Genomic DNA, 810,876 nt, shown 5'->3' on the forward strand with positions numbered 1-810,876 from the left:
AGGGGCTCCACTCCAGATTTTCTGTCTGTCTGAGTGTACTCTCATCGCCTTACATTCTCTTGAATTCACCCACAAGGCAGGGGGGCTTTTCTGTCGGGAGTTGCTCCCTTAGCCTTATGCCCTCCTGGCTACCCACAAGGCAGAGGGTTTGACAAGCTGCAGATAGTACCATCTACTCTCATTATGGTAGCAGGCATAGCCTGACCTGACTACAAGGTTAAGTTTATTGCCAGATAATTTACCACAATCCTCAGATAACAAAGCCTGAGTTGAGTGATTAAGACATTTACAGAAAACAAGGGGAAGGGAAACCCACAATACTACCTCGTGGTTGCTACCTAAATCAAATAATGATCTATTCTTATTCATGTATTTTTGTCAAGTTATTCACCTCCATAACTTCACCCCAAAATGTGTGTGTGTAATTGAATATTCTTATCCCAAGGCGGCCTTTTGGAATTTTTTGATCATCAAGTTTTTGGTTTCACAGAATGGTGCTCCCTTAGAGTCAGCTAGTCTTATCAGTGATGCTAACAATACCTGTGATTCCACCACCCCACTTACATCTTTCTTTTAAAAGTTTGGAAGAGAACAATGATTTGTGGGTAATGTTTTAAAGTACCTCTGCTGGATTAAGTTCTAACACACCAACAGCCATAGAACTTGCACAGGAAGACACACCAAGTACCATCATCATCAACAATTTCAGCCTGGAAATTAGCCACAATTTTCATATGTGAAAACCTCTTCCCTCTTAAAGCAGAAGATTTCATTCTTTAGGCCAATTGATAGCATACTCTTCTGCAAAGCAAGGGATGCCACTTCTAGTCATATTAGTGACCTCTTTCTTCCCCTCCGCGTGGCCCCCCCCACCTAACAATTATGTTTTCAAGTGGGAAATATGCCCGTTCATTCAAAGGAATAGCACAAGAAATTAGGCTGTATTTCCGAGGCAGACCAGACCAGGCTGAAAAGCTTTTTGTTTAACAAGAGCAATATGTATTGCTTGTTGCTTTTCTTCCATATTCTTTTCTTTAAAGGCTGATATACCTGTGATTCTAAGTCAATACCTTAGAGTTATTGTAACCCACACACCTCCTGCGTGTGATGCTCTGTCCCATCTTGTGGCACTGCAACCACTTAGAGAGAGATTAATAAGTCTTCTCTACAGCCTTAGCTAAGGACCGTGTGGCTTTTAGCTCATGCAGTAGAAGCTCATGCATTTAGCTCTAGAGGTCCCAGGTTTGATCCCACCCACCAATGACCGGGGTCTGTTGGTGTTACATTATCATCAGACAAACGTGAACTGAAAAATTTGCAAGGTTTAGACCCTGATTTTGCAAAGACTTATTCACATGCTAAGCTTTACACATTGCAAGTAGTTTCAGTAAAGTCAATGGGACTAATCATAGTGCATGATGTTAAGCACATGAATAAGCCTTTGCAGAATCAGGGCCTTAACAAGTAATTTATGTGTAAATGACTTCAATCTTTCTGTATGTGTTAATTTGCACACTGTTCAAAGACTCCCTTTACAAAAGCAGAAATATTGAAAGTATGTATGATCCGTGAACACTTTAGCTGTGTTAAAAACAGAATCTTGACCAATATGCAAGAGAAAAGCAACCTACCAAAACAACAACTACCAGAAATTGAAACCGCAGCTTACAGTAAATATGGACAACCTCTAGATAAGGTCAAACTGCACATGACTATGAAATCACGCAGAAAGAAGACAAGGCATGTAGGGTAAAGTTTTCAAAACACGCAACTGCCTAAATTTATTTAGGTACTTTAGACAAATTTTACCCACTATCAAGTTGTTCTCCCTCCTATATTTAGGACAGTCATCACTATGAAGCCTCTTATTACCCACTTTTTTTTTTTTTGGGTGGATCATTAACTTAAACCAGCTACATACAACATCGTCTATGCAACTAATTTCTTCTCCTCCTCATCTGCATCAGCTAAATATTAATTACTACTGCTAGTAACCTACCCTGTCCTCGCATTCTGCTCCCATATTTCTGTAAATGCTTGACCCCTCTTCTAAAACAAAACAAACAAACCTTTATTAAGTTGAATACTTTATTCAAAAACAGAGCAAAAGTTTATTTTCTGTTATGTACTTAGCCCGTGGAAGGACTCAAGTAAAATATTGCTTCAAAAAGTGACCTCATTTATTATTGTTTATTTGTATTTCAGTAAAGCACAGAGACCTCAGACAGGCACTATTATATTAGAGCCACAAAGTTTTAGGCCAGAAAGGACCATCAGATCATCTAGTTTGACTTCCTGTATATCACAGGCCACCAACACCACCCAACAACCGAAAATAGACCAAAGTACTACAACCTACAGGAGATTAGACTATTGTGTGCCACAGGCAGAGAATAGGAAAAACCAAAGTGCACCAATGCCTGAGGCACATGCAACATCAGGGAAATTATTAAGTACGTGTAAGCAGAGTCAGGATGAGCTCTACCCTGACATCTGGTGGTGAGTTGTGGCAGGTTGTGAAAAAGAACTTCAGGGGCTGATCTCATTTGCATAGGTACACCCACCCTGCCTAGATGGTCACTTTGGCTGCTGTGGGATCCCCAGTTTCTCTGTTATTGGGGCAGGAAGAATAAAGTGTTATTATCCTGATTATGTGAATCAAAGACACTGGATTTGGTTTTGGTTTTTTGTTATGATGGACTCGCCATCAACTAAGTAGCACTCGCTAGGCAAGGGACATGGGTTCCAAAAAATCAGTGAACAAAAAGAAGGTGGGGACAGGCATTTGTGCCTTGTGGTATAGGCCCTGTCTGAGGGCCTCGAATGCTAACTGCACTTTTTTCTCTCTCCACTGCATAATAGCAGAGCTAATTTTGATTCCACTGGGAGTCTGGTTACAGATTGCAGAGGTGAATTCACTTTGGGCTAATAGTGCACCAGCGCTGGGGCTCCCCTACTATGAGCTGAAATCACTGAGTACTGTGTTAAGTAGTAGGGGGCCTGAAGATATATTGCTGAGCGGCTCAAAAGACGGCTACCAGGAAGGAGCAGCTGGTGGAGCAGCTTGCAGGACAATTAATGGAGAGGAGCAGCTGGTGGAGTGGAGCAGCTGGTGGAGTGGAGCAGCTGGTGGAGAGGAGCAGCTGGTGGTGAAGGCTGCAGCAGAAACCCCCGGAGAGGCTGGGCAGTTGGCCATGGGAGCATGTAAGGTGCCCCTTTACTCTCCCCCAGCCCCATTCCACACAGGCTGCGGGGGTTAAAACTCTGCAGATGAACTTTTGAACTCTGGACTCACCAAGGACAGACACAGAGACTTTGGGGTTGTTGGTCTTTGGGTGACTTTTGGGTTGCTGGACTCAAGAACCAAAGGGAAAGGACACAGCCCAATTTGCTTGGGGTGGGTTTTGCTCATGGTCTACGTTATGAATCCTGTTGGTGGTGTTTCCCCAACATGATGCCACGTTGTTTCTCTCTGTTATTAAAAGGCTTTTGCTACACTCAGACTCTGTACTTGCGAGAGGGGAAGTATTGCCTCTTAGAGGCGCCCGGGGCGGGGGTGGTATATATTTGTCCCAGGTCACTGGGTGGGGGCTCAAGCCGGTTTTGCATTGTGTTATTGGAATGGAACCCCTAGATACTGAACCCGGCCCTTGTTGCTGCCAACTCTGACGGGCAGAAGGGTTACATAAGATACACTCACATAATCCTGGCATGTGTCCACACCCTCATGCTGCAGAGGAAGGCAAAAACATCCCCAAGGTCAGGCCAATCTGAGCTGGGGGGAAATTCCTTCCCAACCCATCAGTTAGACCCTGAGCACGTGACCAAGAGCCATCCAGCCAAGCACTTGAGAGAGAGAATTCTCAGTGCCACCTCAGAGCCTTGGCCCACCCCACCCAATGTCCCATCTCCAGCCTTGGCTATCCTGGATTCTTCAGAGGAAGGAAATTTTTAAAAATCCCAGGGGCCAGAAACAGGGAATCCCTTCCTGACCCCAGAAGGTGGCTGGGTGAAATCCTGAAGCATGTCTTATCCTAAAAGCATGTCTTGTCCTAAAAGCTGAAACTGAACCCCAGGACTGTGTGCCCTGCCCCAAACATTACAAGCAACCCCATCATACAACTGCACTCATAAATTTGTCCAGCTATCTTTTACAGCTAGTTAAGTTGTTTGCCCCCACAACTCCTATTGGGAGGCTATTCTAGAACCTCAATCCTCTGAGAGTTAGAAACCTTCTTCTAATTTCTAGCCTGGATTTGTTTATAATCAGTTTATATCCATTTGTTCTTGGGTCAAATAGCTCTTCACCCTCCCTGATATTTACCCCAGTGCATTTAGAAAGTAATCATATCCCCTTTCAGCCAGACTAACCAAGCCAAACTCTTCCAGTCTCCTCTCATAAGACAGGCCCTCCATTCCTCTGATCATTCTAGTAGCTCTGCACCTGTTCCAGCTTAAATTCATCTGTTTTGAACATGAGTGACAGTACTGTACACAGTATGCCAAATGAGGTCTTACCAGTGCCTTGTACAATACTTTTCCTCTCGCTACTGGAAATGTCTTGCCTGATGCTATCCTAGGATGACATTTGCCTTTTCACAGCCATGAGTGATTTATAGGCATCTTGTGATCAATCTACACACCCAGGTCTCTCCCCTCCTCTGTCACTCCCAACAGATAAGTCATACTCCTACTTTTTGTGCCAACCTTATTAATAAAAATATTAGAATAAGACTGATCCCAAGATCAATCCTAGAGGAACTCTTCTAATTACCAGTACAATCATTTACCTTTCAGCAGAACCTGTTGCTGTCTCCCCTGTAGCCTGCTCCTTACCCACCTTACAATTCTTATGCGGATTTCCATCATCTCTAAACTGACTAATAATTTCCTATGTGGTACCAAGTCAAATGCTTTATTGAAGACCATGGATATTAGAACTCCTGCACTTCCTTTACCTTAAAAAAATCAGTTATTTTCTCAAAAAAGAAAATCATGTTAGTCTAGCATGATCTACCTTCGGTAAACACATGTTGCATTACATCCCCTTTATCATTTATGTCCATGAATTTAATTATTCTTTTCTTCACAATCAGTTCTAAAGCCTTGCATATTACTGAGGGCAGACTAGCAAGTCTAATTCCCTGCATCATCGCTTTTCCCCTTTCTTAAATCTAGGTATGACGTTAGCTATTTTCCAGTCATATTTACTACCCCCCAAAGATCTTTAAATCTTTTCTATTGGACTTGCAATCTCATCTGCCAGTTCTCTCAGCATTCTGAGATGGAAATTATCTGGTCCTCCCAATTTGAATGCATTAAACTCTAAGTTTTTCTTTCCACTCAGATGTGATAATTTCCATTTCTAGACACTCATTTCCATGAGCCATATGGCCTTCAGGCACATGTTCCATTATCATCATCCTTAGTGAAAAATGACGCAAAGTATTCATTTAGTTTTCAGTCCATACTTAGAATATCTTTAGTCTTCTTTCCATCCACACTGCATAGCAGCCTAACCTCATCCTTCCTTATTCTCTTTATTTATAACTAAAAACCCTCTTATTATTTTCATTTTCTTGGCAAGAGCTAATTCAGCTTGACTTTTAGCCATTCTAACTTTATTCCTACATTTTCTAGCACCCATCATGTAGCTTTGTTTGTTGATCAACACCTTAGTCGCTCTGCTTTCTTCTATAATAAACTTTTTGAAGTGGTTATTCATCTAGCTGAGTCTGGAGCCTTTCCACACAATTGTTTTCCTTGCTTGGAATGCAAATTTCAGATAGGTTTTTTAATAGCTGATCTGAAGAAATTCCAAGCCTCCTCCACTTTTAACGCCCTAAATCAGTCCAGCTGACCTCTTTAACCAATTCCCTTAATTTCCCAAAGTCTGTTCTTTTGAAATTAAAAGCCATAGCTGATTAAATGAAAGGACAATCAAAATGAGGTAATGTAACTGGATCAATGCATGATTATTAGATAGAAAAGTATTTCTGACAACTAGTCCTTTTAGGATGTCTTCACTACTTACTAAAAGCAAGGCTAAAACTGCATCACCTCTGGGTGGTTCAGTGACAATTATTTGATGAAGAAAAGTCATCTATCACATCCAGGAATAACTTGCCCTAGAGTATGAATAGTATTAATTCTCATATCTATATCTGGAAGTTAAAGTCTCCCATTATGACAATTTCCAATAGTATTTCTCTCTACCAATATTAGAGAAATCTCTATCCATATCTGAGTCTGACACTATGGGTTACAGCAGACCCCTAACAGAACCTTGTGATGGGATGTCCACCCCACATAAGCCCTGAGAAGATTAATGTGGGTCAAAAGGGGCCAATTAACCTTACAGGCTACATCTGTAGGGGACCCAAGAATTAATATGGCCTAAATGCAGATAAAGCCCAGCTGGGTGTGGAGCTGGCATAGGAGTATAAAAGCCAGGAACAAAGAGCAGAAAAAGGTAGCAACGAGGAGGTCTGCAGTCACTCCCTAGATGGAAAGGGAGTTGGCCAGAGACAAGGAGGAGATTCAGGGGGAGAGTAAGCCCTGGGATCCTGTCCTGGACTAAAGAGTCTGACAAGAAGCTGAGAAGGGTGAAGTAGCCATGGGGAGCAGAGAAAACCCCAGAAGTAAACCAGAGATAGGCAAAAAGATAGCAAAATTTGGTACAAGGGAGCCTAGGGAAATAGCAACAGGGTCTGAGACTGAGCAGTCCTAGGATTGTTAGTCATAGGGTCCCTGGGCTGGAACACAGAGTAGTAGGTGGGACTGGGTTCACCTATCAGCCCTTGGAAAGTGGCACAGGACCCGGCAATGTGGGCCGGAAGACTGTTGGAGGCAGCATCTGGAAAGCTTGTCCAATGGGATTTTGTTACCCTGGAAATGCAGGGGGAAAAGGGGTGGGGAAACATAGCAACCCACTGAAGGGCTGAGTCACAAAGAAGGAAATCCCCAAGTCTTGGAGGGGGAGAGAAAAAGAGAGCAACCGATGAAAGGGGGTGCCAGATAGGCGAGAGCTAATTCCAAGACCTAGCAACAAGAGGCACACTTTTGGTGTGTGGATGCTTCACAAACCTCTTTTACAATCCTTCTCCAAAGTGATTTTGACCCAAACAGATTCTGTTTTGTTGATATTATCACGTTTTATTTCTTTACACTTAACTGCTTCATCAATGTACAGAGCTACCCATCACCTTTATCTGTTGGTGCTAAGCACAGTGAAAACACAGTAAGAGAAAGTCCCTGCCGCAGAGAGTTTATAATCTAAATAGACAAGTATATTATTCTCTTGGTTTTACAGATGGGGAACTGAAAAATTAAGTGATTTGCTCAAGAACAGAGAGGAAATCTGGATTTCAAGTGTCGGAGCCACAAATTGAATCCAATGCTCCCAATTCTTACAGTGCTTTAGTCTCAAGACTGTTCTTCCTCCCCAAATACATCACCCATGCCATTTATGTACATAGTACATAGATTCCAGGGCCAGAAGGAACCACTGTGATCATCTAGTCTGACCTCCCGTATAAACACAGGCCATAGAACTTCCCCCAAAATAATTCGTAGGGCATAGCTTTTAGAAAAACATCCAATCTTGATTTTAAAATTGCCAGTGATGGAGAATCCAGCATGATTCTTGGTAAATTGTTCCAATAACTGCATACCAAAATGGAAAAAACACCAAACCCTACATTAAAAGAACATATTTAAGTTAGCATTTGAAAGTTCCAAAATGCTTAAGTTCCAGTTGCCCAGGCAAACTTAATTCTGCACCCTTGTGCATCCAGCTGGTACACTGACTGAGGGATAAGTCCTGTGGAAAAAATAGTGTCTTCTGCACTTCGGAGCATTCACATGTTGACTTACTTGGGCATGTTATTAGAATTTCCCTGAGGAACACAAACAAGAGAAAGGAAATGGCAATTTTTAATGGTTTGTGTCTCAGCTAAATCTGAATGGAATTTTATGGGATAGAGAAGAGACATTTCCCTGGCTCACAGATGCTCCCCCTGCTAAATATCAAAGGCCTGTTGCAAACTAAAAAGGCATGAGAGCTTCAAGAAAAATAGGTCACTAGAACCTTTTATAATGGAAAGCATTAGACAACCTTACTAAAGGGGTGACTATGAGATTATGGCACAAGCTCTTGTTACTGCACAGTACAGCCAATAAGAGGCCTCTGATTCGGGGGAGGAGGGAAGGGCCAAACACATGGGTCTTAAGATGTAGAAGGAATATATTAATTCCAGCAGAAGATCACCTAAACAAGGAAACAAATAGAGTAATTCAAGATTATAGTTATTTGGTATACAGTCTCTTTAAATGTTACATCATTTGTTAATGTTTTGGCCGAGTCTGATCTTGAAATGGGGTTATTAACCATTTTCTGTTGTGCAGCAATTGGGATTGTTTACTTTGGCAGGCTGGAAGAATTGTGTGTTCTTTTTAACAGTAGCCCATATTGTACTATCCATTTTCCAGCAGAACTACCCACTGATTTGGTACAATACAGTCTAAGGTTATCATCATAGTTCCAAAACAATGAGTTATTTATTTTCAGAGAAAGGGAGCTCGCTAAAATGTGATGAACAGAAAGTGTTCCAGGCTTCTCTGAGTCACACTTAGATCACACTTGGAATTTAGAATTTAATTAATCCCATTTATTTTTTAGGGAGCAATGACTATTTTGTTTTATTAACATACACACGGATCTTCACCTTTGCTTTCAATGCATCAAGTAAGGGAGAGTCTTCTTCCAGACATCTAAGCAATTAAGCCCCTAACAAAAATTCGCAAAAAGAAAAGGAGTACTTGTGGCACCTTAGAGACTAACCAATTTATTTGAGCATGAGCTTTCGTGAGCACAAAAATTGAAATTTTAACAGTAAGACAGTACCTTGCCTGACTCTGGTGCTATTCACCTAATGCATTTAGACATGAAATGAGGTTGGGAGGTGTTTGGCAGAGTAGGCAGCACCTAATATGACCTTTTGTGCGGCAGAATGAATTGTGAAATAACTTGGTCAGACTCCATTGCTGGAATTTTAAGAATAAATCATTTCTAGAAAGAGAGAACAATATGAAGATCATTTCTGCTTCATCTAAATTTGTTGTGAGGCCTTCAGTTCAATAAATCAGGATTGGAGGCAGAGGGAGAAAAGAGAACCAAGTTTAACCTCAGATATTTTGGGGCTGTACACAGTCATCATAAGCAGTTTTTCTATTTTAGCATAGTACAGGAGAGCCACACAGATCTCCATATCTGGTACTGTAACATCGTGTTAGGCAAAGATTATCCAACTAAGGATATTGAAGGTTTCCCATACACAACCTAATACATGCTGCCTCAGGTTGCGCTATAGCAGTCTAGTCAACAATCTACTTCCAGGTCAAGAATCTAAGTTCCCTTTGTTCAAGTGGAAGGGGAGTGGGATGTGGGATATCTCCATTCCCGTACACTGTGTGTGCAAGCTGAAGACTTGGGACGCATATTGAATGGATGGATTTGTTACTAGAGATTGGTCCACTGCAACTAAGAAAATATTGAACGCCAATACGTTTTAAAATTTTTCTTCACATTTTCCATAACTTGACTTCAGGCCAGTAAAATCTCAGGGGAATGGTGGCTCCAATTTTTGATTGTTTGAATACTACAGAACCAGAGAAAGCTTTCGGCCTCCTAGTGATGCCATGAAAGGCAGCCCTGAGTAGAAGAGGAAAGTAAGATAGGAATGTAGAAATTACACCGGGCCGGAAGAATGTATCAGATACTGTGAAAGCTTGTCTTGTAAAAGTAGGCTACATGCAGTCACAGACTAATTTATTTATTTCTCTTTAATCATTTTATACACATATATATTTTGCAACAGGAGAACGGCATTGCTTGCTAACACTAAGGCTACGTCTACACCGGCAACTGAACGACAAAACTTTTGTCTTTCAGAGGTGTTAACACACACACACACACACACACACACACGAAAGACAAAAAAGTTTTGCAGACAACAAGCACCGGTGTGCACAGCACTTTGTGGCAGAAGAACACTCCTACCGACAAAGCTAACCCCACTCGTTGGGGGTGGAAGTTTTTTGTCAGCAGGAGAACTGACAAACGGTGGCTATCCTGCACGCCTTGTAGCAGCACGGCTTTAGGGACACAGCCATGTCCCTAAAAGCTGTATAGCGTAGACATAGCCTAAGAGACCAGTCTCAGTGGTTAATCTGACACATGCTTTTATTACTGGAGCTTTTAAGTATTCTGAATTCTGGACTGGGTGTTGTAAGGATACGAGAATAGTCATACAGGCTGAGCCATAACAAAAAGCTTGTGTAGGGAATACAAGGTTTCTTGGGCTTTTTTGCTGCTGCTGCTGTTTTTTATTGCCTTATACCTTCTGCTCTTTCCACCCATAAAATGTAATTTGATATGTTTAGTCGCTGAGAATGGACTGGAATGTAACTTTTAAATTATACTTTTAATAAAAATATGTATTATGTCTCCTTGAATTAAAGCCATATATTATTATGGCTTTTCACATGCCTGTGTTTACTAGGAGCATTCATACTGTTGCAAATGGAGAAAATGAAGAAATCTTAATTGTCCCAACACCAACTAATCATTTGTATCCTCTTGAAGTGTTACGTTGGTCTCCGCCCATTCACTATATCCTGGGCAAGACAGCACCAATATACATTTTGTTGATAATATAACTGGCCAGGACACCATCTTGAATATAAAAACTTCAGATCCAAACCAAATACTCAATGTCACAATGCTTTTCAGCAACAATACATAGATATTAAGGTAAGCAATGTGAGAAATCCACAGGTGATTGATCTAACATTTCAGCTATTTTTGATCTTCCAGCCTACACGAGGGGGCCTTCAGGCACTTGGGAGTTGTCTCAGGCGATGCGCCATCAAGATATCTGCACACCAAGCCAAGCGGACTGATGATTTTGTTGTTGCGGTTATCCTGATCTGCCTTGTCCCTAACCCTGAGGTCAACAATAATCCTTACTCATTGTGTTATGCCCAAATAGAGGCTATTAAATCCTAGAGCAAACCGTTCTTATTTGTCTGTAAGACAGCGTGCACGTTATGGTACTATATGAATATAATACTCATATATATTCATATAATCAGATTATTAATAATTAAGTAGTACTGTTAACTACAGCGTCAATCTAAATAAAACTTCAGCTATGAAAAGTTTAATGGAAAAGAGTTTGAGAGAGTACAATGGCAAAAGAAAAACAAAAAAGTTTACATGCTCCCCTACAGAAGACTTTACTAAAGTTGTATGCTTCACTAAGACATGAATTAGGAGGCCATTTAAAGCTAGTGAATCATACAAGTTGCTACAAACCCTTCAGCCATACCAAATTAAATATTAACAATCTTGGATAGCTAAAATATATAGGTATGCCCCTAGAAAGCAAAATTTTCTGACAATTCACTCTGATCACTAGAACATACCTCATTGTTTATACAGTAGTATCTTTTAACCCAATTTCTTTAACAATACAAACTACTGAAAATCTGAATTTATATGTGAAAATATTTTTTTTCTTTTTTTCTTTTTAATTGGGGCCTTCACAAAGTTTTCTGATTAAAAGTCAAACATTACATTTCATATCATTACCTCCAATTCTGAGAAATGTCTCTTCACCTTGTATTTTGCGCTCAACACTCCAATATTTTTCCATTAAGGTACACACATTTGAAGTATTATTTTAGTCCTGTTACTATACAGGAGTACAAGCTTTCAAATTCTAGCATGTCAAGATTGATGCAGAAACAACAAGGCTAAACTCTAGCATAAATGACAGTAGGCTTGACTTGCTAAATTCTATGTTCCATTTAATACAAGCTTTAGAAATCGAAACAATTTAGAAACCAAAGTTGCACACATCCTCTCATTTCTGAAAACCTCCAGTTTCACTACATACATTTTACCAGTTTCATAAAGGCTCCATCAGAGAAACCCAGTCTACAAAGAAAGTAATTAGCAAAAGACAGAATCCTTGGCTTCAGTCAGACAGGAGTGCACACATATATTCTTTAAAAGACAAAAAACCCACCATAACTCAGCAGCCCAGCTGGGAAGTATTCAGTAATAATAGTTTCAAGTGTGCTTTGGCTTCTTTTTTCTTTGCTTGAGCAGTTTTTTCTTTTTTTTCCTTCTAGCCTTTTCTCACTTCAGTTAGGTCAGTAGTGACCAGCTGCTGGATCAGTGGGGGAGTTTTGGGACTTGGCGTGAAAAAATGATATATTAAAATCAGATTATAAAACTGAGCAATATCTGATGTTTACAGGCTGGCCCAGCCCCCCCCCCTCAAAAATTCATATTTAGCATCCATTTGTTTGAATACTTGGCAAACAGCAGCTCAGACAGTTCTGATAGCTCACATAGTGAAACTGGTCTAACAGGAATAAAGCCTCAATCTGCTTTTGAAAAAAATCAATGGAGAATTTTTAGTGGTTTTTTTTTTTTAAGATTATAAAGTTCATGAAATGAAAATCGATATAATATATTGGTATTACTTAAGAAGCAAAGTCACCAGAACTCCAAACTAGCGTAGTTATTTTGGAGAGACTGCAAGTTGGATTTTAGGGTTTTCTCATAGCTGGAATTCTTTTACAACCAATAGCCAATGGATTACTCAGGAGTCTTAGAAAATGGCCCTTCCTCTAGACGAAGGATTTAGGCTGCAGACACCTGCAATTCACTGTGGTTATCTTGGTAGTCTGACTTAAGTACAGAACCTCAGGGGCAATGGCCCCTAAACCTGTCTCTAAGTATCCCACCCATTGGAACACTAACACTACGGTGCAAAGTCCTACCCATAAAAATTCTAATTCTCGCTCAGGGACCCCAAACCATAGGAACCTCCAAGTTCCCTATACTTAGGAACCATAAGCCAAGGGCAGAGAGTCCCATTCACAGAAACCCCAACCCCAGCTGCATCTACCCTGCCCATAGGAACCCCAACCCTAGCTCCAAGTTCCTACTCATACAAAACCTGACCCTAGCCCCAAGAACCGTACTCATAGGAACCCTAATCATAGCTGCAAATATTCAACCCACAAGGTCCAAGTACCGCACCCACAGGAACCCTAACCCTATGGCAGGGAGCCCTACCCATAGGAATCCTAACCCTATGGCAGGGAGCCCTACCCAGAGGATACATAAATCTAGCTCCAACTACAATATCCATATGAACCCTCACCCTACCTCCAAGTACCCTATCTATAGGAACCCTAACCCTACCCACAGAAACCATAATGCTAGCTCGAAATTCCCTCCCCATAGGAATAGGAATCCTACACAGGGGACCTCTACCCATAGTAACCCTAACCAAATGGCAGGGAACCCTACCTTCTTTGTGTTTTGTCAAATCTGCAGTGAAAGCATTCTTAAAATGAACAACATGATGGGTCATCATCCGAGACTGCTATAACATGAAATATATGGCAGAATGTGGGTAAAACACAGAGCAGGAGATATACAATTCTCCCCCAAGAAATTCAGTCACAAATTTAATTAACGTATTATTTTTTTAACAAGCGTCATCAGCATGGAAGCATGTCCTGTGGAATTGTGGCTGAAGCATGAAGGGGCATACAAATGTTTAGCATACCTGGCACGTAAATACCTTGCAATGTCGGCTACAAAAGTACCATGCAAATGTTTGTTCTCACTTTCAGGTGACATTGTAAATAAGAAGCAGGCATCATTATCTCCCGTATATGTAAACAAACTTGTTTGTTTTAGCAATTGGCTGAACAAGAAATAGGACTGAATGGACCTGTAGGCTCTGAAGTTTTACATTGTTTTGTTTTTGAGTGCAGTTGTGTAACACAATAAAATCTACATTTGTAATTTGAGCTTTCACGATAAAGAAACTGCATTATGGTATTATATGAGGTGAATTGAAAAATACTATTTCTTTTGTTTATCATTTTTACAGTGCAAATATTTGTAATAAAAATAAATATAAAGTGAGTACTGTACACTTTGTATTCTGTGTTGTAATTGAATATATTTGAAAATATAAAAAAAATCAAAAATATTTAATAAATTTCAATTGGTACTCTTTGTTTAACAGTGCAATTAACACTGTGATTAATTTTTGAGTTAATCTCATGAGTTAACTGCAATTAATTGACAGCCCTACTTCTTATAAATATCTGTCAGAAATAAACACTGCAAATACCCTTTGCATAGTTATCCTTACACAGTTAAAGTTAAAGTTAACAGTACCTGAATGACCCTTTCACTCAATCCTATGTCCTCCTGCTCCAGCACTCAGGCCTTCCAGCCCCACTGTTTGAGTCCTCCCATTTACCACTCTGTCCCTCCAGCTCTTACGCACTGCTACCCAGCCTTTCCTCCACAGCCAGCTCCAGGGCTGCCACCTTTGGCCTTACTCCTGCTCTCATGCAGCCTCTCGCTGTCCCCTAAGACAGGTCTCCCTGACATCAGGCAATATTACCCTTGCCTTTGCTGGCTAGATGTTGGATGCAGAAGTTAACACTAAGATTCATTACAATACATGCAGTCACTATTGCCAGCTCTCGCTACTTTATGGTCAGTCCTCTGATATTTGGTGGTTTCTTCATTTACTATAGCCCCAGCTCTTGAATCATGAACATGAAAACCTCAGCTTTCATTAAAAAATGGTTTCTAGCCCTTGTTTACCTCCACAGTTTTGAAGAAAAGCTTGAAAGTGTCACCTAAGTTTGTCCTAAAAGCCCAGAAACTGGCAGGTAAAGAAGATTGTTGATTTTTTTAAATCCATGCCATTTTCATGATTCTGGGGGTCCCGTCTCATGATTCTCGAATGCTTAGGGTTCGCAATATTACTGAATTAGAAACTAGTACTCACCATTTTGCAGTCCTCAAAATTTGTTTTTCTGCATAATTTAAAACGTTCACAGATCAGTTTACAAAAATTCTTCTTTCACAACTTTGCACATTTGAGATTCTGCACAGTTACAGTGACAACCATCTTTGGCAATTATGGCTTTTAAAGAAAAGATAAAATGGGGTAGACCACCACTCAAAGTAACACAAATATTAGATATTATTTAGAGAGAGATACAAACAGGTCAACTCTGGATGGAAGAGGCCAGAGACATACACTTCAGTTCAGCCTCAAGGAATTCGTGGGATCTATTGGTTTCTGCATCAACCAGTCAAGAAGTTGAGAATTTAAATCAGAATTTGGGACCGCAAAATTCAATTAGCCAAGTCTGAGGTGGTGGACATAGTAGTGCTGATGACAACAATAACTTGGCAATAGATAGAGGCACTCTGTCTTCCACCATGACCCCACTGTGTAATAAAATAAAATCACTGATTCTATTGGCCTGAATACTGTGAATGCAAGGGGCAGAAAAATAAATGTGTGACCCCCTTACCTCACCTTGACCAAACCTCATAAAAATTTTGCAAGTGGGGAAATTCAAAAGATTCACAATTTGGATACTTGTCCAAGACATCAGAACTTCTGGAAGATTCCACCAGGCCACGTGGCCTCTAGTTCCTCAATACCACATAAATCTTACTGGCTATTTGTTTTGTTGCATCCCACTTAGCATCTTTGGTGGCTTCAGGGGACAGACAGGCTCATTTTTCCTTAAAATTCTGGGTAGTTTGTGCTCGTACATGTGTGTTTAGATGGAGGGGAGATAAAGAACCCTCTCCTCCCTCAATCCATTAAAGCTCCAGAGAAAAGCCAAAATGGTTTCTGTTAACCAGCCTAACCATGGTGTTGTTTCTTACGTCCTGATTGGCTGCACCTACATGTTATTTTGATCACTCAACCACGCATCTTAAAAATTAGAATTGGGACATCATCGGAATGGCCATACTGGGCCAAACCATGGAGGGTTAGACTTTCTCCACACCATTCATATTCTCCAGGGTCATCTTTTTTTCCAGGCTGAATAGTCCCCAGCCCTTTTAATCTCTCCTCATATGGGAGTTGTTCCATTCTCTTAATCATTTTTGTTGCCCTTATCTGCACCTTTTCGATTTCTAATATATTCTTTCTGAAATAGGGCAACCAGAACTGCACACAGTATTCAAGGTCTGGGCTTACCATGAATTTGTATAGTGGCATTGATATTTACTGTTTTATCTGTCCCTTTCCGAATGCTTCCTAAAATTCTCTTAGCTTTTTTGACTGACACGGAGCAGATGTTTTCAGAGAATTATCCACAATAACTCCAAGGTCTCTTTCCTGAGTGATAACAGCTAACTTAGACCCCATCATTTTCTATGTATAGTTGGGATTGTGTTTTCCAACATGTATTACACTGCATTTATGAACACTGAATTTCATCTTGTTGCCCCGTCATCCAGTTTTGAGAGGTGTCTTTGTAGCTCTTCGCAGTCAGCTTTGGACTTAACTACCTTGAATAATTTTGTATCATCTGCAAACTTTGCCACCTCACTGTTCACCCATTTTTCCAATGTAATGAATACATTTCCTCAATGTGAATGAGTGGTCAAATATTAAAGAGAGTATGAGGTTGCATTAAGAAAAGAAGAGAATAATAATGAAAATATTATAGCACCAATATATAAATTGATGATGGACTCTCTTTTGTTCAGATCTGAGCACCCTATCTCAAGGGGAATAAAGCAGAAAAATAGGTCCAGAGAAGGGCTACAATCTGCCTGAGGACAGATTAACAAAACAGTTTTATTTAGAGAGAAGTAATAATATCAAAGGTGTATAGAGTAACAATGAGAACAGAGAAGGCTAATAGAGACTTCTATGTGCTTTTTCCTCTAACCCAAGAATAATGGGACACCCAATGAAATTAAAAAGGCAACATTTTAAGTTGACAAAAAGGAAAAAAAATTTTTAAAAGTTACAGCACAATTAACCTTTGAAACTCACTGCTACCAAGTATTTACAGAAGGAGAACTCAATTTCAAAGAATTAGACATTTATATTGGGAATATTATCCAGTTATACTACCTTGTAGCTAGAAAAGAAATTTACATAGGATTTCAGCTTTCGTGTTTAGGACAGTGTGCTACCTTGGGTTCCTTCCTATACGTATATTATTGTATAATGGTCCACCTTGGGAATTCCTCTAAAACATCCTTTACTGTCCATGGACGGTGAAACAATACCAGACAAAATACACCAGCAGTCTGATGTGGAACGGTAATCCCTATATTCCTTTAAAATAGAAAAAAAAGTCTCTAATAGTTCACTTATTTTCTATGCTTCTGGCTATTTTATGAGCTAAATACTGGACCCTTTTTGTGTGTTGCAATAGAATGGTATTTGTTCTTCTTATTTAAACACAATTGTTCAGTTAAGTTTCTTGACAATGGTGACATTATACTGCATGTATTTCAGTCAGATGACCTTTAAAATGTATTTGTTTGACTCCACTAAGCACTTTTTAATAAGCATAAATCTGGCACTAGATAAACTCTTGCATCATTTTTGTTTTCATAATATACATGCCTGAGCTCAGTGAGTGACTATTTAAAAATAATCAGAGAGTGGCTTTATTGTCAACAGAACTATTATTCAGTTTCCCCTCTCCAACCAAACATAGGTAACAAAGCAAGTCCTCACCTTCCCAGGGTAGTAAGTAGAGTGCTCAGGGAGGTGGGAAGCATTCCCCATTTCTGTAACCTACTACATACTCCAGGATGCCTTTTTCCTGGATAATTTATTCATAGGTTATAGATTGCTAAATATTACATCTGCATTACCCTTTGAAATGTTGTCACTACTTGGGATCTGTCCTTCTATTTGGGCACTTTGACCTACTTTCAGGAGGCAATCTCATTTTCCTATGTATCACAAAACACCTTCTTACAACATCAAGGCAGCTCTTGGAAAGTTTATGGGAACCCAGATTAAATAGATATTTCTTAATTTATACTGATCATTGCATTATTATAGTCACTCTAGTTTCCATATATTTTCAATATTTGACTGAATGTTTTGATGTCCACATACAGAGTGTATGGGTTTGGCTACCTAGGAGAAGCTTTTGTTTATTAACTTTAGTGAGTTCAGAATAAACTGCCTTTATCCCCACAAGTTTTTCTTCCAAATAATCTGGTGTCTCATTCTGCATTAGTTAATTCACATTGGAAGTGGAGTAGCTCTACATTACAATGAGTTATCCCCCTGAAGCCTTAGAAACACGAAGCAAGATGGGTCACTATGGAGCTTTGAAGAACTCTGAGACAAACACACTGCATAACACACAAGCAGTCACCCATACAACACACTGGGATCGCAGAAGAAAGAAAGGAGCCATTAAAAAGTGACTGCAGCCATTTCCACCAGGGACCACAGACAAGTGAAAACCTCATGGTTAAAAAATATTAGAGCAGGGGTCTCAAACTCAATTTATCTTAGGGCCAGTGCCTGTCCTCAAATCCTCCCAGCGGGCCAATAATGTCACTGAAGATGGTGTTCAGAAAGGAAAACGTTTATATTGTATATTTTATTTCGAATTTCTTAGAAATAATAAAACTGTCATACAACTTTATACAATTCTTCACCTGCCAGAGAGTTTTTAGTGTTTGCCAGACACCTGGCAATGCTTCAATTCTGTCAGTTTGTTGATGTTTGGCCTCAGCGACTGAGCAGTTGAAACCTTCAGGATTGCAGCAAGGTGTGCATCAGATAGTTGGGTTCGGTATTCAGACTTGTTTATATTCGTTGTGGAAAAAAGGGACACTGTCTCCATGGCAGACTCTGCCCAGCAACTAATGATGCTGCCTCCATGGCTGACTGCCCAGCAACTAGTGATGATATCTCTGTCCCTCTCTCCCAGCCAATGATAGCTGTGGGAGGCAGCACCTGCAGCAGACAGAGCCGGCAGAGTGGCTGCATGCGTCTCTCCTCCGCAGGCTGCAGTGGGAAGGTTCTCGAGCCGCAGATGGGCCGTAGGCCGGGACTTTGAGGTCCCTGTATTAGAGGCTAATGACAGATCTATAACAGTTGAACACTTATTCTTTGTCTATCACTAAATCATCATCCTACAAGATCAGTGTTGTCTTTGCTCTACAGCCAGACAAATCAGGAGGTGAAATTAGAAAAGGAACTCAGGACTCCCAATCTCCCCAAGCTGCTCAGCCAGAAACCCTTTCCAAAAGAGGGAGGTCAGGGATAGGAGATTACTGGATAGACGGTCATCCTCAGAAGATTGCCTCAAGAAACAGTGCCAAATAGTTGCTAATGTAAAGGAAGCTAACTCTTCAGCAGCAATGGACCCAATTCTCTGTGTATTCAGAAAAGTAAGCTACTTTGTTTTCGTGGGCTGGGGGGAGGTAAGAGGGGGAGGCTTTATGTATCCTTGCTAAGTGTGTCAGATAACACACAATGTTTTAAATCACACTATTAAACTGCTAAAATCTATAAATAGCAAATACAACAACGCTCTGTCGCAGACCAATGCTAAGAATATTCTTACTATAAATTATGACAAAGTACAATCATCTACCAAAGAGAACCTTACTTAGGCTGAGAAAAAGTCAAATGGCCTACATTCTCGTTATGTTCACGCTTTGCAGTAAATTTATATTTATTAGAGAAACCAAAAACTTTATCCCATTCCCAAAAGCCGAACTCCCTGTTCTAGGCTGGACCCTTGGGAAGATATACACCACATGCACGGTGAACAAGGGGAAATGCAGCACAAGTGAAACATTCAGACCACAGAACAACTGCATCATTTAACACATTCTTTTGGGGCTGAAAGCTCCAAGGTACCTACCAGAACATTAGGACTAAAAATTATCTCCCCACGTAAATAAGATATTTATGAGAAGCCGCCATGTATCACAGAATTTAGAGCTGGAAAGAATTACATTACACAAGCTAGATCCCCAGGTGTTACAGAGCATTGTGCTTGAAGATTTTTCCTAAAAAGTGGCAATTAGAAGCTGGGCTGATGTATTTTGTATAATATTATTCCCCAATACCTGTTAAGACAGTACGTCCCCAAACCTAAAGACTTCAAAACAAACACAAATGCCCCGATTTGTGTAATTCATGAATCTTCGGCTATCCCTTGATACGAGGATGATGTCTGAGTTTTTAAGTGGCTGAGGAGCCCAATTCTTGCCCTGCAGATTTTCCCCACAGAAGAAGTGACAGGTGTAATCTTGGAGGCGGTTTAGGTTGGACATTAGGAAAAACTTCCTATCAGGGTGGTTAAGCACAGAATAAATTGCCTTGGGAGTTTGTGGAATTTCCATCATTGGGCATTTTTAAGAGCAGGTTGGACAAACACCTGTCAGGGATGGTCTAGATAATATTTAGTCCTGCCTTGAGTGCAGAGGACTGGTCTACTCTAGATGACCTCTCAAGGTCCCTTCCAGTTATAGGATTCTCTGTCTCATGAGCATATCTGTTCTCCTCAAAGTGAGCTGTGGCTTGCTGTATGGTGTGGCGCCACTGTGTTCTGTTCCACACCACGTACTCCCAGTTTGTTGGGTTGACTCCTCCCTTTGTAACGCTTCCACTGCCCTCTGCAAGCCCTTCTTCCCTGACTTAACTGAGAGAAGAATACTTTCTTCGAATACGTACACAGTGGCCAGCCCAGTGAATGTGGTATTCCTTGACCTGCACTTCTATACTGCTGATGTTGGCTGCAGAGAGAACGCTGATGTTAGTGCGTCGGTCTTCCCAGCTGATCCTGAGAATCCTCCTGAGGCAGCACTGCTGGAACCACTCCAGCCGCTTGAGAGGACGTCTGTAGTTACCCAGGTCTCACACCCATAGAGACAGAGATGACAATTGCCTTGTAAACCAGGGATCTACAAACAGGTACCAAGGTCTTATCATTGAAGACTCATTTGAGTAGTCTTCCAAAAGATGTGCTGGCACAGTGGATCCTGTATTCTATTTCTGTGTCAGTGTTGGCTGTTTGGAAGAGGTGGCTGCAAAGATATGGCAAATGGTCCACATTTTCCAAGGGTTCTCTGCTGTTGGTGATTTGTAGAGCATGAAGAGTAGTTTGTGCAGATGAGGGCTGGTAGAGGTACCTTGATTTTCCCAATGTTGAGAGACACACCCAGGCTGCGATAGGCATCTGCAAAAAGATTTAGGGTGCTTTGCAGGTCAGCCTCTGGGTGTGCAAGAATGACACAGTCGTCTGCATACTGAAGGTCAGTGATGCCAATTCTCATGATCTTAGATTTTGTTTGGAGCCATTGAAGATTCAGGAATTGGCCATCCATACGATACTCAATCCTGATTCTGTCATGAAGGCAGTCATGCATGAGAATCAGGATCACGGCAAGGTAAATGGAGAAGAGTGTTGGAGCAATGACACAGCCCTGCTTGACACCAATGCGAATGGTTTAGTCTCTGAGCCGTAGCACAAAATGGTGGCAGTCATCCCATCATGGAGTAGTCTAATGATGGAAATGAATTTCTGTTGACAGCCAAATCTACACAGCACTTTCCATTGGGCATCATGATTGTTAGAGTCAAAGGCCTTGGTTAGGTCAATGAATGCCATGAACAGTTCCTGCTATTGCTCTTTGCAGTTCTCCTGAATCTGTTGTGCCGTGAAGATCATGTTGGTTGTGCCTTGGGATGGCCTGAAGACACTCTGTGATTCAGGGAGGAGTTCCTCGGCAAAGGGGTGGAGGCAGTGTGACAGAGCTCCTTCTCTGCCTCGCTGGATTCTGCTCTTGCACTTCGCGGTGGGTTGGGATATTCCTCTATACCTCAGAATTTCCCCACACCCCTAGACTTGCTGTCCATACCTTGTCTGAGCAGGGTTCCTCCTGGCCTCCCTGAGGGGGGAGGGGAAGGGGAGCCTCTAGTCTCTGGTAGTCCCTCCAGGCATGGTGGCAACAAACCAGGCACCCAGTTTAGTCTTTCCCCCTGGCAAGGTCTCTTCCCTCAGATGTCTGGGGCTCAGAAGGGTTGTTCACCCTGTTGGGTAGGGTTTCCCCTTCCCTTCGCCTCTGTGCCTGTGGGGTTTTCCCTCTTGGTGCTTGCCAATGTCTGCACCGCCCAGCTCTCCAGTAGTGCACTTTCCTCCCACTACTCCTATTGCGCTCCCCTATCTGGCTGGAGGGGAGGCTTTTAGCAGGTTCTGGCAGGCCCTTGATTGGCCCTAGATGTCCTTATTAACCTAAAGTAACCTCTGTTTAGTTACCAAGGGAAAAGGGATCTGCATATCCTGGGGCTAGTATACCTGCCTTCCAGCACTCTCCTGTAGCCATCTGGCCTGACCCTGTCACAGCAGTTTAGTAGGATCTGGGCAAGAATCTTCCCTGCAATGGAGAGGATAGCAATACCTCTGCAGTTCCCACACAAAGATTTTTCCCCTTTCTTGAATATTGTAACAATGTTGGCCTTCTTAAAGTCAGGTGGAATTTCTTTGCAGGTCCAGATTTTGTTGAGTAGTTGGCAAAGTTTGTGCTGGAGCATTGTTGCACCATCTTTTAAAACCTCAGCTAGGATACTGTCTGGGCCTGGTGCTTTGTGATTTTTTTGTCTGAGCGATGACATGCCAGACTTCCTCAAGAGATGGGGAACCAGCAAGGTGTTCCATTGCTGAACATTGTGGAATGAACCCGACGGTGACTTCAGAGACCATGGATTTGTGGTTTAGTAACCTCCTTTCAGAGTTGTTTAACAGCTTCATTGTCCTTGAGAAGGGTGGAGCCATCCTCAGAACATAATGGGGTTGGGCCTTTGGAGTTTTTGTTGCGTGAAAGAAGCTTCTCATGTGATCCTGGTCTACAAAACCCTGATCTCAGAGGCCTTTTTCAGTACAAATACTAACGAGCGAGTAAAACAAAACCAAACTGATCATGAATAGATTCTCATAAAGCTGAGAGAACTTCCAACCTAGTATCATGGCTCTCTCTATACCATTCAGCAAATAATGACCCTAAATCTAACCTGAACAGGCTTCAGTCTGAAACACTGAAGTCTAAACCAAGACTACTTCAACATGGAATTAGGGCTTACACTTGTTAAGCAGCCTGGGGAAGGAGCCAGCTTGTGTCTCTTTAGAGAGTGCCTTGCTCACCACAAATATCCCATGAGAGCTCAGCACACCTCCAGGCATTCACAAGGAGGTGGGGTGAGAGAGAGGGAGAGAGAAAGAGATGCTCTCCAAAAGGACAATGTAAAGCATTGGAGTGGGTGAGGTAATATCTTTTATTGGACCAACCCTTTGCATATGAATCAGCAGGGGGATGGGAAGTCCATAGGAAGGGAAGAATATCAGGCAGACTTCCTAGCTCTTGAAAGAAAGCAAGTGAATTTTTAGGTGATACGAGGCAGGCAAAAAAACATTTGAATAGTCTATCAGTTGGGGGAATTCAAGGGGCTGGAGCTCTTGAAATCACAGAACATTGGGTCCTTCAACCAAGGAGGTTGATGTCTCTGGGAACTAAGTTTAGGTAAGAAACTTACTTAGGCAAAAATTTTAACTTGCTGAAAATTAAGTTTTAGGCTTAGAAATGTATTTTCATTTTTGTTTGCTTGTAACTCTTTCTATCTTTATTCCTTACACTTGGTATCTCTTAACTTATGACTTCTTGTTAATAAACTTGGTTTTACTTTTACACTATATACACACCACATCAGTGCTATGATTGAAATAAAAGTGTTTGTCAAACACGAGTTAAATTAATGAACTGCCAATTACTGACTCTTTAAAAGGAGAAACTAATTTAAGTTCTGTGAATATTCCAGGAGGAGGCTGAACACGCTAGAGACAGACAGACAAATCTGGGGAATTTTGGATGGGGTGTTGGGGTGACTCTCCAAAAAAGTAACAAGGCAGTAGAAACCAGGGTGTGACCTGCATGCTTGAAAAGGTGGCTGCTGGTGTCAGAGCTGTGAGTCACAGCAGCATAGCTTTGAAGGCACCCACAGTTGTAGGGCAGTTGGTAACACAACCCCTCACTGGCTCTGGGTCGAACTCCAAAGTGTCAAACCACATTCTGTATTATTTTCACTACTGCAGTTTCCTTGGTTTAAGTATAAAGCAGCATGTGGCAATATTAATTAAGTTCTCTAATAATACCAGACAAATCAAGCATGGTTGTATAATTGTTACCAGCACCCACTAAAAGTGTTTTTTGTTTTGTTTCTCTGATATCAACACCATGAAGATTTTGTTTAACCTGTTATATCTCCTGGCTTATGCTCTGCAGCGTACTTTGTTACATTCTTATCACTTATACCTTCATTACTTTTGGCAAAATTATAGGACAGTTTTGTAAGAGATGTTTTCAATTTTTTTGCCTCGATCATTTCCACTGTATTTGTTGTTGTCTTATCAACTGACTTTTTGGTCACATTTAAACTGGATCTTCCTGTGGGCAATGCATGTGCCAACTAAACCAGGTGAGTCAGAGCTTCACTTGCATGTCGATTTAAAGAACCAAGTGAAATCTCATGACGTGTCAACTAAAGACTAGACTATAGTCATGCAGGTCATCGCTAGAATACATACATCAATAGCAACTCTGAATAGGCATTCAGTACTTGATACTTATTATAAAGAAAATGCAAGGCCTCATTAGTTTGAAAAGGAAATAATACAATACCATAGACTTCAAGCTATATTGATCACACCATAGATCAGTGAAGACATCACTTCCACATGATTTATTTTTAAAAGGAGAACACCTAGAAACTAGTTATTGGAAACTTCCTTAAAAAAATAAATAAACTCCTATAAATATGTCTCAGCAGCTGAGACTTTAAGAAAAATAAAGATTGTAACAAGCAAAAAAAAAAAATCACAACATTTTGGCTCTATTACAGCTTGTGACCACTTGTTACAATTACAATTTATGATAGTATGGAGGCCACCCTGTTGAGCCCTCTTTCAGTCAAGCATGTGTTGCAGGTGAGCTCTGCCTCACTTCATTTGGGTTACAAACAAGTCTAGACGGATCCTTTTATGAAAGATCATCTAGTCTGCCCTCCTGTAACATGGGTATAACCCTAAGACCCCTTTATGTCAACTGGGAAAGGCACATGCAACATACTGTTGCCAGAATATTGAGCCAAATAGTGTCTTGTAAGGTATCATATAAAAACTGGTGAGATGCTGATCGTTAATATTATTGCATGATGTATGTACAGTAAGCATGTATAAAATTGTGTGTGCGCTGGAAATGTTACTAAACTATGTTAGACCAAGCAATATGAGTTCAGTGATTAAACAAGTTTGTTGTTGACAAAGGGAAGTTGTTCTGGCTGTTTCTCCAATATAAATTGAGCAAGTTGAGGCCAGAGACAATGGAAGTACATTTACATCTAACATAAACAAAATGATTAAGGCAATAGAAAAAGCAAATTGACCAGAGGATGAGGAAGATAGCATGATGTCTGTGACCCAACAGGGGAAAGGAACTTTGTCTGGGTTTTCTGGACTATAAAAAACAAGATGAACCCCTTAAATACCTTTCACTTAGAGGATTGTCTAGGAACTTCTCAGATTCTCACTAGCATCTCAACTGGCCCCTCCAATGCAACAATCTTTTCTTCTAGCACAGACACCAAACTTGCCGTTCATGTACATCAAATCCCTTCTGTCTGCAGGCTGGAAAATAACATGGCATATCCATTACAGGTCATCACCACTGTTCTATTGCTCACTGTCTTGAGTTGTGGGTTAGCCAATTGCAGGGCCTTTACCAGCTTCTCCCTCAGCTGGGCCCTTTTCCTTAATTAGTCATCAGGCTTCAGAGTGCTCAGCAAGCCAGCCCTTCCCTGCTGATACCTCCTGGTGTCTGCCCTGCTATGCAGAAGGAGGCAACCCTTATGCTGGCTCCCTTCTCCAGTTGGCTGGGGGAGAGAGAGTCTTGCCCCACCCTCTCTACAAGGCTTTTGGCCCCAAGCCCTTAAACAGTAACAGGATTTCCTCCCAAAAACTTCTTATTCCCAGGACTACTTCCTCCCTCCCAATATCTTCCAGGTCTGTGTATATATAATTGGACTCTTCAAACTTTTAAAGGGCCCCGCCACATGATGGGGGTGGGCTGACAATTAGGCCCCATTATCCTTAAGGGGCAGACTAAACCATTATGTACCACAAGCTGTTACTTTGTACTAACAACTTCCAGCTTTAGCCATTAAACGGTATGTCTACACAGCCCACAGGAGCAAGCCTCCCAGCACAGGTCAACAGAGTCAAGCTAGTGGAGCTCGCACTAACTCTCTAACATAGCTGTATTGACAAAGCTCTGAAATTGCAGCCCAGGCTGGAGCTTTGGCTCTGAAGCCTACCTACCTCCCGCCCTCCCTAGGCTTCCGAGCCTGAGCTCCATCCCAACCCACAACTTCCAAGAGCCTTCTACACATCTATTTCTAGAGCATTAGCACGAACCTGAGTCTGTCAGTCCAGGCTAGGAGACGTACTTCTGTAGGCTGTGTAAACATACCCTAATCCTACACATTGACCTACATGGGTGAACCTCTGTGTCTACACGGAGGCCCACGGATTTCACAGTTCAGCTTGCAGAGTCAGGCTTTAATCTTCATTTGTCCATTCCAGGAGATACTCCATTTCCTGGTTACAGAATGTTTAGATCCCTCTGTTATAAATAAAACAGTGTTTTGTAACTATGTGAAGGTGACCACCTCCTCCACAGTTCCCCGAACAGAGGGGAAAGGAGAATAGGTTTTAGGGCTGAATCTGCTCAATGATTTTTATATTTAGTGTAACAGAGGAATTATTTTGTGCTTATAGCTATTTATAGTGCTTAGGTTCTATAGGCAGACCACTGTGCAGCTTGCTAGCCAAACGTTCTTTGCAGGCCACTTTAATACCCTGCTCCTTAAAGAAAATCATACAGGTGAATCCTAGGAACTTTCATTGAGCCTGATTGACAACAAGTGGGGTTCCTGGCAGGGCAAAACTCTATCTACACACCTCTTAGTGAGAGAGAAAACCTGGCTCTGTCCAGAATTTGTCTGTCTCTAGTCCAGAGGTGGCAGTGTTCTGCCAAACATCCCCAGAATGCTAATGAATTACCCCAACATGAGCCAACAGTGAAAGTAAATGACACAAGCGAATCTACTGAGTTTTTGTATTCCATCTACTAATGGATGGTTTCGAAATTTTCAGATGGAATAATTTATGTACCAGAGATGCGAGTTGTGAATTTTACAAGTGAATACAAGAATTCAAAACCCTTCTTGGCATCTTAAGCATTCAGTCAGATCATATACCCAGTGCCAAATGATTTGTGCAGCTAATCTACATGATGTGAATTACAAACAGTGAATGTGCACAAACTGTCTGTGAGCCGGATGCAGACAAAGATTTATTAGCTAAAGAAATTCATGACTAAAGAAGAGTGTCACCATCAACTCATGCGACGCTCCATGCAGCTGTTGAATAAATTTATTCACTCCGCCCATTCTTTCCAGATACCTCCGACTGTCACTTTTCTAAAGAAAGGGCTGTCCTGATGGAAATAAAACTCTCACAGAGTCACTATGGTGTGGAGAGAGAATGGGGAGTTTTTCCAAGAGACTTATATTCAAATGGGTTTGTCCTATATGGAGGGGAGTGGTTCCCTGGGACCCAAAGTAATGTTTTCCTACCTCTATTATGGGATACATCTGGGAGGCATAGCTGATTCCCCCAGAACAGAAGTCAAATAGATTTGGCTCTGGCCCCGCAAATGCTTCTTCCTGCAAAAGAGTCAGTCTCTATTGGTGAGGCCTCTACGAGGAGCTTTGGGTACAAATTTTGTGGGCCCCTTTCCCACTCTTCGTCAATGGACCCTACCTGAATCTAATCCTGGGAAAGCTCTATACAAGTATTATAATTTTGAGCTACAATTTGCGAGAGACTGGTGCTTTGTCAGTTCCTCATGAATTTAATTCCCTTGTCCTGTCAAGATGAGAAAGCCTTTTTATCATTTCACTATCTTCCCAGGACAATTTAGCCCAGTCTTGAGAATTTGACCTCCAGTTTCTCTCATGAATAATATGTCAAAGTGTATTAATTCAAAATCATTCAGTTCGAAGAGTATCAAGCTGACCTGTCACTAAATTTTCAGTCTGGCTTAATGGCCCTACTGCTTCCTTGATTGCCTGGCTGCTTGCTCCTCAAATATTTAAAGCATTTTTCATTACGTTCACCTTTATTAATATTTGCACTGGTAGTTCTTGACAGAGTACAACCTCCCAAATTGATCCTCAGGCCCAGTGCAAGTTGTTTTTCCTTAATTATTTTCAAAATTTCTTCATTCACATACGTGATCATAGGCATCACAGAAACTTGATGGAACAATGATAATCAATGAAACTCAGCAATACCAGGGTACAAAATATACAGGAAAGACAGAATAGATCATGGTGGTGGGGGAGTGGCACTATAGAGTCAAATATATTAAAAATCTTAAATGAATCAAAATGCCACAGAATCTCTGTAGACAGAAATTCCATGCTTGGATAATAAGAGTAACACAGTAGAAATATTTCAGAGGAACAGCCGTGTTAGTCTGTATTCGCAAAAAGAAAAGGAGTACTTGTGGCACCTTAGAGACTAACCAATTTATTTGAGCATGAGCTTTCGTGAGCTACAGCTCACTTCATCAGATGCATACCGTAGAAATATACTACCCATTACCTGACCAGGATAGCGATGGTGACTGTGGAATGCTCAGGGAGATTAGAGAGCCTGCAGAGAAAACCCAGCATTGACTGGGTACATCTCACCTGAGGACGGGATGCAGAGATAAAGTGAATTGACTCTATTAATGATTGTTTCTTGGAGCAGCTAGTCCTGGAACCCACAACAGGAGAGGCATTCTTGATTTAATCCCAAGTGCAGCAGAGGATCTAGTCCAAGAGGTGAATATAGCTGAACCGCTTGGTAATAGCAACAGTCAAGGTTCCTTCCCCACTCTGAATGCTAGGGTACAGATGTGGGGACCTGCATGAAAACCTCCTAAGCTTATCTTTACCAGCTTAGGTCAAAACTTCCCCAAGGTACAAAATATTCCACCCTTTGTCCTTGGATTGGCCGCTACCACCACCAAACAAATACTGGTTACTGGGGAAAAGTTGTTTGGAAACATCTTTCCCCCCAAATACTTCCCAAAACCTTGCACCCCACTTCCTGGACAAGGTTTGGTAAAAAGCCTCACCAATTTGCATAGGTGACCACAGACCCAAACCCTTGGATCTGAGAACAATGAAAAAGCATTCAGTTTTCTTACAAGAAGACTTTTAATAGAAATAGGAGTAAATAGAAGTAAAGAAATCCCCTCTGTAAAATCAGGATGTTAGATACCTTACAGGGTAATTAGATTCAAAACATAGAGAATCCCTCTAGGCAAAACCTTAAGTTACAAAAAAAGATACACTGACAGAAATAGTTATTCTATTCAGCACAATTCTTTTCTCAGCCATTTAAAGAAATCATAATCTAACACATACCTAGCTAGATTACTTACTAAAAGTTCTAAGACTCCATTCCTGGTCTATCCCCGACAAAAGCAGCATATAGACAGACAGAGACCCTTTGTTTCTCTCCCTCCTCCCAGCTTTTGAAAGTATCTTGTCTCCTCATTGGTCATTTTGGTCAGGTGCCAGCAAGGTTACCTTTAGCTTCTTAACCCTTTACAGGTGAGAGGAGTTTTCCTCTGGCCAGGAGGGATTTTAAAGGGGTTTACCCTTCCCTTTATATTTATGACAGCAACCATAATGTAAATAAATTCAACATCCTTATTGGGGTGGGGGGGGAGAAATACTAAAGAAACCCACTACAGTAGCATTTACCTTCAAAAGAGGAACTATGCAAAAAAGTGTGCAAGCTGATTAAATGGAAATTAGAAGGAAAAGTCAGAAGAGCAATATGCCAGCGAGCTGCATGGAAACATAAGAGGCTCAAACTAAAGATATACCCCAAATAAAAAAATAGTAAAAGGACAAAAAAATGTCACCATGGCTAAACAGCAGAGTCAGTTAGAAGCAAAAAAATCAGCCTTTAAAAGCTGGAAGTCAAATTTTACTGAGAAAAACAGAAAAGAACATAAACGCTGGCAAGTAACATGTAAAAATATAATTAGGCAGGCCAAAAGATTTGAGATCAACTAGCAAAAGACAAAAACTAAACAGCAAAAAAGTTTTTAAAATGTGTTAGAAGCAGGAAGCCTGCCAGTGAGGCCAAGATACTGAAGGAGCACTCAAGGAAGACAGGGCCATTGCAAAAAAATTCATTTAGCTTCTCTGCATTTGGCTTCAGTGCACAGGGTCAGAGAGAGATCCTCAGATCGGCCACCTTAAAAGAATGCTCAGGTATGGGGAACTGTCCCACTCTGAGGTTTCAGTTGTGGAGATTTTGGAACAAACTGATAAATTAAACAATAAGAAGTCACCAGGACCAGATGGTATTCACCCAAGAGTTCTGAAGGAATTCAAATATGGAATTGCAGAACTGTGGTATGTAACCTATTGCTTACATCAGCCTGTGTACCAAGTGACTAGCGGATAGCTAATATCATATCAATTTTTTAAAAAGGCTCCAGTGGTGATCCTGGCAAAGCGGTTGAAATGATAGTCAAGAATGCACTTATCAAACACATAGATAACCACAATATTTTGGAGAAGTGTTAACACAGCTTTTGTGAAGGGAATTCATGCTTCGATGTATTAAAATTCTCTAAAGGGATCAACAAGCATGTAGATATGCATGATCTAGTGGATATAGTGTACATGGGACTTTCAGAAAGCCTTTGACAAGCTCCCACAGCAAAGGCTCTTAAGAAAAATAAGCTGTTATGGGTAAGAGGGAAGGTCCTCACACAGACCAATAGCTGGTTAAAGGAAAGGAAATGAATGGTAGGAATAAATGATCAGTTTTCACAGTGGAGAGAGAGGTAAATAGCAGGGTCACCCAAGGATCTGTACTGGGACTTTTCAATTCACAGATTACGTGGAAAGGAAATAAACACTGAAGTAGCAAAGGCTGCGAATGATACAAAATTACTCAAGACAGTTAAGTCTTAAGTTGACTGGAAGAGTTACAAAGGGATCTCACAAAACTGGGTGACTGGACAACAAAATGGCAGATGAAATTCAGTGTTGATAAGTGCAAAGTAATGCACATTGGCAAACATAATCCCAACTCTACATTCAAAATAGTTGAGTCTTGTGATGGGAGCCACTCAACTCCAGGGTGCCTCCTGCTGCCGTGAGCAGTTCTGCAGTCCTTTTCACACTCCTGGCACCCCCTGTAGGTTGTCGATCTCACTTGGTGGGTCTTTGGTGGCTCAGCCCACCAGCTGGATCACACAATCAGAATGATAGCCTTCCAGGGAAGCAGAAAGTCCAAAAGAAACTGTCTATCTGCCCTCTCCAGGGTCTTCAGCCACAGCTCTGGGCCGTTTAAAATTCAGCCTTTCGCTTGCGCTTCCAAACAAGCCTCATCCCCTTCTTGGGGTTTACACCACTTCACCAGTGGTGACTAACACTTCCTTATTTACTTTCTCCATACCAGTCATGGTTTTATAGACCTTAATCATAGGCCATTAGTTGTCTCTTTTCCAAGCTGAAAAGTCCCAGTTTTATTAATCTCTCCTCACACGGAAGCCTTTCCATTCCCCTAATAATTTTTGTTGCCCTTTTCTGAACCTTTTCCAGTTCCAATATATCTTTTTTGAGATAGGACAACCACATCTGCACAGAGCATTCAAGAATTGGGTGTACCATGGATTTATATAGAGGCAATATGATATTTTCTGTTTTATTATCTATCCCTTTCTTAATGATTGCCAACAATCTGTTTGCTTTTTTGACTGCCTCTGCACATTGAGTGGACGTTTTCAGAGAACTATCCACACTGACTCCAAGATCTCTTTCTTGAATGATAACAGCTAATTTAGACTCCATTATTTTATATGTATAGTTGGGATTATGTTTTCCAATGTGCATTACTTTGCATTTATCAACATTGAATTTCATCTGCCATTTTGTTGCCCAGTCCCCCAGTTTTGAGAGATCCTTTTGTAGCTCTTCGCAGTCTGCCTTCGATTAAACTATCTTAACTAATAACTAATGGTTCATTGTCATTCTTTTCTATGTTATGTTTTATTTAGCCCATGGTCCTGCCTTATTTAGGCCAGGTGGATTCCTCTGCCTATATACAGTCAGTTGCAGGATTGAGGCTCTAGTCTGAAAGCTTCAAGGCATTTTATTTTGGATATAAAACACAGGCGCCAGCTTTCCATGGCACCAGTGGGAGCTCACTGCCCCTTGGCCCCACCTCTTCCCCGAGCGCACCGCGTTCCTCCTCTTCCCCCCCCCCCAGCTGTTTCACAGTGCAAGTGATGGGAGGGAGGGGGAAGAAGCAGGACTCGGCAGCGTGCTCAGGGGAGGAGGCAGAGGCGAGCTGGGGCGGGGAGGGGAACTGCCGGTGGGTGCAGAGCACCCACCAATTTTTCCCTGTGGGTTCTCCAGCCCCGGAGCACCCACAGAGTCGGCGCCTATGGTATAAAATGTCAGGCAAAGCCATGCTGCTGTACACAAAGCTATATTATATTAATAAATACATTAAAACAATGTTATGGTTGGACAGTCAAGCACTCAAAAGTTAGCAAATGCCCAAAATAAGTTTCCCTGAGAAACTTTAATTTGCCCCCTTATGCATAGGCATTATGACACAGTCTTTAATTATATGACAGTACTATTTTTTCTTACAGGACCTCTGCCTCATTCAGAGCACAGGATGGATGGTGGTCAGGGAGAGAATCAGGAGTGTGTTGCTGTTGTCTGGAGGACCCCCTGCTTCATTTGTTGCAAAAGCTGGAAAGTATGTGCCTATTGTGGGTACCTGGAGATGATGGGCCTAGGCCTGCCTGTAGCTAAAGGCCCTTCCCTTTAGCCAGGCAGGAGGGGCTAGTGGACCCAGGATATAATTGAATACTGGGGACAACAAATGAAAAAAAAAAAGGGATGGGAGTGAGTGTCACTGGGTGGAAAATCAGGGAGAGGAGACCAAGCAGAGAACCTCCAACAGTGCCTTTGAGGAGCAGTGAGCAACTAGGGAGTTAGTGGAGGCCACCCAGAGGATCTCTGCTCAGAGACATGACTTCACAAGGGATTGGAAATAGGCACCACAGTTGCAGAGCACCCCCATCCAACTTCCTTCTCCTGGCATGGGGGGTACTAGGCATAGTTTGACTTCTGTATTTGGGGGCAGGGGGTTTAATAACATTAATAGGTATAGGTCTAAATTCTAAATATACGGATAGTTAGTGGTACTTAAATTACAGCGTACTTAATGAGTGAGTCGGGGTAGAGGTGGCACTCCCTCCCAGAGCTGCCTGGCATCATTGCTAACCCCCATCCCCGGGGGTTGTGCCCCAGTTTGAAAACCTCTGTAGATCCAGAGGTGATGCATGGGGCAAGTCATATGCCCCCCAGAACATTTAAATTGTGCCCTCCCACTATCAGGGCAACGCCCCCCAATGTCTACCCATGGGTGGATGGCCATCTGGGCCAGTTCCAGGAGCACATTGATGAGGAGGTCCTGAAACTTTGTAGGAACAAGGATGGGAGGTGCCAGGATCAGGAGGTGAGAAGAAAAGTGCAGCCAGAACCTCAGTAAGAGGCTCTGGAGGAGCCAGAAGAGGGGCTGCAACCTGACACACCCTATGTAGATGTGTGCCAGGGTCTCCCTCTCACTGCAGAAGGCCCAAGCACCAGGAGAGTTCATGATCCGCACCAGGCACATGCCTGTGCTTATGGCTCCATGGAGGAGCAACCAACTAACATCCCCAGCAGGCTGTGCGACCAGAGTGGAGTACAGACTGGTCCACCAGGGTTCCTCACACTCCACAATTGGCGGGACACAGGGGTGCAGAAGTGGACAGTGTGAAGCATGAGCACATACAGATATTTTCTGGGTGTGGTATGGAGGTGGATTGGCTGGATACCACACAGCCACCTCAGGTAGAATGTCAAGGGTGGCCGGGGAGACTTGCATGGCAGGGGCCCAGTGATGAGTTCTGGAGGGCCAGGGGTAAGAAGCGCATAGAGAGTGCCCATCTGCAGGACCTGCTCAAGGAAAGGAAAAGAAGCAGAAGGCAAGGCTGCCCTCACCTCCCAGAGCATGAGACAGGAGACACTCAGGGTGAACAGCCCCATCACTGGTTAAGTGTCAAGCTGGGAGGTCTCTGGTGAACAAGGCAGAGGATTGCAGGAACAGTAAGGACAGTCTCCCGATTTCCTACATTTTTAAAAAAGCAAAGTGGAAAAAAATATCAAGAAATTCAATCTTGTGGAACTATATTAACTCCCCCATGGTTCATCAGCAGTGTTACAATGCCAGCACAGACCTCTGCCACTTCAGCTAATGGAGAACTGACAGCAGTAGTAGGCTGCCATCCTTTGTGGGCCAGTCATTAGAGGGAGATGGACATATTTCTTCAGTGGGTTTCATAGCTATTTGCTGAAAGCAAGGGAAATGGGTTCTACTCCAGATTCTGAAAAGAGGGCAACCTAAGTCACAGACCCTTGTTTCCTTAAAGCCAGACATCTACTGTCCTGGCCCCACAAGCCTCTCTTTTGTCCAGTCCCAACTTTGTTTCTACATCCTATCCCACCCCACCCCCAGCTTTTTGACCTAGTCACCCCCACTCTGTACCACCCAGGAGTTGGCTCCTCCCCCCTCTGCATTCCAATTAGGCTTCTTTCTTTTCCACCAGGTTGCCGGAGCTCCAGCAGGGGGAGCACTGAGGGCACTAGAGAGATTCTCCAACAAACCAAACCAAACCAAACCGTACATTTAGTCTGAGGCAAACAGCTGGCATAGAAAATTTCAGCCCAGCCAGCGAAAGTTTGGTAAAGTTTTAAGAAACTGCAAACAGAGTCTTACAATGGAAAGTTTTGGACAACCTAAACTATAGGCATTACTGCGTGTGACACCTCTGATGGTGCACTGATTTTCAAAATCTTTTAAAGTTGATTGACAGTAAGTTTACTGTTACTTTACCCTTTACAACTAGATACAATGCAATTTTTCTTTAAGAAAAACAAAACAAAACATGACTTTATAATCCAACAGAACATTTCTCACATGAAGAGTTAGTGGTGCTAAAACTGGACGTATTTTAAATGTGTCCAGCACTTAAGAGGAGGCAAACCCATCCTTAAGTACTGTCCTGTATATGGATAGGCTTAAGCACGTGGTTAAGAGCATTTCTGAACTGGCCCCTTAATAAATTGCATGTTCTAGGAGCTTTGTTTTATGATCATTTCCCAATTTTACTCATATGAATGATTTCTGAAGTACCATAGCACTGAAAAAGGTCTGAGAGTCACATCGTGCCCGCTCCCCACCGAGCACTCAATTGGAGAGAGAAACTGTTTGAGGACAGATGAGTTCACTATAAAAGGGATCCTCCATAATCTTTCCTATATGCTTTAAAATTTGTATAAGATGGTAAAATGTGTGGTCTGGATTTAATTTAGAAAAATCTTTCCACCATTCATTACTGGAGAATGTCTCTGCATTCCTCTAGTTGATTGATGGTTTGCAAAAGTCTGAAATGTTCTTGTTATGGAAGATTGCATCTCTCAGGAAAATGATTAAAACAGAGACTACTTGTGGATATTTTTAATATCTAGCAACTTAACCCTAGCATTTAGCTTCTTAAATGCAGATTATATGGAAGAATGTGTCATATTTCTAATCATAAAGAGGAGAAGACCTCATTTGCCAGATATTGTGCTGTGCTTTGCAGAGCTGTAGCACAGAACTCACAGCTGAGGCGACTGAGGCAGCTAAGGTGACTTGATCCAGGGGCCAAAGCAGCCCTAAGTGTAACTTAGCTGTGAAGGGCAGCCTGTCCTAGGCTGCCTTTGTGAAACTGCTCACAATGTCCACATCCTTAGGTGCTGTGGCTTTGCCCCAAGCCCTGTCCCAGCACACCCCACTTTGCTAGAGTTTGTGAAGGGGTTCTTAGACAAAAGCCTGCAGCTGTACTCCTCGGTTTCTGGGTCAGGAGGGTTCTTCGTCAGAAAGATCCACAAAGTTTAGAGCCTCTTTCCCCAGCATATGGGGTTGGGGGAATCTCACTCCATATTTCTAAGGTACTTATTGTCATGGTATCTAAGTGCCAAGCATAGCTGTGGAATTAGTACTAAAAGTGCCCAAAATGATCACATCTCTCAGTCTCTCCACACTGCCAATAATTAGTTTTCTTCTCCTTATATTCCATCTCCTTTCTTTGTGGGAAAGAGGTCAGTAAGGAAAGGTTACTCTCCTTGTGCAGTAACTGGAGTTCTTCGAGATGTGTGTCCCTGTGCGTGCTCCACTTCAGGTAGTGATGCGTCCCAGCACCGATCAGAAATTTATGGTAGCAGTATCCATGCGGGTCATGCATGCGCAGTAGGCGTCTCGCGGTGCCATTTGTGCCACAAGTAACGCGCACACAACTCAAGCTCTCCAATTCCTTCTCTACTGCAGAGTCCTCACTGCGAACTCCAAAGTAGAGGGGAGGAGGGTGGGTAGTGACGCACGCTCAGGGGGACACACCTTGAAGAACTCCAGTTACTGCACAAGATTAGTAACCTTTCCTTCTTCTTCTTCGAGTAGTGTCCCTGTGGGTACTCCACTTTAGGTGACTAGAGAAGTGCCTCTCTGAGGGCTGAAGAGACTTTGGGTTTGTTCGAGTCATTGAGGTAAGTACTGTGAGGCCCACTATGGCGTCAGCCCAGGGGTCCTGTGTGACTGCACAGTGCTTTGCAGATGTGCGGACGGAGGCCCAAGTGGCCGCCTTAGAGATCTCTAGTATTGGAACGTTATTGAGGAAAGCTACTGAGGTTGGAATGGATTGAGTAGAATGTGCTCTAACATGTTCTGGTGGTTCTGTATTCCGGATATGGTAACACATTTGAATGCATGTGGAAATCCATTTGGATAATCTCTGTGTGGATATAACCTCTCCTTTCAGTAGTAGAGATAAAAGTTCAGGGGATTTCCTGAAAGGTTTGGTTCTTTCAACGTAGAACGCTCATGACCTTCTAACGTCTAGTGTGTGTAGAGCAACTTCTGTTGGAGTACCATGAAGCTTAGGGTAGAATGTTGGTAGTTGAATAGACTGGTTCATGTGAAATGCTGAGGCTACTTTAGGTAAGAAATTAAAGGTGTGGACATAGCGTGACCTTGTCCTTGAAGAATGTTGTTTATGGAGGATCTGCCGTGAGTGCCCCTATCTCGCTCACCCTTCTGGCCGAGGTAATGGTGACGGGGAAGTCTACTTTCATTGATAAGTGGAGTAATGAGCTGGTGGCTAATGGTTTGAAAGGTAGTCTGTTGAGGCATTTCAGTACCAGATTGAGGTCCCATGTTAGTGTAGGTTTTCACACGTCTGGGTAAACATTTATGAAAGAGTTTTGTAGTTGGGTGTGCGAAAGTCAAAGTGCCATCAATCTCTCGGTAGAATGCTAAAATGGCTGCAAGATGGACTCTGATCAAGCTCATCGTTAAGCCAGTGCTTTTTAACTCGAATAGGTATTCTAAGACTAATGGTAATGGTGCTGAATCACTCATCAAGTGTCTTCCTTGACACTAGATAGAGAACCACTTCCATTTTTGAAGGTAGGTATTTCTCGTAGTCAGTTTCCTGCTGTTTAATAACACAATTAACTTGTTCCTAGTAGGTTATTTCAACATGGTGGAACCATTCAGGAGCCACACCTGTACATGGAGTATCTCCAGATTCAGGTGGAAAATGCGATCGTTGTGTTGAGAGAGCAGATCTGGCCAGCAAGGGAGAGCTTGCGGGGCGCATATCGCCATGTGTAACAGGCAAGGATATCATGCCTGTCTGGGCCATGTTGGGACTATAAGGATAATGTTGGCCCTGTCTGCTCGTATCTTGTGTATCACGCGTTATATCACTGGTGTTGGTGGAAACACATACATGAGTTGTGCCTCCCATTTGAAGAGGAAGGAATCCCCTAATGACTGTAGTCCCAGTCCTGCTCTTGAGCAGAGCATGACGCATTTGCGATTCATCAGGGATGTGAACAGGTCGATGGTGGGAATGCCCCACCGTTTGAAGATTGAACTCAGGACCTCTCTGTTCATCTCCTATCCATGATCCTGAGAGAAGTACCAGCTGAGCATGTCTGCTGTCGCATTCTAACAACCTCAACCTGCGCCGAGATGTTTACATTGTGTTTTATGCACCAATTCCAAAGTCTCATGGCTTCTGTGCACAGAGAATGTGAGTGAACTCCTCCTTGCCTGTTGATGTAGAAAATGTAGGTGATGTTGTCGGTCATAATTCAAATGGATTTGTTCTGTGTAGGAGGTAGGAAATGTCTGCAGGCAGGAGGTAAAGGGAATAGTGTATCCAGACTTGATAACTTCCAACACCCATTGGTCTGATGTTATGGTGGCCCAGATGTGGTAAAAGGGCCGGAGTCAATGGCCAAAAATTGGGGATGGGTTGGGTATGAGTGCAGTTTTGTGAAGGAGGTCGTTCAGACCCTCGACCGACTTTTCAAAATTGTGGTTTTGGAGATGCTGACTGAGAAGTCAGAGCCTGAGATTGAGATGTTCGCCAGCTTTGCGATGATTGACGCTGGCATTGATTATCGTATGGTCGCTGTTGTTGTTGCATGTTTGAAGAGTCTCTAGGTCTCTGATATGGTTGGTATCGCCTTCTCTTTGCAGGGGCGGGTGTAAATCCCCAAAGTGTGGAGCGTGGCCCAAGAGTCCTTCACTGAATGAAGCACCTCATCAGTCTTCTGAGAGAAGAGTTGTTCCTGGTCGAAAGGTAAATCCTCTACTTTTGTCTGGAGTTCTTTTGGTATCTTTGAGGCCTGAAGCCATGAGGCTCAGTGCATTAGTACAGCTGTGGTTGTCATTCTGGTTGCCGTGTCCAATGCCGCTTTAAGGGCTGTTTTGAATATGAGCTGACCCTCGGTGACAATGGCCTGGAATGGTGTCTGTTTTTCCTCTGGGAGCTCAGATGTGAACTGGGCAAGTTTCCCATAGTTGTCATAGTCGTATTTGGCCAGTAGTGCTGAATAATTGGCCACTCGAAACTGAAGGGTGCTGGAGGAATATACTTTGTGTCCAAACAAGTCAAGTCTTTTGTGTTTGTTGTCATGGGGTGTAACCTTCAATTGTGGCTGTTTGTTACAGTGATTTACTGTCTTGACAACTCGGGAGTTGGCAGGCAGGTGTGCAAATAGAAAATATTATGTGCCATCCCAGGGGGCACACTTTCTATCTGCTCTTTTGCAGGTGTGCAGAATAGAAGCAGGTGTCTGCCAGACTGGCTCTGCAGGATCCAAGAAGGCCTGGTTGATGGGAAGGGCAGTCATGGAGGTAGATGCCAGTTGCAGTATTTGTACCAGCTTGTGCTGGTTTGTCTTTACCTCCTCTAGTAGGATGTCTTAGCTTTGCACGACTCTCTTGAACAGCTCTTGAAACTGTTTAAAGTCACCCACCAAGGTTGATGGTGGGGGCATAGCCACCTCATCTCGTGTCCCTTTGCCTTGTAGATCCCTGCTGGGTTTGCCATGGCTTCATGGTGGTGGAGGTTGGAATGGCTTTCTGGCAGATTGTGGGGTATGCATGCCCAATGAGCGAAAGATAGCCTTTGTGTCCTTCAACCCACGTAGTCCGGCATCATTTGATTGGAGAAGATCCCAGCTCCATCAAAGGGGAGGTCCTGAACTGAGGCCTGCATATGCTGGGAAAGGCCCACCGTTTGCAGCAAGGAGCTGCATCATATAACCACCGCCGATGCAACCACCCTCACTGCTGAGTCCACTGCATTTCATGCCATTTGCAGGGAGCATCTGGCTGCTGCAGTCCCTTCCTCTACAAGGGTACTGAACTCCTGACCCTGACCAAGGGAGTCCTGGAACTCCTGGAGGCTGTGATGGTGCACTCCACAAGGCTTTATGGAAATATGCTTATGAATGTATATATGAGATAACTGGAACATGTTTTATGCTACATATGCCATGTAACATATCTCTGTAAAGGTTATGATCTACTGAATCGATTAATTCTCTTTGTATGCATGTATCATTTTTGTATTCAAAGTTATGAATATTGTCTGTGTACTGGCTTGATTTTTAAGTAACCTTTGTAAAGCATTTGGTCAGCTTCTGGAGAAAGGAATGTGCAAAGTAAGTGCCCAATCAAGAAGCACTTAATGAACAATGGATCTTGGAATGCTCCAATCCACATAAGAAGTCTACTTGAGGACGTTCAAAGAAGAATGTGAACCATGGTTGCTACCTCTAAGAGAAAGTCTATTTAAACCCCAGGGAGACCCCTCCATTTTGTCTTCAGCTGGCTAAGGAGATAGCCTCTCCACCCCCTAGGATACCTGAAAAACTGGAACTACAGGGGGTGTGAGTGATTGCTGAGCCTAGACTAGAAGGAGACTAGTCTGCAAAAGGAAGCTTAGTGGGTGAGGATTTTATCTGTATTCAGTTTTATTATTGTACTAGACTTAGACTTGTGTGTTTTATTTTATTTTGCTTGGTAATTCACTTTGTTCTGTCTGTTACTGCTTGGAACCATTTAAATCCTACTTTCTGTATTTAGTAAAATCACTTTTTACTTAATTAACCCAGAGTATGTATTAATACTGGGGGGGTGGGGGGGAGCAAACAGATGTGCATATCTCTCTATCAGTGTTATAGAGGGCTGTCATAAATATAAAGGGAAGGGTAACCACCTTTCTGTATACAGAACTATAAAATCCCTCCTGGCCAGAGGCAAAACCCTTTCACCTGTAAAGGGTTAAGAAGCTAAGATAACCTCACTGGCATCTGACCAAAATGACCAATGAGGAGACAAGTTACTTTCAAAACTGGAGGGGGGGGAACAAAGAGTCTGTCTGTCTGTGTGATGCTTTTGTTGGGAACAAATCAGGAATGCTCTTCATAACCCCTCAGAACTTCTGTTAAGTTAGTAAGTAATCTAGCTAGAAATGCATTAGATTTTCTTTTGTTAAATGACTGGTAAAATAGGTTGTGCTGAATGGAATGTATATTCCTGTTTTTGTGTCTTTTTGTAACTTAAGGTTTTGCCTAGAGGGATTCTCTATGTTTTGAATCCGATTACCCTATAAGGTATTTACCATCCTGATTTTACAGAGGTGATTCTTTTACTTCAATTAAAATTCTTCTTTTAAGAACGTGATTGCTTTTTCATGGTTCGTAAGATCCAAGGGTTTGGGTTTGTGTTCACCGATGCAAATTGGTGAGGATTTTTATCAAGCCTTCCCCATGAAAGGGGGTGGAGGGCTTGGGGGGAAGACGTCTCCAAGTGGTCTCTTTCCCTGTTCATTGTTTAATATGCTTGGTGGTGGCAGCATAGGATTCAAAGCAAAGTTTGTATCTTGAGGAAGTTTTTAACCTAAGCTGGTAAGAAAAAGCTTAGGGGGTCTTTCATGCAGGTCCCCACATCTGTACCGTAGAGTTCAGAGTGGGGAAGGAACCTTGACAAGGGCAAACAATTTATGAGTTTACCCTGAATACAGGATAAAATGGATTTATTTGGGTTTAGACCCCATTGGGAGTTGGACATCTGAGTGTTAAAGGCAGGAACAGTTCTTAAGTTGCTTTCAGTTAAGTCTGCAGCTTTGGGGCACATGGTTTGGACCCTGGGTCTGTGTTGGAGCATACTGGCGTGTCTGGCTCAGAAAGACAGCGTGCTGGAGTCCCAAGCTGGCAGGGAAAGCAGGGCAGAAGTAGTCTTGGCACATCAGTTGGCAACCCCCAGGGGTTTTCTGTGATCCAACTTGTCACAGAGGCCATCCCAGAGGTTAAAATTGTATCAGCCCAGCAGGACCTGATGGTTTGCCACCCAGAATTGTAGGCTGGCAGTTGAATAACATTTTTCTGCCAAATAAGTCAAGTTTCTTGGCCTCTTCTCTCTTGGGGGTAGAGGCACTGGGGACCTGCTTGTCCTTCTTGTTGGCTGCCGACACCACCAGCAGAGGTGGGTATACAAGTACTCGAAACCTTTGGCCGACACAAAGGTACTTTTTCTCGGCCCATTTCGAGGTGGGTGGGATGGAGGATGGGGACTGCCACAGAGCCTTAGCAATCTTAAGGACCCCCATTGAGTATGGATAGGGCGATCCGGGCGGGCATGGAGGCTGAAAGGACATTGAAAAGGGTGTCCTCCTGCTCCACCATCTCCTGCACTTCCAGCCCCAAGTTCTTGGCCACCCACCTGAGAAGGGCTTGGTGTTCTTTAAAGTCATCTGGGAAGAGGAGGCTGCCCTAGCTGCTGGTGGAGGTGCTGAGGGCTCAGCAGCTACTGGAGAGGAAGGTTTTGCAGTGGGCACCAGATCCTCCACCCTCAGAGTGAGCTTCCGGTACCGGGCCCGGTGCTGGTGGGGCCATCGATCTTCGCTCTGACTCAGCCACTGATGTGCTTTGCGAAGGGGGCATCGTCATCACCAGAACGCCCCATGCTCCCCAATACGGCCACTGTGTTGGCCACTGGCCTAGCTGCCACTGTGCTGCTGTGGACAGCAGAGCCATTTCCAGTGCCCACTCCAGTTGCGGAGATCGGGGAAACTGAACTGGGCCTCCATGCTGGAGGAACCACTCTCTGTGACCAGGGAAGAATAGTCAACGCCTGGGTCTGCTTGCTGGTCGTGGCTACGGGTGAGTGCTGACCAGGTGTAAGCATCCAGTGACTATACCAGGAAGAATGGTCCCGGTACCAGGGAGATTGGTGTCAGAGGTAACGGTGCCGGGGGGACTGCTAACACGAGGGGGAGCAGTCCCATGGTGCCAGCAGCTGAGACCGACATCTAGATGTGGATCAGCGACCCCTCAGTGGGGAATAACGTCTCAAAGTCCAGGGGAGAGTTTGGGCAATTGGCGGTGCGGCTGCAACCTGCCACAGGATTGCTTTTCCAGCGACCTACAGTGCTTACCCACCCCCCAGAGGGGTCTTAGCAGTTAGCTTACCCTCTCAGGGAACCTTAGTCAAGAGAGGTGCTCCGACTGACCACCACAGGCAGTAAGAAGGAACTGAGAGGGCATTGGCCAGCAGTGCCAGATATACCGCAGCGTGAGCATGGCACTCGAGAGGGCACGACAGCCAGCCCCACGGGTACTGCTAAGGCAAAAAATCTCTGACAGCTGCGCACATGGGCATGCGTACACCTAAAATGGAATCGACATGAGTAAGCACACAAAGAAGATGAATTGTGTACAGGAGATGTGTCATGGTCTGTGCCTGTCTCCGTGTCCTCTCCTCATTCCTGTGTCTCCAAGAGTTGTGGTGTGGGAGACTCTGGGTTAAAGCGCAGTTCATGTACATGCACTGTGAATGGTCTAGAATGCTGACCCCTAGATGAGCTCCATGGTTCCCAATGGGCCCATTACATTGGGAAAGCCATAGGAGGGTACATCCATGGGGATCCGCACCATGGTTGGTTCAGCTGGTGACTTGGACCCAGTGGCTCCATGTTGGTTGGTGGGCCTTAGGTGAGGAGTGATGGGGAGATAAGGGGTATTTTCCCTGCATCTCCTCCTCCTCCTCCTCATCAGTGGAGAACTGTGCCATGTCTTGTGGGCTGTGATCACCTCTGCAGTGAAAAGTTGGGTCACATTATTTGTTCTGAGTACAGTCAGCCACCGGCTGAAATTGAGTTCTTACATTTTGCAAGAAGTTCACTGCCAGGGTCCTGCCAGTCAATCAAAGTCCCATTAGCGACCTCGTACATGGACTAGAATCTAATTTTCAAGTGTGTGAACCTAAAGTTAGGCACCTACATAAAAAGGAACCTGATTTCCAGAAGTGCTGATCACCCACAGACACAGACTTCATTAACATCCTTCATGAAGGCTATATCTGCAAGGGGAAGTTAATTGGCATAGCTATAACAGACTAAGCTATTCCGCTATAGCTATGTAGTTAACGTCCCCTTGTAGATAAACCCTAAGAGGAAAGGGCACGGTTTCCTTAATAGCAGAAGATGGAACAATATCCGTCTGTTGCAATCCAAAATATGTGAGGAGCCTAGCATTAGTTTTAGGATTTAGTACCACATTGAGAGTCTGTGGTCAGATGTCCTCACTCACTGATGAAGTTATAATATTGAGAATTTCCTTAAAGTGTCTCCCTTTCACATCACTATCTGAAACAGCCCCTGTTTCTGACTCCCAGTCACATACTCTAGCCACCAGACCACAACCACTTTCCCTGAAGTAGACTCCACTAGCTGGGATTATGGCTAGGTCTTCCCTGCAGAGTTAAATCAAATTGTCTACATCTGAACTAACTCCTCCTGAGTTTGCAAAATCACACTGTGAAATAAAACTCAAACTGAGCAGAGTGTTATTAGCATCTGATCAGTTGTACAACTCAAACTATAGTCAATACCTATCTGATGAGTCAGCCAGCTGGAATTAAAAGCACCATCAACAGTTGAGTTAAGGGGTTGTTTGTGTGGACAAAACTTGAGTTAAACACTGCAGTGAAGACAAGCAGATTGCTAGTAATTATGTATTACTGGTACAGGCCTATCAATGACAGTGTTTATGGGACACTGTAGTGTCAGTGTTTTACATGCTTCTATAACCTCTTGTGCTACTGAGCTGCTGTGTGGGCGAGTGAGGGAATTCTGCTATCATCACAAACAAAACCCCATGTTTTTGCAAGAAGTCTAATAAAAATGTCATGATTATGCTCTGTCTCTGAAAGTGACTCTACAACTAACACTCAGTATTCCCAAAGTTTTATTGAACTCATTAGTGATGCTAGGGCACAAACCAGGAACATAAAACAAATGTTAATTAAATGTGTCATTATAAACATGGGAGTGTAGCATTATGTTGTGATAAAGTAGAAATGTTTTAAGAAGGTATTTCAAAGAACAAAAAAAAAAACACAAAAAAACCACCCCTATTTAAATAGTTTATTTTTTATATTCACTCTTGATGATTTTTTTTTTTAAATTTAGCTTCACAGACAGCTCTGTAACACTGGAAATACAGCCCTGTTCTGTTCAACCAAATCAACAGCTGGATATTTGTTTATTATGCTGATAGGCAGGATATTGAGAGATAGTTTGTGTTTTTGTTTAAACAAGTAATAGGCATTTCTGTGCTATGTAATGAGAGTTTATTGGGGGGGTTTGAAGATACTGTAACCGTAAAGCAGTAATATCAGACCAGTTCTGAGGTGGCAAAGAGTGTGGAATTTCAGTTTCATTTTATAAAGTAAGATCTATATCGAGTGCACTACAATTAACTACACAACTCTGTCTCCATTCTTTTCCTTCAGTTATATAGGTAGAATAATGTCACAAGGCTGACCTCTACTGGGAAGCTTTTGACCTCTAGCTGAATCATGAATTATTGAATGATAGAACTCCTAAAACAGAGGCAAAACAAAAACACACACACACACACAAACCTCTTGTGTATTGCTGGGGGAGGGGCGGGGGGGGGAGAAAGGATCCTTTCAAACCCCAGATATTTAATGTAGGTTCCATCACCAAAGCTGTTTACTATCCCTTTGGCAATAGGAAAGCTGCCACTGCAAACACATATTCATCAGAGAATGAACTATCCAGAAGCTCACTCTCCCTCCACAATTTAACTGTAAAGATAGAACATCAGATAGCTGCTTTTAATAACGTTTACTCTAAGCATAAACATTATATTTAAACATTAAAATTGCATAATAAATCTTGATAACAGGAGGCAAAGGTCAGGCTGAACACACACACACACACACAGTTGCTTTTTTAATCTATTTTTCTACCCTCCTAATGCAGGGGCTTCCAGGGGCTAGACAATCCCCTGCCAAAAATTGATTGTCAGGAAGTACAGCTGAATTACAGGAAGCTTTTCTCACTATAAACTAATCCTAAAATTCTAGAGAGTCATGTGATAGATCTAAGTATCATTATCACACAGGGGAAAACAAAAAACATAGCAATGAGAAAGGAAGCATAGGAGGCCCAAGGCTCATACGGGTACAAGAGACAATTCATCATATCACTTTTGAAGTCGAAGATAATTTTCTATTCCAGACATCAGTTTTACTCAGAGCAGTTGCCCATAGCCCCAGATAAACACTGAATACGTTCTTAGCCCCCATGCCACATTTTCTAGGTATCAATCAAGTTCATAACCAGTGCAAAACAAAGAAAACATTAAGAATCATACTTAGCATTTGGGAGCTAATCAGCAGAATATACTTCAATGCCTCTATCCTTCCTTTACCTTTCAGTAGAGACTCCTTGCATTAGAACAAAAAGACTTAGCTGCTAGCCTGACTACAGTCCTGGGAAGAGCACAGCTGCGTTCGCTTACCCCACAATTAGAGTAGGGGAGGGAAGCACCTGTGCCTTGTTAACTGTAGCTGATGGCTTGTCTTTTCCTATACCTGCATAAGTGTTATTGTTTTAATCTGTAGAACATAAACTGAGTACTTCTGACCCATGAGGATTTCCCTGCTCAGTCCTAAAGGATCTGTCGACTTTGCTACAGGACAGGAGAGCAAATCAAACTTTTAATGACATATATTGTTAGCCTTAAATAGCTGTAAGTGAAACTAATTAGTTAGTACAGAGTTATGTTCCTGATGTGAGGAGATTCATGGTTTAAGGCCAGAAGGGACTGTTAAACCATTTTTTTTGAAGTCTGACTTCTTGCATATCACACTCCATTAAATTTCACCTATTTCTGTGGCTCTTTTCTGCACTGTCCAATTTTTCAACATCCTTTTAAAAATGTTGACACCATTTAGTGCAGTATTCCAGTATGAGTCTCATCAATACCATATACAGAGGTAAAATCACCTTCCTCCCCCATAATACATACAATGATTGTGTTAGCCCTTTTTGCCACAGCATTACCCTGGGAACTCAGGTTGAGTTTCTGGTCCACTATGACCCCTAAATCCTTTCCAGCGTCACAGCTTTCCAGAATACAGCCCCACATTCTGTAGTTATGGCCTGGATTCCTTGTCCCTAGATGTATAACTTTGTACTTGGCTGTATTAAAATGCATTGTATTTGAATGGACCCAGGTTAACCAGCAATCCCAATAGCTCTGTATGCTTGCCCTGTACTCATCATTTACGGTTTCACCAATCTTTGTGTCATTTGCAAATTTTATCAGCAGTGATATTATATTTCTTTCCTGATCATGGATGAAAATGTTGAATAGTATCCAGCCTAAGACTGATCCCTGCAAAACGCCACTAGAAACACCCCCATTCAATAATGATTTCCCACTGATGACTACTTTTTGAGAGTTAGCCACTTCTTAATCAATTTGTGTGTGCTTTATTGATATTGTATTGTGCTAATTTTTAATCAATGTCATGCAGTAATAAGTCAAAAGCTTTACAAAAGTCCAAGTAGATTACATCTCTACAGACACCTTTTATGGTTTTCCATAAAGCCATTTTGACTGGCATTAGTTATAGTCTTATCCTTTAATTCATTCCCGTATCAGGTTTTTCATTATTTTGCCCAGGATTGATATCAGTGATCTGGCTCATCTCCCTTTACCCATTTTGAATATTGGCACAACTTTAGTGCTCTTCTAGTCTTCTGGAATTTCCCTAGTATTCCAAGATATATTAAAAATTAACATTAGCAAGCCAGAGGACTCTGCAGCCAGCTCCTTTAAGACTCTTGAGTACAAGTTATCCAGGCCTGTTGTTTTTAAAAGGTTTATCCCAAGTAGACATTTAACATCCTCCTTGATTACAAATGGAATGGAAAATACTTCATCATCCTCAGGTGATACAAGCACATGATCCTGCTCCTTTCCCACAACAGAGAGTTAAAGGGGGCCTTGTCTGTTGTTATTTAATTTTCACAACAAAGCTTTATTTTGAATAGAAACTCACTTCTTTTATCAGAATCAAAAGAGCAACAAGAGTTCATTTTAAAAATTCATGTGAAATAAGTGAATGGCAAGTACTTGAGCATGAGGTTCAGAGGCAGGTTCCCTAGGATTCTCATCCCATCTCTGTCACTTTGCATTGTGGAAATTGCACACTCCTGCCTCAGCATCCCCATATCCAAATTGACAAAGACAGTAACAAACTGGCATACACTGCAAGGATGGTAAAGCACTTTAGCTGTTCAGTGCACAATATATTAATTTGACAAATGCATGTGCATTCACACCCCTGGAGGGGTTGCCTGTGGTGATTAAACTAATGATCTGAAAGCATAATCTATACTTGAGTTGAAGGACCTGCTCCATAAACTTGGAGGCAGTGGCAGATAAATCTCTGTGAGCAAGTCACTAGGTGGGAGAACGAGCCCAGTGTGTTAGCATGGGTTACAGATAGAAAAAAGAAGACCTGTAGTAAAAAGGAATTTATATTCTATGGTAAAATTGATCTTTCGAAGAAAGATGAAGACCACTGCCGATCTATCTCAGCAACAATTTCATTTTTTTTTTAAATGGCCAGTTAGGCTGTTGACACTCCCTTCTTTAAGATGGAACAAGAGAGAAGCCAGTAAAAATTGGGAAAGGGGTGGGAAGTAGTGCTTTGCCCAAGCCTTGTTCTTACGACTATTGTGGAATTAAAAAGCAAAATTACATGGGAAAATTGTTTCTGAAACTAGTTTCTGAAAACAAGTCCTAAGTGTCTCAGTTCTAGAGGTAACTGCACCTGACTGATTTGTGGTTTCCTTGGAGGTACCTCACATCTCAGACCTTGAGCGGTCACTCTCCTTGGGATGGGATCATTCAATCCACTCCTGCCTGACCAGGGATTTAAACTGCAAGCTCCTACAATTCACAGGGAACACCCTCAGGTCTGATTATAGTTCAGCACCTAGAGCTCTGCTCTCTCAGGGGCAATGACAAGATTAGCCAGTTACCAACCAGCCTTCATACTACAGCCAACCTCTTTATATTCCTTGTAACTTGAAAGTGGGAAGTTGATCAAGGTTTTTTAAACCACCCTCAACCCTACAATAGAGTCCACTGTGGAGACTCAGACTCAACTCTTTCAGAACTGTGGCTCATTACAGATATGAAGGTGGGACGTTATTGACATAATCTGGGATCGTATAGATCATCATTGCAACCAAGGTCCTATAGTGGCACCAAATCTTATATAAAGGGGGTCAAATGAGCTGTCTAAGACAAGGTTATGGTTTGCTGATTATAATTATGCTGTCTATATGTGTGTGTCATTTTTGTAGTTGAAGTTATGAATATTAGCTCTATAATGTCTGTATTTCAAACTTATGCTATGCTTCTGGGCCCTGGTCTACACTAGGACTTTAGGTCGAATTTAGCAGCGTTAAATCGATGTAAACCTGCACCCGTCCACACGATGAAGCCCTTTTCTTTTTACTTAAAGGGCTTTTAAAATCGATTTCCTTACTCCACCCCTGACAAGTGGATTAGCGCTTAAATCGGCCTTGCCGGGTCAAATTTGGGGTACTGTGGACACAATTCGACGATACTGGCCTCCGGGAGCTATCCCAGAGTGCTCCATTGTGACCGCTCTGGACAGCACTCTCAACTCAGATGCACTGGCCAGGTAGACAGGAAAAGAACCGCAAACTTTTGAATCTCATTTCCTGTTTGGTGTTTAATGTGCTCCTAATTGCCAAAGTGAGCTGAGCGGCCTCCATGCTTGCCTTGGTATGGCATCTGCACAGAAAAAAGACGCAGAACAATTGTCTGCTGCTGCTTTCACGGAGGGAGGGAACGGGGGTCTGATGATATGTACCCAGAACCACCCGCGACAATGTTTTAGCTCCATCAGGCATTGGGCTCTCAACCCAGAATTCCAATGGGCAGCGGAGACTGCGGGAACTGTGGGATAGCTACCCACAGTGCAACAGTCGACGCTTGCCTCAGTACTGTGGAAGCAGTCCGCCGAGTTAATGCACTTAAAGCATTTTCTGTGGGGACACACACACTCAAATATATTAAAATGATTTCTAAAAAAACGACTTCTATAAATTCAACCTAATTTCGTAGTGTAGACATACCCTGGGTGACACCCCAGACAAGTTGGTGTCAGCTCTGCCTAGCCTGCTTGCTGGCCTATTAAGTACCATCAGCTATACAACTGACCCAATTGAGAGAAGGCAAACACGCCTTGTGACTCAGCAAGGTATGCAGGCATGTGCCTATGGTCAGAACTCTGAGGTTTTCCCATGCCATGTGATGGACAGCTTGTCTTTGGAACGAAGAAAGAAAGACCACATGGCAAGAAAATATAAAAAGCTGCTGCAGCTCCTCCATCTTGTCTTCAATCCTGCTTCATACCTCTGGAGGAACTTTGCTACACTGAAGCTTTGACCCAAGGACTGATGACCCATCCCAGCTGTGGATAGAACAGAAGTACTTGTGGCCCCTTAGAGACTAACCAATTTATTACAGCATAAGCTGTCGTGAGCTACAGCTCACTTCACTTGATTTGAACCTGCAGTTTATTCTATCACTGCTGCAAGCCTGAACCAAGAACTTTGCCATTACTCTGTGTAATTGATTCCATTTAACCAATTCTAGCTCTCAACTATATATTTTCATTTTATGAATAAACCTTTAGATTTTAGATGCTAAAGGATTGGCAACAGCGTTATTTGTGGGTAAGATCTGATTTGTATATTGACCTGGGTCTGGAGCTTGGTCCTTTGGGATTGAGAGAACCTTTTTTCCTTTACTGGGGTATTGGTTTTCATAACCATTCATCCCCATAATGTGTGGCACTGGTGGTGATACTGGGAAACTGGAGTGTCTAAGGGAATTGTTTGTGTGACCTGTGGTTAGCCAGTGGGGTAAAACCAAAGTCTTCTCTGTCTGTCTGGTTTGGGTTGCCTTGGTGTGCATAGAAACCACAGCCTTGGGCTGTAACTGCCTTGCTTTAAGCAGTTTGTCCTGAATTGGCATTCTCAGTTGGGTCCCACCAGAACCAGCATCATTACAGACGGCTATGATGAAAACCACTGCCTCCAGGGAATGACCTTTAAAAGTTTTGTTTTAATAACTGAAAAAATTGGAAGTGCTGCAGTTCAAGTACAACCAAAATATATACAAAAGAACAGTAGAATTCGTTATATAGAACAAATGCATCCTCATTAAAAATAAAATCTGTAGTTCTTATTTAATTTTTGACCTTGCCACAAATACCTCCCTTTTCACAGAAAATATAAGGCATTTGATTTTCAGATAAAAATGCGTAACTTCCATCCAGTTAGTAACTAATTTTGTACAGCAATATTTAGTAAGATCATGTGAGTTTTCAAAGGCCTGGCCATGCACCAATGAAGTCAATGGAACTTCAACAGGTGCTGGATCAGGCCCCAGTGCAACATAAGAATGAGGAAACAAAGGGTACACTGTTGAAATCAGCATTATAAAATATATCTGGGCTACTACCTGAGACACAATCAGTAATGCAGTACAAGATCCAGTGTTTCAAGTTCACTCAAGTATGTACAATGTTTTAATCCCTCAGGCATGCCAGCTATAAACAAAGATAATACAATCTCCTTTTCAGGAAAAATGCTGTTGACCAGTGACAAACAAGACAGTGAAATATACACATAAAAATACATCTAACACTTGAAATGACAACTAAAAGTATAAAAGCAAAGAATTTTTTCCATATTATCATTCATAATGATTACCCATCTTGTACTTAAAAATAACAAATCATTAAAAATAGCCCGTGACAAAAATACTGATAATGGCTCAATATAGCATCCCCTCCAAAACATTTTGCCATTACAACCTTTTCCCACTGTTTCAGTAGTTAAACTTTTTTCCAGTCGTTAAATGCTATTTAGGTTACATTTGCACAAGATCTATCTGATCGCTAATATACTGAGATACAGTTCACTAATGACTCTGGAAATGTTACATTCGAAAGCTTCTGGTTCTTTGAAATGGTTGAAAAGGCTTTTTCAATGCCCACATCAGCAGTTGTGGTTTCTGTTTATTTTTTTCCGGAAACAGCACTGCCTCACTTTCATGAGTAGGAAATCGTTCTTTATACACTTCAGGGTAGGATTTCTGAAACTAAAAAAAGAAGTACAGTTTAAACAAAACTCCACAGCAAAAGCTTGACATTACTAATTCAACTACTTAAAAAAGAAACAAACAAAGCAAATCTCAGTTACACAAATCAGTAAAAATATGCTTTCCTGTGCCATGCAGTCTAGAACTATGCATTTAAAACTTGGTCGTCTTTTCCAATAGGATTTGTTTTACTGCAAAGCCCCTACTGTGAGAAATTAAAGTAAAAATAAATTACAATTATTCAATCTACAAGAGAGTGTCTACATTCTAAGTTTTAACGCCAGTCTCCTTTTCCTTTTGAGAACTGGAAGCTTATAATTTGATACAGACTTTTTTATGAAAACGCCTCAAAATCTCAAAGTACACAAAAAAACATTTCCATCTTTTAACTTCATTAATCTAAAGCCATGTCTACACAGGGACACTCAGGAAAGTAAAAGGAAATCAACCAAAAGTGCAAAGTCAATTTGCATACATAAAAGTATGTTAACACCCCTGCAGCCCTCCCCATGAGGATGTTCTCAGTCAGGATTTGATGTGTCTTTAGTTCACTGTAACTTAATCCTCAAGGATTAAACAACTATAAAACTGGTCTTTATACAGATGTAAAAGATGAGAAGCAAATAATATCAAATCCGTCACATACACAGAGGTTGAAAAGAAAACACAAGCAATGATTTTTGAGAGTTTTCTTTACCTGCTTCAGCTTCTTCTTCTTGTCTTTAACAGATATTTCTTTATTCATTGTAATTTCTTCCAACAGAGCTGCCAGTGGTTCTTGAGAGCCATTTACTCTTTGGTATTCAAATTCATCTGTACTGATTTGGCGACAAAACGACGGAGCAGGAAGAGTTGTATCAGTATCAGCGTCTGCATATTTTATCTGAAGGAGAAAGGGGGTGGGGGGGAAAGGACTGTAATTTCAAGAATAAATCTGGAAAAATTGGCTTGATTAAAGAGAGGGCCGGTGTTATTCACTGACCACTGTGTGACCTTGATCAAATCAAGAAACATGTTGATGCTTCAGTTCACCCAGGCCATTTATTGTAGAAATACAGAATCACTAAAGCACTTCATCATAAATTAAGGAGAGGAGGAGGAGAGAGAACCCTGGCACCTGTGGAAAGAAGGTAAATAAATAGAGGTGTTAGGAAACAGACAGTGGGAGGAGAGGCGGGGGAGTGCAGTGATAGGATCTGAGTAAGTGAGGATAGCACCAAGAAGCAGGTAGCTGGCAGAAGGAGAGTGACCAGCTATTAAGCGGCTTCTTCTCCCCCACCCTCCCCCACATACTTCCTCCATCGGGAAATTGCAGAGTCTGCCAAAAGGGGAGAGAGAGAGAGAGAGAGAGAGAGAGAGAGAGTGTGTGTGTGTGTGCAGGCACGCACAAAGAGGGATTTGGCAGTCTCAGAAATCCATAACCCTTTGATTGGTCCTCTACTGTTTCCAACACCACTTTATTGGCAGGAAGGGATGAATTATATTTCCCAAAATCCCTGTAAAGCAAAGATTAGAAAGTTGACTGAGATCCTTGGTTGAAAGATGTCAGAGAGGGGCAGAGTACTATTATGACCACTAAAAAAACCCTTGAAACCATGTAAAACATGTCCCAGAATCTTAACATGGACAGTTTAATATGTAGGACACCCTGCAATCTTAACTCAGTTGCAGAACACTACAATAGAATTTCCTGTGCAGATTTAGATGAACAAGCATTTACTCCAAATTAATGAATTTAATCTTACACTTTTTCCTTGTCACTCAGTTCTACGTTATTGCATAGTAATTGGGAGCAAGATGACAACCTTCATGTGGTGCTTCTGTTAAGTGCTGGTGTTTTTTGTGCTCTGTGTTTTGTGCAAATCCACCAACACAACAATGTTGGCAGTTGGTCACTGGAAGTTGTTTTACCGACCTCCCAGTGAACGCAGCACCAATTACACTTCCTCAAACTATCCTTTCTAGGACCAAAAAAGAACAGTTGGGCCAGTCCTCCGAATATACCAACTTAATGTTGGAGGGATGTCCAGGGGAAAAGCGGATTACCCCTCGTGGATCCTCGAAGACCATCATATTCAAACAATAATACAATAATAATAAAATAACAGTATGTGAAATGGACTAGTGGATGTGGAAGTTTGAAAGAATTAGCGACCAGTGGAAGTGATTAGAATCAGGGACATCGTTATAGTAAACATATACGAGCCACCCAACATCATGTGGCCTGATCCCATCTTACCTTACCTTCCTCATCTGGCCATTTACACAGGTGACTAACAGCCATCACCAAGACTGGGGATACTGCTCAAATGACACAGCCGGGGAGCAGATCACAGAATGGGCCTTCCTTGAAGACCTCCACCTGCTCTATGATCCGAAGCAACCTGGATCTTTCTGGTCTACGATGTGGACAAAGGATCACAACCCTGACCTGTGTTTTATGACCTGTAATAGCGCAGGTGTCCTACTGGCCACAACAAGAACCATCCTGAGTCACTTCCCGCATAGCCAACATCGCCCAGTCATCCTCCAGATTGGCCTAGAAGTGCCTCTTCTGCAGTCTGTGACAAAGCCACGTTGGAAATTCTGCAAGGCTGACTGGCCCGCCTACACTTCAGAAACAGAACCTCGGATCTCACGGCTCGTAACCGGTACCTAGAAACTTCGGTCATTTTACAAACATCCTAAAATCAACCACTAAAAAGTACAATCCGTGTGGACACTGCAAGGCTTTCATCCCCTGCTGGACAAAAGAATCAGTCTCTCCTGAGGGAATATGAAAAGAGCGGCAACCTAGATAAGCCCTATGCTGCTTTGGTCCTTGAATTTGGCGCACCTGGAAAGGTGGAAAGTGACCATTGAAAGCCTTGACTTCACCCATTCGAGCTGCAAGGCAAGGGCTTTTTTGCAGCAACTTGGAGGAATCCAGCCAAAACGCAGCACTTAACAAAAGGTGCTCTCATCTTCTTTCTAACAGCAAGACTCCGACAGACAAGATTACATGTCAGAACTCTGAAGAAACCTTCAACAATGCCCAGAGGAATCCCCACTCTCTTCCCAATATTCTGTCAAGGAGATCAATGTTGAGCTGTTGGAAACCAAAAGCTGGAAAGCTGCAGGGGTTGATGGTATTCCTCCAGAGTTTCTCAAAAATCTGGGGAGAGGGGGACGGCAATGGCTGGCGGCGCTTTTTACTGTCATGCATAGAACTAGAGAAGTGCCAACAAGCTGGTGACAGGCAACAGTGGTTGCCCTACTGAAGCCTGGGAAACCCCCAGAGGACATAATCAGCTACTGCCCCATCTCTCTCCTCTCAACCACCAGCAAACTCATGGAACACATGCTGCTCCACCATCTGGCTGATATTATTGAAGACATCCTCCCATTGGAGCAGGCAGGATTTTGCCTGAAGAGGAGCTGCTGTGACCAAGTAGCTTCACTTACCAGCCACATTGAGGCAGGAGACCAAGAACTCTTAACTCGGGCATCCCTCAGGGCTCTGTCCTGGCCCCAATATTTTTTAATCTATACACTGCAGATATACCAGCAACGGAGTCAAGGAAATTCATGCCCTCGCTGTTCAGCATGCAAGCCTCCATACCATCAGCTGCACCCTAACCCAGGATCTTAGCACAATTGCTGATTATTTCCAATCCTGGAAACTTATGCCTAATCCAAAAAAAACCCATGGTAACTGCTTTTCATCTGAACAATAAAATGGCTAACAACAAACTTGATGTGCAGATCTGCGGTGACAGCATCAGCCACGAAGCTAATCCAAAGTATCTTGGCGTTACACTGGACCAGAGTTTGACCTTTCGACAACATCTCGAGAACACCCACAATAAGGTCAAGTCCCTTGTTGCGCTTATCAGAAAATTGGCCAGAACATCCTGGGGCTCCAGTCCACGGATCTTACGAACCGCAACAATTGCCTTGGTATATTTTGCAACTGAATATTGTGCACCAGTGTGGTCTCATAGCACTCACACTAAACTCCTTGACACTCAACTCAATAATGCTATGCGCATAGTGTCGGGGATGCTCAAATCTACTCCAGTTGACTGGCTCCCCGGTCCTGTCGCACATCCAGCCTCCTCCACAGATTAGAAGAGCTGCTCAGACATCTCACTTTCTTAATCATGTCAATGCAAATACGACGATCCAACTGCACCATGACTTGCAGAACCCACCAAAGACTAGATTAAAATTCCGCACCCCTCTATGGAACCGTATTAAGATCCTTACACCCAACTTTGATGCTGAGGCTCAATGGAGAGTCACATAGAGCACCTTGACCGCTCAAAACAAACAGCTTGTCGTTGATCCTGTTGAGGAACCACCAGGTTTTGATTTATGTCGGAAAGACTGGTGCAGATTGAATCGCATCAGGACATCTCATGGGAGATGTGGACAAACCCTCTTTAAATGGAAAATGAGGCAAACACCTGTATGCGACTGTGGTCACCAGGCACAAAACGATAGAGCACATCATAGCTGAATGTCCCCTTCATTCTTTTGCCGGGGGCCTGAAGGACGTTCACCAGCTCACTGCTGCGGCAATGTGCCGGCTATCAAACTTAGATATAAATTTGAGTAAGTAACAACAACTACAAGCCATATGAAAGAAAAAGAAGAAGACATAGTAATTGATTAATCAAACAATCTAAGGCGCTATAGGCATAGTAAACACACCTAACTCTATTGGTATGGGGGAGGGAGGAAGATTTGCATGTCGTCCAAATGACTGACAATAAAACATACAACCACTCATTTATGAAACAGAGTAAACAAAACCACAATCCAAACTAATCTAACAGGAGCCGGCATGTTACAGTGTTATACAATAGCAAACTTCACAGCTCTTCAGAGACACTAAAGCTTTGAAAGACAGAGCAGAAAAGTATTAGAAAGTGTGACACTTAAGGCTGCAGTTCTACGTGTGTTACTGTGAAGATTTTACAAGATAAATCTATCTCTTGCTAAATCAGTCACAAAAAGGACTCAAACGTTGAAGTCATTATTTTAAATTTAGTCGCGAAATCAGTCTGAAAAAATAAGTAAAGCACAGAGTGAACTACATTAAACTCCCTCCCATCCTACCTTCAAATAATCAGTGAATGACTTGGGTAAAACTCAAACAAACAACAACAAAACGCAAACAGTTGAGAGGTTCTGCTAAGTCAGCGAAACACAGTGTTAGCTAATGGTTTGTACAACAGCCTCAGTAAGGAGTTGATCTTGCTTCTCCCCATTGTTCTAGCCTTCTGATCCTGTATGTACTTTCTGTATGAATAAATTGTACTGATGGCTTTGGGCCAAATGACTCACAAAGGTTTGCCTAACTGAACATGCCTCTCAGAAGCTGCGCTGGGAGTTATCAGGGGAACTAAGTCCTCTCTCATAAAGGGTAATGAAGGATCATTAAGACTAATGTCTATATATGCAGGATTGGAAGAGGGCAAGGAGGATATTGTCCACCTTCCATACTTGGGGAGGGCTGGGGTAAAGGGTGAGGTTTGGGAACATGGCAGAATGGGTAATGCAAGTCCTTTAATACAAGGGACAAGGTTATTAAGGGAAGGTATAGGTCTTGAGACAAAGAATCTCATTTTTCTATAAAGCAAAAAGAAATTTTCCTGAGTTGCAGGAAACATCAATCACCAGGACTGGTGAGAAAGTGAAATTAGGATTATGAAGAACTATTGAACATAAAAAGGTTGAGTGGCGCTAAGCCATTGTGAAGCTTGACTTCCCTTAACAGATTTAACAAAAAGAGGCAAACACCTTCTCTCTGGGAGGGACTAAAAAGAATCAAAAATAAATTCCTGCACAAGACTACAAGGGTGGCACTGTGATTATGGCATCTAATATCCAGATTTTTTAAAATATAAATATAGTGGCAGACATGTTAGAAGAGAAGACATCCCTTGAAATTCCACAAGGCTTCCCTTTTATATGACATTTGAAGCCCATACTTCTGAAGCAGAACCAGCCCAGGAGGAGAAAAAGGAAATAATTAAGTTTCCTTTTTAAGCTTCAAAATTTGTGAGCCAGCTAATTTAGACCATCTGCTGGAGTTGCTGAATGAGGATCTGTGTTGACCTCTGTCCTGCCATACTGGAAAAGATACTTCCTGGCTCTAGGTGAACAAGATAGCCATTAGTATTGTAGGTTAGGTATGACTGAATACATTCCGGAGTTCACCTGCAGTAAGTGGATAGTGATTTTTATCCCTGACAGAAGAAGCAGTTAAGGATTCATTTAAATTTGGCTGAGTGCCTTCTCGAGTCGGTTCATCTTAGTACCGCTGAAAATAACTTACATGCTATCCATAACTAGGGTTCTTATTTCTCTTTGATTTTTTACTTTGTTTTCCTCTTCATTCTTTTAGAATTGGGATCTCCCTGGAGATCAAGAAGAATAAAATGTTCTCCCCCAAGCCATGAATCACTAGCTCAGCCACTGCTACAACCCCCAGCCTTCCCCACGTGCAGGTTGGTGTTTTGTCACTGAATTAAATTTTAGATAAAACTTTCATAAATGCGACTAGGATTTAGGAACTCAAGTCAGTTAGGAGCTTTTGAAAATTTTACCCTAAATCAGGTCGCAAATCCCCGCCCCCACCATGTTTCATTAGACCATCACCAAAAAGCAATGCTTCATGACATGCAATGGGTATAGTCTCCCCCTTCACTATTACTTTGCCTGAACTACCTGAGGTCTACTTAGTGTTTGTATAAATATACAATGTATATAACGTGTTGCTGGCAGCAGCAATTCATTCAAGCTAGATGCAATGCCTAAGATATCAGAGAGATAGCAAAAGCTGTAAGACTTGTCTTGTTTTTAGGAACAGAAGGGAGAAATGTCCTGTGATGACAGAACAAACACTTCTATTAGCCCTACCTGGACTCTTCGGAGATGTACTACATGCTCCTCTATGACAGTCTGTAAGGAGGAGGGAACATTCAAGATCTCTTGGCAATTGTCCATCAGGAATGTTACTAGTTTAGCAGCAAGCAGTTCATCCAAATCCACTTCATCTTTAGAGCAGAGGATGCAACGAGAAAACGCTTGAACCATCTGAAATAAAAATCAGGAAACGACGTATATATTTTTCCTTGTTTGCAGGAAAAATTGTAAATGGTTTCAAAGTGTAGACTTCAACAGAAGCAAGGTGTTTCCAATACACAATGCTTGTTTAAATATTGGTGTAAGTGAAACTGTTAAACCAGACTGATGAATGTATTGTTTGCACGATATATTAGATTGTTCCAGTGGTGCAGTTGCATAGTCTAGCCTTTATTTCAAACCTAGACTACTGGAAATAAACTCCGTTATTGTTAAGACCTGAAAAGATAGCCATTTCACATGGGATATCAAACCAAATAGAAAACAAGAGTAGTATTTCATTATAATAAATCATGGACTGTTACGTAGTGGAAAGTCACAAGGTTATCTGGATTTCCTTATTATTAAACAAAGAAAATGTTTCTAAGTAATTCTAACTAGATTCCAGAAAGCTGTCCAGCTCATTGTCATGCAGCTCTGGACCCAAATTACCACAGCTGGTTAGACACAGGTGCAAGCTACCACATTAGTTGTAATAATTGTAATAATTAATTGCAATCATCTTTTGTCTATTTTCCAGTCACTACTTGCCACTGTAAGCACAGCAGGCAAATGGAGTTCTACTTCTCTGCCACATGCAACAGACTAACTTTTCAACTGCTACATTAAAACACTGTATAGAATACACACAGAGGATAGATTACAGAGGATAGATTACACAGAGGATAGAATAATGGCACTTAGGAGGTTTTAATCAAGTTATCATGTATAGTTAATTAAAATCTTAATCACTAAAAACAAATATAGGTGCATTCACTCTGATTTCATTTTACAGTGAAAGGGACATGATTAATTTTCTTTTGTGCTTTTATTTGCAAAATACTCAAAGGCAAGAAAGCCACATTTTCACTATCCCCTTGGTTCTATGTCACATGGAATCTTTGCCATTTATGTCTAATAGAACAAATGGCAATGTGACTTTGCACTGCTTACTGTACTTCCTTGTCCTCACTATACTGTCATTGGTGTTAGCAGCAACACAACACAGGAAACAGGGTTGGTGAGAGGGTCTGAGCATAAACCATGGCTTTGTCAAAATCTAATAAAAATGGCACTTAAAGCCAACATTTTTATAGCAGAGTGGTGAACAAAAATATTGAGAGTCTGGCATACATTTTCCTATGGATGAGCACTAAGTAAATCAAATTCTGGGCTCTGTATACACAAAACAATCTCTCTTTAACCTTTAATCTATGTCTGAAAAAGGCAGTGACTGCAGTCCACCTGAAGCATCTCCCATCACACACCGTCCCCCCAGATGCAATTTCTGTGAAGGGGGAGAAAGGAAAGCAGATTACTAGAGGCACCATACCTCCCACACACACTACTTCCCTCTATAGCAGCCCATCCGAAATCCTGCTATCTGGGGGAGTGGGAAACTAGCCATCCCTCCCCTCCCCTGAAGCACTCTGCTGCAGTAAAAGCCTCATGGCCAAAACCATCCTCTGTGTATCCAATACTCCATATTAAAACCATAATAATCTTTAAGTGGCCCCTACTTGTTCTCTCAAACTGCAGTAACATAGCCATGGAGTTTTTCCTCAACTGTTAGAATATAAAAAAAAAGAAATATGGTATCTCACTAGAATCTTTTACAAATAAATTGCTTGTCAAAGTTTCACCCTGAAGGCACCAGAGGTTCTCAAAGTACAGCAGCCTGTTCAGTTTAAACAAATTTGATACTGTGGGAGACCAAGTATTTAGGTTACAACTCATAACTGTTATCCATTTCCATGAAAACAGGGAGAACTTCCAACTTCCAAATGGTGCTCTCATCAATCACGATCTATATGGCTGAAATCATCAACTGAACTTTGTTTGCTATCATCTCCAAAGTGTATTGTATTTTGTATGTATTAACAAGAATCTTTCATCTATGTTGTTTCAAGATTTCATAAGCCTTGCTCGGTTTTTCACATTAGAAATATGCATACCAGTGTTCTGGTCCCAGCTGAGTCACAAAGAGGTGGTAGATCTTTGTTGAGGCTGATCCTTGCCATCATCTTCATCAGTAGTTGCAGCTTTTTCCGATTTTCTGGTGGCAGCAGAAGACAGGAAACCCGAAGTGCTTCAATGGCCTTTTTGTTTTTCTGTAGCAGACCTGGTTTAAACAAGATTTGAGAGATTTATTTAAATTAATTACCTTTCCTAGTTACAGTTTCCCCCCAAAAAATCTTAAGAACACACATCTAAAATCTATTTTCCAAATTTTCCTACCTACTCCTCTGACCCCCTAGCAGAATTCCATCACACAAAGTTGAACAATAATACAATTTGAACTTATATGTTTCCCCCTTGTGTACTAGTTCAGGAATTCACGTAACTTTCTTCCAGTAAATTTGAAAATGAAAAATGTAAACATTACCACCACCACAGCCTGGTGAGTGAGAGAGGGAAAAAGTCACTTTATGGTATTTGTGGTTACGAAAGGAGCAGTCATAGTCTTGTGAAAGAAATGCTGATAGAAACAAAATAGCAAGAAGCTTGAACTCTCTCATCACGAAAGATTAATGTATTGGTACAGTTACCATGCAAGAATGTTTGAAATTTAATAACCGTGGCTGGATCATCTCACCTTGCTGTACCATGCAGCTTTCCCCTCCCTGAACTCAATCAATCATAGAATATCAGGGTTGGAGGGGACCTCAGGAGGTCATCTAGTCCAACCCCCTACTCAAAGCAGGACCAATCCCCAATTTTTGCCCCAGATCCCTAAATGGCCCCCTCAAGGATCGAACTCACAACCCTGGGTTTAGCAAACCACTGAGCTATCCCTCCCCCAATAGGGTTGCTTTCCATATAGAAATGGGAGATCAGACAGCATTGCCAACAGCAGGGTAATGTGAAGTTAGGCATTCTCTCTGACAAGGAATGATTAGAGACCCACAAAGGTCCTCACCCTATACATCCAAGTGAACGTATCATGTCGATATCAAAGCATCTCAATTATTTCATTGCAGACGCTCCCTGGGTTACGCAAGACGCGACTTATGCAAATTCACACTTACAGAAAAAGTTCCATAAGCCAGAAATAGGATTTTCGAGTTGCGGAAATGTTTGCGTAACGTACAAGTATACGTTTCCGACTTATGCAAAATTTGAATTATGCAAGGCTTTCCGGAACAGAACGATTAGGTAAGTCAGGGGGCGTCTGTATTTCTATCGTATTGTTTACCTTTGCAAGGTATTATTTAATTACATATTAATTTATCCATTTCTGCAAATTTGTCTGGCATTGTTCTCATAAAACGTGTTCTGTTGCCCATTATTAGGTATTCTAATTTTTTTTTTCCAGTGATTCAGGAGCCATTGCCTGGGTCCACAGATTTAGGACTGAATTTTTTTGCTATAAAGAGCAAGAGTAAGAGTAGCTTCCTTATTCCTAACTTAAATCTTCTTAACAGACCAACTTCAGACATATGTCTTCAAGTCCTGTTCCAGTTCACATTACATATTGTAATATGTATACCCTCTATGCCCTCCTGCTATAAAACACATCTGCTCTCTGCCCATCCTATCCCGTTGCTAACCTTTCTATAACTGTTGTTCTTCTATAACTGTTGGACATGTTGCACATGTCCAACCCACATTTCATGTGTGTGCTCCCCATGCAGTCACCCAAAATGTTTCCCTCAGTGGTACCCGTCAGGTTGGCTTTAGCGCCCTCTGGTGCCATGCGCTCATGGTGCTCTATAAAGAGACCGGCCAACCCTGCACCATTTCAGTTCCTTCTTGCTGGCTAACTCCGACTGAGGAGTAGGAGGCTGGGACATAGAATGGACATGTGCAACCCATCTTGAAGAACAACATTTACAGAAAGGCTAGTAACTGTCTTTTCTTCAAGTGCTTGCATATGTCCATTCAATGTTAGATGATTACCAAGCAGTTCCTTAGGAGGTGGGCTCGAAGTTCATGGACATGTGGATTGCAATACTGTCCTACCAAACCCAGCACCGTCCCTAGCTTGCTGGGTGATGGCATAGTAGAAGGAAAAAGTATGTGCTGCCGACCAGGTCACCGTTCTACAAATGTCCTGGATTGGGACTGGGCAACAAACGCTGCTGAAGAAGCTTGTGCTCTTGTAGAATGGGTGGTCAGGATGGCAGGTGGTGGCATAGCCGCCTGCTCATACTACATGAGAATGCAGGAAGTGATCCAGGATGAAATTCTCCAAGCCAAATTGGGTCTTTCACCCTATGTGTTACTGCCACAAATAGCTCCATGGATTTATGGAACGGCTTGGTCTTTTCTATGTAAAAAGGTAGGGCATGCCTAACATTCAGTGTGTGCAAACACTACTCCTTCCTATTCTTGTGCAGTTTCAGGAAGAAAACAGACAGGAAGATGGTCTGATTACTGTGAAACCACCTTTGGGAGGAATGCGGGATAGGGGTGAAGTTGTAACTTGTCCTTAAAGAACACAGTGTACAGGGATTCTGAAGTAAGGGCCCTAATCTCAGAGACCCTCCTCGACAAGGTAATTGCAAAGATGACCTTCCAGGAAAGGTATGACAGAGGCTCAAAGGGAGGGCCTGAGAGTCTTGACAGGACCAGGTCTAAGTTCCACAGGGGTATGGATTCCTGGATCTGTGGGTATAGCCTTTCTAAGCCCTTGAGGAAATGAATGGACATTTCATGTGAAAAAAATGACCAACCATCCACTGGAGTGTCGAAAGCTGAGATGGCCGCTAGATGTGCTTTAATAGATTAAATAGCCAGGCCTTGCTGTTTCAGCAGAAGCAGATACTTCAGCACAGTCTGGAGAGGTGGCCTAGCGGACAAGAGGCCTCGATGGGAATGACCAAACGGAGAAACGCTTCCACTTGGCGACATAGGTAGCTCTAATAGATGGTTCCCTACTAAAACCTGGCAGTCTTGCTCCAAACAGGCCAGCTCCACTGGATTTAACCATGGAGCTTCCACGTGGGCAGGTGGAGGGTGTTGTAGGTTTGGCGGTGATCTTGCAAGATCAGGTCCAGGAGGGGAGGTAATGGCATTAGGGTCAATTACTGATAAGTCCAATCAAGTGCCAAACCAGTACTGGTTTGGCCAGGCTGGGGCTATAAGCTTAACCCTTGCCCTGTCCCTCTTGGCCTTCAGAAGACTTCGTGTGGTCCTGAAGGGCTTATTGAACTTCTGCTGGTAGGCCCAAGGACTGGAGCCAAGAGCACCTTCACATGGCTATCGCGGATGCCATAGCTCTGGCTGCTGCATTTGCAGCATCCAGGGCCACTTGTAGGGAAGCCCTGGCTATAGCCTTCCCTTGTTCCACCAGAGTGAAGAATTCCTGCCTGGACTCTTGGGGGAGCAAGTCCTTAAACTTTTATATGGGAGTCCCAGATGCTGAAATCCTACCTCCCTAGCAATGTTTGCTGGTTGGAGATGTGGAGCTGTAAGTTGCCAGTAGAACGTACCTTTCTGCCAAAAAGGTCCACCTTCTTTGAGTCTTTTGCTTTGGGGGTCACCCCTGGCAGCCCCGGCCTCTCTCTTTTGTTGGCCGCCAAGACCACAAGGGACCCAGAAGGTGGGTAGGAGTAATAGTACTTGTACCCCTTGGTGGGAACAAAGTACTTCTCTCTCCTCTTCGAAGTGGCAGGCAGAGAGGATGGTGTTTGCCACAGGTTTCTGACTGGACCCATGATGGCCTCATTTAGAGGTAGAGCCACATTCGACCACCATGGCCAAGTGGTTGACCAGGCTGTGGGAGGACTCTTTAACTACATCCACTTCCGGCACTAAGTTCGAGGCCACTGTCTTCAATAGCTCCTGGTGAGCCATGAAGTCGTCCTGGGGCATTAAACTGCCCATCCCCGACATTGACTTGTCTGGGGAGGAGGAGGCCTGCACTGGGCCCTTCTCCTTTCCTTCTGCACAGACCGAAACCCGCAATTCCAGCTCCTGAGGATCAGTACTGGGATCAGTACCGGAGTCTAGGTTGGGCACTGCTCGGTGTTACAGAGGAGCCATTCTAACACCACGGAGTAGGAAAAGCTAGAAAGAGGGCCAGACCACAGGGGAAAACCCCCCGGGTTCCAAAAAGGCCATTGCATTTGCACGGGCCAATGCCCACTGATCTGGTAGGAACCCCCACACTGTGATCCACCACCATGTAGGGTTGTCTGGTGGGGCACTGGTAACGGCCCCTCTGCTGGGTGTACAACTCCACCTCAAACTCTGATGATGAGTCATCGTCAGGAACCACAGAGGTGCGGTATGCGTCAGCTCCAAGGGCCAGTGCAGCATATCCGGGGATTGGTGCTGAAGCAGGTGAAGCCCATGTCAACATCAACAGGGCCAGCTTCTCTCTAAATCAGGTGGGCAAACTGCGGCCCACGGGACCCTCCTGCCCAGCCCTTGAGCTCACGGCCAGGGAGGCTAGCCCCTGGCCCCTCCCCCACAGCCTCAGCTCACCGTACCGCCAATGCTCTGTGCGGCGGGGCTGCGAGCTCCTGCTGGGCAGCGTGGCTGTGAGAGCTGTCTGCCTGCCCTAGACTGTATGGCAGTGTGGCTGGTTCCAGCCAGGCAGCATGGCTGCCAGTCCTGGTGCTCTGAGTGACATGGTACGGGGGCAGGGAACAGGGTGGGGGGGGGGGGGGATTGGATGGGGCAGAGGTTCTGGGGGGGGCATTCAGGGGACGGGGAAGGGGGGGTTTGGATAGGCGTGGAAGTCCCAGGGGGGGCCTGTTAGGGGGCGGGGGTGTGGATAGGGGTCAGAGCAGTCAGGGGACAGGGGGGTTGGATGGGGGTGGGGGGGTCCCGGGAGGGGGCAGTCAGGGGACAAGGAGCAGGGGGATTTGGATGAGTTGGTGGTTCTGAGGGGGGCAGTCAGGGGCAGGAAGTGGGAGCCAGGCTGTTTGGGGAGGAACAGCCTTCCCTACCCAGCCCTCCATACAGTTTTGGAACCCCGATGTGGTCCTCAGGCGAAAAATTTTTTGCCCACCCCTGCTCTAGACGGTAACAAGGGCTCCAGTACTGAATGAGAGCTCAGGGCAGAATGCTTCCTTCTGCTCACCCTCACCACCGGTGCCGACTCTTGCACTGCCAGCTACGGCAGTACCGAAAGTGCCAGCAAGTCCTTGACCACAACGAACACCTCCCTGGTGGACGGCACCACAATCCTGCTGGTGCCATGATGTTCCTCAGTGCCAACAGCTGGTCCCACACCAGACTCAACGGAGCCTGTCAACGGGGCAGAGTCAGTGGTGCAATCTGTGGAGCGGGGGCAGAGGACTGGCCAGACACAGGTTGCACTCCACTCCGCTTCATGGGCTTGTCCTTTCTTAGGCCCAGGGAATGCCCTCTCTTGCACCGCTGCTTCTCAGGTTTGAAGCCTATTTATTCAGATATCCTTAGTAATAACAAGCTTTAACATTGGCTCCAGTACCATTATTTGTAGAAAACAATATTCCTAATAAACTTTTAAAAAACACACTATACATTTCTGCCACAAGACAGAATTTTTCTTACGATACATAACCATTATATTTTACTACAGACCAGGTTCTCTTTAGAAGATGGAAATGCAACCTCCTCAATGTTACATATAGAACAAAGATTCTCCAAAGGCCAGCTACTAGAACATTGGTGTCTGTGCTCTTGGAGTAAAAACTTTCAGTACTGCCTACATCCTATTTTCAAAAGTGCATAAGTCACTTTTAACTGGAAGTGTGCAAAACTTTTTTCATTTCCACATAAACTTTGGTATAAGTGAAGTGGGGGGGGGTGTTGTATTCTATTTGTGAAGAGTACTGCAGCTGTGAAATAAAACCCTGTCAGTGCTGTGTGAAGTGAAATACAATGTACAATGGAAGTAACACACACACACACACACAAAGTGTGTGAAAGAACAGGGAAAGATTTTAATTGAATAGGATTTTTTAAGCAGAGACTTTAATACTAGCTAGTAAAAACATGCACAAATGTATACAGAGTGCACAGAGAGAAAGTCAATAATAAAACTTAAGAGCTGAGCCCCTTTTGACAATAAGATTTAGCTATCTAAGTCATTCAGGCCTTGCAATGCTGAGTGAAGCCACACTTCAATACCCTTAAAAACCTGGTCCAAGGCCTTCAGCCTCATAACACAACTTAAGGTATGTAACAATAGCACTGTGTTGTCTTAGTTTTCAAAATACATTTAAGTATTAGAATATTCTATTTATAGCTAAAGTGGAAGGAACACATAAAAAAATTTGAGAGACTTGTTAAATCTTTATAAAAGTTAAGATAATTTGTGGCAATGGGGTGGAAAAGGCACAATTGTTCACAATTCTTCTATTTATTATATTACAAGCCAACTTACCTAACACACTGACGAAAACATCAAAAAGATGAAATGTGAGCAGAGGTTCCTTCATCTGGCCATAGTAGTCTGCTATTGTTTTGAAGACATCTCTTTCAAATCCTAAGTATGTAGGTTGCTTCAAATCTGAACAACTGGGCCCTAAGAGAGAGGAAATGAAACCACAAACAGGGTCACCTATTTTCATTTCTAGCCAATACAAGCAAAGTTTCAAAAGGGAAAAATTTAAATTAATTATTCAAAGTAGTAGTTACACAAACTGCAACTAATCGAGTGAAAACAGACATAATACATGAAAAAATACCCATACAGTTCTTACTGCCCTTAAAATGAGTCCACTCCTTGCTATTTACTGCTCTACACCAGGGGTTCTCAACATTTTTTTTTCTGAGGCGCTCCCAACATGCTATAAAAAACTCCATGGCCCTCCTGTGCCACAACAACTAGTTTTCTGCATATAAAAACCAGGACTGACATTAGGGGGTATTGCCTGAGGCCCCCAGGAAGCTAAGTTGCTCAGGCTTCTTCTTCAGCCCCATGAGGTGGGACTTAAGCCCCATGCAGTGGGACTTCAGCTCTCTGCCCTGGGCCCTAGTGAGTCTAACACTGGCCCTGCCTGGCAGACGCCTGCTCGCGGCCCTCCAGGGAGCCTCAGACACTGCTCTACACAATACCTTCTTTTAATCAAAGTATTACTCTCAAGTTTTACATCCCTTGGTTGAAATGCACTAGTACTAGAATGCTAGGCAATGAGAGATGAATGTTTGAAGTTGTTACTTAATTAGGTTTCGGATAGTATAAGCATTTATCTCCAAATACATGTTCATAGGAATATGAACCAGATGGCCAGTGCAGCTGCGGCCCTGTAAAAATCTCCCATGTATCTGCTCTATGCCAACAGGATAGAGCTCTCCCGTTGACATAATTAAACCACCTCCAGCAAGCAGTGGTCACTATGTTGGCAGGAGACACTCTCCTGTCACACCGTGTTCTTTGGTGTAACTTATGTCGCTCGGTGTGTGTTTTTTTTCACTCCTCTGAGCAACATAAGTTATACCAGCAAAAGTGCTGGTGTAGACATAGCTTACTAAGATCATTCTGGAATTGAAGGAAAGAGCAAGACATTAATCAGTATTATCTAACTGCAACTGATATGATTTTTATTTTCAAAATAAATTCATTAATAGCTGTTACCTATGTAAATGCACTCAGTAATTTCAGACACAAAAGTTAAAGCAGAGTTAATATTTGTACCTCTGCTGTGGTTTCCTCTCCCAGGCTTTTGCTGAGGACATATGCAGTTTCTGTCTGAACTTTCAGGTGCTACTACAGCCAATTAACTGAAATGGAGGGGGAAAAAATATCAGATTTAAGAAACAAAAACCCAAAAGTTGATATTTTCTTCACTAAATTTAGTTGGCTGTAGTAGTGCTTCTTGAACATACAAACAGGGACTGCTTATGACAGACTTCTGCAAAACTATGAGATTCAAAATGGCTTCTTAGTCTTTGCTAGGAAAAGGAACCACATCAGAGATAAAAATACCAATTCTGCTTTGAACGTTTTTTTTATGAAGGTACTGAAACATCTAGATGGGTAATATTCAAACACATAGCAAAAATATTTTACTACAATAGGTAACATTCCCTGCTTTAAGATTCAATGTTTTGTTACTCTCCACAGCTAGAAACACTTTAGCCATCAGTACACACACATTCAAAGCAGCAGACTTTTCTAAGCCTTAGTTCTCAAACAGTGAATTGATAGACATTTATTTGATCCTTGATGGGTTACAACGACTATGTAATTACCACAGCTGTCACTACATTTGAACCTTGGACATATGTCATTCATATGAACGGTCAGCATCCTACATACTATTCATTTCAAAGCACCACTCTCAAAACAAGCTATTCTGCTTTAAAAAAATATATATAAAAAAGGAAATGGCCCAACTTGATTATCATGCACATTGTGTAAAGAGTTGTCACTTTGGATGGGCTATCACCAGCAGGAGAGTGAATTTGTGTGGGGGGGTGGAGGGTGAGAAAACCTGGATTTGTGCTGGAAATGGCCCAACCTGATGATCACTTTAGATAAGCTATTACCAGCAGGACAGTGGGGTGGGAGGAGGTATTGTTTCATATTCTCTGTGTATATATAAAGTCTGCTGCAGTTTCCACGGTATGCATCCGATGAAGTGAGCTGTAGCTCACGAAAGCTCATGCTCAAATAAATTGGTTAGTCTCTAAGGTGCCACAAGTACTCCTTTTCTTTTTGCGAATACAGACTAACACGGCTGTTACTCTGAAACCTGTCATAAAAAAGATGGTCACCAAACTTCATGTATGGATTATAGACAGAGCTATAAAGCCATCCTGTAGCTCAGGTTGCCTAACACTTATCATAATTAAGGGTCTACCAAATTCATGGTCACGAAAATCACATCTCTGACCGTGAAATTTGGTCTCCCCTGTGAAATCCCAGCTCTGAAGGCAGAGTGTACAGCAGTGGCTGCTTGCCAGGCACCCAGCTCTGAAGGCAGCTCTGCCACCACCAGCAGCACAGAAGTAAGGGTGGCAATATCATACCATGCCACCCTTACCTCTGCACTGCTGCGGGCGGCGGCGCTGCCTTAAGAGCTGGGCACCTAGCCAGCAGCCACTGCTCTCCCACTGCCCATCTTCAGGCAGCCAGCAGCAGCGCAGAAGAGTAGCATGGTATGGTATTGCCACCCTTACTTCTGCGCTGCTGTTGCTGCTGGAGGCAGTGCTGCCTTCGGAGCTGGGCACCTACCCAGAGCTGCCGCTCTCCAACCGCCCAGCTCTGAAGGCGGCACAGAAGTTTCCATCTATGCCACTTTCTCTATTTATGCACCCTTTTAAAAAAAAACTTCCACAGTCCCACACACCGCTTTTTAGTTTCTGCCATCTCTCTGGAAGCAGCATGGATCCTGCAGAGCTCAGTGCAGTTAAAATGACCTTTGTTACTACAGGACACATGATTCTCCTGTCTTTGCAGAACTTGAATGAATACTACAACAACCGAGTTTGCAATGAAGAAAATATGGAGATGTTCAAACACAACAATAACTGGATGCCGATGACCACAGTAAATAAAATGCCAGGTTGCTGACGGCATTCATGGAGCAGTTCCTCACATTGAATCGCTGCTTCTGAGACCAAGAAATGAGCACTGATTAGTGGAATCACATTGTAATGCAGGTTTGGGATGCAAAAGGCCACATTCCTGGATCTGCATGCTAAGCTCACTCCAGACCTCCACCGCAGGGACACCAAAATGAGAGCTGCGTTGACAGTGGAGAAGCAAAAGGTGATCACATTCTGGAAGCTTCCAATGCCAGATTGCTATCAGTCACAGGTCAATCGGTTTGGAGTTGGAAAATCCACACTGGAGGCTGTTGTCATCCAAGTGTATAGAGCTATGAAGTGTACGCTGCTGACAGGACTGTGACTTTCACAAATGTGCAGGAAATGGTAGATAAGATTTGCAGCCGTGGGGTTCCCAAACTGCGATGGGGCAATAGATGGCACACAAAGCCCTATTCTGGCATGAGCCCACCTTGCCAGCAAGCACATCAACAGAAAAGGATACCTTTTCTGTGGTTGTACAAAGACAAGTGAATCACCACGGACACTTATGTGATATCAATGTGAGCTGATCAGGGAAGGCACATGATGCTCACATCGCTAAGAATACAGAACTTTTCCAAAAGCTGCAAGCAGAGACATTCTTCCCTAGTAAGCACATTCACATTAGCAATGTTGAAATGTCAATAGTGATTCTGGGGGACCCAGTCTACTCCTTGCTTTCCTGTCTCATGAAGCCATACAAAGAATACCATGATAGCACCAGAGAAAGGTTCAACGACCAGCTCAGCTAATGCAGAATGGCTATTGAATGTGCCTTTCGTAGACTGAAGGGTCAGTGGCATTGTTTACTCACTAGATTGGATCTCAGCAAGAGAAACATGATCAGCAGTATAGCTACATGTTGAATACTGCTGTGAAGCGAAGGGGGGAGAGCTACCGCAAGGATGGAGGGGAGAGGTGGACAAGCTGTCTGCAGAATTTGAATAGCCAGACACAAGGGTTATTAGAAGAGCCAACAGCTATACATCTGAGGGAGGCTTTAAAATAAACATTTTGTCAGCCACAATATAGAGTTGTGTGACACTTTTATGAAATAGTCTGTCTTGTAGCGAAGCTTAAATACTGGTCGGTTATCGCCTCCCATTATCAAATTCTATAATGCGTCTATAATGCTTGGTATAAGCTAATATACAGTAAGTTTCCAAAAACAAAACTTTATTGTGTGCAAAAAACAGGCAACAAAATTAAAGTGCAAACATATAAGGTACAAACCTTTAAGCAACGCTAACAGGATGAACCATACTTTAAAACCCCCAGTAAAAAAAACACAAGTAAACAATGAACATTTATGTTCATATACAAAAAAATTATTTCAGCATAAAGTATTGTGGCTGATCCTGGGATTTTCACAGTTGGTATACAGCTATGGTTCTCCTTGTTGTCTGCCGGCATGGAGTAGTAGGGGATAAGGATGTACACCATGCTGTCATCTTTTATGTTGGGTGTGAAGGGAGCACCAACCATGATTTTGGAAAGGCTACTGAATACTGGATCTTTGGGCACATAGGTCAATAATGCTTTGCAACATCTGAGTTTGTTACCTGAACAAACCCATGATGTCCTGGTGCATTTCCAAATGCACTTCTCAGTCCTTTTTCCTCTCCTGCAACAATGGCTCTCTCCATTCTCAGTCCTTCTCCATGGTCAGGTCATAAGGCTCCTCCAAGCTGTGTTCATGGTCAGAGGCCACAGAGGAAGGGAGGATCTCACAGGACATACCCTTTCTTATTTGCTTCTCTAGCTTCCTGATACGGCTCAGATGTTCAGCTGGCAGAAAGGGGCTACCTAAAAAGAGTGGCTGTGAGGCAGGGATCTCCCTCACATTCTTTGCAGTGAAGACTGATGTAAAGAATTCATTTAGCTTCTCTGCAATGGCTTTGTCTCCTTGATTGTCCAGTGGCCGCTCTAACTGTTTGGCAGGCTTCAGCTCCTGATGTCCTTAAAGCATTTTTTGCCATTAGCTTTTCTGTCTTTTGCTAGTTGTTCTTCAAATTCTTTTTTGGCCTGCCTAATTATAGTTTTACACTTGACTTGCCAGAGTTTATGCTATTTTCCTTAGTAGGATTTGACTTCCAATTTTTAAAGGATGCCTTTTTGTCTCTAACCACTCTTTTCTCTATTGTTTAGCCATGGAGCTTTTTTCTTTTCTTTTCGGTACTCATATTGTTTATTTATTTATTTGTTTGTTTTGATTTGGAGCATATATTTTCTTTTAGCCTCTTTTATGGTGTTTTTAAATAATTTCCATGCAGTTTACAGGCATTTCACTCTTGTGACTGTTCCCTTTAATTTCGAATTAACTAGCTTCTTCATTTTTGTGTAGTTCCCCCTTTTTTCTAAAGTTAAATGCTAGAGTGCTGGATTTCTTTGGCATTTTCCACTCTACAAGTATGTTAAATTTAATTACATTATGGTCACTATTACTGAGCGGTTCTACTACATTCACCTCTTGGACCAGAGGCTGTGCTCCACTTAGGACCAAAACAAGAATTGCCTCTTCCCTTGTGGGTTCTAGGACTAGCTGCTCCAAGAAGCAGTCATTAACAGTGTCTAGAAATTTTATCTCTGCATCCCATCTTGACATGATATATACTCAGCCAATATAGGGATAGCTGAAATCCCCCATTATTATTGCGATTTCTGTTTCTGTAGCCTCCCTATTCTCCCTGAGCATTTCACAATCACCATCACGGTCAGTTTTGTTTGTTTTGAGGGTTTCTGTAACTTAATTTATTTTCACTCCAACTGCTGCTTTAATTTACATGGGGCTAAGCCATCCATAAATAACATGGTTCTTGAATATCAATATGCATAAACACCTGCTATAACAAAACTACATTTTTATAGCCACATGCCTACAAAAAGGTCCTTGGACCATTTTACAGAGATTTGTCACAAATGAAAGCTAAATAGTTAAAAGCAAAACAGCTTCATATACTCCAGGAAATATGTTGCTTTGGCAAGAGTATTTACCAGATGACCCTAAAGATCTTTTCCATCTCTACTTTCTAGGATATGAATCAGAGGACATAATTCTGACCCTTTAAATAAAATGAATTCGGTGAAGTGAGATAGGAGTTACTTCAATTTTGTTTTTATTAGAATTTGGTGATATACTTACAATTTGCTAGACACTTCATTGCTGACAGTACCCAGTGAGGTAGCTCTTCTTCTCAGAAAGGAGGTTGCGGAGAAGAGATGAGAATTTAAAACAGTTAACAGTCTGGCATAATACAAGAGAAGTTCAAAATCTTTCAGTAAATGTGGTTTAGATTACAGTTCTCCAACACCTTAAAATACTGCCAGTTGGGCTACTCCAAGGATACACTCTATCTTACATGCCACTGGCCAAATTTTATACTACTCCAATCTTATGGAGAAACATAGCAGTAAAGTAGTTTATGAAACAGTGGCAAACATCTAAATTTCAACTGAGACATTTCCCCTAGTACATCAAAATATATATTTTTAACAGTAATTTTAAAATATAAGGTTTGGCTGGAGTTTTCAGTCAAAAACAGGGAAATTGTGGAAGATTTAAGAATATACTGTCTTGATGCTTCAGAGACATTATAAGAACGTCAGAATGGCTATACTGGGTCAGACCAAAGGTCCATCTAGCCCAGTATCCTGTCTTCCAACAGTGGCCAGTGCCAGGTACTTCAGAGGGAAGCCCAAGTTCTGTAGGGGGCTGATATGACAGTAGGAAAAGGCATAAACTCCTCTGACACCTAGAGTGAAGGGAGGAGAAGGATGAAGGAGCCCTGACCTTGTGTTAGTGAGAAAATCTTCCACCTTCACTCTCAAGTACCTTTGCATCTTGAAACCTTGAACTGCCTGTGGGTGGATCAGGGCAAAAAACAAAAACTGATTCACACTGGTAGAACTCTTCAAAGGCCATTAGTGGCTGACTTAAGCCTGGTCAACACTAGAAAAGATATACCAGTATAAAGACACTAGTTAGGGTTGTCTTTTTAATCAATATATTTATACTGGTATAAGCCCTAGTGTGGATGTAGTTACACTGATATAAAGGTGCCTTATATCAACATAGCCTATTTCGCTTCCTGAACTGGAATAATCAATACTAGTATAAGCACTTTTCTACAGGTATAAATGTGTCCACACTAGGGGATGGATTTCCACTTTAATAATACAGGTGTAGTTAAAGGAAAAAACTTTCCAGTGTAGACAAGTCTTAAAAGACCCCAAGACAGCCAACAATACAGCCTTAAAAGAAAAAAAAATAATTTAAAAGAGCTATAATCAACATAGGAAGGCTTAAAAACATAATAAAAATCTCCAGCCCACTCACTTGTTTTGTCTTCCAAAATGACGATGCCCTGTTTATTGACATTGTACACATTGTGGATGATATGCTTTGGGTTCACAAGCTTTGTATCCAATACTTCATCCAGAGAATCCAGGCCCAAATCTTTTTGCAAGCTGTTAAAATAAATAAATAGTTTACATCATCTATATTAAAAAACAAACTGGGAACGATTCACTTGTTTAAATTAATTCCTTTCTGTTTGTTTTTGTCATCTTTGGGGTGTGGAAGCTTGAGGCAGTTTCAAGAACGTTATTTGATCATTAATATTTTCATGCTACATATTTCATTGATGTATATCCAGTTCATCTCATAAAAATAACATGCCATTTTAACAGTTTACACTATAAACATTATTGGTTAGGTTCCACCTGTGTTGTCAAACAGCCAGTGTATTTTTTAACCAGAGGAAAAAAATTATATATATTTAAAATTCATACACACACACAAAATAGACAGCCCCCTACATTGTGCAGGATATTAATGTTGGATTGCCTATAATAATAATAGAATATAGATTAATAGATTACAAGGTCAGAAGGGACAATTGTGATCATCTAGTCTGAACTCCTATCTAACAAAGGCCATAGAACATCTCCAGAATAATTCCTTTTGAACTAGAGCACAAGTCCCCAAACTGTGGGGTGCACCCCACTAGGGGGGTGCTAAGGAATGTTTAGGGGGCACAGCTGGAGACCGGGTCAGCCCCCACAGAGGGCAGGGAGGGAGCGCCATCCAGCTTTGCTCCTGGCCCCGCACCTGGGGCCCGGCCCCCAGCCCCAGCCTCAGCCCCCTTACCTCTGTCCAACCCCAGCTGCCCCCCCATCCCCTCGGCCCCGGATCCTGTGGGGCAGAGGGCGCAGACAGGTGTAAGTGGGGTGCACGGTAAAAAGTTTGGGGTCTACTGAACTAGAACGTATCATTTTAAAAAGAAAAATCAAATACTGATTTTAACATAGCCAGTGATAGAGAATCCATCACAACCCTTGATAAACTGTTCCAATGATTAATTACCCTCATTGTTAAAATTTTACAGCTTATTTCTATATGTAGGAAGCTTGTAGAATTTTTTTCACCCAGCTGATCAGATCTTCCATTTCCTATGTCCTCAAACTAAACATTTGGGGGAGGGATAGCTCAATGGTTTGAGCATTGGCCTGCTAAACCCAGGGTTGTGAGTTCAGTCCTTGAGGGGACCATTTAGAGATCTGAGGCAAAAATTGGAGATTGGTCCTGCTTTGAGCAGGGGGTTGGACTAGATGACCTCTTGAGGTCCCTTCTAACCCTGATATTCTATGATTGCACTTTTTATTAGTGATTTTTAGGATTTCATGTTCCCAGAAGAGCTGTTTGAATTTTACCATCGTGGAAAGAGAAGTGAGGAGAAAGATTTCACCACACTACACAACACAAACAGAAAAATTTGCTATATAGTATCATAGAAAGAGGAATTGTTAAAACTGCTAAATACAAAAGAGATTATTCACAAATCACAGGCCGATAGTCAAATAATAAGCAAGTCTAATTAGTTTAGCAAGTATACACCTAATGGCAGTATAGCAGTAAAGAATGGGCGAAATTATGAGAGGTAGCAGAGAAGGTGAGACTGTTGCCCACTATACGCATTAGCGTAAAGGTGGAGGACTCACAAACACACTTACTGTGATAGCGTCATGGATTTCCATATCTCTTCTATATTTGCCTGTGTTAACTCTTGGCGGTGCACAAGTCTGCAAGCTGGTACTTCTCCTATTGCTATACTGTGACGTTTGAACCACATTTCAGAATTCTGGATTACAAAAGAAAAAAAAAAAGAGCACATTCCTTCACCTACCAATTTTTTCAATGATAAAATAGTATAGCACTTGCACAGTGTAGCATGCTTCCTCTTCCAAGCACTTTATGAACAATAACAAATGCTCGTAAAATCCGTGAGCAGTAAGTATTATTTAGATTTTATAGATGGGAAGCATCTTTGCCTCAGTTAAGTGATTTGTCCAAAGCTGCAGAAGGAGCCCATGTCAGAGCAGTGCTTGCGGTCCCAGTTCAGAGCACCCTCCTGCACCCCAAACTCCTCATCCCCAGCCCCACCCCAGAGCCCATATCCCCAGCTGGAGCCCTCACCTCCCTGTCCCCGCACCCCAGCCCAGAGCCCCCTCCCGCACCCTGAACTCCTCATTTCTGGCCCCACCCCTGAGCCTGGACCCCTAATCAGAGCCCTCACTCCCTCTCACACTCCAACCCAAATTTTGTGAGCATTCATGGCCCGCCATACAATTTCTATTCCCAGATGTGGCCTCGGGACAAAAAGTTTTCCCATCCCTGCTCTAGCATGTAAGTCACTCCCAAATTTGTCTGTGTGTGCTGCAGCCAGCCAGCCATAACTTGGCTTTTACCAGCCTTAAAGACTACCACGGGATTACCCCCACCACACTCCCAGATTTCCCCCCAGAAACCTATGTCCTGTACTATCCATCCTCTCCTGGACAGTACAAATATATTGAGCCCGTTATTCCATTAAGGGAATAATATGCACACAACTTGTTACCCCAAATAGAGTTGCCCAGCCCCTTCAACTTGAACTCACTGGTCAGGATCCCTCCCCACAGAATCCAATGGCTACTTGTTCTGTCTCTTCAGATGCAGTGAAGGTAATGGGTGGGGGGAGGGATGTCTGTCCCTTCTTTTTATAGTTTCAGTCCCCCAATTGAAAACATTTACAGCTGAGACCAAGGAGACAAAGAATCTAGGGGGAATGATATTAGCTACTGGTTTTTTTCACCTGCTTGAACTTCCTTTGTTTTCCCTCCCTGCTTGATGACGCTGTTTAGTACTTAAATGTAAATTAAGGCAAGTGCAAATTCCTTCCTTTGTTTAGGACAGACCTGACTTCTGCCTAGGAAAGCTGCGGGGTTTGGAACATCCATTAATAACGTACAGGGGGATCTTATAACTTCACATACAATGTGGCCACACATATTTTACCAGGACAATACTGACCAGCAAACTATGAGTTTTCAAATGATACTTTACAAAGCATACTTTGTACAAAGATTATTACAATCATGTGTAAGGTTTATTCGATCATACATTTGCATTTAACAACAGCCTCTACCCTTTAAGAATTCCCAAAGAACAACCAGGTGAGAGAGTCATTCTCAGGTCTTATGTACACGGTACTGGCAAAGCACACTAGAGGGGTATGACTTGTGAAGCATTTGAATGTGTTTCAAACAGGACTATGTTAAAGCAAACTTGGTACCTTTTAGAGCAGGCCAGCAGGGTCTACATGGGGCAGCCCCTCTGATGCATTTTGCCATGCTGTGTAGACCAGTTCATGGTCTTCATCTTGCTTGGCTCTGTGCACGCTGATTCAATTTAAGTAGCAAGTCCTAGCAGGTGTAATGCAGACAGAAAACGAATGCAAATAGGTAAAACTGAGGAGACCCAGCAAAGCTAGTTCTTCACAAAAACTAGGATGCCAATAGTCATTTCTATCCTGACTGAAAGGATAGAACTGAAGCAGCAGAGAATGAAAGACTGTATGACCACCACACAGAGGTCACACTTTGAACCCAAGTGAAACAGTATGCACTGGTGGGAGTGTCAGGATACTGTATATTAATAATCAAAGCTAGCATGAAGGGAACAAATAGCAACTTTTCTTAATTACTAGGAGTTTTTCCTTTTTAGCCTAAAAGATGACAACTGCGTTGTATGGAGTGGTCTTTATTTTCACAGGTCTGGGCGGACAATTGACCTAAGACAGCTGCAGCAGCACAGGAGCCAGCAAACAGAGCTGTAAATAGGGGAGTTTGAGTGGGAGTTGGCAAGAGGAGTTGGGGGGGAAGACTAAGAGAGGCAGGCAGAGGAACAAACAGGGTAGTGAAGGGAGTGTGTGGTGGTCTGGCAGTGGTTTGGTGCTTGTTGGGGGTTTGTTTTGCTCTGGGTGGTGGTGTTTTGGTTTGGTTTGTGTTTCCTGGACTAACAGGACTTAGATGAGAAGGCTGTGACAGATACAGAGGCAGCAGTGGAAAACAAAATGAAGATGACTGCATGTGGAAGCTGCAGCATATACATGATCCTGGAGGGGGTACCTAAAAAGAGTTTCATCTGCCACCTGATAGAGCTGATGGAAGAAAAGATCCGAGGATTGGAGAGGCAGGTGGAAACTCTGGTTGAGTTTAGAAGGGGGTTCGAGCGGATGATGAAGCAAAGACATGAGGAGGCTGAAGTGAAAAACTCAGATTTGCAGATGGAAGCAGGACCAAAGAACGCTGAGGAGAGACTGCTGGGAGGCATATGACTAAGAGAACCAGGCAGCGGAAAAGACGGGCTAGTGAAGGAGAAATAGAGCTCAGGAACAGGTTTGCGGAGCTGGAAAATGAAGAAGGGGCACAGTAGGTGGTCACTGAAGGTGAGAGGGCAAGGAAGAAGAGAAGAGCAGCTAGTCCTAAAAGAAGAGGGGAGGAGTCAATGGAGATAACAACACCAAATATGAGCCCCAGGAGGATACAGCATGGGTTGCAGAGGATTGCAAGGGACAATAGGAATCGAGAGGACTTGCAGCCAGAGGGAACAGGGGATAGACCGAAGAATCGCACCATCACCAGGAAAAGGCAGGTCTACATGATTGGAGACTCCTTACTTAGAAGGATAGACAGGCCTGTAACAAGAGCGGATCCAGAGAACAGAAGGATGTGCTGTCTGCTGGGTGCCAAGATATGGGATGTGGACCTGAGGCTGAAGAGGATCCGAACGGGAGTGGGAAAGAATCCACTGATTGTCCTTCATGTGGGAACAATATGATACGGCTAGATTCTCGCTGGAAGTATCAAGGGAGAGTATGCCAGACTGGGGAAGACGCTTAAGGAAATCGAGGCTCAGGTGATCTTCAGTGGGATTCTGCCTGTTCCTAGAGAAGGGCAACAATGGTGTGACAAGATTATGATGATCAACAGATGGCTCAGGCAGTGTGCTATAAGGAGGGCTTTGGGGTGTATGGCCACTGGGAAGCATTCATGGACAGAGGACTGTTCTCTCAGGATGGACTTCATCTGAGCAGGGAGGGAAATAGACTTCTAGGATGGAGGCTGGCACAACTGATTAAGAGAGCTTTAAACTAGGAATTTGCGGGAGATGGTTGGGAGATGTCCAGGTAATCTCCACGCCGGATTTTAGCATTGAGAGGGAAGAAAACGAAGTAAGAAAGGATACAGCCGTGGGTAGGAGAATGGACATAAGGAGGAAGGGTAGTGTAGATACCAGTCTAATAGGTGATACTGGCGGTAGAATGTCTGTGCCTAATCGGGTAAAGAATGTGAAAGAAGCCAAACAGCAAAAATTAAGATGTTTGTACACGAATGTGAGGAGCCTAGGTAACAAAATGGAGGAATGAGAGCTATTGGTGCCGGAAGTGAAACCAGATAAGGATAACAGAAACATGGTGGAATAGTAGTCATGACTGGAGTACAGGTATTGAAGGGTATGTGCTGTTTAGGAAAGACAGAAATAAAGGCAAAGGTGGTGGAGTTGCATTGTATATCAATGATGAGGTAGACTGTAAAGAAATAAGAAGTGATGGAATGGATACAAAAAATCACATTGGGGAAAAAAGCTACTAGAGCATCCCCTAGGATAGTGCTTGGGGTGTGCTATAGACCACCGGGATTCAATTTGGATATGGATAGAGCCCTCTTTAATGTTTTCAATGAAGTAAATACTAATGGGAATTGTGTGATCATGGGAGACTTTACCTTCCCAGATATAGACTGGAGGAAAAGTGCTAGTAATAATAATAGGGCTCAGATTTTCCTGGATGCGATAGCTGACGGATTCCTTCACCAAGTAGTTGCTGAACCAACAAGAGGGGATGCCATTTTAGATTTGGGTTTGGTGAGTAGTGAGGACCTCATAGAAGAAATGGTTGTAGGGGACAACCTTGGTTCGAGTGATCATGAGCTAATTCAGTTCAAACTAAATGGAAGGATAAACAAAAATAGATCTGTGACTATGGTTTTTGATTTCAAAAGGGCTAACTTTAAAAAATTAAGGAACTTAGTTAGGGAAGTGGATTGGACTGAAAAATTTGTGGCTCTAAAGGTAGAGGAGGCCTGGGATTACTTTAAATCAAAGCTGCAGAAGCTATCAGAAGCCTGCATCCCAAGAAAGGGGAAAAAATTCATAGGCAGGAGTTGTAGACCAAGCTGGATGAGCAAGCATCTCAGAGAGGTGATTAAGAAAAAGCAGAAAGCCTACAAGGAGTGGAAGATGAGGGGGATCAGCAAGGAAAGCTACCTTATTGGAGGTCAGAATATGTAGGGATAAAGTGAAAAAGGCAAAAAGCCATGTAGATTTGGACCTTGCAAAGGGAATTAAAAGCAATAGTAAAAGGTTTTGTAGCCATATAAATAAGAATACAAAGAAAGAGGAAGTGGGACCGCTAAACACTAAGGATGGAGTGGAGGTTAAGGATAATCTAGGCATGGCCTAATATCTAAACAAATACTTTACCTCAGTCTTTAACGAGGCTAATGAGGAGTTTAGGGATAATAGTAGGACGACAAATGGGAATGAGGATATGCAGGTAGATATTACCACATCCAAAACTCGAACAGCTTAATGGGACTAAATCAGGGGGCCCAGATAATCTTCCTCCAAGAATATTAAAGGAACTGGCACATGAAATTGCAAGCCCATTAGCAAGAATCTGTAAACTCAGGGGTTGTGCCGTATGACTGGAGAATTGCTAACATAGTTCCTATTTTTAAGAAAGGGAAAAAAAGTGATTCAGGTAACTACAGGCCTGTTAGTTTGACATCTGTAGTATGCAAGGTCTTGGAAAAAATTTTGAAGGAGAAAGTAGTTAAGGACATTGAGGTCAATGGTAATTGAGACAAAATACAACATGGTTTTACAAAAGGTAGATCGTACCAAACCAACCTGATCTCTTTCTTTGAGAAGGAAACAGATTTTTTAGACAAAGGAAATGCAGTGCATCTAATTTACCTTGATTTCAGTAAGGCACTTGATATGGTTCCACATGGGGAATTATTAGCTAAACCGGAAAAGATAGGGATCAATATGAAAATTGAAAGGTGGATAAGGAATTGGTTAAAGGGGAGACTACAATGGGTCCGACTGAAAGGTGAACTGTCAGGCTGGAGGGAGGTTACTAGTGGAGTTCCTCAGGGATCGGTTTTGGGACCAATCTTATTTAATCTTTTGATTACTGACCTTGGCACAAAAAGTGGGAATGTGCTAATAAAGTTTGCGGATGACACGAAGCTGGGAGGCATTGCCAATATAGAGAGATATCGTACAGGAAGATTTGGATGACCTTGTAAACTGGAGTAATAGTAATAGGATGAAATTTAATAGTGAAAAGTGCAAGGTCATGCATTTACGGATTAATAACAAGAATTTTTGTTATAAACTGGGGATGCATCACTTGCAGGTAACAGAGGAAGAGAAGGACCTCGAGTATTGGTTGATCACAGGATGACTATGAGCCGCCCATGTGATATGGCTGTGAAAAAAGCTAATGCGTTCTTCGGATGAATCAGGCAAGGTATTTCCAGTAGAGATAAGGTGGTGTTAGTACCGTTATACAAGGCAATGGTGAGACCTCATTGTTAGGATATAGATATTCAGGCCTGTCTGTAAAGGCCTATACTCTAAGAATTTAGGTGTATTCTTATCACTTAGCTAGTTATAGAGGTATAAGAGAAAGAATCAAAATCACTGTCTGCCGGTGTAAGGTCCTTCTCTTACTGTGACAGTCTGAGGCCCTGTGCTTAGGCTAAGATCTTTGGCTAAGCAACAGAAGCAGCCATAAGCTGGGAAGCGACCGGTCACATCCTCACATTCCAAACTAGTCATATTGAAATAAGGTGCTATTGGGCTGTTAGGAATACAATCCTGTCCTGATAATGCCTATCGCCTCCAGAGAAAGGAAAGTGCCTAGAAAATGTAAAAGGAAACTTAGTTTGATAGCATCCTGTCTGGCAAGAACTCACTTATCAATAGCTGGGATGTGAAATCCTCACTTCTGTATTGTTTTGTCATTATAGTTCCCACTTTGCTATTGCTTATTTGCATGGTCTCTGTCTGGTTCTGTGATTGTTTCTGCCTGCTGTATAATTAATTTTGCTGGGTGTAAACTAATTAAGGTGGTGGGATATAATTGGTTACATAATCATGTTACAGTATGTCAGGATTGGTTAGTTAAATTTCAGGAAAATGATTGGTTAAGGTATAGCTAAGCAGAACTCAAGTTTTACTATATAGTCTGCAGTCAATCAGGAAATGGGTGGGTGTGTGAAATGGGAACAGGGAATGGGGGTGGGGAAATTGGAATCATGTTTAGCTAAGGGCCGTGCCAAGGTTCCTCCCCCACTCTGAACTCTAGGGTACAGATGTGGGGACCTGCATGAAAAACCTCCTAAGCTTATCTTTACCAGCTTAGGTCAAAACTTCCCCAAGGTACAAAATATTCCACCCGTTGTCCTTGGACTGGCCGCTACCACCACCAAACTAATACTGGTTACTGGGGAAGAGCTGTTTGGACGCGTCCTTCCCCCCAAAATACTTCCCAAAACCTTGCACCCCACTTCCTGGACAAGGTTTGGTAAAAAGCCTCACCAATTTGCCTAGGTGACTACAGACCCAGACCCTTGGATCTTAAGAACAATGAACAATCCTCCCAACACTTGCACCCCCCCTTTCCTGGGAAATGTTGGATAAAAAGCCTCACCAATTTGCATAGGTGACCACAGACCCAAACCCTTGGATCTGAGAACAATGAAAAAGCATTCAGTTCCTTACAAGAAGACTTTTAATAAAAATAGAAGTAAATAGAAATGAAGAAATCCCCCCTGTAAAATCAGGATGGTAGATATCTTACAGGGTAATTAGATTCAAAAACATAGAGAACCCCTCTAGGCAAAACCTTAAGTTACAAAAAAGATACACAGACAGAAATAGTTATTCTATTCAGCACAATTCTTTTCTCAGCCATTTAAAGAAATCATAATCTAACACATACCTAGCTAGATTACTTACTAAAAGTTCTAAGACTCCATTCCTGGTCTATCCCTGGCAGAAACCAGCATATAGACAGACACAAAGACCCTTTGTTTCTCTCCCTCCTCCCAGCTTTTGAAAGTATCTTGTCTCCTCATTGGTCATTTTGGTCAGGTGCCAGCGAGGTTACCTTTAGCTTCTTAACCCTTTACAGGTGAGAGGAGCTTTCCCCTGGCCAGGAGGGATTTCAAAGGGGTTTACCCTTCCCTTTATATTTATGACAGGCCGGAATGGGAACAGGGACACAGGTAAGGCTCTGTGGTGTCAGAGCTGGGAAGAGGGACACTAAGGAAGGAAACTGGAATCATGCTTGCTGGAAGTTTACCCCAATAAACATCGAATTGTTTGCACCTTTGGACTTTGGGTATTGTGGCTCTCTGTTCCTGCGAGAAGGACTAGGGAACTAAGTCGGTGAAGGAATAAGCCCCCTAACACTCACCTGGAATATTGTGTGCAGTTCTGGTCTCCCATGTTTAAGAAGGATAAATTCAAACTGGAACAGGTACAGAGAAGGGCTACTAGGATGATCCAAGGAATGGAAAACCTGTCTTATGAAAGGAGACTCAAAGAGCTTGGCTTGTTTAGCCTAAACAAAAGAAGGCTGTGGGGAGATATGATTGCTCTCTATAAATATGTCAGAGGGATAAATACCAGGGAGGGAGAGGAATTATTTAAGCTCAGTACCAATGTCGACACAAGAACAAATGGATATAAACTGGCCATTGGGAAGTTTAGACTTGAAATTAGATGAAGGTTTCTAACCATCAGAGGAGTGAAGTTCTGGAACAGCCTTCCAAGGGGAGAAGTGGAGGCAAAAGACCTATCTGGCTTCAAGACTAAGCTTGATAAGTTTATGGAGGGGATGGTATGATGGGATAGCCTAATTTTGGCAATTAATTAATCTTTGACTATTAGCAGTAAATATGCCCAATGGCCTGTGATGGGACACTAGATAGGGTGGGATCTGAGTTCAAAGAATTCTTTCCTGGGTGTCTGGTTGTTGAGTCTTGCCCACATGCTCAGGGTTTAGCTGATCACCATATTTGGGGTTAGGAAAGAATTTTCCTCCAGGGCAGATTGGCAGAGGCCCTGGGGGTTTTTCGCCTTCCTCTGCAGTGTGGGGCACAGGTCACTTACTGGAGCCATTGGCCATTATCTTTGAAAACTCATGGCGATCAGGCGAGGTCCCGGACGACTGGAAAAAGGCTAATGTAGTGCCCATCTTTAAAAAAGAGAAGGAGGAGGATCCTGGGAACTACAGACCAGTCAGCCTCACCTCAGTCCCTGGAAAAATCATGGAGCAGGTCCTCAAGGAATCAATTCTGAAGCACTTGGAGGAGAGGAAAGTGATCAGGAACAGTCAGCATGGATTCACCAAGGGCAAGTCATGCCTGACTAATCTAATTGCCTTCTATGACGAGATAACTGGCTCTGTGGATGAGGGGAAAGTGGTGGACATGTTGTTCCTTGACTTTAGCAAAGCTTTTGACACTGTCTCCCACAGTATTCTTGCCAGCAAGTTAAAGAAGTATGGGCTGGATGAATGGACTATAAGGTGGATGGAAAGCTGGCTAGATAGTCGGGCTCAACGGGTAGTGATCAATGGCTCCATGTCTAGTTGGCAGCCGGTATCAAGTGGAGTGCCCCAAGGGTCGGTCCTGGAGCCGATTTTGTTCAATATCTTCATAAATGATCTGGAGAATGGTGTGGATTGCACCCTCAGCAAGTTTGCAGAGGACACTAAACTGGGAGGAGAGGTAGATACGCTGAAGGGTAGGGATAGTATACAGAGGGACCTAGACAAATTGGAGGATTGGGCCAAAAGAAATCTGATGAGGTTCAACAAGGACAAGGGCAGAGTCCTGCACTTAGGACGGAAGAATCCCATGCACCACTACAGACTAGGGACCGAATGGCTCGGCAGCAGTTCTGCAGAAAAGGACCTAGAGGTTACAGTGGACGAGAAGTTGGATATGAGTCAACAGTGTGCTCTTGTTGCCAAGAAGGCCAATGGCATTTTGGGATGTATAAGTAGGGGCATTGCCAGCAGATCGAGGGACGTGATCGTTCCCCTCTATTCGACACTGGTGAGGCCTCATCTGGAGTACTGTGTCCAGTTTTGGGCCCCACACTACAAGAAGGATGTGGAAAAATTGGAAAGAATCCAGCGGAGGGCAACAAAAATGATTAGGGGACTGGAACACATGAGTTATGAGGAGAGGCTGAGGGAACTGGGGATGTTTAATCTACGGAAGAGAAGAATGAGGGGGGATTTGATAGCTGCTTTCAACTACCTGAAAGGGGGTTCCAAAGAGGATAGATCTAGACTGTTCTCAGTGGTAGCAGTTCACAGAACAAGGAGTAATGGTCTCAAGTTGCAGTGGGGGAGATTTAGGTTGGATTAGGAAAAGCTTTTTTGCTAGGAGGGTGGTGAAACACTGGAATGGGTTACCTAGGGAGGTGGTGGAATCTCCTTCCTTAGAAGTTTTTAAGGTCAGGCTTGACAAAGCCCTGGCTGGGATGATTTAATTGGGGATCGGTCCTGCTTTGAGCAGGGGGTTGGACTAGATGACCTCCTGAGGTCCCTTCCAACCCTGATATTCTATGATTCTCTGTACCTTAAAGTCTTTAAACCACGAGTTGAAGACTTCAATAGCTCAGACATAGGTCAGGGGTTTGTTACAGGAGTGGGTGGGTGAGATTCTGTGGCCTGTGTTGTGCAGGAGGCCAGAGCAGACGATCATAATGGTCCCTTCTGACCTTAAAGTCTATGAGTCTCACATACTTCAGTAACGAATGAGTTTATCTGATTAGGTACATCAGAAGGTGATGCTGCATGCACTGACCTTGCTAATCTGCCACCCTCCCTGCTTCACAATACATCTCCCACCCACTACAGAAGTTCCAAATGGATGTGCCTTTTCCTCTTGTGCCTCAAGATTTTTTTGGTAGTTCTTTAAAAAGGAATTAAACTGAAGATGCTATCATCCTGTCACTGCATTCAAGAGCAACTGGCATGCCTGTCCTGTCTTTCTTTAAGGAACAGGCTGATATAGCTTGTTTCATTGATATTAGCTTATTTGAGTGACTGCTGACATTTGAAGGGGAATGAGGAGCAGAACTTGAAAAGTTGGCAGTCCTACTCTGCATAAATCCAAAAACTGTAACCAAGTTAAGCCATGTTACTGACTAACAGCAGAAGGAACTCCCTCTAGCCCCTGATTAGAAGAATGGTGAGTAAAAAACATGGCCTCAGTAGCATGGGTTAAGGTATTATTTCTCAAAATGAAAGGTGCACCCTAATGGAAGAAAGGCAGTAGGTAGGGCAGCGGACTAGGGGGGAGGAGGCAGGGTGCAGCAGTGTGTGCATAGACCTCTCAATGGCTCTCCACCGTCTTAAAGATTAATTTTATATATATATATATATATATAAAAATAAAAAAAAGGTGTAGCTATAAATGGTTGCAAAGAAAACCTTCGAAGGATAAGTCTACACTGCAGCTGGGAGGTTTAATTCCCAGCTCGGGAAGATTTACAGACACTAGTGCTGCTCGAGCTAGCATGCCAAAAATAGCCGTGTGGCCACAGCAGCTCAGGCTAGCCACCCAAGTACATACCTAGGATCTCAAGCAGGGCTGTGCTTGGGCAGCTAGCCTGCACCGCCATGCCCATACTGCATTGGTTGAACTCTATTAGCTTTTTGGCTATGTTTGCACTGCAGCTGGGAGTTGTAATTTCCAGCTTGAGTAGATGTACACCTGCTAACTCTGCCCAAGCTAACATGCTAAAAGTAGCAGAGATCTCTGACTGTGTTTACGAAATCCTGAAACAATTGCTCTGCGGCCTGAACTGTGCCATTAATTTCAAGGGATGATAACTTAGATGCCAACGACAGTTGAAATATCAACAGTGTTAACAATTTCACTGATCAAAACATGTAAGAAAGACATTATCATATTATCAAAATCTGCACCTATTTCCAAAGTGTGCATGGGGAGTGTGTGCTTGCGCAAACACACAGGATTAGCCCAGAGGAGGGTTGGAGACATGAAGATGCATAAAGTAAAATGCTCAGGCCTTTAAACAACATATGTCAGGGATGCAAGCTAGAGCACAATTGGTTTCATGTTTATGATGTGGAGTCTGGGAGGCAGTTTGGGAAATGCTGGGATCAGGTAAGGATTAAAACAGAGAGATCCTCCAAGTTCACACAGCAAAACAATCCAACACAACTGCTCTCTATAGCTGCAGCATATTTTACTCCTGGGGGAATTCTGTGCCAAAAAATTAAAAATTCTGTGCACAACATTTTAAAATTCTGGAAAATTCTGCATATTTTATTTCTCAAAATAACACAATATAATCACTCCAGTTTCAATTATTTTGGTATTTTATTTCAAAATACCTGTCAATAAGTATGTCAACAAAACAGACAACAGGAACAAAGATTCCCTCAGGAGCAGAGAATTAAAGAAACCCCTACAACAACCCAGTTCCAATTGGGGTTGCTGGAGAGAGCAGTGTGGGGCCCCCAGAGCCCAGACACTTGCACTCCCATTCCCCCCAGAGCCCAGCTGCAGGGCAGTCCCCGGCCCAGACACCAGGACACCCAGAGCCTTTACTCCTCCCCCACTTCTTTACTGTCCCGCCAGAGGAAATGGTGTGGTGTGGCCTGGCCCTGACCTTCCTCACCCTTTGCCAGAGCTGGCTGGGTCTCCCGGGCCCTCTCCTGTCCCTGGGAGAATGAGGACCAAAGAGCGTGCAGCCTCCAGCCCAGCCAGTCTGGGCGCTCTGCTCACTGCGAGCTGGGCTACGTGTAGTCCAGTGGCCCCTAGTGGCGGCCAGAAATTCTGCGAGGAAAACAGGCAATTCTGCATTCCACAGTGGTGCGGAATTCCTCCATGAGTAACATTTATTGTGAGCAAGTATGTGGAAGCCATAAAAACTGAAGCTTTATAAGAGTTTTAAAAAACCAGTACGGTCGCGCAACCTTCAAGTGAAACAATCATGCGATACAATTCCAACAAAATGACCATTTTATCCTGGAATGAAGCAAATTTGTTGTTGTTTTACAATACATTAGCACATTAGTTAAATGTCAAATATATAGATTCATACATTCCAAGGCCAGAAGAGACCATTGTGTCCTGTATAACACAGGCCATAGAACGTCCACAAAATAATTCCTAGCTTATCATTTAGAAAAAAATCTACTCTTTATTTTAAAATTGTCAGTGATAGAGAATCCACCATGACCCTTGGTAAATTGTTAAAATGGTTAATTACTCTCACTATTAAAAATGTATGCCATATTTCCAGTCTGAATTTGTCCAGTTTCAATGTCCAGCCATTAGATCGTGTTGTACCTTTCTCTGCTAGACTGCAGAGCCCATTATTAACTATTTGTTTCCGATGTAGATACTTATGGACTCACCCTTCTTTGTTAAGCTAAAAGATTGAGCTCTTTAAGTCTATCACTATAAGGCATGTTTTCTACTCCTTTAATCATTCTTGTAGCTCTTCTCTGAACCCTCTCAAATTTATGAATTTATCCTTTAAATTATGTACTTAGTAAATTCTGTAGTGTAATTTGTGAACATAAAAATAATCAAATGAGAAAGCAACCCATTTGAGAGAGAAAATCAAAACAACCAATGAACTATAATTAAAAATGAAAGAACAATGACTTCCTTTAAGCAAAAACTCAACATAAAAATCTATTTCTTTCAATTTTTCTACAGCCAAACACTATGCATCAAAAAAGAAAAGATCGTTAGTTTATTTTATCCCTTCCCATTACCTATTTTCCCTTCAGAATATCAAATATTTTAGAAACTGGAAACAAGAAATCTTACCATCATGAAAGGCTTCACTGGGATGTGTTCTTGGGAAGTGCCTGCTTCAGGAACATTCCAGTCTGGAAATTTAATTACTTCCTTTCTATATGGAGGTCTTGTTGGATATGGTTTCAGTGGTGAGGAAGGAGGAAACCTAAATAACATTAAAGATAACACTTCAAAAAAAAAAAAGCTTCTAAATATTGTGCAATTTTATATTTACTATTTTCAACCTGTGTCTTTCTACATTACTTGATATGTGGGTGCACATATATACATCTAGTATGTCTGAATACTTCTCCACATTAGGAGATGTTGATCCTGCTAGGAAAGGTTTAAGTGGATTCTGCTTTCTTACTGAATCAGGTGGGTTGTCACTCATTTGCACCTCTTAGATTACATCTTCACTGAAGAGATAATTTGGGCTCCTTGGATGTTATCCCTCAGATCCTTCTCATTCACATACAAAACACTTTCTCTCTAGGTTAGTGGTTCTTTCATCACGAGCTAGCTGGCTATCTGAGGCTATAGCAGGGGTTCTCAAACTGGGGGTCAGGACCCCTCAGGCGGTTACAAGGTTCTTACCTGGATAGTCGCGAGCTGTTAGCCTCCACCCCAAACCCCGCTTTGCCGCCAGCATTTATAATGGTGTTAAATATATAAAAAAAACACATTTTTAATTGATGGGAGGGTTGCACTCAGAGGCTTGCTATGTGAAAGGGGTCACCAGTAAAAAATGTTTGAGAATCACTGGTCTGTAATCTAAAACCCAAGTAAAGATTTCACATGAGCTGGTAACCCATTCCCTTTGCAGTGAGAACACAACGCAAGTCATTTGAATGCTGACAGTCCTCCAATGATTTCCCAAATCCCTCTCTGTGTTCCCAGAAGGAAAGACAAGTTTTTCCACAATTCACTGGGAAACAATCAATCATACAGCAGTACAAAGAACCATGGATTATGTTCCCACTGATACACACAGATCAACGAAGCACCAGTCAGAACATAGTAACTCAAGTGTGACCTTGCAGTGGCTGCTCACACCTGAGCTAGGGTAACCCAGGTGCTCAGACGCAGCTGCTGATCACCTAAGTTCCCTCTAAGCTGCACAGCTGTGCAGCAGCCTATTAAGCACTGTGCAGGCACTCAGGGCTGCAGTGGGGAGAGATGTCGCAGCGGGGAGAGGCGCCCCTCCTCCGGCCCCAACCCAGCCTGGCCAGTACCAGGTTTATGATGGTGCCAGGCCCACGCTCAGCAGGGGCCCCACTGGCCTGGCCCTCCACTTCACTTGTGCTGTGGCACTGAGGCCGCAGCACTGACTCCTCTCCTCTCCTCTCCGGCCCCTCTCCTGCACTCCTCTAGGACTGCCAGCCGGGGAAGCGTGGCCCCTCCTCTGGCCCCAACCCAGCCCAGAACTGCCACAGATGGAGAAGAGGCACCCCCACCCAGCCCCAGCCCAAACCTGCTGCGAACAGGGAAAAGGCGCCCCAACTCAGCTGAACCCCGGACCTGCCACATCCAGAGGAGAGGCGCCTATCCCATGGCTCCAGCCCCGGAGCTGCTGCAGCAGAGAGAGGTGCCTCTCCCCTCCAGCCCAGGTGCTGCTGTGGTGGGAGAGAAAGCTAGGGGGAGTCCTCTCTCCCTGCTGTAGCCCCAGGTACACCAACCCCTCAACCCCAGCCCTACCCCAGAGCCCTCACCCCCTCCTGCACCCCAACCCTCTGCCTCAGCCCTGAGCCCCCTCTCACACTCCGAACCCCTCAGTCCCACCCCTGCCTCATAAATTTTGTTATGTGCACGAATATGGAGGTGATGTGGAGCCACGTCCAGCCCTTCAGACATTTTAATCTGGCCCTCAAACTCCTGCCAGGATCTGTGCTATGCTGTGGCTCCACACAGCTCGCAGAAGCAGCAGCATGTCCCCCTTCCGGCTCTTATGCATAGGGTCAGACAAGGGGCTCTGCAGCTCCCATTGGTTGGGAACCATGGCCAATGGGAGCTGCAGTAGTAGTGCCTGTGGACGGGGCAGTGTGCAGAGCCACCTGGCTGCACCTCCGCAACGGAGCTGGTGAGGGGACATGCCGCTGCTTCTGGGAGCTGCTTGAGGTAAACACTGCCTGGAGCCTGCACCCCGACCCCCTGCCTTGGATTCCCCTCCCTCCCTCTAAACCCCTTGGTCCCAGCCCAGAGCACCCTCCTGTACCCCCAACGCCTCATTCCCAGCCCCACCCCAGAGCCTGTACCGCCAGCCAGAGCCCTCACCCCACCTCCATACCCCAACCACCTGCCCCAGCCGGGAGCCCCCTCCCACACCCTGAACTCCTCATTTCTGGCCCCACCCCAGAGCCTGCACCCCCAGCCTCTCAACCCCCAATTTCATAAGCATTCATGGCCCACCATACAATTTCCAAACCCAGATGTGGCCCTCAGGCCAAAATGTTTGCCCACCCCTGCTATAGTGTATGCACTTTGTTTTACGGCAGCTTGGGAAAGGTTCCTGCCTGTCCAGTCTTGATGTGTTTTACTTTCAAAAACCAAATAAAAATGTATTATTTTTCTTTAATCAAGTCAACTGTATGATTTACCGCTTGTGTCACAATCATACAACTGAACAATGAGCTACTCATAACATCTGGAAATCTGAATTTTAAAAAGGCTTGTTACAGTAATGATTAAATAAATCAAATCTTAAAACATGAAACTCATGTAAAAAGAGAGAAGAGCCTAGGAGGTAAGACTAGTTCTCTGTGGAGGGCTTTCTCCTGAAGGTAGAAGAGCTGGAGAAACTTGAAGCGTTCAGGAAGAAAGTCTAGATTCCAACTCCTTCTGGGTAAGCAGAAGGAAAGCTGTAGCTAATACGAAAAAGCGATCCAATAATTGTGAACTGTGATGTGGTATAAACAAATCCCACACTGGGCAATACAGGGTTAATGAGCTAATATGGGTTTAGGTAGCCCCATCCCACCACACCTGTAAGAAATGTCAGATTTGGAGGAACTTAAAAGGGAAAGACATAGTATTGTTGGTGGCAGACCAGAAAGGAGAGCAGAACCCCAGTCTCCAGCTCCTGGAGAGAGGGTTGACTGAAGGCAAGAGCTTTTCAGATGACCACTGCCCAGCAGCACCTCCCTGGAAGAAGAGAGGGCTTGATGCTGATCCACCTACTTGAGGGGACTATTTTCCCTATATTAATCTATGGGACCACAGCTTAACAGGAACATGTTTAGTAAGGTGCTCTTTCTTCAGGCTGTGGGATTATTCATTTGTGTTTCTTTTTTGTGTTCATTGACAACCCTGGAAGGAGGCAGACTGTCTAGGGCTCAGCCAGAGGCCAAGTCCCTTACGACTAGACTAGTGTGATGGAATGCCCAGCACTGCAGAACAGTGGCCTTGGTGAGTGCATGGGGACTAAATTAGCTGTTACCACTCAAGAAAGAGATCTTGGAGTCATTGTGGATAGTTCTCTGAAAACATCCACTCAATGAGCAGCGGTAGTCAAAAAGCAAACAAAATGTTGGGAATTATTAAGAAAGGGATATAGATAATAGGACAGAAAATATCATGTTACCTCTATATAAATCCATGGTACGTCCACATCTTGAATACTGTGTGCAGATGTGGTCGCCCCGTCTCAAAAAAGATATATTGGAATTGGAAAAGGTTCAGAAAAGGGCAACAAAAGTGATTAGGGGTATGGAACAGCTGCCATTTGAGGAGAGATTAATAAGATTGGGACTTTTCAGCTTGGAAAAGAGATGACTAAGGGGGGATAGGATTGAGGTCTATAAAATCATGACTGGTGTGGAGAAAATAAATAAGGAAGTGTTATTTACACTCCTTCTCATAACACAAGAACTAGGGGTCACCAAATGAAATGAATAGGCAGCAGGTTTAAAACAAATAAAAGGAAGTATTTCTTCACTCAGCACACAGTCAACCTGTGGAACTCCTTGCCAGAGGATGTTGTGAAGGCCAACACTATAACAGGGTTCAAAAAACAACTAGACAAATTCATGGAGGATAGATCCATCAATGGCTATTTGCCAGGCTGGGCAGGGATGATGTCCCTAGCCTCTGTTTGCCAGAAGCTGGGAATGGACGACAGATCACTTGAGGATTACCTGTTCTGTTCATTCCCTCTGGGGTACCTGGCATTGGCCACTGTCGGAAGAGAGGATAGTGGGCTAGAGGGACCTTTGGTTTGACCCACTATTGCCGTTCTTATGATCCTGGTAGTGGGGCCTATCCCATTATCTTGGGACAAATTTGGGAGTACTCTCAGAGGTAGTGGGTGGAGTTAATATGGGCCTAGAGCCCTCAGAAGGGCTAACTCAATAGTCCCTAGGAAGTGGGGACTCAATCCCCTAGCCAGTGTAGGTGAGGAACTGGACCCTGGAAGAATGTGTCCAGCCAATGTGAGGGATAATGGGCTTGAACCCAGGCCTACGGGTCCCCAGGCAGTGCTCAGCACATGGACACCACCAAGCAGCTCACCTGAACAACTAGAGAAGGGAGCTAGCTCACAAAAGGACCCACCCTCAAAGTTCCTCACTGGAAAAAACATCCAGCACCACCAATTAGCTGGAAAGCTCTATTTAAACCGTGAAGAGTCACAGGAAGTTGTCCAAGCAACTACAGGAATCCCTGGCTGGCTGCTACTATAGACTCTGCCTACTTACATGATTCCTGAGCCCTGCCTTCCCGCCTCTCTGGCTGTTCCTGGTTCTTGTCCTCCTTAACCCAGACTCCTGTGTATTCCTGGTACCTGCCTCACTCCAGGTCCCTGCTCCCACATCCTACCCTCCTACTCTCTGGTGGTTCCAGAGAGGATGGTTCTAGACTATTCTCAGTGGTAGAAGAGGACAGGACAAGGAGTAATGGTCTCAAGTTGCAGTGGGGGAGGTTTAGGTTGGATATTAGGAAAAACTTTTTCACTAGGAGGGTGGTGAAACACTGGAATGCGTTACCTAGGGAGGTGGTAGAATCTCCTTCCTTAGAAGTTTTTAAGGTCAGGCTTGACAAAGCCCTGGCTGGGATGATTTAATTGGGGATTGGTCCTGCTTTGAGCAGGGGGTTGGACTAGATGACCTCCTGAGGTCCCTTCCAACCCTGATATTCTATGATTCTATACCCAACACTTTGACCCCTAGCTTGACATCTGACTCTGTCTCTCATCTTTGGCTTGGAACCTAACTAACCATTAAGCCTGACCACCCATGCACAGTCCCTACAACCAAGGGGAAGCTCCCCCAGAAGTGCCAGCTAACAAGGAACTTAGGCCTGTCTCCTACAGGAGGGGGACATTTTAACTAGAGTGACAGAAATTTTCCCCAAAATTCACTACCCACTCCTCCAACTGATCAAACATTTTCATTGATTTTCAAGGGGATTCTCTCTCTCTCTCTCTCTCTCACACACACACACACTCTTCCCTTCAGTTTTGTTGACAAGGCTTTCTTCAAAGCTCAACTAGCTAGTGCAAGCGACTCAGCCAATACTGAGTAGATTGCAGGTTCTCTGCACCTGCATCTTGGGGGGGAAGAGCAGTATGCAAGATAAAAGTCCTTTCAGGGTGCAGGTTATCCTATATGGGGAAGCGTTTTTGAACAAACGAACACACACACACATACCCATTCCCAAAACGTCACTGTGACAGGTTGGATCCCCCTTCTGGGGTGCCACCTGATATACTGGAATTTCACTGAGCCTCTCTTGCTCAACCAGCCAGGGTTCCCTCTCCTTGCTTTGCTGAATTAGGCTCTCTGGCCTCTTGTAGCACACACACACACAGGTAGGGCCACACCCCGCTGCAGTCACAAACTGAAGTCAGCTTTCTGCGAGAGGACTCCCCCAGCACTCACGTGCCCACCACTTTTGGGAGATAAACTCAAAATAATACTGTCTTGCACTGTATAGAAAAATCTGCACAGCGCAAGCTCATAAAAATCCACCCTCTTCCTCAGTGTGAAGAGAAACATGCACAACTTCTTGCCCTCCCAGTTAGAAATTACATAAACTGGGTTTTATTATAAACAAGAAATAAGTTTATTAACTACAAAAGGTGAATTTTAAGTGGTTAAAGAGATAGCAAACAAAACAAAGCAGATTGCCTTAGTAAATAAACAAAAGCCACAGACTGAGCTTAACACACTAGATAGGTAAAATACAAATTAACAAATTCTCATCCTGAGTGATAAACAGGTTGGCAGATTCTTAAGGCACAAGTTGCCTTCGCTTTCCCAGCTTTTCATACACAGGCTAAAAGATCTTAGCCTGGGACCATCACTTCTCACAGTTCAGTCTTTTTTCCTCAGGTGTTTTCAGGTGTGTTGTTGTAGGGAGAGTGAGGACCCTTCCTGTTGTCATTGTCCCTCTTTTATATCTTCCCCCCACTTGCTGGAAAGCTTTTTGCTGTGACCTGGGTTAAACAGTTCCCATTGTGTAGTGCTATCTCTGAGACGTTTCTATTGCACACAATTCCTGGGGTGATCCTTATGCTTGTGTGCATTTCTTCAAGAAGCCACTACCATTGTTTGGCCTCATCCAACATAGCACATTTGAAATACAGAGACATGGTCAATATTCCCAGCTTCAGATATAAAAATGATACATGCATACAAATTGGATAAACACATTCAGTAAATCATAACCTTTCCAATGATACCTTACATGAGCCATCTTGCATAAAGTATATCTTAGTCGTACCATATTCATATCACAACCATATTTCCATGAAGAATATGGGGTTTAACGTCACAACCACCATCACCAGAATCCCTCTTCAAAAGAATCTTTATAAACCAGAGACATGTCAAAGCCTTGGCAGGGATGGTTTAGCAGTATCCAAAGAAGGGCATGAACTCTTACTACAGACAACAAAAGCCTCCTCTACACAAATGTCACAACTCTAGTAGTATGTCTTATAAGCAATATAGTTAATACCCTCACTACTAATTACATCATTTTTAGAGTTTTAAATGACCATGTCTGTGGTGCTTTTCTTACGGTCTCTTGGCCTATAATTCTCTCCCACCTTTTTTCCAAGCAACCTCCATTTCATCTCCATTGTTTCAGCATTCCCACTGCTGCCCTCCTTGCTGAAGCCATAGATTCAGGAAGAGTGATTAACAGGCAGAAGCACTGGCTATGAGGAAATGAGACTGATAGAGCCAACTCCTGGCAGTCTAAGAATAAACAACGGTACCAGCATTTTGTACAGTGAGGGAAGATTGTCACACCCCAGATCTACCCTCTTCCCCTCTGGAAGGAAGGTAAAGTAGGCTATCATACCTCTCACAGTAAGAGGTACTAGTGGGCTTGTTCACCTCCTCCTGATAGCATTGAACTCAGCTTTAGGCAAAGTCACGCTTTTGGGTTGTGGAGCCAACGGACGGACCACCTCAGGCTTTGAGATGGTTAAAGCTAATCTGATTAATTATTCATAGCAAGCACCCTAGATACAGCAAACCAAGACTGACCTTTGGGGTTAGTGAAGCCTTCAGCTGAGAGTATTGGATGTGGGAGGGGGTGGGAAAAAGAGGGAAACAACGCCCCAGAGAAGTTTATGGTTGAAGTGGTGACTGGAGACAGTGCCACCCACACTGCCACCAGTAGTGAAAGAGCTGCCACAATCCTCCCAGATGTCAGCCAGCCATCTGAGGTGCAGGTCTTTTTTCTGAGCAACTTTAAATGCAACTGCTCAGATTCCAGAAACTGCAGAACCTACAGGTGTCAACGCTTTTACACACCACAAGGAAATATAACACCCAACAGCACTGAAGCCTCAAATTGTGGCAATCAGTGAAGACATACTGATGTATAAACCATAGGTATTTGCCATTACAAAATGATATGTTCATATTTTTGGTGGTTTAATTTCATGAGCAATTTAGGCATTTGACCATGTGCCTGGAAGTTTTAGTCAGAGTTTACTCACTTATTTTCTCCACTCCTATAAAACAGAAATGGAAGACTACCCTTTACATCTTTCAGTAATGGTCTTATGTACTGCATCATTGAAAGTCACCATAAAAAGGATCAATTTAACAGTTTACATAAAGTATAAAGGTGACTACTGTCCCCAAAACTTGTGTAGTATTTGTTGATTCAATTTAAAAAAGGAACATACCTACATTCACCTTTTTCACCCCTACCTACACCATTACAGCTGAAGACATATTTGCAAAGCAGCATTAAGGCAAGTGCACCAGAGGGAGCTCCCAGGATATTAAATATACTGAAAAATAAAGATGGAAAGCGAAAGTTGTTTTAGTGCATATTGAGCATGATTGGGTACTGGAAATCCAAACTCCACAGTCATAAATGGCTTAAACAAGTAAAAAAAAAATATATCAAGCATACTTGAAGAAAGATTGTGTCTATTCAAGAAGAAATCATGCAAAATTCTTGATTTCACTCAAAAATGCCTAACTGACTTTCTCTCTCTGCAAATATTAAGCAGAAAACACAAAATATGTTGAGTATTTAAGGACAAGAATTGAATACCCACCAGTGCCAAAAGATTGCCACCAATATTTCAGAGTTTAAGGCCAGAAGGGACCATTATTTTAACTAGGCTGACCTACCACATATCACAAGCCATCACATTTCACCCAAATACCCCTATACTGAGCCCAAAGACTTTAATTAGACCAAAGCATTTCAGTCCTCGGGAAACTAAGTTGTGTATCACAAGCAGAAAACAGGAAAGATTAAGTTGCCATCAATCCACAAAGCCTTCACAATGGCATGGAATTGATTAGCTGAGATATGACCAGATGACCATTGCACAGGGATAATCAATTAATTTTTTTAAAAGGTCCAAATTTCTTGGTCAAGGTATAGTCAAGGTCCAGAGTCCAGAGAAAATAATAAAAATAATGATAATAATAAATAAAATAATAATTATAAGTAAATAAAAAGATTTGGGGATCAATTCAAAAGGATCTGGCAGTCCGCCTATTGACTACCCCTACCCTAGCCAGGTGATCCGTGCCCCATGCTACAGGGGAAGGTCGAAAAAATCCAAGGTCCCTTCCAATCTGACCTGGGAAAAATTTCTCCCCAACCCCAAATCTGATGAATAATTCTGAATACATCTGGTCAATTGCAGGAAACAAAATTCCTTCCTGCCCACTGCAGGTGGCCAGTTGAAGCCCTGAAGCATAAAACTCGATGACAGTCGTGGTCTTTAATGCAGAGCTGCAAGGGTTATGAACATGCTGAGGGCAATGCAAGCATTTCTGTTCTCCCCATGAAGAGGAGGCTCATGAAGGAAGGAGATGAACTGGGGGATTCACAGAGTTACAGATTCCAAGTCCAGAGGAGACCATCACAACTATCTGGCTCAACTGCTTGCACACACAGGCTGAGGAATTTTCCTTAGAAAATGTATTAGAGTTTATCTTTTCAAAAGACTCCTAATCTTGTCTAAGGGTATGTCTAAAATTAAACACCCCCAGCTGGCCCATGTCAGCTGACTCTGGTTTGGGCTGTGGGGCTATAAAATTGCAGTGTAGAATTTCAGGCTCCAGTTGGAGTCCAGGTTCTGGGACCCTCCACCCTTGCAGGGTCCCAGAGTTTGGGCTCCAGCCTTAACATCTACACCACAATTTTACAGCCCTGTAGCCTGAGCCCCACAAGCCCAAATCAGCTGACAAAAGTATTTAATTGCAGTGTAGACATATTAACACCCCCCCCCCCCCCCGGAAAAAAAAAAGACTCCAAATGATGACAACCACTTCCACTGGTAAGGTCTTCCAATGTCTGATTACCCTAATAGTTAGGAAATTGCATCTTATTTCAAGACTAAATTTGTTCAGTTTTCAGCCATTAAATTTTCTTATGCCTCTGTCAGCAAGATTGAAAAACCCCACTATCAAATGTTTTCCATGTGTAAGTACCTAAAACATAGCAATGAGGTAACCTCTCAACCTTTTTTTTTTCCTATAAACTAAATCAACTGAACTCCTTAAGCCTCAAATCATACGTTTTCCAGCTCTAAGATCATTTTTGTGGCCCCTTCTTTGAACTTTCCCTAGCATTTGTGGTATCATTAGAGGAGGTTTTGGAACAAATTGATAAATTAAACAGCCATAAGTCACCAGGACCAGATGGTATTCACCCAAAAGTTCTGAAGGAACTCAGACGTGAAATTGCAGAACTACTAACTGTAGTCTGTAACCGATTGTTTAAATCAGCTTCTGTACCAGATGACGGGAGGATAGCTAATGTGACGCCAATTTTTAAAAAGGGCTCCAGACGTGATCCTGGCAATTACAGGCCTGTAAGCCTGATTTCAGTACCAGGCAAACTGGTTGAAACAATAATAAAGAACAATATTGTCAGACATATAGATGAACATAATTTGTTCAAGAAGAGTCAACATGGTTTTAGTAAAGGGAAATCATGCCTCACCAATCTACTAAAATTCTTTGAGGGGGTCAACAAGTATGTGGACCAAGGGGATCCAGTGGATATAGTGTACTTAGATTTTCAGACAAGGTCCCTCACCAAAGGCTCTTACGCAAACTAAGTTGCCATGGGATAAGAGGGAAGGTGCTCTCTTGGATTGGTAACTGGTTAAAAGATAGGAAACAAAGGGTAGTATAAATGGTCAGTTTTCAGAACAGAAAGAGGTAAACAGTGGTGTCCCTCAGGGGGGTCTGTTCTGGGACCAGTCCTATTCAACATATTCATAAACGATCTGGAAAAAGGCGTACACAGTGAGATGGCAAAATTTGCAGATGATACAAAATTATTAAAAATAATTAAGACCCAGGCAGACTGCGAAGAGCTACAAAAGGATCTCTCAAAACTGGGTGACTGGGCAACAAAATGGCCGATGAAATTTAATGTTGATAAATGCAAAGTAATACAAATTGGAAAGCATAATCCCAAGTATACATATAAAATGATGGGGTCTAAATTAGCTGTTACCACTCAAGAAAGAGATCTTGGAGTCATTGTGGATAGTTCTCTGAAAACATCCGCTCAACGTGCAGCGTCAGTCAAAAAAGTGAACAGAATGCTGGGAATAATTAAGGAAGGGATAGATAATAGGACAGAAAATATCATGTTGCCTCTATATAAATCCATGGTACGTCCACATCTTGAATACTGTGTGCAGAAGTGGTCGCCCCGTCTCAAAAAAGATATATTGGAATTGGAAAAGGTTCAGAAAAGGGCAACAAAAGTGATTAGGAGTATGGAACGGCTGCCATATGAGGAGAGATTAATAAGATTGGGACTTTTCAGCTTGGAAAAGAGATGACTAAGGGGGGATAGGATTGACGTCTATAAAATCATGACTGGTGCGGAGAAAATAAATAAGGAAGTGTTATTTACACTCCTTCTCATAACACAAGAACTAGGGGTCACCAAATGAAATGAATAGGCAGCAGGTTTAAAACAAATAAAAGGAAGTATTTCTTCACACAGCTCACAGTTAACCTGTGGAACTCCTTGCCGGAGGATGTTGTGAAGGCCAAGACCATAACAGGGTTCAAAAAAGAACTAGATACATTCATGGAGGATAGGTCCATCAATGGCTATTAGCCAGAATGGGCAAGAGTGGTGTCTCTAACCTCTGTTTGCCAGAAGCTGGGAATCAGCGACAGGGGATGGATCACTTGATTACCTGTTCTGTTCATTCCCTCTGGGGCACCTGGCACTGGCCACTGTCAGAAGACAGGATACTAGGCTAGATGGACCTTTGGTCTGACCCAGTAGGGCCATTCTTATGTTCTGTTCGTTTCCACATCCTTCCTGAAGCCCAGACACCCGAACAGAACATAGTATCCTAGCAGCAGTCTTACCAATGCTGTATACAGAGACAAAATATCACTTCCCTTCTTCTACTTGATATTCCCCTCTAGACATGCAAGGATCAGATTAGTCATTTTTGCCATGACACCACACTGGGAACTCATGCTGAGGCAATTTTCTACAATGACCCCTAAGTTTTTCTCAGAGGCCTTGTCAACACTACCGCTTAAGTCAACATACGTTACATCACTCAGGGGTGTAAAAAACCCATCCCCCCTGAGCAATGTAACTTACATTGACTTAACATGGTCTCTACACTGCGCTATGTCAGTGGGAGATGCTCTCCTGTCAACATATAGCGTCTTCACCAGACCCGCTAAATCAATGCTGTTGCATCGACCAGCTGTACCAATTTAGTGTCATAGTGAAGACACGCCATGAGTCACTGCTTTCTAATACAGTGTCTTGCACCCCTTAAGTATAACCTGCATTCTTGGTTCCCAGATATATTACCTGGCATTTAACTGTATTAAAAATGCATTTTGTTAGCCTGTGACCATTTTACCAGGTGATTCAGATCACTCTGCTACAGTACTCTATCCTCCTTTACTATCCCACTAATCTGTGTGTCATGCGCACACTTTAACAGCAAAGACTTTATACCATCATCTAGATAGTTGATTAAAAAAAATATTAAAAAGTGTTGAACCATGAAAGCTTTCTAGAAATGGCCCCCTCATTGACACTGAGATTTGTCAGCAAGCCAGTTTTTAATGTGTCCCCTATTAAGTCCATATAATGCAAGATTTTTTAAATCAGAATGCCATGATGTACCAAGTCAAATGCCTTGGAGAAATCCAAGTGTACTATACCAACAGAATTGCATTTATAAAGCAGATTTATAATCTTGTTTTAAAAAAATCCAACTACAGACAGAATCAAAACTGCTTTAAGATATTTGAAAGGAGGACATGAATGTGAAAGGACAATTTTCAGCACACAAAAGAAAGTCTTTTCACCAGGGAAAAAACCCTTAGGTCACAAAATGTCACAAGATAAATTACATTTAATTAAGAAATGAGTTGAGTGGAGATTAGTTTGTTATAAGAGTAACATGTGACAGAACTATATACAAATAAAGTGATTCTACTATAACTAGAGCCCTGCAAATCCACGGATATCCACAGACCATTTTTGCAGATCGCAGATGGGACGCAAACACAAATTTTGTATTTATGCAGAGTTCTAAATATAGGGTCTCAAAAGGCAGTGAAACACATCTCATAGCCTATGAGGCTGCTTTCCCGCCTTCCAGATCCCATATTCCCTCACCCTCCATATACAGAGAAAGGGGAGGTGATAGATTAAGACAGGTAGTAAAATCCCACATGCTCCTATTGCCGCAGTTTAAGCAGTCATGCAATTTAGAAAACCTCTCCTGACTTCATTGCCGTATCAGGTCAGTCGGAGAGGGAAGCCATACTGACTTACTTTGCAGAAACAGCTGCCTCCCTCTCCAACTGACCTGATATGGCACAAATTAAGCACTGGCTGAGCAACCAGAGAGCACCTTCACCCCCTTCCTGTGCGCCCCTACCCCCTGCACTCCCCCTCCTATGCCCCCTTTACCTCCTAAACTGTGCACCCCCTCCTGCATCCACATGGGGAAACTGTCATGGAGCGCCTGTCATTGCTCCTCACTGCCCCCTCACAATCCCTCTAGGAGGATGACTTGCCAAGCTGAGAGGTGCCAGGGCTCAGCCCCAGCAAAAATTAAGCACTGTAGCCCTGCGATAGTATTCCCCTTGCATGCTTCCACAGGGAGAACAGTGGCTGGTGCAAAGAAACTGGGCTTACTGAGCTCTAAGTGTGATGACTTTATAAATCGCTCTAAATAGGCGACAGTCTTTTTTATTTTATAGTTCAGTTTGTGATTTTGAGCAGTATTGACTTGAGACGTTTATTTTATTATTTTTAGTGTAAAAGGCTATTTGTTCTGATGCCTGTTGTATAATAAGATTGATGTTTAAAATAACAACAAGCAACAATAATAGTATGCACAATTATTAAGCCATAGAGGCACTGTGAGATAGCGTGCTGCTGCAGGTATGGTGTGGATGCAGATAAAAGACGGACTGTGGATCGCGGGTCGGATACAAGTTGATTCTTGCGGATCAGATACGGATCCACATTTTTGTATCCGTGCAGGGCTCTAACTATAACATGGATCAACCAATATAGTCATACACTGAAACATGTACTGTTAGTTAACCTGAACCATTATCTTGTATATTATAAGATACAATGTAGAAAAAACATTTCTCAGGATAGCTGAGCTTTCATGCAATAAGAAGAAACAAGCTGTGAAAGAGTCACAATCTTACTGCATACTTTAAAATAAAATAAAAAGTATTCCAAGTTCATAAGAACATAAGAATAGCCATACTGGGTAAGACCAATGATCCATCTAGCCCAGTGTCCGGTCTTCCAATAGTGGCCAATGCCAGATGCTTCAGAGAGACTGAACAGAACAAGGCAATTATCAAGTGAGCCATACCCTGTCATCCAGTCTAGCATCTGGCAGTCAGAGCCTTGGCGGCAGTCAGAGCGTGGGGTTGTGTCCCCGATCATCTTAGCTAATAGCCACTGATGGACCTATCCTCCATGAACTTATCTAATTCTTTTTTTAACCTTCACATCATCCCTTGGCAACAAGTTCTGCAGATTGACTGTGTGTTGTGTGAAGAAGTTCAGTACTTTCTTATGTTTGTTTTAAACCTGCTGTGTTCCCTCTCAGGTGCATGCCTACATGGCCACACATGAGGTCATCAAGGGTCTGTGCACCAGCCACGCAGGCACGCACACTGCTGAGCATGGAGAGTGTGGAGGGTGGGGGCAGCGGGGTGAGGTGACGGGTGTTTGGGGGTGCTGGGTGGGGGAGGGAAAAGAGGCGCCTCTCCCCCCCAGCCCCGACCAGGGCTGCAGCTGGGACAGGAGAGGTGCCTCTCCCCCACAGCCTCGGGGCCGTGGAGGGGAGAGACGTGTGTGTGTGTGTGTGTGTCTCTCTCAGACACCCACACACATCCCTCTCCCCTCCACGGCCCACACACACACACACACACACACACACTTTGTCACACACAGAGTCTATGTCTCCCACACATACACACAAAGTCTTTCACACACTTGTATTATTGTTGTTGTTACTTCTTGATACTTCCTGCAATGCACATATATTCTCTGTAATTTTATTCTTTCAAAGCGTTATTTTATATTTCATCATTTTTATTTCTCTCTTATGCTTAAATTTAATTCTTTGAGTTGTGAGTTCTAAAATGCCTGACCTGTCCTGGTTGGAGTAATTATCCCTATGGTAACTTTTTAAAAATATATATATTATCTCTAGGTTTTTTGTTTCTACTGGTGGCGCACATCCGCACATTACCTTGGTGCACATAGCAAAATTCATTCCGCAAATGGGTGGAAAAAATTAGAGGGAACATTGCTGCTGCCTATTAATTTCATTTGGTAACCCCTAGTTCTTGTGTTATGAGAAGGAGTAAATAACACTCCCTTATTTACTTTCTCCACACCAGTCATGATTTTTAGACCTCTATCAGATCTCCCCTTAATTGTCTCTTTTGCAAGCTGAACAGTGCCAGTCTTTTTCCTCTCTCCTCAAATGGAAGCCATTCCATAATGCTAATAATTTTTGTTGCCCTTCTCTGTACCTTTTCCAGTTCTAATATATCTTTTATTGAGATGGGGCAATCAGAACTGCACACGGTATTCAAGGTTCATAAAGAAAATGAGAATTATAGTAAGCAGTTGCACCTATAGATCAAAGATCTATTAACCTGGTTTAATCTTTCAAAAGAGTTTTGAAATTATTACTAAAATAGATGAGTTAAGATCATAAAAATAAACCAGAAAATGAATGAAGGCTACGTCAATTAAAAGATACTGGTAAAACATATAATCTGCCAGAGATTAAAATCTATATAAATGCATACAAAAATACCTCAAAAAGTTCTCTCAAAATGTGGGAGGAAGGGGGAAAAGAGGCATGAAAACTAGAGAGTTAGCATTCCTTACTACCCACCTGGAGTGCAATGCTTATTGCCCAAGCAGAGATTCATTCCAACATAATAAAACACCACCACCACATTTACACTGATTAATGGTTACTTAGAGTTGAAGTTTCACAACAATGAACGACAAATAATAAGATGGCACATGCAGAACTTGTCAAGCGTTAGCTCTCAAGACAGTTGCACAACGCACCAAAGCAAAATAGACAGCACATGAAACAGATCCGTATGTATCTTCCTTCTCAATAAAGTGTGCCATGGACCAGTCACAGAGCACACCCTGATCCAAATACTTGTTGACCCATCACAGGTTCCACCCACATGCATCACAACTAAAAAAGAAAAAGCCCATATTAGCGCCATGAAATTGCTTCCCTTGAGCAAAGAACTGTGGTCAAGATACCAGAGAAAGATGGGTCTTCAGAAGGAATATCAATGAACCCGTCAAGAACATATGTGAGTGAGTTCCCTAGAAGAGACTTTTTAGAAATAGGTTAATATTGTTTATATTTAGTAACAGTTTTGAACATCATTTATTGTTCTATTTGTTGTTTTTGTTAATAGTGATATAAATTATATAACAGAAATGGGAGCTGCCCCTTTATGACTAGGGTAGGGCATGGGGAGTGTGCAGGGCATATGCTGCTGCTGAAGAAAGGAGATTGGCCTGTAGGCAGGGACAACTAAATCATCTCACCACATCCAGTGGTGCAAGTAGGGTGGTACGGTATGGTATGCCATACCAGTAGGATATTTGTAGCCGGTATGCTGTACTGGAAAGACACTGGAGGAGCAGAACATGGAGCTGCTGTACCGCCCCCAGCCCTTCCACACGGCTGTGTCTAGCATCCTCTGTCCGGGGTCTGTAGGCAGCCCCGCCAGAGGACAGGGCTGGGGGGCAGGGCCCAGTGCGGTACAGCCGCACCAGAGGAGCTGCACATTATGCTTCTTTCGCCACTGCAGTTCCCAGGAGAGCCCTGCAGTTCAGACCCCAGACAGGAGACGCCATGGGTGGAAGGGCTGGAGGCATGGTTGAAGGTGCTACAGTCACGCCGGAGGAGCTGCTGGCGTGGAGCCGCTGGGCGGCCCCACGGTCTGCTCCTTTCACTGCTGCGGTGAATAGGACGATCCGAATAGGACAATTAATACCATTAATACTATGTAAAAGCACTGTCAAACAGGGTTTTTTCAAATGAAAGATTCTGTTGAGTTAAAGGAAAGGAATTAAGAGAAATTGTTAAAATGAAAGTCTTAATTCTTTATGTTTCAAATATTAAGTTTTTTTCTTCTTTTCTCTATCTTTAATAAAAATGTTACAAATATTTTAATGGTGGTTGTTACCATAGGAGTACGTGGACACGAAAACCCAGACAACACTTAAATGAATTTTACCTATTCTGATGACCCCAGCCAATTATCAGCTAACAAAAGTTGAAGACAGGAGAAGTTACTAACATGAATTCCTTTTGTTCCTCCTCACCTCTCATCCTAGGAAAGAAGATTCTAAATAGCTTTCTGACTCCACTTACCAGAAGTGCAGGCAATCAAGTTACCTATCTGAGCATCTAATCAGCCTTCTTCCAATCAACTAATGACTTCCTGGGCTAAAGAGATGTTAATAGACAAAAAGAAAAGGAGTACTTGTGGCACCTTAGAGACTAACCAATTTATTTGAGCATGAGCTTTCGTGAGCTACAGCTCACTTCATCGGATGCATACCGTGGAAACTGCAGCAGACTTTATATATACACAGAGAATATGAAACAATACCTCCTCCCACCCCACTGTCCTGCTGGTAATAGCTTATCTAAAGTGATCATCAGGTGGGCCATTTCCAGCACAAATCCAGGTTTTCTCACCCTCCACCCCCCCACACAGCAGGAGAGTGAATTTGTGTGGGGGGGTGGAGGGTGAGAAAACCTGGATTTGTGCTGGAAATGGCCCACCTGATGATCACTTTAGATAAGCTATTACCAGCAGGACAGTGGGGTGGGAGGAGGTATTGTTTCATATTCTCTGTGTATATATAAAGTCTGCTGCAGTTTCCACGGTATGCATCCGATGAAGTGAGCTGTAGCTCACGAAAGCTCATGCTCAAATAAATTGGTTAGTCTCTAAGGTGCCACAAGTACTCCTTTTCTTTTTGCGAATACAGACTAACACGGCTGTTACTCTGAAACCTGTTAATAGACAAGACAGACTAGAGGAGATATGCAAGAGACACAAGCAAGCGGGGAAAGAGAAAGGGAATTACTGGTGTATAATTTTACCTTCTCAAATGTCTCTATCTTCTTACATGCTAGGAAGAAATATTTCAGACAGGCTGTGGATGTAGCAACCATTACTCAAAGAAAATTGACATCAGTGTGATGCTTGTAGGACTGCACACCTTAAACTATGCATCCTGAGAGGTAAAAAAGATCGACCCCCAGGAGTGAGTGAATGACAGCTGAGCCGTTGTGCAACAGTAGTGCTCTTGCCCTGGAGAAACCACACACACCAGAAGAAAATATGAACCTCTACTAGGGGAAGGTGGCTTTAGTATATCCATCTATTCATGTAGGCAACAGCAGCCCTGGTGCCACATTGAATCAAGACATGTCTGCTCATGACACGGAGCTCTCAGGCCTAAAGGACTAGGAAGAAGGCCCTGAGCTATAGAAGAGTGATATTTGGCCTCTGTTTGGCGAAAGACCAAACCCCTTGAATGGAAAAGTAGCCCAATGTAGGCACCCCAATTTGAAAAGCTGCAATATAAAATATTGAATAATAATGGTTGTAAGGAAAGAAGGGTCAGAAAGTAGGATGTAGAGACCCTCTTGAGGAAATGGAAGCTGTCAAAAGGGAAGACTGGAGGAACAAAGTGATTCTCTCAGAGAATAGCACTAGGTTAGCTGGGTATGGTTGAAATAGCCAAAGGTGAAAACAGATCCAACACATTAGGTACATGCCGGTTACAAAATGGCTCAGCACATGATGATGTAATAATTGGGGCCTAGCAGGTGAAAAGTAGGTAAAGGTTAATGCATTGTCACAATGATCTGTTTTATACGATTGTTTAAGAAAAGATGTAAGAAGGAGACAAAAAAGACAGAATTTATTTAAAAATAGAGAGGATCTACTGATGCTACCCAAGGACTTTTAAGATATGACTAGTAAACAAGAACAGATGGGGACTCGGAAATCAAGGGACCAAAATTGGTGCTTAAAAAATTAGATCTAATTGGTGGACAAAATAACAAAAGGATGGACAAGTCTGCCAATTGCCCCTTTTGGGGACCCTTAAAAAAAAAAAGACGTGGGGGAGGAAAGAAAGGAACTTCTCCCACCCCACTGCACACACAACAGAAGGATTTTCATCATGACACCAAGTGGGGACAACTTTTGACTATCAGCGCTGCACCAGCGAGGACTCCAGCCGGATACATGTGAGATCCTGGTCTATCTTCCTCTCCTTCCAGTATCCCTTTTCATCTCCTGCTATCTTTCTCTCCATCAGTTTTTACCTGATCCTGAAATGAACTGCACTACACGGCACCAGCATTACAAAAGGAGATTGCCTGCCAAGCTCCACTCAACCTGAGAAGGACTAGTGAAGGAGACCAAACCAACAAGGCGAAGGCAAGCAGCAAGCCCAAGAGACTATGTCCACACAGGTTATGAAATGGCCTGGCAGATGAAAAATAGCCTTTACCAAGACAAGAGAGGAAATAAGAACCTGGAACAGGGCTCCCAACCTGCTTTACCACATTTAAATGTATACCACCGCTCCTCAGTGCAGCATTACCAGGGTGGGAGAGAGAGCTTTGCAGATTCATCAGGAAGCCATGGAAACAAAGATATTGAAGAACACTGTCCTGAGAGTGAATCTCCTGGGACTCAGAGAAGGCATGGATGAGAAAATTGTCAAAATAAGGGTATAGGTATATGCCCTTGCAATGCTACCAGGATCTTGTTGGAAGCCTGAAACGTAAAAATAGGAAGAAGTGGGGAGACAAACTGAAATAAAGATTCCCCTAAGTCAAAGGGAAGGACTGCCAATGCCTGGGATAAATTGAGGCATGAAAGTAGGTATCCTTCAGGCTGACCAGATAATATAGTATTACCATGGGAGGGAGGGAAGGGAGGGGGAAAGAAAGAGCACAATCTGGAAGGTGTTTTCATCCAGAACTTTTTCTTCCCAAGATGGTGATCGAGCTCTGGAGGTCCAGAGTTGGATGGACTCCTACTGGGCATAGGTTGCACCAAGAAATAGCAGGAATAAAATCTACCGTTGGGTATTCCCATTAACTTCATTATGAGAAAAAGTATAAATGGATACAACGCAACCATCATACGGTTCAACAGCAGAACGCTAGAAGATCTAGATTTTGCTGATGATGTTGCCCTTTATTTTCCCTTCCTTTTTTGAAACTTTATTAAGGTGAAATTACAATAAAACATTAAGTAATAAGTATAGTACAGTGTAATATGTTTATCAGAATCAGGTTAATATTCAGAAGTACCTAGCTAGCAATTCTGGCTTGGTGGCTGAGGAGTCCCCCCTCTCAGAGTATGCTAAAAAGGGTGACCAAATTTCTAAATAACTTTTGGGGGCACTTCTCGTGTGTATGTACTGGGCATGAAAATTTCTCCATTATAAGGCCGGTCCATATTTTACTACACCACACTTCCATAGGAGAAGTCACATTTTTCCAATAACGTTCAATACAAAGTCTTGCTGCTAACAATGAAAAAAATTAAATTTGTCATTTCTGTTTAAAATGTAGATCCTTACTGGAGCATTAAGTAAACTGGTCAGGGGATCTCTCAGAAGCTGGCATTTTGCTATAAGATTAATCTCTTTAATAATTTTCTCCCCAAACCATCTAATTTCTAGACACAACCACCACATGTGCAAGTATGTTCCCCTGTCCCTGCAATCCCTCGAATGGAGTGCATCCCTAGTAGCAAAAATATGATGCATCTTAACTGGAGTCTAATGCCATCTACACAGTAATTTATAAAAATTTCATTTGTGAGCTAAACTAATTGAAGATGTATATCCCCTTTGCCATACAGAGACCTGTACATCTAGATCAATTTGTCCAAATCCCTCTCCCACCTTTTCATCTGGGTTATTTTCCGATCAACATCTTTTTCAACCAAAATTATATACGTCTTAGAAATTAAATGTTTTGTGATCTTCCAGTTTGCTCTGGAGTGCCTCAAAAGTGGTTAAAGGTCAAGATAGAGCAGTCTTATATCCAAATTTCACAATAAAATATTTTATTTGTAAACAATGAAAATATGGGATCTGTATATTATATATCTCATGGTATTATTTCAAACCAAGACCAAGGAATAGCTGTCTGAATTGAGTAATCTCAGCTCTTCCACACAACAAATAGACACTGATATTTCCTAGGGATAAATCCCTGGTTATTAATTCAAGTAGCTAAGGAAGAGGGCCCCAGTGACAGGAATTTTTAAAAAATTGTCCCATCCTCCTAAGATGGTCTCAATGAACAGTTGATTTTTAATTTTTGGTGACCTAAATTTCTTTTTAACCCAACATACGTAGCCTCCAGTCTTGTTTGAGATTTACCCAGTGTTTGGACAGTCGTAGCTCTTCTAAGCCACAGTTCTACTAACATGCAAGCAGAGATTGCAAGTCTGTCCAGCATAGCAAAGAAGGCAAAGTTACTAATCAGTTATGAAAAAACAAGTGTAATAAGAACTCCAGAAACTCGCATTACTTTAGAAGGCAAAGGAATACAAGAAGTGAATTAATTCACACATCTTGGCAGGAACGTGCAAGCCAATGGGGGGTGTCCAGAAGGAAATAATATCATGATGAGCAAGCTTGCAGCCACATTTTCCAGTTTAAACAAGAATTGGTCATTGAAAATCTACAATTTACACCCCAAACTACAAATCTTCAATTCCAATGTTATTTCCATCTTAATACATGAATGTGAAAGCTGGTGAAAGGTACAGACAGACATCTAAATGCCTTCAAAAGCAAATGCCTTGGAAAAATACAAGGTAATAAATGGAATGAATTTGTAACAAATGCTGAAAATCATCAGAGTTCATCAACCCTCTATCTCTAAAGTTATCCAGAAAAGAATCAAAATATTTGGTACATGGTTTAGGAATGAAGCCAGAACAACTACCATGGCAGGTATGCTATTAGGCAGCTGGAGGAAAACATAAAGGCACTAACTGAAAGAATCCCTCCATTTAACACTACTGAGAGAGGGAAAACTTATGGGACTTAACAAAGAGGCCACACAAAGAGCAGTTCAGGATAGACAGGGATGGTGGAGTCTTGTTCACATGCTAAGCGATATCTAACAGTGCAAGAAGGATTCAGATTCAGAAAACACCTGTCTCTTCTCTCCCTAAGGGAAAAAATGGCCCCTGCAGAAACTCCTGAACATCAGAGCAGAGTAAGGAATTTAGGGGGCTGAAGGCTAAGAGAGAGAAAGAAAACAGGAGGAAGAGACCCAGAAGAAACTCAATGGAGTTATCTCTGGAGTTGATTTTCCCAGATGCCCATGATAAACGAGGACCAAAACTTCCTGGAAGTGTAGTCAGGAGTCCACCAAGGGAAGTACTCAAGCGTGTATAATTAATCACATGCATAAGTGTTAGTCCATTGGGGACTTTAGTGTATGTTTTGATTTATTTAGTAAAAATATTGGTCACAGTAAGCAAAAACTAGGTTTGTATACTACAGATTATTTGGGAGTGACTAGAAACTGTTTATATATGTTGCTCAAAAAATAAAACTTCAGATACAAGGGTGCTTCAAGTAACATTCCCAATATTAACAACAAGGAGTTCAGTGGCACCTTAAAGACTAACAGATTTATTTGTTCGTCTTTAAGGTGCCACCGAACTCCTTGTTGTTTTTGTGGATACAGACTATCATGGCTACTCCCTGATACTAGATTCCTAATATTAGAATAACATAGAATCTCTGGGTCTACTGAAGAGCAGGACTGTAATAAAAGATAACGGGTGAGCATGCTTAAAGATAAGTAGATGCACAAAGTAAGTGGGTTTGCAAAACCCCTAACTAATGTCATTAATTCCTTACTTTCACAAGAACTAAATTCACCCAGGATACATCATACAATGATTTACCTATATAAATGACTGTCGTCCTCAAAGTCTTCCTTGCCCCATCTTCCTTTGATATCTTCAATAACATGATTTTTCAGAAATTTTTTAAGCAGCTGAATTGTTTGATTACGAGTCACTTCTGGGCCAAAGTTTTGGTTACATCTCAGCAGTTTATGTAACCAGTCTACTGCCTCTGAGGCTTTGAAGCAACACTCATAGTTTTTGAAAAGACTACGATGCCTCCGTAATGGCATCCCTTCACGAAAGAGTTCAATGGTCTGATTCCACTGGAAAAGAGGGGGGGGGAGAGAGATACAATTACAGGAGCTCTAAAAATAATCTTTATGGGTGAAATGATGCTGTATGTGAAATCAATACCAATACAATTAGAGCATTTTGCAGGCATTGGTTTTAATGGATACAAAATAAAACTGCAAATATTCAGGTCCCGGAGTTATCAATCATGTCACAACTGTGGCCAAAGTTTTGCTGTTAGCCTGAGGACTAAAACCACTAGACAGAATGAAAAATACCTGTACTGCTACATCTCCAGTGCCATGCCCCCAGCAAGTTAAATAAATCTGCTGAACATAGAGAATATTCGTTAAATAGAGCATGGAGTAAAGTATCAACTCCTCATTTAATACATTCTGAAAGTTATACCTTAGAGTACATCTACATGAGAAAGCTACACCAGCTTAACTTAAAATCAGTTTAAAAACCCATGTAGTGAAACCAGTGCAAATGCCTATGAAGGTACTCAGTTTCAGAGTGACTTATTCCAGTCTGGCTTAAACTAAAAACAATATAAACTGCTCTTAAACTGAAATAGGAGCAGAGGAGTTTGCACCGGTTTAAGTAAATCAGTTTAAAACAAAACACACACATATTTTTAGGCCTGGTCTACACTTAAAACTTTGGTTGACGTAGCTATGACACTCGGGTCATCAAAAGTCCTGAGCACCACAGCTATGCCCACCTAAACCCCCAAAATAGACATTCTTCTATCAACCTAGCTACTATGTCCTGGGGAGGTGAGTTACTAGTGACTGACTCTGCTCCTTCAATTGCTGAGTGTACATTAGCCCTAAGGCCAGGTCTACACTAAAAAGTTAGGTTGACCAAGCTATGTCACACAGGGGTGTGAAAAATCCACATGCCTGTGTAACAGTTAAACTGACCTAACCCCCAGCATAGACTCCACAATGTTGGAAGAACTCTTCCATCAACCTAGCTACCGCCTCTCAGGGAGGTGGATTAACTACTAAAGTGACTCCGGTCACTGTAGTGAGTGTCTACACTGAAGCCCTACAGCAACATAGCTGCAGCACCGCAATTGTGTTTCTGCAGGTGTGTTGCTGTAGCAGTTTAAGTGTTGACACAGCCTTAGTTAAACTGGTGTAAGTTTGTGCATAAGGAAGAGCTCACTGTAGGTCACTTCTGCTTTTACTAAACCTTGAACATCCTTCTTGGTGTCACTCTTCCTTTTCTCTCCCCTAACAGCTCACAGTCTAACAGACCCAGCAGGGTGCGAGTGTACAAGTGTGTGTCAGTATTTTGGGGCTCAGAGCCAGGAGGTGAAGCTACTGGACTAAGATACAGTCGTGGGAGGCCATTTGGGGGCTGGGATAGCAGAGGGCAGGAAGAAGGCTGCAGGTAGAGGGAGAGACCAAGGAGACTACAAATAGCAGCACTGGGGAGGTGGGGGGTGGCCAGGATATGGCAGCCAGGCGACTGGAGGCAGACTAGAGAGGGAAAGAGGCAGATGCGGGGGGAGGAGAACTAGACAGGGCTCCGGGGACCAGCCCGAAGGACAGGGGCGGGGGGCTCCGGGCACCCCTCGGGAGGGCTCTGCCATTGCAGACCGCTAGGGGGGGCGAGAAGGGGGGCTCCGCGGACCGCTGGGAGCGGGGTCAGGCCGGGAGCTCCGGGCACCGCTTGGGGGGGCGAGACAGGGGGGTTCCGGGGACTGCAAGGGGGTGAGGGAGGCCAGGGAGCGCGAGGTCGGAGGGCTCGCCTCCAGGGACCGCTCGAGGGCAGGGGGGCGAGGCTGGGGGGCTCCGGCGACTGCTCGGAGGGGACGGGATCGGGGGGCTCTGGGGACCGGTCCGGGGCAGGAGGACTGGGGGGGGGGGCGCGAGGCCGGGGGGGGGGGAGCTGCGCCGGGGGGGGGGGGGTTGTGCCGAGCTCGATGCCCTGGCACGGCCGGTTGCTGCAGCGTCCGGCCGGGGACTTACCAGCCGGGTTGCCCGGTAGGGCCCGGGGCCCACCAGTCGCGGCTCCATAGCCCGGTAGGCCCCGCTGTCTCCACGGAAACCCGACAAGACACAAGACAAGGCGGAGCCGAAGAAGAGTTTGAATTAGGGCCCCCACGATGCTGCCCTCTCATTGGACTGCAAAGTGACCACGTGACCCCTCATCGCTCCCTGATTGCAGGGGCAGGGGCAGGACAAAGAGGCCAATGCATCGGCCAGCTCCCAGCACAACGACTGTGCAGCCTCGGGGGAGTGTACGGGGAGGGGGCACTGGGAGGGGGCATTGAGGGTAATGGCGGGGGCACTGGGAAAGGACATTGGGAGGAGAGGGAGAGGGAGAGGGTACTGGGAGGGGGCATTGAGGGTAATGGGAGGGGCACTGGGAGGGGCATTGGGAGGAGATGGAGGGGGCACTGGGAGGGGGCATTGAGGGTAATGGCAGGGGCATTGGGAGGAGATGGAGGGGATACTGGGAGGGGGCATTGAGGGTAATGGCGGGGGCACTGGGAAAGGGCATTGGGAGGAGAGGGAGAGGGTACTGGGAGGGGACATTGAGGGGTGCTGGGAAAGGGCATTGGGAGGTGACGGAGGGGGCACTGGGAGGGGGCATTGAGGGTAAAGGCAGGGGCATTGGGAGGAGATGGAGGGGATACTGGGAGGGGGCATTGAGGGTAATGGCGGGGGCACTGGGAAAGGGCGTTGGGAGGAGAGGGAGGGGGTACTGGGAGGGGACATTGAGGGGTGCTGGAGGGGGGTGCTGGGAAAGGGCATTGGGAGGAGATGGAGGGGGCACTGGGAGGGGGCATTGAGGGTAATGGCGGGGGCACTGGGAAAGGGCGTTGGGAGGAGAGGGAGGGGGTACTGGGAGGGGACATTGAGGGGTGCTGGAGGGGGGTGCTGGGAAAGGGCATTGGGAGGAGATGGAGGGGGCACTGGGAGGGGGCATTGAGGGTAATGGCAGGGGCACTGGGAGGGGCATTGGGAGGAGAGGGAGGGGGTACTGGGAGGGGACATTGAGGGGTGCTGGGAAAGGGCATTGGGAGGTGACGGAGGGGGAGTCCTTGGAAGGGACATTGGGAGGGTGCCCTATTGCCCTGTGGAAGCTGGCCTAATAGGGGAGTTATGGCACAACAAATCACATGTAAGAGTGTACTATCATAAGTATAAACGTAGCCTCAGAGTAGCAGCTCAAGTTCAAGGCATGGGAGAGCATGATGTCGTACTCAAGCTGCTCATCTGAATTAGAAGCCCAGTTGCTTCTGTCTTCTGGTAAGGGTATTTAATTTAACTTGTGTTAAAAACACATTCCCCCCCCCAAAAAAATGACATACCCTCAGGTTGTCTCACCCAGGTTAGAAAGGTGCTAACAGCTGCTCACACATTACCTGGTCTATGTTAGATTTTGTCAGTGTCTGCTATAACATGTGCTGGGCCGTTCCTGTTAAAGCGTGGGTCTGTTATAATAACTGGGCCTACAAATTTACCCTACTTGTGAGCCTACATGTGGGAAAGTGGACAAAAGTTTGTAAAGTGTTACAATAACTTAAAACAAGTGAAGCTGAAGTTGGTTCCTTATTCCCAGTACAATATTCATGGTGCGGTGCCAGCTCTTTATTGGTGGTTCCCAGCTCCTTATTCAATGGCCAAAATTATTTAAACACATCAGTGTAAGATGACATTTCCAAAAAAAGTAACCAAATTAATGTGATTGAATGTGATCAAATTTAAATTACTTATTTCTTTATGATTAATGAAAGAAACACATAAAGAGCTGGGTTTTGACTGGCTGTATATGACAAAGTCAGTCTCAGGTCACCCCTCACAAGTAGGGGGCTAAATTTCTCAACTAGAGATTAGCTGGAGCAGCTAGAAGGGTATTAAATTACCAACACATTGGGAGAGTGTTAAGGAGGCAAAACTCAAACCCAAAGCGTCAAAGAACAAATTGTACTGATGTGGCAAAGAATGCAAAGAGGAGAATTTTTTCAATTGCTCATACTGTATATCAATGCTAGCAGTCTGGATAACCATCAAGAGGAATTATAAATTCTCCTTGATGAGGAAAAAAATTATATACTTGAAACCATTAACTATAACCTCTTCAGGAAAAATAGAGTGGGTAGAAGAGGTGTGTGGAGTGGCATGCCCATAGCATGAGTTAACTCATTACAGACAGGTTTCAGAGTAACAGCCGTGTTAGTCTGTATTCGCAAAAAGAAAAGGAGTACTTGTGGCACCTTAGAGACTAACCAATTTATTTGAGCATGAGCTTTCGTGAGCTACAGCTCACTTCATCGGATGCATACCGTGGAAACTGCAGCAGACTTTATATACACACAGAGAATATGAAACAATACCTCCTCCCACCCCACTGTCCAGATGCTTAAGGTGTTAAAAGAAATGGTGCTGTTATGGGGGAGTTGGATTTGGGAAACATATGCTAGAGGTTTCACGTGGTCAGTAATAAAACTTCCGTCCAGTTACTAAAAATTATAGATGATTTTCTAATATAGAAGGTACAGCATCCAACATGAGGGAATGCTATTTTGACCTTATTACGACAGATAAAAAATTAATCACTGGACTGGATGTTGGTGTTCGCCTAGGGACCAAGATGAGGAAAATTATGAGTGACGTTGATTGGGAGAAAAAAATTAGAGAGAAACTGGGATTTTTTTAAGAGGAGTTTATTGGATGGACAAAAAGATTCCACAATCAAGAAAGAGGAAAACTTTGGTTAAAAGTCCATCCTGATTCAGTGTTGAAGTGGAGTAGGCAATTAGAAATAAGATATAGATAGCAATCAATAGAAATTAGAAGTTATGAAGTGTAGAAAAGTGATAAGGGAAGGGAAAACAGGGAAAAATCCATAGCTGGGAGGGCTAAAGCACGATAAAAAGGGTTTTTTAAAGAATATTAGGAACTAAAGACGTTCTAGAAATGGTATAGGGATATAAGCACATTACCAGATAGAGATGGTCAAATTGTTAATAATGATTCAGAAAGTATTCAATAATTATTTCTGTTTTGTGTTTGGAAAGAAGCAGGATGATGTAGTGTCACATTCTGGGTGCAATCCAGACCATGATGGGTTGTGTCACTGTCTGCCCTGTAATTTGGGTGCCTCCCAATGCTTTGCTGTTGTAGCTCCCAAGCTGGGCTGCTCACAACCAGCCTCCCAGCATGCAGATTGCACCCTGAGTGTCTGTGTGCTCACAGCCCTGGTTCAGCAGCCTGTCTACAGCCCCACTCTGGCTTCCACCAGCCTTGGTTACTACTTGCGGTGCGACCCCCACATAATCCCAGTCCCAGATTTTTTCCAAAACCACGTGCTCTGCAATGTCCAGCTCTCTCCTGGGCAGTTCAGAGATATAATTTGGTTGATTTGTTCCTCGAAAGACACAAGAATACACCACAGTTTATTAACTTAACTGAGTAAATACACCCTTCCCTTGAAAAACAGCATTGAGCTGGTTTATTGTAAAAATGAAATAAATTTATTAACAAAAATATATATACAATTAAGTGAATTCAAGTATAAGGAATGAAGATAGAAAGAGTTACAAGTAAAATAAAATACACTTCTAAGAGTTTACAACTTAATCTCGGAAGATACAGGCTTTATTCAAGGTTGTTTCTCTCAGTCATTCTTTTTCCCAGCCATGGCTGGCTTTCCCTCAGTCAAGATCTTCCACAAAAGTGCAAGGTGTTGGCTTCCCTTGTGAAAGAACTTTGCCTACTCAGGTTTCTCACCTATATTCAGTTCCAGAGACTTCAACCCCGCTTGGTTGAAGGACCCATCTTTCTCAGGTTGCAAGAGCTCTGGCCTCTTGTGTCTGTCTAGTGATGGATGCCACAGATGGCTCCTGCCCTTCCTTGTATCTTCCAAAGTTCAATTAACTTGTTTCAAGACGAAGGATGACCTCATGATGTTCTTCCCTTCCTATGGGCTTCCTATGCACCTGTATGATTTCTATGTAAATGGGGCTTCCACTGTTTCTGATTCCACCCTGCTTAATTTACATATGAGATCTGTAGCCATTCCTGTCCTCCTGTGATTTTTCTCTCCTGTCTGGGCAGATTATACAGCCTAATATCAATGAGTATCCATAATTTCTTATGTAGTATTAATACATACATTTCACAATTATATTAATCACCAGTGTGTCATTAGCATTCAGAAAAGAACCACACTGTACACTTTTATAATACAGTAATATTGTATACAGTCAGTTGATTCTGTTGCTTATCACTTCAGGTTCAGTTCCCTGTCTTTATATGCCAGTAAACCTTTGAAATGGATTCTTCTGCAAAGTGCAACCCAGAGCAAGCTTCTCTCTCTTGCTAAGTGTAGACACTATTGTGTCATCTTCCCCACTTGTTAGTGTATGGTTTGCTTCCACCTTTTGTTAGCTTGATGGGTCTATTTACTGTTTATATGTAAATTGCGGTAACACACATTCCTTTGTTTAGCATACGCCTGTTTAACAACTCCCCCTGACATACGTGGTTTTAACACCTTTTAGTTATCATTCCAGCATATATTCATAACTCCTAATGCCTGTCACGCACATACATCACACAAGAATATTAATTGTCAGTGAGTTATTAGTTGTCAAATGATATCTCCCAAGGCATATGTTGTACAAAGATTATTACACTAGTGGATAAGGTGTGAATACAGGGGTGCTTTGTGTCACATGTATTTGTATCATATGAAGCCAATGAATTTCTTTCCAGCCCATCAGCAGACCCTAATAACTTGCACCAAAAAGTCCTAGAAGAGTTGGTTAAGGAAATCTCAGTGACTAAAAAATTAAAGAATAGGAACATAATTAATTCCAGTCAACATGGTTTTATAGAAAATAGATCTTGGTTTGGAGGAGGGGTAGACTGGGTACATCTGGGGAAGCCTGGCTTCAGCAGGGGCAGAGATCCCAGCTGGAGGTAGGTAGTGGGAGTGAGGGGCCCACCTCAGTGTGCAGTTCAGGCTACCTAACCAAGGTAGGATGCAGCCCTCCAGTAAATTGCTAACAGTGATTTTTATACACAGCAGCTTACGGCAGGAAAGAGCAAGAAGCAACCTCTTACACGTTAATGGCTTCTACGGTACCAACCAGTAGCTTACTAGGATGAGAAGAGGCGGAACTAGAAATGTTGGTCGGGTGAGCTACATGTGGGAAATGGTGGAGGAGGAGAAAGACACACCAGTCCTCTCTCACGTGCGTAAAGTTACTGTAACAATCATGTAATAAAACTGTCAACATTTTAGGACATAGACAATGATTGAGATTTTTCTCATTGACCCTGTTAGCAACTGTGAACGTTTCAAAATATGACCATGATTCCCATTCCACTATAACAAAATATACAGGGGAGGGGAGCACTGAGGAATTACATAGCAACTGTGTGGCCTAGTGGAAAGATCACTGGACTGGGACTATTCCTATCTCTACCACTGGCTTGCTGGGTGACCTTGGGCAAGTCATGTTACCTCTCTGCCTCAGTTTCCCATCTGTAAAATGAGGATAATGATGTAATAGTGTTTGAGATCTACAGAAGAAAAGCATTACAGTACCATATCAACTGCCAACCTAAGTGAGAGCTACAACTGTCTAAAAAGCCACTAACTCCTACCAACAAACATTTCTCTTTCTGTTTAAAAATCTAGGAATTAAATAGCAACAAAATTCTGTCCCTGTCCCTCCTCCTGGTGTCCTAATTCTCCCCTCCCCATCACTTGGATCCACAACCCTCTCCTGCTATTCTCCCCTACTCTTGCACGCCAATCATCCACCTCTCCCAGCAAGTGTTTGCTTTTCAGGGCCTTGTGAATATTCTGCTGTATTCAGATTATAATTTCCAGAAATAAAAAAGCTTTGACAGAGGCAGGCTGGAGCCGAATGCCAGCTTTTTTAACTTCAGATATCTGTCTTGGGTTGGAGTCAAGCACACAGAGCTCAGGATGGTACTCCGATTCAGTGACAGTAACATAGCATTGGAGCTACACAAGTTCTTGTACATAGGACTAGTTTTCCAGATAGCCTTTCTTTCAGCACCTGAGCAGTGTAATCCATTAGGCATATCCAGATAAGATTGCCTTTGTGGTAGGTGGTCCGTTACACCCAAAAAAAAAAAAAAAAAATCACAATATTGTTCAGGTTACTCCCAGTTCCAAAGTACCGTCACTTACCCCAGGTAAATTGCACCTTTGATCTCACACCAAAGACAACGCCTGTAGCCAATCCTGTAATAAACTAAACTAGGAAAAGGAAATAAGAGTTATTTACAAGTTTCCCAGCTGGAGGTGGGTAGTGCGACAAACCAGGTAAAATACACAAACACACACACAAATGAGTTACAGTCTTTGGTTCCAAAAGATAATAGAGGCTGCTGTTTAATATGCAAGCCCTCTAAGTCCTTTAGGCCTAGCCCACGCTAAGTAGCTGTGGATCCCTTGCTTATTCTTAGAAATCTTGCCATATCCAAGTCCAAGCAGCATAGAGATACAGTTTCTTCCTGTCCGAGATTTTTATTTCCTTCTCCCATAGTTCTAGCTGATGGGACCAGTCCCCATGCACATCTCCTCTTGATGGGCACGGGGAAAGAAATGAAAGTAATTTGTCCACTGATGTTCCACATTGGTTTGTCTGATGTCTATGGCTCTTCTTTTGTTGGACAGGTGATAACACTTCCTGTGGCAAACTAGTATTTCATACTTGGTAGTGCTTTTCTCCTGACTCTGAGGGTTTACAGTTCCAGGGCAAACACTTAAATATTACCTTCTAACATGGGATATGGCTATTATAAATGAGATTACTGCTTGCAGCAGCTTATAAGCATTCCATAAAGTCTAAACACTAAAAACATTTTCATAAACTTAATACTTATTTTAACAATGCTAACACACAGGTGAGCCAGATTGGTTTCCAGCTATTCATCTGTCAGTGTTCAGTGAGGCCTAGGGGCTTTGGCATGAGCTGGCATCTAGTCTGCCAGCATTACAATATCTAAAAGATTTCCTACGTTCCTGAACAAAGATCACGTTCAGCAGCTCCGCTCCTCAGGCACAACAGAACAACTCTCTACAATAAGGATGAAACTTGTCTGTGCAGTAGACAGAACTTTCTGAGGGGCGTGACTGAACGCCCCCAAGAACGAAGGACCCACATAAACCTCACCACCTTCTGCTCCAAGTGCAAGGCCTCTGTCTATGTCTACTCTAATATAAACACATAGCAACATGTATATTCAAATAATTAAAAACAAAACCTAAAATCCAGCCAGAACTAGACACTGCACTGCACACTCTTCGATCCTTGTGGAGAGGATGAAAGAACAAACACCATATGACAGATGTATAGTCACTTTGCTTAATGCACTATTGGAAGGCACTCAGATACTGCAGTGATGAGTTTGATATAGGACGATACAATAGATGTAATATATTTAGACTACTGTTAGGCATTTGACACAGTACCATGTGACATTCTGATTGAAACGTGACCACTCTGTACGTCATCATTAAAGCACACGTTAAAAGATTTAAGAAATGGCTAATTGTCAAGGTAGTTGTCAACGGGAAGTCATCACCGAATGGAGGTCTTTCTAGTGGGGGTTCTGCGGGGATCAGTACTAGGTCCAACACTATTTAACATTTTCACCAATGACTGGGTAGTAAATATAAACTCACTCTTGATAAAATTTGTGGCTGACCCAATGCTTGGCAAAGTGGTAAATAAAGATGAGGCGAGAGTAGTCTTACAGAGAGATCTGGATTCAAATAAAACATGTTTAGGAACAAGGAACACAGGCCATACCTACCAAATGCGGGACTGGAAAACAGTCTCTCTGGAAAGGATTTAGGGGTCTGTGACTTACTGTTGTGCTGCGTAGCACTTAGGTCACTGGGTCCCAGCTCTCCCCTGTCTCGCGTATCCCTTGCCAGCACTCCCTCCAGCTCTGTGGCAGTTCCTCTTCCCGTAGGTAGTAACTTGGCCCTCCAGCCAGGTTACCAGTTGAGTCAATTCCCTTCCAGAGTAACAGAATCCAACAAGATATAGATGTCCAATGTCCCCACAAAATGAAGAGCCTTCAGCCCTCCTCCAGGTTCCTATGGGCTGCTTGCCCTTGACTCAGATCTCACAACATCTGTATTCCCCCTTAGTCTGGAGAAGGGTTTGCTCTTGTTTCATGAGAGAGGTTTGGCAGAGGAACTTGGGTCCTCCCTCTCCACTAGGCGCTGACTAAGGGCTCTACAAGTAGCAGCAATATCAAGTGTCTCCCTGGGACACTTCCTACTACTTACTTTCCCTAGGCATGATCGCAGTACCAAACAATCCAAGTGAAGGCTTCCTTAATCCTTAGAGATAAATTAATCCCTGCTCTGGGATAGCTGCTGTTTGTGGACCCACCTTTCCTGCAGCAAGGGCTTCTGCTATATGCTTGCACATGAGCTGCTGGGCTATTCCACTAGCCTATGTGCTATTTCCTCCCCTAATTGAGCTGCCTGGCTCTCTTTTAAACTCCTCTTCTAGCTAGTGCAGGCTTTGCAGCGGCAGTGGTGTGGGAGCCCAAAACTGCTTAACCCAATTCTATCCCAATGTGGGGTATATATACCCCAACGTAGGAGTATAGAATGATAGAAATATAGGGCTGGAAATGTCCAGCCGCCTCCTGCTAACACACAACCAAGTAAACCTAGACCCCCCCCCCCCCCGACAGTTGTTTGTCCAACCTGTTCTTAAAAACCTCCAGTGATATGGATTCTACAACTTCCCTTAGTATTTAACTATCCTGAGAGTTAGAAAGTTTTTTGTAATAGCTAACGGTCACAGGATAACTGCTCTCTGGGGATAGACTGAGTCTAGCTCCTCTGCACTGGAGCAACTGATCCTAATCCAGCTAATTAAAGAGAGCTGGGGAGCAGTCATGTTGGAGTAGAGCTAATGCTGGTGGTGGGTCGCTGGAGCAAGGTGGCCAGGAGCTCAAGGAAACAATCCTGTGGCTGCAGCTCCAAAAGGGGAGCAGAGCTGGCAGAGGTGAGGAAGCTGCCAGGAGCTAGAGTACCAGAGTCCCGTGGGAGGGGTGGCCCTGAAGCCTGGGTAATGAGCTAAGACGGCCTTGTTTGGTTTGCTATCCTTTGTTATAAAAAATTTAAATAAATAAACCTCCTTGACTGAGACTTGAGACTGAATGTGGCAGCATGTGCTTAGAGCCAGGGAGTAGTGGTGGCTTACGTGTGACACTAACCTATATCTCGCTTACCGTAGATTAAACCCATTATTTCTTGTCTTATCTTCAGTGGACATGGAGTACAACTGATTACTGTCCTCTTTGTAGCAGCCGTTAACATATTTGAAAGCTGTTATCAGGTTCTACCCCCATCTCCTACAGTCTTCTCTTCTCAAGACTAAACATGACCAGTTTTATTATGCAATAATAAAATAATAAGTTTTCCTCAGAGGTTGGGATTTCTAAACCTTTGATCACTTATATTGTTCTCCTCTGGACTCTCTCCAGTTTGTCCACATCTTATCAAAAGAGTGGCACCTACAACTGGACACCTTACTCCAGCTGAGGCCTCACCAGTGCCCAGCAGAATGGGCCCATTACCTCCCATAGCTTATATATGATGCTTGTTAATACACCCCGGAATGATGTTATTCTTTTTTGCCATTGCATCACATTGTTAGCTCATACTCAGTTTGTGATCCATTATCATCCCCAGATCCTTTTCTGTAGTAGTACTGGCTAGCCAGTTATTCCCCATTTTATAGTTGTAGCATTTATAGTTTTATAGCATTTGATTTTTCCTTCCTAAGTGTAGCACTTGTCTTTACTGACTTTTATCTTGATTGCAGATGCATTCTCCAATTTATCAAGGCCCTTTTGAATTATAATCCTGTCTTCCAACGTGCTTGCAACCCCTCCCACTTTGGTGTCATCCACAAATTGTATAAGCATACTCCCCATCTTCCACTCTGGTATCCAAGTCATTAATGAAGTGGACAAGTAACTGAACAGGAGCTCCCGGTGCAGTGCAGGGGCTAATGTGATTGTTGGATATATAAACAGGAAAAATGAGTAAGAACATGGAGGTGATTTTACCTCTATTTATGGCAATGGTGAGACCAATACTGAAATACTGCATCCAGTTCTGGTGTCCACATTTTTTAACAGATTATCAAAAACTGGAGAGGGCACAGATCCAAGGGCTTGAGAAAATGCCTTACAGCGAGAGAGTTAAAGAGCGCCATCTGTTTAGTTTATCAAAAAGAACATTGAGATTTGACTTGATTAGGGTGTGTAAGCACCTTCATGAGGACAAAATACTAGGCATTAAAGGGATCTTTAATCTAGCAGAGAAAGAGAGAACAAGAATCAATGTCTGGAAGCTGAAGCCAGACAAATTTAAATTAGAAATTAGGCACAAATTTTTAACGAGAGTGATCAACCATTGGAGCAAACTACCAAGGGAAATGGTAGATTCTCCATGTCTTCAAATCAAGAGTGGATGCCATTTTTGAATATACATTTTAGTCAAAGACACTTTGTTACTGGGCTCAGGACAGGGGTAACTGGATGAAATTCTAAGGTGATATACAGGATATCAAACTAGATTATCTAATGGTTCTGTCTGAAACAGAATCGCGGGCCGAGGGACATACTGGCCGCCGCTTCCAGCAGCTCCCATTGGCCGGGAGCAGCGAACCGCGGCCACTGGGAGCCGCGATCGGCCCAACCTGTGGACGCAGCAGGTAAACAAACCGGCCAGCCCGCCAGGGGCTTTCCCTGTATAAGCGGCGGAACAAGTTTGGGAATCACTCACATACAACATTAGAAACCATTTTGTATGTTTCCACAAACTTGATCAAACTGGCATGTCTGTGATGGAGTTCTGAAATTAAAACAGAAAGGAGGCTAAGATATTCTAGCCACAAACAGAGTTCACCACACTCCGTTAAAGTGTACCAAGCCACATTGCCACTGTCTGAGTCTCATAGCAACACTAAAAACACTAGCTACTTCAGCTAACTGTCGTATACAGGAATAGGGTACTATTCCTTTAAGGAGCTTGTGAGCACCTAGAGTGTTCACTGTTTTCTATGCTGTTTGAAGCCCTGTGGACAGCACTAAAACTAACAATAATCAATTGTAGTGTTTACTTGCTATTTAGGAAAGTGATGAACAGGAGAGGTAGGTACTGAATCTATTTGTGGGCTGGGGGGATAAAATAATACAAATATTTTTTTTTAAAACCTGAAAGAGGAATAGAGCACTGGAGATATTCACTGGTAGCCTGGAAGGTACGGGGAGAGGTATAGTGTTGTGGAGATGCCCCCTACTCACAGCATCTTGCAGGCTTTATGGCAGTAGCATAAGAAAGAGGGCGATTCTCTCATCCAGCAGCTGAGGGTGGTTGCTTCACACCTATCAGACACTCACTAGACTTAGGGTGATATGAAATATGTAAAAGATGGAGAACATATGCAGTGTCCCAAGGGCAGCACTCTGCTAAGATTATCTATATCTAGGGTCCTGCCAAATTCACGGCCATGAAAAATGTGTCATGGACCACGAAATCTGGTCTCCAGCCATGAAATGTGGTCTTTTGTGTGCTTTAACCCTATACTATGCAGATTTCATGGGGGAGACCAGCATTTCTCAAACTGGGAATCCTGACCGAAAAGGGGATTGCAAGGTTATTTTAGGGGGGTCATGGTGTTGCGACCCTTACTTCTGCACTGCCTTCAGAGATGGGTGGTCAGAGAGTAGCAGCTACTGACCAAGGGTTCAGCTCTGAAGGCAGCAGCACAGAAGTAAGGGTGGCAATACCATACCATGCCATCCTTACGTCTGCACTGCTGCTGGCTGTGACTTTGCCTTCAGACCTGGGCTCCTGGCCAGCAGTCACTGCTCTCCGGCTGCCCAGCTCCAAAGTCATTGCAGCAGAAGTAAGGGTAGCAGTACTGCAACCTCCCTACACTAACCTTGCAAACCACCACCCCCGCCCCGGCACCTCCTTTTTGGGTCAGGACCCCTACAGTTACAACACCGTGAAATTTAAGATTTAAATTGCTGAAATCATTACATTTATTATTTTAAAAATCCTATGACCATGACATTGACCAAAATGGGCCATGAATTTGGGAGGGTCCTATCTATATCCCTCTCCAGGAGCTGGTATCAGTGGTGAGCAGTGGATTTTTCATCATAGTGTTTCCTTCGATCTTGCTGGTGGGGCCCCACCCACACAGTTTTCATATCAGCTCTGACTTGTAGGTGTGTGGTACAATGGTAAGACCCTGTGTTAATCCCGTATGTTCTACCGTTTCAGTAAGGGTGTTATCAAATGGATTTTTCTCCTCCATGTAATAACTTCAAAATGCAAGTGACGCTCTTTTTCTGAAGTTTGACTTAGCTTTCATGTTAGTTATTCTAATTTCATATTATCATCTAGTATCTAAACAAGCTCTGCCAGCCTGGAAGTAACTGAAGTTTTGTTGAAGTAAGTGGTTTACTGCAACAAGTGCAAAAGACGGATTTTTATCACATCTATTAGTTTTTGATCATTAGATCACACACAAGGCCCTGCAAACCAACAAGGTCACACTCTCCTGAACAGGAAAAGTACTTAGCACTACTGCCACAAGTTTGGAAAACATGAGAAATAAAAAATCATGGAATCGTATTTGGGACGATGTTTTGCAAAATGCCAAAAATGCAGGAATTTCTATTAAGGGAGAGGAAGACAAAAGGTGTTTGGAGACCAAGGTAAAATTTAAAACCAAGCGACTTCATTGTGTACTCAAGCAGTGGAGCAAGAGAACACCTTCCAGCTGAACCCCAGAACCTTAAGCAAAAGTGGTGCCAACCACGTTTTTTCCCCCAGTTATTAATACATTAATGGGGAAATTAAAAGAAGGTTTTCTGAGGAAACGTCAATGCTTGCCAGAAGTGTAAATGCCATTCTGACTTGTGAACCTCTCACAGTTGACAAGGTGCTGGAAATCTAAGGGAAGATCATAGCAAGCAATGCCAGTTTAGCAAAATCTGAAATGCAGATTGTACATACTGATACTGAATCTCATGGACAGGTTGTAATGTTAGAAAATCTGAGATCCAAGCTAACAGCCTCAGATTTCTGTAAACTGATTCAGTTAGCTCTTCACTGTCTGCTGGCTCAGTAAAATCTCAAACATCCTTCTCAGCAATGCATCAAATTAAAACATACTTGAGAACAATGAGCCAGGAAAGGTTTTCAGCTTTGGCTATCCTGAACATTGAATCTGACATCACTGAAGACATTGATCCTTCAGAAGCTGTGATAATTTATGTTACCAAGGGAAACAGACAACTTCCACTGGAATAAGAAGGTAAGAGCAAGGTTTTTATTTTTTGTGTTCTTGCTGAATGTGTTTTACTACCGATGTAAGTGGACTAACACAAGATAAACAGACTGGCCACTGGGTTGTGGTCAAATGCTGTATACAGTAAGCAAGCAATGTTTCTATTTGCAGCTTGAATATATATGTAAGCAGGGGAATAATCCTGTTATTGTGGGGAACCTTCCTGGCTTCTGCACTACCCCGGTGAAGTGGGCTGGCAAAAGGATCTGAGTCCTCGCTCCCACTTCCTTTAACCAGAGGCCTCCCTGCTCTTGAGGATTCCCCTTCCACTCTCTTGTCTGGCAGAGTCCTCATAACTCCAACAAGGCTGAGCCTCAGATTCCTGGGGGGCTCAACCCCCAACCCTGCTGTGGTCACATAGGACAGGGACCAGGGTGTCCCCACTCTGGGGTACTCTCTCTGCACTGGGCACTTCTCTGACCCACTGACCATTACATACGATTTAAAGCAAATGCAAGTTATTTAATCAACAATTAATTTTAAAAAGAATAAGGAAAAATGGGAAAGGTTAAAGGAAACACATCACCCCACTCTGTGGCAGGGAACATCACAAACAGTGTCTCTGGAATGCCAGGGCAGTTCACAGTCTGTTCTTGTAAGTCCCAGGCCTCCTGCTCAGGCTCTGGCTGTGCTGCAGGGATGCTGTGGGTCGGACACTCGCTCTGGTGGTGGCCACACGCTCTCAGGTTCTAGGTGGCAGGGCCCTTCTTCCCAGTGTTGCCCCCGCCCTGTCGGGGTTACCAATCCCCCTCTGAGTCTGGTCTGCAGAGCCTCCTGGCTGAGGCGTCTCCCTGTGCTGGGCCCGCTGCCCAGGGTCCCCCCTTGCTCTCCCCAGCTGCTCACCACACCCGGCTCTGGACTGCTCTAGCTCCAGCTCCACCACTGTCTCTGCACTGCTGCTGCTGCTCTGCCTCCAGCTCCCTGGGCTGCTTCTCTGGCCCCTCTGGCTCTGGTTGCTGCAGCTCTGCTCCCAGGACAGGTCTGCTCTGCAGACTGCTTCTGTGACTCTGCTCCCAGCACTGACCTACTTCATGGGCTGCTTCTCTGGCCCCTCTGGCTCTGGTTGCTGCAGCTCTGCTCCCAGGGCAAGTCTGCTCTCTCTGGGCTGTGCCTCTGGCTTTGGGGCTGCAGCTCTGCTCCCAGGACAGGGTCTGCTCTCTCTGGGCTGCTTTTCTGGTCCCTCTGGATCTGGCACAGCTCTGCTCCCCTGTTTTCTCCTTAGCTCGGCCCCACTCTGTCTGACCCAGGCAATTCGAGCTCACACAGAGGACAGGACCTCCCTGGCCTCCTGACTCCCTGATTAGCCGGTCCGCCCTCTGATTAGCCGGCCCGCCCTGTCATTCAGGCTGACCTGGAGCATTGGCCTCTCCTCATTGCTCCTAGGGACTGTCAGTCTCAGGGTCCTGATTTCCTGTCGACACTTCCCCTTTTAGTACTGGGAGCTAGCCAACCAAAACATCCCTACTGAATTTTAGTAAGGGGACATTTTATTTTAGTTTTCATTTAATTTTAGTAAGTCCCCTTACATATACACTATTATACACCAAAACCACTGCTGTCGGAATCGCTCAATTCTGAATGGCACAAAATGTTCCTGAGCACAGTTGCTATTAAGTTTCATTCAGTCCCCCAAAGAACATTTTCACCAGTCACCTGTGCTGGCTGGAATGTGAGACTTTGTTCTCCTACCCCCCACCCCCGCAAGTTTCCTTCCCTCTCCCCCCCGAGCCTTATTTCTTCTTCTTATCCCTCTCCTTTTTCCTTCTGTCTAATAAAAGTCTGGCTCAGCCAGCCAATACTACATATTTTACAATACCGCTGAGAGCCTGTGACCAGAAAACCAAGCAAAACAATGCCCTACACAGCCCCACACTGGAACAAGTTTGCCAGGTTTTGGAGAGGCTGATAAGGCTGAAAGGCTGTGCCTGTGTTTTTCCAGCAGAGAGGTTGCAAGTGAAAGTCAGCACCAGAGACAGAAGCTGCATTTGCTATCTTTACTGTTCTTTTCTTTCCCCTTTTGTACGTGTTTGTCCTGTTTTGTCTTCCAGGAAACAGCAGCTTCAGTCCATATTAACTAGCATTTTCTCTTTTCCCCAGTTATTACCAGTGATGTACTGCTAAATTTTATAGTACAGGAGCCCTGCAGAAATGAGCTCACATTGGTAATTCTGTCACACGAGATAGTTTCTAAAATCTATCTTGTGTGTGACATCACCATAAAGTACCCATATTCAAAACCTAACTAACATTTTACCAGTAAATTTTATCTAACTGAAAATCTGTGCAACAGCAATTATGAGACTTCACACGTTAGTAATACATACACATATCTCATCAACATAAAACACACATAACTCAGCTTTTATCTGCCAAACAGTAAACTAAGGGTATGTCTATACTACGAAATTAGTTTGAATTTATAGAAGTCGGTTTTTTATAAATCATTTTTATATAGTCGATTGTGTGTGTCCCCACACAAAATGCTCTGAGTGCATTAAGTGCATCAACTCGGCAGAGTGCTTCCACAGTACCAAGGCTAGCATCGACTTCCGGAGCGTTGCACTGTGGATAGCTGTCCCACAGTTCCCGCAGTCTCTGCCACCCATTGGAATTCTGGGTTGAGATCCCAATGCCTAATGGGCCAAAAACATTGCCGTCGCTGGTTCTGGGTACATGTCGTCAGGCCCTCCCTCTCTCCCTCCATGAAAGCAATGGCAGACAATCATTTTGCGCCTTTTTTCCTGAGTTACCTGTGCAGACACCATACCACGGCAAGCATGGAGCCTGCTCAGCTCACTGTCACCGTACGTCTCCTGGGTGCTGGCAGATGCGGTACTGCATTGCTACACAGCAGCAACCCATTGCCTTGTGGCAGCAGATGGTGCAATAGGCCTGAAAACCATCGTCATCATGTCCGAGGTGCTCCTGGCCGCCTCGGTAAGGTCGGTCAGGAGTGCCTGGGCAGACATGGGCACAGGGACTAAAATAGGAATGACTCGACCAGGTCATTCTCTTTAGTCCTGCCAGCAGTCCTATTGTACCATCTTCTGCTGAGCAGGCAGGAGATGAGGATGGCTAGCAGTCCTACTGCACCGTCTGCTGGCAGCCAAAGATGTAAAAGATAGATGGAGTGGATCAAAACAAGAGATACACCAGATTTGTTTTGTATTCATTTGCTCCCCTCTCCCTCCCTCCGTGAAATCAACAGCCGACAATTGTTTCGGTGAGGTCTGTCAGGGGCATCTTGAAAAGTTTAATGGAGATTCAGTCCTGCCTGAAATACTAGGGGGAGGGATAGCTTGGTGGGTTGAGCATTGGGTTGAGCATTGGCCTGCTAAACCCAGGGTTTTGAGTTCAATCCTTGAGAGGGCCATTCTGTGTGACAGTTGTTTTTGTTTCTCCTTAATGTAAAGCCATCCCCTTTGTTGATTTTAATTCCCTGTAAGCCAACCCTGTAAGCCATGTCGTCAGTCGCCCCTCCCTCCGTCAGAGCAACGGCAAACAGCCCAGCAAGAACAGCCACCTCCGAATGTCCCCTTAAGAAAAGCACCCTATTTCAACCAGGTGACCATGAATGATATCACTCTACTGAGGATAACACAGAGAGATAAAGAACGGATGTTGTTTGAATGCCAGCAAACATACACTGGAATGCTTTGTTCTGCAGTGATTCCCGACTATGTGCTGTTGGTCTGGCGTGGTAAAGTGTCCTACCATGGTGGATGGAATAAGGCTGCCCTCCCCAGAAACCTTTTGCAAAGGCTTTGGGAGTACATCCAGGAGAACTTTATGGAGATGTCCCCGGAGGATTTCTGCTCCATCCCCAGACATGTTATCAGACTTTTCCAGTAGCTGTACTGGCCGCGAATGTCAGGGAAAATTAATCATTAAACACGCTTGCTTTTAAACCATGTATACTATTTAAAAAGGTACACTCACCAGAGGTCCCTTCTCCACCTGGTGGGTCTGAGAGGCAGCCTTGGATGGGTTCAGGTGGTACTGGCTTCAGGTCCAGGGTGAGAAATAGTTCCTGGCTGTCGGGAAAACCGTTTTCTCCGCTTGCTTGCTGTGAGCTATCTACAACTTCATCATCATCATCATCATCTTCCTTGTCCCCAAAACCTGATTCCGTGTTGCCTCCATCTCCATTGAAGGAGTCAAACAACACAGCTGGGGTAGTGGTCGCTGAACCCCCTAAAATGGCATGCAGCTCATCATAGAAGCGGCATGTTTTGGGCTCTGACCCAGAGCGGCCGTTTGCCTCTCTGGTAGGCTCGCCTCAGTTCCTTAAGTTTCACACAGCATTGCTTCAGGTCCCTGTTATGGCCTCTGTCCTTCATGCCCTGGGAGATTTTGACAAATATTTTGCCATTTCGAAAACTGGAACGGAGTTCTGATAGCACGGATTCCTCTCCCCATACAGCAATCAGATCCCGTACCTCCCGTTCGGCCCATGCTGGAGCTCTTTTGTGATTCTGGGACTCCATCATGGTCACCTCTGCTGATGAGCTCTGCACTCACCTGCAGCTTGCCACGCTGGCCAAACAGGAAATGAAATTCAAAAGTTCGCGGGCCTTTTCCTATCAACCTGTCCAGTGCATCTGAGTTGAAAGTGCTGTCCAGCGCGGTCACAATGGAGCACTCTGGGATAGCTCCCAGAGGCCAATACCGTCAAATTGCGTCCACAGTACCCCACATTCGACCCAGCAAGGCCGATTTCAGCACTAATCCCCTTGTGGAGGTGGAGTAAGGAAATCGATTTTAAGAGCCCTTTAAGTTGAAAAAAAGGGCTTTGTCATGTGGACGGGTGCAGGGTTAAATCGCTTTAACACTGCTAAATTCAACCTCAACTCCTAGTGTAGACCAGGGCTAAGTAACAAGGCACTTCCAAAGCACATGTGCATTTCGTTAAAAAGCTCATGGGCGATACATGTAATATACTGGTTTTACAACATTAATATTCTCTACAAACTTCAAATAAAGCATTTAAGTTTCCAAAAGAGTAATTTACACTGATCTCAAACTTTACATGGATTTTAAGTTTCGAGTCTGCAAATTTGGAACGGTATCAGGTGATTTACTTTATGATAAAGGATTATACACTTCTCTTCTAGAGCAGGATTATGAACAAAGGTGCACGAGACATTTTCTGCCTGCTTAATGTCAGAGAGCTAATAATGAGAATTACCACTTTTCCTTCGTTAATTTCACAAATGCTCATGGGCCTCTGTGGCATGTGAGTTTATGCTCAATTGGCTGAATTTTCAAAAGGTTCTCACCAAAGTTCATTGTGTTACTTCAGTTTCAAATTTGTGTAACTCTGCTGGAACTAAATGAATGGAGTTACATCCCTGTAAAAGCAGAGTTAAAAGCAGGCCCCTTTATATCTGAACCCTCAATTTTGCCCCTGGAAAAACTTGCAATTTAAGCACAAACAGCATTTGTTGGGCATTCCCCAGTCATGCAGCTGGGCACCAAATGCAAACAAGTGGTCATCAACAAATTTATATCCTGTTTTTGAAAATGTGTTCTCTGTGTCACAGAAATCAAACACAAGGATCCATATTGCCATGCAATTTAAAAAAAAAAAATTAAAACAACTAACCAAAAAAAAAAGTCCCACGGTCACATCTTACTTTATGCTTAATCAGTCTGAATTGTTCATGGAATGCTGAGAGAACTGGAAATACTCCTATTTGGTTTAAATTTGTCAGATTTTCATCATGTTTAGATAGACCTTTGCCTCCTATGATGTGTCTCAGGATAACACAGGGATGTGAGCCCTTAGTGTCAGGAAGTTTTTTCTGTGTCTACTATGAAGCAGCTCCCTGAATCCACCAGCCTCTGGCAACATAGGCACAACCTTGCAGGCCTCCACAAGCCTTGCTCTCTCTGTACAGGTTGCAATGGGCACACACCAACCTCTGAGTCCTCCAAGCTTCCCTCTGGAGTGCCCCGCTCCTGCTTCATTGAACACTCATAGAACACTCAGATCCACTACTCCTGAAGGAATAGTACCCCCTGCTTTCAAGATTCAATTCAGGATCCCCAGTCTACTTAATACACACCATTGGCAGGAGGAGGGAGAGCGAGAGAAAAAATACAAGAATGAGCTTATCATCAAAGAACAAATTCAAGTGACAGAAAGTAAGAATATTGGGGGGAAATGAAAAAAAATCATATAAATTGTTTATAAATTGTTATAATATATAACATATAATAAAATCGTATAAAAAATCATAACACAATTTTTAAAGCCTAAGCTCACAAGGCATTCTGCCCCATCTACTACAAAATAACTTACACCAAGTCCTTTTCTCAGCCTTTTCAACCAGTTTGGCTGAGATCCCTTCTCATAAGATCAGGCCCACTGGCGTCTCGTCATCACACGTTGAAGGAATAGGGGTGTATCTCCATACCCCTTAATTTATACTCACAAAAGTTCATTGTCCTTATTTCAAACAGGGCTCTCCCTTGTTTTCTTCTTGTCAATGTCCTCTCTTTGACGATTTCACAATCCTTCATTACCAATCCACTCAGACGCTAAATGACTGCCCCTTCTGAACCATACAATACCTAATTTACATGTAAACAGACAGATGGATAAACATTTGTTGCCTGAAAGAAAACCTGCTTTTTACTTCTCTGATGACCAGTCCCTAGTCACGGAATTTAAGAACATAATTTTCAGTAGATATACATAATTCCTTACACAACACCCATACATATATTTTGCAGTGATTATGATGACCAGTGTGACACAGACTTTAAGTAGAGACCTGACAAGGTGTTCTTTTGGTGAACTCAGGGGATCTCTGTACCCCTGTGCCCTCTACCACTTGGCATCCGGAAGTTCTTGGCTCACATGTAGGACGGAAGAATCCCATGTACTGCTATAGGCTGGGGACCGACTGGCTAAGCGGCAGTTCTGCAGAAAAGGACCTGGGGATTACAGTGGATGAGAAGCTGGATATGAGGTAGCAGTGTGCCCTTGTTGCCAAGAAGGCTAACGGCATATTTGTCTGCATTAGTAGGAGCATTGCCAGCAGATCAAGGGAAGTGATTATTCCCCTCTATTCAGCACTGGTGAGGCCACATCTGGAGTATTGCATCCAGTTTTGGGCCCCCCACTACAGAAAGGATGTGGACAAATTGGAGAGAGTGCAGCGGAGGGCAACAAAAATGATCAGGAAGCTGGGGCACATGACTTATGAGGAGAGGCTGAGGGAACTGGCCTTGTTTAGTCTTCAGAAAAGAAGAGTGAGGGGGGATTTGATAGCAGCCTTCAACTACTTGAAGGGGGGTTCTAAAGAGCATGGAGTTTGGCTGTTCTCAGTGGTGGCAGATGACAGAACAAGGAGCAATGGTCTCAAGTTGCAGTGTGGGAGCTCTAGGTTGGATATTAGGAAACACTATTTCACTAGAAGAGTGGTGAAGCACTGGAATGGCTTACCTAGGGAGGTGGTGGAATCTCCATCCTTAGAGGTTTTTAAGGCCCGGCTTGAGAAAGCCCTGGCTGGGATGATTTAGTTGGAGTGGTCCTGCTTTGAGCAGGGGGTTGGACCAGGTGACCTCCTGAGGTCTCTTCTAACCCTGATCTTCTATGATTCTATGAAATCTATTCATTTTAATTATCTAATCAATTTGTAATTAGACACCACATCTTCCATTCTGTAGATACTGGGTTGAAGAGGTTCAAGTTCACACCAAGTTCTTTGAAATGTAGCACAGACTTAAGGCCATGCCAAAGGAAAGGATTGAAATCAATTCTTTTTCTCATAGCACCAATAAAAGTACGTTTTCTTGCTCTGTTGAGTGTTTCATTCCCCAAAACTAGCATCTGTGCAGGATTCTAACTCCAGGATCCTAACAGCAAGACTAGTGGAACTCTCCTAGTTTGCTGCCTCCCCCACACCCAGAGGCTGCCCTACCTACAGGCAGTTAAAGAGGGTGGCAGCTGCCTATGGGGTGGCAGATTTCCGGGAGAAGTGGCTCTGCAGATGGGGGTGTGAATTGCAGAGCACTGACACCGCTGCGTAGACTCTGCTGGCATGAACTAAAAGGTACCTTTGTGTGTAGGGTGACATATTCCTTCGCCTGTGGTTAGTACCATCCTTTTAGCCATCCAAGAGACTATCAGATAGTGGGTTCCCTCTAAAAGCTCTCTTCAGCTCGAGAGAAAAGGAACAAAGCATGTTGTTAAAATGAAAGCCTTATTTAATACTTTACATTTGAAATGCTTTAACTGGTTTTTCCTTTTTTCTTGTATTTTAATAAAGGGTTAAAAAGATTTTTAATGGTGTGTTTGCCATGGGATTAAGCAGGCTGAGGTCTCTGTGTACCAAACCCCAACCCTTGTTTAAAACTGTTTAATGTTGGACAGTTGCAGGGTCATGTTAACACCTTTGACTCTTTGGGCCCATATATTCAAATTAAATTAATACAACTCCCCTATGGGTTTTAATGCCACCAGTTGAGCGGTGTGCCTTGTCTACACTAGACTTTTCTAACATATGCTAGCAACACATGTTTTATCCAGGAGTGGAAGTAACATAAAAGAGTTACTGGTATGGGGGCCCAGCTCTGGGCCCCTGGAAGGGGCGGGGCCTTGGGCAGAAGGGGTGGGGCTGGGGTCAGCCTCCCCCAGCCGGCCCTTCCACAGTGCCCGGCTTGCACTGCCCAGGACTCTGGTTGTGATTTAAAGGGCCTGGGGTTCCAGCCGCTGCCATGATAGCAGCGGCTGTGGCCGGGAGCCATCGACCCTTTTAAATAGCCAGACCCTGGGGCAGGGACCCCTTTTGCCCTCTCCCCTCGCCCGCTCCGGTCAGTGGCCCTGGTGGGAGGGAGGGGAAAAAGGAGCAGCAACATTAAAGCACGGCTGCGGCAGTGTTTTAACATCTGCTGTGTACAGGCTGGTCCCGGCGCCCACGTCTTACCAGTACAACATACCAGCCCACTTTCACCTCTGGTTTACCCTAATCTAGGTAAGGCCTGGGAGAGCAGTATAGCACCTACTGCTCCCATGGGACAGAAGTGGAGGAGAGAATGAGTTAACATGGCCAGCACAGGCAGAAATGTGAGAGAGAGAATGGGAAGTCTCTGCCTGCAGCAGGCAGCAGCCATGCCTCTCTCAGCAGCCTAGAGTAGTGTCTTTATCTAAAAGAAGTAGTTACAGAAAAAGGCCAGGCTCTGAAGCATCTAGAGTTCAGGAGAGGTATTTACAATGCTGGTTCTAGTTAGAACCAGCATTGTAAATATCACTGCCAAACATCACTGCCAAGCTTTGTGCAGCTCCATGTGACATTTTATGCAAATGATGTTCAAATTGGCTCATCATCAAATTTGTATAGGATTATAAACTTCAGCTCCAAGTCAATACACCTTTCTCTAAGCAGTGCCAGGGGTAGACAAGGAACACCACAAAACGTGGCAGCTGCTGTTGGTAAGTGAGTGCCAAAGGGTATTTTAGGAGCACAGGCAAAAGGCTACTGAGGGCAAGAAACAGGGCAGCTGGGTTTGGGGGAGTGTCTGAGTGGAACTAGTGATAATTGAGGGCTGGTGTAGGGGCTGGTAGAGGATAGGTAAGAGAAGCCCTGGGGAAAAGATGTGGGGAGATGTGGGTGTAGGAGTTTGTCCATAGGTGGCTAGCTGAATGGCTGTGTATAGCTGTTGCTTCTACTTTCTACTGGTTACTGTCTCCAGGACATCTGCTTAGCAAGCGCGGGATAACATGTGAATCATTTGCAGGAACCTGGAAACTTTCCTCCAGTGAAAACTTTGATGGCTATACAAAAGCACTGGAAGGTACCAGACTACAGAGGTACCTACACACCTAAGGCCCAGTTTTAGGTACCACCGTGATTCACAAAACACCATGCAGCTGCTGCCTACCACTGTAGGTGCATAAACTCACTCAGCACCTAAATTTCCACTGTAAAAGTTCCCTAGGTGCCTATGGCTACACCTACACAGCAAGCGGAAAACCTGAGCAGCGAGTCTCAGAGCCTGGGTCTACAGACTTGGGCTTGAAGGGCTTATGCTGACACTCAAAATAGCTGTGTACATGTCCAGATGGGGGTGGAGTTCATAGCCTGAGCACAACCTCCACACAACTATTTTTAGCACCATCACATAAGCCCAAGTCTGTAGACCTGGGCTATGAGACTCTACCATGTTTTTTTGCTTGCTGCGTTGAGATACCCTAAGTTTCTGCCCCTGGGCATGTGCGCTGACTCATTCTGGCCATCCAGATGTCTATCTCACCCCTAAGTCCTTGTGCTATCCATGAACCCAGACAAGACTGGCCAAGGAGAACCTAGCTCACTTGTGAGACCCAATCCCGTAGGTGTGCTCAGAAGTTACTTTCAGGCCTGGATCTCAATCGCAAGCTGGCTGCCAGAGGTGGTGGAGGTGCTGCTATCACCTCTGTTATAACTTTTAGCCCAGTGGTCAGAGCACTCGGCTGGATTGTAGGAGACCCAGGTTCAATGTCCCCTCCTTTCTGCTGCTGGGGAAAATGGGTTTGAACACAGATCTCCCACACATCTCAGTTGAGTGCTCTAATCACTGAACTACAGGCTGTTCTGATGCACAGCTCCTACAGCATCTTCTGCTGAAGCTGTTCCAATGTGTATAACTAAACAGAGTCACTGGAGTAGGGGGAACTGGACCTGGCCTGTCTCACCTCCTGTCAGGGGTGATCTGTCAGGCTGTAGAGTTATTCTCAGTCCCTCTCTTTCTGACCCAATGACTATTTAAATATTTATACAGCAGTGCTCCTAAAGGTGGTTAATACCATTTTTCCTCACTCAGTAATGCTGACAAACAGGAAATTTTACTGACATTTTAGTTACAATATTTGTACTTTCAAATAGTACATGTCCAAACCTCATTGGTAAGAGTAGTATAGGTCTGTGAAGAAAGGGTAGTATATGGCTCTAATATTGTAGGCATGGTTTATGGACCAACGTTTAATATTGAATTTGGCTCTCACAAGGGAATGACTTATAGACTAGTGCCTGAGGGGGCTTTTTGTTTGTTTTCGTAGCCAGAAGAGTAGTAACTTTTTTCTTAATGATACTAAAACTACATTAAAATTCTCTGCTGCTACTCTAAGAAAATTCATGGGTGCGCACACAACCTAGAGCCACTTATGAGCTACCAGTGCTGCACTCTATTTTAGAGAATTTTCAGTCTTGTGAAAAGTTTGCTACATCTGATAATCTTGGCAATAGGAAACTGATTGTTTAAGGATAACATAGCATCTACAAATGCTTGCTGATTTCTCCCCTGCCCATCTTTTCAATCAAATATTTTTCTTGGTCACTTTTTCCTAACACTCCTATTACAGGTAGCCAGTTCTGGCCTCCAAGACATCCACCTTTCTACCCCAGAGCTGTCCAAAATAATCTCCCCTCACCAGCCACTCAAACTCCCCTCAAAGATTTTCTCCCGATTGAGAGAGTCATATTTAAACTAGGCCTAATCTACTGCCCTCTATGCCTTCACCCTCTCTTCTAAATTGCTCTCAGTACCACCTTTCTTCCAGGAGGCCAATAAACCCTAAAACACGCCTTGCTTAGCTTCACTAATGAACAGTATTGTTTTACTTGTTCTTTCTCTCACTTCCCTATTTGGACGTTATCTAGACAAGTTTGCAAACTCTTCAGCACAAGAGCTTGGTCTTCATATATGTCTAGAAAGCGCCTTTCCCAATAAGACATTAATCCTGCTTTGGGAATGGATTTTAGCCACTATTTTATAAAGTGAAGATGTCATGTACACTATGTAGTACAGACAGTGCGAGCACTAGGTTTTCAGGAAACTCCTAAAGTTAGAGTTTCATCCAGCAGAGGGCTCTAATACCTCAGCTAAACCTTTGAAACAAGACTCAAACCAAATTTCCCTCAGTAACAATAGACACCCATTCATACTGATTGTTCCATTTTCTCTACCCACTTATTCTGACCTAAAACATAATAGAGAGTGGGTCTGAGTTTTTCCAAGCATGGTTTGGGCACAGAGACAAACTGATTCATTTTATACAAAAATGTATTGGACTTAGGGAGAAGCCTGTCTAGTTATTAAAGAGGAGAGTCACTAAAAATGCTACATCAGGCTCTATAGTTTTGAGTGGCCAAAAGGGTTTTGTGCACTGTAGTGAATTTGAGAATAATTTGATTTAATAACTTAAACTATTACAACATACTGCACATACATACAAACCTATAGGATGAGTCAGGACCACCCCTCTGAAAGGATGAGTTCCCCTTCAACTGTTACCAACTCAGATGTTTACTTTCAACAACTTTGAGGTGGAGAGAAGTAGGCCAAAGGACTTGTGAAACTGAAGTTGCCTCTGCTCTTGCTTAGGGGTGAGCCAAGTGTGTACACCATGAAGGAGATAGGATTATTTTATGCATCACTACTCACCTTCCAGAAATAGGTCAGCAACATTCTTTTCTTATTGTCTACCTATTCTTGTGTTTGCTGGTTAAATAGGACTTCCTGGGGCAAAGAGGCTGGCTACAAAGTCTGGCCACATAAGATATGGAAAAATAATCCAGTATGTGGATAAGAAATTATTGAAGTAGAGGATGTTTGCTCTTCAGGTGTCTAGCTACCAAGCAAGGCTTTTACTGTAAGAAAGCTAAGCAGTAGCAACCTCTCCTTACCACACATACACAGAAGGAAAATGTAGCTTTATTTCCCTTTCCCCACCTCCACCAGCGCCTGAAAATTTTTTCTAGGAATTAACAGGCATGAGGAGTAATTTTTGGAAACTTGGTATTCCATGTAAATAGTGGCTGTACATACATTACTCTCATAGAAAGATGGGCAGTGCTAACACAAATGTGTATCTTGGTCTTCCCCAAGATTTGTTTGCCAATTCATCTAGTTTGTGCAAGATGAAGGGCTTAAAAAAAAAAAAAAAATCCACCAAAACAGTAAATCAAAACTTCACTCACCCAGCAAGTTTGGAAATATGAGTTATAAAACACTAATTTAAAAGATTAATAACTATATGCTGGAAGATAGGTTTAAATCTTAGTTCTTTAATATCTTATTACAGTATTTCAAAACAACTGATGGAGTTTTTTCATCATGTTATTAAAAAACAGCTTATTGGGGTATTAGGTCTTTTACACAGATGAACATAAAATTAGTGAAGAAATTCAAACTAAGCACTGCAGCATTGTGATCTATTTTGTTACAAGAAAACAGTATTAGAAATGTATGTCTAATAGTCCTCAATTAGCAACTAAGTCCCCACATGCCACTTTAACATTGTAGGGATACAAGGCAGAAAGACAAGAAGCAAATCTCGGTTTATTAGTTCAATAAGGAAGACTCAGATATGTTATTTTATAAGAAGTCACTTGCAACACTATTGTGGTAATCATGTCCATATAACAACAAGACATGCCTTTTTGGAGTTCTTCAAACACTAATACAAACAGGTGGGTCAGAAGACATGTTAGAGAACATCACAACTCCAGCAGATCAGAGCAGAGTACAAGATAGATTTCAACCCATCACTTGCGGGAGTTGTCACAAAAACAAATCAATGCTGTATGGTGTGCATCTCAAGGCAGAATATAGCTCCTAGTTTAGTTCTGCATAATACAGTCATTCCTTGACCATCTCACGGAAGTAGAGAGATACTATCTGCATATAGCTCTAGGTCCTATAAATTGCTACTAAGCCAGCTGACATGTCTCCCTGACCAGTCCCTGGAGATACCTTATCAGTTCATTCTGCATAGTTCAGAGTTAACTATACTACACAATCATCTGTCCTTTCTCCCTCTCCATAAAACTGTGTAGTTTCTAATCTCTTTAGACAGTTCATTTAGTACCACAGGGCAAAAACAAGGCACTAGTGCTATTAACAGAGAAACTTAACCATGAATTATACAAAACAATTTCTCATTAGGCACCATTCATTTCCACAGGCAGTGGAAAGGAGAAAGAATACAGCAAAATAAAGTAATGAAACTGCCATTTGTATTTTACACAAAACCTGTTCTAAAAATGTAGTAAGGTTTTGGTTGTTGAATTGCATGGTGTTTTTCCCAGTAAAAACATTCCTATTTGCTGATATCAAAATACATCCACAGACAATTTTGAATATTATTCTACTTCAATGAATCAATCACTATTTTTTTGACTGGGATGTTAAATCAAGAGACAGTTTTTATAATTATAATGTTCAATTAACTAACAGCAAACATTTTTAAAAGTTCATTAACTTAAATCATTTTAGTAAAAAACAGATTATAATCCAAAAATCCATCTTTTTTAAAAAACACATTCTAATCTGCCAAGGTTTTATTTAACTTACATTCTTTAATATGGTACAGTTTGTACAAAAATATGAATGTTTACAGGTATTAACTATATTAACAATGTGTTTTAGTCTCTGTAAGTTATGCATGTAACAATGATTTTTCATTATTTTAATAAAATTAAAATATAGTTTCAACATCTTATGATATTAAAATGAATGCTCTTTATACCCTTTCTTAGTGCTCAAAGTATTCTGTACTTATAACATTTTCTTAAAGAAGATCTTTTTATTTATATGCATCTCACCTGTAAGAATGCAATTAAATATTCATTTCTTCTAGGCACAAAGAGAAAAATTTCTTTAGATACGTGCAGCAAGTTGCTGAAAACCTGCAAATCTTTAACCAGAAAATTACCCCTCCCGCACCCCTCTGCAACATCAGAAACCCAAATAACTTATTGTAAAAATACAAGCTCTTTGTTTTGGAAAAACATATAAAATGTACACATTGTAGTGTGCATCTAAATATCTTGATTGTCAAGTAGTACAAGTTACTAATCTGAGATGTACACATTCATATAGATGAGACATTGCTTCAGTGATCTTTGCTTTTGCTGATTCCGTTTTTCATAGTCTTTGGTGGTCTCTGGCCCCTTGTGTAAGCATGATACCAGAAGTGGAGAAACAGGATTAAAAACACAGAGCCATAGAGCCAAATAATGAATATGAAAACTGGATACTGGTATGGACAATCATCCATAAAGTAGATTTGTCCTATGTGAACTGTAACCATAAGAAACTGAACCTGGAGGAAACAGACAAGGAAAAATATGCTCAGTTATGAATTACAGGTTTAAAAATGTAAAAAGATATACTTGAGAGAAGTTTAAATAGTTATCAGCATAATGTGCGCACACACAAAAAGAGAAGGTTGGTGAGAAATAGAATTTGTGTAGTCCTGCAAAACTCCACTCTCCTACTTGGCCAGGGAGAGGTGTTTTTTTGATGAAGTAACTTTTTGTTTTTGTTTAAGTTATAAACATTATCATGGTGCAAGGATAGGGGAGCAGATCCATATCAGGGAGACCAGGGAAGGAACTCTCCCTAACAGTCATTCTCTTGATAAAAAAAAAAACAGAGGGAAAGGCCTGGCTGGAGCTATTTACAAGGTGGCATATTCTCAGAGGGATTGATTCTGCCACCCCTTAAGTTGACTAGTCCCACTGACTACTTGCATGATAATGTGGTAAACTAAAAGTATTAGGCCATTGAGCAGAGGCATAAACAAACTTCTCTTCCTATACAAGATTTTAATAGTTAGGGATTACATCTGTTCAGTTTAGAGAAGAAACAAAAATGGTAACGTCTAAAGTATATAAAATGGAACAGAATATCAGTGGGGTACTCTTGTTCAGTGCAAGAGCAAAATGGCAGCCAAAAGAAATTTAAAAGGTAACCAAGTTAATAATGGTTAAAAAAAAACGTTTACTTGCTTTCCCCTTTCCACACGCTGATTTATTTGGAGAACTCAGGGCCAAATAATATTGAGGCACAGAATCTAGAAGGGTTTTTTAAGAAAAAGATTTTCATATGAAAATCATAATGCACAATTACAATAGCTATGATAAAAATGCTTGAGATAATTCAGTTATTTCTTCAGAAGGCCAAATCCAAATTAAAAGAGATATCATCAACTTCTGTAGACCCAAATGTTTACCTTACTTTAAAGTAAGATAAATCCTAAGAAATAGTCCTTGTAACCTTTTGTTTTTAAATTTAAACTGTTACTCTATTTAATACTGTTTTGCAAATTTTTTTAAAAAAACACTTTGTTCCTAGTGTAAGTCCATACTCCAACAGTTCTTAAATGGACAAATAGTTCTTTATCAATACACTTAGAGTACAAAGCAATTAAATACACTGAGTACCTACAACTCCTACTGACTTCAGAGAGAACTGTGGGTTCTCAGAACCTCTGGAAAACAGGTCAACAGATTTTATTTACACAGTTGACTGGTCTCATGATTTCTGCTGAGCTCAGTTGAAAAATGAAGGTAAAACTCTTCTGTGCCATTGTAAAAATAATTCTTAACCATGTTCATAGAAGTGACATTAAAAACTCACTCACATACAGCTTGACTAACTGCAAAAAGTCTGGCTCAGACACAATACTCACAAGCTGTATAGTTGTCATGTGTTTTTTCCACCACAGGTATTTATAATAGGCTGGTCCCAGTGAACAGAGTCCATAGTAGCTGTACATGATGACGTGCACAACACAGTTTAACAGAGCATGGAATGTTCCTAACCCACCTGTAGAATAATAAAAATAGTCCAAGATTGTTACACCAGTGATCCTAAAAAAACCCAACCCTGTATCTAGCTACCAAACAAGGTTTTTGCCTTGCGTTAATTAAGTAGAAAACTAGATAAAAGCATGAGGCTCTATTTGGAGGGGTCTCCAACTTTCACTAGCACATAAAATAGAAAGATTCAAGTTAAGCTCTGTAGTCACCAACTCTGAAGGATTTCAGCAGTTCCCTCTTTTCTCAGCAAATGCTTATGTAAATATTTTAGCCAATACCCTAGTAAAATGCTGCAATGTTTTAAAATCAATTTTCCAAAGCTGTAATAAAAGTCTAATTAGTGTAACTGAATGCAAGTAAGTTTTTTGTTAGTGTGTTACATGAAGGGGACTCAAACACCTCTGCAGCATCACACCTCCTGCTCTACCTCTTTTCTAGATCCCATGATTGGCTTTTCATGAGTCCAGGGGCTGCAACCATGTAGCAATCCTCTAGCCCTTAGAGGTTCCTAGTAAAAGTACTACAGCTCAAGGCTCTAGTCTCTATTCTTTTGAGTCACTCTCTGGGGACAACAAGGAGTCCTTGTGGCACCTTAGAGACTAACAAATTTATTAGGACATAAGCTTTCATGGGCTGTAACCCACTTCATCAGATGCATGGAGTGGAAAATACAGTAAGCAGGTATAAATGTACAGCACATGAAAAGATGGGAGTTGTCTTACCAAGAGGGGGTCGGGTCAGTGCTAACGAGGCCAATTCAATTAGAGTGAATGTGGCCCATTCCCAACAGTTGACAAGAAGGGGAACATTACTTTTTGTAGTGCTAACGAGGCCAATTCAATCCTATGGATGTGGCCCATTCCCAAACAGTTGACAAGAAGGTGTGAGTATCAGAGAGAAAATTATTTTTTGTAGTGACCCAGCTATTCCCAGTCTTTATTCATGCCTAATTTGATGGTGTCCAGTTTGCAAATTAATTCTAGTTCTGCAGTTTCTTGTTGAAGTCCGTTTTTGAAGGGTTTTATTAAAAAAGCTGGGGGCAGCTCCAGAGCATCCATGTTCCCAGGACCAGGGAAGACCCAAGGGGCAGAGGTGTGGGACCTCAATGTATGTGACCGTAGCTGCCCACGCAACCCTCAAGTTTGGGACCAAACCCATTAAACAGAATGATAATAAAGGAACTTGTTGTCATTGAGGGGATCCATGCAGATATTTCCTTCTCCAGAACCCTCTCTCCTGCTCAGTTTCCAATAGGGTTAAATTATCTTAGCCATAGGAGTAATATTTAAGAAGTGAACTGAGTTTTAAATATAGCTGGTCAAAAAATGGTTGGGAGAGAGACAGAGAGAAAAGCATTTTGATTATTTGGTGGAAATTCAAATACAAAACATTCTCCATTTCCAGGTGAGAAGTCCATGAAAAAACTTAGCAAAAAAATAAATTTGGTTGGAAGCCCAGTTAGATATCAAAGCCAGTTTGAACTAGCCTTAATTTTAAAATCTAAATGTTTCTTTTAGTACTGATTAGAGCAGTTAGTGGAGCTTTCCCCCTCCACAAATGACCATCATCAGTTTCAATGGCAAATTCTCTCTAAAAAGTTGTGTTTCTAGGTCACATATTCCCAAACAATTTGACTGCTTTTCTGAGACTAACGCATTTACTTTTTTTGGTCGCATAGTGAAACTTCATGGAAGAAGCCTCAAAATGAGTTACGTTAGGAAAAAGCAGCTACCTAGACATTACAAAAATACTGTTACACAAGAAAGTCACTGCACAAAAATGGTTTTCAATTCTGTATGTCAAGTCCTAAGAAGGAGAAGATCCCCATCTCTTCACAAACTCATTTGGATGATTTGGAGTCAGAACAAGTTCAGAAGGCTGGGCAGTAGACAACATAATGCCATTATTTAAAGGAAAGAAACAACTAGGAAATGAAATACAAGATAAACATCAGTTGTACTGAAATTCTTGGAAATTATTTTACGGCATCAAAGAGAACATTTGGAAAGATTAGTTTAAAGACAGGCAATAAAGCTTTGAGAAAGAAACACAATACGCTAAGATTACATGAGGGAATATTACTGACTCAAGCCAAAATGGATCTCTCACTTTGTGGAAAGCATTTGCCAGATTACTACAGAGGAGATTTAAGTCTGAGGTGCCTTGTCCTGGAACAAGTGCACAGCTGGTACATGGTTCTGAAGCCCAACTAAAGAGCAGGAAATTAACAGTACGGGTAATGTAATTTTTTTTTGGTGGGGGGGGGAGGCGACGATTGTTAAGTGCTGGGAATACCAGATTAACATGTTTTATATTAACAGATCTAAAATGGTCTGATTTGTAAGCAGAGGAAGATAATTCCAATTTTAGTACTACCGTACCACTGATTTGGGGAAAAGGATGCAGTTCAAAACATGAGAGTTTCTTTATAGGGGGTTTCAAAGAGGATGGCTCTAGACTGTTCTCAGTGGTAGCAGATGACAGAACGAGGAGTAATGGTCTCAAGTTGCAGTTGGGGGAGGTTTAGGTTGGATATTAGGAAAAACTTTTTCACTAGGAGGGTGGTGAAACACTGGAACGCATTACCTAGGGAGGTGGTGGAATCTCCTTCCTTAGAAGTTTTTAAGGTCAGGCTTGACAAAGCCCTGGCTGGGATGATTTAGTTGCGGATTGGTCCTGCTTTGAGCAGGGGGTTGGACTAGATGACCTCCTGAGGTCCCTTCCAACCCTGATATTTTATATATTAGAAATTGGACTCAAAATACAGTGAAAATGTAGCAGTCTCCTTCATTAGCTAACTGCACATTAGACAACTTTTCATGGAATCCATGCAAAGCTTTTGTACCTCTTTCAGAACATATTTTTGTATGCATGCAACTAATATACACAGGAGGGATCGGGTAGGCAAAGGTTCAATCCTTCAATTAAGCATCAAAAGCTGAGGGGGAAAAAACAATGCCAAGGAAAATGGGTGAAATGTTACAGAAAAGGAAACTATGTCCAGACAAGTACTGCTGTTGTCCCCACTGATTTTTCAACTAGTAACCTCTTCCAGACACACCACCACTAGGAATACAATCCAGCACCAGGGGTTCCACCAGGTTTCCATTCTCTCTGCAGGTTTCAAGCTGTATGCTCTTTTTAGGCTATGTCTACAATACCAGCAAGGGGTATGATTCCCCAGCTCACGTACACATTCACAGTAGCTTGAGGAGAGCTAGCACGAGTATAAATAGTAGCGTCACTGTGGTACGATGGGCAGCAACAACACAGTTTAGCTAGTATGTACCCACTCTTTTCAGGAATGCTTATACTCTTCATGGCAAGCCATGCCCGACACTGCCTGTCTGGCTGCAGTAAGGTTACTATTTATATGTGCACTAGCGCTCATCAAGCTACTGCAGGTATATGTATGCAAGCTGGGGAATCATACTCCTAGCTCAAGATGCAGCCTTCAGTCCATTACACTGTAAAGCCCCAGGTTAGAAAGACCACGCATTCTACGAGCGTCTTATGCAAGGATCTCTCTGGATTTTTGTCATTTCTGCTCTGTGGAGAGATTATTGAGGAGAGTGGAGGGATTTGTAAGGCTAAGGTAACAAGAGAGTATAAAGACCAAGATGAGGGAAAAACAGCAGAAGGTTTTCCCCAGTTCCCAAACATTTGGATGCTATCTGGCCCGAATTTTCAAATCTTTTACGTTGCTGGCCCTTCACAGACAAATATCACTATATCTAACTAGCTCTGGAAAAGTTACAGCATTACCTCTGGCTACATTTCTGCTCCCAAAGGGCAGTCAGAAATAGTTGCAACAAAAACTAAAATAATTTCTAAATAAAATTAAGGTTATAGAGAGAAACAATGATGAAAAAACAACTCTACCCTCTGATTAGATCTGTGTGTTCCAAGGGACAATGTCAACGTGAAATCTACTCTATTTTTTGACAGGTTTCAGAGTAACAGCCGTGTTAGTCTGTATTCGCAAAAAGAAAAGGAGTACTTGTGGCACCAATTTATTTGAGCATGAGCTCTTGAGCTGTAGCTCACGAAAGCTCATGCTCAAATAAATTGGTTAGTCTCTAAGGTGCTACAAGTACTCCTTTTCTATTTTTTGAAGTAGTTTCAATAATGTACCTGCCCCATAATTCCCCTGCTGGGTTTTACAAACCACAACCTCCCGCCATTGGTATGCCGTCCCCTCTGCCCCTAGCTGCCCCCCACCTCCACCCCCAGCAACAGGGGAAAATGACTGTATACAAAGTATTTTCAAATGAGCCAACTGGAAGATTTCCCCCTCCCTTATAATCTAGTTCAGGTACAGTAATCTTTGGGCATTGCTTGTAACTCTAGTAGATACAAATTATGACAAAGTAATTTTTTTTTAATTGATGGTGTCCATTTGAACATGTTTTTCATTTAGAGTATGGAGGTTTTACCACTACACATAAAGTATCATTTCAGCTCTCGACTACCTGCAGCAAATTTGACTCCAAACCACCAGGTCCACGGCATGATTGAGTGATGCAAGACATGCAGGAATGTAATCTGGCCCTCTTTCTTTCGCAAAACAAAAAAGATCTGAAATAGTTTTAAGAATAAGAGATTAGAAAAGTCACATGTGAAAGTAGTTTGCAGTTAGTTGTACGCACAAACATAGGTTGCTCAATACAGTACATTAAAATTCTTTGCACTTATGCTCATTTTATGTATGTGGAAATTGAGTGACAGATTGAGGGGCTAATTTTCAAAGGCACTGAATAATCTAAACTTCTGCTACAAATAATGCAAGCTGCAGAAGACCAGCATTTCTGATTAATCATCAGTTCAGATGTCTCAACTCCTAGCTCTATGCTCAAGCCACTAGACCACAACCACCTCTCCTAGGACTCTTCATCCACACTATTACAAAACTGTCTATACAAGATATTTCCAAAAAATATTCATACTGGTTCACTGTTTCATCACTGTAGAGAGGGTCTGAAAATCAGGCCCGGGTACCCCCACCATGCTTCAATTTCTGATCTGTATTAGGGTTATAATGGTATTCACCTTTTTAAAGTCTTTGAGATCTATGAATGAGAAACATTAAGTTCAAAATGGAATTGATGTGAAGCATGTAGGCAAGGTTTAGAAAGAACTGTAAGCAAAAGAAGTGTGGCTTTCAACATATTTAGCAAGGAAGTCAATTCCAGATGCAGCAATCTAAATCAAAGTGACATCCGTTTTATGGTGGCTAATTACTGGGAAGGAACTTAAGAGGCCAAGACCTAGGAATGAGAGTGTGCAGGATGAAGAGGTGGATCTGAACTCAGAGGGTTGAATGAAATAAATCCATATAGAGTCCTGAAAGCCAGAAAAGGCACTTAATACATTCAGGGATGGCTATGAAGCCAGTGCAAGTGATGGAGGATGCAGGAAAGATGGCCCCAATTCCAGGACCGAACTGTCCAGCCAGAGTATTTTAGACCTCTTGAAGTTTGAGTATAACAGGTTGAGAAGAGTATCGGAGGCAACTGAAAAGACAGGATGATTTAAAGATCTGAATTTAAGGCACAGAAGAGGTACACAGAAGGCAGAAAAGATTAAATCAGAACCATCATGTAACTAAAGAAAGACTATCTAGCGCTTGACATGTTAAAAGCACTACAGAGACAATAACTGCCCAAAGATGTGAAGAGGAAGGTGGGATAGTATTGAGAGGGTTGAACGTGGATATTCTCTATGGACATAGTGCTGCCATAGTAAATGTCCATCAATCTGCTGAGGAAAACTGTTAAGGGAGAAAAGGGCAAAAACATTCTAAAAGCAGAATCCAATAGATGGGAATAAATGTGGGAATGAGAAGAGCAGAGTCAGATGGCAAGAGCAGATAGAAGATGGCACCCAGAAAGAGGGGAATAGAGTGGTCAGATGTGACAGAGAAAACATACATACAAAACTGTTTTCATATGGCTAGAAACAGTAAATTAAGCAGCACAATAGTAACATGTTAGAATGTTGCCAAAGTTCCAAACAATTAAACTTCCACAATCAAACTAAAAAGAAGCTGAGATATAGGTACCTAAATAATGAGAAGGCACAAGGGCAACTATACAACTAGAAAGATTCAGAAGAAGAAAATAACTTTTCAGGTCCAGGACTAATTCAAGGTCACCAGTCAGTAGATAGTAGAGATGACAGGAAGGTCACTCAACTTCCTTTTCCAGCATTCCTGGTCCCTCCAACAGGAGATCGGAGATCTAGTGAGTTGGGCCTTAGAAACAGTCCAGAGTGGTCAGGCTAACATTGTGTTATTACTCATGACTGCCAGGATGGGTACTTTAAATTGAGGCAGGTGGCTACTGTCGGCTATGCCATACCCCTAACTGCCAACGTTTGAGAAACAGGATGGAAAGTTGTTGGGGAGGAAGTGGAGGAAGACTTGAAGTATAACCAGCACTTGTTTCCAGCCCACCTACCCTAACAGAGTATTTCCCAGGACAGTTTAAAAGAGACATACCATGCTATCATTTTTAGAGACTTCCCCTTGTAACTAATGGGGAGATATGCTTAAAAGTTTGTGGTACAGAAATGCCTGAAACATTTCTCCGCTCTCACTGTTCTCCATTACTAACGGATTTTGTTGATTGAATATATGAGGTCTGATTAGTAAGCAAACAGAGTAAAACTACTGTGTGATCCAACTGCTATAAACACCAGTGTCCTTTTTTCTCTATGGAGATCACAGTATTTTTACCAAGTTGAGTCACTACATACTTACAGTGTCTAATAATTCAATGAATTTGGAGAAGTAGTACAGCCAACAAGTCCGAACCATCTAAGAAATCCAAAAAATACACAGGGTCAAGTCTAATGAAGTCATTAGAACATCAGTCTAATTTTTGTTGGTTTTCTTTAAAAACAAGGAAGCAAAACAAATGCCTTTTCAGCATCAGGGAACTTTAAAATGTTGAACTGAATAAGCGAACACACTGGATAAATAAAAATATTTTTTTTTTAAATAAACCATTTTAATGAAATCTGAATGTCACACAAGATATGTCAAGTCAACACTTCATATAACTTCTTAAAATATTTGAATAAAAAAAAATAAATATGCTGAATCCATGAGTCTCTATCAAAACCTTTGAGTTAAAAGCTGCTTTTCCATAAAAAGAAACAATCTGGGGAAAAACATTTGATTTTGAGGTCAAGCTTTATAAATATGGCACAATACATCATGTAATGTATAAAGGGCTTGTTTTGTTTACAAACTTATGTACTCCTAGGTAGAAAGAGATATATCAAATCTAGCATAAAGGTTCTATTTAGTTGTAAATCAACATGTTTTAAGGGTTACATGAAGCAATGAAAATGTACCTTTAGAAAACAACTGAAGAACAAATAGAAAAGTTGATTAATATTGAAGATTTAAATCAAGGCTTCCACTTGGTGATTTAAGTCACTGATTTAAAATCAAACCACCTTGCTAGCACAGGTTGCCTCCAACATCCCTTTCATCACCCTTTATAGTCACTTACATACTCTTCATTACGCATCAAGGCATTTTCATTAAAAGCATTTCAAAAATATAAAGTTAATGTAGCATAACAATTAGCTTCATTTGGTTACTTACTCTCAGAGCTGTAGGTGACCTGGAGTAGTCAACAAGGTCACATCGGAACGAATAACCTGTGGCCCAACCAGACATAAGAAACTGTAACAAGGAGAAGGGGGAGAGGAGAGATTTAGTTGATCACTTGAGAAAATTCATTAATTTCAGTTGACCTTAATAATCATGTAATGATTAAAAAAAGCCTGTGAATTCAGTCAGCTTGTCAGCTATTATCTACTTCAATGTGGGATGGCAACACTATAAAAAACTCTGTTGCTGTAGCACTGTAGAGAGATTTGAATCTCATAACTTGACAATATGGATGAGAAACCCAACTATACCCACTTCAGGGTACCTAACCCTCAGTGCCACAAGAGAAGAAATAGTTGCTCCCCTGAACAGACTTTAGATCAGTGTCTCTCTTCCCGCTATGGGAAGCAGGTGATTGAAACAAAAACTATCCCAAAAAAGTGAGTATTGGTATTGAATCCAGGCATTTCAATACATAAGACACTTTTAAAAAAAAGGGTCAAGTACTAACACAGAACCACACTTTTATTATTTAGAAGTTAAGTAATTCAATTCTTCATAGATTTTCTACAAATGGAAACACAGTATATGCAGGACCAGGGAATTCAGCTAATTAAGTCTTTGTATTACAATTTAGCCCATTCACCATGTATTTGTGACTGACCAACAGTGTAATAAAATAATATCACACCATGATGAGGAAATCCTAACAACAAGAATTAACATCCAAAGCGTTTTGGGCTCATTAGAAGTTACTATGTCCACATAGAATTAGAACTGCAATTTTTATGTTTGCCAGAGGTCCCCTATGCACTTAATGATTTTGGCCAATTCACATGCCAGGTTGAACTGCACATAGTTTCTTAGATCTATTTGCAACAAGTCCATAAAGGGGGACAAAAAGACCATAAAAGACAATCCAAAAAAAGTTTTAACCAAAGTAAATAATGTTCTGCCATGGGTTTTCCCCACCTCCATTTACAACATCCAGCTGAACTTTAGTGTATACACATACAACCTCTGTTTCAGCAACTGTTTTAATGAGTTTGATTGTCTGTAGCCCACAGAAGGGGCTTGAGGCTAGAGAAGAATCAGCACTGGACTTCTTTTATTTGGTACCATAAGTATCTCCATTTCTTGTCAAAAATATTTACTCTGTGATGCAAGTTAGACTATAACTGTCAGAAGAAATGGGGAGCTGTCTTCAGATCACATGCAGATGTACAGTATCAATGGATTGTAAGAGGCGTCACATCTAATACTCCTTCTATTACTATATTAAAACTCAGCCAAGAGTAGCACTGTAAATATTATATTTCATTTGCGTCTTCTCTCTTCCTCTCCCACCCCAAATCCCAGCCAATACTATAAAAACTCCACTTGTGTTGAATGAGTATTCGTTAATTAATCATAATTATCCATGCATGATTAACAGGAAACCAAGTTTTCCTGGTAGGTGAAGAGTTGTAGTTTCAATCAAACATCACTTGAATAAGACAATTAAAAGATTATCCATTTAACAAAATCAGACGCCGAAACCAACAGGATTTCAAACATTGTAAGTGAACATAATCCCAACACACCCACAAAATGGCTTATATCCAATCTGGTATACAGTATCTGTGCATTCTTTTGCAGCATTTTAAATAAAGGCTTAATGATCGGCAAATCAAATATGTTAGCGTCAAAAGTGAAAGAGGCAAGTGTTTATTTTTTTAAATACTCCTAAAAAAGCACAATACTAACAAGATCTGTAGAAGCAGGAAGTGCAAAAGGAAAGCATGCTTTTCATCCTTCTTTGCATTTACGGTATTTGCACAACAATTATTAGCCAATGCATCAGTTTCTTTTTAAACAACAAATGTAAAGATCTTGGAGCACTGTTTTTAAAAGCAAAAGCTCAGTCTAATCCATTATGAAGGTTATGGGAACTGGGTCAACTGAAGTACAGCCAATTTGGCAGCAGTATCTGAACAATTCCCTAACCAGTATGCCAAAGATGAAAATAGCTACCACAATAGTGTTGTTTCAGCTGGCCAGTTGTAGAAAACTATCAGGCAGCTGCTTGTAGTATTGCTGAGTATCCACACTGTTTATTGCAACAGTGTCCCAATTTAGTCTCTTTAGACACTTAAAGAAATGCCAGTTTAAGAGTTAACTCTAAATGACTATGTGTAGGTGCACACCATGTACATATAATAATTTATTTTCTCGATCATTAAACCCAATGCATCTCACTTGATCACGGTCTAATAAAAATGTTCTTTTCTCCTAAAAAGCCTGGCTTTTTGTTGAGCCACAAGTTGAGGGGGGGAAAAACAACACCCCAGAACTCTTCTAGGAAAGATTTTATTAATTATTCTAAAAACCTTGTTTTATATGGATTGAGACCCTAGACTAAATTTTGTAAATAGAAGTATCATTTACAACATTAGGAAAGTGTGATTGTGCAATCTGAAAACCAAAAACTAATTGAAGAGGATCTTGCACGTAAATATTCCCTGTGCAGTGTGAAAGATGTCAACATATTCTATCATGTGGCAGCCAAAAAAGTAAAAGACTATAAACAAAGCATGCAACCTGCCAGTCTAGTTCAACTTTCCTCACCCAAAGAAGTTCAAAAACTAACCATCTAAATACTTTCCAGACTTTAAAGCCGGGGTTCTCAAACTGGGGGTTGGGACCCCTCAGGGAGTCACAAGGTTATGACATGGGGGGTCGTGAGATGTCAGCCTCCACTCCAAACCCTGCTTTGCCTCCAACATTTATATTGGTGTTAAATATATTAAAAAGTGTTTTTAATTTATAAGGGGGTGGGGGGGGGTCGTACTTAGAGGCTTTCTATGTAAAAGGGGTCACCAGGGACAAAAGTTTAAGAACCACTGTTTTAAAGTGTTCTATTATGGTCTTTCTAATATAAAATATACAATCACCCTCTTGACTGTGTTCAACTTTCATTTACAGTCATTGTTAAATTTCTTTTTTGTGTCTAACTATATCTGTAATTAGAGGTTCTCTCTAATCTATTATGCTAAATGTTGCTATTACCATATCCAAAAAATTACATAATAGTAGCTGAGCTAGCTGAAGTTAAAAAAGTATTTATAGAAAAATACTTACTTCATAAGTCATATACACTGAAAGGGCTACTACACCAAAATTGTAAAATGCCATTATTTGCCTGAGTTCAAAAGGTTTTCTGTTTTCCATGAGTTTTGGTCCCAAAGAAGTGACAAAATAAACATAGGCTCCAATGATAATAGTCTGTGGCACAGGTGAAGACATGAGTAGGAAGCCTTCCACTCTTGGATCTAGAAGAAGGGGAAAAGTCACAGGTATTTCATAATGCTTTTTACATCTACATTAACTTAACAAGGATATTCTTTTCTTAAATTCCTGATTAAATTTGATTAAATTATTTTCTTAAATTGTTTCTGCTTTCACTGCTCAGGTTTTAGAATCACTTATTAGCTTCAGGTTCTTATAACTTGCTTTAACAAGATTTAGTGCCTCCAGGGTTCTTAGCCTCTTCGTAAACCAACATTGGTCCTTGCCAGATTTTTTGGAATACCACTCAAGGTAAGCAATTAAAGCCGCTGCTGCCCTTGACCACAATCTCTGGAGACCAGAGGTCAATTTCTTTCCATTCATCAACTAGCAGTGATTTATTCTCAGTTTAAGGACATTTTATTGGCAACGTAGAGAAAAACATTAATATATACTCAGCTACACTAATACTATAAATTGCACCATTAACCAGGCACAAAAATCTTACACTTAAAGTTTACACACGTGCTCACCTCTACTGCGCACCACATCATCCTCTCAGGTACAATTGACTGTTCTGTCCCACACATTAGTACAGATAGTCATTAAAGGATATTGCCTAATTCCCCACTTCCAATCTCATATGCACCGTCAGGCAATTCTCAGTCCAAACCTTGAAGAAAATTCTGGCCATGCTGGCTAAGCAACCCTTGCCCAACAGACTCATATGGAATTCTAAAGCTATTTGCCCAGATAGAGTCATCCTTCACATACTCCTCCCTTGCCAAAATAAAAACCAACAGAAATCTATTAACAGGTATACTCTGCAGATTTATTCATCCATAGATGGTAAGCAGAGTTCACCCTCCCCCCCGCCCTTGGTCTATGGAGTTCGTTTCACTTGAAGTTACCCCTTAAACTCATCTGGCACACAGAGTTATGTCCTCTGCACATACATTTGTAGCGTTCCTTCTAAGACATTTTCGATGCCCTCTCTTGGTGCGACAGTCTTCCCAGCAAAGGTTTTGGTTAGTGGGGATCAGCAGGGCTTCCAATTAATCTGGCTATAGAGTGACTTTCAAGGTTGTTTGCTGGTTGTCTTTGGGATGAAAACTCCAGTTATTGGATGCTGTCAATTGGAGCCCAAGTTTTGACAAAAAAACTTTAGAAGCAGGGTTTCCATGCTGATAAAAGTGTGTCTCACATCATCACTCTCCTCCAACATCCATTCAGACTTGTGTGCTAGATTGGGTCTGACACCCACCACTCACCTCAATCTCCACCCCATGGAAAGTATGTATTGTCACAAGACTATGTAGTTCAAAAGCAAAAAGAGGAAGAGGTCTTGCAAGCAACTAATCCAGGCTGCATATGAGTGAAATTAAACTCTTTTGGGAAAATGTGAACATTCTTAAAGAACTTCAAATTGTAAATTGGGAAATGCCCCTATTTTTAAGAACCTTGTCCCTTCTTGTGTTTAATCATACTTGGGTTACTAGTTTGGAGAATGGCTTTAAACCTGGAAGTTTTAAGCAGATGATTTGACCTACTCCCTACCACTTGGAGAGCCATAACATAGTGCCTGTTAAATCTTACAATTCCTGAAAGTTGTCCCCACCCTTCTCTCAGAAATATCTGGTTTTGTGCAGGGATTGGTAGGTCCAGAGTTGAGTCTGCGCGGTAAACAGGGAGAACTCACATTAAAATTATCCATATGGAGAAAATGCTGTGATTCCCTCCCCAGGTAGCTTACAAGGATGTTAAGTGCTGTGTCTAGAGTTGCTCCATACAAGCCCCATTTCCCTCATTAACAGTTCACATTGGTTGGAGCTACATTCAAGCTTTTGACAGTGACATCATCATGGAGATCTGGAAGTCTTGACTATTTCTTCCTCACTGGGAAGCGTAGTCACCTGGTTAGTTGTTCTGGACCCCTGCTTTTACCAATTACCTTTGGGGGGGGGGGGTTAGGTTTTTGAAAAATACCAACATGGCTTTTGAATTAGTATTCTGCTGCTTTTGTGGCTTGCTGCCATATTACTGGAGTGAAGTCACGAATCCAGACCTTCAACTTACTGTTGCAATGTTTTAAAAGAACTGCTCAATTCTCTAATTTATTTGTTCACATTTACAAAGCATTAGTCAAGTGCTCTAGGCGCTATACAGAAACAAACACTAGATAAGTAATCAGAACTGTAAGGAGATCACCACACCCTCACAACAAGCCACTCCCTTTCGCCCACTCCACCAGCTCCTTCCCACTAATTGATCCCTGAGGGAGATCAATTAACTCCTTAGTGTACCCCTATTCCAGTGACGGGCAGCAGAACAAAACCCTAACACAAGCACTATACAACAACATTAGCAGGGAGACCCGGTCTTGGTCATCTCCTTCGGGGACCCACACAACCACTTGTTAAAGGGCTCAAGTTTTAATTCAAGTATTTTATTTGTCTTGTTTCCTAACAAAGCAGTTTTAAATTTCAGTACACACAATCAGAACCTGACAAACCATATACACTCTTAAAACCTTACTGCTCAAAAGAGAATTAGAAATCTCCACTAACCCACCCAAAATCCTACATAAGGCTGCCATCTTAACACTGCAGAAGTCAGAGTGTTAGACGAGAAGCTTCCATGTTAGTTTACCATGTTATTAGGTTCTCTTGGTGCGGTATCTGCATCTTCACTTCATGGTGTATTTTTAGGCTGAAGCAGAACTCACTCTGTGACACCCCTGGCTCCAAATAAATTTTCTCCCACTCTAGGTCTGTAGTCTTCCAGTTGCTCTGCCTACATTGTCCTTATCAACTCCTTGTTCTCATCCTGATCATCCACTTCTGGAGATTCATCCTCCTTCTCTGGTCCATCAGAGCTATCCTCTGGGCTAGCATCTCCATTCACTTTCAACTAGCCCCCTGGCACAGCTGTGCCCAATTCCCACTGATGATGGTAAAAAAGCTATGGTACTAATCTGAACTCGTGGTGAACCGGGGAAGTCCCGGATGACTGGAAAAAGGCTAATGTAGTGCCAATCTTTAAAAAAGGGAAGAAGGAGGATCCTGGGAACTACAGGCCAGTCAGCCTCACTTCAGTCCCTGGAAAAATCATGGAGCAGGTCCTCAAAGAATCAATCCTGAAGCACTTGCATGAGAGGAAAGTGATCAGGAACAGCCAGCATGGATTCACCAAGGGAAGGTCATGCCTGACTAATCTAATCGCCTTCTATGATGAGATTACTGGTTCTGTGGATGAAGGGAAAGCAGTGGATGTATTGTTTCTTGACTTTAGCAAAGCTTTTGACACGGTCTCCCACAGTATTCTTGTCAGCAAGTTAAGGAAGTATGGGCTGGATGAATGCACTACAAGGTGGGTAGAAAGCTGGCTAGATTGTCGGGCTCAACGGGTAGTGATCAATGGCTCCATATCTAGTTGGCAGCCGGTATCAAGTGGAGTGCCCCAAGGGTCGGTCCTCGGGCCGGTTTTGTTCAATATCTTCATAAATGATCTGGAGGATGGTGTGGATTGCACTCTCAGCAAATTTGCGGATGATACTAAACTGGGAGGAGTGGTAGATACGCTGGAGGGGAGGGATAGGATACAGAAAGACCTAGACAAATTGGAGGATTGGGCCAAAAGAAATCTGATGAGGTTCAATAAGGATAAGTGCAGGGTCCTGCACTTAGGACGGAAGAACCCAATGCACAGCTACAGACTAGGGACCGAATGGCTAGGCAGCAGTTCTGCGGAAAAGGACCTAGGGGTGACAGTGGACGAGAAGCTGGATATGAGTCAGCAGTGTGCCCTTGTTGCCAAGAAGGCCAATGGCATTTTGGGATGTATAAGTAGGGGCATAGCGAGCAGATCGAGGGACGTGATTGTTCCCCTCTATTCGACATTGGTGAGGCCTCATCTGGAGTACTGTGTCCAATTTTGGGCCCCACACTTCAAGAAGGATGTGGATAAATTGGAGAGAGTCCAGCGAAGGGCAACAAAAATGATTAGGGGTCTGGAACACATGAGTTATGAGGAGAGGCTGAGGGAGCTGGGATTGTTTAGCCTGCAGAAGAGAAGAATGAGGGGGGATTTGATAGCTGCTTTCAACTACCTGAAAGGGGGTTCCAAAGAGGATGGCTCTAGACTGTTCTCAATGGTATCAGATGACAGAACAAGGAGTAATGGTCTCAAGCTGCAGTGGGGGAGGTTTAGATTGGATATTAGGAAAAACTTTTTCACTAAGAGGGTGGTGAAACACTGGAATGCGTTACCTAGGGAGGTGGTAGAATCTCCTTCCTTAGAGGTTTTTAAGGTCAGGCTTGACAAAGCCCTGGCTGGGATGATTTAACTGGGAATTGGTCCTGCTTTGAGCAGGGGGTTGGACTAGATGACCTTCAGGGGTCCCTTCCAACCCTGATATTCTATGATTCTATGATTCATTCATTCCAGTCTCAGATGTGCAGCATCTTTCAGCCATTCATATTTACAGTGAATTTCTGTTCAGATTTCACCATATTTGTCCAGTTCAAGGCAACATATGCTCTACAGCCATGGCATTTTCCATTGCCTGCATCTAGTTCCATAGCTACAGAATTATGAAAAGTCAGGCTATTCAACACCTACAAGTTCAGAATAGGAACTAAGCAGATATACAGCACTATAAAACATTCACAGTAAACCACAGAATGATTTATATACTTATTTCCTGAACTTTGTGAGAGTATGAATATCCCCTTTAAAAACAGGAACTTGATGCAGTGAATCACTTACAGGAGTTTGCAACATACAACGATAAATTATCAAGGTTTACATTTTCTTTCACCTGCTACTTTAGTACCAGGAAGAGCAAAATACATCACTTTGTAACAGAATACTTTAATTCAGTTAACTAAGAAAATGTAACTCCATTTATAATTAAATAAAATTAAAGTTTTAGACTGTCCCAGTAGAATTTCAAAATGTAAAGTGCAATTCTGCTGATAGTAGAGATCTTTTTAGGAGAGCCATTCTGTACACATAGGGCACATTTACACTTACCTCCGGAGCGATCAATCCAGCGGGGGTTGATTTATCATGTATAGTGAAGATGCGATAAATCGACCGCCGAGTGCGCTCCTGTCAACTCCGGTACTCCACCAAAGCGAGAAGCGTAGACGGAGTCGACGGGGGAGCGTCAGCAGTCGACCTACCACAGTGAAGATACTGCGGTAAGTAGATCTAAGTACGTCGACTTCAGCTATGTTATTTACGTAGCTGAAGTTGCATAACTTAGATCGATCGCCACCCCCCGCCCCCGTGTAGACCATGCCGTAGTGCCTGAAGTTTTAAATCCTTAACAAATCAACTTTTGTAATTGCAAAAGTTACACCTCTAAAGTCTGCATGACATTATACTACTTTTCTTTACAGTTAGACATGTGAACATTTAGCTTGACAACTTAGGTGTAATTAGAGGAAAACAATGCTATTTTAAGTTAGCAATACAAAATTATGCTTAACACAACTCCACATCTGTTGAAAAGCCTTAACATTAGCGGACATTAGGATTTAATGACTCACCAGCACCTTTAATCCATTCATCATAAAGCAGTGCAGCTTTTGATGTCAAATTGCTAAAGGCCATTTTCGTTGGGATAAGTGGATATTATGACTTCTCCTGCAAAAAAACAAAAACAAATTTTTTTTTTAAAATCTATGCTGAAAAGATCAAGTATTCTTGGTGGAAGATTTTCAAAAGCAGCCCTGAAAAGAATGTAACAGGGAAGGTCAGCAGTACACTGATTAATTAGATTAGTGAGCATTAATTAGCTAACTGCATTTACTCTGCTTGATGCAACATGTAACCTATTCAGCTAGTACAACCATATTATTTGTTAATCCCGTATACTGAAGTGTTATAATACCACAAGGTTCTACAGCTGAAGAAGCCATGTGGTGGTTAATCATTACAGGTAAGAGAATAATAAGAAGCAGGTGATCTTACTCACGCTTATCATTCTTCATTTTAAAATCCAACACAGTGATGCTACGAGAGCAGAGTTGCAAAATTACTCATCTTCATTTTCCAGCTGGAAAATATATGGAGGACATGGCAGGAGAGGAGCTCGTCCCTCCCCACACTTCATTTACATGTGCATTTATAACTAGTATGTAAATTACAGTCTGCCAATGCAGATTTAATCACTGTTTTTACTGCAAGATTCTCTCCTGGGATTAGCACCATTAAAACATGCTACTTACCCAGTCAGAATGAGGCAGGAGGATGATTCACACACACCAACTATATTAATTAATAATGTGAGACTATAGATAGATTTCTACAGAGCTGGAGAATGGATGAGTATTTGCACACTGCCTAACCAGGGTAGAGAAAAATCAATGATTTTTTTCTGGGTGGGGAGGAAAAGGAATCTGATTTTATTTAAAATTGGAGTTTTTTTATTCTGTTATTTAAATTATAAAGAGTATTTCCTTTAAAAAAATAAGCCTGTTTAAAAAGAAATCTGAATTTACTACAAAATATGTTAAGACCTAAATGTATAATAAGCTCTTAAAATATTTAAATAAAAATAAATATGCTGAATCCATACGCCTCTAACAGAACACTGAATTAAAGGCTGCTTATCTATATAAAGAAATAATCAGGAGAAAAACATCTAACTTCAGAGGTCAAGTTTTCTAAATATGATACTATAGATCATATACTATATTAAGGACTTGATCCTGTGGGGGACCTAGGGGCTGTGTACTGGGTGCAACAGACTGGCAAATTCATCACAGTTGTTGGAACCAGGCCCCTGCTTCCAGAAGACACCATCAGTTATCTCATCAGGATCATCTACTGAGCCCACGTGCATAGGATGACCACCTTTTCAAAATGCAAGAACAGGACACATGCAGGAGCCCTGACCCCAGTTGTGATCCCACTCCTGCTCTTCCTCTTCCCCCTGGGGGAAGGAGGAGGAGGAGCAGCAGCGGGGGGGGCACCTCCTGGCTAGGGGTGCTAACGCCCACCTCAACCCCCTGACTGGGAAGAGATTGCTGCCATCCCTAAGCCACAGGCAGGAGCAGAGTGGTGCCAAAGGGAATCCAAGACAAATGCTGTCCTGTAGTCATTCAGTCTGGGACCAGGACTTGAAATGTCCCACCCAATTAAGGAGGGCTGGTCACCCTACACCCGGGTGGTCTCATACTTCTATTTTCTAGCTTCTTCCTACAGGAGCTCTGATTGGCAGAGTTCTCAAATTATGAACAGTGCTGCAACTCAACATACCTCAGATCACAGGCACTGACTCATTTTTCGGTGTGGGTGCTCCACCAATGCTTCAGCAAAGGCCTCGCCCCCACTCTACCTCTTCCTCCAAGACCCGGCCCTCACTCTCTCTCTTCCCACCCTCACTCCAACCCCTCCCCCGCACCTCCTGCCAGCTGATCGGCAGGGCCTGCCAAACAGCTGTGGCAATATTGTTTTCCATGGATGTTCCAGTCCCAGATCATCCACAGAGTCGGCGCCTAGAATAGTAAATTACCTGAACAATGAAATAATAATAGGAATAAGACTTTCTTCATTATCCAGTAAAACCGTGGATGAGTTCATTATCAGGATCAGCAAATTCCAGCAAGACTCCATAGATGAAAAGATTGCAATAAACTCTCCCTTTCATCTTCTTCAGAACAAACATTTCACCAACATTGGTCACTCATTACAACCAGATTATGCTCCACCCAGTGGAGCAAACATTGCTGGAAGGTTGCTGGATACAATATCTGATAAGGAAATTGTACGGTGTACAAAAAAAAACTATGATAGGAAATTCATTAATAGGAGTCTTGATGGGTGGAGCAACAAACAGAAGCACTTATTATTGGATCACTGTGTAACAACAGAAGATGGGATTGTCTATCTTACAGAAACAATTGAGACATCTGGAGATGCCCATACAGAATACTTAAAAGTAGCAGCAGTAAAAGCTATAACTAAACAAAAATTCCAGTGTGTAGTTTTGTCACAGACAATGCTGCAAATGTAGCAAAGATGAGAAGACATCTAGAATGAGGTAAAGGGAAACCTGAAACTTACAACACAGGGGCGCAATGCTCATTTGATGCATCTTTTAGCCAAAGACCTCTTCAGTACAACTCCAGGAAGAAAGAAAAATGTTGAAATTGCTAAACACTTCTGGTAACAACGACTTGGCTTCAACTTCACTGGAAAGAACAGGAGGATGCAAACTAATTCTCTGCCCAAGACATATGATGGAATTCAGTGGCTGACTGTTTTGAGCTACTTAAGCTCTGGTCTATTCTGACAATGTCACAATCTCAGGGGTTCTCCAGGGAAGGCAGATTGGCACTGTATGTGGCTAACACTGTTGCAAGCATCACAAAGCATTTTGGGGAGGGTCAAAGGTGTGTGAGTGGAGAGTGGAAGGTTCCTTTGCAGAATACAAGAGGCCAGGGGAGGAGGAGGAAGAACAGAGCAGAGAATGAGTGAACTCAACCCTGGAGCGCTAGCTCAGTGAGAAGATAAAGATGCTGGCCCCCGCCCAAGGACACTGTTCACAGCCGAGACTTAGCTGACGGCCGAGAAAGACGGGGGCTTGCAGGTGCCCGAGCAGCCGTGAGAAAGAAGATTTCAACTGCACAAATCTGCAAGACAGCAAGGTCAGCACAGAAGACAACTAAGTCTAAGACTGCAGAGATGGAAAACACTGGCGAGATGGAGCCAAGCCTTGAGTCCCGGAAGCCGAGGTGTTTTGGGAAGCTAAAGAACCCATGGACAGCCGGCTTGGACTGGCACGGAGGGCACCAGGAGCAGAGGTCCCCAAATGGAACGCCAACGCCCCCGCCCCTCCCGAGGGGCCAGAACTTAAAACCCTCCTGAGAGCTGGAGCAATTTGGAGAGCACAGCAGATCCTTGGATGGCCTGGGCCCAGGACAGCACTCCCGTTCACCTTCCCCCCCCCCCCCCCCCCAAACCTCTTCTTCTGGCGTTACACTCAGACTTGGCCAGTCTGGGTCTTGCGTGTGAGAGTATGAAAGTGGGTTAGGGCTTGGGGCATTAACGCTTTCTTTCTTCCTCTGAGTGACGTGGGAGTGTTCCAACACTCTCCGCTGTTACATTAATTTTATTAATAAAGCTTTAAAATTTAGACACTTGGTGTGCCTCGTCATCTCCTCCCCAAAAAGATCCTGTGGCCCCAGCCTGATCAACTGTGGCCCCAGGCAGATTGGTAACGAAAATCTGTCACAATAACAAGCTGTGAAAAAAATCGTGACAAAACAGATGGAATTATCATAGCCAAAGTAGTCAACACTGGAGTAAAGAGAAATGTAGAAGATACAATGAATATACTGAAACCTATTTCCATAGCCTTTGCAAGCTGCAGAAAGATTCCTACTGTACTGCTGTTGCTCCTGAAATTTCAAAAGAATTGCCAGAGCCATTCAAGAGTTACCCAACAACAACATTATACTGCAGGCAGTTAAGCAGCAGATGGCTCAAGCACATACTCCACCTCATTTTCTTGCCAAGTCTCAACCCAAAGTACCAGGATAGATGCCTCATTGTTATAGAAGATGCTGCTATGACATGGAAATCTAATAATCACGCTTCAATCATAATACATTTCAGGACTGGAGGCAAACCATTCAAGCAGTACACGTTTGCTGATGAGGTTTTAAAGAAAGTCACACCTCTGAACCGATGGAAATCCCTAGCTAAGCACCTGGAACCATAGTTTGTTAGATGATTAAACCAGCTTGTGACAGAAGTAACCTCTTCTGAAGGCAGAGAAAGATGATTTTCTTCATTTGGACTAATTCATTCTAAGTTGAGAAACTAACTGGAAGTTGAAAAAGTAGCAAAACTTATCTCTCTCTTCTAGTCTATGAGTAAAAATGAGGAGGGAGAGGATTTGGTTTACTAAAAATAAAGTTTATATGCTGTTTGTGTGTTTAAATAAATTATAGTTACCATCCTAATACAGCTTGACACAAATCATGAGCAAACAAAAATTAGTAAATAAGCAATATTCATTCACCATTTTCTAACATAATAATGCACAGTTAAAAATCTGAAAATAATAAGTATACATTTAAAGCAATTATGTAATAGTTATAGTACTTAGCAAAAAGATGTACCAAATCTTATATAAAGGCTCGATTTAGCTGTAAATCAACATGTTTTAATGGTTATATCAACAAATGAGAATGCACCTTGCTTTCAGAAAATAATTGAAATATGAAGAGAAAATTTATTAAATTTCTCCAGACTATGCAGAGTGCCACTTCTGGAAGTAGTTTCTCTGACATTGCTCTGACCCGGTCTCAAATCACTCTTTACTGGTTTCTTCTCGTACCTCTGCCCCCTCCTTCAATGTCCCACAAAATGTCACTTCCGTCTATATCTCCGCTTTAATTTTCCTCCACTCCCTCATATCCTATATTGAGTTTTGAGCACCTGGAAGCATGCTAGGTTCTTCATCACAGGAAGCAAAACTGACATATCCCTTCCCCCAGAGACCTTACAACATACCTTCTTCTCAACTCAACTCTTACTGTTTGCTTACTCTTCTTTGCACTTCCAACTTTGTATCTTCTGTCATATTGCTTCCTATGCCTGAAACTACCTCAAATTTCTTGTCTACCAAGAATTCTCCCATTACAAATTTTTCCTCAGAAGCCCAGAAATACCCCCTCTGCCTTCTCCTCCTCCCCAAATCTCTTCATAATCTACCCTTTCCAGAATCACTGACCAATATCACATCTTATCTTTTTCTTGTCCATGTTCTTTAGTATCATCTTTGGTACAGGGATTATTTTAATCTAGCTTTTTTAAGTGCTATGTTTATTTACAGTGCTACATAAGTAACATTTAATGAAAATGTCTAAAAATAAATGTAGTGATATTTAATTATGTAAGGGCTTTATTTATTCATAGCGGCTATCTGAAAGGGTACGTCTATGCAGTAGAAGCTGCGCATGGGCTAGCCTACCCAAGCTAGCTTGAATCCAGGTAGCACAGGTAACGATAGCAAGCAAAGACAACACAGCGTGGACTTCAGAGTGGGCTAGACAGTTGACTATGCACCCAGAATACATGCCAGGCTTGTATGACCTGCACTGAAGCCTGCATTGTGCGGTCTTCACTGTTATTGTAACCCGCGCTAGATTCAAGCCAGCTCGAGCAGGCTAGCTATGCACAGCTTTCACTATGCAGACACACTCCAAGACATTATACATTAGATATTTCTTGTACCTGAAAGATCCTGCAAGCTTATTCTGGGATGCATCTGTAACATGAATGCTGACCCAACAAGACTGCTGTCACTGGCAGAGATTATCAGTCTCATATTGTAGATCACTTTAAAGAAGACACAGTGAAGATATTTTTCCTTCTCATTTCTAGATAAACCAACAAAAATAGTCACCATGGTAACAGTTGTGCATTGCTGTAAACCAAGTACTGTACTGAGCCAATGAACATCATAATTATCGTTAGACTGACTCCCCACTGCTCACCCAAAAAAGCAAAACAGAAAAGACAGACTACAATGCAGAGGATTGTCTCACAAATCCCTAGGAAAGTCTGTTCATCATACTGCTGAGTTCACAAAAGTAGCTTTCTATTGTAGTGCTGAACTGAACTCTGATGTCAATTTATTCTCCTGGGCAAATAACTTGTATATGGAGAACTGCAGAGATAGTTCAGAGCATGTAAATCTTTTAAACTCAAGACAGATCTCACTGAACACCACCAAATGTCACTGTTTTGCTTTTGTATGCATGTGTAGATGAATCAATTATTAGGTAAATTCTACCACCACCATTGATCTCTATTAGGCTCTTAATATTTATATGAACGCCTATACTGAACTGGTTTCAGAGCAGCAGCCGTGTTAGTCTGTATCATGCATCCGACAAAGAGAGCTGTAGCTCACGAAAGCTTATGCTCACATAAATGTGTTAGTCTTTAAGGTGCCACAAGTACTCCTTTTCTTTCTGTAGTGAACTGTGACTCTAAGCACATTGCTTCACTTATGTAAATATGGTTTCTTATATGGATAAAACAGTACAAAGCCCTAACCAAAAAAACAAAAAATGTGATATACAGTAGGGGATAGAACCAAGTGAAGATTCCCCTTATTACGTTACAGGTCAGGTATAAGCATCTGCTGCCCTCAGCAAACTTCAAAATGTACATCCTCCATAATTGTAGCTGGTCTCACCAAGCCCCAACAGCTGAATTCATTCACAACTGTAATACATGCACATACATCTATACACTCATCTCACCTATTCGTCTATCAACACACTCGCAAAGTGCATATATTTTCAGATCAGTGTGCTCTGTTCTCTTAATCTTTTAAGAAGTATGATGTTTTACAAAGCATTCTAGATTATTATAAAGGTGACCATTATGAGAAGGATAGGGATATGAAAGTGGTAAGTGGTAAAAGCCATCTTCTTCCTACTCCCCACAAAGGAGGAAGAACAATGGTTTCTTCCTCTTTGGCACTGGCTACCCAGGCAAGGGAACAGAATTTTCCTACCAGAGACACATTACAAAATGTGAACATCCCTGCTGTCTTGTCTGTAGACTTGCTGGGTACAGCAACACCCAACACAAACCCTACCTCTTCTGAAGCACTGAGCCCACTACAAAATTCTTAAAGACTCATGTACAACACAAGTGAGTGTGTTCTCGTGGTGTGTGTTTGTTCACTCTTTCTCCCTCCTGCCCTTTATACTATTTACATTACTTAAAACTATTAAAAGCCTAACTGCATACTCATCCATTTCCATTTTATATGAGCACTGTATTAATAGGCAAGTGAAGGATACCTGCGTTAGTAATATGGCAGATAACTATTTGTGCTTCTATTAAACCAAATGCTATCTTTTTTGGTACCCAATGAACAGCTTTTAAACAAAAAATTATGTTGCTCAAAATCATGTTCCATTTAAATTTAGCAATGCCTTTTAAAAAAGTCAGTCACTCACCCATATATACACTGAATTCATCGCATATCCACAGGCTGACACAATGGAAACAGAAACCTTATTGCAACACAGATTTATGGACAGTCATTAATTCATCTAACATTTTAGTAAATTAACAAAGATTTCAATTACTTTAAATAGAAACTTAAAAAGCCATAGCACTTGGGAAACAGCTACTGCTGCCAAAGTGGTTGCCATTTATATGGTATTGTTTTTGCACTAATGCAAACACCCCTCATTCCAACAATTGCATTGTAAATGCACACATGATTTATATTCATCTTGTCAACACTGTTTTAGTTATGTGTTGGAGCTAGTGAAATAGTGTGTCTAGATTTAAATGGTCTTTTATATGCCTGCTAAACATTGCAGCCAAGAGCAAGGGGTTTTTTTTTGGTTTTTGGTTTTAACCTGGAAACATCAACCTCGGAGTGCTTTTAATATATAGCCTCTGACCTACACAATGAACCTGCAGTGGATGAAAACATTTCTTTCCCACCCTCCTCAGTCCATTCCAATAGCAAAAAGTGTCTCCTTCCTGGCCCTGGCCCTGGCCCTCCCACAATGCTGGACTGAACTCTGTCCTTCCCTCTGTTCCATAATTTAAAACAGTTAGAATGCAACGCTGCTGGGATGCCTGTGGGAGAGACTGAAGCAGGGGCTCTTCTCCTTCAAAGTCCACTTTGTTTCTAGCCTAGCAAACAGGCAGGGATGTGACTCTAGAGCAGCTGCTTAGCTATTTGGAGGGCAGCAGCCTGACAATTCATCTACTCTCCAGAAGGGAAGGAGAGTCCAGTTGGAGAGCAGCCAACTGCCCAGAGGGTGGGCTCAGCTCCAGAGCAGAAGAAAGAAAGAAACTGTTCAGCAGCAGGTGGGTGAACTGCTAAATGATTGAGCAACTAGGGTTGACCCAGATGTCAAGAAACGGCAACAGGCCGAGTTTAAGATATCCGATCACATGAAAAATTGGCATTAACAAAATATAACATTGGGACTGAAACAGAGTTATGTTTTGCTTAACAATTCAAACAAAGGTCAGCAAACCACCTTGCAGGTTAAAGGGCTAAGACACAACTTGATTTTATCAGATCTAACCACCTACCCAGATTCAAGGGACTTTTCTGTAGTATTACAAGGTTGAGGGAAAGGAAATCATTGTCTGCCTCGGCTACTAGCCATCATTTATTATTGGAGGAGCAGAAACACATGAATTTCATATAATGATAGCAATGAAACCAAGTCTGAATTAAAATTACATGGCAGAAATGGATTTGAATGGAAGTTGGATTGTAATACGGATTCAACATCAAGACGAACTATGAATAGGTCAGGGACAAGTTCACTAACAAAGAGAATCCAAGCTCAAATCTGGAGTTCTAACAGTGAGCAGGGGGGTGGGAAAAGAGAGGGACAACACTTGGCAGCAATGCCAAGGTTGAGCACTCCAAGAATATACAAATATTCTTTTGCTTAAATCTAGCAAGGCTTTTAGGAAGACCTTAGATTTCATAATGCATAGCTTCGATTTCTCTCTAGACTTTTTAAATAAGGTAATGGTTATTTAAAAGGTGACTTTGGAGCTAGGCAGTCACTAGAGATAACCAATGAGAGTAGTGGTAAAAAAAACCAACAGGCAAATCAACTTCTGACCTTTAGTAAGAGGCAAGAGGTACCTGGCCTGAATCTCCTGATCAAAGGCATAGGCCAGTATGATGCCCATTCCCAAAAGGTGATACTAAGACAAGATGTGAGATAATTTGGGTGCACAGAAAAAGCCTAGTAGTCATCAGGAGTAATAGGAATGGGAATCTGAATGTTGCATCAAGTAGCATGAGATTCGAGCAAAATCTTTCAGTGTTATAGACTTCAAAGCAAAGCTGAAGTAGTTTTACCCAACAGTAAAATTAAAATTGCTGGAACAGGTGGGAGATACTACAAAGAGATGCTACAGTAAGAGGCAGAGAAAATACATTAACACTATATTCAAAAGACTAAATCTTCACAGAAAGATCAGTTTGCATGTACGTATTACTTCTAAGCTGCCAATGGACGACTTGCTAAATGTTGAATGAATACATGAAAAAACCACCTCAGATTACTGCCTCTTCAGTTTTTTAACTAGTCTGTGTCCAGTGTAATTGTGACATTTTAGCAGCACACCCAAAGCCATCAGAAGGTATTTTCAGATCTCTCTAAAGCTGGCTAGCTGGAGGGAAGGGAGCAACTCCTGCACAATGCTTTTTTCTAGAGCTTTTTATGTAGGAATTGCACTCGCTGCCTGATACTACAAAGGTTGCTAGCATGACACCACCTTTTTATTATTGAGCCTTATGTGACACTAACATGCCTTGTCTTTTCTATTTAAAAAGGTATTCAAGGTAACCAGCTCTCTATCCCATTCAGGGGTTGACCTCAACTTCAGTTTTACTACAAGTAAAGTGCCTAGTCTCTGCTGAGTCTTTACCTCAGGAACGTTAGTTACCCCAAGGTAACAAAACTTTTTTTTAGCAGTGAAGATGTGGCTTGTGTAACATTAGTGCTCCGTGTTACTATCACAGGCAGCAGAAAACAAACGTGCACAATAGCCCTATGACAGCAGCCTGCATATGCAGCATGAAGGGTACTGAGATAGTAGTCAGTGTCTTATACAGTTGAACCTCAGCGTTATGAACACCTCGGAAATGGAAGTTCATGGTTGTTCTTTCGAAAGCGTACAACTGAACATTGACTTCATACAGTTTTGAAACTTTGCTACGCAGAAGAAAAATACTTGTAGCTATCTTAATTTAAGTGAAACAAGCACAGAAAATTTTCTTACCTTGTTAAAAAATTTTTTTTAAACTTTTCCCTTTAATTTTTAGTAGTTTACATTTAACACAGTACTGTACTTGCTGCTTCAGGAGGAGAGGGGGTGTCTCTGTTCCTGCCTGATTGTGTACTTTCAGTTCTAAAAGAGGTGTGTGGTTGACCGGTCAGTTTGTAACTTTGTTCATAACTGAGGTTCTACTGTAAAAAAAATTTGTAACTTTCTCTCTGCATTCAATAATTGGCCTTGAATTACAACATGTGATGATCATAAAACTGATCCAGAGAACATCAACAGTTTTTACTGTAATCAAAATTTGTATTTCCATTTCACCCAGACTAGATCACATTTGGGTATACCCTAAAATAAAGCTATTCATTCTGTCCAGTCCTACTTCTGCCCCAGTCACATTAACCTTGACAGTTTGGCAGCTTAACAAAGAGAGAGAGCATCTGTGCTTTCCAGAGTCCAAAAAAGAGAGATGACACTGACAACTCCATCTCCTACTTCTTAAGAGTGTAATACAGCTTAAAAAGTGTCCCTCACCATTTGGTATCAGTAATCGCCAAACTAGGTCACAAGTAGGGTCACCAACATTGTATTTCAAAAAAAGACTTATTCTCAGCACCCTCACCCCACCCTCCCCATATTATGATTATCAGCAGCAGCAGCATTATTAACAACGCTGATAAAAATAATAAGCCATTCTCCAGGTGAGATGCCAGCTGGGGGAGGCTAGCACCCAGCCCTGCCCCTTCTGCCCTCCCCCCCTGGAGCCCAGAGCCCCCCCCCCCCCATCACCACCACCACCCCCTGCCCCAGGCTAGCACCCCTTTAGGCCCCCCCGCAATGCCAAGAGCACTGGCGGTGCGGCCCCGGCCCCAACCCAAGCTGGGGCTACCACATGGGGGAGCCACAGAAGGGGACCTTGGGGCAGAGTGTGGGCAGGGCCGCTCCTGGCTGTTTGGGGAGGCACAGCCTCCCTCAGCCTATGATACCCGCCACTCATGCTGTTCTCACCTACATTTGCCAGAAGCATTTCTTGCTGATTTTTGCAGCACTCAGCAACTCCCAATCTTGTTGTACAGATATGAAAAAAATAAAGGGATGTCCCTTGACAACTCTAGCACAAGTCATCTCAGCAGATTCTCTCTTCACCTTCTTTAAACATTCAGACTGCTCCCTAATTTGCTCACTTAGATACCAATGTGTAAGTAAAGAGATACATTTAAAGGCACACCATCAGCGGGGCCCACATATCACCTTATACAACTATACGCAGAAGCATCTTGAGTATTAATATTACATCTACATATTGGTATTTGCTACACCAGCATTCTCTCCAAAACGTATAGAGACTTTGAAAGAAGTAAATGTGCATAATTACTGTAATACAAGTCACACTTAAGTTATCTTTTACAACTTATGCCATAGATATAAAACTTATATCTTGATCTCAAAATGTAAGTTTATTTTTAATAAGGCTATTTAATTAATTGACAATTGGATCTATTCTACACCTTAAAAGGGGCTAATTACATCAGAACTTACTAATGAATTCTAGGAATAGGAGTAATGTCTGTACAGGGCTTTAGAAGAAAGGATAAAATAATGACTTTTTAAATAAAACACCCAATGCTTTAATTTTTAAATTGATTTTTCTGTATATGTTGCTAGTTCTTCACTTTCACCCCATTTTCTGTTCAAAATTACTGAAGTCTATGTTTTGTATTTGTTTACTACTTGTCAGCAGAACTGCAGTTTTTACATAGAGATTTGAAAATTCAATATATCACAAGGTGGTATTGGTTGCAACAATAGCACGAGCTATTTGCTTTTCAGATTTATGTGTATTTATGTTCTTCTCGTAAGAATATTAATAAGGCCCTGGGCTTGCCTTGTTAAGCATAGATTAGTATCTTGAACGTGAAACACCTTTACAAAAAAATCTCTGTGGATAATATGATCACAGTTGTTCAAACCAGTAAGTAAAAATGTACATACATGTCCTAAACAAGTTACTAATGGCAAAGCAAACCTTAGTTAGGAGGTCATCTTCTGATGGAGGTTCCCATGTAAATACAATTATTATATTTCAATTAGCATGATGAAACTTAGTGAAGATTAGTGTAATTAGAATCACTGGCATGCATAGATAGCTATTGCTTTTTTAAAAAGGGAGCAAAGAATTTCTGACATTCTTTGCTTAAACAACCCACATGACAAATATTTGTCATTCTTTATCCTCCTTTATTCCCCCTACATAACATTTAGTGTAAAAGGGCTACTAAAAATATACATCTTTTTTAAAATAAATTAAAAATACCCCACCAAGGCAATTTAAACACAAATATTTGCATCCCTATGATAAATGTTTGGGGGGTTTTTTACAATCCAATTGTTTTGGGAAAAAATTCTTCTGCCCTGTTGAGTGAAAGATCCACACAAGCAGCAAAACTGACTATACGAAGCAGACACATGCTTTTATCATAATCTCTTTCAGTGTCAAATATTTGTATGACCATAGCGTTTAAAGGCCCTAACAAGGACCAGTGCCTCAATGTGTTCAATGCCATACAAGATGAAAGATGCTTTCTCTTGTCTTGAGAACTTAGAATCTGAGGCCCTGATCCTGCAGACCCACATGGGCACAGATAGAGCCCAACTGAATTCAATGGATTTTGCAAAACCATGAGGGTCTACCCATGTTGATTACAAGATCAGGGCCTAAGGGGCAGCCTTAATACTTAAGTGTCATGACACGGGTGCAAATTCTGATGTTCATAGTGTCACTTAAACGAAAGAGCATAGTCATAGTTGTGTGCAAAGGACAAAGCTCAAAAGGCAATTAAATCTGGACACTTCAAACATTATCAGCATTACCCAGAAAACATTAACTCCACCCTTTCTTTCTTATAAGGTCAAGTAGTTATGCTATTTTAACTGCATCATCACCTCACGTCACAGAGCACACAAATGAAGATCATCCGCAATTGCAGACTAGCCGTATTATTTGTACTGTGTAACTGATTCTAAATTGCAATTGGGTGCTGGCTGTAACTGCTGGTGTTATTGAGAGCAGTTCAGTTTTCCCTCTGATTGTCTTTTTTCTAATTGTGGAATATTTCAACTCTTGGCCACGTTGGCTAGTGTCTCTTCAGTTATATTTTTTAGTTCTGGTTAACTTAGTTAAGTGTAGAAAAAGTAAAGCTAATAGAGGAAAGACAGCAACAAGTTCTGTCTCAGTGCTTCCATGGCCTCCCCCCACTAGTGTAGCCAAGCACTCAGGAGAACTGAAGAACTCCAGAATTACTTCTAAATTAAATGGTTTGCAATTAAGAGTCATAACTAGAGCTGGTCAGGACTTTTCCCAGAACAGTTTTTCATCTGAAAATGCCAATTCTTCAAAACCAGAGTGTTTCAGTGTGGTTTCAACGAACTCTAAATGAAATACAGACAGTGCTTTGACAGAAATCTGCATGCTTCCTCCACCAGCTTTACCTGCTGGGTCACTGGAGATCCCAGGTTTTCCAGCTCCCTGCCACAGAGCCAGGAGACTGGAAGCTCTAGTTTTAAACGGGGCTGTCAGGATCTAGGCTCCACAACAGAGAGCCTGGTAGCTCAAAGCCACAGCTCAAGATGGGATTCTCAGGGTTTCTAGGCTCTGTGCTCCACAGTGGGGGACTCCTCTGACTCCTGGAGTCTGGGGAATCCCCAGAAGCGGCCAGCTGCTCTGTTTCATTTGGTGGCAGAGGAGAATAAATCCAAAATGTTTGATTTTTCTGAATTAAAATATTGGCAGAATTTCATTTCTGCAGGAAATTAAAATAAAATAAAATAAAAGCTTTAATTTTTGCTCTGAATCAGAAAGATTACTTGTTTGAAATGCCAGACTTGCCTTAGAATTTAATATTGCTAACGGTTTAAGCTAAACGCTAACCTGTTATTATTCAGTTGGTTTTTTCAAAGTTGTCATTCGTTTTAATATTTCATGCAGTATCTAAGAAACACTCCTCCTGATGTGCTTGCTTTTCGACAATGGTGGGCCCCAAACCAAAATGGAGTCACATATGCTAACTTTTCCTTAACATTCAAGAAGGGATTATCCTATTGTTAAGGCAGCTGTTTGGGATCACTGTATTCACCACTGGTCACAGCTCCCAAAAGGGAAGAGAGACAGGTACCAAATCCAGTTGGCCCTGCTGAGTACTCTTTGTGGTGCACAGGGGACTGTAGCTCTGGGCCTAGTACGAGAGCGGGAGAATCACAGGGTTCTAGTCTAGGAAGACAAAGGAAAGACCCATATCTGAAGGTGGTGCACTCAGAAGAAACCATAAGGGAAAGAGATGCAGCTAGCTCCGAATTGTGATACAACGTAACTGATTTAATAGACAGAACAGATGGTGCTGGGCTGTTGCATTACCCTTATTTATTTTAGAAAATAATTCGCTATAGTATCCCATGACAGCCCAAGAGTGGCAAATCCAGTATCACAATGGATGGAGGGAGAGGAAACAGTATACAAGTAAGGAGCATTATGCAAATGTTCTGCACTTTAGCTGCATCTTTACAACAGATAGTGAATAGCACATCTAAAATTTTACACCAGCAATAATCTTCCAGGTCTTGTGGCCTTGCAAAAAGGCAAGTTTTCTATCAGTTCATTACTATCTTGGATCAACTTTCAAACATACATCAAAAGCTAGTCCATTTAGAGCTCTTATTCATTGTAGCGCATCAACAATATTTCACCTAAAGGAACAAGGCAAAGAACATTCTGCAGTAGCTGGAGTTGGAGGCAGAGTAGCAAATATTCACAATGAGCAGATGTTGCTAAAAAGTTTTGTTACACTAGGGCAGAGTTTCAGTAATGGCATTGGGAACAGCCTCCTTTCTTTGCCAATATCCTCTGTTGCTGGTACTCAAGAGACCTGATGCTTACAGGTACATATAGTACACAGCAGTTGGTTGTTCAAGTTGACTATAGTTAATTTGTTGAAATATACACAAAAAAAGCAATAAACAGGGAGGCACTTTTCCTGCAAGCACCTAATCTGTCACTTAGATTAATACGTAAAAGCAGCAGTAAATGGCAGAAATAGCCAACACATACTTCATTTTAGTTATACTTTACTATTCACTTCGTTCTCTCCAAATCCAATGGATTTTATGTTCTTGTGCCTCCTGGGATGTGAAAGGATCAGCTCATGGTCCCCTCGCCCCCTGCCTATAAAGTCAATTGTTAACAAGATCAATATTTAAGTTATCTTTCAGAGGCAGTCTAATACCCCACCAATGTAAAGTGGTAGGGATAGGCTGAGAAAAGCTGAGTTCATACATCTTATGGGTACTGTTTCAGGTTCTCTGGCTGCAGCAGATTCAGCACTAGTTTTAACTCAGGCCTTGGCTACACTTACAGATGTACAGTGCTGTGAGTTAAACCTGCCTTCGCACAGCTGAGTAGGGAAATCACTTCAGTCTGTCCACCCTGACAGCTGCCAGTGCACTGTCGTGGCCACATTTGCAGCTGCATTGGGAGTGGTGCATTATGGGCAGCTATCCCAGCATTCAAGTGGCTGCAACGTGCTTTTCAAATGGGGGTGGGGTGGAGTGTGACAGGAAGCATGGGGGGAGAGAGAGTGGGTTTTTGGGGTGCTGAGAGTGTGTCAGCACACTGTCTTGTAAGTACAGACCCCCCTCCCTCCGCCGCCTCTCTCTCTCACTCACTGAAAGCAAATGGCAGCCGTTTCTTTTTTTCCTCATAGACGAGATAAGCAGCCGCTCCCCGAAACAGACCCCAACCCCCCTTCCCCCCTCTCAAGCAAACATTAGCTGTTGGCACTCCAAACGGAGCCCCCCTGCCTACCTCTCACTCATTCAAAGCACAGTAGCTGTGTTTGTTTTTTTGATAAGCCGCCCCCCCGAAACAGAGCTTTGAAACGGCACTTCCGCGTCCCGAGTTCACAACAAAACAAGAGAGGATGCTTCAGTTAAAAGTCTTATGGGGAGTTTCCAGAGGTCAATCAGTGCGTAACAACGTTACTCCCCGTTTACACTGGAGCGTCTCAGCCAATGCGCAACAGCTGTTAATCCTCTTGGGGAGGTGGAGTACCAGGAGCGCTCCATCCAGGGAGTCAGAGTACTCTACGTGCCTTGCCAGTGTGGACGGGGAGTAAGGTAGAGCGCTCTGGGAGGCTTTATTGTGGTATAACATGCAAGTGTAGCCAAAGCCTCAGTTCCTATGTAGAAGGTTTTCTTCACAACCACAGGGGATAAAAATCTTTAATTTTAAACTAAAAGCTTAGAGTCTGCCGATGCTGATGAAACTCGTGAGGCAGGGGGGGAGGGGAAGGTTTTCCTTAGTCCCCCATGTCTGAAAAACAACAAAGTATAAAGCAGAACAATACGTCTGCATCTACACTGACCAACTCCGTTAATTTAATTCACCATCAGTACAGCTTCATTGGTGGTAGGAATGATATAAACTCTACTCTATACAGGACTGGACTTTTTTTTACTGTGAAGTCTGCTAGCACTGACAGTCTAAATGAAAGAAATGCTAGCGAAACGTGTACAGTTTATAAGAATGGTCAGAATTAAACATTTAAGTTAAATTATTTTAAATAAACTAAATTAAGTTTAAGCGAAAGTACAAAATGAGAACCCACTGGCTAGACTATCAACCAACACACAGACACAATACTCTATGTATATTCCTATGAGAGTAAACATAATGAAGGACTTCACCAAAGTATGGATGTTCTTATTGTTCTTACACTGTTGTTGTAGTCATGTCAGTCCCAAGATATTACAGAGACAAGGGGGCTCAAAAGCTTGTCTCTCGGACCTACAGAAGCTGGTCCAACAAAAGATATTCCCTCACCCCACCTTGTGTCTCTTATGGTCTCAGTATTTCTGGGGCTGTTGGCAATATATGAAAACATGATCAATGACTGGTATGTCTAGACTGCACACTTCACTAATATTTAAGCAAAGCACCAGTGTCTGATACCAATTCAGGGGGCAAATGTAAAAGCTGCACTGAAAGACAACATGCACTGTTTATGTCAAAACACAGTTCTTGGCCACTACACTCATAGGAAAATACTGGTCTTCTACTTATGAAGCACAAACATTTTAATCCATAAACAGGTGACATACTGTAACAATAATACTGAAAAAAGGTCTAGATGAGTTAGAAAACAATGTACTGACTGGATTTGTCTAGACTAAAAACCAGTCTCCAAGGTGCCCGACGAGATTACAAGTTACTATGTTGGTAGACTTGAAATATAATGAATGGGATGACTAGGTCTCTGTAAAACAGGGATAAAGCATTTTACAAGGAGGTCAGTATCATTAAGATCTACTGGTGAACAGTGCTTATACTTGGGGACAATAAAAGACATTTAATTGGACATTTTGGTAGGACACTGAGTCAACCATTTCCCTGCTGGGCACTTCTTTTGGGGAAGCATGTGGAATGAACATGCAGATATCAATCCACAACACCTTTCATGGGTTTCTTCATACATCCTGGCTATACGCATACTATGAGAAAACTAGAGATCAAGCCAGGGACGCTTACCACCAAGACTCACGTAAGCTTTATAATTCTCATTACCTCTTTCTAGCATATCATTAAACCCCATTCTATTTTATCCACTATCTTTTCTGCCTTTTAAAGAATTTCTAAATTGGTCAGTCTTGGACCAGACTCAGCTTCTTTGTACCACTGCTGTAATCAACATGGCAGCTAAACACTGCACAGATGTGAGAACTTGTGGAAAGACACTAGACGACCACCTCACATCATCCCAACATGGGTAGCTGAGCTGTAACTCAGAAACTAGAGGTCCTGTTTATGATTGATCTGTCCAAACAACAGGCCAGTGAAGCAAACATCAGAGACTGACCTTTTCTATCCTCCATCTCTTCCTCCTGTAGGAGTTTAATCACATCTGTCCTCAGAGGCCGATTCATTTTAAAACTAAATTGTGGGTCAACAGTTAACAAGCTCTCTCTCTTTTCTCCTCCCCTTCCCCCCCCCCCCCCTCACTTATCCAAGAAGCACATTTGGTATTATCCAGAGGCTATGGGAAAATCCAGATAGAGAAACACTCCGTGCAAAAGAGGAAGGAATTTCTCCAAAATCTATATTCCTTTAACTTTTGATTTCCAGGTATGTGTCATAATTGCTTTTATTTAGTGCATGTTTAATCATTTTTAGAGGATATTTTTGATTGGTTGCTTATAAGTGAACAAAAGTCCATTAAAAAACCTTCCACCTAAAATTATTAAGTGTTGTGGTAGTAAATAGGTGACTAATTCCATCTTTGAGTTCCACATCCAATCAATACAACAGCAAGAACTGTTTGTTATTGAGAACTGGTGGAATCCTTAGTTTCTGTTTACTCATCATTTAGCAGAAGAATGAAACAGATACTCAAGTTGTTACTACAAGGGTGCTGCATTCCTTACATAGTGAGATATGCAAACCTGAGATACACCTATGGGCAGAGATTACTTATCAGTGATTCCTATGATGTGGTAAAGATGAGCAGCTTCATTTTCAAAACTATCTTGTACCCACAAACTTCACTAATGTCAATGGGATCTCTGGGTACTCAGCACTTGTGAAAATCATGCCATAAATCTTCATAAACTGGTTTTGGGGAAGGTGGTGTAATGTGTAAGAACTCTTCTGTAGCTGCCAAGATATAGGATTCAGAGTAGCAGCCGTGTTAGTCTGTATTTGCAAAAAGAAAAGGAGTACTTGGGGCACCTTAGAGACTAACAAATTTATTTGACCATAAGCTTTTGTGAGCTACAGCTCAATGAGTAGCAGCTGTAGGGAGAACAAAAAAATACAAATTGCCATAAAACACAGAATTATCTCGTGGAATGGAGAAGGCAGAGACAGATGCCAACACCCTTGTGAGAGGGATTATAAGTGACTTTATGTTAAGGTCTTATCTACAATGTGGAGTTGACCCACTTACAACCACTGGTGGCCAGCAACCATTGCAGCTCCACGGTCTAAACCTAACGTAAACAGAGTAACGCGCTATAAGCTATGATTTGCGCCAATTCAGTTTATGCTTATTTCAAGCTAGGTTTAAGCAGCAGCGCAAATTAACAGCTTAGTTTGTCTGCACTGGGGCCTAAGCCATTGCATCAATGCAGCTACACTGGTAGCTGGACACAGATGGCTGAGATCAAGACAAGTTCTATATAGGATTTTGAGAAAGTGCAACACTAGAAACTTTCTAGCCCATCTAGTGATATTTATTAATATTAGTCTATGGCATGTTTATGCTCATCTCTATTTTCTTCTAATAAAAAAATATTAAGTAACTCAGCAGAGTCCTGTTCGTTTTAAATTAGAGTTAGTCATTGCTAGACCTTCCGGAAAGAACAAAACTCACTTCTCATCTTTGGAAAGGTGAAATGTCAATAAGGCATAATCACGGAAGACCTATTACCCCACTGCTCAAGAGAGTTCTGTGAAGATGCTAGTTGCAATTCGTTGGAGCATAGGGAAAAGCTCAAGACCCAGAGGATGGAGGGAGTTGGTTACAGGGAGCACAGAACTGGAACACCAAAAGTTGAAATACAGATCAAGATTGCCTTGACATGACTGGTACATCTTAGTCACCCTGAAGTCTATGGGCCCTCAGCCAGTTACTTCTACTAAACCTTTCCCCCAGACACATTTGACATGCATTATCACTACATCTCACAGATCAAGTGGTGCATAGAGCTGTATGTCTAATGAACGCACTAACTAGAATAGGATCAATGGAAAAAAAACTAAACAAATGCAATCTCATGGCTGATGTTATACAGTCACAGGAGGTAAACATTAAGTTATATTTCCCATCTAGAAAATTCAGATTGAGTTCCTGATTCTATTCAAACATTCCCTGTCCATTATTTTCCCCAAATGCTCATAACTTCCTTGAACAATTCTTTTGGGGCCAAAATTTTCCATTTTTGGCTTTGGTTCAAATGACTTTTTCCATGCAAGTTTGAACAGAAGTAGTTTAATTCTTGGAGTTAAAAAACAAAGATCACGCACTTTGCCCACATGTACCAATCATAATGACATTCTGGTCACTCCATTTGAAGCTTCCAGCTTAGCTTGCTTTGTGATCTCATGTACTGAAGTCAACTCAAATGTGAATAAAATCAGTTCAGTAGTTTTAAGTTACAAACGTTTGAAGTACAGAATTGTGCATGCACATGAGTCTTTGCAGGAGAGATGGAGCAGAAGAACGTATTTTCAGTATCAGAATACAGTCAAGCCTACCACGAACTCAGGCATTATACAAGGTACCATATGAGCTCAAGGGAGCAAAACTTTTGCTTCACTAAGCAAAGCTGCAACCTGACTCAAGTGTGTAAAATGTAAAACAATATTACATTTTTAAAAACTGGCTCTCACTATACAAACTCAACTGTAAACAACAATGCCTGCTGTCTTGGTCCAATATCTTATCAATCAATATGCAGCGGTTAGTTTCAAACAAAATGCGAAGTAGGTGATGTTTAGGAGAGGGAGGGGCTTCCTAGAAAACAACAAAAAGTAGGTGGACAAAAGAAAAAAAAAAAAGACATGCATGGCTGTACAAAACTGTTAGTGTCCATTAAATTTTCTAGGTCTAATCATCTAAAATATCCCTGCTAAAAGAACGATTTAAAAAAAATACCGTTATCTAAACTAACAGGACAAAACTATGCAGTAATAAAAAAATATACACATTTAGTTAGGTATGTTTTGAGACATGAGTCTATCAGAGAAAGGTATGTGATATTTTCCATTTCATAACACAATCCTCAAGAGCACACAATTGAAATTTAAATGTTTATGCTCTTGCTGAGCACTTAAATGCCACAAAGGACTGCGTCTATGTCTCCACAGTTTAAACAGCTCAACTTACACTGATATAATACAAGGACGAACCTGGTAGATCTGGGCACACAGAAACATTGCATTTCCTAGGATATACTGCACTGTGATTTCCCTTCCCCATACCCCAAGATGGACAAGTATAAATAGCTCAAGAAATTCATTCAAACAAAAGTATACCAGGAGATGGATATGCCATGTTATCAGAACATTACAGATGACTGTTATACTTCCAAAACACATCCTTGATGAGAGGACCAAGACACACTTAAGTTGCAAAAAGAAAAGGAGTACTTGTGGCACCTTAGAGACTAACCAATTTATTTGAGCATAAGCTTTCGTGAGCTACAGCTCACTTCATCGGATGCAAGTGAGCTCTAGCTCACGAAAGCTCATGCTCAAATAAATTGGTTAGTCTCTAAGGTGCCACAAGTACTCCTTTTCTTTTTGTGAATACAGACTAACATGGCTGTTACTCTGAAACCTGACACTTAAGTTGGTATTCGGCATTGTAATACAAGTCTATATTGTTGAAATCAAATATGTTCAGTAAAAACGCCAATGTGCTAGAAACAGATCCTGCTGGGCAAGGGTTTAAGTATTGTCTAATCCCATTGTTCCCAAATTTGTTACAACACTGCGACTCCTCAACAGATATTTTAAATCTTGGGTGGCGCCCTACAACCAAATTCTGTTTAAAAAAAAAAAAAAAAAAGTCTCATGTTACTAGAGTCAAGAGTTCAGGACACTAGATTCAAGAGGGACATGAGTTTTTCTGACTATTCAATTACTTGCAGTTTAATATTATAATATTAATATAATCTTATATATTCTACACTAATTCATGGTTTTAATATGGTAATTTGAAAACATGGATTTTTTTTGCACGTTCAGATACAGTCTAAGATTCTAGTGAGAAGAATGTGCCTGTTTCAAAATTCATAGTTGTGTTGGATCTGATAGTGCTGGAGTTTAAGTTGTTTTCATAGAACATCAGGGTTGGAAGGGACTTCAGGAGGTCATTTAGTCCAACCCCCTGCTCAAAGCAGGACCAATCCCCAGTTTTCGCCCCAGATCCCTAAATGGCCCCCTCAAGGATTGAACTCACAACCCTGGGTTTAGCAGGCTAATGCTCAAACCACTGAGCTATCCCTCCCCCCAAGTTTAAACCATTTTTATGTTTAGTTTTCACAGAAATCACTGCTGAAAATCCAGACTCAGAATTGGCTGGAAGCACACTGAAACAATGTGTATTCACTGCCTGAGATTTTAGAATATTAACATCAAGGGCCTTATGTACTTCAGGATGCAATTTCTTTGATACCAAAGCTTAACAATAAACCATGCAGTGTATCCAAATTGCTGTTAGCGCTTTCTTCACTCACGCTGCAACCCCACTGTTCTTTCAGGTCATGGTTACTGCCCCTACAGTGCGTAGCCCCAAATACACAGACCTACATCCACTACAAATTTATCAAGGATCTTGAATATTTCTTCACCAGCTGTTTGGACTCATATTGCTTTGCCAAATAAAAGTTTTTCAGCTATTGTACCTTTTTGACAAATATCATGTAACACAGAAGCTGAGCCAGGTTGGTTATATCTGTGAAATCATCAAGCTGCAGTGCAAAATATTGACTTTCAACACATTCGACTCATTTTCTGCAAGGTCATCAGTGCTTCAATGGATGGTATTATTTGCCACAGGAATGGTTTTCAGTGCCATAACTGCTCGTTTCCCAGTCATAATTCTACACGCCTATTGCCACTGAAATTAGGAGGATCTCATCAATAGCGAGGGTTTGTTTGCCTTTTGCAATTTACTTGACCACAACATAAGATGCTTTTAAGGCTTTCTGAGGAACAGCTGATTCTTTAGACATGACTTATTACCACTTTTAACTCTTTTTGTTTCTGAAAGAAAAACATCACAGTTCTCGTTCCAGGTGATTGGTTTCTAAATAACTACTTAGTTTCTCTGGCCTCATACTTCACAAATGACATGTTGTGGCTGTGTATTTTCTGCAGTAGTATCAAGACACGAAAATCTACACATAAATGAACCTACCATGTCTGCCAGTGCTGCTGCTGCCACTGGGAACATTCTTATCCTTTTGCTCCAGCAGGGGGCTTTTACCAGAAAGCCTTCCTGCTGAATGTTTCCCCTGTAGGAAGTCTCTCTGCTGAAGGCAGCCCCTGCAGGAACAGAGGGGAGAGAGATGCTCCCAGCCCCATAGAATATCAGGGTTGGAAGGGACCTCAGGAGGTCATTTAGTCCAACCCCCTGCTCAAAGCAGGACCAATCCCCAACTAAATCATCCCAGCCAGGGCTTTGTCAAGCCTGACCTTAAAAACTTCTAAGGAAGGAGATTCCACCACCTTCCTAGGTAATGCAGTCCAGTGTTTCACCACCCTTCTAGTGAAAAAGTTTTTCCTAATATCCAACCTAAACCTCCCCCACTGCAACTTGAGACCATTACTCCTCATTCTGTCATCTGCTACCACTGAGTTTGGGAAGCACTGGTCTAATCACTGTGGAACAGGTGGGGCAAAGAAAATGTAAAATGTAACATGAGCCTCTTTTTACAGTAGCAAAAATACTTAAAAAAAAAAAAAAAAAAAGCTTGTTACAAAGAGCTTACAGCAGCTCCTTCAGGATTCTAGATACTTTTAGAGAATGCCCACAATTGCTAGAGCCCATGTCATAATTGGTGTCCTACAGTATATATTTCACTTGCAAATTCAGTGAAATGGGATGTAAAAACTCCCCACATACACCGCTTCCCAGCAGCTGTCAAAGGGGATAGACAAAAAGAAAACTGAAGCTTTTCCCTCCAACTAGAAAAACAGAGCTTCCTTTCCATTCTCAGGAAGGTAAGTTTGTCTTTATACACTCATAATGTAACTGCAAAGTTATTCAACAATGTATCCCACAAAGACTGCTGTTTTAAGTGGTTACAGCAGACTTGGGGTCTATCCCTCCTCTGCCACGGACGTGCTAAGGGACTCAAGATCACACAATTTCCCCATTTGTAAAATGGATATCTTCCCAATCTCAGGGGATTGTTTTAACTTTTAATTCATTATTTGTCTAATGCTCTGGGTCCTTGAACGAAAGCTACTGTTGACATGCAAGTACATAGTTTAATGATGCAGAGAAAGTCTCCATTAGGAGGAATGAGAAGCAACAAATTGCAGGAGTCCCATGCATCCAAAGACAATTTTCCACTGGACCATTTGAAAGGTAGGTCAAAATTTGGGCCTGAGCTACTTAGTTTTAACAATGCAGTAGAAGAACTCACAGGAATAATGTTATAAAATATAAAAGGAATAAAATAACTCATTTTCCTATTCACATTTTAGAAAGTGGTGGTGGGTTTTGTTTGCATTTGTTTTTTGTTGGTTGTTGGTTTTTTTTTTTAAACACAACTTATAAACGAATTCCTCAAATTGCTTGTTGTCCAATTACATCTCATGAGAAGAGGTGCGAGGTTAGGTTGAGGGATCTCCTCCCAGCCTGTAATGATTCTCTGCAAGGCTTTGAAGCGAGATACGGAAAGTTCCTACAACTTGTACATTTCAAATTTTCAGAGTTTATTTTTAAATGACTACTACAATTTAAAAGTTGTGCTCAAGACTGGATAAAGAACATGTCAAAGGAGTGAATTTACAATACACCAAAGATATACAATAAGTGATTTCCAAGATTCTCCTACCAGTAGTTTTATTAGGTCTCAAAAGGAAAAAAGTTCAATAGATTTAAACCTAAGGAGACTTCTTTTTAACTACCTAGTTTTATATGTAATAAAAAGCTCCATCTTGTTGGTACATTAATATCAATTTAAGTGACCTAAGGAATTAATTTCAGCAGAAGCAGGCTGAGAATACAATTTTTGGCCTCAATAAAAAAAAAAAAAAATCTGTTAATTAAATTCACACAGGATCCAGGTATCACAATGGTAGAATTTAACTATAAAAAAAACAACCAATATTCCTTAGGAACATTGTAAAACTCAGGGTACAGAAAGTAACTTTGGCAATGAATTTGCAATCATTAATAGCTCCACAAGAGAATCTAAAGCAGCTTTATACCATTCCTCAGAATATTTACATGGAAGAGAGCAACATGCAGACTTCTAAATCCTTAAGGCAGAGTCATCCAATGATTAGAGTAAAGTGCACTTTAAAAGGACCTCAACTTGAAAAATATTTCAGCATTCAACAATTTACAATTTTCAATCTTCACCTTAAAAAGAAAAAATACACTATCAGTGTTCCCACATGATTACCAATGACCTATTCACAGAAGCCTCAGGATGGAACAAATATATGTCAGACAGCATAAAAACTAGCAGGTCGTAACTGTAACCCTGTATTTTGATGTTTCAGCTAACACCTTTCCAATAGGCAAAGCTTGTTTAAGAAAAGAAAACAGGACAAGTTGCATAGGTGATGGCTGATTAAGGGCTGTGTGAAGTGTATAAATGCACATTAGAGATGGTTGAAAACGTATTTCAAATTTTAACAAAAACTAGGGATAAGTTTTCCACAAACTGTTTCATGAAAAAATATCCCTTATTTTTCAAACCAGCTCCAAGAGTATATTTCAAAATCTTTTACCTGTATTCCTATCAGTTACAAGTCACAAAGCATCAATTCTGGCCACTTGTAAACACTTCCAGTTTTTCATACTCCAAGTGACATGACCAAAAAAATAAAAAATTCACTTACATGAAGATTAATTTTAGGAGCACAGGTAAATGGAGGGTTCCAACATGGAATATATCCAAATAAAAAAAAAGAGCACATTAAAATACTAAATCAAATTAATCCGGCATTAGTTTAAGCCATTTTTGGATTTTCACTTTATAATCCAAGTTATTGCCAAGTCGATAACAAATCAATCCTTGGTGTTTCAGACTTTGAAATGGGAATTGCTTGCTCCTTTCTTCTGTTAGAAGATGAGAATAACAGGGAGGGAATTCTTCAATGTAGCTGTGTTCTTGTCTTGGAGATATTCATAGACTACAGTAAACAATTATGTAAAAGTAGTATTTTCTCAGACCCCAGTCCTGCAAAGACTCACATATATACTTAATTTTATGAACTTTGAATAGCCCTATTCACTTCAATGCATTTCTTAAGCATATACATAAACCTTCCAAAATTATAACCTCACTCAACACATCTATTCTCTGGGTATTCAGAATCATTTATTTTATAGTAGTGCCTAGAGATCCCAGTCAGGGATCAAGGTCTCATTTTGTTAGGTGCCGTATACACATAAGAAAGATAGTCCCTGCCCCAATAATACACACCTGTAAAACAAAGGGACAAAACATAAGAGGTGTGAGGAGGACAAAGTAGCAGCCAGATTACATCAGCTGCATGACCACTGTCAAGTGATTTGCAGACATAGCAAAATTGAGTGTAAAAATCTATAGAGCCACTACAAAGAGCTCCTCTCAAGTACAGAGCATGCGGGCAGGATGGGAGAGGGCTAGAGGGCCATGTCCCCATCAATTTTTTCCTGCCTTAAGGATGAGCTACAGGGGTGGGGCAGAGAGGAGTGAGCAGTGGGTAGTGCCCCGGGGAAAAAAGGCGGAATGAGGGTGGTGGGGCCACGGCTCAGGCACCGGAGGGGCCCCCCCCGCACTTCTCAGGATCTTCCAGCACTCCTGACAGAGGGCAGCATCAGTGAAAGATAAGCCTGGTTGAGGGAAAGTTAAACTAATGTGCAGTAATGGTAGCACTGTTTCCACAGAGGAGGCAGGGTTGTTCTGTTTTTCTTTTTTTAAATTAAAAGGTACATTTTTACTGCTTTGTACTTTTGTTAGCAATGCAGAGCTAATGCAGTTAAGAGCTATAGTCTTGATTCCACTCCTTCTTGTGAATCATCAGAACAATTCACCAAGTTCCGTTCACTGACACCTGAGTTTGAACAGTTATCATAATGAGAACTACAGGGCTGCAAAGTTGGAACCAAGGGATTAATCTGGCCTGGATAACCTTTATTATGAGTAATAGTGCATGAAGAGACCCTACCTTGTGTTTGCTTCAGTGACATTTAGATGAATATCTTGGTGCAGGGGTATCCTCAGAGGAGCCTAAGAAAAGTTAGGCACCCAAATCCCACTGAAATTCAACCCCTTTTGGTATTCTGAGCACATTTACATGGAAATCAAGATAATTGATAATCAGTGCTATTTTTACAGCGCTGCTTTTCAGAACAGAACAAAACTAAGTTATGCTAGTTACAGGCCTTAAAATATAATGGTCGTTTTTCATAAAAAACATCACTTAAAATGTGTATGCATCTTAGCCCAATTTGACCTTCATCTGCATTAGGAGCCAAGATGTAGCTAACAAAGTTGCATCAATGTATGAAACCAATAAAATCCCATTCCAGATATACTCCAGCAGTGCACACGGAACAGCTTTTACTATATTAAACATGTTTTGAGTGAAACAATACTACCTCTGCAGCAAGTAGAGTTATATTCTGAAACCAAAGAATGCTCAAACAAGACGACAGCATTCAGACAGACTAGTCTTTGTCTGAGCTTGCTTTAAGCCAGTGGTTCTCAAACTTTTGTCCTGATGACCCCTTTCACATAGCAAGCCTCAGAGTGTGAACCCCCCTTATAAATTAAAAACACTTTTTTATACATTTAACACCATTAGAAATGCTGGAGGCAAAGTGGGGTTTTGGGTGGAGGCTGACAGCTCACAACCCCCCATGTAATAAGCTCATGACCCCCTGAAGGGTCCCGACCCCCAGTTTGAGAACCCCTGGACTAGTGGCATGACCCGGGTGAAAAACTGCAGATTTTGCATTATCTTAAATAATCTCTATTATTCTTGGATTTTACCTCAATTTTCTCCCCCTTTGTTATTTAACTATTATATCATTCAGTTCTGTAAAGCACTTTGAGTACAGCATGCATGACAGAGAATATGCAAAATAAAGTTGTCTTGTATTACCCTTCCTGGCTACTATTTTCTTGCTCAAAAGATTAACTTAACTAAAGAAACATCAGTTTTACAAAATAAATTATCTTATTTGTTTTAATAATCCAATAATACAAAAAAATGTAAAGTTTACTTTTCACCATTAATGTTGCATTTACCTTTTTTATCACACTCAAGTTTGGACAATAAAAGTATGTTGGCTGGTCAGTTTCACTTTCCCCTTCTCATGCACAAGTACAATGCTGTCTGTCACCTTCTGATTTCCAGGGCTATAAGGGAATGCATAATAACTTAGTTTTTAAGTTACATTAAATGATTTCATTTAAAAAAATTTATAGAAAACTATTAACGTTAAATGTAAAATAATAATGAGGCTTTGACATATTTTAGATGTTTTATAGCAACAATCATTCTTGATACTTAAAAACACTTTCTACCAGGATTAAGGTTCTGATCCTTGTGGTTGCAAAGAAAACTTTCCAAATTCAAACTTATTAGTCTCCTCCTGAATTTGCAGATAGACATAACAGAGCTTCTGTGAACTACAGCAAAGTGAAAATTGTTCAGTGTTGTCAGTTTTCACTGTTTTTCAGATCCCCACAGTAGTCAAACTGACAAATCTTATACCAATTCAACTCTGCTATGGCTTTAAAACAAAAAAAAAACGGGGGGGGGGGGGAGGGGGGATTTCCAGCAACAGCAGGCTAGTGCAGGTGTTAAAGCTGAGTGGGAAAGGTAGAGTAGCAGAACCTCCCTTCCCATTGCACTAGTCAGAAGGAGGTGTAAAACAGTGAAAAACCCCACCTCCAAATCATTTAACAGGCTCTGGGATGGGGGAAACCCTATGAGACACCTTGGTCCTCCTGTTTTTTTATAGCCAGCTAGAGTTGAACAGAGACGCTGTAAATTTATCAGGCACCAACTAGCTCTGGAGGCTGATATGAAAGTTAGAGTACCCAGTAAAGTTCAGGGTAAGCATCCCAGCACTCTGCTGCTTCCTACACAGGGAAAGGGCATCAGGACTGACTCCATTCCTGCTGTTCCCCCTGCACATTTTGTATCAATCTATGGCTAATAGAGTTGAACTCACTCTGGCTTTTAGGCAAATTTCAAAATCCTATGTGTGAGTGCACAAATGGGGATGAGCAGGAGTGACTGTACTAAGTAGAGCTGGTCACATAGTGCTGAGAAAAATCTATTTAGTTACTTTTACTGATACTTGACTACTTTGATTAATACTTTGTGGTATGCAGCTACCTTTATAGCTGGTTAAATGCTAGTCAGCAAGTATTAGTAGATTAATACCAACGGAATTTTTAAAATACATTCCATGGATTACCTGCTATTCAACCTGCCCTACTGTACTAATAAAATTTAAGAAGCATTTAATAGGAATGTTGATGGACAATGGTACAATGAAACAACATACAATTACAGGTTTCAGAGTAACAGCTGTGTTAGTCTGTATTCGCAAAAAGAAAAGGTGTACTTGTGGCACCTTAGAGACTAACCAATTTATTTGAGCATAAGCTTTTGTGAGCTACAGCTCACTTCATCGGATGCATACAATTGTTTTACTCCTTTCTGCTGCAATGGGTACAGCCTTGGAGGAGCAGAGCAGGCACAGGTTTCAGTTTTAGACCCTGGATTTTTCTGTACAGGGACACTCAGGAAAGTTAATACAAATACACTAAAAGTGCAAAGTTAGTTGTCAAAAGTTAAACTAAACTCCCATGTGCATTAAACTCCCATGTGCGCACCAATTCAGAAGTGAAATGGCATTAGTTTGCTGTAGCTTAGGTCTGGCATACACTAGAAAATTAAGTCAGTTTTAACTATGTAGCTCAGGGATGTGAAAAATCCATAGCTCTGAGCAGCATAGTTAAGCCGACCTAACACCTAATGCTGACACTGCTTGGTCAACAGAAGCATTATTCTGTCAACCTAGCTACCTACTCCAATGGGAGAACCCCTCCTGTTGGTGTAGGTAGTGTCTATGCAGAAGCGGTGCAGATATGCTGTTGGAACATTTTAAGTGTAGATGTAGCCTTAATCTTCCTTGGATTAAGGCCATTTCACTTGGTTAATTTATGCCAATTAACTTCACACCTTTAGTTAATTCATTTTAACTCCCCCATACAGAGAAGTCTGGTCTAGCTAATAGGAAGAGTCCTCAGTCTAGTAAGTGTCAAGTATATTTTTCAAGCCCTGAGCTAGTTAGTTCTATGTTAGTATGGGGGAAAGCAAGGCACAGAGAAGCTAAGTGATTTATTCAACAAGGTCAGACAAAGTCTACAGCAAATCCAAGCGTACAGGCTCTCAGTGCTCTACCTTAACCATACCCACCATCCTCTTCCTCCCTCCCTTCCTCTCCCTCCATTTTTAGCCTGTTGAGGAGGCTTGGATCTACAGTCTCTCCCTTGATTTTCTCTCTTTGGGCGGGGTCTGGAGTTTGTCAAAGCCAACCACACATTTCCCAGCAGATAAAGCTACTGATGTAGTCTCTTGCACAACACAAGTGTTCCATTCCCCTCTCCCATCCTCGGCATGACTTGTTTTGCAAGTTGGGCTTATTATCTCAATGCACGCTGCAGTTTGGAGGAAAGAGAATGAGTTAGGGATATTAAGTAAGCCCAACCCACAGTTTATACCAGCTTCATGAGCGCACAGCTACTGTAGGAGCGTGGGGGGGAATGGAAAGAGAGATGAAGAATTCAGACCAGTACTGGGCAGGAGTGGGACGGATTCACTCAGGAAAAAGCTCTGCTCATAGGGTGAAAATGTCCCGATTTGGGGGGCTTTTTCTTATATAGACACCTATTACCCCCTACCCCGATTGTTCACACTTGCCCTCTGGTCACCCTATCTGCTCATTTCCAGTGAAAGTCATACATTACTCAGCGGGCGAAGGGCTTACGACCTGAAACTGAACCGGGAACAAATACACACGCCGCACCTGTCTCTCCCTCTCCTGCCCTCCCGGATGGGCAAACACGCGCGCACTCCCAGGGCAGGCGATTTTAGCTGCAGGCAGCCATGCTGCCGCGGCTTCGTAGGTCAGCCTAGAAACACTTTTTTGTCCTTTGCCTTCTGCCTGTAGCCGCTGCGGTTTCAAGCCCATCAGTCAGCAACCATTTGTTAGAGCGGGGCCCAGGCAACGAGCACAGTGTCAGCAGCGCACCCGCCCCTCTGCCCGGAGCCGGACGTGGGTCTCACCTCGCCCAAAGCCGGGCGTGGGGGGAAAGGGGGTGGGTCCTTCCCCAAATCCACCTCCTATTAGACCTGCCCCCCCGCAAACCCTAACTCCCCCTCCCACCCCCCGCAGCCCCTACGATCCCCCCATTCCTACCACCCCCTTCCCCCGCCTCTCCCCTAGCCCGCCTCGCACAGCGGGTGACTGGGAGCCACGTTCCCCCGCCCTGGGCGGCCCAACCTCACTCCCCGGCCCGAAAGTTTGCGGGAAGTTGCCCGGAGCCCCCGCGCGGCCACTCACCAGCGCCGAGACCCGAGCGCGGACCGCACCTGCCCCGGCAGCCAGCAAGCGCGCGAGTGGCAGCGGCGCCGGCCGCACACAAGCTCCCCAGGGGGCGGGGAGGGGGAGCCCTGAGTCACCTTCCCCCCGCCCATGTGAACGGCCGCGCTGGGCTGCACCCTGCTGGGCCAGCCCAGCCCAGCGCCCGCCCCTCCGGCTGAGCCGCGCGGGCTGCGGCAGGTAGGAGGGAGGGGGCCCTGGGGGAGGTGTCCAGAGGGGCGAGCCGGGGCGCGGCCCCGTCCGGTGTGAGCGCAGATTCCAGAATGGTTCCAGACGCCCCTAGGCGCCCTTCCCTGCTCCCAGGAGAAGCCCTGCGGGGGGGGGGGGGGACGACTGGTAGATGGCTGGACCTGAACCGGTCCCCTCCCAAGCATCAGGGATGGCCCTGGTTGGAGATGGGACTTTGGACCCAGAAAGCCAGAGCCCTGCCCGTGGCATGGAGCACACACACCCTCTCTCTCTCTCTCTCTCTCAGGTGTTTGGTTCAACCCTCATACACTCAGGGTCTAACTGCTGACCAGATGTTGGGTCAGAAGGAATTTTCTCCCAGCTCAGATTGGTAGTGACCTTGGGGTTTTTTTACAACTTCCTCTGCAGCGTGCAGGTCACTTGCCAGGATTATCTGGGTGTATCTCACTTAATCATTTCCTGCCATTATGGGGCCCTCAGGAACTGGCACAGTGGTCCAGCCTAGTCTCTTCCTGAGGCACATCATAGTCAAGTTGTAATATTGTGTTCTAGTTGGGGTTAAGCAAGAGTGCTGAGTAAATGTCATTTAGCTGTCAATGAACCCTCAACATTGACGGGTATGAAAATCGTGGGATTGCACATTAGGATTAATGAAAGCAGCCTTACTGGGATGCTCCAAGCAGGAGCTGGCCGAATTCAGTTTGCTAGGAGGATCATTAGCTTCCCCGCCCTGTGGTAGGTGCTGACAGGAGATATGATGAGAATGTTGATCCATTGCCACCCAGAGTATCCTATGCCAGTATTCAGAGTAGCAGCTGAATTAGTCTGTATCCACAAAAAGAAAAGAAGTACTTGGGGCACTTTAGAGACTAACAAATTTATTTGAGCATAAGCTTTCGTGAGATGCATCCGATGAAGTGAGCTGTATCTCATGAAAGCTTATGCTCAAATAAATTTGTTAGTCTCTAAGGTGCCACAAGTCCTCCTTTTCTTTTTGCAAATTTATTAGAGCATAAGCTCACTTCATCGGATGCATAGAATGGAACATATAGTAAGAAGATATAGATTATACATACAGAGAAGGTGGAAGTTGCCATACAAACTGTAAGAGGCTAATTAATTAAGATGCGCTATTATCAGCAGGAGAAAAAAATCTATGGTTAAGGCTGTCACCAGGACATGACAGTGCAGTCCTTGTGGCAGGAAGACTGGCGCTTAACATCAACCATCAATCAGTTCCTTGTCACAGACCCTACTGCTCACCTGCCCAGCTTCAACCTGCCACATCATCAGCTGGCCCTTCTTAACCAATTCCGACCGCACACTGTTGGGGTCTTTGAGACAATTCAAACTGCAGCACAGATCAAACAATGATATACATTGTCGAGGAGAGTCCGCTAACCAAACTCACTTAGCCTTCCACAGAGTGCTAGGTCATCTGCTACAGCTTAGAAAAGAGCAGATAACACACAGACCTGCAAGAGCAAGAAGATGTGAGGGTAGAGTTGCAAAGAGTGGGAAGAGGGGGCAGGAGAGGTTTGATACTTTGTTAGACCAGAGAAAAGGTTGTAATTGTGGATAGGGTTTGATAATCAGCCTCCAGCCACCCCAAGGAGAGAACAGAAGGTTTAAACCCAACAAATAAGCAGTTAAATCAATTGATTGTACTATAAAATAGATCAAGTAATGTCTTTTATGAAAGCTTGTAACATTCTGACCTTGATACTCACTATGAAATATCCATACAGACTATGATTATGAATTTATGTATATAGAAAACTGGGCTCATAATCTGTGGGTCAACTTCAACTACACCTCACAATAGAGCAGTCAAGCAGGGAAGGGCACTTCCGAAGCCAGTTGTTCAGAAGAAACTTGTTTCAGATGAATGCAAATACATCCGATGAAGTGAGCTGTACCTCACGAAAGCTTATGCTCAAATAAATTTGTTAGTCTCTAAGGTGCCACAAGTACTCCTTTTCTTTTTGCGGATACAGACTAACACGGCTGCTACTCTGAAACTTGCTTCAAATAATTATCCATTGTCCAACCCAGGAAAGGACAGTAGTGGGAAACTGTTTAAGGCAATATGTAACTTGTCTTAAAAAAGGAATTTTATCTAATTTGAAAGTATAAAACCTGAAGTTGCATCTATGTTTATTTTCTGTGTAATTTGGATATGTTTGCTTCCTTTACTATTTCATCATTGACTCTGTGGTTTTTCTGTTAAATAAACATTTTGTTTATTTTCATCCCAAGCAGTTCGCTGGTGTGCAAACTGTCTGGAGTGTATATGCCAATGTAAGCTGGTATCAGAGGGCCTGGTGTCATGCCTTTAGGGAATATGAAGCAGAGCAGAGCAGAATGGTCCACTTGTCTGGTAGTTTGGAACTCAGGGAGGATGTATTTGGGGAAACTCAGGACTGGAAGAGCTATCGGTGCCACCATACAAGGAGTAACTAGGCTGATGAGAACTAGGGGTGAGACCTTATGCTTGGGGGCAGGCTACTGGCATCAGGAATCTGCACCATAGCTGCACAGCACAAAGCTCCCCAATGTCACATGGTAGGTGGCGATCTGGAGAGGAAAAGACTACTCGAGGAGGAGAGATGGATGGATGGAGCTGGAGGCCAGACATCACAGTGAGGGGGCAGAGCTGGATCAACAAAAAGCTTGCTGATCAGGACAAACACCGGCAGCTTGAACAGAAGAGGTCAAGGCAGTCCCATGGACCCAGGAAGGAAGGACATACAGATATGCCTGATCAAAAACTAGCAGACAAACAGATGTGGATGAGATGGACCCCATCGCTCAGACTGTAGCCTGAGTCATTTTGGACTCTAAACTTGTTCTGAGATTCTGACAGTGGTAATGTGGGAAGTTATTTTTCTTGACATGTTATTTCCTGCAATAATATAACAGGGTTAAACCCGGAGGACTCAGATACAAGGCTGCCACGGCCAGACTCAGTCGTCAAGGGTGTGAACTCAGTGTCTACTCTGGCAAGTGCTGAGTATGTTTGTGGCACAGCTGAAGGTGCTGTGACCCAGAATCTTCTGGGAGCAGGGAGTCACTGGTACAGCTAGGAAATGCTGTGGGCCAGAACTCTGTTGGCAGCAGGGAAGACTGCTGGGGGTGGTAAGACACTAGTACAACTAAAAGGTGCTGTGAGCCAGAACACCACTGGTAACAGGGAAACTAGGCATAGCTGTTATGTGCCATGTCAGAGCTGCCCTGGAATGAGAAAGACTCTGGGTGATAAAAACACAAACTCATGCTACCCAGTAAAGAATGGGAAGCAACCACTGAGAGAAGTATAGATGTCAAGGAGAGGGAAAGGTTTCAGAGTAGCAGCCGTGTTAGTCTGTATTCGCAAAAAGAAAAGGAGTACTTGTGGCACCTTAGAGACTAACCAATTTATTTGAGCATAAGCTTTCGTGAGCTACATCTCACTTCATTGATGTCCCTTAACCTATGGGTTTAGGGTGGTCATTTGAGATGTAATTAAATCTGAAGGGGATGGAATAAAATAATAAGAAACATCCCATGGCATTTCTCAGCAAAAAACTTTCCCACTAAACAGAATTATTCGATAATAAGAAAGGAATGTTATGCTATACGGTGGGCTGTAAAGCAACTCAGACCCTACCTGTTCAATAGGTGGTTCCAGTTGTTAACAGACCACTCACCAATAGTATGGCTCCATAGAACAAAAGGAACCAACTCCACCTTGCTCTGCTGCAACATAACTTTGTAGGAGTAGGTTGTGGAGATTAAACGTGGGGAGGGATTGCAGAACAAGATAGCCAACACCCTATCCAAAAAAAGAGGAGCAGAGGTGAACCTTATGTCGTGGCCAGAGACCAAAACTCCAGCCTCAAACTCACAAGGGGCTGTGTAACAAGCAGTGTCAAGACACCACAAGGGGAGAACAGAAGGTTTACCCCAAAAATAAGCAGGTAAATCAGCTAATTGCATACAGTGTTATTGAACTATAAAATATATCAAGTAAGGTCTTTTATGAAAGCTTGTAATGTTCTGAACTTGATGCTTATTATGAGATATACAGACTATGGTTATGAATTTGTGAATACAGAAAACTGTGCTCAATCTGTGGGGCCAAGTCAACTACACCCCACATCAGGATGGTGAAGCAATCAAGCAGGGAGGGGTATTTTCCAAGCCAGTTGTTTACACAACCTTGGCTTCAAGTAATTATCCATTGTAGGGAAAGGACAATGGTGGACCATTAGAGTTAATGGAAAGACATTGAGATAACCTACAGCTGAAAAAAAATACCCCTCCCCCCCCACTCCGCAGCATCAAGTCAAGAGGGAATTTCACTAATCTGAATAACCATTAGTCAATATGGTGTGAGAGGAAAAGAAAACCACCATTTAAAAAGAGGCTTGGAACAGAGGTTTTTTCATCCAGAACTTGAGGGCCAGTGTTCAGGTGGGAGGCTGTCTGTGAAAGCCAGATCCTGCCCAGTAGCCAGGTAGTACACTGGGAAACTGTTTTAAGATATTTTTATCTAATTTGAAAGTGTAAAGATTGGAAAGGTTGCGTCTTTATTTTCTGTGTAACTTGAGTACGTTTGCTTCCTTTACTGTCTCATCTTTGAATCTGTGTTTTTTTCTATTAAATAAACTTTGTTTATTTTCTTCCCAAGCAGTTCTCTGGTGTGCAAACTGCATGGAGTGTGTGCTCCAAAGTAAGCTGGTAACTGAGGGGCTGGTTTCACACCTGTGGGGTGACAAACCAGAGGGGAATGATCCAAGTTTCCCATAGTTAGGAACTGAGGGAGGACATATTTTGGGAGACTCTGGACTGAAAGGCCTCTTGGTGTCACCTTGTAAAGTATAACTAAACTGATGAGAGCCAGGCTGAGATAGGGTGACCAGACAGCAAGTGTGAAAAATCAGGACAGGGGGTAGGAGGTAATAGGTGCCCATATAAGAAAAAGCCCCCAAAATCGGGACTGTCCCTATAAAATCGGGACATCTGGTCACCCTAGGCTGAGACCTTATTCTTGCAGTCAGGCTATTGAACCATACACTACAGAACCAGACTACTGAACCATGCACAGCATTAAGGCCTGCAAGGTTACAGGGCAACAAGTGACAGAACCACTTACTGTCTGGGTGGTTGCCAAAACATCACATGGAGAATGAGAGAGGGAGGAGGTTTAGAAAGAAGCAATGCTGAGGCTGACTGTTCAGCAGAGACAGAGGAAAGGCCGAGGACAAGATGTTCAGACCGTAGGAACTCCAGGTAAATTTTTTAAAAGTGTATGTCCCATTTTCAAAAGTAACTTTGGCATTTAGGAGCTTAGGGGGAAAATTTTCAAAAGTTTAAATCATCGGCAGGAACCGAGCAAAGTACATAATTTGTTATTCATTAATGGGATTTACGGAAGGGTCTAAGCAGATTAGGTCCTACCTCAATGGAAGTTAGGCATCTAACCTGCTCAGGAAGTTTTGTAAATCCCAGTAGATACTTATCGGCATCTTTAGGCACCTAAATACCATTGTAAATCTGGCCATTAAGGACCTAGGGGCTTCTCTGCACTTGCAGCTGCGCCATTGCAGCTCTTCAGTATAGATACTACCTATGCCAGTGGGAGGGATCGCCCATTGGCATATGCACTCCACCTCCCCAAGAGGTGGTAGCTAGGTCAACAGAAGACTTCTTTTGTTCAACTAGCACTGTCCATGCAGTGATTTAGATCCGCCTAATTTTGCCACCCATGTGTGTGGATTTTTCACACCCCTGAGCAATGTAGTTATACCAACTTAATTTTTGAGTTTAGACCAGGCCTGATTTCCATTAACTGTCAAAGAAATTTAGTTTCCTAGGCACCTAAATCACTTTTTGGAAATGGGATGTAGGCACCTAAATCACTCTGACACATTTGAAAACTAGCCCCTTCCTGGACATGAGAAAAAGTTAGTGGTGCTTCAGAGGTACAGGCTGATCCAAGAAGTGGTTTAGCAAATATGCAATGAGTTGAAGAAGACAAGTGGATGAGCCAGCCAAGCCACAACCTGTCAGGGTCTATGATATTCATATGAACGCATTCTGATGGACCACTAGAGATGCCAGCAGTATCAGTCAATCCTCTGCATCCAAACTCCTTGACTGGTTTCAGGCACTGTTCGGCAGGACCTGCAATCACACCACTTTCCACATGAACTGGCAGAGTCAGCAGTAAGCCACAGAGGAATGCTGTGCAACTGCAGTTTCGATCATTTCTGTTCCTCTTAGACGCTCCTCACCTTCCCCTGAGGGTACACAAGAGTATAGTGTGCCCTATACAAATAGAAAATCAATTAACTACATGAACATGCTGGCTGGCTGCAATATCAGGATGACCTGCACTGTTGTGTTGTTCAAGTATCTAGAAGAAAGAACGAGGAGTCCTTGTTGCACGTTAGAGACTAACAAATTTATTTGAGCATAAGCTTTCGTGGGCTACAGCCCACTTCATCAGATGCATGCAGTGGAAAATACAGTAGGAAGATATATATCTTAATTGATTGGTCTCGTTAAGAGTTGGTATGGCAAACCCCATTTTTTCACATTCTCTGTGTGTGTGTGTATATATCTATATATCTTCCTACTATATTTCCACTGCATGCATCTGATGAAGTGGGCTTTAGCCCATGAAAGCTTATGCTCAGATAAATTTGTTACTCTCTAAGTTTCCACAAGTACTCCTCGTTCTTTCTGCTGATACAGACTAACACAGCTACCACTCTGAAACAAGTATCTAGAGTAAATGGTGGATTCTCTGTAACTTGAAATCTTTAAAGCATTATTTGACAACTTCAGTAACTCAGCCAGAGGCTATGGGTCTATTACAGGAGTGGGTGGGTGAGGTTCTATGGCCTGTGATGTGCAGCAAATCAGACTAGATGATCATGATGGTTCCTTCTGCCCTGAAAGTCTATGAGTCTCTCTCTTCAGGTAGTGATGTAGCCCTCACTAGTATAGTATCCGAGCATGGAGAATTACATAATTTTATCATAACTTCTTCATCCTAAAGAACCCATGACTACTGAGCCTCATTGAGGGCAGATAAATCTGGGAGGAGACAATGTTGCTGAATTTCTCAGATTTTTAATGCCATATCCAACATGTGCTAGGTACATTAGACTTGGCTCCTGTCCCAAAATGTTTACAATCTATATTTTCCTGTCACTGAGGCATCATAGATGCAGGGGATGACTGTGATAAAAAGGATAATTCCTAATACAAGGAAAATGAATAGAAAATATGGGGTAGCAGAGCATAACAAAGGGTTTACGAACTACAAACACGTTGTTAGTTTGCATGCTTGGTTTGCATGCTTCCTAAATGCTCTAGATATTTGGAGGGCTGGGGAGGAGGTTAAGAAGAACCTGGGTGGGAAGGTTATGAGATGGGGCAACTGAGTTGGAAAAAGTTGGAAGAGGTGATGATCATCAGAGGAAAGAAGCAATGGGGGAGAAGAGATGTTAATGAGGAACAGAGAGGCCCTGTGAGAAGTGGGAGGGAAGATAAGAGGATGGAGAAAGAAAGAAATGATACGCGAGATGCATGGCAGGAAGTGGGCAGGTGCAGAGGGGGCCTATGGGGTAGAAGATAGCCCTAAGTTGGAAACAATAATAGAGAGAGAAGCCAATATAGAAAGTTTCGTAATGAGAGTCCAGATACCAACACAGACTGTTAGAGCTGAAAGATGGTCCAGAAGGGAAAGGCCATGTTGGTAACGGAGAGGCCACAGAACCCCTATGGCTTGAAGAAGTCCTTTATTAGTTCAGTCAGAGACCGGAAGGAGGACCTAGAGTGCCTGATTTTCTCCTATAGCTCTTGGTGGGACTGATGTTAGTGTTATGGGGAATGAAGACATTCTATAGCCTTTAAAGGGCACGTCAGGAAGAGTTCTAGGTGTGGTGGGGAAGGTGTGATGTTCCCCTCTGGGGTTATCTAGACCTGTGATCTGCTAGGCCACTCCAATCCTTGACTTTGGGAGCCAACCTTACCCTGCTCTGCTGTAAGAACTCCCACTCCTGGGCTGTTCATGCACAGCCTCTGGCATGTAAGCTGCTCCCAGCTACTTGCAAGCAAATGACACTAGCCAGTATCTCCAGTCCCAGACACAACCCTAGGAACCTCCATCTTGCAGTCTCCAGTTATGTCCGCTGGACGCTGCAAGCTTATATGAGTTTGTCAATTTAACAAAAAAATGGATATGTACCAGGCTTGTTATCACAAGGGGAGCCTCTGACACACTTCAAACCAAATGCATTGCTTCAGATAGAATAGACAAACAAATTTATTAACTGTAAAAATTGACTTATAATCACTTAAAATCTAAATGTAAGTCAGATTTAGTCAAATGAAATAAAAAGAAAAAGCATTCTAAGCTGATTTTAACACTATCAATGTCCTTACAAACTTAGATGCTTCTCACCACAGGCTGGCTGGTCGCTCTTCAGCCAGGCTCTCCCCTTTGATCAGCACTTCAGTCACTTGGTGGTGGTGTCTGTAGATGTAGGTGGAAGAGAGAGAGAGCATGGCAAATGTCTCTCTCTTTTATCATGTCCTTTCTTCCCTCTTGGCTTTGCCCCCCACCCACCCCCTTTCAGAGTCAGGTGAGCATTACCTCATCACAATTCCAAACTGACCAAAGGGGAGGGGTGACTTCCTTGAAAGTCTAACAGATTCTTTTGTTGCTGCTTAGGCCAGCACCCTTTGTTCCTGTAAGGCTCGGCTGGGTTTGTCTCATCCACGCCCCAATGAGGTGTGAATTGCCCCTCTGCTTCTGCAGAGTCTTTGTCTGGGCTTGCTTTAAGCCAGTGGTTCTCAAACTTTTGTACTGGTGACCCCTTTCACATAGCAAGCCTCTGAGTGTGACCCCCCCCCAATAAATTAAAAATACTTCTTTATATATTTAACACCATTATAAATGCTGGAGGCAAAACAGGGTTTGGGGTGGAGGCTGACAGCTCACGACCCCCCTATGTAATTATCTTGAGACCCCCTGAGGGGTTCTGACTCCCAGTTTGAGAGCCCCTACTTTAAGCCATGAGGATATATTTTCAGCCTCATAACTATATACATGAAATTATAACCTATAACATTACTGTAACAATTAATATAACATCACAATAACAACCATGCTCAGTGCATCATGAGCCTTCCGAAGACATCTGTCAAGGTTCCTTCCCCACTCTGAACTCTAGGGTACAGATGTGGGGACCTGCATGAAAAACCCCCTAAGCTTATTTTTACCAGCTTAGGTTAAAACTTCCCCAAGGTACAAACTATTTTACCTTTTGGCCCTGGACCTTATTGCTGCCACCATCACCAAGTGTCTAACAAATATAACAGGGAAAGAGCCCACTTGGAAATGTCTTTCTCCCCAAAATCCCCCCAAGCCCTACACCCCCTTTCCTGGGGAAGGCTTGATAAAAAATCCTCACCAATTTGCATAGGTGAAGACAGACCCAAACCCTTGGATCTTAAGAACAATGAAAAAGCAATCAGGTTCTTAAAAGAAGAATTTTAATTAAAGAAAAAGTAAAATAATCACCTCTGTAAAATCAGGATGGTAAATACCTTACAGGGTAATCAGATTCCAAACACAGAGAATCCCTCTAGGCAAAACCTTGAGTTACATAAAGACACAAAAACAGGAATATACATTCCATTCAGCACAACTTATGTTATCAGCCATTTAAACAAAACAGAATCTAATGCATATCTAACTAGATTGCTTATTAACCCTTTACAGGAGTTCTGACCTGCATTCCTGCTCTGGTCCCGGCAAAAGACAACACAGACAGAGAGAACCCTTTGTTTCCCCCCCTCCTGCTTTGAAAGTATCTTATCTCCTCATTGCTCATTTTGGTCAGGTGTCAGTGAGGTTGTCTCAGCTTCTTAACCCTTTACAGATGAAAGGATTTTTCCTCTGGCCAGGAGGGATTTAAAGGGGTTTACCCTTCCCTTTATATTTATGACAACACCCAACAAAGTGTCACAGAAGGACCATGTGGAAGCTGTCTTACTTGGGAAAAAAACCTTCCACTTCCAGGAGACTGAAGCTTTCTGTTGGGTCTTTGGCTCATGTTTACCTCCTACCAGATTATGAGATGGGCCAACTGAGTTGGAAAAGATCCACCCAATTACTCAAAAGTCTTTGGTAACCGGTAACCTGAAGGCACTTCAGGATGTCTTGATCTATCCAGTGGGATGCAGTTCTATGGCTCAGAGAGCAGATGAGATATTTGTCATATTGTAATTTCCATGTTGCCATACCTGATAGGGCTGACATGGCTGAGAGAGTGGGAGGAGGCCTTGCCGCGGCGTACAACCCAACAAGACTATGACACAATATGATGTAGTTGCCAAAAAAAAAAAAAGCTAATATTCTGGGGTGTATTAACAGGAGTATTGTATGTAAGACACAGGAGGCAGGACTGGCTCTAGGCACCAGCAAAGCAAGCACGTGCTTGGGGTGGTACATTTCCAGGGGCAGCATTCCAGCCACTCTTTTTTGAGGGGGGGGCAGTTGTACTCTCAGAGCTTCGCCACTTAGATGGGGTGAGGGTGCCGCGCCCCTGGCCGCAGCGGGAAGGGGAAGCCCCAGCTCTGGGATGCTGAGCTGCCAGGGCCCAGCCGCTATCTGGGGAGGAGAGGGCAAGTCCTGCCGAGGAGTCGGGGCTGCACCGCCTCATCTGTGCACTGGCTACTGCGCTGCCTTGTGCCACCCCTTATATTGGGGCTTCTCTGTGCGTCCGGGCGGGGGTAAAGCCCCTGCAGGCACTGGGAGAAGGTGACATCACTCCTTCCGCTTCCAGCGCCACCTGTGAGCCCAAGCCCCACCTGAGCTTGGGGCGGCAAATTTTTTGCTTGGGGTGGCAAAAAATCCTAGAGCTGGCCCTGACAGGAGGTAATTGTCCCTCTCTACTCGTCACTGGTGAGGTCTTAGCTGGAGTACTGTGTGGTGCCCAGAACTGGACACTTTAGGAAAGACGTGGACAAGTTGGCGACAGTCCAAAGAGCAACAAAAATGATATAAGGTTTAATAAACCTGACCCATGAGGAAAGGTTAAAAAAAAATGGGCAAGTTTAGTCTTGAGAAAAGATGACTGAGGAGGTACCCAATGACAGTGTTCAAATACATTAGGACTGTTACAAAGACAATGGTGATCAATTGTTCTCCAGGCCCACTAAAGGCAGGACAAGCAGTAATGGGCTTAATCTGCAGCAATGAAAATTTAGATTGGATATTACATGAATAGGGTTACCACCTCAGATGTACAAAAGGCCCCTCGGATATCAGAGATAATCCTGAGCCTGCAAAACTGGACAGCTGGTAGTGTGTACTGAGCATCCTTACAGGTTTCTCAAAATAACTACCTCAAAAAACGATGGTCTGGGGAAAATCTGTACAGGTGGCAACCCTAGCTGTTAAGGCTCCTTCCCAGTACCTATACACTTTGGATATGGGTAACAGATTTCCTCTCTTGCAAGAAATCAAGGAGAGAATAAATTATTATTCAGGGACTGGAACTTGTTGCTGACTGCAAGAATCTTATTCATAGATTCCGAAGTCAGAAGGGATAACTGATCATCTAGTCCAGTGGTTCCCAAACTGGGGTTCATGAAATGTTATAGGGGGTTCTTGGGAAAAAATTCCCTAATGGCGGACAGAGCTGTCCCTCGGGACCCCAGGCAGCACGGGGCCAGCAGTCTCGAGCGCCTGGACTCCAAGAGCTAAGCAGATCAAAGCAAACATATCTATCACATTGAGGAGATTTAAACTTCAAGACTCCTTAAAAGAAATGGAAAGAAAGATGGATATTTTTTGCTGTTTTTAAAATTAAATAGGCAGCTAGTATTGTTTTTAAAATTATTATGAAGAACAAGTTTAAGCTTTGTTGTAACATGCTTTGTTTGTCTGGACTGCTCAAGACCTGAATGCTTGTGTAGGAAGAACTCTTTGAGTTGACTTCTTAAATACCTTCATGCTGTTTCACATCTGATACTCCTTGATGAAACATAAGAGCCTTGTTTTATAACTGGCTTATTCAAAGTGATACAAGCTATGAAAGTGAGATCTTGGAAGAGTGTTGCTATTTTCATAATGTAATAAAATACTGTAATGATAAATAATAATAATAATATAGCGTGAAATAAGCATGTCATAAAAACAAATTTTATATTTCCAAGATCACTCTTTTTATAATTTATACTCAGGTAAAGGAGAAAATCCCTGGAAATATTCATTTTTAGAAGGGGGTTCACGAGACTTGACATTTTAATGAAAGGGATTCACAGGTTGTTAAAGTTTGGGAACCACTGATCTAGTCTGATCTCCTGTATAACACTGGCCATAGAACTTCCCCAAAATAATTCCTAGAGCAGATCTTTTAGAAAGAATATCCAATCTTGCTTTTAAAATGGTCAGTGATGGAGAATCCACCATTACCCTTGCTAAATTGTTCCAATGGTTAATTACTCTCATCATTAAAAATTTACACCTTATTTCCAGTCTGAAATTGTCTAGCTTCAGCTTCCACCCATTGGATTGTGGTATGCCTTTCTCGCGAGATTGAAGAGTCCATTATTAAATATTTATTGCCCGGGTAGACACTTACAGACTCTAATCAAGTCACCCCTTAACATTCTCTTTGTTAAACTAAAAAGATTGAGCTCCTTGAGTCTCTCACTGTAAGGCATGTTTTCTAATCCTTTAATAATTCTTGTGGCTCTTCTCTGAGCCCACTCTAGCATATCAACATCCTCCTTAAATTGTGGGCACCACAAGTGGTCCCAGTATTACAGCAGCAGTCACACCAGTGCCAAATACAGAGGTAAGATAACCTCTCTGCTCCTACTCAAGATTCTTGTTTATGCATCTCAGGATTGCGTAAGCACTTTTGACCACAAGGTCATACTGCGAGCTTATGTTCAACTGATTATCCACCACAACCCAAAAATCTTTCAGTCACCGCTTCCCAGGAAAGAGTCCCCCATCCTGTAAGTATGGCCTATGTTCTTTGTTCCTAGGCATATACATTTAGCCATATTAAAATGCATATTGTTTGCTTGTGGCCAGTTTACTAAGTGATCCAAATTTGTACATATATTTCTTCAGACTGTTCTTACTTTGGAGGAGGTTACCCTGAGGTGGGTCCCCAAAATGCAGAGAAGGATTCTGTTCAAATAGGCAAGCTGGGACGATATCCAATGCTGTTGTTTGAACATAAGAACATAAGAATGGCCATACTGGGTCAGACCAAAGGTCCATCTAGCCCAGTATCCAGTCATCCAACAGTGGCCAAAATGCCAGGTGCCCCAGAGGGAATGATCAGAACAGGTAATCATCCTGTGATCCATCCCGTCACCCATTCCCAGCCTCTGGCAAACAGGCTAGGGACACCATCCCTGTCCATCCTGGCTAATAGCCATTGATGGACCTATCCCTCCATGAATTTATCTAGTTCTTTTTTGAACCATGTAGTTTTTTAATGGTGTCTCCAGAGCTGCTGTAGGAGTGGAAGGTAAACACCATCTATATGGGCACTCTGAAATCATCTATACGGGCATTGCTGTGCAATCTTCAGGCCAAATTAGTGCACTGCTATAACAGTAAAAACTTAAGCCAAACACCTATGACTCAACATAAATGCACTGCAAAGGAAATAGAATTCTGCAGTAACTCAAAGGGGGATGAGTGCCTTAAGAATCTTGTTCTGGGCCAAGGTGTTCGAAGCACTGCAGGCCGGCAGAGGTACTCTGAGAAAATGAGACCACACACAGCTAAGCAGCGAGTTATTGGCTTTATTGAAGGTTAGTGACACACCCGCAATAGGGACTCCAAGCGTTGCTGTCACGGAGGCGGAGAACCCAGCACACCGGAGCTTTGCCTGGGACGGAGTCCAACGAAGGGGCAACCAGCGAGCCATAATAAGCAGTACACAGAAACAGCTCATGAATATATAATTAGGTACTTCCCTAAAGGGGCTTTCCGCTACCTGGCAACGGGTCATGCAAGGCAGACAAAACCGGCCTAAAACAGGTTAAAGTTGGTTCTCCATGTTCTACAGTGACCGGGCAGCCACGAGAAAGCGGAAGTTCCCTAGCTAGGCCATAACAAAGTCTTCCGCAGTCCCTTACAAATCTTATTTTTTTGAAGTGCCTGTGTAGAATGAGTTAGATGAATTACATCGTAATACCTCACATTTGCTCACTGCTGATAGGAATTAATGAAACCATAAGTCACATACATGATTCCAATGTTTTTTCTTTTCCATATCTGCTGTTACAATAAAAGTGCCTTTCCTTCCAACCATCTGCTCCTTAACCCACACAATGCATTCAACTTGGCTGGGATGAGTTTGGGGGTGAGGATGGATCAGGCAGGTAGGAGAGCAAGAAGCCACCCCAGTAGGGGGATGTGGGAGAGGACCTAAAGCTGAAGCAGTGGTTGTCTTTAAGTATTTACAGAAGAAAGGGAATAGAGAATGTTTACATTCTCCAGGACAGCTGCCATTATGAGCAACAGGGGTTGGGAGGACTGGGTCGGGCAGCGGTTTAAAAACATAGAAAGAGAAGAGAGGGTAAAGCAACACAGTGATCTCCTGCTGACACTCTGAACAAAGCTGTTTAAGATGCCCCTGTTCAGTTGTACCAAGATATACAATACAATAATTACTGGAAGTGGTCCCCTCTCCAATTTGGATCCTCACCTGTGCTTCAGATTGAGCCACAAGTTGTGACTGAGGAGGGGGTGGGTGAGTCCTGGTGTCCACGACTGCATCTGTTTCAAGGTTCATCAGGCTGATAAAATCCTGTATTTGAGGATCAATCAAGGGGTCCACAAAATGCTGAAAATGAGTACTGGGTTCTCCCACAAACAAGCGGTCCAGCTCCTCATGGAATGCAGCTACCCTAAAAGCTCTCCTAGCAATTGTATTATTGTCCTTAGTTCTTATAGCCCGGTCACAGATCCACTGCCTTATTACAGCAGTGGCATGGGTCCAGTGGAGCCCCCTGTCCTGCATTTGTTGTGATTCCCACTTGCAGACCTGTGCTAAGTGAATGTCATTCAGATAGGCCTGATGGCCACTGTTATTGCTTCCTAGAGGAGCTGCAGTACCCTACTGGAGTGTCAGACAACCCCTTGCCCATAGTGATACATTCACTTAATACAATGTAGCTGACTGGGCCACAGAAAGAAGCAGCTAAAGGTTCCTGGTCACACCGATTTTCTGTCTCCTGAACATCAGCTGGAGATGATTCTTGCCTAAGAGAAACATCTATAAGAGGAGAGGGCAGATTCCCCAAATCATCTCTCCCTTGCTCTCTACCCATGGCACCATCAACCAATGAAGAACAAAGGAAGCAGCACTGGACTGGGGTGGGGGTGAGATCCTGACTCAAAGTGGATCAGTCAGTCACACTGCTGGAACATGCGGTGAGAGACCTTTGCTTTGTATTCACTTAGCTTGTTAAGTTAGGTGTTAGTTGCATTTGACCTTTTATTTCTTTGTAACCAATTCCGATTTATGCACCTTAAAAATCTATCTTTCTGTAGTTAATAAATTCGTTTAGTCAGGGCCGTCCCTAGCCATTTTGGTGCCCTACACAGCGCCCCAATAGGGAAGGGTGTGGGGCCCCAGGCCTCTGCAGGGGGGCTGTGTGGGGCTGGCCCCAGGCCTCCACAGGGTGGAGGTGGGGGGGCTGGCCACTTCCTGCGGGAAGTGGAGTGACCTGGCTCCAGCCTGTTCTGCTCCCCTAGCTCCCAGGCTTGGGTGACACGGGGGGACCACCCCCCAGCACTTGCCAGCACAGCTGGGAGCCAAGGGAGTGGAGCAGGCTGGGGCCGGGTCACTCTACTTACTGCCGCCAGTGAATTCAGGGAGCCCCACCCCTGCTGCAGTCCTCAGGGGAAGGGCTGGCTGGAGCAGGGGCAAGAAGAGGCAGGGTGGGGGCTTTGGGGAAGGGGTGGAGTGGGGGCAGGGCTGGGGTGGAAAGAGGCAGGGCTGGGGCAGAGCAGGGGGTGGAGCAGCACGCAGCTGCTCAGGGCACCGGGAAATTTGGGGCCCCAAATTTCCTGGTGCTCTACACAGCTGCGTACTTTGCGTATGGGTAGGGACGGCCCTGTGTTTAGTTGTTTTATCTAAATCAGTGTGTTTGGGAAACTCCATTTGGGATAACAAGATTTGTGTATATCATTTTCTATTAATAAATGACAGACTTTATAGTCCATGGGGTTGCTGGGCAGTACAAGACACATATTTCTGGGGGAAGTCTGGGACTGGGAGTTTGCTGGTGTAGCTCAGCAGTATAATTCATAAGTGACTGGCTATAGCACTCATACAGAATAGCTGGGAGTGATTTACACGGTGGGGGCTTTGTGTGAGGAGACTGAGAGTGGTTGCTCTCACAATGAAGCAGTGTAAAAGGCACCCCAGGGTGGGGAATTAAGGGGACATAGCTGTCCATTAGCCCAGATTGTACCCTGGGTAATGTCACAGATAGTCTTTGATTAAATTATGACATAATGTTTCCTCAGAAACCCAGCTCATTCAGTGTGCACATTAGATTGTACTGGGATACTGGAATGGCTGACATGAAGCAGTCTAGTCTATATAGTTACAGGCTTGGTCCAAACTGACGGGTGTTGTCATAACCAAACAGATAAGGGTAGACTAGAATTCCTCTTTACCTCTAAGGGGTTAAGAAACTCAAATAACCTGGCTGGCACCTGACTAAAAGGGCCAATGGGGAAAGAAGATACTTTCAAATCTGAGGGGGGGAGGGGAAGGCTTTGTTTTTGTGTTCTCTTAGGAAGCAGAGAAGCACCAGGTCAGAAAACTCCTTCTATAAACCATCCTAAAATGAGTCTCAATATTGCAAAAAGAGTAAGTAAATAAGGCAGGGCACATTAGATTACCTTTTGTTTTCAACTTGTGAATTTTCCCTGTGCTAAGAGGGAGGTTTATCCCTGTTTTTTGTAACTTTAAAGTTTTGCCTAGAGGGGAATCCTCTGTGTTTTGAATCTGATTACCCTGTAAAGTTACCTTCCATCCTGATTTTACAGAGGTGGTGCTTTTACTTTTTTTTTCTTTACAATAAATTTCTGGTTTTTAAGAACCTGGTATACCTTTTGGTTGGTATATTATTCTCAAGGCTTCCCAGGAAGGGGGTGTAGGGTTTGGGGGGATATTTTGGGGGAATAGGAATTCCAGGTGGTCCGTTCTCTGATTCTTTGTCTATATCACTTGGTGGTGGCAGCGTACCGTCCAAGGACAAAGGATTTGTGCCTGGGGAAGTTTTTAACCTAAGCTGCTAGAAATAAGCTTAGGGGGCTTTCATGCAGGTCCCCACATCTGTATCCTAGAGTTCAGAGCGGGGAGGGAACCCTGACAGGTGTATTAAGTGCCCTTCTTCCAGACGGAATAGAAGGAGCAATTAAGCCCTTTTATGAAGTGAGATTGTCTCTAGCTACCACTCACAGCAATCAGCCATATAGCAAAGCCTGAGCAGGGCTAAGCTGTGTAGTCTGAGGGGTTTTCTTGGGGCTGACTGCAAACATAGGGGCTAAGTAATTGATTGCACAAGGGGATGAGGGACAGAAAACCAGAAAAAAGTGAGAAGCAGTGGTGAGCATGGCCCCAGGGAGGAAGACAAGAGAGAGACCTTCTCTCGGGGATAGGATATGCTGGAACGTCAGACTTGGATTTCTGAGTAAGGAAACTGCCTGCCTTGTTCCTATTGTGTTCAGGGAAACAGGACTCTGTGTACATTCTTTGATGCAATCCTGTCTATTGACTGAGAAATACCTGACTTGTATCATCAATTTCTCCTCCTAAAGGAAACAATCCAGCAAGGCCCCGAATGTTAGCTAACCACCCAGACCAAAAAGGGTCAACAGTACATAAGAATGAGGCAGCTGAGCAATGCTTACTATTCTGTGAATCTTCAGGTGACAGAACAGTGAGTCAGTGACCATGTAATTGGCAGCCACAAATTCCACAGTCACAGCACGTTTGTTCTTCTGCTGGATACCAGAGTTCCTGAGGGTACTTCGCCAGGTGTTATCCTTTCCTGCATGATCGTTAAAGTCACTCAGGACTATGACAACATCCCTTCTTGAAGTTTCATTAGGGACTGACTGCAGTTGCTGGTAAAATGTATGTGCCACTGCCTCATTCGCCTTGACCTTAGCGGGACTACACGCTGCCAGTGATGATAAGATGCACACAGGTGGCAGAGAACCCAAACTTGATAAATTGCTCATTAATCACCGACCAATTCTGCAAGGCCTGTTGGGTATAGGGTGAAAGTACCAGGGCCACCCCTTGCTGGAGCAACCTGTCAGGGGAGCTTGAGAACAAAAACGTATAGTCCTCAACTTTCTTTTCACCACTTCCTGGCCAGCTTTAGCTGTTTCAGACAATGCTCTAACATTCTAGGCACCAATTGTACATTTGTTGCCAGCATGCAGGACATTAGATTGGCCCTTCTGGAATGGGACATCAAGCAGCTGGCAGCTGGCAACTATCAGATACTTGGACAGTGTCACAGACAGTACTAGAGGATGCTCAAAAGATGAGGACATTCATATAGCTGCACCAGCCACCATATTTTGGGCCCTTCAACAGCCTCTGTGAGGATGTCATGCTACAAAGGTGTGGATCTATAGAACTACATCTCTATCAACTCCATTGTACAACAGTGAAACGTGGGCACAGATGAAGGTTGAAGAGTAGCAGACTGACGTTTTTGACTCTCATCATTTTCATCAGCTGTTCCATATTAAGTGGCAAACAAGATCAACAATGAGGAGAGTTGTAGTTGAACCCAGCAACAGCATCCATCAGCACTGGTACAGTTTTTGCAGCTTTCTTGGTATGGATATATTACAATTATACTACAATTGAAGGCCAATGCATTACAAAGCACATTGACCAAGGAATGCCATTTCACAGCCGGTGATCACATGGTCCCCCAAAGCCTTGGTGGTTCAATAAGATTACCAGTGATGGACAAAATGAATATCCAGTCAGATTACCATAAGGGCCTTGCTAGAGATCAATCCAGGTAGCACTCTATCACAACTGCAAGGGTTTGTGATTTGCCCTGATGGTGATGTTTATTTACAGCACTCTGTGCATATAAATTCACCTCTGCTCAGTTACTTACATGTTCATTTGCAGTAAATTCATTAGTTCAGTGGATTTACTTGGAAAAGACCAGAGAGGTATTCAAACAGAGTTTGGCCAAGAATGAGACATAGGTGCATAGAATGTCTCAATCCCTGTGTATCCTCCAACTGGGCACTGACTGATGGCTGATATGGAAATAGAAGTGCATAATCATGTAATTAAAGGCTCTTATAATACACAAGCACAAGACAGCATTGTAAAAGTTGACTGATTAGCTTTGGCATTTCCTTACTTGAGTACTTAAGTTTGTAATCTTAATGTTGGTAAGAAATTAAATTTCCTAAGAAGCTATTTTAAAAAAAAGTTCTTTAAATGTTCTAATATGGGACTACATGATGAATAGCATGCACGGGGTTGCTAGAATTCTGGTGGTTTTGGGATTTACAAAGTTAGGCTCAAACACAGTTGGTCATTAAATGATGTTTAAATGCCTCCAACTTGTCTGGAATAACTCACAGCTGGTGACCCTGGTTCTGTAGATCAAAAAGCAGTCCAAAGCAGAATAAATTCAGTCTTTCACTATCCCCACTTTAACTGTACCAAGCATGGTGGGGAGAAGTTATCATGGGCTGAGGTTGAGGCAGAGCATATTCCTTCCAAGAAAGGTCTTCTCCTAAAGTCCAGTCCTCCCCCCCTGCTTTTTTTTTAAATGTATATAAACAGGACTACTTCCTTAAGGACTCCAAAAAAAGAAGAGGAGTACTTGTGGCACCTTAGAGACTAACAAATTTATTTGAGCATAAGCTTTCGTGAGCTACAGCTCCTTCATCAGATCCGATGAAGTGAGCTGTAGCTCACGAAAGCTTATGCTCAGATAAATTTGTTAGTCTCTAAGGTGCCACAAGCACTCCTTTTCTTTTTTTGGATACAGACTAACACAGCTGCTACTCTGAAACCTGTCACTGAGGACTCCAGTTGTCAGTCGCTTCCTCCAAGAAGGACTGTCTGTACACTCCCTTCGGTCGGGCATATGTTAATTTCCCTCACCTCCAAGGAAGTTTACTAATCCTTTCTTCACCTGGCTGGGGATGAAGTACATACACCAGGCACATAGCACTAGAGGGCCCTGTCTTGCACAAGATGTACACTCTGTCAGTGACAGTCATCTCTGTGCAGAGGGCAAGCAGAACGTGTATGCACCACGTAAACTCTTTGGAATTTAAGTGCTATATAGACCTTGGGGTGGCCTTTTGCACAGTGAAGGAGCCCTTGCCTCATTGAAGGCCTGACGCAGCTCCTTTTATGGTCACTGGAAACTGGTTTTACACGTTGAATGAGGCTGGATTATGTGTACACATTTACTGACACAAGTCTTACCAAGTTTTTGTAGGACAGCCCCTTATATACAGTTTACAGAGACCCCTGCATGCTTCATTAGAACAGTGGGAGGTGGTTGATGCACTGTTAACACTGTTGGGATGGTGCCAAATTGGGGTGGCCATACTGAATGAATGGTGAGAACATGGCTTGACATGACTGAACTGCGAAAGAGAATTCTGGGAGCAGAATCCTTTTCTTAGCATCAGGCAGATGCCAGAGGTGAAACTAACTGGCTCCATACTGCATGTATGATCAATACGGATCTTTGAGTCAGCAAATATGTCCACTTGAAAGCAAACCTCCAGAGTGGAGCATGGGCTGAGTGGAGCATGGCCTGAGCAGGGCATCTCAACGCTGTTGAAGGACATCACACACCCACTGGGCATGCTTTTAAGAATATGTGACTCCTTTGAGGGAAAAAAAGGAAAAAAATCAAGCAAATTAAATTATTGTGGAGCGATTCCTTAATTAACGCTTAAAGAATCAATGCTGCTAGACAGAGTAGCCAAAACTAGTAGGACTGTGAACCAGAGAGGTCTCCAAGAAGCCAAGGCCTTGCCTCTACGGAATCTGAGACAGACCAGAGGGCTGAGGAGACCAGACCTGGAGAGAAGAAGTTGTCCATAGAATTGGTAACCACTTTCTCTGTTCGCCAAGGAGGAACTGTATGAGGCTAACACACGTTTGTGAAAGAGAGGCACGCTAAGAGGAATGTATAGCTCTTAATGTATAGTTCTTAATGTCTAAGATAAGAGTTGTGTGCTTAATGTAACCCTTTACAGCTTGTGTAATTTCTTCTCAAACAAACTGCAGTGTATACAAGATAATCACTGTGGACCTTTTTCACTGGTATGACAGTAATCTGCTCCAGTGGTGCCAACATTTGGTAGTAGAGGATAGTTACCGTTGTGTCAAAAAAAAAAAAAAAAGCGTTCTTTAAACTGAATCAAACTGTTTCTGAACTGGTTGCCTGTGAAGAGCTTGGCATCCAGAATCACTGGTGTTAACCAACTAATTTAAATATTGTTCTGAATCAGTTCTGACATATTAATTTTAGCTCGAGATCCAGATTTAGCTACAGTACGCAGAGCGGGAAATATACCAATGAGCGGGGTTGTACTGGTCATTCCTAGAGTCGATGATGTTTCACAAACACAGACAGGGAAGGGTTGTTGAACTGGAGGACGAGGGGGATGCCCTGAAGCCTCCGGGTGTGGTTGATGAGTGTTTGTTAAGACAGGTGTTTAAAAGCTTGGGGGTCTGATCCATGTCTGACTGATGCAGTTCCCGCACTGCATGAGAAAGTTTTGGATAACTTGCTGTTGAGGTACCGAAAGGGTTACACTCCCAAGAAAGCCTGTGCTATGTGTTGTGCTGTAGATAAGCTTGTAAAGAAGCGACATGTTTTGGAACCATCAGCGAGATGTTGTGCAAGAAAATTTGGAACAGGAATTGGAAAAACTAAAATTGCAGTATGAAAGCCTGAAACATGACCTGCAAACTGCTGTAGCACAAAATGTAACTAAGGCTCAGCAGGTAACAGCTTTAACCCATACATGTCCGGAAAGAATAAATATACAGGTGGAAGAGGAGGAGGAGCCCCTTCCAGGACCTCCAGCATCCCAGCCAGTAGTGATAGCAAAAATGCCTCAGCCTTCATGGCAAATACAAGAGTAAAATCGTCCTTTGACTAAAACTAAAAACAGGCACTGGCTAAACAAATGGACTCTTTGACTAAGAGAATGTGTTTGTCTTGGCTGTTGGAATACACGGTTAAAAACATTTAGAATACTGATAATAACTTGTGCTGGCCCTATGGAAGGAACAGGTTTGCTGGCAGAAACTGAGGCAGAGTTAAACAAAGGTGACAGAGCTGGTGCTATCCAGAATATAGCTCAACACTTTCTGACCCCCTCTGAATTGAGAAGGACAGCTGGTTCGGAACAGCGTGACTGAAAAAGCTATATTAACAGTAGATCTTGTACAACAGGAAAAGTGAATGATTAATTTGGCAGAAAGCCTGGCTGAAAAGAAAGACTGTAAATAACGAGGTTGTTTCAGAAGGATTGAGAAAGTGAGCGTGTAAAGCTACGGCAGTGTGGCACTGCCAGAGAAGAAGTGGGTAAGGAAATTTCTTATGGTTTGGGCTAGAAAGAAAAGGCAGTGATAAAGATAGTGAAGAAGAAAAAAGTATGTAAAGCCAGCTTCTCAGTATTCCTATACAGCAGAAGCTGTTCCCCACGTAAAAAAAACCTGTTGCAGGATCTAAAAGCCCAAGGGGTAGTAGTAAAGTGTCAACGTCCCTGCAACTCCCCAATCTGATTTGTACAGAAAGCGGATGGCAGGCAACATCCCATGATTATATTATAAAAATATCATTGTAAATCTTCCCTTGTTGTAGCCAACCATCCAACTATAATGGCCACAGCAGCGGCCAGGGCTAAATGGTTCTCTGTACTCAATTTGTTAGTTGTTTCTTTGTTATGTTATTAACCTCTTTGAATTAATAACAGGCTAAATTATAAGAACTCCTGAGTTCCTGTTAACACCAAAGAAACAAATGCCTGAGTAGGTACAAAAGAAGATCTGGGTAGCAAATTTGATGCAAACGTTGGAAAACATTTGGACAGAGAAATCAACACAAACAAAAGGAAGAGCCAAAGGAATCATTAAAATATGGATGAAAAATAGAAGACACAGTGATGCTTAAAATTGGTAAACAAAGGTAAAATAAACCCTTAACTGTTAAGTATATGGCCAGTCCCATCGCAGTTTTAGTAACCACTCTGGATGGAGACGTGTAAAACATTCTGCTCAAATCCAATTACACTTGCCAACAGACTAAATATAACAATTTTCAGAAATGAATGCACGGTATTTACTAACCTATAAGGTCTGGTCAGAGGCCTTGTGTGTTTTGTATTGTTTGCTTATGTTTTTGCAGGTTAATCTATAAATTTATGGAAGCAAGAAGTATGCTGTGAAATTTGTTATGGCTTGTTGGCGATGTGATTACTAGACCTGTCTGTGCCACAGGATTCCATCTGAAGAATAAACCAGAAGATGGTTAAGTTACTCAAATGTCAGTACAATGAGCACCCTTCTGAGGGGCATAAGCATAAAAACATGCTGGGTCAAACTAAAGGTCCACCTGGCCCAGCGTTCTGTCTTTTAACCATGACCAATGCTACGTGTTTCAGAGAAAATAAACAGAGCAGACAATGACCAAGTAATCCTTGCAGCCCATTCCCAGCTTCTGGCAAACGGAGGTCAGGGACACCATCCCTTCCCACCTTGGCTAATAGAGACATTCATAGAGGCTCTTTCTTTTACAACAAAAACCAAAACAAAAACCAAAAAACACCTTGTTATAGTCTTGGCCATTACAACATTTCCTGTCAAGAAGTTCCACAGGCTACTTTTCCTGTGTTTATTTCCTTTCGTTTCTTTTAAACCCGCTGCTTAGCAATTTAACCTCTAGTTCTTATGTTATAAAATAAAAGACGTAAACAACACTTTCTTATTTACTTTTTCAACCACAGTCAGGATTTCATAGACCTCTGTTGTATTCCCCCTTCAGTTATCTAAAGTTGGAAAGTCCTAGTTTTGTGAATCTTTTCTTATAGGAAGTTGCTCCAGACCCCTGATTATTTTTGTTGCTTTTTTTCCCTGTGCTTTTTTTCAGATATGGCTGTTGCACATTAAGTGAATGTTTTTAGGGATCTATAGACAATGATTCCAGAACCCTTTTTATTTTGGGTGGTAGCAGCTAATTGCAGAGACCCAATTCTTTTATATGTATAGTTGGAATTATGTATTTCCAGCATGCGTTACTTTGCATTTGTCAGCATTGAATTTCATCTGCTTAGTCACCCAGTTTTTTAAGATCCCTTTACAACTCTTTAAAGTCTGTTTTGGACTTGACTATCTTGAAGTTTTGTATCAGCTGCAAATTTTTCCAACTTCATTGTTTGCCTTTTTAATATATAGCTAATTTAACAGTACTGCCTTTTCCCAGTATAGACCCCTGGAAACGCCACTGTTTACCTCTCTCCATTCTGAAAACTAATCAGTTATTCTTGCCTTTTGTCTCTTATCTTTTAACCAGTCATTGATCCATAAAGAACTTTCTCCCTTATCCTATAATAGCTCAACTTGCCTAAAAACTTTCAGTAAGGGTTCAAAGACTTCCTGAAGATCTGAGTACACTATATTCACTAAATCACCTTGTCTATATCCTTGTTGATCTTCTCAAAGAATTCTAGTAAACTAATCTTTACTATAATTTCTTAACTGTAAAGATGAATGCAAATTTATTTAGTTCTTCTCTATTGGCTTTATTCTTTTTGGGTGTCCCAAGTGCTAAGGAGACCTTAATTACCCAGTGACCTCACTGGTTGTGTAGTAGACTTCCTACTTTTGATATACTATCAGTATAGGAAAAATCTCAAAATCTGAAAACAGGCTCCAGGCTTAATTCTCTGAGGAGGGGAAAGTTTTAAAACAAGCTTTTGGAAAGTCTAAATTCCAGTATTGGGATAGATAATAGTGCAGATTTAATCAAAGTCCTAGCCAGAGTAAACCTTACTGTGGGCAACAACTTGAAGCCAACCTCTGCAACAAGCCCTATACAAAAGTCATATTGGGGTTGTTTCCCTGATAATGTTTACTCAACCAGCATTTATTATCAGTTGGATCTGGCTCTCTCTCCCCAGGTGTTACCAGGTATGCAAATTGGCCTCGCAGGTCCACATTAACCCTTTTCAGGGTCTGTGTGGGGTACAAACCCCACCACAGGCAGACAGAAAAAAAACTGTCAGAAAAGTGCAAATTTGACAGAGCAATAAACTGAACGAGGCAACTGGAGAAGGGAAAATCTTTGGCCATCTTAACCATAGCTGTTGCAACACACTCTACCTATAACAATGTAAAAGAAACATAAATACATGCACATGGCAGAACTGAGTAATGGCGTTAACTTATTATTATAATCCTTGACATAACTCACCCTGCTTATTCATTTCCTTCAGGTGTGCCATTTTTAAAACTTTACACTACAAACTCTTCAGGGCAGGAGCCTGTTCTCATAAATAGACCATAAGTCACCTAGCACATGCACAAATACTCAACTACACACACATCTATTAGGGTTTATATAATAATAACTTCCAGCATCAATCTCCTCTTGGAACTGAATTAAAACTGTTATTCAAAGATCTCTTGCAGCTTCAACTACTTTCCTTCTTTCCTTGCAACTTTATTGTCAATTAAATCCAACATGCAAAACAAATGTACAAATCACATCCCCACACAAAACAAGCAACCCCCTCCCCATGCTTAAGCTTCACCCCTAGCATCTGAGTCAGAATCCTCTGTCCTAAGGTTGGGGTCATTTGCTCTTTAAGGGTCTGAGCCTACAAAGGCTCATCTGCACCTAATTAGCTTAATCAGGGAGAATCTCCCTGAGCCCTGGTCTACACTATGGAGTTAGGTCAAATTTAGCCACGTTAGGTCGATTTTAAAATGAATGTGTCTACACCACCAACCCTGTTCCGTCGACCTAAAGGGCTCTTAAAATCGACTTCTGTACTCCTCCCCAACAAGGGGAGTAGTGCTAAAATCGACCTTGCTGGCTCAAATTTGGGGTAATGCAGACACAATTGGACAGTATTGGCCTCTAGGAGCTATACCAGAGTGCTCCAATGTGACCGCTCTGGACAGCACTTTCAACTCTAATGCACTAGCCAGGTACACAGGAAAAGCCCCGGGAAATTTTGAATTTCATTTCCTGTTTGGTCAGTGTGGCAAGCTCAGCAGCACAGGTGACCATGCAGTCCCCCCAGAATTGCAAAGGAGCTCCAGCATGGACCAAACGGGAGACACTGGATCCGATTACTGTATAAGGAGAAGAATCTGTGCAGGCCAAACTCCGATCAAAAAGAAGAAATGCTAATATATGTGCCAAAATCGCACAGGGCATAGTGGAGAGAGGCTACAACAGGGACACACAGCAGTGCCACGTGAAAGTCAAGGAGGTCAGGCAAGCCTACCAAAAAACAAAGGAGGCAAACAGTTGCTCCGGGTCAGAGCCCCATACATGCTGCTTCTATGATCAGCTGCATGGCATTCTAGGGGGGGATCCTATGACTACCCCAGGACTGTCTGTGGACACCTACAAGGGGGGAGTCTCAAGCAACAGGGAGGAGAATTTTGTGGATGAGGAAGAGGAGGAGAAGGAGGAGAATGTGCAGCAGGCAAGCGGTGAATCCGTTATCCCCGGCAGCGAGGACCTTTTCATCATCCTGGAGCCAATACCCTCCCAAGGTGGGATTCCCGACCCAGACGCCGGAGAAGGCAGCTCTGGTGAGTGCACATTTGTAACTACAGTACAGGGTTTAAAAGAAATAGTGTTTAATGTTTTATTTGCCCTGAAGAATCAGGATGCATTTGTGGCCAGTACAGCTACTGGAAAAGTCTGTTAACGCGTCTGGGGATGGAGCAGGAATCCTCCAGGGACATCTCCATGAAGCTCTCCTGGAGGTACTCTGAAAGCCTTTGCAGAAGGTTTCTAGGGAGGGCTGCCTTATTTTGTCCTCCACGGTAGGACACTTTACCATGCCAAACAGTAGCAAGCAGTCTGGAATCAGACTGCTGCGCTGGGCATCGCAAAATGGGGAAGAGATGGCCAGCCCTCTGTGGAGATAGAGGTGGTTAGGGACTATTTAGAAAAGCTGGACGTGCACAAATCCATGGGGCCGGACGAGTTGCATCCGAGAGTGCTGAAGGAATTGGCGGCTGTGATTGCAGAGCCATTGGCCATTATCTTTGAAAACTCGTGGCGAACGGGGGAAGTCCCGGATGACTGGAAAAAGGCTAATGTAGTGCCAATCTTTAAAAAAGGGAAGAAGGAGGATCCTGGGAATTACAGGCCAGTCAGCCTCACCTCAGTCCCTGGAAAAATCATGGAGCAGGTCCTCAAAGAATCAATCCTGAAGCACTTGCACGAGAGGAAAGTGATCAGGAACAGCCAGCATGGATTCACCAAGGGAAGGTCATGCCTGACTAATCTAATCGCCTTTTATGATGAGATTACTGGTTCTGTGGATGAAGGGAAAGCAGTGGATGTATTGTTTCTTGACTTTAGCAAAGCTTTTGACACGGTCTCCCACAGTATTCTTGTCAGCAAGTGAAGGAAGTATGGGCTGGATGAATGCACTATAAGGTGGGTAGAAAGCTGGCTAGATTGTCGGGCTCAACGGGTAGTGATCAATGGCTCCATGTCTAGTTGGCAGCTGGTATCAAGTGGAGTGCCCCAAGGGTCGGTCCTGGGGCCGGTTTTGTTCAATATCTTCATAAATGATCTGGAGGATGGTGTGGATTGCACTCTCAGCAAATTTGCGGATGATACTAAACTGGGAGGAGTGGTAGATACGCTGGAGAGGAGGGATAGGATACAGAAGGACCTAGACAAATTGGAGGATTGGGCCAAAAGAAATCTGATGAGGTTCAATAAGGATAAGTGCAGGGTCCTGCACTTAGGACGGAAGAACCCAATGCACAGCTACAGACTAGGGACCGAATGGCTAGGCAGCAGTTCTGCGGAAAAGGACCTAGGGGTGACAGTGGACGAGAAGCTGGATATGAGTCAACAGTGTGCCCTTGTTGCCAAGAAGGCCAATGGCATTTTGGGATGTATAAGTAGGGGCATAGCGAGCAGATCGAGGGACGTGATCGTTCCCCTCTATTCGACATTGGTGAGGCCTCATCTGGAGTACTGTGTCCAGTTTTGGGCCCCACACTTCAAGAAGGATGTGGATAAATTGGAGAGAGTCCAGCAAAGGGCAACAAAAATGATTAGGGGTCTGGAACACATGAGTTATGAGGAGAGGCTGAGGGAGCTGGGATTGTTTAGCCTGCAGAAGAGAAGAATGAGGGGGGATTTGATAGCTGCTTTCAACTACCTGAAAGGGGGTTCCAAAGAGGATGGCTCTAGACTGTTCTCAATGGTAGCAGATGACAGAACGAGGAGTAATGGTCTCAAGTTGCAGTGGGGGAGGTTTAGATTGGATATTAGGAAAAACTTTTTCACTAAGAGGGTGGTGAAACACTGGAATGCGTTACCTAGGGAGGTGGTAGAATCTCCTTCCTTAGAGGTTTTTAAGGTCAGGCTTGACAAAGCCCTGGCTGGGATGATTTAACTGGGAATTGGTCCTGCTTCGAGCAGGGGGTTGGACTAGATGACCTTCTGGGGTCCCTTCCAACCCTGATATTCTATGATTCTATGATTGCAGCACAAAGCATGGCAGCGAATGGTCTTGGGCTTTGGTCACATTCAAGCAGCATTCGGTCTTTATCTTTCTGTGTTAGCCTCAGGAGAGTGATATCGTTCATGGTCACCTGGTTGAAATAGGGGGATTTTTGTAAGGGAACAGTAAAAGGACCCCATTCATGCTGGGTTGTTTGCACTTAGCTAAAAGGGATCATCCCGGAGAATAGCCACATGGTGGGGGGAGGGGTGAAGGGATCATCCCAGAGAATAGCCAGGCGGTAGGGTGCGGGGAGGTGTGTGCTGCACATCCACCCGAAAACCACAGCCCCTCCTTTTAAATGTGAAACCCAGTCAGCATTGCTTGCTATGGGAAAGGATGGTGCTGCAGTTTGAAACCATTCCCACATGTTATGAAGGCAGAAGAAGCCAAACCCGCGTACCAAAAGGCTTCCCATGGCTGCCTGGAAACTGAATTCTGTTGCCCAGCCATTTGTGATGTGTCACCATACCGGCAGGCGCTCAATATAAAAGGCAAAATGTGACCTTGTACCTAAAGCACATGTGCTGTCTGCTGTGAATTGCTTAATTCACTGTGAAAAAATCTCCCATTCGTTCTCAGAAATGTATCATCTTAAATTTTACTCTCCCTTTTTATCTCCCCCAGGTGCAAATGTTTCTATCCTCCCCATCATCTCTGTCCCTAAGGTTATCTCAGATTAGAAGGAGAAAAAAATGCACTCGCGATGACATGTTTTCCGAGCTCATGCAGTCCTCCCGCACCGATAGGGCACAGCTTAATGCCTGGCAGAGGCATCAGTGGCAGAGGCCAGGAAAGCATTAAGTGAGCATGATGAGAAGAGGCAGGAGGCGAAGCTAAGGCTAATGGAGGAGCAAATGGACATGATGAAGCGTCTGTTGGAGCTGCAGGAAAGCCAACAAGAGCACAGACCCCCACTGCATCCATTGTATAACCGCCTGCCCTCCTCCCCAAGTTCCATATATTCCTCACCCAGATGCCCAAGAACGCGGGGGGGGGGGGGGCGGGGAGGGGGAGAAGAGGCTCCGGCACCCAGCCACTCCACTTCAGAGGATGGCCCAAACCACAGAAGGTTGTCATTCAAACAGTTTTGATTTGTAGTGTGGCTACAATAAGCAATGTGGTCTTGTCCTCCCGCACCATGTCACCCAACCCCTGGGCTATCTTGTCAGTTATCTCAACTTTTTTTAATAAAGAAAGAAAGAATGCATGGTTTCAAAACAATAGTTACTTTATTTCCTTTACCAGCTGTGATCGAAGGGGGGAGGGTGGTTGGCTTACAGGGAATTAAAATCAACAAAGGGGGTGGGTTTGCAGAAAGGAGAAACACACACAACTGTCACACCGTAGCCTGGCCAGTCATGAAACTGGTTTTCAAAGCCCCTCTGATGCACAGCGCACCTAGCTGTGCTCTTCTAATTGTCCTGGTGTCTGGCTGCTCAAAATCAGCTGCCAGGCAATTTGCCTCAACCTCCCACCCCACCATAAACATCTTCCCCCTTACTCTCACAGATATTATGGAGTACACAGCAAGCAGCAATAACAATGGGAATGTTGGTTGTGCTGAAGTCTAACCTAGTCAGCAAACAGCACCAGCGAGCTTTTAAACATCCAAAGGCGCATTTTACAACCATTCTGCACTTGCTCAACCTATAGTTGAACTGTTCCTTACTACTGTCCAGGCTGCCTGTGTACGGCTTCATGAGCCACAGGAGCAAGGGATAGGCTGGGTCCCCAAGGATAACTATTGGCATTTCAACATCCCCAACAGTAATTTTCTGGTCTGGGAAGTAAGTCCCTTCTTGCAGCTGCTCGAACAGCCCAGAGTTCCTAAAGATGCGAGCATCATGCACCTTTCCCGGCCATCCCATGTTGATGTCAGTGAAATGTCCCTTGTGATCCACCAGTGCTTGCAGCACCATTGAGAAGTACCCCTTGTGGTTTACCTACTGCTTGGCAAGGTGTTCTGGTGCCAAGATAGGGATATGTGATCTGTCTATCGCCCCGCCACAGTTAGGGAACCCCATTGCCACAAAGCTATCCAGTATGACCTGCACATTTCCCAGAGTCACTACTCTTAATAGCAGAATGTCAGTGATTACATTGGCTACTTGGATCACAGCAGTCCCCACTGTAGACTTGCCCACTCCAAATTGATTCCCGACTGACCAGTAGCAGTCGGGCGTTGCAAGCTTCCACAGAGCTATCGCCACTTGCTTCTCAACTGTTAGGGTAGCTCTCATATTGGTATTCCTGTGCTTCAGGGTGGGGGAAAGCAACTCCCAAAGTTCCAGGAAAGTGGCCTTACGCATGCGAAAGTTTCGCAGCCACTGTGAATCATCCCACACCTGCAACACTATGCGGTCCCACCAGTCTGTGCTTGTTTGCCGGGCCTAGAATCAGCATTCCAGTATATCAACCAGCCCCACTGCCACCATGATGTCCCAATTGCCACAGCTGGTGCTTTCAGGAATGTCTGTGTTCATGTCCTCATCACAATCGTCCTCATGCTGGTGTCTCTTAGCCCGGTTCTGCATATATTCCAGGAGAATGTGCAAGGTGTTTACAATGCTCGCAACAGCAGTGGTGAGCTGAATGGGCTCCATGCTTGCCGTGGTATGGAGTCTGCATGGGTAACCCAGGAAAAAAGGCACGAAACGATTGTCTGCCTTTGCTTTCACAGAGGGAGGGGCGACTGACGACATGTATCCAAAACCACGCGTGACAACGTTTTTGCCCCATCAGGCATTGGGAGCTTAATCCAGAATTCCAATGGGCAGCAGAGACTGCAGAAACATGGCTGGCTCAGGGAGCGACAGGACCTTGGAGAGAGCAGTGCTGGGAGGGGCGGGGCGGGATGGGATGGGACATGAAGGAGCTCTGAGCTGACTGCTGGGACTCAATCAGGACAAACCCCTGAAGTAAGGGTGAAGAATGTGCTGGGGACACAGGAAAGTGGCCCGGGGAATGGTACCATCATTGCAGTTTATTTAAAGGAACATGGCAGATGGCTGCCATCTATAGCTTTCCTGGGCTGGGACCCAGAGTAGTGGGTGAGCCTGGATTCTCCCAACCACTGGGAAAGTGGCCTGGATTTTGATACACCCCAGAAGGGGAACCAAACTCTTTTAGTATGCCAGTTGGGGCCAGAAAGGCCCAGAGAGGTGAAGAGTCTCCAGGGAGGGAGCCCTGGGGGATGTGGCCCCACACCAGGATCAGGACTGCTTGAAGAGCAGGGATGAGTCGAGGGAGCCCAGAAAGGGCTGAAAGACAGTTTGGACCAGGGTATTGCGATCGCCCTGCTGGACTGATTGAGGAGTAAGCTCAGGGATATGGATTTAGATAAAGACAGGCTCCCTGTTGGACTTATATCCAAGAAGGCATTTGATTTATTTTACATATAGACTGTGTGTGACTTGGGCAGAGGGCTGGGCCACTGAAGACTCATCACAAAGCGGAGAGGAAGTGCAGGCACATGCACTCGGGCAAGGGGGCACTTGCGAGAGGTGAGTGCACCCCACTACAGAACCATTAAGAGAAGGATAGGTAAGACAGTAAATATCAAAATGCCATTATATAAGTCCATGGTACACCCAAAACTTGAATATTTTGTGCAATTCTGATCACCCCATCTCAAAAAGAATATATTCAAAATGGAAAAGGTACAAAGAAGATGATTACAGGTATCAAAAATGATTGATTGAGTATGGAACAGCTTCCATATGAGGAAGGATTAAAAAGACTGGGATTGTCAGATTGGAAAAGAGATGACTAAGAGGAGGATATGTTTGAGGTCTATATAAGCGTGAATGGTGTGGAGAAAGTGAATAAGGAAGTGTTATTTACTCATTCACATAACACAATAACCAGGGGTCACCCAATGAAATTAATAGGTAGCAGGTTTAAAACAAACAAACAAACAGAACTACTACGTTACACAATGCCCAGTCAACCCATGGAACTCATTGTAAAGGCCAAAAGTATACTGTGTCCAAAAAATAATTAGAAAATATCATGGAGATTCGGTACATCAGTAGCTATCAGGCAAGATGGCTAGGGATGCAACCTCATGATCTGGGTGTCCTTAAGCCTCTGACAGCTGGAAGCTGAGACTAGACAACAGGGGATGGATCATTTCACAATTGACCTGTTCTGTTCATTTTCCTTCAAAGCATGCGGCATTGGCCACTGCCAGAAGACAGGTTTCAGAGGAGCAGCCGTGTTAGTCTGTATCCACAGAAAGAGCAGGAGTACTTGTGGCACCTTAAAGACTAACAAATTTATCTGAGCATAAGCTTTTGTGGGCTACAGCCCACTTCATCGGATGCATAGAATGGAACATATAGTAAGAAGATATATATACATACAGAGAACATGAAAAGGTGGAGTAAGAGGCTAATTAATTAAGATGAGCTATTATCAGCAGGAGAAAAAAACTTTTGTAGTGATAACCAGGATGGCCCATTTAGACAGTTGACAAGAAGGTGTGAAGATACTTAACATGGGGAAATAGATTCAATATGTGTAATGACCCAGCCACTCCCAGTCTCTATTCAACCCAAGTTAATGGTATCTAGTTTGCATATTAATTCAAGCTCAGCAGTTTCTCATTGGAGTCTGTTTTTGAAGCTTTTCTGTTGCAAAATTGCCACCTTTAAGTCTGTTACTGAGTGGCCAGAGAGGTTGAAGTGTTCTCCTACTAGTTTTTGAATGTTATGATTCCTGATGTCAGATTTGTGTCCATTTATTCTTTTGCATAGAGACTGTCCAGTTTGGCCAATGTACATGGCAGAGGGGCATTGCTGGCACATGATGGCATATATCACATTGGTAGATGTGCAGGTGAATGAGCCTCTGATGGCATGGCTAATGTGATTAGGTCCTATGATGGTGTCACTTGAATAAATATGTGGGCAGATCTGGCATCTGGATTTGTTGCAAGGATAGGTTCCTGGTGTGTTTTTGTTGTGTGGTGTGTGGTTGCTGGAGAGTATTTGCTTCGGGTTGGGGGGGCTGTCTGTAGGCAAGGACTGGCCTGTCTCCCAAGATCTGTGAGAGTGAGGCATCATTTTTCAGGATAGGTTGTAGATCTTTGATGATGCGTTGGAGAGGTTTTAGTTGGGGGCTGAAGGTGACGGCTAGCGGCGTTCTGTTATTTTCTTTGTTGGGCCTGTCCTGTAGTAGGTGAGTTCTGGGTACTTTTCTGGCTCTGTCCATCTGTTTCTTCACTTCATCAGGTGGGTGTTGTAGTTTTAAGAATGCTTGATAGAGATCTCGTAGGTGTTTGTCTCTGTCTGAGGGATTGGAGCAAATGCAGTTGTATCTTAGAGCTTGGCTGTAGACAATGGATTGCGTGGTGTGTCCTGGATGGAAGCTGGAGGCATGTAGTTAAGTATAGCGGTCAGTAGGTTTCTGGTATAGGGTGGTGTTTATGTGACCATCGCTTATTAGCACAGTAGTGTCCAGGAAATGGACTGCTTGTGTAGATTGGTCTAGGCTGAGGTTGATGGTGGGATGGAAATTGTTGAAATCATGGTGGAATTCCTCAAGGGCTTCTTTTCCATAAGTCCAGATGATGATGATGTCATCAATGTAGTGCAAGTAGAGTAGGGGCATAAGGGGACGAGAGCTAAGGAAACGTTGTTCTAAGTCAGCCATAAAAATGTTGGCATACTGTGGGGCTATGCAGGTACCCATAGCAGTGCCACTGACTTGAAGGTATACATTGTCCCCAAATGTGAAATAGTTGTGAGGAAAAAGTCACATATTGAATCTATTTCCCCATGTTAAGTATTCTCACACCTTCTTGTCAACTGTCTAAATGGGCCATCTTGATTATCACTACAAAAGTTTTTTTCTCCTGCTGATAATAGCTCATCTTAATTAATTAGCCTCTTAATCCACCTTTTCATGTTCTCTGTATGTGTGTGTGTATATATATATATATATATCTTCTTACTATATGTTCCATTCTATGCATCCGATGAAGTGGGCCGTAGCCCACAAAAGTTTATGCTCGAATAAATTTGTTAGTCTCTAAGGTGCCAGAAGTTCTCCTGTTCTTTTTGTTGGAAGACAGGATATTGGGCTAGATGGACCATTCGTCTCACCCAGTATTGCCGTACTTATGTTCTTATTGCTGAAGCAGATATTCCTGCATTCAGCACTGCATCTGACTTTCTCCCAGAGTACCACTGTCATCTTCTATGGCCTGTATCTGGGAAATTAGCAGGTGATTGCATGTGACAGCTTCCATGATTAGGGTGAGCTTGGTGTTATGATCTGTGGTACTTTGCTCTGGGGAAAGGATTGCTAATCCTCTCTCCTCTTCCTTTTGTAGTTTCTTTTCTGTGAGTCCAGAGGATTAAATATGTTAAAATGAACAGGTGGAGGCTGGATTGGTAGATCTCCTTCAGATTGCAGAATACTATTTAGTTAATTTTGAAAATTGTTGTCAGTTTATTTTTTTGTGGGCCCCCACCTAGTATAGCAAGTTTTGACATGCCAGAGTAACCACAGGCAAAACAATGAATTGCGAGAACAGCCACGCCAGAAGTTGTCTGAAATTAATAAAACCTTAAATATAGTGTTCTGGAGCTTTGAAATAAGCTTATTATTTAGAATTATTGGGGTTTAATGAAGCAGTACCTCTGCATTAGCCTTGGGCATACTATTATGTAGTAATAATAGCAGTTTCTCCCACTGAAAAACAGCATCTATCACTGAAACTTCTTAGATGTTTACTACCTTGACTGAGTTGTCACCAAGTACAGAGGGAGGTTCTTCCAGTCTTGGAGTTTCATACAGGTAGCACTCTGGTGGCTAATGCATGGAAAGACCATTCTGAGCATGTCTATAACTGCTTCCAGGTGGACCTGCATTGCAATAAACAATTTCTGAATGCATTACACAAGCATTGTGACAGTACAGTGTACAGCAAATGTGATTATCCAATGAATATAGATTATCAAATCTCCTTTTCTCTTTCACTGCTCTGGATCAGACCGTGGTGGGGGTGTTGGGTTTCTCTCCCATTCCTGCCACTTCCAACCCTTCCCTTGCCACTTTTTTTTGGGGGGGGGGGAAGGGGAGCGAGCAGCAGTGCATCTGACTCTTTGTTCCTCTCTCCCTCCATGTTGCTGTCATCTACCATCCAGCCAAATCCTCCCCATCAGCTTTCCTCTCTGATTTTGACTCCTGGCTCTCTCTCTCTCTCTCTCCTCAGTCTCCCACATCATTTTTGGTAATTTCAGCTTCTATGTCGAATACCCATCCACCCCCTTAGCTGCATGTTGCCTCACCCTCACCTCTTCTTTCAAGCTGCAACCCTAGTTCAACTTTCTCACTCATCAGAAGAGCTATTTATTCAACTTGGTCTTCATCAAGCACTGCTCTCTCTCTGAACTTCATTGCTGAGTTTCCCCTCTGACCATCATCTGGTCTCTTTCAGCATTGCCCATCAGCCTCCTCCCTCAAACTCAGTACTCAGCCTTTCCTTGACTTCCAGTCCATTAGTGTTGATGACTTCTTGTCTGCTCTCCTTCCTGACCTCTTTTCCATTAATACCATTGTTGATTCTCTCCATTCCTCTGTCTACTCCACTCTTGACTCTTCTGCCCCTCTCTCCCATTGCAAGGTCCACTCCGCCAACTCCCAGTCCTGGCTCATTTGCAACATCTGCTTCCTCTGCTCCTGCTCTTGTGCTGCGGTACGGGGTCCTGTGACCAGACAGCCTTCCTCCATTACAAATCCATTCTCCCCACTACCATCTTCCCAGCCAAAAAATCTCAGTTTCTCCAATTTAATTGAATCTCACGCCTGCAATCCCAGCTGCCTTTTTGCCACCTATGACTCACTTCTCAAACTCTTCTCTCCTCCTGTCTCCACTTCTCTCTATGCACAGGGGATGTTGCCAAGATCATCATCATTTTTTTTTCTTTTTACAAAATTGACAAAATATGACAAACTTTCCCCTTCATTCAGCTCACCTTCCCTTCACCCTTCCCATGATGCTCTCCTCCTTCTCCCCATCACAGTTGCAGAAACTTCTCATCTGCTCTCCTCCTATGACCCCTTCACTAGCCCCAGTGACCCCATCCCATCCCCTGATCCTCCTTGCACCCATTGTCATTCCCTCCCTTACTCTTTTCCTTAACCTTTCACTCTCTTCTGGCTCTTTCCCCTACAATACAAACTTGCTATAGTATCTCCCATGTTAAACACTAAACAAAAGAACCCACCCTTGACCCCACTTCCCTCTTCAATTCTCTTTCCTTCATTTCTAAGCTTATTCAATGTGCTGTGTGGAGTTCCTCACCTCCAATTCCATCCTAGACCATCTCCAATGTGGCTTCTGCCCCTTACACTCAACTGAAACTGCTCTCAGAGTCTTTAATTTTCTTGTGAGGGGGTGTTCACCCCCACATCAGCCCTGGAGGGACTAAGGTGGCGAGGGAGGCCAATTAACTGCAATGCTGCATCTGGAGGAGGAAGCCAGGGAACAATGAAGACTAATTAAAGGATGAAGCTGACCTGGACAGGAAAAGATGGAGTTTGTATAAAGCCAGGTAGCTGAGGGCAGAATGGAACTGCAGTGAAGAGGTCTGCGGTCATTCTCTCAGAAAACAAGGAGGGCGCTTGGCCCAGAGGAGGGTGGACAAGGAGGAGGATAGAAGCAAGGTAGGAAGCAGTCCAAGGAAACAGCAGCAAGATGTGGGACAATACAGACCTTAGTTGCTGTTTGTAGGGTCCCTGGGCTGGAACCCGGCGAAGAGGGCACGCCCAGGTTACCCTACAAGCCACTGGGGAAGTGGCACCACTAAGCAGCAGTGCATTGGAAGACTGCCTGGGACAGCTTATACAGAGAGACTTTGGGGCACACACCCCCGGAAAGGGAAAACTACAGTTACCTGGCTGGAGGGCTAAGCCAGGAAGAGGGAAAACTACAGTTACCTGGCTGGAGGGCTAAGCCAGGAAGAGGGAGCAGTCAAGTCCAGAGAGAGAGACAGAGTAAGCACCCACAGGAAGAGGCATCAGACTGGCAGAGTAAGTCCCCAGCCATGACCAACATGAAACACCGCAGTGGTGAATAGAGAACCCCATGACACTCGTCCTAGCCAAATCTCAACCAGTACTCCAGTCTCATCCTCCTTGACCTGTCAGGCACCTTTGACACAGTCAACCATGGTGGTCTTCTTAAAATCTTGTCCTCCTTGGCTTCCATGATGCTGTCCTCCCTGGCTCTCCTCTTACCTCTCTAACTGCTCTTTCAGTTCCTTTGGATCCTCCTCATCCCCTGCTCCCACCAAATTTCTGTGAGGGATCCACAGGGATCCCACTTCTTTTCTACTGTCTCCCTTATTTCTGGGAAATCTCATCCACAAACACAAATTCAACGACCATCTCTATGTGGAATAATCACAGATCTCCCTCTACTCCAGGCCTACTTCCTTCTGTTCAAATCTCAGCTTGTCTCTGACATCTTTGTGGACTTCTAGCAATCAGCTCAAGCTCAACATGACTAAAATAGAACTCTTAATCTTCAACCCCCAAAAACCCTCCCTGCTACCTCTTTTCTTGATCACTGTGCACAACACCATCATTCAACTCCTCATGCAGGCCCATAACCTGCATGTCACTCTCTAGGTCCTCACATCCAGGCTATGCCTAAATCTTGCAGGTTTTTTCTGCGTAACATTTCTAAGACACATTCTTTCCTATTCATCCTCACAGCTGAAAGTTTTCCAGTCTTCAGTCATCTCAAACAGTAAATCAGCACAGGGCAGAGTACCTGAGGCCTGAGTCACTGCAGGCTCTGTTGGAAGGGTAAATCAGTGCAGCTGGGTTGTTGCCGCATGCCTGAGTGGTGACTCTCCACAATTCTGGAGGTGCAGCTGAGTGGACAGACCCTGACTTGGCTGCAGGTTTGTCTCACAATTACAATTCGGTTGATAAAGGTAATAGTGTGGGTGTAATATACTTAGACGTCTGTAAGCCATTTGACTTAGTATTGCATGATATTTTGATTTTTAAAAAACTAGAATACAAATTTAACATGACATACATTTTGGGACCTATCCATTTAATGTAACTGTACATGGGGAATCAAGTCTGTGTTTGTAGTGGAGTCCCATAGGGATCCATTCTTGGCCTTATGCTATTTAACATTTTTATCAATGACCTGGCAGAATATGATGCCCCCAGTTTTTGGTTAATACTGAAGAAGACAGGTCACAAACAATCTGGATCAATTGGCAAGCTGGCCACAAGCAAGTTATGTGGCACCCTTTTTTATTTTTTTTTAAATACAGCTAAATGTAAATTCATACATCCAGGACAAAGAATGTGGGGGAACTCTGTCCTGAGAAGCAGTGACTCGAAAAAAGATTTGGGGGTTGTGGTGGATCATCAGCTGAACATGAGCTCCCAGTGTGATGCTGTGGTCAAAAGGGCAAATACAATCCTTGGATGCATAAATGGGGAATCTCGAAGAAGTAGACAGGTCATTTTATCTCTGTTTTTGGCACTGGTGCAAATGCTGCTGAAATACTGTATCCAGTTCTGGTGTCAATAATTCAAGGAAGATATTGATAAATTGGAGAGTTTAGAGAAGAGCCACATAATGATTAAAGGATTAGAAAATGTGCTTTAGAGAGAGACTCAAGGACCTCAATCTATTTAGATTAACAGAAAAGTTAAGGGGTGATGTGATCAAATCTGTAAGTATCCACATGGGGAGCAAAAATTTGATAATGGACTCTTCAGTCTAGCTGACAAAGGTGTAACATGATTCTACAGCTAGAAGTTGAAGTTAGGCAAATTAAGACAGGAAATCAGGGATATATTTTTTAACAGTGGGGGACTGTTAACCATTGGAACAATTTACCAAGGGTTGCTGTGGATTCTCTATTGCTGGCAATTTTTAAAATCAAGATAGCCTCTAGTTCAAAGGAATTATTTTAGGGCGGTTATTTTAGGGCCTGTGTTTTGCTAGATGTCAGACTAGAGGATCACAATGGTCCCTTCTGGCCTTGGAATCTATGACACATACTTGAAGAAACAACAGCAGTGCTTCAAGCATAGCAGTGATGTTTTGAGAATCCCCAGTGGCTAGGTGCACAGCTGACCCTGAGCCACCCAGTACCGAGAATACATTTTTTTTCAGGGACAAACACCATCCCTTTTCTGCCTTTAAAATTCTCCTTGTTGTTTAAGTACCTAAAAGTGAACCACACCTCTTCTGCTGAGTACCCAAAGGACCTTTTGTAAATTTCTCTGTGACTCAGTTTTCTCATTTGTAAAATACTGGCTATAATTATTCTCTAATTCACAGGAATGTTCTGCGGTCATAGTTATTCATCTTGTACTTTGGGTCCTATTGTAGACATGCAGGGTATTATTATTGTTGTTGTTTTGATACTGGGCAGGCCTGTTAAAAGCAGATCCAGCTAGCATCAAGTGCATCTTTGCTGCAAGTTTCCTGACTCTAACAACAGGAACCACAGCCCCCACACTGAAAGAGTAAGGTAGGGTGCCAGGAGGAGAGCTATGGCAGAACACCACTGCATTTTTTTCTGTCCTCCCCAACATGGCTGTGGAAATACTGTAGGAGATTTGTTTCCCACCAATTCCTAACAACGCCATCCACCAGGGCCCATCCTTGATCCACTGTGGGTGAGGTAAAATCACTATCAAATCCTTAACCACGGGTAGATTGTCAATAAAATGACAGAACTGAAATATGATGATTATCCCAAACTTCTGCACAAAAATCTCAGGCTCCTTTCTTTTAGACTTCACTGGGCTGGGTCTTATTCATTAGTATTTATATAATATAAGCTGAAAGGCGCAACAGCATCTGCTAAATTCATGCATATGTATGAAGTGAAAATCTGTCCCTTCAGAGATAATGTCATTATGACACTGGGAAAGAACTAAATTGCTGCGTTAGTGTGTCCTAGTCATAGGTTGATGTTCATTTGCGCATGCTCTCTCTCCTTTCTCAAAACCAGAATTAGTGGGATAAAGCATAGCTCGAAAAACAAGTGCTTGTCTCCTTATGTCCTGGAGCCAAGTGAAAAGAATTATACACTTAGGGCTGGAGGGGACCTCGAGAGGTCATCTTCTCCACCTCCCTGGTGCTGAGGAAGAATCAAATATACCTGGACCATCCCTGACAGACGTTTGTCTAATCTGTTCTCAAAAACCTCCAGTGATTGTGCAATCCCTATCTCCCTCGGTAACCCATTCCAACGCTTCACTAGCCTTATAATTCCCCCCATTTGGTGGAAATAATATCCCAGCTTCTCCAAGAAGATAAAGTCCTGATCACACTGGCATCATGCACCCTGCCAGTGCAGCACATATTCGTGTCCATCAATCTGCCCCTGTGATAGAACAGGGCCTGCATAACAATGGAGTAGTACTCTTTGCAGTATGTGTACTCATGTGCTTCTTGCAGAAGGCAAATTATAGGCATGAGTCCCATCCACAGCCCAGTGTAGTTCGGAAAGCCCATTCTCTGAAAGCCAACAATAATTACAGGAGCATTTTAATGTCCATCATCTTTGGGTCCATCGAAGTCCTGATCACCTCAGAAAGCTTTGCCAAAGCAATCCTGACAGTTGATTTGCTTCCCAACTCCAAACTGGTTAGTCATGAACTTGTTGCTGTCTTGGGTAGACAGCTTTCTGATGGCTATTGTGACCCACTTTTGGACTGGACTGGCCTCCCACCTGTGGGTGTCCTGGCACTGGAGGGTCAAAGCAAGCTGATCACAAACCTCCAGGAAGGTCTGCTTCTTCATGTGAAAATTCTGGACCCACTGTTGGTCATCTCAAGTCTCCATAACAATGTGGCCCCACCAGTCTGTGCTTGTGGCCCTGCTCCAGAAGTACCGGTCTACATAGGGGAATCTGCAACTAAGGCAACCCTCTTGAGCAGCATCAGCTGGGTTGCGGCTGGCATATCTGCATCTCCCTCTAAGCAGTGCCTTTGGACGTTCAAAAACTGCCTCCAAAATGTTCACCAGCATCTTGCACATGCCCTAGCGAATTCCCAAAATAGGACTGACACACCAGGTGGAGCATTTCTTCCACTGGGTCATGACCCACATTGATAGCTCTGGCTGCTGGGAGCATGTAGCCACAAAATGATTCAGGTGGATGTGTTTTCAGGCAAAAACCAGGCAAAAGACTTCCGTCAATTCCCACAGGCTGGACAAACAAATTCTCCCACAGCCCACTGTGAAATAAGCCCTAGACTGGCTTCAGCTGGCCAGGCTACTAAGAACCCTGGGATCTGATAGAATATATTCACAGAAGCTGAAATTCTGACTCAGGTCTGCCTAGTGCCAGCACGGTTGTGAGGTCCAGCATTGCAATGTAGTGTGGATGCTTGAGAGCGGGTGCGGAAACAGAGGCCATAGGTGTAGGTCACACAGCCCCAGGCTTAAGAGGGGTCAACACTACTGCCTATGTTGGCAAAACTTATGTCACTCAGGGGTAAGACTATGCCACTCCCCGAGTGACATAAGTTACACTGACGTAAGCATTTGTGAGCATAGCGCTAGGTTAGAGGGAACGCTTCTCCTGCCAACAGGGCTTATGCTGCTGGTGGAGGTGGGGTTTTTTACGCCGACGGGAGAGCTCTCTCCCATCAGCACAGAGCATCCTCCCCAGAAGCGCTTCAGCGGCACAGCTGTATCAGGGGGCGCTGCAGTACTCTACATATAGCATAAAGAGTTGTCACTTTGGATGGGCTAGCACCAGCAGGAGAGTGAATTTGTGTGGGGGGGTGGAGGGTGAGAAAACCTGGATTTGTGCTGGAAATGGCCCACCTGCTGATCACTTTAGATAAGCTATTACCAGCAGGACAGTGGGGTGGGAGGAGGTATTGTTTCATATTCTCTGTGTGTATATAAAGTCTGCTGCAGTTTCCACGGTACACATCTGATGAAGTGAGCTGTGGCTCATGAAAGCTCATGCTCAAATAAATTGGTTAGTCTCTAAGGTGCCACAAGTACTCCTTTTCTTTTTGCGAATACAGACTAACACGGCTGTTCCTCTGAAACCTTTTGTGTGCTGTGTAGACAGACTCTAGATGGCTGGATAGCTTTACCAAAATCAAAATGGCTAACCAACCGTGGCACTAGTAAGAGGAGTGCTAAATATTCCTGCTCAGCCACATCGTCTTTACTGTTTCCCTCCTAGCCCTCTCCTCCCACAAATCTGCGTCCGTACATTTTCCATGTAGACTCTAAGACTGTCTTAATATCACTCTGGTAAATGTGGGCACACTGTTGAAGGCTTCATAATAGTAATGCAGTTTCAGAAGACAATGGCAGACTGAAGTCAAGTGTAGGGTAAGATGTGTCTGTGCTTTTCCATAGATGCTGACTGTTTAATCTTTAACAATTAGAATGGTTTGAAATTGTGCTTTATAAGAAGCAGCCTGATGGGGGAAGTGAGCAAACACTCTAAAAATATGGAAGGGAGCTAGACTAGACAGGAAACAATGAAGGAAATATAAGTAGAGAAGAGCTGTTCACTACAAATTCCTTTAATTTTCTGGATTTTAAAGAAAGACATAAGACTCAGCCAAGCCATGGCAGGAAAATGAAGGACCAAGTCCTCATCCACAGCAGAGCTTTGCTTTGTGTCATTGAGAAAAAGGGAGGCAAAGGTGACTTTAAACCACCTTTGTCCCCCCCTCCCACAATCTCCATGGTTTGTGTGGGCCTGTTTGGCCCTCACCATGATTTAAACCAGCTTCAAGCTAAGTTCTAACAGCCTCTACAGGAGCTATTCTGGGGAAGGCTATAGCACAGCTCTGTTCACCCATTTCCCCAGACTCTGCCCTCCCTATTGTTAGGGCAGGCCCCTGAGAAGGGGTGTGATAGAGTTGCCGATGCCAGTACTACACCAGGGAATCTGTGAATAGCCAGATCTGCTGCTTTGTATTATCAGAGTGACACCGAGCTGCTAGAAAGCGGTGTGGGAGCATGAAGATCTAGATCTAGCTCTTTAAATCTCAGTAAAGTTTACTCAACTGTTATGCTCTTTCCAAAGGAATATAGGGAAGCTAATCTGGTGATCTGTTTACACGGTCATTGGGAAAAAGGCTTATCTTTTCTATTTAAGAGAAATAAATTTGCCTAACAGTCCTGTTACTTAATCACACCCTGTCAATCTATTTTACACTTGATGAAACACAAACTTGTAGCAAAGAAGAGAGATGGATCTTAGGAACTAAGTCTGAAATAAGAATGAGAGGAGTAGAACCCTCTTCCAATGAGAGAAAGCACCCAACCACCTCCCAGAGACTTGCACAATGTGATTGTGGGAGTAGGATTGTGGTGAGTAAAAGAGTTGAGAAACAGGACTGAATCAACATTGCCATACACCTTGTGAAATCACTAACACCGGAGCAAAGTGGGTGTGTAATGCTATCATTCTTATCTGGTCTTGTTTTACACAGGTGTCAGTAACTACACAGGGGAATACTGAATTGGGCCAAAAAGGAACAGACATGAGCCTAAAGCAGAGATTAGAAATTGGTGCAGTGAAGAGACTGGTTGCTTTGCTGATTAAGAGCTTTTGGATCACTTTCTTTAAAGTTACTCTGAAACCTTTCTTTAAAGAGATTCCAACAGCAAATATATTAAAACTGTCATTATCCTCTATAAAAATGTGTGCACACATGCTTACTCAATTGAAGTCTATGGTTCTGCTCATTGAAACATGGGTATATCCTGGGTGATGCTGTCATGCTCACTGTCTTGTGGGTAAAAGAAAACAAGAATAAGAGCTACAGCCACAATTGCAGTCTTCATGCTGGGGAGAGAGAGAGTAATGGCTGCATTTCAGCCCTTTATCTTAACCTGGACTGTGAGTTCACTGTCCTCCTTGTGCACCTACTCTGTGTAAAGCCTGATTACTTCAGCTTTCTGCAGACAAAGTTATTTTCTTTCATCTGTGCATTCTTTCAGGAATCAGGGCCTGCAGAAGAACCAGTCTCTGGGCTCCCTGTCAAATGCAGCTGGCCTGTAGAAGACTGCCTGATTGGCTACACTACTAGTTGGAAGGGTCAGCTGACTGGCTCTTAAACTCAGCAGCAGGTAAGTGACTGCTCAAGGCATTTGGCTGTGATAGTTCCTGCCTTATTTTACTCTATGTAACTGGCTTCTGAGCCTTATGTATGGTTCCTGAACTGACTCCAGTTCTGATCTTTGGCTCCAACCATTAGAAATGATCCCCCATGTCCCAGTTGCTGACAATCTGTTAGTTCTTCTTATAATAAATCAGTTCACATAAATGTAGTATAATGCTTTAATAATGTTGCTCAAGGTACACATTTGGTTTGCTGTTCATTTGTTAGGCAAATATTTGTGTGTCCAATATGTTTACTTTTTCACAGTATATTTGGTATGATTATTAGTCTGATTTTATATGGTGCTCTAAGGTGTGCTAGCTGTCTCACAGTGCCAACAAGAAGACAAGGGCCCTGATGCAGTAAAGGAGAAACAAAACACTCAGGACTGGTAAGGGGAAGAAGAATGGTGATTAAAACAATGAGATTACATAGTTACTCAGAAAAAGTTACGCATAGCATGGTAAAGTACTTATCAAGCATAAATAAATATCTGATTCACTTGTAGGCATCATGTCAGAAGTAGATCTTGAAAAACAGGTATGAATCAGAAGAAACCTGCCTGGCAGATCACCTCAGGAGAAAATTTGATTAATATGGCAGAGATGATTATAGGAGAAGAGACAAACAAGGCACTGATGGCTCTTTAAGTAGTGTGGGGCTGAGTTATGCAATGCCTTAAAGGCAAGGACAAGCTTAAAACGCCTATGGTGATGTCAACTGGAAAGATTCAAAGAGAGTGATGGCATAGACGCTATGCTACGATTATCTTAGTGGTTTTATTTTACGTAGCCAGGAGGGGATGGCGACATGGGCAAAGTAATGAAGATGGAAGAGGACGTAATGAACAAAAGTTTTTAGACTCTCATCACAAAGAAAAAGTCAGACTTTAGAAATGTTATGGAGGAAGGGGTGGCAAGATCTGGACCCTAGCAAGATCTGGATCTGTTGGGTAACAGAAGAGTGCATGGGTCTGAGTGACAGAAAGGCTGCTGCTGTCATCTTCAGTGACAGAAGATTAAAAAGTTTTGAAAGGAGAGTAAAAAGTGGAGTCTGGTCCATCTGCAGTATATGCTGACATGGTGAATTCAGCAAATGTCAGGCAAGCGAAAATATGAGTTTGAATAGAGAGACAGGTCAGGTATGGAGAAGCAGATTTGCAAAATTGCATAAAGAGTAGAGCTGATAGACATCTTTATTGAATTAAGGGGTTTTTTTTAAACTGAAAAACTTTTTTTGAAAATGAAATTTTTCATGGAAGTTGTCAGCATTTCTGAAACATTCCACAAAATTTTGCAACATTTGAAATTAGAATTATTTTATTTAAAACATTCATGACTTCAAAAAGCATTATTAACATTTGTAGTTTACTGATAAAATTTCAGGAACTCTTGATTTTCAGAAAATTGATAAATGTCTTTTTAAAAAGTTGTAGATAATTTTGCAAATGTTGAAAATGTTTTTATGTTAAACCCTGAAAAATGAAAACTTTTAAATATCAGTATTTTCACAAAATTGTTTTCCATTTTCTGCTATCTCTAATAAAATGGGAGCTGAACAGTGAGCTGATGAGGTTACCCAGATAAAGGGTATAGAGGGAGAAAAGAAGAGGGACACACTGAAGAGACATGGAAAGAATGACCCGAGAGGTAGGAAGAGAATCAAGTAAGGATGGTGTTGCAAAACCCACTGAAGCAGAAGATATAAAGCAGAAGTGCGATCAACAGAATCAAAAGAAGTAGAATGGTTAAGGAATGGAGTATATACCTTGAGACTTGGCCAGAAAGGGGTCATGAGCAGCCTTGGGTGGTGATCCCCATGTTGGCTTGAGAGCATGAGTATCAGCCTCAGGGCAGATTGTTTAAAAAAAAACAAAAAACAAACAAAAAACCCCCTAAAAACAGGCCATAAATCCAAAATTGGTTGTGAGTTCTTAGATTTCACCAACCAACTGCAAACACTTCAGGCACTTTAAGAGCCTTAACATGGAATCACAGACAGTCCCCTTGGGTACTCTGGTCTGTCTTGCCACCCAGGTGAGCATATCTCTGTGATAGGTGAACTCCTTACAACAAGAATCGCAGCAATATTCAAGTTATTCCTATTCCCAAAGGACCAGTAGCTTACCCCAGGGCAACTGAGTTTTAGATGTCACACCGAGGACAATGACTGTAGCCAATCCTCTAATAAACTACATGAAGACTTATTAAGTAAGATAAGTAAGAAAAGGAAACTAGAGTGTTACATACAAGGTTAAAGCAACCCACTCTGGACACACAAGTGAGTTACAGAGTGGTAGCCATGTTAGTCTGTATCAGCAAAAAAACCGAGGAGTACTTGTGGTACCTTAGAGATTAACAAATTTATTTGGGCATAAGCTTTCATGGGCTAAAACCCACTTCATCGGATGCATGCAGTGGAAAATAGAGTAGGAAGATATATATACACAGAGAACATGAAAAAATGAGTGTTGCCATACCAACTGTAACGAGACTAATCAATTAAGGTGAGCTATTATCAGGAGAAAAAAAAATTTTGTAGTGAAATGGGCCATCCTGTCCCAACGCCTCGTGATGCATCGGTTCGCATCCCAGCAAACCCTGGGCTTCCGTCCACATTTGGTTCCTTCTTTCAACGTTTTTTGTACTGCGTGCTCTGTCTTCCCTTTTGGTCTATGGGAATGGAGCCTGAACTGCTGAGGAGTATGCTGACGAGGCTCGCCAGCACATCACGTTTGGCAGGCGAGTTATTCCTTATGATCCAAAGTGACAGTGAGGGCTCAGATGATATCGACTCGAGTAACGCATATCACACGAGTTTGCTTGTGGCATTCACGGACATGCTCACCGCCGTGGAACGCCGCTTTTGGGCTTGGGAAACAAGCACTAAGTGGTGGGATCACATCATCATGCAAGGCTGGGATGATGAGCAGTGGCTGCAGAACTTTCAGATGAGAAAAGCCACTTTCACAGGACTGTGTGAGGAGCTCGCCCCCACCCTGCGGCGCAAGGACACGAGATTGAGAGCTGCCCTGACAGTGGAGAAGCGGGTGGTTATTGCAATCTGGAAGCTGGCAACTCCAGACAGCTACTGATCGGTCACTAACCAGTCTGAAGTGGGGAAGTCAACCATTGGAATCGTGTTGATGCAAGTTTGCAGGGCCATTAATCGCATCCTGCTCAGAAGAACCATGACTCTTGGTAACGTGCATGACATTGTGGATGGCTTTGCACAAATGGGTTTCCCTAACTGCAGTGGGGCGATAGATGGCACACATATTCCAATTCTGGCACCAGCCCACCTAGCGTCCAAGTATGTTAATCGGAAGGGGTATTTCTCTATGGTTCTCCAGGCGCTTGTGAATCACCGTGGGTATTTCATTGACATTAACGCAGGCTGGACCAGAAAGGTGCATTACGCACACATCTTTCTGAACACTGGCCTGTTCAGGAAGCTGCAAGCCAGGACTTTTTTCCCAGACCAGAAGATCACCATAGGGGAAGTTGAAATGCCCATTGTGATCCTTGGAGACCCCGCTTACCCTTTAATGCCGTGGCTTATGAAACCCTACACAGGGAGCCTTGACAGCAGCAAATTCAACAGGCTGAGCCGGTGCAGAATGACTGTGGAGTGTGCTTTTGGCCGTTTAAAGGGCCGCTGGCACTCTCTGTATGGGAAGCTGGACCTGGCCGATGACAGCATCCTCGCGATTATATCCACATGCTGTACCCTCCACAACATTTGTGAAGGGAATGGTGAACGATTCACTCAGGCATGGAACTCGGAGTTTCAACACCTGGAGGCTGAATTTGAACAGCCAGAGAGCAGGGCTATTAGAGGGGCCCAGTGTGGGGCTGCAAGGATTAGGGATGTATTGAGGGAGCAATTTGAGGCTGAAAGCCACTAGTAATGTCTGGTGCCCTGCATGGGAGTGAAGTGCAGTGGTTCCAATGTTAATAGGAGGGTGCAGTACCTGTTTCTTTCCTGGGCTAAGGTATCTTTTACTTCATGCAATAAGAAAGAATGTTTTCAAAGCCAAAAATCCATTTATTGAAAAGAAACAACAGCTTGGGAAACAGAAAGGGCAAGTGGAGGGTGGGGCAGGGTGGGGTGGGGAATGGTACAATCACAGATTTGCGTATGTCTGGTTATCATACTCAGCCTTCCTGTCTGGAGTGCTGTGCAATGAGTGCTGCACTTCAGGATGGCTATACTGCATGGTGATTGGGGTTGAGTGCAGTGGGTAAGGATCGTAGTTTGCAGGGCTGGGTGGTGAAGCTACAGGTGTTGGAGGCAGCTGGTGGTGGTGAAGAACCCTGATGTTGGGGAAAGTGTGTTGGAGGTGACATGGGGGCACAAGGGAAAGAGTTTTGGGACAAGGGCTGTGGGCAGGGGGCAGGCTCGGTAGTGCTCAGTCTGCATGGCTACGAGCGCCTGGATAGAGTCTGCTTGGCACTCCATTTTGCTTATCAGCCGATCCGTACTTTGCTGCCAGAGCACTGCGCTTTTGTGCTGGCACTCCTCATTCTGCTGGTGGATCCTCCTTTCACTGTCCCGCCACTCCTGCACTTTTTGATTTTCATTACTTGAATGTTGCATTACTTCATGCATTACATTAGCCACACTATCAGAGGCTCGTTCACCTGCACATCCACCAATGTGATATATGCCATCATGTGCCAGCAATGTCCCTCTGCCATGTACATTGGTCAAACTGGACAGTCTCTACGTAAAAGAATAAATGGACACAAATCAGATGTCAAGAATTATAACATTCATAAACCAGTCGGAGAACACTTCAATCTCTCTGGTCACGCAATCACAGACATGAAGGTCGCTATCTTAAAACAAAAAAACTTCAAATCCAGACTCCAGCGAGAAACTACTGAATTGGAATTCATTTGCAAATTGGATACTATTAATTTAGGCTTAAATAGAGACTGGGAGTGGCTAAGTCATTATGCAAGGTAGCCTGTTTCCTCTTGTTTTTTCCTACCCCCCCCCCCCCCGATGTTCTGGTTTAACTTGGATTTAAACTTGGTGGTCAGTTTAGATGAGCTATTACCAGCAGGAGAGTGAGTTTGTGTGTGTATGGGGGTGGGGGGGATGTGAGAAAACCTGGATTTATGCAGGAAATAGCCCGACTTGATTATGTAAAGAGTTGTCACTTTGGATGGGCTAGCACCAGCAGGAGAGTGAATTTGTGTGGGGGGGTGGAGGGTGAGAAAACCTGGATTTGTGCTGGAAATGGCCCACCTGATGATCACTTTAGATAAGCTATTACCAGCAGGACAGTGGGGTGGGAGGAGGTATTGTTTCATATTCTCTGTGTATATATAAAGTCTGCTGCAGTTTCCACGGTATGCATCTGATGAAGTGAGCTGTAGCTCACGAAAGCTTATGCTCAAATAAATTGGTTAGTCTCTAAGGTGCCACAAGTACTCCTTTTCTTTTTGTGAATACAGACTAACACGGCTGTTACTCTGAAACCTGTCTTCATGCAACGTCTTCCTTGCTTCTACGTGGCCTCTTTCTGATTCTTTGGAGTTTTTTGGCCAGTGATAATACGGACGGTTGAGATCTCAAGGTTGCATCTGTAAAGGCAAAATGCAACACTTAACAGAGGCAGCATTGTTCACACCAGACAGAGCAATGATTCCCTCATACTTAAGGGCAAGTACAGTCTGCACAATAGCATAATTTGCCCATCCCAAAGCTGCAGCTACATAACCCATGGAAGCCCCAAAATGGTGAGTAAGCACGGGGTCAAGCGTGACTGATTGTTTCACGGCTGTACTGTCTTCTGGGTTTCTGTGCCTTGGGGAGAGCCAACAGTGGCAGGGGGCCCCTATACTGAACACTCTCCCCACATTTTTTACAGGAGTTCATCCTGGAAGATATCTTGCTGCTGAGGGTGACCTGGGAAGCAAGGGAGGGTCTTCTACTGCAATGCGGCTTCTGCCCTGGCCCATATGCAGCTTGTCCGTGTGCAGCAATGGTTCCCCCGCCCCTCACAGCACAGTGGCGTGGACAAGTTAGCCTTACTGGGACAAGGTCCACAGTGGCTCTCCTGAGAAACCTGCGCAAGAGCATTGCCCAAATTCTGGATGAGACCTTTGAAGAGATCACTGAGGCCAATTACCGCGATGTGAGAGAGCACATCAATGCCCTATTCCGCATCTAGGCATGCATGCAGCCCTAACCCTCCTTGCCCCAAGAGCCCGCACCAAATAACTTCCTTCCCAAAATAAAAGCCGCTTACCATGAACCTCCTCTGGTGTTTGTCCTTCCCCAAGCACTGGCCGCCACGACTGGCTACCTTCCTCCTGGCTTGAGAACAGCTCCTGGCTGCATGCATCTTCGTCTGCCTCAGCACCCTTGCTCCTGCTTTGCTCCTCCTCCTCTTCCTCCTACCTTGTTGAACTGGGCTCTGAAGCGTCCATGGTGGTACTCGGAGTGGAGGTGGGGTCGCCCCCAAGTATTGCGTCCAGCTCTTTGTAGAAACAGCAGGTTGCAGGGGCAGCACAGGAGTGGCTGTTTGCCTGACAGGCTTTGCGGTAGGCATTCCGCAGCTCCTTCACTTTAACCCTGCATTGCAGTGCGTCCCGGTCACGGTCCCTTTCCATCATGTCCCTTGATATCTGCCCGAAGGTATTGTAATTCCTATGGGTGGAGCGCAGCTGGGATGGGACAGCTTCTTCCCCACAAACACTGAACCTTGCCATTGCTCCATACTGGGGATCGCCTGGCACGTGGAGGCATGGTCACCTGGAAAGATTCGCTGAGAGCACTCCACACCTGGCTGAGCAAACAGGAATGGAAGTTTCAAAATTCCCAGAGAATTTAAAGGGCGGGTCTGACCGTTGGTCACCTGAGGGCAGGGCAGTAGAGTTCAAAGTGATGACGACCAGAGTGGCTAGCACAGGGATTGTAGGACACTTCTGGAGGCCGATCAGAGCGCACTATAGGACCAGGGCGTCCACACTGGCGCCGTGGTGCTCCAGCAGGGGCGCACAAAACATTATTCCACTTGCCGAGGTGGAGTACCAGGAGTGCTGTGTGCCAGTGTGGACGGGTAGTGAGCTAGTGTACCCGGGGCTCCTTTAATGTGCTCTAACTCGCAAGTGTAACCAAGCCCTCAGAAGAAGGTTAAGGTTGCAAGGTCAAACACTCAGATGGTAGGAAACACCAGCAGTGTCGTTGTCCATGAAATCTTAATTCTTCCTCTTAGCGCTGACATGTTGTGATTTTTAATTCTATTTTTTCTTTTAAAGTAGTCCTGAGTTTTGTTTGTTCCACATGCAGTTTAACATATGTTGCATTAGCACCCAGAAACCCCAGTCAGGAGCCGAGTTAGTATGGTAGGCACTATACAAATACACAATAGGAGACAATTCCTACAACTTATATATATGCATGCAAAGCTAGCAAGAATAAATTAGTTGATTGTAAACCCTATTTCCTTTTCCAAAAGTTTGTTTCAATATGCTATAAGTGTACTATTTAAAAATAAAACACACACCAGTACAAAAGTTAGTTCGTAATCATACCAATTCCACAAACACATTTTCTTCACCCCAAAGGTAATGTTTTCCCTTTTATTCATCAAAACATCTTATTTACATCACACTAGCAGAAAACATGGACATAGGCTAATACAGGCTGGGAATAAATTGTTGAATTGTGAAATTAGTTCTAATTAAATACCATACTTCTGTAGATATGTAATATATTATTTCAGAACACAAAGTGGCACAGATAAGGTTTGGTGACAGGCATAATGTGCATTAGGTAAAACAGTGGCTGAGTAAAGTGGTTACCTCCCTTAATTATTCATTTCCATACCTGCAAACAGATTTTTTTAGGTTACAGTGGGATTTTCTGATGGACGATGTAGTCTCTAGAAGTAACAAATTAGTCTGTTAGGGAGACTCCACTGATAGACTTAAAATCTTAACTAGGTCCTAAGTTTTTGTATACTAACACTAATATACAGTGATCTTTTGGTTGCTTGCTGCAAGTTGTCCAGGGTATTGTTTAGCAAAAGTGATTTGTCAGTACTGCTTACAGTGTGAGCTAAAGATCAAAGGTGAAGAGAGCTCTGCACAGTACTCCTTTCCTCTCGGACAAAGCCAATCCCTTAGGCTTGGGCATCTGCAGCTGGGCATGACTATTACTCTCTAAGGAAAAACTGCCCCCAACCCCATTGCATAAGTTAACGCAGACTGTCATAAAACCACTGTTTATTTATTACAGTAACACCCAGAGGTTCCAATCAGTATCAGGACTCTGTTGTGAACAAACACACACAATCATTCTCAGAGTAACAGCCGTGTTAAGTCTGTATTCGCAAAAAGAAAAGGAGTACTTGTGGCACCTTAGAGACTAACCAATTTATTTGAGCGTAAGCTTTCGTGAGCTACATCTGATGAAGTGAGCTGTAGCTCACGAAAGCTTACGCTCAAATAAATTGGTTAGTCTCTAAGGTGCCACAAGTACTCCTTTTCTTTTTACAAACATTCTCTCTACTTCAAAGACCCTTTACTATTTAAACTGGCAAGTGACATTCAAAAGATTGGGGAGAGAGGCATAATCAAATAGACATGATTATACATTTTTAAAAAGTGCAAATATATACAGAAGGGGAATAGAATCTCCTAACACGAGCCAGCATTAATAAACTAATATTTTACAGGCACTGCAGAAGACTGGCGTGGGATTAGCAATGCTAATTACTTGTTGGGGAACACAAGACATTCCCTCCCCACTGCTTTGGAGACCCTCTTTGCAATGTTCATGCCACACACCATCTGATACAACCATTTAAGGAAAATCAACTGGCACTCTCCCAGGAGCTGAATTCACTCTCCATCCTTGCTAGAGTATCCGTAGAGAAGAGTAAGTGAACAGATGGTCAGAAAAAACTTACTGCTACAGGCAGTACATATTGTAGATTAATTTTCTATGGCAGCACATGACTATTCAGATTTACACTCCAGTAGAACCTCAGAGATACAAACTGACCACTCAACCACACACCTCATTTGGAACCAGAAGTATGCAATCAGGCAGCAGCAGCCGCGACAAAAAAAAGCAGGCGAGTACAGTACAGTACTGTGTCAAACAAACTACTAAAAATATAAACGGAAAGCAGTGTTTTTCTTCTGCACAGTAAAAGTTTCAAAGCTGTATTAAGTCAATGTTCAGTAGTAAACTTTTGAAAGAACCATAATGTTTTATTCAGAATTATGAACAACCTCCATTCCCAAGATGTTCGTAACTCTGAGGTTCTACTGTAATAGGGCCTTAGTCGAAGTACATTAGTCATTGACTTCAGTGGGCTTTGGATCAGGCTCACAGAGAATTAACAACAGTTGCATCTTAGCTAGAGTGTTAGTTTTCTACATTTACGCCCCCCCCCCCCTTTTTTTTTTCCTTCTTAAAATGGCACCTGACAGATAAAAATTTTTTTTTTTACAGACCAAGGATTAGTTGTCTGGCAATCTAAATCATGTTTGTTGTGTTCAAAAACTAGTGTGTCTTCATAGGCCCTGATGAAATACTAACAGAGGATTAATAATCAGCTTTAAAATAGTGTGTACAGCTGAAGTTTTGTGGCTGTCAGGGCAATCATACCATTGGCAACAGTCTCCACTAAATGAAAAAAAAACAAAACACAAAAACCCACTTCCCCCCTCACCTTATTTTGTCTAGAATTTTCACTAAATGTTGCTAGAAGGATGTGTTCATGTTTGCTTAAAGATCTGCCTACTGACAATTTCCTCACAATGCCAGCGAAGCTCAAACCCTGCATTACTACAGGTACATTCAATCCTGTTTAGTGTTGATTACCTATTGAAGTCAATGGGAACTGAAAACACTCATTAGTTTGCATGGCTGGCTGCCTGGTGAACACAAAGCCTGGAGGAAAAGAAGAAAGGTGTGTGTAATTTTTGTATTGCAATGTTGTTTATGTCAAAAAAGACAAATGTGTAATTTTTGTGTTCCAGCCAGCTGAATTACCTGTCCTTGCCTGCACATGTTAATGTAGTTTGCAATAGGGCGGACCAATTTTTAAATTGTTTCTCTCTTGCTGTGGGAAAAATTACTACAAACTCTCCTTAGTGTTAAAGGAGCAGAAAAAACACTGTGTGCTCCTCCCTCACAGGTCCAGGAAAATGGCAGAAGGTGTGATCTGCCAACTGCACAGAGCTAGAGGATCTTCCTCAGCACAGAAAGGTGGTTTTGACTTTTTAAAATGTCAAAACAGCATCAGTTTATTTTCCTCCCCTGTAAGTTCCTTTTCAAAGAGAAGCGTAAGAAATTTTTAAAAATAGGGCCTAGCATCATTTTTGGTTTCCTTATTATGTAAGGTCTGAAAAGTTTTAATTTTTAAAAATAGAGACTATTTTTACTTTACATTTGATATTTCTAAAGACTCATCTTTCATGGTTTTGTTGCAGGCATTCCTGGGAGTTTGAGCTTTCAATATGTGAGCAATCAGACTTTAATTGAAGAGGTGTGTAACAGATGCCCTAGGGTGCATCAACACAGTCCAGGATGCCTGATATGGCCTTTGGGGCCTTTGTATCGGGGGTTGCTGGGAGCTGTACTCTTTCAGGTCATTTAATGGGAGGGTCAGCTAACCAAGCACTATGTGCTGGAGACTGAGCCAGGGTTATTCCTTCATACAATCTTAACAAGATGAGGGTTGAGGAAAGACCCTAAAGGAAGTCAGTCATGAAAACCTAGCAGGAGGCCTCTAGGAGACAACCAAAAAGGTTGTCTTCCTCCCTTCCAGCTTGCAGAAAGCTGGATAGGGCTCTTACAAAAGCCTTAATACACGACACAGGGTATCTTCTGTTTATTAATAAAACCAGCTCAGAGGAAAGGGACCTGGAATTCAGCTTGAGAGTTTGGGTTTTATTTTGGCTACGGCTGGTGGCTGGTGCACCTGCCCATCAGCTTACATGATGACAATGTTAAATCTTAAATAACCTCTTCCACAATGTTCATTTGTCATTGGAGTTAAATAGCAGTTCTCTAAAAATTGCTCAGTCTTGTTGGTTTACTCTTGTGATGTCATATTTGCCCTAGTGTTCTAGCCACCACAGTTTTTCACAGGCAGACAAGACTAGATCCCAATTCTCTCCTGTTTTTCTCTACAAACAAAAAACCCAAAGTCCTTACAAACAAGCACATAAAAGAAAAACAAAAAGCCACACAAGCCCTTTTCATAGCTTACCATTAAATATTTCCTCAGAGCAAGGAAGTACATTTTAATGTAAAATCAATCTTAAATTATTTGTGTTTTAAGAGTTACTTACGTTATGTTTTGATAGAGGGTGGGAAATACTGAATGGCAGAAGTACAGAAAAGAATCTTCTACCCTCTGAAACAATATATTGTCTTCAAGAATATCTTACTGCTGGAGAAAGCTAAATAAATACACACCCGAGTAGTTTCAGCTAGCATGCCACAAAAGGTATAAGTTGTATTATTTGTATTATAGTAACATCAGGAGGCCTCGATCAGGGTCCCACCACATCAGATATTGGACACGCATACTAAGACTGCACTGAAGAACTTACAGTTTAATGAACACTGTATTGATCCTCAGCTATTTACACTGGGGGCCTTTAGGGCTGTACTTACATTACAAAAATGAGACAAGGGTAAAACTGAGGCCCTTTCTCAAATGGTATAATAGTTCTCGCCTACATGTGCGAGGCAGACGAGGGACTGTAGCACTAGGTTAAATAAAGGAAAAATGCCACAAGGGAAGTTATAACTATCACTTTAAGGGTCTCTGACCCAGTGTTGCCAGATCTAACAATTGCTTGATCAGTCTTGTGATATTTGTTGCTTTTCTTAAAGCCCCACATGCTGGAGTAAAGTGATTACTGAAGATTGCTGGAGATGAGTGAGATGAAAATCTTAACTTTCAATTAAATAAATATAGCTTAGTCCTCATGATTGCAGAGAAAAGCTTGTAAACATGAACTCCAATAGCTCAAACAAGAAGACACAAAAGACCCCTGCATTTATTACAGTTTCATGGATTTTGAGGGGTTTAAACACATTATTTTTGAACGCTTGGAGTTGACAATACGGATGGCTTCAAGTGACAATGCTGGCTGGCCCTTTGTACCTTAGTCCTGGCTATAAGGAAAAAGAACCCTGTTTTCCTCCATCTTGGGTCATTCAGAAGGGTCCACTGCTAAATCACTAGCAGACTCCTTTCAATCCTCATAACCAAACAGAAACATAAAATCATACATCATATCTGAGAGTCTCTTCAGGCAGAGTTCATGCAGAGATGAAGCAGGCTGTTTCCAAGGGTTGCCTAACTTTTCAGTAGGACTGGCTCAATTCCCTCTTTAGACTGGAAGGAAAACGGAAGTGTGAAAGAGAAAGAACTCTAAAAGCAAATCATTTCCTTTTCATGTTACAGTACTTGTCCTGCCAAGCCCTGGTGGAAAACTTCCTATTTTACTGGAAGGCAAAGCAACTTTTCTGGCCAGGATAGATCCCTGGCCTGACCTTCCCTGCAGGGAATTAACCCCTTCCCAAGCATTATCCCAGTACCAACTGCTATAGCAGAAGTGCCCTCAGTAAACTACTTCCTTCTCTATGGAACCACTTGCTTTCTACTTGCTTTCGCAGTAGAATTTCCCTTTTCTAAGTTGTTCTGAGCTTCCAAATTTCTTTCAGACTATCAGGCAATATTTCATAAAGATGCTCAGATACCATGGAGGTGGATATGGCAAAAATAATCAAAACAGAACTCTTAACTTCTCAGGCTTGAATGGCACACAGAAGCAAGATCTGGGACTGTTCTATAGCTTCTACAATTCAATGTAGCCTATACCTGGCACTGTTTCAAATCCTGCTACACAGCATTCAGTTCTATCTTTGTTTAGTATCTGGTGTCTTCTGTCATAAAATTGAGGGAAAGAAATTACTGTGACAGTCCTGTTACATTTATATGGCATATTTCACCCAGAAGAATCCTTAATGTATCAATGAACTACAGTAACTTTTGAAGAATGCAGCAGCAATTTAAAAAAAAACAATAAAATCGCCTGTAATATTTTAGGGAAGGAAGTAAATGTCAAAACTGAATCTTTAGGGGAAATCTAAACAATCTATTACTTGCAATGGAATTTGTCCAGAATTTGTGTAACGACAATTAAGATGCTGTATAGTGCCCAGGTGTTTAATAACTTGGGGACTAGCCATATGCTATGAGGCACTGCCAGCCTGATGTAAGATTTTTGGCTTCTGGGAGGTGGGAGTTGGCCAGGACTTTTGGCTTATGTCAGTGAATACAAACTGGCCCCACCTTCTCTTAAACTCCTCTCCCTTCAGCTTGGAACTAAAGCCAGGAGGGCTGGGAAAGAATTGGTACAATGCAATACTATACAGAATGAAGCCAGGCAGAGATTCCCTTGGTGCTCAGAAAGTGGGGGAATGGGAAGCATGTAGCATTTCAATTGGAAGAGAAAGGCAGTGCCAGAAAGAGGACAGAGAGTCAATGGCTGTCAGTTTGGAACCCTGGCTGGAAAATGAAAACTTTCTTTACCGTATTTGTCTTCTTCCAAGTGACAAATTTGGATCTCTCTACCTCCCATTTGGTATGGAACACAAAAACTACCCTGGGTCTACTTCTTTAAGTACCAACGTTTTCGATGATCACTGCACAGCTCAGGAAGAACTGATTAGTATGTAATTTATTTCTCCTTTTGATGGTTGGCTCTGAAGTAATGCACAAACCAGGAGAGTGGTTTAAAAAACACAGGATCTAATGAACATTTCTCTCAAGACAAAAAACCCCACCTTTTTAGTAAATTTGGAAAATGTGAAGTACAAATATTATATGCAGTATGAAGCACCTGTATATATACACATAACATGCAACAAAAATGTTGCCCAATAATACAAATAGTTTATTCATTTAGCTTTTGTCTTGTAGTAAAGCTTATTTTCATTAAGTTACCAAGATTCCCTAGGCTTCAGGAGGAAAAGAACTAACAACTGGTAATTAAATGAAAGTTTCATCTTTAAGAAGCCAATTTCAATTTGCTATATTCCCCTACACTTACGGGGTCTGGGCTGGTCCCTTGAACTAAGATTAAGTGAAGCTTTGGGAATCTCCCTGCCCCCAACTAGTACAGCTTCATAACAACTTTAAGGGAGGCCAAATTTTGGGTTTCAACATTCCTGGCAATTGTAAACTTAGTATTCTTTATAGTAACACTTTTGAATTACTAGGATTTCCTTGAGTCTCTCTATGCCCCTTTCACTGGACTGGTGGTATGGAATAACAGTATGCAATTTTTTAAAAATAGCACATAAAACTTTTACAAATGTAATTCTGAAATGTGCACTAGTGAGATACTGTACACAGGCTAAATAATTTTCATCCAGCTGCTTAACACTTTTCCCCTTGTTGTTTGAATCCTGCTCCTCCATTTGGTATAAACTTTTCCCTTTGAAGTACTGCATCCCAGCCATCCTTCCCTCACTTGATGGGAAGCCTTTTAGTGCAGCTCCTTAACTCAGTCCTCAGGGAATAGTGAGTGCTGCTCCTGTAGCACACTCAGCCCAGCACTGTGCTAGGAACTGACCCACCAAACCTCCCGCATGACAGTACAGAGCAAAGACCCTAGCCACACGTTCAGTTGAAACGAAGACATTTTGAAGGACTCTTTTTTACATTTCCATTTTATTCAAATTTTTCTTCTGACTTGAGGTTTATTAAATCCATAAGGCTACATTATAACCAAAGAGGGAAAACACACCTAGCACAGACAGGAGACTCTCAGCTTGCTGAGATTCCTCTCAGTCGCCTTGTTGAGAAAGGGAGAGCAGGTCTTGCACACCCAGAACAGGCAGGAGGTTCAACCTCCTAAGTCACAGCACATTGGCAGAAGCCCAGTGACTCAGCACTAGGTTTCCCTTTCTCCTCCTCCTCCTGACTCTTTGGCTGTCACAGAAGCCAAGTCCATTCAGCGTTTGCCTGCCGCTATCCATCAACTCTCCCCTCCACTTGGGGGTGGGGGGTTCACGCAGCAGAGGATGCCCACTGATCTTATGATCACCTTAACAGGACCAATAAGATCTTATTCCATGTAATTTGCTTCTATTTTTAAATACCTGGGATGGGGTCAGATATTAAATTGATGGGGGCTATATAAATACCTATATAAATAATGCCTCAATTCTAATTGAGGAAGCTGGATTCCATAATGCACCCATGGAGAGGCATCTGTAAAATGGGGATAATACAAAGGAACTAGGACTTACACACCCCAGCTCCTCTCCACACTCATCTAGTCTCAATCTGCCCCATTTAGATCCCCTGAAAATAGAAGGAATCATTAGTCCTCACTGTTTTAGTGAAACCAGAAGAGAGACGGGGTGTACTAGCATCTGATCATCAGAATTTTTGCTTTTCTTAATATGCAGCTCAACAACTAGGTACAATATACCAAATTGCTTTGCCTAAAGTTTGGGGGTGGCGGGGGTGGGTGGGAAGAGAGTGAGAAGGCCAGGTGAAATAAAAGAATACGATTTCAAAATATAGTAATAACACAGAAGAAACATTAAGACAGTACAAGAAAGTAACTTTCCAAGAAAATCTCATTTCTGAAAGCCTGAGCTTTAAGGAACTCTACAAAGAAGCTGATGACAAATACTTGTTCAATTCTGCAGATAAAGTCCTTCCTTCACAAACATGGTGCATGAATGTCAGTTTTATATCAACAGCTAATTGAGATTCATCCTTCATCATCACTGCTGCTCCATCCATCTTCAAATGCTGGATTTAAGTGTTGCTGAAGTAGAAGATAACAGATTTTTTTTTCAATAGTTTGCTTTTTAAAAAGTGAGTGAAATCATTAAAATTTAATTATGATTTAATAAAATATGTAATTATTAAGAACTCAATTAAGGTCACTACTCAAGTCATTTCTTACATTACCATCTGAATATAAACTAATAATTTTCTCTGATTTTTACAGCATTTTTGAAGCTGATGGTTGTCCATCCTATAAACAAACAGATTAGAAGAGTACATTATGAAAGAAAGTAGTATCCTGCATATGACCGACTTAGTCACATGGTTTCTGGCACATGGATTGGAATGGAAAATTTCTTACCCAGTAATTTCTTTTCTGCTAACAGCATCTCCCACAATTCTGTTACATATGGGCTATTCCCTTCCTGTCTACAATTTGCAGAGGCAGTTCAAAGCTGCAGGAGAGCCTGTGATAGCCACACACCTTCTCCTGCTTGCTGCCAGATGATTCATTCAACAGCTGTGAGAAAGCTCTTAGAAAATTAACAACAACTTCAGTGAACTAATGAATTATGTACAATAGGCCACTGCCTACATGGTGACTATCCAAATAAAATGCTGACTCCTGGTTGTGAAGCCATCCAGTAGGGTATAATTGGGGATGATCCTGTTAGCAGACAGAAAATTATTGGGTAAGAAATTTTCCATTCTGCAGCCAAGCATCTCCCACAATTCAGATATGTATGAGAAGTAGCATGCAGTGAACTGGAATAGGGAGGGACAGAGAAGTGAACATAAATAGGATATACCCCACTTTTTGAATTGTTCAAATGGCCAGGTTATGTCTGGACCACCACCTGCAGCACCTTTCTGCCAAAGGCCTCTGTGGATGCAGAAACTCCACCCTATAGTGTCTGACAGAGGCATTAGCCAATGATCACGTGGCTGCTCCTCAGATCTCTGTTGTAGACGTGCCTCTCTTTTGGCCCATGAGGTTGCCATGGATCTTGTAGAATGCACTTTCATTTTCCAGAACCGGAACGCTGAATGACTTGTATGCCTCAGCAATGTACAGTCCGATCCACTTGGTATGGGATAGCTTAGACACTAAGCCTTGGCACCTCGGGATGAAAGGAAATGAAGACAGCCCGATCTCCTTGAGCATTCTGTATGCTTGATATAAATATTCAGTGCTCTTCTGACACCTAGGGTGTGCCACTGCTTCTTGGTCAGGTGCTGTGGCCATGGGCAGAACAAACAGAGGCTCAAAGGGTGGTTGGGTGGTTAGGGCTTTCAACACCAGTGGTAGTTCCCACTTAGGGAAGATCGGTCTGACCACTGGTTTGGCCACTCTGATTGCTCTGACAAATCTGCATACCTGAGGGTTCTGCCAAGGAGCCCACGGATCCTGTAAATCGTACACTACTTACGGCTGGCAGGCTACAGTGCTGGGCAAAAGACCTTTATCTACATATTCCTGAAGGAAGTCCAGAGTGGCCAGAATCCCAGGATCCCTTGGACCTCTGCTGTGCTCCTGCATCATGAACTGAATTTGTAGGAGCAGGTTTTAGTGTGGAAGCTCTCCTGGATGAGAGTAGAGTCCTGATCATTTGAGAAGACTGGCTGAGAGCAGCTAATGCTTCCCTCTTTCAATAGCCAAGCTGCCTGTTGAAGACTATCTGGGTCTGGGTGGACAAATGGGTCTTGGAAAAAAGATGTCGGGTCTTGCCAAAAGCTGCAACAGTGGTTCCAGCTTTAATTCTACTACATCAGAGTACTAGGGTCTCCTTGGTTGGTATGTAGTTAGCACTGTCTCCCTTCCTTCTTCTTGCCTTATTGTTTGGATCACCTTCCCTAGAAGAAGAAAGGATGGGAATGTGTGTAGTAGGCCTTGCGGCCATCTGTGCAACACAGCATATGTCCCCGTGGGGTCTGCTTGCTAGGTAAAGAATTTTGGCCATTTTGTCTTCCTGAAATTGACAAACAGGTCAACTGAAGGGAGACCGAAAGTCTGCAAGATCAGAGTGAAGACTTCCTGGTGCAGGCATCACACTGAGTAGTTGACTTTGCATCTGCGGAGCCAGTCTGCCTTTAGGTTTAGCTCTCCCTTTTATATGTATCACCTTTAGGGAAGGGAGAATCTTCTTTGTCTTTTCATTGTTTCCATCACTTCTACACTCCTTGTTCCCCTTTGGTTGTTTATGTATGCAGTCGTGGTTACCTGGCTGAACCAAGACATGGTTGCCCTCCTGATGCACTATGCTGTTCTGGATCCCGGAAGCACTCCCCCCACTCTTCAGCCTGGCATATGTTGTGAGAACCAACAGGTCTGGAAGGTATATGGGAAGATCCCTGTGGATGTTCTCTGAGACTATCCATTATTTAGGGGATTCCAGCACCTGGTTTGGAACTGGAAAGTGGTCTTGCATTCACTCCAAGGAATGGTCCCATACTCCTAAGAAAGGCCGGGAGACACCAGATGTGTGACCTAGTCCTTGGGGAGACCCATGTGTACGAGAGCAGAAGGCCCAGTGGATAGAGACTCTGAATTATGGTTGGCCTTATGCATTTGTCCAGCACGGATATCATATCTTGGATCATCTGGAACCTGTCTAGATGGGTGGATCTTTGTCATTGAAGTGTACCTCCACTCCTAGGTGAATTATGTTTGTCTAAGGAATCGGGGAGCTTTTCCTGTTATTATTGTTATTATTATTGTTATTGCAAAGTCTTGTGCTTGGAGACAATCCAGAGTATAGGTTGTAACACTGCATGCTGTGGTTTGTGCGCTGTGTCTTCTTGTGATTACAACCAGCCACTTAGGACTCTGGATGCAGAGGGTGAATCAGAAAGAAGGATTTAGTTATGCTGAGGATTTTGTTGGTTTCGAGGAATATTGATCTAGGTTTCCTTGGAAGCTTCTGCTTCAGATCCTTTTCCCCATGCCACTGTAGAAGTACTGTAACGCAATCAGAATCATGAAAGTGCAACTTACCTTTTATATGACTGCACTCAAAAACAAAGAGCCTACAAGACAAAGCATGAAGGGGCATACGAACGTTTAGCATATCAGGCATGTAAATACCATGCAACAGCAGCCACAACAGTGCCATGTGAACGCTTGTTCTCATTTTCAGGTGACATTGTAAATAAGAGGCAGGCAGCATTATCTCCCATAAATGTAAACGAACTTGTTTGTCTTAGCAACAGGCTCAACAAGAAGAAGTGAGTGGACTCATATGAGGTGAACTGAAAAATACTATTTCTTTTATCTTTTTACAGTGCAAATATTTGTAATAAAAAATAATATAAAGCGAGCGCTGTATACTTTGTATTCTTTGTTGTAACTGAAATTAATATATTTGAAAATGTAGAAAAAGATCCAAAAATATGTATAATAAATTTAAATTGGTATTCTATTATTAACAGTGTGATTAAAACTGTGCTTAATCACAACTATATTTTTAATCTAGTTAATTTGTTTTGCGTTAATTGCATGCATTAACTGTGATTAATTGACAGCCCTAATATAAATATAAAAACACATTTTAGTTTAAGACTTGGTTTAATCAGGTGTCCTCATTTTGCTCTCCTTCTTTGGAGGTATCAGTGGGAAAACATGCATCATCATAATGCTCAAAAAGAAAGATCTATTAATAAAAAGTTTCTTCCAGGCCACTAAGAGACATCCATCTGGTCTTGGAAAAGTTCTGCTGGATTTTTTTGGTTTGTGTGTGTGTGCGAGCAATGCCTTTTTCTCTTCTTCCCCGTCTGCTTATAGAGGCAAGTGGTACACTATTCATCCTGATCTGGGGACTGTACAATAGAGGGGAATTGTTATACATCCTTCAATTCAGAAAATAGTTGTTAGATGTCCCAGAAGCTTGAAAGATTGTTTGCCTGCTCCTCCTAGTTAGTAAGTACTATGTGAGTAATCTAGTACCACTTGGAGCTATACTCAGGAAATCAGTATCATTCTGAACATGTGAAGGGATTTCTCATGTACCCTTATGTAATCCCACATAGGTGCCTCTGTTCTGGTCACAGACTGCCTGAAGTGCTCAAGGCTTCAACGTGGAGTTACACTGTGGAGCTGGGAAGGGGCATCGAGAGACCCTTCCCTACCTTTCAGAGTCTGAGCCCCTTTTCATGGCACAGCATGGTTTATGGCTGATGCTCAGAGGGCAAAATTCCCATTCTGCTGCTGCTTCTTCAGATCTACGCCACTTTCCTGGCAGAGTGAGAGTCCGTGGGCTGAAAGCCAGATAGCCCATGCAGCCAATTCCCATGAGGCTGCAGTCTGAGGCAGGGCTGCACAGGAGGGAGAGACTTCTCCGCATGCCTAGATATGGTGCAGGGTGGGAGAGGGACGGTGAGCATGCTACACTGCACGGGGAGAGACTCTGTGCGGGAGAAAAGTCCTAGCAAACACTCTTTCAGGAGGAGAAAGCAAAAGTAGGGTTGCCACCTGCCCGGGTTTTAGCCAGACAGTCTGGTTTTTGGCTTCTTGTCCAGGAGCCATTTAGGGTTGCCAGATGCCTGGTATTAGACCGGAAAGTCTAGTCAAAAAAGGGACCTGGCAGTGGCTGGTCAGATGCACTGACCAGACACCAAAAGTCCAGTATTACTGCGGGTCAGGGGGAGATGCCAGGTCATTAACCCACACCAACCCCTGCTTACTGGGTCTGCCTCCTACCTGCAGGAAGGCTCCTTGTCAGGCTGCAGCAGCTCCTGTCCCATCCACAAAGCAGAGGGAGCCCAGCTTGGAGGATGGGGGACAAGTTGGAGACCATCTAGAGAGCAATGGGAGAGCAGGAGAAGACAGGGGAGGAGCAAGTGACTGGGGCGGGCCCTTGGGGGAAGAGGCAGAGAAGGGGGAAGGGCCTTGGGGGTCCGATTACCAGCAATTAGAAAGGTGGCAACCCTCGGCAAAGGAGAAGGGGTTTAACCCCTGATTTCACCCCACCCCATAACAGCAGTACTTGCTCCCTTGCGCAGGACACTCTTGCTTTTGCCTTTCTGGGACCCAGAGTCTGGGGTAAGTCCTGCAAAATCCAGAGAGTATCGTGAGAATCTGGATTCACGGTGTGAGGAAGCGGAGCTGTGTACGAGCCCTACTTCTCTCCCCAGAGATTCTAGGACCAATTTTAGGACTTGTGGGGTGACCCGTAGCCTTTGTTGCTCCAGGATTCACCCCCTGGATTGAGTCCTCCTCATCCTCAGAGCGTCCCCCTGTCTGCTCTGTCTACCCTGGTTGGGTTTTTCAGTGGAGTTGCAGCCACCTGTGGAGGAGGGGCCCCTCAACATGCCTGTCTGACTCAGAGCCCCATGCCCTAGCAGAGAGAGTCAGCTGGCTGGACACAGGCTGGGCATATTTTAACCTTCTGCCAAGCCTGAGAAACTTGATGCATATATAGAGCACCTTTTGGATTTTGCCTGGTGTTTGTGCAGCTGCTCTGCCAGATCTGAAAAAGGGCAGAGGAACTTGGCAGGGAGGTACTACTCGGGTTGCCAGCACTGTTCCCGCTAACTTTTCCCATCCATGTGCAGAATTAATTTTGCTATATGCACCAATATGGAGGTGATGTGTGGTGGGGGTGGAGCCGAGGGGTTTGGAGTGCGGGAAGGGGCTCGGGGTGGAGCCAAGGGTTGGCGGGGCTGGCAGGCTCCCTACTGGGCTCCGTGCAGCTCTGCGGAAGTGGCAGGAACCACAGTACTGAGCCCCCTCCCACAACCAAACTGCCCCAGCAGTGGCCGGTGCGACTGGCCCAGGGGCCGTCTCATCTGCTCGGGCAGCCTCAGAGCCAACCACACTGGCCACTGCAGAAATCACAGATGTCATAGAAAGTCACGGAATTTGTGACTTACATGACAGACATGAAGTCTTAATGATGAGGGCAATCCTTAGAGACCAAAAATTGAAGGAAGCAATTTATGCGCCTTTGGAAGGTACTGTTACTTAGGTTTTCCCTTTGGAAGCTGAAATTAGAGGTATTGCTACCAAGAAACACACACTACTCTAGTTATCACAGAATAGTTAGAAAACAAACAAAATAAAGACTTTTAAAAAATAACTTTACCAATATGCAGTACCAACTGTAAATCATGGAACAGCTAACAGATCTCCAGTTTAAAAAAGGATGATGAAACTGGACCTCATTTCATAAATAGGTCCTGTAAGACAGAGACCTAAATCTAAATTCACTTTACAACAATGTCTAAGAAATTAGATTGTTTAAAAAAAATAAAAATTTCCAGACTTTGTTTGTAAGCTTCAATGATTCGTTAAAAATCTGTAGATGTATCAAAAGTTTCTTGGGAACTTGGATAGTAAATACATACCCGCCCCACCTTCCTTTTGTCTCAGACAGACTCTTGAGTAAGCCTGCTTAGAATTTTCCTGATACTTCCAGATCCAACAGTAATTGGATGCGAAAAACTGCTACCCTTAATCTCACTGTTCGTTTACTACTCTAACTTTTTATTATTAATTTTGTTACTATATTTCCAAAGGACCTTAAACTATGGCAGGTAAAACATAGCATGGAAATTACAAAGGCTAAGAAGAAAGTCAAATAGCCAAACAACATAAAAACAAGAAACACTTTAAATACAGGAGAATCAGGAACTCTAGTAGAGAACTGGCAGATCCATTAGGCTACTCTGCACCATAGGAAAAGCGTATTGCGGAGAAAAGACAGCTAGATCATTTCTGTGTATCAATCTTCACTGCAAAGGGCAATTGGGAAATATTTTCCTCATATCTAATTTTTCCTCTTTGCCTGTAAAAAAAATAAATAAATAAAAGGACAATTGACATTCATAGAACATTCTATATATACCTTTTCAGCATCTTCATCGGGCATTGGCTCTCGTAAAGCTGGAACCCACGCAAGGATATTGCAATCTTTGCTACCACTATATAGTTCCTGTGAGAAAAAGCAAAAATAACTTCACTCCGTATTTGCTGAATATTGAACAAGAAATGCTTATGAGAAATATTATATTTAAATGACGTTGAATGTTTAGAAATAAAGAAACATTCTTAGAATCCGATCTGTAACGTAATCTAGATCACTGCAGATTTTAAAATGTAAAAAAGTCAATAGGACACAACTGCTGCCAATTTCCTTAGGAAGAGCTTACCAAAATAGCATTGCTACCATTTAAATTGATTTTACTGTTAAATTTAACTCATTTCTCATCTCCCTGTCAACTGTATTTCAAGTTTCTTCAGAGCAAAACTTCTTCCTTTGACACAATAGATCAAAAATTTAGGCTTTGTCTACATGGATGGTTTAAACCAAATTAAGTCGAGTTAATTCTGTTTGAAAATGCTTGCATTCACCTGATGCAATCCACTGTAGTATACTAACTCTTCATTTGCGATAAACTCTGGAGTCCTTCAAAGAACTTTGCTGTGAATTGAGTTAGTACAGTGTCATAAATATAAAGGGAAGGGTAAACCCCTTTAAAATCTCTCCTGGCTAGAGGAAAAATCCTCTCACCTGTAAAGGGTTAAGAAGCTAAAGGTAACCTTGTTGGCACCTGACCAAAATGACCAATGAGGAGACAAGATACTTTCAAAAGCTGGGAGGAGGGAGAGAAACAAGGGTTTGTGTATCTGTCTATATGCTGCTTTTGCCGGGGATAGACCAGGAATGGAGTCTTAGAACTTTCAGTAAGTAATCTAGCTAGGTATGTGTTAGATTATGATTTCTTTAAATGGCTGAGAAAAGAATTGTGCTGAATAGAATAACTATTTCTGTCTGTGTGTCTTTTTTGTAACTTAAGGTTTTGCCTAGAGGGATTCTCTATGTTTTGAATCTAATTACCCTGTAAGGTACCTACCATCCTGATGTTACAGGGGTGATTCCTTTACTTCTATTTCTATTAAAAGTCTTCTTGTAAGAAAACTGAATGCTTTTTCATTGTTCTCAGATCCAAGGGTTTGGCTCTGTAGTCACCTATGCAAATTGGTGAGGATTTTTACCAAACCTTTCCCAGGAAGTGGGGTGCAAGGGTTGGGAGGATTTTGGGGGGAAAGACATGTCCAAATTACGTTTCCCAGTAAACCCAGTTAGAGTTTGGTGGTGGCAGTGGATATTCCAAGGACAAAGGATAAAATTAATTTGTACCTTGGGGAAGTTTTAACCTAAGCTGGTAAAAGTAAGCTTAGGAGGTTTTCACGCAGGTCCCCACATCTGTACCCTAGAGTTCAGAGTGGGGGAGGAACCTTGACATACAGTGTATTGTTCATGCGCATGCGATGCTGCTGCCAACTACTTGGCAGTCCTCGAACAGCTATCCCACACTGCTTTCCAAGCAACCATTACTGACTTGTCTGTTTAACTGTGTACCCTACCCTGCTCTGGCATCAAGTTGGCTGGATGTTCCCTCCTCCATTTAAAAGCTGGCACGGGATCAGATTTTGCCCATTTGCTCCTGGATTCTAGTATATCAGAACTACTGCAATATTACTCTGGAATCCCTACAACATGCCTCAAGCAGCCGCTTGGAGCTGTATTAAGACCCTGAATCTTATCACAACCTGAGGTGGAGCATCCGTGCTGTAAATTCTTGTGGTCAAGCACCGCAATAAAGAGCTTTTTTGTGGACATTGCTAAGCAGATGTCTGCGACTAGGATGCTGACCAGTGCCAGATAATGTGCAAATTGCTCAGGAGAATCTATATTAAAACAAGGGATGACAGTGCCTAGCATTAAATGAGGACATCGAAATAACAGACATCATGGAAACTTCCTGGAATGAGGCAAATCAGTGGGACACAGAAATAACAGGCTACAAAATACATAGGAATAACAGAGTAGGTCATGCTGGTGGGAGAGTGGCACGATATGTCAAAGCATAAAGTCAAATAAAGTAAAAATTGTAAATGAATCAACTAACAGACTTCTCTACTGATAAAAATTTCATGCTTGAAAGTAAGTGTACAGCAGTAGGAATATATTACCAACCACCTGACCAGTATGGTGACAAGCGACTGTGAGATGCTTAGGAGATTAGAGAGACTATTATTGCATCTTCTACCTTCGTAACAATCCTTACATTGACTGGGTATATGTCACCTTAGCGGAGATAAAATGTTTAGACCCCATAAATGATTGCTTCTTGGAGTAGCTTATCCTGGAATCCACAAGGGGAGAGGCAATTCTTGATTTAATCCTCAGTGGAGCAGAGAATCTGGTCCAAGAAGTGAATAAAACTGAACTGCTCAGTAACAGCGGCCATAATGTAATTAAATTTAACATTTAAGGAGGAAAATACCAAAGACAGTCACCACATTTAACTTTAACTTCATTTAACTTAGTCACACATTTAACTTTAACTTCACTTAGCATTTAACTTCAAAAATGAGGAAGCTAGCAAAACAGAAATTAAATGCAACAGTCCCAAGGGTGAAATACCTGCAAACTGCAAGGAGACTATTTAAAAACACCATAATAGAGGATCAATCTAAACATATACTCCAAATACCAAAACAATGCCACGATGGCTAAACAGCAGAATAAATGAGGCGGATAGAGGCAAAAGGGCATCCTTTAAAAATTGGAAGTGAAATCCTATTGAGGAAAACAGAAAGGAATATAAACAGATATAAAATTATAAGGTAGGCCAAGAAAAAATTTGGAAAGCAACTAGCTAAAGACAAAATTTAACAGCAAAGTATTTTTAAAATACATCAGAAGCAAGAAGCCTGCCAAAAAGTCAGTGAGGCCACTGGATCAAGGTGCTAAAGGGGCACTCAAGGAAAACAGGGTAATTGCAGAAAAGCTAAATAAATTCTTAGCGCCGATCTTCAGAGAGAGAATATGAGGGAGATCCCTACATCTGAGACCTTTTTTTAAGGTGACATAGCTGAGGAACTCTCCCAGAATGAGGTGTCAATAGAGGAGGTTTTGGAACAAATTAAACAATAAGAAGTCATCAGAACCAACTGCTATACACCTCAAGAGTTCTGAAGGAGTTCAAATATGAAACAGCAAAACTACTAACTGTGGTATATAACCTATTGCTTAAATCAGCCTCTGTACCAGATGATTGGAGGAGAGCTACCGTAACACCGATGTTTAAAAGAGCTTCCAAATGGGATCCTGGCAATTACAGGCCGGTAAGCCTACCTTCAGTATCAGGCAAACTGGCTGAAACTATAGGAAACACAGATGAACATGATATGTTGGGGAAGAGTCAATACAGCTTTTGTAAAATGAAATCATTCCGTACCAATCTATTAGGACCAGAGCTGTTCAACATATTCATAAATGATTTGGAAAAGAGGGGTAAACAATGAGTTGGCAAATTTTGCTGACAATACTAAATTATTCAAGGTAGTTAAGTCCAAAGCTGACTGCAAAGAGTTACAAAGGGGTCTCCCTAAACTGGGTAACTGAGCAACAAAATGGCAGATGAAATTCCGTGTTGATAAACGCAAAGTAAGGAATAGCTGCATAATCCTTCCCCTTTATAGCTCACAACTCCCACTCCTGTAGCACTTCTGGGGAGACCATCTTGGTAAATAACTTCACAGTGTATCTTTCTGGCCTGCCCTTTCCCTTTTTGAATAAAGCCATTTTCTGCCTGCCAATCACCTGTCTCTGTGTAACATTATCCAGAGTCAGGACAACCTAAAACTGGTGTAGGGGGGTTTACTATCTAGTTTGCTCCCAGATGCCCCCTACTAAGCCCTCTGACACCATATAGACACCTCCATAATTCCCCTCCCCTACCACACAACCAGGAACATAGTTCTTAAAAACACCAGACTCCAAGGCACAATAGCAAAGCCAAATAGCATATACTGCACAGACAAAAACGCCAATGCACACTCTGCTTATCTCTGAGGTACCCTCAAAACTGGGAAGAATCTCAGGGAGGTGAAGTAAGAAATGCTTATTAAAAAAATGCTGTCACAGCCTCTCTGGAATATGAATAACCAACTGTGATTTTTATTAATACTCCCACAACTACGGCACCCACGCTGGCCAGACCCCTCAAAGACAGGGACTTTATGAACGGCTGAGTATTTGGCTAACCTAAGGGAGAAAAAAAAATCAGAAAACATGTGATGAAGTGTTGGACCTCATTCCAGGGTTCCTCCCAGTACCACAAAAATGCCAAACAAAACACTCCCCTGCCCCCCAAAATAGCAGAGAGGTGCAGACAGTATTTGAGGATGGAGAGAAAGACAGACAGGGAGCACTAGAAAGAGATTGTGGGAGTGGCCAAGGACAGCATGGCAGTTGCCAGCAACAGCCCTGCCATGACAAAATACAGCTCCAAAAAGACAGGGAGATGCAGAGGCAATACAAAGCCAAAATGCCCTGCCGAAGTGCATATTGCTGTTGGTATACAGTCTGCACTGCCTGCTATCCTCACACCCAGCCATGTTATGCAGCCCCTAGACAATACAGACTTCTGGGAACAACAATATTACCCCACTGTGCACCCGCAGAAGTGCTCCCAGAGGCCAATCCCTTCATAGGGCACTGAACAGCTGCACCTGGGATTCCAGCTCTTCTGAGCCCTGTAGCACTCCTGATACCTTTGAACCTCACCACTAAATATTGGAAGGCTCACAAACAAGAAGAGAGAGATGAAAATGTATATTCACCTATGACTTTAAGCCTCCCAACCCCTTGTGTTGTGCCCAGAACTGCACAGTTGCACTTTGGTATTTTGTTTCACTATTGTTTTAATTAAAAGTTTAATTAAAAGTCCTTGGACAATAGATTGTTATTGTTACATAATTTAAAATGTTTCATTATTGTTTCATTTAAAGGTTTATTTTTGTTTGTTACACAATATATCATTAATAACAAAAACGTTAAAAACTTCATTCATAAGGAGTCAACAAGGCATTTTACACAGAAAAGCATTACATTTTATATAATACATAAGGTTTTACAAAGTATCTAAGCAAAAACACAAGGTAAAAATAGGATGGCCACAACGTTGCATCTCCTCTGTCCATAAAACACTGAGCTGCTCTTAGTCCATACTACCCCCACAGGCCTGAGACTCAAAATTAAGAATTATGCATCCTTGACAGAACTACCCTGGCTGTTTCCATTTTATATTGGATGCCTTGCTGGTTGCTTAAACCACTGAGCAAGATGCTATGCCCAAGTCTCCCACTTACGATTAAGGCTTTCTCCTGTACTCTCAAAAATACTGTGCAAAATATAAACATATTGCTACCAGCGTTGGCATGTTTTTTTCTGCTGTTTCCAACCTATTCCACGAACAGCATCACCTTCCTTTCAAATGCACACTCCTCTACTATTCTGCACCTACTGAGGCAGTAGTTAAACAGTTTGTTCCTTCTGTCCACGCAGCCCATGAATGATCAAGGAAGCAGAGGATAACCTGGGTCTCTCAGGATAACCAGAGCAACGCCAACTCCGTTAATGTCCACAGTGCTCCTAGGGGCAAACGTTCCTTTCTCCACTAAGGTAAGCTCCTGAATTCTGAAAGATCCTAGCATTATGAGCCCTTCCAGACCATCCTGCTTTTATTTCTGTAAACCTGTCATGTATGGAGAAATACCCCTTTCTGTTTATAAATTCTGATCCCTGATCTGGGAAGCAGTGTGGGGGTGGGGGTGTTTGTGTGAGGAGAAATAATAGGCACATGGGTACCATCAATTGCCTCAATACAATTTGGGAAGCTCACGTATGCAAAACCACCAATGATCTCCTGAGCATTACACCAAGCTTTCTAAATTGGTGCAACAGCACCTTTCCCATGGTATCACATGCCTGCATGACAACAGCCGATATCCCCATGCTGAACTGGTTAGATACGGACTGGCAGCATTCAGGGGTGGCTGGTTTCTAGATGGCAGTGGTAACCCACTTGTCCACAAATGGGTGTCACCACATGATGGTATGCTCCGCTGCAGCTCCCCACAGCTCAGCACATTTCTCCAAACAGGTTGCCTTCCCCATCAGGAAATTTTCTCACCACTGCTTGTCATCCCAGGTCTGCACAACCACCTTTCCAACCAATCCATATTGGTTTCCCAAGCCCAGAAACAGCATGGCACAGGGTGAAGCTGCTCCAAGAACCGGTCCTGTACTATCAATTGTTGGTGTCTTCCTTTTCTTCCTCACACTGCTTCCTCGGCTGCTGTTAGAGGAGCAGCTGCTACTGCATCATCTGATTGGTGGTACGGTGGGCAAAGTCCATAACTGAATTAATCCGGCTTTGAATGCTGAAATACAGCCGAAGCAGCTTTTGTTCATTCACTGTTGCCAGCATGGCAGCATGGAGCATTGTTGGGACCCTACTGGCTGACAAAAATCGGAAAATGGCACTAGCCCAGCCAAAAATTAAGTATAGGAAAGTGGAAAAGTAAGAGGAAAAAATGGGAATTTTTTAAACATTTGAACTTGCCTGGCTTTTGCTATGCATCCCATAATGCACAGGAAGAAAAATTTCAGAATGCACACTGCTCAGCAGCAAAGCAAAGAACCATAGAATGCCCTGCAAGAATGCCATGCCCTTAGGATGCAGTAAGCCACCACTGTGCGTATACAATGATGTGGGATGAAAGAAGGCACACCATCCCACATGCATGCTATTAGTACAGTTTATGTAATGCGTGTTACCTGACATGCATCAAAAAGCTGTGGGTTAAGCTCCCCCTCCCCATAGAGACAAAATCTCAATTATGCAGATGGCCACTTGGGGTTCTGATATTCATCTTATTTGTTTACTAATAACAATGTATTTAAAAAAATTAACCATCTGGAAATAATTTGTGCACATTTATGTCTTAGATGTGCAATTATGGGAGCAGTAAGGAGGTGGGAGAAATCTCATTTTATTCAGGGAGAGAAAAGAAAGAATAGGAACATAATGTGACACTTGTATCATGTTAGGAAGGCAAATATCAAACATGTTCATTATTATTACTGGTCATGTTTATTATGGTAGTGCCTAAGGACCAAACAAGAATGGGGCCCCACTGTGCTGGAGGAGCAGACAGTTCCTGTCCTGAAGAATTTACAGTCGAAAGCATCTTCAATTTCTTCGCATTTTATTAATAGGATTCTGGTATTTTCCAGACTGCGATTTATATAGATGCATAGCATAGGAGGATGTTTATATATGGTGCTGTCTCCAAACAGTTATTGAACTGTTAATTATTTGTTAATAATGTTTCACGAAGCACATTTAAGACAAGAAATGCTGCATGTTTAAACAGCTGGAGTGAAATTTACTATGATAGAACAGAATATAAATCCTGCTTAAAGCAGCATTGGCTTTTACACTTAGCTATGGAGCTGCTATGACACCTTCAAAATAAACTCTTCAAAATATCAAGTTAATTTATTGGTATCTAAAATGGATCGTCACTGCTCCTTCTTTCCAAAGGCTCTCTTTTCATATTATATCTAAAATAAGTCCCAGTACAGGCTGAATTGATTAAAACCTGATACCCATTCTATGGCCCGAGTCATGCAAACACTTGTGCACATGAATAAGTTCTCAATGCGAGTTGTCACACTGGCCTCACTGGAACTATTCACGTAAAGTTGTGTGTGTAAGCATCTGTAAGATCTTCTGGATCCCATAATCCTCTGGAAGCACCTGCGAAACATTTTTCTTCTTTTTGGTTTTTCATGATTAATAGGTATATGCTGTGATATACAGACACTAATGTGGAATCTTTTAATCTTGCCAACAGTGCATTTAAGTGTTCCCCACCATTTTTAAGGGGAGACTGTCGATCAAGTCAGTCTCTATGTATTCAAAGATTTTAAACAATGTTAACTCACTAGGATTTGCATACATCTGTGAATGCTTTGCATGTACTGTTTTCACAGATTATATACTTAAAAACAAATTTTGAAATAAAACTTTAGTCTATAGCAAAGTGCAGATTATCACTAAAGCTTTTTAAAAAACCCAGTCTTTCCTTTGAGCAGTGTAATGGGGACATCAGTATATTTACTGCTTTCAGAGTGGTAGCCGTGTTAGTCTGTATCAGGAGAGAGAACGAGGAGTACTTGTGGCACCTTAGAGATTAACAAATTTATTTGAGCATAAGCTTTTGTGGGCTAAAGCCCACCTCATCAGACGCATGCAGTGGAAAATACAGTAGGAAGATATATATTATACATATACACATATACAGAGAACATGAAAAAATGGGGGTTGCCATACCAACGCTTAACGAGACCAACCGATTAAGGTTGGCTATTATCAGCAGGAGAAAGAAAAGCGACGGTCACATAAAGACTACCCTATACCGGAAACCTACTGACCGCTATACTTACCGACATGCCTCCAGCCTTCATCCAGACCATACCACACCACACAATCCCTTCTCTATAGCCAAGCTCTACGATACAACCACATTTGCTCCAACCCCTCAGACAGAGACAAACACCTACAAGATCTCTATCAAGCATTCTTACAACTACAGTACCCACCTGCTGAAGCGAAGAAACAGATGGACAGAGCCAGAAGAGTTCCCAGAAGTCACCTACTACAGGACAGGCCCAACGAAGAAAACAACAGAACACCACTAGCCATCACCTTCAGCCTGCAACTAAAACCTCTCCAGCGCATCATCAAAGATCTACAACCTGTCCTGAAGGACGATCCCTCACTCTCACAGATCTTGGGAGACAGGCCAGTCCTCACTTACAGACAGCCCCCAACCTGAAGCAAATACTCACTAGTAACTACACACCAAACAACAAACAAACTAGCCCAGGAACCAATCCTTGCAACAAAGCCCGTTGCCAACTCTGTCCACATATCTATTCGAGGGACACCATCATAGGACCTAATCACATTAGCCACACCATCAGAGGCTCGTTCACCTGCACATCTACCAATGTGATATATGCCATCATGTGCCAGCAATGCTCCTCTGCCATGTACATTGGCCAAACCAGACAATCTCCACGCAAAAGAATAAATGGACACAAATCAGACGTCAAGGATTATAACATTCAAAAGCCAGTCAGAGAACATTTCAATCTCCCTGGACACTCAATTACAGACCTAAAAGTTGCAATTATTCAACAAAAAAGCTTCAAGAACAGACTCCAATGAGAAACAGCAGAACTGGAATTAATCTGCAAATTGGACACCATTAAATTAGGCTTGAATAAACGCTGGGAGTGGATGAGTCATTACATTAACTAAAAACTATTTCACCATGCTAATTTCTCCCCTACTGTTACTCACACTGTTTGAATGGGCCATCCTGATTATCACTACCAAAGTTTTTTTTCTCCTGCTGATAACAGCCCACCTTAATTGTTTGATCTCGTTAAGAGTTGGTATGGCAACCCCCATTTTTTCACGCTCTCTGTGTATATATATAGATATATCCATACCTTCCTACTGTATTTTCCACTGCATGCATCTGATGAAGTGGGCTTTAGCCCACGAAAGCTTATGTTCAAATAAATTTGTTAGTCTCTAAGGTGCCACAAGTACTCCTTGTTCTTTCTGCAGTATATTTACTGTGAACATTATAACTATTCTGTCTTGCTTTCCTGTCCAAGGATTGTATGGTTTTCAGTTAGCCTAGAGTTTACATTAAATAAAATTATATTAACACAAAACAAATAAACTTATTTGAGCTCCTGAGTCAATTAAGAGCAGAACAATATGTAGACTGCAAAGCACGGTGCACGTCTGTGGCAGAGTATAGCGTAATTCTGGGAATTCCTAACACAGAATGCACATAAACCTTGTTTAGTTTGTAATTATCTTAATTTTTCTGTACACTTACTGACTTGCCACATCAGGGCAAGTCATCAACTGCCTTTGTAAGTAGTTGTAATAGACACTTACTGTACAAAAAGAGCAAGGTCTCAGGAAGAAAGCAGCTAAATTTTTGAATGAAGTTGCAATTCTTCACACATCAGTGACTCACTTTATACTTAAGGTGCCACGTTTTTGGCACAGGTATTTTTATTAAAAGTCATGGACAGGATGTGGGCAATAAATAATAAATCCCAGATTCACTGAAACCGAAGCTGAAGCCCGAGCCCCGCTGCCTGGGGCTGAAGCTGAAGACCAAGCCCCACTGCCCAGGGCTGAATTATTGGAATATTCAAGATGTCATGGAGGTCTCATAAAATCATGGAAACTGTGACAGATTCATAACCTTATTTATACTGTTCCTTAGGTTTGCATGGTGCTTTACAGACAAGACATTGTCCCTACTTCTGACTGTGTCAGGAACTCTCAAACAATGTTTATTATCTGAACATCAGACAGTAAATGCGAAACACTGAACTCCTACAGCAGATTTCACAACCAGGCTTCCCCCTGCACAGCCTCCAAAATAATCATAGAATCATAGAACATCAGGGTTGGAAGGGACCTCAAGAGGTCATCTAGTCCAACCCCCTGCTCAAAGCAGGACCAATCCCCAACTAAATCATTCCAGCCAGTGCTTTGGCAAGCCTGACCTTAAAAATATCTAAGGAAGGAGATTCCACCACCACCCTAGGTAACGCATTCCAGTGTTTCACCACCCTCCTAGTAAAACGTTTTTCCTAATATCCAACCTAAACCTCCCCCACTGCAACTTGAGACTATTACTCCTTGTTCTGTCATCTGCTACCACTGAGAGCCATCCTCTCTAGAGCCATCCTCTCTACCAGTCTAGAGCCATCCTCTTTGGAACCTCTTTCAGGTAGTTGAAAGCAGCTATCAAATCCCCCCTCACTCTTCTCTTCCGCAGATTAAACAATCCCAGTTCTCTCCGCCTCTCCTCATAAGTCATGTGTTCCAGTCCCCTAATCATTTTTGTTGCCCTCCGCTGGACTCTTTCCAATTTTCCCACATCCTTCTTGTAGTATGGGGCCCAAAACTAGACACAGTACTCCAGATGAGGCCTCACCAATGTTGAATAGAGGGGAACGATCACGTCCCTCGATCTGCTGGCAATGCCCCTACATATACATCCCAAAATGCCACTGGCCTTCTTGGCAACAAGAGCACACTGTTGACTCATATCCAGCTTCTCGTCCACTGTAACCCCTAGGTCCTTTTCTGCAGAACTGCTGCCGAGCCATTCGGTCCCTAGTCTGTAGTGGTGCATGGGATTCTTCCGTCCTAAGTGCAGGACTCTGCACTTGTCCTTGTTGAACCTCATCACATTTCTTTTGGCCCAATCCTCCAATTTGTCTAGGGCCCTCTGTATCCTATCCCTACCCTCCAGCGTATCTACCTCTCCTCCCAGTTTAGTGTCATCTGCAAACTTGCTGAGAGTGCAATCCACACCATCCTCCAGATCATTAATGAAGATATTGAACAAAACTGGCCCCAGGACCGACCCTTGGGGCACTCCACTTGATACCGGCTGCCAACTAGACATGGAGCCATTGATCACTACCTGTTGAGCCCGACAATCTAGCCAACTTTCTATCCACCTTATAGTCCATTCATCCAGCCCATACTAACTTGCTGGCAAGAATTCTGTGGGAGACCGTGTCAAAAGCTTTGCTAAAGTCAAGGAACAACACGTCCACCGCTTTCCCCTCATCCACAGAGCCAGTTATCTCGTCATAGAAGGCAATTAGATTAGTCAGACATGACTTTCCCTTGGTGAATCCATGCTGACTGTTCCTGATCACTTTCCTCTCCTCTAAGTGCTTCAGAATTGATTCCTTGATGACCTGCTCCATGATTTTTCCAGGGACTGAGGTGAGGCTGACTGGCCTGTAGTTCCCAGGATCCTCCTTCTTCCCTTTTTTAAAGATGGGCACTAGATTAGCCTTTTTCCATAAGCCTTCATCCAACCCCTCAGTTATAATAATGGGCCAAATCCTGCTGTCCTCAATACTTCATCAGGCTAACATCTCATCAATGTTAATAGGATATTTGCTTAAGCAGAATTTGAGCCAATAGTAATATTGTACTTGTAGCATCTTTACTCCCAGTATCTCAAAGTGATATATAAATACGAATTAAGTGGCACACCATTCTTTGAAGGTAGGTATATATAACAACAACTTAAAGAAGCTATTGTAAAGCACTGTCAGATAACTATTTTAGATCTCTTTATGATGGATAAAGATGAATAGATAACTAGACAGCAAATTGGTGGCTTCCAAGGGACCAATGATCATGAAATTCATGGCCAAAGAGAGGACAAATCCCAACCAGTCATATATATATGTGGAGGTTCCGAAGGGCTAATTAAGTTTAATGATTAAAAGCCCATCCTGGTTAAGAGAGGAAGTGAAGGTAATGATTAAAAATAATATATACATAAACATATTTGAAAAGGGGAAATAAACAGAAAGCAATATAAAATTGAAAGTTATGGAGGTGTAGAACATTGATGACGGAAGCTAAAGACCTCACAGAAAAATCCATACCTGGCAGGTCTAAGGACAAGCAATTTTTAAGTGTATTAGGAACAAGTGAAATCCTAATAATGACACAGGACCACTACTAGATGGAGATGGTAGAATTGTTTATAATGATGCAGCACAGGTTGAAGTGTTCAAATAATATTTCTGTTCTGTATTTGGAAAGAAGCAGAATGATGTACTTATATTACACATAAGGATGATGAACTAATTTTCCAGTATATTAATAACTCAGGAGGATGTTAAACAATATCTACTACAGATAAATATTTTTAAATCCGCAGGCCCAGATAACTTCCATCTATGACCCCTAAAAGAACTGATGGATGAGATCTCTGGCTTGCTGATGTTAATTTTCAGTAAATCCTGGAATACTGAAGACAACTGGAAGAGTACTCAAGATGGGCCAATATTCAAAGAGGCCAAGAATGGGAAGCTATATTCTGGAAAACAGTGACTCTGAAAAGGATTTAGGAATCATACTGGACAAACAACTGAACATGAGCTTCCTGTGCAACGCTGTGGAAGAGGGCTAATGTGATTCTTGTTTAGATAAAGTGAAGTAGGGAGGTAATTTTACCTCTGTATGCAGCATTACTGAGATTTATTCTGGAACACTGCATCCAGTACTGCTGTTCCCATTTTTAAAAGGATGTTGTAATTTGGAGAGTGCAGAGAAGAGCCACAAAAATTATTTGAGGGCTGGAGAAAATATCTTTAAAAGAGAGACTTAAGGAGCAATTTGTTTGCTAATCAACAAAAAATATCAAGAGGTGAATTAACTATATTGTAAAAATAGCTGCACAAGGAGAAAATAAAAGGCACTAAAAGCTCTTTAATCTATTGGAGAAAGGCAGAACAAGCACCAATGGTTGGAAGTTACAGCCAGACAAATTAAAATTACAAAAAAAGAAAAGAAAAGAAAAAAATTTTTTTTGGACAGAGAGAATGATTAACTAGATAGCCAGTGGAATAAACTACTAAGGGGAGAGGTAGATTCTCCCTCTCTTGATGTTTATAAATCGAGATTTAACATACCCAAGTTACTTGACTCAGTATAGGAGTATCTGGATGAAATTTTATGGCCTATGTTATATAGGTCAGACTAGATGATGTGTTGATCTCTTTCTGGCCTTAAAATCTATGAACTCATTATTTTATGAACATTCTAAACTCCCTTAAGTACTTCACTTACCTGAAAATTAGGCTGAAATACACAGCAGTCAACAGTACTATAATGTCCCCTAAGCATAGTTATCAGTTCTCCTGAGTAGATTGTATAAACAGCAATGGTGCTACCATATGGTACAAATGCAAATTCTGGATCACAGCCAGTAGAGATGGTGAATTTTAGTCCTTTTCTGCTTTCATTACAGACTTTCCCATAGTTCACCTGTAGGATGCAAGATTAAGCTGTTAGCTAGTATTATACAAAGCTAATTCTTGTGGATTAAATTATTAAAACAAATTTAAAATTAAGAGTTAAATTCTCAATAAAACAATGGTTATGCAAGCACCTTGCTACTTTGGAATTTAACACAACTGTGAGCTTCCCAAATGCATACACCTTATTTTTGGGTTCCAAAGTTAATGAAAACAGCATAATGAATAGGGTAAATTGTACTGAGTGGAAGATATGAAACAATGTACTCTATTTGAAGTACAAGAGATGTAATTTCTTCTCATTCTGAACAGGTGAATGAGTTTCAACTGGGATTGATAGGTGATATGTGTTGGGCAGGAGGTGGCCCAAGATCACAAGTATGAAAGGGTACATTAGTCATGCTGATGGCATTTTCTGGTTGGTACGTGGAAGATGGTTACTAGTAAGAGCATTCGTGGGATGGTATAATGGCCAGTATTAAGACAGTTTGTGAACTTTAAATCTGGCTTTCAAACATAACATAATTTCTTCCAAAGGCCAACATCTCAGTAAGGCTATTTTACATTCAAGTATATGTCTTTTTATCCATAACTATCTCAATTATTTTTTGTTTGGGAATTTCTTATAGTTGTTTAAATTTTTGATTAACTCTCATGATGGCAATATATCAAATATTTCAAAAATAAGTCAAGTAAATGGATTTCTCTCTGACATTATAATTTGTTAGTGATTTAAAACCCAATGTTGCAATTTTAAATTAATGCATCCAGGCTCTTCGGTGTCATTGCCAATTGTAAAATCAGTTCTCTGCAAAATCACTGCTGAAAAAAAGTTCTGCACAGGCCTTCTGATACAAAACCAGTTACTTTCCGTGTGGAATTTACAAGTAATTGCTTGCACATTCCTTCAACCAGAACTATTTACCTTCCAGAAATTAAAAGCTCCACCAAGTGTGTCTGTAGACACTTCTGAAGTTGTTGAACCAGAACCATGTGGCTTATGAAGTTAATAGATTCAGACTATTCCATGGAAGATTATATATTCTGCAAGAACTATGAAGAAGTTTCTCAGGACATCAAACATATGACAGAGCTCTCAGAGATTTATATTTTCATAGTTAAATCAAAAATTTTCACTTAACCTTAAAAAACATTAATGAAAACAGCCATACAATTCTGGAATCTCAAACCAACCTATTCTACAGATGACAATATAAAGAAGATTGATTTTTTTTCCAAATGTGAAAATACTTTCCCCCTCCCCTCCATAGTCCTGTAACTCAAAAATACAAAACAAAAATCACACACAGATACACACAAAATAACTTCTCTAACCACATTTTCCCCAATGGTTCTTTTCTGGCCAGAATTCACATATGAGAATGTTAGGATATAGATATTCAGGCCTGTCTGTAAAGGCCTATACTCTAAGAATTTAGGTGTATTCTTATCACTTAGCTAGTTATAGAGGTATAAAAGAAAGAATCAAAACCACTGTCTGCCGGTGTAAGGTCCTTCTCTTACTGTGACAATCTGAGGCCCTGTACTTCGGCTAAGATCTTTGGCTAAGCAGCAGAGGCAGCCATAAGCTGGGAAGCGAAGGGTCACATCCTCACATTTCAAACTAGTCACATTGAAATAAGGTGCTATTGGGCTGTTAGGAATACAATCCTGTCCTGATAATGCCTATCGCCTCCAGAGAAAGGGAAGTGCTTAGAAGATGTAAAAGGAAACTTAGTTTGATAGCATCCTGTCTTGCAAGAACTCACTTATCAATAGCTAGGATGTGAAATCCTCATTTCTTTCAGAGTAGCAGCTGTGTTAGTCTGTATTCGCAAAAAGAAAAGGAGTACTTGTGGCACCTTAGAGACTAACAAATTTATTTGAGCATAAGCTTTCGTGAGCTACAGCTCACTTCATTGGTTTGCATCCGATGAAGTGAACTGTAGCTTATGAAAGCTTATGCTCAAATAAATTTGTTAGTCTCTAAGGTGCCACAAGTACTCCTCATTTCTTTGTTGTTCTATCACTGTAGTCCCCATTTCCCTATTGTCTGTATAATCTCTGTCTGGTTCTGTGATTGTTTCTGTCTGCCGTATAATTAATTTTGCTGGGTGTAAATTTTAAGGTGGTGGGATATAACTGGTTAAATAATCATGTTACAATATGTTAGGATTGGTTAGTTAAATTTCAGTAAAATGATTGGTTAAGGTATAGCTAAGCAAAACTCAAGTTTTACTATATAGTCTGCAGTCAATCAGGAAGTGGGTATGTGTGTGTGTTTGGGGGGAATGGGAACAGGGATGGGGGTCGGGAAATTGGAATCATGTTTTGCTAAAGGGGGAAATGGGAACAGGGACACAGGTAAGGCTCTGTGGTGTCAGAGCTGGGAAGGGGAACACTAAGGAAGGAAACTGGAATCATGCTTGCTGGAAGTTCACCCCAATAAATATCGAATTGTTTGCACCTTTGGACTTCGTGTATTGTTGCTCTCTATTCATGTGAGAAGGACCAGGGAAGTAAGTGGGTGAAGGAATAAGCCCCCAACAGAGAAATTTCAGGTTAAAAAAAATATTTCCACACTCATGGAAATGAGAGGGGAGTTGAAATCTAACTTGAATAACGAAAACATGGTCACATTCTTAACTATAATAAAGTAGCTACCATTGCTCCATAATGCAGAAGTTGAGAGCGTGGGGAAGCTAGATAAGTTAAGTCAGTGTGTGCATGGAAGCAGCCATTCGAGCCCAGCAGGCTCAGATTAAAAGGAGCTGCAGGGCCTTTGCAGGTAGCTTGCAGCTGGGACCAGAGGGACAATGAAAGGTGCTCCTCTGTAGTCCATGGAGTTCGACTGGCTACATTTGCATAAGCTGAGAGGGAGAGGACTTGAGAACTTTAACCTTAAGGCAGAGACCTTTGTGGGAAGTGGGGGGGCAGCTCCCTCCCCGCCCCCAGCTCTGCTCCGGCCCTGACCGCAGCCATGTCCCTGGGTTCTGGCCCAATCCCCAGCCTCGGCGTGGTTCCACTCCTGGCCCTGACCCCAGCCTCAGCCACACGTGGGGCTGGGAGTGGAGCCACATCTGGCTGCGGGCTGGCTACCAGTCCCCACCGCAGATCGGCTATGGCTCCTGTCATAAATATAAAGGGAAGGGTAAACCCCTTTGAAATCCCTCCTGGCCAGGGGAAAGCTCCTCTCACCTGTAAAGGGTTAAGAAGCTAAAGGTAACCTCGCTGGCACCTGACCAAAATGACCAATGAGGAGACAAGATACTTTCAAAAGCTGGGAGGAGGGAGAGAAACAAAGGGTCTGTGTGTCTGTCTATATTCTGTCTTTGCCAGGGATAGACCAGGAATGGAGTCTTAGAACTTTTAGTAAGTAATCTAGCTAGGTACGTGTTGGATTATGATTTCTTTAAATGGCTGAGAAAAGAACTGTGCTGAATAGAATAACTATTTCTGTCTGTGTATCTTTTTTGTAACTTAAGGTTTTGCCTAGAGGGGTTCTCTATGTTTTTGAATCTAATTACCCTGTAAGGTATCTACCATCCTGATTTTACAGGGGGGATTTCTTTATTTCTATTTACTTCTATTTTTATTGAAAGTCTTCTTGTAAGAAAACTGAATGCTTTTTCATTGTTCTCAGATCCAAGGGTTTGGGTCTGTGGTCACCTATGCAAATTGGTGAGGCTTTTTATCCAACATTTCCCAGGAAAGGGGGGGTGCAAGTGTTGGGAGGATTGTTCATTGTTCTTAAGATCCAAGGGTCTGGGTCTGTAGTCACCTAGGCAAATTGGTGAGGCTTTTTACCAAACCTTGTCCAGGAAGTGGGGTGCAAGGTTTTGGAAAGTATTTTGGGGGGAAAGACGCGTCCAAACAGCTCTTCCCCAGTAACCAGTATTAGTTTGGTGGTGGTAGAGGCCAATCCAAGGACAAAGGGTGGAATATTTTGTACCTTGGGGAAGTTTTGACCTACGCTGGTAAAGATAAGCTTAGGAGGTTTTTCATGCAGGTCCCCACATCTGTACCCTAGAGTTCAGAGTGGGGGAGGAACCTTGACAGCTCCGTTCCTGCCACCGCCCCCAACCACGGCTCTGCTCTCAGCCCCTCCCCCAGCTGCGGCCCCAGCCTCAGCCCCTTTACCCCTGTCTGCATGGCCCCCCAGCCTGAGTCGTGGTCCTGCTCATAGCCCAGCTCCACGGGGAAGGTCGACGGGGTAAGGGGGGCATGACCCTCAGCACCAACAGTAATCAAGGGTTAAGGCAGAAACAACCCAACAGCCCACCTCGTCATTCCCATGCATGTACACAGAAAGAGGGCTGCAAATCCTAAGTGGAAATATGTACTAATACCTACAAACTTGTGTATAAGAAAGGGCACTATGGGATAGCAGGTGGACACCATCAAGTTCTGCCTTGGAAGAAGCAGGAAATGAGGTGGTCAGTGCCACTCTGCCTTTTATTCCCTCAGATGGGAGAGCATGAAATCATGCAGGGCACAGATGCAGCCCTCAAAGGCACTGCTGGTCAAAAATTCTGATCTTGTGCACATGAGGTGCATGCACACCGTAAGTGGGATCCACACAAAGAATGGCAGAAGTGGTAAACTTTGCTTCTGCTTTTGTAATCAAAATCCCTATTCAAGAGAGCAAATACTTAGATATTCTCTGTTTTTGCATCCACCCATTTCTTTCTCAGTAAGATGGTAACCTAGTTCTATAGGCCAAACTCTCCTTGCCAACTTAAAAGGGATAAATATTTACTCAAACTCCAGAGTAATTCTTGTGGGGTGCTGTGAGGAAATGCCTCTCTCAACCTGCTCCATAACAAAATCTACGAACTGTCGAAAGCCAAAATTCACCCTCTTTCTGGAATATTGACAGTATTATCAAATAAGTTTCAGCTCTAAGCCTTCTCCTTAGTCATCGCTACGCCCAGGGCTCCTCAGTCCACTCTCTTTATATCCACTCTCTGGAGAGCCACTCCCACCTCCCTTTGGGGTATGTCTTCACAGCAGAGTTAACACTTGGGATCTTAACTCAGGTGTTGCCCCTCACCCCCTTCCCATCCATGAACAAAACCTTCTCATCTGAGTTTAGTGGTGCTTTCAGTCTGGGCTATATCACTTATATGGGGCTGTAGGCTAAAACTTGAATGAGGCTTTCATTTGGGCTGGTAACATTACCCATTTTACAATGAGGATGCAGACTAAACCACCCATCCCGCAATTCCCCACCATGTGCCCTGAAAAACAGACAAAGTTTTCCCACAATTCATTGGGAAAGAATCATAAGCAGGTCATCTTACAGTAGCACAAAGAAGCATGGGATATGCCCCCGGAAGTCTCAGCAACCCACATGCGTAAATGTAGCACGAAGGGGTAGCACCAGTAACTCAGGTATGACTTTGCAGTGTGGCTGCCCACACCCAGGCTAACCCAGATACTCAGAATCAGGTGCCTATCAATGAATGCTGGTGCTGAATTAATGCTGCAGTGAAGACATACCCTTAGAATATCTAGGTGGGGTACTGAGCCTTTTTGCATCAGAAGGAACCCACTAATCTCTTCCCAGCAAGATCAACCCCTGCCAAAAGGAAAATGCTGCCAGATTTTTACGCTCATGTTAGGGCTTATCCTGTTCCCACTGACAGGAGTTTTTTGTCATTTATTTGAATGGGAGCAGGATTTGGCCCTCAGTTTGTACTTTTGGGTAGGGACTGCCATTTATACTTATCTAAGTTCTTAATGAAATGTTTTTAGAGTGTTCCGAAACTTTAATTTTATATCACTAGAGCTGTATTTTCATTGGGACTGTATATCTAATATTCTCTAGGGAGCAGGTGCAGCAGCAGCAGTTTAAAGCAGGCACGAGAGCACTGGGGGTAGGGAGACTAGAGAGATGAAGGAATATAATCTGTATTCCTACTGAAAGGTTGTTGTGATCTGTGACACCAGGCATGAGTTGTCCCTACTGGATGACGCCGCTGCCTTGGTGCAATCTGCATGAAGGTGTCCTTTTGCTTGTAGCGGGGTGGAGATGGCCTTCAGGAATTACCTAAAAAGGCCATTCAGGATCCTCTGTGGTTGGAACCAATGAGAAGTGGCCCTCCAGTGGCTAAAAGGGTTGGGAGGGAGCACGTAGAAAACAGACTGCATAAAGAGGGCTAGATGCAGCCTACTTCTCTCAGCGGGTCTCAAACTTATTTGGAAAGAGCTATACCTACTGACAAGAGATTAATTCAGTCTCCATACTTATTCAGTTTGTGGTATGGACACCCACCCAGTGAAAAGTAGACTGAGAACCAAATTTGTTTCAGACAAGCTGCCAACAGATGTTAGTGCTTTCTGGTTACTGCCAGCCTGACTGGATTTGAGCTACTGTCACAAATGACTGGTTTTATAGTCTCATTTTCAAATGGTGGGCCATGCAGGCCTCTTAGTTACTAATTTTCACTTGACAAAATAATAGAAAATAAATTATTTTGATTAAAAATACATAGATCAACTGAGATTACGCAGCAGCGTCCAGCACGAGATTTACTTCCAAAGATAAATTATGTATCATAACTGGACCACTGGTCTATTAGTCTCTTAAAAGTAACCAAGAAATGCAACTGAAGGTCCTTTAAAAACCTTACCAATGTGTTTTCCCCACTGGAACTATTCCAGAGTCTCATCCGGTCATCTGTACCAATAGTCAGAAGATGAAGCCCATCACTTGTAAAGCATAAGCCATTAACTCTTCCATTATGAGCAGTGTTTGCTGTCAGGAAAATATGAGCCTGTTCAGTTATTTAGGGAAGATTTATTATTTTATTTTGTACACCTGTAGTACTGAATGCACTATTTAAATATTCAAACAACTTTCCACTCAAGAATATATAAATGTTTATTTCAAAGCAACAAAGGTTCTTATAAAATATATATTGTAAAACCTTTGGATTATGATGCCAAGTGATGAAGTTCCTTCTATGTTAGGTTCTATATGGTGAATGTATTATGTGCGTTTGAAAGTACTTCATTCAAAATGAGAGTAAACATACAAAAGTTTCAATGCCCTTTCCACTTTCTGCAGATATCATGATGCTCAGATGACATTACAGTAACATCAAAAATAGAGCAAAGTGCTGATGACTACCTCCAAAAAGGACCCAATCCTGAACTCTGTGTCTTTGGCAAAACATTGACTGACTTTAATGGTTGTTTTGGATGCAGAAATAATGCAGGATCTGACACTATTTTAAAGGTTTACTAGTGTTTCTGTAGACAGCTTTTCCTCCGTCTATAATAAGAATATATTTCTCTTTTGCAGCATAAAATATAAGCTCTTTGTGAACATGATGTGAAAGCTATTTGTATAATGATCTGTTCTGTAGCACCCCACTACAAAGACTGTTTACATCTACATTTTTTACATATGTAAAGAAGTCTTTTGCACACTTAGTCCCCTCCCCCAAGTTCGTAATTTGGAGCTTCCATTTTAGTTTGTTAAAACTGCTTTACTTGCTTTGCAAAATTTGTTGAAGAAATTAATGAGCTAAGTTTATTTTACAGTTCTGATCTAGTATTTCAAATGTCCCTCTTCCATTGTTGACAATTGTTCCTCAGTTCCTATTTTAAAAACACCACAAACCTAACAGTTCTCATGAAACTATATATACACACACTTCAAAATTTGTCCTTCCAGAGAGAAAAAAATAATCAAGTGGAGAGCACAGGAATTGTGTGTTTAAAAATCTCTAACATACAACAGTCATCCAAGAGAACAGATTCCCCTTCCCACCCCTGTCTTTGGCATTTCTAAAGCACCTCTCTGAGTTATTGATCTTTGTACTTTCATTAATCCATTTTAAGACAACATACACAGAAGTCCATTTGATGGGACCCAAAAGTTGTAAGCTAAATTAAAAAGAAATTCTTAGTTCTCCCAGTATGTTGTCATTTCAATAACTTTGAGTGTCAATTACATTTTTAATTCTCAAAACCAAACATTCATATTCCATATATGCAACAGAGAACATGACACAGCACAAAGCTAAACCACAGCCTACAAAACAAACTCAATGTTGTTTTATGTATAAATCCACCATCAGTATTTTCCTGAATAAAACTCTGATCCTACATGATTAACTTTACAGACTGTAATTAGTCCAATTTATGGGACTGCTCACAGTGCTTAAATTTAGGCACGAGTTAATCTTTTCAGGATTAGGATTAGACACAGTCTTTTACTTTGTCCGTTTTAAAATCAAACACCCTCTTTCGTTTCAGAAGATGCTTTATGAGATCTAAAGTTTGGTTTTGTTTGTCCAGTGTATGGAACTTGGATCCAGAATTAATCCAAATTAATTTCTGAACTACGATTTAAAGTACAGTGCTGTTCCTTTAATTTAGTTTGCTTCCCAAGTGCAGAAATTGTGTTTAGCTGCATTCGTATAAAATGTTAATAATGTTAATGTTTTAACCAGGGCATATTTAGTATATTCCAGGACCTATCCACCTTTGTTAGTATTCAAGTAATAGCATAATTTAGCATTAAGCAAAGTTAAAATTAAATTTTGAATTTTATAACTAACCTAATACATATATATGTCTTGCTTACTATAGATGAAGCTATCTAATAATAGAGAGCTCGTTAATCTAGAAGACCAAAGCATAACAAAATCCAGTGGCTGGAACTTGAAGCTAGACAGACAAACTGGAAATATGCACACATTGTTTAACAGTAAGGGTAATTAACCACTGGAACAACTTATCAAGGGGTGTGGTCAATTCTCCATTATTTGAAAACTTTAAATTCCCATTGACTTCAAACAGAGCCAAGGTTTTATCAGTATGCCTTTTAAAAAGATATGCTCTAGTTCAGCCACAAGTTACTGGGTTTAATGCAGGAGTTACCAGGTGAAATTCTATGTCTGTGTTATATAAGACATCATACTAGATGATCACAATGGTCATTTCTTCCATTAAAAACTGTGATGGTATGAAATTCAAGAATGCTTCTAGGTAAAGATGTAGCGTACCACCACCATCATATTTCCTTTATAAATATATTCTTTATTACCTGCTTCAGAAGATGCTTTTGACTTCTCCCCATTGTACTGATCAAGAGTAATCAGACATCCAGATGCTCTCCTCACATCCCAGAGTTTTACTCTACTGTCAGCACTAAGAAAAATAAATTGTATGGATTTATTGATTAGAGAAACTGCCTCCAAACATCCCCACCTTTTTCTGTCATGGGTCATAGAATCATAGAATATAAGGGTTGGAAGGGACCCCAGAAGGTCATCTAGTCCAACCCCCTGCTCGAAGCAGGACCAATTCCCAGTTAAATCATCCCAGCCAGGGCTTTGTCAAGCCTGACCTTAAAAACCTCTAAGGAAGGAGATTCTACCACCTCCCTAGGTAACGCATTCCAGTGTTTCACCACCCTCTTAGTGAAAAAGTTTTTCCTAATATCCAATCTAAACCTCCCCCACTGCAACTTGAGACCATTACTCCTCGTTCTGTCATCTGCTACCATTGAGAACAGTCTAGAGCCATCCTCTTTGGAACTACCTCTCAGGTAGTTGAAAGCAGCTATCAAATCCCCCCCTCATTCTTCTCTTCTGCAGGCGAAACAATCCCAGCTCCCTCAGCCTCTCCTCATAACTCATGTGTTCCAGACCCCTAATCATTTTTGTTGCCCTTCGCTGGACTCTCTCCAATTTATCCACATCCTTCTTGAAGTGTGGGGCCCAAAACTGGACACAGTACTCCAGATGAGGCCTCACCAATGTCGAATAGAGGGGAACGATCACGTCCCTCGATCTGCTCGCTATGCCCCTACTTATACATCCCAAAATGCCATTGGCCTTCTTGGCAACAAGGGCACACTGCTGACTCATATCCAGCTTCTCGCCCACTGTCACCCCTAGGTCCTTTTCCGCAGAACTGCTGCCTAGCCATTCGGTCCCTAGTCTGTAGCTGTGCATTGGGTTCTTCCGTCCTAAGTGCAGGACCCTGCACTTATCCTTATTGAACCTCATCAGATTTCTTTTGGCCCAATCCTCCAATTTGTCTAGGTCCTTCTGTATCCTATCCCTCCCCTCCAGCGTATCTACCACTCCTCCCAGTTTAGTATCATCCGCAAATTTGCTGAGAGTGCAATCCACACCATCCTCCAGATCATTTATGAAGATATTGAACAAAACCGGCCCCAGGACCGACCCTTGGGGCACTCCACTTGATACCGGGTCCAGTAGATGTTCCCATTTTGGGCTGCATTCTGCCCTGATTTACACCTTGTGATATCACATTCAAGCTAATGAGAATGCAGAGAGTGGATATTAAGGCAGACTTTGAGCTTCTTGCTCATCTACACAATGTTTGAAAAACTAGTACAATATTATTGTACTTGTTAATAATATTGTGTAAGTACAATAACAATAGAATGTGGTTGCAAAAATGCTAAGGAACAAGATACAAGTCTATCTAGTCCTTGGAGAAATGATATGCCCATGTAATTAAAAATAACAGCATAAAAGCAGGAAAAGATTAATTGTGTCCCTATTCTGTAAACAAGAAGATAGGTTATTTGCTTTGCTATTTTTTCCCCTTACTGTTTTCTGCTGCTAACGTTGCACACTGAATGTATGCTGAAAAGGCAGCAGTGCACCAACTGAAAGCAGCAGCTTTTCATTTTGCTTATGAATCAGTGGTATCAAGTATTTCCAACACATTTCTATTTCTGTGTAAAAATAGATTTGGAGTAATAAAGGCAGCAGCATATTTTGCCTTCATCTGAGAATATAATACACACACACTTGTTCTGGAGGAGAGACCCCAAATTGTACCCACTTTATATAATGCATATTTATGGTGACACAAAGTCTACTTGATTTCACATACACACACACACAGAGCAAAAAAAGAAAAAGAAGGCGAACACCAAAATTTAACAATAAGAAAATGTTCTGCATTCCTGAGTGAATAAGATACAAAATGTTGGGGGCACTAATTCTCTCTGCAGCTCTTATAGATTGTTCATTCATTCATTCATTCATTCATTCAGGCTTTATCTTCCCTATTCTTGAAGACAGGTCATAAGTTTACAACAATCTGTCTCTGTCTGGATTCCTATAATTTCAAAAATAGTGTCCAGTCACACAAAAGTGAGTAGAGGGACACAGCCAAGAGTAGCTTGTCCGTGATCTCAATGTAGTCAGCAGGGAAAACATGTTTTTTTAAAATGGAAATATTAAGCAAAAGACATAGCAGTGGGTATTTTCCTTAGGTTCACAACCTGACAATGCACAGCTGTACCATAACAGTATACTTCCAAGTTAGCCAAATTTTGGCTTTCTCCAATTTTTTTTAATTTCAGCTAAAATTAGGCAGCTAACAAAGTGTAAACACCTGTACCTTCACAGATTCCAGGTATACTGAATTATAGTGAAGACACCAAGAGCTACAGGTACCCAGCTACAGAAAATTCTCTTCCCAGCAGAGGTCTCTCTGAATGCTTTATGTCAAGCTCAGGGAATCTGGTTAAATGTGTTATTCACTTCTGGGTTCAGTACTGGTTGAATGTTAGCAAATCTGAGTAACTTCCCTGGGACTCAAACCTTTGCATGCATCTTAAGAGAGAATCTCTACCTGAAAACATATGTATTTAAAAGTATTCATTGTAGTCACTGAACAGCCTACAAGATTTGAGATATATCATGCACCACGAACAGAGGTGTAAAAAAAAAAAAAAGGAAGAGGTAGAGCTTTCTTTCCCCTTCTTTAAACCTGTTGCTTACAGTAACCAAGTGCTGGTGACTGGCTCCCTTTGTGCTGGGTGTCTTACAACACGAGCGCTGAGCAAATGCTTGTTTAAAAAGGCATAGCTTGCTGCATGCTTTGAAGGGGGTGAGATTCATGGTTAGCTCAATCTCCTGTGGGAAGCAGGTTCCATAACCACACATCCTTCACCAAGGATCCTCTGTCACAAATCCATGTTGAAACTTGAGCTCTGTGTGTCCCCGTCACAGCTGCTACACATTGATATTTAGATGTAGTAAGGAAGTCAGCAGGACATGGACTGCTTAAACACTTTGAACTCTAGGAATGAGATTCTTCAACAAGGGGTGAAGTTACCTTTAAAAAGCAACAGGAACCCATGAAGAGGCCTGAGATAGAACTCAGTTCACAACTAAATTTGGAAATTAACTCAAATTAACATTCAGAACATGACTGCTTTACCAGCTGAAATCTGATGGATCATACACCTTTTTTTCTCTTCTCTGAAAAGCTTTCCCACTTTTGCACCTATAATCAACCCCAGTTTTTCTACTGCAGCTAGAGAGTTCTTCACTATGTTCCTATAAAGCAGTATTCTTGAAGAAAGATGAAGATTCTCTCTCTGTCCTTTGTAACTGTATCCTGTGAGAAAGTCATCCTTAGCAGGTCATCCATCAAGGAACATACATAAATCATATCTTTGGTCTGATTTCTCAAGCCCCACATCTTCTCATTTGTCAATAGTGAACATCTAACTCTACCATTTGTTTTCTTCTCCCTCTTATCTCTGTGCCTTCTTCAAGCTACTTCTGCGTGTAACGCAGCAGCCAGGATTGAACCTGGGACCTCTGAAGCTTAGTGTATGAGCCTCTACTGTGTGAGCTAAAAGCCAGATGAGGTTGCAGCAGACTCCTTAATCTCTAAGTGGTCTAAAGTGCCACTAGCCGGGGACAGAGCCCCACACCCAGCAGGCCCGTGTTATATATGCATGGACAGATATTCCACTCCAAGTATCTATCAGTTTTCCAGATCACTTGTGATCTATAGTTGTGAACTATACTCATCCTTAGAAAGGAACCTGTTTTATTGCTGCAATCTGTCAGAGATGATATACTGTCTCCGTCATATTCTGTTTTTTCTGTTACAACACGAACTTGAGTCTGGAAAGTTGATTCAGTGCTATGGAGTATCCCTGGTAAATTACATACACCCAGCACCCCATACTTCCTGGTCATGTCCTTCCAGCTGTCAGCAGAAGCTTAAAGCTTTGCAACAAGCCTCTGACAAGCCTTGGGATATTCTTCCTCTTTTGAATTCGTTATGTCATGTCCAGGACCTTGATCAGTGAAATCTACAGAATCTAGTGTTTTTGTGAGGAACTGAAAACCTCTCTCTGCTTGTACTGTGTGAAAGCAGCACTGTCACTGGGTGAACTGCACCTCTGACCTCTCCTTTCACCCTCCACATCCCTTGCTATCTTCAGGTCTCAGGCCTCTAACCATCGCTTGTGATTCTCCCATTCTCAGACCAGATCCTGGGTAGCAGTCCCTTAGGACTAACACTGATTGCCTCAGCTGGTATGACTTAGCCTCAGACCCTCCAGGGCAATGTCAGCGATAATCAGAGGCTGTCACCGGGCAACTGGGTCTTAAAGGAGAGAGTCAGGGCCTAGCTTGCCCATGTCAGTTCTCTGAGAACTTACCAGGGAGTTACTGCTTGCCTCAGGTGACTGGTTAATGGTCAATCAGTAGAGAAGCACTCACACCCTATTAAAAATGAGTTCAGTCAGAGGGAGTGCTCTCAGGAGGAAGGTGCTTCTGGGGAGGAGAGGCTTGTAAGAGGAAGGCAAACCCAAAGGGAGACATCCCCTTAAACGGAACACGAGTATCCCAGGGGAAAGAACTGGGAGAGCTCCAGAAGAGAAAGTGTTCTCCAGATTGAGGGAGCAGCCGTACCCTGAAGGGAAGGGATCTGAGACTTTTCCAGGAGAAAAAGATGAGTGATCTGGGAGAAGGAGCCAGACACTGTTCCATGGGTGAAGGGAAAGCATAGCGAGAGGATCTTTCTTACAAGTCTTGCTGACACCAATGCTAGCTACAGTTGCTTCCAAGTAACAAGTCTCTTAAATTCTTGAATGCAGAGTTCAAAGGTACAATAGTCAGTCACCAGCGTTCTTAAAGCACTATAAACCACAATAATAGATAGTAGAAGTGCAAACCAAGCATAAAGAAATAAGAAAGAGACACACCCCACACTGTCTGCAGGCCCTTGTCCTGAACAGGGACCTGCAATACCCTTGCCCGAACAGTGAGATGGGAACTGACAGCAGTTCTGGAGTTTCATGAGCCGATGTTGGCTTCTGTTTCTGATACATCACCAAATCTATGCCTCTGACCAGGCTAAGGTGACCTTAGTTATCAGCCTGCTGACAGGAGACGCGTTAGTCTGTGGTAGAAGGCCATAGTCCAGTGCTGTCGAACTGGGATGCCTTTCTCCAATCAATGTCAACCATCTTCAATGACGCACACTGATTCTGAATATCAAGGGGACTAGCAGGGGCAAGACAGAGTGGCTCACTATGCAGTGCACTTCTGCTGCCTCACAGCAGATACAGAGTGGAACAAAGCAGCAAAACTGTACCAATTCTGGCGGTGGTTGAAGGAAGAAATCAAAGATGAACTGGTCTGAGATGTCTACAGGTCTAGACTTCTCTCTGGACTTTACCATCTGCATAGATAATTGGCTGGGAGAATAAAGAGACGAAAAGATGTCTGCATCCCTTGTATCCGTGTGCCATGACCTCATCTTCTGTATCACTGGCCAAACCCATGCCTCTTATATATGCTATCCATGCACAAACTCAACCTATAATCTTAGGATATAGCTACACTATGGCTAGAACAGCTCTCTAGCATAGATGCAGCTTTCACCAAAGGAGGCGTTTTTCTGCCAATTTAAGACTTCCCCGAATGACATTAGCTACGTTGATGTAGCTGCGTCTATAGTGGGGATCTTCTTGGCAGAGCTATGTCAGTCAAGGGTGTTGATCCTGACCAACATAGGTATGCTGACATAACTTAAGTGTAGACCAACCCTGTGTGCACCATTTGGATAGCTCTTCAATCCAATTTTTCCCATCTAGGGAAAGTACATGTATCATGGTAGCATAAATACTAATGCAGATCTTCACCTCAAATTAATATGAAACTGTTGTGTATCCAAATATTTTTTCTGAACAAGTCATTCACTTACAATGCTTTCTGTAAGTCATTTTACTGCTTATTTACATTACAGAAATAGTTTTTACCTTGCAGTTGCCAAGACATACTCATAACGTGGGGACCAGGTCACTGCCAGCACTTCCTGTCTGTGACCTACAAATATGGTACATGAGAAATTTCAGGTAACTTATTGATAAACAACTTTTCTGATATAAGTAAATGTGGCATATATCCAAGAGAAATGCAATTGGACTAATCTACCAATTTACAACTACCATTAATATTCTGGTATTAATTTGGAGTGAATGGGAAGAGCGTTCCTTATTTTGGATTATTGGCAGTTTACTTCCCCCCCTTTGCTTGGCTAAGAATGCATTCAGCTGAAAGTGATATGAAGAATACTAAGTTTACCTCTCTATACTTTACTAGCCCAGATGCCTTTATCGTTCTACAGCTATGCTAACAAAAGAATAGCACATACAACTACTAAGACTACTCCATTACTGTTACAGAAGTTTTAACAGTAACATTTAAAATACACAGATGTAAAAACAATTTAGTGTCAGTTTTATTGAGCTATTTTAAAAATATATATATATTTATTCAGCAGATCCTCATTCCTATATCTAGATTATTTATTCTACTCCTTACCAACAGCCCAAATTTGAAGGTAAGTGTGTGTTTTCTTTTGGTCTCTTAGCAGCACGAGGACCATGCACTGCTTATTGGATGGTGATACAATATATTTAACAACAAACTATAGTGGTTTTTGAGCTCTTCAAAAAGATGTCTAGAAAAACTATAAACAATAGAAAGTGTTAGGCAATCTAAATATAGTGTTGCTACTGTGCCACTTATAATAAAATGGGCATAAGCGAGCAAATCTGATTGATAAAAAGTAGGTTAGATCACATACATACATCTTTGGCCTTATAACCAAGAGTTATTTACACTACTTCCTTCTGTACATCTACATCAGTACACTCAACATTTCATCATTTATATTTCCCTTGTAGTGTTTCATTTCAATTACCCACAACCAACTCAAACACCGAGGCTTTCCAGAGCATAAAGCCCTAGAGCCTCCTAACATTATTAGATAAACGTAAAGGTTCAGATACTGCTGTCCTTATGTCGAGTAATATCTTACTCCCCGAGCCTCTGAAGCCAAAGAGTCTTAAAGAAAGTCCATCCATACAAAATCTCTGGAGGATATTTTGTTTAAAAATATTAAGATTTTGTAAAAAACGCGCACACACACCACACACAATCTTCATGAACACAAGTACAACATTCCTGGAGATCCTAAAACAACATTTAAACAAATATTAATCTATAGTGAGTCAGAACTTCAGATGGTGTAAATTGGTACAACTGTGTTGATTTTCACCAGCGGAAAACTGGGCCCATTATTCTCAAGGGATGCTATATGGAATTTGCCTTTTTATAGAACGATAAATGAAAAAGCTCCCCAGAAGTCTCTTAAAACTTTCAAATCTTAAAAATTCATAATTTGTTTTTAAAAATAAACTACATTAACTAGATAACACTTTTGCTCAGCTAATTAATATTTTGATTGAGGAAGTCTGAATTATGCAAACAAAAATACCTTTGAACATGCTTTTTTAATTTTAAACGTATAAACTAATTTTCCTCCAAACTGGTTTCACACATGCCTAGTAACACTAGAATGATTTAAGACTAACTAGTACTCCAGAAATCAGGGTTTATTATGAAAATTCCCAAAGACCTAAAATGATAGCTGTTCCTTAATTAATATTTGTGTTCTCCAATTCAGTAGCACTAGAATAATACAAAGAAGAACCTTTCTCACTGTGTAATTTTCACAACTGGTACTAAACACATCAGTCACGTTACTTACAAAGAACACATTGTTTATAGTGTTTCTTTACACTGGCTGGATTGTGTTTCTTTACACTGGCTGGTTTACTTAAAGTAGTTACTGTTTAAAAATTATGTTTCAGGCTAAAAAGTACCCTGCAGAATTTGAGAACAGGATCCAGACTTCAAGTCACAAAGCTGTACTTCGGGGCTTTTGGTACCAACTGTAACAAGAAAAACAAGACAACGTAAAAAAAAACAACTCTTAACAAGGAATAAAAACTCTACCAAGTCTTACTACAAAGATATAAAGAAACTATCAGCTTCATAAGATTTCCCACACATTTGAACTGATCTAATTTCCAAACAGATTTTAAAAATGTATTGCAACTACAACAGATTTATATTTTCAAAGTCTCTGCATACAATTCTACTGAATTCCTCACATTAACAATAGAATCATAGAATATCAGGGTTGGAAGGGATCTCAGGAGGTCATCTAGTCCAACCCCCTGCTCAAAGCAGGACCAATCCCCAACTAGATCTTTATTAAACTATATTTAAAAGGTTGTTGGGGAGGAGTTCTCAGACTTCCTTTGTGACAACAAAAATTACTATATGACCCCAGAAGGAGGGACCAAAGCCTGAGCCCTGCTGCCCCAGGCAGGGTGACCAAAGCCAAAACCTAAGGGCTTAAGCCCCAGGCAGGAAGCCTATAACCTGAGACCTGCTGCTCAGGGAAGTCCTCAGGCTTTGGCTTTGGCCCCAGGCCCTAGCAAGTCTAATCCAGCCCTGGCGACGCCATTAAAACAGAGTTGGACCCACTTTGGGATCCCGATCCACAATTTGAGAACCGCTGTTGTAGGGGAAACAAAGCTGCTCTTTTTTTCTAGATTTATGAATTAAGAATATGGTCCCTTCTCTAAATATTTTTTTTAAATAGACAACAGTAAATACATACAGTATACAGTACACATTCAACTCCAATAGATCTCAAGACCAAATACTGATTTAGCTGCATTAATCTGAGTAGTGTGTATTTAGAAACACTAGCTGAACCATGCAAACTCGGTGGTGTGTGGTTTGCTCATTTCAGAAATGCAAAGGAAGTACTTTCCTTTCATAAACAGTATAAGCCCAAATGAAGTGATTTTATTTAGAAAATGACCTCAGTTTTACGAAGTCTTTGATATCACTTGCCAGAAAATAGTCAAGACTGTTGCATATGAAAAAAGTCATTGTAGAAAAAGGAAAATGCTAATTTTGAATCATTTGCCTCTTACTACAACCCAAACATAGATAGGAACTTCTTAAAAATGTATACATACCTGCTATTAAGCAATGCTTGGTAGCAACTGGAGACATATGATGGCTATAAACTGTTCCCTCAAAATTAAACACATCTGCAGGCTGGTAATTAAAACAAAACATCTATCAGCTTTGCCCCTTGATTAATATCATAATGAGAATTTGTATCTCTTCTTTAAAATTGGTTCAGCATTTTTAAAGTTAGAGTTACTGTTTACAAGGCTGCTCACATGCCACCTCTCTACTGATTAAGTGCCTAATCATGCAAATAGTCATGCTACCAGAACTAGACATCCAGCACTGGCAGGGCATAGAGCTTTTTTAACATGGCAAAGAGTAATAAAGCCTGGAAGAAAATGCTCTGATTACAGTGACAAGGGGAAAAAAAAGGAGGAAGGAAAAGAAGCAAGGAAGAAGGTGGGGTATGTAAATGGAAATCAGTGATAACAGGAAAGAAAGAAAATGATGTATACTAGAGCTAATACTTATTCATCACATACAAAACATGCTACCTCAAAAAAAAGGATATAAACAAAAGGTAGAAGCAATAGCGAGTGGCTAAATTGAAGTGTCACCTTATATAAAATAAGGGACCATATTTAAAGTTATTTTTCCCCATTTTCTGTTGGGACTCAAGCGGTATGTTGACAAGTTCCTGAAATCAACTCTGTTTTATTGCTTACATACTAAAACGTAAGCCATTAAATACACATTATGTGCAAGAAGACTGATAATATTAGTGTTAAGAACTTTGACTTCTCAAATTTCCTCACCAGTGTACTCAATTTTTCAACATCAATGTTGCATTATTGTCACGGTTCCCAAACTGTTTAGTACTGTCTCCCCCTTATTGATATTTTAAAGCTTGGTGGCTCCTCACAACCAAATATATATATTTTTAAACTGACTCAGGACACTAGATTCAAGAAGGACATGAGTTTGGACCGTTTTGTGATTTTATTCAACTACATACTGTTCATTACAAAATCTGATCTGGGTTTTTAAAACTATAATTTTAAAATGTGGATTTTTTGGCGTGACCAGACACAGCCTAAGATTTTATTTGGAAGAACCGACCTGTTTCAAACTACATAGCTGTGCAATGTTTTATTGAATCTCTGATAGCGCCAGTCATAAGTCACTTTAAAAATTTAAATTACTTCTGTGTTTAGAGCAACAGCCGTGTTAGTCTGTATTCGCAAAATGATAGATTTCCACTCCACCTATTTCCCCTTGTTTTTTCCTACCCTCCCTCCCCCCCCGACGTTCTTGTTAAACCCTGGATTTGTGCTGGAAATGGCCCACCTTGATTATCATACACATTGTAAGGAGAGTGATCACTTTAGATACGCTATTACCCGCAGGAGAGTGGGGTGGGGGGAGAGAAAACCTTTTGTAGTGGTAAACACCCATTTTTTCATGCTTTGTGTGTATAAAAAGATCTTCTATACTTTCCACAGTATGCATCCGATGAAGTGAGCTGTAGCTCACGAAAGCTTATGCTCAAATAAATTGGTTAGTCTCTAAGGTGCCACAAGTACTCCTTTTCTTTCTGTGTTTAGTTTTCACAAAAATGGTTGCTGACTACTTAAGACTCAGAGAAAACTGGAAGTGAAAGGAAGCAGCACTTTCATAGCTATATCATGGAGTTCTTTGCGCTCTGTCAACAGAAATGCAGAACTCCTGGTTTGTAAGATTTGAAAACTTGGTGTTCTGAATAAGATCTCTTGACAATTCTAATATATATATATATATTTTTTTATGATGAGATAATAAAGGTTGGAATGGATTCAAATGTTAGTGAGAAGGGGTTTCAAATCCAGTTGGTATCCAGAGATTCATGTTCGATTCTGAGATTCATGTTCGATTCTAGGACAATATTCATCAAAATAGGAATATTATCCAAACAAAAAACCTGGCAGTCCCTTCTGACCCTATGATTCCATAAATGAGTTAATATTTGGTCTTTAATAGCATTTTTATCAATTTTACTCTATTCAAAAGTTTGATAACACTGGAAATCTCAGTAATTTCCTTTTCAACATGGCACCGCCAAAGGCAGCACCTGTTCATGAATCTCCCAATTTTATGTTTCATATCGATTATATTTGTATTCCTACCTTGAAGTGTTAGGTTCACGGCATTAAATTTGCCCGATTTATCCACCGGGGAAGCTAATGTAGTCAAGAAATCCATATTACTCATGTTATCTGCAAGATCTGTTTCCCAAGAAGAAAAATTCTGATTTTGCCAGGCAATTCAAAGATGCATTGTAACACTTTCTCATGTGATAACCACCTGACTTTACTGTGAAACAGAAGCTGAGTATGGTTACAGCCTATCTCTTTGCACACTAAAACACTGTGTATTCACTACCTGGGATTTTATAAAATTACCACCACCACTGAAGGCCTCATGTACTTCAGGTCGCAACTTTTTCGATGCTGATGCCTGGTGATGAATTGTTCTGCGTGTCCAAATGATCTCACATCTTTACTCGTGCTGCAACCCCACTGTTCTTCCTGGCCATGGCTGCTGCCTCACCACACAGCACAGCACACCTACAGTGTCCAATTAACACCTTCATCCACCATGAATTTATGAAGGATCTTGAATATTTCCTCACTGGTTGTTCAGGGTTTCTTTGCAAAATAAAAATTCTTCAACTATTGAACTTGCTTTGACAAATCTCACACAACACAGAAACTGAGCCAGGTTAGTTATGTTTGTGGATTCATCAAGCTGTGGTGAAAAATATTGACTTCTTCACTTGTTCTACCAACTGGTCCTGAACATTTTCTGCATGGTCATCAGTGCATCAATGGATGGGATTATTTGACATGGGAATGGTTTTCAGTGCCATGACTGCTTGCTTCCCAATCTTAATTCTTCATATGGCTATTGCTGGTGGAAGTGTAAAGGTCTTGCCAATGGTGTGTGTCTGCTTGCATTCTGTAATTCACATGGCTATAACATAAGATGAGCCTAAGGCTTTTGAAGAACAGAACAGTTGCTTCTTTAGACATGACTTGTTTTTATTCTTCTTGTTTCTGAAGGAAAAGTTTGCGGCTCTTGTTTACTAATTCCAGGGATTTCGTTTCTAAATGTCTCTGTAGTTTCCCTGGCCTCATACTTTCACTTACTAACACTTGAAAACAAAAGGCCACATTGTGCCTGTAGACTTTTTGCAGTAATACTGAGACACAAATTCCAAACAGAGTAACTATCGTCATATTATTTACTTTTCTTCCTTTTCTGTTTAACTTTATTAAGCTCAGTGGTTTGAGCACTGGCCTGCTAAACCCAGGGTTGTGAGTTCACTCCTTGAGGGGGCCATTTAGGGATATGGGGCAAAAATCTGTTGGATGATTTAATTGGGGATTGGTCCTGCTTTAAGCAGGGGGTTGGACTAGATGATCTCCTGAGGTCCCTTCCACCCCTGATATTCTATGATTCTATGTGAGGGTTTATGTTTTGTGGCACATTGTGTCCTTCTGACATTTTAACAATTACGTAGTACAATAGATCAAATTTGGGACTTTATCTTTAACGCTGTGGACAATATCAGGTAACTTCATTTTTATGTTTCCTTTTTAAAAAAATAGTTTAAAATTGCTTTTTATTTTAAAGAATGAACTCAAATCTTTTGGAAATATACCATTTTGTGGCAGTTTGTACACCAATTGTCCTTTATATACAGTTTACATTTTGTAACTCATTCTAAGAGGATGGTCTAAACTCTAAAGCAGTATCTGGTTCTTGCTAAGCATGCAACACGCTTTGAACAACAAAAAGGCAACACTACCTCCTCCCTCCACAAAAACATAATTATACATCTCAACGTTACACTTTTAAAAGGGCTTAGAAAATAATAATTTTCACATCTAATTTAATCAGAGAAATATTGTGTATTGTGTCCTTGGGATGATAGAATCTCCAGCTTTCATGATCTTCTCACCTTAATGCATGAGGCAATATTCTTGGCAAACAAACAATGTCAATGTAAGTCCACTGATATATGAAATAAAAGAGATTTACCACAGTCCAAAATTCATATATCAGCTATTGGAGGACAGAATTTAGTAGCAGATAAATGGCCTGTAATGTGTAAACTTTATTTAAGTCATGACAAATTGATTAGTGTTTCTCCTCATGGTTTCCCTCGTTCTGCTGTTTTAAAAGCTTATCAAATCCTCTCACACAAATATGGCAAAAGGTTTAAGCCATCAAAGACATTGTTCATATTGTTTATAACAGATGTGCTCCCACAGCACACTACCAGTGCTATGCAAATATGATAACCAACAATTAATATTGTTCAATAGGTGTTCAACACCTCACAAGAAATAAACTATGCTCTCAGACCAGTTGTTGCTGGACAAATGTACATAGCACAAAATCTACCATCATAAGTCACGTTTTTATTGGCAGGCTACGCAGAAAAAACAAGCAATCAAAGACTCTGAACTACCATATTATTGGTAACATAGAAGTGGTTTCTAAAACAAGGCCGAAGCATGCTGTCAAATATGGGAGTGCCTAAACTTCTGCCCTCGTATTCTGTGCCTACAATTTTGAATGCTACCAACCTGACATTTTTCATCCTTCAAAATGCTGAGTGAGTCAACTCTCAGAGTTCAATGGGAATTTCAGGCACACTACCCGCAAAACAGGTGCTCAGCATATCACAAGGTCGAGCACATAGGAAGTTTGGAAAATAATTAGTAATTACTTACTTGTAATGTGTTTGTATCCCATATTTTCAATGTTTTATCAAATGAGCTTGATGTAAACATGCCAGTGTCACGAGGATACCATTGAACCGTCTCTACGCTGAATTTGTGTACATCAGGATGGCTCCTATAATACAATAATAGAATTGCACTGGTTAGGGTCAGCAGCGTCTTTTTGATTTGATACTAGCTGAGCAAGGTGGGGGGGGTTTAATTATTTTTATTTTTTTTTTTTTTTTTTAAACTACTGGGTCTAAATTTTCAAAAGTAACCAGTAATTTTGGTGCCTCAATTTCTGAGGGACCAATTTGAGCCCCCTTGGGGCTGATTTTCAGAAAGTGCTGATCATCTGCCCTCTCAAAACCAAGCTATTTTGAGGTGTAGTCACGCTTCCAAAAGATAGGCTTTGACATTTAAATATTATTGTAGGGCCCGACTCTACAAATAGTTATGACCCTGTTGAGTTCTGCTGACTTAAATGGGATTCCATATTATATGCACAAGCTTTCAGGATTGGGGTCTTTAACAATGATTTGCTAATGGTAATGTTAAATCACAACTATGACAGAAGTGGTCAGATCAACACTTAAGGGAATTTAGATAGTATCTTGCAACACAGGTCCTGTTTGATTTAATCTTCACAGGCTCCTAAATACACTTCAGTTTAATGATATCTTGAGAACCAGTGAACTATTTAAGGTAGCATATCAGAATCTCAAGTGGTTGTTGAACTACAATTGGATCTCTGCTCCTATTAGTATCCTTATCGCTGAAAGTTTCATTCCTTTTAGATGTTCCCAAAGCTCACTGTCATTACAAGTGAACTCAGGAAAATAAAATGGCAGGGATCGAGACTTAGAAAAATGGTGAAGAGATAGTGAGCTTCAGGACTCTAGGATACTCTCCATCAAGCCCACATGCAGATGTATCATGGTGTTACAACACAGAGGAGAATATCTGCCTTTGCTGTAGATACAGCACAGAATCACCCAGTGGAGCTGTACAGACAAGTTAAGTGTATAAGCAAATATATAAGTTATAGGAGCAGCTGTTTGCGGTTGGTTGGTTTTTTTAAATGTTGACTACTCTAGTTGTTTAATTAATAATACGTGTAAAAATAGGAATCTGCTGACGATACAGTTGCATAAAACTTTTCATCCAAGGAGTTCAATACTGTAAAACATTGGATATTTTTACAAAGAGGAAAATTGGAGGCACACTGAGATTGTGTGTTGCCTAGGACCTCACAAAGCATCAATGGCAGAGTCAGCAATAGAAGCCCAGTCTCCCGATTCACAATCCTATTTTAACCAGTAGAAAACACTGCTTTTCCTCTTTTCAACTCACAGATTCCTGATTCTGACTCTCTCATATTATCCCACACTGAAATTGACCATGTAGATGTACAGTGCTATGTCTAGTCATAAGGACAATAATGTACACTTCACTCTCTTCAGTAGACTGGATAGAATCTAAAGTAATATGCAGCTAGTTACTGATGAAGTTAGAAAAACTATTTTGAGGATTCTAGACATAAATGATCTATGCAGTGGTAATCTGGAATTTGCCAAGGGCATGCTTGAATGAGGACAGTCCTAATCTTACTGGCAAAAGACAGGCCATAAGTTTATTCACAATTCATTCGACAATATTACAGCTAAAACTGACAGAGAACTCAGTATATACAGGGTTATCCTATAGTAGAATTAATGCATCTGTATCACCTCCTCACAAGTCCCCAAAGCTCTTACAGATTTGTCAGACTTTCCCTGCAGCTCATAAGGATTTGTTCTTTTTATGTATTTATTGTTCTAGCAGAAGCTGCCCATCCTTGAACTTAGGAAGTTGGGCCTCCCACAAGCAAAGACTTTTTCTGTGTCTCATGATAGTTTGGCCTTCCCTGCAGGAGTTAGTGGTTACCCTTTCCTCTTATTCTCATGGCTGGATGCTTAAGGCCTAGAAGCTGGGTATGTGAACCTGATACAGCATCGACTACTGCAGCAAAGATTACCTACAACAGTAGAAAGGCCTAAATTGTGACAGGAAAAGAAAAAGATGATAGAGCATGCATCAAAATGTGGTACAGGAACAGAAGATACTGTTGTTAACCTGCAGTCTTTAGGTCTCCATCCTTATGGGTGTCTGGACAAACTAAATCATAATTAACGTTACGTGAATAAATCCCAGAATTGGAACAAACTCTTAAACAAACATAACAAAATTACATAATACACACTTAACAACATAAAACATTAAATAAGAGAATAATTCTGGATCTAGCCTTGAATGAGGCCATCATTATGCTTCTTAGTGTATATACAAAATATATTATACTTTTAACTGTGTGTCATCAATGTTTTTTTATCAAAGTTGTCTGGTCCTATGTGTGATTAGCGTTTTATGCAGGAAATAAAATACTAATGTGCAACAATTTGTGAATTCAATGCAAAATATATAATAAAATTGCTAAAAATATTTCATAGTGATTTTTTTTTTTTAAAAAAAAGGTACATACCTGCCCACAGAACAAATTGCTTTACATGTATAACATGGTTTTCTGCTGAAGTTTTCAAGGTCATAAAGTACAATAACACCATCTGACCCACCTGATAACATGCTGTAAGAACAAACATAACATAGCTTTTAGATATCTTACACTCACAATCTGTTCAAAGTAAATCAACGTTCACATTCAGCAAAGTAATTGGTTTTAATCATAAATGATTAAAACTAAGTATTCATTCTATAAAATATACCTGACAATAAACAGCACAATTTACTTACTATCTTCCCTCAACAGGTTCAATATCCAGGGTGTTAACACCAGTTCCATGGATTCTTTCCACATCTCTATCTTTGTTTAACTCCAAGCTTAGTACCCTTTAAAAAAATAGAATATATCAAACCATGAATGGTGAGAATCAGGAAGTACTCGAATTTTACCTTTTCTTTAGTACAACAAAAAAAAGTCAAATTTGTGATTCTCAGAATTCTTCTTTGACTCAACACATTCAATTATTACCCTTTACATTTTAAAGTACATTGTCAGACTTGATGTAGAACTAAAAATAAGAAAAAGATTAAAGTGTGACTGGCGGAAATTACCACACTGTACATTATTTGGAGGTGGAGGACTACAAATCTTTATTAAGCAATTAATATCAACAAATGTATGAATGAAAATTGGCATATAATGCAAGAATCAGAAATTTAAAAAAGTGAAATGAAATGTTTATATACTTTTAGATCTACTATATTCACAAATAAGTTAGTCTTCATCCCAACCATGATCATCTGGTAGTTTATTTAATAAAACTAAGGACACCTAGTGGAAAAACCAGTTATTTTAGTAAATGAAGTGATTTATGTTATACAGAATGAATAACAAACCACCACCACATGATAATTACAACAAAGTTAAATGTTTTCCACATCTTTTGTATCACTAAGAAAGAAACAAAAAATTACACTCTAATGAAAAGTATTTTTGATAAAAATTCAAATTCAGCTAACGAAACATCAGAGCATTCACTGTGTTATGGACAAGATTTGTTTTTACTCCTAATTTGAATGATCATTCAAATCCAGCTATTGTTGTAAGGGTCAATCAAGCAATTTCCTACTGTTGTAACTGACAAGAATAACTACAATTTTCCTCAACATCTGATCAAAGATAAGAAAGATACCTGGTCTTAAAAAAATTCAAATTAAGCAAAAAGTGTTTTGCTGAGATCACAACGTGCTCTGAGTTTATTATCCAGGATAAAACAGCACCAAAAAACAAAACAAAACAACCAAACACTCAGCATTTTATAGATTCAGAAAAATACTAAGTAGTCATTTGACCAAAAGACACATGAATAGCAAAATGAAAATTCATGAGAAAAATATGGTGAGTTTATAGTTGTGAGTTTATTAAAATATTTCTACGACAAAGTCCTTTCACATTTTAATTGATGTCTTCTAACTACTGCAAAGTGAAACTAGCTTTGTAGCTTTGAACAAGCTAGGTCAGTGTTTCCCAAACTTGGTACAAGAATAGTAGCTGCGGGAAGCAGCAGCCAGTACGTCCCTCAGCCCGCGCTGCTTCCCACTGCCCTCATTGGCCTGCAGCAGCGAACCGTGGCTCATGGGAGCCGCGACTGGCCGAATCTGCGGATGCAGCAAGTAAACAAACCGGCCCAGCCCGCCAGGGGCTTTCTCTGAACAAGAGGCGTCACAAGTTTGGGAAACACTGAGCTAGGTGATAACCAGAAACACCTTTTGATCAGTTCTTTGGTTTGATAACTTAAGGCTCCTCTGAGTTATGAAAATGTGATATACACCAAAACCCAGCTCCTTAAGCGGAGTTAGAAATCCTGCTTCCATGTTATGAAAAATCTACACTCTACTGAGCATCCCTTTTGCCAACAAAAGTACAGGAAAAAAAATCACAATTTATACGCACAAAATGAACATCCAGTTTTCAAGGTGCTGAATGCCTCCTGCAGTTGAAGTCAAAGGGAGCTGGAAGTGCTCAGCACTTTCACAGATTGGCACTTAAGAGATTGCTGCTAAAGTCAAAATTTAACTACTGTTCTTATACCAAAAGTTATTTATTCTCTATGGCAATCTGGAACTAAATGCTGTGCTAAAGGCTAGGGTGTAGCAGATTGGATATCTTCCTGCAGCTTAATTTAAATTAAAAAAATTATGGTTCTGTTGACTTAAATACAGAAAATGAATAATACAATCAGATGTTTGGACTGACAATGCATAACTGCATCATAGAGATTCTTGGGAGAAGCTGAAGATTTTGGCAGCTGGGTAGGCGTACACCTGAGACTCCTGGTACCTGGAGAAGTGCAGGATCCAGTTTGGGATTATGGAAAGCACATAACAGACCATGAAATCTGGTCTTTCATGTGCTTTTACCCTATACTATACAGATTTCATGGGGGAGACCACCATTTCTCAAATTGGGGGTCCTGACCCAAAAAGGAGCTTTGGGGGGGGTCACAAGGTTATTTTAAGGCGGGGGGCACAGTATTGGTACACTTACTTCTCCACTGCCTTGAGAGCTGGGTGGCCGTAGAGCCGCAGCTGTTGGCCAGGCGCCCTGCTCTGAAGGCAGCACCCTGCCAGCAGCAGTGCAGAAGAAGGGCAATACCATACCATGCCACCCTTGCTTCTGCATTGCTGCTTTCAGAGCTGGGCGGCCAGAGAGTGGTGGCTGCTCACTGAGGGCCCAACTCTGCAGGCAGCAGCGCAGAAGTAAGGGTGACAATACCATACTATGCCATCCGTATTTCTGTGTTGCTGCTGGCGGTGGCACTGCCTTCAGAACTGGGCAGCTGGAGAGCAGCAGCTGCTGGCCAGGAGCCCAGCTATGAAGGCAGCGCCGCCAGCAGCAGCACAGAAGTAAGGGTAGCAGTACTTACAACACTCCCTACAATAACCTTGTGACCCTCACCTCAACTCCTTTTTGGCTCAGGACCCCTACAATTACAATACTGTGAAATTTCAGATTTAAATAGCTGAAATCATGAAATTTACAATTTAAAAACTCCTATGACTGTGAAATTGATCGAAATGGATGTGAATTTGGTAGGGCCCTAATTATGGGATAATGAGATTAGCTGAATATTTCTGCTAAAATCATTCTCAATGAACCTTTCAACAATATTGACATATACACTGTCATCTTTAAGTTTCACAATTAACATCTGATATAAAATGAGAAATTCATGCCTCCTATTTATTGTTTTAATCTGACTGCAGATTCACGAGGCTTTAGTGTACTGGTTTTCACACAGGTCTAGTCTACACTAGAAAAGGTTCTCTGTTATAGCTACATAAAGAGAATTATGACTTGAGAAGACCTGCAAGGCCCAACCATAACTCATAGTGATTTATTTCTGAAATGTTCAGAAAGGAGAAGCCACATAAAATTCTTTTAGCTATGAATCTCAAGATGTTCACATGAGTGTCTGTAAACAGGTATAAAGGATGTAGAACAAATACACTTTTAGGGGGATGAAATAAGCACGCCATGTTAACGTGTTCATTGTGTAGGATGCAACTTAACATTTACAATGTCATGGCGTTTACTGTAGCATGTTACAACACAATGCTACGTTTTGGCAAAAACAGTATCCTACTACCAGGCATTGCAGTGGCTGCTGTGGTGAAATGTACTGCACTAAAGCCAAACTACTTTGCATGCAGCAGGTAGTGGAAGGTAGGTAGCAAGCATAAGTCTGACACACATTAGGGGTAGAGCATAATTCTTGTTTCAGAAGCATAGCCGTGTTAGTCTGTATCAGAAAAAACAATGAGGAGTCTTTGTGGCACCTCAGAGACAAACAAATTTATTTGGGCGAATGCCACAAGGACTCCACGCCATAATTCTTGTGTAACTTTAAGAGATTACATAATGCAGTTAAAGTGTACAACTGAAATGAAAACAGCCAGTAATATACATAACTTTGCCCAGCCTAAGGCCAACAGGCTAGATCACTACTTCCATGTAGTCAACTCTCATTTGATCACAAGTCTTAGTAATAGTTGTAATTTTTTTTATTAAAGCCCCACCTCCATGAACTGTGTGATTACATGAGAATCTCAATTTTCATTTTCTAAGAAGGAAGTTTCCAGCCTTAGTGGTTACAGAAAAAAGTTTAGACATGTGAAACGAAACATGAAAATTCAGAAGGTAAGTAAAAAGAACCCAACATACATGCTTTTAAATACCTTATTTCGGGACTTACATGATTGTTGGCTGCTTGGGGTTGGCATTACTACTACCACCTCTAGACAGAACACCTATTCTAGAGTGACTACGCTCAGAAACAATGTTGTACATAATCGCACCAATTAATATAATCCTCCACAGGGGAAGAAATTATTTAATAAACAGCCTGTCCTCTTTCTGAGTTTTTCTTCAAACAAATGTTGGTATGGAGAGCTGCCAGAAAAACTTAATTGGAAATGGAGGGGATAGGGGAAAGCAGAGAGGAAGTAGGAATAGAGAGGAAGAGCGTGACCCTTGGTTTCATCCACTGACACTCAAACTGGAAAGGAGGGTAAAATACAGACAGACGAGCCCGACATGTCATGCCCAGGAGCTCGCCGTGACAGGGCACTTTCAGGGCCTGCCATCCCAGTCCAAGTGAAAAGCTCTGGCCCAGCAGGGCCCTGTCGATGTCTGGTGCTGGGCAAAGGACGACACTGGTGTAAAGACATCATCCCCTACCGGGGTGGAGACACTGAGGCACGGCCCCGTCACCCGGCCCTGCCTCCCGCATCCAGTGGGGGCAACACAGTGCGCGGGGGTGAAGTTGGGCAACTCTGCCGCCGCCTCACTATCCGCGACGCAGCTGTGGCCCAGGGGCCGCGCAGGGTCCTGGCTCCCCAGGGCGAGTGAGGTCTGAGGCGTGGGCAGGCACGTGCAGACCGCGGACGAGGAGAGGGGAATCCCCGGACTTCTCCGGGGCCTGCTCTGCCCGGGCGAGGCCATGGGCCCGGACCGCACAGTCCGAGGCCAGCCCCAGCCGAGAAGAGACTGAACTGCAGAAGCCGAAAGACTCTTTACCTCCGGGTGGACTCAGCCCGGCGCAACCGCAGCGGATCGTCGAGACCGGCCTGGCGGGCCGAAATGAAAGCCAACATGGCGCGACCAAGCCAGTACCAGATCAAGGAGCGCCGCCATGTTGTGAATAGGGTGACGCCGATTGGCTCAGTGCGAAACGACCGTGTCCAATGGAGAGCGCCGTTATTGAATAGTCGACAGCCTGCCTCTGGGCAGGAGCAACAGAGGTGGGGGCAGGGCACGTACACGGCGCTCACAGCGTTGGGGGCGCGGCCGAAGCGGAAGGGGCGGGGCACGTACACGGCGTTTGCAGCGTTAGGGGCGTAGCCTAGATGGAAGGGGCGGGGCACGTACACGGCGCTCACCGCGTTGGGGGCGTAGCCCAGATGGAAGGGGCGGGGCACGTACACGGCGCTCACAACATTGGAGGCGCGGCCGAAGCGGAAGGGGCGTGGCAGCTACTCGGCGTTCTCGGGCTCCGGGCAGGGGCCGGGCGCGTGAAGCCGCTGGCCTCGCCCCTGGGCGGCGGGGGTGTTTGCGGCAGAGCGCGCGGGTCTCGCCCGGCCTGACTCGCCCGGCAGGATGGGCGGGCCCTGGCGGCTCCTGCGCGCCCTGCGGCTCCGGCTCCTCGGGCCACAGAAGGAGCATGTGGGCAGCGACCAGTTTGGAAACAAATACTACAAGATCCCCAAACACCAAACCTGGGCTGGTAAGAGCGGGGGGAGGGGCTGCCACGGACTCCGCAGCCTTCTCTTGGGAGCTTGCTGGGCCTGCCTCTGGCAGAGCCTCCGCGGCTCAGCCCACCTATAGCGTATCCCCTCACCGTCTGCACCCGGGCCCCCAGCCTCACCCCAGGCACTTCTGACCCCACCCCTCCTGCCCCCAGCCTTCTTCCCTAAACCCACCCCTCCTGCCGCCATGGCACGCCACTCCCTCTGCCCCGAGCCCCCCCCAGGACCTCCCTACCGCTAGGCTCCCCTCACTGTTTCCTATATCCGACTCTCTTCTGTGCTGTACAGGTTCTTCTACCGTGCTCCTCATCCTGGTGCCTGAGCGCCTTCCAGTAGTTCATTAAGCAGCATGACCGCACGTCTGTCACATTTCAGAGTAACAGCCGTGTTAGTCTGTATTCGCAAAAAGAAAAGGAGGACTTGTGGCACCTTAGAGACTAACCAATTTATTTGAGCATGAGCTTTCGTGAGTGAGCTGTAGCTCACGAAAGCTCATGCTCAAATAAATTGGTTAGTCTCTAAGGTGCCACAAGTCCTCCTTTTCTTTTTGCGTCTGTCACATGTTTGTTCTCTCATCTTCTCCCCAGGGTAGACCTGGGTGCAGCACAGGGTCTTGTGGTCGGAGTTTTAAACAAGTAGATATACGTATGGCTGTGTGTTTATATTCAAGAAGGCAGTGTCAAGGAAATGAGCTAGACACTTGGAATGGAAAGTGGTGAGATTTGTGATGGCCTTAGTTCTCAGGGGACTTCATTCCACAGCCGAGAGGAACTTTATTCTTACCATTGAGGGTTCCGTTGGGCCAGAGGAGTGAAGGGGTCAACATGGTCTTTGTCACAGAGCTTTAGACCGTGTTTCATATATCCTGAGCGGTGGGCCCAGGACATGGAGAACTTTGAAGATGATGACTGAAACCTTGAACTTTCCCCCAGGATACCCACTACTCCTGCTCATAGCCTCCTTTGCTTACATCCTATCCCTTGCCAGTTTCATCTTCCAGAGTACCCATCCTTACAACTTCTCAATACTTCCTCTCTGGCAGCCTCTCCACCAGCCTGTGTGGTCCACCATGTTCATAGGTTTACCCTTTCCTAGACTATTTCCTGCCCAATCATTTAATCTCCATGTACATTGCCCAGAAATTCCCTTGCATGTCTTTTGTGTGTTTCTCCTGCTTCCCCTTAGTTCCCTATACGCCCTCACATTCTCTATAGTTTTCTTTAGGCTCCTAACCCAAGTACTTTTTTTCTTCCTTCAACTTTGCCCTACTGTTTCTTCTCAGATCAGGTAGCAGCATACTGTATTTTAGGGGCTGTTTTGATAAAGACAAAAATGGGGAGGATGTGCCTCTGAACTAAATTTGTTTAATATCACTGTAATATTGAATCAGGTTCTTCACTTGTGGTCTAGTCTGACTCTGTTCCCTGTCCTGGTGCTTTCTACTACTGTTGTTTTAAATAATGCAATTTCCATTGGGGGAGGAGGCGGGAATTTGAGAAGATTTACATTAACAATAGTAGAGGGCTATATATAAAAAGAAAATAAGTGAACCAGGCTTGAAAGATTAACAAGATTCATTTCATAATACTTTATATATATACAGGGTACCCCCTGTATACATTGGGGGTGCGTTCTTGAAAAGGGCGATGGATACCAGGGAATTTTTCCCCATAAGAAATAAAGGAATAAGGGGGGGATGCATTCACAACTTCACCACACTCACCTATGACCATGCTTTTTGCCTAAACAGTGTACCTTTTTACAATGACAGGTCATACAGTACACATTTTGCACATAAAACATTGAATAAAATAATGTAGAACCCTACTAACGCCATTCAAACACATAGAACATTTAATTATGTAAATACAGTACTGTAATACAGTATAAAACTGTCAATGCTAAACTTAGGTAGGGGGGTGGCGGGGTTTTCTTGGGCTGGCCTTTTGGTTGCAGAAGTCTTAAAAAGGATTCTATCGACGTCTGCTCTCCTTCATGAATCTTTGAACAACAGATCTCCTTGTAGCAAGCCACTGCATCATTGAGAGCCCTGGAGACTTCGGCAGACTGTTCACAAAAAGAATCACCGCTCTATGATTTCCATCATCTCATCCAGCAATTCAAAAAAACAGGAGAGATTCTTTGTCCTCAGACTCCTGGCTTCCTGCCCTACATCATCGTCCTTGCTTTCTTCAGATATCCGTTGTTGGTCCAGCTCAATCAGTTCTTGATTTGTCAGTTGCTCAGCGTGAGACTCCAACAACTCCTGTACATCTTCCTCCTCCACCTCCTCAAAGCTGACATCCTTCGGCAGCTTGACAATTTCTTGCTTGAGAGCAGGAATGGCATCAAATCCCACAAAGCTGTGGACAGCATCTGGCCATGCATAGCGCCAAGCGCCATTCACACATTGCAAAGTGACCTCTTTCCAACACATGTCAATGTATTCCATGCCATTCAAGATGTTGTAGGACTTCCAAGACTCCTTTACACTGGACTTCACCTACCGTCTCCTTAATCAGCATGGAGAATATCCTCCGTGGGTAATAAGCCTTGAACGTGGCTGGCGGACACAAGTACAGTACTATACTGTACAATAGGGGAATGTGTTCCAATTCACGTCGGTCCCTATCTGTGCAAATGACAGATATGTGGACCAATGTAAATTGGAACACGTTCCCCTATTGATGAGCGACAGATGTCCTAAACAGTGGGTAAGTGAGAAATGTATACCAGGGACCTCCGGTAACCTTTTTCACTCTTTCTATAGTCTGTTAGCTTCCCAGTTAATAATGCACAGGACAATAGGGAAGAGAAACCTTTTTTTTTTAAAATAGGAAAGTGGGCAAGGGTCTAGAACATAAAACTCATTTAAAAAAACACAGATTTAAAATTGACTATTATTTTAAAGTAAGTAAAGATAAACCCACCCATCAGGTGACCTTGGAGCTTTGCTTTCACCTCAATCAAAACAGACTTTTCCAGCAGAAAATTTTTAGGGTATGCATGTAGGTGAAATTCTTGGGGAAACTTACATGAAACTAGCCTGACTTTCTTTGGCCTATTCTCCCTACACTGTATAAACTCTTCCATAAATGCTTCTAATAGTATCTGCTCCTATAGAGTACACCCCACACTTCTTTACAGACCTTAGACTCATTTCTTAAGTTGCACATACCCACATTCCTCAATCCAGGCAACTCATGCAGCTTCTTCTCATCCTTCCCCAGCACATAGTTTTGGATTGTCTAGTTTAGAGTGTGATATAGTATGGTTGGGGTGCCTGGAATGTTCTGTAATTATGTCAAACTAACCTTAATTGTTCCATCAGATTATCTAGCATCCTAATCATTATGGCTTTCTGTAGTCTTTTAAAGTGGGACTAGCTATGAGCCTTACTAACTAATTTGCCCTGAAAATTGTGTCTGTAGATCACAATGCTAATTTTAGAACAACTTTGTTTTGTGTGAATAATTTTAAATTGCATACTTTTAGCAGCTATTATTGCAAGTAGAAAATGTCTTCAGGCCTTTAGAAAGAGGATCTTAGGGAAGACTAAAATAAACCTTTTTGACTTTGAGAAAACAACAAATGAAAATAATGAAAAAGGATTTGATGGTGGTAGGGACTTGACTTAAAGGAAAGTTGCATTGCAGAAAACCTTCATTCACTCATCTTCCGGTATTATTTATTTGTACTTCAGTTATTTTTGCACCATGCTTTGTTCACAATGTGTTAGGTACTGTCTAGATGAATAGTTAGCTACAGTTCCTCTTCCAGAGGTCTCATAATCTAAGAAGACTAACAATTAACAGTTAGAGGAGAGGGATACAATGTACAACCAATTTTTAAAAATGGGGAAATATCCCTGCAAGGCTTTCTGACTAACTCTTATTAGTCAAGTGATTTCTTGTAGGAATCAAATAAGTGTCGTGGAGTTTAAGACCAGACGGGACCAGCAGATCATCTAGTCTGATCTCTTGTATATCACAGGCCACTAACATCACACACAGCACCCACACACTAAATCCAAACAACTGAAAATAGACCAAAGTACTACAGGACCTGAGAGAGAGAATGCTTGGTGCCACCTCAGAGCCCTGGCCCTCCCTTGACAATTTCTCATCTTGAAAAATCTGAAGAATTAGTTTAGAGATGCGGGTTCCATATATAAAGGGTGACATAGAAAAAAATGCAATGGTGGTTGTGGGAAAAGTGGACAAGTAGGTTGCCAGTACTGGTGGTATTGGCAGAGAAGAGGGAATAATAAGAGTGATGCAATAAGATGACCGATAAGGAGAGAGACAGTGTGGTGAAAGGTTTAAAGATGAGGGGAGGGGCCTGTTGAAAGAACATGAATGGTTTCTTCAAAATATTTTTAAAAAATGAGATCTGCATTTGTGAACATAGCGAGTCTGTGTAGTCAGCTGTTCCTATTGCTGTTCTCTTCTTCCTCCCAAATCCCCACCCCTTCCATTATAGGCTTCATCCAATCATTATCTTTTACCTCTATTTAATTTGTAAGTTCTTCAGGCCAGGGACTTAATTTTACTCTGTTGTGAAGTGCTTTGAGGTTGCAAACCTGACTGAAACCTCGGGGTGCTATCAAAATAGAAATGATTAACAATAACGTGGACAGGCAGCTAGACTTGGTTGCAGTGGAAGACCGTGAGGGAACCATCAGAGAAATTGAAAGAGAGGAGAGTGGCTGTTGGAAGGAATGGCAAGGAAGATGATCTTAGCAGTTGCACTATATCTGCCTGGAAGATGGGGTAGTGATGGTGGAGATGTGGTGTTTAGAACATCACAAAAAAGTTGATGAGATGTGAGATAATGAGTGCCCGGCTAAGAGTTTTTGCTGTGTGGACTGAAAAAAGGCTCTGCTGTAAGAAAAGTTATGGAAGGGAAAGATACATCTGTGAGCCATCAATGTAATGATGTGAGATGAGTCTGCAAGGGGATGAAGTTGCTTGAGGAGGGGAAAAGAACAGAGCTCTGAGAGACCCCACAGAGAGTAGGAATGGAAAGTGGGAAAGAGGTAGGAAAGGAACCAGAGGAGGACAGAGTCGTAGAAGCCAAGGGAGGGTGAGACTTTGAGAAGGAGAATATGACTAATAGTAGTGCGAGAGAATTTTTTAGGGTTATAGCGGTTCATTTTCCTAAAACACAAAAATTCAAATGTCGGATGTAACTGGGCAGGAAATGCTTACATATGGTATAATTTCTCAGACCCTTGTGTTAAAGCAGAAATGTTGCATGGTCTCTAGAAAATACATTTAAATCTTCAACAATACTACTGTTGTTTTCTACCAAATAAGTTTATGCTAAAGTTAAACTTTTTCAAAGATTAGTAAAAAATTGATGACCGTGATTAAATAATACAGTTTCATTATGCCTGTCTTGGGAGGAACATCCAGTATAACTCATTAATTCTGAGATTACACTTCAGATGGGAGTCCCGAAACTGGATGTGATAGAAGGTGGGATTGGACATTTAGGTAACAATGATTGATGACTAATTTTAGTATCGCAGACAAATATTTCACTAAACAGGGTAGCTTAATCTCTGTAATGTCTTTATTTTTTTAACTGTATATCACACTGTCAGAGCATCACCATAGCTTTGCTACATGATGAATTGTTTGCTCTGCAACCCGCAATGATTCTTAAACTGTTCATAGTTCAATAATTGCTAAAATTCCTCATACAGTTTATGTATTTTATTAAGACAGCATATATTTCACAGGAGATAACTGATCCCATTTTCCACTGTAAAACTTTGTAAATATGAAGATTGTTAGTGCCTAGTTAAAGAGAAAAAATTAAATAATATAAACTGCACTAGCAGTATTCTTCAGGCTCGAGAGACCATGGGTATGTCCCCCTGAGAGGTAAAAAATTTACTCAGTTGGTTTTACGACAGCTGGCGCTGTGACTGAAGAGATCCACTCGAGAGACAATCTGCTGCATCTATCACTTTTAAAGGTGATGTTTTGACTCTTTGGACTCTGCCTTCAGGCAGCTCTTTTCTCCTCTGCTAAGCTGGACTGCTTCCTCTTGTAACTTCGGAGACCTTTATTGAGCTCTTGGTTACAAAGGCTGCAGTCTGGAGTGTGATCTTCCCAGTTGTCCCCATTCATTTCTCTGAAGTCTCATTTGCACACATCCTTGAAATGCAATTTTGGGTGTCCTTTGGGTCATTTTCCAGATGTCAATTCGCCGTAGAAGATGTCCTTTGGGATGCATCCATCATTCATTCAGCACACGTGCCCAAACCAGGGGAGGTGTCTCTGAAGAGTGTTTGCATTCTGGGTATGCTGGCCCGCTTGAGCCCCTTAGTGTTGGTGACTGTCCCTCCAGGAGATTCCAAAGATTCGCCAAAGGCAACTTATATGAACGCTGTTGTGCCTCTTTTCCTGATGAGAGTATAAGGTGCATGTCTTGCTCCTGTACGAAAGTGTGCTGATAACACATGCATGAGACACACAAATCTTTGTGTGTTGTCAGTTTGTTGTTTTGCCATACCCTCTTGCTCAATCTAGATATTGTGGTGGCTTTTCCACTAAACACTTAACATCTAAATATTTTCTAACTTGTATTCATAGTGTCTTTGTGCACAGCGTATTTTTCAAACTATGCAATAACTTCATTTGTGCTGGCATTCATAGTAATGGCTGAAACTTGAAATGTATGTGCTCTATGAAGCATTCATTTATACTTTCTAAGTTTCTTTCTAATAGATGGTGTAGCAAATCAGTGAACGTGTAGGTAGTAACTTTTTGTTTAAAAAAATAGTAATGAAGCATAAAAATGACTGAAACAACAAAAGGCTTTAGAAGCACACTGAAAAATAATAAAGGTCACCAAATTAGCTGATTTCTATCAAGAGAGGATGTTCCTCTGGGTGCCAAGAAGAGGGCATCACCTTGGAAAAGTTTAGGGGTGCATATGATCTTTGGCGTAACTGAAGGGGAAATGGCAGAGGGTCGGGCTGGCCTGCAGTTCACCAGGGCCAGCAGCAAAGCAGCCTAGAGCAACTTGAGTAACGTGCACAGGTTTCTGGATATGCATCCGCCTCAGTATCGCTGGGCTCCTGTGGCTTGGGCTTGTGATGTGCTGAGCTTTGACTTGTCTGACAGGAATATGTTCAGATATTTGGAATTAAACAAATAGCCACCAACAACCTCTGCTGTAGCAACAAAAAGGTAGCTACATAGGACATCTAGTTCTCAAACACATTAATTTTCAGTTTTCAGGGCATGTAACCTCACTGAAGTCAACATAGTTGCCACCAGGGATGAATTTGGCCTTAATTGCTCTGTAAAAGTTGATTTGACGTTGCTGTCAGTCTTCCTTCCAGCCTGGGTAAGAATAAATTCCATTCCTCTGGGGGATGGGGGGAGGAATAAAATGGAATGACTATAGTTGGTGCTCGAGTGGATTACTGCTTTTATTATAGAAATTAGTGGGAGAAGCTAGTTGTGGAAGAAAAATTTCTGAATCGCATCTCTGCAAGGATATGTCTACATAGCAATTGAACACCCATGTCTGGCCTTGGTCAGCTGACTCTGGCTTGCAGGGCTCGGGCTCCAGAGCAATAAAATTGCTGTGTAGATGCTCACGCTAGAGCCTGAGCTATGAAACCCCATGAAAAAGGAGGGGAATCCCAGAGCCTGGTCTGTAGCCTGAACCTGAATGTCTACACAGCAATTTTTAGCCCTGAACCCCACAAGCCCAACTCAGCTGACTTGGGCCAGCTGCAGCAGTGCCATAGGCCTTTTAGCCCAGTGTAGATGTACCCTAAGGTTCAGGCCTGCAGTTTGATCTGTGTCTATGGGTTTCTGTGCCTGTGAGGTACAGCATAAACTTCAGTGGCACTCTGTGCAGGTATAAGGTTTGGTTTGCGAGTGTCCGATTACAGGATCGGGGCCTAATAGTACAGAAAATTGCTTGTTAATGAAATAACTGGTGGAAAGTCTGTATTGTGTGCACACTTTCGCCATGTATACGTATATAATTGTAAATCTTTGGATTTTTGAAAATTTTTTTTATTTTGATAGCTTTCTGTTTAAAAAATGTGGAGTATAAGTAAGAGGTCTATCTTTTTTTTTTTCTCCCTTGTGGTGTCTCTTTATCATTTTAAGATATCCGTACAGTTCTGAGACTAAAGTTGATAACTTTTTCTACAAAACCAGCAGAGGGAGCACTAAAAGATGTTACGTAGTTTTCATTCAAATTTATTTTAATTTCTCTTGGATCAAAATGATGGGTGGTTGGGTTTATGTATGTTAAAAAACAGAGGTTGATTTGCCTGTTAAACCATCCTATGGTAGGGAAATGTTCTGGGGATTCCAGCTTAATATAAAATGCTCCTTTTGTAATTGAGGTTTTGTTACATCTGCATGAGCCTGTTTAAAAATAATAGGCTGTTTATAATTGATATAAAATGGTGTTAGTCTTACAAAACACGATTACTTAGTAATTGCATGTAGACTCCATGAACTTACAGGGTTAAATTCTCTCCAATGTGTAGGGCCCAAGAGGTATATAAAACTAGTAGTGTAAACTACTTCTACACCAGCTCAAACACCTATTGGCACCTGAAGTTCTATGTAAAGGGACAATAATAGGTGCACTAGGTTAGATATGTAAGGAATCAAAAAATTTTTAGACTCCAACTTTAATAAAAATTAGTTCATGTGTTTTTGAAAAATTTTTAATACACTTTCTTCTGGTTTTAAATATTCCTTTGTAGTGTTCACAGCTCAAATATTAACTATTGTATTTGTGCACGAGAACTGCAAAGTAAAATTGACGAGTTTATTTTCAGAGTAAAGTGCAAAAAGTAACCTTTATAATGAAAAGCAGATCTTGAGAACTTGACATGATGCTTACTAGCCAGGAGAAAAATACATTCCCACACCCCTTCCAAAACCATGCTTCCTGCAATTTAAGGGCTAGATTCTTCTTCCCATGCCAGCAGCAGTGAAGAAATAAAGGTGGCAATACCACACCGTGCCATCCTTACTTCAGTGCTGCCTTCAGAGCTGGGCAGTTGGAGAGCAGCAACACCCCTGATGCCAGCACCCTGCCAGCAGCAGCGCAGAAGTAAGGGTGGCTCTACTATACTATTTCAGAGTAACAGCCGTGTTAGTCTGTATTTGCAAAAAGAAAAGGAGTACTTGTGGCACCTTAGAGACTAACCAATTTATTTGAGCATGAGCTTTCGTGAGCTACAGCTCACTTCATCGGATGCATACCGTGGAAACCGCAGCAGACTTTATATACACACAGAGAATATGAAACAATACCTCCTCCCACCCCACTGTCCTGCTGGTAATAGCTTATCTAAAGTTATAGATAAAGCTGGTAATAGCTGATCTAAACTTGATGATCACTTTAGATAAGCTATTACCAGCAGGACAGTGGGGTGGGAGGAGGTATTGTTTCATATTCTCTGTGTGTATATAAAGTCTGCTGCGGTTTCCACGGTATGCATCCGATGAAGTGAGCTGTAGCTCACGAAAGCTCATGCTCAAATAAATTGGTTAGTCTCTAAGGTGCCACAAGTACTCCTTTTTCTTTCTACTATACTATGCCACTCTTCTTCCACAATTACAACACTCTGAAATTGCAGATTTAAATAGCTGAAATCATGAAATTTATGATTTTTTAAAAATACTATGACTGTGTAATTGACCAAAATGGACCGTGAATTTGGTAGGGCCTTACTCACAGTGATCACAAGCGAAGTGACATTGGCCTAATTCTTCTGTTTTGCTGCTGCCAACAGGTTTCCACTAGCAGTAGTGAACTCTGACAAGTCTTTGATCAATTGTTATTCTTGCTGCAGCTTATGAAAGCTATAAGCAGCAACAGATGTTGGAGCTCTGCCTGCAGATTTAGAAGGAAAACACTGCAATGATTTACTCTAGTTCCCATTTGGAAGTTGCTTTACACCCATAAGAGGTAGAAAAAAAAGTAAATAAAATGTTAGAATCTGTAAAAGTTAATGATGCTTGACAGTGAAAGCTTCTTTCAAGAGGACTTTTCAAGTTTTGGTGAAAATAAATGAGCTCTTTTTAAAAAAGTTATGTTAATGTAATCTGAAGTGTTATGGAAACTTACTTAAAATGATTCATTTTTAAATGAGCGGTGACCATTTAAAATAATTAGATCAAGTTCAAAATAGTAAAGTGAAATTCATTTGAATAAGAAAACAAGAGAATATTGTCATAGCCTTGAGGATGTTTGTTTGTTTTTTCTGGGAGAAAAAATTTACTGCCTTTGATTTTATGGAAAATAATTGACATTCTGGATTTGCCCAGAAGGAGGCAACATTGTTTCAGAGATGTCCTAGACAGACAGTTTATTAAAAGTACTGTGTGTTTCCTCATAGTTGATAAGATTTTTTTTTTAAAGTCTCTTCTCTGCAAAATAATTGGGTGCATATTTTTTTCCTCCAAAAATAAACCTTGCATTATAAACTGCCAACTTTTAGGACAAGGATTCTGGAGTGACAGTACAGCTATTCTGTATGGGCCATGTACTATGTTATACTCCAAGGAACTCTCTACAGATTTCTTTTCAAATATTTATGCTTTTAAAACATATTTGGATATTGACAGTGTCATTTTTGTCTTAAATTTCAAGAAGCTGATTGATATGGGACATGATGTGTTAATCTCACTGACTTCAGAGTAGCAGCCGTATTAGTCTGTATTCGCAAAAAGAAAAGGAGGACTTGTGGCACCTTGGAGACAGATTTATTTGAGCATAAGCTTTCGTGAGCTACAGCTCACATCTGATGAAGTGAGCTGTAGCTCACGAAAGCTTATGCTCAGATAAATTTGTTCGTCGTTAAGGTGCCACAAGTACTCCTTTTCTCACTTGATTTTAAATCACGAGTGATTGAAGACAGTGAAGATGATAGTGTTTAACAGTTGATTTGTTGCTATAGCGTAACCAGGCCTTAAGCATGTATTGAGTGCTATGTTCCTAGTAGCAAGGTTCAGTTAAACTGATGATCGTATTGAATTCAGTCTGACAACAATAAACTTTCTATTATACTCATTCATTATCTTAAATAATTTTCCTGCTGTTTTTAGCCTGAGGGCCAGGTTTGGTTTCTTCAGTCTTTTTTTGTTCAAGTCTGTTCCACAGCCATTTTTTTTTCTGTGCTATGTCTTATTGTCTTAATTTTCTTGAATTTGTAACTGTTTGTTTTTATATTCAATGCAACTTTTATTGACAGTAAACTGTTACCTGTAGTCACCTGACCGAATGGCTGACACTCTGAGGGCTGAGATCTTTCCTTTTTGTCAATCATACTGCCTTCCACAGCCAATCAGTTAAAATTGTTTAAATAAGAATAGCCCTTTTGGTGGCTGTTACTAACATTAAACTCTAAATATATTTTTTTAGATGGTTAAAGTAAGAAATGTGTGTCTGAATAAGCCCTGATGAAGTCTCAGCATTATCATGTTTGTATCCAGATGGTGATATGATGTACCAATACAAATCCCTCGGTAATGATAGCCCCCAGATGAGTTTATGCATGGAACTTGGGAGATAGGAGAAGGCCAGCCTTTGGGAAAGAAACTGGCCAAGAACAGGCATATGTTCTAGTAGTACATGTCACTTTCCTAACTGGTACCTGTCTGTCACCCATACTTCATTCTCAGCAAAGGAGCTCTGCTGAGCTGCTAGGGTGATGTAAACATCATCATGTCAAGTCTGCCACACTCTGCAGATAAATCTTACTATCTTCAGATTCCATTACCCCATAGAAAATAAAAGAAAACACAAACAAAAAGATTGAAAACCCTAACTTTGAATTTTCCCATTTTGAAACAGGGAAAACAATCTATGCTTTTAACTGATGTCATTGTTCCTGCGAACTGCAATTCTGTTCTGAGAACCTGCACTGCTTATCCGAGTGGATGGATTAAGCACAAAACTGCAACTTTAACTCTAACTTGCTCTTATTGGTAAAGTGACAATTTAGATGTATACAGTTTCAGCACAATGTGTGGCGTGAAAATTAAAAGCATGACACTTGCTCGCTACTATGGGAATTTTGAGTTATGCATTTAATTCAGTGAGTTTCCCAATTGTGTTTCTGTGCACAAGTTTCCTTAAGTGTGACTTGATAAAATACCAGTTTCTTTACTGGTAGTTTGAGCAGTATTTTAGTTCTGTCATAGTTGAATGAAAGGGAGTCAGACTCTCTGCAAAGTGATGTAACTGTTATTTTTGCTAGGAATTTTTCTATTAAGGGTGCTACACGTTGACACTTAAAAACTCCTATCCTAAATTGATGATTGTAGAATTATATTATTGTTTTGTGTAGTGCTAAAAGATGCACTAAAATGTGATAGGAACTGCTAATAAGTAAATCTTATTTTGCTAAGCTCTTTTAACACACAGTATCTGTACTGCACACAATCTGTCGTAAAAATGATAAAAAGAAGCCCCTGTCAAGCGCTATGGCTGCTTCTCAAAGTTCCATATTTTAATACTGTTAGGCTTGAAGTCTTAAGTACAATAAGGTCTGGAGATGGCCTGAAACAATAGTTCCTCATTCATCTTAAGGGGTCATTTACTCTGAAACCATCCACCAACATCAACCCAGTGGGGGATTCTGGATGGGCTTAGTCTTCACTGCAGTGTTAGCGCAAAGTATAACTACAGTGGTGCTCCTAACTTGACTCCCATCCAAACACAAAAATCTCTAGCTCAAGTTAAGTGGTGCTTTATATTTGAGCTAGCTGCCCTATCAGACGTGGGTTAAAGCTCAAGTGGTGCTGATGTTTGAGTTGCAGAGCAGTGGGGACTCAGCAGCTCTGTGCTGCTCATATATTGTTTCTATGTTGTGCAGCTTTACATGCTGTTGAGCTGGATGAGAGCTCAGTCCTCATTCCTCCAGATGGTCACAGGCCTTTCTGAAGACCTGAAGAAGTATTCCAGGGAGAAGGGAGGCCTTAAAACAGACAGCACATGTAGTGGCAGGGGCCCTCTACACTGCTGTAAACAGGGATGGGGCCATGGGCATAGCTAGGATTTTGCGTTGCCTTACTTTGGCCCTGCAACCTGACCAAGCCACTCTTCTTCCTTTCTATTCTGCTGACCAAGTGGGTAGGCAACTAGGCATTCAGTTTTGCAAGGGGATAAAACGAGATGCGTGCATGAGCTTCATGCTCTGCAAAAGCTGCTGAAAGGTTCGGTTTGATTGAGAGAAATTAGGACCCAGAGTCAATTAATAACAGATTTTTATAAGAATTGTTTGTGTTGTGTTTGAGACGAATGTTATGGTGGAGATTTTCATACTCATTTGATGTGGTCTGCTTGCTTGTACTTGAAATGGGATGACCTTTTCCAGGGTGATAAATCAACATTGAAGTATAAATATTGGATACTAATCTGATATAATCATCTCAACGGTGTTGTAACCAAGAACTGCTTTAAACTTCATCTGAGTTCGTGTTGTAGCTCCTAGAACAACATTGTCTGTCCTGATTTAAAAACTCCAGTCCTGAATTGATAACTGTATGATTATTACAACATTTTCAGGAAACGCGACATGACTTTGATAAATAGTCTGTTTTTGTTTTTACCAGATAAGAAACTTAAATATTAAGTTTTACATTTAATCGGTTACTGTTATTTTTTGCCTAGTTATCTCTATAACTTTGTTTTATCATGAGGGGGGGAGTCCTGGCCCCACTGAACTCAGTGGCAGAATTCCCAAGGCCCTGGGCTTTGCCATTCTTCTCAGACAGCTACTGAGAGAATGAGCTTCATGAATATTTACATATTTGGCTCAATGTATGTTGACTCTAATGAAGTTGATGATTTTTAAATGGGTTTCAGCATACTTTAAATAGCTTTAAACAGTTACTGTGGTAAAGAATAACTGATTCATAATTGCCCATGACAAACAGTTTAGTATTAAAATACTGGGAGTCATTGTGCTACAATTGTACTACTTGTACTACAGTTATGACTTTTCCCCTATCTTGGCCCTGACAGCTTTGAATAAAAAAAATTGGAGCTTTGCTGCATGGAACCTAAATTCAAACCCTCAAATACAACAGTATTTTCTAAGAAAGCATAGTCCATTTGCATATGGTGATCTGGGTAGTTCTGGGCCAGATTCTGATCTCAGTTACACCAACATAATTCTTGAAGTAATTCCAATAGCTTGGAGCATCTGGGTCCCTCACATATATTTGCACCTATATGTAAACAGCTAATGGAGGTTTGTAGGATGATGGTATCATTTTATGAAGCTCACTATTTGGTTACATTGAGAAACTGTGTTGCAATTTTTTTGTTTTACAAAACAAAATTCAGTAGTAAAATTTGTATATGATTATCGACTAGTCACAATAGCTGCTGAAGAAACAAGTCCATAATTATATGATCTCACTGGGAAAAGACTCAATCACCTTAACAGTTTTGCTTCCTTGCAAGAGACTGTTTGTTTTAATCTTGTTGCAAGTTTAAACCGCTGAAAAGCTTATTTGCTTTAGCCAGAATTTACCTTCTCATTTATAAAAGCTTCAAATTGTAGGCCTACAGCTTGGTAACATAATCGGGGATGGACCAAGGATATCCGTATCTGATCAAATGTTGTCAGCTCATGGCTAGGATTTAGATTTGATGCACCAAAATTTCATGAGCTGTTCCTGCTCGAATTCAGCCACAGTGAATGGGGGAGAAATGAATGAGATCAGCCTTTTCCAGGGTAGAAATCGCTAAACATTTTAAAATTTTCAGGTCAGTTTTGCTCCATGATCTGAAGAACATCTGAAGAGGGACAAACTCCCAAATGAGCAGTAAAAACAGTGCTGTTTCCTCTGCTGAGTGGAAGAATGCAGCGGGGCAGGTAATTGTCAGAGCTTGGTTTGCCTGTTCACCTTCACAGAGGGCAGTAGGGCAGGTCAGTGTAGAAAGCACCAGGCCATAGGCACATGCTGATTCCTCTAGGCATGCATGCACTCCCCACCTTTGCCCCAGGAATTCTTTCTTCTTAGTAGAGGAAGACCAGCAGTCCAAATCAGAGTAAGAGAACCAAATAGTAAAATCTAGTTAAAACAAACAAACAAATCAAAATAGCAGATAGACTTCTCCAGGCAAGAGTGTACTGTGTATTGTGAAACCGTGCTTAGGAAGTCTTCAGCTGCCCTGTATAATTGATAGCTATATACTCCTCCTCATGCACCCTGGAAAGGTGTAATAGGTGAATAAGGATTTCCTGCCACATCTAAAAGACTGGGAAAATATCAAGACATTATTCCCAGCTGCCATTGTGGATCACCATCTCCTAATATTCAGATTACTGTTTCCAGCTTCTGTTGTAGGTTGCAATGCCTCGCTACCTCCTCCCCCTCCAATATCGCTGTGGATCGAGGAGAGAGATAGCAGCCCATTTGTGGAAGAACTGTCAGGCAGTAAGGGTCCTCTTGGTCCACTATTTCTTTCGCTCCACTGCACCCTTTCCTGGCCTCAGTTTTTTAGTCCAGAAGGTTCTGCGTTATGTACCAGTCAAAATTTAGCCTGGTATCACTACAGGTTATTTTTCTTGGTGGCCAGGGACTCTGCACTTCTAACGAGGGAAGATTTTTACCTGAAAGAATGGCCTCCTTACTATACAGGCCCTTCATTGGCAGCAAAGTCTTGGCAGGCGTTGTCTCAGCCCCCTCCTTTGGCATGAAAACAGGTGGCATTCAGCCAACAAAAATACATAAACAAATGTGAAATTTCCTCTGACACCCTCATGGCATGTCCTTGTAAGCCGCCTAGCCCAGGAAGAAAAAATTGTGCTCGGGCGGCTTGAGCTAGTGTGCTAAATGTAGCAGTCTGAATATTGTGGCCAGGCTCAGGCTTTTGAGAGCCCAAGCTGCTATTTTTAGTACCCTAGCTAAAGCCCCACTAGAATCATAGATTAGGGTTGGAAGAGACCTCAGGAGGTCATCTAGTCCAACCCCCTGCAGGACCAATCCCAACTAAATCATCCCAGCCAGGGCTTTGTGAAGCTGGGCTTTAAAAATCTCTAAGGATGGAGATTCCACCACCTCCCGAGGTAACCCATTCCAGTGCTTCAACACCCTCCTAGTGAAATAATGTTTCCTAATGTCCAACCTAGACCTCCCCCAGTGCAACTTGAGACCATTGCTCCTTGTTCTGTCATCTGCCACAACTGAGAACAGCCAAGCTCCATCCTTTTTGGAACTCCCCTTCAGGTAGTTGAACGCTGCTACCAAATTCCCCCTCACTCTTCTCTTCTGCAGACTAAACAAGCCCAGTTCCCTCAGCCTCTCCTCGTAAGTCATGTGCCCCAGCCCCCTGATAATTTTCGTTGCCCTCCGCTGGATGCTTTCCAATTTGTCCACATCTTTTCTGTAGCGGAGGGCCCAAAACTGGACACAATACTCCAGATGTGGCCTCACCAGTGCTGAATAGAGGGGAACAATCGCTTCCCTTTCTTTGTTGGCAGTGGTCCTACAAATGCAGCCCAATATGCAGTTAGCCTTCTTGGCAACAAAGGCACACTGGTGACTCGTGCCCAGCTTCTCATCCACTGTAATCCCCAGGTCCTTTTCTGCAGAACTGCTGCTTAGCCAGTCAGTCCCCAGCCTGTAGCAGTGCATAACATTCTTTCTTCCTAAGTGCAGGACTCTGCACTTGTCCTTGTTGAACCTCATCAGATTACTTTTGGCCCAATCCTCCAATTTGTCTAGGTCACTCTGGACCCTATCCCTACCCTCCAGCATATCTGCCTCTCCCCTCAGCTTAGTGTCATCTGTGAACTTGCTGAGGGTGCAATCCATCCCATCACCCAGATCATTAATAAAGATGTTGAACAAAACCGGCCCCAGGACTGACCTTGGGGCACTCCGCTTGATACTGGCTGCCAACTAGACATCGAGCCGTTGATCACTACCCATTGAGCCCGACAATCTAGCCAGCTTTCTATCCACCTTATAATCCATTCATCCAATCCATACTTTTTTAACTTGCTGGCTAGAATACTGTGGGAGACCATATTAAAAGCGTTGCTAAAGTCGAGATATATCTCGTCCACTGCCTTCCCCATATCCTTGTCATCGAAGGCAGTCATGTTGGTCAGGCATGACTTGCCCTTGTGAATCCATATTGACTGTTCCTAATAACTTTCCCCTCCTCCAAGTGCTTCAAAATGATTTCCTTGAGGACCTGCTCCATGATTTTTCCAGGGACTGAGGTGAGGCTGAACTAGACACTAAAACTAATCTGTCTACCTATGCTGGGGGGCTTGCTCCCACCTGCAATGTAAATGTACCCGGAGTGTCCCAGCATGTATATACTAGCAAAGCTAACATGAGTGGACAGTATTGCAGGTATGGTCCCTCTTAGCCTTAAAATCATACCCTAAGGCCTTCTCCCTGTAGGGAAAGTGTGGGATTCAAATCTGTATCATGCAGGTCCTTGGGGTCAGATGCTCAGACAAATAATTTCCCAGCTGTCTTGGTAATACAATGGAAAACTTTATGGAAAGCTGAGACTATTCAGAGTGCTCAGAAAAGTCAGCTTAAAACTACAGATTCTGGCAAGAATTACAGAGGAATATGGGTCATATGGCAAATTGAAGCAGTCTGTGAAGTACTAATGAGAAAATACTTCTTGGTGAGTGCTAGCTAGAATAAGTGCAGCCTTCTGCAGTCAGTAACTGCCTTCTATTGCTTCATAGCTATCTGGAGGTCTCCTAACTAGCACTATCTGGAGTTAGATCCCGATTGGTGCCAGGCTGTTTCAGTTCAGGAGCAGAAGGGCCACTTAGATCAAATAAGTCATTGGATATTGTCCAGAGGGGATACCCTATAGCGTTGTGCAAGAATTTCAGGAGCAGCATGTCCCATTCCCAGGAACCCATGGAAAGGCTACAACATGAATAAAATCATCAGTCATTTACTTCATATTGGAGCTTCTAGCTTTAAACTATTGGGAACAGGCAGAGTAAGGCCCTGTGTGAAACATCTAAATGACTTTCTAAAAGAGGCTTGTCTTCAAAGCATTCCCATTTTACCATCCTCAGACAACGTTTTGCAAATGGATGACAAACTTTTTCTTTTCCCAACTTCTGTCATTACCATTTGATATTACCTGTGCTCCCAAAGGGTCTCTCCAGGACGATCGTAGAAATAATGTTAGCTTTCGAGGAAAAAAAATTCATTCATCTCTTCCTGGGCATCTTTTTATCTGTTTTCTGTATTGAAAAGCTGAAGCAAACAGTGATATGGTTCCTGGAATATCTTGGATTTGGGACAGACATGTTGCATTAGTGAAGTCAATCATAGACCTGGGCTAAGGAAGGAAACTATTAGGTACAAGGTCAAATCTCAGAAGAATGTAAACAGAAGATGAAGATGATCATAAATGGTGTCAATTAAAAATTCCATTCCTATTGGAGACTACTGGAAATTCTCTTCTCCTAGACAGATACGCTTCAATGATCCAGAGTTCATATGACCATCTGATAGCTTCCAGTAGTTCCAGGTATTCCATATGCATCTCATTCTATCTCATTCGTTGGCAGATGTAGCTCCAGTTGTATGTTTTCTACTCCCACAAATGGTGAATGCGGAGAATCAGATTTGTATTGGAAGGGATCTTCAGTTCAGGGAACAGATGCCAGAAAGAGCGTGCACTGCATCCATCAGCTGAAACACAGTGCTTCATTGATATCTCAGAATACTGCTCCCTCTCTGGTTTTGACAGTCCATCCGTCTGATAGCGTTCTTTCCCATTATGAAAACCCTATCAGCCCTAGCCTGGAGAGAGATTGTCCTGTCCTGGGCAGAGCAAAGATTTCTATCTCTAGAGTGATACCTACACCGGGAAATACCTTGTTCGTTGTAAGTCAGTCTGATGGGCTGGTGATTGACCTCTTTGCATCTGGAAATAGTAAATAAAGTGCCCTGCAGCTTCTGTGTGTGTCAGGACTTGGGGTGTGAGGCCACGAATGACCTCACTCAGAGCTGAGCAAGGTCCCTGCCATATATGTTCTCACCTTTTCCACTGCTCCCCAGGACAGTATAGAAGATAGACATGAGACAGCAGCAGTGATGCTGTTTGTCTTTCTGGCTGAAGAGGCTGTGGCTCTCAGGCCTGATTAACCTAGCACTGGATCTTTGGATGCCTCTACCTCACAGAGGAAGACTGGTCCTCCATCCAGGATCAGACATATTTAAAAACTAGTCCTTAGCTGGAGTGATTATTGTTCTCATGGACTCCAAATGAGAAGTCAACAAATACAACTTACTCTATTTGCTATGCAAAGTCAATTTGCTGTTTAACTACCATACTAAATCAGTGAAATATATAGGCTTGAGTTCCTCTAGGAGGGCTTTATTATGGGTGTACAAGCAAAAAGATCAAGTTTCTGTAATGTAACATTTTCTGCATATTTAAGAAAAGGAAGTGTTTTTGTACAAATCCCAACACTGAATGCTTTCTTAAGGCATCAGCCTATTCTAGCTCTGTAAGGTCATAGCATGGCCTTAGAACCTCATTCTGCTCCTTACAGAACTACCCAGACTGAGCCCCTGTGGGAAGTGTCTTTATACTTCTGTGCTATTAGAATAGGCCTCTTGATGGCTACTCTGTCTAATTAGAGTATTTTGTTGTTCTATTTGAAATTGGGAGCGTTCTCTGAAACCCAGTATTGTGAGGACTGTCTGACTTCAAAGTATAACTGTCATAACATTTGTTCCGTAAGTAAATTCAAGTAATATTCCTCTTTCAGTTAAGCATCAAAATCCAGTGTTTAGAAGCACTGACAATCTCAGGGGATAGTAATCATGTGTAAAACTAGTAAAATTCTTTTTTTATTTCAACCTCAGCTTTCAAATATTCAAGTACATTTATTTGTTAAATGCATTCAACTCCCAGTCTCAGACCTTAATCTCCAGCCTGGAAAAGATTGTTACAGCTGGTCACAAGGCCCTTAAATAAGAGCCTATAATAGAGATGCTAAAACATATATTATAATTATCTTATGGTAATCAAGACAAAGGATTCAGCAACTGAAGTACAATCACTTCCAGTCTCTCTAAGTTTGAGCAAGGGAACAGAATCCTTTAATGTTCTTAAATCCCTGTAGATACCTCTGTGCTTTCTTCCAGGCTGCCCCACATGCTTGGGAAGCACTCCCCATAAATATCTGCAAAGCTCTCTCATTATTCATCTTCAGATCCCTCCTCAAAACTTTTCTTTGTTGGGGTGCCTACTAAAAACTTGGTAAGTTAAGCTGCTTGTGCGTAGAGACCATCGCTTATCATGCTGACCAATATTGTCCCATTGTTTCTTGATATTCACCTGTCAATGTGTCTCTCTCCATCTGTTGTCTCTTATACTTAGATTGCTCGACTCTGGGGACAGCAGTCGTCTTTTTGTTCTGGGTTTGTACAGTGCCTAGTGCTGTGGGCTCCAGGTTCATGAGTAGGGCTCCTAGGTGCTATGGCAATATAAATAATAATGATTATCCTGGGTCCAAAGTCTTCATCAAGGAGAATATTTGTTCAGTAGGAAGGGTATGGCATAATTTGAAGAAGGAAAATAGCTGACTAAATATACAAATGGGGAATTAACTAGAGATAGTCATTTGTGTGAACTAGAAGAAAATAAATTGATACAATTTTAATAGCATGTAGTGTGGAAGTCAAAGTTCAGCTCATTTATGTGGTACTTTGTTCTGTTTAACCGCAGACTTTGGGAAGCTGCAAACATGAGCCCTCTCCATGTAAGTGTGAGGATAAATATTCCACAGCCGTGTTTTTTTTTTTTAAATGACTCTTGTTTTTCTTCTCAAGTAGGCACATATGACCTGGTGCTAAGTGTGGTGTAGATGATTAGAGTTTTTGTGTGGCTAGGTCTACTAAATGTTCCGAACTAACCACATACCAACATTAGGTATTACACGACATTATTTAAATGAGCTCTTGTAGTGACCACGTCATTCTGTTCTTCCAGAACAGCAGAAAAGTGAAAACCAGTGTTACGGTATCACATGTGCACTGAACACAGTTCAGCTAATATCTCCACCAGTTTTCTCCTGTTAATGATACTAAATCCTTCCTTTTTTATTTACTGGTAAGAAAAAATGTGCTGTGCAATAAAACCTCTGCCTGAGGATAAGTGTGAGAGAGCTTGGTAAAATTCTGCAGCCCTTCATGCTTTTTCTGCTACTGTATTTTGTAACACACCCTTCCCCGCCACTAGAACTGAGTGAATCATTGATTTTTCTTTAGTTCCATTAGGCTCTGAAAATGTTTTTCAATTTGCTGACAAAGTCCTTTTTGGAGCAGGGTTAGGGCACTTGCTGGGAATGTGGGAGGTACAGGTTTGAATTGCCTCTCTGGAACAGAGGCTTGAACTCAGGTCTCCCCGCTCCCAGGTGAGCACCCTCGCCATAACGCTATAGGCTGTTCCGAGTTGGGTTGCTCTCAATTTTCTCCTGTTGAAGGTGCTCCACTTTTTGTCTAAATACTTAAATATTCGTTGGGCCAAGTGGGGGGGGGGGAGAGAGAGAATGATTCTTTAGCCTGGTGATTAAGGCATTCACCTGGGAGGGAAGAGATGTGGTTTCAAGTCTTTGTCTGATTCAGAGGAAGGATTTGTGGTGAGGGCTGTGTGACTGTGGCAGTAAAGTGAAAGATCACTGAAAATTCTGATATATAGAATGGGAAATTCAGCTTTTTCTCTGCTTGCTAAATTTCAAGCATGTGACATTCTGAATGGAGCTCATGTTTCTCCAAGTACTTTTCCTGACTCCTTGTGATGAGCAGGCCCATCCCTACCTATACCAAAGCTCACAGCTGTGTAGGGCACCAGGAAATTTGGGGCACTAAATTTTTCTGGTGCCCTGCGCAGCTGTGTGCTGCTCCGCCCCCACTCTCCTGAGGACTGAAGCAGGGCCAGGCCTGCACTCACCGGTGGCGGGAAGTGTGGCAACCCGGGCCCAGCCGTGCCACCAGTGAGTGCTGTGGGGCGGTTCCCCTCTGCCCTGCAAGCCAGCCCCACGCCCCCCCCGCAGAGGCCTGGGGCCCCACATGCACCCCCACGGGGGGGCTGCACAGGGCCCCAGAATAGCTAGGGACGGCCCTGTTGATGGGCAACTGAATCAGGTGAAAACCAATGTAATTAAAAAGTGGGGAAAATACATGTCTATTAAAAATATTTGTTAAAGTGTATGTTAAAGTGTTACATAGTGCTGTACATTTCAAAGTTGTATACAAACGTTAATCCTCAGAGCCACTCCCCTTGCCCCCAGTGACTTCTCTGAGTAAATTAGTGTTAGCAATGAGATTAGTATTCAAGAGTTCTTGGCTCTGTGTCGTGTTCAGTCCGTTCCTGGGGGGAAATAAAATGTGTTTAACATGGAAGTGCTGGAAACATACTCCTCTTTATTGAACAGTTGTTCCAACTGCTGAGTGGTGAATATAGTAAAGGTTGGAGGATTGATTCATATACATCCAAATGTTTGGGGTCTTTTTCTAAATTTTCAGCCTGATCTTTTGTCTTTCGCACATTCAAAATTCCCACTTAAATCTACTGGAGTTACAGCTGTGCAGAACCTCCGCGCGCGCCCCCCCCCTTTTGTTTTAGGATCCAAATCTGAATTCCTCACAACAGTTGGTTCTCTGACAGTGACCAGCCTCCTTCTAGTGACTTTGCTGGACAGTAAGAGTTTCAGGGAGACTCATTTGCCCTCACCTTCCAAATAGCAGGATTTTTAGCAGGATTGTGGTCCCCCACAGAATCTGCAGAAGAAAATAATCATACTCTTGGTCCTTGCTGCCCCAGAGTTATAATACTGTGTATTGTCCTAGACTGCACAACTTTCATTCAGTACTGATCAGGGCCCAGCTGTGAGGAAAAAATAGGTTAGGATAGACAAACTCAGGAGAATGAGGGTGACTAGAATGTGGGCAACAAAAGGAGGAGAGCATTGGAGTCATGGGATTGGAAAGTATTGACTGACTGCAACTCTTTATTAGAGTAGCATGGAGAAAACACCTGTTTTGAAGATGAAAAATTAATTCTTTTTAAAAAACGAATTTTAAACCTAGTTTACAACAGCACTGTACCAAAAAAGCCACATTTTGGCAGTTTAGCTTGGAAACTGATTTATCAAGAAGATGACCATTTTGAAAGCTGAGAAGTAGAAAGCTTCTTTGTCTATAGTTCTGTAGTTGGATGTAGATCCATTGTGTATTTATGTACAATTAATTGGTGCAAGAAGCTTACAAGCTAGGCTGCTGAAGCTGATAGAGCTTGCGAACTTCATGAGCTGAACCATTACCCAGCATGAGTTTACAAGCTCCAGTGACCAAACATGCAAAGCACATAACTGTGCATTATTTTTAGAAGTATGCGCTAGGAAATCAAATATAAAAACTTAAAATTTCTACAGCAATGTGTACGTGCATCCATGTGCACTAGTGTTTCCTATTATTTTTCTCATTAAATATATAAATAACCAGAAAACTGCACATTAACCTGGAAGAACAGGACTGAGATCCACATTGCACATTTTGTAGTAAGCTCATGTTGTGGCAACTTAAAATTTTTGCTCTTCCTGATGTTTTGTGACTTCTGAAAAATGCAGTGCCATTGCACTTTTTAGTATTTGACTATATCCAGATTAGTTTACTAACCCCGGGTTCTAGTATGTACAATTACAATAGGATACAAACTACATTGGGGGCAGAACTTGCTAGCCATTTGACGTCTTCTGTTTAAGACAGAATAATACCTCTGAAATAAAAACCACTGCATTATTTGGATGCTGGATACACTTGGTCATTGGTCTTGTGTTTCACTCAGTGTATAATCAAGTTTATTTCGTAGTGACAAAGCTTTACTGTATCCCTTCAAGAATAATAAAGTAACTGTAGCAAACTAAATATTCATATCTATCTCTATCGCAGGTTAGTTTTCCTCCTGTAGAGATCTGTGTCTGTTTCCCAGCCCACCCCCTTCTAGCGCAGCATAAGAATCCTAAAAAAGCATAACTCTTGTGCTGCACATAGCATCTCCTCACCAGTACTGACATAAGGGCCACATTCAAACTAACAAGAATTGCATAATACTTAACCCGTTTTCCTTTGTTCCTGTTAGCGCTGCCAAGGAAGCGTAATCCTCCACTTGTGCTGTGTTGAGGATGAGGGCAAAAACAAACAAGTGGAAAAAGTAAGGAGTAGACAAAAGTAATCTCATTGAGAGAGTCTCACAAACCTAAAGGAATTCTAGTTTAGTGGCCGCACATCCAAGGTCAAGAAGCTTGTTTTCCCATTCAGAATACTGAGAAGGCAGTATGTTCTTCCTCGATAGGGAAGGTGTGCCTCATGGTTCTTAGTTACGCCCTCTCTCTGACTGAAGGAGGAGCACTTACATGTACTTGAAGCTATTTCCAGCTCCAATCAGAGTTGCTGTTGGAGGCAAGTGATCTCTGAGGATATTGTAATATAAAAGAGAGGGACCAGAGGAATCAGTGAGGTGGAAAGGAAAGTGAAGAGAGAGAGAAATCCACAGGAAGACAAGTTGGAGGTGAAGGTAGACAGCCACCAAAGAGGAGGGAGGGAAAAAAAGAATGAATTGAATATCTTGTGAAGGGAGGATAGGAGGGAATACTGTTTTTGAGGGGGGGTTTCAGACACCGGAATGGCAGCCTTTCTTAAAATGTCTGCAGTCTTGTCCATAATTGAAGGAACAGGGGATGAAAGGAGGCAAAACACCCAGGCAGAAAAGATTAAATTAACCCCTTGCAAGTAGAAATAAATCCTACTCCATAAAAGTATTTTAAAACACTGCTTCCTGTAACATCAGTGAATGGTCCCCCATAATACTACCTTCAATATTACAGTAGTGATGAGCAACTATAGTTTGGGCATCTGTTTAGTTATTTGTGTTTGCATTTCCTCCTTCTACTTAATTTAATTTTAATTACAAAATTTGGTGTCTGCTTTCACTATTCAGATGATCCAAAATGCTAAGAGGCAATAGCATCAGGGAAAAAACATTGCAAAACACTTTAAAATTATATATTTCTAGAACTATTGTTACAATCAGATGCTATAGGGCATTAAAAATTTCAGGTCTTCCTTACTGCTCAACCCCCCCCCCCCCCCCCCCCAAGAGTTGTGATCTCTAGGGCTGGGTGTGTACTTCAGTACTGTTCATAATTCAAAAGGTCGATATGTGTGCATACATGCTTTTTAAAAACTGGATCTGACTCTTAATTGAACTAAAAACTCTTCAGTGCAATGAGTGTTAAAAATACTTAGAGGATTTGTGTGTAGTGTGTAACAGTTTCTTTTGGCCAGTGCTTACAAAACTGTTCCTTGTAGCTTAACTGGCAAAACTCTACTCGAATGCTGTTTTTTGGAGGTCCAACTTTCAGTAAACAAATATATGAATTGGTGCACATGCTTGGTTATTGAGGGAGTAGTGTGATGACCTCTATTAGTGCATGTGCATAAGAGCAATGACATAACTGATCCTAATTCTGCACTGATTCTCTCTGCCCTAGTTGCTTACCTGTAAATTAGGGATAAATTGTACCTACCTCCATAGATGTGTTGTGAAGAGTAATTGTAAGTTTTTCGAGGGCTTTGAAAATGTAAAATGCTATATGAATGCTTAGTAGCATTATCATTCATGGAAAATTACTTATCACATTGGCTTCAAATTGACTTAGTAATTATATAGTTCTTCACGTGTTGGAAACACTATACCAGTGTTAACTAGTTAATCTTCACAAGGTGTGAGAGTAAGTGGATGCTTTTGTCATGTTACAGATGAAGAAGCTGAGGGTCAAGTAATTTTGCCCAAGGCCACACAGTGAGGCAGTGGCAGAATCAGGAATAGGGCTAGGGAATCCTGACTCCCAGTGCTGTGTTTATTCTTTCAGATCAGACTGCCTTCCTCTTAGTCATAACATAATTATATTACTGTTAAGAGAGCCGTAACTGTACCTTCCTCTTTACAAACATGCTTCATAGTTCCTGCACTGAAGAGCTAAGAGTCCAGTTCTGATATAGTACATTTTTGTGCATTATTTGTTTGTGAGTAGATGAGACCGGAAAGAGACTAGTGTTGAAGGGTGAAGCCAAAAACAAATTAAGAGAGCATTTAAAGAGGAGACTGATTTCACTTGGTGCATGCATGGGAAACAGGAGGCTGTTCCAACCCTGGTATGGCATAAAAAGAGGTATTGAGTCAACAGCTGTACGGTACAAAGGGAGCACTCCAAAAAAAAAAAAAAAAAAGACTAGTCAGAGTTCAGGGGATAAAAGAGATAAGAGTTGGTGGGGTGAGGCATCAGGGAGGCAGAATTGTACATAGATTTGAAGGTAAGGGTGAGGCAACTGGACTAGATGCAGAAAAGAAGAGGAAGGCAGTAATGGAGTTTAAGGAGGGAAAAATGTGATTAATGCAGGAAAGAATATGATTTTCAAAGCAGCAGTTTTGATAGATGACAAGGGGTGCTTGGTTTAAAACAAGACCATGCTACAGTAGTCAAGGCAAGAGATGACAAAGACATTAATCAGATCAGGGATTTAGTAATTAGGATGTTTGAGGAAGAAATGGATTTTAAAGAGACGGCAGAGTTGGAAGTTGCAAGACTTAGTGAGCGCTTGGATATGAGATGGTGATTGACTACATTTCAGTCCATCCATATCAAAAGGCCTTTGAACTACAACACTAGTTTTTTGCTTCTCCCATTCCTCCCCCCACTAAAACCAGCCCTTCTGTAAAGGTGGTCGTTCCCCACCTCTTTCCTCTGGACTAAAATCAACGTGCTGAAATTTAAGGGAGTCTTATTTTAATGCATTTTTTCACCAAAGATGATGATGTATCTGCTGTCACGCTGATATACTATGCACATAAATGTCTACTGTTTCATCAGCAGTTAGACTGAAATATTGCATAGATGTACAGAATGATATAATATCAATTTAATCTCTGCAGCATTCAGTTCACTGTTTCTGGGGTGACACATCTACTTCTTCAGAAGAAAGGAGTAGCTTTCAGCTTCATTTCAATTATATTTTAGGTATTGGTCCAGTTAACAAAAAATGAAAAATTCCATCTGTTCAATTGTCATGCAGAAGAATGTTTTATCTCTAAAGCACATTATCATGTCTAAAATTGACAGCATAATCTGTCTGATTTTCACTGCTTCTCTTGGTACAGCTTTGATTAACAGGAAAGAATTCTCTCATAACCAGCCTCAAATGACAGGTTGTCTTCTGCCTTTTTTACAGTGTCCCAATGACCAACAAAATACCAGATAGCTGAATAGTATTCTATGTCTATTCTACTTGCTTTTTTCCCACCTAGTCCTTGAATTGCACAGCAACCAATGCACCTGTTTGCATGTACAACCTTACTAGCAATCCAAGACAGAATTTCACCCCATTAGGGTACTTCATTTAGCTACAGTTGGAATTACATTGAACGGAACCAACATGCTTTCTTCCTCCAAATTTACTGTATCAACATATATTGGGTGTGTTGCATTCTGTCCTTTTGAGCCTGATTTGATAAAGGTATATGAGGTAATGCCCAGTTACCTTTGTGGTGTTTCTCTTGCCATGGAAAAATTCCAATTTACAAGTTGTTTTGTCCCTCCCCTCTCCCCCCGAAAAAAGTTACCCACAATAAAAGAGCACTCAATATTTCCAAAACAGATTTAACTTTCTGCTTGGAATAATTGGAAAGTAAGAATTCTTGTCAATTGGCTAATTCTTAACAACATTAAATTTTTAAAATTATTGTAAATGCACTGAGTTTGTTTGTATTACAGTAGCATCTAGAGACCCGAATCAAGATCAGATCCCCATTGTGCTAGGTGTATAAATGCTTAGTAAGAGGCGTTGACAGCCTAAATAGATAAGGCAAAGGGTAGGAGGGAAACTGGAACCAGAGAGTTACGACTGGTTCGTTTTATAATTTGGGGGAAGGACAATGTAGGTTTTTTTCACATGCATTGAGCAACCTCAGCAATCTCTGAACTTCTGTGGGTTGACCAATATTGTCTCATTGTTTTCTTCTACTTCTCTACCAGCCTTATAACTGTTGTCTTACACTTAAATTGTGAGCTCCTTGGGACCATCTTTTTGTTCTGTTTTTACAGTGCCTCGCACAGTGGGGTTTGGGTCTGTGAGTAGGGCTTGTAGGTGCTAAGGTACTACAAATAATGAAGAATTACAATAATGGGGTTCAACAATGCATTGAACAAGAGGCTAACTTTGAATATGAGCTTCACAGAATATTTTGTGCTGCTCTAATACAACTGCTGGTAAATTAAAGCTTTTAAAAGTGAAATGTTTTAAAATGAAGAGTGAACCCAGTGAACTAGACTGGCAATGTTCTTAGCATGAAGCACAGTGGGAGAAAACTGGCTAAAGTTTAAAGAGATCATGGAGTTGGCTCAGAAAGAGTGTTTGCTATTGGGCAAACCTAAATATTGGAATGCGTGTGGATGAGTAATAAATTGTTAAAAATGACAGAGCTAAAATGAAGCTCTTAAACTACAGTGTATAGAGAGAGAACTTGCAGCACTGTTGGAAACTGAAGTGAGAATGTAAAACGTGTGTTTGAAGAACAGAACCTGCACATTGGGGAATTAAAACAAATAGATTCTTAAACACACAAAATACTGGAGGTCAAATAAATGACCGATTAAGTGTGGCTGTTAATAAAGCAACAAAGTAAGGTACTGAAAGGAAATGGTGGAAGAATTCAGTAGTTTAACTCCCAGCAGTCTTTGTGAAGAAAAAGTTTAACATCTCTAAAATTTGTTTAATGGGTACTAAAGTGGATAAACTGGTACAGAATGAGTTAGTGAAGCAGATACCTTGGATAATACAAAGGTAAATGAAGCTCCTTGTAGTGATGGATGAAAACTTGATTCTGAATTTTATTTGCTAACTATTTATTTTATGTCCTTGGGCTCTGGGGAAACTGCCATCTCATTGGAGACAGCAGATAGTCCCAATGTTTACAGAGTATCTAGGAGAGAGACTTAAAATTTGACCTTCTAAAATCTAAGTAAAATATATTGGAGACAACATTTGTGTTCAACTTCATGATGCATTTGAAAAATTCATGGACTCTTGAAAGGTTAATCATGATGGGAAACTAAAACTAATTGTAACTGTCAGCAATACTTGTAAAAAGTATATTTTAGGGTGTATGGTATCTTGATTATGATGTTCAATGTAAAATTCATTGAGATAGTTTTGTCTGAAACCGTGTACAAAAGGTAGTGTTTTTATATTACTGTAATTGTCATATTTTCCGATATTACTTGTCTGTGCTACCTATTTACTTAAGGAAAATGAGTAACTACAGTCAGTGCAAGTCTAGTTAAACATCATACTCCCGCCATTACACTATTTCCTGTTCTGGTATTCAGTTACAAGCACAGGCGCCAATTGTCCCAAGGGGTGTTCAACCCCTGCTCTGCTTTGGCTTTGCCCCCACTCCACCCCTTCCCTCCAGCCCCCACCTATGCCCTGCCTCTTCCCTCTCCTGAGCATGCCCTGTCCCTGCTCCTCCCCCTCCTCCCAGTCCCTCCTGCATGCCGCTGAATAGCTGATCTGCAGCAGATGGAAGGTGCTGGGAGGGAGGGGGAGGAATTGATCGGCGAGGCTGCCAGCGGGCAAGAGGCGCTGATGCAGGAGATGGCTGCTGGTGGGTGATAGACACCCACTAATTTTTTTCCAGCCCTGGAGCCACCCACAGAGTCAGTGCCTATGATTGCAACTATCTGTTTCTCTTAGTGGGCATCATATGCAGATAGAAATTTGCCCTCCTTCTACTCCCCTCTTTCCTTCTCCCACCCCCAGTGTAGAGAAGGCTAATTTACTTCAACTGTAGGCCAGATCCTGTAGAATTAAATGGGAGTAGCAGTAGGTTGTCTGTTTTGTGTTTGATAGTGTTAACAAATGACCTCCATTAAAGATTCTGAAACTTGGTTGCATGTAGACTCAGGTACGCAGCATTAATTTTGGGGCCTTCCTTGAAAGTTGGAGACATGCCTATGTTCTAACGACTACTGGGAACAGATTTCTGAAGGGGGCAGTACACTGTACTATGTAATGGTGCTCGAGGAAGGCATGGGACTTTAGGTGATTTAATTAGTACACAAATGCTATCTGCTGTCTTTTTATTATATGGCACTTTTTTTTGCGAGGGCAACGTTAAGCTGCCAAGTGAACTAGTGCCAGATTAATATTGCATTTTCTGGCACTTTAAACACAGGTACATTCTTTTTTTAACATTCTTTGGACCTGCCATTTTGCATGTTACAATGGAGAAGGTGACAAAATGCTCTGTCTGCTGGATTTCTTTCTTTTTCTTTCTTTTTTTTTTTTTTACAGCTAGGTCTGACCAGCCTCAACCAATGCTATGGCTATGGCAATGATGTATGCAAACATAATTTCTCTTTTTTTTTTTAGGCGGGATAACAGATAACAGTTTTAGGTTAAAGGCGTAATGTTCTAATACTTACAAAGCCCTGGCCTTCACACAGCATATCAGCAGCTTGACTTCTTATGTAGTTCTATGTTGTTCTTAAATATATTCATACTCTTATCTATTATATTAGTATATTTTGATATGTATTTGAATTGTAATTGAAACTGGTTTTTATAATAGAAAATAAGATGTAGGAGACACTGAGTCTCAAGAGCAGCAATGTCCAGCCTTTAAAATTTGGAGTGCCACTTCATCTGTGGAGTCATGTTATTGAATCCAGTCTGTTTGATGCTGCATTGTCATGATTCTGTCGTCATGCAGCAATGGCGCATCCTGATGAGACGCTACTGAATTTTCGTTTTCACTTCCTACCCTTTGGCTACTGAAAGGAAAGATGTGTATCCCATCCTTTCTTTTTGGTGGAGGTGCTGATAAGCCAACGGTGAGGGAAGTTCCACGCCATCAGGCTCATTTTCAGCACTCTCCTTTCTGTTCTTTATCAGGAAGATCAGGCATCATTTCACTCTCCCTACCAGACAGTAGGGACAGTGGAGTGTTGATTAGAGCCTACAAGAGCCATATGTGGAGCCTTGAGCAGGCATGCATGTCTTGGTTCTCTGCTTTCCCTGAGATGTCTGACTCCCATAGGTTTGGGAGGCCATTTATAGAGGAGAGGGCTTCTCAGCTGAGGGAGGTGTGGAATAGCTTTAAAAAAAAACAACTAAAAATATTAACAAAGGGAGCCCAGCTCTTACCAAGGAAACAGTATTTTATTAGGGCTGGTTAGGTCCCTGTTCCCTAAGCCTGCCTTTCTCTTTTCCTTTTCTTTTCCTTCCAAGTTAAAATTCATGTCAGTTTTTAAAGGAATTTTCAGTGTATAATGATTAGAGTAATTACCTTAACTTTATTTAAAGACTGTTAAGTTCCAAAATATACTTGATAAGAAAGTCATTGACAATTATTGAAACTGAATGGGCAAACCCAAGTTCTTTTTGTTCCCCCCGCCTCACATTTTAAAGTAATGTACTTTACCATGTTTTGTAGTGCAGCCAGCCTTTTGAAGCAGTGATCTTGCAGCTGTCATAATACAGCAATTTAATTTAAACTTCTTTTTCTAAAAAAGAAAAGGAGTACTTGTGGCACCTTAGAGACTAACCAATTTATTTGAGCATGAGCTTTCGTGAGCTACAGCTCACTTCTCATGCTCAAATAAATTGGTTAGTCTCTAAGGTGCCACAAGTACTCCTTTTCTTTTTGCGAATACAGACTAACACTGCTGTTCCTCTGAAACCTTCTTTTTCTAAGTCAGCTTAGGAACAAAAAAAATCCTTGATATTAGGGAGTTATTAAACTATGGGAAGCAAAACCAAATTAGCTATTAATACTGTAGACTTCTGGACAGATAAGTCAAGGAAGTTATGGAATGTGTAGGTGGCTTGTTTTTGACTCTGAGACACAACTGAGGGCTTGTCTACACTTAAAATGCCACAGCAGCGCATCTGCACCACTGTAGTACTTGCTTCAGTGAAGATACTACTTATGCCAATGGGAGGGCTTCTCTTGTTGGCGTAGAACTCCACCTCTCCAAAAGGTGGTAGCTAGGCTGATGGGAGAATTTTCCTGTCAACGTAATGCTCTCTACGCCGGGGGTTAGGTAGGTTTAACTGCATCGTTCAGGGGGGTGAATTTTTCACACCTGTGTGGTGTAGTTACACTGACCTAATTTTCTAGTGTAGACCAGGCCTGATGCATTAAAAAATACTAGTGAGATTTTATTTGAAAAAGTGCTGACAAGTTAGAAGAAATTCAGTTAGCTTCCTGCTAAATACATGAAATTTTTTATGCAATTTCTTTGTAATTGAAAAAATAGCTGTTTTCTAGCTATCTATAACCAAATTTCCCCACTAATTTTTTTAATGTTAAACTAAAATACTACAAAAACAGTTGTTCAATCTGTGATTAATTCTTTTATTTCTGTATATTCACTTTTTATGCTTAACATAATTAGTAACTAATTGCTGTATTCAGTGTCTTCAGTGTCAGATTCGGAACAAAAGCATAAATGATGTTCATTAAGTGGTTAATAGATCAAGTGCCAGTATATGATGCTTGAGAATATGTAGCATATCTTCTGGATTTTGTAGGACCAAAAAACTCGTGCACTACAGATGGCTTCCTTTGTGTAACTCTTTGATCATCTCTTAACAATAGTCTCAAATTGCATGTTGGTGTCTAAATTTAAAAATACAGAAGTATTTTCAGTTTTGAAGAGAAGCTAAGATTTAGTAGATCTGACTCACTTCAAAAAATGCAACACTCAGTAATTTCAGCTGCGCTTTAGGTAGATGAAAATCTTAACAACTTTCCATTGGAATTGCTTTGGCCTCTGATCTAATAAAGCATAATGTCTCAGATCTTGGAGGATATGGAGGGAGTGGAAATATTGTTTGATCTTCTGATATGCAGTGAAAATGATCAACACAATGAGATACTATATAATGTTCTACAGCATTCCAAATAAAAGAATCTAAAAAGGAATAGGAACAAATGTCACTGTCACAAGAATCAGAGAGCCATAGTCTCTTATTACAGTCTTCCTTCCTTCCTTCTTTCCTTGGAGTTTTCAGCTAGTGCCACAGACAGAAATAATGAAATAATGTAATGCTCAAGATACTGTGGTAATGGCAGCCATTGTAAAACACAAAATTCAGAAAAGGCCTTTGTATGGCAACTTTGACAGCTTTTGTGGCTAGGCGCGCACACACTGAAACTAGTGACTAGAAACTACTAGTGTGTCAATACACAGGCTTCGTTATTTTACATGGTTGGTGTTGGAAGAGATTGGTGTACGTTTTCATCATTCTGTTAAAACCAACCAATAATGCAAGACCTTATCAAACTGAAACAAAATTCCTCAGCATCGTCTGATCGGGATTTGTGTCTTGATGACACAAAAGATCTTATTAGTTGGAACTATAGTTTGAGCAGAAAATGGCTGTCATGTCTGAGTGGGATGTTAGCATTTTCGTATTCATTGGGGAATCAAAGAGGGAGTAGCAGACTTATTAAAGTCACTTCTTGAACAGGTAACGCCTAAACTTAATGCTGAACAAGCTTTGCTATACAAAGTCGTTCATCTGACCTGTATTCTGATATGGAGGATTCACATTAATAACCAACATCCTGCTAGATGTCATCAAAATCTTTGTCTTTGTGGGCTAAAATGTCATGTTTTACCCAATGAAACAGTGGAGGGACATTTAAAGGTCAGCCAGTTGTGAAAGTTAGGAAATATGAGGAACCTGATGCTTCTGCCAGTCCAAGCAAAGCGTGATGCAATCAGGGTGACAAGGAGAGTTGTGTTGGGTGTGACTAAAAGTAGGATAACATTTTTTTAATAAGGGCTATAAAACCTTATGCTTCCCCAGCCACAAATGAGCAAAAACCTTCCTTTATGGGTAGTTCATTCCATATTTATCCACTATTGAGGTTTCTTGCAATCTCCTCTGAAGTATCTGGAACTGCACGTAGTCAGGATACTGGACAAGGTAATCTGAGTATGGCAGGTGCTAATGATGGTAGCTCGTGTTGGAGGCAGAAGTTCTTCATCTAGCAGTTTTGGCCTAATTGAATAATTTAGCAGGGCAATATGAACTGTGGTCTCTCCATTTCCTTGAGCGCAGAGACACCAGTTTAAATTATTCCCGTGCATAATGGCGTGGCCAGAGACATGGGCAATGTTTGTCACATTTCTGTTAGTCCATAGCTAATATTTGCTTCTATGTGAGGAAAGATGTCTACAAACATTTTATATGTGTGGGGGGGTCTCTTTATTCTAAGCCATTGGCTACTTCATTGTGAATTATATTTGTCGGTGACGTGGCGATGAGAGGGAAATGTAATAAACAGGCTACTTAAGGTTTACAGGTTTACCAGGGCACATTGCAATTAGCAAAACAACATTTTGCGTATTTTACGTTAGTATCCTTGGAAGAGAAAAATGGATGTCTTTCTAAAGTAAAATATTTGAGTTGGTATAATAAACCTTGTCTATTGAACAATCTCTTTAAGCTATTGTAAGAAATAGCCATTTGAATGGAAAATTATATTCTCTTTTAGTTGCTCTCAAGAGAACAGTGAACTGTTCAGATGTATGTGCTAACCATCCTAGCCATTTAAATTTTATATTTTCACATTTTCTCTTTCCCACCAACATTTTAATTAAAAACAAGATTTACACCAAAGAAAGAGGAAAGAGCAGCCATTGTTTCTCTGAACTGAACCTTCTCTATTCAGATGTTTAACTATTTTGACACCATAGAAAATTCTTCAGTTTTATCACAGCTAATTCCTGGATTTTCATCACTGCAAAATACTGAAAATGAATAGTGAAGAATAAGTAACTCATTTGAAAACCTTTTAAAAATACATTGGAGTTCTTTATATCCCCTTTTACTACTAAATGGAATAGGAAATGTAATGTAATTTTAATTTTTTGTTTAAAAAAATAAACCAGGTCATGTGTTATGGGTTTTTATAGTTTAACTCTTTGAATGGTAAGGAGGGATAATGAGAAAAAAAAATTACTTGTCTCAAACTGGTAGGCACTATATCTAGGCTAGCTCTATTTTAGTGCAGCTGAAATTCAAACATGAGAAAATTGCAGAAATTTACAATTCAATGTGTGTTTCATCAGGGAGAAATCCACAGATTGTTTTGACACTCAGTTAGAAATTCAGCATGAAGATGGACGTCTCATGAAATTTGCAGCTGCTGATTGAATTTATATTTCCATAAAGGCCATCAACAGTAGCAGCCTGCAGGGGAAGGGGAAGGAAGGGTGGGGGAGAAATGACAAAAATTGTGAGGCTAGCATTTTTCCTCAGCCTTATAGTAGCAAATTACTTGTAATAAGGTCCTATGCTGACCAAGATTAAAGAAAAATATAGGGAGCCAGAAGGGAATAATTCTCAGTTTAATTGATTTGAACTAAAAATGTCTAAATTTGATATCTAAATATATGTTTAGTCATTTGTAAAATAAGTAAAATGCAGCCACAAATCAGAAATGAAGTTAAACTGAAAAATAAGACACTCATAATTACAGAAGGTTCGTCATACAGGTAATTTGATTTTCTAATAATTTCCCAAGATAGAAGACAAATGTTACAAAAACACAAAAAAGTAGGTCGTCTTTATTGGAGAGAGCGGGGAGAATCTTACTTCACTATCTCTATTAAAAAGCCCTGGATTTATTTTTCTGTGTAGCAACAATCTTATATATATTTTAAACAGTAGAAAAGAAAAACAAATACAAAATCAGAGCTATGATATTTAAATACTAACAAAACAATTAGTAAGGATTGCTATTTATATATCTGAGGTAAGAATAATTGAACAGATTTATTCTCTTTTCAGAAGGTTAAATGTTATTTTTATGCTATGTTTCCATAGAGAGGGGGAGAAAAGTTAAATGTTTTATTAAATGTTGGCTTTTATGGTAGATATATATTCTCTCAGGGATGATAATAAATGACAATAATTCCCTTAACAGCCAAGTTTCAAAATACTCACATATCTCAAGACTACTAAAAGTTAAACATTCAGAGGTTTAGTTGTATCTCATTGCATAGGGATTTGTGATTATAACTTGTAAGTTGTATATTGAGGGCTTTACTCTGAAAAATACAGTAAAGGCTTACAGCCATACCTCTTTGTGCTGTACTCCTGTTAGATCTTGCAAGGGTTAGTATGAGCAATGTTTGGATACGAGGCTTTCAGTAGGCACCTAGATATTTCAGGAAGTGAGGATGATTCTCATTAGTCAGTGCTCTTTCTTCAGCATCTGTATGTAAACAGTACTCAAGCATGGCCTTAGAAGTATTGTGCAACTGAAGGGTGTCCCCTTTTAAATAAGACAGGTCATTAGAAAGCTTAAAAGTCTAATAATTATAGTAACTCTAAGCACTTTTTATAAGAGTAGCCATTTTAATCCTAGTGTCCTGGCCAAATTCCATTTCTGGTAACTACATTTTGCCTGCCTCAGTTCCCCCCTACAAAGTGTTAGGAATTGTATTCTTTACTTGCTGTCCTAAACTGTAGTTGAGGAGTAGCTTTCCCGTGTTTCATAGCAGTGTTTTGTTTGTGTGTTGAGATATGATTCATGTATGGTTGTGTATCTCAGTATAGCTTTTTAGCATTTTGAGATACTTAAGAACAAATGGACCTGTATAAATATTAAAATGCAAACACATACATTACCCTAACATTAATATTATGAATCTAAACGCTCAAATCAGGAAAAGAAGATATAAAGAATTCAGGTTAACTCATCAGTATTGCTAAATTAATAGAAACTCAAAACTCAAAAGTTAGGAAAGTTTACTGTAATGTTAACATTGTGAGTGTAAAGTTTATATTTTCTGTATTTTACAAATAAAATAGGAACATCTAGAGCTGTTACATTAGAAGATTGTATACATTTTTAAAGTATCCTTCACCTGAAATTATTGGATTGCAGAGTTAAAGAATTCATAATTTGTTCTCTAATTGCTCATAAGCTCTACATAAAAAAGGATGGAACAAAATCATTTGAAAGTGGTGGGTTTCCCTTCTGTGGAGGTCAGAAGATATGCAGGAACAGAAAAATTGCAATATAAAATCTCTTTGTACGCTGAAGTCTATATAAAGAGAGGTTTTTACATAGAAACATTTCTACAGAGCTATTGGCTACAGTATGTAGTGCTGCAGTTGGTACTCAGATCCCAACATTAGAAAAGGTTGCTACTACTACACGTGCATGAAAATTGGGTTGAAAACACTTAAACCTTCCTTGGTTTTTATTTATATATTATGCAAGGGCCTAGTCCTCAGAGAACTGCTTAGCCTAAAAATTTCAAGATGTTTAGTTCAACTGCTTTTGAGCTGTGTAAGCAAAAAAAAAAGGGAAAGTGGATATATTTTTTTCATCTTTGCATAATGACAAAATGTCCTAAGAGATTGTTCAAACCTGAAAAGAAAAAATCAATCCCTAGGCTGAATCAAGTGCAGAAAGTTTCAGTTCCCAAGCACTGTTTAGTTGGCTCTCCACTGTCCCCTTTCCCTGGACTTGGCAGCTTCAAGACCAGCAGAGACATCACTCCAGTGGTCTTGACTCTGTGCAGTTTCTCCATTTTCCTTCCACTTTGATCTCAACAGGGCCAAGAGCTGCTAAGGATATGTCTGCATTCAGGTTTTAATCCAAAGCTTTTAGAGGCACATCAGGTAACTTGCAGTGTACTAGTCTCACCAATAGCATGCAAACAAAATGCCTGTTTTATTTTCAGTTCACATTGTGTCAACACATGGCGGCAGTTTGCTGCAAACTGAGAAGTAGCGTTCTTGAGGATTATTCATGGTCCTCTGTTTCACTGCTGAGCAGTGTGCATCCTGGGATTGTTTCCCTGTGAATTGTGGGAAGCGGGGTGCATTCTTATTTTTTTTAAATCCCATGTTTCCACTGTCTGCCCCACACTTCCTTTCTGGGTGAGTTCATACCTTTTTCAAATTGCTGTCTGCCAGCATGGACCCAGCAAAACTCTACATAACTATAGCAACAAGTGCAAATACATAGAGGCTGCTTGGGCTGTAATACAGTAGTCAGTGCTGAATGAATTTGGCATTGCACTTTGCCTGTCGCACCACCAAGCAGATAATGAGGGAGCGGGACAATATTCTATGGTAGCAGGAGCAGTTCGTTTGGCAGTAGCAGGAGCAGTTCGTTTGGCAGCAGGGAAACATTCCGAAGTGGTGGCAGCAGGGTGAGGACGAAGGGGATGATGCTGAACTGATGGAACTAAAGGACCAGATCATGGATCAACAACACAACCTTCGGTGCTGTTCCTGGGTCCCGGAAACCAACATGGATTGGGAGAGGATCATTCTGTAGACCGTGGATAACCAGCAATGGTGGAAGACCTTCAGGATGGGGAGTGCTTCATCTTTTGAGATCTGTGCAGAACTGACCCTGGAGCTGCAATGGCAGCATACCAACATGTGGTGCTTCACGCTCATAGAGAAGCGTGTTGTCTTTGCCATCTGCAAGCTTGTCACCACAGAATGCTAGTGGTCTGTAGCCAATCAATTTGGTGTGGGAAGTTGAATAGTTGGGACTATTCCCATGCCGGTCTGCTTTGCTGTGGATAAGGTACTGTCTAACTGGGTCACAGAGCTGTGTAGTACTCGGGAGATAATTGATTCCATTGCACGCATGGGGTTCCCAGACTGTACTGGGGCAGTTGCTGGAACCCATGTGACTATCATTTCCTCTTCCTCCTCCTTCCCCTCCCCCACCCCTGCCAGGGTGCAGATTTTTATGAACACAAAGGGTTACTCCATGGTGTTGCAAGGACTGGTAGACCACCACAGCAGGTTTATAGATATAACCGCAGGATGGTCTGGGAGGGTCCACGATGCTAGGATCTTTTGGTACTTAGTTCTGTTTAAATTTAATGAAGAAAGGACTGTTTGCTCCCAGGACCATTGTTAATGTTAATGGTGCAGTGGTTAGACTGGTTATTATGGGAGAACCGTCTTATCCCCTAAAGTCCTGGTTAATGAAGCCGTATGCAGGCTGCTTGGACAGAAGGCAGGAACATTTTAACTGTCACCTGAGCAGAATGCAGAATGGCAGTCAATTGAGTATTTGGATGTTTGAAAGGCAAGTGTTCCTGTTTATGAAATAGATTGGAAACAGCAGAAAAAAACATTCCGACCACTATAATTGCATGCTGTGTTCTGCATGGTGTTTTGCAAGCAAGGGAGAAAGCCTTAATGAGTCGGAGGCTAAGGTGCAGAGACTTGCTCAGCATTTCAGCAGCCAGCAAGGTGTCCCACAGAAAAAACCTGACACCCAGGGGAATATTGTGAGGGATGCCACGTATTTTGAACCCGTGGAGGGGGATAGGTACGTTGTAAGCACTGAAGTGTTGTGTAAGGGTGGTGGAAATGGAACATTCCTATGTACTTTTGTAAAATGCTATGAATATGTTTAAAGCATTTAAAGGATTTTGTGAGTTAAATGCAACAATGACTCATAATGAATGGATTTTAATTTTTTATTATGAAACAACACAAGAACATAAGAATGGCCATTACTGGATCAGACCAAAGGTCCATCCAGCCCAGTATCCTGCCTACCATCAGTGGCTAATGCCAGGTGCCCCAGAGGGAGTGAACCTAACCAGTAATGATGTAGTGATCTCTCCCCTGCCATCCATCTCCACCCTCCGACAAACAGAGGCTAGGGACACCATTCCTTACCCATCCTGGCTAATAGCCATTAATAGACTTAACCTCCATGAATTTATCCAGTTCTCTTTTAAACCCTGTTATAGTCCTAGCCTTCACACCCTCCTCAGGCAAGGAGTTCCACAGGTTGACTGTGTGCTGAGTGAAGAAGAACTTCCTTTTGTTTTAAACCTGCTACCCATTAATTTCGTTTGGTGGTCCCTAGTTCTTATATTATGGGAACAAGTAACTAACTTTTCCTTATTCACTTTCTCCACACCACTCATGATTTTATATACCTCTATCATATCCTCCCTTAGTCTCCTCTTTTCCAAGCTGAAAAGTCCTAGCCTCTTTAATCTCTCCTCATAGGGGACCCCTTCCAAACCCCTAATAATTTTAGTTGCCTTTTTCTGAACCTTTTCTAATGCCAGTATATCTTTTTTGAGATGAGGGGATCACATGTGTACGCAGTATTCAAGATGTGGGCATACCATGGATTTATATAAGGGCAATAAGTATTCTCTGTTTTATTCTCTATCCCTTTTTTAACATTTCTAACATCCCATTTGCTTTTGTGAGTGCTGCTGCACACTGTGTGGACGTCTTCAGAGAACTATCTACAATGACTCCAAGATCTTTCTCCTGATGGGGGAGGGATAGCTCAGTGGTTTGAGCATTGGCCTGCGAAACCCAGGGTTGTGAGCTCAAGCCTTGAGGGAGCCATTTAGGTATCTGGGGCAAAAATTGGAGATTGGCCCTGCTTTGAGCAGGGGTTGGACTAGATGACCTCCTGAGGTCCCCTCCAACCTGATATTCTATGATTCTATTAGTTGTAGCTAAATTAGCCCCCATCATATCGTATGTATAATTGGAGTTATTTTTTCCAATGTGCATTACTTTACGTTTATCCACATTAAATTTCCTAGGACTGACCCTTGGGGAACACCACTAGTTACCCCTCTCCATTCTGAAAATTTACCATTTATTCCTACCCTTTGTTCCCTGTCTTTTAACCAGTTCTCAGTCCATGAAAGGATCTTCCCTTTTATCCCATGACAACTTAATTTACATAAGAGCCTTTGGTGAGGGACCTTGTCAAAGGCTTTCTGGAAATCTAAGTACACTATGTCCACTGGATCCCCCTTGTCCACATGTATGTTGACCTCAAAGAACTCTAATAGATTAGTAAGACATGATTTCCCTTTACAGAAACCATGTTGACTTTTGCACGACAATTTATGTTCTTCCATGTGTCTGACAATTTTATTCTTTACTATTGTTTCAACTAATTTGCCTGGTACTGACGTTAGACATACCAGTCTGTAATTGCCAGGATCACCTCTAGAGCCCTTCTTAAATATTGGCGTTACATTAGGTATCTTCCAGTCATTGGGTACAGTAGCTGATTTAAAGGGCAGGTTACAAACCATAGTTAATAGTGCCGCAATTTCACATTTGAGTTCTTCCAAAACTCTTGGGTGAATGCCATCTGGTCCCGGTGACTTGTTACTGTTAAGTTTCTCAATTAATTCCAAAACCTCCTCCAGTGACACTTCAATCTGTGACAATTCCTCAGATTTGTCACCTACAAAAGATGGCTCAGGTTTGGGAATCTCCCTCACATCCTCAGCCTTGAAGACTGAAGCAAAGAATTCATTTAGTTTCTCCATGATGACTTTATTGTCTTTGAGTGCTCCTTTTGTATCTCGATCGTCCAGGGCCCCACTGGTTGTTTAGCAGGCTTCCTGCTTCTGATGTACTTAAAAAATATTTTGTTATTACCTTCTGAGTTTTTGGCTAGCTGTCCTTCAAACTCCTTTTTCGCTTTTCTTGTTACATTTAAGTTGGCAGTGTTTATGCTCCTTTCTGTTTACTTCACTAGGATTTGGCTTCCACTTTTTAAAGGATGCCTTTTTATCTCCCACTGCTTCTTTTACATGGTTGTTAAGCCACGGTGGCTCTTTTTTAGTTCTTTTACTGTGTTTTTTTAATTTGGGGTATACATTTAAGTTGAGCCTCTATTATGGTGTCTTTGAAAAGTGTCCATGCAGCTTTCAGGGATTTCACTCTAGTCACTATACCTTTTAATTTCTGTTTAACTAACCTCCTCATTTTTGCATAGTTCCCCTTTCTGAAATTAAATGCCACAGTGTTGGGCTGTTGAGGTGATCTTCCCACTACAGGAATGTTAAATGTTATATTATGGTCACTATTTCCAAGCGGTCCTGTTATAGTTACCTCTTGGACCAGATCCTGCCCTCCACTCAGGACTAGATCGAGAGTTGCCTCTCCCCTTGTGGGTTCCCGTACCAGCTGCGCCAAGAAGCAGTCATTTAAAGTATCGAGAAATTTTGTCTCTGCATTTCATCCTGAGGTGACATGTACCCAGTCAATATGGGGATAACTGAAATCCCCCACTATTATTGAGTTCTCTATTTTTAATAGCCTCTATAATCTCCCTTAGCATTTCATCGTCACTATCACTGTCCTGGTCAGGTGGTCAATAATAGATACCTACTGTTATATTCCTATTAGAGCATGGAATTACTATCCATAGAGATTCAATGGAACATATGGATTCATTTTAAGATTTTTTTATTTCATTGCTTCTACATTTTCTTTCACATATAGTGCCACCCTCTTCTCCCTTCCCGCCCCCCCCCCCCCACAACAACCTGTTCTGTCCTTCCAATATATTTTGTACTCCGGATTGTGTCCCATTGATTGACCTCACTCCACCAGGTTTCTGTGATGCCTATTATATCAATTTTACAATCTCTTTTAACACAAGGCAGTCTAGTTCACCCATATTATTTAGACTTCTAGCATTTGTGTACAAGCACTTGAAAAACTTGTCACTGTTTATTTGTCTGCCCTTTTGTGATGTGTCAGATTCCTTATGTGAATGTTTCTCATCTGATCTGGCCCATACTTTGTCCTCTTCCATCCCCTCCTCCTGACTAAAACCTAGAGAATCTCGATCAATAGACTCTCCTCAAGGAGAAGTCTCTGTCTGATCCACATGCACCTTTGCAGCAATCGGCTTTCCACCATCTTAGTTTAAAAACTGCTCTGTAACCTTTTTAATGTTAAGTGCCAGCAGTCTGGATCCACTTTGGTTTAGGTGGAGCCCATCCTTCCTCCCCCATCCCAAAAGTTTCCCCAGTTCCTAATAAATCTAAACCCCTCCTCTCTACACCATCGTCTCATGCATGCATTGAGACTCTGAAGCTCTGCCTGCCTACCTGGCCCTGCGCATGGAACTGGTAGCATTTCTGAGAATGCCACCATAAAGGTCCTGGATTTCAGTCTCTTTCCTAGCAGCCTAAATTTGGCTTCCAAGAAGTCTCTCCTACCCTTCCCTATGTCATTGGTACCTACATGTACCACGACCACTGGCTCCTCCCCAGCACTACACATAAGTCTATCTAGATGCCTCGAGAGATCCGCGACCTTCGCACCAGGCAGGCAAGTCACCATATAGTTCTCCCGGTCATCACAAACCCAGCTATGTATGTTCCTAATGATCGAATCTCCCATTACTAACACCTGCCTTTTCCTAATGACTGGAGTTCCCTCCCCCGGAGAGGTAACCTCAGTGCGAGAGGATATCCCAACATCATCTGGAAGGAGGGTCCCAACTATAGGAAGGTTTCCCTCTGTTCCTGTTGGCTGCTCTCCTTCTCTGGGCCTTTCATCCTCCTTAACAGTGCAGGGGCTGTCTGACCGGAGGTGGAACAAATCTACAGTGTCCCGGAAAGCCTCATCAACATACCTCTGTGACAAAAACAAAAACAAAAATAAAGCTTTAATCAAACCAATGGAAAAATAACAGTATTTCTGTAATGCAAACCTTTAATTAAAGCAACAGCACGAAAACCCCCCGCACACCCAAACAGAAAGTGAAACCGTACAAAAAAGAACAAGATGTGTGTATGTGGGGGGGAGGGGCTTAAAGTCACAGGTGAGTATCCATCTTCCCTCTGCTGCCTCTTGTCAGAATTGTTGGGCGTGCTGCAAGAGCCAGTGTTCCTGGTGCCAAGAGGTTGATTCTGAGAGGGGAAGTGCCATTGGTAGCACTGCGGTGGGGGTACAGGAGAGAGGAGTTCCTGCTGGTCCAGGAGCCAGTGTTGTCCAGGGGCTGAAGGACGTGGCTGGGAACCAAAGCAGGGGACTTCTGGCATAACAGGAGCATGTTTTGAAGGAGAGCATTCTGGTTCAGGAGAGCGTCCATGAGTTGCCTCGGCTATAGCGATGCTGTTCCTGATCACTGCAATGCTATCCTTGGCCAAAGTCATGATGTCCTGGGAGATCTGCATTTCTTTCTCCCTCTGCATCCTCATGTACTTCCTCTGCCTCTGAGACTCTGCCATGAGTTCTGCAAACATTTTGTTCTGAGTGGTCTTTTTTTGCCCTTCAGGTTGGCTAGTTTCCTAGTGGTTGATAGAAGCCATTTCCTTGACAGTCTGGCTGTTGCAGGTGCTATAGCTGTGGGGGATGGAAGAAAAAAAAACACTTATTGTTCATATTCCAGGCAGGCCATAACATTTTTTATTTATATAAAAGTGTGTGTGTGACTTTACCTCACTGAGACTCTTCCCAATCTTGGGGGAATCTCAGATAAGTAGTCTGAGTGTGAGGAGGTGCTGGGTATGCTGGGATTTCTGTCTCCTATTGATACCGTTATGCTGTTTGTAAGGTGGGTGGTGGGGGAAGGGTTGAAATTATGTTCCCATTTTGGTTTTCCAATTTTGTGTGGTGAAGGTGCTTCTGTGGTTTATTAGGGGTTAATGAGGATTATGGGGGCACCAGGAGTTGAGCCAGATAGTAATCATCTCTACATTTCCTTTAGGCTGTCCTCACCCTTTGAGATTGCACTGAGATGGGTGACCTAAAAGGCAGAAAATGGTGTTATTCAAAAAGGCAAAAGGCACGCCAGCGAGATATACTATAAAACTGTTCCCCAGGATAGTCTCCCTCAGAAGCTCTTCAGAGTGGAAGGAGCTAGCAAGTTGTAACTGTGGGATGGGTGTGCGGCTATTCCCGATGATGATCAAAACAAAATACAGCAATTTATCAGTCTTGAGTTCTGGTACATCTCCCGCAGAGATATGGAGAAGTGCAGAGAAAAATAAATCGGCTCCTGCAATGATTGGCTGTTAGAATGTGCAGGGCATTTGTATCTAAGCAGGGAGCAGTATAGTTTGTACCTTTACCAGCATTTATACCTCCTGTAAACTATGAAACTAGCTAAACATTTTTTTTCCTGTAACCACTGTCTCAATAAATGTTCAACTTTGCACAAATGAATGGTTTTGTTATTTAAATCTCCTACAGGAGGGGGATGGGGACAAGTGTGGCTGCGCCATGCTGGCATCCTCCATTTTGAGATGTTAGACAAGGGCAGGAGTTGCTAGGCAGGACAGATGAGGGAAGGAGAAGGAAAATAGGCAGATGGGCGGTGGTCCTGAAAACAGTTGATAGTCGCGCCTTCAGTAGGGTTGCCAACTAGCTAATCATACAAAAGTGAACACCCTTGCCCTGCCCCTTCCTCAGGGCCCCGCCCACCACTCACTACAGTCTCTCTCTCCCCCTCCCTCAGTGGATCACTCTCCCCCACCCTTGTTCACTTTCATTGGACTGGGGGAGGGAGGTGGGCTCCAAGGTGTGGGAGGGTGGCTCTGCAGTGTAGGAGAAATGAGGGGCGTGGGAGGGGCTCCGGGCTGGGGCATGGAGGTGGGCTGCAGCAGGCGGTGAGGGCTCTGGCTGGGGGTGCAGGCTCTGGGGTGGGGCTGGGGATGAGGTGTTTGGGGTGCAGGAGGGGCTCCAGGCTGGGGCTGAGGGAATCGGAGTGCTGGAGGGGGGCTGTGGGCTGAAGCAGAGGGTTGGGGTGTAGGTGGGGGTATGGGCTCTGGGCTGGGGATGCAGGTTCTGCAGTAGGGCCGGGGATGAGGGGTTCAGGGTGTGTGGGGGGGCTCTGGGCTGGAGCAAGGGCTTGGGGTGCACGTGGGGGGTGAGGGTTCTGGCTAGGGATGCAAGCTCTGGGGTGGGGCATGGGATAGGTGATGGGGGGGCTGGGGGTGTAGGAGGGGGCTCTGGGTTGGGGGGGGCTCAGGGCTGGGGCAGAGGGTTGGGGCACAGGCTTACCTCAGCGGCTCCCATCAGCGGGGCTAAGGCAGGCTCCCTGCTTGTCCTGGCTCACTGTTGCGCCCTGGAAGCGGCCAGTAGCTCCGGCTCCTGAGTGCGGGGGGCCAGGAGGCTCTGTGCGCTGCTCTCGCCCACAGGCACTGCCCCCCATCTCCCCTTGGCTGCAGTTTCTGGCCAATGGGATCACGGAGCTGGTGCTTGGGGCGGGGGCAGCATGCAGAGCTCCGTGGCCCCTTCGCCTAGGAGCTGGACCTGCTGGCCACTTCCGGGGCACAGTGGGGAGCCAGAAAGGCAGGGAGCCTGTCTTGTTCCCCCCCTGCGCCGCTGACTGGACTTTTAACGGCCCGGTCAGCAGTGCTGACTGGAGCTGCCAGGGTACCTTTTCGACTGGTCATTCCAGTCGAAAACCGGACACCTGGCAATCCTAGGCTTCAGCATGTCATGTAAGCTAATTGCCTGGATGATGCAGCTGCCATTTTGGAAATGTACAGGGGAGCTGAAAGGAAAGTAGGGGCCAATGGAGGGAGGCAGAGGCTGGATACTCAGAAGGGCTCCTATCTCACATCTGCCTACAATGGCTGCAGCCACAAGGCACTTGGAACCAAAGCCGGAACCACAGTATAACACAATAATAAATAAATTGTAAAGATAGAACATACACGTGGAAGCTGCCTCCAGGAGATCTGCTTCTTTGGACCCAGCCTGGGTTTCTGGCTGGGACTCAGACTCAGCCAGTGCAGGGCAGGAATCAGGGACTGATGCCACAAGGGCTGGCTTTCCAGCTGGCTAGCATCAGGATCCTGAGTCCCCAAAAGATCCTGGCTCTTGGGGGGACAGCTTCTCTCTGGCATCCTGCTCATCGTTCAGTAGGTTTAGTCAGCTGCCCTCTGTGGGGAGATAATGCGCAGGCAGCAAGCTCCACAAAGTGTCTGGAATGGGTTGTACTATAATTGTGTAGACTCATATCCAATTCATCAGTCATGGACAGGTCACATGCTCCCTGGCAGACTGGCTCCTTTTATCCCTTGTTTCAATGCATTTTTTCGTAAGCTGCTTGCTGTTTTTCCAGCACTGGTTTGTATCCAGGTTGTGACCCCTCATAGACTTTAGGGTCATAATGGGCCATCATGATTATCTAGTCTGACCTCCTGTACATTGCAGGCCACAGAACTTCTCCCATCCACTTCTGTAATAGACCACTAACTTCTGGCTGAGTTACTGAAGTCCTCAAATCATGATTTAAAGACTTCAAGTTACAGAGAATTCACCATTTACACTTGTTTAAACTGGCAAGTGACTCATGTCCCATGCTGCAGAGGAAGGCGAAACCCTCCCCAGGATCTCTGACAATCTGATGTGTGGAAAATTCCTTCCCAGTTCCAAATATGGCAGTCAGTTAGACCTTGAGCACGTGGGCAAGACCCACCAGGCAGATACCTGGGAAAGAATTTTCTGTAGTAACTCAGAGCCCTCCCCATCTAGTGACCCGTCTCCAGTGGTTGGGGATTTTTGCTACTGGCAGTCACCAATGGGTCACATGCCATTATAGGCAGTCCCATCATTCCCGCGCGCCCCCATAAGCTTATAAAGCTCAGTCCTGAAGCCAATTCGGTTTTTTTGCTCCTGCTGCTCCCCTTGGAAGGCTGTTCCAGAACTTCACTCCTCTGATGCTTAGAAACCTTTGCCTTATTTTGAGCCTAAACTTGTTGATAGCCAGTTTATAGCCATTTATTCTTGTGTCCACATTGGCGCTTAACTTAAATAACTTAACTTAAATAACTGTTAACCGCATCAGGTGGGGCTTCAATGGGGCCAGCCCTCCAGCCAAGTCACACACAGGCAATATGAATGCAACAAACCTCTTCTGGGGTGACAGGTTCAACTGGGTCTGTCCTAGTGCCCTTGCTAAAGTCTTTAGCACTGTCTCTGGGCTCAGTCTTCAGCCCCTTCTGGACTAACTTTAAGTCCGTGCCTGTCCTGATATAGAGCAATGCCCCCAGGGCTTTCTCCTTGGAGACTTTGCCTTATCAGTTCTTATTGCCACAGCTCTCCAGCCAGGTCACTTCTTCAGGTTCAGTCCTCTTCCAGGGGGTAACAAAATGCAACAAATGGTTGGCCCTCTGCAGGGTCTTCAGCCCTGTCCTTGAGCCCTTTAAATTCCAGTCCTGTGCTTGGGCTTCTAACAATGTGTTCCTTTCTCAGGGCTTTGGCCACTTTGCCAGTGGCCGGTGAGGGGACCCGGCCCCACCCACCACTCCGGGTCCCAACCCAGGACCCTGCAAGTAGCAGCCATGTGCTGCTTCCTTTTATAGTTACTGCTACTATTCCCTGGGTCACTTCCCATGTAACCACTTTCTCTTCACCCTTACCTCAGGGCTGAAGTTCTCCACTCCTCTTCTTCCTCCTCAAATGCCAGTGCCACCAGAACCCATCTTCTGGTTCTCCCTTGAGCTCCAGCTAGGAGCACTCTTCATTAGTCCTCTGGTCCCAGCCAGGAACTGACCTGCTCAAGCCCTGGATCTCCTTTTAACTGAGCCTGCTGGGCACTGATTGGCTGTTTCCCTGCAGCCTTTCTAGGCAGGCCTGAGGGACTTACCTTCGCTGTTCCTTTTCTGTGATGTGGTAGGACTGAAAGGCCTCCAGCAGGGGGCCTCAGAGGGCCCAGTACACCCTGCCACACTGGCCTATCAGTCTGACATTGATTCTGGGCAAGATAATGGAGCTGTTGATATAGGACTTGAAAAATAAATAAAGGAGGATAATGTAGTTAATTCCAATCTACATGGGTTTATGGAAAATAGATCCTGTCAAACTTATCATGCTACCTTGTTTTGATCGGATTACAAGTTTGGTTGATAACAGTAATAGTGTTCATGTAGTAGACATCTGTAAGACATTTGACTTGATATCTGTGACACAGTGGTAGTTCGTTAGTCTGTCAGAAACTCTTGTCAGACCAACTCGCTGTGGTATAATTTTATATAAAAGGTATAATGTGATATGTCATTGGAAAACTAATAACTCCCTGATCACTAATAATCTTCTGTGATGTATGTACAGGATATGTAAAAAGAGTTATGGATATGTGCTACAATTGTTTTGCAAGTGGTGAATAAGCACAGTGTACCCTAGACAAAGGAATGTGTATTTGTTTTTCTGTCCATCCTGGTCATCAGGCAGAGACAATGAAGGTCCATCTGTATATCAGGTAAACAAAGCTAGCAAGCAGAAGAGAAGACAGCATGGGGGTCTACACCCCAGCAAGAAAGAGAAACTTTATCAGGGCTATAAAAATAGGGGGGGTCTGAACCTAATAAGAATGACCATAGTAAGTCACACCAATGGTCCATCTAGCCGAGTGTCCTGTCTTTTGACAGTGGCTGGTGCCAGATGCTTCAGAGAAATGAACAGAACAGGGCAATTTATCAAGTGATCCATCCCCAGTTGTCCAGTCCCGGCTTCTGGCAGTCAGAGGTCTAGGACACCCAGAGCATGGGGTTGCATCCCTGACCATCTTGGCTAATAGCCATTGATGGACCTATCCTCCATGAACATATCTAATTCTTTTTTGAACCCAGTTATACTTTTGCCCTTCACAACATCCCCTGGCAACAAGTTCCACATGTGGATTGTGCATTGTGTGAAGAAGTACTTCTTTTTGTTTGTTTTTATACCTGCCGCTTATTAATTTCATTGGGTTACCCCTGGTTTTGTGTTGTAAAGTGGTAAGCAACACTTCCCTATTCGCTATCTCCACACCATTCATGATTTTATAGACCTCTTTCATATTTCCCGCCCCCCGCTTAGTAGTTCTCTTTTTTTCTAAATTGAACGATCCCAGTCTTTTTAATGTTTCCTCGTATGGAAGCTGTTCCATATCCCTCATCATTTTTCTTACCCTTTTTGGTATTTTTTCCAGTTCTAATGTATCCTTCTCTGAGATGGGGCAACCAGAACTGCATGTAATATTCAAGGTGTGGGAGTACCATGGATTTATATAGTGAAATTATGATATTTTTGTCGTTTTATCTATCTCTTTCCTAATTGTTTCTAACATAGGCTTTTTATACTGCTACTGCATTTTAAGCGGATATTTTCAAAGAACTATCCATGATGACTCCAAGATCTCTTTCTGTACTGGTAACAGCTAATTTATACCCCACCATTTTGTATGTAGAGTTGGGATTATGTTTTCCAATGTGCTTTACTTTGCACTTGTCAACACTGAATTTCAGCTGCCATTTTGTTGCTGGTCTCCGAATTTTGTGAGATCCCTTTAACTCTTCGCAGTCAGTTTTGGGCTTAACTATCTTGTGTCATTTGTATCATCTGTAAACTTTGTCACCTCACTGTTTACACATTTTTCCAGATCATTTATTAATATGTTGAACAGCACTGGCCCCAGTACAAATCCTTGGAGGAACTCTCTCCACTGAAAACTGACCATTTATTCCTACCCTTGGTTTCCTACCATTTAACCAGTTACTGATCAATGAGAGAGATCCTTCCCTCTTATCCCATGACTGCCTACTTTGCGTAGAGCCTTTGGTGAGCGTCCTTTTCAAAGGCTTTCTGAAACTCTAAGTTCACTACATCAACTGGCTCAACCTTGTCCACATGCTTGTTGACCCCCCGTACAAAGAATTCTGATAGATTGGTGAGACATGATTTCTTTTTACAAAAGCCATGTTGACTTTTCCTCAGCATATAGTGTTCATCTGTGTGCTTGATAATTCTGTTCTTTACTATCATTTCAACCAGTTTGCGTGATACTGAAGTTAGGGTGTAATTGCCAGGATCACCTTTGGAGCCTTCTTTAAAAATCAGTGTCACATTAGTTATCAGTCAGTCATTTGGTACAGAGGTTGATTTAAGTGATGGGTTACATACTATAGTTCTGCTATTTCAGATTGTCCAGTGGCCCCCCACTCATTGTTTGGCATGCTTCCTGCTTCTGGTATATTTAAAAACTAATAGCCAACTTTTTTGTCTCTTGCCAGTTGCTCTTCAACTGTTCTTCAAGCCTCAAATGATAATTGAATCAGCTGATTGTATACAGTATTACTGAATTATAAAAGTGTATCAAATAAGGTCTTTTTTGAAAACTAATGGCACACTGGTGATTAATATTATTGTAAAATGTATATACTAATACTATATGAGGAATTATGAATATTCACTGATACTATGTTTAAAGTCTGTGACCGAAAAAAGGAAGAAACAGGTTTTCTCCCAGACAGGAGGAAAGGCAGCTATCTGTCTACAGTGAAATTAAGCAAGGTGTGATCAAAAACAATGGAAACCCCATTTATGTATAAATCCGCAGGGGGATGGGACATCTTCAGGAAGGGCAGAACAGCATGAAGTTATCCTGAGTTGTGGACCAAAACAGTGAGTCTGGAAAGATAGAGAGAAGAAGCCATCTTGGTATCCATCATTAGACAGACACCAGGGGCCAGAGCTTTCTGCAAGATGAGAAAGATGCATCCTTCAGACAAGGAAGCTGTAGTGTCTGGAAACTGAGTCTTTAAGAAACCTGCTTAGGCAAAGCTCCTTCACCTAGGAAGACAAAGGAGACCAGTGACTTGCATTTCTGTGGAAGTTTCTGAATGGGAGGAAGTCAGCCATGTCTGGAAAGAAAAAGATTGGAAAGAAATCTACCTTGAACTAAGGCTGTAGCTTCAGTTAGATCTTAGCCATTAGAATAGTGGTTCTGAAACTTTTTAACTGGTGCCCCCCCTTTCCCCTGTCCACCTGCCCTCCCCGCTCCCCAAACAGGGGGGCAAGGGCCGGCAGTGGGACTGTGTGGCTGGGGGCGGGGCCGGAGTGGAGCCATGTTCAGTAGCAGGGGACAATGCAGGGCTGGATGGTGTTCCCTCCCCAGCTCCCCCCCCCCATAGGGGGTGGCCTGGGATCTGCTGCACCCCCCAAATGTTCCTCCATGCGCTCCTTGGGGTCATGCCCCACAGTTTGGGGACCATTGCATTAGAAAGCATATTTTTATTTTTATTTGCTTGTAACCACTTTCTTTATTCCTTTTACTTGGTGTCAACTTAATCCATGTTCTTCTGCTAATAAATTTGTTTGAGTTTTAATCTAAAATAACCCAGTGCTGTGTTTGAATTAAAGTGATTAACTCCAGTTAAAGTAATAAATAGAGCTGTTGTCTCTTATGGACCTTTATTACTTCCCTAAATCTTCCAAGAGAGGGCTGGACATTTCCAGGCAGACAGTTTTGGGGAAGTTTGGGACTGGAGATGTGGTGTGGTCATTTGGTAATAGTCCCCGAGGCTGGTGGAAGCCAGAGTGTGGATGTGGTGCAAGAAGCAGGCTGTTTGGTTCACAGTTGCTGAACCAGGGCAGCTTGACACCCTGACACTCAGGGCAAGCTTGTATGCTGGCTGGGGGCACAGAGACAGGGAACTACAAGGACAGAGCATACTAAGACTCTTGTGCTGACAGGACAGGTGGTGACACAACCTATCACTGATCTGACCCAAAACATGACCATATCTCTTGGCATTTTTATTAAAACACGAGAACAATATAAACTTAACATGGCACATGTTAAAAGCTGGCCAACTGAGAGCTCTCAAAATGTAATTGTAAATTGAGGATCATTACTGAGCTGGTATTTTGAGTGGGATCCCTTGGGGATTGGTTCTTGGCCTGGAAGAAAACATAAAATCATCACTGATGACCCAAAAATTGGGGGAGTGCAGAGCATAATAAAGAGCACAGGTCACTGAATCAGAGAGATCTGGATCACTTGATAAGATGAGTGCAAGCAAACAATATGCGTTTTAATATGGCTAAATGTATACACCTAGGAATAAAGAATTTAGGCCATACTTACAGGATGGGGGACTTTATCCTGTGAAGTAGTAACTCTGAAAAAGGTTTGGGGGTTGTGGTGAATAATCAGCTTCACATGAACTCCCAGTGCAGCACTGTGGCCAAAAGGGCAAATGCAGTCCTCGGATGCATAAACGGGAATCTTGAGTAGGAGTAGAAAGGTTATTTGGCACTGGTGCAACTGCTGTTGGAATACAGTGTCCACTTCTAGTGTCCAAAATTCGAGAAAGAGATTGATAAATTGAACAGGCTTCAGAGAAGAGCCATGAGAATAATTAAAGGACTGGAAAACATGCCTTACAGCAATAGACTTAAGAAGCAAAAAATATTTAGCTTAACAAAGACAAGGTGAAGGGATGACTTTATCACAGTCCGTAAGAACCTACATGGGGAACAAATATTTGACAATGGGCTCTTCTTGCTAGCAGAGAAAGATGGAACATGATCTAATGTCTGGAAGCTGAAGCTAGACAAATTCAGACTGGAAATAAGGTGAACATTTTTTAACAGTGAGGGTAATTAACCACTGGAATAATTTACCAAGGATAATGGTGAATTTTCCATCACAGGCAATTTTAAAATCAAGATGGGATATATTTCTAAAAGACATGGTCTAGGAATCCTCTGGGGGAAGTTCTGTGGCCTGTGTTGTACAGGAAGTCAGGCCAGATGATCACAGTGGTCTCTTCTAGCCTTGGAATTGATGAATCAGATTTAAAACAAAAACTTCTAAATCAAGTTTTTGTACATGAGGGAAAAATGTCTGGATAATAGCCAAAAACAAGTTGTCTCATTTTATATTTAAAACAAAAAGCACCCCTGCCATGTCTCCCCAATATTTTGTCTGGTAATTTTTCCAGGAAGTAATTATCCTGGCATTAAATATTTAAGGATTGGAAATTCCAGGTGGATTGGTTGTAGTTATACAGTATATAGAGGTCAAAACTGGTTTTATAATCGAAGGCTAGCTGCCATCTATGGAAGAGTCTAGCACAGGGGTCTCCAAGTCCTGGCCCGTGGGCCATCTGCGACCCGAGAACCTCCATGCTGCGTGAGTCTCTCCTCCATGGGCTGCAGACATGCTGCCAGCAATGTCTGCTGCCGGCGCCGCCCTCCACAGCTCCCATTGGCTGGGGGAGAGGGACAGAGATACCATCACTAGCTGCTGGGCAGAGTCAGCCATGGAGGTAGCGTCACTTTTTTTCCACAATGAATATAAACGAGTCAAAATACCGAACACAACTATCTGATGCACACCTTGCTGCAATCCTGAAGGTTTCAAGGACTCAGTCACTGAGGCCAAACGTCAACAAACTGGCAGAACTGAAGCGTTGCCTGGTGTTTGGCAAACGTTAACTCTCTGGCAATCGAAGAATTGTGCAAAGTTGTATGACATATTTTTTTTATTTTGAATTTCTTAGAAATAAAAAATACAATATAAACGTTTTCTTTTTTGAACACCATCTTCAGTGACATTATTGGCCCTCTGGGAGGATTTGAGGACTGGCACTGGCCCTAAGATAAATTGAGTTTGAAACCCCTGGTCTAGCATCTCTACATTGTGGGGAAACTTTCTCCCATCCAGAACTCAGATGTATTGTTTTAAATGAAAAAACCCAAAACCTTTATCTGAGAAGTTCAACCTTAACTACTAATTCATGGCTTTATAACAGTTTGTTTTTAACTTCAATTTTCTTGAAAGTTAATATGTACCCTTAATATGTACTTGCTACTTTTTTTGTTTTATTTAGGATTGCACTTTAAGGTGTCATATTAGGACACAATATTTTTAGTTAATTCAACATTTTCAGTTACTAGTATTTTTTTCTGGAAGTGATGTTTGCTTAATGATATGATTGCCTGAAGACCAATGAAAAGGTATGCTATATTTTAGTTTGATAGTGACTACTTTTAAATGGTCAAATTTCACTCCAGACCAACAAAAAAACAAACCCCGTTGTTGGGAAAAGGAAACTTCCAAAATATTTTAGATTTAATCTTATTACAATTATTTTAATTTATATTAAAGAAATTTATATATAAGAAATTCTTTAGTAACTTCATGGGGAAAAATATTATTTCCCCCCAAAACTGTTCTTTACACTGTATATCTGAAAGAGGTGAACTAAAAAAATTTAAATTATGCCCTCAGTTAGTTTATACTAAAATATTGTACATTCATAGCTGTAAATGTGTAAGATCTGAACACTACTGAATTTCTTTACAAATTTCAAACCAATAAACTACTTTTTATAAAATGGATTTAAACTTGTTATAAAAGCAGAAATAGGTTCAGCTCCTTGAGAATATTTGTACAACCAGCTTTAATAATTGACTTTATTCTGAAAAAGTAAATTGTTAAATGAGTCTTTGCAAATTATTTATAATTGAAATGCAATTCATCATCCAAACCAGACCATAACACTGCTGTGTTGGGTCATATTGCTTAATTGATGTTCTCTCCAGCTGTAACTTCCTTTTCATTTCATTTGCAATTCATACTCTCACTGTCATTTGCCCATTTCTCTTCCTTGCATGATTGCCTTTTTGTTTATCTTCATACATTGTGTCTTTATAGACTACAAGGTATTGTAAACCTCCTCTCTGCTTTCTAAATTCCCTTTATACATGCTAAATCCCCATTTTATGCAGGTTTTTGATAAATTTACAGAAAATATTCAGTAGTTTTGTCTTGGATTTATTCATACTGTGACAGTAATTGGTAGAAAACTGTTTCTTGCAGTGGATAGGCAAGCCAAAATAAATAAATAAATAAAAAAGGCAGTTAGGATAAAGCTACCACATGCCAGAGTGCTGAGGATCCATCAGGATTTTAAAAAGTGTACTTACATTATTTAAACCTCTGTTGAAAAAGGAATTGCAGTACTGTGTGTTTGTAGTAAGCACATTATGGAATTCATTTACTTAACAGTGATTTTTATGTTAAAAGTGTAGTATCTATTAGGCGCAACATTGTTTTTGCTGAGGCGGAATAGTGTCAGAAGCTTTTCAAAGAGCAGAAAATAGCAAACACTGTGACTTACATGTTTGAAACCTGGATTTGAGTAGCTCTTACTGCATTCCAAACAAGAGCATAGTTGAGACTAGAAAGACAAGCAGTCTTAACAAAGAGGTTTTAGATCTCATTGTCCACTGAGGGAATCTGTGTCTCAAAACAAAATACAATAAACAGAATTATTACTTCAGTTTAACACTTCAGTGCCTCTGATGTACAGCAAACTTCCTGAAAAGCACTATTTCTTTGTGCCTACATAAAAGCCAAGGACTTCAGTCCTCACTGCAGTCACTCATTCATTTTTTACAGGCATTAAATTCACATTCAAAAAGCACAAAATATTAAACATATAATTGGTGTGAAAAAAGTTATGGAATGCAGTTGGCTAATTCTTTGTTTTGACTGGTTAATGTTTTGTGATATAATTATTTGCAGCATTGTAAATGTATTATAATCACTTAATGTGTTCAGTAGGAAAACAGAAGTACTTGGGCTCTTTTCTGACTCATGTATATGTACTAAAAATGATGACAAACACTATATCTAGAAGCAAAGTGCCAAGCTCAAATCTGGGCTGATAGGGAAAGAAAGTAACAACCCTTTCTAAATTGAGAATTGTGTTTAGGTCAGTTGTGTATATTTGCATGGTAATCCTGAATCTGTGCAGTTTCCAAAGGTATGGTGTGCGCAGGACAACTTTCACATCCCACTCATGTAATGGGTGAGATCTGAAATGAGTTTCAAAGCAGATAACATTCTTCTTCGAGTGCTTGCTCATGTCAGTTCCATTCTAGGTGTGTGCATGTCCACATGCGCGGTCATTGGAGATTTTTGCCTTAGCTGTATCCGGAGGGTTGGCTGTGGTGCCCTCTGGACAGCCACACTCATGAGGTGGTATATGAGGCGCCACCGGCGCTATGCCCTCTCAGTTCCTTCTTAGCACCCATGGTGGTTAGTTGGACCGTCTTTTCTTGCTTAGCAAGGGCTAGCGTCTTTTCTTGTCTTACTGACTTCGAGCCTTAGGGCCTTTGTAAATAGTTTTGTTCACAGTAATTAGTTAAGTAGTTAAGTATAGTTGATAATTAGAAGTTAGTCCCAGCAGGGACTTTGCCCCGGGCGGGGCATGCCCTGGTCTCACTGATTTAAGCCCTGCATGGACTGCAACAGGCCTTTGCCTGTGAGTGACCCCCATAGCAGCTGCCTTCAGTTCTTGGGAGAATCACACATCAAGGATTGGTGCTAGATCTGTAAGAACCTCCATCCCAGAACCCAGAGGGAGCATGACATTCATTTTTGAGGGCTCTCCTTATGGAGTTTGCCCTTCGCCCAGCTTCTGAGCCATCCCACCAGGGTGCGCCACTGGCACCAGGCTCTACCTGGCACTGCTCCCCATTGCCGGTGCCTAAGACGAAAACGAAAAAGCACAGCTCCTCGGCACCGAGCAAGAAGGCCCAAGGGTCATCTAATAAGGGACCTGGGCCAGGCTACTCTGGAGCCACGTGTTCATTCCTCCCCGGCTGGAGCCTCTAGCCCCTTAAAAGGTCCGCCACTAACTATCAGGAGCAGTATGGGACCCAACCCCCTGCCAGCACCGTCATCCTCCCAGGCTCTCCTGGCACCGAGAGAGCACAGGTTTGATATTGATATCAAAAGTATTTATTGTTCTTACCTCATGCTCAAAAGAAATTGCTATTCAAAATGGAATGTGTAATAGTCCTCTGCCTACTCTTCATAGATGCTATATATATTTCAGCCAATGATTCAATCAACACATTATGATTGTTGTCTTCTAGGGAAATAAGAATAGGGAATAGCCACACCAAAAATCTTAAAAGCCTTCTCATATATGGATATTACACCAGGTTCAGTTTATTGATGGGTCTGCCTATGTGTCTGCTTGCTACTCATTTTATGAATTAATTTATTGCACCAAACTCTGGATTGGCTTCCCACTGCAATTCTCAACAACTTGCCACCTTAAATGGAGTTACCCAAACAATTTAACTTCATTTCAGTTAAAGAATAAAACGAGTTTAGTTAACTAAAAAGAGGTTTTGAGTGAATACAAGTAATTAGGTATAAAAAGTCAGAAACGGTTACAAGAAAAATAAAGGTAAAATGCTTCCTAGTGCTGAACAAACTAGACTTGATTTAAAGTAAAATCCTTACCATATCCTTCCAACATCATTACTGACCAAACTTTTCAGGTCAGGAGCCTTCCCCCAAAGTCCAGTAGCTGTTTCCTTTGTCGTCTTAGGTGTAAAGGGGGAGATGGACAGGGAGAGAGAGAGAGAGGGGTGTCTTGGGGTGTTTTCCCCCTCACTTTTATAGTTCATTTCCCCCCTTTCAAATGCAAGTTCTTCAGTGTGATTTCTAGGTAAAAGTTCTGAGAGCCAGGCAGCATTAAGTCTTCTGGTGAAAAGTCTTGTGTTGTTTTTTCTCGGCCCTGTTTGCTGAAATGCAGATACCCTTTGTCCCCTGCCTTCCCCTTCCATTGTCTGAGGACTCTGTTTACAATGTATATGTAAATTTGAAGTAAACACACATCCATTTGTTTTAAGACCTGCTTGACCCATTTGGCTTAATTGTTGCTATGTGAGTTTGAACATGCCCTATTAATATTATATTTAGGAGGGATTTCATAATTTTACACACAACATTACTACATACATTTCACCATAATATTATTGACCAGTGAGTTATTAGTTTTCAAATAATAGCTCTGTGACATTCCCCAGGATACCATCTTCACTGTTGAACAGTGGTGCCCCCTTTACTCTATAACCTGGGATGCCTTTTACACAGTTTTGCAGTCAGAACAGTCACACGTGGCCTACTCACACAGCCTTCAGCATGCAGATTTACTCCCAGCTAAATACATGAGCACTCTGACCAGTTACTCATGAATTACATAGAGGACAATATCCACAAATTCTCAGTTCCATCTTTGTTCCCCCAGAAATGTGCATCTTGAACTGTCCATTATGCTACTGAACAATGCACACTTGTAGAAAGTCCATCATTTCATCAATGGACATGATACGTGCACCAGTCTTGTTATCCTAAATTGTTTCCTCTCACACTTTAATCCAAACACACCAGTTAAGATAAAACAATAAAATAAGTTTATTAACTACAGAAAGATAAATTTTAAGTGATTAGAAGTATTGATGCATAAAAGTCAGGATTGGTTACAAAAGAAAATAAGAGTAATACACAAGCTAATATCTAACTTAGCTTTAAAAGCAAAGGTTTTGTCTCACCATACGCTGCTGTAAATTTCACAGACTGGGTCTCCTTCCAGCCTGGGACCACTCCCTCTTTGTTCAGCTCTTTGATAGTCGTTAATGTAATGAGCAGAGAGATGGGAGGGGGAGAGGTGAGTTGGAGGTCACGGTCTCTCATATTTATATCCCTCTCCCTTCTTCGAGGATTACCCCCAACTGGGGTGTAAGTAACAAGCCACCTCTTGTAGATGTGAGGTTTGAAATATTCATGTGATGCATTGTAAATTTCTTATGCACACCTTCCTTCCTGCCAAGGAATACCCATTGTAACTAGGTGATTGTCCAGTTAATTATGTTTCTATGTGGCTGGGGGAGCCAGTGTGTCTTTGTCTCTGCAGAACTGGTTTGAGCCTGCCTTTCTAACTCTAGCAATGTTGTATAGTAGAAACTTTATTCACAATGTTGATACACACTTTTTTTCCAGAACAATAATGTTCAGCAGATTGAGTTTTCAAATGATAGCTCACACAGGGCATACTTTGTACAAAATTTTATCGGAGTCTTGTAAAAGTCGTGACCATAATAGTATAGACTATCACAGCTTCACAAGGCATATTTTGTACAAACATTTTTACAATATGTTTAGGATGTGAATACAAGCATGCATCCAGTCACAGGCATCCTTTCAGAGGCCTTCAAAGTTACCAAATGTGGCTTTTAGCTTGTTTTGAATTTTAAATGGCTCAGTGGTTTTATAGGCTGAAGACATTTCAAGAGTTGTAAAAATAGGTTTGTTTAAAGATTAGTGAATGCCTCCATAGATCCTGGAATTCAAGCTCCATTTGATCGTAGAATCTGGGCAGAAGTGGAGGGTAAAAAACAAAAAAAAGAAAAAACTTCTTCAGGATTTGTTCCCAATTCTCTTTGGTCAGGACCAAGTGTGACTCCCCAGTTCCTCCTTCTTTGCCCTTATATTTAGGTGGAAAGACTGGAAGAACCTTTGGATGCTGAGAATTCTATGGCTTGTCTATCTCCTAGTAGCATATCTAGTAGTTAGACATGACTAGCAACTCAGAAATAATGTAAGTCTCAGAATGAATATCTACCTTTAAATTCTTTGATCTCCATGGCCCAAAATAATTTGACAGATGGTTGATGGCATGTGGAACATTTCCTTAGAGAAGAGTCTGTATCTTCCAGATTGTCTCCCAGAAAAATAGCCTGATTTCTATCTCAGTGACAGATGGTCATGGACATCCATCTCTTCAGAAACTATTTTGAGCCCCACCCACCAAAAGGACATAATTTTGGAACTTGTGGCTCTCGTAATCAAATTCCTGGAGATGAGCCCAAATCCTATACATCTCATTTGTAAATAATTAACAAACTCAACACAGTAGTCAGTCAAGGTCACTAATAGGGCACTTAAGATTAATCAGAACACTTGCTACCCACATGATGTCTGCTGGGCTGTTCTACTCTGAGGCCATGGCTGAGAACAACAGAAGTAACATCTTTGAATATTATAGCTTTTATCTTTTGTCCACATAAAATCCTTGTATTAAGGATAACAGGCAGCTGCCAAGCTACCTCCTCTCCAGACTCTGGCCCCAGCTACTTTTTTTTAACTCTGAGGTCACTATTAAATGATCATGGACTCCATGCACAGCAGACAGCCAGGGAATAGGGAGTTGAGAGCCCCTTAAAAGCCTACAGTACCTGCTGGTGAGTGAATTTACTCTGGTTCAAAATGAGGCGATCAGACGTGCCACAGTGCCAATAAGAAAACCCTAAAAATCCATGAGATTCCTCATACTTGCTGAGGGTATGAGAAAATGGACTGTGGCATTGATATAGATGTGGAATAGCCCCTCTATATTTGGCATTGAAATGCCAAAGGGGATGGGTGATCTGTTCAACAAGACTGATTATACTATTGATATAGTCAACCCAAAGCCAAGGACAAGCATATAGCCAGCCCTATAAGAGCACTTCTTGAGCTACTAGGTAAAACTTGAAGCCCATCAAGCTGGTGTGCACATTCACATTGAAGATTCTTGTTCTTCACACTTTCAAGAACTCCCAACAGCAATGGTGAGATACCAACTCAGAATTCATATGTGAAGTCTACCGTACAGTCCAGGGGTCTCTACATCCACAGAACGATGAAGTTTTTGATCATGCCCCAGAACACAGATGTTCTAATAAACTTGTTTCTATAGCTAGCTTTCTGTCAAATAAGACATTACTTTTCAGGTTTCTAAATGACTGTGTAACATTGCTGGTGCTGTTATAAAGGCTGTTATATTTCACCCAAGAGTTGACTCCATTTCAGTGATGGAAGAAATGTCAATGCATGTTTCTATAGAGTATTCTGAAGCTTGCAAAACTTTGTTTATAACTCAATAAATAATAATCCTAACACTAATCCTTTGCTTAGGAGGCTTCTTGTGCTCCAGATTTCAGGTTGTGGCCTGATCTTGTTTATTTTGATCCCATTTAATTCTGTGGCAAAACTCTCATTGACTTAAATGTTGGGAAGTTTTGGCCCTATGCTTTTCTGTAAAAAGGGGAAAATACAGAGTTTTCTCTCTTCCTCTAATCATTCCATAGACCAGGAGATGCTTAGTTTTTGTTGGAATATTTCACTGTAAAATACAGTGAGTTAATTACAGTATTCAAATCTCAAATGTATTGTAAATAAATCTGAAGACATGAGTTTTCCATATCTCCCATTTCTAAGCTTGTTTAATTTTAGACAAGATGCTTGTCTGCTTTTAAAAGAACAATTCAGAGACATTAAAAACACAACTGTCATAATTCTGACTGAAATTGTTAAATTTTTGGTGATTTCACTTTAGAATACTTGATTGTTCAATCAGTCAGAAATGTGCTTTGTAAATTACAGACCAGCAATGGAAAGCGAAGTGGCACACACATTACATTAGCATTTCCAAGTGCTTGACTCTGCATTCATCAATCTAAAATAACTTGCTGGGATTGTAGTTCCTAATAATGGAAACTGGGTTAACTAGCTCAAAGTCAGAGTACTGCTCAACCGCTTCATACAGGGCCCAATCCTAAAAAGTGCTGAGCATCACCTGTAAAGCTGAGTGACCTCAGCCCCACTGACCTTAAGGGTATGCAGTTTTTCACCAGGATCAGATCTTCCCATTAAAGTCAATGGCAAACTCCATTGCTGGAGCAGAGGCCTAAAGAATTGACCCTGAAGTGCTGAGCACCCCCAGCTACTATTGATTTCAGTTGGAGTTGCAGGTGTTTAGCACCTCAGAAGATTAGATAACACATTACTAAACAAATTCATATGTTTTGGTCATCTTTGATTCTTCTCTTCCTAGCTAATTGGTTGCATCAGTATCAGAGCCTGTTACTCTATCACCAGTGTCAGTGATTCTTGCAGTCCAAATTAGTGCAATGGCTCTGTTCAATGACAGTACTTACATAAATCATACATAGAGAGTTTTACATGCATCACCCATATTCTGAGTGCTTAGTGGAAATGTAAGAAGACCGGTCCCTGTGCAAAGAGCTAGTGATCTAAAGAGACAACATGCACAAGCAGGCAAAAGGAAGCAGCTCGATTAAAATAATAAATAAATTTACTATTTTCTTTTTTAACTCACTATTTGTATTTAATTATGGTAAATAGTTTATTTAATATTTTCCCCCTCTCTTCTGGTTTAGTCCTTAATTATTATGTTCCCCCAATCCCTCACCGATTCACATCAATTCTTAACTACCCAACCCTTAAGAGCAGGGGTGGGCAAACTTTTTGGCCTGAGGGCCACATCGGGGTTGCAAAACTTTACAGAGGGCTGGGTTGGGAAGGCTCTGCCTCCCGCAAACAGCCTGGATCCTGCCCCCTGCTCCCCCACCCCTTATCTAACTCCCGTGCTCCCCATACCCTGACTGCCCCCCCCCCCCCAACCTCTGCCCCATCCAACCGTCCCCTGCTCCCTCTCCCCTGACTGCCCCCCAGGACCCCCTGCCCCTTATCCATCCCTTCCTGGCCCCCTTACCATGCTGCTCAGAGTGGCAGGAGCTCACAGGCACACCGCCGCTGTGCCTGGCAGGAGTGGCAGGCTAGAGCGCCGGCAGCGCAGTGTACTGAGGCTGCAGGGGATGGGGGACAGCAGGGGAGGAGCTGGGGGTTAGCCTCCCTGGCTGGGAGTGCAGGCTTATTTATTATGAAACATTGCAGTAAGGGGTACTGTGTATGTGCCAGAAGCTTGATTAAATAGTAGGATTTGATATATTAAACATAAAGGCTTAAATAATTTAATAGATAAATAAAAGGGAATATCTAAGGCACCTGAACTACAGCCCTGCATAAACAACACTCCCCTAAATCATAAATTCTGTGGAGTTTGTGGCAAGCTAGAAAACTTTATTACAGATATGAATGGCTGATTTTATAAGCAAAGAAAAGGGAGTAAAATACACTGTATGGGCTCTGCAATGTATGTTATGTCTCCAAACTACTTCTGTTACAGGTAGTTTTACACATTTGTTTAATTGAAAGTAAAGGCAGTTCAATCATTGGGAGGGAATATAGCTGTTAGTTATGGTACAGGCATTACAGGTTTTTTTTTTTTTTTTTTTAGGAAGCTGAGTAAATCACTAAGGAACAGTTACTTACAGTAATTGTGGTTCTTCAAGACCTGATGCAAACATGTATTCCACTTAGGAGTGTGTGCACCCAGCACGCTGAACCTGAAGAATTTTGCCTGGCAGTACCCGTTGAGGGGCAGCATCTCGCGGCCCTAGCCCCTCCTCGCTATATGAGGCAGCACCATGACCCCCCTCAGTTCTTTCTCACCCAACTCCCAGAGACTAGACTACGAAGCAGAGGGGATGGAGGGTGGGTCATAGAATGAATGTCTGCATCATATCTTGAAGTAAAACAGCGACAGTAAGTAACTGTTTTTTTCTTCTTTGAGTAGATGCAGCCATGTATTCAGCTCAGGTCACTCACAAGCAGTATCCTTTTGAATGAGCTCGCACCCATAGAGAGAGAGGCTGAAGCTGTTTCTTATGCAGTTTTGATGCAGGAAGTTATCCAGTTAGAGATTGTGAGGAGACTGCCTGTCCCTTCATATGGTCTGCATAGAACACAAACAGGCAGGGCCGTCCTTACCCATTTGCAAAGTACGCAGCTGCGTAGGGCACCAGGAGCTGCGTGCTGCTCCAGTCCCCCTGCTTTCCCCCCACAGAGGCCTGGGGCCAGCCCCCCTGCTCCCTCCCTTTGGAGGCCTGGGGCCTGCTCCTCCCCCGCTCCCCTCTGCAGAGGCCTGGGGCACCACACCCCACCCCTGGGGCCTGCGTAGGGCACCAGAATAGCTAGGGACGGACCTGCAAACAGATGCGGCAAAGCCTGAAAGGGTTTAGTGCTGTCCATGTAGAAGTTCAGACACTGACATCTAATGTGTGAAGGCACTGTTCCTCCAAGGATGAATTCAGCATAGGAAAAAACCCAGAGAAATATCCCGCCTGATTCAAATGAAACTGAGACCCCACTTTAAACATGAATTTTAGGTGTGGCTGCAATGTCTCTTTGTCTTTGGAGAACTGCAGGTAAGGAGGCTGTGCCATCAAAGCCTGCAACTCTCTCACTCTCCTTGCATATGTTATTACAAGCAATGCAGTTTTTTGACACGAGAGGAAAGAGACAGAATGCCAGAGGCTCGAATGGAGGTCCCATCAGAACCGCCAAGACTGTTCTAAAGTTCCACAAGGGAAACAGGTCCCGCACCAGGAGGTAGAGGTGAAGAATTCCTTTTAAGACTCCCTAAACCATCACGTTGGAAAACACCAATCTTTTATGAATGGACAGATGGAAGTTTGAGAGAACCTCCGGATGAGTTAAGCATAAGGTCTGATGACTGAAGATGCAGCAAATACTCCAAGATGTCCTGGATACAAGCCAACATTGGCTGACCTCTGCAGGCCAATGACCATGTTGAAAACCACGTCCATTTTGCCAAATAGGCCATTCTGGTAGAGGTTTTTCTACTGCTAAGTAGAGTCTCTTGAACAGCCACCAAACATTGCTCTTCCTCCGCATTTAACCACAGAGCAGCCATGCCATAAAATGCTGGGAGCTGAGTGGCCAATACAAAGTGCAACCATGATTCTGCGTGAGCAGGTCGGGTGGAGAGGAAAGGATATAGGAAGAGGCTGAATCAAAGCATACAGGAGAGTCAATCAGGGAGCCTGGACTGAGACCCCCTTGAGACCAGAACAGATATTTCCTGTTGTGCCTTGTAGCGAGCCAGTCGATCATTGAGATGCCCCAAGATGTGAAGATGATTCATAGAACAGTGGACTGCAGGGACCACTCGTGACTCATGGAAAAATTCCGGCTGAGATTGTCCATGAAAGGATTCTTGAACCCCAGACAAGTGATGAGCTTTCTGAGTGAAACTCTTCAATACAGAACTGCCACAGCCCGATTGCCTCTTGGCTGAGCACGCTGGAGTGTGTGCCCCTTGCGTGTTCACATAATACATTGTGGTGGTATTGTTGATAAGTGTGTGAACCACTGAACCCTTGATATGGTCTAGGAAAGCATGACAGGCATTGTAGATAACCTAGAGCTCCAGCACAATGATATTCAATGAAGCTTCCTGCTTTGACCACAAACCCTGAACCTTCAGCAACCCCAGCTGTGCTCCCCAGCCTATCAGGATGGCAGTGGTGACAACAGTCCTGGTTGATAAGAGCCACACAAAGTGAATACCCTGACATACATTCTCCTGAACCATCCACCAGTGTGAGAAGTCCAGGATCAATGGAAGGAGGCGGACCAACCTGTTTAAAAGGGGCATAGGGTAGGACAGACAACTGTCATAAGCCACATTTGAAAATGGTGAAGGCACAACCTGGCAAATTGAACCACCTTTTTGCATTCAGACATGTGGCCCAAGAGCCTCAGGCACATCTGAACTGTTGTGGAAGTTTAGACTGGAGACCAAGATAAAGGTGGCAAATTGTCTGGAAACGGTCAGTAGGCAAAACCGCTCTGAAACTTGTAGAGTCTATTAAGGCATCAGTGACCTCGATTTTCTGAGTGGGGAGCAACATTGACTTCTTAGTGCAGTAAACTAGTCATTCTAAGTCCATGCGGGGACAATAGCTAGTAAGGTGACCATACGGAACCTCAGGTACCTAGCACATTTGTTAAGGTTGCAGAGGTCGAGAATAGGCCTTACTCCTCCTTTGAATTTGGGAACCAGAAAGTACCGGGAATAAAAACTTTGACCCCAGTGCTCCACAGGAACCTTCTCCACCACTCCAAAGTCAATGAAGAGTGGACCTGCTCTAAAAGCAATATCTCATGAGGAGGGACATGAGGGAAGGTGGGGAGGAGGTATCTGCACAGTAACAGGGGGCGGTTGAAAGGACCTGTTACATCCCACGTGGCAGCAGCAGCCATGCTCTTGGAGGAAGAAGAAGAGTCTCCACGAGGCCTAGAGTGGTCCCGGTTGGTTATATGAGACTTTTTTTTTTGGCACACTCGAAGGAGAGTGATTTCTGCACCTCTTTGGAGAGGCTGCAGAGCGTGAGCCAGCACCACTCACCGAAGTCGAGGGCAACCTCTGATATGAGGCAGGCCTCAGGGCCTGCTTAAGCAGGTGCTGCTTCAGGTGAAGGTCTTTAGCCACCTGAGTCGGTTTTGTGAATGATTTATAGATTGAAACTGCTCTTTGACATGAGCCACACCTAAGCAGAGCAAGCATCTTGTGTGAGTGTCATTGGGGATAGCCCCCCTACACGCAATGGCCATTTTCAACCCTGGTGAGGGCATCACCAGGGAAGAACACTTAACTAAGCTAACACTAATACTAGGGTACTACTAACCATATACAACTAGAACCACAAAGTCCAAGGATTTTGAAGAATTGTGAGGTTAAGAACTGCACAGCTCTCTCTCTCTCTCTCCAGCTATGGGTGGTAAGAAGGAACTGTTGAAAGTTGTGATGCACTAGTTATGATTTTAACAACCTCTGATGATATAATTTATTAGTGAATATAGCTGACTTTCTGACTTCCTTTCAGATAACATAACATCCAGTTAATTGGAACACTTTTTTAAAATTTCTGCTTGAACTTTATTCCAGTGTTTTCTGAAATATTGGATAGGTTAATAGCCACTAAATACAGTCTAACTTCTCTTTTCTTATCTGTTAGAAAGGTCAAGATGATTTTGTTTTTTCCAGGCTACTTTTTCCAAAAAATAAAATTAATAAAGTATTAGCAGGGCTCATTAACTTCCCTATAATAACAAACAAGAGGTCTGATCTGAGATCAGATGAGCACTTCAGTTCCCTTTCATGTGGATGGCAGTTGCAGAGACTCAATGTAATGAATTGGCCTAATGTTTGATTTGTCTCCCTCTAGTGGCTGGTTTCAGTGACTACATAACCTGCTGATATTTCACAGCCACTGAAAGCTCAAGTAGGCAGAAGCTTGTGATTTTGATGGTGACTGCTGAAGGGTCCCAGATTTCTGCTCTCACTCCTTGTGTCACTTTATATAGCCAAGGTTCAGTACACCTTTCATGATTAAGTCTAGTATATGTACTTAGAAGCTTGGCACCAAAATCTCTTTTTCAAATGATTACTTTATAAACAGTGAGTAAAAATGTATTGGAAAAATTAAAACACTATCTTGACTAGTCAATAAAACCTTAAGAACAAGGTGATACTGACTTCTTAAAACCATATGCAAAGAGGATTTTTATTGGCTCCCAGAAGAATAAACCAGTAGCATGAGTTTTTTTGCAATAGTTGAGCCATTCTGTTTTGAGCTACGTCATACAAGTACTATAGTGCAATTTCTTTATTATGAAATTGCAACTTACAAATGCATAATTATTATTTTTTACATAACCATGCTCAAAAACAAAACAATGTAAAACTCTAGAACTACAAGACGAAGCATGAAGGGGCATATGAATGTTTAGCATATCTGGCACGTAAATACCTTGCAACGCTGGCTACAATAGTGCCATGCCAACGCTTGTTCTAACTTTCAGGTGTCATAAATAAGAAGCAGGGGCAACATTATCTCACATAAATGTAAACAAACTTGTTTGTCTTAGTGATTGGCTGAACAAGAAGTAAGACTGAGTGGACTCATATGGGGTGAATTGATAAATACTGTCTCTTTTGTTTACCTTTTTTACAGTGCAAATCTTTGTAATAAACATAGTATAAAGTGAGCACTGTACACTTTGTATGTTCTGTTGTAATTGAAATCAATATATTTGAATATGTAAAAAAATCCAAATTTATTTATGATAAATTTAAATTGGTATTCCATTATTGTTTAACAGTGCGATTAAAACTGTGATTAATCGTGACTATTTTTATCTAGTTAATTTGTTTTGTGTAAATTAATCGCAGTTAATGCATGCGATTAGCAGCCCATGTCATTTGTGTTTAAGATCTATTATTGTCACATGAAGATTGGGTTCGTTTTGAAATTTAAACTATAGGATATTAAACTGTGACACTTGAATAGGTACTTGTGTTTGCTTCACATATGTACCCTTGCAAGGGAAGTTTCTTGTACTACTGTAATGATGTCCTCATCACAAAATTTATGTGAAAGCACTTTACAATAAATGCACAGTTTCATGCACAGCAAAGCGGATATAGTTATTACTGAAAGGTTATTTCTGATTCATTTAAAAAAATAACTACAAATTTGTGCAAGCAGGCTTTATATTAGGAAATGGAATAGCTTAAAGGCAATTTCTGCCCCAAAAAATCAGTATCGGATTATGAAGAAGTACCTCTGTAACCTATAAAAGGCCTTAATTTTAAATCCCAAAAGCCTTCTGTATGATCTTTCTTCAGTAGATAAATATGTGAAGTACTTGTAAGCAAAAGGCCGCTGAAAGAAAACCAAGAGACAAAGCAAACTAGACAGTTTTTGTCGTTGAGTAGCATCCTATCCACATCACAGATGCAGAAAAGATGTAAAAGCCACCAACCCAATGGCATGGTGATTCCTCAAAACAATGACTTTGAGAAGTGTCATAACCATACAGCTAAGGGTAACCTAGAATTCCTCCCTTACCTGTAAGGGGTTAAGAAGCTCAAATAACCTGGTTGGCACCTGACCAAAAGGACCAATGGGGAAAGAAGATACTTTCAAATCTTTGGGGCGGGGAGAAGGCTTTGCTTTGTGTGTTCTCTTGGGAAGTAGAGAAACATCAGGTCAGGAAACTCCTTCTGCTATTAACCATCCTAAAAGTCTCTCATATTACAAAAATTGTAAGTAAAAGCCAGGCAAGGTGTGTTAGTTTATCTTTTGTTCTGCTTGTGAATTTTTCCTTTGCTGGAGGGAGGTTTATTCCTGTTTTTTGTAACTTTGAAACTAAGCCTAGGGGAAGTTATGCTGTGTTTTTGAATCTTTTGTTACCCTGTAAAGTTATTTTCCATCCTGACTTTACAAAGGTGATTTTTACCTTTTTTTAAAATAAAATCCTTCTTTTAAGAACCTGACTGATTTCTCTATTGTCCTAAGACCCAGGGGTTTGGGTCTGTGGTCACTTTGTAACCAATTGGTTAGGATAGTATTCTCAAGCCTCCCCAGGAAAGGGGGGTGTAAGAGCTTGGGGGAATAGGAACTCCAAGTGGTCCTTTCCCTGATTCTTTGTTAAATCACTTGGTGGTGGCAGTGTACCCTCCAAGGGCAAAGAATTTGTGCCTTGGGGAAGTTTTAACCTAAGTTGGTAGAAATAAGCTTAGGGGGTCTTTCATGCGGGTCCCCACATCTGTACCCTAGAGTTCAGAGTGGGGAGGGAACCCTGACAAGAAGTAATTTTCAGAGTTTGGCACCAGGCTCTGATTCTTACAAGACTAGCCTGTATTGTACAAAGGATGAATATTGGAGGAAGGAACCTCAGTATTCCGTTACTTTTGTTTTATGAAAGCATGGATCAGGATTATCTAATAGAAGAAACATGTTTAGTTCAAAATGTATAATTTATCATGTATGTAAACTTTATATAGCTATGTAATATACGTGGATCACATATGGGCTGGTGATAGCCATGTGCTGAATTACATTCAGTATGCACCTTTGATTATGTCCTCTACACGCAGCCCACTATTCTATCTCTGCCAAGACTGCAACATGTCTGAGCAGCTGTTCTTTAAAAAGCTGTCCTTTTAACTACAACAACAAATCACCACCACCTTCAAGGAAGTGGAGGAAAATATCTTCAATACTCAGAGATGTACTGACTCAGGGCTAATATCTTTTCAAGATGAAACAAAAAGACACCCTGTGCTTTATATCCGTGAAGGTTGCTCTACTCATAATATATCTACCACAAAAACAAGGAAATTAATACTCGCCTCCACCCAATGACATGTATCACTACATAGAACAACCACCAAACACTAGACAACACGTTAAAACCTTAGCTCTGTCTCCATGCAGATGCTGTATTTTCAGAACTCCTTTCACAATCTTGCTTCTTCCCACAGATCCCATATTAGTCAAACTAATTGCATTTGTCATTATATGTGGAATTCCTGCTTATACTCAACCTTTAGAGGCTCATGATGGCTTTCCTCCTCTTTCATTTCCCCACAATTGGACTTACTGCTCCATTTATTTTATATGGGGAAATATACTTAGCAAAGTGCTTTTTCTGCAGCTGATGAAAGGAACATGGAAGTTACCTCTTGTACAACATGCTATGGCCTCCCTTCTAGGCAAATCTGACGAATCAGAGCACATCACACTGTACGCTGGCTTCCCATCTGATTATGGAACCACTTCAAGATCCTGGTCCTTGGCCATTAAGGGCCTTAATGATATTTGAGTGTGGCAGATACAGTTTATGGGAAAGCCTCAGCAGACAGTCCGCCATGTGACACTCTTAATGGAAAAAACTGCACAATGAACTGATATTGAAATACTTTGTTTTCAGATTAGTTGTTGCATAATCTGTGAATGACTTGGGATCTTAAACTTTTAAAAATACATATAAAAAGTTTAGCAGTTTGAATTGTAACGTCTAAATGGCCATCTTTTCCCTCTGCACGATGATCCTTTATTTTAGTCTGTGGGGCTGATTTATATTTGTGAACATAAAAAGTAACATTCGTTCAAATGAAAGCAAATGTGATTGGATGCTTACCCCACATGTGCTGTGAAAGGGTTAATATGGGCCTGAGAAGCCAATTAACCTTGCACCTGGAGGGTGGGCCAGGCCTGATTAGAAAGAAAGCCCAGGGAGTACAGGGCTTGTTTCCATAAAGAGCTGGGTGAGCCCACTTGGGGAGAGGAAAACTCCAGAGAAGAGGAGTTAGGGAACTTTCCTTTGTCTGAGAAGCAGCCTGATGGAAGGCCATGAAGGAAAAAGGGGGAAAATCAGTCAGGCTTTGCAAGGATAGAGCTACAGACCTAACTGGAGCCTGTCCAATGTCCTGGATAAGGGGAGGAGAGTGCCAGCTCCTGGATTATGCCATGGATTGAGGCACAGAAGGACCATGTAAAGCAGCAGAGGCACACCTATGATGAGGTAGCTGCCAGTTGAGCCTGGGGGGGATGAAGGTTTGTGTTTTGTATACATTGCAGTCCTTTATCAAAACCCTGAAGTGTGGCCCCAGAAAGGGCACAGGACTCTAAAGTGGTCCGGACAGAGAAGGCAAAAGAATAATAGAGGGAAACTGAACCAAGGGCGCTGCAACGCCACAGCTCGTCAAGAAGGGGGTGTGTTGGGGCAGCAACTTTGTCATAGCATAATCTGCTTGGCTGTTAATGTTACCTGGCTGTATACTTTAAATGTAATCTTTATTTGTGTTAATAGGACAGACCATTCCAGAGAAAAGAATAATAGAACCTGTAAATCAAGAGGAGTATAAGTATGAAGTGGGCGACTTGCCAACAGAATGGGAAGGTAAATGTTTGGGGTTTTGTTTTTATTTTCATGTAAACTGGAAAGTACAAAATGCTGAAAATTGAATTCAGTGGAATACCTGACTCTACAACCTTATTTGTTCTTTCCTGAGATCTTTTCATTTTGAGGCATGAAGACTAAAGTAATCCTATCCAGCTATTGCGAATTCTGAAAGTATCCACTTTTAAGCACAAGTAAAATGATGTGCTTACCTTTAAGAAATGGGTCAGTACATGAAAATGTGTGTATAGTTTGCATGACCATGATTTTGATTTCCTCTAACCAGTTGTGAAAATATTTGAGAGTGAGGGAGCGATCTGACCGAATGACCCTGAAAGGAATATATGTGGGCTAAAACCTTTTCAGGGCATGTCCTCACTGCAGGTGTTTGGTGCCCATGTCTGAGTGGCCACACTCAAATTCCTGGGTCTGCACTCAGGTATGCGGCTAGGACTTCTGGGGACATGTCCCTATTGCTTAGTGCTGCAGTAAGTTGATGCTCTATGATTCTTTCCCAGTTAATTGTGGACCACTTGTCTGTCCTTCTGTGCACACAGTGGGAATTGTGGGAAGGCATTGGAGGACTACCAGCTTTCGAGTTGCTTAGCCTGCACCTCACAGCAAAGGAGGCAGGTTACCAGCTGGAATGAAAGCAGCACTTGGGCTTTTGCCTGTACCCAAGATTGGCCTGCTAGTTTGCATTGAAAGCACCATCTAAACTTGGGTCAGAGGTTTTTGTGTGGGGAGAAGCCAGGTGAGGGACAACACTTGAATGGGAGCCTGAGTTAACTCTGCGGTGAAGATATATAATAGAGAGAACTTCCAACATTGTCAAACCAAGGGTGTGTGTTTAGCTTTCCGCCTCCAAGAAAAAAAGTGTGTGGCAAACCACATTTTTATTACTTGCATTTGCACTTTTAACACCGCACTTGTTCATCCTTGTAATTACCATAAAAAATTCTTTGTGACTATGGCAGCACTGAATTGGAAGGATGCATGAAGGTCAGGGAAATGGGGAAAAATAAATAGGTAATTGTTATTTTCTTTTTAAATACAGAGCCTTTCAGGGAATAGGAAGACCAGATTCCAACTGCGTTGTTTCCCATCCATTATTTGAACAGAAGAGGTGTGCAGTGCACCTTGTTTGTTTATGACAGAAAAAGTGCAAAATAATTCAAAGAGCCGAAAATATTAACAATGATGCTAAGTGGATTTTTCAGTGCTGTGTCAGTTGAAATGTTAACAGCTGAAATGTTGTGTTATGGAGCTATGGATGACTGAAATAAATGGAAAGGGCCAAATCCTGGCTCCTCTAGTATAGGTTCAGAGGGCCCCGTACACAGCAGGATCAGTGTGATTTTTGCTGCATTGGAGAGGCCAGATTTGGGAAGCCGCTTCAGGAAGCCATGGAGTTCAGTTCCTCGGTGACTTCATGTGTATCTGTGCATAGCAAGGATTGGGTGTAGCGTGAACAGGGGTACAGGCTGGTGGATCAGCCCTATATGGATTCTGGTTAGTCTTTCTACATTAAGTGGCCTAATGGAAGCTAGTGAATTCCCGAAGTGAAGCAGAGCTTGATTTTGGTGGCATCCTAAATCCTATTACCCCATTTAAATGTATTCTTCCACCTTGGGGTGATAACAGGGGACCTGCACACAGCAGCTGGTTTGGTGGGGGATCTATCACTCCTTTGGGTAGTCTGGGCTCTCCCCTCAGTTCCATGGCCCACTGCTCCCTGTCTTCAGAAGGATGGGGGTCTATTTCAGAGAAGGGAGATCTCAGTCCCTACCCACCCAAGCAGAGTGCCCCAGTTGACACCATTCCATCAGAGCCATGATGAAGAGCGACAGTAAGAGTCATATCAGAGAGATCTGTGCTAAGGTGGTGTTGGTAAGGGATCCCCAGAGCAGCAAGCTTAAGAGTTAAAATGAGGGGGCATGTCGCATGGTTTGAACTGTCATTTCAAGCCATCTGCATGCTTGGCGTGAGGAAGCCTCATTTGTGCCTGCTGTGGTCAGCACCCCAATTCCACCTGCCACATGCAGCATGACCACTCCTCTCTGGGCCCACGCAGGCCCAGCTATCTCTCTACAGATGAGCTATAGGCAGGCTCCAGCTTCCGAGCATCTCCCTGGAGTGTCCAGCCTCTGTTCCACTGGATGTTTTGCAGATTTCAGATTCACTGCTTCCAAAGAAGCAGAACACTGCAGCTTACCCTTTTCACCTCAGATCACCACTCCTCTTCACACACCGCACTCAGATGTGTTTATAGTGAAAACAAGTAAAAGTTTATTTAATGAGGTATATAGATTCAAGTGATAGCAGGTAGAATTATTGGAAACAAATGATTACATGTAAAACAAAATCATAACATATATTCTAGAGCCTAGACTTATGTAACTACAGTAGAACCTCAGCGTTATGAACATCTTGGGAATGGAGGTTGTTCGTAACTCTGAAATGTTTATAATTGAACAAAACATTATGGTGGTTCTTTCAAAAGTTTACAGCTGAATGTTGACTTAATACAGCTTTGAAACTTTACTGTGCAGAAAAAAATGTTGCTTTCCCTTTATTTTTTTTAGTAGTTTACGTTTAACACAGTACTGTACTGTATTTGCTTTTCTTTCTTTCTTTCTCTGCTCTGCTCTGCTGCCTGATTGCGTACTTACCATTCCAAATTAGGTGTGTGGTTGACTGGTCAGTCTGTAACTCTGCTGTTTATAACTCTGAGGTTCTACTGTAGATAGTTTCATGTCTTATAGAGCAATGCTGACCCAAAGTCCTTCCAGTGTTTTTGTAATCAGGCTTGGTTGTGGTCGTCCATTCATGAGACAATCATTCTGTCAGCTTGCTTTCTCAGTGAAAGATCCATGGGATACCTCTGCAATCCCCAATTATGCCCCAAAAATCCTTTGTCTTTACTCATAAACTGGATACCCTCCTGCTGTTTATTTCTTCCTGTAAACTTCATCTCTTGAAGATTCCACAATCTTCTGGCTATCATTTAGTTCAGTGTGCTATTGTGAGACATACAGTGCCCGACACACACATGACCAGACACAGGGATAAGTGTCTGTTTCTTCCTGCTTAGAAAGGAACCTGAGACTTGTCACGTACTTTTTAGTATACACATAACTCCTTAAACATTAACCATACATGCATTGTGCAGTGATTATAATGACCTGTGGGCTACTGACTTTTGGTAGAGACCTCACATGCCACCCTTTAATGAATTATTATGCACATATCTGACTCGGGGTCCCTGTAAAACCATGTGTATCCCCTGTGCCTTCTGCCAGTTGGCACCAAGAGATCCCTGGGTTACAATGCTCAGGCAGGCATTTGTTCATCTTTTCAAAATTTTCTTCACTACCACCAGAACTAACAATATTGTATTTATTTGTCATGGACCAGGACCCCATTATGCTAAATTGTAACTGGGCCAGCTGCCTCCCATGCACCCCCTCTTGGCTTAGGGTCATGCTCAGTGATGAGCTGCCAAAATCTTAACAACGGGTTCCCTCCTCACCCTATGAGGGGGTCGTTGCCCACCACCACCCCCCGGGACTCCTGCCTCATCCACCCCCCCTGCGTTCCTTCACGCCCACCCACAGGACCCCTGCCCCATCCACCCCCCTCCCCTGTCCCTGACTGCCCCCAGAACCGGGCAGGAGGGCTACTGTAGTGGGTGCCCACCCCGCCCCTAAGAGGCAGAGGCACCTGCCGGAGGGTGAGGTGGGGAGTTCTGGAGGTGCTTACCTGGGGCAGCTCCCAGGAAGCATCCGGCAGGTCCCTATGGCTCCTAGGGGTGGGGGAGCGTAGCTGGGGGGGAGCAGAGGGAGTGGCCGCTCCCCCACTGATCACATCAAAAGTGGCGCCTTAGGTGCCGACTCTGGGGGTGCTCCGGGGCTGGAGCACCCACGGGGAAAATTTGGTGGGTGCAGAGCACCCACCAGCAGCTCCCCACCCCGCGCCCGGCCCCAGATCACCTCACCTCTGCTCCGCCTCCTCCTTTGCTCTGCTTCTCCGCGCCTCCGCTTCCCATGAATCAGCTGTTCAGCGGGAAGCCTTGGGGGGGGGGGGGGGCGCGGAGAAGCAGGCGGCAGCTTCACACTCAGGCCAAGAGGTAACCTGGGGTTACCTGCTGCGGCGTGGGTGGCCCTCCTTGCTCCCCTCCCCCACCTCCCCAAGCTCACCTCCGCCTCCCTGGGCCTGAGCGGGAAGCCACAGCCTGCTTCTCAGCCTGCCCCTGGTTACCTGCTGTGGTGGGGTGGCCCTCCTCACGCGTCCCCCCGCCCCTCCAGCTCTCCTCCGCCTCCCTGGGTCTGAGCAGGAAGCCGCGGCCTGCTTCTCAGCCTGCCCCAGCTTCCCGTGCGAACAGCTGATTCACTGGATCCCTCGTGGAACAACTGGTTCTAAAAGAGCTTCTAAATTTAACAGCCGGTTCTAGTGAACCAGTGCGAACTGGCTCCAGCTCACCACTGGTCACGCTACTGGCAGCCTGCCTCCCTTTCTCCTCCTTGGACTGTTCAAATAAATCATCCCTTCAGGTTTTTTCTTGATCAAAACCAACCCCTCCCTAGGGACTTGGTTTATTGATATAAAATAAACTGCAAATAAAACAAAGTCCATTCCTAAGTCCACACAAGACAAGGGTTCTCTTCCTCTTCCCAGGCCTTCCTGCCTGGAGCCGTTGCAGTCTCTCCCCTGTTTGGTGTAGGTCTTTCCCAGCTCTTCCTTGCTGGGGAAAATCCCCTGGTCTCAGGATATTCCGGGCAGGAGCCTTTCCTCACTTAATGCAGACTTGCCACAGCTTCCCCCTTCACTGCAGCCAGCTGCTGAACTTTATAGGGAAATACCTGATTCAACCCAGATGTGCTTCGTTCTGTAACCAGGGCTGGGTAGGCCACAGAGCTGACGGAGCAAGCCACATAAGTTACATAAGTTCTGTACAAACACAGAACAAAAACAGTCCCTGCCCCCAAAGAGCTTTTAAAATAAAAGCTGAGATGCTGATGTAATTATGTGACTTATGGAGATGGGCCTTAAGCACCACCCTTTGGTGACTAAACCTTAATTTGGTCCCAAGATGGAAGATTTCTGTCCCCTCACCCTTGTCCCAGGGGTTTCCACATTGCAGAGCCTGCTGGCTTGGGCTGTGTATTGATAGAGGATCTAAAAGAACAGGGCATGTGATGAAAAAACGTTATGCTTAGAATGATGTGTAAACAGTTTTAAGGATTCATTCTGCTATTACTATGGCCACATCTGAACCATGCAGCACACAACCACTGCCACAGTGTGGCCTGTAGTTCAAATGCAGCCAACAGCCATCTTTTATGTGAACATGCGATCCACAGAGGCCGTTGGTGCCAGCATGAAATGCTTTCTCTCTCTATCTGAGCAACCAAGCTGTATTTCATGCTGGGACCTGTAATCTCTGTGAATTCCATCTCTGTGTTAAAGATGAAGGCAACTGCAATGTATTGCAGTTACGAACCAGGTGCAAGTCGTAGTCTTCTGGTAAGCAGCCAATATAGCCATCAGTTAAGCAAAGTTTGGGCCTAGAGCTGTGTGAAGAAAGATAATTTTGTTTCATGGAGGATTTTAGAATCATAGAATCATAGAATATAAGGGTTGGAAGGGACCCCAGAAGGTCATCTAGTCCAACCCCCTGCTCAAAGCAGGACCAATTCCCAGTTAAATCATCCCAGCCAGGGCTTTGTCAAGCCTGACCTTAAAAACCTCTAAGGAAGGAGATTCTACCACCTCCCTAGGTAACGCATTCCAGTGTTTCACTACCCTCTTAGTGAAAAAGTTTTTCCTAATATCCAATCTAAACCTCCCCCACTGTAACTTGAGACCATTACTCCTCGTTCTGTCATCTGATACCATTGAGAACAGTCTAGAGCCATCCTCTTTGGAACCCCCTTTCAGGTAGTTGAAAACAGCTATCAAATCCCCCCTCATTCTTCTCTTCTGCAGGCTAAACAATCCCAGCTCCCTCAGCCTCTCCTCATAACTCATATGTTCCAGACCCCTAATCATTTTTGTTGCCCTTCGCTGGACTCTCTCCAATTTATCCACATCCTTCTTGAAGTGTGGGGCCCAAAACTGGACACAGTACTCCAGATGAGGCCTCACCAATGTCGAATAGAGGGGAACGATCACGTCCCTCGATCTGCTCGCTATGCCCCTACTTATACATCCCAAAATGCCATTGGCCTTCTTGGCAACAAGGGCACACTGCTGACTCATATCCAGCTTCTCGTCCACTGTCACCCCTAGGTCCTTTTCCGCAGAACTGCTGCCTAGCCATTCGGTCCCTAGTCTGTAGCTGTGCATTGGGTTCTTCCGTCCTAAGTGCAGGACCCTGCACTTATCCTTATTGAACCTCATCAGATTTCTTTTGGCCCAATCCTCCAATTTGTCTAGGTCCTTCTGTATCCTATCCCTCCCCTCCAGCGTATCTACCACTCCTCCCAGTTTAGTATCATCCGCAAATTTGCTGAGAGTGCAATCCACACCATCCTCCAGATCATTTATGAAGATATTGAACAAAACCGGCCCCAGGACCGACCCTTGGGGCACACCACTTGATACCGGCTGCCAACTAAACATGGAGCCATTGATCACTACCCGTTGAGCCCGACAATCTAGCCAGCTTTCTACCCACCTTGTAGTGCATTCATCCAGCCCATACTTCCTTAACTTGCTGACAAGAATACTGTGGGAGACCGTGTCAAAAGCTTTGCTAAAGTCAAGAAACAATACATCCACTGCTTTCCCTTCATCCACAGAACCAGTAATCTCATCATAGAAGGCGATTAGATTAGTCAGGCATGACCTTCCCTTGGTGAATCCATGCTGGCTGTTCCTGATCACTTTCCTCTCATGTAAGTGCTTCAGGATTGATTCTTTGAGGACCTGCTCCATGATTTTTCCAGGGACTGAAGTGAGGCTGACTGGCCTGTAGTTCCCAGTATCCTCCTTCTTCCCTTTTTTAAAGATTGGCACTACATTAGCCTTTTTCCAGTCATCCGGGACTTCCCCGGTTCGCCACGAGTTTTCAAAGATAATGGCCAATGGCTCTGCAATCACAGCCGCCAGTTCCTTCAGCACTCTCGGATGCAACTCGTCTGGCCCCATGGACTTGTGCACGTCCAACTTTTCTAAAAAGTCCCTAACCACCTCTATCTCCACAGAGGGCTGGCCATCTCTTCCCCATTTTGTGATGCCCAGCGTAGCAGTCTGGGAGCTGACCTTGTTAGTGAAAACAGAGGCAAAAAAAGCATTGAGTACATTAGCTTTTTCCACATCCTCTGTCACTAGTTTGCCTCCCTCATTCAGTAAGGGGCCCACACATTCCTTGGCTTTCTTCTTGTTGCCAACATACCTGAAGAAACCCTTCTTGTTACTCTTGACATCTCTGGCTAGCTGCAGCTCCAGGTGCGATTTGGCCCTCCTGATAACATTCCTACATGCCCTAGCAATATTTTTATACTCTTCCCTGGTCATATGTCCAACCTTCCACTTCTTGTAAGCTTCTTTTTTATGTTTAAGATCCGCTAAGATTTCACCATTAAGCCAAGCTGGTCGCCTGCCATATTTACTATTCTTTCGACTCATCGGGATGGTTTGTCCCTGTAACCTCAACAGGGATTCCTTGAAATACAGCCAGCTCTCCTGGACTCCTTTCCCCTTCAAGTTAGTCCCCCAGGGGATCCTGGCCATCCGTTCCCTGAGGGAGTCGAAGTCTGCTTTCCTGAAGTCCAGGGTCCGTATCGTGCTGCTTACCTTTCTTCCCTGTGTCAGGATCCTGAACTCAACCAACTCATGGTCACTGCCCCCCAGATTCCCATCCACTTTTGCTTCCCCCACTAATTCTACCCGGTTTGTGAGCAGCAGGTCAAGAAAAGCGCCCCCCCTAGTTGGCTCCTCGAGCACTTGCGCCAGGAAATTGTCCCCTACGCTTTCCAAAAACTTCCTGGATTGTCTATGCACCGCTGTATTGCTCTCCCAGCAGATATCAGAAAAATTAAAGTCACCCATGAGAATCAGGGCATGCGATCCAGTAGCTTCCGTGAGCTGCCGGAAGAAAGCCTCATCTACCTCATCCCCCTGGTCTGGTGGTCTATAGCAGACTCCCACCACTACATCACTCTTGTTGCACACACTTCTAAACTTAATCCAGAGACACTCAGGTTTTTCTGCAGTTTCGTACCGGAGCTCTGAGCAGTCATACTGCTCCCTTACATACAGTGCTACTCCCCCACCTTTTCTGCCCTGCCTGTCCTTCCTGAACAGTTTATAACCATCCATGACAGTACTCCAGTCATGTGAGTTATCCCACCAAGTCTCTGTTATTCCAATCACATCGTAATTCCTTGACATCACCAGGACCTCCAGTTCTCCCTGCTTGTTTCCAAGGCTTTGTGCATTCGTATATAAGCACTTGAGATAACCTGCTGATCGCCCCTCATTCTCAGTATGAGGCAGGAGCCCTCCCCTCACAGACATTCCTGCCTGTGCTTCCTCCCGGTATCCCGCTTTCCCACTTACCTCAGGGCTTTGGTCTCCTTCCCCCGGTGAACCTAGTTTAAAGCCCTCCTCACTAGGTTAGCCAGCCTGCTCGCGAAGATGCTCTTCCCTCTCTTCGTTAAGTGGAGCCCGTCTCTGCCTAGCACTCCTTCTTGGAACACCATCCCATGGTCGAAGAATCCAAAGCCTTCTCTCCGACACCACCTGCGTAGCCATTCGTTGACTTCCACGATTCGACGCTCCCTACCTAGGCCTTTTCCTTCCACGGGGAGGATGGACGAGAACACCACTTGCACCTCCAACTCCTTTATCCTTCTTCCTAGAGCCACATAGTCCGCAGTGATCCGCTCAAGGTCATTCTTGGCAGTATCATTGGTGCCCACGTGGAGAAGCAGGAAGGGGTAGCGATACGAGGGCTTGATGAGTCTCGGCAGTCTCTCCGTCACATCGCGAATCTTAGCCCCCGGCAAGCAGCAGACTTCTCGGTTTTCCCGGTCAGGGCGGCAGATAGATGACTCAGTCCCCCGGAGGAGCGAGTCCCCGACCACCACCACCCGCCTTCTCCTCTTGGGAGTGGTGGTCGTGGAACTCCCAACCTCAGGACAGCGCATCTCATGCCTTCCAACCAGCGGAGTCTCCTTCTGCTTTCTCGCCCCAGACATATCATCTGGTCCGCTCTCCGCAACGATACCTGTGGAGAGAACATGAAAGCGGTTAGTTACCTGTGTCTGTGTTACTGGAACCCGGACATTCCGCTTACCTCTTCTGGAGGTCACATGTTGCCAAGCTTCTTCACTGGCCTCTTGGCTCCTCTGTGCAACCTGCTCTGTATCTGTAGAGCTTTGTGCCCCTAGAAGCCTATCCTGAGTTTTGTCCAGAAAATCCTCAGTTTCCCGTATGCAACGCAGGGTCGTTATCTGTTGCTCCAGACCTTCAATCTTTTTTTTTTTTTTGCTATTTTGAAAATTCTTTTAATTCCAATTTGGAACAAACCCCCAAAATGTCAGCCTTCTGCAAAAGGGAGTGGAGCCCTGGCCCAGTCCGCAGATCCTGGAAGCTCTGAGGTCCCTGTCTCCAAGGCAGTCCAATAGGCTGGCTGACAATAAGCCAGGTGGGCGAGTTGGCATATCAAAATCTGCCTGACAAGCAAAGTTCTATCAGATCTTTGTCAAAATAGAGCAGTCTCCATGAAACATTTTGCTTTACACAAATCATCACATTTTGACAAAAAAATGTTCGATTGGCGTTTTTCCGACCAGCTCTATTTGGGAACCCAGTAGACTTAAGTGCTTGAACTCCTGTACAGTTTTAAGGGGGAAAATTTGGTAACGTTCTTTCAGTTTGATTACATTCTTGTTTAGGAAATATTTAGTAATTTAGTGGTTAACAACTGTGTCTGAAAACACACTTGAAATATTTGAGGATGCAAATATAGAAATGAGTCTAAAACGAATATTTTTAGATACAGTTTTTATCTCGGCTCTGGTCAAACTCCCCTTGTTGGACATTCACCAGGCTGGTATGTTTGGGCCCCACACACTGGGCACTTGTGCTTTTTAGCTCTCCTTTGTCACTTGGCGGGCTCCAGCCACCATCTCTGGTTCTGACCTTTCTGGCACACTTCCTGGGCACTGACTCTCTGTGTGGTTCCCTTTCTGAAAATGGGATCCCACAGGCCACAAGACCAGTGCTGAAACCTGTCCCTCCCCCCAACCTCTCCCAAAGACTTTCCAGTAGTAGCTTAAGAACATGCTCTGTCCCTTGTGGGCACTCTGGTTTATACGTTACCCCTTCAGGACCCTGTGATAGTTGAAGCAAAAAACATTGATACTGCAGAAGGATTTCTAAGAACAATTGCTCTTTATTTTAGACGTCATTAGAGACGTACAGATCTAGCCAAAACAATAAACACCGAAGCACAATTCCCTGCCCTAGTTTCCTCATGAGTGGTCTTTGGGAACTGGGTTGTTCTTTCAGGGTTTTGGGTCCCCTCTGCTGAACCTAACTCATCCAACTTATGACTTCTTCTCCATATCATGGAGTGTTCTTTCTGCCCATTTCCTTCAGCTTTGATTGCTCTGGTAACCAGAGTTTTCCCCTCACTAAGGAAGCCTGCACTTTTGTTCCAATTGCCAAACTTCTCACCTCTGTGGTTTTAAAGGGCCGTACCAACACCTCAGTCTCTCTTATCCTCTTTTGGGGATTTTCTACATTTTCTTCTCTGGAAATCTGGAGAGAGCTGGCTTCATCTAGGTTGCAGCTCTCCCTTTGTTCTGCCAGGACCACTGTTCCGTCTAAGCTCTGCGCGTGTGCACGCGCATACAGATCCTAAACCCCGTGCACACGGCAAAACATTGCGCACACAAAAATTTGCACAGAAGTCATTTTTTGCGCACATGGCCTGTCAAAAATTAGAGGGAACACTGGCCAGGACCCAACCTTTTCACTTGTTGTTAATTCTTAAGGATGGTCTCCTTTGAAGACACACATTCAAGCATTCCTCCCCCTCTGCTTAGCACAAGGAAGGTCTCTGGAAAAAAGTTACCAAGTGGGTAGCAGTACAATAGTGAGTGGGTAAACTGAGTCACATAATTTTCATAAAAATTTTCCATATTCTCCATAGTTATCAATATACTTCTAAATGTACAGTGCAAATCACTTTTCCACATTCTGGAGTGGGGCTTTATGTTCCAGGTCCTGAGGGGTTACGTAACTCTGCAAGGCTGAAGCTTTACTCCTGCTGAGTTCCTCTGCAATTCTCTTTTCCTGTGGTTCTTAGTTTAATTTAAAAGCTCCCCAGGACTAAATCTCCCAACTGCTCAAAGCCATGATTTTTACAAAGGTTTTGAATGTCCTTCGAGCTCTATGTAAAACTGAGACTTGCTTGATATTACAAAAGTAAAATCATAATCCCTCCATTCTCCTGAGTCCAGTATTAGTTGACTCTAATTTGTGTGTATAGATAAGTTTTGTTACAAAATGAAGCCTTTATTGTATATTTTTCTTTGTATTATTGTTTTGAATTCATTTAATGTTATTAAAAGAATCCATGTTGACAGTATAAACATAGATAACTTTGTGATTAGATAAAGCCCTCCTGTTATACTACACTTTCCCCTTTAAATAAGAAAATAAAATAAATGATACATTTTTTTCTATGGCAGTGTCTCGTGGATGCAGACAACTGATAACCTTTCTGTAATTGTAATTTTGGATGGTCACCTACACTATCTAGTGATAGAATACCTCAGTTACCTCCTCAGCTCATGTCAACAGTGCTCCTGAAAGGATATCAGTCATTTTCAATGCCTGTAGAGATTCAAGGAATTGCATGCTTCAGGCAGCATTTTACTGCCTGCCTGTTCTTGTGGTTTTTTTCTTTTTTTTTTTTTTTGGATTGGTAACATTTAGTGATTAATGTGAGTCTTAATTTGCATGCTCACTTTTACGCTTGTTACAGTGCATTATGTGCCAGTAGGAGTTACTAACGTTCAATAAAAATCTCATGCATACTAATGAGAATGCAAATGAGCGCTGATGAAAGAATGCCTGGGTCTCAAGGTATGAAAAGTCCAGTTATCTTGCAAATTTGCACACGGACAAAGATAGCAGAATAATAAGCACAGAATGCAGAAAGTACCATATAGATATAAATAGCAACAGCAACATAATTAGACAATTTGAAATGCAGGCAATCTATTCATTTTCAAAAGCTTTGCAGAAAAACCCTCCTGTTTTGGTCACAGACCTGTATCACCACCTTCTTTGCTTTGCTAAGCCTAATGGGTCTTGGCTGTGTGAAGGTATTTTGCTTTTTTGGGATCGGGGAAGGGGAGTGTTCGAGTGGAAATATTTCCAGACATAGCCTTCACTGGATGCATTTTTTTTAATTAAAAAAGTAAAGGAGCACCATTCAAATAACACACATTAAAGCATCTATCTTATTGTTCCCTTCAACAATAATATTTAACTATGCTAGAAATCTCATTTCTTCAGTCGTTTACAACTGGATTGGACAAAACACTAGAGGAGTATATTGCAGGCACAAAGGGGATGGACTAGAGATCAGTGGTTTTCAACATGGGGTCTGCAGACTATGTCTAAGATTTCCATAAGGGTCCAGACCTGCATCTGAAATTTTTTAGGGGTCCGCAAATGAAAAAATTTGAAAACCACTGGTCTCCATGATCTTTTCTATCTCTAAATTTTGGTGTATAAGTGTATTCAGATAGAGAATATAAAATACTACATCTCTTCTATCTCCGTTACATGATTTAGTCAGTTGGTTTTTCTTAAATTAGATAATTGCTAGTTTTTTTTTTTTTTGCACTTTAGCTGCTGCTGGTTTTTCTCATCATAGTCCATCATTATGGCTCTGACCCTGCAAACACTTACGTACCTGCCTAATTGTACTCATGTGAGGAAAGTTTCCCACATGCATAAGCATTTGTTCACAGGCAGTGTCATGTCAGATACACAAAATTTTACTTGTACTGCCTGAACTCATGAAGACTTCATAATTTTGCATTTGAAATAAAATGTCCTGAAGCTTAATGGGGGAAAATATATGAGAATCTCCTCATCCTTCTCCCCAAAGATAGAAGAATGATCTGGGTTTTAGAAAATCTGTGAGTAGTTTTTGAAAGACTGATAAAGCTATATTAAAGACTGTCGGTTCAGAGGATGGCTTTGTTTTTGGGGGGCGGGTAGGGGAATGTTCACCTTGTAAAACATTCGAGGTGTGCTCTGCTGCACAGGAGACACTTGTATCAGGCAGTAAAGGAACACTTGTGTCACAAATTCATTATTTTCTACTGTAGCTTATTACAAATACTAAACTGAATTCAGCTGTAACTGTTCGGAAAAGTAGTATGTAGTGCTGTGTTTGGATCAACAAGTTATTTTTAAGGTTCAGCTATGAGATTTTGTGGTTCTGGTGTTTAGTCCAAGGAAAGCAGGGTGGAACCATCTATAAAGTATAAATTCAAAGATTTGGGGTTTTTTTTGTAGATGGAGAGCGAAAAAAAGCATACCATCATAAATGCATTATCTATGTGTGTAGACGGGAGTAATATGATGATGGAAGGTTTGATATGAGAAATAACTTCATAAATGAGGGATGACATTTTATCACTCCATGAGTGCAGCAAAGTGAGGGTCATCTCTAACGCGTAAAAATATTTTGAATAACATATTTCTCACTTCATATATTTTTCTCATAAAATTTATTTAACTTTTAAAGATAAAGTTAAAATACTTGCAATGTCCTGTGTGTGGAGTGTTGAGCTGAGGCAATTAAATAAGTATCACTTCATACAAACACTCCATTCAACTGCAAATCTCTAATCAAATCATTGGTTAAGAATCCAAGATGGCAGTGGGGGGTGGCAGGAAGGGGAAGGCAACCACTGAAATGCTTCAGAGTCCTGTGGCACCTTATAGACTAACAGACGTATTGGAGCATAAGCTTTCGTGGGTGAATTCACCCACGAAAGCTTATGCTCCAATACGTCTATTAGTCTATAAGGTGCCACAGGACTCTTAGTCTGGATCTGTAAAAGCGGCCAACACGGCTACCGCTCTGATAATTGAAATGCTTGTATTTCTGCAATGACTTGCAGCTGCAGCTTAAACTTGGTATGATTTCAAAGATCCGTTTGTACAGAACTGTGAATTGGTGGTAAGCTGAAGGTGAAATACAGCTGTGAAGATACTAGCATTTTAAGAAAATAATAGCAATTTTCCCAAAATGGAAAGCAAGTTATAGATGTTGAGAATTGAGGAATCAAACTGACTGTGCTGTAATAAAACCATTCATAGAGAGACCGTAGAAAATAATCAACTACATGATGTGAGTTTAAAAACTGCCCTCTTTATTAAACATTAAAACTGCCTTCTGCTTTCCTGCTGCCTGCCTGCCTGTTTTGTGTCCATTGCACACCTTTCATGCATCCGATGAAGTGAGCTGTAGCTCACGAAAGCTTATGCTCAAATAAATTGGTTAGTCTCTAAGGTGCCACAAGTACTCCTTTTCTTTTTACACCTTTTATTATGCTTCTAACATGTCCGCTGCTTTACCCCTTTTTTAGGGGTTCCAACTTTCTATTTGCAGGAAACTGAACACCCTTGTCCTGCCCCCCTTCTCCAAGGCCTCGCCCCCCCCACTCATTCTATTCCCCCCCCCCCGGTCCAGTCGCTCACTCTTCCCTATCTCTCTCATTTTCACTGGGCTGGGGCAGGGAGTTGGGGTGTGGGAGGGGGTACGGGCTCTGGGCTGGGGGTGCGGGCTCTGGAGTGGAGCCAGAAATATGTGGGAGGGGGCTCTGGGCTGGAGCAGGGGAGTTGGGTACAGGGAGTGGGGGTGAAGGCTGGGAGTGCGGGCTCTGGAGTAGGGCTGGAGATGAGGGGTTTGAGGTGCAGGAGTGGGTCCAGGGCTGGGGTGGGGACTCCTGGCAGTGCTGATCTCAGGCAGAAGTGGCCTGGATGTCCCTCCGGGTCCTAGGTGCAGGGGCGGCCAGGAGGCTCCAGGCACCGCCCCTGCAGCTCCCATTGGCTGCGTTTGGGCGCAGCTTGTGGAGCCTCCCTGGCTGCCCCTGTGCCTAGGAGCCGAACGTGCTGGCCTCTTCCAGGAATTGCTTGGAGCCGGGCAGGCAGCCTGCCTGCCCCGCTGCTCTGCTGACTGGACTTTTTTATGATCCAGTCAGAGCCACCAGGGTCTCTTTTTGACAGGGTGTTCCAATCGACAATCAGACACCTGGCAACCCTGCTGTTTTCCCTAGAGCACCAGAACTGCTGCTGGTGATGGTCTGAAGAGATAGACCATCTGATAGAAGAGAAGATTTGTGTACCACAAGGCTCACACTTGCTCCCTTATTAACAATCATGAGTCACTTCCTTCTTTAGTCTTTCTGGTGTTTTTACAGTTGTACAATACAACTTTAATCTCTACCACATTCAGTGCCATCAGCTGAAAAGTGTGACAGTTTAATAGCCATACTAATTTAGGCTGTGATCTTGCCAGATATTGCAATGGGAAAATCCTATAAAATGTAAGCATTGAAACAAATAGAGTTCTGTAGAATTTAATAGAAAATCACTTTATCTACTTAACCAACCTATAGAATGGAATACCATTTTCTTATTGTTTTCTGATTGATGGTGCGAAAACTCTGTAGACAGGTTAGTGTTGCCTATTCAGTTCTGAAAGACTTCTCCATAAAGGCAAGGTTTGGCCTCTTGAGTATCAGGATTGAAGGACCTCCAAGGAAACCCAGACACATCAGGAAATTTGTGTTTCATGGCATATAAACCAAGAAGTTACATAAAAACATAAATACTCTTGCTGGAAGGTTGCCATGTTAACACAATGTTATTTCTTAGAATTCAGAATGCCCTAGAACCCAAACAGAAAGAGAAACAGGCTGATCCCTGTAGCCTGAAAGCAAGACCCAAAAGCCCCATCTGCCCCTAAAGCGATAACTTGCAATTCCAACACAGTCCTCAGTACACCACAGGAGTAGTGTTGGTAAGTGAATTGGTGTTCTCTGTCATGGAAGAAATGCAGCAGTATGGTGTAAAGAAGAAATACTGCTTTGAGGGTGCCATCTTGTAGACTAGAGGCAAAAATTGAGGCCCTGTCATTAAAGGAGGGTTGCCAGCTTGGTAATATTTTAAAAACCTCCCCTGCCCCGCCTATTTCCCCCCAAAGCCCCACCCCGTCCCACCTATTTCCTGAGGCCCCACCACATCTGCTCCTCTTACCCCCTCCCCATGTTGCTCAGTGCTTTTTCCCTCCAACCCCCCACCTGAGTCAGGAGGGACTTGCCTGTGGAGCCAGGGCTGGGAGCTGCAGCTACCTGACAAAGGTAGGAGGCAGCCCCAGCTGAGTAGGGGCTGGAGCGAGTGATGGCCCAGTGCCTCCCCATCTCTCCCGCTCGCAGTGACCGGACACTGTCAGATCCCCTTTTCAACCAGACTTTCAGGTTGAAAACTGGGCACCTGGCCACTCTACATTAAAGATACCTTAGTATTATCCTTGAGTTAAGGCTGTTAACTTTGGAGTCCTGGCTAAATTCCAGATAGGCAAAATGAAATTGCCCAATCTTCATAATAAGAAAAGGAGTACTTGTGGCACCTTAGAGACTAACCAATTTATAGCTCACGAAAGCTCATGCTCAAATAAATTGGTTAGTCTCTAAGGTGCCACAAGTACTCCTTTTCTTTTTGCGAATACAGACTAACACGGCTGTTACTCTGAATCTTCATAATACTGCTCTCATTTTAATTGGAGACTAGTTCCTCCTACCAGCTATTTCATGGTGTTGCTGGAGCAGATTGGCTGCCATGTTTCCTTTCAGTGGTGAAGTGAAACAATCTCTATCTATGCAGTTTGCAGAGTGCTCTTCGTCTTTCTATGGAAGTGCTGTGCGAATGTAAAATAGTACTGTATTAGAAATGGTAAAGATTGTCATGAAGTGCTCCACAAACTATCTTGGAATTTTTATAGATGCCCACAACTCATACTATGAATTCAAACATATTTCATTGAATGTCACTTTTTCTCTATTTTCAAACACAGTAGCAAGTGTCTTAATTCTACAGACACATAGGAGAACATTTTGCTATATATGTGTATGTGGAACTGGTTGTCCTTACATCTGTCCTGATGCTCACTACTGGCCGCTTATGTTTCTCTTGCTTATTCATTTGAAAAATTATAGTGGGAGAGACAGAATATTTGCAGTCATATATGCCTCATTTCTATACGTTGAAAGCTCAAATAAGCTAAATGCTAGTGCACTGGTGCTTCATATGCTGACATATATTGATGTATATATGGACAGTACCAGAGATATATATTTGTATGGTATCTGTGGTGGATTTCAAGTGGTCTTTTTAATAATTCATTAGCCAAGTGAAGTGAGGTCTAACATGGAACTTGGCATTTGTCTGTAATGCAGTAACTTTGGAACAGCCCATCTGATCAATACCAACATTTCTGGGAGTGTTCTAGACATCCGTGAGCCAAAACCTGTTGAGATTGGTGCAAATGGGAATACTGGGAATGCCTGATTGACAGGAACATCAGGGCCCCCAGATTTTCTGGTGCTGCAGGCGGAGAAATCTCAACTACTGCCCCCTGCTGCTGTGCACACATATTAGAAGCAGCAGTTTAACTTGAGTTAACTTGAGTGGACATTGTATCCTGCACACTAACAAAAATAAGAGAGCCTTACAGGAAGTGTGTGCCTGTGCATGTGGAGCAAGGAACGGGGTAGGAGAGACGGGGAAGCAGCAGGCACTGGAGGGATGCAGCACTGTTGGTAGGGAGTGGAGGTAGAAGAAGAAGGAAGCAGGGACCTGGAGAGGACTGAGGGACGGTGGTTGGGTGGGGCTGGGGGGGGAGGGGAGGAAAGGACCTGGTGGGAAAGGACCTGGTGGGAGGTATAGCATTTTCATGACAATCAGAGTTGTCAAGATAAACCATTTATTATGAACAGAAACTAAGTACAGAATAAGATAACACTTCCTACTATCCTGTATAGCTGCAGCTTGCAACAGCCCTTATAGGACCTGTGTGGCTCCCCTGGTATGTTATGATCATTGAATCTGAACACCACCCCAGGCACTCTGAGTCTGAATCCCATCAGGGGCAGAAATTTGAAAAAAACAACAACAGGGTCTGCCTGTCCTGAGCTGCTTTTGTTTCTGTCCCAGCTGGAACTGTGTCATAGGAAACCAATGACAGTATCTAGAAGCGTGACATCTCTTCACTTCCAGGAGGAATTACCATAACACTATGAAATTTACAAACTGTAATAAATACAATACCTGACTTCACAACCCTTCAGGTTCCTTTAACACGACCTTAACATGTTTCAATCAGTCTCATTCAGCATTTCAGCAATGTGCCCAATTTTCTGTTTTGTAAACCCTCTTAAGGCAAATCCTTATCTGTAAAAGACCATTCAGTCTCATAGTTAATTACAGGGTCAGTTTTGTGTATTGTTTTCAAAAAGCGTCTGCTCTCACTTCACTTGTCACAGCCATATTTTCAGGTATCTTGAGCAGATGCTTAGGATTCCTTCATAAGATTTTTGCCTTCATCTTTGATTGCTGTAGTTTTGACTGGCCAGTGCCCATCTTGCCAAATTCTCAGTCTTTTTTGTTTTTTAACTGTGGAAAATGTCTTGTTCCTTTATGTAATATTTTGTCTCGTTGTACTTTCCTAGTCTTTTCCTCACTATTGCGGACCCCTTGGTCATCCTTTATTTTTTCCCCATATCGGGTAATTGAGTCTTTATACATTTCAAAGACTTTAAGGCCAGAAGGGACCATCAGGATCATCTAGTCCGACCTGCACATCACAGGCCACAGAACCTCACCCATCCACTCCTGTGATAGACCCATGACCTCTGCTGAGTTACTGAAGTCCTCAGATCTTGATTTAAAGACTTCAAGGTTACAGAAAATACATCATTTACTCTAGTTCAAAGTAGCAAGTGACCCATCCCCCATGCTGCAGAGGAAGTAGACAACCCCCCAGGATGTCTGCCAATGTGACCTGGAGGAAAATTCTTTCCCGATTCCAAATATGACAGTCAATTAGACCCTGAACATGTGGGAGAGACCCATCAGCAAGACACCTGGGAAAGAATTGTCTGTAGTAACTCAGGGCCCTCCCCATCTAGTGTCCCATTTCCAGCCATTGGAAATATCTGCTAATAGCAGTCACGGATGGGCCATATGACATTATAGGCAACCTCATCATACCATCCCCTCCAGAATCTTCCAGTCTCAGTCTTCAGACCAGTTAGGTTTTTGCCACCACTACTCCTCTTAGGAAATTGTTCCAGAACTTCACTCCTATGATAGTTAGAAAGCTTTGTCTCATTTTAAGTCTAAACTTATTGATGGCCAGTTTATATCCATTTGTTCTTGTAGAGGAGTTCAACAGGTGATGTTTTTCACATTGTAGCTCTATAGCTGAGTAGTGCTAAATATAAATCTTTTTTTTATATATAGATAGATTTTAGCAAGTTCTTCACTGTACATATTCCACATACAGCATTGGCTTTGAGGATATCTAGGACTAGCTGTCTTGTGATGAAAGTTTGTACATTTTAGCAAAATCCAGGAATGCCCTATTCTTGAACTGTTCTCTGTTTGTCAGTTATTACTGTTCTTGGTATTTCATGATGTACAAATACAAACTTAATGTGCCTGACAAACTTAATGTGCCTGTTGCTGCAGTGGGATCTTCAAATATGACTACTTCTGGGAAATTAGTAAAGTAGTCTATTTTAACCAGGTGGTCATGTCTTCTCAAACTGAACATATCAATTCAAACTTTGTTCCATGGAACTGAGCATTTTTTCATATGATACCATTGCTTCTTTCTGCTGGGAATTTCTGTACTTCTGACATATTCCTCACCTGTTCCCCATTTCTTCAATATCACTAGTGACCAGAATACAATTTCTCTAGCTCTCCTTTTTGATTTGGTCATTCCCAACTGCCCTTTGTGTATTCTTTCCAATGTTTTCTTTCTCATTGTGAGAACCACAATATGTGTCCCCTTTAAGAGCACTCCTGAGATCACTAAAAGCTAACTTTTATTGAGGGAATAGGCAGGTAGGAAGTGTTGCATTTTTTCCCTCCTATACTTATAGCTTATCACTGCTTGCAGGATTTCACTTTTAGCTGTTTGTCTCCTGTTCATCCCATAAGCTTGGAGAGACAGCATGTGATGATTTTATAACATTCACATGTATGATTACTGCTTGTTTCAGATTATCAGGCTATATGTACTGTCTAATGAAGCATAACCTCTTGAGACTGTGTCTGCTATTACTAAATAGGATACAGGTTGGAACTCCAGGGTTTCAGCTTTGAACAGAGGCAACAACCAGGGGAGTTTTGGAGGGAGTACCTGCAGACTCTGTGCTTTGAGGTAGCGGGACTTAGTGAGTGGTGTGTCTGGTCCATCTGTTGGCGGTTTGGTTGACTGTTCTCTGTAAAAGGACTGTAGATGGGCCCTGGGCTCCTGAGTAAGCAGGGTGCCCTGTAAAGCCCATGAGGCGCTAGCCCTTGGAGCTTTCATCAGCCCACATGTTTGAAGTCTCTGATTGGTTAATTGCTCGCTAATGGTGAGGAGCAGAGCTGAGTTAAGCAGGGAAGACTTGGTATAAAAAGTCACTTGCTAGGCAAATCCAAGAGCTGCAAACAGGCAGCTAACAAGGGAGTTTCCAAGGAAGTTTAGAGGGGCAGGGTGAGAGGCTTTGCTTTCAGGTTCCTCACTACATGTGATATCAAGATGGCCAGCAATAGAACAGTGGGGATGACCTGCAGCGGATGTGCCATCTTCTCTTTCCTACCTGAGGACAGAAGGGATTTTATGTGCATGAAGTAGAAGTTGGTTTCTGTGCTGGAGAAAAAGATTATTGGATGGAGAGGCAAGCTGAGATGCTACTGAGAATCGGAGAAGCTGAGGAGTTCCTAGACTATCAGGTTGGGAAAACATCACCTAGTACCCCAGGTTCCTGGAAGAAAGGAGCTGGCTACCAAGGAATTGGAGAGTGAGGAAGTCAGAGAGGAGGCCTGGCAGTTCATAACCACCAGAGGCAAGAGGTCATTGTGGCATTCTACACAGCTGGAGATAGATGAGGATGGTCAGGCTGTTGCCACCAGAGGGAAGAAGACGGGAGGGATTCCATATAACTAGAAGTTTCAAATCCATACCAAGTCCTGAACATGGAAACTTTGCAAGGTACTTCTCACAATCCAGCAGGTTGAAGGGAACAAAGAGATCTATGGAGGGACACATGTGGATGGCAGCTAAGCTCAACCTGTAAGAAAATCACGCTTGCCCACAAAGAGTTCTCTAGTCATCCAAGGAAGACAGACTATGCTTGTTGGAGATTCAATACTCAGAAGACTAGAAAGAACATTCTGCAAGAGGCAGATGGACAACAGAACAGTATGCTGCTTTCCGGAGCCACGACACCAGAAGTCTATCCAATCTTAAAGTAACTTCTCAAGTCATTGGGCAAGGATCCAGTGGTGATGGTTCATATTGGCACTAATGATACTGCAGCGTGGGATATCTTGCAGATAGCAGATGACTTCAGGGAACTCAGAAGTGTGCTGAAGAAGAATGTCCAGATGATCTTCTGAGACCTTTCCTCTCACATGAGCAAAGGAAGACAGAAGGTAAAAGATTATAGAAATGAACCACTGGCTAAAATTGGTGTAGGGTAAGGGGTTTTGGTTTTGTGGAACATTGGTCCACTTTGCTGTGGGGAGAGGGGACTGTGTAGTTTGGATAGCCTCCACCTAATTATAAGAGGGACCAATCTCCTTGGGGACAGACTGGCTAGAGTAGTCAGGTGGTAGTAAAAGTAATAACAAAATGGAAGGGTAAAAAGAGGGATGATATGAGCACTCAGCACAAAATTGAGATGTTGAGAACAGAAGTAATCAAGGAACCAAAGGACATGAAGAGAAGAAATTCTTGACTATCCTATACGCCAACACTAGGAGCCTGTGTAACAAATGAGGAATTGGAATTGCTCATTTATGAACATAAATTTGGTCTAATTGGTATTTCTCAAACCTGGTAGGATGATTTGCACAATTATAAAGTTAAAATCAATGGTTATAACCTATTTAGGAAGGATCAAGTAGGCAAAAGGGGAAGGGTAATGACACAGTATGTAGAACATCACAATACTTGTTTCTGAGTCACTGATAGCTCAAAAGAAAATGCTATTGAATGTTTATGGTTCAATGTCTTAACAGATGAAGCACAAGAGGAGTATTAGTTAGTGTCTGTTACAAACCATCACTGATAAAGTTTGCAGATGACACAAAAATTGGGGAGTGATAAATAATTTAAAAGGATTGGTCACTGATTCAGAGTGATCTGGATTGTTTGGTAAACTGGGCTTGAGCAAAATATGCATTTTAATAGGCTAAATATAAATGTGTACATCTAGGAACAAAGAATGTAGGGCATACTTACAAGATGAGGGATTCTCTCCTGAGAGCAGTGACTCTGAAAAAGATTTGGGGGTCGTGATGGCTAGTCAGCTGATTGTGAGCTCCCAGTGTGATGCTGTGGCCAAAAAAGTTAATGCAATCTTGAGATTCATGAGCAAGGGAATCCTGAGTAGGACTAGAGAGGCTATTTTTCCTCTATGAATTTGGCACTGGTGTGACTGCTGCTGGAATATTGTGTCTAGTTCTGGTGCCCGCAATTCAAGAAGGATGTTAATACATTGGAAAGAGTTCAGAGAAGAGCCACAAGAACGATTAAAGGATTCCTTATAGTGATTGATCTCCTTGAGTCTATCTATTTTGCTTAACACTCCAGTGGCAGGAATCAGAGTAGCAGCCGTATTAGTCTGTATTTGCAAAAAGAAAAGGAGTACTAGTGGCACCTTAGAAACTAACCAGTTTATTTGAGCATAAGCTTTCGTGAGCTACATGAAAGCTTATGCTCAAATAAATTGGTTAGTCTCTAAGGTGCCACTAGTACTCCTTTTCTTTTTGCAGTGGCAGGAAGTTGAAGCTAGACCACTTCAGACTGGAAATAAGGCATACATTTTTAACAGTGAGGGTAATTAATCCTTAGAACAGTTTACCAAGGGTCATGGTGAATTCTTCATCACAGACAATTTTTAGAAAAACATCCATTCTTGATTTAAAAATATGCTCTAGGAATTATTTTGGGGAAGCTTTGTGACCTATGTTCTACAGGAAGTCAGACTAAGTGATCACTAAGGTTCCTTCTGGCCTTGGAATCTATGAATTCATACTTCTGTATTTTCAAAAGTAGCCACTGTATTCTTGGTGATGTTTCTTCAAGTCCCCTTTTGTGTAGTGCAATCAGTGGTTTGTGATCAGTTTCTGCTTTGAAGCTTCTACCATAGAAGGAGTTGACATTTTGTACACCATACCGAGCGTTTCTTTTTCAGTTTGTGCATACATCTCTGTTGCTGTCATAGCCCTAAATGCATATGAGACTTGCAACCAATCAGTTTGATGACATGGTAATAGTACAACTTCAAGCCCTTCTTTCAATGCATCTGTAGAGAATTTGATGCCATACAGTGGGTCAAAAAATTGCAGCACTGGAGCTGATGTCAGAGTGTGTTTTAAATCATTGAACTCTTTCATGCTCTGGTATCCATACCCATTTGATGACTGAGACGTGGTATATCAGACCCGTTGAGGCCCCCTGCTGGAGGCCTTGTGGTCCTACCACACCTAACCCCAGTGAAGTTGAGTCCTCCTGCCTACAGAGACTGAAGGGAAGCAGCCAATCAGAGCGCAGCAGGCTCAGATAAAAGGTGGTGCAGGGCCTAAGCAGGTTAATTCCTGTCTCTGACCAGAGGAGTAAGAAAGTGTGATCCTTGTTGGAGCTCAAGGGAGAACCAGAAGATGGGTTCTGGTGGCATTGGCATTTGGGGAGGAAGAAGAGTTGAGAACTTCAGCCCTGAAGTAAGGGTGAAGAGGAGAGGGCTGCATAGGAAGCGGCCCAGGGAATGTAGCAGGAGCAATTCATTAATGGAATCAGTACATAGCTGCTGTTTATAAGGTCCCTGGGTTGGGACCCGGAATAGTGGGTGAGCCTGGGTGCCCCCCCACCAATCACTGGCATATTGGCCAAAGCCCCAAGAAGGGGACAAGTTTCGTTTAGAAGCCCAAGCACAGGGCTGGTATTTAAAGGGCTCAGGGATGGGGCTGAAGACCATGCAGAGAGCCAACCATTTGTTGGACTTTGTCACTCCAGAAGGAGGATGAACTTGAAGGAGAGCAAAGGCAAAGAGTCTCCTGGGAGAAAGCCCTGGGGGCACTGCTCTATACCAGGGCAGGCCAGACTTGCAGCTAGCCCAGTGGGGGGCCACAGATACCAACAAGGGCACAGTGATAGTCCTTTTTGGACCTTTGTTTTCCCAGAAGGGGTTCATCCATTTTAGACATTGTGTGACTTAGTTGGAGGGCTGAGCCATTGAAGACGCATCTGACTCAGGCAACAGCCAACAGGAGCATCACGAGCAGAGAGAGAAGGCAGGTTCATACCTAGCCGACAGGAAGTGCTCATGAGAGGCGAGTGCGCCCCGTCACAATGATCTTGTGAGGGAGATATCTTAGATGAGTTGTGCAAGCTGTATAATAAAGTATGTATTTGCTGACATAATTCAACATGCCTAGGAACATTTGAATCCCCTTTTTATCTTCAGATCTCAACATGTTCAGTACTGCCTTAATCTTTGATTCATCAGACAAAATTCTTTTTGAGGTGAGTCTCTCTTCCAAATATATTATTACCATTGTTTGAAATTGACATTTGGTCACATTAAGGTTATTAGCTCTTGCAATTTCCAGAACTGTTTGGTATTTCCTGATGTTCAGTGGAAGTGCTTCTCTAAATTATGTCATCAATGTACCCTTTCATGCTTGCTAGGCCCTCTAGCATCTGGCTTGTTGCATGGCGAAATAATTTTGGAGTTGAACATATTCTGAAAAGCAGTCTTAGGAAGCAGTATCTGCCAAATGGTGTGTTGAAAGTGCAGATATTTGAGCTCTCAGTGTCCAAGAGATCTGCCAACATCCAGCTGATGCATCTAATTTGCTGAAGAATTTGGCTCCTGCCATCTGGGACAACAGTTCACTTCTTGTGAGTAAGTGGAAGTGTACCCTTATATTTTAGTTTAACGCCTGAGGGTTGGTCCATATACAGTCGTAGTACCCCTCCTTTTTTCTGTACAGTTACTAAAGTGTGAACTCGGGCTGTATGTTGTTCTATTCTCCAGATGATACCATTTGGTTTGCGGCTCCTAGTCTAGCCTCTTTCTTAAAGCTTGAAGAACATTTTGTGTAGCGTGTACTACAGGTTCTGCATCTTCTCTTTACTATATCTTATATATTAGTGGAAAGCATTCATCTCCTGTGAATAAATCTTCATATGAAATGATTAATACATTCATAGCTGGTTCTATGTTGTCTTTCTGGCATACATCCTCATAACAAGACCAAGCACCTTACATGTGGGAAGGCCCAAAACACTTCGTTTGCTTCCCTCTGCGTACGACCACAAATTCTTGTTTTATCATTTTCCCATTACATTTAAGTGTCAGTGTGCACTCACCCACCATTAGAATTGTTTGTTCAGAATAGTCTTTCACAGACACTTTTGACTTTTCCACTTTCATGTGCTCCTTACATTTCTCTATTTCACTTCCTGTTATTCCATTTACATGTGCCCCAATGTCTGTTTTGGACGTCACATATGTGCCAGCCATTTGTACACAATTTTATTACCCAGTCTTTTGAGTTCTCTGATGCCTTTATTATTGTCTTAAGAACAGCTCTTCCTCTTCACTTGAGGAATCCCATGCGCTTTCCTGCTTTCTCTGCACATTTTAGCATAATGGTTGGGTTCACTGCAGTTTCTACATACTTGCCTGATGCTGGGCATTTCCTATACTCATGGTTGCTACATCACTGGATTTGTTTTCTGCTTTCCATGTTTCTGTCCTTGGCCAATTTCTGTGAGCTTTTCCCTTTCTGGTTTAGCTATAGTATTTTGCCATCAGCTCTGTGCCTATCTGTAAGCTTTTTATTTGTGTTTCTGTTTGTTTTGCTGCTTGGTATGTACATATTGCCCTTTCTAGCGTCAGATCCATTGCCTAGTAACTGTTACATCACAGGACAATCTGATTTTAATGGGAGTTTTTTAATATTACAACACTGACTTTTTTGTTTTAAGCCCAACAAACTACTTTATTGTTTCACCTTCATTCTGTGTTCTCATCCTGAACATATCTCTCTCATAAGTAACTTTTTTTTTTTTCCCTAGGGACACAATGATCCTCAAACACTTTTGTTATTTCTTCAAACCTTCTTCTCTTCCACCACCACCACCATCTGTTTAGAATGCATTGTGTACATTTAGGGCTTCTGTACCTGCTACCGTTAAGAGCAGAACAATCTTTTGCTTATTCTCTGGTTTATTTGCCCCTGTAGCTTTCATATACCATTCAAATTGCTGTCTGAACCTTTTCCAAGCATAAGCAGAACTTCCCCAGATTCTTAAGGCTGGTGGGGAATTACTTGCAGTTGCATGGGCTCTGCAGTAGCCTTTGCAATGTGAACTCTCACTGGGTCTTCCAGCATGGTGTGCCTTCCACACCTGGTACTATGTAGTATCTGCCTGATGAATCATAGAATCATAGAATATCAGGGTTGGAAGGGACCCCAGAAGGTCATCTAGTCCAACCCCCTGCTCGAAGCAGGACCAATTCCCAGTTAAATCATCCCAGCCAGGGCTTTGTCAAGCCTGACCTTAAAAACCTCTAAGGAAGGAGATTCTACCACCTCCCTAGGTAACGCATTTCAGTGTTTCACCACCCTCTTAGTGAAAAAGTTTTTCCTAATATCCAATCTAAACCTCCCCCACTGCAACTTGAGACCATTACTCCTCGTTCTGTCATCTGCTACCATTGAGAACAGTCTAGAGCCATCCTCTTTGGAACCCCCTTTCAGGTAGTTGAAAGCAGCTATCAAATCCCCCCTCATTCTTCTCTTCTGCAGGCTAAACAATCCCAGCTCCCTCAGCCTCTCCTCATAACTCATGTGTTCCAGACCCCGAATCATTTTTGTTGCCCTTCGCTGGACTCTCTCCAATTTATCCACATCCTTCTTGTAGTGTGGGGCCCAAAACTGGACACAGTACTCCAGATGAGGCCTCACCAATGTCGAATAGAGGGGAACGATCACGTCCCTCGATCTGCTCGCTATGCCCCTACTTATACATCCCAAAATGCCATTGGCCTTCTTGGCAACAAGGGCACACTGCTGACTCATATCCAGCTTCTCGTCCACTGTCACCCCTAGGTCCTTTTCCGCAGAACTGCTGCCTAGCCATTCGGTCCCTAGTCTGTAGCTGTGCATTGGGTTCTTCCGTCCTAAGTGCAGGACCCTGCACTTATCCTTATTGAACCTCATCGGATTTCTTTTGGCCCAATCCTCCAATTTGTCTAGGTCCTTCTGTATCCTATCCCTCCCCTCCAGCGTATCTACCACTCCTCAGAGCAGAGTGGTGTCCAGATAGACCCTTTATTAGGAACAAGAACAACATATAGAAAAGAGGTAACAAAAACTTCCCACTGCTCTGTGTAGCTGCAGCCTGTGGCTGCCTTGGCCTGGGATTCTTGTTTCTGCCCCATGGGAAGTGTGTCGTTGGGGAAACCAGAGACTGTGTTTAGCGTGTAGAGCAGGGGTCTCAAGCACGGGGCCCTCGCGTGTGGGGTTATTTCCTGTGGCCCACCAAGCTCCCCGCACCCCCCGGAGTTATTTCCTGTGGCCCGCCAAGCTCCCTGCACCCTCTGGAGTTATTTCCTGCGGCCCGCCAAGCTCCTCTCCCCCTGCTCCCCCTCCCCCCAGCACGCCATGTCTCTGCTCCTCTGCCTACCTCCAAGCGCTTCCTGCCGCCAAACAGCTGTTTCCAGGGGGGAGGGGGGAGAAGCGGGGAGCCGCACACTCAGGGGAGGAGGCGGAGAAGAGGCAGGGCAGGGGCAGGGATTTGGGGAAGGGGTTGGAATAGGGGCGGGGAGGGGGCAGAGTTGGGGTGGGGACTTTGGGGAATGGGTTGGAATGGGGGCTGGGAAGGGGCAGGGCAGGGGCGGGGCCTCATGGAAGGGGTGGAGTAGAGGGCGGGGCTGGGGGCAGCGGGCGGGGGCGGTGTCAGAGATGCGGCCCTCGGGCCAATGTACTAGTCCTCATGTGGCCCTCCTGGTGATTCAAGTTTGACATCCCCAGTGTAGAGGAAGCATTACATCTATATATTTTCTAGGGGACTTATTGTATGGAACAAGGAGGAACTGGGTGGCTGGGGTGGGTGTGGAAGAGAGACCTTCGTTGGTGGAATGGAGATACGGAGTCGAAAGCAGGGACTTTGGGGTGGCAGGGACCTGGTGAGGAGGAATGGGAGTGGAGGGAACCCAGACCCTGCCATGGTGTGAGGGGCACACAGCAACCTTTGCAAGGGGGTTGCAGGAGCCTGGTATGAGGGGGCCTTACAGAAACTTCAGCATGGGTAGAGGGGAGAATGGGACACGCACAGGGTTCCTGCCAGGGGTGGAAGAGAGGATAAGGTTGCCACACAGCCCTTGCCATGGAAGGGAATGGGGCACAATGGTATGGGGAGAGGGAAACACCACAAACCACTGGCATGTGGCAGAGGGGGGAATGAGGAGGAGAGACAGAGCTCTAGGCATGGGATGGGCAGGGAGAGTTGCAGGGAGTCTGTGAAACAGAGAAGGATGGGAGGGTGGCATACAGGGAGCTTGTGGGAGGGACTGGATTGATGCAAGGAGCTCCTGTTGGGTGCAATGCACTTGGCCTACAGAAGCTATGAATTGTGCAACCCCCTACTGAATACTGTATTTTGACCTGGTTATTGGAATATTTACTGAATGACTACATTGGATTAAATCAATAGAACTATTGGGAAACAAACATGACTCAAAATAAGACGTCCCTCAACAAACTCTTGGGAATTGTTACAAAACACCTGAGACAATGCACGGGCCTTTTCTTTGATGCTCTAGGTTGGCCCCTGTAGAGCACACCAAACTGGTTTTGGACATCAGGTCCAAGCATGTGAGCTGAGAGAACAAAGAGCTTTGTCTGCCTTTAAAGACAGTTCTTACCACATCCTTGAGGGACTTAAGGTATGTCTACGCTGCAGTGAAACACCCGCAGACCATGTCAGCTGAGTTGGACTCGAGGCACTCAGACTACGGGGCTGTTTAATTGCAGTGTAGCTGTTTGGGGACCCTCTCCCAAGTGAGAGGCCTGGGCTCCAGCCTGAGCCTGGATGTCTACACTACAATTAAACAGTCCCGAAGCCTGAGCCCAAGTCAGCTGATCCAGGCCAGCCATGGGTGTTTAATTGTAGAATAGACATACCCTAAGATTCCAGAGGTTGCGGTGTCTGTGAAATTAGACATACTAGGTCTTCATGTTAAGGATGGTAGGACTTCAGGTATGATAGACTTGCACTCAGTCCTTGCATTGTTTTTTTAAAAAAACCCTTTTGATCTTATGTTATGCTTTGTTCCAGTGGTTAAGAATAAACAATATTTGGTTTTAAGAAGGCTATTTTGAGTCACTAATCCACTGGTCACAAGTTTCTTCAGGGAAGAACTGTAGGTAGCGAACACAGGCATACCGGTTTGGATAAGCATGGTTGATGTGCAGGGTACTGCATCCCAGGGAGAATCGTGGTTTCACCCCAGGAGGGTTGAAGGCACAAAGCCTCATACCCCGGGGGGACGGGTGGAGGTGTGCTCAGAGAGACCAGATGGGGTTTGGAAGTGCAGCTAGCCCTGTAATTGTCATATCTACCACAGAATGGGCCAGACTCTGCTACTTGTACTCAGCCAGTGGGATTATTTGTAGAGCAAGGGTACTACCTCAGCATGAGTAAGGGTTTCAGAATCCCACCATACATCCTATTTGTCACGTTTTCATGAGTAACTTCTACATTTTTGGACTTTAACGCTTTAGCTATATCCAGGAATCCTCTCTCCAAAGTGGTGTAAAGCCATTGATCATGCCCTTTGCTGGAGAGTCATTTTGTTGTTTTCTCTGTGTGAAATTCACTGTTGTGCAGAGAGCTTCACAAAAGGCTTGAGCCCTTCTTTGAAGATTTAAGTAATGCATAGGTCTTGTTCATGTTCTCTAAACTGAAGGGGTGAATATTACCGACTACAGTTTTGGGCAAGGGCAAATAACTGCTTAAAAATTAAATACTATATTTTTGGGGAATTTGCTATTATAGTCTCCTGCAAATTGTTGCTTTATGTGGCTGTGCCTTTTGTGAATTCATAATATCTCTGAGGTGTCAGAAATGTGTGCCTTCTTTGAAATATTTTAATATGTTTTGCAGCTTGGATTAGAAAAAGAAGAAAGGATCCACCCACAATGGAGGTAAGAGCTGAAGTACCTTGTCAATTGTAAATCCAGTTTAACTAGACCTATTAGTTTTCTTGGACTGATCCGTCCAACCATTTTAGAGAGAGAATGTAAATAGTGCTGCCTGCCTATTTTTTGTTATGTAAATTATATTCAGTAGCGATATAAGCTTCTTTTAGAATTTTATAGTACAGTGTTAATGTCAGGGTGTGGAAGTAGAAATGAAATTCCTCCATTGTTTATATATCTGTTTCTTACAAAGAATTTATCGGAATTACGTTACATTGTGATGTTGGGGTAAGTAATTGTGGTCATTCAGAAACTTCTAAATAAGTGAATTCTAAAATGGCTATTATTATTTCTTTAAAAAATCAGACCCGCTATATCCTAGTATGATTTTTTCATGCCAATTGACATTAAAATGCATGCTTCAAAGGCAGTTTCCAGCATATTCATCAGAACAGAAAAAGATACTGCATTAGCATTTTACAATGATAATGAGATGGGCTTTTTGCAGTCCTGACTTTTTTTCAAAAGTGCTTTCTAATGGAATAAAGCTGTGAAATATTGCTTACTCTTTCATGCTGACAAATGTGCAAAGAATGGAACAATTCTGACTGTTTTGATCAGATAAAACAAACCTGAATTTGACACACAGTTTTATTAAAACCTGGCATTTAGCAATGAAGCTATAGACTAAAAAAGTGAGTTACCATAAAGGCTCAATCTAACAGACTGTGTCAGGAAGTAGAGCTCTATTGACTTCAGGGGCACTACATTGATGTACATCAGCTGAGGATCTGGCCCTCTATCTGTGACCACCTGACCTGCACAAGCTAGCAGGTTACCCACGTTGGCTGCACATTAAGATAACCTATTCAGGATACTACTCAGCCTGTCATTTTTACACACCAGTATTTTTTCAAGAGGTGTAGAATTGTAGAAATGAGCTCTCACCTGCTATGCAGCTCTTTCTATTGGTGTTTCTTCTGCTTTCCCTTCCCCACTCCTCACTGGAGTTACCCAGGCAGTGGGGGCTGTAGAAAACCCATAAGTGGAACTAAAATGGAGTTAAGCCTGTGTCCTAGAGGTTGCTGAGGACCTTAAAACAAAAATGCTTGTGCAAAGGGTACATCTTTGCTTATACCCCTCCTTCTCTAGTCACTGAAGAAATGGGAGTGCTACTCTCTCCATTCTTTCTGCTGGGGCTCCATAGATCAAAGTGCTTTTGGGGACAGAGAGGGAGTATTCAGCCCACTGGGCTCTCTCTCTTCTCCCTGGCTGAGCTTAGGCCATCAGCTAAATGTCAACTTGGATCATGATGTCCTGTCAGTATTTCTTTCCTTGCTGAGAATATACGTCCTGTGGTACTGGTACTTCAAAGATGTTGAGTGTCCCCCACCCCCAATATCGCTTCCATAAGTCAGATTGCCATGCTTGTTGGGCTGGGTAGAGTCTGAGACTATGCCCCCGAGAAGCAGGATTAGTTTGTTCAGCCATTTTCTTTTGGAACTGATGTTAAGGGTGCTTCTGGATGGGGAGGTGTGGGGGGTTGGGGCAGTGGTCAGTACCCCTTCAGAACAGGGAGCAAGCATCTCCTGCAGATGAGCAACTATAGAGGCACATTTGGATCATTAGACCCCTAAATATGTCACATTGTAGATGAAGTGAGCTGAGGAGGATGAAAGATTATTGGAAGTAATGGTGCATTTAGAGTCATAGAACTACTCATGCCTTCAACTTCATGAGGTTTATTAGGGTCTAAAAATTATTTAGCAGCTAAGAACTGTACCTGCAGGGCTGTGCATTGACCTTATCAGAGAAGAAATGATAAACTGGGAATCTGAGTAGTAGTTATTTTTTGTTGGAACTAATCCCTAAAGTAGTTTTTTTTCATTTATGTAATATAAGTGAAACTAATACACATCGGTGTGGGATAATGTTTTTCAGCATTCAGGTGGGATGATGTACATAATCCACTTGCCATGATAGTCTTTATATCACAACACACCATCTCTCTCTCTCTCTCCCCCTCCCTCCCCTCCTCCCCCCCCCCCCCCCCTCCAGAGACATAGTTTGGAAATTTTCCTGTTTTCCCACAATGTACTGATAGCTTTAGTGTTTTATCTACAGTAATCCCTAGATATCTCTGCTGGTTTGTATTCTGTATTATACTCCCTTTTTGACAATAATGTTGATATGGTAACTGCTCTTTGACAGCTATGGAACTGGGGAATATTTGTGACCATATTTCATACTGAAACTGTTGTGTAACAAATCTCCTTGTTTTTCTCACATCTTTCTCCTGGGGTGAGAGTATCTCCTCAAAAGGCTGTGGAGTGCACAGATTTTGAGTTTCATGTCTTGACATTGCACTGTTATGTCACTCTGTGACGCTGCATCACGACACAGCGCAAACACTGCACTTCCTGAAGCTTAAGGAACTGGAGCTCTACCTCAGCTGTTTTGGTAGGAAACAGCTGTACCCTGGCGAATTCCTGCATTTTTTAACCATTGCCCTTCTCTTTAGCCCTTTACCCATCCTTGCCCCTTTTTCCCCCTGCCCCAACTCTAACATATATTGTTCTTTCTCTTCATTTCCCCTCCTCCATTCTGCCCTGTTGGCCTCCTGTCTCCCTTTCTCTTTTCACCGTAGACCTTATCTACCCAGCAAAACTTTACTTGAGGTGGTTGTGAACAACAGAGCTAGGTGACATGATACTGACCATGGCTTCATGGTCAGCATAGACCAGCAAAAATAGCATTCGGCATCACATCAATGTTTAATCGGTTACTGACGTGCTGCTAAACATGATTTGTTCAGCTCTACACTGATCATGAAGCCATGGTCAGCATCAAGTCACCTAACTGTATTGTTCAGAACCATGTTCAAACATGATGCACATTTTATAGCACAAACAAGGCCATTCTTCAGCCCCCCTTTACTTTTGTCACCATGCACTCAACAGATCTTCATCATAATGCTTTAACTCAGCCCCTTATGGGCTGTAACACACAAGGAATTTAATTGATATTCATCTGTTGGTGTTGTCACTAGATTTAGTTTTTCTTATAGTGGAATCCTGCAATAATGATTTCTATTGGACAACTACTTGTTCAGCTTTAAGGTACTTCACATACTTTGAGTTCCTTTTATTTCCCTTTTCCCCCTTTTTTGGAGGACAATTACTTAGAACAATACCCCGTTTGCTTGGCAAGTCAAAACCAAGAATATTTTTCTTCTGTCAGTTACGTCTAATTTGGGCAGTAATGGAAAGAATGTCAGTGGTTCAGAGCCTGGGGTTTTACAAAGTAACCCTCTGGGATGCTGAGCCACAGTTGGTTGCCTTTTGATTTTATTCCAACTTGAAATATACCAGATCTCCTCCTTAACTCATTTATAAGATTGGTGATAAAACACAGCTTGGTCTGCATTCATTTGCAAAGTAATCTGCTGTTAAGAATACTGTGTTCCTATGGTAATGAGACTCCATTTAGATAGATAGAGACTTTGGGCCATATCCTCAGCTGCTGTAAATCAACATATACATCAATTTATACCACCTGAGGATCTGGCCTCAATAGCTGTATCATTGCATCCTAAAGGCAGTAACACATTGTGTATGTATGGACATATATAGTCTGTTCAGAGAAAGTTACACTGATATGTTCCTCAACTATTATAAAAGACATAAAAAATTAAACCTTTACAAATAGAACAAGAGATGAATGAATATATATCTTGGAACATTCTAAGATTAGGCAGTGCCCATCTCTTAACTTTGTATACAGGCACCAGAAGTGAGCATGGACCTTTCCAGACAAATAAAAGACATGTCCCTGTCCTGAGGAATTTATAGTCCAAATTAATCAGAATATTTTAAAGTCTGCAGAAGTTGCAACTTTAAATCAAGTGCTATTCTGTCAAAAGAGATCTGGTAAATTATAACATTACATGCAAATCAGCTTATCTGATAAGTGTTTGGGATGCCCTAAATTACTGATGGGTTACCAAAAGTTGTCTTTGGATATACTGGTGGTGTACTGTTATACTGTTGGGCCTACAGATTTACCCTGATTGTGAGCTCAACTATAAAAAGTGACTGTAAGTTCATAAGATGTCACAATGACCCATAATAACAAATGTAAATAGGAACAGACGCAAAAAACCAGACAGAAAACCTAAATTAGTCTTTTTTTAAAAAAAGAAGCCTATTGCTATAACTCCTGGACGGTGTTGGGATTGTGCTTGGTAAATAAGAAAATGTGAGTCCAAAAATTAATGAACCAAAATTAGTGTGTCAAATACTAGGCTTAATTGGTGGACCGAATAGTGAGGGAATGGGCCATTCAACCCACTCCACTCCATTTTTGGGTCCTTAGAGAAAGATGATTTGGTTGGGGAGGTGGGAAATCAGAAGAACAGATGGGGACTACTGGCTCAGTCTTCACCATCATAGCTGCCACCCCTGCCACCTTCCTGGGCCCTGAGCCTGAGAGAGATCCTGACAAGACCAGGCCAGAGAGGGGGACCCAGATGACATTGCCACGTCTACTGGTGCTGGCTAAATCCCAAACACCACCTGAAATAAAAGGGGATTGTACTTTAACAGCTCCAGTCCAGCTCAACTAACTTCTTCTCTCTTTCCCCAAAGGACAGTTATTAACATCTTTAATATCCTCTAGCAGACTGTCAGAGAAGGAGATTTTCCTTCTAAAGACTCTCTTTCCAGCTAACAGGAAAGGGAACAAAGATTCTTGTTTTTTTTAATAAAAGCCTATTTAATATTGTATATTTAAAATTTTTTAACTGTTTTTCCTCCTTTTCTTTATCATTAATAAAAAGTTTAAAGGATGTTTAATGTGTTTGCCATGGTACTAAGCAGACTAAGATCTCTGTATACCAGGGATTGGCAACCTTTGGCACGCAGCCCGCCAGGGTAAGCCAAAGGTGTTAACATTAATGTTGGACAGTGACTGAGTAAACAGTGTTAAACAAGGCCCAGGGTTTAGTATACAGCAGGGATCTGCAATCTCTGGCATGTCAGGGTAAGCCCCCTGGTGGGCGGAGCCAGTTTGTTTACCTGCCGCGTCCACGGATTCGGCCAATCACAGCCTCCCACTGGCCGTGGTTCGCCGCTCCAGGCCAATAGGGGCTGCGGGAAGCAACAGCCAGCACATCCCTCAGCCTGCGCCGCTTCCCACAGCCCCCATTGGCCTGGAGCAGCAGACCGCAGCCAGTGGGAGCTGCAATCGGCCGAACCTGCAGACACGGCAGGTAAACAAACTGGCCCCGCCCACCAGGGGGCTTACCCTGGCAGGCCACAGGCCAAAGGTTGCAGATCCCTGCTGTATACTAAACCCTGGGCCTTGTTTAACACTGTTTACTCAGTCACTGTCCAACATTAATGTTAACACCTTTGGCCATACATTCCATCTAAATTAATAGGCACCCATCGTGGGGCCTAAAGGGTTAATACGTATTCAGAAGCTAGCACACTGGCAAACAAGAAATTGTTTTCAAGATTTAAAACAAAAAATTGTTTCTAAAATTCTTTGATGTGTTAAGCTTGTTTAAAATGAGCATGCAAAAAAGTTAATATTTTTGATTTTAAAAGAGGGGTTTACAATTGTTATAAAGTTATTAAATTTTTATTTTAGCAAAGGTTTGCTTCATTTTTTCTTTTATTTTAAAGTTTGTACTTTCTGTAATTAGTAATTTTAAGTTCAATACAAATATTTTTTAAAAAGCAAAAAATTATAAAAATGAAGTGTTAAATTATGAAAGGTTAAGTTGCTAAACAATTTTTTATAAATGACATCTTAAATAACCCTCTTATTAACCAAATGACATCTTAATTTGGGGGTGCAACTGCATTAACTGTAAATTAAATCTCAAACCACCAAAACCAAGGGCTTTTGCAACACCAAACTTTTTGGTAATTTTTCTAATTGTTTTATTTTTGCAATCTTTTTTCCCTCTCCCATGTCATTTTTACCACCTCTGGGTGTTGCAAATGTGGTTGCAAAGTAACTTTTTGATGACTTTTGTAAAAATGCCGTCAGGGCTGAAGTGTTGTTTGTTTTTTCCTCCAAGTGAGCAAGCATAACCACTGCTGCATAATATTTTCATGGTTTGTGTAAATGTACAACTTTAACTGTGCAAGCAGAAAAGGAGGGGGAAGTTTTTGCCATCTTTACCCATTCAGGATGTAGAACCAAAAAAGTACTAAAAGCTAGTTTGTTCTTAAATATTTTACAAACATATAACAGTAGCAAAGTTTTTTGTTTTTATCAACAAATGAAGTAAGTTCTTAAGCTTTGTTAACATCACCACCTCTCCCAGCTCCATCTAAATCCCAAATGCCACGTAAAACACAATCAGACTTTAACAGCTTCAGCCCACCTCAACTAGCTTGTTCTCTTCCCTCCAGAAACCAGTTATTAACCTCTTTAATATCTTAAAATCTGTCAAACAAGGGAGATTTTTTCTAAAAACTCAAAAATAATTGTTAAATTAAGCCTTGTTTAATACTATACATTTCAAATATTTTAAATGTTTTTTCTTCTTTTCTTTATATTTAATAAAAAAAATTTTAAAACATTTGCCAAAATACTAAACAAACAATCTCTGTACACCAAACTTTGTATAACACTGTTTAATGTTAAACAATAACTAAGTTATATTAACACCGTTAGCCCATATATTTCATCTAAATTAATACAACAGTACTATGGGGGTAAGGTTGTATTCATGATAAAAGATTTCTCTTCAGTTGTTCTCCATGTCCACCAAGAGTAGGGAAAAGAAGTAATGGGCCTAATTTGTAGCAAGGGAGATTTAGATACTAGGAAAATTTTCCTCACTATAAGGATAGTTAAGGAACAGGTTACCTAGGAAAGTTGTAGAATCCCCATTACCAGAGCCATCCCTAGGGTACTGCAATTGGGGGCGATCGCCCTGGGCCCTGCGCTTTGGGGGGCCCCGCGCTTCGTGAGGAGGCGGATGGGGAGGTGAGGCGTGGGGTGGTCAGGGGGGGTGAGGAGGAGCCCCCCTACCAACTTCCCCCTCCCTCCCAGGGCCTACCACCGATCAGCTGTTTCACAGCATCTGGACGCGCTTTGGGGGAGGGGAGAGGAGCTAGGGCGCAGTGCACTTGGGGGAGGGGGTGGAACTGGACAGGAAAAAGGCGAGCTGGGGCCTTGGGGGAAGGGGTGGAGTGGGGCTGGGGCCTGGGCGGAGCTAGGGGAAGCACCTCTGGCAGAAAGAAACTCGGCACCTGTGTCCCGGGTCCCGCACCCTCGTAGGGATGGGCCTGTCCATCACTGAAGAATTTTAAGAACAGGTTAGACAAATATCTGTCAGCAACAGTCTGTTTACTTAATCCTGCCTCAGCATGGGAGGGATGGACCAGATGACCTCTTGAAGTTCCTTATAGTCCTCCATTCCTGATTTTTGTGGTCTTTCCCTCCAGTATTTCAAGGCATTATCTGACTTAACTTTTAAATAGTGCCGCTGGTAAACAACATTGTAACTAATGCTATGCAGGTTGTTATCAGTTATAGACCCCTATTCTTACAGTTTCCCTTCTGGCTGTAAAAACTACTCCAGGCTGAAAGCTGGCACTCTTCATGTCTCAACTCCCATAAGTTATCTATTGGATTTTTAAGACTTAATTATAAAGGGACAAAAAAAGATGATATTTTCAAAAAATCCTTCAGGGTCTATCTCATGGGCTTATGTTTCCATTACATCGCCAGGCATGCAAAATTTAAAGCTCTTAGACACTGAGGCATCCATAAGAGTCTTATGGGCATCTCGCAGTTAGTGTTTTAGGCTGCTTCCTGCATCCTAAATTCATTTTCTTTTTGACTACAGGTGGCAAGTAACTCCTAAGACTTCACAGTGCTTTCGTGATCACTCAGGCTTGCATGTTTTTCTCAAGCTTCACAGCATTCTACATCCTCTCTATCCTTTCTGGGTCAGTTTTCTGGTTTTGTGTGTTTTGTTTGTTTGGGTTTTTTTTTTTGTTGGTTTTTTTTTTGCTTTTAAAGCAGTCTTTCTTTTTTGTTGGTGTACTTCCTACTTCATCCAGTTTCCAGTTGCATCAAATGGGTACTTCAATGAGGAACTGGAACTCTTAGAATCATAGAATATCAGGGTTGGAAGGGACCCCAGAAGGTCATCTAGTCCAACCCCCTGCTCGAAGCAGGACCAATTCCCAGTTAAATCATCCCAGCCAGGGCTTTGTCAAGCCTGACCTTAAAAACCTCTAAGGAAGGAGATTCTACCACCTCCCTAGGTAACGCATTTCAGTGTTTCACCACCCTCTTAGTGAAAAAGTTTTTCCTAATATCCAATCTAAACCTCCCCCACTGCAACTTGAGACCATTACTCCTCGTTCTGTCATCTGCTACCATTGAGAACAGTCTAGAGCCATCCTCTTTGGAACCCCCTTTCAGGTAGTTGAAAGCAGCTATCAAATCCCCCCTCATTCTTCTCTTCTGCAGGCTAAACAATCCCAGCTCCCTCAGCCTCTCCTCATAACTCATGTGTTCCAGACCCCGAATCATTTTTGTTGCCCTTCGCTGGACTCTCTCCAATTTATCCACATCCTTCTTGTAGTGTGGGGCCCAAAACTGGACACAGTACTCCAGATGAGGCCTCACCAATGTCGAATAGAGGGGAACGATCACGTCCCTCGATCTGCTCGCTATGCCCCTACTTATACATCCCAAAATGCCATTGGCCTTCTTGGCAACAAGGGCACACTGCTGACTCATATCCAGCTTCTCGTCCACTGTCACCCCTAGGTCCTTTTCCGCAGAACTGCTGCCTAGCCATTCGGTCCCTAGTCTGTAGCTGTGCATTGGGTTCTTCCGTCCTAAGTGCAGGACCCTGCACTTATCCTTATTGAACCTCATCAGATTTCTTTTGGCCCAATCCTCCAATTTGTCTAGGTCCTTCTGTATCCTATCCCTCCCCTCCAGCGTATCTACCACTCCTCCCACTTCAGTATCATCCGCAAATTTGCTGAGAGTGCAATCCACACCATCCTCCAGATCATTTATGAAGATATTGAACAAAACCGGCCCCAGGACCGACCCTTGGGGCACTCCACTTGATACCGGCTGCCAACTAGACATGGAGCCATTGATAACTACCCTTTGAGCCCGACAATCTAGCCAGCTTTCTACCCACCTTATAGTGCATTCTTCCAGCCCATACTTCCTTAACTTGCTGACAAGAATACTGTGGGAGACCGTGTCAAAAGCTTTGCTAAAGTCAAGAAACAATACATCCACTGCTTTCCCTTCATCCACAGAACCAGTAATCTCATCATAAAAGGCGATTAGATTAGTCAGGCATAACCTTCCCTTGGTGAATCCATGCTGGCTGTTCCTGATCACTTTCCTCTCATGCAAGTGCTTCAGGATTGATTCTTTGAGGACCTGCTCCATGATTTTTCCAGGGACTGAGGTGAGGCTGACTGGCCTGTAGTTCCCAGGATCATCCTCCTTCCCTTTTTTAAAGATTAGCACTACATTAGCCTTTTTCCAGTCATCCGGGACTTCCCCCATTCGCCACGAGTTTTCAAAGATAATGGCCAATGGCTCTGCAATCACAGCCGCCAATTCTTCTATCCTCATCTCCATCATGCAAGTTTTCCAGGGATAACTTTAATCACAGATATACTGGACCTACAGCTTCTAGACTCCTCAGTCTGGAGCTTCTTAGGAAGTAAGGGCCTGACTGAATCCAGCCTACGATTTATCTAGTTCAGTACCCTGTTACCTGGATAGTGGTCAGTACCAGTGCTTGGTTTATGTCCTGGCGATGCCTGGGTTACTGTAAGCCATACTCCCCAAATAAGCAGTGCATCATCCGTTCTGAAATGCTGCACCTGGCCTTGGTTGAGCATATCTCCCTACTGCAATTCCATCCAGTGCAATGGAGGCTGCTGTCCTGATCTGGATTTTGAAAAAAGCGCAGGGAAACAAATATTGGGGGGAAGCTAAGAACCGAATCTATGTGAGGGTGTGAGCTTCCATGAAGGGGAATGGGGCAAAAGTGTTCGTCCACTAACCAATACTGACTAATCCTTCCTTCACTATACTGCCAGAATAGACTATCAACCTTGTCCCTTTCTGGTCCATCTTGGAGAATAGGAAAGATAAGCAAGCTGAACAACCTTCAGATCATTATGACCTATTTACTAGGGTGAAGTCTAATGGCAATGAAAGTCTTTCATAAAGCAGCCTATAATAGTATTCTGACTCAAGTGTGCCAACTTGCTTATGAACCTCCTCAGTTAGGCATACTGTCTGGAAGAAAGAGAATACCATCTGGCTTTCCTCATAGAGCATGGATGTTTAATAGGTAATATAGTTTCAGCTCTTAATTCACTGCTTAAATCAGGCTTGTACACCCACCACTAATTCTCTGTAATGCAACTTTGCACCGGGTGGGTTGTATGCCCATTCCTCCAGGCAGGGACCTGAATCACAGGCTATTCATCCCTTCTTCTTACTCCCGCTGCAATCACACCATGCTACCACGACGTCTTGAAGAAGACCTTGTAGCTCCAGATGTCACCCTCTGACACCTTGCAATCCCAATTGCCCTTTTATTACACGTCAAGCTAGTGGGTCAGAGAGGAATGGGGCTTCGTCTCTGTGCCTGGCTTTCTGATACTTCTGCAGCAGCCAGAGAGCTATCAGTAGTGGAGCTACTTTGTGCCAGTTCCCGTCTTATACCAGCTGTCACAATGAGCCAGGTGCCACCTAGACAATCCATCATTACTGGGGTTCAATCAACAGAGCATTTCCTGCTGGATGGTTGGAAATGGATTTAGCTCAAAATGTCCTCAGTTTTCTCAGTTTGTTACACTTTTACTGTTACTCTGACATTTTTTTCTGTGTGTTAATATTTTGTGAGAGATTAAGTAGGTTTGTGTGTTTCTTTAGCTAGTGTGAAAAGCCTGAAAATGGCTTGGAATAGAAAATACTATGCTGTAGTAAATGGCTGCTTTTCATTTCTAATGCATTATGTGCTTGATATGCAGTAATAAAACTAAATGGCTTCTGAATTGCACAGTTGGATACAAGGTGAAATTTTAAAAAGAAAAAAAAATTGACAGCTCCTGTCTTCTTTCAAACTATTTCTAGCATTTCCATAATTATCTGTTTTGACAGCCTCCTTGTCAAGGGAGGAAAAAATGTATTTCCGTGAGTAGTAATAAGCATAAGGTTTCAATGATTGTTTTGCCCCCAAAAGAGAATAATTACACTGAAAATTACATTCTGTTTAGTTACCACAATGCATACCTGTTTTTTCCTTTTATTTGATCATAAATATTTATTTCTGAGGTTGTATGATGAAAACTAACTTCAATCAGAAGGATTAGTTTACACAGAATTCAAATTCCCTCACCAGAATGATATGCAATTTAGAAATATTCTTTATTTGACACTGTTTGAATCACACGCTTTATTTTTGCTTCTGTCTCTTTTCATATTCTTCAATTGAGAAGTTTTAAAATGGAAACTACTCTATGGAGATTCTAGTACATTTCTCTCTGAAAAACCATTGCACTTGCACATAGAATAGGATTTTAGCAAATTAGGTTTTTTATTACTGACACCACAAAAAGCTGAAAAATAGGATTTACAAGTGTTGGGAAATGGTGTGATAAAAGACAGAGGACAAAGAGATCTTTGGAACAATATACTTTTCACCCATGTTGCTCAACATCACTAATAAGACTGGAAACCCTGGCCAGATTCAGATGCCCTTACTCACATTGTATTGCACCTTACTGCAGGAGTCAGCATGATTTCAATGACACTAATTGTATACATGTGCTACTCAGCATTGGTATTGGAATCTGTTCCTACCGTAGTATTGAGGCTGGAAAGCACTAGTCAAAAGGCAGTGGCCTCTTTCTCTAATAGTCACCTCCTGAGGAGGGGAAGAACATATAGAATCCATCCTTTTACATATTCTTCGCTCCTTGGTTCCCTTTGTTTCCTCGGTTTGATCATAAGTTGGCCTATGAGCTGCACAGAGGAGAACTGAGAGAACAAGGTGCGCCTCTTTACCTCTGTGCTGGCTACCTATATATCGGTTCACAAGACAGTAGTCTGCTACTCCCACTCCTGCACATGTAGGTTGGAAGTGGGTGGAACCTTGGCTGTATCCTCTAGCATAGGCGCCGACTCTGTGGGTGCTCTGCGGCTGGAGCACTCAAGGGGAAAAATTAGTGGGTGCTCTGCACCCACTGGCACGCAAGCTCCCCCTCCTTGAGCGTGCCGTGTCTCCGCTCCTCTGCCCACCTCCCAGCGCTTCCTGCTCGGTGGCTGCCAAACAGCTGTTTGCACGTTCTGGGGGAGGGGAGAGGAGAAGGGACATGGCGCGCTCAGAAGAGGAGGCGGGGCTGGGGCGGGGATTTGGGGAAGGGGTTGGAATAGGGGCAGGGAGGGGGCGGAGTTGGGGTGGGGACTTTGGGGAAGGGGTTGGAATGGGGGTGGGGAAGGGGCGGGGCCTCATGGAAGGGGTGGGGTGGAGTGGGGGCAGGGCTGGGGAAGGGGGGAGTCGAGCACCCACTGAAAAGAGGGGAAGTTGGTGCCTATGTCCTCTAGTGCACCAGTCAATGCAGCTGAGACAGTGGACGGGGATGTAAACTGTGCCAGGAAAAGAGTTGGTACAGATTACATCATACACGAAGCAAGCAAGGACAGGAGCAGGGACCAAACTGTGACTCAGAGTCATAGTTTAGTCGCTGCTGTGTTCTTGGAGCACCTTAGCTATGCACTGTTCTTTATTCAGGACAGAATGCTAGGTGCCAGTGCAGCCCTGAATGATTTCAGTGTTCTTATTCCAACAACTTTCTCTTTTGTACATGAACACATATTTGGTTCTCTAAAATTCTACTTACTTTTCTTGTCCTGCCATATGTAAAAATCCAACTTAGTTCCCCTCTCCCCGTATTTCAATGATACCACTATGGTGCTGATAGTTATTTCACTTTCTAATTTCGATACATTTCCCCTTTCTTCTCACCCTCCTCAGAAAATATTTTTGCCAAGTCCACTGGATAATAACTTCAACTGATTCCGTTAAATTCTTTTAACTTAGAAATAGCAATGCAGTAGCTCAGTAAAATTTTACTATCACTTTGGTCTAAACTGTATCTAAACTAGTGTTCCTGCAAGTTATAGAATTAGTACCTATTCTACTTAGCCCTGAAGTGCACCAACACTCCATTTAAAACTCTGTACAAGGCTGTTATATATGCATGAGCCTATTAGAAGCCTGCTAATGTACTTAGTGGCTTAGTACTTCCATGTTAAACTTATAATGCCCCCAGACATGATTAATTGCAGTTTTCATGCTGTTATCAGTTCATATCAGGGTATTAGCACACCTCTCATTAAAGGGTCACAAAAATGACATAAGCACCACTTTCACAGAGTATAACCAAATGCTGACCTTAACAGAATATCCTGAAAGACATCTGTTCAGTTGTGTTTCCATTGTAGGAGAATTACCTTCAATTTTACCTTTTTAAGAACATGTGCTGTTAGTATAATTAAAGGTCTAGTTCTTTTCCTGCATATGTTTAGAGGTTGGGTTAAGTTGTAAATGAAAGTACCACTTCTAAAACAATTACTATTTTAGCTTAATAATTACTTAATTTGGGGGATTTAAAAATTACTTTGTCTTGTGTTCAAAGAACAAAAAAAGCTTACCACCAAAATTCTCTAGCCAGTGAAGAAGACAAACTATGTAATTGTTCCCAAATAAAGAAGATTGTTCAGATCAATTTGTTGCTGGAATATGCAGGACACACAAGCTCAGAAAAGCATGTAAAAGTAAAAAGCAGTCCACATTTTAATAATTGTAATTAATCAAAGGGTGTTTTCAGTGAAACTGAATCTGAATAAATTACATTTGACATTGATTTGGCAAATGTTTACTGTTAGTTGGCAGGAATACTTAGAAAGCACATCTTATGCAAAATCATTACTTGACTAGCCACTGTTTGGTTTAAATAGATTTTTTAGCAAACCCAGATTTATCTTTCTAACTTCAACTACTCTTCTGTGTTCACACTGCAATGACACTGCCCTTCATTTACCTTTTTGGTTACCACTTCCAGATAAGAATGGTTGGATTAATGTTCATTTGCTGAGCTGGAAGAAATTGTTTGGGTCAGAACATTTGGTGCTGGCTGGTGACCAGAGAGCCCTTTTCTCCTTCCCAGATTTGAAACATAATAACATAATAGCCTATTATTTCATCTTGACTGTTTAACTTGTAAAACCAGAAAATGCATTTAATTAACCAATTTGTCAATAGTATAAAAGTGTACACATCAGTTTAGCTTTCATCACATTACTAGATTTTAATTATGTCTCCTCAGGTAAAAACTTTGATGTTGTGACATAAATACTAAACTTTATTAATAACATTTCAAAATAGCTTCTCTGTATCCTTTCTGGTCACCAAATGTTATAGAAATATGTTTCTGCTCAGATGTGCACAAGCATTCTTAACAGAGTTTAAAGTTCAAGTTTCATGGATTCATGGATTCCAAAGCCAGAAGGGACCGTTCTGATCGCCTAGTCTTACCTCTCATATAATGTAGGCCATAAACTTCCCCAAAATAATTTCTAGAACATAGCTTTTAGAAAAACATCCAATCTTGATTTAAAATTTGTTAGTGATAGAGAATCCATCATGACCCTTGGTAAATTGTTCTATTGGTTAATTACTTTCATCATTAAAAATGGATGCCTTATTTCCCATCTGAATTTGTCGAGCTTCAACTTCCAGCCATTGGATTGTGTTATACATCTCTCTGCTAGACTGAAGATCCTGTTTATTAAATATTTGTTTCCTATGTAGATATTTATAAATTCTGATCAAGTCCCCCCTTAATCTTCTCTTTATTAAGCTAAATAGACTCAAGGAGTTCAATGTATCACTATAAGGCATGTTGTCTAATTCTTTAGTCATTCTCATGGCTCTTCTCCCAACCCTGTCCAATTTATCAACCTCCTTGAATTGGGGACATCAGAACTGGACACCATATTTCAGCAGTGGTCAAAACAGTGCTAAATACAGAGATAAAATAACCTCTACTCCTACCTGAGATTCCTATTTATGCATCCATATATTGTATTAGCCCTTTTAGTCACTGCATTGCACTGGAAAGTTATGTTCAGCTGATTATCCACCCATGACCCCCAAATCTTTTTCAGAGTCACTGCTTCCAGAATAGAGAACCCCATTCTGTATGTATGGCTTACATGCTTAGTTCCTAGATGTATACATTTACATTTAGCTATATTAAAATCCATATTGTTTCCTTGTGCCCGGTTACCAAGTGACCCAGATTGCTCTGTATTAGTGACCAGTCTTCTTTATTATTTACCACTTCTCCAATTTTTGTGTCCTCTGCAAATTTTATCAGTGATGATTTTATGCTTTCTTACAGGTCATTGATACAAATATTAAATAGCATAGGGTCAAGAATCAATCCCTGTGGGACCCTTGCTCAATGATTCCCTGTATACAATTACATTTTGAGACCTATCAGTCAGCAAGTTTTTAATCTATTTTGTGTGTGCCATGTTTATTTTACATTATTCTAGTTTTTTAATCAGTGGCATGTGGTACCAAGTCAAATGCCTTACAGAAGTCCAAGTCCATAATATCACCACTACTACCTTTATTAACTGAACTTCAAACCTCATTAAAAAAATCAAGTTAGTTTGAGAGTTTCTATTTTCCATAAATCCATGTTATTAGCATTAATTATATTACCATTTTTAATGCTCTAGGAATCAAGTCCTATATTAGCTATTCCATTATCTTGTTTGGGATTGATGTCAAACTGACAGACCTATAATTACCCAGGTTGTCCCCTTTACCATTTTAAAATATTGGCACAACATTGGCTTTCTTTCAATTTTCTGGAACATCACGGTTTTCTAAGATTTATTGAAAATCAAAATAAGTGATCCCGCAAGGTCCCTTAAGCCAGCTCTTTTAAAACTCTTGGATACAAACTATCCAGTCCTCCTGACATTTTAAAATGTCTAACTTTAGTCACTGCTGTTTATCATCTTTCTGAGATACTAGTGGAATAGGAGAGTGTTATCAGATGATCAGTATTTGGGAAAAATAGATGATAATGGTCTGAACAGAATATTTCATAGAATCATAGAATATCAGGGTTGGAAGGGACCTTAGGAGGTCATCTTGTCCAACTCCCTGCTCAAAGCAGGACCAATCCCCAACTAAATCATCCCAGCCAGGGCTTTGTCAAGCCTGACCTTAAAAACCTCTAACGAAGGAGATTCCACCACCTCCCTAGGTAACGCATTCCAGTGCTTCACCACCCTCCTAGTGAAAAAGTTTTTCCTAATATCCAACCTAAACCTCCCCCACTGCAACTTGAGACCATTACTCCTTGTCCTGTCATCAGCTACCATTGAGAACAGTCGAGATCCATCCTCTTTGGAACCCCCTTTCAGGTAGTTGAAAGCAGCTATCAAATCCCCCCTCATTCTTCTCTTCCGCAGACTAAACAATCCCAGTTCCCTCAGACTCTCTTATCCCTGCCTCAGACTCTCCCAGTTCCCTCAGTTCCCTCAGACTCTCTTATCCCTACCTCTCCAGCGTATCTACCAGCATATCTACCTCTCCTCCCAGTTTAGTGTCATCTGCAAACTTGCTGAGGGTGCAATCCACCCCATCCTCCAGATCATTTATGAAGATATTGAACAAAACCGGCCCCAGGACCGACCCTTGGGGCACTCCACTTTATACCGGCTGCCAACTAGACATGGAGCCATTGATCACTACCCGTTGAGCCCGACAATCTAGCCAACTTTCTATCCACCTTATAGTCCATTCATCCAGCCCATACTTCTTTAACTTGCTGGCAAGAATCCTGTGGGAGACTGTGTCAAAAGCTTTGCTAAAGTCAAGGAACAACAGGCCAACCGCTTTCCCTTCATCCACAGAGCCAGTTATCTCGTCATAGAAGGCAATTAGATTAGTCAGGCATGACTTGCCCATTGGTGAATCCGTGCTGACTGTTCCTGATCACTTTCCTTTCCTCTAAGTGCTTCAGAATTGATTCCTTGAGAATCTGCTCCATGATTTTTCCAGGGACTGAGGTGAGGCTGACTGGCCTGTAGTTCCCAGGATCCTCCTCCTTCCCTTTTTTAACGATGGGCACTACATTAGCCTTTTTTCAGTCGTCCGGGACTTTCCCGGATCGCCATGAGTTTTCAAAGATAATGGCCAATGGCTGTACAATCACATCCGCCAACTCCTTTAGCATTCTCGGATGCAGCGCATCCGGCCCCATGGACTTGTGCTCGTCCAACTTTTCTAAATAGTCCCGAACCACTTCTTTCTCCACAGAGCGCTGGTCACCTCCTCCCCATGCTGTGCTGCCCAGTGCAGTAGTCTGGGAGCTATTTATTGAACACATCAGCGTTTTCTGCCTCATTATTGTTAATTCTATCATTTCCATCAAGTAATGGACAAACACCATTGTCAAGATTCTTTTTTTGTTCCGAATTTACTTAAAAACCCTCCATCCTATTGTTCTTAATACTGCTGGTCATAGATTTCTCCTTATGTCCAGGTGCATCCTTTATCAATTTTCTACAGTTCTGAGCTTCTGATATATATTTGTTACTGTAAAATTTGCATTTCTTAAGTTTGTTTATATAATTTTTTTATATATATAAAAATGCCTTCACTTCCCCCTCTAAGCCAGGTTGCTGTTTTAACCAATACAGCCTTCTTCCTTGATTGTGGGATTCGGGCTTTTTGGGCATCAAGTGAAGTGTTCTTAAACAATTCCCAACGATCATTCAAATTTTTCTGATTAAATTCAATCAGAATTAAAAAACAAACAAAAAAAGACACACTTTAAATGCCAGAGACTAAAACACAAATCTTCCATGAATATGAAGTATTTGAGTAATTCAGACAAAGGGGGGTGTTGCTGTGTTCAGATCTTTCTCACTTTTGGCACCCAACAATTGTGCAGCTAATCCTGTATCATAAGCCAAATCAAGAAGCGTGTGAATTTGTCAAAATATATAAAGTATTTACAATAATTTTGGATAATCTAGACAGCTCGCATTTTTTAGATCACCATAAAGTGTCCATTTATTTTTAAGCAGCATTTAAAACCAACCCCATGTAAAATCCTAACTGGGATTATTTTCAGAAATTAATAAAGTAATCTAAATGTTAGTGTTTCTGCATTTATATTATTTGGTACAGTGTCTTCAACAAAATTGAAACAATAAAACAGATATTGGATTGTCAAATTACTTCTTTAAAACTCCACTCCTGCCTGCTAGTCCACATGTACAATATATCTCATTTTCTACATCCTCAGAACAAGGATGGCTTGCACTTTTCCTTCAGGTTTCAGAGTAACAGCCATGTTAGTCTGTATTCGCAAAAAGAAAAGGAGTACTTGTGGCACCTTAGAGACTAACTAATTTATTTGAGCATAAGCTTTCCTGAGCTACAGCTCACTTCATCGGATGCATACTGTGGAAAATACAGAAGATGTTTTTATACACACAAACCATGAAAAAATGGGTGTTTATCACTACAAAAGGTTTTCTCTCCCCCCACCCCACTCTCCTGCTGGTAATAGCTTATCTAAAGTGATCACTCTCCTTACAATGTGTATGATAATCAAGGTGGGCCATTTCCAGCACAAATCCAGGTTTTTCTCCCCACCCTCCCCAACAAACCCACTCTCCATTGCTAATAGCTTATCTAAAGTGATCACTCTCCTTACAATGTGTGTGATAATCAAGGTGGGCCATTTCCAGCACAAACCCAGGTTTTTCTCCCCACACTCCCCAACAAACCCACTCTCCATTGGTAATAGCTTATCTAAAGTGATCACTCTCCTTACAATGTGTGTGATCATCAAGGTGGGCCATTTCCAGCACAAATCCAGGGTTTAACAAGAACGCAGACTGCGTTCTTGTTAAACCCTGGATTTGTGCTGGAAATGGCCCACCTTGATGATCACACACATTGTAAGGAGAGTGATCACTTTAGATAAGCTATTACCAGCAGGCACACATTGTAAGGAGAGTGATCACTTTAGATAAGCTATTACCAGCAGGAGAGTGGGGTGGGGGGAGAGAAAACCTTTTGTAGTGATAAACACCCATTTTTTCATGGTTTGTGTATATAAAAACATCTTCTGTATTTTCCACAGTATGCATCCGATGAAGTGAGCTGTAGCTCACGAAAGCTTATGATCAAATAAATTAGTTAGTCTCTAAGGTGCCACAAGTACTCCTTTACTTTTCCTTCAGGAGACTTTGACAGCCACAACAGGGGAAAACTGGGCTTTGACGATCTAGACCAAGGCCTTGTACTGGCTATGGATATGTATGGGGAGCCAATGAAGGGACTGGAATACAGGCATGATGTATTTATGGGGTACAACTAAAAACCCACAGTGGTCTGTGCCAGCTGACTCAGGCTTGCAGTGCTTGGGCTAAGGGTCTATTTAATTTCAGTATAAATGTTTGGGCTTGGGCTGCCGCCTGATCTCTGGGACCCTTCCACCTTGGAGCCCAGACTCTAGCCCAAGCTCGAACATCTACACTGAAATTAAACAGCCCTTTAGCCCGAAGCCCACCGAGTCAGCTGGCCTGGGCCAACCCGGGTGTCAACTTGCAGTGTAGACATACCCATAGAGGCCTGTGACATTGAGGAGATGGGAGAGTTTCTCCTGTCAACCCAGTGCAGTGTATACACTGTAGTAAGTGGACCTAAGCTATGTCGACTCCAGCTACGTTATTCATGTAGCTGGGGCAGTGTAATTTAGGTCAACATACGGCAGTAGTGTACATATAGCCTAAGTTTTCAGTTCTCTCTAGAAAACCAAGCTACTCAACAGCCAGGCCAAGGTGCCAGTGGTTTGTACAGCAGTCTACTTATTGTCCACTGTATTGACCCCTTAACTCTGTGCTCCCCACTCACACGCCCCGCCTGAGAAAATCACCGTAGTTTACAGAGACAAACTCTATCAGATTAAGCACACAAATTAAAATTTAGAATGCTTGTGACAAGAAGAAACCATCTAAATTCATGGGCCAACACTGCAGGTTTTTTCCACTGCAAAGGAGGCAAAACCAGCTTTCTACTCCATAACCACTACTTCAGTAGAATCACAAGCAGCAGAACTTTCCACATGACGAATTGGTTAATCAATCAATTGTCAGTTTTCAGCATATAACCCAGACACTGAACCCAAGCTGTAAAATGCATCCATCAAACTTCACTGAAAAGATCAACCGTCTATGAATGGAACTAAATAAGAAAACTCCATTCCTGACCAGCCTGTATTCCCTAATCCCACCACCCTTCTCAAACTTTGGCCCTGTCATGCTTACCAGAGACCAAGAAGCCCTTAAAAAAATTAGAGCCACACGTGCAACACGGAGCCATGGCTGGCTGGCAACAGCCAGCAAAGACTAACTGTGCCTACTGCTAATGACAGATATCAGTGACGCCTTCAGAGGAGGTCTGCCCCCTCCTCAGGAATCCAAATGTTGACTCAGAAAAATCTCTCCAACTACTGTCTGTCTTCTAACATCCCACTCTTAGTCACAATGGAGAAATTCCATCTGCTATCATCCTGGATGGCTTGCCTTTGGGCTTCAGACTAGAGCACAACTGAGAGACAGCCCTGGTATCACTAAAATACAATCTCTTTATGGCCATGGTCATTATACTGGACCTCTCTGCCGTTTTTGGCACATTGGACTGTAAGGTATTGCTAAATACATTAACACATAACAGAGCTGGAGTACATGGCACAGCACTACATTGCCTCCAATCATTCCTTTCCAGCAGAACACCAAGAGTGGTGATAGATAACTGCTCCTTCTCCCCGAAGAACTTCACTTGTGGAGTCCTACAGGGATCCAAACGATCCCCTCTTCTCTTCAATATCTCTATAAAGGCAGTTGGAAGAGAGTGAGATGTCATGGGCTCTACTGCCAATACTGCATTAATGACACCTAGATGTGTATATCATTCTTCACTGATGCAACAACCATCATGTAGGATAGGTCCATCAATGGCTATTAGCCAGGATGGCCAAGGATGCAACACCATACTCTGGGTGTCCCTAAACCTCTGATTGCCAGAAGCTGGGACTGGACACCAGGGGATAGATCACTTGATAAATTGATCTGTTCTGTTCATTCCCTCTGAAGCATCTGGCACAGGCCACTATCAGAAGACAGGATAGATTCATAGATACTAAGGTCAGAAGGGACCATTATGATCATCTAGTCTGACCTCCTGCACAATGCAGGCCACAGAATCTCACCCACCCACTCCTGCGAAAAACCTCACCTATGCCTGACGTATTGAAGTCCTCAAATCATGGTTTAAAGACCTCAAGGAGCAGAGAATCCTCCAGCAGTGACCCGTGCCCCATGCTACAGAGGAAGGCAAAAAACCTCCAGGGCCTCTTCCAATCTGCCCTGAAGGAAAATTCCTTCCTGACCCGAAATATGGTGATCAGCTAAACCCTGAGCATATGGGCAAGATTCAGCAGCCAGATACTACAGAAATTTCTTTCCTGGGTAACTCAGATCCCACCCCATCTAACATCCCATCACAGGCCATTAGGCTATTTACCATGAATATTTAAAGATCAATTAATTACCAAAATCATGTTATCCCATCATACCATCTCTTCCATAAACTTATCGAGTTTAATCTTAAAGCCAGATAGATCTTTTGCCGCCACTGCTTCCCTTGGAAGGCTATTCCAAAACTTCACTCCTCTGATGGTTAGAAACCTTTGTCTAATTTCAAGTCTAAACTTCCTGGTGGCCAGTTTATATCCATTTGTTCTTGTGTCCACATTGGTAGTGAGCTTAAATAATTCCTCTCCCTCTCCGGTATTTATTCCCCTGATATATTTATAGAGAGCAATCATATCTCCCCTCAACCTTCTTTTAGTTAGGCTAAACAAGCCAAGCTCCTTGAGTCTCCTTTCATAAGACAAGTTTTCCATTCCTCGGATCATCCTAGTAGCCCTTCTCTGTACCTGTTCCAGTTTGAATTCATCCTTCTTAAACATGGGAGACCAGAACTGCACACAGTATTCCAGGTGAGGTCTCACCAGTGCATTGTATAATGGTACTAAAACCTCCTTATCCCTACTGGAAATACTTCTCCTGATGCATCCCAAGACCGCATTAGCTTTTTTCACAGCCATATCACATTGGCGACTCATAGTCATCCTGTGATCAACTAATACTCCGAGGTCCTTCTCCTCCTTCGTTACTTCTAATTGATGTGTCCCTAGCTTATAACTAAAATTCTTGTTATTAATCCCTAAATGCATGACCGTACACTTCTCACTATTAAATTTCATCCTATTACTATTATTCCAGTTTACAAGGTCATCCAGATCCTCCTGTATGATATCCCGGTCCTTGTCTAAATTGGCAGTACCTCCCAGCTTTGTATCATCCGCAAACTTTATTAGCACATTCCCACTTTTTGTGCCAAGGTCAGTAATAAAAAGATTAAATAAGATTGGTCCCAAAACTGATCCTTGAGGAACTCCACTGGTAACCTCCCTCCAGCCTGACAGTTCACCTTTCAGTCAGACCCGTTGTTGTCTCCCCTTTAACCAATTCCTTATCCACCTTTTAATGTTTATATTGATCCCCATCTTTTCCAATTTAACTAATAATTCCCCATGTGGCACGGTATCAAACGCCTTACTGAAATCTAGGTAAATTAGATCCACTGCGTTTCCTTTGTCTAAAAAAATCTGTTTCCTTCTCAGAGAAGGAGATCAGTTTGGTTTGGCACGATCTACCTTTTGTAAAACCATGTTGTATTTTGTCCCATTTACCATTGACTTCAATGTCCTTAACTACTTTCTCCTTCAAAATTTTTTTCCAAGACCTTGCATACTACAGATGTCAAACTAACAGGCCTGTAGTTACCCGGATCACTTTTTTTCCCTTTCTTAAAAATAGGAACTATGTTAGCAATTCTCCAATCATACAGTACAGCTCCTGAGTTTACAGATTCATTAAAAATTCTTGCTAATGGGCTTGCAATTTCGGATGCCAATTCCTTTAATATTCTTGGATGAAGATTATTTGGCCCCCCCAATTTAGTCCCATTAAGCTGTTTGAGTTTCGCTTCTACCTCAAATATGGTAATATCTACCTCCATATTCTCATTCTGTCATGCTACCATTATCCCTAAGATCCTCTTTAGCCTTATTAAAGACTGAGGCAAAGTATTTGTTTAGATATTGTGCCATGCCTAGATTATCCTTAACCTCCACTCCATCCTCAGTGTTAAGCAGTCCCACTTCTTCTTTCTTTGTTTTCTTCTTATTTATATGGCTACAGAACCTTTTACTATTGGTTTTAATTCCCTTTGCAAGGTCCAACTCTACTTGACTTTTAGCCTTTCTCACTTTATCCCTACATGTTCTGACCTCAATAAGGTAGCTTTCCTTGCTGATCCCTCCCATCTTCCACTCCCTGTATGCTTTCTGCTTTTTCTTAATCACCTCTCTGAGATGCTTGCTCATCCAGCTTGGTCTACAACTCCTGCCTATGAATTTTTTCCCCTTCCTTGGGATGCAGGCTTCTGATAGCTTCTGCAGCTTTGATTTAAAGTAATCCCAGGCCTCCTCTACCTTTAGATCCATAAATTCTTCAGTCCAATCCACTTCCCTAACTAATTTCCTTAATTTTTGAAAGTCAGACCTTTTGAAATCAAAAACCCTAGTTGCAGATTTATTTTTGTTAATTCTTCCGTTCAGTTTGAACTGAATTAGCTCATGATCACTTGAACCAAGATTATCCCCTACAACCATTTCTTCTATGAGGTCCTCACTACTCACCAAAACCAAATCTAAAATGGCATCCCCTCTAGTCGGTTCAGCAACTACTTGATGAAGAAATCCATCAGCTATTGCATCTACGAAAATCTGAGCCCTATTATTATTACTAGCACTCGTCCTCCAGTCTATGTCTGGGAAGTTAAAGTCTCCCATGATCACACAGTTTCCATTAGTATTTACTTTATTGAAAACATTAAAAAGGGCTCTATCCATATCCAAATTAGATTCCGGTGGTCTATAGCACACCCCAAGCACTATCCTAGGGGAGGCTCTAATAGTTTTCTTCCCCAATGTAATTTTTGCCCAGACGGACTCTGTCTTATCCATTCCATCGCTTCTTATTTCTTTACATTCTACCTCATCATTGATATACAATGCTCCTCCACCACCTTTACCTTTATTTCGGTCTTTCCTAAACAGCATATACCCTTCAATACCTGTAGTCCAGTCATGACTACTATTCCACCATGTTTCTGTTATCCTTATATCTGGTTTCACTTCCTGCGCCAATAGCTCTAGTTTCTCCATTTTATTACCTAGGCTCCTCGCATTGGTGTACAAACATCTTAATTTTTGCTGTTTGGCCTCGCTCACATTCTGTACCCTATTAGGCATGGTCATTCTACAGCCAGTATAACCTGTTAGACTGGTATCCACATTGCCCTTCCTCCTTATATACATTCTCCCACCCACGGCTGTATCCCTTCTTACTTTGTTTTCTTCCCTCTCAATGCTAAAATCCGGCGTGGAGATTACCTGGACATCTCCCAACCATCTCCCCCGAATTCCTAGTTTAAAGCTCTCTTAATCAGTTGTGCCAGCCTCCATCCTAGAAGTCTATTTCCTTCCCTACTCAGATGAAGTCCATCCCGAGAGAACTGTCCTTTGTCCAGAATGCCTCCCAATAGCCTTACATCCCAAAGCCCTCCTTATAGCACCACTGCCTAAGCATCTGTTGATAGTCATAATCTTGTCACACCTTTGTTGCCCTTCTCTAGGAACAGGCAGACTCCCACTAAAGAGTACCTGAGCCTCCATTTCCTTAAGTGTCTTCCCCAGCCTAACATAGTCTCCCTTAATACTTTCCAGCAAGAATCTAGCCATATCATTTGTTCCCACATGAAGGATAATTAGGGGATTCTTTCCTGCTCCCTTTAGGATCCTTTTCAACCTCAGGTCTATATCCTGTATCTTAGCACGTGGAAGACAGCACACCCTTCTGTTCTCTGGATCAGTTCTGGTTACAGGCCTGTCTATTCTTCTCAGTAAAGAGTCCCCGATCACATAGACCTGCCTTTTCCTGGTGACGGTGCTATTCTCCAGTCTATCTCCTGTTCCTTCTGGCAGTAAGTTCTTTCCATTCCTATTCTCCCTTGTAATCCTCTTCAACCCATCCTGTATCCTCCTGGGGCTCATATTTGGTGTAGTCTCCATTGAGTCTTCCCCTTTTCCTATACGACTAGCCGCTCTTCTCTTCTTCCTTGCCCTTCCACCTTCAGTGACTACCTGGTGAGCCCCTTCTTCATTTTCCAACTCTGCAAACTGTTCTTGAGCTCTATTTCTCCTTCACTAGCCCATCTTTTCCTCTGCCTGGTTCTTATAGTCACATGCTTCCACTGACCACTTTCCTCACCCAGTCTCCCCTCAGAATTCCCCAGCCCTGCTTCCATCTGCAGGTCTAAGCTTTTCCCTTCAGATACCTCATATCTTTGGTCCATAATCTGCTCAAACCCCTTCCTAAACTCAACCAGACTTTCCACCTGCATCTCCAAACCTCGGATCTTTTCCTCCATCTGCTCTATCAGACAGCGTTTCCTGCAGACAAAACTCTTACCAGGTACCCCCTCCAGGATCATGTACATGCCGCAGCTTCCACATCCAGTCATCCTCATTGTGTCTCCAACTACATGGGTCACTCCCACTGCTGCCTCTGTATCTGTCATAGCCTTCCCAGCTAAATGCTGTTAATCTGGGAAACACAAACCACACCAAAGCACCACCACCCACAGCAAAACCAAATCCCAAACAAGTAGCACAATACAAACTCCCCTTTCAAACTCCCGCTCAAACTCCCCTGTTTACAGCCAGTGTGCTGGCTCCTGTGCCATGGAGCTGTCTGTGCCACTGCCTGGCTAACTTTTAGGACCCCTAGTTACGCTAGATGGACCATTGGTCTAACCCAGTATGGCCATACTTGTGGCCATCATCCCGCAGATGTCCAGAATGGTTACAAGAGATCATCTTCTGGATGAGACGCAGCTGGCTCAAACTCAAGCCAGGCAAGTAATGCTGGTTGATGGGAACTGCTTTTAAGAACCATTTTGAACACTTCCCCTGAACCGTTGCATTCCATAGCAGGGATACAGTCCCCAATGCAGTAAAGTTGTGTTAAGCCTCTGGGTCCTGTTTTGTTCCTCACCAAACCTGGACAACTAGGTAGCCTCAGTGACTAAAAATGCCTTTTTTCACATCCATCTTACTAGCAAACTTTGCCCCTTCCTCACCGATGAGGACCTTGCCACAATAATTCTGACATTTGTCATCTCCAAACTGGATTATTGTAATTCACTGTATCTGAAGGTGAATGTCTAAACAATGTAAAGATTCCAGCTACTGCAAAATGCGGCTGCCTCTCTCCTTCATGGTTAGTCTTTTTATTTCAGTTAATGGATCTTTTCTCCTGAGTTCTGCTCTACTCTGAATAATAAAGAGCACTTTCAGCATTCTTCAGATATCATGTGATAAAATCTACCCATTGAGAATTCCAACTTCAAAATCCTGACATCCTTAGTTTATATTTCCTGGGAAGGTCATGAGAATTGAGTCAGGACTTCCACAAGTACAGCTGGCTAATGGATTTAGTGCTGTATCTCTGAGACTTATTGGACAGACTGAAGCTTGTCTGTCCCCTAAAGATCAGAGCACATTATGCTTTAATATTCTTTTATTGAGCTCTCTGCTGAAATGCCCTCTAGCCATGTTTATTTGGGCAACAGTAATCAGATTTGGGCAATCGGTAACAAAGTTAGGCCATTTTATAAAATATTTCAGTTCAATTTAGTGACAGACTTCCTAAGTGAGAAGTTAAGTCACTCTTCTAATCCTGGAGCAACAGTTAAAAATACTTCTCCATACTTGTCACTTCCATACAATATATAGCACCGTGAATGTTTATCTATAAAACTTTTCCAGTCACAGTGTAAATGCAATCTCTTAATTCCTTAAAGAAGCAAATCCTGCTCTCTTCTCCTGAGGCACAGAGGGTACTGCATGGTACTGCTGTGCAAAATGGGAGGTGGGCAGGGGCAGTTCCATAGGCGTTCCCTGCGTATTAGCCTGCATTGAGGAAGTATCTAAGGTGCCACAAGTACTCCTGGTCTTTTTGCGGATACAGACTAATACGGCTGCTACTCTGAAACCTGAGGAAGTAAGTGTGATGTGTGTTGTAGGAAGGTGGAAGAGGGAGGCAAGGAGGTTTCATGGCTGCTACTCTGATCTACAATCTACTCCTCATGTGGAAAGGGGTGAAATCAGCAAGGCGGCAAAGGACAGATTCCTAATGCAACTCCTTGGGCTGGATACTATAGACAGGATTTGAAGCTGAATTGGTAAAAAGCCTGATATCTAAGGAGCAGTATATTTTTAGTGAGTTTTAATGATTTCTCCCATAAATGAACTATATATATTAATCATAATTTGTCTTGGAAGGAATTGCTTCTTGTTTTTATAAATTTTAAATTTTTACTTTTTGACTTACTTTTGCACTAATAGGAAATCTTAAACTTGGTAACTAAAACTGTAATACCTTTAGAAGTTGAGATCTACAGCATTTAGGAATATCATCATATTACTGTACTTAATATACCAGGGTATATTTGATTTAAATCAAATTGATTTAGATCATGATTTAAATCACTAGTCAGGAAGACTCGATTTAATCATGGATTTCTACATAAAAGTGCATTCTTGTTGGTTGTTATGTATTAAGATTATATTCCCCCATATCCTCCTCACCCAGGCACCCAAGAATGCGGGGGCGAGGCTCCGGGTACCCAGCCACTCCACTCCAGAGGATGGCCCAAGCAATGGAAGGCTGTCATTCAAACAGTTTTGATTTGTAGTATGGCTACAATAAGCAATGTGGCCTTGTCTTCCCTCCTCCCCCACCCCACCCAGGCTACCTTGTCAGTTATCTCACTTTTTTTTAATTAATAAAGAACGAACGCATGGTTTCAAAACAGCAATGACTTTATTTCCTTTGCCAGCTGTGATCGAAGGGGGGAGGGTGGCTGGCTTACAGGGAATTAAAATAAACAAAGGGGGCAGGTTTGCATCAAGGTGACACACACACAACTGTCACAATGTAGCCTGGCCAGTCATGAAACTGGTTTTCAAAGCCTCTGTGATGCGCAGTGGGCCTGGCTGTGCTCTTCTAATCGCTCTGGTGTCTGGCTGCTCAAAATTGGCCGCGAGGCAGTTTGCCTCAACCTCCCACCCCGCCATAAACGTCTCCCCCTTACTCTCACAGATATTATGGAGCAAGCAGCAATAACAGTGGAAATATTGGTTGCGCTGAGGTCTAACCTAGTCAGCAAACAGCACCAGCGAGCTTTTAAATGTCCAAAGGCACATTCTACCAGCATTCTGCGCTTGCTCAGCCTATAGTTGAACCACTCCTTACTACTGTCCAGGCTGGCTGTTTATGGCTTCATGAGCCATGGGAGCAAGGCGTAGGCTGGGTCCCCAAGGATAACTATTGGCATTTCAACATCCCCAACGGTAACTTTCTGGTCTGGGAAGTAAGTCCCTTCTTGCAGCTGCTCGAACAGCCCAGAATTCCTAAAGATGCAAGCATCATGCACCTTTCCCGGCCATCCCAGATTGATGTCGATGAAATGTCCCTTGTGATCCACCAGCACTTGAAGCCCATTGAGAAGTACTCCTTGCTGTTTATGTACTGGTTGGCAAGGCGGTCTGGTGCCAAGCTAGGGATATGTGTTCCATCTGTCGCCCTGCCACAGTTTGGGAACGCCATTGCCGCAAAGCCATCCAGTATGACCTGCACATTTCCCAGAGTCACTACCCTTGATAGCAGAATGTCAGCGATTGCACTGGCTACTTGGATCACAGCAGTCCCCACAGTAGACCTGTCCAAATTGACTCCTGACTGACCAGTAGCAGTCAAGCGTTGCAGGCTTCCACAGGGCTATCGCCACTTGCTTCTCAACTGTCGGGGCTGCTCTTATCTTGGTATTCGTGCGCTTCAGGGCGGGGAAAGCAACTCACAAAGTTCCAGGAAAGTGGCCTTACGCATTCGAAAGTTTCACAGTCATTGGGAATCATCCCAAACCTGCAACGCTATGTGGTCCCACCAGTCTGTGCTTGTTTGCCGGGCCCAGAATCGGCCCCACTGCCACCATGATGTCCCAATTGCCACATCCCATGCTTTCAGGAATGTCTGTGTCCATGTCCTCAACATAGTTGTCCTCGTGCTGGCGGCTCCTAGCCAGGTTCTGCACATACTGCAGGATAATGCGCGAGGTATTTACAATGCTCAGAACAGCAGCGGTGAGCTGAGCGGGCTCCATGCTATGGCGTCTACACGGATAGTCCAGGAAAAAATTCGCGAAACGATTGTCTGCTGTTGCTTTCACGGAGGGAGTGAGGGAGGGGAGACTGACGACATGTACCCAAAACCACCCGTGACAATGTTTTTGCTCCATCAGGCTTTGGAAGCTTAACCCATAATTCCAGTGGGCAGCGGGGACTGTGGGATAGCTATCCACAGTGCACTGCTCTGTGAGTTGATACCAGCCACGGTATTGAGGATGCACTCCGCCGACTTAATGCGCTTAGTGGGGACATACACAATCGACTGTATAAAATTGCTTTCTGAAAATTGACTTCTATAAAATCGACCTAATTTCGTAGTGTAGACATTTAGACTTTGCAGTATTGATTAATACCAATTAAGAAAAATACAAGGGGTTATTTCTTTTCTGTTTTCTGTGGCGAAATCATGGTGCCAGGCAAAATCAAAACTCCAATTTCACAACAGCCAGGGATAGTGTAGATACTACATCAGAGATTTTTTTTATTTTATTTTCCATGTGCCTCTTAGCCAGTAAAAGCTGATGAAAAAATTAACATTAGTGCATCCTTTCAAACCAAACTACAGTTACAAATAAGTGAATAAAATGGACCTTAAAACATATAGGATTTAGTTAAAACTATTTTTATCTGATCCGGTGAGGCCCATTTCATTAGATACCCCTTGCAAAGATTTGGGATTAGAAAATAGCTGCTTCAAAAGCAAAATGGACTAACTCCCTATATTTTTAGTACAAATTTTAATATCCATTTAACAGACTATAAACACTTCCCAGATACTAAAAGCATATGTTTTGATTATTTAAGGGTGCAACACGTACACAAGTCAAATCTGGAATAAGTCCTTGGAAATCAGTGAAGTTATTCTAGATTTATACTAGTATATGATAAATGAGGGCAGACTTGGGGGACAACGTAAATTCATTATTACATCTTGATAATGATGAAGAATCATTACTTTGCTGTTCTAGATATTTTTTATTCCCGTTCTAGATAGTGGAGATAATACCACTGTGACAGAAAGCGCCCCTGTATTCACACCCTGAATAATAATCTTCGAGAAAAATATGCATTGTAAATATCAGCTTTGAAAAGTGCAGTTCAGCTCTGCTTTGATAAGTTAATCAAAATATTGGAGCATTTTTTTAAACTATGACTACAATTGCAGTAATCCAAAGCAATGCATTTTGATGTCTTTATTTTGCAAATGCATATGAAGAGAGAATGTGTAAAATTAAGTTTAGGAAAAAAGATACCTATGGGTTTTCGTTTGCTATTTCAGTAGTGTAAATTACATTGATGTCTGCTTTAACCATTTTCCTTCTTGCCTGGTGGCTTTTTGCAGGAAATTCTTAAGAATGAAATCTATAGAGAAGAAATAAAACTGAAAATCACAGATGCTTCTGAAAAGGACAGCCTCCTTCAAACCAAAGAATATGAGGGACTTGTTGCTGAACCAGTTCAAACTCAAATTAAAGGCCATGCATCATCCCCTTACTATGGAAAGAATGAGCCTTCACCAGACCCATCCAGCACTGCAAAAACCTTTCAGCCAGGTTCCTGGATCCCACCAGCTAGCAATAGCCGTAATAAATAAACAGTTGTAATGTGAAAAATCTTGCCAGTGAATTGTGTAGAAAATTGCTCTAACAAGCAACATGACTGAAGAAAACTCTTTTTCACTTACCAACTGTGTGTGAGAAATAAACTGATATATTAAAGTTAATTTTCATTTGTTTTTACAAGGTAGATCTTAGAAATCATTGAATTCTTAGTTATTACTGTGACTAATTAGTAAATCTTAGTATAAAACTATTGCTACTTAATTTTTTTTTTAAAGTAATTGTTAATCTGTTATTCTTGAGCTCATTCTATTTAGTTCATTGAGGTAGGAAAATGTCACAATACACTTTCTTTTGACAGGCGTTTTCCTTAAAGGTAACAATTATTTTTTAAAAAAATTATAATTATAATCTGGTCATCAACATAATGGATTTCACATAGCTTATTTGTAGACATGAGGCTTATAAATGACCTTTTGCATTATCAAATCTAGATTTTTTTTGCTTAATCATAATGTATTTCTATGGAATCCCAAAGAGTTCCCTGCCTATTGTTGCCTTTTAATGTGGTCAATGCTGTTGGCTCCCTTAGGTGATTGTAGGGTTTGTTTGACCTCATTAACATAAAGCACTTCAAAAATATAGAGAGACTACATTCTTTGTTAATTTTAGGGGACTATATCGTGTAACTGTATTAATAGATGGTAAAATCAACAGTTAAAGTGTGTCTTGCTGGCCATCTGTAAGTAGTCTAAAGTGCTATATGGAATCAGTCTGAGCCAAATAAGAGCAGAGTGTGGAAGCACTTTCTCATTTTCCAGGAATTTAAGACCTCCTAGGTCAGGGGTTCTCAAACTGGGGGTCAGGACCCCTCAGGGGGTTGCAAGGTTATTACATGGAGATCGCAAGCTGTCCTCCTCCACCCAAAACCCACTTTGCCTCCAGCATTTATAATGGTGTTAAATATACAAAAAAAGTGTTTTTAATTCATAAGGGGCATCGCACTCAGAGGCTTGCTGTGTGAAAGGGGTCACCAGTACAAAAGTTTGAGAACCACTGTCCTAGGCAGTGTCTACACCAATAACATTCTTATCAGGATTACAGGAAGGGCCAGTAATGGTGCAGCTGCATCAGTGATAAGAAAAGTGTAAACTAGTGCAGAGAGGGCACAGACTTTGTCCTCTTCCCCCCCCCCCCCCCCCGTGCTATTAAAACCTGCTCTGTACAAGTTTTCATGACTTAATGATAAAAGCACCTGAGCTCTAGGTTAGTGACTTAGCACATCTGATTCATAGCAATGGAGAGTGCTATGGCTAGGTCTCCCTAAAAGCTGTGACCCCCAGGCCCTAAATTCTGAGCTGAAGGTGTCAGACTTGTAACAGCTTCAGTAACAAAAAAGAAACATGACTATTAAAATATAAAAAGTATCAGACAATACTCCTTATTTTGATATTCAACTGTGGACATCTCAGTGTTGGAATGTCTTTCAAATGTGCATTACCCCCAAACTGTTTAATTTGCAATAGGATTTGATTTGGATAATACACAACTTCTTTACAGAAGTTGTCAGACAGGAAGAGCTGGAGGCTTTGGCTCCTGTGCAAGGGTCAGTTAAGGTTTCAGGCCTTTGAGAGGCAGCTGAAGCTTTTAGCAGCTGAAGAAAAGAGTCATCTCTTTTTTTTCTCTTGTTTCCTATCCATATACATGATTTGACATTTTGATCTCTTGTTAACACTTACTGTCACTAGTTTTCAGAATTAGCCCTACCCTTGCAAGGAATGGACTACATGTTTGTATCCTAAGAACTTCACTGGTTTATGTTAGTTTAGAAGATTGTAACTATAGATTATGAAGGCAAACATGATTTTTAATGAAGTTTAGATTCTTTTGTTAAATCAATTTTATGGCTATAGAATTGGAAAGAAATTTAAAGGGCCAGAGATATATTACCACCCCACCACATTCCCAAACAATTTTAGGAATAGTACTGAATGGAATCTGAGATGGAGACTGACCACTATAAAAGATTTTATATGATAAAGGGAAAAGCTGTGTGTGGTTATTACTGCCTGCAAAAGGGAAATAGTATTCTACTTAGAAAAAAATATAATTTTGATGGGTTATGCCATGGTGTGAGAATGAGCAGAGTGAGTTTGGATCTAGCATCTGCCCTACAGCTGCCAAAAGAAAAGGCTTAACTCAGAATATTGTTCAGTAGTCAAGGTAGACTATCTTACCCAACCTGATACCAACCCCCAGCCACTGCTTATATTTCCCCTTTCTTCACTTTTATTTTCAAGTTTATCTTTAAGGCTAGAGTTGTCTGATCTGTTTTTGTACCACCTTTATGTCCATCCCCCCATCTACCAAAGGTGTTGGTTTTGATGTTTCTGTTACACTTAGCCCTGCCTCTGGCCCACCCATCTTGAGCTGCTCTAAGACACTACCCTCTTTTAAGAGAACCCTTTAACTTCCTTCTCCAGTGTCTACAAGAAGCCTGTCACATTTTAAAGTTACTTGCTCCATCATGCTGTTATTCCTAACAAATCTTATTTGTTCCTTTCATCCTTCCCCAGGCTGTACCATGTCTGAAACTAGTGTGCAGCCTCATCTGGGATTTTCAGTGTTTCAGGGGATTCAGAAATCGACGTGTTTACTAGCACATGTTTTCACTGTAGTGGGAGGCACCCAGCACATGCTGGGGTATTAAAATAAACTAAAGTGGTGGAAACACGTCATGTGGGATTTAAAGTGACTGAACAAAAAATTAATATAGGAAACAATCTTTCAATAATAGACTAAACAAACAACAGGTATTTTCCATGTCTACCTTCTGATTCTATAAATTAACTAGGCTACATCTGGCTTTAATTGGTGCGCATGATGAGATCCTATGTTCCACCTCCAACACAAAGCAAATGTTCCCAGTCAGGATTCACCAGCTGATTAACAAATGCTTCATTTGGAGACTTTAAGAGTATGAGTCCTTTACATCAGCCACACAGAGTGAGCTGTGCCTACTATAAAAAACACTGTGTAAGTCACACCACTTTCGAGAGGATTATGCCAAAGAATTAGTTAATTTGGATCATTTTCACTTATCAATGTATGTTGAATCCATTCTCTTTAGAACCCTATATTTAATTAAATATATACTCAAGTATTGTATAGATGACACATTCTTTTTCTCTACAGCTGTTACACATTTTTACAAGTCAGAATAAAGAACGAACACATTTTTAAAAAAGTATCAAATTTATTTAGGTAATGTAGTTAGTTTTGCATCTGTTCCATTTTAAAACAATATCAAAACTGTATAAATACCAAGGTGTAACCACATTCAAGACAAACAGTGAAGACTTAATCCAGATCATAAAAAGGTTAAAACATGCTTTATGTTCTAACAATACTTGTCTTGAGCAACACTCGGAGAAGAAAGCTAACTGTTACACCTGAATGTTTCACATCCAACTCTTAACTAAGGGCTAGTCTATACTGGCAACAGTTAACATGCCTTGTGTGGTCGCGGCTCTCAAAAAACAAAAAAAACCTACCCCCCACCTCCATGAGGGGTGTAGCTCCCAGCCCTGATGCACTGTCTACACTGGTGCTTTACAGTACTGAAACTTGCTGCGCTCAGGGGGGTGTTTTTTCACACCCCTGAGCAAGAAAGTTGCAGTGCTGTAAATTGCCAATGTAGACAAGCCCTAATATTGATTTAGCAAAACTTCCTGTTTGTTAGCATTGGTATTTATCATCTCTTATTCACTTCCTCCTTTCAATAATATAGAGCATCTGCTTTCATAGGTGTTTATCCTTTACATACTAAGTGAAGAGCTAGGCACGAGAATCCTATTCGCTCTGATTAAGAGACATGTTATTGGAACAGGGCCTAAAACTAGATAGCTACTACAGGATCAGACCCATTGGAACTAAAGTACTAATAAAAATTAAGATTTGCTAAAGCATGATATTAAACTACACATTTTTCACTTTTACTATTATTCTTTGGACAGAAAAATCTGAATAAATTAAATAGGTTAGTCTTCGCTCCAATTTACTTTGCAACTTTTACAACACTAGAACCACATGTGACTTTTGTTTCCTTCCATTAAGCCATCCTTTCAAAGCTGGTAATATCCAAGGCAGTTCCTCCGCTGCTCCAGAGTTACTGTTGTCCTCACCTAAACCTAGAATGGTATTTAGTTTGCCAAATGGAGCTCCACATTCATTTTGTGAAGCACATTGTAGGCAAGAGCTGTTCACATTGGGATATTGTGAAAATGAAGTCATTTGCCTACTGCTTTGTTGTAAAAACTTTCCTTCTGTGAACTATCCAAAAAAGGCTCAGTGGACTACTGACCGTTCAGGAAGCAGATTTTGAGAGCCACTCATGAAGAATTTAGTCAAGTGAATGTGAAATGCTAACACTGTTCATATAATAAGAAACTCCTGAGAATACAAAGCTGGCAATTGCTGCAGAAACAAGGACTGCTATTCCAGGACCAAGTTGAAACCAGGTTAAAAAAAAAAAAAAAGTACTATAATGAAGACAAACTAACAGTAGAAAAAAGGCTGTATTAAAACGAAGTTCCTAAGCGTCTAGAAAACCAATGACTGCAATATTTTTAGAAAGTCAGACATTTTAATTTTTTCTTCCATAATTTAATATTGACATGTTTGAACAACTGCTAAAGCAGTTCCAATTTAAAAAACCAAACCCCACCCCCCAAGTGCATTAATTTTAATGTATGGCATGTAAACATACAAAAGTAAACTCATTGGAAAGTGGTATCTGGTTGAATTATACACATCAAATGCCATTGTAGATTAGACAGAGACAGCAACACAAATTGCGTAAGCAGAACATGAATAATTTCAGGGGTTGAATTGTTGTAGTTCAAGAAGATTGTTGGAGGAAGACAACAACACACAAAGATACAAGTGCACGAGAATGCGTCAACGAAAAAGCACATTTTTTGCACAAGGAAGGCATTTTGTCTCACTTAATCCCTCTTTGTTCGTTTGGCCTTTGCAATATTTTCCTGGCGTTTCTGTTTCTTCTTTTGCTCCCGCTCCCTGGCCTCAATCATTTTTGCCAGTTTCCATGATAGCACTGCACTTGCTAGGAACAATGGTGTAAGGGCCAAGATCACAGTGGTAAGAAAGCCATATGGATCCTTTGCAGCCCATTCCACAATATATTCAGCCCAGGCTTTGATATCAAACATCTTTTCTAGCATCCAATTGGGGAAATCCTACATAAAAATTGAATGATAAAATCTTTTCATTACATAGTCATAAAAGTACTGCAAAAGTTACCGTGCCTATGCAGTGCAGTAGCAATATCTGCCCCCGCTACCTAGTTAATCAGAGTGCTTCACGTTTCTGTAGATAGAGGGAGGGAAGCGGCTATTTCAGTCAGCTGTTACGATCGTTCTCCAACACGTACTTTCCACCCCCGTCTCACCTGTACTTTCTGAACTTTCCTAGTCAGACGAGTAAACCGGTGGGTTGTTTATGCCGCCAAACTCGTTTTCTTTTAAACTCTTGTTCCACCCCACCCGCACCCCCCGGAGCTGTCGGGACCCCCGATGGTTACGGTTTCTCCGCACCCCCGAGTTAAAAACCCCGGCCCTAGCGCATCTGCGGTCCACGCGGGCCACACAGGAGGGAGCGCGGCGCGGGGGCAGCGCGGCCGCTCCAGCTACCCGCACCTGGAGCGGGGCCCGGCCGGGAGCGAGCGGCTCACTTCCCGAGTCGGCGGGGGCGGGGGCGACCCCCGCAGCGGGCCGAGGAGCCCACAGTGTCGTCCCACCCCCACCCTCATCCGACCGCTCGCGGCCGGGTCACGCTCCCTTCCCCGGCCCCAGCGCGGCAGCGGCACCCGAGGGGCGGGGCCGAATGAGTCACTGCCCCGCGGCGGGCTCCTGCGCGGGATCGCGGGGCCCAGGGGGAGGCTCTCTGGGAGCCCTCGCCCTAGAGCCAGCCCAAGCCCCAGGGAAGAACTGACCCCTCCTGGCAGTGCCACGGCGGCTCCACGACCAGAAGCCGCGAGGACAGGAGACTCCCTGGCCAACCGGAAACAGGAAAAGGAGACCGCGCAGCCCCCGCCGTTACGCCTCCGTGGCCATAGAGTCTATCTCTGGCACCGGCTAGCGCGTCCCTTCAGCCGCTGCTCTTCGGACCTCGAGTCACGTGATGGCGGCCGGCGGCGATGTCTCTGCCTCCGCCGTTGCTCTGTGGGGGCAGAGTAGCGCGTCCGGACGGCGCGGGGCACTTCCGGGGCAGGCGGTAGGTAAACAGCGTGCGCCTGGCCGCTCGCGCGGGAGCGGGCTGGAGCAGTCCGTCCCTCAGTTCGTGCCGGCGGGGAGCTGGCTGCGGACCGATGGGAGGGAATGCAGAGACCCCCTGAGGGGGGAGGGGAGACAAGGCTCCCTCAGGGGGACAGAGTTCCCCCCTTCCCCCCCCCCCGTAGCATAGTCTGGCAGATAATGAGCGGGGAGGGGGCTGCAGAAGCCCCTTGGAAAAGCAGAGTCTACGCTGCTCCCTCGGGCCGATGTTCCTGGTGCTCTTTGAAACTGAGCCCGTCAGTGATAAATGCCCCGGTGTCGTAGGCGGCGGTGGTGTAACCCTGGGAGACGGACGGGTCCATCATCAACACCCCAAAGTCGGCGTCCGGTGCCGTGGGCAGCTCACCCCCCGCCCCGCCTTCGAGCAGGAAAGGAAATAAATTTGTTCTCCCAAAGCGCCCTGATCCCCTCATTTTATATACCGACGTGCAGTGTGGTGGGACCTGTCTGCTCATTTTAGAGGGGTGTGTGTGCAAATATCTTGTTTCAGAGTAACAGCCGTGTTAGTCTGTATTCGCAAAAAGAAAAGGAGTACTTGTGGCACCTTAGAGACTAACCAATTTATTTGAGCATGAGCTTTCGTGAGCTACAGCTCACTTCATCGGATGCATACTGTGGAAACTGCAGCAGACTTTATATATACACAGAGAATATGAAACAATATCTCCTCCCACCTCACTGTCCTGCTGGTAATAGCTTATCTAAAGTGATCATCAGGTGGGCCATTTCCAGCACAAATCCAGGTTTTCTCACCCTCCACCCCCCCACACAAATTCACTCTCCTGCTGGTGCTAGCCCATCCAAAGTGACAACTCTTTACATAATCAAGTCGGGCTATTTCCTGCACAAATCCAGGTTTTCTCACATCCCCCCCACCCCCATACACACACAAACTCACTCTCCTGCTGGTAATAGCTCATCCAAACTGACCACTCTCCAAGTTTAAATCCAAGTTAAACCAGAACATCTGGGGGGGGGGGGGTAGGAAAAAACAAGAGGAAACAGGCTACCTTGCATAATGACTTAGCCACTCCCAGTCTCTATTTAAGCCTAAATTAATAGTATCCAATTTGCAAATGAATTCCAATTCAGCAGTTTCTCGCTGGAGTCTGGATTTGAAGTTTTTTTGTTTTAAGATAGCGACCTTCATGTCTGTGATTGCGTGACCAGAGAGATTGAAGTGTTCTCCGACTGGTTTATGAATGTTATAATTCTTGACATCTGATTTGTATCCATTTATTCTTTTACGTAGAGACTGTCCAGTTTGACCAATGTACATGGCAGAGGGGCATTGCTGGCACATGATGGCATATATCACATTGGTGGATGTGCAGGTGAACGAGCCTCTGATAGTGTGGCTGATGTTATTAGGCCCTGTGATGGTGTCCCCTGAATAGATATGTGGGCACAATTGGCAACGGGCTTTGTTGCAAGGATAAGTTCCTGGGTTAGTGGTTCTGTTGTGTGGTATGTGGTTGTTGGTGAGTATTTGCTTCAGGTTGCGGGGCTGTCTGTAGGCAAGGACTGGCCTGTCTCCCAAGACTTGTGAGAGTGTTGGGTCATCCTTCAGGATAGGTTGTAGATCCTTAATAATGCATTGGAGGGGTTTTAGTTGGGGGCTGAAGGTGACCGCTAGTGGCGTTCTGTTATTTTCTTTGTTAGGCCTGTCCTGTAGTAGGTAACTCCTGGGAACTCTTCTGGCTCTATCAATCTGTTTCTTTACTTCTGCAGGTGGGTATTGTAGTTGTAAGAAAGCTTGACAGAGATCTTGTAGGTGTTTGTCTCTGTCTGAGGGGTTGGAGCAAATGCGGTTGTATCGCAGAGCTTGGCTGTAGACGATGGATCGTGTGGTGTGGTCAGGGTGAAAGCTGGAGGCATGCAGGTAGGAATAGCGGTCAGTAGGTTTCCGGTATAGGGTGGTGTTTATGTGACCATTGTTTATTAGCACTGTAGTGTCCAGGAAGTGGATCTCTTGTGTGGACTGGACCAGGCTGAGGTTGGTGGTGGGATGGAAATTGTTGAAATCATGGTGGAATTCCTCAAGGGCTTCTTTTCCATGGGTCCAGATGATGAAGATGTCATCAATATAGCGCAAGTAGAGTAGGGGCTTTAGGGGACGAGAGCTGAGGAAGCGTTGTTCTAAATCAGCCATAAAAATGTTGGCATACTGTGGGGCCATGCGGGTACCCATAGCAGTGCCGCTGATCTGAAGGTATACATTGTCCCCAAATGTGAAATAGTTATGGGTAAGGACAAAGTCACAAAGTTCAGCCACCAGGTTTGCCGTGACATTATCGGGGATAGTGTTCTTGACGGCTTGTAGTCCATCTTTGTGTGGAATGTTGGTGTAGAGGGCTTCTACATCCATAGTAGCCAGGTTGGTGTTATCAGGAAGATCACCGATGGATTGAAGTTTCCTCAGGAAGTCAGTGGTGTCTCGAAGGTAGCTGGGAGTGCTGGTAGCGTAGGGCCTGAGGAGGGAGTCTACATAGCCAGACAGTCCTGCTGTCAGGGTGCCAATGCCTGAGATGATGGGGCGCCCAGGATTTCCAGGTTTATGGATCTTGGGTTGTAATTGAACAACAGCTGGTATTCGGCTCTAGGTCGCGTTTAGACCAAGCTCATCATTGTAGCCTTCCCGTAGCTCATTAAGCCACGTGACGAATCTGTGATGTGTTTGTTCTCTCATCTTCTCCCCTGGGGAAGGAGTACATGTAGTAAAGTCTGGTTTTGGAAATGTTTTAAATCTATATATACACATGTTGCCATAAATCCAAGAGGTTTCTGTCTCCATTAAAAAAAAAACCAACAACACAACAGGCCAACTACTGGACCTCCAAGTTCATAGATTCATAGATATTTAGGCCAGAAGGGACCATTATGATCATCTAGTCTGACCTCCTGCACAATGCAGGCCACAGAATTTCACCCACCACTCCTAAAAAAGACCTCACACCTATATCTGTGCTATTGAAGTCCTCAAATTGTAGTTTGAAGACCTCAAGGAGCAGAGAATCCTCCAGCAAGTGACCCGTGCCCCATGCTACAGAGGAAGGCGAAAAACCTCCAGGGCCTTCCAATCTGCCCTGGAGGAAAATTCCTTCCCGACCCCAAATATGGCGATCAGCTAAACCCTGAGCATATGGGCAAGATTCATCAGCCAGATACTACAGAAAATTCTTTCCCGGGTAACTTGGATCTTACCCCATCTAAAAACCCATCACAGGCCATTGGGCCTATTTACCATGAATATTTAATTACCAAAACCATGTTATCCCATCATACCATCTCCTCCATAAACTTATCGAGTTTAATCTTAAAGCAAGATAGATCTTTTGCCCCCACTACTTCTGTTACTGTTAGTTTGTAGCTTAGGTTTCCATTTTCCTGCTTTTCACCCTCCCTGACTGGGAAGCTTTTTCCCTTACCCTTATGCCTGTATCTCCCTGGTTTAAGAGGTGCATCTCCTGCTGGGATGCCTTCCAATAACTGATGGCCATCCGCAGTGCATTTGCTGCCTGGGAGAGGGCCACATCCCACAAAAGTGTGCTTATTGTCACAACCTGACTGCCACAGCCAGAAAAGACTGGGACATTCAACCAAGACTTCTCCTCATGGAGAAATCATTGCATCCAGTATTGGCCCCTGGCCCAGATTCTTCTCCTGAGCAGTTATCACGCTTCACTAAGTTGTCCACCAACCCCCTTTGCTGAGTCCCATTAAAAGAAAATGTTCTGTTTCCCCCATGGATAGGAAGAAATGGGCTCCTTCATCGCCCTCTGAGATACTGCCCACCATGACACCATACCCTGTGAGGTCAGTTGCCTCAACATCCTCAGAGAGGGGATGTAGCTCCAGGGACTGTTCTTGTACCCTGGGTACCAGAGCTAAGCGTGGTCAAAAGACCCTAACCAGGCAGACCTACAGTCATCAGCTCTGTCGTTCAGCACTGGAGACCAAAACCTGAAACAGTCTAAACGGATACTCTCCACCCCAACCAGACCTACTTTGGGCACTATGGCACCGAGAAAACCACCAGCGCCGACAGCTCTATTGCCGCCAACACTCATTTCGGCATTGGGCAAGCCCTCAGCCATTGTCCAAGTCCTTTGCACTGAGCATGTCTTCAACTCCATCTGCTGACTGCTCAAGGGACTACATCTCTTCCTTGACATTGATACATGCGCTGATGATGCTCCTCCTCAAGAGTTCAGATACAAGAATAGTTAAATTAGGTTTCAGAGAAGCAGCCCTGTTAGTCTGTATTCGCAAAAAGAAAAGGAGCATTTATGGCACCTTAGAGACTAACCAATTTATTTGAGCATAAGCTTTCGTGAGCTACAGCTCACTTCATCGGATGTAGCTCACAAAAGCTTATGCTCAAATAAACTGATTAGTCTCTAAGGTGCCACAAGTACTCCTTTTCTTTTTGCAAGTTAAATTAGTTGAACTTCCTTGTCTTGATGTGGGTCAGAATCCTGAAAGTAATAGTGCATTGTTAAATGCATGTAAAATGGATGCAAAAATTCAACAAGAGGGGAAGGTAAAGTACATTTGCCTGGAAAATTTTTGATATAGTAAAAGCCTACAGTATGGGTAGATAGAACAACATGTTAGGCCCCACTCTTGCATACAGTTACACATGCTTAATTTTACCACTGTGAGTAATCCCATTGATTGCCATGGGGCTGTTCATGGTAGTAAAGGACATGCTTTAGTGTTTGCAGGATTGGGGCTTTAGCGTGGTGGATTCAGAGATCTTGCAGTTACTTGAACTAGGTTGAGCTGTTCAGTAATTTCCATTCCCAGCTTTTGTGTGCTTGTTTCTCATATATATTTGTATTACTTAAAGGGCACCACATGAGTAACAAGTAGTGACTGTGCTTTACCAAAGGACATAATAATTGGCAAGAAATCTGATCTAAAATTCTTTCCATTGGGTATGTGTTATACATACATTTTTGCTACATGCAGATCCTTATCATAGGATAATGTATGCATTCTTAATACAAATTTAAAATTTTCTAAGGCTGTACTGTCCAGGCTATGCCTATAATATGCACTGAAAAGCACAGTCTCACTTCCTGTACTGTATTGCCAAGCCCTTATACAAGCACTGGAATCTCTTAATTTTTCTCTAAGTCTCTGTCTCTTTGTATAATAACTTCTTCTACAAATGTCAGAAAAATGCAGAGCTCATCTAAATCAATGATGTGGTTATTATTTCTAAGATATTGTATTAGCATTATTGTTAGATGGTTTTACAAACTGTGTTATCTAAGTTAATAGTTCATATAGCAGGGGAACTACCTGGTTTTAGAAACTTGGGATACCTTAAAATGAACAGGCCATCCAGTGGCTAAATGATATGTTTATCATCATATTTCCTGGAAAGCAACATAACACTATCTCCTTTGGTCACATTCCTGGATGCACTTATTGGAGATAAATTAAAGGAAGTCGTAGCCTAAGAGTACTGCATAATCATGCAGGCAAGTCAGGCATTTTGGATACCCCAGGTAATCTGGCAGATTGAATATCTATGACCCTTTTCTGGTTTTTGTTCAGTTCATTTATTTTTTCCATTTTAGTGATGCTACACTGTCAAATTAAAGTACACTGCAAAACAAGCACTAGCCCAGTGAACATCACAACTTTGTACAGAATGGAGGCCACTTAGGCTCACCACATTCAGAGCTAAATGCAAAACCCACTTCTAGGCCCAAGCTCTCCCAAAGAACTACCCTTATTCATATCAATAGTCATGCTCTTCTTTTTAAATCATTACAGCAAATAGAAGAATGTCTGTCTCTTGGAGGTGGTGGAATCACAGTGCAGTGTGGGCTTGCACCTCTGCAATGTAAATATTGTGGGAGCTGATCTGTGTTTTCACCAGTGTGCACCATTCCCTGAAAACTGCAGACATTTGCAGGGGCAGGCAGAAGAGAGAATGAGACCCAGAGGGGCTGGTACAGCTGCCATGGCACCTGGAATCAGGCCAGGGAGCGGGTAGGAACTGCTCCACCTCTTCTCCCTGGCACCCCAACTCCCCATACAGAGCACCCACCTTGACTCCCCTTCCTATCTCTGACACCTGACCTTCCCCTGCTGCCCCCACTCCCCTTGTTCTACTGCCCATGCAGAGGACCTTTGCCCTCCCGTTCAGAGCAAGCTTCTACTGCCTCTGCTCTTTCTGTCAGAAAAGGAAGAGAGAGGGGGATCATTGTTGATATTATTTTTTACTACTGGGAGATGCTCAGTTGCAATCATGATGGATACCATTGTAAGTACCCAGATAAGTAGGCTAGATTCTGCAAAGTCCAGCATCAGATCAAATAAAACAGGATAAAGCCACACTACACACCATAATAAATCATTTCAGACTTGAACCATAAGCATACTTTTGTATTCAGTCAGACTGGTAAATTGGGAATTGCTTTACAAAACTCTTTCAATGTGCCGCTGCCCTTTTTCTGACATCCCTGTCTAGAATTCCTTTACAGGGCACTGACTGAGTCATTGTTCATATTTTTTAAATGAGTTATGAGAGAATGGAGGAGCCTAGGATGGAACAATGAGGGACACCTTGATGAAATCTTGTGTCCCCATAAAGAATGGTCTTTGATATGTACTAAGCATTGTAATGGTTTTACCTACAGATTGCCATGCATAGAGAGCGATGCTGTTAGAGACAAGTGTTAGGGACTCTGGCAAGAGTTGTGAAACAAGCTGTAAGACTTTTTGTGTATCAAAGCAGTATGCAATAACTTTAGGGTCTTAAATCTCTACAACCCACACATCTAGGTCACAGTTGGGATGAAATCCTGGCTCTTTTTAAATCAATGCGACTTAAAACAGCCATTGACTTCAATTGGGCCTGGAGCAGGGTGGTCTGCTCCTTTAAGGAATTACTAGGGCCCTGGGACAGCCAGCCCTGTTCTGAGGCAGAGCCCCTTTAAGATGTTTGGGCCTGGTGGAGAGGATTATCAGACCCAGCTGGGAAGGGGCCAGGGCGATTCCTATAAGGATGGAAAGAGCTCAGTTGAGAATGGTATCAGCTGGTTCCTGTGATAGGCTCCTGTAGGAGGACTGGGGAAGAGTTTTGTTTGGTTTTACTTTGTGAGTTTTGTATTTGAAGAATAAATAAAGGCCTCAAAAAGAGGACCTGATCATGTGTTGGACATGGCATCAGTCCTTACTGAGCTGGAGAAACAGGCCAGCAGCCCTACAGGGCCAAGATTTCACACTTAGTATTTTTGGGAAAGGAAAATATTTGGCTTTTCAGCGATCACCAGCACTCAGTGGTAACAGCTAATGAAACAGTATCAAAATACCACTCAGCAATATTTTATAAACCAATTAACTTCAATAACATTAAATTGCCACCATTTTAAAAAAAATCTTTAACATACTTGAGCAGCATTGAAAGTTTTGTTAGGATGGAATCTTGAGTGAACTGATACTGAAGAGGTCTAGCAGTCTTGTCCATTGTCAAACTACAAAAAGAATGGGTTGACAAAGTTGTGAAATGAGAGCTACAAGATGCCAAAAACTCCAACCTTAATAGAAATGATTGATAATGCAGAGGAAGGCACAGCAGTGCCGAGAGTATAATAGTGACATGGAAAATGGAGGAGTCACTTGCATGAAAGCAAAGCAGTCTCATGTTAGGAATCATTAATGAGGATGAAATTTTGAGTGTATATGTTTAATATATGCTTTCAATAAATTTGTTCATTTTGCTATGATGTGGTGACATGTTATTGGTGTAGAATCATGTAGAAAACCAGTGCTAAATGTTGTGATCATAATTTACATGCCTCTCTAGTTGACTTTGAATTTGCTCCACAAAGTAGCATGATACAACCCTGGTGTAACTCCATTAATATGTCCCATTGTGTACATAAAAATGTAAGTTGATAGTCCCACACACAGAATGGTTTCTACAAAGTTCATGTATTATTTAATTTCATAATTTTCTTGACCTTGTATATTCCACCTGCTGAGTAATATCACTCTTGTTTCTGGATGATGTGTATGAAACTCCCTTACATTGCATATTGGTGAACATTTTTTTGAAGAACTGTAGAAATTAAGTTTATCTAGTGTCTCCCCCCCACCCCCACCCCAGCTTGTAAAACTTCTAAACTGTGGATGCTTTATCAGCACTGTCTTGCCCACGCATGACACATCTGTAGTGTATGCAGACCAGTAGGCTTTCTGTTTCTTATAGCTGTACTTGAGCCAACAAAACTCCATTGTACCATTGGGGATTACAGCCTCTTTGTGTGCTACAAATCTTGATTTGAAAACTTCGTTGTGTTATGCTGAAGTGGACTAGCAGTACATCTTTATTTCCTAGGCCAGGGGTTCTCAACCTTTTTATTTCGGAGGCCCCTGCAACATGCTATAAAAACTCCACGGCCCACCTGTGCCATTACAACTGGTTTTCTGCATATAAAAGCCAGGGCCGGCATCAAGGGGTAGCATCAAGGGGTAGCAAGCAAGGCAATTGCCCCAGGGCCAACACCACAGGGTCACTGCAAAGCTAAGTTGCTCAGGCTTCAGCTTCAGCCCTGGGTGATGGGGCTTGGCGCCTTGGGCTGCAGTCCTGTGTGGTGGGGCTTTGGCTTTCTGCTCTGGGCCCTAATGAGTCTAATGCCAGCCATGCTTGGTTGACCCCCTGAAACTTGCTCATGGCCCCCCAGGAGGCCCCAGACCCCTGGTTGAGAATCACTGCCCTAGATTGCATGAAGAGCCTCTTCCATTTGTACTATTGCTATCGTTCGTACAGCTGGACCTGAGCATCTCAGAAGAAATCATGAGTAATTCCACTGGTGTGCTCAATCCATTTCCACATCATCTGTGTAAACTCTTCTTAGACTGTAAGTTGTTTAGGGCAGGGACTGTATGTGGATGATGTCTAGCACATTCTGGGTACTACTGGAAGGCAAAAAATAATAAGACTATTAAATTTTTCAATTTGTTTTCATAATAGTGGGTTTTGTATCTGGCTTTTAAAATGTTGATGGGACAAAAAAAGTATGCATGACCAGCGTCAGATTAAAGTACCTTCATCCTTTAAAAGTGACCCACAATTATTTTTCTAGTAGCATTGTTTTTCTTCTCCTTAAAATGTTTTGGTACCCTGTGTTTTTGATCAGACATGAACCATATTTAGCCTTAATCTGCTTCTGGTTATATCACAACTTTTAACTTCCTTTTTCTGAGTAATCAATTTTAGAGTTCAAAACAGGAAGTCAATTGCCCATAAAGACAGTAAGGGAAACTGGATTGCTTGACAGGTTTCAGAGTAGCAGCCATGTTAGTCTGTATTCGCAAAAAGAAAAGGAGTACTTGTGGCACCTTAGAGACTAACAGATTTATTTGAACATAAGCTTTCGTGAGCTACAGCTCACATCTGAGGAATTGAGCTGTAGCTCACAAAAGCTTATGCTCAAATAAATTTGTTAGTCTCTAAGGTGCCACAAGTACTCCTTTTGGATTGCTTGTGAGATTGATAATTGGATATGAACCCATCCATCTCCTACCTCGGTCACTAGTTCAAATCCACCCTAGTATGGTAATGACTGAAATTGCTGTTTATTGGTTTGTTTGTTTTTTTTAAAAATGGTGAAAAAAGAACCTCAGCACTGCTAAAGCTTTTTCTAGTAGTTAGAATAAGTGTCCGGAAGTCAGGAGACACGGAGATTATTTTTCCAGGTGGGCCACTAACACACAGCATGTCTCTAGGAAAATCACCTCAATCTCCTCATCTGTAAATGAGGATAACATTTATCCTTGGGTAATACTCATCTTTGCAAAGTGTTTTTCTTTTCTTTGTTTCCCAGTTATAAATGTATAAATTTGTTCATCTTTTCTGGATGAATGAAAATGTACATATGATTATAAGTGTGGCCAGGATGGTGCTGTCACGGCCTGCTGGAGCCTTTGTTCCATTTGCTTTACCTGCTTGCACCTTGGCTCTGTTGTTTTCCTACTATATAATACTTATCCTGATCCACATTAACTCAGCTACGCTAGTGAGTGTTGTTTCCATCAAGGTGTGTCATAACAGCAGCTCAGCCTTTATGTGGGATGGGCATTGAACTTTTCATAGAGTCATAGAAATGTAGGGCTGGAAAGGACCTTGAGAAGTCATCTATGCCACTCCCCTGCACTAGTATACCTAGACTATCCCTGACAGGTATTTGTCTAGCCACTTCTCTAAAGCCTCCAATGATGGGGATTCGGCAACCTCCCTTGGAAGCCTGTTCCAGTGCTTAACTATTCTGATCATTAGAAATATTTTCCCTAATGTCTAACCTAAGTCTCCCTTGCTGCAGATTAAGCTCATTACTTCTTGTCCTACCTTCAGTGGACACAGAGAACAATTGATCACCATCCTCAATGACAGCCCTCACATATTTGAAGACTGTTATCAGATCCCCCTTCAGTCTTGTTTTCTGAAGGTTAAATATGCCCAGTTTTTGTAACCTTTACTCATAGATCAGGTTTTTAAACCTTTTATTATTTTTGTTGCTCTCCTCTGGATCCTCTCCAATTTATGCACATCTTTCTTAAAGTCAGGTTTCAGAGTAACAGCCGTGTTAGTCTGTATTCGCAAAAAGAAAAGGAGTACTTTTGGCACCTTAGAGACTTATGCTCAAATAAATTGGTTAGTCTCTAAGGTGCCACAAGTACTCCTTTTCTTTCTTAAAGTGTGGCACCAACAACTAGACACAGTACTTCAGCTGGGACCTCACCAGCACCAAGTAGAGCAGAACAGTTACCTCCTGTGTCTTACATATGATGCTCCTGTTAATACATCCCACAATATTAGTCTTTTTCTCATATGCATCACATTGTTGGCTCATATTCAATTTCTGATGTAGTATAACCGTAGATCCTTTTCAGCAGTACTACCACCAAGCCAGTTATTCCCCATTTTCTATTTGTGCATTTAAGTTTTCTTTCCTAGATATAGTACTTGGCACTTGCTTTTACCGAATTTCATCTTGTTGATTTCAAATCAATTTTTCAAGGTCATTTAGATTTCTAATCCTGTCCTCAACATTTCAATTAAAAATGACCCTTTCAGCCCAATTCACTGTTATGGGGTCTGTGAGTTGCCGGTCTCGGGCTGTGTAACAAAGAGGTACTGCATAAATCGGGCTACTTTTGCACCCTTTCCCCACAAAGTTCTTCCTCTTTCTATTGCTGAATTTTTATTTCTCCCCCCAAACTTATTTTTTTTCAGGGGGAGCATTTTGCGCCCTTGTCCCCATGTTCCTGTGGAGATCACAGCAATCTGTTTTCTCCAAGGCAAGATTTCAGTGCATCAGAAATATCAAGGAACTGTTCCAAAAGCAGAGGGCACATTGCATGCTTTTTTTCCTTTCTGATTCAAAAACATTCCTTCACATTAGTAACAATGCTTTTCCAGGCAGGGAGAGGCAGAGGCGGGGGTTCGTTTTTCATCAGCAAAACATTTTGAACTAAACAAGTACATTTTTACCCAGTCCCAAAGTTTAAGTAGTATGTGCTTGTTTTGTTTGTTTAATTGGTCAGACATTATCACAAGAAATTCCACTCTCTCCATTCTGGAGTAGAGCATGGAAAGAGCCATGAGCTTTAGCTTCTGGTTCTCATAAAATGCCCCATTGTTACATTGCCCCTTGTTAGATGAAAGATTTTCATGACCCCTGAACTAATTCTGCTGCTGTTAAAGTTGGCGGCGAAGGTTCCATTAACGTCACTGGCAGTAGAATCAGAACCTTAGAAAAGACATCAAGGAAAAGGATGATATAAATTTATCATTTAAAAATTAAGATCTCTGAGATGAAGCAAGCATTTGAATTGGTTGGTCTTTTTAGAAAAACAAACAAAAACACAACACCAACTGCTTCTTTACTTCTCTCCATTGCAGGAACTAGAAAACAAAAACTAAAAGAAGAGTCAAAGATTCATGTATCTTTAAGTCTTTAGAGAGGTGGTTGTTGTTGTTGTTGTTTTTTTAATGCTACATCCAAAAATCCTAATTGCCTTGCAGAACCAATATCTAGTCAGGCTGGCCTCTGCCTCAAGGAGTTATCAAACTAGAATTTAGACATGACATAACTAGTGAGAGGGAGCACGAATTAGGGGACCTCCGGGCTGCTGTAGCTTATAATGTGCTTTCCATGGCCCTAGGAAATAGATAACCGCTATACTGCAAAAAGAAAAGGAGTACTTGTGGCACCTTAGAGACTAACAAATTTATTTGAGCATAAGCTTTCGTGAGCTGCAGCTCACTTCATGAAAGCTTATGCTCCTTTTCTTTTTGCAATACAGACTAAGGGTATGTCTACACTACGGAAGAAGGTCGAATGTATAGAAGTCGTTTTTTTAAAAATCGGTTTTATATATTCGAGTGTGTGTCCCCACAGAAAATACTCTAAGTGCATTAAGTCGGCGGAGTGCTTCCACAGTGCCGAGGCAAGCGTCGACTTCCGGAGTGTTGCACTGTGGGTAGCTATCCCACAGTTCCCGCAGTCTCCGCTGCCCGTTGGAATTCTGGGTTGAGATCCCAATGCCTGATGGGGCTAAAACATTGTCGCGGGTGGTTCTGGGTACATATCGTCAGGCCCCCGTTCCCTCCCTCCCTCTGTGAAAGCAAGGGCAGACAATCGTTTCGCGCCTTTTTTCCTGAGTTACCTGTGCAGACGCCATACCACGGCAAGCATGGAGCCCACTCAGGTAACCGTCACCGTATGTCTCCTGGGTGCTGGCAGATGCAGTACTGCATTGCTACACAGTAGCAGCAACCCATTGCCTTCTGGCAGCAGACGGTGCAATATGACTGGTAGCCGTCATCATCATGTCCGAGGTGCTCCTGGCCGCGTCATGGTGCTAATGGGGCAGGTTCATGCTGTGGAACGCCGATTCTGGGCTCGGGAAACAAGCACAGACTGGTGGGACCGCATAGTGTTGCAGGTCTGGGACGATTCCCAGTGGCTGCGAAACTTTCGCATGCGTAAAGGCACTTTCATGGAACTTTGTGACTTGCTTTTCCCTGCCCTGAAGCGCATGAATACCAAGATGAGAGCAGCCCTCACAGTTGAGAAGCGAGTGGCAATAGCCCTGTGGAAGCTTGCAACGCCAGACAGCTACCGGTCAGTTGGGAATCAATTTGGAGTGGGCAAATCTACTGTTGGGGCTGCTGTGATGCAAGTAGCCCACGCAATCAAAGATCTGCTGATATCAAGGGTAGTGACCCTGGGAAATGTGCAGGTCAGAGTGGATGGCTTTGCTGCAATGGGATTCCCTAACTGTGGTGGGGCCATAGACGGAACCCATATCCCTATCTTGGCACCGGAGCACCAAGCTGCCGAGTACATAAACCACAAGGGGTACTTTTCAATAGTGCTGCAAGCTCTGGTGGATCACAAGGGACGTTTCACCAAATCAATGTGGGATGGCCGGGAAAGGTACATGACGCTCGCATCTTCAGGAACTCTGGTCTGTTTCAAAAGCTGTAGGAAGGGACTTTATTCCCAGACCAGAAAATAACTGTTGGGGCTGTTGAAATGCCCATATGTATCCTTGGGGACCCAGCCTACCCCTTAATGCCATGGCTCATGAAGCCGTACACAGGCAGCCTGGACAGTAGTCAGGAGCTGTTCAACTACAGGCTGAGCAAGTGCAGAATGGTGGTAGAATGTGCATTTGGATGTTTAAAGGCGCGCTAGCGCAGTTTACTGACTCACTTAGATCTCAGCGAAACCAATATTCCCACTGTTATTACTGCTTGCTGTGTGCTCCACAATATCTGTGAGAGTAAGGAAGAGACGTTTATGGCGGGGTGGGAGGTTGAGGCAAATCGCCTGGCTGCTGGTTACGCGCAGCCAGACACCAGGGCGGTTAGAAGAGCACAGGAGGGCGCGGTACACATCAGAGAAGCTTTGAAAACCAGTTTCATGACTGGCCAGGCTACGGTGTGAAAGTTCTGTTTGTTTCTCCTTGATGAAACCCCCCGCCCCTTGGTTCACTCTACTTCCCTGCAAGCTAACCACCCTCCCATCCTCCCGTCAATCACCGCTTGCAGAGGCAATAAAGTCATTGTTGCTTCACATTCATGCATTCTTTATTCATTCATCACACAAATAGGGGGATGACTAACAAGGTAGCCCAGGAGGGGTGGTAGAGGAGGGAAGGAAAATGCCACACAGCATTTTAAAAGTTTACAACTTTAAAATGTATTGAATGCCAGCCTTCTTTTTTTTGGGCAATCCTCTGTGGCGGAGTAGCTGGTTGGCCGGTGGCCCCCCCACCGCGTTCTTGGGCCTCTGGGTGTGGAGGCTATGGAACTTGGGGAGGAGAGCGGTTGGTTACACAGGGGCTGTAGTGGCAGTCTGTGCTCCAGCTGCCTTTGCTGCAGCTCAACCATACACTGGAGCATACTGGTTTGGTCCTCCAGCAGCATCAGCATTGAATCCTGCCTCTTCTCATCACGCTGCCGCCACATTTGAGCTTCAGCCCTGTCTTCAGCCCGCCACTTACTCTCTTCAGCCCGCCACCTCTCCTCCCGGTCATTTTTTGCTTTCCTGCACTCTGACATTATTTGCTTCCACGCATTCGTCTGTGCTCTGTCAGTGTGGGAGTACAGCATGAGCTCAGAGAACATTTCATCACGAGTGCGTTTTTTTTTCTTTCTAATCTTCACTAGCCTCTGGGAAGGAGAAGATCCTGTGATCATTGAAACACATGCAGCTGGTGGAGAAAAAAAAAAGGGACAGCAGTATTTAAAAAGACACATTTTATAAAACAGTGGCTACACTCTTACAGGGTAAACCTTGCTGTTAACATTACATACATAGCACATGTGCTTTCATTACAAGGTCGCATTTTGCCTCCCCCCACCACGTGGCTACCCCCTCAACCCTTCCCCCTCCCCGTGGCTAACAGCGGGGAACATTTCTGTTCAGCCGCAGGCAAACAGCTCAGCAGGAACGGGCTCCTCTGAATGTCCCCTGAAGAAAAGCACCCTATTTCAACCAGGAGACCATGAATGATATCTCACTCTCCTGAGGATAACACAGAGAGATAAAGAACGGATGTTGTTTGAACGCCAGCAAACATACACTGCAATGCTTTGTTGTACAATGATTCCTGAGTACGTGTTACTGGCCTGGAGTGGTAAAGTGTCCTACCATGAAGGACGCAATAAGGCTGCCCTCCCCAGAAACCTTTTACAAAGGCTTTGGGAGTACATCCAGGAGAGCCGCGAATGCCAGGGCAAATTAATCCTTTCACATGCTTGCTTTTAAACCATGTATAGTATTTTAAAAGGTACACTCACCGGAGGTCCCTTCTCCGCCTGCCGGATCCAGGAGGTAGCCTTGGGTGGGTTCGGGGGGTACTGGCTCCAGGTCCAGGGTGAGAAACAGTTCCTGGCTGTCGGGAAAACCGGTTTCTCCGCTTCCTTGCTGTGAGCTATCTACAACCTCCTCATCATCATCGTCATCTTCTTCGTCCCCAAAACCTGCTTCCGTGTTGCCTCCATCTCCATTGAAGGAGTCAAACAACACGGCTGGGGTAGTGGTGGCTGAACCCCCTAAAATGGCATGCAGCTCATCATAGAAGCGGCATGTTTGGGGCTCTGACCCGGAGCGGCCGTTCGCCTCTCTGGTTTTCTGGTAGGCTTGCCTCAGCTCCTTAAGTTTCACGCGGCACTGCTTTGGATCCCTGTTATGGCCTCTGTCCTTCATGGTTGGGAGATTTTGACAAAGGTTTTGGCATTTCGAAAACTGGAACGGAGTTCTGATAGCACGGATTCCTCTCCCCATACAGCGACCAGATCCCGTACCTCCCGTTCAGTCCATGCTGGAGCTCTTTTGCGATTCTGGGACTTCATCATGGTCACCTCTGCTGATGAGCTCTGCATGGTCACCTGCAGCTTGCCACGCTGGCCAAACAGGAAATGAGATTCAAAAGTTCGCAGTTCTTTTCCTGTCTACCTGGCCAGTGCATCTGAGTTGAGAGTGCTGTCCAGAGCGGTCACAATGGAGCACTCTGGGATAGCTCCCGGAGGCCAATACCATCGAATTGTGTCCACAGTACCCCAAATTCGACCCGGCAAGGCCGATTTAAGCACTAATCCACTTGTCAGGGGTGGAGTACAGAAATCGATTTTAAGAGTCCTTTAAGTCGAAATAAAGGGCTTCATCATGTGGACGGGTGCAGGTTTACATCGATTTAACACTGCTAAATTCGACCTAAAGTCCTAATGTAGACCAGGGCTAACACGGCTGCTACTCTGAAATCTGTCAGGTATAGTGCAGTTCACTTTAGCTATGCCCTCTCTATCAGGTAGTGGGAATAGAGCCACCAACCCCGGCAGTACTCTGGCAGATCGGGGATTCTCAGGAGGCTGTTTCTGCCTACTTTCAGGCCTTTTGTTGTGCCAGACTAGCATAAAATGGCCTTTGTGTAACTGAGAATCAGGGCTCTAGAATTCCAGGCTGGTTGCTTCTCTCTTGTAGTAATGATCTGAAGTCAATTTTAAACATTGCCTTTAAAGTACAATTTTATTTTGAAAAAATGAATATATTAAATATTGTTTTCCTCTGCCAAGTGGTGGTAGATGTCATTGCACGTCAGTTTCCCATTGGAGTAGAAATCAGTAATGTCTATGGAGTCTGGATATTTTCTTAGTGTAACTTGTCCATTTACACTCTATACACCAGTCATTGAACAGAGGTGGTCACAAACAACACCACAAACAACCCCCTTCATGAATGTCAACCCAGACCCCAGTCAGTTCCCAGGAAGCAACTCTGTACTAAGGCCTGGTCTACACTAGGAATGTATATCAGTATAGCTATGTCTCTCAGGGTTGTGAAAAATCACACCCATGAGAGATGTAGTTATACTGACCTACTCTGGTGTAGATGGAAGAATTATTCCATCGACCTACCTACCATCTCTCAGGGAGGTTGATTACCTACACTGATGGCATAACCGCTCCCATCGCTCTAGGTGTTCTTAACACTGAAGTGCTATAGCAGCACCACTGTACCGTTTTAAGTGTAGACATAGCCCAAGAGTCTAGACCTGACTCTCTAATTAGAGAGACTTCCCCAAAATCTCCCCCGAAAATATAGCATTTATTCAGAATATATAGCGATCATATGCAAATAGAAGTAATTTACAAGACTATGTGTGACGGTGACATTTGGTGACTTCTTTTATTATTATTTATTTATTTATTTTATTTATTTATTATTTGTACTACCATAGTGCCCATGAGCCCCAGTCATGGACCAGTACCACACTGTGCTAGGCACTGTACAAATTTCTGCCATAATAATATCTTGTTTAATAATGATGTCATATAAGAGATCTAGGTCTGAGTCCTGCTCTTGTTGCATTAATTGTAACTTGGGAGATTAGATAAAAAATCACTAGCTTTCAGTCCTACTGCCACAAGCTGGAGCTTGTCTTATCTTATAAGATTGGTCCTGAGTGACGACTTGCCTTGTATTTTAAAGGATGTTCCTTATGGGGATCCTATTGCCCTGCATCCCCTAGTAAATCTCAAATGCAGTTTAACCTGTATATAGGCAAAATATCATACCCCAATTGTGTTCAGTTGCATGATCTTGTAATACAAACAAAATTTTGTATGCTATCTCTTGAAAAGAAGCTGTGTCCATGTTTTAAATCATCGATCCATTAGCTCTTTGAAACATTGTTCATCACTCTAGTCTGGTCAATTGACATGGAAGACCTCTGAGAAATATGTCTTGTTCCAGAGTGCATCCACTCTTCCATTGCTTATGGAAAGTCTTTGTATTTCCCTCACCTTTTCATTGAATTGGGGCTATATAGAGTGGCTGCACTGACGGCAGTTCAGATCCACACATCCTTTCCTGTCTCTGCCTTGCTCCTGAGGGGGAATATTTTTTCCTACAGCTCTTTATGGTGCACAGCATTTGCTTCTGTTCACTCCAAACCAGCTTGGTTGACCAATGGGTTGCGGGAGAGGAGCTCCACCCAATCTCAACCCATTTGCTTGGCAGGAGGAGTAGCAGCTGTGCTTTAACATAACATAAGAACGGCCATCCTGGGTCAGACCAATGGTCCATCTAGCCCAGGTACCTGTCTTCTGACAGTAGCCAATGCCCAGTGCTTCAGAAGGAATGAACAGAACAGGAAATTATCAAGTGATCCATCCCCTGTTGCCCATTCCCAGCTAGGCTAGGACACTTCAGAGCATAGTTTTATACCAAAGATCGCAAAAGATTCAGGTTGCTTCCAGTCCCAAGAGACTAGACTTACCCAGGTCAGTTTGTACCTCAGATCTCATATCAAAGACAATGCTTGTAAGCAATCATATAATAAACTAACTAAGGATTTATTAATTAGGAAAAAGAATTGAGAGAATTATTTGCAGGTTAAAGCAGGGAACATATGTACACAAATGAGTTAGTCTATGGTTCCAAAAGGTGACAGAGCAGTAATTACCTGTCAGCACTGTATGCCTTTTAGGGCTCACCCAGGTTAACACTGGGGATCTCTGCTTTTGTTTCTTAGCTCTAGTCCTATGAGAGTCCAAACAGCAAACAGATGAAGAATTTTTATGTCACTATCTTTATTTCCTTCTTCCAGAATTCAAGCTGATGGACAAGCTTTCTTGCATATATCACCTTCACAATGTAAGAGGCTCATTAACCCCATCTTTGTAGCATGTTTCACTATGGCCCACTTAGTTTTGATAGTCCTCCTTGATGGGCTGGAGAACCACTCCTCCTGCCTGGGTTTCCAAATTCAGAGCAGGCATTTTTACAGTTATAAAGCAAAACCTACATATTACCTTATAGCATGGGATACAGATGTTACGAGTAAGATTAATGCATGCGGCAATTAACCGCCGTTGTATAGAGTATGAACACCAACACATTTTCACAAGTTCAACACCTATTTTGAACAATACTAACATACAGGTAGGTTAGTCTGGTTTCCATGCACGAGCTTGTCGGTGCTCAGCTGAGGCCTAAAGCCTTGGCAAGAGCTGGCACTTTCACAGGAACCTGGCCTCTGTCCCCTTGGCCTGATACACTATGACAGAGTCTTGAGTTATACAGTATTGTGCAATTATGTAACAGGACACACTATTTGGCAAATAATATGGTGTAGGCAGCTGAGCTGTTGTCTGTAGCCGTAGATGTACATGTATACAGTAGTGTTCCATATTTATAGCATAGATTAATGTTATTTGATCATGTAATATAGACATTAAAATAGTGTTCCATCTCAAGTGTTTTTAGAGGCATGTAGCACTGTGGTGTGTTTGATCTAATGCAAATGAAGAAAGAAGAGTTAATGTTAACAGGAAGACTTTAACTCTATTGCACAGACACAAGTGTCATTTACACTAGGGCTGGTCTGCGCTACCAAGTAGATCCCCTTGCTTTGATCTGTTTGTGCATGGCTATACTCAACTTTGTGTCCAGTCAATGTAAATGCTCCATTGCATCAACACAGTAAAACCACCTCCACGAACAGCATGGAGCCATCCTTAACCTACGGAGGTTGGTGCAGTGTGAGTGTAGATGCTGCATGACCTGTGTCAACTCAACAGTCCTCCAACAACTGTCCCACAATGCCCCATTCTCTACAACAGTAACACTCTGGTCACAATTGAAAATTTAAGTGCCCAGAAGTCACAGATACTGGAAACTACCCCCACTTTGAAGCCCCCTACATGTTTTTGAAATGCCTTTTCTTGATTGCCTACCTTGGTGAGCACACCTAGCAGCTCTCCTTGTATGCAACTGCCCAGTCGACTGTGCCAGCACAATATCATAGATGCGCTCCTGCCTGGAGTAGACAGAAGTTATAGGATCTTCTGGGCTTGTGGGGAGAAGCAGCTGTGTTAAGCACAGCTATGGACCAGTCGTAGAAATGTGGACATCTAAAATAGATTGCATGGGGGATGCTGGCAAAGGGATATGACAGGGATCAGTAGCAGTGCTGCATGAAAGCAAAGGAACTTGGCCAGGAATACAATAGATCTGGTGGTGCCCTGCAGATCTGCTGTTTTTACAATGAGCTGCATGCCATACTTGGCAGAGACCCCATCAGCATCCCACAGACTACTATGGATACCTCAGAGGAGCCTGAGACAGAGACTTCTGCTGTGAACAGTGAGGAAGAGGAGGAAGCAGAGGAGGTGGGGGGAGAGCTCCAGCTATGCCGTTAGCCAGGGTCTGTTCACAGTCTAGCCAGTCCCACCAAGGGCGCATGGATGAGCCTAATGAAGGAAATAGAGTAAGTGCATTCAAGCAGTTTCCTTACAGTGTTTAAATTTAAATATGGCACCTGGCCCATCCTCAAGTTAACAAGATAAAGATATCAACTTTTCGTTCATTTGCTTATCTGAGAAGAAATAAAGGTACAACAAACAGGTAAAGTTTTCATTCCCCTATTGGGTTGGGCGGGGGATGCACAGCACATTATTTTATGTACAGAGGGTTGTCCCTTGTATCCTGAGAGATCTCTATGAAACTTCCATGGAGATACTCTGCAATCCTCTTTTGAAGGTTTCTGGGGATGGCTGCCTTCATTGTTTCTGCAGGAAGACACTTTCCCACACCACTCTGTGATTACTTTGGCTGGCATCATTGCAGTAAATAGGCTAGTGTCACATGGGCCCAGGCAGCTTCAGAATGCCAGTAGGAGTTATGTTCTCTGTGCCTTTGGATAAAAGATATCAACCAAAACCAACACCCCCTCCCCTCCTTTCCACCCCTGCAGACCATGCTAACTATGCCTCTGGCTGGAGAGCAGTGCTGTGCCAAGGTGCTCCAAAGCTGAAGTGTCAATAAGCATTATTTACTAAACATTTATGGGCATAAGGGAAGTGAGTTGTGAAACTTATCTTTTCCATTGGAACTGTAAATGCAGTGGTACATCTTGTCTTTTTTTTAAATCAGCTGCTTCTGGTGTGGTACTTCCCCATTCCACACCTGCAGAACACCTGACCCTGATGAGGAAGAGAAAGAAGAGGACATATTCAGTGAGATACTATAAGTCAGTGCTGTATCAGACCATGAACAAAGGGCTTGGAGGGCCAATATGACTGACAGCCTAAAGAAGGAAAGAAAGGACAAGAGAGAGACCCAGGAGTCTCGGCAGGACAAAGAGAGGGAAATACACCAGGACATAATGGGACTTCTCAGGCAGCAAACCCAAATGCTGCAGCACGTGGTTGACCTATAGATCCAAAAACGTTAGACGCTCCAGCCTTTTCAGCTCTTGGAGAACTTCATGATTTCTGCTCTCTACCCCTCCCAACATACCACATAGCATCAAGGGGAACATCCTTATCCCTATCATTCCTCGCCAGGGACAGCAAGGAAAACCACGGCTTCACAGAACCATGGTTGGTGTGTGGGTAGCCACAACAGACTACACCTGTGCACGGAAGTGGACAGAAATGTTTGCTTATAAAGTTTCACTCCATTAATTTGTTAGAATTTTGTATTACATTGCCTGTGGGATTTTTTGTATTGTTTTTCTGCACTGTTTTTCCCACTCAGTAAAGTTCTATTTTTGGAGAATAAAATTATCTTTATTAGTTCACAACACACATTGTAGAATGCATATCAGTACTCAAAGCAAACAGTACTTGTTAATATCCAGCAAGCACAATGTAATTCATAGCCTCAGGAAAACACCTAGTCATATTTATAAATGAACAGCAAGCAGTACACAATTCTTAGCAACACCCAAAGCTCCAACTCCAAAGACTAATCCAGCACCGAACACTACTGTGGCTGACAGTTAAAGTGCTCTTTCAAAGCCTCCCTCAACTGTATAGCCCCACACGGGGCTCTTGTAATGGCCCTTGTGGCTGGCAGACAGCTGCTCCAGCTCCACCCCGGCGGGAGCTTTTCCCCCTTTGCCTCACAGATATTATGCAGAACACAACAGGCAGCTATAACTGTTGGGATATTTTTCTTGCTGACATCCAGCTAGAAAGTAAACACTGCCAGAGTGTCTTCAGCCTACCAAAAGCACATTCAGCAATCATTCTGCATCTGCTGAGCCAGTAGTTGAATTTCTTCTTGGTGCCGTCAAGGTGACCAGTGCATGGTTTCATGAGACGGGGGAGAAAGGAGTAGGGTGGGTCTTTCAGCATCACTATTGGCATTTTAATTGCAGATGGCTAACCAATTTATTTGAGCATCCGATGAAGTGAGCTGTAGCTCACGAAAGCTTATGCTGAAATAAATTGGTTAGTCTCTAAGGTGCCACAAGTACTCCTTTTCTTTTTGCGAATACAGACTAACACGGCTGTTACTCTGAAACCTGTCAGGAAAGAATGTTCATGCTTGCAGTTTTCTGAGGAGTCCTGTGATCTTAAAGATGCAAGTGTTATGCACCTTCCCTGACCCCAGTCCATATTGTTCTTGGTAAAGTGTCCCCGGTGATCCACCAACACTTGCATAACCATAGAATAGTAGCCCTTTCTAATGATGTATTCTGTGGCAAGGTGGGCAGGTGCCAAAATACAGATATACATGCTATTGCCCCACTGCAGTTCAGGAACCACCATTATTGCAAAAATCCATCCGCTATGTCCTGCACACTGCTGAGAGTCCTCCCTAACAGGAGACGATTAGTGGCCATATATACTTGCATTATGGCAGCCCCACACTGTGGATTTTCCAACTGCAAAATGATTTTCCATTGACTGGTAGCAATCTGGCATTGCAAACTTCCAGAGAGTGATCTCTACTTGTTTTTCCATTGTCAATGCAGTTCTCATTTTGGTGTCGCTGCACTGGAGAGTTGAGGTGAGCTTGGTACACAGATCCAGGAATGTGGCCTTTGTATCCAAAACTTTTGCAGCCTCTGCTCATCGTCCCAAACCTATATTACAATGAGATCCTTCCAGTCAGTGTTTGTTTCTGGGGCCCAAAAGTACTGCTCCATCGTCTGCAGCTGCTTTGTGAACACCACCCACAACTTGAATTGTTTTTCACTATGTCCCTTAGCAAGCTATGCTCGAAGAAATTGTTATGGCCCCCATTGTTGTGGTACTTCTGTGGGTTTCCAAATAAAAGAGAATTGAGCATCCTATATTTGCAACATTCATGAGAACAGTGCAGAGCTCTGCTGGCTCCATGCTTCTGTGAGAGATGGTGAATACTAAAAAGTGCTGTACAGGTTTCTGGGATTTTTTTTTTAAAGGCATGAAAATTATGGGATATGGATGGCATTAGGAAATTCAGCACGTTGCATGCTGGGAACTGGACCTTTGCATCCAGAGATCCCTGGGCAAGTCATTTCTATCTACAACATATTCTGAAAATTTTCCAAAAGGCAACGCACCAGATGGCAGCATGTGGCACACTGAGGTGCCTACCTGCAGCGCACTGCACTTTGCATCAACGCACTCTTGGTAAGTACCTGTAGTGTCAAAGCAAGCCATGTATGCACACTCCCGAGCAATATACAAGTTTTGGTGGCTGTCTGCCAATGTAATTTGCATAAACCAAAGTGTGTAGTATAGCTGTGTCCTAAGGCTCCTTTAAAGTGAGTATAAATGTAATTATGTTTGTCTTGAAGGCCTCTTTATTCTGCCAGAGTGGCATAAAAGGGCCTTAGTGTGTATGAAAATCAAAATCCATCTCTTCGTAGTTAAAATCTCAAGCTAGTGTTATATTAAGGTTTTTATTGTTTTGATTTGGGATTTTTTGCACACAATTATTTCTTGCTTGGGTGTATATTACAATAGGTACCATGCACTTTTGTTACATAATATCATGAGCTACTACGTACAGTTCAAACCAGGTTTTGTCAAAAACGTTTCAGTTGTTGTGTTTTGTTTTTGTTTTTATGAACCTGTGGTAGTTTTGGATTCATGGTGTTTAGGAATGTTGATGTCTGTTATTCACCAAAATGTCTTTAATCATGATGCTTTACATTTTCTTGTATTTTTTTTTAAGAAAGCACAATAATATGAAATGCTTTTATTTTTACTTTCCAAAATTATTTTTTTTGTTTTATTAAAACCTGTAGCACCAAATGTAGTGTATCTGACTAGGTTAGTATCTCTTTAAAGAGTTTGTGAGCCCTCTAGTGGTACCCACTGTGTTACATGTTTTCAAAAGCCACCAGAAACCAGTCAGAGCAGAGGTATGGGTGTAGCTATGCTTTGTATGTTTGTGTATATTTAATAAGCACAGTTGTTTGGGATCCTGCTGTGCTGTGTTGTTTCTTCATATTGTTTTTGTTGTGGGGAAGAGCAAAAACCACCGTACTGAACCAGAGCACCAAGAACCTCCCAAAACAGAACTTGCAAAAAGTCTAAAATGTTCAATACAATGTTTTAGTTTATCAGTTTTTCCAATTACAAATGTTCTACCTCACAGACTCTCACACAAAAACTAAAGACACTTTAGGCAGCCAAATTATGAGACCCCACCTAAATTGTTCTTCATTTTACAGCCCCTCCAGCTATCAGCTCCCAACCTTCCTAGATGCCTGTAAGATAAGTTGGGCTTTGCAGCATGCCTGGAATGGTGCAAAATCTAGGCACTAATGGACCAAGGAGGGAAGCAAATTCCTGAGCCAAGGGCCTTGAATGGGGAGTTCCCTTCTTATTCCTGAGCTACCAAAGGTTTTGGAGGGGGTTTACTCATCTCCACTAACACACATGAAAAAATAAAGTATTTAAAGATTTGAAGAAGATAATGAGAAATATATGGTCCATCTGAATAGATATCAAATAGCACTTGTAACTGTGAAAGCTAGAACATTTTTTCTCAAACACATTTAACTCTGCTCCTATTTAATGCATCCGTGTTTTGAGGTTATAAAATATAAGCTAAGTAAACTCAATGAACAGCTATCAAAAGATGCAGATTTTAAATTAACTGTAATATAAATCAGTGTAAAAAGGGAAATGTCTATTTAAGTGCAGCTGTGATTGTTTTCTGTTGTAAAATGCTGAGATTTTACTTTTGATTCTCTGGAGTACACAGTGTGACAGTGAGATCGAAATCTTCTTCCACATTATCTCAATACAGGGCATATGTGCAGGGGAGATGTGGCGTGGGCCTTTTCTGTGGCCACTACTGCTCTGCCTCCGTCCCCTCACAACACCTTTCAGCCAGTGGATTGGCATAGCCTTGAATGCTCCAATCTCATTCCATGTAATGCAGGGAGCCTACACAGAGCTAAGTTCCATTGTGTGTATAGGGTCTGAATCCCCCAAGCAGCACAGGGAATCCTGACCCATCCATGGAATAGAATGACATTCGTTCTGCTCTGTCCAAGGCTTAATGGGAGATGGGGTGGGGGCAGGCAGGATTGGTTTCTAAATTAACAAAGAGCAGTGCACCAGTCACAGCAGAGGACATGGCATTCTCAGCACCCCTTTTCTCCAAAAGCAAAATGACCTTGAACTATAGAATCTTCACATCTAGATTAGACTTGCTTCTCATGCTCCCAAAAAAGGTTTTCTCCTTGTTTACAGAAATAAACATAGTTTTAAATTCCCTCTCTTATGCTGTGTTTCTGTCTAGTTTTGAAGATTTGCGCTGCATACCTCTTTCCTGAATGACAATGTGCTTATTGGATGGTTCTAAGATCTACTTGGTATTACCCAAACAGCTCTGATAGCAATTTGTAACACCAGAATGTGACATGCAGGAGGGTGCTTGCAAATATACAAGAGGGTCTTTACGTTACATTTTGAAAAGTAAAGTATTTGTATTGAGATTATGTAGCAGAACCCAGACAAGTGACAGAGGAAAAATGTAACATGCACACTTGGTTTGTGTGTTTTGCCTCTAGGAAAGAAGTACCACTAAGTGAAGCAAGAATTTATGATATAAAATTGCAGGGCACAGTTATCCACCAATAAGAGTCAGTTTAATGATAGCACCAGTTTGTATGTAAATGTATGTATGAATTTGAGTTAACCATTTCAGGCCAGGAAGAGTATTCTAGTCTCTTAGGGAAAATTGTGCCCTTCCACACAACAAGGAAATTAGATGGAAAATTCCATAGCTTCACAGCCACAGAATTCTACCTAGTGGGAGAGAGATGGGGTGTGCCCCCTCCTGGTCTTCTAGCGTGGGCAGGTGACATTACCCGTCCAAACTGAAGACATCCCGAGTGCTATAAGATAATTCCAGATGTCAGGGCAGCCACTCCAGGTCAAAACATATGCATAGAAGGCCATTTCCTCCACCATCACTTCCCATGATTCCCTCCGTGGCAGCACAGCTCCCTAGTGAGCGATGCTCCCACTACTTTCCAATCCATGCTTCAGTGAAATCTCTTATGGTCTACATAAGGACGGCTATACTGGGTCAGACCAAAGGTCCATCTAGCCCAGTATCCTGTCTTCCAACAGTGGCCAGTGCCAGGTGCCCCAGAGGGAATGAACAGAACAGGTAATCAAGTGATCCATTCCCTGTCACTCCTTCCCAGCTTCTAGCAAACAGAAGCTAGGGACACCATTCCTCACCTGTCTAGTCTCACTTTTTATTATTAAATGAATAGTACATTTTGCATTGAAAGAGTGTTAAATTAATTGTGATGTTCTTTGAATCTGCATTAAGCACAATAAAAATAAAAAGAAATATATTAATAAATACATCAGTGATAGTGCTGAGAACGGTTTTCCCCATGCCCTGTCTTCTTCCCACCCAGTCACTCCGTCTTCCAAAACCAAGGAAGTGTACCTGTGAAGAGACTGCGTGTGTGTGTGTGTGTGTGTGTGTGATGATGATGATGCCCCTTAAATAACATTTCTGAAGATGTTTCAGTCTTCTCCTGCCTTTTATTACTCTCCAGGAGAGTCAGCAGCTCACTTGATAACATCCTTGAGGTAGCCATGGGAGATATTTCCAAAAGTAGTGTATGTTACCAGTATTATAATTCTTGTATAACAAATTTACTTGCCTCTTTCTGTCTTTTTAATTATTTTCCAGTTTTTAACAAATTCCTTTGCTTGGTCCCTCCTCAGATAAGTGTTAGAATATTATAGTTCACTGAATGGGCTGTAAAGGGGGACACTGATTGCATAATGTGGTTATCAGCTTTGCTAAAAACCCTAATGGTAATATTTTTCTTGTCCTAATCACAGAGATGATGGTGTCTCTTTGGTGTTTCTGTGCTGTTTATTTAGCTATAATGTGAAAGAGAACCCCACCTTTTCACGTGTGTCTCCAAATTAGATTGGAGTTAGCTCTTCAGTAGGTCTGATTATTAAATTTATATGCAATCCTTTTACACAATATAAAAGTAATAGAATTAAGAACAAAGTATATGACTAGTTGACATGCAGTTTCTTCAGTGTTTCAGTTCATGTTGTGCTAATTCATCTTGATATTTCAGATAATTTTAGACTTTGATAATAGTTCCCTTAAAAAGCTCTATAATATAGATTTTCCTTTAACAGTGAATAAAGATAATATGTACAAAGTACTATTTTTCTGGTTGCTGTAAGAGTAAAGGAGTGCAAGAAGAAACTTGTAAGAAATATAATCTAGTAATAACAAATTTCTCAACATGATGAGAGGCCTGATCCAGTGCCCACAGAAGTCAGTGGAAGGACTCCCATTAAGTTCCATGGATCAGTCAGGCCTTAAAACAAAAGGAATTTGTGCTATGTCCCTTCTCTGACATGTCTTTTTAGACCTTGACCTGATTTTTGCAGATTTAGGCCTGATTATGCAAAACGGATATAGCTGTCTTTCTGTATTCAAGGGTTGCATTCTTCAACCTTCTAAAGAAAATAAAAATGTGATCTGGCATTTTCTCCTGCATTAAATGAAGCCCTGTTAATATTTACTTTTAATAGGTGTTTGCTTAATGCAGTTATTGTGGAACACATTCCAACTTGTCCAAAGAATGATGTTTCCAACTGCTGAGTAAATGACCCTTGAATTATAAAGTTAGTTGTTCAATTTTAGCCAGAGGGATGATGCCACTTTTTATAAAATTGTGGTAAATACATTCCAGGTATTAAATACTCAGTGTACTGTTCCAGCATAACAAAGCCAACTGCAACCTTTGAAATACATTTTTTCTTATCTGTTTTTAAGAGAGATAAAGTGTTGGACTATGTCATATTGCTATAGGTTTGTTTTGAAGTCATATTTGGCAGGAAACTGTTTTTTGTTTTCTTTAATTGCCTCACAGACTGTTTATGCTAAGGAGATACAATACTTTCCACAAAGAATAAACCGCAAATTCAGCACTGAGCACACAAAGAAAACAACATCCTCAGTTTTGCTTTTATTTATTTTTTCCTGTGTTTATTTTATAACTTGCTGCACTTCTTTTATAGGTTACCACTTCACAGTATACCCGTTCTCTGGTTCTGTGCAGTCTCCTTGCCTATAGAAACTGGCTCCTCTATGCCAGCATCCCCTATTATTGCACTAATTTAATTTCTCAGCTTTCTTTCTTTCTCAGCTGAGCAGTAATCATGGATTTGTAAGGCTACTGTGATGTAACTTTGAGAATGCTGTTCTGACATTTTGGCTGCCGTGCAAATGCCATTGTAGCTGTTTTTCTGTTTCTCTGAGCTGCAAATTTCAGGTGCTGCTGCAGACCTGTTTAAAGTAATGAAGGTTTCAGAGTAACAGCCGTGTTAGTCTGTATTCGCAAAAAGAAAAGGAGTACTTGTGGCACCTTAGTAATGAAGGTTATTCTTACTGAATACACTCTACTGGGAAAAAATATATATGTGGAATGTTGTCACAGTTTCAGTTAAGTACAGCACAATAGTATTAATGATGTCCTGATATGCTTGCCCATTGTATTATCAGCTTTCAGAATGATGGTAAGCTATTTTTCTTTTCTTTTAATAATAAACATGGCTGTTTTTCCTAGTGACTATGCATGATCATTTATACACAAAACATGAATTACTGCATTTTACTGAGTAAAGTATATGTCTATAATATCAGCAGACAGGAATATATCAATACGGTACTTGTTTTAGCACACTTATATCACATCATGTGGAGGAAGAAGGTAGTTTGCTTTATTAATTATTATTACTTCTCATTCTCACTTCTACTTTCAGCCTTCCAGTTGGAAATGTACTGCAGAAACTGTCCACTGATGCCCTTTCAGCAGATGTTACCTCTAAATGTGATATGTTAAACATCTATTCTCTTCTCATTACAGCACTGAATGCAGTGACCATCTCTGAGGGGGACTATCATGGTGAAATATTGTGCAGCATATAACTGCAGTAACGCAGACACAAAGTTAAATCGGAAGCAGGGAATAACTTTTCATAGGTGAGCCTGATGATCGTGGGTATCAGTGTATTCTGATTGCAGGTACTGCAGATGTTGGGTGGAATCTTAGGCAAAACTCCCAGTGATTTCAGTAGGGATTTCACCCTCTAAGTATTTTGACCAAGCAAACCTTCTCACAAGCCTAGTATTCTGGAGTGGCAGCCTGATGCCAGGAGCTATCCTAGTGCAAGCCTTTCCTCCTGGCTGATGAATTGGACGCAGCACTTCCTGTCAGGAATTGGGAAGGAGCACTGATTGAGGAGTGTCATTTCAGCATACAAAAAAGCAGCAGCACAGCTAAGTGAGGTCCTGGCTTTCAGTGCAGGGACCTGATTAAGAGTAATAGCCAATTGGTGAAGTACAAAATGTTGTTTAAATTAAAACAAAAGACATATGTTCAATTATATTAATGAGGAATTGCACAGAAGAAAGAGGCCATGAATGACAGACAAAAAGATGGGAAGGGCCGTGGGAGAGAAGTGAGGGTTAGTACCTGTTAGTCAAGATTTTAATGTATGACAACTTGTGTTTAGTATTTTTCTTAGAGCATCATCTACACTAACATTGTTATTATTTCTCCCTTGGAAACTTTGAAAATTATTATACCATTTTGAAAGCGTAATTGATTTTCTGTACGTGGAGTCTATGCTGCTTCTGAGAACTGAGTGGCATGAAATTAAGTAGAACTGGGTTTGTGAATGTGACATGCATATCACAGAAACTAAGAAAGGGAAATAAGCCTGTTAGGTCATCTAGTAAATTTCCTGAAGCTAATAAGCAATTGTTTTCTGCAGTATACTCTTCAGTGCTTTGTCCAGTCCATTTAAAATGACGTAAGTGATGAGCATTTCCCCATTTACAAAGAACATGTGAGCACTATATGTGTGAGATTGTGTTGTGAGAGTCTTACAGTGTATCTAGTGAACTTAGAAGATGTATGTACATTACTTCTTCCCCTCTAACTTTTTATCCAACTGGACGTTTTAATAAGGGGATTTGTGTTTCTCCCTGAGTACCTTCTCTTTTCAAACCTAGTGGGTAAGCAGTATGTTCTTTTTAGTTTTTATTTAATTGACCTGCCATCCTCACTAACTAATACTTTGCAATCTTTTAGCTTCTTTTTTCCCCCTGATATTCTTAGTGATTTACAAATGTAGGTGCGCATTATTATCCAGAGTTCTCAGACAGGCAAACTGAGACACAGAGAGATTTAAGTCACTTCCCCAAGGGCACAAGTGTAGTCAGTTGGAAAGTTGGGAATAGAATCTAGGTCCCTAACTCCTAGTCCATGCTCTGTGTACTGGACCATGCTGTTTCTCTCTGGCCCCAACTCAGCAAGGTACTTAAGTAAGTGCAGTTTTAATCATGTGAGTTGTCCCATTGACTGTAATGGACTGTATGGGTAGCATCACCCCTTAAAGTATAATTACTAAACAAAATCCAGCTGACGTTCTTTGGTCTGTGAACTTTGTTATTTCTGTTTTAGGTTTCCCAAGGATAATAAGAAAAAACAGCAGTGGGCCCAGGCAGTACATCGGGCTGACCCCGTGAGTGGCAAACTCTGGACACCATCTGAATGGGACATGATTTGTTCTCAGCATTTCAATCCTGACTGCTTCAAAGAAATTAATGGAAAGAAATTTTTAAAGGAAGGGAGTTGTCCTTCTATATTTTCCTTTCCTGACAATTTTCAGGTATAAAATGTGACACACTGTGATTTCATTAAAAATAACTGATTCATTATCAACTGAAGTACATAACCGCCTCGGGTGGCAGGTTATTGGAGTGACATTTCACACAGAGTGCCATACTGTTACTAATATGCTAATAAACCTTTGTTAGGTCAACTAAAAATAGCTGTAGTAAAATCTTGGGGGTCGGGGGAGTTGAGGTGTCAGAGAGAGTGTATGTATATTAGTGGTTGAATTACGCATTCTAGAACTGTAATTTAAAACTGATTGGTTAAGTAAAAGCAAAAGCTGTGTCCTTGGGTCTAGTTCAGATTCTTTCAGCCTATATTATTTCTCTTAACTTAAAGACTGGAATGGTTAAATTTGTCACAGTATGGATCACATCTCAATAGAGAGAATTTCTCATGGACAGGTTTTCCTTCTATGAACAATTGCATAGGCCAGTACCTTTCTCATTCACACTTATGTGGACCAGGTCTCAACAGCTCTCTGGCAGTTTCTACTGTCTGCTGGGCTCTCTTTCCTAACAGTGAGCCTGATCTGGTGCCTGTAGAAGCAGATGTGAAGGAGGTGAAGTCAACACCTAATATAACATTTATAAAACCTGGCTTTGCTGATGAAAACCCCATTGCCACCAACCTTAATTCTGAGAGCTGAAGTTCTCTCTGAACTTTAATTGCGTTCTTTTTTTTTTTTTTTTGAAGAGAATAGATAATTCTCTACGGAGATCAAAACGTGCTGGCATAGTTCTAGAAAATCCTCCTCTTGAGGCAGATCCCAGTGAGGTGCATGTTACACCAGCCACGGTAACGGTAAGCATCAGAACTGTGACTGAATGCTGAAAGAATAGTGTCATAACGTGAGCCTTTCCTTTTGTATTTCCTGTATTAATGACCAATTCTGTGTCAATTTGAATTGGAGAAATACTTGTTTATTTTAGCATTTAAAAATAATCTGGGATACTGCATGATGCTGTGCTTTATTGGTCTTGGGGCAACAATTAATATTTGTTAGGCTTACTGGAGAACAAAAAATACAAAGATGTAAAAATGTTGTAAAATGTACATGTGTAGGGTTTACAGTGAGGCAACAGACATCTGCCACGAAGTGATTAAAATACATGGACTGAAATCCTGGCTCCATTGAAGACCATGATAGTTCTGCCACTGATCTCAATAGGGTCAGGATTATACCCATAGTACAAGACCACTGGAGAGAATTTTGAGCAGAACTAGATATCAGAAAACTCATCTCTTTGTCTTTCAGTAACTTGTCTAATGTGCAACAAATTAATGTTCTTCACATTCAGTCATGAAGCACCTGTGTCATGCGACCATATGTGAGTGCATATGAACTAGCCTGAAAGAGGGCATTTGAATTTCCAAGGTTATACAGGACTCCCGTTTCTCATTGCTGTTGGAGTGAGAGAAAGGCAGAAAAGTTTTTTAAAAGTTGAGAAAAAGCTGTATCCCGTTAATTCTTTTTTGGGGGCATAACATCATGTACACACTCCGTTCAAGGTTTCATGGGGGGAATTAAATTTCTCTGTTGTTGTTTCCTTTTATAGAAAACAGCGAACAACCCAAAAAGATTATCAGAAAACTTCAGCTGTTCTCATGAGGTAGACACCAATGGGATGTGTAATACACAGGACACAGTAATGGTGAGCATCAAAACTACAATGGGTATACTTCCTCCTTTTACATTCTTTCTGTTTTAGGCTTTTTAAAATGTTCTCTTGTTGACACTGAGTCCAATCTTAAAGCCCTTATACACTCAAAACTCCTACTGACTCCACACTATCCGTGAGAATCTTAGTATATTGAAACATAAGATAAAAGGCTCAATGATTTTGTTTTAAATGTTTTGTTCACAGTTCAAGATAGCATTTGCCTATAGTTACCACACAGTGCTAGAGGAGGTAGTTCTGTTTCCCTGTATATTTAGGGAAAGAAATAAATGAAGCAAAAGCTCTCAGATATTTAGCAGTAGCCACTGTATATGAAATGAGTACATGCTTGCAGTCCAGTTCCAAGTGGACAGGTGTCTGCCTCTCAAAAGCCACTCTCACAATTGAAACTGTTGTTAACCATTGCCATAGAGAAGCTTGAAAGATTGATTGGACATGGAGATAGAACCACCCTCTTGGCTTTACAGGTAGTACCTTTACCAGGTCAAGGTGCACCTAAGGCCTGGTCTACACTGCAGGGGGGGGAATCAATCTACGTTACGCAACTTCAGCTACGTGAATAACGTAGCTGAAGTTGACGTATTTATATCTGCTCACCGCAGTGTCTTCAGTGTGGTGAGTCGACTGCTGCTGCTCCCCTGTTGACTCCGCCTGCGCCTCTCACGCCGGTGGAGTACAGGAGTTGATGGGAGAGTGCTCGGCAGTCGATTTATTGGGTCTAGACTAGATGCGATAAATCTACCCTCACTGGATTGATCGCTGCCTGCTGATCCGGCGGGAAGTATAGACATACCTTTAGGCACTAAACTAACTTCGTAAGTGAAAAATAAAAAAAAATTCTGAAAACTGTAGAAGTCGGTTCTACATCCATGTAAGCTAGTTCAGGACAAAATGCCCAGCTGATCAGAGGGAAAAAATTACATTTTATATGTAAATGAGGTATCCAGAAGGTGTAACTCTCACATATGTGAACTTAACTCTTTCCATGGCATGCTATATTAAGGGCTAAATTGCTAGCACTTCTACCTCTGAGCCCAGAACTCAAGGGAAGTGCTACTTCAGTAGTGCAGCTTTAGGGAGAGAAATGTTCTCATCCTTTGGAAAAAGAAAAGGAGGACTTGTGGCACCCAACAAATTTATTTGCGCATAAGCTTTCATGAGCTACAGCTCACTTCATCGGATGCATGCAGTGGAAAATACAGTGAGGAGATTTATATACACAGAGAACATGAAACAATGGGTGTTACCATACACACTGTAACGAGAGTGATCAGGTAAGGTGAGCTATTACCAGCAGGAGTGTGGGGGGGGAAAAACCTTTTGTAGTGATGATCAAGGTGGGCCATTTCCAGCAGTTGACAAGAACGTGTGAGGAACAGTGGCGGAGAGGGGGGAAATAAACATGGGGAAATAGTTTTACTTTGTGTAATGACACATCCACTCCTAGTCTGTATTCAAGCCTAAGTTAATTGTATCCAGTTTACAAATTAATTCCAATTCAGCAGTCTCTCGTTGGAGTCTGTTTGTTTTTGAAGTTTTTTTTGTTGAAGAATTGCCACTTTTTAGGTCTGTAATCGAGTGACCAAAGAGATTGAAGTGTTCTCTGACTGTTTTTTGAATGTTATAATTCTTGATGTCTGATTTGTGTCCATTTATTCTTTTACGTAGAGACCGTCCAGTTTGGCCAATGTACATGGCAGAGGGGCATTGCTGGCACGTATCACATTGGTAGATGTGCAGGTGAACAAGCCTCTGATAGTGTGGCTGATGTGATTAGGCCCTATGATGGTGTCCCCTGAATAGATATGTGGACACAGTTGGCAATGGGCTTTGTTGCAAGGATAGGTTCCTGGGTTAGTGGTTTTGTTGTGTGGTTGCTAGTGAGTATTTGCTTCAGGTTGGGGGGCTGTCTGTAAGCAAGGACTGGCCTGTCTCCCAAGATCTGTGAGAGTGATGGGTCATCCTTCAGGATAGGTTGTAGATCCTTGATGAGGCGTTGGAGAGGTTTTAGTTGGGGGCTGAAGGTGACGGCTAGTGGTTTCTGTTATTTTCTTTGTTGGGCCTGTCCTGTAGTAGGTAACTTGTGGGTACTCTTCTGGCTCTGTCAATCTGTTTCTTCACTTCAGCAGGCAGGTATTGTAGTTGTACGAACGCTTGATAGAGATCTTGTAGGTATTTGTCTCTGTCTGAGGGGTTGGAGCAAATGCAGTTGTATTGTAGAGCTTGGCTGTAGACAATGGATCGTGTGGTGTGGTCTGGATGAAAGCTGGAGGCATGTAGGTAAGCATAGCGGTCAGTAGGTTTCCAGTATAGGGTGGTGTTTATGTGACCGTTGCTTATTAGCACTGTAGTGTCCAGGAAGTGGATCTCTTGTGTGGACTGGTCCAGGCTGAGGTTGATGGTGGGATGGAAATTGTTGAAATCATGGTGGAATTCCTCAAGGGCTTCTTTTCCATGGGTCCAGATGATGATGATGTCATCAGTGTAGCGCAAGTAGAAGAGGGCATTAGGGGACGAGAGCTGAGGAAGCGTTGTTCTAAGTCAGCCATAAAAATGTTGGCATACTGTGGGGCCATGCAGGTACCCATAGCAGTGCCGCTGATTTGAAGATATACATTGTCCCCAAATGTGAAATAGTTATGAGTGAGGACAAAGTCACAAAGTTCAGCCACCAGGTTAGCCGTGACATTATCGGGAATACTGTTCCTGACGGCTTGTAGTCCATCTTTGTGTGGAATGTTGGTGTAGAGGGCTTCTACATCCATTGTGGCCAAGATGGTGTTATCAGGAAGATCACTGATGGATTGTAGTTTCCTCAGGAAGTCAGTGGTGTCTCGAAGATAGCTGGGAGTGCTGGTAGCGTAGGGCCTGAGCAGGGAGTCTACATAACCAGACAATCCTGCTATCAGGGTGCCAATGCCTGAGATGATGGGGCGTCCAGGATTTCCAGGTTTATGGATCTTGGGTAGCAGATAGAATACCCCTGGTCGGGGTTCTAGGGGTGTGTCTGTGCGGATTTGTTCTTCTGCTTTTTTAGGGAGTTTCTTGAGCAGATGGTGTAAAAAGAAGGATTCTGGGTGGACTCCTCCTGAAACAACAGACTGGACTTCTACATAGAGTGCTTCCGCCGATGTGCACGGGCTGAAATTGTGGAAAAGCAGCATCACTTGCCCCATAACCTCAGCCGTGCAGAACACAATGCCATCCACAGCCTCAGAAACAACTCTGCCATCATAATCAAAAAGGCTGACAAAGGAGGTGCTGTCGTCATCATGAAGAGGTCGGAATATGAACAAGAGGCTGCTAGGCAGCTCTCCAACACCACTTTCTACAAACCATTACCCTCTGATCCCACTGAGGGTTACCAAAAGAAACTACACCATCTGCTCAAGAAACTCCCTGTGTATGGTAGCACCCATTGTTTCATGTTCTCTGTGTATATAAATCTCCCCACTGTATTTTCCACTGCATGCATCCGATGAAGTGAGCTGTAGCTCACGAAAGCTTATGCTCAGATAAATTGGTTAGTCTCTAAGGTGCCACAAGTACTCCTTTTCTTTTTGCGGATACAGACTAACACAGCTGCTACTCTGAAACTCATCCTATGGATGAGCCATTATTCCAAAGTCCCCTTTGCTAATCTCATGGTTTTTCAGGTGGATTTTAAAGATTGCATGAGAACCTTGATGTTTTGGTCAGCATCCCTTGCCTTCATACACTAGGCTGCAATGTTCAAGGCAGTGGCTGAGTTATTGCTGACCCCACCGTGCACTTTTAACAAATCTGAATAAATAATAGCTGCCACATTAGTCTACACTATCATCACACTATGGCTATACAGCTCATTAAAAAATTCTTAGGTGTTGAGCCAGACTCCTATCTTAACATGTCCTATTTATTTGAGCATTCAGTGGATTCTATATCCTGTGTCCACTTCTTATACCTTTGAGGATTCTCCTGCGGGCAGAGGTTAAACGGGGCCAGTACATGGCAATGCAACATGTCAGCAGGTGATTCTTCCACTACAGACTTTAAATCAACGGAGCTGACGCCTAAGGGTGTATTGTAGTAGGGCCAGAATGAGCTCTGGTACTTATGTCTGGCAGATGAGGTCTAGTACCCCATCTTTTAATCAGATCTGCTAGCTTGTCTTCAGTGGGGCTCTATATAGGCACAAAGACACTCTGCAAATGGATCTGATTGTAGACTTGTATCGTACTTTCTGTCCCCTCTCCACAGCGCTTTGCTCCATGTTGTTATGAGTTCCTCATCCTACTCCCAGTTCCACCATGGAGCTGCAATACGTGGAAGCTTTTTAGTTTTGGTTTGTTTTTTGGAAAATTAAGCCCCAGTTAGCTCTGATACTAACGAATACAGCAAAAATCCAGCATTGTTGCTTTCTTTTATCTTTAAATTAGACAGACCACCATTACCATATCACAGACAGTCCAAAAACTCTGAAGAGGAAATTGGATGAACTTTTAGCAGAGAATCACAAGCTCAGAAGAAAATTAAGGAATGCTTCTGATCAAGAAGAGAGACTCCATAAAAATGTGGAAATCTTGTTGGACAAGCTGCACTCTAAAGACATGTTGTCGAGGGAAGTAATGTGATTGCTAGATCTGTGCAAAGGGCATGGGCTGAATGACAGATCTTCTCTCCCACTGCACCCAGCTGTTGGATAAGAAATGTTCACTAATGTTTATTGCTATACATGTCATTTTTGAATGTATTTATTAAATAAAAAGACATGTAAACACTACTGAAGTTTTCATATAAAAGCTAGAAACTTCAACGTTAAGATTGACACTTGTGGTGTTCAGGGAGCGAATGTCAGCCTTTTCTTTTAATCCCTGTCTCCTCTTCATTTGTCCCACACGGGGACAATGAATATATATACCCCATATATTTTAGATATATAGTTTCATGGAGGGTGGATGGGAGTTTTACTGTTTCTTTGTTTGTTTGTTTTTAAAGTCTTCTGTAGACATTTACTAAGTGGACAGTATTTAGCACCTACGTTATTCATTTTTGTCTTTTTCCCCCCTTCTCCATCTTATGTCACCTTTTCAGTGCATTAATTTCTAGAGATGCAATGGTGTCATTGCAACAGCCATCCACAAGTGCACTATAAAGTCAGTTTACATAATGGATTGAAATATATACCCCCTTTTTTTTTTTTTTGAAAGCTCGGCATTTGCATTAACTATCATGTTAAATCCTGTGATCATGCGTAGTAAAGGGTGTGAGGGTGTGTGTGGGGGTGTATGGATAGATGCAGACTTATTCTAGTCCATTGTATCAATATATATTTCTGCTGTCTATATAGCATGCTAAAATTGAACATATTAAAATTCATTACGAAAAATAACTACTGTGTACACTATGTGCAATATTTAGCCTTCACATAGGGTGCCCCCCGTGTAGGGACAAGAGGGGAATGGGCAGAGCACAAAGCATTCCAGCTAATCTAGGCTGTGAATCTAGCGCATAGACAGCCATGCAAAGCTGCCATCAATTTTGCAGTCCCAATGGCTGCTCAGGCTCATGCCGGGCCGGGATTGTACTGGTCAGTGGAGTAGTCCAGAATTAGGTAAACGCAAAGATGGTATATTAGCCGCCTTTGCCCTTCCCCTCCTGTGGGCTGCACCTTTTGCACCCTGCCTCCCAAGTGGTGCAGCATGGAATTTGTCCCTATTAGTTTAGATATTGAGGACACTACTAAAAAGCCTTTTACGGTAATGGAAAGGCTTTCTCTGACTTCAGCGGCCTTTGAATCAGGTTCTGCATTATCCAGTGATGATCTTCAAACAATGACCAGGGGGTTGTGCACTGTTTTCAGAATTGTGATATTCCAGATACCCTCCTGCAATTAAAAATATTAATCAATTAAAAACACCGGCTAAAACTGTTCTTTGTACAATAAATGCACATCAGGTTAGGCAATCTGTGTCACACCAGGCTTTTATTATCCCATAAACAATAGTTGTCAGAACATTACACACATACCAAACCTCCATCAAAGTCTTTGGGAGTTTGGGCACAAAAGGAATATTGTCTTCTGACATGTTCAGTACCACATACTTCAGATGTAAACCACTCTCAATGGACAATTTTGCAATACCATGCTCATAAGCTAAAGCAAAAAGGGCACATGAATTTTTGCATTTAGGCCTCTTGTGGTCTCCTTTGAAAACCGGCCCTGAAAAAGATGTGGGAGTTTATAGCTTGTAAGATTCCCATTGAATTTCATGGCCATTGCATGGCTGAAACCCTGCACAATTCTTAGCATCTAGGTTGCAATATACAGCTAGTTATAATTATACTATTAACACATAATTAAACCACAAGTCACAACCTCAACATTTAGGCATGTGTGCAGCTGAAATTAAATAGGAGCTCATTTCTTTGTTCTTCATTGCGCTGGTGGAGAAGTTCTGGGCAACAGCACAAACCAGTTTGAAATCCTATAAATGTTGCTGCAACGTATTTTTTATGGGTGCAAGAGGGACTAACCAAGAAATAGGGGCAAAAATGAAACATCAGACGCAGCCCAGAGCTGCAAGACACACACACAAAAACATTCATCTAAAAACTGGAGTCTCCAGGACAACAAAAACTTCTGCATTATTTGCTAGTATATTTTTTCCTTATCTATTCCCTGTGCTTAAATAATCAAACCTTCACAGGCTCAGAGCCTGCAGGCACCTCTGGCTAAGGCTAAATGGCAATACTATGGAGGTGGAGGAAAGCACCTAGTAGAATATCACAGAGATCAGTGTTAGGGGGAAACAAACCACCCTTTTAAACATCTTCCTTAATCATATAGGAAAAGCACTAAGCCTATTAATGAAATGTAGATCATGTGACATTGAGGAAAACTGACCACCAGTGAGAACAGAGATGTAATTCAAAGGAATCTAAAGAGATTAGCAATGTAGACAGAAAATGAGGTTCAATTTGGGAAATTTACATTAAACACAGCCATGGAAAAATACTCTAAAAGACAAGCATACAATGGGAGGACTAGAGCCGGAAGGCGGTAATACTGAAAGAGAGCTAGTGGGGTGATAGATGATCAGTTCCATAAATGTTTGCAATGGAATAGAGCAGCAACAAAGCCAGTCTGCTTTGGGGCTGTAAATGCAGAGGCATCACAGTAATAAGCCTTCTCTTTGTGACGCTGGTGTGATTACATTTAGAAAAGGGAGCCCATTTCTGGACTCCACGTTACTAGAGATCAGAAATGATCAGCAGGCTGGAGGCATAGGTGCTGGAACGAAGAGTGCTGGAGGTGCGGCTGCACCCCTGTGAAGTAGTAGTAACCCAAATACATGGTTTCTGCCTTCAGCACCCCACTATAAAAATTGTTCCAATACCACTGGCAGGAGGGACTTGAAAGATTAAAAGAGCTAAATATAGCTTTGCAAAGCGATGACGACGTGTGGGCAGGGGAGGACATGATAACTACAAATATTTGAAGAGTGTCAAATTCAAGGCTAGAGAAGAAAAATGTAGGTTAGTACAATAATAACAGGATAAAATTAATAACGATGCCAAACAGTGTGATCTTATTGCTGGAACCTTTGCGTCTCCTCACCCAATCGCCTCCCGACTATTTGTTATCCCCAACTGTCTATATTCTGTAAGCTCTTCAGGGAAGGCACCACATCTTTTCGTTGTTCTGTAAAGCACCTAGCACGTTTTTGGGGCACAGTATAAGGAATGTTTCTGTCTGAATAGTATGGAAGCTTCCTGACTTTAAGTCCCTAGCCCAGCGGTGGCCAACCTGCGACTCCAGAGCCACATGCGGCTCTTCAGAAGTGAGTATGCGGCTCCTTCAGTCAGTATAGGCACTGACTCCGGGGCTGGAGCTACAGGTGCCAACTTTCCAATGTGCCGGGGGGTGCTCACTGCTCAAACCCTGGCTCTGCCACAGGCCCTGCCCCCACACCACCCCTTCCTGCCCCCTCCCTGAGCCTGCAGTGCCCTCCCTCCTCCCCCAGAGCCTCCTGCATGCCAGCTGATCGGGAGGGAGGGGGAGGCGCTGATCAGCTGCTGGTGTGTGGGAGGCGCTGGGAGCCGGGGGTGGGGTGGAGCTGATGGGGGGGCTGCTGACGTATTACCGTGGCTCTTTGGCAATGTACACTGGTAAATTCTGGCTCCTTCTCAGGCTCAGGTTGGCCACCCCAGCCCTAGCCTGTGTAAAAGAGAGGTGGCAGATATCTGGAACAATGCTGTACTATCAAGTCCATTTCCTTGGCAAACTAATCAAGCTTTTCCATCTCTGTCTATGATTAGCTCATGCCCATGCTTCACCTACAACATCTGAACATGTGCACAAGGAGTGTTTTCTCGACCTTCTCTACTTCTGGGTAGGTCTAGGAATAGCCCACAGGTGGAGCCAACCCTCTCACCTTGCCCTCAGTTGAGGCTCAGAAGGGAATCTCCATCAACTGTTCCTTCTTAAGTATAAAGAAAGCTTAGGGACTTGTTTCAGTGGGAGTTACGAACACACAACTGATGCAATAATCAAGTCCCCCCCTGTTTGTTAGAAGCATCTCCTTGGTAGAATGTAACAAAACTCATACCCTCAGATATTGAATGGTGCAATTTCAGTTCATGGATTGGCTGAGAGCATGAGCACTTCTGGTGCAGATACTTGTTCATGCACATTTAAAATTTGCTTTTTGCAATTATTTTTGCATGCAGCTTTAAGGTGTGCTTTCCCTAAACATTCATGCCACTAACACTTTAGTCACATGGAGGCTCACCGAAAGTAACCCAAAAAGTTTAAAAGTCTAGCTGGAGTTAATTCATTTTACAACTGGAGCAAATATGTGTGGGACATTTTCATAGTATTCACGCAACTTTAGTTGTGAGCAGCATAATTATTTAAAAAGTGTATTTCCTGCCTCACTGCAGTTTTCTATTTTTCACTTTTCAAAAAACTCCATATCTAATTTTTCCAAATTTTAAAAAATACCCTATTGAAGAAAATAACTAGAAACTGCAACTAAGTGACCAGAATGTGTAGTATTTGCTTACAGGGGAATCACTGACAATCCATACATTGCTGGCCTTCCTTATTTTGATAGAAAGCAAGAACTGACTTTTTCAGAGAGCAGAGAACACCCCATTTTTTCAGAAAGGGCTATGGCTTTCTTTGTTTTCAAGCACTACAGCAAACTTGCTGCTGCCTTTTCTTTTCATTTTTGGCAATTTAATTCTCCTCAGTGCATCTGTATTAGGCTAAACTGCATCCCAATCACGTCACTTACGCTTTCGCTTTGAAACCACTTGGACTGGGGGAAGGATTCTGTTTGATGCTGAGCATTCTAAATGGGGAGGCTAATATTGCAAGGCAGCAGAAATGGCTGCTAATTTTAAACTACCAGCTTAATCTTTCTCTAGCAGAAACACACATTTTCTTCTACCATATTTTTTTCTCATAATAGAAATGAGACAGTTCCCAGGGGTGCGGTTACCAAAAGATAATCTCACCCCAATCTGTTTAGAGGCATGAGGGTCATGCCTCAAAATGCTCTAGCATATGATTATTTTATGAAAACCATACTGTGTATCATGGCTTATTGATTAACTAATAAAGCTTCAGTATTATTATTCAGAGGAGGGGGCTGAGATATCAGAGGAAGATCTGATTCTGGAATGGGAAAGATTCTATCTTGCTAATCAAACCACCTTTCTCTTGCCCTGATTATAACCTCTGTGTGAAATTATAGGGTCAATGGATGCCAGTTTTAGTTTTTCATCAGTGATTAGCTCACTGGTTTATTAAAACTGAAAAACACCCGGAAACATATTTATGTGAAGACAAATTTTCACTAGACTGTTCCCTTTCCATTTATACTACATATAAGGGTTACAGAGCAGAATATGATTTGGGTTTCTAGCGAGCCTTATTGTAGTCAAGGTACTAGAAGTGTGTCACACGATAGTACGTTAGATACCAGCAGTGCAGTGACTCATAGCCAAGTATGCCCTGCTGTTGCACTTTTAATAATAGCTCTTGCACAGCCTGGAACATTAGAACCTATTTTACTGAGAGAGGCAATGTTAGACTGGGCACTGGGGTAAACATCGTGCTCAGGGATGCTCTAAATGATGCCTGCTGGTAATGGTGCCCATTCCAAAAGACTGTTATGCCACCAGAAGATCACTTGAGAGCAGTGTACTACTCTACACCAGCTGGAATTCCCCCACATTGGAGGACTCCTGATCTACTCATTTAGTGCAGCTGTTTGGCCCTTATGTATCAAGAGTGGCACAGAAAGGCTGGAATCTAGCCCTTGCCTCCTAGTCCAGTGCTTTAATTACGAGACCATCTCCCCATAGATTTCAGAGTAGCAGCCGTGTTAGTCTGTATCTGCAAAAAGAAAAGGAGGACTTGTGGCACCTTAGAGACTGTAGCTGCAGCTCACGAAAGCTTATGCTCAAATAAATTGGTTAGTCTCTAAGGTGCCACAAGTCCTCCTTTTCTTTCTCCCCATAGAGTTTCAGCCCTGTATAGAAACCCACAACTGGCATGGGACTTGATCCCATAGCCAATCAAGTCCTTGAGCTATAGCAGGCTGGATTCTGAGTCCAGTTACATCAATATAAATCTGGAGTTATTCCACTGACTTGAGTCGAATGAGTCCAGATTTATTGAGGCATAACTGAGATCAGAGTCAGGCACAGCACACTGAAAAAGGATTTAACTCAAAAAAATTATATCTGTTGTGGTATAATATCCAAACTACTGGACACAACTACAAATACCTATTTAATATCACCCTCACTTAAATTTGAACATGTTATTGGAAACAACTGGTCAAGTATTATGTATTTTTATCCTCTCCTAGTACTCACAATAAAAAGAGTCTGATAATAATGTAAAGGAAAGAAAGGTTTGATTAAACCCTTCAAGGTGGTATGTGCAATGAAGGTCTAACAGAGGGATCATTACACAATAATATAACCTACACAAGCCACCAGTGAAATGCCCCTCTAACTGTTCTCACTCTGTTCTACATTGTTAATTATTAATAGTAATGAGGTGCTACATGATGTACAAGACTCATCATGAAGACGGTCCCTGTCTTGAAAAGCTCAGTCCAAAAGGCAGAAATGGAGAAGACAAGATGCCCTGGGAAGTCCAGAAGAAGAATATTTATCTATCACTCCAAACATATGTATCAAGTGATATAGTTTGAAGTTTTAAGATATTTTATCACTTCCCTTTGTCTACTTTTGAATACTGGTTACTTTCCTATGAAAATCAGAGCATTCAAACACACTTGTTAATTTTTATTTTTTTCCTTCCAAAAGTATTGCTTGTTCAAATTACCCAGTTGATTGTCCTATAGCATGGTTCTCAACGAGGGGTCCATGGCCCCTGGGGGGCTGCAAGCAGATTTCAGGGGGTCCACCAAGCAGGACCAGTGTTAGACTTGCTGGGGCCCAGGGCAGAAAGCCGAAGTCCCACTGCAGGGGGCTGAAGCCTGGGGCCCTGAGCAACTTAGCTTCACGGTGCCCCTGTGACATAGGGTTCTGGGCAATTGCCCTGCTTGCTACCCCTTAATGCCGGCCCTGGCTTTTATATGCAGAAAACCAGTTGTTGTGGCACAGGTGGGCCGTGGAGTTTTTATAGCATGTTTGGGGGGGCCTCCGTAAGAAAAAGGTTGAGAACTCCCGCCCTATAGTATTCCTTACACTAAGCATTATGGGCTTGATCTTGGCCTCAGTTTAATCAATAGGAGTTTTGCAAGGAGACAGAGAATTAGCAGTCACTCTGTGTAAAGCAATACAATGACTTTTCCATTAGTCATGACACTCCCTAATGAACAAAACATAAGAACCTCCAGAAGAGGAGAGAAAGCTGACGCCTTCCAAAAACAACAGACAGGTAACCAGTTTCCCCTTGTATATATATCACACCTCTTACCCCATGCTAAGAAAGAAATCCCTTCTTAAAAAAAAATATGTATTTGACTTTAAACATATGAACAGTCCCATTTAATTCCTTATGAAATCCAGGCTGTAGTGGGGCAGATACCCAGCGCATGTGAAGGGCTGGGCTGATTGGGGAAGCAACCACAGCTGGGGCCACACCCCAATCAGGCCACAGCTGGCCCTATAAAAGGGCTGTGAGCCAGGCACTGAGTGAGTCCCTCCTTAACTCTGGAGAGAGAAGGATCTGGCTGCCTGGGAGAGAAGGGTACTTGAGGTAGAGTAGTGCTGGGGAGCTCCAGCTTCTAGGCCTTGTGCAAGGCCTAAAGCAGGGACTGAGGTTGCAGAGGTACAGTCTGGACTGAAGAAGCAGTAGCAGCAGCTGGTCCAAACCCCTTTGCCAGTAATGAGTAGTTTATAGACTGCAGTCTGCCCCAGTGGGTGGGGGTCTAGATGAGGACTGGCAGTAGCCACTGAGGCAAGGTGGGGATAGAGGGTTGGGGGGTTCCCCTGGGTGGGGAGATCCTGAGTGTGGGGTTACTACTGGGGGCAGAACCCCAAGGTAAAGGGGCACTGGGGTCTGGGAGGGACATGGGGGTCTGAGGTAGGTGAGCCACTGGCAGAAGGAGGCTGGAGAGCTAATTCCCAGGATGACCAGCAGGAGATGCCACACAAGTGAATTGTTGCTTTGCTACACAAGCCTATATTCTTTATACAAGTTATTTTTCAGAACTGTGCTGATTTTGCTGCAGAGATGTACAAGACTAGGCAAGAAACCCAGAAAACGTTTCTTTTCCTGTACATCTTTAAATGTGGCTTCTTTCCTTTCACCTCTAACACTGTACTATCCATTCCCTGCCATTTGTCTCCTGTCCCCCAGAGTGAGGCCATCAACATTTGAGTCAGGAGGAATTGAGAACTCTGTGGAGACCCATCGTACACTTCTAATAGTTAAATAATTTCACCAATAGTCTTCCCCTCAACATCACCAACCAAAACAATTGAATGGCTGAAATGTTCTATGAAACTTCCACCCCAGCATAAGATAATGTCTATAAAATTCCATATAGGTTTCTCCATGGCAAAATTGAGCATTTCTCCATAGCACAGTATACAAGAACATTTTCATTGTCTTTTACCCAGTGTATAACACTCAAGCATATAAATGAAGCATATAAATCTAGTATTTTGTTAAATATGTTTTAGCTCTGTGTAAAAGAAATAAGTAAAGAAAGTCATGAATAGATGAACATAAGAATTCCTGGTCTGCTGCTCATTTAAATGTAAGGTATAAAACTAAAATTAATCATGAGGGTTTTTGTTTTTCACTGGGATTATTTTAGATAACATATGTTATGTGGTTAGAGGGGAATTCTTATCACTGAGGTTCAGATTTCAATATCGTTACTAATATTGACCAGTATTTTACTCTATAAGTAGGGTCATTGATTCCAAGGGGATTAATCACATAGTAAAGTACTACTCAACACGAATAAGGAATCTGAACATGGCCCTATGTTGATTGGAATCTGCTTTTGTCTATTTAATGTTGGAGAGTAATTTGTTTTAAAAATATATTCTTTTCCTCTATGCAATAGAAAATGCAGCTTCATAAAGCAATATAAAAATATAACCCAGGACTAAGACTTAATGCAAAAAGGGAAAATACATTGACACTTTCAACCCTGTGTGGCATATTTATGAAGTTGGGTGTTTGGGGTAGATTTTAATATTTTTTAAAGATGACAAAAGTGTTGTAATTGTTGGATAAAAATAAAGGGCTTCTAGGACTTTGAAATTCTTTCTGAGATGACAAAGAACAAAGGAAAGTCTCTGCCTCAGGATCCATTCCAGCCAAATTCTGCTCTCAGCTCAGCAGGCAGGGCTCCCATTGAAGTCATAATGTTTTCATGCCATATTGCATATCCAAGCGTAGAATGTGGCCCTGAGTGACTGATGTCCAAGGCTTAGGACCAACAGCCACTGAGTGAATTATCCTTCCATCCAAACCCATCAATACGTATGGTTAGTACTAGTGGGGGACTCATCCGTAAGAGAACTACTGTAGCAGTTGTATCAAGGCTCACACAAGGTCAAGGATTTAATTGGGGATTGGTCCTGCTCTGAGCAGGGGGTTGGACTAGATGACCTCCTGAGGTCCCTTCCAACCCTGATATTCTATGATTCTATGATTACAGTCCTGGACATTACATTTCATCGGTTAACTCAGAAGGGTTGGTCAATGGCTTTGGACACCAGTCTTTGTGCTCAATCTGTTCTAGCTGTTGAATAACAGAATGGGGAGGCGGAGATGTGTAACAATAGCTAACTCTCTCTCAAGAGAAAAGCCATGCTGCTCTATTCCTGTTGGAAGGTGATGGGAAACCAAAGGAAAGTACACTATAACAACTGTGTTTGTAGAACACAAGGAGGTTCTGTAGCTCAGAACTCCTGATGACCCTGTTGTGGTGGAGTGAGTGTGTGTAAACCCTTTATTTATTACAGGACACTAATAAGTATCCTGAAGGCAATATGCTAGTGCAGACAGTAAGCCCAGAGGACTTGTACTCAAATACCTTTACCTTTGCTATACAAAGATAACTAGAGGAATGGAAAGTGCCTGAGTTCTGCAGAACTGTTATTAGCGTGATGGGTGTAAAATCATATATTAACAAGGGATCAGAAAATGAATGATATTTCTAAGGATCAGTGAAGTATTTTGTTTCCACCAAAATAAAACTCCGGGTCAGAGAGCCTTTGCGTACATGAGAATGAGGTGCAGAATATTGATTCTGCAGGGACTGGACAAAGTGGAGTCAGACAATTCCTGAGTAAGTTAACACACAAATTCCAGTAGGGATGCTGATCATGCAGACTGTCATTTCTATTGACCCTTAGTTTTTGAAATGTCATTTATTGTTTCTATGATGTCTCTGAAAGCCCTGCATGTGCCCATTCCTGATGCCACTGGAGCCAATTGCAAAACACCCTTTTACTGCACTGGGTGCACAGCTGAACTCTAGGGTTCAAATTCACTCCAGTGCAGAGGGCCAGTGCAAAGTCTATGTACCACTTACATGCTACTTGTGCCCTCAAAGTAAGGCCTTTAATGGGACCTAAAGTGGTGCATGGGATTGTGGGCCCACTGTGTATGGGTGAATTTCACCATAGGTGAGTAGAAGCACATTTCAGGAGCACATTGGCATCTCTTCTGCCTTAAAACATTAATGGATGTAAGGAGTATGTTATATGTCTGGCACAGATCTCCCTCCATACAATGCTGTGCAAACTTCTGATGCTATATAAATAGCAAATAAAGTTTGAAAGAGCTTTTGATGAAGATTAGCTGCATATGTTTGTAGTTTTGGTTAGCACTACAGCCAGTCAGCTGTCCCTCAACATCCCTTTTCCAGTACAAGCATGTAAAGTCTAGCTTCTGCAAAGGAATAGTTCTGTTGAAATGATGTTTTCTATATTTAGAAGCTGATAATATAATTTAATTTGCCTCCTGTTATTGCGGACACACTATGATTTGCATGGTTCAAAGGCTTTTCTCCACCCCAGAATGAAGGAGGAACTGAATAGTTTCATGTTGGACATTCTCCCACTCCGTAAGTAACTTTTAAGTTATATTTTAAGCACAACCATATGTTTTCTTGGGTAAGCCTTTGGCTGGGTGATGTGGACTCTTATTTATTTGGTTTTACATTTTATAAAGCCATAAAAATAAATCACACAGCCAGATACTAGAACTAAGCAAACAGTGTATATGTGAGAGAGAGCGAGAGAGCAGATTTGTACAAATATTTGTTTGAATTTGAAAGCAAATTTGGATTTGACCTTGTTTGTGACACTTTGTGAAACTATTTGAGCACTCAGTAATTACAAAAAGAGAATGTTAAGGTTGAGAATTCACCAAGAGCAATTTCTGAATTTTACACTGGATTGTAGTTGTCACAATTCTAACGGTGTTCATAAAAAGGGTGTATGAACCTCTTGAGGCATGTGGAGGAGGAGAGCCCTTTGTGAGCCAGAAGCACTGTGCTCCTGTTTTTCAAACCAAAACACCAAAAGAAAAAGAGGCCACTTGATAGCATTAACAGGGCACAGATGTTTCCTTCCCACTCTTCTAAAGCAGCTGTGCTCTTACCAGACTCATCAACCTCCTTCCAGTCAAAGAGATCAGGTGGATACTGTTATTTCAATAGTAGTCTCTTCTCAGAAGGAGGGAAGAGATTAGGGAGAAAGGTTTCCCTGGATGGTTCACAACTAAAGGTATGAGTTCAGTGTAATTTTGCCCTAATCCTTGCAACTGGATCTTCCCATGTGAATCCAATTGCAGAATTGGGGCCTCTGCTTGTCATTTGGAAATGGGCTGCTTCAAAATCAAAAACTTTTGTTTAACTGGAATTAACTATAGACTGAACCAAACCCAAAAAAAGGACTTTCTATTAGAATCTAAAATGGATGTGAACTAGCTCCCTTTCCCACGCCCTCCTTTCAGCTGTGAACCTTGGACCTACTATTGTGGGTCACTTTCATAAATCATCCAATCAGGAAATAGAAACAATACTACTTGACTTATGTATGGGAGTATGGGCTGGATGAATGCACTACAAGGTGGGTAGAAAGCTGGCTAGATTGTCGGGCTCAACGGGTAGTGATCAATGGCTCCATATCTAGTTGGCAGCCGGTATCAAGTGGAGTACCCCAAGGGTCAGTCCTGGGGCCGGTTTTGTTCAATATCTTCATAAATGATCTGGAGGATGGTGTGGATTGCACTCTCAGCAAATTTGCGGATGATACTAAACTGGGAGGAGTGGTAGATACGCTGGAGGGGAGGGATAGGATACAGAAAGACCTAGACAAATTGGAGGATTGGGCCAAAAGAAATCTGATGAGGTTCAATAAGGATAAGTGCAGGGTCCTGCACTTAGGACGGAAGAACCCAATGCACAGCTACAGACTAGGGACCGAATGGCTAGGCAGCAGTTCTGCGGAAAAGGACCTAGGGGTGACAGTGGACGAGAAGCTGGATATGAGTCAGCAGTGTGCCCTTGTTGCCAAGAAGGCCAATGGCATTTTGGGATGTATAAGTAGGGGCATAGCGAGCAGATCGAGGGACGTGATCGTTCCCCTCTATTTGACATTGGTGAGGCCTCATCTGGAGTACTGTGTCCAGTTTTGGGCCCCACACTTCAAGAAGGATGTGGATAAATTGGAGAGAGTCCAGCAAAGGGCAACAAAAATGATTAGGGGACTGGAACACATGAGTTATGAGGAGAGGCTGAGGGAGCTGGGATTGTTTAGCCTGCAGAAGAGAAGAATGAGGGGGGATTTGATAGCTGCTTTCAACTACCTAAAAGGGGGTTCCAAAGAGGATGGCTCTAGACTGTTCTCAATTGTAGCAGATGACAGAACGAGGAGTAATGGTCTCAAGTTGCAGTGGGGGAGGTTTAGATTGGATATTAGGAAAAACTTTTTCACTAAGAGGGTGGTGAAACACTGGAATGCGTTACCTAGGGAGGTGGTAGAATCTCCTTCCTTAGAGGTTTTTAAGGTCAGGCTTGACAAAGCCCTGGCTGGGATGATTTAACTGGGAATTGGTCCTGCTTTGAGCAGGGGGTTGGACTAGATGACCTTCTGGGGTCCCTTCCAACCCTGATGTTCTATGATTCTATGTTCTATGGTTCTATGTAGCTAACCAACAGCATGTCAATTAAGAATATTTACAGCTAACTGTTTGCAAATAGTCTATAGGTCAAGAATTACTTGTTGAAGAAATCCACAGATAACATCAAACATGGTATACACGCAAGCTTTTCACAATCTGTTTATGGACAATTTGAAAACAAAAATAAATCTGAGGAATAAATTGGTGACAAAACTCTCCAGCTCCTATAAGGCAGACGGAAGGGGCCAGGCTTGATTTTCCCCTCCTTTCCATAGGCCCAGACTTGGCCGCGATGGCCCAACCACTTCCCTTTTTCTGAGGCTACGTGGGTGAGGCCAGACAGAGACTCTAATTATTTATATGGGCCCTGTCACTTTAGTATGTGAGCAGTTTTTCAGCTGCTGCCAGAAGAGCAGCAGTTGGTAGTGAGAGGGGGAGACCTTCTCATGGGAGTCTCACCCTTTGATGTTATGAGCATGACACCAAGGGCTTTCATCTGTGATGTCATCAGTACTGACAGGAGAGTGTATGAAGGACCCTCAAAGAGAAATTTGGGTTTTCCACCTCATTGGATGTTAGGTGGATTTTGATTAAAAGGCTGCTCTGGCACAAGGTGGGAATTTTGTATTAATAATCTAAAATAATATATAAATTAATTAAGTAATAAATATTAATCATTTGAAAACCGAACTGTTATTAACTAACTGGCAGATGTGTAATAGCTGAGCAACCAGTTGAATTACTAAACAGATATTTGGCTAGGGATAAGAATCAACAAAAATGAATGAACAATAAGTTGATGGAGGGGCAGCTGGAGGATAATATAAAAAGAGAACTAACCTAACATGTGCCTGTCATCAGTGGGATCTCTTTCTTCATGTGCTTCCCCCATGCCTCCATCTGACTGTATTTCATTTAAGACCAAAAGCTCTTTGACACAGGGATTGTCTCATGTGTCGTATAGAACCTGCCATGATGGGACTCCATTCTTCTCAGGGCATCATCATCATTTCAATTTACTGCCAGCTTCCTGTATCTGCAAAGAAGTGCTCCCTGGTGTCTTCCAGCACAAGGAAGTGTTGAGTATTTCCTACAAGGTGCCGAGAGACCTCCCCTCCTATTGAATCAATAGGAAATGAGGGTGCACTTGCAGAAAATGTTCAGTACCTCCATAGCATTGGAACCAAGGGGAATACCTCTCCCTCTCTACTACATGCACCATGGAAAGAGGCACTTGTGTTTGACTAGGAAGGGCGCCCTGCAGATAGTGCTAGCTTTGTATGATACTCGCTCTCAAGTGCTCTGCAGGATGGGGGAGCGAAGGACAGTTTTGGCATGAGGGATGTGACATGGAATGGATTTTGGTTGGATTGGGTTTGTAAAAGGAAAGAGGAAGTGATGTAGTATGAAAAGGATTGAATTAGAGAGCTTACATCTGAGAGTTTGAGGTAGCTGCTAATGGCCCCCTTCTTTAGTCTCCTAGGCCCAAAAAACAATGGGAGTTAGGCCTCTAAATACTTTAGAGTATCTGACCCTTGCTTCCCAGCAATTTCACTTTCAGTGCCCTCATAACCTTGGTGTCCATCCTGTGAGGGTGAGTGCCACCTGAGATTGCGTTCAGCACATCTTGTGGAATTGGGTTCATGATTATTAACATAAAGCCAGCAGTGCCTGGTGTGGGCCCAGACCCACAGGATGGGATTCACAAAGGAATTTAGGTGCCTAAATCCCACTGACTTCACTGAGTTAGGTGCCTAAATACCTTTGTGAATTCCACTACCCGCAGTAACTCACGCTTTCCACTACAATGTATTTACGTGCTGAGATACTTCCCATTTGAAGCACCCAAGGCTGTCTGACTTGGGGGACAGATGGCTGTAAGGTTGGTACTGCATGCAGACAGCTAGATAGAAGGAAGTTGTGATGGAATCTTCTCATTCTCAGCCTGCACCCTGCTCTGGAAGTCAAGAACGCACTCAGCCACATAGAGTAGTATCTGTTCATCAGCATCCCCTCCTGTTCCTGACAGGCAGGAGCGCTGTGTCCCTGTTGCCTAGGAGGATGGCTTTTAAGGAGGGAGCCTGCTGTTTCTGCCATCTATCCCAGTTCCACTATCCAAGTCATCTGCCTGATGACCCTCTAGAGCTAGTTGTGCAGGTAAAAGAAATTACTGTGCTTTATGTCTCTGAAGGCAAAACGACAGAGTCATGAATGTCTCTTGTGCTCTATGCAATCATAGAATCATAGAATCATAGAATATCAGGGTTGGAAGGGACCCCAGAAGGTCATCTAGTCCAACCCCCTGCTCGAAGCAGGACCAATTCCCAGTTAAATCATCCCAGCCAGGGCTTTGTCAAGCCTGACCTTAAAAACCTCTAAGGAAGGAGATTCTACCACCTCCCTAGGTAACGCATTCCAGTGTTTCACCACCCTCTTAGTGAAAAAGTTTTTCCTAATATCCAATCTAAACCTCCCCCACTGCAACTTGAATATCCAATCTAAACCTCCCCCACTGCAACAATAATTATCCGTTGTGGACAAACTGATTTCAGGTTTTAGCAGAAATTGATTTAAGTAAATTTTCCTGCCAAGCTCACCTGAGCCAGCCAGCCAGCCAGCTCAGTCTAGTGCCAAATCTCTCCTGATGTTCCCTCATTTGATAAAAAAACCAGATACATACTATTAGATACAGCTTCACCCAAGCTAGCCATACTGCAAACTTGTTTCTCTCTAGTTGCATGCCACTCAGCTATCTAGACAGGTTGTCATTATCAGCTTCCCACTGCCCCAGCTTTGCCCCAATTTTTTTTAAGCCCTACAGCATTGTCATTTGATGTGGCTGGTGAGGGAATTAAAGTAGATGAAGATTGAGGATACCACTCCCTTAGGTAATGATATATTCTGATTCCCTCCAGCTATCTTGCTAACAACCCAATCCTCCTCCATCCTGTCCTTACTCCCCTATATTAAGAACTAAAGAATAATTAAAACCCTTCTTCATAAGGTGTGGCTAAATTCAATATTCAGTTTACATTATGTTAAAAAATGCTTGTGACAGATGGGGTATGTTATGTGCTATGGCAATAAGTTAGTTGGCATGTAATAGCCAGCAGGAAAAGCAGACAAAGATACCTGGGTATGCAATAGCCAGCAGGAAAAGCAGACAAAAATACCTGGTGCTTTATACTTTTGAATCACAGCCTTCAGTAAGCCCTCATGGATTAAAACAACAATTATTAGGTTTTAATAGTAGTATTAATCTAATATGGGTATTACCTGTTCATACAGCAAAGATAAAATGAGTAAATGTTACAAATATATGTTATGATCCATCAGGTACACAAAACACCACAAGAAGACTGTGCATAAGGCTGTATAGACATGTCAGGGTCCCAATAATATCACAAGACATGGGAGCTTTTCTTCTAAGGTTAGCATGATCTTGTCAGAATTGCCCACCCTGGACCCTTTTAGGCAAAGAAGCTTTGATTTTAAAAGAATTGCTAATTTCTATATGCATATACAAACTTGGGCCTTGATCCTGTAAACACTTTTTACTAGGAGTAGGCCCAGTGGCTTACATACAATTAATCACAGACATACATCCAGCAGTAAACATTTGCAGGATTAGACCTTAGGTTAGATAGTTATCTAAAGATATTAGGAGTATTTTTTCCCCTATATCAAAGATCATAGGCTAGGGGAGTCAAAGCTGCTGTAAGATACTGCTCCAAAAACCACCTTCTCTTAGTCCACACCCAGCAATTTCTGATGAGATCATACTAACCTCAAAAGCAAAAGCTCCCATGACTTGTGATATTATCAGAACCTTGACATGCGCATACAGCCTTATTCTTGTTTTATTTTATATACATGATGGATCACATAATACCGTAACAAGAAAAACAGGTTTGATGAAAATCAAATAAAACTAAACATGACAGTGAACAGTGGTCATAAGCTTTAAATTATATGAGGGGTGGCAGGGAAGACAACTTTTTCTGTCAGAACAGTGCTAGCTACAGGAATCTGCTATGGTTTCCTTTACATGTGGACAGAGATTTGTGTTCCTGAGAACCAGTTTGGAATTATGTAAAAAAACAAAACTTGCTACAGATTTCCAAAAAAACTATTCTATAGCACAGTTTTACTGTCCTGGTTCTTGGGTGAGGGGCTACATCACTGTCTATTTAAATTAGGGATCTCCAGAGCAGAAACCATTGTGGTATCTAAGCACCAATGCTGAGGAAATGCTGATTGTGACCATTCGGGGAATTTATATAAACCTATGAATTCCATTCAACTTTCTGAATTCTATTTCTGATCATAAGAAATCAGTTTGGAATAAATCTTTGCCTTTCTGGCAGAAAACAGAAAATGTCTGAGAAACTGAAACAGGACCATTAGGAACTGAATAGCCTTGCCATGCCAGAACAATGGAGACTGTCTGGTCAAGCCATTGACTGTTAGTGATCCTCTGCCTGCAATAGGGCAGAGAATGGAAAAACCCTAGTGGAAGGACAGAAGGAGCACAAGGTATTAAAAATTGGTCTTAAAAAGAGAGAGACTTTGTAGTAAAGGTGGGCACTCCATCACCAGAATGGGAAGGCAGAGCAAGCAGAAAGGGGGGAGCAGGAAGGAACTAGACTTTCTGAAGGACACTGACCAAAACTCAAAGGACTCTCATGAGTGCCGAGTACCCTGGAGGAGGTTGCACTCAGGTTTTTGTTATTTTTCCATAGATCTTAAATCTCTTATGATTTTCAATGAGTAAAATGTGTGTGTTGGAGAAGTTCCTTTGCCAAACCTGTCTGTGTTCTTTACCTTAACTGTCACGTAGTCCACAAACAGCTAAATGGTAAGCCACAGAGCCCATGCAGGTGGGACCTCAGGGAGAGCATGCATAAACTACTGGGGAGACTTGAGGATGGTTCAGCCCTAGTTTAGGGGTGGCCAGGGTTTCTGGTCTATGACACTCCACATCCCACAAGGCACATCAGGCAGGGAGTCTGCCCATTAGGAGTCTGCCTGAGAGGTCAGACTTACTGATATTGTCTGGATGCTGTTCAGACCCAACTGGGTTGAAAGCACAGGGGATCCAAAGATGGAGTCCAATACAGCAGCTTGGTAACCATCCACAAGAAAGAACAGTGAGTGCCCCTAGTATATAAACACGGTTGTAGCTAACATGTTCTGATCCTGTTGGAGACAAGTCCTTAATGTTTTATAGTCCTATTGTTTGATTTCAAGAACTTTATGAACAGCTGATTATTGGATGATTAGGCTTATGAGATCAAAGATTAACTCAGTCAATCATTATAAACTCTGTCTGTTTGCATATGCAATTCTATTAGATAAAATGCTGTAAAAGTAGGCTGGCTCAGTGATATAGCCACCGGAACCTTGTCTCCCTAGCTTGCAGGCATTGACAGTCACAATTTCCAGCTAACTTACAGAAGAGGAGAGATGAACTCCAGAGAGATGGTAGCTCCAGAGAGAGGGGGGGGATTGCCACTGAGCGAATGTGATGTTCACACTCCACACCCAGTTATGCCAGGAAAGACTTGGCTAGCCACAGAAGAAAAAGAGCTCAGCTGCTAAGTTTTGAGTCCTCCAGCTCTGCTCATTAAGAGGAAGATATTGTCCCTCTTATTAGGAAAAAATGGTATGTAAGAGAGGTGTTCCAGGAATTGGGGCCTGGTCAGGATTGCTGGGAAAGAAGTCCTGAATTAATTGCATTGCTGCTTAGGGATAGCAATACTGTACTGGCTGAAATTGGAGACTGTTATCTTACATTTGCACTTGGCTTTGACATTTGCCTGGCCAACAGCCTACATGCCCATTTGGGACTCAGCAGAATGATGCTGGAGCTGTTTTACAGTCTAGGGCTGTGGAAAGCTCTGTCAGGGATGTCGGCAGAATCTTGGTTTTCTTAGTTGTGTTTGTCCATAATAAAGACCAGGAAAGCACTTTACGCTTTATTTGGCTGCTGCCTATTTCATAATGCCTGGGAAACATGATGAGGCACTGAGTGGGCCAGAGTCTGGCCATCTGGCAAAGTGTGCACCACAGCGGGGAAATGAGAGAACTACTCCACCCTTCAAAGTTGTACAAGTGTCTTTATTTTACACACAGGGGCCCAACACGTCTTAGGAAAATATTCTACAGTGATGTATCCTTCCAACTGAACAACCAGCAGCTACAATTATCACAAATTGCGGCCAGTGACTGGCCACCAAACCAGAGAAGACAAATCAGAGAGGTTTTTAAAAGAAAAATCTTAACATTGTACTTAGGCTGACTTTCTAGATTTTTTTTCCCCTCCCCTTAGTTTGGTAAGACTGGATTGACCTGAGACTTGCCATTTCAAGAGCAATGTTTTTTAAAATATGTTAAAACTTAAATTTAATAATAATTCCAATTTTCCTCAAGTCTGGAGGGTTCAGCACAGCACTTTCAAGATAGCCTCAAGAGAAGTCTCTTTTCAGCAACTAGCCGTAAAGAATGTGGCTATAGCTTTTCTAAAAGTGTATCTGGATATGTCTATTTAAATGTAAAATTAATGTTAGTATTGAGAAATCAAGTACTCCAAAATGAAAATTCCTCCTGCAGTATTAATTTGGTAAAGCACATCCTTACATTTTATGGTATATCGTTGACAAGAAACTAATAGGCTATGTTTATGTCTTAATAAAACAAAGAGAAAGTGCTGAATACAGGCAACAGGGCCATCAATAACTAAGGCATCCTTAACACTATATGACCAACATTCTAAACTATTCTAGTTACTTTAGTTGCACATCACAAGCCATCTAAAGCCAGATGGTGTGTAGATTTGCCTACCTGCCACTTCCTCCCCTCCCACCTCCCTGGCTATATTTTCCCTGCTTGATTCTTCCACATTATTCCTGCTCCTCCCCCACCTCTTCCCCAGGATTGTACAACCAACCTCACATCTCCAGTTATCTGTCTCCTCCTCCTAACTGCTGCTGACTTCCTCCTCTCCCCACTCCTGAATTCAAAAAGTAAATGCAAGAGTTATGGGGTTAAAAGCTCTTCCAAAAGTGAAATAAGAACATAAGAATGTCCCTACTGAGTCAGACCAAAGGTCCATCTAGCCCAGTATCCTGTCTTCTGACAGTGGCCAGTGCCAGGTGCCCCAGAGGGAATGAGCAGAACAGGTAATCATCAAGTGATCCATCCCCTGTCGCTCATTCCCAGCTTCTGGCAAAGAGAGGCTAGGGACACCATTCCTTCCCATCCTGGATAATAGCTATTGATGGACCTGTCCTCCATGAATTTATCTAGTTCTTTTTAGAACCCTGTTATGGTCTTGGCCTTCACAACATCCTCTGGCAAGGAGTTCCATAGGTTGACTGTGTGTTGTGTGAAGAAATGCTTCCTTTTATCTGTTTTAAACCTTCTGCCTATTAATTTCATTTGATGACCCCTAGTTCTTGTCTTCCTTATCTACTTTCTCTACATGATTTTATAGACCTCAATCATATCTCCCCTTCGTCATCTCTTTTCCAAGATGAAAAGTCCCAGTCTTATTAATCTCTCCTCATACGGAAGTCGTTCCGTACCCCGAATCATTTTTGTTGCCCTTTTCTGAACCTTTTCCAAATTACAATACATCCTTTTTTGAGATGAGGCAACCACATCTGCACACAGTATTCAAGATGTGGATGTACCATGGATTTATATAGAAGCAAATGATATTTTCTGTCCTATTATCTATCCCTTTCTTCATTATTCCCAGCATTCTGTTTGCTTTTTTGACTGCCGCTGCACGTTGAGTGGATGTTTTCAGAAAACTATGCACGACTCCAAGATCTCTTTCTTGAATGGTAACAGCTAATTTATACCCCTTCATTTTGTGTAGTTGGGATTATGCTTTCCAATGTGCATTACTTTGCATTTATCAACATTAAATTTCATCTGCCATTTTGTTGCCCAGTCACCCAATTTTGAGGGATCCTTTTGTAGTTCTTCGCAGTCTGCCTGGGTCTTAACTATCTTTAGTAATTTTGTATCATCTGCAAATTTTGCCACCTCACTGTTTAACATGTTCTAGGGATTGATCATGAGCACTTTGGCCCCGATCCTGCAAAGCACTTAAGCAGCATGATCACACGTGCACATCAGCTATTTTAAAAATTGGGAGCAATCCGGAAATAAAAAGCCTCTGACTCCGCTTGTATGTAGGGCCTTGCTTGGTCTGCTTTAGTGAAGTGTTATGCCTCTTCTCAGTTTCTTATGTATCTATCCCTCCATGGTGAAAAAAACTTTAAGCCTTATAACAGAAGAGTGACAAGAAAGTAAAGGAGTTTAATGCAAGTTGGAGTGAAAGTGAACAAATGACAAGAGTGCACTGAAAGGTCACTATTTGTGATGTATTTTATATTTTCTTAATATTTGAGAGGCGTCTGGAGAAGCAGAGCCATTACTGATGTACCTCCAGAACCATGGTAAAACAGTGAACTTGAATGGATAAAATACTACTGAAAATAATTTTGAAAACATTGTAAGGAGAAATATTGATTAATCATTCAGTACCTCTTTTCTTCTGATTTGGACCTAGATGCTGTCATCAATGCCTCTTAAGACTTTTGCAATGTGCTTTACAGAAGAATACACCTAAGGGATCACCATTTGTTCTAAAGTCTCTTTGGAATTGCCCCCAAAGCTGTAATTATTTTCATGTAGTGTCATTTTTCTTCTCTCCCCTCCATGTCCCCAAACCAGTTACTGGTGCCACAAAATTTATTGAATGGTGGTGAAATAAAACATAGCGTAAGGATTTGCTAATGTAGACCCTGCACACCTGAGTATTTCCCCTTCCCCCACAACTTTCCTCTCCTCCTCCATCTTATTAGAAAGATGGGTTGAGGGCCATGCTTTTTTAACTGGTCAGGACCATGTTTCCATTTCTTTTTAGGAAGTCAGTCTTAGCAGCTTCTGTAACACTGATTTAACACATGTTTGAGGACATAAACCAGCAGCCATGCACCGGCCCTGGAGGCAAATGGCTATACGAATAAAGAGCCCTGACTTTGAGGGAGAGGGCATAGGGAGTTGTAAGAAATGGAGATTAATGGTATTTTTCAGGCATAGAGATAATCAGTTCTCAGCTCAGTCATTCTCCACCTTCCAATGTGATGTAGTAGCTAGTACCATAGAAGCCAACTAAGCTCTCAAAAAAATTTGAAATATTTAGCCATCAATATGTTGCATTACTGGGTCAAAGAGTACTCCCTTTCCTCTTGTACTTGTATCATTTCTTTTCCCCCATTAAAAAAATAAGACAGTTGCTTGTGTGAAAGAGAACTAAGGGCTCGTCTGTATGGTGGGTAATGTGCTCTATGGGGATGGGATTTCTAAAGTGGACTAAAGTGTTGTGTTTAATTGTTCTGGGTAGACCTCGCTGGTGCACACAGAAGGTTTCCTAGTGCACTTTAACACAGACCTATTTCAAACAGCACTATGTCAAAGTGCACCAGCAGGGTCTATGTGGACTAATAATGTTCAACACATTAGTGTAGTTTAGAAATCACACCCCTGTAGAGTGTATTACTCCACTTTATTGACAAGCCTGAAGTAAAATACTCTCCCCCCCCCCCCGAAAAAAATCCAAACACCAACCCCCCTCCTTCCTAATGATCTCCTTCTGCCTTATCCCCTCTATTTAATATAATCTTCTTAGGCAATCACTATGCAAATATAAAATCAGTGTTACAGCAGGTACTACACTTTACTGTTTGCATTCAAACAATGAAACAGGTCACTGGAAAATTAGAACCATAATAAGTTTACTGTTTATTTTAATGATTGTTTATGCATCTAGGCCATTAAAGATATGCAACCACATGTTTAAACTACCTGTGTTAGACAGAGGAAAGCAGCCCCAACCTTGTTCCACCCCAACTAACTACAATCAATAATTCTGCAATGGTTTACAGTCAGACAAATGCATGAGGATGTGCAGTGCATTCTGGAGAGCTGGAAACTCTGGCAGACCACCAGAGGGAGTGAACTGCACAGCCAAGGGCCCTCATTGAAGACCCCTCATCTCTGTTTCTCAAGAATGAATATCTAGGGACTCATAGCAAAAGTGCTGATCTGTTCCCTCGTATCTACAGCCTCACTAAGTAACCCGGGGATATGGCTAATGCTTTTCCACTAGGTCTTCTGCTCCATTTACAATAGTGTGAGGAAATGCAGCAAAGTGATAGATCCAAAAAGGTTACACATCTGTTGGGGTGGGGGAGAGTACTCCCCTTCCACATGGATTTTATGTGGGAAGAGGCGCATATGGCTCTGAAGTTTAAGTGTGTGAGGTCCTGCTATCTCAACACATGTAATACCCTGCATCTGCTTAGTAACAATATTTTTTGAACACCAGAATACAAACCAGGCCTAATACAAACCAGGCCTGTATTATATATCTTACCCCCACTCCATATAGCAAATAGGAAATCCCTTTAACCCTGCAAGGTCACAGAAAGCGGGCTAAGAGTCATTCTTCCACAGGAAGCAGGCATTTCATCAGCTAGGGTAGGTTTCTGTTTTGTTTGTCTATCTGTCTTTTAAATAGGGTTCCAGTTTCATGACTCATAAACTTGGTGTTGGCTTGAACAGGAAAAAAAACAGTTACACAGGCCTTCCTTCTTAGTGGCTGACAGTAAAACTGGATGCTGCATAAACATGTACTAAAAAGCTAACTCCTGCCCCCAAGAACTCCCAATCTAGATTATAACAAGGTGTAACTGATGCATGAAACAAAGAGTGGTGAGGGTGCGAGCCCAAGGGAAAAGTAAAACAAACGGAGTTTGCATAGCAGGCAGGTGTCTCAGCTCATCATCTGCCTGTTCTTAGCCAGCAGTGTCTTGTAGGTATCTCTTACAACTTCAATACTTATGATTACAGTTTCAATTATGACTTATTTTCATTACTTGAACTTTCCAAAACTCCCAGTCTCAGCCAAAAGGTGATTTTTTTGGCATTATATTTATAGTCAATACTTTTGGAAAGTTTTTCGGGGGCAGAGGAGGACATTCAACCATTTTCAAATTATGCAAGGCTGAAATAAAACAATCACTCCCACTTCATGAAAATCCTAAAAATGGCTGACACACACATCAGGCTTGATCCACCATTCTGTTACAGCTTTATAAGGACATATCTCAATTTAGTGCAATGGAGTTACAGTGAAATAAAGTGGATGGAAGGCAGTGGATGATTTGTATTCATTAGATTGCACTAGTTCAGCTCTGCCCTGACCATACACCATCTCCTGCATTCCTCTTTCCTCAGCATACTCATTTCTCCTTCCTCCCACACATTTACCAGTGCTCACTCTAGTGTAGGCATAGAGGTTTGGTTACATTGGTGAGCATTATACCTAGCCTCTGCATACATGTGTTGACAAACAAAGAGCACACAATACTAGCACTGTAACCCTCCACTCTTCTTTCAGCCTCCACGAGTGATTCTAATGCTAAGCTTTAACTTCTCCAAGTTCTAAAAGAAACAGTAATATCATATTGAAAATGTCTTGCCTGTGTAACTAATAGCATGACTATTCACAATTTATGCTCAGTGTGGACAGTGAAACTGGACTGGTCAGTTTCATTTTCAGGTTCTCACTTACAAACACAATATTGTTGCAATGTTGGAAACACAAATGCAGAGAAAAACATTTAAAAAATTCACTTTTTATCATTGTGATGGGGTGTTCACCCACACAGGGCTAGAAGGGGTTAAGTAGGCCTATTAACTCCACAGGCTGCACCTGGAGGGAGAGACAGGGAGCAGGGAATTGACTGCAAGCAGGTTCAGCTGTGCAGGAATAGGTGTGGCCTATAAATCCAGGCAGCTGCCAACAGACAAGGGATACTACTGGGAAAGAACAGTCACTCTCTAGGAAGGGGATTTGGTGCTGATACTCCTAGAAAAAGCAGAGGAACCAGGAGTGGTGGGAAGCAGTTCAGGGAAAGAGTGGTGAGGGCTGAGAGAGTAAAGTCCAAAACTACTGGGTTGAGGGTCTCTGGACTGAAACTCACAGTAGAGAGTGGGTCTGTGTTCCCCTCCCAGCCACTGAAGGAGTGGAACCTGAGGGAGTGAATGGGAAAACCACCTAAGGCTGCTGAAGAAAAGACTTTGATATACCCCAAAAGGGTGGTATGCTGACTGGCCTGGCCAGAGTACTGAGCCATGAAGAGGACACTGCAGTTACTGGAGTGAGAGAGGGGCTATAGACCAGAGAAAGAAATGGGAATGGCTGTTGACCTGATAAACTAATCCCCAAAGCAACCAGGAGGAGGCACCAGATTAGCAGTGAGTGGTGCACTGCATCACAAGTGGTGGAGAACACGGGCATTCGGTCGCCCCTGAGGGAACAGTATTGTGTGGAGGACTGTATAACCAGTGAAGGGATGTAGGAGACAGTCACCCTGATATAAGGGGACTCTGTGTGTGTGTGTGTGTGAGAGAGAGAGAAAGAGAGACTGTGCATGGCAGTTGCCCCTGATACAATGGGCCAGGGATAAATTGTGCAAGAGGAGTATCCCAAGGGTGTGTATGAATATGAAGCAGCCTGCAATACAGGCTTTTGTGGTTGAGGAAAGCTGTGCTTTATGAGGGTGGATGCTGGAGTTGCTGCTCCCACAGAGGGGAGCTGAGAAGCAACAAGGGCGGCCCATGCCACATGGGGATAGATCCTTGAAAACCAGCAGAGACTGTAGGAAGTGCCGGTATACCAAGGGTAGGTGGCCAATAGCAGCATTTGTACAGGATACTACCGGTGGGAAGTAGAAGGTGGAAAGGCTCTCTGGAGCTAGGAGGTCAGAGACCCAACTCTGAAGATGTTAGGGTTGTGGGAGCCAGGGGCACCTGAAGAGGGAGTGTCCCTATATAGATGGAAGAAAAGAGCCTTACCAAGAGGCAAGGGCCCAGGGAGCCCCACACAATAAGCGACTGGGTCAGAGAAGTACTTGCTTTTGGTGTGTGGAATAGGGTCATATAAAGAGACCTGTCCCCTACAGAGAAAAGGACAATTAGGAAAAGGGCAAGGGCTTGAGGAAACAAAGGAAAGAAACAGAAGCCCATGATAAATCTGTACATGTGGTGAAAACTGAGGGCAGGTAAGACTGGGGGGAGGAGAGCTAATCCCCAGAATGGCCAGAGTGAGGCGCTAGACTAGCGGTGAATGGTGTGCCCCATCACAAGCATAACCACCTTTGTTCATATTACATTTGTGAAATCCCCACCCTAAAAAATAAGAGAATCAAAAGCCTAAATTGAATCTACACTATCTTGACATTGTCTCATTAAATTTTGACAAATGTTCCATCCAGAGTATCAAATGTGAAGAAATAAAATAATTTAATTTGCTCTTCATAAAGTAATGTTCTTACTGAACTCTTTGCTCTATTGGCAGGGTCACTTTAGTATGTTTCCATAGCTTTACATGCATTTTGGTTTGTAAAACAAAATTTTTTTTTTTAATGCTGTGCATTTTGATGAAGTACTATGAACGTGGCCCTAGCATATCCGGTAGAACCAGAAGTGATAAACAATGTTGGTATAAAGATATTCTATAATTTAATGAATTGTTTTGATAACATCTTGTAGCAATCAGCGCGAAAGAATTTCCCATGAAATTTTCCACAAATTATCTTGAGGCAAGTATGTAGTAATTGGGTGTTTGGAAAAAAATGTAATGTATCAACAGCTCAAGACAAGTACAGTCTGTATTACTCAGGACGTTGTAACATGTAAATACTTAAAGTGCATCTTTGTAATGTAATACATAAATTCCTAGCCTAAGCATCATCAGCATAAGAATGTCTATTGGCATGGGTGGAAATATTTTCGTGATAGAAAACTTTTCTTGTTCTTTTGGACTTGTTAAAATGAAATATAGCAGTGAAAATACAATGGGTAATTGATATCTGAATTGGATAATTCAAGAAAAATAGCCAGTCCTGTAAATAGTCATATACTACTGAGCATAGCATTTACTCCTGTGAATGGACCCATTACTTCAGTGGAACTACTTGTGGTAGCAACCATTTTGCAGGATTCTGGGCCTAACTTTGTATACCATTATTTTCATTATGAAAAATATCAAAGGGTCCAGTTTTGAATTACTTGAGCATCTAAAACTGCCCGGGACTTCAAGATCAGGCTGAAAAACCTTGAGGCTACCACAGACTATTGGGTTGCCAACCAACATTTACTGACAGCTGTTTTTAAAAATCAAAGACCCACCTCCACACTTTTAAAGCTAACAAGACATTAAATATTGTAAATGAACTTTCTGTTGCTTTTAACCAAAAAAGTGGATGTTAAAAAAAAAATTGGCATCTTGTCCATAAACATGTTAGAATTGGTGATGACTGTCTGCCAGTTTTACAGGAATATAAAACTTCAAAACAAGTGTGTTCAGTTTCTAATAAATAAATAACACCCAGCAAATAAAAATCATAATTACAAAAACTATTGTCTCATTAAAAATGACAAAAGCTGGTGATACCTTGACTGATCTGACTGAAATGTCTCTAGCTATGAGAGGCTCTCGAATGAAAAGCAGCACATAAATGTGTCCATAACCATAAGGTATCATCAGCTTGTCAAGATTCTTTTCTCCCACTAGAATAGCACTACAGCTGACTGGAACACAGCTGCTTTCAAAGCACAATAAAAATGATGATTTTTAGCATTCCCTCCCCCTCAACACGCTATATAAAATACAATAATTGTCCACAAAGGTGATACGGTCATTGTAGGTGCCAAACTTCTCATACTTTAGGACACCTGTCATAAGCTTTTTGCTTTACTATTTGATAATTAGTGAAAATTTGTTCTGACTCTCTATTTAAAAAGTTGATTGAGTTTATCAGGAAAACAATTATGGATTTGGTTTGACAATGTTTCAATTGCAAACCAAGCGTTGCAACTAGATATTAATCAAGTCACCCCAATATCAAAATGACAGTCTGATTTGCCACCATCAGACTTTTCTTTTATGGATGGGCAGGGTAGAAAAAACAGTAAGTTATGTGCTTACTCTCCAAGGGCAGGTGTAGGCCAGTGTATTTTCAAATCACCCCTTGAAAGCCAATTCTCAAAATGATCTGGGTGGAAATCCTGTCAGGAGAGGTTTGCCTATTTCCCAAGCTGAAAGTAAAGTGCTGGGAATTCTCTTGTGTATGGACTTGCTTAAGTGAGACAGAATAACCCGGCATTCTCTTTTCTTTATTTATTCTGTAATTTATTTCCACAGGAAAACTCAATTTAGATGCAACATCTGTTGTTCAGTGATATAGCTCCTGCATTTACCCACTTCCGCAGAGTTACAAAAACAACACTGGCTAACTATTAATAGAGAGCTCAAATCTCATTGCAAGTAGTGTATACCCCAGAATGGAACCTAGAACCAAAATCCCAGATTCTACTATGAGACCACAAATACTTCCATCGTGCAGAGCTTTTATTGTACTTCTAGTTGTGACAAAGCTCTGTCCTTGCCTCCGTGGGTCCTGCATTTCCTGGTGGATTTTGCTAGCCGCAGAGGCTCACTGTGACCCTCCACGTAATCCTTCTCTCTCTAGAGACAAGGGTCACAGTCTACTGAGCCATTTTCATCCAGCAAGGAAGGTGAGGAGAAGTTATCCTTCCTTGCACAGTCTCTGTTGTCTCCCAGTCTCAGTGATTAATCAGGGAGCAAAGAGAGGGGGGGGAGCCCAGGCCCACCCTCTACTCCGGGCTCCAGCCCAGGGTCCCTAATAGTATCAGCTATGGTAGCTGACCTTTTAGAAACATGACATGTACAATTCCCTGGGCTACTTCCCCCACAGCAGCCCTCACTTCCTTAAGCTCCACTTCACCCTCACCTCGGGGCCTCCTTCCTTGTGCCTGATATGGTGTGTACTACTCAGTCTCTCCAACAGCACACCATCCTCCCACAGCTCCTGACACGCACACCCACCTGACTAACTGGGAGGCTTTTAACTAGTTTCAGCCAGCCCCGATTGGCTTCAGGTTTCCGAATCAACCTAGCATTCTCCCTGCCTGCTCACTTTACCTAAGACTAGGGTCAAACTGGTAGGTGCGAAGTGCCCCAGTGACTATATTATGACCAGCTTGCAACTCAGTGACATTCCCAGACCGCCATAATTCTGATCCACTTCATTCCACCTGAACCCAGTGCTCTGCTCCTCTTCCTAAGCCCCAGTGGGCCTCTGAAGAGTGGAGTATATACCACCAAACCTTTACTTTTTTATTCCTGCATTATTTTGGCATCTGTTTTTAAAACAAAATCATAGAATATCAGGGTTGGAAGGGACCTCCTGAAGTCATCTAGTCCAACCCCCTGCTCAAAGCAGGACCAATCCCCAACTAAATCATCCCAGCCAGGGCTTTGGCAAGCCTGACCTTAAAAACTTCTAAGGAAGGAGATTCCACCACCTCCCTAGGTAACGCATTCCAGTGCTTCACCACCCTTCTAGTGAAAAAGTTTTTCCTAATATCCAACCTAAACCTCCCCCACTGCAACTTGAGACCATTACTCCTCATTCTGTCATCTGCTACCACTGAGAACAGTCTAGATTCATTCTCTTTGGAAACCCCTTTCAGGTAGTCAAACGCAGCTATCAGATCCCCCCTCATTCTTCTCTTCCGCAGACTAAACAATCCCAGGTCCCTCAGTCTCTCCTCATAAGTCATGTGTTCCAGGCCCCTAATAATTTTTGTTGGCCTCCGCTGGATTCTTTCCAATTTTTCCACATCCTTCTTGTAGTGTGGGGCCCAAAACTGGACACAGTACTCCAGATGAGGCCTCACCATGTCAAATAGAGGGGAACTATCACGTCCCTCGATCTGCTGGCAATGCCCCTACGTATACATCCCAAAATGCCATTGGCCTTCTTGGCAACAAGGGCACACTGTTGACTCATATCCAGCTTCTCATCCACTGTACCCCCATGGTCTTTTTCTGCAGAACTGCTGCCTGGCCATTCGGTTCCTAGTCTGTAGCAGTGCATGGGATTCTTCCGTCCTAAATGCAGGACTCTGCACTCGTCCTTGTTGAACCTCAGATTTCTTTTGGCCCAATCCTTTAATTTGTCTAGGTCCCTCTGTATCCCTACCTCTATCCCTACCTCTCCAGCATATCTACCAGCGTATCTACCTCTCCTCCCAGTTTAGTGTCATCTGCAAACTTGCTGAGGGTGCAGTCCACGCCATCCTCCAGATCATTAATTAAGATATCGAACAAAACCGGCCCCAGGACCGACCCGTGGGGCACTCCACTTGATACCAGCTGCCAACTAGACATGGAGCCATTGATCACTACCCGTTGAGCCCGACGATCTAGCCAGCTTTCTATCCACCTTATAGTCCATTCATCCAGCCCATACTTCTTTAATTTGCCGGCAAGAATACTGTGGGAGACCGTATCAAAAGCTTTGTTAAAGTCAAGGACTAAAACAGAGCCAGTTATCTCACCATACAAGGCAATTAGATTAGTAAGCCATGACTTGCTTGGACCATGCTGACTGTTCCTGATCACTTTCCTCTCGTCTAAGTGCTTCAGAATTAATTCCTTGAGGACCTGTTCCATGATTTTTCCAGGGACTGAGGTGAGGCTGACTAGCCTGTAGTTCCCGGGATCCTCCTCCTTCCCTTTTTAAAAGATGGGCACTACATTAGCTTTTTCCCAGTCATCTGGGACCTCCGCCGATCTCTATGAGTTTTCAAAGATAATGGCCAATGGCTTTGCAATCACATCCACCAACTCCTTTAGCACTCTTGGATGCAGTGCATCCAGCCCCATGGACTTGTGCTCATCCAGCTTTTCTAAATAGTCCCGAACCACTTCTTTCTCCACAGAGGGCTGGTCACCTCCTCCCCATGCTGTGTTGCCCAGTGCAGTAGTCTGGGAGCTGACCTTGTTCGTGAAGACAGAGGCAAAAAAGCATTGAGTACGTTAGCTTTTTCCACATCCTCTGTCACTAGGTTGCCTCCCTCATTCAGTAAGGGACCCACACTTTCCTTGACTTTCTTCTTGTTGCTAACATACCTGAAGAAACCCTTCTTGTTACTCTTAACATCTCTTGCTAGCTGCAACTCCAAGTGTTATTTGGCCTTCCTGATTTCACTCCTGCATCTCCAAGCAATATTTTTATACTCCTCCCTGGTCATTTGTCCAATCTTCCACTTCTTCTAAGCTTCTTTTTGTGTTTAAGATCAGCAAAGATTTCTCTGTTAAGCCAAGCTGGTCGCCTGCCATATTTACTATTCTTTCTACACAACGGGATGGTTTGTTCCTGTAAGCTCAATGAGGATTCTTTAAAATACAGCCAGCTCTCCTGGACTCCTTTTGCCCTCGTGTTATTCTCCCAGGTGATCCTGCCCATCATTTCCCCGAGGGAGTCAGGGTCCCTGCTTTTCTGAAGTCCAGGTCCGTATTTTGCTGCTCTCCTTTCTTTCTTGGGTCAGGATCCTGAACTCGACCATCTCATGGTCACTGCCTCCAAGTCAAGAAGAACTCTGCCCCTAGTTGGTTCCTCCAGCTCCAATATTTACATTTCCTTCTACAGCTTTTCATCTTTTCCTTTTATGTTCCCTTCCTTCCTTCCATTATAAGTCATATCTCTTTTCATTCATCTGTGTTCACTGAATCTATCAACCTGCCTCTACTCCCTCCCTTTCATATCTTGTATTATTCTCTTCCTCCTCGCTACATATACCTTTGCCCATCTTCCTCCTTCCTATGTCTAGGCTCCCTCTCCCCCACACCTATTTCTGTCATTCAGTCTCACATATAATGATTCTCTTTCCCCTAACCCTCACCTGTCGCCTCCACCTACTGAGCCACCCTGATTCCAGGCCTGAGTCAGAGGTGGCATTCACAGGAAAATCTTTACATGCATTTCTTGCCCTAGCACTTACGGTTCTTCATATCGTCACAATCTAGTCCTAAGAGGGCACTGCCAGAATGATCTTCGCTTCAACTAGGCATTGGGAAATGTGAATGAGTAGGATCTCTGATCTGGGCGCGGCTTGCTGTCCCTACTGTGAGACTAGCAGGAAGTAGTATTGCTAGCCTCGTGCATTCCAAAAAAAAATAATAAAGACATGTCACTTTCTGACCCCAAAATGACTATCAATAATAAAAAAAAAAAATAGATTTTGGTCATCTGGTTTTCTTGAGTCTCTAGTTTACAGTTGAGTCACGTTCAAGATTTTCTTCACAACCTTGGGTCCTAGAAACATATTTTACAAAAAAAGTCTGAAATTCTCCTTTAATCACATGACTCCAGAAGTTGGGGCTTTTTTGGGGGGGGAACCACCAAATATTTCACATCTTACAAGAAAATTGCAGGAGTTGGCAACACAGAAAATCAGTAAGTGGAATAAGGCTCAAACCCTGGACACTATTAAAGAGACTAGGTCAAATGCTCTTTTACCCAGAGCCCTCATCGGGGCCTGCTCATCTGAGCAGTCTCACTGACATCCACTTTTAAAATACCAAAAGCAAATTTTTAAAAGCACCAGCAAAATCATCTTAAAAATCGATACTTTTGTTTCATATTGGACAAGAGCAAGTTACCTGTAGAACTGAAATACTTGATAGCCCAAATAATGAAATTAGGGAGAAATTTTGCAGATTGCTAAGGCTGACCCAAGCCTCCACACGTAGCAAAGCTGGTACAATTCCACAACATGGAAACAAAGAGGGGCTAGCTCTCAGAGAAGGTGAAGAAGTGACAGATATTATAGATACCTTTGAGAGTACTGTTTCAACTTTATAAGTGTGTGTATATCTGTATGGTCTAGGGTTTATATTTATCTACAGGGGCGAGTTATGGCAGTCTCCTGCAGGAGCTAAGAGCATGGGGGGAAGGGGAACAACTGATGCTACCTGGCTAGGGATCTGTAAGTCTGGAGGACTTCCTTTGAAGGAAATTGAATATACTATTTTAACCCTGTTCAGGAGACCCTTGAATGGAACACTGTATAAGGTGACCTCCCTGATACAGGAAGGGAAATCATTCTCACCCTGGCCAAGAACTGACATGAGACTGTGACTAGAAGGGACGGACTCCGTGAAGAGGGCCTGAAAGACTTTGAAATCTGCCAGTGTGTCTCTGTGTAAGATGTGACTGCCTGATAAGCGACAACCTGCATGTAAGCTGTTTATTGCTTTCAGGATAGGTTTACTCTGTAATGCTTTTGTTCTGGATGTGAAAGTGAGAACAAGGGTTCGCATGGCACATATGAAACCAGCGTTGCAATATATTTATGTGCCAGATGTGCTAAAGATTCATATGTCCCTTCACGCTTCGACCTGCATTCCAGCGGCCATGCATCCATGCTGATGATGGGTTCTGCTTCATAATGATCCGAAGTAGTGCTGACTGAGGCATGTTCATTTTCCATCATCTGAGTCAAATGTCACCAGCAGAAGGTCGATTTTCTTTTTTGGTGGTTCAGGTTCTGTAGTTTCTGCATCAGAGTGTTGCTCTAATAATTCTGAAAGCAAGCTCCATACCTCATCCCTCTCAGGTTTTGGAAGGCACTGCAGATTCTTAAACCTTGGGTCAAGTGCAGTAGCTATCTTTAGAAATCTCACATTGGTACCCTCTTTGCGTTTTGTTAAATCTGCAGTAAAAGCGTTCTTAAAACAAACATCGTATGCTAGGTCATCATCCGAGACTGCTATAACATGAAATATATGACAGAATGTGGGTTAAACACAGAGCAGGAAACATACAATTCTCTCCCAAGGAATTCAGTCATGAATTTAATGAACACTTTTTTTTAAACAAGCATCATCAACATGGAAGCATGTCCTCTGGAATGGTGGCCAAATCATGAAGGGGCATATGAATGTGTAGCATATCTGGCACATAAATACCTTGTAATGCCGGCTAGAAAAGTGGAATGAAACCTCCTGTTCTCACTTTCAGGTGACATTGTAAACAAGAAGCATCCAGCATTATCTCCCGCAAATGTAAACAAACTTGTTTGTCTGAGCGATTGGCTGTACAAGAAGTAGGACTGAGTGGACTTGTAGGCTCTAAAGTTTTACATAACTGCCCTCAAAAACAAAAATGTAACAAAAACCCTACATTTGTAAGTTTCACTTTCATGATAGAGATTGCACTACAGTACTTGTATTAGGTGAATTTAAAAATACTGTATCATTTTCAGTGCAAATATTTGTAATAAATGAGTACTGTACACTTTATTCCATTGTAATTGAAATCAATATATCGAAAACTTAGAAAAAGATCCAAAAATATTTAATACATTTCAATTGGTATTCTATTTTGTTTAATAGTGCAGTTAATCACAATTTTGAGTTAATTGCATGAGTTAACTGAGTAACAGCCCTAAAAAAACAAAAATCCCTTCGCTACCGCAGAAAATTGAATTGATAATTCAATAGATGGCATACTACAGTCAGAGTTGATACTGAATTAATGTTCCAGCACAATGCTAGGGCATGCTTTGCTGGAGGTGCTTCCCTTTAGTGACCCTGTCAGGATTAACCAAAGATCCCACAAGCCTATCTACAAGTGCTGGTAAAGTACACTCTGGGTAACTACATTCTACCTACCTCCAGTTAGATATGGTGTCTTTTCACTTCCTATACTGTTGAGTAGCATTATTGTATCTTATTAAACAGTTGCAGTGTTGTAGTCTGGCAACTGTATTTCATGGATTGGTGTGTGTGTGTGTATATATATATATATATATATATATATATATATATATGAGAGACAGCGAGAATGAACCCTGGGTTCTTTTAAGCTTCTATATAACTATAGAATCATGATTAGTTTTTGTGGGACTGATTTGTATTTTAAAACTATTACACTTGGCTATCCTGTTGCACTTACCTGTGAGGATGCTCCATAATAAAACAAATCAGATTTATAACGGCCTAGGCAGAATATCTGCTGGGGGGAGGGGAAATCTGTGCAATGTGTATTTCTGAAGTGAAATCTAAAGGGACAATTTTATCAGGACAGTAATCTCAGGCAGATGAAAACAGTTTATGAAGGGTAGCCACAGCACCCAGAATTAGTCTCCAATAGCTGTAAGAATTCTGCTTTAGTAACATGCTCAAGTGGATCAGAATCCAAAGGAGAAAATTGCACAACTCATGAATCAGAATAAGGCAGTGCCTCCAACAAATTGCCACTTCCTCTTAAACAACAGTTCCTCCTTTCTCTACTTCATATCCCCAGGATCTTCCAAATCTGAATCTCTTGTGTTCCCAAAGCACCTGAGCCTGTTTATTTTCTTTGTCTTCTTACAGAGGCCCTGCTACACCTTAGAAGGTTTTGAGTGCTTCTCCCACTGAAACTTGCAGCCTTGACACAACAGTGCTGCTTCAGGCTCAACTAGATAGGCAGCAGATAGAAAATAAATGGGTTCAGAAGCACAGGGGACATAGTGATGTACCATAGCTGGCAATGAAAATAAGAGGGGGAGCATAACAAGGTCCATTGAATTCTTGTTTGCACTGCCTCATGCCTTTCTGGTCAAAGGGTATTTTTTCAAGTTTGAGCAAGAACAGTTCAACTTTCTATATTTCCCCCCACTCCCCGAGTAGGAACACAGGCCCACATTCAGCCTTGGTGAACTATGTTTTTTAATTGAGTTTGGATTAGAATATGTGACCAGTCCAAAGCATGTGACTAAAAAGAATGAATTCATGAGAAAGGATTGTTTGTGTTAAACTTGCAGTGCCCTTAATATATTAGTATGATCTTATTTAAGGTTTGGGCTGAGCTCACATCTATAAAGAAAACAGTTGATTGGGTACCAGGTACAGTAAATTGGGTTCAACTTGTTAAAAAGAAATGCTAACTTCAGTAGTTAGGGAAAAATATAGCAAAGTGAAATAAGAAAAACCTTCACGAGACAGCAGGGTTCTAAACTGCCTCATCTTGCCATTTCTGGCTATTGGACCTTAGCTAAAGCATCATTTGTCTAAGACTGGGTTTTTGTCAGAGCTTTCCTTTACCCCTCTGGAGTTGTGCCATGATGGGAAGGTATCTCCTAGGCTGATCCAGTTGTATTTTGGCCTATACTTGTAACTGCATTGATCGGATATAGATTAAACCTGGATATGCTTATATTTGTATTTTTGGGTATAATCAACACCAAGTGGCCTTTGGACTAGAAGAATGCTTTTGTGGTGGCCTTTGGACTAGAAGAATGCTTTTGTGGAAACTGAATCATGGAAAAAGTTAGTAAAATTACTAGGGAAGTTATTTTCAACACCCCAAGCAAAAATAAAACTGGCCTAGGGCCTAAAGGCTGGGAGGGAGAGATGAAAATGAGCAGGCAAATATCCCTCAGACGTACCTTTGAGCGTCCCTATGAATACTGGTTATGCTTTGATTGAATTAAAGGCTTTGGAAAAAAAATCAGACTTCATGTATTACCAATTATACCAGTTCTCTTAAGCACCTTTATCTTTGCTCTGTTTGTAAATTGGCACTGTGCATGCCTCACTTAATTACACTCATCTCCATAGTGCTCTGAATTACTCCAAACTGGCCAGACCCTACTTCCAAAGATCCCTGTCAAAGAGGGATCATGATAAAAGAGATCATGTTGCTTTCCCTGTATTGATGTTATGTTGTTTTAGTCCACTGAAGAGCCCATGATCTTATTAGTAAGAGTAGGGGTCTACTCTGGTGACTGAATATCAAATTTCCCTTACCTCTACAGTACCACATCTTGAATGCTGATTGGCTGCTGCCATCCACTCAGATGAGCAGTTCCATGGTGATATCTTTCTATAATACATGAAGTGCTTTTGGGTGAAAGGTGCTGTATAACTATAAAATATTTTAACGGTACATTCCAATTAGATGGGAACCAGTACAGCAATACAATTGCTGAGGCATCACCTTGGAAATTGACTTAGTTAACGATGATGAAAAGTAATAACTGATGCTTTATTGGGGCAGTATTAGTGTTCACTTTACCTAATACCATGCTGTTTAATGGTGATGAATCTAGGGCTAAATAGATGTCAGATCCAAGCTCTGATTTCTCACTATAGATGTTGCCAAATGAAGATTAAAGTGATGGAGGCTAAGAAGGTATTTTCTCTATCGACAAGTGTTTTCTCCTGGTTTTGGGTTTATTTTTCTGTATCTTCCTCTGGTCCTGTCAGAGATGAGATACTGGTCTGATCCACAATAGCAAATCCTTGTCCAGTGTCCATGCCACAACCTTACACAAATCAGCTACATTCTCTACTAGATTCAAGTTCTTAGATTAAAATATGCACATTCAGGTAGTTAAAGGCAACACACACACACTCTACAGCACCTTCAATACTCAAAGTACTCAATTATACCTTTATTATCAGAGATATGTTAGAATTATTCTCTGCAAACTGAATTTACTTCGAGTGTGTAATACTAAATACTAGGCGAACCCAATCTGAATCGTGCTAAAATATCCAGTAGTGCTTAACTTGAATCAGTAATGAGTACAGTTGTGGAACAACCCAATTAATGTTTCCTTGATATGTTGCAGTTAGCCTCAATTAAATATGTACCACCACCAAGGAAATAGCTGTTCAATTTTCTCCATGAGACATTAGGTTTTTAACCTGTCAATACCTGAATAACTCTGTAATGATTAAAGTAGATGTCATTAAATATCTATCTTACTATGTTTCCACACAGTAGCTTATCTCTTAAACAATTAAAAGATACGTTTCCAGTGGTATCAGAGTATCCTTATTAAAATTTGCTTTAAGCACACAATCTAACACAAAGCCTGAATGACTCTGTGAAACTAACATTGAAGAAATATTATTAATTCATTGTTGGATAGATTATGTGGTAAAATAGCCTGGAATCAAGAGTGAGAGAAATAGAAAATTTTCAAATGCTGTAAGCTCTAAATAAAACACAAGACCACTTTGAGGAGGGGAAACAGTATACAAGTCTGTATTTGATATGTGGCTCATAATTACAGGAAGCTAGTAGAAGGTGCCATGATACCTGTCAATTATCAGCAGGCAGAAAATGCAGAAAACATACATAATTCATCAACATACTGCCCTTTGTTAAACTGACTGATTTAGCTCCATAACAAAACTGCTTATTCAAAAGAAGAAAGTTACATTTTCAAACTAAGCTATTTGAATGTGTTCAGTTATTCAATTGATTCAGAGGTATATGTTTGTGTTGTTAAATGTTAGTAACAATGATTACTGTCATACAGAATTATATGCATGCACACGCATTTGTCGTGTTCTGAGGCAGAAAGACAGTGCTATCAATAATGGAAAAGTTAATCCTTACAATCTTGCACCCTGGAATGATTTCTTTTATGGTAGTTTTTAACGAATTGTAGAGGAATTTAAGTTATTTTAATAAGCAATAAAATTATGCAAGGCACTGCATTTAGCCGTATGGAGTGGAAATCTATCAACTGCATGAAGAAACTTGTACAGATACAGACAGACATCATCTTCCTTTCCAAATGCAAAATTGGTTAGTCTCTAAGGTGCCACAAGTACTCCTTTTCTTTTTGCGAATACAGACTAACACGGCTGTTCCTCTGAAACCTGTCATTTTATTTACTGTTTCATATCTTGCCCATAGCATTTTTAAATTTCATTTTTAAAGTATCAATAATATAAATACACTACACATTTTAAGATTCTGAAAGATTCTAAAGCCTATAAGCAGTTTTCAGTGTATTCATCACTTCAACTTGATTTCTGGTACTATCTTGAATTGTCACAGCTTGGGGACAGATGAGTCTGAACTAGATTCTTGCTTTTCTGTAAAAAGGTAGCAGTGGGGTCTGATCAGAGTATAGAAAGTTTTTAAACTTTGCCTAAAAATGCACTCACCTAGTATTCTGTGCTCAGCAATACTTATCCTATCTTTTTTAAAAGCATAGCTTAGTAGAAATAGAAATTAGGAGGCAACACTTAAAACCCATGAAAGGAAATACATGCTGCATTTAAAAAAAAAAAGGCTGTGGAACTCACGCCTACAAAGGTCACAAAAGCAAAAAGCTGAGTAGGATTTTAATAAAGACTGGACTCAGAGGAGAACATGCAGTTATATTAGCAGGATATAGAAGATATAAAACCTCTATTTTACAGGGCCAAAGCCATCCACTAACTGATGGGAGAACTTCCCTTATGGGCAGGCTCCTTGCACTTTCCTATAATGTAACTGGTACTGGTCACTATCACAGACCAAATACTGGGATAAATGGACAACCAGTTGACTCTAGCATGACAGTTCCTATGTTCCCAGGACAGTTATCTTCCTGTAGTGCCACTTTTTTCAGTAAAGCTCAGTTTCTTATATTGTGGCAATTTTGTAGCGTCCTTGGGGACGCATACTGCTCCATATCCACATTAACAACTTTCATGTGCACGTAGAGGGACATATATGGTCCTTCGTTTACCAATAGAATCAGTCTAGCTTAAGTCTGAAATCTTGGGCATACAGAAAGCCTGTATTTAATATTAAACTTAAAATGAAAAGAAAAAAGGAAAGTCATTTTTTCTCTATGGCAGTATTTCTTCTCTAATACCAGTATACCCTAGAAAGAGAAGGGGATGTGTTTAGGTATTTATATCAAATGCAAGGTGGGCTTGGTGCTTTATAGATTAATTATCATGGTCCCTGACTGAAGAAGTTCCAGTCTAAACAGAGCCAAACAGAGTCTAAACAGAGCCAAAACAAGTAGAGGGAGGGAAGGTGAGGACAAGATTACAACATGCTGTTGTTTAAATTGTTATGCATATCTCTTAATGGGGTAGGTATGGGTTATCTTTTCTTATTGGTTATCTTGCATTGAAATAGGAGTGGGTGAAATGAGACTGGTGGGGAAGAAATTAGTTTTAGGACTAAGTCAGAAGGAAGAAAACCAGAGGGAGAAAGGAGACAGGCTGGACAGGAAAAGGGAGGCTGGGTAGTAAAGAGGTTGGATGGGAAAAAGGAAGAACTGACAACCAACAGCAAAAAAGTCCAGAGATCACTTAAAATTTTAGTAAATCAGATGCTATGCAGAGACTGTACTGTGAAGGTGACCTGAGGGAAAGGGGAAAAGGTGAAATGAGGGGGGGGGGGGAAAGGTGAAATGACAGGCCTGACACTTATCCTCTCATGGACTTATGCTCTTGGGTCTGCTATTGATGAGCACAGGATGTAGGCTCTTCAAGACGATTCAGAAGCTCTTTCACAGGTGGTGCAAGCTCCTGAGTGGAGTGGAAGCTGCTGGATCTGGTCAGGTGCAAAGGGTGACAGGTCCTCTTGTAGCTGTCTGGAGCTGCTACCGAATTCCACAGGGCACTGCTGTACAACTTAGTTTGCATCCTCCATGACTGTCCCATCAGTAGATTTACTGAGTAACACGCCACTCACTTCTACGGAGTGACTAAAAAACAAACAAACACGTTTGAGAGGGGAAAAACAAAAAACAAAATCTGATATCTATTTTGTTTTCGAGAGCACTTTATTTAAGTCCCAGTCTTGCAAGCCCTTACTCAGACATGTAGCGCCTACTCACACAACAATCCCATTTACTTCAGTGGAAATACTGTACCCATGTGAGTCAAGACTACTCACATCAGTTGGGGCTGGTAGAAGTAGATGCACCTCTGGCTTCGTCCCCCAAATTTTGTAAACAGCAGGCTTACCTGGCCATAGGTTGTGGTCAGTCTTAACAATAATTCCTGCAGGGTTTAAAGTAGGAAGTCTTGTTTATCAAGGGTTTATCCCATTCTGATACTTTAGGCCATATAAGTAGAAAATGTAAAAAAATGTGCCTTGTGAAGGTTTTGGCACAGTGGTTACAATTATTTCTTGTTTTGTTATTCCCAGCAGCTATTGATTATATCCCAGATTGTGGGTTTTAAACCATGGGCGATGCTTCAAGTGGTGTTCCCCGTGAGTAACTCTGCCTACCTCAGCCAACCTTTTTCCGAGGCTCTCCCAGGCAGCTCAGGCTGCAGCATCAGCTCTGCCCTTATTTCAAATGGACACAGCTTGTGCTTTCCTCCACAACTGCTCATTCATGGTCCCATCCTTATCCCACCCCTTTCAGATAGCTAACACACACAGGAAACAGTACCTGTATTTCAGCAGGACTGGCTCTTGAATGGCTGCCAGGTACAATTCCAGTTTACAGGAAAAAGGCATTGTCCTCAAGTTAAGACCAATGTCATTTTGTATCCTTATGGGAGTGGGATACACTAACATTTTTTCCACTTCTTCCTGATTTATTTTGCTATAGATAAAATTAAAAATGCTGTTGCTCTCATTTGGGTTCAACTGTGTGAATTTTAATCATTTTAATTCTCAAAATGGAGAAGTGGCTGAGCAGACCTACACAATTACTCATTTTCGGCTTTGTACTTTCAGTATGGAATCTGGATCCAACTCAGCTCTAAATAGTTTAAATATCCTTTTGCTATGTGATGGGAAGTCGAATCTCACTTCAGACCTTGGCCAAATTCACTGCTGTAAGAGGGTGCAATTCTGGTAAGTCAGTGAGAGCTGTTCCTACTAACATCAGCAACGAATTTAACCCTTAAAAATTATTCTCCATAAATCAATATCTGTTTTTAAATCTGGAAGTTGGGTTGGCTGACCTTCAATTAAAATTACATTATTGGCATGCTAAATAATACAAGTGTTCCCATATTTGTACCCAACACAGACACTATTTATCTACCTACAGTAGCAGCAAATATAGTAAGCAGCATAATACAAAGCATGCAGTAGAAATACCTCATTTCTTATATGTAAATGAAACTGTACACAAACAAACATGCTGCATATACAAACAATGAATATGCTGTATACACAAACGTACAAATAACTGCACTTAGTTCCGATTACTCTATTTCTGGGCTGAAATAAAATGGCCTCGAGGGGAAGGATGTTGTCAGGACTGATTCAAACACATCTGGGACCCAATGCAAACACAGTCAGTTGGGGTCCCCTTACAATCATTCATGCTTCCCTCTTGGTGAGGGTTGGGAGGCTTTTTTTTTTTTGGTAAAATAAAATATTTCTCTAAACTAGGACAGGATAAGGGTGGCTTTGAGCAGGGGGTTGGACTAGATGACCTCCTGAGGTCCCTTCCAACCCTGATATTCTATGATTCTATTATTCTATGGCCATGGGGAGAGAGGAAGGAGTGCAAGGCCAGGAGAGGGAAGCTGCAGCTGCAGCCTCAAAAAGGGAAAGAAGGAAGTTCTCTCAAGAGAGGGTAGCTGAAAGAAGCCTCTAGTCAGGGGCAGCAGTAAAATACTAACTGGGGTGGGAAAACAGGGTGGAGGAAGAGCTTTTGGGAGTTTAAAGTCCTGCCACCACATTGGAGTTAAATTTGGGATAATTTCCCTGTCTCTGATGGAGTCCCCCTCCCCCCCCTCCCCCCCCACTCTCACTTCAGCAAAATCATCCTTGCCAGAGATGTCATCTTACACCAAGGCACCAAAAATACATCTGAAGCACAAATATTTTATCTTTGGAATGGACCAGATTGTGCGATGGGACAGGTATTTTCTAAAGACTTTACACCAGTTTAACACTGCTATGTTATCAAAATACCCTTGCTAATTAAATTATAAGAACTCTTAGCAAAAGTCAGTTTTCTTCAGCTTGCCAGGAGGTGGTGCTTCCCTCTATATTTATGATTGAGAAAATTCTTTTAAAGAAAAAGACACATGAGTAGATTCCCCACACTGTCTCCTCCATTCCTGAGTACCATACCACTGGGACACAGGGTTTATCATAAAAATAGCTATACTTGGTCAGATCAATGGTCCATTTAGTCCAGTATCCTGTCTTCCAATACCACATGCTTGAGAAGAACTGAACACAACAGGGCAATTATCAAGTCCCCCGTTGTCCAGTCCCAGGATCAGGAAGTGAGAAACTTAGGGACACACAAAGCATGGGGTTGCATCCCTGACCACCTTGGCTAATAGACCTCAATAGACCTATCCTTCATGAACTTATCTAATTCTTTTTGAACCCAGTTATACTTTTGGCTTTCACAACATCACCTGGCAATGAGTTCCACAAGTTGACTGTGCATTGCGTGAAGTACTTCCTTCAGTTTATTTTAAACCTGCTGTCTATTAACCTCAATAGGTGAGGACCGTTCTTGTGTTATGTGAAGGGGTAAGTAACTCCTCCCTATTCACTTTCTCCACACCATTTATTTTATAGACCTTTATCTTATCCCCCACCTTAGTCATCTCTCTTCCAAGCTGATAGTCCCAGTCTTTTTAATCTCTCCTCATATGAAAGCTGTTCTATCTCTCTAATCATTTTTGTTCCCCTTCTCTTTACCTTTTCCAATTCTAAGATTGTTTTGGGATGGAGCAACCAGAGCAGCATGCAGTATTCAAGTGTATTTATATATTGGCATTATATGTTCTGTCTTATCTATCCCTTTCCTAATTCTGTTTGCTTTTTCGACTGACACTGCACATTAAGTGGATTTTTCAGAGAACTATCCACAATGACTCCAAGATCCCTTTCTTGAGTGGCAACAGCTAATGTAGACCGCCATCATTTTGTACGCATAGTTGGGATAATGTCTGCCAAAGTGCATTACTTTGCATTTTTCAATGTTGAATTTCATCTGCCATTTTGTTGCCTGGTCACCCAATTTGATGAGAGCCCTTTATAACTCTTCAGTCAGCTTTGGACTAACTAACTTCAGTAATTTTGTATCATTTGCAAACTTTGCTACCTCACTGTTTGCCCCCTTTTCCCAGATCATTGCTCTTCAACAGATTCATAATTGGTTGCAGGACAGATCCTTGGGGGCCGGGGGGGCCCAACCCTGCTATTTACCACTTTCCCCTTACCTCTCTCCATTTTAAAAACTGACCACTTATTCCTACCCTTTGTTTCCTATCTTTTAACCAGTTTCTGATCCATGAGGACCTTTCCTCTGTCCCATGACAGCTTATTTTGCTTAAGAGCCATTGATGAGGGACTTTGTCACAGGTTTCAGAAAGTCCAAGCACACTCTATCCACTGGATCACTGTTGTCCACATACTTGTTGACAACCTCAAAGAATTCTAATAGACTGGCAAGGCAGGATTTTCCTTTACGAAAGCCATGTTGACTCTTCCCCAACAAATCATGTTCATCTGTGTGTCTGTTCTTTAGTACAGTTTCTACCAATTTGCCTGATACTGAAGTTAGCCTTACCAGCCTCTAATTGCCAGAATCACCTCTGAAGTTTTTTTAAAAAATTGGCATTACATTGGCTATCCGCCAGTCACCTAGTACAGAGGCTGATTTTAAGCAATAGGTTACATACCAGATTTAGTAGTTCTGAAGGAACTCAAATATGAAATTGTAGAACACTTGAGTGAATACTATATAGTCCTGGTGACTTATTTCTATTTATTTTATCAGTTTGTTCTAAAACCTTTTGCTGGTTGGTCTTCACTCGTTTGGGGCCTGCCTAATTATACTTTTACCCTTGATGTGCCAGAGTTTATGCTCCTTTCTGATTTCCTCAGTAGAATTTGACTTTAAAGTTTTAAAGAATGCCTTTTGCCTCTGCCTCTTACTCATGATCGCTTTTTTTATCCTCTTACTTTTAGTTTAATTTGAGGAGAAAGGAGCAGTATTCTTAAAATATTCTTAAAAATAATGGCCACCTAATGTTAAGGAAAGGGGGTGGCAGCAGAGGAATCCCTGGTCAAAGATAACATGAAGCTGCCTGGCATAGAGGAAGGCTCAGTGTGGGCAGCAGCTAAGCAGAAAAGGACTGACTCCTTCATAACCAGCCAAATGAAATATTCCCGCATACTAGTGCTTCTTCTCACATCTCACTGGGAAAAGGGGGAGAGATACACTTAGCTCCAGGTATAGCAAAACTCTTGACATTGCAGAGGGGCGGGCAGGCAGGCCTGGGCCCATGAGACTTGGTTCTGTTTTCTACTCTGACTTATTAGTTGGTGCGGGATGAGAAGAGTAGTGAGTATGGTCAGAAACGTATGCCTCTATGTGGAGGCTTCTGAGTAGTGGTTCTGGAGTTTGTCTGAACCAGCCTTGAATTAATTTATTTATTTTTACAAAAGGAGTTGTAGAACACTTATTGTTGGGAACTAGTTTAAAGGAGTGAACAATTATGTATGAAATTTAAAAGTTGGGAAACCATTTAATCCTCTTCTAGTACATGTAGGTCCTACAGGCAAATTGCATAACACTATTCAACCAAATTACCATTCTTAAATTAGTTCCAGCTTTGTAGAGTTGCACCAAGGACTGTATCTGAAGATTCATTTCCCACAGCGCATGACGACTGGCACCTTGGCATTACACAGCATTCTGGCACTTGATCTACTGCAGTGAGTGTGACAGCAAATAATTTACTATAAAACATTTTCTAAAATATTGCCACAGATTACCTGAATTGTATGGACATCAACCACCAATCTGCCTTTAACACCTGACTTTCCACCTTACAAGTAAAGAATGTTCATCTGGGCTTAAAGATAAACATAGATATCACAAAAAAAAATTCTTATTGGCAATGCTGATCTCACTCAGATGCTTCCCAACTTCTTACATTTGATACATAGTTTCACATTCCTTCCCATAAGTTCCCAACACTACAATGTTAAACAATTCATTTTGCACAGATCATTCAGGACTGGTTCAGACAGACTCCAGAGCCATCAGGGAGAAGGTACTGCCCTGTTGCCAGTGTGATTCTGGCCCCAAGCAACAAAGAGGCTGGAAAACCCACTGTAATGAATCTGTGGATCTAGGCACAGGAAGGAAATTTTCAGGTAACTACAAAAGGCTTTTTTCCCTAGTTTTCAATACACAGATGGAAGGAATTGGGATGCTGCACACAGTAGTAAAATATTACTATTAGTTATCTTAGTGCCTTTGATACTGAAGGATTGCAAAACACTTTACAAACAAATCCCAATTCTATGAAGTGCTGAGTGCCCTCTGCTCCTACTGACCTATCAAGGGGAGAACACTGGGCACCTCAAAGGATCAGGGCCTAAAACCATGTTTCCCTCCCACATGAAAAGGTGCAGAAAGGCAACTCTTTCCTTAAGCAATATGCAAATTAGAGAACTGCTCATCTGATACGCTATTCCCTCTTCTGGATGAGGCCGGCAAGCCTATATCCAGCATGGGCCCCAGTACACTGGCATTTATCATTAACCCAGAGGGATTCCTGGTGAGAAACAATCAGGACCTATGCAGAGATGGTGGTAACATCTTACGTAACTGCCTTTCTTTGTGCACCTTCACAGAAGGGTTTTCTGCCATTTTGCTTTCCTGGGAGAGAAGGATAGGGCACTATCTGTGTAAACTAATTACTTTAACTACACTTGAGGTGCAATAGCACAATGGTTTAGCATCCACAGATAGGAGATAAGCAATGCAGTGTAGTAGTGATTGTCATCTCTAGTCCTGACTCATAGGAAGAAGTAATTCTACCAACAGGCTGGTGTGCTGCCCTGAAATGTTGATTGAAAGCAACATGAAACAGTCACTGTATTCAGCATCTGTTCATGAGGCACAACTTGAAATCTAGTCAACTTCTAAAAGTTTTAAGTAGTTCTAAGCTTGCCCAGGTTTCCCTAACAACTTGTGTAGTTTATTTTATACTAACATGTTTCTCTCTTTGTTGCACGCAGGACCCACATAGAAGGGGAAAACTAACTTCAGGGGAAACAGTGAAATTAGACATTAACAAAGTGCTGTATAATTAACAAATACTAATTAGGAAATATTTCTATTCAGTGTTACTTGCTACAGCCTGTAAGATTGTTACACAAAAGCATGTGTTTAAGTTGACTGTTTTCCTTTAAAAAAAGGGGATTTGTAGATAGCATATTCATTTATGTCTATTACCCATAGCTTTCCAGTAATTCTGTTAGACCGTAACTTCTCATGTCAGGGAGTTACCCTTGTGCTTAGCTCATGTCTGCAGAAAAGAACTAAACCCTTCAGCTTTTTAAATCTCTAATTATACATCAATATTTTTGTTGAGAAAATCAATTTTTATTCTGAATGTTTGCATTATAGCTGTGGATGAAGATTAGTAGTATTTTGTTACACCCAAACACTGTATTTGTCATGCTGCCCACCAGTGGTATCTGACTACCTCACAAAATCAGGACACAAATTCTATATAAATATTTACCTTCTTACAACTCTGCTCAGCAAGATGTGAACTGTGTAAACAAAAGACTTGTGGTGTTACTATTGGAAGACTAGGTTGAAGAAAGGCAGTTTTAGTCCCTTCAGAGAAAGCAAAATGGTAAGCTTTATGGTCATCCTGATCTCTCCTTAAAAAAAGAACTCCATATTCTCTCGCTGCTTGCTGTCCTGTACACTTGAGTTTCACTCTTACACTATATATGGAACTGCTAGTGGCACGTCATGATATAAGTTTTGCCATGGTTACAATCCCTCTTTTCTAAATAGTATCAAATAAAACCGCATTGGATGGCAGTAACGCAGTTTAGACATACCCCACAGTTCTTTTAAAATGATTCTCCATTTCTTTTAAGTGTTGGTAATAAGTCACCATAGGTTGTAGTTTCAATATTGGTAGTTTGTAAATGAGAACTCCATTCCTTTTAGAAAATGCTCCACCTGAGCAGGCACTAGTTTTCTGTTTCCTACAGATTTCAGAGTAACAGCCGTGTTAGTCTGTATTCGCAAAAAGAAAAGGAGTACTTGTGGCACCTGCCACAAGTACTCCTTTTCTTTTTGTTTCCTACAGAGTTCATCAAAGATAACACGAGAGACTGCAAACCAGTGGGGAGGATCCCCATCTTCCCTTTCAGCAGCTGAGGTGGCTGACACACAGCTATCGCTACATCATCATTTGTCTGGGGTGGGGTGGGCTGGAGTGTAAGGAAATGACTTCTTTGAGCATAAGACCAGTTCTAGGAGGAGGATTTTCCAGATATTAGAACTAATTTAGGGTGGACCCTCATTCTCTTGTAGTAAGTGCTATGTGCAGTGGAAAAGGATTGGCTTTATGTACCAAACTGTACTTCCACCCTTGCTGGCCTCTTGTCATCCTCTTCCTCTGTTCTTCCACTCCTCCTTTGCCATTCCCTGCTTAAAAATCAAAGGGACAAAAATTTACTCACCTATAGTCAGTAGGAAGGAGAGAGCCAATAAGTGCTGGAGAATAAGGATTTAAAAAAAAATAAAGTGTCTAGCACTTGTTTGCAAAGAACTGCCCAGCTAGGGGCAGGGTACAAGCCCGTGCAGTGTTGTCCTTCAAGTTGAACACAGGGAGCTCTAGTTCCTGTACTGATGCTTAGAGCTCTGGTGAAGTACAGCAGAGTGAAAACTGGCCAGTGTCTTCCCAGGTCTCTCTGCTGCTATTCAGAACCACCTGGGCAACACTGAAGCCATAAAGAATCAAGTCACCTTCATGCTACTGTTTGTGGCAAAGCACTGAGGAGAAGTAGATACTGGGGCTATTAACCAGGAAGGAGTTCAACTTAGTGTAGTGGAGTGACACTCTGCTCTCTCTCAGCAGACTGTGAGGAACCACAAAATAGCAAAGACCCTCCACCCTTTAGCAGCCAGCAAGAGTCTGTTAACCCAACGGACAGTTCCATTTGCTTGGGATAGGATAGACTGGCTTCACTGCACTTCTGTCTTCCTGCCATACAGAGCCCTCTGCTGGGGTTCAAGCAGCTGGACTGGCTGTTGGGTTAAGTACTGGGAAAACCCCTGCTGCAACCCCTACCTCTCCAGTAGGTAAAGGGAACGCCCTCTTACTGCCCCTGATTCCCAGGGGAGGAGGGCCCCTGCTGTTGCCTTTCTGGGATGAGAAGGGAATCTCTTGCCACTATTGCTTCCAGGGGGTAATAGAGCAGGGCCACATCATGGTGTGGCTAGAGCCCTAGATTGCCTTTACAAACTCTGGCAGCCAGGTTTGTGGTGAGCAACAGAACAAGAATACTCCTTTCCACAAGGTCAGACTTCAGATGCTGACTAGTCACAGGCTGGTATGAAAGATAAGAGCCCTGAAGGAAGCTCCAGGGAGAGTGCTATCAGAGGAATCCCCACTACTTTCCCAGTAGCTCAGAGAAGGCCAGTTTCTCACACTGGCACTGCTGCTAACTATCTTCCTGTTCCCCAACTTCTGTATATGGCTAGTAGGTTTAGTCTTCTAGCTCTGAAGTATCTGGCAAAGTTTCCAAGGTCCTATTTGGGGGGAGGAAATGGTGGACCTGAGCCACTGATAGGATAAGCTAGAAAAGTACAATGTTGAGAACTGTGCAGAGAAGATGACAGAGTATGGTAGAAAACATTGTACAAGAAGGTCGGGTGGGCGAGAAGAGCAGGAAACACACACTGAAGACTTGCAGTCCAACCAGAACTTAGTTCTGCAGGAAATGTTTGTAAGGCTCTTTGAACATTTGTGAATTAGATCTTAATGAAAGGAAGGGGTTAAAGTTGAAATGGACTTTTAGAAAACCTACCTCCAGCACATGTTCAGACTCATATTCACTGACTTCCTCTGTTTGCAACATAAGGACATCTTTGTGCAAGACCCAGAAAAACTGACCCTTCATTTCTCTGCCCCCTTCGCCTTCCCCCCACCCTCTGTCTCCTAGGTCACAGCCTGTAAAGATGGACCAGTGTCCAAAAACATACCCTGTGACAAACGGCAGGAACACCAGCTGCTTAATTCAAGTTCAGCTTTCCCCTCCCAGTGTACAGATGTTTTGACTGGGTTTGCAGCGGTGTTGGAAAGAGCATAGAACCTGTACATTTTAGGATAAGGGTGAAGTGAGAAGTTTCCCCATTGTTTTCTGGTTAATTAAGCTACTTTCTTGTAAATACTGCCTGCTAAACCTCAATAAGTCTTGAGGCAGAAGCTTGCTGGGGAGCAAGAGCGGGGCTTGTTATGGTGGACCCATTCCACCAGCACACACATTTTCACTGTCAGGAAAAATCTATCTATAAATATTGTATATTTAGAAAGGTTCCAATAGCCTTAATACTTTACTAATGTTATTTATACAGTTGATGTTTCTCCCCACCCCCAATGCTTCATTTAACTAACATTTTGTCCATGTCAGTTGCTTTCTTCTCCTCCTCCTCTGCCACAGTGGAATAGTTGTGCAGGCAGATGACTTCTGTGGCTGATGTTACTTGTTTAAAGCTTGCATGCCCTTCAGATGCACCAAGTTTCCTGCCAAGAATAAATATGCTGCTTACCACAGCACAACAGCTATAGGGTGGGGTATAATGCAAGGAAGCCTAAAGGGATGATGTAGCTATTTCGGGGGAGGAAGCTGGGGATTATAAAAGTAGTTTCCTTTTGGGGGAAAAGAGTTAATATAGACAGAATATCACAAGAAGCTAGTCAGTTAGTTTTTAGTCAAGTATTGCCATAGACTGCCATTAAGATAAACAGTTTATTTGAATAGACAATATTTGAGCTTCATGTAACAAAATGTCTTTAGAAAAAAGACATTAGATTTTACAGCTTTCTGTACACAGTATATTCTGAAGAGTAAGTTTCTATACTGGTACTCCCTAGAGACTGGAGGAGGGAGACAGCTCATGAACTGGACTAATAAGATGCAAACTTGCACTGATTACACTGTCACATGTTTCATGGAGAATAGCTGACAGGAATAAGATTAAGCTTTGAGGAAGCTTTTTAGTATTTCACAAGTATACTATCACAACTGAAACTGCTTGAAGCTATTAATATATTTAAAGAGAAAAAATACCTGGGAGGAAAGATAATACACTTAAAAGATATAGAAATTCTTGTAACAAATATCAAACTTTTCCATATTGCTACTAGGAAAGCAAAACGTTTCATCAATTCTTATTTTTAAACAAAAATAAGATTGTTTTGGCTTTAAGTAGGGTGTGTAATATTTTCAAGCACACATCTATTGGAAAAGTCAAAACAAGTTTACAGTTTAAGTTACATCCAGTTTCCTGCCAAGTATAGAACTTCTGCAAATGTTCAGAGAACAAATTAAAAAACTCTAATAGAAGTTAGAATACAGAAATGTGACTAAACCAAGAATTTTAGTTTCTCAAACAGATCTAACAGATTCAGGTGATACTTCCAATATGTACAGCTTCCTGATTTCATTGCACATGTTCATTTTACCTGTATTTAACAATTACTTTTTTTCTTTCTTACAGTAAAAGCAGCAGTAGTGAACTAGGTTACCCCACCAGGGCAACCTAACATGACTAGGCTGCTTATAAGGAAGCAGTTATACCTGCTCATGGTCCATTCTCAGTAGTTGTAAACTCAGTGCACTAGTTTACTGTGGGGGAGAATACACAGTATCATGGATTCAAATGACTATGAATCACTGGTATCTTCACTACCATCCAAGAGCCAGTCTTACTCAAAATTACCCCTATGGAGTTATTTAAAGTAGTTAAAAGGCAAAGATGTGGCAATGTCATCAGGAAAACATGACTCAAATTAGAGAAAAATCTCAAAATATTCTGAACGTTTCTGGAAAGCTCTGAAAGATCAAAAAAGTATGTTTAGTATTCTAAGTTTCTATTCCCAATAGTTGTACAGAGTAACTTCTGACTCAGGTTCATTTCTTGTTGGCCTCATCCTATTCAGTGTTGCCTGTTTTTTCACTTTTAAAGAGAAACTTTGAACTTTAGAAACTATTGGTAACACTTATCCAAAAGAATATTTGGTTTAACTTAAGACTAGTAGGAGGCAAAGCTTCTCTATTTTCAACTCTTCAAATGAGTTACAACCATCTACTTTAGAAGATCACATGCAGTATAAAACTTGACAAATATGCACATGCTCATTTTAAAACCCAAGAAAACATATTCAGTTCAATATCAGACCTGAACCCCCTTAGTTTCTAATTTCTTAGAGAAACATTTTCTATTGCCATACAGATACAGTTAAGAGACCACCAACAAGGGATCTTAAGAAAAATACTCATTAGACAAGGTGGATGATATCGTTTATTGGACCAATCACTGTTCTTGAAAGAAACTTTCAAGCTACATAGAGCTCTCTTCAGGTCTATTGGTTTTCCCTGTATGAGAATGGCCACCTCTAAGAAGTTGCAGAGAACTCAGTAATTGTGGACTTAGGTTATATCTACACTACAGCCTATGATGGCCTAACTTATGTTGCTATGGGGTATGAATAAGCCACCCCCCTGAGCGACATAAGTTATGCTGACATAAGCGCTCATGTGCTCTTATGTCGGCAGGAAAGCTGCTCCCGCCAACACAGCTTCTGCCATTCATGGAAGTAGTTTGATTTTTTTTTTTATGCTGAAGGGACACAGTGTCTTCACCAGATGTGCTGTATGGTGCATCAGTACTGCTGCCGTGCTGTACATGTAGACATGGTCTTAGTCTTGCCACTTGAGATAAGAACAGCAATTCCAGCACTGTTTTTTAGAGCAGAGGTTCTCAAACTTTCATGTTATGGATCACTTCTGAAGACAGATCTTTCCCTGGATACCGCCCCTCCCAATTCCACACCTTCCTTGTATCCAGCATGGTGATTCGGTACATGAAAAATTAAAGGGAGAAGATCAAAATAAACTTGTTTTAATGTTAGATGCAGCTGCTTAGTTATATTTTTGGTTTGAATGTAGGATTTGCATATCAGTCCCAAGTCTCCCCTTTGTTGGTTTAGGTCCTTATTGTTCTAATCTTTCGAGGTCACTTGCAGTTTGGTTCTGGCCTCCTGAGTGTTTTTTACATCCTCCAGTGTTTTGGTATTCTCAACAATTTTTGGTTAAAAATATACCAAAGACCTTGTCTACACTACCGGGGAAATTCGATCTAAGCTACACAATTGGAGTTACGTGAATAGCGTAACTCAAATTGATGTAGCTTAGATCTACTTACTGTGGGGGTCCACACTATGCAATGTTGCCGGGAGATGGTCTCCCATCAACTCCCCCTACTCTTTTTGATCTGGTGGAGTACAGGAGTTGAAGGGAAAGCGATCTGTGGTCAATTTAGCATGTCTTCACTAGACCCACTAACTCGACCACTGCTGCATCGATAGTCGCTCATCGATCCCCCGGTTAGTGTGGACAAGCCCACAGAAAGCAGTTTTAATGTGCTAGCTTAATTTAAAAAAAAGCCTTGGGAATTTAGTCATGGATTGCGCTACAGCTAGTAGGAAGTGACACTATTTGAAGACTATAAAGATGCTTCAACACTGACAGAACACAGTTTTAATGGTACCTTGAGTTGCTATGAAGATGTAGCCTTTGGCTGAATAATCTTACCAAAAGTTAGTTAAGCTGGACTTAAACTTGCTGCTGCCCTGTATCATGTTTTTCTCCCCATATCTTTTTGGAATATGGGCCTTCTAAAACTTGAACTCAAACAAAAATGCCCCAGGAAATGCTCAGTTAAGGTCTCCCCACATATCCTCAAAAATGTTTGTTAGAAGAAAAAACAAACCTCAAACTTACAAATGCACAGTTAAGGTTCTACAAACAATACAACTGTAATCTCTTGACCCAAAGACAGTAGTTACTTCTAGTGAGGGTTAAATGATTTCATGGAGCAATACTACCAAGGCCGAAGAATTGCATGCTTAAGGGGCAGACTGTAGTTGTAAAGCCACCAGCTGCAATGGGAATGGTACACAGATTCACCACCCCAGAGAAAGGAATTGTACCTGCTGCCTCAGGCACAATGTCAGGAGAACAGCTGCTGCTACATCCTTTTAAGAGGTGTGGCATGTGCTCTGTGCGCCTTCCCTCCCCTCCCAGTAAAGAAAAGAAATGCAAGTCTAAGGCAGCAACATATGTAGCTATTTCTGGACATAATGAAAAGTGGCTATTCCTGCTAAGTGGCAGATGGATAGACTCAGACTTTCTCCATTTATTCTTATATTTGTAGGATTTCTTAAATGGCCTTAGGAATTTTTCCAGGTTTAGTTTGAAATAACCTTCATATTTCATTGTTTTTGTTTGAAATAAGCGCATTTCTTGCTGGCACCTTTGTCACTCTTCCGGATTTTGAATCTTCATAGTAGAACTTGTTTATTGGACAATTCCCACCCCCACCCCACTGCCATGAAGAGGGTTATGTTGCAACAGGTAGCTATTATAAAGCAAAGTGGGAATCACTATCAAAGTCAGGGTATCTTATTTACATGAGTGGGAGCTAAGGAGAATGATGTATTTGACTCTATGACCAGATCACTTAAAGTTTGTTTCAAAAATTTGCAGCATATTAATGTGCCAAGTACCTAATTATATTTCTCACTTTAGCACTGTAATTTCTTATTTTAGTGTTTTTTCTGTTTCATTAAACTAGTCTCGCAAGCAGGTACAAATTCTCTTCTGAATTTTATATTGTATCCCAAGACACACAAGCTGGTTATTTTTCAGCTTTTATCTCTACTAAAAGTGTCAAAGCTTTTTAAAAATTATTTGGCAAAATGCTTGTGCTGTCTCCCATAAGAGTTTCCTAAAGATTTTCCTCTACAGGTACATTAAAAAGCAATCCATGTCTCCCAGATGTATTTCTTGATGCTCTCAAATAATTTAAGTTTGTTTCTCTTGATTTGAAGATTTGCTGGAGACAGTATTGTGGCTAACAAAATAGAGACATATCATGCTGCTGATTATTAGGCAAATTCCCCATTGGTTTAGGGAGTTCTGCTTGCTCAGATTAAACTGTAGATTTATGCAACTTTTAAGTTTTATTTGAATGAAGATTTTTTTCTTAGTCTGTGATTGCATGTGTTAGCTTTTATTGAATTTTGCATACTTTATGTAATCTTATAAAATGACTCCTCTGATTTAGAAGATAAAAATTCTTAGTCATTGACCTATTCGTAAGCCAAGTATACCGTTAATGTATAAAGGCAGAGAGATGGGAAGAGAACAGACTGGACAAAAGAGCAACCATCAGGTAACAACCAGTTCTGCAAGTGTGGAGTTTATAAAATCTACATGCAGGACTCTGCAGCTGTGGGATCAGCTGCTTCCAGGTAACAGTTAACTCTTCCTGCCTGGGAAATGGGTACCCTATTAGGAGCAGCTTTTGCCCAGCAGAAAGTACAGCACTTAGCACAAGATCATCATAGCATGACAGGTGAAAGCAGACCCTTCCCCAAAGTGGGCCAAAATTACTGGTCTAAAACAGGAGGTATCAAACTTACTCTTTGGACAGGATCAAGTTTCATTTTTGTTGGGCACAAAGTAAACATTTAGGATGACATGCTTTCCTCAAACCTTAGCTGAATGCCCACTGATGTCAAAGGAAAGTTTGCACAAAGATTGAGGGTAGAGTATTATGATCTTTATGGAATAGCTAAGATTTTTGTTCTTTGTTCAATTCCTTGTCACATTCAGCATCACTCAGTGAAAACGGCTTCCTTTTAGGCCCACTGCTATTTTTCTCTTCCTTCCCTATCCCTCTGTTTCTCTACCTCTTCCCTGCCTTTGTTTTTTCTATGCATGTCCCTCTCTATAGTAACTCGCAGTTCACCCAATTTCACTGCTAAAATAAGCAATGAAATAGTTAGTGCTGATACATTTAGATTCCTTAAAATCTCAGCCTACAGTGTTCAGGTTCCCAAATCCCATTAAAATTCTAGGGGGATTGGGCATCTAAATCCCTTAGGTTCCTTTGCTAAAGTGGTGTTAGGCTTCAGCGTTAATATCCAAAAGAGATTAGTGGGAGGCGAGGGGTTCACACCTTTTAGAGTAGTTGATTCATGCTGTCTGCACACTCAAGAAGATCACTTTACACTCAGGTCACATTCAGAATGTATATTCTTCATGCCCCTGAGGGCTAGAAACTTTAAAAAAAAGCTAAGAATTGAAACATGCCATGCAGAACATATACATATATTATGCAGGCCTGATTCAATTCATGGGCTCTGTTTAAGTTTAGTCTAAAATTATTTTCTTGAAGTCTTAATATTACTGCCACTATAATTTGTTCTTGCCATGTTAATTTTTCTATGGCTCTACACAGTATCTAAATAGTTTTTTAAATTAAAGCAAGGCTATTTCAAAAGAAATTGAGAAATTGATAATGTACACAAACATTAAGATGACACTTGCATAACCTGATGTCTTCAGGTTTTCCACTGATTTTTTTTTTAAATGTCAAACACAATCAGGAAGAAAAAAAAATATTTACTAGAGCTGATCGGGAATTTTCAATCAATGTAAAAATGCAGTCTTCAAATGTCCTTCAGGTAAATCAAAAATTATCAACCCCAAATAAAATATTTTGGTTTGTGGAACCAAACGAATGTTTAATTTTGTTTGCCTGATCTGCCCTGGTATCTTATGCCCCCCCCGCCATTCTCCTCTATGTGCAGGACTCTATCACGGCTCTTTGATTTAACTGCTGCAGTGACCCATGGGAGTGGTATTCTGACTGGACAGCCTTGCCCCCTACCGGAGAATAGAGACATGAAGCACCTGACCTACAACTCCACTGAGGCAACCCACAGCAGTTCAGACAAATGCTGTTCAATGATTAACTGAGCCAAAATGAAATGTTCCAAGTCAGAAGTGTCCAAATGTTTTGCTTTGATTGAAGATTTCTAAACAATGAATTTCAAAATTAAACTTTTACAGCATTTTGTTCTGTGAAAGAAAAGTTTCAATATTTTGACCCTTTATCCTGATTTGGATCAAAAAGTTGAAATATCAGAATTTTCCATGAGAAATTCTCATTTTTGATTAGCCCTAGTGTTTACACATCAACATTATGAAAATATTGTACAGTAAACTTCAGATATAGTTCTGCCCTTATTTATACCTGTGCATCCCCAATGAAGTTATCTGAGGCAAGAACAGACTTTGGTCTACTAATTAGATAGCTGATATCTTTCTGCTACTATTTGTGAACAGCAAATTCTGGTTTTTGAGCCTGCTTTTGCACATTCTGGAACAAATGTTATAACAAAGGTTGTTAGATTTGATTAGAAGATACAGTTTTGAACAGTTTATTTTAACTAACAGTGGAAGATATTTCACTTTGTGCGCTATGGGAATTGCAACATTAACATTACACATTAAACCATTTGCTAAAAATTAACCACAGCAGATGGTTAATACCAGTATTTTTATAGTTCCTTTTCAACACAAGGGCAAACAGAATATTTTAACCGCATTCAATTTACTCACTGTGGGTTGTGGCATCAAGCCTATCACACTGGGGGTGCCAGAGCTTGATTCCAGTGTGGGCTGTATGTGAAGGTTTACAGCCTTAACCTAACCTTAATCAGCACCAGCGTGCATCCAGGATTTTGACAGAAAAATGGTTGCTATCTTGACCTCTTAGGCTAAAAGGGTCATGGAACAATATAGATTTCCATAAGAGTCATCAGGGGAAGAAACCAGAGTGCTCTTCCAAAATGAGATTTAAGGCTGCTGTCAAGTCTCTGATTCTAAAATATACACCCGTTCTTCAAAATACGATCTGCCTTTTTTCCCAGGAAACCATTTTTGCTCTCTCTTTAGCGGTTTTGAAATTAAAATATCTTAAGTGAGGTTGCAGGTGTTCTTTTCTCTATGAAAGAGAAGAAAGCCGTAATCAGACACATCTATCCCCTCCTCACCCCCAAAACCACTCATCCTGCCTAGAATGCTTTAAAGAATTTCTCATATACTACTTGGCTACATGTAACTGCCTGCCCCCCCACAAAAGCCAACCTACAAGTGAGAATTGCTTTAATATGCAACAGCATGGGGAACAGCTATTTTAGGAGTGACTGATAGGAGGTAGGTCACTTATGTTTGTATTTGCAATATTCATTTCCTGTCCTTATTAGTGGTTTTAAGGAGAACATTCTGTAGGTAACAAATTTTGTTTTGGGAAAAAAGAGAGGCTTTTTCATTCAAGTCTCTTCTATGTTTAGTTTGTGCATTTATACCCACACAACAGTAACACTAGTAAGTGACAGAAGGGACAAATGTTAGGCAGCTAGGAGTAGCCTTATGCCCTCTCTCCCCCAAAGAGAAGGGAGGAAGGTCAGGTAAGATTTTACAAGGCACAATACAGGCCTTTTAAAAATTAGGCTTGTTTTCAAAAGTTATTTTCTCTGATTTAGAGCGTTTCCCCTCCCCTTCTTGTACGTGTGCTGCCTCTGTGCTTTGGCCCTCAAGACTGAGGAACACTGAAGGAACTGACCCACAAGCAGCCTGTTACCACAATTTTCCTAATAAATGGGAAACCTTGGAACAGGCCTAAAACTTGGTTTTCCAACCAGGCCAGCACGTTCTGGTCCCGTTTGTCTGCTTATGCGTGTAGCTTTTAAACCATAACATAAGGTAGCCTCGGAAGTCTCATAACCTGGCCACCACGCAGAGACCGAATTAAGAGCGGCCCTGCAGTCCCAGCGCAGGCTAGAAGTGGGGAGGGGAGACAAGGCGCTCACAGGGAGTACGAAGTGTCACAACACACGGTTCAGTCTAGTGCTTTCTAGAGGAGTAAGAACGCGAGCTGCAGCGAGGAAGCCGGGGCAAAGCACAGCGCCGTCTCAAGCAAGGTAATTAAGTCCAGGACTCTGCCTCAGGCTGGGATTTGCTGCGCATCGCGTAATTAGCACTCGTGCTCTGGCTTCATGCTCCGGCGCTCGGGGAGCACAGCCAGCAGCCACCCTCAGCCGCGTACAATCGGGATTGTTCAGCCTCCGTGCTGACGGAGCAGCCTGTGCCTAGCGCGACCTGGCTTTGGTTCCAGTTGTATTCCCGCCCCCCCCGTGACTCCACATCGAGTCCCATCCGGTGCGCAGAGTAACCGGCGGACAGGAAGAGTCACTCGGCGGACCTCTTCCCACCAGGGGAGCGCCCCTCAGCCCGCCCTGGCTCTGCCCAGCCGCAACTCGGACGTGGTGTCTGCAGGTGCCCCAGCACCGACCCGAGCTCGGCTGCCGGACAGGGACGCGCTGCTCCGTGCGGGACAAACCCGAGCCAGACTGGGCAGGCGGACCCAGCGCGGGACGCACCCGCTGCCCTAGCGCCTCCGCCGCCCATACGGCACGTGGCGTCCAGCCCCGGGGCCTCCGGCTGGCGGGTCCGCACGCGCTGCGGGACCCGGGACCCCTGCACTTACCAGCACTGAGGCTGCCCTTGCTCTGCTGCGGGCGGGCGGAGCTGGCTGCCACGCACCGGGCAGGCGAGTAGGAGCTATGCCGGCGGGCTGCTACCACCGCTGGGAACCGAGCTGGGGTACGCGCAGAGAAGCCCAGCGACAGCTTCGTTTTCATTACCGTATTTCTCTGCTGCGCTTAGTGCCACTCCTCCCTCCTTCCCGCTCCCTTCGGCTTTCCCAGCGGTGGTGACCGGGTTGAGGCCGCCACGGCCCCGCCCCCACATTCCATTCCCTAGATGGTGTCACCAAGGCGGTGGCGCCTGCCCCACCCCCTTTTCCCACCACGCGCAGCCCTGAAGGGCGTGCCCAGGCTTGCGAGTATATGACATCGCCAGAGGAGGCTCCGCCCTCTTTCAGAATAACAAGCCCCGCCCCGGCTGCGGTCCCCACCCCCACTGCTAGTTAGACTAGCACACGGCTGCAGCGCCGGGGCCGTTCTATTTATGTTTGTAGGCGCTGATTTGCATAGCCCCGCCCCATGCCGTGGGCGAGGCAGCAGGCACCGCCCCCTTGCCCATACATGGCGGCGATGGGCGGGGCCGCTATTCCGGCTGTCGGTCGCTCTCTTCCTGGTGCCGTTTATAGGGTACAGCCACTTCCGCTGTCTGCTTAGAAGCGGCGCGATCATGGCGGAGCGCGGTCAGCTCCCTCCCCCCGCTAAGCGCCTCTGCTGCAGACCTGGCTACGGCTCGGGGTGCAGGCCGGGCCAGCGGGCGGGCGGCGGCGGCCCCGGCAGCGGGGCGCTCTGTGCCGGACCCTCCTCCGCGGCCGCCGCCGCTGCCGCCCTGGGGCTGCTGCCGCTCGGCAAGACTCAGAGCCCCGAATCCCTGCTGGACATCGCGGCTCGCAAGGTGGCGGAGAAGTGGCCCTTCCAGCGGGTGGAGGAGCGGTTCGAGCGGATCCCGGAGCCGGTGCAGCGCAGGATCGTGTACTGGTCTTTCCCCCGCAGCGAGAGGGAGATCTGCATGTACTCCTCCTTCAACACCGGCGCCGAGGACCCCGCCGCCCCCGGGGGGGCCGCTGCCAGCACCGCGCCCGGCGGGGCCGCGGACGCCGCCGCCGACGAGAACCGCCTGCCCTTCCGTAGGGGCATCGCTTTGCTCGACGGCGGCTGCGTCGATAACGTCCTGCAAGTCGGTGAGTCACGAGCCGGGCCGGCCATCCGGAGCCTCGCCCCCCCCCCCCCCCCGCCGCCCCCCGGGCTGCGGCCCCTCTCCCGCACCGCTGTAATCCTGCCCGGGGGGCTCTCCGGGCCGCTCGCCAGCCTGTCACCCACCTGTGATCCCTGCCCAGGCCACAGCGCCGCTCCGACCCTCGCCCAGCTCCCTGACCCCGCGGCCAGCCCCTCACCTCTGCTCTCCTCCTCTCACCTCACCTCGGCAGCTGCCGCCTCCACCCCCCAGCGCTACCCTGCCCCTAGCCCGGGCCCTGCAGCTCTCCGCTCCCTCAGTGCCCCAGCGACCCCCCGACCCCCCCTCCTTCGCTTCCAGCCAGCCATCCAGGCCTCGTAATTTCCTCTCTTCGTCCCCTCCCCCTCGCAGCCAGATTATATGGCTCTTTCACGCCTCTCCTCGGCATCCAAGGCCAGGTTACACGCTGCTTCTGTCCGCCTACCAACTGCCCTTCAATCTGCCCTCTCCCCCCCTCACACCACGCCTGTTTGCTCTCCACCCCCGGCTAATCAAACGCTTCCCGTCCCGTCCCTTTAACTCGCTTCACACTCCTCCCCCCGCCAGTCCCCACTCCCCCCGTAAACCCGGCCGTGCAGTCCCACCTCGCTGTGTCCCCTCCCACCCCCGCTAATCCGGGTCATCGTCATACCCTGGGCCACAATAGAGGAGATGCCAAACCCGCCGCCGCCTCTGCCCCGCAGACCGGGGCGGGCGAGGAAATGAATCAGCAGAAGAAGCCCCCGTGGGGGGAGGGAGGGGCAGGGATCTGTTACCTACAAACGCCAGGAGCGAATTTGCGCGGAGCGATTCGGGTCGCTGAACAAAGGCACTTGTAGGGGATCAGCGGCAGCGACGCTCGGGCGGGTCGGCAGCTGCGGCAGACACTGCAGCCGAAGCCTGGGGCTGCCTTTGAATCACCCCACGGTTGGCTTTGCGGGATGGGGGGTGGCTGGAGAGCAAAGCTGCCAGATAGCGGATCCAACTCGGGCTGCCAGGACTGGGGGGGGGGGAGGGGACTGAGCGATGGCTGGGAGGAGGGGGAGCTGCTGTGTATGGAGGCGGCGGTACATGGGGTGCTGCCAGTTGCTTTGGGATGTAGCTGTTCCTCGTTTCATGACAACAGCAAAAGAGGGAAGTGCTGTTCTTGCTTCTCCGGGAACAATACTCACCCCCCCCACACACAACCCCCACCCCCGCTGCTGCCGCCTGCTGCTGCTCTTCACCCTCTCCAAGAGATAGATCTTTTTCTATTTAACTCCTCCCTTCCTAGTTAGTTTAAAAGGCTGCGGGGGGGGGGGGTGTCCCTTCCTCCCCCTGAAGGGAGGAGGAAGAGGAGCTCTGTGCTGGGAGGGAGGGGTTAGTCCCATCAATAAGAGTGCTGGAGCAGCTACATGGCAGGCTCACATTTTCCTGTGGGTCTTGGACACGACAAGGGAAGGCTGTAGATTTCCCATCTCTCCTGCGCTGCCTGGCTTGCTCTGATGGGGAGAGGATGAACCACCCCCTGGTTTGTGATGGTGGTGGGGGAGGCTTTACAGACCTAGCAATCCAGGCTCCACTGCTGTGTGACAGAACGGGAAGATGGGTTATAATTTCCCGAATAAAACTTCAGTGCAGGGTGAGGTTCTCTTGTGCTGGAGCTGGAGCTCTCGTTTTGTTGTGTTTAGCTGAGTGTATTTGCCAGTTGCACATCTCGAATCGCCGTGAGGTAATTCCCTGTGGTGGAGAAGGAGGAGGAAGACCTGGCACTTTGTTCTCATTTTCATGTTTATTTGTGTCCTTTTCAGTTTTCTGCCAGCCTCCGAAAAGGGGAAGCCAAACAAAAGAGGCTCTTTATTTCTTTTCACTGCCTGAAAAATAGTGAAGATTTGACAAAGGGAAAGAAGGACTGATGACTTAAAGCTGCACGATTCCATTTTCCCTCAAACAGACTTGCATAATCTTCCCCAATATGCAGTTTAAGTCTGAGCTTTTCTCTTCCCTGTCAAGCTATCAGTTTTTGAGCATGGACATGATGATATTTTTAAATGGACTGAAACCAACAGCAGGATAGTTCACAACTCTCTCTTCTCTCCCCCTCCTTCCAAAGCACTTAAAACAAAAATGGATCAGTTTTTCCTTTTATTTATGCCTTGTTTTTACAGATTTGAGGGTGTGAAGTTTCTGGGCCCAAAGGCCCGATAGATTTTTTTTTTAAGATCTTTTGCGTAATTTTGGTTCTCATGTAATTTTGCCTCACTGCCATCCTTGGAGAGAATTCAGTTGTTTTAATCCTGTCTGTGGTTCATTTGAATTCAAATACAGTCTACAAATGTGACTTCTGCCTGGTCATGTATTTTCCAAAGGCAGACTCTGTTGCTTTTTCTCTATGCTCGGTGCCCTTCCTCCCTTCCTAGAGAGTGGTTCAGCGTTGAGACATTTTTAAAAAAAATTTAATTAAGTTTCATCTTCCTTTTGGCTTTCTGTTTCTTTCCAGAGGACTGAAGGACATCTATGGTTCCGCACTTGTGGCAAAACCAGAATTCAGTTTCATTTTGGTTTGGATGGCAGTGCTGAGAATTTTTTTTCTCTTGCCTGTGCTTGATTCTGCTTGCAGGCGATGAGGAATGACAGGAGTGCACATAGGGAGGGTTTCTTGGCTGATTACATTTAAGCCAGGAATTCACTGTGAAAATAAAGCCAAGGGGCGATAAATAAAAGATGCAATCTTCTCTAGGAGACAGACACCCAGCATGGGCTTTGCTTTACTTGCTTTCAGCAGTAGAAGAGGCTTCAGTGAGTAGTTGTGAAAGGGTGGGAGGGGGGGAGTAACTTTTTGTATAGTCTCAAAAGGGGAGGGGCATTGAGCAATGTTGGCAAGGGTCAATGTGAAGAAAGAAAATATACATAAATACAACTTAAGGTTTGACTGCTGCTCCTGGAACACTTAACCACACTTCAAACAAATGCTATACAAACTGTTGAAAATATAACTTTTTTGGGGAAGCCATTTAGAAGTAGCAGTGTATCAAAACCAGTACTTCGAAACACAATGTCAATTGTTCTGACTGCGGTAGAGTTTTTGTTTTGGAGGGCATATACTATAACTTTTAGATGGCAGAGTATCCTCCAACTACTTGTGTAATTTGGGAACATTGTGTCAGAGCTGGTAAGGGTTTTGTATTTGAAATGTTCCTGCCAGAGCAAAAAGGTGTAAGAGCACAAGCAACTCCGCTGCAATGATTTATATTGGCTGGAGAATGGAGTTGGCTTCATGTAATGTAGCAGAATATGTATCCTAATACTGAGCTTATATAAATGTGGATTTAGTGACGGTATAACTGTGAACGTACGTTCTGTGCAGTATGAGTAATAGAAACTTTGTACATTTTTACAGTTGTGCTTTCTGAAAGCACAATTATTGGACAAACCACATTTTATTGCATATCAGATCTAATTGTCGTTCTTGCAACACAAGTATTAATACAAACAGGTTGAAGATTTGCTAAGCAAGCCACATAAATTTTACTTCAGTGCTAGTTAAATGAAAATATTTGCTCCTGAATTTTACATTTTTAGTCAATACTGTAGGAACATTAAGCTGAAGGAAACTTATTACTATGGCAACTTGTTTTCAAGCTATATATATATATATATATATATATATATATATATATATATATATATATATATATATATATATATAATTAGAAGCATTCAGTCTATTAAAACTATTTCTCATTAGGTGCCTTTTTATGAAAAATCCCTACTTTTGCAGCTCCTTGTCTCACATCTGTATTGTAAAGGACTACTTTGCACAAAATTACATATTTTGTAAACGCTATAAGAATTTTTTCAAGCAGAAGTCTTGAGTGTCTATTAGTGTATTTAAAAGCTAACTTAATTTATTCCAATGTAATTCATTTCATTTATAAGCATAATTTGTTTCAAAGGGATTTTCTTGGGGTGGGGGGAAGCTGTCAGTTTAAAAATCATACTTCAAGACTGTGGGAAAGGGTCTCAGAGAACATCGATAAGAGCTTGGGGGAGAAGAGGTGGCTTAAAAACAAAACCTAAGAGAAATGACACATTTTAACTTTAAACCATTTTAAATCGTTAAATATTGTCCAGCAGTGTTTGCAATCCAAACATTACACATTTTCAAAGTATATTAAAATTTGGAAGGCAGATTGACTGACTGCCTAGAAAATAAGTTTTTACTTGGCCAACCTGAAAGACATGCCAAAAGTGAGGGGAAAATATAAATGGTGAAATGTAAATTTGATTTCTAAATTTATTTTAATCTAAAGTCAATGTATTTCTGCTTGCTCACACTGGTCTCTGTTTAAGATATTACAGTAATTTCCACAGCAACACTTGGGGACATCATAATCACAGAAGTAATACCTTTAGATATGAATGGCAGGGGGATGAGGCGAAGGGAAGAACTTCCTGGAGATGAAAAAATAATGTGAAGCATTAAGTGATTAATGCTTATCACATTTCTAAGATTTGTTTAATGTTGATATTGTAAGCCAGCAAACCAGCTTATTTTTCTTTTGAAGAGGGTTACTTCAAGCAGTGTGTCTCTTCACTGCATAACCTTGGGTTTTAGACCGTAAAACATAGTGAGATGCAGTTGGAGAAATGTAACTTATTATCTCCAGAGAAACTTTACTTTGGTTTTCTTCAATGTGAAATAACCTTTGGGGCTCTGTGTATATTTATTTAGTTGGATTCTTAAATTAACTTTAAAAGGTCCGCTTTTTTTTTTTCTCTTACAGAAATGAGATGTTTTTCTTCTGACTCAGATGTTTCTGTGGTAATTTATTTTATTGCTAAAGCTTAATAAAGAAAACTACAAACCTGAGCCCAAGTTTAGTCACTGCTCTCAAAAACACGAGTTACAGTTTTTTCACCTGGAATGGAATGCTTCATGAGACGAGTCACTTTTTTCTGTAAAATTCTGGTTAAATATAATTGTAGCCAACAACTTTCAGATGCTTTTATGGATCTAATGGATCAGAATCTTAGTTAATTTTCTACTTTTGGACAACTTTTCAAAAACACAATCTAAAATTGATAGATTCTAAGGCCAGAAGGGACTACTGTGGCTATCTGGTTCAACCTCCTGTATAACACCAGCTATAGGACTTCTCTGAATTTATTCCTATTTGAACTAGAGCATATCTTAAAATAAAAAAAAAAAATCTAGTCTTGATTTAAAAATTGCCAGTGATGGAGAATCCACAACACACTGTGGTAAGTTGTTCCAGGGACTAGTTACCCTCATTGTTTAAAAGGTTGTGTATTTTATTTCCAGTCTAAAATTGTTTAGCTTCAGTTTCCACCTATTGCATCTTGTTATACCTTTGTCTGCTAGGTTGAAAATACCATTATTATTTTTTTGTTCCCCATGTATATAGAGCCAATTAAATTATAGAACCAGTTAGGCAAATGTCTTTGCTCTTGTTTGAAACTTTTAATTGTTTGAATTTCAACTATATTGTGTTGTACGTCTTTTTAATTGATGAGAGAGGCCAAATTGAATATATTTTTAATAAAGTTGCCAAACAAACTTTGTGCTATGAATTGAAATGCATCCCTCTGCAAACATGATGCTCTTCATTTAAACAAAGTTGGCTGAAGCGGTAATATTTTGCTATTTTTTTTTAAATCTGTAGTTTCTTTAGTTTATCTAAAAGTCTCTTAATTCATTTAGAGTTACTTAAGTTTAACTCAAGTAAGACTGTCCTTAGTATGGAACAAAATGCTTATGTTTCACTAACTCTTTTTGATAAAGTTCTAGCATTGTTCTGGTATATGTAGTGATTTTTTTGTGGCCGGGGACAAAGGGGAAGGGATGAACATGTTAAACTATCTGCTACTGTCTTTAAATGGGAAGTGTTTCTCTGCTGACATGCCAGCAGATACAAGCAAGGTTTCTCTAGCAATCAGCCTGATGATGGAATTTTGGTTAGGAATGTATGAATTAAAGGAGGTAATCTATAACTTGTTTAATGCAGTACTGTGGGGTTTTATTTGTTTTTTTTGTTGTTGTTGTTGTTTTTGTTTTAGAGCTAAGACTACAATTAAGTTTGGAAGATTAGATTTTTATCCGTAAATGTCAGTAAACATCAATTTCACTGTACACATTCAAATGAGTGAAAAAATATTTCCATAGATCGAAACGTACAGATAGGCAAATAAGGAAAAATGCTCCTTGAGAACCTATAGGAGTAAAAATTGAGTGATTTAGGTTTTTGAATTAGGCTTGTTACAAATGGGCTAGCAAACAAATAGTAAAAACAGGTATAATTTGTTGATTTCAAGATATTTACCTTGTATATTTTGACATGTGATGTCAGTTTGTTTTAACAGTTTTTATAGAGCTTTAATTTATTTAATCTCAACATCTACAATCCTTAATTAACTCTCACTGCCCTAATTTCCTGCAAATGTGAAAATTTAAATTGAAAGAACCCAAGTCACTGAGGGTATTAACCCAAGTTAAGTAGTAGTGGCCAATATTTTTGCGTACAAAACCACAAACCAATTAACTAATTTTTAAAGATATCTCTTGCCTCAAGGGGAGAAAAATCTGAATGTATTCCAGTTTCCTTGTTAGATTTGGAATGTAAGTCCTTGATTAGGGAACAAAGAAGCTGTTTTCTCTCTCTCTGTGTACACAGTTTTTAACATGTACTGTTAACCTTGAATTATTTCTTGTGAAAGCATTGGTGTGTAACACTTTGCAACAGTGGAATATTAAATGTGGAAAACCTAGATCTTTCTTTTTTTGATAGGTCAATTATTTGAAAGACTGTCTAAAACCAGTTATTTTTCAAGTCATTTTTTAAAGTGCAGAAACTTTGCCCTGAAATAAAGCTTATGCTTTATTTGTAATGTAAATATTAATGGTAGTGTGTCGGTCAAAAAGTAGTGACACTGTCCTATTAAAGACAAAGTTCTAATACTTTCTTTTAAACAAAAACACCTTACTCAATTACAATTTGTGTGTAACATATTTCCATTGAACATAATTTAAAAATGCATAGATCAGTTTTATAGAAATATATTTTATTTGGATTAACCTGATGAAAATATTTAACATTTATTATAGTTTAGCATTCAAAGGTTTACTTATAATTATTCTTTTCTACTTCTTCCCTGGCACTCCTAATATTGAAGAATCATTGCCCTGAAAACAGACTTCGTACTCTGAGATTTGATAAGCAGAAGCTGACACTTGCATTGATAGTAAAATGTTTCCCAAGCTTGAGTTTTTTCTAAGAAAACAATTTTCACTTTAAAAACTTGCCATCTCTTTGAAATTCTGTTTAAGAAAATGATACCAGCTCTGCATATGATCAGATGTTTTGGTATGTAGCAATTCTTGAACTATAGCCAGCTGTCGTGTCAGCAGCTGATGCATTTTTTTTCTCTGCAGTCTGACTTTCAGAAATGAGCAATTAAAAGCTAAACGTGGCTTTTTTTCTGGGGTGGACGAAAATTAAGAAGCTATTGAAAAGTCCGAGGACTAGATAAACTGAACTTTTTATTTGTTGTTGCCTGTTTTTCCATGTATATAACCTGATAAAGTGAAATATGTATAGAGGTTTTTAATTGTACAGTGCCAAAAAAACCATCCTAAACAGATAATCAAATATAGCAGTGAAACTGGCTACAGGTGTGAAGGATAATCCATTTTACTAAATGGTTTTACATAGTGGGTTAGTGTTGAAATGTAATCTACCTAACTGATCCAGTTGTTATGCAACAACAATTCTTAATTGTTAAAACTGTGTCTCAAAATACTGGTGAAAATTTAAGATAAATTGGAGAAGTAGCTGGTATTCAAACTGTTTATTTTAGAAGATATGCTTGGGAGAAAAGTTTGACTACCTGAAGAACTGGCAGTAGATGATAATTAATTCAAGTCTTCAGATTATGAATATGCTGTCTCTGTAAAGAACTAGTAAATTTCAAAAAATCTTCCATGCATAACAAAGAGTACAGATTAAATTTGAATTCTGATTGCCTGGAATGCAGTCAGCCTGACAGCATGCAAATCCTTGAGTACTGTGCAATAACTGCTCTCATTGTTCAGGGAAGTCTCTCTGTGAACCTTCAGTTTTTCCTCTTGGTTTGCTGTCTAATATTATCCATGCATTTAAATGTTTTTCTCTTCATTGGATATGTATCTAGTGCTTGACATGGCTTCATAACAGTCATTGACCTGGATCACTGGAGATGTCTGCTGGTGCTGTATAACTCAGGCTTGCATTCTCCTTCTAGCAATATGCCAATTATCATGATTTATGTGATGTCCTCATGATGCATCATCACATCTTTTTTGAGATTATGTAGCCATACTCATATAGGCTTTGGTTTTATTGGTTGAATTGTTAAAGTCCCAGTGTCTGGAAGATTTGTAATAGTCGTCACCAACTTTAAATAATGTTACCCTTATTTAATTTCACAAATTGTATGAACACACCAGATGAATGTAGCTGCTAATAGTAACTAAAGTGTAGAGAATTCCTTTGTGATTGTTCGAACTGATAGAAAAGCCTTTTGCATGCCTTTTAACTTTCCAATTCAATTAAGTTTAGTCTCCCTTAATGTAGGCTTTCTATACACTAACTTAAAAACGTACCTCTTTTTTGAAAATTTGAGACCATAAAGTCTGAAGCACATACTGTGGCAGAGGAGAATCACATTTAACTGCATTTAAAATAGATTTTCAGGAAATAATTGTGAAGTGATCTGCACCATCACACACTTCTAAAAGAAGAGCTTAATTTTTTATATTTTACTAAGGCCCGCTACTTCTTGTTGCAAGTCAGTGCACTTGACAGTCTTTGAAATAGCTGGAAATTTTTGTATTGGAAATGCATGGGCAATGGCTGAGAAGGTCTGACATTAATTGGAAGGATACAGTAGAACCTGTCAGTAAGTTTAAATTTGTACTAGTAGAGCTAGCTGATCAGATAAATCAGAAGCTCATTTACTGAATTAATGTGCTAAAAATTCAGGTGATTTACCTCTTGTCCTGCTTTATTTAACAATAAATTGCCTATTTACATAAGTCATCTTTCATTGTTAATTGGTGTCAGACCTCTAATATGTTCAGGAATTGTATGAAAATATGTTGGCGGGGGGGGGGGGAATGGCATATAGAATGAAATATCACAGAAATAGGTATTAATATATCTTTATTGTGTCTGCTTCCTTTTTGTTGGTAGTGGTGGCGGCCAATAGTTAATTACATTCAAATGATCACTTTGGTGACTGGAAAAATAAAATCTTGCATAGCTTTGTGAATGCTAAGAAACAAGAAATTCATACATATGCCAAATTGAACTGCTAGGTGGTTACTGACAGCACCACAATTATGCAAATACAGTGCACAAATTGAATACTGCATATACAGCTGACTACAATGTCTAATTTATATTGACTCATGAAATAGAGAACATATAAGCATTTAAATAGCTGGCAAAACTGTTTTATAAAACCTGAAAAATAATGGGATTATAATCCACTATGGATCAGAATGAATTGGCTTACATATGTTTTAACTATTTTGATATTTCTATTTAAAACTTGTATTCAGAGCAATTGGTGTTGGTTGTGTCTTTCATATTTTTAAATATTAACTCTGGGTGTCAAGGTTAGAACTTGGGTATTTGGTTCCTGGTGGTGGTTGAAACTGTTAAATTACATGTTTCCTATTTCTCTTGAACTGTTGTATGTTTTTCACTTACATATAAATGATTGGTCATGTACTCTGGGCATAGTTCATGCTACTGCTATGTTCAGCAAATAGAAGCAGCTCATAGCTTATCCTTGTCAGTAGCAGCTGTGAGTTTTATTAGTATTTAGTTAATCTCTAGATTTAGGCCTGATAGTTTGACCAGTCTACAATTCATATAGCATCAATCCATATTCAGCAATAAGTAACTTGGCTTATATTGCATTTATACTTCATACTAATGTAAATGGTGAGTTTTTTAGCTTATTTTGCAATTTTATGACTTCAGACACCTTTGTCATTAACCTGCAGTTTGGACAGAAATGATGGTGGAAGAAATGACATGCTAACAATTTATTAGAGAACCAATCTTTATTCGACATGTGTCTACAAATATTCTTCCTGGAAATTTTTTTAGAAAAGATGGTGGTCATTGAACGTTTATTACAAGTATTACAGTAAGCTATTGATTACTTATCTCCTTTTGCATATCTAAGGGGCATAATACATCAATCTGGGAGGATGAGAGAGTGGGTTAGTTAAAACATAAATTAATGTTTTTAACAAAATTGGCATAGATTACTAGAAAGAAAAGCTAAATTAAACATAGCTGATCTCCATACTTAAGACACATTCTGCTGAATCCACTGTTCAGACAAGTTCAAAATTAAGGAAACTTGGAGATGCACAATATTTTGTGTAATGCACTACTTAATGAAGTAAAATTTGAATCTTAATATTTTAGAATAAGAGCTGATAGTGTTTTGACCAATAACTAGTGAGCCAGTTGGCTATGCTGTAGTTGCAAAAATTAGTTTCATTTCTTCCATTGATTTGGCTTGTAAACTGAAACCTCACAGACAGACTATAATTAGTGTCTTGGGGATAGAGTATCAAGTCCATTATGTTTTGGATCAGTGTCTGGACTTGGTGTAGCTATGCTATTTAGAAGCTTTAAGCATCACTTTCGCTCCTGTGCTTGTTGATACGGAGGGATATGGGAAATACAAAATGTACAGTTTGCTTTTGTGTATGGCAGGGCATCATATGTCCAGTGATACTGTACTGATCAGTATTAAACTCTGTGTGTTCAGTTGAGGCTACTTTAGCTGAATGTGCCACTTAGACAGAAATGGAGGTCAGTGACTGGAAATGAAAAGCAAGACTTAAGATGGCTTGGTTAGCCTGATCATGTAAGGCAAGCGGAGGGTAATTTGGTTAGTGCTATTTAAAAATTCTGTAAACCGAAAACTATTTTGGTCACTGAAACTGGTCAGGTAGAACTGTTACTTTGCAGTATTCACTACCGGTCTTGACAGTAGTATTGTTTTATGGGCGTAGGAGTAGGAATGGAAGGATTTAGGAGTGAACCAAGGTTGGTTCATTATTAGGATGGGAGTTGGAGAGAAAGGTAGTGAAGTGTTTGAACCTTTCATAACTACTTGTTGAAGAAACTGAGGACGACGGTGGGTTTTATGATGGAACAGAGAGCTAGGCGTTGAAGTGGGAGAGGACTGTGGCAGGGTGGATTTGATTTAAATCATTAGTAAGGAAGAATCGATTTAATCATGGTTTTCTACATAAAAGTGCATTCTTGTTGGTTGTTATAACCTTAATACCTCATTTTCACAGCTCAGAGATGTAGGTTTCATTTTTAGAAGGTACACACTATACGTTGTTAAATAATGATTTATTTTGAAAAGTTTTCAGATTAGTTTTACAGCTATGTCAGAAAATGAATGATTGTTTGGTTATTTCATTTACCAAAGGTAACTGAAGCAGATATTTATGAAGTCATTGGGAGGTGAAATATCTCCAATTGAACAGGTTAATCATTAATATTTGGAGGATTTTCTTGCCATGATGTATTAGGAGGAGAAGATCACCAGACAAACATTTAAATTATTTTATTTAACTAAAACAACAACATTAAGTATTTTGGATTTTTTTCTTCAACAACAAACGTAATATTTTAACAAAAAGCATATGTCCCTCGCTTCTTACATTTATCTCCAGACTTCTTCTTTTCCAGATCTATTCTGTCCCCAACTATCTTCTATTCATTGAACTTTTTGAAACTTTGACGTTTAGAGAGAGGTACGAAGGGATTGACTCCGCGTACACAAATTTGCAGAGGGAAAATGGAGTTGAGGTCTGTTTCTCATCTCTCTCTATTTTTTTATTTATTTATTTAAAAACATTTTTGCTGTTAACAAGCATGTTACCTCTGGAGACACAAATCCACAGTTTGAGAACTGCAAAACTAAGCATCTCTGGTATCTTCTAGACTGAGCACTGAGTCCATTGGGTAGATGGAAAGATTATTTTGGTTAATCTATACGGAAGCCTGGGGAACCCCATAAGATTGGGTCCCTAATCCATCAACCATTGGAACTCATTTACAAAACTTTTCTTAAACATTACATGTCTCATCTTATAGAATTAGAATTTATAATCCCTATTCCATGATGAGATATCTTTGAGCTATAATATATCTTTATCTTTAAATAAGTCGGGTTTTTTTTTTAATTTAAATTGGATTTTTTTATAAAATGCTTTGAAGAAAAAAAATCTTTTTTAAATCATTGATTTTTAACCACACTGGACCCTGGATACTCTGTGTATGTGATGTGATCAGGGACATGAAGAGAAGTGGTGGATGGAATAATGTGGGGTTTTTGGTTTTTTTTTCCCCCCAAAGGAAAAAAATAAATGAGGAAGGAGGATTGACAGCGGCAGGATCATTAGAGAAGCCTGGTTTCTCCAACATGATGTTAGGAGGATGATTTCGGGGTAGGGATAGGGGAATGGAGGAGACTGCTGAACAAGAGGGTGGCTGCAGAGACAGAGGAGGGAAATCCAGCACCCTGTGAGAGCCAGGTAGAGAGGGATGGAAGAAATCATGAATGACCAGTTGGTTATTTTTTGTTTTAATAGGGAATGAACTGGCATTCCAGAAGGGTCAAAGGAGGAGAAAAGACTGGAGGCTGGGATCAGGTCTGAGGTTGGAGAGGGACCAGTAGGGATTGAGGCATGACCAATATTGAGGGCTTGTCTACACTTACCAGAGGATTGACGCTGTGGCGATTGATGCATCGGTGGTCGATTTAGTGGGTCTAGTGAACGCCTGTACACCACCTGATCGAGAAGAGTAAGGGGAGTTGACTGGAGAGTCTCCCGTTGACATAGCATAAGTATAGACCCTACGGTAAGCAGATCTAAGCGACGTCTATTTGAGTTATGCTATTCACGTAACTCAAATTGCCTAGCTTAGATCTACTTTTCCCTTTAGTGTAGACAAGGCCTCAGACACATCTTATCTGAAATAGAGAGAAGGAGGCAAAAGGGGAAATGAAGGTGGTTTTGGATTTGGGCAGACAAGAGGAGTTGGAGAAAAGGGGAAGGGCAATAGGAGAAGGTAGAGCTGTGGAAGCAGTAAAACAGGAAAAAGGCAGGGAAAGGGAAAAAAAATTCAACAGTTTGTCTCTTAGCCTGTGTAATGTGCAGTAATGGACAGATACAAGGCATAACTTTAGTGGGATTAGAAACAATTTGTGTGCAGATATTCTGTTCTAGCACAAACCCAGACATTTTAGTTCCTGTAGGTGTTTTTTTTTTCTTTCAATGTGATACAGGAATTCAGCTTAATAGGTGATTACAAAACAAACCATAACATACCGTCCACTTTACAGGACTTCGCATTGAGGATCTTGTAAAGAGTGTTTGATAGCAGATGGGATAAAACATCCATATACACAGTCTTTGACAGTAAAGACCTCACTCTTGGCAGAACTTAAAATAAACCTTGGACACATGGTTGCTATTACCTTCAACTTTAGTAGACAGTTTGAATCATTAAAATGAACTCCTTCTGAGTTCCTTTCTAACTCCTACACCCTTTCATTTGATAATATATGGATACATATTCCCAGAGTTAGGGAGTGAAAAGGAGCAGAATCAAACGTCTGCAGGAGAGTAAAGAGTCCAGGAAACTGCTTCCTCTTGCCCCTGGCAGCTTTCACCAAGTATGAAATCAGCTCACCAACAGTAAATAAGAGTGGATTGTAGTACCCTCACAGATAACATTCTTCCTCTGTTTCCTTCTCCCTGAGGCCTTTGCATGGTAATGTTCTGGGATAGGTCTCCTCTCCCTTGCCTGCATAAAGCTAGTGGATGTGTGGGAGTGTTCTCTCCCTTCACCGTGACTGTTTCATGTGGAGCCAATTTCAGGGTGTCTGCTTCTCCCCCTATGCATGGAGTCAATTTGAGCATGATGTTGTTGTTACTCATACATGCATTGAGAGGTGTCTCTGGGTTCACGTCTTGTGTATGTCCCTTCCCCTTTCCCCCCACTTCCCCAGTGCTTGTGCACTTAGAGCTGTTATAACAGAGACACAGTTCTTCTGCAAAGAACTGGTTTGGTCGGGGTTTTCTCTCTTCCATGAGCAGATAGCACCATGCGAGCTGTTGGACAGCTTGTAGTTCCAGTAGACCTAATACAGGGCAGCAGAGAGGCAGTTGTAGAGCTCTGTTATGTGCTTTTGATAATTGTGATACTAATGCTCAAGGCTGTTGACGCACTTGGGTCCCAGGTACTGAGAGCAAGTGCTCTCATGCGTATGGTTGTGGGCTTCCACTACCTCCAACTATACATGTCAGCAGTTCTGAGCCTGTTGTAGTGGCACAAAGGTGGTGTACTGATCAAGGACTGGGACCAATACCTAAGGCAGGGGTGGGCAAACTTTTTGGCCCAAGGGCCACATCGGGGTGTGAAACTGTATGGAAGGCTGGGTAAGGAAGGCTGTGCCTCCCCTGACTGCCCCCCTCAGAACCCTCGACCCAGCCAACCACCCCTGCTCCTTGTACCCTGACCGCCCCCTCCCGGGACCCATGCCCCATACTGCCTCCCAGGACTCCACCCCCATCTAAACCTCCCTGTCTCCTCACCCTCACCCCCCCCCCCCGAACCTCTGCCCTGTCCAACCGCTCCCTGTGCCCTGACTGCCCCCCGGGACTGGCCCCTTTCCAGGCCGCTCAGAGCAGCATGTCTGGCCACTGTGCTGCCCGGAGCCAGATGTGCTGCCCTGCATGAGCGCACAGCCCCGCCACCCAGAGAGCTGCCTGCATGGCTGCGGAGGGGAAGGGGGCAAGCCTCCCTGGTGGGGAGATCAGGGGCTGGGCAGGATGGTCCCACAGGCCACAGTTTGCCCACCTCTGACCTAAGGTCTTTGTGTCCCATAAATATGATATGATATATAAGCTAAAATATCAGCCTGATACCTTTTCCTGTTGAGACTTGTAATATCCGTTTATAACCTATTAGGCAGCCTCAGTGTTTGTCTTTGTTTTGAGAGAAGTTGAAACTGCTCCAATTATTCATATGCCCTCTAATTTCTCTCCGCCTCCCCATTTTTCTGGGGAGGGAACACATTCTTCACAGAACAAGCTCAGTAGTTTAAAGAAATATGCTGATATGGCAACAAAACACAGTCAGAACACTTTCTCTTTTGAACTCAGATCTGTTAGGCCTCAGAAGTCCATTCTAGCAAACTTGCTCCCTGTCATCTATCATTAGGTGAACATTTCACCATAATGACAATGAAACAGGCATCGCAAAATAAATTTATTCCACTTAGAAATATTTTAGCCATGAATATGTTTAAATGAAGTAACTGATTCCATCTATGACCTGTGTTGTGCCTGACTGTAACTTTTGACAGAAGATATTTATTGCTGTGTTATTAAACCTGTATTTTTCAAGAATTTATTTTGTGAGCCTCCTTTTCAAACTTGTGTCCCTAAATATGGATTTAGGGGGCCCAAACTGAAGCCCAAATGGGCACTAATCACTTCAGGGTTCTTCCTCTGTCCTTTCCAGAAGTCCATTCCCAGCTCCTGGGACAAATAGGACTTGTTATTCTCTGCAGCTTCCTCTTCAGAACTAGAGTACTTCAGAAGAGGGTGAAAAGGTGATGCAGACCCAGAGGGTCAGATTGTGAGGCTATATCTACACTACAGCCAGGATTGACGCTCTGAGATCGATCCACTGGCGGTCTATTTAGCAGGTCTAGTGAAGACCCGCCAAATCGACAGCAGATGGCTTTCCAGTCAATCCCCCAACGAGAAGAGTAAAGTAAATTGATGGGAGAGTTTCTTCCATCAACTCCTCATGGTGTAGACCCCGAGGTAACTCGACCTAAGGTATGTTGACTCCAGCTATGTGAATAACGTAGCTGGAGTTCCATAGCATAGGTGGACTAACCGTGGTAGTGTAGACATAGCGTTAGAGTGACTGACTTAGGGTATGTCTACACTACGGAATAAGGTCGAATGTATAGAAGTCGGTTTTTTAGAAATCGATTTTATATATTCGAGTGTGTGTGTCCCCACAGAAAATGCTCTAAGTGCATTAAGTGCATTAACTCGGCGGAGTGCTTCCACAGTACCGAGGCTAGAGTCGACTTCCGGAGCGTTGCACTGTGGGTAGCTATCCCACAGTTCCCGCAGTCTCCGCTGCCCATTGGAATTCTGGGTTGAGATCCCAATGCCTGATGGGGCTAAAACATTGTCGCGGGTGGTTCTGGGTACATATCATCAGGCCCCCCTTTCCTCCCTCCCTCCGTGAAAGCAAGGGCAGACAATCGTTTTGCGCCTTTTTTCCTGAGTTACCTGTGCAGACGCCATACCACGGCAAGCATGGAGCCCGCTCAGGTTACCGTCACCGTATGTCTCCTGGGTACTGGCAGACGCGGTACGGCATTGCTACACAGTAGCAGCTACACAGTAGCAGCAACCCATTGCCTTCTGGCAGCAGACGGTGCAGTACGACTGGTAGCCGTTCTCGTCGTGTCCGAGGTGCTCCTGGCCACGTTGGCTGGGACCGTCTGGGCAGACATGGGCGCAGGGACTAAATTTGGAGTGACTTGACCAGGTCATTCTCTTTAGTCCTGCAGTCAGTCCTATTGAACCGTCTTATGGTGAGCAGGCAGGCGATACGGATTGCTAGCAGTCGTAGTGTACCATCTTCTGCCGGGCAGGCAAGAGATGAGGATGGCTAGCAGTCGTACTGTACCATCTTCTGCCGAGCAGCCATGAGATGTGGATGGCATGCAGTCCTTCTGCACCGTCTGCTGCCAGCCAAAGATGTAAAAGATAGATGGAGTGGATCAAAACAAGCAATAGACCAGATTTGTTTTGTACTCATTTGCTTCCCCCCCTCCCCTGTCTAGGGGACTCATTCCTCTAGATCACACTGCAGTCACTCACAGAGAAGGTGCAGCGAGGTAAATCTAGCCATGTATCAATCAGAGGCCAGACTAACCTCCTTGTTCCAATAAGAACAATAACTTAGGTGCACCATTTCTTATTGGAACCCTCCGTGAAGTCCTGCCTGAAATACTCCTTGATGTAAAGCCACCCCCTTTGTTGATTTTAGCTCCCTGAAGCCAACCCTGTAAGCCGTGTCGTCAGTTGCCCCTCCCTCAGTCAGAGCAACGGCAGACAATCTTTCCGCGCCTTTTTTCTGTGCGGACGCCATACCAAGGCAAGCATGGAGGCCGCTCAGCTCACTTTGGCAATTAGGAGCACATTAAACACCACACGCATTATCCAGCAGTATATGCAGCACCAGAACCTGGCAAAGCGATACCGGGCGAGGAGACGACGTCAGCGCGGTCACGTGAGTGATCAGGACATGGACACAGATTTCTGTGAAAGCATGGGCCCTGCCAATGCATGCATCATGGTGCTAATGGGGCAGGTTTATGCTGTGGAACGCCGATTCTGGGCTCGGGAAACAAGCACAGACTGGTGGGACCGCATAGTGTTGCAGGTCTGGGATGATTCCCAGTGGCTGCAAAAATTTCGCATGCGTAAGGGCGCTTTCATGGAACTTCGTGACTTGCTTTCCCCTGCCCTGAGGCGCATGAATACCAAGATGAGAGCAGCCCTCACAGTTGAGAAGCGAGTGGCGATAGCCCTGTGGAAGCTTGCAACGCCAGACAGCTACCGGTCAGTTGGGAATCAATTTGGAGTGGGCAAATCTACTGTTGGGGCTGCTGTGATGCAAGTAGCCCACGCAATCAAAGATCTGCTGATATCAAGGGTAGTGACCCTGGGAAATGTGCAGGTCAGAGTGGATGGCTTTGCTGCAATGGGATTCCCTAACTGTGGTGGGGCCATAGACGGAACCCATATCCCTATCTTGGCACCGGAGCACCAAGCCGCCGAGTACATAAACCACAAGGGGTACTTTTCAATAGTGCTGCAAGATCTGGTGGATCACAAGGGACGTTTCACCAAATCAACGTGGGATGGCCGGGAAAGGTACAGGACGCTCGCATCTTCAGGAACTCTGGTCTGTTTCAAAAGCTGCAGGAAGGGACTTTATTCCCAGACCAGAAAATAACTGTTGGGGATGTTGAAATGCCTATATGTATCCTTGGGGACCCAGCCTACCCCTTAATGCCATGGCTCATGAAGCCGTGCACAGGCAGCCTGGACAGAAGTCAGGAGCTGTTCAACTACAGGCTGAGCAAGTGCAGAATGGTGGTAGAATGTGTATTTGGACGTTTAAAGGTGCGCTGGCGCAGTTTACTGACTCGCTTAGACCTCAGCGAAACCAATATTCCCACTGTTATTACTGCTTGCTGTGTGCTCCACAATATCTGTGAGAGTAAGGAGGAGACGTTTCTGGCGGGGTGGGAGGTTGAGGCAAATTGCCTGGCTGCTGGTTACGCGCAGCCAGACACCAGGGCAGTTAGAAGAGCACAGGAGGGCGCGGTACACATCAGAGAAGCTTTGAAAACCAGTTTCATGACTGGCCAGGCTACGGTGTGAAAGTTCTGTTGGTTCCTCCTTGATGAAACCCCCCGCCCCTTGGTTCACTCTACTTCCCTGTAAGCTAACCACCCTCCCCTCCTCCCTTCGGTCACCGCTTGCAGAGGCAATAAAATCATTGTTGCTTCACATTCATGCATTCTTTATTCATTCATCACACAAATAGGGGGATGACTACCAAGGTAGCCCAGGAGGGGTGGTGGAGGAGGGAAGGAAAATGCCACACAGCACTTTAACAGTTTACCACTTCAAAATTTATTGAATGCCAGCCTTCTTTTTTTGGGGGGGGGCAATCCTCTGTGGCGGAGTGGCTGGTTGGCCGGTGGCCCCCCCATCGCGTTCTTGGGCGTCTGGGTGTGGAGGCTATGGAACTTGGGGAGGAGAGCGGTTGGTTACACAGGGGCTGTAGTGGCAGTCTGTGCTCCAGCTGCCTTGGCTGCAGCTCAGCCGTACACTGGAGCATACTGGTTTGGTCCTCCAGCAGCCTCAGCATTGAATCCTGCCTCCTCTCATCACACTACCGCCACATTTCAGCTTCAGCCCTCTCTTCAGCCCGCCACCTCTCCTCCCGGTCATTTTGTGCTTTCCTGCACTCTGACATTATTTGCCTCCACGCATTCGTCTGTGCTCTGTCAGTGTGGGAGGACAGCATGAGCTCGGAGAACATTTCATCTCGAGTGCGTTTTTTTTTTTTTTCTTTCTAAGCTTCACTAGCCTCTGGGAAGGAGAAGATCCTGTGATCATTGAAACACATGCAGCTGGTGGAGAAAAAAAAAGGGACAGCGGTATTTAAAAAGACACATTTTATAAAACAGTGGCTACACTCTTTCAGGGTAAACCTTGCTGTTAACATTACATACATAGCACATGTGCTTTCGTTACAAGGTCGCATTTTGCCTCCCCCCACCGCGTGGCTACCCCCTCAACCCTCCCCTCTTCCCATGGCTAACAGCAGGGAACATTTCTGTTCAGCCACATGCAAACAGCCCAGCAAGAATGGGCTCCTCTGAGTGTCCCCTGAAGAAAAGCACTCTATTTCAATCAGGTGACCATGAATTATATGTTTCAGAGTAACAGCCGTGTTAGTCTGTATTCGCAAAAAGACAAGGAGTACTTGTGGCACCTTAGAGACTAATAATAATAAATAAATTGGTTAGTCTCTAAAGTGCCACAAGTACTCCTTTTCTTTTCATGAATTATATCTCACTCTCCTGAGGATAACACAGAGAGATAAAGAACGGATGTTGTTTGAACGCCAGCAAACATACACTGCAATGCTTTGTTGTACAATGATTCCTGAGTACGTGTTACTGGCCTGGAGTGGTAAAGTGTCCTACCATGAAGGACGCAATAAGGCTGCCCTCCCCAGAAACCTTTTGTAAAGGCTTTGGGAGTACATCCAGGAGAGCCGTGAATGCCAGGGCAAAGTAATCCTTTCACATGCTTGCTTTTAAACCATGTATAGTATTTTAAAAGGTACATTCACCGGAGGTCCCTTCTCCGCCTGCCGGGTCCAGGAGGTAGCCTTGGGTGGGTTCGGGGGGTACTGGCTCCAGGTCCAGGGTGAGAAACAGTTCCTGGCTGTCAGGAAAACCGGTTTCTCCGCTTGCTTGCTGTGAGCTATCTTCTTCTTCGTCCCCAAAACCTGCTTCCGTATTGCCTCCATCTCCATTGAAGGAGTCAAACAACACGGCTGGGGTAGTGGTGGCTGAACCCCCTAAAATGGCATGCAGCTCATCATAGAAGCGGCATGTTTGGGGCTCTGACCTGGAGCGGCCGTTCGCCTCTCTGGTTTTCTGGTAGGCTTGCCTCAGCTCCTTCAGTTTCACGCAGCACTGCTTCGGGTCCCTGTTATGGCCTCTGTCCTTCATGCCCTGGGAGATTTTGACAAAAGTTTTGGCATTTCGAAAACTAGAACGGAGTTCTGATAGCACGGATTCCTCTCCCCATACAGCGATCAGATCCCGTACCTCCCGTTCGGTCTATGCTGGAGCTGTTTTGCGATTCTGGGACTCCATCATGGTCACCTCTGCTGATGAGCTCTGTATGGTCACCTGCAGCTTGCCACGCTGGCCAAAGAGGAAATGAGATTCAAAAGTTCGCAGTTCTTTTCCTGTCTACCTGGCCAGTGCATCTGAGTTGAGAGTGCTGTCCAGAGCGGTCACAATGGAGCACTCTGGGATAGCTCCCGGAAGCCAATACCATCGAATTGTGTCCACAGTACCCCAAATTCGAGCCGGAAAGGCCGATTTAAGCGCTAATCCACTTGTCAGGGGTGGAGTACGGAAATCGATTTTAAGAGCCCTTTAAGTCGAAATAAAGGGCTTCATCGTGTGGACGGGTGCAGGTTTACATCGATTTAATGCTGCTAAATTCGACCTAAAGTCCTAGTGTAGACCAGGGCTTAAAGTGCCTTGAGAAGGCCAGTGAGAAAGTCCCTTTGTACTTAAGAATTTGCTAGCAGAGGCAGCTCTGTTGCTTCCTGCATTGACCACCTCCCCATCCCTGGTGTCAGTGTAAGGAATGGCTGTATCTGCCTTCTGTGGATCGGCCCTGGATGGGATAGGGTGGAGAGCATGGCAGTGGATGTCTGCTACTCCTGTTCCTCCACTGATGTAAGTTAACACTGCCCATATGAGCCCTAACTTTTGTGGTAGGGCCAGCTGGCTCTGAATAGAGAAGCCATAACAGGCTCCCTGTGGGCCCTCTCTTTTACTCTCTGAGCAGAGCTTGGATGGAATGGAGAGCGAAGTCCAAAATTCCTAATACTTCCTAGTGTCTTCTGCCACCTCTGTCCTCAGTGTGTGCTCTCTATTACTGGTAATCATGCTACTTTGCAGTTCCTCAAGGCCATTCAGCGTTCTTTCAAGTCCCCAAAAGATACAATACAATATTGCCCATTTTGAAACTGAAGTGAATGAATCAATTTGTGGAGTATCAGAAGTTGGAGTTTCTTTGTTTTGTATAGAAGAGAGTGTCCATTAATCTCAAGACACACCTGTGCACAGCAAGTTCCTCTGCTCATCAGCAGTGCCTTAAGTTCACAACTGACAATTGCAACTTCCGGTAGAGTTCTCTAACATTTGCATTGCCCTTGAACTCTCACAGTGATTATGGCCATGCTAGCAGTAGCCTTCAGGGTGACAGACTCTTGGCCATCCCAATATGCAATCTTTTCAGGAAGCAGCCAGTGCAGTCAATGTCCTTGTGGATATTAAAAGACCTGATAATAGTGGTGACTTGGAACAAAAGCTGGTTGACTAGCTCTCCTTCCTCCCTTCCCCTTAAGATGCCTTCCTTTTGGGGTAGACATAAACATTTTCCTTGTTCATGTCTATCTCCACATAGTATCAGCAAACAGGAATCGCTGATCTAGATCCGTAACTACCTCTACACCAAGGCTTTTACCAGTACAGCTACATCTGCAAAAAATCACATAACTAGTATTTATACTGGTAAGATTTTTAAGAATAAGCCAGCTCATAGGAGTCCTCTGTTTTAGTGCATGGCTCATAAGGGAACTGAACGTTATAGGAGCAGGGAAGGGGTGTGTATAATTCTTTGACATGCATAGCATATGCCTAGTACACTGCTTTGCCTCAAAGCAAATAACCAGTAAGTCTAGTTACTAATCACTCCCTTAATGCCAAGCACAGGAGGCTTTGTGCCACCATAATGATCACTACCTGTGGTTTACTCTACTTGTAGGTAGTAATTATTTTTTGTAATATTTGAAAGGGGGGGGCATATTCCCTTCTGACTCATGTGTGAACTTCTCACATGAAACTATAGGAATTGTTCTCCTTGTTCTTTCAAATTACCTGGATAGCTCTGGAGAAGAAACTGGGGAATCAGACCATATCAACCACTGCAGAATGCCTGGCATTTGAGTTGGGTGGTGGTGTATGGCACGCACTCATTTTTTCAGTATACCATGTGTTTTCACCTGGAGTCCTCTGGGTTTCTTCAAAAGCTATAAGCTTTTGTTTAGTCTGAAAATACAAATACCAGTTATTTGCCTTGTTTAATTTACAAACATTTCCCATTTTTGGTGGTGGAGGGGAGAATACAATGTTTTCAGACGTTCTAATGATTCCTCAATGCTTGTCTTCCCTCCACAGAAACTTTAACTGAAACCTTTGCAGAAACCCTCTACTCTTTTAGCTAGTGGCAAGCTTCCCTTTTTACTTTTGGGAACTGTTCTTCCCTCCATTTGGAATATGGCATTGTTAGCTAAATTTAAATCTATATCATGAGATATTACCATACAACAGAATGGGTGAAAGAAACACTAGTGTTGCATTCCATGCACAGGTGCATTTTCTTACTGTGTAGAACTTGCAATGGTCAAGGGAAAAATGTACCTATGATTACTTTAAAAAAAAAAAGTTTGAAATGGCTAAGTGGAAGCCTATGTTTTGGGTATCTAGGTACTTATGAGTACAGCAAATAGAGGGAGAATATGTAGCATGTGGGTAATTAATATTAAACAAATCTAGAATGAAATATTCTCTCATCCCAATGTGTAAGATGGTTTTATACTTGTAAGTACAAATATAGCCTCTTCCTATAGGGTATTACTAAAACCTAAGCATACCCACACCAAGTAGGTTTTTTTTCCCCCAAGATAATTTTGTTCTTTAGGGTCCACTTCTGCTTTGAAATATGACCAGGTAAAAATGGGTGTCACTTACTCAGATTTGTTCCATGTATATATTCATTCACATCTCCTTCATAAAATGAATGTTCACAACTTTTGTTTTTCCTGTTAACCCTGCAGAAACATAGTTCAGAGTTAGTTGGATTCTCTTCATCCTTCTGTGTCAACAGAACTGTTAAGTTTTGATCAGTTGTTCCTCTGCAATATCACTCAAGGCAATAGGGTTACACAGGTCTAACAGAGGCATTACTTGGCTTTCAGGATCTCTATTACTGCAAGTAGTGCATGAGAAGTAAACAACTCAGCATCACTTGTAGATCTCAGGCTGAGTTTGCAAAGTTGGTAGTTAAAAAGCAATAAGATTCTTCTAAACTGAGCACATGATGTGAGCCTCATTGAGACTCCAAAAATGGCATTGTGGGGCTCTACTTTTATCACTACTTTTCAAAATAGAACAGTGCTTGAACAAAATGTTGTATATTGTGCATAGCATGCTGTGACTGATTTCTTTAATACATGCTTGGTAGAAAGAATAGAATAAAGCAGATACATGTAAAATATTGGATAGAAGTTAAAGGGGTGTGATCCAATTCAGATAAATATAAGCAATACAGAACCAAGCTTTACCGAAGGCTGGGTGATGGTGGAGTGCATTAGGAATCTGGCTTCCCACTTGCATCTTGTGCAAGACCCTGTCACAGTTGCAGTTCCTGCACATAAGGAGCACAGCATCTGCTCTTCGAGGCACCAAGGGAGGGGTGAGGAGGAGGCATGGCTGTGGCATTGCACTAGCCTGCACAGCATTGTGCACCTGGGCACTTGTAGTGTGGGAGGTGAGAGCTCCTGATTGGCTCCCTTCCCATGTGTGTGTTGCACTCTGGCACTAGGTAAGCTTGGTTTGGGTTGCTCACACTTGCTGGAGCCCTCCCTGAGCTCCCCATAAAGTATTGTCACTCGACATCAACTCTTCCACAGGCTTGTGTGAGAAACTTTGATATAGCCCCTAACATGCAACTGTGGTTTGAGTTTGCCAGTGAACCTTTTCTTTCCGTCTTCTGCTTGTGGGGACCTTGAATCATCATCAGCCCCAATGGAACGGTTTAGTTTCTTTTTCTGTGATGGGTGTAGCTGTATCCAACCATATATGCTACTGTGTTCTTGGTTTCTAAACCAAGTGTTTCTTGTTTGGTGGGAGTAAAGCTCTTTAGCCCGTTATCTATCTTGCTTAATCATTGAACAGAGTTGGCTGGCTGGTCTAAGTTGTCTGGCTCTTCCTGTAAAAGCATATTTTAGGATTATTACATCTGTTTGACATTATCAAATATGTGTATGGCACCTACTAGGACTTATTTAAGGCTGTCTGTTTAAAGGAACACCAACTTGAAATCTTCCATTTAAAGAGAATTGAAAGTGGCTTCAGATAAATCATCTGCCCTCTGGTTCTCCTGCCAATTTGTGTGGTTTTACAATCACCTTATTTTTTTTCTCTTTCTTTGCTATGTTGAACACAAATATTCAGGGGAAACTGACTCACTGTACAGGAGAACAATTAAAATTATATGCAAAGTACTGTGACATACATAAACAAATGGGAAAAATGGAGAAACAGACTGCAGTAATCTTGGATGTTTGCATGAACAGGTAAAAACAACTTCAGATAGGCTTTTTTAAAGTTGACAGTATCTCTATTCCTCAATCAAGCTTCAGACTTAGTATCCCAGTCGTGTGACAGGAAGGGTGAAAAGCTCCCAGATCAAGTAATCCACAATGACTGATGATAAATGAATTGAGCAGACAGATTTTTTGCCTCATGTAACTATTAAATGACTATTTACCATTTGTTTAGTTTCTGGCCTCCTAACAGCTTAACAGTTACTGAAATTATCCTATGAGATTTAACCCCTGTGCTGCTGGTTGATTTCTGGGCTCAGAGTTCCTGTCAGATACTATGTTGTTGGGATGGCAGATCTGGTTCATCCAACTCTCTCTATATAGAGGCATTTTTTTAAAAAAAAACTGTGCAAATTTTGAGATTAGAGCAGAGAACTGTGGTAAATTCTTTCTACTAGGTGACAACCAGTCATATGGGACTTTTCATGCCTTCTGAATTAAGTCTTTACAGCAGATGCTTAGTTAAGAACTTCTGTAGAGACTTAAGGTTAGTCTGCTCCACCATCCTTGCTAGAGCTCAGCAAAGTAATCTCTTTGGGGTGTCTCTGGGAAGATGCACCTCCTGAGCATTGTCCATACTGGTGTAACAGTCACAAATTCAGCAACTTAGAAAAACTTGCTTTTGTGTAATTTGGACGCCACCTGGCATTAGATAGCCAAATAAATCTGGACTTGGTCCTGAGGATGACAGAAGACAAAAAGATGATGCAAGCAAGTGGTCAGCCCCTTGCACATAACAGAAGTGGTTAAAAAACGCTGTTTTAAATATGTGGTGGTTATTCCCAACTTTCACAGACCATAGTGCTTACTAAATATGAGCAAAATTTGTTAGGTTAATGAGTTTTGAGGGTACCCTGATTTAAAGAAAAGGAATCACTACACTGAGGAATTAACTGCAGTATATATCTAAGACCACAACATAGCCCCTCATTGGAGAGGAGCCTTTCCTCTTTAGGAGGAAAAGTATTCTCTGACTTCCCCCACTGCCTCACTTTCCTCTTACAGAGGTTTTGTGATTTGGGTGCAATGGTATGTGTCTTATTTGGGTGACTTATGCTACACCACAGCCTCTGCTTCAAAGAATGCCTTCTGAGCTATCATTTGGGAGTGAAGTCCCTTTGTCTGAGCAAAAAGAGCCTATGAAGGAAAGTATTAATTGCACACCGTCTGCTTCCTCCCCTTTTCTTTCCATGCAGTAACAATAAGAGGAAAAGACAAAAATAAAAACCCTGGCCCTGGGGCTGCTTAATCATGAAAAGGTAGCTGAAAGTGTACTAGAGGAAGCCAGAGGACCAGACTTGGAAGCGGGTGTGAAATATTTTGTTGAATTTGAAAGTGTTGCCTCTTGAAAGCAGAAGGGAATACACCATCTGCATTAAAGGTAACCATGTCACAAATTGTGTATTAAATCCTTCAACCAATACAGGTTTGAAAAGTGTTCCTGACAGCTTAGCAAGAATCCTTTACAAGATGTTAGGAAGTACCTTCTCCCCCTGCCCCCCCTCCCCCCCATTTCCCAAAATTACATTCAGACTAATTGCCCACACAACAACCTTCATTGAATTACCAGTGGGATTTTGAAGATGTACACAGTGCTAGCAGAAATAATTAAAGTGACAAACCTAAATCTTGATGGTATGATGAGTATAATTTCTTTGTAAACAACTAGAAAGACTGAATGAACTGCAAAAATCACCATAGAAAATGTGATAGTCATACTCTCATAGGCAACTTTAACTGAACTGCAAGCAGCGTGAACTAAAAATCCCATAAATGTGGAACTGTACCTATATTGACAGACTGTCTTAAAAATTGAGAAACATGCAAATGATTAAAAGGAATCTGCTTATTCTGACTTGGCATTTAACCATTCCACTCAAAACATTCCATTCCTAACACATTCCATTACTTGACCGTACCCCTAATACATTTAAAATTATAAAAGCCCTTTATTTTATGCTTAATCATTCAAAATTGGTGCACATCTACTCAGGGCAGTAGATTTGTGTAAGTAGGCTGGGACTCAGAGCGGGAACAAGACTGCTAAGACTACCTTCATTAACCCCATGTGCCAATGAGTCCTTCAGTGCTCTCCCTGCCAATATTCTTGCATTTCACATTAGCACTTATCAGCAGGGATCCTGTTTTTTGGCACCAAGGGGTTAATTAATTTGGCTATCATGCCTGATTGAGAGTCTTCAAACTGAGTCCATGTATAGGTGTGGAAGATGAAAACCTTTCAAATTGTACTTATTTCTCCAAAACACAAACTGGAATATCTTTCACAGTAAATGCAAGAACATGCTGCCTGTTCTAATTTTCAGTCGGCAGTAATGAATTTTCCATACATCTCAGCTGTTTACTATATGAACAGCTGACAAAAGTTCATGAGGCTTTCAGAGGTAAGGTGAGCTGGCTCTTTGGGTGGAACGAAGGCCTTTGGTGCTGAAAAACTGCTTTTTTAAGGCACACAAATGTCAAGGCAGCTGGCAGCATGAGTGTTGCAAATCAGAAATATATCTGGAAACGTCAGTTTCCAAAGTATGTTGTGGCTTTTAAGTGCAGGGAATTATTTTTCCCTCTTTAAAAATAACCTGTACATGATGGCTTTTTAGTGTTTCAGAACTCCATAATGCACCTAGAACTCTTCAGTCAGTGATGCAACCATCTTTAGTGTTTGTTGTTTATAAACTGGATTAAAGAAAGATGTTCCAACCATCCTTATATAGTGCCTGTCACATTTCCCTCAAAATCTGAACTTTATTTTGGAATCCTTTGGAAACAAGCTTTCAGGATAATCAATGCCTCATGCTTGTGAGCCCATATATTTATTTGCTTGCTTCTTTTTAATACCCCTTTTTTCTCTTCACCGCCATGGTACGTAATACTTTACAGCTTTACTAGCACTTTTCTTCTGCTTAGACAACCTTAAAGAGCTGCTACTACTACTCTCCATTTTCTACGATCATGTTTTTTTTCTTCTTTGCTTAAATCAGTTGTTGCTCTGTGTATCTGAATCGTTGTTTCATCTTGACAGCTTTAAAAGGTATAGCACTCTTTTGTTGTTTTCCTGACCCACACCTTGGCAGATAATCACAGTACTGAAAAACGGCAAAACTCTGAGAAATGTATGTTTTGCTCAAAATTACAGAACTTAATTTATTTTTAGGGGGGAAGAATTCCATTTGGAGGGGGAAGAATGCTTACCAGGGCAAGGGAATTTAGTAGCAGTTCTCTGAAGTGTAGGAAACCTTAATACAACAGCATTATGCTATTACATGAGAACCAGTAAGCAGTATTATTTTCCCTGTCCTATCTAAAAGATGTGTAGAAAGTAAAAACTTTGCACAAATATTGCAAGGCACCATTTTAAAAAACTCTACTTATTCACTTCCCCAGAGAGTAACTATTTTTGTCTGACAAAGACAATTTATTTCTTTAATTATAAACATCATAGTAAAAGGTGAGCAACTAAACTTTTTTTTTGTAATATACAATAGTTATATACTAGAAGTTACCTGTGCAACTGACTTAATCTAGACAGTGTCCTTTTAACATGTACTGTTGAATACCTGGAATATTTATGGGAAAGGGCTATTTAACTGGCTGACTAGTTTGATTTCAGACAAATTAAGACTTCAGTGGTTAATTTAATATTTCTGAACTTGCTGTTAAGTGCTACAACATATAGAAATATCACATTCTAAATCAATTAACATACCCAAATAAATCATCTTAGAATGTATTATGCTGAAGTATTTTTAAATGTTTTGTATTTGGTTCAGTCCTGAACAGCTGTGGAAAATCTCTCAAAATAATGTACAGTGCTACATCAGTGTGTTGCATGAAATAGGCACTAAGCTTAGTTGCAGCAGTCTTTAGCCCTCAGAATTGCTTTTTCAGAGGAAAAGATTTAATGTGTTCACTGAATAGAAAGTGAACTAAAATTGGTTACAGCCATTTTTCTAAGCTCTTTACATTGCTTTTAAATTATTCTACTTTGCAGTTATTCAACTATGCCGTCCATAAACTTCAAGATTGTCATATTTTAGGATTCTTTTCTTAAAGGGCGTAGTGCATACTTGCAAAGCTGTTGATTTAGAATAGGTTACTGGCTGATGTACATAAGCTTTTCAAAACACAGTATGCTCAGCATTAAACCTTTGCAATAAAGATCACTAGAAAATTCAAAATGCTGCCTTACACAGGAGGACAAAGTTGAGCTGACTCTGTAACCTAGAGACAAGAATACTAAACTGTTTTTTCCTCCCTCTTTTTCTTCAGTAAGAGGAGAGCTTTGCATGCTGCAGAGGCAACATTGTACATCATGGATGAGTGAGCCTTTTGGCATTTGATGGGCACAACCTGTTAAGTGATCCAGAGCAGTATTACCTGAGTTCAGAAGAGAGTTCTGGGATTCCATCTGCTACCAATCTAGGCAGATACTCTTTCCATACAAACATGTCCCCTCAACTCTGGTCCTCAGGCTCCTTCAAGTTTTTGCTGTGTCCCTATAAGCCGCTGGGGCATAGGCAGCTTACCGACAGGGCAGAGCAGGACCTTGCTGGGTGGTTGGGATGGCAGTTCAGATAATGGCAAGTGAAGATCCAGGGATCAGACACCTATCCAAGGGTGAAGTAGGAGTCAGGGTCAAGGGGCCAAGCCAAAGATCAGAACCACAGTCAGAAGCCAAAGCGTAAGCCAGAGAGGTAGTTAGGGGTCAAAAAACAGAACAGGGCAGCTACTGCCTGGAGCAGGGCTTGGAGTGAGGACTGGAGCAGGAAGTGGCAGTGAGAGCCAGGTTGGTGCAGGCATGGTACACATTGAGCAGCCACTGTGCTGCTGCTATGCTCAAGTAGTAGAGGCTGGCTTCCTTGACCAATCAGGAAGTGCAACTGTTTGGAAAGGGCTCATTGGGCCCAGTTGAACTTTCTAGGTTGCCTAGTGACCACGCTGAGAACCAGCTGTATCCTGGCAGTCCCAGATTCTGCACCAGCACAAAAGAATAAGGAAACAACAAGTTCACTGTCCACTCTGCATTCCCCGTTATAGGATCTTCCTGTCTGATGTGCACATAAGGCCTTGCACACCATGCTGGACAGAAGGGGTGGGAGAAATATCACAAACGTTCTCCAACATTGCTAGCTGAATTAAAAACCGAGACTGCATCATTTTGGAAATGAGAAAAGGAACTGCTCTAGGTGGACTGAGTCTTGGAACGTGACATGAAAGCTCTAAAAGCAGCATATTCAGACCTTGAATAGTCACTGCCAAACAGAGTAGCGTATAGTAGGACAAAGTATAGAGCTGAGAGGCTTCTTTATCTCTGCAGACTTGGGGCCTGATTCTGAGTTACGTTAAGGCTGCTTTACACCACTTGGCAATGTAAAGGAGCTTTAAAGTCTGCTTGAAGGCCCCTTTGCATTGTCAGAGTGGTGTAAGTGAGAATCAGGCCCTTAGGTGTTTGGGTTTTTTGAAAATTTTATCCTCATGAGCTGAACTCATTTTCAGAAGTGACTTAGGCACTTAGCACCAGATGCAGCTTGGCTGCTAGTGGGATTTTCAAGAGTGCCTAACTCCCATTGAAATCAGTGGAAGAATCCCACTAGGCACTTCTCTGCATCTTTGAGTGCTTAACTACTTCTAAAAATCTGGCCTGAAGTGGCTGTCTTTGTAGAGGTAGCTGCTTCTTGAGCAGTGAGCATCAGTGATAGAAATTGCAGGGGAGAAAGCAGAACAACCCCTTCTTGCCCCCTTCCTCTTGAACCTCTACCTATATTTGGCCAGGCATTTCCACCTTGATACTCAGTCCTTGCTGGCATCTTCATTAAGTTTAAGGTTTTTTACAACCATTATCAATGTACTTCAGGCCTATTGTCTTCCCTTTAATAATAATTTTTTTTAGGATTCTTAGCCACCAGTCAAGACGATAGGTTTCCCTGCCAATATTTGTCAAACTGACATGCCAATACCTGTAAAAGTCTTAGGAGCTAACCTTTTCTTCCTGAAATTTCTGTCAGTTAAAACCTATGAGCTGGAAAATGATGGTAACAAAGGTGCATCTTTGCATGTGGAAAGGGGAGGGCCTTCATAAAAGCATGGTTTTGGCCATTAAACATTCTTCCCTTCTCCATTCCCCAGTGCAAGGGATGACCCAGGTCTTACTGGAAATTGGGCAGGTCATTATCTGTAAGCACTCATGCTTGTGGGAGGTTTATGCCACATATGGTAAGACCAGTCAGCAATATGTAGGGTTGTAGAATCCTACTGCTGGAAGGAGGTAGCTATAAATCATGGAGGCATGAGACAAAGCTCTTGACACCTTAATTTTTTGATTGGGAGCTGGGATCGTTTAAAAAAAATTGCAGAGTACTAGGAAGTGAAAAGGGTTAGTGCATCACAATAGTTAATAAGACAATGTTTTATGGGCAGTTACCAAAATAGTATGTGTTACTAGTTGAAATGAGGTTCCTGTGTATATTTCTTCAGGTGACATTTGGCTGTCAGCACTGAAAAGCTGAAGTGAACAGAAGCATATGTAGTAGGTACTACATCAGACCCTGAATTGATTTATACCTGGGCATGAAGCAGTCAACCCCTTAGCACATTCCATTGGTAGAGGAAGCAGCAGCACATCTCTTCAGATGGCCACCATGCACACATCCAACCTATCCTCCACTCCCTACAGTGGCTTCCCACAGAATGCAGAGTCAAATTCAAGGTCTTCATCCTTCTCCTCAAGGAGCTTAATAGCATAGTCCCAGAGTTCCTAAAAGATCACCTAAACATCTGGGCAGAGTAGTGTGGTTGAGATCTCTGCTCCTTGGGCAAAATAGAGCAGTTGTCTGCAAGGGACCATTCCCCCAACAAGATTCTAAGAACTTCACTAGCTTCAATTTCAAATACAAGGTGCATTACTTTCTTTGTCTTGCACAGCAGACTTGTAATAAACAAATGTGTTAACAAAACGAACCTACACATGCAACTTCCCCTTTCCCTAGGGAGAAAGGGAAAGGAGGTGGGGGAAGAATCACACACAATGCATCTCTGCAAGGCACTAAGATACCATGGTTATGACTGCAGTCTAAAAACTAAAATAGAACAGAGGCATAAGTGGCAAGGAATTCCAAGTGTTAATAGTTTTGATAGTGTTCTATCCAGTTGACACAGTACATATGGCATAGCTATGCATTGTAAAATAGATGGCTGAATTAACTCTTCTATTTGTCAACAGAGGGCCTGGTGATGTTTTCATATATTAGTCACTATTTTAAAAAATGCGGGGGTGGAGGTGCTGACTCTCCATATTTTGATGTTCTAACATTTCATATGACCCCAAATAGGGCAATTGATTCTCTTGATATGGAGACTACAGTAAAGAACACTTTTAGAAATCACTCTATCCATGGAGCAGTGTAAATCGGGATGATTAAAATAATTGATCTTAGTGAATAGGTGACCATGATGTTTGTCTTTTTATTTAAATCAGCTTGAGGCTTTATGAAACGAATTTGAAAATGTGTGCTGCTGCAATTTTAGATTACAATTAATTCTAAATTTATACACCTAAAAAAACCCTACTGGTAGGGTATTACAGTTGAATTGTACAGAAGTGTTATAGGGTCAGATTTTACTGAGGTATTAAAGCACCTAAAGTTATAGACAGACATGGAATGGGATTTACAAAAGCTTTTATGCAAGTCAGGCACCTAACTAAGAGTCTATTTGTAACTTTAGGTGCCTCAGTATCTTCATAGATGCGGCTTCCGGATGGAGAAAAGCGGGTAGTTGCTGCTGCTGCTGCAAGTGCTTCAGCAGCTACGTGACTTGCTTTCAGGAAAAGTCACATTGACTTCAATGGAACTGCAAGGATTTGGTATAGTGCATGAGCCTCTTTCAAAATGGAATTAGTGACTGCTGTATTGTACGCTACTTTTAAAACTACATTATAGACTGAATTGTTTGGTACTGCAGTATCTGCAGAGAACATGGTTTTGAGGTTTTTGCGTTAATTATTTAAATAGAAATCTTGTTTAATCTCAAACAGCAATTGTATATGAAGAGATTGCCTCATTTTAAAATGGATCTTCATCTTCTAAAGCATAATTGCAGGGTCCATTATTCTTGTCTGTCTTCATTGCGTGGCCAGCAACTTGAAGTAGTTTGTGTTATGCTTATTTTGGAATAACAGTTGAGAAGCATGTGGGTTTTAAAATCCTGTTAGTTTAGGGCAAAAGAATGGTTGGTCTTGTGAGTGGAGTACTGAAATCTAGATAGATTAGGGGACGAGGTGTGTATATGGCCAGTTGTAAAAGGTTTGAGCTTTAACTACCTTGTGGTAATTAGGGGCTATCTTGTTATATCTATGAAGCTTTGAATAATAACTTCCCTGCATACGTGCTTTTTTTTTTTTGGCATGTCCTAGTCGATGTAGGTATTTAGGTCTAGCCTTTTCAAGCATTCTGTCTGTGTACTGTAATTTAAACTATAGATCAGATTTGATTATATAGTTTTTTTAATTCCTATAATCTGTTCAGATTGATTTATTTTCAAAATAAGTGTTCAGATGCATTCTTGTTAGAAATGTCAACTGAATTGCAGTAATCTGTGCAAGACTAGAAGCCAGTTTACGTTGTATATGACTGACTGAAGTAACAAAGCAAACATTTGCAACTACCATGAATTAAATGGCTAATGTCACAGCACAACTTCTGTATTTAAACAGCTCCTGAAAGGCAGCTCCTGAAAGTGCTGACAGCATTGGGAGTACTAAGATATATATTGGGGATGGCAAATGATGCAAGTTTCATTATAAGGCTGTGAGTATTGTTGTTTGTATTTCCATAGTTTCTAGAAGCCCTAGTGATGCACCAGGCCCTGTTGTGCTAGGCACTGTACAAACAGAGTAAAAAGATGGTCCCTACCATAAAGAGCTTACAGTCAAAGTTATAAGAAAAGAAATAACAGGTGGCTACAGATTGGTCCCTCGTACTCTGTATATGACACAGTGTTTGGTCAGTAGGATAAGGAGTAGTCTCTGCACAGCAGCAGCCTAACCATTGTCAAAGTTATTATAGGCATTGTGGCAAAGGAGTGTTTTGAGGAATTTGAAGGAGGATAATGAGGGTGAGGTTTAGGGTCATGGATGTTTATGGGATGCTCCTCTCAAGCATGAGGGGCAGCGGGGGAGAAAGCACAAAGGTGTTAATTTGAAAACGTAACAAATGGATGATGTACTCTGACTTAGAGTGCTAATTCATGCACTGGCCCTTTTTCACTAGAATACTAATCAATAGTTTTGAACTGAGTTTTGAAGTCTTGTGAGGATCTGTTTACATCATTGAAGACTTGATTAAAATTCCCATGCGTTTCACATATAACACCTAGAAATAGAGTTAAATGACAGAGGTGAAGACATAGCCTCCGTCTATTTATACTATGAAATCACTTTCTTAGGGTTATTAATGAAAGTGGACTCAAGTTGATTCAATGCTCTTTACTGTAAACCTACATAGGTGCTCACCAGGACTTTCGGTGGCAGGCAAATGAATCGAGGCATACAAAAAGATGAATCCTATGTTTGAGTTACCTAGTCTGTCTGGAATACTGTGTATAGTCTTGGTTACAGGGTTATTGGAATCCTGTTTTGCCTTCAGAAGGGTGCAGCATAACATGTGACAGGCAGAGTATTTTTGTCTTTCGTTATGAAGAAAGACACAGAAATGTTCTTATCTTGACTGCATTAAAGAAGATTTCATGGTAACTTAATATTGGTGTATATAATCATGAAAGAGACTGATAGTTTGTTAAAATACTGTGCTCATCCTGGTGAAGAGTTCAAAAACTAAGGGCCAACCTACACTACTAGGAAATCTTTTTAAATGCATCCTGAAGACCCACTTTTAAACACCTGGCATTAAGAAGTGATATTTGCTCATTATTTTTTTTTTCCTCAAGGAAATGTTCTTTCATGCTGTAAACCTATCTGCGTGTGTAATCTTACTGATGTACAACTACTGTTCTTCCCTTCTCTCCCATGCCTTCTATTGCTTTGTTGCCTCTTGTATAAAACTAGACTGCATGTTGTTGTTTTGTTTTCGGGGGTGGGGTTTGAAACGGAGATATGTATCTGTACTGTGAAGGTCTACCATATTTCATGTATGTCATGGTGGTCATGGAAGCTGTGAATTTCATGAAATGTGCCCAAACTGAGTGGTGGTGCAGTCTAGCACATGGGGCCGCACTGCCACTTGGGTTCGGTGCATGTACTCCCCTATGTCCGTTTACAGAGGGGCAGATGTGCCAAACCTGAATAGCTTTGCATCCACATGGGCCAGGTTGTAGCACCTGGAGCAGGGAGCTGGACCTAGTCCTGCAGGACAGGAGCCACCACTGCAGGATGAGCTCACTCTCCAAACACTCCCCGCCCTCCCGCTCCCCCCCCCCAGCCTTTTCTGTAACACATCATTGTTTTCCTGCACCTTTGCTGTGAAACTTATTAAAAATTGGCGCATAGCCCTAGCTATGGTTTCTGTGACTTAATCCTCATGAAACTCCATGAAGAATTCTAAATTTTTCAACCAATAAGTAAACTTATATACATTTCTGGGCAAAGTAATTGAACAGTGTAAATAAGTACAGACAGTTATATTCTATCTGGAGAGTGAAAAATTAAATTGGTAGGATTGACCAGAAAAAAATTGGGCATGAGGAATTTGTGTGCTGGTTGATACCAGTGCAAAACACATAGGTGGCTCCCCCTGTTTCTTGACGGGCAGGTCAGAAACTGACAGTCTCCAGCTTTGGCTTCCACTAGCTATGCTGGTCATGTTCAGTGTTTTACTTGCTGAAGAACAGAGTTTGGCCAATGCAACCTCTGCTATTTTTGGCTCTTCAGTGGAGCTTCTGAAAGCTTTTTTTTCCATTTTCTAATATATCTTGTAAAATTAACAATAACAAAAGAGATTCCCAAGGACAGAGACTATAAGTACCCGGGGCGAAGTGGCATAAATGTACACCTCTTTTGAAGGTTCCTTCCACGCTAGTCAGCTTCCGAGTGGACAGATAAAACTTCTGACAAGTGATGGAGGCAACTAGATGGCAACCAGATGGTAATGACCTTGTAGACAGCCTTGTTGCAAAGTAGTTCATTTAGAACTTAATAATTAGTAGTTAACTTATTTTCTGTAATGTTCGCTTCTCTTGGATGCTGAATGTGATATTACCCATCTTTGTCATTTGCTTGGGTAGCGTTGAATCATTAAGACATCTTAAGTTTGCCCTTTACAGTCCCATTGCAGTGTTTCAATGTAGTTGATATTTCTAATGGTTGAGGGTTTTTTGCTTTAGTTGTACCACTGGTTAAATAACCAGCTTCTTTTCTCTTGGTGCAAATCAGAAATTTTGAAATGTACATTACTGTTCCACAGAAAGTCAGTTACAGATGAACATCTGTTTTGTGTATGTAGTTAGATAACCACTTATGAATGATAACTACTCTAAAGCTTGTAAGAAAACAGTCCATTTCCCCTCAAGTCCTTTCTTTACCTGATGGTTTTTGTATATGGTGTAACTGTTTCTAACCACTGGTACATATGTCAGTACAAATTTCCACTCCTGCTTTATTGATGGAGCTTCTATGCTGGGACCTAGCATGCTGCTGCTGCATTCCTTCCATTCATTAGTGCATTAGGTTATGCTGCTTCAAACCTTAGTCTTGCAATTCTAAACAGTCAGCATTTCCTGGCAGGTTAGAGCATGCACAATAGAATGGGTGGTGGCAGATAATGGCAGAAACAAAGGTTTTGGTTAGTCTGATAAACTAATGTAGTTTATATAAAGATTGGAAAACATCCTGCACAGTAAACTTCAAGGTGTACAAAACAATTTGGTTTTGTCTTTTTTTTCTTTTTTTCTTTTCTTTTTTCTATGTGAGCTTGACATTTCAGAATAAGTTTTTTGTACTTAGTGGAGGCTTGTGAAACTATTCTTTCAAAAAGTGAAAAACCAGCTGTTTTCCCTGAAACAATTCATAATGAAACATAAGGGTTAGAACAAGACTTACCCCAAACTAATAATATATACTTACTTTTGTTCAAGCTATTGTGAAAGCTCACAGGCGTACTCTTTGCACTGTTGTGAGTCTTCGCCAAATAGTTCACAATGGAAATGCTAAGGACTTGTCCTTGTGCCACACAAGCAGATTAACTGAACTGTGGGATTTTTCTTTAACTTGAAAAACCTCTGGTCTATTATGGGGGGGGAGGGATAGTTCAGTGGTTTGAGCTTTGGCCTGCTAAACCCAGGGTTGTGAGTTCAATCCTTGAGGGGGCCATTTAGGGATCCAGGGCAAAAATTGGGGATTGGTGCTGCTTTGAGCAGGGAGTTGGACTAGATGACCTCCTGAGGTCCCTTCCCAACCCTGATATTCTATGGAAGCACAAGGGATAGGGAGGTCAAAGGCCAACATGTGTGTGCTCTGGTTGAGCCAGTTTTTTTTATTTTGAGTGAAGTATTAATATGATTTTACACGGTCTAGAAGCTAAAAATAAATAATGCTATAAGCTGTTTTCAGTGTGCTTTGCCATCTATTGGGTAGTGGGGGAACCCTCAGCCCTTCTTAAATAAGCCTTCATGTGTTGGGCTGAGTTATTACGGATTGCAAAATAAGTTATAAAAACTCAATAATTACATGTCCACACCATGCCAGATTTGTCACCTCACCTAGTTATTAACACAATGTTTTGTTGCCCTCTTTCTCCTATTGCATGTTCATACTAAGGCAGGATATCTGTTTGTTTGTTTTTAAATTTTTTTTGTAGCAGGCTGCAACCCTGAGCTGGCTTCTCCCATCTGGCCCTTTAAATTACTCTCTTTCAACCCCCCCCCCGCCCCCCCGGCCGTGAAGCCTTTGAAACAAAAACCTTCACAGTGGAATGCTCTTTTTCTCCCTAGCTACCTGTTCTGTGGGTGTTTGGTTTTCCAGTACTTTTTCATAGTTTGGAAACTGTCAGCACAATTCAGTGAGACAAGGTGGGTGAGACCAAGTTTATTGGACCAACTTCTGGTGGTGAAAGAGACAAGCTTTTGAGCTTACGCACAGCTCTTCAGGTCTGTGTGGCTCAAAAGCATGTGTCTCTGACCAAGTTGGTCCAATAAAAGATACTACCTCACCCACCTTGTCTCTCTAATATCCTGGGACTGACATGGTTACAACTATACTGCATAGCACATCTCAGCCTCATTCTGATTGGTCAAGGTCATAGGCGGTCCTCCTTTCTACTAGTCATTCTCCTGGGTATGAAGAGGCAGATTATATGCTGCCCTCGTTTCTGTCTTGGCTGGCTGAGAGGAGCACTGGTCCACCATGCATTATAAGGTTTGTGATTCCCTAAAGAGAACAGTAGCCTGTCTTTCTCTCCTCCTCAACACCAAATGTTACCTTGAGACCTTTTCCCCTTTCTCAGCATCTGCCTCTGTCATTTCCTAAATCCGTGCTTGCAGAACTCCTGTAACAGGGTAACTTGGCTTGAGACTTTGTTCTTAAATGTACAGTATATCCCAGTACAATTTTATACTACCTATCTTGCAAATGCACAGAATCAAGACAATTGGTAGTTCAACTTCTGTTTGTAGTATGGGTGTAAACTCACACCATTACTTGTATGGGGAGTCTTGGTAGAGAGGAAGTAGTTAAGGGACACAACAGTGAGGTAAAGTGAAACTTGCTCTCCCTAGGCCCCAAATGTACGCAATATAGGCTTCCAGAGAAGCATATGTATGTTGAACACAAACGAAGAAATAACAGGATGTCAAGACGATAGCCATGTTTAGAACTAGCACAAAACATAAAATCAAGCCTTAGGCTGCATAAATAGAGAAGCATCAAATTGAAATCTGTTCTTAAGTAGAACTTTGTAAAGGAGTTGCTAGCTATAAAAGTTAGTTAAAATGAAAGCAATATCTTTAAAAATAACTTAAGACTAGTGTTACTTAGATTTTTAGATTTAGCTGAACGTCCATCCCAAGGCAGGACCCTTATAAGGTAGCTTTGTCTTTGTAATGGAAACCTGAATTGTCTGATACATTAGCTGAATTGTCGGCCCGCCCCGCCCCCCCCCCCCCCCCTCCCCCAGGTTGTCAGTGTCTCTTTCAGACTCCTCTCTCTCCCTGGATTTCCCTTTTCACACTACTTATGTTCAAAGACCTTTGTGATAGCCGCTATCCTTGCAGTGGAAAAAGACTGAATAGCTCTTTTTGGAGTTCATCAACACGGTTGCTTAATTAGCTGTGTAGGAGGTGCCCTTGGGCCAAGTGAGGCTTTCCTTCTTCGGGGCTGAATGCACTGCTTCTTCAGTGTTTCATACCCCTACAGACCTAGGGAATAAGACCAAGACTGACTTCAGTTGTCCCAACGATTATTTTGTGTTTTGTGTTAAGGTCATGTACGAGGTCCCAATAAGCATGAGGGACCCCATTGTACTAGACCTTGTACAAATTGATAGCATGAGACAGTCCTAGCCCCAAAATGCTTATAGTTGAAGATATAACACAAGTGGGTGTAACAAATAATGGGAGAGGAATAGTGGAGGACAAGGGTAACAAATGATATGAATAGGGGGTTGCACACTAAATATGTGGCTATTTAGATGGTGTTAGTATAATTAAAGCAAGTATTCAAAACATTGAATCAGGTCTCCCAAAAGATCATGATTGGCTTTAAAGGTATGGGATTTTTAAAAATATTTTTTTGCCTCTGTTTTTTATTTGGGTTCACATTTTCATACTTTTCTCTGCAACAGTATGGAAAGAAGCTTGAAAATGTAAACTCTGAAGGCTCAAACAAGAAGCAAATTAAAAGAAAGCCAAACTTTTTAATATTTTTTTTTTTTTTTTAAAGTGGAGCTTCTTTCAAACATACCTCCTGGAGATGAAGGGGCTTTACAGAAATGCCAAATATTGCAAGACTTATGATAAAATCATGAGAGTTGCTAACACTGGTATTGAGACACTTTCTTCTTTTTAATGGTAAGCTGGTAGTAAACATACAATAGGTAACGGTAAACACTACGGTGAAGTCGTAGAACCAGCCATCATTTGAATGTTTAATTAGGCAACTGGCTGGTATGTTCAAGCCATCCATTTTAATGTAACTTACTTAGCTTTTCATATACCTGATGGGTGTTTATAGGGAATTCTGTAAATAAGTAAAATCTTAAGTTTATATGGAAATTCCTATATATCTATATGAAATATTATCCTTCTCTGTCTAGGACTCCTGGGGGATAATTATTATTTTCCATACAGTATTGGCACCAAGAACTTCATAGTTGAGTATATCCAGGTTTGGGTTCCATGAGATAAACTTTCTTTACCAAATTTCTCCAGCTGCAGTAATATGGGAGCATTAAGCACATTTGTCATGCTAAGAGGAGCATACAACATGAGTAAAATTTCATGGATCAGAATTTCAAATTTGCCTAAACTCTGCATCTCCCTCAAAAAGCAGGGGGAAAGTCAGATTATATGAAATCCACTATGGTCCTCTCTATAGCTGATTTGCTTTTATATGGAGGGTGCTCAGCTATAACAGTGATGGACGACAGCTCAGAAGCCCAAGACAGGCATTGTTTTACTTGTGAAATGTGCCCAGGTTTATAAAGGGATTATTTGTTATAAATGGAAAGAAATAAAATTAAAAATTGTAGATTTCCACTCTTACTTTTTAAAATAATTGCTAATTTAGAGAAATATAGTGTCAGCAAATGATGTGTGGCTTAGGAAAGTTATGAAGAGATGTTAAAAACCGAATTTATAGTGTGCTGTCTAGAAATTATTCATCTTCTAATTATTTACCAACAAAGATGACATCTGAGGGGCAATATAACTGTAAATAAATACAGGGAATAAAGGAAGTGGGGGATGTGGGAACTATTTTCAGTAGCATATAAAAGTACCAAAAAAAGCCTAAAACTAGGGGAGGAAAATGGAAGGTCAGTAGTAGATAGCACTTTATAATAGTGATGTTAGTTACCTTGTGGGACAACCTCTAATAAGCTTGTAGAATGACCATTATTAGAAATATTTCAGGAAAAATGCGACAGCAAATTAATGATCATGTATAAGTTATGAATCCTATCCTGCAGTGCTGCAGAGAATAGATAATCTCCAACTCAAATATCTGTCAAATACCACTTATATAGCTTTATTGCATTTTAAAGCAGAGACCAAATTCTTTCAAGTCAAGAAATTCAAGATTTCTCATCTGCTCAGCAAGTGTAACTCTGCACCTTTTGTGTGTGTGTTTTATGTTGCTATATATGCTGATAAAATTTTACTTTAATATGTATATGTTGTGGCAGTTATAGTAGCTATGGGGAACTCGTATACAAGTAAATGCCATAGTGCCTTTGAAGAGCACAGGACTCACCATATTTATGCTTACTAGAATCAGTTGCACATTCAGATAAAATATTAATTTGTAATAATTTCAAATAAATTGAATGGATATCCAGACATAACATGTATGCAAACTATTTGGGGTCCTCAGGTGGAAGGAGCTGTAGAAGTGTAAGATATTAGTGATTAATATTTGAATGCCCACATATTGATTAATTACATAATTAGTACAGTAATATGTTGTACATGTGAGGTTTGTGGTCTTCAAATGTTGTAAAGCTTAATTTTTGGAGAAACCTGATGTTCCGTACTTGAAAGGGAAAGGTTCCCACTTGGTGTTGAAGAGTGGGCAAATGGATTTTTCAAGCTCTATTTATAGGGTTGCAAGTGTAATATTGTTATAAATTCTATTTTCTTAACTTGTAGGAGTCCATATTAGGGAATTGAAGTGATATTTCCAGTTATGTAGTGTGAAAAGTGATAGTCAAAGTAGGATAAAAAGATTTAGCTTGCTAAAATAGTAAGTCACTCTGTTTCTGAGGAGTGTTACCTAGCTAGCTATGAAAAGTTTTAGTGCATGAAGTGTTCTTGATTGTATGGAGTACAGTGGGATTTTATTTAATAATAATAAAGAGGGAAATAAGAAACCTTATTGGCTGCTAAAATCCGTATATAAAAATAAAGGGCCAGTAATTATATACAATAGTATATTTTCAATCTTCTTTTTTCGATTCTGTAATTAATCCAACAATTCCGCCTAATAGAAAAGAAAAACAAAAAAAATTAGTTTTAATAATTGAGTATTTAGTGTTTATATTTTCTGATATTTAGATTAATTAAGTTGAAATGTATGTCTTAGTGCATTAACAAAACAAAAGCATATATATAGAATTGCAACAGTCTGGATCATTACATGTATGCTGTCCTATAAGCTTTGCACATTTTAGGCCAAGATTTTTCAAAAACAGGTATGTTTTATCTTTATTTGGATGCCTCGCTCTAGGCACTCATTTTTTGGAAAGTCTTGGCCTTACCTTACGTCATTGGCAAGTCACAGGTTACATTGTAACGCTGCCTTCTGCAGGAAGTAGTGTGGCCTTTTTATCCCCTTGTGAATGGGACTGGTAAGCTAAGTCATTCACAGGAATCTGTTTACATTATTGAGTGGTGTTGGGGATCTAAACATTATGCTGGTCACAATATCAAGTAATAGCCCATTTTTCACATATGTTGTTTATTGCAAAAGATATTTTCCGTATAATCACTCATTTTGCAAGTGACTTTGAGCCATTTTTGATTAAACGTTTAAATGGCCAACTGCTCTGTTTTTGTTTTTTTTAAATATAGCAAACTCTTGGAGGAGCTCTTCTGTCACAAAATTGCTTAGATGTGATCTGACTTGAAACTTTAGATTTGTAAACATTCATAGTTAGGTGAAGTCTGATGGTGCTGAGTGTATTTCTAAGATCTGTAAACATAGATTTTATATAAAAGATTTTTAGGGTGACAAGTAATACCTTCCTCACAGCGATAACCATAAATTTTAAAACTGGCTAAATTTTAAGTCCAACTATTACACATGGATGATTGTGTTGTATGTTTTTAAGCAAATAAAGCCCCTCATGCCCTATAAGTGTTTTGGTGTGGCATGTAGTCAGATATAATATTGAAATCAAACTTGTGGGGGCGTGGAATAGCTCTGGGTTGTAAGTACATGTTGCAAAATGGAAGGTTGCAAATATATGTTTTACACACAGATTCCCTTCACAGGCTTGCTGCTTCTGCCGCCTCTCACCCCAACAACCTTAAATTGTTTTCCATTCTTGTTCATGCTTTGTTCTATTTCCAAACTACCTATTTAAGGATGAATAGTTTAAAGTGGTATAAGCTCATTAGGAGTATCAAAATTTGACTTAACATTTTGTTGTCTTGCGTTTCTTGGTATTAATTGCAAAACAAATGTTTGAATCTTTCCCTGTGAAGGAAAGTCAACATTTTAACGGTTTTGTAATGGAAGACTCTAAACTAGGTTCTGAAATCTAAAAATGGATGCCCTTTTGAAAAGGGTTGTATGAAACAGTGCAGGTGGAGTGGGTTAAGGGAACTTACTTTCCCCCATGATATCTTGACTTTTAACGTAAGAAACATCTGGTCTCAACATATTTTTTTAAAGACTGTATGAATGAAAAATTGAAATTCAGTCTGCATTTTCATATAGAAAATTTCCTGCATTAATTCTAATTTTTAGTGAAAATTAGAAATCGGTTTATAGAGCCTATATATGTACCTGCCTATTATCATTACTATCCTTGTCTACCCCTCAACTCATTTGTTCGACCCATTTGTTTTGAATCTTCTCTTAAGTTGGATAGTAACTTCCATCAGGGCAAGGACCACATCTTCCTTTCCGTGGGACCCCAATCCTGATTGGGACCTATGGGTGCTGTCAGATACAAATAAGGCCAACTATTTCTCTGTTACACTGGTGCAACAACATTGTTGAAAGCGATGTTTTTAATGTGACTTGATGAAAAATTCAGCTGTCTACATAGATTCAATTCAGGATGGGGTAAGGTGAGGTATAGACTTGAAAAAACAAAACGGGATTAGGGCTGCCTTTATCTTCAGAGTTGTCTTTGTTTAATTTTTCACATTCTTGAGTATAATTTCTTGCAAGCAAAGGCATCAAATTATTTTTTCTTGGTGTTCTACATGTTTTAGTTTTGTGAGACATCTTCCTGTTTGTACCCTAAGTTGCTGCTTTGTATTGCTAGTAATTGCTGGACTACATAGCATGGGCTAGTGACCTGAAAGAATCAGTTTAAAACTTTAAAAATAAAGTGAAATTAGGTAAAGAAAGGGTTAAAGGTGGAATTGGCTAAGGCATTATGCAAGCTGTTAAGTAAAAAGGAAGTGCATTACAAAATGCTGAGCTCAGTAGTCTGGCTTCCAGCCAAGCCTTTGCCTTCTTCACTACAGCTGAGGGCTTTCTAAGCTTCCCACCAGTGGGTTTGTCTGAACTGTTTAGGAATGCTGCCTCAGTCGCCAGCTGACGTCAGTGTAGGCAGTTCAGCTGAGGGCCAGGCCAGACTGACAGTACGGATGGGAGGGGCGTTGTGTGGGTGGCTGTGCGTGTGTTCTCGGCATGGCTGGGGGAGGGGTGAGACAGTCTGGGTTTCCTTTGCTGTTGCTGAAATGAAATGGCTGTTTTTCAATCTGTTTTTTTTTTTTTTTTTTAATTAGGACATTTTTTTTGAAGCTTGCATATCCTTTCCCCAACCTCCTCATAATACTATGATAGACTAAATCTCTACATTTTCATACATCCATTTTTTTTTTTTAATAACTTGAAAAAGGGAGGAGAAAAATGCATTGAGCTCTCTGGTTTCAAATGGTCTTTTGTGGGTGATGGTGGGTATTTTGATGTGCCCTATCTTGTGTGAAGAGATGACTTGTGAGACACGAGTTGCAGTCAGAAGAATTGGAACAGGTTTTTTTAGTTATGTCAGCGTGCTCGGATTATCACTGCTTCCATCTCATTTAATTAGGAGAAAAATCTTCTGTAGAACCTAATTTATTTGTAAGATTAATTTTTTTAAGTCTGCTGCCTTGTCAGGATTAATTTTACTATTTAAAACAAACCTCATGCTTTACTTGCCAATTCAGACCTGAATAGTTTATCAATCTTGTTCTTTTCAGTTCTGTGACCCAGTTCTGAAACATCAGAGTGAGTTGTTAGTTTTGTTTTTTTTCTTCACCTCTTCCTTGAAGAGGTATGTGCAATATTAGATCATGAGTAAGAACAAGTAATAATTTTCATACTTATGGAAAAGATGTAGCTTGTAGAAGAGAGTAAAAGAAAGCACATTTCAGCTTCAATTGTGTAGGCCATCTCAATAAATTCAATATTACGTTAAGGTTTCACCTGGTTTTGAAGAATCCTGTTGACTGCAGAGGGTTCTATGATATTCTGACACTGGCTTAGCCAATTTTTAAATGGTTTCCTTGAGCCTTCTTTCTTTACCCTTGTCCCTGGACTACCTTGCATTCTGTATCCAGTCTCATATCCCCTGTTTTAGGCTGACCTCTGCAAAACTGGAGGGACAGTGTTGCTTAATGCAGGACTCTGCTCAGTGTACAGATGAGGTTAAACAAAAATTATGCTTGTAAGGAATTGAACTGTTAAGAATACTAAAATAGTCTAATGCTATTAGTTAAATTAATGGTATATCCTCACTTGGAATACTGTATTCTGTTCTGATCACCCTAACTTAAAAAAAAATAGAATTAGAGGGGTTCAGAAACTGTTGATGAAAATTATAGGCATGGAAAGCTCTATGTGAAGACTGAAAAGACTGTTTACTTTAGAGGTGTGATAAGGCCGGATAGGGGACATAATGAATGCTATAGAGAAGGTAGATGGCATCAGTAAATTCACCCTTTCTCAGAATAAAAGAACAAGAGGACAGATAGTGAAACTGAAAGACAGGAAATTTAAAACTAATAAAAGGAAATACTTTTTCACACAGAGCACCATCACAAGCTATAATTGAGGCCAACAGTTTAGCTGGAGCAAAAAACCGAAAAAAAACCAAACAAACAAAAAACCACGTTTGTATGTAAAATAACTTCTCCCAGAGTTACAATGTAGCATGAGGTCGCATAGCTACTAGATAGGGTATTGGACTGGAAGTCAAGAGATGTGAGGCTCTTCCGTTTCACTGATGTGCTATCGTAATCTTGGTCAAGTCGTTACACTTCTATGTCTCTATTCCCCTTCCACCTTTTGTCTGGTCTGTTTAGATTGCTCCTGTCTCAAACAGTGTACATTCTCCACAGTGATACAAATTATTATTATGGCTCCAGGTCCATGTTCATTGGCTCTCAGTGAGACAGCCCGGCCTGCTGCTGTGTGCTAGAGGTCACATCCACTATACAGTAGTTTGCTAGTGAAGCATATATGTTCCCTGTGTGGGTGACGCATCTGTTTTACACCTCTCCCTGTATTGTACTCATTATAATGTATTTCCTTTTGGGCTATAAAATTACTCAAAGTATAATTAACACAGTGCAATATTGTGAAGTGGGATGTATGAAACCAACTTTGACACATTTAGACTGCCTACAATACTGATACATTATGTACAGTGCTGGACAGTGTCCAAGTATGAACCATTATAGAGGAAACCTGCAGAAAGAGGGGCATGTGAAGTATTAAGCATGTAAAATTCACTATGTTGAAAGAGGTTGTTTAACTGAGTGAAGGTGGACTAGAACTGTGTGCATTTAAAAACAAAATTATTAATCTGGTTATAACATGGTCTTGGGTCCTGCTTCCCAAAACCCCTTATTGGTTTTAGGCCTTCATCAATAATTATTGGAGACTGATTTCTGCCTCCTCCCCCGCTCTCACTCGTTTGTTTCACTTCCTCTTTGAAGAGGGAAGTCTAAGTATTCATGGTGCAATGCATCTTGTACCTACATCATGAAATCCTTTGTCACAGTGAGTCATTTTGAATGACCTCACAGACTTTGTTGGGAAACAGGTGTCTTCCCTTGTAAGCCTAGGAAACATCTTGCCGCAGTAAAACTTATCCGGGAATCCTGTGCAATAGAGTAGCATTTCTGTTCAGTTTATTAAAGAGGAAGGAGGGGTTTAGACCTTTCTATGTGACTGAAGGAACTCAAGGTGTGTTAGGGTGTCTGTAAGTAAACAGGAGGGGAGCACAGCTATGCTTTTAGAAACTTATCTGAAGCAGGACACAGTGTCCAACCTGGTAACTTTTGGCATTGTGAGTTATTGTCTTTTTGTCTCTGGAGAAAAGGTGTGATGGGAGGATCCACAGAATCCCTCAAAGAGTAAGTGCATACACACATAGTAAATTCTTTGTGACAGGGATGGCCAGTGTCTCAGTATTGGAGTTTTTTGTATTGATTGATATTTAAAGAGGCATTGATGCTAAAATCATGTTTATTTTAGTTTTGTTAATACTGTAGACATTTGAAACTCAAATGTTAGTCTGCTGCTTATTTCCTGGTTCACATACCATGCACTCCTTCCCCGTCCTTAAAGAACACTCATAGAGTTGAATTAGTCTCTTGCTTTACCACTTACTATGTTACTGTATGTTAATATGTAGTAAAGGCATTAATTCTACATGTTAAGGCTTAATTACACTGGAAAGAGTTGATCTCTTCCATTCTCCTCTCTTTTTCATCAGCAAACACTTTGGGTCCCCCAAGTCCAGGTGATTTTTAATGGTAAAAGGGTTGTGCAAAACTGCAACTCAGGTCAGAATTCCATTGTTTCCCTTTCCGCATCAATTAATGCTTCACCCTAACAAACTTCTGCCATCAGCTTTCATCACAGGGAAACTGCCAGCACTTCCTTAAAATTGTAACTTTCTCTTTGGGGGTAAGATTGAAGACTGTGAGCCCTTTTCTTAATAGCTCACTTATAGGAAACAGCTGCCAGTTCAGGTCAATGGGTATTCCGATCTTCATATGGCTGTCCATATGAATTCTCACAGCAAGAGAGTTGGTAGCAGTGCTGTCTCATGTAGCTAGCAGAGATCCAGTCATCTTAGTGTAGGCACGATGTGCCTTAGGTGGATTCATCACTGAATTTAGTCCGCTGGTTGAATCATTGGCTTCCCCGGCTTGGGCCGGGTATTGATGGGGAGTGCAATGTGAATGCTGATCCATGCCAAGAACAGCTATTTGGTTAGGTAAGAAAGTAGCTGCACTCAAAATAACTCATTCCCTGAATGTTGTTTGTGGTTAAGGAACATTCTCCATTTAATATAGCTAAGCTATACTCCAGTGATGCTCAATAAAATTTACTTTTGAGGAAGATAAATTTTGGGACTTGACAAGTTAATTGTACGTTGACAAGTGAGGCAAAATGTAAACTATTTTATTAAGGATGAGAGAGGTTTCAGAGAGCTCTCCTTGATTCCCGAAAAGGTAGAGTTGATTTCCCTCTCCTGGAAGTGGGAGAATGGGTGCTCAGGTTTGAGCACCAGTGTTAGTGGGGGAGTAAATGTTAGTATGCTGCCAAATCAGAATTGGGTGGGCGGCCAAAAGAATTATTATGGACAACACAAACTTGCCTGTGAGTGACTTGTTAACCATTGCTGCTTTTAAAGGGACAGTTATTTAAGTTAACTCTTATCGCTTCTAATACCAGTGCAGTAAGTATATCTGTCTGAGGGCTTGTCTGCACTGGCAAGTTTACACACAGTAAAGCAGCTTTTTGCGCTCAAACTGCAGACATGTACACATTGCCAAACCACTTTTGTGCACAGAAACTCCTCAGTTGCAGCGCTGCAAAAAACCCACCTCAACGAAAGTCGTAAGGCTATTTGCGCAGAGGCTCCAGCGCTCTATTGCCAGTGTAGACACTTGATTGCTTTCTGTGCTGTAATTGGCCTCCAGAGCTGTCCCATAATGCCTCAAGTGACCACTCTGCTCATTGTTTTGAACTCGGCTGCCCTGGGGACATGCGCCTTTCCCCTTTCAAAGCACCGTTTCTGACAGCCGTTGAGTGCTGTGCTCCGGGACACACAGTAAACCATTAATGTGGAATGCTCGTGCTGTTGAACACAAAGGCAGAGGTGTGAGAGAGAGCCCAGATTGGGAGGCAGGGGCTGATGTCGGGGTTTTCCCCCTGCCTCAGGATTGGTTTCTTCCTGCCGCTGTCTGAACTTACAAGACAGTATGCTGACACACTCTCTATCCCCCAAAACATACTCCTCCCCCCACCCCTTCAGTTGAAAAGCAGCTGGCAATGTAGTAGGATGCCCATGGAGCAATGGGATTGGGAAACCTGCATCTTGCGACGCTGTGCCTGCCCCATGAGGCATTGCAAACCCTTCCCAAAGTACCCTGCAGCCAGTTACACAGTGGGATAGCTACCACAATGCACTGCTGTCTTTTTGCCATTGCAAGAGCTGCTAATATGGATGCAATCACAAGGAGCACAGTGTGGACATGCAACAGTGGTTTAATTCCAGCATTTTAATAATAGTGGTATAACTTGTTGCGCAGAAACTTGCCAGTGTAGACATACTCTGAATTTCCCAGCAGTTCTGCAGCTCAATGAGTGAGTCAAGCCTTTGTTAATATTTTTAAAATCCTTTTAGCTTCTGAAGGCAGTGAACAATTCTGTTTATTTTGATCTCTGGAATATTTCTGGTTTTGGTATTAATTTTAAACTCAAACCAACTCCATTCTGATTTTTACTTTCGTCTTCAGATTTTTAACTGTTTCTTAAACAATAAAATCTGAATGACACAATGGATTAAATCATTAGCCATCCAGCTCAGTTAAGCAGATCTCTCATCTGCATCATAATAACCATCATGACATTTGGGATACTTCACAATTGTCTGCGTGTACTGGTAGGCGGTCCAGTACTAGGACTGTACTATGTCAGGACACAGTTATGTTGTCAAAACTTGGTAAAGAGAGGTTTGTTTAATCCCTGCTGTTAAGAATTCCTCTTGGTCATGAGCAATTAAGACAAAATTGATGACAAGAAATGCCATTTCCTGCAAAACATGGTGTATTGTTACTTTGTAGCTCCGCCCTTGAAGTATAATACAGAACTCAGTATTGGTTGATGAATTTGCATATCATAATGAGATATTTAACCCACCATGATATTGTGTTGGCACACTGAGCTGCAGTGTCATGAGGTCATAATGAATTTGCAGACCCCTCCAAAGCTTTGGGACTTGTAAGTCTACAAGGGTAGGAAATTGTTCTATTGGGTGCTTAAGACTGTTTTTGAAATATGCACTATTCCCTGTATTTTACAGTTCCGCTTGTATAGCACTAAATGTAATCTTAAAACAATAAATAAATCAACTTTAATTTACCATGAGGTGTGACCTGTTCATGGCAGCAAAGAACGCTCATATTTACCAAATTTACTTTGTTAATATCAAACAGTTTCTATCAATATGGACTTACATGAAGAGCATGCAGTGAAGTCCTACAATTTCTCTTCCTCCTCCCTACCTTTTATCCTCTCTAAAAAATCCTGTCTAATAATCTAAACTAATAATAGTAATGCCCTAATATTTTCCCGATAATCTCTACTAGTGAAACTTTTTTTTTGTTTTGTAACTTCCAGTGCCTATGCTTCTCCATGCACTGAAGTAGGGGTGCAGGGGGTGCTGCAGCACCCCCAGGTTTTGTGCCTGGGGTCCCGGCCGCCGGCCTTCACCCCTGCTACCCGGGGTCCTGGCTGCCGGTCCCGAATCCCACTCGGGCACCTGCCCCGCGCGCAGGAGCTCCGCTGCTGGCCCGGGGTCCTGCTCGGTCGCTGGCCCCGGGGGCTCCGCTGATGGCCCCAGGATCCCGCCGGCCCTGCGCCTGGAGGCTCTGCTGCCAGCCCTCCAGGCGGGGTCCCAGCCACTGGTCCCACTCCCGGGGCTCCGCATCCGCCCCTAGCTGTGGCCCCAGCCCCTGCCGCCTTACCCCGTCCCTGTCCCCCGCTCCCGGAGCCATGGCTCTGCTCCCGGCCCCAGCTCTAGGGGGCGGTGAGGGGCATGGACAGAGGTAATGGGTGCAGCTCAGCACACCCACTCCAAAAACTGTTTCAGTGCTACTGTGGAGAAGAAAGAGAAACTAAGCAACAGTTTTCACAGGCATTTAAGTTTAATATTCTTCTTCCTGCTCCCTGTTCATCATTCTGTACCAGCACAAATCAGGTTAACTTATCCTATCAGCAGATGGAGACAGACACAAGTTTTGACACTTCTCCCGTTTCCATAGAGGTCAGTTGTCTGAAACCACTGTTTTTCCTGTCTACAAAAAATGAGAACCGCTGTCTTTACTGGCAAATTAGAGATAAATTTACTATGAACTGATGCCTAGTATACCTTCAGATCAGCGGCACTGCTATGGGTACCCGCATGGCCCCACAGTATGCCAACATTTTTATGGCTGATTTAGAACAACGCTTCCTCAGCTCTCGTCCCCTAAAGCCCCTACTCTACTTGCGCTATATTGATGATATCTTCATCATCTGGACCCATGGAAAAGAAGCCCTTGAGGAATTCCACCATGATTTCAACAATTTCCATCCCACCACCAACCTCAGCCTGGTCCAGTCCACACAAGAGATCCACTTCCTGGACACTACAGTGCTAATAAACAATGGCCACATAAACACCACCCTATACCGGAAACCTACTGACCGCTATTCCTACCTGCATGCCTCCAGCTTTCACCCTGACCACACCACACGATCCATCGTCTACAGCCAAGCTCTGCGATACAACCGCATTTGCTCCAACCCCTCAGACAGAGACAAACACCTACAAGATCTCTGTCAAGCTTTCTTACAACTACAATACCCACCTGCAGAAGTAAAGAAACAGATTGATAGAGCCAGAAGAGTTCCCAGAAGTTACCTACTACAGGACAGGCCTAACAAAGAAAATAACAGAACGCCACTAGCGGTCACCTTCAGCCCCCAACTAAAACCCCTCCAACGCATTATTAAGGATCTACAACCTATCCTAAAGGATGACCCAACACTCTCACAAGTCTTGGGAGACAGGCCAGTCCTTGCCTACAGACAGCCCCGCAACCTGAAGCAAATACTCACCAACAACCACATACCACACAACAGAACCACTAACCCAGGAACTTATCCTTGCAACAAAGCCCGTTGCCAATTGTGCCCACATATCTATTCAGGGGACACCATCACAGGGCCTAATAACATCAGCCACACTATCAGAGGCTCGTTCACCTGCACATCCACCAATGTGATATATGCCATCATGTGCCAGCAATGCCCCTCTGCCATGTACATTGGTCAAACTGGACAGTCTCTACGTAAAAGAATAAATGGACACAAATCAGATGTCAAGAATTATAACATTCATAAACCAGTCGGAGAACACTTCAATCTCTCTGGTCACGCAATCACAGACATGAAGGTCGCTATCTTAAAACAAAAAAACTTCAAATCCAGACTCCAGCGAGAAACTGCTGAATTGGAATTCATTTGCAAATTGGATACTATTAATTTAGGCTTAAATAGAGACTGGGAGTGGCTAAGTCATTATGCAAGGTAGCCTGTTTCCTCTTGTTTTTTCCTACCCCCCCCCCCCCCCAGATGTTCTGGTTTAACTTGGATTTAAACTTGGAGAGTGGTCAGTTTAGATGAGCTATTACCAGCAGGAGAGTGAGTTTGTGTGTGTATGGGGGTGGGGGGGATGTGAGAAAACCTGGATCTATGCAGGAAATAGCCCGACTTGACTATGTAAAGAGTTGTCACTTTGGATGGGCTAGCACCAGCAGGAGAGTGAATTTGTGTGGGGGGGTGGAGGGTGAGAAAACCTGGATTTGTGCTGGAAATGGCCCACCTGCTGATCACTTTAGATAAGCTATTACCAGCAGGACAGTGGGGTGGGAGGAGGTATTGTTTCATATTCTCTGTGTGTATATAAAGTCTGCTGCAGTTTCCACGGTAAACATCTGATGAAGTGAGCTGTAGCTCACGAAAGCTCATGCTCAAATAAATTGGTTAGTCTCTAAGGTGCCACAAGTACTCCTTTTCTTTTAGTGGAATGTAGGCAGTCTTTTTTTATTTTTTTGCTTCTGCAAACTATTCTCAGAGGCTTTGTACTGACAAGTTCAGATAACTTAGGTGATTAAGTAATTCTCGAAGATGTGGAGTTGTGTACATATTTTGTCTCTTTCCTCGTGTAGTCTTTAGTTCTTGCTTAAGCAAGAAGTTGGTACTCTGACACTCCTTATATTCTTCTTCTGAGACTTTAGATGCAACAGGGATGTGGAGAACTTATTTTGGAGGTTCTCCTTGGCTGTAAGACTTGTACAGTTCATTGAAAATTTGTAAGTAGGGTTGATTATCCTCATGAATAAATAAACTTATAGTGTTGTTTTCACTCAAGGAGGTATTCCCAAGTGAATCCTGGATGACTCTTGTTGGCAGTCTCGAAGTTTTCCCAGGGAGATTGCTATCTAGAATGAAACCTTTTCCAATATAAATGTTATCCAGTTAGCTTAGTTTCCCATAACCTCTGCTTTTCAACTTAATTCAAAGTTGTGAGCAACCTTGTGTGACCACGTTTTTCCTGTAGCGTTGCTGTAGTTAGGCAGGTGTTACAACTGTAATAGTAGTGGTGACTCTTGGTTATTGTTTCTTGTAGTTGAAGTCCCACTAGTAAGGATGGTGTTTGAGAAGATGGTCTTCATAAGTTTCTTTCTCAGTATCGTATACCACAACTCTTATCTGAATTTTTTGGTGGTGATGGGTGGCTCTTGATTATAACTGGATCTGGAACTCTGCCTTCAAGGTTTACTGCTTAAAGTTTGAGTCGTTTTGAGGTAGCAAGACCCCTGTATGGCAAGGAGTGACATCACCAAAAGTTTGTGTTCCAATCTCCACCTGCTGGTAGAAAGAAATGTACGTAGTCCAGATATGTGGATTTATTTGAAGGAAACAAATTATCAAATAAGAAATTGTGCTTAGAAGCATTTTGAACATTTGTGTGGATTTCAGTTGTGGAAATACTTTCAGTTTTATGAATGTTTATGGCTGTAAGTATATTTAGTGTTTAACCTCATTGTACTGGACTTTATAGGAAACATGATAGCCCGAGAGGCTTGATCAAAGACAGGTGGTAGTTTTTGGAGTTTTCAGGTAGGAAGAATTAATGCCTACAAATAATCACTCCAAATACTTATGGCTGTTTACATCTGGGGAAAAGCAATTATTTACACGTCTGTACCTTACTGGCTTTCATTTCTTTAAAATAAAATACAGAAAATTACTCATGATTTCAGTGGGAACTGAGCTTAACCAAATCAGGGTTTCTTTTTTGTAAGATATAGCCCACAGATGATATTATTATTATTTATTATTAATTTTATTATTATGTTTAAAGGGTTACAAGTCTGTGGGAAAAATGTACTTGGGAGTTGAGACTATGCGGTCAGTGGAGATTTCCAATTGTGATTCTATTGCTAGTGTTGGGGGGTAGAGGGTGAACCTTATTTAATGCTTTTTATGATATGCCAAAAAGTCCTTTCATGGTAACTAAACAGTAATTTTCCTTCCACACTGTTTGAGTTTGACACCATTTCAGCTAGTTGCGTAATTCTTGTGTTAAGAACAAGGCTTAATTAAGATATAGTGAGCTTGTGTTGACATGGACATAAAATCAATGCTTTGTTTGCCTGAGGAAAAGGGTTTTTTCCTTTTGGGGGCCTGGCTAGGTCTTATTTATTTATTAATGCATTAGTGATTCAGAGAGCAGAAGCAAATACCCATTTTTAAAATTCATGTCCTCAAATGTTAATTTGATGCTTTGAGGCATAAATGACCTTTCTAACCAGCCCAAACTTGTCAAACAAAAGAACGATAGAAACAAGCTGCTGTTTGTTCTAATACAACAGCCTGCTTTTCAGAGAGAATTTTCAAAACAATTTTGCTTCCCCCTTCTCAACAACATTAAATTAAACTTTGGCCTGTACTATGTTTGATTTTAGCAAAAGAGAACTAACTGACTCAGTGTGCATCATTGGATAGAAGGTGATGAACTCTAGACAACCTGTGCAGGTTGACCCATAGACATAAGCTTGCAAAGTCCAAGGGGCGTGAATAGTGCATTCATCCGTAGCTACCCAAACTAGTATTACTTTGTATGGTATAGTTGGTTTGGGTGGGAGAGAAGAGTTGAAGGGGGATTTATTATTGGTTTCTTAAAACTGATTTCTTTTTATTTTTTTCATTGGGGTATGCATTTCATGATTAAAATTAACTTACGTAACAGTAGGATAAGGCTAAGGTAACAGTAAAATAAGCATGTTTGGTACATTAATTTGCATTCTGTTCGCTAGCTGTCTGCCAAAATAATAGTAATTAAAAAAAAAAAACAAAAAACCCAAGGTTGTTACCTCAAGTCCACCCATTCCCCTGTCCTTCCCCAGCCTTTTAGGCTTATAGAAGTTTTTTTTTAAAAAAAGAGTGTTTTGCCATCCTGTTTTGAGAGAGTATTGTGTTTTAGTCAATGAAACCTTTGTAGAGTGATACAAGTCTGAAGTGCAGAGCAGTAAGCTCTTGCAGTTAGTTATGCTGAGGTGTTGGGCTAGTAGCAATAAACTGCTTTTGTATTTTGTATATGTTGAACATAATTTTTGTGTCTCTAGTTGTATACATGCAAGACATAACTTATTCAGGACCTGCTGTTTCATTTACATGGACATGAGGCAAAAATCAGTTAAGTATCCATACTGATGTCAATTGTCAGCCCTTTCAAAGTTTTGCTTAGCATATTCTTTTGTAGAAACCATTTGTTTTTTCCATTTAATAAAAGCATAAGCCTACCATGGAGCTCCCCAGTGGAGGACGGTGTGAGGAAGAAGATAGATGGTGTCTCTTTGCTATTAAATCTTTGAGCATCATCACCCTTCCAATCTCTCCTACCGTGTGAAGGTCTGGTATGCTAACTTTGCCATACCAGGCTGCTTGAAGCTTTTCTTTTAGGGATGGAACATTGGCTGTGATGTGAAAGGAATTGTGGGCAGACTGTAATGTAATCTACTTTTTTGCTTTGAGATGTTTTTTATTTAAAAAAAAAAAAAAGACAAAAACAAACCCAAATCTTCGAAGGATTGGGAAGAAAAGATAAATACAATTACCCTCTTTGTTCATCTTCTGAGACCTGAGATTACTTAGCATGGTGGTAAAGTCCCTTATGTTTATTATCCTGAAAGACTTCAACATCCCCTCAGATGAAGCCTCTTTATTTTGACCCCAAACCTGTTCATCGCAAGCTTGTCTTGGTTAATTGCCTGACTTTTGGCCTGGCTGTGAACCCAAAGGGCCCAAGAATTACAGCCCTATTTCACTTGGACCACTACTTTTTCTAGGTGACAATGAGAATTATCATAACCTCCAGAGAAAAGGAAGGTCTTTCCATGATGGTCCACCTCTGAAATCTCATGGACCCTGGTAATTTACAAAACACCTGCTACTCAGTCAAGAGGCCAAAGAATGGTAAAATTAGTGAAATACTACAATATGACCAGATACTGTCCACTGTTATTGACACAGGCTCAAAGCATGTGAACCCTTCCAGGTTGGCATGGATATCTGACACTAATCAAAGATAAAAACAAGAATGAAAAGTACTTGAGCAGTGCTGGCAAAAATATTTGTAAAACACCAGCACATATGGGTAGACTGGCACAAGGAATTCAACAAACCCTTTGCCCTGGCTGTGAAAGAGATCAAAGAGGTCCTTCTCTGCCCTAGTGACTCCAAAGTTACAGCCTGCAGAGCTGTTCAGAACTATAAAGTGCTTTATCAATCTGGAATGTCTCCATTCACCTTCAAAAAGCAGCAGAGACTTCTGCAAGGAATTATATTTTGGAAGAAGAATGTGGGACTTCAAGGGCTCAAATGCCAGCAGCATACAGATAACATCTTCACATAAAATATAAACTGCATCATCTCAAGGTTATCCTACCATGTAAGCTAAATGAGAATCTAGATTAAGAGTAGTTGTCTCAACTTTGAACATGGGCAAATTGGAAATAAGACAAACTTAAAATACTAATTGCTACCTTAACATTAGCCTGTTTCCTATCAAGGGTGTCTGCCCTCCGATCATAAAGATGACCCGCAGGCTCAGAGTCGTCTTGGATGCTTCATTCCTACTGGATATCCAAATAGTGACAACTGCTGAAAATGCTTTAATCCACTTATAGCTGGCTTGGAGATTGTGCCTTGTGCTGTCATGCCAGTTTGGTCACAATGATTCTTTACATTTGTAACCTTCAGGCCTGGTTATTCCAAAGCACTGTGCCTTGGAATGGAAAAAATATAGATAAGAGCTTTTTCCAAACTTAAATTCCGACTGCTCATGATATTTTCTCCTTCCTCTCCACTCTTCTGAATTAACATTGTTCATTCTCTTTCAGATTAATCATAAGTAAAATATATGTAATTATATTGGGGCGTGATCTTCTACCCCTTTGGAAATAGTCCCAATGGAAGTTGTCAGCATCCAGCATCTCTCAGAATCTCCAGCTCACAAGGTTCAGAGGGAGCAGCGGGGGCTTTTATAATGGTTGCCTACCTCGGATAGTACTTCACAGTGTGGCTTGAAGCTGCATTTCATGGGTTCTGTGTGCTACTAGTTTTACAGTATCTGATCATCTATAAGGGAATTACATTTTACATAACTGAGGTCTACCTATCATTTAGCTGTTGGCAAATTCTTGAATCACTGCTCTTTTTTCTTTCCCACTCCTTTCCTGCTTCAGTAGAGGTAAAATATATCCTATTATGTGTGAAAGGAACCAAAAATGTATGCAACATGCACTCAATGCTATTTTTTTCCTAGGGTCAAGTATTCGTATTAGTTACTGATCCTGTAAATATATACTATGTTAAATGTGTTTAATTTGTTTTTCCTTGAAAGTTGTAACTTAAATGGAGCCATTTGAAATTTTTGACTAGAGCTGCTACAGAAGTGTGTGCACAGCTACTGTTTTAGTAAACAAAGCCTCGTAACCAGATGGTAGTAATATTTGAAAAGTTGAGCAATGAGAGTTGGGAAGCATCCAACTGGAATATGCCGTGCTTTACCTAGGTACCTTAGATTTAGATGAGTTTGTGTTTTTTATCACTGCAGTAGCTTGAAAGAATAAACAGACTATTATGTGGAATACAAATAATGCTTATTAAGCTTGCAGTTGATTCTTTCTGATAGATGATCCAAATTGCTGTCAGAGTATATTTACTTACACACAAACAGATGTGCTTGTGCTCTAAATCAGGATAACTATATTCCAAACCTAGTTATGCATATTTTAAGCAACGGTTAAAGATTATATTTTAAAATATTTTCTGGCTTAACGAACAAACTTGTAGAGTCATTTGCAGAGGGTTCTATTTTCCCCTCTTTAAAGAGGAAATCTTTGTTTATTGCCCAGCTGATTTAAGGTTGGAAGAATGAGTAAGTGCAGTGAATAAGGCATTTCATTTGTGTTCTTCTGTATATTTTTATTCCTGATCATTACACCATTATAGCTTATCTAATTTCTTTCTAATTCTAAAAGCAGTACATAAACTAGGTTGAAGAGGGACTGTAAAGCCTTCATAGTTACAATGAAATGTTTTAGAAGATAATACGCCATATTCAACTATAGGTGGCGCAAAGCAGCGGGAGAACACTAGTAAATATGGCCCAATAGATACAAAATGCAGAGGTAAATTTTTTTCTTTTCATGTTTAGGGCATGTACACAGTGCATAGTAGGTGATTTTTTTTCCTTATCTTTATAATCTATTTCTGGAGGAAACTCACATTTTATTTCTGTATCTGATGTAGGAAGATTTTTTTTTTTTTTCCCCTACTGGGATAATTTAAAACAAACAAGCAAAAAAGCCCACTTAAATTGCCTGTTGTCATTTCTCACAATAAGTAGGCTTGAAAGGATTAGATTTTAATTGGTAAATGTTGATTTCACTCTACACGTACTAATGTATGAAAAAAATATTCCCATTGATGATGATGGAAACGTACAGATAGGCAAAGTAAGTAAAATGCTGCTTGAGAACACATTAGTTTGATTTTAAGGATACTTTGTATGTTTTTGACATGTGATTTTCACAATTTGTGTGTTTTAATGGTTATAAAGCTGTAGCTTGTTGAATCTGCATCTGTCATTAAATGAGTGTCTGAACTCCCTATAATTTCCCACAGCTGTGAAAATATAGATCAATAAAAATTGGGAAAAAAAAAGCTAAAAATAAGCATAATTATTATCCGTTGAAATTATAAAAGAAAAAATATCTAATTCTGATGAGCCTACAGATAAGTATCTTTTGGTCTGGACCTTACTCATGGGTTGGACTGCTCATTCCACCGTAAGAGAAGAAGCTTAGGCTCTTTTCATTTCATCCTTTTTGAGTTCAGACTCTGTCTGCTGGACTTCTGCAGCGCTGTACTCTGACCCCAGTTTGCTCTGCTTCCTGCTAAGAGCAGTAGTGTATGAACTTCCTTTTCAAACTGCTGCAAATTCAATTTCAGTAATTGAAACCTGTCAGCCCCTCTTTTGGGGACTGTGAGCATCCTGTGTGTTAAATCCGCAATCCTTCTGGCAACCTCACAGATTTTCTGTAGCTTAGCTCAGCTGCCATTCTACCCACACGTTCCACTGGCTTCTCTCAGCAGCACCACAGACAGACTTGGATAGTATCAACAGATGCCCTGTGCCCACAAACCATCTAAATAGCCAGAACTTGCAGGGTAAGGTAAGTCCAAGTTCTGTTTCTCCATGGGCATACCAGAGCTGCCCAGTCTAGATCATGAAGGTGTGAATTGCAGAGCACACCAAATTGTAGCACTGTAACTGCCTCGTTGGATGGTGCTGGTACAAACTAAAATGTACCTAGTTCATGTTAATTTTAGTCCTCTTTCAATAGTACTACATCAGTACAAACTAGGTACCTTTTAGTTGGTGCCAACAGCTCCCTCAAAGGACTGTTACAACTGTGTTTGCTACTGTGCCCTGCGATTCACATCCCTGTAGTCCCAACTGCAGGGTCATGTAGACAAGCCCTTGGCTGCCACCTTGAGCTCCCCTGCCAGTTTTCCGTAAAGTATTGAAGCAAAGTGATCTAGTAGTCTGCTCTTTCTATAAGCTTACCAATGCTAGTGGACAATCCAAATGACCATAAAAGTCACGGGGTCTGTCAGCATACAGAACATGCTAGAACAAGGGAAGCATCACATATATGCTAATGATCCTGCCCATCTCTTTTTCAATCACCCACAGTTTCATACTCTGCTTTAGTGGAGATTGTTCCTTTTTTCTCTTCAAGGTGGTCATTGACACCAGGTCAGCTGTGAATAGCTGTACAAGTATTGGAGTTATTTGCTCTCTGGCCCCAAGGCCTTTTGAGTCCTGGTACCTCACTGGAGGTAAACAGGAACCTGGAGGATTGCCATCTTTCTCTTGTATCCTCTTCCACCTTTGGGGCAAGACAAACAGTGTTTATCTCAGATTTCTCTTGGCTTCTAAAGAAGGAGTTCTTGCAGTGTAAACATCCAAGCCAAGAGCTCTGAATCCAAGTTTATTCTAAATTCAACAGCATTGCTGATCAAAAAGGAAATAAATCTGTTAGCTGTATTTCTTGCTGCCATATCTTATGATTGTAATTTTCAAAAGAAATCATCTTTCAAAAGAAGAAATACAAATAAAAATAAACAAGTAATGGTGTTTGTATTGAACTAGTACAGATTGTGGAAACTTTCTTTTATTCTCAAAAGTAATAATTTCTCCTTAGACTAAACCACTACTGTTATATAGTGGAGGTGCTGCCAGTGTCTTTGGGGGAATGTGTGGTGTGTGTACACCAATTGTAATTCCCTTTTTAAAAAAAAAAAGCTTTCATGGCCAAGTGGGGGTACAGATGGTAACATCTTGCATAATTTCAGCCACAACTCCATACGTTGGTCCAAAGCATGAGAGTTTGGTTGAGCAGAAATGAAAGATCCATGGCACACACCTTTATCGTGGCATTAATATTCATGCTTTTTCAGTCGTATCAGGTTACTTGGAGAATCCGTCAGAGAATTCTCAAGGATTCATCAAAACTGAACAATCTGTTTTTTTCACTCTGGTTCTTTTATCAAGATTAAAAAATTCTCTTGTACCAAAAATACAGCTGAGTTCTTGTTCTGTCAGGCAGTTTTTCAGCCATCTTAATTTCTGTAGTCTGGAAGTATTTTTTGCAGGACAGAGCAACACAAATCTGTAAATTCATAGATTATAAAATCAGAAAGGACCACTATGGTCATCTAGGCTGACCTCCTATATAACGCAAGCCAGAGAAGTTCCCTAAGTCTATTCCTGTTTGAACTAGACCATATGTTTTAGAAATGCATCCATTCTTGATTTAAAAATTGCCAGTGATGGAGAATCCCCCATGATTCTTGGTAAGAGTTAACTAGTTCCAGTGGTTAATTACCTTCACTGTTAAATAGTGTGTCTTATTTCCAGGCAGAAGTTGTCTAGGTTCAACTTCCAGACACTGGAACTTCTTATACCATTGTCTCCTAGATTGAAGAGCTCTCCACAACCCTTTTGCTCCTCATGTAGGTACATTTAGACTGTGATCAAGTCACACTGTAACCTTTTCTTTGTTAACCTGAATATTTTGATCTCCTTGAGTCCATCACTATAGGCATATTTTCTAATCCTTTAATCATTCTTGTGACTCGTCTCCGAACCTTCTCTAATTTATCAGCATCCTTCCTGCATTGTGGACACCACAACTGGACACAGTATTCCAGTAGCAGCCATACCTCTGTCTAATACAGAAGTAATATAACCTCTTTACGCCTACTTGATATTCCTCTGATTGTACATCCAAAGATTAGTTGTCCTTTTAGGCACAGTGTCATACTGGGAACTCATGTTCAGCTGATTATCCTCCAGGACCCCCAGGTCTTTTTCAGAGGCACTGCTTCCCAGGATAGTCGCCCATCCTGTAAATATGGCCTACGTTGTTTGTTCCTCTGTGTAGGTCTTTACGTTTGGCTGTATTCAAATACCTATGTTTGCTTACATCCAGGTTACCAACTGATGCAGATTGCTCAGTGTCGGTGATGAGTCCTCTCCCTTATTTACCCCTCACCCAATATTTGTGTTTTCCTGCAACTGTACAGTGATGATTTTGTTTTCTTCCTAGTCAGTTTTAAAAATGTTCAATAGTGCAGGTCCAATGTGGATAAAAATCTTAGCTACAGGGGAAATAACAGATTGCGCAGAAAGAGAAACACTCTTGGGCTGGAGGGAGGTTACTAGTAGAGTTCCTCAGGGATTGGTCATGGGGTCAGTCTTATTTAATATTTTCATTAATGACTTGGGCACAAAAAGTAGGTGTGTGCTAATTAAATTTGCCAAGGATACTAAAGGCATGATCAATACAAAGAAGGATTGGAGGACTTACAGAGGAAGAATTGAATGACCTTGAGGACTGGACTAATAGAAATCAGAGGAAATTTAACAGTACAGGTCACATAATTGGGAATAATAAGAATTTCTGCTTTAAACTAGGGGGTCAGCAGTTGGAAATGACAAATGAGGGGAGAGATCTGAGCATGTCGGTTGCAGGATGAGCCACCAATGTGGTGTGGCCGTGAAAATGGCAGATGTGATTCTAGGATCACATCAAGTGAGGTGTTTCCAGTGAAGAGAAGTAAGTATTATGCCACTGTACAAGGTATTGGTAAGACTCCTTTAGAATACTATGTATAGTTCTGGTCGCCCGTGTTAAAGAAAGATTAATTCAAACTGGATCAGGTGCAGAGAAGGGCTACCAGAATTATCAGGGGAATGGAGAAGCTATTTTACGAGAGGAGACTATAAGAGCTTGGCGTGTTTAGCAAGCAGACAAAAGCTGAGAGGTGATATGATTGCTCTCTATAAATACATCGGGGTAAACACCCAGGAGGGAGAAGAGCTATTTAAGCTAAAGGACAATGTTGGCACAACAACAGATGGGTATAAACTGGCCATTAATAAATTTAGGCTGTAAATTAGAAGACTGTTCGTTTGTTTCTAACCATCGGAGTGAGGCTCTGGAATAGCTTTTCACGAGTAGTAGTGGGGGCAAACAACTACTTAAAATGGAGCATGATAAATTTTTGAATAGGATTATGTGATGGGGTTGCCTGTCGTAGCCAGGGATTGGATACGATGACCTAGAAGGTCCCTTCCAGTCCTACGTCCTGTGTTCCTATGTGCTGGTAGCAGAGAAATAGACGCTAAACTGGGACTACTTTGATTATTCAACAAGTGGTTTTCTCTTATCTAGACTTTTATTTGCAGTTTAGAACAACAGGAAGGTATCAGTATTCTGCTCTTGACATTGGCATCCCCAGGCAGCTTGTGGACATGTGTTCATGTACGCCTATTCCCAATTTCTTCTTAACACTGAAGTGATCTCTAGAATGTAACCCTAATCACAAATGTTAAGTTTAGATAAAGTGAATTATGACTTAGTTCACTTAACCTAGGAATATGAAAAAGGGGTGTAGTTAAATATCTTCTCTCTATAATGCAGTGACCCCTCAATAGAGGGTAGATTGTTGCTTTCTTCAAAGCAAGTCAGTCGCTCTTTCCCAGAGGTTATCACAAGCTGGTAATAGTGTTCTCGTTCCCTTTGCTGTGCTGGCTTCCCATCACTCCCAGCCTCAGCTGGCTTCGAAACAAGTGATTCATCTCACTATTTTTACTTGGGATCCCCACATAGTAGCACTACTGCATTTTAGACTACAGGGCTGGCTCCATTGTCACTTTTGTGTAATCTTATAATCTCCAGAAATTGCTTTGTTTATAATACCCACACAAAAAAAGTTGGAATTTTGTGTGAGAGGTGTCGACATTTATTGGTTAAGTAGGAAGTTAATGGATTAGAGATGTGGGTTAAAAGATGTCAGTGAGGATATATGCAAACTTGCATGCCCCTGGTGTCATATTAACTGCCAGTCTCTGTTCTTCCCTAGCTAAAATGTCTTTGCTTTTTTCTTCCAAATATCCTTTGATATAGTAAATAAAATGGTTGGTCATTGTGTATAATAAACTATAATATGTTGCTGTGGGTATCGTAATGTAGAAAGCTGATAACTTTTAACCGTTGTGAATCCAGGGGAAAACGCAATGAAGATTCCTATTTTCACATCAGAAAAACTGCATACTTCTGTATATCCAAAACCCTATTATTTGAATGGCCACGTTAAATGAATCCCTTCCTTTTCCCTCAGCATGAGATATGAGATAAATGCCCTATCTAGCATGTGTGTCATGCTGAGGGACAAAGAAGAAATTTGGATAATGCAGAGGTTCAGATAATAAAGCAAAGTCCCCCACCAGGTCTGTGAGGTGGACGATGAGACCCCAACCACAGGGGAGGCCACCCTGCTGCTGAAGGACTCCTGCGCCAGCACAGGGAGCTCTTTGCAGCCTCATAGTCATGGGAGGGCGTGAGCAGGGGCCATGGTAGCAGAACTGCAGTGAGCTCACTGCACTGCTGCAGGGCTGATGGCACCCGATCCCTATAGGCACAAAGTGCAGGGATGGCAGATGGTCCTGGCAGAGCAGAGTCCTGGCTGGTGGTCTCTCCTCTGCCCCACCAGGACCACAGCACCCTGCACCTGCATCAGGTGTGCAGCACAGGGGACCTTCTGTAGCCCTGATGTCAGTGGAGTGAGTGAGCGGGGCAGAGCAGATGCTCCCAGCGCGGACTGTGAAGAGGAGGACGACTCCCCCATTGCAAGGGAGGCCGCCTTGCTGCTGAATGGCTTTTGCCCTCTTGATTATGTGACCTCCCAATTATTTGAATAAAATCCATGTGCCCGTGCTATCCAGATAATAGGGAGTATGCTATATTCATATTTCCAGGGACAAGAACAACTTTAGGGTAGGTTTACCAATAACTGTTGAGACATAATTCCTTGTGTCCCTTCGTTTAAAAAAGTAAAAAAACTATACATAAGAAAGTGAGACTTAAAATACAAAATAAATTACATTAGCAGTTGCAGGCCAGAAACTTGTCACATTCGGTTACCTCACCCTGAGTCATGTTTTTTGGACTGAAATAGTCTGCAAGCCACTCATTTGGGGAATCTATTACAAAGAACACTTGGGAGGAGTCCTAATAAAATGTACAATGTTTTTCAAAGGGAATAATTTAGAATAATGCTACTTAAGAGTACATAATATCAGAACAAACAGGCAATGAACAGCATATAATTCTGCACATTATGCAGCAGCATTAAATATACATATTAGTAAGGTAGCAGATGCTTTCATTCTGAAATTGACATGTAAAGTAGCAGTCTCTCTCAGCAGGGTGCTGCTCTATGTGAAGCTCCTTCACATGTAATGAATAGCTAATTTCAGTTTTATAGTCCATGAGAGACTGAAGGGGAATGAGGAGAGGGAGAGCATATGAGCAACCGAAACCAGCAGGATATGTGGAGATGTGCTTTTAATGGAGGAACATTTCAGAACTCTTGGGGTAACCTCATGAGAGGTTTGCTCATCTGTTACTTTGTATTCGGATTGAGAAATTTTTCTTATAAAGGGACAAGCCAGCGTTTGGCTTGTATGCTGCAGGAGGGAGAAGGTGGTAGATGGATGTCTTGCTCTGTAAAGAGAAAGTGTACTGAAAAATGGGTAAGTTTTTCTTATCCCTTATTCAGTGTCCGATCCTCCATTACAGGCTGCTCTGTCATACGTATGGGGAGACTTGGCTAGTAGGTAAATCTGACATTTACATGCATATTTTTCATGGACTTCCCTATCACTAAGATGAGGAAAAAACAGGGTTTTCCTTGTGAATAAGTAAGGTGCTGAGAGGCTTCTGATGTTCCCATATTTCCTGTCTGTGTATTTTTTTTTTTTTTTTTTTGTTTAGAAATATTTTTAGATGGGTAGATGGAGAGTTCAAATATGTGTATAGGTAAGTTACCCAGTTGAAACTGTTGCAGTCCATGTGAGGAACAGGTCCTTCTGGAACACCACTTCCACAAATCTGGACTGCTGAGACTTGGCTGGAGGAAGAAGATGTACAGCAGACGCTTTAGGACATCTGTCAGTTCTGTATCAAAACATTGTGGTTGCAAGGAGGAAAAGTGAATAAATGAAGTAGTTGGTAGTGTTTGTAGCTCCTGGTAACTCCCACATACATTATCTGTGGAAGTCTCCTGTTTGGCTGCATGTATGGGAAAGGCAGGACGATAAAGTACTGTACCCTACAAGTCTTGATACATGTAGCCTGAACTACCTTGTTATGGTATACAATCAATTTAAACTCTTTTTCAGCAGGTAAAAATAACCTGATCATATTGCAGTCACAGAACTTCTTGGCTCTCTGTATGAGTCCAATCTAAGATACACAATCTTTTGCCTCCTATTGGAAGAAAGTGATTTTTGTTGGATGATTTTTGCATGAAAAACTGAAAACTCTTTGGCATGGGGCCCAGATCTTTCCTCTGACTTATGCTGATAGAGTGAAATTAAATGGGAAGATTTCCAAAAGGGGACTGGAGCCTTTTTTTGTTCTTTTAGGTGATACCTTGAAGACAAAAGTACCCTTTCAGAATAAAAAAAAATAGTGAAATCAAGAGAAGTGGCTCAAGGGGAGGAAGACCTCTCTGTTTAGGGGCCTGATTTTTCAGAAGTACTGAGCATTACAACTACCTACTGAAATCAATGGAGGAGTTGTGGTGTTGACATCTCTAAATTTTTAAGGGCCTGATTTTCAATTCTCTAACTAGTAGTCTATGATGAAATTACGGAGAATGACCCTACTGTATTAGGTCACCCCTACTCCATTTGCCGACCAATGAAAGATAGTTTTCTACACTGTTCTGAGGTTATTTTGCTGTAATCTTGGCTCGAATAGAATTCGAACCTCCATTGAACCTCTGAGATGTTGTTATACAAGACTAAACAGTATTTAATTTTAAACTTGTCTAAACCTGGCTGTTGAAGTTCATTATGAGAACACAGCATGATACAGCTGACATCAATTTAATGAAAAATTCCACTGTCCCTATTCTGATTGTATCCTGTTTTAAACTGTTTTTCAGTCAGATCCACAATAACTATACTGAAGCTGCGGCATACTGTTTATTCTTAAAACTCCGAGGATGTGCTACTCAGCATCATGGCAGTGGAGAAAAGATCTTTGATCTAATTTTCCTGTGAGAGGAAAATTCCCACACCTTCACATTCAATTTTTAAGTCTATATAAATACTTTTTTAAAGCAAACCAGTTGATGATTGTAGACTTTTTTTTTTCCTCTGAAAACTTGGAATGTTCCTTGGTTCACTTCTAGTTTCCTTTTAGATGCATAATTTGTTCTACTTTTTTAAGCTGCTTTTTTGGTTTAATTTCCCAGTAATTTTTTACCCCTCCCTTGTTAATATCCCTCTCTCTCTCTTCTCCTCCCCCCCCCCCCCCCAGTGTTTAAACTCTTCTTTTACAGGGTCCTGCTCTTGCTGTGCCACAGTCTACAGAGAGTTTAGATTTCCTCGTGTGGTGCACCAATGAGTGAACAATACCTTGCATTTTATTGCAGGAACCCTCAACCAGCCTGTGAGCAAAGGGGTGTTTAGCCAGCATAGCATGTTAGACATTCAGGTACTGTGACTGTGGATTGTGTATAAGAACCTGAATAGAATAGACCTGAACCTTTCTTGTTCTGAACAGGAAACTTTTGCAAAGTGTCTGTGTTTTGGCTTTCTTCTCTTTGTGGAACTGGGATTTCTTAACTGTTCCCACTTAAACAGTCTGCACTTCAGGTTTGGATTTTGGGTCATTTCTTACAAGGAAAGCAGGCTGGTATGTAGCTACTGTTGTCCGCTGTGGTTGTGGAGATGTATAGCAGACACTGCATCTCCCAGGACATTTAAATTTGCTTAATAGGTTTTAAAAAATGTCAAATGGGCCACTAATTCTGGGTCAGCATGGGCAAATCACTTGCCCTTGATTATGAATATGGCTATCCCCCTCTCCTCTCCCCATTAGCAATTAAGGTTTGGGATACCCTAGAGTAGAGGGTGTACATTCCTCCGGGTTTCTTGGCACTGGGCAGACAGCTCTGGTATGTCAACTCATTCAAGGCATGTAAATGCCTGATTTTTTTTTAGAAGAGTAGCTCGTTGTGGAACAAAGCCATTGACAGTAACCTGAGTGCTAGGTGGCTGGCTCCTGTTGACCTTTTTTGAATTAAACTTCTTAAATCCCTTCTGAAGTGTCTAAGGAGCAGTCTTGAGTTGTGACTGGTCGTGTGCCAGCATGGTAGAATGGCAGGAATGTTTTGAGAGGCCTTTATTTAGGGAGTAGTGGCACAAATGTCAGAGTACTTTGTTCAGAGGGAAATACTGTTGTACTCTTTGTGGATTGGGCTCCGAGGTCCCCAGGCTGTCAGGAAATTATGGGTGTGGTAAACACAAGAAATTGCTCTTAAAACTTTGCTACACTTCAGCATTTATATTTTAAGTGCAGTTCAGCAGTAGCAGCTGGTATTAGTTTGGTTTTGACTTCTCATAGATCCCTAAAGGTCTACATCTTAAAGTATATATTTTACAATAAGATATACTGCAGGAGCTAGAATCAGACTTGGGTTTCCATTACCATTTTTGGTGTGGGTTTTAAAATCCAGAGTTTTAGTGATCTTCTTGATATTAAATACCAGGAAGAGACTGTTTGTTTGTTTTATACAATATGGAAACACTTCTGTTGAGCAGCAAGAGATTGTGGGCACATTTTGTGAAAACTAGCTGCTGTTGTGTGGGTTAATGTTGTATGCTAGTGCTGTCACTCTGGTTTGTGGTATAAATGACCTTTGCATGCGTCCTTACAATTTATTTGTTTACATTACGGTGGGGCCTAGATATTTCAGTCAGGATTGGGGCCCCATTGTGCTCGGCATTCTACAGCTAGAAAGACACTGCCCTTCTGCAAAGTGTTTGCAACAGCTGTCCTGTACTGACTCAGCTGTGATGTTGAGTTTTGACAGATTTTTATCTGGCTACTCTTTCAATGCTTTGGTGTTTAGTGATCTTTTCTGAACTGCTTTGTCAGGAAAGCTTACATAGTTCTTCCTTATTTTTTTCTGGAATCTGTTGTAATGCATAATGACCTGAGGAAGTTACAGTAAGCATCTCTGCTGTAGAAACTTACATCCCATATTGAACCCATCCATAAACTCCAAGTCTATCACAATGAGCTTACTATAGTAACATTTTAAAAATATCTCTTTCCTCCTCCTCCTCCTGCATCCATCTTGAGTCTGTTATATAACTTAAACAGGAATTCAGTGTATATTCTAGCTATTGCGTGGACAACATGCTGTAAATGAATAACTTGCTCTAAACAAAAAGAAAAACATTAACTTTCAATTATTTGACAAACCTGAAAAGACTTATAACAAATGGCCTGGGTTGTTCTATAAAGATAGGTATGCAGAAGAGAAGGGTGGAAATACAGCAACATTTGGAAGATCTCTGGGGTGCCTCCTTTTTTCCAGGAGCTGCTGAATACCATTTTTCATCAGTCATAAGCACACCATTGATTTTAGCTAGGGGAAAATGTCATTATTAGGAATTGGAATGGGAATGGCTGTTTGCTTTTAAACAGGCTATAGCAGATTTCCTGACGGAAGGTCAGTGTTTTTAACAATATTAGTGTTGTGCATACTTACGCTAGTAGGGAAAATTTTGTGCTAAATAATTATTTTTCTTAAGAACACCATCTTGATTTCCTGTAATAGCAAAGGGTTACTTGTGGTTGGATTAGCCTAAATACCTTTATTGCTCAGCAAAATATTAATGCCGGTATTTTACTATTATTCTCCCTCTTCCCTTCCCCCCCCCACCTCAGTGAGAGATGAATCAGGCCCTTCATCAAGAGAATGGGAGACATTCAAAGCTGAGACCATTCTGAGAGTCAATCAGAAAATTATTTCTGAGGGTTTCCCTCCTTTGCATCACTTCCTTTGCCTCTTCAAGATTAGTGTGTGTTTCTTTCATAATATTCATAAGCTCCTTTTGCCTCAGAAACAAGACACACCCAAGATTACTGTCAAATACTGGTCTTCAGTGATACGGCGCCTTTTAAAAGTAGTTGAGAGAAATCCACCCTACTGATTATTTTTTTTTCTTAAAACTGTCAGATCCATTTAGTAGCTGAAATCAATCTTCAGACCTTTTCTCTCTCTAAAAACCAGTTATTACTTTTGTTGTTCCTGTTCACATTTCAGCTTAAAATTTGGCTTTTCATAGAGGGAGAGGTGCTTAGTTGCTTGGTTAGGGGGTATTTACTTGTGTCTGAAATTGGGCTGCAGACCCACTGGCTCTTCACTTCAAAAAAGTAAGATTACCTGTTAAATATAACTGTAACTCATAGATCTGAAATAGGGAGAACGTTTTCAGTTATTAAGAAAGTAAACAGCAACTTTCCTAAAAATAGTGCCCATGTTGTCTGTTTGTCAGGCAAGCCATTTTCTACGGTATTTAGGGCTGCTGACAGTGGTGAAAATTTATCCTTTATTTAACAACACTATCTTTGTTTTTTCCCTTGTCATGTTACTTTAAGGATATTTTAATGAAAGCAAGATTTTTAGTTTGCGTTCACTTGATCATGCTGCCTTTTCTGCACTTGTAGTCATAGTCCCCTATTTGTGATATTGCAAAGGGTTGCTGTGGCAGTTATTGGCATTTTACAAATATGTTATGTGTGATGTGAAAACTAAGAGGCAAGAGATGACCAAACCACTTTATTCTTAGGTTATGATGAGGGAAGCAAAAAAAAACCCCAAAATATTGTTCATTGGCAGGTATATCTCCAAACAAAGTTTTCTCCTTTGTTTGGTTTTTATAGTTTATTATAAGATGTGCAATCCAGTGTGGTTTTTAAGTATGCAACATTAGTTTTACCTGATCCCATGTAAAAAACAACAACAACAAAAAACCTTTACCAAGGAACCAGTCTGGAGAGCTAGAGATGATGATTTGTACTGCCATCCAGAAGACTAAGGTTTGACTTCCATACTTAGGCCTTGTCTGTACTTGAAAGTTTTGCTGCTTTAACTTTGCTGGCAAACTCCACCTCATGTAGACACAGTATAAAACTGCTTCTACTGCTTATAGTTTATTCCTGTTTGCCGAAGAGATATAAGCTATACTGATCTAACTGCATCTACTCTATGGGCTTGGCTACACTTACATTTTAGAGCGCTCTAACTTGCTGGTTCAGGGGGGTGAAAAATCACCTCCCTGAGCGCAGCAAGTCAGAGCGCTTTAAAGCATTAGTGTAAGCAGGCTCCGAGCACTGGGAGCCGCTCTCCCAGGGCTCGGAGCCGATCCCCTCGTGGAGGTGGATGACCAGGAGCGCTGGGAGAGCTCTGTTCCAGAGCTCGCGCGCGACCACACTCACACTTCAAAACGCTGCCGCAGGAGCGCTCCCGCAGGAGCGTTTTGCAGTTCCCAGTGTAGCCCTGCCCTAAGGCTTTTACTGGCATGACAATGTCAGTTTAAAAAAAAATCGTCACAGCTCACATTGACATCGCTATGCCAGTAAAACTTAAGGCCACGTCTACGCTATAAACTTCAGTTGACAAAGTTATGTGGGCGTACGGCCACTGTGGTTAGCATATCGCTTGAGTGCATGCGTACTTCGCTGTTTGTCTCAGCCCTGTGCACACTTGCCAGGAGTGCTTGTGTCAGTGTAAAGTGCAGTGCACCATGGGTAGGTATCCCAGTATGCCCCGTGTGGCTGTCCAGCACAATTCGTTTTGGGAAATTTTAGCTGTGTGTTGTGGGGTAGAAATGACTCACAAACTTGCATGGCACTTTTTTTTGGTCTGCCACCTCTAACAGAAGCCTGGAGCCTACAAAGCTTTGCACGATTTTCATGACCATTGCAAGTATAAAACACATGCTTCTCCTGTATTTGCAGACACCCAGGAAGAACTGTAATAACAGGGGATGTGACTCTTTGTTTGAGGACAGATTGCTAAGGGAGATAGAGGAAAAACAATTCAAGGTAGTTGGTGACATTTATGGAGCACCTACAGACAGTGAAGTGCCGAGAAGTGGCTGCAGAACTTCTGGATGTAAAAGGCCACATTCCTAGATCTCTGTCAACCTCACCCCAGCCCTCAGGGCAGGGACATCAGAATGAGAGTTGCACTGAGAGTGGAGAAGTGAGTGGCTATCATGCTCTGAAAGCTTGTGGTGCTGGATTGCTTCCAGTCAGTGGGAAATCATTTTGGTGTTAGAAAATCCATGTTGGGGGCCATTGTCATGTAAATGTATAGGATCATTCATGGTCTCCTGCAATGTTCAGGACACAGTGAATGGAATTTTGCAGCAATGCAGTTCCTGAACAATAGTGGGTTGATAGACAGCATGCATATCCCTATTTCAACACCAGCCCACCTTAAAACAGAATATATCACCTGAAAGCGCTACTTTTCTATTGTTATGCAAGTGTTGATGAATCACCAGGGATGCTTCAATGATAAGTGTGGGCTGTTCAGGGAAGGTGCCTGACGCTTCCATTTTTAAGAACACGGGACTGTTCAGAAAGCAGGGACATTCTTTCTTGACTGGAAGATTATCACTGGTGACATTGAAATGCTAATAGTGATTCTGTGGGACCCAACCTGTTCCTTGTTCCCATAGCTCATGAAGCCCTGTGCTGGCCACCTCAACAGCACCAACGAAAGATTCAGCTACCATCTCAGCAGAAGCAGAATGAAGTTCAATGTACTTTCAGTAGATTGAAGGGATGCTGGTGGTGTTTACTAACAAGATTGGATCTCCGTGAGAAAAGTATCTCAATGCTTTTAGCTACTTGTTGTGTGCTGCATAATATCTGTGAGGCAAACGGGAAAAAGCTGCCACTAGGGTGGAGGTGAAGCAACTGTCGTCTGAGTTTTGGACTGCCAGACACAAGGGCAAAATAAGAGCCCAATGTGAAGTTTCTCACTTGCGGGAGGCTTTGAAGAGTACTGTAGTGGTTTGTCACGGTTATGTTCTGTGCTGGACTATTATCTGGGCCTGGAGCTTTAGGTGCTGCTAGGAATTGGATAGTGCTTGATGTGAATTTATAAATATGACCAGATGTTTTCCTGAAGCTGTGTATTATGTGGTACTTGCCGGACATTTACAAGTACAGTTTCCTTTGAGTATCAGTATGTTGAGCATCCCCTCCATAGTCCTTTTCTTTCTCCTCCTCATCAGGGTCAGCTGTTCTGCAGGTGTGGACGGGGCATCTCTGATTAAAAACACAGGCAACTATCATTGGATTTACAGTCACAATGGGAAGGGAAAGACAAGTTGCAAAACACTCTTCTCTTATTCCCATAAAAACTTTTAATGAGACAAACTTATTTGCTCTTCAGCTTTGGAGCACCTCTCCACAGCACCACTTCCCAGCTCCAGCCATGGTGAGTATGGCCTACCAGGGGCAAGAGATGGAAGAAATTTCAGTTGCATAAAACAATAAAATTTCAGTCCCTGTTCCATGGGCAAAGATATAGAGCAGTGGCACTGAATATTGTACTATGTATCATGGGTAGTGGTGGGTTTAGCTGATATCTCACTCCTGAGGGCCACAAAGGCACAGAGAGCATGTCTGCTACTGGTGTCCCAAAGCCATCTGGGCCCAATTTGGTGCTATCTTGTTTACTGCAGTGGTGCCAGCCGAACCCATTGTGGAGTGGCATGGGGAAGTGTCCTACCACGGATGAAGAAATCAGGCAGCCATTCCTAGAAAACTTGGGGAGAGAATTGCAGAGTATCTCCATGAAAGTTTCATTGAGATCTAAGAGGATACAAGGGACGTCCCTATGTAGAAAAACAAAGTACACCGTGTGCCCTCCCCTTTTCCCTGCTCCTCCGCCCCCCACCCTCCAGCAGATACCAACTTCATCTCTCTTTATTATACTTCTACCTCTTCTTGTAGGAGTAAAACAACAAAGTCAATACCTGTGTCTTGTTAACTTGGGGATGGGCCAGGCACCGTCTTTAAATTTGAACACTAAGGAAAAATGCTTGCATGCACTTACCCAGGGCTTCTTCCTTTTCACTGGGCTCATCCGTGTTTGACTGGCAGAACTGGATATTCTGTGACAGAGGCTCGAACAGGTCCTGGCTCATGGTATAGCTGGATCCCCCACCACATCCTTCCCCCTCTACCCTGCTGTCCATGGCAGGGCTCTCTATCTTACCTCTTCTGAGGTATCCACAGTGGTCTGTGGGGTGCTAATGGGGTCTCTACCAAGTATGGCATGAAGCTTGTAAAAGCCTGTGGCTCAGCACCAGATCAATTTGTTGGCCCTTGTGGTATGCCTACTGCAGTTCCTTCGTTTTCACATGGCACTGCTGCTGATCATACCCCTTTACATGCATCCTCCATGTAGTCTTTTTGTAGATGGTCACATTTCAATGGCTGGTCAGTAATTGTGCCTGCACAATCTCTTCTTCCTGCAGGCTCAGGTGGTCCAGTATGTCCTGTCCGCTCAAGACAGGAGCACGGTTAGTGCTTGGTGCCAACATTGCCAGTTGGGCAGTTGCACACGACCAGAGAGAGCTCCTTGGTGTGCTTGTCACAGTGGGCAATCAGGAAGAGACATTACAAAAATATGTGGAGATTTTTTTAAAGACGAAGGTGGCTTCCCTTGCTGTAACCCCTGGGCAGTGGAGTTCACAGTTGTGACCAGAGCAGTCCCTGTTATAGGGAATGGGACATGGTGGGACAGCTGTTGGAGGACTGTTAGGGATGACATAGGTCTATATTCACACTGCATTGACGTCAGTAAGTCGACTGTGGCTCAATACCTTTTGGAGAAGTGGCTTTGCTGCATCACTGTAATGGGGTGCTCAGCTGGAGACAAATTTGAGTGTAGACACATGTACAAATAGATCAATGGAAGGCAACTTACATTGACCTAACTTGGTAGTGTAGATTAGGCCTAAGTCTCTTGTTCTCTAGGCTGAGAACAGTATTGAGTAATCTGCTCTCCTTGATCAGTGGTGACCACCATGGCTGATGTGGGAGTGATACAAAAGTCATACTTTTTGCCCAGAAGATAAGGAGTGGAACTTGGAAGCTGATACATACAAGATCATACACACAAGGTGTAGTTCTAAGAATGCAACAGCCCTATTGGATGTGAGGATTTAGAGCACTGACAAATCTTGTGTGTGCACATCTGTAGAAAACAGCATTTTAACTTAGTCTAGAAATAATTGTTTTTGGATGTTGGGCTAAAATTTTATCAATAGCTTTTAGTAAAGTCTTTTGAAAAGTCATGGCAAACTGCCTTTTATTAAAGGCAAGCCTTTAGTGTGCTGTTATTTAAAAATAAAAAAGGTTTTATTCTGAGTTTCATTGCAAGTAACAAAAATCAGACACTTGCTCTGTAAACCAAGGTCACTTTTTTAAACAAAGGAAATGCTATAATCAGAGTTAACACATCACTGTGTTTTAGAGAGAGCCCCTGTAATGCATGTAGGCAGCTGTACAATTCTCAGGCCTGGAGGTCTGAGAGGACAGACTTTGAGGAAAGTCTTGGTAAAAATTTAGTCACCAGCCAAATTTTGCATACACCTGGCCTTCTATATGAGGTGGGAAAACCTCATGATGCTGGGGTATGATGTTTGCTTAAGGTCCGCTGATGTAGTCATTGTGTTTAATGTTGTTGCTGAGCTGCCATGCTCACTTCCAAAAAAGTGATGAACTTTCAAGCTGTCAGTGAAGTGTGTGTGTGGTTCTATTGTTCTAATCCACGCTCTTCCTGGTATGTAAAAATTCCCAACATGTTAAATCATAACTATTTTCTGTGGCAAAACTCCATCTTTAGTGTGTGTTGGGTGCAGTTCAGTAATGGTGCAAAACTTACTCTAGACGATACGTACGTTCAAGACATAAACTACCCCAGACTGAATATTTGTAACATATAACAAACACCTTGTGTACTGCTGCTTAACCTTTCTTTCTCTCCAAGTTACCTTTCTACAGGCATTTTCAAGATACAATGACTGTAAGTAGTTTCCATTTTAAACCACAACTTTCTTTGGTTTATAAATTGTCAGTTTAAATTAGCTCCAGGTGGAGTGTTGGCATACAAGTCTTTAACTTGAAAATTAACTTTGTTTCTTTTAGGGTTGTTAAGGTTCCTTCCCCACTCTGAACTCTAGGGTACAGATGTGGGGACCTGATGAAAACCCCCTAAGCTTATTTTAACAGCTTAGGTTAAAACTTCCCCAAGGTACAAACTATTTTACCTTTTGCCCTTGGACTTTATTGCTGCCACCACCAAGCGTCTAACAAATATATAACCGGGAAAGAGCCTGCTTGGAAACATCTCTTCCCCCCTCCCCACCCCCCCTCCAAAAAAAATCCTCCCAAACCCTACACCCCCCTTTCCTGGGTAAGGCTTGATAAAAATCCTCACCAGTTTGCATAGGTGAACACAGACCCAAACCCTTGGATCTTAAGAACAATGAAGAAGCAATCAGGTTCTTAAAAGAAGAATTTTAATTGAAGAAAAAGTAAAAGAATCACCTCTGTAAAATCAGGATGATAAATACCTTACAGGTTAATCAGATTCAAAACATAGAGAATGCCTCTAGGCAAAACCTTAAGTTACAAAAAGACACAAAAAGAGGAATATACATTCCATTCAGCACAGCTTATTTTGTCAGCCATTTAAACAAAACAGAACCTAATGCATATCTAACTAGATTACTTACTAAGTTCTAAGACTCCATTCCTTTTCTGTTCCCAGCAAAAGCCTCACACAGACAGAGAACCTCTGTTTCTCCCTCCCCTCCAGCTTTGAAAGTATCTTGTCTCCTCATTGGTCATTTTGGTCAGGTGCCAGCGAGCTTATCCTAGCTTCTTAACCCTTTATAGGTGAAAGGGTTTTTCCTCTGTCCAGGAGGGATTTTAAAGGGGTTTACCCTTCCTTTTATATTTATGACAAGGATATATTAAAGTTAACACAAAATTTAGTTTAGGAAATGTCTTTGTACTCTTTAATTTAAAGCCATTTCCACCTTAAAAGAGTAAATTGGACAGATGGTGAATATGGTCTAAACTCTTGCTTGCCCTGGAAAAAATAACAACCAGTCAGCTACTGAGCTTTGAAAAATGGATAAAGGAAACACTCAAGAACTATTTTCCATAAGGATTTGTAGTGGCTTGAGAGGGGTGGTGAAGCAAAAGCTTGCTTGTCACGTGCTTTTAGTCCACACAATAGTAATGAATGTGCCAAGAGATACAGTGTTCATGTCTTATCTGGCAGACCAGTCTGCTAATTCCGTTTTAAATGATCATTCGAGATGGATGGTATGATTCTGATAAGCCCACTGTAAAATTGTGTAAGAGAGGATTCTCCACAGTGGGCTCTCCAGAGAAAATCCCTATTTCTCAGCTCAGGCTCATTTAAATTCTTCCTTGCCTTTGCTGTTACTTTTTCTCCCAAGAAGAAGGGCCTATAATAAGTAACTGCAGTGCACATCTCCTGTCCCTCTCCCTTACCATCTCATTCATCTTCAGAACTGTGTGCAGGGATTTAGCCATACATCTTCTGTTTACCTTTATGGGAGCCATATAGGTAATCCTTGTTTGCCACTTGGAAACATTTAGGGGGTTAACTGATCAATTTTAAGAAAAAGCTGTGTTGTCCAAATGGTACACTTCATTTCAGTTTTAAGATCATGAATGCATATTGGGTGCAGTGTGATAGTGTTCTCTAGAGCAGGAGTCGGCAACCTTTCAGAAGTGGTGTTCTGAGTCTTCATTTATTCACTTTAATTTAAGGTTTCGCGTGCCAGTAATACATTTTAATGTTTTTTAGAAGGTCTCTCTCTATGTCTGTATATTATATAACTAAGCCATTGTCGTATGTAGAGTAAACAAGGTTTTCAAAATGTTTAAGAAGCTTCATTTAAAATTAAATTAAAATGCTGATCTTACGCCGCCAGCCCGCTGCCGGCCTGGGGTTCCGTTCACCTAGGCTGGCAGCAGGCTGAGCAGGGCCTGTGGCCGGGACCCCGGCTGGCAAGGGGCCAGCAGCCAGAACCGCGGACCGGCAGTGGGCTGAGGGGGGCCAGCGGCTGGGACCCCAGAACAGCAGTGGGCTGAGTGGCTCAGCCCGCTGCCCGTCTGGGGTTCTGTCCGCTGGCTCCTGCCAGCCAGGGTCCCGGCTGCCGGCGCTGCTCAGCCCGCTGCCGGTCTGGGATCCTGGCCGTGCCCACACAGAGTGGGTACCTACCTTCTCCCTGGTTCTAGCCCATTCTCTTCCTCTCTCTGCACTGAGATGAGGGTGGGAGTGCACTGAGCACAGGGCTGGGGGTGAAGGAGCAGGTTGGGGTGTAGGATCTGGCCAGGAGCTAGAATGAGGGAGGGGGCTCAGAGTTGGGGCAGGAGGTTTGGGTATGGCGTGCTTACCTGAGCAGCTCCCATTTGGTGCAAGGGGTGCAGGTGGGAATGTGTGGGGGGTGCAGGAGTCAGGGCGTGGGGTGTGGGGGGGTGCTGGAGTCAGGGCGGTCATGGGGGGAGGCAGAGGGCTGGGTGTGTGGGGAGTGTAGGGGTCAGGGCTGGGGGTGTGGGCTGGGGTCGTGGGGGTGCTCCCAGTCCCCTGCCTTGAGCGGCTCGTGGCAGGGAGCTCGAGGGGATATGCCCTGATTCTGGCCCCCTGTCCCCACCTCTTCTCTGCCTCCTTCCTGGAGCAGCGCGCGCTGCGGCTCCACTTTCCCCCTCCCTCACAAGGGCCATCAGCTGATCGGCAGTAGGGAGGAAGAGGAGGGGGGGCAGGAATGCAGCACGCTGGGGGAAGAGGTGGGGGACGGGGGGAGCTTGCCTGCTCTGCAGCAGCAGCTGGCAGGACCCAGCTTCTTCACCCTGCCCCCATGGGATGGGGGTGGAGAAGAGCGGGCCGGCGTGGGCAGGATTTTTAATGGTACGCTGCTGTCTGCCGGGGTCCCGGCCTGGGTTCAGCAGCAGGCTGAGCGGGGCCGGTAGCTGGGACCCGGCAGGCAGCAGCGTGCCATTAAAAATCGGCTCGCGTGCTGTCTTTGGCACGTGTGCTGTACGTTGCCGACCCCTGCTCTAGAGACACATTACAGCAAGCTATTCAAAATCACACTTTAATCTTTAGGATATTTCTGTAATTCAGTTCTGACATTCTTACATTTTCTGGAAAGAACAAACTACACCCAGTGGTTGTGTTTTAATCAAAGGTTTCTGGTAACTGTATAAACCAGGCAAGTGTAGCTTAGAATGGTTTATGCCATCAAAATTCTGGATTGTAAAGATGTATTTTTAATTTGTATAATTCAGGTGTAGTTTTTTTTTCTTATAATTGGGATTTAAAGAGTAGCTCTCCTCTCCGAAAACGGGGTTTAAACTAGACATGTTTTTAAAGGGAAAGTATACTTAAAATTGTGATATTTTAGCATATGTCATTTATAAATAAATGTGACTATGGGGCTCAAAAGTTAAATAACCAGTGATATGTCATCAGTTAGAGTATCTTTGTCCACTTGGAACAGGCTTCTGATTTTAGATTTTTTTCTTTTTTTGTCTGGACTGGAACCATTTTATGATCATTGCAGTGCTGAGCTACAGTGCATTGTGCACGTAGAATTTTCAAAGTTTTAAATTCTAAATTAATTAGATTTAAAAATAAATAAATACAACTGCACCAAATTCCTTCCCCTTCTCCCTGCCTTTATTTACAATCCCACTGTATCCTTGAGCAACAGAAAGGTAAAACCCATCATAAACTTGAACGTACTTTTATTTTTTCTTCAGATTTATTTTCATAAACACAGAATATCAAATTTGAGAACATCAGAGGATACTTCAGTATAATATGGCAGTGGAAATTATTTCCAAATTTTTAGTTTGGAGTGAAGCATCATTTGAAACTCAGTGTTTACTACCCTACTCTGTTTTATAAGGATGTGTTAGGTAAGAGTATCTGATACTAACAGTTATAATTTGGCTGCAGAAAGATACAAAATCATTTTGCAGTGATTGCTTCAAATTTTCATACTAATGGCCCTTCAGGGCACATTTCTCTTTTAGAAATATAGCACCTGAAAACTTCAGTTATTTAATATCACTGTTTTTCTGCAGTCAAATAGCTCCTTGTTTGTCTTTGAATGAATGTTTAAACAGAAGTGAAATTACATAGCAAATGAGCCACATTTCACATGTATCAGATGTTTTAACTGACTTCCTAGGCACACTTTTCAAAAACACAAGACTCTTGCAGATTGCAGAACGTCAGGATGGCTTTAACTATTGGTCCTATGCTATTGTTAAAGATATTAAAACAATTAATTGCAGCTGCTGAAAGGAAAAGGTGAAACATACTTTCTCTAATAAATAGTTTATGTGCAATGAATGTAGACTTCTTTGCTTCAAACCCTTTTGTCAACAGGTTGACAAATGAGGTAACAAATATCAATGATACTATTATAGTTTCTGTATTGTATTTTCTAAATAGATGTAAATAAACATTTAACATCAGGGAAGATATGATTTTTTGTTTTTTAAAGAGAAGATTCAAATTGCAACTTCAGAAGGAAGTGCTGTGAAGAAGTATGACAGGTTTGTAGCAGTGGAGGCTTTCCTTTCATCTGGGGCTCAGCAGGAGGTGAAATGTCAATATCTTTGAGTTCCACTGGGAGTAACTGTTCCTTGGTCTTCTCCAAGGAGTATGGACATCTCTCTGCCTGTCGGGTGATAAATTACTGCAAATGAAAAACTGTAGTAGCTCTTGCTATGCTTGTAGAGAAAGGAAGTCTGTTTACTTCTGCTACAAACTGTCAATTAGATTTTAGTAGGATATTGAAAGGCTAGTTTTAAAAGGGTGAACCTGCATAGGAGAGGAAAATGGAGTGGAAAAACCATTTTACTGTTAATCTGCATTGTTGTGGGAGACACATTCAAAAGGTAATACAGATCAACAGTTGATACATTTGTTACAGCCTAACTGTACTTCTGAGATAGATCTTGCTGTGTGTTAACTTTTTTAGACAATGTATATTCAATTTCTTCCGTTTGTTGTTTAATGTACAAAGAGAAAAGAGGGCAAAATATTGCTTCATAACTTAAATACTAGTATGTTAAGACATGGTTGATTCGGAACGTCTGTATTTTAGGCTGCAATTAAATGTGATAGTCTTTTTTGTTTAAACCCGCTGTTGTCCTACAAGTGTAATGTATTGCTCAGATCAGGATCTTATTACTAATGTTAGCATTTACAGACTTTTACTGGAAAAAAATTTATGATGTCCTAAAAAAAATGCCTTTTCTATGTCTGTCCAACATGAGTAGGAATTTAAAATACTGTTTTTTATTTTTAATCCAAATATTTCTCAAGAGACCTTCATCTTCCCAAAAAAAACAGTAACTATTTAAATTTGAGATTTAATTATATGTTAAGTCAAACTGATAACATTAGGCAAGGTCATTTGTAGCACAAGTTTTTCCAAACAGCCCTGCAGACCATTTGACCTTTTATCTTATTCCTATTGACATTGATGGGAGTTTTACAGTTGATGTCAGCAGGAGTAGGTTGGTATCCCTTAAGCCTCATCTGCATCACCATTAGTATTCAAGTTCTAGGTATTTTCTAAGTACATAGATGAAGACTGGAAATCACTCCAAAGTAGACAGGGAACTTGATAAAAAAAGAATCTTTCTATAAAAGCAGCTGAGCCAACTGATCTAATTTGTATTCATTTGTGGTAAAGGAACACATTGTTTAAATACTGTATTTGAAACTGGCCAATGTTTAACCATTACATTAAAGTAGTATGTCCTGAATATTTTTTTTTTAAAAATCCTTAACTTTTTTTTTTTAAGGGGTTTTCTGCTCCTTCTGTATTTTAGTGCTTTGGGTGGATCTGAGAGCAACAACACAACATATTTGAAACTTGCTCTTGCTCCCATCCCTTTCTTTTCCATGCGTGTTCTAGCTTACTGTCTCTTCAGTTTCAGTGTCAGCTCTGCTATTGCTGTAACTGGCAAACATCGTTCTCGAAAGCCTGGGTTAGAGTGTGAATGTGACGCTGAGGAAGGTATCAGAATAATGGAACTGAATGCAACCCAAACAGTGATGCTGACTATGCAAAGTGATGTCAAATGTACAGTGTAAACAAATGGAAAAAATAGGGAGTGTTTCTTCTAATCTTTCAGTTCTTGTAATTTGAAGGGTTTCTTATAACAACTGTAGGCACAAGGTTGTTGGCCAGCATCATGATTTTTCCAGCTGACTTGGTGTCCCTTTTGGTGCTGCAGTTTTCTAACCATATTTATTTCAGGAAGAGTGTTTTGAAATCAGTTTTTAAAGAGTATTTGATATTCTTCCTCAGCTATAATAAATGTGTATGGTAGCAACTTTTTCTGGTGCTCATGCTGATGACATTTGATATTCAATATATCCCAGAGTCTTGGAGAAAATTTACTGAGCCAAACTTACTGTTTACATAAATGAGTGCATTCCACTATAATGGAGTCACACCTTTTTGCTTATGTTGTTGATGAATTTGGCTCGTTGCACGTAAGATCCATTTCCATGGTCATAAACAAAACAAAAAAACTAAAGTACAGCATAAAGGAATCATGAAGATAAAATAGTAACAAATTTAAAAATCATGTTTTCATGAGGGAAAAACAAAGGTGGGTTGAGCACCGACTCACAGAAGTACTTTGTAATAATGAAATACTGATGCAACAGGCAACTTGGGGGTGGAGGGGACTTGCTATAAATATCTATTGAAGCAGATAATTTTTTTCCCCATATAAGACTGACCCGTTCCTTTGCCCCTTTCCTCCACCACAGTACAGAGGAAAGCGAGTTCATAATGCAAACTACTAAGCATTAGAATGTTATTTCTAGTACAGAATTAGAAGGATATCTTTTCATATATTTTTAGTAACTGTAGAACTTTCCATCTCCAAAGTGCAGTACAAACATTAACTAATTTTACCACATCATCCCTGGGAGGGTAAGCATTAACTCCAGCTTACTGATGATGAAATGAAGATAGAAAGGTTAAGTGACTTGCATAGCAAGTCGGTGGTAGAATGGAAATTAGGACTCAAGAGTTTCTGATGACAAAGCGTGTGCGCCATATAATCAGAGAGCACCTCTCTCACTTACCAATAGAATGTTAAAACTTGCTAGTAGATGCGGTCTGTACCTGTGGAGTTTAAAAAAATTACTGTTGTAAGAATTTTCAAGGTTACTGGGGAGGCTTGCCACTGGTGTGATCAGGCTCAACTCTTTCTTTCTATATTTCTTTTGCCAGAGTGAACATTTTGTTGATTACCAAGCTTTTATGAACATTTATACAAAGGGGGGAAATGCTTCTTGAAAAGCTTTTTGACTGCATCAGTAGGCTTTCTTGGATATGAAAAAGGCATTTAGAACACAATAAAGAATGTATTTTGTATATGTAGCCATGAAAGCTAGATCTTTTTTTTTAGAAAAAAAAAAAGATGCATTGCATTTCTCAAAAGTAGATAATTGCTTTTCTTTATTTAAAAAGAAAAAATGCTTGACAGTGAGATTATAACATTTTACTGAATAATGTAAGGTCTCTTGTTTTCTTGCACAGGTTTCCACTTGAGTGGCACGGTGACAGATCCTGCAATGCAATCGGAGCCAGAAACTGTTTGCAAGGTAGCTATCAGCTTTGATCGTTGCAAGATTACCTCAGTGACGTGTAGCTGTGGAAACAAGGACATATTTTACTGTGCACACGTTGTGGCACTCTCTTTATACCGGATCCGCAAGCCAGATCAGGTCAAACTGCATCTTCCCATTTCAGAGACACTCTTTCAAATGAACAGAGACCAACTACAAAAGTTTGTACAGTATTTGATCACAATGCACCACACAGAAGTTTTGCCAACAGCTCAGAAATTAGCAGATGAAATTCTTTCTCAGAATTCAGAAATCAATCAAGTCCATGGTAAGTTTAGCAACTGCTTTTCCTTGTCTTTCCTTTGTTCACCCGTTGTTTGTTTTTCTTTACCTATTTTCTCAACTCCGTACAAAAAAAAAAGTATGTAAATGTGGATCATTATTCTACCATTACTTTAAGATGGCTTGAAAAAAACCTGCTAGTTTGCAAGAGAAACCATGTATAAGCAATAAGAATGATCTGTATTGCAATATCTTATAACTAATGTAGCAATGTAGTCTGCCATATTACAATCATATATTTGTTTCTGCTCTTCTTTCTACAGCCATCTTATTAACAATACCTATTTTGCAGTAAATGTACTGACTATGTTTTTGATAGTTTCTCTTTACTGTTCATCTTTGAAATTCTGCTTATCCATAGCTTCATTTCTAAGGCGCTTTTAAAAGAAGCAGAAAAACAGATAAAATCTGTTTTTAATTTTCTTTCATTACATTAAGTTTTCTGCGGACCTTTTTGTTTGGGTTTTGTTCTGCATTGGAGTCAGGAGAGGAAATGAGAAAGGGTAGTGTATTAAAAATATAAGGCCAATTGGCAAAAAACTGTTCTAGCCTAGCCATTGCAGTAACATTAGGTTCAGTTGTTCGGTGAGGAAGCATATTTGACTTACTTTGTTCATTCAAGTGCCACTTGGTTTTGTTCTGCTATAGTGCCCAGTATGTAGGGACTTTATAAACATTTACGAAGATTGGCCCCTGCTCATAGGTCCTTTCAATACAAGGACAAACAAGTACACAAATGTCAGAGTAAGGAATAAGAATATGCAATTTGTATGTACAAGTCAATTTGATTCACTGTAGGCAGTACAGCACAAGTGGATCTTTCAAGTGGACCAAAATCTGGACATGGGAGGGCCTTCCAGATGGGAGCCACATAGAAGGCACAGAGGATTGTTTGAGAATCAGATGGAAAGGTGAAGTTGGGAGCAATGGTGGAGTGGCAAAGATTCGGGGACAACATGACACTTGACAATGCAGGATAACTAGGGTGGGGGGAGTGATATGTGGCGCTTTGGTGGTGTTGACCAGAAGCTTATATTTGATAGGCTACTGGATGGGAAGCCAGTGGAAGGACTCGGAGAAAGAAGTTAAATGATCGAGGAAGATGAGTTTAGTGGCAACATTTTGTCTGGGCTGCAGGAGGGCAGTGTGTGTGTGTGTGTGTGTGTGTGTGGGAGGCCGGAGGAGAGGATTAATCAAGATGGAATATAATAAGAACCTGAAATGAGAGAGTTGGCTGTGAAGGTGGAGAAAATAAAGGACTGATTAGATGAGGAGGAAGAAGCAGAAGGATTTGGAAATAGCATTAATGGGTGGGGCAAGGGATTGGAAGAGTGAAAAATAATGTCCAAGTTGTGGGTCAGAGTGACATGGAGGTTGGTGGGATAGCCTACAGTGATAGAAAAGAGGGGAAGAGAGAGATGCTGAAAGGAGGAAAAAGGTCAGAGAGGTAAGAGGACAGCTGGGAGAGGAGCAGCAAGCATCTTAAAGTCCCATGAGGCTAAGATGTCAAAGAGGAGAAGCTCCACAGTAACAACAAAAGCAGTACAGGGGTCAGAGGATGAGGCTAGAGTAGAGAGAGCTGGGATGCTGTACAAAATTAAAACTGTAATTATACTAATCCTAGATACATTGGCCTAGAAAAACCAGCCACTTTATTCAGTTTGAAGTGGGGCTCCCTTCCAATTGGTAGTACTTAACTTCTAACATGCCTTTTTAAATGTTTGTTTTAAAACTGATATTGAAACCAAAACAATAAAAATAAAAGAAAACAAAGGTTGTAAAGCACTAAACAAGCTTTTGAAAGTGTTCATTTAAGTGTATGGGTAGGATGGGTTAAGAGCATCTATAAAACTAAAATGTTTGTCAGCTTGTGTGCATTGCAATTACATTTGCCTGAAAACTGTAGCAATAAGCCTATTTTAATTGTCAATATAATTATCTAGTAATCAAACAGTGGCAGGAATATACAAGTAGAAAATCCAACTTCAAATCCAACCAAACCAAACCAATGATCCACTACAACCTGTTAAGAATGGTTTACAAGAAAAGGGACCTCTACCTCAGAAAAAGGTTTAAAAAAAAAACCAACAGAAAAATAAAAACTATATCCTTGATTTTTAAAAAAAAGATATTTACCAAGTTAAAATGGGTATAAGTTTCTGTTAAGAAAAAGTAGAACTTTCTAATACACAACAAATAAAGAGTATTCCAGCTGCACATGCTCTCAAATCCAGAGTTTTAATTGTTGTTTCCTCAATTTTTTTATTTGAAAAATATAAAAACCTGTTCCACAAAACCTATTAAACAATTAGTTTTGAGTTCTAACCGTATTGACGAACAAAAGGGTAAAATGACTATCCAATCTGCCACATCCCCGTTGCCGTTAAATGAACTTAGCTAGTTCCCAGAACAAACTTTTTTTTTTTAATAGCAAGTGTGATATATACTCTGTTTCGAATGCAAACCATGTTTTCTGCATTTGTATTGCCATGGACAGATTACTAAAATCTCTATATACATGGACTTCACTGGTCACCTTTGTATTAAGATAACTGTTCACAGATGAATGCTGCTGAACACTATTTAGAGCACAAGTTGCAGAAGTCGCCTCCAAATCTGATTATGGCATGTCTTTAAAGTGCCATGCTGCACCTCTTAGTAAATGGAGAGTGATCTTGGGGTGACATGGTCAGAACAATTGAGCCAGGAAGATAATTTTGGCAGCCGCATTTTGAATGGATCTGAAGGGGACAGCATAGCTATCAAAGATAAAGAAGAGGCTTCAGTGGTGAAGATGAGGGAGGAGTTGCCTGGAGAAGATACTGAATTTTGCAAGTCTAAAGCGGGAAGAAGGAGCAAAACTTGGACATGGCCTGGGTATGTGAATCTATAGAGAGCAGAGTTAATGACAAGGGTATGGTTATTGGCTTTTCCCTTGTCAATTGTCCTAATCTAAGTGTTACCTATCTGACAAGTTCCCATTCGCTTAGAGGCTGACGCTGGGGATTGAATTGGGGACTTCTTAAGGCACAAGTCCCTACAGCTTGAGCCAAAGAGACGGGCACTGTAACAGAGGGCTGTAACAGACTTGTCTGTTGTGGTTTGGGCACAAGGGAGAGCACATAACACGCTAACCAGTGGGTTACCTGAGCATTGACTGGGGTCAGTACCAGGTTGTAAGGCCTTCAAGGAACACTGAGGGTAGTGCTGATGGTTCAGTAAGTGGCTTCTTCTTGATTGGTATTGCTCTAATCCTATAAAACTGGTTTGTGAAGTCATTGTGCTCTTTGAGATACTGTCCTTTTAAAATGAGGCCAAGTCAATGCTGGGCATACTTTGCTAGTTTAGGTATATCGGCTAAGTGCTCCTGGTGTGGATGCATCTCATACGAGCAACACTGCTAGTTCTAGCATGCCTACCCTTTCTCCCCCAAGGGAAATAAGCTAAATCAGCAAAAGTCCAATTTTCCAGTATGACACTGTCTACACTATATGGGCTTTTGCTGCCACAGCTAGGTGTATGGGTCGCAAATTACACCCCTTACCAACATAGTAATGCTGGCAAAAAATTGTAGTATAGACATGGCCTGCAGTGTAGAACTGAGGTCCAAGATCTTGTATGCCTGCCAACACTTGCTTTTTTTGAAGGACTGAGTGAGAAAACAAATATTTTGCTAACAAATAGGAACTTCCCCTCTCTTGGATAAGTACAATTAACATGTTAATACAGCTGTTCTAGTTGGTTCCATTTGCAGAACTATACAGGGCTTATCTGTAACTTCCAAATGGACTTCTTGTCCTAAATCATGTAGGACAAGTTTTTCTAAAGCCTGGTCTACACTAGGAGTTGAGGTTGAATTTAGCAGCGTTACCTCGATTTTAACCCTGCACCCATCCACACAACGAAGCCCTTTTTTTCGATTTAAAGGGCTCTTAAAATCTATTTCTTTACTCCACCCCTGACGAGGGGATTAGTGCTGAAATCGGCCTTGCTGGGTCGAATTTGGGGTACTGAGGATGCAATTCAATGGTATTGGCCTCCGGGAGCTATCCCAGAGTGCTCAGTTGTGACCGCTCTGCATGGCGCGCTCAACTCAGATGCACTGGCCAGGTAGACAGGAAAAGCCCCGCAAACTTTTGAATCTCGTTTCCTGTTTGGCCAGCGTGGCGAGCTCACCTGCACAGGTGGTCATGCAGAGCTCATCATCACAGGAGACCATGCAGTCCCAGAATTGCCGACGAGCTCCAGCATGGACCGAACGGGAGGTATGGGATCTGATCACTGTATGGGGAGATGAATCCGTGCTGCCAGAACTCCGTTTGAAAAGACGAAATGCCAAAATATTTGAAAAAATCTCCAATGGCATGAAGGGCAGAGGCTATAACAGGGAACCGCAGCAGTGCCATGTGAAAATTAAGGAGCTCAGGCAAGCCCACCAAAAAACCAGAGAGGCAAACAGCCACTCCGGTTCAGAGCCCCAGACATGCCACTTCTGTGATGAGCTGCATGCCATTCTAGGGGGTGCAGACACCACTACCCCCACCCTGTGCTTTGACTCTGTCCAAGGAGTGGGAGGCAACACGGAAGTGGGTTTTTGGGGCAAAGAGGAGGAGGTTGTGGATAGCTCACAACAAAGAAGTGGAGAAACCGGTTTCCCCAACAGCCAGGAACTGTTTTTCACCCTGGACCTGGACCCAGTACACCCTGAAGCCACCCAAGGCGGGCTCCCGGACCCTGAAGGCAGAGAAGGGACCTCTGGTGAGTGTACCTTTGTAAATATTATACATGGTTTAAAAGCAAGTGTGTTTAATGATTAATTTGCCCTGGCATTTGTGGCCAGAACAGCTACTGGAAAAGTCTATTAACGTGTCTGGGGCTGGAGCGGAAATCCTCCAGGGACATCGCCATAAAGCTCTCCTGGATATACTCCCAAAGCCTTTGCAAAAGGTTTCTGGGGAGGGCAGCCTTATTCCGTCCTCCATGGTAGGACACTTTACCACGCCAGGCCAGTAGCACGTAGTCGGGAATCATTGCAGAACAAAGCATTGCAGCATATGGTCCTGGTGTTTGCTGGCATTCAAACAACATCCCTTCTTCATCTCTCTGTGTTACCCTCAGGAGAGTGATATCATTCACGGTCACCTGGTTGAAATAGGGTAGCTTTAGTAAGCGGACATTCAGAGGTGCCCGTTCCTGCTGGGCTGTTTGCCTGTGGCTGATCAGAAATCTTCCCCGCTGTTAGCTACATGGTGGGGGGAGGGGTGAAGCCATCATCCCAGAGAAATGGGGGTGTGTGTGTGGGGAGGGGGGGAGTAGTTGGGTTTCTGCTGCATTTGAACCCAGAAACCGCAGATCCTCCTTTTAAATTGCCAACCCATTTTTAATGGCCAACCCAACGGCTACTACTTATGGGAAATGAGGGTGCTGCTGTTTGAAACCATTCCTACATGTTATGAAGGTTAAAGAAGCCGAAAGCTGCCTGCAAGCCAAATTCTGTTGCCCGGCCCTGCATGAGTGATCTCTCACACCAAACCGGCATACCCTCAATAAGAGGCAAAATGCAACCTTGTAATGAAAGCACATGTGCTATGTAATGTTAACAGCAAGGTTTACCATGAAAGAGTGTACCCATTGTTCTATAAAATGTCTTTTTAACTACCACTCTCCCTTTTTTCCTCCACCAGCTGCATATGTTTCTCCTTCCCAGAGGCTAGCAAAGATTAGAAGGCGAAAAAAACGCACTCGTGATGAAATGTTCTGACCTCATGCTGTCCTCCCACACTGACAGAGCACAGCAAAATACATGGAGGCAGACAATCTCAGAGTGCAGGAAAACACCATATGACCACGAGGAGAGGTGGCGGGCTGAAGATGGTAGGTGGCATCAGCTTGCTGAAAGAAGGCAGGAGTCAATGCTCAGGCTGCTGAAAGATCAAACTAATATGCTCCAGCGTATGGTTGAGCTGCAGGAAAGGCAGCAGGAGCCCATACCACCACTACAGCCCCTGTGTAACCAACCGCCCTCCTCCCCAAGTTCCATAGCCTCCTCACCTAGACACCCAAGAATGTGGTGGTGGTGGGGGGCTCCGGCCACCCAGCCACTCCACCCCAGAGGATTACCCAAGCAACAGAAGGCTGGCATTCAATAAGTTTTAAAGTGCTGTGTGGCCTTGTCCTTACCTCCTCCACCACCCCTCCCGGGCTACCTTGGCAGTTATCCTCCTATTTATGTGATGAATTAATAAAGAACGCATGAATGTGAAGCAACAATGACTTTATTGCCTCTGCAAGCGGGGATTGAGGGGGTATGGGAGGGTGCTTAGCTTACAGGAAAGTAGAGTGAACCCGGGGGGGGTTCCATCAAGGAGAAACAAACAGAACTTTCACACCGTAGCCTGGCCATTCCTGAAACTGGTTTTCAAAGCTTCTCTGATGCGCACCGCCTCCTCCTGTGCTCTTCTAACCACCCTGGTGTCTGGCTGCGCGTAATCAGCGGGCAGGCAATTTGCCTCAAACTCCCACCCTGCCATAAACGTCTTCTCCCTTACTCACACAGAGATTGTGGAGTGCACAGCAAGCAGCAATAACAATGGGAATATTGGTTTTGCTGAGGTCTAACCGAGTCAGTAAACTGCGCCAGCGCGCTTTTAAACGTCCAGATGCACATTCTACCACCATTCTGCTCTTGCTCAGCCTATAGTTGAACAGCTCCTGACTTCTGTCCAGGGTCTCTGTGTATGGCTTCATGAGCCATGGCATGAAGGGGTAGGCTGGGTCCCCAAGGATAACTATAGGCATTTCAACATCCCCAACAGTTATTTTCTGGTCTGGAAAGTAAGTCCCTTGCTGCAGCTGTTGAAACAGACCAGAGTTCATGAAGATGCAAGCATCATGTACCTTTCCCGGCCATCCCATGTTGATGCCGGTGAAACGTCCCTTGTGATTCACCAGTGCTTGCAGCACCATTGAAAAGTACCCCTTGTGGTTTAGGTACTCACTGCCTTGGTGCTCCGGTGCCAAGATAGGGATATGTGTTCCGTCTATGGCCTCACCACAGTTAGGGAATCCCATTGCAGCAAAGCCATCCACTACAACCTGTACATTTCCCAGGGTCACTACCCTTGATATCAGCAGATCTTTGATTGCGTTAGGTACTTGCATCACAGCAGCCCCCACAGTAGATTTGCCCACTCCAAATTGATTTCTGACTGGTAGCTGTCTGGCGTTGCAAGCTTCCACAGGGCTATCGCCACTCGCTTGTGAACTGTGAGGACTGCTCTCATCTTGGTATTCTTGCGCTTCAGGGCAGGGGAAAGCAAGTCACAAAGTTCCATGAAAGTGCCCTTACACATGTGAAAGTTTTGGAGCCACTGGGAATCGTCCCAGACCCGCAACACTATGCGGTCCCACCACTCTGCTTGTTTCCCGAGCCCAGAATCAGCGTTCCACGCCATGAACCTGCCCAATTGACACCATTGTAGGGGGCTGTACTTTGTGAGAAGTCTATGTCCATGTCCTCATCAGTCTCGTCACCGAGCTGCAGTCGCCTTCTCCTCGCCTGGTTTCGCTTATCCTGCTGGATAATGCGCACAGTGTTTATAGTGCTCATAATTGCCGCGGTGAGCTGAGTGGGCTATGGCGTCTGCGCTGAAAAAAGGCACAAAATGATTGTCTGCCATTGCTCTGACGGAGAGAGGGGCAACTGACAACATGGCTTACATGGTTGGTTTACAGGGAATTAAAATCAACAGAGGGGGTGGCTTTGCATCAAGGAGAAACAGAATGGCCCCCTCAAGGATAGAACTCAAAACCCTGGGTTTAGCAGGCCGTTGATTTCACGGAGGGAGGGAGGAAGGGGGGAGAAAATGAATACAAAACAGATCTGTTCTATTTCTTGTTGTGATCCACTTCATCTATCTTTATACATCTTGTTGGCAGCAGACGGTGCAGTACGACTGCTAGCCATCATCATCTCCTGGGTGCTCATTAGAAGACGGTGTAGTACGACTGCCGGCAGGACTGAATCGCCATGAGAGAAAACTTAAAAGGGAAATGACCTGGCTGAGTCACTCCCATGTTTGCCCAGGCGCCTCTGACCGACCTCACTGAGGTCGGCTAAAAGAGCACTCTGGAGTACAGCGATGATGGCTACCAGTCATACTGCACTGTCTGCTGCCAAAAGGCAATGAGCTGCTGCTGTGTTGCAATGTAGTACTGCATCTGCCAGCACCCAGGAGACATACGGTGAGCTGAGCAGGCTCCATGCTTGCCATGATATGGCATCTGCATGGGTAACCCAGGAAAAAAGGCGCGAAACGATTGTCTGCTGTTGCTTTCACGGAGGGAGGGAAGGATGGGCCTGATAAGTACCCAGAACCACCCACGACAGTGTTTTTGCCCCATCAGGCATTGGGATTTCTACCCAGAATTCAAATGAGCGGCAGAGACTGCGGGAACTGTGGGTTAACTACCCATAGTGCAATGCTCCAGAAGTCGATGGTTGCCTCAGTACTGTGGACGCACTCCACCGACTAAATGCACTTGGAGCATTTTTGTGGGGGGACACACAATCGACTGTATAAAAACATTTTCTACAAAACCGACTTCTATAAATTGAACCTAATTTCGTAGCATAGACATAGCCTAAGTCTAGATGATATATACCCAAGAGTTCTGAAGGATCTTATCAATTACATGGCTAAGAAAAATCATGCAATGTCATTAAGAAACTTACCCTCCAATCCTTTGGTGCAGTTAACATATGTTGCACCTGTGTTTTATAAAAGACTCTCTTAACGATCCAGAGAATTACAGACCAGTAAGCCTTCTATACCTCGTAAATTGACTTAAAAACCCACACTATATAGGTAGGGTCTAAGCAGTTTCGCCAGACTCTATTTGCTTTTGTAGAAACCAGTCTGATAGAATTCTTTGAATGTATGAAGTGGTGCATAAAAGAGAACCTGTTAACCAAGAGACTAATTAGTAGTGGTGTGGTAACCTCTGTAGACACTAAATAGTCCCTTGTGAGGGATAAAATATTTTCCTGGATAAGAAACTGGCTAAAAGACAGAAAACAAAGCGATCATTTTTCATCATCGGGAAGCAGAATACAAACTGCAGGGTGACTTGAGGTTTCATACCAGAACTGGTGATTGGTTAATGATCTGGAAGAAATGGGCTAAGGAGGGTGGTGGCAAAAACTGCAGAAGACAAAAAATTATTTAAGTTAGTTAAAACCAGAGAAGATTCTGAGGAACTCCAGAAAGCCCTAACCAAGCCAGGTGAATGGGAGACACAATGGCTGATGAAACTCAGAGTGTTGATAAACCCAAAGTAATATGTGTTAAAGGGAAACTCGAACTATTCAGACAGATTACATGGTTCAAAATTAACAGCAGTGACTCAGATAAAGAAGCTAGGCATCATTGTGGACAGCTCAGTGAAGATCTCAGTTCAGTGTGCAGTTATACCTTAAAAAACAAGTAAAATGCTAGGATTCATAAGGAATGGGGTGGAGAATGATACAGAAAACATTATCCCTTTGTACAAATTAGTGTTTTCCCTTCATCTGGAGTACTGTCTGCAGTATTGATTACTGCATCTCAAAAAGGATATTGCAGAATTAAAGGTGATTCAGAGAAGGGTATGAAGAATGAATAGAAGCATGGAAAAAATCTCATATGAAGAGACTGAAAATATTTGGCCTGTGTATTTTGGAAATGAAACTAATAAAAGGACACCAGATAAATGTATACAAAATAATGCATGGTCTAGAGAAGGTAGTTCAGGAGTTTCTGTTCTATGAGACAGCACCAGAACAAGGGGACACTTAATGATTGTTAGGTATCAGAGGGGTAGCCGTGTTAGTCTGGATCTGTAAAAGCAGCAAAGAGTCCTGTGGCACCTTATAGACTAACAGACGTATTGGACCATAAGCTTTCATGGGTGAATACCCACTTCGATGGATGCATCCGACAAAGTGGGTATTCACCCATGAAAACTTATGCTCCAATACGTCTGTTGGTCTATAAGGTGCCACAAGACTCTTTGCCGCTTTTAATGATTATTGAAAGGTGTCCAGTTAAAAACTGATAAAAACATATGCTACTTCACACAACTAGACTGTGGACCTCATTGCCACAGGGTGTTACTGAAGCCAAGAATTTAGCAAGATTTTGAGTGATTGGACGTGTATAGATAACATGAATATCCAGTTATAGTAGTTAATGTGAGGAAAGTGTTTTGGGAGGTTTTTTAAGATAATATTGAGGGTTAGGGTAACACTTTTTTATGGAGGACTGATTAACCCACATCTGCCTACTATGGCGTTTCTTGCAACTTCTTCTAAAGCATCTGATGCTGGCCACTCTCAGATATTGAGTTAGATGGATCACAGGTGTGATCCAGTGTGGCTATTCCTGTGCTACTGTGTACTGATTAAATAGGCACAAGTGTTCCTCCCCAAAAAGTGTTTGAAATTTATTGGCAAATGAAGTGATTCAGGTATAAGTTTGAAGCATTTAGGAATCAAAGGTATAATGTAATTGTGACTGTTAATTTGATCGTATGTTGATTTTATATAATTCAAATGGTGCCTCTAAAGTAATTCAGTTTAATTCTGACTACACTTTAATAAAAGTTAATTACCATGCTGTTGTGTTGGTAAGGGTGCAGAATCACTGCAGTCTGATAGGCTAAAACAATTCCATTTTTGCTAACTTCAAATTAAAGCATGCTTTTATTTGAAATGGTATTTCTATGCCCTCATCCCCTCCTCTTAATGCTGTCATCAGATGACACTTAAAGGTTTTAATGATCTACTGTTAATTTTATGAATATTTTTACAAATTTAAATGTATCCAAAAAGTTTTTGGAAAGTGTAGGGGACAATTTCCTGGTGCAAGTGCTGGAGGAACCAACTAAGGGCAGAGCTGCTCTTGACCTGCTGCTCACAAACTGGGAAGAATTAGTAGGGAAAGCAAAAGTGGATGGGAACCTGGGAGGCAGTGACCATGAGATGGTCGTGTCAGGATCCTGAACTCAAGGAAGAAAGCAGAATACAGACCCTGGACTTCAGAAAAGCAGACTTTGACTCCCTCAGGGAACTGATGGGCAGGATCCCCTGGGAGAATAACATGAGGGCGAAAGGAGTCCTGGAGAGCTGGCTGTACTTTAAAGAATCCTCATTGAGGTTACAGGAACAAACCATCCCGTTGTGTAGAAAGAATAGTAAATATGACAGGCAACCAGCTTGGCTTAACAGTGAAATTCTTGCTGATCTTAAACACAAAAAAGAAGCTTAGAAGAAGTGGAAGATTGACAAATGACCAGGGAGGAGTATAAAAATACTGCTAGGGCATGCAGGAGTGAAATCAGGAAGGCCAAATAATACCTGTAGTTGCAGCTAGCAAGAGATGTTAAGAGTAACAAGAAGGGTTTCTTCAGGTATGTTAGCAACAAGAAGAAAGCCAAGGAAAGTGTGGGTCCCTTACTGGATGAGGGAGGCAACCTAGTGACAGAGGATGTGGAAAAACGCTAATGTACTCAATGCTTTTTTTGCCTCTGTCTTCATGAACAAGGTCAGCTCCCAGACTGCTGCACTGGGCAGCACAGCATGGGGAGGAGGTGATCAGCTCTCTGTGGAGAAAGAAGTGGTTCAGGACTGTTTAGAAAAGCTTGACGAGCACAAGTTCATGGGGCCGGATGCGCTGCATCCGAGAGTGCTAAAGGAGTTGGCGTATGTGATTGCAGAGCCGTTGGCCATTATTTTTGAAAACTCATGGCGATCGCGGGTGGTCCCAGACGACTGGAAAAAGGCTAATGTAGTGCCCATCTTTAAAAAAGGGAAGGAGGAGGATCCGGGGAACTCCAGGCCAGTCAGTCTCCCCTCAGTCCCTGGAAAAATCATGGAGCAGGTCCTCAAGGAATCAATTCTGAAGCACTTGGAGGAGAGGAAAGTGATCAGGAACAGTCAGCATGGATTCACCAAGGGCAAGTCATGCCTGACTAATCTAATTGCCCCTTATGATGAGATAACTGGCTCTGTGGATGAGGGGAAAGCAGCGGACGTGTTATTCCTTGACTTTAACGAAGCTTTTGATATGGTCTCCCACAGTGTTCTTGCCAGCAAATTAAAGAAGTATGGGCTGGATGAATGGACTACAAGGTGGACAGAAAGCTGGTTGGATCGTCGGGCTCAACGGGTAGTGATCAATGGCTCCATGTCGAGTTGGCGGCCAGTATCAAGCGGAGTGCCCCAAGGGTTGGTCCTGGGGCCGGTTTTGTTCAATATCTTCATTAATTATCTGGAGGATGGTGTGGACTGCACCCTCAGCAAGTTTGCAGATGACACAACTGTGAGGAGTGGTAGATACACTGGAGGGTAGGGATAGGATACAGAGGGATCTAGACAAATTCGAGGATTGGGCCAAAAGAAATCTGATGAGGTTCAACAAGGACAAGTGCAGAGTCCTGCATTTAGGATGGAAGAATCCCATACAGTGCTACAGACTAGGGACCAAATGGCTAGGCAGCAGTTCTGCAGAAAAGAACCTCGGGGTTACAGTGGATGAGAAGCTGGATATGAGTCAACAGTGTGCCCTTGTTGCCAAGAAGGCTAATGGCCTTTTGGGCTGTATAAGTAGGGGCATTGCCAGCAGATCGAGGGACGTGATCGTTCCCCTCTATTCGACACTGGTGAGGCCTCATCTGGAGTACTCTGTCCAGTTTTGGGCCCCAAACTACAAGAAGGATGTGGAAAAATTTGGAAAGAGTCCAGTGGAGGGCAACAAAAATGATTAGGGGACTGGAACACATGACTTATGAGGAGAGGCTGAGGGAACTGGGATTGTTTAGTTTGCAGAAGAATGAGGGGGGATTTGATAGCTGCTTTCAACTACCTGAAAGGGGGTTCCAAAGAGGATGGCTCTAGACTGTTCTCGGTGGTAGCTGATGACAGAACAAGGAGTAGTGGTCTCAAGTTGCAGTGAGAGGTTTAGGTTGGATATTAGGAAAAACTTTTTCACTAGGAGGGTGGTGAAACACTGGAATGCGTTATCTAGGGAGGTGATGGAATCGCCTTCCTTTGAGGTTTTTAAGGTCAGGCTTGCCAAAGCCCTGGCTGGGATGATTTAGTTGGGGATTGGCCCTGCTTTGAGCAGGGGGTTGGACTAGATGACCTCTTGAGGTCCCTTCCAACCCTGATATTCTGTGATTCTATGTATCAGTGAAGAGTACTAAAGCATGGCTTGAATAAGTGGTTTGGATAGGTTTGACTGAAGATGGAAACATTGCTCAAAAATGAGGAGTGGGGGAAGTGGACAGTTTTAAAACATAGATATTGTTTGTATTTTAACCATATTTGATGGATGGTAGTTCCTAAGCAGTCTGCACTATACAGGCTTTTTTTTTTTTCCTGTGCCAGAGTCTAAAAAGTCAGAACCCTGGTAAATGCAGGTTTGAAAGAGAAGTGTAAGCTCCTTGTTTCACTCTCACTTTCAAATATTGTTCTTTTAGAGTGAAATTTCTACACTTGCAGCATTCTGTTCAAAGGTTAAACTTAATTCAAAAGCTCAAACCAAGTTATTTGAGATGTTTTAAGCAATGTCAACAAGAAAAATGTCTTTTAATAGTCTTCAGAAATTTAAATTAAAAATAAAAATGATTCTTCAGCTCAGAACTTGAAAATGGGTTAGTTTTTAAAAAGGTAGCTTTTAATTGTCATAATAGTCTGTGGAGACCAGCAGCTTTCTGAAATAATTTGGTTCAGGAATGTCATAAAAGATGTTTGAAAAAGACCTACTGCCCATGCACGATATTTTTAATTATATTAAACATTTTGCTTTTAAGCCATAGAAGCACATATTAAAAATGTATATCCTTATTCATATACTGAACATGTTTGTGTATATGTAAATTAAAAATGGCCATAAATGCATTAACTAAAATCTATTTTAAAGACCAGTCATGACAGATAAGTTAACTAAGCCTGAGGTGAGGAGGGAACAAATATATATGAGTGTCTGAAATGACACCATTTAATTACAGGTTTTTAAATATTTCATATAATTAGTGCATTTCACTTTCAAAGCTCAAACATATGCTAATTAATCCTCATGAAACCTCTGAAGCACATAAGTAATATTTATCCCCAATTTACAAATAGGGAAAGGGAGTTGGTGTTGGTGCTAGGGTTAAACTCAAGAATTTCTGGCTCTCAGTTCTGTGCTCCTTCCAACAACCAACAACACTTCATTACAGATTTAGAGCTTGTTTGGGTCTTCAGCTATTTTAGGCAGGTGTACAGCTGCCTTTATAATGTAACCGCCGTTTCCTCCCTGGGGACAAGCAACACTCACCTGTGTGCCTGGGCTCCTGATATTGTTGACAGAAAGAGATCCTGAGTATACCAGTGGTGGTGATGTATAGGTGGGAATCCTCTATCCCCTACTCTGCTGCAGTCCTTTTACTTGTAAAGGAAATTAAAATTGGCAGTGTATCCACCTGGCTGGGCCCTGTACACACTAAATTGGAGCCTCCATGAATAAGCGTATTCTAATCCATGCAATGGGTCTAACTAAAAGATACCAATTATAAATAGTATACACCCAGTATACATTTAGATTAGTTAACATACCTTTACTTAACAACGTAAGGAAACACGGTAGACTGAGATTAAATGTCACTACTAATTGAAGTTAGTGGGTGTGGCAGTTTCATCAATCGATTTAAAAAATAGTTTACAGTAGTAAATAAAACTTATCTAACGTGCATTAAAACTGCCACCATTTAACCCACCCCTGAGTGGACACTCCTCTGGATTTCAGAGTTCTAAACACTTGTTTGTGTGGGCGTGCTTGGAGATCTTGAAGCTGAAGACAACACTTTGTTGGTCCAGTGAATCAGTCCAGCCAAGACAACAAGGGGCAGAACATTTCTAATTTAGGATCCTTTCAAGCTGTACACCCCTTCTGAAGATTGGAGTTGTTTTAATCAAATGTCAACAAACTTGGGTTCTGGTTTGATGAGAAGACCATTCTGCTCTTCTCAGACTCAGACAACTCCTTAAAGGCTTTGCTATGTCCCTTTCCTTGCAAGTACTTTCCCAAAAAAGGGTGGTGGTTACTCACACTGCCTTCACTGCAGATCCACCTCAGTCAGCTCTGGGCACAACAACAGTTTCTGCCCTGCTTCCAATGAAGCCAACAAGTCTCTGAGGCTCCCTGCTTGCTCAAACCCCCAGCAAATTCTCAGTAGTTGCTTCTAGCTTCCTAGCAGCAGTTGAGCAGCAGCTCCTGGTATGGACAAAGCTCCACAAAAGTAATCTCATCGCCTCTCCAAAATAGTCTATCATTTGCTCTCCTTAGAAGAAGTCTCTCTCTCCTCCCAAGGCATCATGGGAGTTGTGGACTCCAAGGTTGGATTACAGCGCTCAGGATCTTCTCAACTGGAACACTCTCAGTTGAGTTCAGAGGCCCCGTTAGTAAAGGGTGCCTACAATAAGCAATAGGAACCATGTTTTTTGTTTTAAACTCAGTTTCCGCTAACTGCTTTAAACTACTACCCTAGCTAATAAAAAAAAAAATCCTATCTACTGCTCTGATTGGGGGGTGCGGGAGAGAGACACAGGACCTATGAAATATTTACTCTAGTATGAGTGAATGTAGTACACTTGAAAAGTACAATCGAGTGCCCTGGAGAAAAATCTGCTGTTTATCCACAGAACAGGGGTGGCATGGGTAGTGGCAATTCAGGCCTCCATACTGCACTATCACTGTGCTACAGCCCTGACCAGCAAGGACTAATTCTTAGGTGAGAAGGTAGCTTAGAATGGCCCTGCCCTTTCAGACATTGCCTCCATACCTTTTTAGTCCATGACCATTGACTAAGACCACCAACGGGGTTGTTGAAAAATTAGTGGGTTTAACAGTAAACTGTTACACCCTGTTGCCAAACAGACAATAAATACACATAAGGAAATTCCTTTTTCCTTTTTTTAGTTAGAAAAAAAGTTAAAGTCAAACCATACTGAGCATAACACGTGCAGATTTGTGAGAGAGGAGGCTCCAGACACTGCATGAAGTCTCTGTAATACTAGGCTGAGCCACATTTGTGAGCAGACCCTCAGCATGGTATCTTTGACCTTTGTCACCAAGACTTCTGGCAACAATGATTAGGGGCACAGTGCTACTGTGGAAAACAGTTTCAGAACCCGGCTGAAACCAGAACATAAACGCCATACATACTGACTCAGATCCAGGGCCATCCCTAGCCATTTTGGTGCCCTACGCAGCCCCCCTGCGGGGGAACTGTGTGGGGTCCCAGGCCTCTGCCGGGGGAGACTTGGGAGGCAGAGGGGAAACTGCCCCCCAGCACTCACCAGTGGCACGGTTGGGAGCTGGTGGCATGGAGCGGGCTGGAGCCAGGTCGCTCTGCTGACTGCTGCCTGTGAGTGCAGGGCACCCGACCCTTGCTGCAGTCCTCGGGGGAAAGGCTGGGGTGGGATGAGGCAGGGTGGAGCAGGGGTGGGATAGGGAAGAGGTGGAGCAGGGGCTGGTGCAGCCCGCAGCTGCATACTTTGCGTATGGGTAAGGATGGCCCTGCTCAGACCAGTGGTTCATGTAACCCAGTATCCCATCTTCTGACAGTGACCAGTGCCAGATGCTTCAGAGGGCGTGAACAGAACAGGGTAATTTAGTGAGGGATTCATCCCCTCTCCTCCAGTCCCAGCTTCTGGCAGTCAGAGGTTTAGGAATACCCAGAACATGAGGTTGTGTCCCTGACCATCTTGACTAACAGCCCTTGAAGGACTCCTGAACCCTATTTCTTTCTTGGCCATCACACATCCCCTGACAATGAGTTCCACAGGATGAATGTTCATTATGTGAAGAAGTACTTCCTTTTGTTTGTTTTTAAACCTGTTGCCTGTTAATTTCATTGGGCCAACCCCTGGTTCATGTCTTATGTGAAGGAGTAAATAACACTTTCACTTTCTCCACACTGTTCATGATTTTATAGACCTTTGTCATATCCTCTCTTAATTATCTCATTTCTAAGATGAACAGTCCCAGTCTTTTTACGCTTGACTTTCTTTTTACTCATATGGAAGCTGTTACGTACGTCTGTTAATTTTTGTTTCCCTTCTCTGGACTTTTTCCAATTCTAATGTATTCTTTTTGAAATGTGGTGACCAGAACTGAACATAGTATTCAAGATGTGGACATACCTTTGGTTTATATAGAGGTATTATATTTACTATCTGATTATCTATACCTTTCCTAATGGTTCCTAACTAACATTGTTGGCTTTTCTTTACTTATCTGTTTTAATTTATCAGTTTGTTCTACAACATATTCTATTGACACCTCAATCTTGGACAGTTCCTCAGATTTGTTACCTAAGAAGAATATCTCAAGTATGGGACTTTTTGTTACATCCTCTGCAGTGAAGACTGATGCAAAAAATTCATTTGGCTTCTCTGCAACAGCCTTGTCTTCCTTGACTGTTCATTTAGCACCTCAGTCACCTGTTTCGGGTATATTTTTTTTTAAAAAAATTCTGTTTAGTTTTTGTCTTTTGCTAGTTGCCCTTCAAATTCTTTTTTGGGCTTCCTAATTATACCTTGACTTAACAAAGTTTGTTCCTTTCTATTTTCCTCAGTAGGGTTTGACTTTCCAATTTTTAAAGTTTCCATGCAGCTTGCAGGCATTTCAGTCTTAAGACAGCTCCTTTTAATTTCTGTTTAACTAGCCTCCTCATTTCTGTATAGATCACCTTTTTGAAGTTAAATGGTACTGTGGTGTGTTGTTTTGGTATTTTCTCCCTACAGAGATGTTAAGTTTAATTACATTATGGTTGCTGTTACTGAGCAGTTAAGCTATATTCACCTCTTGGATGAGATCTTTTGCTTCACTTAGGACTAAATTGAGAATTGCCTCTCCCCTTCTAGGTTCCAGGACTAGCTGCTCCAAGACGCAGTCATTAATTTTATCTCTGTATCCCATCCTGAGGTGACATGTTCCCAGTATACATGGGGATAGTTGATATACTCCATTATTACTGGGCTTTGTTTTATTAGCCTTTCCAATGTCCCTGACTGTATTTCACAATTATTGTCACCATCCTGGGCAGGTGATTGTTAGTATATTTCTACTGCTATACTCTTATTATTCAAGCATGGAATTTCTATCCATAGAGATGGTGTGGTCAAGTTTGTCATTTAAGATTTTTACTACATTTGATTCTATGCTTTCTTTTAAATATAGTGCCACTCCTCCACCAGCATGACCTACTGTCATTCCTATATATTTTGTACCCTGGTATTATTGTGTCCCATTGATTATCATCATTCCACCAATTTCTGTGATGCCTGTTATTTCAGTAGCCTCCTTTAATACCAGGCATTCAAGTTTACCCTCTTAGTATTTGGACTTCCAGCATTTATATACAGTCACTTAAAAGATCTGTCAATATTTAGTTGTATGCCTTCATGTAATGTAACTGAATGGAACTCTCTCTTGCTTGACTGTTTCTCTTCAGTTCCTACCTGTAATTTATCAACTTCTGTCCTCTCCTCTTTATGAGGATATAGAATATCCCCTTTAATAAATTCTCCCCTAAGGGATGGGTCTGCCTGGCCTGTGCGTTCCTCCACAAATCTCAACACTACCCTAAGCCTTAGTTTAAAACCTCCTCTATGAGCTTTTTAGTTTTACATGCCAGCAGTCTGGTTCCATTTTGGTTTAGGTGGAGCCTATCCTTCCTGTATAGTCTCCTTCATTCCTAAAATGTTCCCAGGTCCTAATAAATCTAAATCCCTCCTACCAACACCGTCTGATCTACGCATAGAGACTGTGCAGTTCTGCTTGTCTAACTGGACCTGTACATTGAACTGGAAGCAATTTAGAGAATAGTACCATGGAGGTCCTGGATTTGAATATCTTGCCTAGCAGCCTAAATTTAGCCTCCACCACTTCTCCCCTGCCTTTCCTGATGTAATTGGTACCTACATGTACCACAACCACTGGCTCCTCCCCAGCACTGCACATAAGTCTATCTAGATGTCTTGAGAGATCCACAACCTTCCCACTTGACAGGCAGTTCACCAGGTGGTTCTCCCAGTCATCAGAAACGTAATGCTCTATATTTGTAATAAATCCTCCATTACTATTGCCTGTCTCTTCCAAATAAGTTGGGGTCACCTCCCTCAGAGGAGGATCATCAGTACGAGGCAATATCATGACATCTGAAAGGAGTTCCCCAACTATGGGCTTGTTTCCCTCTGCTCCTTTTTGATATAGTCCTTCTCCAAGGCTTTCATCCTCCTCTGCAGCACAGAAGCTGCCAGATTGGGGGTGGGACCGTTCTACTATGTTCCAGAAAGTCTCATCTATGTACCTCTGTCTTACTTAGCTCCTGCAGTTCAGCCACTCTGGTTTCATGAGCCCATATATGGTCTCTGAGGGCCATGAGCTCCTTGCACTGAATACATACATACGCCACCTGCCCACAAGGAAGGTAATCGTACATGCTGCAGTCTCTGAAATAAACTTGGTAGCCCACACTCTGCTGCTGGACTTGTGCTTTGTTATTTTTACTCTTGCAGGGTTTGGGGGTTTTTTTGGGTGGGGAAAGGAGGTGGTTTGTTTTCTGTGGGGGAGGGGGTGGTTGGAGGGGGTCAATTATTGGCCTAAGTTTAGAGAATGTTTGTTAGGTGTATCTGTATCTTGTGCTCCCACTCTAATCTCCCTCTGAAAACTCCTGTTTGCTGTTCCTGTTTGCTCTGGTCGCTTATGGGCTGGCTGTTCTCCCTGAGTTAGCCATACCCCCTTGTCAAGAGGCCCTAAAGGGATCAGAGCTCAATGGATGGTAGTCAAGCCCCTCATTAGGAAGCCATCAGTCTGGGCCAGGGCTGGGCAAACTATGGCCCGCAGGCCAGATCCAGGTCAGGCTCCCGGAAGCCACAGTATGGTCCCGCTCCAGCCAGGTCGCAGGGTTGGGGACCGCACCATGCGGCTCCCAGAAGCTGTGGCATGGCCCCACTCCAGCTCCTATGCGCGCCAATGGCCCCCTCCAATGGCCCCCTCTGGCGCTCCAATGGGAGCTGCAGGGGTGGTGCCTGCGGACGGGACAGCGTGCAGAGCTGCCTGGCCACGCCTCAGCATAGGAGCCAGAGAAGGGACATGCTGCTGCTTCCGGAGCCTCTTGAGGTAAGTGATGCTGCAAACCTGCACCCCTGAGCCTCTCCCCACACACCAACCCCCTGCCCCAGCCCTGATCCCCCTCCTGCTCTCCAAACCCCTCAGTCCCAGCCCGGAGCCCATTCCCGCACCCTAAACTCCTCATTTCTGACCCCACCCCAGAGATCGCACCCCCAACTGGAGCCCTCACCCCCTACTGCACCCCAACCCTAATTTTGTGAGCATTTATGGCCCGCCATACAATATTCCCAGATGTAGCCCTTGGGCCAAAAAGTTTGCCCACCCCTGGCCTAGGGTGAGCATGCAGCCCACTAAATAAACCACACTATACGCTTCAATCAAGAAAGCACACAACAACAAACAGATGACAAACTCACCCCAAGGGTCACCTGGTCACTCCTCCCTCACCTGGAGAACTCCCTCAAAACTGCCCTGTTCATTACTCCTGTATTGGAGAACTCTCTGGCAATGTTATTGTTACAGTTCTGGGCTGATCTGATACCAGTGTTCCAGGGACAGTATGTCATTACTAGAGAATCAATAATAGTCTTGTGGAAATTCAGCATTATAGCACAAACTGACTTACGAGCTTTTGATAAAATGTAAATAGTTCCAGAAAGAATTTGGTTTTTCACAAATAGTGAAGTTTAGCTATGACTTCTTACTAAATTGTTTTAATACAATTAAAACTAACCCCGCAAAAAATAATTTAAATTATAATTTATATCAACCAGTTTATTTTAAATCAAGTTTTGTGTTTTATATATTTTATTAATGACAAGTGCAATAAGTAGTTGTCTTTGTGTGTTTTGGAGCAATGAAATATTTAAGCTATTTTGCAAGGTGATACAAAAAACTCGAGTTACTGCAACAGCTGCACTGCCTGTTCTCCTGTGGTTTGATTTCCCTTTTTATCTCATTCTCTGCAACTGAAGACTTATCAACATTTGTTTCATGTAGTGCACTGCATTGAAAGCCGCTTAAAATGAACTAAGTAAAGAGAGAAGCACTTTTAGAGTGAAGTTTTTCATTCCTTAGTTTCATAATGTCTTGGGCTCAATTTTTGTCTTCACACACTCTAAAGAGCAACCTTGGAAGTCAGTGGGAGTTGCATGGACATATTCAAGGACACAGTTTTTGTGTCTCAATTTAAAAAACTATTTAAGGATACAATCCACACAAGATTCCCATTCTTATGGTCTCAAGCATTAGGAACTCCAAGCTATAAGATTTTTGGCTTTCAGAGGTACGAGCAGTTGAGTACAAGACACCTCTCTGCTCTTCAAAATCTTCCAGTTGTGTCTTCACTAGTCAGAAGGAGCTTGCTTCAGATTTTCAGCCATCTATGAGCTTCTCTGCATGGCATAGCTAGAATGGTGAAAAAATTATTAAATCCATAGAATTGAAGTAGTGATTTTTAATTTCAAAAACTCTGGAGAACTTTGTCCTCTTCTTAAACTTTTCAGCACTTATTGAAAAAAGTATTTGAATTGATACCTTTGTTTCCAGTTAGCGTACTATTTTTATCGTGTTGGTTACAGAAGGATACTTAAGGTATGTCTACATTGCAGTTAAAAACCCATGACCGGCCTGTTTCAGCTGACTCAGGCTCACGTGGCTTGGAGTAAGTCTGTGTTTAATTGTGGCTCTAGGACCCTCCCCTTCACTGGGTCCCAGTGCCTGGGCTCCTGCCTGAGCTGAAACATCTATACCACAATTAAACAGCCTTTTAGCCCAGGCCCTCGGAGCCTGAGTCAGCTGACCCACGCCATTCGCAGGTTTTTAACTGCAGTTTAGACATACCCATAGGCCCTGTCTAGAGTAAGATTTAAGTGGTGAGATGTTGCATAGCTGAATTACTAACAGCTTCTAGAATTCTGAGAGAGTCAAAGCAATTGTACTTTAGAATGTGCTGACTGGTCAAGGTAAAGCCTTTAATTCAACCACTTGAACATGTTCTAAAGTACAGTTGCTTTGTCTTGATTAGAGTTCTAGAAGGTGTTAGCTCAGAGGTGGGCAAACAGCGGCCTGCAGGCCACATCCAGCCCGCGGGACCGTCCTGCCCAGCCCCTGAGCTCCCAGCCTGCTGTCTCTCCTCCCCCCCCCCCCCCCCCAGCGCAGCCTCAGTGCGCTGTGCTGCCGGTGCTCTGGCCCACTGCTCCTGCCAGGTAGGGCAGCAGCATTGCTGCGAGTGCCTGCCACTCTGAGCAGCGTGATAAGGGGGTGGGGAGGGGTTGGATAAGGGGCAGGGGTCCCGGGGGGTGGGGGGGGCAGTTGGATGGGGCGGAGGTTTGGGGGGGGCTGTCAGGGGATGGGTAGCAGGGGGGTTGGATGGGGCGCTGGTGTGGATAGGGGTCAGGGCAATCGGGGGCAGTCAGGGTCCTGGGGGGGCAGTCAGGGGGTGGGGGTGTGGATAGGGGTTGGGGCAGTAAGGGGACTGGTGGTAGGGGGGGTTGGGTCCAGGGCAGGGGTCCTGGGACGGGCGGGTCAGGGGACAAGGGGGGGGTGTTAGATGGGTTGGGGGTTCTGAGGGGGGCGGGAAGTGGGAGCGGGCAGATAGGGGGCGGGGTCCAGGCTGTTTAGGGAGGCACAACCTTCCCTACCTGGCCCTCCATAAAGTTTCACAACCCCGATGTGGCCCCGGGGCCAAAAAGTTTGCTCACCCTTGTGTTAGCTATTCAGTGGGGTTAACCTGGTCTATCATACCACCTTTAAATCTTAATCTAGACAGGGCATAAAAGTGCAGTTTGGCTCTGGGCTTGTCTGCATTGTAGATAACTTGACTGTTGCCCCTAACTCAAGTTACATCCACACGCACAAAAGCTTGAGGGTGGTGGTGCTTTCAACTCAAGTTGTCTGGCCTGTCAAGGATATAAGCTAAAACTTACATTAGCACAATTTGTCAGCTGTTAATAAAGATACTCTGTGGGGTAATCTAATTTCACAGTTGCTTTGTCTTGATTAGAGTTCTAGAAGGTGTTAGCTCAGAGGTGGGCAAACTGCGGCCTGCAGGCCACATCCAGCCCGTGAGACCGTCCTGCCCAGCCCCTGAGCTCCCAGGTAGGGCAGCAGCATTGCTGCGAGTGCCTGCCACTCTGAGCAGCATGATAAGGGCGTGGGGAGGGGTTGGATAAGGGGCAGGGGTCCCGGGGGGTGGGGGGGGGGCAGTGCTGTTTCATAGTGTGGCTACTCAAGGTAGGCTAACTTAAAAGGATTTAACTCAGTTATGTACACTCGAATTAACTGTACAGTGAAGACCTAGCCTGTGTAAAAATGCTTATTAATCAACAGATCCATTCCCTCTACATGCTTGCTTACTCATGAGTTTTTCTACTGCGTTCGCGTTTTTGTGCTTTGGGGTTGTTTTTTTTTTTTGGTTTGGTTGTTTTTTTTTTTTTTTTTTTTACTCCTATTGGCCTTGCAGAGCCATTACAGCTAAGAGGAACTGAGTTGATGTATTACTGGGCCATCAACAGAATTTTACACTGAGCCCTGGTCTACACTGGGGTGGGGGATCGATCTAAGTTACGCAACTTCAGCTACGTGAATAACGTATTAGATCGACTTACCATGGTGTCTTCACCGCAGTAAGTCAACTGCTGCCGCTCCCCAGTTGACTCTGCCTGTGCCTGTCGTGGCGCTGGAGTGCAGGAGTCGACGGGAGAGTGCTCGAGGGTCAATTTTATTGTGTCTAGACTAGACACGATAAATCGATCCCCGCTGGATCAATCGCTGCCCGCTGATTCGGCAGGTAGTGAAGACATACCCTAAGTATCAATCACTTACATCTGTGCAAGATTATTGAAGGCACTGGGTGTTGTACAGGTGTCATGGAAAACACTATCTGAAGACACTGTGATTGAAGAGGTACTAAAGGAAACATAATTTGGCTTGCAGAACCTTTTCTTATATGTACTGGTGCACAAAAAGGGGAACCTCAAGCTGGTTTGGCAATACTGGCAAAAAAAAAGTCTTGTAATTGAAAATGTTGGATATAAATTTCACTTAGATCATGAACATGGAACCTTTGGAGTAGAGCCACACTTTAAACTTTCCAGAATACCTTTTTCAGGTATCATGTTGTGTATTTTTATGTGAAACTGACATAAAACATCGTATTACAGAAACTTTGTCTTGTGAAACCTCTTGTAATTAAACAGGTTTTTGCTTAGTTTGTAGTTAATTATTAAATATGATTACTTGGAGCCCCTTTCTCGTCTTCCCTCAGAGTGGTCGGGGTACTGAGAAAAAACTTCAAAATATTTTAATAAGGTAAAGCCACAATACCCAAAACAAGAGAGATCCCAAGTCCAAAAAATTCCTCTGTACTTCTGACCTCCTTCCCCCTCCCCTCCCACTATGGACCTATAATCTTTATTTAGACCATAATGATTTTTTCGCTGCTGTTTGTAGGTGCTCCTGACCCAACAGCAGGTGCTAGCATAGATGATGAAAACTGTTGGCACTTGGATGAAGAACAAGTCCAGGAGCAAGTTAAACTCTTTCTCTCCCAGGGTGGATACCATGGATCAGGGAAGCAGCTCAATTTGCTTTTTGCAAAGGTAGGGGTTACATTTGGGTCTCCTTCTTTTTTTGTTTTCCTCTATCCAGCCCATATTTGATTGATTAATTAATTACTGAAAATGCAGTCATTTTTAAACCAAGTTATGCCTTATTAGTACAGCATTATGTTACCGAGAATTCTCCATCAGTGGAGCATAACTTGATGTGCCTTAAAATCTACTTGTTTATCATCACTAGTTTTTTTCCCCAAAGTTTTGGAAAACCATATGTGATATTCTTGGGGCATACATTTTAATGTAAGTCTAAATTTCTTGTGGAAAACCTGTTCAGAACAGAAATTGCAGTGGGACATTAACAGTGATCTAAAATCATTTTTACTGTTGGAGAACAAACTCCATGTAGTCAAGTTCTCATTTAAAATTTTTTGACAGTGAGAGTTTTTTTTTTTAAATAGTGTATGTGCCTCAAAGAGGGAGGAGGAATTAAATAAAACATAAGCTTCAGTATTTCATCAGTATTATGTAGCTTCTTTTTTCAATCTTGTATTAAGAGACCTTTTTTGTTTCCTAGGTGCGAGAGATGTTAAAGATGAGAGACTCTAATGGAGCTCGCATGTTGACATTGATAACAGAACAGTTCATGGCTGACCCTCGTCTGTCGCTTTGGAGGCAACAAGGCACTGCAATGACTGACAAGTATAGGCAGCTCTGGGATGAACTGGGTAAATGTGAATAATTAAAATTATATGCTGTGTATGTATATGTTTCATAGATTCCAAGGCCAGAAGAGACCATTGTGATCATCTAGTCTGACGTCCTGTATACCGAGAACGTAACACTCCTCCAAAATCATTCCTAGAGCATAGCTTTTAGAGAGAACCTCTAATCTTAACTTAAAAATCAGCAATGATGGAGAATCCAGAATGTTCCTTGATAAATTACTCCAATGGTTAATTGCCCTCACTGTCAAAAATGTACGCCTTATTTTCAGTCTGCATTTGTCTAGCTTCAGTTTCCATCTATCAGATGATAATGTTGTTATACCTTTCTCTGCTAGATTGGAGAGCCCATTGTTACTTCTCTTTGCTAATCTAAATAGATTGAGCTCCTTGAGCCTATCACTATAAAGCATGTTTTCTAATACTTTAATCATTCCTATTGCTCTTCTCTGAACCTTCTCCAATTTATCAACATCCTTCTTGAACTGTGAGCATCAGAACTGGACACAATATTCCAGCAGCAGTCACACGAGTGCTAAATACAGAGGTAAAATAACCTCCCTACTTCTACTCAAGATTCCCCTGTTTATGCATCCCAAGATCACATTAGCTTTTTTGGCCACACACTGGGAGCTCATGTTCAGCTGTTTATCCACCATGACCCCCAAATCTTTTTCACAGTCGGTGCTTCCCAGGATAGGGTTTTGACCCCCATTTTGTAAGAATATCCTACATTCTTTGTTCCTAGATGTATATATTTACATTTAGCTGTATCAAACTATATATTGTTTGGTTGCACCCAGTTTACCAAACAATCGAGATCACTCTGAATCAATAATCTGTCTTCTCCATTATTTACCACTCATCCCCAATTTTTGTGTCATTTGCAAACTTTATCACAGATCGTTCTGTTTTCTTCCAGGTCACTGATAAAAATGTTAAATAGATTAGGGCCAAGAACTGATCCCTGCAGCACCCCACTGGAAACACTCCCACTTGATGACTGTACCCCATTTACCATTACATTTTCAGACCTATCAGCCGGTTTTTAATCCATTTAATATGTGCCATGCTAATTTTATATTGTTCTAGTTTTTTAATCAAAATGTCTTGTGGTACCAAGTTAAATGTCTTACAGAAGTCTAAGTAAGGAATGAAGGAAGAACTGGACATTTAAAAAAGGCAGGTTTATCAGGATACTGAGTAAAACTGAAACTGGAGTTCTCTGCAGGCTTAATTGTTCAATTTAAAAGGGGCTGGAGTTGTTGTGAATTTCTGGCATACAGCGGGGGGTGGAAATGGCAGCCTGGACATCTTGATTTGATGGTGAAACAAAGCACCTTTTGCTAGAGAAAAGGACATATGCTTAATTGAAAGTAACAATTTGGCTATATTTAAAACTATAGGAATGCGTACTTTGTTGCTTATGTAGGTGGAGCTGGTAGGTGCTGGGAGGGGCTATCCTGGAACCTGTAGCACTTTTACAGGATACTGCAGATAAACCTAAATTTTAATAAATTGTCTAAGCCATCACTCCTCTTCTCTTCATTTTCAGTTTCATATCAGCAGTTTCTTCTTGTCTGTGCTCATTTGATGCTACAGGCAGAAGAGCCTGAGCAGTTGCGTTGTAACACCAGATGTAACTCAGGCCTAGTCTGCACTTAAAAATTAGATTGCCCTAGCTATGTTGCTCAGGGCTGTGAAAAATGTTGTGCCTTGAGTGCCATAGTTAGGTCAACATAATGCAAGGTGTAGATGCGGCTAAGTATTCTGCCAACCTAGCTACTGCCTCTCAGAGAGATGGATTAACTACATAGATAGAAAAACTGCTTCCATTAATGTAGGAAGTGTCTAGTCTGTGACTGTAGTGTAATCCTACCTTGAGTCAGTCATTACTTTCTTCTTATAGTAACCCTAATCCTTCCTCTGCTGCCTGTATTGGCCATGTCACCCCTTGACGGTGCCCATCTGGTGCTGCAAGTAGAAGAATCTCTGCCTAGAGCACCAAGTGGGGGCATTGTGTCAATGAATTATAACAGTTTGTCAAAGGTAAAATGATCTTGTCTGAGGCAGTCACAGTGTAGAGGCAGTCACAGTGGAAATCTCCATCCTCACTTCTAATTAGGCATGGTAGCTCCCGATCTGATGCAATCGCCTCTACTTCGGTCCTGAACCCGTGCACTTCCTCATCTTCAAGGCACCTCAGTCCTGACCTGCAGTTTTATTTGCTGACTCAACCAATGGTATTGAAGTACGCAGATGACCTGGAGTGAGAGAGTGATGAGTGGCTGAGTTATTTCTGCTGTCACAGTACTCCTCTGTCTGTTGCACCAAATGGGTAAAGTGTGGAAATCAGGCTTTTCCAGTTTTCTGATTGTCACCAAAGTCAATAGGGCTGTTCCTACTGATGCCTAGAATGTTCACTGAAATTTTGGAATTGATCGGACTGTGCTTCCCCATAGTCTTAACCTGCTGACATGTGGAATTTACAAACTGCCTTGTTTTCACTAAGGGTTTTGCCTCAAGTTAAGAATACACCTCTTTCATAGTAAAGACACAGACCTGAGAAAGAAATATGAGCACTGAAGAAGATAAGGGTATTAGGAAGCCCAAAGGAAAAACAGTGATCACAGAATGAAGAGCAGGGTATATGGAGGACCAGCTATTTGTTTGGGCAACAGTGGCAAGGGAGGTCTCATACAGATGTTGAGGGGTAACAAATTTGATTGTACCTTCTAAAATCAGAATCAAAATCAGATGCTTTTCCTCTAGACATGCTATATGTAAGGGTAAAAGAGCATATTTACCTTTTGTCTGCTCAGAGTGATCTGCTTTGAGAATGGTATATACACATGAGAATTTTCCCCTTAAATCTATGAAGAAAATGCTTGCAGTGGTGTTAATCACAGTGAAGTAGGTTTTTTAATATTGTATGTTCATTAAGCTCTTGATTATTTCATGGGGTAAATAATGCTTTTGTATTGTAGTTATGAAAGACTTTAGCAGATGTAAAGTGTAAGTTCTGTTTAATAAAGGGCTACTTAATTTTGTAGCCTACCAACCATTAGGCATATGGACAATTTTTCAGTTTTATTTTGGGCATATGTTTTTAAGCTTCTTGTAATAAGCTTCATTCTGTGACTGGGTCACTTGAGTAATGATCCTTTCATAAAAACTTAACCAATGCTTCCTGCAATGCAGTGGGCGCTTGCATGGTAGTTGGAATAATAAGTTAGACCGGGAACAGAGGGCCTGTTCCCATTGAAGTCTTTAGTAAAACTCCCCTAGACTTCAGCAGAAGCGGGATTGAGTCTTAAATTTGGAGGTGTTAGGCAAGACAATTTTTATTAATTATTCTGGCATCCATTATGAGGCTGGCATCATCCAAAGGAGATGATACAATGCACTGGAAGGGTCACACAAGCCATTTCTAGTTTGAAGGTCTAGAATTAAGTAGCAAGCTGTGTTTAAAAACAGTGAAAAGGAATATGATGAAAACAAAAAACTCCTGAAGGGGGGGTCTCCAGTGTAACTAAAATATGTTCCGTTAGAGTTGTCAAGATTACAGATGTAGCATGTTAAGATTAGAGTTATTTACTTCTGTTGATGCTAGAGACATTGGTAGTGCCTATAGTGATTTGTGTGAATCATTACACTCATATGTTCAATACACCTCACCTGCTACAATAGCAGATAGATAACTTTTTCAAAGTTCTGAGCTGGAATAATGCTGTTTAAATGGTACCTCAGTAAAATATCACATGCTGATTTTAGGAAGTTTAACCCTCGATTACCATTGATCAAAACTGAGAAATTGCTGCATTATTAATTATAACAGGAACCCCTTTGGTCTGCCGTTAAATTGCATTGATAAAATAGAGGAATATGGAGATGGTTATAATCCCCTGAAGTAAATGTCTGCTGGTGCATGTTGCACTGAGTTCTCTGATTTCAGTAAAAGGTCAGTCAACCCTCTTTCTGCTCTGAAAAAATTATCTCTATCCGTAGGTTAAAAAGTCCCTCCAGTTTGACTTCAGTAATAATTCTCTAATATTCATCTATCAAAAATTAAATAAAAGTTGCTTCTGAGCTACGAAAGTGAAAAGATTTTCTTTCTTAATAAAAGGGGGAAATTTGACTTTGTGCCCCAGCCCAGGGATCACATTGCTGCAAGGCTTTGCTTTGGAATTAAATGCTGAGCACTGCCAGATGCCAGGCATCGAGAAGAAGCTGAGTTTTGTCGGCAAATGGGATCTGCAAGTTAATTGGTGTTTTCTGCAGGCTTCTGGCTGTGAAATGAAATTGGAAGCCCTTTAGCCACATGGATAATACAGGACCTGAATACAAATGTCACATGTCACCATCAGGGCCCACTGTGAGACAATAGTGTTCCCACTCGAACACTACGCCATTACAGATCATTTAAATATGGGGATTACATTTAAACTAAAAGCCCCATTTGCCTTTTACTGCAATTTAAATGTCCTCTTAGCAAAAGCTAAGTGACAAATTAAATGAAAAAAGTGCCCACATTTTTAAAGCTGTAATGCAAAACAACCTTTTATTGCTTCTCATGTGCCACGAATGAATCATTATACTTGTCAACCCTAAACCAAGCCATAATTGGAGTAGCTACTGTTATCAAAGTGGGGCCGCTCTTGTGACAGCTTAATAAAGCTGAAACTGTTAAATTAAATCCCAGATGCTTAATCTGATGAAAGCAGTCAAGTAGAAGAATCCAAGACAAGTATCTACTACTTGGTGGAGTGATGGAGCCCAACAGCTTGTCAACACGTAGATTACAGGATCAGATTTTTTTTTCTGATCTACCATTTTCGGTATCTTTTCCCACCCACTTGCCTCCCTTTGCAGTAAAGAAACTTCACACAATTCGCATGTTTCAAAACAAACATTTCTAGTAGATTTTCCCCCCCCACTTTGATTTTTTTTAAACAATATTTAATTCATTTTTTTTAAACTAAAAAAGAATGGTTTCTGATGGAACCAAAGGCAAGATGGCTCTCCACATGTGCCCTACCCCAGGGAGGAGGGTCTGCCAAGGAGGTTCTCACTCTTATAAGACAGGACAATGGCTATTCATTTTATTTAAGATGCTGAGATTTTTACTTTAGCTCTGATCTTTGAGGCACTCTTTGAATGCCCTCAATTCTCATTGAGGAATTGAGCAGGAATAGGGGGTGCTCTCAAGGTGGTGTTGAATCAGCCCCACCCTCACCTACCCAGTTCAACTACTCTCCATTGACTAATATTGCTAAATATGGAGCACTCTTGTGATGTCACTGAGTCCTACAACAGTATAAAGCCTTCCTGGGAGACACCTCTGAAATCTCTTTGATCGTACCTAGTGGAAGGGCTGCTCCTGCACATGTATCACTTGTGTGGCATGAGTTTTGTTGTCTCCTTGCCTAATGGATTAGCCCTTAAATGAATTTTTACTCGTGGAAACTACTATTGTATGCTCAAGATGGGTTGAGTTTTTTTAAAACATTAATATGCTATACTTAAGCTAAATTGTAATAATATTAGCAGAATGTTAATATAAATGTCCATTTTTGCAACCATAGAGGTGCATAATATATAATTTTTTATATTGTAAACTATGAGGAAAACTTGCTAACTTGAAGTTAAAAATCTTGTACAAATTCAGATCACGTGGAGAATTGTTACAACATATTTGTGCTTTTTAATGATCATTTTCAAATTCTTAGTTTTTTTGAGTAAATTTATCCTCCCAATCTGAAATTTAATTTAAACACATGATCGTTAGAGGTTGTAATTAGTTAGGATTTAATTACTGTTTTACTCTGGGAAACCATTGCTTCAAGGTGTTAAATAACGTTTTCCTGTCTTTGAAACTACTTTCATGTATTCTAAGAAATTCTTTGTATTCTAATTTAGGATATATCAAGTTGGATTTTTTTAACCTAAACTAAATAAAAATCTTGAAGTAGAAGATAGGAAGGCCTTTAGTGGCTCTTCACTTTGCAATTACAGAAAATAAATTGTGCAGGGCATGCCAGCTATTTCAAACAGATGACCTCCGCTCAGTACTTCAGAATAAGACAAAAACAGCTAAGGTTCCTGCCAATATGCCCCGAGAGAAATTCCTTTCTGACCCCAAATTTAGCAACTACTTAAATGCTACCATGAACAAGATTTACCATGGCTAAATAGTCATTCCAGTTTTTGTTTTTCTGCAGCTGCATATTAAAATAGTCACTATCATCTTTTTTTTTAAAGGTACATGTACACTGCAGAAAGATTGTTTTCCTCATGTATTTCATAGTATTGTTTAAATGGACAGATGTAGGCCATAATTTTCAAACCTGAGTGCCTAAATTTAGTTGCCTACGTCCTTATTTAGGCACTGAATTAAAAGTGACTTTATTTTTCCAAAGGTGCAAGGCATCTGAAGCTCCCATTGACATTCACATCCTTTGAAGTCCATAAGCGTTGTAAGTGCCCAGCGCCTTTGGAAAATAAGGCTACTTTTAATAAGGTGCCTAAGTATGGATTTAGGCAACTAAATTTAAGCACTTGAAAGTAGACTGTGAAATTCAGACGTTCCTAAGGTGGTCAGGTGCCTTATACTATACTCAATCCATTAAACTGGTTGTTTTGCAATTTTTGGATTAAAAATAAGTCTGCATGTTATATGCATGTCCATTAAATTATATCAGCCATTTCACAGAATATTATGCTAACATATATAAATGTGTCTTAGATTGGTTTATGCTGTTTAAGGTACTAAACTATTTCTGACTGCTTTTTTGAGAAATTAAACAGCAGGGGCTCTACACAGAATCTCAGTTGTGTGTGAAACTTCTCTTCATTGTGACTTTGTCATTACCTTTTGCTTCTGCTGTTTGTTACCCAATTCATATATATATTTTATGTTCAAACTGACTGCTGTTAAATCAAGGGTTTGTGGCACTAGCAAGTGTTTTTGAAGCTTCAGCTTAAACTGATTTTCAGACACATTACACTTTGTCTTCTGTAATTACAGGATGGAGTTATGACTGTTCGGGTTCCCTAGCTATACTTTTCCTTGCCTTAGCATGTTTAGATTTCTCTAAGTTTAATCATACCTTGAGTTTCCTGGGTTTGGAATGCTTTTATTTTAGGGGGTGGTGGATGTAATTATAACATCCCTGTGATATTTTTGCCCTTAATTAATTATATATATTAACTTTTAACAGTTTAACATAGGCAATTCCCAGATAGGAGATTCTTTAATTTAAAAATTTCATATATAAACGCAAAATGTTGCTGTGTGGGTTTTATCTTAAGTGAGTAAAATATAATATCAATATTAACTTCTAATTTTTTAAAACCTTTTTAGCAACACATTTACCAGTACATGGGGTAGAGGGATAGCTCAGTGGTTTGAGCATTGGCCTGCTAAACCCAGGGTTGTGAGTTCAATCCTTGAGGGGGCCATTTAGGGATCTGGGAGAAAAATTGGGGATTGGCCCTGCTTTGAGCAGCGGGTTGGACTAGATGACCTCCTGAGGTCCCTTCCAACCCTGATCTTCTATGTGATTGTGGATGCTTTACCCTGCTCTGGAGCAGCCCAAAGTAGCCATAATGGACTGGCAAGTTTCTCTCCACTTCTGACTGCTACAGTTCACGGAACATCACTTCCTACTTTTCCTCTTGCTGTTGCTTATGTCTGGTGCAGCACATGGTTCTCAAAAATTCTAAGATTAATGATAATATTTTGCTCGAGTTCATCATAACTCAAAATTTCTTCAGCAGAGGGTGATAAATAATGTGCTAATACAGAGAATTCCGTGAATAACTGCCTTCTTTCAAAATGACTGCTGTCTCCCATTTCTCCCATTGGGAGTGAAGCCTGGATAGCCTTGAGAAAGATGGAGGTCGCCCATATTTCCAGAGACCAGTTTCCTCTCACTTTCATTGGGAACAACGGAAGGCAGTGACTATCTTGAAAGGGGGCATCTTAACTGAGGGCATTTATGGCCACAGTTCTATTAAGACAATAGGAGATGGTAGCCATTTTGAAATGGAGATGTTTCTTTCACTTTTCTGTAATAGAACAGCATTTATCAGACCCTGCTGAAGAAGCAGCTTTCAGTTATGAAAAAAAAAGGCAAAAACTACCACTTGTTACCATTAACAATTATTGAAATGTAGTCAATGTGCAGGATTTCTGTGAATGGTTTATTTATTAATTTGCAATTTGGGAAGTTCAGAGTTTGTGTTCCATTAAGATTATTTAGGACCTAACAAAAAAGCTAGATGATGGGTGCTAAATTTCTTCAGAAACCCATTTTAAAATACTTTTAATTCCTAAACGAATTAACTGATTAACTTGTAAATTTTCCTGAAAATTCATTGTGTACTCAGAGTAAGCGCTGTAATTTTGAGGATATGCTGTAATACTCCTTTTATAACTAAGTGGTTGAATCCCTGCTTCAAGTGAAAAACTAATTTCATCCTTCTCTGAGACCATGACCAATGCTTCCATAATTAAGTGCAGAATTTGACTTGTGACTGAAATTAGTTGCTGACCTATATTTCATGGAGCATACTTCTCCCTTTTTTTAAAACATAAGAATAACATGAGCTAACATCTAATCTTCTGATATTACCCCCAGTAAGTACCAGAGAAAGTAGATTATATATGCCTATGGAGTAGGGTGATCAAATAGCAAGTATGAAAAATCAGGACCTTTTTTGGGGGAGAGAGGGCAGATAATTGCCTATGTAAGACAAAGCCCCTAACATCGGGACATCTAGTCGCCCTACTGTGGAGTGGTTGCATCTTCAGTGAGTTCTCCTAATATTCTGGGATCCAAGTCATTGGGCCCCAGTGATTTTATTCAGGTCCCTTCTTGTCGAAGGGTCCTGGAATCCCATCCCATGACAGCTACTGGAATACCATGCCCTGTTCTCACATACACAATTCAAGAAGGATGTAGATAAATTCGAGAGGGCTCAGAGAAGGGCCACGAGAATGATTAAAGGATTAGAAAACATGCCTTAAAGCGATATTCCAGGAGCTCAAAGAGAAGGTGAAGGAGTGACTTGATCATACAGTCTAAAATACCTTCACAGGGAACAGAAATTTGATAATTTAGCAGATAAAGGTAAAACAGGATCAAATGGCTGGAAGTTTAACCTAGACAAATTCTGACTGGAAATAAGGTATGCATTTTTAAAAGTTAGGGTAATTAATCATTGGAACAATGACCAATGGTTGTGGTGGATTCTCCATCACCGGCAATTTTTAAATGTATTGGATGCTTTTCTGAAAGCTCTACTGTAGTTCAAATGGAAATTAATTCAGGGAAGTTTTAAGGTCCTGTGTTTTATGCATAACAGACAAGATGATCACAGTGGTCACTTGTGGCTTTATAATCTGTAGGTGCAGTAACGCCTCACTTAACGTAGTTATGTTCCTGAAAAATGTCACTTTAAGCTAAACAATGTTAAGCGAATCCAATTTTCCCATAAGAATTAATGTAAATGGGGGGGGTTAGGTTCCATGGACATTTTCTTTTTTTGCCAGACAAAAGGCTTAATATATATTTTAAAGAAACTCCAGTCATTGTTGAGTATGAAGCAATGGGAGGTGCTCCCGTCTTACCTCACACAGACACAGCCCACTGGCACTGCAGACAATGAGGCAGGCAAGGAGGCTGAAGGTGCCGTAGGCTAGGAGAAGCATGTTGCACAGCGGCAGCTTCCCCTACTGTGCAAGCACCAGGGGCGGGGGGCTCGACCCTTGGCACACCCACTCCACCCCTTCCCCCAAGCCCCCTCTTAACCCACCTCCTCTTCCCCCCCCACCTGTTTACTCTGCAAGCCACATCCTCGCTCCTCCCCCCTCCCTCCCCTGCCTCCTGCTCTCAGCAGTCAGCTGGTTTGCAGTGTTCAGGAGGCAGGAGAGGGAGGGGGAGCCTGCTCGCCGAGTCCTCGCTCCTCACCCCTGCCTCCTGAACGCCACAAACCAGCTGATTGCTGCAGGCAGGAGGCGGGGAGAAGTAGGGGGAAGGTGCTGATCCGCAGGGTCCGCCAGCAGGTGGAAGGCGCTGGCGGAGGCACGTAGGGGAGCTGATGGGGGGCTGCTAGCTGTGGACAAAGCAAGTAGCCAGATGATGTTATAGCGGAGTATTGTACAACTTTAAATGGAGCATGTTGGGTAATGGAGCAGGGACGTAAGGTCGAAACAACGTTAAGTGAGAGGACATTAAGTGGGGAGTTACTGTATATCTACACTTATGGCAGAGTGTAGAGTACAGACACAGAACACCCAGCTAGCATGGGTATAAATAGCAGGGTAGACTTTGAGGCGCTGCTTAAGTGAGTAGAGTGCCCTTCCCACCTGAACCCTAGGGTACATACCCTGCCTGGCTCTCTGTACATGCCCAAGCAGTGCCTCCCATGTCTACACTGCTATTTTGAGCAGTGTAGTGTCCTGCTGTCTCCCATCTACCAGAGCCTTTCACTGCTGCCTGTAGCTGCACACCACAGTGACAAGTGTGGACATAGCCTGCCTCTAACTTCAGTGTATAGCTATAGCTGTAATGCCTGTGCTCTACATGTTGCCATGGATGAGGCCTATGTGAATCTGTGGTGGCATGTTTCAGTTATGTAAGCATAATGCTGGTTATCATGCTGTTTTTCCTGTCCTCTCCTTCCATCCATCTTCATGGTTTTATTTGGGTGTACTTATCCTTTAATGTGAATATATTTCAAAAACGGTCCTTTATTTCAGCAACCTCTCCCTTTCAGTTCTTGTGATCAAACCCCTTGTCCCTCTCATCTCAAGAAAGTTGAAATGCTGTAGAAAAAATTGAGTTGTTTACTGTACTACCTCACAGGGATGTTAGAGCTGGACGATGTATTCATAGTGAACAATTCATCTGACTAATTTCGCCCTTTTTCATTTTGAAAATGATCTGCAAGTATCAGATTATGTTATGGTTCTTAAAATTCATTATGTTGTGGTTCTTAAAATTTTATTTGTAACTGTTAAACTCTTCGGAAGAAATATTTAGTCTATGCTTTGTCAGAACAAGAGTCCCATTTTCTGTTCACAACTTACCAGTGACCATAAGTAATTATTTAAATTTATTATGGGAATCATTGAAGTATATGTTTTAAAAACAGCCATGAGCAGTTTAGTGAAAGTTTTAATATCCATTTGTTTGCTCCAGTATTAGCCATGCTGTAAGTTTATCTTGAATGTTTGGAAATAAAAGGGGTCAAGAATACTAGGAAAGTAAATCAGTGGGTTTCTTTGAAAACACCTGGTGTTTTCTTCCAGCTCTGTAGATAAAAGTATTCCTCTTGTTGTATTAATGATAAAAATGAATAATTATTTGTAAGGAATCATAAGTATGGCCCTTAACTGAGATTTGATGGATGTAACTAGTTTATGTCCTGAGGAGATGAAAATCTGTAGTCCTGATCTTGAAAACTCCTTTGCTTGAGTGGACCCCAGCACCTGTGCAGAGCCCCATTGGCTTAGTCAGTGGGGCACCATGCAGTCACAGTAGTTTGCACGCTTAAAGACTAAACTAGATGTAATTTGGTAAGGGATGATAGAACAAAGGATGTTTTAAAAAAAAAAAAAAAAAAAAAAGACAAGGGATACAATCATGTTAAATCACGAGATGCATTTTGTTTTCATCTTAATGTATTAAAATTTGAGGACACTGAAATTGAGGCTGGAGTGAAAGTCAGTATTAAACCTACTTTATATATGCACAGAGCAGTTCAGTGACTTGCGCAAGGGCCAGCGAGTGAGTAACAGAGCTGAGTACGGAACTCTGATTCCAGTTTCTCTGACTAGAGCACACTTGCTCCCATGACATTGGAAATGTTGTTTTTTTAATATAACAGTCTTGGGAGAGAAGGAAGTAAGTTTAAGGAACTAGAAATATGTGCATTTTGCCCCCTTATGGTACAGCTGTGCTCCCCCAACACACACACACACACACACGCGCATTTTAGTGTGCAGAAGATATCAATGCTGCAGGTAATCTATTGCATTAATCAGCCAGCTAGTGTGAAATGCATGGGGAGTGATTATACTATCATACACAATACAATCAGCATGAAGCACTTGTCAAGACCAATACATCAAAGTTTAATTCAGTAATAGAATGAATTAGAGCAAAATGAAACATTCTGTTCTCCAAGAAACACAACACCCATTGCAGGTTCTTTCTGAAGGCTCTGTAGAAAAACCAGAGTGCATTAAGGAATTGTTTTTATGAATAAAATTGCTACTCAGCTCTGACTGTATACTGCGAGTACTTCTCCTTAGGGTTCTTATGATGGAGAGTATTGTATTGAAGTGCTTATTCTGTCTTCACTATTCTATAAAAACAACTGTTTAATTGGATCATTCTCCAGTGGGGCTTCTGAATACTTTTTGTTCTAATGGAGACCTCTTACTGCATGTAGGAAGGAGGTGGTTTTACCAGTTACTGTGCGGGATTTGCCCTTGAGGATGGGGGAGTAGTATACACTCGACTGATTTCTATTATTTTGCTAACTGCCTGGTTGCTGTTCCAATGCAGGTATTATGTGTTTATATAGAAGCTTGGATTATAAATTTTATATAATGCTGTATAGTCATTTAGATAGGAAAAATGTTTAGATGTTTCACAATCTTAACAGCCACTTTTGACACTAAAGCTTTTAACATATAAAAAGGCTAATGAGTTCAGTTTTCTAAACATCCACGTGACATATATATAAAAAAACACCTAAATGTTGTAAAACAATACTTCCACAATAGAATCACATAGGACCAAATGAGGTATGATGATGTGTATGCAACAAATGGTGATGCAATGTGGCTGACATCCCTCTGTGTAATAGCAACTCTTAACCAAAGAAAACTGATCCAGGTGATGAACAGTGAAAACACGAAATATGGCTACTCTCATCTAATCTAACTGAGTTGACTGCTTTTGAATTTGGTTCTTAAATGAAAGTTTGAGTTATGCTAGCATAAAAACTTTTAACTTTTAAACAGCAACTTGTATGCAGATACAATGTATATTTTAATTTTGCAAATGAGAGAATTGGTTTAAATAAACATTTTAATATAAAATTCCACCAGGCTAAGGCCTTATACCAAGTTTCAGCCTGTAGCAACCTATTACGGCAGTGTTATAAACCACTGAAAATGGTTATTGTGAAAATGCTGACACAAGCTTAGCTATATACCATCATTGACAGGGCAGCATCATATTTTTTTAGAGAAATCAGATTTCTTTTGACTATTATCAGTCTTGAATTGGAGGCTGAATCTTCAATTTCTCATCTTGTTTCCACATAGTAAAATTAGGTGGGGTTTTTCCAATTGTTGGGGAAGGGGTGAAATGTAATGGGATTTATGGGAACTGTGTAATACTTAATCTCTCAGGAGAGTCTATATACATGCCTTGTTCTTTTTTTTATGGTTTATGAATACATGCATACTGTAAGTGTGTAATTATTACAGCACCTACTGTTACAGTAACTGAGCACTTTAATAATGCTATATTCTACTTTGTTTAAATCCTGAGTCAGCATACTGACAGCATACTGTCAGCACACACTGTCCCTTTCTACAGCCTTGGTTCTGGGGCAGGGTGTCTATTGAGAGAATATAACTATGCTAATCTTTGGTTGTATGTATGGGGAAACCACACACTATGGAGAACAGTGGTAAAATATATTTTTCTGTGGGATGAGATGTACTGGAGACAAATGGCAGCGGTACATCTCTGAAGATATATGCTGTTTGAACCAAAGGTCTATTGAGGCAAAGCTAGCTTTATTCAGGTCAAGAGGATTATTGTGGAACCAGAATAGACAATTCCTCACTGAGATGTGACAGTTTTAGTATTTGTTCCCTTGTGAAATTAATATCAAATTGCAGTCACAGCATGACTTATCATCCAATTATCTTCAGGGGAAAGATGAAATCTGCATATTGGTTTCTGATATTTTGCCTTTGCACTTTGAGGATTTTCATATTGGAAAGAGGTGGGACGCAGTCCAAATCTGAATCCAAACTTTACTTTTTGTTCAATAGTGTATGGATTTGGGGTGTCTGCTTGGGCCTGTGCAAGGGGGACTCTAGCCTGGATCAAAATGCCTCCAAAGTTTTGGGTGAAAAAATATGGCAGCTGTATTGAGTGTTCAGTTGTGCCCATTTCTAATACTATATATTCTGACCAGAGGTTTTTTTGGTCTTTATTGGGGCAGTTGTTTATGTTGAGGGTCATGTTGGTCGCTGGATTTCATTATGTCAAGCTAGTGAACTTCTCTTCATATTGGGAATATCCTTTTTGGAGTACAGGAGTGCTCTTTTTAGTACAGATTCTTTAGTGTACAGCAATCTTCAAGTTTGAGAAGTCCGCTGAAATTCTCTTAATTAAAAGTTAGGTTTTTCCTGAGTCTGGGATGGGATAAGATAAGTTTCCACACAAAAGGTAGTTGTCCTTTAATTTTTACTTGATCCTTACCTGTAATAAGCAGTGGTTATGGCCAGTAATTGCCCCATATGGGAGCCATTAGGCAGAAGGTAGCTGGGAGCTTCCAAGAACCCCCTTATTCAAAACCAGAATAAGCCCTTTGCTTTGCTTTGATATCTAAGAGGATGCCCCCTAGAGCTTGTCTGCTGCAGCAGCAAGAGGTAGACCAGCTGCTGCTGTGAAATAGGAAGAATGGCTTCACGGCTTCTTCCATTGGGCTGGTGGGTGAATAGTGGGCACGACCAAACATCTCCCTTCTTAGAAGCTTGCTGCAGTAGAGTGTTAAAGGACAGGAAGCAGTGAATTTCAAATACCCAGCATGGAGCAGCTGCCCCCAAGAAACAGGGAGGTAGAAACTCTGCCCAACCCATGTACATTTCCCTCCATCCCCCCCCCCCCCACACACACCATGCATGCACTTCAAAAAAAAAAAAAAAATTGCTGGGGTGAGGAATGGGGTCCCTGGTATTATACTTCCTCCCCCAAAATGCTACCCTTTATAGTACTGTGGGCGTGGAACCTCAGGCTCTGTATGCTCAACTCTGCCATATGGGGAATTCCTTCTCCCACTCCTCCAGAAGGGCATCAGTTAACCTTGAAAGTAGTGTGAAGGCCCAATCCTGCAGACTTTACAAACACACACATCTCTTTGATGTCAGTGGGAGTTAACATTTTAAGTGGCACATGGGGGAGTTCCGTACATGGGACTTACACCAAATAGAGGTTATATTACATAATTTGATTGACACATGGATTACTGTATAAAGGGCTTAATATAAGAATTAATCCTTGTGTTTAACTTACACCAAATAGCTTGGCTTTCTGAGAATACAGCTACTGATATAATTAAACTCACAACACAGTTGCCCTCTTGAAATTAAAGTAGATGCTTAAAATTAAATATTTTGATATTCTGCCCCTCCCCCCCAATTAAGTGTAGTATATCCACAGTAGGCCTTCACTAACTTTTTTGACATTTCTCTGCTTTACATTGACTGGTTTTGATTGCTTTATGCATTCCTGCATACCATAAATCAGTTTTGTAGTGGGACATTCTGTAAATATCAGTGCTGTATATGGTGCCTTGCTGAATAATTTAAAATAGTCATCAAATTTCAGTTAAAATTTTGTGCTTGACCTTGGTTTATTTAGCTGCTCTTCTAGAATCATTGGAAATCCAGTTACAATGTGTTAAGTTATATTAGTCTCTTTTTAATACAGAGGGTTACATTGTCATACTCTTCAGTGCTACTGAAGGAAATAATTAATAAATCAAAGTTAGCCATTCCTCACTGTTTCCTCTTTTATTTTGGAGATTGCAAGGACCATCTTCATTGTATGTTTTGGGCCAGTGCTGAGCAGACTGGTGCTTAATGGTAGAAATAATCAGTGAAATTCTTCAATTTTACTTTATTTACGAGGGTTGCAATATGTTTAAACCACTGCACAGAGTGTCTAAAGGAAGTGTAAGAGTTGATTAAAAAGGGCTTTCCAGATTCAGTATGTTTTTCTTTTATACATTTCTGCAAGTTTCATCTTCTAAAACATATTCCTTTAGTGTGTTTAACCGTTCCAAATAATCGCCTACACTATTCTAGTGACATCTTCTATCCTTTGGTGCACCCTGTCTTATTTTGTGGTGTCTCACAGATTTTTTTTTTTTTTGGTTCACTTCCCTGCCCCCATTTCCACACCAGCATCTGAGGACTTTTAACCTTACAGGATCAAGCCCTCAATTTCCACTGGCTCATCATGAAGTGGTACTTAAGAATATGCTCCCATACCATGCTGTGTGGCATACTAGCATGCTAAGTTACTTCTAGGAATCAATGTTTTATGATGGCCTCTGTTCCAGGTATACCTTTTACTTTCTTAGTTAGCAAGCTATTATTTGGCTACTAGAGTTTAACTATCTTAGGTGAGCCAGCTGCATCTTTATTCTTTTTTTGGACATCTGTAATGCAGTTTTTAGGCACTTCTGCAAATCTTCTATAGTGTGTAAAGTACATCCTTAATGAACAAATGAAGTTTTACTAAATAGCACGTCTTCATGCTGCTGTCAAAGTTCACATTGGTAAAGAGACAGCTGATTCAGAGAGAAATGTTTTCATTTGAAAATTGTTGCCACAGACCCTGAAGTATTTGTGGATGCTCTGTTACACAGTGTCAGGGAGTCCGATTCTGAACTGACTCTGTGTGAAATGTCAGCCCAAATTAGCTTTCTCTGAGTTGTGTAAAGAGGGAATGTAAAACAGATTTTACAGTTTAACCTACCATATATACTCGTTCATAAGCCGAATATTTTTGGTAAAAAAGTGACGCATCAAAGAGCAGGGGTCAGCTTATAAACGGGTCTACACCAAAATTTGATGATTTGAATTGAATATCTAATACATTGTTGTTTTGTGTACCTGGAGCATCTGCAGGCATGGAGCCCCTCAGTTCCCTGTAGCCGCGTTTTGCTGTTCCCAGCCAATGGGAGCTGCGGGAAGTGGCGCCACTTCCCGCAGCTCCCATTGGCTGGAAACGGCAAACCGCGGCCACTGGGAGCTGAGGGGCTCTGTGTCTGCAGATGCTTCAGGTAAACAAAACGTCCCGACCCGCCTGCAGCTTACCCTGACTGGCCGGGAGCCGAAGTTTGCCAACCCCTGAAATATAGGGTCGGCTTATGAAAGAGTCATACAGTTTTTACCATTTTTACTTATCCATCTTGGGGGAGTTGGCTTATAAACGAACTGTCTTATGGTCGTGATGGATTATGATGGAAATAGGATAATTACTGAAATAATGGCAGTAAAAATAAGTGTATTATAAAGTGCTGCAATTTTGATTGAATATTAAATCTCTCAAATCCAAATGTGATTTGAAAATGATTTTGAGTGTGAATTACTGTTCTTTGGATAGGTTTTGATAAGTTCTGAGGATGCGGAGGTATATATGTACAGTGTATGTATACTTGTGTTTAATATATTTAATTTGATTTCAAAATATTTTACTGTAATGTAAAATTGGGAAATAAATAGAACTATATTTGCTATGTAATTCTTCTACATTTTTTTGCGTTGTTTAAACTGATGCACTTGCTTCCTCTGTCAGAATTAAAACAAAAGGATGAGTGGTTGAGTTTTGTAACATGAGTGTGGATTCTCTCTTTTCACTTTAAACTGATATTTCTTTCTGACAAACTATAGAGTGGAGGCTTTGGATTTTGTAGTGCTTCATATGAAGTCTCACTTTATCTTTTTATATCTTCAATTTCAATAGAAAGATTGTGTGTTCTAATTAAGTTATTTGGGATGGTTGAAAAAGACCACATTAACCCCACGATGCTGAGTCAGGAACTCATGGTCTGCTAGTATTCAACCACACTTGGAGGCTAACAATGTGGCTTTGCAGGAGAAATAACATTATAGTATAAAAATACCATCTGGTAAAACTCCATAGTTTTTTAAAATTAGTCATTGGCTGTTGCTCTTTTAATAGAAAAGTTAATTGAGCAATTTTTTTAAATCAGGTGCTCTGTGGATGTGTATAGTCTTAAATCCCCACTGCAAGTTGGAGCAGAAGGCCAGTTGGCTAAAACAGCTGAAAAAATGGAACAGTGTGGATGTTTGTCCCTGGGAAGATGGAAACCATGGAAACGAGCTGCCCAATTTAACCAATGCTTTGCCTCAGGGTGCAAATGCTAACCAAGGTGAGTCTGAACAGATGCACTAATTGTAACCTATACTATAACCTGTATATTAATGTATCCCTACAAAATTCTACTTTCTTTCCTGGGACAAGTAACTTTCTCGCTCTTAGGAGTGGGAGTTGGTATGGACAAGTAAAGGGAGGATGAATACAGTTTTATAACGGTAGGTTAGCAAGGGGTGTGTGTGTGTGTGTGTGTGTTGGTGTGTGTTTAAATGTATTTACGAAATAAAATATTTCAAGACCGAGTCATCCCTAAATGTTCCCAACCCCTTTGTTTGTTTTATAAAAATGTTAGTTTTATCTATGCTGCATGTATCTAAGTACAAGTCATGAAATTAACTGAAATATAAAGTATATCATATAAACATTTTTGGTTTGGGTTTGGTTTGGCTTGCTCTTTAAGCTGGTATCACTGCAGACGTGCTTTTCTGAGCTTTTCTATATGTGGTTTTCTTCAGTTGTGAAGCTTTCATAGCTATTTAAAGAGATGCTACTGCAACTAAATGAAATTAGATGTGTTAAAATGAAGCATCTATTTGTGGGATCAGCCCTGTGGTTAACACTCTGCACTGACACAAGATCCCAGGTTCTATTCATGGGGCTGGGACTGCTGCAGGCAGGACACTGTCTTCTTGGAGAGGGGAGGTGTCTTGTTGCTCTGCAGTAGTCTCTATGGCTAATCTAGGAGAGATGTTCAACTTTGAAGAAAGTCCCATCCGGCCCTTCTTGGGCAAAGGATGCTGCTTTGCTAAGGACCAGGGTGGGGGAAATGTCCTCCATTTATACAAGTAAGAGCTCTATTTATATAAGAATATAATATTGCAATACAGAAACATGCATCTGGGAAGCCCCATGTCTACAATATTTGGAACACATATTGATTTCAAATTTATATAAAATGAAGGAAAATTTAATGCCTGCAGAAGAAAAAGATAAAAGCTTGGACTGGTGAGGTGTCTCCCGTGGGTCATTTGCAGTCTCTTGAAAGATACCTGTGAAGGGAATTGTAAAATTTCATTCACTTCCAGATTAACTTTTAATCTCCACCTGTAGCCAGGGAAAACGGGGGACATTCAGCACATAACTCCCTACAAAGATTTTTCTTGTTGGGTTTCCTAATGTCCAGCCCAACGTACGCTGATTTCAGCTCTGACTGACATCTTGGCAGCAACAGAATTCTGCTGCCACATGGAGTTCTCACATAGAAATTCATATCAGTGCTATGATTTGTAGTATACTATGTCTACTTCATTCCAAGTATTTTATACCTTTTTAAAAATTATTTAATATGACAAAGGTAACAACTATTTTAAAGTGTGTAGAATCATACCATGTCAGCTTTAAAAACAAAATAAAAAGCAACACTTTATCAGAGTCCTGCCCCAATACACTGACTGTAGATTCCAGCAGAGCTACCTGGCTGAAGTGACAGGTAGAAGAAGCCAATGATACTAGCAGGACTGGACCTCCCAGGATCCAAGAAGAATTTGGGAGTGTGCTGAATTCCCTCTTCGTGTGTTTAGTGGGAGTGTTCAATATACATTGCTAAAATAGAAGGCAATTTGACAGTTCTCTTTACAGAGCACTGTCTAGCATTAGTTTTAATGGATGTAGATCTTTTTCTTTTTTTATGAAGGAAAAGTGAATAAGTGGAATAAAAATCATCTGATTTATCTAGTATTTAGGATGTGAAAAATGTCATCTGCAGTCTGCTACTTAAGGAGACAGGATACCATGAGTGTGAGGGGAGGAATTAGACAGCAAGACTGAAAAATATTGTGAATGATTTATTCAAATGTGAATAAATAAAAGCTGATGACCGCTTTCTGTATTTGTGAAAATGACAGATTCATCAAACAGACCGCATCGGACGGTGTTCACTCGAGCTATCGAGGCATGCGATCTCCACTGGCAGGACAGCCACTTACAGCACATTATCAGCAGTGACTTATACACCAACTACTGTTACCATGACGACACTGAAAACTCGCTCTTTGACTCTCACGGGTGGCCCCTCTGGCATGGTAAGTGGCTAAACCGGAAAGACGTTTCCATGACTTGCTGCTTTGTTCAGTTTCTGTGGCATTATTTTTGGGGGATGGTGGGAAGATGAATGGAAGGCCTGGAAATAGGAACAGAGCCTCCCTTCAAATACTGGTTCAGAAATAACCTTTTAAGTCCCTTCACGTAGCTTATAAATAAATAAATAACCTTTTGAGCAGCATTGTAAAATTGGGGGGGGGGGCGCGTTACAGACATGAATGTACTTTTTTCTTCCAATTATGTTCTCTGTTTTAGAACATGTTCCTACAGCCTGTGCAAGGGTTGATGCATTACGATCTCATGGATACCCAAGAGAAGCACTGAGGCTAGCAATAGCTATTGTTAACACACTGAGAAGACAGCAGCAGAAACAGCTGGACATGTTCCGGGCTCAGAAGAAAGGTAAATGTAATGGCCTTTGCCCTTCTCTCTTCCCTACAAGGTGACCAGAAAACTAGTATGGAACTTTGCATGAGGAAACTGTATTAGAAGCTACAAAAGTGGCTATGACCTTTAGTAACTCTTCATTACCAGTTTATTTGGCCAGTGAGAAATGTAATGTTTTGGATGTCTAAGATTTTTATTAGAGTGTAAGCTCTTTAGGGCAAGGACCATATCTCCCTATCTCTTTTTGTAATATACTTAGCATAATTGAGGTCCTGATCCTGGTGAGGAGATTCAGGCATTATCGCAATACAAATATTGCTTTTGTGTAATCTTTTAAAAATGGAGCATTTTGTGTGTGGTTGCATGGTTTGGGGGGTTTTTTGTTCCTCTCTCCCTAAGGAGAATTTAATTTGAGCAATGTATTTCTGCGACAGAAAGGATAACAAAATAATTGAAGAAATGCCTAGTGTAGAATGAGACTCTTAATAAGTTTTAGTGCTTGTGAAGGATGCTGGATTAATATAACTGGAAAGAAGTTCTCTAATCATTGCTGACTGTGGTGTAACTTTGTCAGCACTGTCCTAGCAATGTACTTAATCCTTATTTTTGAAGGAATTATCTCATAAGGGTTTAGTCTCCGAAAGGCCTGTTCAGTCCTTGGCCACCCAAATTAATCTAACATTAAGATTAGAAGTAAAAGGGTGGCTTGGACCTGAACAGGCTTCCTCATATACAAGGAAGAAGGAATGGCTTTGTTAAGAAACAGGAATGGAAGCTAGGGATCTTAGTTCTATTCCTAGTTCTTCCAAGGAATCCTGCATTAAAGCTTGTTTTTTAGACTCTAGTCTCCATTTTTGTTTGCATATACCAGGGGTCAGCAACCTTTCAGAAGTGGTGTGCCGAGTCTTCATTTAGTCACTCTAATTTAACGTTTTGCGTGCCAGTAATACATTTTAATGTTTTTAGAAGGTCTCTTTTATAAGTCTATAATATATAACTAAATTGTTGTTGTTCGTAAAGTAAATTAGGTTTTTAAAACGTTTAAGAAGCTTCATTTAAAATTAAATTAAAATGCAGAGCTTCTTCCCCCCCCCCCCCCCCGGCAGTGTGAATGCCACTGAAAATCAGCTTGTGTGCCGCTTTTGGCACACGTGCCATAGGTTGCCTTCCCCTGGCATATACACCTGTGCATTGTGGATGCAGATACCTGTGTGTGATGTGTTTAAACTTTTTTAAGACCTGTGAAGGTGTTTGTACAGAAATAAGTGTGAGAGCATAAGCAGAGGACATCTGGCTTGAAAATTTAACCTTCAATCTCTCTCTGCCTCAGTTTTCCTAACTGTAAAACCAGCCTAGCAGCACTTGCTGACCTTCGATGGGTTCTGTGAAACTACATTCATTTAATGTTTATACAGTATTTTGAGATTCTTAGATTAAAAGCTCTATATGAGTGCAAAGAACTGTTACTATTACTTGGGAGAATTTTCAGTGAAATCTCATTATGTAACACATCTTCACTCAACATCCTATGGCTTTGCCATTTTCCAAACTGAGCTGTGTGTGTGTGTGTGTGTGAGAGAGAGAGAGAGAGAGAGAGAGAGAACCACTGGTGCTGTATAGAGAATCTGCTGGTGGTCTGCAAGCAGCTGACTAGTCACATAGTACTGGTATTTCTCGTTTCCAGCTGCTAAATTGCCCAACTAGACAGCTAAAATACACTAAATTATTTTCTAACATTAGTTTTCCATGTAAGCAATTGCTGCAGTTGCCATAGGGATGTTATTGTCCATGAGACAGTTGCTGCAACATGTGGTGCACACTGTGTAAGAACAGCTGAGAACACTGTTTTCGTTTGAGATGTCTTTTTCTTTTTCTTTTTCTTTTTTTTTTAAATGTTGCAACTCTTGCTTTTTTCCCCCTTGGGCTTTTTTAAAAAAAAATACTTTCGAGCACTCAGAAATGTGCTAGACATCTCCCATATATGCAAGTAAAGACTCGACTCCTGCCCATAGAGTTTTTTGTTTTACGCCCCAGTTCCACAGACACTATAAGTATGCGTGTAGGTTTATTCTCGCCATTGTAGTCCCACTGACGTCAATTGGATTACTCCAATAGAATCATAGGACTGGAAGGGACTCAAGAGGTCATGTAGTCCAGGTCCATGCACTGATGACAGGACTCAGTATTATCCACCATACCTGACAGGTGTTTGTCTAACCTGTTCTTAAAAATCTCCAATGATGGAGATTCCACAACCTCCCTAGGCAATTTTTTTCAGTGCTTAACCACTGACAGTTAGGAAGTTTTTCCTGATGTCCAACCTAAACCTCCTTTGCTGCAATTTAAGCCCATTGCTTCAGAGGTTAAGGAGAACTGGACAGTACTCCAGCTGAAGCCTAATCAGCGCAGAGTAGAGCGGAAGAATTACTTCTCATGTCTTGCTTACAACACTCCTGCTAATACATCCCACATGAGTAGAGTTAAACATGTGGATATGTGATTGGAGGATTGAAGCCTTTGTTGGTTGTGACACTGCAAGTGAAGATCATAAACAGACAAGAATAGGTATAATCAAGTACAAGGGTGTCATTCAGAAGGCAGAGAGGTTACTCATGTTGGCATGTGGAAGTCTAAATGGTTACAATAATCTTTTTTGGTTTAATCTTTACTTTCACACACACTGCTTGTTGGTGGAACAATTGTTTTATTTTCTTAGTATGTTATTGATTACAATAAACGTGTCAGTTGAGTCCCAAAAAAAGTCCGCCTGGTCATGTCTTTCAGCTTGAAAATTTTAATTTCTGAACTGTAGCTGTGCTGCTTGAATAGCTTCACAGATCAGATAAGTAAAAAGCAATCTTTCCAGCATTCGAAAGCTTGACGGTGTGTATTAAGCATGATCAATCTTAGAGATGACACTTTTCCTGTGAAATGGGACAGGAGGAGTTGCAGCTGCAAAGGTATTTGGAGTGGAGAAATGGAGCACAATTATTACAGTCAGTGGGTTTTTTATGCAGTTACATATTTTTACCAATATGGCCTTTAATCTCACGTATTTACACAGTACATACATGTCCAGGGGAACCGTAAGTTTAGAATTGCAATCAAAAGGAAGCTACTGTCATGGGAATGTCTGCTCCTAGAAAAGGAATTTGGGGACCCTATAACCTCTATTACCACAGCTGTACTTCCTTCAATTCACTGTGCTAAACAGTAATTTTTTTCATGCTCTGATTGATTGATAGTTGACAGCTATGAAACAAAGTATCCATGGAGGAATTTGTTGCCTTGAATTTAAGAATGACAAGAAACCACACTTTGTCAATTTAAAGGGCAGTTTTTTCTTGTATACAATACCTCATTTAAACCCTTGACTCTGTTTTTTCAAAGAAGCTGTCATCCTGAGTTTATTACTTTAATAAATATTTAGATGTAAGATAAACTCATATTTTATTTATGAAAATGGAAGACTTTAAAGTATTTTTATTATTTCTTTCAGCTCTATCAGATTCACTTAGAATATAAAAATGGTGCTGCAGTGTTTCTGGATGAGGAAACTGAAATTGCCATTTATCTCACAGAAGTGTTTCCTCTTTACTGTAACTTTTCAGCAAAGATGCTTTCTCTCGCTACTCCCCCCACCCAGGGGACTACATGACTAGCAAATAAGAGTTTTCAAAAAGACACTAGGGTTGGAATTTCTGATCCATGGTGCAACCCTCTGGAGCATGTGGAAAGTAGAGCTGTGTGAGAGCTTCATTCATTTTCCTTTACATGTTTATGAGGGACAGCAAATAAGTAGTCAGAAAAGTACTACTCTGTTTATTTCTGAACACAAACTACTGTGAATTCTATGGATGCTGGACAGAGTGCCCAGGATAATGTCTTGTTTTAGTGTTAATTGCTAAAACTCACCTATCATTTTATATTTATCAAATTTTCCTGATGTAGAACTTCTCCACAAAGGAATAACCTCAATAACTAATCTTGAAGGCTGGGTGGGGCACCCATTGGATCCAGTTGGCACCCTCTTCAGTAGCCTTATGGAAGCCTGCAGGGTGGATGATGAAAGCTTCCATGGCTTCTCAGACTTCACAGGTAAAACTGTTTTTAGGTCTATGTTGTTTGTTTCTTGAGAAATTTTGAGCATTTTATTTCCTTTCCTCTTCAAATTAACTTTAACTTTAAGGAAACATTTGCTTCAGAGCAGAGTATTCCCTATCAAAACATGGGAGACAGTGCTTGAAGAAGTAAATATTTTTTAATGAACTTTAACTGAAAACCACCTTAAACATTGCTAATGATTATTTTAAGCTTGAAGAATGCGTGTCTTTTATGCTTGAAATATCTCTTTAATAAAACTTGGTTTGTTGCTTTGGATGAGAAAATACTAGATCCTCGTTCTAAGAAATTACTGGAAGAATCTAAAAATGATGGTATACCTAGTGTAATGTATGCTGTTTTACAGGGTGATCTTCTAGAACTAACATATAATGAGTTATGTCAGCGGTAGAAATGGGCAATTTTTGTTTTGGTGAATACTAAATTTGCTGAAAAAATAAATTTTTCTGTGCATATGGATTTGGGTTGAATTTCACAAATAGTTTTGGCCAAAAAAAATCTGCAAAAATTTTTTTCAAAAAGGTTGATGTGTTTCATTTTGACACTTTCAAAAGCAAGAGTTTCAACATTTCATTTTTAATCAACAGTTCTGAAACAATTTTGGTTTTTCATTTGGGTGAGAGAAATCTAAAAAATTCAGTTTAGGTTTAAAAACTAAACTAATTTTTGTGTGTGGATTTTTTGATTGAACTAGGTTTTTCTTCAGTAAACTTCTAATCCTGCACCATCTACTTCTAGAAAAAAAATTAAATTTAGAAAGGTAAAAATACAGCAAATATGTTTAACAACAAATCACTTTCATGATATGCTTTCTAGCATATGGTCTCCCAAGAGCAGTATCCCTTTTCATTGCTACAGTTTTCTTCCACTTTCCTATAGCTATTTGTCCAGATATATTTTGTGTCTGATGTAGCTTGTAAGCTGCTTGGGGCAGGGACCATATTTTGTAATATGGTGTATCTGTGAAGCTCCATGCAAATCTTTGGTGCTATAGAAGAAAATAACAAGCACACTATAATATGAGAATGAAATGTTAAACAATTTTATACAAACATAATAATGCATTTATTTGTAACTTGTTTGAAATTGAAATTTTATATGTTACCCTTGCTAAGGAACAAGTTGAGTTTAGAGACATTCTGAAATATAATTTACCATATAATAAATAATTGTCTTAATTTTAAAAAATGTATAAATATCTTCATCAGTGATTTATCTAATGTCATAGAGAGTATATTCACAAAGTTTGTGGACGATACCGAGCTGGGAGGGGTTGCAAATACTTTGGAAGATCTGGACAAACTGGAGAAATGGTCTGAAGTAAATAGGATGAAATTCAATAAGGACAAATGCAAAGCACTCCACTTAAGAAGGAACAATCAGTTGCACACATACAAAATGGGAAATGACTGCCTAGAAAGGAGTACTGAGGAAAGGAATCTGTGGGTCATAGTGGACCACAAGCTAAATATAAGTCAACAGTGTAACACTGTTGCATAAAAAGAGAACATCATTCTGGGATGTATTAGCAGGAGTGTCGTAAGCAAGACACAAGAAGTAATTCTTCTGTTCTACTCCACACTGATTAGGCCTCAACTGGAGTATTCTGTCCAGTTCTGGGCGCCACATTTCAGGAAAGATGTGGCCAAATTGGAGAAAGTCCAGAGAAGAGCAACAAAAATGATTAAAGGTCTCGAAAACATGACCTATGAGGGAAGATTGAAAAAATGGGCTTTGTTTAGCCTGGAGAAGAGAAGACTGATAGGAGACATAACAGTTTTCAAGTACATAAAAGGTTGTTACAAAGAGGAGGGAGAAGAATTGTTCTTCACCTCTGAGGATAGGACAAGAAGCAATGGGTTTAAATTGCAGCAAGAGAGGTTTAGGTGGGACATTAGGAAAAAATTCCTAACTGTAGGGGGGTTAAGCACTGGACTGAATTGCCTAGGGAGATTGTGGAATCTCCATCACTGGGGATTTTTGAGAGCAGGATAGACAAACACCCTGCCAGGGATGGTCTAGATAATATTTAGTCTTCTGAGTGCACGGGGCAGGATTAGATGACCTTTCGAGATCCCTGCCAGTCCTATGATTCTATGACTAGCAAGCAGATGGATGGTCAAAAAATCATTGTGATTTTGCTAATGGATTTGCAGGAGCAGATCCTACATGGATTCTTACTAACTTCAGTGAAAATCTATGAAGATGTAAGGGTCCTCTCCTTACCAGCCCTTTGCAGGATCAGGGCTTGGGTAGTTACTGAACGGGGTGAAAACTAGGAAATTCAAAGTGCAAGCTGCTATTTCAGCCTTATGAACAGAAAGTTGGGACAGCTGCTATTTTTCATAACCGCATCACTTTAGTATGGAATCTCTCATTCTTACCTGAGTTTCCTGGCTTTTGGAAGTTATTGCAACTTTAATGTGTTTTCAGTATAGACGCATGGCTTCATTTTTAAATGACAGTTGCATGCATTTCTGTCCTAAACAATTGAATGGAAGCTCCCTATTGATTTACAATAGGGCAGTGTTCTTTTATCTTAACCTTTTAAAAGATATTTGAAAATAGATGGTTTCCAAAACAGAAGAGTGATTTTTAGTGGCACCTTTCAAAGTTTATACAGTAATTCACTTTTTAAAAATTTTTAATTAAAATAACTGGTAAAAGAAATGTTTGAATGTGAGACTGCAGGCCAATTATTGATGAAAATTGTTTGTGATGTATTATTTGTTTTGTAATCCTTTACAGAGAACATGGGGCAGTGCAAATCTCTAGAGTACCAGCACCTGCCTTCACACAAATTCTTAGAAGAAGGGGAATCTTACTTAACGCTGGCTGTGGAAGTAGCATTGATAGGTCTGGGGCAGCAGCGAATAATGCCAGATGGCTTGTATGCACAAGAGAAGGTTTGTCGAAATGAGGAGCAGCTCATTTCTAAGCTACAGGAAATTGAATTGGATGATACACTGGTGAAGATCTTTCGAAAGCAAGCAGTCTTCCTATTAGAAGGTAGCTTGAAATAGATTGTAACTGTTTCTTTAAACTTTTGTAATTTAAAAAAAAAGTATTCCTGTGGGAGTTGACTTATGTACTTATTTTAAGATTTTTTTAGAAGTATAATCACTCCAGTTAAAGATCTTCCTTCAAGCCTCTAATCATAAAATCTAAAGTACTTCAAAATATTGCATCATTGAAAAGATAAAGCATCTTGCTGACCTGTTGTTCCTTGCATTTCATTTTTATTGCATTTGTGCTTCAAATTAAATTTTAAGTTATTCATAGTTTTGGTGTCTGTTTTGGTGTCCTAATGATGCAGTTCAGGCTTACAAATGATAAAGGTATTGACGATTATCAATTGTTCTCTGGTAGCAAGATTCTAAATATGTCACTTGCAGTCTGACAAAGTACTGATAGCCTTCTAAATGAACAAGGGTTTTATTGCTGTCCAAGACTAAATGGCTCAAATGATTCATTTGAGACGATTGGTGCAGAAACTGAATATTATGCATTTTGGATATAGTTATGATAAAAGTGATGTATTCATAAGTTCATATCATGTCTAGTCAAACATAAAAAGTATTAGTATTTAGGGCTTGATTTTGAAAAATAACCTCTGATTTGTTGTGATTGAAATTTTGTGGAGAAAAATAATTGTATCACTTAAGTATCATATCTATGTTGTTTGCAACCCCAATTAAGTGCTGAAAGTGTGCAAAATTGCATACACATTTACTTGTATGCTTTTGAGACTAAGACTTTGATTTTTAGAAAGGCCTAAAATATATTACTTTAAGCTCCTTTTTAGTGAGCAGGTCATGGTTTTTGTACTTGTTGGAAAGGGCATCAAAGGAAATCCTTGAAACATAGAAATGTAGGGCTGGAAGGGACCTTAAGAAGTATCAAGTCCAGCTAACTGTGCTGAGGCAGGACCAAGTAATCCTAAACCATCTCTGACAGATGTTTATCCAACCTGTTATTAAAAACCTGATGGGTATTCCACAACCTACCTTGGAAGCCTATTCCAGCACTCAACTACTCTTTTTAGTTAGTTTTTCCTAGTATCTAACCCAAATCTCCCTTGCTGCAGATCAAATCCATTACTTCTTGTTCTGCCTTCCGTGGACATGGAGAACAACTGATCAGCCCTTTTTATAACAGGTCTTAACATATTTGAAGACTGTTATCAGGTCTCCCCTCAGTCTTCTTCTCTCAAGACTAAATGTGCCAGGTTTTTTAACCTTTCCTGATAGGTCAGGTTTTCTAAACCTTTTATCATTTTTGTTGCTCTCCTCTGGGCTCTTTCCAGCTTGTCCCCATGTTTCCTAAAGTGTGGTGCCCAGAACTGGACACAGCAGTCCAGCTGAGGTTTCACCAGTGTTGAACACAGTGGGACAATTGCCTCCCATGTCTTACAGACAACACTCCTGTTAATACGCCCCAGACTGATGGGCCTTTTTGCAACTGGATCACAGTATTGACTCATTCAATCCACTATAATCCCCAGATCCTTCTCAGCAGGACTACCACTACCCACTTATTCTCCATTTTGTAGTTGTGCATTTGATTTTTCCTAAGTGTAAAGTACTACACTTATCTATATTGAATTTCATCTTGTTGAATTCAGATCAGTTATCCAATTTGTCAAGGTCACTTTGAATTCTAATCCTGTCCTCCAAAGTGCTAGCAACCCCTTCCAGCTTGGTGTCATCTGCAGATTTTGTAAGCATAGTCTCTACTCTATTATCCAAGTAATTAATTAAAATATTGAGTAGTATCAGACCCAAGACTGACTCCTGCAGAACCTCACTAGACAAATCGTCCCAGTTTGGCAGCAAATCATTGATAAGTATTCTAAGTATGGTCTTTGAACCAGTTGTACACCCACCTTATAGTAATTTCATCTAGACTGCATTTCCTTTAGTTTGCATATGAGAATGTCATGGGACTGTATCAAAAGCCTTACTAAAATCTAGATATATCACATGTACTGCTTTGTCCCATCCACTAAACCAGTAATCCTGTCAAAGAAGGAAATTAGGTTGGTTTGGTATGACTGGTTTTAGACAAATCCATTCTGGCTATTCCTTATTACCCTATTATCCTAGGTGCTTACATATTGATTGTTGAATAATTGAGGAGTTGTAGGGATAATGTGAATATTCAGTGTTTGCATGAGGGCCCGGTGATTAAAGTTGAACAGAATTTTTTGGGTGAAACTTTTTTACAGCAAAATGTAGGTTTGAGTAGAACAAAACATTTTGTGAATTCATATCTAATTGGTTGCATTGTTTTTTGTTGGAAAATACCCTATACATTTTGAAAAATTTAAGCATTCCCTTTGTTCATTTTTTTTTTAACCAAAAGATTTCAGCTTCTCATTTGAATTTAATTTTTAAAAAGGTAAAATGAACTCTTTTGTAATGAAGTTGGTCAGCCCAAATTTTTGGTCATTTTGGTCAGCCCAAACTTTTTTGTTCAAACTGAAACCCAGGTTTTTTGATTTCTTGGTTTGTTTAGTGAAGAAAAAAATCTGTTGTTCTCACAACTCTACTGGTGATGGCTGTTGGGGAAAGCCTGAGGGCTGAATATTTAAATCTGGGTGCTAAATTCATTGCCTCAGAACAATGAGAAAAGCTTTTCATGCAGATAGTAAGCAAGTATGTCTCCTGAAAAATACTTTGAATGAAAGATTACACATGAGAATCCAGAGCAATACACTATTCCTCCTGAGGCTGCACTAAATCCCAGTCTCTGACAAGTCAGAAGAGCCAGAATTGTTGCTGGCTGGTTCTGGAATCCTCTCTCCCCTCCTCATCTCATATTGCTGTGGAACTGCAAGGCTACTGCTGGCCTTTGGATGTAGTAACAGGAAATCTGCCAGGATCTGTGGCAGACATGGTTTCTGTACTTCCTGTACCACCTTTCCATAGCTTGGCCTCTATGAACAGTGGAACTACACCATTTACTTAGTACTGGGACCTCTTGTGACAGAATGGCTTCTCAAGCTTTTCCTGGTGTCTGTTACACACTTCCGTGAATGAAAGGATAGGCTTTCAGATCATTGTTTCTCGTCATGATTTCTGAGAGCAATAAGCAAGTGGTCATAGCAGGAAATCTGTAGAGGTTAAATGAATAGCAATATGCTTCTCTAGTACACAGTTACGAGGAGCGGGTAAGGAGCTCTTGCATTGTTGTTTGCTGGAAAATCCTGACTGCAAAGAGTTCAGTACATTCAAACAATTTAGGCACAACTGATGTCAACACATAAAGAAAAACTGAAGTGATTTAAGATTTTAATCACATCAGTTGTGTTTAGTGAGTCTTTCTTCATAATTAGCTTTAACAAAAAAGAGTTAGTAAAGCAATAGGAAGATGACCTTTTGGATGTTTAACGTAGATTAATTCACACTGTATGTAGCTACCGTTTAAGTGCATGGAAAAACAGGAGACTAAAATTTGTTGCAAGGTATATTCTGTTTTAATTTTTTGCTTAATTTAACTGCAAGTCTTCAGTGTTGCTGAGGCTTCTGATTTTTATCAAGAATCTTATGATATTTGGTGGATGTCAACTGGAAACTGATCTTTTGGGGGCTCACTGTAAAATGTGTTCCAGTCTCCTCTTGATGGTGCTTGAGAAATATTAACTGTTTTAAACAAAATTTGAACAGTAACTTCTTCCTGTTGCTGACTGCCATTCTAATATTGGGGAGTCCCCATTCTTGGTGTGAAAAATATACTTTTCTGTAAAATGGTTACTGCCTAAAGTAGTCTCGCTTAAACTGCAGATTTTAATTAAAAACTTTGGGAAAAGAATTTTAAATACATCTATAAATTTAGAAGTGTTCTGTGACCCATGGACTGTCTGAATCCTACAATAAGCCCAACAGGATACCTCTTCTTTTATGTTTTTATTTAGCACTGACAAAGCAAGAGCTTAGATCTGATCATTTGTAAGGCCCCCACGCTACCATGACTATTGGAATATTTTCCCTTTGAGTTGGACATTTTTTCTTTCTGGGCATATTAACGATTTATAATTTAAACCCGTTTTTTTAAAAGGTCCAAAAAATGGTGGTGTGTGTTCGACAATGTGTAAAATCTGTCCCCTCTCTCTCTCTCTCACACAGCTGGACCATATAGTGGTTTAGGCGAAATCATCCATCGAGAGAGTGTTCCAATGCACACATTTGCCAAGTATCTCTTCACCTCTCTCCTACCTCATGATGCTGAATTGGCATACAAAACTGCACTGAGAGCCATGCGGTATGTATTCAGACCTCCTCTAAAAAAAGAAAAACAAAAATCCAAGTCAGAAAAAATTGCTGTAAACTGATTAACCCCAAAGAAGGAAGGCCTGATGATTGAAGGCAGGGAGTCAGACCTGTGTTCTAATACCATCTCTGTTACACTTAGGATAAATTACTCTAATCTCTGTGCCTCAGTTTCTTCATCTGTAAAAGCAATTAATATGTGCAATAATTACTGCCTACCTCAGAGGTGTTGGGTAAAATCAGTTATTTGTAAACTGCATTGAAATTCCCACTCTTGCTGCAGTGTTGCAGACACCGAATCATCTTTTTAAAAAAATGACCACAATGACTGATGCAATCATGCTCTCCCTCTTGTTGATCTGGATGCTATGTGAAAGGTAGTTGGCGGGGGTCATGACTCCAACAGCTCAAATTTACTTCATCCTTGAAGGTAGCAGGTCTCAGGACCTTCTTCTGTCTAGTCTGTTCTGCGGTTTATTTCCCCAAACCCTTTATTGTTTTACAAATTCATTTTATGGAGTTGATTTTAAAATACATTTTTTTTAAAAAAATAATGGTCTCTGCTGGTGTGTAATCCAGACCAGTTTTCTTTTTTGTCTGCTTCATTACCAAGCAATCTTGTACAGATCCAGATAGAAGATAGGAATAAGATGGGAACTAAATTGGATGTCAAGCCGCTAAAAATATCTGAAGGACTGGTATCCCAGTTGCTTTCAGTATTTGGGAGAAAGGGCATGCCTAAGGAAGTGCTCGGTTTGTTTTGGCTTTACCTCTCAGGGCAGCTGTGAGTATGAATGGCTAAATTCATATTTTCCATTCTGAGTACAGTGAAAGAACTGGCCCCATCTGGATTGCCATGGATCCAATACTACCTGAAGTTGAAGGAACTGGCTACCAGAAATGAAACCTGTAGAGAAATTTAAGCACTGGTTCTTACAAGTAGAATCTATGAGGGTACAATTGTCAGGTCATAAAAATACAACTATAGAGGTTATGCTCCTGGTCTCTGGATCCAATATAGTGAGAATTGGTTGCATGATGTTGAAGGCCACAAAATCTAAAGGAGTAATAATGAGTCATTTCAGCAACCTGCACAACTGGTCAAATATCATTTTGGGTCATGGTTTAGAGAGGTTTGACACAATAAATAATTGCTTGCTGAACCCAGTTCCAGAGCACAAAAGAAGAGAGGATGCTCTTGATTTAGTCCCAAGCAGTACATATGAGTTGGTTCCAGAAGTAAAACAAAGCTGGAAGGCAAGCAAAAAAGTGTATTGGTGACAAGCTGCAAGAATTTACTTTAGCCAAAAGGATGCTCTTCAAAATGTAGAGTAGAAAGGAAAACGAACTAGGACAGGTAAGTCTAGGTTGGGGATTGGAATTTCTCAGAAATTGCTGAACAAATTGCCAGACACAAACAGATTCATTCTTAATTGTCACTAAATTTCATTCTTAGTTTGTAAGCTCTTCAGGGCAGGGACTGTCTCTTCTTGTTTGTACAATGCCTAGTACAACAGAGCCATGATTCTAACTGGGGGCCTCTGGACGTTACTGCAACACAAACACTTTAATAGTAATCAGAAGTATGAAGTCTGCAAAAGAACCACTAGGAATGTCATCTATCCTAAGTCTTTTGTCTATGTAAAGTACTCTGGTGCTTGCCTACCTTTTAAAAATAAATAAAAAAGATTCTGGGGGGCGAGATGATGAGATCCCAATGTGCCCATCCTTTTTTTGCTTCCCACAGATCGCTCAGTGACTTTCCCTTCAGTAGATACCACAGTCTAGCTTCTTTACAGTGTTTCACTCCATTGTCCTTTAAACATACTAGTGCAGTTACAGTATTTACATCCCCCCACTTTACTACCCCTCCTCCAACAGGTGGAGGAAGGTGTCTCCTCCCAGAGAACTCCCTTTCATCAGACCCTGTGAGCCTTTTCTTTTCTTTTCTCTTTTCCCTCTCTGTCTCCTGCTTCTCCCCTCTTGAACTTTCTTCCTGCACTCATTTATCCATGGGCTAATTAGGTCATTCGTTATCCAGCCCCAGTCTAGTCTGGTAATCAGGAACTCCTCTCCTTAATCAGGCCCTCCCTGGGGCCTGATTGGTTAAACGATGACCAATCTCTGATTCCCAGTTCAGTCTCTGATTCCCAGTACTCTGTCACAGGCAGTAATGGGTCTTTAATTCCCAGAAACCCTTACCAGGCTGTGTACCATGTTCACTGGTTAGTGCAATTAAAGACAGACCTATAAAACTAGATGAGCTCAGTTAGGAAGGGACAACCAGCAAAACTTTGCAAAAGAAAATCACTTCTCACATTGGATTTCCTTGCAGCTGCCCAATAAATAGAAAAAAGAACCTATTCATATTAATGTATTTGGACTATCAAAAAGTGTTTGACAAAGTCCCTCACAAGATGTTAATGAAGCTCAGTGGTCAAAAGATGAAATGTGAAACTTCTGCCATAGATTAGGAACTGGCTAAGAGAGAGAGAAAACTGAATATGATTAATTGGTCAATTTTTAACATGAAATGAAGATAATGTAGGATGCCCAAGGATTCATACTAGGATTGGTGCTTACCATGTTTAACAATGATCTGGAGAAAGCGTCAAACTGTGAAATGGCAAGAACTGCAGATGACACAAATTTAGGTTAGAGAAGCCAGGAATGACAGGAGGCTGGAGCTAAACTCAATGACTGCTTAACTCTGACAGATGAAACTCAGTGTATTAGAGTAACAATTTGAATTATTTATACCCAGTTCTAAACTAGGGCCTGGTCTACATTACAGAGTTAGGTCGACGTAAGCTGTCGTACATTGATGTAATTGTATCAGTGTACACACTACAGCCTTGCTCCCACTGATGTAAGTACCTTGCTACACTGACATCATAACTCCACGTCCATGAGAGGCATGGGGCTTATGTAGGTGTAGTTACGGTGACACAGTGTCTGTGCATTACTTACATCGTCTGTTGGCTGCTGCTGTTGTCAATTTCACGGCTCTGTGACAAGAAAGCCCAGTGCTGGTGTTTGGCTCTAGCTAGAGCCCGGCTGCCCCCCATCCCGACTCCCCTCTTTCAGCTGGGCTGCTGCCCATGATTCCCACTGGGAAGCCTGCTGCCCCCAGACTCTCCATTTCCAGCCTGGCTGCTGCCTGGGCTTCCCACATCTGGCTCTCCACTCAGGGAGGCGAGAAGCCCGGGCAGCTGTCTCCCACTCCTGGTGGGGAGATGCACTGAGCTAAGAGCCCTGGCTTTCAGTTCCCCCCCACTGCCCCTCTTCAGTCAGTGGAAGCGCTCCTGGTGAGGACATGTACCTCCAACAGAGGGAGGGTAGCGTGAACGTCAGCCACCGTACTAATTACTGTTTGTAGGGTAGACATGCCCGAACTATTTGCTGGAGAGGGGAATATGGATGCCATTGTGCGCCAGTCAGTGAAATCTAACAATGTGCAATAGTAGTTAGAAAACTAAACAAGCTGCTAGGCTGTAGTAAGAAAGAGAGAAAGTTTAATATTGAAAATATTATGTCGCTATTATGTGAATCAGCAGTGAGTCCTTCTTTTGCATATTGTGTTCAGTTCTGGTCACAGCATTTAAAAATACTTGTGAGCTGTGTGTGTGTGTGTGTGCATTTGAGAGTGAACTCCTGAGTGCTTGACTCTACAACTCTTAAATATTTTTGGATGTAGTAGCTATATAGTTTGGAGATGAGATGGGGTGTGGAGGAAGTAACCTGTTAGAGGTATATAAAATAGGAAATGGTTTACTCTGTAATAAACAGAGAGCTCCTACTTTTATTTATTTTTATTTATTTATTGTTAAATAGAACAAAGGGCACACAAGGAAATTCAAAAGTATCAAATTTAAAATAGGTAAAACAGGATACCTTTTTTTATACAATGCACAATTAATCTAGTTGAGCTCATGGCCACAAGATATATTGAAATTAAGTGCTTTGCAAAATTCCAGAAAACCCTAGACATTTATATAAATATTATTCATAGGTAATTTTCATGGGATTAATAAAATAAGGGATATAAGCCCTCAAGTTTCTGAACATTAGGAATGGCCATACTGAGTCAGAACAATGGTCCATCTAGCTTAGTATCTTTTTCTGACAGTGGCCAGTGCTGATGCTTCAGAGGGAAAGAACAGAACAGGGCAGTTTCAAGTGATCTGTCCACTGATGTCTAGTGTCAGCTTCTGATAGCTGAAGGTTTAGGGACACCCTGAGCATGAGGTTAACAACCATTCATGAACCTGTCCTCCATCTAATTCTTTTTTTAACCCAATTATGCTTTTGGCCTTCAACACCTCCTGGCAACAAGTTCCACAGGTTGACTATGCATTGTGTGAAGAAGTACTTCCCTCTCTTTTAAACCTGCTGCCTATTAATTTCATTGGGTGGCCCTTAATTCTTGTGTTTATGTGAATGGGTAAATAATGCTTCCCTATTTACTTTCTCCACATCATTTGTGATTTTATACACCTGTCATATCCCCTCTTAGTCATCTCTTTTTTAAGATGAGCAGTTCGTCTTTTTAATCTCTCCTCATATGGAAGCTGTTCCATACACCTAATCATTTTTGTTGCCCTTTTCTGTACCTATCTTTTTTTGAGATGAGGTGACCAAAACTGCACACAATATTCAAGGTGTGCGCATACTATGGATTTATATAGTGGCATTGCTATGTTGACTGTCTTATTGTCTGTCCTTTTCCTGAGAGTTCCTAACATTGTTAGCTTTTTTGACTGATGCTGCACGTAAAGCAGATATTTTTCAGAGAACTATCCATGATGACTCCAAGATCTTTCTTGAGTGGTAAAAGCTAATTTAGAGCCCATCATTATGTATGTATAGTTGGGGTTATGTTTTCCAGTGTGCATTACTTATCAACGTTGAATTTCATCTGCCATTTTGTTGTCCAGTCATCCAGTTCTGTCAGAACCCTTTGTAACTTTTTGCAGTCAGCATTGGTCTCAACTATCTTGAGTAATTTTTTATCATCTGCAAATTTTGCCACCTCATTGTTCACCTTCTTTTCCAGACCGTTTATGAATATGTTGAACATCACAGGTCCAGTACAGATCCTGGGGGACACTGCTATTTACCTTTCTCCACTTTGAAAACTGACCATTTACCCCTACCCTTTGTTTCCTATCTTTTTAACCAGTTGCTGATTCATGAGTGGACCTTCCTTTTTATTCCATGACTGCTTACTTTGCTTAAGAGCTTTTAGTGTGGGACCCTGTCAAAAGCTGTCAGAAAAGTCTAAATACACTATATCAACTGGATCACTGTGGTCCATGTCCTTGTTGACGCTCTCAAAGATTTCTGATAGATTGGTGAGGCATGATTTCCCTTTACAAAAGCCATGTTGACTCTTCCCCAACATATTGTGTTTATCTGTGTCTGATAATTTTCTTTACTATGGTTTCAACCAATTTTTCTGGTATCAAAGTTAAGCTTACCAGCCTGTAATTGCCAGGATCACATTTGGAGCCTTTTTAAAAAAAAAAAAGGGGGGGGGGGGAGGGGGGAGTGTTACATTAGCTACTCTCCAGTCATCTGGTACAAAGTCTGATTTTAGCAATAGGTTACATACCATAGTTAGTAGTTTTGCAGTTTCCTTCAGAACATCTGGTCCTGTTGACTTATTACGGTTTAATTCATCTGTTTATCTGGGCATAAGTGAACCCCTAATAGCCTAGTACTTAAGGTACAGGAGACTTTCTGATGCCCCAAGAGAAAGTTTAGGAGACTAGACCAGTTGGGTTGCACGTCCGCTTCTGTTGCTGCTCTGTCACTTTGTACAGTGAGCTATCAAGCAGTTATTGCTAGGGATCGCTTTTACACCTGAGGTTAAGTTGTTCCCTTCATGTGCTCTCTGCCTGATGAGAAAAGCAAAGAACTAAAGCCCATCATGGAGGACCAGAATATATCTCAACACAAGTGATGTACAATGTATTCGGCACTTCAGCAAGATCAATGTCAACAGCTGTAAAACATCTTTTTGAGTAAGAATCTTGGACTTCCCCCAGAAGCACAAGTCATGGTTGAAGGCTTGATTTTTTTAAGATATTGACCTTTTGGGATGGAAAAACAGATAAAATACTGGAGAGATTCAAGAAGACCAAGTTGACAGCCAAATCGTTGGGGATCCAACCACCTTTCAGCGTGAGACATCCTTTAAGTCTGAGAGGCAATTCCTACCTGCTCAATCACCACCTCAGTACAAACAGTACTAAAAAGGTCCTCTCCTTGAGTTCCATGCAGATAAGCATTGCAGGGGCTTTATTAATAGTAAAGTAGAACGTCAGAGTTATGAATTGACCAGTCAACCACACACCTCATTTGGAACTGGAAGTACACAATCGGGCAGGAGTAGAGACCAAAAAAAAAAAAAAAAATACAGGACAGTACTGTGTTAAATGTAAAGTACTAAAAAAAAAAAGGGAAAGCCGCTTGTTTTCGTAGTAAAATTTCAAAGCTATATTAACTCAACGTTCAGTTGTAAACTTTCAGAAGAACAACCATAACGTTTTGTACAGAATTATGAACAACCTCCATTCCCGAAGTGTTTGTAACTCTGAGGTTCTATTGTAGAAGTATTGTTACTGTGTGGATTAGAGATGTGTGTTGCATACAATAGAGGCTATGTGATTCAGCCACACCCTGTTCGGTCTTTGACTGCATTCCTCATCACTTTTCAGGAATTCCTTTAATGAGAACATTCCAAGACCTGATATTTTTCTCTCTGATCAACCTAGAAGCCAAGGAAGTACCTCAGTGATATGAGGGAAAATATTTCTAACTCCTGATACAAACCCAAAGAGAAGCTTATTTTATATTAACTTGAGAAAAACAAATATACTTAGCTGAAGATTTAAATTTTATATGATGATGCCATGGCTATGATTCCTTCCGGAAAGCAGAATGACTAGTTGACTAGCAGATAGGATATGGCTTATTCCACTAGATTTCAGACGATATTCCTGAAATGATGAAAATATTTCTTAACCTTGAAATCTTTAAAGCTGCTGCATAGAATCCAAGTCACACCTTCGTGCAACGCTGCTCTCAATTTAGGAGTGCAGCGTTATTCAGGAGAGCTGTGCTTCATTATTCACTAAAGCTGATATTTTCAACGGAGTCTTAAGTACTTAGCCCTGTCTCTAGATGGTGTGACTACGAGTCAGTCTCCCATGCACAAAAGTTTTCACAGTCAATTCTAGATAGAAAGGGTTACTTACCTGTAACTGGAGTTCTCGGTATCCTGCCTCTGCATATTCACAATCACCCACTCTCCTTCTCCATTTTCTGGAGTTGTCCTTTAATATACTGAATGGGCAGAAAGGAATGGAGGGGAGTTAGAGCCAGTGTCCTTTCTGTATACTTGGGTCTGCACGGGACTTCGTGCTACCCTCAACAGCCACTGCTCTCTAGATGGTTTCTCAGTTTGCAGCACCAAGCTTCATAGCGTGAGAATGAGGATCTGCAGAGGCAATCTACTTGGAGAACTCAAACTGCAGGTGAGTTAACCTTCTTTTAGCACACTTTCTTTATCAAAGGGCATTATGAACTTTTTTTGGACTTCATTGAGTTTTCTGTGCATAGTGAGAGCAGAATTTGGGCCCAAATTAGGAATGGATTTTTTTTGTCTGGATTTTGGGAGGAGTCTGTTTTAGGTCATGTTTAATCAGAAGGCAGTTTCAGCTAAAATCTTGTTAAATAATTCATTGCTTTTTAAAAATGAGATTTGAAAAAGTAAAGAATAATTAATAAATATGCGTGACTGGATCTAATTGAGGCCTTCAGATCTGCTGCAGTTTTGACTGTTACTCTGCTGTTTTATAATCCATCAAAAATAACATGTGTGAGCATGCAGTTCACCTTTTTACATTGGGCTTGCAGAGAGGGAAGCTACGTGGCGGTAGTGAAGTATAAAGTGATCACGACAAGATTTCACAAAAGCTGTCTGTTTCATGCTCTTTGTCTGGTTGCTGTCATTCATAACCTATTATTCAGTTCTACATTTTCTGCATGTAATAGTTGGGAGTACTCTTGTGTACCCAAGTCATTTTTTCCCCTTTCTTTCTTCCCCTTTACCTGACAAAATATACTAATTGAAGAGTTTGTTTATTTATTTATATTTATATATTATATAAATATAAATTATATATATAAATATTTATAAATTATATTTATTTATATTTAGCTATATATAAATATAAATAAATAAGCAAACTCTTCAATTAGTAAATTTTGTCAGGTAAAGGGGAAGAAAGAAAGGGGAAAAAATGACTTGGGTACACAAGAGTACTCCCAACTATTACATGCAGAAAATGTAGAACTGAATAATAGGTTATGAATGACAGCAACCAGACAAAGAGCATGAAACAGACAGCTTTTGTGAAATCTTGTCGTGATCACTTTATACTTCACTACCGCCACGTAGCTGTGTGTGTGTGTGTACACACAGTGTAAATACCCTTCAATAGGCTCAGGATGACATTTTCCATTCTCTAAGATCTTGAAGTTGCTCTTGTATGTTTCAGGAACCTGCAGAGAACGGAATGACATGTCTGTAAAACCTCAATGGTTTTACAAATAGATTCTATAGTCTTAGTGAGGAAGCAAAATACCCTCCTGCAATTACCTAAAGAACAGAGGTACATTTTTTTTTAAGCCCAAAAGCTTGTGACTGGTATTGTAATACATTTCTTCTTGAACCAATTAATTCATCACCTAATGTCTCAATGCAGTGGATTTCGAAGATCCTTTCCTGACTGGAGAGATGCCAGTTTCCTTCCTCTTCCCATTTCATTCCCTTCAAAAATAAATAAATATTCAACTGAGTACAAAAAATAGTAACAACCTTGAGCCCAAAGTAGGATAACCAGATTTTTGGAGCCATGAACCAGTACGTTTTTAGGATTATTGGAGGGAGTCTGTCCCAGCTGAAGGGGAGATTGGGCTGAGGTCCATGTTGGGCCAGGGGCTGGGGATCCAAGCATGTCTGATGTCTAGTGGGAGGGAGATGAAAAAGGATGACTTAGTTGGAGTTGTTTCGTTGGTGGGAGGGAGGCATGTGATTTGTCCTGCCTCCCTGAATGGTGACTGGAGTCTAGCTGTGTCTACAAAGAGCACTCCCGGAATAGGGACAGGGCATTCCAAATCACTGAGGTGTCTCATACGCTTTTGTAGTGTTTGGAGCAGTAGTTTGGAAAAGGTAGAGAAGCTGGCCAAAAGGGAGACAATGCATCAAGGCTCAGCACAGCCACATTTGGGCCTCTATTGTTCAAGTAGAGAGGAGAGAGGAAGTGTCATGGGAGGAAAGGGAATAGAGGGGAATTAGAAGAGGGGGAACATAAGGAAAGAGTTGACCAATCATCAAGACAGTAGCATTGGAACTGGGACAAAATCCATTGTTACTATCATGGGTCAACAAGGCATCATGACTGCCTAATTAAAGCAGAATGTCTCTTAACCCTTGTCAAGAGACTGATCTTTTTATGAGAGGTTTTACATTCTTTCTGTGGTTATCGTTCAATATTTCATTAGCCTTTCACATCTTACCCTGAATTTTCATGATCTGGAACACAGAAAAGAGGATAAGTGTTTTCCTTCAGGATGACTACAATCTAATCTTTTCTAATGGTGATTATCTAACATATTGGATTTTAGTGAGGGAGGCATGGCGAGTGATCATTTCTGCTATAGCTACTCTCCTAACCCTTCCAGACAGTATCCATGGTAGTCACTTTTCTGCATGTAAATTTTCCTTCATTAGTGAAATGGTTCTAGATTAGGGTAAACCTATGGAAATTCTAGCCTCAGGATCAGGCATTGGTGCCAGAGAAGTAATTTCAAAAGAGAGAAATGACTACCAATCACTGCACACTAGGGTCTTTCCTCTAGATATGCTATTGTATAAAATGTTAAGAGTTTCTAGCCCTCATGTGCCAAGAAGCAAAATGAAAAAAAATGTTGCATTGTAGTTGAGGAGTAAAATGTCCAATTTTCTTTTGGATTTTGACTCAGATACTGAAGTCTGTTTGAGAATCCCTGTCATCCATTGCACACTTTGTTTCGTGGTAGGACACTCATGTACAAGTCATGTACAGTATATTGGAAAATATTTGTGTCACTGTGAATTTCTCCACTTTCACTTCTACTTCAGTCTTTGGACCGCAGCTCTCAGAAATGAAAGATTTCAGCCCCTTGGATCACTGAGGGAATAGCAACAGTCCTCAGTAATGAACATCTTAATTCTGCTTGTAATTCTAAATTCTAATTTTCCTACTGATACTTAAGAAGGATCATGTGTCAAATATGGGTGATTAATGGTAAATTAGGGTTTTGGCAATCCGACTTTTAGCGTCTAGTTGAAAGGACGTGGTTTGCTACAGCTTTTACACCTGAATGGGCACACTTTGTACAAGCAGCCAAAGTGCTCTTGTGGCTTTGTGGTTGCTCATAGGTAACCCTAGTTATAATGATGATTGAGTGAAAAGAGTGTATGTTCTTTCCTATTTTCAGGTTGCTAGTATTGGAATCTACAGCTCCATCAGGAGATATGTCCCGCCCACATCACATTGCATCAGTTGTTCCAAACCGCTATCCCCGTTGGTTCACGCTAAGTCACATTGAGTCCCAGCAGTGTGAGTTGGCATCAACTATGCTAACAGCAGCCAAAGGTAGCGTTATCAATAAAGCTGATATGTATTTTTAGTAGACATGCTATATTTCCAATATTGTATTTCATACACAGAGTGAAGTTAATTTAAAACTGCTGCTTAGGAGTCTGAATTTTGATCTGAGAAGCACTTGAGGAAGAAACAACTAACTGAACAAATTTAAGTCTGTTACTTGGTTTTCTAGCACTGCTGCTAGACCAGCTGGATAGTAGCCAAACAGACCTGGTTCAGGTCTGAGACAAGTTATTTGTTTTGCAGTGGCATAATGTGGATGGCAAGACCCAGCAGTGGATAAATCAGTTCTAAAATTCTTAAATTAAGAGAACTTTGAGCATTTATTGAGCTAACATCAGCAGGCACTGAAGGGATATTTGATTTCATGTTTTCTGTTCACGTGTGCATTTAGTTAGTTCTTTCTAAGAGAACTTGTATAGCTGAAACTTGCTTATATTGCTGTAGTTCTGGCACATGTAGTGGTAACATCTGTACCATTAGTGAATGTTTTTCGGTAAACTAATTGTTTCTTTGTTTTGTGGTTTTGTTTTTACATTGCAGGTGATGTTCGGAGGCTGGAAACAGTGTTAGAATCCATCCAGAAAAATATTCACTCCTCATCACACATCTTCAAGCTTGCCCAGGATGCATTTAAAATAGCAACACTCATGGACACTTTGCCAGACATCACTCTTTTGAAAGTTTCTTTGGAGTTAGGCCTTCAGGTATTCCCCAAATTAGCTATTGCTGCAGTAAGAAACTGTAAGTCCTTGAACCAAATTCAGTTCCGCAATGGTGGGTGCAGCTCCCATGGAAGCCATTGAGAATTGTACCCACTTATGCAAGGCAAAGTTCAAACATGACCCCTTCTCTTCACTGATTTGTATAGTACTTTGATAAATATAGGGCCAGCATGTGGCACCGGCTTCAGCCCTTTTACACCATACAGGTGGTGGTACAAGACTAGTGTAAGCAGCCACAGTATAGGAGTGTATTCAGGGTGAGAGGAGGAATGGCCAGAGAGCTAAGTGCTCTGGTTATTCTGGGCTGCAGAGAAACCAGTGGGCAGACTTGCATGTCTGTCTAAATTAGAGCAGCCAGCCCTTGTGGCTGCTCAACATACATGTTGGGGCTGCTGTGGCACCTAGACCAGACCAACATTAAGAAGATGAAAAAGTGGCCTAAAGCACAGAGAGGCAGTTGTACACTCTTGTAGTCTAAGTGAATGGTTCTTCTTTGCATTTTGCTGCAGTCAAAAAAAAATTTTCTTCGAGGCAATTGAATCTTCAGTTTGCAAGGGACTGCTTCTTTTAAGAAGTCCTGTTTGGAAGCTATGTGCATACATTTCATTACTGGTGGGGAAAAAATATTTTCTTCAGGTGGCCTCTTTGCATTCCTGGCCTTGGGGATGCAACAGATGGTGCAGTTTGGGCCGATGGAACCTTCTAGTAGCAGTGTCCATTGGAGCAATTGTTGGAGTGCAGGGCTATAAAAGGAGGAGAGGGGGAATGCTCCGAGAACCTTAGTTCCTTTGAACCACAGTAGTGGAGAGACTGGGATCCTTGGACACAAATTCATTGGGACAGACAGTTCTCACAGCCTTTGTTTAGTTAGCATTGAGTTCTTCCTTTTAATTCATTTCTTTTGTTCTTCTCTTGGATATTTTTATTAAGGACTTTGTGGCCTGGCACAGGTTTTTGGTTCCAATATGTCAGAACCTAAAGGAGAAAAAAAAAAAAAACCAAACCCAGGTTCAGATGATGCACCTCTTACCTGTCAGCTTTCTGCTTTTGGACACAGATGTGCTTTGTCTGGCCCTCTAGAGGAGTGGGAAAGTTTTTCGTCTTGTTGCTGTATATGCAACATCTCCATCCTCAGGAGCATCAGAATTTCCTGCAAGCTATGCTGTTGCAGTAAGCATTAGTGACTAAACCCTTGAACTCCAAAGCACAAAATGATGCAAGTGCTGGGAAACTAGCTTCTTCTCCAGTCCCCAACGTGGTTTAAAGAGCTTGACAAAGTCCCGGCACTGGCGTCTGCCTCCCTGACTGGTGCCAAACCAAAGGGGCCAGTCTATGGAAATGCTGCAAAAGATCACATCCAGCAAAGCAATAAACAGTTGGCTTTACAGGTGTCAGCCTCTGCTGAAAGAGCCAGTCCTCAAGGGCCTGCCTCTGAGAATCCAGGACTTCCAGTTCGTCGGACTGAGGTGCAAGAGTATGTCCATAGTGCTGTGGCCCCAAAGTCCGAGTCACAGCAAAGGGTGGTATGGAAAGCCAACTCTATATATTGGACCACCCTGCCCGAGATCCATTGTCATTGGTTCTGTGCTTGAAGCCTGATAAGGCACCTGATATTTCCTGCGATCAGAAGAGGCCCTTCGTGCAGCACTGTATACGTTATCCTCTGTACTTGAAGGTAAAAATAAAAAGCATATGCAGTGAGGCAGGTTCCTCCTTCTCCAGGAAAGAAAGAGAGAAATCTTTCAAGGCTGAACAAGTTTGCTTAGCTATGCAAACCTCCTGAGAGATAAAGGATCCTCCCCCTTGGACTTCTACTGGTGTCCCGGGGAAACATCTCACCCCCTTTCAGCTTTTCACTTAACCAAACCACTATCACCCTTGGAAACTTCCTCCAATTCGAAATCAGGCCATGTCCAGCCAGATAGCTTTATTTGCCCTTCCCCTCACATGGAATGGATCAAGAAATCTAGAGAGCATTATTGAGACTCAGTTCCAACCTTTCAGATTGTGTGAGCTCACTCTCCCACACCCAGGGATTATAATAGGAAATTCTAAATTGGGTACTGGCAGAACTGGGAAGGTACCACCATGGGCAGTGTGGCCGAATTCTCCTTCTAGTAGGCATTGCCATGAATTTAAAAGGGCTAAAGGAAGCTGGCAAAAAGGGAGCCATCTTCCAAAGAGTTGGAGTGAAATGCCCTGCACTGGGACCATCCTGCCTGGATATCTAACTCTTGCTAATATCAAGGGAACAGTCTTCTTTACTTGTCCTGGATACACTGTCTGAAGAACTAGAGGCCTGTTGAACCTCGAAAGTAGATATGGATGTCTAATCCTGTTCCTCACCAGAGGATTTGCTCCATTGCCATTAACTCATAGAGGGAATGGTGACTACCTTAAACTTCCCTTTGGTAACTTTAAACAAAACTACAACACATAGTTGATGACACAGTTGTTTACCCTCTAGGAGCAAGATTACCCTGCCAATTCTAGATGGTTTTATTATAGGCTTGCAAAAAATACCTGGTTAAACCCAACATCTGGACCAGCAATTTCTAAGAAAGCAGACAAGTTACCTCTCTGATTCCTGAGGGCTTTGAATTCTTCCAGACCCATACAGCTATTATTCGTTGAGTGGCAGCTCCCACTATCAAAGAGCTAAAAGATCAAGTCTGCTCTACCCCCTTTGGATTGAAAGGGTAAGAAGGGAAACCCTCGGTAGAAAGACTGTCTCCTCTGCCACATTAAGAATTACAGTGGTAACGGAGGAGGAAAAGGACCTTGGAGTATTGGTTGACCCTAGGATGACTATGAGCCGCCAATATGATATGGCCATGAAAAAAGCTAATGTGGTCTGGGATGCATCAGGCGAGGTATTTCCAGTAGAGATAAGGAGGTGTTAGTATTGTTATACAAGGCACTGGTGAGACCTCATCTGGAATACTGTGTGCAGTTCTGGTCTCCCATGTTTAAGAAGGATGAATTCAAACTGGAACAGGTACAGAGAAGGGCTACTAGGATGATCCAAGGAATGGAAAACCTGTCTTATGAAAGGAGACTCAAGGAGCTTGGCTTGTTTAGCTTAACCAAAAGAAGATTATAGGGACATATGACTGCTCTCTATAAATATATCAGAGGGATAAATACCGGAGAGGGAGAGGAATTATTTAAGCTCAGTACCAGTGTGGACACAAGAACAAATGGATATAAACTGGCCATCGGGAAGTTTAGACTTGAAATTAGATGAAGGTTTCTAACCATCAGAGGAGTGAAGTTCTGGAATAGCCTTCCAAGGGAAGCAGTGGGGGCAAAAGACCTATCTGGCTTCAAGATTAAACTCGATAAATTTATGGAGGAGATGGTATGATGGGAGAATATGATTTTGGCAATTAATTGATCTTTAACTATTCATGGTAAATAGGCCCAGTGGCCTGTGATGGGATGTTAGATGGGGTGGGATCTGAGTTACTACAGAGAATTCTTTCCTGGGTATCTGACTGGTGAATCTTGCCCACATGCTCAGGGTTCAGCTGATCGCCATATTTGGGGTTGGGAAGGAATTTTCCTCCAGGGCAGATTGGAAGAGGCCCTGGGGGGGTTTCGCCTTCCTCTGTAGCATTGGGCACGGGTCACCTGCTAGAGGATTCTCTGCACCTTGAAGTCTTTAAACCAAGATTTGAGGACTTCAATAGCTCAGACATAGGTGAAAGGTTTATTGCAGGAGTGGGTGGGTGAGATTCTGTGGCCTGCATTGTGCAGGAAGTCATGTCTGAGTCTATAACTGCCAGGTGGTAGTGTCCAGATACCAGTGTTATCTGGGGGAGAGGGGGAAACAGTGCACTTTGCACAATCTGTACCAGATCTAAGGAAAAGTGGCCCAAACCCCTTATTATCAAAGGTTGGTCAATTGCTAAGCATACTTTGCATCTAAAGCTGTAGTATCTATGGTTACATTGAGGCACCATTCATGATTACATTTGGACTATTTTTGGAACAAGAACCAAGGTAGAAGACTTGATTTGTTTAGCTCTAGAACAGACACAGTTGTAGATAAATTGAAATACACCAAGTTGGCTGCAAAGTCTCTAGGGATTTCTCAATCCCCTAAGAAGAGATTTGTATTACCAACATTCCAATAGCAGAGACAGCCATACCCAACCTCTGCTTCCTATTAATTTCAAAGAAAGCACTTCCAACAACAGCCCCCTATTTTGCATCAGCAGAGAAGCATAGCATACATGTCATAAACTGGAAGGACATCTGCTGCGTCATCTTCCTCTCCACCAGCCTCTCATCCTCAGGTTTGATTGGGATGCTCAACCTCAGACCAGATTTAAGCCACCTACTGAGCTGCCTCCTCTTCATTTGGAAACAATCTGTCCTGTTTCTTAGATACCTGGAGTACTTTCACCATGGACTGATGAAACCTGGAGACTGCCCAGCAGGATTACTCCATTCAATTCTAAACAAATCCCTCCCACCCCAGCTCTTCTTCCCCATCCCTCTTCAGGGATTCTTATCAGAAGAACTTGCTAAGATCAGAAGTTCATTCACTGCTAGAGTTGGTGGGCGCAATAGAGAAAGTTCCTAAAGAGTTTCCAGGGATGGCATTTTATTTCAGGTACTTCTCATCCTAAACAGCGATGTTGGTCTTCAACCCATTCTAGACCTTCGGAAGCTCAAAGCTTTTTCATCAGGAAGTTCAAATTCCATATCCGTATCCTAGCCTCTGTCGTCCTCTCCCTCTCTGTCCAAGATTGGTTTGTGGCTCTTGATTGATTTACAGGATGTTTATTTTCACATCTCAAGCAGATATGTACACTGAAAATACCTGGGGTTGGTTGTGGGAAGAGATCATTATCAATGCAAAGTTCTTCCATTTGGTCTGTGTGAATACTCAGGATGATGCAGAAAGTGCCTTTTCGAGTGACAGCATGCTTGAGATGTCAGGGTATCCATATGTATCCTTATTTGGATGATTGGCTTACCAAGGCATCTTCATAGCAGGAATGAGCGAACGCGCTCTCATAAACATGTACCTTATTCCAGACACTGGGTTCAGGAAAAACTGGTAGAAATCACACACAGTTTTGACTGAGCAAGAGGGGAAGGTGACCTTGGAGCATTTCTAGATACTCAGAGCTTTCCGTCTAGAAGAAAGCTATTTAAAAATCCTTGTGGCAATAGAAATACTACACTGGAATACACATCATACAGTAATGACCTCCCTGGAACTGATGGGTGTTATGGCTTCAGAAGTGTGTGTAATTCTATATGCACATCTAAAAAAGAGACCTCTACGATACTAGTTAGTTGAATGCTGTATAACAAATACTGATAGAATGCTTTGTGAAATTGACACTACCCAGGGATGTGTTCCTATCTTATATGGTGTAGTCATAAGAGCTGGATTCATCTCCCCAGTTTACTCAGCCATAGTTACTTGCTTGTACTAGAACAGTCCTTCACAAAATTAGTTACAGTTCTTACTGGAACAATCACATTTAAATATAAAAATGAGAGAGAAAGAAACAGCCTATTTGCAAATGCATTTGAAATATGGAGGTACTACCTTTAAAAACCAGATAAGTCACCTTTACTGGAATTTTGATCATGTTAGTGTTGAGCTTCTTTAAATTGAGGTTTAATTCTGATAGATGAGTCAAATCATTATTGATTCTGAAAACAGAAACAATCACTGGAGACTTGGCAGAATTAAGCAGCAGAGCAGATCGCAATAAATACTACTAGTATGTATCACTGCGGTCAAGTGAAAGGCAATACTAAGGGTCTAAGGAAAAAAGTTCATGGCTAGCCTACCCAAAATAGGCATATATATCATCCATTTTAAACACCATTTTTTCTACTTGAGGACCCTAAGTCTGTATATCAATGATGAGATAGAATGTAAAGAAATAAGAAGCGATGAAATGGATATGACTGAGTCTGTCTGGGCAACAATTAAATTGGGGAAGAAAACTATTAGAGCCTCCCCTGGGATAGTGCTTGGGGTGTGCTATAGACCGCCGGGATCTAATTTGGATATGGATAGAGCCCTTTTTAATGTTTTTAATAAAGTAAATACTAATGGAAACTGTGTGATCATGGGAGACTTTAACTTCCCAGATATAGACTGGAGGACGAGTGCTAGTAATAATAATAGGGCTCAGATTTTCCTAGATGCGATAGCTGATGGATTCCTTCAGCAAGTAGTTGCTGAACCGACTAGAGGGGATGCCATTTTAGATTTGGTCTTGGTGAGTAATGAGGACCTCATAGAGGAAATGGTTGTAGGGGATAATCTTGGCTCAAGTGATCATGAGCTAATTCAGTTCAAACTGAATGGAAGGATTAACAAAAATAAATCTGCAACTAGGGTTTTTGATTTCAAAAGGGCTGACTTTCAAAAATTAAGGAAATTAGTTAGGGAAGTGGATTGGACTGAAGAATTTATGGGTTTAAAGGTAGAGGAGGCCTGGGATTATTTTAAATTAAAGCTGCAGAAGCTATCGGAAGCCTGCATCCCAAGAAAGGGGAAAAAATTCATAGGCAGGAGTTGTAGACCAAGCTGGATGAGCAAGCATCTTAGAGAGGTAATTAAGAAAAAGCAGAAAGCATATAGGGAGTGGAAGAAGGGAGGGATCAGTAAGGAAAGCTACCTTATTGAGGTCAGAATATGTAGGGATAAAGTGAGACAGGCTAAAAGTCAAGTAGAGTTGGACCTTGCAAAGGGAATTAAAACCAATAGTAAAAGGTTCTATAGTCATATAAATAGGAAGAAAACAAAGAAAGAAGAAGTGGGACCGCTAAAAACTGAGGATGGAGTGGAGGTCAAGGATAATCTAGGCATGGCCCAATATCTAAACAAATACTTTGCCTCAGTCTTTAATAAGACTAAAGAGGATCTTAGGGATAATGGTAGCATGATAAATGGGAATGAGGATATGGAGGTAGACATCACCATATCTGAGGTAGAAGCGAAACTCAAACAGCTTAATGGGACTAAATCGGGGGGCCCAGATAATCTTCATCCAAGAATATTAAAAGAATTGGCACAAGAAATTGCAAGCCCATTAGCAAGAATTTTTAATGAATCTGTAAACTCAGGGGTTGTACCGTATGATTGGAGAATTGCTAACATAGTTCCTATTTTTAAGAAAGGGAAAAAAAGTGATCCAAGTAATTATAGGCCTGTTAGTTTGACATCTGTAGTATGCAAGGTCTTGGAAAAAATTTTGAAGGAGAAGGTAGTTAAGGACATTGAAGTCAATGGTAAATGGGACAAAATACAACATGGTTTTACAAAAGGTAGATCGTGCCAAACCAACCTGATCTCCTTCTTTGAGAGAGTAACAGATTTTTTAGATAAAGGAAACGCAGTGGATCTAATTTACTTAGATTTTAGTAAGGCGTTTGATACTGTGCCACATGGGGAATTATTAGTTAAATTGGATAAGATGGGCATCAATAGGAAAATTGAAAGGTGGATAGGGAATTGGTTAAAGGGGAGACTACAACGGGTCCTACTGAAAGGTGAACTGTCAAGTTGGAGGGAGGTTACCAGTGGAGTTCCTCAAGGATCAGTTTTGGGACCAATCTTATTTAATCTTTTTATTACTGACCTGGGCACAAAAAGTGGGAGTGTGCTAATAAAGTTTGCAGATGATACAAAGCTGGGAGGTATTGCTAATTTAGAGAAGGACAGGGATACCCTACAGGAGGATCTGGATGACCTTGTAAACTGGAGTAATAGGAATAGGATGAAATTTAATAGTGAGAAGTGTAAGGTCATGCATTTAGGGATTAATAACAAGAATTTTAGTTATAAGCTAGGGACGCATCAACTAGAAGTAACGGAGGAGGAAAAGGACCTTGGAGTATTGGTTGATCATAGGATGACTATGAGCTGCCAATGTGATATGGCTGTGAAAAAAGCTAATGTCATCTTGGGATGCATCAGGAGAGGTATTTCCAGTAGGGATAAGGAGGTTTTAGTACCATTATATAAGGCACTGGTGAGACCTCACCTGGAATACTGTGTGCAGTTCTGGTCTCCCATGTTTAAGAAGGATGAATTCAAACTGGAACAGGTACAGAGAAGGGCTACTGGGATGATCCGAGGAATGGAAAACTTGTCTTATGAAAGGAGACTCAGGGAGCTTGGCTTGTTTAGCCTAACTAAAAGAAGGTTGAGGGGAGATATGATTGCTCTCTATAAATATATCAGAGGGATAAATACCAGAGAGGGAGAGGAATTATTTAAACTCAGTACCAATGTGGACACAAGAACAAATGGATATAAACTGGCCACTAGGAAATTTAGATTAGAAATTAGACGAAGGTTTCTAACCATCAGAGGAGTGAAGTTTTGGAATAGCCTTCCGAGGGAAGTAGTGGGGGCAAAAGATCTATCTTGCTTTAAGATTAAACTCGATAAGTTTATGGAGGAGATGGTATGATGGGATAACATGGTTTTGGTAATTAAATATTCATGGTAAATAGGCCCAATGGCCTGTGATGGGTTTTTAGATGGGGTAAGATCCAAGTTACCCGGGAAAGAATTTTCTGTAGTATCTGGCTGATGAATCTTGCCCATATGCTCAGGGTTTAGCTGATCGCCATATTTGGGGTCGGGAAGGAATTTTCCTCCAGGGCAGATTGGAAGGCCCTGGAGGTTTTTCGCCTTCCTCTGTAGCATGGGGCACGGGTCACTTGCTGGAGGATTCTCTGCTCCTTGAGGTCTTCAAACTACAATTTGAGGACTTCAATAGCACAGATATAGGTGTGAGGTCTTTTTTAGGAGTGGTGGGTGAAATTCTGTGGCCTGCATTGTGCAGGAGGTCAGACTAGATGATCATAATGGTCCCTTCTGGCCTAAATATCTATGAAGTCTTATTTTTGTAATGAAGCATTTGGTTACTTTTGAGGGAAAATCTTACCTTAAAAGAGCTGCAGTTTTATTGTGTGACGGAGAATATCGTTCTAAAAATAATCTGTCCTTCCAATAGAACTGGTCAGCATTTTTCAAATCTTTGAAATTTGAACCAAAAAATGACCATTTTTGGTAGGATTTTTTGCAATTTTTCAGTCAGCTCTATATCTAACTAACTCAGATTCGTAATTGTTTGTGTGCTGTCTCAGCTTTGTAGCAGAATTATTTTGTCGTAAGTGTCCATCAAATGTTTGTTTGTTTTTAAATAGGTGATGCGGATGACATTGTCAACATTGAATTGGCGGCGGCGGGAGATGGTGAGGTGGTTGGTAACATGTGCAACAGAAGTAGGTATGTTCTGCAGATATTGTCCAAGGAGTCCTGCCTTCATTAGCCTGTCTTAAATGGTTTGATGGTTTCATTTTGTTTGGCTATGTATAGGCACTAAAAATGTCAATCACTTTCGGTTGGTTTGTAGAATTTACTTTCTGATTAGAAGCCTTTAATTATAGCATTAACAAGCAATTTTTTTTGAGCACATAAGATAACAGACACGGCCCAAGTAAAATTAGGACTGAATAGTTTGGTATACTTTCTTTCAAGATGTAGAATGAAGCAATTCCCACATGCATCACTGTTTGTGGACTTGTGGTCACTGTCTGTACACATGTTAAGAAGTAGTGTACTCTGCAAGTAGCTTCATTGATATCATCATAGAGTAACATACCACTCAACATGAGTATGGATGACAGAATCTAACCTTGTAATTAGAGTCGAAGAGAGGTGCTCTGGTGGTTAGGGTGCTAGTTTGGAACTTAGGAGATCCAGGTTCTATTCTCTGCTTTGCCACAGACTTCTTGCGTGTGGTTTGATGAGTCACACAGACTCTGTATGCCTCAGTTCCCCACTTGTAGAATGAGCATGATAATACTTCCCAACCTTATAGGAGTGTTGGGGATAAAAAAAAAATTGAAGTGCACAGATTCTGCAGTAATGAAGGCAATATAACTACCACAGATAGAGCAATTTTAATTGCCATTAGTATTGTTCCATTAAAGCACACTTACGATCTTTGTGCGTGTTCCTGCTTTTCATGGATCTGAGTCAGATTCTGTCTAGTAGACAGCTGAGACCCCTTTGTGTTTCAGAACTTCATGAACCCACTTTTCCTGTTCAGGATTACTTTGTCCTTTGCTTTTACTTAGCTGAGAAATTAATACTGTCGGTAGCCTGGAAAGTATAGTTTGCCTTTCTATGCCCTCGGACAAAAAGTGGTGTATGTCTGCAAGTTTTCATGCAATGGTGCAGTGTTTTATTGCTTTTATAGCTTGACTAAGTATCTGTAGATACTAGAGCATATCTTTTATTTTGTTCAGTTGCCTGTGTACAGATAAAATGCCTTTATTCATGCCATATAAAATTAGTTCACATATGTCCAAGAACCTATAACATAACCTATAACCTGACTAGGTGCCCAGCTCCGAAGGCAGCGCTGCCAGCAGCAGCAGCGCAGAAATAAGGGTGGGAATGTGAAAAGTGCTATTTGCCAATATCACTTTTCACAGCAAACTTAGCGCCCTGTTGCCACCCGTACTTCTGCACTGCTGCTGGGACCCTGGGGCTGACAGCCAACGCTCTGCTGCCTCCTAGTGGGGGATTGGGGGTCAAAGAGAGCCCAAGCCTTGGTGGCGGAGCTGCAGCTGTCCCTTTTCCCCTCCTCTTGAGTGTGCACAGCCTTTCGGCAGGAGCCCCAGCCACCTGGGGCTGACCGCCACAGCTCTTCACAGAAAACAAAACCACACAGCTCACGCCTCCCTTGACACATTCCCATGCCTCCCTTGCAAGGCCCGCCCCATAGTTTTAGTGCCAAATACAAATACATGAGCAGTTTTGAGATAGCTGAAAGCATTTTTCCCTGCCATCAGGGGACTATTGACATAGAGGTAAAAGGAGGTTAAATGGTTCTAAAAATATTAGATTTTGAGGGTTGATTTGAGCCGTTTGGTCAGATGTTGAGACTTTTGAGTTCTGTAACTGGCCCCACATGTTATGAGCCAGGACTTGTTATCCAAAATTCATTATCTTAAATAACAAGAAAAACAAGATGTCTTGCCAGGAAATTAAAACTTTATCATGTGACTTTTTCAAGTTCTCTAACAGTTTCAGGGACTCTACAAGAGCAAACGCAGAATAGTCTTATTTTAATGTGCATTTCCCATCATGTTCTCTCCATTGAGTTTGTTTGCATAAATAGCAGGTGGTTGGATGTATTGATAACCTACTAGGCTTAGTTTGAAAAAAACCGAGTCACGGTGAAAGCCTGTTTCTGGTTGAATCCTATTGATTGTCAATTGTTGATGATCCTGTCTCTGATCTCTCACAGGTGTTTATGCACTGGATAGCATCATGCAGAACTGGTTTACGCTTTTCACTCCAACCGAGGCCACTAGTATTGTTGCGACAACCGTGATGTCCAACAGCACCATTGTCCGTCTGCATCTGGACTGCCATCAGCAGGAGAAACTGGCCAGCAGTGCTAGGACGCTTGCCCTACAGTGTGCCATGAAGGATCCTCAAAACTGTGCCCTCTCTGCACTGACCTTATGTGAAAAGGATCACATAGCTTTTGAGACCGCTTACCAAATTGTTCTAGATGCTGCTACAAAAGGCATGAGCTATACGCAGCTTTTTACTATAGCACGCTATATGGAACATCGTGGTTACCCTATGCGGGCCTACAAGCTGGCCACTTTGGCCATGAACCATCTCAACCTGAGTTACAATCAGGACACACACCCTGCCATTAATGACGTTTTGTGGGCATGTGCGCTCAGCCACTCCCTTGGGAAAAATGAGCTTGCAGCTATAATACCTCTGGTGGTCAAAAGTGTCAAATGTGCAACAGTACTGTCAGACATTTTGCGTAGGTGTACTTTGACCACACCTGGGATGGTGGGACTTCATGGAAGGAGGAACTCTGGGAAGCTCATGTCACTGGACAAAGCCCCTTTAAGGCAACTCCTGGATGCCACGATTGGAGCCTACATTAATACAACACATTCACGACTCACACACATCAGCCCTCGACACTATAGTGAGTTTATAGAGTTCCTTAGTAAGGCCCGAGAGACTTTCTTAATGGCTCATGATGGACACATTCAGTTTACACAGTTTATTGACAACCTAAAACAAATCTACAAAGGCAAAAAGAAACTGATGATGTTGGTTCGTGAACGGTTTGGTTGACGAAAATGTGTGAGGGCGGGGGGTGGGGGGGAGGGTGGTTTGTTTTTACTTGAGCCTGCCTTTGTATCCTTTTTAACTTAAAGAAACAGAGCCACACCGGTATTATATGTGTATAGTTATATTGAGTTTGCAAACTAAATTGTCATGTTGTGAAAGTTTGTGTGTTTATTTTTTTTCCTTTTTTTTTCCTTTTTTTTTTCTTTTCTATTTTGTATGAGAGAGAGGTTAAAAAAAGGTTTGGTTTACACTGAGTATATGTTGTCAAGTGGCAAAAGCCCACATTGCTCTCCTGTTCTTTCTGTATACGTTCACAGCCTCAAAAACAAAACTATATATTGCAATGGCTTTAAAAACCAAACCAAACACCTCCATCCTGTGATAAGTACCTCGAATGGATCCAGCTTTACTCCTTTGTAACTCATCCTTACATTTCAGCATAGTTAAACAAACCAACAAATGAAATACTAATAGTTAAAAGGCTGACCACGTGGCTTTGCAGTGCTGTTCATCCAGAAGCATGGCACACAATGCTTGTGCATGTGGAAACTTAGCGACTGTCAACATACATTCTCAGGGATTTATCAAAAAAAATTAAAAAAAAGAATGAGAGCATTTATTGTACTGTATATATATTATAGTATATGTCTGAATATTGAAAAATATAACATTAACTAATTTATAAAAAAAAATTCTATGTAATGCAAAATACTTGAAGCTGCAGTAGCTTGGTTTTAAACAAAAAAAAAAGAAAACCTATCAGAAGGACTAAAGTGCGCCTTGCTTCGGGGTTGGCTCAGGTGGTGAACTATATGCTGGGCATCTATGCAGAGCCACCTTTTGGATTGCATGGTTGGACTGATACCTATTGGGGGAAATTTTATATATATATATATTTATACAACCTGTGTATACATATATATGTATATGTATACACACATACACACATGCTTGTAACAGGCACTATAGTAAAGAGGGACAACGAAATACACAGCCAGAGCAGCAAGCCTTAGCATTAAGAATACAGTATGCCAGAAGTGGGGTTTGTGCCTCCTAGCCTAAAAGACTTAAAGAAATATCCTTTTTGACACAAAACACAAAATGTTTTCCAAAATAATTGACATGATACATTACGCCTTTGCAGTGAGCTAATAATAAGCTAACCTTTGTGCACAAATAACATATATATATAATATTTTATATATATATATATATATGCTGCATAGGTATTTTGACTTTGTGCAGGACAGAAAGTTGTGTTGGTATGACTGTTCTACTTTTCAGTTTATTTTTTAATATATTTTATTTTCTCTAGAATTACTCAAACAAAAGCAGCCTTCTATCTTGCCTTGTCTTAATGCTTTAAAATAACCAAACTGGAGATCTAACTACCAAACTGTTCATTATATTATTAAATACCAACTTTGGTTACAGTATAGTGTCTTTACTTTAGCTGATGGTTCTGTATCCTTGTGCTTTTTAAAGCAGTTTTTATGTTTTGGTGCAAAAGTTGTCCAGTGTCTCTTGTTCCCTTCATTAGAGAACATGCTAGAGGTATGTTTGTAGGTATTTTTGTTTAGAGAAACAATTTCATGCTCTCCATTTTATTTATTATAATAGGTAAAGAGGTTGTACTTCATCACCCATGTAAACATGCTCATGAAGTTGAAAGTAATTCAGATTTGATACACTGATATCAATTTATTTATGTAACTAAATCACTGTTTTATAAACTTGTTAATGATCAACAATTTTTTGTTTTGATTAAAATTAGTTTTTTGAAAGTTGATTCTGCCTCCTTTATGGTGTCTGTCACTGCAGCTGAATTCTGCAAGTGTAGCTTATATGTCTTACATGCCACAGCTTTTATGCTTGGTGTAATACTGTATTAAGATAATCCATGGCCATTTCTTTAGCAGTCTGTATACTGGGAAACAAAACCTTGGTTTCCCAAAAAATCAGATTTGTAACTGGTGATTTTTCAAAAATTTCAGTTCTACCCATTCTTGCATAAAGACAAAAGATATAGTGATAAGGCATATGGGGAAAGAATTAATGCTGCTTGCTAAGAAAGATGCCGAGCCTGTAGTATCATGAAGCCAGTTCAGACATCTCTCCCAGCATGGAAAGTAGAGGAGATGAATCGTTTTCATAGAATGGCATTAGTTAGGTTGACATGAGAAACTTGAAAAATCCTTGTATATGTGGTAGCCCAGTACTTTTTTCCTATTTATTTTCAGTTTACTTGTATATTTTCTGTACTCCACAGTATGTAGAACAGTTCGTTCCACACCGTATTTCAAGTCACTCACCAGTCAACATCCAGGATCCCTCCTGTTTTCTGAAGCACTCATTGTGAAGTGGTCTAATGCAGTTCTCATGATCTTAATGAATCCTGATCTGTGTGGTTAGTTAGCTTTCTGGGAGCTGGGGAGGGAAATGTTCCATTGTAACTGGAGTGCCCTATTCTTAATATTCTATCAGCTGCAAAATAGAAAATGGGGATGAGTTTGAGTTGCACAGAAACCAGACGACACTAAAATGCCCCCTCATTTGTAGAGCGAGAGCGAGACTCTGGTTGGCTCCACTGTAAGGTTCTCATCTATACCAATCCTGAGACAACACTTGTATAATAGAAGGTGCCAGTGACCCACATTAATTTGCAAAATAGCTCTGTTCATAGCAAATATTAGATACGTGAAGACTCTCCTCTTGTATGTGAATGATACTTGCGGTAATAGAGCCTGCTGCTTTATAGTCAGAAACACTTAACTTGGGCCTAAACATTTTTTCTCTGTACATGTGTGATACCAGAATATCAACAATATCACGTAAAACAGATATTTTGTACACTGCTGGGCTGAAATCTTAACACCTTCAACAATAGTCATCTGTGCAGATGCACATCCTGGATTTTCTCTGCCCTCTTCCAAACTCTATCATTGAATATTTTGACACCATTAATAATGGATCTGTATGTATATAGTACATCTTGCAAATTAAAACCAAATGAATGGGAACACCCCAGTTACTGTGACTGCTCTTTGCACGGAACTGACCACTCTTGTGCTCTCATTTTAGGATTTATTTGACTTAGACACTTACTTTATTTTCTAGTTACTCATTCTTCACTTCATTTGCAGAGTTCTGTTCCTTTGTTCAACCTCAGACCCACCAGGCATTGCTTTTGCCCTGCAATAAATTTAGCCTGTATACTCTGAATTCCCCCACTTGACCCCTTCCTGTGATTGTTCCATCCTCTTGTTTGGGTACCTTTAAGATATCTTAAGATGAAGGGAGAATTAGCAACTAATGAATAAAAATGTCAAAGCATTGCCACTGTGCCCACAAATCTGTTGTGTTGTGAGGCTTGTGCCAGTTAGATGACAATGGGAGGGTGGGAGGATCTGAAATTTGGTGCCATATCTGATGTAAAATGCATGTCTGACTACCAGCCCAAGGCAGTTAACAGCCAAGCTGTCATAATTCAACAATATCAGCTTTCCATAGGCTTTGGTCCCTTCTGTATCCTTCTTTTCTTCATCTGGCTACTTCCTGTGCTATGTTACGACTGTTCTATAGGCCTCATGAAGATTATATGCGATTCTTGAAAATAAGAGTGGCTTTTTGGCAATAAGCAGAGTCCAATTAGAGGACTTTAAAGATCCCAACTCCTCTAGTGAGGATGAAGAATATTATTTTTTAAAAAAAAATATAAACCCAGCACTCAGGACCACAGATAGGACTTATGTTGATGTCCTAATTTTAAAACAAAAGACCTTTATTCTAGAAGCGGTGTAGACAGAATGATGCAGGTACCTGCCCCCCAATGGATAATGAAGAATGAGAGAGAAAGAACTCAATCTGGCCTTAGGATGTAGCTCAGTGATTACCTACCTCTTCAGGTGGGCATCCTTCCTACAGAAGATTCATTATTGTGGACAGTGGCAAAATTGAAGCCCATTTAAAGAGAAACCTAAAAACCTTTTGAGCTAAAATTAGCCTTGACATAAATGCATGCAACAACCATTAACTTCAATAGGAGTTTTATCATCTTACTCCAGTGCTGAATTTGGTCCATAGGGTTGTCTAATAAAGCAGGCATTTCAAATTTCTATAAGGTGAGGTCCATGTTAACGTGAACCAAGGGGATATGAACTGCTTATCAATAGAAGGCTTACCATAGAGCCAATGAAAAAAGGAATACTGATTTTGAAAGACGATATCAGTTGAGTAAGGGAGTCATGTGCTCAAATATGTGGATAAAAACATATTTCTCTCTCCTGCACCATATAGCTCCTTACTGCCCATGGTCACCATGAGAACCTCACATCACCCTTATGAGATAGGAAAGTAATCCTCTGTACTACAGATGAGGAACTGAGGCTAAGTGACTTGCCCTAAGATCACAAAGAAAGTTGGTGGCAGAGCAAGGAATTAACCTGGGTCATGTGTTATAGGCCAGTGCCCTAACCACTGGATCATCCTTCCTCTGGTAACTTTAGGTGAAGTTTCAAAGAGCTGGTGTTTGTCTCAATGACCACTTCTGAGAAGCTTGTCTGGCAACCTGCAAACCCCTTGAAGCTTTTACTTGTAGCTGTACTTTCTGTTTTGCCCCTCTGCCTGTATATGTTCACAGTCTAAATCAGAGCTAGGGAGAGACTGTTTCTCAATGGAATTGGGTCTGTCTTCATTTTGCTTTGTAGAGGTTCTGAACCCTTATTTTATTTCCACCTCAGGTGGTGGTGGTGGTGGTTTTTTCAGGAGAAACTGTTGGGCCTGTGACATAAACTTCCTGAAGTAGTAGATATACATTAGTCTCACGGACAAAGGGATCATTGTAATTTAACTGTCTGCTCTTCATTTCTTTATCTCAAAATCTGTTTCCTTTAGTGCTACAGTTTTACTCCAGACCTGGAGCATATGGAATTAACAGAGAAGAGAATTTGTAAGAACACATGAGAGAGAAATGGAAAGGTAAGATGCATGTACGCTTTCTATTGGTAGTTCAGGTGTCAGAACGTAGTCTGAAACTGTAAATCTCTGTGGATATACCTTACAGTACCAGATTAAATTAATTCAGGAGAGTAAACCTTCTGATATGTAGAATCTGAGCTTTAGATGGTTGATTAACTGTTCCTGTACTAGAAAAAAGCAGTGCACATATTCAGGAGGCCTGCATCTTTGATACTATAGGGTTATTCATTTAATTAATTTGTATTACTGTAACATCTAGGAGCCCTAGTCATGGACCAGAACCCCATCGTGCTAGGCGCTGTACAAAGAGCAAAAAGATGGCCCTGGTCCAAAGAGCTTACCATGTGAGTATAAAGGCAAGAATAGAACTGGGTCTTAAGTACTTTAAATATGAACTTTATTGTATACCTTCAGAACTAGTTTTTATTCCATGGAAAACCCATAATGTTCCATCACTCATCTGATTTCATTGTATTCATAGAAACTTACTCCTGTCACTAAAGAAAAAGTGGGTTTAATGCTGCAAGCTTTCTAAATTCTCTGTGAACGAAAGGTGTAAAACTTTTTTTTTGCTTTGTTTCTGAAGAGTTTTGTCAAATTATAGAGTAAGTTACGCCTCAGTGAGTCACAATTGGTGCTTTATATATAGAGGGGTTTGAAGGCATTGGTCATGCCAGTTTAGATTGACTGGGTCAGATTCATCCCTCCTGAAATTCCATCAAAGCCCGTGGAATTGCACTAGGCATAAATTTGGTTAAATTCCTTGTCGCTTGAAATTACCTCCAAGTTTGGTACAGAGACTGCTTTACAAATCTCTCTCTGTCGTACAGTCAGCACCTCCAACCCGAGTCAATTGCTCTGCTCTGTCCTAGTGCAGGATGTAACTCAAAAAGTAACTATGCCTGCTACAAAACACACCTCCATTTTCAAGTTCAAGTGTACCAAGTATTGGGTGGGAAGCTGTGAAACCACCATTGTGGTAACCGGTGCTGAATTCTGTTGCTTTCTCGGCCTGCAGCTATGGCTAGTACTCTCAGTAATAACGCATTGGCATGTGCAAACAAATCTATTTAATTAACCATGTCCATATAAACAGTGTTTATGCTTTTTAAAGCACAAGCTGGTCTGGTTCATGCTTGGAGCTTGTGCTATGACAAAGGGCAGTCGATAAATGTTAGAGGATACTTCATTGTGCTACTACAGTAAGTGGAGCTTATAAGATATTTTACTGGGACTCCTAACCAGAAGTAGTAATAAGGCTTTCGGCTGGAACATTCCTGATCATTCCCTAAAGGTAGGATGACCAGATGTCCCGATTTTATAGGGACAGTCCCGCTATTTGGGGCTTTTTCTTATATAGGCTCCTATTACCCCCAACCCCTGTCCCGATTTTTCACACTTGCTGTCTGGTCACCCTACCTAAAGGTGGTGTCAGATACTTGTACTCTGGGAAAGAAAAATTGCCCTTGTGTTGCTCTTTGCAGCCAATGAGGTCACACGGTCAAAATACCTATTGACCTGTATCAGCTAAAAACACTGGAATTTAACCTAAAAACTGATAGTAATTATCAAGTTTGTACAGCACCTAGCATGATGGGGCCCTGGTCCATGACTAGGGCTCCTAGACACTACAGTAATATAATAAAAGTAATCATCTTGCTACATATCACCTGTGATACCATGGGGGCTCAATGGAAGGAAGTTTTTCAACTTAAGTTTCCTTTCTTGAATAACTAATTCAAACATTTAATGCTTATGTGCTAATGGTCCTTTTATGATGGACTTGAAACCTAGTATCTGGAGTGCTCACTATTAAGAGGGTAGACTATAGTCATTTACTGATAGTAGATCCCATGTTCCTGGTGTCCCATGATGGGATCCTTCAACAACGTCAGTTAAGCCAAACGGAGATGCAGAAATGTCCGTGTCACAGCTTTCAGTAAATTACAAGTGTCGTGATTTCTGGGATATATGCTGCCCTATCAGTCCAGGTGCAAATGATTGATCAGAGCCCTGTATGCAACTTTGTGTTTACTGTGGTTTTCGGTGGTGTTCCCCTCTTTCGTCTTTACCTGAGATCGCTGCAATTTTAAGAAGCTTCAGCACACACCTATTGTTCCCCGTGCGTGGCATGACCATGTGAATTGAGGGGTATACAAATAAAGTGTGTGCATCACCACCCTAGCTGAGTTGTTCTATTTGGAGGTGGGTAGGAAATGTCCACAGATCATTGGATAAAGCAGAAAAGAGTGGAACCTCCTGTGATTCCTTTCTTGGAGATCAGAAGAGATGAGATCAAGACCTGTCTGGGATTGGCTCCATCTGCCTAGGTCTTTATATGACCCTCATCTCTGTTGCATCTGAATTCTTGCCCAAATCCCAGAAAATAAACTTTTTTCTGATAATTCACATTCTGGAGGTAAGTGTCCCTATTTCCACAGCCAGTTGGAAGGGTGAGGCAAGAAAATAAGGTATGTGTGATTAGGGATATGTCAAATGTTTATTGATAGATATAGGACCAAAGTTCCCCTTGCTGTAACTCCATGGTGTCTGTGGGGCCTGCATGGAGGATGAATCTGGCTTATGCTATGGAAGCTGTGGAGGGAGGAAGACCATAAGAACAGCAATGATGGAAGAAGTGTTGCCAAACTCTTGTTAATACCTCTGCCCTTGATGAACAAGAACGATAGTTTTGGACTTGTGGCCTCAAATTCCAGACCATGAATTAGCAAATAGCAGATCAGGAGTTAATTAAAACTTCCTGCTTAAACTCCATTCCATACTGTTCCTATATTTTAAGATACCTGTTAAAATAAGAGCAAAATTTAATCTTTTTGTCTCTGCCAAGGCTGCAGAGGGAAAGTAGCATAATAGATCTGTTTTGTTCTCTTAGTGTAAAACTATAAGAGGTGCTGTATTTTTAATGGGTGGAAATATGTGGTCATGAGGAAAACACGATGATTTCTTTTGTGCATCTAATTGACATTTTAAGCATGTTACAATATTACTATGACAGGTTTTAGAGTAGCAGCCGTGTTAGTCTGTATTCGCAAAAAGAAAAGGAGAACTTGTGGCACCTTAGAGACTAACGGAAGCTTATGCTTAAATAAACTGGTTAGTCTCTAAGGTGCCACAAGCCCTCCTTTTCTTTTTGTATTACTATGGTAACTAAAAGTATACACTCATCACGTCAAAAGCCGAAGACATAGTACCTGTCCTGTTCATGTCATTGAAGGAAACACATTTATGTGAAGAATCTCTTCACAATCATCCTCAGCCTGCCAGACTCAGACACAAGAGGAAGCTGTGAAAAGCAGATGCTGTTGCAAAAGCTGTACCAGCCACCAGCCCTCTGTACCTGGCTTCTTTTGACTTTTTGTGCTTTAAACCTCTCAAACTGGTCTGACCCACTTTCACCTACTCTACTATAAGAACTCAACCAGCTGAAAATGTCTATGGGGTGGAGGGGCAGCTGTGAGGGAACAAGCCAAAAACCCCTGCCAAATATTCAATATATTGTAGACCTTTCATGGACCTTATGGGTGCTACGTCAATACAAACAAATAATAATGTGCCAGGGGACCACTGCATATCTCAATTTCTGCATTCCTGAAGCATGCTGAGACCTCCATTCTAGCTCAGCCTTTCCCATCTGCTGCTGATTTTAATAATACAGAAATATTGATCCACTCTCCAGGATGTTCTCAAATGTATCTAATATCCTTGCTGAGAGAGTTTCCCAAGATTGGGGGTGATACTTAAGCCCAGATGCAAGGTTAGTTTTCAATGTAGGACACTGCCATGGGTCACCATAGTATCTCTAACAAACAAAGGGTACGGTACCTCTGTGTCTGTGGACAGGGTGATGTGACTGTGAAGATGGTATTATGACTCTACCTTACCCAGTTTAGTCATCCCCAAACATTCAAAACTCAGGAGATTTTTAAAAATAATCAACTTAGGGTTCATTTTATTTGCCTTCTAGTCTTTGTGCCTTTAGGATTCATGCTTTCAAACATTTCTTTACATCCATGAAGGCTAGAGCCTTTTTTTTTTAATGAAAGCTGAGATTCCCATATGATCCCATGATTCCAGGAGCTGGGGCTTAAAAAAAAAGTAAAATATCAAAAGACTCGTGATAAAAAGTGAGCGAGTTTGCAACACTGCTTCTCCACCATGTGTTCATTTCAGGAGCAGTTCCTGTGTTATATGTGTAAACATGTGATGGACAGTTGGACAGTCCAGTGGGCAATTTTGGAGGTGAACATGAGGTGGGCTACATTTTAACTAAAAACCCAAAGGAGAAATGTTCATGAATGACTGACTATGAGAGACCAAGGAGTGGTGATCGTGGTAGGAGGTATATGTGAATTTAAAAGCCAACGTTTGCCAACTTACCATATCATAGAATGTGAAATACCTGACCATTTGCCTTCGTTTAAGCCACTGACAGACCAAGTGATTCGTTTATAATAATGTGCTGTGGTTTATTATTTAACATGGTAACTAAAGTGTGTTGATTTAATCCTCTGTCAAAGCCTTGAACCTTAAACTGGTCAGTTCCTATCCCTTATAGATGATTAAGGTCCATACACATTGTTCTCAATAGAGAAAGAAGTGATGGCGCTTCGCAAAGAAGCGATATGATGCTGTTCTAAGTTTTATAGTCATCCATTTTGTGTGTATCAGCTTCCTTAAATAGGAAAGGCAGGCTGTAAAAGATGACGGCTAACAAGTAGCAATTCTCAACATGAAAGAAAAGAGGACTTTCCAATGTCAGAGCTTTCATCAGAAATAAGTAGGAAGCACAGCCATTGTCAATAAGTGTATATGCTGCAAATAAATTAGCTCTCTAGTTATGGAAAACTCTAAACATCAGACAATGGACAAATTGATCTTTAATCTGCATTTTGTTTTGTACCCAGATGCAGAAGCGGCAACTTCCCCAGTTCTCGGGGTGTGCTCAACCCTTGCTCCACCTCTTCCGGCCCCCACTCCTACCCTTGTGCTCCCCCAGTGCCTTCTGAACACAGCTGATCACCACCAGGCAGGCGGCGCTGGGAGGGAGTAGAAGAAGCTGATGGGCAGGGCTGCTGGTGGGTGCTCAGACCCACTGTTTTTTTCCCATGGCTGTTCCACCCCCGGAACACCCACGAAGTCAGTGCCTCTGCCCAGCTGGTCTGTTTACCTGAGGTGTGGGGCAGATGATCTAATTGGATGCATTCAAATGGCACTGCTGCTGCTTATCGCACTGTGAAACTTCTGGTTTATCATAGAATCATAGAATATCAGGGTTGGAAGGGACCTCAGGAGGTCATCTAGTCCAATCCCCTGCTTGAAGCAGGACCAATCCCCATTTTTGCCCCAGATCCCTAAATGGCCCCCTCAAGGATTGAACTCACAACCCTGGGTTTAGCAGGTCAATGCTCAAACCACTGAGCTATCCCTCCCCTGTTATGCACCGATTTACATAGTTTGTCCTACTGAATTGGAGAATAGTAACTTGTATCTCTGGCATGCTTGCCACATGGGCAATTTCACAGCACTATTTGGGTTGCTCACTCCAGGATACTTACAATATATCAAGGTTATCCTTTGTCAACAGCAATGCTGGGACCCCATTCCTGGGTGGAATAGGATGTGAAAAAATGAAAACACCTACATTTTAGCATATGGTTGAGAGGCAGCACAGTTTAGAGCACAAAGCACAGGACTGGGGATTAGGAGCTGCAGAGTTCTAGTCCTGAAAAGGACGTTGAGGATTAAGGAGATCGCTTGGGTCAATGAATAGGGCCTGAGATGAAGTCAGCAGACCTATATTCTATCCTAGCTCTGCCACTGCCTCACTGTGTGACCTTAGAAAAGCCTCTGTGCCTCAGTTTCCCCACTATATAAAATTTTGTGAAGTGTTTGTTAGCTACAGATGATAATGTTCTAAAAGTGCTAGGAATTATTATGACTTCATTTAATATTAGCATTTATGTAGTGCTTTACATTTTCACTAAGTATACACTGAAGCATTGACTAAATTCAACAGGAAAAAAAGGATTTGGGATTCAGTAGGAAATGTGTTCCTTGACTCAGCCTGTAGTTTCTTGATATATTTGGATTTTCAGACCAGTGGGTGTTCTTTGCATAATATCTTTGCTGCAGTAGCTAACAAATGGCACAATGGAGCTGGACAGCCGTTGCAGCATTCTGGAAAGCAAATCAATGATACTTGTGTATAATTTCTGTGAGCTACAGTTTCCAAAGGTTAAATACCAAATTTAGCTTCCTTGACTCTTTAGTTTCTCTAGTAACTTTAGTGCCATGAACTGGCCTGGTACAAATATTCACAGCTGACATCTGGGATGCTTAGGGTTTGTAATCAGCTATAAATCTGGAATAACTTTATAAAGCCCATTGTAGACAATGGACTTACCTCTGGTTTAGGTCCTGGATCAGAGAGGTACATAAGCACCTGTTCTGCACTAGTACACTCCGTTGCAGGCTGGTGGTGCTACTCCCGTGTTTTAGGAACTTTGTTGCATATATTTTACATGGATCTAACAAAGTAGAATTTGATGTCTCCTCATTTCTTCTGTTGGTGAGTGACGGTTGGGCATTCTATGTAAACAGTGTGGTCTGCACAGTGTGGGGATCCTGGTTCCTTAATATTGGCTCCCTTCTTCTTCTAGTCAATTAAAATCTTGTCTTCCTTTCCTGTATGGTGAATGAGACATGCAGCCTCAGTGGTGGGTTTGTTAAACTAAGAGAGAAACCGGGATCCTCAGAGGTTCAGAAACATACAAGAAGGATGCACAGGGGAGGATAGGGAGAGAAACAGCAATGCTATCTTACATGGAGTGGGGTTTTCATTAAAGTTCCTTTGCTTTCTCTTTAGTAGCTTAAAATATACAACAGGAGTGAAAGATAAAACGTAAACAGATTGCTTCTTGGCAGCTCTATTTCTCTTGGCATTTTGGAAATGCATATAAATGCACCAAAGCTCTTTGCAGCTCAAAGATTTCTTTTTTTAATTTGTTTTAAAGGTAACCTTTGTAAATATACATTAAAGGGGGTTTTCGATTACTTCTTGTTTACCTTTTAGCCTATTCTAGGCCTGTTATATAAATATACTTGTGGTATGGGGGCTTGATTCCACTCTCCTTACATGGGTAAAATTTTTGTTCAGCAGTAGTGCTATAATTCCTACGGAAAGCAAGGGCAAGCACTGCATAGGAAAAACTGCTTTTCAACGTCTGAAGAACAGAATGGAACAGGGCTGGGATCTCAAGCCTGCAAAGGTAAGTGGCTACGTCACAGGCTAAAGGCAAATTATTCTTTTGATTTAGAGCAATTAGGGCTACCGAGGTGTATTAAGGAAGAAGAAAGCACATTTCCTTCTGTGTGTGTGCATGTGCGCACGCGCACTCTTAAAAACACTTATATAAAAGCAGATGAACTGTGTCTTTCTACGCCAAGTATCACATGTTTACAGCTGAGTTATAAGACACTGAAAAACAGGGGTGTATAATGGAAAAACTGACACAGCCTTAAATATGTTGATGCTAATGGGCACCACTGTAATAATCCCAGAGTTTTAAAAAGATAGACGTGTTGCTCTGGAAGAGGCTATATTGGCTTCTGCCTTAAGCAAGGCTTGTCATTTCTACTCTTCAAATCATTTGAATCTTCCGTGGCATGTAAGTAGCCCTGGATTATATCTGACAGTGCAGATGCTGCCAGTACATAGCAGTGTGATGTTTTGGTTACCAAATAGTGTTTCCATTTACAGCAGTGAAACTTCAGTACTTTTTGAATGTGTGCTAGCGGAACTTTGTCAATTTCGCCCACTGATCAAGTAGAGTATGTCTGACTTTACATGATTTATCATTCTAGCTTCTTCCCTATTTCTCCTTTGTGAGGATAATTACATTATGGAGTAACCATTTTAGTCCTTTGTATTCTGACTGGCATTTGCATTTGTTACAAACTTATCTGGAGAAAAGCTATCTTGCTATTAACTTTCCTCTTAGTTATTTACTTGATAATTTTAATGGTTCTGACTTTCCTATGCAGAGAGAAAAACAACACAGCATTAGCTGATAGCACAATGTAGTATTAAAATGCTTTGCATACTATAATGCCTTTCATCTGAGCTCCTCAAAGCACTTTACAAGCATTAATTAAGCCTTGCATCATCCCTGTGAAGTAAGTATAGGATCTCTTCATTGTCACCAAATGAAATGCAGCCACCTCTGGGCAGAACATAGCAGCTGTTTAACAGAGGACAGTCTGTAATATTACAAACAGCTCCTATGGCAGGTAATGAAATCTACCGTGTTGAAAACAGCAAGGGGAGTTAGGCAGGCTAAATGTCATTACCTGATTTGGAATTTAGCCAAGACACCAGTGTAAATTTTCCTATTTTTAAAAGCTGTACACCCAGGAAGAGAGTAGATTGAATAATGAATAGGAATGCTATTATCTTGTTACAAATCTTTCTCCAAAGTATTTCCTGCTTTGATGAAGCCAGTCTCTTCTGAGTAGCTAACAGATTTCCCTCTTGTGGAACCACAAACTGCAGTGTTCCTGGCGGGGAACAGGGAGCTGATAGCCTGGTGAGGAGATCTGCACCTGGTGTTTGGTCCGCTGCCCCATTCCCAGTGGGGACCAGGGAGCTGAGGTGATGGGGCAGTCAGGCTCCCAGTGGGGAGCTGCACAGGGAGCTGAGCTCCACGGCTTTCAGCCTCCCCACGTCCTCTCTGAAGTTGGTGGAAGCACTCCTGGTGAGGACACACAGCACCGGCAGAAGAAGGGCAGTGTGGACATGAACCACAGCAATAATCACTGCAGTGGCTGTAAGTCAACCTGTGTAATGTTTATAATGTAGACATGCCTGTAGACATGTAGACAGTCCTTGTTCCCTCCCAAGTACTCCATTGTTTTCTCTAAAAGCTCACAGGTGCTTAGAAAGTATAGCCATATTTTGGAGTTCAGGGGTGGGGGAATTTCAGTCCCTCTTGATACTTATATGGCTGTCAGCACCCTTGTATCTCAGCACAGGTGTAAACACGTGTAGTCAAAAGTGTCACTTCCATATTTCAGCCTTTAACAGAATCTACTTTTAATCCCTGATCAGCATGTTCGGCTGCTGGGCTCATGAGAAATCATGTAGCTTCACAGAAGCCTGAATCTTCCTCTTGCTGGACTGGAGGGTGAGGCACAATCCATGGAGAAGTTACTAGCTGGGCACTACCTGTGTTATGGGTCTGCACCAAGGTACAGGCCTCTGTGAAGTCACTGGATTAGCACCTCTAGCTTGCTGGGGTGATGTGGCTGGCCCAGGCATCTTGTACATTTACTGGCTCAACCCCTTCAAGCTTGCTGAGCTGATGCCAAGGGGTGAGATTACTGGCTCGGTTCCTCTAGCTGGCTGGTCTGATGTGAAGGCAGAGACAGTGGTGCCAACTCACAATTTTATCCTGAGTCTCATGATATTGGGTGTTTTTTCTCAAATCCCCAGCTCTTGGGGTCATGTAATAATGTGAGAATCTCATTTTTACTTAAAGTCTAGCCCTTGTGGCTGCAGAGAGAAGCTCAAAAATGTGTCCCCTAAAGGTTAAAAACCAGAAGGTAAGTTAAGACACGAAGTGTATGGTCTTCTAAAACCTCATGCCTTTTTTTCAGCCTGACATGATTTTTGAATGCTTGGGCTTGGCTCTGCTGCCTTTGCTACAGCAGAGGGCTCTCTGAGGTTACTGAGCGGAATCTCTAGCATTCTGGTTGGCTGTCCGTGAATGGGCCCCTGAGGTTACTAGTTCAGAAGCTACTGCTTGCTGAGCTAATGTCAAGGGTTATACCTCTGTGATGTCACTGATTCGGTATCTGTCTCGCTGGGCTTATTTCAAGGCACCGATTTCTCTCAGGTCTCTGGTTCCCAGTTCTAACTTGTTGATGTCCAGTCATGGGCTTCTGTGAGGTCACTAGCTCAGCAACTTGAGCATGCTGGGCTAGTGGCAAAGGAGAGGCCTGTGTGAGGTTACTGGTTCAGTTACTCTGACTGGTTGGTCTCATGCCAAGGCAGGGGACTCTCTAGGGTTATTGACTCAGGACCCCCAGCCTGAGAAGTTGATGTCAAAGGATAGGCTGCTATGAGATCACTGGCTTAGAACTTCTAGCTTGCTGAGATGATACTCTTGAATGCAGAGCTCACCAGTGTATGGTGGTTGTATGTCGTCAGAGGGTTAGCATGGTACGGAGCAGAGTGGAGAATGGGGGCAAGCGAATAGATAGATGGGACAGGAGTTTGTTTCCAAACAGGGCCATAGTCAGCTAAAATGTAAGTGTAGGTATGCAGTCTTGTGCTCCCAGCAACCCACATCATTATAGCGTGCCAAGAGGGGAGATGGAACCAACAGGGCCATTCTGTGTTCTGGCTATGTGAGGCAGCAGGAGCTAGTGAACAGAAGCAGCAAACAGGAGTTTTGTAAAGGGCTCTCCAGGTGGAGGAGGAGAGATTGTGATCTTTGGGGTGAGTCTGTCTCTTAGTTTGTTTGCCATGCGCTTGCTTGAAGACTGTAGTGTGGTCTGTCATGGGGGCTGTGTGCTGAGCTAAGTGACCTGCTAGCCTAGGCTGAGAGCTTACAAACGAGGCTTTAGCCTGCCATCCTTTGATCTCCAACCTCTTTACAAGCCCATGGCAAGAGGGCGGGGCTAATTCAGGATGAACAGGGGGTTTACAAAGCTAGTTCCTAAGTGACCAGAGAAGCTAGCCACCAGGAGAAGCGAACAGTGGAGTTCAGAGATGGAGTGTGAGAAGCAGATACACCTACCAAACATACTCTAAATTTAGGCCAGTAGTACCCCTTCAAAAAAGCAATCAAACAAACAACCCTTCAAGAGTAAAAATCATGCAGGCAGAAGTCCAGCAGCAGAGTGTGGGGGGCGGTTATCCAGTTTATTGCACTGAATGCAGCATGTACAATTACCTGCCTTGTGGGCAAGTGGTGTATGTGTGCATTTGGTACAAGGAGCTCATGGCCCTCAGAGACCGAGTACAGGCTCTGGAGACAAGAGTAGCTAAACTGGAGGAGATAAGGGAGACAGAGGGGACACAGACGAGACTTTCTGGGAGGGAGCAGATCCCACCCCCAGCCTAACAGCCTCTGTGCTGCTGAGGAGGATGAAAGTGTTGGGGAAGGAGAACATCAAGCTGGAGTGGAGGGAAATGATCCCATAGTTGGGACTCTCCTTCCAAATGATGTGGTATTCTCTCGCACTAAGGATACTTATCCAGGGGAGGGGACCCCCGTTATTAGGAAGAGACAGGTAATAGTAATGGGGGATTTGATTATCAGAAATATAGATGGCTTCGTATGTGATGACTGGGAGAACCACATGGTGAATTGTCTGCTGGGTGAGAAGGCTGCAGACCTCTCGACATCTAGATAAACTTATGCGCAGTGCTGAGAAGAAGCCAGTGGCTGTGGTACATGTACATACCAGTGACATAGGGCAAGGTAAGAGACAGGTCCTGGAGGCCAAATTTAGGTTGCTAGGTAAGAGATTCAAGTCCAGGACTTTCAGGTAGAGTTCTCTGAAACACTTCCAGTTCCATGTGCAGGGCCAGTTATACAAGCAGATTTGCAGGGTCTCAATGCATGGATGAGAAGATGCTATGGGGAGGAGGGATTTAGGTTTATTAGGAACTGGGGAGCCTTTTGAGAAAGGAGGAGCCTATACAGGAAGGATGGGCTTCACCTAAATGAAAATGGAACCAGACTGCTTGCATGTAAAATTAAAAAGGTAGTAGAAGAGTTTTGAAACTAAGGGCTGAGGGAAAGTCAACAGGTGTGGAGGATCACGTGGTTCGGACATCCCTTAGGAAGGATATTTTAAAGGGGATACTCTAAATCCTACTAAAAGTTCATAGGATAGAAGTTAATAAAGTGCAGGCAGGTACTGAAGAGAAACAGTCAAATGAAAGTCTCCTATTCAGTTACATCACATGTAGGCAGACAACTAAATATTGATAAATTTTATAAGTGCTTGTATACAAATGCTAGAATCCTAAATATTAAGATAGGTGAACTTGAGTGCCTGGTATTAAATGAGGCTATTGATATAATAGGCATCACCAAAAGGTTGGTGGAATGCTGATCATCAGTCAGATATGGCGATTCTAGGGTACAAAACATATAGGAATGACAGAGTAGGTCACACTAAAGAGACAGTGACACTATATGTGGGGAGTGGGGGGAGAAGCATAGAATCAAATACAGTCAGAATCTTAATCAAATAGAAATTCCGTGATTGGAAAAATAAGAGTACAGGGGTAAAAATATATTATTGAGCACCTTACCAGTATAGTGATGGTGACTGTGAAATGTTCATGGAGATTAGAGAGGATACAAAAACAGAAAACCTAATAATAATGGGGGATTTCAACTATCCCCATATTGACTGTGTGCAGTTCTGTTTGCCCCAACTCAAAAAAGATACATTAGAATTGGAAAAGGTGAAGAGAAGGACAACAAAAATGATTAGGGGTATGGAACAGCTTCCAGATGAGGAGACATTAAAAAGATGGACTGTTCAGCTTAGAAAAGAGATGACTAAGAAGGGATATGTCTATAAAATCATGAATGTTGTGCAGAAAGTGAATAGGAGAGTATTTACCCCTTAATATTACATAAAAACCCAGGTTTGCCCAATGAAATACATATCAGCAGTTTTAAAACAAACAAAAGGAAGTACTTCTTCACCCAATGCACAGTCAACCTGTGGAACTCCTTGCCAGGAGATGTTGAGAAGGCCAAAAAGTATAAATGGGTTCAAAAAAGAATTAGATAAGTTCAGAGAGGAGAGATCCAAGACCTGCAGAAGAGCTCTGTGCAGCTTGAAAGCTTGTCTCTTTCACCAACAGAAGTTGGTCCAATAAAAGATTATACCTCACCCACCTTGTCTCTCTAAGGTGCATCAATGGTTATTAGCCATGATGATCAGGGATGCAACTCCATGTTATGGGTGTCCCTAAACCTCTGGCTGTCAAGAGCTGGGATTGGACAACAGGATATGGATCACTTAATGATTACCCTGTTCTTTTCATTCTCTCTGAAGCATCTGGCACTGGCCACTGTCAGAAGACAGGATACTGGGCTAGATGGACCATTGGTCTGACCCAGCATAACCATTTTTATGTTCTTATACTCTGGAGGGGAGGCAGAGCTGAAGGCAGCTGGTTCTTCCTCTTTCCCTGTCTGTCCTGTTGGAGGGGGTGGGAGACCAAAAGAGGAATATGGTTCAGAGAAGAAAGGAGGCAGACAGGGAACTATACCATTGATCAGCATTATGATTGGTTTAGAATAATAAAACTATTATATATATCACCTGCCGGATCAATTTCAAAAATAAAAATAGGGATTTTTTTAAATAGACTGGTACTTTTTGGAATAAGAATGATATAGTCCTGAAAGCACACATCAGGGGCAGTGAAATTATGGAATTCCTACTTCTGCTTTCAGTAGGAGCAGAAACCCATCCTAGATTTTCCTGAGTTGTGATATGAAGAGCACCAGGATCAATAACATCATCTGCCCTTTCTCTTGCATAAAGCTTTGTGACAGCAAATTTACTCTGGCTGGCTTTTGTCATGACAACAAGTATGCTTACGTCAATGGGGAAGGCCAAGCTCCTTGGTTGGACTATGTGGGTAGCAACTATTTTGACTGTAGGGTGAAAAATGACACAGTAGGCCTGAAGAGTCTTAAACACCATATTGAAACCAGGCGCAAAAATGTTTGTGTGTCAGATTGTATATATTATATAAATGGAGCGTTTTCATACCACAGTGTGAATGGAGACAGTCCCCTCTTGGGTGAAATGCTGGATGGTGTATTCACTGAAACATGTCTTAATGGTCAGGTTAAAATGCAGGATGTGCCCGATCATCAGGAAGGGGTTATGTCCATGTGGCGTGCCCAGAGATGAAAGTAAGCCGTTCTGGTCTGGTAATGCGTACTGGCAAGAGCTGGTACTCCATGCAGGTCCGGGCTGGTGATTTAAAGGACCCGGGGCTCCCCGCAGTGGCCGGAGCCCCGGGCCCTTTAAACAACCGCTGGAGCCCTGGGGTAGCGGCGGCAAGGCTCCGGCGGTGATTTAAATGGCCCAGGGCTCCCAGCCACTGCTACCACAGCGGAGCCCCAGGCCCTTTAAATCTCCACCCGAGCCCCAGGGTAGTGGCTGGGAGCCCCTGGGACTCCGGCGATTTAAAGGGCCCGGAGCTCCACTGCGGTAGCGGTGGCTGGAGCCCCGGGCCCTCTTAAATCGCTCCTGAGCCCCTGGGCTCCCAGCCACCTCTGCAGCTGGTAGCTCCGGGAGTGACTTAAAGGGCCCAGGGCTCCCAGCTCAGGACGCTGGTGTACTGGTAAGTCCTTTAGTTACTTTCACCCCTGGGCGTGCCCCTTTTTACTTTCACTTCTACTATGACTACTATGTGCTGGTAATAACCAGTAGAAGAAGTTACTATAAACAAAGTAGGCGGACATAGTTGTTACGAAATCCCTTTGGCACAAAAAGAAACACAGAGATCTGTCTCCACCCTTGGCAGCTCTGGCTGTGCATATGTGCAGTGAGGATGTATCATTTTGGTGGCTGGCTGTGATTGTGGTGAATGGAGATAGAGAAAGCAACAAGGACTGGAATGTGAAAGTAACTTGGCATATGTAAGAATAAAATATTATGGCATGAGAGTGGGACACATGAAGAGAGCACTTTGACAAACCGTCCTACCAAAGGCTTTGCACTGAGGCATTTAACCAAACCAGGCACAAGGAAGAGGTAACTGAGCTCTTTGTGACTGTGACCAAGAACACCCACTCAGCCACCCAATCATGGTGACTGGCAGCTGTTATGGTGACTAGTGTCAGAAGATAGAATATCAATAAATTGAATTATAGCATGTGATGGACATGTGAAATATTGTGTGAAACAGTGTTCCTCAAAACTCCAGGCCAGAGACGTGGCCCTAAAGCAGGTAAAAAGGAAATTTACAAGGTTCTAAGAATGCCCCCTTCTCTTCACATGCATGTGATGAATGGCTGTGATTGAGTGGTTGGTGCGAGTAGGATATAAAAAGGAACCCACAATCTTGGAAACTCTATCAACCCCTCAGACAGAGACAAACACCTACAAGATCTCTATCAAGCACTCTTACAACTACAATACCCACCTGCTGAAGTGAAGAAACAAATTGACAGAGCCAGAAGAGTACCCAGAAGTCACCTACTACAGGACAGGCCCAACAAAGATAATAACAGAACGCCACTAGCCATCACCTTCAGCCCCCAACTAAAACCTCTCCAACGCATCATCAAGGATCTACAACCTATCCTGAAGGACGACCTGTCACTCTCACAAATCTTGGGAGACAGGCCAGTCCTTGCCTACAGACAGCCCCCCAACCTGAAGCAAATTCTTACCAGCAACCACACAACAGAACCACTAACCCAGGAACCTATCCTTGCAACAAAGCCCGTTGCCAACTGTGTCCACATATCTATTCAGGGGACACCATCATAGGGCCTAATCACATCAGCCACACTATCAGAGGCTCATTTACCTGCACATCTACCAATGTGATATATGCCATCATGTGCCAGCAATGCCCCTTTGCCATGCACATTGGTCAAACTGGACAGTCTCTACGTAAAAGAATAAATGGACACAAATCAGATGTCAAGAATTATAACATTCATAAACCAGTTGGAGAACACTTCAATCTCTCTGGTCACTCGATTACAGACCTAAAGATCGCAATATAACAACAAAAAGACTTCAAAAACAGACTCCAACAAGAGACTGCTGAATTGGAATTAATTTGCAAACTGGATACAATTAACTTAGGCTTGAATAGAGACTGGGAGTGGATGGTTCATTACACAAAGTAAAACTATTTCCCCATGTTTATTCCCCCCCTCCCCCCTCCCCCACTGTTCCTCAGACGTTCCTGTTAACTGCTGGAAATGGCCCACCTTGATTAACACTACAAAAGGTTTTCTTCCCCTCCCCCCCCCCGCTGTCCTGCTGGTAATAGCTCATCTTAAGTGATCACTCTCCTTACAATGTGTATGATAACACCCATTTTTTCATGTTCTGTGTGTATATAAATCTCCTCACTGTATTTTCCACTGAATGCATCCAATGAAGTGAGCTACAGGTCACGAAAGCTTATGCTCAAATAAATTGGTTAGTCTCTAAGGTGCCACTAGTACTCCTTTTCTTCTATCAATTCAGCCACCCAGACAAAGATCTAGCTGCAACCTGTGCAGCTAAAAACTATCCAGAATTACTTGGCATGAATGTGACATGAGAGAACCGAATGTAAAGTCTGCCAAATAACCTATAAAGCTGTCAGGAAGGCACCCAGCTATTTGTAAATCTAAGTTCCACAAATATATACAGACACTCAGATGGATAGATGACAAATATAATACTGTTTCTTTTGCAAAAGAGTACCTGAAAGAATTAAATTATATGTCCTAAAATTCCATAGACCTGTTTATAAAGCTTTCCTGCTAACATACTCCTGTTCCCTGTATTCCCCCTCCCTGAAGGAATCAAAAGCCAATGATTTCCTCTAGTGGAGCACCTACTTTTAAATATAAGGCCATCCAATCAGAAGCAGAAACCACTCCATGTCATGTGACTTAGATAACCACAAACAGCCAATTATGAGTGGCAGCTAGTTTGTGACCAAAGGCTAACATGCTCACAGAAATGATTCACAGAAGAATTGCAAATAGCAAACTTATAAAAATGAGTCTTGATAAAATTATTCACAAATAGAGAAGAGGCTACATTTGCAGAATGAATTATTCATTGGAACTGCTCGCTGGGCTCTCCAAGATCATAACAACACCCTCCACTATTCCTAAATTCACACAGCAATCGTAGTAGTAGTAAATAAAAATAGTATGATCGTATCCAAAAGCCCAATTAGGGATTGGGTGGGGGCTGGAGGCTGCTCAAACAAGAAAATGAGACATCGCGTAGGCTGTGTAAATGAAAAGGGCCCTCGTGTTCAGAGCTATAAGATGTTCTCCATCCAGCCATCTCCTCTCTTCGCCTGACTATTTTCCGATGTAGGAGAGCTGCTCCTGTCGCTGTGCAATATATTCAGACTAATCAATCTCTGTCTGCAATAGTTAGATAATGAGTGTTCTAGCTTATGACCCTCAAGTACAAATTGCAATAAAGTAATTTGATATCATTTAATTTTCCTTCTAATTGTTACAAATACTCTCTGAATTGTTTGCTTGCTTCCACACAGCAGAACAGAATTTCCAAGAGGAGGGGAGACAGGCTGGTTAGCTTTTTGACACAGATGGGTAAACTCTGCTTTTTCTGAACTGTTCTGATATTAGCACTAGGTTTCTCATCAGTGCGTTGTGGTTTCCCAACAGTGGGACAATGGATGACTTGGATCTTATTATTAACTTGTCTCATAAAGTACCATGTAAAATTAATAAGCAGAGTGAGCGAGAGAGAGTGCATTCAAGTCTTGGGAGAATTAAGAGTATCAGAGAGCATGAACTCAGATATGCGAGATGGGGAGTTAACTGCATACAGGGATTTTCGTAATAATGAGAATGGATTGCTAAAACGCCATGGGGTCAATGGTTCTTATTTTCATCCCATCTACACTGTAACAACTTCCATGATGGCTGATCTGGTTATAAAGCTGTACTCCCCCAACACATTTTAAAAATGGCTTGAACATGCAATATTGATGGGAGCATGTTCCCAAAACAAGTGCTATAACCATGTTCCCAAACCATACTACAGTCCTTCTGAAGCCCAAGATTGGTTAATATTGGGATCATGGTTAAAATGCAGTTCAGTTGCATTTACTCAGCAAAACTGAATTGCCCTTTAATTCCATTGGGGCACTACAAAGTTGCAGCTGGGTCTCTCAAGGTAGTAGTTGTTGAAATCCTCATGCATTTGGATTTTTCGGTCTCTGATGTATTTAATTTTAGGTCGTTGGGGATGCTCTCTTTTCAACTGGTCAAGTCTGCGTTCTCTTCTCTCCTCAGGGCCTTCCCAGCACAGTTCTGTAGACTGGATCTCTTCTCCTTCAGCATGGAAAGCTACAAATTGCCTCCTGAGTTTTGCAGCAATTGGTTGTGGAGCTCTTCTTCCCGCTGAGGAGTAAGGCAGCAGCGTCTTCTGAAACTGAAGTCAATCAAGTTCCAATACTTAGTTGGCAGGAAGTGCTCAATTAGCAAGGAGCAATCAGTTGTTTCTTCCAGAGCCTCAAGAATGTAGCCTCCAGGGGCATAGGTGCTGGAACTACGGGTGCTGGTGATGCGGCCGCACCCACTGGCTTAAAGTGGTTTCTATCATATACAGGGTTTACCGTTTGGTTCAATGGTTGTCAGCACCCCCTCTAAACAAACTGTCCCAACACCCCTGCTCCACAGAAGTGGCTCTCATTTCCAGGCCTAAGGAATGAGAGCTGCAGCTAATGCTAAGCATTCTTAGAAAGGTATGTAAGTGCACTGCTTCAGAGTTAAAATGTAGGAAACATTCTGGTTTAAATTTTGGGTAGGTGCCTATATATACAAAGTGTGACTTCCAGCTAAGATAAACTCATCATGGTACCCAAGACTTTGGAGGGGGAATCTCCCCCTTTAGCTTAGGCTCACCTGGCAGAGTTGCTGCTTGTTAACCATGGGGAACTTGGTTTGATTGTATGCTGTAGAAACATGCAGGATGTACAAATTGCAAACCTAGCCAGAGATGGGGAACTCTGTGAGCTAGGTATGCATTAGTGTCTGGTTGTCACCTGACAGGCACAATTTGATCCTCATGTTCACAGGCACCCCAAAAACTCCATGTTATTTGCATACAAATGGAACATGTGCACATAAGGGACTGCTCACATAAGTTATCCTCCAGTCTCCTTTTGCTGTTCCCCAAAAGGCCATGGTGCTAAGAACACATCCATGTCCACTGGAGGCTCAGCTTTTGTAACACCCTAGATCTGAACAGCCTAAAACTCTGAGGGAATTTGCCTCTGCATCCAGACTTTTTTGGTTGGCCTTTCTTTATAAAAGGCCAAACTGAAAATTCTCAACTGTCAGAAAAGATCAGGTCCAGATTCAAACTTTGCTGCTTGACTGACGTTGAGGCAGGGCCCTTAGGACAGTGAGAGGTAGAAGGCCAGGGATCTGAATTTGGGAATGTAAAAGAGTGTGTTCCAAGGTCCCACGGCAATTTTCACCCAAAGTCTGTCAGCCTCATTGCTGTGCAAAGTGGGAGGTACATGGGAAACAAGAAAATGCCAAGAAGACACCCTTCCATCATGGTCAAGAAAAGGATCAAGTGAAGTAGGTGCCTCTGGGATGTGGGGGACAGAAGTTTGGCAAGAAAAGCACTGTAGGGGAATCTGAAATTTTGGGGACTTGATGAATTAAAACTAAACCCTGTTTTGAAAAAAAGAGTAGAGGCTGGAAATACAAAACATTCTCTACAGATTTGTGACTTTGAGTCTCATGAGGTTTTGTTTATTGTATTCCCACCAGAATGTGTCTTCTACGGTTTTGAAATGACTGTCTTTTCCATTGTGCGTCAGTAAAGAGAATTGGAGGGAGACGTACACGAGCAGCTCCTGTAGTGAATCCACTGCAAAGCACCACAGCCTTTCAGGTAGAGATTTTTGTTTTTCTGCATACTCATCACCATCACTGAAGTTCTCTTTTTCATACATTTAAAAAGAGCTTTACAGTGAACCATGGTTCCAGTCTTTCTGTGCCCCACCTTCTGATCCAAAATTACAACTTCAATATTTGCTGACACGTGGCCTGATCCTGCAAATCTGTTCTCAGGCAAGCAAGTCCTTCCATTAAGGCTGTGCCCTTTCCTCTCAGGTAATGACTTAGCCACTGTGATCTCATGTTTCTGTCACTTCCGGGTTAGAATACTGCAACTCACTCCACCTGGGCATGAGCACAGTTGCACATGGGAGAGGCAACTAATGCTATATGCAGCAGCCTAAGGCGTGGCTTGAGCAAAACGGACTGATGTCAACATATTTCACCAGCACTCCCAGAAACTCCACTGTCTCCCCATTCACTCCTGGACTGAATTCTTGATCCTAATACAAAAAGGCACTTAACAGGTTAGGACCTAGTTACCTCAGAGATTGCCTAATCATCAGCCACACCTCACTGAGATAGCTGCACCCGACGGAGATAACACATCTGGAAAGGGCCAGGACAAAGCAGCACAGGGACAAAGTGACCTCAGTTACAGGCTCAGGTTATGGAACTTCCACCATAGTTGATCAGCCACAGCCCAAATCTCACAATATTCAAACTGAAGTGCCCACCCACCTGCCAAATAACCTCACCCACTGTCACAGCAATCTTCCTCCGGGAAGAGTGAACAAACTGAAGCCATGGGGTGACAAATGAGAGGAAAACACGTGAGAGGTGCCTTAGAAATAGCTACAGTCAAATTGATTGATTGATAGATAGAACTCAGTGGACTACTTGCATAAGTAAGTGTTTCCAGGACTGGGCCCATAAACTTTTGGCGCAGATTCTCTGTCCTGGGTCCCGCCCCTTTACCTGAGTGGCATACTGTGATGGGATCTGGCCACAGCTGCCAGTATGAGAATTTGTCTGCTAAGGGGACTTCTCCAATGGCATAAAGCCACCAGAGCCCACTCCTATGCCAACTGCCCCCACAAAAGCAGTGCTGGGCGTGTATGGGGAGGGAACATTTTCGAATGCTTTGTACTGCTAATCTGTGGATGATGTATATTCTTCTATGGACTATAGCTAGACTTTAGCCAGCCCATAGGCTGTTGTAACTCATGTCAAGGTTGAAGCAGTTTGATGCTTAATTGGCTCCATGTAGAAGTACCCCACCATCCAGTTCTGAGCAGATTTCTGTGCAGGAGAGCCCCTCTGTTTCGTTTTATTGATGTACTTAACTTCTGTTATTCCAGTTACTCTTACCAAAATATATATTTAACACCACAATTTGCGTTCCATTTAACACATGGATACACATAAAGCACCCTCTATAGCGACTCCTGACTGAAGTGTGCAGTTTAGGTGGGACTAACAGAAAGCACATGGTCTGTCCCTCTCATTTTCATGTTTTCTTCCATGATTGTACTCCCTCCAGCCCCTTGTGAGCAAAGGGGTATCATTCTGTCTATTCAGAGTCCTTTTTCAACTCCCTTCTTCCAAGAAACCTACCAGTTTTAACTGACCTAAGTAAGAAATTTACCCATCATAAATAATAATGTTACAAAACCAGCCTTGCACTGATATAAGGCAGAATCTTCCTATGATATTTTGTGTATAATTTTTGTCTGTTCAGATTATAAACTCCTTGTGGCATGGAGAATGTCAAAACATTGCTGGTATATTGGATGCCAGGTAACACTTTTCTGCTGGACACTGCTGGATGTTTTTCATTGATCTGCCTTGCAAAATTCCAGTCAGATGCTGACCTTGAGCAAGAAATACTTTTTGACAGGTGAGCAAAAGGTCGTTAGTTTCTTCGTTCCCATCACCATCATGGAAAAGGTGGGTGTGAAGTAGCTTGCATGCTAGTAGATGTTTGTGAAAAAATTGGAAGGCTGCAGTAATGCTATAATGAAAGCTGGGTATGCAACCATCTAAAAGTTTCAGCCATTTCAAAGGCAGTGACTTGAATACCTTTGTGCTGGATTTGAATTAGGGTCTGAGGATATATGCACATCAGCTATTCTCCCTCTACCAAGGGAGACCAGCCAGCAAACTAAATTTGGAAGATTCACTGTAATTGTATAGAACACAGTTTAGTTATACCAGCTGTAGACTAGGGCCTGCAAGAACAGACAGTCCAAATGCAACAACTGGAGTCACTGGAGATAAATACACATTTTGGGGGTTTTGTTTTCTTTTTTTAAAAGCCAGCAGTGTGTATTATTCATAGTTTGTCATTTGCAGTGTAGGAAACAGGATGCCCTCTGACACCTCTGAAGAAGTTCATGATTTATTGGAAGCATCGAAAGAAATATAAAGCCAAATAGTAATATAGTCCCCCAGGAAAGGCTTGCTTCAGTCTTTTACATAGTATTAGAGCCACTGTAAATAGTTGGACTCAGATAAAAACCCTGGCAAACATTCAATACGGAATGCTTGAGATATGAATGTATTCATTCTTTGATATCAGGAGAGTTCAGTTTTGTCCAGCCTCTAAGTACAAAACCCCCCACAATGTTTATTTAAAATAACTCAAGCTCACAAGACCACGATACAGAGGTGAAACTGCCTCTCAAGCCTCGTTTTGCTGTATGGGTTTCAGGGCAATGAATGTTGTTAGATATTCTGTGGGCTACAGTCACTTGTGACTTGTCTTTGTACTCATTGTCATGGTATGAGAAACCCGGTTAAACAACAGTGATTTCCCAGTGTTCTCAATGGGTATTGTATAAGACCAGCTAGCTAACTCGATAGAATGTAACTATAATCGAGGGAAGTGACGATTCCCCTCTATTCAGCACTGGTGAGGCTACATCTGGAGTATTGCGTCCAATTTTTGGGCCCCCACTACAGAAAGGATGTGGACAAATTGGAGAGAGTCCAGTGTAGGGCAACAAAAATTATCATAGGGCTGGGGCACATGACTTATGAGGAGAGGCTGAGGGAACTGGGCTTGTTTAGTCTGCAGAAGAGAAGAGTGAGGGGGGATTTGATAATAACCTTCAACTACCTAAAGGGGGATTCCAAAGAGGATGGAGCTCGGCTGTTCTCGGTGGTGACAGATGACAGAACAAGAAGCAATGGTCTCAAGTTGCAGTTGGGGAGGTCTAGGTTGGCTATTAGGAAACACTGTTTCACTAGGAGGGTGGTGAAGCACTGGAATGCGTTACCTAGGGAGGTGGTGGAATCTCCATCCTTAGAGGTTTTTAAGGCCCAGCTGGGACACGATGGCATATATCACATTGGTAGATGTGCAGGTGAAAGAGCCTCTGATAGTGTGGCTGATGTGATTAGGCCCTATGATGGTGTCCCCTGAATAGATATGTGGACACAGTTGGCAACGGGCTTTGTTGTAAGGATAGGTTCCTTGGTTAGTGTTTTTGTTGTGCGGCTGCTGGTGAGTATTTGCTTCAGGTTGGGGGGCTGTCTGTAAGCAAGGACTGGCCTGTCTCCCAAGATCTGAGAGAGTGATGGGTCCTCTTCAGGATAGGTTGTAGATCCTTGATGATGCACTGGAGAGGTTTTAGTTGGGGGGGCTGAAGGTGATGGCTAGTGGCGTTCTGTTATTTTCTTTGTTGGGCCTGTCCTGTAGTAGGTGACTTCTGGGTACTCTTCTGGCTCTGTCCATCTGTTTCTTCACTTCAGCAGGTGGGTACTGTAGTTGTAAGAATGCTTGATAGAGATCTTGTAGGTGTTTCTCTCTGTCTGAGGGGTTGGAGCAAATGCGGTTGTATCTTAGAGCTTGGCTGTAGACAATGGATCGTGTGGTGTGGTCTGGATGAAAGCTGGAAGCATGTAGGTAAGTACAGCAGTCAGTAGGTTTCCGGTATAGGGTGGTGTTTATGTGACCATTGCTTATTAGCACTGTAGTGTCCAGGAAGTGGATCTCTTGTGTGGACTGGTCCAGGCTGAGGTTGATGGTGGGATGGAAATTGTTGAAATCATGGTGGAATTCCTCAAGGGCTTCTTTTCCATGGGTTCAGATGATGAAGATGTCATCAGTGTAGCGCAAGTAGAGTAGGGGCATTAGGGGATGAGAGCTGAGGAAGTGTTGTTCTAAGTCAGCCATAAAAATGTTGGCATACTGTGCGGCCATGCGGGTACCCATAGCAGTGCCGCTGATTTGAAGGTATACATTGTCCCCAAATGTGAAATAGTTATGGGTGAGGACAAAGTCACAAAGTTCAGCCACCAGGTTTGCTGTGACATTATCGGGGATACTGTTCCTGACGGCTTGTAGCAAACAGGGAAAGATTAAGAATGAGCTCTCAAAACTAGATACTCTCATAAAAAAACAATCCTCCACACAGACTTCCTCGTGGCTGGACAAGCCATTTACAACACATACTGAAAGATTCTTGTTTTAATGAATGACATCCCTACATCCGTTTTTGCCCATACTTGTTCTTACACAACCAGGCATGTATACTCATACGTTTGTTCCTGACACTGCACTGCAGGTGAGCTAGCTTGCTTTATAGTCAGCCCTTGTATGTCATTGCAGGATGGATGGAAGCAGAAAAGGCTGAAGCTGAAGACCAAACAAGAGAAGAGATTTGCTTGTCATGGAGTCCCACCACACGATAGAGCCTGTCACTGATGTACATGTTTGGTGGACACAGTCACTTACATGAGGCTGGAGGGTTGGCTTATGGTTGTTCTTTATGTAAGTTATCCAAGGATCATCTTCATATTTTGTCTTTTAGCCAATGTGTTTCACTAAATCATCACAAAGTGCCTCTGCCAAGGAAATAATCAGCAGTACATGAACGCAGCAGTCCAGACTTCACGCAGATTTAGCAGGGGAAGTTGGTGAGCTACCAGTATGAATATTAGTTAGTTTAATGATTCATGTGTCGTCAAAGTTCACATTGCAAAACACATGGAAATATCACTGTAAGCAGTATTTGAAGACAAGGGAACAAGAACCACATGTTAGTGTTACCTAGCCCAATGCAGTTTAAAAAGACTCTGTTAAACAGAGCTGTGTAAAACTCAGCCATTATGATTTGAAGTGGAGCACAGTCCCACTGTAGTTCACATGCAGGCAGACTTTTAGAAGTGTTCACTTATTTTGTGTGCTGGGAGGGGATCAGCTGGGCCATTAATGATATTGGATCTTAAAAATCATATAGTTTGTATCACTTTCTAGCTTCCTTTTTCTGTCTGTTCTGACATGATTTTTGTGGCCAATCTCAAGAACCACTGGAGATAGAAATGTATGCTATATGCCATTTGAACACAAGGGGTCCAAGTTCTGAGGTGGATATGGCACTGAATTCATGCTCTAATGGCTTGGAAGGCAGAGAACATTGAAATCACTGGCCATTTAGAGAGTTCAAACTCAGCTTGGAAACAGCGCTCAAAGCTTAGAGCAGACACAGCTGAAGATTCACAAATGCCTAGTGAGCTTTCCCTAATCGTGCTGGCGGCAGAAACATCTGTTTTTCAGGATCTGTTCAGCTGACTGATCCATATATTTGATGGAACAGTTCCCTTTCATCTGTGGCCATTTAAATCCCTGGGACCCTGCACATGTACCTCCACCAGTGGAATTCCTTCTCCTGAGGGTATACCATAATGGTTTGGCTGATTTCTTCTAGTCTCATTTTCACTGGTGATTTTTGAAATACATATGTCTACTCTGAGAGGACTGAGATGACATTCATCTGCATTCCTTTGCACGTTGCATTTAGACGATCTCTTTCATGATATATATATATATATATATAAATGTATATTCCCCATTATGATATCTGATTAGTCAAGATATCTTCATTATGTACTGCTGTCAGCTAGGCAAGTCTTTATCTTCATGCTAAATGAATTAATGTTCCTGGATACCCTACAGCTTCCTTTTTCTTGACCAACTGTTTTTTCTACAGATGATTTGAAAGAGTAAGAAATTTCTATGCAGTTGCATACAACTTCCACTCATCCTAGGCTCTTAGAATGCTGTCTGCCATGTACATTTTCTTTCCATGTATGTATACTATAGATTTCTGGAATAGAAGGGCACTAGGAGTGCTCTGTGTACTATGTAACTAGATACATAGATGGAATGTAAAACCGGCATCAAAGCACTCCCTGATCTCATCGAAATAAACATTTACAGCTTTTCTGACCTTTTCCTGTGGATCATGTCTTGCCCTTCGTCAGGTTCAATATGATTTAAAATTTAGAGCAACACTCCCTTTAGGCTGTTACATTAAAGTCCAGATGAGAGCAAATGTTCAAGCTGAATCTGAAATTTTCCACCAATTTTCAAATTCATAACCTGCAGTCAATCACAAGAAGGCTGGCTGCACATACCTATTCACTGATCCCAAACAGGGACTCTTTGTACGGAATGGCAGGAAGATGATGTAATATTTTCCCTTGCTGCATTTGAACTAAAGATGATTTACTAACATAGCAAATGTCTAGAGAACCTGGATTTGGTTCATTTTTGTTTTTGTCTTCAGTTTGCAGGCTATTTTCTTATTTGCACTACTAACATGTTGGCAGGAACTAGAATAAAAAAAATTCTGTTGCCGAGACTTTATACTTGATGTACAACATCAGAAATTCTGTTGCTGCTTTAGCCTGCACTTTAGGGCCAAAGATTCAGATTATGTTCTGAACATGATGATGTGTCCTGAATCTCTTAACTGGCTTGATACAAACAGAACTTTTGGAAACCTGCTCTGATTTTGGTTGCAAAGGTAGAACCTTCTGCACAATTTAAAACATGATGTGTGTGAGTGGAGGTACATGCAAGTGCAAGCATGGGCAAGTGGGACTATAAGGAACTGACTGGGCCACTCTTTCGCCCTCCTGATTCTAGGCTGTCCTAGGGGCTGGTGAGGCCTCCAGAGTAGCTTATGTCAACTGGGCAGCCTGAGTTAGGGCAACCCATCCTTTGCTGCCCAGAATCTTCACAGTGCTACATACTAGGGCCCCACCCGCAACATGTCTCTCCTGCTCCCAGCATGCCACTACACCGTGCATAACTGGTTGGAAATCCATTCCCAGAGAGTAGTTATCAGTGATTCACAGTCAAGGACATATCGAGTGGGGTCCTACAGGGATCAGTTCTGTTTCTGTTCAATATCTTCATCAGTGATTTAGCTAATAGCATAGAAAGTACACTTATGAAGTTTGCAGATGATGCCAAGATGGGAGGAGTTGCAAGTGCTTTGGAGGATAGGATAAAAATTCAAACTGATCTGGACAAACTGGAGAAATGGTCTGAAGTAAATAGGATGAAATTCAATAAGGACCAAATGCAAAGTGTTCCTTCCTAAGTTGAGTAATCAGTTGCACGCATACAAAATGGGAAATGACTGCCTAGGAAGGAGTACTGAGGATCTGGGACTCATAGTGGACCACAAGCTAAATATGAGTCAATGGTTGCAATGGCTGTTGCAAAAAAAAACAACAAAAAAAAACAAGCATCATTCTGGGATGTATTAGCAGAAGTGTTGTAAGCAAGACATGAGAAGTAATTCTGCTCCACTCCACTCTGATTAGGCCTCAAATAGAGTATTGTGTCCAATTCTGGGTGCCACATTTCAGGAAAGATGTGGACAAATTGGAGAAAGTCCAGAGAAGAGCCACCAAAATGATTAAAGGTCTAGAACAGTGGTTTTCAATCAGGGGTCCAGGGCCCACTGGGGAGGCCGTGAGCCGGTTTCAGGGGGTCCGCCATGCAGGGACAGCATTAGACTTGCTGAGGCCTAGGGCAGAAAGTCAAAGCCCCACCGCATTGGGCTGAAGCCTACGGCTCCAAGCCCCGCCACCTAGGGCTGAAGATGAACCCTGAGCAACTTAGCTTTGTGGGGCCCCTGTGGCATGAGGCCCCAGGCAAATGCCCCTGCTTTCTACCCCCTAATGCCGGCTCTGGCTTTTATATGCAGAAAAACAGTTGTTGTGGCATGGGTGGGCTGTGGAGTTTTTACGGCATGTTGGGGGAAGGGGGTCAGAAAGAAAAAGGTTGAGAGAACCCTTGGTCTAGAAAACATGACCTATGAGGGAAGACTGAAAAAATCAGGTTTTTTTTAGTGTGGAGAAGACTGAGTGGGGACATAACTTTTCAAGTACATAAAAGATTGTTACAAGGAGAAGGGAGAAAAAAATGTACTCTTTAACCTCTGAAGATAGGACAAGAAGCAATGGGCTTAAATTGCAACAAGGGCAGTTTAGGTTGGATTTAGGAAAAACTTCCTATCTGTTAGAGTAGTCAAGCACTGGAATAAATTGCCTAGTGAGGTTGTGGAATCTCTGTCATTGGAGATTTTTAAGAGCAGGTTAGACAAAGGTCTGTTAAGGATGGTCTAGATAATACTTAGTCCTGCTTTGCGTGCAGGAAACTGGACTAGAAGACCACTCGAGGTCCCTTCCAGTCCTACAAATTCTATGAAGGGTCCTGCAGATGGCCACCTTGCCAGCTTTACACTATCTTTATAGGGCAATTCTCTCCTGGCCTGCTAAGGGGCTTTTCTGGTCTCTTTATGCTTCTGCAGCAGCATACGGGACTGGGCTGGGGAAAAGAATCTCTCCCCTTAGATGTAGTCATTTCGTAAGTGTTTTCCAAGAAGTGCTGGATCTGTCATTGCCCAGTGATGGGATTTCTTGAGTTCACAATAAAATTATATAGCCTTGACAGCTATAATGCATCTTCACTAGCAAATAGCCAGCTTCATACCTATCTCTAGCTTCTTTATTTTTTGGCTGAATCTGTGAACCAGTTAATTTTAAGCCTTAAAAGATTTGCTGTATTCCTAAGGTCACATCCAAGCATGAGGAGTGCTGGGGTACATCTTGTACTTGTGTTCGCTGCTGGCATACAGCACTTTTTTAGCATCTGTTATAACATTATTTTCTTGGTTTTTTACTAATCACATTTTTAATAGTCACTTCAGAAACTTGAATACAGCTGAGCATCAGCCCCGAAAAGAGGAAAAATGAGGATGCTCAGAAGTGGCAGGACAAGAAATGCAGAAAGAGGAGGCACTTGGGTTCTCAAAACAGCAATGTTACTCAGATATATAAGAACATAAGCACATAAGGACAGCCAAACTGGATCAGACCAAAGGTCCATCTAGCCCAGCATCCTGTCTTCCGACCGTTGGATGACACAACCCAGATGGATGACACAACTCAAAATCCTGGCCCTGAACAGTCCCAAACTTAGTGGGGTTTGAAATCTGGATGTGGATTTTGCAACAGTGGGGTTTGAAATCTGGATGTGGATTTTGCAACAGGGAGCCTTCTCTGATTTCACTGGAACAACACCCCATTCAGTTTCCTGACAACCGCACTGACTCACTGCACTGATGCCTTACATTTCCTGCACTGCAGTTCTTGCAATGCCTGTGCTCTTCAAGCGTCCTCATTCTCTTTTCCTGTCTCTTCCCCCAAGGTTCGAACTCCCCACCACTCACCTGTAAACAATATAACATTTTTCCTTGCATTGGATGCTGTACTTGTGAGTGCTCATTCTAGATGACCATGTATATTAATGGATTTCCCCACTTGTAAGTGGTTAGAAATCTCTAGGTAGAATCTGAATTTGATTCACAGGCACTTTGTCTGAAAGTGTAAAGCTAACTAGCAATTTAGCAATAACTCCTGCTAAAACTGGGTAACTTTTTAAACCTTATCAGTGTCATGTGACAATGAATCAGAAAAAGTCACTTTCTTCTCATGCTGAATGAGGAACTGTATGAGAACAGGAAAAACCATATTATCGCTAAAGCTATTCCCCTTGCTTTGCTATGCCTCTCCTGCCTGGAACATTCCCTAGCTCCTCTTGATTGTCGCTCTTCTGTGTAGGGTGTGGGGACTGACATATGGGATAAAGGGAGAACTGCGCTTTCCTACCCCTATTTGTGCCCACTTTGAGATAATGGGAACAAAGACTCCTGGTAGAAGGGGAACAGGAAGCCCCAATACTGAGGGGAAGACAACTACTTGAGCCTGGCATGGTCAAACGGACCATTGGTTGCATGTTGACTTCTGTGTTTGGACTCTTGTTTTGTTGATCCCTGGATGAGGAGGACTTCTGTTTAGCTGGAGGGTTGTCTCATCCTGAATCACCCTGCCAGATACGGTGGATCACTGTGGAGGAAACTGAGGCATGGCAGCACTGGATGAAAGCCTAGGGAGACCTCTGGTGTTGCAGCACCTTTTTGTGCCTATATCTTTATTAATAACTAAAGCTTGATGCGCCAACCCTTATGCAATTCACTTCAGTGGGACGACTTCTGAGAGAGGTTTGTAAGCCCACAGGCCTTTAGTCTGGTCACAGTCTTTGCGTTAGCCTGGAGAAGAAAAAAGCTCATTCCCCCCCCTTCCCCACCGGTGATTCCCGTATTGGCAGTGTCTTTGTAAAGTCTTCTAGACTGCATCCCCAGAGCAGTCACTATGGCCCAGTGCTGTGAGGTGCTGAGTGCTGTCCGTTTTCGTTGATTTGCCTTGAAGGTTCAGGCCTTCAATAAAGAGTTCATCCCCAGTTCAACTGAAGGTAATTTCCATTTAATCCCATCACTCTTCACCTTTCCTGCCCTTCTCCTCTGCCCCAAGTTTGGGGCATCATTGTTTACCAACCCAGTATCAGGGAAAGCAAGCAAGCAGCTGCTGAAGAATTCTCAGCCCATTGCCTGGGCTGGGGTGCTGAAGAGCCATGAGTGCTGCACTCTTCCCTTGAGGGCTAAGATCATTACCTCCATGATGCTCCCAGTCCTAGCTAATTCTCAGAACAAATGACCCAAGGTAGCTAATCTGAAACAAGTCTCCCATTTGACAGCACGTTGCACTAGGTTATTAGGCTGGAGCATGCTGCTTTACTTTCCAAGTTTTATTAATTTCAGTGTATATTGCTGTCGGCTGTGCTTCTCTATAGCTCGTGTTTTCTCGGCTACAGATGGAAAATAGGCACATACAAGGAGTTGTCTTCAAATACAAACCTTCAGGGGCCAGATCTTGGGAACATTAGTGTATGTTTGCAGTGTGCCACCAAGTGCACACACTAATTTAAGAGCATCTGCATTTCTGTTTATGTGAGTTCTATTCAAGGACTTTCATAAGTGATGTGAGACAAAGTAGAGATGGCATAAAACCGTACTGCTGCTTAAATAGCTCGTCTGTGCTGAAGTTCCCCTACTGAGAACAAGAGCATCTAGGCCATCGAATTGCCTTGATGAGCTCTTGCATCCTCATGCTGACGCACAAGACGTTTCAATGCCAACAAAGCATGACGCTCTCAAGTTAGCTCATTCAAACAGCCAAAAAGGCCAAGACGTGGCTGGATTGGATTTCTGCAGCTGAAGGAGACACAGTTTGTGTATTCGCCATATAGTTTTCTTCCAGTTAACAGAGCTTGCGGCAGTTTGTAACAGTCCGTGTAATGTATATAGTGGATAGTGTAACTGTTGTTCACTACGTGACAAAGGGATTTCTTTCTTTTATCCCAGTGCCAGGATGATGAGAGCTCTGAAACAAACATTTTTGCCATTCACTTACCTGTTTTTACTCTGAGCTGCATACTCGCCCATCCAGCCACTCTCTGGCTGGGCCACACAGCCAGATATCCACTCCGCTGGCAGCACCAGCAGAAACCTAGCATGGAGAAAATGATCAACATTGTTACTCTGTTTTTTCACATGTTTAAAGGACTGTACACAGCCGTGCGGGAAGAATTTTTATAGTGGGGGTGCTGAAGGCGGAAACCATGTATTAGGGTTGTGATTATTACTTCAAGCCAGGGGGCGTGGTAACACCCCAAGCACACTTAGTTCCAGCACCTATGACTACAAAAACACTATTTTACCCTTACAACACTCCAGTGATGTTAATAAGTATTATCCTCGTTACACGGATGAGGTAAGTGAAACCCAAAAAAGTGATGTGAATTGCCCTGGATTTACAGCAGGTCATTAACAGAGAAGGGAATAGAACTCAAAATTCTTGAACTCCAGCACCATGCTTAATCCATTAGACCAAGTTTATTCTCAGAAATTTATTAGGATTTAGGTCCCACTGCCTCTGTGAGAGTTAGGGAAGAACTCTTCCCTTCACTTTCTACTCTGGAGGGAAGGATGGTCAAGATGGAGTGAAGAGGTCTAGTGACTGGTGACTCTTCCCTTGGCTTTCAGAGAAGGGCAGAGAAGAACTTGCAACTTTATACTTAGCTCTTCCCTGCATGAAACTCCCATGGTAGTCTCATGCTCCGTGGGAACTTTGACGGGGGGGACTGAATGATGTGAGGAAAAGGAGAGTTGTAGAAGTGGAGGTGGAAGGACGAAACCGAGGGGGAAGGGTGAAAAAGGAAGAAAGGGGGATGGGCATAAAGGGGGAAGGGAGGGGAGAGAGGATGGAGTCAAACAGAAAAAGAGGAGGAATGAGGAAAGAAGGCTGTTGTCAGTGGAGGAAAGGTACAAATTATCTATCTGGGTGAAAATGGACTCTGAAAAAATAGAAGAAAAATATACTAAGGCATTAGATAGAAAGATTTGTTCCCATTCTTATACTCAATCACTAGGCCACTGAAAAAAAGAGTGACAACTTTAGTCTCTAATTTCAGTTACAGTAATCTTAGGTGTTACCTGTAATAATAGTGGATAAAAAAAATTCCTTACAGAAATGTGATTTTTATTTATTTATTTATTTAAGTTGACCGTGTCTCTTTAGCTGCACAATAACTGCAGTTCCAGCTATTGTTACTATCAGGGTGTTTCACAACATTATTCCACTACCTTGAGATCATCTTTTGAGGTATGATATTGTTTCATATTTAACATTTTTTCCTCAATAGATACTGCAGGTGAGTACAGGTAATAGACACGTGAGTGAATTTAGTATTCGAAGCACAAAATCTTACGCTATCAACGGTTGTACTTTATATTTCAAATGAGCTGAACACAATGGATGAAAGAATGCAAGCAGATTTTTCAGTCTCTCTCTCTCTCTCTGCTTTTTTCTAAAGAACTGTAATTACAAGCAGGCAGATGTTTTGGATAACAAAGCTCTGGGGATTTTGGGGACACTCACTGTAATTTTTCTAGGCTAAAACTCCAGCACCTACAAAATCAATAGCATGTTTATTAGAAACACAGGGTCTTGTTCTGGGCTTGCTTCTTGACCCATTTCACCAGTTTGTTGCTTTTATATTAAAAATTTACCCTCCAAATATTGTTTACACCTCTGCCCCCAATGAAGTTTTTACTTTTATAGCTTCTCCTTGGCCTTTACTAACCCCGGACATTTGAGTTTCCACCACAGTTCTGGAAGCTCCATTTTTCCCCAAGTTTTTTATTTTTTTAAATGCTAGTCCTAGGAGCCACACCGTGCCTTTGGTAGTGAGTCCAGCAAGAGGGGGACAAGCAGGCTCAGAAATCTCTTTTTGAGGCAATGCCTAGCGAGCTTCTGAAGAAAGTTCCTCTCAACAGAGTAGAGTCTGAGGGCCCAGGAAAAGGCCAGCACTGCAGCCTCCAAACCCTAGGGAGCATAGCTCCCTGAACAGTGGTTAAACACCCCTTTCCCCCAAGCGTCTCCCTGCTTCCTGGGAAGAGAACAGCACAGGGTAGGACTTAATGTTGCTTCTGGCAGCAATGACTCCCCTGAATTTTCCTGTCAATATTTTCTGGTTGGAGGGGATCATGCTGTGGGACCAGTCTAGCAAAGGCAGTGACAGAACCCCACCACCTGTCTCTCCTGAAAACAGTTTGTGTTTAAGCAGAGGAGGCCAGGGGCTTACTGCTTCCCCGTCTCTGTGTCCATCTTTGCCAGATGTCTGAGGCTCTGCTCAATTCTCTCAATGAAAGTGGAGGGAAATACCCAGCCCTTGTTGTCTGGCTTCCTTTTCCCAGCCCCAAAACATTTAGCCCTTTGAAGTGAACAAATGCCATCTGTGTAAACTAGTGTCACCCCAGCAACTCCATTTTTTCCCTTGTGTAATATTTTTAAATACTAGTCTTACCTTTCACTTGCAGTTCTCTGCGCCATGCTTGTGTTCACAGCAGAAGCAGAGGCATGAGTGTCACCTAAAGGAAGGTTAAACCTCATTTGGGCATTTTGCCGTAGAAATTCTCAGCAGGTTTTGTTGTTCCACAGAAGTCTGTGAAAGGTGACAGTATCTCCCCCTCTTTCCCCCTTGCATCATACCTTTGTACAGGAATAATTTAGAAGATATAGTCAAATCCTGGTTTCTTAGGTATACACTCTGCTTTTATTCAAGAAATGATACAGGCCTCATTGATACCAGTGGACTGTCACTGCTCTTTCCATAGTTGACACTCCCGCCATTAAGGAGTTAAAAGGAACAAGGTTTTGTGAAAGAGATTTCAGTATTTCTCTCCCTGCTTTGGGGAGTCGCTGCTTTACCTCACATATTCCTCTGAGGATTTCTGTCTCTCAAAGTACATTTGCAGTAGACCAATAAAAAAAAATCCTATTTATAAGGACTCCAATCAGACCTTTCAGTGCTTTCATGCAGTAGCTCTGAGCCAGCATTCACAGCTTATTTCTACTTCTGCTCCTTCTACTTAGACTTAATTGCCTTCATCTTTCCTCCAGCTTACTGTATTTTTACCGCTAGTGATTATCCTGACCCAGCCTCACTCTCCTGTTTGGTTTCTGTAGGGTGACCAGACGTCCTGTTATTTAGTTGTTTGTCCCGCTTCCTGTTCAATCTACGGTCGGGACGTCATTTGTCCTGATATTTTGCTTCGGCAGGACTCCGTTTTTTTTTTTTTTTTTTGTTTGGGACGGCAAAAACCTAACGCTGGCCCTGTTGGGGTGTGTGTGTGTGGCTGTCCCCTCCATGTGTCCCGATATTTTGTTCTTGTCATCTGGTCACCCTAGGTTTCTGGCCAAGTTCATGGCTCCCCCATCCCATCTGCATGTTACAGCTTACACTGCCAGGCTCCTTCTCTTCTCTCTCTGATGGTTGTAGGCCTGGAAGCATTTTTACCCTCTTGCCATGTAATTTTTTTTAACTCTTTCTGCAAAGTTGTGCATGTTCATTTTCTCTCTGAGTGTCTGACCTCAATATTCTTTGTTCCTCTTCGTCTCTCCACCGCCTCTGGGCATGCACATTCTTTCCTAGTCCCTTTTGTATTCTTTATTGGTTCTAGTATTGCTACATGTTTCCTAGTTTCTTAGATTTGGAATTCCCTTCTCTGGAATTTTCTATCCATTTGGAACAATAACAAATTAAGAGTTAGTGGATAGTAAAGTTTATATTAACTCATCCTGGGGATCTGTTCTCCCCTTGCAAGGTTCTAATATCAGTCTCTGAAGTCAACTGGGTGAAACATGGAAACAATTTCTAAGTTATTGAAAGAGAAATGGGCAAAACCAGAAATTAAATGGACAACCACATTACTGAGAGAGGTACATGTATGTCATTACAAAATGAAAATAATTGTAAAATGTATTTTCCATTCCCTATGTTGTTTTTAAGCTAAAAATTGTTTATTTGAATCTTTTTTGAAATTTTTTAAGACACACACCAAACAGCAGCACGTATGATATGTCTTTGCAAAGGTGCAGGTAAGGGCCACTTTGATGGCTAAACAATACTTGACCATAGTTCACCAGAGTGATTAACGTATAGACGGTTTGAATAGTCCATCCCAGAACTGTGTAGCACACCCTGTAGTTCATGCAACATGGGGTAGACTCACTGAAACTTTGCAGTATTCATTTTCAGCATACTACTTAGCACTGTACATAGCATAGGCGTGTTTAGAGCATATTGCCAACCAGGTTGCTAGATGCTCACTTGATCGTTGCAGGCACGTGTTATTTGTAAAACAGGTCAACAGCTTTTATTTGAAACATTTTGGGGCTGAAAAATGAATTTTTCAAAAACAAAAGTTTTGTCAGAAAACTTTTGATTTACTGAAATTTTCCAATTTTTCATCCCAAACAAATGGTTTTTGAGACCAAAATGAAAATGCTCTTTTCTTCCATTTTTTCCTCTCCCACCCTCCTCTGTGCAGTGAAAAACCAAAAAACAAAAAAAAAACAACAAAAAAAACAAAACGGGGGAATAAAAGCAGGGAAAGAAAGAGGAGAGGGAAAAAAAAAACCCCTGAAAAATTTATTTTTCAGTTAACAATTTTTTACAAAATACCCCCCAAATTTGTGAAATTTTAAATGAAAAATGTTGATGTTTTAAATTTTTTATGACAGATACCATTTTGATGAATTGTAATTATTTGTTATAATAAAAAGTGTGATCTAATTATAAAGAACACTAATTTATGACACAATGATTTGTTATTGCCCAATAATAAAACAATTATTACACCTCTATAAAAACAACCATTTTATAAATACCAGCTTCTACCCAGCTTCAAGCCAGCCTAAGGGAGGTTAGGAGCCAAATTCCCATTGGCTTTTGACAGGAAATGGTACCCAACTCCCTGAGGTGCACTTGATACTCAAACCCTTAATCTCTCTAATTTGTGTCTGTACCATCTCTTGTAAAAGCTAACCAGATAGCTAGAAGCGTAACTTCATGCTAAGTTTACTGAGAAGAAAGTTAAGTCAGCATGGTCAAGTGTAATGAGAACTTTTGAAGGTTGTTCCTAGACAGTAATTTTATTTTTAGACCCAACTGGTGCAGGGCAGAACTAGACAAAATGGTGCTAAAAACTGACAAACATTTTTCCTAATAAAAGTAAATTCATTTGAATTTGCATTATTTGCAACCCTTTTCTTCACCATCCTCTACAATTAATACATGCAAAAGAAATAATAAGAATGTGCATAAAATTGTATGTTGCAAATATTGGTGCAAATGTGTTTTCACCTAACAGTCACACTTTTGTGCAGCCAACTTGAAAACTCTTGGGGTTAGGAATGTTCTTGTCAGAGTGCAGAAAAAAATCTGTGACTTGCATGACCAATCAGTGTGACTAGTGAATTACAAATAAAGAGTAAGCAATAGCCTTGGCCCATAATTCACAAATAATACATAGGCTGCAATATGTTCCAATGCATTATTCAGTGAATAATTCTGAATAATGAAAACACTTAAGTCTGTTTGTGGATCTAGTATGAAGGGCTAAATTAAATAAATTGTCTAGTGTGAAACATTCACCCAACTCTAGCAAACAACAGCAGCAGCTGTTTCAAAAGACTTTTAAAACATATAACCAGTGTTTAACATGTGTTAGCCATGCATAGGTTACTGTTACAATCTGTCAGCTAGTAATTCCTATCCCAAATTATGAAGATGTTGATAAACTACTTGAGCTTCCCTGTGAGGCTATGTCTTCACTACAGAGTTAACGCGAGTTATCTACATTTGAGTTAACTTAGCTCGAGCAAGAGACCTACTGTGTGAAATAACGCTCCAGCTGCACCGTGATTATATTAGCAGCTGATGAGCTGTGATAGTTCAAACAGTGGTTTATACTCCCTGGTGGGTCAGGCAGCTTGAGTAAAGGGGTTGTGTGAGTAGATGGGACTTGGGGCTAGAGGCAACACTTAAGTTAACTTTGCAGTTAAAACAAGCCCTTAGTTTATATCACCAGACTTGCCCTAGGTGGTATTAAAGCCTGACATACACCTGCTTTATTCTAAACTTTAATACATATGGTTAAATAACACAGCAATAATTCTTTTCCTCTCTCCGTGTATAAATATGCCACCAAAGCTATTTTAGAACTAAAAAAACAAAAACAAAAAAACCCCACCGAAGGCTAAAAATGGGTTATGAGTGACAAATGCTTAGAACTTTTTCTACAAAATGAGGATGCAGAGAAGAGATGTTAAAGCTCTTAGCTAATCTAGTGAAGTTGCCCTTTGTTTTCACAGTGATCCTGCTGATATGATGCAAGGCCTTTTTAGAGCTGCTGAAGAGCAGTTTGACTTTGCCAACACAGGAACAGCAGTGAAAGGCTTTGGTATACTCATTAGGTCTGATTCCAGTTTTATCTTGGTATAATTCCATTGACTCCTGGCTTGATGTAAGAGGAGAATCAAATCTAATATGAGAGCACATGTAAAACCTCATCACTATGGCTCATAGATAGACCCTGGGACGTCTAGTACAGGCGTTTGCCACTTCAAATGAAGCATCAACAACTCCCTTAGCTTGTGTCAATAGGAGGCTTGTACCTTGTATGTGGACCAGCCATCAGAGAGAGGCTAGCTGATGCTGTAATTACCATCAAGCCATTTCTAATGCATGTAAGTCTGTCATTTTTGGAAGTGAGTTGGGTCTAATCTCGCAGCAGGAAATAACACAGGAATTCGAGCTAAGTAAGAAAGCAAGATTAGAGTACAACATTTGGTCCAGTGCTTACTATAAAGGCTGAAAAACTACAGTGGTGATTCGTGGTAAACTATGGTAAAAAAACGAGGAGTCCTTGTGGCACCTTAGAGGCTAACAAATTTATTTGAGCACAAGCTTTCGTGGGCTATAACCCACTTCATCAGATGCATCCATTGTGGTTTATAGCTCACTAAAGCTTATGCCTAAATAAATTTGTTGGTTTCTAAGGTGCCACAAGGACTCCTTTGTTGTTTTTACTGATACTGACTCACACGGCTACCCCTCTGAAATCTCTGGTAAAAAAGTTACATACACTTGCAGTGGCTTTCTATTATTTTCTGAATTTCATCGTCACAGCCAATATGTTGCTGGTACACAATTAAGACCTTCCCTTGGGAGAAATGACAGTAACTAAAAATTGCATCAGTCATTTGTTTAAGATTAATCCAAAAGCAACACTAGGTGGAGGAGGAGGGAACTTAATATCTACTTCCTGTAATTTTCCCAACATTCAACTCCTTAGCTTTAATAGCACTTAAAATACCAGTCACAATTTGTGGTTGTGGAGGGAAGTATGTAGTGTTTGTTGATGATTGAGTGGTTTATTTTAAAGGCACCACAGGATAAGAATGTCTTGGGGCTTTGGCAGGTTTTAAATGTCGTACAAGAAATCAGAAGAGAAATTGATCTAAAAGATGCTGTAGATGGATTTACAAGTCTAATTGACTAGCATGTTTAGTTGCTGCTTCCACAAAGCGCTGAAGTCAAGATCTGTACTAAAAGGTTTTCATTTTATGCAGATCACATATGCAGTGCACTGCTCCTCAGCATTAACTCAATGATTCCCTCCACCCCCCAGGCAAAAATACAAGAGACAGGCTGTTGAGGTTTTGTTTTGGTCAAGTTTTGATATTTCAACCCTCTCCTGGTTTTGAATATCTGAGTTCTATTTTATCTAAACCACCCAAGTTGGAAGGTTCTGATAAATAAGTTTTGTTGTTGTTCTCTCAATAGAGTGAGACAAAGCAGAGTGGTTTTATAATTGTTTCTGCACTATCCTGGAGTAGTTTGGACCAGATTGTATTGTACCAGAACCACCAAAGTTTGGGGAGGACGACGAGTTGGACAAAAATGTCGGGTTTTTGACCATCTCTAGAAAGTATGGAGTTTTTTCTGAAGCTGTGTTGTCACAACATGTGCCGGACAGTATATTTATTAAGTAATCCTTTCAAACTACGCTCTAGGGAAACAGCTTCAAATCTGAGATCCTGCAGCCAACTGGCTTAGTGAAGAAACTTTTCCTCCATAAAATTTATTCTGATTTGGTGATGTAGAGGCATGTACTGAACCTTTGAGGTTTTGGATGGGAACTCTTCTGAGCCAGCACTACCCTGTTCAAGGAGCAACAGCTGGGCATGATCACTGCAGGGAGAGAAAAGTGGTATCAGAGAGGCATTTTGGAAGAACACATTAGGTTGTTTCTGATTTTAGGGCTCTGAGGCCATGTCTACCCTACGAAAGTACTCTGATTTTACAGAAGTCTATTTTTGGGAACAGATTGTATAAAGCAGAGTGCATGCGTCCACACTAAGCACATTAATTCGGTGGAGTGCGTCCACAGTACCGTGGCAAGCGTCGACATTCCGAGCGGTGCACTGTGGGTAGCTATCCCACAGTTCCCGCAGTCCCCGCTACCCATTGGAATTCTGGGCTGACCTCCCAATGCCTGATGGGGCCAAAAATTTGTTGCGGGTGGTTATGGGTAAATGTTGTCAGTCAAACCTCCCTCCCTCCATGAAAGCAACAGCAGACAATCATTTCGTGCCCTTTTCCCTGGATTGCCCGAGCAGATGCCATAGCGCAGCAAGCATGGAGCCCGTTCAGCTCATCACAGCAGTTATGACCATTGTAAACACCTCGCACATTATCATGCAGTTTATGCAGAACCAGCACCTGAACAACCAGGTGAGGAGGTGACAGCAGCGCGGTGATGAGGACATGAACGCAGATTTCTCTAAAACTGCGATCCCCAGCAATTTGGAGATCATGGTGTTACTGGGGCAGGCTCATGCCGTGGAACGCCGATTCTGGGCTCGGGAACCAAGCACAGAGTGGTGGAACCACATAGTGTTGCAGGTTTGGGATGATTCCCAGTGGCTCCAAAACTTTCGCATGCGTAAGGGCATTTTCATAGAACTTTGTGACTTGCTTTCCCCTGCCCTGAAGCGCAAGAATACCAAGATGAGAGCAGTCCTCACAGTTCACAAGCAAGTGGCAATAGCCCTGTGGAAGCTTGCAACGCCAGACAGCTACCGGTCAGTCAGGAATCAATTTGGAGTGGGCAAATCTACTGTGAGGGCTGCTGTGATGCAAGTAGTCAAGGCAATCAAAGATCTGCTGATATCAAGCATAGTGACCCTGGGAAATGTGCAGGTCATAGTGGATGGCTTTGCTGCAATGTGATTCCCTAACTGTGGTGGGGCCATAGACGGAACCCATATCCCTATCTTGGCACCGGATCACCAGGGCAGCCAGTTCATAAACCACAAGGGGTACTTTTCAATGGTCCTGCAAGCACTTGTGGATCACAAGGGACGTTTCACCGGCATCAACGTGGGATAGCCGGGAAAGGTTCATGACGCTCGCGTCTTCAGGAACTCTGATCTGTTTAAACAGCTGCAGGAAGGGATTTACTTCCCAGACCAGAAGATAACTGTTGGGGATGTTGAAATGCCTATAGTTAGCCTTGGGGACCCAGCCTACCCCTTAATGCCATGACTCATGAAGCCATACGCAGGCACCCTGGACAGTAGTAAGGAGCTGTTGGGGAGGCTGCCCGGGATCATGGAGCACTGGTCTCTGACAATCTGTTATCAGCAGTTTGGGCAAATTTAGATGAAGATTAGGGGAAAAAAATCCTGACAGTGAGCTCTGTTCAGCTGTAGAATAGTCTTCCAAAGAAAGTGGTGAAAGCCCCACTGCTTGGGACATTTAAACCTAGAGCAGACAAAACACTAGAATGATATATCATAGGGAACAGTCCTGCAATGGCAGGGTATGAACTGGATGCTGCGAACGGTCTTTTTCACTTCTATCCCTTTTTGAATCTATATGCATATATAGTACATGTTGGGCTATCTAAGATTTCAGCAGGAAAACTGTTTGCATGAAATTTAGATACAAAATGTCCCTTTCTGGAGGAGGCAGGATTTCTCAGCATACTTTATTACTTCATTTACCATATTTACATGTGAACTCAGTAAAACCTTGTAATCAAAAATTGAAAAAGAAGCACTTGGTAGCAGTATGGTAGCTTCAGAAACGATCCCATCAGGGTATTCAGCATCACATGCTTTGATTACTTTGAAATCCTCCGCTGCGGCAGTACATCACCACAATGTTTAACATTTCTTTTCTCAGTGGATACCAAGGGTGAGTACAGGTAATCTGTGCTATGAGGCAGTTCATTATTGCAGGCACAAAATCCTATACCATGAACTGTAATACATTATAATTCAAATGAGCTGGGTAAAATAGAAGAAAAATATACATACACAGGGTTTTTTTTTTCAGTCTCTCTTTCTCCAAAGCACTGTAATGACAGCAGGCAGGCAGGTAGTTTGGATAATGGAGCATTTGGGACATAGCAGTGGCCACTCTATTTTCTTGCATAAAGCTCAGTGGTTATTACAGAAGCAGGGTCTCCCTTCAGGCCTTGCTTCACAAGAACAACTTCTTCTGAGGCACGTATATGGGGCTTTTATGTTTAAAATGTACCAATCAGATGATGTTTCTGTTTCTTTTTTTCCATAAAGTTTTTACTTTTATAATTTCTTTTTGGCCTTTACTGGCCCCCGACGTTTTAGTTTCCACTATAGCTCAGTCAGCTCCCTTTCGTTTTCTGTGCCATTATTTTTCATTTTCCTCAAATTACCATGGGAATATACTTTCCTATGGTATTTTCAGTGGAACATGTAATGGAATACGCAGTACACTTCACGCCCTTTTGTCATGCCACTTACCGTGTCTGTGTGAGTAGGTATGGATTCAGAGTTCATATATACATTTCAGTGGTTAATTATTGACCATGCCACTTTATTCTGATAGAAATCTAGTCTGGTCTAAATTGTGAAACAGCAGAATGGAAAATAATCTGAGCTCTGAACAAAGAATTATTAACAATTAAACCTTGAATATATCAATCTCGTTACCAGATTCCTTTTGTGTTGGATCCATTATAGTTTGTTTTCTTTTCAGTGCATAGGAGTTCCGCGGGTCCAGCACAGCCAGCTATCTCACATATAGATATGGAAAATATGGCCTGTGAAATGAAAACTAAAGGAACTCAAGAATATAAATGACAGCATTACAGTGAGCCACATTTTGAAAGACTTGCATGCAGGAGAATCCAGATATACATGCCAGCAAGCAGATGCTCCCACAGATGATAGGGGAGTGCTTTCTCTTCAGGGGAACCTTGTTGGCTAGCAGAAGAGTATGTGCCCACTTGAAGCTGAACGCATGCCAATGCAGGTAGGTGTTTGTAAGTGCAGAAGAAGGTGCATTTAGCAGATAGTACGTATGTACAGAGTTTCATCTGTTTTGTATTTTTCCCTGTCCAAAGAGCAACAATATACTTTCATTATGAGATGTCCTTTATTTTAGGCTAACAAGACTCAGCAACGAAAGACAGAACACATATAAAATCTCCTTGAGCGAGCAAAGTGTGTTTGATTCACTGTATAACAGCGGCCATCTTGAATTAACTCACAGAGAGCTCCCTTTTTAAATAGGCTAGTGGTCCACTTTACACTTAAAGGAGAATGAAATGGAAAACTGCCATTGAGTTACAGTAATGTAGCTGCATGTAGGACACTGAACCCCTGACTAAGATGGGCACAACATAAAATGGCTTTTAGTGCCTGTACGGATGGGAGTCCCAGGTGGAATTGATTTGCCATTGATTCAAGTTACTGCTTCCTCAACTATTGTCCTCCAGAAGAAGCAGCTGCTGAGGCAAGACCTACACTACACAGCACAACTTTAGAGAGAGGGAGGTGGAGGGAGAGAGTTTAAGAAGAGGAAGAGAAGGCTGAGCAAGTTAGCAGGCAGAAGTACAAGCTGAGTTGTTGTACCTATTTGAAATGAGGCTGATGAGGAGAAAGGAGTGTCAGACTGTTGCAGATGGGCTTTAAGAAAGCTTTGACTTGCATATGCAGAGTCACTACCCAATCTGTGATGTCAATATGCCCTGTGTGGACATATCCAAGAATTTCTGTGCACCTAGGATGATAGGAGTGCTCTTATTGAAAGTCAGCCCAAGAATGCAAGGCCCTACCAGGCCCAGGAGCACAAATGTAACTCCTGCTCCTACATAGAATTTAACTACAGGGGGATTTCAGGCTCCTGCAAGTTTATGCTTTAAAGTTAGATGTGTGGCCTGCACACATTTAACTGCTTGTAGACCCCTCGTATCTCCCTAGACAAAAGTCTCCGCATGCTCTGAGAATATAGTTGCAACTCTCTCTTCCCCGTTCTGGATCACCCGGCATGGATACGTGCTTGCCACTTGCCAGGGCATCCGATGTGCTTGAGGATAATGGAGATCCTGGGGAGGTCCCAGAGTGGTGGTGGATAGTATTAATTCCATCCAAGATAACAGCTACTTTATTGATCATTGTGACAGGGTGCGACTCGCCACTGCGGCACCCCTTGATGGATGTCCTGGGGATCAACTCTGCTAGCCGGTGCACCCTCTTCTAGTGGCATCTTGCCACCATCACTTCTGCTCCAGGGACCCATGTCACTCCCAGGACTGTGGCTTCTCTTCATGACACAGCTCTCTGTCTGTGCTGCGCTCTGTGCTCCCCCCTTCCGGGGGAGTGTACTGTAGTCTGACGCTCCAGCCACTTCCCTCAGTGGCAACTGCATCCCAATGTCTGGCCACTTCCTTAGTGGCGGGGATGGAGGGAGGGAGACGGGCCCACCCACTACTCTGGGTCCCAGCCCAGGCACCCTGTAGATGGCTGCCACTTGCTGCCCTCCGACTTTTCTGTAGCTTTCCCTGGGCGACTTCCCCAGAGCCCCAGCACCCTCTTTGCCCTTGCCTCAGGGTCTCAGCCTGCAGATCCCTGAAGCCCACCAGGAGCTGTCTTTAGCTTTCCGGGTCTCTGCCTGCAGCACTGCACTGTCCAGAGTGCTTGCTGCCTTCAGCCTCCTTGGAGCCCGGTCTTCTCTCTTCAAGCTCCAGACAGTTGTTGAACCTGCACTGCCCTGCAGCTCTTCTTATATGGGCCTGCCAGGCCCTGATTGGCTGCTCCTCTCAGTCCTTCTCTGATTGGGTGCTTCCTGCGCAGCCTCCCGAGGGCTCTGTTAACCCCTTAGAGCCCAGCGTGGGTCAGGCACCCCATCACAATCATGCATTTAATAGTGTTGACCAAAGGCCCTGGTCACAAGCCAGTAAAATCCCAGGCATGGTTAGTGGCACTGATATTAAATGATGCATTCTTGGCCTTGGCCTTGTCTCCTCCTGGACACTAGTACCCTATACTGTGTCCTATCATATCTTCAGCTGACTGCAGTGTTTGTTCCACACTTTCAGCCACCCTGTAGCAGACTTAGGATGTGACTGCTACAGTGGGGTGCCCAAACAAGTGCTTCCAGAACAGGCCAAAAAAATCTCCTGACCAAGCTGGCCTGCAACATATCTAAGACCCACCCTGCAAGCAGTTTTATATATCCCCAAGCCTCACTGTTCCCTACCTTTAGCTTCATCTTACTGATCTCTTCATGCCAATGAAAGGAACCCAATCTCCCTCCTTTCCTGTATTGCAATGCCAGACAGTATCTCTCCTCTCCTGTGGAGCACCTACTGACCTAGGAATGGAGTCAGAGGAGCCTGGTATGAGAAGTGAAACCTCATTTCTCTTTTGAGGCTTCTCACCCTTTTGCAAAACTTACTTCCAGGCTGAATTTGGGCCAAGATCTTCAGCAACAAGTTTTTTTTTTTTTTTTTAATGGTATTTATTTTGGTTTTGGCTTATCCTGGGATGAGCTGTATTGACTTACCTTGGGGTAACTCTTTTGAATAAAACTAGCATTTCAGGTCCAAAATGCAACACGGAGTGGTTTAAAATCAGCAGTATGTTTAATGGAATGCTTTTACTGTAATAATACATGGCACTTTAATTAATGTCTATACAGTGCTTTGAAGATGTAATTAGTCCTCACAACCCCCCGTGAGGTTGTTAAGAAAGCATTAATATCACCATTTTACAGATGGAGAAACTGAAGACACAGAGAATGGATTTTACAGCAATGTGTCAGGATGGAAGATGATCATAGTTCTTTTTTAATAGATCCTTCTTCAAAATGAAGTGGGATTGTCTAAACTCCTCTTCCCACCAGACTCCGTTATAAGGAGAGAGAGGCCCAGATCAGAATATCCCTGAGGTCTAGATCCAGTTATGGGTGCAGACTCAAGCAGTCTCTCACAGATGTAGTTTGGAAAATGCAATATTTCTTTTCAGAATAACATAATCCATATCACTTCTCCTGTGCAAGTCCCGCCAAAACAATGGCTAGATGGCATCAAAGACTTAACGGTGATTCACCCCAGATTACGTTCAGCAGGAAAGCCCTCTTCCTCCCAGGCTAGCTGCCTGAGCCAAAGGAGAGAGAAATGGAGCTCACTACCTGCAGACATATGTCCCTAATGGAAGCTCTCTTAAAGGCACATTATGAAAACACAAATACATTCCTACTGTATGACTCGGAGTCTACCTTCCTAACCTTTGGCCTGAGGCTCAGGTCTTTGGCCCCTTTCCATTTCCCAGTCACATCCTCCTTTCCAGCAGGGGGAGCACACGAGTGAGGCTCCTTTCTCTTGCCTTTTCAACCTCTCCATATGCTTGCTACGCTTAGCCCTGCACTTGGCTCCCTGTCTCCATGTTTCACTATGGGGGAATGGGATAAAGGGATGCCACCTTTTAAGGTTTCTGGGGCACAGACTACTACATCAAGGCAAACAAATAGTAAATAAGGATTATAAAGGATAATTGCATTACTAGCCCTTTCTGTAGCCCAGGAGAGCCTGAAGGGTTGCACTGGTGTAAAGGGGCAGAATTTAGCTCAGAGGATGTTTTTCCTGGGGAATGAGTACTAAATGAGGCCCTTGAGAAAAGGATGATTGCCACATTTTAATACCAGAGGAGTTGCACTGAATTTACACTGGTGTAATGGGAAGTTGAAGTTGGCCCTTAGACCACTTTAGACTTAACCTTAGGGGTTTGGCAAAACTTCCAGAACTGAGCAGAACTGAGCCAAAGGCTCCTAGCATGGTACCAGTGTCAAGGTCCAAATTCCAAGCAAGGACTCCAAGGATTCTGAGGGGCTGGTGAGATCAATCCAGGGGAAGATTGTTTGTTTGGCACTTTTCATTCTTCCTAGTCCTCAAAACATATGGCTGTTTTGCCTATTCTACCAATGGTATACAGCTCTCTCTTCTCCAGGAAAGATAGTTCCTCATTTGGGTAAATTGTTTTCATTTTTCCATTTTATCTTTACCAATGTCCATCTATTCCAATGATTTCAATGAAAATATTTTTGCCCAGGATGTCATTGCTAGTTTATAGTGTTTTCATATGCTTTGATCTATGCTTCCCCTTATCTGGCATTACATCAAGTTGTATGTAATGGAGTGCAATGAGGTGGAAAGAACAAGGGGCGTGAAATTCCTCCTGGCAGGTTAATGCAATACACCCATGAACTGTGCCATCCTGAGTAGTGGGTAGAGGAGGAATGCATGGAAAACCCCATTAGGTCAATGGAAAAGTATCCTGGAAAATGAAAAAATGCAAAGTCCCTTATATATCAGAAATGTGCTGTACATTCTAACCTGAAATAAGATGGTGTTTAATACAGGCAAACTATCAAAGTAACAGAGGGCTTGGGGTTGTATTGCTTTTCTCCAGGTCTTTCTTCTCCCGCCTGCCAGGCCCAGCCCCTATTATTTCTAAACCCCCGTTGCATCCTGTTATTTAGTTTTAAACTCTTTGGGTCAGGCACTGTCTTTCTTATTTGTACAGCATCCAGTACAATGGGTAGGGTGACCACCCATCCTGAATTGGATAGGACAATCCTGAAATGCAGAGTTCAAGTCCCACTACCAGGCTGAATGACTCTGGGACAGCATTTGTCCCAGATTCCCTGTAGCATCGTGCCTGCCCAAGGCCCACAGGTGGCGCCAGCCTCTTCCTGGCAGGCGGCGCTGAGATGGGGCTTAGCCACCCCTTGTCATGATAATCAGCCTAGGTGTATTCACTGATTCTGATATTAGAATGGCTTTCATTTTTCTTCTCTCTTTGTCTCAAACCATCTGATTTCTTGTCCAGGGAAGTTAACGAGGCCTGGTTAACGCAAACTTCTGGATGACAATGGAAAAATAGTTTAAAAAAAAACGCAAAAAATCCAGCTGGCTTTCCATCATTTGAGTGAGTAGAAGCACACGTGCATAAAGACCTTCCTGGCTCTTGGTTTTCTTTTTTTTAAATAATTATGTGGTTACTCCAGTTGGGCATTTTAAACACCACAATAAAAATCAAACCAAGTATGGAGGCCATCAAAGCCCAAGCTAACAAATGGAAAGGAATGGCATACACTCCAAGAAGCAATTACATGCCCCACACCAGGCTTTCTGCTCTCAATACAACTTATTTTTAAAAAGAAAGCTAATAGATTTCCAGCATATTCTGAAATGGCTTCTGGTATTGTGGATGCGAATAGACCTTTTGGATAAACTATCAATAAAAAGTTACCTCCTGACCAGAAAAAAGTATGCATTATTTGTATGGATACTTTTTTTTCTCCTATTGTAATTAAAACTGGTCATTGCAAAACAGTGTTCATGAGATTCCCTCAAGAGCCAAACAGCTGCTTGGTTCACCTGTGTTCCTGACCCTTTCTAGTCTCTATTTGCTAATGTTCATGCAGAGGGGTTTTCATTCCCAGTAGTGTTTGGGGAAATGGCTACTCTGAACATCTGTACTCACATGTGAAGAAGGTATTGGCATGCAAACAAGACAATCATTATTCTCTTGTTTAAAAAGTTTCAGTCACCAGGTCAGGAAGCAGAAAATATCCCATGTGATATTATGTAGGTGACCAGTCAGATACCATGAACAGTGAATAGACAAAGTGAAGTTTCTGAACAACCCACAAACTGATATTTCTTTGTTAAAACAGTTTGTTAAACAGTTATAAGTACAAACATTATTTAAAAGCAAAGGCCCCAATGGACTGGCCAAAATCTGTTCATGAATGTTTCACAAACAGAAAACAGGACTACATTTATCAGGTAATTTATTCACACAGCTAATTTGATCAGTTCTATTAATAACAGAAATAAAACACTCCCTTTGCAGTTCATTTCTGGGCAAGTGTTGCACTTCCTAAGTGAGTATAACCACTCTCCTTTTGGCTTCATGTTTTTATAACACCACCCAGGGCCTGCACTAATCAGAAATATGAAGCCTCCCTGTCTTATTGCCTAATCAGGAAATCCATAAAAACAATGTATAAGAAGTGATTGTAGGTGCTTTTTATTTATTTTACCCTGTTGTAATCTGGAAATTTTGTGCAGTTTTATAAATATGGTGTTAGCAGCTTATTATAGTGACAAATGGTACAAATGTAGTTTTCTAATATATGGTATTCTATTAAGGACTCTACATTGTTAATGGCATACACATTCTATTTATTGTGTAGGTGATAGTTGCTACTTACCAACCGTATTAAACACAATATGTGCCACAATTAGTGTTTAAGTCATTGAGCCAAACACTATTCACTGACTTCAGTGGAGTTGCATCAGGGAATAATTTGGCTCATTGTTTTAAACTTCTAGAATACAACTGGGACTGTCATTACAATGTACATTCACAGTAGGCCCCCTCCCATTAGATATCAGCATAATTCAGTTTTTCAAAGAGATATCATGTGTGAATTTAGTGCCGATAAACGGGACCAGACTGGACTCTGAACATTGAAATCCTCTGATTATCTACAGAACTGTAGAGTGGAAGCCTGTAGCCATTAACACGTGTCAACAAAAATATCCACCCATTCTAAGTTTAAAAACATCTCTGAATCTATTTCTAACTGCATTGCCCCCATGCACACACACTCAGCCAGGTACACCAATCTCTATATCCGTCCATTTTCCCCCACTCCCCTCTGTTTCTTTCCATGGCACTCCTATATGCATGGAACTCTCTGCTAAGCCTGATCATAGAATCATACAATATCAGGGTTGGAAGGGACCTCAGGAGGTCATCTAGTCCAACCCCCTGCTCAAAGCAGGACCAATCCCCAATTTTTGCCTCAGATCCCTAAATGGCCCCCTCAAAGATTGAGCTCACAACCCTGGGTTTAGCAGGCCAATGCTCAAACCACTGACCTATCCCTCCCCCTCCTCATTCACTAAGATACTACCATTGCAACATTCTAATCCCTCATTAATACTCCTTTCCTCCACAATGGCCACAAGAAGTGATTCAAAACAGACATTAACACTCAACAAAATAACTCAGCTATTCCTTCCTCCCTCACGACTTCTGCTATGTTCAGGGTTCCATTGCTCTCTATAGCTTGTAAGATCTGGTGCTTTATTATCACAACTGTTTGTTATTTGTATTGCAGCAGTGTCTAGAGACCCCAGTCAGGGCCCCTTTGTGGTAGGTACTGCACAAACACTTACCAAAAAGTCAGTCTTTGTCCCAAGAACCTTACAATCCAATTTAAGATGAGGCAACAAGTGGGTAGTAATAATATAGAATAATAATAGAATCTTCCTCTGGGTCTGTCCATGTGACTGTCCGGGCTTCAAGCCTGTATTGCAATCCATGTGGGAACAGAATTCTAGCTGCACAGATCACAATGCAGGACAGGGACCTTTAGTTATTGCATCTCTTTCTCTGTAATTTGTAGACCATTGAGTAACAGTTGCTACTTAAATAGCAGCCTTGCCTTGCATAGCCCTGCCAACCAGGCTCAGCCATTATTTGGAGGGAGCACCTCCAAAGGAGAAAGGATGGTTCAGTCTCAGCATCCATTCCATTTTTGATCTCTTTTTTCTGAGACTGCAAATTGTGAGGTGATGGTAGTCTCTGTGGTGTATGTCCTTGTCCAGTAGGAAGTGGACTGAGACCACCAAACTTCTTTCATAGGGACCACCTCAAGCCAATGTGTAAATTACACTAAAAAACATGGAAAATAAAAGTAGACGTTCCCCACATTCCTTGCATGCAAAGGATATAGAGAAGAAGCTCCCACTCCTTTTGGTTTGAGCTCAACAGGGATGTGTGGGGCCTGGGGCCGTGCCCCCAGTTTTTGGTGCCACTTGATGATGATGATGGTGCTCTGTTGACCTGTGCTTAGCTACAGAAGAGTCTGAGCATGCTACTGTAAAGAAGGTGAGTCACTGCTGACTCTATGGGGAGTTAATGTGCCAGGGTTGGGCTGAAAGGAGAGCCGAGCAGCTCACCCAACAGCAGGAGCAAGCAAGCAATCTGTTCAGGAAGAGCACATGCTCCCTCTTTCTCCTCACTCTCCTGCTTTCCTTTCCCCTCATTGCTCCCTGGTGTCTTATCTACTGTGGTGCCAGGGCAGACAACCTCGTTTCTTCAATTCATAGAGGAACTGATGTCATTCTCATGCTCCACTGCATGTACGAGCTGCAGACCTGTGTCCCAGCAGCAGGACTATGCCTCATCCCTGGAAGCAGATTTCAGTACACGGGGTGCTTATTCAATGTGCATTGGAGAGCAGAGACTAAATGAGCAGAAAACTATCTACCTTCCTGTCAAGATGGGGACCCAGCAGGAATTAATCGCTGGTAAGGGATCTTGAGTGCAGACAGAGAGGGAGCATGGAAAAGGGGGGTTGTTGGCAGTACAGAGATGTGAAGGGCAAGTCACAGCAAATATGTGAAAGGGCCTCCCAGGTAAGTCCCTTTGGAGAGTAAACCTATCTGTTTCATTAGCAAAGAGTGAAGCTGAATGCAGTTTAAGTGGAACTTAATTAAAACCTGTGCACTGCTCTGTCCGTATGGATGCATTGCTTCCAGCCCAACTTCTCACATTTCTGTTCTCCTGGTATCCCCTCAATAATAGTCCAGTGGAACTGCAGTCAGAAGGCCCATGTTCCCTGATCATGATATATCTTTCCTACTTTATGAACATTTTAATGTAAACATTAAAAACAAATAGCTGAAGCCCAGGCCGCCACCGCGTGCCTTCAGCCAGGGATGGCTAACAAATATCTGAATGGAAGGATTGTCTTTACCATAGATTAAGCTGGTTACATAGGCTTTGAGATTGTTTGGTCTCTTCAACAGGTAACCACACCAGGAGTGGCTTCTCTCTGTCACCAGTCTCTGAGTCTAGCAAACTATCTCTGTGTGGAGTGTCCTCCTTCCCTGTGGGGTTGGCCTCTGGATGGCTCTCTGGGTTTCCATTCTGGTGATCGCTGTATCTCTGTAGGCTTGTGGTCTGATTGCAGTATTACTGGGAGGCCATACAACCATTGGAATGCCCCCACTCCACATACTAGCCAGAAGCTCTTTTTCTCTTTGGGTGTACTTCTGGTCAGTCTCTGACAGGACTCTGCTGGCATAACAACCAGCTGCTCTTGCAAAAGAGCTACACCCAATCCTTTCTCCGATGCATCTTACTGGAGTGTCAGTGGCTCTCTTGGCTGGTAGTACTGCAGGACAGGGGCATCCATTATCATTTGTTTCAGTGTGTCAAATGTTTGCTATTGGGAACTTGCCCAGTCCCACTCAACATCCTGCCTTGTGAGCTGACACATGGGTTCTGCTACAGCAGCCAGGTGTGGACAGAACTTGGAAAGAACATTTTTCATTCATATGATGCTATGTACCCCTTTCACATCCAGAGCTGGCATGTCGCTGACTGCTTTGATTTTGTTGGGATCTGATTTCAGTTCCTCTGCTGTAAGTACGTGTTCAACATATGGTCACCTTATGCTGTTTGATTCTCATTTTTCTGGGTTGTTCTTGTTCCTGCACTGGTGTAGAAAAGCTTGTCATTTTCTGTCATGGTCTTGTTCAGCTTCTGAATCATTGCTCCCTTCCCCTACGCTGAAGGTATCATCTGCAATTGTTTTGCACCCCTTGCAGCCTTTTCAGCACTTGGGTGAGTCTTCTCTGGTGCTGGGCTTATGCCCATTGGCATGTGCAGCCACCTGTAGCAACCAAATGATGTTGCAAAGGTTGTTAGCATGCTGGACTCTTCAGGCTTATGTGCCAGAACCTGTTTTTCACATCAATGGCCATAAAGCTTCAGGCTTTGGAAAGTTGTGGCAAGATATCATAAACTGTGGGCAGTGGATAGTGGCATCTTTTCAGTGATTGATTCAGTGACTTTAGGTCTAGGCAGATACGTAATTTGCCTGATGGCTTCTTTACTACCACCAACATGCTGCTTATCCAGGCTGTACAGGCCTCTACAGATGATATGATACCCCTGCTCTGCAGACTTTTGAGCTCCTCGCATACAGGATTATGTAGTGCCTAGGGTGACCAGACAGCAAATGTGAAAAATCGGGACGGGGTGGGTGGGAATAGGTGCCTATATAAAGCAAAGCCCCAAATATCGGGACTGTCCCTATAAAATTGGGACATCTGGTCACCCTAGTAGTGCCACTGGAATTTTCTATCATGGTAAGCACAGTGAGTCTACTTCCAGTTGCAGTTGTCCTTTGAGGCACGTTACCTTTGAAAACATCCTCAAATGCACTTAAAATTATACCCACTGCTCATGGGAATCCTCTTGCTTCCTGCACTGTAGCTATAGAATTCTGATGCTGCACCCTGATCAGACCCATGGCTTGTACTGTATGGCTGTAATCCTCCAGAGGGGTCTGTGGTGTTTACCATCCTCCGTCACAAACTTCACTGGGTAGTGACTGTTATTTTTCAGGATAGTTACTATAAGGTCTCATTTTCCTATGGGCTGCATTATCCTCTCATTGTACGTTATTAGATCATTACTGCTCTTTGTAATGGATATGCTTGAGTCCAATTCACCCCAAGGAATCACATTGCAGGAGATCTCACTATCCAGCTGAAATTGGTCATGGCGTTTCACTATTACCATTATTGAATGCACAGATGTTGGTATTGTCCCTTGTTGCTTTCCTGTCTGACAGTCTGAACCTGATATGCTCTCGAACTCAAGGAGAGGGTCGTGATGACATGACCACAGTCTCATGCGTCATCCCTATCTTATACAAGCCTGACTGAATCTTTTCGAGAGCTATTTTTGCTTTGGCACACACTGATAAAATGAGGAGTACTTGTGGCACCTTCGAGACTAAAATGGTTCAACATGCTACATTCCTTGCAATGCTGTCCTAGTACAGGGCACTTGTCCTTTACCCGCTCATGCTGACTCTCACAGTAAATGCACCTCACTCTGGGTATGGAACCCTCGTCACCTGCTCTCCTTTGCTATTGTCTCACTGCATGCACTTCTGGGGTGTTGGCCTCCTAAGGCTTCCACCCTTTCTCTTGAGGCTTCTGCTACATGCCACAAATCTAAGCATCTATCTAACATGAGAGCACCTTCCTAGAGTAGCTGTTCCTGCAGCTGGTGATCCCTAGTGTTGCAAACTACCCTGTTCCAAATCAGGGGGTTTGTCAAGTCACTGCATATAGCAGCTAGTGCACATAAAGCAGTAACATAGGGTCCATCCCTCTCCCATTTGGACTGGTCTCCAGTGGAAAAAACCTGTGTCACTCTACAGTTTCATTCTGCTTTGGGGAGCAATAGGTCTCCAGGGCTCCTAGGACTGCTGTGAGACTTGAGGCAGTGCTGAACTTCAGCATGGTGCAGACCTCTCTGCCTTGCTCCCCAATAGGGTAAAATAACAGTTTTACTTTCCTCCTGCTGTTGTCCTCCTGCATGGCCAGATCTGTGAACAGCTCAAACTCCTCCATCCACCACGTCCATCACAAGGCTAGGTTTGTGTTTGTAAAATCCAGGGCTGTGGGGTCTTCAGACTGACTCCCATGGCTACGTTGCACTGCAGAGAACTCCTCATTAGTGGCAACCACCCTGTTTCAGTAGCAAAGAGAGGAGCTGGATGCCGGTGAAGACGAACACATGGAACTTTATTAAACACAGTACGCTGCTCTGTCCTTGTGGCTGAGTTGCTTTCAGCCTGACTCCTCGCATCCCTGTTTTCCAGGTGTTCCTTCAATAACAGTCTCTCCAGGGAACACGGGCCTCTGACTCTAGTTCCACTGATCGTTGATACAATATCTGCATTGGGTGTGAGCTCTGAGAACATGCCTCCTGGTTTGGCATGGGCTGTGGGTGCCCTGTGATCTCTTCCGTGCACTCAGTTAAGCCAAAGAGTGTTGTTTGCCAGGGTGTTATCACAACTACACACCTCATCCACAATCAGTCTCTGCAGACTACTCCCCCACCCCCCCATCCCCAACTACCCCCACACACCATTGATAGCAAATATGCAATCCCATGTGTTTACTGAGGTCAACAGAGAGCAAGTGCCAAAGCGATCATAGTATCTGCCAAGACGTAGTTCATTGATTGTGGTATACAAATTGGGTCTGCTCGCCACTTCATTCTTTAGATTGGGGGAAAGGTCAAACCCTCAAAGATATTTACGTGCCTAACTCCCATCGTAGATACCTAAATACTTTGAGGATCTGGACCAAAATAAACCTGGTTTTGTGGGTGATTCAATATGCTGACTAGTTGATAAAAGAAAAAGACCTTTCTGACTTGCAAAAATTGTCAAGCTGTCACTAGCTTTGCAAAAGAAAAAGATGGATATTCATGGACAGTTAGTGAGGCTTATTAATTAGGGGATGGAGCAAGGGAAACGTAGAAATTTGGTATCTTAGTTCTTGAAGGTACCAGGTTTTCTCCAGACCTGTTAGTGACTGCTGCTCAGCTTTTTTATCTCCTGGAAGTTCAGTAAAATATCTTATTAAATTCCAGGCTTGACATGTATTGCAGTGCAGAAGCAGCTGATAATTTTGAAGGAACTTTTGTGTTAACTGCTGTGTACTGTAGAGACTTAATATAAAGAAATGCATTCAAGAACTCCATTTGCTATACTGGCCATGGGAATTTGTCACTGAAACGAGCTGCCTCTGGTTTATTTCTCTCTTAATTGTATTAACGTGTGTAAATGATCTGTTAAACAAATGTAAAACACAAAAAGGGAAGTGATCTCTGTGGCAGCACTAGGCTCCTCTGAGCCAAGAAAATCACTGAAAAACATTAGACACTGAAACACCTGTATTTTAGGTTGACATATATACGTTTAATACAAGGCCTTGAGAAGAAACTGATAAACCACCTTCAAATTTTAGCATTTTTGTGTCAGTCACAGATTTCCTTGAAGGCCAAGTCCCTGTTTAAGAACTAATGTGTTTGGAGAGCAAAAAACCCTCTGTGTTATTAGGCAGAATCTCTTTTATATACAGGGAATCGGATCAATTTGACCCTGATTGTCTCTCTTCACTTTATTGTCCCACTACTTCAAACACCAAGCCCTCCGCATTATCTTAAGGAAGAGGCTGATTGAACTGTAGGTCTGACACTTGTCAGTTGTGAATAATGCTGGTTTCAGTCAGTCATGTTCACACATAAATGAGCCATGACAGAGATAGACTGTTGAATAGAAAAAGCAGTTTTACCGTGGATAACCTTTCTTGTATAAATGCAACAAATAATAAAGTCTGAAAAAGGCCATGTTCCTTAGGAAAGCACATAACAGAATGATATATTATCTCTTTGGTTATCAGAAATTGTCCATTTTGAAATGGGCAATTTATCGAGAGAGAGAAAGTAAAAGGACTATAATTAGAAAAAAAAATCTCTCTCAACACATGAAACCTATAATATCAAAAAACTAACAAACCTCCAGCCCTGTTCATCCTTATGAATAGAAGACATTGTGGTGCATAGAACTGCAACTGCACCATTATGTCATCAATTCTTTCTTAGAAAATTGTGCAGCACTACTTCTTAATTAAAACAGCAGAATAGAAACTCCAAATTCCTCCCTCCCTCCCTCTTTTTTTTTTTTTTTTAAGAACTCCCATCAGAAATCTCAGAAACCTTCCATTTCAATCAGGAGAGTCAAAAGAGTGATTTAAATTTAGAGGCCTGTAATTGGAACAAATTGAAAACAATATAATAGCTCATTTCAATCCATGTGATGGTAGCACAACTCCATTGTCTACAGTACGTATATTAAAAAAGAGATGGTTCTTTAAAGCAAATCTAACTCCACCACAGCTTCAGAGCAATTTGCATAAATGTCTGTACCATGATTTTTTTATTTATGGCCCCTAAGTTTCTAATTAAATACTAATTAATACTATCACCAGAATTGTCTCCCATCCTCTGCTTTTCATAGCTTTGTCACTTTGATTAATGCATAGTCATTTATTAACTTATTTAACAAGCTGAGGTGCCTCATGACAAACCAGATTAAATTATCCCCATAACAGTCTCATTACTGCAAAAAAGGAGTTTTAAACTTAATAAAAATTATTCTCAATAATGGTAAAGCTTTTTCGTTGCAACCTTAAAAGATGGAAATAGGTTTCTTGTTTGATTTATAATATATGGAGTTGTATAAAGCCTCCATAAATAAAATTTATATGTTCATTTAAGCTTGAACATTACAGTAGTTCTGTAGCCCTGGGTGCTTATTATTTAACTTTTGCTGTATTTATGAAGATAATTAATGTCCTGACCAGACAGGGACTAAAATACCCACTAGAATGAGCTAATTAGAGGCATAAATAATGTTTAGGTCTTGTGTGTTGCTATTTTAATTAATTGTTTTGTTTTCCAGCTAAACTTGATTCAGAGGAAATCAGCATTTACCCGGGGACTGTGTTGACTTTGCATGAAACAACTTAAACAATATTTTGATGGCTTGGATGGCGGTGTCATGATATTGCTAACATGTGACCCAGATGAGAACAGGTGCAGTCTCAGGGAATTCTTGACATTCTGTTGGAAGAAGACTGAGATCTGCACATGGCCGATCCGCTCAATCTATGAGGGAGGGTGTACCCCATCTTGCTCTCCAGGGCCCTCTAGTGGACAAAGCGAGGTACTCTATTTGTCTCATACATAATTGAGCATCATGGCTGCAAACAATATTGAAGTGGCACAGAACATGGGGGAAAAAAATGTTCATAAGGAACAATGGTATTCCTAATGAATTGGTGGTGAAAGCTCTGAAGTTCCAATCAGACTCATTAGGGCATCAGACTGCCATAGTATGCTGAGCCCCTTTGTGGTATATAGCCTCTCATGCTCACAAAGGCCATATCAGGAATCTTGTGTTCTGAATTGCGGTCCTTTCTGCTAAATAATAATGCCTTAATCATTTGAATGAAACATAAAATCATCCCCTTTTCATCACCTTATGCCCTCCTTAATCCCTTCCATTCTCCAACACTTGGGAACACAGTCTGGGAGATAGGCCTTGCAGAATGCCCTTGAAAGTCAATATAAACTTAAACTACGTCCTTAATTACATCCTCATGTTTTCTTGAGATAAGGGACATTTCCTTGAAAATTCACAGTAGGGTGTGACAAAATATACGCTATAGAACCTTTAACAGAATTGCATTTCTACCACCAAAACCAGTGTGCAGTTACCTTAGACATCAGAGAAATGTTGTCACTTCTCACTCGCTTGATGGATAAGATGTAAAGTTAAATTGCATGGTGGACAAGCACCCAAGAGGTTGCTCAGATTCCCTTAATACATGAGATCCCTTTGACACCACAGCACAGGATCTTCTATACTTTTTATACAGCATGGTTGATAAATTCATTAAATGCATAAAATATTTATTGGTTCTGGGACAGCATACAACATGACAAGAAACGAGATCCTTTTGTACATTGCTAGAACATGAAAATTGAAACTGCATTTTTTCAGTCAGAAATATTATGCAAGTGACAGTTTTGGCTTTGAAGAAGTAAAGTACAAAGATGCTCCAGCAATTGAAGATTGCAGGGTTGGAAAATCACTTAATATTTATTTTGTTTTTAAACAAGTTGTTGTGTGGATTGAGGAAACAACTGTATTGCTAGCCATTATCTCTTTAGTATATTTTAATTTAATGTCAGCTGCTAGGTAAGATTTAACATGATCTGCCAATTTGACTATATAAAGCAAGATGACAAAAGATTTCCATATCAGGAGAGAGATCAAAGTTTTGTGGGTGTGTGTATGGAGGGGGGTTCTTCTGATTGCATACTGTATGCAGTAGAACAATATTTAATTATTTAAGTGAATTTCTGGTGAAGTGTGCTGGATTGGCAGCCCTGGAGCCTGACATCCTCTATTTATGCACAGAACAGGCACAGATTACCAGTGAAAATCCAAGCCACACAATACTGTACCTCAGCACTGACCTGGAGGGACCACTGGTCGTTGGACAGAAGATAGCAGAGTCTCTGTGCCCATTGAACTCTTGACCTTTGCTAAACAACAAAGGTACCAGGTGTGACTATCATAGTTATTAGCTAAGAAATTAATTGAGATGATCAAGAGCATGGGCTGGATTTGAACTGTGGAAGATTCATTACCAATCCTCTCAACCATCCTAATCCTAACTCTCAATGGGCTTTAAGAAATGTAACCTGTTGCTAGGTCCTTTTAGCAGAACTATGATGATCCATGCAGCTAACTATCAAATGGGCCTTTTAGGGAGCTGTTGTATAAATTAATTAACTGCTAATATACTAGTTGCTATGGATGTTACCTCATGACATGTCATTATATATTCAGTTCGGTTACGAACTGCTCAGTTTAATGTTAGAATTTTAGTCTTGTTTAAATTGCTCACAGAACCACACCACTAATACAAAAAGACACATTAGATGTGGTTATGAATATGTAACACTAGGTGGGTTAGAATATTCCTGTCTGAAATGTTTGTGTAAACTGCCTGCTCCAGTCCATCCTAGACGAGGCTGCATTTCAGTGGTGGTGAGAGATTATATAGAATCTAAGTTGTGTTGTAACATTCTGTATTCTAGAATATGGCTGCAGAAATGGCCACCAGTTGATAATATTACTAAATGATATTGCACCAATAGCCATATTACCTTTTACAAATCTCTGACTTTTCAGAAAGCACGTAATACTGACAGAAGGGATGTTCATTACACCCCAGTGAAAGCATCTTGGAAATTCATCTGCAGTGCAACACCCATTGTTGCTAGAGACAAGGGCTCACATTGGAAGCTCAAGGATTTGAAAGCATTGGTAACTTTTACAGATTTGTTAAATAAAGTTCAAAGATCATTGATATTTTGCTTTTTTATGTAAACGGTTTAATCTCAGTTCTGCTCCCATTAAAATAAAGGTAAAATTCCTCTTGACTTTAATGAGGGTAGGATTGGGTCCTTTCCCTTTATTATTTATCATTATTTCATATTGTTTGTTAAATGCTAACAATATGCTGGGCACTATGCAGTACACAATAAAGAAGGCAGTCTCTGCCTTCCTTCTGCATTGGGAAAGTTCGTGATGAGGATGACTCTTTTAATATGTTCACTATAGAATATTAGCATGAAAAACTGTCTCTTTCTCTGATGAATACGAGTTGCCTTGAAGAGAGGCTCAACTCCTAAGTTTTCTGCCATTTCTTTGCCAGCCGTGATGGCATCTTCAAATCCATTGTCTCTGGAGGCCACAATGAAATTAAGGCAGCTTTTCATCAAAGTAGTAGCAGTTGCGATGTCCATCGATTGAGTTTGTAATGCCATATTTACAATGTTTACTTGGAACAGGATATTGTGCCTAACCGCAATTGAGATCAGAAATTTGAAATCAGTGATCTGAATTTCCAGGCTTTGTGCCTCAGGTCAGATTCTGGCCTCAGCTTTACTCGACTACATCCGTTCCACTGGGGCGTTGTAAACCTGAGTCACTTGGTACCTCGCTGGCTTTATGCTATCAATGCAGCTCTCCTAGCGAGTGTCATTTAGTGGCTTCACAGTTAGTTTTGTAACATTGTCCTTGAGGATCTTCCACCTGATAGTTGATGTATATCCTTTGCAGTACTCCAAAGAGAGATACTGAATCTAAAGAAGATGTTGCTGCATCTGACACAACCAGGTTGAGGGAATGGCAGCCACAAGGCACAAAAGAAGCTCTTGGATTCAGTGCAAGGATCCTTGCCTGGACGCCACTTGCTTCCCTTCATGTTCACACCATTGTCATAGCCTTGGCCACAGCCGTCCTGAAGGTTTATTTTATTCTCATTCAAAACATTCACAAATAGTTCTGTTAGGCCTTTCCCAGTAGAGTCGTCCACAGGCCAGAAACAGAGAAAGTGTTCCTTAACTTGGGTATAACCATCCTTGTCATCAACAAATCTTACTGTAAACGACACCTTTTCATTGTTACTAATGTTGGGAGTGCAGGCCTTGTACTTAGCTTTGCTAAGCTGCATCAATATGTTATCAAGCACCTTCCTTTCCATAAGGTCAACCAATTCATTTTGAATTGTTTTCCTGCAGTAATGGTCCATAGTTTCTTTACGAACTACTCGACATAGGTGCGCAATCATAACATTTTCATATTTCCCAAGGACCTCTACCATACAGAGGAAATTACCATTATGTACAGTGAACGAATTATCTGATGAGTCCTGGAAAGCCAAATTATTCTTTGCAAGGAAGAGGGTAATTGAAATTAGATGCTTTAGCATGTTCCTCCAATGCTGGGTTTCTACATTAATAAGGTGCTGGTTTTCCATGTCTCTGTATTTATTCAGCTGAGCCTGGACTTGACCTCCATCCATTTGGAGTAGGCCTTAAAATAGCCAGTTGACTTTTCATGTTGCTTTAGAGCATCAGCTAAGTTATGTCATTTATTGTACCCGGAAAGCGCAAGCAAGGATTTGGCTTTCTTATCAAATATTTTGAAACAAAAACAGAACATGATGTCAGTTGATTTAAAATAAACTAGCCAATGCCGATTTAGTTTCTCACCATTCTCAGGCACTTCTTGGCAGTGTAACTTTGAGAAGTGTCATTTTCTGGAAACTGCATAGCCTCAATTTTTGTCCATCCCATTCAAAATTGTACAATCAATATTGGCAGAATTTAGGATCACCAGCCATAAAGCAGGATCTGATGTATCGATTTGTGGTGTGCAATTTTTCTCATTGCTGTTTCTGTCATCATGTGAGGCTGATTCTTCTTTATTGTTTCTCTCCTTTTCATGTAAACCAGATTTTTCTTTGTCGTTATTCTCCTTTTCATGTGAGCTACATTCTTCTTTATCATCACTCTACTTTACACCACCGGGAAAACTGGATGATTCTCCATCCCTTTGTTCACACTTTCATTCCTTATCTTCAGGTGAATCTGCTAATTCCTTAAAAATAGGACTTCCATGATTTACGCTTCACTCAATTTCTTCTGCACTGGGACGATTGCTACTGCCTGGTCTATGTTGTTCTGTTCAGATATTTTCCCATCAAATTTGTCCCTTGCTGCAATCTAGATAGCAGTTGAGCTTTTCACTTCCTACACTGAGCTCCTGAGGGCTCCTTTGTGGTATCTTTTATTTTCTATGGGGGAAAACAGATAATATTAGGGAGAGCAAAAGTCTATGTTCCTCAGTCTTAGAAAGTTATCCAACATTATGTTAAACATGGCAAAAGACATAACAGTATTTCTTTTATATTGTTGCATAGATAGGGGTTTGATAGATATCTCTGGCATCTCATTAAATATGTCCATTGTTAGTTGCTACTTACACTCTTCAAGTCTTAAAACACAAATACGCTTTCACAAATACACAATAAAACAAGGTTCACAATATTGCAGCTGGGCTCTCACTTCATTCTTAAATCTCACTGACTGACTGGTGGTGCCCCACCCCCACTCTCTTATATACCCGTGAGGGCATGGCTGACATTCTAGGAGTTTCAAGGAAAATGTAGATCTCAGAAAGTCTGGAAGGTTCCATGAGATTCTACCAAGGTCTGGAACATTCTAAGAGGTTAGTGAAAAATGAATCCACATATGGAATATCTGAAACATTTTACTTCAAACATTCTATTTTCCCTTTTGTCACTAACAAAAACAGCAACCTGAGCCCGGAGCCCCCCCAAGCCTGGCGCCCCAGGTGGTTGCCTGCCCCTAAATCTGGCCCTGACCACAGTGATATACTGGAGAAGCTGCAGAGAGGGATTTAAGTCAATGAGGAAACTGCAGAGGGGCCAGGGGGAGAAGCGAGTAGATAATGGAGAGAAGTACAACCAGGTCTGGAAAACATCTACATTTCGCAACTTTCAGAGTGGCTTAAGTGACAGCACAAATCATACAAAGTGCTGAGGCAAATCCGGAGAGGAACTGAGTGCCTGCATGTCCCATTGTCTTAAAAGGAAGCTGTGAGTGGTTGGCACCAATCTGGATTAGGTCTTTTTGTTTTGAAAAAAGCTTTCACTGGGTTATCCACTTGTCTAGACAACCTGCATACACTATGAGTAGAGTGAGCTATACTGAATTTACTATAAATCTTTGGCTATCTGCTCTACTTTTTATTGGCAGCCAGTTAGCTGCAGATTTGCACTGGGCTCAGTGTGTGCAGCATAGACAGCAACTTTTCAGTTCCCCTAGAGTCTTCTGCAACTTGCAAAATACATCATATTCTCCAATACACACACACACAGATGTCTAAATATTATCTCACTTGCTAGGATGATTTTCTTAGGGATGTAGAAATTTCCATACTGGGTCCACCAAGTTCAGGATCCTACCAGATTGGACCAGAGGTCCATCAAGTCCAGGATCCTGTCTGTAACAATGGCCAGTACCAGATTCATCAGAGGAAGGTACAATAAACCCTGTACTAAACAGTCAGGGAGAAAACAACCATAGGAGAAGTTTCTTTATTTCATTATTATCAGGGAAAACCCTGAGGCACAGAGAAGTCCTTTACTCTGAGGTAGGAGAACTCTGCACCTGCCTGACCACAGGACAACCTGGCCGGTGCAGTAAGAGTGAAAAGCTGCTGCTCAGTTGGTGCACAGGCAGAACCTGCAGAGGCCCTGCAAAGATCAGGCAGCTTGCACAGATTTACTTCTCAGCCCTTCCTCTGGCCTGCTGCAGATCCTGCTTCTCTGTGATTCACTCACAAGGACCATGGTCTTCAGGAAACTGGAGTGGGAGCGAAATCTGGCTGGGTTGAGGGACCTGTGCTGCTCTTCCTCCTCCTTATTGCCTGTGGTAGTAGGTCAGGGGCTTAGTGATATGATTTCTGGCTGACATCTCAGAGCCATCAGCTATCTCAGTCGTTTGGGAGGTGGGGTGCACAGCCCTCTTGCTGTGTCCTGGCAGGGCTGGCTCTAGGCACCAGCAAACCAAGCACACGCTTAGGGCAGCACTTTTCAAGGGGCAGCACTCTGCCCCCCCCCCACCACATTTTTTTATTTTTTTTTTGCTTCGGCGGCACTCCGTCTTTTTTGGTTTGGTTTGGTTTTTTTGCTCTTGGGGAGGCAAAAAACCTAGAGCTGGCCCTGGTCCTTCCCTGTCAGTTAGCTGGGAGAACTCTGTCTCCCAGCAATGACTGAGAGGGGAGACGCTGCCTTCTTCAGTGCTGTGCCCCAGCGACACCTCTCCCATTAGTATATTGGATGGTGGTGGAATCTGTGACTGCCCCGGTATGAGGAGGTGGAGCTCTGTGGCCGCATAGTAGTTCCACAGCCACGGGGGAAGGCACCCTTCCGCTCTCAGGAGTTGCTTTAATCCTCCGTGGGCTCTGCACCGGCAGAGTGTGGTCAGCATTTAACTCAGTCTTAGCAACAGTTATTATTATATTTCACCATTTATTATTTTACTTTGTTGTCCCCGGAATTAAATAATTTTTGTTTGGATTCCTTCCCATTCAGGAGGGAGGAGATAATGGAAAGCCAAATAAATTGTTTGCATGCAGCAGGAGTGCTTGTCCAGATTCCAGCCTGCGTCCCCGCCTGTCTCCGCTGAGAAGCATCAGCACACTGAGAACAGAGGAGGAAAGCAGGAAAACAGCAGCAGCAGGAGCTAAGAAGGAAGAAAACAACTCCAGCAAATGTGCCCTGCTGCTGTTGAATGGCAGTCATGGCAGGAAGTTTAAGTTTATCCAGCTTAAAAAGGGCTATGGATAGCTGCAAGATGCTAACACGCAGGAAGAGAAACTCACATGTGGTCAGGTTAAATGTTGCAGGTACAATTGCATTAACTGACATTGAGGCCAAAGGTCCCCTAAGAAGACAAATAACTGACTTGATTTTATTTGCCCTATGCACCTGTCTTGCAAACATTTGTAGCCTTCCTATTCTGTCAGTCAAGCAAGCAGTTGGTACTACCTTCCCTCCCCCCTGTCCCATTTATCCTGCTTAGTCATTCTGAGACGGACTAGAATCCCACTTGTTAAGCCAGGAGCATCATCAGTCGAATGCCAACCTGCTAGGGAATTTGACCCTTTGAACTCCCCGAAGCTATTGAGTCATTCATTTTTTAAACTCACTGTGTGCACTGACTGGCAGGATAGATGGGGAAGTTACTACCTAACTGATGGGGAAGAGAAACCCTCATAGATTATTTGCCTAGGCCTAATATACTGTATCAATACCTTGGTGGTTGCCTTAGTCAATGTCCTTCATGTTTTATCTGTGAAGGGCAGAGTTGCCCAGCATATAATTATATGCTGAAAGGAGCTATATTTCACCTTGTGCAACACGGCTTGTTGGGTTTTATAGATATTTTTTACTAAGTGTGTTTACTTGGCCGGTGAAGCGTATATGTTTTTCTAAAACGCAATTGTTGTTCTGCTCTCAAGACCCCTACTCACCAACAAACTGTCCCATTTTATGTGGTTATATTCATGAAACTAGTTTAGAGCTGTTGAAAAAAGACACGGCTGTTAAAAAAAAACAAAACAACCCTCTATAATTAGAGTGGTGGTGTTGGGCACAAAACAGGTGTCTTTTAAGGCGGTATGCTTCAGTGAGCTTAGGAACATAGCACAGCCTCTGCAGATTGCTATTGGCAAGAAGAATGTTATCAAAATACCAATATATTGGAAAGCATATATCTGGTATATACCAGCTTGCAAAAATCTTTGCAGTGTTCGTGACACAGCAAGGATCTCTACCTCAGATGTTATAAAGATGACCTCTAAGGGATGTTGTGGTAATAGGATGCATTCCTGTGAGGTGAATGGACTAGATCAGTGATTCTCAGCCTTGGGGTCTCAAACACAAGGTGGATTCTGCAGAGATGGACAAAATCTCCCCATAAAAATATCAATCAAGACTGCTTGATAGAAGGCAGCTTCTACAACCCAGGGGTACAAAAGGGGAAGATAATGAAGAGGAGAATATTGCTCCTTCCTCCTGTTGTTCCACTCCACTGCAGCTCCTTGCTTCCTCCACTCCCAAATCTGTAGTCAGCTCCAAGGAAATGCTGCTTATATGAGATGCAGAGTCTGCTCCAGGGCAATTGCCCACACCCTATGACCCCCTTTCTCGCAGTCCTGGATGCTGACTCCACACCTTTTTAAGCCGAGCCTTTGGTGGAGCTGAGCACAATGGTGAATGGTGGGTGTGAGATACCAGTGCACAACCCAGACCAGTGGGGCACCGTGTCACCTTTACCCTGCAACCTTGGGTACCTTACAATGCCTTGCTGAAGTAGCTCCCATCTGGGCCACTCACAAACAGCCTTCCAGCAATGCAAGCCACAACCTGAGTGTCTGTGTGAAACTGCAACCTACCAGTTAAACCCTGGTTCTCACCAGCCTTGGTTATACTGCAGGATGATCCCAATGCACCCTCCAGTCCCAGATTTTCCTCCAGAAAGGTATGTCCTGTACTGCCCAGCCATCTCCTGGACAAATACAAATATATTACTTCTGTTGTTCCTTTAAGGGAATGATATGCCAGTTTATTACCTTAAAATGGAGTTACCCAGACACTTAAGCACACCAGATTAGCTAAAATAATAAAACATGTTTATTAACTACAAAGAGAGAGATTTTAAGTGAATACAAGTAATGAGGCATAAAAGTCAGAAATGAGTACAAGAAAAATAAAGATAAAACTTACTAGTGCCTAACTTAACAAACTATATTAGATTCAAGCAAAATTTGTCATCACATGCTTCCACCAAGGTCACTGACCAAACTCTTCAGGTCAAGATCTCTCCCTCAAAGTCCAATGGCTGTTTCCTTTTGTCTTCTCAGGTGCAGAGAATGCGATGGGCAGGGAAAGAGATAGGGGTGTCTTGGAGTGTTTGCCCCTTCTTTTTATAGTTTCAGTTCCCCTTTTGAAAAACATTTCCAGATGGGAACTAGGAGACAAAAACTTTGTCTGGAACGATATTCCCTGCTGTTTGTTTTTCACCTGTTTGACCTTCCTTTGTTTTCCCTTCCTACTTAATGACTCTGTTTACTGCTTAAATGCAAATTAAGGCAAATATACATGCCTTTGTTCAAGACAGAGCCGTTTGACCAGTTTGGTGCTATGTAAGTTTTGAACATCATAGATGGCATTCTTATAACTGCACATACTACGTTGCCACACATATTTTATCAGGGCAATACTGACCAGCAAATTATGAGTTTTCAAATGATACCTTGCAAGACATATTTTGTAAAAGATTATCACAATAGTGTGTAGGGTGGGAATAAAGGGGTGCATTCCATTACAGTGGGGAAGTGTGGAGCTGCAATGATTGGGGCTTCAGCTCAGTGGGGAGGTTTAAAGAGGGAGTGGAGATCCTGGAGCCCATATCAGTCATGCAGAGCTGTCTGAAGTGACATTCACCTTAGAGAAGACTTAGAGGAAAGGTCTGAGAATTAGTTAACAGTTGAAAGAATCAGATCATCTGAATGAATAATTTGTAATGCATAATTTATTGACAAATTTCACCTCTTTTTCTGTTTCCAAATTGTGCATGAACAAATCATCATTTTCTCAAACGTATTAGCTTTTCAAAACAATTCACCAAATACTTTGTGAATAATTCATGGAGTGAAAATTGTTCATGAGTCATTTTCTTTCAATATTCAAAGCATGAGCTGTCTTAATTGGATATATAGGTCATGTGGTGTGTTTTTGTTACCTGCCAGTATGAGCTTAACTGTTGGAATCAGGAGTCTTGTACAAATATTCACAACTCCAAATTCAAAACTTGCTTCGTGCAAACATTCTGTAATATTAATTTTTCAACAAATATTCCTGATAGTAAAGTCATTTACTAGAATATTCCCAGGAATTGGACACACAAAGACCACAAACAGAACTGAAGCAAATGAACAAATATTAATGGCAGGATTTTCATAGTGCTTGCGGAGAGCTTTCCTTCTCTACTTAGGGCTTGACCTTGCAAGCTACTGAGAACTCCATTCCCAATCCAACAAAGCACTTAAGCATGTGTTTAACTTTAAGTAGTTCCACTGTTTTGCCTAAGTGGTCCTACATGCTTGGATTAGCTTTGAAAGTTCTTTATGGGGGGGTAAATCTTTTTGATTTGATTTATCTTTATATTGGGTTTATGTTGTTCCTCTTTTGATTACACACAGTATAGTGCTCCTGGGTTTTTATATATTGGTCCCGGTGATAAGGTCTATAGGCCCCACACTAAGCCGGGCTGGGAGCAGAGCTATATTGGGCTAGGGAAGTCCTGCCCCTCAATACATACAGGGCATGTTCCCCGTGGATGAACAGTTTTCAAAAGGTCACTGGAAGCCCAGAAAAAGGGAGGAATGAGCTGCATGTGGAACCATAAAGCAAAGGATGATGCTGAGAGCTGTGTGAGGAGTGGCTACAGCTTTGTGAAGGCTGCTAGCAGCAGGTATTTGGAACCCTCCACTCCCCTTTGGGAGCTGAACGCCCTAAAAGAGCTAGTGTTCTTTTCAATCTGAAACCGAGGAAAGCCTATGAAGACAGTGACCACACCACAAATTGAGAAGATCCAGACTGGTAGGAAGTGACCCAGGGGAAAACATAATTTGGGGTAGTTTAATAACTGGATCAGATGCTTTGATGGAGGGGTGGGCCCGGGTCCCCCTACCTTGCCCCATGTTTGCTCCTCTGTAGTGACTGAACCTGTGCGGGGAGCAATCAAAGCACATGCGGGTGATTGATTCCACAGCCGTGGGCCTTGTGGGATGACTAGATTGGCAGAAACCATAGGGCTATGACTTGACCAGCTGGTCATCAAAACTTCTTGCTACGGTCTCTCTCTATATCATGGCTTTTGGAGATAGAGGAATGTATCTATGTGACCTGTAGCTCATGAAAGCTTATGCTCAAATAAATTTGTTAGTCTCTAAGGTGCCACAAGTACTCCTTTTCTTTTTGCGAACACAGACTAACATGGCTGCTACTCTGAAATCTATGTTTTATGTTATGTTGTCTCCACTATACTGTAAAAAAGGGGATAAATAACTTAAATTGGCCTGCCCTCTGAACAAGCTACATTAAAAGAGAGCCATAAAAGTCATCAAGGAAGTCATTCTAAAGTGAAAACCATAAGCTAAGTGAATGGTTGTAATGACACTATCATAATTAAAGAAATCCTCTAGAGAACACCTTGTTATAACAGATTAATCAACTGCAGGAAACATCAGTCACAAGGGTATCTATTCCATTTCTACTTTTAAAAGGTTTCCACCATATCTTTGTGGGTTTCAGTACCAGATCTTCCATACATTGTAATGGAGCACATGAAATTGGATTTAGAGTGCCCAACGAACTCATTGTGCAATAGTAGGAACTGTCACTCAGAGGATGCAGGAATTCCATTGGCTTTTAAAAAAAGTATTGGACTGATCATATAGTTAAGAAGTTATCTTGCATTGTGTGGTATCATGGCACTTATTCATTATTGCTGTCTCATGGTGCAGAGGGCCGTTTCTACAGTATAGTGATGATCATGATTGAAAGACAGCAACCCACAGAGTTTTCTTCTTCTTCTTATTATTTGATTTATTATGATCCATTTATATAGTGGTTCAAATGTATGCAGCACTTTATAAAACATAGAGTAAGGTATGTCATAGAAGCACTTTTCATCCATTGATTTCAATATGCTTTACAATACGATTATTGTATATATTATACCCATTTTTCAGACTGGAAAACTGCATCACAGCCTTTCAATCTTGGGAGCTTAAAGCTTGGCACTTCAATGCATATTTTAAGCTTATGAACAGGTGGCCTGCTTTTCAGAGGTACTGTGCACCTCTTACCTCCCATTCATTTAATATTGCCTAAATATGGAGTTAAGTGCCTAACATCTGTCATCCACATGGTGGCCTTAATCTCTCTGGGTTTCAGCTAAAACTTCTGGTGGAAGTTCTTGGCCACGGTTATAGAGCAAGCTAATGGCAAAGCTGACAGCTTTCCAGTCTGGTATCCTAGTCACTGACTCATGTTTTATAGTATATGATGAAGCTAAATTATTTCCCAATGCCTTATTTAGTACACCGGATTGCTAGCATGTACTTGTAAATCTCAATATCAAAAAGCACCCAAAATCTTGTATGTTTGCACTCAACTTTTGAGTGCACAGAACTGGTCAGTAATTTACTCCTATGAAAGCAATTGTTCAGCAGTTCCATCAGTGATCAGCCTCTTCTGAGTTGTCACCCACCAATCATCTTCTGCAGTGGGTGTAAGAACTAGAGATAAGCAAAGCTTTTCTAATGAAACCCAAAGTTGCATGTGCTGATAGGAACTGAAACTCATGAGCCTCACATAGCTTTAGTAAAAGCCAATTGGCTTGAGCTATACATTTTCTAATAATTAGATTTATTTTCCATGCAGTCTGATAAGTTCTATCACAATCACATACCAGACTTACCATAGTTTTATTGCTCCCCCAGCATATCTTTATCTTGAAAAGTCTGTATATAAAAAGTTGGCAAGTGTGTACGATAAGGTAGATACCCAATTTACCATAGCTTTCCCACGAGCTATCGATCAGCTCCAAATAAATTATTTTTGTTTCAGGGGACGTTGCTGTTCACCTTCTAGGAGAAACTAATTTTAACCTAATCATTAAAATTTACATGTAAAGTGCATATTGCAATTAGTGAGTCAGTCTGATATTGCTAAAGGGAAAAGACTTTTGGGGTTGGGACAATTCAAAGGTGGCAGAAAGTAATGTCTTAATCCTGATTTCCTCAGGGCAAAGAATGGGGGAAGGGAGAGAGACATTCTCATAGAAGACAGAAAAGAGAGTAGGGGAGATGGATGTCAATACTATGTGATCTGTGAGGGGTGTTCTGTGGGGCAGACCCCATATGTGAACAACCTCTTACTGCAATATTTTATATATTGGAAAGTAAAACCTAATAGACTTGGTTCACTCCGGTCCTTTTACAGGTGTGTGTGTGTGTGTGTCTCTCTCTCTCTCTCTCTCGTCCGACTACAGTGTTGCTGTGAGCCTTTGCATCTCAGCTGCCACACAAACAATACTCCTCCTTCCTGTTTTTGCCTCAAACTACGTGCTGTGTGGTGGAGCTGGTTAGAACCTGGCATTGCCATTCTACAGAAAATTCCAAAATTTCACATTTTTTAAAATTCTGAATTGGAATGAAAAAAAGTCAAAATTTCCTTTAGAATGATATTCTGAAATTTCTTTGGGGAAAAATCATAATGACATTTTGGCTTTATCAAAAATTTCATTTCAAACTTATTTGAAATGTTTTGTGTTCATTTTATTGACGCAACTTTTGATATCTTATTTTATATATTATACATATATGATGTTCCCATGTAACATTTAAATTCCATTAAATCAGCATTTTCTAACAGAGAACTGTTAAGCTGGAAAATTTCTGACCCACTCTACTGTGTAGTCAAAACATCTCCAATTCTTTGGTCTGGACGGCTGTGGTGAACTGGGACGTTACCTGTGTTATTTTTTATGAATATCAGATGCACCTTACTTTATCTGCTTGGTATTATCCTCCCTCACTGCAAGGACATAAATCAAAGAAGGCTGTTAAAGAGGACACAAACATGAAATGAAAGAATAGCAAAGATGCACAGGGAGAAAAGACATGTTTCAGATGAGATTTGATAAAAGAGAGAAAGTCAACAAGGCTGAATGTTCTAGAAAGATTATTCCAGATTGCAAGAGCTACAGAGGAGAAGGCTCTTGCACCATGAGTAACAAGATTGTGGGGTGGGACAGAGCAGAGGGAATAGAGAGACGGGTCTGTGTGGGAGGGTTGCGAAGAGTTTTGGATCAGTATGCTTCTCCTCAATATGAACACAATATTGGGAATCAAATGAGGCCTTTTGTGTACTGTGCAACATACAAACAAACGCTGGTGAGTGCGTTTTGCACAAGGGATCAGTACTATAGTGCCAAGTTGTTGTGTGCCCTGGCAGCAAGATCAGTAATGCTTATTTATCTGGGGCCAAACCCTGCAGTCCTCCTTCAGTTTTTTTCAGTCAGGTAGATTCCCACTGTTTTCATTCAGGGAGTTTACCTAAGTGAGGCTTGAGGAAAATTGACTAGATTGTGCCATGTGCACATGGAGGTGGCTCTGATTGTAGAGCTCCACCTTCCCAAATGTGTATGTTTGTCATCTTTATAACAACACCTTTCCCTACCTCAGGGCCTGACAAAGCGTGTTGCAAGGTTGGGATCCATCAGAAGTGAAGGAATGGTGACTAGGTGAGGGTGGGCAGACAGTAGGCAACCCCTTGTCGAGAGGGGCAAAGCCAATGAGGCCCACATCATCTCCACCAGCCTCCGGGAGGTAACTGGGGCTGCATTGCCATTCTCACAGAGCTCCCTCTGCAGTGGGATCCCTGTTTAAAGTGGGTCCTGGGATGGTGGCAGACAGTGAAATCCTTAGCAGCATGATTTCATTGGATCTGTACTGCTGAGTAACAAAGGGATGGGGCACTCCATAGCTCCAGAGGCAGAGGGTCTCCACATGAATAATGTTTTCTTTCAGATCCCAGGTTTGTGGGGCTCATTCCACTGGGGGAGGAGGCATTCAGCTCATTCTGGGTGGTGGGCAAGAGGGCACGAGTTTCTCCCCAACCCACTAGGCTGATGTGGGGGCAGTTACGGCAAGCCAAACCTTGCTGCTTTGTCTTCCCACTTACCCACTACTATGGGTTTTTTACCTCAGGAAGGACAATCCAGCCTTGAGTGAGGACCTCAGGACGTGGGCCTCGTATTCTGTAAACTAATACTATTTATTGAGTTAAACCATTCCTGGCAGTAGGTTAAATGTTAAAAAGTACACATTTATAACTGATCAGTGAGCTATATAGTAGCCACTAAACTGGGAGGAGAGGTAGATACGCTGGAGGGTAGGGATAGGATACAGAAGGACCTAGACAGATTAGAGGATTGGGCCGAAAGAAATCTCATGAGGTTCAACAAGGACAAGTGCGGAGCCCTGCACTTAGGACGGAAGAATCCCATGCACCGCTACAGACTAGGGACCGAATGGCTAGGTAGCAGTTCTGCAGAAAAGGACCTAGTGGTTACAGTGGACGAGAAGCTGGATATGAGTCAACAGTGTGCCCTTGTTGCCAAGAAGACCAATGGCATTTTGGGATGTACACATAGGGGCACTGCCAGCAGATTGAGGGACGTGATTGTTCCCCTCTATTCGACATTGGTGAGGCCTCATCTGGAGTGCTGTGTCCAGTTTTGGGCCCCACACTACAAGAAGGATGTGGAAAAATTGGAAAGCGTCCAGCGGAGGGCAACAGAAATGATTAGGGGACTGGAACACATGAGTTATGAGGAGAGGCTGAGGGAACCGGGATTGTTTAGTCTGCGGAAGAGAAGAATGAGGGCGGATTTGATAGCTGCTTTCAACTACCTGAAAGGGGGTTCCAAAGAGGATGGATCTTGACTGTTCTCAGTGGTAGCTGATGACAGAACAAGGACCAATGGTCTCAAGTTGCAGTGGGGGAGGTTTAGGTTGGATATTAGGAAAAACTTTTTCACTAGGAGGGTGGTGAAACACTGGAATGCGTTACCTAGGGAGGTGGTGGAATCCCCTTCCTTAGATATTTTTAAGGTCGGGCTTGCCAAAGCCCTGGCTGGGATGATTTAGTTAGGGATTGGTCCTGCTTTGAGCAGGGGGTTGGAATAGATGACCTCCTGAGGTCCCTTCCAACCCTGAGATTCTATGATTCTCTAATCTATACCACTCAGCTTAGTGTTGATTGCTGGACAGCATCTGGACAGAAAACTGCAAGCCTCTGTGGATTGACCAAGGCAGGTTTATTACTATTAGGATGGTTGTCTCCAGAAGCTGTTACCTACATGCATGCATGAGAGGGGATGATCCTCTGATTTTTTTAAAGGATAGGGGATGAAGAATGAAGAAGGATTTGATAATTTTGGTCCAAGTTTTAATATACAGGAGAGCAAGAGGGTAATAGTGATGTGTTTCATTTTACAGAGAGATGGAGATTCCCCATTGCCTTTTCCTCCCCCAAAGTATTTTTTCATCTGGTTAGGGTGGAATCTACTTCTTTAATGAGGCTGTGACTCACAGAGGCCAGGTGAGGGCTGCTCTTTTCTGTGTATAGAACTATAATCCTTCTCAATTATCAAAGACATAAATTACTATTATTTCCTTACCAGATCGAACACCTCCCTTAAATATGTGAAAGAAAAATTGTAGGTTGTCTAGTGAATTTTCCTCTTGGAAAAACTGCCTATTCTTAATATGCAAGTTCAAGGAAAGTTCAAAAGTTTATCAGTGCAAAGGCTGTATTCTAATAATTTATCTACCAGCTTCTCAGTCCATATTATAATGTTCTGAATTAAGAGACATTTTTGTATTGCCTTCTTGCAAAAGTAATCAAACAGCACTTTTCAGAGGTATATCACAATATCTATTGATCGTAATCAAACCACAGATGGTGCTAGTATTAGAGAGAGTTGGCTGTAATGTAGGACAATATGTCAATCACGGGAACAAATCAATTTTTGTCTGACACAGGAAGCTATTTTCCTAGTCCAGCATAATTCCATAAGGCTCCACTGTCTTAAGAATGTTGATAAGGCAGCATTTCTGGGAAAAGATGTCATGGCCAAAAGTTACTGCTGATTACTGAGAAAATGGTGATCTGAGTGCGTTTCGTACCTATTGTGCCTTGAAAGTCAATATTTCAATCTTAGAAAGCCTTGTACAAGTGAAAATGAATACTGAATTTATATGTTTACTTCAGGATTGAGGAAAAGACTTGTTTGCATATTATTTTGCATGAGCATGTGTGTGTAATATTAAATACTTTTCTTTTACATATAAGGACTTCTATCCAAGGATCTCAAAGAACTTTACATACTGTGACAAGGTCAGGCCAGATGGCTACAGGAGAGTGATAGAAGGCAGATACATTAGCCCCAGGTTAAGTAGGTCCCTTTTCCCTGGGTAAGATAACAGGGAAGGTTCCAGAACAATCAGGAACTTTCTGGAAACAATTAAGGCAGACAGACTGATTAGAACACCTGCAGCCAATCAAGAAGCTGCCAGAATCAATTAAGACATGCAGGCTAATCAGGGCATCTGGGTTTAAAAAGGATCTCACTTCAGTTTGTGGTGTGTGTGCGAGGAGCTGGGAGCAAGAGGTGCAAGAAGCTGAGAGTGAGAAGGCGTACTACTGGAAGACTGAGAAGTACAAGCATTATCAGACATCATTAGGAAGGTCCTGTGGTGAGAATAAAGAAGGTGTTTGGAGGAGGCCATGGGGAAGTAGCCCAGAGAGTTGTAGCTGTCACGCAGCTGTTACAGGAGCCACTGTAGACAACTGCAATCCACAGGGCCCTGGGCTGGAACCCGGAGTAGAGGGTGGGCCCGGCTTCCCTGCATCCCCCCAACGCCCTACTTGATACTGGAGGAGTTGACCTGGATTGTGGGTTTCACCAGAGGTGAAGGTCTCTGGCCTGTTCCCCGATCCACTAGGTGGATCAGCAGAGACTGCGGGGATTGTTCTTCTTCCTTTTCCCCATGCTGGCCAGTGATGAGGCTAACTGAGTGAATGGCAGATTTGAGCCACGAAAGTGGCCAAACTGAGGGCTGCCGTGAACCTCTGAGGCCAGCAATAAGCGCAGGACCCACCAAGGCAGAGGAGGAACTTTGTCACAGTACCATTAGCTAAACCTTCACAGAGAGATGGATATCATTCTATGTGTTTTACGGATGGATAAATGGATGCCCACAGAGGGGAAGCATCATTAATGTTTTTCTCCAAGTGAGAATTATTTTTATTACATTATTATTATTTATTACTAATTAGGTGAAAAGGTGAAGTCACTACTCAGTTTTTAATGTGACAGAACTCCCACTCATTGAATTGAAATACTGGATAATGGCACAGATTTGTTTTAATTAAATGCTTACAATAATTATCAATCTTTTCACACATTGGCTACCAGCATAGCTCCATGTAACAAGTAAGACAACTCCTTTGTGGCAAATAAAAGGGGCAATATCTAGAATATCTTAAGCATGAAAAAAGAGAAAATTTCTTTAACAATAGCAAACAAGAAATGGAACAAGAAAGGAAAGCCTATGATGGGCCAAATTCTGATCTTTCCTGCATCCACACAGAAGGGGAGGAGATATTAAGGAAGCCCTGACTAAAAAGACTGCCCCATCGGAACCATTGCCCTTAGGAGAGGTACTCATATTCTACATGGAGGCTCATATCCATCTTTTTCTATGAATCAGGTGGTGGAGGACCGAAAAGGGGCATGACATTTAAGGAAAATAGCCCTGGTATGTCCCCTACTGGTGCCTAGCATGCCAGCCTTCCAAATAATAGAAACAGTATGCTTAATAGTCAGCACAGGAAACCAAGGTCACTTGTCTCCTATCCAGTTGGTCTGTTAATGGAGAGAGTAAAGAGGTAAAGAACATCTCCACTGGGGTAAGGAGCAGGAGGAAAAATCCTGTGATGTGGGCTGGGAAGATTGGGGATATCAATCTGTCTCTAAGCCCCTAGCCTGCAAAGCTCCAGAAGGCTTTATTACCAGCTAGGGCCACAGGGGCTGCAGATGTCCTTGTTCCGCCTCCAGCATATGCACTAAATCTGGGAATTGTCTCTCTGTACCCATCACGTGGGTGCATTTCTGTGCCTACATTAACAAGAAGGGCATTATGTAATGACAGCAGCTGCTCCATAGCCCAGGGTAGAACTGTTTTCTCATTATAAGCTCCATTTTACCTCTCACACTCCACAAAAGTAGTTATATTGATTTCAACATTGATAGTTTACATAGAACCTATCTAGAAAATTTGAGAAGAATGTTAAGGGACTAGGCCAGAAAAATTGGATATGGTTTCCTGAAATGAAACTGAAAAATAGAGGTGTTCAAAAAAGCAAAAAGAAGAAATATAAAGGTTCATTTACTGGAGTTTTCCAGCTGAGATCTAGTGTCCAGGACCAAACTTTGGTTGATTAAAGTTCATTTTCAAAAGTTGTTAGCTGAATAGGACATTGACTACAGCAGGCTTATTACAGGATGTTGAATGACTGCAGGAAACCTAAGCTTTCTTTAAAATAAATAAATAAATAAATAAATAAATCTGTTTACCTTTCCCCGGCACAGACAGGCCTCAGAATGTAAACTGGTCACTTGGGAGGCTCATTGATGGAGAAGGAAGAATTTTTCCACCAAAAGGTTCAGGCATCCTTTCTAACATCTCTACACCTATACTCCTCTTGGAGCACTTCTCCTCTCACTGAAGTCAATAGAGTTACAGTGGCATACAATTGGGGTAAGTGAGTCAATGGAGTAACCATGGAGTATAACTGGGGTAAGGGAAAGGAGAATAACTGCATTTATTTTTTTGATTCATAAACCAATATGGAAGCAGGATTGAAACTTGTTTGCAGTATATTGTGCCTTCATATTGCTAATATCATGAGCAATGTCACTTTTAAAAAGATAACTATCGCAGGCTTAGAAATGACAATTGTAATTAAGAAGTTAATTTTCAAATACTTTGCATAGTAACATTCGTACACTCCAAACGAGCCGGCTGAACAAAATGGGCACAGCTTTCTTGTTAAGTACCTGTACACATTATAATACATATTGCTGTTTAGTGAAACAAATCCATTAATTTGATGACATTCATTAATATAAAATAACAATATATAGCACCTTCACTTACCTGTTACCTCATATTTGCTAAATGGCATCAATAAAGAATGAATCATGCCTGTCACATTTTTGGTATCTCATATTACACATTTCTAGAATGTAGGGAATGCTTGATGAGGGATGAACTTTTTTGGCGTATCATCTCTTTCCCATATGTATTGTTCTTGGATCTGTCCCAAAACATGCAGAGGGGCTTTCCCATTTTCCTGTGACCATCTTTTCCTTGGGTTTTTCAACTTTTGTTTTGGATGCAATATGCTCCTTTACCCAAATATGTTTCCTATTCAGCTCCCACTCTTAGAGAAGAGAAGTACAATATATTGTATGACAAAATCTGTCAATTCTAATGGATTCAGCCAACATTTAAGCATATGGACTCTCTCTTCTTCATTATTCAGTTTACTTTTCATTAATTCCCAAAGCACTTTTAAGTATACTCCTTTTCTATGACAAGTCTTAATTTATTATCATGTTCTATGGCACTACCCTTTTATCCTTGAAGTTAACGACAAAACTCTCATAAATTTGAATAGTAGCAGAAGAAAGAGGCCCTAAAGGAATGATTCTATCATTGAGATATTATTTACTTTAAGGGCCTGATTCTGTGGGCTACTTAGTGTCTTCTAACATGGTGCTGAGCACATCACTTTCCATTGATTTCAGTGGGAGTTGAGGGCATTCAGTAGCTTGCAATACTGGATTCAAAAGGAAAATGAAATAACTGGGGATAAAGTATAAAACACAAATGAATACTTCTTTTGGTAGCTGTATATTTACCTCCCCACACCACTCACACACATATATACATACATACACTCTCTCTCTCTCTATATATATATATATATAACCTAAACTCTGTAGAAATTATACATTTTCAGCTATGCCAACTTTTTCAAAAGTTTAGACATATTTTTAAACTGAAAAATGTTTGCCACATTCTCTTCATGCTCATAAGGTCGTGACTAAGATAAATAGATTTTAGAGAAACATTAAAGTGGGTGTATGTGGGAGGAATTTCATATTACTTGCTCATTTATTAGCAGATAGAATTTTACAGTCTTGTTGAAGTTTGTGCTTGATTCCTTTAAAGGGAATACGACAAAGGTTGCAATAGAATATATATATATTTTTATAGAATGGCACAATTTCATTTGGTATGGAATAGAATTTATGATGGAAACCTATTGCATAATGTCTAAAGCAGACAACTTAAAATCCTAACAATTAAAAACATCTCAAAGTAATAGGTATTCAGATAAGACTTCTATTACAGCTGTGTAAATTATATTAAAAGGCCGAGGGCCGGACTCAACTCCTAATACAGTCAGTAGAAAGACTCCCACTGAGTTCAATGAGAGTTGGATCTGGCACCAAATCCTGAAGTCTTTGCTCAGAATTTTCTCAGACCTTACTCTGGCAAAACTCTGATAGCACCTGCTACCCCCATTAACTTAAATGTGGTTGTTTCAGATATTGGGGTTTGACTCAAAATAGTTGCTTGTTTGATATTTGGGTTGGAAGTCAATGGAAGTTGCAGGACCTGAGAATCCAGCCAAGTGCGGGTTTTGATTCAGTAAAGACTAAGGACTGCATGACTAACCCAGAATGTTTAAGAGCCATTTTATACTTGGGCAATCTTTTACTGGCAATTACATACACCCTGTTACCTGACCATTACTTTTCCTATCCATTGCTAATTTAAAAAAAAAAAAAAGAATTTAAATAGGTGCTTGCTCCTTTTTACCCAGAGGTGCTAGGATGTAAGCAGGCAAAGTAGGCATTGTACCAACCTCACAGTGAGAAAAAGGGTGAGTAACAAAAGAAAAGGGACCTGACCCCCAAAATTATCATGGGACATATCCAGACTCTGAGTACATGGATGCAACTCCTTTGAATTCAATGAAATTAGACCTGATTGGCACCAGCTTTGAACCTGACTGTCTGTCTCAGATTTGCAAACCCACTTCCATATTTATTATTATTAATATTTATTGTTTTATAGCCCCCCTAAGTTTGCTGTCACTTCAGAGAAGATTGTTTTCTTCCTTATGGATGTGATGGGCAGTACATGTATCATGTAATGTACACAAGGAAGGTGGAGGAGGTCATGGGAGGACAAGGTTCACAGAAAAGGGTGTATGCACTTAGTTTAGGCAGATGAATTTATCAGTGGTTACTTCCGCCCTGATCAACTTTTGTGTGTGTTTCATAGGTGATACTGCAGAAATACATTTGAGATGAGAGTGAAAGTTACATGAATAGATTTTTGGAAGATCATTCCAAGCATAAGGGGTAGCATGGGAAAAAAACACTGCGAGATTTGTATGAGAAGGAGACAAAAGAGCCATTGAGGGTGGCATGATAGGTAGAATAGAGAGAATGAAGGGGAAAACTGAAGGATTCCAGGACAAAGACTTAGGCCTTGTCTACATGGAAAAGTTTTACCAGTTACATACATGTAAACGCTCTTATTCTGGTATGAGAATGGCTTTTTTTTATGTTTACTTCAGCCCCTTTCCAAGTGACATAAGCTAAATGGTAAAATTAAAAAGGCCCTCTTATTCCAGACTATGGGCTGTCTAACTATATTACTTTAAATTCACACCTTATGTTATACCAGAAAATCTTTCCCATGTAGACAAGGCTTAAGCAGGGACTGTGTGACATAGGACCTTGGCAAGTTTGAATGGAGAACAAGTCTGGATGGAGTCAGGGCAGTAATTCTAAAAGAGTGTAGGTGACATGACTGAAACTTATAGGCAAAAAAGATAATTTTTTCTAGTGTCATCTAGCATGGAGCAGAGCAGGGAGAGGTTGGTAATATAAAGATGGAGCAAAGGAGACTGCAGTGGGCAAGCAGTGCAGAGTGAGGCTCAGTGATTTTAGGTGTAGGGATGGATAGGAATTGTCATGTTGTAGAGACACTGTGAAGGAAAAAGAGACAGAACTTGGTCACAGCCTGAATATGGTGGGAGAAAAATAGACAGGAGTCAAAGATGACCCCAGTTTGAGGGAAGATGGAGTGTTGTCAACAGCAATGAAAAACAGAATAATGGAGAGGGCTTGGGAAGAAAGACTGGGAGGTTTTATATGTCACCATCTTTCACTGGCTTCATCCCATCTTCCCCTCTCACTTCATCCTGCAGTGAAATGATAATGCTGGATTTGTCACATCTCCCTCAGTTTCTTAGCAATAGGCTAGATGTCACAACTGCAGAATTATGACTTTGTTGGAGGATGAAATCAGGGAGAAAGTATTTATTGAAGACCAAACATTGAAACAATTACAAAAGGGATAACAATAATAATAATAATAATTAATAAAAAGACTCTGCAAGTAAATTGCAATTATATACATGTGATCTCTCTTAAATTTTGTTCCAGTATGATACATGCCCTCCCTTCCCCTAGCCCCACTCCTTGAAGTTATTTTGTTTACAGAATAGTTCCCTTTGGTAGCTGCAGTGACTAAAACATTAGTACTTGGCATAAAACTGGGAGTTACACCCTTTCGTATGACTGCTGGTAAGGTCCTTTACAAGACAAGTGCCTGGTGCACTGTAGAGTACATTAATCTTTATTTCCTAGCTGCCTGGTCGTATTAACCCTGCTCTTCCCCCAGGTGTGCCAGATGATATTTGGCTGAAATGGGAAATAGGTTTGTTGTTTCCAGATGCTAAGATCACCGGGCACAGAAGACTAGAGAAGGTAAGACAGCTGACTGATGACAGTGGGCCTGCTCCTGCTCCCACTGATCCAGACTGTATCTGGGTCTCAAGTGGGTCTGCAGTGGAAGAATTCAAGGAGTTGTCCTGCTTTTACCACCACCCCATCTAATAGTCCTCATGCACAACAGGGGAGCACAGGAACTTCTCCCTGCAGGTGCAAATCACTACCAAAGTAGTTGAGTAGAGCCTTAAAAATGACGGTGTCATGGCTGGGCCCAATCTCACTAGCCTGTGGAACTTGCTGTGTGGACCAGAGAAGCAGGCCATACCATAAAAGGGGACAGTACAACCATGAGCGGTCTGGGCCCGGGACTGTCATTGTGCTCTTTGTAGAGTGACTTCTACAATGGGGCCCTAGTCCCTGCTCATGCTCGTTAGTCACTACTACAATAGAAATAGTAATCATAAATAATAACAGCACTGCCTTCAGGCTCGATATCCCTGAAGCAAGACCATGAAGTACGGCAGCATGTTAAGGACAGTCGGCTACAAATCCAAGGAGGTAGGTGGCTACGGGTTCCAGGAAGTAGATTCCCAACCTCTTGGGTGTTTTGTTTGTCATTTGTTTGCTTAGTTTTGTTAATTGGAAAGACACTATTTTTATGTTCACAAATTGTACTGAACTATTTTAGAAATAAAGGTCTGAAAAGCAGGGAATAAAGAAAACAAGCAGCCGCTAGTTTATTGTACCCTGGCTCTTCCAGTATCTATGGAGTTCTTCTCATTCAGCAAAGTTTTAAACCCTCATGTTTAGATTTTCAATAACACATTCATTTCAAATGCAGACATAGTGTTTTGAAGGGCACTTTGCAATGGTTTTATCCAGAGTCAGATTATTTGTAATCCAGGGGGAAAGCATGCATTCTTCGCAAGGCAAGTAGAAAACATATCTGAGCACAAATCAAAAGAATGATTACGGCACGCACGCTCTGTACCCATTACTGAATCCCCAAGGCTCTTTCTGTTTGTTTAGGCTCTTTTTCTTCTGATGCCTCTGGTTGGACTGGGTGTAAACTCAGCAATGAATAAGAATGGTTAAAATGGATAACATAAAAAGATGTGACATTCTTGAAGGATCCCATGTTTCAAACTTAGATTCAAGTGAAAGCTACTGAAGGAACACCTCCCAATGGTCTCAAGTAGATCTTTCTTCAATACATCAGAGGTTTGCGTTTCCATCTGTCATAGGGTGCACTTCTGATCTCATTTCAATCCCAAACAAGCTCACATTCACTGGGTAATGAAAAATGGCATTTGCACAAAGTGGAAAGAAAAAGCATTGTTTCTACCACACATTATATTTTACACTGCTCATGAGACGACGTTTCATATCCCATAAAAACCATTATCTGTAACTTACTGTGCATGCCAGAAAAAAAGCAACCTTGTATCTTTAAAAGAGATGTCTTGTTTCTGAAAACACTTTATCTCTCACATTTCCCTACCCACAAAGTAACCTGTGTTTATAAGCAAATCTACTCAACCCCTTAATAATGACCTAGAGTAAACATCTGACATATGCTGCTTTCAAGCTCCTCTTTGTTTAGGCATGAATTGTTCATTTTAATGTCTTTTGTATACTGCCTGAAGGAAAGACAAATGATACAAGGGATGTTTTACATTATCAATGGTGGCAGAGGTTATGCCTGTGTTTATCTGATCCTCTTTTACTGCATTACAAACGGTAAGATAAACTGCATGGCATACAATGGTCATTAATTTTAGCACACATTTTCACATTTTTTTAATTTAAAAGGTATTAGATGTAAGATACCCAGTTTGTCAGGGTTTCTAGTCATTTGCAAAATCTGTGGCAATCTCATTTGACAGAGCACATTTATTTTCAATATAAGTATGCAGCTAATTTTAAAATGCAAGTTCCCTTTTTGTTTGCATTAGAAAGACAACTATATCCTAGTATGAGCTGTTGTCCAGTTTAATAATTAAATGGGTTTCACTAGAACTAGTCCGTTTATGTGGAGGATCTATCCTATGGTTAGTCTTATTTGATGACATGGGTCCTGCTAATGCCAAACAGAAAAAACAACAAGCCCCTGAAATATGAGGCAGCATAGGAAAAAAAATAGTATGATGAAGAAGCTTCTTTAAACGCACACATGTACACCCTTCCAAGATGTCCACAACCGAGAGTCTTGGGACAGTGTAATAAAATCAATAGAGAACCCATTGGGTGGGGCGGGAGGGGGAATTACACCTACCGTAGGTGTTATTTTTCTTCTGCACTCAGAGCTCAATTTGTAATGAACATGGTGCCAGGGCCCAAACAATTTTTTTACTTTCATAAGTGACGCGGCAATCTCAGAGGTGCCAGGGCTATGAACTGCCAAGCCTAGATGCACCGGGGCTTAGCCCTGGCAAGCCCTGGCACCAATTAAGCACTGTCTGAGCTTCTTAAGATTTGCTTGATCCTTGTCAGTTAAACTACTTTATCTAAAAGTAATTGAAGTTCATCTTTATATCTATATTGCACAAATCCATTAATATAATATTATAATATGCTTTTCATCTCAGGATCATGCTGACAGCAGCCAGTTTGCAGACTTTTCCAAGCAAAGGCCAAATAAATTAGTGCAGCAGAGTTGGACCCTTTGGTCAACACCACCCCGTGAGCCGACATATAGGCAAAACTAGTAGCGAGGCCTATACATAAGGTTACCTAATACTTTCCATTATAAGCCCATTTTCAGTTGCTTATTACTTTGCCAAACTTTTATGGCTTAGGCTGAAAATTTCCATGCTTTCTCTAGTGCCTTAAAAAAATCTTAAATTTAATCAAAAACAGTTCGGCCAATTCTGAGAATGAGGTTAAGGAAAAACAGATAGTTTTGCCAATATTCACTTTTGTAAGGAGCTCTAGCAACTCCAGGAGCCGGAACTTGACATTTGGTCAGACAGATACCTTTCCTCTACCCATGAAAAGCGAGCCAGATCCACTCATTCGTAAGTCGCTACAAAATCACAATTTGCACATGCTTGATAGAAGCATGCTGCTCAAATCTCTGAACATTCCATCTGCACTGAGAAGTTTCCAGTCCCACAGAGTGCCCTAAATGTCAATGACACTAAGCATTGCCTAGGGACAGAGCTAGAGCTCTGGATATGGGTATGGTGTAATCACAGCTGGTGTTGTATTCCAGCTCCTTTAGCCTAGGGGAAGATGTGCTGGGTGCTGAGAGATCATTAGTTCTAGTGTCAACCTTTTCACTAACTGGTGTTAAGAATTCTCTGCACTTCCTAGCCTTTGTTATTAAGCAAGGCCTCATATACCTGCCATTGGAGGCAGGTAAGTATCATCCTCCTATTTTACACATGGGGTAACTGAAAAGGTCCCTTCTGACAGAAATGACTATAACCAACCTGCCAGGTTTTGTGCGGAATAGAAGGTGCTGCCTTTTGAAATTTAGTCCTATTTTCCTCATCTCTTTTGGTTCCTCTAGCTAAAAAAACATAGCCACACAAACTCTGAACTTCAGACATTCTCCAAACATCTCAGAGATAGTCCAGTGTTTAACTTTTAAAGTGAAAGACTTATAGAGTGATTGCCCTTATTCGGGATAACTTCACTGAGTTTCACAAAGGTTTATATGGGGATCTGTCAACTACTTCTGTTTTCAACACAAAAACAAAGCTGAAAATCTTTGTTTCCCTCTTCCATCAAAATATTGTGTTCACTGACCATTTTTAACTAACTCTGTCCCTGGCATATGCTGTATATGCTCTGGAGAATCAGAGGGGCAGGCTGAGCAGAAGTGGGGATGGAGGCATGGGCTCTGTGGGACAGAGGGGATGCACATTGGTAGTGGCTCTATTTAGGCTGTGGGTGGTAGAGGGGAAGTAGTTGAGAATGAGAAGGGAAACTTGAGTGAATGGAGGTGGAATTTTGAATGCCTTAGCAGTTTATTTCCTTGCTTTTTATAGTTTGTATTGATAGGATAAGCAGTCCAGCCAGCTTAACTCAACATGAAAGATTTTCTCTGTGAGATGATATAAGGAAATCTATTAATTTCCTACCCTGACAAAGGAGCAGGACATTGGATTACCTTGGGATATGATTTTGTGAAGCTCTCATGCAGTAGTTAGGAGCTATAATCCTGGCTGTAACCAAACCTTGTAGCTTCCAGATCATTCACCTCTCTCCATGCCACACTGACCCTTGCCAGTCCTGCTGTAGTGCTGTGTGGGAAGGGTGATCACAATCACCTACTTGCATGATCTATAAAGCAAGGCCATTAATATTTTTCTCCCCACGCTTTTATATGTGTGTATTTCACTAATCTTACAAAGGTCATCATACTAATCAGTTTCCATGCTGATAGACAGCCATAGTAACAAACCAGTAAAGGAAGAGGTAAAGTGGAAGACTTTCTTCTGTATTTCCTTGTTTTGGGAGGAGGGAGTGGTGGGAGAGAAAGGAAGGAGAATGAGAGAGAATCTTCATCTTACTGTAAAATACTTTTCTATTTCTGAAAGGAAAATGTATAGAATTTATGCGGTCAAATGAAAAGGCACATATAGCCCATAGCTATCCATACCACCAAGAGCCAGATTATAGCTGTCCCATGAACCCACATTGGGGAACAAGGGAAGGTTAGGGTCCCCTTACTCCCATGTGCTGACTATGCACATCAGGGGTAGCAGCATAGATGAGACAGCAGCCTCAATGGAGTTGCTGTGTCAACCTTCCACCCCTCTGTTTGTGTTGGTAGGGAGGGGGTGGGGAATGAAGTCTTTCCATTGACTTCAATAGGCTTTGCATTGTGCCCTACAAGGATCAGAGCCTAATTGTTTTGGGGCTTTCTGGGCAAATCTAGTGAGCATGGCTGAACTTTGCATAACTAGTCCTTTTCCTTTCCTCCTCTTCAACTTCTGGACTCAAGATATTTTCTTGTGCTTTATATTGCATTTGAAATATTATTAACTATTCAGGATGGGGAATACCATGTAAGAACACGTAGAAAATAAATTAAGAAGAGAGGATAGCTTTAATGTAAAACTGGCCTGATGGAATATCATATTCATGGATTTGTGCACCAATCAAAAGGTAGAACTGTATGACATTAAATGTGTCTGAACGTGCCACAACTATATATGATTGTGTGTGATTGCTGAGTGAAGTCTGAAGGGATTGCTCAGCGTTAACAGGGAAAAGAGACCAGAAATTCCTCTGGTAACATCCCACATAAGTGAAAGCTTAAAAGTTAAAGCTGATCTATAAAGCAAGAGTTGGCTTTAATATATGCAACTATCTTTTTCCATTTTTTAATTATTACTTTTTAAAACAGAGAGATCACAACATATGTAATAGTTCTAGGGTCTGGCTAGTTTCTCTCCTTTTAACTCGGACGTGAAAATTACATACATTCCTGAGCTACAGAGTGTAAGGAAACAATGAATAACTCTCACAACTCTAAAATAAACTCTCAACTTTCCAAGTGACCAGAATAGAAATAGAATTTAAACTCAATATATAAAATTATGACAAATATGAAACTGCCTCTTATTTTCCCCTCCTCTTTTTCCTGTAGGAGCTCAATCCTTCAGAGCGCTGAGCACGTGGGACCTAATCCAATCAAATACCTAAATCACATGCTTGACTTCAAGCATGTATGCAGTCCCATGGAAATGGGTGACAGTGTCACCTATGGCTGGGTAAAAGATGCAGGAGTTGTCCTGTTAGGGATATATGTATGATCTCAGATGTATGTAGTTTGTAGCTACTCGTTTAATATTACCAAGAGATAATATGTATTGTCTTCCCTGCCAGACATGTTTTTAGGTTGAGTTATTTAACTAACTCCCTGAAATTATAAAAATCATGGAAATCTTGAATCACTCTTTTTCTTCTTACTGTTTAGCAGCATCACTGGAAATCACTGGATATAGATTCTTCAAAATGCACAGATCATAAACTCAGCCAGGTTTTTTCATTTTCCATCCATCCATCCATCCATCCAGGCAATTACACTGCAATGTGTCTAGCTTTTGTCCCACAGATTCTACTGTCCAGGAAGGCTCTCTTTTGGAATTATTAAAGGCCCAGCCACAACAATGAATTGACTTCCAGTCACACTTTTTTCTCTAGCACAATAATTTAAATCTTTGTCACCCTAATAAAACTATTTGGACAGGGCAGGGCAGCAAGGTAGAAAATCTCTTTGGAAAGAGACACAGAGGCAGCCACTGGGTTTAACACAGAGTAATAAAGGATGCAATTCCATACCAGCCTCACAGGGTGGGGGGCAGAAGGCAGGCCATGCACTCTAGTTAGGACTCTGGCACTCAGTCAACGGCAGCCCTCTCTTGAAAGGGAACCACCGCTGGTCAAGCCCAGTGCTCCAAATGAGCACCTGGATTGGCTGATGAGCAGTATGGTACCACCAATGTAAGGTACTGCTGAATTAAAGCAGGCCTGCTGTATTGAGGCCATTATAAAATATCCCCCTCCTTCCCCTGTAGTTTGATTATTGGTGGTGAGTGACAATATCTTTGTTGTGCTGTTAGTATTTTTTTTGTGCATTATACTTTGGTTTTCTCAGGATGTTGTGAATGCTGCCAGTGGTTCAAATTGATTATCTGATTCTGATGTGATAGTGTGAGTGGTGTGGTTACTTAGTGATTTTAGAGCAATTGTATGGTTTAGACTGCATAGGTACCATTTCCTAAATTAGCATGGGTCTCAAATTTTATTTAAATGATGTTCTCTCACAGGACCATAGCTTTGGGTGGGAGGGCTTGGCAAAAGCAGTTTAAGTTCCCTTTAGCAGGATAGTTATTGAGGACATGCTGGCTGGTTCTCCCAACCCCGCAGAATTGGGGAGGTTAGGGTTATGTAAATCAAGCATTGACTCATCGGTAGTTCAGAATGGGGTTGTATTCACAGGAAAGCCTGGACAAGTAGCAAGATTTTGATAAAGTTGCAGTGAGTTGGCCATCTCCAAGCTCATGGCCACCTTGCCATTTGCATCTCAAGTGTGTACTGAAACATATACTTAATGACAGGTTTCAGAGTAGCAGCCATGTTAGTGTGTATCTGCGAAAAGAAAAGGAGGACTTGTGGCACCTTAGAGACTAACAAATTTATTAGTCTCTAACGTGCCACAAGTCCTCCTTTTCTTTTTGCATATACTTAGTATAATTTCTACTAGAGCAAGCACTAGTCTCTTTGCTATGTTTTTACTTCAGTTTGCACAGTAAAGTTTCCCTTATGCTTTTCCATACACAGAGAGCAACCATATACTTTCAGTCTGACTGATTCATTTTAGATAAAGGGAAACAACAAAACAAGGAAGAACAAAGGCTGAAGTCCCTGAGAGAGAGAACAATATGTATCTCCTCTGAATCATACTGCATGAAGTCTGCCTCACAAAATGGCACCTGCCTCTGAATACAGTAGACTCCTAGAAATGCAAAGGTTCAGTAACCAGACAATAAATTAATAATAATTACCAGCAAGGCATACTGCTATGTACTTAGGTCTCCTGTGCTATCCACAGCTCTTCTTACACATGTCCCTCTGTATTGGCATCCCCCTTACTGCTCTAATCTGTCATGCCCACACCTCCTTCTCATAAGACACTTCTGCCTATAAAATTTAGTCCCCTGCTCAAAGAAGTGTTAGTAGACAGACAACAGTACACGCATAATTTCTCACTTTTTGCATATTTTTTTAAACTAACAAAATATGTGCTAACTTCACTATTTAGTTGCTTGCTGTTGTATCCCAATATACTGTCCCTTGTGTATTTTTTGCCTATTTAGGGCCCAGTGTAAAATATTTTAACACACTACTGCACCTGCATGGCACCAGATTGAAGTCTTTGTACTAGATGACCTAAAATGACTTTTCCCCTCTCTACCTACTATGATTCTATGCTGGTGACCATTCTAGGATATTTTTATTCATAGTATTTATTATGTTCAGGGCTTGTTTATGACTACCATACTCATAGGGTGGCAGACTAACAGTCCTGAAAAACAAGACTTCCATCTACAGAAGAGGTGTAGCATAGCTAATGACCGTGCAGATTTCCTCCACGTTACCCTGCCAATGTGCCTCACCACTGAACCAGAGGGACCACTTCTAGAGATGACAGCATAGCTCAATTTTCGTACACTGGCTCAGAGGAGGCTGGTGACATCTGAAAATGGCTAAGCAAAATTGACACACCGAGTTTTGCTCAGAGCCAGTTTACAGCAGAATATAAAGACGATGCTCTGTCTGACTTGAAATAGCATAGGGAGCATATAAACTACAGCAGATAATATGCAGTAAGAAGGGATATTAGCAGGCTAAGAAGGAATATGAAGAGCAAAAAACTAAAGGTATAAAAACCAATAACGAGAAATTCTTTAAGTAAATCAGAGGCTGGAAGTCTGACAGGAAATTGTGGCTCCATTTGCCACAAAGAAGAAAGCAGAGTAATTAAGGGAATTAAGGATGTTGCTGAGAAGCTAAATGATTTATCTGGATCAAACTTCACCATAGATGATAGGGAGATTGCTACCCAGACCTACTCTTTTCTAGTTATAACAATATGGCACTGTCAGAGATTGAAGTTTTGAAAAAGAGTTGCTGGAACAAGATGATAAATTAGAAAGCAACAAGTCTCCTGGTCTAAGTGGCATGGACCTGAGAGTTCAGAAGGAATTTAAGATTGCATATTTTTGCTAGCAACTCAGTAACTTCAATTTCACTAAAATCAGCTATTATACAAGAGGACTGGAGAGTAGCAAATGTTTTCACCATTCAAACAGGTGCTGAGAGTGGTCTGCGCAGGCCAGTAAGCCTTCTTTCTGAATCTTTTCAAACGGATTGAGATAATAATTAAAAATAGAATGATGAATCTTGTGAAAGATCATGATCTAACTAGCATGGTTTCTGCAAAGGGGAAAAAAATGTGGGCCTCCCTAATTTCTCTTTGAATGTATCAGTAAAATAGCAGATAAATGAGGACCAGCGACATAATTTATTTGGATTCTCAGTAGACCTTTTAACAAAATCCCTCATAACAGGCTCCTAAAGAAACCAAGTAGTCATAAAGTCAGAGGCAAAGAACTGTCATGGATCAGAAACTGGCTATGAGACAGAAAACAAAGAATAGGAAATGATCAATTTTCATTATGACAAAAAGATAACCATTAAGCTGGTTAAAAAAATTTGACGGACTAGTTTCATGTTCGAAAATGCAGTTTCATCAACCTCTAAATGTTTTCTGGGAACTTGCTGATTTCAATGAAATTGTTGATGGGAAAAATTTGAAATAAATCATTTTGGCTTTATCATTTCATTTTGATAAGGTAAAAATGTTTAGTTTATCACTTCCAATCATAGATTCATACACTTTAAGGTCAGAAGGAACCATCATGATCATCTAGTCTGACCTGCACCTTACAGGCCACAGAACCTCACCTACCCACCCTTGTAATAGGCCCCTAAACTCATTGTGTTTTGACATTTATATCCTATTAAATAGTGTAATATTATGTTTATATGTATTTAATATAATAATATAAGGTTTTAATATAATATAAAAAAGTCAAAATAAAATGAATAGAAATGATAAGGTCAAAAAGAGATGTTTTTACTTTAGCAAAATGTTTTGATGGTGCCAAATCAAATTTTTTCAGATTCTTCATTCCACAGGAACCTTCAAAATGTTGCCTTTTCATTCTGATTCAGAACAAACTTTTCTCCAGAATATTGGAATTTCTCACAGAACAGAAATTCCATTTTCTGACCAGCTCTGTTAGCAATGGAATGTCACAAAGTTCCATTATTAGGAGCGGCGCTGTTTAAGCCATTTGTTAACTAATCCATAAAGGGGCATGAGCAGTGGCATGACAACTTTTGCAAATGATCCAAAATTATTTCTATTAGTTAAAACAAGAGAAGACTCTGAGGAACTTCAGAGGAGCCTAATGAGGGAAGATGAAAGGACAATATTGTGGCAGATGAAATTCAACATTGACAAATGAAAAATAATGCATGTTGGAGGGAACAGCCTGAACTACTCAGACAGGTCAGTGGATTCTAAATTAACTACATAATCTCAGGAAAAAGACCTGTGGTAAAATTTTCAAAAGTGCTTAAGCAACTTGGGAACCCAAGTCCCATTTTTAAAAGTGCCTAAGTCACTTCAGTTGTGTCTATACTGCAGCTGGAAGCTGGAAGCATGCCTCACAGCCTGGGTGGACAGACCTATGCTTGCTCAACTTGAGCCATGTGCTAAAAAAGCTGCCAGAGTCCAAGCCTGCCAGCCTCCTGAGTCTGAGGTCAGGTGGCTAGCCCGAGCCGCTGCCAGTGTCACAACATCCATACTGCTATTTTGAGCACACTAGCTCAAGTGGAGCTAGTGCGAGTCTATCTACCCAGGCTGGGAGGTATGCTCCCAGCTGCAGTGTAGACGTATGCTTCAGCGCTTTTGAAAATTTTACCTTTGGGCATTATTGTGGACAGATCAATGAAGACCTCAGCTCAGTGTGCAGCAGCGGTTAAAAAAGCAAACAAACTGTTAGGCTCCATAAGGAATGGAGTGGAAAATCATATGGACAATATGCCAGAGCCATTATATAATTCAATGGCAAGCCCTCAGTTGGAACAGTTTTCAGTTCTGATAACCGCGTCTCACAAAGGGTATAACAGAAATAGAGGGAACTGAGAGACTGGTGACAAGAAGGATCAGTGGCATGAAAAAGCTCTAATATACACAGAGATCAGAACCACTGGGCGTATTTACCTTAGAGAGGTGATGAATAAAAGTGGGCATGATAAAAGTATGCAAAATAATAATGGTGTAGAGAAGGTATAGCAGGGACGTCTATGCATCCTGTGTCATCATAGAGAAATAAAGGGACATTTAATTAAATTGAAGGTGTCAAATTCAAACCTGAAGGAAATACATTTTACATAACATATAAATAGACCACACGATATCAAGGAGTCAGGTTTATCAGCACTGAAAAAGGAATTAGAAATGTAAATGGCTAAGAAGACTATTCAAAGCTATAATAGCAAATATTAAAATAAAATCAAAGACTCTGGAATGATATAAATTCTCAATCATTAGGGTAAAAACTAGCTTCTAACTACTGGGAGTTAGGATGAATATTTTCATAGATTCCAAAGCCAGAATGGACCATTGTGATCATCTAGTCTGATTTCTTACAAAATACAAGCCACTGAACTTCTCAAAATAATTCCTAGCGCATATCATTTAGAAAAATATGCAGTCATGATGAGAAATCCACCACAACCCTTGGTAAAGTGTTTTAATGGTTAATTACCCTCACTGTCAAAAATTTCCAGCCTGAATTAGTCTAGCTTAAACTTCCAGCCATTGGATCGTGTTGTACATTTCTGTGATAGATTGAAGAGCCCATTACTAAATATTTGTTCCCTATGTTTATACTTGTAGACTGTAAACATGTCACCCCTTAACTTTCTTTAAGCTGAATAGATTGAGCTCTTTGAGTCTATCACGATAAAGCAAATTTTCTAACCCTTTAATCATTCTCATGGCTCTTCTCTGAACCCTCTCCAATTTATCCATGTCCTTGTTGAATTCTGGGCACCAGAACTGGTCACAGTATTTCAGCAGCAGTCACATCAGTACTAAATACAGAAGAAAAATAACCTCTCTACTCCTACTTGCAATTTCCCTCTTTATGCATCCCAGGATTGCATTCACTTTTTTGGCCACAGCATCACATGCAGAGCTCATGTTCAGCTGATTATTCACCACAGCCCCCCAGTACTTTTTCAGTCACTGCTTCCCAGAAGAGAGTTTCCCCCATCCTGTAAGTATGGCCTACATTCTTTATTCCTAAAGCATGGTTTAAAATAAATTGTTTTTAAAGTCTTTACAAATGGTTAGGGATTTTTTAAAAATTATTTTAAGTCTTTAAAAACAATTTGTTATTTCGGTCATTCTTAGTCTTGTGGAAAATACCTATAAAATTTAACAGACAACGATAATCTCACTATATAATTTTAAATCAACTTATAGAATTCTACTAAGAGAAGGATATCCTGTATATGTAGTTCTATAAGCTGGTTTAAAAATTATATAATGGAGGTTATTATTCTCTATTAAATCCTAGAGGTATTTTTCATAAGTTTAAGAATCAAGAGTGCTAACCTCACTGTATAGGTTGGTTTTAAAATTCTAGAGTGATGATATTATTCTGTATATACATTCTATGATTGAGATCCTGATCCCTGCTCTGGCCCTTCTACACTGCATAAACGGCTAGAGCAGCATAAAACAGCCTTAAAAGCCCACATTCCTGCCAGAGGAGGATTGTGCCCTCATAGGCTCTGAAGAGAGAGTCATAAGTTTGACTCATCAGGATCCTTTTGCAAACCCTAGAATAGGGGAAATGACAGGGCAGGGCTGGGAGTGGAAGGGGAATACTGGGTGTACTGCACAATTTCTGGGCTGCTGTAATTTAGAAAGGTCCTGAGGGCTGTCTAAATTATATTGGTGGAGCTCCAAGTCCTGTAGGATGCAAATCTACCTTTCCCTCCACTCACCTGGCATTGTGAAGTCTAAGAAGCACCGCCCTAAAGGTGCAGGACAGAATCTCACCCTGTTCATAAATTCTGTAAGTGTTTCCTACAACAGTAAGAATGTTTTAAACAAATTGTTTTTCAAGGCTTAAAAATAATAAAAACTAATTGAAACCTCCATGATTTTATATAACCAGAGGCTCAGTGGAAAGGGTTTCTGGCAAAGTAATACCCCAGGGGCAGCCGGGCGTCGCCTTGCCCTGCTCAGTGGCATTGCCTTTTGACTCACCTTTGATCTTCCAGAGTCTCTGCAGTTCTATTTTTTTTCCGGAAATAAGCACCCCTGCTTCATGATGTCTCTCTAGTGAATGGTATCTGTTTGTGTGTTTGTTTATGTAAAATGAGCTGGTCTGCAAATGACCATCTATATCTTGTGTAAATTTAGATACAGCTTTGAGGCCCACTGATGTCCCAAACCACTGTTCACCAATTCCAATTTTTCATTATGAATTAGAAATAAACTCCACAGCCTTCCTGCTATGCAAAAAAATCTTCTGCACTGCTGCATAAGGAGGTTTTTTTATTTATTTTTTTGTGCATACAGTAGATCCCCTAGTGTTTTAAGTGAAGCTGCCTATTTTTAACACAATATGAAATATATTTGAATATAAATACATTCAGTGTGGCACTTTGTGTCAGTATTTTACTTAAAAATATTGTAATAATTAGTATAGAGAACAATGGAAAACCTATTAATTCTGCACTATATTATCTTCCTATTTGCTAGTAGCACAGGTAGAAACAGAATGGGTCACATCTGCAGTATTATGTAGGGTTTTGTTTGATATACAGTACTGTATTATACACATTCAAAACCGTATTAACAGTAAAGCGTGAAATAGCTTACTCCTAAAAATATTCATGGCAGCATCCAGCCTTTCGCTCCTGAGCCAGCATATATGTCTGGATCAATGACCAGAACTGGCAGGGTTCTGTTGGAAAGAATCCATTATCAGTGTCTGTCACTCTGGATGCTTGTGCAGAGAAGCTGAACACAGGAAAAGCAGCAATCAAAACACCAATACAGTAAATCATTGGGAAAACTTTGCTATGTTCAGTTTTCATCATGTTCTCCCTCTGTCATCACCTTATATTACAACTGAAATTTTTTTATAACAATGCTAAAAAAATATTTTGCTTGAGCATGGGACCTTTCACATTGGAACACTGCTCATGGAATCAATTTTCTTTATTCTTAACCTGACCTTGGTATCAATTTTCGTCAGTATTCAATACTAGCTGCAAAAGCTTGAACTCCTTAAGACTTTCACCCATCCCCCAGAAGCCCAGTGCAAGGGACACTTGTATAAGGAAACTAAAAATTGGAAGGCTCTTGACAAAGAAAAATAGTAACTAGATAAACAGACCTGAATGTACTCAAGCTTACATGTGCCTCATTTACACAAAACGCCATTAGCCTGATCCTGTTTATTCAGAGTACAGCAGAGGCAACCTAGCTTGCATGTCTGAATAGGGTGCTTTAGATAATACAATGTATCCTCAGACATGCAAGGCATATTTCCATAATATATAAGGCAAAATATGTTGTATTTAATCCATCACCAGTGGGTTCACTGAGCGTAAGAATTGAATTTTTATTCACATTCTTACATTATTGCCTACATTAATATTAGGCAGGGAATGAAGTGAAAATGAAGTGCCATTTTAGCATACAAGCTGAGGAAGACAAGCAACAAATAAAATACAAACCATCTTGCTAGTCAAAACATACAAATATATTTTAAATAAATAATCTGCATTGCAGAACCCTTCTCTCTGTTTCCTTGGAACTAAATCGACAAGCCTAAGCAACAAAGCTAGCTTGGAATCCTCATGTGATCAGGAAAGGGGCTCCACCTCAGATGAGCTTTCTCTGAAGGATAAGAGGAGGGGAAGGAACAGAATAGGGCAATGAATGCCACAACCTTGCACTAGTTGGTTGATAGTTTTCCTCAGTTCAGAGGACTGATGATGACACGGCGCACACGTGTTCTCCTTCCTTCCCTGTCATCTGTTAAACATATCATTGTGGGTAAGAAGCTCTTGTGCCTCTGGCAAGAGTTTAGACTGTCCTGGTGAGGGATGTGACACTGCAACGATGCAGAAGGAAGCGTGGCCCTAAGAAAACATGATGCACACAGACCTTGCACCATTCAGCAGAGCAGCCAGTCTGCTGATCAGAGACTGACATGACAGAACTTTACTGGAGGGAAGCCTGCAAACTGTGCTACATGCGGAATTGCTGTAGGAGCTGAGGGCAAACAGAAATAAAATCAGTAATGGAAAAATGCTGGTAGTCTAACAGAAAAATACTGGTCCCTCCCATGTCCCATTATATTATCTGAGATGGTCTAGACATTCAGCATGCTAGCAAATGTTTTAACTATTCTGGTCCAAGCTGAAACCATCTGAGGATTGTGTAATTGTCTTGAGGTAACTTGTAAGATTACAATGGATACACTAGTGCAGTATATATGCATGGAATACTTGGTTACCATACTGTATATGTCCTTGGTTAAAATGGCCTCCTTCCTATAGTAACATTTTGTTTTTTTCTGAAGCCATGATATTTGTATGAATGGACCACATACAGTAAGGATATTGGAGTCTCTTGTTTTGGAATAATGTGAATGTTTTTTTCCAATGACTTATGATTTGTTACAATTAGTAAGAAAAGTCTATTATTAAATCTGGAAGGAAGATGTTTATGCATGTGTTTTGGTCTCTGTAATAATGGCTCATATTAATATAGTCTTGTCTTCTGGTACTTGCTTCAATCCACAAATCACACATAACGTTATTTAACTTTTACAAAAATTGAAGTCAGTTCCACAATTTTGGAGCCACTCAAAACGATCGATCAATAATCAAGAGAAAGTGTGTAGAAAATATTTTCAGTTGTGTTAAAAATGAAAACAATACATTTTTAAATGACCATATATTCCATTTGCAATGGTATATGTAACTGTACAATTATTTTAAAATGCACAAGTATTCAGCTGTGAATCAGTATCTACAGTAATGAAGAACATTTCAGCTTGGAAGCTGTAGCAAAGAAAATAATTAACCATCAAAGCAATCATCTTTTAGTCCTGAAGCTAATGATTTAAAAAAAAAAAACTTTCAACATATGATTGTTTAACTTTTAAGTTATGCTTGTTTTTGCTGGCTTATTTAGGGTACACTTAAGGGAACTTCCTCCTCTGCAGAGAAGACTTTATGTGATCAGGCACCAGTCTGATTTAGTCGGGGATTGGTTCTGCTTTGAGCAGGGGGCTGGACTAGATGACCTCCTGAGGTCCCTTCCAAGCCTGATATTCTATGATTCTAGTCTGATGTTCACAGACAGTGTTTCCTTTGACTGGATAAGGGTTCTTCCTGTGCAACAAAATAAAACATGA

The 810,876-nt window shown here is 42.0% G+C and overlaps 8 protein-coding genes and 2 long non-coding RNA genes across 32 annotated transcripts; 4 read left to right on the forward strand and 6 right to left on the reverse strand.

Annotated features, from left to right (window-relative positions):
- Nucleotides 1-50,985: 50,985 nt before the first annotated feature.
- DEPDC1B (DEP domain containing 1B) lies at nt 50,986-115,280 on the reverse strand. 2 transcript variants are annotated; one of them, XM_048851254.1, is made up of 11 exons: nt 115,114-115,223; nt 112,898-113,163; nt 89,925-90,060; nt 76,647-76,774; nt 74,971-75,101; nt 73,777-73,824; nt 67,483-67,623; nt 61,115-61,281; nt 58,956-59,132; nt 52,744-52,929; nt 50,986-52,046 (listed from the first exon to the last, which is right to left on the reverse strand). In XM_048851254.1, exons 1-11 carry the CDS (start codon nt 115,159-115,161, stop codon nt 51,885-51,887), a joined length of 1,590 nt encoding a protein of 529 aa, XP_048707211.1. In that variant the 5' UTR covers nt 115,162-115,223; the 3' UTR covers nt 50,986-51,884. The 2 variants fall into 2 exon arrangements, with proteins under 2 accessions (XP_048707211.1, XP_048707212.1); XM_048851255.1 differs by lacking the exon at nt 112,898-113,163 and having other exon boundaries at nt 115,114-115,280.
- A 26,298-nt stretch (nt 115,281-141,578) lies between these two features.
- Nucleotides 141,579-193,358, reverse strand: ELOVL7 (ELOVL fatty acid elongase 7). Of its 8 annotated transcripts, XM_048851342.2 has the most exons (10): nt 193,214-193,358; nt 189,879-189,989; nt 162,013-162,050; nt 161,585-161,681; nt 155,883-156,073; nt 152,754-152,834; nt 151,899-151,955; nt 149,611-149,716; nt 145,009-145,145; nt 141,579-143,637 (listed from the first exon to the last, which is right to left on the reverse strand). In XM_048851342.2, exons 4-10 carry the CDS (start codon nt 161,646-161,648, stop codon nt 143,428-143,430), a joined length of 846 nt encoding a protein of 281 aa, XP_048707299.1. In that variant the 5' UTR covers nt 161,649-161,681; nt 162,013-162,050; nt 189,879-189,989; nt 193,214-193,358; the 3' UTR covers nt 141,579-143,427. The 8 variants fall into 8 exon arrangements, with proteins under 8 accessions (XP_048707299.1, XP_048707301.1, XP_048707297.1 ...); XM_048851344.2 differs by lacking the exon at nt 162,013-162,050 and having other exon boundaries at nt 161,591-161,681; XM_048851340.2 differs by lacking the exon at nt 162,013-162,050.
- Nucleotides 193,359-242,471: 49,113 nt separating this feature from the next.
- LOC142072123 (uncharacterized) lies at nt 242,472-246,833 on the reverse strand. Its single transcript, XR_012668415.1, has 2 exons — nt 244,708-246,833; nt 242,472-244,039 (listed from the first exon to the last, which is right to left on the reverse strand). It is a non-coding gene; the product is annotated as an uncharacterized LOC142072123 (long non-coding RNA).
- A 6,310-nt stretch (nt 246,834-253,143) lies between these two features.
- ERCC8 (ERCC excision repair 8, CSA ubiquitin ligase complex subunit) lies at nt 253,144-305,613 on the reverse strand. Of its 4 annotated transcripts, none has more exons than XM_048850297.2 (12): nt 305,450-305,606; nt 300,661-300,756; nt 300,392-300,493; nt 297,880-298,003; nt 293,164-293,245; nt 291,991-292,059; nt 290,080-290,146; nt 284,068-284,171; nt 281,642-281,766; nt 274,819-275,016; nt 261,090-261,176; nt 253,144-254,284 (listed from the first exon to the last, which is right to left on the reverse strand). In XM_048850297.2, the coding sequence occupies exons 1-12, from the start codon at nt 305,524-305,526 to the stop codon at nt 254,228-254,230; spliced, it is 1,188 nt and encodes a 395-aa protein (XP_048706254.1). In that variant the 5' UTR covers nt 305,527-305,606; the 3' UTR covers nt 253,144-254,227. The 4 variants fall into 4 exon arrangements, with proteins under 4 accessions (XP_048706254.1, XP_048706258.1, XP_048706255.1 ...); XM_048850298.2 differs by lacking the exon at nt 253,144-254,284 and adding an exon at nt 254,296-257,206 and having other exon boundaries at nt 305,450-305,612; XM_048850299.2 differs by lacking the exons at nt 253,144-254,284; nt 261,090-261,176 and adding an exon at nt 266,097-267,481 and having other exon boundaries at nt 305,450-305,613.
- Nucleotides 305,614-305,880: 267 nt separating this feature from the next.
- On the forward strand, nt 305,881-440,488 carry NDUFAF2 (NADH:ubiquinone oxidoreductase complex assembly factor 2). Of its 3 annotated transcripts, XM_048850308.2 has the most exons (5): nt 305,881-306,155; nt 378,082-378,171; nt 402,963-403,021; nt 408,677-408,717; nt 439,630-439,900. In XM_048850308.2, exons 1-5 carry the CDS (start codon nt 306,029-306,031, stop codon nt 439,664-439,666), a joined length of 354 nt encoding a protein of 117 aa, XP_048706265.1. In that variant the 5' UTR covers nt 305,881-306,028; the 3' UTR covers nt 439,667-439,900. The 3 variants fall into 3 exon arrangements, with proteins under 3 accessions (XP_048706265.1, XP_048706264.1, XP_048706263.1); XM_048850306.2 differs by lacking the exon at nt 402,963-403,021 and having other exon boundaries at nt 305,890-306,155; nt 439,630-440,488; XM_048850307.2 differs by lacking the exons at nt 378,082-378,171; nt 402,963-403,021 and having other exon boundaries at nt 305,885-306,155; nt 439,630-440,488.
- Nucleotides 440,489-443,082: 2,594 nt separating this feature from the next.
- Nucleotides 443,083-445,994, reverse strand: SMIM15 (small integral membrane protein 15). Of its 2 annotated transcripts, none has more exons than XM_048850309.2 (2): nt 445,860-445,994; nt 443,083-445,104 (listed from the first exon to the last, which is right to left on the reverse strand). In XM_048850309.2, exon 2 carries the CDS (start codon nt 445,087-445,089, stop codon nt 444,853-444,855), a length of 237 nt encoding a protein of 78 aa, XP_048706266.1. In that variant the 5' UTR covers nt 445,090-445,104; nt 445,860-445,994; the 3' UTR covers nt 443,083-444,852. The 2 variants fall into 2 exon arrangements, with proteins under 2 accessions (XP_048706266.1, XP_048706267.1); XM_048850310.2 differs by lacking the exon at nt 445,860-445,994 and adding an exon at nt 445,317-445,423.
- An 8-nt stretch (nt 445,995-446,002) lies between these two features.
- LOC125636722 (THAP domain-containing protein 6) lies at nt 446,003-484,272 on the forward strand. Of its 3 annotated transcripts, none has more exons than XM_048850303.2 (7): nt 446,011-446,140; nt 469,441-469,651; nt 475,405-475,520; nt 477,007-477,214; nt 477,916-478,023; nt 478,779-478,874; nt 483,320-484,272. In XM_048850303.2, the coding sequence occupies exons 3-7, from the start codon at nt 475,441-475,443 to the stop codon at nt 483,512-483,514; spliced, it is 687 nt and encodes a 228-aa protein (XP_048706260.1). In that variant the 5' UTR covers nt 446,011-446,140; nt 469,441-469,651; nt 475,405-475,440; the 3' UTR covers nt 483,515-484,272. The 3 variants fall into 3 exon arrangements, with proteins under 3 accessions (XP_048706261.1, XP_048706260.1, XP_048706262.1); XM_048850305.2 differs by having other exon boundaries at nt 446,052-446,140; nt 469,573-469,651; XM_048850304.2 differs by lacking the exon at nt 469,441-469,651 and having other exon boundaries at nt 446,003-446,140.
- On the reverse strand, nt 448,409-542,950 carry LOC125636726 (uncharacterized). Of its 7 annotated transcripts, XM_075128490.1 has the most exons (4): nt 542,668-542,950; nt 466,351-467,227; nt 461,540-462,145; nt 460,315-460,950 (listed from the first exon to the last, which is right to left on the reverse strand). In XM_075128490.1, exons 3-4 carry the CDS (start codon nt 462,024-462,026, stop codon nt 460,430-460,432), a joined length of 1,008 nt encoding a protein of 335 aa, XP_074984591.1. In that variant the 5' UTR covers nt 462,027-462,145; nt 466,351-467,227; nt 542,668-542,950; the 3' UTR covers nt 460,315-460,429. The 7 variants fall into 7 exon arrangements, 2 of the variants coding, with proteins under 2 accessions (XP_074984591.1, XP_074984592.1); XR_012668416.1 differs by lacking the exons at nt 460,315-460,950; nt 461,540-462,145 and adding an exon at nt 448,409-448,896; XR_012668417.1 differs by lacking the exons at nt 460,315-460,950; nt 461,540-462,145; nt 466,351-467,227 and adding exons at nt 521,503-523,983; nt 533,657-533,785.
- A 367-nt stretch (nt 542,951-543,317) lies between these two features.
- Nucleotides 543,318-710,682, forward strand: ZSWIM6 (zinc finger SWIM-type containing 6). The gene is made up of 14 exons (XM_048850294.2): nt 543,318-543,843; nt 627,412-627,768; nt 652,397-652,545; nt 653,078-653,228; nt 671,268-671,447; nt 673,297-673,473; nt 673,748-673,894; nt 677,831-677,977; nt 680,750-681,010; nt 685,129-685,264; nt 695,824-695,981; nt 696,537-696,700; nt 705,920-706,001; nt 708,034-710,682. The coding sequence occupies exons 1-14, from the start codon at nt 543,333-543,335 to the stop codon at nt 708,894-708,896; spliced, it is 3,483 nt and encodes a 1,160-aa protein (XP_048706251.1). The 5' UTR covers nt 543,318-543,332; the 3' UTR covers nt 708,897-710,682.
- Nucleotides 710,683-720,928: 10,246 nt separating this feature from the next.
- LOC125636727 (uncharacterized) lies at nt 720,929-739,762 on the forward strand. The gene is made up of 5 exons (XR_007356694.2): nt 720,929-721,159; nt 731,954-732,405; nt 733,445-733,568; nt 735,255-735,413; nt 738,129-739,762. It is a non-coding gene; the product is annotated as an uncharacterized LOC125636727 (long non-coding RNA).
- The last annotated feature ends 71,114 nt before the right edge of the window (nt 739,763-810,876 follow it).

The sequence above is a fragment of the Caretta caretta genome, chromosome 5, assembly GCF_965140235.1.
Source record: "Caretta caretta isolate rCarCar2 chromosome 5, rCarCar1.hap1, whole genome shotgun sequence".
In the NCBI taxonomy this organism is placed as follows: Eukaryota; Metazoa; Chordata; order Testudines; family Cheloniidae; genus Caretta; species Caretta caretta.

Coding starts and splice junctions, on each gene's coding strand:
- NDUFAF2 (XM_048850306.2), top strand. CDS start 306,029: ATGGGCGGGCCCTGGCGGCTCCTGCGCGCCCTGCGGCTCCGGCTCCTC. Junction 306,156..378,081: donor CAAACACCAAACCTGGGCTG/GTAAGAGCGGGG, acceptor TTGTGTTAATAG/GACAGACCATTCCAGAGAAA. Junction 408,718..439,629: donor AGGATCCACCCACAATGGAG/GTAAGAGCTGAA, acceptor GGCTTTTTGCAG/GAAATTCTTAAGAATGAAAT.
- LOC125636726 (XM_075128490.1), bottom strand. CDS start 462,026: ATGGGGAGAGGAATCCGTGCTATCAGAACTCCGTTCCAGTTTTCGAAA. Junction 460,951..461,539: donor AGGCGGAGAAGGGACCTCCG/GTGAGTGTACCT, acceptor TTTCTCCACCAG/CTGCATGTGTTTCAATGATC.
- ELOVL7 (XM_048851340.2), bottom strand. CDS start 161,648: ATGGCCTTTAGCAATTTGACATCAAAAGCTGCACTGCTTTATGATGAA. Junction 151,956..152,753: donor GGTCACCTACAGCTCTGAGA/GTAAGTAACCAA, acceptor TGGATTTCTTAG/ATGGTTCGGACTTGTTGGCT. Junction 149,717..151,898: donor TCATTGAATTATTAGACACT/GTAAGTATGTAG, acceptor AAACTATTTCAG/ATCTTTTTTGTTTTGCGAAA.
- ZSWIM6 (XM_048850294.2), top strand. CDS start 543,333: ATGGCGGAGCGCGGTCAGCTCCCTCCCCCCGCTAAGCGCCTCTGCTGC. Junction 671,448..673,296: donor GGGTGCAAATGCTAACCAAG/GTGAGTCTGAAC, acceptor TGAAAATGACAG/ATTCATCAAACAGACCGCAT. Junction 695,982..696,536: donor TATGCTAACAGCAGCCAAAG/GTAGCGTTATCA, acceptor TTTACATTGCAG/GTGATGTTCGGAGGCTGGAA.
- LOC125636722 (XM_048850304.2), top strand. CDS start 475,441: ATGGTGAAATATTGTGCAGCATATAACTGCAGTAACGCAGACACAAAG. Junction 475,521..477,006: donor CAGGGAATAACTTTTCATAG/GTGAGCCTGATG, acceptor TTTCTGTTTTAG/GTTTCCCAAGGATAATAAGA. Junction 478,875..483,319: donor ATACACAGGACACAGTAATG/GTGAGCATCAAA, acceptor TCTTTAAATTAG/ACAGACCACCATTACCATAT.
- ERCC8 (XM_048850297.2), bottom strand. CDS start 305,526: ATGTTGGCTTTCATTTCGGCCCGCCAGGCCGGTCTCGACGATCCGCTG. Junction 284,172..290,079: donor TATGTCTTGGCAACTGCAAG/GTAAAAACTATT, acceptor TATTTTTCTTAG/TGCTGACAGTAGAGTAAAAC. Junction 261,177..274,818: donor TATTTCAGCCTAATTTTCAG/GTAAGTGAAGTA, acceptor TTTTTCTCACAG/GAACTATATAGTGGTAGCAA.
- SMIM15 (XM_048850309.2), bottom strand. CDS start 445,089: ATGCTAGAAAAGATGTTTGATATCAAAGCCTGGGCTGAATATATTGTG.
- DEPDC1B (XM_048851254.1), bottom strand. CDS start 115,161: ATGGAGCCGCGACTGGTGGGCCCCGGGCCCTACCGGGCAACCCGGCTG. Junction 59,133..61,114: donor CAGCTGGGACCAGAACACTG/GTATGCATATTT, acceptor TTTTTATTTCAG/ATGGTTCAAGCGTTTTCTCG. Junction 52,047..52,743: donor AGAAGAAGAAGCTGAAGCAG/GTAAAGAAAACT, acceptor TTCTTTTTTTAG/TTTCAGAAATCCTACCCTGA.